Source organism: Tripterygium wilfordii, chromosome 4, assembly GCF_013401445.1.
Source record: "Tripterygium wilfordii isolate XIE 37 chromosome 4, ASM1340144v1, whole genome shotgun sequence".
Taxonomy (NCBI): Eukaryota; Viridiplantae; Streptophyta; class Magnoliopsida; order Celastrales; family Celastraceae; genus Tripterygium; species Tripterygium wilfordii.
This window is the reverse complement of record NC_052235.1, coordinates 541,017-1,550,950: the sequence shown is the minus strand read 5'-3', so window position 1 is coordinate 1,550,950 and position 1,009,934 is coordinate 541,017. Positions and strand designations below refer to the sequence as shown.

Below are 1,009,934 nucleotides of genomic sequence, written 5' to 3'. Positions count from 1 at the left end.
CACATGGGAGGTCTCACACTAATCCGACAACAGACATACACAGTATGTGTTAACCCGGAAATATTGCTGACATTATATCTATGAATTCTTTCAATGTCTTTTTCTTTTTTGGACATCCAAAGAAATTGGGCAAAATCATTGTTTTATGTCCGTCATATTTCTCGATTTTCTTGATTATGTCATTCAAGTTTAAAATTTGTTGATCATATCATTGATGTCATTAATTTTTACCAATTATGTCCCCATTTTGAATTTTTCAACTATGGATAGTCGGAGTTTGGACACTTGGCACCGGAGATACACAATGGAATTTACACGTAATTTAGATGTTAAATTTTAAAGTCACATCACCAAATACATATAACGCTTAAGATCCTAAAAAACCCAATATCTTTTTAGGGCAATGTTGTTACTCCTATTCCTCTACCGCGATCGACGATTGTCGGCGCCTTCTTCTTTGAATGGCATGGCATGGCACTCCACTGTGCTAACCAAGACCCATAGACAGGTTCGTTTATCAATATCATGTAAAACCCTATCCCAAGACGTTAAATCAAGTAGGTTGGAGTAGGGTATTTGACTCTCATATCTTCAAAATAGCTAGTGAAAATGGTGGATCCATGTGAAACAACGAGTGATCTTGTCTCTTTTCGTTCACAATTAGAGTTTCGATTTCGATGCACGGAGCACCTTGGTGATGGACCAAGAAAACCCATTTTTAGATTTAGATCTATAGCTTCGTAGTCACACAAGCGAAAGACAGGCGACCAATGCCGGTGGATGTCACGAAACTTGACTTGGATGTGTCTGCTGAGACGACTCATCAACTATACCCAGAGTGAAAAGGAACGAAACATGTAATATCGTCTTTGTCATAGACAAGTCATCCATTACAAGCTTGAAGGAAGAAGAACATGAGTTGACAATTTATTATTTTTTTTTTTTTTGTAAATTATGGCTATTTATGAATTGGATTTTTTAGATGATGTGGATTTTTTTCTTAACAAAATGATACGTGTATGCCACATCGTCATTCTAGTAGCTAGCTATGTAAATTCTGGCTATCAACCATCGGAAAGTGAGACTCAAGACATAATAGGATGACTTTTTTAAACATAAATGATATAATCAATAAATTTTAAACTTTAAGGATAGAAATGAGAAAACAATGTAACTTCAAAGACATAAACAATGATTTAGCCAAAGAAATTGACACATCAGGAGTCACTAATTACTAAACCTTTTTTTTCACTGAGAATAACGATAATATATAAAATTTTCTTTCGACATCCGATATGGACATAAATACAGATTGTTAGGTCCGTGTGCAACAAAACTTCATTGATAGAGTAATATGAGTCAAAATCCAACATGTGTCCACATAGATATTATTTGGTCCCGAAAGAATTCATCACTCCCACCTTATCTGAAATCAATATGGAAAAAAGGTCTCTACTGTAGTGCTATCTCCATTATTGATGTATAAGACGTTCACAAGTCAAAGACGTACGAACAACACAAAGTTATGGAAAATTTAGGGTTAGATAGGCACGTGCATATGTTTCTTGACAAATTAACGCTATACTCTCTGTCCCTTTCTCCGGCAAGGAGTGGAGTGTCCAACGCCGCAAACGAAAAATAGTGTACACGTACGGCATGCCATGCACACATGAAAGAAAGATAGCATCACATTTCGACAAAAAACGTACATGGAGACATAGACAAATAAATATATATATATATATATATATATAAGTTCTTGTTTGGCCTCAAAAGTTAATGAGCTGGATTTCTACTTTGAGAAAGTGAAAAATCCGGACTTGTTTGTTTGTTTTCTTTTGTAAGAGAAGTTGAAACTGAGCATGACGAGTACTGGACTTTTTGGATTCTGAAAACGAATAATCCTGCCAAGAAATATTAAAAGTTGTTGTCCCATATCTTCCTCCAACACATTATCAACAGAACGTGATATCAATTTTGAATGAGAGAAGTTGTGAGCCCATTTCCACCACAGAATAACTCATCAATAATTATTATTTTTTTAAAATTATATATTTTTAAATAATTAATATTTGGTGGAAAGATTATTAAGTTTAATGATTTAAGGCCCAGTGAAGTAGCGTGCTTGGAGTTCAAAGGCCTCACAAATTTACCTTAAAAGGGGCCTGAAAGCCCATGTTGTCGTTGCAAATAGATTTTTGAATTATAAACAAACATGAATATTGTTGTAATGAATTGAAGTCATGAAGAGGCGTCCTTCCAGAATATCTTGTGGATATTTTACATAAAATATTACTCCATTTTTATTATTATTATAATTCTTGTTAACAACTTTATTCCATTTTGATTCTTTACCAATAAAGAAAGTCCACAATACGTCCCTCAACAGAATCGTAAACCAATCTTGTCTCTTTAATTTGGTCAGTGCATGAATATTAATTATTACAAATTATGTCACTTTCTAAATATTTCAAAAAAAAATTTTAAAAAAAAGTTATTATCATTGATGATGTATTTTATATAGGGTTTGAGTTTCCATTATTAGTAGGTCGAGCTTTCGTCTCTTTGTATCTTTTGGGGTATTTCAATATGATGTCATTAGACAACGATTCTGTGTGAGTCATTGCCATTGCATTCTGACTTTGTTTGGAGTTGGACATAAAGCTAGCTAACATGCCCTCTTAATTTTAATTTAATTCTCTTTACTCAATAATTTCTCTTTTTTTTCTCCAATTCCCAAAAAAAAAAAAGGTTAGAAGCCATATATTTTTTTAAAAAAAAAAATAGAGAATGGCAAAGGGCGGATATACATACTTGTACATATTTATAATAATAAAAATAAAGAATATCCATGAGGTTAGAGCTAATTTAAGATACGTGGCTAACTAACAACCTCCAAAGAAACCCAAAATAAAATTATACAATGAATAAGTTAATTTTTCTCTCACGTAAACAATGTATCTAGCTATAATATTGTTTTTTTTTTTTAAAAAAAATGAGTACAAACTCCTACAATTCATTGCATGGAAAAAAAAATTACACCTAGTATCACGATAACAATCTAAGAAATTACAAATCGAAATCAAGAAAAATAGGCACAAAGACTAAGAACAACAAAAAATAAATAAACACCCAACAACATTAGTCGCCCATTATTTTCCATAAAAAAATAAGTAATAATATATCTATGGATAGAAATAATCTTCATTGACCAATATGGAGTAAGATGCTCGTTATAACAACTTGGATTAGATATTTTTCATGATTACAAGTCAAACTTATATTTAATCCTGTAGAAGCACGTAACAATTAAACCCATCAAACCCTAATTGATTATTGGAGGAGTATTTGAAAACGGTAACAATTAAGAATTAAAACTCAAGATGATTGCATCCATTGAATTCTAAAAGTGGTATATTTACGTACACAGATAGACTAGCTAGGTGCCCTTTCCACAGACAACGTTGGAATAATTCATTTCTTAATCAGGTTTTCTATCTCTTCTTCCTGATTTAGGACAGCCGCAATGTTTGAAAACATAACTGATACTGCCATAATTGCCAAGTTTTCAAAAAAACAAAACAAGAAATTGAATTACAATTATATGGCAGAGAGAGATTGGTCTTACCCAAGAAAATGTGAAATAAGGGTGACATGACTACAGCTTCTTGTAAGAAACCTTGAGAGAGAGAGAGAGAGATGTTAAGCTATATATATATTGCATAATAAGATCTTACGTGTATGATTAGAATTGAGAAACGTGTCAAACAATGGTGATGCCGACAGTCGCAATCACAACTCAAAAGTGAGGTCATTGTCACCTTCTTACAACCAAGAGGGCAATACAGACATGGATTGTGACAGCACCCCGGTTGTTTCGCTCCCCGTGGTACTTTCTTTATTATCACTGCCAAATGTCAAAAAGATAGAACGGCCAGTTGTTCAACTGATTCCAGAGTTTTGTGTTCGGACCTTTCAATTCATATGAACGTGGATATTTCCAAAATTCACTAAGAAAAAAAATAACTAATTTGGACAAACAAAAACGAGAGTGATTAAGACAAACAAAATTTTGTCGAACGAACATGCACCTCATATATACCAATCAATCGAATATTAATTATACTCTCAAATTTTATCAAACAGTAGATGATTACCAATATATTATATATCAACATCGATCTCAATAATTCCCGTGGAGCCATCATCAGAGATATTTGCATGTACTAGTACGACGGATGGGGAACATGAAAGCCATGCCAAAGAAAAAATTTTCTTCCTTGATTCTGCGGAGAAATTGGCTTTGAAAGGTTCCAATGTGAAAGTGAGTGATATATATGTATATAGCATATTAGCATTTGAAAACAATAATCGAAACCCGCTTCAAAAGTTTGATTAATTTATCATCCCTCAATAAGTCATGCGTTGAGGACGATAGGGACCATTTTGGACGGCTATGTAAAATTTGTCAATGTTTTTAGACTCGGAGTTGGTCCTATAAATATATACATATATGGACATTTGGATGATTGGATGATCGATATGGCTTTGTAATGCAGACAGATCAATAAATGAAAAGAAAAAACAAATCAAACCAACGTTCGATGCAAAATATATAGCATTGGAATCCATCAGGAACTTGTGAGGAAACTCTCTAGAGTTTTGATATATTTAATAGAATGTCAAAGATAATGACTCCTCTAGGGCTGGCTACAGCCCTAATATGATGAAAACACGAAACTGTAAAATTATAAAAATACCCCTAAAAACATAAAACAATCGATTTGATGCCCGAGACAATGGAATTTCACGAAATTGGGGTGGCGCCATGGACCAAGGTGTATGGTTCGGTTCAGAACGTCGTTTCGCTTCAGCCGGTCAAATTTAATAAAAAAGGGATAATGTTTGCAAAATTTTCAGTTGGGCGCGCAACTTCACACTCAAAAATGATTTCTATTAGTTGGTACAAATGGTAATTTTCAGCATCTTTCTGTTTCCATCAATTCAACTTCAAAACAACCCAAATTTGGCTCAAAGCAACTCAAAATCAGCTCTTATATCACTTTGTATTCTAACGACATAGTTGCTGGATATAAAAATTAAGTAGAATTCAACATTTATTCACTATCCATGTTACACGTATTTATTCACTAACAAGCTAGGCAGAATTAATTGTTCCTAATCCATTACTATTTGATATGCATTAACTCAATCAATGAAGCATTAGATGGTATGTGTTATGTGTATTAGTCTCTAATTAATGATTTGTAATTATTAGATAATTTGATCGACCTCATTCATATAGTTTAGTTTGAACTTTAAACTGAAGGGGGTATGATCTATCACCATCATCTGTGTTTGTCTTGTTCACGACAACTAATAATATACGGGTCCATATATATATATGTATTGCACAGCTATTCATAAATGACATATATATATATGCATTGAAAGACAAGTCACAAAGATTGTAAATAATGTCTCATGGATAATTAAGAGATATGTGTCCTCAAAAATATATGTGGTGCTCAATTGCTCATAACTCCTGTGTTGATCATGTACCATCAAATCATCCCAACCAACCTTCAATACTGATAAATCTATATATACACTAACATTATTGAACAAGAAACACAAAGTTTATCTTCTTTTTTTTTGATGAGCCATTGTTCACACACACACATATGTGATTGAGGTGCGAGAGATATTAATTGGATCCCTTTGTTGATACTTGTTCATTTAACTAAACCATGCAACTTGTCATGCATATATATTTGAAGATAAACCTTCTTATATATTGGAACCATATAACCAATAATCAGGAATGGCCCGATTTCTATTTCTTGCTTTTCATGTGATTAATATGCTAATTAATTTCGTACCAAATTCTAATGCAATTGATAATCCCAATTAAATTATTGTCGGAGAAGAATGATTATTAGTTGGGATTGATTTGACTCGTATTGAATTCTATGACAATTACAACTTTAAGTTTCTATACATGCATGACAATGAAGCAACGTAGCTAGCTAATACTAATAGTATTATAATATTCATCAAAAAAAAATATTAAACAACATAAACATGAGCTAGTGGGACAAAAAATAATTAAAGATATATAATAATTAATCAAACAAAAAACTTGACCCGTGTGATTATTACCCTTTAATAAAGTCACTAATAAAATTAAACGAAAAACAGTGAAAACTATTTACTTTTCACCATCTATAGGGACCCAATTACTATATACAGTGTCTAGGAAATAAAAATATCTACACGTGGTGTGAAAAACGCGTCTAATAAAGAGAAATAATGCAAAGTGGGTTTCAAGATTTGGGAGGCTATGATGGTATATATGTGGGTTGGTTGTGGGGCTAAAACATATATATATGGTGTCTGCAAAAGACGATTCGCAAGAAAGGGTTTTTTTTTTTTTTTGGGTTCTTATTTTAGTTTATTTCAAGAAAGCATTCGTTGTCAGTGACGAAATAAACAACAACTTTTAGGAAAAATATGCATTGCAGGCTTTTCAACTGTTGTAAACATAAGTCGTGGATTAATATCTATAGATACCAACAAAAATTATATATGTTTGCATAATTGAAATTCTACTTTAGAGATCGAGATTTTTTATGCTCCCTAGTCCCTATATGGGGCATTGTCATGATCAGTTATATATGTATATATAATTTATTTAACTATATAATTATTTGAGCAATTAATCTAAAAACTCTTTAATTATACGCACCTCATTCGAATTTATACAGACGATTAAATGAAAAATTAAAAGCCATCTCAATTACTAAAACTCGTTAAAAAATTCAATCCAAACACATAAAATTGATATTGTTCACTTTTAGCCACAGTTTCACATAAATTTGTTCTTCTAAACCGTTTTCAATGTATTTAAACCTAAAAAATGTGTCATTTGCATGAGATGAGCTGTGTTTTTATTTATATATCACTAAGTTAGGTTATGCCCATCCGATTTGCGACTACACACAACTAATAATTTGAACACCGTTAAGATGAGTATTTGATGATGAATTCGTTATTTTAGTCCTGCTTGTTAACTTACCTTTTTCTCTTTCAAATATGATATATAATTGAACGCCACCACCACCACCTTGTCAGTGGAACCCAGTAAGTTAACTACTGTTTATTTACCATATTTCGAGACAACCAGGCAATTTATATACTGGGAGTCATGACAATATCAATTAAATTAAGCCCTGATTAAAATAAGTTGTTTAATTATTAATATCATAAAAGAATAAAAACATGAGCAAGAACAGTTACCGTCTTGTCCTGTTTTCCTCCACGCATATTTGCATACGTGTGAAATAGATCATGTCTGACAAGGATGGCACCACAGTTTCCAATTAATTATTCAGAATAAACATATATATAACGAAGTGTGACTGTGAAGTGCGATTCTCCATGTTTAAACAAAATTTAAGAAAATAAAACAACAATTGAAAGTGAGTTGTTGGTGAACGACAATTACATTGCATGTAAAGGATCATCCATTCATTAGGTCGTGGGTTCGAATCCTACCCCCTCCCAAATCCTTGTTTCAAAAAAAAAGAAGAAATTAAAATAACAATGAATTATCGAGAAATATTAATTATTTTCAGTCAACCATATGGATGGAACCATAATATAAAATATTGGATGTAAGGGTGTGACACAATGGTTATATATCTACAGGTATAAGGCCGAGTTTAATGGTTTTGTAATAGTTTTCACTTTATTTCCAAAAATCGAAAGAAAAGGCCGCCACAACTTTACTTGAATGAGGACGTTAATTCACAAAGAAAAATTCCTGACACTGCTTGTATATATATATATATATACACGAATATACATTCACTCACTCTCTCTCTCTCTCTATATATATATATAGCAAACTAGGGGGGTTTAGGCCTTCAGGATGATAGGCTGATGGCCGCAGAGTTTTCAACAACGTAATAATATGATAGAGAGTAGCAGAGGACAAATATGCCAACTGGATTATTTTGTTGATTTTGGTTCCATAGGGTACTTTGCTACGTCTTTTTTAGGATGATAATATTTGAATGAGATGTTTCAGTGTGTACGGTTGGTCGAAAAAACAGAGAAACTTTTATGCAAAACTCAAAGAAAGCTCTTCACTAAGAAAGTCCAAAAACGCCAAATACACCACACAACTGATGGAACCCAACACATGTTTTCCTCTAAGATGCACATTCAAGTCCTTATCACAGTCCACCATGTGTTTGGCTGGCATACATGCTCACTCATTCTTCAGTCCACCATTTTAATTAATCAATTAATTACCAATACTTAAATCCTTTATTTCCTCTTTTAATTAATTAACCATTTTAGAATTCCACTTGTTGGGATTTGTTGTAACAAGGACGACTATATTCTTTATCCAGAAGATAACATATATAACTCCAACTCGACCTGCTGCTTTACCAGAATAATCATGTAAGGTTTTGTTTTTAAGCTGAAACAAGTTTCCATAGCCTGCCTTGACCAAACTTTTTCTTGCTCAAAGTGGGTGTGAGAGAGAAAGAGTCCTTGAATGAGTTATTCTCACTCACCCACCCAAAAATGAAGAGTTTATGACACTTTCAATGTACGTACACTGTAGAGAGTTAGATTCATACTTCATTCAAGACGTTACATGGTCACAATGTACAAACACAAACAGACACGTACAGAGATTGGAACAAAGACAACAAAAAAAAATGAAGAATTAGCCCTTAATTCACAACGTAAAGGCTAAAATCTTTCAAATACAACTTCCTTCATCCAAAGGAGGAGGAGGAGAAGAAGATTTTAAACACACGTTCGTTCACAAACCTCACGCACTAAAAATCCCACAACAAACCTTGGTCAAAGCTGTACTGTAAAAAACTCTCTGGCACTAGCGCTGACTGATCACAAACATGCTCACAATTCTCCACACTCTGCAACCACGGTGGAGAAGGATACCACCACCCCTCCACCGTATCCATATAGACCAAATCGCTCCTCAACTCGTCCGGGTCATCATAACTCGTCCCCAGCCGCGGCAATTTGACAATCTCGCTTAATTCATCTGACCCAGGTGACAAATCAAGTGCCGAAACCATTGACGACAGAGAAGATGAACGCGACGAGGAAGGCGAGGGAGATACCACGAATTCGTCCATTTGTGCCGCCTTTGAAGCCGCAGCCTGAATGTCCCTGGGAGCGAGTGAAGCCGGGCGAGGCAGCGAGTCAACAAGTTTAGGGAAATTAAGAATCGCTGAGTTACCCTTTATGCTTAAAGCGGCCACATCATGCGCTCTCGCGGCCATCTCTGGAGTAGGGAAGGTACCTAACCAAATGCGCGACTTCTTGCGTGGCTCCCGAATCTCGGAGACCCACTTTCCCCAATTTCTCATTCGGACCCCACGGTACACCGGGTGCTTGCTCGAGTCCCGGATTCTTTTGATCTTTTTCGGGTCCTCTACATGTTGGGTTTTTGATGATTGATTGGACCCGCCGGATGAGGGTGATGGTGGTGATGACGGGAATGAGTTGGCGCTACTTTCTGTCTCAGAATTTAGAGGTTCACTCATAGCTAGTTTATATTCTTAAAATACAGCGCGTGAGGGTTTTTTTTCTTCTCAGAGCACTTAACACAAATAGCTTGTCTGCACCAAATTGAGAAAGATGAAAAAGGTAAATGACAGAGGAATTGGTATAAAGGGAAAGGAGAGGAGGGAATTGCACAGTGAGGCTTTTTGTATGCTAACATTGCATAATGGTTTGCACAGACTTTGCACTTATAAGCGTTGAGAGAGACGGTGGACCCACAATAGAGATGGGGCACACTACCCCTTATAGCCTTATAGGAAGTCATGTTTGGACCCTTCTCTCTGCTGTACCCACGCCACGCAACCCCCGCCCCTCCCCCACCAACTGATTTTTTCTTTTCAACCCCAGTTTCACCTATCCAACACTGTTCATTTCTCCTCCTTATCTTGTTCTGGGTCTGACTCTGTTTACTATAGGACAAACCCACCAATACATTCACCATTTTTTTACCATACTACTCCCTCCCTCAGTGGTATGAGTTAGATTTTGTGTTGACGCATATATTAATAACATATTACCTTTGTGGCATTTAATCAAACACGTCTCGATCACACAGCTTTTTGTGGCACATTGATTGGTGTGGCTAGGCAGGGTAGTAATGCTACTAAGGTGGTGGATTTTTTTCCCTACTGTTAAAGCCTTGAAGGATATAATATTTGATATTTCACTTAAATTCCAAAAACCTGATTAGTTATGAACAGCAGAAGTAAACGACTCTAGGAGATCTTCTCGCAATAAGAGAACAAGTAGGACAACGTTAGTTCAAGTGATCACAAAGTTTTTGTTTGGTAATTGATTCAAACTTTGTATTATGGTGTCAAAGTGAGGACAAACTTGATTCAATGATAAGTTATTTTATTCCTCGATCCTTTCTTTTAGTAAATATCTTGAAAACAAAAAAATATCTTCAACATTATGTAAGAAGATTAGTTGTCAAGAAAAGACACATGAGAATCTACATTGATTTATATAATTAAAAAGAATGCATGGGCAATTTGGGCACAATAAGGGCAAATGCAATGGGAATGAATTTGTTGGGCCAACATTTTTGTTGGCCCGGTCCCACCTCTATTACACAAAAAGTCAAGTCAAACACGTATTCTAATATACTCACATCAGCAAAACACAAATTTCTATACACTTTTTCTTCCCACACACTTTCTCTTTCCACCCAACCCAACAACATTCCATTCCTTCATATTATCCACAACAAAACTACACTAAAACATCAAATATCAATACATCCACATCAGCAAAACACTTATCCCAATACAGCCACATAAGCAAAACACATTTTACAATACAGCCACATCAGCAAAAGACAACATCTTTGTTGGCCCAATACCACTTCACCATTGCATTTGCCCTAAAAGTAATTAAAAAAGCTAGGTTTCCAAAAGTGGGATTAAAAGGAAAATCAAATCATCAAGTAGCCAAATCATAAATGATTAAAATAATAAACTAATGTATGTTAGATTTACAGAATTGACAAGTTAAAGTCATTCATTAAATGTATGATTAATTTCTTGCTTAGTACGTAATTGTGCATCATGTATGAATAGTGGATAATAAGCATTGAATACCTCCATTTTCACACAATAATTAAAAAAACTTAACATTGAATATTGGGATAATTAATTAATCATCGTCAACAACACAACACACGTACTTTTCACAAGAAGCTAAAATCGTACCTTCAGACAGCTGAGTTGTTGTCCCATAATTGATTTGAAACTCAAAACTCACCACCACACATTCTGATCTGATTAAGGAACAGTGATATTCAATGACATCAAACCCTCGTTTGATCGCGATATCTACCAGAACCCAAACATAAAAACCCCCCACATTAATGTCCTCACCAAATTATACAGACGCTAATGGGTTACTGAGCACTTTTATCAAACACTTGGTGTGCTTATGTGAAAATGAATTACATTTTATACTGATATATAGTATTAATGATCGTTCAGCACAATCTGCAAAATCAATGATACGTATATTGAGAGCGCATTGATCTTTCGCTCACAAAATCCATAAACCGCATGTTTTGCAGTCAAAGAGCTGTCGCTTATTTGACATTTCAGGCCCGCTTGTTGTCAAGATGGTCACGTGTATTGCCCATACATGGGCGATAAATCTTTACTTCAACGCATTAATTTGATGAATGGTCTCCACACAGTGATGTATTGGTGTTCCAAGTTCCAACACGATCTATGTAAGCAAGCAACTGGTTTTTTTTTTTTCCATGTTTTATTCATGCGCTGATCATACTCTCTCTACACAGCAAAATCAGCCTAAAATGATGATCCTAATTAACCATGACTGACTACTATGTGGGTTGCTAGTTTTTTTTTTCCTTTAAGGTAACAGAGGAACCACTTGGCGCAACATGTCCCTCTAACAGCTGAGTGAAGATAAACCTTCGACCACTAGAACAACCATCAACACCCTGTACGATTGGACCAAAGTTCATGTGGGTGAAAATATGAGGCTCTTAACCTCTCCCCGGAAGTGGGCCTAAAGACCACAAGATCAGGAAAAGGAAGACCTCAAAGAGTACTCTTAGCTGCAATTGCTCCGTGGGTTTTGGGTTGCTAGTTGCTACCGCTGTAGAAACTCACATTGGTCTGCATGGGCTCCATATGACCGTCCAGATTGACCAGATGGTCCAGATCACCGACTTCCTCTTTTTTTTTTTTTTTTGAAGAAAAGGTTATAGACCTACTTGTATTAGAAGCACACCAATACGATACCACTTGCAGTGGTCACTTTCTCTACCCATTGGGTAGACGAAAACAAAGAGAGGAAAAAAGGCAAAAAGCCAAACAGCAAAGAGAAGCCAACTACATGGCTACACCAAAACAAAGGGAGCAAGCTTACAAAGATCAGCGACTTCTTTAAATGCGAAGTTACACTACATACATCCATATATGGCTGTTGAAAAGATAATGTCAGAAATGCATGCAACACAGCCCTATGTATATGGTCCTATCCTTGAGTCAAAAACTTGGTAATATAATTTTTCAGGATCACCTGCTATTTCAACTATTTAGCCTATCTGTAGATGGATAAACTTCATATATAGTCATGTTTGGTTTGCGGCGCTTGCCACTACTGCTATGCAATTCGGGATCTAATTACAAATAATACAATACCAATTTAGCATTACAATGAAAGACAGATTAATACTCTGTTTCTAACAGCTGAGAGGAAAGTAGCAAGCTATTAACACGACGGTTCTTTCTCAAAAGAACAAGATAACTTGATAACATGCCGAAAAAAAGTGAGCTGTAAGCACAAAAGTTCAATATAAGAAAACTATTCTGATCATGTTCATGTTGAAGAACATGAAACAAACAACATGGTCTCAGAAAGTTAGATGCTTATTGATTCTCTGAGTCACATAGTACAATGTCTATCCCCATTTATGGGTTGTTTTGGTGTATCACAACATTGCATTTTTCTTGTAATTGAATGTAAAGGAATAGAAATGAACTGATTTCTATAAGTACACAGGTATAAGAAACAAAGGGGACATTTTTTTTCTTACCCTTTCCTTCTCTTGGGACTTAAAATGAAGTCGTCGTCGTCACTCTCATTGATGATTCTCTTCTTTGCTTTTACATCACCATTCTTTGATGGCTGTGGCTTCATCACCGACTGGGATGGTGGGGGGGATTTGATAGGAGTTCCTGTTCGAAGATGCTTCTGCTTCCTCTGCTTCTTCTCGTGTGCCTTTTTGGCTCTTTCAGGGGACAACAATCCATGCTCCATCATCCTGAGCAAACAGAAGTACAACAATGATATTGTAACTAACCAGCTTTCAGTAATTTCACAGCCTGCCAAGGCCACAAAATGAGAAGTGCAGAGACCCGTTTCATATCTACAAAACAAAGTTTACTGCAGGTTTGGATGACTGTCTCGTGCAACTCATGGCATGCATAAAAACTTGATTAGTAAGCAACCCGGCATTGAAATGATGGTTTTCATGCATGCTTCATGCATGGTAGCTCATCCAAAAGCATTATCAATCAACATTCCTTTTGATCTTATTTCCCCCTCAAACAAACAAATGATCCAAGAAGAATTTGTATGTAGAAGGTAAGTTGTCTAATCTATATTAGCTCGTAGAAATTAAGAGTTTAAGACTTGGGATCAGGATTGTCCATAACAATGAGTTGGACATTTGATGCCATATTAAGAAGCTGAGATCGCAAACTCCTACATTGAATAAGATCGCTTGCTTCCATAGGTCTTACTACCACATATCTTTATGTTGAAAGAAAATCCATATATTGGTAAATATGATCTGTCTAGCTGAAACATATAGTTTGATCCTCATCATCCACCAAAGTCGATAGCATAAGTACATAAAACTCTAGGTTTATGACAGTTAAACCTCACCGCATAAAAAGCCAGACTCTTCGGAGACCAGACTTAAGACCATTTAGTACTCAGGAATATAACCCAAAAGATTCTAAAATCAGTCAGTCAATCAGTCACAATCTCACAAAGACCCAGCCTAGTTTCTGCATTAAATGTTTTCCTGTATCTCTTTATTAGTGATGGTGCAGTTTATCATTCTAATTAATATTCTTCGAAAGTTAAATAAAATGTATACTACTACCAAGAATTATGTCGTGATATCACGTTATGAGCAATGAATTTATGGCATACAAGGTAGAAGTGCTAGAGAGATAGAGGGGTGCAAAAAAGAGCCAATGAAATGGCCAAACAAACATAAAATAAACTAATCATTAAATTCGTGGGCAAAATGCATCTACATTTGAGAGCTATTTACAATAAATTCAAGAGTACTCATCCTACTCCAACATTTTTTAGCCACCAACACGGCAACACCAACTATAACTCACCTAGAAGGAAAACACTCGTAAAGGGGAGGACAGCGTCTGTCCCCATTCATTGGTTGTTTTCTTATAAAGGGGAGAGAGTCTCAATAAAGATGTATACAGAGGATCATCAACTACATAATGTTTAGTAATATCAATCCCCTAGCCTTCCAGTAACCAAGTAAAGCCAATGGTATTGGTAGGACATATTAGTGGTATTACAGGCATCAAACTCCCCAGAAGACTGTTTAAAACTTGTTCACGCATATAGTCAAACCCTGGAGTCTCATATTCTCAAAGGGGATTTGGGTGATAGTTCTCAATACAATACTATCACAGTTACTCTCTTCAATTTGTTCATTGTTTGAGATTTCTAATCATAGCACTCCATTCAAAAAGGGGCTGGTCTTTATTACAGTTATAATTTAAACTATGAAAAAACCTCTTTAGTTATTCCTCCTGAACCATGAATGCACTAATGAAGTCCATTTTTGATCATACGGTCACTTCTGAATCTAGACATGGCTATCAACAAGAAATGGAAAAAAAGAGCTGAAAATTCTATCAATATATTCACAATAGGATAATCTAGAGGCTTTTACTTTCTGCCTAGGAAGAGAAACCTCACTAGCATTCAAGTCAATTACTCAACCAAATGCCCCCAAACCTCAATGCCCTTCTCTCGATCCCTTTGCGTTATATATCCCTTTTGTATTATATCTCTTGATAGTCGCAACACCCTCAAATTCCTAAATGCAATGATGGCAAAAACTATTTCAACTCCTCCTTTAGAGCCTCATGACATTCTTTGTGACAAAAAAGAATCCAAATGAGAAAAAACACCTGACGATGAGGAATGGCAGAGAATTTACTAATTGTACAGTTCAAAGATTGATCAATGAAAACATCAGAGCAGTAACTTATCAATACTATAGAATAAAGAAAAAGGATAAAAACTGCCACACTACTATAAAAACTCACCAAAATTCGGCCATTTCACTAGTTGGTATCTGTTTCGACAATGACTCATAAAATATCCTTAGGGGTTCTCTCTGTCAATCAAAGAAACAACAAACACAAAAAATGAGTGTTACAATGCAAAGAAAGCAAAATCCAAACTTAAAAGCAGAACAGCAGTCTTGATTGCAGAACCTCTTCAGGGCGATCAAATTTTTGGCCCGGCAAACTGAAGACTTTCTTTTCCCTCACTTTTGTCGTTTTTGTTGTAGTTTTCGAGGAAGATGATGTAGCTTTTGATTTTATCTTCACATCCAAAGGAAAACATACAAAAACTCATCACACCCATTAAAATTGGACATAATTGGGAACAGTCAAAGAAGCAAGACCATCCAATTACACTAGAAAAACAAAAGGATTCACTCTAAGTCCAACAATCTATTTCAAACACCATAGATAATTCCTAATTCACTCAATTCAAAGTAGATTAGAGAATCCGATTCTTAAACTTCAGTAACGATGACTAAAAGAAAAATCACAAATCCACATAAGGAAATCGCCAATTGAGATACCAATCACAAACAGCACAACCTAATTGATGAAAGCAATAAACTTCATAAGTACCTCAGTTTTCGAGACAGTCGCAACAGATTTATTCTTACAACTAACAAGATACTGTTTATCAGAGCTTTCGATCTTCTTCTTGTTCACGGAAGCATCAACCTTTCCCTTTGAAGGACCATCTTGATTACTGGGCTTGACCTTCACAACACTCGCCATGTCTCTCCTTTTCTATCTATCTATCTATTTCATCAATCAATCAGTCGATCCCCATTTCAACAAATCCCCTTATATTTGTCTCCTGTAAAATTTTCCGAATTAAATTGCTAAAAAATAAAAGAAAAATTAGGCTGACATGGAAACATGTTACAAGTGTAAAACGCTATGGTTAATGCCGTTAAAAACTGCTTTGAAGGATCAAGGTAAGGGAAGCAGAGGAAAAGTATGGAATTACCCTTTCGATATTGGCTTCGTGTGGGCAGACAGAAGGATACAATGGTCATCTTGTTCGTTTCGTAGGGTTTTGAGAAAGATTAAGGTAGAGCATCCTCAGAGTAAAACGCAGCATTACAAGTCAGATTCAAGAAATACTAAATCCAACGGTTTAGGACTTAAGGCTCCATTTTTTAGAAAATTTCGTACGCCGGTATTTTAATATTTACACGAATTTAATATAACGGCGCGTACTTGCCCGCTGTAACGGTTGATTCCGTTACTCTTTTTTTTTTTTTTGCTTTGTTTATCCAGTAAAAGCTGTTAATTAGAAAAAGCACGTGAAAGGCTTTTGATTAATTAAGAAAATAAGATTTCACCCACTGACTAAATCATAACACATGCAAAAATGATATCACAACACATGCCAAAAGGCCCAAAAACGGGTTTCTCCAACCAGTAGTGATGCCCAACAGGCCTGGTTAATCCAGATGTGATCTTGCGAGCCCATAAGGCAACACAGAAGGCTCAAGGCCCACCACAGAAAACCTGACTTCCTGGGTCTGGACTCTTGATTGTCGTAGAAAAGAAGTTTTGTTGACTTGGTGAACTGAATCTTATTCGGAGGAGTTGTTTGACGTGGTGTTGTGTTGTATTGGTTAAATTCGTCTTGTTTATCATTGGCTTGCTTGGTTGTATATGGTGGTGTGAGAATTGGGGGCTGTTTTATGCTAATTAAGCTCCGATTATGTTGAGCGCTTGATGCGCACATCAAATGTTCGACGAAATGTCAAAACAGCCTGCATCATCCCCTGTCGTCATCAGAAGTTTAACTTATACTCTCACTTGAATGTGAATCTATAAGTTCAAATATAGACAAATCTGAAATGGCATCTTCCTGTGTTCTGAAAACCTTGAAATAGGATGCCCATCATGAGTCATGGCCTTGGCATATATATGTGGAGTAGACTTTTTTGCAAAACAAGAATATTCCATTACACAATACCACCCAGAACTTGTGAATTTGTGATGCAAGTGATGACATAGCCGTCTGTCTGTCTAGCTAGCACTTGAGTCAATAACGGCAAGCCTTATGTGTCGTATATAGTGCAAAAGGCAGAAGGCAAGGTAACTGGTTGAACAGGAGAAAGTAATGGCATCTTCCTCTGTTGTTCAGTTGATGATCAGTTGCTCTGCTAAGAAGCCTTCACTCTTCACCAACTTTGATCACTTCATTAAGAGTAGCATCCCCTCATCTACATCACTTGTAAGTTCCTTTGTTTATCCAAATTCAGCAAGAAAGAAAGTGCTATATATATGTGTATATGTATATGGACTAATTAAGTTCATTGTGTGCCTTTTGTGGCTTAAATGCTTAATTAGTCTACTTCTGCCCTGATATTTTGAAAACTGTGTTACTGAATATAATTGGCAGTCATTTGTGAGAGAACTGCAGAAAGTACTCCCATTGCAAGTAGAAGTTCCCAAAATCGTGAAATCAGCTTGTATAAAACTGGTGGACGCCTTTGTTGATTCAGTGTTTGAGTTTGTAGACCAGCCAGTCATCCCCTCTCAGGTATAAGCTGTTAAACCAGGTAACAAGAATGTGCATGCGACCTTTAACTCCGGCACCATGTTAAACTAAAAATTCAACCCAATAGGACCCTTAAGCAGACTCGAATACTGAATGATAGTGGTGATGGAAGAGTTTATTATTTATCCATTTGGTTGCAGAGTAACTTTGCACCACTTGATCATGATCTCAAAGAAGCTGTATTCATCACTGCTGTGAATATTGAAGGGAGGATTCCAGATGATTTCACGGCAGGCGTCTATGTCAGAAATGGTTTGATTATTTTTAATTTCCCTTTGTTTCACACTATGCAAACCTGATAGGAATATTGTCACCTGCTGATTAAATTAATGCAGCAGTACGCCATTGATGTGAATAAAGTTTGCATAAAGGACAGAAGCCAAACATTATTTTGTAATGTGAGGCATTTAGTTATTTGTCGCATATACATGTTCATCTACACACATAAATTAAGTTGAAAATATGGTCAGCAAGAAAATGCATCCACACATTGGGATTGAGTAGAGTTAAATTGCCGTGATTGATTCTAGAAATTTCACTTTTGAGATTGAGATTAAGGTTCTTATATTTACCTACTTATGGACTGTTTTTAGAAGGAGAAAAAAGAAAAACATTTTTTCATCAGTTTAATTGTTTGGAATATGTAAATCAGTCATGTTGTTCACTGAGACACGAAACTGTGACTGCAGGACCAAACCCTCTTTTTGGAGGGTTGAAATCAACAATTTCCAAGTTTGGAAGGTCTAGTCATACATGGATTGAGGGAGAAGGAATCCTGCATTCTTTGTACTTTAATAAACACAGCAGTGATGGGACCTGGACTATCCTCTATAATAACAGATACGTTGAAACTGAAACTTATAAGCAAGAGAAACAAAGAAACAAGCCATCTTTTCTTCCAGCCATAGAAGGCGATTCACCGGCTGTTGTGTCAGCGTACTTGCTTAATTTGGTACCCATACTAATCTTATTAATCTCTCCTCGAATTCAATCATCTTGATTTGCTCATAAATCTTGACTTTACTTGTTCTTTTGTAATTATCAGTTGAGATTTGGGAAAGTGAACAAAGACTTCAGCAACACCAATGTTTTTGAGCATGCAGGGAAGTTCTACTCAATTGCGGAAAACTATGTTCCTCAAATGATCGATATTTTTACACTAGAAACATTAGGGGATTGGAGCATAGATGGTTCTTGGAATCGGCCTTTTACCGGCCACCCCAAGGTTCATTTTTTTCATTAAATATTGTAGGATCAAGATTCCTTTACTATAATTATTCATGAAATTTGAAGGTGTTGGAATTTTTAGGAGATCTCAATAGATAATTAATTTTAACAATATCCCTAGTTCTTATGGTACAGAGAGCTCCGGGATCTGGGGAATTGGTTATAATGGGCGTTAACGCAACTAAGCCATTTCTTGAAGTCGGTGTGATTTCTGGTACTGTCAAACACATTCCAGAATCAAATTTTGAGTATATCTGTGCTTCCTAAGCAATGTTGGACTTCTAATTTCAATATTTTGTATCTTTTTTGATCAGCTGATGGGAATAGTTTAGTTCATAAAGCGGATATCAAACTTAATAGGTGTACCCTCTGCCATGATATAGGGGTTACAGAAAGGTGATATTTTAAGTATTTAACGGTTCAATTCCTTTCATACTCTAGAGGTCTCTTCCGCAATACCAAATCTCATGTAATTACTTACTAGAACTACTGATTTTCAGGTATAATGTGATCTTGGACTTCCCACTATCCTTGGACATAAACAGACTTATGTCAGGAGGCCCGTAAGTTCACGTCCTTTCGTACTCGAATTATAATACCAACGTAATGTAACAACACAGAACTTTGCAATTGAATTTTCTTGTCTAACCAGTGTTTATCAATTATACGTAGTTTAATAAAGTACAATAAGGAAGGATATGCAAGGATTGGGGTAATGCCTCGCTATGGTGATGCGGAATCAGTCAAGTGGTTTGATGTGGAACCAAATTGCACATTGCACGTTCTCAACTGTTTTGAGGATGATGCTGAGGTAATTAACTACACAAACTGTTGTCAATTCCTCTGTTGAATGCGACATTGAATAATTTTTCCATTGATGGATACAGGTTGTGGCGTGGGGATTCAGAGCTCATGAATCAATTATACCAGGACCTGACTTTGGTTTGAATAAGTTTGAATGGTTTTCGACAAGACTCAAGCCTATAGAATCTGATGGTGTAGAAGATGAATGTGTCTTTTCTCGTGCTTATGAATGGAGGTTGAACATGAAAACTGGAGAGGTCAAGGAGAGATATCTTACCGGTACTGAATTCGCCATGGAACTTTCAATGATCAATGGAGACTTCACTGGACTTAAAAATAGATATGGCTACACTCAAGTTGTTGATTCTATTGCCAGCTCTGCCTCAGGTTTTGCCCTTAAACTCGGAGTAGCTCAATATATTCTTAAGCAAAACTGTATCTCAATTTGGTTAATTCAGGATTGCCAAAATATGGAGGCCTAGCAAAGCTATACTTAGAAGAGCAGGACACTGAATCTGAAGGTCTCGTAAGGGTGGAGTATCACCATTTTGAAGAGAACATTTTTTGCTCTGGAGCTGCTTTTGTACCAAAAGAAGGAGGTACTGAAGAAGATGATGGTTGGATGATCACCTTTGTTCACAACGAAGACACTAACATATCTCAGGTAATTAAATCTAGATTTTATTGTATTGTTAGAGTTTACAGTCAGGAAGTTAACATAGCTTGGATATATATATATATATATATATGATACATATAAATAAAAGTTGCTCTCTTGCAGGCTTATATCATTGACACAAAGAAGTTCACATGCGAACCAGTTGCGAAGATTACACTGCCTTGCAGGGTACCTTATGGTTTTCATGGTGCATTCATGCCAATATCCGTGCAAATTAGCCCAAAGGTCTAGCATGTATATATCCCAACTTTAAATTTCTTTGTAAGATTAGTTGTTCGTATGTATTGATTTGGGATCTCAAGCAGAATTTGGTGGTTTTAAGAAAATATGAATAATAGAGTTGGGTAGCCAAGTGGGGGTTTATAATTGACTGATGGCCTGTAATTCTTGATAGCCATAATTCTGGCTGCCAAGTAGGGAAATGCGTGCAAGCTTTATACTTCATTGGAAAGATTTCTTCATGCTTTTGAGATTGTTGTAAAGAAAACAGAGAAAAAGAATTGTGTATGGTGTTGAGAAAATTGTATGTTCATTTACATCTATGTTAGTGATATATATAGGAGAAGAAAGCACTAAGTCAAGCCTAAACAATGGCAAACAACTAGAAACATTGCCTAATTTATGCATGCATTTAAGGTAATGGAATCAATAATATATTCTCCTTGATATCCTCCTTGATATCCTCCTTAACATGCTCCTTGATATCCTCCTTAATATCCTCCTTAACATCCTCCTTAATTTCCTCCTTAATACTCCCCCTCAAGTTGGAATAGATGTTGACTATGCCCAACTTGCTAAGTAAGATGGAAAATTGTGGGACACCTACAGCCTTCGTGAAAATGTCTGCCGGTTGCTTCGAGGTTGAGATGTGAAATGTCTTGAGTAAACCGGCCTGAATTTTTTCTCTTACAAGATGACAGTCAATCTCTATGTGTTTCGTTCGTTCGTGAAATACTGGATTTGACGCTATATGTAATGCTGCTTGATTATCACAATACAACCTAGCTGGTTGTGGATGCTTGATTCCAAGATCACATAGAATGTACTTTAACCAAGTTATTTCACAACATGCCGAAGCCATGGAACGATACTCTGCTTCCGCGCTTGAGCGGGACACTGTGTTTTGTTTCTTAGTTTTTCAAGAGATCAGTGATTGTCCGAGGAACATGCAATATCCTATGGTGGAACGACGTGTGTCTCGACATCTAGCCCAATCCGCATCGCAAAAAGCATTCAGCTGTATCAGACTAGTGGCAGAGAATAAAATACCTTGTCCGGGGGCTTGCTTGATGTACCGCAATACTCGGTAAGCTGCTTCCAGATGTGGAGTACGGGGCTTATCCATGTATTGGCTAAGAATATGGACAGCATACACTAAGTCTGGGCGAGTAAGTGTCAAGTATATCAACCTTCCAACAAGTCTTCGATAAGAAAAAGGATCACTGATGCACTCTCCATCAGTCTTGTTGAGGGATAAATTTTGTTCCATAGGAGTGTTGACTGACCTAGCAGCAAGGTAGCCTGCATCCTCCAGTATTTCAAGGGCATATTTACGTTGTGAAATAGCAATCCCCTTGCTAGAACGTGCAATCTCTATACCCAAGAAATATTTCAACTCACCGAGATCCTTCAACTTAAATTGTCTCATGAGACCATTTGTAACTTCCTCAATGTCTTGCAGACTATTCCCTGTGAGGATGACATCATCAACATAAACAAGAAGTGCAGTGAAGATGCTACCTCGGGTTCGGATGAAGAGTGAATAGTCCGACTTAGATTGATGAAAACCAGCAAGTTTGAGTGCTGTAGACAATTTTATGAACCATTGGCGAGAGGCTTGTTTGAGCCCGTACAGAGATTTGTGCAACTTGCATACACGAGTCTCCCCCTTTCGTCCGAAACCCTGAGGTAGGGACATATATACTTCTTCCTCAAGATCGCCATGGAGAAACGCGTTATTGACGTCAAGCTGACGAAGATGCCAATGTTGGGTGGCAGCCACGGCAAGAAGGAGACGGACGGTAACAAGCTTGGCAACTGGGGCAAAAGTCTCCCTGTAATCAAAACCTTCAATCTGACTGTAACCTTTGGCAACCAACCGTGCCTTGTAACGTTCAACCGTGCCATCAGGATTGAATTTGATTTTGTAAACCCATTTGCAGCCAACAGGTTTCTTGTGCGGTGGCAGTGGTTGGAGGGACCACGTACCATTTTCTTGGAGAGCCTGAAGCTCTTGGTCCATAGCATGGCGCCATTGGGGGTCCTTGACAGCTTGGGAAAAGGTGGTGGGTGTTTTGATGGCTGAGATGGATGTGGCAAAGGCCCTGTGGGAAGGAGACAAGTTATCATAGGATATAACATGAGATAAAGGGTGAGAAGTACCTGTATGTCCAGCCAATGATGGAGGCGATGACGGTGGATCCCGAGTGGGCAATGAAACCTCCACATGGTAGTGTTGAAGGTAACTGGGAGCATGGGTTGTGCGGCGTAGCCGAGGTGCGGGTGTGGAGGTGGGATTAGGGTGTGGCGGAGACATAATGGGGTCAAGTGTGGTAGTGGTGTCACTATGGAATGATGTGTTTGGTGGAATGTTAGGTGTGTCTGAAGGAATGGGCATGGCACTCGGTGCAGGTGTCGGTAATGGGTCAATAGAGACCATTGGAGTGGGAAACAACGTGGAATTGGGGGGAGGGGAAAGAGTGGCAGCGGAAGTAGTGTAGGGAAATAATTGTTCATGAAAAACAACGTCCCGAGAGATGAATATTTGACCAGTTTCGAGATTGTAAACGCGGTATCCCTTGGTACCATATGGGTATCCAAGGAATAGGCAACGGATAGAACGGGCATCAAATTTAGTAGGACGGGTATGGTGGGTGGAGGCAAAACACAAACAACCAAACACACGTAAATGTGTATAAGAAGGTGTTTTGTGAAAGAGAATTTCGTATGGAGTTTTACCTTTAAGAACAGGAGTGGGAGTACGATTGATGAGATAAGCAGCGGTAAGGATGGAATCTCCCCAAAAAAATTTAGGAAGGTTGGCTTGAAAAAGTAAGGAGCGGGCAACATTTAGAAGGTGACGGTGCTTGCGTTCGGCTACTCCATTCTGTTGTGGGGTGGAAACACAAGTGGTTTGATGCAAAATCCCTTTTTCTGAGTAGAAATTATGCATGGAGAATTCAGGGCCATTGTCACTCCTAATGACTTTGACGCGAGTAGAAAATTGTGTTTCAACATAGTTTATGAAGGAAAGAAGAGATCCACGTGCATCGGATTTGCTATGTAATAGATAAATCTAAGTACAACGAGAAAAATCATCAACAATTGTAAGAAAGTATTTTGCCCCATTGAGTGATTGGATATGGTATCCTCCCCAAATGTCAACATGAATTAATTCAAATGGAACTTTCGTAGTAATAAAACTCAATGGAAAAGAGTTACGAGTTTGTTTGGCAAGAGGACAAATGGCACAATCATCAACTGAACAAAAATGAATATTTTTGGTAGACAAAGATATGGCCCGTAGGCTTTTGTTAGATAAATGACCTAAACGTTGGTGCCATAAATGGGATGAGTTGGAAGGTGTAATTGTTGAGGCAGAATAACACCCAGATATCCTCGCAACGTCCAAGTAATAAAGCCCATTGCGCTCAGTTCCCATCCCAATCATCTCCCCCGATCGTTGGTCCTGAACAATGCAAGACACATCAGTAAAAATTGCAGAACATAGGGATGTTTTGGCTAATTTGGCTACTGAAATTAAGTTTAATCGGAATGATGGAACACATAAAACATTATAGAGCACAAGATTATCAGAAAACCGTATGGTGCCTATATGTGTTACGGGAGCAATGGCATGATTGGGCAGGTATACATGACGATTACGAATTGGTGTCTTGGTGGTCATAAGAGTGGATGAGCAGACCATGTGATCTGTAGCACCTGTATCAAAAATCCATTCCTTATGTGGAATAAGAGAGTTTGCACAAACTGTGTTACCTGAAACGTTGCTCATTGTAGTTGCCGCATTCACTTGACTAGCCATGTTTCCTACTTTGTTTTGATCAATAAGAGCAAGGAGATCATGATATTGATCTGCCGTGAGGTTGTAGGAAGGTGGTGTGCTGCCAGTATTGTCTGGTTGAAAACTTACATGATAAGCCTTTGAACGAGAATGAGAGTTTGTGTTCAAATGATTACTCTTATCACCGTGAGAGTTGGCCCTCTTAAGCTTGCGGCAAATGTCGATTGTGTGACCTTTGTGTCCGCAGTAGTCACATTTTAAGTGTGCCCGACAGTTTTCAGTGGAGTGACCAGTAAGGTGGCAACGGTGGCAACGGATAGTGGAGAGGTGGGACAAAGGAGCTTTCCCTGTATGATTGAACCTTTCTCTAGCGGTGAAAGCTGCTGCCTCTGGTGCTTTACCCAGACCTTGTGAGGAGATGACTCGTTGTTTTTCGTCTTGATTGACAAGAGAGAACACTTTGTTAGCAGGAGGTAGTGGATCCATGAGAAGAATTTGACCACGTGCTGCTGCATAAACCTCATTGAGTCCCATAAGGAACTTGATGGTACGTTGTGTCTGTTGGTATTGATGTAGAGTCTTGGCAATATCCCCACCACAAGGTGGTAGAGGACAAAGTGCATCTCGTTTGTCCCAGAGACTTTTGAGCTTGGTGTAGTATTCACCAATGGTCATGTTGCCTTGCAAGCAATCATGGATTTCCTGCTCAATGTGAAAAAGGTACACACTGTTGGTGGTAGAGAGTAGTTCCTTTAATTCATTCCAGACGGCAAGAGCACTATCATTGTACATGACGCTTTGTCCGATTGCAGGGGTTACTGTGTTGAGGATCCATCCTTTGACAAGAAGATCACAACGAGTCCGTTGCTTTACCTCTGCCGTGGATCCTGTGACAGGTTTAGTCACGGTTCCATCGATGAAACCTTCTTTGTTCTTGGCAGTAAGGGCCATGAGCATGGCATGACTCCAAAGAGGATAGTTCTCTTGATTCAGCGATTGGGTCACCAGGATAAGACCAGGTTGGTCCGAGTGGTGAAGATAGAGAGGATCACTTGGATCATCGTGCCTATGGTTTTGCATCTTGGTTATCTCAGATTTTTCTGGGTCATTGTTGTCGGTCTTTGCCATGAGTGTGGAGGCAAGGTGAAATAATGATTTGCAGTTGATGTTGTTTTACAGGAAGGGTGAAAGCCTAAGCTCCGATACCATGTAAAGAAAACAGAGAAAAAGAATTGTGTATGGTGTTGAGAAAATTGTATATTCATTTACATCTATGTTAGTGATATATATAGGAGAAGAAAGCACTAAGTCAAGCCTAAACGATGACAAACAACTAGAAACATTGCCTAATTTATGCATGCATTTAAGGTAATGGAATCAATAATATATCCTCCTTGATATCCTCCTTAACATGCTCTTTGATATCCTCCTTAATATCCTCCTTAACATCCTCCTTAATTTCCTCCTTAATAATTGTGGAGGTTCCTTCTTCAAATGGTTCAGTTCGACACATTCAGCATCAGCATATGTTCAATTTGGGGTGATCGTAATATGAATCAGTACTAAGTCTGGGCTCTAGTTGGACTTGTATAGGATTTGGCCCAAATGGAAATAGAAAGCCCAGATCGGCCTTCATTATTGGACTCATTCTCAATACATTCTTTCCTATTGTGTAGGTCAATTTCCAAGCCCACCAATGCCACCATAGTATTAGTATGGACTATGGACCTTCCTCAAAAAGCTAGAAGCCCTGACCTAGTTCAATAAAGCTCACTTAACATACTAATAGGCTTGTCAATAGAAATAAAATAGTGAATTCTCCAACGGTAGGCCTGGTTGGTATCTTCAGAGCCCATAAGGCAATACTGAAGGCCCAAGTCCCAACTACAAAAAACAAAGAGTCGTAGTTCTCTGAATTCCCGCCTCTGGAGAGGGGAGGGTCGTAGAACTAGAAAAGAAGTTTTGTTGACTTGGTCCACTGAATCTTATTCAGAGGAGTTCTTGACGTGGTGTTGTTTTGTATGTGTTAGCGTCTTATTTATCATGGCTTGCTTGGTTGTATATGGTGTTGTGAGAATTGGGGGGCTGTTTTATGCTAGTTAAGCTCCGATCATGTGGAGCGCTCGATGCGCACATCAAACGTTCGACGAAATGTCAGAACAGCCTGCATCATTCCCTGTCCAATCAAGTCACACAAGTTTCTGTCTCTCGGCTAAGTTATAGTCTCACTTGAATATGAATCTGTGAGTTCAAATAAAGACAAATCTGAAATGGCGCCATGCATGTACAAAAACTAGATATGGCTTCTTATCTTCCTCTGTAGTTGTGAAAACTTGAAATAGGGTGCCCATCGTGAGTCATGACCTTGACATATGTGGAATAAACATTTTTGGAAAACAAGAATATTTTTTAACATAATACGACCAAAAACTCGTGATGTTAGTGATGACATTGCTGTGGGTATACCTAGCACTTACAGTCAAGGACGGCACGCCGGATAAGTGTCGTATATAGTTGCAAAATCCAAAAGGCAGAAGACAAGGCAATTGGTTGACCAGGACTAGGACGAATTCATGGCATCTTCCTCTGTTGCTCAGTTGATGATCAGTTGCTCTGCTCAGAAGCCTTCACTCTCCACCAACTTTGATCATTTAATTAAGAGTAGCATTCCCTCCTCTACATCACTTGTAAGTTCCTTTATTTATCCAAATTCAGCAAGCAAGGAAGTGCTATATATATCTCTGTGTGCGTGTGTGTGTATGTGTATCAACTAATTAAGCTGATGGTCTTAGGACTTACATTGTGTGTTTTTTGTGGCTTAATTAGTCTACTTCTGCCCTGAAATTTTGAATACGGTGTTACTGGATATAATTGGCAGCTTTTTGTGAGAGAGTTGCAGAAAGTACTTCCATTGCAAGTCGAAGTTCCCAAAATCGTGAAAACAGCTTGTATAACACTGGTGGATGCCTTTGTTGATTCAGTGTTTGAGTTTGTAGACCAGCCACTCCTCCCCTCTCAGGTATAAGCTGTTAAACCAGTTAACAAGATCATGCATGCGACCTTTGACTCCGATACCATGTTAAATTAACAATTCAATACTGAATGATAGTGGTGATGGAAGAGTTTTTTTATTATATATCTATTTGGTTGCAGAGTAACTTTGCACCAGTTGATCATGAACTCAAAGAAGCAGTATTCATCACTGCTGGGAACATTGAAGGGAGGATTCCAGATGATTTCAGGGCGGGTGTCTACGTTAGAAATGGTTTGGTTATTTTTAATTTCCCTTTGTTTCACACTATGCAAACCTAATAGGAATATTGTCATCTGCTGATTAAATTAATGCAGCAGTACGCCATTGATGTGAACAAAATACACATAAAGGACAAAAGTCAAAAGTTAATTTGCAATGTGAGGCATTTAGATATTTGTCACATATGGATGGCAATAAAATGCATCCACACATTGGGATTGAGTAGAATTAAATCGCCGTGGTTGATTCTAGAAATTTGACTTTTGAGATTGAGTTTAAGGTTCTTATATTTACCTACTCATGTACTGTTTTTTAGAAGAATAAAAACACATTTTTTCATCAGTTTAACCGTTTGGAATATGTAAATCAGTATGGGTGTTTCACTGAGACATGAAACAGTGACTGCAGGACCAAACCCTCTTTTTGGAGGGTTGAAATCAACAATTTCCAAGTTTGGAAGGTCAAGTCATTCATGGATTGAGGGAGAAGGAATCCTGCATTCTTTGTACTTTAATAAACACAGCAGTGATGGGACCTGGACTATCCTCTATAATAACAGATACGTTGAAACTGAAACATGCAAGCAAGAGAAACAAAGAAACAAGCCATCTTTTCTTCCAGCCATAGAAGGTGATTCACCGGCTGTTGTGTCAGCGTACTTGCTTAATTTGGTGCGTATACTAATCTGATTAATCTCTCCTCCAGGTCAATCATCTTAATTAGCTCATAATCTTGACTTTGATTGATCTTTTGTAATTATCAGTTGAGATTTGGGAAAGTGAACAAAGACTTGAGCAACACCAATGTTTTTGAGCATGCAGGGAAGTTCTACTCAATTGCGGAAAATTATGTGCCTCAAATGATCGATATTTTTACACTAGAAACATTAGGGGATTGGACTATAAATGGTTCTTGGAATCGGCCTTTTACCAGCCACCCCAAGGTTCATTTTTTTCTCATTAGATATTGTAGGATCAAGATTCCATTACATTAATTATTCATGAAATTTGAAGGTGTTGGAATTTTCAGGAGATCTCAATCCATAATTGATTTTAAGATATTCATCTTTCTTGTGGTACAGAGAGCTCCGGTATCTGGGGAATTGGTTATAATGGGCGTTAACGCGACTAAGCCATTTCTTGAAGTCGGTGTGATTTCTAGTACTTTCAAACACATTCCAGGATCAAAATTTGAGTATATCTTGCTTCCTAAGCAATTTTGGACTTCTAAATTGAATAATTTGTATCCTTTTTTGATCAGCTGATGGGAATACTTTAGTCCATAAAGTGGATATCAAACTTAATAGGTGTACCCTTTGCCATGATATAGGGGTTACAGAAAGGTGATAATTAACAGTTTAATTCCTTTCACACTGAAGAGGTCTCTTCCTCAAGACCAAATCCCATATAATTACTTATTATGACTACTGGTTTTCAGGTATATTGTGATCTTGGACTTCCCACTATCCCTGGACATAAACAGACTTGTGTCAGGAGGCCCGTAAGTTCACATCCTTCGTACTCGAATTATAATACCAACAAAATGCAACTGCACAGAACTTTGTAATTGATTTTTCTTGCCCAACCAATGTTTATCAATTATATGTAGTTTAATAAAGTACAATAAGGAAGGATATGCAAGGATTGGGATAATGCCTCGCTATGGTCACGCGGAATCAGTCAAGTGGTTTGATGTGGAACCAAATTGCACATTTCACATTCTCAACTGTTTTGAGGACGATGCTGAGGTAACTTACTAGACAAACCGTTGTCAATTCCTCTGTTGAATGCGACATTGAATAATTTTCCGTCGATGGGTACAGGTAGTGGCGAGGGGATGCAGAGCTCATGGTTCACTTATACCAGGACCTGACTTCGGTTTGAATAAGTTAGAATGGTTCTCGACAAGACTTAAGCCTATAGAATCTGGTGGTGTAGAAGATGTATCTGTCTTTTTTCGTGCTTATGAATGGAGGTTGAACGTGAAAACTGGAGAGGTCAAGGAGAGATATCTTACCAGTACTGAATTCGCCATGGATTTTCCGATCATCAATGGAGACTTCACTGGACTTAAAAATAGATATGGCTACACTCAAGTTGTTGATTCCATTGGCAGCTGTGCGTCATGTTTTACCCTTAAACTCTGAGTAGCTCAATATATTCTTAAGCAAAATTGTATCTCAATTTTGGTTAATTCAGGATTGCCAAAATATGGAGGCCTAGCAAAGCTATACTTAGAAGAGCAGGAAACTGAATCTGAAGGTCTCATAAGGGTGGAGTATCACCATTTTGAAGAGCACACTTTTTGCTCTGGAGCTGCTTTTGTACCAAAAGAAGGAGGTACTGAAGAAGATGATGGTTGGATTATCACATTTGTTCACAATGTAGACACTAACATATCTCAGGTAATTAAATCTAGCTTTTATTGTATTGTTAGAGTTTACAGGAAGTTATATATATATATATATGATACATATAAATAAAAGTTTCTCTTGCAGGCTTATGTCATTGACACAAAGAAGTGTACATGTGAACCAGTTGCCAAGATTACACTGCCTTGCAGGGTACCTTATGGCTTTCACGGTGCTTTCATGCCAATACCTAAACAAATTTCACAAGAGACATCTTCATGAGTGCTGAGTTGGTAAACCAGCTTCACATCACTCCACGTCAACAATCTCAAGAAAACACAAAAATATGATAATCTAGTGGTCTTTAGAAAGTGTGATAGCTGAATGATGTAGTTGAGTGGAAGATACTTATTGATAGCCATTACTCTGGCTGCTAAGAAGGGTTATGTAATTTGTTTGTCTTGTCAATAATCAGATATCCATAGATTCCAACTGCTTCCAAAAAATTTGTAACTCCCTCCACAGGGTCGTTTATTTACACGAAATTTGTTGGAGGAAGTTGGTCTTGATGGAGTTGTGCTGGTCATGTGGTGGAGGTTTATGGGTTTAAATTGATGTGGGTGCCAGTTTAGAGGCAATAATTGCAGCATTATGGTGACGAGTCTTATGACATGGAGGATGAGAAATTCCATGCTCGTAATTGCTGGTCAGGAATTGCTGGTGTTGTTTTTAAGACCTGTATGAAGGGGAATTGTATCTAAATTATCCCTGTAGTTGGAATTATTCAATCAATTGGTTCCGAGGGGGATCTTGCCCTGGGGAAATACCGAAATTAGAAGTCCATAAGAAAAAATTGTATGGAATCATTCCGGTTATCCAAATAAAAATTTGAAGGAAATACCGAAATTAGAAGTCCATAAGAAGCACCATTGTATTAATGCAGATGACATCTGGAGAGCCCATATAGCAATACAGAGGGCCCAAGGCTCAAATACACAAGCAGAAGAAAAATAGAGTCGTATGTCTGAGAGTCGGGAGACAGTTTAGCCTTGTTGACTTGTGAACTGAATGTTATTCATGAGAGTTCTTGACTTGGTCTTGTGTTATATTGGTTGAATTAGTGTTGTTTATCATGGCTTGAGATATGGGGGCGGTTTTGTGCTGATTAAGGTCACATGTTTTGATGTTTATCATGGCTTTGTTGATTTTTTTTTTTTAAACAGAGATTTAGAGGAGGGGTAGAATTCGAACCCACGATTTAATGAGTGGATGATCCTTTATATGCAATGTGATTTTCGTTCTACGGCTCACTTACCGCCTTTGTTTTATCTTCTTAAATTTTGTTTAAACATGGAGAATCGCACTTCACAATCACACTTCGTTATCTATATGTTTATTCTGAATAATTAATTGGAATTAACTGTGGTGCCATCCTTGTCGGACATGAATATTTCACACGTATTCAAATATGCGTGGAGGAAAACAGGACAAGACGGTAACTGTTCTTGCTCATGTTTTTATTCTTTTATAATATTAATAATTAAACAACTCATTTTATATGTTGCTTTGTTGATTTTATATGTTGTGAGAACCGGGGGAGGTCTTATTGTGTCCAGCGGTTGTAACGCGCATCAAGTGCTCGACGAAATGTCTGAACAGCCAATCACGTAATCAAAAGTTGCTGTCAGTCAGAATAATTTATAGTCTCACCTGATCCGACACCATGATCATATCTACGAATTCAAACATAGACAAATGTGGCGCCATGCATGTACAAAAACTAGATATGGCATCTTCCTCTGTTCTTCTTCAGTTGAGATGCTCTGCTTCTCTGCACATGTGCCTCATTCGGTCTCCATCAACTTCACTGTCTAGGAAAAGGGCTTGCTGCGGGTGCGTCTGACCTTGTTTCCCTGGTTTAATTCTATCTACTTTTACTGCTTCATTTACATTCATATTTGTTTACTCCCTTAAAAGAGATCGTTACCTCTATAGGTCTTATTTACTAATGATTGTATACAATTACAAGGTGAAGATGTGACCTTTGTAGCTCAAAATCTAATGTGTACTGTATATGATTCTCTTTCCAACTATATGATAGCCAAACTGGCTTTTCTAACGAACTAGTCTTGGATTTTCTAGGACTGTTCCTTACAGATAATTGTGAAAACCTCCAATAGGATGGCCATCATAAGTCATACTACAACGTTAATAGTTTTTTACAACAAGATAAACCACTTGCAAAATTAGCATATTCCCTAAACAATAACCCTTAATACAACCAAAAACATATCTATTCCAACGCCAATCTTTGAAACTAATGATAGTGGTACTATATATATGTATTCATGCCATATATACTTGCACAAGGCAAGGCAACTGATTGAGAATATTCATGGCATCTTCTTCTGTTCTTCAGTTGATGATCACCTGCTCTGCTCAGAAGCCTTCATTCTCCAGCAAGTTTGATCACTTAGTTGAGAGTACCAGACTCTCCTCTGTATCCCATGTAAGTTCCTTTTATTTTTCCACTTAAGCGGCAAAGAAAGGGTTGTATATATATGCGGACTAAGTTCATGGTATTTGGACTTACAGCATGCTTTTTATGGCTTAATTAATCTAGTTCTGCCCTGATATTTTAAAAATGGTGTTACTGAATATCATTGACAGCCATTTATGAGAGAGTTGCAAAGGCTTCAGTTGCAAGTTGACATTCCCAAAATCATGAAAACAACTGGCATAAAACTAGTGGATGCCTTTGTTGATTCAGTGTTTGAGTTTGTAGACCAGACACTCCTCCCCTCTCAGGTAACCTGTTAAAATAACAAACTTGAAACTGAACATGCATGCATGCGACCTTTCACTCTGATACCATGTTGAATTAACAATTCAACTGAATAGCTTAAGCATACTCCAACATCCCATACAAGTAGTGATGAAATAGTTTGTTTATTACATGTTGATTTGGTTGCAGAGTAACTTTGCACCAGTTGATCAGGAACTCAAAGAAGCTGTTATCATCGCTGCCAGCAATATTGAAGGGAGGATTCCAGATAGTTTCTCGGAGGGTGTCTACATCAGAAATGGTTGGGTTATTTTTAATTACCCTTTAGTTTCACTCTATGAAAACTTAATGGAAACAATGGTATTTGAAAATTAAATTAATGCAGCAATGTTTCAGTCATGTGCACAAATTTTGTGTCGAACCAAAGTAGAAGACATGATTGAGTTAGTCTGTACTTGGACGGAATTTCATTATCAGCCACACACATAAAGTAACCAGTCCATAACTTTTCATAGTGATTTATTTTTATTTTATTTTTGTAAGTTAATTGGTATTTAGTTAAACTAGAATCTTCAACTCTATGAAGAAATAGTTACCACCTCTAATGTCACTTAGTCTTATATGTTGCTGTGACTGCAGGAGCAAACCCTCTTTTTGGAGGGTTAAAATCAACAAGTTCCATGTTTGGAAGGTCAAGTCATGTATGGGTTGAGGGGGAAGGAATGCTTCATGCTCTGTATTTTGATAAACGCAGTGATGGGACCTGGGCTATCCTCTATAACAACAGACATGTTGAAACTGAAACATACAGGCTAGAGAAACAAAGAAACAAACCATCTTTTATTCCAGCCACAGAAGGCGATTCACTGGCTGTTGTGTCAGCATACGTGCTTAATTTTGTACGCATACAGTTTAATCCGATGATATACTCCAACTCAATTATCTTAATTAGCTCATAAATCTTGAATTTACTAATTTATTTTGTCTTGTTGATTGTCAGTTGAGATTTGGGAAAGTGAACAAAGACTTGAGCAACACCAATGTTTTTGAGCATGCAGGGAACTTCTACTCAATTGCAGAAAATTATGTCCCTCAAATGATTGATATCTTTACGCTAGAATATTTAGGGGATTGGAATATCAATGGATCTTGGAATCGGCCTTTTACAAGCCACCCAAAGGCTAATTTTTCCTCTTAATATTGTTGGATCAAGATTCCACATTCTTTCAGTAGATCTCAGTTCACTAGTTGAGTTTAACGATATTTATCTTTCTTACGATGCAGAGAGCTCCTTGTTCTGGGGAGCTGGTTATAATTGGTATTGACGCAACTAAGCCATTTCTCGAAGTCGGTGTGATTTCTGGTATGGTTGTTTCATTCCAAGAGCAAAACGCAAGTGTTTTTTTGTGTCTATGAAGCAGTGTTTGTACGCTCGAGTTTGAATACTTGCCATCATTTTTTCGATCAGCTGATGGAAAGATGTTGGTCCATAAAGTGGATATCAAGGTTAATAGGGGTACCATTTGCCATGATATAGGGGTTACAGAGAGGTGATAATTAACATTCTATTCTCTTTCTCATTCTAGAGGTCTCTTCCACAAGATCAAAACTCATATATTTATTAATTAGGACTTCTGTTTTCAGGTATAATGTGATCTTAGACTTCCCACTATATCTGGACATAAACAGACTTATGAGGGGAGGCCCGTAAGTTGACATCCTTCATACTGTAAATTATATCACCTAAAAAAATGTAGCAACGGAGAAATTCCTATTTGATTTTCTTGCATAATCAATGTTTATCAACTGTATGTAGATTGATAAAGTACAATAAGGAAGGATATGCAAAGATTGGGGTAATGCCTCGCCATGGTGATGGGGGATCAGTCAAGTGGTTTGATGTGGAACCAAATTGCACATTTCACATTCTCAACTGTTTTGAGGATGATTCTGAGGTGATAAACTACAGAAACTGCTTTCGATGCCTCTGTTGAATGCGACATTGAATAATTTTTCCATCGATGTGTACAGGTTGTGGTGTGGGGATGCAGAGCTCATGAATCAATTATACCAGGACCTGACTTAGGTTTGAACAAGTTCGAATGGTTTTCGACAAGACTTAAGCCTATAGAATCTGGCGGTGTAGAAGATGAATCTCTCTTTTCTCGTGCTTATGAATGGAGGTTGAACATGAAAACTGGAGAGGTCAAGGAGAGATATCTTACCGGTATTGAATTCGCCATGGACTTTCCAATGATCAACGTAGACTTCACTGGACTTAAAAATAGATATGGTTACACTCAAGTTGTTGACTCCATTGCCAGCTCTGCATCAGGTTTTACCATTAAACTCTGAGTAGCTTAATATATTCTTGAGCAAAATTGTATCTCAATTTTGGTTGATTCAGGATTGCCAAAATATGGAGGCCTAGCAAAGCTATACTTAGAAGAGCAAGAAACTGAATCTGAAGGTCTCATAAGGGTGGAGTATCACCATTTAGAAGAGCACACTTTTTGCACTGGAGCTGCTTTTGTACCAAAAGAAGGAGGTACTGAAGAAGATGATGGTTGGATTATCACATTTGTTCACAATGAAGACACTAACATATCTCAGGTAATTAAATCTAGCTTTTATTGTATTGTTAGAGTTTACAGGAAGTTACATATATTGGATATATATATATAGTACATATGAATTACATATGAATAGAAGTTTTTCTCTTGCAGGCTTATATCATTGACACAAAGAAGTTTACATGTGAATCAGTTGCGAAGATTACACTGCCTTGCAGGGTACCTTATGGTTTTCACGGTGCTTTCATGCGACTACCTAAACAAATTTCACAAGAGTTATCTTCACGAGTACTGGGTTGATAAACCAGCTTCACATCACTCCATTGTAAACAATCTCAATTGTGTGATACGTGAATAATGTAGTTGAGTGGAAGTTACAAATGAGTAAGTGATCCTATAACTAGCCTGTACCCTGGCTGCTTAGAAGGGCTATCTACTCTCTTTCTTTCTTTCTTTTTTTGTCTTGTCAATAATCAGATATTGTTGGAACACCCACACCAAAATGTCCCACATGGAAAGATATGAACTGTGAAGATGTAAATGTGGTTTATAATACAAGTAATTGGGTCTTGACTCACGAGTTTAAGCTTTGGAGAGGTCCATATTTTCAACAGAAAATAATTCAAGCAATTTATGGAACATTTTCAAATTCATTTATAAAAAGCAAGATTCAAATTTTGAAACTGAGTTGGTGAATTAATGCTAATTAAACATTTGCATTAGTCAATTCAATGTAATGGTGTTTTTTAGTTGTTTCAATAGAGAGAAGAAACTAATTCAAAACACATGCCAAAACTGCCTTCTCCATCCAGTAATGATGCCCTTTGAGTCTATAAGAAGCACCAGGACTTGTTAATCCAGATGACATCTGGAGAACCCATATAGCAATACAGAGGGCACTAGGCCCAAATACACAAGCAGAAGCAAAATAGAGTCGTATGTCCGAGAGTCGTGGACAGTTTGGCATTGTTGACTTGTGAACTGGGTATTGTTCATAAGAGTTCTTGACTCGGTCTTGTTTAATATTTGTTTATTTCTATGTTGTTGTGAGAACTGGGGGCGGTTTTATGCTGGTTGAGGTCTTTGTCGTTTCCTGTGGTTGCTGCGCGCATCAAGTGCTCAACGAAATGTCTGAACAGCCACTCACGTAATCAAAAGTTGCTGTCAGTCCGAATAATTTATGGTCTCACCTGAAACGCCACCATAATTATATCTATGAATTCAAACAATGACAAATGTGGCGCCATGCATGTACAAAAACTAGATATGGCATCTTCCGCTGTTCTTTTTCAGTTGAGATGCTCTGCCTCTCTGCACACATGCCTAATTCGGTCTCCACCAACTTCAATGTCTAGGAAGAGGGCTGCCGCGGGTGCATCTGACCTTGTTTCCCTGGTTCAATTCTATCTATATTTACTGCTTCATTTACATTCATATTTGTTTAGACCCTTAAAAAAGATCCTTACTTGTAGCCTGTAGATCGTCTTTACTAATGATTGTATACAAGTTGTAGATTGTTTATCAAAAAAATTACGAGGTGAAGATGTGACCTTTATAGTTCGAAATCTAATTTGTATTTTGTACTGTATATGAATCTCTTTCCAACTATAAGATAGCCAAACCGGCTTTTCTGACGAACTAGTCATGGATTTTCTAGGACTGTTGCTCACAGATAATTGTGAAAACTCCAATAGGATGCCCATCATAAGTCATACTACTAACATTTTTTTACAACAAGATAAACCACTTACAAAATTAGCATATTCCCTAACCCATAACCCTTAATACAACCAAAAACTTGTCTACACCAATCCAATCCCAATCTTTGAAAGTGATCGTAGTACTATAAATATATATATATGTATACATGCCATATATACTTGCACAAGGCAAGGCAACTGGTTGAGATTTGAGAATATTAATGGCATCTTCCTCTGTTCTTCAGTTGATGATCAGTTGCTCTGCTCAGAAGCCTTCATTCTCCAGCAAGTTTGATCGCTTAATTAAGAGTACCATACTCTCCTCTGTATCACATGTAAGTTCCCTTTATTTTTCCAATTAAGCAGGAAAGAAAGGGCTATATATATGCAGACTAAATTAATGGTATTTGGACATACAACGTCCTTTTTGTGGCTTAATCCATCTAGTTCTGCCCTGATATTTTAAAAATGGTGTTATGGATATAATTGGCAGCCATTTATGAGAGAGTTGCAGAGGCTCCAGTTGCAAGTTGATGTTTCCAAAATCATGAAAACAACTTGCATAAAACTAGTGGATGCCTTTGTTGATTCAGTGTTTGAGTTTGTAGACCAGCCACTACTCCCCTCTCAGGTAACCTGTTAAACTAACAAAACTGAAACTGAACGTGCATGCAACCTTTCACTCCAATACTATGTGAATTAATAATTTAACTCAGTAGCATAAACATACTCCAACATCCGATACATGTAGTGATGGAATAGTTTGTTTATTACATATTGATTTGGTTGCAGAGTAACTTTGCACCAGTTGATCACGAACTCAAAGAAGCTGTTATCATCGCTGCCAGCAATGTTGTAGGGAAGATTCCAGATAGTTTCGTGGAGGGTGTCTACATCAGAAATGGTTGGATTATTTTTAATTACCCTTTAATTTTACTCTACAAAAAATTAATTGAAACAATGGTATGTGAAAATTAAATTAATGCAGCAACATTTCAGTCCTGTGCACAAATTTTGTGTCGAACCAAAGTAGAAGACATGATTTAGTTAGTCTTTACTTGGACGGAATTTCATTATCAGCCACACACATAAAGTAACCAGTCCATAACTTTTCATAGTGATTTATTTTTGTAAGTTAATTGGTATTTAGTTAAACTAGAATCTTCAACTCTATTAAGAAATAATTACCACCTCTAATGTCACTGAGTCTTATATGTTGCTGTGACTGCAGGAGCAAACCCTCTTTTTGGAGGGTTAAAATCAACAAGTTCCATGTTTGGAAGGTCAAGTCATGTATGGGTTGAGGGGGAAGGAATGCTTCATGCTTTGTATTTTGATAAATGCAGTGATGGGACCTGGACTATCCTCTATAACAACAGATATGTTGAAACTGAAACATACAGGCTAGAGAAACAAAGAAACAAACCATCTTTTCTTCCAGCCTTAGAAGGCGATTCACTGGCTGTTGTCTCAGCATACCTGCTTAATTTCGTGCGCATACTGTTTAATCCAATGATATACTCAAACTCAATTATCTTAATTACTCATAAATTTTGACTTGACTAATTTATTTTATCTGTGTGATTTTCAGTTGAGATTTGGGAAAGTGAACAAAGACATGAGCAACACCAATGTTTTTGAGCATGCAGGGAACTTCTACTCAATTGCAGAAAATTATGTGCCTCAAATGATTGATATCTTTACACTAGAATATTTAGGGGATTGGAATATCAATGGATCTTGGAATCGGCCTTTTGCAAGCCACCCCAAGGTTAATTTTTCCTCTTAATATTGTTGGATCAAGATTCTACTTTCTTTCAGGAGATCTCAATCCACTAGTTGATTTTAACAGTTATCTTTCGTTTGCTACAGAGAGCTCCGGGTTCTGGGGAGCTGGTTATAATGGGTGTTGACGTGACTAAGCCATTTCTCGAAGTTGGTGTGATTTCTGGTACGGTCATTTCATTCCAAGAGCAAAACGTGAGTGTTTGTTTTTTATGTCTATGAAGCAGTGTCTGCATTACTAATTTTTGCATAATTTCCATATTTTTGTGATCAGCTGATGGAAAGTTGTTGGTCCATAAAGTGGATATCGGAGTTAATAGGTGTATCCTTTGCCATGATATAGGGGTTACAGAGAGGTGATGATTAACATTCTATTCGCTTTTTTCATTCTAGAGGTCTCTTTCACAAAATCAAAGCTCATATACTTGTTAATTTGGACTTCTGTTTTCAGGTATAATGTGATCTTAGACTTCCCACTATCTCTGGACATAAACAGACTTATGAGGGGAGGCCCGTAAGTCCACATCCGTTATACTGTAAATTATAATACCTAAAAAAATGTAGCGACGGAGAACTTTGTAATTGATTTTCTTGCATAACCAATGTTTATCAACTGTATGTAGTTTAATGAAGTACATTAAGGAAGGATATGGAAGGATTGGGGTAATGCCTCGCCATGGTGATGGGGGATCGGTCAAGTGGTTTGACGTGGAGCCAAATTGCACATTTCACATTCTCAACTGCTTTGAGGATGACGCTGAGGTAATTAACTACACAAACTGTTGTCAATTCCTCTGTTGAACGCGACATTGAATAATTTTTCCATCGATGGGTACAGGTTGTGGTGTGGGGATGCAGAGCTCATGAATCAATTCTACCAGGACCTGACTTTGGTTTGAATAAGTTCGAATGGTTTGAGACAAGACTTATGCCTATAGAATCTGGTGGCGTTGAAGATGAATCTGTCTTTTCTCGTGCTTATGAATGGAAATTGAACATAAAAACTGGAGAGGTCAAGGAGAGATATCTTACTGGTACTGAATTTGCGGTGGACTTTCCGATGATCAATGGAGACTTCACTGGACTTAAGAATAGATATGGCTACAGTCAAGTTCTCGACTCCATTGCCAGCTCTGCCTCAGGTTTAGTAAATGAGGCAATTTGCCCTTAAACTCTGAGTAGCTTAATATATTCTTAAGCAAAATTGTATCTCAATTTGGTTAATTCAGGATTGCAAAAATATGGAGGCCTCGCAAAGCTATACTTAGAAGAGCAGGACACTCACTCTGAAGGTCTTATAAGGGTGGAGTATCACCATTTTGAAGAGCACACGTTTTGCTCTGGAGCTACTTTTGTACCAAAAGAAGGCGGTACTGAAGAAGATGATGGTTGGATTATCACATTTGTTCACAATGAAGACACTAACATCTCTCAGGTAATTAAATCTAGTTTTTATGGTATTGTTAGAGTTTACAGGAAGTTAGTGTATATCATTGACACAAAAGTTTCTTTGTACATATACATATAAACAAAAGTTTCTCTCTTGCAGGCCTATATCATTGACACAAAGAAGTTTACATGTGAACCAGTCGCCAAGATTACACTGCCTTGCAGGGTGCCTTATGGTTTTCATGGTGCTTTCATGCCAATATCCATACAAATTAGCCCAGAGAAGGTCTAACATGTATAAATACGACATTTGAATTTCTTTGTGAGGTTAGTTAGTACTTAGTCATATGTATTGATTGTGGATGGCAAGCAGAATGTGGTGGTTTTAAGAAAATATGAATAATAGAGCTGGGTGGCCAAGAGGGGGTTTATCGACTGAGAGCCTGTTTATTATTGATAGACATATCATGCATATAAATATAATCAAAGGCAAAAGGTACCAGCTTAGATTAGATAGGGTAACTTCCTCCGTTCTTCAATGGAGATGCTCTGCCTCAGCAAACAAGCCTTCACCCTCCACCAACTTTGATAACTTCAAAAACACTCTCCACCGCATCCCAGGTAAGTTTCTTTGTCTTGTTGAGCATGTAACAGGAATGAATCCCAGTTTAGAAAACAATAAAAAATAAAAATAAAACTATCGTGCACAAGGGTCCACAGCCAGAAAGCTTTTAGTAGTTTTCTTCAATCCAGTTAAGAGAAAACTTGATTAAAACTGATTGGGCAATGTGCCAAGATTTATACTTGATTGGAAAGATTTCTTCATGCTTTTGAGATTGTGGAGGCTTATCATATGGGTTCATAGAAGCCCTGGCTCAGTTCAATAAAGCCCACGACGCATACTAATAGCTTCAGCTTGAAGCCCAGTTCGTTCAATAAAGCCCGCCTTAGTATGGAGTATGGACCCTTCTTGTAATAGCTAAGTCCAAGAAAGCCCACAATTGCGGAATGATTTCAGTCGCGCGGTGTCACCGGATTATAATCCGGTGTCTTGGTGGTGTTGATTTACTTGTTGAGTTGTTGTGCAACTCCGACATTGTCAATAAGTTAAGGTTTTTTCGCTGCAATCTTCCTGTACGAGTGTTTCTGTATCAAAATCAGCTTCTGAGCGGCAAGTGAGTGTACTCTTTCTTCCTATTTTTAATGTCCTGTGGAGCTTATGACATTTGGGTTCAGTTTTAGTTGTGTTCGACTCCTAAAGTCTGGTGGAATTAGCAATTGGTAACAGGTGTTTGACGAAATGCCTCAACACCCTTCATCAGCTTTATAGTTAATTTGATCATTAGTTTCTTAAGCCGGCCAAAGATTTTCTAGCTGCAGGAATTTTCTAGTGGCCTTGGAAGTCCTTGATGCATAAAATACATTAAGGAAAAAAGAAAGCGGGTGCCTGTCTATGCAATGTTACAGCTGAATAATGCACAATAATGCATGACTATGGTCCAGGGGTTCTGATGATACAAATTTGGCTAAAACTACATTAATTTTACAAATAAAAATAAATAGACACATCTAGTACAAGTGGTAGCCTTGATCAGAGCTATCAACATCCGAATTACTACTATAATCATTGTTACCATTTTTCATCGTTCGCAACTCCTCTACGTGACTGATGCTACTATTGGGGCTTTCTCTCTTCTTTTCCTTGCTTCTCTTCCACTCCCACTTCCTAATCCAATGCTTAGCCAATAACATCCCTAGACCCACAAATATGGCCAATGTGCACCCTCCTCCTATACCCACCACTGCCACCAACACCCACACCATCCCAGGCCGCCCTCGCGGCAACACTGTCCATACCGCCGCAATATAGGCAGCAGCCATAAAGGACAACGCCACCCACATTGCTTTATGTGTCACCACCAGTAATTTCATCATGGACTTCCTCTTATAGGGTATAATACTAACCAAGAAAATCACAATCCCAAGTGATAGAAACAATGCCACAATGTTACATACAAAAAAGACCTTAAAAGAAGTTTGTTTACCCAATATAGTCTTCCCACTCTGCTGATTGAAGCCTCCTGGAGGGTTTATGCCAGCGGCAAATGTAACAGTGGCAATCAGAACTGCCACTACAGTTATTGTGTTCCGTGCATTGCGAAGTCCCTCCTTTTGGATCTCTAGTTGCTTTGCCCTTCGGCGACGGTGGTGGTGGTGGTGGCGATGACGAGAATCAGGCAGTTTTGGGGAGTAATGCTCAATGGTTGGGCTATTAATGTTCTCATATACTTGTTGAATCTCCCGTGAAAATGGCCCCAATTGGTCACATCTCTTAGCTCCAGCTTCTTGTAATGCAGGAATAATCAAAAGAGCACCAGAGTTGCTTGCATCCGACTCCACAACGTCCAGAGCCGTATAGCCCTTCCGGTTTATGGCATTTACATCGATCCCCATCTTGAGCAGGTATATGACCATCTGATAAGAAATAGAATTCTTTTAGTATTCTTAACCAATGTGGGACACCAATCATACGATAACCCGAGTTTAGATCCATATTAGATGTCCAGAAAAAAAAATTTATATGGTATCATTCTCAGTTAACAAAACAATTTGTATGCAAATCTTACGGTTGAAAGTTTTCCAGCTGTTGCCATGTGCAATAGTGTATTGCCATCATTGTCAGGCAAGTTAATGAGCTTGATGATGTTAAGCGTCTCGGTTAAGTACTTGACTGCATCGTATTGGTTGTTCTTGACAGCAAGGTGAAGGACTGTTTCTCCATGTTTGGTTATAATCTCAGTAGATTCAAGACTCACAGATAGTATCTCATCAATGATGGCTACCCGGCCTTTGATTGCAGCCCAATGGAGCGGTGTTCGACCTTCATTGTCTTGTAAGCAAGAGAGATTAGGGTCTAACCTTAGCAGCTCCCTTGTTATGTCCAGGTGACCCTTGCTGCAACACAAGTGTAAAGGTGTGCACCCATTTATGTCCTTTTTCCTTGCAAAGTCTGGGCGTGCTTGTAGTATTAACTTCATAATGTCTGTGACAAATATTAATGGGAGGATTTGTTAAATGTAAAAAAATCAATACTATGCTTGCAAAGATAGTTATAGACTTTTCTTTTTTTTGTGTATGGGAGATAGTTGGGTGTCGGGGCTCTGCTGTAAAAAAATTACAGCAGGCCCCACTGTAATAACAATTTGAGACGAAAATTTTTTTATTTTATTTTGAAAAAATTATAGATATGTAGTTTATGGTCTAACGAATCCAACGATATATTTTTTGTTTAAAACAAAAATTATATGCTATATGAAAAATGCTTAACAATTTTAGACCGTCGGATATAAACTCAAAATTTTCGGTGTCTGGATCACGATGAATTTAATTTTTGTTTCTAACAAAAAATATATTGTTAGATTCGTTAGATCATAAACTATACATTTATAATTTTTTCAAAATAAAATAAAAAAATTTTGGGATCTAAATTACCTATAGCGGGATCTGCTGTAATTTTTATTACAGCAAACCCCTGCCACCCGAGATAGTTATAGACTTATAGTAATACTATTATCACTGATGGAAGTCGACAGTCAACGCGAAAGGACCACTACATTCATTACGGATTTACTGGGATCGCGAATCCATGTCCTTTGTGGCTGCCCATTTAAATGCAATTATTCCCTCTTTTTGTTATATAAACTCCCTTTGATATTGACAAGTGACAAGACAATCCTCAATAAAAAGTGTGTAACACCATTTTTTATGGGAATTACTAAATAATCGTACGTTTTATTAAATACACACAATAAAATTGTGATGAGACAAGTAAAGTTATAATTGCACCGTTTTTTGTCAGAGAGACAGTAGACATACTAATGATAGCACCGTTTTTTACAAAGTCTTGCTATTTGCACCCCTAAACCAACAATCATTAGTATGCCTACTGATGCAATTACAACTTTACTTGTCTCATCACAACTTTATTGTGTGTATTTAGTAAAAGGTACGTGTATTTAGCAATTTCCATAAAAAATGGTGTTACACTTTTGATTGAGGGTTGTCTTGTCACTTGTCAATGTAAAAGGGGATTTATATAGCAAAAAGAGGGGTGTCAATAGAAGCGTCGATTATTATTTGGGATATTCATTTTTTTAAAGATAAAAATCATAATAGAATAGTAATTTAATTTTAGGATTTTTATTTAATATAACATCTACTGTCTTTTCTAACCCGGTATTACATCATTCATGACATGGCATGCATCAAAACCCAAACAAAGAACAATAGTAGACCATAGAATGATTAAATTGACACCTAATTTACTAAGAGCACACGCGTCAGAAACTATAAAGCATAAACAGATTCTGCACTTTAATTTTAGACTTCTAGGTTGAGTTTTGAGTAGAATATTGTTCACATCAGTAAATTTAAACCGCAAGAGAAATAGTATTTTCATCCCAAAATTAGTAATCTCACCCCTATTTTTTAAATTTTATTTTTTTAATATTAATTTACATATGATCTGACATTTGATTCTTTCAATTTACATGTGATTTGATATTTAATTCTCATTCTAAAAATTAGTTTTCTCACCCTTATCAATTAATTAAAGTAAACTTATTTCATCACATCAAAGCATATGAAAATTATGGATTTAGGGTTGTTGCTGGGTTATTAAGGTTCGATAATAATGCATTGGCAAATGTTCAACAAGATTTGATTGGTGAGCTGAGAACATTTTGAGGTGAGTAATATATTGACCTATTTGGTGGTTATGAGCGTGCACATCCACAACTCACTGACTCCGTATGGAGAACAACTTACATCATACATTAAATGTATCCGATAATTTACATTGATGTGATACAATAAGTTTATTTTAATTAATTGATAAAGGTGGAAAAACTAGTTTTTAGAATGAGAATCAAATGTCAAATCACACAAAAATTGAACAAATATCAAATTATATGTAAATTAATATTAAAAAATAAAATTAATTATTGGGGGTGGGATTACTAATTTAGGGGGTGGGAATACAATTTCTCAAATAATAAATCTCTCTAAAAGCCTATTCATAACTTTTTACACAATATTTAATGAAATATTATACTAGTTTTTATTTTTTTCTCTCTCTTCCTCTCATTTTCCCTCATTCTCAACAACCACATTATTAAACATTCAATATAAATATATAAATATTACATGACAAAATAATAAATAATAAATAATTGAATACTGAATAAAATAATTATTATAATTATTTATATGATATGTTTAGGTTTAAGAAAATATTAATGTCAAATTATTTATTTTTAAAAATATGGTAGGATTTTATGTTATAATAGTTGTAAAATAAATTGAGTTAAATCAATACGACTATAGAAATGAATGTTTAAATTATTCAAAGAATGATTTAGAATATCTGATGTCTTGAGGTACTGTTAGCCAAACAGTAAATTTGTAGAAAGTGAATTTTTATTTTTCAATAGCGTTACATATTCCTAACAAATTCAACCATAACATGTAATTAAACAGCATCTCAACATAATACTGTTATGACCGGTTATAGAATAAATTGTTAGGGATATATAGAGTTTTCGTTTATTTTTACCTGTATGCCCTCCAGAAGCAGCAACATGAAGCGAAGTAGTGAGTGCATCCACCTCCGACGTCAACAAAACCGGATAATTCAACAAATGCTTGACCACATCAAGTCTCCCTCTCTCACAAGCCACAAACAGCACGCTTTGGCCTCGTGTGTTGAATTTATACACAAGCCATGGGTCAGTCTCCACCAAAACCCTCATAATCTCTGACCTCCCTTCTCTACATGCCTCATGCAGTGGAGTCTCCATACTGTCGTTCTCTGCGGCCACCAGTTCTGGTCGAAGTTTCACAATCTCTGCTGCCAATTCCACATGCCCGTATCGAGCGATCAAATGGAGGATTGTGTTTGAAGATCCAGGAAGTGTTTGATTGATAATGTTTTCATCTTCTTGAATTAAAGTATGGAAGGCTTGTGTGTCGCCTCTCAGGATTGTTTCTTGCAGCCGTCGATCCATTTTTGAGGTTTGCTAATGCTAGCAATGAGGACTAATGAGGTGGGGAATTGAAGCAGTACGTAGATAATTAAATATGGGGCTTGGAGACTGGCGTTGTCTTTAATTTCTATGATTGAAGCTACCTTGAAATTTCTCCGTAAAGGTCACACACGAATTGAAGCATGTACTCTATTATTTTGTTTATACATAGTTTACAATATTGACCATTAAATCAGTGAAGCTGTTTTAGTCTTGCTAGGCATTGAATGTATTTCAAAAAACTTTGTGGTATGGCTTTTTGCACGTGGGTCACTGCGTTTGTACGGGGCCGACACATCCTCATGTTAATGGCTCACCTGTGTATATTCAATTATTAAGAGGAGTAAATCTTAATTAACTTATTTTTAGGCCAATTCATAACATGGTAGCATCTATCAAAACTATAATTCCACACGTCAGTTTAGCATAACTCATCTAATTGACTTATAAACAAAGTTCATTCCCTAAGTTCATTCCCTCTTACATTAATAATGTGTTTTCTTGGTTTAAGTACCATTGACGACCCTCTCTCGTCAACAAGGTATTTTCTTGAACTAAGTATCATTGAGTATACGGTCCATACAAATTAAAGTCTTGTGTGGTGTCAACTTTAACAAAATCCATATTTAGGGTAGAATTAATGCAGGTGTACGATAGCATCAATATTTATCAGCAATTTTTGAGCAATTAACAACAATTTGATTTGTCTAATTTCTTTTGTTTGAGAAACACACAAATCATGGGGAGAAAAATGAAGAATATATTGAACCCAATGGGGAAGAAACTCGGAAATTTCGAAGAAGTAATGGTGATTCAGTGATTCTAGTTGTAATTTAATATGGCATGACGACCCATCTGACGCCACCATGATTTGCAAACTGGCCCGATTGTTAATATGAAAAGGATGTGGGTCATGCCCACTATCCTTAGAGACCCAAGGCCCGAAGCAAGTCCATTAGCCTGAATGATCGGCCCAGGTAATTGTTTGGCAAGCCCATGGAGCAAGAGGACTCATAATTTAAAAAGACTCGATGTACAATATTTTTGTCATAGTTGCTAGATAATAAGGCAAATGCAGGTCGATTTGTTTTTACTGCATTGACAGTAACTAAATTTACACGGTTTGTTTCCCCTAATCCTAACAAGTGGGTTAAATCCAACTCATAAAGTTAGTAAAAAAACTTAATTGTTTGTTAGGAATGGGTTTTGTCTATATAAACCAATTATATCTGTTTTGGGATTTTGATTATTGTGAATACATCGGATTATACTCAGGAGTTTTTTTTCTCTGAAACCTAATAAATGGGCTGAGCTCAACTCACCAAGCTAGGAAAAAAGTCTAATTGTTTGTTAGGAGTGAGCTTTATCCATATAAAATCATTGGTAGACTTGTGTCTAATCAAATGGGACTTCTATGTTCTTAACATGTTACGGAAATCTTCAGCAAGTACATGTAATTTCATGCACAGGTTCAATAGGAATCCAACGCATAATTTTCAGAGAGAATGAAGGCTCCCTCTTAGGCTTTTTTTATTTATTTATTTATTTATAAGAGTTAATACATATATGTAGTGCATACAATCTATAACTAATATTCGATATGAAAATAGAAGGAAACTTCAAATTTTATTATTTTTTTAATATATGGAAAACACGAAGCTGCGAAAGTGAATTTTAGGGGGAGTGAACAAGTTAATAGATATCTTCACCGCCGATAGGAATATGAGATCTGACAATGAAGAAATTTTCATAGATGAACCCAGCAAGCCCACCACCAATGAGTGGTCCAACCCAATAGACCCAGTGGTCAGTCCAGTACCAGCTTACAAGAGCAGGCCCAAAAGATCTTGCTGGGTTCATCGAAGCACCTGAGAAAGCTCCACCTGCTAATATGTTGGCTCCAACAACAAATCCAGTCAAGGTTGGGCCCAGCCCATCAAGAGCCCCCTTCTTTGGATCCACCATTGTAGCATACACCGTGAACAGCAAAGAAAACGTCAGCACGATTTCCCACACCACTCCTTGAACTTGCCCGACCCCACTCGCCAGTGTATGTACCGGAGTACTCTGCAGCCATAACAAAATTAAATTAAATTAAATAATTATGAAAAAAATCGATCATTTATTTATTAGGTGACTGAGTAGTTACCAATCCACCAGTAAGATATTTGAGGAGAATACAAGCAGCTGAAGAGGCCAACAATTGGTCAATCCAGTAGAGAATGGATCGGATGACTGTGATGTGACCACCGGCTAGAAGGCCAAGCGTAACCGCTGGATTGAGATGGCCACCCGAAATGTGGCCAGCGGATATCATCACTGCCACAACAAGCGCATGTGCCACGGCTACGGCGAATAACCCCACAAGACTATCCCCTAGTAGCCTATCTGTGTGTGTATATATATCAGTAAATAATAAATAATAATAGTAATAATAGGGTGTTTGGTATTACGTACGTACCGGCGGTGATGGCGGATCCAACGCCGGCAAACACAAACAAAAAGGTCGTGATAAACTCGACAACGAGGGCTTTGATGCAGTCGGGCTGGATGGCCTCTTGGTGGGAACCTAAAGCAATTTTCGCCATATCTGCTCTGCAAGAAGAGGAAGAGGTTTAGAGACTTTACTAATATATGCAAATATTGTGCCAATGTCTATGATACACACTGTCTTTTAATCTTTATATAGAAACAGCTCACAAGTTGCACTTAATTTGTTTTGGATATTAAGTGGTGTGTTTTTAAATAACTATTTTAATACAATATAGATTGAAGGGACTTTTGAGGATTTATCCATTTGTTTTTGGTTTTATCGGGTGAAGTGACTGCACGTTGCCACGTTCTGGCGCAATTGTTTAGCCAAATTACATGGATGCCCCGCTGGCCATTGACCTGGAATTTTTATTATTTTTTTACATGTCATTAGATCCACTTGATCGCCATGACTACCTTCGCACTTGTTATTAAAAATATGGTGCATCCATGTATTATTATGTATAAATGAATCCACCAAGCATAAATCCTGCAGATCCCAACATATGTAAGAGAACGTCATTATGTGTAACACATAGAGAAAGTCATTGCTTGCATATTAATCTATAGACACACATATATTATATTTGGCTATTTGCATATATATGGGTTTTCTTATTTGTTTTTCAATATTAATAATATAAACGTTAATGTACCCACTAAGGCATATACAATTATACATGCACTGCTTTTCCAACTGTACATGTAGGGTGTAGATTTTTTTTTTATTTTATTTTTTCATATGAGGGCGTAGGGTATAGAGTTTGGTTGTCATATTGTTCATTCTTCTCAATTATTTCTTTACCGTGCATGGTTATGCATATAGAGACATTTTAAAAAGTTTGCCTTCACTATTTTAAGAAATATACAAAGTACGTAATTCTAACTCTTGAAATCACAATTTAATGGAAAGGCAATGCAAATCAATTTCATTGAAACCACGTAATAATTAATTTCTTTTCCGTTTTTTGCAAGCTCGTCTTCAAGAAGATCATATACGAAGTGGGTATCATCCTCCAGATCATTATCTTGATTTGAATCAGTGTGGTTTGTAATTTGTTTTTACTTGTGCCAGGGAAAAAAAAAAAAACCGAAGTGGGTATAACTCAGAAGAAACAAATTAATGTTGAGACAGAAAGAATCAATATGAATAATTTCTTGCCCTCTAGTTAGCTAGGCCATAAATTTTTTTTAACATTTCGATTTCGTTGACTTTGGCAATTAGTTTCCATTTTTATTCGGTTGCTCATCCGTAATAGATAATATTTGCATTTGGAATAATAGATGAGCATGCGAGGCCTGCCTTTGAATTATACGGTGCAGAATCGTCATGTCATGTCCCTACCATTGCAAAAAAGTGATTCCTCCCTCCTCTGTCATCTACTTCATCATGTCATGATTAAAATATAAGAAATATAGTGTTCGATGACTCAAAAGCAAGGTTGTCCAACTTGGATTCTTTATGGAAATGAATATTCAAAATCGTTTATAATATTAATTTGTATTTAAAATATATCATAGAGTAACATGGTCCATGTATGAAGCCCAGAATGGATTTGGATCCAAAAGAATAAATGGCCCCTTGGGTTACTCTTTCACAGGCCCATCAAGTGCTCAGTGGCCCACTCATATCATATCGGAATTCGGATATACAAAATGCACAAACCAACTGACAAAGCGGTAGAGAGAAGCAGAAAATGCTAACAACGCTACCAATTGCTCCATCTCCTGCTCCAATGAATCTCCCGCCACATGTCCATTCTCGTTCCTATAGACCTCCTACATCGTTTTGTCTTCGTAGTGAAAGCGGTACTCACAACGCCTCTTCAAACTCCAATGCTTCCCGCAGAATCGCTCTATTTCAACTCGGGGCTGGTAAGTATAAATCCATTGAAATAAAGTTTTTTTGCTTCTTTTTTCTTTGTCATCTGCGATGTACATTCCCCTGTTTGGTTGCCGATAAAAGTGAAAAAAATATGAGAGAAAGGAATTTGAAGTTTGAACTAGCCGCCTGGTTTGTTAGCCGGCTTTAAATTCTTATGTTTCAATCAAACAGCGTTGGTATTGGTTAGGTATTTAGTATTTACAACCCTAGTCACGAACATGTCTGCTTATGGTGTCCCCTTTCTTTTTTCACAAATGCTTGTGGTGGTTATTTCTTTGTTTGCAATGATTTCTCTTATCCTTTATTAGGGATTTCCATCTTTTATATTACGAATTAATCTGCAGGAATTATATATCTTGTTTTTATGGCATTGCCGCTGCATTTTGCATTTTCTTATTAAGGATTTGGGTTGGGCGATTGGAATTTTATTTCCCCCACCTCCTTTTCGGCCATTGACGAGACAAAGTGATTAGACATCGAATCTAGCTTGATCCACCTAGAAATATTTGCTCAGAGAGGGGGGTATGTATATTTTCTGTGCTAATACACTTTCGTTGTTTATCTAGCTATTCCTCAGTTGCAGCTGTTTGGTGTAGCACCTACTAAGTTACCCAGAGCTGAGGGAAACACCACGGAGGTTGGCATCTATGGAGATATGGCTTTTGCGAGTACTGCTGTAACAGAGCAAAATCTACTAGAGTGGGTGAAGAATGACAAGAGAAGAATGCTCCATGTTGTTTACCGTGTTGGAGATCTGGACAAGACGATTAAGTACGTCCTTTTACTGCTAAAATAATTTGTAGTTTATGCCTTTCTTATCAGTGATGCTCGGTTGACAAGAGGCTTATAATTAGCATGTGGTAATCACAGATTTTATACTGAATGTTTGGGGATGAAGCTGCTTAGAAAACGTGACGTACCCGAGGAAAAATATGCAAATGCTTTTCTTGGATATGGGCCTGAAGATTCCCATTTTGCTGTTGAGCTAACTTATAGTAAGTCCTCTTCCTATTCAATTTATCGCTGCGATATGCATCACCTTAGATGATGTTAACTATTTTTCGGCTATTAGATAGTTTTTAACATTTTGTCTTGCTGGCTTATAATTTGAGAAAACGGTGGCAGATTATGGAGTTGACAAGTATGACATTGGAACTGGATTTGGCCATTTTGGTGTTGCAGTAGAAGAGGTACGTTTGTACTCCGATCACTTACTTTTCAAGTAAAATAGCTGCCCCAACCATCCAGCTTTGCGTAAGTATGAATGTTCATTCATATGGAGAATGAGGAACATGTTGTGTCTCCAAAGATTCCATTTTGCATGACATTTATATAAAGGATACATAGGGACTAAAATATTTCAATTTGAATCCCGTAAGTTTACACGGATTCTACTTTGAATAAAGAAGACAAGAATAGATGAGGCAATTTGTTGAGTTTACTAGGCCTTCTTAACAGGCCATCAATTTAGACCTTCCCAGATACTCCATGATGCCATTTTCTTTCATGGAAATTTATCTCTTTGTATGAGATTAGTTTCCTGGGAACAGCTGCGCATCTTGAATGCTTTAGTTTTAAGTCCTTTTGGCTTGCCAAAACTCATTACTGATATTTCATATGTCTGATTAGTGATCGTTCTTCGTACTTATTTCCTATTCTGATATATTTGTATAGGTCTCCAAAACAGTAGATCTTGTGAAGGCAAAAGGTGGTAAAGTTACCCAAGAACCTGGTCCTGTCGAAGGTGGAAGTACCATTGTTGCCTTCATTGAGGATCCAGATGGTTATAAGTTCGAGCTTTCGGAGAGGGGGCCTACACCTGAGCCTCTTTGTCAAGTAATGCTTCGAGTTGGTGACCTTGATCGGTCGATAAATTTCTACAAGAAGGTAGCTTCCAAATTGTATTCTGTTCAACTCCTTAAGCAATAGTTTAAGTAGGTATGATTAATTCTTCAGCTGTCACTATCATAAACTGCTTGGGCTAATTTCGTTCTCCGTTCCTGATTTGGAAGGCTTTTGGAATGGATCTCCTTGGCAAAAGGGATAACCCCGAGTACAAGGTGATTTGCACTGTCTGTCAGCAATAATAAATTGGCTTTTCAAGGTCACTTTTCTTTGTTTATGCCTGTGGAATAAATGTGTCCATATTAGTCTAAATGTATCTGATGCTGTAAATGTATCCTTAATAAGTAATGACAAACAGACAAAGTATGCAACTGCCACGATTGTGGAGTTTCTAAATCTTAAGCTTTGCTCTCTTGCAGCAACCCAGTAATAGGTTTGGTGTAAGAAGATTTTAGCTTTAGGGAATTTTCTAAGTGGGAGTAAGGTTTGCGTACATCTTGCCAGTCTCCACCCACTACGGGACCTTGTGCACGGGTGTTGTTTACATATCAACTACCATTTGCGCAGTCCATATGTTCCCCGTGGCCCATACTTACACTCTTGGGCTCACTACTGTCAATGGAAGAAATTTTTCTATGTGAAAGCCTTTCTGTTTCTCACAATCTATTTTCATGGAATCATGGATTTCCTTCGGTATTACAACTTTGGTTAATTTTTAGTTGTTCTTCCTTTTAGTATACCGTAGCCATAATGGGCTATGGTCCTGAAGACAAAAATGCTGTGTTGGAGCTGACATATAACTATGAGGTCACTGAATACAGTAAAGGAAATGGCTATGCACAGGTGAATTATTTACCATTTCCTGCAATGTATTGCCAGTTATATGATTTTGAGCTTTTGTTTGACTTGTCGACTCAGATTATTGCTATGAGAGTCTTTTTTGTCCTCAGAAGGCCTTTTTTTTATGTAATTTTGTATGGGAATGCCAGATTGCAATTGGCACGGATGATGTTTATAAGTCTGCAGAAGCAATCAAGCGGTGTGGAGGAATAATTACTCTTGAACCTGGAGCCCTGCCAGTTATCAACACGAAAATCACTGCATGTTTGGACCCTGATGGTTGGAAATCAGTATGTTTTCTATCTCATTCATGTTAGGGAGATTGGGAACTACTGAACTAGATCAGTCTTGATTCTTTGCTAGCATAAAGTGCGTAGCACTGAATCCAAGGTGCTTCTGCAGGTTCTGACCAGTTTACCTTTCGCATATTATCAAACGTCACCACATCTGCCTACATACAATTTACAGAGGGACTGATGTATATCATGCTTAGACACGGGATTTGAATATCTGAACCAACCTCTAACTTGATTCTTTTGTGCAGTGCTCTAGTTACTCATATTCACCACTTCCTAGCTAGTGACACATTTTTTTTATTAAGTTGGGATCTAAATGAAAATAGTCCTGACTACATTTTTCTGCAACATATAAGTAACTAAACTAGTCAATTATTTAAAGAAACATGTAGAATTGTATAGAGTTCTATAGACTTCTTTTCTAGTTTTTGTAAGTGTGAAGTGTGGAAAACTGAGCCAGACAGAACTAATTCCTTAATGGCGCTACCGTTTGACTAGTCATGGTAGATTTCTCAACTGGCTCATGTCATTGTCAACCGATGGTTTTATACTACGTTATCAAGATACCATGTTAAAATGATGCATTCTAACAATCTCATTACCGACATATCTCGAGCAATAGTTGTTTCTTTGGATGATTTTTTTAAAGCTACATTGCCAATTTGCATGATCTGATTTTTCACTACCTTTGTATTTTCCTTTGGCAGGTCTTTGTTGACAATACTGATTTTCTCAAGGAATTAGAAAGTTAGAATGAGCAAACTATTACTGTAGATGCCGCACCTCACAGAATTCAATCAATTCACCAATAGATTCGTGACAAATTTATCCATTAAATTCATTCCTTCTGCTGAGCGTTTTATGTGTTTTCTATATAGAAATCTCATGCCAGAATTCTGCAATGCTCCTTTGTAAATCTTCTCCTATGTATAGTAATTAACATGATCCAACATGACCATTGTTCAGCGCTTGCTCACTTATTGTCTGCGAAGTTAGAGATACACATTATATCTTTTACCAATTTTTAAACATGAAATTCTGGTTTCCCCATGATCAAAATATGATCTGAAGTATGGTATGTTGGCACAATTCAACATACACTGGATTCCCTCAATCCACATATGCTTCTCACCTTTACTTTTGCACTCAAATTCTATTATTCTGTCAGCTGTTATTATCCCGAAGTAAGCTTTCTGTTCACTACCGTCATCAATTTCTCTTCTGGGCCATGCCGGGACATCACTTTGTACTCCTGAGATTGCATCTGCGATCACCACATGCTATGAATTAGTTGATGGGTCAACAAAAAAGGTGCGCAATGAGTATAAAAATTTGCTTACACTTCTTCTTTTTGGTGAATGCTACCGCCATATACTTACTTTTCATCTTAGCTACTACCTGTATGTTTCCAAGGAGTGAGAAGAATCAAATTACTAAAGATTTTTTTCCAATGACAGGAGTAAAAATGGGTAAAGATGAGAAACCAAAAAATGATAGGGATTTGCGATTTTGCTGCAAAAGCTTCCGAGTTATAATAAATAGCCACCTGCCATTTGGAATTGATGTTGAAGGAAACTTGCTTCCAGTGGAGAGCTCCTGCCATCAAATTTTTTGTAAGGGTGAGTGCCAATGAAAGCCCCGCAAAGGTTTGGTAATTGCAATTCAGTACTGAAGTTGTGTAGTAGACCTTTCCTTGTACGTTTGAGAAGTTCACCTCCGCTACAGGCGAAGTTCAATGCTGTTGAGATGTTTGATTCTCTGCATTCTTCAACCTTTTCCTCTGCCAGAACAAATGTTGTTGCTGGATGCCCCTTTTGAAGCCTTGCTCTTAAGGTGGCAGCTCCTCGTAATGCTGCATTAATGAATCTATGTTTATATTGAACCTTGCTCTGAATCAAATGACATCTCAAGGAAAGGTCCCTGGATTTGATGGCCTTAATGTTTTTCCCATCATTAATCCATATGCTTAGTTAAATTTCAGTGGTTTCCATATTAAGCTTGGCCATGTGGCAGGCGATTACACATTCTAGCTGATGTATTAATGGTCTTACTGAGATCCTGCTCTCGCTCCTCCATCTGCTTCTGTCTCTCTATTCTCTCTAATGTTTGATTGATTGAGATGCTCTCAAGTCTGATACAGCAAGCAGATTTATCAATCACTGAATCTCTCCATCCCTAGCGTCCAATCTCAATGGCAAAAGATGGAGCCACACGTGAGTATCAGAGATTTGTTCCACGATCCGCGTTGCGGTCTTTCCGATCGGGACTGTCTCACTGGCGATCTCGCGGTGGTACCACTCCATGTTCATGCGGCACCATACGATCCTACCGTCGGAGATCACCTCGTTCCTCAAACAGATCCTCGCTCTCGCTCCTCCATCTGCTTCTCTCTCTATTCTCTATTATCTATTCTGTTTGATTGTCTGATACAACAAGCAGATTTATAAATCCCTAAATCTCCCCATCACTAGCGTCCAATCTCAATTGCCAAAGATGGAGCCAGAGGTGAGTATCAAAGATTTGTTCCATTCGCGTTGCGGTCCTTCCGGTCTGGACTGTCTCACTGGAAATCTCGCGGTGTTACTACTCCATGTTCATCCGGCACCATACGATCCTACTGTCGGCGATCATCTCGTTCTTCACGGAGGACCAGGAGTCTCCATTCGCGAACTAGTCTGGGGCGGCAGGATCCACGGCTTCAACTTCTCGCTTTGCGGAGCTCCTCCCTGCCACTGCGAGGATTTTTCAGGTCAACAGCAAGATTTTCGCTGTTAAAAGGCGTGTATCACTGCCGTCGTCGCCTGATCTGGACTCGGTTATCGAGCAACTCAACTCTGCTTGTGAGGGCTACTCCTCCGCGCTTGTGAAGCGGTGCTTTGCTTTTTGTCCATGTGTCTCTCAGGTGAGCTACATAGTTATTGCGCACCTTCCTCTTTTCTGGTCTTTTTTTGTGGCTAATTTAACTGGTATCTCGTTTTCGAGGTGGAGAGGTTCACAATGACTTTTATTTAGGGTTCCATAGCAGAAGTTCTAGTGGTATATAGTTAACGTGGATCACATTACGCACATTGCGGTGTGCTCTGCTTCGTTTTGAGAAAACTTGATATTAATGTTATCTTGACCTGTGCTAGATTCCTTATCCTTTACTTGTTTAATTACCAACAAATACATATTTGATACATAATGCAGGTTCGTATTTGAACTTTACTTAAGATAATTGCTCAATTTCGCTATAGTAATTTCATAATCTCTCTGTGTTTCTCAATTTATTTTGCAATGTTCATTGAGTTGGATTTATTCTCCTGGAAGCGTAGGTAGCAGCATCACGATATTGATACATAATGCTGGTTTGTATTTCAACTTTTTATAAGATAATAATTGCTCAATTTCAACATAATAATTGCCTAATCTCGCTGTGTTTCTCAATTTATTTTGCAATGTTCATTACATAGGTTTTATTCTTATTTTATGGTCCTTAATTCCACAAGCAAGAAAAAAATGAAGCTCTAGTAACCTTCTCTTCCATATCATTTCATTAGTATGCTATGGACTGTATGTGCTAGTGTTAGTTCTTTGAATACAGTCCTTGGTCCACATAAAAGGTGATGATGATGCTGAGTGTTATTCAGAGTTACTCTTGTTTTTTCTCTCCATTGATGGGATTTAGAAACTGTTCTTGACTAGGCTTTTTTCTCATTTACTGAATGGTAGTTTTCTTGAGATGTTGAAGTATTATTTTAAATTTAAGTTGTTATCATATGTACTGAATGATTGCACTTCAACCATGTTTTAAGTTTAAATTTAAGTTGTTCTGCTGGAAAATCTATTGACATTGGGTTTAGGCTGGTTAAACTTAGACATGATCGTGAACATGCTTAAAAGAGCCCAGAATATGTATGATGGATAAAGGTTCCGAGCTAGCAGCCTGGCACATGACATGTCTCCTACAGGAGTTCTTGTTGAAAACAACACAAAGGAAATGATGCAGATGAGTTTTAGTATGACATGAAGAGATGTAGCAGAAAAGAATTGTTGGGAGTGCAAAGGCAACTATGCCATGGTCTGATAAGGATTTCTTATGATATCATGATTATCTAGTTACCAGTTGGACATTATTTTTGTTTAATTTGGTAATCTCACTTCTTCGGTTGTTTTGCCCATCATTATACTCTGGGGAGTCGGGACCATTGTTTTGAGTAGAACAAGTGATGACGTGATGTCGTTTTCGTCCATTTAGGTTCCATCAAGAAATTTCCTGCCTATATTACATTTGATCTTTATATAATACCTGATAAAACTACTAGTTGCAACTCTTATTCTAGATTTTGACATCTGGATCAAAACCTTTACTTCTCTTATATTACCTGCAGTATTTATCTTTAATAAAGCAATGATATAGCTAATTCATTCAGTATATATATAATCATTATCATCATCCAAACCTTGCGTCAAATTATTTGGATTCGACTACAGGACTCTATGGGAGACATTAGAGAATCCACTATCCACTGGTTTGGATAATTCCTTCAGTATATATTTATGGGTTCTCAAATTGTTGTGATCTTTATGGGTAGAATGACTGCTGAACAACTGTTACTCCATTTCGAGTTCTTATTTTACAATCCATCTGTGATTTTGTTTATTCTTTTTTTCATATTTGCTCTATAATTTTTTGCTTTTTAGATATATACTTTTAACATCTCGAGTTTAGGGTTTAGGTATATGGAACGATTTGCTTCGGGGTCTGCTGTGATGTATACTTTGCCATGGTATGAATATTCATTTCTGATTGCATTCTGTTTCCTCTCTTTTTTTGGGTATTATGGTTTTGTGGTTGGGGTGTGTTTGTTTGTTCTTGTTTTTTCGGGACTAATTGCGTTTGATAAAACTGTAATGGGTCTCTTTAAATTCCTCGAAATGCTATAATCTTATGGCCTTTAGGTAAGGGCACTTGTAATGGTAAAGTATTATTGGGTCAACAAAAATGTTGTCTGATGTGATTGTATTGTAAAACGTGTTTTGTTTATATGGTTGTATTGGGAGAAGTGTTTTGTTGATGTGAATATGTTGATATTTTGTGTTTTGGTGTAGTTTTGTTGTGGATAATATGGAGGAATGGAATGTTGTTGGCCTCCATATTGGGGGTGAGAAGAGAAAGTATATAGAAATTTGTGTTTTACTGATGTAGCTGTATTGGAAGATGTATTTTGCTGATGTGGCAGTATTAGAATACATGTTTGACTTACTTTTTGTGTAATAGAGGTGGGACTTAGGATTAATTTTGTTAAGGACATTAACACCCAATTATAGAACAATTTTAATGTGCCTAAGTTCTTTTTGGGCTTTTAGATCATCATAATGGGCCTCAACAACTATTAACGACAATGGGCCGAAAGCCCAATTGTAATGGGCCTAAGTTCCACGAAAGGCCATGTTGCATAGATAATTTTAACGACAATGGGCCCACTAGATTGGGCCGGGGCCAAAACTCAATGGGCCCAAGTTCTAGAAAGGCCCAAGTTAAACTGTCAATAGGCCCAAGCCCAATCGTAATGTACTTAGTAAACTTTATTACTTTAATCAACAATTGTTATTGACCATGGACAAAAGCCCAATTGTAATGGGCCTAAGTTCCATTAAAGGGCATGTTGACTAAGTAAGTTTAAAGACAATGGGCCCTCTCGATTGGGCCGAAGCCAAAGCTTAATGGGCCCAAGTTCTAGAAATAGTTATACGGTCAATGGGCCAGTTTTATGGGCCCTAGCCCAATTGTAATGTACTTATGGGCCTAAGTAAACTTTAATTACAATGGGCCTAAATAATTTGATATGTAACGGGCATGATATATTGGGCCAAAGCATAAGCTTAATGGGCCTAAGTTCTATAAAGGCCCACAGTTCTAATGACAATCAAGTGCCGAAAGCCCAATCTTAATGGACCTAAATAATTTAGTGCCAATGGCCCATTACAGAAAGCCCAATAAATTTTTGATGGGCCTAAGTTTTCAGGCCCATTTCGGAAAGTCCAATAGCTATTGGTTCATGGGCCAAAATAATTTTTGATGGGCCTAACTTCTATGAAGGCCCGTAATGGGCTATTAAATCCATTCCTGGCCCACACAATGTTTTAATGGGTATTAGGCCGAAAATCCCAACTTACAACATGACCAAAACCAGCGGAATCAATTTAATTTGGCCCATATAATTTTCGCAAAAATAGGCCGAAAGATGCATTAAATAGGCATTTCTGTATGACCACTTTAATAGACTGAAAGCACAACTTTAATGGGACTATCCCATAAAGGCCAACCATTATAGTCCTAACGTAATGGGTGAAGTTCTATATTAACGGGCAATTAACAGCAATCTAGTTGGGCCTTCTCTATGCAGCGTCTTAAATACGATATGACAAAACTCACACACAAAACCATGGAGTTAACGGGATACGGAACAACTCACCTACACCAAATCTTGGAGTTGACGAAATAGAGGATAAGCAAAACGTATGCAGTACAACAAGATAAACAACATCCATACACAACGGATGGGTAAGAGATATGTAAGATGTACGCAAACTTTACTCCAACATAAAGTTAGAGAAAAACAGAATATAATAAGTTTTTCAACAAATATAGACCACATAATAAAGAAAAGTGCAATAAAATTTCAATCCCTAACAAAGGGATTTCTCCTGCTGGACCTTCACCCAAATGAACCGGATGATGGTCTCTGATGGAAAGAAAATTGAATTTTTACTGGTATGGCACTTACCGTACCTAACTCATGCTATGATCTTTTGGTATGGCACTTACAGTACCCAACTCTTACCATAAAATGAGGTGGTATCGCTTCAGTAGCTGATCTCAAAGGAGTTTTCACCTGCATCCAAAAAAACCACCATAACATTGTTCCATAGACCCATAAACTCCACTCCTACCAAGTCCCTGACCCTGAAAAAATGATTTAGTATTAAATTAACAACCTCTTCGAAAAGGGATTCTCATTTATTTAGTCTTAAAACTGTTATGGTTTCAACAAACTTATTTCGGAACATGTTACAATTTGGTTTTCAGGTAAGGGTAAAGAATACAGGGAGTTATCTCAAAGTACAGGTTCAAAGCATTATGGAGAAAATTGATAGAGTAATAGGTTAGGCAAATGCAGCAAAAATTTGATCTAAATTTAGTCTGAGCATGACAGAATATGCATGAAGAATAATGCAAGTTTTTAGAGTCAAAGCAAGTGTTTATTGCATAGGTGAGACAATTAACTTTTAATGCATAGAAGAGGGAGCGAGATTATGTTAGGTAGGGTTAGAGAGTTTGGGTCAGCGATTCTCTGTTTTTTGAATGGAAAAAAGAATAATTTGAGCACCAAGGTGGTGTGTAAAAAGGAGAATGATTCTCAATGTTGGGAGATAAAGAAGTGCTCTGAATTTTAGTAAGAATTGAATAGGTTTGAACAACTGTCTGAACGAGCAGAGAATCTATTTGGTGCAATAGTCCAAACAGTTATCCTTATCTCCTTCTACATATTTATGTTACAAGTAAATGACTGTTACATTTGAAAATTGAGACTCTGAAGAAAATGATCAATATTATAAACAACATTCAAATCAGGAGGCTATTTTAAGGAAAGCTCCTACACAAAAACCATATAGATAAAAACAAGTTCCACAACTCTAAGCTATACTAATGCAAAGAATACTTGATACCCAGGAGAGCATAACTGTCATGCCTTACTGAGTTACTGATATTAAATTTGCCTTCCCCAAAATTTATTCCCTCAAATACTCTCTAAAACAATAATTGAAAGTCACCAAAGCTGAACCAAATAAAATCTCCACAGCAAGTTTAGTTAGTTTGGTGCTTTGGTGGTACAAAATAATTGAACCATTGCACAAATACCCAACTAATGCCTCATCAATTCGACTGGAAAAGTGTATCATACTTTTAAGTCTTTCAAATGTGGATATCTAGATATTCAACTGAACATATTCTAATTATTATTAGTTTAAAGTAAAAAACTCAAGAATCTAGACATTTTGAATGTAAATACAAGGTATTTTATTTGCCACCAGTTTCCTAATAATTTTGTTCTCTCATTCCCAACACAATAATAAGGATGCATTGTTGGCTACCAAAAAGTCTTTGTAAAAAGATATGAGAAATTTGTTAGCAGGATACAACTACAAGGTATTTGTGTAAAAGTCTTAACAAAAAATAGTAGTAACACAGAATGATTAACTATTGACAACTAAATACCCCATTTATCAATCTATATACATTATTCAAAGTACCAAGATTTTCTTCTCAAAAGACTTTGAAAGATCAAGGGTGCATGTTTTGCAGACTGAAAACAATTGAATGAACAATAATGTAACATGCAAAATGATTGATTCTAAATGTCAAAAATATCTGATATTTAACTATTCGAGGCAACAGTTTAAAAAATGTAAGGTCTCAATCTTTGCCATTAGAATATACCATAAAGGAACAGAAGAATGGGATAAATATGCAACGTTCTGTAAATATCAAGCTATGAACAATACAGATGTGCGCAAATTAAGAGATCATGCAAGATTGTAGACATTGCATCAATAACCAAACAACAGAAGATGCCACATTGCCACATTATATGCCATTACAAACCACTTAATGCCAGATCCATTTAAGTAACGAATCATTTTCTTTTAAGCAATAGTAACAGGAAAAGTTAGCTGACTCCAACTTATGTATTTTAGGCAGTATGCATACGAGGCATGACGCTCCATATAAATACTGTCAATACCTGTTAGTTCAATGTATGGTCATTATTATCATCAAACGATGCTTCCGTTTCCTACTAGTTGGATTGAATTCTAAACTGTGATTTACGATTACCAGATGCGTCTCATTCTCTGCAGCAATGTACCAGTAACCCCAGCCCCAGGGAGCAATGTCCCAACTTACAACACCATTCCACGAAACAAATTCGTAGAAAACTGTAAAAAACACTGCAAAGCTACACGACAAGGAGTAAGAGAGCACCAGTCACTAGTCATGTGGAGACGATCAAGAAACTTTAAAAAAACTGCAAAGCTACACGACATGGAGTAAGAAGGTACCAGTTATGAGGAGACAATCAACAAACCGAACGGCATGGTAAACCGTAAAAAAATCGCAAAGCTACACGACAAGGAGTAAGAGAGTACCAGACATGAGAAGGCCATCACGACACCGATTAGCGAGTGCATAGTATACCCTAACAACCGCAAACTACACAGCAAGGAGTAAGAGCGTACGAGTCATGCCTGTAAACCCTAAAGACAGAAACGAGGACTAAAATAGTAGCATACATGAGAATACGATCAAGAAACTAATTACCAACGGCATCGTAAACCCTAAAAACCACAACTACAAGAGGAGTAAGAGATTACCAGTCATGAGAAGGCGATCAAGCAACAGATTACGAACGTCGTCTTGAACCCTAACGACGACCGCAGACTATGCAACGATCAGTGAGAAAGTACGAGTTATCGTGAACTTAGGGAAAAGTGAGGCGAGATCTGCTCCTTCACAAATCTTCGCCACCAGTTTTGCGTTGCTTGTCTCTCTCCTTTCAACAGCTTCACAGCTTCAACCAATCTTCAGCGAGGGCTGCGAGCCTGCGACAATTCCTCCGGCGAGTCCGTTTCTGGAATTAGGATTTCCCTAAATTGTTTCCTGGGAAGGTCGGTTATATTAGTACAATGGTGAACAATCAAAGGCAAATAAGGAAATCCTGAATAGTTTCCTACAACGGGCGACCAACCAAGGGCAAATAAGGAAAAGTATAACTTCCTTTACTACAGAGGTCGGTTATATATTTCATAAATATTTTAAATGAATAATTTTTTACACAAGTCTTTTATGCCTTGGAACATACTTAAAAAATTAAGAAAAATGGAGAAAAAAAAACAATATTATTGCAAAATCGAAGTGAACCGTTGATTTTTTGTTTGGTTGTGATTAATATATGGTAAAAAAAACTCTTTCATGTCAACTGAAGAAATCAAATGTCAATTTAGTTAAAAGTTATAGGATGAATATATACAAACTAAACCGACCCTCAAATTATTATTTTTCCGATTAATAGATGATTAGAAGACAAAGGTTCATAGTTATGACTTGCGCCATACACAAACCAATAGGGAATAAAAACACAAAATATTGCTAACAATCACCTAATGGGCCGGACCAGAAAAATGGGGGCCCAAAGTAAAAGCTAACCAATAAATCTGGGAAAAGGCCCATAGAGAAGAGAGTGCCTCAATCCCTCTTATTGTAGGTAGCAGTTGTTTTATAGTCGCTAGGGACTATTCACTGTCAAACGGGGAGCTCACTAAATTTAGCATGTATGACGCTACGGTATATGGCAGCACTCGTTCCCCTCACCACTTTTGAGTATCTCTAACAAACATAAAAGGTTCGAGTATATATGTATGCACACACAAATACTTCCCCCATGGAGCTCTTAGCCATTAAATACATGTGCTCCCCATCATTTTGCCAAACCAAACTGTTATTTGCACTCCCTTGGATGCTACACTTTCTTTTTACTAATCTCAACGTTATGAAAAATGTAACAATAAACGCAAGTGGGTGACCAATTCATCATAAACCGGGCGGCTTCAACAATGGGACCAAACTGAAAATGCCATCCACATCAACAGGGACTTTAAGAGCACGGTTAATGAGTTCCGGAGTAGAAGTCTTGCCTTTCCAGGTGTTGAACCATGGTCCTCCACCAACTTCTACTGCTGCCATGTTACTTGTAACATCCAAAATTACCTGCACAAGGGGTTGAAGTCATGTCTTTCCAGGCGTCTATTTGATGAGCTCAAGTGCTCAAGTCCAAGGTTCATAAAAACACAGACAGCATATGAAGGTAACATTTAACATGATAATGCTTTAGCCTGGATTTGCTCAAGTACAAGAAAGTCATCACCAAACAAGCAACTTCAAAATCAAAACACGCAAATCTCAGTTAAATTGGGGAAACCCTGTTACACTTTTTTTTTTTTTTTTAAAAAGTTTAAAAATTGCCTTCAGCTTAAATAAAAGTGGGGCTACAACAGCCAAACGAATAGGCCTAATTCGTACTGGAGACCACTTTCAATGACCAAGAGAATTTCGGCAATTTGCAGTAGTCATCAAAAAATATTAAACTAATATGCAGCCAGCATTCATACCATAATGGTGAGTATTTTAAAATTTTGTGGTCGACTTTAAAGCCAGTACATCTGACACATTGTTTTATAATCAGAGGGTATAGTTCCGTAACAAGACTCAAAACAGTTCAATGCTACAAGTCCTTTTCAATGGATGATGTGACGAATGCGTTAATATGAGGAGTGGAACATACCTTCCCCTTCTGGCCATCATCTCTCTTTTCCCATATTTGCAACCTTAGATCACCCAAACAAGTATCTTTACAGGCTGGAGCAAGGCCAGCTTCTGTGGTTGGAGCACGCAGTGTTGTTCCCGGGTCCTTTGTTGTTGCCTGTAATTCAACCTGTCCAACAGCAAAGGTTCCACTTCTTACCGATATTCCCACTGACAGTAACTAAGACACCAAATATTCAAATCTTAAAGAATAGCAGATTTTGGCACTTCATTCACACAAAGCAAGTTTGATGCAGCAACAATCTCTGGACTAGCACAGAGGAGGGAGGAAAAACTTAGTGATTTACGATTACCAGATGTGTCTCATTCTCTGCAGCAATGTACCAGTGACCCCAGGGAGCAATGTCCCAACTTACAACACCATTCCATGGAACAAATTCATAGAAAACTCCCTGATAGTGCACTCCAATCTGCACAAGTGTATAGAGCATGATAGTAAATCACTGAATACCAAAAGATCTAGTAGTTCCAATCACTTTAGATTTTAGAAGAGTTGTGGAGAAAGAAATTAAGAAGTTCCTTCCTTAATAACTAAACAACTTCTAAGCACAAGACTCCCCGCAGTGGGGGGTCCTAGGGGACAGGGAGGATGTACGCATACTTTGCCTATTATGTGGAGAGGTTGTATCTAGAAATTAAATCTGTAACCTCAATTAAGAAGTTCTTTCCTTAATACAACAACTAATTGAAATCGAATTCAAGGGAAAGGAATGCAGCATTTATAGAGTTATTTCTGTAGAAGACTACCAAGGCAGCATTTTCATAGGTTTCAGAAATCCCAGGGAGTTGCCTCAAGCCACCACCTACAGTCAAAGCAATTTCTCCACTTCCACCTTCAAAGACATTACACTGAACCTATAATAGGGAAATCAATTGAAGATTCAGAGATAACACCACACTGATAGTTGACCAGTACAGCTATAAAAGAGAATAGAGCAACCAGATTATCAGTTCCCTTCCAAAAACATAAGGTAAATAGTAAAATTTTGACAAGTTCAACTTACTGCAGTGAGAATATGATGAAATTAAACATTTACCCAAAACCATTTTCTTGGAAAAGCTCCACCCCAGTTCTTCTCAGAATAGGAAGGAGCATCTTCAAACTCAAACCTTTCACCATCCCACTCTATCCAACCTGTGATAAAAAATCGAAAGAATTAATAAATGTTCACCAGAGTACAAGTACGGTTGTTGTTAAAGTAAGAGATATAAATATATAATTGTTACAGACAGAACCGTCTCCATGTTATCTACAGCATACTGAATGCCTGATGTTATGATCGTTAAAGTATCATCAGGAGAGTATGCCAAAATGAAGTAGCCACCAACCACAAAAGATAGAGGAATAGGGAAGGCCTATGGCAGAGACAATCACTACTAAACAGACAGACAGCAAAAAGCTCTATATACACTTGATTGTTTGTTGCCTATAAGCACTCTTCTCATAAATAAATGCCTTTCCTCTAAAAAAGACAGAAACAACACCTAGAATATGGTCATTACGTAAAGTTGACGAAAACTGTAGTAAGGTTGAATGTAACTAGGTTCAATCATATTATAGAAGTAAATTAAACTGATAATTTTAATATGAAAAGGCCTTTCTACCAGAACTACAAACACCTTTATAATGAATAACATAACTTAAACACAAATGTTGATCAACAAAGCAAGAAACTGCAGCAAACACTTGTTGCATTAGATTAATGAAAACCTGTTGAAAGTCCGCCTGCCATGCATATTTGCCAATGGGGTTCAAATACAGGAAAAGCTGCAAGCCAACCTGCTGTTGACTTCTGTTTAGATCCAACATTACCCCATCCATAAACAGGGCGCGTACTGTACTCCCAACGTGCAGTTTTTACGGTTTTCACATAATCTGATCTGCATCAGAAACTAAAAAATGTCATAATTGGTTAGATAGACAAATTTTGGATCATTTAATGGATGAGAAGGAAAAAAAAAATTCAAATGTGTTGTGCAACTTAGGCCAAGAAAAAAGAGTAAGCTTTGGAGGACAAAGAAGAAAAAAGGTCTTGACCTGTTGGACATCAAAGCATGAACTTCTGCTTTGAAACTGAATAGTTTATTAAAGAATATTTATTCAAATCTCAAACAGTTCTTTAGCAGTTTAAATATCATCACAATGAGAAGCTGCATTTTAATTTGTGCAGCATCTCCATAATGCAATCTGTCTTATTACAAAATGACCAAGTCATCACCATATATAACAATAGAGAACTCCTCGGAAAAACCATCATTACAATGATCACAATCATATATGAGTATAAGTTGGTAACTGTCGAACTCAAAATATATTCTTTCATTCCCCATGGAACTTTTGACATGAAGAATTGTAGAACATAATACTGCACCGACAATAATTAGTCATAGTTTACAATATGTATGGCAAACATAAAATGCATAATCTTAGTGCGCGTTTCAGAATTCAATACAAGATTTTGAAAATTATGGCTACATGTAGCAGGAGAGTTCAGTACCTGCCATCATCCCGAATAAAACCCTGATGCCAAAGAGGACTAACTTGAAAACCTTCCAGCACTCTTTTATTGAAGTCCTGACCAAATCAAGCATGTAAACACAGGGAAAATAAAACAAGAAAACAAAAAAGCCTAGCAACTTATACTTCAGAATTTCAGATAGTAGCCAGCAATAAGCACAAAAGTATAGCTTGGTCATTGCATAACTAGCAAATATTAATAAATTCTTACACAGAAAAAGAATGACTCAAAGAAAATAAATTATGCAGAGAAATTAAGAAGGTAAATACAAAGTTAAGTACCCACCACCACTTTTTACCCATGAGATAAGTTTAGACAATACAAAGAAGCGACCAGCAGGTTGATAAATGGCAATCTCTCTTGACAACATGTCATTTTGAAATTATAGCTCTCTGTATGATGTTATATTTTTTTTAGTTAAACAACTTCAGAATCAACTGACAACAAATGGCTCACTGTCAAGATGTGTTTCTGTTGTAAACTATGTGTGTTCGTAAATATTGCACATGCAACACAATTAACTCTCTCCCAAATTTAAGATAACTTCCCAATCGGCCACAAAATTTAAAACTGGTAAAAAAGGAAATTCTTACTATATGCAAACTGAGCAACAACATATCAATATAACAATTTAAACTACGGAAAAGTTACATTTTAACCTCATCTAAGCATGGCTAAATGTTCCTGTCAGAACATATTCTTCCTGGCCCTGTAAATAGATTGAAGTTTAAACTGAATTCACAGTGTTCTCCATATTCTAGAAAACAAATTATTGTGCTTATTTTTCATCTGATGAACAACTACGTATCACTCAAGTAACATTTTCAGTCAATTGTTGAAAATTTGTGAGGTTGAAAACACAAACTATCCACAATAACAGAAATTTCCCAAGCATACATACAAATTCAGGAGCCCTAAAGGCATATAATATTGCCACCAAATCCATTTAGTGACGACGATATGACATAGAACAGGGAAAAATTTTCCAAGTGATTCAGGAAAGCCAATCTAAAAAATAATCCAAGAAATGAAATGAATTTCTTTTTATTTTGGCGTTATTACTTTTAAGTTTTGACGATTGCGGAGAGGGGGGGTCTTGATGATCATAAAGAAGATGATAGAAGTCAAGTGATGAATTTACCTGAGGAAAAACCTCCTTCTTAGGAGGCTGAGAGTCTTTTTCAGCTATAAAAGTATTCCCCAAAGCTAGTTCATGCCTACCTATGAAATAACAGATTATCGATTAGGCATTGAAACCACAAGTTCTTTCTACATCTGAAGCTAAAAAGAAAAATGAAAAACAGGGCAGATAACGAGAAAAGAAAAACAAGAGGTGAAGCATAAAAGAAACACATTAACTAGGCTGACAGAATTGTGTTCATACATTCCCTTTTTCTTTTATATGTTTTGGTTGGAGCACTTATGCGGTTAAAATGTGATGTTGCATATATTTAATTTGTGTATACCGTCCCTCAAAAAATTAACAACAATCCCACGAGTTGCCAGACAAAAAGGTCAAGTTTGTGTCGTCAGTTCGTTAATTCCATAAAAATTAGAAAGTTATCACCATAAACTGATTTTGAAACTTGAACTGAATGCACTGGCAAACAGAATCCAAATGTTAGAATGCTGTTTCTCAAAGAAACCCAAGAATATTTGCATATTGGAAACTAACCTGCTAGTTGAATCATATTTTTGAAAAAAAATTTCAAAAAATGAAATTGGCTTGTAGGCAGAAACACATCATGAAAGCAGCAACCATATATGATAATCAATAAGCATCATAAATGAAATGCATGTGGGAACAACTGGCGATATCCTGGTTGGTGACCTCTCCGGACAGACTTAAGGATTAAAGGTGCCTGAGGTCGGGAGTTGGGATATTTCCCAGGGGTTCCCTAGTTCCGTGGGCCTTGCAGCCCAATTCTGGAGGGCTTCAGCCAACTTACCCGCACAGGCTTAGGCCCGGTCTAAAGCACCTATCATTGTGGTGCCGGATTGTGGCAGTCAGGCCAGGGTTTAAAACTGGCCAAGGGGTCAAAAATTGGCCGTTGGGCAGGGACCTTCCTGGTTACCCAAAAAAAATGCATGTGGGATTGTGAATATGATGAAGAAAAGATCAAAAACCACAATGCATGTTCCATTTTGAGAGCAAAGCGAAAAAGAGCTCAAGTATAAATACGAAAAACTTACTTCCCCAGAAATTTTGAGATTCTTCAGAATATTGGCATATATACTTGTCGTCGGCACCAAGAATTTGAGCTCCTACTCCAGTTGACCTAGGTCCATGCTGAGCGGCTTCAAATACTGTCAACTTTTTACGGAATGCGGGATTCTCAACAGAATACATAAAGCAGAAGCTCTGTCTTTGTTCTGGAATTGATACTTTGAAGTACCATCCCTCAAAGAATTTCCGAGTACTTCCATCAAAATGATACCTAATTCAAGTAATAGTTTCAATTATTAACCAGAGAGCGAAAACTTGATTACAGAGCTGAAGGCCTGGAGTTTGCTTCCCGAAGGTAGAACCAAAGGGGATCTTCTCCTAACCATCCCCATGATTACTTGTTGGCTGGTATGGTTGGAAAGAAACAACAGACTCTTCTCAGAGAAGAATCTGAGCTAGACAAATTCATGGATAACTGGTACTCTATGACCGAATTCTGGTTGTCAAGACGGAGCAGGAATCTATTTGATGTTCTTAGTCAATCTCGACGTAGCCTAATACGTCTTTTCATTTCTCAGCTGTTCTTTCTATATGCTCTTTTTCTTTGGGTCGCACTCTCTTGGTGCCCCTCAATAAAATTTATTTTGCATTAAAAAAGAAAACTGAAATAGAAACTTATGTCAATTCAAGTGGCTGCTTTCATAAAAGTTTCAAGGAAATAGTAAATTAAGCCCTGAACTAGTAAACTCCAACTATGCCTTATGGATCAGCACAAATTTGAAAAATGCAATCTATCGACATCATGAAACTACACAAATTCATTTCAAAATACCCGCTGTGAGGAGTTCGAAGCTCCCGACTAGAAGGCGTGGGTGTATAGACAGGATTTACAGAAGGCACCTTCTCCGTATCGCTTCTTTCAACAGTTGAAGTTCCGGAACCATTCACGGCATCGGAGGCTGAAACTCTTAAGCTTTTCCGTAGTCCAACATTCAGAGGAATCCGCTTGAAAGCTACCGAGAGTTTCGCAGAATTAGGGTTTACAGCTCCAAATCCAATGGCGGGAGAGAAATGTGGATGAAGCTCACCGCGTGAGTGCACGCTTGTCTCCATGATCAACGCGAGAGAAACGTGAAGTGAAGAATATATGAAAGATTATGCATAAACAAAGGCACGCGGAGAAGGGGAGAGGAAAATTAAGGATGTTGAAGCAACAGGTGGCTGAGAGGTAGCAAGGAACCAGAGGAAGAAGACAATTGCGTGCAAGTAATGCGGACTCGCCCACTCGGGATGTTTGGATATTGTAGACTGTAGTGGGCTTAGCTCAGTTTGAGAAATGGCTTGTGGAGAAGTCATACACTGTTGGGCTAATGACTAAGCCCATAAGGTCGGGCCCACGTTCACGAATTTTTAGAGACCATAGATGTTTCATGTTTGACTTGTTGAGTCAAGCCACATTGATTGTTCCTTGTTTGGAAAAATATCATATAAATCAACGAAAACAATGGAGAAGAGTGTGAGAGTGAATGCAAGTAACAGCCCAACAAGGAAGACAAGGATGAAGACTAAAAGAACACAAGCAATGAAGGAGGTGTGGACAAATGCAAGGAGTATTCGGTCCAGATTTGGCACCATATCTGGTGATCAATGGAATGAGAGGCACTGAGAGATTACCATATGCTAAAAGAGAGAGCAAAGTAAAATTTGAAGATTAATCAAGTGAAGTGCACTCATTCAATCGACAATAATTTTGTTACTAACTTATGGTATAGATTCCTTTCCTGATTCCCAGATTTTCAATATACTGAAGGGATCATATATCAAGCATAGATACCAGAAGAGACCTAGAATGAAGGCTAGCAATGCAAAGCTAAATTAGGTTTATCTTGAATGGAAATTCTTTCAGAGTGCACGAAGAAGAAGAGGTCAAGTTTTATATATATTCATTTCAGACTTTTCACTAGCCCACAAGCAGCAACAGAACATTCAAAACTGCTTTCTCTCCAGTCTCCTCCACAGAAAAATAGCAATATCATGGAACTGAACACAGACTAATAGGACAATGACACAATATCTGGCCTGAAACTTGGCTGACTGATGCCAAATCAACTAATTGCTTGAAATTTCACGACATCGAGAAGGGCAGCAGTGGATGAAGTAGAGAACCATAACTGTACAAAAACCAGGCTTACACCTTGTCCGCAATTTTCAATTCCTCGGCTGTCAGAAAAACGAGGCACGTATATCAACTGGCAACATGGATAGACATTCCATGATAACGGTATTGTGGACAAAGAGTTTGTCACCGCTAGCATAATGATATTTCATAATTCTTGACCAGAGGTTTCCTACAATGAAAGGTTTGAATTAAAACCCAGAGAAGAGAAGAAAGGCGTTTAGGAAAACTTCATTTCATCAAAATCAAACAGCATAGTCAATATGGTAAGAGGAGCTGGAATACATAATGAAACATAGATCATTTGTATCTGTTTTGCAGAGGATTGAAGATAAATGTACAGAGCACAGAAACAGGCTAATATTGGCAATAAGCATCCTTTTAATTCCAATAATGCAAAAATAAAAATCACTCAAGCTCATTCAGTAGTTGGGGTTGTACCCTCCAAACGGCTTTTGGAGTCAGCATACAGTTTCATTATTTAACAAGGTCGAGAGAAGAAACCTTAGCACTTAGGTGATTGGAACTAAGGTTGCTTGAAAAAATAAAAAATTTTGAAAAAAATTCACATCTATTCTAAACCCTAAAAATAACTAAGCTTACATCAAGGAATTATACATTAAAAATCACTCCAAAAATTTTGTGTCTACGAGGCATGAACATCTCAGGCATTTAGCAATTCAAACAAATAAAAATTTAACTAGCCTGGATTGGAACTTAAAATAAGATGCGCCTCAAATGCCTCACTCACCTCACCACTTTAGTCTTCTTGTTTCAAGAATTTAACATGAGTGGCACAATGGCATCTAGATTGTCCTTCATTAACCATTTGGGCGGATAGAAGAAATTAGATGTTTCAAGATGAAGTTGCCAAACCATGATTCTTGAGCAGCCTTCTGGTAAGCCTTCCATTTTGCTTTCATCCTCCACAAGTTGCTCAATAAATGTGCTTACCTGTAAATTGAAACAAATAAGGTTAAACCAAAGCCGACAGTGCTCAGCGGTAGGGGAATCAAGGGGTGTGCTTTAATAAGTCAAAAATGGATCTAGCTCAGGGTCAATTTTGGTGAGTGGTTACGGGACTCTCTGGCTTCATTGCATTAGAAACAACGGGATTGGCTGAATATGACATTATGAGATTTGCAAAGATTAAGGCGGAAAATATTTTTAATTTTAAATTGATTCATTTTTATTTTTCTTATTTTCTTAGCAAAGTGATGCCAACAGCCATCACTTTGCTTTTGATTTCACTATGTTGGATATGTACACATTAAGAACCAATTACCTGTAAGCCATTTCTTACTGTATCAAGCTGTCTAACAGGTTCAAGTGTGGGTCGGTGCCATCGCTTTTGATCCCAAAGTATGGTACTATTGAAAGCAAACCCCGTCATTTCAGTATGGAATCTCCGAAATCTTCTATTTGACTCATTTATGTGCCATCCAATTATTTGAGTTCCATTACAAATAGGTCCCCCTAAGAATGCTTTGTTCATGCTCCCAGATAGTTTGGCCACTGGCCAAGTCCCAAACTGCCTGCAAGTCAAAAACAAAAATGAGCATTGTTGAAGAAATATGCATAGGCAAAGTTCTACCACTGATAACCCCATATGTTTACAGTGGGAAAGGGATGGTCTTCTTCACAAGACACATGATATAAACAGATAATAGACCACAGGAAATTATGCAAAGAAGACAATTGCCATGGTGGAAGATATTATGTTTGTCATCATTCACAAAGTGATCTATGAGTGACTCAAAATAAAATTAATTTTTTCCTTGTATAGATCATGCCTGAATCGACCATTAGGGTAAAACTAAGTTTTCACAGTGAGTGGATCATACCTAGCATGCCTCAATCTATCATAATTGACAAAAAGCCATTCATTTTTGCACCATTAAAGGCAAAAAACAAAGTCATATATAGGGGATACAGAATTATAATTTGCAAGAAAGAATACCTGATTTGTCTCAATTGCTCAAAAAGATCAGCCAAGTAAATGTTAGTATCATCTGCAAAGTAAACAATTCCATCGAGATGGTGAGTTTCAATATGAGACAGCGCCTCGTTTCTCTGGTGAACACTTCTATCTCTAATATCGCTTAGATTTTTATTGCAAACAAGATGCCTATACATAACCCCAGTTCTCCTTAGGAGGTCAGCAGTTTCCATGGACTGAGAGGTCATTTCCACAACTATCCACAATAGTGGAGGTTGGACAAGTTTCAGAGTTTGAGCTAAACGGTTCAGATAATAGGCTTGAAATAGACGAGGATACGTAGGGGTCACAATTATCAAAAGCTTCTGAAGCGCCAAAGTTGAATCTTGAGGGAGTGATTGGTTAGAAATGGCATCATCTGAAATCCCTGCATTTTGTTCCTGTTCATTCACGCGAACCTGCAATGTGACATTATTCTCAACACCACCAGAAATTTCCACTTCTAACTCTTGTTCATTCACTAGAGGCCGCAATGTGACATTTTTCTCAACAGCTTGACTGCCCATCAGAGTAGTCCTGCTACTTATCGCACTATCATAATTTTGAAATTTTCCAACACCTGGTACCATGTCAAAGGAGAATGCTTGGCACTTGGACATATAATTCATGGATAACTTCATCAACGGTGTTAGTCCGATGAACGATCCAACCACAAAACATATGAAGAAATGTAAAAGGGACCTCCTCCAAACTTGCCCTTTCGATTTTGACCTCTCAAGGGGTTTAGAAGATCTCAGCGAGAAAACGCCAAGAACAAGAGCTTGGGAATCTGATAAGCCGAGAAGAGAACATAACAATCCACCAGATGGGGGATAGTTCTGACTACTAGATGATGACTTGGACAAGGAAGAAGGGACTTGACAAACTTCCCCATTCATTGAATTTCCAGCTCTAGGCACTGGAGACAAGGTCCTTCTAATAGATGCCATGGAAAAAAGTTTAACTCAATCCTGCCAAGTTGTTGACTCAACTCTCAACGAGTGTTGTATATTATCAGAATTACTGCAGATAAGCATTCTAGCAATCTTGTAAGAATTATCCTATCCAATCACCAACAACCCAGCAAATCAGCAAAATCAAAAACTACTTCAGTTTAATTATCGAAGCATCTTAAAGGGTTCAAAGAAACACAGCATTCCAATTTACTATGAGACCCCAGTTCAAATCACTTAATTCTCCCTCAATCCCGAGCAATGTGCTTTAATCTTTGTACTTACAGCTACCCTCCTGATCTAAAATGGACTTCTTAGACTAGCTTCCAATGAATAATCACAAAGCAGAATACCCAGCAAAGAAACTTCATAGCACATCAATACATACCGCGAAACACAAGAATCTACCACAAGATGCTAAAAATTTGCATTCAAACGAAATGGGTCGCCCAAATACCACTCAGAGACAGAGACAAATGGGCCTTGGATCTTTCTTCAGCATATGCCCCGGGGGAAAGAGGAGCAGAAGTATCTGTTCGCTCACAGTCCGCAAAAACGACGGCGACAAAACCGTGCGGACATCATGAAGTCGAATAAGAGATAACCAGAAATGAGAATTGATAACTAAAAAGTGTTGGAATCACTGTGACAATGAAAAGGAAAAATAAAAGAATGTGAAACTTGACAGCACAGTCTCTCCCAATAACATATATTCAGATTTCCGACATAGTAAAAAAAAATTTCCTTTTCTTTTCTTAATTTCCATGGAAGGAAGATATGATGATCATGATCAGTTGTGACAACCAGGACTCAGAGGACACGTGTAAATCATTGATGATCTCATACAATGCATCTCGGCCGTTGACTAGATTTTTCAACGTGCGTGAGAAGAAAGCCAATTATGGGGTCGTTGTTCATCTAGTATTCCCAAAACAAGTTCTTTGCTATTATTTAATATGACCTAATAGCTTTCTATAATTTCCCTCATCCTTACCGTAACCATGACCATAACTTTCTGTTCTTATTTGAACAACAGCAATTTTGGGTAGTACTTGGCCGTATCATCATATCATTTACACGATTCAACTTTCTTTCAAAAAACATTAACATTTGTTTGATATGAATTCTTTCCCTTTTTTTAAAAGAATTAATTATGTGAATTTGATTCTCTACTCTCTCTATGCATTTTTACAAATGCATAATTTATTTTTTAATTAATCAAGTTGACTGGGGTTAGATCCTTCAAGAATGAGTTTGGCGCGTATGTCATCAGTCATCACTATATGGTATATGAGTCTGTGTTCGGTCACAAGACAATTGGGCTTAAATTTGATTTGGGCTGTAAAACTAAGCCCATTATCTGGTGGCCAGAGCCTCGTCCATTTTTAGTTCCCTTTAATTTGCCGACAGAATTCACAGGAAAAATTGAATGCACGTCCTTCTGCTACTCCAATGGCGTCAATCCCTCCTCATATGCCAAAAAAATTTGGTAATTGTCGTGGGTAAACTTCTCTTCTTAATATTGTTACTAGAAAAAATCGTAATATGAAATATTAGCAATCTTGTTATGGTATGAACATGCCAACAAACACAGACAACAAATCTTGAGAATATCCCACAAAACGCGTACAATCCAAATCACAGCACCCCCACTCCCCCCACCCAAAATATACATATTTTTATCTTCTTCTTGTACACTACAAGTGATTCTCAAGTTTGTCTCTTCTTCCCTTCAAAGCATCAACTCCGTAGCCTTTCCACGCCAATTCAAGAACTTTCACCAGTTCACCATTCACAATAATTCTCCTGAACCTGAATTGGTCAAGCAATGCCCATCCACAACTTCTGGATCCTCCAGTCTGTTTTCTTCCTGCTCTATTGGGGCAGCCAAGCCATTCCACCGCGACCACCAATCCAATGTGACCAGAACAAGACTAACTGCACCCTCTTCAATTCCTACGGTGCCTGGAATGATCGGAAGCAATGTCATGTCCCCAACGTCGCATACCCAACTACAGAAGAAGAGCTACGCCAGGCGGTGGCCTATGCGAATCAAAACAGACTCAAAGTCAGAGTTGTGAGCAAATTCTCGCACACAATTCCAAAACTGGCTTGCCCATCAAACGGGAATTCGTTGTTGATTAGTACAAGTAATTATAGCTCCAACATTTTGGTTGATGAGGCCAACTTGGCTGTCACCGCTGATGCTGGAGTGGGGTTACGCGATCTGATCGATAAGGTTGAAGAGGCAGGGTTGAGCCTGGTGGCTGCGCCGTATTGGGAGGGTGTGAGTATTGGGGGATTAATTAGTACTGGTGCTCATGGTAGCTCATTGTGGGGCAGAGGAGGAGCAGTTCATGATCATGTTATTGGGATTAGCCTTGTTGTTCCTGCAAAGCAATCTGAAGGGTATGCAAAGACAATCAGAATTGGAGCTCAAGATCCACTCCTTAATGCAGCAAAAGTTTCTCTTGGAATGTTGGGTGTCATTTCTAAGGTCAGTCAATTAATTTTCATCTTTAGATCTGGGATTATTGAGACAAAATTTGAAACTTAATGTAGGTGACACTCACATTGGAGAAAGGATTCAAGAGAAGCATAACTTACAACTTCACAGATGATGCTCATATAGAGGACATGTTCATTGACCATGCAAAGAAGAATGAATTTGGGGATATTACATGGTACCCATCAAGGCATACTGCAGTGTACAGATATGATAATAGAGTCCCTTTAAGCACCCCTGGTGATGGAGTCTTTGATTTCCTTGGCTTTCAAGCAAATAACATTCTGGTCTCCAAATCAACTAGAGCAACAGGTACTCTCATGATTCCTAACATTACGTAAAGAATGTTTTCTTAAGTTTGAATTTGTTTTTTTTTTTTTTTTTTTGTTAGCAAAAAGTGAAGTCTTGAATGTCAAAATGCAGAGAAAGCAGCGGAAAACTCGCGAAATGTGAATGGAAAATGCACAATGGCAGCTACATTTTTGGGGTACAAGAAACTAATTGCAAATGGTTTAAAGAGAGATGGCCTAATCTTCACTGGCTATCCTGTAATAGGTAATCAAGGCAAAATGCAAACTTCAGGTTCATGTTTATATTCAGCAGCAATCAGAATTGATAGTTCCTGTGCTTGGGATCCAAGAATCAACGGCCTCTTCTTCTATGAATCAACGGCAATATTTCCTGCTACCAAATTTGGAGAGTTTATCCGAGATGTTCAAAGACTCCGCGACATTAAATCTGAAAACTTTTGTGGAGTTGATATCTATAACGGGTTCTTAATCCGATTCATCAAGGCTTCTCAAGCTTATTTAGGCCAATCTGAGGACTCGATAGTGGTCGATTTCAACTATTATCGCGCTGATGATCCTTTGACGCCTAGACTAAACCAAGATGTGTGGGAAGAAGTGGAACAAATGGCATTCTTCAAGTATGGAGCCAAGCCACATTGGGCTAAAAACAGGAACTCGGCATTCTTGAATGTGCAACAAAAGTATCATAATTTGAACAAGTTTTTGGCAGTGAAGAAGCAATTGGACCCTCAAAACATGTTCTCCAGTGAATGGTCTGATGAGATATTTTATGGTAAAGAAGCTGTGAAGAGTGATGGTTGTGCATTGGAGGGGCAGTGCATATGTTCGGATGACAGACATTGTAGTCCTCTAAAGGGTTATTTCTGCAGACAAGGACTTGTTTATACAGAAGCAAAGGTCTGCCGCTACTCATCAACCACCTCCATTGCTTGATATATATATATATATTAAGATTCAAAGTTCCGTTTTTTTTTTTTTGTATAATCAATTGGTTGCTCGAATAGTATTGTTGTGCGTATATAGCTTGAGATACTTTTCAAATATTTTGTTTTTGAGCCTCTCACGGAAACAGTAATATTAATATATATTTGAAGAGATATTAATCTTAAATTAAAGGAGAGACGTGTTCATTATTTTAAAATATTATTGGATAAGCACTTTGATTTGCTTACGCATATTTTTTTGTTAATACTTAATATTGTTATCCACCCACTCTCCACAGTTAAGTGCTGGATGCACCAGTACCACCGCCCATAATGATAATGATTTTATTGTGGAACCAAATTTATTCGTGTACTAAATCATTGAATATTGTCGTGGTAGGAAGTAAATGATAAGAGATCCAAAGTGGAACCAGCTTTTAAGCTTTTTCCGAAAGTAGAACTAGTTGTTTTCAGGTGAGCATATTGGCTTGGGTAAACCTAGTAGAAAGGGGCTAATTAATACTAGTGAATTTTTTAGTAATAGTAACTCTATCTATTGAAACCTCCTTAGGGTTAGAGTTCGAGAATATTCATGTCACCAATATATTGCTTTGAGTTAGAACATATTTTGTTCTATTTACCAATTTGCAACTATCATCAAAGACCAAACCAGTCCAAATCCTAGAAAAAACTTTGTCTCAAATCGTGTTCGATGAAACTTTTTTTTTAATAACTGAAAATGAAATTATGCAAACTTGCTCTTTGGACATCCAATGTGAACAACGTAATAGTAGTGCTCAAATTGCGCAACGACAACCAAACAATTGTCATTCGAAAAGTTTCTAATTAGTCATTTAATAGAATAAAACAACACGCTAAGATTAATATTTTACATATGTTTGTCCCAAAGTATTCTATTTTCAGCTAATACAAAACTGGGTAACAACACGTTTCTCTGCCCCGCCCTAAGGTATCCAGGAACAAGTTATTGGTCGTTGGAAAGTTCTCCAAATAAAAGAATTCAAGTATTATGCTGGCTGATACCCTGTTCTGTTCTGTATTTCCGGCCAATTCCCTGTCTAGGATGGCGCTCAGACAAATCATGGAAGTGACATTAGTCATTTCGACTAAGGCAGCAATATTGAGGCTACTCTTATGCATGGTATGACAACATTATTATACATATTTGATGGTACACACGAAAAAACTTACTAGTGACACATTGGCACTACATATACACTATAGGTATTTATGATCTCATCGTCTACCTTATTGTAATTAAAGCAGTTAATTAGTACTAATTTTATGATTTATACTCATGGTTTTACCTAATTTCGAGGTCCCTATGCCCTATTTGTTTTTTGGATTCTTGCAATTGTGTGACGTACATTCTCATCAGCTTCAATAATAATTTACAGTATGTTTGTTAGCAAATGGGTTATAATTAACTAATGTTGTTTAAATTTATATTTATATTTCTCCTTATATATTATTGCTGTATATATTTTTGTAAGAATACACGTGATGGATTTTCGATTATGTTCTCGTAAACTCATGTAACCAACCCTAAACTTCTAAGATAAATGCTCGAATGATAATGATGATGATATTTTATAACAATCAAGGAGTTTGTCGTAGTGTTTGGAGATCTTGGCTCGTATGAATAAAAATAAAGCTATTACTTATTCTAGATAAGTAAGTCATGGTGATATCATAATTTATTCTTCACAAATGCTTAATACACTCTTTAAAAAAACTAATACATTCTTAAAATAAATACTTAATACATTTAACTGCAATTTAACCCACAAAAGTTTAAGGTCACAGTAACATAAATAGATTGTAAAGGAATCATAAATATAACTTTAATAAACGTAGATCCAAAATTTTTTCTGTTTTTGTATAAAGTTTATAGTAAAACCATATCACGTTATTGGAATATAACTAGCTAATTTATCTTCTGCAGATTTTGGAATATTTTAATGACACCGCATTCAAATTCTATTAACTAATTTATACACATTAAAAAAAAAAAGATTCACAATTTAATGTCGAATTGTAAATAAATATCTTTAGTTTTATTTATAAACCCCTCTCGACTCTTGAGAGCTTTACTAGATTGAATGGATCCAGCATGTCCAGTGTAAAGTAATGAGAAATACTGCCAAAGTTGTCTGTTTCCTAATTTTGACCATCCGGGAACGACGGCGTTTCATCTTTGTGTTTCCTTAAAAACAAAACAAAGTCATTGTTAGATAATATCACAAAATTTTAAATTTCATCCGTTCGTTTCAAAACCCTAACTCCAAACCAAAATTCATCTAGGTCGTACACGTGTACATTCACCGCGACTTCCTTTTATTTCCGACTCCTATTAGCGCCAAATTCCACTCCTATCGCTTACCCTGGAAATTGGCCTAAACCCTTCGTCAATCCAACGGAAATTAATCAACATCTTGCCCTTCTATCGGATATCGGCCGTCTGAATTAGGTTTTAATTTCACCCGTCCGATCAATCCCATAATCATCCACCCGTCGGATTTTCATATAATTAAATTTGAAATAATCTCGGAGGGAGAGAAGTGAAGGAAAAAAGGGAAAAGATACTCAAAAGCGTCTCTCAAATCTCTCTGCGAGTCCGTACCAGTCGAATTCCTTCGATTCCGATCAGCTGCCGGAGTCAGATTGCAGTCACAAGGACACTGTATTGTTCATCATTCATTCTATCGCTCTACAAAAAGTTTTTTAGCTAAAATCTGAACCTGCTAGTCGCTATTCTTATCGTTGAGCCTTTCGTTGACGAGTCGAATTTTTGTAAAACTGGATAGGCGTTTTTCTGAAGGCCATCGTTTGTGCTTCATAGGATCAATGGAACAAGGCGAAACTATTTCCGATTTTACCCCAAAGAAATTGGCGAGGCAGTTAGATTTCACGGCAGCTTGCCGAGCGTCGGCGAATCCGATGCTGACGGAGAAATCGAAATTGCAATCGAAGATCTCAATTTTGGAGTCACCGCAGCTGCAGTTGAGTTTAGGCTTGCCCTTGGCAATGCAGCAGCCACAGTTCCCACAGGTGCAGCCGCTGCCACAAAGGCATTCTCCTTTGAAAATACAGTTACAGTCGCAGTCCCCGTTGCAGGTGCATTCTCCAATTCACTCAATGGCGAAGCTTCAAGTGCGGCCGCAGCAGTCACAGATTGCTCATCGCGTGCCTCACCCCGTGCATAAGCTCGTGCCGGCATTTCAGGCCGTGTAAGTTTGATACGAAATTATATGTTTTTCATTTAACTTGTATGGAGTGTCTTTTTCTTGATGGCTTTTTCGGCCAATTTGATAGGATCAGACAATTGGCGTGAGCATGAAAATTTTAAGAGCATTGAATTTTGTAGACAATGATGATGTCGGTGGCCTTCTTTAGATGTTTCTGGGGTAAGAGTATGCCAATATTTGTTGCAGGGTGTGACTTTCAAGAAATGGTTGGGCTTTTGTTAAAAGGATAGTATTAGCATTTGATTTCAGCAGCTTTTTGAAGAAAAATTGGATGAAACTGGTATAAGTTGATTGTTGGGAAGCATATTTATAAGTTGTCTCTGAATATCCAAATAAAGGATAATATTGAAAGAAAATTATTGCAATAATTATGGTTGTTTGACCAATATTTCAGTTGATTTTGGAATTTTGCGGGAAACACTTGTAAAATTATTTTGTGCCTTAAATAGCTAACTAGATCATTGAATCTTATTACTTTCCAAAAAGTGTAATGAGGGATTCACTTGACGACTGAGTACTTTAGTGCATTATAATTGATAATGATTTATATTCTGCAACAATATAAGTTCTTGAGGTTTCTAATTTTCATGCCTCAAGTTTCTCGGCTCTCTTAACCATTTTTTACAGAATGCTTTTGCTGATTGACTATATTATCCTAGCTAAATTTACTTATTGCTCTGGTTTGATGCTATCTTTGGTACTTAATAGTTTATTCTAAGTGGAAAAGATTTTCCAATTGCTCATTTCTTTTCATATCTATATCAATACAATATGCGATTATTGTTTGGACTAGTATTCTCTAAGCTATATGTTTCACTCAATGACCATTAACTTTTCCGTTAACCTATTTTTAGGATATGATGTGTATCTCAAATCAGAAGTTAAAACACTTTACTTACATGTATTTAATTGTTTGTGCCACGTCTCACCATATACTTTCATATGAGTACAAAATGCGTAATTATTTTGTCCATAACCCTGAAAGTTTGTGTTTTGCTTCAGGAAGCAAGAATCTCCTAGACAACCGCGTGGTAACATTGACGGAAAAGATGGTACGCCTAAGAAACCAAAGCAATGTAATTGTAAAAATTCACGGTGCTTGAAACTGTAAGTATATTGCCTCATTTGTCTTAATTTTGACCTAATAAAAGACTTGATTGGTGTTTTTGTTGTTAGCCTTTGGGAAGTTTAAGCAGGAGCACATTAGCCTTTTTATTTCATTTTGGGGAATTAATTTACACTCCATCTAGAGGTTTATGGTGATTGTTAACCATTGGCATATGTAGTCCTTGAGAAACTTGTCCCTTTACTGTTGAAAGTTTGCTTGTGTGAAGACTTTTTTCAAAAATTTTGATTGTGTGAAGTTTTTGCACAATAAGAAGAAATGTAATACATGTTCTCAGTGAGGGGCTGGGAACACCATACATCTCTTAGATCATGTTCTATTAGGATGTATTCTTTTTATATTCCATATTCTTTTTAAAATTTGTTTTCTTGAATAAAAAAAGAATTTTATTGAAACAGGTAACAAGATGGTGCAGTGAAAATTTCTAAGAGGTCAAAACTATGAAAGAGCTTGTTTTATGACATGTCATTGTAGTAATTCAGTTGTGTTTATATTCCACAATTGCATTTCTTTAAATGATGGCTCTATTAACCTTATTGAGTTTTTGACTCCATTTTGCTTTCTGTATGATATAACTGGAGCGCAAGTTTTCTTTTCTTTTTATTTTCACAACTTTGTATGTATCCCTATCAACCATAAAGTTTATGATTCAAACTCTAGGTACTGCGAGTGCTTTGCTACTGGAATTTATTGTGATAACTGCAATTGCATAAGCTGTCTAAATAATGTGGATAATGAGAGCGCAAGGCAAGAAGCTGTTGGAGCAGTCTTAGAGCGCAATCCAAATGCTTTCAGACCAAAAATTGCAAACAGTCCACATGGATCTCGAGATGCTAGGGTATGTAATCATCTTACAATTTCAATTTTGGAAGAAATTTTCTTTCTTTTGATGGTATACTTGGTTTGTCTTTAATCTAATGGGGAAGTAACATTGATCGAAGTGACTGAATTTTTGATATGAGTATGGTTTTCTTTCAGTTCTTTGTCCATGCTGGAATCAGTTACCTTGACGCTATTGTAAAGATTTATCGCCTTGTCGGCTTGTCCATATGCTTTTATTGTATGATGACATTTTACATCTATTATATGGAAGTATCTTAAGAACGTTTGAATTTAGTTAAGGGCATCTGCTTTGCGTTGGATGGTATTGAGTATTTCTATTTACTATAGTTATACACGATTTTTTGATGGGTAGCTTCTCTAATTTTGAATAAAAAAAGTTTTATGAATGTTATTGTTGCAACTCATGTCTTACTATTGCAACATCTCTAATTTTTTCTTGTTGTGATGGTTCTTTTTTATTTTCCTACCTTGTCTTACTGATCTTTCTTTCAACGCCTCTTGAATAAGTTGAGCAATCGGGAACAAGCTAAATTTGTTAGTGCGATATACCATGTCCATTTCCGGTCATTGGCTAGAAGTGTAATTAGTGCACGGTTTTTTTTTTTTGAATGCTAAGTCAAGTTGCATGCTTTCTTACTCCTTTAAATGGGATATGTAAGGATATAAACTATATCCGGAGCAATGTGGCCTAGATGTCATGTTGGATTCAAGCAATTTATAATCATGCTGTGATTGGTAATGCATTTATAATACGTGAAAGTAATTCCAGGAAGAAGCTGGGGAAGTTCAATTGGTGGGAAAGCACAATAAAGGATGTCACTGCAAGAAATCTGGTTGTCTCAAGAAGTATTGTGAGTGCTTCCAAGCTAATATTCTTTGCTCTGAAAATTGTAAATGCATGGATTGCAAGAACCTTGAAGGAAGTGAAGAAAGACAGTCTCTATTTTGTGGAGATCCCAATGCCATGACCAACATGCAACAGGCTGCCAATGCAGCTATCAGTGGGGCCATTGGGTCATCCGGCTATGGCAATTCTGTTGTATCCAAGAAAAGAAGAGGCGAGGAAATGTTAACCATGGCATCCAAAGATCTATTAAATCATACCACTCTACAATTTCAACAGGTGCTTCTTTGTCCTACTCGTTATGACGTCCTTGAAGTTATAGTATGTAATTAGGCTGATTTGAACCATTTTTTAGTATTTTGATTTAAGTTCATTCACTTTGTGGTGAAAATAATAAAATTCTATCCCTTATCGTGTCGTGTGCTGAACAGCTTAATTCCTGATTTTTCCTCCATTGTGACAAAAGTTCATTATTTTATTTTGCTCTATGTTACTTGGACGAACATAAGCTGTTTATATCTTATTATTTACCACATAGTGTTTTTTTGTCTCCTTTTGATTGCATTATCCACATGAAATCAACTCTGAATTTATTAGTATTTTCAGCATTTACGAAAATCTCATAATCTCTCTACTCCTTTAAATTTGGTATATTTCCATCTTGGCTTTCTGTTTCCTGTTCCTCTCAGTAGAATGAATCAAGAAATGTCCTCCATAATTTGAATTTCTTAATTGTCAGGAAACTTTTCAAAAAAGTCCCAAAGCCTCCTCTTCCATTATCTCTGCCCCTGTTTCTCAAAGGACTAATGCATCAGTTTCAAGATCCTCAAAGCCCACATACAGGTAAGTGTTTGTGCCAGTCTTCTACAAGTGCCTATTTGAAGCTTTTTCCTGCTTTCCCTTTTAAAGCTAATTTTCATAACTGCTCCTGGCTGAAGATCTCCACTGGCGGGCATCCTTCAACCTCAGGACATGAATGAGCTATGCTCAGTCTTGGTCATAGTTTCAGAAGAAGCTAGAAAGGCACTTTCAGGTATTCACTGAAAAACACAAATGACATTATCTTGTTTCTGAGCATTTCAATATAATTTCTAATATTGATCTAGTAAATAGTTATGAATTGATTATAACAACTTTTCGGATTTACTATGTCTAACTGACTTGGCGGTTGGCACCTGTAAGCCTATAAGATTTATGGTGAACTTGTTTGCTGGTAAAAGACTATTGTCAAACATCAGTCACACTTCAAAAATGAGTCCTGGTAGGAGGTTATCTTATCATATGGGGATATTTACTGCATTCATATGTATTAAGGTTGCGTAATTCGTATTTTTTGACAATACGAGTAAAGATGTAACTCTGCATGACAGAGAGGGTGAAAGGCTGTGGATTCTGGGACTACAAAATAAGACATAGCTGAATACAAAGTCCTCTTTAGACTTCGCCGCTTTATTCCAAGCAGTAGAAGCTTCTTAAGTTCTTATGAGACACAAACTTGTGCTGAGGCAAAGTTTCTGAATTGTGAACACATATATTAACTTCTGATTGAGTATTAGTTGACTTCTACTAGCTAGTTTGCCATTTGTAAAATTTATCCCTCTCTTGGTTGAACACATGGACATACATTCTTCTTCTAGAATGAGGGATTTCTTGTGATATTCTATGACTACGACCCTCCATTTAATGGATTCCAATTCCAACTATCTTCTTATATGTATTCATGTAGTCAACCCAAAATTGTTCTGAATCAGAGGGTTTGATGATTATAGTGAATTAGCGACGACGATGATGATAACTACGAAACAAAGTTCAAAATTTGTATCACTGTTTCTCGGTTTTATGTGCATGACATGTGACTAGTGTAAAGTAAGGTTTAATTTCATAAGCAACCTTTATGCCTACCTCCGTTGACACTGCTTTAATTATTATTATTTTTTTTTTGTGTATTTAAAAACTACACATCCTGGTTGATTCGCCATAATTTGTTAGTCTATGTTTCTATGAAGTTTAGTGAAGAAGAGATCAAATGTTCTTCTTTTTCTCTCTCTCTAATACTTTGGGTTAACCTTGCTAGAAAAAAGAGGAAAAATGGATGAGAAAACTGAGGGACAACAGAATACCCGTACCTTTTCTGCTTCCCCTATTCAAGAGAGTGAAGATGGTTTGGAAGGACATGGTGTTCACAAAACTTTGCCAGAGAACCGTTTGAGTGGGGACCAAGCAGCTAGAGATAAATGCAGCAATGGCGGTGCAGATGAAGGTGATTTGCAAAATAAAAGGCCAATGTCCCCTGGAACACTAGCACTTATGTGTGATGAACCTGATACAATCTTTACAAGAGCGGCGTCACCAACTACGGTAGCAGAACATTGTCAAAATAAGACTCAGAAGTTATATAATGGGCATGAGAGCTCGGAGGTCTACGTAGAGCAGGAAAGGCTCATCCTAACCAGGTTCCGGGATGTTCTCCATCGACTGATTACTTTTGGGAGCATAAAAGGTTAGTTTCTTTTGGGATCTTCTCAATCAGCTTATTACTTCTGTGCCAACCAAGCATTTTTCTATTGACGATTTCCAATTTCGGGTTTTCATTATCTGTCTTATACATGGAAGATTGGTCCTTATGCATTCATATGGCAGAAACGTGTTCTCCAGTCTCCCAAAAAGGATCGGGGAGCCAGCAAGAACCTATGGGGAGAAGCACTATAAAAGCCGAAACTGTAGCAGAAAATCACAAGGAGGCTTGCAGCTATGGCTTTGCAACATCCCCTTCTGTTGCGACTGCTGAAAATGTGTGAGACAGTCATTCTTATCACTTCCGCCTTTAATAATGATATTCCTACGGAAGTTCCAAAACCTGTTTGTTCCCACAGGGGAGATTAGAATTTAGAACCAATACGAAGAGTGGCAGTTGGGGCGAAAACTGATAGGGTGGTGTCGACATATATGTGGCTTGTGATTCATCCCCTCTTCTTGACGGGGCTTCGAGCTAGAGCCCTAAATACCGAGAAATTCAATGAAATAATACTAGCCTAAATCTCATGATACATATTTATAGAAGTGTTCTTTGGATTTCACGATGCTTTGCCGTTGTAGAGTTATGTCGTGTGTATGGCCTATATGTTTGGCGAGTTAAAACCAGTTACTCTAATTCAGCAGGATCTGCTCTTAAACATGTTTTTTTCCACACATGATCATGCTCCTTTTGAGAACATCAATGAAATGGAAAGAAATGTAAAAGCTTTGGAACCTTCCTGAATTGGTTTTTAGCACCAGATGTACTATCAGTGCATTGGTTTTTAGCTGTTGAAGGAACCTTCCTGTCTCAGGTAAATAAAGTCGCCTTCTGGGAAAAAATCTGGACTTGGAAGAAGCCAAGTTACATATATAGAACAGAAGATCTATGGTGCTCTGCTTCTTAATAGCTTGTCAATGCTGTCATTGATAATAGTATGACTTTCTTGCAAGATTTGTAGCAGTAGCAATGAGTGTAACATAAAGCCAGGCTGTTCAAGAAGAAAATGACCTTTGATAGGGGTGAACTTGGCAGCATAGCCATATTTAACATTTGATTGCACTGAATCAGAGGGGGGAAGCACGCAGTTTTGGAGGGATTATGCAGTTAAGTCTCCTTTTGAAAGCCTAAACAGGACTTACAAGAACCCAAATTAGAAATGTACGAAGCAAGAACGCAACACTGATGATGGTAACTTCGTTGCAACTTCCTATCCTTTTTTTTAAAAAAATTATTATCAATTGGAGGAGCTTCAGCTTCCTCCCACCTTCCCTTCTATCATTCTCAATTTTAAAACTATTTTTTCACTGTATGATTTCTTTGATAATATGTGATCACCTCTCCGCTGAACAATTGAAAAAAAGAAAAATAAACCAACTAAACTTAAATAATTCAATCCCCTAATTAAGATGATTAATTTTACAAGCAACCCAAATAGATTACAACTCTTTCCCATTTTATTTAAAAGCCTTTTGTCTGCCAACTAAATTGGAAAATCTTATCGTCAAAAAAATAATAATTCAAAGCAGATAAAAGAATTGCTTCACTCCTCCGTGTGTCACGTTGTCCAACATGATTACGCCTCATAAATAAATAGTTAAATATGAAAGAATAGTAAATCACTTTCTTTCTTTCTTTCACAGGGAAATTATGATGATGGTTGTTTCTGTAATCCCCCGCTGTAGTACTCTTCTTATATCTACGGTAGCAGTGATATCGCACGTCAACGGAATCCCCCACGTGCCACAGCAGGAACTTCACACGCGTGAGTACCCTCCAAAAACCATCGCCTATAAATACAGGACTCGAAGGATCGTCAACGTAATACGTGTTCCTGAATCTGCAGGGACCAAAATGCGGGGAGAATTAGCAGTTGTTCATGCCGAGACGGTTCGATCAGAGTTTCTCAATGTTCTCCGCAGCAGGCGATCTGCTGAAGGTTCGATATAGTTTTTTGTGGTCTGTTTGGTCGGCGGGAAAAAGAGAAAAAATTAAGGAAAATTGTGAGGATTATCAGGTTTCAAAAGTTTTTTAAGCCTCTGTCTTACACTGACTGGGAACAGCTACAAATAAGTAGCGTAGAAAAAAAGTAATAGTGAAAGAAAAACGAAGTAATATTCAATTGTCGCCTTGTTTGGTCGCTGAGAAAGTGTGAGAAAAGAAAATTGAGATGTAAAAGTACTCGATATTAAATAGTACTTGAACTTAAATTGGCGATTTAATTTTTACAAGCAATTAGAGACGTAGTTGCAAGTAAATGATCTATTTGCCTAATATTGCTATTTGTATTTTCGTCACTTCTGAATTCTGATCGAGTATGTCTGTTTTCTGTTTTGAAATTGTGGCGTTTCTCTCAGTCCCGCTATCTGTGGAACCTGCAAAACCCGTGGCGCACCCTCTGTACCAGGATGCAACCACGCCAAACAACATCAGCGAGGTTCAATATGCTATCCTTTATTACTTTCAAGATGATCTACTTTCTTCAATTCCATCACTGCCCTTATTGGTCAGTACTTGATGAATTGACGTACGATTTGATTGTTACAGGCAATGGAGTCTTGTCCGAGGGAGAAGATTGGAAATCTTAAGGATTTGCTTAAGGAGGAAAACCTTTACTTGATTACTGAGGTAATAAAGCTCTGCAGTCCTTGTGCATAATCTGTCCAACATAGGGAAATATAGCCTTTAGTGACCATTTCTACTTTCAACTGTTTTGGTGGTCATGCAGCCTCCATTTCTTTTTTCTTCATACCTTCACATGCAGGGATTTTGTGTGTATAATGCATTCATGTTATGTTGGCTATTGCTAGGCAGGAGAGCAAGGACGTCTGCCTGTATTGATTTTGAGCATGAAAGAGAGCAACCTTAGAAGGCCTGCTGTAGTTTTTCTGCACAGTACAAATAAGTGCAAAGAATGGCTGCGACCATTGCTTGAGGTAGCTTCTCTTGTGGATTTTCCCAACTATTAGCTTGGCTTTGAAAGAGACATTTTATATGTTTTCTTTTCCTTCTTTCAGGCATATGCTTCTCGGGGTTATGTAGCCATTGCTATTGATTCTCGCTACCATGGTGAACGCGCCAGTAGTAAAACCACCTATCGAGATGTGAGTATCATATGCTAAATCTAGTGTTGAACCGGATTAATTGTACTTTACTAAACTACCTAGGAAAAGGGTATAGATATTTATGATCTGTGTATAATTTGGTCTGACGAGTTTGAAGTCAATATCTCTCTGCTGTGGCATATGCACTGCTGCGGAATTTATATTAAATTAATCGTTTGTTTCAAGTAAAATAGAACTCTAGGAAAAGTCATAATTTTCTGGTGTTTGTTTGAAGGAGTTTCCCTTTACATATTTGCAGAAAACATATGATGAAAACCTAACAATTTTCCCTCAAGGAAAATATAGATTTTCCAAAAGCTTGATTTTCTGTGAAACAAATTACAGAGATTTCATGACTCTTAACGACTGTCATCTTCCACTGGATTGAGAGAGTATTCAAAGTTATGTGGTACATGGCTTCACTTGCTTTCCTATAATTTTTTGATTATAACCCAATGTAAGGTCGAGTATGGAATCCTAGTTCTTTTTCAATTATTAAATTTTCTCTCCTTTTAAATTTTATTAGTAACCTGGTGTGCTATTCACATGTAGGCTCTCATATCTTCATGGAAAAAGGGTGACACGATGCCATTCATATTTGATACAGTAAGTTCTTCGTATATCATTTTGCTCAATGCATATGGACGTAACTGAACTGTTAACCGCTGCTTGGGGAGTTGATAAACTGAATTGCTATCAATTGTATTTTGTAAACTTGTTCTCCTTTCTTAATTGTTTGAACTATATTACAAAAGAGTCATGGTTGATCGGTCAAAATGTTGTGATTTAGTTCCACTCTGTTGATGGAGAGAGCGCTGTACAATATTTTCATTTCTTCAAGTATAGTAGAGATTAGTCAAATCATTTTGAGTTAATTGTGAGAAATCTTTTATTGATGACAAGGTGCTTAAAACTACGATAACTGCAGGTGTGGGACTTAATAAAACTAGCAGATTATCTCACTGCAAGGAAGGACATAGACCCCACCCGAATAGGAATTACCGGAGAATCTCTTGGAGGTTTAACTATTGAAATCTAGAAAAATTATTGTGAATCTATCTTTAACATTTGTACCTTATGTACTTATATTCCGTCCAGGAATGCATGCATGGTTTGCTGCTGCTGGTGACACCCGCTATTCTGTGGTTGCCCCTATAATTGGTGTTCAAGTACGCTTGACTAAGTCACAACAGTTTTTGAAGTTTACGCAAATATATGTTCCATACATAACTGAATCTCCATGCAACATTATTTCAGGGGTTTCGTTGGGCAATAGATAATGATATGTGGCAAGGTCGAGTTGACAGCATAAAACCTGTATTTGAAGGTAACGCAGATAACAATTGTCGTTTTTCACAAGAAGCTGCTTTGAGTTTGCTTCGGCATAATCTCCTTACAGTTTGCTCTTGTAATGTTCAAGAAGTACTAGATATTAATCCTACTTTTTGATGTGTTTGGGCCACACCCGCCTTTGATATATTATTCTTTGCATCCAAAAAAAAATCTCTCTTTTTATCACTTAAACAGTTGCTCATTTTGCTCAGTTTACGCTGTTGGTAAGGTAGAATTAAAATTATATATTTTTTGAAGAGTTTCTTTTTAAATCAAAAAAATGAGTGATGGAAGTGAAATTTAATGAATCAAGATTGGCCAATTATAACATTGAGCGGATGCTACTTGCACTTAAAGTAGGTTGTAGTTTGGATAGTATGTTTCTAGTTATGACTGGTATGTCAGGCATGCCGCATGTGTGTGGTATTCAACTCTGACCTTGAACGCTCCTTGTGTTTCTGCAATATGATTGTAGCTGTTATAGTTTATGCTTGTCCAATTTGTGTAGCTTTTCTCCTTTCCTTTTCTTTTGGTATTGTTGTTGTTGTTTCTTTGCCCAGGCTTTTCTGTATTCCCTCCGATTAGCTGCTGTTGTTGTTGCAGAAGCACGGATTGACCTAGGAAAGAGTGTCATTGATGAAGAAGTTGTTAAGAAGGTCAGTTAAAATTTTGAAATGTTGCAATTGCTCGAAAAGTTTTGATTGCCAACAAGTCGATATAGGTTTTTGCAATTCCCTGATTTCATTTTCTTTCAAGTTGGCTATTTCCTGACATTATTAGTTAATTATTGTTAAACAGTTCCGGTTATGCTGTATTTTAGTAGCATTTCGTTGCAGTTTTTTTTTTGCCCCATTCGGTATTGCTGCTAAATCCACTGTCCTTTGATACCAAACTTCCTATTTGACTTTTCTATTTCAAAATGCATGTTAATGTTGAATTATTTCTGATGGTTTGACTAGGTTTGGGATAGGATTGCTCCTGGCTTGGCATCTCATTTTGATTCACCATACACAATTCCAGCAATAGCTCCCCGTCCTCTGCTGATTTTGAATGGTATTAACTATTTCTTTTATAGGAAGACCATGCATCAAATGGTCCTCTGGCAGTCTAGGTGTGAAGATTAGCGGATATTTGGGTTTGAGAATGAATCCAGATTTGTGATCAAACTTCTCTTTGAACTGGTTGAAATTTGATGCGAGAAGGGAATGAGTTGGAATGTGCTGTTTGCGAGAGAAGTAGGGTTTATAATGTTTGAGAGTGATTAATTGGCTAGGGAGGGCAATGTTAACGAAATTGCGGTTTGTAATTTAAAAAAAAAAGAAGAGAAGAGAATCAAGGGGTTTGTAATTGATATTAAAAAAAAAAAAGGGTTTGATAGAGTCATAACTGAAATAGGTAGATGATTTTATAACTTCGATTTAGCGTTTACTGTGGATTTGTCACAAAATTTCAAATTGAAATCTACAGGTGCGGACGATCCCCGTTGTCCACTCGCAGGTTTGGAGATACCAAAATGTAGAGCTTCCAATGCTTATAAAGAAGCGCATAGTTTGGATAAATTCGAGGTATGTGCTTATTGTGCCATGTAAAAGTATCATCAGAAGACACAACCAAATTTGCCTTGTTAAATTTTTGGTGTTAAATTAAAACTAATTAGCAAAGCCATCTCACCGTAGTCGAGGCATCTCTATATTCCGGCATCATCAATTCAAATGTAGGATTTTTCAGCTGTCATATATTTATTTTATTTTTTCCCACGACATTTTAATGTTCTCCATAAATATGCAGCTGATTGCAGAACCTGGAATTGGACATCAGATGACTTCATCCATGGTAATAAAAGCTAGTGATTGGTTTGACAAGTATCTGAAGCAGTAACATCCCCAAAAAATATGCATATCAGAACCGATATCTTCATGCTCAGAGTCATCCCTAAACCCTAAACTCGCACTGCATCTAGAAGACCAAATATCGACACATATTTGTTAAGCATCATTATCTGTGTAATATAATGGAAATAAAAAGTAACATTTGCATACTTTTTGATAATGTGGAACTGCGCACAATGCCTTCATGGGCCAATGCCTCCATGAGTTGTAAAATGGGCCGGCTCAGCTTGGCCCAATGCCTCCATGGGCCGGGCCGGGCCGGGCCAGTCCATCTCATAACAAATTGTGGGCCAGCCTTGCAAACCTCAAATCCTATGGTCCAAGAACCGGCCTAGCTGGCCCTTGGGTAAAATGGGCCGGCCCAGATGTGGCCCAAATCCTTCTTGAGCCGGGCCTGTCACAAACCCCAAATCAGCAAATCCTATGTTTAGGGCCTTTGGGAAAAATGGGCCGGCACAGCTAGGCCCAAAGGTGGCCCAAAGCCTTCATGGGACTGGCGTCAACGGCCAGCCCACAAAACCCAAAAGTCAAACCCTACGCTTAGAGCCCAAAGGCCCTGGGTAAAATGGGCAGGCCAAGCCAGGCTGGCTCAAAGCCTCCATGGGCCAGGCCAGCTTCAAACCCCAAATCCTATGTAGGGCCCACGGCCAGCATACTAGAATCTCTCTGGAATTTAGAGAAATAATTCATTCCACACAACCAACCAGAATTATTATTATTATTATTATCTTTTCATCTAGAGCATTAAAAATTCGGAACTCAAATTTACCCTCCCATTGGCATGGCAGCAAGTCTAGTGTGCATTCTTCCCATGGCCTGGATATCACCAGAGCGTTAAGAGATTCCCTGTAAACGGTATGGAAGAACCTATCAGGAAGAAAACATCATTGCGTGCAGGAAGAGCAATGTTGCAAAAGTAAATTCCCCATAAGAGCAAGAAACAGGAATTGACTTGTCAAAGCCTGAAAAAACACCTTTTAAGTCAACTATGGTTCCCCAAAAGTAAATTCCCCATAAGAGCAAGAAACAGGTATTGACTTGTGAAAGCCTGAGAAAACACCTTTTAAGCCAACTATGGTTCCCCATTCCATCGGTTATCCTTTCAAATTAACCTTTCAGAATTCAACTTGGAGGCTTCACATTTTTCTCCTATACTAGACCTCCAAGATACATCCATTTCAGTTCTTATAGGAAGCCACATAAACTCTTGTGTAAACAGAACATCAACAATGCTTCAGCTGCTTTAATCTATCTGCCTGTTTGGCAGGGCGGCTCCACAAGCGGAGCCGCCGACGGAGCCGCAAAGCGGCTCCGTCATGCCAAACAGGCGAAAAGCGCCAGCGGATGGCGTGGGTCCCACGCCAAAAAGCTGCAGCTTCTTTTTATAAAAATTTTTAATGTGTGGGTCCCACACTTTTTAGATAAAAGTATTATTATTTTATTAATGGGACCCACTTAATTGTGTTTAATGGTTTAAATAAAACTATTTTTTAATAAATTAATTATATTTATGCATTTATAACTATTATAACAGTAAATTTAATATTAAAATAAAATTAATTTAATTTAAAAAATACAAATAAAATATTTATATTTAAGACTTTTAATTTTATAGGTGTTTAATTTTAATACATAATGATAAATTAAAAAATACAATAAATATAAGAAAATTAATTGATTACTTAAATATAAAATAAAAAATACAATAAATGTAAGAAAATTAAGTTGATTAATTAAAAATTACTTCAAATTAATTTTAAATATAAATTATATTTGATTAATTAAATGAATACTTAAAATTAATTTTAATAAGAATTATATTTATTAGATTACTTTTAATATAAATATAAAAAATTAATATTATAATACTTTAATTCAACAGTTTTTCCGCTAGCGTCAGTTTTTATTTCACCAAACACCTCACAGCATATTTCACAGCTTTAAGCTCAGCATATTTTTCACAGCATTTCCGCTAGCATTGAAAATCAATTTTTCCGCTGTGCCAAACGGAGCCTATATCTCCACTTTTTTCACTCTATATGACCACCCTAAGATATAAAATACAGAATGACAAAGACTGACAACTGATAAGGGGGAAACATCAAGGGAAAGACGCAGAAATTGAAGAAGACCTCAATATTGTGGTCGCTGTCAAGTGTCAACAATTGGATCAGTATTTGACTCTTCATAATTGCCTCCAGTTGCTGTACTATTTGGTTGAAGAGAGAGAGTTCTGCCACTAATATTCACACCAAGGCTAATCAAGTTTCAGGAAAAAAGTACAAGTTCTGGAGACAACAAACTCTAAGCCAGCTCAATTCAATATTAATGAAACACACTCTACAACAAAAAAAATACAAGTGCTCAAGATACTTCTAATGAAGCACCAACATTAGACACTAACTTACCTGAATCACAATTTAGTGGGCTGTTGGCTTCTGGGTGGGCTATCAATGCAATTGTGGCTTTACAAACCAACTGACGAGTCCAAGCTGGGCTCCGTGCATTCTTCAAAATATCAAGGCAGATCTCTCCCGTCTGCAAGAGGCAGGACAGAAAAGGCAATACATAACACTCAAAGGACAGGTTTTAAACAATTTCACCAGAAAGGAAAATCAGTAAAATTAAAAATGCACATCATTTCCACCATTTTATGTCCAACAGATTCAAACATTCAAAAACTCTTAACATTTTAATATTACTTCAAAACTATGATTTCCAAAAGCTCTAGAATGAGCTCCTTTCCACTGGGAAAAACGAAACAGTCCGAAGAAGAGGAGGAAAATCAAGAGGATTTGTTGCCAAGAATCCAGAAATTATTCTAGAATCTGCCCTCACAACCATGAGTTCATAACAATTGGAAGCAATACTATAGGGCTCTCTTTAGTTTAGTTACAACAAAAGATGAAAACGTTGTACATGTTGAAACATCAAAGGCCACCCTCTACCATCTACAGTTGAATCATGTTTGCAATACTGTACAGCAATAGTAAGTGGAATAGCAAATGAATAACATTTCTCGATTTTGATTATGTTAAACTGCACATTCGAATGAAATATTTTGGTTAAGAACCGCACTTGGGGAGGTTGCAAAGGATATTGCTCAGGAACAGAAAAGGCAAGCTGAAAGATACCGCCTCATAAGGAGTCTCTGAAGGTCCCTGCATATATAAAAGTATAAAGATAAAGTAATCTCAGAAACAACACTCTAAACCACCAATCTCCAACAATATTTCAGCCTACCTTGATAAGAGCATTCCATTTAAATATGTTTAATTCATCACAAACTAATTGAATATCTGGATCAGCAGCTTTTTCTTTTTGCACCTTTTTGTATTCCTTAAATAACCTAGCCCTTGATGGCTTCAAAAGTTGCAAAAAAGACTGTAAGTATACTTCATAAGGGTTAGATTGAACTAGGCATTAACCAACAACTGAATCCATTTAAGACCAAAGCGGCCTAAAATACACGATATATCAGATCAGCTAAACCACAGACTCACCCCTCGTAAATGTTATGAACTTACTTTTTCTAATAATTCAACCAAATTAACATGGCTGTGCCTTGCATAAGCCCCATCTGGGCATTAACCAGACTATGGCCATATGCACACATATTAAGACATCTCAAATAAGTGGAAAAGAATAAAGAACCAACTAATAGTTGCTAATATGCTTTTTGAATGATGATTTGTGCCTCAATATGCTTCAAAGCGCATGCAAACGATGTTACCTGGTAGGTATCAGAAAACATTAGTCACCAATAACGCCGACCAAAAACAAAAGGTATAATTTCAATTTTAACTCAAATAGCATTTCTATCATACTCATAATCACATAGGATACAAAATAAGATCATACATGCTCAAAATAAAGGCATCAGTAATACACAAGAGGACATAATGCAACAAAATAGAATATCTTAGAGTTAGAACAGAAAGGATTGAGACAGTACACTGTACACAGTGAAATAAAGCAAGAAAAGCAAAGAAGAAGACAAAGAAGAATTATGCTTACTTATCCAAATTCAACGATGATGTTGTTGATAGGGATGAACAAAAGCTTCAGTGCTTCACTAAGAACTCGATGAATCCCATCACCACGATTCACGAATCCGTATGAAATGTCAGCTTCGCAAATTCTACACCATCGCCATACAGACACAGTGACAAACGCGTGATGCCGTGAACAATCAGTCCACCAATCTTCGATCAAAATAAAAAATATCTTTCCATACCTTTGCGATAGGGCTTGTGACACTTCGACGGAGAGGTATGGACTAGGGAGAGAGTTTCGCCACAGGTAGCTAGCCAGGTAGTAGTCGTAGGGTGAGAGACTCGAGACATCAGATCCAGAGAGTGAGAGTTTGACAGATACCAGACGGAGTTCGGTTTTTACCGCCTAGGACGATCGCCTAATGAAAGCCAAGATTGTAATTAAGCAGAGTAACTCGAACTAGAACAGCTAAAACAACCTCAGATACTGGAAGCTAGTCTAATTTTCTTTCCTTCACGGCTTCGCTTTGATAGCAAGAGTGATCAGTCAAGTGCAGCGTGATGATATACAAAAATCCTTCGAACTGAAATAATCTACTTATCGTTGATAAAATCTGAGAAAAAACCAAAAGAAAATGAGGAAATTCGAAACCCTAATCATCCTAGAATTCGAAATTCTATAGTGTTTTCCTTTTTTCGTTTTCTGTGTAGCCAAACAGCTAAAAAAAATGTGCTTAGGCGTAAATCGATGTACCAGAAATTGTCAATTCTTTGGTTTCGAGCTCGGAATCTCACCTGTTCAAGAAATCTGCAAAGCGAAGCGAGGGAGAGGAATGAAAAGGCGCGACCCGGAAGTTCTGATTCTTTGCGTTATGGAGGGTCTACGTTTTTATTGACATTTTGACTATTTAAAGGGTAAAATCGTCCACTTCCACCGGCAATAAAGCCAGGTAACCCACACGCTGTGATATGATTATACCATGTAGGGATGGTTTGAACCTAGAGCCAAACAGCTATAAAATAAAATAAGATTGGATTATTTGCACCTTTGAATTAACTAAATACACTTATACACCTCAAAAACTCCAAAAAAAAACCTCAATCTATTCCACACCCCTTTGACTCTACCATGCTACCCCCAATTCTTATTTCTTTCTTCTTCCTCTCTCAAACCCCAAAACCCAACCAAGAATTTGCCCCGTTATCTTGAACAGCAATGATATGCAATCATTTAAGTATAAGAAACACCCTAGAATGGAGCCATTCCCAGTGTGGTTTACACATGAACACATGTAATGTGGACTTTCAGTACCTAAAACAGAACCACGCGGATCAAATTCATCGAATGCCTCAACTTTCTGGATTTTAGGAGATTCAGAAGTCTCAACGCCAACATTTGCTTGGCTAAGATTATTTGTCGCTGGAGGAGAAGAAGCCCTAAGAACAGATGAACAGATTTTCGCCTCTGTATATGTGTCCCTGTGTGTGCGCATATGGTTGTTGAAGCTAGTTTGGTTAGCGCAGAAGATGGCGGGTCGGGGAGGAAGCTGTGGGTGGATGGGCATCAGCTTCGCATTTGACTTGGCTTAGTCTCTCGGCTGAACTAAGGCTGCAAGGTTAGTTGGTTAAGATCACAGATATGCAAGGTTCGGGTAGATGAAGAACAAGGAGGAGAGCAACATACGTCTAATTTTATTTTTTTATTTTTAAATTTTCTTTAATCTCAGTTTTTTGGTGAAATTGAACAATTGAAATTATGGGATATAGATTATAAAATTAAAAACAAAACTCCTAAAATTAGAGTATATTCATAAATATTATGTTTTTAATTGGGGTTTATTTAAATTGAGCTGAATTTAGTTACGTATGGATGTAAATAGTCTTAATCATAAAATAAACAGGAGTACCAGGCGCACTGCGCATCACGATCAAAATAATCTCAACGGTACAAAGCGAGTGAAATGAACCCTAGATACAGCTAAACCCCTCTACATCAGAGTGATCGGAATGGCGGGTTCAACGGTTGTTTCACGATTATCGAGTCGATTAGGATCTTTTTCGTTGAAGCTCAACAAATCATTCACCAAGTCAGTCTTACCCACCGTTTATCCATTGAAATCGAGTTCAGAGTCTCAAGTTTCCTCCTCATTGAAGTACCTTGCACGGGATTCAAGGTAAAGTCTTTGAAGGAAGTGAAATCGATTCATTTCAATTATCTACTGATATGTAATTCTATTTTTTGGGTAAAGATTACCCGTCCAGTTGAGCTGCTTAGTCTCAATGGTTCCATTACATGACGCAATTGCTTCTGCCCGCTTAACGTCAATGCTTTCGGCGGAATCGCAGAGCTGGGGCCTAACTCCACAAGGTGACTATCCTTTTCATTTATACATACCAAATGCAATAATTGTAACCAGTTGTTATCCGATGTAGTTACTCGTTCGAGATGTTGATTAATCAATGGAATCTGTACTTGCACTGCACTGCCTATAATGGGATTGTTTTATTTTTAAGAATGTGGAAGGAAAAAAATTTCTATTAGGCGGAGCAATTACTAGAAGAATGGGTGCCCCAAGAACGAGTGTTTGATTTATGATTGCCAGGTTCTTGTCAATCATAGATATTAGCTACCTACTTACTGGTTCGGTTGCATTGTGATATTAACAAGCAATTGGCTCAAAATTCAACTTCTTGTTTGGCCTCATTGAGAAGTCAAGAAACTGGTTGTGTGATCTAAGGCAACAAGAGTAACATAACCGGTCAAGTTTTAGCTGTTGCACCCTTCATACAGCCCCATGAGTAGAACTGAAATTCTGGTATTGGGGAACTGAAAGAGTGCAAATATTCTGTTGGTGGCAATGGCATAGAAGGTTTCTTTTGCAAAAGTTGACTGAAGAATATGGACATGATTCATTGATGGTTGTTATCTAATAATGCTAATTAGCAGAGTTTTCTTTTCAGTTTTCTTTTTTTTAAAAAAAAAACTAAATTGGTGATTTGGTTCTACTTCTCAACATTCTATGGGCAATTCAATCCTGACCCTTCAGAAATTGCTTATGTTGAGTGGTCACATTTTTTTATCTGGACATTAATATAATTTCGTCTTCAAGTGTGTTTCTTTCTGATTCATTTTATCATCTTGGCAGGTATTTCTATGCCTTTATGACAGCATCACTTTGGGATGGGAGTATCTCACTGGTTCAATAATTTTCTGCTGCTTTGGTATTTTTCTTTTATGATGAACCGTTTAGTTGTAGAGGCAGTTCATGAGGGTTGTTCTGGACTGGGTTTTATCTCTAGCTTGCAATTTCAAAGGTCCTAAATCATGGTTTTAGTGTTGCAAGTGAGCTGAATTGCACAATCGAAATGTGGGATGCTGAACAAGTCAGAATTTTATGTTTCATGTAATTTTTTGGGCTTTTATGAACATTTAGATTAGATAATATATGAGTGTCAATTCAAAAGACGAGCACAATCATTTGGATGAGATCCGATACTCACATCAAGCAGAACACATTTTCAATGAGCTTTTAGTTTTTCTTTGCTTTTTGGTTATGGCAATGAGCTTTTGGTTACGTGTTGGCAAAATTTCTCATGTGACTTAGTCTAGTATGAATTGCCGGTACTTCTGACAGGATGTGCATGTGTAGTCCCCACTCCCCAGTTCAATGCAAGTATGCAACCCTTAAAATGAGAACACTGTTGAGAAAAAAAAAAAAAAAGATTCTGATAAGGCAACTGATTAGAGGCCACCGAGCACATATACCATCCCAAACTCTTTCCATTGCCGAGGACTATATGTACGGTGGATTTGGCTGGGCCAATTAGCGAGCTGCTCTCCTTCCTTCAAACAATCGCAAAGCCAAGTCACCGGACAATCAAATAGCATCCATTGATTTCGACTCTGCTAAATAACCGATTGAATGAGGCAAAATGAAATAGAAGAAACAGAAAGGCCAAGTGAAGAAATCCTTGTCCCCTTACATTATTAAACAGAACAAAATTCCTCGATCCAACACACAAAGGCTCCCAGCAGAAATCCATGTCTTGGAACATCAACCCAATTGAGTGTCAACCCTTTCTCATTTCTTTTTTTTTCTTTTTTTTTTTTCTCTACAAGAAATGTACAGGATTTCAATGCCAAACATGAAACACAGATATAGGGCCAAACAGACCAGGAAATAAATATATATCAGAATAAAATCAGAAAGGGAAGAAAAATAAAGAAAATGAAGCAAGTTAGCCAAAAAAAATAATATATATAAGAAACGGAAAAGTAAAAATAAAAAATTGCAGGTACAGTCATGATGCGTGATGCGTCACATGCTACCAGCTCTTCCAGGAGTGGGCTTCGACTTGAATTTTGCTATGTCGACAAGGTCTCCAAATAACTTGTCCTCCGGCTTGGGAGTCTTCTTCATAGGTGGCAAATAAGAAGTGGAGACCTGATATGAAGAGTTCGTTATGCCATTATCATCTCTAACAGACAGCGAATGCATTTGCTGCTGGAGGTACTGAACGCCTTGTTGGTGACCATATCCATATCCTGGCATTTGGTTACCATACATTTGTTGCTGTGGATACATTGAAGCCATCTGCCCATATTGCATTGGCTGCGGGACCATACCCATATACTGTCCGCCCTGGACTTGTTGAGGATGGAAACCAACAAATTGATTGCTCTGTCCAGCATGATGATTGATCGATGACAATTGACCACCTGTAATAGGCTGAATATACATACCCACAACCTGTTCATTTCCCATTGACTGAGGTGACTGAGGATGCATACCATTTGGCACTGGTTGAGCATGTGTGACAAGCACCTGAGTAACTTGCAAAGGCTGAGGAACTTGAGAGCCAGCCACCAAATTACTGTCCAGCTGCACTTCCCACGGAGGCGGTGGTAGTGATCCACCACTTTGAACTCCTATTCAACATAACACGCAAGCTTAAAAAAATATAGAACACATAATGGCAAGAAAAGTATGCATGTAAGTCACTGTGAAAGTTTTTCATCATTAAAACCCAGAAGATCAGCACCTTTATTACATAACTTGTGGAGCACAATAAACTCTACAATGAAATAGGGATAAATGCAAAAAAATTTACTCGTCACTTTGAAAGTGTTTGATCATCCTAAACCAAGCATATACAGAAGGTTTGGAGGAAAAATGCAAGGGGCAATGCATGACCCATAAACCAGAAGTTAGTTTAATCAGGTTATGATGACCTACCAGCATTTGAAGTACTTAGCTCGCATCAGACGTTTGCTGCCAGCTGAACTTCTAAACACTAGATACACAACTAAATAGACTCTAATCCCAAACCAACACAGATCAAGCAAAAATATCCACTTCAACATATAAAAACAATTTATCGAAAGGGAAAAAGTATAAACATACCATAAGCTGGTGACACTGGGGAAACCGGCGAGGCTGGTTGTTGCTGTTGGACAAACTGGGCATTCCAGGAAGGACCAGTGCCCTGAGCATAAAATGACTGCCCATATTGTGGTGATCCCATATTGGGGCTGTTTCCATTTTGGTAAGATCCTGTTTCTAGGGATTGGAAATTCTGTTGCTGTTGGAATGGTGTGTTCATAGGATTGGTTTGTGTACCAAGATTAGTAGGTTGGATATTGACAGAATTAGGGGTATTGTTACCATCGGAAAACATATCAAATAGTACAAGGGCATGATGCTGAGATGCAGGTGCAGTTGGCTGCGGCTCTCCCAGGGGAACAAGAGCCAATGAATTTTCAACTTTTGGTGAGTCAAAGTCATCGCCGCTCAGCAGGTCAATTTTTGGATTTGCTGCTGCCGGAGGATTTGGACCAGTTGTACCAGGAGGTGCAGGAAGCAACAGCTGATTCAGTGGATTAGCCCCTGCACCAGAACTTGAGGTAGATCTGCAAAGAAACCTGAAACTTTTAGCTCAAAAGGCCAACTACATAAGTTTTGGATTCTGGAGAGAAAAATACTTTCTCTGCAATCATGAACTTCATATTTGAAATCTCCGTCACTTCATATACCAAATTCCACACAGCTACAAAGTTACGGACGCTCTCCTCGGACTCCTCCATCAAAATTTCAAAATCATTTCTTAATCCAAGCGGACCTCTGATTTAAAAAAAAATAAAAAAACTGAACACTTTTTCCAAATAGAAAAGAATCTCAAGATCTACCAGTGCTAAAATACATCATTTAAATGTTAACCGCTGTCTCTTCTGTTTATTTCTTCTTCTTTTTCTTATTTATTTATTTATTTTTGAAGAATCAAACCAGTATCATGTTCGGGGAAAAATCATAAATACCAAACACTACAAAACAGAGAAGAGTTTCCAGATATACTGCAGAAGGTAACAACTAATCAATTTAGATTCATAACCTGAAAACTCAGGCTCGCATATAACCGGGCAAAACAATAATTGTCTCGTTCAAAACTATATAGGTCACCTTGAGCAACATTATAGACCAACCTCATAAGTCCACACAAAATTTTAGGACCAACCACATCAAGAAAAGTCATATTTAGGCATGGGAATTTTTGAACGGATTGAGTCCCTTGTGCGAATGCAACACTAAATTTGAGTTCAAATTGACATCTAGAAAACCACACTTCAAAGGGAATTTCAAATCTGCGCATGCTCAAACCTCAATGGTGAACATGTATAAGTTAAAGGCCTACTTGGCCTAATCCAGTTAGATTTTTGACGAGACAACTACAGTATATTTTTTCCACCATAGGTTTGTTGGTGTATATGAATTAGTTAGTAACTACACTACTTACCCTCCATCAGGCTTTTTGCTGCCATGTCCAGTGTTGACTAATGGGGCATCAACATCTACTAGTGCTCCAGTAGGCTCAGGACTGGGTTTCTCTGTTTTAACTAGTGTCCCTGAAGCAATGGCTTCATGCTTGGCTAGTACACGTTGCAAGTCATCATTCAGTGCCAATCCTTGACATAGCAGTGATTCATCCCTGAAAATAAGATGAACGTGCCACAGTAATCACAGTGATAAAAGCAAAATAAAAAATAGTGGTTCTTAAAGTTACAGATATGCAGTATTGGTCCATTAATCACTGCTTTCTGGAAAAGAATTAAGCTATTCAGCAGACCAAGATCAGCCAGTTTTGAAAACACTAACGAGCAACACATGTCACAAAAAGAGACCTATATGTAAGCTCAGTACAGAGTTGATTAAAAAATAAAAGCTACAAATACCAGTTCATCAATAGGAACAAACCGAATGAACAATCACTATCATGTCATTGGTTTGAGGATAGAAGTAAATACTAAAATCAATCACCCCCCCCCCCCCCCAAAAAAAAAAAAAGGAAAAACACGTAGAAACTAGAAAGTCACCATGATAGCAAAGAAAATAACAGCAGAATAGTAAAGAGATGAAAAACCTTAAGTGCATCATACAAGAATTAAATGCGAGTCCTTACGTGGTGGAATTAACAAGGTGGACCACTCTTTGCTTGTATGTACGGCATTGTTCCACCAAGTCAACAATAACCTCCTGTCTCAGTCCCTGCAAATTGGAAGTAATCTTAATCAAATAAGCAAATACTTATTAACTCAAGAAATGTAACATTCCCCAGAATAAATAGGTTAAGAAATAATGCATCAGAAACTAATAAAAAGTTACACCTCTTTGTTCCCTGGATCCAATGCGCTTAGCATTTCTGCAAGGACGTCCATGATACCCCTAGCATTTTGAATCTCTGTCAAGCTAGCAAAAGAAAAATATCGAATAAGACAAGAGATACATAATCACCAATTATAACGCAAAATCAAGCAGTCAAGGTGTGCAAATGTAATGCCAATTGCAACCTTCTGCAGAATCTGCATCACAAGAGAATCGTACTATATATCCCTACTCTCAATGACTACCCCAGTGAAGGGAAGATACCACTGCTTTAATTGATCAGGAAAAGAATTACAACCATAAGTGCAACATCAACTGGAATACTGATATGTCAAAAACCTCGATCGATACAGAAAAAGGCAAGTTGATACATCCGAGCTTGGTGTAAGAAATTTACTATATTAAAAATGTAGGAAATAACAGATAATACAGCTGGTTTGGTCTTCACAAAAATAAGGAAAAGGGGAACACAAAATTGTGTCATCAATAACTCTTTTGATTCATTAAATTCACCACATCTGATGGACAAAAGATAAAAATATGCTACCTAAAATCAAAGAACAAACTATTTACACAGTAACAAGATAGATCATACATGTAAAGTCAATGTATTCATTCAAATGCCAACAAATATTCTACCATCAATCCACTTATTATTGATCCCCTAAGTTTTGGCATCAGCATGTGCAACTAAGCAGGTGGCACCAAGAAGACATAAGCGAGATTTAGCATTTAGCAAGGTCAAGTTTTAGTCAAAGAACAAGAGAAGTGACAAAATATACCTCAAGGTTGGAAACTCAGATTCTGTAGAAGACTCGGCTGCCTCTGGTCTAAAATCAGCATTACGCAGATTTTGTGGATAGGAAGAAAGAGGTTGTGTTTGTGGAGGTGTGAACACAGGTGCAGAGCTCTCAGATCTCTGAGGGAATACTGCTCCAGCACGCTATTTAAAATAGAGAGACAATCCATTCAGTTTGGAAGAAAATGGTCAGATTATTGCCATAAGGAATGCCAGAATACTCATATTACTTTCTCAACTATGATCTTTGTTAGTCTTAAAGGAAGAAAAAAAATGAACCTAAAGGAATTACCAACAACTCCTGGTATGCACCATAATATTGTTGATGTCTTGCCCTAGGTCCTCCAAAAGCTTCTTGCCAAGTATCTATAAGAATCAGTATCTTCTCTTTGACATGTAAGTCGGGCTACAATTAAAAATCAATAAATACTATTAACAAATTTAATCAAGAGAATGTAAATAATAAGAGGTACAACTACATAAGTCCAGAATTATTTTTTACCTTCCTCCTTATTATTTTCACCATCTCATGAAGAACACCCTTATCTGCTACATGCATGTGGACAATGTCCCCACAGTTCTTTACTATTGTCTCCAATAGCTAGTATCACACCAAATTTTAAACAAGTTTAGTTCTCTGGAGAATGTTAACTGAAAAGGAGTTGTGATAATTATATTTATTATAAATTTATGTGGCCTGGGTAACTGACCCAAAAAGTAGTAACACTAAAAGGGCCTCAAATAATCAAGTCTTGAAAAACCTACTGATAAGAATAAGACTGGATTTTTCAGCAAGTAAGGCCCATATACTATCAATTACAGATTTAAAGGACAAACCCAAGAGTAATGGAATAAAAGAAAGGATATTTATGTTATAAGTAATAATTTATTAAAGGAAGAAAATTTATAGACAGGAAGCATTTTTTAAAAAAATAACGAATCTCCATTAGAACAACAGTTTCCTCATGATGAATGTACAATGTCGTTGTCCGGTGAAGTCACAATAACGGCCATTATAATATTGCAAAACCCTAATTTAATTTAGGCTCTTGTAGACCATACATAACAAGTCCAGCCCATCAGAATATAACTGACTCAACGAACCACTTAACTAAAGCCCTTTACAAATCTCCAATGAGAAATAAACCCATAAAATAGAATAAAACTCAAACCTAATCAAACCCGCCTTAACAATTTCCCCCTTTTTTGGGCGGTTCACTTCCAGATTTTGTTCCTCCACCTTGCTTACATTTTCTTTCAAAATTTTGAATGCAAAATAAATTTTATTAAGGAGCACCGAGAGAGTGCGGCCCAAAGAAGGAGAGTACATAGAAAGAACAAATGATAAATGAAAAAACAGATTAGGACAAGGGCACTGCATTGTACATCAGACAAATTCCAAAAGTTCAAATCACCTAATTTATTTCTCTAAGGCACAATGCAACGAATAACACAACCTTTTTCCTTGGTTTCTAAATCAACATTATTCTGAGTCTCTGACTGCATTTAAGGAACAAAATCCTCACTAATGACAGGATACTGCAATATACTATTTTTTCCTCCATGTCTTGTATAACAGTCGGGACCTACCACATGAACTTATCGCACACAAGATGTCCTTAAATAGAACATCATATGTGATCCAAACAAACCTATTATGAAAGACTAGGAAGAATACATCAAGGTAATAAGAATAGCACTACAATGGATTACAAAATTAGAAAAAGTAAAGTCCGAAGCTTACAGTTAGGGCAAGAAGTTGAACTTTGGGATTCTTACTTCCAAGGCGTTTCTTGATTCCCTTGACAACATCCCTTGCTTGCCTAATAACATTATGCCAACACAATGTCGAAATTAGGGAACTCATCAAACAGATTTTTTTAATTGCGAAAACAATTTCGTTTTTTGACACCACATAAAAGAAAAGAAGGACTAGCTAAATCCACAGACAACATTATTTGTGCACACAAGAGGAAAAGTTGTAACTCAAAGCTTCTATAGTACCAAGAATTAATGTTGGGAGTGCCTTCAAAAAATTTTAGCCCCAAGTTTGATGGCAAGGTTAAAAACTCAATATGGTCCAAGCAATGCTACAGAAGTCAGAATCTACAGTCTCCCAAACTCAGCATTTTTTGTGTGGACTCATGAAGAACATACACCTTTAAAGATCTAAATACATATAAGAAGCAGCCAAATAGCTGCCGGATCATCTGCCTTCCATAAAAAATTAAAATAGTCTCATACCTGAAATTTGAAAATTACATGCTAACACACATACCAACCCCATACAGCACGAAAATAGGGTGGGTTTGATGTAAATAACCAGATATTTGACAAATGATAAAATCTTATCTCAAGTACAAATGTGACTATAATAGATTATCAAGTTCATATTAGAGGATTCAGAGAGTGCAAAGGGTCAGCAAGTATAGAGGATCAAAATCCACAAGTCATGTTAACTAAATGTCCATTAAGATTGATAGATTCATAGAAATACTCTTATATTCTATCATTCAAAGACTTATGTTAATGTTATGCTAAATTCCCACACCACATGATCAAACAAAGAAAACTAACTGAAGCAAAACAAAGGAACCACGTGTCATTAAACACAAGAATATTAGGACCCAAAAGGTAAACAACTCTCATGCACAACCATACCGCAGTGGGCGAGACCGGGACAGATAAGATGTACGCAGACCTTACCCCACATAATAAGTGGAGAGGTTGTTTCCCGTATTGAAACTGTGACTTCTAGGTTGCACCGCCACTTGGCCACATATTAGGACCCAAAAGTAGTTAAAAAATTCCAGCTTCTATTTCTTTATTTTTCATGAAATTTGCATTTGTCTTTCCATTGTTGCCGTGGGAGGAAAAAAAGAAAAATAAAATAAAATAAATACATTACCAAGAGCGAGCCTCTCAATTATTGAAAGGCAAAACTAAATTAAGCATCAATGTTAGTAAAAGCAACAAACTTAGAATTCAACATCAAACTTAATCTATTACATGTTTCCTGTATGTATTGTTCACGGGACAGAGAACAACTGTTTAATCAAATTCACGAAAAGCCATCGTTTGGAATCCATCATATATGAATCAAGACACTCAAGAACAATAACTACACAATCTCATTCCTAAAATAAATTCGAGAAAAACAGTTTTAAAACCAGAATCAGCAAACAAAGCGAGAAGGAAACATAATCCAGTAAGACTCGTACCCAGGGTCGTGGTTGAGGATGTCACAGATCTCAATATTCATGGCCCAATCAGGCCCGATCAGCATGTCGCTCGTGGCCCTCTCCACCATAGAATTCACCATCTTTACCAATAAATCCGATTCCGGCACTTGCTCCCAACTACCCGAAGAGATCGCTACGAATTCCAGCAATAAAACATAAATTTCCGGCGACCTCCTTATATTCTCCCTCCCTCTGTCAACAAATTAGGTTTCTATCTGAAGTAATTTCTCCTCTCTGGATCGGATAGCTTAAAAAGTACTTCGCCGATAGGTCTCTTCCTCTTTCTCTCTCAACAAATCTATTTTTGTGTGAGTGTGAGAGATCAAATCAAATACTTTCCTTTATTTTCTGTTTGATTGGAATTTTTCTGCGTTTTGATTCAATTTTCAGTTGAATTATTTGGTAATGGAATTGTTTTTTTCACAGAAAAGCCCGCCAATTAATGTTAGCCACGTGTTAGGTATTGCAGTTCACGCATGCCATAACGACGTGTACTTCACCTAATGGCTGATAGGCGGATACACCGTTGGCCTTGGCCGGCCACTTCCCAATCATACGATTTGTATGGCTTACGTGTGGTGTTATACGCAACAGCAAACGACGTCGTTCCCAAAAGACAAATTCAGAATTCCTTTTATTTCCTTGTTCAGAGGATAATCTCCAAAATAATATATGTATTTTATGAATCAATAAATAATTTATGATTTTAAACTGTGAGCTAAGAATATATGCGATTCTTTGTTACCTTCTAATTAGCAATCAAAAACCAAAGTAACATTTAATAAATAAAAGATGGTGTGGGATTAATACATACAACAATGCAAACCTAGGAGTACCAGAACTCTTGAATAATGAACATGGATGCTCTTGTTTTAGTGTAAAAAATTTGCAATATTTTATTCACGTAAGATACACAATAGGAAGAAAACAAATATACGTCACTTCTTGCAAGGCACTGACCTAGACATATTGTGTTTTATTTAGTAATTTATTAAGTCAGATGTGTTGGGCTGATATCACAAAGCATATACAATGAGTTCCAACAATTTAGATGATTAACTGGCAGCATTCGTTCTTCTGTTACTTTACTGCAGTAGTTATTTTTCTCCATGATTGATGATATTCCCAAAATACCCCCACTAATGGGAGAAGGCCACGTGGCAGAATAAGTTCCGGTGAGGACAATACGGGTGACGTACCGAAGGGTACACTTCGGTACTCGACCGAAGTGTATACTTCTGCACTATCAGACCGAAGACCACACTTCAATAACCGTACTACAGAAGCATGTATGCACGAAGTCCAACTGATAAAGAGTCCTCATAGGACGCCAATTCTAGACAGAGTCTTACTCCCCTTTGGAAAGGGATACGGATGGAATTTATCATCCGAGAAACCCTCTAGAAAACCAATGAGAGAGAGTCTGACTCCTACTACAACTCAAACACTTCAAACTCATATAAAAGGGGAACCTCTGCCCTCAGGTAAAAAATCTAACTCCTGCACTCTAAAATACTTACTGAGCAAGAGGCAACGCTCGAAGCAACGAGCCATCCTCCCAAGTTTAGTACTGTACTGACTTGAGCGTCGGAGAGGTCCCCCCGAGTACACCCTCGGGGCCCTACCGAAGCTTACGTTCGCTTCTTGTGCAGGAAGGAAGGAAGAGATCACGTACCAGCGAAGGAGAAATTAGTTATTCCAGCTCAGTCTGACTTGGCTGATTTGTCTGATAGGGCAGACCTGTTTTAGACATCATCAATTGACATAGCATGTATGTCAGTGAGTCAACATGAATATGGGATTGCATGGTGGATGAATAATCCATTTAAAGAATGAGATGTACATAACCCCTTTTACCTAATTATTTGAGTGATAGTCTAGTATTTATCCATCTGGATTGTAATCGTATGAACTCGGAGAGTCTTGAGTTCGGTTCTCAATTCTCACTAGAGCAATACCTTTCATGGTTAATTGTTGTGCTTTTATCTTAACTTACCATGTCTTTATATATTTGGATGAGATAGTTGTGTATATCGATTAAAAAAAACACCTTGTACTTATGTATTAGAATTTAGAGCACAATTTTTGAAAGTAGGTTAATTATCGTATAAAGTAAGAGTTAGTTGTTCCCTTTTAGCTTATCAGAAGGGGCCAAAATGCAGGCCAAGAGAGAATATTTCAATTCAAAATTGTATTATCGTCAAAAAAAAAAAGGAGGAAAAGAATTCTAAGCCAACATTTGTTCATAAAAATAAACGGATTTGGCAAGAAGGCTATTCAACAATCAACACTAGGATTTTATTATTAAAAGGCATTTGTTTGTGTCGAAAAAAACAAAGTAATGATGTGAACATTAATAATGGCATACAATTAGTGCCTATACAATAATAATAAAACTATAAAACCCTGCTAATGGGCTGGGCTGGGCTGATTGGCTCAAGCGTGGGCTATTTATAAGTGGGCCAATCATAGCTTAGGTCGGGCCCGTTTACATCCTTGATTTGGTAGCGCTGCAAGACCCTATTGGGCCTATACGGTTATATTATAACCCTTGATTTAGCGCAACAAGACCCTATTGGGCCTATACGGCTATATTATAATACAACCCGCTAAAACACCAAAAGCAGTTCAAGCCTTAAAGGCAACGAAGCGTCGGGCATCGTGCTGTGGGGGGGTCGGAGACGCGCAACCGCACGGAAAAACTCGCCAAATCGCAGCAGTGATAACGGAAGCGTAAAAAGCTCTGCCAAGGATGATGCAGCACAAAACCACAACGCACTTTCAAGAGTTCTCTCATATGGTCATCGTCCCCTCTAGCGGACGCGAAATCACTCACAATTAGGGTTTATCTTTTATCTTCTTTGTTCAGAAATCAGATCTTCTAATTTCCTGATTAGATTTTTCCTGAATATTGTCGTTTCGTGAAATATTTCAAGCGGAGGTTCCAGTAAAGCTGAAGTCAGGATTAGTGTAGAAACTCTGGATCACTGATACCTCTGGCGCATATGTTTCTTGAATCAGAGCTGAATTGGGGATTGTTTCACTTTCATTTGCAAAAATTGTTAACCCTTGACTTCACAATACTATAGTGTTTGTTGTCAGAGCCTGTGAACTTGACTCAATAATTAAAAATTGACCTCACTGACTAAAATTTACTACAATTTGCAAAGCCTTTGTTCTTGGATTTGATGGAGACCATCGGGGATGCGTTGCGGCAAGCGTTCATGCCCAAGCATGAGTACGGGAGTCTGCGAGAAGAAGATAGAGCATGGATAAAGCTACAGAGACCAGTTATTTTGGGTTTTGTTGCTGTCATTTGCCTTGTAATACTTGTAAGTACGTTTGTGAGCTTGAATATTGTTTTTCCTGGTGATAGTGGGAAGAGGCCGTTCTGTGGGGATTGGAGGTTGCAGCCTCTGCAGATAAACGTGAAAGGAGGCGATTCAGATATCTTCCCGGGAGCTTTTTATCTCACAGATCAGGAAACTGTGGATTATTACTGGATGGTATTGTTTATTCCTTACATGATCATTTTCATGGCATCGGCTGTGTACCTCATGGCTGGTAAGGAATTCTTTGCGTTTGCTTTAATTTTTTTGTTTGTAATTTTATAAACATAACATGGAATTTTGGCTACCGTGCCTTTTTATTTGCCCCGTCTGTCCATCATGGAAATTTTGACAATTTTTAGTTGTTTTATCAATATAGTTGGGTGGTGTAGGAGTGGTCTTTTTTTTTTTTCTTCCTCTTAACATGTTGAAGATACGAAAGAGATTTTATAAGGCAATACTCCTGCTGAATTCTTCTTGAGCTTCACAATGCCCAGGATATATTTCTACAAAACTGTTGGCGAACTCATTAATGTCTATAACTCTTGGTTGGCCTAGGTATAGGAAATGATTTAGCAATGTAGTCAACGAGAAACCTTGAAAATGGGGCTACTTGAGCATTTGGCCATCCAACTTTTGTAAGTTCATTTATTGCTGAAGAATATGTATTCACCATAGTGATGGATATATGATAGAATTGGTGGTATGCCATTCAAAAAAAAAAAAAAGAATTGCTATTAGGAAAGGAATTCATTATTCACGAAGGCTTGCAATTGAATCCTTAACAAAGAGGACCACAGGCATGCTGATCTCTGGTCCATGTCTCTGGACATTGATGGAAAACACTGGTTGGAATATCTTAGAAACATCCTTGCACAGAAGAACGCATATATAAAAGCTCAGTTATCTGCAGCATGCGAAGCTGAAGGTATTGGTTGCAATGACTTGGCCTAAAAAGTTCATTTTTTAGGTAGTTATGAGGTTGGTGGGTAGCTGATTTGGTTATTTCTTCTGTTCATCACCATCATGCATTGCCACATGGTGTTGAACTGCTGATAGCCTGATATGTTTGATAAGTAGGCTTGGAACTGACGGATTTATCATTCAACTTACTAACATATTTTTTAGCGATTCAGGCACATTTTGCTTTTTTATTCCACTCTATCCCAAATTCCCAATTATTTACTTGAGCGTTTGCTAAGTGTTTCTGGTGCCTTATATTTAATAATAGAATATGCTATTGGTTTTAACTTTTCTCAACTCTGCATGTGTGTGTGAGGGATGAATGTGCTCAGTCATGTTACTGTTACAGGGATTACCGTTGCTTATTATGCTCCAGCAAGGCATGGATGCTTGATGGTGGTTGAAAATAACTATTGTGCTTCAAAACGAGGTATGAACATCAGTTTCTTTTTGACTTGGTTTTAATACATCCCAAGGCATGAATTATAATGGTTATAGGCACTGCTTGACCATTTCTTCTCCCCTGCCCCGCCCTCACCCAAACCAACCTCAAATTCTGATACGAGATACTTGGGATTGACTCTGTCTTCTCATGAAGCATTCCCAAACAAGGAGTTTGGTTAAACGAAAATGATGTCACTGACCTTTTCTATTCAGAAATTATGATGAAGGACTGGCAAAGGCGGCTGTAAAATTGGTTGATAGATTGCTTTTGGAATTGATTAGCTTAATCAACCTTGTTTCCATAATTTTTTCAGCTTTTTTAACATTTTTGTTGAAATTGCGTGGCTTGATTTGACCTTGCGCATGGTGGATTATTTATTTTTGAGCTAGTCTTGATGGATTGATTCTTTCCCTTTGAATACAATCACATCTGTGCTCTCTTAAGAGATATTTGTCTGTTGGATTTGGCACTTGCATGGGTTGCATTTCTCTTGACTTGTACCAATCTACAGGTGGGGTTCGTTGTCTCTCTATTTTGAATGCTGTTTTTGCCATCATATTTGGTCTGCTAGCACTGTTTCTTGGTTCCAGCCTCCTTACCCAAGGGAGTAGCTGTTCCTTGCCCTTGTTTTGGTGTTACGAGATTGCATCGTGGGGATTAGTCGTTCTCTATGGAGGAACCGCTTTCTTTCTGAGAAGGAGAGCAGCTGCTATTCTTGACGAAGGCAATTTTAGTGGTCGAAACCTTGGTGTGGAAATGTTGGAAGCAAATCCCTTCGAGGTCACACCAGAGCTAGAGAGGCGTGTCAATGAAGGATTTAAGTCATGGATGGGGCCATCCCTTCTCTCCTCTGACGAAGAAGATAAGCCTGATAGCTACCAAGAAGTGCCGCCTCCATTATCTCCGTACCTTAAACCAGATATTCAGAAATGAACCAGCTTTTCGGCAAAGTCTCATATTGCACGTGAATTAGTGAGTGCTTGATTGTAATTGTGTAGTAAAAAACTTGAGGGTTAGAAGAGAATGTAGTTAATACTTTTTGGACAATGAGACCCTCAAAAGACTCTCATTTAATGTGAAGTGTTGGATGTGAAGTAGGCCTTACATATGTGTTTTTAATAATGAATATTTTAATATCATATAAATTTATGTCAAATTTTGGGGGTTGCTAGCGCAATGGTTATTTTAATGTCACATAGATTTGGAGAACTCTTGAGATCATATTTTAGGTCTCTAGCATTATCTTTTTTTAAAATGTTTTAGCAATCAGGCCAAATATTGCGTTGCCCGCAATGTTTTACAAACGGGCGAACTTGTTGGGTTTACGCCAATTTGAGCCCAATAGTTGTCTGTCCTAGCAATCCCACACTAAACCCTAATCGTATCTAAAATTCTCACCTTCCCCATCAAATCTTCACTGTGTCTAGGCTCCTCCATATCCGACTGCCAGAGCCCAGCGAAACCTGCAACCCCATATAATCAACCGTTTCGACCAACTACGACTACGATGGCGTAAAGGAGGATCAGCGGCAAGACCTATGTACTTAATGGTTTTTCTTGTTGGTTTTTGGAGTCAGACAAATTGACTTTGACCGGCGGTTGGCAAGTTTTATTATCATTTTTTTTTCTGGTTGGAATGGTAGAGTTGGTGATCTGGGAGAAGACGAGGCACTGTGGTCGGTTCCAATGGAAATATGGTTAATCTAATGCCTCACTCACCAAAGCCTGACCTTCCGAACCTCCATAAAAGAGAGAGACCTTTATATAGATAGCTTCTTAGTATATCAGTATATTTAGTAGTTCTTCTTCTCTGGAATGCACATTTTTTCTCACCTTTTGCCTGGGCAATTTATGAATGTTAGGTGTACTACATCTAACACATCAATTGACCGACCACCACGTCTCTCCCTCTCTCCCTCTCTCTCAGCCGCACAGACACATATTTAGTCACACAATCATTTGGAAAAATGCCCACGTGTGTTAATAGTATTTCTGATAGCTGCTCAAAAATCAAAATTAACCATCAATGACAAGATCGTTGCGATAGCTCAATTAAGCAGAATCAACCATCAATGACCAAGTGTTCAAGGTGTTGGCTGCATGACTCTATCAGAATAGTAAACCTCATCATAAACCTGCTTGGGGTTGCTATGATTATCTATTGTCTTTGGCTGCAAAAGAAGTGGATGGAAGGTGTTGCTGAGCTGCCTCAGAGTACATCTATTCCAAAGCTATGGTAATGTTCTTCTTTTGGAAAATTTTGTATGGTCAACTCTTCCATATTGCAATCCTTGATTGTTGTCCAGTGACTGCTAACATCACATTCTATAACAGGGTATTTGTCTGTTTTAGAAGGTTAATAAGTTGTTTGTTTAGAAAAAATGTCACCCTCTCTGCTTTTTACAAATCCATTTGCGGAGTTGTGGTTGTAATCTTCTTACATGCTTCTCTTTAATCTTAGAACTTATTTGGGTAGTGATGATTTTTGTTAAACTTAACTAGCTATATAGATACAATCTTCTTCCATATGTTAGTTTTTCATAATCTTTTGGTATCAGTGGCCTATTATAGCATTTCAAGGCTTGTTCTGGTTTCAACCTGGTTATAGAATCCATGACATGTCAATTTTGCTTGGACTCTTAATCACCTGGTTTCATTCGATCGAATCTGCACAAGTTACCATACTGAACTTGGTCTTTATTTGACATTGTTTGTTGTTGAATAGAGTCAAAGATTTACCCAAGATTTACTTTATTGATTGCAAAATTAAGTTGGTATCGGAGCAAGGTTCTCTTAACATACTACCTCTCCATCACCGTAGCTACTAGGGGCCGACTGCTCCAACCATCCGACAGAAGCCGATTGCTTCGTCCATAACAGGTGCCGATTGCACCATTGAACCAGAATCTCATCCAGAAATTACAAACAACTCATGGCTGAATCCGGTGCTCTTATAGTTCCACCTGTGGTGACGCCAACTCAAGAACCAACCTCTATTCCTTATGGGATCAAACTGAATGGCTCAAATTTCACTCTTTGGTCTCAGGTGGTTACTATGTTCGTTGCTGGACGAGGAAAGATGGAATATCTCAAAGGTACGACCTCGAAACCTACTGTTAGTGACTCTACATATAACAAGTGGATGATGGAGGATGCTACTGTAAAAGGCTGGCTTATTGGCTCTATGGAGGCCGATATAATGAATCTTTTTATTCGTTTACCCACTGCGAATGATGTTTGGGATGCTGTGTCTCAAACATATTTTGAGGGTGCTGATAAATCTATTTTGTATGATCTGTCTCGAAAGGCTATGACAACTAAGCAGGCAGGGCGACCTGTGGCTGCATACTATTCCGATCTTAAGGTTATTTGGCAGGAGCTTGATCATCGTCGTCCAATTACCTTTACTCAGCCAGATGTGATTAAGACTCGAATGGCTGAAATTGATGAAGATCGAGTCTATTCTTTTTTGGCTGGGCTTGATGATATATATGATTCTGTTCGGGGAGATATTCTTCGTACTAATCCTCTACCTGGACCTGATAATGCTTTCTCAACTGTGAGACGTGAAGAACTTCGCCGGAATACAATGATGTCTTCAGAAGTTCCTCAGATGGCTATGGCAGTTCGAAAATATGGAACTCCAACAAGTTCTTTGTCACTGTCAGTACCTACTGGTGGTAAATGTACTCATTGCGGCAGCACCAAACATATTGTAGATACTTGCTTCAAAAAGCATGGATATCCCGAGTGGTGGCAGGCTCACAAAGAGCGATTACAAGCTCGAAAAGGTGGTAAAGTTGCGCTATGCACCTCACCTACAGTCCCAATGGCACCGACTCCTTCTTCAATGGATACCATGGCTTCCACTACTCCAGTTGATATCACTCACTCTGTGGTAGATCCTACTCTTCTCCAACAGTCAGGTAGTGTTGGTCTAGCCCTTCTTGCAACAAATTCTGAAAAAGATCCCGGTTGGATTCTTGACTCTGGTGCGACTAATCATATGACCTTTGATGCGTCCTTATTACATGATGCTTGTTTACCAAATTGCTCTACTGTCACCAATGCCAATGGTGTTTCATATCCGGTTACGGGCGCTGGAAGGGTTAACTTAACTCCTTCATTATCCTTGGAGCACACTTTATTGATTCCTGCTCTTTCCAATAATCTTTTATCTGTGCCACAAGTTACTACACAACTAAATTGTTTAGTATTAATATATCCTACTTTTTGTTTCCTTCAGGATCTCTGCAGCGGGGAGATAATTGGGCGTGGTACTAAGAGAGAGGGATTATATTATGTGGAAGATGTTAGTATGGGACGATCTCTATCAGCAAAAGGGTCATCTAGGGCATCAGAAGATCAGATTCGGTTATGGCATCATCGTTTGGGTCATGTCTCCTTTGGTTACTTGAAATATTTATTTCCTACTTTATTTTCTACATGTGAACCTTCCAATTTTCAGTGTGATACATGTGTTTTGGCCAAGAGTCATCGTGCTACTTATTCTGATAGTTCTAATAAAAGAGTTGTGCCTTTTGCGTTGGTTCATTCGGATGTTTGGGGACCTGCCCCTGTTACTACTTCTACTGGCTTTAGATGGTTTGTATTATTTATTGATGATTGCACTCGTATGACTTGGCTTTACCTTATGCGTCATAAGAGTGATGTGGCTGCTTGCTTCCGCACGTTTCATACCATGATCAAAACACAATTCTCTGCTAATTTACAAGTTCTTCGATCTGATAATGGTGGTGAATTTGTAAATCAGGAGTTACAAGCTTATTTTCAGACTCATGGAATTTTGCATGAAACCACTTGTCCTTATACACCACAACAGAATGGTGTTGCTGAGCGCCGAAACAGACAAATTTTGGAGATTACACGTGCTGCCCTTATTGGAGCCCACATGGCACCACGTTTTTGGGAAGAAGCTGTTACCACAGCTGTATATCTTTTGAATAGGGTACCCACTCGTGTTCTACAATTTCAGACACCACTTGATAAATTGGCATCCTATGTAACACTGCCATCGCACCTCACACTTCCTCCCCGGGTGTTTGGTTGTGTTGTGTTTGTACATTTACAGAAACATCTCCGCACGAAACTTGATCCTTGTGCCCTCAAGTGTGTATTTGTCGGTTATCATCCTTCACAAAAGGGTTACCGTTGTTTTCATCCTCCTACAAGTAAGTTCTATGTTACTATGGATGTCACCTTTTCTGAACATGAAATGTTTTTTTCTTCACCCAATTCCACGCTTCCGGGCCCGAGTGGTGATACTGTTGTTGAAGCTCCAAATTGGATGGAGTTGTTTCCTGATCCACTGTGTGTTGCCGATACTGTTGCTGAAGCTCCCTCTCTCTCATCTTCGCTAGTACCCACTCCCGATACTCCTCGTACAGATCCTCCTGAGGTAAGCATTGAGTCTGATGTTAATACTAACAATATTTGTGATAATACTTGTGTCTCGATTGAAACTGACAGATACGTACTCCCACCAAGAAGTACTCGTGGTGTTCCACCAGATAGATTTTCACCAGAGGTTGTGCGAAAAGTGAAATATCCTATTGCTCAGTATGCATCCACTCACCGACTGTCAAAGGAATGCCGAAGCTTTGTCAGTAATATGACTGTCATAGATATTCCTACTAAAGTGCAAGAGGCGTTGTTGGATCCAAAATGGGCAACTGCAATGACTGAGGAGATGACAGCACTTGAGAAAAATCAAACTTGGGAATTGGTGGAGTTGCCGAAAGGAAAAAAAGCTGTTGGTTGTAGGTGGGTGTACACTGTCAAGTGCAAGCCTGATGGTTCGGTTGATAGGTATAAAGCTAGGCTTGTGGCTAAAGGATTCACCCAGACGTATGGGGTTGATTATCAGGAAACGTTTGCTCCTGTTGCAAAAATTAATACGGTTCGAGTCCTAATATCCCTAGCTGCAAATTTTGATTGGCCTCTACAACAATATGATGTAAAAAATGCTTTTTTACATGGTGAGCTACAAGAAGAAGTTTATATGTCTCTGCCCCCAGGATATGAAGCTCCAGGTGATCAAAGTGTCGTGTGTAAACTGAAGAAAGCCTTATACGGGTTGAAACAATCTCCTCGAGCTTGGTTTGGTCGATTCCGACTTGCTATGAGAAGATTCGGCTATAAGCAAAGTAATGCAGATCACACTTTATTTTTGAAAAGAGTTGGTGATAAATTAACGGCTCTCATTATTTATGTTGACGACATGGTAGTGACAGGCAACGATTCTGAAGAAATGCGTAAACTGAGAGACTATTTGTCAACTGAATTTGATATGAAGGATTTGGGAGGATTAAAATATTTTTTGGGCATTGAAGTTGTTCGTTCTGAGCAAGGCATATTTTTATCCCAACGAAAGTATGTGCTTGACTTATTAACAGAAACTGGTATGCTTGGATGTCAGCCAATTGGATCTCCTATGGAACAAAATCATGGATTGGAAGAGTTTTCGAATCAAACTTCAATAGACAAATTACGATATCAAAGGTTAGTTGGGCGTTTAATCTATTTGTCTCATACGAGGCCAGATATTGCATATGCGGTCAGTGTTGTGAGTAGATTTATGCACAATCCTGGTAAACAACATATGGATGCAGTTATTAGAATTATGAGATATTTAAAATCTGCACCGGGAAAAGGCTTACTTTTTTCTAAGAATGGGCATGCAGACGTATGGGGCTATACCGACTCAGATTGGGCAGGTAAAGGAGACCGAAGAAGATCAACCACTGGGTATTTAACTTTTGTTGGAGGAAATCTGGTTACTTGGAGAAGTAAAAAGCAAAAAGTTGTCTCATTGTCTAGTGCAGAAGCCGAATACAGAGCAATGGTGAAAGGTATTTGTGAGTTGTTATGGCTCAAACGGCTTATGGGGGAGCTGAGTTTGTCAATTAAAAGACCAATGAAATTGTATTGTGATAATCAGTCAGCAATTAAAATTGCTGAGAACCCAGTGCAACATGATCGGACTAAACATGTGGAAATTGATAGGAATTTCGTGTATGAAAAGCTAGAAGAAAAAATAATTGAAGTTCCGTATATGAAGACCGAAGATCAGTTGGCTGATGTGTTAACCAAGGGAGTGTCAAATTCAGTGTTTGCTGATTCACTTGTCAAGCTGGGCATATACGATGTCTATGCACCACCTTGAGGGGGAGTGTTGAATAGAGTCAAAGATTTACCCAAGATTTACTTTATTGATTGCAAAATTAAGTTTTGTAAGGTGGGATTTTGCTAGCAGAACTGGAACATGAACTATGGTTCCAGATTTTCACTATCAAATGTGTTTGATTCTGTCCAAATTCTAAGAATTTGTTTCTCCGATTGAACAGGTTTATAAACGCATCCTTAGGAGTGGGAATCACTGTCTGCTTGAGCGCCATCTGTGGTCATATGGTGGCCAATTGTATTAGCAATTACGCACTTTGTGCTGTATCCTTTCATGGAGCCTTCAATATCTTTTATTTCTTCTTCTTCTTCTTCTTTTTTACAATATATCTGTTCTTATATCCTTTCACAATCTGTGTATACATTTAATCTTTCGTCACTAGTTTTGACGTTCCTCAACCAAGTTGTCAGTACATTTTTGCAATCTGCTCCTCATTATTACTTGAAGTTGCTGTGATTGTCGCTATTTTCTTCAAGATAGACTGGAGAAAGGTAGGCATTCTCAATATTGTCACATGTAGAATTCTTCATGGAGTTTAACTGGGCAATAAAAATGTTAAGAGAACAAGCTAAAGATCTTTGTTTCTGATGCAGGAAATTCTGAAGTATATTGATGAACACCATAGCTAAACATCTTTGTTTCTGACGCAGGAAATTCCGAAGTATATTGATGAACACCATTACGAGTTCAGGAGCTTTGTGATATTTCATTTAGAGATGTGTCGCTTTACTGTAATATTTATGTTGCTGCCCCAGGTTAATGAATCCCCTTGTTGTTGTAATGTTGACACTAAGAGTCTAGTTTCTTGTTCTGTCTTTTTACCAAAATCTGATGCTGCTCACTGTTTATTTTGCAGATCTATGTTACTGTGCTTGCTAGCATCCTTTGTGCTATTGGCATTGAACCATTTGATCAGCACGTCGCGTCAGCCATACCCGATTTTACTCATTCATTTTTGGTGCCCAACTCAAGTGCACTTCATGTCTCAGCACAAACTTGTAGGGGATGTGAGATTTTACGCGGAAGGACTCATCGACGAAGGAGCTTTATATCTGTTGTAGAGAGTTGGCTTACAATGATACTGCAAAGGAGAAACACTGTTTGACAACTTGTTGCTGCAACTGTAACTGAAGAGTACTGCTTAGATTTACAACTGCCAAGTATAAAGGAAGAACCTCAAAAAAAGGTTCTTTAATTCACTGTCAATAAATTGGGTCGCAGCCCAGGCCCATACACTTCATTTTTAAGCCCGATTAGTACTGGGAATGCGTCAGCCCATTGAATCTCTGTGGCCCATTTTTGTTACTTATGATCCAGCCCATTAACTTATACGAAACGGGGACCCATTTGTGATTTGTCTTCGCAAGGAAACTCCATATCCACTGCCTGGGGACTGATGAAATTTTATCAATTCTAGACAGGACAGCTACGATCTCTTGACACGATGCCACGTGTCACAACTAGCCGTCATTGCCGTTGATCAAACCGTGCGGGATCAGCACAACTGAACCTTTATAGGCGTGCCACGCAAGCGAATTGAACACTCTTTTGGAACTTATCCAAATAAATCATATGCGGAATTTTTTTTTGGAATTATAATCCTCCTGATTGGTGAGGCGGAACCTTAAAAATTACTATAAACGGTGAGGACAACAAGGTAAAATAATACAAACTGGGGCCCGCGATGACCAACGAGGTTCCGTCTTCCACACTCGCCGCGTAAAACCTCATTACAACCGTCTTGAAGTTGTCGTTCTTCTTATAGAGGGAGCCAAATCCTGAAGGACTTGTAGCGATTTTTATATTCGAAGACGCTGAAAATGACTTCTTCCTCGGCGACTGATCGTAGAATAAGTGCTCTGGCCAGACACCTTTCCGGTGCTTCTTCGTCGCCGGCGATGGACATCTCTGCCTCTCCGACCTCGTCCTCTCGCGGCAACTCTGTTTTCAATCATCTTGTTCAAGCCCCCGAAGATCCAATCCTTGGAGTACTTTTCTCTCTTCCTCTCTGTCGCTCTCACTTTATGTATAATCGTTTTGAATTGACTTGAATATTATTTTGATTGTTTTTGTTGTGTTAAATTAGGTGACTGTTGCGTTTAACAAAGATCCAAGCCCTGTCAAGTTGAATTTGGGAGTCGGCGCTTATCGTACTGAGGTGAGTTTTTCTGGTGGTTAATTTCTTATGTGCACATCTTACACCATGGAACTTGAACGTGGTGATACCGTGCGTATCAGATACTGTTAGGATTTAAGATTTATTCATGATCGGATATGCGTTGTTTATAGGGAGGTGTTATTGGGTAGGCACGTTTGGCCTACTTATATGAATATGTCTTGTTTACTGCATAACAGGAAGGAAAACCTCTCGTTTTGAATGTAGTGAGAAGAGCCGAGCAGCTGCTTGTAAATGATAGGTGAACTAATTTGGTTGTTATTGTTTTCTGTTATTCCTTTATGTGCTAGAGGCATGCTTACGTTTTCAAAGATATTCAGGTCTCGATTCAAGGAATATCTTCCCATTGTTGGTTTGACAGAATTCAATAAATTGAGTGCCAAGCTCATTTTTGGTGCTGACAGGTACATAATCTCCATGTTTTTTGCAATAATTTGAGTTTCTATTCTATTTGCATTAATTTCTAGGATTTTGCGTATCTGAGTTGGTTTTTTCTTTTCTGCAAATAGCGCTGCTATTCAAGAGAACAGGGTTACTACTGTTCAGTGTTTGTCAGGTACTGGCTCCTTGAGAGTTGGAGCTGAGTTCTTGGCAAAACATTATCATCAAGTAAGTTCCCTATATATTCACTGCTTATAGTCATGTGGCCATATGGATTCATTTTTTCTCCATTCATCACATATACTGATATACCTGGATGTTTGCCTCTTGCAGCGCACAATATACATTCCATCGCCGACATGGGGAAACCACACAAAAGTTTTCTCCCTGGCCGGTTTATCTGTGAAGACATACCGCTACTATGATCCAGCGACACATGGGCTGAACTCCCAAGGTCTGAAACCATACTCTTTCTGGGCCAGTGTGTAATTTACTGCTTCATCTAACCTGAATTTAGTTTGTTCATTTCAAAACATGATATAATGTCATGTTCTAAACTCTGAAGGGTGAACTACTGTATCAAAGTCAGATCTAGTGTATTTAGTTAATCTTTTGATTTTCAGACAATTGAAACGTGAAGAATATTCCAATCCTCCCACCCAGAGCATGGCAGAGAGCTGGATACTTCTGTTTTAATTGTTTTGTGTCTCTCATTTTGATATTTCATCTCCCTTGACTATAGGCCTACTGGAAGACCTTGGTTCTGCTCCACCTGGAGCTATTGTGCTTCTTCATGCATGTGCTCATAACCCTACTGGTGTTGATCCGACTCTTCAGCAGTGGGAACAGATAAGGCAGTTGATGAGATCAAGAGATTTGTTACCTTTCTTTGACAGTGCTTATCAGGTAGGTCGTTGCAAAATATAAAAAATTAGATTACTTATACAGTTATACTGGAAAATGAAATAATAAGCAGTTGAGGAGAAAAGAAATGAAAACATTTAATTTTCTAGTACTCTTTAGGATTTGAATGGAACTTTCTGAACTAATCATTTTCTGTTCAACTGAACTGACGTGGGCTCAAATATGTTTGTATCATCCTAGGGATTTGCTAGTGGAAGCCTGGATGCAGATGCACAGTCTGTTCGTATGTTTGTTGCTGACGGTGGTGAATGCCTTGTAGCTCAAAGTTATGCAAAGAACATGGGCCTCTACGGGGAACGTGTTGGTGCCTTAAGCATTGTAAGTATCTGGAGAGAAGCTTCCTTACGTTCATTGTTAGTGCTTTATAGTTTTCCAGAAATACATACCCTTGATTCTGGGATTTCCATGGCATGAATAGGTCAGTACTCTTGCAGACCACTGTGGTGATCCCCATTTTAAGTGAACCTTTGATGTCCAAATGTGACATGAGCAGCACATGTTTTTTTGTTATTATGTTCCTTCAGTTTAAGACGGAATGATTACATAGTTCTCTACTGAGAGTCTGAGACTGACTTGGATGATTTTAATGAATATGAGGGCTAATTTTGTCAGCTTATTGTTACATGCTTGCGACATTGATTGAGTGACAGGCTTATCTAGGGAATTTGGATCCCTTTTGATGGAGGATTGCTTATGTTTTCCAATGACTGAAACAATAAGTGTTTAGTTGGTTAAGTTCGAGGATAACCATCCTCCAAAGAACAACATGAAATTGGCTTTTTTACTTGCTGCCTTCTTTATTTGAACCAACAAGCATATATGCATTTTACACGAGTAACTACTGCTCCCCACCTCCATACCAACTACCCACTACAACATAATATGATAACTACCCAGATAACTATAATAAAGATGACCAAAATATAACTTGACACTTTAACTAACATATAACTACTTGAAGGCATAGTAACATAAACTGCATGTTAAGCTGAGTTGGCATGAGTCCCACTTCCTTGGACTTGTAAATTGGCAGTACCATACCAACTTCACCCTATCATTCCGAATGTTCATTTTCTTCTTCTGCCATTTGATGACAGTGGAGCTGTCCTCTGGAAGTAAGTCCATGACATTTGTCATTTTCTAATAGGTCTGCAAGGCAGCTGATGTGGCAGGCAGGGTCGAGGGCCAACTGAAACTTGTAATCCGGCCCATGTATTCTAATCCACCAATTCATGGTGCTTCTATTGTGGCCACAATCCTCAAAGATAGGTATTAATTCATAACTTTTCGAATACCCAGCTTTTGCATGTTGGTGAGAAATTATGTTTACATCTGTTCGAATGGGAAATAAACGAACTTTGAATTGTCTTGTTCTTTGTCGATCTGACAAAAAATTAGGCTGGTTGTCAGCTCAATTTGTAGGTGCAGAATCAAAAGTCACCCTTTTTCTAACTCCATTTCATAATTGATGGTTCATTTTTCCTTAATTCAACTTTAGGGACATGTACAATGAATGGACTATTGAGTTGAAGGCAATGGCTGACCGTATTATCAGCATGCGCCAGCAACTTTTTGATGCCTTGCATGCTAGAGGTAAGCATTTCACTTGTGCTTTGTGATTGACTGCTCTGTTGTTCCTTCGCTAAACTTCACTCTTATTTATTTTCTAGGGTAAATTTTGTGTTTGTTGTTCACTGGACTGTCTCTAAACACATTAGATTCTTCTATTAAATGGCTTTTTCTCAATCTTTTGATGTGATTTCTAGAGCATTTCTGTTGTTTCTACATTTCCCAAGTGCTTTTTGTGTTTTGTGTGCGTTTCTTTTATCTTACTTTCTGAATTGGTAGAAGGTTCTTCTGAATCGGTAGGTGTGAAGCAGTATCCTGATCCTTCTGTCCTTAGTTGTTGATGTCTATATGTGCAGACGGACCCTATGCAAAGGATGGTTGTTTTCCTTTTGCTCAGAATGTATGAACCTTGGATTAGTTTTTTAACTTAACTGGGCATAAATCCATAAGGATACAATGGACGGGGGAAATTGCTCCTGTTTGTTTTAGTGGATGTGGGGCCCAACTGAATCCTAATTAGCTGGGTATTTGGCTGTGGTACAATGGGCATTAAGTAAATGACATGCACCAAGAAAACGTAGAACATGCGTTAGATAGATACCATTTGGGTGCAGACTTGAAACAAAAATGTTCACCTTTGGATGCTACGTGCTCAAAAATCTCTTTAGTCTGGAAATTTATTCTAATCTTGTATATGTCACCTCAACATCTGGCAGGTACACCTGGTGATTGGAGTCGCATAATCAAGCAAATTGGAATGTTTACTTTCACGGGACTGAATTCAAAGCAAGTCGCCTTCATGACTAAAGAATACCATGTCTACATGACATCTGATGGGTAAGAAACTTTTGTAAATTCACTACATGTTGATCATATACGGTTAGGTATTTTATGCCCTTTACCCTTGGGGTGAAGACAGCAGATAATTCGCATTGAGTTTTTCGGAAATCTTTAGCCTACATATAATCTTGTTACTGCATAATACTTATTTATATAGAGTTTTGAAAGACTTAAGGTCTCAATGGTGCTTTGTAAGTGACCTAAGTGATGTGTTCATAATGCAGGAGGATTAGCATGGCAGGTCTCAACTCTAAAAGAGTCCCGCATCTTGCAGATGCAATTCATGCTGCGGTTACCCGTGTTTCCTAGGTCTGGTGATTGCAATCTAACGAGCATCCCTCAGGCTTTGCATGCACTACTCTTTTTATCTCTGTTTCCGATGTAATAATTTTCACCTCAACAAATGGAAGAATGGAGTTATCTGGGTTTTTTGTATTGACGGGAACTGTAGGAGCTGCAGATTGCAGTGCTTAAAGTCCTCGAATTCATGTAGCTAATAATCTTGTTGGGGTTGAGGTTCTGAAAAAACTGTCCAGCATTTTAAAGCTTTTTTTGTTTCCAAAAACTGAAGAATGCTCTGTCAGTCAGTCAGACTGGTTACTCTGCGACTGCAAGTTGCCTAGCAAATTGTATGCTGATTAAATCAAAATAGCTTATTTGCTAAGATAGTGGAGAGGGGATCTGAGCCTTATGCCTTGGACTGACTTTTTGTCTATGCCCTGAGTGATATTAAGATCTGGCCACTCTCTTTGCCAGGCCCATATATAATTGGGCAAGCAAGACCAAGACCATGGGCAAGAATAATATCGGGCCGCTCCACGATTTAGTATAGCTGCCAAAGCCCGTAGTTTTGTCGGGCCTGTAGACACCGCTCCAAAACCAAGCTAAATTTTAATTGGGCCACTCTTTTTGCCTACGCTCACTCAATCCACGGATTTAGTATAACTGCAAAATTAAGACTAGGCCACTCTTTTTGTTGGGCCAGCCAGACTGCCGCCCAACCTGACCAAAAATTACCACTAGGCCACTCTTTTTGCCAGGGTCCAATACTCGCTGGCCCAATCCAACCTAAATTACGACTGGGCAGCTCTTTTTGGCCGGGCTCAATCCGCTGATTTAATAGAACTGCCATCTATTACTTCTCTTCTAAAGTTGGAAGGAACGGCGTCCTCTCCGCGCGAGCTCGTGGATTTCTACAGTCGCGCGTTTGTTTTTGACAGTTATGTAGCCACGCGTTTTTTTTTGCCAGCTATGTAAAGTTGGAAGGAACGGCGTCCTCTCCGCGCGAGTTCGTGGATTTCTACAATCGCGCGTTTGTTTTTGACAGTTATGTAGCCACGCGTTTTTTTTTGCCAGCTATGTAGGAAAAACGACGTCGTATTGTTGTGGGCTTCAAGCAGCGACGTCGTTCTTTGGCTCGATCTGGCTTTGTTATGTCAGTTCATGTATCTCTTCTCTGACAGAGCTTATCCATTAATGCATCAATTAATCGCTATGGTCTTCACCTGCGAGTCTTCTTGGAGATGGGTCATCATTGATGACACTGAATGAGCATGGGTAAGCTCCTTTGCTATGTGTTGTCTTTCTTTATTCGTTTTGGTCGGCTTGGATTCTGATCACTTCTGTCTTCTTCGATTATAGAGCATCACCTTTGTTCTCAGCTAAGGTTCGGCTCTTGATTTCGTTGCTGTTGTGCCGAGTGAAGCTGGACTCTTGAATTCGTTGCTGTTGTTTCGGTTTGGTTACTTATTTCGTTGACGCTGATGTCTTCGTTGCTTTGATTCATGCTCTCAGGTTCGTCTGCGCTTGCTCAGTTCCATGTTTTCGTTATTGTGCCCAGCTCAAAATTAAGTCCACTCTTACCTTGGTTCTCGGCTACAGTAAGTTATATGTTTCGTTGCTGTTGTTTCGGTGAAGCTCGACTCTTCACCTGCGAGTCTTCTTGGAGATGGGTCATCATTGATGACACTGAATGAGCATGGGTAAGCTCCTTTGCTATGTGTTGTCTTTCTTTATTCGTTTTAGTCGGCTTGGATTCTGATCACTTCTGTCTTCTTCGATTATAGAGCATCACCTTTGTTCTCAGCTAAGGTTCGGCTCTTGATTTCGTTGCTGTTGTGCCGAGTGAAGCTGGACTCTTGAATTCGTTGCTGTTGTTTCGGTTTGGTTACTTATTTCGTTGACGCTGATGTCTTCGTTGCTTTGATTCATGCTCTCAGGTTCGTCTGCGCTTGCTCAGTTCCATGTTTTCGTTATTGTGCCCAGCTCAAAATTAAGTCCACTCTTACCTTGGTTCTCGGCTACAGTAAGTTATATGTTTCGTTGCTGTTGTTTCGGTGAAGCTCGACTCTTCACCTGCGAGTCTTCTTGGAGATGGGTCATCATTGATGACACTGAATGAGCATGGGTAAGCTCCTTTGCTATGTGTTGTCTTTCTTTATTCGTTTTAGTCGGCTTGGATTCTGATCACTTCTGTCTTCTTCGATTATAGAGCATCACCTTTGTTCTCAGCTAAGGTTCGGCTCTTGATTTCGTTGCTGTTGTGCCGAGTGAAGCTGGACTCTTGAATTCGTTGCTGTTGTTTCGGTTTGGTTACTTATTTCGTTGACGCTGATGTCTTCGTTGCTTTGATTCATGCTCTCAGGTTCGTCTGCGCTTGCTCAGTTCCATGTTTTCGTTATTGTGCCCAGCTCAAAATTAAGTCCACTCTTACCTTGGTTCTCGGCTACAGTAAGTTATATGTTTCGTTGCTGTTGTTTCGGTGAAGCTCGACTCTTCACCTGCGAGTCTTCTTGGAGATGGGTCATCATTGATGACACTGAATGAGCATGGGTAAGCTCCTTTGCTATGTGTTGTCTTTCTTTATTCGTTTTAGTCGGCTTGGATTCTGATCACTTCTGTCTTCTTCGATTATAGAGCATCACCTTTGTTCTCAGCTAAGGTTCGGCTCTTGATTTCGTTGCTGTTGTGCCGAGTGAAGCTGGACTCTTGAATTCGTTGCTGTTGTTTCGGTTTGGTTACTTATTTCGTTGACGCTGATGTCTTCGTTGCTTTGATTCATGCTCTCAGGTTCGTCTGCGCTTGCTCAGTTCCATGTTTTCGTTATTGTGCCCAGCTCAAAATTAAGTCCACTCTTACCTTGGTTCTCGGCTACAGTAAGTTATATGTTTCGTTGCTGTTGTTTCGGTGAAGCTCGACTCTTCATCGCATCGCTGTTGTTTCGGTTCGGTTACTCATTTTGGAACTCCCGTTTTTTTGGTTTCTAATCTTCCACTATCGATTGTCTGGCCTTTGAACGTCCTCTTGGTTTGTGTTGATTTTTGGTTGTTGTTGATCTCTAATTTGCCTTTGTGATTTTTAATGTCGATGTTTTTTATTCCCGGATGTTTCACTGTTTGCTAATCTTCTCTTGGTATCTGTTGATTTTTTGGATTGTCATTGCTCTCTAATTTGCATTCCATTTCCTTTGTGAATTTTTATGTCCATCTATATTTTCAGATGTCCCACTTCTTTACTTTCACCTGTCTTTACTAATTGTTGTTTCTTCTATCCACTGCAGTTCTCGCATTTGGATTAGCTGTTGCAGTTTACTTGCTATATTGTTTTGTTTGTGTCTCTACTGATTCTGTTTACATATTTGAGACGACATGGTCGGACTAATTTATTTAGAGTCTTTCTTATTATTTGCAGTACCTGTTTTGAGTTCGGTTATGTAAATATGTTTCGCAGCTTCATTACACTTATTTGCTTCAATTTTCGTTTACATTTTTACGAATTTTGGGTGATAATTTCTATATTAAACGATTGTTAGTTCGTTGCCCATTCTGTGATGGTAAGTAAAAGTTGGTGTGTCCCTTTCCCAGCATTTTTGGGTGCCGCTGGCTGAGTCTCTGTCTCTCTTTCTTTCGCCGTTGGTTATCATCGTTCCTTTATTTGACTTTCTTGATTTTTTTGGCCTCATGATATGCCCTTTAAGAATTTTGTGCCATTTTAAGGCTGCTATCACAAGTGCTCATCTTTGTAATGGAATACTATGTATAAACTGTTGTTGTGCTTTTAATTGATAGTACAATTCTTCTCTCTGGTCAACTTCTTGTAGATCATAGCTTGCCCAAAGATTTTTTATCAGCAGTCACTCTTCAGTCTCCGTATTTTCAAGGTCAGTTGTTGTACATTAAATTCCATGCTTGGGTTTTTTTTGGGCCACTATTCTGTAAGTTTTGTCATGGTGAATGAAAATCACGCATTTAACTAAGACGAGGTTGTGGTGGTTAATTCCTTTACAGTGATTTTCCTAATCTCACATCTGCATTTGGTGCAAAAAAAAAAGAGTTGCTATCATGCTACTTTCGCAGTGCACTCTCACCTATCAAACTTTGATTTGTGTAGAATTTAAAATTTTCTTTTCCTCCTTTATCACATTTGTTAATATGCTCACTGGGATTGGTTATTCTCCTGGATAGGAGCTGCCGTGGGTGTTGGTTCTCATAGGTTCGTCGTTTACCTTTCCCTTTTGTTAACTGATGGTATGTCGTTTAAGAAGTTTGATGAATGCCAAGATACCAGTAGAATTTCTCACAGATTTATAAACGCTGTTCATATTCCACTGTTGGTTGTTATTTCTATTGTTAAATTTCTTTTTGCAACATTATTGGTAAGAAATGTGCATGTCTTGTGGAAAAAAGCAATTATGGTCATCAATTCCTATTGGTCTACTGAGATGACGTGCATTTAGCATTAAATGAGTTTGGGAAAAAATGGCATGCTTCTTCCTGTTTTTTGTAGGTAAACCTCTGTTTAAATTATTTTATGTTGTCAAGTTTTCATTTTAGTTCCAGTTTTCGCTCTGTTGAGAATATCTTTGAAGATTGCGGTGGCAGAGGAGCTGACGTTGTTCGTTCCTTATCTCAGGGTAACTCCCCTCTTTCGCCAACTCTGTGCTTCATTATGGTAACAAAATATTCACAAATTGTCAGACATCATGCTTTTTTGTGGCTCTTTGGTAGAGGAGTGGATTCTGGCTACTGGGTTTGTGCAAGTTTCAAAATTAAATACATTTGTTTCGACTTTGTTTACCCAGTATATTTCATAAGTTTTACTTTTTCTTTTGCCTGATGAGGATGGTCAAATATTTAGGTTGAATTTCTTATTGTTCTTTGTGTGGGTTGAATGAAATTTTTACACCTACTGCAGTTGTTGGTTTCCCACAAAGTGCTGGAAATTAGTCATATTCAGGATTTATTTCTCAATTTTTTCTATGTAAATGAACTTCAAGTGAGTTAAATGATTCGTCCTAAACTCTAAAGAACAAAACATGAGAATATGACTATTCAGCAATGAGGTTGGTGAATTTTTTTAGTCGAAGGAAGAATCCGAAAAAGTGGTAAGGAATTGGTGAAGGGTGTTATCAAATAATGAATCATTAAGAGTGTAATATATTTTTTTAAATTTCTATTCTTTAATTCTGTTTTTTTTCCATAATACAAGATACAATGAAGCTCGAGTTGCGACAGAAAAGATGCTTGAATCGCTCTCTAAAAAGCTTGAGAAAGTTAAGCAACATATATCAGCTGCTAACCAGAGGGTAAAGTTTAATTAGTAGTTTGAATTATCTCACTTCGGGCAACTCCCATTGTGTTTTCCTATTCACACAAAAGACAAAATTAAAGCAGACATAACCCTCAACTACTGTTTAATTTTCAACTAGGTTTACTTTCTATGTTTCTCGCAGGTCTCTCAGATGGCTCAGGAGTTGAAAGAAAATGAGAGTGACCAAACTGCTAGACTTGTGATACTCAAGGTAGAGAATCCACAAAAAAAGAGGCATAATTATATTTCATTGCTATATGATTGTATTTAGGACATGTTTTGCTGCTACCCAATGAAAAGCATTCTGTGCCGATGCGATGATATAAAGTCAGAGAAACAATCCCCGTAGGTAACTTGAATTATAAATTTCTAATTATGTTGATTTGTTCCTCTGTAGTTTTATCCGTATCTTTATTGTATCTTACTTATGGTGTGTTGCTTAAGGTTTCCTATTAAGGTTATGGGTTAATTATTCATACCAAGGGAATAATATTAGTAGTGTACTGCTCATCAGGAAATAGCTATGTTCTCAAAATTTTGGTCAATCCATTAGCAGGTAACATTATTAGTGCACGTTTCTTGTGGAAATCGGTACCTTCTGCCGTTAAAGATTAGGGACATAACAACCATAATTGCTGGTTATGTCATTTTATCACATGCAATCTGTGCCATATACGCCCCGTTACTTGTTGTTCGCCTTTACGAGCTCTCAAAAACTTTTCAGAAGATAGTACAGGTTACATGTTCTTTACGAGCTCGCAAAAACTTATGAGAAGATTACCATACAGGTTAGATACTCATATTCAAATTACAACAGAAGATGCCTCTGATCAAATGGATCAAATAAATGACTCTCATCAAGTGAATCAAACTCAAAATTATTGCAAAATTACTCTGTCATCGCGTTTTGATTGTGCCATTGTGGTGAGGGCTAAATCCATGCTTGTGGTAGTGATGAAAAGTTGTGTGAGTATCATTTTCTTAATGTTTTAAGGCTGTGTATCAAATAAGATGGTGTATCTCCATAGATTAATTGTTGCCAAAACAATTGTGCATTGACACAAGACGATTTGTCATTTTATTTATGCTCTTATTAATATATACATATGCACATCTTTGATAATGTAGTTATATTCATTCATGATTAAAGTATCTAATACATTGTATAGAAGTAAGATATATCTGAGCATCGCATTGGGAACTATGCGAACATCAAAATTCTGTGACCGCAAAGACACCTGAAACAAAGGAAAGTATAACACCCGTCGCAACGCGCGGGTATCGACCTAGTACTATATAATTCCGTAGAAATCATCCACGGAGCTGCAAATTCGGGCATGAGAACCAAAGAAAACACACACTGCTTCTCTGGACTGAAATGGTGGGATTGAACGGAGCAAAACACCAGTGATGAGTCTAATACTTGTGTGGAAGCTGCTTATTTGGGAATCGTTAACTCATATCAACATACAAAAAAGAATAGTCCTCTTTGATAGCATTAGTTTATAAGAGATGTCACAGTAACACTTTTTAGTCATAAAGTTAAGTAGCCCATGATCAAAAATTTAAAATATAAAGTTCACATAACATTAATAAGTTAATAACCCATCAGTGTCAAATCTCTAGTCGCTCTCATCTTTATTAAAGTTGGAATTTTTAGTGATAAATTCCACTAAGATGCAATTCTGTTAACATTTACTTATGAAAAACCGTGAAATCCCAATTTGAAAATTTGACAGCAACAAGCACAGACCCTTCCTTTCAATTGAATTAGAAGATTAGGTACTGGAGCTTTCAATGAGAGTATCGAGGGAAAATAGAAAACAACATGCTATGCATCATATTTGCAGAGGTTCTCAAATCCCATGTATTCCTGTCTCTCAATTTTCCAAATCATGTTTGATATGCCCACTCCCCCTGCCATAACAGAGACAACAGTCTTAGTATCAAGAATTCACTCAGTATTTATTTGAAATGTTATATGAAAACAGTGTGGTATATATATATATCAATGGACTCACCTAGTGAGATAGCACTAACAAATATTGTGAAGGCTAGAATGAATATGATAAGTGATGCTCTTCCAAGCATAATGATCATCCGTCTCACTATATGCTGCCCTACTAATGCAGCAAATGTGGCTACGGCCACAAAGTAGAGAGCTGCGATAACAAAATTGAAAGCACGTAAGTCTGTTGCCATGGAGATCATGTAAATGGTGTATGTGTTTGAGCAATCAGCCACTCACTCACCGTATGGAACCGGAAAACGTTTCAGAAGATAGTATTCTACCACAGACATGGATGAAGAGAATGTCATTGCAAATGTTGCTGTGGCACTTGAGACCTGCACAGTAGTTAAGTCACATTCACTTAATTATGTAAGATTATGTATGGAAAAACTGACTAAACCCGAATTACTGAACTCAACCGTATCAATTTGGTTCGTATTATATCATTTTTCCTTGACTGTGACAGAAAAAAGAAACAAACTCACCTGAGGAGGGACACCCAGTTCCAAAAACATCGGACCCATGATAAATCCACCACCTAGTCCAAGAAGTCCACCAACAATTCCAGCGAGTACACCAAATGCACAATAGGTCACAAGCTGGTGAACTTTCCAGTCTCTGCCTTGATCTCCTGTGGATGCAACCACTTTCTGTCCTCTGTATAGGCTTACTGCCTCATAAGTTGATACCCCTACAGAGATTGGAATCTAAAGAACACGTACATGGAACGTCAATACCGCCATATCAGACCAGATTTTGATTGTCTTAGTTTATAAGTTGCATCAGGTCATTGAGCAATTAGAACTGTTTGTGTCGAGAGAATGTACCTGCAGCAAGTTCAATATCCAATATGCTGTCGAACAAGTAGAAGTATAACTCTGTTTCCAAAAATTCATTGACGAGTTAGGTTTGATATGATATACGCAAGTAGAAACACAACAAGATAAACAATTTGAGCAGTAAAACAGCTGGAGAAACAAAACCTTAGCTATCTGAAGCGCAAGGAATGCGAGCCAAACGAAAACAAGCAGTCCAAGTTCCTTCCAATAAACATTTCTGATAATTGATACCTGCAATAATCACAATAAATTAGATTTAAATAAACAAACAAGTCTAGCTGCTTCAGAATACTGAACAACCTCTGGTTCTATGGTGTCCTTTTGAGGGCCACCGGGGAGGGGCTTGTATTCCACTTCCTGACCACCACCATCTGAAATATAATTGGAACAATTGATATGGTCATTTTAGAGAAAACAAGAAGGTGCCCACATTGATAAAAGTATAACTAAAACAAAACAAACTCACTATTAGCCTCCAAATGCCTAGCCGCCTCCTAATTATCATGCAAAACAAGTCAAATTGAAATGGTTCGATATCAGTATTGGTTTGTTAGGGTTGCATTAAAAAAAAAAATAAACACTAGTGTAACGTGGTAACAGATAATTACAAAATCTCAGTGGGTTGATGCATGAGATACCTTTTTCATTATGGTTTCCTTTTTCCATGTCTCAACACCCTTGAAGAACGCCCTCGTTGACGTGCCTGCAAACCATTCCAGTAAATGAAATAAATGGTAGAACACAATGATCTTGTAACGAAATCTGACAATCTGAATTGAGCATTACCTATAAAGAGAATGATAAGTAGAACTGTGACCATCCAGTCAGGGAATATCACATTGAAAATAACTCCTATGCTAATTCCCAGCATTAGCATTGGTTGGATTAGCAGAGCCAAATCATAGTCAATAATAGGCATATCAAGTGTAGGATGCCTTAGCTTAAGGTTATAGTATACAGTTGAAGCTGCTGCACCCATGATCATGCCTGGCATAAAACAAACAGAATATGTGACTTTCTGCATTAAACGCAGTTCATGATTTCTTGAGAGAGCTTGTCAATAAGTTTTGAGATAAGAAAAGAAGCATCAATTTCTGTTTATTAAACCATATTGTTATGGTAAATAGTGGCTTACTGCCATTTAACTTTTTTTGTAGGTTGTAAAGCAGTTTCAAAGAAAATTTTGCAAAACCAGGCAACCAGCTAATATAGAAAGAAACTAAAAACTAAAATGAAAAGATCAAAAGTGTACATGATTTCTGCACTGAAAAAGTTCATAAAAAGATTTAATAACTCGCCACACTTGAGCTAACCATAAAACAAGAAGAAACTTTTCGCAATAGGAATCAAGTGGGGACAGCCATCAGAATAAAGAAAGAATGCAAGTTGTATATATAGATATATTTTATGATAAGCAAGTTGCAAATTTTTTATTATGTGCTTTCTGTCAATTTTGAGTGTCTTTCAGAACAAAGATTCAAGATTATCTCTTACATTTTGAAATTGCAGTTGCTGATTTTGGATCAAACCCAATAATCAGGCTAAGCATCGGAACAAAAATGCCACCACCACCAACACCACCAACACTCCCGAATGCTGCTCCACAGAATCCAACAATGGTACCCACCACAATTTGCCAGTCAAATCTCATTTCCTGTAAATTTTACCACACAAATTTAACATATTTCAAAACCTCATTCAGTGACGAAGTAATGAGCCAAAGACAAGCTTAAATTAAATAATTATGTAAAAAAAGGTTGGATCACATGCTGATATCATCTCAACAATGACAAGTTTTGTTTTGATATACTCTACTTGACTAAGACAGTTTCTTCACTTGCAATTTGTCAAAAAGCAAAGAAGAGTCAAAGATACTAATTTAATAATTTAACGCATTAACATCTAAAAAAATCTAAATTCAACCAGAACCTGTCAGAGGATTGCTAATAATCTGTGTTAAAAATCTGTGTATTGATGGGAATTAATGAGGAGAATAAATGTTGGAATTACCGGCCAAACATGCTGATAACCTGTTCGATCAGATTTCCAAAAGAAATTTACTGCTTTGAGAAGGTAACTCGCTGCAGAATCCTCTGTTCCACTGAATCCCGTAACCTCTTCGCGAAGCTTCAAGCCTCTCTCGGCCTCTACGAACACCAAAGCTAAGCCAAAGTTGAAAAATACCATCAATACCGACCTCAAGACCTTCCATTTGGGTCCAAAATCCGCCATCAGATCGTCAAACCCAAACACTTTTTCTTTGTTTTCTCTGAAGAGAATACGTTGATTCAACACAAATTTGACCAGCAGAGTCGAAACTTGCCCCTCAAAATAGCTCACAAATCTTGAATTTCAAAAAAAAAGAGAGAGAAAAAGAACTACTTTGTTATGGTGTTTCTGTCGGCGTTTAGTTCCCGAGAATAATGGTTGTGTGGATATGATGGATTACGGGTCCCTAGTCCTACGAGATTGGCGAGACATTAGAGAAGTTGTGGTGCGGAGAAGAAATCATAAATGCTTTGATTGTTGAGTGTGAAATTCTGGTTCGCTGACAAAGAAGAGAAGGAAAGTTTGTGAGGACCAAGAGAAGGATTCGGGTTTGGTTTCGGACATGGACTTGGCGGAGCTTGTTTATGTATGAGTCACGTGACTTTCAAGAGATAATGCACACACGCATACCCACGTGGATGTTCTTATCTACGTGTACTCTTACAAAAAAGTGGATTCAATTCAACTATGAGATCCACGGTTCGTTTCCATGTGATTCTCGTTTTTTAGATGTTTATTTTAATCATAGAAATTTAACCAACTTTTTACCAAAATTATAATTGTAATTTTAGTATTTTATTAATTATTAATTACATACTATAATTGTCTCTCCGAAAATAAACGAAACGGACCCTAAAATTAAGATTTGTTTGGTATACTGATTTTGTATGCGTTTTCTCTTTTAATTTTCTGAAAGATATTAAATAATTTGAAAAAGACGTCTGGTTGTCACATTGGAAAACTCATAAACCGAAAATCACTTGAAAATAAACAAAATTAAAAACATAAACATAAAGGAAAAACAACTCAAATAAAATTTTTTTAATTTACTTGAGAATCCATTGAAAATCGAATCGAATATACCAATGAACACTCCTAGTTATTTCCAATCAATAAGTGTAATGAAAAGGTTTATTGTAGATGGTTTTAAGTAATCCCAAAAGCAGTAATTCAATTGCCAAGCCGAATCTAAGCTGGTAATCTATGATCATTTTTATGGTATCTAAGCTGTTTTGTAATTTTACACACTTGGAATGTTTAGGTGGGAGAAAGTGAGAATTTAAGCATTTTTCTAATATTATATTGAATTAATATCATATGGTATAATTAATACACCGGATTTTCATATAATTCGATAAGTCATGATTGTTGATCTACCATGATTATTGGCATATGCATATACTAATGGCATGATATTTTTTTTATTTTTGAGAACAACATTATTGTTAGCACCTAGTAATGTGTTAATATTGATCAAAAAGTTTGGCAAAGTAGAAAAGACGTGGGACCCACTAGAAGGAAATGAATGTCATGCATAGCATAATTATATATGTGTGTGTGTGTGTATGTTGAGAAATACAAATTGTATTTGGCTTGCATGGACGGTTTGGTGGAGCCAAATAAAGATAAGTGGGTGGTCTTGTTCAATGCTTGTATTAAATGCATGGCATGGGGTTAATACAACTTTTGATCACTAAAGGATTAAGTATTTTTCAATTTAATCACTCAAAGTTTAAATGTTTCAAAATAATCACCTAAAGATTTTATTTGTTTCACTATAGTAACTCGGTAAGAATTCTCACATTTCGGTCAATGCCATTACCCCCTTCTCCAATCTCTATAGCGCCATGTCTGATCTTGAAGCCAAACACCCACCGCTTCACCAAGGGCACGACACTCATTTTGCTTGACTACTATGACCCAACCAAGCTTCAGATCTCCAAGGACAAAATGTACCGAATCAGACACAAACCAGTGTTCGACCTTAAATTGTGTCTTGACGAAAAAATGGGTCTTAATCTAGGTTAGGTGTTAAGGTGTTCCGCACTGAAAGATTCTATCGTGCGCTGAGGACTTGTGGTGCATTAAGAGGCTCAGAGAGGGGACTATAGTGACGGGTCTTTCGGTAATGAACTCTATAAGTAGAGTTGAGGCAGCTTGGTTCAGGGTGTGGCACAAAGACACAGACACAACTTTCACATAAGAGAGTAAGTGGGAGCACCACGATGAAGAAGGTGGCAGTGGTGAAACTGTCACCAGATCTGGAGTGGCGAAGCTGTTGAGGGAGATGTTGTCCGGAGATGGTACAATCGTCACCGAGTAGGGTCCATGTGGTGGTGGTGGAGTTATCACCTGGAGGAGCGTTTGTGGTGGAACTGAAGTTGTCACTGGAATAGTGTGAGGTGTGAGACTGAGAGCAATTCCAAGTAGTAGAGGTATAGAGAGGATAAGCTGGTGAGAGATATACTTATGATAATCTCTTGGTTCTCTTGGGTATTCTTAGGTTTTTGGGTAAAGATGTCACTGAGAGTATGGTTGTACAAATTACCATATAGTGAATATTTCTCTGGTTGTCTCTGATGACACCCGTGGTTTTTCTCCGATTTTGGAGTTTCCACGTAAATGCTTGTGTTGTGATTATACCTTTATTCTCCATTTCAAATTCTTTGATTCATTGATATTGCTGCAAAGGAGGATCCTGGGGAATTTTCCCAACATAATAGACCATGGTTGTTGGCACACCACATGCATGAGCCATGCCATTCCATATTGCTTCTAATTCAATTAAACAAACATACCTTATAACAAAAGATAATATGAAAAGAAAACTAAACTATGATTTGTAATTCTCCATGCCATTCCTTGACAACATCAGCATGGAAGACCCAGTATTTCTTAAAATTTATAGTAACACCCTGGTTGTGGGCCGACGGGGTCCTCATCATCTCAGATATTATTGCAGGCCCAGCCCACCTCACCGAAATGCCGAACAAAGTCAAAGGTATAGTGCTAGAAATTCTAAGTTCTACACTTCTACCCTAGGAATGTCACGGCCCTAGACTAGCTTGCTCTTTTTAGGCTCGGGGCCCACAGTTCGTACCTTTATTGGGTGAGGTGGGTTGGGCCATAATATGTCGCAGCCCATGGAGCACTTCCCATATAAGGACGATCTTGCCCTCTATGGGAAACAAACCAACCCTGGTCTTGAATTTTTTTTATTTTTATTTTCTATATTTATTTTAGAGAAGAAAAGTAGTCGATGTAGATGGAGCTCAAATACTCCCGCAAAACAAGATTCTCCTTTGTTTTCATTACCCTCAAAACGAGTCTGTAAATCTGAATATTCAGACAAACACCAAAAGAACATGAGGCCCCGAATCCTCTAATTCCTTTCTCTCTGTGTAACGAGATCTCTTTATCTTCGTTTTTGTGTTTTGGTGGGGTAGAGAATGTTGAAGCTGTGGAGATGGTACCAGAACTGCTTGGCGGTGCATCCCGTTAAGACGCAGGTGATCAGCTCAGCCGTGATTTGGGGTTTCGGTGATGTTGCTGCCCAGACTATCACACACTCCACGGCCAAGAAGCACCGTCTGTTGAAGGTACAAATGCAATCATCAAGGATTACCCTATTTATTAATCTCTAGGATTTAATTGGGGAGATGTGTTTTTTCTTTTTCGTTTCCTGTTTGGGATAGCATTATTGTGTTTTTCTGTTTGGCCAGATGGGTATCTATGGTTGTCCTCTATTTCTTTTGCTCTCCGAGCGCATTTCATTGAGGGGTATCATGTATTTAAAAGGAATTCTTTGGTTTGCAGAGAATAACCTAAAACGTAATATATTAGCTTGTGGAGAGCTATGAATGGTGTGGAACATTTTCGTGTAGTTAAGATGCTGCCATCCATCGATCAGTAGTAGTATAAGCTGTGCGGAGCTGTTGCACTTTGTTGCTCTGGTCATTGAGTATGAACATTGCTGTTGTTCATCTATGGAATATTGATTAAAGGGCGGAACATAGGTGATTGTTGTTTATGTTGTGGCTTCTTTGAGAGGGATGCTTTTGCCGTGAAAGCCATACTCAATGCACAAGGCTCAATCAAACATATCCTAAAGTCTAGGGGGCATTTAGCCTCATAAATCGTGTAAGAATTAAACGATCGAATATTTTGGTAGTATATAATGGCCATGACTGATAATTTGACTCCATAGTAGTTTTTGGGAGTTGTATTCTATATTTGCTAATCTTCGAAATTATTGAACCCATCATAGATATGCACCCACCAATATAAATTTAATGGTGTTACTAGTTATGGCAGATGTATTGCTTATGGTTTCATTTAAAACCTCGCTTAAATTCTATCCACAAAGAATAGAAAGAAAGAGGCAAAGCAGGAAAAGAAGAAATGGAACGTCTTTTAGGCAAGCCTGTCCTATAATAACACAAACACTTGTTTGTAAATCCCCAAGTCTCTTGTCGGTCACCGCATGATGAAAAGTATTTGTTGTCAGTTTAATAGTTTCCGTTTTCCGATGATGTGGCAGTCAATTTAATGTTGCGAGAAGGTGATCATAGAAGTTGTTTTCCTGCCAGTTAAGCGTACTTGTACTTTGTTCCTATGAGTTTGTATATGGCATCCATCTGATTGTTCAACTTAAGTCGATCATTTGATACAGAGAAAAACTTTTGTGATTAGCACAATTTACTTTCATATGTCAAATGATGTGTCCCAACGTGGCAACATTATTAGATATAGAAGGCCTTTATGATGATGATGATGCCACGTTATGTGTCTTTTGCCAGTGCCCAGTAGTTCTGTCATCTACTTATTCATTTAATTTATTGCATCTATTGTAAACCACAGGAGGAGGAGAAAGAGCTAAAAATTAACTGGAAACGAGTTGCTACGACGAGCTTATTTGGGCTTGGATTTATTGGACCAGTCGGACACTTCTGGTAAGTTTTTCCTTCCATCCCGTGATTACTTGCTGGTTGGTATGGTTGGAAAGAGACAACAAACTCTTCTCTGAGAAAGAAGCCAAGATAGACAAGTTCATGGATAGCTGGGTACTACATGACCGGATTTTCATTGTCAAGACAGAGCAGCATCCTCTTTGATATTCTTATTCAGTCTTGTTGTAACCTAACAACATGTACTCTTCTTCTTTGGGTTGCACTCTCTTGGTGCCCCTTACTAAAATTACATTTGAATTAAAAAGAAACAGTAGAGGTGGCCTGTTGTTGAAGAATGGAATTAGTATACAAAGATTATTAATGTAAATATTATCTGGATGTGATTTGTCTTGATGTTGTTCCATTTGAACCAATGTAGGTATGAAGGACTAGATCGATATATGAAGACACGACTTCAATTGCAACCAAATTCCTTGCGGTTTGTTGCTTCTAAAGTAGCGATTGATGGGATTATCTTTGGACCGTTGGATCTTCTTGTTTTCTTCACTTATATGGGTTTTTCTGCTGGAAAGAGTGCTCCTCAGGTCAAGGAAGATGTGAAGAGGGATTTTCTCCCCGCTTTGATTCTTGAAGGGGGTATATGGCCAATCCTTCAAGTTGCAAATTTTCGTTTTGTGCCCGTGAGGTATCAACTCCTTTATGTCAACTTCTTCTGCTTGGTCGATAGCTGCTTTCTGTCATGGCTTGAGCAACAACAGGATGCTCCTTGGAAGCAATGGTTGACATCTTTTCTACAAATGAAGGAACAAAAAGGTCAAGGTGGATGATTTCTTCCCTTGTGTATTGCAGGTCTCCTGGCAATAGTTAGTTACAATACATGTCGAGGATTAAAGGAAAACAAAGTACTGTTAAAGTCATAAAATTTGCAGATAACCCTGGCTTGGATTTTTATGGTTGGGGTTCGGACAGTTGATAACTTTTCTTTAACATTGTTAAGATTCCTTTACTGGGATCCAATTTTTGATTCGAATAGGGAAAGAGTTTGGATGAAATGGTTTCTCATTACTCTTTCAATAATGATATTGTTTTGCTTTTGTTAGTGCTTCTCAGATTTAGCTGTTTGTGCTTTCTTGATAAGGAACACATTATTTTCTGCAGTTTTTTCGTGTCTTTTCTGCATTTTCCCCCCTTTTGTTGTAGCCTATGAAAGAACATGATCAACATGCAGTGACTGTTAAGCTGCATTTAGAGAAATAAATTCCTACTTCAATGGTAATTCTTTGTAGTTTCTAAAGAACAACTCGCATCACTTGTAGCAACTTCTTGGAGTATTACCATGGAGCAGTTACTGGGTTTTAGTTCTCTCCAGTCACTACTCTGAAAAATTCTGTACCAAAATAAAGAAACTTTACAAAAATCTACGATTTGGTTGTCAATGCTCCAACAACAGAATATAGGGTTTTGGATGCTTTAGGCCTGTTCAGCTGTTCTCACGTGGTGTTGCTGGGTATCGGTACTCGAGATAGATGGGTTTAGACCATATTCACTTGTGGTTCCGCTGTACATAGTGAATCCATGCTCCTGTCTTTCCAATTCCTTGTTGAGTTCTTTTATGTTCTTGTACTGTAGACCAGTATCACTACCCCAAGAAGTAAAAGATGTCTTCTGCATAAGCGTATTTGGTCCAGATAGATCATTCAGAGGGATTTCTCCTTCTAAGGTGCGGACTACCTGCTCAGAACAAGTTTCAAATTTTAAAGGACCCACTAGTACACCAATTGACCCTTGACTGAAAGATAGGAAGGAAAGCCTACACTTGCAGATACGGACAGAACAAACAGAAAAGATGCAAGTATGCAACAACTGTTACCTGGCTCATTTTCGGACGAAGCAGTGACGACTGTTGCACACAAGCAGCAGCACAAACAACCATGCTAGCAAGTTCATTGGTATTATAGTTATACCCTAGCCGTGGATCAACAAGTGCGTCGAAATTGCCATCTTCCAGGGCTTGGGCAAGTAATGGCCTGGCCTGCAACAAGGAAAAACACACTTAAACAATTCAGTAGGATTAACATGTTTCCCTGAATCACATGTATCAATGTATGTTTAGTGGCCAAGTTGAAACTTGAAATCGAGATTTGTAGTAGCAGATAAAATATGTAACTTACCCAGCTAACCAGTCCTTGGTTCATTTCGGATTCTGTAGCACTGATAGGTGGACGTCCAGTTATAAGCTCTATAAGCATGACCCCGAAGGAATATACATCAGACTTAACCGTTAAACGACCACTCAATGCATATTCTGGAGCCAAGTACCTTTCAGCAAGAGAGTGTTTGGTGAGGAAGAGAAGTATAAATATGTTGCCTACAGTGTTTTGGTAGGCACAGCAACATAAGAGCTGAGATTCTTGTAAATTCTAAGAATCAGAGAGATATAGGTAGTCAATGTAATCAGAAAATCAGCAGTGGTGCTGACGTTCAGAACTAAGAGTCTTAAAATAATAAAGGTTTAAAGTTTCAAGATTAGATCAAATCAGGTCTACGGAGTCCAAACGAATGATGAACAAAACAAAATTGGATATTCAAGCTTTAGTAAGCGGGAAACAGACCATCAGAATAATTCCAAAATATAAATAAAAAGGAGAAAAATACAGTACATATAAAATATCGCAAAACTGACCAATTATACCAAAAATGGAATATGCAGACATAATGCTAAACCAATGGTAGGACCTTACCCAAAAGTTCCCACCACTCGGGTAGAAATATGAGTAATGATGGTATTGGTAGTAGAGAAAGTTTTCGCCAGTCCAAAGTCCGAAACCTGAAAATAAAGTTCTTCAATCATTCATGAGTTATTGCAGTTATTGGCAACTAAATAGGCAACTACATGGAGTAATATAGATCTGCATAAGATTCTATCCAAGAATCAACATTTCCTGAAGCTACACCAAGTTACAACCTGGTCCTACCTTAGCTTCAAAATTATGATCTAGAAGAATATTAGCTGCCTTGACATCGCGATGAATGATTGTTGGGTTACCTGCGTGAAACAATTCTCCTGTTAACCCCCGACTTCAGTGATTACAAGCAGAGAGCTCTAGAATATGTGAATGTTTGTGAATTTCGAGAAGAGAAAAGAGAGCAGAGAATGCATTGAGAAAACTCACAATCCTCATGGAGGTATGCCAGTCCTTTTGCAGCCCCGATAACGATTTTCAGTCTGGTAGCCCATTCCATAACAGGACACATGTTTCCTACAATAAGTTTTCGAATTGATGGCTAATGGCAAAAAGTATGTATGTAAAAGCCGCACTTGGTAGAAGTTCTAGCTCAGCAGAGAGGATTTTCAATACAGCATTAAGTAAATGAATGTACGAGTTAAACAATAAACCATATTTTTCAATTTCCTAATCATTTTTGATAAAAAAAAATTCCCAATATGTGAAGCATATATTGTTGGCAAACTGTTTATTAGTGACAAAGGTTTCGAGATAATTTATAGATATCCATTTCGTCAGGCTTTCAAAATTACTTTAACCTAAGCAAGAAACTTACCATGCAAGTGAAACTCCAAGTTGTTGTTTGGAACAAACTCATAAACAAGCAATCTCTGGGGCCCAGCAATGCAGTAACCAACCAATGAAACAAGGTGTTTGTGATGCACCCGGCTGATGATCTCAACCTCTGCCCGGAATTCACGTTCTCCTTGATGGCTATCGTCCTTTAACTGCTTGATTGCGACAAATTTTCCGCTGGGAATGACTCCTCTGTGTACATATCCAAACCCCCCCTCTCCAAGAAGATTGGACTCTGAGAAGCCATTAGTAGCCACAACAAGTTCATCATAAGTGAAAGCAGCACATGATGATCCCAAGGTTGGATCACGTGCTTGATGTAGCAAACCGTTCTTATAAGTCACACAACCAGAGTTTTCAATATTGCTTGGGAGAGGTGGGGCAGAGGGCGTTGGTAGCACCGTGATAACATGCATCCCATTTGACAGGCCACCATAAGGCTTATCTGAAGCCGACAAATACCAGAATGAAAATCAGTCAATTATATTCAACAATTTTGACAAGCTCCTTAAAAGTAACTATATTCTCTCGAAACAAAACAATCCCTTTGAATTCAAGGCAATGTTCAGCACCATAATTCAATCAACTACATAGAAGGAATCCAATTACACAGTTGATAAGCAGCAACATAAGGGAGGAATTAAACGTCCAGTACCAACCAACATGGTAATCAAGGGCAGCTAATGGTACAAAACAAGAAGAGCACAGTGTTTCTTCTACTCCGCAGATTCCAGAACTAGTCAAAGCCAAAATTGGGTGTGAAGAAACTTTAAAAAATTAGAAATCAAAATTAAGTAACAGCAACATTATTAAAATAAAGAGCAAGAACTAGTGGCATGGATGCTCTTTTGAAAATATAGTAGAATTCATATGTGCACCAAGAACATCAGTTATGTGTTCTATTAGTAAAACAAATATTCCATCCTTAGTAGGAACTACACATAATACGCATCCAAAGAAAAACTAGCGATCAACTGATCATATATTGAAAAGTCAACCTATCTCACCTTTTGGTGCCAAGTCTGGAAATCTTCTCTCGTGTTTAGAAGAACCATGGTTTCTTCTTCTCTTTGATCTCCAACAAATGCATATTTTCCAACATAAGAGAAGCAGAACAACTGCAGCAAAAGCACATCCGATCACTAATGCTGTAGATATATGAGAGTGTCCTGACATAACATGAGGACTTCCATTCATAATTGGCCGCGAAGTGGGAGGCTTTGGTGTGGATGGCAATGTTTGTGGTGGCGGCGATACTAAAGGCGGGGGAGAAGTTGCTGGCGGTGGTGGAGATGTTAAATTAGGCGGAGAAGTTGTTGGGGGTTGTGGAGATAGCAGAGGCGGTGGAGGAGTTACTGCTGGAGGTGGAGAAGTTTCTGGTGGTGTTGGTAGAGGCTGAAGAGGGGATGGAGAGCTTACTGGAGGCGGAGGTGTGAGAATGGCTGGAGGTGGTGGAGCAGGCAATGACACAGGTTGTGGTGATAAAACTGGTGGTATTGGTGGAGGCTGAAGATGCGATGGAGGGCTTACTGGAGGCGGAGGTGTGAGAGTGGCTGGAGGTGGTGGAGCAGGCAATGACACAGGTGGTGGTGATAAAATTGGACTTCTTGTTGGGGGTGGTGAAAAAACTGGACTTGGTGGTGGCGGTGACGTTACTGGTGGTGGTGGTGATAAAACTGGATTTGGCGGCGCTGGTTGTGATGAGACAGGTGGAGGAGGTGTAACTGGAATTGGTGGTGGCGGTGATAAAACTGGATTTGGCGGCGCTGGGTGTGATGAGACAGGTGGAGGAGGTGTTACTGGAATTGGTGGTGGTGGGGAAGCTAAATTTGTAGGTGGGGGTGACAACACAACAGGAATTGGTGGAGACGCTGAAGGACCCAATGTGGATGGTGGTGGTGAAGGACTGGGGGCCTCTGCCTCCACTGAAAGTGGTGGTGGTGATGGTGTGGTTGCCGAAGAATCTTCCGGAGTGACAGGCATCGACATTGTTCAATCGTATCCTCCGATAATATGTATTATTTAAGGAATTTCTCAAAGTGGATCACATAATACAGACTCTGTCTCTGAATCTCGGTAGAATTCATAGCTGGAGCCTTTTTCTCCGTGGTGGGTTGTTTAATCATATGTAGAGTAGTATAATGTTTTACAGTTTTATTAGTATACTAACTGTTACTTTTGTTTGAATCCTGCTCGTGAACAACTTTTTAGCTCTAGTAAGTTTATCATCACTAGTTGAACAGAAGTTCGTTTTCCTTAGAAACTCCAAAAACTCACGGACGGGTATTCAGCGGGGCCCACTGGGTCCCACCTACAAAGAAAAGTCTAGTCGGATGGCCCAGACGATTAGATATCCAACGCGAGTTTTACTCGTACGTCGAAGCTATTTAAATTTGCGACAGAGTTGAGCTAAACCAGAGGGTGTGTTTGCAATAGGTAAACTTTAAGGGTCTTTTTCTGCCAAATTTGAAATTTGGGGAGTGTGTTTGCAATGAAGTCAAATGAGAAGGAACGTTTTAGCAAAAATTCCAAACCACATGGGTTCCTTTGCAATTGGATCAAACCGTAAGGGTACGTCGTGTTTTCTTTTTCCCCTGCATAAAGCACAGGCATAATAGATTTGAAGAGATCTCAAAGATGCAGACATTCCATGATTTGTATCTTTAGAGATTCAAAACAATAAGAGCAACTTCAGTAGTGTAAATTTGCTAGCCCAGCAAAAATTTATATTGGGTCCCACTTCTATTACATAAAAAGTCAAGGCAAACACGTCTCTCAATACAACCACACCAACAAAACACATCTCTCAATATAACCACACCTACAAAACACATATTCCTATACATTTTCCTTCCCACCCAACATGGTGGCCAACAAATTCCCATGCCCTTCATGTTGTCCCCAATAAACTACACCAAAACACAATCTTTCAATATAAAACACATCTCCCAATATAGCCACGTCAGCAAAACACAAAACTCAATACAGCCACATCAGCAAAACACAAAACCCCATACATATTTGTTGGTCCAGACAAAATAACACCATTGCAAGTGCTCTAACAAGCTATGATTAACAACACCCAACTAGTTTATTTGTACCTCTAAAGGATATTCCATAGCTTGCCGTTCTCATATGATCACAGAAGAGCTGGTTTTTTTCTTTAACATCGATACAAGCACACAATTTGGATATACAAATATGTCATTGCATTTAGCATATATGTTTCTAACAAAACAATTAAATATAATTACGACTGAACACATGATTTCATGGGAGAGTCGCTTTGCCTTCATTGCAATGTTGTGTAGTTTGGAACTCCAAAATCAGCTAAAGTTCTAGTGCTAAAAACTTCTGCAAAGAAAGGCCAAACACAGACATTGCAATGAAGCAAAGTGTTGAACAAAAAGCAGCTGTAGCTGCGGTATTATAACCACAACAATACCCAAGCCCAAGTTTCGTTGAGAAGTTTTTAGAGTTAGAATGAACTTACATAAAAGCATCAGTTGCTATCATTCTCTCCAATCTTCAATTAATGTAATTTTGACACCAAGGAATGTACCGCGGATGCAGCCTAGATAAGCTTTCAGAAGGAGCCCAATCTTTAGGAAAAAGGTTGGCCGTCCCTGCTTGATGTTCACATGTTTAGGGTATGAATGTACCGCATGATTAGCCACCAGTGCAACTCAATCCCAAACTTCAAGGCTTAGTAGAACCCAGGATTTCCCTCCAGCAAACATCAGCTTCTTAGGGAACAATCCTACAGGGGAGAACATAGTCAGGCTGCAGGCATCTCTACTCATTGTGCTACAGAAATCCAGCAAATTGCATATCCTTTATCACCAAATCCACCTTCTCCATTAACCCAACCCTACGATAACCAGCAACCAACAAATCATAAGTAGATCTCTCAAACATGTAAGAGCCCTTAATATGCTCCAAAAACAAGTCTAGCCTATCATAAGCTTCCTTCCTGAAGTATGAACAGATTATCTTCTCAACATCATCAGGGCACTTAAACGACATCCCTAGTGCCAACATCCTTCCAACAGCATATTCGACATCATCCAATCTATCCAACATGGCATACATTCTTATGATCCCAGTGTGCACCCTCAACAAACCTTCACCAACTTGATTGGACTCCTCCAACATCCCGAGTATTTCCTCCATTTCTTCTACTTTCCCAAGTTGAGAACACAACCCAACAAGGTTGTCAGCCATATTTCCAGTAATTTCCCATCCGTCATCTAACAAAATCCTCAAGAACTCCTTGACCCGGCTTAAACTTTTCCTCTTGCAAATTCCCTCTAACACTTTCTCCAGTAGAAGTATGTCAGGCATGATTCCCGATGATATCATTTCTTCATAATATCTATCTGCACTGTCAAAGTCTTTGGCTTTAACACAACCAGAGATGAGATATTCGTAGGTCCGAAGATTCTCAGAGAAGCCAGCAGCCTTTTTGGCCATGACCCATGCTTGCATTGCCTCGACATTCACCAAGTTCGATATGAAAGTATCGTATGTTTCAGAATCAGGTTTATAAATCTCTGAGTTCACCATAATCTCAAACAAGCTAAAGGCTGTGATCATATCACCTGAAGAAAAGCAAGCTTCTATGAGGGAATTGAAAACAGAAGAAGTAGGATTTATCCCATGAGCCTCCATGGAACTAAGCACATGCATTCCAAGCGAGGGCATTCGAATCTTTCCACAAAGAGAGATCAATTTGGAGTATTGATCATGATCCCTCTGATTCTCTCTCAGCATTCTATCTAATTTCCGCTCTAAAACCTGAACAATCAATCAATGTGACGCATATGAGCACAAGGTTTTCACTCGATTTTAGGGTCTCGTCTGCCAATTTTTCAATAATCATAAAATTATGTCTTAGAAAAGTAAGCAATCAGCATCATCACCATGGCCATTGATCACACAGCTAAAATAATCGTAATTCACACATACAGAGAACTGCAGAAGAAGGAGAAATTACCAGCTTGGCTTTGTTAGGAGACCAAGAGTGAAGTGAAGTTGCAATGTCATCCCAGAAAATCTCGGTACTCTGGAGCCTAGAGGTGTCAATTGAGTCAGTGGTGGAGTATGAGACTGACTCGTGAGCTCGGTGCGCCGATGAAAGGTAACGCTGTGGCAGTAACAGAGGCCTTGAAATCCTTTTCACCACAGAAAAAACCCTACAATCTATAACCATACTCTCTTCTTTCCTTACTTTCGTTGATTCCACTGCAGTCTGCAGATCGACCGAGTAGAACGACTCTAGAGTCTGGCCTCGCTCGCTCTCCGTTCTTGTGTTTTTCTTCGTATGTTCAAATTCTGCAATAACAAAAAAAAAATGTGGATATTCTATGTTCTTTCAGTTTAGTCCTTTTTCTTATGAATTTATTAAGAAGGTTTTGTTTTGTTTTGTTTTATCTTTCAGATCAGGTCCCACTGGAACAAACACCCGGACCCTACGCCCCTTCCCCCATACCCCTAGTCGGGCCTGCCCGGCCCATCCCGGAACGGCCTTGAGGTTGCCAGTGAGTATCTTGGGCTGGTCCGGCCCGCTTGTTTAGTTTCTGGGGCCGCCTAAGCTAACCTACCAAAGGGTCGAGCCTACTTCATTTAGTTTTAGTCTGATTTGTTATTGTCCAAAAATGGTGATTGTTTGCTCAACTCAACGAATTCGGCAAAAAAGATTTTTTAGATTTTAAATTACAATTTAATCCGAGATTTATGTTCTGTACTCGTTCATGTAGTTGCCATTAAATTCTGTCCTAAACTTCCATAGTTTTGAAACACAAGTACTCCATCCAACAAGCTTTAGTCGATATGGTTGAAAAGTTAATCCTTTTATCTTGGAGAATTCATAGTGTTTCGAAGCGATTTTGCGATTCAAAGATAAAAAAAGAGAGGATAATGTTAGAGATCCCAAAAAATCTTCAAATCTATGTGACATTAAAATAGCTATTAATTAAAAACAAACATATAAAACCCACTTTACCTCCAACACTCCACATTAAATTGTGATCACTTTTTGAGGATCTCAAACATTATTAAAAAAAAACATATTTCTTCCATTTCATAAATTGAGTCTGTTGTGAAACAACACACAACTGAGCCCTTCCCTGTGATGAAAACCTTGATCTTAACATAATTAAGAATAAGGTTAGGTTGAGTTGAGAAAAAACTATGGGTTTTAAAAACAATCGTCGTTTTTATTTAATTTTATTGATAATTAACTTACTAGCCACCACGACTTATATAGCCAACTACTATTACTTGTCCTACAAAAATAAGAACCAAACTAATTAACAAACTATTTTTAGAGTGTATTTAGATTAAGGGATTTGGGGGGGACAGGAAGAGAAGGGAGGGGAGGGGGAGAGAAGGGAAGGGAGGGAAAGGGGGATTATTTTTCCCTCTTTCATGTTTGGATAGATAAAAAAAAAAGGAAAGAAAATTTTTTAATTTACTAATTTATCCTTTTTTTTATGTTAAAATATTATTTACAAGGGTAAAATAGATATTTAACTTACAAATGACTTAATTAGCAATTCCTTCCTTCCCTCCAAATGACTCCATTTTAGAGAGAATTTTAACAAAAATTTAATGAAATCTTCCTCCCAAATCCCCTCAAATCCCTCCCTTTAATTTTTAATAAAATATTCAAACAAGGGAATTGGAAAGGAAACTCTATTTCCCTTCCGTTCTCTTCCCTCCAAATCCCTCAATGCAAACACACTCTTAAGGAAACCTATTATGACTGAAAATAAACGGTTCCACTAGTCATACTTACAAAAACATCCAGTCATTCCTTCCCACTAGATGGAAGTTTTCATCGGGTCGGGGGGTGGAGGGGAACGTAGAGAAACGAGGAATGCCTATTTCCTTGATGACCTGCTATGCGTACCCCAACTGGGCTGATTCTTACATACCAAATTTGGACAAGGCCGATTGGATCAAAGCTGAAAAGACCTGGGATGTACTTAGATCATCAGCTTTGATATTCATTTGAGCTTGGCCAGATGATGTGTTGATCTTGCACTCCACAAGAAAATTAGATGGTTCTTGAGCCTTCTGTGCAAAGAAAAAGAACTTAAAGTTAGGTGATTGACCGCCAGATGCAATGCAGTGGATGGAATTGCCTTGCATGTGTCGCAAGAGAACTTGAGGTGTCGTCAATTTGGCAGCTCCTTGGGGACTCAACGAACACTCCTGCAATCAACAGAATCCATAAGGAATCTGGGGATATATAAAGGCTGAGACGAATATTTCCATAAGCTATAGAAGGCTGAGCATGATCGTAAATGGGTTGCAGCAAAGCATACACTCATACAGATACAGCAGCCTGGTAGCATGATCATAAATAGGTTAACATAGTCATACAAATCAGGTTCACGGACTTATACCACTTCCCATTCGCAATTCATTGATACTAGGGTGATGGTATCATCAGCAAGCCTGGTAGAGTATGTCCTTATGTTAAAAGTATAGTTCTTAAATTCATTAGAGACGAGCATCGACTTCCAGAAGTGTTAAACAGCTAGGACCTGAGATGTGATGATTTCATCCTAAGCTTCATCAAATGAATTCTCTCAAAAAAAAAGAAGGGAAAGCACAATCAATAGAATAAAACCGATCTAACCAATTACAAGAATGCAAATGAACCTGAGATAAAGCGATCGGCATTTGGCGCCATTTTTGCTGAAAAGTGCCTGGATCCAAAGTGGCTTTTGGATTTAGCTTCAGAACGGGTGGTGAAGGAGCAGGTGCAGGTGCAGGTGTTTCCGGTACACCTAAACCTAGTAGATCGTCTATGGCCAAACTAGCCTGAGGTGTATGCCCTGGTACTGCAGGGTTTGATATTGCCAATGATTGCATTTGCAATGCAGCGGTAGCTGTGGATGACCCATCATATGAAGGAGCATTATAAGCAGAGTCATTGATGCTAACACCTCTATTTTCTTCCTTCTCTGCAGTACTGAGGAGAAGATCCTTGTCATTTGCTTCGACCCTTGGTACTGGAACAATGTTGTCGGCAGATTCAGCCCCAACAGACAAACTTCCAAGCTCATCAGAAAACTCAAATACACCCCGGTGTTCCTTATCAGTGAACATGTAAGATGGCTGAGAGAACAAATAAACACTAGTAAGTTTGAACCCTACCTCCAACTCTAAGCAAGTTCATCTATTGTAGACAAGCTAACAATGACCAGTGTCAATGTTGTATCCACCCAGTTTTTCACTCTTCTAACAACAAAGTAATAAGGATTACAGAATATTTAACCAGCTTAAAAGGACATATATAGAAAATGGAGGGAAGAATGGATAGATGAAGTTCATTAACCCCACAATGATCCACATAAGATAGGGATCCCTTCTAACTTCCTTCCCTCAAATCTCAAATTCTCAATAAGAGCACCATTTCCTCAATAATAAAGAATTCCCTAAGTGGTTTATTATATTCTGCTGTCCCACAGTTAGGTTATTTACCTTATGGTATACAACTGATAAACTGTTAAATTCATCAAATATGCGGTCTTTGATCTCGCTGCTCTGAGTATCAGCAAAGACAGAAACAGCCTGCTTTGGAGGGTTGACCACTCGTTCAGCAACAGAGACATCATATTGCAACACCCTGTAGTAGAATAAGCCTCTATCATGAACATCCTGCAGTCAACTAAATTCTTTAACATCTAGAAAAAAGTACAGTAGAGTTGGAAATAACCATTTATTTGAAGTTTGTCAGCTAATAAATATACAAGTGAATAGTAGTTTATCAATTCACACCTGGTGAAAATCAGCAAGACCAGCAGCTAATGCAGCTCCTAAGGCTTTCTGGGTCTCAGGTGGCCTCTTGAAAAAACACTTCATCACTGCTGTTAGAAGATGTAAGCGAACCTATGCAATAGAGTAAATGTATCACTTGGTAGCAAACCAAGTTATAGATGGACGAGTTTGAGAGACAATTTTTATCAAGCAAGAAAATCACATGATGCACACTCACACACACAGAATCTTGTATTCATAACTTCAACTAGGCCTTCAATATTTCACATACAGAGATTTTGAGTTCAACTCGGTGACGGCATTCATGAGAAAAGTAACAACATTTTAGTAGATATCCTTCTTTTACCCCATTTCAGTGGCAATGTAGGGGAGGGTGCAGGAGAGAAAAGGTGTTCATAAGTAATACAATGTCAGTGACCCATGAATTCAAGCCAACTCATAGCAACATTTTGGAGCTTGAAGAGATATCACTGATGTACATATATTTTACCACATTTTTGTGCTTAAGTGCATTATGTTCTCGGTAATTCTTTATGGAATTAGATTGATATTATTCATGTTCCTTGTATTTTTATGGTAGGAGGAGTTGGAGCAAAGATACGGATCAAAGAGAGGAGTAAATTGCAATTGGAATCATATATAGGACCACTGGAGCACTAATGGCCGCTCGAGCACAAATGACCGCTCAAGCGGCCTAGTATTCCGCTCAAGCGCCCCACAGAGATCGAGCGGAGCTGAAGGTAGCTGCTGCCACAGAAGCTACATCTTTGACCGCTCGAGCAGCCATCACCGCTCGAGCGGAGGTCGACGTAGCAGCTTTCCGAAATACACCAAAATTAGGTTTTTCTGGGACTTTTAAGGATATAAAAGAGGGCGGCCGAGTTGAGGAAACTCTCAACTCTTTTCCTGGGTTTTGAGGCTACAAAGCTCCTTCTCACCAAGCTTTCATAGGGATTCAAGGATCTGAAGGTTTCCTACCCAACAACAACTCCAACAAATCAAGGGGATTTTCTTCAACTCTTTTCCATGATTTCTCTTCTTAGATTTCTTTTTGATACTTTGAAGATGAGTTGTAACTAAACTTCTTTGCTAGGGCTTGATGTAGCCTAGTATGAATATTGCAAGTATTTCAATTTAATGGATGCATAATTTTGGTTCAAGGATTCATGTTTTTAATTACCATGCTTATAGTCTATTGTTTGTTTGATTGCTTGATCACCAATTGAATGCTCAACTAGATTCATCTAGCTAGGACTAAGGAACGAACCGAATTCACATGTCTTAGTGGAACTGAAATTAAGGAAATCAATTGTCGACTGCCATGAACAAGGTTTAGGGGATTGATTGGTTGTTATAGTTCTTTAGATCGTAATGAGTTGTTAATCTTGGGTTAAAAACTGCGAACCGAACAGGATTAATCCATTGTTAATAATATTTGTTGGCACCGCGAACGAACGAACCAACATATTTAAGAAAGAATCAACCCTTGAATCGGAACCATAATTGTGTGTTTGTTAGTTGAATGCTTGTGATAAGAGTACTAGGTGAAATCATTGCCCTAGTGTTCTTCTCATATTGATATCACAAAAATCTGAATTTTAACTCATTTGTTAGTTTAGTTTAATTACATTATACATATTCTCATTCATCACAATTTCTGAAGCATTCATCAAGTTAGGTACATTAATTAGATTAACTAGTCTCTGTGGGATCGACCTCGTACTTGCATACATTGTACTGTTCGTAGACTCTTGTGCACTTGCGAGAAATATAACATCAAGTTTTTACACTACTCACAAATGCAAGAGCAGCTGCATAAACAAAAGCAAATGAACCTACCTAAAAAAAAATTGTATGCGGTAACTTTTCAGGCAAGCTAGATTGCTACGTTGTTATCTTGTATAACCTCATTACAGAATCAATATTGTGGTCCCTAAGTGGAATCAGCCACTCAGGCGCAGATAAAAGGGTGCAAAAAAAAGAGAATTACCAACCCGGCAGGTAATAAAAAGATGAAGCTTGGTTACCTCAGCAGAATGCTCCTCATCCCAATTCTCAACTAAACTCTCTAAAATATAAGGAGCATCTTGCATGTCCTGAGAATATTCCCCCAACATCCAGATAAGAGCTGCTTTGGCCTTGGGTTCCTCTACATTCTTGCTGCTGATATTTCCAACAACTGCAATACAGTCATGACTCCATTGTGGATATTTCCTCAGCAGATCTTTTACAAGTACCTACACAGAAAAAGCCAACCATATTGATACAGCCATCCGTACTCTAATCTTTAATCATGTTCGCTTCTCTCATTAAATTTGTGTTTTGCAGAACCGATATCATCTTACCAAGTATGAACTGACATACACCAAATGTCAAGGTGGATAAGATATGAGTAAACGTAATTAATTACCAGAGCTTCAGCAGTCACATAGTCCTTTTCCATCTCTAGAAACTGAAGAAGCCTATCAACAATTGCATTCACATCATACTGCTGCAGTGCTATTTTTCCTACAGCCCGAATAGACTCTCTTGCAATGGGAATATCAACATTTGCAGCATATTCACATAATTCCGTCACTGGGATTGATTCCAAAATATCACAACTTATGCATGAATGGTAATAACTAGAAGTCACCAAAGAGAAAAAAGAAATTCAGATGGTAGTTGCTCACCAATTTCATAAGTGTTGTTCTCATTTGCCACTGCAGTAAGCATTTCAAGCTTTAACTTTTTAACATAAGATGGCTCATTATACTGACAATAGAAGTGTTTGTAGTCAGAAGAAAATATGTATGGTGCACGCATCACCAAGACGTGCAGATGACTTAAAACTGCATATGATTGCTCCGGACTTCCTGAACTCACTAAGGTTAGCAAAGGGGACTTAATGCGTTCATATACCTAGCCAAAAATAAATAAATTCATTAGTTCGAACCTTTTGTTTAAAAAAAATAGAGATGGATCTTAACCAATACAAGATGATACATCTAAAATGGAATACAACAAATTTCCAAAATTTCAATAACATATGAAAAGCAACGAATTCACCCTTCATATCAGGAAATAAAAAAAGGAAATACAAAATTTCTTAGCTAAAACAAAATCAGATAGAACCTGCTGATGAACATCAGTCATGGACAAGGTTAACTGCAGAAACAGTTTAATGGTGGCTAAGACCACAGCACCGTTTGCATGCTGTAGTCTATCTTCCAGGAGATTCATGATATCAAATATCTCATTGCCGTCTGAGAGTACATATTTACCAACCAATTCAAGCACAAGACATTGTCCCCATTCACTAAATCCCTTAATCCTGCATTTTATAAAAAGGACAAAGCTAAGAAAAGGGGTTGTTTTTTCAGAGAAGTACTTAATCAGTGAAAATTTAATACATTATTTTCATGCGCATAGCTGACGATCCAACACAGTAGCCCACAAGTTAGCACCATGACGGTAAAATTTCTGTCCACATTCTGGACAATGCACAATTTTCGACATAGTTAATTTACTGAAACATAACTAATCATTTCATACACAGTAGCTCGAGATGTAGCCCAGTGGTAGAGTTGCAAGGGCGCAACCCTGAGGCCACATGTTCAATTCTTGTAAACAACTTCTCCACATATTATGTGAGAGTAAGGTCTACGTACATCATGCTTGTCCTTGACCCCACCCACTACGGGAGCCTTGTGCACAAGAGTTTTTTTACAGTAGCTCCATATGTTAATGTCCTAGGAGGCTAGGAACTACAAAATCAGCTGAGGTCTTTCTGCTTGTTTTGTTAAATTCCAGGTCAATTTCTCCATTCACTGAAATCAAGGACAACATTCTATAAAATCTTTTGGGATCAAATCCTTTTCTTTTCTGCAATCCACGTCATTTTAGATCTCAAGTTATTCTTCTTTATTCCAGTCACATTAATCAAATTGCATTCTAATCAATGCATCTGTTGTCGACGCTCTACATTTTACAAACAGTTCTAGAGAAAGCAAACTTACCGATTCAAAAAGTAGTATATGACTGGCTTGCTAATCAGAGCTTCTCTCTCCCTGGATGCTTCCTCGGAGGTGCTTGCCTCAGCGCTCCAAATCTCTTGTAGTGCTGATAAACAGTTTGCAACTACCTGGTGAAAGTGTGAAACAATAAAACGGAGATCCATTAACTAATACAGGAAATACCATTCTACCAATAGAACTACAATAAATGTGAATTCACCACTGGTAAACTGTTAAACATAAAGAACTAAGTTTAAACTTGCACCAACACAACTTTACCAATGGCATGGATTTCTTTACAAGAAAATGAAAAATAAAAAAGACAAAAACAGAGCAACTAAATTGTTTTGATTCAGAATAACTAAAGTCGGAGAAGCGATGTTTGCCATAGATTATCGATTTCTTGTTGCTTGCTTAAACTAGATTATATAACTTGACAGGAAAAAGTGATCGCCAAGCTAAGTAAGAAGAAAAAGTAACCAACTCCCATGCACTAACCTAAGAAATAATAAATTGTATAAAAAAGATGGCCTCACCTGAGTATCTGAATCATTAAGCATCAAATGCTTCAGTGTAGCTAGAAAGTCTGCATCCACACACGTTGAAGATGATATATGATATAATTTTAGCACTCCGATGGTTGCCACTGTCCTCACATAACTGTTATTGTCCTTCAACCCTGATCCCAAAGGTCCCACCAAATACTCAACCAGATTTGGCACACGTAGTGAACACAAGCTCCTCAGGGCAAGCCCTCGGATCATTGGGTCCATATCCTTGCAATCTCTTTGGAGAAAGTTAATTGTTAAAAGAGCAAGATCAGGATTGACCTTTGCATAGTTACCAACATAGAGATAACACATCTTCTTCAAAACAATGTCTGATGTTGCTGAGCACATTACCATCTCACCAAAGAGAGACGAGACATCAATGCCGATCGTCATATAGGAGATAACCTTCTTGAAAAGCTCACGCTTTGAATCATCAACACCCGGTGCTCGGCTGCCAGCCAACTGCCGCAGCTGTGTTTTCAAATCTGAGACTTCGCTTTTGCTGGAAAAAAAAAAGAACCAAAAAGGTCATGTTTGCAATTTGCTTCAATACTTAACAAAGGGGATAAAATATGACTACAATATTAAGAATTGAACAAAATATGCTATATTTTACACAGTTATAGGTCTTCAGAAGGGGGGAATACAAACTCAGTGCATTAGCAGCATAGTCCAAGTTCAATCATTAATCCATCTTAAAAAAATGTTGTCATTAATGACTTTCAGACCACAGCGAATAATTCATTCTAATTCCAACATATAAATATAGTTTCCAACGTGAGAAACTATTTTGGAATGGCAATCATATTTTCGGATACTGCCATCGGTAACAATATAATCTGCTTGACGGACAAAATGTTAGTAGAAGGAATTCGGTTCAATTCACCCACGGAAACTACGGAAATTGAAATTCTGATCATCGATAACCTCCATGAGTTCTTCATATGTTTGAACAGAACCCAACATGTATTAAAGTTTTGAGCTTTTAACACAAACAATTTCCGAGCATAATTACTTCAAGTGATGAAATTGAAGAATTCGGGATTCACAATTCTCGTTTCTTTCATAGATATTTCTGATAGACCGAAGAGCGGGGCTCGGGGTTTCAAGGATGTTTAAATTTACCCGGACGGTTGAGATGCCGACTGATTTCGCTGAGACTGAACAGGAGGAGCCATGGCTGATTCGGGACCGAGAAGAACACTACGGCTCGGCCAGATAAGCGTATAGTGAGATCGATCAAAGCGAGTAGACTGTATAGATCCGCCGAGAAGAGACTATGACGACGAATCTTCGACGGGATGTAGAGAGGGTCGTTAAAATTACAGGTAGTGATGCTAAACCTTTGTTCTCACAATTAGATGGCTGGACCCAACTCGTGCATTCGATCTGGATTCTGGAAGAGGGTCCTAGAGGTGACACGGTGCGTTTTATCAATTTTCCGTACCAAACAGGAAGGCAATAGCCAATAAGGCATTAGCTTATCCTAATTCCTAAGGGATGGACTAATGTTTTTATAAAATTGTTAAGGATTCCAGTAGAAGAGATCACAGTCTTTCTAATAGTAAATCTTATCATGTGATTGATGTAAGTGTAGGGCTCACGAAATTTGATAATTAAGTGAGAGAATGTTACATCATTTATTGAGATCCTTTTTACTGGGATCCCTAATCCCTTGATTGATGCAAGTGTAGGGACCCATCAAACTTGATGATTAAATGCGAGAGTGACACATCCTTTATTGGGATAACTGGAATCTATTTTACTGGTATCCCTATCACTTCTGTGAGAATCACATCTCAAGTCCGTCAGGGATTGGATGTCAAGTAGACTGTAGACCGCACGTGTGCCCCAAAATCACAAAAAGTATACCTTCAAAGGCCCAACCTTGTTTAAAAGCCCATTTACAAAAAAGGTTGCGAGTCCGGCCTACCTGCAAAGCAACATCTTATGTCCATATTCCACATATTATATATTATTAAGATGTTTTAGATTATTAAAATAAAGTAATTTGGCTAGATTTCTCATTTCTCCTCCTTTTTTTCTCTTTTACAGTTTAATCAACCCTTTCTCAATTTCCTTACTAAAAAAAACAATATGGACATCCAAATGATTTGTGGGTTAAAAGGGGGCATCACTTGCATTAAGTGGTCCAAATGAAAGCATGAGTTTGAGGCCCAATGAAAGTCCATGATCAGGAGTACTTGCCCTTGGTACCTTAGCCGAAGTATAGAATAAGCTGATAATATCAGCTTTCTTGGTCCACTGGACTAGCCCAAAGTAAGCCCATAAACTGAGCTCAAGCCTCAAAGCCGGTCAATGATCAGGACTAATTTTGGGACAATTGGGCCCAAGAACATCATGTTCTTAGCCGGGCTGAACCTACTTGGTCTACTGGGCAAACCCAAGCAAGCAAGCCCGGGATTTTGGTTTTGGTAAATAACAAACCGGTGCGTTTCACTGTTTCAGTCTCCACCCTCCAATCTCATCTGCTATGTTCGTCGTGCACTATCAGAAGCAGCAGAGCTAGAACGATGGCTCTAAGTACCGTTTCGAGGCTCCATTTGTCAACTTTGACCCGCTCCCCTTCTCCTCTCTATTCCAACTACAATATCCTCCACAAGCTCAAATTGACAACCGGACCCTTACCCGCAATATTCTTCCGACCCAAATCCACCCTCTCGGCCGCAGAACCCATACCCGTCTCCGAAGCCCCGGAACCGGCGCCTCTCGAAATATCCCTCGAGAAGCTCTTTGTGCCGCCTGAGACCGATGTTTCGCTCGATGACCCCAATCTTAGGACCAGAATCTTGAAAGGTTCGAATATTGTGCTGAGCAAGTACGCGAGGGACGCGCACGTTGAGCAGGCTGAGTTCGTGAAGAGCAGTGTGAGGACTGAGGATTGCCCCTCTGATGGGTCGCCCGAGTTCGCGCTTGTGGGTCGGTCTAATGTAGGGAAATCATCGCTGCTTAATTCGCTTGTTCGACGGAAGAAGCTTGCGCTCACATCGAAGAAACCTGGTTGGGGAATTTTACTCTTGCATTCTTTTGTTCAATGGCATAATTTTAGGAATTACATTAACAGAGTAACATGTGTTGTTGTTAACGCTTTATTGCTGGAATGAACTTGGAATTTAATGGGATACTTATACTGCATCTTTGAAGAAGTTTTTAACAAGAAAAATCACTTTACATAAGGAAATCTTTTCGAACCGTGAACTTCTCACGAGATCGATAATATTAATGTAATTCAAAGCTGTATGTAGCAGTCTCATGATAACTATATAGGAGTTGGTAGTTTGTTCATTTATTTGAAATTCGATGCTGCTTTATAGTCTTTGATAAAACTTTCAGTTGATGTATATTTTTCCTTTTAAACCTCTTTCAGGTAAGACACAGTGCATTAACCATTTCCGAATCAATGATAATTGGTACTTGGTGGATTTGCCTGGTTATGGGTAGGTTTTTCTTTCTTTCTTTTTTCCTTTTTTTAGGAGAGTGCATTTGTTGTGGTCTGGTTGTTTTATACTTTTATTTTATTTGGAATGTGTGATGAAATTGTCTAAACATTGTCCAATACCTGAGTTAGATTGGAACTTTTCAGTCTATCATTTGCTTATGACAGAGGAAGGGATAGGGTTCAGTTATGCCAAATGGCAAGTTATAGTCTTGGAAACTGACACTTTTTGAATAACCGTATTGCTCCTAGACTGCGCTTAAGCCTGTCCCTCCCATCTGCTACTATTTCTGGACTTGGTTCACTTGTTAAGACAGACTCTTGATCCCATTTTCCAAAATGCTACCACTGATGTTAGAGCGAAAACGATATTTGGACATTAGTTTCTTCATAGAAGTAATCTTTATTGCTGCTTTATTCCATTAAGCATAATTTCCGTACTTTGAGCCATGACTATCTCTTCCATGTTTTTCTCTTGCTGGGAGCTCGCATTGTTTAGTTAGATGGAAAGAGAGTTTTTACCGTTTCTTCTCATAGAAAACAGTTCTTATGAAGCATTCTTTTGTTCTAGTTGCAATCTACAGTCCTATTGACTGCTTGCTACTTTAGGTTTGAATGTTTGATGACTCAACTTGTTATATAAAGCTTGGCCAAATCCAATTGACTTGAGGCATGTTCGAGATGTCTCAAACTTAAATGATATTTATCAGATCCATAGACAACTAACTTTATTGAAACTATGTATGGCCCAAGTCCCACCACAACCACCCAAGGGTGACCGAGTTGGCTTTGATGAATTCGTACTGTTGGGAGACTGAAGTTCGACTCTCCATATTAACTGTTTTACACGATGTGATTACAAAGGTATTTGAGAAGAGTGAAGTGATCTGAATACCCAAGGTTTATATGGGCCAAAAGCCCATGGTTCCTTGTCATTAAAAAGAAAAGAAAAGGAATCCCCTCCCACCCCAAACCATATCCTGTAAGTATTGAGGTTCTATCATTGGATCTTATGGTTTGTGTTATGTTAATTTAATTTCACAAATAATTTTAACTGGGAACTCACATGCATCAGTCATAGCAGAGGTGTTAGCTTTATATGACACTTGTTTCTATAATGAACAGGTTTGCAGCTGCACCACGAGAACTTCGGACAGATTGGAACCAGTTTACTAAAGACTATTTCCTGAACCGTTCAACATTGGTATCAGTGTTTCTTCTTGTAGATGCTAGCATTCCTGCTAAGCAAATTGATCTTGAATATGCTAGTTGGTTGGGTCAGAATCAGGTAAAACTTTTTTTTTACTCTTCATACATGGCAGTGAAAAGTGGAAAGAAATATGCCTTATTTTTTTTAAAAGTTTATTTCTGAGATATTGTGACAGCACATGCACACTCGAGGTTTACTTCTTGTTATCCTGCCCCAAAATTTCCGGGTGTTTTAGGTCTCATTCATGCTTTGGAGAAGTAATATGTAAATGTGCCTGGATTAAGGGGAAAGGTGTAATAATTGAATTTCTTTCCCAGATTCCTATGACTTTAATTTTCACCAAATGCGATAAGAGGAAGAAGAAAAAGAATGGAGGTAGAAGGCCTGAAGAAAATGTGAGTGACTTCCAGGAGTTAATACGTGGGTTCTTTCAGACAACTCCACCATATATTATGACCAGCAGCGTTACCCATCAAGGTCGTGACGAGATACTGCTGCACATTGCTCAACTCCGGAACTACTGGCTCAAACACTGAGGAAAGATTGCAATGCTAACTCTGCTGATGACCTGGTAGGTAACATTATTTTGAATCCTTTTGCCAGTGGTCATATTTCTAAATACCTTCAGTGGAGCAGCCGAGCAGTCAATATTGATTTTTGTTTTTTCTCCCATGTTATAACTCTTGAAAATGGGATGGCTACATATATTCCAATTTTTGTGCGTCTTTTTGGAATAGTGATCATTTATAGAATGAAATTTCACAAAACGGAGAATGGAATTGTTTTGAGTTGCTGTTGTTTTCTTCTCCTTTTTTCCCTTTTCTAATTGAGTTTACTTTGCTTTGACGCGTACTGAAGTTGGCATTCAACAAAGGAGTAAATGGAGAGAATGCATAATCTAGTTTTGAGATGGTTATTGTTAGAGAACAGATTCCTGTCATGGCTGAGGAGTACATATGTCCAACCGGTGCGGATGGAAAGAGTTGAGGCAGCTCATGTGTCCAAACTATTGCAGAGTTATGAAAAGCTGCATAACCCAACACTGATAAGGTAAAAAAAAGAGTGTTGAGAACAACAATACTGCAGTGGCTGTAGAACATTGATTGAAGTGTGAAGAACTAATTGTGGTTCTGCTGCTGTCTTAGCGTAACAAAACTCATTGTTAAATAAGCACTTATTTCTGGAACCCTCATTATATTTGGAACACGTTTAAGTGTTTAACTCTAAAATTGAGTTAATCTTCATTTCCCTTTGGGCTTCACGGTTCTGGGCCCCTGGCCCGTTCATGAGCTAATTGTTGGCAAATTATGGGCCCATTACTGGAGGACTCATGGACTACGGTCCTTTTACAACGGGACAGGTGGTCCAGTCAAACAGAGCCCAAATCATCGTCCTCATCATCTGTGGCTGTGGCACCCAATGATTCATGAATAATCAAACGGTGGAAATAAAGGAATTAGGATAATCAATTTCAATTTGGACCACTTAAAATTAATAATAATAATTGCAAGGCATCAAATTGAATGGATGGTCCTGATATGAAGTCCCAAGAAACGCCTATCTTACTCTTGCGATGGAAGAATGATGATGCACACCATCTAAATCATAAATTACCATTTAGGACCACTCTATGGTGGTTATGATATTACAAAGCCTAAAAACTTTAAAACAAAAGTTAAGATGCTTCTTTTAATTAATTGGGTTTGAATTGAATTTGCTTCCCACCAATTTACATTTACATGTCTTCTATATTCCTCCAATTTACTAAACCTAACACTAACAACCTCTTCTCAATCTCTCTCTATCCTTGTTCATTAAATTTCCCTTTGTTAAATATTTACTTAATTTTGTAGTTGATATGGGAACTAGCTGTCAATTTTGGCTACAAAATCAGGATCAATCATAAGTCCAAGTACACAGGTCCAGAATGTCATGAAAAGAAGTTGTTGATGTTTAACACACAACTTTCCATTGATTAAGGAGGGAATTAAGTCGGTTTTGGACTCTTTTGAAAAATTAATTTAAGAAGAAAGATGTTACAAAATCTTCATTAGATTTGAAGGGATGGTTCAGGGCTCACATTAGGTGGAAACACCCAAAGAGTTGCATTTGGCCAAAATTAGAAATTTCGTGTTCAACAACACATGCATTCCCAGTATATATATATTAGTTGTAGTTCACATTTATATATACACCAAAAATTGTGCTTTCAAAAAGCGTCAATATATATAAGTCACCTTTCAATATTCCACCAAATTTGTACTACAAAAAGTGTATCATTAACTCTTGAGTATCCAAACAGGCCTTGCCATCATAGACTCCAAGAATCTTCGTATATATTTGATGCACCCACCAAATATTTATAAATAAATAATGATGATGATCAATTTTGGAAATAAGAGTTGGTTGGGGATTTTGAATAAAAGAGAAGAAAAAAAAAGGGGAAGAGAAATGACAGTTGATGGCAATAAAAGCCCAATGGAGGGCCCAAAAAGGAGGGTCATTTCATTTTGGGGGGATTTGATGGGCCATACAAGGCAACCTATCTTGCTTGGCTTTTAATGGAAATTGCAGGAGAACAAGGCCCCATGATGTTGATCTCTCTCTCAGACTCTCGCGCGCGCGCACACACAGAATCACAGAGGCACCTAGCTAGCTAGCTAACTCACTCATCAAAGATTGGATTGAGTACTGAGTACATATCCTCGTCAATTCTACTGCGGTCGGAATAAACCCAGCCACCTAGCTAATCTTACTATCCCTCTCTCTCCTCCTGATTATATGTATTGTCATGTTCACTATATATGTATATATACATATCTGTGTCAAGCACATGCATGCAAATGAACGTTTTATAACACAAGGAGATTTTAAGTACGTATTTATTGGTGAATGATTTAGACCAATACACACAAACAATCCTGTTTAAAAAAAAATACGCACACCAAACACAGTTGGGTACGTGTGAAACATATTAAACGAGTGTCTTTTGGAGTCCATATATTTTTTTTAAATCAATCGCTAACGATATTTTTTTTTCCTCATAACATCGAGTGTTTTGGATTAATATCAGATAGTTTAAGATTGTTATGCCTTTTCAAGAAATAATTTTTGTTTCGAACAGATAAAAAATATATTCGTTGAATATCATACATTTTAAAAAATTAAAATTTGATTCTCATAGCCCCAAAATTCGCATCCTTAAATGGAGGCATCTCGTCAACTCATTTTGATGTCAGATTTAGTATTAATTCATTAAAGCAATCGATTAGATTTCTGCACACATATTTACCCTTCTGAATGAGAGAAAAAAGAGAAGAAAAAAAAAGTGGTGGTCCTTCTCAATGAAATCATTTTTGACAGTAAAGTTTGGTACAAAATAAACACACACAAGTTGGAATAATGAATAAATGCAACAAATTTCCATAAGGTAAGTCTGCAAGAATTTCATTGATTACAATTGAAAGTTTCAAACACACCCTCCAATTAAAAAAAAAAAAAAAAAAAACCTAAAACTGGATTTTAAACACCCTCATTCTCAATTTACAAATTCCAAACGCCAAACACTTCCTCTGCCAATCTTCCATCTCTCATGCACGGTGTGCTCCTAAATCTGTAGAAAGTCGTACCTAATTAGATTAACTGCCAAATTAAGCGCACAACTCATCGATTGCATGTCTTTGAAACAAATCTTTTTTTTAATCGATAACCGTACAAGTTTCTCTTTTATACATCCAATATCAAATTCAAGATCTTCGGATATCAAATTCAAGATCTTCGGAGTCTATAAAATTTAATCCCAAAGAACTTCACCACTAAACTATCAGCTAAGTGATTGGTTGAAACAAGTCACTGTAAAAAGAATTTTGCATTAAAAGCACTAGTATACAACATGTACAACAAATAGAATATTGAAACTAAAAACAATCATCACGAATATTGAAGTACGTAGCTAGTCACAGTGAAATTTGGAGCAACATAGGATGTGCTTTGCCTGAGATTGCCAACAACGTTGGACGTCTCGCGCTATTCGTTTGGCGTCCATTGATGCACCTAACAATCCACGCTTCGTGAACCCCACCGCGTACAGCCCATCCTCCCCTTTCCAACCATTCGGAAATGGTTTCCTTGGCAACCCATCTCGCTCTGAGAACATCTCTCTTTCCTGTTCATGCCCATAATGCAAAAGGAAAAAAATAATAATTTAGGATCCTTTTTGAAATCAAAGGAAACTATGTATCAAGAAAAACAAGAAGAAGAAGTAACCCACCTTTAACCAATAGGGTACATTGCTTTTGTAACCCGTTGCCAAGATAATAGCATCAAAGTTGTCTGTTCTTCCATCAACAAACTCCACGGCGTGATGCTTTAGTTGCTTAACCCCTGGACACACCTTGATCAAGAGTAACATCAAGATTAATGAGGACAGTTGAAAACTTAAACCCTAAATTTTAAAATATTCAGAACTTCAGATCCATGAGAAGCAAGTGAAAGAAAATAAAAAGTGTAATTTGATGAAGTTGTACCTTAATATCTCCAGTTTTGATCTTGGTAAGTGTACCAACATCTAAAACAGGGGTCTTACCAGACAAGTTTTTGAGTTGGAGGGGACCCAAGCGAGGTCGGACCAATCCAAAGCGAGCCGTGTCACCCAGCATGAGCCATGATACTACAAGCAGGAACCCATCGACAACTCTCATGGGCAGCCACTTTAGCAACCACATGGACAGCCCGAAAGTTGGTTTCCCTAGCATCTCTCGTGGTAGGACGTGCACCTTCATCCAAAAAAAAAAACACTCAAAAAGGTATAAAAAGAGCGACCCCGGTCCCTAAAGGAGGCTTATATATAAAACTATATATATTGCACAAATTAAGTAATGAACTTCAATTAATAGTGATTGTTTATCTATTAAAATATTTTTTGCTTTTATGTGTAAAAGTATAAAACGGGCCTTTTTTTTTTGACATAAGTCTCATCAACTAACAACTAACAAAGAGAACACACAAAGAAAAACCATATAAGAAAGATCCTTTCATTTTATGTAAAAGTTCAATTATGAGAAGAATGATGTTTGAGAGTCCAAAATGTGACCTCCATTTGACCCCGGAGTGTTGGATGTTAAGTAAAGCATGCATGTGTATTTTGTAATCAATTGCCATTTCAAATACCACATAGATTTGAGGGTAAAATTAAAGTCTTCTTATAATGAGAAAAGAAGAACAAAAGAAAGGAAACAAGTTCCAACATATCACTTTAAAATTTTCATTACTGGAAAATACCTGGAAAAACAAAATAAAAACCCTAAAAACAACACTGAATTTTGGAGGAAAACCATAAAACCTATGAACATGGAGTGCCATTTTTCAATCAAAACTACCAAAAAAATACTTCAATTTTCATGGTTTTTTTATCTGTATTATTCTGTGTGTACTAGTGAGAGAGGGATAGCTAGAGAGAGAAAAGAAGAGAGAGAAGTTCTTACTGTATCTCTAACCACAAGTGAAGGACTACCATTATGATTGCAAAGATCCAAGCAAACCTCCATTCCTGAATTCCCACAACCAACAACCAAAACCTTTTTCCCTCTATACTCTTCTCCACTCCTATATAAACTTGTGTGCCTTATATCCGCTCCAAACTCCTCCATTCCTTCAATCTCTGGCACCACCGCCTCCGCATTCTCCCCCGTCGCCACCACCAACCACCGGCACACGTACTCCGTCTCCTTCTTCCCTTTCAACCCCACACTCCTGACGCGCCAGAACCCGAGCGTCCTATCGAATGCCGCCCTCGACACAGTCTCATTGAACCGTGGCCTAATATCAAATTTTGTTGCATAAGCTTCTAAGTAATCAATAAATTGTTGCTTTGTAGGGTATGTTGGGAAATCACTAGGAAACCCCATGAGAGGAAGCTCACAAAATTGCTTAGGCAAGTGAAGGCGGAGTCGATCGTAGGTCTTGAGCTGCCATAAAGATGCTATGCAATTAGATCTCTCTAGTACTACACTTGGCACACCTTTTTCTTTCAAACAGGCCGCAACGGCCAGCCCTGACGGCCCCGCCCCCACGATCACCGGCCCCGGAACATATAAACAACGTGAAGAGGATTCGTTGTTCATTATTCTATGATTGAACATAGGATCATGAGCTTTCTTTCCTTCTATCTCTCTCAAATACTCCATAACACAGATCGACCAGTACTGTTTCTTTTTAAACGGGTCTTGTAGGATTATAAGAACTCAGACTACTATGACTGAAGAAGTGAAGATTATAAGAAAAACGTGAAGTGGGTGTGCTGGCATGTAGAGATCTTGTGAGAGATGTTCACTCTAGCTTATCCAAAAGAGAGAGAGATAGAGAGAGGATTTTGAATCCTGAAATGTTGGAGTGGATTAAGAAGTAAGAGAGGGTCTTATCCACATAGAGTAGAATGAGTTTCTCTTTGAATGATCTATGTGTGTTTGGTTTCAATGGAGGATAAAGCGGAGAGGATGAGCAAGAACTACGGGGCTACATCACCATCCAACAATTGATAGAGAGAGGGAGAGTATACACACACACACACACACACACACACACACACACACATATATATATATATATATATATATATATATGTAATTCCTTGTTCATGACAAAGAATTTATATGAATGGAACTAATTACAAGTGAAGAAGACTAGTAGGAGTGGGGACAACAGTAACACCACAATATCATGTATACATATATCACCTATGTGTATGTAGATATATATTCTTTAGTAAAAGAAGATCCTTTAAGGAATTCTCTTGTTAGAATTATCTAATAATCAGAATTATGATGAGAAGTGATGAATTATGTTATAGGATGTTCAATGGATAAAAAAGGCCATGGTTCCTATGGGCTTGGCTGGGCCGGACCAATTTGGGCCTGGTGTCCGATAGTAATTAATCATGTGAAAGTCGGTCACGAAAGTGACATTCTTTTAATGCACGTCCAATGTAGTCAAACCTTTTTCCAAAGCCCAAAGTTTGTTTTTGTCCTCGAGACTTCCAGTTGGATATAGTCGAATCATTTGAAATTTTACCACCTTTGAATTAGAGCCACTTGATTCAAATGACCCGGATAGATATAATTGAGTGATAAATAATGAAGTTTATATATCTATACAAACTCATATTTGAGCAATTTAGGATAAACAAATAGCTACATAGATAAGATCTAAATTTTAAATGGTTATCTTGTTAAATTCTCAACCACTATCTATCGTGTGTTCATATACTAAACATATCTTTAGGCTCCATATTAGACAAGATACTTTTTATTAATTAACAATGATATCATGCAAGTTTGTTTTTCGAACTTTCGATATAAGTTTATACTCAAGTCATCATGCTTGAGCGCACAAAAATTTTCCACTTGATGACATGAGAAATTGAGAAAAAGTAGCACTAATGGTCGTCCCCATCAATTAAGTAACAAAATAAAGTCTTGTCATTGCCATTCACTTTCAAATTCCAACCTGCTCCCCTAATTTGAACGAGACACAAGGGATCCATCCTTACAATGTCATTGCAAAAAGTGTACTTACATATCCATACAAACAGAGAGAGAGAGAGAGAGACGCGATGCGCGACGCGTTTGGTACTCGGTGTGGGGACGGCTTACCATGGACTAGTTTGGTTGCTTCGCGAATTAAGTCAATTATATTATAACTATGCCCTGATTTCAATTTCTGCGAATGTGTCGCATTGCTTGAATTAGACTACTTTATATGATGGACTTATTATTCTATTCTCATCACTTTGAAAATTTTCAAATAATAACAAAAGAAGTCATGGTACGTGTCTATCAAAAATTTAATCAACCACCCATCATTACTTAAGAACCAATAAGTCATATTTTACATAGAATTTCTGTATATGTGTGCGTGTGTGTTTGCATGTGCATGCGCTGCGTTCTAGTAATTGAAACATTTTGTGCGTTCATCAATCACTTCATTATCTAAGCCAGAAGAGAGTGTAGGAGTAATAATTAGGCCATGTTTTGGCAATGGAGTTTCGCGTGTACATGAATGCATGGCCAACACAACAGGCCAAGTACTCTATTGTAGTTGAAAGATGCTTCCAATATATTAGCTATGTGCCGAGGACCATCCATATATATGTTACCCACTAGCTTTTGTATTTTCATGCCAACATCGCATCAACATTGCCACCTCTACACGGTTTCTATTTCAAAATTTAGACAAACGGAAAAGATATATACAACTCATATAATCGAAAACGAGAAAAACAAAATTAATTATACTATATAATCATTAATAATTTGCTTAATTGGATGGGTTTTGGTCCTTTTGGACTATATAATTCTTAAATGATACATTTTTGACAATTTTATAAGGAAAAAAAAAACATTTCAAATCAAATTCAGAGGGTTTCATCAACGAATCCCAAGAAGGTTAACAAAAAATATCTATACAGAAAAGTAAGAATAACTAAAAATAAAAAGGAAAATAGCAGTCTAAACATAAAACTAAGAAAGAGCAATGAAGAAGTAGAAAGCTGGAATCTGAATAAAAAAGATTTAGGGTTGTTTGAAAGGCTATGAACTCCAATATAGAAGGCTGTATCCCCCAATGATGGTTTCAGATTTTAATGAAGGAACGGGTTTTGATCAAAACAAAAAATGACTCAAAAACAGTTTTTATAAGCTTTATTAGACAGTTGTGGGGTATTAACTTTCCATGATTAACAGTGCATTTGTCAATAACTCTGGTTGTGATTCTGCTGGCATTAACACCACTAAGATCAGAAGAATGCAAATGTAAATATATATTTTGCATGTAAGACATTTAAGGCATTTCTTCACTTTTGGAGGTACAATGTGACATTTCTTTAACAAAATCGTTTTTGAAGAATCACTTATGGGGTTGGAAAAGGTATATATACCTTGTAATATTTTCTGTGAAAATATGCGTTATGCATAAATTAAGTGTATATATATATATATATATATATATATATACCTTGTAATATTTTCTTCTACTGCATCCTACACAAACAACAAATGCTTACATTGTTCCTTTAGAGTGCGCTGATGGGACGAAAGCTAATGCAGTAGCAGTATGCCAGAAAGATACCTTGGCTTTTCAAGTGGTCAGAGTTATGAAAGGAACAGTTCCTATTTACCACTTCCTTTCTCAGGATCATATTTTCTGGGTTCCTATGTAGTCATCTGCAGCAGCTTCAAACCATGTTAGATCCATCTGCTCAATAATGTACCCAAAACCTCACAGAATTTGGTGCTATTATATTATTTATATATACATAAACATACTATGTTTCATGTCTGCTCTACTAGTGGTCGATGAGTCATATTGTTTAGTTACAGATATTATTTCCGTTCATATCAGTTATTTTTAATCTCAGTGGCCGTTGATTAATCAACTGCTTTTCTTTCCGCCAACCAAATGCTTTTAAAGAACATAACCCTAAAGAGGAGAGGGAAAAAAGGGTATAAACTAACAGGAAGGTCTATTCATCTCTAAAGTATATATCCTATCGTTTTTCAGTTAGCATTGCATTCTTCAACGGATAACAAACAAGTACCTCTGTAATTCCGAAGATGACAACCCGAGGTTTATAATAAGCAAGCCCTCATTGACAGAGCCTTATCCTTGATTCACCAGCACACGCATCTACATCTGTGAATAAAGATAGAGTTCACAAAGGATCGAAACATTATATAATAATAACTCAAGAAAAAAAAATGAATACGTAAATTGCAATGCAAGGTTTGACGAGTGAGTGCCACAAAAAAGGCCACTTGATGTATACATCACAAGTCCAAACGCTTCAGTGTTTGTTCCTCAAGATTATTCTGCGTACCGCAAAAAATGGGGCAAGCCACAAGCCAAGCATGAAAAGTGTTACCACTAGCTCATATCAGTTGTGGTTCACCAAGAATATACTGCACTGTTCTTAGATTACACTAGATTCTAACATAATCAAGTCTAGTAAATTAGTAATCAAGGTGATCTACATGTAACTGTAAATGGGAGATACGCTTGAAGTACAAAAGAAATATGCAGATCAAAAAAGAAAACAAGTGGTATTTCAGGCATGCTTAGAAACTTAGAAGACATTTTTAAATTTTCTTACTGAGGACACCAAATCATAAGAGTTATATCAAGTTCAGGTAAATATATGGAATGAGTAGAGTTTTCCATTAGATTAAATAAGACCACTAAACTTGTGAAAGATGTGCTGAGCTATTTTTCATAATCAATGTTGGTAAAGCCAAAGCCATGACACTGGCCATTAGGACACTTGCATCATATTCCATCGTATGGAACATATTTTCCAGCAAAGTCCTAAAATAAACATGAAATAATACAGTAGACTACATAAAATATGAATAGAAGTCGAAAAATAATCAAAGAAAAGAAAAAGTTAAAAATTAATATACTGGACCTATCTGAACTAAGTTGAAACAATCTTTACTTCCAAGCAAACAAAATTAGCGACACATACCTCCTAGTCTTATCAATCTCTCGGGACTTGGGAATGTCCCAGGATGTGCAATTGTCGAAGAGAAGAGCTATTGAAAACCCTAGTAGTTCCAGGATCACCAACAATACTGTGAAAACCAGCATATGCCATGCACGTCCACCTTGGATTAGCAGTTGTGTCACACCTTTATTTTCTTCATTCTTAAAATTCCTTCTAGATGGCAAGATGTTGAGAGAAGGATAATTAACACGAAACTGCATTTCAAAGGGTATTCTCAGGACTTACCCCATTTCCTGTACACCATTTGACCATAACAGATTACCCTGCATACGAAGTTTCCATCTTTAAAGTTTTATTAGCTAAAATGTGGTCCACTAAATAATTTAACCATAACTTACATTGGTCACATGCAGTGGTCCTAACTCGCATTAAGATTATCCCTCACTGCTTGCCAGCATTCCTCTCACTCAAGTACAATGCAGGTTTGTGATCTATGACTTGGGCACGGTGATATCACTCATACAATACTCAGCCTGGAAGGGCTCCAAAGAGCCCCATGTCCTTCCAATTTTGACTTTTACATGCAAAGGAACTGAAAGCCATGCATCAAATTAATACACTGGAGATTTACTTATTTAAGATATAGTAAGCATCAAAAATAATAATCATAGGTTCTTAAATTGAATACATACCCAGAAGCGAGGCAGCACTCTCCATGCACACTCTTAGCAACAATGCAGCTTCCTTGATCACACAAGGATCAGCTTCCAATACCAATTCATCATGCACCTGAAGAAATATAACCAATTGGCTTGATAAACTTAACCAACGGAATCTAATGAGCTAAGTTGGCTACTGACATAATGAGAGGATTCTTAGGTCTTATTCTTATATCTTCTCATACCCTACTGACATAATATTAGAGACAATTTCCTTGTTCTCTAATATATTTTATCATTCTCATTAAAACAATTATTAGTATATTTTTTTTATAATTCATGTATTTTACAAAAATCCTGGAAACAGCCTCTCCATGATGTGAGAGTAAAAATGCACACTTTACCCTCCCCTGATCCCAGATCAACTATGGGAGAAGGGAGTTTTGTGCAAAGAATTTCTTAACCCTTCATTGTTCTTTGAGTGGTCACTCGTTATTTTCTATAGCTTACTTGATTATATGTTTTAAATTTTTGTTGTGTATAATTAAACATCAATACTTGTTAATTTAAACATTTAAATTTATGCTATCTCATGTCAACTAATAATAAAATCAATATCACTCATCAAAAAAATGTGAACTTAACTATTCAAACCTCACTTGAAAACATATGGGCTTACAAAGAGAAGGTTTTAAGCAAAAACTTTGAAAGTTTAAAAAGTACTGCTGAATTTAAAAATTCAGGGTAAACAAAGCAGTTTTCATAAGTGACCTGCAAAAGGATTCGGCAACGGCCCTTGAGGATGCGGAATTTAGTGGCAAGAGAGGAACTAGATTCAGGCTGATCATTTTCTTCGGCAACCACATAGTAAATATTTATCATTGCAATCTTGATTATATCGGCAGCAGATCCCTACAAAAACCAGGTGTCAGAACAAAACTACTGTAGAGAGAAATGTTCCACATTGTCTACTTTGGGTGAATTATATATGCATATATGTGGTACCATCTCCTCTATCTAATAGGTCCTCTATCGAATAGGTCCTTTTAGGGAGAGTGTATGGGCCACTATAAGCCAAATTTAACAACTACCAATAATTCCAATAGCACCGAGCCACTCAAGAAAATTTTATACCTGACAGATAGAGTTCACAGCTTGTCTCTGAGCTCTTGATATTTCTTCACAGTTTCCACATTTTATTTTTGACAAGTAGCGCCTTCTTCCCTTGAGTGTCTCCACGTAACTGCATCACGAGTACACAGAGAAACTTATATACCTATAACACTGATGTATATCATTATCACCCAAAACTAATAAAATTTTGGGCTTCTTCTCATTGATATCTTTTTTCTGTACATAATTTACAGAACATCGAAAGGAATTCATTTTAAAATCAATGCAAATACACATGATGGTGTAGAAGCCCATGACCTCTCCGAGCTCTGCATTGATGAGGGGAAGCCTTATGCACATAAGTTGCTTTTCCTTCAGAGAGATGATTAGAAGAAGGTTGAGAGTTCTGAATAAAAACTACCTAAAATACCATTATGACTTCTTGGGATCAATTTTGAGGTTACTAACATCAACAATGTATAAGGGTTTAGTAAATTAAAACTTTAAAAACAACTCCCTTTCAAACAGGGTTTATAATTTTAAACACCTAACCCTCACTTAGCAAAAAACCAAACACCTGATTTAACAAAACCAGCCAACAGCCTACTTTAAAAAACCCCTCAACACCACCATCTAATAACACCCTCAGAGTAGAAGGTTATAAAATTATAAAATACCATCTTGAAACATAAAACAGATAATGGTATATGTTAGACCATAAAAATATCCCACATCAGTTTGGTGAGTACCAACCTTGTGGTTGTTTATAATAACATTGATCCCACCTTTAAACACTTGAGGCGTGCCTTTTAATAACGACAACGTCATGTGGGCCTTTAACCCAAGGCGGACAATACCTCAAGTCGGATTGATAGGGCCAAATTATAACATGGTATCAGACGAATTTCGATCCTCCACCCATTCGGGACAACTGTATGGCCTTTTGAAAGTCCTTATGGACGGACCACCCACAGGTAAGAGGTACCTCAATCCCGTATGGGACTTACGGATGTCTAATGGACGGACCGCCCACATGTGAGGACCCTAACCCATATACTCCACTTGTTGGGATTTGGATACTCCAATTGTAAGGGCAGCACTGCAAATTATTTTTCACAGTAGAAATACAGACATCGTCGCCTTCCTAGCAAAATGAAGATTCCAAATTGCGATAGCAAGAAACCAAAATGTTCTCACCCTTTTTCACGGCACGATGAGACGGCTTCATGAAGCCAAGAGGAAACACCAGGGAAAGAACTTTTAAAACTCTTAATTTTTTCTTTAGCTTCATCTGAACTGCAATTGAGTTGTTCTGCAAGAGTGTTGGCACCCATTCCGTAGAGAATTCCATAAACCAGCCTTTTGGTCTGATCTCGCTCACGTGAACCAACAGAATCTTCTGACTTCCCCGTCCATTTTGCTGCTATCATTGTAAAAACGTCTCCATGTGGCTTACTAAGGAGTTCAATTAATGCGGAGTCCTCAGAGAAGTGTGCCATCAGCCTCAATTCTATTTGAGAATAATCTGCTGCTAACAGCAACCAGTTATCCTGCAACAAGATTTAAGGAACCAGTAAAGTATAACATAAAACAAATTCTAATCCTTTGCAAATATGTGTGTGAGAGAGAGAGAGTGAGTGAGGGAGTCATGTTGGCATGTCACAGATTTCCATGCTTAAATTCTGCCACTGCGAGAACCCACAAATATCTCAACCCCTGTTCTACAAGTAGATCTCATGATGTTCCTTATTATTTCGGAGCTTTTCGATGCTTTGCAACATTATTCAATAGCTTTTTCAAGAAAACCATTGGATGTAAAAACAAAATGACCATTACCTGGGTTGGAACAAAGAAATCACGTGCATTAATTTTGTGATGTTCAGCATCACCACCATTCTTGTCCATAATCATTTCGAAATCAACCATATGCTCAACACACTGCACAACTCCAAAGAGGAGGGAGGAGGGTTTCTTCAAAAATAAACGAAAGAAAGATAAGAAACCACGAAAAATAAAGTATAAAAGAAACCAACTTGAAGATTAGGTTCCTCCATAGAAAGCCGTCCAGTAGCTGTTGATGTTTGGAGCCAACGGCCATGCAGCGTGTATTTCTGTGTCTTCATAGACAATCTTGACAGTGAACAAATTGAGCCCAAAGTACAGTTTGATAGCTTTGCCAAGCTTCGGTGCTCTCGAATGACTGGAATTATTGGATGCTCATGTCTGTAATGAAATCAAATTCACTTAGCTTGATGCTGGAAAATCTCCCACGTAATCAAAATACAATAAATATAAATGGTGCAATCCACTATGCATAAGGTGGCAAAAACATATAGATTACTAATCTACAATAGAATAAAAAAGCCCACATCTCGAAAAAAAAATGGATGGACCTAAATCTTGAAATATAAGAAACAAGAGGGGGAAAACCCCGCAAAAGACTAATCTCAGAAGTTCTCAATACATCAATCATTCAACCCTAGGTTATCACTTAAGCGGTTACTAGGAGGTGGGGTATTTGTATCACCCTTAATTTGACTCTAACTGAAGGATGCCAAATCTATAGAGAGAGATTCATCTGAGCCACGAAAAGAACTATTAAACAGAAACATAAGGTACAAAAAAAGCGCCATATAAGCAACTGAAAATTCAAAATAATAACAATCATTTGTTAAGTTCTCATTGGCATGCACAAAAACAACTATTGCAATAACTACAGATTATATCTGATTTATAACATCTTCAAACAAAGCAAGGAAGTTTTCCACTACCTCAAAATATCCAAACAATGCTTGTCTGTACTTGGATGCTGTTTCCCTTTATCATGTCCATCTGGTACAGGTAACTTCAAGTGTTCATAGAGCACATTTGCAATATCTGCAGAATTATATAATGAAAATCTCCTGCCAGAAAGCTTATAAGCCTCAGCCTCAAGACATGCAATCTTTTTCCTCAACAAGCTACGCGCTTGAAGGCATCCTTCCATGTCAACACCAATTCCCCATAGTTCCATATCCGCAAGTACATTCACCTAATGTTCGCGGCAAAGGCGTCAAAGCATTTCAAAAATCAAATGAGTAGAAACAGTACAGCTGCCAAGATTTGTGTTGTATAAATATAAGTGAAAAGAAACTTGGCATGAGAAGCCTAGACCTGAAAATAGAACGATATTCAAACCAACAAAAATATATTTTGCAAAGCGTATCCAAGACACACAAAAGGGGGGGCTCTCACAAGAGATCATCAAGGGCAAAAGTCAAAACATGTTCATAATGAGCGCTGGGCAAAACCAAAGCAAACCATATTACCAACGAAACTCAATCAATTCAGTTTATCATTTTGTTTTCAGTTTATCCAGTTCGGTTCAGAGCTTAGAAAACAAAACTGAAGTATCCACAATACATATGCAAGAACAATAATTTTCCTTAATTGGAACACTTCAACATCCAAAAAAATACATCTAGTTGAACCCTTTTTTCTTCCCTAAATAACTACTTGTCTTCCATTTTTCATTTACGAATTTAATAATATTTAACCTTCAAATAACATGTACACGAACTTGCATCAGCTTAAAAATACAAGAGAAGCAAAAAAAAAAAAAAAAAACAGAACCAGAAAACCTATCAACAGAACATAAGTTATTTTGAATTGGTTTTTAGTATTAAAAACTGCAAACAAATGCACAACCCTACCCGTAATTGCCAAATCTACTCTTCATCCGTAATTAGGAACACAGAAAGCCCTTATAAAAGAGAATATTATATTGAACAGTTAAGTATTTCCAAAATCTTCAATTTCTGTGAAGATAACAAAGATGAAACCCGTTATTTTATTTCCACTGCAATTTTACGAAGTCCTAAGTAAAAGGATGCCTACAGCAAAACCTTCCACCCAAACAAATCAACTGAAAGTATAAAAAGTGTACCAATAGGATTTCAGTGCTCATAAGTGCCTGGACAAGTTCCTCTGAAATAAGCAACTTCCAAAGAACAGAACACAAGGCTCGTGTTTGCGCAACGCGACGACAACAACCATCATGGGCAGCTCTTCGCGTTTGATTCTTCCACCTGCCACACCTATGAGCTGTAGCTGCAACCTCATTGGATAACCTTTTCTTAATTTCCTGCACAATGATTACATCAATTTTGTAACCCAGATTGAGTAGTAAGCGCTTATAGACATGCTTAGATAACGCTTGATTAAAAACTTCAACTGGGGAAGGGTCTTCAAGTTCTTCGATGGAACACAAAAAAATTTAATTGTGCATGAAAAATAATTCCATTTGAAAGAAAAGTAACACAAGGTAAAATCCTGAATCACATATTTGATTTTAGAAGTACCTTCTCTAAGTTAGGATTAGAGCTTCTCTCTTCATCAGGCGAAAGAATCCATGCAACAATGCAAATGTCAATCCCATTTCTAACACCAAATGGGGCCAACACAAGGTATAAGTTATCTATTAGTTCAAAATCCATACTTTTCCCTGTAAGATTTGGGAAACCAAATCTCTGAATGGAAACTGCAGCCCTTTTAAGCACCTGAATCTGCACTTTCAAGTTCCAAGTAAATTTTTTGACATCTATCTTCCCCATTATTGCTCCAATCCTGCTCCATCCCTGTTTAACTATCTCAAACCAATTTTCAGGAGGTTGACTATTTCGCTTTTCCTGTGATGCATTTGGATGCAAGAAATTACTTTTTGTACTACCAAAACACAGTAAATCCCTGGGAAGATTGACATAGTACACTGGAGAATTTTCCCAACATACGGCTATCCCGTGTATTTCAAACGGAGCAAGAGAGTTCACTTCTGATCGTTTTTCGTAATGAATATCAAAATAAAATTCCTGCAGAGTGTCCCAGAGATCCAAGAAAGAATCCAATCCACCAAACGCATTGATTGCAGTAATAGGTCCCTTCCCAATAGCATTGTCCTTACTCTCAAGTAGTGCATTTTGATTGAAATGCTGTTCCTGTACTTCATAAACATTCCCATTCCTGGTTCCATGAACATCTTTTCCTAACTGAATTGAAGGGGCCATATCTGGAACTTCTTTATGTTCAACAATGGCATCAAGCTTATCAGCAGCTATCCTACCCACTGGTACCAAGGAAGTTTGAGCACTAAAATCACACTGCAGAGAACCAGATGGGTTTACTTCTGCTTCAGTTACAAAGCCACCTTCTAAAGCTTTAGCTAACTTATCAACTTCACTCTCTGGAGCAACATTTTCAGAATTCTGACTCCCTTCTGAAGATGGCTTAGCTGAACCGTCTTGCTCTTCAGCACCAAGGAAGTCATAAGCAGGATTATCCCCAGATGATGTGCTGCCGGTACCTTGCCTCAATTGTCTGGTATTTGATAATAAAGGTACAGCAATTTGCGGGATATCAAACCCCAGTGATTTGAAAGCTGAAAAGGCAGCAATCCTTGCCTCTTCAGCTTTATCGAGAACAATTTTCCGAGCGCCATTTTTAATTTTTTTGGCTACTCCCAGTTGCATGTGCCTTTGAGCCAAACCTTCTACATCCATTCATCAAATTTGTCAGTATCGGAAAACCTTCTACAGCCATTCATCAAATTGTCAGTATCGGAATAAAATTTGCATATCGAAACCAAAGAAAGCAAAGGTGAAAGCAATAACAGCTGGAGAAAATGGGGGATATATTTTAATATGATGGTACAAACAAAAATACGTTCAGGAAATAGAAACTTTGCAAAGAGAGTAAATCCCGCAAGCAGTGTTTACAAATGCAATCGACAGGATTGTTATGTCATTATCTCTAATGAAACACAACATGTTCAGCCACATTAGACTCAACCCTGACAAGTAAACCCTAGATATTAGCAGTCACATGCAAGCACCTATCACTATATATCTATCCAAAATGCACCAGGCAAGATTTGAACCTAAGAGTTCTGAGTTTACACCAATATCTATATCTAATAATGTCATCAATTATTTGTTAAGCAACCATGAACCATCAGATCTTTTTCTGATTTAATCAATTCCTTACTTGTAAATCGTTAGTCAATTTCTCCTTGCTTAAATTCATTACTCAACTGCATAACCACTATGAAGTTTAAATTCTTGCCATACTAACCAGAAACTAATGATTGCAAACTCACTCTGTCACTATTGGAAATTTCCAGAGGCATTTTACAAAACAAAATAGCAGAGAGGGAGTTCAAAAGGAGCATAATGCTCTAAAGAAGGATTCACCAACCGATAACCACAAACTTCTTCGTAGCTTTATTCATAGCATAGTTTCATTACAAAATATCAACATCAAGACAATTTAATATAACTCATTCAAAAAGGAAAATATTCATCAATGGCCACCAGATGAGACAACAAAAAGATCAGGTCAAAAAATTATTAAATTTTGCAGAATGTGAACATATTACAAGCATTGGTTCCTGTACTTCCTCTACTTCTAAGTTTCCATTTAATCTTACTAATCCATTAGCTTATTTGTGAGACATGCTATCAATAAACATTGACCCTACTTCTGTAATCCAACCATCCAAGTATAAGATGCACCATCACCTTACTGCACCCAATCATCCCATGGTGCATGTGAGCAAAAATGAAATCCAAGACCACTCTTCCTCTAGCAACGTTCTCTTCCAGTAAATTCCCGAAAAAGCCTAAAGAATGCAGCAAGAATCGAACAATCCTCTTGAAGTCGCACAACATAATTGTAGTTCTCTCTTCATCTCACAGCAACTATAAATATCTGAGTGATAATTTTCTAGAAGAGTAGTTTTGATGACACCAAATAAACAAGAAACAAGACAAAACTAAAATTAGCTTTGTAGTTTTTTTTCCTTCCTTCTGATGTCCCAGCTATATATAATAAAATATGCATCACTCTACCAGAACAATTTATCAACAAAGTTATGCACAAAAAGTAAAAAAGTTCACCTTGTGCAGCCCACGATGAAGATTCAAAAAGAGCTTTTGCAATTTCCGGAACAGATGCTTCAGCAATGGCTAGAGGCGTGCGAAAGCCAGCTTTGTAGAGTGCTCTTGCTCGAGAACCCTGGAGATTTTGCGAAAATAATAGATTCAATTCCATTTAAAGAAAGGAAATAGTATTTTACTACAATTGAACATGTGACGACACCAGAAGATGTGCTAGAGAACTTCAGCGGGAAGCTAAAGTAATGAAACCACCTTAACGTATGGAATAGTAGTGAGCTCAGCAATCTCAGCCCTTACTCCAAATGAGACACGATTTTGAAACTTAGATACCAATATCTCAAGATCATGCCATCCAAGCCTTTCACAAAACAAGGAAACCATAGACGCAAACCTTCCAGCATTTTCTTGTAATGCCTGAACCATGCCTCTGGAAACCTTAAACGCTTCACAAACCTCAGCCACGGGTGATTCCTTTAAAACAGAAACTAACATGCATTAGGACTTAAATATTAGAACAGAAACAATTAGAATCATCCACAGTTAATGAAGGGGGAGTATAGGATAATTACTGAATTTGTAATTCAATTATCTTTGTGGGGAAAGAAATAAGCATGTCAAAACATATTAGTTACAATGCATCATGCTCAAAACGCCATTAGTCTACCACATGCCTACCCTTCTATTAGGACACTAAGCATACATAAACAGACATACGCTACAGTAGATAAAGTCAAGCATATGCAATGCACCACTATAAAACATTGAGGTTGCTGATTTCCGCATTGATAAGAGAGAAGTAGAGTGAAACCTGTACTAGTCTTGACAGGATAAGAGCAACATAGAAGCGTCTGCACACTCGAAGCATTTGCTCATCCGAAATCATACCCGTGTTTATAATCCCAGGTTTTACAAATTCTCTATGCAACCCTGTCATATTTTCTCTTGATCTATTTGAAATGCGCACTGGTGCACCATGTGCCATACGCATCAAAAATGGTTCTGTCACTCCAACTCGATTGCCAACTGACTAAAATTCATGAAAGTAAGATAGTAGGGTAAAATTGCAGAAATACTATCTGAAAAGGAAAAAAAAATAGAACTGACACATGCAAACAACACTCATTCAGCCGCCCAATTCAGATAATGTACGGATAAAAAAAATTTATTTAGATTTTAAGTAACAAAAAATTCAAATTGCTATTTATTACGCACAGAAATATCTGCTGGGATTATTGGTACGCGAAAGATTAATGATGAAAATCTCCTTCTTGTCCCACTTCTCTTTTTAGTCCAGTGGCCGACACTTGCAATACTCCACAAGTGTAGATAACCATCCCCCTTACCCCCACTCTTCCTAGCCTAGATGAACAGTAAAGCTATTCCATACACAAAATTTGTGGGATCCAGCTCAGAATTACAAAATTCAATCATACACATTTGTAGCTTCAACATGCACATTCGATACATAAAGTCAACTCATTCCTAGCTCTCAGAAAGAGAACTTGCAGAGGTGATGAGATGGTTGCCTCAGGATACAGAGCAGTCTGCAATGGGCTCAGGACTAATATCAAAGGAAAGATGTCCGTACTTCAATCTAAGAGGAACACATGGGGCTCAATACGAGTCTTTCTCCAAGTAAATAGTGGGGGACCACAGGTGTTGATAATTACAAAGCACCTCAAAGCAAGAGGCTAGGAGTTCCAATGGCCATCCAAAACTAGTCGTGAAATACTTTTTTCATCTCTAAAGCAGGAACCAGCAAGAATAAGTGAATAAGTATAATGGAGGCAAGGATCAACAAGGATTAAAACAATGAACAGCATGAGGAAGAAAGATATCAAGTAGTTTTTAAATGTTTATGATTATATCAAGGAGATTTACACACACCAAGATTTTGGTTAAAAGGTGATTGACTGGTTGGAGGAAGTAGAGGTGAGTGCAAGAAGGTAAATCACCAAAGGGAAGAAAGATGGCACAAGTGTTAACAACCAAATATGTTTCAGAAAATTACTACCAAAAAATTTATTCTACAATGTTTTCCAGTTTCAAGGCAGATAAACAAAATAGGCTGAGTTAGAGCGAAACAAAGCAGAAATATACTACAAACTCGTATGAGTGTCATGAGTATGGGTAATGACCAATATATTGGATAGGAAGCCGCATGATAGACACTTGTTTCTTTTATCGTGTCACCAAGGAGAGGAGAAAGTTGATAGCAATGATTTCCTAAGCTACTTGTTTGGAAATTTGAATGAAAAAGAATAAGAGAGCCTTCGAAGCTTCAGAATCTCCTTTGGGAAGGGTTCTCGAAGATTGGCTAACTAGTCCTAAAAGTAAGGCTTTCTAGAACTAATGGTCCCAGCTTATGGAATTTTCAAGAAACTTTAGGTTCACCATCAATCTTTGGATCTACATGCGCGGCTTTTGATCTAAGCATTCTGACTTCTGATCTACATGGATGGCCCCAGCTTACGCGATATTCTAGAAATTTTAAGTTCATCATAAGGTTTTGGGATCTGGATTGTGCCCTTCCAATCTATAAGTGTTCTTACCATTCAATGGAAAAATGGAGAAAAGTTCCATCCATAACTGATCAAACAAGCTCCAACACAGTAACTGCATCAAACTATGCAATGATGATAGAAAATGAAAATACGACTTGAAATCTAAGAAGATGTCATGTGACGCAATGTTACCTGGTCAAGAGCAGAAAGTTCCATGAACCGTTCGTAGTACAATTCCCAATCAGGCTCAACATCAACACTTATTGGTGTTACTAAGTAAACTAAATGCAAATCTGATGCAAGAACAAACCCCTCTCTCGCCCTTGAAAGATCATCTAGCACAATCTAGGAGACAAATCAGAAAGAGCAGAACAATGTAAGCACAGTTTCCAATACTATGTATCAGATGGAATAATGTTGAAATAAAAGCACGATTCAAAGGATAATAATAATAATACCGACTGAAAGAGTAGAAAGTGACCAAAACCTCAAGGCAACAGATGACTAGCTGCTAAACTAAAAAGAGTTGTGAATAAAAAGGAACAATTCATTACAAGTGATTCTTCTGGGCAGAGGGAACTGCCAAAAGCTGCACGACCAAGAGACGTTGTATTGTATAACTTAGTATCTTCATTCCATTCAAGAAATTTTCTGTGACACAAACACCGAAGAGAATCTTTTGCTGATTTCACAACATCTTCAAATGGTTTTGTAGAATTGAGAAGAGTGCATCTAACATATCGATGGATATCATGAGCAGTTTGAACGATCCCACCAGCCACAACTTCCAAAATTGCATGAGTCATTCCGTTCTTGTCTTCAGAAAGGCAAGAACTTAGTGGTGGACAGCTCTCATTAAGGAGTCCCATTATTCTTTTGATCTCCTCAGATTTGCATATCAGCACCTGATAGGACAACATATCCAAAAGAAAAATGAATGAGAAAAACATTCATTAATAGGTTTGAAAAAGCAAAATAAAAGAATAAAAACTTCAAAGAAAACTAAAAAGGTGATACTTAAGTCACTCTGATATTGAAAAGAAAACCTCCAAAATAGTCAATTATCATAAATCGAATGGGAGTTTATGAAAGCCTAAAATATCAAACATACACTTTCCCCTTTAGTATCTATTCCAGTCCGACCTGCCCGACCAGCCATTTGTCTGTACCTTGTCCCATCAATAAAATCCCGACCAATCCTAGGTTGCCGAAAAATGACCCTCCTTGCAGGGAGGTTAACACCAGCTGCTAAGGTAGATGTAGCAGTTAAAACACGTATAAGGCCTCTACGATAGCAGCTTTCCACAATTTCTCTTTCCTCAACCTGCACAAAATTTAAAATGCAGTCTCACTCATCATAACCCATAAGTGAGGGTCTGAAATTGCAGTACAAAATAACCAATGTTAACGTTATTTCCATGAGTCACAGTAACAAAAAACTAACAGGAAATATGCCATAAATTTACTGAAAAGGGCATAAGGCAAAGCAAAAAATATGCTGACATATGAACATACAGTGAGGCCAGCATGGTGATAGGCAACACCAGAAGGAAGAGTTTCTTCTAATATAGGATCCAATCCCACAGGACACCTTCGTAGTGCATCAATAGCTGAGGCAATATCTAGGAACTCACTATCACTCGGGATATTAAAAGAGAACTTCTTCAGGAACTTCGAAACATGCCTTGCAGTTGATTCACATCCTTTTCTACTTGAGCAAAAAATTAAGACGGAATGGCCCTCTTGGACAACCTGAAATGTTTTCTCCACTATCATGATATTTCAACATTCAAAAATTGATAAATAATACTACAACTCATGTATCATTTCAGTTCTCCACCTCATTGCACAGTTCCACTATATGATCTGGATCTTTACCCCCAAGGGCAGCTGCTTTAGGGATTGTTCGAATTATATCCATTTTCTTGTTATAAATTGTGTTGCCAACTTTTATACATTCCTCTAGTGGAACTGGTCGGAAATCAGTCTGGTACAATGCTGCCTGCATGGAAATTTGTTCAACTAACTAGCGAGATTGAAAAATATACAACTGGGAAAATAAAAAAAAAAATTATGGTTGAGGGGGTGAAATTATTTCTGCTCCTTGATGTAAGACACTAAATATAAAATCCCACAACCAATTGCATTATTTTAGAAATGAGAGCTTAGTAAAAAAATTATTTTTCTTGAAATTTAGCTTTGTCAAAACCAGAAGTTACATTGTCTAAATGCAAAAAACTATCCTTCAACTATAATTGAACACCCAAAGATTTCCCACTAAATCAAAAACAAACGCAAGAAAAAACCATAACAAAAAATGTCATTTGAATGGGGAATCGTTTAAACTAAGACACTTACTTGAAGCCAATCAGCCACTGCTCCCACATTTGGCATTGTCGCACTCATCCCAACTATTTGTAGACCATGAGCAGGGCCAGCTCTACTGCTGCTCGTACCTGAACTTTCTCCGCTACTTGATTCTGAATTGCCTTCACCACAAGCATAGCGCAGCTTTGTCAACATAAGTTCCAAAAGATAACCCCTGGTCTGGTCACCAACCTATCAATACTCAACAAGAGTGAAAATTGCTTACACAAGCCATTCAAATAATTGGGGCCAAAGTAATAACAGAAAAGGAAAAAAAAAAAAGTCAAAAGGCATTTAAAAAGAAAGAAAAGTGATTTATCAATTGTGTGTGTAACTTTTTACTAGCAGTGTCTTGACTAAATATACCATGTGCAGTTCATCTATCACAATGATTCCGATTTCTGACAGCCGACCCTCTTCCAGCAACCTGTTTATTAAAGCGTTTGCCTTTTCTATTGTGCATACAGCAATTGAGGTATCTTTATGAAGTGTTCCACCACCTTGACTTCCATAATAACTGCGAACTTGCTTACCAAGTGGTTCCAGGAGGTATTCCAGATGTTCTGCCTGAAGCAATTACGACAGAGAATTAAAGGAAACAAGAGCAGGTAAACGAAATACTCGTCTATATTCTTATGTCAGGGGTAGACATGACACACCTTTTCTGCACAAATTGACACATATGGAAGTACAAGTATCGCAATTTTTCCGGAGGACATGACCCGCCGCAACATCAGAATTTCAGCAACAAAACTTTTGCCAGCACTGTGGCACAGAAGCAAGTTAAGCAACATGTAAATGCCTTAAAGAGAATGATTGCCAAAAATCAGCAGACAGAATCTAACGTGTACAAAGATTGTGATAGAAGTCTAGTATATAACAATACAATTTCACTGAAAAGACAGAATGAATTCAAATCAAAAAATATATATAATATACCTTGTAGAAGCACAATATACAAGATTCCTTCTCTGCAAAACACCATCCACCTGGAGGCACGAAACCTAGGATATTGCAAACATTACATTAAAATATTCAAACACTATAATGCCAGAATATATGAATACTAATAAGGAGATCACAGTGGGAAACGGATAAACAAAGCCACCACCTGCAGCTGACCAACTGGAATAGAAAAACAAAGAATCATGTAAAGAAAAACCAACGCCAAAAGCCATATCTCAGCAAAAAAAATAACCACTATTGGGTCAAGTATGACGAACTGCAAGGCAAAAATTTGAGAAATGTGAAAAAAAAAGAGGGAGTCAGAAAAAAGGCATAATTCAACCCAAGAAAACTTTTTTTCCAACCAAAAAGCTGCCTGTCCATACATATATGCATTAATACATATTTATTCAGTACAAAAAGGAGAATGTGTGCAAGATAAATCTACCTCATATCCCATGTAGCTTCACATATTGAGAAAGTAAGCAACACAACAAAAAAATCATCAATAGGAAGATTACCTGCCAAGGATATAATTTTGAAATTCCTTTCTTTCTATATAAGCAGCATACTTCAGAAGGAAGCCAATGGCTGAGATCTAAGCTGTCCTTAAGTGTCACAGAACTTGAAGGAGTACCAGCTCCATCAACTTCATTTGCGGCAATTAAATTCTTAAAAGAAACCATCTTCTCTTCTTCATGCATTTCTGCGTTTGCTTGTTCATCACTATGTGTTGTGATGCTATCAGTACATGGTTTATAGAGTACTGAATGAGATTTAGGTTCTTCATCAGCTTCTTGCATTTCAATTTGTGAGTCATGTACAGATCTATCTGGTGCAATCTCCTTCAAATTTTGATCCTCCATGAAGTCAAAATGCTTTACAGGAAGCGGTGATGCTTCTTTAACCGAATCTTTCCTCATATTCCCCACTAAATCTGAAGAAGAACCGATCCCCATTGTCCTAGCTCTCTTCTCCCCTTCATCCAAACTTTCCTTCAAGGTGTCGTCACATCTTCTATGATTCAAATTGCATGACTTATTTACCTCGCTTTGTTTCCTCGCATCATAAGTTTCTTCAGCAGACTGAACCAAAAATTCATCAGTTTGAGGAAACAAACCATCAGCAACTTGGATTGCTTCATTCCAGAAAGCCTCTCCAGGTGAAAATAAAGAGCATCCACGCGTTGATCTAGGGGTTGAGCGACCACATGTCTTATTAATAGAACAGCTAGGCGTACCAAGCTCAGTTCTACTGGCAGTACATTTATGTATTGCATTGCATTTTCGCAGGCTTGCTTGAAATTCAGTCAAGTCACTGCAAGCAGCCACCTGCCAAAAAAGAAAACAGCTTGTGGAAATTAGCACACGCCAGAAAGTTCCAATTACAAGATCCACCACAAAGTGTAGTGCAAATCAGCTTTACCTCTTTAGAAGAGTCGATAACTAATGCTCTTGATTTATCAATAAAACCAGACTGCATGTCAACAGGACTCTTCTGACTAGAGCAAGAATATTCACTATCGAATTCTGACTGATTAGTTATGCGATGTCTCTTCTTGGATGATTTGTCCTCTCGACTTAACAAGGATGAGCTACCATGTCTCTTGCAGTCATTTTCTTTAGGCTCTGATGGCAAACTTACACTTGAATGGAGCTCACTGCACAATGTAGTTTGCAAATTGTGACAAAATGAAAAATTCAATGGAAGGAGAAGGAGTGAAGGACAACATGCTTATCTCATGTAAAATTGAAATACCTGTACCAGAGTTCAGGACTATTACCTACAATAAAGAGACAAAAAGTCAGTTGCAAACCGCTTAAGTTCTGAGTTTTCCGTGACATGCATGGTCTCTGAGAATCCCTTTGGAAGCACTCCTATCGCAACATCGGTCTTGGATGATATTTGAGCATGTGAAAGGGGCTGTTCGTTTCTATCTTCAAAACTTTTATTGATCCCAGATGCCAAATTTCTTTTAACTAGATGCTGCCCAGCTGACAAACCATAAGATGCATGTGAAGGCTTGGCTATATCTTCATCATTCTGTGATGCTACCAAGTAACTGTCCAAAGTGCCTTTGGCACTGGGAGACCCGTTTACGTTGGGTTTTGAGTCGTTCTCAATTCTCCCGCACTTCAAACTGGGTGATAGAGATTTCCTCTTTTTTGATGCAAAAAACTGTGTGCAGTAATCATATAGAAAATAAAGATGTTAAGTACTATGTTTAATAAAACAAAGGTACTAGATATTCAACTATAAAAAGTTCTTGTAGAACTATCATCTTAATCATGACGCAGTGATGGAATCAAAACTCTGCTCAAGTTTCATTCACGGGTGAGAAAAACCTGAACTCCTGGACAAGGAAAAGTAGTTATTTGTATGATTTTTGCAACTCACAAGCCGATGCAGTTATAGAACAAAACTGTCCAGTAGTGATCCCATGGAGGGGATTTAACAAGTACCATATGTAAAAAGCATTATGGAAAACGGGGAGAAATTATCCATCTAACAACGTAAATTGCACATGATGATAACGCCTAAAAGAAAACTATTGACGATACTAGTTCCAGTGATCGTGTAGACCAGAAAGAATTCAGTCATCGTCATGTTTGTTTAGTTCTGAAAGAACCCTAAAAACTCTCTCAGATGGGAAAATAATCAAAAAGCCAAAGCGGGGTAACTGATAAGAACATGAACGAATTCAATCAATTTACAGATCCATATCCACTGCAATAATCCCATTGGCCTCGCTTTATAAGCAGCGGCGTCCAGAAAGATAGAGGTAGGGTTTTGAAAAAATTTCGAACCGTTGTAAAAGGGTTAGGGTTTACGTGGGAAAAGGATCAGGGTCAAGAAAAAAGACCTGATCGATGCGCTTCCGAGGGGAATCAGACGCCATGATTGAAGACGGAGAGCTCCACGTTTCTTGCTCGCAGACAGCTCTCGCTCCGCCGGTACGCAATAAGACCTCTCCACGAGTCGGTTCGGTTTTTCACAGAAAAGTTTTTTGTGTACCAACTCCAGCTATCGTACAATTACTATAAAGGTATTCCATGTCCCTAACCCTCACGAAACGGGGGGGGGGGGGGGGAAGGCAAAAAACCAAAAAGAAAATTGTGGGCTGAGAACTGAGAAGAACAAGAGGGAGAGGCCAAGATTCACTCGATTCAAAGATCCATAGACTGACAGATTCAAAGATACATAGACGCTGTCAGTCAAACCGCAATAATCCCATATGCATGGCCTTCTGAGGAGCGGCGTAAAGAAAGGAAGAGAGTTAGGGTTTTGAAAAAAGAAGAAGTTGTGACTGGTTAGAGTTTCAACAGGGGGAAAAAAAAAGTCGAGGTCAAGAAGAGACCTGATCGATGCGCTTCCGCGGGGAATCGGACGCCATTAATGAATTCGAAGAGCTCCACGATTTTTCGTCGCAGAGAGCTCTTGCTCCGCCACTGCCCAACACGACCTCTCTGTGGCCAAGCCTTTCTAAATCCTTATAAAGAGCGCCAAGTTGAATCAGAATTCAGAACTGGGTAACGGTCTGAGCAGTGACCGCCGACCTTTTAAACGGCATTCTCAGAATCGTTTGAAATTTTGCAATTTGAAAAGTTTCCTTAAAACGACCGTCCTTCGTGGGGATGGCGCTGCTCTGAAAAGTTTCCTCAAAACGGATGGCGCTGAAAAGTTTCCTCAAAACGGCCGTCGCTCGTGGGGATGGCGCTGCAATTAAAATTTGATTGTAATTAACTGCAATTTCTTCTGATGTTAAATCTCTAAATCATCTACTTGTCTTGTTACAAGTAGCTGTTGTATAGGTTCTGTATAGTTGTTGTATAGGTTCTGTGTAATTGATGTTTAGGAGGAAAAGTCTTTGTATAGGCAGCGTATAGCTTGTCTTTTACTTTACGTGTATAGATTTCTTTTGTATTATTCTATTGGTTTGGATCTTTTCTTTCTAGGCATATAATGCTCTGTAAGAGTTCGTTTTTTGTTTAATGAGAATAGTGGAATTTATCAAGCTCTGTTCTCTCTTATCTCCTTGAGCTATCTCAAGCTTTTCATGGTATCGGAGCCAACAAGTTAATTTTTCTTTTACAAACTCAAACACCATCTTCTATACAAACACTATGACTACCAGTCCTGCTACTGGTTCCTCCATTGTTGGAGATCTTGCAGATACCAATATTGGTACTCCAAAATCAGAACTTTCTCCGGTCCTGTTTTCTACATCCTCCAACATTCATGATGATCCTTTGAATCTCACCAAAGCAGATTATGTTGTCCACAAGCTAATCTCTGGTGCCCTCACAGGCGAAGAGAACTACCGTGTTTGGAGCCGTACAATATTTACGGCTCTTGAGGCCCGCAACAAGCAGGGCTTGCTAGATGGTTCATACCCAGCAATGGAACCCACAAACTCACGTTATGGTGCTTGGAAAAGATGCAACAGCTTGCTGGTTACATGGATCTTGAACTGCATCTCACCAACTATTGCTGCTAGTTTGTCAAGTTCTATTAATGCTCGAGACTTACGGCTTGAGTTGAAGCTCAGGTATGCTTCATCTAATGATACTCGGGTGTATGAGCTTCGTCAATCCATGGGAAATACTCGACAGGGAACTATGAATGTGACTGAATATTACACCAAGCAAAAGGGATTTTGGAATGAACTTGTTTATTACAACGTTATTCCAGACTGTAGCTGTGGCACACAGGTTGCTCTTGAGCGATATCAACAAATGGAAGCGACTAGGCTGTTCCTAATGGGTTTAAATGACTGTTTTTCTACTGTTCGAAGCCAGATTTTATCCATGGATCCCTTGCCGATCTGGACTAAGGCTTTGGTCATTGTCTTACATGAAGAACGTCAACTCTCTTTGACACACCCAGCACAACCATTGATTGAACAAGCATCTGCTATGGCAGTCAAGACTGATACAGGAAAGATGGGCAGTCCTGGGTATCAAGGACGACGAGACAATCTTAATTGCAACTATTGTCATAAGCAGGGACACACCATAGACAAATGTTTCAAACTTCATGGGTATCCACCAGGACAACCCAAGCGGTCCTCAAGAAATGGCACAGGACCTCGTCATGACAAGGGACACTATGCAAATCACTCTGCTACTCTGGACTCGACGGACTCGTCATCCAGCACTTTACAAATGTCCCCTGACTTATGCAATCAGTTGATGCAATTCCTCAAATTAAACTCTGCCACGTCACAGAATGTTGGACAATCTCAGCAAAGTGGAAGTGTTTGTTCTTCTTCACCCAATCTCTCAGGTAGTAAGTTCACTAGTAATCTTATTGTGGCATGTGTTACCGTTGCCACAGGTAAAAATTTGTCTTCCACGTCTCTACTCTATCATTCTCCTACACTGGACACTTTTTCTTGGTTAGTAGATAGTGGTTCCAGTGACCACATTGTATGTTCAGTGAAACTCCTAACTGTGGCACAATCATTGCGTGATTGTTTTGTTACTCTCCCTAATGGAGAGCAACACATAGTTTCTCATATAGGTAAAGTATGCTTACCTGATGATGTTGTCTTGCATCAAGTATTGTGCGTGCCCACTTTTAAGCTAAATTTGATCTCAGTTAGTAAGCTCACTGCATCCCGAAATTGTTCCATCACTTTTAACTCTTCCTCTTGTGTGTTGCAGGACTCAGTCACCTCGAAGAGGATTGGAATGGGGAACATGCTTAAAGGATTGTATCCCTTGCGAACATCTTCAGTCTTGGTTAACTCTGTTTTGACTCCTTCCACTGTCTCTGAAAAATCTATGTTGTGGCACCATCGAATGGGACATCCTTCTCTATCAGCCAGCACCTTGTTGCCAAAACCCTTGTCTGAACCTTTTGGTTTTTGATCAATATGTCCTCTTGCCAAGATGAAGCGCCAACCTTTCAAGACTAGTGTTACTGAAACTTTTGTTCCTTTTGAATTAATTCATGTAGACATTTGGGGTCCACACTCTATACTTTCTGTTGATGGCTATAAATTTTTCCTTACCATTATTGATGATTTCAGTAGAACTACTTGGGTCTACTTGATGCATACTAAGTCCGAAGCTAGATCATACATTCAAAAATTCTGCCATTATGTTGCTACTCATTTTCACACCAAAATTAAAATCCTTCGCTCGGATAATGGTCTTGAATTTCAGATGCCAGAATTTTATTCTTCTCAGGGAATTGTTCATCAAAGGACATGTACCTACACACCCCAACAAAATGGGGTAGTTGAACGCAAACATCAACACCTTTTGAACACTGCTCGTGCCCTCAAATGCCATGCAAATCTTCCGGACAACTTCTGGACTTTTTGTATTCTCACCGCTGTGCATCTTATCAATCGTATGCTCTCTAGAAAATTGGACAAACATAGTCCTTTTCAAATCTTGTTCAAACGGCCTCCCAATTTTCATGCTCTCCGTGTTTTTGGTTGCCTCTGCTATGCAGCAGTCATACCACATACACGTTCCAAGTTTCATCCACGGGGCCGTGCGTGTGTCTTTTTAGGATACCCATTTGGGACTAAAGGATATAGATTGTTTGATATAGAAACCCATGATATTTTTGTCTCTCGTGACGTTGTGTTTCATGAAACCACCTTTCCCTTCCATCTTACCACTTCCTCAAATCATGTACCCTTAGAGTCCACCACACCTTACATACCTTCAGACCTGGACTCAACTTTTGTTTCCTTGTCACCTGAGTCATGTCAGCCATCGGTTGTTCCTTCCCTCGCATCTTCATCACCCAATATTCCTTCTGCTTCCATTATATCTCCACCTTCTACTCCAGCTTCATCCTCACCATTAGCTTCCTCATCTGATGTTTCATCACCACTCATTCGAAAATCTTCTCATGTCACTCAACCACCTGGGTACCTTAAAGACTATCACTGCAACAATATTTTATGCATGTCTCCTTCCAAGATTCCCACTGTGGCTGAGTTATCAACGTCTTTTCCCATAAGTAAGTATTTACATTACACAAATTTTTCATCTGCTCATACTTCTTTTCTGTGTTCCATTTCTGCCATTCGTGCACCCACTGATTTTGCTGAGGCAGTTCAACACTCCACTTGGCGTTCTGCCATGGATACTGAAATTCATGCTTTGGAAGCTAATGATACCTGGGAATTGACTCCACTACCTTCTGGTCGTCGTGCAATTGGATCCAAGTGGGTATATAAAATCAAACACAACCCGGATGGCTCCATTGAACGACACAAGGCACGTTTGGTAGCTCAAGGTTTTCGCCAGAAACCTGGTTTTGATTACACAGAAACATTCTCTCTAGTTGTCAAGATTGTCACTGTGAGAGTTTTTCTTGCCTTAGCTTCAATGAACAAGTGGTCCTTACATCAATTGGATGTGCACAACGCTTTTCTCAATGGTGACTTGAATGAAGAAGTCTATATGCAGCAGCCTCCTGGATATCGGACCCCAAATACCACACTTGTTTGTAGGTTAAAGAAATCTATCTATGGGCTCAAACAAGCATCATGCCAATGGAATGCAAAATTTTGTTCCGTTCTCATATCCTATGGCTTCCACCAATCTAAGAGTGATTACTCATTGTTCACGTTGAAGAAAGGAGCTGATTTTGTGGCTCTATTACTTTACGTTGATGATATGCTCATTGGTGGAACAAGTGAAGTTTTGATACAATCCATCAAGCAATATCTTCACTCCTGCTTCAAGCTCAAAGATTTGGGAACCCCCAAATATTTTTTAGGCCTGGAATTCAGTCGATCCAAAACAGGTTTGTCGATTACTCAACGAAAATATACGCTTGATTTACTACAAGATTCAAGTTTCATTGATGCCCGTCCTCTTGAATCCCCCACTGAGTTGAATGTACATCTTTCTGGAGATTCTGGAACCACACTTACTGATTCTTCTTTATATCGTCGTCTCATTGGTCGCCTCATGTATCTAACCTTGACACGTCCGGACATTAGTTACGCTGTGCAGACTCTCAGCCAATTCCTACAAACTCCCACGGATCAACATCTTCATGCAGTATTTCGTATTCTAAGATATTTGAAAGGTTCACCGGGTCAAGGTCTTTACTTTCCAACTGATCTCTCCACTCACCTTCGTGCCTATTGTGATTCAGATTGGACCACTACTGATCCTTCTACGCAGCTTCGAGCCTATTGCGACTCAGATTGGGCTTCTTGTCCTGATACGCGTCGGTCAGTCAGTGGATTCTGCATTATGCTTGGAGGTTGTCTTATTTCCTGGAAATCTAAGAAACAACCTACTATTTCTAGATCTTCCGCTAAGGCGGAATACCGTGCCATGGCCAACACATGTAGTGAATTAGTCTGGCTTTCTGCTCTTATGCGCGATTTGAATGTTCATCTTTCTCAGCCCATCTCTTTATATTGTGATAGTCAAACGGCCATTCATATTGCTACCAACCCGGTCTTCCACGAGCGCACCAAACACATCGAATTAGATTGTCATTTTGTGCGGGAGAAAGTTCAACAAGGCCTTGTGAAACTCTTCCACATTTCTTCTCCTGATTAACCAAGTGATTTTCTTACCAAACCAGTTACTGTCACCCATCTTCATCGACTCCTTCCCAAGCTGAATGTGTTCAATGCACACTGTTCACCTTGAGGGGGGTGTTACAAGTAGCTGTTGTATAGGTTCTGTATAGTTGTTGTATAGGTTCTGTGTAATTGATGTTTAGGAGGAAAAGTCTTTGTATAGGCAGCGTATAGCTTGTCTTTTACTTTACGTGTATAGATTTCTTTTGTATTATTCTATTGGCTTGGATCTTTTCTTTCTAGGCATATAATGCTCTGTAATAGTTCGTTTTTCGTTTAATGAGAATAGTGGAATTTATCAGGCTCTGTTCTCTCTTATCTCCTTGAGCTATCTCAAGCTTTTCATGTCTAAAGATGGTCATATATGTTGTGTTAATAATTATTACCGTTGTAAGTAAGTCATTAATTAAACGAAAATCACCTTATATAAGGGATCATCCACCTATTAGATTGTGATTTCGAATTGTATCCCTCTTAAACCCTTGTTTTAAAAAAATAATAATAATAATAATTATTATTATTGTTATTATTGCATGAAAAATGGAATACTCAATAAATAAACATTATTTGAAATTAGTATATCATTTTAAATTATATTTTACACGCAAGTGAAATACATCATTTGAGTTCATCTAATTAATTCATATTGTGAGTAAAATACACTATTTGAATTCATCTACTCAATTCATATTGTAACATTATTAGCATCCAAAATACTCAATAGCAGATTTTATACCTTGTTTTTATGTAATTTTAAGAAGAATTGCAGCAATTCAAGCCATTTTGAACTGCAGCCCTTATCATGCATTTCATTTTTTTTATATAGAGGAATTCTCACATAATAATCAATGTAAGTGGGTAAAATAATTGTCTTTATTTACATCGTTTATTTGAAACATGTGAGACCCAAAGCAATAGATCTAATTTGTTATCTCATTAATCCAAACAATTAAAAAACAACTCTTATTTTACACCCTTACATTATACCTTTATATGATAATTCTTATTTTCATATAATAATAAAATGATATATATTTTGCAAAAATCGGATTTAACTTTTTGTTCCTTTTTAAAAAAATACGTCTAAATTTTTTTAAAACCTTATTTCTTGTTTTCCATTGTTGGTATTTTTTTCCCTTGAAATTTATGGTGCCACGAAAATCTCTTGACCCAACGCACGGGTGCTTCTTTTTGATTCTATATCATCACAATCCAATCCTCATAATTAAATAAAAAAAAATTATCACAAAGGTTCAATCCTCACGATGAAATCAAATTAATTTTATAACAACAAAGGAGTGATTTCAATAGAACATTTTAAATAAGTTACCCATCAATTAAAATCCTCGCATGGAATTGAATAATAATGATTGAACGTAGTGATACAAAGAATATGAATAATTTCATTTAAAAAATATACTCTTTCTAGGTTATCCTTAAGAAACTCACATTCACATAGTAATAATTGTCGATAAAATAAAATAAAAAATAATATATATGAAAATTGGAATTTAAGATGTATTATAAACTAGTCGAGAATGTATTAGTTATACTGTTGTATTTATTTATATTATTATTCGTCATCAACATCATCAAAACCTTTATGGTCGACTACATTAATTTATTTGAACATCAATAGAAATCCACTATGTATATTCGCTCTCTCAATTCATTTTTTTTATCATGAATTATACATTCATCAACTCCAATTAACTTTATATCAATTTTTATTATTCAAAGCCATGCCTTAATTTTTAGGTATTTATTGTCGCCTTCTATCATCCCCACATAAATTTTATCATTCATCCTTACTGATTTGCGGCTATATTATATTACTATTACTATTAATCAACTATAATTTGATCAACCATTTTTTCTTGTTAAGGTGGCCAACTGATTCAAGAGTCCTCTTTCTTTATCATTAATCGAATCGTTATCCACGATCAAAGATCCCATTTTATTTTTATATTGGAAAACTCGAAAGAAATTACCGCAAGTACGAGCCATAACAGTTTAAGCCCAAAATACCAGGCCCACGAGAACAGGTCTACGACTACGAGACCAAGATTATCTCTGAGGCCCAAAACGAGCTAAGCAGGCCCATAATTGCAGAACTAGCCTGCTATGTTTTGTAAAACAGGAACATATAACAGCTTCTTCTCCGCAACAGAAACAGAAAGAATCCGAAAATTACGTGAACTTCTTTGTACAGCCCAGTATAAAATCGCGGCTTCGAAGTTCGAAAATTTTGTTAAGCCTAATCAAAAATCAAGTTCACTTTAAATTTTAGGCGAGAACAGGGATCTCTCGGGCAATTAAATTTTAGGGTTTTGGGAAGAAGACACTGCTCTCCTAGGCCTTATTATCTCTCTCCCAAATGCTGTAAGCTTTCCCGCCATGTCTCTTCCCTCTCCGACCATGAGTATGGTTGCTTTGTTTTTTTTTGTCTCTATTGCCTATTTCCTTGGGGTAGTGTGACGGAGGTAGGGTTTGTTAGGTTGTTCAAGGTTTAGAGATTACTTTAATCGTTATTTACGTGCCTAGTTTGTGGCCTGAATTCATCGTCGGTTTATTGATCGGTTTCACTAAAAATAGTTTTGAAACACGACTGTTGTCTCGGTGAAGTGAGATATTTTCTGATAGGTGACTCTGCTCTATTGTTTTTCTTTCTGTTTTCTAGCCTTTTGAATTTCTTTGGTTTGTAGGATGATCTGCGGGATCAATGTTGCGTTGGTTTGGCCTTAATCAAGGGCTTCCAGGAGTATTGTGTGCCAAATCGTGGCTTATTCTGTTGGTATAATCACTATTTCTTCTTTTAGTTTCTACCAAATCAATTTTTTGAGACCCATAAAGCAAACTGGTGTTGTGTATAAATCTCATATAATGTCAGTATTATGTTTCCATGTAATACTCACGTGGGTTGGTTTATAGTTCTGTTTCTTCGTCATCACATCTATTAATGTGGGCATACTCTATTTTAAGAAAAGGGTTGGCTCTTGTAGTCTCGTTGCTTGGAAAGGATTGTCATGATTCTCTCATGGTGTTGAATGTACTCTGTAAGTAGCCTTGTGTATGTGCGCGGAGTCTTGATAGGATATACGTCACTTGGCTGTTTTCTGAAATTGGTTGACATTCATAGACATGTGTACACCCAAAAGAATATTAGGTTTCCTTTACGTTGTTTATGCTAACTTGAAATAATTATGTGAATGGCGCACGTGCCGTTTAGAGAGTTTATAAAATTTACATGTGGATCAGTGCCTTAAAGATATTTTACTTTGTCTGGATGCAATACACTGTAGATTTTTTTTGGGCTAAAATTAATTTACTGCTGATCTGTTGCAGGTTTATATTCTCCAACGTGTGTCATTGCTTCTCTGTTACCGTGTGGTAGTCCAAATTAAAGAATGGGAGGAGTGGATGAAGGGGAAACTGTTGAATTCAGATGGGGTAAAAAAAGAGGATTTGGTGGAAAAAAGAAAGATGTAAGGTTTTATGAGTCATTTAATTATGATAATATCGAGTATACTCTCTATGACTGCGTTTATCTTTACAAAGAAGGTGAATCTGAGCCATTTATTGGTAAGCTTATAAAAATATGGGAGAATAGTGACAAGACAAGGAGGGTCAAGGTTCTTTGGTTTTTCCGTCCTTGTGAGATACTCAACTATCTTGGAGCTGAGGTACCGCTTGACAATGAACTCTTTTTGGCATCTGGTGAAGGCGTAGGCCTTGCAAATGTCAATCCTTTGGTAATTGAATTTTGATCTATATTCATTTATATTTATTTTGAAGTATACTAATGTTTATCATCCTTAGCAGCTACTTGTTGAATGGGTTGGTCTCATTATGGGATATTTGGGTTTATGATCCTTTTCTATTTTAATGAGACAAAAGCTTATGATCTATTAGTTATTTTTCTCTGAGAAACGAATTTATACGTTCATTACGTTTTTAAGTTTTTGGCTTATGCACCTCTGTATTTCGTAAATGCATCATCACATATAAGTTTGAATATATATTACAAATTTATGTTCTGTGCATCGTTTTGATTATGGTATGTTTCTATTTATGTAATCCACAACACAGAAAATATATTTTATTAATGAATTTATCTAAAACTCTTCAATCTATGAAACAATTGCTAATGAACTCTGAAATGCTTATTTTGAAGTCTTACATCTTCACAGATTTAAACAGCTCATGTATTTCTGTTTTGATAATGTAAACTAATGATAATGACGTTGAGAATTATGTTTAGTGGTATCTCATATTTGACGCAATGGTACAACCGCGTACAAGCCCTCTTATCAAGTTTTCTATTTTGTATCCTTCAATCAGGAAGCAATTGCTGGAAAGTGCAATGTTGTTTGCATTTCAAAGGATGAGCGAAATCCACCATCTTCAGATGAACAAGTTCAGTTGGCTGACTTTGTATTTTACCGTACCTTTGATGTTGGCCTCTGTGAAATTTCAGATAAGATAAAAGAAAACATAGCTGGGATTGAAGGTATGTTTTCTTTCCCCTGGGTTATTTTGCCTTATGGTCTTTAGTCTTTTGTTTGTTTCTGTTCAGTTATCTATTCCTTTGGTCAATGAATCCCTTATAAGCTTGCTGCGTCTTTAATCATTGCAGTTAGATTTATATTAAACAGACAGGATCTTCGGAAGTCTGATGGTGTTGCAATTGATTCAGACAAAAAAAAAGTTAGTGGGAATGCCACACCAAGGGCTGATGGTGTGGAAATTGATTCAGACAAAAATAAAGTTAGTGGGAATGCTGTACCAAGGACTGAAACAGCGATTTTATCCAAAGACGCATCTGAAGAACACAGAACTTTGAAGACACGGGATTCATCGACCAAGGACGCATCTGAAGAATGCAGACCTTTGGAGACGGAGGATTCCTTGACTAAAGAGAAGTCTACTCCTGGTGAAAAGCATGGTTCAAGTGTATGTGTGGAGTCTTCTCAAATTGATGAAACGAGAAATTTACGAACAAGAATCTCGAGTGAAAAGACTATTTTGAATTCTAAAGATAAAGAAAATGCAGATCTGGATTCATTGGCTCAAGAGAAGTCTACACTTCGAAAAAATTGTGGTTCTAGTGTGTACGTGGAGTCTTTTGTAATTGACAAAAGGAACTATTCACAGGCAAAAATCCCGAGTGAAAAGACCTCCTTGAAGTCTAAAACAAGAGAAAATGAAGATCTGAAGGTTTCATTGGATACACATAAATCATTCCTTAAAAAGGTTTCTAGTGTAGGTGCACATTCAGGAGATGTTATGAAGACTAACGATGGGCTGGGAAATACTTATGGTGAGAAAACAAATACAAGGTTGAATATTAATGAAAATGCTGAGCATAAAGCTTCATCAATTAAGCATTTATCTTCCGTTGGAGAAAAGCCTTCATCTAATGTGGGTGTGAAGGTAGCCGAGAAGGATTATGATATACGAGAAAACATAGATGATGAAGCCACATCATCCTTTCAAGTTGATTGCAACAGAAATCAGGGTAAAGTTTGTAAAGTAATTGTTAATGAGTTTGATAATGAAAACAAAGTAAAATCTACTACAAACTTAGATATATTGGAATATAGGCCATCTAAGAGACCAAAGCTTGACAATCCCATGAAAGTATTTGAGGAAAAGAATGAGAATCATGTAAAGAAGCTTGGTCATGGTCCCAATGCGAATGCCTCTACAAAAATTGCTTCTACTTTTGAAGAAAAATCTAAATCTAGACTTTCGAAAACCGAGAATCGTCTGTCCAATAAGCCAAAAGTCGAGGAGAAGCTTGTAGTGCAAAGTGATGGCAAGTTGCCTAAAGCAACATCTCCTAGACAACCTTTGGGGGAAGAAAATATGGCGGATCCTCAAAGGGTTGTAGTCTCCCAAAATACAAAGATCGAGAAGCCAAGACTCAATGAGATGCGTGATGGAAAGTTGCCTAAAGCATCTACTAAACAACTTTTGGATGAAGAAAATACAATTGATCGTCAAGTAGTCAAAGTCAATCAAAGACCAGATGCTGTGAGTTGTATATCAAGGATTTATATTATCTTTTGCAATTGATTGTTTCTTTCCCTTTATTTTATTGTGAATATTTTTTTTGTTGGATTTGGTAAGGATAAACTAGGGATGGAAATGGGCCGAGTTTCCCTGTAACCCCCTGTCGACCACGTCACTTGGGCCAGGGAAATGTTGTAATAACGGGTAAGTGGGCAGGGTTGGGTTGGGGATGATTTTTGGTCGCCCGGCCCCTCCCCATGATTGCCCTGCCCCGGTTAGATATTAATTATTAATATATATTTTGAGTATTCTACATATAATATGTAACATTGAAAACATGTAAATAGTCCGAAAACGTGTCTGCAACTACAAGACTATTATAAGTCAATAACAATTATTGTAATATCTAGTAATATCTATATTAAAAATAAAAAAAAGAGTAAAAAGATGAGTATTAAGATCATTGCAGTCGAGGCATGAACGAGATGGGAGACTTATAAATGGAGCGGGGATGGGTAAACTTCCTACCTTGTAATAGAGCTAGGGATAGGACAAACTTTGTGCCTTAATAAGCCTAGGGATGGGGCAAGATCAATTTTAATGGGTTGGGAAAGGCAAAACCCACCCCACCCCACCCCACCCCACCCCGCTTTATTGCCATTCCCAGGATAAATTTTGCACTCGGCTCGAGTGAACAAGCTACCGAGTAAAGGTGGGCAGTACTCTAAATCCCACATCGCCCAAGGGAGGATGGGAAGTACACTATAAAATAAGGTCAAATCTCCTAACCTGACGAACTTGTTTTCTGGGCTAAATGGTCTAGAATAACAAATTCGTGCAGGCTTAAAGCACTCAAGCGAATAATATTATATTCACTGGGCTCAAGGAGAGCAAAGTTGTTAAAGTTGGTATCAGAGTTGAGGCTCTGGGTTGGAGGTGTGGGCCTCAAAGGGGTGGGGGAGATTGTCGCACCCAGCTTGAGTGGCAAGCCAGAAGGTAAGGCAAAAGCCACGGAGTGGGCGAGCTACCGAGTAAAGGTGGGCAGTGCTCTGAATCCCATATCGCCTAGAGAGGATGTGAAGTTCAACATATAAGAAGGCCAAATCTCCTAACCTAGTGTATGCGTTTTTGGGGCCAAAGGGTCCAGAAGAACAAATCTGTGTGGCCTGAAGGACTTGGGTGAAAAGGCCACAACGGACTATTACTAGGCTCGGGGGGGTGAGTTAAGTAAATCTTCGCCATATGATGCATGTTTCATCCGGCTATTAAAATAATTTTCAAAGCAACTTGCTTCTTCTTTGAAGCCAATTGTTGCTTTAGCAATGCTCTTTTGATGTCTTTTTGATAACTTGGAAGGTTCTCCTCGTTCATGTCTCTAATGCCTATTCCTGTTCTTGATGTCAATTCAATATTCCAGTTAAGATGAGATTGATTTCTTACATTTTCTTTTCCTCTCTCTCATTTTATTAAAAAATACAGGATAGAAGAAAATGGTTCAAAGAACTTGTAAGTATTCATTTGTCACTTATATTATTCTTTTTATTTATTATATTTGCTCTGAATGAGCTTCATGTTTATGTTTTACATTTTGAGTGTCTACCTTTTAGTAAGAACTATAAATGACATTGATTTAGAAATCAAATAAGAATTTTTTGACTTACGTACCATTCTTTATATGTTATCAGCCCTGGGAGGAAAGAATGCAAGCTTCATATAAGCAAGGAACTCTTGTCCTGCTTGAAAATTTGGATCCAGCTTATACTTCAGTAGAGGTGGAGGTAATACTCACATCAAATTTTGTAGTTTCCTTATACGCTTAATTGCTTTATTAATTGACTGTGGTTTGTTGTGCATTATAATATAGATTAATACGAATTTTGACATAGTTTTATTTGAATGAACTGCGTTGTTGTCTAGCATCTTCACCTTTTCTCCCTCATTGATTATAATAATATTGTTAAAGTTGCAGTGAAATGCATTTCTCTTATATTTTTCATCTTAAGTTATCACTTCCCTTTGCGTTGTTTCTCTGGTGTTCTTTTTTCCTTTCATCATTATGATTTGGTGATAATTTTTCAGGATATAGTTTGGCATGGCTTCAAGACACGTTGCACAACTAAAATGGTTCAGCGGACTGCATATTCTAGTCCTCATTCTGGTATGATTTAGAGGGTGCATTTAGTAGTAAAGTACTCCTTTTCTTTTCTGAACAAGACAATAGGATGTGGTGATTATTTATCACAAAAGTTCGATATGTTTTGTGAGCACATGAAAAATATATACATGACATTCTCTCATTCTCTGCACTGCCGATAATGGTGTTTTCTGTTATGCACAGCTCAAGCTCTTGTTGTATTCAAAACAAACGAAGCAGCACAGACAGTTGTTACAAAATTAGATAAGGGTTGCTTTTTGCTATCTAATGAGAGGTACGTGTACAACATCAATCAGCTAGGGTCCTTAAAGGCCAATTGTAATGGTTCTTCCATGTTTGCTATTCTGTCATTTTACTTTCCTATAGACATTTGAGTCGAACTAAAGTGCTTTCCCATAGACGGCTCAATCCTTCAAATTCCAAATTTTGCAATAAAAAAAGGTCAGAATCCCTCTTTAACCATCACACTTAATAAGAACCTAGTAAGTAAATCAGAAGCCCGGTGCTATCTTTACATGCCTGTTTTTGCTCAATGTGATTCTGTTCATGACCAAAGTTCGACATGTCAGCTTTCTAGTGGCATTAATTGTGATGGTCACTCCATGTCCCCTCATTGTTGGATGGGCATTGCATGCATTGCCTTCTTGATAGTGCACAATGTTCTAAAAAGGAATAAAAAAGAGAAAACTATCTGTGTGATCATAACTCTTGTTGCTATGTTAAGCACCATACATTTTCCTAGTATCTGTATGAATCCAGTGCTCTGACATTCAGCTTCTAGAAGCTAGAGGTTAGGTCCTTCGGGACATATTCGTCTTGGATTCTTTTCCTCATACTGTCAGTTTGTTTTTGAATCACAACTTGCTTTTTGAATATTGGTTTCTTTTCTCATGTGAAACGCTGTCTTCATGACCACTTTTACTTTTCTTCTTAGATTTGTTGGCCGTTGATAGGATCCTTGGATTTTTTGTTAATGTGTGGAACATGTGTGTCTCCTGTATGGTTTGTCAATGGCTTTTCCTCACTTACTTTGCTTCTTTGCACAAAATGTACTGAAATAAGTCAATAATCGTTGGTTTGCTGTGCTGTACGGATATTCTCACATAGGTTCTCTGTTTTTCCCCCCTCCATTTAAATATGAAGAGCAATTTTATTTTGTGGAAGCATGAAATACATTGGTGTTTGATAGAATGGCCATTTTGCTGTCCCAGTGGCTCTCGATTCGGAAGTTTTATGGTGCTCACCCATTTGTATCTGATCCTTTTGAACTTTGAAGCTTAGATACTAGTGAATGATTTCACCTGTTACATAGCATTGTGGACTTGTTCTTTGTTTGATCAGTAGGAAGCAGCCTGCCTTCTTCTCTTGATGTATCAACTTTAAACCATTTCTGTCTTTGCTTTCTGAATTTCTTGCCGCATTGCTTCTTTTTTTTTGTTGGTAATGCCCAATAATAGGCGGCCCGGGGGGGGGGGGGCCCTTGAACTCTTGACCCTTAGGTTAACGTAGTGGGAATGTTGCAGCTGGACCAAGTGGCCATCACATGATTCTTTAATTATTACTATTATGTGTATTTTGCAGGCCTCTCATCGGCAGAATTGTGAATCATTCCTTACAAGGAAAGCAGTCGACCTTTTTTGGCCATCTTGTTATTGATAAACTTAGAGCCCAAATGCAACGAGAGATGGTGCAGTTTCTACTCCTTTCTCACTTACTTGCACAAACGCAGATGTATTGCATGCACATGGTCTCGCACATGCATCAGTTCACACACTGGCGAACTTACAAAAGTTAACCTTTTGTTTTTTGTTTTTTTTCCTTTTACCTTTTGTAAATGTGTTTTTTAAGCTAGTATATTCTTATTAATGTTATCTCCCGGCTGCATTTATTGCCAGAAAGAAGCTGTATCTACCTCACATTGTTCTCAGCCTAACACCCTTGAATATGATATGGCCATGGAATGGTGCTTACTACAGGAAAGATGGGACTGCTCTTGGAAGAAGTTGCGACAGGCATTGAACTGATTCCAACATTCTTCCGAGCTTAGTACTAATTGGAGCTTGTTATTTTTTACTTTTATTCCTTTCTTGTTTTTACAATGGGCCTTTTGAAATTTTTAGGGACAAGGAAAGGAGTTGGAAGAATTGAAGTCCAATCTCAAGCTAAGATTATGATCTTTGCAAGGTTCGTTTGCTGATACGGTCAGTATCCAACGCAACAAGATGTCTTTTACTCCTTTTGTTCGTTTTTTATTTTTAATTTTATTTAAAGGAAAAATAAAGAAAGAAAGAATTTATTTCTTATTTGCTGTTGGAGGGCTCCAATTACAAGTAACTTCTCTTTTGAGTTCATGTAGTCAACCCAAATTTATTTGGGACAGAAGATGGTGTTATTGATGTTATTCCAAGCAGTTTCTACTGTCATAGTGAATGAAAGAAAAGCTTAATCCTGAAACCTCCAAAAGTGGAACTAACATTTGTAAAAGTGTTTGGACCCAACTCACAAGCCATGGTTTTGTGAAAAAGAATGGGCAACCCTAACTTGCAGTGTAAGTTCAATTTTAGGCTAAAATTCATTTTTGTAACTACACTGTTTGGTTAATGAAATAGCTTAACTGGAGGATTTTAACTGTTTATCAAGTATGTGTCAGTCTAGATCTCTGTTGCAACTCCTCTTGAAAAGTTCCATTCTTTGTTTTTTTCTATTTTTTTTGCAAGGAAAAAGTTCCATTCTAGTTTAAGCTGTTTCCTTCTTTCTTTTTACTTCCTTGGAAAGATAAGGCAATGTGTTACTGATAGTGCATAATTGTTATCAAATACAGCCATACTTCTCAAAGTGAAACATTTTGAATCTGACAGTTTTTAGAAGAAGCTCATGTTATTGCGTATTCAGTCTATTGTAAATTGTTTGTCAACCTCTTTCAGAAATGGTTGATGGATTGACAAAAGTATGATATGTTTCTTTCTGTCCAGTGTGTGTACCTGTGCTTGGTGGAATTTTTGATCTGACAACCACAGTAATCTTAAATGCTCTACTGCTCTTTGACTGGATGATATTGTTGCTGAGACAAATGGACAGATGATTGTGGTGGATGCCTTGTCACATGGAATCATCAAATTTTGGCGAGTGCATGTATATATGTTTTGGAATCAGTTTTTAGGTTGTTACTCCCGAGATAGATGTCAAGTCTCTGGTCTGTCATCTCATGTGCGCCTTATGATTCACCTTTTGTTTTTGATACAGATGATATGTTAAACTGTGATTTAATATGTTAATTATATAAGTTGGACTTATGGTATCTGTTGGTCTTTTAACCATGCATATTCTCTACCCTATGGCTCCTACATCTCACCTGTCAACCCTTTTTAAGTTTGGGGAAGTCACTAAATTAATCTTTTTTTCCTTTTTTTTCCTGATTTTATTCAGTAGGAAGAGCTCCTGGTTGTTTGGAAACAAGGTTAATCCTTTTATGTCTTGATTCAAGTGTGTTACCTTTAGCAACATCTTTCCTACTACCACAGCTAGGCCATTGTTTATGACTCCAACTTCCTCCTACAATGCAAATATTTGCAGGGATGAATAAAACTTCAGTTGTGGTGGATTGATCTAGTATGATTTTAATCTGGTATAACTGGAACCTGCCAAATGAAGGGTTGGCTTGTATTTTTTTGCAAATTGGAAATTGCTCTAAGGGTCATTTAGCCCTTTGATGAGGTTATGTCTTAGTTTGATCAAGTTCTTTTGTTGACATGATTAAATGTGATGCTTAAGCATACTATATTGGCTTGGTGATTGATGTGGACTCACCCAGACCGAAGAATATGAGAAAATTTTCCAGTGGTGTCATATTTGTTGACCCATTTGAAGCTCACAGTTGATCTTTGTATCATTATCGTCTATTTGAAAGTCGATATTTTGTCATTGCGAACAGGCTTCTGTATTTGCATGCGATATTGGATTTTCACTCTGATACTGAATGTGTGACGCTTGAAGACGGCATGGCCATTTTCAGTACTTCTGTTGATCTGAAACAGCATCTGTTGCGTGCTTGCGTTGGCATTGGTGGTTGACAAAGTTGATGAAGCTGAGTTTTCACCCAACGAAAGAAGTGACTTGTTTAGTTCTGCTTTGAAAATTTGCACGGTTGGCATAACAAATAGAATTGTGTTGGTTCAAGTTACAATGAAGATGACTAGTTTGCAATCCTGCTGTACCATCAACTTATGATGTGGTGTGCCAAGACCACTAATAATTGCTCTTTTTAGTAGTGTGCTTACCATGTATAACTAGTTTGCAAGATAAATCTCCCGCGACAACTTATAGGGCCAGAAACAGAAAAGTTGATGGAACAAGAATAGGATTCTGCATCCTCAAAGTGTAAGAAATTTATTGATTATAAGTTAGCATCCTGCTAATGTGTTCATGAATTCCATACCTTGCAATCGCACAACATGGCATTGTACCCAATTCAGGATTACATAACAAGTACAGTTACATGCAAATATAAATACTGTAAGAGGTTGGATAACTGATGGTATCTCTGTGAAATGAATGAGTAAATCTAGTTTGTCAAGACTACACTGCAGTAGCTGGCTTACTGGCTCCATGTTTACACGAGACTGGCTGGTTTTGATTCTTCAGTTCATTCCCAGCCACAAGGAAAAATGCAGTGTGCCTGCATAACACAAGGACATGCATAGTTTGTCATGAATCTAGAGAAAATAACAACAAATTAATGAAATGAAGAAATTTGGTTAATTATGCACCTGAAAAAATTCATCATTTTGACTTTTGTGTCTGCATCAATGTCTGGAGTGGTGTCCAATGCTTGCTGCATGTGATGCAACCATCTCTCTGCAGCTTGATGAGTGACTGGGAATGGTTTATGACGCCCGATTAAGGCAGGATGGCCTACCGATAATCAAAATAAAAAAAAAAAAAAAAAAAAAACCATGTTAGAAATACCTTTTACCCTCTGCAACAAATACCTCAGTAGTAACACGATAATACAAAAGGGGTGGAAGAGAAGCAAAAAGATTAAAAAACTTTGCGATGCAAATAATGTCAGAGATTCTCTTCCTAAGGTTAAATAAATCAGAAGTAAGATCAGTAAGGATTTTGGCTTTCAAGGCCTCCTAGGAGCCGAAGTAAAGCACCCACCAAAATCGCAGAGAAATTCTGCTACTTGAAGTTAACTTCATGCAGTTTTAATTTCTATTCAACCAGAACTAAACCCTAGCTAAAACCAAGAGACTTTTCTTAAAAAGGCTACCATTTGCAACTTTTTGTGATGATCATAATTTCAGGTGGTTTCAAGATTAGTTTACGATTTGCAAACAACAAGATGGTCTACATACAATCAGATTTCTTGGAACTATAGTTGACGAAGTATTTTGTTTGTCCACGCACAGTCACACACTGGTTAGGACCAATAAGTTGGCTCTACGAGTATATTCACCTACCAAGTACATAACTTTTTGTTCCTTTTCTGGTTTCTCAACCAAACGAATTGCTTGCTTAGTATATATTTGCTACTATAGCATAGCATAACAGCCAAATGAGACTGATCATACAGACAACATTCCGCAGTTGGACACAAGTGCAATTGGAGCGGTGTAATTAATTGAAGAAAATCACTTATGCCAGTGGTTGATTAGGACAAATATGGAATAAAGATCAGAAACACATGTTTGGCTTCTCAATCTCACCCAATATTCATGTTGGCAAGAAGAAACATCAGTAGAACTATCTAAATTATTTCAATGGATGGGGGTAAAGGCCACAACCAAGTATGGATTTTAGCAGCAATAATTAAATAAAAACAGACGCTAAGGAATTGAAACAATTTGAAAATTGATTGCCAAACCTTTCCGCTGAGAATACAGAGGTGGTCCTCCCATCCTCTGAACGAAAAACTCGTATTGGTTCTGGATCGCTTCCTCTTTCTTCGAATTTGCAAAAATTGACCTAAACCACGCTTCTTCGTCATCAAAAACCCTAATTTCAAATAACAAGCAACACAAACCACCCATACCAAGACTAATCAGCAACTCACCAAATTCAACATCAAGTGATCGAAGTTATTAAACTGAAAAGATTTCATCAATCAATCTTCACTAACCAAATAACATACAGTACATTTTTCAACATTTGAGCTGAATTACAATGAATGAAACCACAAATCATACATACACATAACAATTCACGTACATATTTTACCTGGTGTAGAAATTGGTGGAGAGATTGATGAAGGTTTGGAGCCCGAGTTTCTCGAACAAGTTGGTGCTGTCAATGGCGAAGGCATCGGCCTGGTCAACTCCACTCCACTGTGAGGCCTTCTCTTGCAGTGACTGCATCTCTGCTATGCTGCTGACCAAAAGCGAATCTTGAGACAGATGCCTTACCACCTTCGCTCCCTCTTTAGTCTTTTACTCTTTTATATAAGGGCTGAAGGGCATCGTGCTTGTCGCGTGGCTTCAACGCCTACTAGGGCGGAAAAGAAGAAACCAATTGGACGGTTTCAATGAAACTATGGACTGCTTTTATTCTGTGATTAGAGTCGTGTGGAAAAAAGTGGAAACATAATAGTGAGGCAATGGTGTTGCTACTATGTAGTTACTACGGTATGGACCACAATGAGCTGGGCTAAAGTTTTCATGTGGTCGGGCCTCGGAATATTGAGCTTTAGAAAAGCCTCACATTGGGCTTTCAGAAAATGGCTTTACAAGCCCAATTCAATGGTAAATGCCTTTACTCTTCGGCCCATGGGTGATTTCACTCTCAAAATAGAAAATCCATATATCCGCGCAAGGAAGAACATCAAATGAAACCCTAATTTCTTCTGTCCGACAAGAATACATCCCAGCATCTCTTCCCTAATCTATTCTCCTCTCATCAGATTCGATTAAAGTTAATGAAGCCCTAACTTTCCTGGAAATTTTGTTAGAATTATTTGTTTGTTACAGATTTATATAGGTATACGGAATCGCATAGTTCTGGTGAAATTGAGAGGATGGAGAAGGAGCGAGTCAGGAAACGACCTCGGCTCGTGTGGGACGTGGCAGCAACAGAAACAGTACCAGAGGTTGGTTCGATTAGAGTTGGGGTTTTTTGAAAGCGAAGGGAATCGCAAGAGAGAAAGGGAGCAAGGGATCGATTTATGGGTATATGAAACTATGAATTGTGAAAGTACGGGTTTTGATAATCTGACCTGGATGGTCATGGTTTGTAGGCGCAACGGGCTCTGGTGCTTGGGAACGGCGTGGCATCGGCGAGGCATGTATCGCCGCCGAGAAGGGATGATGATCGCGATGGCCATTACGTCTTCGCGCTTGGAGAAAATCTCACGTCTAGATGTGAGTGCCTGCCCTTTCCTCCGTCTCTCTATCTTGTGGAGCTTGATTGTTGTCTTTTATATATATATAGATTATGTTCTGTATTGTTGATTCATAGGATCTTCGTGTTTCTCCCAATTAGATCCTTTGTGTAGAACATTGTATTGATGTAGGTTATTGTATTTTTGGTCCCATAAACTCCCGCTGTCTTAGAATGTTTTTCCTTCTTTTTTGCAGCAGTTAGTATTTCTTGCTTATGTCCACACTTTAATTGTCATATGAACATGATTCGAGTTTTTGTCGTATTGATAGCTTATTTTAATTATTTGACTTTTAGATTTTACGCATAGTTATACTTTTAAGAATATTTTATTTCAGTCTTTCTATATGCTCTTTGAAATCTGACAAGGGAAATTTTGTTTTCTTAACAGATAAAATACTCAGCAAGATGGGTGAAGGTTAGCCGCCGAGTACCTCGTTGTCTACAAGACTTGTACTTTTGTGATTCAGGTTGAGCCCTTAGCAAATTACTAGTGTTGTAGGCACCTTTGGCCGAGTTTTGGAATGTTGGGATCGTCAAACTCGTGAGCATGTGGCAATCAAAGTAGTGCGAAGTATACGCAAGTATCGCGAAGCAGCAATGACTGAAGTTGATATACTTCAACATCTTACCAAGAATGACAGTGGTGTCTCACGGTATCAATATCTGATTTGGATGGTGGAAGTTATACTGATTTTTGTCTCTTGGTTAGGTTCTCAGAGTCATCTTGATTCTTTGTGCAGCTGTGTGCAGATACGAAGCTGGTTTGATTACCGCAATCACATTTGCATTGTAAGCATTCTACTATTATTCCACCCAGTTTTCTTTTTATCATGCCTTTGCAGCCATTATTTCTGCATTGTAGGTTTTTATGGATTGAGAATTCAACTTTGCCTTTTGTAGTGCTATAGTTGCTGGCGGCTTGGTGACTTGCAGCTAACTTTCCCATTCTCTTTACTGTTAATGGATTGAGTTCTAATATCCAATTCTCTATTCCTATGTTGTAGTGCTTAATTTGTTGTTCATTTTACTTTTTCCTAGATATGCATGGCCTCATGCTTTTACTAAGTTGGATTTCCCTTCTATTGATTGTGCTGGTTGATTCCTGTATGGTAAATAGGGCTTGTCGTCTGTATTGTGATTATGATTTGTCCATGTAACATTGCTATAAAAGTGGGAACTAAACGGAAACATTCCTTCAATGCATTTTAATGGTGTTACCAGGTGTTTGAGAAGCTTGGACCAAGTTTATTTGATTTTCTAAAGAGAAATAAGTACTCACCTTTTCCTGTGGATCTTGTTCGGGAATTTGGACGTCAGCTTTTGGAATCTGTAGCATGTGTGTGGATTGCTCTTGGCTCCCGCTTTGTCACATTTTCTCCCTTGGCAATCATAACTTTTTTATATTAGCAGGATTTATTTGTCCAGTGATAGCATTAGGTTTCGTATTTACTTAAAATTTCTTGTTTAACTGTTTCTCTATGATGTATCATACTGGCAGATATGCATGATTTACACTTAATCCACACCGACCTGAAGCCAGAAAATATTTTGCTTGTGTCTTCTGAATACATAAAACTTCCTGGCTACAAGGTATTTTGTGCATTATAATTAAAAAAAGACCCTGTGTTAGTCTTGGTTATAGATATGTTTGAAATCCTGAAAAGAAATCCTTGGAATGATACAGAGAAGTTCTCCAAATGATGCGAATTTTCGGTGCTTGCCGAAGTCAAGTGCCATTAAGCTGATTGATTTTGGCAGTACTGCATTTGATAATCAGTGCCACAGCTCCATTGTCTCCACAAGACATTACAGAGCCCCTGAGATTATACTAGGTAATTAGTTACGGTGTTGGCAGATGTAATGATTTCTTTGTTAGTGGCTTAAACACATGTTATGTTGTAATTCTACACGATGCCCTGAGAGATGGTATTGAGTCCCTGCAATGATTTCTTAGACAAAATATGTATCTCAATAAATGGTTGATAAGCAATGAAAGCCAGATACTAGGTTCACTCCGAGATAGGTAATTTATTGGCCCCACACTTTGAGATACTCGGAAGCATTGCCTGTGGACTTTTATCGGGATAATCTGTTTGTAGCTGGGGAATGAATGATCTGAGATGGGATATGCATTCACAGTGTTGTATGTAATCAGTGATTACCATCAACTTTGGGTTTAGGAAGTGTTTAACTTTTGTTGAGTTCTAGGATGTCCCGTATATTATCCTCTTCGTATTGTTGTACACGTAGTTGTGCGAACTTGTTAAATATCGTGCTTTGTTTTGGTTTCCCTCTCTTTCGTACAATATGTCCATCAAAAGATTTTATCTGTATTTGTGTACTTTTATTTTGCATGGGAGCTTAATGGAATTTACTAAACAACCATCTTTTCATTGTCTAGCTTTGAAATAGTTTGATTTTGTTCTTGTAATGGTCGTATAGTGCAATTCGTTGGATGAGTGGAATCATGCCATACATGTTACCTTTACAAAACTGCTATCCATCAGTTTCATTTTTGTTTTTTTGAATAGAGTTCTATTAGTTTCTTCCTCAGAAAGATCACTATCAGTTCCAAACCTGCATAGGGAGTATTTTAACTTGGAACTGCTTATGTTTTGTTAGAGTTTGTTTGTGTTGTGCACGACATACTTGCATGTCACTCTACTACTTCATTCAACACCCTTTGGAAAGTTGAAGTGGGTTTCTCAATTTCCTGTGGGTGTTTAAGTGCCTACTGCGTAGCGTATAGGTATCTAATATCAAGTCATCCCATTCCGTATTTTGTCTAACATGCATCTTGTTGTTTATCATTGCAGGTCTAGGCTGGACATATCCTTGTGATCTTTGGAGTGTTGGTTGTATACTCGTTGAACTATTCTCGGTTAGTCCTGCATTGGGGATACTCTAGACCTGTTAGGGTTTTCAAAAATCTCATCTGAAAATCTTAAGCTGTGGGAAATTTGTGTCAGGGGGGAGCGTTATTTCAGACGCATGAAAACTTGGAACACTTGGCCATGATGGAGAGGGTATTGGGACCTCTGCCAGAGCACATGATACGCAGGGCCAAGTAAGTTCCATTCTGAATAATAATGCTTTTATTAAATTGCTTTCGCTGGTGGCTCAAGAAACAAATTTCTGATTCTATAAAATGTAAAAGAGTGTAATTCTAAGGCTTTTGGTTTATATTCAGCCAAGGTGCAGAAAAATACTTCAGGAGAGGCTCAAGATTGAATTGGCCTGAAGGAGCGGTTTCTAGGGAGAGTATTAGAGCTGTGAAGAAATTGGATCGTCTTAAGGTAAAGCATTTGATGGTTCTGGGTTTATTTTATCATGCCATTGTTCATGTTTTGGTTCTTTTCATTTAGATCTCTCTGTCACATGACGACCATAAATTCTTTCATGCAGGATATGTTGTTGCAACATGTAGGGAGCTCTAGATCGTCACTGATAGATTTGTTGTGTGGTTTGTTGCAATATGATCCTTCAGAACGGCTAACAGCTCGGCAAGCTCTTAATCACCCCTTTTTCAGGAATTTAACTTGAAAAGGAGGTACGAAGAAAGAACCTGTATATTTTATCAAACTGGTTATGCCTGGAAGACAAATAGCTGGCTGACACTTTAAAGTTTCGATCTTCACAGTTTTTGTCCAAGAGGTGTATCTCAGTATTTTAATTATGTGGCAATGCTTCGCAATCAGACAAATGGTAGCCTCTCGTTCGTATGGCGCAAATGTTCAACTTTACTGGATTATGTACAGTGATGGCAAAACAAGATTTCAATAAGATGCATAATATCATCTCTCTATTAAAAGCAGGGATTTGGCCTTTCAAATGAAGAGATTTAAAGAAAGAATGCAGTTTGGTGTAAATCCAATGATGACAACATATCACAAAGAGATGTACTTCTCTTTCTCTCGTTCCTCCGGAAGGCCTCTCTCTTCATGTTCTTGTGAAGATTGGAGACATGAGAAACTCAACTTCCCAGAATGGCTCATAGCAGGTCTTCAATGGAGAAGAAAATTTCAAAGAATGATATCAATTGCATCACCAATAATCTCCACAAGAACAGAGCCCATCTTCAAACCTGTGAAACCGATTGGCATCCCTCACCACAAACACCAACTTCAGAATCTCTGATAAACCCTTGATGAAATCATGACAATCACCACAAACTCTCAAGTTTTTGAAAATCCGTATCACCCCTCCCCTTCCGTCGAAGCCACCACAAACCAATGCCAGCCCTATTGCCAACTTCTCACTGTGAACTCTCAAGCTTTCTTCCTTTGATTCTTCTTCTACATCATGCAGCGCGTATTTCAATCTGCGAATATAACCTATTTCTTCTTTCATCCTCCTTTCCATTTCCTTTAAAACTTCATGAATCTTCACCGTGAGTGGGTGAGTATCATCTCCACCATAAAAGAAATGAACCTTCTTGTCAATCTCTACCCAACTGCGTCCCGCTTCTTTCTTCAATCCCTTTGTCTTCACTAATTCTCTTACTCTCTCACAGTCCTTCCAGTATCCAGCCTCAGCATACATATTCGACATCATTACATAATTGACTGGGTTACAACCATCTAATCTCAAAAGAATTTCACCCACTTCTCTTCCCATTTCCAGGTCTCCATGCAATCTACAAGCACTGAGCAATGTCTGCCATATCCCTATATTTGGCTTCAGAGGCATGCTATCAATAAGTTTCTTAGCTTCGTTTAACCGTCCGGCTCGGCCAAGCAGATCGACCATGCAAGCATAATGCTCCACTCGAGGCTTAATCTGCCGGTCGTGAATTAAGCTTAAGAAGTATTCTTGACTTTCATCAACAAGTCCAGAATGGCTACAGGCCGAAAGTATAGCCAGATAGGTCACATCATCAGGCTTGATATTATCTAATTGCATTTCTTTAAAGAGATTAACTGCTTCCTTGCCAAGTCCATGCTTTCCATAACCCGTAATCATAACAGTCCAAGAAACCACATTTCTAAATGGCATTTCACAGAAAAGTTTCTTGGCCTCATCTATCTCCCCACACTTGAGATACATATCCACAATCGAATTGGTTACTGATATATCTAACCCAGATGGGATTTTAATAGCATATGCGTGCATTTGCCTGCCTTGCACCACTAGAGCAAAATCAGCAAACACACCTGCCATGCTTGACAGGACAAACCCATCAATTTGAATACTGCTATCCCTAAGCTGCCTAAACAAGTTCATGGCCTCTCCCAGGTTTTCTTCCTGAGCATAACCTAGTATCAGGGAGCTCCAGGATATCACATTCTTTTGTTCAATCCGATCAAACAGCTTCCTAGCTTCAGTCAAGTTTCCACATTTCACAAGAACATCAATAAGAGCACCAGTAATAGTTGTCTTAACAGAACATGGAAATCCAGTAGTGATCAAGTGTGCATGAATTTGGTTTCCTTCCCGAATTGCTCCAAGACCACTGCAAGCCTTCAGTGTGCTTGTAAACGTGAACTCATCAGGCACCTCCCCATGTTCTTGCATTTCCCTAAACAACAGTATCGCTTTCTCTCCATACCCTGTTGCTGTATATCCTGCTATCATAGTATTCCAACATATAAGATTTCTAAGTGGTATAACATCAAACATTTGGACAGCTTCAGAAATTCTTCCACATTTTGAGTACATGTCCATGATAGCATTTCCTACCACAGGAGTCCTTTCAAATCCAGTTTTCACACAGATGCCATGAATCTGCATTCCAATGTCACCAAATCGCATTACCCCACAAGCTTTAAGGTTAGTAGATAGAGTGAAATCATTCGGTCTAATACCAGAAGAACCCATTTGACAGAAGAAATATAATGACACTTCAGGATTACCCTTCTGTAAAAACCCACACATAAGAGCTGTCCAAGAAACCACATTTCTGTCAGGCATTTTATCAAACACTGCACATGCCAGGTCCATCTTCCCACATTTTCCATACATATCGACAAGATCATTGCTTAGCATTAAATCACAACCAAATCCCATCCTCACTACGGCTCCATGGACTTGCACTCCCTGATCAATCAACATTTTCCGTGAACAGAACCGCAATAAGTTTGCATATCTCTGCCTTTCACTCAGCAATGAAAAAGACAACCTATTCATGGGTCATAAAAGATTAAAGAAGACCTCTTCCAAGCAATCATTCATTGTAGCAAGAATAAATATTAGCACCGACCTTACGAAACTGAATAAAAATCATTTTTCACATCATCAAAATACACGCCAACTCAAGTAGAACCATAATCACAACCGCAGATGAAATTGTAAAAATCTGGCAGATGGGTTCGACAAGTTCCTACTCAAGTTGTTGATTGGCCCAAACCAACGCAAATAAGAGTTCAGGTTCAGTCTCTGGAAGCGCAGCTTCTAACAATATCCTTGTGGTGTCAGGGAAGATCTTTTCACGGCATGGAATAGATTCACTTCTATCTGCATTTAGAAAATCAAAAGGGTTCACATTCCACAGAAATGAGAAGGGAGTCGTGCAAATACATTCGCAAACAAGATGAATATTATTTTTCTCAAAATCATTGAAATCTGAATCGTCTGCAATATTCCTAGCTGTGGAATTTCCAAATCTAGTGGTAATGGACTAAATTGATCTTATCTGGCCCATGTCTTTACTTGTCAAAGATATTGAAGAGGGATCTCACGGAAAAGAGAGTCAAAGGAAGAAAAGAAGGAATGTGATCCACGGGCGTAAGACGGTAATAGCATGAAACTATGAAAAAGGAAGAGGAAGAGGAAGACGACTCGGAATTAGCTTCCATCAGTTTGACCGGCCATTCAGTCCTCCACTCCTCCCTAGGGTGACCGTCTAGGTAGTTTCGGTGGACAACTGACAAATCCATAAAAATTAGGATAAGGGGGTCCAGCCCAGATAGTCATGAGAGAATTTCTGAACTCAATCTAGGCCCATTCATAAACTAGAAGGCCCATGTAGACCCTTACATGGAAAATGACATATTAATATCACTTTCAAAACTGTTGGACATTTAGGTCCATTTCAAAAAACTTTATCCCTCATAAGCTCATTTTTACTTTTTATAATATTTAAATCCTTTAAATTTTATATGATTCATTTTTTGTCCTTTTTTCAAAAATTATTAGATTTAAGGCTAGTTTGGTAGAGCATTTGTAAAGTAGCAGATATGTCAGCAGAAATGCTGGACAATTTTAGTAGCAGATATGCTGGTTGAATGCTGGGTAAGTGTTTGGTTGAACTTTTGCTGTTAACATTTGTGCTGTGTAGCATATTGTGATAAATTACGTGCAGGGGTACTATACATTTTAGTTGTACACACTATATCCAAACATACAAATAATTAAATAATGTAATTGATATTTAATTTAATTTATTTATTTATTAAATGAGAAGGACAAGCAAGATTGTAACTGTATCAATTTAATTTATTAATTTTATTCAGTACTGGCAATACGGTAACTGGAGGTGAGAGTCCAGTTCGTAACTTATGTCAAATAAGGGTATATTTGACATAAATTAAAGATACTAATAAATTATTAATTAATTAATTAATTAAATTTTTAATAACAATTCATTTATTAATTTATTAAATGAAAAATATTTTCATAAAACTATTCCTTAATATGAGGGGTAAAATCGGAATAACGGCCATTAATGAGGATAAAAAAGAGAATGAAAGTCAAATGCTACACAAATGCTTGTCAAGAGTAGCAATTGCAAAGTAGTATAAAATGTTTCAGAAAAAACTCTCAGAGTACGTGCCCACAAATTGCTGTTTGACAAACCACCAGCATTTATACTACAAAGTAGTATAAATGCTAGTTAAAATTGTTGCCCAAATGGGCCCTTAATATGGTTTCTCTCTTGTTACTTTCTTCATATATGCTATATCTATCTCTTATATCACTACATTTTCTCTCTCTACTGCATATCTTTCTTATCACAACAACTTTCTCTCTCCTACTACATCTCTCTCTCTTGACTACATATTTCTCTCTCTCATATCTTTTTATGGTTGTCGTTTTGGTCCAAATATGGCTATGGTTGTCGTTTTGGTCCAAATATGGCTGGGCATAATACGTCTCTATAAGGAGAGCCCAATGGTGATGGTGGTGTTGTGAATTGTCGTCGAAATCGATCGGATATGAAGTTTTTTTCAAATAGTAACATTGACCGACCAATGTTATTGTTTTAAAACAGCCATATCCGGTGGCCGTTTTGAGCCGTACTTGGCTAGTCATTGTGTGTTTCAATGAGGGGAGTCCAACTATGATGGTGGCATGGCGAATCACCACCGAAATCGACATGATCTAAAGTTTTTTCCAAATAATAACACTGACCAACCAATGTTACTGTTTTGAAATAATAACATTGACCGACCAATGCTACTATTTTAAAAAGGTCATATCCGATGGCCGTTTTGGGCTATACTTGGTTGGGCATTGTGTGATTCAATGAGGAGAGTCTAACTATGATGGTGGTATGATGAACTGCCGCCGAAATCGATCAAATTTGAAGTTTTGAGTAACATTTGTCTAAAATTAAATTAATAGTTAATAAGAAGAGTGAAATCTTTGCCAAACAATTTAGAAAACAATTGATGCAGTTTGATTCTTCGATTCGTAGTACCTCGACTCTAGAGTCCACTTCTTCCCCATACTACGAGTGAAAGGGAAAATGTAAAAACTACCATTAAAGCAACCCAAGCGAGACTTACTATATCCATGCGAATTCTATCCCATTTCTCTATGAATATGAATGAATTATTCCATTATTAATCACTAATAATAGTAGAATTATTGGCAGAGAGTCAAAAAAAGATTTTGCTCCATACCATTGATGAATTGATGGATAAGACAAGGATAAAAAAATAATTAGCATACTAGTGGTACCTTAGAGGGATAAAGTTTTTTGAACTGGACTTAAGTGTCTAAAAGTTTCACAAGTGATACCAGTATGGAATTTTCCTTTTAATTTATTATATTCTAACTAAATCGGACCCTTTTTGGGTTCTATTCCTATTGGACCTCGAAGTCCATATAGATGAAGCGGCTTATGGGCTATGCCGTAGCTTTTTTAGGAGCTCCCTTTTCGCTTGATTATTAAGTCCACATAGCCTATGGATATATGGCTGAGCTGTTCATTACCCCTCAATTGGGCCTTCAAGCCCATATTGAGTAGCTGCTGAGTTGTTACTTGGAGCTAAGCCCTTTCGTGAAGGCAGTAGTGTCAAACTATACCAAGACTGATTGATATTCTAGAAGACTGCACCACCACTTTACTGCATAAAAATTCTACAATACATCCTCCCATGAAGAAGCAGGTATTTACCAAAATATGCTGCAAGAAACAATTGACTAAAACTCATAAAAACTTTTAGTCCAAAAACACTTATATAAAAGGCAAATTCAAATCCATACAACCAATTCAAATCTACTGAAAGATGAGGTATAATATCTTCCAAGTATTGAAACTATCCATGTTTTAGATGAATCTGATTCGAAAAATCAGCCAAACAAAAACTATGTATAAGCCATCTTTCTCCCAAGAGTTTCAACAAACATGATCATCTGTTCCCGACTCCAAGAGACAACATGAAGGAGAACACCATTCCATATACATGCCCACTACTAGAAACATGAGCGACCAAAATCTTACGTTGTTACCAAAAAAAAAAACCTTGTTAAAAAGTAATTTTAGTTTATGCACTGACCTGCATCATATAATTTGGTTCCATACGAATAAGTTTGCTGCCAATCACCCATGGATCAGCAAAGGCTCATTCTGATGGGTTTTCGTCCTCCGAATCAAGCACAATAGGACCAACGGCTGAGTTACGGATGGGTCTTTGCCTCAAACGATTCTTTGCCCCCAAGTTTCTAGTTTCCACAGCGGGATTTTCCTTAACGCTAGCTATTCTCTGACTCCAGCGAGATCCCTTAGGCTTTGGAGCCAAAATTTTTGCATTCTTCCTGCTGCCAATATTTTCATTTTCCTGACCCAAACTGCCTGAATCACTACTACTGTAATCCTCGAGGTCACTGTAATCCTCGAGGTCATCCTGGTCATCATCATCAGTCCCAGCATATTGAGGACTGTCATTATCACCACCTGAGTCAGCTTTGTCGCTGCAGCTGTCTCTAGGGCCTGTTCCAGCATCTTGAGGACTATCACCATCCATAGAGTCAGCTTTGTCACTGGAGCTGTCTCTAGGGCCTGTGCCAGCATCATGAGGACTATCATTTTCACATTCACCCTCCATGGAGGCACCCTTTTCCCTGTCAATATGCCTTTTGTTTTGTCTTTGATCTTTAGCAGTTTGCCCCTTCCTGAATCAGAGTACTCATACAGACAAAATTAGCAGAATGATTGAATTCTAGTATAGTCAAAAGTAGCATAATAATAATAACAATAAAATGTATTCAAACACAGAAGCATATAAAAGGGACAAAATTGATCTCTTCCTGGCAGTACACCAATGGAATGTATTGCACTAATATCTCAAGTAGGTTTTGGCAACAGCTTAGAGTAAAAGCTCGGAGTGGGTTTAATAGTTCAGCTGAGACAGACTACTTTTGGATCCAATTTCAACAAAAGAAAGAGGCTTACATTTATTTTGCACAGATAGAGAGTGAACTGAACTTGTTTATTTTATATGGAAGGGACAGGGTAGAAAAGTGACCAAAATTTTATATGGAAGGGACGGGGTAGAAATGTGACTATATTTTTCACATAAGGACCCTTGGAGAAACCTAGCAGCATTTCATTCTTTTGAAACAAACTACATCTACTTCAAAATCTCATTACAATTATGTCACAGAAAGCATAGTATACAACAAAATACCAAGGGATGGTATAGTCAGATAATCTTACTCCGTTAGTCGTATAGCCTCATTCATAACGTTGTCATACTCGTCTGCAGAGTTATTAAGCAAATAAAAAGAAGATTAAACAATCCTCCAAAAAGTAAATTAAGGTGAAACATTAAGATATTGCACTATATATATATACCATGAAAACAAAACAAGGAGCACAAACAAAAGGAATACAATCTCAAACAAGTTTATGTACAGGCTTTAATCACCATAAATTGCATATCACATGGCTATTTGAAATGAGCTTCATTTATTAAATGCATTGGAAACTGATAAACAACATGAAACAATTTTCTTTTGGTTTTTGTTTCCATGAAACTAAATTTAATTAAGGCACCAAGAAGCAAACAGAACTACATGGAGGCTAAATTAATAATCTTTAAATTATACCGAATTAAATTCCCCCAGGAGATAAGAAGAAGAATAAAATGCTACATTAACTAACCATCTTTCATGCTGCAATTCACTAGTTCTTTCCTTCCTACCCCACACAGGCACACACAAGTAGGACGCAGTTTCCTTCTCCTTCCTGTTTTCTAACTTGGCCATCTCTTCAATTTTCCACCGTTCTATAAAACAATGAATAATGTATGTTTGGCTCAGAGAGCCTAGCAAACTTGAAGGAACTGAAGGTAAAGCAGACAAACCAAGATTAAACTTATTTCAATCAGTAAGAATACTCAAGATTGGAATCTGAACTTGAAGCACGCTAAAAAAAGTCAGTCTCACACTCTCACTCATAAGTGTATTGATCCTAAAATTCAGCTGAAACTAAATTGAAATCTTCATGCAAAATTCCGAAGGAAGTTGAATATGATCCTATCTTCTATCGTGCATACTAATGACCGATAAAACTAAATTTAAAAGAAAGGGGATTCACTCCAATATTTCAATTAGGAGAAGTTAAGATGCCCAATGAGTAAGTTATGAGAACAAAAGTTATGTCGTACGAAATGTGTAATTGATTGGTTTGTGGCTGCGGCTGGAACGAGTTACTCCAGCTCTACAGGAGTTCAAATAATCATTCTTTTGCAACTCTTGCCTCAGTTTCTTTTTGAGTTCCCTTTCCTTTTTCTGTCAAATACGGCAAGAGTGAATGTATTAGCTGTTAGAATAGGACATGAACTAAAAGTCAACAATGACACGGACCAAGAATATCAAAAAAGGGAAGGAAAAATAGAAGCCAAATTTACCTTCTCGAATTTCTCAATATTAGGAATAGCATCGGTTGCAATAATCTTGCCCACAGCAACTTTTGTGGCAACTCCACTAGAGGAGAGTTCAGCCTACCATCATTCACAAGAAAAAATGAGATTACAACTTCTAGACTCAAAATAGATAAGAGTTCTCATCTTACCGCAACATTCTGAAATTCATCAAGATCAGTTGCAAGTGTTTCCCAATGAAAACAGGTGCTTGGTAAAGAAAGAGATGCTTTACTTTTTGTTGTTCTCAACTTTAATGTGCATACTTCCTTGTATAATCGATGACCAATGACTGAGTCTTCATCATACCTATCACAAAAAACGCATATATCATCAAAAAAATCATGCAGGAAATTAAGACAATACATAATATTGTTGAGCTTTACCAGTATGAAGTTCCATTTTCATCTCCCCCAATTTTATTCTTACGAAAAGAAGAAATCTGAACTCCATCTTTCACAGCGTCATTAATAAAAGAGACTGCATCATGTTGCTGTAAGAGAATAGAAAGATAAAAGTGGGTTATATTATATTAGAAAATTTCCAGTCAATGTAGCATAAATTGAATACCCCCCCAACACACACAGAAAGTTCCATTTGAAAAAATTGGTTGTATGGAAACACCATTGCATTTGGATACATTAATAACATTGTCGGTAGGAGGATCACTAAACTATTGAAATAGAAATACACAAATAAAAGGTACAGAAAATATTACATCAGCCCGTATTTCACATAGTGCCTTTAAAATCAGTAAACGATCAACTGGATCAAGCCCTTTGTATCTGGACATCTCCTCTCTGCACGAGCAATGGCAGAAAAAAACAAGATACTTTTACATAAGACTTAAAGCGTTGCTCAATTTCAACTATAGAACATTTAAACATAAAACGATAATATGTCACTAATACCCTTTTGCAGCAGTAAGTGGATTCTCTCCTTCACCAACCTGTGATCATGAAGCAGATAAGTATGCAAATTTCAAAGTAATCCAGGACAAAAAGGAATTATGAGAAGCAAACAAGTTTCAGAATGCCTTACCCATCGCCACCACATAGCAAGTTTATTGCAAAGGGAAGTCACCCACACATCAGAAACATTTAATGTTTTGCTCACAGGTGGTATCCCCTGACAAGAAGTCAGTTCAAATGAATTTACGGAGCAAGTATCTGAAACTCATGGAAAACAATAAAAATGGCAACATTTTCAGTTATAAATGCTTGTCTAAAAATTAAGAACCATTTTACGGCATACCTGTCCTGTTTTGAATTCCATCATATTCAATGTGAGCATATAAAGGTTAGCAACTATTGTGTGTCATATTCAACAATAATATTCATATCAACACTTGAGAGGGATTAAAAGGAAAAGTTAATAAACTATGATTAACCAAATAGCATGCAGGCCATGTCACTACAGGCAGCAATGTCAAATGCTATATCAAGCTGGGCCTGGTGCATGAGAGACAAACCTGCAACTGTGGTGATAATGCCAATAATTACAATCAAACATATATGTTGATAAGCAATCAAAGAGATGCATTCGTATCTAGGATGAAATCCTAGGCCGAATCAGAATCCAATATTGTGCCATTTGAGTATGACCTTCATTAATGCCACATATTAGGAAACAAAATAAATGATACCCGTAAGAACTATAACAGTTGGAGGGAATATTAACATCTATTTGAATTGTTATTCTATTGAAAGAGTCGTGGATTATTAAAAAAACATAACTAAAAGCCAATCAGTACAATAGACAATTTTAATTAAGAACCTTCAAGAGCAATTTGTGGAGTTGAGCAATCGAGCTATCAGGCTTAATAAGACCTGCTTCAATCTCCTCAGCCCTTATCTTCAAATCATCACCGATCAATGGCCTAAAAACCTGGGAAGGAGTCAAAGGTCATAAAAATGAAACATTAAGAATATTGATCCATGATACCATCATTCATTACTTCTCCAATAGAAAACTACAAGCACTCAAGACTGGAAAACAACAAACCCTTGTTTTTTTTTTTTTTAGTTAAAAAAAACTCTGCAGTCCAGAACGAAAACATGTTTTAGGTTTTTTATATGACTGAAATCAAAAAACAACCCATATCAAATAATCTATAAACAAAACCAAACATCTCATCATCACAAGTATCAAGTTTTCAATTAAAACAACACATGTCTCCAAATACGTATTGCAACTCACTACGTCTAGTAATGGACAGACGGACAAAAAATTTAAAACATCTTTCGCTACGATTTAAGTCTCGTGAAGGAAAAACATACCTTCAAGAAGTTGAGAACGGAAGCCAATTCCCATCGTCCGCGTAGCTTTGCAATCTCCGATACGGAAAAGTCGTTTTCGTCATCTTCATCCAGCATAACAACCGGTTCACCAATTAACTCTTTCACCGACGCAGTTTCTTCTCCGTCCGTACTTCCCGCCATCCTCCGGTGACTGCTCAACCTATCTCGATTGAGTAATCACGGATAGAGAGAGAAACCGTACCAAGCAACGCACGCGTACAGCGTACTTTCGGAAAAATCGGAACTTGTTTGTGAGAGAGAAGCATATACATATAGTGAGAGAGGAGGGTAAAAATGAGAGGTTCCCGCCTAAACGGAATTTACCCCTTTTGATCCTTGTGGGGCGTTTTTACTAGGGTTAACTTTCAGGGACCGCCTCACCACTTGCTCACTTCCCCCTGCCCTGCAAAAACAGTTTATGTTTTCTTTAATTTTTTCACTGATTAAGAAGAGACGGACTAACCTATGAATGCATTTTATAGATTAATATGTTTGTAATTTGATAATATATATATATATATATATAATGCAAATTAAAAACATTTTGCTCAATAAAACAAATTTTGGGTTCTAAGAAAATATTTATAGCTTTTATCAGCACCCATTGTGTTATGATGAAATCAAAAATTCCTTGACTGTATACTAATATTGGAACGAGATAGTTCAAATTAATTTTGGTACGTATTATCGTTGATGATTTTTTAACAATCATCTTGATTTGAAAAACCATTATCAATTCTCATAACAATTATTTTTTCAACAGCCATCTTAATTTAAAAAATCGTTGTTGATTTTCATAACGGTTATTTTTTGAACGATCATCTTGATAAATCTTAATTTGGAAAATCATTTAATCTTCTTTAATCAACGGAATTGACGCCAATTTTTATAAACTTATTCATTATGCAACCCATTTTTGAAAACCTTCTATGTGTAATTTATCATTTCCTATCTTTTTGTCATCAACATGAGGAATACAAATACACATTCAAAAAATTCACTTTTTCCATCAAATCTTTTGATCTTTCACCTAATGTTACAAGCACGCAGTGAAAGACCAATGAACGGTAAATTTTTTTTACCACATTAATTTATAATCAATTTACCACAGAGGTGGGGAAAGCGAAAAAGATAAATTATTCTCTTTAATATCATGCCAAATATAAATTTAAAATTTTTTTATAATTCATTTATTATCTTACAAAGATAAATTTATTCACCTAAGAAGAGATAGTACTATGTCCCATTAATACCTTGCAAATGTTAAAATGGATATCTTTCCTTAAAAGAATAAATGATTTCCTTTATTATGAGGCAAATTATAAGTTGGATAATATATTTCCTTAAAAGGAGATTATTATAAAAAGGGCACGTACCCTCTAAATAATTTCCTTTATTATCATATAAATTCAAAATTGGATGGTCTTTCTCTCCCTTAAAAAAGAAAATATTAAATATGGAAAATGTCAACTCACCATTTAACCGACTGAAATTTGTCTGACTTTACTACACCGGTGGACGGATGTCGTGTCCTCTCTGCACCCGATCAATATATTGGCCCACCGTCTTTCAAAACGAAGCCCAATCCAATAATATACTGGGCCAGGCCAATCAGATATATCGAGCAGATGACTGGGCCAGGCTACATGGGCTTTGACCAATCTTGCTATCCAAGGCGCGAGCATTCAAACATTGGGGAGCTTTAGCAACACTCCGTTTTTACTAAATACACTCATTGTTAATAGTAACTCATGAAAACTCTAAACTTCTATAAAGACACTAAAACTACATAAATCTGATAAATTTTACAAACACACCCCGTAATCAGATATGTCATTACCCCCCATATTGTCATCTATTGGGGTAATTCTCGAGTTGAAGCTTGTCAGAAACGTAAAATTTCGGCTCGTAATTATCCTAGAGTCGGTATTTGAGATCAAAATCGTCCAAAAATGCCTTATTTGGGATCACACTTGGATCGTCAATTCTGACAGCATCTTGACACGAAAATGAGTGGAATGGAAGCGTCTTGCCGCGAAGAGTTCAAAGGTGGTGTCGGTTTCCTCCAATAGTGGCCAAATTATTCGGATCGCATGACTTTTCTCACGGTAGTCATAGACTTTCGAGCGTGATTTCGACGATTACGGTGTACGAAACTGATCATGGTTGATCAGGTTTAGTTCATCGTGACTTGGGTTTCAATTTGGTGGTAGTGATTATCGGATTGGTACTCGGATGACGACGACACCATGGTTGGCCATGGGTACTCGTGAGGAAGAAGAAATAGATGATGAGGGAGGTGGGGTATAAAGAACACAGGTCTCAAAAAAAAAGATCAAGTCAAAGCAAAGTCATTTTTGTAAAGACCTTTTTCTCTCTCTGTGTGTTTTTGGGGGAGAACTATATTAACTATTAAGTAGGCATTTCTCATAGGCATACGTACTGACCTACCTTTCCTCTATAGTTTCCGTTGTATTTGGTGCGGTGGAGCTGGAGGAAGTGATGTACTTGCTGCCGAGGAAGAGGCAGTATACGTTTGAATTTTGATTGACAAAGTTTAGAAGGTTGACTTTCATACCCGCATACGCATTCCATCGACTGCATTCCGTAGTCGCCCATAGACTGGTGGTTCCCTGTATTTAATCTATTTCAATTTTCTGCTCGCCCACTGGTCTATACTGATCAATTATTTGAACCCAATAGAGTGTAGACAAGACAAAAGTCCCTTGTTTTTCCTCCCTTGGGTTTTGACTTTGATTGAATTCCTCCTTCAGCTAGATGTCCCTTGGAGCAATTGACTTTCTTTTTTAATAATTAGTAGCATTATGAGGATACTGATGTTTGGATTGAGGGATTTGGAGAATGAAATCCTTTTAATTCCTTTATTTGAATAATTTTTTAAAAAATAAAGGCAGAGATTTGAGGAGAATGAGGAAGCTTTCCTCAAATTTTTGTCAAAATACTAGAGAGGGAGGATTAAGTTTTTTATAAGTGAAAAACATATTTTACCCTTATATGTAATAAACGGAAACTAAGTCAATAAGGAAACCCTTACTATATTACCAAAATCTAGAAATTAATTAATATAATAATTCAAATTAATCAAATTCAAATATGTAAAGATCCTGATAGCAGAGGTTTTATAAAATTAACGAAATCTCATCAGGCATGGCATCCACCGTCCACGTCTGCTTTGGTGTTGAAATAAACAATTCCAGAGAGCCTGGATCATGTCCCTACTAAAAAAAAGTCTGAATCATGAATTTTACAGCCTTTTTCTTTGTTAAGTCCGTCCAAATATTCAATCACCCTTCGTAATATATAATATATTTCCTAGACTTCTGACTTCGGGGTTAGAAGTAGTCAACCGAGATTATTATTATTATTTTTACCATTATTGTTGTCAACAAAAATTAAACTAAATTATCACTATTAAACTTTGCAATAAACAACACAATGTAGACCCAAAAAAGAAAAATATTATATGAAGCTGTGAAAGGTCACTGCCACCTTCCCTTTCCATATAATATCTAGTCTATCACGAACAAGCAAGAAGAAACACCCTCTCTCTCTCTCTCTCTCTCCCCCTCCCTCTCACAAGATGTCACTAGAGACAAGGTCTTCGCCTCTACCATTACTGTTCCGAAGACGTTCAAGTGGTGAAATCAAAAACTTAGCCACAGTTTCCAGTAGCCTCTTACCCGCTTTTGGTACAGTGATTGATGAAAGGTTGCATCTCAAGGAATATGTTATTGTTCCCTATGATCGTAGATACCGGTAAGTAATAGTAATCTCCTACACATTCTTTCTCAATATATAGTATATGTTCTTTTATTTATTTATTTTTTTTTCATTCCAACTTCTCATCGATCTCCGTCAGAAGACCCAATAAACTAATTATAAGGGTGAAAAAAGTAAAAGATTAATCTACTGTTGATTTTTCATGACCATTGAAGTAAATTTCTTTTTCTTTTTTTGAGATGTAGAACAATAACATGAATGACAACCCCAAGCCCAGAGGGGGGGAAAAATTTAAAGTGATTATATTATGATTAATTTGATGCAGTTTGTGGCAAGCGCTTCTGGTGGTGCTGGTTGTGTACTCTGCATGGGCATCTCCGTTCGAGCTAGCATTCAAAGCGGCAGCAGGGGGGGCGCTCATGTATGTTGATTTGGTGGTTGATGTCTTCTTCACCATTGACATCATATTAACTTTCTTTGTGGCTTACCTCGACACGTCTTCCTATCTCCTTGTCGATGATCACAAGAAGATCGCACTAAGGTATAATTATTAAAATCTCTGTGTCCGTCTTTTATTTTATCTCATCTCAATCTTTTGAATTCGGGCTTATAATCATAAATGTATACCTTCGCCCTCGACAAGAGGGTTGGATAGACAAATGACTTCATTTGGTAGAGTTTATAAATCGTGAAAAATAATTAACTTATATGTTAGGTGTTTAGTGAAATTTATCCTTAACACTAGCTTGTATGGGCCCTTCTCTACTAAAGACTCTATATCTCTTTCCTTTGCTTCTTAATATATTTGCTTGTTTATCAAAAAAAAGAGTCTATTACATTTAATTTTGAAAATAGAATAAAATTATAAAAAATATGAAAATTGCATTAATCATTATAGTTTGTTATTTTATGATTATTTTTTGGTAATTTTTTTTATTTTTATTATAAATATTGATTATTTAATTTAATTTAAGTTCAAACTTATAAAGTACAAGATATTATTTTATCAATAAAACTGAAATTAATATTTTAAAATGTTGTATATAATATTATCACAACAAAAGATACGAAAGAAAACAAAAACTATGAAGCTTATATACTAAATTATAAGCTAGCTTTCTGTATCAAACAGCCACGTTGTCACAGACGTTTTTTGGTTTGTAGGTATAGTTTTTGTAATACTTAGTTGAGTTTAGTTGCAGGCCTTAAAAGAAGAAAAATCACAAAAATGTTGTTACTACTATTGGCCTAGTTAAGGGTATCGTTCGACGTTGGTCACAAGGGTACGAAGGGCCCATGTCAATCAATGGCCGTCTAACCAATTAACAAACAATATAAGTTCATATATCGAATTAAAGCAGCACAATTAATCAATTAACAAACAATATAGATCATAAAATAGCATGATAGAATCTACTAACCATTTTTTTTTTTGTTTCCCTGAGATAGGTATATCACAAGCCTATGGTTCGTCATGGATGTAGCCTCAACTCTGCCATTTCAGTTCATATACAGAGTTTTCACCGGGGAAATGCAGAATGGTCAGGCCTTTGGTTTCCTTAACCTGCTTCGGCTCTGGCGACTTAGGCGTGTTAGTGAACTCTTCAAAAGGTAATTCCAATGAAATGTCTTCCTTTCATCGAGCATGATACAAACTTTTCTTAATCATGCCCCTCTGATCTTTCAAAGTCCCATACTTAACAGTTGTACGTATGTTTATGTTATGTTGCTTTGAGGCTCAGCCAATCCTAAAACTATGCTCCCATACAGCCATAACTGTACCCTTTCTTTTCGAAATAGACTGTGCAAGCAAACACGACTACTCAAATAAAGCTAGGGAGTTTCACTAATAAGAGCTTTCTTTTCTCAGGCTAGAGAAGGACACTATATTCAGCTACTTTTGGACAAGGCTCTCCAAACTAATCTGTGTAAGAACTAAGAACTAACACTTCCCATCGAAAGTGAATCAGTGGCAACTCAATTCCGTGAGGAAAAAAAATAAAAACTATAATTCAGTGAAGATTGATTAGAACATTTTCCTCAATGAGTTGCAGGTTATCCTATTTGTAGTGCACTCAGCAGGTTGCTTCTACTATTGGTTGGCTGCCCACCATAAAGTACCAGAAAACACATGGATTGGAGCTCAGGTCCACGATTTTAAACACAGAAGTGTCTGGCTGGGCTACACCTATTCGCTATACTGGTCAATTGTCACCCTAACTACAGTTGGCTATGGGGATTTGCATGCAGTAAATACAGGGGAGAAGACTTTTAATATGTTGTACATGTTATTCAACATCGGCCTCACTGCCTATGTAATTGGGAACATGACAAACCTTGTCGTTCACAGTGCTGTGCGAACTTTTGCCATGGTAATCTCTCATCTCCAAGTTTTACCATTATCTACCTAATAATAATTTCCCTCAGACAGAATACAACACGGTAAAACCAAAATTTCATAAACACAAAGTTGGAGATATACGCACAAGCAATATACACAACCAGGCAGTGCTAGTTGAAACATATAAAATCTTGAATAACTATTCCCTTCAATCAGGCCAGTACATAATGAAGGATTCAAAGTCTAAGCATGCAAAAAAAAAAACAAAAAAAAAACCTTAGCCCCGTCAAAACTTGAGACTGAAGTTCATCATTTGGTGGAATGTGTGTGACCATGGTCTTTCAGAGTGTCATCACTGCTTGGTTCTAGAACAAACCATTTGCATCAAAGAAATATGCATGTAGAGTGTAGCTATGTATGCACGCATGTTAGGCTGTGTATGCATATTAAATGACAGGCGCAATGGAAAAAGAAAGTAGGAATATGATGTTATGCAGCATCTTAAGAGTCTCACACTTCAGTATAAGGAAAGTAGCATGCATCTAGAAGATTGTTTTAATTGATTATATTATGGATTTTCAGAGGGATGCCATCAATGAGATGCTGCAGTATGTGAGCAAGAACAGACTCCCAGAAAGCCTGAGAGAGCAAATGTTGGCACACATGCAACTCAAATTTAAGACAGCTGAATTACAACAAGAAGAAGTCCTGATGGATCTACCCAAGGCAATAAGATCCAGCATTTCCCAGCATCTTTTCCGCAACACGGTTGGAAATGCCTACCTATTTAAAGGGGCTACTGAAGACCTTATTGGGCAGTTGGTATTGATTTTTGTTTCCCTTCCAATAAGTGTTTCTCAAGAAACCTCGCTCAAATATCACTTTTCAAAATAACGAAAACTTATATCTATATCACCTCTGGAATGGAAAATTATTCTCAGCATACTTTTGCAGGTGTCAGAGATGAAAGCAGAATATTTTCCACCTAAGGTTGAAATTATCCTAAAAAATGAGATACCAACAGATTTCTACATACTAGTATCTGGAGCAGTGGTATGGTGCCTTTTTTTCCTTCTCATTTTGATCCATTGAAATACTGCATAATCTAAGGCATGTCTGAACTGTATGTAAATAACAGGAGCTGCTGACATACAAGAACGGGATAGAGCAGGTAATTTCGCATTTTCCCTCAAAATGCATGTAGAATAGCGTGCTCTAGCTCTTTGTAGTGATTTGTTCTTTCCATTCAAGAGGTCAGTGACATCAAAGTGATAGTGGCGTTAAATGAATTATCTTAAAATGAACAGGAAATTGCCTGTTCTAGATTGTTAAACTAACACATCCTCTAGATACAGTAATTATCATATTTGGTTATTTGAAGTCTGTTTAAGGTGGAACACACCGGATCCAAAGAACGACCCATAATAAAAAAAGTTTCAGAAAAGAAAGTATCTCACCGAATGTCGACAATGTCGATGACACAGCAGCACAGGAACCTCCATGGAGTAGCCACACGCCCACACCTTCTACACAGTCAAGTGAACAAACATTTTTGTATCCTGTATAAACATCTTGGAAAAAACTTGTTAAAAGATCATCCTTATACCCAATTCAGGAGGAAAAAGTACCCGATGGAAGAAAGATAAACAACAAAACCCTCAATTTTGTCAAATTCTTTTTGTTGCAGAAGCAATACGCAGGTGTACTAAAAGACAGAATTAACCATAAAGATGAACTACAGAAAAGAATGATAACTTTAGCCCATTCAAAACTATACATGATTGACCATGTACCCGGCCTTATTTGGTCCTTTTGTGCAATACAAACTTTCTGGAAGTCATACGAATGCTTATGGGCAAGCTGAAGCACCAAATCAGCGACCATGCATGTAATACAGACCAGAGATGGCTAGTTGCATTAAATGCGTGTAATATAGAGGTAACCCAATCTTTCATGTCGTAAGAAACTAAATTTATGAATGCTTCAGTCTTTGTCAAAATTGGGACCTGGAGACCTGGCAGGAGAAATTGGGGTTCTTTTCAACATCCCACAACCTTTCACAGTAAGAACCAAGAGGCTTTCCCAGGTTATCCGGATCAGTCATCAGAACTTTAAGCAGATTGTCCAGCCATATAATGAAGATGGAAAGATAATTATCTCCAACTTCATTCAGGTCAGGATAAATTTCTCTCTTTATATCCCAAGCAATCAAGCTAAACAAAAAACGTTTGTGTTTCTCTCTTCCTCAGTACTTGAAGAACTTAAAAGAAGATGTACGTGAAGAAATACGCTTCCTAACAGATTATCTCAGTGATCTGACTATGGAGGTATAATTCTCTTTTTGTTAAAAATTGTAATGGCTTGTACTTACACATGACCGATTTCACTGATCAGTAGGTTATTTCTTGCAGCAAACAGTAGCATCAAATGAAGAACCACAAAATCGAGAATCATTAGATTCTCACGAAGATGGAAATGTTGAAGGTAAACATAACACCTACATATGAATTACCTTGTGGACAAAATATGTGGCCAAATGCATACCACTCCATCAGTCTGCTTGGCAGCAGATCAACGTGAAGGCCATGAGGTTTCTCAAATTCGAAGAAATATGAATTTGAGTTACATGAACGATGCACATAAAATAAATTTAGATGTACCCTTTTTTAAGTTTGTGTTATTGTTTTCCAGGAACACCAGAGAGACCTATCACAAAACCTATAAGGGTGATAATCCATGGGCAGCATCCAAAGGAAAACAACAACAGCTTGGGGATGCTCATCCAGTTGCCCAATTCAAAAGAAGCTCTATTCATATTAGCAGGTATGGAAAAATTAAAAAGCAGCACAACATCCAAAAGATTTTTACACACTGATAATTTCAAAGAAGGATTATTGACAGTGCCCCCTGGACACCGTAAGATGTCCTTTGCAGAAATAAGTGAATCTAAATCCCATCTGTAAATGTCCTTTTATATTGTAGAATAAGAGGGTTGACGCAATAATTACTAAGATCAAGGTTTTATTATTATTCCATATCTGGGAGATCTAGGCTTTCAGAATATAATGCAAAAAATATTACATATAAGTATTCTTGGGTAAAATGCTTCCATCATTGGTCCGAATCTTCGTAGGTCCGTTCCAGCTCTCACGACCTCTTTGCATGTAACATGTTGCATCATTTGTCAACTCAATTACGAAGGTGCCTATGTGACATATCAACTGGTGCCCAAAAATAAAGAAATAGATAATATACTATGCTGAACCTTGATTTGATTATTGCAGGAAAAAAACTTGGCAAACAAGGAAGCACAATTCTCATGGAGGATGGCTCGCAAGTGGAAGACTTGGATGCTTTAAGAGACAATGATCATCTGTTTATCTTTTAGAAAAGCACACCAAGCACTCCTACTAAATGTCAACCAGTGCAATCCTTTGCCAAAACTAAGTCATGATTTTGATCACATTGTAAAAATCTTCTTCTTTTTATGAATGAAGGAAATTTTGTACTGCTATGTCTATGTATATACATACATGTATTTATAGGCATGCCAAGAGACCTATGATTACATATCCGTGAGTTTTTATGAAATCAAATCATTATTATAATGTAATATTGTGCAAAAGCATGAGACCTCAAAAAGGAAAATGATAGAGCTCACAGTTTTTAGTCTCTGCGGCTAAGCATGTCTAGAACTGTGTAAGCAGCTTTCTGAAATCTTTCCTTCTTCTCCTCCAAGTCCTTCTTCCTTTCAAGAGCAGAGTCTTTGCACTTCCCTATCTCTTCCATTATTCCGGCTGAATTTTGCTCAGTTTCACTACATAGAGTTCATTGAGGGAAAAGACATGCAGATGAGAGACAAAAGCATTAGCCCAGGCTGTGGGGAAAAGGTAATGAGCCAAATAAAGTATAAACAGACGACTATATACTGAAGAAGAAGTTGAAGTTGGTTTCATTCATGCAAGGAAAACAATAATGACATAGAAACCGGGAAAAAAATGGTTGGCTTCTGTAATGCTAACATCAGAAAGTGATTAAAGGATGCAAAACTTCACCATGCCAGTAAATATTCTATGTCTGACACATTACAGAATTCAAGTAATCAGTCTACGATATCCTGCAGTTTTCCATCGCAGAGTTAAAATGATCACATGATAGAAACACAAATGACCTGTTATTTGCTGGTGGAAAAGTGTTCTCATTACATCTATTATTGGCCAAAAAAATATTTCTGAAGTAAGTATTTATTTTCAGCTCACTTTATCATCTTGCTCATGTTTGTCCACTGCAATCTGGATGTGTTGTGACATATCTGTAACCAGTAAAAGATAATATTAGGTTTAATCATGCAGGAGAAGAGGTAAAAGTGAAAACAAAAAACAAAACAAAGCAAAGCCAAATAAAAAGGGGTTTTTATCCATAAGGACAAAACTTAAAAGTTGTATTTCAACAAGGACAATCTAAAAAAACTTTTAGAAAAAAGGACAAAGCCTAACAACTTACCAAAATACCCTCCCTCTTTCTTCTTCCTTCTCCTTTCTTCTTATTCCTCTTTCTTTTTCCTTGCGCCACCATATCGGAAGTTGGTCGTCTGACCATTATTTTTGACGAACGAACTACGGAAATGAAGCTCTAGGTCAGCCCGATCAAAGCCCAGTCATCACCAACAGTAGAAAATTACTTGAGTCGCCGAAAAAGCTTCGTGAAATCACGGTCACCATTTGAAAAAGAGCTAGATCCGGCCAACGCCAGCGACCATCAACACCTCCAATCAACTCCACAGACCAAGGCGCATCACCTTTGAGGTTTTATTGCTTTTTCGAACTCTTTTTTTTTTATATGAAATCGGATCTAAATCTACAGATATTATATCTGTTTCGTATATGATATTATATATGTTTCGTATATGATATTATATCTATTTTGTGTCTGTTAATATTATATATGTTTTGTATCTGTCAATATTCTTCTGAAATCGAATATGAATATGCAGATATTATATCTGTTTTGGATCTGTTATGATATGTTATTGACTTTGGTCCTTTTAGAACTTCAAACAGATAGCATTTCATTAAGGACGGATAACATTCTAACAAAACAGATAACATTATGACAGATATCAAATTAATCGAAACAGATAACATATCACCTGCAGTCTGCAGATCTCACATCAGAACAAAAAAATCATGAAAATCACCACAGAAACTGTCGAAAATAATGATGTGATGACAGATCGAAGAAAAAAAACAAGATCTACAAGTCTCGTGGTGAGTATGAGTAGATCTAGTTCGAACACAACAAAAATCCGGTTGAAAAATTACTCAAAAATGTCATAGAACTCTCAAATAAGTCACGAGGGACAGAAACAAAGCTTCTGGTAGCGTAGACAAAGCTTCCGACGAAGATCCAAGATGAATCATGTGTAGGAGACATGTGTCATGTTTGAGGATAAAGATAAGGGTATTTTAGACAATAAAACCATATATTTTGACTTTTTGTCTTTCTTGGAATATTAGTTCAAACTATATGGACTTTATGGAATAAGACTTTTAAGAGTGTCTTTATTTGGAACAAAACTTTTCAATGAGGAACTTATCCTTAATTTTCCCAAAAAAGTATGGGAGATGTGAAGGACACATGGCGTTTCCACTACATAAGAAAAAACTTGAATTAGATCTTGGAAATGATCGACTCAAATACATGCTCTTTTTATACACAATTTTGTTATAAAGTAGAAGACAAAATCAACCTATGGATCATGGACATTGAAGATTGCAGAAACTACCCAAGGGAAATACGATAGTGTAATTGCACTAGGAATGCAAGTTAAGGAAGAGATTGGCAGTTCATCTATTCCGATACAGGAAATCGAATGAAAAATTTGGGATCATGCAAATGATTGGAGACATAAAAAGGAATAGATTGGCAGTTCATGCCTCTTAGTATGCAAGCATGAAATTCAGCTAACTAACAAAGATTGGAGACGAAGAAAAGAAAATCCAACAAATATACTGGCAGCATATGATGCGAGCATGATGAACATTCACAAATTTTGACGCGGTTCAGTAGCGGATGCGAAAATCACGAAAATCACAAACAATTACGGCTGACTCATCGAACACTGAGATTGTAAAATTAGAACAGGATCGCGCGAGTATAATGAATAATTGTAATATTTTCAACACTATTTGGTTAAGAGATGACAGGAAATTTAAGCTGATCGCGCTTCGTTCTCGTTTTTTTATGAGAAAATAAACAGGTTAATCGATAAACTTCGGAGAGAAAACGAACCATAAACGAGAGCGGAGAGCTTCGGTTCAGATTCTTCAGGACTCGGAACAGGTTGAGACGGTGTCGCAGCTGCTTTTCAAAATGTGAGAAGAATCTGAATTCTGAAAGTTTTGATGGCGCGCATTGTGTGCACTTGCGTGACGCGGTTTTACGCGCAACGAAATGGCATAAATAGCCTTCGATTTGGGGACTCGGTGGGCCGAATTGGTGTTTATGATTGGGCTTTAATGGGCCGACCCAACTCATAGCATCATGTGTCTCTATTGGCCCAGTATTATTAACGGCGTCGTTTCGCAAAGAACATTACACTTTACAATACACCTTTACTGGGCCATCATTCCAAGGTGTTGCGAGGCCCAAAACCCAGCCTAAAAATCTGCACTTTGTCACTTAAAACCCAGCCTAAAAATCAACTAACATCTTCCAAATAATAACTACTCAGACGCACTCTGTTAAATTAGTGCACATGATGATGTGGATTCGTGAATTCCACGTCTCATATGATACACCTAAAATCCTGCACTTACAATCTAACAGCCACAGTTGACAACCCTCATTTCTGTATCGAGTAACCACAATGCGACGCATCGTCAAGAGGAAATTTGACAATGCCATTTCCCTTCACCCACACCATGCTTGCCTACAAAAACACCCTTGCAATGTGGACCCAATAAATCAATGATTTGCATAAACAGTCATTAACAAGACATAAACAGAAATAGAGAAAATACAAGCTAAAACTGCAATGGCTGGACAAAAGGCAGCTTTCTACTTGATCACCCCTTACAACATGAAGCTCAACCACAATGCACTCCAAGAGGTGGCTCCATGGCTCCTGCGGTCATCTCCAAGCAATTGAATCCCCACTCATTGGTATAATGGGAAAGCAATCACCAATATAATCGCCAACTTCATCCGAAAGCCTCTGCCTCTGCTCACCCTCTAGTTTGGCGAGTATTGTATGATTTGCAATTCAAGCATTTTTGAGCAACCACATGGAACCGCACTTCTGAGGTCTTCCCACAGTCATTGCAAAGGATCCAAACCTATGAAAACAAGATTAGACTCAGTAACATGGAAATTATTGGATTGCATAAGGGTAAACCTGTGGGTAACTTCCACTACTTCGTGCATGGGCCCTTTTCTTCAAATGCTCGTGGCTTCACTATAATCCAGTTCCAAAGGCCAGCCGGGTTTTAAAAACACAACATATGCCTGCTATGACCTCCCAACTACTCATGTTCTTCCAATAGCATCCAATATGATGCTATTTTTATCGTAAATATGCTCTTCTATGTGTGCACGCATGCTTAACAGAAAAGTGAAGTTAATGAGAGGGAGGCACGAGAAACAAACCATTTTATTTAGATATTCTTCCGGCATTGGTGTAGCAGCGATTTCCGTGTCAAACTTCTCCCATACCTTGGACATATCACAAACAGACTTGGAGCAAAGAGGGCAGGCATATCTGTTGCAATAACCAGTAGAACAATCAGGGCCAAAACAAAAATTTTAAGCCAAAATACTGCCAAAGAGGTGAAAATAAGATTATGCAAATATAGAAAGGCTGCAAGGCACTCACTGATGATGCTCCCTCATCTCTTTCAAACAGTCAGAGTGAATGGTGTGTCCACAGGGCATAACAGTCACATCAAATCTTGACTCAAACAAAAACTGCAAAAGACAAATTCAATCATGAATATATTCATGCAGACAGTCATAAACAAATTAAGCTGATTCTTACATTACAGAGAAACGAACCAACAGGTTTTTTTTTTTTTTTTTTTAAAAATCCCGTGCACAATGGGTGGGGGTCGGGGACAAGCAAGATGTACGCAGACCTTACTCTCACATAATATGTGAAGAGACTTTCCAGGAATTGAACTTGTGACCTTCAGATTGCACCCCAACATTTCTACCACTCGCCCGTAGGAATGAACCAAAAAGGGAATCAAAACTTGTAATTTCTTACCTCAAAGCAGACAGGGCAATCATGATGCATCGCCCCTTCTACACAAGGGTGACTGTTCCTCAAAAGAATTGAGTAGCAACAGCCTACATCATAAACCAAAGCCAAGTAAATAGGAAGAAATAGTAAAAATGTTGATCTATTTTTTATCCACCCATACAAAATGATTAGTGTAAGCGTGGCTTACCACATTTATAGCAATGAAAGAAATTTTCACGCCCTCCAATTCTGTGGCAAAGCACATTACATAATTAGTCATGTATACATATTTACAACTCAATTATATCGAGGGAGAAAGAGATAAAGATCCCCATTCATCTCAACTATTGTTTGCTTTGCATGATAGTGGTTCTTTTATTACACTACATAGAATATATTAAGCTACAAAACAAATCATTGTACCTGCAAATCCCACAGCCAGAGCAATGATACTGTTCCTTAGATGTCTGCAAAATAGCAAGCACAAATTGCCAGAATTAGCATGTGCAACCCCACATAAATTACATAGAAGAGCATTAAAAGTTTAAGTACTAGCCTACATGGCAAAACATATAAAAAGACAATCCTATTGTCTATTATGGCATGTTCCCAAAGAAAAGATTAACATTGACACAGTAAATATTTATATGCAGTTTCATGTTATAAAATATAAATCAACACAATATAATGGCATATTTAAGTGATAGACCCACAGGAATAACCACTCACATCATCATCAAACAACTTGCATGTCTCACAGTAGTACTTCCCCATACACACACCACAGTTGATACAAACTTGTTGAACCTGGGATTAGTAACAGAAAATCAACGTCAGTTAAGGTATAAGAATAACTAATAAGAATGACATAAACAACATAAGAAAGGGCCAAACTTCTCCATCTATAGAGTCGGACAAATCTTCAGTTAAAATAATCATCAAGGGCACTTCAAGGATAACGTAACTGATTGTTCTGAATGTTATATCCCACGTAGTATTCAGTATTACAAAACTAATCCATGCACATTCACAGTTTTCAATACACAAATAAAGTACTTCATAGGGGACTTATATCACAAAAACTAAGCTCACCTCCTGTTCGGTGCCACAAAGTGAACATATCACCTGAAAAATTGAAAGAGAAACTCATAGATTAGCATTAGTTGCAAAAAAATTAACCAATTGACAATAGTGTGTAGAAAATCATTTTTGTGTTACCTGACTCACTTGACGGCGTGGCATCTCATGTCTAAGCTTCCAATCGACATTGATATTGTTCTGTCAGCCAACAGATAATTCAGAAATGTCAATATCTAGATTCTAGATAATAACCAAATAAAATGCTACATAAATTTTACGCCCAGGAACAAAAGAGGGATGGGAAATTTCTCTTTGGGATGGACTTTCTTTGTACCACTTAATAAAATTCTTTTAGATTTAGAAAAGACAAAAAGGGTTTAAAATTTGTCTTTCAAACTGCTTGTCTAAAGGTGCATATCGACACAAGCATAACTTTCATAAGGACATAAAAAAGCAGAAAAAAGTAACACTACTGCAAAGTGATCTAATGTAAAACCCAATGGCACACAAAACAATACACACAGAAGCATACTACCAAACATTGCTAACTCAATAAGACGACATATAGGGACTGAGACGCATACTACCAAATTTGCATACAGATAGACAAATAAGCGCACCTTCACCTCATTATGACAGTGCCGGCAATCAAAAATCTCATTGCAACAGGGTGCCCTGATACGGCACCTTCGCTGATAGTGTGAGCATCTGCATTTAGAAGATGATTTAATTTATAAGCAAAATTTGCAAAACAATGTACTAATGTTAGAACCATGAGACAAATGTGCTGAGCTTACCCATACTTCATAACTCCTTTATTGAGCAATTCAGTGGTTTTTATATGATCAGTTTCAGCAAGCATGCACTTGCCAGCTGACTGTAGAAAGCAAGAGTCCACTGCACATGTTTCATTCTCCTCAAAATGTAAATGTTGTAGGGTCTCCATTCCAGCTTGTTGAGACTCGGAAAACATAACTGCTACTTCCCCCATAAGTACCATATCAACTATTCAGAAGTTGATTACTAGCCTAGAGCACCTGCATATAGTAAGATAATAAGCAAAGGTCTCAAAACTTCAAAGGCATGTTTAGTCATCCGATCAAGCCACGCAAACATCCCACGAGACTGTTGCTCTCTTCAATACTGCGGCAGACCAATTGAAATCAGCAAAACACAATCCAAGTAACGCTGAACAGCTCCAATCAGCAATACTCCAAGAGAAGAATTCAAAACAAGTAGATCTACAAAAAAAACCCCATATAAAACTACAACGCAGCACTGAGGATCTCCAGAGCCTTCAGCTGTGAACATTAAGCTATAGCATGGCATGATCACTTGATTCCTTCAAGATGTCCCGGAACCAAAATCCAACTATACTTCATAACCTATGGTAAAGCAATAGTTCACACAATCAAATGCCTTCTAAAAAGATTTTTAAAAAAAGTAAATATTTGAAAGAGCGTGAGAGCAGATTGTCCATCAAGGACAAGCCTACCTCAGTTGCGACTCGGCACCAAGTCTCTGGAAAATTTGAACTAACCCAATACTTAAAAAAGTTCTACATCATCAGGACCAGCTCCACTTTGAAGAAATATAGCAACATTCGTTTCAGCCAATCCCCTGATAATCTAATTGGTGACAAGGTTGCATACTACTGGTAGAAAAAGTCAGTTTTCCACCCAATGAATAAAATTCTGACTCGAAACAGGAGTCCAAAAATTATCAAGTTCAAACTAGAGAAAGGCCTAGGAAACATTAGCTCAAAGTGGTGTAGAGGAAGACCAAGGATCAATAAACTTCTTGACACAGACAAAGTAGCCCAATGTATCATCTACAACAGTAAGAGTGTAAGTATCTGAACGGTCGATGGCTCAGATGGCATAATCCAACAATCAGAGGTTCTTTACCAAGGTCCAAGTTGAAGCTTAGGGGATAAAACTTATGTGAAATTCATGACCAGCAGTGACATATGAGGGAATAAAGACAAATGCGACCTAACTCAAACATATGCGGATGCCACATAACAAATGAAACTAGGAGACACTGCTCTATTTTTACAATGAGGAGCTGATACGAACCAGATAAACTGCTTCATCTATATTATACACAGCGTAACCTGGTTCCACTCTTCTAGATTGCTACAATAAGAGAAACTAGTATAATTACACACAGCGTAACCTGGTTTCACTCTTCTAGATTGCTACGATAAGAGAAACTAGTATAATTATACACAGCGTAACCTGGTTTCACTCTTCTATATTGCTACAATAAGAGACACTAGTATAAACCTAAAACTTCATAGCAAAAATATCAGGTCAAGGCAGTAAAGAACACTCCAACTTGCTGTTAGCTTGTTAGCTGATTAGTACCTCAAGATGGAGTCAATAATACCTAAAATTGGCAAGTATAGTATCACAAAGAAATCTTCATTAAGACAAGGCAAAACAAAAAACTACAGAATCAGAATATTTAACTTTTTTTCATTTCTGAGACTTCCCTCCTGAGTAACTCTAGATTTAGTTTCACCAGCACCAATGTTACAATTCAAGGTCGAGACAATAGAGCCACAGACTGACAGACACACAACGATCACAAACCATTTATTAGTCCAAATTACGGTGCAAACACACAGCTAATCCAATCACAACACCACCAAAAATCCCCACAACAATATGACTTAAATACTCCTGTGATCTACTACAATCACAACACGAGCAAAAGCCCTACCAGCATAACAAGACTAAAATACACATGTGATAATCATTCTCCTGCATAAATTTAACTTCATTTCAACAATCGCCAATCTCGTGCTTCAATAAGACTAACACAAGAACAAACACCATACCATAGCAGAATCACACAGCAAACAATCACAAGATAACCGAACAATGAATCACAAGGAGAAATAGTAAACAAATAACCAATTAGAAAAAGTTAAACAAATGGCATCACAATTACATGAAATCAAAAAAAAAAAGTGGAAAGGCAAATAAAAAAGATCAAAACTAACCACAACTCCATCCAGATCTCCTTCAACAAAAATAACTGCGACTTAAAATCCATCAACGTACTCTCCCTAAGACCTAAGGCTCTCTTTCAACCATGGGAAAACGTAGAGAAACAGAAAAAGGGAAAGAAGCTTGAAACCATTCAATTCCCCCGACGTTGTCACAAAGACCGAAATTTCAAAAATCTTTCAAAACACAAGGACACATATGATTTCACATCGTGTTCCACTCTCCCGTTATAGATTATCTCGCATAGCAAACAGAATCCCACCTATCTACAAGACCATCAACTTAACGCCGAAGAAAGCAACGAATAATCACCAATTCACACTAAAAGCATTTGTCAGACAAATTACCTACAGCAGAGTAGACAGTTAAAACAAATCACGCGATAAGTCAACAAAATTCAAAGATCCGAGAGTTCAGTTCTAAATTTTATCATCGAAAAACGAACTTTCGATCTGCAGATAAGATGAGCGACGATCCAAATTCTAAAGTTAACAGTGCGATCCAATTAGATTCCCCCGAACTTCGATCCGATTCCGTGAGCTCAGCGAGCAGAGTTTGCGTCTGTGCGAGAGATATACCGTGAATGTGAAGCGTGGTAAAAGATGTCGAAACGCGGGGTTTATATAGGTTGGATGGACTCGGTCACTTCCTTTCGAGAGACTTCCGAATCGAAATTGGAAACTGGCGTTTTGAACACGAAAGCGAAACCGAAAGCGAAAGAACCATCCGTTATGTTTCAATGCTGATGCATTGCCAGGTTGTTACCTTGAATATATCAGATTGCTCGATTTGAACGTGAACGGCTATAATGTTCCCCCAACCGCGTTATTTCTATGAACATTCAAAAGTGACCGTCAGATCCTTTGTGAATTGACCTGGTCCTGAGTAACTACAGAATATATTTAGTCCGATGAAAGCTTCAACGGTGAAGATTCGAGATAACGATAGACATCAGCATCGTAGATCGCAGCTGTATTAGATTAGATGGAAAAACAAGGGCAATTTGACTTGTGTTCCCAAATTTGGCTGAGACCGTGAGAAACTCACACGTGTTTGGTCGGCTGAACGGATACAAGTCACATCCGATCAAACAATATTTCTTTCTGGATTAATTAGCATAGATTAGGCGACTTGCAATGTTAAATTGTTGTTGGCCAACAAATATATTATCTTTTTATTGACGTGGTTATATTGAAAAATATGTTTTATTGATATGATTACATTGAGAGACGTGTTTTGTTGATGTAGCCGTATTGAGATGTGTGTGTTTTGATGTAATTTTGTTGGGGACAATGTTGTTGACCTCCATGTTGGATGAGAATCGATAATATATAAAAATTTATATTTTGCTGATATGAATATATTGAAATATGTGTTTTGTTGATATAGTTGTATTAGGAGACGTGATTGGCTTGACTTTTTATGTAATAGAGATGGGACCGGATCAACATTTTTATTGGCCGAGTAAATTGGGCACCGTTGCCCTTACATTGTTGATAATTATTGATAAGCAAAGTAATCATCAATGATTGTTACCTTGCCGGCCCTTCTAAATAAAAGGTTTAGTGGGCTAATCAAAATCTTAATTGGGATTTTTAAAACATTTTTATATGTAAAAGATTGCTAGGCGTCACATACTTGGCCATATAAGACACCTCAATCATTCATATACCTATACGTGACAACTAAGTTAAACTTGGAACAAACGGCCTAACATTTAACTTTATCGTGAAGAGTAAGAAAGTTTAGATGCATAATTAGGTCTTAATCATTCTTTGCTAGATGCAACGTTAGAAGCAAAACCATGGTCAAAAGCACATACCAAGTGTTGAAAAGACATGACGAATCTTTGAATGTGATCAAAGTGACAATAAAAATAGCACTCATTGGGCTCGCAGACCAGTATTCTGCTTAAGCCCAGTCAATAAAAATAGGCCTGAGCAAATTAGGCCGGCTCATATTGGATTCTTGATAGCTGGGTTTATAATAATGGATTAAGCCCAGTCAACACACAGGGAGGCCTGATTCAGATTCAGTACTCATTGGAATAAGCCCGTTCAATCCAAGGAGGCCCGCTTGACCCAGTAACATTGGCTCAGCTCTCAGGCTCACCCGCCAAGACAGACAGGTTGGGGCTTGAAACTTAAAAGAGTCGCAGAATTTAAATGTTCAACAGGTTAAATTGATTATTAATCAGAAGAAACAAAATCGGGGTAGATGAGGAGAGTTAGAAGTGGCAACTGTCTCCGAAAAGACCTTGTCCTTGATCATACTGACACTTCGGGCAAATACTGCACACCATCATTCACTCCCAGACCCCGAATTATGGGACGTTTATAGTTTGTCTGGTTTAGGACCCTTCTTTCTTGATCATACACAAGAACACGACTTTCGACTCTTTCCATGGCATGATATTCTGCTACCAAACCCCTATTTCTCTTGCCAACAAAACAAAACAGAACCCCTTTTTTCTAAAATCATTAAAAAAAAATACAATATTTAAAGAAAAATATTTACAAATGGTGGGATTTTGACTAAAAATGTATAATACAGAGTGTATAATACAATTCAATGATTTAATACGACTTTGGTGGCAGGCATTCCACGTGTGGCTAGAAAATATAGCCGCGTTATTGTGAATGGAAGACACACCACAAGGCTTCACCAGAAAAACCAGCAGAGACACACCATGACAGTTGCTTACTTGTGCATCTATAGATAGAAACCATCAAATTTAATCCCACTTTTTAAGCGCCAAAGCCTCTCCACCACCACTTCTCATCTTTTCCTCTTCCTCTCTTGATCTCACTAGCCATCTAAAGTAAACAGATCAAAGAACACAATAGAAAAGGGGAAAAAAAAAAACAATCGTAGTATACTAAAAAGGAAAACCATAGAGGTTCACTGGTGTGTGTGATGAAGACAAAGGTTCAGATTCCAGTATTTATCACTAGTACAGTACTCATTTTCCTCACCAGTGCTTCACGGGTCTCTTTCTACAGCAATGCAGGACTTTCAGACATACAAGCATCATACATCAAGCAAAGGCAGCTATTCTATTACAGAGATAAACATGGTTCTAGAGGTGAGTTTGTGAGCATACCTGCTTCTCTCACATTTGATAATCCAAGACTCAGAAGTGCATATATTGCCCTTCGAGCATGGAAACAAGCCATAATCTCTGATCCTCTGAACATTACCTCCAATTGGATTGGATCCAGGGTATGCAATTACACGGGTGTCTTTTGCGCCCCAGCTCCAGACAACAAATCAATCGAAACAGTAGCTAGCATTGATCTTAATCATGGTGACATTGCTGGGTACCTCCCAGAAGAGTTAGGCGGCCTTACAGATATTGCATTGTTTCACGTCAACTCAAATCGTTTCTGTGGCACCCTTCCCCAAAAATTTAAGTATCTAAAGCTTCTCTTCGAACTTGATCTGAGCAACAATAGATTTGCGAGCAAGTTTCCTTATGTTGTCCTTGGTCTGCCAAACCTCAAGTACCTTGATCTTCGGTTCAATGAGTTTGAAGGTAAAGTCCCCAGAGTTCTCTTTGATAAAGATCTCGATGCAATATTTATAAACCACAACAGATTTGCTTTCCAGTTACCTGATAATGTTGGAAACTCGCCAGTTTCTGTTATGGTTCTCGCGCACAACAGCTTTCATGGGTGTGTTCCAGCAAGTTTAGGAAATATGGCAAAAACTCTGAATGAATTGGTTCTCATCAACAGTGGTTTGAGCTCATGCTTACCAAAAGAGATTGGGTTGCTAAAGAATGTGACAGTATTTGACATCAGCTATAACAGGCTAGTGGGAGAGTTACCAGACACAATTGGACAAATGGTGAACTTGGAGCAGCTAAATGTGGCTCACAACATGCTAACGGGAACTATACCTGAGAGCATCTGTTCACTTCCAAATCTCAAGAACTTCAGCTTTGCTTACAATTTCTTCACTGGTGAGTCACCTACGTGTTTGGATTTGGATAATTTTGATGAAAGCAGGAACTGTTTGAGTGGAAGGCTGAAGCAGAGATCCACATTGCAGTGTAAAATGTTTCTTTCCTGCAAAATACAGTGTAGTGCAATCCAGTGCCATCACTCAGGCCGTCCCCTGCCTCCACCTCAACCCGTTTATCCACCACCCCAATCACCACCTTCACCACCTTCCCCTCCATCAGTATCACCACCGCCACCACCATCTCTGTCGCCACCACCGTCACCACCTCCTCCATTGTCACCATCACCACCACTGCCGCTACCACCATCACCTTCACCACCTCCTCCATCCCCGTCACCACCATCACCATCCCCTTCACCACCTCCTCCATCACCATCACCACCCCCTTCTCCATCACTGTCACCACCGCCACCTTCGCCACCACCTCCATCACCACCATTTCTGCCACCTTCACCGCCACCTCCATCATCACTGCCACCACCTTGCACACACTTACCACCACCACCCCCCTCACCAAATCCTTACTATAATTCACCACCACCTCCCCCTCCACCACCACCTGCTAATAACTATCAATCACCACCACCATCGATTTATGCCCCACCACCCCCACCTCCATGTACAGACCCTCCTCCACCTCCACCATGTGAGCAGCAATCACCACCCCCACCCCCACTTAATCAATACATGCCACCTGCTTCACCTTCACCTACAGTTCCACCAGCTCCATTCTACAATGGTCCATTGTCGCCAATTATAAGGGCACCATATCCTTCTCCACCGCCACCCCCACCACCATTTAATTGATGCACTTTGATCCTTCCCTACCAATAACCACATTAACATCAGAAGGCTCATACATTCTCACCATGTCCTCCAGAATCACCTATTTGCATATTTCATGACCGACACACATAAGAAACTAGAGTAAGAAGCAAGGATGTGATCAATAAATCACATAGGGATTGCATGAGTCAACTCAATTAGAGGAAAGGGGTGGGAGAGACAGATAGAGAAGTGAGGCAAGGGGCGGATGGGATAAGTTTTCAATAGTTGAATTCTCACGCATGCCTTTTTAGTCGCTAATAAGACCGAGGTAGTAATTAGAAGAGAGCAGGCTTTAGGGAATGTAATTAGAGAGATGAGTTTTGTATTAGTTATGATACTGCTGCTGTGATGAAGAGCAGAGCTAAAAGATGAGAACAGTTTCTGCTGCTCTGTTGTGCCTCAACTTCTAAACCCAACATTATATTTCCATATCAAAGCAGAACTTGTTTCTTCACTTATTACAATTTATAAGAACGTAATTTTCCAGATACGCTTCTTCATGCTACCAATCTCTTTGGTCCAAGTACGAATACCAGTTATATGACTTCTTCTTGATATCTGTTACAAGAAATTTCAGTTCTTTGAACTTTGTGAGGTTGGAACTCAAGTCTCCAAATCAATTTGACAGCAACATTTTTTATATTTCACAATGACCAATATCAGAGATAACTATTAGGACAGTAAGGTCTAGCCCGAGTAACAATGCATGCAATCATGTGCATCTATGAACGCGCATCAATAGCTCTATATTCATCATCATCCTCCGAGCCTTTATCCCAAAAATTTGGAGTCGGCTACAGGATTCTATGAGAAAGTAAAAGGAAAAAAAAAAGGAAAAAGAAAGATGAAAGACTACAGCACTAGAGAGGATTAATCAAGTGTTACCTTCGATTCATGGCCCTTCATTTTTCCTGCACTTTTACAATAGCGTAAATCCTCAATTATACATTATCCTGCTACAAATTCGTATGAAAAACGTCGAATTAATACCCGAAATAACAGAACTATAATCAGGAAAATATAAATTATAGAATACACAGGCCTTTTACCAAGAACCACATGAAATCACTTCAATTCTCCGCAAAACGTAGACTCTCTTCGGTGGAACGGAGATTCTATGAAGATACATAGCAGGATTAAAGCTCCAACAGCAAATAAGAGTGAAAAAAAGACACAGAATTAAAAGCGGGAGACAGTAAGGAAAGAGTTGCGAGAAACTAGAGATAATGAAACAAGCAAAGAAGCTTGAATTAGCTTACTGCTAAGTGCCTTGCAAGCGCTGATACTAGAGAACGACTGATTGGAGAAGTGGGGGTATCGCCGTCTCGGGGTTTCTTTGACTGCCAGTCTAAAATTACGACCGTACCACCAAACATTCGACCGTACAAAGCTAGGATTCGGCTGGACTTGGGAAACTTTGGTTGGGCTCGAATGCTCTTTCGAGTTTCGACTCAGGTAAAGCCAACCCAATCAATTATAACTAGCCCAAAACATGGGACCAGGCTGGGAAAGACCATTGGGTCGGGTTCCAACTTCCCACACTCTTTCGACTCGGCTCTACCAAGTAGCAAACATGAGATCGGGCTTGGTAAGTATTGGGCTGGACTTGTGAGTGATTGGGTTGGGTTCAAATACTCCTTCGACTAGAATTACTAAACCGGTAAGGTAAACCTAACCAATTGAACTAATTTGTTAACAAAATTCTCCTTTTATGATAAATCATATTTTTCTTAGTAAATCCTAATAATAATAAAGTTTCCTTATGCGTTGACTAGCATTGAAATTTTCATTTCTAATTATTCATCAAAATTATATTTTGCTTATTAAATCTTAATAGTAATGAAACTTCCTTATGCGTTGAAAACCATTTAAATTTAAATTTTCATTTCTAATTATTCATCAAAAGAAAATTTTCTTTTTCCTTTTAGCAAAAGAGAAATAATCAAGAAACATACAAAATAATTTAAAAAAAATACTAAGTTTGAGTTTTCAATATTTTTTTAAAAAAGTTGTGGAAAGATGCTTATCCCAAAAGTTTGTTTTTGGTTTGAACTCAAAAAGAGAGATAAGATGCCATTAGCCCGTTACATCATGCCACAACGAGCGGCATATATTTTTCATTCCATGATGGCCTCTTCTTATAATATTATAATAACCCAATGTAACAAGCCAATTTCTGTCACAGTACATATTCCAAGAGACAAGTCAACTCTCTGCCAAAATATAAACCCAATCAAACAAGCCACATTTATTTCACAGTCCATACTCAATACAACGATGGACGCTCAAATACACCTCCAAGACCCACACAGGGAAGCCATTGAAGGCTTTTCCGAGACCAACAATAACAAACCCATGTCCAGATTTCATTCAAACAACGTACTTCAAGGTTTGAAGAACAACTTGGCCTTCCGATCCAAATGGGGCGAATTGAATGGTGCGATGGGGGATTTGGGAACTTATATACCAATAGTGATTGCCCTAACACTAGTGGCAGACCTTAATCTAGGCACAACACTGATATTCACTGGTGTGTACAATTTTGTCACTGGTGTCATATACGGTGTTCCAATGCCAGTCCAACCAATGAAATCGATTGCTGCTGCGGCTATCTCAAGTGGGTCGGATTTCGGTGTCCCGGAAATAATGGCTGCCGGAGTTTTGACCGGAGGAATCTTGTTTGTTCTGGGTGTGACAGGGTTGATGCAATTCGTGTATAAGTTAATTCCTCTCTGTGTTGTTAGGGGGATTCAGCTCTCACAAGGCTTGTCATTTGCATTGACTGCTGTGAAATACATCAGAGATATTCAGGATTTCTCTAAAAAGTCAAAACCTAAAGGTGAAAGGCACTGGTTGGGATTGGATGGGTTGCTTCTGGCACTTGTGTGTGCTTGCTTTATTATAATCATCAATGGTGCAGGGGAGGACGGAAGTAATGGAAGAGAGACTGATAGGGAAATGGGTATTGAAGAAAGGCCAAGGAGTAAGGGTTCAAAATTGAGGGAGATTGTGTATTCACTTCCTTCTGCACTCATGGTGTTTCTGTTGGGTGTAGTGTTGGCTTTCATAAGAAAGCCTGATTTAGTGAAAGGCTTCAAGTTTGGTCCATCTCCTATAAAAATTGTGGAGATGACAAAACATTCATGGAAGAAAGGGTTTATTAAAGGGACAATTCCTCAACTTCCATTATCCATATTGAATTCAGTGATTGCGGTTTGTAAATTGTCATCAGATCTTTTTCCAGGCAAAGACTTCTCGGCCTCATCGGTGTCGGTTACCGTAGGCCTAATGAACTTGGTGGGATGTTGGTTTGGTGCCATGCCTTGTTGCCATGGTGCAGGTGGTCTTGCTGGGCAGTACAAGTTTGGAGGGAGAAGTGGTGGGTGTGTTGCCATTCTTGGTGTAGTGAAATTGGTCTTGGGTTTGGTTTTGGGGACTTCATTGGTGATGGTGCTGAACCAGTTTCCTGTTGGGGTGTTGGGGGTGCTACTATTATTTGCTGGGGTTGAGCTAGCCATGGCTGCAAGGGACATGAACACAAAGGAGGATGTCTTTGTGATGCTCCTATGCACTGCTGTTTCACTTGTGGGTTCAAGTGCAGCACTTGGGTTTCTGTGTGGAATTGTTGTGTATGTTGTGCTCAGGCTGAGAAACTTGGGCAAATCTACTATTTAGATTGGTTAAACTCTGTTTTTTGCTGTTAAGCCCCCAAACTAGATGAGGAGGGGAGACTCCAACCGCCCTTGGGCATTACTTGCATGCCGTTTGTTCCCATGCCGTTCATGTCCATGGAAATAAAATCATCAACAATCTTTAACTACATCACAAGCAGAAGCAGTCATGGTTTATTTTTTATTTTTTATGTCTGCATATAATAGAAACAAATACAATAATCCGGGTAGTAAGGAGTACAGAGAGGTTGTTTATGTACCTTGCACAGCCTTGCTCACTGAGGAACAAAGACAAGAAGCTGATATTCGTCTCGGAGAAATTCGAGGGTCGCCACTTGGTTAACAACAGTTAACAGGATTCAACATCCTTCGATAATCAAAAGCAGCAAGGAAACAAAACGATATAAGCAAAACAAAGCAAACCCTACAACTCATATCTCCACTGTTAGATCCCACTGCCGCCTCTCAACCAAAGATGAGGAGAACACGCACAAACAGAGACCATGACTTCCACTTCAGCTAAACGGCTAACAGCCTAACAAATTAGTCAAATTGACCGGGCTTTCGCAGACTGGCCTTGTCTGTTGTTTTTTTTAAAATTAATTGGCCCCAGTTTCCAGACGTTTCAACAAAACGATGCACTAAAATTTTACAGGCAATAATCAAGCATTCTTCGCACCACATATAAAAAAAGCTAGAAGAAAAATGGCTCAATGGTTTGAGAAGGAAATCTAAGCCTATGCGGGATCTCCATGAATATAAGATGATCACATACAGAATGTTTCCTTTCTAGAAATAAAGCACTCCGGCTGGTACATAACTACATTTCTAGAGGTGGTCTCAACAATGTCCACATATATTGAAATATCAATACTAACCCGTGTTGTATTATTTTAAGGGAAATTGAAGAGGGGAAAAAAAATCTGTACAAGGATTGGCAGCCTAAATTCCTATGCATTCCTGACCTGCAAGATCAGTACACCGAGTAAATCTACTACGAGGACCAAAATAACCAGTAAGTAGAGAGAACCCATGGAGCCACATGACAATGATAAATCGAGTGGCAGGGGCAAAAAGATTCTTCTCTTTTTCTGATGTGACACCATTCTGTTAAAAACCATCTGGAACAACATGGATTGGAACAAAAGGTGACCAATAACGACAAGAAACAACTTGCTCATTCCAGCCAAACACATGCCAATTCCGCCAGCAAATCCCTGGACTATAGAGAATGGCAAGCTGAAGGTGTTGACAACATTAGTTTTATTTTCGTCTCCCTTTTCACTTAGTCACTCCATCCATCGCCATTTAAGTTTTCAAAAGAAGCTTTGATTGCATCAGCGGTCATAAGAGCAACAACAGCCTTCTGAATTGCCATATCTGCTCCGTAATGCAATCTCTGAGCCTTTTCTCTCTTGAGTTTAGCCATATTACGCGCATGCTGCGCTGCACCAGATGCATCACGCAGCCTGAATTCATCAAGCTCAGAACCATCCAACTGTTCAAGTCCCTGCCTCAGAGGAAAGTCAGGGTGGTAATGTCGTTGTGTTGGCCAATGAGAGAACCCCAAATTCAAAGGACGAACTCCATTTCTCTTGCCCGTAACTCTCGGACTATATGAAGCCTCGATCTGCGAGTCCTTAGGAGACTCATACATTCTGAATTTCCTTGACTTACTCTTTTTAAGTTTTGGGTAGTGAAACTTATCAATCCCATCACTTCCCATTGAAAAGTATCCCATACTATTTGGATCCCCTGGTGAGAATACCCTTGGGGACGTCTGAGGCAAGGGAGAATCATCCAAAGATTCATAGTTGAGGCCGGCGTACAGAAATTTGTTGTCCCCAAGATAAAAACCATTTAATCTTCGTCCTAAGACCCAAAAAAAAAGAGATTGATATTAGAGAAAAGGTCCGCCAACACAATGAATCAAATAAAGTATGTTTCACATATTGGTGAGGACCTACCATAAGAATGCAAACCATCATGATCTACGATGGTATTACTTTGCGCAGCAAGAGAAATTTTCCTCTGTGTCCTTTGTTTTGAACCCTTATTTGGGACTTCCAAGCCCCGTGGTTTCAAGCAGAAAGCAAACATAGACGGCTTCTCAACAGCAATAACTTTGTCCATGCACCCATTTGCGAGTGTTGTATTGCCTTTGGATGTTGCTAGCTCCCACTCTCTCACTTGGTCTTGATATCTTTCCCATAGTGGCGACTGAACAAACTCAGCACAATTGAGCAATTGTATCAGGATTAACATGATATTTAAGACAAAAATGAACAACAAAAAAAAACCTGCAAAATTAACACTAAATATAAGTTCTATTTTCTAAACCAGCAAAAACAAATAAGACAGCTCTACAATCTATGGAACCATGAGATAAATTTTAGTTAACAACAGAGGTTGCATGAGATGGTACAAGCCGGAAAGGAAAGCCTCTACAGCCATGCACAGATCAGACAGAATGCAGAGTAGCAGACAACATTTCAGCAGAAAGAAAGACATTGTTTCTGAACATTCTGAATCCAAGCACCAGTAACCAATCTGAACTGGGAAGTACAATTTGCCAGTCCCATTTGCTGTGCAAACTTAAAAATGCCCGGATCTGTGTTTGATATGAAATAAAGTGAAGACCCAAGAAAAATCATCTCTACAAAGGAGTTCTTTTTTTTTTTGATAAGTACAAACAAGTTCTATAATACTGTTTCGAGATCCTAATCAAAGGTTCCACGGAAATCTCTACTGTTCCTCCCTCCAAAAAAAGATGCCTCAAACAAGGAAGCAAATTGATCAAATATGAACATTGTTGAAAAGATTACCACTCAGTAAAGAAAAGATTACCACTACGTTGAAATTCGACCTCCAAAGCAGATGCACCCCAAGCGACCAAAATAACTTTAAGAAATCTTATGAACACATTAATGAATATTGAAGACACTTTAGTGAACTAAACAATATCAAAATGCCAATCAATCCTAATTAATTCTTAGGCACCAAAGACGTGATTAGATACCTAAATGAAATTAAAATCATGAAAAGTTATTAAAGAAATTCAGGAGTTACCTGAAGATGGCGGATTAAAGGCATTCCTTTCCTCTGCCTCTTCTGCCGCCAATGCTCATGAATGCTTTTGATTGCTCCCATGGGCCCAACTCCAGCCATAAGACCTTCTACTTCATCGGATGAGAAGTGATCACACTGCTCCACATACGCAGCCTTCTCAAACATGTCCATTATCTTCTCAAACATTTCCTCAGAAATCTTCCACAAGCCACTGCTTTCAGTTACTGAAGAACTTCGATATTTAAATATCCACTGCTCATCATCACTATCCATGTCATATAAGACACGTGACCGATTCAAAGCCATCTCAATATCTGTTTCAACCTGCCGATAATACTTAGAACTTCGAAAAAAGGTGACTTCTGTTCCATTTTCGTCATGTTCTTCTATCAAGCGAACACCAGGTATAGGAATATTTTTTACTGAAGCAGCACGAATGTTCCTATTATAGCATTCTTCATGCATCTCTTTGAAACGACTCCATTGGCTCCTATCAGGGAACTCCAGAATCCAATCCTTTCCACCTTTCCACATCATAGCATGTGTGAATCGGTTTGTGGAACCAGGCTGCAGAAATTGATGTGCCTTGTATGAATACTTTGTAGCCCCTGAAACTTTTATTGCAAGCTTCCATTCACTACGATCGAAAAGCTCCAGTACCACCTGTGCCCCACATTCTCTGCACCCTCGATCTCCAAGGGTGATTAACACATTTGCTTCACAAGATAACTCCAAATTCCTTTGCAATACTCTAACACCATCTGATGACCTCTTTTCACTAGCCTTTCTAATTCGTTTGTGAGGAAGACCTTTCTGGGAAAGGCTTTTATCCTTTGATCCATATTCAAAACTTCCAAAAGGCAGTGTGTACGAAACCCGAGTTCGTGGCTTCTTCGGTCCATTCCCAAAATTACCATGGAAAAGATCAGCCTTTCCATCTGACTGTCCGTGTGCAAGGTACCCAAATGAAGAACTACTTTGGTGCCGATGCCAGTTACTTCTGGGAGCAGTCGGGTTTGGGCTGGAGATAACACTACCATTCATATGCCACGGTAAATCACTGGACTGTTGAGCACAACCGGTTTCCTGCTCAACATGCTTTTCAAACTGAGTACGTGAGGGAATTTCAACCGTGATATCCTTCAGAAGGGAATGAGATCCATTATCCAACTTATTTCTATCAACTAATGGACTTGATGACAAATCATAATGTTCCTTCACTGAGCTGTTGCTTTGATACTTCTCTAAATGGATAGAATCATAGCCAACTTTCTCAGGATTGTCGGAGCTCACAGAACCAGCAAAATTTGGACCATCATTCTGATTGTACTCTGAAGACAACTTTATTTGACTGGAAGCAGAGAGATCAGCAACATTCAAAACTGAATTTGTACCAGACAAGCATCCACTACAAACATGCTCAATTAATGGAGCCCTCAACATATATTCAAGAGGACTCTCTAAACATTTGTTGAAGCAGTCCTCCAAAGTAGAGCCATCATCTGAATCATGGTCCCGAAAGCTGATATGAGTCATGCTTTGTTCCATAATCAGCTTTAAATGCAAACTAAGAAAGAAAGTCGGTGCAGCAGTGAAACAAAGTGCAAATGCAGGAAAGAAACTATTCTTCTTGTCCAAATCAGAAAAGTGGCTGGCATCCCCAGAGGCGGATTCTCGAGAGATACCAATTAGTTTCATAGCAATCCTTGACCTCCTCCTCAATCCCTGGTCAATGACAAAGATACCAGTTATTAAGCATAATGAAGCAAAGCAAAAAACACACATTACATTACCAGAAGCACAAAACCCAACCATGAAGCATATCTACTAATCAAATTGGGTAATTATTAATACGCAAAATACGTAAAATAGAAAAAGGATAGTATAAAAAGTTGAAACCAAGATGATTGAAAATCTAACTCCATTTCAATCCTAGGAAAAACTATAAGCTACATGAAAACCACGCATCAAGTTCAAAAGGATCCATACATAAAGTCAATAGGTATACCTCAAATAATGCAGAATTCTTGCAAGTAGAACAACTGAGTAATTGATTTCCATCTTGTAGTGCCTTAATGTTATCATAAGTGCACTCTGACAAAGGAAGCTGCCTAGTGAGCAAGCAATGCCTTTTAAGCTCACGGTCAAGAAACGCCCACTTTGATTTCTTCACTTCAGAGAATTTGTAAAATGCAAATACAAGATGCTTTCTAAGGCGCTGAATGCAAGAAAATTTGAACCTGACAGAAGTTACAGGTAACTGCAGATAAGCATACTTTCCCGACTCATCAGGTTGATGAAACATAGTTAAGAGCTGGAAAACAAATGCAACAGCCTGCCCCAAACAACCTTCAAACAAGAGAAACCTCAACCCGACCACATTATCAACAACAACAATCTCCAAGTGAACCCTTGGCCATGTAGCCATTACTGTACCATACTGTAGCAGTAACATAGCACGAAACAACCAAGCATTCTCTGCCCCAAATGAGTGGTTCAGGACTGAAAGCACAGGGAAATCAAACTCAAACCTCAACTGTGCGGATTCTATCGATGGAATGGTTAACTTAAAAGATAATACATTCTCGATGGGTGACAAAGCATCATCAGGATCCAACCTTTGGATAGATATATCATTTTCAAAAGCCTTGAACTCATCAACAGTGGCAAGAGCAGAAACAGATTCAAATGCTCCAGAAACACTATTTGCTGAAGAAGCATGGCACGGCACATTGTTCGTTTTGCGAAACCGCCTTCTAAAGTAAACAATGGTAAATTTGTTGTCTCTGGAGAAACATGAGGTATCTGAGGTATTCCCTAACCTGTCTAGCAATGAAGATCCATTAGATAAACCAATTTTGTGCCCATTCAAGGTGCCTCCATCATCACATGTACCCACAGCTTCATCAGCCACAGATGTTGAAGATAGATCACCAGTTGTCTTCTGTTTCTTCAAGGCATAAAAAGGTGAAGATTTGACCCGACGAGAAGATCGAGCCAACCAGGAGATTATGGGCTCCGTATCCATACAGCCACCAATATAATCATCATCTTCAGCAGCCAAATCTTTCTTTTCTTTATCTTTGCTGGGCTTCAACCGTAACTTCCCATCATCAGGATGCTCACCTTCTAAAGCAGATCTTTTCCACTCCTCCATGGAAGGAACTTCACCGGGAAGCAACAAAAGTTTAAATCTCTCATTTTGAAGGCTAATCCACTCCTCGTCACGATCATCGTATTTAACATGATGAAGCTTTCTTTCTTCATCATAATCATTCACAAGACCATAATACCAACTCTGGTCCAGGGGCCAAAATACCTTGATTTTCCGTTTCAATACCCAATGTGCATCCATTTCCCGAGAGAAAATTTCATAATAATGGCGCCTCTTCCTTGAGTGACCATTCTCTTTTTCCTGCTTCCTCGGTCTCAACATCCTGCCAGTAGTATCAATAGATGCAGACTCAGAACCAGAAAAATACTTGGCTCCACGCGTAACAAAATCCTGACGAGAAGATAACAAAAATGATAATCCATTAGCTGGTGGAGAAACAGACACTCTGCTGTTAGAAGAAAACCCAGTACAACTTGGATCGAACCGCGACGAAAGCATCCTTGCTGCATTCTCTTCAAGGTTCTCCTCATCATCATCTTGCAACTCATTAGTACAAGTCCCAACAATAGGCTCAGCCTCCTTTGTGGCACTTTTAGTATGCAGGTCCAGAACCTCCCTTTTCCTACGGCTCTTCCTTGATTTCTTCAATGATAAATCACCATTGTTTATTAATGAATGATCCAGCCGTCCATGTTCCTTCTTCAAATGCTGAGCTGAACTTGATTCACTATTTCTATCTTCCTTAAAATCATCAAAATCCTCAATCTTATTAACCTTTGAGGATTCAACAGCATAGCCTAAATCATCACCATTAATCTTTTCTGCATGACTGGAGAAATCATCCTCACTAACCTTCTCTGTATGACCAACAAGGTCCAATTTATTACTGGACTGCCCAAATAGTTTCAATGGTTGACCACTGCTCTCAAATTTGCTTCGCCCCACAAAGTCGCGTTTACGCTTTGGGATTCTAGCAATCGTATCATCCAAACTAAATGGGATCCTGCTAATATCACTACCATTTTTTAGTTTCTTAGTTGACCCCAAGTTCGGGTTCTTGGACTCGCGTTGCCCCAAACTCACACTACCATTGTACACTTCATCCAAACTCTTGCTGCCATTACTCTTCTTCCTCTTGTTGCTCTTCCCGCCATCACTGCCATGATGTACAATGCCCTTTCGTTTGGCACTCTTGTTCTCAGCATCCTTTGTGTCCTTAGATTTGTACAGGCTCTTAAGATCCAATGATCTTGATTTCTTAGGAATTTCCGCACCATGAGAGCTTCCTATTATATTTTCCATTAACAACTAATCAATGTCTCAATCCAAGTATGAAAAAGTGAAAACCCCCAAATTTCACATTCCATTATACATTTCAGATCTGCAACAACAACACACCAAAAGTCACGAAAAATCCCTCAGAATATCAACACAAAATTCATAAACTCAACGATCAAGCCACATTCGTCTATGATGATAGAAATTAAACACGTTAATTGCACAAATCAGCACAAATTCGCAAAAAAACACATTTATACCTGGATCGACATTTCAATAAAAACCAATTACTTCAACAAAAACGTAGTGACGCGAACTTGAAACATCTGCAGGGACCTGCATCTGTATATTTTGAATCGAAGCCCTAATAGATTGATCAAATATTGCCACCAATTCTTTGAGAATTTTGGAATTTCAACTCAAACCGTGAGAGACGGGGGAGTGGAGCTGGGGTTCTTTTGGTTTTCATGAGCATAGGGTTTAGATCGGAAATAAGGAAAAAAATTAAGTCATTAAAATTTAAAAATCAAGCGAAAATTAGAGCTTCGTGGTGATTCTGCTACGTTGCACGACAACAATCGTTAGATTCCGAATTTGTCTTCTTCGGCTGTTCTGAGCCCTAGGATAAATAAATATGGATCAGTATTTTCGGTGTAGACGAATGAAAATAAACGGTCACCATTCCGTTAACCCACACGTGGAGGGCTGAGATGTCAATTGAATTACAGAGTTGCGTTGTAGTTCAAGAAATTCCATATCGCGAAAACGTTAAAAAAAAGTGCATAAAATGACTTTTCCAATTTTTCCAACGAACATTTGCCCCTGTAGAATTATAAAATATCTAAATTGCCATCACAGTATGACACTGCTGAGGTGCCAGATGTCGTTGAACAAGTTAAGTGACCACTCTCCAGAGTACGTATTACACAGAAACTCGCTTTTCGAGGACGCCGCATGGATTTGAAAGATCTGAATGCCACTTGGTAAGGTCCAAGTAGCGCGTGCACAATGAGTAGTACCTATGCCAGTGTAGGAGAGTCTAGCACGTAGAGAGTGACGTGGTTAATGAAAAGGCGATTAGACAAATGAAATTTCACATATTTAAGTTAAAACTCCTTCTCGTATAAATTTACTTTTTGAACATTTGATATTAGTTTAAGTTCGGATCGTCAAACTCAGGCGCATATAAATTTTTCACTTTACGAAGAGATGAGTTATGTCAAAACTCAAAATGTGATCACAAAAATATTATTTTTATTAGAAATTGAATACAGGACCGTACTAGTCCATATGATTGTCTTTGAAAAATTTATCATTAGAGTATCATACAAGTGATTTAAAGAGAGGATGACAATTAAAGTAACCAAATTTTACATATTTTAAAGGCTTATTATTTTTCATTATAAACATTTTTTTAATGATAATAAGACATTTCGTTACCTAAATAAAAAGTATAATAGTCATTTCAAATGCCAATTAGATTGATTCAATGTTTTAGAATACGGATCGATTGGTTAGATGATTCAATTGTTGTCTAGGTGCCTCATTAATTTGGATTAACCATGACAATCATCCATATGATTAATGAGTTTTGTTTATCCATTGGGTGAAAAAAATTATCGCATAATGTGGTGTTCTATATTGATATTTACTAATGTAATGCAATTACGCATTTTGACCTTAAAAAAATTTATCAATCTTATTGTCGTGATGAAATATAACAATAAAAAAATGTATAAGTACTCAAGGAAAAAAACCGATGGCTCTTATATATTATACATTGCGTCTTTTTTTATTTTTGTCTATTGCCAGTTTAATTTTATTTGATGAGATTAAAGTTCACATCATACTAATGTCGTTGTAATCAATTCTCAAATTTGACATACGATTTTTTTTAAGCAATTTCAATATCATGATTATGTTATTCACATATCATAATATAGTCGAGTTGGCTTATGAAAGAACATTTCGACAATAAATTTTGAAAATCGGAACGTTAGAAGGAAGCAAATAACCAAAAAAAGGTTCACGTTTTTACAAGATTGGGAATTCTGAAAATCCCAACGTTACAAATTACAAACAAAACAAATAATAAAAAGAAAAGGTTACTATCGCTTTAGGGCTCGGGACTCTGTGTCGGCCCGTTTATTTCGTTTCCCTTCCAAGTCCAATTAGGAAATCTTCGGCCACCACTCGTCTCAGGCCTTTTCCTTCCCAGTCCGATTAGGAAAAGTGGAAAACCAGACAAAAAATCAACTCAAGCAATCGCAAGAAACCCGAGCGCGAAAGCCACCCCCACCCCTCCTCTCTATACTCTGCAACAAGGGCGCGAATAAGAAGTTGTCGACGGAAGAAACGTATACAAACAATCTCTCAACAATCGCGAATTTCTCAATCCGGGTATCTTCAGGTTCTGTTGTTGCATATTTATCCTTATTTTTTTGTCCTCAATGTTGAGGCATGTGCCCACCAAGTGCGTAGGCGTACTGCTATGCTCTTCCTTCGATTGTTGGCTAGATGGCGTTTATTGGATACCTGGACGTTCAGTTTTGTAATCTTTTGCAAGAAATTGGTGGAAAAGGAAATAAAGAAAATCTAGTTTACTTTTTTGAATGTGCTGATATAGGATATCGCTCTTTGGAGTTTCTCTTTACAGGAAACTGAACTCATACTTGACTGTTTTTTTGGTAGTTTTCAGGATGGTACTAATTTGGTGAAATATTTTTTAATTTTGTGACTTCTAATAGGATCTGGATGCTGGGTGATTCTACTATGTTGTGACGTGATTAGGGGACTAAGAGCAGGTTCTTGGCCCCCAGCTGATGAGTTGCTATTTTTTGGAGGTTATTTTTTTTAGGCAACAAAATGAGCCTAACGCTCGATAGCCCATTTATTGGGACTCCACTTTATAGCTCTCTAAGTGGTAGGAATGAGAATTCTATATATTTCCCAAAAAGCCAGTTGGCGAGAGCCCCTTATCGCAAGCGAATATTTGCGAAGAAGCAGAATGATTGGATAGCTCAGGCAATCAAGTTTTCACATTTTTGTGGCAAAAATGTAGAGATATTGAGGAAGGCAATTGCATCGAGGAATGGGTCGGAGTTGAACTGTGTGAGAGAGCCTTTTATGAGGAGCAAGGCTCTTGCAATTTCTCTGGCCCCTTTGTGGAAAGAGGGGTTGCTGTTAGTAAGATGTTCTGTATTTGTGTCTGTAATATCTGGGGTGTGCTTATTGGTTTGGTACGGGCAGACAAAGGCCAAGGGTTTTGTAGAAGCCAAGCTTTTGCCTTCTGTTTGCTCCACGCTCACTGAATATATTCAGCGCGAGATTGATTTTGGCAAGGTTCGGAGGGTGTCGCCTTTGAGCATTACGTTGGATGCATGTTCACTTGGTCCTCATAACGAGGAGTTTTCTTGCAGTGAGGTCCCTACAATGAAGATTCGTGTTCTCCCTTTGGCCAGTTTGAGAAGGGGAAAGATTGTAGTTGATGCAGTTTTGTCTCATCCAACTCTTTTGGTTGCACAAAAGAAAGATTTTACATGGTTAGGATTACCCTCATCTGAAGGTGATGGCTTACAGAGACATTTTTCAACTGAAGAAGGAATTGACTATCGGACGAAAACACGAAGGATTGCTAGAGAGGAAGCAGCTGCTTGCTGGGCCAAACAAAGGGATGATGATGCTCAGGAAGCTGCAGAATTGGGTTATATTGTTACAGGAAAAGGTTCTGGTTATTCTGAAGATAATGTGTTGAATGAAAATTCAAGTCATTCAATTGATTTAACCAGGTCAAAGTCTTTTTTGTGCGTGGACGAGAAGATGCACTGGAGAGATCATCAGTGCATGGATACAGGTGTTGATTATGATATGAAGCATGCAGATCTAGAGAAATCATTTGGTGTAAAAATTCCAGGCGCAGGGCTAAAATTCTGGTCCGCAGTGATTAAAGGGCCTGGGAAGCACAAACTTAAGAGGAAGGCTAATGGAAGTGATTTCTCTGTCGCTGGTGTTACTGCCAAAAGGCGAATCCTCGAGCGTAGTGCATCAGCGGCTCTTTTCCATTTCCAGGGTCTATCTCATGGGAAGTTTGATTACCACTCTGTTTATTCCTCTGCAGCTTGTGAAGTTATAAGCCTTGACAACCTTTTATCAAAAACGGAAGATGATGCTAATGCAGACTCAAGTTGTGGCAGCAGACCTCTAGAAAATGATAACCAGGATGGAAAAGATGATAAAGATTCTGAAATTAAAATAAATGGTTGTATAAACCGTTTTGACTTTATCCGTGACCCATTTCTTATGACTGTAGATAGACTCAATAGAGTTGGACAATTCAGTGAGAATTTGCCGCGTAGTGGAAATATTTCAGGTGGTGAAGGTTCGCTACCCGGTGGTAATGTTGCAAGTAATTTTAATTCTGATTGTTGTTTTATAAACCGAGAGGATGCACTAGTTGTCAATGTATCTGATGGTCAAGGAGATCATACTTCTAAAAATTCAACTTTCATGCAGCTCAAGCCTAGGTCAATAAACCATTCACTTCCTGTTTGGCCCATGAGTTTGAAATCTGGCTTACCTTATTTTTTGAGAAATATCTGGGAGGTCTTATCATCTCGTCTTGTTGCTCCTTTACGAGAGCTGAATTCAGGCATGGGTCCAAAAGTGGAAGACATTGTTGAAGAACTTATTGATGGGGTAGATATAAAAGAGACTAAAAGCATTGAGAGGGCACTTCCAGTTACACTGGATTCTATTCATTTCAAGGGTGGAACTTTGATGCTACTTGCCTATGGTGACAGGGAGCCTAGGTGAGAACAATTTCTTAACATGCATCCATTGCTTTATTTTAAACAAGACATCAATTATATTTACACTCTTTAGCTATGTGTCCTGGTTTGGCTTTGTTAACTTTGTTTTTTTGTACTCTCATCATCCCATGGAGCTGGATTACCGAGTTAGTAATTGGCTGAACTGCTCAACCAGCATAACTAGTCGGACAGTCTAACTTCAAAAATATTAAGAAAGGGATACCTTTAAGCAACCTCACATACTTTTTATTCTCGATTCACTTATTATGATTAGCAGATTTAGAAAGAACTTGCTTCAAATTTCGGATATGATAGCATTGATTAGTCAAGTTGAGTTTCTGATTACAAAAAAGAAAAGAAAAGTTGAGTTACTGATTTTGTTATGATTTTTATCTTGTTTATTGCGATAGGAATTGACTGATAAGAGGTATCAAGGGGATGCACCAAAGTATAAAATAAATAACAGGCTGAGAATTTATTTGTTTAATACATAAATTTTTTTTCCTCATTTACGAATGCCTCCCATCATCTTCTCTCGAGAGTCAGTTTTGTACTATTTCCTAATACATATATAATTAAAGAGAGTCTACTTTTGATCAAGCAGTTTTTCTTTCCCTTGTCTGAGATTGTTGCTAAGTTGGGAAGGCATATATGTGCCAGATCAAACATTGGTCATGTCTATATCATCTTAGATTAGCTGCTGGTTTGTCTTCTATTATTTTGTAATCTGCTGTAATATACATTGGACATTTGACATTTTTCATTTGTCTTTATGTTACCTTTTTTTTGTCATCTACTCTCATACTTTCACAGGTTGTAATGCGGATTTTAGGCTTTTCTCTTGAAATTTTTCGAAAATGGCTCCTATGTGTCTTTGTGATGTGGTTGCTGGAACTGTGGGAATTGGATTGCCAATGAAATTGATTGTTCTTTGACCATAGTGGTCTACTAATGCAGCATTCTGATAATAGTTTGACTTATGACTGCTGGCCTGTCTTTTCCTGGAAATCGAGAACCAAATGGTTTTGTTTAATGATGTACTCTCTGTTGCAATTTTATTTGTTCCACTATGCTATGGGTTGATTCTTATCTGAGGTGTTTTAGAGAGATGGAGAATGTTAATGGACACGTGAAGTTCCAAAACCACTATGGCCGTGTGCATGTACAACTGAGTGGCAACTGTAAGATGTGGAGGTCAGATTGTTTATCTGAAGATGGTGGCTGGTTATCTGCAGATGTTTTTGTCGACAGTGTAGAACAGAATTGGCATGCGAATTTGAAAGTTGTTAACCTCTTTGTGCCGGTACTATTCACAGTATATGTAAATGTGACTAAGAAAATGTCTTGCTATCTACTGTATGCAACTTGAGTTTTATGAATCTTCATGTGCATTCTCTGCAGCTCTTTGAAAGGATTTTAGAAATTCCAATCACCTGGTCCAAAGGGAGAGCTACCGGTGAGGTGCTTTTCTAACTTTGATTTGATTTTCCCTTTATTTCTAAAAAATAATGCAAGAGTATATCTCAAATTTACCGTTGAAGGAGTTATTTATTGTTGCTTAGATTAGTAATTGATAGGATTGTCCCACATCGAAAGATGTGGGAGCTAAGGTGTTGTTTATAGGGGGAGGTATGGGCCTCCCTTAGTACCCAAGGTTTTCTAGTATGGGCTGGGAGGCCTTGGGTACAGCCGGCCCATATGGGTGGGTGTCGGTTGGGCCTTGGGTGCTAAGCGTGTATGGGCGCGACTCTATCAATGGTATCGAAGCATGATCCTGTTGTGCCTTCAACTTGGGGCCGCGCCTGTGGAGTGGCCGGCCATGGTGCTCGACCAACGGGGGTGCGCCTGCCGGAGTGGTCGACCATGGTGCACGACCAACGTGGGCGTTGGTCTTGAAGGGGAGGGTATTGATAGGATTGTCCCACATCGAAAGATGTGGGAGCTAAGGTGTTGTTTATAGGGGGAGGTATGGGCCTCCCTTAGTACCCAAAGTTTTCTAGTATGGGCTGGGAGGCCTTGGGTACAGCCGGCCCATATGGGTGGGTGTCGGTTGGGCCTTGGGTGCTAAGCGTGTATGGGCGCGACTCTATCAGTAATTTTGTCATTCAACCCAATAAGTTAACTTGTTGGGTTGGGGCATTTCACATAATTTTTACATATTACTAGTGTTACTGTACATATAGATTGCAGTTGGATGGTTGACATTCTGAAAAAGCTTCACAATTATCTGTCTTAACATGTAGTAAAATATTCAACTAGTCCTTCAGAATTCTCTCACATTGGAATAGGATCTGAAGTTTCCATGCAGGATATGTTCTTATTTTTCTTAGTATTTTTTTTTTCCTGATTCTTAATCTTCACGCTCCTCATGTTTATGAAAATGGGTAAATGACTATGCTACAATATGCTAGTCGACTTTTAGACTCTACTTCTTGAGTTGTATAACATCCTGTTTGCAGGTTCACATGTGCATGTCAAGGGAGGAAACTTTTCCTGATTTTCATGGACAGCTTGATGTGACAGGATTGGCATTTCAAACAATTGATGCTCCATCATGGTTTTCTGTATGTATTAGTTTCATCTGTTCTGAAATCCTTTCCTCCTTTTTTTTTATCTATTGAGAACTTCTGCTGTACACCACATGCATTGACAACTAGATAAATGTCATTTTGTTGGGTAGAATTTTTACGTGGTGCAATGTATTCTTTAATATGCTTGCTTCTTTCTGGCACCTTCATGGTGTTCCAATAAAATTATTTCTTTGGTTGCATATTATGATCCTTTTCGTTGTATGATGAAATGTATGTATACGTTAAAGGTTAATTAAACAACTCACATGTACAAGCCTCCCACAGTGGCTGGGGAGGGGACAAGCAATATGTACACAGCCTTACCGCCACATAATATATGGAGAGACTGTTTCTAGGAATTGTGAAATGTATGTCTCCACGAAATAATTAATATTTCTATGTTTCCCCCATCCTTCTGAAAGTAAAAATTCGATCAGCTGCATTATTCCTGGAGAACATGGCATATAAAATCCTGGGATGGGTCTTTGCATTATTAATGAAAATATAAAACCTAGGGTAGCTGGAGGTGTAGGCCGTAGGCGTCATGGGCTACAATAGGAATAACGGTGAGTAGATCTTGGTCAATACTGGTTGAGAAGAGAAGGAATGTACATTCTGGCATAGAGTCAACAAGTTGCAGCCCTACATGAAACCAACTGCTATTTCTTTACCTGACTGCAATTTGTTGGTCAATATCATGTTTACTCTAAGCTTCACCCTTGTGCCATCTGCAGCAAAGCAAAATATTCTAAGCATAATTGAGGAACTTTTCTGATAAGATTAATGCGTCCTAATGATCACAGTTGCTGTCCTTATGTTGTCAGAGGTCCAAAAGCTCATTCTTTTAAGTGGTTGGGAATTATAATGTTATGCTATGGTTCTTCTACAGGACATTTCGGCCAGTTTATGCTTTCGTGGACAACGAATATTTTTGCATAATTCAAGTGGCTGGTTCGGCAATGTTCCCTTAGAAGCTTCTGGAGATTTTGGTATTCATCCCGAGGAAGGGGAGTTTCATCTGATGTGTCAGGTATGTTATTAGATATGTAATTGCATCCAAAAAGGATTTTAAATATGTAATTTTCCCTGATAGTATTCTTAAATCCGGTTTATTAACCAATATAATCTTTTTCTTGATTAAGAGGTTGATAATTTGGATTTCTGGTTAAGTAACTTTGAGATTCATTGTTGTTTGGAGGGTTCCCTCCCCTTCACATATAGAGCTGCTTGAGTTAAGGCTTTGCTCATTTTTGTTGATTCCCTGGGCTTACTATTCTTCCCAAGAAGCCTCGTGAGCGAATAATTGCAACTTCCATCAGAATTTTTTTTCTTCCAAGTATTTTTCTTATGGAAAATCCACCCTTTCTCTTGTTTCCCTTGATAGAAGCAGATGATAAATTTTGACCATGAATCTCACCTTCTCCACTTCAAATCTATCTTTAACATTTGGGATTAGTTTGTCTCATAATTTTTTTTGAAAAAATTTGAAGAATGTCCTCAAGCCCCAATCGACTGCCTCTTTTATGCCAAGAACATTCCTGGAAGTCTCTCTATTTTGTGCTTGAAGATCGTTCTTCATCAAAGCTTCTTTGTTTAGAGCAAGAGCAAGAAGGGACGGAAATTGCACTTGAGAGGCTTCCTCCCAGATGATGCTTCTTCCCAAAACAAAACTCTTTTGTATATCCCATTATTTCCTCTTTCTTTTCTATATCCCAAGTCCCAACTCCATAAGGTCAGTGGGTCACTCTTGGATTATTCCATTCTAATAATTTTATCTGTTGTTCTCTTTCTTTCATTGAATACTATGTGTTGTTCCTATTTTGTACTGAACGACTAAGCAATTAATTGAAAAAAAGGATTTTCAAAGTTATATATTCAAGTGTCCTGAAAGACAATTTTCCGTGGCTTATTAAATTTACTTGTAGCATTGTTAATTTTTTATCTCATATGTTCTGTATTACTACTTAAATTCCAGGTTCCCTGTGTTGAAGTAAATGCCTTGATGAGAACTTTCAAGATGAAGCCTTTGGTGTTCCCAGTATGTTTATCTTGAGTTCGACATCATTCTCTTGATTATTCATGTATCCTCTTCTTCTGAAAGTTTTGTATACTATTTTATAACTTCGGCTAAGATCATTTTTAAATTTGATGTATTACAGTATTACTTGTTAATCAGGATAATACGTCTGTTATTCTATATTCCTCTTCACCCAATAAAGAAAAACAGAAAATAGAGGGGGAAAGAGGAGTAGGTTGATATAGCTCCATCTTTGTTGATTGCAGCTTGCTGGTTCCATAACGGCTGTATTTAATTGTCAAGGTCCACTTGATGCACCAATATTTGTGGGAAGTGGTATGGTTTCGAGGAAGATGACTCATTCAGGTTCAGATGTCCCTGCATCCTCTGCATCTGAAGCAATGTTTAAAAGTAAAGAGGCTGGTGCAGTTGCTGCATTTGACCGTGTTCCATTTTCGTATGTATCGGCTAATTTCACATATAACACTGACAATTGTGTAAGTTACCTGTGAGTGTTATTAACATGTCCAAATTGATCACTCTTCATTTGCTAGTGTACCATTTGAATGCATCTGCAAATGATAGGTTGCCGATTTGTATGGAATTAGAGCAAGCCTCGTGGATGGTGGTGAAATTCGAGGGGCAGGGAATGCATGGATCTGCCCAGAGGTATGTCATAACTTGTGGGTTGTCAATCTTGGCTTTTCCTTCTTTTTTCGTTCTCAATGAAACAGGGTTGATTATATAGATTTTTGTTTGTGTGTCTTTATGTTTCTTCATCCCAATATGTTTTTGTATATATCTTCTTTGATAACATGCGTGTTTAGTATTCTTTTTGGACTTTCTTTATTGCTAATCCTATCTAGTCTTTTAGTTCAATGATCTTTTCGTTATGATCAGCATTCTTTTGGTTTAATCAGCGTTCTTTTGGTTTGGTGATCTCTCTCTCTCTCTCACATTGGTTGACAGCAGTAGCATTTCAATAACATTTCAGTTTCTGATGAGTGATTAAAATGGAATTTGAATAATGAAAAGATTTTATTCTTTTGTGATCAGAAAGTGACTACTACATTTCTAATTATAATATACGTTTTTCACAGGGTGAAGTCGATGATGCAGCAGTAGATGTGAATTTCTCTGGCAGCTTGTCTTTTGATAACATTATGCATCGATATATACCAGGCTACCTTCATTTGATGCCATTCAAACTAGGGGACTTGAGCGGAGAAACAAAAGTTTCTGGATCTCTTTTGAAACCGTATGCTTTATAGGCCATCCTTCTAATTGTTGGTTGGAGTTTATTGATGTATTTTGTTTTGAATTTTATGATTATTTTGCTTGTGTCCGTTAAGTGATGCTCTTTATAGTTAGGGTAGGCTTATGTGTTGTTTTTCACATAGGAGGTTTGACATCAAGTGGATTGCTCCTAAAGCTGAAGGGTCATTTAGCGATGCGCGTGGAGATATTGTCATCTCACATGATTGTATTACCATTAATTCTTCATCCGTTGCCTTCGAATTGTACACTAAAATTCTATCGCATTTTCCTGATGAGTATTGGCTAAATCGACAAGATTTTGATGTTAAGAGTGCTGTACCATTTGTTCTTGATGGAGTTGAGCTGGATTTACGTATGCGTGGTTTTGAGGTTTTCAGTGTGGTTTCTTATCCTTATGATTCTCCGAGACCTGCACATCTAAAGGCAACCGGGAAAATCAAATTTCAGGGGAAGGTTCTCAGCCCTTGTAGTATTAAGAAAGAGCAAGATTTGGATCCTGAAAATAACATAGAACATGAACAAATCATAGAGCATGGAAACTCAAAAATTCTTGGCGGTGAAATCTCAGTGTCGGGTCTCCGACTGAATCAGTTGATGTTGGCACCCCAATTGATTGGACAGTTGAGCATTTCTCATGATCTTATCAAGGTAATTTCTTAGGAAGGTTCTTGCATGAAAAAATTAGTCCTTTTAATTCTGCTCTCTCCTCCACTTTTTGTGCGATACTATCATGTGAAAAAGTACTCTCCGTGCTTTTGTTTATGTTGCAGTATATTTTATCTGTTTGAATAATGGGTATGACTAAGATAAATATAAAGCGAGTCTTTACTCCAATTATATTCTGTTGTAGCTTCTTTATGTCACTTATTAATCTATTAAAATCTTACTTCTTTCCATAGTGCAGTTGGATGCCAAAGGCCGGCCTGATGAAAGTCTTGCAGTTGAGATTGTAGGGCCTTTACAGCCTAGTTGTGAAGATAACTCACAGAATAGAAAATCCTTTTCCTTTTCCCTTCAGAAAGGACAACTAAGAGCTAATGTTTGTTTTCAACCGTCACATTCTGCTACATTGGAGGTATTCCTAAATCTTGCTCTCAGAGAGAATAATGCTATTTTCTTTTTTAAGTCTTTTCTAATTTTTGAAATGTAGGTTAGTAACTTTCCTGCATTTTATGAGCTGGCTGTAGGTGCGCAATTTGCCGCTTGATGAATTGGAGCTGGCTTCACTTCGTGGAACAATACAAAGGGTGATCTATCATAGCCTTTTTATATTTGTTATATATTGCTCACTTTTCTTGATCCTCTCTTGTGCACACTTCATAAGGTGGACCTTGTCGTGTTCTAGCATTTATTTTACTTATCAAAAGTGTTAAGAGGTAAATGTCTCACATCGTCTAGTTTGGGTGAATTGTATATATGCATATATGTGGTACCCTCCACTCTCTCTAATATGTCCTTTTAGGGGGAGTGTATGAGCCACTATAAATCCAAATTTAACATGGTATCGGAGCGGGCCCCTATCAATGTGTTCTTCGATGGCTTTACCTCCACCCGCCATATTTAACAAAAATAAAAGGTGGACCTTGTCCTTAAGAGTATGAGATGCCTGCAAGAACAGTTGGTTCTTTTCATTGGGATTTTGTCTTTCCTCTCTTGTGGGGAATTTTTCCCAAGGGTGTGGATGTCTTCAAATCATTGCATCTATTCTGTTGCTTGTGAATCGCTTCTACTCATACTAATCCTATGCTAATTGTTGGACATATGATCTATTCAGAGTTTAACAACTTCACTTAGCGTCCAGTGAAATAAAATTTACAAGTCATTAGCTGCTTGCTTACTTTCAGGCAGAAATTCAGCTTAATCTTCAGAAGAGAAGGGGTCATGGTATTTTATCTGTACTCCGGCCAAAGTTCAGCGGTATTCTTGGTGAAGCCTTAGAGGTGGCTGCTAGATGGAGTGGAGATGTGGTGAGAGCCTAAACATTTGTTCATTCGATTTTTCTGCTATTTATTGTATTACTTTCGCTTAAATCATCTTCCTCAAAGTCCTATTACCAAGTGTTTGCATAGATCTATCTGTTTGTCCAGCTGCATGTTGTTCCATTAATGCCTCTTGTCAATGTAAATCTTTATTTTCTATTTATATTCTGATAGGGATTTTTTTTCCGGAATGTATCTTGAATTGGATGCAACAGCTAACCTCTTTTCTTATATTCATTGTTCTTTGGTTCTTGCCCTAAAATAATAGTTCATATTATTGATCCAGATCCAATTCATTTCTTAACTATTATCACTTCAAGTTATATCAATAAAAGAAAATGCTGAATGAGTTTAACTTCACCTGTCATTAACTTCTTGTAGCAATAACTTGTTTATATCAAATAACCACAATGACAACAGTTGTGACAAGAAAGAATGTATGAATAGAGAAAGGTAACACTAAAAGGAAAAGAATAACACTAAAAGGAAAAGAATTACTATAGTAACATCTCTAGCATCTTATGATTGTTCTTTTCTCCCTTTTCTCTGCTGAGGAAATCTTATTGGACTGTGCATACTTCTTAATCGATTTTTTTAGGGAACAAGGATATACTTGTATGCTGCAAGACGAGTAACAAAATTCTTTTCTATTGCTTGTTATGTGCATTAATGTCCGTATGTTCAATTTCTTTTAATGCAAAATGTGCCACTGGGAATGATGTTTCTGATGTTGTTCTGGGTGGTACTTTGTTTAGATCACTGTTGAAAAAACTGTTTTGGAACAAAGCAATAGTCGTTACGAGCTTCAAGGTGAATATGTTTTGCCCGGCTCCCGAGATCGGACTGCTGCTGAAAAGGAAAATGGTGGCTTGTTTAAAAGGGCAATGACTGGGAATTTAGGTAGTGTTATATCTTCCATGGGAAGGTGGAGAATAAGGCTTGTAGTTCCTCGAGCAGAGGTTGCTGAGATGCTGCCCCTTGCAAGACTTCTTTCTCGAAGCACAGATCCTGCTGTTCGTTCTAGATCAAAGGTTATAATTTGCTTAATCGCTGGTAGATATATGTTTTGATAAAAGTATGAAAGTAGCTTAGAAATACATGGTTGCTTACTTTTTGTCCACTCCTGAAATTTCTGAAGTAGAAACTTCTCAGTTACAATGTTCTCACAGTGCTTGTCTTCTCTGCAGGACCTTTTTATTCAAAGTTTACAGTCAGTGGGATTAGATACTAACAGTCTTCAAGACTTGCTTGAGGTAATACTTTGTTGGTGAATTGCAATGTCTTCATTTCTTTTAAAAGGCTGGACCCTTGGTGCATTTGACTTGATGCTCACATATGTAAAGTGAAATGTTTCTTCCGTACTTCCTTTCCAGTGGTGTTGTAATTTGGATTGTGGACTGCAGTGAAGGTAAATTATGGTCATGCTGCACTTTGTTTCTACAAATTTAAGGGCTCTATATTTTACAGGTAATACAGGGACATAATGCTCCGTCAAACGAAGTAATTCTTGAAGACTTGAGTCTTCCAGGCTTGGCTGAACTTAAAGGGCGCTGGCATGCCTCTCTTGATGCCAGTGGAGGTGGCAACGGCGACACCATGGTATTTGTTTTCAGTTGCGTAATGATGTGAAGTAGTTGAAATTCAAGATTTTCTGAATTTTGAAGATACAGATTGCCATCCTCAATGTTTGGGCTGTAGGAATGCATAGACTATTGTTTGTGGGGTAACAAGAACCTTTATGCACACTTGTTATTAGTTAATTTTTTGTCCTCTTGTAGTTTACTTGTGTTAGAACTTAGAAGGTGTTTGTCAAAGTAGTTATTGTTATCTATTTATTTTTCTCATATCAAGGAAAAGTTCTTTATCATCACTAGCATGCAGTGAAGTTTCTTTACATTAGCTACTTCACCATAGCCATTGTTTTGTTTGGACTTGGGCATATATAAAAGAGTTCCAATACATATGTACACGCATATCGGAAAACTGTATATGTTTTTTCATTAATTATTTAACTGTTCACTGTATCATGTGACCCTTTTGTGTTGTGAACTTCTATATTAAGATTTACTAAGTGCTTGAGTTATTGAGGAGCAGGGGGATACTAGTTTTTTCTGGAACAATATTTCGTAATGGAAAAGAACATCCTTGCTATTTGGCATATTTATCTTATTCTTGCTGTTCTTATTGTTTATATTTTTCAGGCGGAATTTGACTTCCATGGGGAGGACTGGGAATGGGGATCCTACAAAACTCAACGTGTTCTCGCTGTTGGGGCATATAGCAATGATGATGGCTTGCGCCTTGAGAGAATTTTAATTCAAAAGGATGATGCCACTATCCATGCCGATGGGACTTTATTAGGGCCAAAAACCAATCTTCATTTTGCTGTTCTAAATTTTCCTGTTAGCTTAGTGCCAACAATTGTTCAGGTTATTGAATCTTCAGCGACTAATGTAGTTCATTCTTTGCGACAACTGTTAGCCCCTATTCGGGGTATACTCTACATGGAAGGAGACTTAAGAGGAAGTCTAGCAAAACCAGAATGTGATGTCCAGGTAAGGCTCCTGGATGGTGCCATTGGAGGAATTGACCTCGGACGAGCTGAAGTTGTTTCTTCCCTCACCTCAACCAGTCGTTTTTTGTTCAATGCCAAATTTGAACCCATAATACAAAATGGCCATGTGCATATACAAGGAAGCATTCCTGTTATTTTTCTTCAAAATAACATGTTAGAGGAAGCAGATACTGAAACGGATAAAACCACAACTTGGGTCTCTGGCAGGATGAAGGAAAGGGTTGGAGTATCTGCTGATGAACCCAATGAAAGGAAAGTTTTCAGAGGGAGAAATGAAGAGGGTTGGAATACTCAATTAGCTGAAAGCCTTAAAGGTTTAAATTGGAGCTTCTTAGATGCGGGAGAAGTTAGGGTCGATGCTGATATCAAGGATGGAGGAATGTTGTTATTAACAGCTTTATCTCCTTATGTCAACTGGCTTCATGGCAATGCTGACATTATGCTTCAGGTGGGTTAGTTCAAGATAGTTTTTGATAGTCTTCACCTCGTCTGGCTATTTTTATAACACACTTGCAGTAAAAAAGTGTTATTTCAAATATGAAGATATTTTTTTGTATATCTGCTGATGAATTTTGAATAAATAGGTCAGAGGTACAGTAGAACAACCTGTTCTCGATGGATCTGCATCATTCCATAGGGCATCTATGTCTTCACCGGTGCTTCGGAAGCCGCTTACCAACTTTGGCGGCACGCTAAGCGTGAAATCAAATAGGTTATGCATCACTTCGATAGAGAGCAGGGTAAGCAGGAGGGGGAAGCTGTTCATCAAAGGTTGTCTGCCCCTTAGAACAAATGAAGCTTCTTTTGACGATAAAATTGACTTGAAATGTGAAGTTCTGGAAGTACGAGCAAAGAATATTCTAAGGTATGACATTAATTTCTGATATAAGGATCTTTAAGCAAAAATGCGTTGGTTGGCAGCATTAACCTCCATTTAAATTTGATAATTTTTTTCAGTGCACTTTAAATTTTAGAATTTGTAACTTCATGCAGGGTGCAACTGGATTCTTTGACATGTTATTCATTGAGAAGAATACATTAATTTCCTTGGCAATAGCAATCTTGTGTATTTTGTTGATGCTCATTATTGGGTTTACAATCCACATCTCATTAGTTGGCTGTTGTGATAGCTTTTACCCTCTCTCTTTGTTCTTTTTAAATTATCTAACTAATATTTTTTCAAAACTCAGTGGCCAGGTTGACAGTCAGCTTCAAATAACTGGTTCCATATTGCAACCAAATATTTCAGGAAATATGAAACTGAGCCACGGGGAAGCATATCTACCACACGATAAGGGTAGCGGAATTGCTCCTTTCAATAGAGTGGCGTCAAATCAGTCTGGGCTCCCAGGTGGCGGTGTCAATCGAGCAGTTGCTTCTCGATATGTCTCACAGTTTTTCAGTTTAGAACCAGCAGCTTCAAAGGCCAAATTTCCTCAAACCTCTGGTACATCTGATTTATTAGATACCCTAAAAATTCTCTTAGACGCCTGTATTACACCTGAATTTAAATTCATTCTCATGGAATGGGAGCTGGGTCAGGACTCAAAGATGATTTGAAATGCCCTTTTTTCCCCTCAAATCTTCACATTTATAAAATGAACAAGAAGGAAAACATTATGACAGTTAGGGGTTGAATTCCTTTCAAAAATTTTGATGTGAATTTTCCTGTTGAATATGCACAAGCAAATATGAGATTTGCATGGAGACAAAATAGTAATGTTCAAATGGTTTTAACATCACATTCATAAAGGATCTTGTGCTTTTTAGAAAATTTCCTTCTTGCCAATTATTGGTTTTATACTTTTATTATGCTCTGTATTTTGAAGGATGGTCAAATATGAGTTTCAGAATTCAAAAAAATATTGGAGAATTCAATTAATTGGTTCTTGAATTGAATGATGTTGGAAGATATATAGATGATGTTCAAATTGATTGAATTGTGGAAGCTTGTTCTAGATGTGTTGAAGGAGAGCTTGCAAATCTGATTCTGTGTTTCCAATTCAATTTTTTGGCATGACTAAAGCCGGGGATAGTCATAGTTCTGTTACGGAATATAGTTATTTATGGCATTACTGCATCTGAAAATAATTATCAGATGTTTTAAAAAAAATAGATTTGCCCTTTCTCGAGGATATAAAAAAGTTGAATTCATTGATTGCAGTTCCCAAGCAAACATGCTATATCGAGTGTGGTTGAATAGAATAAAGTCGCACATTATTTATTCTGCTTGTCATGTATATTTATACTGTAAACTAAAACGTTTTACATTGTGAATATGCAGTTAAATCGGCCGATGTGGAAAAGGAAATGGAGCACCTTAATATTAAGCCAAATGTCGATATCCGCCTTAGTGATTTGAAGCTTGTTTTAGGACCAGAGCTGAGAATAGTTTATCCTTTGATCCTTAATTTTGCTGTCAGTGGAGAGCTTGAACTAAATGGCAGTGCACATCCCAAATGGATAAAACCTAAAGGCATCCTTGCCTTTGAGAATGGTGATGTGAATCTCGTTGCAACTCAAGTGGGTATTCTATTATGATTTTCTTATGCTTATCATAACTTCTTGTGTTGTTTTTCCGTCTGCTGGTGTTGTGGTTTAGGTTGTATGTACTGACACAGACATTTCAAATTTCAGGTGAGGTTGAAGCGAGATCATTTGAATATAGCAAAATTGGAGCCTGAGCATGGTCTAGATCCTATGCTGGATTTAACTTTAGTTGGTTCAGAGTCACAATTTAGGATTCAAAGTCGAGCCAGCAGTTGGCAGGACAAACTGGTGGTGACCTCCACCCGTTCTGTTGAGCAGGATGTCCTCTCACCTACCGAGGTAGTATAACTTATACTGCATTCCGGTTTCAGCATCCACCTTCCTTAAATAATGGAATGATCTGTCAATCAACAATTGAAGCAACCAAATCCATTTTCAGTTATATTTTGCACTGTCTTGAGGCATAATCGGATGGTCCGAAGATGATTCTAATTTTACATGTCGTGGACAGAAAGATTTGAAAAAACATATCGTGTAAATTCTATTTACCTGGGTTGCATCCACTCTGATGCTTTCTCTATTGTATTGTTTGCTGCTGAAAATTTAAAAAATTATAATTCGTAGATGATCTAGATATTATTTTTCTGAACACTGATGTTTTTGTTGTAGGTGAAAGCTTATGCGATTTGTTGACCTTAAATTTGTTTGTGATTGTAATTTGTAAGATTTTTTTATTTTTTTTTTTCCATTTGTACAGGCTGCTAGAGTCTTCGAGAGCCAAATGGCAGAGTCCATATTGGAAGGGGATGGGCAGCTTGCTTTTAAGAAGCTTGCAACTGCAACGCTTGAAACCCTGATGCCCAGAATAGAAGGGAAGGGGGAGTTTGGCCAGGCTAGGTGGAGGTTGGTGCATGCCCCACAGATCCCTAGTTTGCTTTCTGGTGATCCCACCGTTGATCCTCTCAAGTCTCTGGCTAGTAATATTTCCTTTGGTACAGAAGTTGAAGTCCAGCTTGGCAAACGCATACAGGTTTTCTATTTCCTATTCCTTTCTTTCTATGGAATTTAATTTCTTGAAAGCGCTGTGGCTAAATTAATGAATTCTTTCCCGGGAAGTTAGTTAATTAAATTATATTAATAACGAGGGAAGAAAAATGCGACCAATATTGCTTGCTCTAGGGAAGCAAAAGAATAAGAGCCACCGCTTTCATCTGCGAATCAGTTTCTTCTGGAGCCTTGCTTTCCCATTGTAGAATTATCCAGCACTAAGATGTCACCTGATGGTACTCTTAGATGGTCTTTCACCAATACTCACATTTAAAGTCACGGCGGTTCTATGGATTTATTGTTATTTATAAACTTCTCAAGCTATTATCTTCTTCTTTTTTTGTTCAATTTAGGCATCAATCGTCAGGCAATTGAAAGATTCAGAGATGGCAATCCAGTGGACCTTGATATACCAACTTACAAGCCGCCTTCGAGTACTCCTGCAATCTACACCATCAAAACGCCTTATGTTTGAATATTCTGCTACATCGCAGGAGTAACTCGGCCGTCATGATAGGTGAACATTGTAGGAGATTACGTCCTTTCAATTTGTATTCATTAAATTGAATGTACTCAGAGAGAGTGGGGAGAGGGAGCAAGAGAGAGAATAGAATGTAAAGTTAAAAGTGTATATATGTACAATATATCAATTCTTTTGCTCAGGAGTGAGCTTGTACAGAGACAGAAAATTTAGCAGCAATGAATTTTTTTTGCTGCGAATATCAGCAATGAGGGATGCATTTGATTTCGCACATGAAAGGATTTAGTTGTATAACTATAAAAGCCTGGGAGATGGTTTCCTTTTCTAATTTTGGGGTCGGGTGTGGGCTTGGGCCGTGCATCACCCCCTATTTTTCCTTTGGGCGTGTATCTCACAACTGGGCCCTTTTTCAAGTGGACTCCGTCACTTAGCCCAGTCTTGATCCAGACTCTTGGGCTGTCTCTTTAGGCCTCTTATTTTGACCCAAGGTTGTGCTCTGCTCTGACTCTCACTCCATGAGCTGGCTTTCCCTCTCAAGGTTCTGTTTGGGCCTCTCCTTGGGGCAGGCTGGTTTACTGAGTTCCCTCTTTTGAGGCCTGCTCTGGATCTGGGCTGACTCAATCTTCTGGACTTCTCTATTAAGGCAGTGGGTTCGGGCCTCTAGCCCCAAGCCGCTCCCTCCCCTCGTTGCGGCTCAAGCTTCTGATCCGGCTGTTTTGACCCTCATGTGCCAGTGCCCCACCAATCACCATCTCTGACATTTGCTTCTTTGGGCCCCTTGGCTTTCCCAGGCTGTTGCAGTTTCGGGCCAATATTTGGGCCTTCCTTCACGGGCGGGCCTATGAAATGGGAGTCGTTCTTTCGATGAAAATTTCTTCCTCTACAGACTACAGCGATGCTGCGGCGTCGAGTACTCGAGAGTCGAGTCAGAGGAGGAGTTGGTACTTGGTATTTATTTATTTCTCACTTTTTTTTAGTAGTGGATTAGTCATTTTCGCAGCCAAACACAGCCTATTATTATGTCATCAGTTATACTGAGACCTCCATTTCCATTATAAAGCTTCCCGATACGCTTTTCTCTACCAATCGCTCTCTCAATCATTCGCTCCCGCTCTTCTGTGCGATTGGGAAGGAAAAAGAAAATTAGGGTTTCATATTTCTGACGCCCTTTTTTCCTCGAAGATCTATCGTTGCTGGTGAGCCTATCTCCATTTCTGCTTGTGATCCTCACGTCATACTGACAAATATGTGGTGGCTTGTTTGACGTTTTGTTTCGTTTTGGTAGATTGTTTGTTCTTGGTTTATATGCGTGTTGTGTTTGTTCTCGATTATTATTACCTTAACGAAGTTCGATCACTCTAGAGGGAAGGGTTTGTGGTTGGTTATGTTTCTTTTGAATCAATTTAATATGTTCTTTTAAGGTTTATGTTTTTTTTTCCCTTCTGTCGAAAGATTAATTCATGTTATTAGGATGATTAAATATGTTATATAGATGAACTATGATGTCCTGTGCATTCAATTGATCATTCTTTTTCCTTGGCAAGCTGAATTATGTTCAAAACCTCAAGTTCTCGGGAGAGAAATAAATAATGAATTGAAAAGGAGAAGAAGAGAGAAAAATTCAGTAATGAAGTGAAAAGGAGAAGAGAGAAAAATTCAGTAATATTTCAAGAATATTATAGGAAAGAATTAAAGCTGTTAGAGAAATATGAGAAAAAAATATAGCCCGATATCATTAAGTTTATAAGTTTTTTTGCCTACCAAATTGTCTTTTCATTTGTCTTTTTGGGGCTGTTTGCTTTTCTAAATACATCTGCCTAAGGCACAAGAAAAGAAGAAATGCCGATTTTCTTTTCTTTTGATTGGTTCCTGTTATCACTAGGGTGTCATACATACAATAATTTCTTTTTTTCCGCATTCAAAATAATTAACTATAGTGCATGTGATTATAAATGGTGGTAGATATGATAGCTTTTAGTCATTCATGGTATTGTTCAGTGCTTGTTCATTTTTCAGGAACTTAAAGACATTTTTAAGTAATTCGGCAGTAACGTAAAAATCACTAGAGCCGACGAATAATTGAGTACTCGCGCTAAACAAAAGGATTAGTTGTTTCTTATTTCCTTGAAATCGTCTCCTTTTCAGATTTCGAATAACTAATGTTTGAGCTATATGCAATCATGTAAAAGCAATAATATAATGGCTCCTTTCACATGAAGGAAAAATGTTGCAAGAAGAACAAGAAAAAATACTGACTGTAAATGGAAATCTTTGGGTTTAAAATGTTTCTTCAATTGCTTTTGTTAAGGCAACTTTGTAATGTGCTTATATTTGCTCATGGTAGTTTCTATCTCTTTATTTGATTTCAAAACAGTGATTTTCTTTCTAATTAGATAATGAAGCCAGGAGCGTCCACTTTGAATCCTTATGCAGCATCATATATACCACTCTCAAAAAGAAATGCAGGTGATAATACTGAAGTTCCTGGAGTGACCTTAAGGGGTGTTAAATTTGTTAATGCCCAGAACAGTTATCACGACAAAGCATCTCATCACTCTCATGTCCATGTCAATGAGAAGCTATCTTTGCCAGAAGTTTCTACACTGAAGGGCCACACTGCTCTATCATCACATATTCCAAATGAGATGAGAGATAAGCAGATGGTGGATATGGAATTTGACATGGACATGGAATATCTTCGAATGTTGTTTCCTGGTGTATCTGATCAGTCCCTCGCTGATGTGTATTTGCACAGTGGCGGTGACATGGATACCACTATGGACATGCTAAACCATCTTGAGGTAATTTTCTCGACTTCTTGGCCTGTCCATAAATTAATTTAACAGATTGCTTAAAATGGATTCAAAGCTCCTCTCTCTCTCTCTGGCAACTTAAATATGTGCGCATGTACGTGCTTGTTTGGACTTTTGTACGGTACCACATTACTGCATAACTTGCTTTGACGTGTGCGAGACAAAAGCATGGAGTTTAGTTAGTGGTAAGACCAAACTAGACAAAAGTTGGAGTCTTCAAGTTTTATGGGGTTTTAAATCCATTTCTGCGTTGCTTGAACTTCAACGGCAACCCTAACTATTACGTGTCCCCATGGGTTTGTCCTCCTATTCTTTTTTTTCCTCTGAGAGCTCACGGGATGTTATGAACTGCTTGATTGTATGTGTTTGTTTAACTAATCAGAGATTCCTTTGTTTTGGGCATGGTTGTGTAACTTGTGTTATTATTCATCATAATCATGTTTTGGATTAGATCTGTGCATGCATCCACACTAGTAATCCTGGTGCAGCTCATTGTTTGACTTGCTGCCAATGTGATTTATCTAGAAATTGCATTGTGATCTAACACTCTACTAAGTTTTATGAAGATACTTCAGAACCTGTTTCTTGGGCCACTTTTTTTTCAGTCATCTTAAGATACAGATTTTTTTTTCTTTTGTAGTGTTACTTTGTTGAGTCTTCTGACAATCTTCCAGACACTTTGGACATTGGCGATGTTGCGGTTTCTGGCTCTTCAGCAGAGTGTTCATCTTCAAAATTGAAGAATGCTGTGGATAAAGCCAGGCCATTGTAATTTGATAGACTTTTTAAGTCGTTCCTCCTTGAACATCGTGAATTTGACCGATGGGTTGTTGGTGTATAGTTCTTTAGGTTTTTTGGTCCAAATATTTTCACCTGTCATTGGATTTTTGTTTTTCTGTTTGATGGTTCAATACCCCTTGAGCAGTTATGTTACAGGTTTCAGGTTTATGAAATGGAACCAATCTTAGTTTGATAATTGAGAGCTCTGGTTTTTGTGTCTTGGAACTGATATCCGATGTAAGCAGCTTAGGTATCAAATGGAAAGCCTGGGTATTTGTAGTGAGACTAGTCATTGTTGCATATCTTTTCTTTCATTTTCAAAGCAAGATCATGAATCATGATCATCAATTGGCTGTATCACTTTTGAGTTTTGAAACTAAGAGTGTGTTTGCATTGAGGGATTTAGAGGAGAGGGAAGAGAAAGGAAATAGAGTTTCCTTCCAATTCCTTTGTTTGGATAATTTATAAAAAAATTGAGGGGAGGGATTTGAGGGGATTTGGGAGGAAGATTTTTTAAATTTTTTGTCAAAATTCTTTCTTCTCAAAATGGAGTCATTTGGAGGGAAGAGATTACTAATTAAGTTATTTGGACATAACACTTAAATATAAAAAATAATGATAAACTAGTAAATTAAACCACTTTTCTTTCCCTTTTTTTTTATCTATCCAAACATGAGAGAGGGAAATATATTTTCCCTTCCATTATCTTCTTTCCCTTTTCCTTTCCCTTTCCTTCCCTTCTCCCCAAATCCCTCAATCCAAACACACTCTAATTGTTCAACATGTTTCACTTTGGCTATTATATATATTCGTGCAGGTCGTAGGAATTCTTCGTCAATTAACGGTGGATTTTCATACTTAGAAGAACGATTTTTGACGTAGATGGGAATCACTTTGCAGGAGTCTTAACGGTGGATTTTGATAACATCCCCCTTTATTTTGTAATATCAATAAAAATGTTGTGAGTGAATTAATTATGTCGACCGTTGGATCAACATTAAATTCCAGTGCCTCCCTTAATTTTTAGAAAATTTCGCCCCCTACTCGGGGTTGTCAACACAAGATGCGTTTGATTTATTCCAATGGGCCTACTAAAAGGCCGAGAGGCTCGAAGCCCACAAGACAAACACGTACATACGCTTGCTTTCCCTTTATTATTATATCAAACAGATCCTGAGGTCTCACTCTCGCTCCTCAATCTGCTCCTCTCTCTATTTCTCTTCATGTTTGATTGGGAGCTCTCAAGTCTGATACAACAAGCAGATTTATCAATCCTGGAATCTCCCCATCCCTAGCGTCCAATCACAATTGCGAAAATAGAGCCGGACGTTAGTAGCAAAGATTTGTTCCATGATCCGCGTTGCGGTCTTTCCGATCGGGACTGTCTCTCTGGCGATCTCGCGGTGTTACTACTCCATGTTCATGCGGCACCATGCGATCCTAATGTCGACGATAATCTCTTTCTTCACGGAGCACCTGGACTCTCCATTCGTGAACTAGCCTTGGGCGGCAGGATGCTCAGCTTCAACTTTTCGCTATGCGGAGCTCCTCCCTACCCCTGCGAGGACTTTCAGTTCAATCGCAAGATTTTCGCCGTTATAGGCGTGTGTCACTGCCCGTCGTCGCCTGATCTGGACTCGGAGAAACTCAACTCTGCGAGTGAGGGCTACTCCTCCGCGGCAGTGAAACCACACTTCGTTTTTTGTCCGTGTCTCTCAGGTGAGCTACGTAGTTATTGCGCACCTTCGTCTTTTCTGGTCTTTATTTGTGGCTAATTTAACTGGTATGTCGTTAACGAGTTGGGGAGGTTCACGATGACTTTTATTTTGGGTTCCATAGCAGAAGTCAATTAAATTCGACTAGCCGTATATGGTTAATGGCCATGAAGCATTTTCTTTGTTTGGATTTCAGAATAGAGTGCATCAGTAATGTGGATCTATGCTGTGTTTTGAGAAAACTTGATATTAATGTTATCTTGACCTCTGCTCGATGCCTTGCCCTTTACTTTTATAGTTACCAATAAATACATATTCGATATGTAAATAAGTCATCATAAATGGGCGTCTAGCCCCTCTGTCATCTAGATGTAATTTGGTCATTTCTTATTAGTTGTTGCTTATTGGTTGAAGCTTCAGTTCGATATTAGATCCAGGGCATCGTCTCTCGTTCTGGTGCACAGAAGACAATATATATCATTGTCTATTGGTCGGATCACCTATTGATGCCAATAACCATTATTCCATTGCTCTAGAACTTGTGAGATTGCTTTTTGTGTGCTGGGGCATTGGAGGCTAGTTTTTGTCCCTTACTGGCCTGCCAAAGATTTTCTAACACAGATCATTTAAATTTTCTAATTTTCAATTTTTTGTTGTCGTCAGGACGAATGGATAAGTCTGTCTAATGCAGCCGCAGTTCCAGTTCAGCAGGTGCATATTCACACTAGCAGTACTCCTGGGGAAGCATGGGTAGACATTTGAAGGATGGTAGCAGGCCCATGATATTGATATTTCAACTTTTAAGTAAGATAATTGCTCAATTTTGCTATAGTAATTGCACGATCTCTTTGTTTCTCAATTTATTTTGTAATGTTCATTACGTAGGTTTATTCTCCTGGAAGCGTGGGTAGACATTCGAAGGATGGTAGCAGCTCCAGTCCATGATATTGATACATAATGCTGGTTAGTATTTCAACTTTATGTAAGATATTGCTCAATTTTGCTATAATAATTGCATAATCTCTCAGTGTTTCTCAATTTATTTTGCAATGTTCATTACATAGGTTTTATTCTTATTTTATGGTCCTTAATTCCACTATGCAGCCCTTCCATCCAATGTTCATTGTGTAGATGTTATTTTTGTAGCAAGAAATGAAGATCTAGTAGTAACATTCTCTTCCATCTCATTACATTATTATGCTATGGATCATATGCGCTAGTGTTAGTTCTTTGAATACTGTCCTTGGTCCACATAAAAGGTGATGGTAATGGTGATGCTGAGTGTTGTTCAGAGTTCCTCTGACTTTTTCTATCCATTGGTGGCATTTAGAAAACGTTCGACTAGGCTTTTTTTTCTTGTTTACTGAATGGTAGTTTTATGGAGATGTTGAAGCATTATTTTAAATTTAGGTTGTTCTTTTATGTACTGAATGATTGCACCTCAACCATGTTTAAGTTTGAATTTTAGGATTAATTTAGAGGTCACCTATGTAATACTATTTTAAGTATCTTTTGGTTCAACTACCAGAAGAAAATGTCCGAGTAACGATATTTCTTCCATCAAGAGATCCTGATTTGATTTGCAAAATTAAGGTCAGGTGGGATGTTGGAATCTGGGGCCAAATAGAACTGGAGAACTGAATAATTAGGGGGGAATTAAAATGCAGTACATGTGGCAGATATCAGTTGATGATGTGCTGCTTGCAAATCCATCGACATTGGGTTCAGCCTAGTTAGACTTAGACATGATAGTGAACATACTGAAACGAGTCCAGAATATGTATGATGGATAAAGGTTTTGAGCTGGCAGCCTGGCACATGATATGTCTCCTACGGGAGTTCTTGTTGAAAACAACACAAAGGAAATGATATAGATGAGTTTTAGTATAACATGCAGAGATGTAGCTGGAAAGAATTGTTGGGGGTGCAAAGACAACTATGCTGTAGTCTGGTAAGGTTTTCTCATGATATCATGATTATCTAGTTACCAGTTGGACATTATTCTTGTTTAATTTGGTAATCTCACTTCTTTGGTTGTTTTGCCCATCATCATACTGCAGGGACCATTGTTTTGAGTAAAATAAATGATGGTGTTTTTGTCCATTTAGGTTCCATCAAGAAATTTCCTGCATATAGATACTTTTGATCTTTATACAATACCTGATAAAACTACTAGTTGCAACTCTTATTCTGATTTAAAAATCTGAATCATAACCTTTACTTCTCTTATATTACCTACAGTTTTTATCTTTTTATAAAGTAATGACATGGCTAATTCATTCAGTATATATATGAAGTATTCATCATCCAAGCCTTGTTCCAAATTATTTGGATTCGACTACAGGACTATGGGAGACATCATAGAATCTGCTATCCACTGGTGTGGATAATTCATTCAGTATATAGTTATAGGTTCTCAAATTGTTGTGATCTTTATGGGTAAAATGACTGTTTAACTAGTGTTACTTCATTTCTTGTTCTTATTTGACAACCCATCCGTGATTTTGTTTATTCTTTATTTCGTATTTTGCTCTATGGTATTTTGCTTTTTAGATATGTACTTTTAACATCCCCAGTTTGTCGCTACCTCATTGAATTGTTTTGGTATACAGAACGGTTTGCTTCAGGGTATGCTGTGATGTATACCATGGCATGAATATTTTTTTCTTTTTTTTTGAAAGGCCTATAGGCCACACAAACGCTAAGTCATTTCTGATTGCATTCTTTTTCCTCTTTTTTGGTATTATGTTTTTGGTTGGGGGGTGTGGTTATTTCGGGAATAATTGCGTGTCATACATGATGTTGATTATTGAAATATTTGTAGACTGAATATATTAGTGGTTTGTGTCGCTGATTTTTGGGGACTGAATATATTAGCACTTCGGTTGGCGACGCTGATTTTTGGGGACGCATTTCTGGGTCCATATATTACCTTTTTTTTTTTTGTCAGGCACATACAGAACTAACCAAAAGAATAAAAGAGACCAAAACAGTGGTCAGGAGGGTCATGTTTGGTATCTAACCATAACTGCAATCTCGGGAGAAAATGACTGGGAATGTTGCCGGAGAGATTCCTAGTCGCAGCCCATTTGGCGAGACCATCCGGCGAGACCATCCGCCCAAGCGTTTTGACGCCTGCTAACCTTTGAGATACTCCAATGCGGAATCTCCTACAAACTACACCTGATATCATCAACTAAATTTTCAATCGCCCAATGCGAAACCAACGGAGGCTTCACTATCGCATTTATCATAATCAAAGCATCACCCTCAAAATGAACTCTCCCACCACAGGATCCACAAAGGGTCCATATATTACTTATTTGATTGAAACCATGTTTGATTGGACCATCTTTTTAGTGGACTTATGCCCTTGCCTGGAATGTGGACCCAAGTGTGTAAATGGAAAGGGCATAGGGAACGATTTTAATGGACCTTATGTTCAATGATACGGGCATAGTTTGTATTAACCATTTAAAAGGTTATATGAATTAACAGCCGCCTTTAATGGACCATCTTTTTAGTGGACTTCTGGCCTTGCCTGGAATGTGGACCCAAGTGTGTAAGTGGGGCAAGGGCATAGGGCACGATTTTAATGGACCTCATGTTCAATGAGAAAGGCCATAGTTTGTATAAACAATTTTAAAGGTTTTGTGAATTAACAGCCGCCTTTAATGGGCCTAAGTTCTTTAATTTCTATCACAATCAGCCTGAACAATTTTTAATGATAATGGGCCAAAAGCCAAAGCCTAAGGTTAATGGACATAAGCCCATTATAATTAAAATTACTTAGGCCCATTTAGTGATGCTTATTAGCGGGCCTTTATAGAACTGACCATTTAATAGGCTCTTCGTAAATTATTTAGGCTCATTACGATTGGGTAGTTGGGAACTGACCCATTATCAGTAAAAATTACTTTGGTCCACAAGCCCATTAAAGCGGGCCCAGTTATTACCACAATGGGCTCGTAAATCTAGGCCCATTAAAAAGTAAGCCCGTTTAGTTATGCTTCTTAGCTATTATGGGCTTTTAAGAACTTAGGCCCATTAAAAATTGTTTCGCCAATAGGCCTTTGTAAATTACTTAGGCCCATTACGATTGGACTGTTGGGAGCTGGCCCATTATGAGAAAATTTTACTTTGGACCAGGACCCATTATGGTTGGGCTTTCGACCCATTAAAGCGGGCCCAGTCATTACAACCATGGACAGTATACAATTTAGGGCCATTAAAAAAGTAGGCCCACTTAGTTATGCTTGTTGGCCATTATGGGCCTTTATATAACTTAGGCCCATTAAAATAGTAAGCCCTTTGTAAATTATTTAGGCCCATTATGATTGGCCCGTTGGGAACTGCCCCATTATCGGGCCCAAAGGATTTTAAATGGTAATTTTGGTCCCCTCAACTTTTAACGAACATTAGGCCCACACGACTCGAAAGCCTAACTAATATGTAACCAAAGTCAAGATTCATCTTAATTTGGCCCACATAATTTTCAAAGACAAATAGGTCCACAAGTATATTTAATGAACCTAGTTTAATGGGCTCAATATATCTAAACGCCCAACAAATTGGCTTTCAGCCCATTTTAATTGGGTAGTGGACCGTAGGATCGCTTAAATACAGGCTGAAAGCCCAATTTTATGGGTCTGTCCTCAAAAGGCCAACTGAAGAGAAGGTCAACCAAAGTAGTGGAATATATGCTTTCCTAGAAAGCATATATTCCACTACTTTGGTTGACCTTCTCTTCACATGCAACTGGTGTTTCACCAAGATAGCTGAATCAAGTACATCAGCTCACCCAAAAAACTCCTCAACATCAATATCAACAAAAAATAAAATTAAAAAATCAGATAATTCCGCAACATTCTAATTTAAAATTTGCATGGCATACTCTGCGACAATCATGTTTTCCAATAGGTGGTACAGACACAGTACATGTTAGGGGGAAAGAAGCATGAATAGTATGTTGAGAAATATATCCTAAACAGTATTATTCACCATAACCAGCTATCCACAAATATGTATTAAACATATTTACTGATAAGTGATAACAAGTAAAACTAATACCAACCACCACCTAATTCTTTGCTCGAACAAGGACATGCATGATGCATGTAAAGAAGATTTGCACATTGCATACCTCCCAATAACACGAGGGAAGATAATTTCCTTTCTCCTGTGCATGCTTCAGTAGAACCAAAGCTTCTATTAAAAAATAGATATAATACATATATTGGGAGAAAATATATATATTTAACAAAAGTTACATGGTAGCTACTCTAGAAATGGCGAATACTGTAACTTCATTCTCACTGATGTTTGATAATAACTTGATTATCCTCTCTACCAAAGAATAGGAAATAGCCATGGTTTAAGAAAATACTTTCAGTAGTTGATGAATTGTTTGAAAATTCAGGTTTCAAATAGGCCAGCAGCAACATAGCAACTTCAACTCTCAGAGACTCTAGAACATGTAAGATGTAACAGATAAATGGAATAAGAATATGACAACAAAATGCATTATGTGAACCAGCGATAAGAAATTTCGGGATAAAGCAACCATAATTATAACATCCACGATTTACCTCTCAGCAGGAATTGCACATCACCCCTCCCCAATAATAGGTGTTGTAGATTATCCCAAAATACGGGCATAAAGCTTTCAGCAGGTGTTGCACATTAAATGAAGACCAAAAAAGGAATATCATATTGAAAAAAATAAAAACCTGTTTTAGCATTTTCATCATTTAATTTGTATGTTTTTCCAAAGTCTTTAATAAGTTTCCGACATGTAGTTCAAGAAATAAAATCTGTTTACAAAATTGATATAAGATTGTCCATATTTATGTTTTCTCCCTCGATTCAATGCCACCAAGAAAAATTATATCGATATAAGGGACAGAAAAATGTGCCCAGCAAAACAAACTTTAATGAGCAGTACAAAAAATCTAAACAAAACCAGAAGACAGTGAACAGAAAAGAGGTTTAAGACTTTAAGTAGTGTTATGAGTTATGACCAAGTGTAGAAGCGAAAGCTAAGCAGAGTAATGCAGACACTACAGAAATTCCAAAATCATCTTAATGGTGCGTAATAGAACCAATTTTCCATTTGACAGATTTTTAACATAAACAAACAGAGGAAAACGGAAAAGAAAGCAAGAGACCTTACTTGAACAGCAGCAAAAAAGTGCTGCGGAGGTCAAACTATAATAGTTGTCCTGTACTTGAGGAACAGGTTTGGCTTGAGATAAATATTCAGCAAAACCATGAAAATTTTGTTACAGAATAATTATTTGAGATGGAGTAAGCCTTTGACTAAGCAGAATAACACCAGAAGCAGGTATAATGCAGTTATAAGGGCAGGAAGACAATAAGTAGCCAATTTCTTGTGTCAAGATAAGATCGATTTGTATGAAAAGAAATAATTGAGAAAGTTACATACAAGATCATGGAACTAAGTCTGTATAATACGACAATGTTTTGAGATATTTTGCTGAAATACATTGATGTCATTTAGTAGATTATACTGCACATAAATTCAAAGTTGAATGCCTAGAGTGCATCAATTTGAAAACTAATTGGAGTGTACCAGAAAGAGAAGCAATCTCAAAACTAATTACGAAGCGCATCGTAAACCCTAAAAACCACAACTACACGAAGAGGAGTAAGAGAGTACCAGACATGAGAAGGGGACCAAGAAAAACAATTATCGACACCATCGTAAACCCTACAAACAGCAAACTACAAGGAGTAAGAGAGTACCAGTCATCAAGAGAAGGCGATCAAGAAACAGATTACGAACGGCGTCGTGAACCCTAACAACGACCGGAAACTACGCGACGATCAGGAAGAAAGTACGAATTATGAGAAGGCGATCAACAAACCTGAGTACCAACCACAACGTAGACCTACCGAAAAAGTGAAGCGACTAGCGAGATCTGTTGCTTCACAAAACTTGGCCACCAGCTCTGCGTTGCTCGTCTCTCGCGCGAGTCAATTTCTAGAATTAGGATTCGCGCACTAGAGTTTAGTGAGGTTTCCTTTGTCTGCGAGCTTCCTTTAGTAGAGATTTCGCGACGGGTCTAAGTAGTCCAAATAGTTTTTTTTGAACAGCCAAGGGCAGGCAGGTAAGGAAAATTATTAACTTTTTCCTAAGTAGTTTCCTATGAAGTCCGTTATATTCGTCCCAATAATAAGTTTCCTTTATGTGAACAAGTGAACGGCCAATCGTTTGCCAATAGATTAACTCTTTAGGTCTTCACCGTTCAGGTTTCTGTTTTCGTTATGTTGGCCCATAGGCCTTGTTTCGCTCCTTAGGTAAATTCTGCTCTGTTGGCCCAATGGGCCTTTGATCTTTATTGGAATATCAAATAGGTGCCCTCGTATACAGACTACAGTTTTATTATCTCATGAATTTCTAACTTGGTGGAAAAAACTAATAAAAATAAAAGCATAAAATGTGGAGTTTTATTATCTCAAGTGTACCGTGGGCGTCGCTTAAAAACCCACTTAACTAACAAACGCGGTCTTAATGAATCAATTCATAATCTGTCAAACTTGGCAGTACATTAGTCTCTCCCCTTCAAATAGTTTTGAGATTCTCCAGACCAAAAACCTTTGAACAAGACAAACCTCATTAAGCAAATCCAAGAATTTCTCTCTCCAGAGAGGAATATTTTTAATTTGATTTTTGGTCTTGTTCATGTTATATGAAGCGGAGGGAATAATCTGTTGCTCTGATGTTTTTGGGTTCTGAACAAATGATTGAATTTGAATAGAGAGGTGAAGGGTGATCAAATGTGTAGATTTGGGGATCTGGGCGTCTCTGAAAAGGGCTTGAATTGAATGACATTATAGGATTTTGATCTGATAAGGAGAAAGGAAAATGGGGGTTGATTACTATAACATATTGAAGGTGAACAAAAATGCAACGGATGACGATCTCAAGAAGTCATACAGGAAACTGGCTATGAAATGGCACCCTGACAAGAACCCCAACAACAAGAAAGAAGCTGAAGCCAAATTTAAGCAGATCTCCGAGGCTTATGAGGCAAGTTTTCCTTCTATTTGTCTCAGATATATGTCAGTTTATATTAATATAGACTTCCGTTTACATGAATTCAATCTTTTTTTGTCCTGTTGTTTCTTTTTATAATCGGATTTTTCGGTCTATAGCATACCTTTTTTTATTATAAATAAAGAAAATTTCATTGTATTTGTACTGAATGAAAGATTGAGACTTTGAGATATGTTTGTGAATTCAGGTCTTAAGCGACCCTCAAAAGAGGGCACTTTATGATCAGTATGGTGAAGAAGGATTGAAAGACACGCCACCTCCTGGCAGTGGATCGCCATTTGGAAATGGTGGTGGTGGGTCGAATGGTTTCAATCCTAGGAATGCAGAGGATATCTTTGCAGAATTCTTTGGGAGTAGCCCTTTTGGATTTGGATCTTCAGGACCTGGACGTTCTATGAGATTCCAGTCAGATGGAGGAGGGAAGTTTGGGGGTTTTGGTGGGGCTGAAAATATGTTCCGGAGCTATAGCGAGGGGACAATGCCTAGGAAACCACCACCAGTTGAAAGCAAGTTACCTTGTAGCCTCGAGGAGCTTTACTCAGGATCAACAAGAAAAATGAAGATCTCTAGAACAGTAATTGATGCCAATGGGTATGCATATTTTTCTTATTTTTGTGTTTATTTCCTAAGCTTTCCATAATTTCCTACTGCTTGATTTGATCTTGAGACAGAAACCAAGGATTTTAGAATTCAGAACACGTCTACTCTTCATTCATTCTTTGACAGACTTAAAATGTCTTACAAGCTTTCCTAGAAGATCTCCACTTGGCCGTCGGCCTTGTCAGCCTTGCCAAATGCCTGATTTTGTGCTCTTTTGTTCATGTTTTACTCTGTAATTATCTCCATAGATCTTGGCATGGCATCTGTTGTCGTCTTTTTGCACAACCCCAGGTACCTTTTTTACTTAGCAGGTACATCTACGGCATTACTAAGATTGTTGATTTGATTGAATGTAATAGGTATCAATAGTGGACAGGATGTGCCTTGAAACAATAGACAAAAGGATATTTGTTTTTATAAGGGTGTAAACTGAAGTTTCAGGAATCGTTTTCTTTGTTGCTTCATTTAGAAATATTAATATGTTCAACGATATCATGGTCCCGGCTAATTACATCATACCATCTCTTGAATGCATGTTCATAGCTGAAATATAGCAATTGATAATAGATTACTCTTATTATGGTATTGTGGTTGGCTGCTGGCGTTTTTGACCTTTGCAATCGCGTGTAAGAGATGCTCCTTCAACTGATATTATTTGAAACATAAATTTATAGGAGGCAAGTCCCAGAAACGGAGATATTAACTATCGATGTGAAGCCTGGATGGAAGAAGGGAACAAAAATAACATTTCCAGATAAAGGAAATGAGCAGCCATATCAGCTTCCAGCAGACCTTGTTTTTGTTATTGATGAGAAGCCCCACGATGTTTACAAGAGAGATGGCAATGACCTCATTGTTAACCAATGGGTGTCACTAGCTGAGGCATTGGGGGGAACCACAGTGAACCTCACAACTCTTGATGGCCGTAATCTATCTATCCCGGTTACAGATATTATTAACCCTGGTTATGAGCTTGTCCTTGCCAAGGAGGGAATGCCTATAGTAAAAGATGCTGGTAATAGGGGTGATTTGAGGATCAAATTTGATGTCAAGTTCCCTACAAGATTGACCCCGGAGCAACGAACCGGACTCAAGCGTGCTTTGGGAGGTTGATTGTTGAATCTTATGTTCATTATGAGCTAATAGCTGGATTGGAGTTCAAAGTGGACAAAGCAGCCATTCTGCTTTTCTGATGAACTGGAACCTTCGCTCCGGTAGTGGTATAGGTCCTTGCCTACTAGAAAGAACAGGTAAATTTGCTCTCCTCCTCTTATTGTGCAGAAGTTCTAAGCATGATGGCAATCCGTGTGTTCACTGCAGTCCTTTGATATTTGATATTCTTGTCATTGTAATTTAAGTCTTTGTAGTTCATTATTTTTTCCTTTTATTGTTACTTTATATTTGCAGTCGTAGTAGTTTTCAAGGGATGACAAATCTCCCTGAACATTCTTTCATTATTGCATCTAGAGTTCTTGGAAGCTTGAATTAAAAAAAATAATAAAAATTTGTCTGATATATATGAATATATGATACGATGTTTGAGTACTTAAACCAGTGCAGATCTGACTATGATACTAGCTTCTAGCCTGATGTTTTGTTATGGTAACAAATAAGATATATTCTAGATAGATTAATTATCAACTACAAAGCTACATTCATCCCAAAAGGAAGGACGACAGAAGAAAGAACACTACAATCTACAGTACAAATAGTTCAGAAGCCCCAACTCATACTTGGGCTTCTTGTCGTCAGGCTGCTGTTCCTGGCTCCTTGCCAGGTATTCATGGCAGTGTTTTGTTGGCCCGGCATCATATTTACAGGAGAGCACGAGTTGTTGAAGTGGATAGTTCTGCACAGCATGTTGATGAGGTTTCTGGGGCTGTGAAGCTCGAGGTTGCCACTCTGGAATATCATCGTCTTCGTCTTCATCATTCCATGGCAGAACTGGTACACCAATTCCCCTTTTGTCCAGCCAGGTCCTGGGAGATTCAGTTGTTTTTGGTTGTCCATGTTTGTTTATAAGTTCCCTCATCTGGTCTACTGGAGCTTGAGAGTGCATAAGCAAGGTAGCTTCTCCCCGTCCCCGAGAGTAGTTTTGAGACGGCAACGAGACTGATTGGGTAGACCTACTAGAGAAGTTAAACTCAGGCAAATCATCCTCGTCCCGGGCAGTGCCAGGAAACTAGCAAAGCATAAAGGATAAGAAACTAGGAAAATGGAAATAGGAAAAAGGACCCATTTAAAACTAGATAATTCTTTCCCATTATACTCTGCATCCATTAAAAAAAAGAGGAGGTAATTGTACTAATCATTCCAATTGGCATCACCAACACGATCATTATTGCTTACTCAATTTGCATTGTCCTGTTCCTAAACCTCCACATGAACATATGATGCCGCCATTGAAAGACAATTCCTAGCTTATACAGAACTTGTAAAGGCAATTGCCGTGGTATCTACATAGCTACAGCTCACCCTGTGGAAAGAAAATGAACTGGAACAGTTGCAGGGATGAGCATTGTTCTGTCATATATTCATCCATCCCTGAGGATCATCAAAGTAGTAGCACTTCACACAAATATACTCGGATTCGCGCCTATAATAAAATCAAAACATAGTGCCGGCTAAGCCATTGCCCACTCTATTCTCAACACGTCTGTGGCTGGAGCTGGAGCTGGAGCCATGCGAGCCCAAAACGCTTTCTCCAACCTCATTCTTGCAGAGTGGGCACAAGGCATTGATCTTCAGCCACTTGTCCACGCATTCCTTGTGGAAAAAATGTGAACAAGGTAACTCCCTCAGCTGATCATTGTTAGCATATTTTGCCAAACAAATGCAACAAACCTGCACAGAAGTATAATCAGGAAACAGTATCAATAAAATCTCTCTCTTTTTTTAATAAGGAAAAAATCATTCTCCTGACATTCATTTCGAATAAACTACAAGTCTCCATTAAGGCATCAACAATGGCAAGGGAACGTTTTGGTTATAAAAGCAATCAAAATCTGCTAAATGTAAGTGGTAATAGTGTAATACTAGGTTCTAACTTATTGTTCTAACCTCACAACCACACCATAAACAATGTTATATTTCCTTAGAACAAACAGGAAAACTTGATGCAGTGCGGCCAATGCCACTGAAAACACTCTAGCAAAAATTACAACAGAGTTTTAAAACATTTGGTAACTACTTTAAAAATATTTGGTAACTACTTGCCACTTTCATTCTAGTACCCCCAGATCCATTGGCTTTCTATTTCATTTAGACACAAACAGGGATTCCATTCACCCCCCCCCCCCCCCCAAAAAAGCGGGAAAAAATCTAATGCTGGGTATATTAGAATGGTTAAAACTATCTGAAGCTGCAGAAGAGCCAATATGAACATACCGCATCTTCTCCAGATATTATGCGCTCTTTATCTGTTCCTGCCGCCACAACTCCACCATCACTGGCACTTGAACTACCACCTCTATCATCAGTATGTCTATTTTTCTTCACCTTAAACTTGTATGTTGGTAAAGCATCTATTGATTCTGGTGTGGCCCCTCTGGTCTGTCCCAGATCCTCTCTAAACCCAAGAACAGAAATTATACATGGCAAGCAGCAACAGATTGTGGCACACAAGATGAAAGGCATGGCATACCCGATGCAGCTAATAGTAAGAAACAATAGACATATCCTGCCAAAAAAAAAAAAAAGGTAAAACATAAGCAGAAATATGAAAGCAAACATACGATATACACAAATGAGTGGTACCTGTACAAGTTTGGAGCCTCAGAGGCAGATGAATGCCCTCCAAAAATCCAGACATTGCCAACTACAAACCAAACCGCAAAGAAGCAATCCAGAGCCATTTTAAAGTATTCCACCAGCACCTTGAGTCTGTAAGGGCACAAAAAGGCATATTCGTTTATATAGAATTTAAATGACCAACTACGCAATCCAAAGTACTTTTGATGATAAAGAAATCATACTATCCGCCGCTAAAAGAAGCCATGCATTTGATGGTAAAGAATTCAATTACAACAAAACAAACTTCTGAAGCAGCATTTGCCGCTCATTTCACAAAAAGTACTATCACAAAATAGAATTAAACCCAGCATGTTCAAGCTGATGAGCACGACAATTAAAAACTCATACCTTGCATTCAGTGCCCCATAATCATGATCACCTCTAGGGGGCACAACAGCACTCCGATGATCTTCCCCCTCTGAAGTCCTTGTCACTGAGAGGGAGAAGGGTCCCGCAGGAACGTTTATATGCGGGGAACTTTGACGAGGTTGTGCTGAGTCTTGCCCTGAAACCAGATTACGGTGACGATAACGCCAATAAAGGAGAGGGAGGGTCGCAACACATCCAGATGCATAACCAATAATCCATTCAAATAATGGCGCCCGTGGGTGCTCATGCCTTGACAAAGATAAAACAACAACAGCTGCAACAATCTGGCTCACTGTAAGAGCTAGTTCAACAGAAATCCATAACCCAGAATTCAACGGACTCATACGACGACGAGTTTCCCGTCTCCCGATGAATGAGGGGTTTCGTGAGTTTGAACTATTAGAAGAAGGTGTTAAAGGCTGATGAATGGGTGTTCTTGCACTACTTGAAGGTCTGTCTTCGTGCTGCGATGTATCCAAGACATTAGAAGTCCTATCCGGAGAAGTGGTCAACAATGAACTATCGGTAGTTCTTTGTATGTCAATAACAACATGTTCACTATTGTCAAGGTTCTCCGCCCGGTCCATTAATAATGGATAAGAATCTGTTTGACTTTCAGAATGTATTTCCAAGGAGGAAACATCCATCTAAGTCCACGAATGTCGCTGAAGCTGACGAAAGCATAGAATTACAGCACAAAATTATCACCTTCACACACTAAGATCACGTGTCAAAAGACTCAAAACCACTGTTTTTCGCTCCCTAAGGACTTGTCAAGTGATATTAATAACCTTAAATTACTCTGCATAACAAGAAGCGAATAAGCTAACGATCTCCACTTCTGCATGCACAAGTGAAATTCAAAATAATCAGAAATCAAATCCTATGTCTCTAAGAAAGGTAGACAATGCCAAAGATGCTCTACTTTCAATATCTGTAAATTATAAGGGACCTCCTAAAATTATTAACATCCAATGTAGCAGGTTAACAGAACTCCTTAGTTTACTTCAAGAAAATGTTCTTTTAGTGAAACATAAATTATCAATATTGAAAGATTATTTTCCGCATTTTGCTCTGCTTTTGCAGAAACTTCAAAATATTATTACAAGTAAAGCTTTAAAACTTATCAAAAATAGAAGGAATAAAAATAATCTTAAATCGATTAAAAAAATTGATTATTATCTTGAAGTGATTATCAATGAGACTGCTTCATATAAAGCTTAAATAAACAAGGAAAAACTAACACAAAATTAAAAGAACCAATTGCAATTGTATTATACAATAAAATCAACAGTATAAGAGCCACAGTTGAAGAAATTGATCAGTAGTGATACCAATATGACAACTCTGTTTGGTCACAGAGGAATGGTCAGAAATAGGAAAAAGAAATGACATATTAAAGTAATAAATTTTCACCATCTCAACAAAAGAAGTACATGTTTGAAGAAACAAATTATCAAATTATCTTTACCATGAACTCTTAAGTTGATTGGAAAGGATTTCACATACGTAAATAAACAGCATAAAATTCATAATTCCAATCCATCTTGAATTCTTTAATCCCACAATCACTCAAATTGGCCGAAATCTAATTACTATCAGCTGTAATAATTTTAATTCTCAACAAGGGGAAGCTCATGGTTTCTAATACGAATTGAACAACCAGATCGCGTCTAATAAGTTGTTTGAAAAGCAAAATACTAAAATCCCCAAAAATAAAAGACGTTGACTAACAATCAACGATAATCGCACTCTCAAGAACCCTAAAACACATCAATTGACTATAAAACCCAGGAAAAAGATCCACAATCAAACCCTCCTTGCCGCTACAAAGCAAGCTACTCTAACCAATACATACAAAGACAGAGAGAGACGGCGGAGAAGGGGTTCGTACCGAATAGCAAATTGGGAGCAAAAGAGAGCCGATAAGGGCTCAGAGCTGAGGAATGAAGGATCAACGCAGCCTAAAACGGTGTCGTGCGTCGTGGGAGTCGCTTTCGTTGTTTTCTTTAAAGGAAAGATAAGAGTCGGCTTTCGAGTTCCATTGCTTGCTTGGCTGCTTCGGCCTGAGAATATATATGGAAATGACACCTGGTCTCATATTTCGAATAAAATAAAAATTAAAAAGAAATATAAAATGTAATAATAGCTAGAGGCGAGCAAATATCGGATGCTGCCATCAAGGCATTACCCAACATGTGTTTTTGCAATAATAATATTCTTGTGAAAGCTGTTTGGCTTGTTATGATAATGGTATCACCTTGCCACGAACACAGGATACGTGTATTCCCACCGCGTTAAGAATAATTGAATGAATTAATACTGCATATAAATAAATAGCGATAATTATCACAGATTCCCTGAACTTATCAAAAAGAGTGAATTCAACCCTCGTGTTTTTTATATCAAATCAGCCCTTCGACTTCAAATAATAGGTCACATTAGCACTTCGCACTTAAAAAAGTCTGACGTGGACTCAATTTTCTGACATGTATTTGATTTTCTTAAAAATAAAAATTATGTGTATAATATGACATGGCATTTTTAGAAGGAAAAAAAAAACGTGACTATGAAAAACTAGGGTTTGTTTCAAATTGGAGTTCACAGGATCATGACTGCGTCGCCGATTCTTATATGAAAACAATCGTTGAGACCGGAATGTGCATTATGGAAACTACCCCCTAGGGATTCTGAAGCGATGGGACCTCCGCTAATGGAGAGGGAAAAAAAGTAAATGATGGTGCGATATACACTGATGCCAAGCAAATTTTCATCTAGGTCAGCCTAAAACTTGGAAGAAAGTGATGGGCTTTACAGTTTTGTGAAGTTGAAGACAAGGTGTATGCGTTTTGTCTTTAATGGCTGATGTTGTTGTACAAAATCATCCAGTTGAGCTTGCAGGAGGCGTATTGCCCATGGTGGATTGGCCGGTTCTTTTGTTTGAGTTAAATCTTCTTCAAAAATCCTAAATTCATCTTTAAAGAGGACATCTGTGATACTTATCCCAAATAAATATAATCAAAAGTATCAATAATTCCAACAAGGAAACTATAAACCTAGATTAAAACTACTATAAACCTAAGATAAGGGAAAACTAAGGCCTAATGAACTTCAAAAAAAAGTATTTATAGTTGAAGTACTCCATAAATTTTATTGAAAATTTTCCACAATGATCTCTCGTTAGACGGTATAAGTAGATGGATTAGTAAAGAAACCAAATATACTTTCCTTTGATGCATAAGATGTCATAGGAGTTTTTATATGGAGAAAGTACTATAATATGTTTTTTTATTTTTTTTAATTTTAATTTTTTATAGTTAGTATGTGATGACAAGTAGAATCGGATGACTGGTCGACAATCGGCTTCTCGGGTTTATGTGCGTCTCAGTTGATCAAACAAGGACTCTTTGATATTGTCTTTCACTGCACAAGTAACGAATGTGAAATACGGGGGTCCCCGAGATTTTCCTCAAGGGGACACTCCGCCGTTCAATTCAGTTCGATAATGTAGAAACGCTAAGGAGCGCGAGAGTTTTCTCTTTAGTTGATAGTAAAAGTGAAAAAGTGAGAGTGATTTATCTAAGTGGAAGTCTTTTTTTTGTATAACTGTTGTTATACAATTGTAACAGCTCTTTTGCGGTTGTAACTGATCCTTTATAATCATGGGAGTTAGAAATACACATCCCATTAATGATGGAATGATTTATTGACTTGACCATGTCGATATCCTTGATGACCGAGGTGACACGTGGTTAAGCCAAAGGTGATTCTCAATGTTGAGTATTTAGGTAATGACACATGTCAACGTCTTATTGAAAGGGTATTTTGGTATTATCGATATGATTATGGCTTGAATTGGAAAAAGAAAAAAAGAAAAAAAGGAAAAAGGGAGCAATTTTAGTAGTTATTTCAATTTAACATATCCATTACAAAATGATTGCTTAGTCATAGTGTGCTCTTTATATATTTGAATAAAGTGCAAAATTCGGTTTCTCTATTCCTTAAAAATTAAGATATTTACTCCATAAATTATATTTTAAAAATTGTGATAATATATTATTATTTTTACATACATAGATGTTTTTAAAATAAAGGATAAATATCACAAAGAAATTTTGAACTAAGGATCAATTCAACCCTCAAACTTTTTTTCGTCTTAAATAAGCCATTGATGCATCAATAATGGGCCAAACAAGCCACTCATTCCGTTAAAAAGGTGGCGCTGACATAGCCGTTAAATATATCTCATGTTTTTTTTTAATAATTATTGAGGTGGCATACATTTGGCATCGACCAATGAAACGACTATACATGTCATTTCAAATTTATGATTAAAAAATATTAATTAATAAATAAATAATCTGAAAAAGATGAGAATCATCTTCTCCAGTGAACACTCCATCTCCGGCGACAATACACCATCTCCGACGATAGTCATTAACCATCTCCCAAACTCTTTCACACAACAAAATTTGTTCTTATTCACGATCTCCCAAATCAATTGCCGAGGAATCATCGTCATTTCTTGTTGCACAACTATACCACCAAAATCGATGATTAGATCAAACCAGATTTGAGTGGGTGACTGCAGAAGAGGAAGAAGATGGCAGATTTGAGTGTGTGACTGCAGGACTAGTCGACGAGAATATGAGCATCAAGATTCATAATATATCCACTAAAATCAGTAATGAAATTAGTTAGGGCTTGAAATTTCAAGTCCATAAAATTGCAGAAGAGAGAGATTTGAAGAGATAGAGAGATCAACTTGCCGGACTCATATCTGGATACATACCGGAGCACTTCTTCAAACATCAAAGCTCTTTAACAATCAAAAAAATCAAAGCCCTAAAACCCAAATCCCGTCCAAATCGGATCCTGAGAGAAGCTCGGCACTTGGAGGAGGAGGAGGAGAGGGACGCCGTGGAGGAGAGCTAGATTTGGAGGTCGGAGAGGGAGGTAAGGGAGACAATGTCCAGATCTGGTTTTGCAAAGAGTGGTGGTGGTGATTTTTGGTTTTTGATTTTTGATTTTCTTTGTTGTTTTCCATCACTGCCAATGCCCAGAAAGTTTTGATTCTCTTTTAGGTTTTTTTCTAATATGTCATATTGACATGTCAATAATTACACATATTATTATTTTTTTAATAAATTAAAAGATACGTCAACAAATGGAGTCCACGTAAAGTGATTTTTAGCGAAAAGTCAAGTCAGACACTTATTCTAATACAGTCATATCAACAAAAACACAAATTTCTATACACTTTTCTCTTCTCACACACTTTCTCTTTCCACCCAACCCAACAACATTCCATTCCTCCATATTATCCACAACAAAACTACATCAAAACACCAAATATCATTACATCCACATCAACAAAACACTTCTCTCAATACAGCCACATAAGCAAAACAAGTTTTACAATACAGTCACATCAGCAAAAGACAACATCTTTGTTGGCTCAATAATTGTCTACCATTACAAGTGCCCTTAATGGATGAAAGGGCAAACGTGAATCATCTGTTGAAGTCGAATGACTCATTTGACATAAAAAATTTAAGGGCTGAATTGATAATTTTAATAAATTTAAAGACTTATGTAATACTTATCCCTTAAAGTAATTTGTCAAGTTGATATTATTATTGGACAGGGCACAGGTATCGTCGACAGGTGGTTGACTTAGTTGAAAATCGACGTGATTGATGCTTTGGTTTGTACCATGCTACTGTTCGATCATAAATTTTCCAACGGTAGATAATCCGTTCTCGCGACAAGACGCCAGGTTCTCAAACGGCCCGTGAAACCTAGGGTTGTCCACAACCGAGAAATCGATCCGTAATCGTGGTTATTCGATTTTCGGATATGATTTTTCAGATATGATTATGATTTTAGTAAATTTTGGATATTTTGCGGTTATGATTTTTTCGGTTACGGTTATGGTTATAACAAAAAAAATCGAATAATATTAATATATATTATATAAATATATATTAAATTAGAATATATTCAAAAGTTACATATTGGAATATGAGACTATGGGAGGCAAAGTAGTATTTGTAAAACTCTAATTGTATCTTCATAACAAATTATAAATTTAGATACCAATTAACATAATCATTACACAAATTATAAATTAAGATTGATTAGTTGAAACTCATGGTGGCTTTATCATTTTAAAATTCATATAAATTAAGAACGATTATTCTTAAAATGAAAGTGGGGAGACACCTTCATGTATGTTTTTTTTTTCTTTATCGTATTATTTCTCTCGGTATTGTAAATTTATTTTTTATTTAATTGTGATGAGATAATACATTTATTATCATTATTATGAATTTTGATTAAGCTTTGTTAAATGGAGTTGGAGTCGATCATGGACTATTTTCTCACTCTATTTGAGATTTATTCATATTTTTTCTATTTCTTCAAAAATCGAAAACCGATTAGATCCGCTCTGAAAAATACGGTTACTTTAGTTTGGTTATGGATTCTAAAATATCATAACCGAATCGATTAGAATATTTCGATTATGATTAAAAACCGAACAAAAAACGGAATGAACACCCCTAAACTGAAACCTATCATCGAAGTAGTTAAGTACTCTACTCTCAGAACTCAGAACGGGAAAGAAAATATTATTTATTTTTTACAATTATTTTTAAAATAGTAAAGTACCTTAATTTTCCGAGAAAATTACATAATTTTCTCATCGCCCGAGAAAAGGAAAACCAAGACATTGAAACAACATATTTGTCCCTTTTTCTTGTAATAATTTCAATAAATTTTCTTTCTTCTGTTCAATGGATGTCATATGCTGTGCATACTCTTACTCTTCATGTAAGGGAACATCAACATCGGATTCTTTCCCGCTTTCAGTTGAACATGTCTTCTCTTTCTCTCACTAGATCTTTCAGATGTGATTTCGCATTCAAAAGCCTGAAACCTTCCCATTCTATATATGCACACACGTACATATGTATATGTTGCTTCCCCTCTGTAAATTTCGAGCAGAGATTGTGATGATGAGAATCAGATTTAGCTTTGCAATCAGAATCTGATCATTAGGGTTTCATGCTTCCAATTTGTAGGCATCATCTATGGCTACATTTGGCAGAGATCTGTCGTTTCTCCAATATCGCTGCTCCTGAATCCCTTTGTATATGTATGCACGCCAGACTCTGAAATGGAGGCGTGTTCTCCCCCAAAATCTAGGGTTTCTGATTTAATCCTCTAGTTCTTGTCAAAATCCCTCCTCATGGTTTTCTTTTAACACTCCAAGACTCATTTTTTTTTTTCTATTTCAATTATAGTATTTGTTTGTTTTGTTCATAGTCTTATCAAATTTGACAATGATTAAGCAAATCTTGAGTAGACTTCCCCGGAAATCCTTGAAGAACGACTCTTCCGAGTCGGTCCGGCAAGACTCAGCGTCGCCAAACTCCGGCTCCCGATCCAGTGGTGCTCCTGGCCCAGTGACTTCGGGCTCCATATCCAATGGCCCTAAACGCACTTCCTCAGCCGTGTTCCCAGCGAGTGTAGTGGCGGGGATAGAGCCCCTTGTGCCCTTTAAGGACGTGCCCAGCGCTGAGAGAATGAACCTCTTTGTAAGTAAAGTGAGTCTATGTTGTGTAACATTCGATTTCACTGAACCAACCAAGAACTCTATTGAAAAAGACGTTAAAAAGCACACCTTGCTTGAACTTGTGGACTTTGTGTCTCCTGGGTCAATGAGGTTCAGTGAGCCTGCGATTTTGGCAATGTGTAGGATGTGTGCTGTTAATCTTTTTAGGGTTTTCCCACCAAATTGCCGGTCCCATACGGGTGGAAATGGCGGTGAAAATGATGATGAACTGCCAGTGTTTGATCCTGCTTGGCCACACTTACAAATTGTGTATGATTTACTGCTTAAATTTATCACTTCTTCATGTTTAGATGCAAAGGTGGCAAAAAAGTATATAGACCATTCATTTATATTGAGGTTGCTTGACTTGTTTGATTCAGAGGATCCTAGGGAGAGGGACTGTTTGAAGACTATTTTGCACAGGGCTTATGGAAAATTTATGGTGCATAGGCCATTTATTCGAAAATCTACGAGCAATGTATTTTATAGGTTTGCATTTGAGACGGAGAGACACAATGGAATTGCAGAGTTATTGGAGATCTATGGGAGTATAATAAGTGGGTTTGCTGTCCCTTTGAAGGAAGAGCATAAAATTTTCTTGTGGAGGGTTTTGATACCCCTGCACAAGCCAAAGTCACTGGGCGTTTATTTCCAACAGCTGTCCTATTGTGTTACACAGTTCATAGAAAAGGAGCCGAAGCTGGCGAGTACAGTGATAAAAGGATTGTTGAAATTCTGGCCAATAACGAATAGCCAGAAGGAGGTGATGTTTCTGGCTGAGATTGAAGAGATTTTGGAATCCATTAACATGGTTGAATTTCAAAAGATCATGGCCCCATTGTTTTGGCGGCTTGGGTGCTGCATTAATAGTTTTCATTTCCAGGTATTTCTGTTCTCCCTTTTACATGCCAAAGTTAATCTTCATTTGTTTGTGAACCCTCATTCTTTAACATTTAATATATTCCTTTTATGCGATGTGATGTTAAACCAAAGTGGTTTCTTTGGCATGATAAAACTGACTGGTGGATCGACCAATTTTACACTAAATATGGGACGGACATATCAATGCAATGCTTTATTTACATGCTGTAAGTAACTTACATTCAGGCTTGCTGAATTGGAAACCTAACAAGAAATTATGCACATCAACTTAGGGTTTTAGGATAAACACAGTTTCTCGGCATAACCTTTGCCCATATAGCTTACCACTTGTTCCTGACAGGACTGGTTGGTCTCGTTTCCGGCACCAAGACTCCTGCATGCAAGAGAAATATCTTTTGCCCTGCCTCATGTAAAGCCACCAGAATGAAGGTTTGCCACTTTGGTGAATAAAGCGTTGGAGTTTGGATGCCCATTCTACCTAAATCCTTGGAAAATCACTAACTCATATCCCCTTTCTACTGGGTCTAAAATCTTTTCCTTGGAGTATCATCTAATGCACTAATGGTTTTAGCAATTTCTATGTGCATGATGATGATGTTTGATGGGGGGAGCATCAATCCTAGAGAGTGCTGTCATATTTTCTCAAATTGATGGAATCAAAATATAGGGTATTTGGAGCTCCATCTGTCATCTCATATGATTAGCCAAAACTCTATCCCCCTTATTGTTTTATACTTTTATGTCCGGCTTCAAGCTTGCTTAATCTATATGATACCTTTGTTCACACTTTTTGGGTTATAGATCCGTAAATTTGTTTCTTTATGGTCTGGGTATTGGAGTCTCTAAATTTGGGTCTAGGTGTTATATTTATGTGCTTTTTTTTTTCTTTCTTTTTGCCTCCCACTCAACGCTGTTCCTGTGAGAATTGGTATTGATCTTCATTCATTTCCCATGGGAATCTTCCCCTGAGTTAGTTAGTATTGTATTATTTTGGTTTAAGTACTACGGTGTTGATATATCATCACTTGGATAGCAATTCATACCCTCCTTACTGTTTATTAGAAGAACCTTTGGCAAACAGTCAATACCTGTATTGAACTTGGGAATAACGCTCCGGTACCTGTTGGGAAAAGATTTGAGTAGTATTTTGACAAATTTTTTTGTTTCAGGTGGCAGAAAGGACCCTTTTCTTGTGGAACAACGATCAAATTGTGAACCTGATTGCGCATAACAGGCAGGTGATCTTGCCCATCATACTTCCAGCCTTAGAGAAGAATGCTCATGGCCATTGGAACCAAGCAGTGCTCAATTTAACTCACAATGTCAGAAAGATGTTTGTGGATATGGATGAGGTGTTGTTCATGTCCTGTCATACTCAATTCAAGGAGGAAGAAGCAAAGCAAAGCATGGTAGCTGAGAAGCGGAAGGAAGCGTGGTTGCTGCTTGAGAATGTAGCCAGTCTCCAGCCAGTGACAGGGAAAACTGCTGTCTTGGTAACTCCTTCAGCAACGACAATTGCTTGTTAATTGTAATTCCTGAACTGTTGTTATCCTGACCTTTCTATCTTTTGGGGGGGAGCCATAGAAGTTGATGCAAATGGTTTGGGATCATGGGATTTTTTGTGTGTGGATGGTCCTCAAAGAGCCAGTTGTTGTAACTTATGCTGTTATGATCTTTTAGGTTCGAGTACTACTGTATGGATTGTTCAGTGATTCCTGCATAATGTTGTTGGCAGGGCCATGCAGTGGAGTGTACAATTCTCTGTATTAGCTAATTGAAGCTTTGCCATTAATCGGTATCTACCAACAAATTAGGCAAATTGTACAAGGCGATTATCATATTTGTTCAAATTTCTTCATTCTTTAGATGTTTATTTTGTTACAAATTTCCCTTTTCGGGTTAATAGATGGACATGCATCCCAAGGCCGCAGACCTAATAAAGAAAATCTAACAAGACTAACCCAGTTCAAGGGGGGGCCAGACGGACCAACCACATAACGAGTCTCCATTTCAGGATTCAAACCCAAAGACGGAGATTATTCAATGATTAGACCTGCTTAGGTGAGTGATGAAAGATTTCCAACTCAAGAAGATCTGGATTCTGCTGGTATTCTAAAGAGCAAAAGAGAAGCAACCTCCTGCTCTTGTGCCATCATCAAACCCGCATGATAACTAATTGCTTCCAATAGACAATTAGTGAAGAATTTCGTAGTTCCTTTACATTTTCCCGCTTACTTGAATTACAAGTAAACGCTGTTGTCCACAGACAATGTACAAAAACACAGTAACATATTGCAATGACTAATATACATATTTGCAGCGTGGCAAATGATTCAGAAGCAGGTTACCATGAGTTCTTGAGGACCACACTTTTCATGATGCTTCCTTCAAAACAAGGTTTGGTGATGTTTAAAACGGAGACTTAGTAATCACTTTTTCCATTGGGGCAACCGCTGAACCACAACCTGAAATTAAACTCACAAGGGTAAAATGTCTTGAACAAATTTTTTTTTTTTTTTTGTTTGCATTCTACCATACATAATTATATGTTGTAAGACAACAAGACCAAAATGTGGCTTGAGTCTGTTTTTACGCTTCTTGCCAGTTTACTTGCCTTGTCCGGCATTGATGAGGTGAATGTAAACCGTCAGGGGTTAACTAACATGAAGAAGAAACGCCACACTAAATCTTGCGGTAATTCAAGGTAGTATTACCAATTTTCACTATTAATCAATGATCATACCTTCCCTGAGTTTTCTTTATTGCCCACGATAGTTTGACAAGCAAGTCTCCAGGATTCAGGTTTCTGCAGATTGCGGCCATGGTTAAAAGTCTCAAATAGCCATCCAAATTGTTCAATAATTGGAGTGCGTGTGTGCATGTGAGAGAGTGAGAGAGAGAACCTTCTTTATATACCGAAGTTCAGTATTTGTCCTCTCATTCAAAAGATCCTTTCCATCAAGAATCTGGACAGATCAAAATGACACAGGCAGCAATCAAAAAAAAAAATCTAACTCATATAGAAAAATTGTACGTGTGGCTTACGACTGAAGCTAAATTTGGAAAATATAGATTCATGTGGCATACAACAGTAGGAACATAGAATTGCCAAGTCATAAACAAGCAATAATACCCTTGCTTTGTTAACATAGAGCAATCAGCCAATTTACAGGCAACAAGCGCCTTTCTGCTTAAAGATCCTGCAGCCAGGCTAAAGCTAGATACTCTAGTAACTCGATCATTCCATTGCGTTCCATGAGCAATGAGATTTAGGAGCAAATCTATTAGCTTTAAATGAAATTATTTGTTTCTTCTGAAATGTAAAAACACTTCAAGGTTTCGTGGATATCATGACCTCATTTTGTTTCAAGTGGAACAAATTGTTGTATTGGAATATTACAAATCCATAGCAAGTAACAAATTCTTTGAGAGTTCGAAAACAGTAATAAATATAAGATCAACACTAGGTATATACCTCCACAATGCAAGTACCACAGCTTCCGCCACCTCCACAGTTCATTACTTTCCCCTATTGGAATACATATATATAAACTTTCTGAATTCAGAATGTAATTATTTACACACATAAATACATTAAGAAAAAAGTGAATGAAATTTATAACATAAATTTGAACTTTCCATGAACCAGGATAAAATACAAATTTATAATTTTAAAAATGAGATGCAGATTCAAATATTCAATGATTCATGGGAGCAAAAGGAAGCCAAAAATAACTAGTACAATTTGAACCAACACGGCGTCGTTCATTATGGAACACCATGGTGCGCAAAATAGACCTTTTGGCTGTGAACTAACTAAAATACGCGGGGAGGTTAACAACTCACATAGGCAGCGTAAAGCTCAATCTTGTTATCCAGCATAATGTTCCTCAATAGCTTCTCTCCACTCACCGCTTTTGCTCTCTCCACCGAATACTTGCCGTGGCTTTCCGGCTTTGGCTGCCATCGTGACCACCGGAAACGAATTAGCATCAAAATAAGGAAAAGTCACTGTAAATGCAATCGTTTCAACAAAACGAGAGAGTGCTTCGTGGTGTGATTGTCAACTGATTTCAGTTTCAGTTGGAATGCAAGTGTTACCCCAACAAACTCGAGCTCAATTTCGGGCTTCTCGGGATCTGTTGCAGAAGATTCCGGCGAACAGGACACGACGGACGCCGAGATCGATCTCTTCTTACGTAGAAACTTAATGCGGTTTCGGCGGGTTCCATCGGCAGAGAAGAAATTCGGTGGCTGGAGAGATATGCCGGCGAGATTAATGGCAGCCATTCTTGTGGCTCGCACGCAGTCGTTTTTTTTGTCTCCTTTTTATCTTCCGTTTCTTAGCAACCGCAATACCAATTTTGTAATTCGGGCAGGGTAATTTTGTAAATTCATTAGCAAAGTTTGGCTCTTTGTTCTTTAACATCACTCTGTGAGTTCGGCTTCTCGTAGTTTCCTTGCCCTGCAAATGAACGGCATCTGTTGTTTACATAAATGCTACTATCTTCGTTCTCTTACCGCCACCAAACTGGCCGCAACCTTTCCTTTTTCTTCTTTCACCGCCGCCGACGAATCATGGGTTTCAGTGTCTTGCAACCCAGTTATCAAGTGGCCCCAACCTTCGAACGGTCCTCCCTGGGCTCCACCGCCGCCACCACAACCACTTACGCCCCCTGAACAAAGCCTGTCGCCAAACCTTAGCCCTAGCTATCAACAGGATGACGTTACCACTCTCTACTCCCTACTAAGAGATCCGTCTCTCCGGGCCGGTCACACCTTGGAAGCCGCGTTGGACAACACTGGGATTGAACCGGTTTCGGCTCTCTTGCAAGCCGTGTTTGATCATTTCGATTCTTCTCCTAAGTTGCTGCACACTCTGTTTCATTGGGCGTTGAAGAAACCGGGGTTTCAATCCACTCCGGCACTGTTCAATTCGATGATCTATCTGCTTGGGAAAGTGAGGGAGTTCGATTCTGCGTGGTTCTTGATTCTTGACCTGATTGGTAAAAATGAGGGATTAGAGCTGATTTCGTGCGATACCTTTGCGATTATGATCAGAAGGTATTCCCGCGGAGGTATCCTTTCTTATCTCTGAAGTTTGTGTTTGCCTATTGTTAGAATGGTTTGGAATATGAAGTTACATTATATCCAAATTGATAATTTAAGATACTTTAGAGTTTAGAGTGCCCTTCAAGTTATAATTTGAGGTTTGAATGTGTATATGACTTGAATTCACTTCGTTGATTTTATTTTAGGGCTTGTTGTTCAAATGTGCTCAGAGTCTAGATTTTCACAGCTATTTGCTTCCCATGTAAAGAAAATTCTGCTACACTGGTTTTCAAAGACCTATTGCTGATTTTGCAGGCAGTTACTGGTTTTCTTCATGGCTGTTTGGCTTCTGATCATTTTGTGCTTATACAATTCTGCAGGAATGACACAACCTGCAATTCGAACATTTGAATATGCAAGCACTCTAGATTTGATCCGTAATTCTGATTCAGTGACAAATTTGTTAGAGATTTTGTTGGATTCTCTTTGTAAAGAAGGCCATGTTAGGGTGGCTTCTGAATACTTTGACAGGAAGAAGGAACTTGATCCAACTTGGGTTCCTACGGTTCGGGTATATAATATACTACTGAATGGGTGGTTGAGGTCAAGAAAACTCGAACATGCAGAGGGACTTTGGACCGATATGAGAAATGACAATGTGACCCCTAATGTTGTCACATATGGTACCACTGTGGAAGGTTACTGTAGGATGCGTCGTGTTGACAGGGCAATTTCATTAGTGCATGAAATGAGGAGGGAAGGAATTGAACCAAATGCTATAGTGTACAATCCAATTATTGATGCTTTAGGGGAAGCTGGTAGGTTCAAGGAGGTTTCTAGGATGATGGAACGTTTTTCATTGTGTGGATCTGGCCCAACTATTTCCACTTACAATTCTTTGGTGAAGGGCTATTGCAAGGCTGGAGATCTTGTCGGTGCTAGCAAGATCCTTAAGACCATGATTGGCAGGGGTTTCATCCCAATGCCTAAAACATATAACTACTTTTTCAGATACTTCTCTAAATTTGGTAAAATTGAGGAGGGGATGAACCTTTACACCAAGATGATCGAATCAGGGCACAATCCAGATCGGCTTACTTACCATCTTCTGGTGAAGATGTTATGTGAGGAACAGAGATTGGATTTGGCAGTTCAAGTTAGCATGGAAATGAGAGCTAGAGGATGTGACATGGACCTAGCCATTGGAACCATGCTGATTCATTTGCTTTGTAGAATGCATAAATTGAAGGAGGCTTTTGCAGAGTTTGGGGACATGTTACGGAGGGGTATAGTGCCTCAGTACCTTACTTTCCGGCTGTTGAGTACTGAACTAAAGCAACGAGGAATGGATGATATGGCACATAAACTCTATGGTTTGATGTCTTCTGTATCTCATCCAACAAACCTGCCCCCCGGGGATCCATCACGCGCAAGGAGAACATCTATAATGCGAAAAGCTGAAGCAATGTCTGATATATTAAAAACTTGTAAAGCTGCGAGAGAAGTTGTTAAGCATAGAAGATTCTCTGAGAATTTGGTTTCAAGTACCAATAGGTTGATAGAGAATATAAAGAAAAGAGTCATGGAGACATAAAGTTACAAACAATTAAACATTAGTGGCAGAAAATAATGTATAGATGGGCAGGGGGTGATAGGGCTGCAGTGGAATCTGTATTCAAACTGAGATTTTTATATTTGTCTGGAATAATTTTTCTAATCTGTTATTCTATTAAACGTGAAAGCTTGCTCTAACTGTGAAAGTTATGAAAACAAATCATGCAAGTGCAGACTGGCTTCTGGACGGTCCAGAACATATGAAGAATGTAACAGGAGCTGGACATTGCCATAGAAGATTTTGAATAGCATTGGGCTCGGAATCTTATGTGGATTTGAACAGACTTGATGCGTTTAGGTTCTTCTTCTTCTACCAATTAACATTTAACTCTTTGAAGCTAGATTTAGGGGCTTTGTTTCTATGAAGGCAATGGAAAGTTCATTGTTTCTGGTCCATGAAGGGAGCTGTGTAATGTGATCTAAGGTAAAACTTATTAAGTTTAACTGTTTTATCTAGTTAATCAGTTAAGGATGTTGTTTGTTGATTTTTTTTTGGCTCCTGCAAAGTGATGTCAATGCTGGATGGTTTCATTTTCTTTTAAGCTTGCTATAGGTTGTGAATGGTATTCTTAGATAGCATACGGTTGAAAAGAGCCCTTTCAATGGGTTGTAATTTCATAAAATCGAGGACAACATAAAATTTTGCTTGTGTCTGAGGTAAAGTATTTACTCTTGTTTAACTTGGGAAACTTGTACGTTTCTCTACTTGAATCATTTAGCAGCCACCCTGATCATCTTGTTTAACTCGGGAAAATGTTTGTTTTTTAATGTAAGAACATTTCTTTGTTAATGCAGCTGTCCGGACAACCATTTAGTTGATTACTTCTTAGTAAACAATTGTCTTTCTTATTGTCATGGTTCAGACTCTTGCATGTAGGTTATCTGAATGTGATAGTGATGTTACCTCTCATGTTATGTGGATTGGTTGTTATTGATATGATTATAATATCACAAAAATGTCATATTAAATAATGTTGATTAGATCATTGGGGATTTGTTCTTCTTCTTTTTTTTTTTTTTGACAAAATTGGCTTCCAAGGAGTGGTCTTTTGTGCTTGTTTATCAATGACTTCTTTCATGCTTGGCTTCTGGATTATCTTGGGTGGTATTTTGTTTGTTCTTTTATTAATCCTAATGTAGTCTAATGTCTCCCCTCCCCTGTTCTCTCTCAATTGTGATCAGGTCATGGTGTTGTCCACCAAAAGAAGCAGCTATAATGGCTTCAGAGGGGGGAATTTTTTGAAAAAGAAAGAAAAGCAACAAAGATTCAAAAGAGCTCCTAGAAAGCACAACAAAGGCAACAAGTGAAATCATTTTCCATACAGTTTTTTCTGGTACGAGTAATGTTCTTCCCAATAATACAGTAATTCATTATCTGATTGATACTGTGGACACCCACAACACAATGATAACTGTTGTCACTTGGGGAATTCATGAAGGGGGCAGTGCCATAGTTTAGATGGTTGTAGTTGGTGAGCCCTAAAAAGGAAGGGTAAGTATTATAAAAAATATGTTTCCTGAGTGCCAGAAATGGAAAGTGTGGTTGCAACCAAGGAGAAATTGGTAATTTTGTGTGGTGCCTTTACGGGAAGACCAATGAAAGAAAGGGACGGCAGCACGACAACGTGAGGACAGGACTTGGAACTAGAAGGAAATAAGTTGTCTTATATTCATCGGGATTTTGGGTATTGGCATTTCCGCCCTTGTTTTTGTCTACAAATTACCATTTACTAATAGTCTAATAGTTGAGAGGACATTTGCGATTGACCATATTATAAGGCATGTTAAGGTGTATATAAATGTACGTGTACAACTAATGATTTGTTCTTTTAGTGGTATCACAACAAAAATGTTTAACTTCTTTTTATTATAATGTTATTTTACTTATCATATCAAATTGTCAAGATTTGATTCCAGTCATGATTCCCAAACTTATATAAGAAATAAATTCCGATCCACTACAAGAGTTAATCTGCACGTAAATGATCCTAGTGTCTATCGTCATCATAACCCTCCTCTTTATCCCGACTAGGAAACAGACGCATGGAGCTCATGTGGAAGAACAAGGGTTATATTGTCCTACAAGAAATACATCTCTCTCTCTCTGTGTCTCCCGTTATATGCGAGGACTCGCAACTCAACACAACACGTTACGATCTCTCTCAAGTACAAACATTTGTGCTCGACAACAAAACCATTGAATACCCGGATACATAGACATTGAGCAGTACATCAACCTGATAGGGAGAGAAAAAACCGAAAGAAATAACCTTTTGCTTTTTAATGCTCTTTATCTCTCTGTGTCTGATTCTCCCCCTCTTTCCTAAAATCGTGCTCTCTTTTTCAGTCTCTAACGAAGTGAAGAGAGAGAGAACATAGAAAGTGACTCGACGGCGACAGAGCCGTAGCATGAAGTGGGTATGGCTATGGAGGTGAAATGGCGGGGCTGATAATGGCTCAAGAGAACAAAACCCACAATGCCATTGGTGTCCGTGATTTGATTAGTATGAGTGATACTGGCAATGACAACAAAACAAAAGGACAACAACTATAGCAGAAGAAGCAGGGAAAGTCTTATAAAGTTGGGTCCTTGACCCTCCTCCTAAAAGGCCTCGTGCTCTATTTTTCAATCTCTAACGAAGTGAAGAGAGAGAGAGCATAGAAAGTGACTCGACGGCGACATAGCCGTAGCATGAAGTGGGTATGGCTATGGAGGTGAAATGGCGGGCTGATAATGGCTCAAGAGAACCAAACCCACAATGCCATCGGTGTCCGTGATTTGATTAGTATGAGTGATACTGGCAATGACAACAAAACAAACGGACAACAACTACAGCAGAAGAAGCAGTGAAAGTCTAATAAAGTTGGGCCCTTGGCCCTCCTCCTAAAAGGCCTATTAAGGGGAGGAAGGCTTGCCCTTTATAAACTGAATATTGTTACTGTTTTTAACCAATATGAGACTTTGTGCAACACCCCTGGGAGGAAGGCTTGCCCATTATAAACTGAATATTGTTACTGTTTTTAATCGATATGAGACTTTGTCCAACACCCCCTTGCACTCGTGGAGGGGGTATCTCTGCCCAAGGGATATGAGACTTTGTGTAACACTCCGGGGGAGGAAGGCTTGCCCCTTATAAAGGGAATATTGTTACTGTTTTTAACCGATATGAGACTTTGTCCAACACCCCCTAGCACTCGTGGAGGGGGTATCTCTGCCCAAGGGATATGAGACTTTGTGCAACACTCCCGGGGAGGAAGGCTTGCCCCTTATAAAGGGAATATTGTTACTGTTTTTAACCGATATGAGACTTTGTCCAACACCCCCTTGCACTCGTGGAGGGGGTATCTCTGCCCAATGCCCGGGGAGGAAGGCTTGCCCCTTATAAAGGGAATATTGTTACTGTTTTTAACCGATATGAGACTTTGTCCAACACCCCCTTGCACTCGTGGAGGGGGTATCTCTGCCCGGGGAGGAAGGCTTGCCCCTTATAAAGGGAATATTGTTACTGTTTTTAACCGATATGAGACTTTGTCCAACATCCCCTTGCACTCGTGAAGTGCCTAACAAGTGGATTTCTTATCGAGGACGAGTGCACAACGGCCTACTCCGATACCATCTTATAAAGTTGGGCCCTTGACCCTCCCCTTAAAAGGCCTATTAAGGGGAGGAAGGCTTACCCCTTATAAACTGAATATTGTTGCTGTTTTTAACCGATACGGGACTTTGTCCAACAGAAAGCCAATGTTCCAAGATTTTTTGGGGATGAAAGTCGGTATTGATTCGTCTGTTGTATTGGCTCCAAAGACTGGTGAGGCAAGACTTGCAGAGGCGTCCCCATCGGCTTCTGCCTCTCTGGGGACGTCTTCCGGGGGCGCCCGTGGACCCATATCCACCACCTCTGATCTGGGTTCAGGTTAGTTTATCCAAAGATTTCTTTTTTTTTTTTGTTGCTTTCGTAATCTATGTACGTTCATGGATTATTTTGATTTTTCTCTTCGTTGATGTAGAGAAGCTTTTTTTAGGAGTGTATTTTGATGCTTACTTCGTTAAGGATTTGGTCCATACGATTTAATTTGTTGAGGTTTCTGCATCATCTAGTGGTATATAAAGTATTTTCGATGGTTTCATTGTCCATCTGGGAATATACATACTCTCTTTAATTCTTGCTGCTTTGTTGTATTTATTTTGTTCTTTATTTGGGGTTATAGTCTCTTTTAGTCTGTGAACTACATGGATGCTCTTGATTTTCACCCGCTGATGTAGAGAACTTTTTTCTGGGGTTGGGGCTGGGGTTGGTGTATGTGGTGTGGATTACTTTCAGTGAGGTCATTGATATGGTTGGTAGCTTTTGTAAGTTTCCTCTCCTCATTTATTGTTTTTTAGAGGGTAATTTCTGTATATGGATGTCTTTCATTGCAATGGTTTTCATTTATGAGGCCTTTTCTTAATTTCTATGATTAATGTGGCTCAGCTGATAGGTTTTTCAAATGTTTTTCGCGTGTTTCTTAATAATTTCACCAGTAAAAGTAGAATTTTTCTTATATCAAGTTAGTTTCTTTTTTTTTGGGGATATCAAGTTAGTTTCATTCTTATGCAAACTTCACTTTACAAATTGAAGAGTCTGATTTGGATCCTCAATCCTCATTATGTCACTTCTCCCAAATGCTATTGTTCATGATCATATGCTTGCTTAGGTCATTTTTATAGTTGTTCTTTCAACTTGAGTTTTATTTTCTATTGAATTCACCAGGAGGGTACTAGTCTTTTTTAAGCTTTCTTGTTCTAATTGTGTTATTGAAATGACAGCATCTTTTACTAATTGTATCTTCTGATTTGAGATCTAACCATCATAATTAAAGTTTGATTCATTTTCTCATCAATTTAGTAGAAAGACAGGTTGGAGATCATCTTGAGGGAGTTCCATTTTATGGTCCTAGGAGTGATGTTTCTGGACATGATATAAACAACAGATTAGCCGGTAATAAGCGAAGCAATTCGGATTCTATATTTATGGGATCATCCAGAGAGAGGATTCCTCAGATGGGTCATGACTCCCTTGAGAGCTTGCGCTTGATGAAGGTGTGTCCATCTTGTCATGTTTTTATTCCTACGATTATACAGGCCAAACAATGATTGAAACTGATATTACTTCCATATTCAATTCAGATGCTTCGGAATGGGTCTGGGGGAGAGCATCCTAGAAGGTTCAGCAACGATGAAGTGTTATATGGCATGCGGTCCCTGAGGCCAACTTCTGCTTCTCTCATACTGCAGCCTCCTTCTGGGAATAGATTTGATGCGAATACTTCCAAGTGGGAGCGATCCATTCCCATGGGTCCATTGGTGCGATATCCATCTCGCGGGGCCCAATTTGTGCCTTTTATGCAGCAAGTACCTTCAAATAGGTTCAAAGATGCCCACATTGGTTCTACAAATATATCTCAATCCGCTGCTGACGAAGGATCTAGAACTGGAATCAAGGGCCCTGGGATTTTCAGTTCCCTTAAGACCGGTGGTGGTGTCTCTGACAACAACTCAACTGGCACGCTGCTCAGTGGTAGCAGAGCAAAGTCTGGGATTCATGTTTCAGAACTGGAATCACATACGCTGAAGTGAGCTTTCATTAACACAGTTTATTCTCTAATCCGATTATTCCTTTCAGTTGCTATGTTTTTTTGGGAAGAAAGAATGATTGATGCTATTTATCGCCATCATGTGTTATGATGGAAGTCGACAGGGATTAAGGTCCGCCAGTCGGCAGATGACTATATTTTATGGTGGTCAAGCTCATGTTTTCGATGATGTTCATCCAAACAAGGTTTGTTCTCTAGTTAGTTCCCAATTCTCAAGGCTGCTTTGCTCTGTATTTTGTTGTTAAAGAAGCTTTTAATTTATTATGAAATTTCATCATTATGATCTAAGAACCATCCCAAGTCTTAGGCAGACAAAAACTTGTTCACTTTCCTTTATAAGTAAGTGTAGGGATGTAGGCATCAGTTTCCCTTTCCAACTAATAGTAGCTGTTATTTCACTGTGTTATACCCTGGAGATACATAAACACTCTAAATCGCTCATTTCCCTATATATATACTTACTGTAGACAACCTATTTGTAACTGAGAAATTAATTCAATCACTACATAGCAAAATCCCAGTAGAACTCTGCAACTAAAGTGGCACCACCGATGCTCAGCTTAACTGGAAGTTGCAGCTTGTCATTGATGGAGCTAGATTGATAGTCATGAAAGTGATTGACATCAAAATTTTCATGAAAACACGGTCATGCTACCCGTTATTAGTGTCCAAATCTCCTGCTTGCAACAATTGGAGTCGTGTGTCATTCTTATGTTTTATACATGTATAGAATTGCAACTACAGTCTGATGCAGGATTCACTGAGTGACATAGGTGTGCCTGCCTTTCTTGTTAATTGTTGTGAAAGAGGAATGAAGCCTTGTCATAAAATGTCGAAACAAAGTGGGGTTGCTGAAAAATCCTTGTTGATGGTACTTCCTTTAAAGAACTTGCATTATTATGTGTTCTCTCTTTATCCATTGATGCACTGTATAGGTACACTTAAGGTTATAGGCACTAAGAGCTGCCTTTTGTAATGTTCTTGTGGCAATTCTTAATGCACGAACTTTAATTCTCGGACGTGGCATGCCTTCACCACTATCTGCTGCTTCATCTTTTCAGGCAGATGTCATAATGGCTTTATCTGGATCAAATGGAGGATCATGGTCAACAACCTACTCTCCAAAATCCACTGCAAGGCCAGCAAGTGATGATGGCATGTCCCGTGGAGAGTATGAAACAGGCGTAGCAGATGATGCTGCATTCCCTCGTGGGAGGCGTAGCAGATGATGTCCTCGAGTGCAAAATCCATTGTTTTTGTAATTCCATTGTTTTAAAAAACAATAGAATTAAGAACGATCGGATAGAAACTATCATCGATGGTGGATCTTGTTGGAAAGAGTTTTATGCGTTGATTTTGAATATGTAATTTTTTTTTTTAAAAAAAAAATTTAACGTTGTATTATGTCAATTAAAATGTTTTGAAATTTCATATAAGAGAGGGAAAAGTTTTTTTTTTTAAAAAAAAACAATGATGTCAGCATGAGTTTTTAATGTTTAGTATCAAAGAAATAGAGGTATTTATTTTTTAAAAATTCATATTTCAAATTTTGCATTGTCACATTATGAGTCATTATGTCACATGGACTTGGGCTATCATAAATTGGGTCGAGTATCTAACGAGTAACATTATGTCACATGGACTTGGGTTATATTGGGCTACCATAATTTGGGTCTGAGTATCTAATGGGTGCATCTAAATACACACCGTTTTTACTATATACACACATGCATTGATTTCAAGACTTTAGATTAGACATTTGACTTACCTTTTCGCGTGATTTCCTAGCGAGTCCCGACGTGCATTTTCTACTCGCGTGGGTGGGCTTCTTTGGTTCACTACTGCTGATGCAAAACGACGCCGTTTTGTTGTCCACAACTTCTTCACGTGAAAACGACGACAAAAGCAGAAGTGGACAAGATGAAGGAGGCTTCGAGAGAAATCCATCTTTGTACAGTTAGGTTCATGTATCTGTCTCCCAGGTTTGTTCAACCTGTCTCCTTCCCTGTCTATCTCTCTTCTCTGGTCCTCTTTTCTAGACTGATTTTCGATCTGTAGGTGATGGTTTCAGATTCAGTACGGGTGTTAGGCTTGGTTCATAGGTTGAGTTCCATCGGTGTATGTGTGCCTCTTTTTTGTTGTTCCGATTGCATGATTTCGCTTTAGATTGTGTTTCTCCTTTGTTAATTGATTTTGTTTCTGTCTGTCTCTCTGGCCTTCGCCTCTCGACCGTCGACCGATCTTCTAACAAGAATGAAGAGACGTAATTCTGAGTTCGGCTTCATCTGATTCATACGAGGTAATTTTGTTTTCGGTTTTGTTTTTGTTCTTCTTGGGATAAATTTTCACATCGGCTTCAAATAGAATTGAACATGATCATGACTTACTTGGGTTGGGATTATTTCCTATTGTGGGTGGAAGACGGGTTTCACAAATTTGAGTTCGATCTGCCTAAGCTCGGTACGATCAGGTGTGATTTGTTAAATTCGGTAATTAAAGTTAGTTTGTTTTGTTGCCATTTCTTATTTGGGTCGATAATTTCGATTTTGGTGTTTGTTCTTTGTGTCCATGTGTTTGGCGGAAGGCTGGATTTTGCTTTCATTGCAGGGTTCGATCCACTGCGGGTGTTAGGCGGAGTTCATAGGTTGATTTAATCGGGGAATTGTAGGCATACCTATATCGAAGAAGAACCACGAGCAAGCTGAATTGTTAGGAAAATCCTTCTCTGAGTTCAGTTGTATCAAGTTGTTATGTTGAGGTTCATGCGTTCTTTTCCCTGCTTTTTGTCCCTAACTTCTTTGAATTTCTCCTTTTTTTATTTGTGACTTAACAAATTGCAGGTTCTACTTTACATGTGAGGTCAGGACATGGTTTGCTACTTCTGCTTATTGGAAGCATACAGTTTAATCCTGACACCGTAAAGTGTAAACTCATCAAATTGTTTGGTTCCTGCCATATCAATCCTGACAGTGTATGAATCCTTGATGCTTTCTGGGGAATCACCCTGTTTTATGTTCTCTTTCATACTTCTTTGGTTTTAAGTTACATCTTTTATTTTATTTAGTTTGTTTTACTGTTGCTTCTTTGATATTTTCTCATCGTTGCTTCTTTGCTTCAATCCAAGATGCTCAAATGATCTGCTTGGTCCTAAGAATGTGCATATGGGGAACAAAGTGATGGCAGGTGAGGACTTTGTATTCTATGAAGGTTATTTTTAAGTTTTTTGCTTCTGATGCATTAACATGTTCTTATTTTTCAAGTCGATAATTCCTATGTTGTTAAGTGGTTCCTCCTATTTCATATATATGCTTCCTTCTGGCTTCTATGGTTCCTATTATTGGTTTGCTGTTATTCATCATACTGGTCCTTCATTCAGTTACTAATTTTTTGCCCTCCCGTTTCTCAAATGTTTCGAAATTCAATTTTCAAAGGATCTTCAATTTTGCTCATTACCCATTCTCCCTACGAGTTTCGTGGTATTTTTGTCTATGGATTAGTTTTTCATAAATAACATGTAGTCATTAAACTATAAAGTTCCTTCTCATTTTCTTCTGACTCTTCTGAAAGCAGATCATGTGAAGGAGATGATCGAAAGGAAAACCACGCAAGCCGAAGGAGGTTACCCAGGCTTAGATGGGTGAAGCAACATCAAGCTATGACAATAACTTCATGGTACAATAACAAATTCTTGATATATAAAATGTATCGATATGTCCTATCGGTTTAGATTGTTCCTTCTATCTTCTCTGCCTTTAGTATTTTACTTTAGTTGTGTTCAGTAATTTAATTTCACCTTCTTCTTTCTGCATGTAAAAGCACCAGTTTAAAGAGATCTGCCCTTAATTGTGTTCTTCGTAGTTTGGGTACAAGTTATTGAGGTTTTTGATTTCTTCAATCATTTATTTAACTTATTAAACATATTGATTTCGATTGTTGTTTCTATCACCTCTGTTAGTACTTTACTAGCATCGTCTTCCATATTTTAATATCACCTTTGGTTACATAAACGAAATTCTGCACAGACAATGGAAAGCCTATTAAACTTATTTAATGGTGAAGTTTGTCGCCAGCTTGAACCGGGAGTCAATTGTCAATGTCGAAGGCATGGTCTCTGTCCCCAATGATTGAAGTATGAGTACAACACAGCAGCAGGTATAAACTATTTTCATTCCATGAATATATTTGCGTTTCATATCTTTTCACTTGGGTGAATCTGCATGACAGAATCCAATATAGCACTTGAAGACTGCAATGTATAGGTGGTTTTTGAAGATGGAATTGAAACATTGATTGTTGGATATCATTGATAAATAGGAATTGGAATAAGAATCATTTGTTTACCAATTAATATGTTTTCTTTTACTCAATTGTGGTAATGGTTATCTTCTTCTTCTTTTTTTAAATCTTTATCCAGGTTGGAACACAATGTTTCTCACATGGAATCTGAGTATCTGTCAACTCCAATGAATAAGAAAAAGATACGGTGATATGTTTTTAATGATCCTGTCCTCGCCCTCTTTGTTTTTCCCTCATTAATATGATTCTTTTTTATGCACAGCATGGAGAATGGTCAGGTGTATTTGCTCATGGCTATTCGAGATATAATGCTCTGTCCATTTCAGGGGACTCGGGACTGCTCATGCCTATTTGACATATGATGCTCTCCCCATGTGAGGGGACTACTGATAATGCAATGGATGGATCCTTTATATATTCAATGCTGATTATGAAGGGTTTGAAGCTTATGTAGTCAGTCAAAGGCATTGCTAATCAGATTATTGTCTGTAAAAGCATTGAAAAATGTCAGTTACTTGCACAATTGAATTTTATCTGTCGTTCATTTGAATGTTTAAACATATGAATCAGTCGAATACGAGTTTTACTTTAGTTGGCTTTTTCTCCATCGTTTGGATTACTTCTTGCGGCCTACATTTGAACATATCGTCTGCCTTGGACTATAGTGTGCTTTTCTTCTTTTCTTTTCTTTTCCCGCGGCAATGCGCGGGTTGCTCACTAGTATATATATATACACACACACAACTCTGTATAATATTTTGTCACTTTTACCCCTCGTCGGCTTCGTTACTATCTTTTTTCGTGGTTAACATTTTGACTATACCTTTTTTTTTCTCTTCTTTTTTGTTTTGTTTTGTATTCTTAAATTTTTTTCGATCAATCAAATATTATTAGGTGTTTATATATTTTTGGTACACTACTTCAAGCCATTTTTTCAAGCTAAAAAAATCTTTATTTTTAATGTATTAAAGCACTCACATCATAGTCTATTAATAAATACTCTATTTAAGCACAGTATCATTTGTTACATTACTAATCTTCTATCATAATGGTTTCAGGAGGAAATCTATAACGAATATGTTACATGTATGCATCAAGTTGCTCCATATACGGTAAAACACATGCAGCCGCGCACTCATACTTGAAGTAATTCCATTGAGGTATAATGATATGCATCGGGTAACCCCAGCTAAGGAAACATGGACGTAGTGATTATTATTAAGGTGTTCGCTAGCGATAACAACATGTTGATATTACGGTGGAGGAGTTGATCGCATTGATAAATATGTGAAGCTCTGTGCAGAACTAAGAACGTGTAGTATGACATTATACCTCGAAGCAAGCAAAAGACTCATGTTTGACATTGTCCACCAGTGCTGAATTGGTGCTACTCTATCTAATTCAAATAAGTTCAATGAGTTGTGAACACCCAATACATGCTCTTCACTACCAAACATTGCTAACATGTTTGTGTGTATTTAGCAATTACCTATCTGTATCATAGTTACAAAAATAAAATGCAGATAGAAAGCGCTACAATGACAAAATTACTCCTCAATTTGAGCTAATTATTAGTCATAGAACAACCAATATCACGTATGAAAATAATGTACACACTGGTCTCCTTGAAACAATTTGACCAATTTATTGATACATGACATAGGTTTGATTATGATGATTATTTTTTCGGTTAAAAAGCTTCTTTAAAAAAAAAATTCATAATTTGATAATGCTCAACATGACGAATCCAACGATATACAAAAATCAAATGCATCAAAAATAAATCATAATTCTAAAACACATTCTTGATTTTCATTTTAAGCAAAAAAAAAATTATTGGATTCATCCTATAAAGCATTATAAAATTATATTTTTTAATAATTTTAATTTTTTTGTGTGACCCATAATGGACCACATCTGTGTCTGCTAATCCAATGGTCAAACTTTTATCCAAAATGATATGTGTTCATAATCCAAGTGATATGAGGAGAAGTTTGGGGAATCATTTAATATATGGACGCCAAAATTATGGACATGTAGTGTTTCTGAAATTTTATATACTCACCATTTCCTATTTTTCACAAATTCTAAAAAATATTTTATAATAACCACAATTCCATCAATTATGTCACAAGACTCATTAAAAACAATAAACCCAAATAAAAATTTTGGGGGGTCATTTTATATTAAATGGTCCCCACACTTCTCATGCCACCTAGATTATGGACATCAAAATTATGAGTACATATCATTTTTACAAATAAAAAGAATTTGAAAAAAAAGAGTCTAAAATAAGACAAGGAAAAAAAACAACTATAACAACCATTCCAAAAATAAAGCCTTGACAATGCCTCTATAAATACCACTTGCCTATAAAGTTTTTATTTATTTTTCTTTTACATGTAATGATCTTACGAGTTGACACTGTTTTTGGATAACCCTAATATTAATAAAGTTTTAAAAATATTTTAATTGAAATTACATTATTACATAACTAAAAAACGAAACCCATAATTTAAATGAGTTAATTTTTTTTTGAAATATTATTTTATTAGTCATCAAATAAAGTATCACATATTAGAGTCCATTAAAATGTTTTTTTAAAAGAAAATTAAAATCTATTAAAAACTATTAGATATATCACTTACTTTTAAAAGAAGAAAAAACAAAAAATAAATTGATGCAGCTTTTGCTTTTCAGGTGTCAGTCTGTCGGATAGAAGTGGGCGGACAAACCAATTTCAGTTGTCAATTCACATCACACACACATATGTTTGTGTGTATTTAGTAAAAAAGCTTGTGTATTTAGCAATTGCCGTATCCAATGAGTGATGACACTTATATTGAAGATTCAACAAAGTACTGCGTGGCTGGTTTTGCTTTTTAGGCACTTGGGAAGCCGAGACAAGCCCGCCTCAATGAATTATGAATGCTTATAAAATATGTAACAAAGTATGGCGCGATCGTCTCTTTCAGGCATATCCATCCACAGATCCACTCACGGGTACATATATTACTCCACAGTCCAGTCCATATCATCCTGTCTCTCACTCCACAGTCCACACACGTATTGCATCACCATTTGGGGTAAATTATTTATTATTATTTTAATCAGAAAATGATAGGGTAATTCCGAATTTAGGTGTCGCTTTAGCATTTCAGTCTCATGTGTCCAACATAATGTATTGTGTATTTTATTTTAAAAAATAATCTCGCCTCTGCCATTTTAATATAAGATTTTCTGGAGGTGAGAAAATGAGGATAAAGTGATCAACTAGAATAAATACTATTTAGGTATTCAGTTTCTCACCTCGAAGAGTTCATTAATTCAAATACCCAAAAAAAAAATGCAATATGATTGCCATACATACATACGCCAACAATTCGTACCGCCAACCTCGTGCTTCGATTTTGGCGGTACTAATCACCCAAGTTTATTAAATATTTTGATTAAAAAAAATTGGGTGTCATTATGAAGAGTTTAATTCCAATTTCAGGTAAACACACAAACTACTGGGTAATAGAAGTTCCTTACCCACAAATTTTGTTATTTTTATATTCATTAGAAAAATCTACACCCATTACTTTCTTCTCTTTTTCTTTTAAATTTATTCTCCTTTCAAATTGTAACTATTAAGGAAGTGCAACATCATCGATTTTCATTTTGGATTATAGCTCAATGAACTAATGTTGGAACTAAATTGATACTAGTTATTTTGTATTATTTTAAGGTATTTGCAATATGTTTTGTAGGGCTTCTTGACTAAATAGGCGTGGCAAATATGAAATGTGTATATATATACATATATAAGGTTTTTTTTTTAAATTTGAAAAAAATATATTCATATATTTTGATCGATTTTATCAACTCATTGTTAGGGTTTAAATATGAAAGGCGTATATGTATATAAGTTTAAAATATTAAGTGGCTACGAGTAAACCTATAGTAAGTGGCTATGAGTAGAAGACATTAACCTATATAAAGTGGCTATAAGACATGAACCAGGCATTGCCCCGCATCTCGGTGGCCTATTATATTGTCGTTGGACCTGATCTTGAGCTCTCACCTCCTGATGAGGTATTGGAATATACTGGTGGGATAAAACGGTACCGTTCTATGTCTGCAGGAGAGTATATGGGGTTGAAGTTGAAGAATCTTGACCAGAACCCAGTTTCTTTGCTGGGAATTTGATTAGCAAGTATAATGAGTTATTCCCAATAATTAATTAGTTAGTGAAAGGTTTGTCTAAGTATGTTTGTGTGAAGTCGTTGTGTCAGTGTCTTTGTAGTGCCATATCCAATAATGTGGTTGTGGGGTCACATCTTACTGCAGCCAGCCAGCTTTATCTTCTCTGTCAATGTCAGTGTTGTAACTTGTTAAGGGCACCTGCAGTCGGAGCCAGGAGCTAGCAGTGAGGGTCGACCGGTGAGACACCAACGGCGGTCTTGGATCATATATGCAATAGGTGGTCGTTGCTGCACGAGAGAGATGTTCAGAGAATGAGAGAAATGGGCAAAAAAAAAAAACACAAACGAAATTATTATTTTGATTAAAATATTGAATCCAGTATCTATAGTGAAACTGAACTTCTATGGTTGCACTGTGCAAAATGCAGTTTTATAATAAAAAAGGACTTGCTTGTGCACAAAGTGCTTGTTTATTTTTCTCTTTTATCATCCGAGTGTTTTGTCTCTCAGTGTTTTGATATCAATCCTCCTGAAACTATTATGGTAGAAGATTAGTAATGTAACATGTGTTATGCTTTAATAAAAGTGAAGTCAATTTATTGAGAGATGTGTTGAAGCATATCCATTGTTTTTACTAAGTAATATTTTTATGAACTAGGCTTGTATATTTATAAAAAAATGTTAATTAGTAGTATTTTAGTTTATAACTTAAATAATTTTAATTAGGTGGTCCTAAGTTGAACAAATTATATAAACTCAAATAATAAATAAATAAATATTCTAAAAAACAATTAATATTGATATATGTTTGTGAACAAAAAAATTGGCTCTCTTTTAAAATGCTTATTAAATCAATAAATCAATGTGTATGTATTTAACAAAAAATATATAATCAAATTCATCGTGTTAAATATTAAACATTTATAATTTTTAAAATTTTGAAAATTTTTAAAAATTCTTTTTTGATGCACCAAAATGGTAAACTGATTCTATTCCCATGCCTCTCTCTCAATAAATTGACTTTTTTCGAGTCAATGCATTTTATTTGTTATTATAGTATTAATTCCGTATAGTTCATTAAGAAATTAAGCACGACAAATTGGAAAAAAAAATGGCTCAAGGAAAAACACAAAATGTGGAATATTTTGAAGTGGATTTAGTAAAAAAAATGATAATGCTAGAGACCCCCAAAATATCACTCTCAAAAGTCCCCCAAATCTATGTGACATTAAAATAACCATTTATTAAAAACACACATGTAGGACCCACTTCAGATCCAACACTTTACATTAAATGGGGGTCTCAAGCATTATTCTAAAAAAAAATGTCTCTTGCTCTTGTCATGTTGTGAAGTATCACTCCAAAATCATTCTCTCACTTCTTCTCTCTCCTATGTGACACAATTTAATTGAGTGAGTGGGTCCCATAATGAACACTATTCATCAACACTCCATACATTCCAATACTCTATACTCATTTTCTCTCTCTTTCTTTTCATCATCTCTCTCTTTCTTTCCATCTTCTTTTTCTTTCTTTCCATCACATCTCTTTTCCTTTTAATCTTCATTCTCTTTCTTTTCATCACATCTCTCTTCTTTTTCATCTCTCTCTTCATTATTCATCAACTATATATATACTCAAACTATCAAGTATCATTTTTCCACAATTAAATTTTCAAGTGTTATTTTTTACTAATTGTGTGCATGTAGCACTATACTTATCAAAAAAATAACATTTCAAGTATTTAAAATACACTCCATTATATCCATTGTGATGATATAACAATATACTTATTCAAAAAGTGTTGTTAACAATGTCAAATATATGTTCTAAGAACACCATGCGCGTGACATCAGCACCCCGAGAATCGATACAAGAAAAATTAAAAAAAAATAAAAAAAAAAGAATCAAATCAATGAATGGTGAAACAATGAGTACACATAGCATTTGTAAGTAATCAATACAATGAGTTCAAATCATTTATGGTGTCAAATCATGTGTATTTTAGTAAAAAGGTGTATTCATTTAAATGCATCCTAATTCAACAAAGTTCTGCGCGGGTGGTTTGGCTTTTATTTATTGCGGCCCCCCTCATATGTACTGCCAACCTCGTGCTTCGATTTTAGCGTTACTAATCAAATCACCTAAGTCTCTATTAAATATTTTGATTAAAAAAAAATGAGGTGTCATTATGAAGAGTTCATTTCCAATTTCAGGTAAAACACATACTACTGAGTAATAGAAGTTCCTTACCCACAAATTTTGTTATTTTTATATTCATTAGAAAAATCTACACCCATTACTTTCTTCTTCTTTTTTTTTTAATTTATTCTTCTTCAAATTGTAACTATTTAGGAAGTGCAACATCATCGATTTTCATTTTGGATTATAGCTCAATAATTCATTTTTAGGGTTGAAATATGAAAGGCGTGTATGTATAGAAGTCTAAAATATTAACCTATAAAAAGTGGCTATAAATACTCAAATCAAGTGACTCCTCAAGTAGCACTACTCAATTCTACTTCGCTTCCATTGATCTCTCTCTTTGAAACTTGGCATCATGAGCCCTACTCCTACTATTCCCTCCGAACCCATCCCATCAGAGCTCAACACATTCTCCTCCGTCCCTGAGTCTCATGTTTGGTCTAAAACCGAGGATTTCGCATCCAACGATCAAAAATCAATTCCCATTGTCGATCTCACAGACCCTAATGCTTCAGACATTCTAGGCCAGGCATGTGAGAGTTGGGGCATTTTCCAACTCACAGGCCATGGGATTCCTGAAGAACTAGTGGAGCAAGTTGTGTTCCAGGCACAACGATTTTTCGCTCTACCCACTGACCAGAAAATGAAAGCTGCAAGACTTCCTGGTGATATTGCTGGATATGGTGTTAGTCCCTTATCGAAATTCTATGATAAGGGCTTCTGGAATGAAGGAATTACCATGATGGGTTCACCTCTTGATCACGTTAAGAAAGTCTGGCCTGACGATTACCAGCAGTTCTGTGATGCTATGGAGGAGTATCGAGCCAAAATGACTGAGCTAGCAACCACCCTCGCCAATCTGGCTTTCAGTTCATTCAACGTAGCTGAAGAAAAGCTCCAGTGGCTGAACACGCCAGGCTATGCAGGTGTGCATCTGAACCATTACCCTCCTTGTCCCAACCCGGACCGAACCATAGGTCTGGCGGCTCACACCGACAACACACTCCTAACCATAGTGCATCAGAGCGGCGCAGATGGCCTCCAAGTTTTTGAAAAAAGCGTTGGTTGGGTGTTAGTGAAGCCTGTCAAAGGAGCATTCATAATCAATGTTGGTGATGTTCTGGAAGTCCTATCGAACGGACGGTACCCGAGTGCTCTTCATCGTGTGATGGTGAACCAGGCATTGCCCCGCATCTCGGTGGCCTATTATATTGGCGTTGGACCTGATCTTGAGCTCTCACCTCCTGATGAGGTATTGGAATATACTGGTGGGATAAAACGGTACCGTTCTATGCCTGCAGGAGAGTACATGGGATTGAAGTTGAAGAATCTTGACCAGAACCCAGTTTCTTTGCTGGGAATTTGATTAGCAAGTGTAATGAGTTATTCCCAATAATTAATTAGTTGGTGAAAGGTTTGTCTAAGTATGTTTGTGTGAAATCATTGTGTCAGTGTCTTTGTACTCCCAATAATGTGGTTATGGGGTCATATCTCACCGCAGCCAGCCAGCTTTATCTTCTCTGTCAGTGTCAGTGTTGTAACTTGTAAGGGCAACTCCAACAAAGGATGCATGCATGCGAGTATGTAAAATCCTAACCGCCAATATACATTTTCATTTTTTAGTTTTTATCATTTCAACAGTGTTCTCATCACAGTATGTAAATTTATATTTTTTCAAATAAGTTTTCAAATATACAAACCCAAAGAGGAGAGAGAGTGAGTATGCATATTTTTTTAAAGAGTAAAAGTGAGTTAATTAATTTATGAACCATTGTTGTATTGAAAAGTTTTTCAGAGTTTTTAAATGAGTATGTAAATTATTTTGAAGTATGCGCAGTACATATTTGAAAACTCATTTTACATATCATTGTTGGAGTAATTGCTAAATACACATAGTTATTAGACAACAACACATTATATATCTGTAGCATTGAAGATCAGTGACTAGACATAAGCATGCGCCTGCCATCCCCTCCCATCTCAGTCAAAGGAAATAAACTAACTAACAGGAGAATACAATTTAATTGGTTATTCCAAATCTTTCAATATTTATTAACAGTTGGTGACAATGCATGACGGGATATAGATAATTTGCAATTCAAATTTCAAAAAAGTACCAACCGCATCCCATTAACTTTGGTGTACCACATTAGCACATGACATAGTGTGCCAGGTTTAGAACCATATACCTATCTAAACCCAAAATCATAAGACATTAGGTTATGAATGCATAATTGCATGTATTGGTCAAGTAAACATGAAAAGAAAAAAAAGAGAGAGATTTTGTTTAGAATTGTGAGATTTGAAAATATCGATCCATTCATTCAAAACCTTGATGATATAGATTGACAATGATCGATGTTAATTTCAAGGATCTAGATAGTATATCGATTGGTCAAATATAGGTTGGAATTGAATTCACTAATTGATAATACCTAGCAAACCATATATGAATAACTTAACAAGCAGAAGTTGCAAAGAAATTGCATTGAAATACACTTATAAGGTCACTATCTACGAACTATGCTATATATGTATAGATGGATTACTTAGAATAATAGAAACTTCTTATTTATTTATTTTGGTCAAATTAAAGAAAATGAGAAAAAAAGAAATGATCGATACTTTTTATTGCAAGAAATACTTGCAACTCAATACCGACGGGTTTATCCCAATCGCAAGTGTACGTGCCAACTGACAGTATAATAGTGAATGGGGTCGAATCCACAAGGACTGTATTAATTACCAACTATAACTACTAACAATAGTGTAAATTAAATTCAGATGCTTCTAATATTAACTAGCAATAAAATTTAGATAAATATCAATGGATGAAAGACTAGCTTGGGTTTGGCTTGCCAACTACCTCTACCTATGCACACAGATTAATATGCAATCACACAATTTAAAAGTTTAACAATGTCAATTGAAAGGCCTTGGTCCAGCTGCAGTCAATTAGATTTCCCTAAACAACGATCCTGACTTTGGTCCAGTTGCAAGATCTTTTCTTATCAAAGGAGTCTTGGTTGGTCTATCCTAAGAGTTTCCTAAGACAAGCATAAGCACTAGGAAATCGACAGTTGCACAATCTAGGATAATGGTCTATTACCCAATCAATTATGTCCTATGTTCCCAAAACTTGGATCTTACGCAAGTTCTTGTTACTTCGTCAAACACCGGGTCATGGTCAGCCGAATATGTTTAACTAACAATTCCTCAAATTATGATGTTGATCAGGCATGCATAAAAATAGGAAATAAGCAATCAATCCAGAGAACAAAGAATTAAACTTAGTCTGATTGTCAATCAAATCTGTGCACAAGGTTTATGGTAGAAGAATCACCAAACCCTAGCTAGAAAAGAGTTTAGCTACACATGCTCATAATTAAAACAGTATAAATACTCATGGACAATGTTCAAATCAATGGAAGAGTAGAAATTTGCTGAAGAATTGATGTGCCCAGCTTTGATGTTGCTTCTCCTCCTTCCTGCCGACACCCACTTCTGCAATCTTTGGTCTTCGGCTGCGCAAAGTAAAGTCCCCCCTTTGTCTCAGCTTAACACTCTTTATATAGTCTTTAGCAAGCCCTAAACTGGCCCATCTATTCTTGCCACGTCAGCAACTCAATCACACAAGTCTGATTCCCGCGATCTGCGGCCGCACAGGTTGCGAACAGGTTACAAATTCTATCCAGTAATGAATTTATTCTCCAACAGTACCTGTTCATAAAAATACCAATATGGACAGTATTTTGCACTAATCAACATAGAAAAATAATACTTTTAAGCCCATAAAACTAGGTGTATTTTACACCTAACAAAATCCCCCAAACTTCAACCTTGCTTGTCCTCAAGCAAGCAATCAATCAAAAGAAAGTTTAAATCCTTTAAGCATCAGTTGAAAAACTTCAATCAAGAATTGGCACTACAAGTACTCTCTCATTATTGCAATGCAATATTGACATCTAGTAGAAAATTGCACAGCCCTAACTCTGCTCACAACCACTTTAGTTTACACAATTATTCTCACACACCCTCACCAAGGTACACACATAATATGTAGAAGAAAATTTTCACTCTAGTGTATAAGGGTGGTGTTTACTCTCTTATGAATTCATACCCTGCAGCCATATGCTTGCATGTCCACCAACCTTACTTCACACTAAAATTCTCATTCATTGAATCAGAAGGACTTTATTGGAAGCACGAAACTTGGCTAAGGAAGGCTCAAAAATGCACAAAATAAATATAAATTGGACTCAAACTAAAGTCATCATAATCCAATCACAATTAAGTTCAATGCACAAAGGATAAACTGCAGGGAATAGCATAAGATATATAAAGGTCTGGTTTAACAACAATATGTGATGATCATGCCATATATCACAGTCTCAAAAATAGGCATCCATCATAAAACTAATCCTAACTCCATCTAACCATCCCAACATAATATAGTACCAAAAGAAAACTCCCCTACTCCAAAATAACAAGTCAGATTTTCAGCAAACTAGCTAGAACATCAACATACAACCACATAACTTCAGGGTAGGCTTCCATCACGAATCAAGTCAACCATCTCCCTCTGTTGAGCCTCAAACCTCTGCATTGCCTCCTTCATCTCATGCATATGTGTTCCAATACTCATTTGAAGTGACTCAACTGTTGATTCAAGATGCTCCAACCGGGTTATAACCTGCCCCTGCAAACTCCCAACTTGCTCAACCTCGACACCCAAATCAGTCACTCTCTCCTCAACAGCTTCCAACCTTTAGTCCAAATTACCACAACCTGCACCAACAGTTCCTTCTTCAGTATTATGCACCCGAGACTCCTCAGCTGTCCCAGAAGGTTTCTGCTGCTGCCTAACAAGCTGCACTTCACTTCTATCAAACCAAAACCTGTTCAGAGGTGCTTTCCTTTTCTCCTGAACATCACCCAACTCCTTTTCCACACTTTCAGCAAGACACAAGGTAGTAATCAACACCCCAAATGGCAGCACTTGACCAGGTTTATTGTCCTCTTTCACTTTAACAATGTGATCATATATAGTACTTGCCATGCAAAAATCCAAATCACAAATAATGGCATACATCAAATAGCAAGACTTTGCATTGACAGTGGAGAGATGAGTCACAGGTATCACATTCCTGGTCACTATCTGAGCTAACAGTCTATAAGGCTGCATCAAATCTACATATAAAATCACATTTTTGTTCGGCTCATCACTACTATTCCCAGTCAGAGTTTCAACCACAATTCTCCAATCAGGCCACACAATATCAACATTCGAAATTCCAAAATCCCTAAATTTAAAGCTAGGTTTCTTCAATGGTTCGGGTAAGCTCAAAACAGATGAAACCCTTCTTGGGTTGAAAAAGAACTGCTTACCTCGAACATATGCCATACAGTGGTTATCATTAACTATCAAATTGGCATAAAACTCATAAACCAGTTGCCGAATAGCCACACCTGGAACACTGGTGATGCCGAGCCATCCCCTCTCTTTCAATTTGTAATACCAGTTAACCCGTTGGAAGTGCTCCACCACAACATGGCGTTCCACATGCAAAGCCCGCTTCGACCACACTTCCTCACACTCGATCTGCACTGCCGGGGATATGAATCGGTCAAAACCCTCTTCTTCCTCCACAGGGACATCCGCACTCTCAACCACCTTTCCCTTCTTCTTGCTTGCTAACTCCTTCTTCCTCTTTGCACTTCTTGTAGCCATTAATGAACTCGGTATTGTTGCCAAAGTTGAGAGAATTAACCCAAGTTTTTTTTTTTTTTTTTTAGAAAGGTAATCTCCCCTGTCTTTAGGTGCAAGAGGTAGAAGAGAAAATTAGGGGCTGCGGCGGCTGTAGGGCCTGGCACCAACCCTACTCCATATATATATTTATTTATTTTTTTTTTTTTGAACATGGGTCCCCGCTTAATTGTATACACTTCAGGCCACACTTAGGCTGCACAAAGGCCACAAAGTCCCCAGCACTCTACTTATCCACTTCTCTCCACTGTTCAGATTTCTCCATTCAACACCACACTTAAACTCCTCATAACCTTCCAAACACCTCGACCATAGCCTCATGATGGATACTATTTTATGACTTATGACACAGGCATAACACATCACATAGATGGGAAGGTTTATCGCAAGAGCAGAAAAATTCAATGAAAGGATTGGAAGCAACAGCCGGGTTCAAGGTAGGCCAAAAATTAACAAAGAATGCCTTCATCACTTTCAAAGAACAAAAACATAGTATTTACTTCAGATGGTCTAATGCAAGTTCTAGCTATACACAGTCATGAAATTCATAGCACACAAAATTTCTGCAGGCTCCTCACAAGCTAAGTGGTGTTGCAAATAATGTGTAAGCTAAGCAGACATTCATTACAAAAGGTTATGCAAATAATCACACCATCAGTCTCAAAAGCACTGCCTAACAATTAAGCACAAGTATGCCAATTCTCTTCTCAAAACACTTAAAAATTTTTTTTTTTTTTTTTTTAGAAATTTTCGGCAAAAGCAAATTCCCTCTCCCCCAAACTTGAAATTGACATTGTCCTCAATGTTTAATAAGAAAGAACAAAAGAAAATTTGCAAAGACGAAAACAAATAACAAAAATAATGGAAAGAAAAGAAGAGATACTTAGCTGATTGAAGTTGTGTACATTGTGCTCCTCTTCCACATGGGTTACCTCCCATGAAGTGCTAAATTTATTGTCTTCAGCCGGACATAACCTTATACTCGGTCAGAGATCAGTCGATTTGAGATATACCACTTCATCCACAGTAACTTGTACATTCTCCCAATAAGGCTTCACGCGATGGCCATTAACCTTAAATGTGTGATCAGAATCTTGATGTTTTAACTCTAATGCACCATGAGGGAACACAGCTTGTATCACATATGGCCCATGCCACTTTGATTTGAGTTTCCCCAGAAAAAGTTTCAAGCGAGAGTTATACACCAGCACCTTCTGTCCTACAGAAAAAGTCTTTCGTACAAGCTTCTTGTCATGGTACTGCTTGGCACGCTCCTTGTATAACTTAGCATTGTCATAAGCTTCATACCGTAATTCTTCAAGCTCGTTTAGTTGCAAGCGACGCCTATCTCCAGCTGCCTTCATGTCAAAATTTAGCTTTTTAATAGCCCAATAAGCTCGATGCTCTAATTCAACTGGCAAGTGACGCTCTTTCCCATAAACCAACCGGAATGGAGACATCCCAATGGGTGTTTTGTATGCAGTCCGATAGGCCCACAAAGCATCAGTCAAACGAAGAGACCAATCTTTTCTGTTTGGATTCACCGTCTTCTCAAGAATGGCCTTGATCTCTCTATTGCTTATCTCCACTTGCCCACTCGTCTGAGGATGATATGGGGTTCCCACACGGTGAGTGATCCCATATTTCTTCATTAAGGCCGAACATGCATAATTATTGAAGTGACTTCCACCATCACTAATGATAGCTCGTGGCATCCCAAAACGAGAGAAAATATTGTCCTGCAAAAACTTCACAACCACTCGATGATCATTAGTTCTTGAAGGGACTGCCTCGACCCATTTGGACACATAATCAACACCAACTAAAATATATTCAAAGCCAAAAGAGTTAGGAAAAGGACCCATGAAGTCAATTCCCCATACATCAAAAAGTTCAATGACTTGAATATTTGTTAAAGGCATTTGATCTCTGGCAGCTATGTTACCGATCCTTTGGCATCTGTCACAAGTCTTACAAAAAATCCAAACATCTTTAAAAATAGTAGGCCAATAAAAACCAGCTTGAAATACCTTAATTGCAGTCTTTTTAGGCCCAAAGTGGCCTCCACATGCATAAGCATGACAATGAGTCAAGATCTCTTGTTGTTCACATTGTGCTACACATCTACGAATAATTTGATCCGGGCATATCTTGAAAAGGTAAGGATCATCCCATATGTAATCTCTAGCCCGTGAAATTATCCGCTTCCTTTCCTGATAAGACAAATCAGTAGGAAAAGAATTAGTAACAAGATAATTCACAATGTCGGCATACCATGGCAGTGTGTTTATGGACAGGAGCTGTTCATCCGGGAAAGAGTCACCCAAAGGAAATTCTTCATGTTCATTGTCAGGTAGCAGCCGAGAAAGATGATCAGCCACTACATTTTCGCTTCCCTTTTTATCTTTAATCTCCAAGTCGAACTCCTGCAAAAGTAGAACCCAACGTATTAGCCTTGGCTTTGCATCTTTTTTTTTCATTAAATACCTCAATGCAGCATGGTCTGTATACACAATAACTCGCGAGCCAATGAGGTAAGATCTGAATTTTTCCAATGCAAAAATCACTGCCAATAATTCTTTTTCCGTTGTTGAATAATTCAGCTGAGCATCATTCATGGTGCGAGAGGCATAATAAATGGCATAGGGTGTCTTATTTTTCCGCTGCCCCAGAACAGCCCCCAAGGAGTAATCGCTTGCATCGCACATTAACTCAAATGGCAACTCCCAATCAGGTACTTGCATAATAGGAGCTGAGGTGAGTGCTTCCTTTAATTTGTCAAAAGTTGTTCTGCACTCATTTGTCCATACAAAATCAGCATCCTTTGTCAGCAATACACACAAAGGTTGGGAAATCTTGGAAAAGTCTTTAATAAATCTCTGGTAGAATCCCGCATGACCAAGAAAACTCCGCACACCTTTTACTGTTGTAGGATGGGGCAGCTTTGAAATGACTTCGATTTTCGCCTTGTCCACTTCAATGCCATGGCTGGAAATCAAATGACCCAACACAATTCCCTCTTGCACCATGAAGTGACATTTTTCCCAATTCAAAACGAGGTTGGTTTCTTCACACCTCTCTAAAACTAGCCTCAAATGCTCAAGACATTCATCAAAATCGGTTCCAAATACACTAAAATCATCCATGAAAACTTCAATAAACTTTTCTACCATGTCAGAGAAAATACTCATCATACATCTTTGGAATGTAGCTGGTGCGTTGCACAACCCAAACGGCATCCTTCGGTATGCAAAAGCGCCATATGGACATGTGAACGTAGTCTTCTCTTGGTCCTCAGGTGCTATGGCAATCTGATTGTATCCACTATAGCCGTCAAGAAAGCAATAATGACTATGCCCAGCTAGTCTCTCCAACATCTGATCAATGAATGGTAGCGGAAAGTGGTCTTTTCGAGTTTCATTGTTCAACTTCCTATAATCAATACACACTCTCCATCCCGTGGTCATTCGTGTAGGTATCAATTCATTATTTTCATTCTTCAATACAGTAATGCCACTTTTCTTCGGTACTACATGAATTGGACTGACCCACTTACTGTCTGAAATCGGATAAATTACCCCCACATCAAGTAGCTTTAGAACTTCAGCTTTGACAACCTCCTTCATATGTGGGTTCAACCTCCTTTGTGCCTCTCGGGTAGGCTTTGCATTATTTTCCAGAAAAATCTGATGCATACATCTTGACGGGCTGATCCCTTTTATGTCCGCAATGGTCCAACCAAGAGCTGTTTTGTGCTGTCTCAAAATTCGGATCAACTTTGCCTCCTCCCCCAAACTCAGATTTGCAGCCACTATCACGGGTAAAGTGTTATGTTCACCCAAGTAGATGTATTTCAAGTGACTTGGCAGCTGCTTCAGCTCCAACTTGGGTGCTTTAACTGTGGAAGGAACAAGAGATGCATTAGTAGGCGTCAGTTGCTCGAATGGAGGAGTATTCTTACCACCATAAGGCCGGTCCAACTGGAATGCTTGGATGACCTCCTCTATACGGTCATCCTCGAACTCTCCTTCCAAACTTGTCTTCTCGTTCAAACCATATGCCACCACTACTTCGATTGGATCCACTCTAGTAACCTGAAAAACCTCACTCACAAGATCATGTGTAGTGTCAACATTAAAACAATCACTATGATCATCATGAGATTTAAGAGCATCAAACACACGAAATTCCAATTCTTTGTCATTTACTTGCATAGTTACTGTCCCCTTTCTCACATTAATATTCATGTCAGCGGTAACCATAAAAGGTCGTCCAAGTATGATAGGCAAAGATGCTGATCTAGGACTATCCTCCATATCCAACACAACAAAATCAGCAGGCAAGATCAAGTCATTTACAGTCACCAGAACATCCTCTAAAATTCCCTTGGGTCTTTTGACACTACGGTCAGCTAATTGCAGTGTGATAGAAGTCTCTTGAAGCTCTCCTAACCTAAGTTTTTCATAGACAGAGTAAGGTAACAAATTAATGCTTGCTCCTAAGTCTAATAATGCCTTTTCAAAAAATTGATTTCCCACTTTACATGGTATGGTAAAATTACCAGGATCTTTAAGCTTTGGTGGGAGTTTATTTAACAGCATAGCACTAACTTCTTCTTTCAAAGCAATTTTTTCATGTGCAGCAAATTTTCTCTTTTGAGTACAACATTCTTTAAGAAATTTAGCATAAGATGGAATTTGTTTAATAGCATCAAGCAATGGAATATTAATTTCAACCTTACGCAAATTCTCAAAAATATCTATTGCCTTAGAATCAGTTTTCTTTTTGGCAAACCTTTGCGGGAAAGGTGGAGGATCTCTTTCCCATTCTTGTATCGCCACTGGTGCAGTTTTGCGGCCCGTTTGTACCCTGTCTGTAGCTTTACTGCAGTTTGTAGACTCTGTTTGCAGTTGCTCTGTCTTGTTGATTTGCTTGCCACTTCGGAGAGTTGTTACAGCTTTCAATTGCTCTGGTTGCCCAGCTGGGTTATTCAAGGGCTGTGAAGGTAATTCTCCCTTCTTCCTCTCACTCATCTCCTTAGCCATTTGTCCCACTTGAGTCTCCAATTTTTGGATGGCTTGAGTTGTTTGCTGCATGAATTGCATCATTGTGGTCTCCAAGTCACTCCTCTTTGCTGGTTGCTGTGCAGGAGCTGCTGTTTCAGCCACATTCTGTTCATTCCTCCATGAGAAATTTGGGTGATTACGCCATGGATAAGCTTGATTCCTCATGTTGAAATTTCCTTGCCCCAAGTAATTGGCTTGTTCTTGGTCCGTCATAGAAGTCAATGGACAGGCTTCAGTCACATGATCATGATTTGAACAAATAGCGCACACAGTAACTGGCTTTGTTGGCACCGAAGCTTTCACATTCATTCCCTTCATGGCTTCAACAATCATGTCAATTTTTCGATTGATATTTCCCATCTCAGCTCGTACCATAGTGTCGGTACTGACTTCGTACATGCCTTGCTTCCTTGTTGAGCTTCTACCTCGTGTAGAAAATTGTTGAGAGTATTCGCTCAATTCTTCGAATAGCTCCATCGCTTCCTCACTACTCTTCCTCGTTAACACTCCATTACAAGCTGAATCGACTTTCATCCTATTAATCTCATTCAACCCTTCATAGAAGTGCAGCACAACATCATCTTTATGCAGATTATGAGTTGGGCAACGAGTTAAGCGGCTCTTGAAATCTTTCCAAGCCTCATAGAATAAATCACCTTCTTTTTGCTGAAAATTCTAAATTTCTCGCACCAGCTGCTTAGTTCTATGGGCTGGGAAAAATTCCCTTAAAAACTTAGTTGCCATCTGCTCCCACGTGCCAATAGTACCTGCTTCAATAGAGTTGTACCACATCTTGGCTCCTCCTCTAAGAGTGAATGGAAAGAGTACCAATTTCAGATTATCAGTAGATATCCCTGTCATGTGTTGAGTACGACAAAGATCAGTAAAATCCTTCAGATGTTGGTGTGGATCTTCATCAAACCGCCCCTCATAATGTGGTACAGAGTTCAGCAATTGAGGTGACAGGCTGACATTAGCAGCTCCCGTAGGTTGATATGTAATACATGATGGCTGGGCAATGTTCTGCGGGATGTATCTGTTCATCATGGGTATCCTTGCATTACCCGCTGCATTCCCAGCACCACCAGCAATTTGAATCTCACGATTGTGTGGGTTTTCAGCCATGTTTCTTTGTCTCAAAGCTCTAGTTGTTCTCTCAATTTCTGGGTCAAATTCTTCTAATGGTTGATGTTGAGAACGAGTATTGACCATGCAATGTAAGCAACAATTCTGGACCTGCACAAGAAAATATTTATTATTATTATTATTATTATTATTATTATTTTTTTTTTTTTGAAAGTAAGTTTCAGTAGGATAAATCAACTAAATAAATAAATACACACTACTGCCGTAAAAAACGATCGATAATAAACTTAACAGTCCCCGGCAACGGCGCCAAAAACTTGATCGATACTTTTTATTGCAAGAAATACTTGCAACTCAATACCGACGGGTTTATCCCAATCGCAAGTGTACGTGCCAACTGACAGTATAATAGTGAATGGGGTCGAATCCACAAGGACTGTATTAATTACCAACTATAACTACTAACAATAGTGTAAATTAAATTCAGATGCTTCTAATATTAACTAGCAATAAAATTTAGATAAATATCAATGGATGAAAGACTAGCTTGGGTTTGGCTTGCCAACTACCTCTACCTATGCACACAGATTAATATGCAATCACACAATTTAAAAGTTTAACAATGTCAATTGAAAGGCCTTGGTCCAGCTGCAGTCAATTAGATTTCCCTAAACAACGATCCTGACTTTGGTCCAGTTGCAAGATCTTTTCTTATCAAAGGAGTCTTGGTTGGTCTATCCTAAGAGTTTCCTAAGACAAGCATAAGCACTAGGAAATCGACAGTTGCACAATCTAGGATAATGGTCTATTACCCAATCAATTATGTCCTATGTTCCCAAAACTTGGATCTTACGCAAGTTCTTGTTACTTCGTCAAACACCGGGTCATGGTCAGCCGAATATGTTTAACTAACAATTCCTCAAATTATGATGCTGATCAGGCATGCATAAAAATAGGAAATAAGCAATCAATCCAGAGAACAAAGAATTAAACTTAGTCTGATTGTCAATCAAATCTGTGCACAAGGTTTATGGTAGAAGAATCACCAAACCCTAGCTAGAAAAGAGTTTAGCTACACATGCTCATAATTAAAACAGTATAAATACTCATGGACAATGTTCAAATCAATGGAAGAGTAGAAATTTGCTGAAGAATTGATGTGCCCAGCTTTGATGTTGCTTCTCCTCCTTCCTGCCGACACCCACTTCTGCAATCTTTGGTCTTCGGCTGCGCAAAGTAAAGTCCCCCCTTTGTCTCAGCTTAACACTCTTTATATAGTCTTTAGCAAGCCCTAAACTGGCCCATCTATTCTTGCCACGTCAGCAACTCAATCACACAAGTCTGATTCCCGCGATCTGCGGCCGCACAGGTTGCGAACAGGTTACAAATTCTATCCAGTAATGAATTTATTCTCCAGCAGTACCTGTTCATAAAAATACCAATATGGGCAGTATTTTGCACTAATCAACATAGAAAAATAATACTTTTAAGCCCATAAAACTAGGTGTATTTTACACCTAACAAGAAACATAAAATTTATTTTGTTTGAAATACCAAAATATATTTATCATTGGAGTCGAATATTGGGCATACATATGCATAATTCAGTTGATTGTCAATTAAGACACCTCTCATTAATATAAACACAATATTTACGATACGAAATCATGGGTAGTTTTTTTTTGATGATTTTGTATCGAATTGTGCAATTATATAGATGCGTTTCTAGAAAAATGGAAACTTCTATCAATAGAAGATGATGTTCTTCTAAAACGAATATATGTTTAAATGTATAGATTGTCATACAATTTAGTACTTGGGATGAAAATATAATTTCGAAAGGTCAATTCATAATATTAATTTATCCTGAGGGGGGAAAATATAAAAAGACAGTTTTTATGTAACAGCCCATCCCTCAGGGACCTATGTTAAAGGGTGAGAGGTCGCGGGATCGACTCTCATCAACATCCTACCTTCCGCAGCCGTGGTTGGGAATGGTGAGGGGTTGGGGGTAGCGGTCCATGGGCTCGACTGGATCCGGCGGGATGGGCCGTTACATTCACTATCGATGTGGGACACTGCATCATTGCCCCCTCCCTCCTTGAAACTACACGTCTTCGTGCAACACCGCACCCAGCAGCCCAACCTGACTCTGATACCAACTAATGTAGCGAGACGCCTCCACAACCATATAGAGGGGCTAAGCACCCGACCCCAAGAATGATACAACCCACATACGACATGGGTCTGCCCAAGTGCTATAAGTTGGGCCTAACTAACCATTGAAAAACCGGCTTACCAATGTTAGGATTGTCCACACTTATAAACCACACTTGCAACCCATTCACTACCGATGTGGGACACTGCATCAGACGTGGTGGAGGAGAGCTAGATTTGGAGGTCGAAGAGGGAGGTAAGGGCGACAATGTCCAGATCACCGTCAATTCTCGAAGCTTTGCCCAGAAATTGTACGGACCAAGCTTTGCCCAAATCTAGTTTTCCATCACTGGCAAGCTTTGTCCAAAAAGAAACGAATCATAACAAAAACAATAGAAATCGAAAATTTGTAAGAGCTCAAGTGAAGGAGGCATAAACTTTTGGAATCAAAGAGAGAGAATTACTTGGTGAGGAGAAGAAGAGAGAACTGTGACTATTTACAGTGAGGGTTTTGATTTTTTACTTTATTTTTTTTATGAAATTCCATGTCAATAACTCCACAAATTAGTATTATTTAATAAATTTAGTGACACATCAGAAAATAATGTCAATGTCATCAATTTTTAACGGTTAATGGATAGAAGGACAAATGTGACCCATTTGTGAAAGTCGAGAGGCTCAATTGGCACGAAAAAAAACTTAAGAGCGGAATTGACCCTTTTTGATAAGTTTGAGGGCTTCTGTGATATTTATCACTAAGTCAAAATGTCACTCCTCAACTATTTCCATTTCTTTCTTTAATGGTGCGTTTGGTATGGGGGAAAGAATTTGAGGGTATAATTTGTTACCCATGTAAATGTTACAAGGGTAATAATAATTATGGAGAATAATTGTTACCATTGTTTGGTAAAGAAGGGTAAAATTTACCCAAACATTCATTATTCTTGTTTGTTACGGCTATACGTTACTAGTGTAATACCATTACCCTTGTTTGTTATTATTGTAATGAACCAAACTAGAAAAAAGTAAGATCATGTTTTTTTTTTTTATTGTTACGACCATCATGTATCAAAATTAAAAAAATATAGATACATATGCATATACACACACACACACACACATAGACAGACACATTATATATATATATATATATAAGTTTCTAGTGTGAAATTCTTCTCGTTGGAGCTTATTTTCAATTACCATGTGTGAGGAGTTTTTTGGAGATTTAATTAAGGGGGTAATAGGTTAGAGTAAAACTGCCTATTACTTTTTATTACCTAGGTCCCCCCACCAGTAAACTTTATGTATAAAAAATAAGCGAGTAAAAAGTATACTAACATAACAAACACAAGTAAACTTAAAATTTAATCACCCTTGTAACCATTACACCCCATTACCCCTCTACCAAACGCACTATAAATATTATAATTTAACTTAACAATTTTATGAGTAATTTTAAAAGACTAATATTTGTAACCATTTACTTACTCCTAAACTATTTTCATTTCTTTCTTTAAAGGTTATAATTTAATTTTATGTGTAATTTTCAAAGACTAATATTTGTAACTATTTACTTGATTTAACAAAACTTTTTTTTTCTTTATTCTCATCCTGTAACTTACTAACATTATGCAAATATCTTTTACTCAATTTTATTACTACTTCTGACTGCCATATATAGCAATTGTTAAGCAACTAACACATCATAAATTCATAATCAAATGTCATTAAAAATAAAAAAAAAAATGAGTTTTAACAAATACAGTATTAATTTTAAAAGACCAGAAAAGAAAAGGAAGGTGGTTCAAATACATGTAGATAGATCCAAATTCCAAACCCATAGCCCATAAGGTAATAATGATTTTTGGGCTAAGTGGGCCACTATCTCATGTATGCAAACCCAATGAGAAAATAGCCCATTAACGTGGGCTCCCCCAAGATCCTTTGTCATCCTCATCCTGGAGGAAAATGATGGAGTAAATGGTTTGCGGTAGTACCCCATGATTTTAAAGCGTAGCTTTTACAACTGAACTACAATCTAAGATTCTAAGGGCTTTATCCCTTCGCTTTTTTTTTTGTCCATTTTTACTACATATTTCTGAGCAAGCAGTAAAAGCATCTTATATATCTGTAGTGACCTTTACAAAATAAAACAAGATGCATGATAACAAGGGAAGACGAGAAATACCATCGCTGTTATTGTTGCGCCAAGAACACACCTCTTCCTAATTTTAGCAGTGTTATAAAGCACCTTGGCTCTGAAGTCCATCATTCTTCACAAATTCCTCCTGAAATCCATAGATTTAATCATGCATCTAAGAACATAAGCAAATTCCCCGAGAATACGGCATTTGCCAGATATTCAGCAGAAATTTCACACTGCTGAATGCCATACCGGTGGTTATAGAACTAACACATATCATAATCAACAAAGGCACCACATGATCAATATTTACAATTCTAGAATTATGAAAGTAGCACGCTCAACCATCAGTTGGTCAATTTGGCCTTTCACAAAAAAAAAAAACAAAAAAAAACCATCAGTTGGTCAAGGTATATCAGAAAACTGGTCATTAGTACATAATAAGTTAATACTACAGTTTACCTGAAAAGTTTTTAAAAGAGGAGAGCACTGTCTTTGCTCTGCAATTGCTGCAGAGTACCTCACTTTCAGAGCATCACAGACCACCTGTTCTTCTTGTAGCCTACGCTGCACCTTTTCCAGCTTCTGTAAGATGGATCCAGCTTAATTAGTCCCTTAAAAGCATGTCCATGCAGGGACATATGAATAGTAATTCAAGGGGAAGAGAACATATATAATTTTTATGTTCGGGGGTCAGCGAAAATTGCGATATCTTGCTCAAATGAAAATAACATCTGTACATGGCACCACTTCAGGATGCCATTGTAATAGGTAGAAATTTAAAAAAAAAAAAAACACACACACACACACACAGAGAATTAATCATCCATGATTCAACATCAACATAAACTGATTTCAATTTATGTCTTCCTCCCAAGTTCAGAGAAAAGAAAATGACAAAACTACCTGTTGGCTGCTTTTCGCAATTCCCTCCATGGAATCAATCAGTTTCAAACGACCAGCAGCGGTTGTAATTGCATCCCGAAACTGTTCAGATTGCATGCACTCTAAGTCAGCGTGAATGATGTAGTTGCCAACAAGACTATTGAGTCTATCATTCTCTTGAATCTAATCATTTTACAACTAATAGAAGGTTTTTTTAGAATCCAGTTTAGCTCACGAGGAAAGAAAAGAAATGTCGAAAAAAGGATTGCTCCAGTTTGATCCTTAAAATTCCAAAAAAAGATACACTTGCTGACAAACCAAGGCAAGTTGAGGTGGTGCCAAAGGTTGTAATTTTAAACTCCCCTTCTCCCCTGGTCCCAAAAAAAAAACCCACAAATACTCAATAATTTGACTTGTACCTGTGAACTGATTGAATTCAGTAAAGAGATTTCCTTGAGCATTAGTTCTTTAATCTCCAAAAGAGTATTATAAGTTGCATAGTACTTTTGGGTTTGTCGATGTTTATCCTGTGCATAAGCAAAAAGAGAATCCATAGCTTTGTTATTACTAGATCTCATGACAAAATCAGCACACATAGAAACAATATGTCCAGCAAAATTTTCAGCGAAAATGGGTCAAGAAACCACAAGTAATATTCCTACACCTGGATATGAACATACAGTTCTGCAAACCTATGTTCGTACCTGAAAAGAGACAATGAAATAAAATCCTAGAATTATTACATACTTGATAGCAAGTGGGAAAAAAAAACCATCTTAGTCATTTAACAATTCAAGAGAATCAAGCACAATAACACAATGTATAATGGCCAACATACAACAGGGTATTGCATATTGACTAATCTATAAAGCGTGTCTATCGTACATGAAACCGATAAGATAGATTAGTAGCAACAGAAGATACATGAGAGGTGATCTGGCATGAGAATAGGTGAAAAGGATGAGAATTTGACCAGAAGTAAAAAAAATAATAATAATTTGCCAGTGCAGTGAATAAACATATAAGAGAAGCAGAAATGGAATAACATACTGAATAAGTTCTGACTGGATTGGAACATCATCAAGTTGCCGCTTCAATGATAGAACAGCCTTTAATTCAGCAGCAAGTTCCTGAGAGAACAGGTTTACCATCCAATCAACCATGATCGATCAATGTAAAACGGCAAATCAACTCAAGGTTCTCATTAAAAAAATTGTTAATGACCAATTGATTGAACCTTAACTTTTGAGGAGAGCTTACAATACATTCATATACTAAGAGCAGTAGGTCTAGCCATAGAATTAAAAGACAATTTCCTCTCATGATAATCTGCATTGAGCCATTTCTTATTTTCGACAAAGAAATCACATAATACATCCCAAATATTTAGGATTAAATCTTATGGTTGACATTATTATTTATAGAGATATTAAAAAGTAAAACATTCAGAAAATGATCAATCTATGTTAGGTTTTGAAATTCAAACTATTCACGCATATCTATTAAGGGTATTTAGAGAAGATTATTCAATTTATTTTTTTACATCACATATGCGACTAATGTGGCCAAGTGGTAGAGTTGTAGTGGTGCAACCTAGAGGTCACAGGATCAATTCCTAGAAACAGCCTCCCTCCCTACAGGCTACATTTAACTGCATATAATCTAGGGGTAAGGTCTTCATACATCCAGACTATCTCCGATCCTGCCACTGTGGGAGCCTTGTGCACGGAAGTCGTTTACTTTTACATATGCGACTAACATTATGGAACATCCAAACAAGAAGAGAAAAAAGGCATTGTAAGTTGGCCATGTGCTTATGATCCTAGAAGTATGAAATTCATAATCTAAAACTTGAGCATTGCAGCATGACTCATCATCTCAAGGAAAAAGGAAATAGATATCATATAATAGCTTCATAAAGTAATTTCCTCTCAAAAAAGCTTCATAAAAACTTACCTTCTTTGCCAGACTCAGATTCCCAAAAGACTCTTGCAAAGAACGATTCAGAACATCCGAGAAACTCCCACGATCAGAGCCAGTTGCAACTAAGTCCTCCAATTCAATAACCTCAGCTTGCAATTTAGAGCATTCTGTATCAGAATTACAGTCCAATTCTAGCCTTTCCAATACCTGTAAACGAATTCGTCAACATAAATTCCAAAGAGATGGTATGGATCAAATAAGATACATATAAAACATCATGTTTAACTTAATGATATAATAATTTAAAGGAAATAATACCCATAAAAGGCTAAGGAATCATAAAAACATTGTTACTGCTATTGTGATGTAAAGCTACCATACTAAAGGCAAGATTATGCAAGAAATAAACACAGATTTCTATTATCACATACGCAAAGCATAACCAAAGCTCCAAAAGATAAAAAATGAACACATCATCATAAAAGTTCACCTGCAATGACCCCATTAGTGATATCAATTTTTCCACCATAGTACTGGCACCAGCATCATTGATCCTATCTCGCAATTTTTGCAGTTCGTTCCTAATCTTTCTTTCATTCTGAAGCACGCACAAGCAAACACCAGAGCATAGAGACAATGAACAAAATGAGTAACATCCACGGCAAAAAGGTTAAAAAAAGGTGAACTCCAGTGGCACACCGCAAACACAAAACTTAAATGGTTGTGGCGTAGGTAGGAACCCAAAAATGAAATAAAAAAAAAAATCAAATTGCAGCATCTTAATGACGTAGTGGAAGGTGTAAAGAATAAGAACAGACTATCATTAGGAATCCATCAGAAAACTGAAATACATTCAATGGCATCTAAGGCTCCAACCTTTTGTATAGAAACACAAACTAATGCTACTATAAGTGGGAAAAGCAATCTAATCCTACTGGAATTGGAAAAACAAGTAAAAAGAGTAAAGCAAGTGCACTAGAATTCATAGCAACACTAGAATTCCTAATAAATACATGAAGGGATAAACTAATTAAATCTTAACTCTCCTAATAACTAAATGAAATAATTAAAACCAAGCTCTCCTAATAAGTAAAGGGATCCTAACCAAACTTGTCCTGCATCACTTAGGGTTTGCAGATTTCACGGGAGAAATTTTGCACACAAGAGAATCGTCAATAACTGACCAATTACGAAATTCTTCAATGAAGCTGCGAGAAGCTAATACCAAAAAAATAAAAATAAAAATAAAAAAAGCAATGCAGTTCTCATCAGAATATCTTTCTCTGAAATCTGTTTAAAAGTAGCAAGTCTAGCGACACAGTACCTGAGTACAGTTACTTAGGAGCCATCGGAGCACAGGTAAAATAGCCTCGCAGTCGACGTTTTCAATTTGTGAAGCTCGAAGAGGGTGAGGGCATCTCAACGAACTTAGCGCTTCTTCAATACGCTCACTATTTTCTCTGCAACCGAAGAACCATCAACCAATAATCCAATCAACCAATTTATCTTATTCAAGACGAATTTCTAGTGATTACAAAGAAGAGTTACGTGCATTTTGTCGAGGTGAGCCGAGGTTTCAGTAGAAACGGCGTCTAAGGGAGAATTGGCGGCAACGCACCAAGAGAGACCTCTGGTGATCTTGTCGGAAACCGAAAAATCCGATCCCCCGACATCATCAAACCCTGCCGACTCAAGCAGGTGAAGAATCGTCTGTAGTTTACTAGTCGAATCGGACTCGGCCATGTCCCCGAGTCTGAGTCGGTCGTTTCAATCGGTGAGCTGCCGCAACTTTCTTTTGTATTTTTTGTACCGTCACTTCCTACCTTCCTAGTCCTACAAGGATTAGCTTTGACAAATGGGCCAGTAATGAATATTGTGTTTGCAGTTTCGTACCGTTAATTTTTAGTTTACAGGCCCACTTAATCATGGGCTAAGGTTGACGATCTGGCCCAAACATAGAGGGAATTTGGCCTCACTCAATGGACCTCAATCAGGCCCACGAGGGGTGCAAAACTTCAGCTGCATCAAGCTCTAGTACATCATCAATGCTAAGCTAAACCAGCGGAAACGAAAATGTTCCCTTGATTGTATTTTATCCGTAGGAGGAATTTCCAAATCTGACAAGAAAATACGGAACTAAACCAGCTTAAGCTAAGATCAACGGCTTTGGTGACATAATCAAGACATACTTAATTGACCCAAAACATAAATTGAATCATCCATAAGCCTACATCCATAAGAGAACAGGGAAAGCAAAGCTAGTACTTGGGTTAGACGGGCCTGAAATTGAGCCGAAAAGGGCAGGTTGTGCGACTGAAATGACGAAACGACAACGCATCGGATAAATACTAATAACAAACTAATCTTTTACGGTTTTTGGAGAAGGAAGCATATCACTTCCACAGTTTGACAAACTTGTCGTGGCTAGCCGAAGCAACCAAACCTGTCACGGTTGATACAGCAAGTGCGGCTATCAGTCCTTCATGGGCTGCCAGAGTCATGGTCTTGTTCTCTGTCATGTTCCATAGCTCCAACGACTGCATTCAATACCCAGTTCCATATCAGAAAACAAACTATTGCAGAGACAACCATTAAATCTCAGCAGTGAAATGTTGGTATACGAAATTCTAGAACCAGGCCACGGACATTTCCAGCCACCCTTGCCAGCCAACAAGTAATGACAGAAAGAAGGTAGGAAAGAAAGTTTGACTGACACTTGAATACCGGCTCAGAAAGAAGGGCAGAAAATCACAGGTTTAAGTCCATCTCAAAGAGATATGATGACAAAGGAAAAAAAAATGTAAAATAGAATAAAAAAGATAAACGAAGTGAAACAGCTTATACCTGGTAACATCCAATGACTAGCAGTGAAGGATAAGTATGATGGAACACACAAGAGTGGAATTTGTTGCCATTACAACTCAAGTCATGAACACATTCCCCTTCACTCCCTGATCCAAGTGTCCACACTCTGACCGAGTCCTCACTAACAGATGCCAGGAATTCACCAGACGGATCCCAGCACACTGAATGAATTGGCTTAGTATGCCCCTAAAATTAAAAATCCAAATTCAGAAAGGTCATTATGCCACAGAAGTTGGGGTAACACTTAAGAAAAGTGCAAAGCATTGAAAGAGGAGAAGAAATGATCTGCAAACCGTATAAGCAAGGAGCATCGGAACATAAAATCAGGATCAACTTTACCAATTAGACACTCATACTACCCTGAGTAATTGAAATTTACAGCCAAAGAACTGTCGTTCTTCAGGGAAACAAAGCTTTCATCATGTTGCCTCCATCTTATCAATGGTATGCAAGGTATTCCTACAATTTTCTCAGCCTCATGCAACATTTCTGTAGCGCTATTTCAAGGGCTTGAACATGTGGCCCTTCGGTTACATTGAAGCAACTTTGGGCCAAGCAGGATACAGAATCCAGATCCCTGGTGTCATTAAGAAGCAGATAAAGAGTATGAAAACAAACCTGCAACGAATACCGACAAGCTTGCGTCTCCACATCCAATATTGATACAACATTCTCTGCAGCTGCAGCAAGATATCTCCCAAGACGAGGTTGAAATCTCATATGGGCCGTACCACCCTAATTCATGCAAGAGAGGACATCATGTACCAAAATGGGACAATCTGAGAAATACAAAGACACCACTACCAAGCACCACTTTACTATGTTAATACTGGACAGTGCTCAAGATTCTACCTTGAATACTCTTGCACAACTACCGTTGGTAATACTCCAGTACCGAATTTCACCATCCCCGTCACACGAGCAGATAAGGTCATCCTTATTTGGGTGGAAATCTAGTGACATAACAGAAGCAGAATGCCCCGTGAATGTACGAAGCGAATAACCAGGCTGCATTTCAGTCACATGCCAAGTGATCAACATTTGGCAAGTATGGAATAGTCGGGAAGATACAAAAAAAAATGGCTTTCTACACTAAAGTTTTTATTTTACTTCTGTGATTTTAAAAACCATAATTTACAAGATACTCAAGTTTGAGTATATATTAAAGATGTCTAAACACCATTACTGAAAAGTTCAAGTCGCCAGATATCTCTATGCAAAGATGTAGGTAGGCTTTTCAAGTCAGCCCTATGAGCCTACAAGAACCCAAGTAACAAACTTGACTTAAATGCTAGATTAACAGGTTTTGTATAGTTTCTGAGAGCGGAAAACCAAATAAGGACTGAAGCAGCAGAAGACAAAATAAGGTAAGAAAAGGAGCCGGGAGCAAAATAAGTGAAAGTGTTGACTAACATTGTCAGCATCCCAAACCCTAACAGTTTTGTCAAATGAAGATGTTGCAAGTCGTGGCATGCTTGGACTGAAACGGACATCAGTAATTAGTGCCGAATGCTCTTCAAGAGTAGTTTTTGGCTTTGAAGAATCTGTGTACCACAATACCGCCTGCATTCACAAAACCATCAGGCATGCAAAATCATGCAAAATTTCAAGGCATTTTGAGAAGTACAAAATAACCCTCATTGAATTCTTCAGAGGGTGCATATTTTTGTTCCTGTATATTAAAAGTGGATTCATGCATTTACCTTTTTATCATGGCCACCACTAGCAAGCAATTTTCCATCAGATGAGAAATGGCAACAAATAACTTTGCTTGAGCTCGCTCGAAAAGAATTTACTTCCGTAAATGTAAACCCTGAAATAGGAAAAAAAAATTATGTGCCTAGAGTACAGCACAATAGATATACCAGAGTCATTTGCAGGTATATATTTCTATCTCAATCGTTGAAAATGGAGTCGTAATTTATGTTAATGTATATGAACAAAAATCAAAACTCCTAAATGGAAATTGAGAATCGTGTTAGTAAGCATAGATTTCATAAAATGATAACAAACTCGAAGGCAACACATGAAACTGAAGAGCTTTAGTAATTCTAGCTCTTAAATACAACAAACACTTGGCCATCCCAAAAAGAGTAACTGCAAAAGCAGATGCACTTCCAATGAGAAACATATGAACAAAATGCTGACAAGCATTCTCTGCAAATATACTCATGCAAATTATTTCTGAATGATGATGAACCCCAATTATTCTTTAGACCATAATAAGTACATTCAGCAGTTGCCCTGTCCAAGAGCTCCATGCAGCAAGAAGTGCCAGAAACGTCAGTACCACACTGGGAATACAAAGCTTCAGTTGATATCCCATCTCAGGAATCATTATCCATAGATATCATTACAATTACATACCTTTGCTCATATCCATACAGCGACCAATAGTATCTCTAGGATCTGTATCATCATGAGATAAAAAAGACTCAACATTATCTTCAAGAGATCCATCCTCAACAAACCGCTCCATATCAGCCTGCAATGCAAGATCTTTATCATCCCACTGCCAACATGGAATGCCAATGAGAATTTATACAAGGAATTTTAAATTCCTTTGACCAATACAATGGCATAAGTCACTCACCAACTGATTTGATGGTGATGTAAGAGTGCCAGGACCATCATTTCCAAACATCATCAGTGGCTTGGAAGAGCTGCCACTGTGCGGCAAAGCAGGGACTGAATGTACATCTCCAGGGGTATGGGTAGAAGGTGTTGATGGTGCAGAGCTAGGGGAAGGTCCCGCGGTGTTTGCAGTCCCTGTGCTATTGGCAGGGCCTGAAGATGACACTGGTTGTTTTCTCTTTCTCCCAGTCTGGTTTTTTGAAACCTTCAATTTAATTTGGAAAAAACAATGTCCTTTGTCCAGATTTAAAATAAACCACAAGTCTAGTTCAACAACCTTGTAACAATTGTATAACCAATTACCCTCGAGTTTTCGTATCACACGCAACCTCTTGTCTATGGAAGTAAAGCTAATACCCTTAACTAAAATGAAAATTTGTTACTTATGGATTTAAAAAAGTTCTTTGATATGCAGGTTTTGAAAAAGGAATTGAAGGATTTCTTTTTCCATGCCCATATAATAATGCATGAAAGATTGCTAAGAGATGCCACGGCTGGATAGAATAAATGTATTAAAGGAAACCAAAAAACACAGACCTGATCATTTCCTCGAAAGGAGTTTGACATGCTACCATCCATGTTGACACTTCCGGTGCCGCCCATCTTATCCTGCTGATGTAGGTTGTGGTTTGAACTTTGGGATTGCTGATTTGAAAGAGCATGCTGCTGAAGCTGCTGTTGTTGCTGAGGATTATTGTTCTGTTGTTGTTGCTGCTGCTGTTGATGTAAATGAGCCATTTTTAACTGCATGAGAAACAAAGCTTCAGAAGCATGAGAAACAAAGCTTCAGAAGCTTGAGACTTGCAAATTTCATCAGAACAATGTGATAACATGAGAGATTAAGGAAACAATTAATTGATATAAGTGCTGCTGTCAAGGCATGGACAGAAGAAGCAGCACCTTTATCAACATATCTGTATCTCCACGAGGCAAAAGAGGCCCACCAGCTTGTACGGGAGATCCAACATTAGGAACCACATCACCAACAGAATTGGAAAGGCCGTCCTTTCCAAGACCCATATTCCGATTATTTAAAAGCATTCTAAGTCTAGCGTTTTCATTGCTAGCAGATGGTGAAGTTAAATTTTGCTGAGCAAGCATAAGCTGTTGCTGGTGTTGTGGTGTCAACATCTGAAGCTGATGAAAGGGCTGAGGAGCCTGTATAAACGGTTTTTGCTGCTGAAGAAGCCCAGAGCGAAGCTGGTCCAGCCCCTAATTAAATGGTATGAAGATCAAACAGTTAACAATTATTCTCAGCGTACAAATTTTTTCTGTGGCGTGAAGGACAGGTAGAGACATCAATAATGAATTTTCAAAATGAAAGAGGCAAATAAAGAAGAATTGTTTGTCATCCGCAAAAAACTAGATATGCTCTCATGTTTTGACACCAAACAGTTACAGAAAGAAGGAAACACATATAACAAAGAGAACTTACGGTGAGTGGCCATCCCTTTAGTGTTAAATTGTTACCACCCTGATTTGATCCTGACATAAAAGATATTTTAGGTTAGCCATACAATTCATGAAATAGCCATCGAAAACTCTTAAAAACTCTCTTATAAATATAGTCCACCAATACAAAATATGGGGACAATCTTCCAAAGCGAAATGGTTTCATAATCTAGTAAATCATAGGTAAGCATATTCACATCTTGCTAAATCATTAAATACTACCAAATCATACCAGGGATTCCTATCAGCGATCCTTCTGGAACTGCGGCTCTGGGATTCAATACCGGATTAATCTCATTCTTTATGTCCTGGTTCAAGAAAAAGACTCGGATCAAACTTAAAAATATGAATGCAAAAGGTAATGAGATCAATGATGAGAACAATACAATACCGGAGCAGACCCTTGCAACTGTGGGTTCCGAGCTTGAACTTGAGGGGACATCCCACCAGCTGTACCATGCAACACTTGCCTGAAATAAAATTAAGAGTAAGAAGTTAAAATTAGATAAAAGGATAATGCATCAAGGGATACAGGCATACAGCTAAAGCCTTTTAAAAGGAGCATCACATGGAAATCACACATAAATTGATGTTAATATGTTATAGTATCTATGTCATTGACACCGTCAAATAACAGAAACTTGTATGATTTTCTATTTACTTTGATCATGAAAATCTGTGTCAACGCTTTTGGGGCAATACATTTTATTTAAGGTTGCCCACAAAGGCGCAAGAAATTATGATGAAACAATGAATTAAACAATTAAATATTAGAGAAGCACCCTGAAGGTTGGCCCGTTGTTGCCCCTGGCTTCAATATTGAGGCGTGGTTTGGATCCAAAAGTTGGCCGACATTCTCACCAAATCTTTGCTGTAAAAAAGTTATAAAGACAGTTATAAAAGTTAAAAGAGAAAATTATTGTAGCTTTCCCAAAATAATTCACCCACCTTCATTGCTGCATCATCCATTGAGTCCCTCTGCAGTGGATGTTTTAATCTCTCCTCGTACATCTTAGTAGCCAAGGCATTTGCAGTTCCAGAGTTCTGTCGCATGAGAGGCTCATTTCCCACAAGCCCATTTGAATTGCCGTTTAGAAGATGAGTCCCATCCCTTCGCTGCTGCTGTTGTGGCTGCTGTGTTTGCTGTTGTTGTTGCTGCTGCTGCTGCTGTTGTTGCTGAGCATGTCTCTGAAAGAGAAGCTGTTGCATCTGCATTTGCTGCTGCTGCTGCTGCTGCTGCTGCTGTTGGGGTTGCTGCTGCTGCTGTTGTTGCTGCTGTTCCCGCACTTTAATTAATTGTGTCTGAAAAAGAGCACGTCGTCAGCTCCTAACAGGAACAACATAACCATACAAATAAGAAACCTGACAAATGCTCTTAGTCCACCGGTAATGGAATAACTGAACACAGAATAACATGGCCTGTGTGTGTGTGTGTGTGTATGTAAGGCACGTCATCAAACAGCTATGTAACCGAATAATAATGCTTCAAATCATTGCTATCTTATTCAGACCAGCCTTCAAATATCCATTCAAAAAAGTTGTTTCCCTAAACAACAAAAATTTTCAATGTGCAACTGCTGGATCAAAGCATAAACCTAACAAGACGAACAGCAGCAACTCAGTCCAAACAACACATGAATAAAGGTAAAAGTACGAAACTTTATAACATATCCTTCTAAATCCATTATGGAAGTTGATATATCTTATTCAATGGAAAATTCATCTCAAAATTGCAAGAAGCTTCTTGAGCAAAAGGGTAAAATCCATCATTAGGGTTACCACAAAGCTTCATATTGCAAATTCGAGTGCATGAACCATAGAATCTTTCTTGTCAGCAAAGGAGTATGGGAAAAAATCTTAAACAAACCTCAATGTAGGATGCGGCAACCTCCGAATGCTTCTCATTAGTGCGGGCAATAAATATATCCCAGAAAACCGACCACCATTCGAAGAGAAAACCTCCAGGTGCATCAATAGCTGGAAACCCAGGTTCAAATATCAGAACAACTGAAATATTGTTTATACTGAATAGTGAATAAAGAAGAAAGGGAAAAATAATTTCAACCAAAAAGAGTCGATCTTTTTAAGACCATTAACAAAGAGTATACTCACCAACAGGATCAGAGGATACCTTTCCTTCAGCTTGAAAAGCCTGAGCAGAAGCCTTTAAGTCCCTCTTTACTAAATAATCGTGGATGTACACATCCAACCTGTTGTTTGTTTTAAGAGGATAAAAGCGCATATTTCTAAGTCACGCCGAAAGTAAAGAGAGTTCACAAGGAATCACATCTAAAACAGAGTACCAACAGTGCAAAAACAAACCCAAAATCCCAGAAACCCAATTGTTAACGTTGGAAACTTTGATAACCAGTAAACAAAACCCAGTAACTAAAAATAAAAGTAGTCGATGCAACAGTTCCTTCGTAAAAGAGAGAGCTTCACAGAAGGCCTCACGAAAAACATTGAATAATAGACACAAAATGCACCCATATATACCAGACACAGAGAACTAGAAACAATATTGAGCAACTCATCAAAAATACCTTTTTCACCGATTTAAACCAAAAAAACACAAGGTAAAAAAACAAACCCTAAGATTTAAGCAAGTGTGTTTACTAAACGGCTCAAAAGAATAAATCTTGAATCCTAAAAACAACAATAACAAGTAGTATTCGGGAATTCCACACACCCAGTAACCAAATCAAAACACACAACAGCCAAAACTAAAAGGTAATAAACTCAAATTAAAAAATGGAAACCCAGATAGGAAAACTTCAAGACGAAGAGTGTAACGAGAGAAGGCTTACATTTTATCGGCTTCCCAATTAGTTTGGGACATATTCTTGAATCCAAAGAGCACACAGAAGCACTTGAAAGTAATGACAGTTTAAGTTTTGGTTTCTGCAGTCTTTCCCTTCAACTCTAAAAATTGAAAGCCATAATTGGAAAAGTGAGAAACTTTTTAGAACCCAAAACCAGAGAGAAAGAGAGGAGAAGAAGAAGAATATGTGATGGAATAAAAGGAAAGAAAGCCTCAAATTTAGCAAACTGAAATCAAAATACAGGAAAAATCATCCATGAACTAATGAATAAAGAGAACTAAAAGAAGAGCGATACCCACAAACACTAAAAATATGTCTTTCTATTTTTTTTAATTTTTCGAGACTAGAATTATTTTTTGCTTAGCTTTGGTGGATTGAGTTCCTGCTGCAGCTATCTATCATAATGGCTTTCTCGGTGAAATTTACAATAAAACCCCTCAGATCTTGTCAAATTTTGAGACCAAGCCCCTGTGGTCTTGCAAGCTTTACGTTGAAATTACTAGAATAGCCTTTCATGTTCGTGTAACTACCCTTGAGTCCAGTTCAACAGTTGTGAATAGGTTCACTGGTTCACGTAGGAGAGGACTGATTTGGAAAATCAATTCTCATTATATGTCATTGCTTTTTTCATGTGGGTACTTATGTTTCTCTGTATTTCTTAGTAGGACCCTTAATTTTAATATTTCAAATTGTGCCTTTAAACTTTCTATAAATCACTTGTGGCCACATAATAATCAGGGTAATAATGATTTTTATGAGTAAAACGCCTATTAAGGTATTCAACCAATGCTTAATGTTAACGACCAAGGGTTTGTCGAGTTTGTTCCTAACATTCCATGTAAATTCATGGGTCATAAGTTTAAAATCTCTCGTCAACATTTTGGGGCCACAATCCCTAATAAAATGTCAACGAAGTGTTGTGATCCTGTGTGGAAAAACTTCCAAAGGTGTGGTACACAGGTCATAGATTTACTCCACTAGGATGGATTCGATGCTTAATGTTTAACTATAAATTGATATTGTCACTACTACGATTTAAATTACTAGTTTCGTTATAATATATAAAATAAAGGAAGTCTCAATGTATAGCAATCTCAATTTTCAACAACAATTTTAATGTAAGTCATTCTTTCATGTTTCACGATATAATTTATGATTTGCTTTTCCTCGTGATATTTTTTTTTTTATTTTGATTTCCATTTTGTTATAAGCATTAAAAGATGACGGTATATTCTATTGGTGGTCCAACAACGATGGTGGTCATGACACTCAAGTTTGGAATTAAGTTAGCACAAGATTTTGGATTCATAAACTTTATCTTAAAAGGAGATGCTGGTTTCATCCTCCATCTATTCTCTTTATTTGACCGAATGCACATTTTTAAGTCAATGAAGTTTTACGTGGAAAACAAAATAGACGGGTCAAGAAAAAAATAATAATTAATCCATGTTATTAGTGGTAACATTGTTATAGCAAATGAATGGAAATAAATCATCCTCACAATACATTTTTTATAAAACCGAAATATCAAATAGACAACGAAGATATTAACTAATAATAGGTTTGTCAATTCCGTCCAATCTGGATTTTCGGATTGGATAAATTAAATCCCAAAAAAATGCGATTAATTTCTATAGTCACTAAATCATACCATTTATGCAATAATAGCTACATTGATATATGAATGATTTACAATGTATTCAGGCTTCTTTTTTTTTTATCATATGTATTCAAGGTTAAGTTAGCATGAAATTACAAACAAAATAATGAGAGAACCATTAAATTAAACCCACCTTGAACCTAATTTTGTTTTCATTTGAGTGAGAGGACGATTGATTGCAAGGCCTCTTCGCAAAAGCCCAAGTCTCCTCGGCCCGTCCGTCTTAAAAATGTTACTCGGCCCAAGTTCTCCTATCGAATTTGAGTATGACCCACGTAATGGGCTTTGCTAAGCTAAGATGAGCCCAAATAGATGTGGATTTAACCTACTAGTTCGGCAGTAGGCCCAAAAAGGAAAATTAATCAAGAGGGTAACGTAAGCCAAAGCTAAGATACACATAGTAAACACACACACATATGGCATTTTTAAAAATAATAGATGTGAGATAACGACAATCTGCATAAGAGAAGAGAATGTTACGCTTGGAATACCTGTGAATATGATGTCTTAATTACGTAAAAAATAAAATAAAGAACAAACGTCGTCACTGTAAAGTCTCTCTCATGAGTCCTACCAATTAATTACTTGCTCTCTTACTTCATTCATGGTTAAATTAAGGATCATCAAGAACTTTGTCCATTTGTCCCTAAATTCGGACAGAGAAAGTTTGTCTTTCTCCATTACTGCAATATATATATATATATAAATTCTTATTGGCCCTGGCTACACAATGACACATCTGTAATATTCTAAGGTTTGAGATGAATATGAGAGATTAAATGAGGTGAAAACTTGTGTTATTGAAATAAAATAAGAGAGGCTATTTATATAGCCATACACCCATACACCTCCAGGTACATGAAAATGAACTAACACTCCTAATCAGACGGGATACACCCCAAAGACTCGTTCAAACCAACTACTAAGCAACTTCAAATCCCAACAAACTCCCTATACAACTAGGATTTATTTAATAATAATAAAAACATGACTTAACACCCTCCCCTAAACTGAACCAGATGAAGAGTTCAGTTTACAGACATCTTAGAGCACACACCAAGCAGGTCTCGCATCTTCACATAAGCATCCATCTTTAAAGGTTTGGTAAGTATATCTGCAACGGTATTGACTTCGACACTGCACCAGCTCAATCACACCGTCCTTTACTAAATCACGTAGGAAGTGAAACCGTATGTCAATATGCTATAAATCTGCTAACCAAGCTGACAGTAAACATGAGGTCTGGTCTGGTAGCAGTCAAGTACATAAGACTGCCAACTAGTTGTTTGTATCTCGTACAATCAACCTTCACCCCTTCTATATCCTTGGTAAGTTTAGTTCCTGGCACCATAGGATTTAATACTGGATTGCAGTTCCTCATCTGAAATCTTTCCAACACTTCTTGTGCGTACTTTTGCTGACCAATGAAAATTCCATTGAACTTTTGCTGCACTTCAAGCTCCAGAAAATAATGCATTCTTCCCAAATCGGTCATTTCAAATTCTCTCATCATAGAGGACTTAAAATCATCAAACATATCTCCTGCATTACCAGTATAGATCAGATCATCTACATAAAGGTAGACAATCAAAAATTTACCTTCTCTTTCATGCTTGATGAACAAAGTGTGTTCATATGGACACTTCACAAAGTCATTGTCTGCAAAATATGCCTCTATGCGGCTGTACCAAGCCCTTGGGGCTTGCTTTAACCCGTACAAAGCTTTCTTCAAACGATACACCTTATGCTCCTCTCCTTTAATGACATAACCAGGGGGTTTATCTACGAACACCTGCTCATTCAGCTCACCATTCAAGAAAGCCGACCTCACATCTAACTGATAAATGGTCCATCTGTTTTGAGCTGCCAGTGCAATAACCATCCGAATGGTATCATGTCTAGCCACCGGTGCAAAGACCTCAACATAATCTATACCATACTCTTGAGTGTAGCCCTTAGCAACAAGTCGAGCCTTGAATTTATCCACCTCCCCATTCTCCTTAAGTTTAGTTTTGTAAATCCATTTCACACCAATGGATTTTTCCCCAGCAAGCAACTCGGTTAATTCCCAAGTTTTATTTCTTTTAATGGCAGCAATCTCAGCATCCATGGCTTCCCTCCATCTAGCTTTTTGAAAGGCATCATGAAAAGTAACTGGATCTGCGTCAACATACAACACAAGGTGAGCATTATTTTCATCATATGTGAGTTCATTCCCACTCAAATAATCAGTCATCCAGCTAGGTGCTCTCCTTGCTCTAGGCTCTCTGGTTGGCTGCACTTCATCTCTAGAGGCTTCGTTCTCAGATGCACTTCCTTCTGACCTTCCAGAATTAGCACTTGTCCCTTCATTTGCAGCTTTAATATTCCTAGGCAGCCCCTTCTCTTCACTATCAGACCAGTCCCAACCCTTTTCTTCATCAAAGATCACATCACGGCTGATTATAATCCTTTTGGTTACTGGATTATACAACCTATAGGACTTTGACTCATCACTGATTCCAAGCATAATGCATGGCACACTCTTATCATCGAGCTTGCTTCTTAACTGATCATTAATGTGAGCATAAGCCAAACACCCAAACACTCTGAAAGGAGCTACACCAGGCTTCCTACCACACCATGCCTCCTCTGGAGTCATATCCTTTACAGCCAAGGTAGGACATCTGTTCAAGATGTGAACACTCCACTTTACAGCCTCTGGCCAGAGAGCCTTTGGCACCTTCATCTTTGACAGCATACATCGTACTATATTCATGATTGTACGGTTTTTCCTTTCAGAAATACCGTTTTGTTGAGGAGAATACGATGCTGTCAACTGCCTTCTAATGCCATTCTCCTCACAGAATTGAGAAAATGCATGTGAAGTGTATTCAACACCTCTGTCTGTACGTAACATCTGAATATATCTGCCACTCTCTCTTTCAACACGTATTTTGAAGATCTTAAACACAGCCAAAGCATTAGATTTTTCAAGCAGAAAATACACCCATGTTTTGCGACTATAATCATCAGTGAAAGAGATAAAATATCTTTTGCCACTATTTGAAACAGGTGTTATGGGACCACATATATCAGAGTGCAACAATTGCAAAACACAAGATGATTTCCAAATGCTCTTTTGAGGAAAAGAATCACGATGGTGCTTACCAACCAAGCAGTCTTGACAGATATCCGATGGAGTTTGCAGATTTGGCAGACCAGTAACCATCTGCTTCTGTTGAAGTGCTTTTAGTCCACCAAAATGCAAGTGCCCAAATCGAAAGTGCCATAACCAGCTAGCATCTGTGGTAGAGGAATGGAAACATTTTTGATCCTCATGTGTGGCCTTTGAGTGCAATGGAAATATGCGGTTTGGAGCCATCATAGTCTGGATGATCAATCCTTGCACTGGATGGTGAATTTGACATAAGTTCCTATGCAAGAGTACAGCAAATCCTCTTTCTTGTAGCTGACCAAGGCTGATTAGATTGCTGGATAGATCAAGCACAAAGAATACCTCCTGAATACGAAGCTCCCTGCCATTGACTTGAATTCTGATTTCTCCTTTCCCCATAACACAAAGGCTAGAATCATTTCCCAGCTTCACCCTTTCTCTGAAAGTCGATCTCATCCAAATGTAAAAAATAGCCTCGATCACCAGTCATATGATTACTACATCCGGAATCCAAGTACCATACTCTATTGGATTGATCTGCTTTGCCTTCCTTGTCATCCACGCAAACCTTGCTTTCTTTGTCTTCTATATATGCCATCAACAACATAGGAGCATCTTCTCCCTCTTTGAAGTTGGCTTTGTGATCTTTCTCCTTCTTAGGGCACTCATATGCAAAGTGTCCTAATTCATGACAATTAAAACACTCAATTGTGGATCTTAAATACTGACCTCTACCTCGTCCTCTGCCTCTGAAATTCCCTCGACCTCTTCCTCTTGCTGGTGGAGAAGAATCATGACTCACTTTCAGCGCCTGCTCTTCCACCACATGACCAAGGATCCTCTGCTCATGAACAAGTAAACTGCTTTGTAGCTCGTGTATTGAGCGATCATCAATTTCGTTTGATTCTTCAATAGAACAAACTACGTAATCGAACTTGGAAGTCATTGATCTGAGAATTTTCTCAACGACAACCACATCTCCCATCTTTTCCCCATGAATTTTCATTTTATTTGCAACAGCTAGGGTTCTACTGAAGTAATCACTTACAGATTCGCCAACTTTCATGTGCAACAGCTCAAACTCTTTATGAAGAGCTTGCAACTGAGCTCGTTTGACTCTTGCAGTCCCTTGGTACTTCTTCTTCATCGAGTCCCAGATATCTTTAGCTGTATCCTTCTCCAAAATCGTCTCCAAGATTGATCTGTCAATGGCTTGAAACAGATCATTCTTGGTTTTTAGATCCTTCAGTTTCTGATCTTCAATTGCTTTGGTCTGCGCCTCTGTTAGTGCAGTGCCTTCAGGAAATTGCGTAATCCCATTCTCTATCTGTCCCCAGTACTCTTTGGATCTCAAGAAGTTTTCCATCAACATACTCCAATGGTCGTAATGACCATCAAATCTGGGAATCGAAGGCTGCACAAAACTGCTTCCTTCAGCTGCCATTACTTACTTACTGCGGTAAGTAAAAGAAGGCTACGGCTTCGTCAATAATCAGGCCCCAATATGGAGCTCCGATACCAGATATTATATTCTAAGGTTTGAGATGAATATGAGAGATTAAATGAGGTGAAAACTTGTGTTATTGAAATAAAATAAGAGAGGCTATATATAGCCATACAGCCATACACCTCCAGGTACATGAAAATGAACTAACACTCCTAATCAAACGGGATACACCCCAAAGACTCGTTCAAACCAACTACTAAGCAACTTCAAATCCCGACAAACTCCCTAGACAACTAGGATTTATTTAATAATAATAAAAACATGACTTAACAACATCATGCATGCATGGCAAATAAACCTAAAACAATGCGTCAATCTCTATCTTATTTCATGCCCTAATTGAGATTTTAGCCCTACATATTTATACAAAATAATGTGAGGTCTCACTTTCATATAGTGTGCGTGTGTGTGTCAGCACAATTGAGACCAAAAAATCGTAATCTCAGGTATTCTTCTCCTGGGTCGACTTCGTTTTTCTTTACATTATATCGTCATCATCTAATCACCCATCTGTATCAAAGAAGAATTTGAAGGAAAGAACAAAAATCAGGAATTGAAAGAGGACAAATGGTATATATATTGGCAATGCATGCATGGCACAACTCTATAGTCTATACGATTTGGTCGTATCAGAATTCAGTCTATGATCTTTTCTCTACTGTACAGTTGCATGCCATGTCATGCCAACCTACACCTGCATAGATACGCTCTCGCATCGAAGCCTCTCTCAGTTACTCTCCAACCCCAATCCACATGCAGCGCGCCTAAACCAGGCGCCAAGGCGAAACCTGAAACGAAGTCAGTCTTATATGACAAAACGGCGTCGTCTGACTATTCCAACCTAACACGAGCCGAAAGAGCGTGAATGGAGAGGAGAATGATGACATCAGGTGTGAGGGCATAAAAAGGGTAAAATCGAGAGAGAGAGGGAGAGGGAGAGGGGGGGGGGAATGGGGGATTGTGTTAATATTCACATCAACAGAACGATCTGCCTCACTCATATACACAGTCTCGTTCGTTCGTTCGTTCCTGGAGTTTCTGCTGAAAAGGGAAGAGAAAAGTGTCAGTCAGAGTGTATGAGAGATAGAAAGAGGGGATGGGGCCAAAAACAGAGTGACGTAAAGGCGCATGCATGCTTGGAAGCGTGTGATGTGGGATTACGAATTCAATGCAAATTGCAAGCCCAAACTTGGACTTTTCCCTTCCCCTTTCTCATCTCTAATGCTGTCTTACTATATGGCGGCAGAGAGGGAGGAGGGTTTTTGGGGATGTTAAGAGGAAAAGAGCTGCCAATCCATCTCTGATCGATTCCCTTCCTACAAATCCTCTCAGAGCCCCATCATTGTCTCAATTATCACCCACACATACACATATACTAGTCTCTTCCACTATATATATATATATAATCAACAGTCACGTGATATTTACATAGGGAAACAATACATATATTAATACATGCCTAAATAGTCTTGACTACACAAGAAGGGTTTAGGGAGAGGGAGATGGGTTATGTAATGTCACTGTTTTGGAAATCCAATGACTCAAGGTCCCATCACAAGATACTCGACGTATCCAAGCTTGATCGATAGCCCAAGTTTATTAGATTATATTAATTACAATCCTCTATTTAGTCTTTACTGCTGATTATTTCACACAAAGCGCGTATACCAAGTCAACGTGACTTATGGTCCCGGCAAATCTAAATGTGCTAAACAATATCTATAGTGTTATGTAACCTATATAGTGGTAGTCCATGGGAGATCGAGTCTTCTAAATGAAATTTTAAAACGTTTTAACTCTCAAAATACATATTAGTTTTTAAAAAATTACATATTCATAATCAACGCATAAAGCTCTTTCTAACAATATCCATTGTCAATGAGTTTCATCAGACAAATCTTAATTCCATTATTTTTTTTCAATGGAATTTCTTAAAAAAAAAATTCTTAATTCCAAAATTTTTTTTTCTTAATTCCACTGTTATTTTCAATGGAATTTTAAAAAATAACGAATTCATAACTAAAACAATTAATTTTATATTATACTTTAAAAACAATAGAATATATATTAAAATAATAAATTTTAGACAATGAATTTGGGATAAAAGAGTATAAATCAAACTATTTCATTGATTAAATCAATTGAATAAACCTGTTGAATTTCCATAGACTAAATGTCATTTTCATTCTAATATTATGACATATACATCGTTTTGTTTTCTAATTATGATGCACGTGTGAAATAACGAAAATAGCCTGCTGGAAGCACAGTACGATGTTACTCAACAATGTCTATTTTTAGGCAAAGCGACAAAATAACTTACTAAAAGCTAAAAATGTTTTAACTTCCAAAGTACAAAATCATAGCAGCGGTACTTTAATCACCAGAATCAGATAATGTTCAACACACTGATGTCATGTTTGTTTTTAACAAAATTAATCTATTTCTTTTTTTTCTCCTCCTCCCTTAAATACATAAATCATACACTTGTCTCCACGAATTAATCATTGTTTCTACACTTATTATAAGGATCCCAACAATTGGTATCACAATTATTCAAACAACTGATGTAGGCACGAAAGTTCATGTGAAATATGTGGAGCTCATGAATTCTCTTTAATCTAGTTTGTGCGTCTAATTCACCAATTGAGATGACCGAGACACCAACACTTATAAGTTTTACTCCCTCCGTACCAATTTAATTGTCTCCTTCAATTTTACACACAGTTTAAGAAATTGTATTACTCCCCTTCAATTTGACATTTATACCCTCATTTATAGAGGACAATTAAGATGTCAATGACTCATTGGGAATTCACTCCATTAACTTTTCAATTTAAGGGTAAATAAGGGTAAGATGAGAAAAATGATAAAATTAGTTTTAATTAATTGAAATAGACATGAATTTTGGGACATCTCAAAAAAGAATAAAGAACAATTAAAATGGGACGGAGGGGGTATTATTTTAGTTGTTTCTAACACATATGGTCAAACTAAAAAAAGTTTTTGTCAAGATAACAAAAGATTTACTAATTAATGATGTATAGGTGGCTTGGCTACACCTATATATATGCAGTATGCTCTAGTTGGAAGCTTGCAATTAATGTATTGATATCTAGAACAAGAAAATTGCACTGCACTCCTTTTTACTTTGTTGCCAAATTATGAACCTTGAAGCCCAACATTGAGCCATGGAAACAAATCCTAGTGTGGATCTACTTACATTCATTAATTAGACAAATGCTGATTAAGCTATCGTGCCTATTTTTGGGCTTGGTCAAAATTAGGCCGGTTGGACAAAAAATGGTTTTTTTGACCAACTCATGTTGTAATTGATCGATTTTGTAGGAAGTCAAAGACACTCAATGTGGCTGCAGGTTCATGCACTTACTGACGAATCTATTAACTAACTAAGAAACAAAACAAAATCTATTAGATTCAAGGGCATTTAATAATATTTTTTTAAACCGATGATATGATACAAATTTACACTTTTCGATAGTCAATATGGACTTCAACTCATGTCGTTCAACCCTCACACACATAAGTTTTTCACATGACGACATGATAAATTGGTCAATATACTAACATAAATTTTCCACATGACGATATGATAAGTTGATAGAGCATAGTGCATGTATTGTAATTTGAAGTTCAATTTTAATTGAGAACATAATTTTCGAAATTGGAGACTTGGTATTTCAATGCAAAATGAAAATACATTCATTTTTTATGAATTTTTTCTTTTATACAAAGGCAGAGAAACATAAAGGTTAAAGTTGGAAATGTGCTACCCCTAACAAAATTGGCGCATTTACAAAGAACCATAAGAGGGGCAAAAAAGTAAAACAAAAAGGACAAACCAAACCCTCAAAGATTGACTAGACTAGTCTAAAATTATCCGAATTAATTTCTTCTAATCTTATTCATGTTTTCTGAGTAGGATAACATGGGAATTACAAGTGTTGTTGAAGTCCTGAATTGTCCTCTCCAACGATCTGCAATATCCTGACCAATTTTAACGGCGTCAGAGGTCGTTCCAAGAATTCCCCTTCTCGTAAATCCAACCGTGTACAGTCCGTTCTCTCCTTTCCAACCGTTAGGAAACGGCGTTCTAGGCATGCCGTCCTTAGTGAAAAAATCACAACCCTGTAAAATACAAAATCAGCCAAAAAACAAAGTAAGGGCCTGTTTCGCGATTTGGGTATTCCCAAAATACATTACATCATAGAATAAAATTTGACCGAACAAGCCACCGTAAAAAGAAAAACCCACACAAATATTTCATGTTATTAAGACATCAAAATAAAAACCAACCCATATAGAATTTTTTTTCTTAAATAGGTAAAAAGAAGATTAATAGAAACAAACAAATCCCAACTGATATTACTATACTTTTGCATGGAGAAAAGAGGAGATTTGTAGTGTTGTGCCCCTGTATATATGCATGTGTCCAGTTCAGTGTCCAAGACATGAAAATGATAGGTGATTCACAATAAGATAGAACAAAAAACTACAAGTAAGGCAAACAGGAAGTATGGCCTCTACCTTCAGCCAAGTAGGTACATTGCTTCTGTAACCAGTTGCCAAGATTATTGAATCAAATTCCTTCTCTTGTCCATCCATAAATTTTGCTCCATTTCTTGTTATCTCCTTCACACCTTCCACAACCTAAAACCCTAGCAATAATTAGCCAAAAACCCTCCACAAAAGAGTGCCAAAAATGGGATTCAATAAATGGGTTTCTTTTTCTGCGTTTACCTTAATTTTCCCGGATCTTATTTGTGAGAGTGCACCAACATCAAGCACCGGAGTCTTTCCGGTGACATTTTTTAGCTCAATCGGGCCGGTTTTCGGTCGCCGGATACCTAATTCGTCTGTGTTGCCCAATATGAAACTGGACAGCAAAAGAAGGACCTTGTCAACTAGTTTCAATGGTAGCCACTTCAAAAGAGCCATGGCTACCCCAAACGTTGAAACCCCAAACATCTCTCTTGGTAGAACATGGACCTGATATTCAGAATCAAAAAAATTAGAGACAGAATCAAACAAACCCAAATCATTAAAACCCCTAATCTGAAAACTAATTTTGGTTAATTTAAGTATACTTACTGTGTTTCGAACCACCATGTGTGGGATGGCATTGTATCTACAGAGGTCTAATCCAACTTCCATGCCAGAATTACCACACCCAATAACCAAAACCCTCTGGTTCTTGAACTCAAAACCAGACTTGTACGTACTTGTATGTACAACAGGGACTTTGAACTTGTCAATACCAGGAATTTCAGGAATCACAGGCTCTGCATTTTCTCCAGTAGCAACAATAAGCCACCTTGAAATGTACTCGCAATCTTGAGTCTGAACCCTCCAAAACCCGCAAGAATGATCAAACTCAGCCTTCTCAACAGATTGATTGAATATTGGTTTGATTAAGAAGTGCTGAGCATAGGATTCCATGTAAGAGATGAACTGGCGCTTTGTGGGGTACTTGGGGAAATTCTTAGGGAAACCCAGAAGTGGCAGTTCACAGAAGTGTTTGGGGAGGTGGAGTTTGAGGCGATCGTAGGTCCTGTTTTGCCATAGAGAGGCTATGCAATCACTCCTTTCAAGAATCAATGAAGGGACTCCATTTTCAGATAAGCAAGCAGAGGCAGCTAGACCAGATGGTCCAGCACCTACTATGATAGGCCCATGGACCGAAACACAATGCTTTTGTTGCAACAACTCGTGATGGTCTTCTCTACGAACACAAGAACAAGAACCCATCTTGAAAATCCCAATAAAAATCGAAAAAGAAAAACGAAGACCGACCGGATAGAGAAACCCTTTTGGTTCCTCTGTTCTTTGACTCTGTAAAAGCTCTGTTCGTTTACTGAGAAAATCTTCGGTGAGACTTTACAAAGAAAGAGAGGAAATAAAGGAAGGCAAAGAAAAAGAATCAATGAGTAGAGAGAATCAGTGGTTGTGGTGGTGGTGATTTGAGTGAGTAGTGTGCCTATTTTAAATGCATAGAAAGCAGAGAATGGAAAAGAAGAAGGAAAAAAAAAGGGAGAGAGACGGGGGTTTATGAGAAGTGAGAGTTGGAGAGAGAAAAGAAGGAAGTTAATGGAGGCGTGAATGTTAAGGAAAGGATTTGGTTCTTCTGTTTCTCAAGGTTGTTTTCTTCTCTGTGTGCAGAAGAGGGGGAAGTGTTTTTATGGGGTTGGGGAGTAGTAGTAATTGTTGTAGTTGTAGACAATGGGGGGCAAAATATGAGGTATAAATACATTTATGAGAAGGTTTTTAATCTTTCTTTATTTTTCTGAGGATTACAAGCCGCACTTACGCGCTTTCAAAGCCTTGAGAATAACATTTATTTTTAGGATATTTTATTTGCAGTTGGCAGTGGTTACACGCGCGTAAGAGAGGGTGGACAACAAAGTTAGTCGTCTGTGAAATGCAGGGAACAGAGGAGGTTAGCTACGTGGAATTATTGGACGCTGCCACGTCGGAGCCAAGTAAGCCTTTTATTAGTCGTCAAGTGGTGGGAAGCAAAGAAGCAACAGCCGTACTCCCGTTTGTCCAGGTCCAAAGCCGTCCGTTTGTGGGATCCTGCCACGTGGCAAACCCTGGCAACATTAGTGCTGGCCTACTCGATTTTCTACTTTCTTTAATTAATCAATCAATAAACTCCCAAATTAATCTATTAATTAATGTCTGTAGGCTAGCCTGAGCTTAACCCCCCGTAATGATATCGTTGACAAAAGGTAATTAAAATTAAGGTCTGTGACATATTAAAATCCACTTTTATATACACTGTAACTGTATATATGTATGTTACCCAATGGTTTTATGTATTAAAATAACTCAACAATCATGCCTTCTCTTGCCAGTTGCCGCTCTCTACTTTAAAACTTAGTACTAATTCCTATTGATTAGACGATCGCATGCGGCGAAACATGTTATGCAAATGATTAACGAGTCATTAGAATACATGTTACTAGAAAGCAAACACGTGCGGATGTAACTTGTAAGTTGTTCAACCAAATAAAATTTGTTCGAACTTACATGATAGCATGGGCGGATCTAGAAAATTGCCCCAGAGTTGGTTTTAGAAGGGGAAGGTTGATGGAGTTCGAGGCAGCTCCTAAAAAAAATATTTAAAATTTTTTATTGATATGTCAATAAAAAATAGTCAAAATATAATAAAATAGTAATATGAGTGTGAAATCTTAGAATATAATTTTCAATTCCAATAGACCATGCAACTCCTCCGCCTTTGAAGAAAATTAGATGAAAATGGGGCAAGTTCTCTTGATTTAAATATGTCTCGTATGAGGTTTAGGAGAAAGTGGATGTAATACATGTGAACTTGTAGAAAGTTGGGCTCATTAGGGCTTCATTTGCATTAACATATTTGAGATTTGAATACATTTAATGATTTTTTTTTCAATATTTGAGTACACTCACAACCTTCAAATACATTGAAATTTGATGTACGTACACTCACAACCTTCAAATAGAAAAAACGCTCATCTAACCGTTAGGTTAAAAATGGATTCTTATGCTTACACAACTTACATATGGGTTTTATCAATGATTTTCTTTTCTAAGGCTTTAATCTATGAAAATAATTACACAAAAGATGAATTCTATCGCTTAATTACCACTTTGCCATGGTAGTGCCTATTCTTGCTCGAATGGCTCCAGCCTCGATTAACCCAGAGTATTGCCCCGCGGATATAGAGAGGTGGAATACAGATGGGAGCAAGAAGATGTACGGACACATATTATCATAGGTCACAGTCATGTTACCTGAGTCATGATGTCACGTGACGTCGTGACCTAATCCCACCGTCACACTCTGCCACGGACTCAAATTCCTTTCGTCCGATAGAATCTTTAATAAAAAGTTAAAACCCACGTAGGCTACACTCAATGTGAAATGACCATAACAACCTGGACATACCGACGATGATGAGGTGGCCTCGATCATTTTGTATAAGGATTGGCGCATGCAGATATGACGCGCGGCGAGGGTGTTTTCGGCAACTGAGTTAATTGCCACGTGTCTGTTACCCTTTTGGCCTTGTTGTAGAAAGATTTGACCGAAGTTTTAAGCTTTGAATTTGGAAGTTTGCGTGAGATTGAATTTTAACCGTTGGCTCGAGGTGAGCATCACGCGGAGTCGAAGGTGAATCCAACGGATGGGGATGTGTTAGGAGGTAGTACAAAATTGACTGTTCATTGATGAATTGATTATGTGGTTGATTGGCATTGCTAATTGAATGCTGTACTGTAAACTTCTGTACATGGATATATAGGATCTTCATTACTGGCATGTGTGTGTATATATATATGTATGTATTGTGGTGTCCAAAGTTATGACATCACATAAATTGACATACATCGGGATAAAACTGAATGTCTTTTTTATATTAACATGGAGAAGTATAAAAAAAGAAAGGAGAGGGATGGGGTTTCTCTTGCCTTTGGCATTGTGAACTCTAACAGAAGGAAGGCCCGCATGACAAGCTATTAGTTCAATGGTAGAGTTCACCCCTTATAATTGTGTCATTGTATATGGGTTGTGAGGACTCTCGGTCACATGAGTTAGTCAATGTGATCATTAGCGCTTGATTATGAGATGTAGATCATCGAAGACATATTAGCATGGTGTACTTTTCATGTTCAAACCGGGGCTTGAAACAAAATTTATCCTCACGATAATTAGATTATCACAATAATTGATGTGATAAAATCAAATTTGTTTTATTTGCTTTTACCACAATATCTCTAACAATTATTTTAAACATGTATTTGGTTCCATGTTATTACCTTTAATGGATCAAACAAAGAAGATGATATAGAGAATAACATGTATAGAAATATAAACCAATCATCATAGTAGCTAGAACATTGAGGTCGGCCAAGAGACAAAAGTACAATACAAATTCTACGAAACCATCGACGATGATCGCGTGTGTTTATAACTACTAGTGATTCTCGATCCTCAAGGTCCCATGGAATACACATAATGAGAAATTGAGAATACATATATAGTATAGGTATATCATGAGTGACACGACCATTAATGAAGGTTGTAATAATTGGCATATATATGGTGGAATATAATCTTTAATGGAATAATATTGATCATTGAAATATATAGATATATAGGTATGTATCTGCAGATAGTGGCTGCAGAAATAGCATATGCATGCCTTTAAAGCTGGAGATACTCTTCTAGCTATACCAGTTACAGTTTGAAGTTCGAACATATATACACACGCGTATGTGTAACTGTTTGACATTGATTCTCCATTATTTGTGGAGCAGTGCAACTCACTTTCTATCAATGTTCAAATATGTGGAAATTAAAGTGCTCTGGGCAAATCATTTGTCCACGTCTTCTTGTCTCGGATTGTTCAAACATCAAGGGCTTCATTTGTGCACTAAGGTTGAATTGTAAGTTGTCGGGAAAAATTATTGTCAAATACAATAAACATTAGATTCAACTCTCACGTACAACAGCAACGTTCATAACATGTCTTTTTAGTAAGTCCTTTTCAGTTATAGTATAACGGACTGCAACGTTCGTAACGAGCCTCTAACTATCATTCATAATGGACCTTTTCATTAGATCATCTTCATTCATTCATTTTTATCAAAAAAAAAAAGAAAATAAAAGATTATGTTCATTCATACAAGATCATAACAATATGTAATATGTGTGTGTACATATATATAGGGATTCATACAAAATCATAACATATATAATAGAAAATCTTTAAGCACTGTGTTTCTTTTTGGATGCCAGGAAGCATTGTATATGCACTCTGTCTTGAATTAATGTGGGGTTGCAACGTAATGTCATACAGGTCATTATCCCAGACTCCCAGTGGTGGCCCATTCTACCGATAGATATCTATACCATATGTGTGTATATATATAGAGAGAGAGAAGACATCAAAGGAAACAAAAGTGAAAAGAAAACTTCGGTCATACTGCCATACAAAGTTGCATGCTATATTTAGGCGTAGAGCTCTCGTGCGTGCACTTTATCCAAAATTCAACCCCACTGTTGATGCGATGCTTGAATTCAGTGTGTGGTTGTTGTCTCCTCGTTCTACGACTACCAACTATTTGTTATATATGGACGATCATTTCCTCTCACCATATATCCTCTCACATTCCACTATATATGTACCGATAACTATCTCCCTCCACTTGCATGTAAACTGTTCTATGTAAAACAGAAACCTAACTTTGGATTTCGATTATAAATTTACTTGTGTGATGATGAGACAATCTTAATGGGATCATGGACTGTATCTATATATATATATATATATTAACTTATAAACCTTTGGATTGTGCTTTGCTTTGCGTTGTATGTGATGGCCTGATGGGGACGGGGGTATGGGCCCGGATTCTCTCTTCAACAGAGAGATCCACGTATTCAAAACAATTGGACTAACTTTTAAGCTGAAGCCCAGTTCTATACAATTATGGACTCTAAAGAAAGGCCCAACTGTTGCGAAAGTATCGTGCAATCCAATTTTACGCTTAAGTCCAACTACAGAAGTCTGAAACTGTTAGGCCCACTGAGTAAGTTCCACGACCACGAGATGCATTCGTTGTTAAGCCCAAGTCGGAAAGGTTGGGGCAGGCCCAGATAGTTGAGCTGCCGTGTAGAGATTTGTTTTTGACCGTTGATGACTTGTACTACATGTACTACTACGACGACTTGATCATGCAAGATAGTACTACAAAAGCTACATTACAAATTTCAAGCTCTAAAAATATCTTCTTCAAATTACTAATAATTAATTAAACGTTCTATACCCATTAATCACCTATACAGCATTTGTCTAAACCTGCCAATTATGACACGTAGTATATTACATTGAAAAACAGTTGGTGGTACGTTTAACTGTCACTACCACTTTAACCGCCGGAGCATTCTTGGTGAAACCAACAGCCTCCCATCTCCGATGTGCCGACGGCCTCGGCAGATTCTCAGGAACGATGGTCTCTAATGAATTGAGATGCCAAGGCGGGCACCTCCTTTTGTCACTCCATTTCGACACATTATTATTCACAATACTTGATTGTGAAATTACCCCCATTTCCTCGGCAGCGATCATGGCGTGGCCCTCACCGGCGGTGAACCAATTGCTGATTTCTAGTCCTATCATCACGCAAGCCATACCCTCTATGCATCCTCTTCTCCACCTCTCCTTACTTGGCCTACACAAGAAGTGTAACTTTGACCATGAATATAATTTTAATTACGCGATAGAATTAATAACATGATCAATTGATAAAACTTTGATTAAGCAAGAATTTCTCAAACCTTAAGACTTGGGTAGTCTTGGGAATCGAAGGAGGATTTGGAGAGGTTGTTGTTGGAGGAGAGAACTTGACGCAGCAAGTGCTTGTCAGGGGCATGTTTGATATTCCTCTCTCTCAATATTCTTTTATTTCACAAAGACACGGAGAGTCCATATATATATATATGTATATAGCTAGGGAGTAGGGAGAGAAAATACTCAAATAGGGAGTACAATGAATTATGAAGCCGTCGTATTACTGAGGTGGCGTAGAACGGTATATGTGGTTGTTCAGATCACGGTAGCTGACCTGACAAGGACTCGCATAGAGACTCGTTCGTGTTTACGTGGGTTGGACCTTCAATCAAGGCATTAGGAACCAAAAACACATGAGTAATTAGTAATTACTTGCCGTCTCACACCGCTTGAGACGCGTGTTGAAAGTGGCTTCCTTTTTTGGACATGTTAGACTCGGGTCACTGGAGTCGCAATCAGTTCATGCTTATAAGCAACTTCTTAATTTGTTCAAACCATTTATGTGATATTTCGTGAATATCTTTTGACCCAAACTGTATGAATTTATGATATCCTACATTCGATTGTGTTGGGAGTAATATCTTTTTTTTTTTTTTTATATATAGGCATGGGTTGGGCTTTGATCCAAAAAATTCTATACACGTCAACCTAATGACATCGACTTGATGACATGAGTTTAAGCCTGTGCGTATTGCTTACCACTTCACCTATTGTGCTATTGCAATTCAAGTAGCTAATAACAATGTGTTTGTCACAGAAAATATTAATTAACCCAATAATCGCATGTATCAGCGAGAATCCAAATAAGGAGCTCTTGGTTTCTTAGGAAAGTTGGAGAATCACAATTTGTGTGCCTTGTGTTTTCGTGCGTGTGTTCCTTAAAATCACTGCATAGATTTTTGTACACACCTTACAATTCCAAGCCTCTTTCTCATTTCAATTTTAATTTTAATTTTTTTTAATTACTACTGTAAGGCCCAAAAAGTCCATAAATAATACAAGTTTTATTATAAGTCAATTTGGTGCTACTTAGTAATAATCAACATGTTACATGTGTTTTCACATGCTCCAATCACATTTTTAAAAAGAGTGATTGTCGGTTCAATTAGTACACGCACCATCATTGATGAAATCTCTACAGTTTTAACTTTATTATACTGAAAATATATAGAAGTTAATATAATCCAACTAAACTATCTACTCCCTAAGCGAGAAAGGTACGGTGTCGTTTAACTCATACGGCGCCATGCCGATGCGTATGCTGCTTGTTAAATAAATAATAACCGACCAGTTAAAACCGCTCATTCATTGAAAAGCATCATCGTTGCGTGAATCGCCAAAAATCTCTCGCTCTATGTTCATTCAGATCAGAGACTCGCACTGTACTACGACGACGTCTCTCCTGGAACTCCGGAAACCCTCTTTTTCTCGCTATAAACCCCTCTTGTTTGCTACGCAAACCCTAAATCCCCAAATCACTATTTGGTTAGCTTTTCGAAACCCTTCACCGGCGATTTGCTTTTGCATTGTCAGTGTACTTCCTTAACTTCTCAGTTCGAATCAATTGAAGATTTCTGGTTCTGAAGCAAAAGAGGAGAGAAAAAGGTCGGAATTGTAGCAGAGACTTTTACGTTATCGTTAAGAGGAATCATAGTTTCGTTTCACACTGCTTTCGGTTTCTCTTTAAGTTGTTTGGTCGAAAGATCTTTTGGAATTCAGCTTTTTGGAGTAAGGAATGGTGGCTAAGAATGGAGGGAGGTAAAGGGTTAGGGAGTGCAGATAATGGGAGCTCGAGCGAGAGTGGTCGGCCGCCGAACCCTCTCGCCGATGCTTATAGAAGCTGTCTCAGTGCTGATCGATTGCCAATGCCATGTAAGAAGTCACTTGTTCGACTCCCTTCTCTGGTAAGTTCATATTTGCAACTTTTCAATACTGAATTAGATAGAAGTCTGATTTGTTTTGTTTGGACTGAAGAAGTATGCGTTTTTATTTCTTCTCGGAGAGATCTGTTTCTAATATATATCAGTGCAAATTAGTCTCGGATTTCTGGAGCTTCTTGTTTTAGTGGATGTGCCAGATAGTTGTCGGTTTGATTATTTGAGCTATGCATACAGCATATTATTCTCCCCTTTTCGGGTTGTGGTAGTTAAGTGTTTTATATCATTTTTTCAGCGTCCTCATTGTAATTTATAGGTGGATTGATGAATGGTTGGATTAGGGATTGTTATGTGCGGTTGCTAATATTATTTGGTAAATGCAACATTATTTTTGGTTTCTCGCATTCTCCCATTATAACAATTCCTTATCTCTGTATGGTCGTACATGCTATATCCGTATATGTTAGTTAAATTAGGTCTCTGAAAGTAGCATTCATCCATGTTACTTAGATGAACTGATGAGGTTGTTTGATGTTATCCATATTCTTGCTGTAGAGTTTATGGTTGCTTTGACAGAGATTCGCTGAATTATTAAATTTGTTTGTTTTAGCATAAACTTTGGTACGAGCATTTGACTAGAGCTTTAACAGGTGAAGACAAAGACGTCTGAGATTTCTGTTGATGCTGAACTTATAATACACGATGAAACTGATTTTGTTCCAATTGTCCGTTCTGGAGCATGTGCTGACATTGGGGTTCGTTCATACATGGAAGATGTGTATGTTTGTGTTGACAATTTTATGCACGATTATGGGAACAAGAGTATAATCGATGGGCCCAGTTCCTTCTACGGGGTATTTCTCTCATCTTTGTACTAGTTATGAACCTTAATAGCATTGACTATTATCTTCTCTAGAAGTATGAACACTTATACTTGGCCATTACAGAGTGTAGACTGAATATGTATTCAACCTGGATGTTATTTGTTATACAATCCATGCAGTCTTCTCTCTCTGTTTTTTGCTAGAAATAAAGTTTCTGATGTCAAAATTCTTTAAGAACTTGTATCTCCATGAGTTCTCATTACAGTTGGGTAAATCTTACTAGGGTGTGGGAGAATGCTCTGTAAAGCCCTATCTCAAGTCATGAACTCATGATGTGCTTGAGTCAGGAAATTGGTATCGGTTGGTAGCGAAAGTAATTGTTGGTTGTGGCAGTGATATGGAGCTGGTATTTTTGAAGAAATGAATGCTGTGGCATTTCTAGTGGTGGTGAAAGAGGTGGGTGTGCTATCTATATTTGTTATCGTTGTGGCAGAGGAGGTAAGGAGTGTTCTGTTGAAGCAGGTGGTATTTAGGATCTCTATGCTGGTGGTGGGTGCTGCTATGGATGTTGTTTTGAAGTCATAGATCATCTTCCGTAATAATTTTTACGTCTTGTGTTTATTAACTGACAATATTATTGGAAAATGACAAATTTATGTTGATTATCAGATATTTGATGGACATGGAGGAAAGCATGCTGCTGACTTTGCCTGCAATCATTTGCCAAGATTCATTGTGGAGGATGAAGAATTCCCTCAGCAGATTGAAAGGGTACTTGTTTCTGCGTTCTTACAAACTGATACTGCTTTTGCAGAGGCTTGCTCCTTGGATGCTGCTCTTGCCTCTGGTTCCACAGCATTAGTGGCTGTCGTTCTTGGGAGGTTAGCATTCTTCCAAAGTCAAGTGTACATTCGTTTGACGTCCAATTATGTTTTATGACTGGATAATCGGTCTTCTCTGTCTATTTAAAACATAGTGGCACTCCTCTGAATTTGCTGGCTGGCTTATTGAAACTCCCATTCCTGTTGTTTCCTACGTTCGAATCAGTATTTTGAATGATTCTCGTCTACAGCGTGGTGCATATCTAAGATAGTTTACTTCTCGTTTGCTCCTGTTTGAATATAACTATGAACAACTTTATCACCATTCAATACGACATATTCGAACAATTGAACTTTAAACTTGTGCCACTTTAAATTCGTTGTGCCTACTGCTGCTTAGCTTAATGAAAATAAGCCTGACTTGGGTACATGTGAAATACAATAAACTAAAGTGATGTGAAGCGTGGTTTGCTTATTTATACTTAATGCATGCATTTCATTAGTGTAATGAAGTTTCCAGTCCGGTATGATGGGTACATGTTAAATTTCTGTGATACAACCACCATACATCTAAATCTAATCATCTGCCTAAACCACGGGGTTCCGGAGCACTTCTTGCTGGAATGTTGATTGATGACTGAATGTAGTGTACAAGTTGTTTGATTACTTGTTTATTAATCAGTTTCCCATGGCAGGTTGTTGGTTGTGGCTAATGCTGGAGATTGTCGAGCAGTTTTGTGTCGTCGTGGGAAGGCTGTTGAAATGTCTAGGGATCATAAGCCAATTTGCAGCAAGGAAAGGATGCGCATTGAGGCTTCTGGGGGCTCTATCTGGGATGGCTACCTTAATGGACAACTCAACGTGACTCGTGCTTTGGGAGACTGGCACATGGAAGGCATGAAGGGTGCAGATGGTGGGCCACTGAGTGCAGAACCTGAAGTTATGACTAAAGAACTCACCGAGGAAGATGAATTCATGATCATAGGGTGTGATGGGATCTGGGATGTGTTCAGGAGCCAAAATGCTGTGGATTTTGCTCGTCGAAGGCTTCAGGAACATAATGACCCTGTCATGTGCAGCAAGGATCTTGTGGAGGAAGCTTTAAAGAGAAAAAGTTGGGATAACTTATCAGCTGTTGTGGTCTGCTTCCAATCCCGGTCTCCCCCTAACCTAGTTGCTCCTCGTTCTAGAGTGCAGAGGAGCTTTTCTGCTGAGGGTTTAAGGGAGTTGCAAAGCTTGTTGGATAGCTTGAAGATTTGAAATGGCGAGGAATGCTTTTCCTGCCTCCAGCCCATTGCGCCAACTCCCATCTTTTTCCCTGAAGGCCTCCATTTTGGCGGTGGACTATCTTTGCTGATATACAACTCTAATTGTAGTTCTAGTTGAGAGAATTTGAGTTCGGATTGTAACATATGCGGCGGCAAGTTGGTAACATAACATTTTCTCAAATTTTTTTGATCTATTTTGTTTTGGCCTCTGATTGGGCACTTGTTCTTGGGATGGATTCAATCATTCATGGGAGGTCTGTATTCCTTCTAATTGACTTGTGAGTCAATGTAGCAAATAATTCAGATCGTTCACTTTGTTTTCATTACTGGCTGTTGGAATATTGTTTATTTAGCCTTGCATGGTCCATTGCTTCTCTCTTTCTGGTACAAGCTCTTTTACATTCGGATTGGGGTAATGCCCCCTTTTTTTTCCCCCCCTTCAAAAGATTCACGCGTCATATGCGTTGATATGTTCATTTCAGTATGATTCACTTCGAATATGTTTTATTTGTTGAGCTTGGAAAGGTTAGTTTTAGGACCAAACACAGCATATGAAGAGAAAAGGGAGCAGAGGAGACGTAAAACTCTGTGTAGTAGAATACACAGATATTACTATATATTACAGCAAAATTGGGCATAATCTATGATACAAGGATTGGTTGCTTCTTAATTGTCTTGTATTTGCCTATATTATATTACACTTCTATCTTTTCTGGAAGTTGAATACTTTAATTGACAAGCCAAAGATGAAGCCAAAGAGTACTGCAGTCCCAAAGATTATGACTGCAACTCCTGGCAAGAAGTCATGATCAAACCCGAAGTAAGAGCTAACAAACTCACTAACTCTTTCTCCACTCTCTAAATCTTCTTCCATGTCTCCAAATTGTGAAACAACTAGTCCATACAATGTCCATGAAATAGGGGAGAGGTAGTAGTACCATCTCCACCACCCTGGCATTCTCTGTCACAACACAAGTATAAAACCATTAGTAGGTGTGAGGAAACATGAAACTGAGTACAAGAGGAGATATGAATGTGCTTACTGTTTTTGGAATGAGGAATCCAGAGAAAAGGTTCCATAATCCGTAAAAGGCGGCGGAGACAATGGCAGCAATGTTGTGGTTGGGAGTAACGGCCACCGTCATCATGCCATAGAAAGTGAAGTATAGGAAGGTGAAATACATGAAGAAGATATACCAGAAGAACTTGGCAACTGTCCAGTGAAACCCTATCATAGCGTATACAATGACCCCGTAGAAGATAGTCTGAACAAAAATGTATGGGATCTCAATCATGACCTGCATAACAAATTTTGAGGCAACCGATCATTTTGGCTGAAATTGTAAGTCTACCATGTCAAATTCTAGAAACTGCAGCTAGTTTTTTACTTGTCCAAAGGCATAAGGCAATGCTGAATACATTCCAGCAGCTCTTTCTCTATAAAAGACAGTTCTCTCAATAGCCACCACTGGCTGCACTGATGAAGCATTCTGTACTCCTATGAAGAGAACAGCAGCATACATAGAACCCAATGCATTGAGGATATCTTGTTGCCTTCTTCTGCAATTCACAAGAACTCACCTTAAATTGGAGAATTAGTATAAATCATGACACAATCATATAATATCTTGAGCTTATTTGTACTTTTTGGAGCCTAAATCCCAGAATATCGTCCCGAACAGTATAGCAATGAAAGTTGTGAATAGGAATCTGACAGCAGTGTATGATGGGTTTCGCCAATATGACCAATGCTGCTTCCATAGACAAGCCTTAGACTGTGTGAAGAATGATTGTGAGTATTGAGTTGGGAAGTATAGATCCCTGGAACCTGGTGCAGGGACACTTAATTCCTTCACCAAGGCTTTATTTCTCCTGAATATACAATAAAAAGTTCATTAAGATTCGGTAAGATCGTTGAAAATTCTCGTTCAAGTTTAGTCAATTTCAGTCATTTGTCATATTGACGAGTTAAAAAGTTGTCCGAAGATTGAAGAGAATGTTTAACTAAATCCATAACTGAATGTAGCCCTACCTATATAGCTCTGAGTTCTTGTATACTTCTGTGAAGTTGACTCCCAGAGCTGCTTCTTGTGCTGCTGAAGTAACCTCTAACATCCAAGTTGCAGGATTGTATCCGTCCTTAATCCTTGGAACTCCTTCAATTCCCTTTGATCAAAAACAGGGAAAAAATAAAAAATTTCAGCTTTTATCTGAATATACTGGAAGTTTCATACACCATACTTCTTTTCCTTACCTGAAAATACTCGATCAGGTGTGAAGAAAGGTGGCCTAATGGACCAACATATATTTCTTCACCTCCCCTTTTCAACAAAAATAGCTGCAACAAGATGTGGGTATTTTTAACTTTCATATAGTAGATGAAAATCAATGAAGATATAATTGGTTCCTCAGTTGAACATTTTATTATCTCACCTCATCAAAAGCATCAAATATATCTATACTTGGCTGGTGGATAGTGCAGACAACAGTTCGTCCAGTGTTCACCGTGTTCCTTACTGTCCTCATTACTATTGCTGCTGCCCTGGCATCAAGTCCTGAGGTCGGTTCATCCATGAAGATTATAGATGGGTTAGCGACGAGCTCAACTGCAATTGTCAGCCTCTTGCGCTGCTCGGTTGAAAGGCCATTAACTCCAGGCAATCCAACAAGTGCTTCCCTCAAAGGGGTCAGCTCAACAAGGTCCATGACTTCTTCAACAAACGTCTGCAGACCATCATTTCGGTTAGAAAGAACTAACTACAAGACATGGCTAAACAAGACACAGAAAGTATCGAATATCTTGAATGCTGTTCAAATTTTTATTTTTTTATTTTACCTTTCTGGTATCAGACTTGACATCAGGTGATAATCGAAGCCATGCAGAATAAATCAAAGATTCATAGACTGTGACATGAGGCGAATGGATATCAGTTTGCTCACAATAACCTGCAATGCGAGCAAACGTTTCTTGCTTCTTAGGATACCCAGAGATTTTGATGCTTCCCTCAATATAACCCCCAGTTTTCCTTCCAGCCAGGACATCCATCAAAGTGGTCTTGCCAGCACCACTAACACCCATTAGAGCTGTTAAAACACCGGGCCTAAAAGCACCATTCACTCCTTTCAAAAGTTCTAGACGCTCCTCGGTAACTCCATGAACTTTCATTTCCTGCAAACATGAAGCATACGTGCAAGCCCCGAAATTAGCAGAGGTGTCATACTTAGTAGATTTCATAACTTTATATGAAACACCTGCACCTGTCTAGTATAGCCTATTAGATAAGATCTTGGGGGATACCTTTGGCATGTCTACAGCATATTTGATCTCATCAAAAGTGATGGAAAGTGGTTCAAAAGGAAGAGCCATCCCACGTTTATGGTTACGTTCATCAAAACTGCCTGCCCTTGATGACAGAGTCCTAGATGAAACATTTCTTCTACTCTCACTCCCTCTTTCTGCATTGTTACGATGCAGTTTAAACTATCGCTCGAAGTTGAAATAAGAAAAGACCATTATCCACCCGAAAGGGACCTTACCCCTATTCGATAGCTCAACAGCCTCTCCTGCTTTGCTAGCAATCTTCTCAGCCAAGGCTTCTTTGGATAGTACTGCCTGAGTGCTCCCAAAGGCTGCAGTTCGTTTCTTCATTTCAGAACATCGGCATTTGGCAATAAAACTTGAAGAAATCTGAAAAAAGTAGGAAGACTGCAGTACTTACGATTCAAGTACTTTAGAGCAACAATGCAGAGGAGATTGAACAGAACACAATATCCTAATAAAGCTCCTACTCCAATCCAATACCAATATGCTCCCGTAGGAATTGCGCGAGACTTCAAGACTAAAACTCCTAAAGGTTCTGTTTCATTCGGAGGAACCTGAAACAAATGAAATCTTATCAGTTGATTGAATTTTGTAATCACCCTTCTATTTTATGTTTGTTTTCATCATTCAAAGTTCAGGAGAAAAATGCCTACATGACTCCAGCTATGCCCGAGATACTCATTTACTGCTATAGCATTCTGTGCGTACATCATTGGTGAGAACCAGTAACCCCAAATCCACCATGGCTTTATATCATCTGGTTCAGTTCAACAGGAGAAACAGTCTTCACTATCAAAACTTATAAGCATAAGACGATGAAAAGAAGTGATACTTGTATTCTTAATTCACCTTTTGATAAGATGAATCCACCCAGGACCATAATTGCAAGTAATGCAAATGATCCAAGGGTGTTGGCAATAATTATATTCCTTCCTAGAGCCCCCATGAATCGAAACAATCCGGATGCCATTTGATTGATGCATAGGAGTAGGAAGTATTGTCTGAAAAATCTGTATTTTCAAAAAAAAAAAAAAAAAGAAGCAGAAGAAGAAGAATAAGAAATCATCAAACGCTACAAGCCTACAACCCATCATCCAAAAATTTTGAATTAATTTGGTTTAAGACTTTATCACCTCTCAATATTTGGATCAAAGCCAATAACATAATAAACCAGGATCACCCAAATGGCTACTTCTGCAAACGTGATTGGAATCTTGAGAATCCATGTGGGCAGAGAATATGCCCATGAAGGAAAGAAGAGTAGGTCCCTTTGCTTGTAAAAGACAGGGAGTTTCATGATGGACATGGCAAGCTCTGCGTATCCATTAAACATGATAATCAAAACAGCAAAGAAGAGTGCACCCAGAAATATCCCTCCATCAGTTACTGTCTCCCGGTGCATCTCCGTTCGTAAAAATAGTGTCATTGATACGCTAGCCAGCATGATAAGCTGTCAATAATACAATGAGAAACGAATAGCCATAAATTATTAACTTCAAATGGTAACTTTCTGAATTGAAACCAAGTAATTTATCCATGATTATTATTACTACTCACTTGGGTCAATTTAAAAATGTAGAAGAATGAGTTTCTCTTCATAAGCAGAAATTCTCTTGACATGCAGATTTTCAACAATTCCTTCTTGCTGACACCATACTTGTTGGTTGTTAAAGCAGCAGGGTGCCCTTTGGACTTGTCAAATGGTACAGCAAGTTCATCACCTAGTCTTCGACCAACGTGAAATGACTGAAATGCTTCAGCAAATTCCTTTACCGTAACAAAGCTATAAGGCTCATCTCTACTTATCCAGTACTGCTCTTGATCTTTCTTCGATGTCACCTAAAATGCAAAACCACCATAAAAAATTCATAAATATACTCAATACATTCAGAAGATTGATAACATGAACTAGGCAGGACTTGTGTGATCAAAAGTATAATTAGTACTTCTTGTAAAAAGTCAGCAACTCCTTTTCTTTCTGGACATTTGAAGCCCATGTATTCAAAGAACTCGAGAACATTTTCACGTGGACCTTGATACACGATTTGGCCATCCGAGAGGAGAATTATATCATCAAAAAGGTCGTATGTCTCTGGTGCCGGCTGAAGGAGAGAGATAAGAGCAGTTCCATTGAGGATGTGGATAGATTGTCTCAGTGAATTCACTATCTGATACGTTGTTGAGCTGTCCAAACCAGTCGATATCTCATCCATGAAAAGTGCTCTAGCTGGTCCAACCAGCATCTCACCTATGTCACACGACAGAACATCAACTCAGACAAATTACCATAAATCTGGTGTTGAATGAGACTGTCCAAATGACAATATATATATATATAGTTATTTGTTATTATCTTGTACCTGTCGTGACTCGCTTTTTTTGTCCACCAGAGATGCCTCTTATCATTTCATCCCCCACCAAGGTATCTGCACATACTTCAAGTCCCAAAATCTGCAAAGGAAGTAAAAACAGACATGTAAAACAAATTTATGTTGTTTGATTGTCCATATTATCTTATCATGATAACTGATTAGCACAGGTCACTGAAATTCTAGTCAATACCTTCAAAAAATAATCTGTAACGACATTTGCCTCCGGCTGGTCGTTCAGTACTGCTGCCTGTAAAATGAGAAGCACCGAAGCATTTTTTTTCAATGAAACTAACACTTCTTGCAACTCTATTTCACTTTTCCTGTACTTTCCTCACCTTCATGTAGAGATCAAGATCAGGATCAGGCTTAATATTTCCGGCTTTCTCCCTCCTTGTTAGTTCTGTCAGCATATCTACATAATTTCCAAATCCGATAAGTTTTAGTCTGAGAGCAATTTTAGTTCTGAACTTATTAACGAACATGTCAAAGATTTTTTTTTTATCAGTACTGACCATAACGAGATCCAACCCCTTGACATTTTGCAGAGAAATTCAGTGTTTCTCTCACTGTCAGTTCTGGTATGTGAAGATCATACTGACTAATGTAAGCTGATGACCTCTGCGGTACAAAATCGTTCATTCCATGTCCGTTATATGTAACTCTCCCAGAAACCTGAAGTTCAGCAAGTAAATTAGATCATAACTTGGAAGATTATATTCGACTTTAAGCTACTGAAGGCTTACTTTTAAATCTTTAGCAAGTTTTCCAGCCAAAGCTAGTAGTAACGTGGTCTTCCCTGAACTTGGAGGGCCTAAGAGCAATGTCATTCTGCATAAACGAGATCAATACTGTGATATTGGATTTTGGTTTTGACATTGCAGAGTCTGACAGATATTCTAATTATTGTACCTTCGCGGTTTGATGATTCCACTGATATCGTTTAGAATTGGAAATGGTTTCTTTCGACTTGGAAAAATGGGAAGAAAGTTCAAGACTCCCTTTTGACAGAAGCAGTATTATAAGCTGAGTATCAATCAATAACTGAAAACATAAACAGAAGCAGCACAAATACTTACTTCTAACATATTAATAGAGAAGTTGAGAATGGTAGGCAATGCTCTTCCTCCCACATGAGCTTCTGCCTCCACATTTAAATGCTCAAACCGGACTTCAATCCTCGGCATATCAAGCCCAACTCTGTGATTCCCGTAGAAACAAAACAGAGCATTTCATCAAACAGTTGGAGAACACAAAATAGAAAGATAACCCAATTCCAGTCTTTGCACAAACTTAAAGGTTACCTATCAATGCGTTGCTTGAGCTTCAACAAGAATCGCTCATTATCTTCCTCTGCAGTCTTGACAAGCCTCTCCAAGAGGTTCTTTTTTTCAAGGAATCCAAGATCGTTAATGTCAATCTCTCTTGCTTGTCCCTCAGATTCAGCAAGTATGCCTCTCCTTACGCGCAAATATGTCGGAAGTCTCTCAATAGCAGCCCACTTGAGTGCTTCTTCGTCGTCTTCTTCTCGAGAAGACCTCGAGAAAGCTTCCATTGTTGCGTTCCTCCAGATGCTTGAACTCCCTAGACGTGCACTACCAAGTCTAAATGCATCAGCACCACCGCTACTCTCCATTTCTATACAACCAAACAAAAGTTACTAATTAAACTCTCTTTATATCACACGCTTCATTCAAGAAAGATTTAAAGCTCAAGCGGCAGCTAAGGATCCGGAAACATGTATTTCTCTCTGTTGGTTCTGCAGGGAGATTTGACAAGATTTCGATTCTGCTTCAATGCAGGATACCATGTGATGGGTAGTGGTACATATATATAATGCATCAATGATTTTTTTTTTTATGGCACGAATAATGCATAAATTACTTGATAATAGCTTCTAAGATCAAACTCCATTACATATTCTATGAGAGAGAGTGAGAGACCCAATAAAATTCAGGTCTTGCGACTCTTGTCAAATATATAGACTAAAATATTATATATATCCTTGGACTTTCATATTTTTCTCGATTATGTCCTTAAACTATTTTTTTTCTTTATTCTATCCTCAAACTATTGTTTTTCATATCGTTTATTAGGGCTGTGCATAATTCGGTTTTAACCGATTAACCGAACCGAACCGACCGACCGTTAACCGAATTTACCGGTTAATGTTAACCAATCGGACGGTTCGGTTAAAGGTTTATGAGTATTTCGATTTTCGGTTAATGGTTCGGTTAACATAAAAAATTAACCAAATTAACCGAACCAAACCGAAAATATAACATATTATATAAATATATAATATATATAATTATGTTATTAATTTTCCACATATTAATAATTTAACACTTATATTCTTCTAAAAAAATCTATTAATACTTATATAAAAAATTCAAAATAAATATAATATACATCAATTAATAAGTATTAATTCATGTTACCAAGTACCAACTTAGTAACTTACCATGTAATGTAACACCTTCAATATATTATATATTTATATTTATCAAGATTAAATATGATAATGAAATTAATAATATGACAAAACAAATACTATAAAAACCATTAAACCCTAAATTCTAAGGTTAAAGGTCCCAACAATATAAAACCTTAAACCTTTTTTTTTTGAATGGGAACCCTAAACCCTATAAAACCTTATGAATGTAAACCCTAAACCCTATTAACTATATAACTATAGTCATATTATAAACTTAAACCCTAACTAATAAAACACTAAACCTATAAAACTATACTCTAATAATATAAACCCCAAACTCTAACACTATAAAACATTAAACCGTTTATTTTTTTAAAATGGGAACCCTAAACCATATAAAACCTTGTGAATGTAAACCCTAAACCTTATTAACTATATAACTATAGTCATGTTATAACTTAAACCCTAACCGATAAAACACTAAACCTATAAAATTACACTCTAATAATATAAACCCTAAACTCTAACACTATAAAACCTTAAACCTTTGGTTTGTTTTTACATGGGAACCCTAAACCCTATAAAACCTTATGAATGTAAACCCTAAACCCTATTAACTATAATATAGTTATAAATTTAAACCCTAAAATTATAAATCCTAAACTCTAACATTATAAATCATATCATATGCTAAATTAGTAACATGACTTTGACCCAAAATATTTGGAATTAACCGAACCGACCAAAATCCAAACCGAAATTTTAGGTTAACCGAACCGATGGTTAACCCTCTAAAAAATATTGGTTCGGTTAAATGGATGAAATTAACCGAAAAAATTTGGTTAGGTTAAAAATATGTCAATAACCGAACCGACCGACCGATGCACACCCCTATCGTATATATCCTGAGTCAGCTCTCCGGGGTTGACTCTGGCGAAAATGCTGACGTGGCATCCACGTGTAGTTAAAAAAAATCAATTAACACGTGTATATGCAATTGCCCGCGAAAGTCTATTGCTTTTCCGCCCAATTTTTAGGGTTTTCTTTATATGACATCGTTTGCTCTTCGTAAGCAGGAAAGAGAAACGTTGTAGACGTCGACAATATTGAACGAAGAGTTGCTGGCACAGAGGCAAATCATTTGTTAGGGATTTCTATCACCCATTGCAAAGTTCGGTAAGTGGTGCGCAATTTTTTATTTGGTGGTTCTATAATATTGCTTTCCAACTGTGCAATTATATTGGGTTATGTTTTGTTGTCCTTTTCCCTAGCAGTTGCATCTGGCTAGGTTTTAATAATGGTAGATGTGGGGTCTGTGGGTGCACTTGCATTGGGCAATGAGAGTGACCATGAAGAGGGTGATGATCGTGATAGTATGTACGATAGTGAAGATGACTCATTTGCCACCACGAACCAAAAAAGTACTGGGCAGGCCTAAGAAAAGGACAAGATGAGACCAGATCAACAATGAAGAAAAGTAGAGTTGCCACACCAATGAGATGTCATAGAAGTGGAATCACAGGACATAATGTAAGGACTTGCAAGGCTGAAGTTACAGCTTCAAACCAAGTTGATGGTGGAATTGTGATTGGCAGAGGACAAAATAGAGGAAGAGGACATGCTAGAGGAAGAGGGAGAGAGGCAGGTGGAAGGAGGGATAGAGGACCTAGAACAAGAGGAGGACATACTAGAGGAAGAGGGCGAGGGTCAGGTGGAAGAAGTGGCAGAGGTCCAGATATAGTTTGTAATGCAGGACAAGCCAATAATCCTAGCAGATTTAGGGTATGCCAAAATACTATTACCTTATCTTAACTTTTTTAGTGTGTAATGGTGTATGACATTTTTTCCCCAAATTGCAGGAAGTAGCTGGGAGGATCCACCCACATATGGTTAACTACCTTAACGAGTGTAACCTCAATAAAACTGACATGAGAAGAGGCTCAGCAATGGAACAACAAACTTATGTTGGTTATCATGGGGAGAGCTCTTCAAGTGCGCAAACGAGGCTAGATGAAAATACCTATCTAAGTCAACAATCCACTATTGATATGTAATGTAAATAGTCATTGGTTGGACCATTTTTTGTTAAACTTTTGGTATCATTTATGGTGCGTTTGGTACAAGGGTAATGGGGTGTAATAGTTACAAGGGTAATTAAATTTTAAGTTTACTAATGTTTGTTATGTCAGTATAACTTTTACTCATGTAATAAATTTTAGTAATTGAGCTTATTTTTTACACATAAAGTTTACTAGTGGGGGGACCTGGGTAATAAAAAATAATGAGAAGTTTTACTCCAAACTATTACCCCTTTAAATAAAAAATTCTAAAAGCCCATAAATTATATATACATATATATATATATATACACATATACACAGAAACATATATACACACACATATACACACACACATGCACTTATATATATATATATATATATATATATATATATATATATATATATGTGTGTGTGTGTGTGTGTGTGTGTATGTATAGATGTGTGTGTGTATGTATAGATATATGTATATATACACATATATATATATACACATATATATATATACATACACACACATATACACATGTGTGTGTGTGTATGTATAGATGTGTGTGTGTATGTATAGATATATGTATATATACACATATATATATACACATATATATATATACACATATATATATATATACATACACACACATATACACACACACACATATATATATACATACACATATACATACACACACATATATAACATATATATGTATACATATATATATATATACATACATATACACAGACACATATATACACACACACATATATACACACACACATATGCACTTATATATATATATATGTATATATATACATATATATATATATACACATATACACACACACATATATATATACAAAAATTGTTAACAATTGTTGTTATATATATATATATATATATATATATATATATATATATATATATATATATGTCTGGCTGTGTGTATATATATGCATACGTATCTATATTTTTAAAATTTTGTTACATGATAGTCGTAACAATAAAAAACATAATCTCACTTTTTCTATTTTGGTTCATTACAATAATAACAAACAAGGGTAATTGTATTACACCAGTAATGTATAGTCGTAACAAACAAGAGTAATGAATACTTGGGTAAATTTTACCCTTCTTTACCAAACAAGGGTAACACTTATTCTCCATAATTGTTATTACCCTTGTAACATTTACATGGGTAACAAATTATACCTCTAAATTCTTACCCCCATACCAAACGCACCCTTATGATGAATATTGTAATGGCTTATGTCCAACTTTTGGATTTCTTGAAACTTCTTTGATTGATTTCGTCAAACTGATGATATCAATCTTGCAGTCAACCATTTTGGAATAGAAATCTTAGTAAATTTGGGTTTTATAAGATGTGTGCTTTACGATTTGAAGAGGCGAATTGGAGATTGAATTTTTTATAATTTTTTTGAGAATTTCCACCTCAATTATACACGTGTTAATTGAATTTCTTTATAAAAAAAAAAGTGGGTGCCACGTCAGCATTTTCGTCGGAGTCAACCCCGGAAAGCTGACTTGAGATATAAACGATATGAAAAACAATAGTTTGATGATAGAATCAAGAAAAAAAATAGTTTAAGGACATAATCGAGAAAAATGTGAAAGTCCAAGGGTATATATAATATTTTAGCCCAAATATATGTACATACATACATACATATATATAATAAAATGCAGGTCTTGTCAGATATATAGATGAGAAAAAGTATGGGAAAGAGTATTCTCACCCCAAATATTAATTTTCTCACCCCAATAATCCCCAATCATTGAATAATAATGTTATGGCGCGGCCAAGTATATAATTTGGTTGATTCAATTTTTTTAATTTAAATTTGCTTTTATCTTACGCATATAACATAAATCTTACCTACTAAAGTAAAATTTTTGTTTTTGTCATTGAAGGCTTGAGCAATTGCAATGGTGTTATTGTTATTGGACCATTAAAATTATGGGAAATTGTGTTTTAGTGACATGGCATGGGAAGGGATATGGTCTTCACACAATAGTGTAGTTTTGCTTGTTTAAATTGTCAATAGTTCCATTGTGGTTGCTTAGTATAAAACATTTAGGCTCCGTTTGGTACTCCGTATAGGATAGTATAATATTGCTATCCAATGTATAATTTAATCATCGTATAAGTTGATATATAATTTAATCCAATCCAGTGTTTGGAAAAAATCTAATATTAGGCTTGAATAGTATAAGATTTGTGGTAATATGTCTGGATTATCCCCAATTAAAGTGAGAGTGAGGGTTTTTTTGTCATTTGACATGTTATTTTTTATACTAAGTGTTCCGTATAAAATAAAAACGAGTTGGAGTTGTTTTAATATTATACTGTCGGCATCGTATAAGAATCACTTTTGTATAAAGTTATACTATCCGGAGTATTTTAAAAATCATCCAAACACCCGATAATTTCATTAAAGGATAATTTTATACCATACGGAGTTTTATCCTTCCATCCAAACGGAGAGGTCGGCCTGTAGTTAAAATTTAATCAAAGATTATCACACCTAAACTTTGGTTAATTTCTAAAGCACACTCATTCATGGTTTAACAATACTATTTTTGGTCCATATTTCAAATAAATTTTTTTTATTTTCTTCTAGAAACATTTCTATGCATAGACAATTACACATGTAATGTAATCTTCAATGCAATTCGTGGGATTAAAAAATTAGGCAATTATTTGACATAATTTTCCATTATCTCCTGAGGAAAATAGTATTCGCATGCATTTGACCGCAGATACCACACACCACCATGAAATTTCACATTTTGACATGTTCAAATGAACTGATTAATTTCCAAATGAAATGTACCGCTGGACACAAAATTAACTCTAATATTAAATAATTGGCATCAAATCCTTGAAAAAATCTTGCCCATGCGGTGCACTGCACATCTTCCACGTGGAGCGGACTATAATTTATTGCTTCCTTTTGAACCTTTTTTTTTTTTTTTTATAATTTCGACCAAAATATTTAATACTTATGTCAATTAAATGGACGTGTTTAATTTGTTGTGAAGAGTCTCATTATCACACCAATAACTCCGACACATTAATTGCTTGACAAGAAAGCAAATAATTTGAAAAATAAATAAAAGAAGGAGATAATAATTCATGGTCACGAGCGTATGTGCTTACTTAAGCCTCAGACCTCAGTCCATGAAGACTTTTGACTCTCTTTTTATTGGGACATATAGTCAGATATTCTTTTTTTAAAAAAATTTGAAAGTAACTTTAATTATGATTTGAAGTTAGACAAGACTTTCACATAAAATGTTGGAATTTTTGGTCTGAGAAAACATTGTAATCACTAGTCACATACTCAGATGCCATATTCGATAATAAAATATTTAAAAATAGATAAATTTGTATGATGTTATTCTCGATTATTAAAAAAATATGGGTATTGTACATATGAGAAACATGATATACCCCTTAAAATTTTCAGTGCCATACGTGCTGAATAATTTTTTAAAAATAAAAAACAGTACCATATAAGTTGGACCGTTAAATTCGTGTACATATAAATTTTTCACTTGACAACATAATAAATTATATCAAAACTAGTACATGATCATAATGATATTGTGAGATTTTAATAGTATTTTTAATATATATGTTATTTTTTAAAAGCTATTATTAAAGTCAAAGATGACATGAATCTGCCACCTTATCCTGATTTTGTCTTTGAAATTTGAAGGAGTATATATTACTTTAGACTACTATATATTACTAGGAAAGGTTCAACACTTTCTCGATCAAGAATGTGGATAATTTTATAATTTATGCATGTCGTCATTGTGTATGTGGAGCTTATGAATAATTTTCTTCCAATCTTATCGGATGTCCGTGAAGGGCGATTTAGGGTTTAAACATTTTACATTTACATAACATCAAGCACTCCTTCAAAGGTGGTGGTGAAAACATGTTTCAGGGGAGATTAATTCATGACACATTTACATATTAATGTACGTATGCTTACACCTATATATTATTAGTTACATATCTTATTTAATGTATACACAGAGTACATGCACCAAAGCCTTCAAATCCCAAATATAAAAATCAAAGTCGGTGATCGAAATTTATATGATCATCCTTTGAGGTACCTAAGTACGTACCCAACAATCTAATTAATTACCAACGAGAGGTGACTCGGTTAGTAATCGACTGGGTTAGGCATATATGTATTCAAAATTCAATTCCAATAAAAAACATATTTTTCATTGATATTTAAAGGAAAAAAAAATCTAATTAATTAATTAATCATAGTTCTTGTTGACTTAAACTACCCAAATTTGGTGTATACAAAACAATTTATTTTGGTAACCAATAACAAACATAATACCAATTTGTTTTTTGGACATAAACTCGGGTCGTCGGACACTCGCGTACAGAAGTTTTAATATGATGATATGGTAAATTAGACCAAAACCCAGTACATAATTGTATGAGTATTGTTTATAGTGAGAATCAAATTCAGAACCTCCCAAACTCATATTACGATTCGACTCCAAAGGGATAAACCAACACGCTATCACTCAATTGGTTAGAGTTTATAAGACACCTGGCATCAAACCATTTGAGTCTGACTACATTGGACTTGTATTTTGTATTTTATTAATATCAGAATAATTAAGCAACTGAAACGACACATGTTAGCTTATTATACGTTGTAGGGTACTTTTCAAAATAGCAAGTTGGTCGTTGTTTGAATTCCAAGACAAGTAATTCCTTATAATTTTCAATGCCTTTGGCGTTTTATACACGTTCCGGTTAATTCATTCAATTGTGTCCACGACACAGACTAGGAATCGCTCGAATGGAATCATTTCCAAACGCAAGTTCGGTCGCCTATTCTCTAGCTACTGACTGGCTTTTTGGACCAATGAGTTCTCAGTTGTCATAGATATTCAACTTTACAGTTAATCTACTCGAAAGAAAATAATATATAGACAGAAAATTTTCGGTAATAACGTACTTATTGAGATAAGTTATTTTACTCTTAAGCCTCTAGATATATATATATCTAACCAAATGATTGAGATTAAAATTTATTTAGGATTTATGGGTTAGATTTAGTATTTAGAGTTTAGGTTTTAATGTTTCGAGTTTAAAATTTGAGGTTTAGAGTTGGGATTCTTTAATCAACTTTAATCTCCAAATATTTTCAGAGTTAGGGGCTCAAAAGTAGAGGTGCATGTTTTTGTGCGTACGGCCTGACAATCCGAGTTTAAATATATATCGAATATCTAAAGAACAAACTTGTCTATTGTCGTTTTCGATTAACAAAATAAAAATATAGGTACTTATATATATATATGTATATATATATATCCTAATAAAGTCATCCTTACGGGACAATATACAACATTTTGAAGAAAAGTCATTTTGTCAAAATTCAACATCTTCGATTACGGTTTTTATCTTCCGTTGAATATACTGAACCATAATAGTTCTCAGTTTTCAAGACTTACAAATTCCACAAAAAAAGAAGAAAAGGAACAGGTAAAACCAAAAGAACTCATGACAGTTTTTTGATAAATTGGCTTTCATATATAAACCAATCAATGTTGACTTGACTCCATGCCCATCAGAATACTTGGAGAGAATTGTTGAATATCTTTATCTCCATACACCTTATTCAAATCATCTTCTAGAAGTGTGATCAACACAACCCTGCTCAGTGGACCCTCACCTGGTGCTGATGGGAGAATCAAGACTTGCCCTACTCCATAAACCGGTTCGATGTAATACGAAACACGAACCGGTTCAAACACTTGTTCGAAACAAGCCGAATATGGATCCAAACCTTCTAAGCTAACACAATTGAGATCACAGCCGTTCATGGGATATGATCGGTTGTTGTTGAGTTCTAGCCATTCGATCAAATCCATGATCCCTTCATTGTCCATCTTGGCCACCACTTCTCCGATGGCCTTTGCCGCACCTGATAATTTGTTATCTTTGAAAGGGACAGGATTTGCATGGACTTTGTTGTACACCATGCAATTACCAAAGAACCCTTTGTCCAGGCCCAGGACTTTTCTCATATCTAAGCCTATGGACATGTCTATAAGCCCATGTCCAGCCCGTTTTAGGTTGCTCAAGCTGACCCAAAAGAGCCCGGCTAAAGCCTCAAAAGGAGATGGGCTTGCACCTTGAGCTTGGGCCATATCGATGCAGGCCTGGACCATGGTGTCTGTGAATGATAGCGCTATGGTTGCGTACTTCTTGTCCGTGGCTGGATTTGATTGGTCGACACAGGATTTGTAGTGATTGATTAAGTCAGTGTAGGGCTTGTGGGCCGGGCTCATGTTTCCGGGCCTTCTGGGTGGCAATTCATGGAAGACAGGAGGAGTAAGCATGTCTCCGGTTAAGGTTGTGTCGGCCCAGGCCTTGATGAACATTGTGGCACAAGTTAGGTCAACTAGAAAGTGCGTGCAGCTCAAGCCAATTGCTAACCCACCTTGTTCAAATTCAGTCACCTGTATATGTAAGAATAACATTTGATATTTGATTAGTATGTTTGTATATATAGCATATAACCCTATAACTTATGAATAAAAATGCTAGCTCGATCATACCTGGACATAGAAAGGAGACCAAAAGTAAGGTTTGTGGTAATTAATATCCTCCCAATGAACGAGCTCAAGTTCCTTCTCTCCATCAACACTCCTTAACCATTCCTCTACACTCCCCTTCGCTCTTGCCTCTATCATTCTAACTCCTGCATCATTGCACTTAATCATCCAATCCCCCTTTACATTCCTCTGCAACCTCCCAGTCGCCATAGGAAACCATGTAAGCATTTCAGCCAGAGACTCTCTAAGCTTCTTAATAGTCTCTCCCGCTTCCATCGCAGCTCGATAGCCGTAATAGTACACAATCCTTATATGGTTTTGCTCCATTACTTGGTCCAGGACCGATAATTGGTAGTATTTTCCGGGTTGTACTGGTTTTGTGCTCACCACAGTTCGTTTGCAAATGTGTGTGACTAATTGTGACATTGTTAGGGTTGTTTGTGAGGTGGCTTTGGTTTGATTGTGCAAGGACTTTGTTTATATAGAGATAGAGATTAAGATGGTGGTTTGTATGTATTGAGAGTGTTTTAGGGTATCAGGAGAAACAAACCTTTGGGGGATTTAAGGGAACGAGATTTTCATGATCTGTTATTCAAACTAATAAAACTGATCATACAATAACTGATGGGGCACGGTTGTCTTTTCTTGGAAAATCAAGGATTTTCATGAAATTAGCTAACTTTTTGATGGGCCTAGCCCAGTGAACAGAGGTCCAATGTCTGGTGGGCTGTAGAAGATACGTCAATACGGGGCCTTAAAATTTGGCCTGTATTGAAATGAGAAGATTCCACGTGTCTGCTTCGTCACCTCTCATATCATATGTCAGACTGATCGGGAGTTCTTGAATCGTGAATCCAATTCAAGTCACAAGATCGGAACGAAAACTGAAAGCGAGAATGTCAGGATCTGCAGTGGTAGGAGACCCGAGCTCGTGGTCACACGCTCTGGTTAAGATATCTCCATACACTTTCGCCGCAGTCGGCATCGCCATCTCCATTGGCGTCTCTGTCCTTGGCGCTGCCTGGTACTCCTCAGTTACTGGACATACTCGATTACATATGTTTGTATTGAGACTTAACTTTTTGTAATTTGGTTTGGTGATCTTGGATTTTGCAGGGGAATTTACATCACCGGAAGTAGTTTGATCGGTGCTGCCATCAAGGCTCCTCGTATTACTTCCAAAAATCTCATCAGGTATTGAAATTTTACTAGTTGATTATCGTTAGGGTTTTAATTTTATTGATTTTTTTATTACAATTTAGTTGTGTTTTGAGTTTTTTGTGACCAAAAGGTAAAAGCTATATAGATGAGATATTAACCCTAAACTAGTTGTTCGTTAGGTTTTTCTGAATTTTTTAATCATGGTTATTCATTGATCTTAATGGTGCATTTGGTACAAGGGTAATGGGGTGTAATGGTTACAAGGGTAATTAAATTTTAAGTTTACTTGTGTTTGTTATGTCAGTATAACTTTTACTCCTGTAATAAATTTTAGTAATTGAGCTTATTTTTTACACGTAAAGTTTACTAGTGGGGGGACCTGGGTAATAAAAAGTAATGACAAGTTTTACTCCAACCTATTACCCCTTTAAATAAAAACTTCTAAAAGCCATAAGTTATATATACACATATATATCATATATTATATATATGTGTATATATATACATATACATATATATATGTATATACACACACACACACATATATATATACACACACACTCACATATGCACTGTCTGTGTGTATATACACATATACATACACACACACATATGCATTGTCTGTGTATATATATACATATATATATATATATATACACATATACATACACACATATACATACACACACACATATATATATACATATGCACTATCTGTGTATATATATACATATGCACTGTCTGTGTATGTGTGTGTATTATATATATACATACATATTTTATATAAATATAAATATAAATATAAATATATACATATTATATATATATATATATAAATAAATAATGTTGGGCTTGGGTCGGGCTCGGGCTGAGCCAAAATTGGCCTGAGGTGTCTGGCTTCTGGTTGGGCTGACCCAAAAAATGGAGCCCATGCCCGCCCAAGGGGTCGGGCAGGGCCGAGCTCGGACCTAGGCCCGCGGGCCAAATGATGACCCCTACTCTTGTGTTACGTCTTTGTCATGGATTTGAATGTTATCAGATTATTTTGTTGAAATTGTTAACAATTGTTATTATATATATATATATGTCTGGCTGTGTGTGTATATATATGCATACGTATCTATATTTTTAAAATTTTGGCACATGATAGTCGTAACAGTAAAAAACATAATCTCACTTTTTTCTAGTTTGGTTCATTACAATAATAACAAACAAGGGTAATGGTATTACATCAGTAATGTATAGTCGTAACAAACAAGAGTAATGAATACTTGGGTAAATTTTACCCTTCTTTACCAAACAAGGGTAACACTTATTCTCCATAATTATTATTACCCTTGTAACATTTACATGGGTAACAAATTATACCCCCAAATTCTTACCCTCATACCAAACGCACCCTAAAATGCTTTGGGGCTTTTTTTACAATGAATTACCCCCGCTGACTTTGATCGTCCTTTGTGGGACCGAAGCAAACTGTGTTTTTCAATCCTTATTTAGTTTCAATGACTTGGCAAACTTCTATTTTTCTTGTTAGGACTTAGGATTTGGCTGGGAAGGAGGAGTTGAGTTTTGTTTGCTTCGAGTAGGAACGGAAACAGAACTAATTTTGGATTCAAGGTGAAGAAATATTGACAGTGAATTGTGCTTTCTACTTCTATAGCTATTGCCACTCTAGTGCTTATTTGGTTGGTGGGAGAATGTGATAGCCGGAGGGAAATAAAATGTTACTTTTTGCCCGAGGTTCAACATGCATGAATTAAAATCAATTATTGTCCCTAAACTTCAGCTCCACTTCATCAGTAGAAAATGGCATGGTGAACGTGGCTAGTACTTCCGTTTTCAGACAGCCATTTAGAAAATGGCATGGTGAATGTGACTCGAACTAGGGTCTCCCAGTTGGAACTGTTTACATTTGGGCTCTGTCCAATCCATCCTCTCCCTTGTAGGTTATAGCAACTTAAAAATATTTGTTTTAGTGGAGTTTTAATGTTATATAACCGGTATTCAATGTTTGGGTTGTATATAATATGATTTAAGCTCAATAAATGTTAAATGTAAGGAAAGAAGCAGTCATTTAGTTTTGAAGTGTATTCATACAATCAGAAACATATACGATGATGTGAAGCTTTTGACTATTATGTTGGTCTGCAATATCATTGAATAAATTGATTCCAAACTTCATTGCTTATTGTGAGTTCTGGACTACCAGTAGTTGATTGGCTGAAATAGTGCTTTTGTTAACTTGTTCCTTGTCAGTGTGATCTTTTGTGAAGCTGTTGCTATCTATGGGGTTATCGTGGCAATTATTCTACAAACAAAACTAGAGAGTGTTCCAGCCTCGCAGATATATGCTCCAGAGTCTCTTAGGGCAGGATATGCTATTTTCGCATCTGGGATTATTGTGGGCTTTGCAAACCTTGTCTGCGGGTGCGTGTGATCAAATTTTCACCTCTGACAACTCTTTTGCTTTTTCTTTATGAAATGTGTGTTATAAGCGACTTTTATGTTTTGTTAACAGGTTGTGTGTAGGAATAATTGGAAGCAGTTGTGCATTGTCCGATGCCCAAAACTCCACGCTTTTTGTGAAGATTCTTGTGATCGAGATTTTTGGAAGTGCACTTGGGTTATTTGGGGTCATTGTGGGAATAATCATGTCAGCTCAAGCTACATGGCCTACAAACGTGTAATTTGTTTGTTCTTGAAGATCTTGCTTCAGTTGTGGAGTGCTGCATCTGTGTGCATTGTGCAGAATGATTTATGTATCACTAATTAATTGTGTATTCTATTCTTTTAGGTTGGCATGGAGAGATTATAATTTTGCTCCTTTTTGGTTTTAATTTACATTTGTCCAATAGAAATAAAGTTTTGGATGGCAGCTAATGGTAGAATGTCATCATTCTTTTCCATTATAAGGTTGGGAGTTGTGGAAAAAAAGAATCAGAATGCCTATGTATGGCGACTTTGTGGCTTCGGGTTTGGCTTCAACATCTTGAAGGGAACCGAACTCCAGGCCTGATTCAGCCTCTTTCGGCCTCTTGAGCAACGATGATGAAGGAAGGAAGTCCCTGATGCTCTATTGGCTATTGCAACCTCGAGAGATGATATTGTTTTGCCAAATACCAACATTGGGGATGGTTATGGCCCTGGCCCATGCACCATCTCCCTAGTTTTTCTTTCTTTGCAGGTACATCTTATCTGGGCTCCCTAGATACTTGGCCCCCTATTGGCCCACCTTTGATCCGCGCTCCAGATCCGCCTTCATAGTTCCTACTTCCTAGGACTTTTCTTGGGCCCAAGTCTTCTGGACTTCCTGGACCCTCCTTTGAAGTAGTATGGACTATGGAACTATGGATCCAGGCCCTCCTCTGTTTGGGCCAGGCCCTGTTTCTGGACATTATCTCCTCTTGGGCCTCGCTTTTTCAAGCTGTTTTTGTGTCTCAAGGTCTTGGCCTTTTCTAAGGCCTCAGATGTTGATCCGGAGATGGTTCCCCCCCTAGCTCGGTTGCTGCGGTGGAACATTCAACCCTCTTCGGTGATCCCATGTCGCTGAGTCAGAGGATGAGTCTTATTCTCCCTGGTTTGTATCCCTTTGGTCCGGATTGCGGCGTCTCCTCCCCATTTGGGCTGTTGGTGGTGCGGGGTTGGGCTCTCCCTCCTCTGCTAAGTTTTGCAGGATCAGAAGACGGGCCTGCCTCCAGCTGCTCTGGCTTGGTTAGGACTTAGGAGGTCCGGCTCCCCTAACCTTAGCAGAATCTCCCTGTATGCGTTCCGGCTCTTTGGGCATGGCTATGTCATTGCCCTCGTGCGGTCTCTACTCCATCTTTTAACCATCTTTCTATTCTCGTTTGGACTATTGCTTGTCCTTGTTTGAGCTTGATGCTCCCTATGGCTTTTGGGCCTTGTTCCCTTTTAGGACTGTGGCTCATTGTCTTGTTAGCCTAGCTCTGATTGGGCTTCCTGATATGTGGATCGGTGGATGTCAATTTGTTGGGAGTGCAATGTCCATTTGTGACGCCTCTTCTGGGCTTCATATAGGATTCAAGCCCAAATATTGGGCCCAATTTTTTGGATTCCCGGCCCAATCTGATTCGGTTTATTTCAGTCAAACAATAGACATTAGACAGAACCTAAGCACCCAAACTAGAAGAATCGCAAAACCCCAGTTCTCCGCCTAAGATACTTTTCTTCTTCGCCTTGCACATATAAATCTGCAGATACATTGACAGATAAAAGCTCTGCTCTGTGTTAGTCCATACAGCTCAGGAGAGAATCCAGAAGGAAATGGGGTTAGGGCGCGAAGTGGCGATATCGCTGGACGGAGTGAGGGATAAGAACGTGATGCAGCTCAAGAAGCTCAACACCGTTCTCTTCCCTATCCGATATAACGAAAAGTATTACGTTGATGCTCTTGCTTCTGGCGAATTCACCAAGCTGGGTATGGTTTCTTTTCGCTTCTTCTTACTCTTGCTTTTATTTTTATTTCATTTTGTTTGTTTTGAGTGTTTGCTTGTGCAAAGTAATCCGAATTATTTTCCGGGTCCTGATTAAGACGATATTATCTCAGATTGGTTTTATTCCTTTTGTTTTGGCAGTTTGGGTTGTGGTTGTGTTTCTTCTCTATTTATGAAGTGGGTTTTGCTTGTTTAGAACTTAAGATTATTTTCTCAGTTTTATTTGTGCATTCTGCTGTTTATATTTTGTTTTTGGCTATTTGCATTGGATAATTTTGGTTCAAGGGTGTGGCGTGATGGGTTCTTGCGATGATGATTACTTTTGTTCAAAATAAACCTTTTTGCCTTGGATTTGACATCATCACTTAATCTTTAATTTGCTTTATTCTTTGATTCCGTACAAGTATTTCGATTCTTCAATTTGTCTATTTAGCTGCCTGTATTTGTCTCTCCAACTCCATAAGGACACATGCATTCACTTTCTTTTTTATTAGTTGCTGAGGAATTGTGTATGATAGGATAACATTTTAAATACTTGACAAAAGGTATTGATAAGAATGGTTGGAATAATTTATTGTGGTGTTTTGTTCTTTGTTGTGCAGAACACATCATAGTGTCATCGTTGATTGTTGAATTGCCTCTCATCAATTACGACTGCTGTTTTTTTCCGCTTAGACACACAAAATTGGGACGACTGATATAGTTTTACTGTGTATATAAAGCTCATTTAAAAACAACAACAGCTGCACTTGGCTCCCGAATATCTCTTGGCAATGTCTGCATGATTCTTCTATGTTTATAGTCGTTGATCATCATTATTTTCAAAGTCGTAACCTTAGATATTGTGATTGGCTGCATGAATCTTTGATGAAAAACTACTAGTAGTCCATTATATAGATTCTGTTTCTCCACTCAATCCAAATCCTTTCTCATCTGCTCCATCCATAGTTTTCCATTTGCCTTCCTCTTTGCTTTTAAAAACTCAACTGTGAATTTTATTTAAAATTTCCCAATTGATTTTTTTTAAAAACTTTTCACACTGGGGGACTAACATCTCTACGTTGTAGGTACTCTTAACAATCTTAGATTACAGTCTTTCATCACATTTTCCTTTGGAGCTACCTCTAAGTTAAATATATATTCAATAATAGTGTCTATGCTCATTGATTATCAATTTATCAGTTGTCATTTAACTTTGTACTTAGCCACAAAAAGGAACCTGTAACAAAAGGTTTGTTGTTTTGCTTGCTAATGCAGCGTATTTTAGTGACATTTGTGTGGGTGCTATTGCATGCCGACTGGAGAAGACGGAAGGTGGGAGCGTCCGTGTTTACATCATGACATTGGGTGTTTTGGCACCATATCGCGGGCTTGGCATAGGTGAGTGAATTGCTTGGACTCCCTCTCACACGATTTTGTAGACAGATATAACCCTCAATTCATTCTTGTTGATTATGTTTTCACTCCAAAAATATAATAATTCTTCTCAAATGGGATGACACCTTTTGTTCATTAATATTTTCAAATGGTTACTGACTACACGGCCACATGTTGGAGCATTGTGTCATTGCCTGACAAACTTCATATATGTACTTTATCTGCACTTTGTATTCTGCATTTTTTTACAGCTTGTGAATTAGTCAGCCTGTATTTCAATAGTAACGAATTTTAGAAAGAAAAAAAATCATCAGCTGCTTAGATGGGGGAACAAAATATGAACAATTGCATATCTATATTTACGTCTTTCTTGTTGTTCATGTCATATGAATTAGTACATGCAAGGAGCTGATTAAAACTCTTGGGTTCATGCAGGTACAAGGCTGTTGAACCATGTTCTTGATCTATGCTCCAAACAGAACATTTCCGAGATTTACTTGCATGTGCAGACAAACAATGAAGATGCCATCAACTTTTACAAGAAATTTGGATTTGACATCACGGATACCATCCCGAACTATTACACGAATATTACCCCACCTGACTGCTATGTTCTTAGGAAGTTCATCTCGCAGTCTCAGGCAAAGAAATAACATTTTGAAGCCGGTGTTAGTTTGGGAGTCCTAAATTTTTTCTAGCATTAAATGATGTGGTGGTTCAATTACAACTGAGATCATTATGCTCTGATTATTGAAGTTTTAAGAACCGCAATATATGCTGTTGAGGAGAGTTATGTTTCTGCTACATGTTTGATGAACTGAATATTGGTTATGGATTATAAATTTGAATCCTATATTTCTGGTTTGTGACGGGGTTATCGAGTTCAGGAGAGGACCCCTGTTTTTTTCGACGAGTCCCTGACCAAATTTTGGATGGAAAATGTTGCATAATTTATCACCTTACAAGCTCAGCCCGTTAAGATTATGGATAATGCCAGCTGATGTTGCAAGTTTAGAACTGTAGTACAATACCTCAGGAACATCTGAAGAAAGAAACGAAAGTTGTGCAAAACTTGAGGCAAGAAGATCTAACCTTTACCATGATTTATAAATATATAAATATATATACAGGTTATATATACAAACCTATGCAGTAAGCCAGTAATATTTTCATAAACTTGACAACATTTCGATTACAGTACACTTGAGCAATTCTGAAGTCGCAAACCAGCACGTGACGTAATGCCTGGCAAAACACCATTTATTCATAGAGATCCGCCACATTGTCGCTATGCTCGTATTCAATATGCCAGGCCACCAGCAAAAGCGTCTCCATCATGAAGTAGACTTTCTGTAAGCCAATAACCATCCCACGAACCACCAACCCTCTACCAAAGGAAAAAAAGAAGAAGAAAGCAATGATTCATCTACATTACTTGGCAATTTGTTTTGACCATACCTTCAACAGAGATCCCCCAGAACAAACCAGTTAGATCCAGAAGTCTGAACTAGTTCTTGTGTCCTAATATGAGTTTTGCATTACATGCAACAGAAAATAAGTACTTGCATGGGTTTCCTAATGTTTTCAGATAATGCTACTTCATACCCATGAGTCCATGACTGGTAATTACAAATGGAGAATTTTAAAGGATCTTCTCAGTGTAGTATGTGGCGATATAAGTATACTGAATACAGAGACTACCAGTAAGAGTTCTAGATTCAGTCTTTTGTCCAATTCAGATGAAGATGCTTAAACAGATAATGCCAACACAATGTTATGCAGAGATCAGATGACTACAAAAAAGAAGGCAATTAACAAACCTGAACCATAGTAAATTCAAATATCTCTTCTTCCTCGGGGCGATTGCCTTGTATCCAAACCCGCTGCTTAAATCGGTTCTGCATTAAGATAAAGTACATAAGAGCCATTTAAAGCAAAATTTTCCAATGCTAGAGTTTGAATCAGGCAAAGTTTTTGTGATACATGTATGTCCACTGCTTGAATCAGTCTGTTGTACAGCAAAATAAATAAGAGCCACTTAGCTTGGAACAAAAAAAAAAACGTAATAGCTTAAACGTGTGATAAACTACTATTCCTGAAACCATGAAACGTACATATCTCAAAAATAATATTCACATTAAATAACAAGAATTCTGCACCTCCTTCGCAAACAAACTACTCAGAATTTTTCTCTCCCGGTGACTAAGCAGCACCCGGTAGGTTGAATGGTGAAAAATCCTCCTAAACCGCTCAAACTGCCCAAATAGTGAAAAAAACCAACTAAGAATATGTTTCACAATAACGTTAATAAAAATTCAAATGTTAATGAAGTTTCAACTCTCTAACCTGCCCTAAATCAAAGAAGGGTCCAAAATATGTGGATCTTTCAAAAGGATCAAATCCAGCAAACTGTAATTACAATACATCCCAGTATACAAGTCATGATATCTCCAACGCGATAAAGAAATACTGGGTTTTTTTTGGATAAGAAAGTACCCGGTACATGACCTCGATACCATAATCTTGACGGGGTTGATCGTTATACTTCAATGCATCGAGCTGGCACTGAATGGCTTCTTCTGCACTGAACTATACAAAGAGTTATAACATAGTTTGACATTCCAAACAAAAACAACAGCAAAGATTCATTCTGATAGTTACATTTAGTCTTGGGCCAAAAGGTCTCTTCTTGCGAGATTCAAGCCTGCAATGAAAAAGGTAATGTTGATTAGTGGAACAGGGAACAGGAACCCATTCAGTTTCACATGAATATCAAACGAAGCTTTTATCTAAACTGGATCCAACCAATGAACCTTTTACCTGGAACAAGTCTCCAATAAAAGTTAGTTTGGTTCAGGCTGAAATCAACATTGAAAACAAGGCAACTAGAACGATTTCCCAAGCTATTAGGATTTATTCAAGTTATGTAGTAACCTGTATTTTTTGAGTCACTTAGTACTTAGAAATTTACCTACGAGGACCACGTAATAGCAAATAATAGAAAGAACAACTAGCCCGTTTTGATTCAATTATCTTTGCGAGGGTTCTTTTCTTTTGGTGGTGAAATTCCATGGAATTTTCGTTAGAAGAGATTTCAAACCCTAAACCCAACACACCCAAAAAGCCCTAAAAATTATACCAATCGGCGGAGAGGAAATCGGGGACATCTGCGGAAGCCCTTATGCGAGAACTCAAGGAGACGGTGACGGGTTTGTGGTCGCCGTTGACAGTTTTGAATTTGGAGATAAGAGAGAGGGATTGTGGTGTCGATAGAAATGAGCAGAACGACATCTTCTTTAGAATCTTGCGTCTGCGTTCGAACCTTTGATTGAACGACTCTGCAAAGAATCGGGAAGAAACCTTCAAATGTTGCCGTTGTAGGATGAGGTCAATTCCGTTACGGGGCTTCTCTTGTTTGATCGATCTCGACCGTTGATCTTATTGTTAAGAATATCTGGCGCTAACAAAGTATTGTTGCCTATTTGCAGAATTAGAATTTCTGGGGTGTCCTCGGCTAGAATAGACGAATAGAACACGCGACTGCACACGCGCGTCTATCGTAGAGCGTACTCAACGCGCCCTCGCACTCGAAACACTCGTCACCCAATGAAGCACGCTTTTCCTCCCTTCCAATTCCTCGCCGCCGCAGCCACCGACTCCCCCAGGGTCACCGGTTACGTCTTCTCTGCGGCCACCATGTCTTCTCGCCGTGCGGTACTCTCTTCCTCGTATCGCTTTATATCTATTAAACAATAATGCGGTATTTGATCAAGCTTTAAGCGCTTATCTGCGGATAGATTGTGTTTTCAATAACGAAGTCTATTAGCTTTTGTTTATAGTACCGACTTGGTAGGAATCCATGGAAAAGAAACTTCTCGTAATATACCTAGAGCCTATTGGAGCGTTATTTATTGTTGATTGAGTTTTGGGTGATCAATTTTGTTGTTGGTTAAGTTTGTGGTGACTGGTGAGGTATAAACTATTTGGTGTAAAATTTTGTTGTTGAGCTGAAAAACACAGTTTTTGGTTAGCTAGTGAAACCGGTTGTGAAGACTTGCGCTTGACTAATTTAAACGAGCATAGTGAAGTGTTTGAAAATCCTAAATGTGACGGGTTAAGATAAACAAGTACAAATCTCTCGCCTCTATCTTACTTTCGAGTAATTTTAATTAGCATATCATTATTGCACTGCATACATTGAAATGGTTCATTTGGAGTGTTTGCATTAGTTTAAATATATCACTTTCAAATCTGGTTTTGAATGGTCATATATCATTTTGATGTCTTTTGAGATATTCTTGTTGATTATATTCCGCTATTGGTATTTTGATACTATACTTGATTATCATCTTTGATTCTTGATTCTAAGTTTCATTATCCATATCATTTCAAGTGTTGTTCATCTATTTGAGGTTATTTGTATATATATTGCTTTATTTGTGAAATTACTCATTTCGGCCATCATATAACACCCATAAGTGTTCACTGCCCAACCTAAAGCCCTAGTGTGATTATTTGTGAACTTGGTCATTTGCGTTTTTGTGAATCAAGTTGTTGTTATTCAAGTCCATATTTGCTAGTGTAACTCACGGCTTAGCTAGGGTTTGATATGCGGCCTTCATTGCACCCTTTTGTGCACTCGGCCAACTTAGGGTTTCTACATTTGATTGACTTATTTGATTGTTTGATCGATACATTAGTTTTATTTGTGATTAATTTGCTTCCACTTAGGCTGAAAAATTAAAGAGTCTAAAAGTGATCATTTAGGTTAATTTTTTGACAAGTGCGCAGTTTACCCCTGTCTTGTGTTGCCATTAGATCCTACATTCCTTGCAAATGCAAGTTATCTAGTCATCAGATGAGTACCCCAGTGTCTGATGAATCTTGCACCAGAATGCAATGTGGAAACTATGACAGTGCAACATCTACTGAAGTGACAAAGGAAAATCAAAATGTAATAGAACGCAGCGTTGGTGGTACTGGAAGTCTGGAACACATTCTGGCTGCAGTTGATGGCTCTGGGGAAAGTTCAATAGCTTTCCATCATAAAGATGGATTTCCTTTTGATTCAGTTAATGATGAGATTCATGAAGTAAGCACACCAGCAGCTTCAGGTTCGGAAGATGTCTCCTTCAATGCGACTGAGATGACATATATTGGAAAAGTCCATGCTAACTTTGTATCTAATGAAACATATGAGCTCTCTGGTTCAAACATTTGTATAGAGCTTGGAAGCACAAATGACAATCCTACAGTTTCCCTTGAAATTACTTGTCCGGATAGCGAAGGATGTTCACCATCCCTTTCATTTGTTGATGAGAAGGGTAGCTCTCCAGTCCCAGACGAAGTGAATGTCTCGAATGTATCTGCTAATTTTGACTCTGAAGTAGATGAGAAACTGGAGAATTTACCTCTTAATGAGTTAGACGAAGTCTAAGAAGAGGGCAAAGAAATCCCTGAGAACGATATGCACGTCTATCTGCACTACACAATACTGAAGATGCCTTTCCACCTGACTTGGGTCCCATCAAAGGATTATCTTTCAGTTCCAACAGCTCTCAGTTGCATGCACCTGGTGATGAAGTTCAGGATGGATATTCTCCTGGATTGGACTAAGAGATTGTTGATGCAGAGACATATAATTATGATAGCCCTCAGTTGCATGCACTTGGTGATGAAGTTCTGGATGGGTATTTGCCTGGGTCGGACTCAGAGATTGTTGATGTGGAGAAATATAATTATGACCCTTAATTATGGACTCCAATGGAAATAGCAACTGCTTCAGGCAATGCGGACTGCACTTTTCTGGAACATCATCTAAACCTTACAAGCACATATACAGAAGTCGAGGTAGGTTGTAAGGCCATTTACATTCTTTTCTATGCTTTTTTCTTTTCCAGTTTTTGGAAACTCGCCTACCTGAGATGTAAGAGAAACAATGCAAAACTGGCAGTTACATTACTACATCTTGGCAGGACTGTGCAGGGACGAGACCAAAATGGAGAGCCACTAGTGACCAGCTACAAATAGGCGTTTCTTTGGCACAATTGATTATATATGGTAAGAATTCTAACAAGGTCCAAACTATGCTTGCTTAAATATTGTTTCTATCATCTGATCCAGTGATGCTTTTGAAACTTGAGTTGATGCTCGTTTGTCTTCTCAATGTTTTAAAAAAGAGTGAATTACATCTCAGGGAAATAAGGGATGCAATGCAACCTGAAACAATCAATTTTAAGAGAATAGATCAATGACATCAAAGCATATATAGCAACATGGCAATTTTGAGCATACAATTTGCATATTCATTTAGACTTTAAAGATGAGCGAATTTAGAGATTCTTGTGAAGTGTTTTTGTGGACTGTGTCCTCCTTGTCCGTGTCTTGCATTCGCTTTTTTTTCTGGAGTTCTTTTTTCAAGAGCAATATTTAAAGACATGTTATAGCTGTGCGTGTGAATCATCATCAAGTGAGTAAAATTTTAAGCGAGTGACTTCTCTACACTGTGCTTTGTATTCATTTTAAGGTATAATTTAGTGGTTTGTTTTCAGAAACAGGCGGTGATCATGTTGTTTTGGCTTCTTAGTTGTCTTTTATGAAATACATGATGACTGATCAAAAGATGGAAGTCTGCTAGCAGCATATTTTTTTGACTTGTTTGCAGTCCTCACCATGCAAGTTATAGTTACGTAAATTTTTTTTCAAAAGAAGATTTCTTCTGCTTCCCTGTTGTGGTGGTCTTTATTGATTTAGATAGAGATGCAGGCCAACTATGACCAGCTCGCTTGGATGCTCTGATTGTGTTTACTTTACTCCACAAAATATTCTGTTTCTCCAAACAATTATTATGAATTTTCTCTTGAATGTATTCTTTATTATTCCTAATTATACACCTCACACAAAACTAATGCATGGAGAGGAAAGCAAAAACGATTGTGAAGACTACTCAAATGACTCAAAAGGCAGAGTGTTATCATCATTGTTCATAATTGAAGAAAGTTTTTAGGCTTGATTATGGATGATGATGGAGCATTACAGCTTTCGGCCTTTGATAATCTTTATCACTCATCACAATTGAAAAGACATTTGGAGGCCAATGTGGCATATATGATATTACAGGCAAGAAACACATTGCAGCCCGCAAAAGCCAGTGAGTCTCCAGATATGGCAAGCGTTCAACATGCAACTCTTATCTGGTGGTGGTAGGTTCTGCATGCGACTTTATTCACACATGCTGTTCATCATATTCACATTTCTTGTACAAAATATCCTGTCAAATATTGTGAAAACTGAGAAGGGCTGGACCTTCAGAGCCAGAGCCAGGGCCAAGGTACCCAACAATTATTACTGTTCATTGACTATGATTTATCAATAAAGTTAAAATTGGAAGGACCACTCACCACTCCTTTGATGTCCACAGTAGAGGAAGGGAAATGATGCTTCCTTAATATATTGTCACAAGGTTTAACACGTGTGTGTACGTTCTGTATTTCAGATCTAGTTCAACTATTTAAATTCGGCAAGTTTTTCCACTTTAGAAATTCAAATTTAAGATTAAATGATTAAAGTTATAACCAATTTTTTATAAATTGCATAAAAAATATTTTTTGTAACGAATGACTAATATATATATATATATTATTCTGTTGATCATGGTGATGTGGCAAAATGACAGAGAAGTCCCTGTTAAAAATAAAAACCCTTTTGAAAATTGGTAAATTTCTCCACCTTCGCTGTGTATATTTATATGTTTAGTGTTCGTGGTTTGTCAGGCGAAAACTGGGTAGTATCTGCTCTGATTCCTCATTCAAGGTTGGTTTTCTCTTCTGGGTTCTTCGAATCTACATTTGTCTGCTGGGTCTCGTAAATTTCCTTTTTTTTTTCTTATTCAATTGAAATTATTGAGCTTTTTAAAAGAAACTCCAGTGGGTGGGTTTTTCTCTATTGCTTCTTTTGTGCGAATATACGCAAAATGGACGTTTCTGTGACTTTGTGACTCTACTCATAAACAGATGTTTGTTCTGCATTTACTTCTGCAGGATTTTGAGTTCTTTGAAGCTGCATTTGCTTGATTGATTCTCTGTTGGGAGACAAACTCTGTGATCCCTTTTTGTCTGAGATTCCCGTTCTAGATTTGGTTTGTCAAAAAGATTTGCCTCCTTTGATGTCAAAACCTAGAATTTTAGCTTCGGTTCTACTGCTTTTATCATAGATTGTGGTCGACTGACTCTCTTAGAATTGTCATTTGGATCTGCTTCTCTGAATTGTGACCAAAATGTCTGAATCAAGACCAAAAACCCCCTTCATCTCTGCAGCATCATCACAGAAACTACCCGATTTTAAGCAGTCTGTGAAACTGAAATATGTGAAACTGGGCTACCATTACCTAATTACCCATGGAATGTACCTACTCTTATCCCCCATTATGGTGGTTATGGCTGCTCAACTCTCCACATTCTCAATCAATGACCTCCATGACCTTTGGGACCATCTTAGGTATAATCTCATATCAGTGATTTTGTGCTCTACCCTCCTTGTGTTTCTATCAACCTTTTATTTCCTCACCTGTCCTCGCCCTGTGTACCTTGTGGACTTTTCATGTTACAAACCAGAAGATGCTAGGATATGCACTAGGCAAACTTTTTTGGAGAGGACTCGATGTATAGGTACTTTCACTGAGGAAAACCTTGAGTTCCAGAGGAAAATTATTGAGAGGTCTGGTCTTGGGGAGTCAACTTATCTCCCAGAAGCTGTTATAAGGACTCCTCCAAATCCTTGCATGGCTGAGGCAAGGAAGGAGGCTGAAATGGTGATGTTTGGTGCTCTTGATGAGCTCTTTGAGAAGACGGGTTTGAAACCGAAAGATATTGGGATTTTGATTGTGAATTGTAGCTTGTTCAACCCAACACCATCACTGTCTGCTATGGTTATTAACCACTACAAGCTTAGAGGGAATATTATCAGTTTTAATCTTGGTGGGATGGGATGTAGTGCTGGTTTGATATCGGTTGATCTTGCTAAGGATCTTCTTCAGGTCCATCCGAATTCCTATGCTTTGGTCATTAGCATGGAAAACATTACCTTGAATTGGTACTTTGGGAATGATAGGTCAATGCTTGTTTCAAATTGCTTGTTTAGAATGGGAGGGGCTGCAATTTTGCTTTCAAATAAGAGGACTGACCAGTGGCGATCCAAGTACAGATTGGTACACACGGTTCGAACCCACAAAGGTGCTGATGATAAGTGCTTCTCTTGTGTTACTCAACAAGAGGATTCTACTGGGAGAATTGGAGTTTCTTTGTCAAAGGATCTGATGGGAGTTGCTGGGGATGCCTTGAAGACAAACATCACAACCTTGGGTCCTCTAGTATTGCCAATGTCAGAACAGTTACTCTTCTTTGGCACATTGGTTGCCAAGAAACTTTTCAAGAGGAAAGTGAAACCTTACATTCCAGATTTCAAATTGGCTTTTGAGCATTTTTGTATTCATGCCGGAGGAAGGGCAGTGCTGGATGAATTGGAGAAAAACTTGCAGCTTTCAGATTGGCATATGGAGCCTTCCAGGATGACACTTAATCGATTTGGTAATACTTCAAGCAGCTCCCTTTGGTATGAATTGGCTTATACAGAAGCCAAGGGTAGGATGAAGAAAGGGGACAGAACTTGGCAGATAGCATTTGGGTCTGGATTCAAGTGTAACAGTGCAGTTTGGAAGGCTCTACGAACGATCAACCCGGCCAAGCAGAAGAACCCATGGATGGATGAGATCCATCTCTTCCCAGTGGATGTTCCAAAGGTTTCTTCCATTTGAAGTTATAGCATTTCCTTGCATCGCAGCGGCTCACTGTTTATGGAAGCATCACCCTCTTCACAGGGTGATCAAGCATTCTAGTCTCTGCTTTTGTGGTGATGTAATAATGAAAAATTCATGGTGTTTCTCTCTTGATTTTATCATCTCAACTCCTCTCTTCAGCATAGGTAGCTGTCAAGGAGTGTGTAATAGCAGTTGGAAACTTGAAGATGCCAGTTTGTTTTATTTAGTGTGTATTTATTAAGTTTATTATTAACAAGGCCCTTGGATCTTTTCATCCTTGTTTAGACTACAATGAGCTGCTAAAAATACATGTGGAAAATAGGATATGAAATGGATGGATTTGGGATTCTATAATTTCTCGATAATTCTGAAATTTTAGATTCAACAGTCGAACTAAATGTGACATCACCTATTCTATTATCCAAGCAATGTCTCTCATCATCTCTTGGTTTTTTTGACTATATTATCATTGCCTGCTACTCCTTGGATGACTTGTAGATGAGAGACTCATCACTTATAGATTCCTAACCCTACTGGTTTAGGTTTGGGTTTCTTTAATGACTTCAATCCATGATACTCTGGACCGCAACCCACTTGACCCATGAAACAAGTAGTTGGGCTGGGCCTCCATTTTCATTATATTACACATTAATAATTAGACACTAATTATGATAATGCCTCTTATAGACAGTAAGGATTTAGGAATTAGTGTATTGCTTGATGTTTTTCTTCAAATTTAGTAATCGAAAAATAGTAAACAGCAGTTTTAGCTACTTTAATCTGGGGTACATTCTCAGAAATGGGCCCCTTTGATACACTTAGTTTGGTTTGTCTTAATGTGACAAATTATATAATTATAATATCACCAGCCTTTAAATGAAATTAAATGAATTGAAACAAAAATCATTTTAATACCGATTTAGAGTTGATTTTGAGAATGAATTGTAAGTTTACTAGTATTTTTTTTGTCCGACAAAGATATCCAAAATTTCGGTAGTAGTCAAGTTCTTTGGACAAGTGCAAACATTACATTAAATTACACAAATATTACAGTAAAAAAATATTAATTAAATCAACGACTACTAGTTTACTCCCTCCGCTCTTATCCCAAATCCTTATATAAATTTTCATTTTAATCAAAACTTATGATAAATTTTCAACTTCAGCTCCACGCAACTCTCGCCCTTATCGACAACAGCGTCTCCACGAGATCCTTCACCGGCATGTTGTTCGGTATCATCGGTATTTCGACAAGAAATTTGTCAAAGGCAGTTCGTCGACGCGGCTCTCGTCCTCGAAGTTGAGAGCGTAACTCGTCGGATCGTAGCGGAAATCTGAGGAGTTGAACCGCCTCCTGTTCTTTCCGCTCCGTCCAATCAGTCCTCGAAACCTATCTCTCATATCGAATTCTGGATCTCCAGACTGCAGAGACTTCTCCGGCGTCCGTTGCCTGTCCCCATCGTTATCAAGAAGCTCGTGTGGATCCCCTCGGAAACAACAAATAGACAACTTCAGCTTGTCTTTCAGAGATGACGGTGAGTGACATTCGCTAACCATTGCCATTCTTTTCGCTTTTGTGATTGAAAAATCAACGATGAGATCGGTGTTGTAAGTGTTGTGCATTCAATAGAGTGTGCGTCTTTAAATAAGTTTAGGGAGCGAGTGACATAAAAAGGGATAAGGACGCGGTTCTACGAGGTCCCATGGCGATAGCGTGAGATGGTGGTGGTTTGGTGTTAAAACCGCGTGTGATCTTTTGAGGTTGTTTGGTAAATTCGAGTGAGTGAGGTGTGACGAGCTTTGAAAGAAAACAGTAGTGAACCTCCTCCCTGGAAGGGCAGCGACAGTAGTTTCTAACTTCATACTGTTGGACAAGTTGTTGAATGAGGAGGCATAGAATTTCCTTTTCTTTATGTGGTGGTTTGAGTTAAGTTTGATGGAATGTTAATTGGTTTGACCACTATTTAGTTGCTGAGAAATTGTGTGAATGTATTATAGGAGATAAGTCTCCAGGATATTTAATTTTTTTCATGCTCTTTTGGCGAATTGGGGAATTTCAGCTAAATTAGTTCACTGTACTTGGTTGATTTCTTCATTGTGGAGACTAAATAAGTAAATATTTCATTCGCATTGCCTCTGAGCGTTCAATATCTTGTTAGATTCCTTGTTTACCAACAATTTGTTGGAGGGCTGAAGGAAGGCCTGCCTTGTTTTGTTCTCCTGGGAAATGAAAGATTGTTTCCCGTTAATGGCAATTTATTGAGTAATTATAATGCTTAAATGGCATTTGTTGAGCTTCGTTTGCTAGTGAATTATGAAGACCTCAAATTCGAGCTTTGATTGAATAATATGTTTTTCATTGTTTTATATTTGTCAAGCATGAGAATCTCATCTAATAGGAATGGCTGTTCGGGGTTGCTGGTTTGCCATATCCATCTTCTTCACATGCATATTCTTGTTCCAGCAAAGGATTAGAGGGCGGTGGTTGTTATAAGTATCGTTTGTTGATCAGTCATACATATTTTTGGATAGTCGGTTAAGTTGAATAATATTGTTTAATAGGATATATATATATGTCTCCATATAATATTCCATCGTTCTTTTCCCTGAATATTTTCTTTTGGACTATTACGATTACCAGCAATCCACTTATTTCAAGAAGAAAAACAAGGCATGGTTCAAGTTTAACATATATGAACAATGAGATCTTTATGGTCTTTACATTGTCTTTGTGTTTCAAGTCATGAATATCCCATCCCAACTCAAAACAACTTCAGTTTTAAGTGTACTACAATTAAGCTTCCTGGGACCTGAATAAGGTCACAATCAAGTCACTTATATTGAACGTACGCCATTTTATTGAATATTTGAATTCCCTCCCATTCGCGAATAAATTACAACTAAGGAATCACAACGTCAAAGTTTCCATTAACAGAACCCAATCAACAATCACACGCACATAATACACCTAAACACTCAAATAACAAACCAACCCAGGCCACTAAAAATAAGCCATGGATCACGGAATTGAAATCCCAAAATCTTCAATTAGAGAAACAAATCCCAAAAAAAAAACCAAGACAAGAAGATACAGAAATCACCATATACACGCAACATAAGCGTCTGTAACTAAAGAGAGGGAGTGAAAAGGAGTACCTGAACACCAGTCCGAAAGGATCTCAAGACGGATTTCTTCTTATCTTGTTCTTTGGCATGATTTTTCCCCATCATCAATTCTTTCGCTCCTTTCCCCGACATCTTCATTTCTTCCTCCTCTTCCTATCAATTCGATTCGAACAGGAGTGAAGATCTTCTGAGCTTTTTCTCTGAACATATAAACAGAGAGGGAGGAGAGAGTCGTGAAAATAACCCGATTTAATCCTTTAATAACGAAAATACCATGAATGATACTGTGTGGTTTCGTGTACTTACTATGGGTAGAAAAGGGTTCGTGTGTTTGCCTTATCCGGTTCTTGAATAACAATGACATACATGACATCGTGAAGCGGACATTTATTTTGGGCCAAAACTAATATTTTGGGCTAGCCCAGTTCATAATATTGGGCCGAGACTATATACAGAAGGGAAATTTTATCTATACACCACAAAAACACTATTCTTACATCATTTTTTGAATATGTTAAGTTTACATCAAAAAATTATGAGTCTACACACAAAATTGTAGTGAAAAGATCAATTTATCCTTGATGTGTAAAATATTAGAAATTATATTGTTAATAATATATGACATGGATTTTATTTGGAAAAAGTAAAAATAATGTGTAAAATGTGTCATGTTCCCAATCAAAAATCAAACAAACCCTCTAAAAATTAAAAACTTATTTTAATTTAAAACCCTAAATCAAGTGGAGCAGAGGAGTCGAGGAGATGATGAAGAACGATGTTGGCAACGCCGGTCACGTGGAGCAGGAGCCAGTAGGAGGAAGAGGAAGAGTGTGAGGAATTGGGTTAGATTTTGAGATGTTCTTGTGAAACGATAAAGGAGATGAACTGGGTATGAGGTTGAACATGAGTTTGATATATTGGTTTTGGCTTCTCCTCCTCCCCCATTTATACAGACAAAAAATGAACCAACCTTGTATTTATGAGCCTTGAACTTGCAATCAGTGAATATCCCCCTGTATTGATTCAAATTCCAAGGAAAACAAAGAATTGATTGGGAGAAGGAATTAGGGTTTAGAAGCTGAAGCATGTGATGGAAAACAAAGAATTGCTTGCACATGCCCTCATCGTCATCAACGATCTCTGGACAATCAGATTTGATGTTGATTTAGGAAATCCTAGGCCTACCTTTAACAAAAGAGAATTTGGATTCCATGACTTGATTTGTCCATTTGTACCATCTTGAATATGGTGATACCCCCGATTGAACCAACCTACATATGTATCTCCTTCATCAATCAGACAGATGGAAGAAGATAAATCGGGAAAGAGCATTTTCTCAAATGCAATAGCATGTCGGATTCAATACAGTCGCCGGATATGGAACTTTGTTGTCGCCGGAGAAGATGGTTTCTTATTTTCAGATTTTGTTTAGTTATTATTTTTTTATTTTATGTAAATTTAGTAATCTTTAATTAAATATGTAAAAATGACTTATTTTAAATTTTTAGTTTAAGGGTTAATATGTCATTGTATACAAGGATATTTATGTAAACTAAAAAAAATCAAAAAATGATGTAAAGATAGTATTTTTGTGGTGTGTAGATAAAATTTCCCTATACACAAACACTAGAAGGTCAACTTTACACGAATCCTGTCCCAATATAAACGTTAGGTTTTGGAAAATGCATTATTTGGATTGGAACTGGTGGGTGCTTATTGGTTTGGAAAATTAAGGTTGAACTCTGAAGTCATAACTAATTTAATGAGACTGATTGGTTACTACTTGGGTATTGGTAGCTAGCTTAATTGGTGAATTTCTCTATAATTAAATTATATGGACTCAGGAGATTCTGAGTTCGATTTCTTATCGTTAGGTGAGAAATTTCTATGCTTGTGAACATGATTATTCGAGTTTAGGCTCATATTATATGTTCATATAAAAGCAACCACAATGATAGTTTTTTGTTGGGGACAACAAAATGTATTGGGAAAAGTGTTTTACTGATGTGGCTAAGCCAACAAAATATATTGGTACAATGGTGTAAATTTATTAGCTTTACTTTTTATGTAATAAAGATGAGACCCAATATTAATTTTAGTATAAATATAAATGTGTTTTGTTATGGGACCCACTTGAACAGACAACATGGAGGCATGGGTTTTGCCATTCCCCCATGCTAGGCCCATCAAAATGGAGCCAATAAATTGACTCCATTGAAATCATTTTTTATCCATGGCTCAACAAATGAGATAATAAATTGGATCCATGCCCCCTTAAAATTCATCCATTGCAAGTGCTTCTTAATTGCAATGGTGCTATTTTTGTTGGGTCAATAAAAATGTATGAGATTTTGTATTTTATTGATGTGGCTATATTGGAAGACGTGTTTTGTTTATGTGACTGTATTGAGAGACGTGTTTTGTTTATGTGGTTGTATTGAGATTTTGTGTTTTTGTGTAGTTTTATTGTGTATAACATGGAGGCATGTGATTTTATTGGCCTCCATATTAGGTGAGAATGAATAATGTATAGGAATTTGTGTTTTGCTTATGTGGTTATATTGAGAGACATGTGTTGCCGATTTAATTGTATTGAGAGACGTGTTTGGCTTGATTTTTTTGCATAATAGAAGTAGAATCCAATAATGATTTTTGTTGATGACACCATTTGTGGCTTCAATCAAGCCTTGTTTGGATTTGTTGACCAATCCTTTTGTCCCCAACTATGATTGCCATTCAAAAAGAAGAAATTGATCAATTGATGCCAGTGAAACATTAACCTTAACTTCCTCGAAAAACTCAAAAACTTCTTGCACTAGAAGAAGTCCAATCCCAAAAGAACTAGAAGGATATGAGAATTGAAAAACAATCAAAAGCTTGATATAAATAAATATCCTCCGATCACGAACAATTAATTAGCTACCCAACTGAACCATCGACGTTCTTCGCCCTCCCAATAAATTCCAATTCCAGAGACGATGTCAACTTCATTAAACCCTGCACACAAGACCAACTTTAACTCAGTTTTGCAGAAGAATCATAGATGTTTTTCATTGAACTTTCACACAAGCAAAGAATACCCAAAAAAAATTCAATTCCAAAAAGGACTTACTGTTGAAATTCAATGTTAATTGTATCCGCAGAAGGATCAGCAATTGCACTATAAGCAGCATCGGACAGGACGATTGTGGGGTCGGGCCCCGACGACACATTTTGTGCCCGATCGACAATCCGGATTTGAATAGTCTGTTCTGGAAAACAAGTTGTGGGATTTGATGCACTGATGCACCTCACCAAATATTGCCGCCCACAGGACGCACCATTGTCCCATATCCCCTCCCCGGCCGCCGCGAATAAATCATTCGTCGGAAACTGCGATTCTTCGCTTCCAAAACAAGCTGTTGCTGCATAATATATACATATGTGCATAACCCAATCAAGCAATCTTGTAATTGAATCAAAAAAGTGTACGTTTTTGCAGCAATAGTGGTGCTTACGTAAATATGGAGGGTTGTACTGGGCGGCGATTCCCACATCGGCTTGTGAGAAAGGGAAGGTCAATGTTACTAATAATAATAGGAGGTGAAGGAATAAGCTTTGTAAGTTTCGCCGATGATTGGCCATTGACGCAATGACGCCTGCACCGGAGATGGGTTTACCCTATATTTATATCATATATATACACACAAATTTCAAAAATGTGTACAAACTTTGTGGACACAAAAATTCCAAACGCGTTCCCCTTGGATCCCCGCACTAAGTTTCGCCCCCCTAATATTCAATATTGGTTCCTCCCCTGTATAGTCCATGGGAATTCATCATATTTATTCCTTTGATTTAATTAATTGAATAATTTTATTTTCACTATTTTATACCATAATTAATTGTTTTAGTTCTAAATTCATTATTTTTGAAAATTCAATTGAAAAAAACAATGGAATTAAGATTTATCTGATAAAACTCATCGATAATGGATCTTTTTAAAATCAGTTTTATGCCCTGATTTTGAATATGTAATTTTTTTAAAAATCTAACATACATTTTGAGAGCTAAAATGTTTTAAAATTTCATTTAAAATACTTGAGCTTCCACGGACTATCTAACACTATTGTCACATGAATGATACTAGATGAATCCCGCACCTGAGAATTTTCATATATATATCATTATATCGACTAAACACGTTGAAAAGTCACACCCACATGACAACTTCTATAACTGGAGAGTTCGCCGGAGGGGGTCAGAACAATTGTAAATTAGTGAGTTGACTGGATTGTGTATTTATCTTGGCGTGTCAAGCGGGTTACCAAACCCGCATCAACCAGGGACTCATCGAACAAGCCCGAAACCTTTTATCAGTCCGGGGCAGATGCGACCCGATAACTCATATAGGGCCGGGTCCTAGATATTTGTTTTCGGGTAGAAAAGAGAATCTAGGTTCTTACATAAGATAAGGCAAGCGACAATGACAATGGGAATATGAGATGATGTTCACACAATCGCATGTGGTGAACCCCACCACCCACGGGCTACGGCTGTCTGCCTGTCTCTATCCACTCATCACCCTAAATCTACAGATGTATGTATGTATATATATGCACAATGCATCATGAAATGATGAGATGTATGTGAATCAATCATCATGACTACTTATCAAAAAAAAAAAAATCATCATGCCTAACACATCAAATATGTATATATATTATGTAGAGTATATATATATATATTTTATTTTATTTTTACTATTACATGCATAAAAGATGGAAGATTTAGACTCGATACATCTATGAGATACTACGCAGGATCATATCTAATTCTCGAAAAGGAATAAATAATGAGACTCTTCAACAGCTTTAAACGGACAGACGAGAAGAAAATGGAGGAGAAGACGAAGAATAAGAAGAAGAAGAACCAGGTGTTGGTGGAGGGTACGTGCAGATGCCAAGCGAGGATGATTTGAAGAGGACCAAGAGCTTGACTGACGAGGACCTTGAGGAGCTGAAGGGTGCTTGGATCTCGGGTTGGGCTTCAGCCAGCTACGATGAGATAACTTAGCTCTGCGGCCTTCACATGACAACGTTTGAGATACAAAAAACAGTTAATTTGTTTAGAATTTCTAATATTGCAATCCACATAGTTGAGAATGACATTCTGGACTTATGCTTCTCAAGTCCTAGGCCTTTTTTTGGCTGTACTGATACGAAATTTCCAACCAACGGAACAAGCTTAACGGTGAATCTTGGCCGTCTATTGCCAGCACATTGGAGTCTTTTGGATTTTGGTGGCTTGAACTGCCCGTGTACGTCGATCTCATGGAGTACCCACTAAAAACAAAAAGAAAGATAAGCCTGAGCCCACGAAACTTACAGCACAACGAGGCCAAGCCCAAAATCATTAGGGAGTGGATCGCGTCTCTACTGATTTGTATGCCAACATCGGCCCAATTAATAAATTTCTGGGCCAAGATGCTATGCTTGCTATCTATCAATCTAATATATGGGCTGACCCACTAACATGTCCAAGGAACTACTTGACATGGCAACCAATATTTACGACTTACGAGATCCTGGATACTATCAAAAAATCATCCGAAAAAGTTCATACTACCATAACCCAAATTAATGAAACCTTATAATAATTTAAGGAAAAAAGTGAATGTACCTGGAGTACTGTTTTGATGGGAGGGATGTGTGTGCGTCTACTATATATATATATATATATATAGAGTGTGTGTGTGCGCGCGCGCGCGAATTAAAGGTGGTAAAATAATAAAATGAAGGCAAAGAAGTTATGGGGTTATTGTATATGGAGGTTCTCGTTGGGGGTTATATATATGTAACCTGAGAAATCTCCTGTCTATATGTATGTATGTATGTATAGAAGGGGAAGTGTATTGCTCTCATTGGCTAGAGCTGCCTTTGAAGGAATAAATTGCAAAACTTCTGTGATTGTTGATTTTTCAAGCATTTTTTAGTTTATCCGCACACACAAAAATAAGAAGAAAAACAATTCAATTCAGAAACATGTTTGATTGTCATTTTAGAAAATAGGAAAAACGATAAATCACTTGAAAACAGAAAAAGAAAAAAAAATCTGAAAATTAAATGCAGAAAATAAAAATAAAAAATAGAAAACAAACGAAATCGATAAAAGTTGCCGAAATCATTCATATTATATATATGTATGTATAGTCACGGAATGTTTGGCTAGTACAAAAGCGATCTCTCTTCTATATAATCAGCATAAGTACGATAAAAATCCCCCTTTGATCACTTTGCTTGCCTTGACAAGTTGTAGATCAAATTCTTCAAACCCTGAAATACCAAACACCATATCATTCGTTATCTATATTAAATTAATTAATATATATATAACAAGACGAAGAAGAAATTGAGCACTACTTACTGTTGAAATTCAATGTTGACTGATCGTGCAGAAAGATCAGCAATAGTTCCATAAGCAGTAGTCGATAGAACAAATGTCGAACCAGGTCTGGATGGTTTGGACACAGATGTCTGTGCGCGATCGACAATCTGAACTCGAATCGTCTCCTCTGGTTTACAGTTTTTATGAATTGATGCGCTTATGCATCGCACAAAATATTGCCTCCCACAAGATGCGCCATTGTCCCATATCCCCTCCCCAGCTGCCGCGAACATGTCGTCCGTCGGAAATTTCGATGGATCGTCTCCGTAGCAGGCAGTAGCTATAATTCCAAACCAAAAATCATAGCAAATGATCCATGTAATACCCATCATCTCTGCTGTACTATATATAACAAAATAATTACTTACGTAAATATGGAGCTTTGTAGAAGCCAGCAATGCCAACATCACCAAGTGAACAAATAGGAAAGGTTAATGCTAATAGGAGGAGTAACATTGGCTGAGGCTTAACCATTGATCCCTGCAATTATATATATATATATATATATATTCAATTGAATATACATTAGCATTGCTAGTCGACATTGAAACCAAAACTCCTTTTAAAATATAATCTAAGACACAGAAAAGGCCAAAAAAGAGGAAATCAAAGGATTCCAATAAAAATACAAAGAATTGTACCGTACCTGACAAGAGAAAGGCCTAATCAGACAGAAAATTGCGATAGAATGAAGGATTAGACGCAGAGAAACTTATATATATATATATACAAGCAATATTGACCCTAAATTTGGGAAGTTATTGGATAGGTTTGTTGATGCTAATCCATTACAAATACCTATTTAAGGGCATTCAATTGCCACAGATTTCGCTCTTTATATAGAAATTTGAAACTTTATTATTGGTTTCTCTCAACGCATACCTTTCAAGGAGGAGAAACGTTTTTTCAAAGATTACTTCAAAAACATTAATGTTTTTTTTTTTTTTATAAATTTTTTTATTGTTAAATTTATTACTAATTATTTTATGCATTTCTTTAGTCGAATATGGCATACATATAGTTAAAAATATTATTATTAAGCTTATTTATAAAAAACCCCCCAAATATACATTGGAAGAATGCATCATACGTGCAAGATGTTGTCACACAAGAGGTTCCTTATAAGCAATATCTAGCTTAATTGCATAACTCCTTGTTGAGGGTCACTTTGCAAGTTATCAAGCAATGTTGTGGCTTTGTACTTACGTGCACTATATTTTATAAGCAAATTTTCAACATTTGAGTCTTTATTAACTAAAGTTAGCCGTCATCGGATGAGATCTTTCTATGTGAGAGAGCCTAACGATCCGAGCTTAGGTATATATTGAATATCTAAAAGATACGTTTGTATGATGTTGTTCTCGATAAAATAAAAATCATTGATAAAATGTAAGGGGATATCAATAAATACTGAATTATGGAAATAAAAGTAAAATAAGAAATAGTAGATAGTAGAATATTTGTTTAAATGGAGAAGTAGTAAATGAGAATGATGCATATTAGAATACTTCCAATTCAATAAAATTTCTTATATGTATTATCCTTTGTTGTTCAGTTTGAGCTTTGAATTTTATGGGCCTGTATACCTGTAACTAAAATTAAGGCCTGGGCCCAGCCCAACACTGACTCTTCTGCGTCTGCCACTCTGATACTGAATAATTTTTATTAAAACAAATGAGTGATACCAAATCACCTATTGACGTTGATGATCTCTTAAAAGACTCGAATTATGCTCCGTTTGTCATATACTCTTCCGGAACCTTCTTCTGCCATTTTTGTCTCCGTTCTCTCCGACTTTACTAGCCCCTCTTCTACCGGGATCGGACATATTAGGAGCTGTAAAATTTTTGATTGGGAGGTTGAAAGAGTTTCTGAGTTGTTAGCTTCTCTTGATGGGTACTGTTGGTATTCAGTGCTCCCATGGAATCACGTCTCGATTCCATGGAAATTTTGGTCAGGAGATACAGTTTTCGTGCCGAAATTTCCCTTCTAAGGTTGAACTATCTCGAATAGAGTTGTACCCACATGGGCCTTCCGCCACTGCTTTCAAGGTACACCGCAAATTTGTCATTTGATTTTCATTCCCTGTTTGGAACGATAATTTTTGTTATTTTATATGATTTGTGGATGTTTAAAGATTAAAAGGATGAGGTGAGATGCATCTCTGGATTTTTTTGCTTTGGGATGAATGGCTGATGTGTGTGTGTGGAATTATAAAATTAAAATTAAGGTGCCATTGTGTTAGCATGTTATATGGCTGGGAAAAAATGGGGAAAGTATGGTAGGATTTGGCAAAAATTGGGAATGGAAGTTGTAGATTTGACTATACAAAGAAGATGAGCGACTTTTGAGTTGTTTCCTTGCTCCTCATTATGGTGGTTTTAGAATCAATGGAGGAACATAGACAGCTAGTTAATTTTTTTATATGATTTTTAAATGTATAAATCCCCAGAAGATTATCAATGGATGTGTTCTATATCTTGACAAGATGTTTTTCTGACGGTTGCCTTCAAGCTACTAAAGGTTGTCTGTGGCTTCCCTCAGCACTCCTATTATCATACCCTTTTCTGTTTTTTTCGGAGCAAGACCAAGACATGTGCAGTTCTCCGCAGCATCTTTTTAAGATTAATAATTGAGCATGGTTTAGTAAGAGCTTTTTGGCTTAAAATATCATATCAATTATCAAGCAAGCAAGGCTCTCGCAATGGTGGCAAGGCCTGGAAACTCTGACACTCTAGTTTGGCTCAAGCAACTTCCGACACGATTTTTTTTTCCTTCCAATCTCCCTTCTCAATTCAAGCACAATATGCATTTGACCAATTTGTGCTAGTTTGGACTACGTATTGGAAAGTATTTAGATATTACGGTATTGTATTTAATGCAGGGATTTTTTGGTCGAATATGCTCGGTACCTGATAATGATGATCAATTTTCTTGGAAAGATCCAACACCAATGCTTGATATGGTTGAAAACCCTGTCCACCTGAAGAATTTAACAGTTAAGGTAGCATGAAAGCTTCTTCACACTTTGATTAACCCGTTCTTAGTTTTAAGCTCATTGATTCTGTAGCTACTAAATATTGGCCTTTGTAGGAACTTAAACAATTAGCCGATGAAGTCCGCCTAGAGTTGTCTTCTCTTATGTCACAAACACAAAAATCCTCCAAGTCCAGTTTGGCAGTTGTGGAACTGACAGTTGCATTGCACCACGTTTTTCATGCTCCAGTGGATAAGATACTGTGGGATGTTGGAGAACAAGTGAGATAATTATCTGTGCTTCTCTATAACAGAGTTCTTTGTCATTGTCTGGGAGGGGGATGATAAAATGAACATTTTGTTAATGAAAAATCATCATCTGTTAATACATGGTTCTTTCTTGTGTTAGCAGACATATGCACACAAAATTCTCACAGGGAGGAGATCCCTTATGCATACGCTGAGACAAAAGAACGGACTTTCTGGATTTACATCTCGATCTGAGAGTGAATATGATCCATTTGGTGCAGGGCATGGATGCAACAGTATCTCTGCTGGACTTGGTACTATTTTTATCCCATCTCCTTCTTATGCCTTGTTTGTTTATCATGGTTTCCTTAACATTCCACATGAAACTTCGTATGTGTGGCTATATTATTATTTTTTTACATCTTTTTGAAAGTGATTGCTATTTTAACCTGTTGATCTAATTATGAATCATTTGCCTTTAGCGTATCAAACAGCTGATAAAATGTTGTAATTTAACTTTGCTAAGTTTTCTTGTCAATTGGCCAATCCTGTTTACATAGTTTTCTCTGAACGAAACGAAAATCCTTGGGAATTTAGGAATCAAATCTAATTCAGATGAGATCCTTTTATCAGGCATGGCTATTGCGCGAGATATTAAAGGGAAGCGGGACCATATTGTTACAGTCATTAGCAATGGGACCACTATGGCTGGACAGGTCTATGAGGCAATGAGCAATGCTGGTTATTTGGATTCAAATATGGTCGTCATTTTAAATGACAGCCGCCACTCTTTACTTCCAAAGATCGAAGAGGGTCCTAAGACATCCATCAATGTTTTATCTAGTATTTTAAGCAAACTCCAGTCAAATAAATCATTTCGAAGGTTGAGGGAAGTGGCCAAGGTATGCTTTACCAACCTGAGTAGATTTTCCCCCTGAAAGCACTCTTTACTCCAACAGTTTGGTGCTTTCTTTTTCCATGGTTGTATACTGGACCAAGGGTATAAGTTCCTGCTGATTAGTAACTACTAGAAATTCTTTGATCCCTTTTCTTTTAGGGTGTTACTAAAAGAATTGGTTGGAGTATGCATGAATTGGCTGCAAAAGTTGATGAGTATACTCGCGGTATGATAGGCCCACTGGGATCAACTCTCTTTGAGGAGCTTGGGCTGTATTACATTGGACCTGTTGATGGACACAACATTGAAGACTTAATCTGTGTTCTACAACAAGTGAAATCCCTAGACTCATTGGGTCCTGTGTTGGTTCATGTTATAACTGAGGAAAATCAGGGAGCAGGAGATAACCCAAAGATTGAGCCAGTGGAGAAGGAGCAGAAAAGTACGTATACTTCTCTCGCTTCCATCAGTTCTTTTGTAAGACTTTAGTGTAACAGTTAAATGGAACAGAAAGGCAATGCACTTAATATTTGGAAATATTTATATCCAGTTAAGTCGTCTAGGAATTACAAATTTTCCACCACTTGGCTCTAGCTTGCAGTCTGCCAGTTTTGTATCATGACTTGACTGAATGAGTTTAGGCTACTGCGCTAGTAAGGTTTATTATTCAATGAACATCTGGCATGGAGTATAACTTGCTACGACCATTCAAGCTCCTGAAGCTCTTTCCTTAAGATTATTAGCTTTCAGTAACATAGTTAGCTTGCGTTTGCTTTCTGCTTGCATGAGAGGACTGACATGCAGTAATTTTTCTCTTTTAGAAATCAGACATGCATGCCTAAACACAAATAAATTGACATTGACATGTGTGCACTTCAAGTAAGCAAATACACAGACACATGCGTGCACATTATCATAATCATAACTTTCTTTGGCATCTTCCGTTACCACTGACCACCAAGGCATATCCAACGGTAACCATATACGCCAATGCTGCTCCAGCTCATGGTTTCTTGACATTTTAAACTTTGAATAGCTTTCTTTCTTTGCACTCGCAGGTTCAACTGATCCTTTTCATTTACTGGATAACATTCCCTCCCGAACATATAGTGACTTTTTTGTGGAGGCCTTAGTAGCGGAGGCAGAGAAGGACAAAGATATTATTATGGTGCATGCAGGAATGGAAATGGAGCCATCATTTCAACTATTTCAAGAAAAATTTCCAGACAAGTTTTTTGATGTTGGAATGGCTGAGCAACATGCGGTTACATTTTCTGCTGGTTTATCATGTGGGGGATTGAAGCCATTTTGCGTAATTTCTTCTGCTTTTCTACAGAGAGCTTTTGATCAGGTACTTTCTTACCTTTTTTCATTTTAATTTCTAGCGTTTCGACTTGATCCTAGAATTCCATATTTGAAATGCTTCTTGTCATGTTTGGTTTTTTTTTACTAAATCATCTTGGGGCAAGTGAGATGTTTTCTCTCATCACAGTCTAATGGAGTGTTCAGTCATACTTGCCTGCATAATTGTAACACTACTAGTGGAAGTGGCATTGATCTTCAGAATATAAGTATATTGAATGAAAAAAGTTTCCAAAAAGTACACCAGAAAATGGGTGAAGGAAACTTAGCTTGCATATTTCACCACCTTATTTGGCTGACCAAAATTAGCCTTAGAAGTTAGGAGCAGTAATCGTTTCAGATTCAGAGTTTGTATGGGGTGGGTGGTGTTGTAAATTTATTTGTGTCCTTGCTACAATTAATTGCCATTAGCCAATTTCACAGACAATTGTGAGCTACTATGATTCACACGTCATTTCACATATTTTTAGGAAATGACACATCCGCACATCATATGAATTTGAGCTTCAGCATATAGCTGCTTAAGGAAGCATGTGTGGGTGTGTGCATTCATCATCTGTTATGAGTGCAAAAGTCGTCATTTTTCTGTGCTCTTCCCTCGTGGCTTCCTTAGGTGGTTCACGATGTCGATAGGCAGAGGATCCCAGTTCGTTTTGTCATTACAAGTGCAGGTGTGGTAGGGTCTGATGGTCCAACGCAGTGTGGGGCCTTTGATGTTACTTTTATGTCATGCTTGCCGAACATGATTGTCATGGCACCGTCTGATGAGGATGAGCTTGTGCGCATGGTTGCTACGGCAGCTCAGATTGATGATCAGCCAGTTTGCTTTCGGTATCCCAGGGGTGCTATTGTAAGAGCAGACCACTATGTATATGGTGGGGCTCCGATTGAGGTAATATTTTTCAAACTTATTCGGAGATCTGTTTGCTGGTTTGCTTAACATTTGCCGCATCGCAAATGGATACTGGACGTTGCCAATGGCAACTTTTAGGATGTAAATAAAAATTACTTTATCTTACAAAAAGCTATGACATTTCATACTCCTCGCAAGCACCAAAATGTCTCTTATCTCCTTGCAAATCTTGCATTGGGAAGGATTTAGCCTAGAATTGTCTACTACTGGAGACGTTCCCAAACATTTTTTACGTCGAGAATTGCAACAATTCAAAATCGGACAAATAATTCAGCATGCCTATATTTTTCATAATCACTTGTGACAGTCAGATCATCCCTGACTGAGTATGACATGAATTACAAATTTATCCTTCTATGTATAATCTTTGATACTTAGTTGGTATCTGTAACTTTGGTTATTCTCGACTGGCTGTTTATGGCAGATTGGAAAAGGAAGAGTTCTTGTTGAGGGTAAAGGTGTTGCTTTGCTCGGCTATGGGGCAATGGTTCAACACTGTCTCAAAGCTTATGCCCTTCTGTCAAATCTTGGCATTGAGGTAACTGTTGCCGACGCACGGTTCTGCAAGCCCCTTGACGTAAAGCTCCTTAGGCTGCTATGTGAAAATCATAGCTTTCTGATAACAGTAGAGGAAGGCTCCATTGGAGGATTTGGATCCCATGTCGCACAATACATTGCACTTGATGGACAGCTTGATGGAAAGATCAAGGTAATATTTGTTTTACAATATATTGCCAATGAATGACCACCTCTACACAGATCGTACCAAAAGCTATGCTATGAACTGATTTTTGGTTGTATTTTGCGATCCTGATTGTAACCATTTTACTGAATGAATCTCTGTAGTGGCGACCTATCGTCTTACCAGACTACTATATCGAGCACGCATCACCCAAGGAACAGCTAGCCGTTGCTGGGTTGACTGGACAGCACATTGCTGCAACAGCGCTAAGTCTTCTGGGACGCACCCGCGACGCTCTCATGATGATGTGCTAGAAATTTGTGTACATTAGTTATCAATGTTTCTATGCTAATTATATTACCCGTAGAAAAATGTATAATGCTGCAAATATTACCGAGCAATTACAGTTATGTATTTAGGATTGGATTCTTTTAGAAGTTGGTCTTTTTGATATAAAAGTGAAATATATAGATGTAATGCGAAGGACAATACATACATGGGTCTGAATTAATGTTATCAATAACTGCCTACCCTTGCTTTTCATTTTTTGATATGGTGCGAACCTCTCTAAGATAAGATAGGGTCATTCGGACTTACCTTTGCATTACACAGTAACTCCCTACACCCGGATCAAAGTAACCATAGGAAGAGATTGTTCTTTTGAATTATTTATTGTTCTTGAGCGCAAAATAGGTCAAGAGCTCAACTTGCTAGTGGACGTCCCCTTTATAGTTGTGGAATCAGTTAGGAAATTCCTTGATTGCAGGCGAAATTGTAGGAAGTGGATCGTACCCTGATCTGTTTCCTTTCATGGAGACGTGCCCTGTTTGGACATGGGTCTGCTCGGTGCTGACCCTATTCGGGTACCGCGCAGACCAGCCGTGGTTTCTCTTCGGTTTAAGCTCTTAGGGTGAGTTACCGAACAGCTGCCCCTAGGGTTAGCCTTGGCTTCCCTACGAGTTCCTGGCTGGCTTGTCTTGTTGGTCTCATGGAAATTCTCTTTAGTAGTTGACACTTCTCATATTGGTGGGTAACATTTGTTTTATCACATGTATATTAAGAACCAATTAAATGTCTTATAAAAAAATAAAAAAGAAAAAGAACCAATTAAATGTTAAGACATTATAAGGAAATGTGTAATTTTGGTTATTGAATGTTGAATTCTCTATTGTATGGTAAGAGTATCAATTGAATCAATTAATTGTCATACAAATAATTTATTAAAAATATTTTAATTAAATAAAAAATTATTAATTGGACGGTTCAACCCCGGGTTTGGGCAGCTCAATTGCAAGTATTGGCGGACTGACAGCAAATCAGCCCGACTTCATAAAGAAAAGTCCGTTCGGGAAACTGGACCAATTCTAATATATATATATATATATAGCACTTACTCTGAAGTTCAATCTCTTCAAAAGAAGCAGATTCTCCTTGGAGGAAAAAAAAAAAGAAAAGCAGTTTACAAATTTGAATCCTCCTATGTTTTAGTTACTTGAAATGGTTTGCAATAACTCTCATTGCTGCTCATTGCAAAAGACAATGACAAAAACATGAATCCTCCTATGCGGGCCGGACATACATTGGGTCAATTGCCCACCATCAAAAAATTTGTAGACTAAAGATAAAAAATTTGGGCCTTTAGTCTACTTTTGCCCAACCCAACCTTTAGCCCACTTTCTATCATTGCTTTTGAATTCTTTAATAATTTTGTGTTAATCTCACTCATATAAGTGATATGTTATTACATTTGAAATCCATAGATAATTTTGTGTTAATCCCATAAATGTAGGTGACATGCCATTAAATTTGAAATCCATATATAATTTAGTGTTAATCCCTTGCATATGGATGACATGTCATATAATTTTTTGTTAATCTTACACATGTGGGTAACATGTCATATAATTTTGTGTTAATCCCACGCATGTGGGTGACATGCCATTGCATTTGAAATCCATATATAATTTTGTACTAATCCCCAGCATATGGGTGATATCCATATAATTTTGTGTTAATCTCGGGCATGTGAATGATACGACATTGCATTTGAAATCCATAAATAATTTTGTGTTAATCACAGGTATGTAAGTGTCTTGGGTTTGTGAGTAGTGGGCGCAAGTACATACAAATTTGTGTTTATTTTATCGTGATCATGAAACAAGTAAATATATTTTTCTGTAGCTGAAGAATTATAGGAGTTAAAGCAGGCTGTAATGACAACATGTAACGATGAAGGGAGTGGGAATGACAAATTCGATCCTGAAAATCACGTCGATGCATGCTTGCCTATTAGGGTTAATGAGCAAAGAGTGAGCAACCTGTTGCAATCACTTTTTGTGGGTTTATCAACGTGTCATGCCCCTGCTCAAAATGATTTCTACTTCGATTCTTAGGGGTTACTTTGCCTACATAACAAATGATAGTCTCCCAGGGAATCAATTTTGGGATAGGATGCTATTGCTCTTCATCACGCCAGACCGATGTTACAAGTAAGTCCTTTACCTTAATGAAGCATAAATTTCATGATCACTTGTAGGAAATGATGGAACTTATTAAATGAAGGTTCATATCGGTTCAATCAATTATCTTGTTTTCAAAGAGGACTTTTGATTATATGTCTGTTTTGGGGTGACTTGGATACCAGTTGCCGGAATATTGTTTCCTCTGCCATTGTTCCTGCTCATCACCATAAGGCAACACATCCTCCCAGAATTTTTCCATGCTGACCACCTTTGGGAACTGGATGCGGTTGAGTATGAAGAAATTGCCAGTGCTCCAAAAATTGAGAAGAGACCAACCCATAGCCTCATGGGTCCTCTGAGCATTTTATTCAATGATTGACCCTTAATATTTTTTTTTTAAAAAGGTTATAAATGTGATTGTATTAAATTATCCAGTAAATTAGGTAACACAAAAACAAAGATTGTCATTGTCGGCCAGAACAACACCATATTACACCGGACATTACTGAGTAATTTTGTACTCCATCGATCTATGCCTGATAACAAAAACTGAAAAAAAAAACTAACACACAAATTACAACTTGGATATACAACAATGATATTGGCTTTTTCTTTAACAAGAGATGACAATCTCCCTCAAATTTGGAAATTTCATTACTAAAAAATTAAATATATATCGCTAGAACTCACCAAAAATGTCAATGGTCGAAGATTAGCGACGGATGGAGGGGATTTATAATCAAAGAAGAAAAACTCTGCAAAATTCTCATTCAACACAAAAACATAAAAAATAAATAAATTGAGAAGGGTATATCAAACCCATGAGAAGAAGAGGAAAAGGTGGGGAGGAGGAGGAGGAGGAGGAGGAGAGTCAGAACCCAATAGGATTTTGAAAATAAGATGAGAGTAGAAAAGTTCTTGTTTTTTAGAGAGAGGGAGAGGCGGTCAATGGTAAAACTCAAGCCCATTGGCCCGCTATAATTGAGAAGAGTTGCATCTTAATTTATAAATACAAGAAAGCACTTAAAATGTGTAGCCCATATATATTATCATTATCATTTGTCAACATGTCTCTTCTTGTGGTCCCCAATTGTAAGAAATTAGATTGGTTGGGCTAGAATTGTTGGGCTATCAAAACTACCACCAGAGTTCCAGACTTAAGGCCCAGTAGTGGGTTTGCCTCTGAATTCGTCGTTCACACCAACCCAAAAATCTCGCATAGATTAGATAAAATAGCAGCAACAAATAATCGGAATTAATAATATAGACAACGCGCACCCACACACACATGCCGAGTATTCAGAAAACCGGCGGAGAGTCTTGAGGCAAGACTACCGCAGATGGTTGTAGAGGGAGAGTACAGAAGGATCGACGAAAATGTTGTCGTATCTGCAGATAATCGTAGATCCGAAGAACCCTCTGGCAAAATTGCACATGAGGGCCGTCTCCACGCGTCTCAGCCGCTACGGTTAGCTGTTCGAACCTTAAATTTTTTTGCTTTCTTGTTCCAATGCACTACAGGCATATATATACGCATATGTATTGATTTGTTCTATTTATTGAATCGGCGAGTAGGTCTTCGAAGCGACGTAGACATTGTTGTCTTGTTGGTTTTTTATGATGCCTAATAAATTTTTACATACTAAATCAATCATCTTGGGCCAAGTGAGATGTTTTCTTTTATCAGAGTCTAATGGGGTGTTCAGTCATGCTTGCCTGCATAATTGTAATACTCCAGAATATATCATTTTGCACTTCCTCATGAATTGTAGTTTGAACGAGAAAGAGTTTCCAAAAGTGCACCAGAAGAAGGCCGACGGAAACTTAGCTTGTATTTTGACCACCTGATTTAGCTTAATTACCAAAATTTGCCTTACAAGTTAGAAGCACCTGATTTATCTTACAAAAGGCTTTTACATTTCACACTTCTCGCAAGCACCAAATTGTCTCTTATCTCCTTGCAAGTCTTGTATTGGGAAGGATTTAGCCTACAACTGTCTACTATTGGAATTTTTAATATGCAGAATTGCAACAATTCAAAAATCAGTCAAATAATTCAGCATGCCTGATATTTTTCATAACTTTCACTTCTTTCAAGAGATATTATTCTAAATTGTTTTAGGATCATCCCTGAGTATGACATGAATTATAAATTGACCCTCCGATTTATAATCCTTGATACTTAATTGGTATCGGTAACTTTGCTTATTCTTTGACTACCTGCTTATGGCAGATTGGAAAGGGGAGAGTTCTTGTTGAGTGTAAAGGCGTTGCTTTGCTGGGTTATGGGGCAATGGTTAACACAGCCTCAAAGCTTATGCCCTTCGGTCAAATCTTGGCATTGAGGTAATTGTTGCCCCTTGACGTAAAGCTCCTTAGGCAGCTATGTGAAAATCATAGCTTTCTGATAACAGTAGAGGAAGGCTCCATTGGAGGATTTGGATCCCATGTCGCACAATACATTGCACTTGATGGACGGCTTGATGAGAAGAACTTGTTTTACAACATATTGCCCATGGCCCCCTGAATGAGCACCTCTACACGGATCGTACCGAAACCTATGCTATCAACTGATTTTCGGTTGTACATTGTGATTCTAATTGTAACCATTTTATCGAGCACGCATCACCCAAGGAACAGCTAGCCGTTGCTGGGTTGACTGGACATCACATTGCTGCAACAGCCCTAAGTCTTCTGGGATGCACCCGCGACGCTCTCATGTTGATGTGCTAGAAATCTGTGTATATTAGTCATCTTTATATGCTAATTATGGCTATATATCCCATACAAAAATGTATAATGCCGCAAATGTTACCAAGCAATTGCAGTCGTTACTTATTTTAGGTTTGCATTCTTTAAAGGAGCTCTTGTGGTATCGTGATGCCAAAACATATCTACAGATGAAGGTAGTTAAAGCAGAGGGTAAGCTGTGCTGTCTATCAAAATCCAAAATTCCAAACATGATATGACCCAATTCATTGACTTCAGTCTCTTCAGAAGCGTACTCGCCTTGGAACTTAAAGGAAAATGGGCAATGTAGGTTAGGAATCCGAATCCTCCTATGTGTTTAGTTTCTTGGACTGGTTTGCAATAATTCTTCTCTCGAGTCACGTAGTTTGGCCCATATGTGAAGCTGTAAAGGTTTTATCTACCAAGTTGAATATCTATGCATTGTTTCAATCAGTCTTCATCTTCTAGCATATCAAACAACAAAAGTGTCTTGTTTGTTTGTATATGTAAAAAATCAATACAGCATAGCAAACAACGCATGCAGATGCGATGGACGAGAGAGAGAGAGAAGGCGGTGGTTAAAAACGCGGAGAAATCATGCGTATCGATGGTATGAATCCAGAAACATTTTTGTCAGTTATCTATAATCCATGCAGAAACAGAAATTAAAGTAAGGCTTTGTTTGTGTGTGCCACTGACTTTCCTCGCGACATTCTATTAATTAACAATTAGGTCACAAGTTTACGTTAAGCGGGTCCTGCCTTCTCTTTCCCATGTGATCTGTTGTACTAAGTACCAACTCTAGTCTATATATATATTTCATATGACACATTACATTATATATATATATATATATATATTATTATTTTTTTATTTTTTTTTCATACTAAAATAAATATAAAAGAAGTTCCTATGTGTATTTACTTCTATGCCCAACCTCATATGATGCTCTGTCTCTAGTGTCTCTATATATAGTCCAGCACGCACCCATAATTTCACAACTCACAAAACAACGATCACACAATTCACAATTCACAATTCACAATCCACAGTCCAGATAAGTCTCAAAAATTGGTTTTAGCCCCAACAAACGACGCGTAAAGACACAAAGGACAAAAAACGAAAATCGCGGGGAGCAAGATCCAGCCAATCAAAATCATCCACATGGTCAGTCCTCCTCCGATTTTGTAGCGGGCCCACAAATAGTCAAGGAGGTCCAACGTGGCATAACCCCGAGAATCCAGTCGGTTTTGAACAGAGTCAACAAAACTTTTCGGTTTGTCTCTCTTGGCTCAAGCTTTTTGGGCAGACCCCCTCTCCGCACCTCTCTCTTCTTCTCGCGATACCAGGAGAGAGTCTTAGAGAGAGGGAAAAAAAAAAGCAATAGTTCTTGCCAACCTGAATCTGGAATCTCCGGTGACCTCTCCACCCGGCTCCGGCGCCGGGAGTTTCATACATTCTCTTCGTCTTTTATTGCAGCTTTATTGCGCCAGGTCCGTTGGCATGCATTTATTAGCTTTGTTGTTTTTGTGTTGTTCCGTGTCTGTGAACACAAGCGCGTATAAGTGAGAATGTCTTTGGTTTCTGTTTCAACCGGAGTTTATCGATACGTTTGTTTTAGCGTCTTCGATTCAGTTTTGATTTTTCACTTGCATGCAGGTTTGAGACCGCCGGTTCAGTTTGGTTGCCGAAAAAATTAACAAAAAATTTAAATTTGTCTGATCGAAAGAGATGCATGCAACGATGATGATTTCGGTTCTTGAATGAGATTTTTCAACAATGTGATTTTCGATGATATAGGATTATAGATTTGTGTTCTCGACTGTTCTTTCATTTTTCTGTTAGAGAAAACGAGTTTGCGTTTGAGTTTTTTGATCTTTTATATTTATTTTTTTTAAAAAAACTTATGTTATTTTAAATCCCGGCCTTTACAATTTTTCTTAGCAATGGAGAGTCTCAGAACGCCCTTCAAGGGAATTATTGGGGATATCAAGGGAAGAGGTGCTTGCTATAAGGAAGATTGGGCAAGTGCACTCTTTTCAGGCATTCGGTATGTTTTATTTCATGCTGCAAAGAAGCTCCATGCAGGAACTAATGTTTCTTTTTTGTACTGCTATGGCAATGCCACTTTAGTTTATTTACAGCCCCTATAATCTTTATCAGGTTGTTGGCCCCAACTGCCTATATCTTCTTTGCTTCTGCTCTTCCTGTTATTGCTTTCGGAGAGCAGCTGTACAGGAATACAGGTACTTTCAGTTTGTTACCTCAATATTTTAAAGATCCAGCGTACTGAAGAGAATGGAAACAGCTTTAATTCAAGTCTCTTATGTGACAGAAGAGCTAATGCTAGAAAGACTTTTTACTTCTTTTCTTTTGTCTTTGTAATTTAGTATCTGTGGGCATGATATGATATTAATTATTCTATTCACTTTTCTTTAGAGGTTATGATGCTTCATGAGTTTAAAGACGTGTTTAATGTCAGATGGAAGTCTAAGCACGGTGGAAACCTTGGCTTCTACTGCAATTTGTGGAATAATCCACTCAATCTTTGGAGGGCAGCCATTATTGATATTAGGAGTTGCAGAACCGACAGTCATCATGTACACTTACTTGTATAGTTTCAGCAAAGGAAGACCAGAGTTGGGACAGCAGCTTTACTTAGCCTGGACTGGGTGGTAGGCTAATTTATATCACGCCCCAACAAAAATGTAGTTTAACTTTTTTAGGTTCTTGAATTGACAGATATTGATACTTTACCCATCTCTTTACCTTTTACAGGGTTTGTGTCTGGACGGCTATCCTTCTAATGTTTCTTGCAATATTTAACACGTGCACAATCATCACTCGGTTTACCAGAATAGCAGGGGAACTGTTTGGCATGTTGATAGCTGTTCTCTTTATGCAAGAGGCTCTTAAGGTACATGTAAATCTTGGGTAATACGAAGATTGATGAAACAGAAACAGATAAGACACTGCGCTAAACATTTTAACTATTTCAACTGCAGGGACTGATAAGTGAATTCAGTATTCCAACAGCCGAAGATCCAAAACAAGAAAAGTATCAGTTCCAGTGGCTATATACAAATGGGCTGCTTGCCACTATTTTCTCATTTGGTCTACTCTTCACTGCCATTAAAAGTAGAAAGGCAAGATCATGGCGATATGGCACAGGTACTTGAATAATATTCATGACCATACCAATGCAAATTTGTTCTGTGGGAGTCAGTTCAGCTTTTTCATTTTTCTTTTCTTTATTGCATTATGTTCAGGATTCCTCCGAAGCTTCATAGCAGATTATGGGATTCCCCTCCTGGTTGTGGTGTGGACAGCATTATCTTACAGTGTACCCAACAAAGTTCCTTCCGGGGTTCCCAGGAGGTTGTTTTGTCCACTTCCTTGGGAATCCGAGTCATTGTACCATTGGACAGTAGTCAAGGCAAGAAACTCGGATGACTTTTGATAATGATGGTCATTATGTGCTAATCATGTATTGATATTCTTCAATTGCAGGACATGGGCAAGGTCCCAGTTCCATATATTTTTGCTGCCTTTATACCAGCCATCATGATAGCCGGTCTATACTTTTTCGACCATAGTGTAGCTTCGCAGATGGCACAACAGAAGGAATTCAATCTGAAAAATCCATCTGCTTACCACTATGATATGTTTTTACTTGGACTAATGGTACATAGCTGAAAATTTGGGAGCTGTTCACCACCCCCCCCCCCCCCCCCCCATTTCTATTGTGTATATTGACACTTCACGCGCATTCTTGGTTTTAGACACTGATCTGTGGCTTGCTTGGGCTGCCCCCTTCAAATGGGGTCCTCCCGCAGTCCCCTATGCACACAAAGAGTCTGGCAGTTCTCAAGAGGCGGGTGTGTTATGATACGAGAATAAAGAACTCCATTTTTTCATTAATATAGACTTCACTTCTTCAGATTCTTATACAGTGTGTATTTTGCAGTTAATCCGAAAGAAGATGGTGCAGAGTGCCAAGGAATGCATCAAACAACACAGAAGCAACTCAGAAATCTATGGACGAATGCAGGCTGTTTTTGTAGAAATGGACATATCTCCAAGTGTAAGTGCTCTAGGCTTGTGAGTAGTGTGTGCAAGTACATACCAGTGTGTGTGCATTTTAGGGTGAACATGAAACAGTCAAAGAGATTTTGCTGCAGACTACTGCTGTAGCTGAAGAATTACAGGAGTTAAAGCAGGCTGTAATGAAAAGTAATGATGAAGGGAATGCGAAGGGCAAATTCGATCCTGAAAAACACATCGACGCATACTTGCCTGTCAGGGTTAATGAACAAAGAATGAGCAATCTCTTGCAGTCACTTTTTGTGGGCTTATCAACATGTGCCATGCCCATACTCAAAATGATTCCTACCTCGGTTCTTTGGGGTTACTTTGCCTACATGGCAATTGATAGTCTTCCGGGGAATCAGTTTTGGGATAGGATGTTGTTCCTCTTCATCACGCCAGGACGACGTTACAAGTAAGCCCTTCGCTTAATGAAGCATAAATTTCATGATAACTTGTAGGAAATGATTCAACTTATTAAATTAAACGTACAAGACACATACTAGCTCCTTCATATTGGCTGAACCAACTATCTTGCTTCCAAAGAGGACTTTTCAGGTTTCACTATAGCCTGGTAAATCATATTTGCTCTGCTAGCTCTTACCTAACAGTGAGAGAAACATTTAGCTTTGAAAATTTGATCATCAATGACGGTTAAAACACAAAACATACTTGCATGCAAAGAGGATTTTGTTTTCCCCCGTTGTATTGATGAAGTAGAAACATGGGAAGTCAGTTAACCTGATGTTACAGTAAAATAGTTCCTGAAGAGCAAATAAACGGGGGGGCTAATTTTCACTTGACAATTAAACACTGTTAATATGTGATAAAACTAGTTGATTATGCAACATATAAGTTTAAATTTCATTAGCTTAATTTGATCTCTTTTTTATGGTATTGTGTTGGGCAGAGTCCTCGAAGGTGATCATGCTTCATTTGTGGAGTCAGTGCCATTCAAGGCCACGGCTGTGTTCACACTCTTACAATTTGTATATTTTCTGGTTTGTTTTGGGGTGACTTGGATACCAGTTGCCGGAATATTGTTTCCTCTGCCATTTTTCCTGCTCATCACCATAAGGCAACACATCCTCCCAAAGTTTTTCCATGCCGACCACCTTCGGGAACTGGATGCTGCTGAGTATGAAGAAATTGCCGGTGCTCCAAAAAGAAACCGAAGTCTCTCTACAAAGGTAAAAAATTTCTATTTTTGTCACATTCATGGGTCAATACACGCTTCTAAGAAGGTTGTGCTCTAGTATAAATAAAAAGGAATCAAACTGATATCATCTCGACAGAGTTCATCAGGTTGAATTTATACTTGTTTGGTTGCCCGCCGAGGAGTCTTGGGAGATGATTTTCTTCTGAGAATTGAGTTTACATTTGAATTTTGATGTTGTCTTGGTTATTTAGATCGGCAAGTGTTATCATCTATGGTGTGTGCTACCTTGTGAACAGGAGAAAGAGCCATCAGCTGCGCTGATCGAGGCAAGTGAAGATGAATTCTACAATGCTGAGATACTGGACGAGATGACAACCAACAGAGGAGAGCTGAAACATAGAACTCTAAGCATCAATGAAGATAGTATGTATCAGGTAGGGCTTAGTATCTCTTGAAAATGGTGCTGCACCAATACGGTAATTATTATTACCATGTACCCCGCTATGATTATCATGATCTCTATAATTTTGGTTAGGGAGCCGATGCACGCTTATACTAGAATGAGGAATCATTTGCAGGTTCATCCACAAGACGAGGTCCGAGCATCAGGAGGGCCATGATGACAAGCATTAGGATTTAGTTAGTGCTCCTTATATATTGAGGAAAAGTTATTGTAGTCCTCTCCCTGATCTGATCAAAAGACCAAAGAAAATATGATATTCTGGGTAGGAGTCTTGAAGAATAAATGTTGGCTATTGTGAAGATTACCTTTACGAATATATCTGAGAGCCAAAGAAACATGTGTTCCTAAAGGGCAACAAATAGGAGCATAAGGAAGCTGCTGCTGCTCGTGTTTTTCTTTTCCCTGTACATTAGGTAAAAAAAATCAATTAGATTAACAGCTATTTCTAGTAGCCCTTCATCATCTGTTTGAGTGTTGTGCTTCCAAAATAAGAGAGGAGTGAGGTGGTGGAAAGAGAGAGTTGAAAAACAGGGGATGTGAGTTTGACCAAGGTTGTAGTGTATTTATCGGTCAAAGCAAACATTACGACCCTCTTTGTCTAAAGTAGCTAAATACAGTATCACATATAATAATACGTGTGATAAGCAACTGTAGGCTGTACCTAACATCTATTTAATTTTGATAATAATCATTCTACTGTCAGACCTATTGCAATCCTCCCCACTTATGCAGCTATTATTGTGCTAATTGTTGATACCCATTTGAATTACTGGTGGCTGTAGTTAAAGTTCTGATCTTCGCAGGTCTTGTTACTACTCTTGTAAAGGTGAGATCTTGAGGAAGAAGAGCGGGGTGGTGAAATTCAAATAAATGTTAGGGATTTGGTTTTGAAGTCGAAGGATTTGAATTGGGCCTAGCTGCATCACGGTATGCTGTTAAAGGGGCTTGTTCCTGACTGATATCATGCACTGGGCCGTTCAAAATTATTTAGAGGTTTAGAGGCCTCTAAACAGGAGCGTTAAAATATTAATATACATGATCATGAATGTGACAAAATTTAGAGACTAAAACTTTTAATTGTGAATGGGTGCCAAATATGTAGCGAATTCCAAATGAGGGTGCATGGACTTGTGGCACTCAGTATACCAAAATCATGGCCACAATCTGGGATACCTCTTAAAAGTTGAAACTCTTCTCATGGGCCAGAATTATATTTGGTATGGGCTATAATTTCTGGGCCCATCAAATCTACCACCAGAGTACCAGGCCTAAGGTCCAGTAGTAGGTTTGCCTCTGAATTCGTTCTTCGCCAACCGAAAAACGACGGAGAGAGTAAGGCAATACTACCGCATGTTCACAGCTAGAAGTAGATAGTTGTAGAGGGAGAGGCAAACAAGGATCGACGAAAATGTCGTCGTTTCTGCAGAAAATCGTAGATCCGAAGAAGAATCCTTTGGCAAAAATGCACATGAAGGCCGTCTCCACGCGTCTCCGCCGCTACGGTTAGCTGTTCGAAACCTAATTTTTTTACTTTCTTGTTCCAATGTGCCACAGGCACATATACGCATATGCATTGATTTGTTCTATTTCTCGAATCGGCGATTAGGGCTTCGATATGACGATCTGTACGATCCGTACTACGATCTGGACATTAAGGAGGCGCTGAATCGGCTGCCCAGAGAGATCGTGGATGCCCGTCACCAGCGCCTCAAGCGCGCCATAGACCTATCCATGAAGCACCAGTATCTCGCGGAGGACCTTCAGGTTCATTTCTCCTCTGGTCTCTCGTTGATTCGTTCGTTGATATTCCGTGTTTGGTTATCAAGAAGGGATCAGATATGGAAATGATTTGTGTTGCTTTTACCATGATTGTATAGGTGCCATTTTGTTGGCGTTTATAGCAAAAAAATTTCTTAGCAAATGATTATCATGATCGTACCCACTTTCAAATAGGATTTCTATATGTTGTGCGGCTTGTTTCTGTGTGTATGGATCTCTGTCAGGATGAAAAACTCATTTTCCTGTTTTTTTTCTTCAGTACATTCTACCGTGCTGGGAGAATGTGATTGTTGCTTAGCTGATGTTTTTGGATACAGTACATTTTTATTCCTTGGGTATGATTGAGAAGCTTATTTATTTTGATTGCGCTTTTTCCAGGCGAAACAAACACCTTTTAGGAGCTACCTTCAGGATATGTTGGCTCTTGTAAGTTCTTAATCAAAGGGAAAAGTTCTCTTTTAGCTTATTGTCTTTGATCTATAACTCTATATTCATCTATCCCCCGGGGAACTTCCAGTAACACCTCTATTATGTTGTACTTGCTAAACCATTATAATGTTGTGTCTCTTGTGGTGGGCCTCGGGTTCAGTGGGGGGATCCTCACTACCTGCTTAAGGGCAGGGGGGGGGTACACCAATCCAGAACAATGAAAAATTGCTATGTTTATTCCATGCTGTATGACTGTTGAATTCCTGTAATTATATACGTAGGATGCAAAAATCTTGCATTTCTGTTGAGCTGCTGTGAAGTAGTATTTTATTTTTTCACATACATGGGACATTGATTCTCATCAATATATTCAAATATGTCCTCATCTAGGGGAAGTCTTTCCTCTGTCAATTTATATTCATTAACTGCTTTTGGAGACTTCTTTATGTTGTGACATCGTGGTTGTTCATTCACTTTGATGTTTTGTTTATTTGCTGGCATGGACCATTTGAGCAATCTAGGCTATTTGGTATATGACGACGGATGTTGATTCAGAGGATGGTTTACACCTTTACATTTCAGTTGCATCCTAAATCCTAATATGTTTGTATGCCCAAAGTGATCCAGGGCTGTTAAAACTAGAGGCGTTAATTCACCCATTGGTTGAGTTATAAATAAATTCATGGACAAGAACTGTGAACTGTATAGCCAAAATACTCTAGCCAAATCTTCGAATGTATTGAGGACGTGCTCTTCCCAAGTTTTGTGAATATCCATGAACAACTAGGACTTTAGGAGTCTCACCAGAAGAAGCTTGGCTATGCATGCATTATGTGGGGTTTGTTGGCTGCTTCTTTTTCAATGTTATGTATGAAGGACAACTGTAATTAAAAATAAACGACTGAGTAATATTGAGATGAGTGAGTTTTATTTAGGATAACTGAATTTTGATTAATTTTTTCGTTTTTGAAAAGAAAAATGAAAGTGGATGCTCATGGTCTGAAATCTTGTACAATGTTACTTCTGCAGGTGAAAAGTGAAAGAGCAGAACGTGAGGCTTTGGGTGCATTGCCTCTCTATCAGCGCACCCTTCCCTGAGTATTTATGCCTCTTCTAAGTCCTAATACTGATTGGTGGGAGTGAATTGTAAATTGAATTTTATTTTTGTGTGTTTGTTACAGAATATTTTGTTACTGATGGAAGATGGGTTATGCCTTTGATGACACTTGTCTAACAAATATGCAACAGTATGTTGGGTATTTGCGTCCACATACTTGTTAATCCTTCATGGTATGTATTGCATTAATGGTGCGGTTTGACAGTGTGTTCGCACTGCGTTTGGGTGCACCTCACCTCACAGCACCATAGTTTTTCATGACACTCCAAATGCTTTTTGTCAGCAGAGCTCACCTCACAACACTCCCAAACAGACACAATTTATGTTCTGCTCACAACACTCCCAAACAGACACAATTTATGTTGAATTGTCCCATCTAATCAAATTAGATCAATTATTTTATTTTAGATTAATGTACAATGTAATCGTTACGTGATTTTATATTAATATTATTAGTCATCTAATATAACCGTAATTTAAATACACCAAACACACCTCACAGCATCGCATCACAGTTTTAAGAGTGATGCGTCAAATAGCTTCACGTTTGAACTAACCTCATAGCACCACACTTTTAGACCTCACGGCATTACAGTTTTAGAATTCACAACATCGCACAGCAGCTCACAACACGCTCAAACGGACAAAATGTATCCATGTGCGGCTGTCTTCCATGTTTTATGTTTATTTTGTTTCATGTACCTAACCTCTAACTGACTGTTTACTTCTACGGATCAAAACATCCTAACTAATAATGCAACAACTTGACGCGAACCCTGGATTAGGACAAGCTGTATATCTCATTTTGAATGAACACCACCACCACCACATGAACACTTTCTTCAGTAAAAATAATGGAAGAAAAATGAGCCACAAGTGTGATATTCAACGTCTACATCTCATGTCTTCATACGTTTGTACATTTTCATAAACTGGCCATGTGAGAAACTCCCCGGCAGCTTTAATGGGTTTAGTTGATGCAATAAACCACGTATCCAACTCAACTCCTCGTCTCTTTGTACGTAAATTCTTGTGTGTTGACAAGGATTTTCTGTGCTCCATGCATTTTAATGTCTTTTTGAGTCTTGAAAAGCTTTTAGGTCCTTGGTTATTGCATACTATCATGTGTTGTTGAATTTCTAGTTTGGCTTTCGCTTTTTACTATTTTCAGGGACAACTCACAATCTTATCTGGGACAAGAGGACAACCAAACCTTTTGGGGCATCCCCTTAAAATCTTATCTGGGACAACCTGTAATGAATGCTAGCCACGTGGACAGTCACATTACCGTCCGATCTGCCCCAAGATGGGTGTTCGTTGGGGTTTCTCTATCAAAAATAGTAAAATGGTGGTCGACATATGTTTCCACTAGTATGTAAAGATTTGTGTACAAAACAAGTCTGAACACAAGTAAAGAAGCATGATCTCTCTCGTATAGTCTACTACTATTCACAGTAACCATCCAGTTACAAGAACGGAATATTCGTTCTACAATTTGATTCTTCGTAAGATCAACACGCATAGACTGAGACTGAGTGAGATTGAGAGAATCTTCTTTTCTTTTTTCTTTTTTCTTTTTCCTGTTTCGCTCGCTCGACGTCTGGAGGGAGAGTGCATGGTTCTTAAAGTTTTCTTTTTTACACCCAAGAGAGATGCAATTGTCTCTCACTTGACAAACTGCTTTCCTCACGTGGGCCGGGCCAAGTCAAGTCCACCAACTAACTAGATTTAGCTTTTGACCAGAACAGCTTGTCATATTCATCATTGAAAAAGAAGCACAATTTAAGGTATAAACAATCTCATCAAATGTCATTATACATAAATTAATTACCTAAATTTGAATCCCAAAAACACCATTGCTTGTGAAATGTTCAATTAATTATAGTGTTTTTTGTAATACCCATCTCGAAATTGCTTTCATTTTTAATCCAAAGGTAAAGACACTTTATTCATAAATCAGTCTAGGGTAAGAAACCCCTACATAATCAGCCCTGATGAAAGAGATACACGAGACAGGAGGAATAATATAATAATGGATACCCCGAGACAAACTGAAAGCAAGAGAAGCTATGTTATCAGCACATTGATTCGCCTCGCGATAGATATGTCGGACAACAATATGCCAATCATACTTGTGAAGAAGATCCCGGATGTATCCCACTAAATGAAACAAAGCATTTACAGAAAATAAAAACAAAATAGTGAGAGACAATAAATATGCTTTATTTGGTATTTCGACATCATCACGAATAATAAAGTATTCAAATCACCATTATGCACCTCTTACTTACTTGCTTGCCTAAAGGTCACAAAATCTACAAATGAGTCGTTGGTTGAACGACAATTACATTGCATGTAAGGGATCATCCACCTATTAAATCGTGGGTTCGTATCCTACCCTTCGCCAAATATCTGTTAAAAAAAAAAAATTCACAAAATCTTGTAAACACTCACATGCGAATCGTTCTATTCCAACGACAATAAAATAAATTGTTGTTTGTTTTCTTGTTAAAAAGCTGATCGAATGAATCATGCGATGAGATTCACATGGTCCCATGATCTCATATGCAAAAACAAACAAACATTGCATTATATTCCACAAAATGCTTCAAATTTACACTTTTCTGCTTAGTCTTGTGTGAATTATAAGAACCATATATAGAATTTAAAAAAGGTCAAAACAAAAATCAAAGGAATAGATATATAGGAGGAGAGTGGGGCGTGATAGTAAATTGGGGATAAAGATTTGTGAATATTGGGCCAGACAAAAAACTTGAAAGATCCAAAACGGATCATGACGTCCCCTGGAAACCCGGCCTGAGCTCGGCCGTCCACATGCGGATGCAGGCAGATCCAGCCGATGAGCCGGATGAGGTTGATATCAAAGTCGGCCCACTTTCATGGCTGTAGGCCCATGTGTCTTGTTCTTCATTGGAAGCCCAGAAACAGGCCACGATTTAACAATAACAGAACACTAGAACAGTACATTTGGATTATTGGATTAGGTCAGCTCAGACTTTCACTTTGTGGGTCCCTTTTTATGTCCAGCCAGGCCCAGGTCCCCCTCGTGATATGTTCCCGACATCAAGATTTCTTCTTCCCTGCTACATTATAACTTGATGATTACAGAATTATTGTTTGGCTAATCATTGAGGATTATGTAGTAATATAACAACCACATATCTTAAACACCACAGATTTCCAACATATAATAGTTTTCTTTTTCCTTACACGGGTCGGACGTTATCAAATAATTATAGTATCATTACGTAGTTTATTTTGTTTCCCACAAAATCGAATTATATATATCTCAAACTAATTTGTTTTTGTAACTACTCACTAGTTGACTCCGATCAAACCTTATATTCAAAATGACTACTTTCAATTGGATTATACATGATAAGGCATTGATTACTAGGATAATAACCTAAGTTGGTGAATCGGTGATTCCAAACCGTATGTAATCGGGAGGTTCTCAGTTTGATTTTCACTATGAGAAATATTCTTATGACCATACCATGTGATTTTGCCTAATTTATCATGCTATCAACTGATAAATTTTTATATGCATAGACCTGCCAACCCGACTTTATGGTCGTATAGAATGTTGCAAACTTGTAGGTGTTAGTTTGAATTAAAAAGAAAAGAAAAGATAAGCATAACCATTGAAAAAACCAAAAAAATAAAAATAAAAAGAGACTCCCACAAAATGACGAAAATGCCTTCGTAACGACATTAAACGGGAATTACTGAATTAGCTTTGGATTGTGTGGCGGACGCGTGATCTGCAACAGCTCAAGGTAGTGAAAGCCATGTGAATTTAAATAGCTTATGTCGTCATCCTCGGCCACAGACCCCCCCAAAAGTTTGCTCTCATTATTAAACACAAAGGGTCAAATTCGTCAATTAACCCCAACGTGAAGACACAAATGGCATATTTGTTATTCTGTCGAAATCCAAGGTCCCTCTCCCATACCATCAATGATATATACCTCGTTCTCCTCTCTATTCCAAGCATCCATCCTACACTCCAGTACCGCACTCTGCACCACCTAGGTTTCTCTCTCTAGCCCCCCCCTCTCTGTAGAGCACCCGCACAGAGAGCTTCACAAATGCGAGGAACCATATTGCTGTGTTTGCTCCTGTTCACTACCTTCCACATCGCCTTCTCTAGAAGAGATGGTAAGGCTTTTGCATATTTACAAATTTTGTATATAGGTAGTTTTTTTTATTTTTCCTTTTCTCGAATAATTTTGAATTTCAAAAAATGACCGTTGTATATGAAGTTGTCCATCTTCCTAGTCTATTTCTGACAACTATGCTGCTTGAGTAGTCATTTTCAAAGTGTTAAAGATAATTCAATGTCATCAGAGGGTAGATACCGATCATTTTGGTACGATTGTGAAGAGAAAGTAACATGGTCTGCCATGGGCCTTGAACTATATATATGTGTGGTTGTGAGTTTGCTATTGGTCCTTTAATTAATGGGCCCTAGACCAAACCTGCAGATAAACATAACATGCTCGCATCAATAAATAAATCTCAATACAATCCTTACTATATATATATAGTAGCCACTAGCCAGCCGACTTTGTCTAACATTACTTTACCATTTATTGTCTTGTTAGGCAAGAAGATATATTTGAATTCCTGAACTAATATTGTATTAGTAATATTAGATTGAAGTAAATGAGATTTTCATAATTTCTTTTGTCATTTTGTCTGTATTATTAACAATCCAGGGTTGCTGCCAAATGGGAACTTTGAGTTGGGTCCAAATCCGTCGGATATGAATGGCACGGTGGTGATCGGAAGAAACGCAATCCCAGAATGGGAGATATCAGGGTTTGTGGAGTACATAAAGTCAGGGCAAAAACAAGGTGACATGTTACTGGTAGTGCCAGAGGGAGCCTTTGCAATCAGGCTTGGCAATGAAGCTTCAATTAAGCAGAGAATGAAAGTATTCAAAGGAATGTACTATTCCATCACATTTTGTGCCGCCAGAACTTGTGCACAAGAGGAGAAATTGAATGTCTCAGTCTCTCCTGACTGGGGCGTCCTTCCCATGCAAACTTTGTATAGCAGTAGTGGCTGGGACTGTTATGCCTGGGCCTTCCAAGCTGAATTAGATGAAGTTGAACTTGTCATACACAATCCTGGTGTAGAAGAGGATCCTGCTTGTGGACCACTAATTGACTCTGTTGCATCCAGAGCTCTATTCCCTCCTAGATCCACAAACAGTAAGTACTAGAAAACCCAATTCAATTCTTAGTTAAATTTTGCGTTTTGAACAGAAATTGATTGTTGGGTATGTGAGATTGTGCAGAGAACATATTGAAAAACGGTGGATTTGAAGAAGGACCCTATGTGCTACCCAACACCACATGGGGTATACTAATTCCTCCAAACATTGAAGATGATCACTCTCCGCTCCCGGGTTGGATGGTCGAATCACTCAAGGCAGTGAAATACATTGATTCCGAACACTTCAATGTTCCACAAGGACGACGAGCAGTGGAGCTTGTGGCAGGAAAAGAGAGTGCAATTGCACAAATTGCTCGAACCGTCGTCGGCCGGACTTATATTCTGTCATTTACAGTTGGTGATGCCAATAATGCTTGTGCAGGGTCCTTGATGGTTGAGGCATTTGCAGGGAAAGACACAATTAAGGTCCCTTATGAGTCCAAAGGCAAAGGTGGTTACAAGCGTGCTGCGCTTCGATTTGTTGCGGTTTCTGTAAGAACAAGAATTATTTTCTACAGCAGGTTTTACACTATGAGGAGTGATGACTTCTCTTCCCTCTGTGGTCCTGTTATTGATGATGTGAAGCTCTTGAGTGTTCGTAAACCATGACTCCCTCATGTCTTGTGAGGCTGGTCAACACTGATGCATACCAATACTTATACCAAGAGATTCAAACTTTTAAGTCGGTGTCGGGTTCTTTTTATGGTGATTTTGAAAACAAAAAAAAAAAACTATTTATATTATAGTTAGTATACTAATATTTTGTTAATGCGGTAGTAGAGTGATTTGATGAAGCGACCATGTTGTGTATTTTGGGCTTTTAGCTAAATAAAATGATGAGAAAAGAAAGTTATTCTATTTATGAAATTTAAGTTTTATCAAGTTTACCAAATCCATGCTTCAAGCGAGCGTGTCTCAGTGCACATTTCGTGGACACAAACTTTGAATTTTGAGTCTAATACATCCTTGAGTGTTCAGTAGTTCTGATACAATCTGACAATGATGAAGACAATTTATTTACAGGGGAAATGGTCAGGCAACTTGGGTTGTACACCGACCAAGATAACCAATCCAAATGGGACTGATGTTTGTACAAATATTTCTTTAATTATGTATATTTTTACTTAGTGAAAATTATTTGGGGCACAATTACTGATATATAGCCATGTGATATATCATAGTTTCAAGTGTTTTTATTGGTTGCCATGTCATATACATACATACATACATATATATATATATATATATATATATATTACTTACTGCAAATTTGTAAGTCAGATTCTGTGGTCGTAGATACACTAGACTTGAGCTTCCTTGTTTTAATCAAAACCTTTGCACTTTGGCTTTTGCAATTGCACCACCAACGTCGTAGAATGTAGATTTTGCTGAAAGTCTGAGTTGGGCCGGGCTTGGGCCCGAAGACCTAAAAGGCCGCCAGCTCATTTTTCAACTCTCAAAGCAAGTCTTTGATCAATCTGTAACACTCCTATTGTTGGGTCAAGCCCACTAAACCTATATTGGAAAAAACCCACAACACCAACCGTGTGTGCGCAACTGATGACAACTGCACCCAAAAGTGTGATATTGTGATTTAGGGTTAGTCCTTTAGGTCTGAAGGTTTGTAATGCACCTGAGAGTTTTACGAACTGAAATATTTTTTATCATTGATTTTAAAACTTGGGATGTAGGATCTGTTTCAATGAGTGTTGGCATTGATTTTTCCCTGCTGTTTTTATGTCCTTAAGTTGTCTTCTGGTAGTCTGGTATATAGTTTTTAACACTTTGTGGTGTTTGGTTAACTATTGAAGGCATGAAGCTGAGCTGCTTGCTGCTGCTAGCCAACCCCCTTCCAGATGAAGACGACGACTTTGTTTGGTTGGGTTTGGATCTCATTGTAGATGGCTTCCGTGATGTTGAATCGAGAATTTTTTTTGTATTGGCCTTGTATGAGAGCATAGACTGATTCTAATGGCTGGCTTTGGTCTACCTTGGTTTGCTGTTGTCTACTTTTGTCAGTCCCTTACCGTCTTTTTTTTCAAAGCTACAGGCACCATGTCATATTCCTTGTCAAGCTATTTAAATTTTTTCGTGATCTATTTAGGGCATTGTGTTCTTAGAAGACCCATTTGTCGTCCTGTGAGACAAAATAGGGAAAGTTCATGGGAATATATGGTCGGAGATCTAAGCTAGCCAGCCAGGTGTCTATTTCCTCACTCCAAACTTTTCTGGCCGAGTGTTTGATGGACTATAAAAACTTCTCATTTACTAGGGACGCAAAGTACATGGGCCTAAGGTCCTACGGTGTGTCGGGTATATGTCGTGGACTCTCATGGGTCTGGTGTGGAAATGATCATGGGCCGAGTGGCACGTGGACTGGGCTTTGGTTGAAATACAAGTCGTAAAAATTTCTTGGCCCATAATTGACCTTAGTGGGGCCTGCTGTAGCCCAATTTCGTAATAACGATATTGCAATTCAGACAAACGTCAAACAGGGGTAACTTGGTCACTTCACGCGCTAGTTGAAGGAGCTCAGATACTCTATAACCTTAGCGTATTCTTCTCTCTCATCTCTCAACCTTATTTTCCGTGGCTCTGCGTCTCTCATCTCAGGTGAACCCTAGGGTTTCTTGGCTGCACACATAATTAGACTCTTTTTTATTTTTTCCTTGTTTACGCTCCTGATCCGAAACATGTAGCATCGTATTTATTGTTTGTTATTTCTGTTAAATTTTGCAATATGCGCTTTCAGTTCACATGTAGCTAGTGTTAGATTTGATTTTCCAAATTGTAGCTCGTTACGATTATTTGATGATGAAGGGCATGTTCTTGTGAGTCGGTGCAGGCTTCAAGTATGGTCTAGGGTTTTAAATTCGTTGTGAGATGTTTATTATATTCTTGGTACTTTGTTATCAACAATCGGTTTACAACTTCCATTCCTCTTGCAAGTTCCCTTCATAGCATTGTTGTGATTATAGAAATTATACACAGAAGAACTGTGACTCGTGGTCTTGATTTGATCAGATAGAAGCTATTACTGTTTTTGTGCATTTGTTTCTCCACATAATTATTCAGAGAAGGTTTTAGATCTGTTTTAGGTTTAAATGCTTTTCCAAGTGCTTTAGAGGAGCTGGATGTATTGATCCTCATTAGCTATTGAAATCTTACTGGGTTGTTGAGTTAGGTTTACGATAGAGCTAAGTTTATATCTGTTCTTGTTTGTCTTGATGATACTGCATTGAGCTCTGATTGTTAGGTTTATTATTTAGGTTAGAATGATGTGGAGTTTGTATATCAGCTCTATGAGGCATATATTTCTTTTGTGTTTTAGCTTGAGCTCTAATAGTGAGACTGGAAAACACAGAGGATGGCGAAGAAGAAGAACACACTGGTTTTTATGGATGTTTCTATCGATGGTGATCCTATTGAAAGAATGGTTTTTGAGGTATATCTAGTGGAGATTTGCAACGCTCTAGTCCTGTATTCTTTTTTATTAACTAATGCTGTCAATGTCCGATTTTTCTTATCTTTGAATAAAGAGAAATATTTAGTTAATTTATAAGTGATTTTTGATTCTGCAGCTGTTCTATGATGTTGCACCAAAGACTGCAGAAAATTTCCGTTCCCTCTGTACAGGTGATGCATGATTGCATAATTAATCTTCTGGATTTGTTGTTTTGCCTTTGAATAAGTACCTTCTGTGTGCCGTATATTTGATATCAGATATTGGCTAATTGAAACCTTCAACTATTTTTTGATTTATTGTTTGAATTTCAATCTCAGGTGAAAAGGGAATTGGTCCTAAAACAGGGCGACCATTGCATTTCAAAGGGACCTTCTTTCACCGCATCATTAGGTGTTCCATGGCAGAGGTTTGTTATTTAGTCTTGCATGCATGTAGATGTTTTTCTCTTTAGGTTGGGTTCTTTTTGGCTTCTGTTCCTAGAATTTTTGTTAGCATGGCTTAGAAGTGGTCTCTCTTTTAGTCAGTTACCCTTGTTTGGTGTAGGATACAGGGATGACGGTCACGACTGCTTTTCTTGTGATGTAGTTTTAAGGTTGTACTTACTAAGTTGTCCAATCAGTTTAAAATTTGCCAATCTTTGTCGTGTGTAACGGTCTTTTAAATGACGTGTTTCTTGGTATTTGTGTATTTACAGCTTATGCTTTATCTTGCAGGGTGGCGATTTATTGAGACAAGATGGTATGTATAATTTTTACGTTTTTTCATTTCATAAGTCCACCCTTACTTTTGAAGACACTAGTTGTGGAAAGATCCAAATTATGACTGAAATTTATGGTGGGAAATGCCTGAATATATTTTTATACGTCTTGTCCTAATGCATTTTATTAGCACTCTAAACAATGTAATCCTACATACTTGAAGGATAATTTATATAGGTTATCTATATCTATTTAATTAGAGTTTTCATCTTTAATCAATGCTAGGAGACTTTGAAATATGTTTATCGACATATGGCTTGGGAAACTTCATTTTTGGATCCTGATGGCTTGTGAATCTTCATTTTTTGAACTTCTGGCAGTTTTATTTCTGATATTTGCTCTATTATATCCTTTCAATGTAAAGTGGAGGTTGTAATTCTTTTGATTGGGCCCTTTTGGACTCTTTCAATAAATTTAAGTGAAAACATAATCAAATTATGTGCAGGGTTGGGGAACGAGTATAGTTTAGAATTACCTTCTGTCCTTCACTTAAGATGCTGTAAAAATATTGTGTCTCTTGATACCCGTTGAATATGAGCTTCGGTGTTTGTTATTGTGTTTTTGCAGTTGTTGTCATCAAAGTTTTAACCCTAATATTTTGGGGTCTACATGTATTTTATCATGAAAATAATTTGGTTTGCTCATCTTGATTCTCTCACCATTCAATTTGATATAATTTATCCTCTCAGCTTATCTTACAGCATCATACATTGTTACTGCAAATTTTCCCTAGCCTTCTTTTTTTCTTTTTAGCACCTTTTACTTCAGAGTTTTCAATTTTTGAATTGGAGCTCTCACATTTTATGTTGTACATGCCTAAAGCCATCTAGAATGGACCTCCCATCTTATGTCTGAGCAGAGGTTTTTTTTTTTTTTTTAATTTTTGTTTAATGAGCAAGCATTTTTAGAGAAAATTTAACCCTGCACCTAACTCAAACTATGAGGAGTAGGCCACCATCAGTGCGACAAGGGCTCATCATCTCTTAGCGGAGCTACATCTACCTTAGATTGAGTTTTTTTTTGTTTATTATCCAATCATAGGATTGCTAAATATAATGATTATGCTATGTGCCATCAATGCTCTATTAATTCTTTGAAATCATTTTAAATTGAGAAATTGAATTTCATTGTAAATTATATTAGATTGATTTTGTTTTCTTTGATATTTCAGCAACCTGAGAGTTGCATTGCTTTAATTATTGTTTATAGAACTACCATGAGTAAGTTTGATTGCTGGTTCTTTATGATCAATTAGATTTTAAATTTCCTTTTGTAGGTGCTGGTGGAGAAAGCATATATGGGGGGAAGTTTCCAGGTGAGGATATTTGTTTCTGTTCTGTATGAACTGGCAATAGTGTTTGTTTTGTTAATGTTTCCTTGGATTTTTTTTCATGTATATCTTAGTAAAGACCATCGGATTTTTTCAATTTGCAGTTTGCTTAATGCGCAATATTGTTATTCTATTTCATTATTCTCATTTAGATGTGTGTCCTTATGGTTACTCATCTGAAGATGATGAATGAAAATTTGAGAAAATGTATGGCAGGGTGTTCTTACTTGCGCTTCATTTTAGGATAATGGTGGAACAAATTTTCTTTGATCCCCCTCCCCCTCCATTTCTTGGATTACCGGACCTAGAGAAGGCATTTAAACTACATCTTCTATGTTTTTGCGTGGCACAATATTTTTTTCGTGAATGTAATTGGTTCTCAATTCTTATCATAGTTCACCTGTTGTTTTTAACTATGTATAAATATGGTAATGGTGATGTTTCAGACGAGTCACCCCAGCTAAAGCATGATGGACCTGGTCTACTTTCCATGTCAATTTCTGATCGTGATATTTCTGGTTCCATTTTCATCATTACTTTTAAGGCCAGCCATCATCTTGACAGGTTCGTTTAGTTACTCTTCTGTTATTGTTTTTGTTGAAAACAACACTCATTTCATATACCGGCCTGTATTCATTTTGATTGTTTTGTCCTAAAAATATTCTATATGGCGGGGCCTTTTGATAGGAAGTATGTAGTTTTTGGTAAGCTTGTGAAAGGAGATGAAGTACTACAAAAAATTGAACATGTTGGTGACGAAGAAGGAAGACCAGCTGTAACAGTGAAAGTGATAAAGTGTGGTGAATTCAATGAGGGTAAGGATTCTCAATTATGAGATTGCGGTACTTACTTTTCTTAGACTTCATGTGTGTATATTGATTTAAATGCTTTTGAGCATTTATTTTGATACCCTTGCCCATGTTAAATTTAGGCTTGAGTTTGAGGAGTTACATTCGCCTTTACCTTTTTATAACGAGTAACGATCTGTTTCTTTTTATATTTTATGTTTGTATCATTGTATCCCATTGGTTTAATAAATTATGCGCAGACTTGAAAAAGGAAAGTAAACTGAAGGTGGGAAAGGATGCTTCCCCTGATGCCAATAGTCATGAATTACGGAAGAGGGGAAAACACAAGAAATCTTCAAGAAACAGAAGGAAGAAGAGGAGAAGATACTATTCATCTGATACAGAGAGTTCCTCCTCTTCTGAGATAGAGTCATCTGAATCTGATAGTGATTCCGATTCATCTTTATTGTCATCAACTGACGACACATCTTCAAGTGATGACAGGCGCAAAAAGAGGAAGAGGTCTTCTAAAAGTGACAAATATAGGCGTCTGAAAAGGAGAGATAGGAAGCGTGATAAGAAGCGAAAGCGGCGTGATAAGAGGTCTAGGCACCGATTGAGAAGGTTGGTTTGATACAATTAGTGGTCCTTTTGGCTCCTGCGAGATTTAAAATAAACATGCTTTGTCCTTTTCTGTTGGGGTGAGTTTTTTTTTTTTTGGTTGGAGAAAGTTTTTTTTGTGCTTGTAACATGATAAATGGGTTATTTATGTCATTTTGCAACTGTATCTCAATATGTGCTTGGTCAATGATTTTAAAAAACATTATGTTAGTCTGATTGGTTCCCTAGATTAAAAAAAATAAAAATAATCTGGATTGGTGGAGTGTTTCGTGTAGTAGACGACATTGTGCATATTATTTTCGACGCCATTTCAATTCAGTGTTTTTTTTTTATCTCTGTTGTGGTGTGCTGCCCCTTTTGATGTTATATCTTTTCAATACACTAAAACCAGTGTAATTCTGTTAGGGCCTCCGATGGTCTTTCCAATTCTGAGAGAGAGAGCAAAAGTGGAAGTAGCTCTCGTGATGGCCTTGATGCTCAAGAGGAGGGTAAAAAATGTAAAGATCTTTCACAGAAAACTGGTATTTTTATTTTTGGCATTTCTTAGCATATTCCTATTGTTCCTTGTAACTTGGGTCCTAGAAGCTTGTTTATGTTGCTGTTGATTTGTTTGATTTTGCACAGTTGATTATTATCAACTGCTTGTGCTTTATATAATTTCTTTTTAGTAGTGATACTATGTAGAGGCTCACTCCCTGTGTTCTGACATTAACATTAGGTATTGGCTCAATATCACTCTTAATTCTGTTGATGCAGGACAGTGTTGGGTCCCAAATGTATGGCTTTATTGCCATGGTATTAAATTTGTTTTAACTTTTTTCGATGCATTGTGTCTGACATGTACATGAAAGATTCAGCCTTGTACTTCAGGTAGTTGCGTCTGCTTTATTTTTTTTTTGTGTGACTTTTTTTTTTTTTCACTTTTGTGTTTGTATACTGTTTTGCAGCTGCCATTCCATCTCTTGTGACAGGAGATGAAGCAATTTCCGTACGACGTAAATGGAGAGAAGAGGCAGGTATTATTGAAAAGGAAAGCAGTAGGTTCCCCAAAGAAAATGGTGAACGACATAGCAATGGCATTGAAGCAGATGCTCAGTCTAATGGGAGCGCTGATAGAGAGCCTGATGTGGTCGATGATCACCCAGGCAAATCTAGGTCTACTCTTCATTCTTATCACTCAGTTGTTCTTTATGCTTACCGATTCTTCCAGATCTGGTATTTTATTAAAAGTTGATGAGCAGGAGCCGAAGCATGAGTCCAAGGAGGACCATGAGTAAGAGTATGAGTATTAGTCCCAGGAAGAGCAGGAGTAGGAGCCCAAGTGATAGTCCTAAGAGGAGCAGGAGCCCAAGTGTCGGTAGAAGCCCTCCTGTCATACGGAGGAGTATAAGCAGAAGTCCTGCCAGAAGTGTTAGCAGTCGGAGCCCATCTGTTATCAGAAGCCCAGTGGGGGGCAGAAAGGCTCGTAGCATCAGCAGGAGCCCAGTGAGGGTCCAGTCTCGAAGAAGCATTAGCAGGAGCCCCGAGAAATCCTTGTCTCGGAGAGGCCTTACTAGAAGTCCAGCCAGAACATCTTCTCGGAGGTCATTTAGCAGAAGCCCGGTGAGATCCTCTCGAAGAAGCATAAGCAGGAGTTCAGGTCGGGCTCCTTCTAGGAGAAGTATTAGCAGAAGTCCGATTAAGCCCCCAAGCAGGAATACTCATCGCAAATATTCACGGAGCCCTTCCCCTGTACGTAGGGCCAGGTCACGTCCCGCTCGAGGAAGAAGTTTGTCTAGAAGTGGTTCTCCAGATGAGTCCTCCAAGCGAATTAGAAGGGGGCGAGGTTTTAGTCAGCGTTACTCTTTTGCTCGGCAATACCGAACCCCCTCTCCAGATCGTTCTCCTGTTAGATATAATCGTTATGGTGGCAGAGTTGACCGTGACAGGTAGGAAACCATTTGTGGAATTAATTAGAACTTTGATTTCTTACGGAACTAAATTGAGAGTTCATCTTCGTGTTTCCAGATATTCGAGTTACAGAAGGTATTCTCCTAGGCGTTATAGAAGTCCACTAAGAGGAAGGACTCCTCCAAGGTCTGTCCTTCCTCTCAATTTTCTTAGTGTTTTTTTTTTTGGTTTTGTGAAAGTTTGATGTTGAGTATTCATGTGTAGCGTACCGAACTGGTAAAGTAAGGCCATGTTCTTGCAAAATTTTCGTTTCTTCTTTCCCCTTGGTCTTCCATTTTTTGTCCCAAATTGTTTTGTTTGTTTGGGTATCTTGGGGAACCCTGGCATCAGAATGCATACTCTCTTTTTGTGGAAAGTTATTCCCATGGGACATGTCTACAGGTACAAGAGCAGGAGGAGCAGGACAAGGAGCCCCTCCGTATCACGTAGGAGAAGCAGGACTAGGAGCCCCTCTGTATCACGCAGTCCTGTCTATCGCAGCCGTCGTTTTAGTCATAGTCGTAGTCCCATTCGGAGCCGATCCCCAGTTGAAGTATCCGTGAGGCGGAGGTCACCTTTGAGGAGCAGGAGCCCCTCAAAATCTCACTCGTCATTGGAGCCCCATTCTCCAAGGCAACCAAGCAAAGATAGGTCAAGGTCATCTTCTGGAAGCCCTGGAAATAAGAAGGGCCTGGTATCATATGATGATGGTTCTCCTGACTCGGGTCAAAGGTAAAAATGAGTGAAAATTGGAGCAGCGATTGTGCTTTTGGTTTGGATGGGCTCTAGTTTCTCTTCATGCTATCCCCATCTGGACTTGCATTATGTCCTTACTTATCATCAGAGGCTGTGATCAGTTGTTAAATGTCTATTTTTTTGTAGTTTGTTTTAATTTATTCGTGGTGTGCTTTTTTAAGGCTTTATTCCAATGATGTATTTAAACAATTGAGGTTAGTTTAGCTTTGCTTTGCCGAGTTTTAATTCGACACTTTCTTGAAATAATCTTGCGATTTTTCAACGTCCTCCGCTGCTCTCCATCTTCTGGATGGCTTAATAAGTTCACGAACTACTCTGATGGATTTTAAAATTTTAACCGCTAGAGAAATTTGAGCCTTTGTTAAGCCCGTTGGCCTCTTCAGTCTTTTTGCTTATGGCTCTTTTATCTTTCTGGTTCTTTTGCATAAAGTAGTGATTTTCATTTTTTTTTATATTTTTTCTGAACATGGTACGTGACTGAAGTGTGCGACTTTCTCCATATCGGTTTTGATTGCATAAACTGTGAATCAAAACGAATAAAGCACATGCCCTTTTCATTGTGATCTTATGCCATGTAATGTTTCATGAGTTACGAGTCTTTATTATATTTTATCTCAACTTAGAATGAAATTGAACATGAAAAAAAAATTGACATTTTATGACTTTGATGTATGTAAAGTTGAGATATTTGGGTTTTTTTTTTCAATTATTTTATTTAGATAGTTTATAAAAAATTAGGGGATGAATTTGATAGGAATTGGAAAGAAGATTTTATTAAATTGTTGTTAAAATTCTGTTTTTTGAAAAATAGAGTCATTTGGAGGAGAGAGTAATTAATTAAGTTATTTATAAGTCAAAAACTTATTTTTATCCTTTTTCGTAAGACTTTAACATAAAAAATAATGATAAATTAGTAAATTAAATTAATTTTCTGTCACTTTTTTTTTTTATCTTTCATTCTATCTACACATGGAAAAGTGTTATTTATTCTCTTATCTTCCCTTCTTCCTCTTCCATTTCCTTCAAATCTCTCAATCCAAACACTTTTAATGAAATTAATGTAATGATGAAGGATTGGGGGTGTGTCTAGTGTTTAGAAACACTTGACACGACTAGTTTTAGATACATGGTCATCAGATTAATCTCATGGCTAGGTATCTAAATATCCTTTCTTTTTAAAAAAAAAATTAAAACCATGCTGATTGTTTTTGATGATTGATGAAAATATAACTCGCAAAATCAAAATAAATTAACCCGGACGGCAGAAAACTATGAACATTGATTACACTTGTTTCCCATTATAAATTCGTTTTCCACCATGATATGATGGGCCAAAATGCTTCTAATGTTTAAGAAATATTTAAACAACTTAAGAAGTACATGGAAAGACTAGTAGAGTTCCTCCATTTTCCATCTTCAATCTAAATTGCAAGGAAAATTTCTAATTGGTTCAATTTTGATATTTAGACAAAATAATTAACCGTATTAATTTTTAGCAAAATTGAATAAAGGGGAACCATTATAGATATTATTTTCTTCTCTCGCGAAGAGCAAAAGAAATAAAGATAAACATTATTTACATTCTAATAAAGATAAACATTATTTATTAAATATACCCCATTTTAATATATTTTAATAAAAATGGGATACAAGTTCTATCTCAAACAAAATGTGGAGAAAGAGTGGTGGAGTCATCTGCATGGCGGCGACAATCAACATCGACGGCATGTACTCTTACCCGGAGATTTCTTTCCTCCACGACGGCCCCGTCGCAGTCAGCATTGACGCCGCCGTTTCTCACTAGCTACTCCCACTTTTCTCCCGGTGCCGCCTCCGCCTCAGGTAGCTTATTTTTGTTCTTCCGTGAATTCCTCGTTCTAATCTCTATTTGATTCCCGAGAAAAAGGAGTAGAATAGATAATTGATTGCTTGGCTGACATTATCTACTTGCAACTTAAATAGATCACGGATCCTTGCCAGATTAAGATTTTAGGCCTTTCATGTTTTGCCTTAGTTTCTTTCTCCTTTGGTGTGGGAGATGTGATTAGGTATGGAATCGAGCAAGAAGTTAGAAGAGATGATGCCCATTGCTACTGGGCATGTGCATGAAGAACTTGAATCTGAGCTTGAGGTAACTTATGCATCTTTTATTAATTTTCAACTGTAAATTTTTTGGATGTGATAATTTTCATGTTTCATTTGATGTAAATGTAGGGGAAGAACATTTTGGAAATCAATCATCCGGTTGGTCCTTTTGGTACCAAGGTCGGTATCTATTGGAACTCTTACTTTATTGTCCATTTTCTTCTACTTAACTTGCCATGAGGGATTCTCCAGGAATTGCAAGAAATTCTTGCTCATGATGTTCATATCTCCCATGTTCATCCTGGTAACTCAAATTAACTGTATGTCATTAGAATTTTAGACACTATAGGAATGGTGAATTCCAGGCATCTGCAGTCACACTAACGCATTATCTTCGTCTGGAGAACATAGGAAGGTCCCTTTACAAGTATATCAACAGCTTTGATGATCGTCAAGATACAAGGAACATCAATACTGAGATTCATGACCCTTTTATGAATGAAGTGAGTGTCCTCAATATGCCTTGTAGGTGTGTTTGAAACAACATATTTGATGCTAAGGCCAAGACATCACTACTATCACTTCATAAGACTGGTGGAGAAGGCAATGGGACTTGTAAATCGCCGAAAATCATGCTTTATAATATGATCTTGCTATTGTTATTGTCATGGTGCAATCTTCTGCTTTGGTGCTATATCTTGCCATATTTTGAGTTTTTCTTCTCCCTTTAGAAAACATAACGAGGCCTTAGAAAAATTTTAAAGCTCTTGGTCATTGTCCATATAACTGAAGGCACTTGGAAAAGCATGTTTCAAAAGCCTAAAGATTCTTGTGCGGTCATAATGGATTTTGTATTTGCAAAGCTTGTTTCCAGCATGTTTCAAAAGCCTAAAGAATGAGTTGTATTTTACAAACTTTTAGGGTGCTGAAAGAGAATCAGATGACTAAGAACTTTTTTCACGTGAAGAAAAACACGAAGAAAAATCTGTGTATTTCACTACTTTATGTGTGGAACATAACATTTTCTGTGACCTGGTTTCTTGGAGGGTATGCTGATTTCTTAATTTCTTCTCTGTTACTTTCTCATCCAATTTCCTTCTTCAATTTTGTTCTTCATACTTTATTCAATGCACTACAACTGATGTTGATACTTTCACTATTGGTATTCTACAGAACATCTTTTTAAAAAAACTTAGTCTTAATGGTAAATCCGACCACTTTGAATGTCACCACAGTGACTAGAATTCAAAATTGAATGAGGGAATGAGCAAACCTCTTTTATCACGCCCTTTTAGTATATAAAAAAAGCTGCTATGAAGAAACAAGAATGATAACTTTGAATTCCCAACTTTGCGATTCCACCAAATAATGGTGTTCTCTGCAGCAGTTCTTTTTCGTGATCCCTGCACTTCTATTATACTAGTTTGAGTTTTAGAGGTGATTGATGAGTGGGGATGATAACTTAGTTGAAGGACTATGGCTTCTTGAAGACTAAAGTAATGCCAGTTCATTGACTACATCTCTCTGTTATGGCTTTTTTCGTTGCAGGAAGCCGCTTCTATAGTTAAGTCTTTCTATGACGTTGGATGTCCTCGTGGTGAGGGAGGTAATCCCCCATTCCCCTGTTATCAATTTGGAATTTGTGTTTCTTCAATTTCGATGATGTTAGATGTTTTGCCTGTTTCCATCCACGACTTTGACCTGATTTACAAGTTTTGGTGATCTTTCATGTTTCTGAATTTACTATATTTGCAGAAGATGAGCATGATGTTGTATGGTTTTGGCTAGAGAAAGTCAAGCCTCATGAATGCTCCATCTGTTCCCAGTATTTCAAGGTAAACCATGACAGGTGTTTTCCGCAATGACTTAGTAATTATTTTTGGGGTAAATTCTATTTAATGAGAATTCTTTATTGAATACTTGTTCTACAGCTGGAAGTGGTTGATCCTGGAGGTACCCAGATGGCCATGTAGATGGTCATCACCACTGCGATGTTATTGCCGGAATAAATTTTGATTACGGACGAGGAGAAAATTGTCAAAATTTTGTAGCCACAGTGATCTCTGTCCTTAAATGCTTTGGCTTCTTCAAATTTTCATGTTCAGTAGCTTTTTTGTCATTGATATACGTGTTCTATTTTTCTTGGTTTCCTTGGGCCTGGTTGGCCATTGGGTTACTGGAAATTTCTCGGTTTACACACGCTGTTAAATAATTGATTGATGACTGCATTGGTTGGTTGTCGAATTTTTTTTACTGTCAACACCCTTTCCTATCTGTTCTTCCTGTAATGCATTACCCTTTTCATAGGATAGGGTAAGTTAGGAGCCCTTCCATATTTTATCTTTTGGCCATAGTATTCTACTCCCGATGGTCAGATGCTTGCGAGATAACCCTGCCAGTTAATGACAGAGAACTTCTTTGTTTTGTTTTATTATATTATATTATTATACTCTTATGAAATCATCGAAACATTCTCTAAAGCTCCCAAATTAAGGGAGACTGGACCACTGCTGATAGATTTTCCCAATGTTGGTTATCCTAGCTCATACTCTTTGATCTATGGCACGATTAATGCTATGAAGTATTTTCTGTGTCTGTTTTTTTCTATTTCTGCGTATATGCTGCTCTGTTTTGTAGGACTATGGCCAACTCTCAAATGATCGTGTCTTCATCCATCCTTCCTGAAACAATCAGTGTGTATCTTTCCGAAGCTCAATCAGACTCTCCTGAACAGCAACAGAAAGCTCTGCAAACACTGGCTACGATCACCAAGGTCAGTCCCCAAAACAGAAACCTACTAGCGAAAACAAATGGAGCAGTGGCTACCCTTCTTGCCCTCTCCAAAACATCATCCTCCACCATCCAGTCTCTCTCGTTGTCCATCCTCTTCAACCTCTCCCTCAACCCTGACCTGAAGAAGTCTCTTGCGGAGATGGAAACCATCTATGTCCTGAACTCTATAATTCTCACTCCAATATCCCCAGAGTCCAGCAGATTAGCTGCCTCTCTGGTATGCAGCTTGGCAATGCTTGACAAGAACAAGACTAAGTTTGGTGTAGCAGGCACCGTCGAGGTTTTGGTCAATATGATCGCCAGACCCCGAGGTCCTGCTGCTCATCACCTCCTTAGTTCCTTGGCAGAGCTAGTGCAGTTTCATGGAAATTGCACCTTGGCTGTCCGTTCAGGCGCTGTCCAGGTGCTGATTCAATTGGTGGAGAGCACAGATGGGGAGGATCTGGCTGGAACTTCACTTGCTGTTCTGGGTCTTCTTGCAAGGTTTGTGGAAGGGTTGAATGCTCTTATAAAAACTGAACACATTGTGAATACTATGCTGAATGTGCTAAAAGGAAGGTGCACGTTCAGCAAGGAAGGTGCAGCTGAAATTCTCCTTCACCTGTTCGATGAAAGTGAGGGTTGCCTGAGAGAAGCTCTGAGTCTGCCAGAGTTCGTCAGTGCCCTGACTGATCTTTCAGTTAGAGGTTCAGCAAGAGCTCGAGAGAAAACTTCTTATCTGATGAAGAAGATGACGGACGCAGATTTTTCAGCACTGACACTATAATAATTAATTTATTTTGGAATAACCGCTTTCTCATGATTCTTTTCTAGACGTGTGGGGCGGGGCATGGTAAGGGTTGACGCCCTAAAAGGTTAATTTATGAATTAAATTCTCGTAATATATTTTCCGACTTTTTTGGCTTTGAAGGGTATAGTATACCCAATTACCTAAATAAAAATTAATTAAAAAAATATGATATACATCTAATTTAACACAATGTGACTACGAATTTTGCTAATATGTGCTCAAGCTAACCAATCATACAAGAAGACAAATTCCACCAAGACCTACGCTAAAAGCAGTAAAGCACAAGATGTTTGCTTAGAGCATCCACACAGTGATGTTTGTAATATCAAGCACTCCAGAACCATTCTCTCTCTTCTCCTTTATCCTGTGTGACACAATTTAATTGAATAAGTGAATCCCACAATATACATTATTCATCAACACTTCATACATTCCAACACTCTATACTCATTTTCTCTATTCTCTCTCTTCCGTTTTATCATCTCTCTTCCTTTTCATATCTCTCTCTTCCTTTTCCTCTTCTCTTTCTTCCTTTTTATTATCTCTCTTCCTTTTCATCACATCTCTCTTCCTTTTTATCATCTCTCTTCACTAGTCGTTAATTATGTACATACTCCAACTCTCAAGTATCATTTTTCCACAACTAAATTTTCAAGTGTCATTTTTCACCCATTGTGTGCATATAGCACTATACTTAACATTTCAAGTACTTGAAATACACTCCATTATACACATTATAAACATCTAACACTTAACTTATCAAGAAATTATCAAGTACTTCAAAATCATCCAATTGTGGATGCTCTTAGGTATGTTATTATTCCCGAATCCCGAAGGGCCTCCTACTAAGGCCGAAAGGTTCGAAACCCACAAGACAAACGCGTACGTAGTACGTACTCTTGCTTTCCCTCTACTCAGATCCTGAGGTCTCTCGCTCTCGCTCTCGCTCCTGCTCCTCCATCTATGCTTCTCTCTTCTCTTTGACTGAGTTGGTCTCAAATCTGATGCAACAAGCAGATTTATCAATCCCTGATACTCCCCATCCCTAGCGTCCAATCTCGATTGTGAAAGATGGAGCCAGAGTGAGTATCAAAGATTTGTTCCATGATCCGCGTTGCGGTCCTTCCGATCGGGACTGTCTCATTGGCGATCTCGCGGTGTCACTACTCCATGTTCATGCGGTTGTCGGCGATCGATCATCTCGTTGGGCTGAAGGATCGCCCCGCCCCTGCGACTCTGCGAGGAATTTCAGTTCAACCGTAAGATTTTCGCCTTCATAGGCGTGTGTAACTGCCCGTTGTTGCCTGATCTGGACTCGGTTATCGAGCAACTCAACTCCGCATGCGAGGGCTACTCATCCGCGCTTGTGGAGCGGTGCTTCGTTTTTTGTCCGTGTCTCCCCGGTGAGCTACATAGTCATTGCGCACCTTCGTCTTTTCTGGCCTTTATTTTTGGCTAATTTAACATGTCGTTTACGAGTTAGAGAGGTTCACAATGACTTTTATTTTGGGTTCCATAGCAGAAGTCAACTAAATTTGACTAGCGGTATATAGTTAACAGCCATGAAGCATTTTCTTTGTTTGGACTCCAGTAACGGGATCACATTGCGGTGTGCTCTGTTGTGTTTTGAGAAAACTGATATTAATGTTATCTTGACCTCTGCTCGATGCCTTGCCCTTTACTTTTATAGTTACCAACAAATACATGTTTTATATGTGAATAAGTCGTCATCAATTTGGGTCTAGCACTCTCTCAGCGAGATTTATGTTTAGTTGTACTGAGGATTTGAATCTGTCCTTTTATTGATCGAAGCTAGATCCTACGCATTGTCACTCGTTCTGGTGCACATAATACACTATATATTATTGTCTATTTGCCAGATCACCTGTTGATGCAAATGGCCATTATTCCATTGCTTTAGAACTTGTGAGATTGCTTTGTGCTGGGGCATTGGAGGGTAGTGTTTGTGCCTTACTGGCCTGCCAAAATTTTTCAAACTCAGATCATTCAAATTTTCTAATTTATATGTATAGTGGATGTGTTGTCATCAGGAAGCTTTGGGATTCTGAGAAATTTTTCTTTCTGATAAGTTTTGACATTTAGGAATTATGTTGTTCTTTTATTTGTTTAACAGTGATGGGGATTTGAATCCTGCCTTGTGACAGGGTTTGAACACGTGATACTTCTCTGGCATTTGGGAGATAATGTTTGACAGGTTTGATCAGTAATAAGTGTCAGATTTATGGATGGTTTCGTAGTTTTTTTTTCAACATTTTAGAACAATCAGCTTTAATGAGACAAATTAGTTAAGAAGTTTGAGATTCTAGGATGTCGGAAAACTCTTGAAGTTAGTTCTGCAACTAATAATTGTGGGCCTTGTGGCTAATTTAGGGCTTTGGTGGATAAAAAATACGAACTTATGTTGTTCTAGTGACGGTGAACATGACGTGAGTGGTAACTTGGCAAGGTTTTTTGTGTCTTGATTGGGGATTGAATCGCACAAAGAAGAATAACTTCAAGTCTTCAACTATTACTCAGGCCCCCTAAAAGGAAATTTGGCTGGGGTCTTACCACCAACTAGTTGAGTGCTTTTGTTCTATTTTGCGTGAGCATTTATTACCCACTGATTTAATCTCGTCAGAGATTGGTAAAATGATTCAGTTATTGAAGAAGTCATCAGATACTGTTACAACAGTTTGCTCCTGCATGACAGAGAGCTTGTTTATGCATACACAGTTATTAAGCATGTGAAATAGTGGATTAATAGTTATCGGTATAAGGACAATAACAGTTATGTTCATATTATCTTCAAAGCACATCCTTGAAGATCATCTTCCTTGCTTTGTGAACAAAACCAAGGAACTGGTGTTCAATGCAGGAGGGTCAGAACATGCAGGTTATTAGTAGGGGTTAAATCAGTCTTTGATTTATTATGATTTAAGGAGAAGTGGTTGGAATACTAATTCAGGCTTACCTTTCATAACGTATCTATTGGTTTTCATAATGAAAAATAGAAATTGATTATTGCAGTTGCTGTTGAATGATCTATTACAACTTTTAGGGTGCCAAATTCCTTCTAGCATTTCTTTTTTAAAGCTGAGGCTACTGTTACTCAATCCATTGTAACAGCAGTTTTAGAGTTGTATTAATCAAATAGTTAACCAACTGATTTTTAGATTTTGTCCTTATTTCCAGATTATGATGTTGTGAAATGCTATCCCGCTGGATCCACTCCCTTAGGGCCTTTTATTTATGTGTCATTCTACAAGAGAGACACAGATAATTGCAGTTCCTGCTCACATAATGCAGGTTCGTATTTCAACTTTATGTAAGATAATTACTCAACTTCACTATAAAAATTGGATAATCTCTCTTTGTGTTTCTCAATTTATTTTGCAATGTTCATTACATAGGTTTTATTCTTATTTTATAGTCCTTAATTCTACTATGAAGCCCTTCCATTTAGAAACTGTTATTGACTAAGCTTTTTTCTTATTTACTGAATGGTAGTTTTCTGGAGATGTTGAAGTATTATTTTAAAATTTTAAGTTGTTCTCGTATTTACTGAATAATTGCACTTCAGCAGTGTTTTAAGGATTAATTAGATGTCACCTATGTAATACTCTTTTAAGTATTTACTGGTTCAACTACCAGAACAAAATGTCCGAGCAACATTCTCATGTTCGTTCGTTTTATTTGTTGAATTCTTTCATCAAGATCCTCATTTGCAAAATTAAGGCCAGGTGGGAATCTGGGGCCAAAACAGAACTGGAGAACTGAATACTTATTAAACTGCATTACGAGTGGCAGATATCAGTTGTTGATGTGCTGCTGGCAGATCTACATGGGTTCAGCCCGGCATATCACATACGACTTGTCTCCTACAGAGTTTTATGTTGAAAACAACACAAAGGTTAGTATAACATGCAGAGATGTAGCTGGAAAGAATTGTCGGGAGTGCCAAGGCGACTGTGCTGTAGTCTGGCAAGGGTTTCTTATGATTTAGTTAGCAGTTGTTTTGGCCCTCATAGTACTGTGGGGACCATTGTTTTGAGTAAAATAAGAGATGTCGTTTAGGTGAATAAATGAACCAAAATGATGTCGTTAAAAACATGTTTCAAACTCTTTTTTCGGAAAAAATATCGTATGGGAAGTGATGTCACTAAAACATGTTTAAAACTGTGTTTCGTGGAACCGTTGAAACTGTTATGTCGTCTTCTGTGTTGCTCTCTCTCTTTCCAATTCTTCTTCGACGCTAGTGTAGCACAAAATCTTAACACTGGTCAATTTTTCTGATTGTATTTTCTTGCCACTGCTGATGGTGCCTGTTTTTCGGTGCCATTTATTTCTGTCAATTGGCTCTTGGGACAGCAGAAATGCCAAGCTCTAAAAAGTGGTATCACCTCGTCTTCACCTCAGTTCGTGATCGCCAATTATTTTATTACGCATTATTTGTTTAATGGAAATATAATGAACCAGTTTTATTTTACTATAAATATTTACTTTTAATTCCTTCAAAATATGCCCAATTCTTTAAAGCCCAAATTAGATATCCATGCACTTAAATATTAGATTATTAGTGGCTACGTTAAGTACATTTGGATGTTAGTATAGTGTGCGATACAAGTTAAATGGGCGGGAAAAATTGTCTTCTGGCCCGAGTTATACAAGCCTAGATGGGCTCTTACATGATGGACTAAGCTATGTTGACAAAATGTTTAATGATGGACTCCCACAGTTTCGTGTGTCGTCAGGCACAGAAAGCAGAAATATATTCCGACCACTCGATTGACTATAGAGGCCCAACTAAAATATGCCTGAAAAAAAGTGCGACCTTCTATCTAGGAATGCTTACTTAATCATAATGGGCTGGTACCCACCTAAAAGGGGAGCCCAAGAGGTTTGGGCTCACTCATGGGCCTAATAAATTGAACGACCAGACTCCACCGGGCTTAATGTGGCCACTGAAAAGCCAGATCGGGCCCAAGTTAGATGGGCTCATGCTTGGGCCAATAACTTGAATCCCCGGGCCTGATAGATGCTTATTTAATCCTAACGGGCACCTAAAATGGGCCGCTAGTGGGGGTGATAAATTGAACATTTAAGACCCGTCTACAATTGGCTCAATCCTGGCCACAGAAGCCAGATAGGGCCCAATTTAGATGGGCTCAGACTTATTCCCTTGAAACGCTGGGCCTCAAAGACGAGTTAATCGTGCCATAATCAGCCTATCAAACTTGGGCCAAACAATTGAAGCCCTGGGCCTTAAAGATGCTTGCTTAATCCTAATGGGCTTTACCCACCTAAAATGGGGCGCTAGTGCGAGTAATAATTTGAACGTTTGAGACCCGTCTCTAATGGGCTCAATCCTGACCACAGAAGCCAGATCGGGCAAAATTTAGATGGGCTCAGGCTTATACCCGTGAAGCCCCGGGCCTGAAAGATGAGTTAAGCGGGCCTTAACATTAACAAACCTCGACAACTATGGAAAGCCCGGTAAATCCAACATCGATGTCCAATCCGAAACCCTACTTACGGGAGCCTCATAAGCAAGTGGCTGGCCAGAAGTTCAAATGATTGGCACTTTCATACATGATCCATTTGCTAATATCATTTCATCCAACTCTCGACTGCCTCCCTCGTAGCCAGGGAATGTCCTGAACCAATATCAGAATATACATTACATAAATCGATTCCAAGAAGTTTCAATATTAATGACAAACAAATCAGCATGTGTTAACTTAAAGTTCATACCATACAAAACAATCTCAAAAGTTCCAATTATGCTTCAGCATCCTCATTCATCTGACATCCTGCAAAGAGAGAGGGGGAAAAAAACAAGGTACACAAATAAAACGAGTTTTTGTTGAGATAACATGATTTTTTTAAAAAGTACGGTCAGGTCCATAAACAAAGAACAAAAATGGCCCTTCAAAATAATTTTTTTCAAGTAGAGGTCAGGTCCATAGACAATGCCCAAAAAACTCTCAACATCAATATCAACAAAATTAAAAATATCATATAATTCAGCACCAATTTAATTTCAAATTTGCCTCACATAATTTGCAACGATCAGGTCTTCCAATTAAGGAAAAGCTTATATTCCACTATAATGGTGACCTCCTTTCACATGCAACGTGTGTTTCTACAAGATAGCACATACACTTCAATGATCAGGTTTTCACTACAAAAAAGGTCGTGCGGACACGGTACATGAATATTATGTTCAAACATATATCCTAAACCATATTATTCAACGTAAGTACCTTTGGGAGAAAGGTTGCGTTGTTGATGAAGATGATGAGAATTATTAACGTAACTGGCTATCCACATATATGTATAACTGATAAGTGATAACAAGTAAAACTAATACCACCCACCACCACCTAATTCTTTGCCCAAACAAGGACATGCATGTGAACAAGATCTGCATATTGCATACCTCCTAATAACACCACCAGGCAAGATCATTTCCTTTCTTCTGTCCATGCTCCAGTAGAATCAAAGCTTCCACTAAAAAATACACATAATACATCAGTTATTAGTTTTACTTGTTATCACTTATCAGTTATACATATATATGTATAACAGAAAGGTCGCCCAACCTAAAAACAAGAGTAAAACATGCATATTCTTCTGTCAAAGACTCACCGAGTGCTCTCATCATAAAGGTTTCCAATACATGATTTACCAAAAGGGAAATTCGTGAGTAGGAAGTACCACAGCTTTAGAAGAAAACTTTCAAGACTATTTAGAGTTTGAGACTAAGCGCATGCCTGATATTCAACCAGCTCCAAACTTCAAAATAATAATAAAAAAAGCCACGCACACAAGAGACCCATGACACATTGACAGTGAAGTGTGAAGTTCAAAAAAAAAAGTCACACTGCAAAAATATGTGTTGATATAATGAAATTAATTTTTAGTCAATTCGCTTCCACAAAGAAGAAATAGGTGTGGTATGGTATATATAGTTTAGCTAGCTTCCCATGAACGTATATAAAAGCACCATAAATACAACAACGCCACTTCAGGTTCCCAAAAAGAAGTACATGAACATATGAGGATTGGGTGGGGAAAAGAAGTACTTGAACATATGAGGATTGGGTGGGGAAAAGAAGCACTTGCACATATGAGAATTGGGGTGGGGAAGTTTTCTAGTTCTTTGTAACTTAGTTCTTACAGTATAAAAAAACAACTAAAAAGTTTTAAAATATGACTATGGGCTTGACCACAGCCATAAATCCATTGACCTTCTTGGGCCCTTATTGTTACAAGTCAATAATTGAGCCCGCCTAGGTAATTAAAGAATTACGGTGACTTTTTATCAATTTTTAACTTCTTTCTCAATTACATGTTGTGTTCTTTAACGATGTGGGATTTTGAAAGTAAGTCACTGTTCGCATCCCCTCCCAGTTGAAGTTTTGTATTTGAAAATGTGTTATTAATTTATTACTAGTTTGTTATAATTTATATTACATTATTAAACATATATCAAATTTCCCACTATAACATACTACGTTTTTTTTATTATTTATATAAAATTAATTATTTAAAAAATAAGCGGTTCAACCTTTGACCCTTTGGGCTAACCGGTTGAACCTTTGAAACTTATCTCCGCGGGTCGATGCACGGGTCGAGTCTGATAACACTGATCAGTATAAAAAAATATCAACTAACTATAAAATTTCAGACAAAAAAGAAACTATAAAATTTCAAATTTAAATTCTTAGAAATGATAAGCACTCTACAATCAGAAACAGTAAATGACATGGCTAAAGCATAAGAAAAATTCCAATGTACGGGAAATTAGTAACACAGTACAAAGGGAAGCCAGAAAACGACATCTACAGACCACAAAATCCACAAGGAGTAAGAGAGTACCAATCATGTGGAGGCGATCGAGAAACCAAACGGCATGGTAAACGGTAAAAAACCGCAAGCTACACGAGAAGAGTAAGAGAGTACCAGTAATGAGATAAAGAAACCGAACGGCATGGTAAATCGTAAAAAAACCGCAAAGCTACACGACAAGGAGTAAGAGAGTATCAGACATGAGAAGACCATCACGAAACCGGTTACCGAGTGCATAGTAAACCCTAGCAACCGCAAACTAAACAACAAGTAGTGAGCGCGTACAAGTCATCCCTGTAAACCTTAAAGACATAAACGAGGACTAAGACAGTAGTAGACATGAGAATGCAATCAATAAACTAATTACCAGTCGTGAGAAAGCGATCAAGAAACAGATTACGAACGGCGTCGTGAACCCTAACGACGACCGCAAACTACACGAGGATAAGTGAGAAAGTACATGGCGATCAAGAAACCGACTACCAACAACATCGCAAACCTAGCGAAAAGTGAAGCGAGATTTGCTCTTCACAAAACTTGGTTACCAGCTTTGCATTGCTCGTCTCTCCCCTTTCAACAGCTTCAACAGGACTGAGACGATTACTGCTGCGAGTCCAATTTTTGAATTAGGATTTCGTGCGCAGGGATTTCGTGAGGTTTCCTTTGTCAGAGAGCTGTTCTTTTATAGAGACTTCGGGACGGGTCTAAAATAGTCCAATAGTTTCCTTTAACTGAACAATGAAGGGTAAAAAAGGAAAAGTATTAACTTTTTCTTAAATAGTTTCTTATAAAGGTCGGTTATATTAGTCCAATTCCAATAGTTTCCTTTATGTGAACAACCAAGGCCAAATAAGGGAAAGTATTCTTTTTCCTGGAGGAGTTTCCTTCCGCAATTGCAAAGGTCGGTAATATTTTCAGAAGTGCTATGGATCCCAGCAATTGGGATTCCAGTTATCCTAATTACTGAGGTGTACGCATAGAATTTAATATACATGTGGAACCCATCATAAACACATTAAATCTTGTGTATACACCTCAGCAACTGAGCCCAGTTGCTGGGATCTTTATCTTTTTCGTTATATTTTACGTAAATATCATATAACAATCTAAGCACTCTGGCCCCAGTTATATAGGCCTATAATTGGATTTTACATGACGAATCCTTTAGGCCAATAACAATAAGAAGGTTTGTTACTTTGTTAGACAATGTTTAATGGACTCGCACACTTCTCGCGCGTCCTTGTGCTCTGTTGGTCTCTCCCTTGGGCCTCTTCCTTCCTTTGGTGGGCCGTATCCTCTGGGCTTGCTTCGGATATGATATGATCTGGTCGTCCTGGCTCCCTTTGCCCTACAGGTCTCCCCGTATTTGTCTTTTAGTGTTTTCCGGCTGGTTGGGCCCGACTGCGGCAATGCCCCAATGCGGTTTTCCAGCCCTCATTCGTCCGGCTCTTTCCCCTCTGTAGTATGTCGGACTCCGGCTTGTCCTTGTCTGAATTCCTTTCATCAATTGTCAATTTTCATAAGATTCTTTCATCAATTGTCATCATAATATGATGGGATTGGTTCTAGCCTAGACAAGTGGCATAAGATTCTTTCATCAATTGTCAATTTTCATACCAACCTGATGACAAATTAAAAGGTTGTATTCGAATATATTGAGGTGTGAATATGTAGGATTGAAATGTGAGTTCATATGATTGAAGTCGCAATCTTAATCCTTGACCGTCAGAATGTTATTGATCTCTCCTTGCAACTTTCAATGTACATTGGAAAGTTATGTGGGTGCAGATTTGATTGTAAAAATATAGGTTCATATAGGATGTTTAAGTTTGAAGGGTTAAAATCACTTGTATTTTACATCTACTCTTCAAAAAATGTGCCCTGTTCATTAGGCGAACCAAAAAGTTTTGTAATGGTGTCTTCACTGTTAGTTTTTTTATATATAATAATGCATGTGTCATGTCACATTGTCACACGTTCGAGATGATGTCCAAAATGGCTATTTTTCATAAAATTAGGCAATATTAATGACCAAATTATATGGTTTCCTAATTAGTTTATCGTCGTCGAATTATCATTTCTATCAATAAACAGTACAAAGTAGGTTTTTATTTGGTAATTATACACACCTCCACGGAAGAAGATGGAAATGTCGAAATGTTTGAAGGGCACTTGCGTCACAGAAAAAGTTAAAAGACAATGGCGGTGTTTCTAGTTTATACAGTGCTTGGGGTTTCTCTGTTTGAAAGTATGAAGAAACAAAACCAAAGCGAGGAGGAAGAGGAGAGAGAAAGTTGTGGGAAATCAAAGAACGGCTATCTAGAGAGGAAAAAGAAAAAGCCCTTATGCTTTTGGGTCTTATTCCACAATCCATATCAGGTTTGGTGGCTTAAACGCCATCTCTCTTTCTCACCATATATTCAATGTCATTTACATTTCATTGCATCTTTTTTGCGCCTGTAAAGTTCAATACCTCATTAAGCCAGTGCTTGGCATTTTCAACTTCCAGTTTTGTAGTCAGTGCTTAGTGGGTGCCTTATGCCTTTATCATTAATTATCAATCATTAAAAAATTACACATGGAATATGGGTTTTCATATTTGGGAAATTTTGGGATCAAAATGTGGTTTTTTTATATGTGACACTATTCTTCAGGTTGCCATAGTTGAAGTGCTTTACTTTTGCCCCACCGTCCCAAGCATAGATTCTCTCTGTGTGTGCATTGCAACCTAAAGGGTCTGGTGAGCTTATTTTTCTAAATATAGGTGCTATGGTCTGTTTTGAGATGCCAGAGATGCTGGAAAGTTTGGTGAATGTTCTTGTAACAAGGGCTAAATGCTTTTCAAGACCCTTTCTCAATCTCTCGCTTTCTCCTTTTTTGATGCCTTATTCTTTCTTATTGTCTTTTACTATTTAGAAGGTTTTAGGTAGTGTTTAACTGGTGTAAGCAATAGTATATGATGTTGATTGATGGGGTTATATTCCCTTTCACCTTCCTAAATGGGTATAAATAGGGAGAGTCGCCTCTGATTTTCATCATTGCAGGAACTCATATTCCTAACACTTGCAACAAGTGTTCTGCACTGTGTGGCTATTTGGGCAAATATAATGAGCCATAGCAGATCCAGTACAGGTTCTGGTCTGTCTTTTTCTTATCCCTCTGTAATGACTGTCTTCCTTAGCTTGCTGTATCTATATAGACAGTTCGGAATATATAAACTTGTTTGTATCCTGAAATGGTTTATTGAAATATTTCAGGAAGTAGAACTGCTAGAAGCACATTTGAGTTTGGAAGTGGAAGTACACATGTCGTCAGACCCAAAGGAAAGCACCAAGCCACTATAGTTTGGCTACATGGCTTGGGAGATAAGGGTTCAAGGTAAGCTAGCTATCGATTATCAATTATTCCTTTTTAAACTGCATTAGCATTTACTATGGGTTTTAGATGATTACTTCAGTTGTTATTCTGTTTCGGCATTCTTTTTTTGTAAAATTATTGACTTTCATAAGTCGGTTAATAGGAACTGTGCATCACAGTTTCTTTGCATGTGCATGAATTCAAGGTATGCAAATTTAAGAATTCGAGTTGCAGTTAATTATCATCGTCGATGTAGTTCCTCCAGTTTTTCAAGACATATTTGATGAAATCTGATTCCTTTCTTTTTATATCGGGAATATGCTCACAATCAAAAGGTCAACTTGCTTTGCTCAGAAAGAAACAAAATGGAGGACTTACAGAATGTCAATCTACTGTCCTCTTTTGGTGGAAAAGTTTGGAGATTGATTTGTGAACTCCATGCCTCTTTGTGGAATATTCTTGTTATCGTTGATTTGATTGGGCAAAGAAAAATGTATAAAACATGATTAGTTTTCGTTTCATCCCTCCTTTAGTGATCAAAGCTACACTGAGACGGTGTCAAACTCAAAGTCTCTGTATGCCTAAAGATAGAATGAGGGACCACTTTTCACTAGCTTAATCTTCCTTCATTTTGGCAAAAAAAGAAAAATGAAATACTTATGTTGTTACTAATGTATTCGGTGTATGATTCCGAAGCTGAGATCTCGTGACATCACAATTGTTATATCGGATGATTTACAAAATATTGCCAAGGGCTTTGCTAACATGGAATGTGGTCCTAAACTTAGAAGGTTCAAGTAGGTGTTTAAAACCAATATTGTAAGACCTTCAAGCTGCCTAAAGTTTTTCAGCAACCCTCTAAGGATTGTTTTTTTTTTTTTAATGTGTCTTGTCATCACCTTCAAGGATGCCCTACAGTGAATAAGACGGACTCAATTTTCTTTTTGCAGCTGTTCTCAGCTTTTGGAGACCCTTCCTCTTCCAAATGTGAGTATTAAGTGGTTTGTACACTGTAGTTTCTATATGTGCACATTCAATATGTCATTGGTTTCCCTGATTCTCAATTGTTGAAGAACATATTGCCACTTTCATTAACTTTATTCGGGTAGTTTGCCGACTATTGATTTTGCAGATTAAGTGGATTTGCCCAACTGCGCCTACTAGACCAGTAGCATTATTTGGTGGTTTTCCCTGCACTGCTTGTAAGATGTTATCACTTTGAAGTTTGAACAACTGCTTAAGTGACTTCTGGCTCAAAAATAAAAATTATAATCGAACATAAAGCTTTCTTCAATTCTCGAGCCACACATCCTGCCAATGAGAATTGATGTGGTTATTAATATTTCTTCTGTTGACACTAAAGAATTACGTAATTTAATTTCAGGGTTTGATGTGGGAGATATTTCAGAAGATGCTCCTGATGATACAGAGGGTTTGGATGCTACGGCTGCACATGTTGCAAATCTCTTGTCAACAGAGCCTGCTGACAGTAAGTTTGTATCTTGATAGCATGCAGAGCTTCGGAGCCTCTTCTATAGAACCTTTTAGAACCATGCTACAAACTTATCCATTTTGCCTACTTCGTTGTATAATGGAGTAAATCATGCTTGTGCAGTCAAACTGGGTGTTGGCGGCTTTAGTATGGGAGCTGCAACTGCCCTCTACTCTGCCACTTGCCGCGTTTTAGGAAAATATGGTAATGGGAACCTGTATCCAGTTAACCTAAGTGCAATTGTTGGTTTAAGCGGATGGCTACCATGTTCAAGGTTTGGCTTCTGATTTACACACAGCCAATCACAGATATGCTTTTCAGTTGATCAATTCGTTCATCTAAGAAACTGTTGTTTTGCAGGACCTTGAGGATCAGGATGGAAGGGTCACACGAGGCTGCAAGGAGAGCAGCTTCCTTGTCAATTTTGGTTTTCCATGGCTTAGGTATTCATCCTCTTAGATCATTATATAGCGCTTATGTTGCTTCTTAACAGTAGCGTTTAGGACAATATGGTAATGTTAAGCTCAGGCATATGTTAATTTTCCTTCTCCGTTCTTTCCTCGCAAAAGCTACACTCTCACCTAATCTTTTGGAGTCTACGTCATTTCTTATCACTCCCGTCCTTGTCTTTTTTGGTCTCCCCCTTTGTTTGTAGCGTCTCCTATTACTTCCTAGTTCCCATTCTACGCACTACTGATTAGTGGTGAATAGTAACAGAAAATTTCTCTACTCTGCATGGTAAAGAAATTACTTAGCGGTGAACAGTAACAGATTCTGTATTTCCTGCTGCAGCCGATGATGTGATTGCATATAAACACGGACAGAAATCAGCAGAGGCCTTAACTTCAGCTGGATTTCGGAATCTTACATTTAGAACCTACAATGGGTATATATTCTTGATTGCTTCTTTCATGAAAGAGTATCGTCTTTCTGGTTCTTCCATGTGTAATCTCAAAGTGTTTCTTTGTATTCACAATGCAGGCTGGGTCACTACACAGTCCCTGAAGAGATGGCTGAAGTTAGTAATTGGCTAACTGCATGGTTAGGGCTTGAAGGGTCTCGATCACGCTAGTGAAATAAGTGAAGAAACATCGGCTACTATTTATTTGGTTTCTGGATTTGTTATTAGTTTTAATAATTTTTGCCTTTGTGGTTGATGTGAAGCTGGATAGAAAATTTTGTTTGCTTATAATTAACTGTTGCCAGTGATATTGAGAGCTGGAAATGGATGGGTTCATTTCTCATCACCTTCCCCCTGGTGTCATTTGAACAAACATACCAATCGCAAAATCCATAAAATTGATCTCTACAACCCTATATTGACTGGGCTCGCGTCCTTCAATTCTTCACAGTAACATAATTTGAATGGTATTGCCAAGTAATTTATTGGAAGTTAATTGACGAGAAACCATGGGCTTCCATCCCCAGTTGCCTCATGTACTTGGATCATCAAACTCTCTACTTGATCATCCACAATTTCCCAAGGTAAAATGCTCAATGCAGATATACCATTGGGATTCTCTTTTTGTTTTCCATGGGCAAGTTGGGATTGGGGGAATTGAACTCATATAATCCCTATATTCGACTGGTATTCCAAAAGCTCTTTCACAACAACAAGAGAGGCAGATGATGAGAAGAAATCCATCCGAACAAGTTGGGCTTATGGGCCTCAAAATTACAAGATTGGCCCTCCCAGGGAGACAAACTTAGCTTTGCACGACCAGGTAACAATACCCAAACGAGGCAGTAATAATTAAGCAGCCCAAATCAATTGGGCTTATAAATTACCCACGTTGAAACTCAATTTTAAAATGAAATTAAAATTTTATTTTTGCCCTTTTAAACGGCTAAACCTTGCACTAGTTCTTCCCTCTAACCATGAGGAATAATTACAAAAAAAAAAAATCCAGTTCAGAAAGGAAGCAATAATAACATAAGATAATAAAATAAAATAAAATAACTAGAAGAGAAAATTGACGATTCCGTAGCAATATCTCCCCTACAAAGTTATAGAGCAGTTTTTATGTGGCAACTTGGAACCTATTTTTACCTCAGTAAGTCATGATGGCAATCCTGCAAACGACGGCATAGAGGATTGTCAGTCATATCGAGCAAAGGTACTGCACCAACCAAATGCAGCAGTCTGCTACTGTAAGTTCTGAAGAACTGAAGGCAGAAACCAAAACCTGTAGATCAACCATTAAGATTAAGAAACAAAATCTGAGGATATCAAGTATAAACATAACCTGATAACCATTGTTTACCACAAACTGCAGTTAACTTGAATATCTGTTGTCACATTTGCTCAAACATCACTTTCTTTCTGATTAGCGCCGCCCTTTGAATCAATGCAAGGGGTAAGAGATGGAAAAGAAGGCACAGCCTGCAATATGAACTTGCGTCCACTTTTTAAGCCTCCTCCTGATGAGCTTGATCCAAGTGCTTGCATACGAGTGTGAGGAGGAGAAACTCGCTTCTGGTTGGGGGACCTTACTTTCACAGATTTATTCGGGGTAGAAGCATCCTTCAATATCTCAGGTGTGTCATCGTCAAAAATGTCATAGTACCTGTTATCAGTGTCAACCCTCTCATGGTCTTTGGTCTCACATAACTGTGTCATAGATGAAATTGGTGAACAACGCCAGCGAAGGGAACCACCAGAGGGATAGCGACTACTTCCAGTGCAAGGTTGAAGTCTTGAAACATTTGTCCAACCCATTGTTTTAGATGAAGCAGAAGACATGACCATTGAGGGATTTGGCAGCGGTGAGAGGTTTGACATATCTACCAGTGAATCACATCTGGGTGAGAACTGGTCCACCATTTCTGAATTATGGTAATCTGTTTCTTGACCATAAGAGTTTTCATCAAGAATCCCTTTACTTCTATCGAGAAATACGTCATGGCTATCTGTATTTCCCAGAGACCTCATGGGTTTTGCATAAGATGATAAGATCGTAAGTTCAGACTCAGGAGATGGAAGGTATCTGCTAGAAGTAAGCCGCAATTTTGGTGCATCCTTTCCGTGGCTAGATATGGCAATAAGCAAACATGAAAGTTAATAGTAAACATCTGATCCCTTTTAAAATAAACGGAGATGTCAAACTATAAGAAAGCTTACTCGGAGCCCCGGAACAATGGTGTAAGAGGCGTGTGGTGGTGTGAATCATACAACTCAGCAAGTAAGAAATCTTGCTCGGTCGCCACCATTTCCAGTCTGTCATCAAATGTATCAGCCAATCTTTCCTCAGTGCCACTATTGCTTATCATTTCTTCAGATAGGCCATATTCTGATAGACAATGACACTCTTAAAATCACTATTTTACTAGCATTAGACTCTCCGTAATTTAGTTTGGATGAAGCTTGAATTAAACTATTTTGTAACATTACTAGGTTAATTTCGCCAAATATGCCAAAAAATGCCAGAATCTTTCCAATTTACCTACTTAATATCATCTATCAAAAACATGCCCATGCCTTAAGAGAATTTGTGCAATCTCTCACCTTCTTTCCTGCCGTAGACATTTTTGCAACCCTCACATCGACATCCACTTGAGCATCCAACATTGGCCTTTTAGAACATTAAGAATATAATTAGTACAGATAGATAACAAGAAATATTGTGACGGTAAAGGAAAAATCATTCAGGATACAGGGTGGCATCATTCATGTAGTATCATTACCTGATAGCATTCACAATATTTTTTCTGACACATTGATTTTTTGCAGTTGCATCCTTTTTTGTGCCTGGCTGAAGATGGTGTTGACCCATTTCCCTCTTCCTATGAATGTTTAAAATGATTACAGAACATATACCTTTGCACACACAAAGATTTGACTGAGAAGTTCATTGAGATGGTTATATACCGCATTGTTGGATGGAAATTCAGTGACACGCTTCACAATCTTGGGGGCAAAAGCAAGTGGATTGCGGGATTGAATTTGTTGCCTTGTTTCAAGGACTGTTTCTTCATATTCGGGCCTGTTAAAGCAGCCTTGGCAAGAACAAGGCTCAGCACAATAGATTCCAGCAGCAAAACAGTCACAATAACTGCCAATTTTTTTCCCATTAAAAAACCAAATGAGAAAATAAGTCATTATACAACAACATTACAGACCTGTAAGTTGTATCCAATAATAGAATTCCATACACTTACAGCTTCAAGCATTTGGTTTTCTTACAATTGCAACGTTTGCAACCGTCACCATCAAGAGTGCTCGAAGATTTCTTCCTGAAACATCATGCACAATTTCATGGATAAGATAAGTAAAGACAAAAAAAATAAAGGTATCTGAGTAAGCACATTTGCCTTTTCTTTCTGGGGCTAGGTTGTTTGATTTCCTCAAAATTGTGAACGTGCTCTACATTAACCTTCATTTTACTGAGTGGAGTTGCATAATACTCAACCAGAGGCTTCAAGGATTCCATGGGGTGGAGAGTTTCAGAAGGGGTAGAACCTGCAGCTATTGAAGCATCACTTCGAAACATCATGTCTTCATTGATGTCTGAAACCTTCTCGACTAAACTTGATGATCCCGAGGAACTCTTGACGTTCTGCGGCAAAAAACAGGAAGTACCAGATGCTGACCTCATTCCAAGTCCACTCATGTTGTTATCTGCTAACTTCATTCTGACAGTTGCACTGCAACCAACTGGCACATTGTTCACAATGCTGTTTAGGTGCAAGCCAATACCTGATGGCTTGGAAATAGTGAAGGGAAAATTTCCACGATGGCGAGGAGGAACCATGGTTGACATGGGCTGGGACAAGCTAACCAGGAGCCTCTTGCTAGAAGTTGTATTTGAATTAACATGAGATGCCTCTGAACTCTCCAATTCCATAGCGGAAAGAGGTTGTCTTGTACTGGTTATATTATTCTGTGGATCGGAAGAACTGGTGCTGCTCAAAGTACTTTTTGGTCGAGCTTCTCCAAATTGAAGGCAGCGCCTGCTTATGCTATGCTGGTTTTGACTAGCCTACATTGACTGTTATAGTTATTCTAGTGCCAAAGAAAAACAATACTACTCGAAGGATTAAATAACAAAATGAATTTACAGAAAAAGTCACTACGGGTAAACAAACCTGGTAATTTAGAATTAAGACAATAACATATATATCAGCTTTCTATGAAACCAACAAGCAGATTGGCTGACTCCTACCTCATAATCATGCTGCATTGCATTCTCAACTGGTCCACCTGTGCTTGCCCTTGCATTGCCACCATAGTCTTCAATTGTTGGAACAATCTGCTTTTGTTCAGGCAGCAACTGAGGAGAGCAATCACATTTATCTTGATTGCTGCCTCCTACATTCTGCAACTTACAAACCAGATGTTGTATGATAGTATGATTTTGTTCTCATAAAAATTTCACGACACTGCTAAATTAATGAAATATAACTAGGAGCTTTTGGTTACCTGCACTCCTGAAATTTCAATTTGTTGTTTCTTGGAGACATTAGCCATAGATAGGCCAGACTCATTACCATCTGATATCAAGTTATTCTTCAATTCATTTGAAGCAAGCAAACCATCAGATTGTTCCAATTTTGAACTGTCTGAATATGAAGAATTTGCATGGTCCACCTCGACGGGATCAACCAAGTACTCATCAACACCCCCAGAGGAACTACCCGAGTGGTCTGGGAGTGTTTTGGTATCCATGTCCTTCTGAATGATCAACCCACTAGACAAAAGCTAGTAGTTTTGGTGAAATCAGCTACACCGTCGTCAGATTTCTTGCTAACATAGTCGTACTGAGTTGTGTCTACACACAATAATGAGGGGCACTGGGGCCTAAGAAGGATTGCAAATTATATTCAATAAATGGCAGCCCATGATTCATGTATGTCAAATTGAAAATAATGTACCTAAAGGATCCCAGACCTTTGCGGAAAACTTGCTTCAAGGTGTGAAGTTGTACGTGGTAATGTGAATACCAGAGGGGAGTTTAGACTGAGATACACTTGTGCAACATGTACAGGCCTGATATTCTTTATTGGAGAGAGATTGTTTATGAAGTTACTGACAGGAGATTCCTGAAATCAAATAAACAAAGAACAAACAGGATATCTGCGTTGGCATTTCATCTTGATGGGAATGAAATTCACTTCCAATGGATTTACAAGTTGTTTTTTACTAGAACAGCCCTCCAATTTCCAGTTAGAAACCAAAGGGAGGGGCATAAAGCAATCATAAACAATTTTTGTAAGAATGTAAAATATGTAACTTGGATCACTAAGTTTATGCAGATTGATGTCTTGTGTCACATACTTCATCCAGCACATTAAATCCCAACTGAATTACATAATCACGAATCAAAGCAGAATACAGAAATGTAAACCTCCTATCAGAATTTTTATGCATCAGAAAAACATGACTGCAACAAAACAAAAAAAAATCCTCCGAGAGCCCACATCCACAAAATTGCAGACAAATCCAGAATTCCGCAAGGAAACCGACAAAATAAATTAGGGCAAAAACCAATTACATGACAATAATATGAAACAAAACACACCAAATTCAACAGTTGCATATAAAGTCAAACTAATCAAAGGAAATGGAATAAGTGATTGCGAAACTGAAACAGATGTAGTTACCGAACAAACTGGTGATGAGGTTTTGAAGGCAGTAGCGGTGGCGGCAGTGGTTAGTGACCTCCAAAGGAGAATTCATGGAGTGAAACCCTAACCCTAGATGTCACTACTCTGCATCTTTGCATTTTTCTTCTTCTAGTGTTTCATGAATGAGAAATTGAGAATAAGAATTTTTCTTTTTCTTTTCGTTTTTCCCATTTTTTAAGAGAGGGAAATTAAGATAAGAAAAGAGACGTAGGCTAATAGGCGGGATTTTAAAAACCGAGCGGGAACATAAAAATCACCAGCCTTTTTCGAATTTGGGCCAACCCGTAAAAATCGCAAAAGCTAATCGTTTCAGTAACTGGGCCAATGATGGGCCTAATTCCTTGGGCATTATAGTTGGACGCCCAAGCCTCTCGGCCGTAAGCTGCTTCACATGGGCTTGACGATAGGGACCTGGAATATTTGAAAATAACTGGGCCGGAGCTAAGAGACAATGAGAACTGAGAAGTAAATCCTGGGCCTTCTTTCAGGATAAATTCCCTTTGGACCGACGCTAAGGTACGAAGGCAAAAGTTCTTCATATGGGCTTAAAGAAAGGGACCTGAAAAGCTCGGCCCAAAAGTTTAACTGGACTAGGATGACTCTCATATTTTCTCGGCCCGTGTGGCCCGAGTTATAAGTTAACATGCAATTAGACAAATAATTAGTAGATTAATAACCTTATAGCGTGTGAATGCTGAAGCTCGGTCCGTTGGAGCTTGTTGCAGTTATCGGTTCCGAGGGACTGAGGGTTGAAGTTGTGGTTGAACGATTGGTGTCGCTAGGGTTTTTGGGTTGGCTAAAAATCCGAGAATTCGACATATATACGTGGGAACTACCGATCATCGAGCACAGTATAAATTAAAAGACGTTGGAGTACGAAAAAGGTCAAAGAAAACTTTTATCAGTAATATTTGACGTCATAATACACCACCTCACGTGCATGCAACATAATTAATATGGGCATGCATGCATGTACATTTTGTGACGTGAGCAATAATGAGTACGTAGATACAGATATATGTGAATAATATTTTAAGATTAAGAATGTTTTGGTATGTACGTAGAGGATTAAGGAATCCTTGTAATTGGGGAGATTGTAAAGGAAAAGTAGAAAGAAATAATGTATACGTTAGAGAGAGAATCGAATCCAATTTCAGTATTACACTTTCTTTTGTGCTTTTTCACAGTTTCGCTCTACAGCCTTCTCTTTACCACACCCCGATAAAAAATTAATCCATTCACAGAGGTATATGTTCAAATTTTGATTATATATATATATATATTTCCATTTTTTGTTGAGTGTGAGCCCCCAAGAAGGAAAAGAAGGGAGGCAAATTATATTGACTCGGAATATCATGAGTTTGATTCTCAATATGAACAATATTTTTGTGGTCACGTGTTGGAATATGTCCCATTTCCTACATCATCAGGCCTAATGGGTTGAGTTTATATATATATATCGAATGTATAAATGATAATTTTGTATAGTGTTATTCTCGGTTTAAAAAACAAACAGTAAAAAAAGAAAAGATGGTCAAAATTTTGAAACCTCGAGAACTTGTCTCCGGCATCAACTTCGAGTCTTCGACCATCTATCTTTATTGAAACTCTCTATCTCATATTCCCTCTACTTTGATTTTTGAAAACTTATTCCCATAATTACCTCCTACGTACAAAAGTTGTCCTAAAAGAAACAACTACTCTCTCGTCTCAAACAAGATGAGCAAAAATTAATGGTTAAATATTCTCCACGTTCCTTGAACTCATAGACATGCGTGCATGCATGTATCTTAATTTGTTACTTTATCTTCGGCTATATATGCTTCTGCCAAACTAGATTTCTACATTTCTCTCTACGCTAATTAAATTTGTCGTTTTCCTAGTTCAAAATTGTGTGTATCTGAGATCATTTGAACAACAAGAGAAGCAAAGCGGCAAAGCAAAGAGAAAAAGAAAACCTGGCTTGTCTTTGAACCCTTTTGACTTACATTCTAATTCTATAATAAGTTCCGAGTACGAATTACCATTAATATAGAATATTCAAAAAAAAATGAAAAGCAGCCACAATTTTTTCACATACAGTGAGCACTGTTTTTGTGGGTACCCAATGTGTGCGTATATATATATATATACACACACAGACATTATATTGAAAAGGAGGCTTGACCCCCCATTGTTCGTTATTGATGATATGAGTAAGTGGGGGATGGGGTCCATGGGGACGAACTAGATATTCTGTCTAAGCTAAGGTTTGCAAATAGTTGGAATATTCATTTTGTCTGGCAAGATATAGTGAATTATGTTCCTTCTTATCCAGTACCCTTACTTCTCAAGAAACCACTTTAATTGGACAAATATATATACATGTGGGCTATGTCGTGCTTACTGTTTACGTGAATTGTAAGTTAAATGCATGCTTTATGTAGGGACACTCGAGTAGCAAGCTACCTTTGACTCGATTTATCAAAGTTGAACACAAATATATAATTAATAAATAAGTAAGCTTACTTAATTGTTGGCTAATGCAATTCCTTGCCATGTATTAATGTGTGCATAAATTATACACTACTTAGAAAGCTCGTGAAAGGAAGAAGAGGACTAGTTTTACAAAATTTGATTAATTCTTCATTCTTTATTTTTTACTTACTTTAATTTGGAATCTCATTTTAGATTTTCTAGCTTGACCACCTTTTTTTATTTATTTTTTATAATTATAGTATTTTGTGATTCCATTCAAAGAGCTAGAACCAAAGTGAAAGAATATGGAAAAGAAAACCCAGCTATAGCAAAGAAGCCGTATCTCAAATCTTCCCGATTGTCGAGGTCCATGCAACTATATAAACCCCGGCCTATCACCAAATCCAAAATCACTAGCATTCCTCAACCCAATCTGTTGCTCTCTCTCTTCAATCATCATTAATTTAAACCTGCAGCTTCGCTACAAAACCGACGTACGTCCAATTACTCTTCTCTCTCCCAAACTCTGTGTTTTATATTATATTATATTATATATACTTACAGTGAAATACATTTAATCTTGGTACTGCAGAGAGGGAATTAACTGTACGTTTATTAAGATCATGAGCTCTAGGCCAGGAGATTGGAACTGTAGGTCGTGCCAACACCTCAACTTCCAGAGAAGGGAGTCGTGCCAACGCTGTGGAGAGCCAAGGCCTTCTTCTGCAGGCGGCGGGGACCACTTTGGTGGAAGAGGCATGATGAGCTCATCGTCTAATTTTGGGTTCAACACAGGCCCTGATGTGAGGCCCGGTGACTGGTACTGCACTGTAGCCAAATGCGGCACACACAACTTTGCCAGCCGTTCTAGCTGCTTCAAGTGTGGCGCTTCCAAGGAAGATTCATCCTCCGACAGTGGCGGTTATGAAAGCGAATTAACTTCCCGCATGAGGGGGTTTGGGTTCGGTGGTGGTGGCAGCAGCAGCAGCTCCAGTCGCTCTGGATGGAAATCCGGAGACTGGATTTGCACCAGGTTATCATTATCATCACCTTAAATCTATTAATTTTACTAAATACATACGAACTAATCATAACGTAAGCATTTGAAATAATGATGTAGGTCTGGTTGCAATGAACACAATTTTGCTAGCAGGATGGAGTGTTTCAGGTGCAATGCTCCCAGAGACTCTGGTAGCAAATATTCATATTAATTAATTAATATCATATTCTCCAGTTGGGGGGTAAGTTTTTGATTAATAGACACATTCACGCATGTGTATATACTTTTTATTAATTATGCTACATGTATTCCTCATATGTATCAATTAAGAATTTAATTAGGTATATGTACGTATATTCTAGGTACTGCATGGCGCATGATTCAATGATCAATCGAAGAGAGTGGAGAAGGATAAGATTTCACCATCCAGAGATTGCTGATCTGTTTGTTCCTATGTAGCTCGATCTACATCTTTATTTATTCTCTCCTATTTTTGAAGAATTTGTTTGAGGATTTGAATTAGGCACCATTTAGCATTTTGTGAGCTTATAAATTTAGTTATGTGGCATCATTGATGTATTACTAGCAAGTTTTAATTAATTATATATATGTATTGTGTTTTTTGCAACCACTTCTAGCTTTTAATGCTATATATATGTGTATGTATATGTATGTATATTTACATAATATAGCCTTAAATGTGTGAGATTTCTCCTTATTAATTTAAACAGATATCGTTATATATGCTCTACTAGGGTTTCTTTTTTCTGAGAGAATGGTCCAAGCCTATAAGGAATATATTTGACTTTGTATACTATATGGAATACTGTAGCCCACAAAGTGCCCATCTCTGCAAAGCAAAAATAAAAGGGTTCTTTATGGACCACAATGTGGGATCGATCTTTTGATTGAACCAATGCAACATATTTACGTAATCAGTAAATTGTTTCAAAGAACATGCCTTCTAGAACTTAATTAACATGTAAATAAAGAGGGAACAAATTAAGAGAATTGCACCATCTCCAAAGATATAAATGTCCTTGTAATTAAGATTCCGAAATCGAATGCCCAAGAATTTTCCCATGGGGACTTAGAGAGTTAGAGTACGAACTTAAAATGCGAACCATTTTTTGAGTGTGTGAATGAGTTAAATAACAAATGGGGTACATTGCTTTGGATCCACATGTTACAAATGAATTGTGAGATTGAGGTGCGTACGTTAATATAATTTACGGGTGTTTATATAAGAGAATTCCTAATCGGATACTTATATATAATGATTCATCAGACTCAGCTCGCACTTATAAATTCCATGTTTGATGCAACATTATCCAATCTTCTATAATTTATGATCACATCATCCAATCAACGAGTTGATCAAGCCAAGACAATATGATATACATATATACTTTGATCGTCTCCACATGTATGCCACCCGAGTATTATCCACTAGTGTTTGCTTTTGTTTTGCAAAGTATAATTAAACCACTAATTTAGGTTAAACAATTCCGATGCAAATGTTCGGCTAGTGAATATATAAGAGATCAAAGATTGAAATGGTTATTAGGTTTGCATGAAATACAATTGCATGATCATTGTTACTGTTTAACTATTCAGATTAATAGTCATTCTGAAATGGTATATAATTATACTTGAAGTAGATCCAACTTGAACAAGAAATTAAGAAAATTAATTGTTTAATTTGATGTCTTGTTTGTTGTTTATATACGTCATGATTTGATTAACGGATGGGGTTAACTATGACTAATCTTATATATATATACCTTCGTATTAACTATTAACCATAAAGTATATAGTTGATATATAGTTCACATAGGATTCCCAAGCCTTTTAAGCTAATACCTCTAATGGGTATGGGTTCCCTCGTTGGGTACATATATACAAAATTATATAATTGGTCAAAAAGTAAACTACACATTTATTAGTGTCTGCTGCACTACACTCCATCATAGAGCTTTTAGCGAGATTCTTTGTTTCACTTTTGCTTCTTAAGCTTTATGTTACTTCATCCATATGCTTGCCTTTGCTTTAATTATTTTGGTGTTAGTGCATGAAGTGAAGCCAAGTACATGATCATCGATTTCCTTCAATCATCAAAGCCCCTATACATCTCCAAGTGGCTGCATGCAGCACTACATCACTTGTTTATGGAGGTTTTCCAGCCATTTTGCCATAATTTTTTCATGCCTTTTCTTATCACATGCAAACACGACGAGCAATCCAAAGTCTTTCTTTCCATTCACGAATCCTTTAATGCTTAATTTGTTTGCCATAATATATAGATGATCGAGTATTAGACAATATATATTGGGAATGAAGGAAAGTGACTATACATAAACAAAATTATTAATGATTCAACTATAAATAAATGGTTTTATGTTATCAATCCAATATATAGGTGAGTAGTAGATGATATAAATTTGAGTCAAATCACATCGCTAAATTGCATGAAGTATTTTTTAAAGAACTTTTGCATGTTTTGACTATTAAAGGCTGAAAGCCAAAACTAGCATATTCTATAAAACCTAGTGTGTATATATGTAATTCTTACTACAAGACAAGACACTAGATGGAATATCTTGTTCATAAAAGAACGACATATGAATGTCTTTAATCATGACATTGAATGTCATATTGGGTCCCAAATTTCATCAAACTACACAATTCAGGATTAAGTTTGTGCAAAGAGTTGAATTTTTAAAGTAACACTGTGATAGTCAAGATGGTGGCAAAAACCAAGATAGCTTTTGATTAAACCCAAAAAATCACTTAGGCTTTTTAAAGTTTCTTCCTTTTTGGTTTATCTTTGTGTACCAAGCATGCTCTAACTTGTCAAAGCTATCCCTTTTTCTCCTCTTTATGGGCCACAAATTAAAGTGTTTTAGTCTTTTGCAAGTTCACATGTGAAAAATATAAATTCAGAAATTTACATGGGTGGGTTTACAAATTATTTGTTTCTGGGCCATGTTTCAAGGAGGCCCAATATCTTTTATAAGCCCATAGACTTGTTGAAGAGATCAATCCAGTCCAAATGGAGCTTCAGCAGCCTCAGTCAAAGTTCAGCCCATATAAAACAACTCTTTGTAATTTATTGGTAAGCCACGTGATGGTAGAACGATTGATACCAAGTAAAGTATAGAACAAATATGTTCTATACTTCAAGTGTACAATAGTTACTAGTTTGGTGATTTTTTTTGTTCCATGTTAATGTCTCATTTTGATGGTGGTTGTGCTTATGTACTTGGTTGACAACTATATCTCGACTGGTAAATGATTTGTGTATAAAAGTGTGCTCCAATTTGGCTTCTTTGTATGTTTGAACATGCAATCTTTGCAAAGAAATAAAAACCAACACCATATCAAAATAGCATTATTCTCTTTGCAATAAATTTTCCCAAGATTTAGTAATTAGGGATAAAAAAAATAGGAATATTTGATGTGAACCGTTGGATTTACTTTTTAAAATTCCACGGTTCATATGCTGCATAAGACTATTAACCAGTACCTCTGATGTATGGGTTCCCCCAGTCCATTTTGGACTGGTTGTGTATTCGGAGCATTAAACTTTGTCTGGGCCAGTTATTTTTCAAACCTACTTATTTATAAGTGGGCCGAACTTGGTCGAAGAGGCAGGCTAGACAGATGGCCAATCAATTACATCCAAACAAAAAAAAAAAAACACCCCCTTAACAGATGGTTCTAAACCAAAATGGGCTCATTTTTAGGAGTTTTTTTTTCCCAATATAACACTCTCTCTTATAATATTTCCCAATATAACATCCGAATGAAATTATTTTTCAAAATAGTACTACACACCACTGACAATGACGTGTTCTTTGCAATTTCAATTTGATCACGCCATCTAGTCACTCCATTCGCAATGGAGTGACTAATGCATATTTTGATTCACGCCAACGTTGTTGATGTGAATAATATTTTCATGCTAATCACGCCGACATTGGTGGCATGAATCAACATACACAAAAGAAAAAAAAGAAAAAAATCACTTTATCTTTTGGCATGCTTTCCTTAGAAATAAAGTACCCAGAGAACAGAAAGAAGCCACCGAGAAGCAGAGTCACGATAGAAGTCCCAGTAACAAATGAGTTGGCCCAATTAAAGTTAGCCCACCTTATGTTGGAATTATTCCAACAGTCTCAACTAAGTTAGCATAAATTCCACATGAGTCGGTCTTTTCTTCACTTCTGTTGCACACTTGTTTCTCTCACCTTCGACATTAATTAAAAAGATGGCCAATTATCCTTTGCCTTCCTGTTAAGGAAGGGCTTGACTTGTAAAAAAAGCCAAAATAAATAAATATCCATTCCTTGCAACTACTAAAGATAGGATATATACACCACGTAAAATAGGTACTTGTTTGGGATAAATAAAAACTTTAACAGCTAACTAGAGTGATTCTCAATCAACACAAACATTATATATAGAGAGCAATAAAATATAGGTTTAGGCACAAAAGACAAAACGATCCCATCATTTTTTGTCTTCATCTGACAAGTATGGCGCCAGAACCACAAGCTGCCTCCTCCTCAAGCCACCCAAATGACAGGTTTCAATCATGTGTTTTTCTTGTTCTCTCTTTCTTACTGTTTATTATTATTATTTTTTAATTTCTTATTGCAGTTGCAGTCGCCAACTGTAGGATGGTAATTAATTAGGAAAATGTGCAACCAAACACCCTCTAAAGTTTGGTCTTGTTGTATTGTGCATGAGGTCAACAAAGAAACTTCAAGGGGTTTGATTGCATATTGCCTGGTAGTTTTAAATGTAAATTATTAACTATGATTAAGTAATAAGCTGAAGACCTTTTCAGTTTGATTCTTATTCATCTTATATTTAATTATTTTGTGTGATGAGTATTGGATTTATGGCTCTTTTCAGTTTGATTCTAATTAGTCATCTCATATTTAATTATTTTATGTGATGAGTATTGGATTAATAATGGCTCTTTCCAGTCTTCACGATGTGGAAAATCCGCCCACTCCAGCTGTCGTGGCCGTGGCATCAACAATAAGACAGAAGTTGGGACAGTTATCTCACTTGTCCTTGTCCAATAACTGTAGTATATAGAGTTCCCAGGGAGATGCATGAAATAAATAAAAGTGCCTACACACCTCAAATAGTTAGTCTCTATTGGTCCGCTTCACCGGGGCGAAGAAGAGCTACAACCCACGGAGGAACATAAGCAGAGGTACCTAATGGACTTCCTTAAGCGAATTGAGGCAGGGATGGAAGATTATATCACAATTGTAAAGGTAAACGAGGTGAAATTGCGAGATTGCTATGCAGATACCATTGAACTCGGTAGCAATGAATTTGTGGAAATGATCCTGGTCGATGCCATCTTCATCATTGAAGTATTATTGAAGTTTCATGAGGAAAAGTCTTATGGGAGGCAATACCTACGTGACCGAATATTCAATAGACCTCTGATGTTTGTGGATATTCGCCCTGACATGTTGAAGCTTGAAAATCAGATCCCATTTTTCATTCTTGAGGAAATCATCAGTGCTGCAGCCCCAATATTAATGTTGAAATCACTGCCTAATTTAATCCCCACGGTGTAGGAGCCGATTTCTACAATAGTTGAAAGGTCAATCTTTCTTCCTGTGGGGTCCGTTTGCAGCCTTGGATCCTGCAAGTTTCACAACAAGGCAAACCGTGAAAGCTCCTTAACCGGCTCGGGGGGTGCCGGTCGTGGAGGCTCCGACGATCAAGTTAGTACTTGTCGGAGATGGAAGACCAGCTATAGTCTTAGGTGTTTTGTCTGAGTAGGTCTTTTCTGGAATTGGTAGAAAGTGTTTTTTTGTTCTGTTTTTTCTCGGGTCCTCCTGAAGAACGCTCTCCCCCCTTTTATATATGAAAAGAGGGGGGTCTTAATAGAGAACGAGGATCGACCCCGGAAATTGTGTATCCATTCCAGTTATATCATTGGACCAAATTGTATGAAGGAAGTGTATAAAAAGTCTACTATCCCGATTGTGTCAGGGTAAGCGGTAAAGTAACAATATGTCATAGTTAAGACAGGTGTCGATGATAGTATGGAAGTTTTGTAGGCGATATTTAATGAATAGATACGTATATGAAAGAAAGCCATACCTAAGGATGTGAGCCAGTCACACCTGTAAATATCGGCGGTAGATTAGACTGACAAGAACTGCTTTATGAGTGATGTAGTCCGAGTAATGACGCTTATAGGTGGTGTCGCCATTACTATGCTCTGGCGACTGTACTGGGTCGCCAACACCTGCGGATGCTTTGACACCTAGTTCCATCATGCTAAGGAAGGATCATAATAAAGTGACTAGTCTTATAAAGCTATAAAGATCCTGTAGATAAGTGTCAGAGAATATGACAGTTTTGGTGTCAGAATACTGTTTATATTACGTAGCAAGTAATGTAAAGATTGTATATGGACCCAAAGATTGGCTTTTTAGTCTCGGGCCTAACTGTAATAGTTAACCTGGGGGCCTAGACAATCCAACTCATCTTGTCGATGTGGGACCAGGCGGGGCCATACCATTTTTGGCACCTACACACGGGTGAGAAGCTGTGCCTTGCAATTCTGGAAGAATTACTTCAGACATTCTTTAATTTGGTCAATCCCCCATCTTATTCTCTGTGTGAGTGTAAGCATTTGCTCGACTACCTAAGAATCTCTTTTCTACCGAATAAAAAACATAGTAAGGAGGAGAAGGAATATTCACTGAAACTATATGGTGAGGAGGCGATGGAATATTCACTGAAAATACAGAATTTGAAGAAGCTAAAACAAGCTGGAGTGAGGATTAAAGTTTCACAGCAGCATCAACACATATTTGACATAAAATTCGAGAATGGAACTCTGCGAATTCCAACTATTATAATGAACGTCACAACAGAAGTCGTTGCACGAAATCTCATTGCGTTTGAGCGGTGTCATGGTACTAATAACTATATAACTGACTATTTTATAGTTATGAATCGCCTTGTGGACACAGAGGAGGATGTTGAGTTACTTATTCGGTATGGAATCCTGGATACTTGGCTGAGTGACACCAAGGAGATAGCACGCGCTTTCAACAGCACTGTACAAGGCTGTAACTTTAACCCTCGAAAATTCTACTACAAAAAGCTTAGTAAAGACCTTGACCATTTCTGCAAGACTCCTTGCAACAAGTGGAAGGCAATCTTGAAACGAGATTACTTCAACACACCCTGGGCTGTCATTTCTTTCTTTGCAGCCATTCTTCTTCTCATGCTTACTATTGCACAAACTGTGGGTACCTTTGTCAAATAACGTATAGGATCTACAACTGCAACTAGCTTTGATTACCATTCTGTTTACGAGTGTTTATTATATATGAGTGTTCCATACAAAAAAAGAAAAAGAAAAAAGAAGAGATTATTAACTGTTTAATATAGTTTGTTTAATGGAAGGAGCTTTTTATCGAACACTTGGTGTGCTTATATTTCTTCCACCAAGGTTGATTATTGTTCAATGTTCCTGATTTGAGCTTCTTATTCCACTCATTCGATACTGCCTACTGGAAGTTGCAATAGTAAAGGCACTCTAATCAACAACAAGAAAGAGAATCGATGCCATCTTTCTACAGTTCTACCCCTTTTTTCTTTAAATTCTGTTTGTTTAATATGTTCGGAGCCGATCATGGCCCCGGTGGCGTGCCGGCCAGAGAAAAGTACGGGCTTGGATAATTAAATTTGGCCCGTGGTCCAGGCCTTAGACTACAAAGTGGGTTGATATGATATGAGTTTGGGAATGGGCGTGTATTTTGGGCATTAAACTTTAATGTGGTCAGTTATTTTTCAAACCTATTTTAAAGGAGAGATTAGTCACACTCGATTTTTTACTAATGTCACCCCGGTTTAATAGCAAATCAAATTTTTTTAAAATTTTCTTAATAGTACCCAAAGTACAGAAAATATTAGATAATTTAGAAACACACCCCATGCCCAAAACAGGGGAATTAGTTGCCTTCTACTGCAAAATCCTTTGGACTTCCCAGTTATCTTATCGATGTTGGGGAACGGTATCAACACACAGAGAGTAAGTGAAAATAGAAATCGAAAGAACACGACACCAAGATTTACAAGGTTCAGCCAATTATGCCTACCTCCTTGGAATTACAGAGAGTATCACTATTTCAGAGAAAAAAATACAAGCTTCGCGACTGTGAGGTTACAATCATAATTATATACCCTAACCGTACTTAATCAACTGGGCTGAAAATTACAATAAAGGCCCAAAAATTTATGCTCAACAGTTGCTCTACCCCAACTGCCCAACAACCGTTCAATAGACGCTCAAACATAGACAGTTCTAGAATGGGCAACAGCTAACGCTCGACAAATGCTCAATAGGCGTTCAACAGATGCTCGACAGGATTCACAACAATCTTTGTCGAGTCATCAAGCCGGGTTCAATCACAACAACCTCCCACTTGGAGTCTGTTCAATCACAAGTACCGAAGCCAACTGACTCCAAACAGCAAACCTCCATCTCTGCAACTCAAGTCGTTTGTCTTCAAGATAGAAGATCAACCGAAACTGCACACAGCCTCAGTTTAGCAAGTGTGACAACTTTTGTAAACATGTCTGTAGAAAAAATAGAAGCAATTGTAGAGAATAGAGGCAATATTTGGTGTGTATATCTATTGATATTTTACATTACAATTACAACCTCATATATATAGGGATCAAACATTACACCCTAAGACAAATGTTCCATAATTTGAGGAGCAAATTATGCCATAATTTGAGGAACAAATTATGCCATAATTTGAGGAGCAAAGTTGGCCATAATGTGAGGATTTAATGTCAATACTCCCCCTCAAGCTGGATCAAGAGGATTGATTGAGCCAAGCTTGGACAATAATCGGTGAAAATGACCAGAAGACAGAACCTTTGTAAAAACATCAGCAAGCTGATCATGGCTTCGAGTGTAAACTGTTTGAATAACTTGATTCTGAACTTGATGACGAATAAAATGACAATCAACTTCAATATGTTTTGTGCGTTCATGAAACACGGGATTAGCAGCAATATGCATAGCAGCCTGATTATCACAAAAAAGAGTCATAGGAAGACTACTTGGAAAACCCAAATCTGCGAGCAAACTCTTAAGCCATATTAGTTCACATGCACTGGATGCCATTGCACGATATTCAGCTTCAGCACTAGAACGAGCAACCACATGTTGTTTTTTGCTACGCCAAGAAACAAGATTTCCACCAACAAACATACAATAGCCGGAAGTGGACTTTCGATCAAGGGCATTTCCAGCCCAATCAGAATCACTATATCCTGTAATCCGTAAGTGACCGTGCTTAGCTAGAACTATGCCACGACCAATAGAACCCTTGAGATAACGTAAGATTCGTTTGACAATGCCCAAATGGAAAAGAGTAGGAGCGTGCATGAACTGGCTAACAAGACTTACACCATAAGCAATGTCAGGTCGAGTAATAGTGAGATAAATGAGCTTACCAACCAACCGTTGGTAATCACTAACTCCTTGTAAAGGTTCACTGGCTGTATCAAGATTTAATTTGCTATCCAGTGGAGTGGATGCTGGTTTTGAATTCATCATTTCGGTTTCCTCTAGCAAATCAAGAATATACTTCCTTTGATTTAGAAATAAACCTTTGCTGGAAACTGTCATTTCAATGCCAAGAAAGTAATTTAAGGAACCAAGATCCTTAATAGGAAATCGAGATTGAAGAGTGGTTTTGAGTTGAGAAATAGCATCAATACTATTCCCAGCAATAATAAGATCATCAACATAAATTAGGACCACCACTATAGTATTGGAAGAATGACGAATGAACAAGGAAGAATCAGCTGTACTGCGAGAGAAACCAACCTCTTGAAGAACGGTACTTAACTTGGCGTGCCAAGCACGCGGAGATTGTTTCAACCCATAGATTGATTTGTGTAGGTGACAAACCAAAGAAGAATCCGAACTCTGTGGATGTCCGGGAGGTAGTTTCATATAGACTTCTTCTTCAAGATCCCCATGAAGGAAAGCATTTTTGACGTCCATTTGACTCATAGACCATCCACAATTTACGGCAACTGAGAGGAGAGTACGCACTGTATTCATCTTAGCAACAGGAGCAAACGTCTCTTTGTAATCCACACCAAAGGTTTGAGTAAATCCCTGGGCCACAAGGCGAGCTTTATGCCTGTCAATGGTACCATCCGAGTGAAATTTAGTTTTATATACCCAGCGGCTCCCCACTGGTTGTTTTCCAGGAGGAAGTTTAACAACACTCCAAGTCTGATTTTCAGCAAGAGCTTGAAGCTCTTCATCCATAGCTTGTCGTCATATTTCCTGAGAATTTGCTTCCTTGAAATTCTTAGGTTCATGAACAGTAGAAATAGCGGTGAGAAATGCCACATGAGCTGAGGAAAGACGATGATAAGTGACATACTTGGAAAGAGGATGACAAGCAGAAAAAGTTACGTAATCTTGAAGTTTTGTTGGAGGAACGCGGTTTCGAGTAGGATTCCGTCGAACCAATGACGGTGAAACCTCAGGATTATTAGTGGAAGCAAGCACATGCACATCTTGGAGACTCTAGGGTTGTTCGGCTGGAGGATTCTCAACTAGATTTTCAGCTAGCACATTTGGAAGGAGTTCAGCCTGTCCAGTTGGAGGATTTTCAGTCTGCATATCTGGAGGATACTCGGCCTGGTGTGGAACAAACTCAGCAATATTAGGCTTGTGAGGAACCCCTTCAGAAATAATCTCGGATATAGGCAAGGGAAACACGTCCTCTAAATCATCTTGAGAATTTGTATAATAAGGTGTTGCTTCTTCAAACACAACATCTCTGGAGACAAATAATCTTCGTGAATCAGGATGATAACATTTATACCCCTTTTGGGTCGAAGAATACCCCAAAAAAATACACTTAGCAGCTCGGGCATCAAGCTTATCACGATGAGCTGCTTGTATATGCACAAAGCAAGTGCAACCAAATACTCTCAAGTGTGAGACACATCAATAGTTTTCTCCTGCAAAACTTCAAGGGGAGATTTAAAAGACAACACTCGGCTCGGAAGCCGATTGATGATATAAACTGCTGCTAATACTCCATAAGACCAAAAAACTTTTGGAACATGCATGTGAAGCATCAAAGCACGAGTTTTTTCCAACAAGTTTCTATTTTTACGTTCGGCTACTCCGTTTTGTTGAGGAGTACCAACACAACTAGTCTGATGCACAATGCCATGAGAATATAAGTACTGTGTCATATTTTTAGACATGAATTCTGTGCCATTATCAGAACGAAGTGTTTGAATTTTAGAGGAAAATTGAGTTTGAACAAGCATATGAAAATCTTTGAAGATATTCATAACTTCACTTTTTGATCTCAACAAGTACACCCAAGTAACACGTGAGAAATCATCAATAAATGTAACAAAATATTTAAAACCATCAATTGATTCAAGAGTAGGTCCCCAAACATCGGAGTGAACAAGTTCAAACATTCTAGTAGTTCTAGAAGAAGAAGACACAAAAGGTAATCTAGTGGATTTTGACAAATGGCAAATATCACAAGAAAAATAATTGGTATCAACATTTGGCAACAATTTAGTGAGAATATTATCTGAAGGATGTGCTAAACGTTGATGCCAGAGAACATGATCTGCCGAGGAAGAAGGAAAAAACGAGACTTGAGTACTTTTGCTAGGTTGAAAATTTCCGGAGATGTAGTAGAGGCCTTTCAGAAAAAAACCTCTACCAATGATCTTCTTGGTGACAATGTCCTGAAAAAGTACCGAATGAGGAAGAAATATTGCACAACAATTTAAATCCAAAGTGAGTTTGCTAACCGAAAGTAACTTGACTGGAAAGGATGGAACATATAAAGCTATTGAAGTCACATCTTTAGATAACAATTTAAGTTTACCTTCACCAAGAACATGAACACCTTTTCCATTGGCAATTGACACATGAGGTGGAGTAGAAAATTTTTTGAAGTCAGACAAATTTGTTAATTTATTTGTCATATGATGGGTGGCACCAGAATCAACAATCCAAAAATCATGCACAGTATTAAATTCTATAGCAGTAGAGAGTGCACTGAAAATACCTTCAAAGTTGTCATTGAATTGATGTCCCGAGTCTGCTAAGAACCCAGCAAACTTACCAAGAAGGGCTGTGAAATTCGAGTGTTCTGTACCAGAAACTCCATGTCTTCCCTTCTCCTGAAGATAGGTTGCAAACTCATTTATAAGAGAAATTGGATTTGAGATGTAATTTACCATATCTCCATGTAATGTTTTTGCAACATGGACTCTTGGTTTAGAAAGTCCCTTATCCTTAGCAAACTTTGGTTTCAATTCTGGATGGAGAACCCAACACCTTTCAACTAGATGTCCCAGATGATGACAATGTTGGCATTTTAAATCCGGTCGCTTGCCTTTGTATGATGCATAAGCACGAGACTCAGAGAGGTTAGGCCTAGCTTCCACATTCATGACTTTCCTTCTTAATTCTTCTCTCTGAATCATGGAGATGACAGAAGCAAGCGATGGAAGTTCTGGAGACATGAGAACTCGGCTGTGGAGATCTTCATATTCAGGTCTAAGATTTGCTAACAACTGAAATATTTTGTCCTCCATTACACGATTGCGAAGAATCGTGGTATCAACTGTGTGAGGACGATACAACTCAAGTTCGTTCCACATCTTTTTAAGACAGCTAAGCAATTGAACAAAAGGTTTTCTGGCTTGTTGAAGATTCACAATATCTCGCTGAAGTTCAAAAATTCTGGCAGAATTTTTTTGTTGGCCATACATATCACGAATTGCCGACCACAAGATAGAAGCAGACTCCGAGTAACTAAAGATCTCTGCAAGAGAAGAATCCATGGAATTAAGAATCCATGACCGCACCAATTGGTCTTTTGATAACCATGCTCCATAATCTGGAGACTTTTCATCAGGAGAAGGAATCTTTTCATCAATAAAATCGAGTTTAGATCTTCCACCAAGAGCCAGTGTAATAGATCTGGACCATGGAAGATAATTAAACTCATTAAGAAGGACAGAGCACAACCGTTGATTTGGATTGGACTCTAACTCAGGAGCACTTGGAGCACCTGTAGAAGACGACTTTGCGCCAGAGAAGATAGAATCGTCGTTTGCCATAATTGTTGAGCAAACAAGAACTTAAACAGGACAAAAAACCTGCTTCGATACCATGTAGAAAAAATAGAAGCAATTGTAGAGAATAGAGGCAATATTTGGTGTGTATATCTATTGATATTTTACATTACAATTACAACCTCATATATATAGGGATCAAACATTACACCCTAAGACAAATGTTCCATAATTTGAGGAGCAAATTATGGGACAAAGGTTCCATAATTTGATCCATAATTTGAGGAGCAAATTATGCCATAATTTGAGGAACAAATGATGCCATAATTTGAGGAGCAAAGTTGGCCATAATGTGAGGATTTAATGTCAATAATGTTTGTTGGATTCTTACTTCCACAAATCTTCTCAAGCTTCAACTCTTCTTCACTCACATGATGTCGAATGAAGTGATACTTCAGCTGAATATGTTTGGTTCTGAAGTGAAAGGTTGGATTCTTCGCAAGAAAGATTCCACTCTGACTGTCACTGTAGAGAATAGTAGAAATAATACCCATATCACGGTTGCAAGGAACCACAGAATCTGTTAATGTGAAGCTTTTTCTCTCTTTATAGTAGCACAGATGTCTCGCAGTACCCCGTAGACCTTAAACTTAAGTTTACAATAAGACAGAGCATCTGTTACTTGGAAAAGTATGGTCTCAGTATCACAAGCTTGCTGCTCCAGCAACCAAAATGACAGGTTTTATGTCTCTTTCTTCCCGTTCTCTAGCTCTTTGTTTATCTCCTACTTACTTATAGACTCCCGAGTTGCACTAATTGTTTTTTCCTTTTGTGATCAATTGAAAGCAATGTTTCTGCTACGCATGATGAAGAAAATCCATGTATTCCCGAGGGCAGTGATTTCGTTGTATCGTCTTTGAGAAACAAGTTGGCGAAGTTATCATCGTTGTCTGGTGAGCGTTGTATATACAGAGTTCCCAGGGGCATCTTTGAGAAAAGTGCAAAATCCTACACACCTCAACTACTCTCAATCGGTCCGCTTTACCATGGAAAACCAGAGTTGCAACCAATGGAGGGGCAGAAGCAAATGTACCTGAACGACTTCCTTGACTGAACCAAGGTGCGCTTGGAAAACTTGGTTGGAATTGTAAAGAAAAAGGAGGCAGCATTGCGGAATTGTTATGCAGAAACTATCGGATTCAACAGCAATGAATTTGTTGAAATGATTGTTGTTGATGCAGTCTTCATCATTGAACTCCTTTTAAAGATGGGTGTCAATCACTACGAGACACACATAAAAGACCCTATAATTCATAAACCCAAGATGCTATTGTACATTGAGCATGATCTTCTGATGCTTGAAAACCAGATTCCATTTTTCATTCTTGAAGAGATTTACTCTATTGATGCTGCTGCTGTGAAAGTAAAAGCCGAGTCCTCTGGCGAAGAAATTTCCTTGGCTGCACTTTTTTATTTTCACTTTAGGTTTTTCATGTGCAAAGAAGAGAACATGAACATTTGTTGGACTTGGTTCTTATTACTTATCTGCCATCAAACTATCCACCGAGGAAGAGATTGCAGCGATTGGGAATAGGGAATTTGAAGACTCTGGAACAAGCCGGAGTGAGGTTTCAACCGGCTGAGTCCAAGAATATGTCAGACATCAAATTCGAGGATGGAATTCTGAAAATTCCCAAGTTAGTTTGATATAGATGGCAAAACAGAAATCCTTCTTCGGAACCTCGCCACCTTTGAGCTGTGTCACTATTGTGAGGAAACTTACTTAAATCATTATTTTGCCACCATTGATTGCCTCATCGATACTGACAAGGATGTAGAAATACTTGTTCAGAACGGAATCCTGGAACATTGGCTAGGTGATGATAAGGAAGCAGCAGACCTTTTTAACAACATTGAATGTAAGATTGATCATATGAATAACTTCTACTATGTAAATCTTTTTGAAGAACTTGACAATTTCTGCAAGATCCCTTGGCACGAGTGGGAGGCTACTCTGAGAAGTAAGTACTTCAACACACCATGGAGCATCATCTCTGTCATTGCGGCCGGTCTTCTTCTCATACTCACTGTCATACAAGCGGTGTGCTCCATCATTTCTCTGTAGGTTAAGCTTCCGTATGTCCACATACTTATTGTCCTACAAACTGTGTAGTGTGTAGGCTTCTTTCTTTTGCTTGTTTTGAGACATTTAATTGTAACTGTTGAATAATCACTGTTCCATGAATTCAAGATATGCTCTCCAATAAGATGAATAAAATTGTTTACATATCAACATTTGTTGACAAACTGGTGGGCTATAGTAAATAACAAAAGATTCATTACTAAGAGAAAGCAAAGCATGTTCAAAAAAGAAATACACAAAGCAAATATGAAAAGACAGTGAGAAAGCAATGCTAAAACTTCTGTTGCTGGTCATCCATCTCCATCTCATAAGCATTGACATTGCAGAAGTCTGAGAACTGAGAGGGTTGGAATTGGGAAGAACCACTATTCATGGTCAAATGCTGGTGGTAAGGTAGCATATGCTGATTAGCTTCTGGATCATAATAGCCCGTTGAGAGAGGCATCGGAGTGTTGAACATCACATTATTGATCTCTGTTGCTGAATTATGATCATAATAAGCAGAACTGGTATTAGATGGTGCATATGGGATGTAGCCACCGGAAGTGCTGCAGCCACCAAATTCGTCCAACTCTTCGCCTTCCATAAGCAGCATCATCATGGAACAGTTGTCGTTGGAATCGCTGAAACGGGGAGCCTGATAATCAGATTGGTAGTACGAGGGAAGTTGCAGGTCAAGTGGCTTCACATAAGGTACAATACTCTGCTGCTGAGGAGGCCTTATGAGGCTCAATTGAAGATTATTTGAACCACCCAATAAGGTTCTTGGCCTGTTATAATCTTCAATAAAGAGATTCTCGCTCTTTAACATCAAAAGCCTGCTATTTGCAGCTTCAAGCTTAGCTTCAAAAACAGCTTCAAGAACTCTAAGATGGTCAAGTGAATAACGATCAAGGCGATCATCCCACTTTGGAAACTTTGATTCCATGTTAGCCAACTGAAGCTTGGCAATCTCATCCTCTACTTTCTTTCTACGAATGTCGAAAAAATCAGATAAGTCTTGGGTTTTCTTCCCCCGCAAGTCTTCATCTTCTACCGACCTGTACTTGTCGATGATGCCTTTAACTTCATTAGGATTCTTAGGCCATGTCTCCACCTCTGCATGATGGTCTTCAAGCATAGGCCCGTGGATGATCACGCAGACATCGACACCACACAATGTGCCAAATTCATAAGCCTTCTTCATTAAGCCTTTCTTGCGCTTTTGATAGGTTAGCATTCGACTCTTGTCATTGCTTATCCGTTCCATACATAGCTTTCCGCGACCCATCTTGAATTTGTACTGGGAAAGATCGCAGAACAAACAGTATATATTTAATTTCTTCAAGTTGTTGAAGAACGCCAAATCGATTCTTCCAATTAAAACAAGCGGATTATGCACATACATACAAACTTCTTATTAGTCTACTCAGAGAAGTTATCGTCATTGTTTTAGTTCTTGCAAGATCCAATTCCAAACTTAATGAAGAACAGAAGTAAAACTATGATTCCCCATCAATTTTTCCCTCTGTTTCCACAGCTATATATGCCATACAGACATATATATACAAGATGAACTAAAGGTAAGCATAAATCAAAAACCAAATATAAGTCACAGAATTGAAGAACAATAAAGGCAAAAGCAGTGAGCAAACAAAGATGTTACTATAAAAGAGAAGGAGAATCCAAAAATAGGGAGAGAGTACCTTAAAAAGAGATTAATGGCAGCTCTTGAAATCAAGTTTTCTTCACCTTTATATAAGTTCCTTATTTTCATTCTCCCAATCCTTATTAATGCCGATTGATTAGGTTTCGAAAAATCAGGAATTGTAAAAACTTCCTTTAACGAGCATCTGTGTCTGCGATACTACAAATCCTTCTAACCGAAAAAAGGGGCTGTAGTTTACCGTTTTACCCTCCTTTTCAGTTGAATAGTTGGCTTCTTGGGAATATGCTTACTCTCTCTCTCTTTTTTTCTTTTTTTTTTTAATTTATAATTGTCACTTCTGGGTTAACAGTTGTATTGTGGGGAGAAGAAAAATTACACACGCTCAATCCTAATAGGATTGAGTTTAAATTCTGCTACTCAACATACATTGTCCCCTAATTTGTGGGTAAAATGGTTCATCAACTCATTAATGACCAGTAGCAAATTTGAATGAAACATGTATATTCATTGATTTAGGCTTCATAAGTGGAAAAAAATAAAAAAAAGATTTGTCAAACAAATTCAATAGAAATTAAGCCAAAAAAAAAGTAAGAAATAATTGAAATTGTTCATACACTAATTAATGCCCAGCAGCAAATTTGAATGAAACTAGCCTCTTCAATCTTTAGGCTTCGAATGTGGAAAAAAGAAAAAAGAATTGCCAATCGAGATTGATGGAAATCAAATTTGAACTCCTTCTTTCAAATAACATTGATTCATCACAGAAAATTTTTAAAAAACACACTTAAAAATAAAACCAAATCATCTATTTTTCCCATTGACAGCCATTACATTACAACTCAAAGCACACAAAAAAAGAACCAAATCTAGGTTTGGTTTTCAAGTGATTCTAACTCATCTCAACTTAGATTTTGATGATCTCTGCAGAGGCTTTGCAGCGGGTTGAGGAGTGGGCTTTTTCGTAACCTTCTTCAAATCATACTTGACAGATGACAAGGCACAGATCAAGGCAATCAACATTGTTGGGTAGACGTACACAGCTCTTGCAGGATCTGTATTCACTGGCTTTCCCAGGATTCCTTCCTTGACAAGACCCCAAACTATTAGTAGTGTCCCAAACATGCTCATTCTACCAGGTTTTAGGACTCCGAGGAGGCCTCCTGCCACAGAGAAGTAGCTTCCTGTAAGAACCTGGTACATAAGACGATGAATATGAGATGAGATCCTGACTGATGAAATGTAATCACAGTCCCAGCTGACGCGATATCAGTAAACTCAAGCAAAGCTAAAGATGAATCTGTTCATGGAATTAATGGAACCTTACTAGTTCGTTCCCACTCCAAGTATTGGGTACCAGTGATTTTGCATGAATGTCAATTTAGGGTCCATCCATCCAAGTTTTCAAATGGTTCTTCAGATCAGTAAGTATGGAAAAAGTCAAAAACTCATTTTTCTAGTTTTCCTAAAGCCATACCAGCTCTGTATTATCTCATGCTAATCGTAATGGTGAAATGCAGACGATTAACATGCACTGGCAATGACGGTAGTGGCTAAATCTTACAAATAACAAGATCACATGGAGTAATTGTAATCACTTGATCAGACTAGAGGTTTTCATAAGAATAAACATAGACACTTGCTAGTGAAGCCATGCCCTGCACTGAAAAGGACATGTGCATCTGTCCTCAAAACTGAATTTTGGAATTTGGTACCACAGTATGTGTGATATGCAATAGACTTCATTGAATATAATATATATCAATTGAAACATGATTACAAGCATCACGAAAATGAGAAGTTCAAAAGCCGAACCTCCAAGCGTTGGAGATCAGTTACAACAGGGGCTTCCTTTATAGTAGTGATATGCACAGTATGTGTGATATGGAATAGACTTCATTGAATACTATATATATCAATTGAAACATGATTACAAGAATCACGAAAATGAGAAGTTCAAAAGCCGAACCTTCAAGCATTGGAGATCAGTTACAACAGGGGCCTCCTTTATAGTAATTATATGCACAGTATGTGTGATATGCAATAGATTTCACTGAATGCTATATATATCAATTGAAAGTTGAAACATGATTACAAGAATCACGAAAATGAGAAGTTCAAAAGCCGGATCCTCCAAGCGTTGGAGATCAGTTACAACAGGGGCTTCCTTTATAGTAGTGATATGCACAGTATGTGTGATATGCAATAGACTTCATTGAATGCTATATATATCAATTGAAACATGATTACAATTTACAAGAATCATGAAAATGAGAAGTTCAAAAGCCGAACCTCCAAGCGTTGGAGATCAGTTACAACAGGGGCTTCCTTTATAGTAGTCAAGTTATAGATGTTTAACAAATCTTCCCATCTTGGAATAGTAATGTTTGTGACAATGCCATTTGCAATGGCTCCTGGGTAGAGGAGTGCCTTCACTACTGGAACAGGGAAGATCTCACTTGCAATCAATTGCGAAGATGTAACATGGATTGGAGTTGAACACATACCAGCTCTACATGGAATCCTGTAAAAGAAAAGGCCAAATTAAAACCAAAGCCAGAATGTAGTATGAATTCTACATATTTTCCACTTGGCCCAACAGCCAGCCATTGTGTTTTTTTTTTTTTGAAAGGTCAGAGACCGCAAATATATTCATGTACTCACCAACTAAGTAAACGAAATGGAGGCCATTATAGGCACTCGGGCCACCATATAGGTGGGATACAACCAGCAAAAAACAACTGGGTTAAATACAAAACATTCAGCACATATCAAATGAGCAACATATAAAGCAAAACTTCACAATCAGATCTCCTCCCTTAATTCTTGGTTGCAAGAAATTTTGTCCATCTGAACAACATTCTGTATCGAAAGAGGTGTGTCTTCAATCCAAACCTTCAAACCTTGTGTATGAACTGAGTAGCAAGCCATCTCATGGGCAGCCATGTTGGCTGACCTTCTTGCAAAGATAAATTTCCAGCTCGTGAAATATTGAACTAACCGTTTAATCTTCATCACCACCGGACTCCATATATCTAAATTCAACTTCCCATCATTAATGGCTAACACTATAGTTGCAACATCTCCTTCAAAAACTACATTCGTAAAGCCCAAATCCAAAGCTAAGTTAACTGAATGTTTCTCTATTTTTTCTTGATCGCCACTGAGAAATGCTGACAAAATTAATAAACAACTCAAACAAGAAATCCTCTCCAAAAACAAACGCATGAATGAGAAAGGCTACAAAATCCTATCCATTTTGGGAAATGCTTGCATCAATAAAAGTTGCAAAGTATGGACATCACCACGAGGAGAATGCAGAGCATGAGATTTTTCACAGACATTATTAGGCAGTCAACTGTCTAAATGACGAAAAAAAAAACAAAAACTTTTGTAGTATGCTGACTGGTTTAGTAAATTTCTCATGCCAATGTGTTATTTGCCCCACCAGATAACTCAATTCCATTACTCCATGGGGTCAAGGGAAGGGATTCAACTTGTCACACTAACTTTTGGATTTGGGGAAGATTGAATAGTCTGAATTGACACAACATAATTACTTCACAGCCCATAGGAACAACATAAAATGTAATTACAAGATCATTTAAGCAATAGCATAATAAGAGATCCAATCTGAACACTTCATTTAAGCAGAAGTGAGAATTAACAATCACACAGATACAGGAATGACAAATTAGATAAAAAAATCCAAAAAATCGTTATTATTAGGGATAATTAAAGGAACACCATATGTGAGTGTCAATCATCCTTAGATAATTCAATACTTTGATTCAAAAGTTTACTTAACTTCTTCAAAAAGAGTGGAGTAATTAATTCGATGAACCAATGGAACAGAGCATCGACACCAGCAAAGAACCATATGCTAAAAAGTAAAAACACCAAGATAAACAATTCCAATGAACACCCAGATTAGAAAACCAACTGGGTAATCCAAAGATTCGAAGTAAGACATTCGCAGATCTTCAAACAATTTCTGGAAAAGACAAATGAAAGAGGTGAGTTTCGAAGGAGCACAGTGTGTAGTCGTAATTACCTGAAAAGAGGGATTTGAAGAACGATGAGTATAAAATATACGCGAGATGCTATTGATGAGAGCTTGCTTATCCATCCCTTCGACTTCGTTGATGGCGATGGTGATGGTGACGATGTAGTTGCCATATAGGATCGGAGTATTAAGCGAGAAAGGAGATAGAGAGTTAAACGACCACTGATAAAACTGTTGATTGTGGTGAACTGGTGATTATTGAGCAGACAAGTTACGAGAGAGACGATCCAGTGCTTGATGATCAGCAAAGATGCGGGTTCAGTAGGTTCGGGTCGCCCCGGATAATATAATCCTTAAAAATTAAAAATAACTTGCTGCGTAAAACGGTGCGTTTGTTGATTTTTCTTTCGATCTTTAATCCTGAAGCAGCGAATTTGGGGTTTTACATCTTCGTAGAAGGATAGAAACACTTCTAAAGAGGAAACAGAGGAGCAATGGCTTTAGCTTCATCATTAATAAAGACTTCCATGGCACTTCAGTGCCTACCAGCTTCTCACAGTGAACGCCTCTTCGTGAACCGCCATAGACCTGCGACCAATTTGGTTCTGCCGCCTCACCTTCCTCCACGCCATGTACTCGCCTTCTCTCGCCGTCGAACCAACAATTCCGCAGTCACGTCTTCCTCTTCTTCTCCAAAGAAAAAGAAGGTAATACCCAAATTTGGACTATTGATTCGAATTTCTTGACTTTTTTGTTTTCTGTAATTCTTATAGTACTTATTTAGTGTGGGTTTCAATGTCGGCAGCAAAGTTCGCCGGCTAATGAGAGAGAGGAGGACGTGGATGAGGATGCTTTCGAGGCGCTCTTTGACATTCTGGAAGAAGACCTTAAAAACGACGGCGCATCGGTGGATGACGATGAGGATATTAGTGAAGAGGACCTCGAAAAACTGCAACGCGAATTAGAGGAGGCATTTGGTGATATTGACGATGAGGGGAGACTCAATTCTGCTTCTGGTGATATGGGACGAGAAGATAATGCCGAAGAAGATTCTGAAAAGCATGAAGAGGAAGAGGAACCCTTGAAGCTTAAGAATTGGCAGCTTCGTAGACTGGCTCGAGCTTTAAGGACAGGCCGCCGCAAAACCAGTGTAAGTCTGTTCTTAATCTCTCTGAACTGTCATTCAGAAACTACGAATTGAAGTATTGATATTTGAATTGGTTCTCTTTGTTGTTGTGTACGTGTGAAATTCAAGAGGGAATTTATCCTGAAATTATGCTGCTTTGATTAGTTTCCTCAATGCACAAGAAAGGGTGGCCCAAATCGTTTTCTTAGACATCTCTGAGTTACTTCTTTGGTCAAGATTTGAAAGTCGTATTATTTGCTCTAAGCATTTATTTACATATTTGATCTCTACCAGAATCTTAAAATTGTAACATAAATAGTTCCAGAACTTGGGATCTTGATATGCATCTTGTACGATGTAGGTGTATTATATAAGCCAATGTTACTGCTAAGTGAACTGTGACAGAGGTTATTACTAAACCTTGACTGGGTTTTAAGAACAAATCTCCCTTGTTTTGTAGATCAAAAGTCTTGCTGCGGAACTTTGTCTAGATAGAGCTGTTGTACTTGAATTGCTTAGAGACCCCCCTCCAAATCTTGTTATGATGAGCGCTGCTTTACCAGATCATGAATCTGCACCAACAATATTAGAGCCTGAAACCAAACCAGTTTTAACTGTTCCTGAGGAGGGGGCCATGGATACTGTCAAATCTGAAACAGAGGAAAAATTGCCGGTTCATGTTAGGCAACAAAGATGGTTTGCTCAAAAAAGACTGAAGAAAGTACAAGTTGAAACCCTTGAAAGGGTTTATAGAAGAACAAAGCGACCCACTGTAAGTGAAGTTTCTTTGTTTTATATATTGCAATTTTCATTATTTTGATAATCAAAAGATAGTGAACGTCTCTGTCAGGTGATACTTTGTTGAAATATAATTTTTTGATTATCAGAGACATTACATTCTAATCTTATGTATACTCTGTCTTTGCAATTAATGCAGAATGCGATAATTAATAGCATTGTGCAAGTGGTGAATCTACCCCGCAAAAAAGTTGTGAAATGGTTTGAAGATAAGCGCACAGATGAAGGGGTTCCCGACCGTCGTCTTCCCTATCAACGGTCTGTTTCAGAATCTGTGTTTTCGCATTGAAGCAATCTGTATGTTTTTACTATTTGTAATATTGGCGTACGAAAGTTATACATTTAATGGTTCATGCTTTTTCATCATTTGGTTCTTTTAGTGTAAGAGTTTCTTGGTCTTGTGGAGAACGACAGGTTGAAAAATATCAATTGGCAATACTAAAGATTCCAAAATGATTTTTCAATTGACACCTTTCTCTGATGTGTTTGGATAGCGAATCTTCTGTTTAGTTTCATCTGGTTGGTGCCTTCCTTACTGCTGCAGTCGGTATGATATTTATCAGAGTATGCCTACAAAATCTAAATAAAGATTGGGATAAAACATCTGGTCTAAATGTATCAGACTTCTTGTCTTCAGAGGAAATTTACTTTGCTTTGCATTAGTAATATACAGGTAATTTTATCTGCAATAGTACATTTGGAGCTTAGAAAATTGCTTTGATAGTTTGAATTTTGTGAACTTTCTCTTTGACCTAGACTTCAAAATCCAATGTTGACTTTTATCTATTGTTCCACATATGAGTCGTGACAAATTCCAGAATCTGTCTATACTATTTTGATTTATAACATCTAATTTGTTGACTTATACATGAAAACTCATGGAGGATGCCATCTCCTGGCCCAGTTCTATGGTTCTTCTCTTTGTTCTCTGTTGGTCTTGTTATATATGCCTGAACTGCAGACACTTTCAACTCAGAATAGCAACAAGTATCAGATGATAGCAGAAGAAATACGGAGTATTTAAGGAGCTAGCTATCAAGAGCACACATGGAAACTCTACAAAGATCTGCATTTTCCTTCAGAAGGCAAGGTTCATCTGGAGTAGTTTGGGATGATAAGTACGCTTTAGGAGAAAATAATCAGATACTTCAGAAAGATCAGCTGAGGCATTGTCAAAGTGCCAGAGATATTGGGACGATGGACCAGAGCGACTCAGCCCCCACAATGATCCCCCGGAGTTTTTCAACGCCGGGAAAGGCTTTTAGGCTACCTCCAGCTATCTCTAAATCCGGATCCTGAAAAGGAAAATGAAGGTCTTATTCGTTCTTTCCAGCCGTTACTGGGATTTTGAGATGATCAACTTCTGACATGTTGCTTGTGGTTTTTGGTTTATTTACTAAAATCTTGATAACTAATTTGCTGAATTTGAACTCGAAATTACTTTTCACGTAATGCAAGTTTTGTGCCGTTATTTGCCATTGTGGGACACTGGCTTCTTGTAACTCGTGGAGTTTTTATTCTGCTGACTGAACAAGTAATACCTATAAAGCTATATTACATGAAGTTGCTGCTTCTCAAGGAATGGTAAATGTGTATGTGTAGGTATATATATATGGGATTGAATTGTAAGAAAGCAAAGACCATGGGCTTTACTTAACAAGGAAACGAAGGCAACGGAGAGTCTCATTTGTCAACTTGTGTGGGTTAGCTATTCCTATTTCCAGGTACATGCGTAGAAGAACTAGAAACATAATAATGAATTGAGTTTGGTCAACTACTTCCTTTGCCATTGACTGCCATATCCAGACCAGACATGGGAGCTCCGTCCAGCCCACAACAGCTGGTCCAACTGAGCCCATTCAGTGTTTTGTAATGTTAGCTCCATTTATTTTAGGTAAACCAAACATTGGATTAGAAGAAAAAAATTTGCTGAACAAAATGGGATACAGCGCGCACCCCACAAAACATGGTCCCAATTCATTGCACATTTGACACTTGTCCGTAGTCCCATATAATCCGTTCGATCAATTTCCCATCCTACGGTCATTGTTCTTCCACGATCCATTTCCTTGAACCTTTGATTCATTCAACTTCTCATGGCTCATCTAACTCCACGATCACAGTCCTTCAACCATCCGATCTTTGGATGATCCAACGGCTGAGGTATCTTCAGATAGAGTTTCTGCAATGTACTCTACTGTGAGTCTCTTGACATTAATATCGCGCTCTTTTTCTGAGTCCTAAAAACCAGAGATTGATTTTCGTTCCATTTCTTCTTATCTGCATTGGATTAAGAAATGCAAGATCAAGCGACGAGTTCAATTGCGGCCCATTCTCTGCCCTCGAGCAGTGAAAGGTCTTCAAGCTCTGCTCTTCAAATTGAAGTCAAAGAAGGTATAATTTCCGCTCACCAATTTTTCCCCAGTAAAAGCAGTCGAATTTCCTGTCATATGACCATAATTTCTGATTTTTTGGGAGAGAAATTGTGTGCTTTTTTGTTTCTTCTAGATATATTCGTCATGATCGCAGAAAAGTAGGTCGAAAATTCCGCGTGTTCATACTGGATTTGGGATTTTTCTCACTGGGTTTTGTGATAAGCTTTCTTCTCATTTTGTTTGATCTCTGCATTTTTTGACTTTTATCTCCAGATCTCCCATCTGGGTGGTTATGTAATTATGTAGGTATTGTCATGTGGATTACCTCGAGAATCGCTTTTCCGAGAAAGTTCTCCGCGATTCACAGGGTTTCCTCTCTTCAAATTTGTGTTTTTCTTTAAATGTTTCTGAGCTCTTTTTTTGCTGAATCGTGATACCAGGTTTAGAGAGTGACGAGGAGATCAGGAGGGTGCCGGAGATCGGAGGAGAAGCCGCCGGTACTTCTGCCTCCGGTAGGAACAGCGGAGCAACGGGTTCTCTGGACCGCGCTAAGGCCTCCGGCGAAGGTGGCCAAAGAAAGAGAGGAAGAAGCCCAGCAGATAAAGAAAACAAGCGACTTAAAAGGTAAAAATGAATTGTGTGATTAGTTTTCCTTCCGTAGCTGAAGGCAGTGGCAATTTAGTGATATGGTGTGTTATGGTATTTGGGTAAATATGTGGAAAAGGTTGTTGAGGAACAGAGTGTCAGCACAACAAGCAAGGGAGAGGAAGAAGGCATACTTGAGTGAGTTGGAAACAAGAGTCAAAGACTTGGAGACGAAGAACTCGGAGCTTGAAGAGAGAGTGTCCACCTTACAGAATGAGAATCAGATGCTTAGACATGTATGTCTCATCACCATCACCACCATTAAATCATGTCTTCATCGTTGCTTTCTGAACTCTAGTGGTTTTATTAAAAAAAAAAAACGAGTGGTTCAGTTTGATCTGATAAAACCCATTAATAATATTGATATTTTTTTAAAATTTGTTTTATGATGATGAAAAATATTAATTTATAAAGGGCCATATCATGGACTTAGACATGTCACATGAACTGATCATTTGATGGGGTATAATAGTAGAGTTAAGTTGAGCCCACATTGACATGGTTGTCATATGATATTTTTGATTGATAATTGTTTTGGCACCTTTTGAGTAGTGTGGGGTTGCCACGTCGTGCATAAATAGAAATATTGTAATTTGTTAATCCACTAACCACTATTGGTATTTGGTATAGGCTAATTAGGCTTAGGTAATCGTAGGGGCCTAGACAGCTAAGTGGAAGCCATTAGCCAACCACACTGTGTGGGCCCAATGAAAAATGTAAATGTAGTTTAGGCCCTTTAGGGTGAATAAACGGCCCTGGCCCAAGAAGTTTTGGGCCTTGGATCGTACTTGAAGCCATTTGGTGATGATTGGGTTCTTCTTTTTTGAGAACTTTGCCTGTGCCATTCTTGGACAGGTGATTATAAGTCGGTTGGGTCTTAATTTTGGGCCTAAATTATGTCCTAGTTTGTGCTTAGACCTTGAAAATTTGAGATACTTCTTCGTTGACAAATGTAATGAAAATCAGTTTTGTATTCATATGTGGTTGCAGATACTGAAGAACACCACTGCGAGCAGGAGAGGAGGAACTAGTGGTTCCAATGCTGAAGAAGGATCTTTATGAGTAAAGAAAGAACTGACTAGGGACTAGAGTTTGTAAAAATTAAGGAGAATTGTATGTGGTTCTAATTGTTATCCTCTTCCTATGATTCATTATTATGTCTTTAATGGCGGGACTGTAATTTACTACTAGTTTGAAGAAAAATCATACCATGCATTTACAAAGTCAACTTCCAAAGTAAAGTTGAGTCCACCGACAGCCAATCTAGTGAAGCTGCCGACAATAGCCGGTAATTCCAAGAACGCTGTGAACAGCTAAGACAAAGTTTGGTATTCTGCAATAAAAATTTGACTATTCTCACTTGCCCTCGATGGATGCCTTTCAAGTTTCAACGGTGCAATCTGATACGTGTCAAGATTTCATTGATTGATTGATTGACAGTCTAAACAAGAACATGCTCGTCTTCAACCAATCATTTTATTACAGGTCATCATCTGCGAAGTGGTAGTACGTAGTATATCATCGCTGCAAATTCGGGAACAGCCAGAAATTAGTTTCTTTTTTATAAAACAAAAATCTATATAAATCTAACCACGCAATCAGTGCAGGCGGACATAAAAGAAAAAAGTTGGCGAACAATTATTGAGATATTAATTAAAGGGATTTGGTAGTTGAAGTGTTATTTCAATTTTTTTTCCACCTAAAATTTTCACATATTAAAATAAATCAATCAAATTCTCTATTCAACAATATCAATTAATCTTAAATTTTTGTTGATAAAATATGAAAAATTAGGAAAAAAATTTAAAACTAAGAAAAAATGAAAAATAGAAGCTAAGCTGGACTCCTAGATCAAGCCGAGCTGGGTTTAGTTGTGTACTACCGGCCCAGCCGGTAAGAAACATTACCATATTACATCATGAGAATACCAGTAGACAATATAAAATAACACTAAAAAAACGATAAAAGACAAGTCATCAATGGAATATAGCTTGATAGATTGGTAATAGCTGGAAGAAGAAACATACACTCCGAGAGAGACTGTGAGAGATGGCGTATTGAATGGGCGAAGATTTCACAGTCTGCATTGTTCATCTCCTCTTCTCTCAAGGCAGATCTGCTCTCTCTAATTCATAGTCTTGTGAAAGCAGTGAATTCAGCAACACCATGCAGGCAAATGCGGGTATGGTGGCCGGGTCGCACCGGAGGAACGAGCTTGTCCGGATTCGTCACGATTCCGATAGTGGGGTTCGTTTATCCTTTCTAGAACTACCCATTTTGATCTTGATCTCAAGCTTGATGCTTTCTTTTTATATGTTCACATTGTTTTCTCTGTCTTTTGATTTGTGCGGTTTTGCTACGTAGATCTGAGTGTAAATTGAGTGAGCCCAAAATTTTATCCTTTTGTTTTGATTTGGGAATTGATTGTCGGTGTTAGTTGATCCTGGCTCGTTTAGTTTCTATATTAGTGATAATGGTGATATCAATAGCTTGCCTTATCTGTTTTAGTTGTGTCAAAGTGAGTACTCAAAAGTTTGATCCTTTTAGTGGAAGCTATCGACTGTTATTTTTCATGCTTCGATCGTGAATCCTGTTCTAGGCTTGTGTTTGAAAGCATTTATTAGGGAACTTCTATTTTTCTTCCTCTGTATGGATAGCTGGTATTTCTAATTGAGCGGCAGTGAGCTGGGAGCCTGTGACTTAAAAATGTGTACTTTTTTTTTTCTCCCTGTGAATGATTTATGCAAGTTTTAAGGTATTTATTGGTGGCTCTAGGTTTCAAGCTCTTTCGATCTCTGATCTTGTTTTTTCTCATTGTTGTTAACTTTCTTGTGTGAATGTGCTTGGATTTTTCTTTATTGTTCTGAGTGTCAGCATAATTACAGGGTTTGATGCTGAACTCGTTAAAGTGAAATACCTCGCCTTTTTGGTGAGATGGTTTGTAATTAGCTAGTTGTTGCTTTCAATTGAGTTTATTGTAATGGATATCACGGTAGTCATTGTGATTCAACATTTTGGTCCATTGGGGATGAGATCCTCTGCATTTAGAAGTACATATTTATCCTAGTTCATCAAATTAGCACTACATTTGTTAGTATATCTCACTGATTTAGGTTTTTGTTGAAAAATACTGTTGCAAATGAGTTTCACTTGAGCTGTGGGTTGAGAATTGAGATCGCCTAAGATTGATCCTTTTTTTGGATTAAATGTAAACAGTATATTTTTAACCTGTTTCTTTTTTCGTCCAGATTAGTTTTAGTTATTGCCGTAATTTAGTTTCGATGCCAAACCTTATGGAAAATATTACATTACATAGATCTATTTGTTTGATCATCATTGACAGGTCTAGTTGAATAGAGAGTTTGCAGGTTGAGAACGATAGATTAGACTAACATTTTTTGTACATAGGAAGAATTTTGTCATTTGAGTCCCTAGACTTTTGACAATACATCTATTTATCGTTGGAGTTCAGAGCTTGTTGTTTATAACCATTCGGATTGCACTAACGAGCCCTAAAAGATGCTCTATTCTTTGTTGTTCAGTACTGATTCTTTCGTGGTCTGTGGTAAATGCAGCCCAAACCTTTCAAGAATTTGAATGGTCAGATTTGCCAGATCTGTGGTGATAATGTTGGAGTTACAGTGGCCAGTGACGTCTTTGTTGCTTGCAATGAGTGTGCCTTCCCAGTTTGCCGGCCTTGTTACGAGTATGAGAGGAAAGATGGAACACAGTGTTGTCCTCAATGCAAGACCAGATATAAACGACAAAAAGGTTAGATTTACTGGTTTTGCTTATTGAATACCTTGCCCATTTGCATATCCAGAAAATGAAGTTTAAAGGTCTGTTATTTCAGGGAGTCCTCGTGTGGAGGGGGATGATGAAGAGGATGACATTGATGACCTAGAGAATGAGTTCAATTATACCCACGATAATAGCAAGGCTAGACGTCACTGGCAGGGTGAAGAAGATCTTTCTTCTTCCCCTAGACATGAATCTCGGCAGCCAATTCCTCTTCTTACCAATGGGCAGGCGGTAGGGAAAGTATAGTGGTTCCTGTACATATTAATGTCTATCACTCTATATGCTGGTTATAGCTTAAATGATGTTGCATTCCCCTTTCAACACTTTGCGCGTTCATTTATGCAATTTGTAGTGTTTGTTTTAGTTACTCTCTACTCAATATTATTCCATTGTTGTAGATTTCTGGAGAAATTCCTACCCCTGATAACCAGTCTGTGCGAACTACATCGGGTCCTTTGGGTCCTGTTGAGAGGAATGGGCAATCGTCTCCTTATACTGATCCAAGGCAGCCAGGTAGTACAGTAATTCTTTTTCATTTTTGGTTGACTTAGAAGTTCTCAAGCAAGCTTCTGTATTATCAGGATCTCTCATTGGAATTACCATTTAATTGTCCCATTTATCACTACAGTACCTGTGCGAATTGTGGACCCATCGAAGGACTTAAATTCTTATGGCCTTGGTAATGTTGATTGGAAAGAAAGGGTAGAAGGTTGGAAACTCAAACAGGAGAAGAATATGTTGCAGATGACCAATAAGTATTCTGAAGGGAAGGGTGATATAGAAGGCACTGGTTCAAATGGAGAAGAACTCCAAATGTGAGATTTTTTATATGAAAGTTTTGATTTTTTTGGTTGTTTCAAAGCTAGACTGTTAGATGTTATATAGGCATAAATTTATGTCAGTTTGTTTGTGAGCCAGTCCTGGGATTCTTCGGTCCTTGCCTCCTTGGCCCCAAATTTTGTTTTGCACTTCTTAAGATCTACTTGTGTACAGGGACCTAATTTTGATTCACTGAATAATGGGTTCTGTGTGTAATGATTTCTTTCCTGTATTGTAGCCAACTAAGCACTTCTGACATACTTTGCTCTGGCTTGTATGTTTCAGGGCTGATGATGCTCGGCAACCCCTGAGCCGTGTGGTGCCTATTCCTTCATCTCACTTGACCCCATATCGTGTTGTCATCATTCTCCGGCTTATCATTTTGTGTTTCTTCATGCAATATCGTGTGACTCACCCCGTGGATAATGCATATCCTTTGTGGCTTATCTCTGTTATCTGTGAGATTTGGTTTGCCATATCCTGGCTTCTGGATCAGTTTCCGAAATGGTCTCCTATTAACCGTGAGACCTACCTCGACAGACTTGCATTAAGGTTAGTTTGATTTTTGTTTTTTTATGGCTGGTCGTGTAATGCATCTATTAGGGGTTTGAGCATGAGCTGGACAGAGGCTACTGTTACAGATTTAACCATAGTTCTTATTTAACAGGTATGATCGAGAAGGGGAGCCGTCACAGTTAGCCCCTGTGGATATCTTTGTTAGTACCGTGGATCCCCTCAAGGAGCCTCCTCTTGTGACAGCCAATACTGTTTTATCTATACTTGCTGTGGATTATCCTGTGGACAAAGTTTCGTGCTATGTTTCTGATGATGGGTCAGCTATGCTAACGTTTGAAGCCCTTTCTGAGACTGCAGAATTTGCAAGAAAATGGGTCCCTTTTTGCAAGAAACATAACATTGAGCCTAGAGCCCCTGAATTTTATTTTGCCCAAAAGATTGATTACTTAAAGGACAAGATACAACCGTCTTTTGTTAAAGAGCGCCGAGCAATGAAGGTGACATGTTATACTTGATACCGACCTTACTCCTCTAATAGCTCAAGTAGGTATCAACTATGTTCACTATCTTCCTTACTTTTCTTTTTTTTTTTGTCTCAAAGAGAGAGTATGAAGAATTTAAGGTGCGGATCAATGCCCTTGTCGCCAAGGCACAGAAGATGCCTGAGGAAGGCTGGACAATGCAGGATGGCACTCCTTGGCCTGGAAATAATCCAAGGGATCATCCAGGAATGATACAGGTAAATTATCATTCGTCAATGCTGTTTGGATTTTCCGTGTGTTTTGATAGAAGTTTAATAACTCTTTGTTTTATGACTTGGTCTAAATAGGTGTTCTTAGGTCACAGTGGGGGACTTGACACTGATGGGAATGAGCTACCTCGACTTGTATATGTTTCTCGTGAAAAGAGACCTGGTTTCCAACATCACAAGAAAGCCGGAGCAATGAATGCATTGGTTTGTCATCCTTAGAACTTTTAGCTTTTTAAGTTCTTCTTCTTGACATGCTTGACAATGTTAGTGGCATCAACCATTGTTAGTGGTGTAGTCGGTGCTTTGCTTCTTGTTCTCTTGTAAAAATTTTGGTTTGACAGGTTGATCACCATTTAGAGTGCATGCATGCATGCATGAAATCTCATATATTGCTGATTCGGTGAATTATTCTCTAACTAAGGTTTATTGTGTGATACAGATTCGAGTTTCAGCTGTCTTGACAAATGGTGCTTATCTTTTGAATGTCGATTGTGATCATTACTTCAATAACAGTAAAGCTCTTAAAGAAGCTATGTGTTTTATGATGGATCCTGCACTTGGAAAGAAGACCTGCTATGTACAGTTCCCTCAGCGTTTTGATGGCATTGACTTGCATGATCGATATGCTAATCGCAATATAGTTTTCTTTGATGTAAGTCTCAGTTTATTTATCATTAAATCATAACTCTGGAAATAATTCCATTATCCATTTGATAGATTAGAAACCTTTTTTTTTTTTTGCAGATCAACTTGAAGGGGCTGGATGGCATACAAGGTCCAGTCTATGTGGGAACTGGTTGCTGTTTCAACAGGCAAGCTCTTTATGGGTACGATCCAGTCTTAACAGAGGAGGATTTGGAACCAAACATTGTAGTCAAGAGTTGCTGTGGTTCAAGAAAGAAGGGAAGGAATGGCAATAAGAAGTACATTGACAAGAAGAGGGCACTGAAAAGAACTGAATCTACTGTTCCCATATTCAATATGGAAGATGTTGAGGAAGGCGTTGAAGGTTTGTGTGAATAATAAGTTGTTCTTCCTTGTCTCTCTTTCCAGTTTACAGGACTCGTTACTGTAAAATTTGGAGTAGGACTTTAATAGTGGGTTAGATTTTACTTATTTGTCAATTAACAACTGTCCAATATCTGCCATTCATGATTTTCACATTTAAATGTTGATGGAAAAGTTTTAATTTTTTGGTTAGTAAACGCATTCCTTATGCTATGCAGGATACGACGATGAAAGGTCACTTCTTATGTCCCAAAAAAGCCTAGAGAAGCGTTTTGGTCAGTCTCCAGTTTTCATTGCGGCGACCTTCATGGAACAGGGAGGCATTCCACCTACAACCAATTCTGCAACCCTTTTAAAAGAAGCTATCCATGTTATTAGCTGTGGTTATGAAGATAAGACTGAATGGGGAAAAGAGGTGAGTTAACTGCTTTGCGGCATCAACTGTTTAGCAGTACATGCTTAGTCTGATTGTATATGTTAAAAATTAACTTTTCTTCTACCAACAGATTGGATGGATTTATGGCTCTGTGACTGAAGATATTTTAACTGGGTTTAAAATGCATGCTCGTGGTTGGATCTCAATCTATTGCATGCCTCCACGCCCTGCATTCAAGGGATCTGCTCCTATCAATCTTTCTGATCGGTTGAACCAGGTGCTCCGATGGGCCTTGGGATCGATTGAGATTTTTCTAAGCAGGCATTGTCCTCTATGGTACGGCTATAATGGGAGATTGAAGCCCTTGGAAAGGCTAGCCTACATCAATACCATTGTCTATCCCCTAACCTCTATGCCATTGCTTGCTTACTGTATGCTTCCTGCTTTCTGCCTTCTCACTGGAAAGTTTATTATTCCTGAGGTATGTGAATATTTCTTTCCTTTTACTTTAAGTTGTTGAGCATATTTGCATCTGACCCTTGCCCAAAGGTTTTTGGCTATCACAGATAAAAGACTTTTTTTGCTATTAATTTTGCAGATAAGCAACTATGCCAGCATGTGGTTCATTCTTCTCTTCATGTCCATTTTTGCTACCAGTATTCTTGAGCTCAGGTGGAGTGGCGTCAGTATTGATGACTGGTGGAGGAATGAACAATTTTGGGTCATTGGTGGTACATCTGCTCATCTCTTTGCCGTATTCCAAGGGCTGCTGAAAGTGCTTGCCGGCATTGACACCAACTTCACTGTGACCTCTAAGGCATCAGATGAGGATGGGGATTTCGCAGAGCTTTATGTGTTCAAATGGACATCTCTTCTTATCCCTCCTACCACAGTTCTCATTGTGAACCTGGTGGGTATTGTGGCTGGTATTTCATATGCAGTCAACAGTGGATACCAGTCATGGGGCCCTCTATTTGGCAGGCTATTCTTTGCTTTGTGGGTCGTTGTCCATCTCTATCCCTTCCTGAAAGGTTTATTGGGTCGTCAAAATCGTACTCCTACAATTGTCATTGTGTGGTCTATTCTCCTTGCTTCGATTTTCTCCTTGCTTTGGGTTCGAATCGATCCTTTTACTTCTGATGCCACGAAAAGCGCAGCAAACGGTCAATGCGGAATAAATTGCTAGGATCGCTCTACTTTTTGGGTTTGTTTTAGTACGTACGTCAATGTCATTTATATCTTCTTCAATGTGGCAGGTTGTGTATACAGGAAGAATATTTATATGCTCAAGAGTCGAGTCACATTTATGCAAAGGAAGAATATTTGTGATTTCTGTTTATTCATCCAGTTATTTGAAAGAGGGAGAAAGAGAGTTGAAGTTAGTTTATTCTTCTGAGGATTTTCATTTGGATTATTCGGACTTTCTGAACTGAAATTGCATGCTTTGTCTGAAATGGCGAAATTGCATTGTGTTCCATTATTTATTGTGACTGGAACTTTGGTATATGCACAACAAAGACACCTGCCATGAGGAGTAATACTCTTACCAGTTGCTTCTCTGTAAATTTCCTCATGCGTTTTACTTAATTCTGAAATGAAAATGGTACATGTTGCTAAAATTCAGTATAAAGAGATGCTGCTGATCTTGTTGTCTTGTGGAGTATGTATGTGGTAATATGCTATCTTTTACCTATCCAGGGTTTGATGGTCTTAGAAGAGGATTACATTTCCTCCTCAACTCAGATTCAGAACATACAGAACTCATGAACGTGTCTTCAGCTCTGTTTTTTTGTTCTTCCTTGGATAATAAAATGACTCTTCAGAACTTTTGCATAAATTCTCGACTACTTGGACTGTTCTATTTTTCCTCAGGCATCTTGTTCTCTTTATTGTGCCTGGATGCCATAGGCACCAAAGAGAGTTGTCTGAGTGTGAAGGCTTGGCTTACACAGAGAAGCCACATTAGTTGAGAAGTAAAATTGTCCGAAAATCAGAGTCTCCTAACTGGCCAACTCAAGCCAACCGATGGGAAGGGTGTTTTGCTTTCAATTCCTAGATCTTCTGAATCCAACAAAGCCACCAAGCCCGATCTAATAGGTCCAGGCTACATTAGCCGGACCCGAGTCTGTCTAGGTATCATAGCATGCAACTACATATTCATTAGGTATATCCCAAATCCATAAAATACAATATAATTCAACCATTACAAAATGTAAAATAAACTCACAGCATAGCATATGAAGAAATAAGTATTCTTTAAAACTTCAATAGATGATAGATGTATAGATGACAGATGTTCCTACACATGAAGCAAAAACCAAAGATAAATTGGCACAATGAGCAATCTCCCCTCAAATCCCTAAACCACAACTACTAAGCATGAGAAACTTATATCTAAAACAAGATATAATGACAATGACTTCAAAACCAGCCCAATGAGGAAACTACTCCATCGAGACTATCAATTTCCCCTTCCTCCTCACTCGTGCCCTTATTGCTCCCCTCCTTTTTCAAGTTCAAGTCCATTGTAACTAAAACCAATTCTAAAAAAATTATTGCCAAAAAAAAATATTACTTCACGGATTCGCTTTTCTTGGCATCTCCATCCTCTAAAAGCCTCCCTGCTTCCTCCTCGGCCTGTGCTGCCTTCTTCTGCGCTTCCTTGGCCTTTAAGGCCTGCAATTTGGAGTGATTGTAGTATCCAACCCCCAAGAAGGCCAGTCCATACCCAATCAAATTTATGGGAGTCACAGTGTCCTTAATCACTGACCATGAGAAAGCAATCAAAAGCCAATCCTTCACCACGCCGGCCACATTCATGGTCAACGCAGAGGTCTTGCCCACAAGCAAGAACACAGCGAGATTCAAGCCAAAAGCACACAATGAATTGGTACCAAAGATCACAAAATCGAAATGGAAACTCGATGTCTCCCTCAAAATTGGGTACTCAACAAAGATCCAGGGCAGGAACAAGAAGACTAAGCAACAAGGAGCAACGTAATACAAAGATGTGATCGGATTCAAGGTGATCCCTTTAGATGTAAGCAAGATTTGGATCATAACCAACCTTGTGGCCTCGAAGGCGACCGCACCCAGTTGCAGGATCACACCCCAAGTATCAAATCTGGCCTCACCATAAGCAGCAATGCCGACTCCGAGCGAGATTGAGACCATGTTCATCATGGTGTCACTCTTGAAATTCTCTTTCTTGAATAGCACTCCGATTGAGTACACAGCGACCGGCATCAAGGCCTTCAACATCTGAATGAATGACACAGACAGATATATGTAAGCCGAATTAGAGAGCCAGAGAGAAAGAGAATACAGAGCTCCTATGGGGACGACGGAGGAGAAGTAGAGATCCCAAGACATCGTGACCGGCTCCACCAATTTGAAGACCTTGATTACAAGAACAGCCAGGGTTGCACAGAATGACATGTGGATCATGGTCAGTGAGATCGGGAAAGGCCAGTTGTACATCTTCTTGTCCAAGATGTACTTGTTGTAGACGATGACAGTGAAGGAGAGGAAGATCCAGATCGCCACATAAGTGTAGGATAGCAAGATCTTCTTCAATACGCCGTCGCTTAATGAACCACCCTTTCCCATTGTTGCTGCGGCGGAAGACGAGGAACTCTGATGCGGGGCAGAGACGAAAAAGTATAAACTTTCTGAGTCACAGGGAGAGATCACAGAGTGCTTCGGTTTTGTTTGGTAGCTTTTTTCGTACGCGGCGTGGTTAAATTGAAGGACGAATTGGGCCTTAAATGGGCTCTTGCTTTTATTGAACGGGATTTTTTTAATTTATTTCATAATTTATGAGTTTTCCAATAATGGAGTCGATTATTATAGTAAACCAACGGATAGGTCAAATTGGCAATTTGAGATTTGGATGATAACTTAACTAATACTCCTGTGAATGATGAAAGCCTTAATTACTTTCTTTGTATTGATTAAAATGAATATCCAATTACACTTTACTAATCTTAGTGTTGATTATTATGGTAAACTGAAATACTTTTTGCTCCAGATACTAGGTTTGACTAAAACACTTCACTCTTGTAGATGGGCTCGTTCAAAGGCCCATGTTACATGAGAGAGAAATTTCAGTTATTTTCATCGTTTATAAGACAAAAATTAAATATGAGTTAATAAGATTATCAATTGTGTCGGAACATAAATCTCGGAAAATAAGAAGACTACTTCACAAGAACATACCCCTTTGTGTACTTTTGTTTAACGTGATCAGATCACCAGAACACCCCACTAATAAATCACAACTTCGTTCATGAGTCCTCTTCTTTATAGCGATAAACGCCAATTACAAAAAGTTCACTCAAAACATTATAGATTAATGGGCCCGTTTGGTTTTTTTTTTTTTTAAACGGAAAACAAATATTGTTTATGTTTCAAGTGATTTTAGCTTCTGTTTTTTTGCTTCCCATGATTTTTAGAATGGTAAACTAAACGTGTTTATAGAGTTACTTTATATTTTTCAGAAAATGAAAAAATAAAATACATAGAAACAAACATACCAAATAGACCCATATTTTCAACAAAAAAAAAATACTCTTGTTATTATTTTTCAAGCATTTTATGGTTATTTTTTCTTTTTGTACAAAAGTTTTTAAATTTTAACATAACTACACAGCTATCACTTAGTGAATGCTTTTTGTCTTTGTTAATCTCTTCGAAATGATTTGGTTTGATTGGGACTCTACTTAGGGGTTGATTTTAGTTCAACTAGACATTATCTATTGGAAACCATTGAAACTTCCGAATTGTGAAGAACCTCAATTCTATTATTTTTTACATCATGTGGTGGATATCAAATTGGTTAGGGTTTATTAAAGTGAAAATAATTAGTTAGCTCATTTTTAGTTTCTACTACGAAATACATAATTGCAGTGTGGCCCACCTAAATTAGGCTCCTATACTATTTTTTTTGATCTATAGTCCATACACAAAAAAAAAAAAAAAAACCCCTAAATTAGGAATGCCTATCAAAAAAAATGTATAGGAAATTAAATTGATGGGTTGTGCCTTGTTAGCTAGTGAGGCCGCGTTGAAAGTCAAGAAAATGAAAATGAAAATGAAAGAAAATAACAAAAGGTCTGGTATCTAAGGTAGGTGGAGTTAATACCTAACCAAGTGGAAACTCATTGATAGATAGAGCCTCCACACCTTTTATTGCATAAAATAATGTGGTCAATGTGTAGAATAGAATAGTATACATTTGTGTGCTCCACAATATCACATTTACTATTCTATTCACGTACAAAGATGGAGACTTCATGGTTTGCACATAATGTAGTCATTTGGGAGTGTCGTAAACCGTTGCATTGTGTTGTGAGGTATAAAACTGTGGTACTGTGAGGTGAGTTCAAAAGCAAAAATTGTTGTGGTGAGGTGCGTTTGACATATCTAAATTACGGTTATATTAAATGACTAATAATATTAATATAAAATCACTTAATGTTTGCATTGTATATTAATCTAAAATAAAGTACTTGACCTAAACTATTTTACGTTACGGTTATATTTTGGTGTTATGAGGTAAGGTGCTACGAGGTAAAAAACTGTGGTGCTGTGAGGTGAGTTTTGCTAACAAAATGCGTTTGGCGTGTCACAAAAAAAACCATGGTGTACCTCACCACAACCAAAAAAAACAGTACAAACACACTATCATATAGGCACAATATTTGGACTATTTTATGGTTTATGGACTAATTCCACTTGCTCCCAAGTCTCAATTCCCCAATTTCCTTATTAAGGGTTGAAAAAACTTGATATGTAATTGACATCAAAACCAACCCTTTTCTATTGGTGTAAGCTATTTTTTGCACTATATTCATTTGTTTTATGTTCAATTTAAATATTGTTTGGGATAAAAAAAAAATCGTTTGACTCGTCAATCCATTATTTTAAAATGATAAAATTATCGAGTCGTAAATGTGACGACAGCGGAATCTGCGATATTTACCTAGGTACACACCCTAATTAAGCAATCAATATACAAAATCATATCCTCCAAGTGCTAAAGAAGTGGTATGGAAAAAAAATTAAAATAAATGCACAGCTGGATTAATGCTCAAATTTTTTTAAAATTATCTTATTAAAATATACGTATTTCAAATTTTGAATAGGTAAATTAAGCATTAGTGCTCAACTTGTGGAAGCGAAGGTTGCTTGCTTGAGAGTGCAAGGCATAGAAATGTGTGAACTTGCTAATTGTTGATGACTTTGAGAATACTCAGCTTCCATTTATTCCATTCACTGTTGACTTGGTATTAATGACCTCTTTGATTTGGTCCAAATTAAATCACCATTCGCGTCCATTAATTGATGTCCAAGTCTAACTTTCACCAATTGCGATTGGTAGTTGGAGTTTGGCATAAAAATAAATAAATAAAGAAAATGATTCTATTTAATATTTAATAATCTTAGCTAGATCACTGGTTCAAAGAAACTAACATTATCTTTGCTTAAATATAATGGCCCAATGTTAAGTACAAAGGCCCAACCGGAAGATGTGGACACATGCTCGGTAACATCAAGTCCAAGACATCTAACCCAGCTCATTCTGAGGCCCACTAGCCCAATACAGGCCCAAAACATTTCAGCAGCTCAGTCCAGCAGAAAAGACTTGGAGCAATTTGAGTGTTCGGTTTCTGTCAAAATCCATAAACTCCCTCCTTTGGAGTTTGGATCCTCTCTTTCCAGCAAAATCGAACCTTTAGCCACTGTTCTCGTGGACGCGGATTGGTATCGCTCCATAACTACAGATGTACGTCTTGTCCTGAGAATTCAGGATATACGCCTTATATATATCATGCAGAAGGTATTTAATCTTTATATCATTGAAGAAATCCACCATGATTTTTGTCAAAACAGAATGGACAAAAGATCTTGTGTTATTTTGAATTGTGAAATTGATTCTCTCTCTTTTTATGCGTATATGTTTATTTATTTTTTTGAGAACTCCTGCATAAGTGTTTTATAAGCATTTCCAGATCAGTAAGATAAATGAGGTGCAACGTCCCTCAATTAGTTGAGATGGGTAAATTTTGGCTCAATAAGACAATTACATGCATGTGAAAATGGAATTCATATTCATGCCAAGAAGTTGACAACTTTTGAGACTTCTTATTAACCTTTGCACAAAGCACAAGTTAGCAAATCCCTTTATTTTTGCTCCTTACATAAGCTGGAAATTCGATCAGTTGCTCACTAGTTTGATAGTGTTTCCTACTTATGATGCATAAGATAGTTTTAGGTTGTCAGGTAGTTCCGATCGGGCGGTCAACTTTTCGTCTGATCCTGATTTGATAGATGTAAATGACCAGTCAATGATCTTATGGCTTTCTGAACAACCTCCGGTGGCAGCCGTGAAACCCACGTAAACTGACTGTGGAACGATACTTGATAACACAATAGGTTGATTGAGAATATTCACCAGTGGATCAGATGAGTATGCCATAGATACTTGAAGCATATTTGTCCAGGCATTGTAGTCAATTTGGACTTTGATATCTTTTCCACTTTGGAGGTCAATGCCAGTGCCAGCTAGACTCTTAGCAGCGAGTGGGTTGGTTATACTTGTTGTGTCAATACCAATATGGTTGTTGTCTATATCAAAATCGTTCTTGTAGGTGTCTAGCTCCACAGCTAATTGACCAACGACAGTGCCACCTATAATCGGGAGAAAAAAAAATGTCAGTAATTAGTTAATAGATAATTAGATTGGTAGATGAATGAAATGATCAATGTTTACCATCTTTGAAGATTCCTAGATATCCACCTGCGCTCCCCGGTGGTGCCGGACTATTGTCCGGTGCCATAACAAAGGTCATTCCATCTGCAACCCCACAAGCAGAATTGGGATAGGGGGAAATCCTAAAAGTAAACTTTGTGGAGATAATTGCCGGCCACGCAAACACAGGATTTCTATAAAGAACTCTGCCCATTTGAGACAGTGTTGGTTCTAAATTTCCGTTCTGTGGCTCTGTCGTAAGGCTTAAGTATCCATCGTTACTTGTAGCTGTTCCCAAGCAGATTAGAGTGCCATCACTGCAACTTTTCGAGCTGAACTTGGGGAAATCAAAGGTGACAACATGGGAGTTGCTTGAAGATGCATGGCTTATAAAAACTTGGTTGAAAGTAGTGAAGAGGAATAGAAGTAGGATTGTCATGGTTGTAGGATATGACAGTCGCATGAGGCAATAGGTTGGAAATCATACTTTTTGGCATGCATATATATAGAGGATTGAGTTTATCCACTTAAAAATTTTCTTACATTAAGGACCTAAACCAATGGCTTACAAATGGGTGTTTTTTTTTTTAAAATATAAAATACCACTAGATCATCAAATGGTGAACCCCAATTTAATGAGATAATTGACTTTCAAATGACAGAAGTGTAGTGGGAATTTATTTTGAGATACATGTTAAAAAAACAGATATTGTGTCAATTCAAAAGCAATATCTAGTTACTCTGCCCCTGTTGCTGAATAGATGGCTTAATGAGGGTGCTCAGTTATTTTCACGGGAAGCCGGGGTCTGCTGTAAAGTTTTTACAGCGGACCCCGCTGTAAATGTATTTTCATGGCTTAATAATTTTTTATAAATTTAAAAAAAATCATAATTGTATTTTGATAGGGATTACGAGTTTAACGGTATTTTTTTTTTCAAACAAAAATCAAATTCATGTCAAAATAGATATTGAATGTTTCGTGTTTATGTTCAACGGTCCAAAATTTTCATTTCCTTTTGATGTTCAATTTGATTTTTGTTTGAAACAAAAAATATATCATTAGATAACCCCTAATTAATATTTAGATAATCCTAATTAATACTGTGATAATAAAGCACATTAAATAAGGGTATTTTAGGAAACTAATGAACTAATTACATTCTAAAAAATGAAACAAGACTATAATTTGGGATAGACAAATAAAGAAAGTAGAACTATCATTACGGGAAGGATGGAGTATGTACCATTTTCTTTCTACTATGTTTTGTGTACGGATTTAGGGGCTCCACAATTCCCTAGAGTTTACAATTCATATCTAATGGTGAAGAAAAAGTCATACAAATTTTAAAAATGAAAAAACAAAAATGTTGTGTGATGTGACACATGTCTCAAGTCATTGGATTTCAATTGTAGATTCTACAATTTGAAACTAATTGCGAAGCCCCTAATCCTCTGTGTACTATTTTGAGTAACGCATGGGTCTTCCCCTGGTTAGGACAAATCTTATTTAGCCAATGATAATGTTAAATAATGCATGGTTGACAATCTTCTTTTGTCTATGCAACTGTGTATGTGAATATGCACATGTCTGATATCTCGATTGCTACGCTACGCCCACTAGGTTGCATTTCTTTGATTTAATAAATTCAAGTTTCGTGTATCTTGGCCAAGACTCAACCTTAACAAATTATGGTTGACCTTTCTAATTGCAGAAGTTTTCTCGAAGAGTTTTCATTGCAATTGGCTGCTTAGGATCATAAGAATGTTGAAGTTAAACTGATCCTGAAAAGAAGAACAGAACTGGTATGTAAAGTAAGAACACATGACACAATATGTTACTATATATTTTGTACTTCACCAAGCATATGATTCAGATCAAACAGTCTAATTTCAGTCCCGATTTGATCGACATGCCAAAACGGGCATGAAGACCAAGCCACGATGCTCATTTCATTAGTTCCTTGGTGCAAACTAGTAGTCAGAAAGAATTGGTCAAAATTCCTTGGTTGAGATCAGATCAGGCTACCGACTGTATATGTTAATATAGATATACATATACCTTGATTTGTGATGTTATTTATGAATTTTTTATTTGATCAGAAAGTATATGTTAACTGCATGTACAGTAAATTAAAAAAAGAAGAAGAAGAAGATGAGCAAAGTTTCATTTGAGAGACCCAACCACGAGATATTTATTACTTATCCAAAAACATAGAAATCCTTGATACATTAGAAAGCATAGCCAGCTTCCTTTTCTCTTTCTCTTGCTTGGATGCCTTTCTTTATAAATTTTGGTTCGTGGAACTAAATTCTCAGCTGAGAAGTTTGATAGATGTAAATGATCTGTTCTTCCTCTGTGCACACTGTGTTTAGCATATATGTTTGGGTATATGGATCCCTCGTCAAGTATTGTAATACCACGAAGAAAAGAAACTTAATAACAACAGAGTTTCAAAGCTTTAGTGTTTTTTTTTCATCTTTAGTGTTTTTGTGAGTTTTTCAATTAGAGTTTTATACTATAACGCTATTCAACATTGTCATCATGATCATCAAATAAAAATAAAGGGTAAGTAAGGTTCAAAATGGGTTGAAATGGTAAAGCAACTAATCTTAACATGCGTGCAATTTAAACCACTAAATCACATTCACATCACTGTATTTCAGCAAAGGATGTCAACAAATGGTAGTATTATACGGACTTGGGTTCCATAATCTTGTATTGTACTTTCTCAATTATTTCTTTTCATACAAATCGATCTTATCTTGACACAAGAAATTGGCTACTTATTGTCTTCCTGCCAACTATTATAGTTGACCTCCGCAGCACTTTTTCGTCGCTGTTCAAGTAAGGTCTGCTGCTTTCTTTTCTGTTTTCCTGTGTTTGTTTATGTTAGAAATCCGTACGTCAAATGGATATTTGGTTCTAATACTCACCACACTATGGGCCATTAGGATGATTTTGGAATCTCTGCATTACTCTCCTTAGCTTTCGCTTCTACACTTGCTCATAACACTAACTACTTAAAACATCTGTTCTGTTCATTGTCTGTTAATTTTGTTTAGATGTTATGTACTGCTCATTGTAGTTTGTTTTTCTGGGTACATTTTTTTCTGTCACCTGTGTCGATATAGTTTTTCCTGGTGGTGTTGAATAGAGGGAGGAAAAGTAAATGTACACAATCTTACATCAATAATTGTAAACAGGTTTTATTTCTTGAACTATCATGTCAGAAACTTATTAAAGACTTTGGAAAAGCATACATATGAAATGATGAAAATGCGAAAACAAGTCGACAGCATGACATCTTGGTCTTCTCAACTCAAAAAAGAAAAAGAAAAGGCAAACATAAACACAAGGAAAATTGAAATGGAATTCCTTGTAATGATTGGATAGGTTGGTTGCTGATCATTCTTAATTAATTTTGTTGGTGTCACTTTGTTGTAGATTTAAACTCCCAGCTGAGAAGTTGATGGCTTTCTGTGAAATACCCAGTTGAAGCTGTGAAGCCTACATACATGGAGTTTTTAACCGTAGCTGCGATGTCTATTTGTAGGGATAAAATCTTCACAAGTGGGTCTGATTCATATGCTGCATATACTTCAAACCATTTTGTCCAGCTATTATAATCTATTTGAATCTTGATATCTTTGCCACTTTTAAGGTCAATTCCACTGTCATTGAGACTCTTGGCGATAAGTGGTTTTTCTACACTTGTTGTTTCAACAGCAATGTGATTCCCATCAATGTCAAAATCGTTCTTGTAAGTATCCAGCTCCACTGCTAATTGGCGAATATCATCACTAGCTACATCTGCATGTCGTCATCAGATTTCTCATGTAATTGTTCAGTTTATTACTAGGGGGAAAAAATCAACAAAAACTTTGGGCTAAATAAAATCCTGGATTTGCAGAGGACAGATGCACGCAGTCTTACTCTTATCCCAATATGGAGAGAGCTTAATTTCGTGAATTTGTGTGTGTATATATGTATGTATATATTACCTGTACTTGCTTGTCCCACGATTCCAAGATTGAAGCCATTGCTGTCCTCTAGTGAAGGACTATTATCTGGAGCCATAATAAATGTCATTCCATCTCCGGAAGGTGAATTGGAGGCTCCCACAATTCTGAATGTGAAGGCAGTAGAGACAAATGCCGGCCAAGCAACCACCGGTAGACGGTATAGAAGCCTTCCAACCTTGTTTCTATTTGAATCTTGAGAAGCAAAGAATGGTGAAGGATCTGGCGTAAGGCTTAAGAATTCATCACCTGCTGTAACAGCGCCGCTGCAGAGAAGGTTGCTGGAGGAGCTGCAACTTTGACGGTTGAAAGCACCGAACTTAAAGTTAGTAGCGGAGAGTTGTGGTGCAGACTCTGGAGCAAGCCTTGCTGCATAAGCTTGGTTGAGAAAGGCAGCTGCAAGAAGCAGAACAAGATACATATTGTTGTTGTATTTGTTTTGTTTGATTGTCCCACAACTTTCATTACCAGCTTGGCATTCTTATATAGTGTGGCCACAATGTTTAATTAACTCTGTTTTGTTAAAAACAATAAGAGACAAGTCACACAATTAAATCATTGTTCAAATGTCTGTGGAAGAATGACATCTGTATCCAGTTATTAACCATGAGAAATATCAAACTTCTTGTCCTCTTCTAAATAGAACCATTCCAGGACGAAAATTTCAAAAAAAAGGTTGTGCATAGGACAATTCTTCATGGACAAGGAATTACCGGAATCCTCGTCAGCTATGCATACACTGCTGCTATTGTCTGTCATTAACACAAATTCTTCCGCATTACTGTCTAATAAAAACAGCAAAAGAACATGGCCATAATAACCTCGTGTTATTTTCTCGTAAAACTCTTGATGAATTCACCGGGAGAGGAATATTCGGGGGCAGCTGCAAGCCCAAAGACCAGAACGGAACGATAGAAAGAAGGATCTCTTCTCTATGGGCCTTTTCCCTGATTTATGGGCTCGCTATTACTTTGGGCCACTTTTCTAGTCGGGTTAAATTTCGTCTTACAAAACAATCATAAATCACACGAGTTAGCTTTCACCAAGCGAGCCCATTATCTTCTTGTCGCGATTGTGTTGTTTGTGCCCTGTAGGTGTTGGTTTGTGTATGACGCAAATCAGAACTTTGAAGAACCTTCGACTTCTAATCAGATATCTATTAATCAAAAAATTAATAATTTAAGGTTAGGTTTTGTTTGTATAATTTCATTTCATCCTCTCACTTTTTAATTAGGTTGATATTTGATTTGTTCAGTTGACATACAACAAGAGTGTTTTTCAGTGTGTGAACCTCCTGTTACCATCTATTAATTACAACTAAAAAAATCAAAGGTTCCCTTCGATGTTGCAAACCCTATTTTTTTGTACAGAGTTTTTTTTTTCTTCATTTTAAAAATACCTTTGAAGGCATAAAAGAGTCATGTGAAAAATTTTATTTAAAATTTTTATGTAAAATAAACGAACTTTGTAGGAAACTATTTAGGAAATAGATTTCCTAATCTGCCCTTTCGTTGTTCACATAAAGGAAACTATTGGGACTAATATAACCGACCTAGTAGGACACTTATTTAAGAAAGAGTTTGACTTTTCCTTATCTGCCCATGGTTTTCCACGGAGAGGAAACTATTGGACTATTTAGACCCGTCGCGAAGTTTCTACAAAAGGCAGCTCTCAGACATTAGAAGACTTCACTAAACTCAGGCGCACGAATTCTGATTCCAGAAATTGACTCGCAGCAGCCCTCGCTTGAAGCTTGGTCGAAGCTGTTGAATGGGGAGAGACGAGCAACGCAAAGCTGGTGGCCACGTTTTGTGAAGGAGCAGATCTCGCTTCACTTTTCGCTAGGTTTACGTTGTCGTTGGTACTCAGGTTTGTTGATCGCCTTCTCATAATTCGTACTTTCTTCCTGATCGTCACGTAGTTTCCTGTCGTTGTTAGGGTTCTCGACGCCGTTCGTAATCTGTTTCTTGATCGCCTTCTCATGACTGGTTACTGGTACTCTCTCACTCGTTGTAGTTTGCAGTTTGTGGGGTTTACGATGGTGTCGGTAATTGGTTTTCTTGATCCCGTTCTCATGTCTGGTACTCTCTTAGTATTCCTCATTATTTCTGGTACTTTCTTACCCCATTTCGTGTAGTTGTGGTTTTTAGGGTTTACGATGCCCTTGGTAATTAGTTTTGATATTGCTTCTCTTTCTGGTGCTCTCCAATTTCTTGTGTTCTAGGCTTAAACGTAGGTTTAGCCTCAGTCTTGTGTTTTTTACTTCGTCACACCGTTACAGTTCAGAAAAGTATCCTGTTACAATTAACTGTCGATCCTCGAAAATTTTCCCGTATTTAATGTCTTAAAAACTTCAAACCGATGCATTCACAAACTTCAAATTGATGCACTCTAGGCATTCAACTTTGAATTTATGTGCAATCTAATTCACTAAATGACATCAATGTATTTAAGCAAAATATGTCAAGAAGTGGTCGTATTATCCAGACTTAGTTCCATAATCTTGTATGTACTTTCTCAATTATTTATTTTCATACAAATGGATCTTATCTTGATACAAAAAAATTGGCTACTTATTGTCTTCCTGCCCATATAGCGGCATTATACCTTCTTCTGGTGTTCTTCTGCAGTTCTGCTTAGTCAACGGCTTACTCCATCTCGAGTAATTATTCTGTAACAAAATTTCCATGGTTCTGCTGAATATTCATCTCAAGCTCACTCAAGCCATACCTGTTCCTCAAGTACCGGAGAACTATTATAGTTGACCTCAGCAGCACTTTTTCCCTACTGTTCAAGTGAGGTCTCCTGCTTTCTTTTCTGTTTTCATCTGTTGGTTTATGTTAGAAATCCTTAAAATGGAAAATTAGTTCTAATACTCACCACACTATGCACCATTAGGATGATTTTGGAATTTCTGAAGTGTCTGCATTACTCTGCTTAGCTTTCGCTTCTACACCTGGTTGGAACTCTACTTAAACCTCTGTTCTGTTCATTGTCTTTTGATTTTGTTTAGATGTTTTGTACTGCTCATTAAAGTTTGTTTTGCTGGGCACATTTTTCTGTCCTTTACATTGATTAATCGATATAGTTTTTCTTGGAGGCATTGAATCGAGGGAGGAAACATAAATATAGACAATCTTATCTTCACAAGTGGTCTGATTCATATGCTGCATATGCTTCAAGCAGCTATTATAATCTATTTGAATCTTGATTTCTTTGCCACTTTTAAGGTCAGTTCCACTGTCATTGAGACTCTTGGCGATAAGTGGTTCTTCTACACTAGTCGTGTCAACAACAATGTGATTCCCATCAATGTCAAAATCATTCTTGTAAGTATCCGCCTCCACTGCTAATTGACGAATATCATCACTAGCTTCACCTGTTGTAATCAAATTTCTCATCAGGTTCATCCCCCTTTCCCTATCTCGCGATTGGTTCCCATTGACGATTAGGTTCATCCCCTTTTTCCTATCTCGCCATTGTTTTTGGCTTCACGGGTGGGACAAAATGGTGCGGCTTTGTTTTTACGATTGGATTCATAAATCTGTCTGCGATTCCTTTACAGGTTAAAGACGTTAGAATAATCGATCACCGATACATGTCTCTTCTTCCCACTTCTCGGTTGGTTCATGTTTGACTTTTTACCCTCCTTCTGCACACCCCTTTTCCATGCCGATTAGGGTTCATCCCCTTTGTTCATGGTAGTTTTGACGTTTGTGGAGAACAGGCACTCGATAAGGCCATATGACATATGCTTATGAGAACTTGCATTAACATGAAATCACTGATTGCGTCTATGTTACATTTTTGGCAAAGTATCACCATTTGCATCAACAGGTGATCCGGCCAATAGACAATAATACATATTGTCTTCTGTGAACCAGAACGAGAGACAGATGCGTATGATCTAATAATGAACTGAAGCTTCAATCAATAAAGGGACAGATTCGAATCATTAGTACACTCAAGACATAAATCTCGATGAGAGAGGACTAGACCTCCATTCGTGATGACTTATTCACATATGAAATATGTATTTGTTGGTAACTATAAAAGTAAAGGGCAAGGCATGGAGCAGGGGTCAAGATGACATTAATATCAAGTTCTCCCAAAACACATCATAGCACACCGCAATGTGATCCATATTACTGATGCACTCTATTCTGCAATCCAAACAAAGAAAATGCTTCATGGCCGTTAACTATATACCGCTAGTAGAATTCAATTGACTTCTGCTATGGAACCCTAAATAAAAGTCATTGTGAACCTCTCCAACTCGTAAACGACATACCAGTTAAATTAGCCAAAAATAAAGATCAGAAAAGATGAAGGTGCGCACTAACTATGTAGCTCAACGGAGAGACAAGCCCGGAGTAGTAGCCCTCACACGCAGAGTTGAGTTGCTCGATACCGAGTCCAGATCAGACGCAGGGGCAGGGAGGATCTCCGCCAACTGTCGCCAAAGGCTAGTTAGCGAATGGAGACTTCTGGTGCTCCGTGAAGAACGAGATGATCGCCGACAGTAGGATCGTATGGTTCCCCATGAACATGGAGCAGTAACACCGCGAAATCGCCAGTGAAACAGTTCCGATCGGAAGGACCGCAACGCGGATCATGGTACAGGTCTTTGATACTCACATCTTGCGCAATTGAGATTGGACGCTAGGGATGGGGGAGATTCAGGGATTGAAAAATCTGCTTGTTGTATCCGACTTGAGACCATCTAAATCAAACAGAAGAGATAATAGAGAGAAGCTTATGGAGCAGCGAGAGCGATTATCTGTTTGAAGAACGAGATGATCTCTGACAGTAGGATTGTATGGTGCCGCATGAACATGGAGTAGTAACACCTCGAGATCGCCAGTGAGAAAGTCCCGATCGGAAGAACCGCAACGCAGATCATGGACGAGGTCTTTGATACTCAAGTTGATAAGAACCTCTTTCAAACCTTAACCAAATGCAAAGAGAAATGGAAGAAGAAGAAGATGAATTACAGAGAGAAACAAGAACACACGTGAAGAGTACTCTTCATTTCATATCAATCATAAACTAACAACACTTCTCATATAGCTAGAGTTACACGTTACACATGTGACAACTTGTCATGTCAGCATTTAGTTAACACTAAAACAGAATATTAACAACAATTAATCAACTGACATGTAAAATGACTAATCTATCCTTAAGAACCTATCACAAGTCTGGCTCCATCTTTCGCAATCGATATTGGACGCTAGGGATGCGGAGATTCAGGGATTGATAAATCTGCTTGTTGTGTCAGACTTCAGAGCATGCATCTCAATCAGACAGAAGAGAGAATAGAGATAGAAGCAGATGGAGGAGCCAGAATGAGATCTCAGTATCTGTTTGATATAGCGCAAGCAGAGAGTAGAGGGAAAGCAAGAGACGAGTACGTACGTATTTGTCTTGTGGGTTTTGAGCCTTTCGGCCCATCGGAATAACATCATATCTTGTGCTTTTTAGCGTAAGTTTGAGGCCCAATTATAGGTCTTAGAGGCCCAATTGTAGGCCTCACACACACCGAGTCACCGACATACTACACCGAGTTGGCGACTAAAAGTCTAAAAATTCTAAAAATTAACGGAGGGAGGCACCAGAAATTCATTCTGATCCAACGGTCGACATAATTAATTCACTCAACATGTATCTTGAAATTACAAAATAAAAGGGAGATGTTATCAGCTAAAGCTAGCCGACAACATTCACTCATTCATTAATTTGCAATTGAAAACATAAAACACAAAGAAATTAAAATTGACATGTAATTTGATCAATTGGTCATTCTTCACTGACTTGCATGCCTAGTTAAGAACTCCCAACTGAGAAGCTTATGACTCTCGGTGAAAGCCCCCGTGGAGGCTGTGAAGCCCACATAAACCGACTTTGGAACCACATATGAGATGTCCATAAGAAATGTAGAAAACTTCACCAGTGAGTCTGATCCATACCCAACGGAAATTTCAAACTCTTTTGTCCAACCATTATAATCAATTCGAACCTTGATGTCTCTTCCACTCTTGAGATTAATACCAGTGTCGTTAAGACTCCTGGATATAATGGATTGTTCAACACTTATTGTGTCAATAGCAAAGTGATTCCCATCGATGTCAAAATCGTTCTTGTAAGTATCAAACTCCACCGCTAATTGACGAAGATTCCTACGACCTGCATGAATATATATATATGCAAGGAATCATTAAATTAATTAAGCTTAATTATCTATATACCCTAAATCAACTGTATATACATACATATATATTATACCTATAGTTGATCGATTCATGAGTCCAAGAAAGGAGCCATAGCTATAAGGTGGCGAGGGACCGCCATCTGGAGCCATGACAAATGTTATTCCATCTCCATAACCTGGTGAACTGGGGGAGACAGTGATTCTAAATGTGAAGGTGGTAGAGATAATTGCCGGCCATGCAACCAAAGGGTACTTGTATAGAACCCTCCCAACCTGGTTGTGGTTGAGCAGTGAGTTTGGTTGTGGCTCCGGGGTAAGACTTAAGTAGCCATGATCGCTAGCGGTGACTGCGCCTGTGCACGTCAATGGGCTGCTGGCACTGCAAGCATCACTGTCGAACTTGGGGAAAATTAACTCAGATGAGAAGGGTAGTGGAGGTATGGCAGGAGTAGGGGCAGGGCTTGGACCATAATTAGTACTATAAGCTTGGTTGAGAAAATTAGCAATTAGGAGTAGAAGCAGAAACATTCTTGTATAGATAATATGTATGATCAAGAAATTTTCTTACAACTTGTGATGGATGATAAACCAATACCTTAACGTTCGTATATATAGTGAATAGCATCATCGTTCTCTACTCCATGTTCGTTAATGTTTAGGTTTAATTCTTCAAACTAATTTTGGAATAAGAGGTTTCGGCTGTGTTTAATTAATTATTTTGAAATGATCCAGGCATTTGTACATATCTGGGAATTAATATATTCAACGTAATTCTTGTACTTTTCGTAGATATGTACAAAATGCGGCATCAACTAAGGTAAAGCCAAATATCTATCTTTGTAATTACAACCACTGCGAATCATATAAGCCAGCTAGTACTTATGTTCTTCCGCTGTGTATATTCTTTAGTATTTTTCAATTGCATAGGGGATACTAGCTAATTCTCTAAAGTTGACAACTATATATGTGTAAAAATACGGACGGCAACAACAAAGGAGTTAACTTCTCATCGAGCATTTGTGAGAAAAAATCTATGTTTTTTGCTTTGCTGTTTTTAGCTTAAAAGAATTCAAATGAATTGTTGGGTTATAGGCTATAACTTAATAAAATTCTCTATGTAGTGTCTCGTGGAACAAAAAAAAATAATATGTATGCTCATTGAAGTAATTACCTGAATATCAAACTTCTAAGAGTTTATAATTTACATATTTATATTTTTCTAATGATAGAGAAAAATGGAAAAACAAAAGTGCGATGTGATGGGACAGATCTTTCAAATCTTTTTTTTCTTTTTGATAAATTTGAGTTTTATTCAAGTTAATTGAACAAGTAAAACCGCAAGGCATACAACATCTCACTATGAGAACCAAAACCAGACAAAAAACCAAACCTGGCATTGCAAAAACGCTAAACAAGAAAAACTCATGATTGTGAATGAACATATATGATTATCCTTAACACCTTTCCAACAATTGGATTAAAATTGTTCGATGGATCAGTATTGGCAATCTCAAAACCAAAGCAGCAAGCTCAATTGTGTCCAACCCGACTCGCACAGAGGTTCCCTCTGCAGTCCTTTTTAAACGCATAATGTCTACATCGGAGGTAAAATCAGGAACCCAGAAATCAGCTCTTCGTGACAAATGCAGTGAATTCCCTACAAAAGTTTCTAGGAATTGTGGGACAGCTCTTCCGTCTGAAATTCACTGTATTTGTCACGTAAGCTGATTTTTGGGTACCTGATTTTACCTTCAATGAAGATATTATTCGTTTAAAAAGGAATGCAGAGGCAACCTAGCTCTATGCGAGTCGGGTTGGGCACAATTTAGCTTGCTGCTTCGGCTTTGTCTGATCCATCAACCACACCATGCTACCACAAGAAAACATATATAATTTCTTGAATCATCAAACACATGAGATCCGGGTGTTATTTCTCCGGAAATGATCTCGTCTGGCAAAAATTTGGAGAATGCTGAGGTTGTGGGGTTTTCGAGATAGTCACATAAATTGCAATCAATGGAAAGATTGTCCTTCGTGTTTCGGGCGAGAGGGTAGTAATTAAGAGTTGGTATCTGTGAGAGAGATTGTTTCAACACTATGTTTGAGAGATGGAGGCTTGGTTTGGTGGATAAAAGAGAATTATGTGAAAGTATGCGGAGACTGGAGGGGAAGAGTTGATCAAGGAGAGAGATTTTGTGGGTTTTGAGATGATGAGTTGTTGGAGAAGGTTTGATGCAGTCTCTGGATACTATCTCAACCTCCATTGTCGAAATTATTTTCCAACTGTAGAGCTGCATGATTCATCTGAACCAAATTCGGTATATATACACATGTTGCCATGTAATAGGAAGAAAAAACGATATAACAAAAAAAAAAAAAAGAAGAAGAAGCAGCTAACAATAGATTGGCGCACGCAAAAACAAGCTACTTACGTTTGAGCCCAAACATTTTGACTCGGTGATTTTGCTTGGACTAGGTTTTGTTAAAAAATTTGTTTGTCATTTTGTGACCTTTTCGAAGTTATTTTCTTCTTTCGTGTTGTTTTTTAATCAAAAATATATATATAATTTTTCTAAACATTATGGTGTCCCTTGTGCCAGTCTAGCTTATGTCTAAAGCCCTAACTTTGGCTGCTTAGGGCTAGGGCCAGCCCCGCTAACTGATTATTAAGGCGTTTTATTTGACATGCATGAAGGATTACGATTTCCACAACAGAACAAAAGTTCGACGGAGATATCTCTAGCTTCATGGTACTGTGTTCACATGGTGTGGTGTGTAAAAATGCAAGTGCGGCAGTGACATGTCACTTTTTAGCAACAAACAACATTCAATGCAAACAAATGAAGTACAATAATGCAAAAAACAAGTAAGTTGTTTATTTTATTGCGTGAAAAATGTGGGTGTTCTGGGTTTAGGAAGTACTATCAAGCAATTCCAGTACTCTACTGCTAGCCGGCTACCTGTAACCACGAATTTATTGTAAGATGATGGTTTGGTGAAATGATTTTCATGGTCGAGGCTATATCAAAAACCAATTCACTTCCCTTGGATGGTTCTTGTAGTTGCCAAAAATGATGTGATCCCACCAAGTCATGTAAACGACAAATCTAATTGGACTATTTGAGTCCACAGGCCTAACCACTACAGTTAGGCCCAGCATAAGGCCCAATCTAAGGCCCACATATAACCTTTGCATCATAGCTAAGTAATGTTATAGTCATGCCAACTTTATCTGACACTATATTTGACACTTGCAGCTAATGTCTTTTGGGTCACTTGCTTTATTATGTTCACAGTAACCATTTCCTAAGACAGGAACTAGGTCCCAAGGTATCTCTACTGTATTGGCGACTGTGTAGAGGCACCAACATAACGAGGGCGCTGGTACGTCTGAGCGCCACTTTATGGATTATTTCCTTTGTAAAGGAGTTTCAACCAATTCAGGTTACAACCGATATTAGTGGATGTGACAGCTTCATATCCCTAGGTATGACATTCTTTCATGTAAATATCTATTCATTAATTACTGCCTACTATTCTACCCATGCCCCTATCGACACCTGTCATAATCATTTCATATTGTAGTCTTATCTCATCATTTACCTATCAACCCTGACACAACCGAGATAATGGACTTTCGTACATCTATTCTATACAATTTGGTCCAATGGGACAAGTGGAAGTAACACACAATTCCCGAGGTCGATCCCCATTTTTTTTATAAATACCCCTTTCAACTATATGCGTGGGAATCGAGCATTTTTCCAACCCAAAGAACAAAAAGAACTATATTTTCCCAAAACTTCACTAAATACACTCAGACAAAACACTAAAACCATAGTCGGTCTTCCATCTCCAATAAATACTAATTTGATCGTCGGAGCCTCCACGACCGGGCACCGGCACCACCCAAACCGGTTAAGGAGCTTTTACAGTTGTTCTTGTTGTGACATTTGCAGGATTTAAAGTTGCAGACGGACTCCACGAAGATAAAAATTGACCTTTCAATGATTGTGGCAATTTACCCCTACAGTTTTGGGTTTGGCTCTCCTGTTCTAACAGGGTCATGAGTGTTCATCCAATCCCTTCGTACGTAACCATGCTTCTATTCCATTACCATGTCTTACATTCAAGAAGTGGATTGAGAAAAAAGGACCCAGCCCAAATAAAAGAATTCGCATCTACAACCTTAAGTAAAGGTTAGCTTTAGTCACACCCTGGTTTTTTTTAAAGACACCCCGTCAACTGATTTTTACAAGGGATAGTCAACTTAGATTGGATGTCTTTAGAAAAAATCAGGGTGTGACTAAAGCTATCATTACGTAAATTGTGCTCAGGCCCATTAGGATACTCTAAAATGCAGCGATTATTTCCTAAGCCACACTGTCAAGTGTCAATGGATAGTAGAGTAACTAGAGTTTACTAAGCCCATAAGGTATCACTAGTCCATTCGATATACGATGTCATTGGGCTAAGCCCATTAACTGATCCAATGATCTTCTTAACGATGTATTACTAGTTTAACGGTCCAATAGTAGTTTACTAAGGCCCACTCGGCCACTCGGATGATAAATTAAAGCCTACGTGATTCAAAACAACACACGAATAGGGTCGTTTACCGCAGCGTCATTGTCACTGGCTTATTGAACAGCCAGTCTGGCGGCCGTGGCTCACCAACGAGAAGATCAGCGATGTTGGCCGAGGCAGAGAGGATGTTTCCCCAACTTTCTCGCCCACTGCTGAGAGATAACTGTGATGCAAATGCAGAGAGAATAACCAAACAGATCTGGAATAATGGTAAAGGTGGGACTGGTAGATATATATATATATATCTAGATCAACGATCAGTAGCTGTTACAAACAGAGGAAAACACTACAAGAGACTGAGAATCACTCCCGGATAATGAGATTCACTCTCTTACAGACAGTTGAGATTCACTCCCAAGCTAGGACAAGACAATAAAGACAAATAAAATCTTCAACAACCAGAACTGCCTCCTTCCTAAGCCAACCATGACTTAAAAGGCACCCGACAGGACTGAAAGATGGGCCACACGTTAAGGCCCATTGGGCTGGACGGTTGTATTGCTAAGGTTTGCGCCAATTCCCTCCTCCCCTGGAGAATTCAGCTCCGATGAAGAACGAGCCACATATTGCTCTAAAAGGCCAGGACAAACAGAGTGTAACTGTGTACTAGTCATCCACGCTGCTTCAGAGAGGGGTTTGTCACTCCACGACACGAGGAACTTGTCATAACCACCACGTCGAGTAGTCACGAACTGGTGATCTAAGATAGTTGCTGGGACCTCTTCAGTTTGTGGGGTGGCGGACAGGTAAGGTGAAGGAGTATCAGGATCAGTTGGTGACACAGAGAGAGTGAGATCCTCCACATTAAAGATGGGACTAATCTTTAGGTTACCAGGTAAATCTACCAGGTAAGCATTGGAACCCAGGCGTTGTTTAATCGGGTAGGGACCAGCCTTGCGAGCATGTAGTTTATGATAAGTTCCAGGAGCGAAACGCTCCGCTCGGAGCCGAATAAGGACCCAATCACCCACCTGGAATTCTGCATATCGACGATGGTGATCGGCTTGTTGCTTGTACTTATCGTTGCTCAAGATAATGCGCCGTTTGATATCTGCATGGACCGACCTGATGTGATCCGCCAACTCCAAAGCTAACTCACTAGGCCGCAGTTTACTGGGTAAGGTATGCAGATCAATGGGGGCTCTTGGTTGGATCCCATAAGCAGCCTCAAACGGAGAACATCCAATGGTCCGATTGCGAGAGCTGTTGAAGGCAAACTCTGCTATGGGAAAAACCGTATCCCAAGTACTTCCATGGTCACTGACGAGACAACGTAGAAGATTTCCAAGACTGCGATTAACCACTTCAGTTTGTCCGTCGGATTGGGGATGAAACGCACTCGAAAATTTTAATTTGGTACCTAGTTTAATCCATAGTGTCTTCCAAAAATAACTCACGAATTTACTGTCCCTGTCAGAAACCAAACTCAATGGTAAGCCATGTAAACGGACGATGTTTTGGAGGAAGAGAGAGGCGATGCGGGAGGCATCATGAGTCCGATTGCATGCGACAAAGTGAGCCATTTTGGAAAACCGGTCAACCACAACCATAATAGAGTCGTAACCAGCAGTTGTCCTAGGTAGGCCCAACACAAAGTCGAGGCTTAGGTGCTCCCACGGGTGATCAGGGACTTGCAAAGGTGTGTAAAGTCCTGCATTGCCCTTGGCACCCTTGTTGATCTGACATACACGACACTGTTTCACCACCTTAGTCACGTCTCGCCTTAAGTGAGGCCAATAAAACCTATCCTCCACCAAAGAGAGAGTTTTATCAATACCAAAATGGCCAGCTAATCCCCCTTCATGCAACTCTAGGACCAAAAATTCTCTTATAGAACCGGATGGTATGCACAGCCTCAAATCACGAAATAGGAACCCGTCATGTAGAAGATAACTGCTGTTTGCTGGAAGACTACCATCCCGGAGAGCAGACCATGCTTCAGAAAAATCAGAATCCCCAGCATACTGTTGGGGGAATTGGTCGAACCCTGTGACAGTGGCCTTGAAGGCTACCAGGACATGTAATCGTCGACTTAGCGCATCAGCTACTCGATTATCCTTGCCAGCCTTGTGTTTGATCACAAAGTTGAATTGCTGTAAGAAATCAAACCACCTAGCGTGGCGGGCATTCAACTTCTGCTGGGACTGTAGGTGCCGCAATGAATCATGGTCCGTGAATAAGACAAACTCACGATACACCAAATAATGCTTCCAATGCTTTATCGTCTGAACCAAAGCATAAAGCTCAATATCATAAGCTGAATAGCGCGTGCGGCAGACATTTAGTTTTTCACTAAAAATGGCAATCGGATGTCCTCCCTGACTTAGGACACCACCGATTCCCACATGGGATGCATCACAAGCCGCTTCAAATACTTGTTCAAAATTAGGCAGCCTTAAAACCGGGGCTTGTGTCATGCGAGCTTTGATGTCCACAAAGGCGGCTTCGGTAGCAACAGTCCAGTGGAAGGTAGGGGACTTAAGACACTCAGTCAATGGTGCTACCACGGTACTAAATCCACGAATGAACCTCCGATAAAAAGTGGCCAGACCATGAAAACTACGAATATCATGCACACTCGTCGGTGTTGGCCATTCTAGAATAGCACGAATTTTCGCAGAATCAGCCTCGAGTCCCTGGTCGGAGATAACAAAGCCCAAAAAGGTGACGCGCCTTTGTAAGAATAAGCACTTTTGGCGGTTCACAAAGAGTTGTTCAACCTGCAAAATCTGAAAAACCACTCTCAGATGTTCAATGTGATCATTGGTATTGTTGCTAAACACAAGGATGTCATCAAAGTAAATAACAATAAACTTCCCAATGTATGGCCTGAATGTTTGTGTCATCAATCGTATAAAGGTACTCGGGGCATTGGAGAGCCCGAAGGGCATGACAAGCCACTCATAGAGACCATCTCGAGTTTTAAATGTCGTTTTCCATTCATCACCGGGCCGAATTCTGACTTGATGGTAGCCACTTTTGAGGTCTATTTTAGAGAACACACTAGCGCCGCAAAGCTGGTCCGTAAGGTCATCAAGCCGAGGAATGGGAAACGATACTTGATGGTGAGCTTATTAATAGCTCGACTATCCACGCACATACGCCACGTCCCATCTTTTTTTGGTGTTAATAGCGCGGGCACAACACACGGACTAGTACTCTCCCGAATGAAACCCTTGTCCAAAAGCCCTTCTACTTGTCGCCGTAATTCATCGTGCTCTTTAGGATTCATCCTATAGGCTGGCAGATTTGGTAGACTGGACCCGGGGATAAGATCAATGGCATGTTGAATAGAGCGCATGGGTGGTAATGTGTTTGGTAGGTCCTCAGGCATTATTGAAGTATACTCTGCCAAGAGCTTAACGAGCTCGGGGTTCCTGTCTATGTCTGTATTCGGTGCTGTCTTGGTAGGTTGACCCATCACAATAAGACATAATTGCGATTCCTTACAAGCTTGCTCAAACTGACTCATAGTGAGGACCTGTGATTCTGATGACAGAACCCCTTGGTGAGATTTTCGTGGAGGTATAGGCAGGACTGCACTGTTGCCGGGCCGCATGGGCTTAAGTATAACCCTCCTTCCCTTGTCCAGAAAGGAATAGGTGTTAGCTCGTCCTTGGTACACAACATCATTGTCATATAACCAGGGCCGCCCAAGGAGGAGTTGGCACGCTGTCATCGGGAGAACATCACAACAAACTGAGTCGTGATACTTGCCAAGAGAAAAAGCAATTAGACATTGTGATGTCACCGGAATCGACGTGTCATTCACCCAACTAACACGGTAAGGTGTGGGGTGGTCATTAATCTTCAACCCCATCCGCTTCACAAGGTCTTCCGCAACCACATTCATTCCACTACCACTGTCGATGATGACATCTAATGCTCCTTTCCCAAATTCCACTCGGGTATGGAAGATACTAGTCCGAAGCCAACTATCATCACTTTCAGCCACTTGTCCCTGCCCTGTGAGGATTCGTCGAATGACACAACTGGGTAATGTAGACGCTTCTAACTCTTCTTCTTCGCAGTCAATGGTTTGGGATTCAGACGGTTCAGCATCATCCTGGGCCAACTGCACCAACTCACTCTCACATACAAGAGCAACTTTCTGCTGGGGAGATTGGGGCGGATAGGAACAGAGTTGGAATGATCGGATCGGCCGCGCAAACCCTTCAAATCAGTGGCCTTGCCATCAAAAGGCAAAATCTTGGGACGGGGATAAGCTGACTTGAGTTGGGTCTCAATCTCCTTTGCAATCTGATGGGCTTCCTCTAAAGTGTTTAAAGACAACTGCATAGACAACATGTGCCGTTTGATTTCATCGTTAAGGCCATTGATAAAACGAGTCAAAGTTTGTTCTTCATCTTCAGTAACGCCACTACGGACGCTGAGGTCGTGGAATTGATGGGCATACTCGTCCACTGAGAGACGGTCTTGGCGTAAATTCAAAAGTGCTCGAAATTTTAAGGCACGATAATTCTTGGGAAGATACTTTTTGTTCAATCGTGCTTTCATCTCCTCCCAATCAACAATGGCAGGTTGCTGGAGCCGGTATTGTTGTGCTTCAACATTGAGCCACCACACTTTGGCTGCCCCTTTTAACTTGGCCTTAACCAACTGAACCGTGGCCCCAGCAGGCACATTGTACCACTGAAGATACTCTTCTAAGGCAGTCAACCAGTCCTTGAACTCATTGGGCTCCATATTGCCCGAGAAATCTGAAATTTCGAGCTTAACACGTCGGGATACGTCAGAGTACTGGTCATAGTGTCTAGGAAAACCAGGTTGGCCAATGGTTTCGCGGGAGTGATACCCGGCATACCCAAGCTCGTCGTAGGGATTTGGAGGTGGATATGGTGGGCGTGGCCCCTGCGCATATTGTGGGTAAGATGGATTTGGTGGTGGGTAAGGCTGGTGATTAGGAGGGTACCGGTGGGGTGAGGGTGAGGGTGAGGGTGAGGGTGAGGGTGAGGGTGAGGGTGAGGGGGGGGGGCGTACTAGGGGAACTCCTGGATTTCGGTAGTGGTGGGTGGTGGGTGGTAGCTGTGGCCGGGGTCGGGAGATATTGAGGTGGAGTTGGTTTGGTGGTGGTGGGTGTGGTGGAGTAGCAACAGGTAGATCGACCGCAGGAGGCGGATCTGCAAGTTCATTCAAACTATCAGGACTAGATGCGCGACTAACACGATCTGGAGCATCAACATTCCCAATGAGGGGGTCCTGATTAACAGGATGATCTGCATCAGTGGCAACTGTAGGAAAGAGGTGTTCCCACATGGTGTCGACCTTATCCACCACGAGATCCATTCGGCGAGACATGTCTTCCACGAGATCCATCCTACGAGACATGTCCTCCAACAACTGTTCCACCCGGGATTCGGGGGCACCATAGTTCCGACCGCTGCGTGTGGTACTCATGAAGGCACACGCAAACCTCTGATACCAAAATTGATGCAAACGCAGAGAGAATAACCAAACAGATCTGGAATAATGGTAAAGGTGGGACTGGTAGATATATATATATATATATCTAGATCAACGATCAGTAGCTGTTACAAACAGAGGAGAACACTACAAGAGACTGAGAATCACTCCCAGATAATGAGATTCACTCTCTTACAGACAGTTGAGATTCACTCCCAAGCTAGGACAAGACAATAAAGACAAATAAAATCTTCAACAACCAGAACTGCCTCCTTCCTAACCCAACCATGACTTAAAAGGCACCCGACAGGACTGAAAGATGGGCCACACGTTAAGGCCCATTGGGCTGGGCGGTTGTATTGCTAAGGTTTGCGCCAAACTGAGAAGAAGCAGATGCTGGAATTCTTTCTCGCCGGAGAAGCAAAGCATGAAGTCAAAACTGATTTTGATGGAAGGGTTTCAGTAATTATTTTCCATAATAATAATTGTTGATATAATGTGCTATTCTGAATCGTTATTTGATGCTGGGAAATCCACTTTTGTTTGATTGAGACCAAACTCTTGTGTCATATTAACTTGCTGATGGTTCTCAATTTACCATCATACTCGATAATAATTTTCTTGATAATTTCATATTCAATTATCTGTTAGAATATGATAAAAATGATATAAAATGCAATTGACATTTTTTTATAATATACCAATATACCATGCCAAGGAATTAATATACTAGCCGATAACATTCACTTATTTATTAATTTGCGATCTGATCGAACAAACAACATAAAACATAGAAATTAAAATTGACATTTAAGAAATGTAAGCTTATCCATATCCCTAAATCAATTGGGACTGGGAGATACGCCAAATGTTATAGATGTGACAATGTAATGTATCATGAAAACAGTTTATAGAGGACTCGGATTAACCAAGGCTAAAGAAAGTAGTTCCTCGTCATGTTCTAACAGAGGCATCACTTGTTCATCCAGTGTGACCCATGCTTCCACTCCTTTGTTATCTCTTGCGTCCATAAAATGGATCATATTCCCATGATTATGCCCAGCCACCAGTTGGGCCGCACCCGCATACGGAATCCATGAAGGTTTTCCCCACCCATAATCGACTTCATAAAGCCCAAGGTTGCACCAGCTATTCATCGAAAGTTGTTCCATTTCCTCGGATATAGACGTCAAAACTAATTCACGAATCTCTTTCATGGCCCTGCAAAGATTCCCCGATCCTTCATCACCTTCAAAGCTCTTCACAAGGTCATCGTTGATTGCCAAAACAGCTTCCCTCATCTGACGGACGAAATCGCACAACTCTATTTCCTCACCATCTGTTTTTGATATCATGGCCACCGCTAAAATCACAAAATTTCCCACCGAAGTTTCTGAGAATTGCGGGACAGCCCTTCGTCGGAAATTCACTGTATTTGTCAGGAAAATTGATTTTTGGGTACCTGATTTTACCTTCAATGCAGACATTATGCGTTTAAGAAGGAATGCAGAGGCAACCTCTGTGCGAGAAGGGTCTGGCACAATTGAGCTTGCTGCTTTGGCTTTGAGATTGCTCAAGACTGATCCATCAAACACAAACCTCTTTGTAACAGACATGCCATTTGTAATCAAGAGACTTGACAAACCTACAGTGGTTAGATGTTGTGGGAATAGATGGTCTTGGGGGAAAATTGATGAGGCACTGAAATCAGGAGTCGGAGCTCCTTCAATTGAATCTCGAGCAATAGTTGCCCAAGTTCTCATGAATGTACACAGAGCAGTTGCATCAAAAATCTTGTGTGAAGCAACCACACCAATGGCAATGCCACCACAAGAAAACAGAGTTTCTTGAATCATCAAAAGATGAGCTCCAGGAGTTATTTCTCCGTAAATGATCTGGTCTGGCAATATTTTGGGGAATGCTGAGATAGTGGGGTGTTTGAGGAAGTCACATAAATTGCAATTGATTCTGGCATTTATATAACAAGCGCCTTCATCATTGCAATCAACGGAAAGATCGTCGACCTTGGCTTTTCCGGCGAGAGGGTAGTAAAGACTTAGTATCTGCGAGAGAGACTGTTTCAGCACTTGTGATGTTTGAGAGATGGAGGCTTGGTTTGGTGGATAAAAGAGAATTATGGGAAAGTATGCGGAGGGGACGAGTTGATCAAGGAGAGAGATTTTGTGGGTTTTGAGGTGATGATTTGCTGGAGAAGGTTTGATGCACTCTCTGGATATTATCTCAAACTCCATTGTCATTATTTTCAGTTGTAGAGCTATGAGACGCATCATTCATCTGAACCAAATTCAGTATATATCTATATACAAATGTTGTCATGTAATGGGAAGATAAAAACGTTATAAAAACAAAGCTAACATAGATTGGCTGGCAAAACACATTATTAGAAACATGATACTTACGATTAAGCCCAAACATTTTGACCGAGTGATTGTGCTTTAATTTGTCTTTCGTTTTCGTTGTAGTTTGTACTAGTTGCTAATCAAATTGCGTCTATTTGAGTTTTCGACGGTTCTATTGGTTTGGGATCAAATGTGCAAAACACACACACACATACGGACACGTAATATGTTTTCTTCTGCATCTTTTGCCAAATCGATAAATCAGGACCTAGACCGATAACATCTCTAAGCTAGTGGAGTGGGTTTTGTTAAAAATTTCCGGGTAACATATATAGATTGGATTGCAAAACACGTTAGATTTATGGTACCTACGATTGTGCCCAAACAGTTTGACTGAGTGAGCATTCCCTAATTGTGCATTGTCTTTCGTTTCGTCAATTATTGGGTAACCGGCCTGGCCAGACCCAGCTCGATGTACACCTTTACTCAACCTAACTGATTAGTAAGGAGTTCCATACTTTTGAGGTCGTCATATGATTCGATTCTCAACAAACCTGAACAAAAGTATGACGGAAGACAAGGAGATATATCTAGTAGCTTCAAATGGTGTGGTGTGTAAAGATGCAAGTGTGCAAGATACGTGTCAAGTTTTAGCATTTGGTTGAATACAAGTGTACATGCACAAACAGTAAGTTGTTTAGACTTCAGTGCGTGAAAAATATGGGTGTTCTGGGTTTAGCCGTTTAGCTATCAAACAACCAACAATTCTTTGTATGAATACCAAGATGAATATGATGGTTTGGTGTTACGATTTTCATGGTGGAGGCTTGTTTGTGAATTGTATTACAAGCGCATAAATAGTAGAAGTAATAAAGTGATGAAATAAAATATCATTTTTACGATGATATTTTGACAAGCAATTGAGTACCGATTATAATTAAGTTGTACACTATTTGAAGAATTGCGTTTGTAGTTTTATTAATTAACAACTAACATAAACAAGTAATTAAAGCAATATAATTAGATTCAAACAAAAGTATCTAAATCAAGTATTAAAAATACTTGGTACTTAATTTCACCATACCGTAAATGGATAGTCATAGTAGAGTTCACTAAGCCCACGAGGTATCTTACAAGTCTAGGGCTAAGCCCATTAACCAATCCAATGATCTTCTTAACGGTAAGACCCACTCGGATGCTCTAAGCCTGCATGAGGTATATCTTACAAGGCCATTTCCGATTGGGCTAATGACAATACATAACTTTTTTTTGTAAACTTTCTCTACAATATTTCAAACAAATAGCTTGGTGATTGAAAAAAATGGGTTGGTGTAAAATCATAGCTAATTAGCTATGAACTAAAAGCAACAAAAATAATGAGTTTTGTGGTTTGCCTTCAGAAGGATGCTCAAATCCAGAATCCACAATAGCTCGGAGAAGCTCTGGCTTCAGGAGGAAGTCTCTGAATTCTGAACTGTGCATTCCAACATAGCCCCTACAAAAAAAAAGAAAGAAGAGTAGTAGTAATTCATGAATGGAAAAAATCAAGACAGGTACAAGCAAAAGCAGGATAATATAGCATATAGTCTAATTGAATCCTACATCACAACTTAAATCCAACAACGCAACCAACATGATATAGCAGAATGAACCATTGAACCATAATAATATAGCCAGTAATGGCAAAGCAAACCGAGATCACTCTAAGGTTAAACTCAGTATTCCCCATATTTTTTGAGTTACACAATCATAACAATGGGATGCCACTTTTCTTCCAGCACATTCAAAGCAAGAACACAGAATCAGCCATAAATTAGTTATTTACTTTTTGGCAGCTTCGCCATTAACTTTGGCACCGACTGAATCCGGGGCTTTCTCTTCGTCTTCTTCATAGTCGAGAAGCTCCTCCTCGTATGCTTCGTTCTCCCTTGATTCTCTACAAAACGAAGATTCACAATAACAAAAATCCACATTAAAGCACAAAAATCTAAAGTTAGGGCTGACAATAACGAATCGGTAAGCGTGTATAGATTAGGGTTTCGAGCGAAATAATACCTGTTAGGCTGCTGTGAGTAGAGGATTTGGGGGTTTATTTTTTTAAGAAGATTAGTTTGATTTATTTATTTTTATTTTAGTACAATAAATCTCAGGAAAAAAAATAATTTAAAAACTAAACTGAATATCGAATACTGAATCAAAACAATTTTTTGAAATTGTTAATGAAATTACGGAAACATTACTATATATCCATAATTTTGATGTACAAAATGATTCCCATACTTTTTCTCATACCACATAGATTATGGACACCAAAATTGTGGACACATATCATTTTGGATGAAGTTATGTAATATAGCTTGTCATAAAAAGGAAAGTGTCTTTATGTAATGAAATGCAAGAAGAGAATTGGCAAATGGTCTCGTAAGGTTTTATTTAGGTAGGCTTAAGGTCAAACACATGACCCTATTCAATTCATAGTTTTTCATTCAATAATATAATAATAGATGGATGATTTTGAATCCAATAATATAATTCACTGTGTTCATATTGTAGAAGCATTATTATTAATTGTTGACAGGCACTTGAAATTGTTAATAGCTTTTCATGAATGAAGTCATTTGTTGTTGCAGCAAGCGAGTTGCATCAGATTGGGGATGGAAAACATGAAACACATGCGACTCTCCCTCTGCTTCCACGAGCTTCACATCTTTTACTCCTCTGTTCCTCATAAACTCATAATACATGACCCCTCTTTCTTTCAAGAAATCCAAGCCAGCAACATAAACCACAACACCAGGAAACTCTCCCCATTCAACTGCAGACAACTCTTGCATTTCAAAATTGCACCCAAAGTAGTCGCGATTCGATCCTTCTGGAATGCTCAATCGCCAAAACATATCGTTCATCTTTACATCTCCTTCTGCATCATCAGCCATCTCGTTCTTAGTCCTGTTTTCGCTCCCAAAATAAGGGTGTATCAATAACAACCCTTTGATTTTAATGTCACAGAATTTGTTATTTCTCATTGCTTTTACGGCGACATGGTGTGCAATGTTTCCTCCAGCGCTGTCACCGGAGAGGAAGACCCGTGAAAGATCAGCTTGCTTGAGCCAGGGTTCGGACCCAGCTTGATGATTCAGCCATTCAAGTGAGCTGTAACAGTCTTCATAAGCTATGGGGAGGCGATTCTCGGGTGCTAAACGGTAGTCGATAGAGAGAATGATAGATTGTGAGGCAACAGAGAAATCTCCGAGGAAATAATGATATCCAACCCATGTAGTGGATCCAATACAAAAACCACCACCATGAAAATAAACCATAACAGGAAGATAATGTGTGATGGATTCCTGAGCAGTATCAGGAAGGAACAACCTTGCTGTTATTGGCTTTGATGGGTCAACGACAATATCCTTGAACTTGTACCCAATGGGTGAGCTTTCTGATTCTACAGAGACTATTCCAGGTGTAAAGCGTTCCACAGATCCATCGGCAAAGATTTGCAAGTAACCTGGTGCTTCTGCAACTATTGACATTCTTTATTTGAAGAAATGAAGAGGGAGTTGGTTCGGGCCTTCAAAGTTCAGCAAACACCACACATATACTTGTTGATGGTGCAAGCCAAGGAGAGCTGGGTGATGCTTGGTTGCCCATGCAAAATGCATGGAGTCGGATTTAGGTTCATTGTTCGATAAGAGTTTGGAGGGACTCCGTTGTTGCTTCATGCTTGGATTGACGGGCAGATAATTGGGGGGAAAAAAAAGAGGAGAATGTTAACTTCCCGCGTCAGGTAGGGGTCGAACTCTGCTTAGGAAACAGATGCTCTATCCACTGAGCTACAGGCGCTGAAAATTGCAAGTTCCCCACTTCTGCAAATCTAAATGATAGTACTCTTGATAATATGCTGACAACCAACTACAGTTCAGACTATAATAATGACAAGCTAAATGCACTTATTTTACAAAAATCAATACCCATATCTGTGGGAATAATATAAATATTCTAGGAGAAAAACATGTCTAAGTTCGAAATGACATGGTTTATGAACAAACTATAGGGTTAGCATTCTGGTGTGTACAGAATCGAGGGGATGCAGAAGATAAACTATCGGGGAAATAAGTCAGAGATGCCAAAAATCTTCCAAGAATTATTTCACGACTTGCTCTAACACAGGAATCTTTGCGCAGTCCTCCAAAGTACTGCTTTGCAAAGGGGGCAATGAAAACACATCCACAGTTGAGCTGCCACTCCGAATCTCTTTCAAGACACGCAACGCAGATTGGGTTAGCTTTACATACATATTCTCCATGTGCTCTATCTCTGCAAGTTCTTTGGGACCTTTCAGCAACTTCTCTTTATTTTCAGTGCAAGTTTCGGAGTCACGGCCTTCTTCCACCTCAGTTGCATCAGGTGAGACTGACGATTTACTCGCAGAAAAAAGCTGATCAAGCATTGTCTCACACTCCTTCACAAGCTTGTTAAGCACATCAGTCGTGAAGAATGGCTGCAGCAGAACGTTCTGGATGAAGGGGACACGAATAAGAGCCCCGGTCCTCTTATCATATTTCTTTAATATCTTCACCAGTCCTACACATAGTATATCAGTGTCAAGAAAAGGAATAGAGCCTTCAAGCTTTAAAACACATCGGTTAGCAAGCAGAACACTCAGTACCTAGGTTGAGTGAAAAACATCCATTCGATGACACATCTTTCATTTCTTACTTTTATTTCAGTCATGCATTACACACATCTTGTTCAAGTGAGATATTATTAGAAATCTTAACCTGAATATCTTATTAATCCAACCATTCCTATGATTCAAGAAATTACTAATAGATAACACAGCAACTCATAAGAAGCTTAGAAATACAATATCAACAGTTCCATCAAAGCAGGACAAAAACCTCATACTCAAAGAAAAGTTGTATTTTCATGTTGTTCACACAAACTACTAGTCTACTAGCATGAAAAGTATAGAGACTCCATTATCGTAGAGTTGAGCAATTGACAGTGTGTCAATATTTCCTCAATTTAGTGCAAGTCTAAAGTCTTGGTTGCCATGTGATGTAAAGATTCAACGTACCATCTTTGTACGGCTGCACTTCGTAGATTCAGTTATCAATAGATAACATAACTTTTATTTGCGTTGAGACAGATCAAGGAAAATTTTACCTTCACGATTTGTTCTGTACACAACAGGAGTCTTTTCATTTTTCAATTTGCAACGTCAACAAATCTCAATATAGTGACTGTGCAACTAATCTAGTACTACATCACCAGCACCCTGTACTTCTACAGATGAGTATAACAACATCACTTGAGGCGCATCCTCAAAATGAGGCCACAACCAGCCTCATATTGTATCCAAACCACGCACTCCTTCAGCCAGAGATTTGTTTCTCCATTCATAATATAGGCTGACAAGGAATAACAAGAAGAAGACAAATACCTGTGTAGTTAAGGGCACTGTAGTTTTCTAATAAAACCATCTCCCCGTGAAAATCCACTATCTCCGTCCCAACTTTCATCAGTTCTTCGTTTGAATCCTCTGCCTTCACTAACCTATCTTGCAGCTCCTGCATTCACAACAAGAAATAAAACATTTTAAGTCCCAAACTTGGGCTCATTCACCCACTCTTCCTAGTTAAAGGTTACCGAGCAGCAATAGACACAGCACAAAAGTAACTAAGAAGAGAAATAGGAACTAACCAAAGTAATATTGATATTACTCATACGTTCAGGGAAAAAAAAATTTAACCAGCATAAGTCAATTGACAACGAGGAATGCATTACTATTGACAAAAGAGTGAACATGATGGAACATGAAACAACAAAGCTAATGATATATAGCCCTCGAAAAATCACTCTCCACGACCAACATACAAAGTTACATCAATCCAGATGTAGAAATTAATCCCAAATAATTTGTGTTTTTCACATTTTTATCTTCAGAACAGGCAATTTTCATAATTTCATATATCCTAATCTCCTCCAATCAATATACACACAAAGTCCCTCTCTTTCTGCAGCACATAATACAGTACAAGGTCAGATAAGAAACATTGCGAGTAGAACTGCTAGAAACATTATTAGGCTTCCCACCAATGCTTTCTTCTTTATGTGAAAATACCATTCACCAGGATACTCATCACCCAAAACCATAAGCTGATACCCATTCAACATGGGATCCGTCATCCGTGATACCCAATTGATCAATCAACCCAAATTGTTGAACGAATTTTCATTCTTTTGTATTCTTCAGTAGAGGGGAAAAGAAGCCATAAAAAAAAAAGGACTTCTGGCCTCGAAAACCCATAAAAGTATTCAGTAAATGAAAGGGAACAGAAATCCCACAACAACAGAAAACAAGCAAACTCATATATCTCACGTTCCAAAATAAAATCGCATCCAACCATTCTTGATAAAAGACAAATCAACCCCAAAGAACATAAAGATCACATGCACCAATCAAAGGTCACAACGGGAAAAAATCACAGAAATTAAAAAGCAGTTACCTTTAATTTGATGACGTAATCCTCTTCTTTCTCGACAAAGAAAGCGTTAAACTTCTTGATCTCATCCTCCAACACCTTAACGAAATCATTCACCTCCTGGGTCACCAACTCACCGTTGTCTCCGGCCGTGGAAGCCCAATCTCCGCCGTCCGTGGGATCCAATCTGGGCCGTTTATTAGGATTGTTCTTCTCGCCATCCTTGTTTAGATGTATCAGCTTCAACTGCTTCTTCAAATCTTTGTACGACAAGAACTTATCTCGCCAATCCGGCAGCGTATCCTCGATTAACAAGCTCAAGCTCTTCCAGAACTTCATGGTGGCACTTTCGCCGCACCTGATCACAGCCTCCTCTTCCTCGGTCTCCTGCTATAAAGAAATCTTCTCCACCAATGCGTATATGGGATAACTCATAACTGTTTGTTTGGAGAATATTCGTTTTGGGAATATACTTTTCAGATATCGTTAGATTTTTATCTTCGTTGATGTTACCGCATTTCGCTAATGCGTTGTCGTTTTACTAAAAAATATTTATGGTTTTCTTTTCTTTTTTTATCAGAATATTTATGGTTTTTTAAGTCGATGAAATCTAATTATCTAAAATTTTCTCGATAATGACTGCCATGTCAGAAGAAAAATGGATATGATAAAGTTATAAAAAATCTTAAATCCGCATATGTGAATGATAAATTTTTGTAAGGAAAATTTTATCTACACACCATAATAACACTATCTTTACATCACTTTTTGAATATGAAAAATTTATAAAAAAAAATTATAAGTCTATACATAAAATTGTATTGAAAATACCAAATTATCATTATTTTATACAATATTAGAAATATTAGTGTTAAATTTAGACACATTTAATCTACAATTCAATCTCTCTCAAATCTCAATGGGCTTATGTGATAGTCGAAGAAGAGAGGATCAAACTAATTTTCAGTAAAATTTTACTCAAGGAGATGTTTGCTTGGATAAAATTTCCTTCCAATAGCATGTGTCCATATCTCAACTTTCACATTGTTCCATCCAACAAGCTCCGATGAGGATTTTAGTTTCAATATCAAGGTCAAACAGTTGGAGATTGAGTAGAAGAAAGACTCTTGATTTGTAAATCTCTCTAATATGTAGATTACTTCTGAAAATTTCTAAAAAAAAACATCAAACACAATCGGTAAAGTAATTGTTACATAGCATTAGTGGGTGTGTATAAGTTGTATTTCATGTGCTGACTTTGTGTTAAAAACTGTTGAAATGAAAATCAGCAAACCATGTCCGATTTTCTCTCCATAAATTAGTAGGGTCGTGTTGTTTTTTTTCTAAAAAAATGACAGGACTGTGTTGTTTTTTGCAATAAAAACAACAGCATGTGTTTTTTTTTCTTTGAAAACTTATGGTATAAACTTAATAGTTTCTAATTAAATATGTAAAAATTATTTATTTTATATTTTTAATTTAAGGGTTAATATGTCATTATATAAAAAGATATTTATGTAAACTATAAAAAATTAAAAAGTGATGTAAACATAGTATTTTTGTGATATGTAGATAAAATTTCTTTTTTCGCAAGTATATAAAGCTTAAAGCCCAACCAAATTATTCAATCAGGCCAGCCCAACCCAAACGAGATTACTCAACCCAACGTCGAAAGACGAGGGAAAAAAACATAGGGTGTAATCGTAGAGGAGGCTACCGTGGTCTGCCTACTCTCACAACACCCAATCACAGCCGTCTCATAATTTTCCCCCACTGGAACGGCTGACGGGGTAAAGCGGGAAAAGAAAAGCGAATATACACGCATATGTGTATATACGTACGTTTACGACCACTCTACGGAAGCTGCCTAGTGAAGAAGGTAGTGAACAACTTGTTTTGGAAGGTGACAGAAATCACATGCATATATAACTCATGCTTTCTGGTCTCTCTTTCACGAACGACTAATCCTGCTTGATATTCCAACACATTTCCCTCTCGCTACGTCTCAGTCAGAAAATCAGTTTCTGAAGGTACTTTCGGTTTTGGCTGGAAATTGCCTCTCAAGGTTAGTAAGGATTTTCGATTCCTTTAATTTTGTGATCTTTAATGTTTGAATTGTTTGAGATTATTTCTGCTTTGGTTGTATTCTTGTTTGCTGCGGGGAAAAAAAATAGGGTTGACGATTTTGATTGGTCGTCGAGAGAATGCAGGAACTAAAACAAATAAGAATCAAATTTATATATTGTATTTGTGTCAATAAGCTTGGATTTTGTTCTTCTTGATTGATTTGCGTGTTGTAAAATTCACTTAAATATAAGTAATTTATGCCCATTTAGGTGGTGTTTTTCTTATCCATTCTTTTGATCGTTGAAAGATTTTATGGAATTACAGTTCGATGATGATCTTATGTGATGTTATTTAGTCTTCACTTTTCTTTTAGCTCACTTCCCCCACAGCTGATAAAAAAATGTTTCAGTAGGGTTTATTTGTCTGCATAATATATCTTCTCCCTGTCTCCTGGGGGATTGGGTGATGCAGCGTGGTTTCGCCATCCCAACTAAAAGCTATAGCTGATCGTTGGAGCTAGCCACCACTACGTAGCTAACACCGGATCGTGTCCACGTGTCGAGCGAATGGACAGGCCTAAGGCCTAAGCCCACCCACGCCGTTTACTACCCACTTCATGGGCTTTATCTCAACCCGGTGTTAGCTATGTAGTGGTGGCTAGCTCCAATGATCAGCTATAGCTTTTAGTTGGGATGGCGAAACCACGCTGCATCAGTTAGTTGGTATCGGAGCTGGAGGTCGCGTGTTTGAGTCCGCGAGGACGCGGATTTTCTTTGGAGGAGAGAATGATGGCGGGCTCGGACTCGGCCCAGGGCCGAGATAAAGCCCATGAAGTGGGTAGTAAATTGCGTGGGTGGGCTTAGGCCTGTCCATTCGCTCGACACGTGGACACGATCCGGTGTTAGCTACGTAGTGGTGGCTAGCTCCAACGATCAGCTATAGCTTTTAGTTGGGATGGCGAAACCACACTGCATCATTGGGTTAGTGATTTTGATGTTTGTTCTCTGCTGTCAGATATAGCGAGTCATTGGACTAGAATGGGCGAAGAAGGAACAGCAAAGGATACGGTGGTAACTCAAATTAGCATTGGTGGATTCGGCAATGATGTAACAGCTAAAGATCTTATGGAGTACTTGGAAGGTGCCATTGGAGGTGTTTGGCGTTGTAGATTGAAGACCTCTTCGACTCCTGCCGAGTCCTATCCAAATTTTGATGTCATTGACGATGAAGACATCCAAAGGACAAAGGAGTACAAGAAGGTGGAGCCGCATGCCTTTGTGCATTTTGCGACTCCTGGATGTGTGACTGAGGCTGTGGATGCTGCAGGGAGTTGTAAGCTTTTCTGGAAGGGCAAGCCACTGAAGGTTAGTCTGGGTCCTGAAAGCCCTTTCCGGCTGAATCAGCGAAGGAAGAATATAATTCCTTTTAAGTTATCGAATGTAATTGTGGAAATCGGGACTCTTGTCAGCCGCGACGTGTTCTATGTTGGATGGAGAGGACCATCTTCTGGAGTTGATTTTGTGGTGGATCCATTTGATGGGATATGCAAATTTTGTTTCACAAGGGATACTGCTTTCTCTTTCAAGAGTTCTTCCGCGATTGCAGTGATGAAATGTGATTTTAAGGTGGAGTTCTTGGTAAGGAATATCAATGTGGCTAAACAATATTCAGACATGTCGCATCTAGTTGTTCTGTTGCAGCTGGCGTCTTCTCCTCATATTTGGTATAGAACTGCCGATGATGATATTGAAGTATCTGTTCCATTTGATATGTTAGATGATGATGATCCTTGGATCCGAACCACAGATTTGACATCTAGTGGGGCCATTGGTAGATGTAATTGTTACAGAGTTTCAATCCCACCACGCCATGGTGCAAAGTTGAAGAGGGCCATGGATTATCTCAGGCAGCGAAGGGTGCAGGAGGAATCCCTTAGACGACCGTTGAAGATCCTGAATGAACCTGATTTTGGGCTATCCATGTCAGATCATTTCTTTTGTCTTCATTACAAGGAAGGGATATCCTTTGAGATAATGTTCATGGTGAATGCTGTCATGCACAAAGGCATCTTCAACCAATACCAGTTATCAGATGATTTTTTTGATTTAATAAGAAATCAGTCTGGGGAGGTTAATGTGGCCGCTCTGAAGCATGTATACAATTACAGACACCCAGTAATTGATGCATGCAAGAGGTTGAAGAGCGTTCAAGAATCTTTGCTGAAAAATCCCAAGCTTTTAAGGTCCCGTCAGCAGTTGGAAGAGCAAGCTGAAATCAGGAGATTGGTTATAACTCCGACTAAGGCTTATTGCCTCCCGCCAGAAGTTGAAGTCTCCAACAGGGTTTTGAGAAAATATAAACATGTTTCTGATCGGTTTCTGAGGGTTACCTTCACAGATGAAGGCATGCAGACACTTAATGCAAATGTTATGACATATTACGTGGCTTCTATTGTAAGCGACATCACATCCAATTCTTTTCCTCAGAAAACGAGAGTCTTTAAAAGGGTGAGGAGTATTCTGACTGATGGATTTCACTTATGTGGTCGAAAATACTCTTTTTTAGCATTCTCATCCAATCAATTAAGGGATCGTTCTGCTTGGTTTTTTGCTGAAGAAAAGAAGTTGAGCGTGGCGGACATAAAAAATTGGATGGGGCGTTTCACTAACAGGAATATTGCAAAATGTGCTGCCAGGATGGGTCAATGCTTTTCCTCTACTTATGCAACAGTAGAAGTCCCATTAACTGAGGTCACAGAGCTACCAGATATTGAGAGGAATGACTATGTTTTCTCTGATGGCATTGGTAGGATCACTCCAGATCTAGCGAAGGAAGTTGCAGACAAACTGAAATTGGGCACGGATCCACCCAGTGCTTATCAGATTCGATATGCTGGTTGCAAAGGGGTTGTGGCATGTTGGCCAGCACAAGATGTTGGAATACGATTGTCTTTAAGGCCTAGTATGAACAAATTCCACTCAAAACATACCATACTGGAAATCTGTTCATGGACTAAGTTTCGGCCTGGTTTCTTAAACAGGCAGATAGTGACCTTGCTTTCAACCTTAGATGTTCCGGATGAAATATTTTGGAACATGCAGGACCAAATGATTTCTAAACTAAACAGAATACTTGATGACACTGATGTGGCATTTGATGTTCTCACTGCTTCCTGCGCTGAGCAAGGGAATACTGCTGCATTAATGTTGAGTGCAGGGTTTAAGCCTCGTACAGAACCACATTTACAGAAAATGTTAATTTCAATAAGAGCTGCGCAGCTTTGGCAACTTAGGGAAAAGGCTCGGATCTTTGTGCCCCATGGGAGGTGGTTGATGGGTTGCCTGGATGAACTGGGAGTGCTTGAACAGGGCCAGTGCTTCATCCAAGTCTCCACCCCATCACTTGAGAACTGTTTCTTGAAGCATGGTTCGAAGTTTAGTGAAACCAAGACAAATCTGCAAGTGGTTGAAGGTTTTGTGGTGATAGCTAAGAATCCTTGTCTGCACCCTGGAGATATAAGGATTTTGCAAGCTGTTGATGCCCCCAGACTACACCATTTACATGATTGTCTTATTTTTCCGCAGAAAGGCGAAAGACCTCACACAAATGAGGCTTCTGGAAGTGACCTTGATGGGGATCTCTATTTTGTCACATGGGACGAAAAGCTTGTTCCTCCCAGTAAGAGGAGCTGGACGCCAATGCAATATGATTCAGCAGAGGCTAATCTTCTGGGACGCCCAGTCCGTCAGCAGGTATTTATCTAGCTTGTGATTGTTAATTCTGAAGTCATTGTATGTTTTACTCTTTAAAAATATGATGCATTCGAATTTTCAGATGCTCGGTGTTTTCTTTAGTATTATGCCATATCTTCTCGGAATGCTAACAAAAGAATGCTGTATGTTCATTGGACTATGAATAAGCTGATGCCGCCGTTTCAAATTTCAATAGTTGGTGCAATTTTTTTTGTTGAGGATGAAAGTTCTTTTGTATGTTTCTGAAAATACATTATATTGAATATTACAATACCCTATGTTTGTTACCTGATCTTGTTCTATACAACTTTCCTGCTGGTCATCTTCCCTACTGCATGTTGGATGGAACTGTAATGATACCTGATGACATTTCTCTGTAAAATTGGGATCTTGGAGCTCCCATTATGGTTAATTGCTTTCAAGGATTCATATTTTGTTATAACTTATGATTAATCTTTCTAATGAACTCACAATATATTCCGATATTCAGTGGAGAAATCTATGACTACAATTTGCGGTTTGTTCTTCTTCTTGTTTTCTTTTGGAAAGAATAACATTTACTGCTTGTTCTGCAGGACATAATAGAATTTTTTTCAAGAAATATGATGGATGAGAATCTGGGGACTATTTGCAATGCGCATGTGGTTCATGCTGACCTCAGTGAGAATGGCGCTTTAGATGAAAAGTGCATAAAACTGGCGGAGTTGGCAGCCATAGCTGTCGATTTTCCTAAGACTGGAAAGATTGTTAAATTGCCTTCCCATCTGAAACCAAAACTGTATCCTGATTTTATGGGAAAGGAGGAATTTCAATCATACAAGTCGACCAAAATTTTGGGAAGACTCTATCGCAATATCATAGATGCTTATGATGAAGATGCAACATCCTCAAAGCTTAATTCTATTGCTGGAGATATCCCTTATGATTCAGATCTGGAAGTTTCAGAAGCTGCTGATTTCATTTCTGATGCATGGGAGAAGAAGTGTTCTTATGATGTTCAGCTCAATGGTCTCCTGGGACAGTACAAGGTGAAGAGTGAAGAAGAGGTCGTGACTGGATTCATTTGGTCCATGCCAAATTATAACAGCAGGAAGCGAGGGGATATTACAGAGAAGCTCAAACATTCTTACAATGCCCTGAAGAAGGAATTTAGGCAAGAATTTGAGAAAATGAACTTGGGTTTTGAGCTACTCAGTGATGAAGAAAAGAACACACTATACGAACAAAAGGCATCAGCATGGTACCAGGTGACTTACCACCCTGAATGGGTGAAGAAGTCAATGGAGATGCATGACCCAGATGATGGTGAGACTGCACCGATGTTAAGCTTTGCCTGGATAGCAGCAGACTACCTTGCTCGCCTCAAGATAAAGCGTAGAGACATGGTAAGTGTTGACACGACCAAGCCAATTAACTCCCTTGTAAAGTATCTCGCTGATAAAATATGATCAGAATTTGAAGCTGCTAAAGTGCAGCTTTTGTGCTTCTGCTGCTGCAAACTTTGGTTGCGAGGCCACTCTGCCATCTTGAGTAATAAAAGTGTCAAGTATTTTGGTATTGCTTCTGCGGATTTTGAACTTCTGGTTTTTTTTCCAATAAGATATTTCAAGCTATGTTTGTGTATTGTATTCTTCTTCAAGCCCTGTGTTTATTAAGTTCTTGAACCCCCAACATTCTACTTCATATAATGGATTGTGTTGACCTCAAAATTTCCCAGATTGATCTCAACATTTTTTTCGTGGTTTATACACAAATCCTAAACAATGTAACTATCTATTCTCCCTGCTGTAAGTGGGAAGCAGAGAATGGAGCCTGTAGTAAAATTGCTGCAGTGTATGGAAATTAAATCACAATAGCATTGAAACTTTTATTGCTTACTTTCCAATGAAGATTATTTCGACTTGAAAGACAATACGATAATCTGTGTTACTGCTAACAAAATTAATTACAAGACAACAGTTGAAAGCGTAAGCATGAAAGTGGTACACTAATCAGCTTTCATCTTGTAAAGGGCGCGGATATCAAACTATCTGCAGCAGGTTTATTAGTCAGATCGATGCATACAAGCGACGCCATTTGTTGTTCAAAACTCAGTTGGAGGCTTCAACCTTGTCAACCTCTTGATCCTATCTTTCTCTGTATTCTCCAAGATTCCCTAGGGCAGCATAGAGAACAACATGCTCAGGCGTTGAGAGAATTCAAACTACACAACAAAATATTTGAATGGGTAGCTAATTGAATCATCAGTTTGCAAATTATTAATTCTGACTGCAGAATCCAATGGCTACATAAAAAAGTATTCACTGGATGTTCCAAAGGGCCCTCCAAACAGAGTAAGTAAATTTTAATCAGTGGAAAGAAGTGACTGATAGATATTGGAAAGTTAAAAGGTACAGGAGATGATGGAAACAAATAACAGCCATACCTTCCAAATAATTTCATCAAGACACAGACAAATCCTTCCATACTTGTCAAGAAATGAGCGCTCACTTGGAGTCTTTCGGCATATATCCTTGATTGATGCGGTTATAACGAAGATCACCTCTACCACTTGAGAAAACCACGACCAATGTGAGCAAGGATATTGAATTGAGAGGACCTAAAGCTTTAATGGATAAATATCTACCAAGGGAATTTCAACATTCTGTTTAATACATATACGCAAGCACGAGATTTAAAATACCACAACATCAATCTGTTCAATACTAGTAAGAAAGATCTTTTACTGTTGGTACTAACAAAGACATCTAAATCACTCTCTTTAATGGCTTCTAGCCCCTCCAACACTAGACTGCATATGAGACAATCAGACATATATATGCAGCACCTCAACAACAACCTTATGTTGATTAGCAAATGCTGAAACTTAGTAGAAAGATTGATAAGCTTACAAGCAAGTTCATCATATTGATCCTTGCCAATGACGTAAAGGCAGACGTCTCCAAACAAGGTGTAAACAACATAAACCGACCTGATAAAAGTAATCAATCAGTAGTCTAGTCTAAAAAACCACACTAGTTTACACCAAGTGCAGTAACTGATTATCATCATGTGATCTCAATTTCTCACAAAAATGCGGTCAGAAAGCAAAAGAGATGCAATACTAGACATGCCAATCAATAATAGTGAATTTACATACTAGATTTAAAAGGGTCCTACCCGATAATAGGAAGATAACATCTGAACCATTTTCATTATTCATAACACATTAGAAAGAAACTAAGGAACTCTCATTGCTTCAATCAGTAGCTGCTTCAACCACCAAAAGTTGAAAACAAAATAGCATGAAATCAAATTCTCTTACAACAAGAAGGAATAATAAATATGTATCTTCGAGACAGATAATTAGTATTTGATTAAGATAGACACCCTCTCCAGGAGTTCTCATGCTTGAGCGAGATTTGTCACACAAAAGATATCTTTCTTCAAAAATTCTATTATTACTTGATATGTATTTGCCACATCTAAGAGCATAAATAATCACAAGGGGAGGGGTAAGGCTTTCTATACTTGTGTGAAGCGACAAAAAGCTGTTCATTTTTTGCTCCTTTTAGATTATCTGCTCCCAGTTTCACCAAAAAAGACCGCCAATGCAGCCGCTCCTCCATAGGAACGCCATTGAATCTACGGCATCAGTTTTGGTTGGATTACATAAACATGCAAATCAACAACAGTTTGAGATTAGGAGAGCAATAAAAGACATACAAGGATCTTCTTCCTAGTTGAACTTGCATCAATTGATTAAATTCTAATGAAGGACCGTTCCATTGAACACCCAATTTATTGTATTTCATTTTTTGTCCCTAACAATTGACATTGACTTGTAACTATGAAAGCAAGAATAGTTGAAAACAAAAAGAAGCAATTAAAAATAAACTAAATGCCAAAACTCAGTCTTACATGACTTACGCATCAAGGAATAAGGAACCCAAAACTTGAAAGACGAGCATAATCTACATGGCATCTCTTCTTTACAATACATGCAATGTGAAAAGGGTTGATTCATAAAAACCTTCCAATTTCAAAGATTCTAAATTCCCCACAATTGGAAAATTTTCCCAAATTGTAAGGCACAACTACCATACGTTCACATGAATCAAATGATCCGACCCATTCGATATTAAAAAAAAAAAATCTTTGCGAAGATTCGGATTCATGGACTAAACGTCAATTTCGATCAATCAATGCCTGAAAGGTCAAGCGGACAATCACATAAAGCCAAAAGCGGTACCGTTCGACGAGAATGTTACCGACAGAGTTGGAAATGAGAACGGCCATCAACATCTTTGATTTTTGTTTTGTTTGTGTGGTCAATTTCTCCAGTTCTCCTCTCTGTTCATGTGAATACTGTTTCAAGATTCGCCAGAGATTGTTTTTAGGAGTCTGTTTGGCTGCACACTAAATCCTATTCTACTGGTGGAATAGAAATTATTATTATTTTTTTTTTGAAAAATAGCGTTTTTCCTTAAAGAAAATGGTTAATTTTCAACATATATTTATGAAAATATGTAAAAGAAAACTCTTCGAAACAAATACCAGAAATAATTTATTTTCAACCAATTCGTCCCAGAAAATATCATTTAAGGGGGTCCCATGAAAAAGGTGATGGGAGAGGAATTGATGGAGCACAAATGACTGGGCTACAACAAATCAACAATAACACTCAGGTAAACATCACATTGACATTAAAAAAAAAATCAGGTCTTTTTCTTTTTTGTTTGTTTTGTATGGATACAGAGATTTTTTTTTCTTTTTTGAGAAGGGATACAGAGAAAATTAACATAAGTGAGAAAGGTCAATTGGTAGCTAGCGTTGCATTTATGATTAAACCAACTTATTGGAGAGGTTGCCAGTACTTCTTATTGTCAAATTTCATCTTTATGTGAATATTATCATCCTTGTACCTTGTTTTCATCACATATACTTAATTAGTTTGGGCCCCATAAAATGAAGAATTAGCAGATTATGATTAAATAAACAGTGTGTATAATTATGTACGTAACCTTGCAGCTGCACATATATTTGTATATATATATGCGTCCTTCACCATATTCCCTTTCATCCCCTTTTAGTTTTAGATATATCTACATGCATATACCATTGATTAATACGCATTCGATTTCATTTATTGTTTCATAAATATGCTTGAAGAAGATATAATTAAGATGGAGAAATATCGCCTTTCATTAATCATTACATCATTTGAAACTTCATTTACAAACATTTTGAGATCGACTACATGAATTCTTTTCGAATTTGTTGAGAAGTAAACTACGATCGTACCAATTAACTACTGATTTCTCCTAAATGAAATAATCAAACTAATTTGGTCCCCTCATATGAAAGGAACCCTTTTGTGTACTATAAATTGAATGTGTTTGCTGATGCATGTAAGGTTCCATAGAGTTAGAGAATTGTTATAATTTATGTTTACAAAGACAAGTCACCAACAACTAGTGTTGTAAAAATAACTATTGATTGGGCAAAACTAGGGTAGATATATATATATATCCATTAATTTTTGCTTTATGAGTAAACCCCACTCGGACACTTGTTGGTAATTAAGCTATAAATATCTTACTAGCTTGGATAAAATTGTGACTTAATTACATGATTAATTAATTCCAATTAAGTAGCTCTTCTATCATTTGCAATGCAATTCTATTCTCTTCAAGATCATCATCCACGCCAATGTTACCTGCAGCCTTTTCTTGAGTACTCTCAATTGATGATGATGATGTTGATATTGCTCCTTCCTCCACTAATTGTGTCTTCTTCCCAAGCTCAACTCTCATCACCCAATTACTCGAACCGGGTCGAGACGAACCGGCTCTCTTTTGCCAAACACCGATGTGGGAATTGTCAGTGTCAAGTTTGAGGCAAGTGAGTGAAGGAGAAATGTTTTTGCAACACCTCCTAAGCTTAGCATTTACAAGGTCAGAAAGTGCCTTCGGACACAATTCAGACTCATCACCACTATTACTATTACTACGAGGCTTCGCTGTTGGAAAGTTGGTCTTGGCGTTTTGTCCATTCATCAGTATTGCTGCCTGGTCATATGCCTTTGCTGCTGCCTCTGCTGTCTCAAATGTCCCCAACCACACCCTCCTCTTCCTATATATCAAACACAATTATTTCATAAGTCCAAGTTAGGTTTATTTAAATCACAAAATTAACATCAACCTGTAATGCTGCCATGCTAGGATAAGACTGCGTACATCTGTTATATTTTTCAACACAATTTTCAAGAGTACGACAATGCATTATAGTATTATACATATAATGTGTTAGTAATCAATTAATCTTCAAAGTATATACACACAAAGTGAGAAGAGTGTATGGAAAACTCTTACAGTAAAGGGTGGCGAATTTCGGAAACCCAGGAGCCCCATTGGCGCTGCCTGACGCCTCGGAATTTCTTGGACCGTACCATATATATATATGTATGTATATGTTTTGTGTGTGTGTTTATTGATGAAGAGAGAGTTTGCAGAGAGAATTGCAGAGATTGAACTACTGAACACAAAAGTATACATTAATATGTAGCAGCTAGAGGTGGGATTTATAATTTATTAGGAGGGGGAATAATGACAAAAAGTCGACAGTCATTTATGCATGAAAGGAAAGTCCATCACCCAAGATGTTTAAGGTTTCTACCTAAAACATCAATGAGAACAGCCTTACCCTCATAGCAGCTGGAAATATAAATGAGAATCACCATCTTCTACAACAAACTAATTAAGTCACACCAAATGATATCAACTACGAGACTTGAAATTTCAACTTTTTTACATTAAAAACTAAGCAAAAAGTAATGTAAAAATTGTCGAGTTGGTTCTCATGGGATAAATCTGGTGTATTAGTGATGGTATGATAATATTCAAATTGTCATATTGGTTAATTAAGAAAGAATTCGACATTTTATTACCATCGCATGTTTAGCTCAATATTTTGCAATTAAGGAGAGAAAAAAGAAGACATGATTACTTGTGATGGAGGTTGAATGAGGATTCGAGGTTGTAAGATGATCTTGTCATTCATTCATAAACCTATATATCTGTACATATCATATGTAGGTCCGACAAATTTAGGTGGTTGTTTTTTACGACTTAGAATTTGGAATTTGCGTGGAAAAGTCAACCCTTTTTTAAGGGGACGGATCACGTGGACGGTGGTTGATTAATTGGCCAGCCATCACGTGATCTATGCCCAAAAAGTCACACTACCTTTCTTGAGGACAGAACAGAGTCCTACTAAAGAGGGCTTTATACAATGGGCCTCAAAACAAAGCCCTAAAGAGTATGTTTCTATTGGGCTACTCGAGCCCAAGTTCTATAATTTGGGCTAAATTTCACGTGGACTTCGTGGGCCTTCCTACAAACAGGTTTGTAGTAGGTTGCTGAGGTGCAGATACATTGCCTTCCAAGTGTTAGATGAATTGCTTGCTTACCGAAGAATAATCAGCATGGACACAAAGCGTGATACCTGCGTTAAAATTCCAAGTGCGAAAACCTTGTTTCAGTTATCATCAAAGGTGATCTACACTTAGTCTTTAAAACTTCTGCACCGTATCAACTCATGTTTCTTGAGAAAAGCTTTCGTAAATGTTGGTTTGGTATATCTTTGTTTGGAAGCCAAAGGCGAGAATTGATTCTAACTTGAATTCTCTGTAGATATATCTCTTACTTTCTCTATAGAATTAGTGCATATCCTTCTCTTCCTCTGCATATATAGTTTCATATCATCTAAAACTAAAAGTTGCTCCATTGAAGGCTGTTAATAGTTCCTACACATCATCTAGCAGTAAATTTTCTCCTCTCTCCCTTATTTTTAATGAGTTATTATATGGATGTGTGTGTCTTTTTGAAGAGATTGATATGTGCGTGTGTGTAAGCTAATGGGTTTTGTTTCTTTGTCTTTTGGGTTCTTTTTAGATTTATATATATTGTCATTGCTTTTTCTTTGAGTAAGGAACAATGGTGCAACGTTTGCTCCACGGGACTCTCCATGCCACCATATATGAGGTTGATAAGCTACACAATGGATGCATGAATTTGTTTAGAAACGTGAGTTTAAGAATTCTTTCAAGCATGTGTTAGCAAATTAATGGATTTGGCTTTCAATATACTGACATGCTTCAATTTTTGAATTGCAGGATCTATCGGTAAGTGTTTCTATTCTTAAGTCCAAAATGCAAGGTGATTGTTGCAACATTGTTCTTATTGAGCAGCCATATAAGATGACCTGATGAACTTCACGTTCTGCTGATTATAGCTTAGGAAAATCAAACTCATGAAGTAATACGTTCGATGAATTTCTTATCCGATTTATGTGTGTTAATGTCCTACACCAGAGCACAATTCTAATTCCAATCGCTAATTCCTTTGTTTTCTTTCTTAATTCTTGGAGACCGGAAGAAAAAATTGTGGGAAAAGATTTTTAAGCCAAGTCAAGAGACTGGTGTTGTGCCGGACTGAGGTATTCATTTCTTCTTCTGCTGCATTGCAGTTGTGATTTTTATTGCATTAATGGTTTTATGACCTTGTTCTGTCAATGTAATTATGCAGGTGATAATGTATGCAACAGTTGATCTAGACAAGGCAAGGGTAGGCCGAACCAGAATGGTAAAAAATGGACCCTCAAACCCGCAATGGTACGAGTCCTTCCACATATACTGTGCTCATTATATCTCAAATGTGATATTCACTGTCAAAAATGATGATCCCATTGGAGCAACTCTGATTGGAAGAGCTTATGTACCTGTCGAGGAGATCATGAATGGATATATAGTGGACAAATGGGTTGACATATTAGATGTAGACCACAAACCCGTGCCTGGAGGTTCAAGAATCCATGTGAGGCTACAGTTTTTCAGTGTAACCCAAGACAGTAATTGGTCTCAGGGAATCCAGAATCCGATATTTGAGGGAGTGCCTTATGTATTCTGGAACCAAAGACAAGGGTGCAAAGTCACTCTTTATCAAGATGCACATTTTGATGAAAGCTTGCCTATTATGATCATAGAAGGCAAACCTTACGAGCCTCACAGATGTTGGGAGGACATTTTTGATGCCATTACAAACGCCGAACATTTTATATACATCACTGGATGGTCTGTTTACACAAACATAACATTGGTAAGAGACCCAAATAGACCAAAACCGGGAGGCGATGTCACGCTTGGGGAGCTGCTGAAGATCAAGGCCGAAAAAGGTGTCACTGTTCTCATGCTTGTTTGGGATGATAGGACTTCATTAGAGGAATTCAAGAAAGATGGTTTGATGGCAACACACGACCAAGATACTGCAGACTATTTTCGGAACACAAATGTGCGCTGTGTTCTTTGTCCTCGAAATCCTGACGATGGAAGAAGCATAATTCAAGGGTTTGAGATTTCAACCATGTTCACTCACCATCAAAAAACAATTGTTGTGGACAGTGGAATCCCTGCTGAAGCATCACATAAGAGGAGGATTGTGAGCTTCATTGGGGGCATTGATCTTTGTGATGGGAGGTATGATGCACAATCGCACCCTCTTTTTAGGACTTTGGACACAGTCCATCATGAGGATTTCCATCAGCCAAACTTTCCAGGCTCATCAATCCGGAAAGGTGGTCCAAGGGAGCCCTGGCATGATATTCACTGCAAAATAGAAGGTCCTGCTGCTTGGGATGTCCTGTACAATTTTGAGCAGAGATGGAGAAGGCAAGTTGGGAATGAATGGCTAATTCCAATGTCCAAGCTTGAAGAAATAATAATCCAGCCACAGCCAGTTACTCATTCAGATGACACAGAGACGTGGAATGTCCAATTATTTCGTTCCATTGATGGTGGTGCTGCTTCCGGCTTTCCTGAACATCCTAGTGATGCTGCTGCAGTGGGTCTTGTTAGTGGGAAAGACAACATCATTGATCGAAGCATTCAAGACGCTTACATCAACGCCATTCGCAGAGCCAAGAATTTCATCTACGTTGAAAATCAATACTTTGTTGGAAGCTCATTTGGTTGGAGATCAAGGGATATCAAAGATGAAGACATTGGTGCTTTGCATCTAATACCCAAGGAGATCTCATTGAAGATTGTTAGTAAGATTGAAGCAGGGGAGAGATTCACTGCTTACATTGTTATCCCAATGTGGCCTGAAGGTATTCCTGAGAGTGGTTCTGTTCAAGCAATATTGGATTGGCAAAGAAGGACAATGGAGATGATGTATACTGATATTGTTCAAGCCCTTCAAAAGAAAGGACTCGACACAGATCCTAAAGAGTACCTAACATTTCTCTGTCTTGGCAATAGAGAAACAAAGAAATATGGAGAATATGCACCTCCAGAGACTCCAGAGCCTAATACTGACTACAGTAGAGCTCAACAATCTCGGCGGTTCATGATCTATGTACACTCAAAGATGATGATCGGTAATGCCAAACTTTTACCAATCAAATTCTATATGTTTATGGTTTCAGCTGCTCCAATGTGCACTAATTGAATTCTTGTTCAATCCAGTTGACGATGAATACATAATCGTTGGTTCAGCCAATATCAACCAAAGATCAATGGATGGTGCAAGGGACTCAGAGATTGCAATGGGAGCATTTCAGCCACATCATTTGGCAACTACTAGGGAGCCGAAGAGGAGCGAAATATTCAGATTCCGAATGGCATTGTGGTATGAACATCTTGGACGGCTTGAAGTTTCTTTCGGGGAACCAGAAAGTGTCGCATGTGTGCGGTTAGTAAATGCAGAGGCTGATAAACTCTGGAATCTATATTCGAGCCAGACACTTGATCATGACCTCCCTGGACACTTGCTTCGCTACCCAATAGAAGTCACTAACAGTGGACAAGTTACAACTCTTCCAGGGTTTGAGTGCTTTCCGGACACCGAGGCTCGTGTTCTTGGAGCCAAATCTGACTACCTTCCCCCAATCCTCACTACATAGATTATTGTTGTATATATACAAATATATAATGCATTATGTTGGGAATTAAACACCCCCCCCCCCCCCCCCCCCCCCGCGTTATTATCATTGTAATCAGCAGCTTTGCCACCACCATTGTAGTTTTTAGCGATACCAGCCATATTATTCTTCTTATTGGAATTGTGGGTCTGACTTCAATTGAGAGATTTGGGCCTTTGAAATGGTGCAGTCTCGCGATATCGGATTGCACAACACTTACAGTGACTCAGTGTATTATCCATATTGGCCCATCAAGGCATATATGGAGAAGGGCACTTATAATGATAAAGTATTTGATTTGATTTTCCTCCTTCTTTCTCCTTCCTCCCTCTTTTGTTCAGAGCAATCAGAGATTGAAAGGTTGATAGAGACAGAGGAGGGGAGAGAGAAAGGAAGAAAAAGCCCTTTGGTTTGAATTAGTGACCAGAGGTCTAACTGTTGCAGGAAGGATAGGATAAAACAATTCATCAATATTCAAACGATGCCAATTTTGAGGTCTCCCCACTTCCTTGGATCTTTTTTCTTTTTTCTTTTTTCTTTCGTGGGGACTGGGAACCAAACAGATTCTGAATGTTAATTTATTCATTTGTAGATTTTCATCAAAATTAGGCTTTTTAAATCCCTTTTGATATTTGATAGAAGCTGTGAGGGTTTACCGTTCTTTTCGCTTTTCGTTTCCATGGGAATAGAAAGAGGCATGATTTTCTATGTGTTTTTAAATGTAACTGATGTGCAGGATTGATCGCACTCTCCTTCCTGGACATAGGGTTTCGCAGCTTTCGCGTGGGAGATCTCTGTTGCGGCGCTTGTAAATGCATACTTGTAGATTTGTTCCGTCTTGGATCTGCCATCTTTTTGCCTGCATGGGGTCAGTTGGACGATTTCTTGCTCTCCATTGATTTTGTACGTGTGTTTATATGTGTACACTTCATTGCCGATTCTCACAAGAAAAAATTAATAGCTGAATTAATGGATCTTATATGTTGCTTATGCTCTCCCTTGTTGCCAGGGAAGGCAGATAAATGAAAGGAAATTGAAGTATGATGATAACTTTTTTGTTCAATTCAAAAACAAAACACTTGATTGTTGAAAATAGAATGTTGTGTTGAGGTTAGAGTGGCTAAATTGTTCAGAGTTATAGAACGGCTCATTTAAATCTAATGGGATTTTGTGGATTACTTGAGCTGGGCGTTATGTTTTCCTAAACACTGAAAGGGGGGAGAAAAAGTCTCGAGTCATAAGAAGCAGAATTGAAGTCTGATACATCTGCCAGGCATGCACTTCTATATTTTGTGTTGTATGGGACCAAACTAAATGGATTAGCTAGATGCTATTATATCTTCCTTATCTTTCTTCTGGTGTTGAAGCTTCTTTAGAAATGTTAGGACACAATTTTCATTTTTATTAATTTTTGTTTTCATTCTTCTTCTTTTTTTCCTTCTCACATAGCTTTGCGTGTCTGTGAAACCTATTTGTGTGATTGCAACTCCCTCTTACTTGGTTTGGAATCTTATGTTGTTGGTATTTGCTTATTCTGTAAGGGAGCTTAAGTGGAGTGAATGAGAACATGTCTTGAAGCTTTTGAATTTTGTCATTCTTTCCTTGTAGCTTTGGGCGATTAGTTATGCCCTTCATAGGGTTATCTTTTACATTATTTCCCATTTAATTCAAAACATAACCACTATCTATGGGATGAAAAGTTTCCATTCTCTTTTGGTGGTTACTGGTGGTTGTTGTAGCATTCTGATGTTGGCATTGATGGAATTGTTAAAGGAAAAATGCAAGGGTTTTTGCAGGGTGAGGAAAATAACATTTTGCTCTCCTGACTGCGTGGATGTCTGAAACAGTGGCATGCTTCTGAGGTTTTCTTATGTGGTGATTATGATTGTCGGCCGTGTCTGTTTTGGATAACCTGTATAATATCTGTTATCATTTTCTTCTTTTTCTTTTTTTTTCTTTTTTTTCATTTTTTCATACGATTGTAATTGATTCTAGTTATGAATTTGCATCCTATTATTTAACTATACATCCTTTTCTAAATGCTTTCATAATTTTATTCTTACCAATTCAAGTTGCTAAGAGCTTTGGCTTCTAATGGTACCCATAACACTACGTCTGAGAGGATTGAGACCTTGGATGTTGGTGCTAATCATGACCCTTTTTGTAACAGAGCAGAGGTTGTTTTGGATGCTGTACTAAACCCCCGCTGATTATTGCGGTGGATGGACCATCAAAAGGACTGCAAATTCAAGGCCGAAAGGTTAAAAAATCCAGCGTATCAGAGGATTTCTGGAGCACTAGTGCAGGTGACATGGACAATAGTGCAGTACAGCCCCAGCAAAGTATCTCACCAATAAGCACATCAAACCAGCCCCATGATGCTGCTGGCAGCTCAAGCAATCCTTCTGAATTTGTAAATCACGGTAAGCTTGAATGTCATTAATACCCTTCACTGCCTTCTATGTTCTACTTTTCTGACTGACTCTTGAATGTTCTTACCACGTTCTTGATTATAAATGCCATCGTAGCTCGTCCTTATATGATATTGTGTACTCCTGTTGTTGTCAAAAAGTAAATTCAGCATGACAATTATGCTTAAATTAATGATTCTTGTCTCGGATTAGGGTTGACTCTCTGGTCTTAGAATGTTTCCACATTGGAATCATTGTCTCCCTCTGGCTTATTATCCTACCTTTTTGTTTTTATTTTTATATCTATCAAATCAAAAGTAAAAACTCTTTGTTTGATTCAGGTCTTCTTCTCTGGAACCAAACAAGGCAGCAATGGCTTGGAAACAAAAAAGCTAAGGAGTGGTCACAAGTTCGAGAGCCCACGATAAGGTGATTGTTTCCTTTGGTTTTTGGTATCGAGGTAGATGGTGAGAGCAACATGCCGTATAAGCAATGGCTCATCCTTAAGCCATTGTTCCTTGTTTCTCTCCTACGACACCCACTAGGAGTGATTGTATACTCCTTTACTTCTGTCGGATCATAATCTGGAGAGTGTGCATGGAGTTTAAAGACTTGAGGATGATTGAACTATTCATTTGAATCACTCCATGCAAATGTTGTTACCTTTTGAAACTCTTGTTGCAACCTTATTTTATTGTCTCGTCGTTATGTTGTCTGCTGACATTTTTTGTTGGTGTACTGTATTTTGCTGCAGTTGGAATGCGACTTATGAGAGTTTACTTGGGACTAGCAAGCCTTTCCCTCACCCTGCCCCTCTTCCTGTAAGTTTGCTGTGCGATCAGTCAATGTCATATTTCTATCATTGTTGTGCTCTATATGTGGGTTCCTGACAGCATATGAAACTCCAATTGACAGGAAATGGTGGATTTTCTAGTCGACGTTTGGGAGCAAGGTGGCTTGTATGACTGAACAAAGTGAATCCTGGAAAGCTCTTTAGAACTCTTTTTCTTCGTTCTGTTTGACCTCAGACGAGGCTTTGTTTCTGCATAGGATTGCAATTGTTTATATCACAAGTTATATTATACCCAGGAGACATGCATTATTGTGGAATCCTTGGTTTGAACTTTGATGGTCATCTTTCATCCAAGAACCGTACCAGGCCCGAGAAGTGTTGAAGAATGTGAAAACCAACAGCTTAAACCAAATGGGCCAGAGAAGTGGATATGGATGTTCTATCTAAAGCTGGCCCATGAACTGATGGACAAAGGGGCATATTTTCCACACAACACGAAGTCACAAATGCGTGTGAATTATGTGGTAGTAATTTTTAGGCAGAGTCTTCCAAACAGTAATCCTCAGATCAAAATCTAACTTGTATTGAATTTTTGACACGTTTGTCTCTTAAAAGTTAAAACCTCAAACACAGAAGGTGAATGAACGTGGGCCCAGATTCTCGACACTTTCCTTGATGGAACTTGTCAAGTTTAACTTTAAAAAAAGAAAGGAGCTTTGACTAATTCTTAATCAAAATAATCGGAGGGTGCATAATCGAAGTAGTTAATGAACTTAATAAGATGAATATATAGATCAAATAAACCAATTTGCACAAAGTGTGTGAATCATGCATTTCTAAATTCCAGCAGTTTGGAGATGGGTGGTTTCCGAATGAATTATTGCGCAGGTTTTACTCACTATGCATAATCCAAAAGTATTTTTAGATTAGTCAAACATATAAAGTTAGATGTTCCCATCCAAATTATATGAGTTGGCCGGCAGAGTTGCACACGATCAATATCCATGATATTAAATCTTTATATCATATATTTTAGTGCCTATGTGAGAGAGAGAATCCAGGAAATTCATTAAGGAACCTTGGAATAGAGAGTATATCGAATTATTATTTTTATTTATTTATTTACATAGAATGCGTTTATATAGTGGATGCTTTGCAGAAAATTAATAACAGATGGATATATAAAAACAATTTGTATCCAATTCCAGGTGTGTTTGGTTCTCGGGAAAATAAAAACAATGTTTATGTTGGTAGAAGAGTAGATTTGGTCAGTAGAGGAGTATTGTATGAATTAAGACTGGCAATGTACCTGAGAAAATATATGTAATAAACCCTTAATTAAGCTAACTTACTCTAAATAGTAACTAAATTAATTGGTTAATTATGAATTAAGATTAATTAGCTAGTGCAACTGGTCCACTTGCTTGCCCTACCTAGCTGTATCCAAATGTAGTTGTCATTGCTTTGTCATGATACGTAGCCTAAAACCGTATACATGCATGAACATAGATTGGATCTCGAGATCCTAAATTCCTAATTAAAATATTGTGCAAGTGGAGCTAACTCTTAATTAAATTAAATTAATTAGCTTAATCTACCATATAAAAGGTTCATTCACTTAATTTCGTTCTTAATATTATGATTTATCTAATACAATATTTGGAAGCCCATAAAGTTGATAACAAAAATAGCAAACAATATGAGGAGATGGATATCTTTAACTACCAAAAGATGCCATTCTGAAAGAAATAAAAATTACCACCAAATTGATTCATGCAGAAAGAAGGTATAGTATGCCAATATTTAACTTATACACGAACATTATTATTCAATTTCTGCTATTATTGAATATATTTAATATTTAACATTTCACCCTAATGTGAGTTTTGTTATTTTTTTTATATTCACATATGTTCCATATACTCAATTTAAAATAAATATGCAAGTTCGAGTAGAGAACCATACTAACTGTGAGTCTGACGACCTGAGTTTATACTCATATAAGATGTTTAAAAAGTAAACACGCATGACAATATGACATTGTTATTGGTAATGAAAAATTTCCTAACAAAATTTTGAAGTCCAAAATCCAAAATTATTATACAATGGGACAAACAATAAAAACAATTATTTTAATTAAAAACCACATTTTTGTACATAATGTCTTGTCATTGTTTTGTTCTCCTAATTTAGAAAAGAACACGCAATTCACATAACCAAACAAGCCCAAACTTAACATATTAATCCAAACAAGCTCCTCTCGAAGGAGAAAAAAAAAGAATAAAAAAGGAAAGAAACCGCTACCCGGTATATGGTTTCTGGTATTTACTTTTGGTGAGGTGGGAGAATATTACAAAGAACCTCCACTTCTAATGTGCAAATACATTGCATTTGGGCTTTCCTTGTGTGTATCTTCATGTACCGAAACAACACACTATGCGCAATAAAAGGCTCTCAACAGCCTCACCCCCACCATTCATTCGTTACCTCTCCCTCTCCGTCTCACGACTTCTCTCCTTCTTTCTCTTTTTTTTTGCCCTATCTGATAGGGTTTCCATGTCCTTGGAGCTTTACCGTTTTTCATGCGTCGGTGTTTTCAAGTCTTATACAGTATCATAGCAGTCTTTGCGTTCATTGGGTCTCTCTTTTTTGCACTCTTTGGAGGGTTTTTTGGTGGCAAACGTGCGAATTTCAACTCCCGCGGGTTTTTTGAGCTGTACCCATGTCTAAGCTCTTTGGATTCAGTGGTAAGATCCTCTGATTTCTATTTTGTATCTGATTTTTTTTTTCGGTGATTATGTGTTTGAGTTCTTTTGATTCTGCTGTTTTGATGGGATTTGGTTAATCGTAATTGTAGATGTTATTGGATTGATTGAGATTTGAGATCATCTGGGCTATTTAACATACGGGCTTGTTGTCTGGGAACTGACTGATGGATCATTTCTTGGTGTCTTGGCTTATTTGTTGGATTAATTATATTTGTGTTATTTACAAGTTTTGAAATTTTCGTAGTTTTGTAGACCTTATACAGGAGAGTCGTATATTTCATACATGCCAAAGTTATTATGGATTGTTATGTTTTACGGTGAAGGTCGGTTAATAAACTTTTTTTGTTTGTTTGTTGTGGATCGGACATGCATGGGAGTTTAGATGTGTACTATGTTTGTTCAAGGGTTATTGTTTGTGGATCGGGGTTTATTTGGGTTTTGGATGAATATTTTATTACTTGAAGATGGATTATGGTTATGGTCACCCATGTATGTCATGAGTTGCTTTTCGTAGATATGTTGGGGGAGATCCAAGATGATTTGAATTTTTTCTCCGTCGATGATGAATCAATACTGGAAAGAGGTGAAATTGTTGACAATTTTCCTAGATAACCAGGTGGTTGTTGATAATTGCTGCCTGTAATTTGCTTGATGAAAATTTGTTAATATGAATTCTCTTGTATTATTAAGTTCTGAATGATGTAGGATCTAGATGTTAGGGTTTCACTGCATATTCTAAGTTGTTATGTTTCAGCTAGTTGTGTTTATGATGATCTTGATCTTTACCAGCTTGAAATTGTTATTTTTATCGAACTTTGGCCATAACTGTTAATTATATGTTGATTGTTCAAATGTATTGGCCAATTTTATCAAATTTATTGAAGAGATTGGGTTTGTTTCTCAGGAGATACTGATTTTTGCCCCGGGGGCCCTATATACACCAACCACAAGGAGTCTAGCCTCCTTTTGTCACTTGGTAGTCATGTGGATGTGTATTTTCCTCCTCGCAAGAGGTCCCGCATCAGTGCTCCATATGTTCTCTGTGGAGAGAGGTTTGAGCAAAAGAAGCAGCCTTCTATCGAAGTTCTACCAGACGAATGTCTTTTTGAAATCTTCCGACGTTTGCCTGGAGGCCAGGAAAGGTGTACCAGTGCCTGTGTTTCTAAGCGCTGGCTTTCACTTGTAAGCAACATCCGCCGGGATGAAATTTGCAGCAACAAAGAAACCCAGTCTTCAAAGGGTGAAGATATTGTCAGTGGCAATGAAGTAAAGTATGAGGTTGAAGATCGGGAAGTTGAGGGTGATGGATACCTCACCAGAATCCTAGAAGGAAAGAAGGCCACAGATGTTAGACTTGCTGCCATTGCTGTTGGAACTGATAGTCGTGGAGGATTGGGTAAGCTTATAATTAGGGGAAGCAATTCTGTTTGCAAGGTGACGGATGTGGGCCTCACGGCAATTTCTCGTGGTTGCCCTTCTCTCAGGGTTCTTTCCTTGTGGAATTTATCTTCTGTAGGGGATGAAGGTCTGTTTGAGATCGCTAACGGTTGTCAAATGCTGGAGAAGCTTGACCTTTGCCATTGTCCTGCCATCACCGACAAGGCCTTGCTTGCGATTGCAAAGAGCTGCCCTAATCTTACAGATTTGACAATTGAATCTTGCCCAAACATCGGTAATGAAGGTTTGCAAGCTGTTGGCAAAGGTTGTTCCAATCTCAAATCCATTTCTATCAGAGATTGCCTCCTTGTCGGGGATCAAGGAATTGCTGGTCTGTTATCGTCTGCCACTTTTTTCCTGACAAAGGTGAAGCTTCAGGGGTTGAGCATTTCTGATGTGTCTCTTGCCGTTATTAGTCACTACGGCAAGGCTGTAACCGATCTTATCCTAACTGGCCTGCCAAATGTGACAGAGAGGGGATTCTGGGTCTTGGGTAATGGTCAAGGGTTGCAGAAGTTGAAGTCCTTCACTGTTACATCCTGCCAAGGAGTGACAGATATAGGACTCAAAGCCATTGGGAAAGGTTGCCCAAATATGAAACATTTTTCCCTTTGTAAATGTGCATTCTTATCCGACAATGGACTGGTCTCATTTGCCAAAGCTGTCATGTCACTTGAAAGCCTTCAATTGGAAGAATGCCATAGGATCACCCAAATTGGGTTTTTTGGTACACTTTTGACCTGTGGTTCCAAATTGAAGGCTTTTTCTTTGGCGAACTGTTTTGGTATTAAGGATCAAAGTCTAGGAGTGCCTAAACTGTCCTGCAAATCTCTGCAATCGTTAGCCATCAGGAACTGCCCTGGTTTTGGTGATGCCAGCCTGAATTTTTTGAGCAAGATCTGCCCTCAACTGCAGCATGTTGAATTGAGTGGGCTCCAGGGAATAACAGATGCTGGGCTGCTCCCTCTTATTGAGAACTCCGATGCTGGTCTAGTGGAAGTTAATGTCAGTGGATGCCTGAATTTGACTGACAAAGTGGTTTCATCTATGACAGAACTTCATGGTTGGACTCTTGAAGTGCTAAATCTAGATGGATGTAGGAAGATCAGTGATGCAAGCTTGGTGGCAATTGCAGAGAACTGTGGATTGCTTAATGATCTTGATTTCTCCAAGTGTGCAATTACTGATTTTGGGATTTCGGCCTTGGCTGGTTCGAACCAGCTCAATCTTCAGTTCCTTTCCGTTTCTGGTTGTGCATATGTATCAGACAAGAGCTTGCCTGCCTTCGGTAAAATGGGTCAGACACTTTTGGGGTTGAATCTCCAGCACTGCAAGGCAATCAGCAGCCGCACAATTGACTTCCTTGTGGAGCAGTTGTGGAGGTGTGATATCCTTTCTTAAGCTTGAAAAGGATTCATTTACCCCGGGTATGAAATGGGGTTCCGCTATTTAGAAAGGATCAGAATTCTAGTCAGCTTATGTGGTTAGCAGCAGTATTTGCAGTTTTTGGGTCCATCAGCTGTGGGTCTCGTCTCCAATGCTCGGTTCCCTTTTCCAGGAAATATGGCCATTCACATTCATTTTTTTGCAGGTTCCTACCTGTTCCAAGTCTTTTGTCTCCCGTCGAGGGAGTTCCATTTTCTTGGCCATATACACCTGAGAATACAGTTACCGTGTTCTGGCTCTAGGTCTTTCTACAATTTGATTGTCACTGTTCTTACACGACGTTGGGTGTTGGCACTTTTGTGTTTTAGCTATGCCATGGGCTTAAGCTTTTGTTTCGAGTCTGTCTGTTGTTTACCACGTCCGCGACGTGCTGGTTGGATCTCTAATTTCTAGAAAGGGTGGGGGGTGGTCGTTGTGGTTTTATAGGTTGCTTTTTGGCAGTGCCTTGTATTCCTGGGGCTTTGGTCTTGGCAGCAGATTATGCAGTCTGCCTTGACAACTCGTGAGTTGTTTTTTTCTTACCAAGCCCTAGTTTTGCAGACCTCACTGGTTCATGAACTGTGTATTTTGCAGCCTACTTATCACCATGTAATGAAGTGGATGGTCTACCCTTTGTGATGTATGGATTTCCTCTTTATGCAATGATTATGCTAAATAAGCTCACATCCCTTTGTACTGCATGGTGCCTTCCTCATCTTCTTCTTCTTATGTGATTATTATATTTAGGATGTATTCCTTGTATCGAAGTCGAGACCATATAAATCTGTGGTGCTTTAGAGGAGAATCCTATAAAGTGGAATCACGTCTTTTGGTCAAAATCACCTTTTACCAACTCACCCCATTGTTATTTTTTTACTCAATATTCTTATTATTAAGTCCTTGCCTAATTATTGGTGTACCCAACCAAAGCAATCAAAAGAAATCCATTAGAAAAATAAATCTCCAGAAGATTTTTGGTCTTCTATCCTATGCCCCCATGTCCATGTGCCTTGTACATTTACGATCCACTGTTTAGTTGGCATTTAATTAATACCATTGATTTCCAAATCTAAGCACATGCTGATGGGCCTCGAAATAGGAATAGGGCTCGGTTAACACTTCAGTTCAAAGCATGAGGACACGTGTGGTCTCCAGGGCCCGCACAACTTTTTTTCGAAAATTTTCATATTCATCTTTGTCATCAAGGTTGTCATTTTCTCTCTCAGGCTCAGTTGTAGCCAAAAGGAAAAACAATGATTTGACACAAGAAAAAATATTACGGATTGGAGCCATTTTTCCTTGCAATCTTGTGCTTGTCCCATCCAACTTTCGTAAGGATAGTCCATAAATAAGTGGGTTGGGTTGGGTTAGTTTGATTTTGATGTGTTGGATGTTCAGAAGTTGCGCCCAGGTTTCACACACCCAAGACGGCCATTGCATTCCATTACTATAATATCATTTTTGTTATTTATACCCTATTATTTTTCAATTATACTCTAATTTTGGTCAAACTAGCATTGATCTTCTGTTTTTTTTTAGGTAGATACCCCATTGGTTTTTTTGTTTGCCATGTTGTAGTAGACATTTAGGTTTGGGTTTCTTTAATGATTTCAATCCATGATTTCTCACACACTTTAGTTTTTTTTAATTACCTTACACCCTTAGTTTAGTTTGTCTTAATGTGACAAATTACATAATTATAATATCACCAGCCTTTAGATGAAATTAAATGAATTAATACAGAAATAATTTTAATACCAATTTAGAGTTGATTTTGAGATTCATATAAATATTTTTGAACTATAATTGTTACTAGTAGTATTATTTTATCCGAAAAAGATATCCAAAATTTCGGTAGCAGTCTAGTTCTTTCATTTGGACAAGTGCAAATATTAGATTAAATTAGACCAAGTATTAAAGTAAAAAATATAACAAAACCAATGCTTTGCAATTTTCATGCACATATCCCAACTCTTAATTTTTACCAAAACGTGGTATAATTTTTCAACTTCAGCTCCCGGCAACTATCTACCTTCTCGACGGCGGCGTCTGCATTAGATCCTTCACCGGGACGTTGTCCGGTGTCATCGTTATCTCGACGAGAAATTTGCCTAAGGCAGTTCGTCGACGCAGCTTCGTCCTCGAACTCGAAGTTGAGCGCGTAACTCGTCGGATCGTAGCGGAAATCAGAGTAGTTGAACCGCCTCCTGTTCTTGCCGCTCCGTCCATTAATCAGTCGTCGCAGCCGATCTCCAATTCTTGATCTCGAGACTCTAGAGTCCTCCCCGGCGTCTGTTGCCTGTCCTCATCGTTCTCAAGAAGCTCGGTGTGGATTCCCCCAGAAACAACAAATCGATGACTTCAGCTTGTCTTTCAGGGACGACGGTGAGTGACATTCGCTAATCATTTCCATTCTTTTCGTTTTTGTTTCTCTGTGATCGATAAATCAAAGATGAGATCGGTGTTTTAAGTGTTGTGCGTTCAATAGACGAGTTTCTATAAAACCGTGTGTCCCATAGCGATAGCTTGAGTTGCTGATGGTTTGGTGTTAAAACCGTGTGTGATCTTTTGAGGTGGTTTGATAAATTCGAGTGAGGTGTGGTGAGCTTTGAGAGAAAACAACTAAATCGACAAATAGTACTAAAATTGCCATGTTTTAGTTGATGATCTGAAACTAATTTCCTTTTCAATAGCCGTCAGATTGGGTTTATCACCGCTCTTGACTTGGTTTTACAGGAAACCAGGGGAGCTTACTAGTTTAGTTAGTTGAAATTATTCATTTTGTTGGACAAATTGTTGAATGAGGAGGCATGGAGTTTCATTTTCTTTCTGTGGTGGTATCTAATGTGGTTTAACTTAAGTTTGATGGAATCTTAATTGGTTTGACCACTATTAGCGGCTGAGAAATTGGGAGAATGGGTCATAGGAGACTTAAATCCTGGATATTTGTTTTTTTGATGCTCTTTGGACGAATTGGGGAATTTCAGCTAAATTAATTCACTATACTTGGTTGCTTTCGTTAATTGTGGAGCCGTAATATTTCATATTCCCTCTGAGCCTCATAGGATTCAATAACCTCGTTAGATTTCTTGTTTCCAACAATTTGTTGGAGGGCTGAAGGAAGGCCTTGTTTTGTTCTCCTGAGAGATCAAAGGTTGTTTCTCGTTAATGTAAATTTTTTGAGCATTATAATGCTTAAATGACATTTGTTGAGCTTTGTTTGCTAGTGAATAATGAACTTCAAATTCGTGTTTGATTTTCAAAATCAAAGGCTTCGAATAATATGTTTTTCATTGTTTTATATTTGTGAATTATGAAAATCTCATCTAATGGGAATGGCTGTTCAGGGTTGCTGGTTGGAGTCATTTTGTTTCCAATATGGTGGACCCATGTATTTGCTTAAATTTCAGAAACTAGTGTTCCCTTTCAAATTATGGTTCTAAGTTGGTACTTAAACTTCGACACTTTATGTGTACCACATTTATTTGTCTTGCTAGTGATGGGAGAACTTTTTCAGTGGTAATCAAGGTTGAAGTTTTGATTCTACAGGAGTATGGACAGGCGAAAGGAAATGGTATTCTCGCCTCAATGCGAGTTATTGGGAGGTATGCCATATCCATCTTCTTCACATGCTTATTCTTGTTCCAGCAAAGAATTAGAGGGTGGTTGTTATGTTTGTTGATTAGTCGTACATATTTTTGGATTGTCGGTTAAGTTGAATAATACTGTTTAGGATATATATGTCTCCATATACTATTCCATTGTTCTTTTCCCTGTTGCTTTTGGAAAACCTGTTTGTTGCGGAGAATGTGAGGCAAATCTTATTGCTTAATATTCTCTGAACTTTTCTTTCTTTCCTTTTGGTTTATACTGTCAGAGTTTCTTTTGTTTTAGCTATCTCGCAGAAGCACCAATTGCTTCCAAAGAGAAGGTCACAGAACTAGTAACTACTGGTATATATACTTTCCATTGAAGGTGAAGATGAAAACTGTTTGTTAATTCTGACTACTTGGATTATTGTACTTAGTACTTAGTACTTACTGAGTGATTATATCAAACAGTCCTTTTTACTCAGTCTGCTTTCTGCTTCCAATACTTTGTCAAATCACGATGGAAATTGAAGGATATAAAGGTCTGGCTTCTTTGGGAGGTCATGAAGCTGTATGTTGTTTTATTTTATTTGATGTATGATGTATCTCATTGACCTTTGATACCAAATTCATTCTTACCATCTTGATGCATGTTGCTGTTCTTTGCACTGGAGACTTTTGCTGTCCTTATAAAATGATATAAAATGGCCATTGTAACCTTGTAGGTTCATGGAAGTGACAAAATAACGTCTAACTCAATCAAAACTCAAAACTCTCTGAATTTGTCAATGCACTTTCAGAAATTATTGATGTACTCTTCTCAATCAAATTCTTTTGCATTAAGAGAAGAAATTATTGCAGTATGTTTTCGTCTATCAAGCCATTATATTAATATGTAGGTTCCTTGCTCTCTTCAGGTTGTGGAATGCCTTATAAGATTGATTGGGCCACCACGTCATGTGGTTGCGGACAATAGCTGCATTTTTATGGCATGTGAGTATGTGACACAATGATAAGCCTTTCTGTTGAAGGTAAGTATTTTCACTTAGCGTAATAGCATCCCAAAATACAGGCTTAGGTTAGGTTATGCAATACGTTGACAACCGTTTCCTGACCTTTTTCCCTTTTAGGAAGAACAGGTGCAACTTTCAATGGATGAATCAACTTCAGCTGATCTTTTGAAAGCTTTGGGCTATTGGGCAGGTATTATGCAATGTTGTCTTTGACATGTTTTTTTTTTAATAAGCATGTTGTCTTTGGCATGTTTCTTATGACCTGTATTATATTTGAACTTTGAAGATAAGTGATAGAGGTGGTCATGGCCATGTGAGGCCTAGGTTAGGTGCCTGGCTATTAGGTTCCAACCCAAAACTTGGGCCTGTCTAGCCATGCCCTAAAGAGATTAAAAGGTTTGGGTCTACCCACTGGGCTTTGGCTAGTTGACTTGTCACATAGTGCAAAAATGATTCTCTTCCATCCCTACCTCCCCCACAATGTGTGGATGTGTGAGTACTTTTTTTTCCCGTCTTCTCAACTTTCATACTCAACAAGTAGTGTAAACTGTTCAGTTGCCATCTGCAAGGTTGCATAATTTCATATATATCCATTATCCTTGGATGTTAGTTCTTCATTCTTCTTCGACGAACTAATGCTTTTTATCATCTAAAATGCATTTTTTGTGTGGGGTTGTAAGATAGGATGGCAGAGTCTCTATCTGGAAACAATATTCATGTTCCCTTCTCATCACTATTTTGAATAAGTAATTTTTATTGCAGGAACTGAGTGTGGCAAAAACTAATTGTTGTGTGTGAGAGGAATAAAAATCTTGCTGTCTAGGCTCAATCACACATATTTTTGCATAATTACTTGAGAAAGATGAAAAAAAATGAGGAGATTTAGTATACGCAAGTTGATAGGGTACTGTGTCCTTGGATTACATAATCATGATAACCTTTCTGTGGCGTGAGCACTGTTTTTGTGTCTTCTATTCTATGCCATTAAAAAAAAACAGTTATTAGTTCACTGCGAATGGTCAAAGCTTTTCCTGTGTTAGAAATCAGTTGACTGCTAGGCTAGTAACACTTTCCGTGGCGAGAGCATCTGTTTTTTGGGTGGGTTTGTAAAGTAATCACACTTGGTAAATGGTAACAATGTCAAATTAGCTTTTAATTGAAAATTGTAGTCTGTTTTATGGGCGATGCTAAGACCCTAAATCCTGTAGGGGCTCTGTGCCCTTGAGAATTGACTTAAGTGGCTTATATTGCGCTCAGGCCCAAAATGAGGTGGGTCTGGCTTTCGTTGAATTGGGCTCGTATTGGCATTGGGCATGGCAACGTAAAGGGACAACCAAATTGGGCCATGGCCCATTATAGTTCGACATCCAAAAAGGGCTGTATCAGCAAGCCCATCCAGCTTGTGTTCTGAACAGAAAATGGGCCAAGGCCGGGCCTAAATAGCAATAAATTTGGCTGGAAGTAATCATTCTTTGCCCAGGGCGTCCAAATAAGTGCCTTACAGCAAGCACATCTAATTTAGAGGCCAAAAAATTAGGCCCAGGCCCATACTTTCTGGGCCAAGATAAATGAATGTGGCCAAGGCACATCGTAGTTGAGCCCATCATACATAGGCCCAGGCCCATGTGATTTTGGGCCTGATATAAATGAATGTGGATGTGGCCTAGGCCCATTATAGTTGGGCCCATACCTTTAGATTGGGTCGAAGTCCATTATATTTGGGCCCATCCATGTGGCCAGGTCATCATAGGCACAGACCATTTTGGGCCTGAGATAAATTAATATGGCCCAAGCCCATTATATTGGGCCTATATACCATTATATTTGGGCCGGGCCCATCACACCTCCCACTCTCCCAGGACAATACGATTTTGGGCCTGAGATAAATGAATGTGGCCCAGCCCCAGGCCCATTATAGTTGGGCCTATATACCAGTAAATTGTGCCCACACTGCCACACCCATTATATATGGGCCCTGGCCCATCATACTTACAAGGCCCATTCATTTTGGGCCTGAGATAAATAAATGTGCCCAGGCCCGGGCCCATTATAGTTGGGCCTATATACCATCAAATTGGTCCCATTATATTTGGGTCTGAATAACATTATAAAGAGGGGTCAAAGGAAGGATGAGGAATCCGAGCAAAGAGAAGCTTATCTAGAAAACGACATCTGGTAGATAAGAGTGATTCTGAATTCATGGTTTTTGGACTGAAAATGGCAAATGCCATAATTCTTAAGTCAGTGAATCAGTTTAGGGTTTGGGGTGTCTTCCAGAATTATTTGTGATTTTGGTTACTTTAGGTGTCATTAGAAAAATTGATAATTTTTAAGGGGTGATTAACAATGGGTGTAGTTTGAAAAGATGGAGATGCGACTAAAGCTTTCCCTCACCTTTGTCAGTATGCCTTCCACCATATGGCCCATTAATATCTGGGCCAACCCCATTTAACACGTTAATGTCGGTGAGTGGTGACAAACCAATCTAGTTTGGGCTTTAACCGGCCCATCATGAGTCTGCTGAACAATCTACTAACGAACCTCGACGACGGAATAGACCTAAACAAACCCCCCTTGCAAAATCTCAGAAAATAACATAATCCGTGACGGATTTACAAACGCATGAAGATGATTATAGTAAACGATCAAAATTGCCAATATACGAATAATGAGAAAGAATAAAATGACGAATTGATGGCAAGGAACAGATGAGGATGAGGCACCGTTTTTGGGTTTGAGCATTTCGAAGTCTAATATGAAGTAAAGCTAATCTCAGTGGGTATAGATTGCAAGAAAACTTACAGTCCCATTAACACGGACATGGAATGGATATCCCTGACAAAAGATTGGTTCATCAGGGGAATCAGTTCTTGCACGAGCTCTGAGGATGTCATTTGCATCATCAATCACTGCGGCAGCTACGATTATTGGAGAGCGTAACTTAGGATCAAAATGAGTGAATGGTGAATCAGAATTCATGCAATGTATTCCATCTAATTTCTTTACGGATTCAGAAGCTGAAGCCAGATCGTGTTAGATCAAAGCTTTGATGAGCATGTTGGTGATGGCCAAAACAACGAAATGTATGATTAAGGCAATGCACAAAACTAAATGGTAACTAGAGAATCGTGTCTTAAGAAATCCTTACCAGACCATAGTACAGTGGTCTTCACACTTTTGGCACAATTCTCTCCAGCTACATCCCTGCATGTTATACTAAGACTCTTTATCATTTCCTTGGTGTTGTTTCGAACAAGAACTTCCATAGGAGTCATGTCATGTGCCAGCACAGAACCTTTATCAATGCATATACTGGACTCTATTGGAACATCAAGCTTTTCAGCATGTTCACGATCATGTCTAACCAGTTTGAAGCCAAATGTCAATGGATCTGGCAGAAGAACATCCATTACTGACGTCTGAAGAGCTGCCTGCACTGCATCAATATTTAATTCTCCAGCGCTATTTCGCCCAGATTCTCACCTGAAGGGAAACGTGCATTGTGCAAAACTAACTATCAATTCAATAACTGCTAACTAACAGTTACATAACTGATTGGAGATGTGTGCATAACTGAAAGAAAATGCATAACTAGAAGGTAACTAATGGACATGTGAAGCAACTTCCATGTGCACGTATCAAATTCCCCACCGCCAAACTTCTCACAATGCAAGCAATACCACTTTTGTCCATATATTCATAGAATAGGTTACTTTATTTTTTGGTATATAAAAGAATGTTTATTCATGGCCACCAAGGAAGTAAAACCCACAGAAGAAAGATCAATAAGAATAGTTACAAAGCCAAGGAAAAGATAATACGGTAAAAACCCACCAGCCATTTGTGTCTAGAAAGTTGTTACAAATTTTCAAAAGCCAAAAGTTGCAAATAAATAGGCAATTATCTATAAAAAAAGGTCTCAGCCCTAAGGTACTCAAATTAAAGTCACAAATCTTCTCAAGCACATCAGAAGCCATAAATAGAATTTTGAAAACTTAAATGACCCGAGTTAAAAAAAAATTGCCTTACCAGTAAGCAGAAACACTACCCTCCAATGCCCCAGCATACCATAAGTAATCTCCCACCAATCTTGCAAGTTCTAAAGCAGTAGAATAATGGGCATTCGCATCAACGGGCGATCCAGCCAATAAACAATAATCTCCTATTCTCTTCTGTGCACAAGCGAGCCTATGTTTTTTTGGATTTAATCACCTGCATTTTAAATGATAAAGCTGAAGTGCTCAATGCATAGGATCTAATAAAGAACTGAAGCATCAATCTAAAGAATGACAGATTCAAATCCTTAGGACACCTAGACATAAACCTCTGTTGAGCTGAGACTGGGTTGAGAATCCAAAGGCATCATGATAATGGTTCCAGCAGATTCTGGCTTAAGAACCCACTTTTCGAAGTCCATCAGCAATGAGGCAGCAATGTCTTGCATCATGGTTTGCCAGTGAAACTCCTGTGTCTGACAATCAGCAGGAGGGAACAATATCAGGTTGCCCCTCTTTTTACCCCCATCCTCTAGCTGTACAGGAAAAAAACAACTCTTACCTTGGACGATGCCACGGTAAGAGTCTATTTTGAAGTTGCAAAGGATATGCCAGACGGAAAACTAATTCCAAAGCTATACAACATGCTAATTAGGGAGTTTTTTTTAAAAAAAAATTTCAGAGCTCATACTTGTCAATGTGATCTACTGCACGGTACAAAACACTGAAAAAGAACAGCTAGACCCCATCAATGATGAAGTATTCACTATTCACACATCAAATACTTAATTTTTTTGGTAACCATAGAAGTAACCGGAGAGGATCAGGCAGCAGTCTAAACCGGTACAAACTTTAGAACCAAATCCAATAAATTCAAAAGCCAACACAAGCACGAGGAGTAGTCACATTTACATAATTATCACTAAGTTCAACTAATGTTAGTGCCAATGCTTCGTGGCCATTAACTATACCATTCTAGAATTGTAATTAATTTGACTTCGGTTGTGAAACCCTGAAAAAAGGTCATTGTGAACCTGCCCTAGTCCTGAACGATATGCCAGTTAAATTAGCCAAAAGTAGAGACAAAAACTAAAAGAAGGAACGTAAATACTAACCTGAGTCACCAGGACAAAAAGCGTAGCAGCGCTCCACCAGCGAGAAGGAGTATCCCTTACACGAGAGTTGAATTGCTCGACAACCGAGTCCAGATCAGGCGAAGACGGACAATGACACACGCCAATAACTGCAAGGATCTTGCGATCCTGTCTCCCACAGCTGGTTCGCAAAGGGAGACTTCTGGTGCTATGTATAAAACGAACTGATCGCGGAGAGTGGGATCGTGTAGTGCCGCATCAACATCGAATGGTGGTCCCGCAAGATCGCCGGTGAAACTGTCCCGATCTGAAGAACAGCAACGCGGATCATGGAGGAGGTCTCGATACTCACATCTGGCTCCATCTTCTGTAATTGAGATCGGACGCTTGGGATGGGGAGATTCACGGATTAATCTGCCTATCGCATCGTATTGGGACCATTTCAATCAAACGAAAGCGATAATAGCGATGCAAACAAACACACGGAGAAGCGAGAGGGAGATCACAGGATCTGTTTGATCTAGGGTACGCCAGAGTGGAAGCGAGTGTGTGTTCGTGTGTTTGACCGAAGGCATGAGACCATTTCAATCAGACGAAAGAGATTAACTATGCAAACAAACATTCGGAGAAGCGAGAGGGGGATCACAGAGAGATCTGTTTGATCTGGGTCCGCCAGAGTATAAGAGAGTGTTGTGTTTGAATCCAAGACAGGTAGAGGGAAAACAAGGGAGCGTCTTTGCTTTGGCGGTAGGTTTCGATCTTCTGAGTTCTGTATAAAAAGGAGTGTCGGTTTATGCTGGGCCTTAAGCGTCTTAGCTGACACCGACTTTTAATTTACTAATTTAAAAATTTTACTTTAATTTATTAATTTATCTTTATTTTTATATTAAAATTTAACATTTCCATCCCTTTACATGCGCATCTGGCCCACTCCATGTAGAAAACGCGGGTTAGTATAATACGTGATGGATGTCGAGTGTGAAGGCCCGTGACAACAATCAAACCAACCTCATCAGACGCCTCTTCGTTTCTCTCCTTGCAGATTTGATCACAAGACAAGATGACATAATTCCTTGATTATATATTTATCTCTGCCTCTGCAGAACGATCTTCGGATCTTCTCCGTCACGGCTTCACTTTCCCTCTCTCATCTTGGAGGCCCATTCGAGGGGCTTTCAAGAGCGCAAGACGCAATGCTTCTAAGAAGCGCCTCCACACCCATCTTCAGGTCATTCACGGAACCCGATCTCGGTCTCCGGATCAAGCCAATCCGACCCATTTCCATGTCTCTGTCCTCAATTAAGAAAATCTCATCAGAGAGCGACCTCCGGCACAATTCTTTTTCAAAGAAGAAGGTTCTTTCCACAACCCCATCAATTCGACCTGTCCTGGTCGAAGAAGAAGTAGAGGATGAAATAGATTCGTGTTTCGGAACAATTGCTTTGTTCTATGAGGAACGCGACGCAATTGGGGTAGAGGAAAAGGCAATTCCGGGTGTTTCCGATGGAATTGGGGGCTGCGATGGTGGAGGCGGCGGTTTATCCGGCGGAAGCGGAGGTGGTAGTGGTGAATCGGGAATGCAGAGTGAGAGCATGGATTCGTATTACCAGAGAATGATCAACGAATATCCTGGAGACGCTCTTTTGCTTGGAAACTACGCGAGGTTCTTGAAAGAGGTGAAGAAAAGAATCAGTTTTTTTTTTTCCCGTTGGGTCTTTTTAAAAAATTAAAATAAAAATAAAAATTGGAGGCTAATTCGGATTGGGTTTTCCTAGGTAAAAGGAGATACGGTGAAAGCAGAGGAGTATTGTGAGAGAGCAATATTGGGCAAGGCAAGTGATGGGAAAGTATTGTCGATGTATGGGGAACTAATATGGAGTAATCATAAAGATGGATCTCGCGCTCAATATTACTTTGATCAAGCCGTTAAGTCTGCACCTGATGACAGGTAAGTGGAAATATTTAATGCTTGTGTTTTGTTAATGTGATTTCCTTTTTAAACAAGAGGTTTGAATTCCATGCAGTTATGTACTTGCTTCCTATGCTCGATTCCTGTGGGATGCTGGAGAGGATGAGGATGAGGATGAAGATGAAGATAGGCTTTATGTCAACAGCATAAAACCATTCACAACCCCACCCAACCATTGGCCTCCATTGGCTGCTGCTTCATGAACACAACACTTTACTTTGACCTACTTTTGTATACATGTCAAGAATAAAAACAGAAAGAAAAAGAGAGAGACTTTTGTTAGCTTTGTTTTGTCTCTTTCTTCTACCATGAGATTTCTCTTGCCCCCTATTCGACTCTATTGGTGAAATGTCACCAATTAGGAAATAAAGTGCAAATGAAGAAAGGAGGAATATCAATATCGTTATGTTCACTAGTGGTTTAGGTTACTCACTTTATGCTATTCTTCGTCTTGTTTCAATTGTATCTTCTCTCTTTTGTGCTTGATTACTATGTCAATAACTTTATTGTCGCTGTTTGATTGATGATGCTTTGGTTATCACTGCCAGTAGTTACCTCTTTGGCATGTGCTTCACTTACTGTGCCTTTGTGAGATTCAGCTGTACTTTCACCTGCAAACTTACTAGGTTATTCTTGAGAGCTGGCAATATTTGGGGAAAAAGTGAAGAAGATTAGAATATGAATAACAAAAGCTGGTGGATTGAGACCAGAATGCAACCCAATATTGGAACAACAAATAGTGAAATAGGTGGTGGATTCAAAGACAACTATTCAACAAATACTGGAATAAACAATACTTTTTGATCAAGAATTACCTAACAGAAGCCCAAAATTTTCCAAAACGACTCCAATAAGCAGCAGCAGCCAACAGGAGGTGCTTAAACAACATAAATTAACTTGACAAATGATAACATACATTAATGCAACTACGATGCAGAGTCCTAACGACAAGACCAGCAACTTTGAAAGCAAGCACACAAAACCAATGCTGCTGACTATAGACAAGGCTACTCACTACCCATAATCCAAAATCCTTTGTGCCTCCATTGTTGAATGATTTGAACCTTGCAGCTCTTATTCACACAATCTAATTATGGGGATCATTTATGAATATCCTTTCGATTACTGATCCACTTAATGCTCCAATACAGTGGCTCCTTCTACCAGAATGGGTTGAGTATGCTCTGTAATTGTATTTCCTTCATCTGTTTTAGGATGAGTTTCACTTGCTTCAGCTCTCTGGTTTACCTCCTGCTCTTGCGTGGCAGACGTAGTTTCACTTGTCGCATTGGAAAAAAAGGTATTTTCTTGCTTTGAAGCTTCAGATAATGTGGCTTTTTCATTATTTGTTGAACTTGAAGAAGCAGTCTTCTCAGAAGGAAGTTTAGGGAGAGACTTTCGCTGTTGCTTCCTCACAATTACAGGGGACGCTTTGCTTGTATTGCTCTGAGACAATTTCTCATCCAAGCTTAGACGACCTGGTCGGGAGCCGTGGCTTCCATTTTCTTCAGAATCAAGCATTGAGCTCTTCTTTCGACCAAACTTGGGAGATCTAGCTCTTGTTGGTGGTATCTGCACCAGTGTGGTAGAAACATTCAAGAAAAGACCACTGAAAAGACTATTAGCACAAGAGAATAATAATCCAGTGCTTGATTCAGCAACCATTCAACTTTCTAATGTCATCCCAAATGATATCACATGGCAAATATGAATCCCTTGGAGTTAGCCAATTACGTAAAAGATCCCTATGACAATGAGAATCTATTTACTAATAATCCTTCCCAAGGACGGGAACAGAGCCAACCTTTTATGTCGTATTGTCAGTTACTAATTTGAACAGCAAATACAAGGTAAACTCACATCATCAACCAACCATCAGTTCATAAAAATGGAAAAGGAACAAGCCAATCAAACAACAGAACGAACCCATGACACTGCTTATAAACCATAATAAGCCTGCAATCAAAGACTTCGTTTTATAAGTCTCCCACGTGACTGCCATGTTTCATGTTAGGTACAGATTGAAAGATGTTTATCTATCAATAAGAAAGACAGAGACGTGCCTTCTTAAGCTCCACCTTAGGTGGTGGAGGTTCTTGATAAAAGTTGGGCATGGGAGTTGCTTTGAAGGTCAGACTCTTTCGGAGCTGCTTAATCTCAGCTTCCTGAGACTCCTGCAATAGAATATATAGATTTGTCAAGACAAGAACAAATTAAAAATTTCATCTATATACTACAAATTGAAGGTGAATACCTACAAAAAAATCCTACCTTAGACTTCACTTGCAAAGTAGTCTTCTCTATCTCCTTTGCATGAATCTTTTCCTCAAGTTTAGAGTAGAACTGCCCACACAAACAGAAGAAGATAATATGTTGATGACTCGATGGAGTATTTAAAGAACCAAGAATTTATAGGTACATAACCAACCTCTTTCCTCTTCTCAGCTCGCTCACCACACTTAAAGCTGAACCCATAATTTGGAAGGGCACTGGCCCTGTGTTGTTTGGCCTGTTCTGTCTTTGGACTTCTGCATAATATTTAAGTGGTATGTCAACTAGAAAGGTATCCATAAAACATAAAACAAGGGTCCCCAACTCAAATAAGAACAGGTAATATCAATTATCATCTCAAAAAATCAGAACATGTATTATCGATTTATCACCTCAAGAAATAAAGATTCCAAAATTGACAAGGACAGTGATGAATAAAGGCAAAGAAACTAACAGCCTGTGGGACTTACATTTGGCCATCAGATGACACAGCATCAGACTTTCCAGATTGCTGCTCCAGGAAACAAGAAAAAGGAAAAGGGTAAAATATACTCACAAATTAAGGGACACTAAGCAAAACCCATACAAACTAGAACACTGAACCTGATATATGCCCATCCTACCCATGTAAAAACTACAGGTTGCACCATTTTTTACCTTGGGCGAATGAATCTGCCTGTCAAAAGAGGAGTTAATTTTAACAGGCTGTTTAGCACATGGATTTGAACCCACTGAACCATTTGAAAAGGTAGATGTTGTTCCCACATCTTTTTCATCTTTGCTTTTCTTCACCCAAGTTGCTGAGATGTTTCTGGGGCTTGATGGCTTCTCAATCTTGCTTTTCCCTTGAAACTTCACTGACTTGGCTTGCTTTGTATGGTCTGCATCTTTCACTTTCCCCTCCTATAGAACAGCATAAACAAGGTATCAAAAATCAGCAGGTGAATATCTATAATGCAATTGAATTTGGTTAGATCACCAACTACCTTAGAAACAGTCAACTTCTTGTTATTCACACGGGCATTTGATTCCTCCCTTGGCTCTGCAGGAGGTGAGTTATTGGTACCACTATCATCCAACATTTCTGCAGTTCCAAGATTTCCATTTCCCCCTGTGGTCTCTGAAGTGCCCTCAGAAATTCCATTCACGTTATTAGCAACAACGTCATCCTCTCCAGAGCCAGGAAGTTGCTCATGAACACCATTTAGATGGACTACCTCAAGCCCATCGGCAGGCTTCAGATTATCAGAGTCCATGACACACTGCCAGAAATAAATATTTAAATGCACATAGTTTTAAGTAACATACATCATACAAGAATCGAAAACAACTAGCATAATGAACTTTACAGGACTTCCTGCCGTCTAAATATTACATTACAGATATCAACCACGATACAAATAAAGAATTGGCCAAATATAAACTGTCAGCAGAAACATGAATTCTAAAATCAGTAAAATATGCTCAAGCACAATTAACCAATGCATTTTGTCCTTCTAAACAAAAAGCGACCATAAGTAAATTGTCTCAATCACCCAAAAAAATTCCTCAATAAATGTAAGGAACAACAAACAGAACCTAATAATCTCTCACAAACAACTGAGATCACGAAGAAATAACATTCACCCAAGAGTCACAAAGGTACGAGTCCTTGGCAGGTAGCAGAGAAACTCAAAGAAGCAAACCAACCATTTTAATAAATCTCACATTTCAAATAGATGAGCTCAAATCGTGAAATGACCAAATAAAGCTAATACAGCTACCAGTGGGAGCATATTTACCCAAACAAGGCTAAGCTCCTATGTCAATCAATGATTCACATGAAAAGGAAATGCAAGCATTATCGAGTAGGAGGAAAAAAGGAGAGGGAGGGTGAGCATCGAAACAGTGATAAAGCGAGCAACACGGAAGCAAAACGAATAAACTCAACTAGGCTATATACAGTAAGATTCCACCAAAAACTAGGATCTCCGCGAAAACTGCAAAACGCGCAAATATTTACAAACCTAAACATATGTCGTACTCCATTGATCTACTGATACCAAAAACATGCAACGAAAATAAAACAAAACAGTCGCACCGTGCTTTGCCACACAATGTCCACTTCGAATCTCAGTCGGCATAGGGCTTTCACTCCCATAAAGCCCCAAACAGCCACAAAATGCTATTAACATTCAAATCTCTATCCATTTCCACAATACTCTCAGCTACCAAACAGAAATCGAAGAAGAAAAGAAAGCTAAAACGAGTTTTCTCTTCTTACCTCGGGAAGCGCGCGAGAACTACAGCTCCATTAAGACGAAGATTAGATTCGACGAACACAACAGAGATTTGCGGAGAACTTTCAAGGATCTGCGATGTAGTGAGCCAAAGAGAAACGAAACAAGGCTTGACAAATCAGTAAATCCAAACACTATACAATACACCAGCAAGATCTCTCGGATTCAAAATTGAAATTCAAATATATTTTTCTTTTCTTTTTTGGCCTTTTTTAAAATTGAAATTCAAATACAATCTCTCTCTGTCTCTCTCAGCTGTGTTTGTGTAAATCTAAATCCATGTCATTAGTGAGGGAAGAGCGAAGCATATACGGTTATACGGTTTCAAGGCAGTTCAGGACGGTTAAATAAAGTAACTGAGTGACTAAATAAAATAAAACATGTCAACAAAAATTAATTTCTTTCTTTTTTTATTAATTGGGTGGAGCCTCTGTAAATGTAATATTATTTTTAATTTGTTTAAATCAGAATCCCAATTTAGGTGGCCAGTTGCACTTTATTGATATAACTAAAACCTCCTGGCATATGTGGGACCGGACCGAAATCGATAACCGAATCGGTCGATCTGGTCTGGATCGATTGATCATTTTTGGTCAAACGGTTTTATTAACCGCAACAAACCGATCCATGACAGTCCGGTCAATGGTTTTGTATTTTCATAATCGTTAACCAGACTGGATTGATATATTTAGTATATATATATATAATGTTTTAATACCTTCTAATATATGCCATTGATATTGTCTAATGATCTCTCATCTCTACCGCTGATATTATATTATTATTATTATTATTACATAATAGTAATACATATCTAATTTCTCATATTATTATTACGATTACAAATTTACATTATTACTTTCGTAGTCTTCACTCAACCCTAACCTTCGTCAGCTCGTCTATTCATCATCACAAATCACGATCCCGATTATTTCCACAACCCTCTTGGTCCTTGGAATTTGGATATTGCATTACTGTGTAGTGTGTACATATTGGCTGCACTTTGAAGTTCGAATAATATTGTGTATATATTACATTTGCATCATATTACAAGGTTTGAACTTTGAAGATACGTAACATGAAATTTTGGTTTGCTCATTGCTGAAGCCTGAATGCAGTAATGCACTATGCAGAATTGGAAACCATATTCGGACCTAAACCGAACCATTTATTCGGTTAACCGATTATACCGGATTTGATGGTTTTGGATTGGTGTTGGTTTTGAAAAATACAAATCCGTGATTTCCGGATTGGTCATGGTTTGGTCTTCAAAATCCTATTAACCAAACCATGTACAGTCCTAGCTGTGGGTTCCTTGCCAATTAAACATCAAACGGACAATTATTGATGATTTGAACATACGACCCTAAACCAATTCTTATTAGGCCAACTGAATTATGTTCGGAAGCTCTATGTGCCATTTATGTGTGAGGAACAAAAAGCCAAATGGAGCCATGACAAGAACCAAACAGGCAATATTGTCGGGTGTGGCATGACGGTCCAACCGACACCATATTTCTCGGACCACCACCCGGAGCCTTCTCTACCCGTTACAACCCCCTACGTGCACTTACAATTCAGTTTTGGATTCAAGTTGAAGTGGTAAAAGACGTGCATTAATAGTGTATTACGTGAAGCCATAATTTCACCTTCTTTTTTATTAATTAGAGTGGTGATAGACTGATGGTATCTTTCACTTTCGGGGCTTCGTATGTATTTCGTCATGGTTTCATCTAATTTAGGTTTTAGTCAAATATAAACAAAATGCTTTGCTTAACGAAGATGGCAAAGGCACAAATACTTTCTAAGTCAAAGTTGGCAAAGACAAGATGAGGTCACTGCTAATTCGGGTTTTTTTCAACCCGGGACAAGATAAGGTCGCTTACACTCACGGTGAGTCATCTCAACAAAAACAAACCTATTAAACATGTAACGACTAACACATAGTACATAATGATCATAGCCCATTACACGCACTAATTCGATCAAGACTTTTGTCTCTCACCATTCATTAATAGAGTATTCAATAAAGAGGTTGTAGAACCAATAAAAGTCATTTGGTTGATAATTAATTGAATTAGACATATATGTGTCAAAGATTCAATTCTAACTACAAACGTAATTATCTTTGCATTTAAAAAAAAAAAAAAAAAGTTGTAGAGCACGTGATAGTTGGGTCGTCAAGTTAGGTGCAAACAAGACGTGGGCCTAGATGTCAAGACTCAAAAGCCAACCATCCCTGTAGTCAAACCCACGGCCCATTTCTGACTCATAGTACATAATGATCATAGACCATTACACGCACTAATTCGATCAAGACTTCTGTCTCTCACCATTCATTAATAGAGTATTCAATAAAGAGGTTGTACAACCAATAAAAGTTGATTTGGTTGAGAATCAATTGGATTAAGCATATATGTGTCCAAGGTTCAATTCTAATCACAAATGTATTCTCTTGAGTATTTAAAAAAAAAAAAAAAAAATTGTAGAGCACGTGATAGTTGGGTTGTCAAGTTAGGTGCAAACACGACGTGGGTCTAGATGTCAACACTCAAAAGCCAACCATCCCTGTAGAAACCCACGGCCCATTTCTGACCCAAATTGAGTGGGCCCGTGAAAGATACAAGCAAGTTCGTCATAACTCATAACATCATTTAAATCGCATTCGTTATTTTCCGCATATTGTTATAATAATTATCGGAAAGTTGAAAATCGAAATATAAAGTTGAGCGTTATTGAAAAACACAGATTTAGTGGAAATATTTTCCCTAGAAAACTCCCTCATTGAAAGAAAATCAATTTCTTTCCCAACAATAGAAGCAACAGTGTGGCCCAACAGTCTCTTATATAGATTGTCAATAATCTACTCCATCTTTTAAATTATTAAAATAATAATTTGTATGGAGCATTATAACCGCAAATTGGACCCATATGACTGACTATATGAGAACTCAAAATAAATTTGGGAAGTGGTCAAGTGGTTGTCCGAGAATTCACTTGGTTACCACCTAGAGAAGTAACAACTAGAGTTGGAAGTCAAAAGGTCCAAATATGTCTGTCTCCCTCATACAGACACAAACATTCCATATTAAATTACTTAATTCTCCATTGGTTCATTTTAACACTATACTCAAACAGTACAATTTTTCTTGAATATGATATGATACCCACGACCAAAATCTTACGTCGGTGTTGATTCAAAACCCAGAGGATGTGGATGGTGAAGAAGCCTAATTTCCAGGTCTTTTGGACGTGTGTGCTGGGATAAGTTCTACGCTAAGATAAAAGACGTAAAGTTAGTATTAGGCTTGCCGCACAAGCCTATAGACATTTGGAGGTACGGAGTTGCTTATTAAGCTTCAATGGAATTTTGTGCCGGATCTTGAGTCAAGGTTGTTTTTTTTTGGTATTTCCCTACGTTTTTATTTTCAAGTTTTAGGATAACTATTAAAACAGCAGTTGTTTTCAGTAATAAATAAATTGACAACAACAAAATGCATGATGATGTCATTGACTTGACTTAATTACCAAGTCAGTCATTATGGAGGGATCACAGAATTTAAAATAACTAGGAAAATACCTTTCGTGGTTGGAACTTGAAAGTTGGTTTGGTGGTAGTAGATTTCGATCCGGTCTTTCCCTGCAACAGATAGCAGCAATTAAACATAAGTAGTCACCAAATACCACCATCCCATTATAAGGAAATGAATGAACCAAAAAAAAAAAAAAAAAGATATCTACTGTTTGTTGAAATAAAGAAGGAGCTTTTGCATCTTACAATTCCTCATTTTTTTGAGGAAACTTGTTCAAAAAGAATATGCTTTTCCATGCGTTGAATAAAATGCATCAGAACTCAATAAAATTGACATCACAACCATATCTACCCCATCTGCTCATTTCGTCTCGTAAATTAATGGAAATAGTGGAACCTAACCGAAAGAAAGTGAAGGGATACCATTCTCAAAAGGCATCATAAGCTTTTCCATCTTGCACCAGAATTCACTAGCTTGCTATATGAATTCTTAAAATCCTCAAAGAACAAATCCTCATTATCAGCATACTTTTTGATCCATCTGAACAAAAAAGCAACCTGAATATCATTGTTCATATGACATAATAAGATCAGTGTGCATTATATGGCATCCATTCGAGCGACGTGACCAGCTGAAATTCACATAGGACATTGAAATGTACACATCCATTCTAAATTGAAATGTATTCAATGTGGACAATTGGATAAGTCTTGAGTTAATCCCTAACTATCAGTCGTACTCTGTGAACTAAAAATTATAATTAATTAGAACTACTTCCGACCACTGCTTGTATCTGGAATGATTTTGCATGATGCTAGCTAAAAGACGTGCATCTTAATCTTTCATTGCTTACTGATCCAATCAAATTCATTCATGAAAAATTTCCCATCCATAAAAGTTATAACTGCCAATGAGTAGCAAATTATTAAACAGCATTTGCAAAAAATAGGAAAGCATAAAAGATTTTGCAATGATACAGAACCTCAAACAATCTTCATCCTCAACAAGTGCACGATCTGAAGGAAGCCCAATCATACTTGACATAGCAGTAGCTGCAAGTCAAAATAGTTCTACAAATCAAATCACCAAGGGCGAAATTTTTTCAAACAGGCAAGATAACCACATGAACAAGCATGCAAACTAGAAAATGTGAAATCCTTCTAGGAAATGAACAAGGAACCAAATAGAAGCATATCTGAAACAACTAATATTTGCTCCTGTCTTGTTTACTCAATGTACATTTCCATATCACTGCAAGGTAGTCCGAAACATGTAGAGTAAGAACAGTTCTGCCTTCATACACTACTATATCAAGAAATTTTCATATCCAATACAAAATATCCCAAGAAACTAGAGTTGCACATGGTAACTTGGTGCTTCACTAACTAGAGCATTGGGGATGGTGGCATCAATTCATCAAGTCTCTATATAAGAAACTGCTCGCCTTTGAGTGCAGTGGCTAAGAATTCAGTTATGACTACTTCAATTTGTCAAACACAGGCTCACAAAACAATTCATGTCATGTTATTTACCAGAAGTAATCCATGGCTTCTCCAGGAGAATTTTATAGTAAGAATTGTCAAAAACAGTTGGATTTCCAAACCCTTTACTCCCAAGGGTATGAGCCCCAGATAGAGCCACAAGTTCTTGTGTTCTGCAAGGGGAAAATAACAGTTAGGTTATTCTTCAATGAAGATAAAAACAAAACTTAATAGAGGTCAACTATCAAGATTTTTGCTTAAAACAATCAATCAAAAATTTAAAACTAGCAGCTGAGTAAGTAATCATAACTATATTGTGGTCTCAAAATTGGATGGGTTAAAAACACATCTAGGATCATGTAAAATTGTTAAAATATCACGTATAGAGCAGTTTTGGAGCTGGCACATTGACAAAGGCCAAGGACTACTGGATAACTATGAATTGCATTCTGGTACTAACTGTACCATTAAAGATCGAAAAAAGGAAAAATTTTTGATATATAAGTTGATATGTAATTTCATGTCCTACCTTCTTATGACAACCAAACCAAGCATAACATAAACTAGAAAACCTACAAAATGGCTAAAATTTATAAACTCAATCATCTTAAGCAGAAGGAAATATGGAAATTAGCATAGGAGTTAAGAATAATAAGAAGAGAGGAAAAGACAGCCATTAATTGCCGTTGAGTGATGTTAATTATGCTCAAGACTATGACAAAAGTGGGGATTGAAGATAGGATAACAGCTATACACAGTAAAAATGTGACAGAAGATTGATTTTAAAGCATATACTCACGAGAAGCCTTTTCTTTGAAAACATTGCTTCAAACCAGAAGCATCCAAAGATTCTTGAGGAAGTTTGCCTTCTGCATCAGGCTCCCTATACAGAAATAACTGACCAAAATTAACATGAAATCCAAAGATACTACCCAAACACGCCACGCTTTACAACTCTGGATCAGAGCCACATGGAACATTGATGTGCAGTTTTTCAGTTTAAATAAAATAATACAGAAGTACAGAAGTACTGAGTACTGACCATTAACTAACCTAAAAAAGCAAGCTTGAAATTATTTCCACGAATGCTCTTCAGACACTCAGTTCATTTAACAATATGTTTTGTGCCATGTCAAATTGCAAGGATAAAAGCTAACCTCTTACATTGAATCTAGTCTGCCCAACTGAACTGGTATTGGTGGACCGCCACAAAATGAAACTGCCTCTGCTCCAGCCACAGCAATCATGTCTGCCCAGGATACTAATAGAGGCAAATTTCTTACACGTCAGCATGGCGCCATTCTATCCATGAATAAGAACATTTTTATAGAGACTTATCTGGTTACTAACCTGACAGTACTGAATCCATCTCGCTCCTTGCTTTCTCTAGAATCTAAGAAAAATACAACTACTGAGGAGTTAGCTTCTTGCAATTTGACTAGTTTGAATTGATCCATATAAATTTGAATTCCAATGGAAGGACCAGAAGTGCTTTGTGTTTGTGTGTGGACAAAGATATGATTTTAAAATGTAACATAATAAGAAATGCACAAGAGGAAGATGGGGGCATGGTTGTCAAAATCCCGATTTTGATCTTAAAATCGTACGATCTTAGGTAACCAAAACGATTCGAATAGATGTAAAATCTCAAAATTGATAAAATCCATCGATCTTACCTTACGATTTTACCCGATCTTACCGATTTTAACCTTAATAGACATATGGAGTCATGGGTTTATGGGTTGTGGTCTACTAATCATATGCTTATGTTTCTAATCCTAGTTTTTGTTGAAAAATTGGTTATAATTTATTAACATGATATAATTGTGCACAATTATTGTGTTTGTTTTTCATAGTTCACTGGAGGTCTTAAAAAATTACAATTTTATGAAATATTAACATGTATATAAATAAATAATAATCACATTTTTGAATTTTTTATTACCTATAAACTATAGTATATTATATCATGTTAATTATTTATATAGAAATAAATAATTATATTATTTTACATTTATTTTTTAAATTTTATAAAATCTTACGATTTTACGATTCGATTTTGCATGCCTTCCACCTATCTTACATAAGATCCCGATTTTGACAACCTTGGACGGGGGTGCACGTGCCAGCACACACACATGCACACAGAGAATGGGAGGGGGTCATGCCTTCAGAGGTTTCCTTAAACCAGCATTTTCAGGTCTATCAAGTTCGTAAATTATAGAGCCATTCATACCCCCTGCAGTGTTGATAACAGTGAATAGTTAAGTTTAGAACGGTAAGAAAAGATCAATTGTAACCAGGTAAGAGCATGGGATCAAAAGAATTAAAGTTGAAAATGGACAATGTAAATTTGCTATTGCTTTTGATATAACAAAACAAAAACATCACACAACTAAGCGAATTTTCTTAGCCCAGTTATCCTAAGGAATATCATCTGGGAAGATGAACAATAATGGATAAACGGTTAACTGGATATGACAAAACTCGAAGCAAGATATAGGATGTTTCGTATAACAAAAGCATAACATTATCTGAAGTGATTATGCAATGTCTTGATGCTCAGTTGCTACCTCAGTACCACACAATTCGGCTCATACTGAAGAATTTGTATTGACAGCACTGGTTAGAAACTTAGAATTACATTACATAGCCAGTGCCACAAAGGATATACAGAAAAAGTAAAAGTACACTAGAAAAGAACTCGAGAATTCATTAAAGAAGTTAGTGCCATCACACGATCTCCTGAAGGTTAGATTACAGCACATTGGTCTCAATGTATTTCATGCGAAGAAGAAGGTCTAATCTAGCCTGATGTAGAAGAAAAAAAAATGATTCTTGGTGCATCAGCCAATTATGAAAAATTGCAACAACAAAGTTGTCACTAAATTTATCCACAAGAGTAACTACTTTGAACTGGTTGATTGCTGAATGCTGATACAGAATTTCAAGTTTGGAAGAGGAAGATCAAAACAAAAAAATGTTTATAGTGGCTAACAAAGCAACTTTAGCAAGGAAAATGTTTCCTTAAGATCTTCTCAGACTAGACAAACTTGCATGATATGATGAATTTCAGATCATACTATTGGTTCCAGCAGAACAGATGACAAACCGGAGGATTTACCATCCTGACTACATATGACTAGCATCATGAACATTATATTCTATTCACCTCAAAATTTATATGCAGTATCTTACAAAATATATACCTGACTTCCCATCCATTTCAAAGGTTCCAGCATCATGAAATACAAGACGGAGAAGACTAGCAGCCTTGCCTTTCGAGAGTATCTTCTTTATTTCTTTCTTCACAAGCAAAAGGTTACTTGAATCTGACCTTTAGCACATAAAAAAAGAGAATAAAATTATACAGCAATATTCCTCAATTAAATTCAAAAGTGAAACTAATTCCCAACCATACAGTTAAATTTTTTAAAACATCTTATGTTGAGGAATATATTGACTCCACTTCATCAGTTCATCGTTGGATCCTCATTCCAACTACAAAACTAGTAATATTGATGTTTATTTACACACAAGATTAATAATAATCCAACAGAACAAACAGAAATCAATGTTCAGTCCACGAAAGCAACAGTGAGGCATCAACTAGAGTCTAGACCTAAGGAGGCAATAGAAAAGGAAGTTGTAAACTCACTCGGTGGCCTCAACGCCAATGGCCTCCATAGATACATGAAAGTGAGAAAGAAATGGAAGTGTAGATGTAAAGAGAAGCATCCTCCTTCGGTTCGAACGACTTTGGCCTAAGAATTCAAAAAAGCGTCACATACATGAACCCTAAGAAAAATCTGAACTCAGTTTTTGAATGAAATAAACGTCCATAGAAATCATGCTGCATTCAAGAATCGATGGAAGCAGGAGCGGAAGGCTTTAATTATAAAAACGCACAAATTATATTTTCCTACTCCCTTTTATTTTCCTCCGTTTTCTTACCAACCAAACATAGTTAGACAGAAACTACATTAAATAAGTTTAAAGATCCAGCGATTACCTGATTCATCATTGATGAAGTGGTGAGAACAATCACGTAAAGGCGCGGCGCGAATCCTGACTGGAGAGAGAGACGACCATCGAGAGAGAGCGGGAAATTTGAAAGAAATTTTCGAGTCGAGAGAGCAAAAGAGGGGCGCGAAGGAGCCTAAAAGAGCGGGATTAGGAGAAGTAGATGAGGAGCTCATCATCTCTAACGGACGGTTGACACAGGAGAGTTCATGCGCCATTTTCGGAGATATTTATATGCTTTTTGGCCTCTCGGAGTGATAAGCTGCAATTGAGTCTGCAGTGAAAGTGAAGACTCGTTTTTGATTGGTTCCCACCGTGAGAGGTCAAAGACATGGCTTTGACTCCTATACTGCCGCTAATTGAATTTGATGAATTTTTTTTTCAGATGTCATTTAATTTTGTCTTACAATTGCTCTACTGTACTAAGTTCAAGTTAATATTAGTACAACAGATTTGGATGCTAGGATTGCAAGGCTTAATGGTAAGTTAAATTTCTTGAATTTTGATACTATTGTTACACCTTCAATTTACAGAACACTCTCACATATAAGTTATCAAGCTCTAGTAATGGCTAATAGCGGAGAGGAGAGGACATTGGTGGAAGATTAACTGGAGACGGACCTTCAAGCATTTAAACAACTTTGGTCATCCATGGCCTCAAATGCATGTCTTCCTCATCGTCTGCACCTCCCTTATCTTCAGTTTTATGCTAACGATATCCCTCAGTTTCCCTTCTTCCATCATCTTGAAGGCGTAGGATCAAAGTTTTTCCTTCCATCAATGATCTCTATCAACACAATTCCACAGCTATACATACACGTCACTCTCTTCAGATATGGCGTAGTTGGTATCCACTCTGGAGCAAGGTATCCTCCTCTAGTGCCTCTCAGGGTTGTGAAAACATGGCTTTGTTCTCGAGTCATTGCCAGAGTCTCAGGAAACGGTCGTCAAGCAGCACATTTTCAGATATTGATGCTTACTATGTTATTGACTTGTTAGGTGAGAGGCTCTAGGAGCGATGCAACCAGGCATACATACATATTGAAGTTCGATGACTCGAGCTTGTTGTGTGGGAAGGTGAAAAAACCCAGTACTAAATCTGAAGCAGAGGCAACAGAGAAGACTGAAGATGAGGAAGAAAGTGAAGATATCATCTGCAGAGGTAAAGAATGTTGCAGAAATTTCGTTAAGCAATTTCCCATCACGGGGAACTAGAGAAAGAAGAGAAAGGAACGGTCTCTACTTTCTCGCACAGAGACTGCAGGTGGATTTTCATTATTGCACTTCACTTGCTTCTTCTTCCTCCTCTTCCGCACATCAGGCTATACACATCAACTGACCGATATAAGAGATTTAACAGTGTTCTCTCGCTTTTGATTCCTACAGAAATGTCTCCATGGGGGTTCTACTACCAGTACAACCAAAGCTAATACCAAGAAAAGCTACGATATGACCCCACAAATCAGCCAACCATAAACAATGATCTTCAGCTCATATAAATAAAAAAAGTCATATCTTCTTAATAATAGCAAACCAAAAGAAGGCTCCTCTTACACTAACAAAAGCCCTTATCCAGTAATCATTGATCATGTATTCCTCAGTTGCTAATCAGACCAATAAGCAATGGACCACTGACCCAGGTTAATGTCTCAAGATTACATCTAACCGCGAAAGGTTGGTTGAAAAGACACATCTTTGCCTATTCTTTCCACATAAACACTGCACTTTAGACTTTAGAGGCCAAGCAAGCTTTTGGTACTCTTTCGAGCCTCGGAGGTTAAGTTTAACAGCAAAATAAGGCACGTCAATAGTACCATTCAAACCAGCTACTACTACAAAGGGTACCCATATAAACTAAGCATGAAAAGACTAGTTTATCATCAAGCAACGATTAGTTGCTTTAACTGGAACTTAAGGATAGTATGGAAAGCATAGTTTATCATTGAAAAGCCAATATAAACTGACTGAAAAGACTACGTTTATCATCTATATCCAAGCAACCTTACTAGTTTTCCTTCTCTCCATTCCCATTGTTCTTTACCATACCATGAAGTAGATAAAACAATGAACACACACGAGTAAATGTCACAGCAATCAGTACATTTTCATGGCATATCATGTTATTTACGCAATATTCCTTTGTACAATCCACATCAGAAAGCCCTCTGTTAGTTTGCTAGTTATCAGCTCGTCATTTAAAAGTCGTCAATATTTACATATAACAAAAAAAGCAGGTCAATACTACAAAAAGGGACTCGGTTATAAGCCCATTAAGCACAGCTAGACTGCAAAAGAACTTCAGCGAAAAATCCTCAGAAGGTCATGTTGACAACTTGATGCAACATTTTGATTCAAAAAGCAATCTACGAACCTGATTTCACTTTCTTTTTTTTTTTTATAACTTTAACGCGGAAAAGGATGCCTTGGTTGCCAACAAAATTGCTGATCCTCCTCGGGTTGAAGGAAAACCGCCTTCCCCTTTCTTATTGCCGCCTCTTGATCTACAAATTCACCCTCAAAACTCCAATTAGCAGAAAATAGGTCTTTTGGAACATCCAAATTGCCTTTTGTGTAGAAAGGCAACTCCTTACGCATTTGAGGAGTCAGATCATTGTAATTAACCCTCTCTTGAGAATAACCATGACCAACATACGCGACCTCAGGCGACTGCTTGCTCGCAGCACCAGAGGGAGTAAAGAAGGGGCCCAACCTCAATGACAAATCACATCCGACCTCACGAGGTTTTGCAGGAATACACCTAATGTCTGTTCGACTGATGTTGATCGAATCATCCATATTGCAGGAGAATTGGTTTTTGGTTGCATCCATCTTGGCAGGCTCCATAGAACTAGAAATCAGTTTAGCAAGAATTTCAGAGCCAGGCTGGCTTTCTTCCAACTGGAAGTGATTTCCATAGTACAAGGGGTAAACTGAATACAAGTTGGAGCGAGGATAAGTTTCCATTGGTAGGCATTGATTATTCCCCACCGGAGAAACAAGATTGTGTACGAATGGAATTTTGTTAACAGTGCAAGTATTTCTCTGCGCAACAAGATTATGTGAATTAGAGCTGGGATTAACTGAATTAAATACCATCTGTTTTGGGAAATGTGTAGAGCTAGGCATGCACTGTGAATTGGCTGCATGATTTCCTTGGGTGGACTTCACTAGCATAGTGGGAGAAAAACAGGGTGGCTCTTGAGTGTTGACACCAAGGTAACACCTCAAATTGTTATTTCGCTGGCTCCTTGAAGTTCTTCTCGCTACACAGCCCAAACTTAGAGCAGCTGAATTGAGAAAATTGTGATCGCAATTCAGAGCAACAATCTTTGTTAAGTAAAACAAACAAGAGAACAAGAAGCAAAAGAAGATCTCCACTGCAAGCTGCACTCTTTAAAATTCCTATCAAGACATCAAATTTCAGGTAAGACTATCCCAAAGTAAGAAAATCCCAGATGTTGGTATGCTTTATTGGCTCCAAAGGGAACAATTCAAAACAAAAACTAGTGAAAGTGGATTGATAGTTGAATACCTTCAATGCAAGGTTGAAGAAATTGTCCAGTTTCAGTGCTCTCATCTAGCCGAATTATTGTATTAATGGCATCATTTGCTCGGTCCCACAGTGTCTTAAAGTCCATGTACTCAGTCTGCGCATATATCAAAATGCAAAATATGATCTTGCCAGAACAAAGAATCAAACCTGTCAATCAACTAAAACTCAGGTCCTCTTGCTGGGAATTGTTTAAAAAGGTAAAATTTTCATCATTAGTTTAACATCTCCCAAATATCACATTCCTTTCCGAACTTAGCTTCAGGAGAATAAGCTAAGCAATAGTTCAGAAATGCACAATTTTGTTTTAGCTTTTATACTTATCAAACAAAAAAAATATCAAATATCAGGCGCAGATCGAGGGTTTACACACCATTGTTCCACAATTGCGCAACAGTACGGGAGACTGAGCTATTAAAAACACACCAGCAAAAAGAGAGTAAATTTGTACCTCAGAATTGGCTTTTGAGTACATAATTTCTTCAACTTTCAACACAACGATTGGAAGCTTCTCTTGCCATTCCTTGTTCTTCTTGGTTGCAGCGCTATGAATCTCATCTACCACTCTAATCAAAGAGAAAGCAAAATAAAAAAATTTCAAAAAACCCATTTAACAAACACCTGCCAAACCACACAACCAAACGGAGAAAGGGAAGTGGGTGCACCTGAAAATTTCTTGAATGAGAGAACCTCTGATGGTTTTGTGCCTATCACTGTGCCAAGCTCTTCTAACACATTCGTAGGGTCTTGGGCCTGGTCTAGGCATCTTCACTATAAACCCCTTTGAAAGAAAAAGAGAGAACTAATTTGCTCCAGGACTTGTATTCTTCGCTATTGCTCGTGAGTCGTGCCCCTCTTAATCTTAAGAGGTCAAGGCGATGGTGGAAGAGAGAGCAACCCCTCTTTACCCTTGGTTCTTTTTCTTCTCCTTTAGTTTCTGCACAAACTCCAAAAAAAGGAAAAAAGTTACTGTCACAAACTCAATTATTTCAAAAGGAGTCTTCATTTCATAGATGAGTTTTGGTGTGTCCCCCGCTCATCCACATGCCTGCTTCCCGTAGCCCCAAGAGTCTCTGTCCTCCCTTTCTCTCTTTTCAACACTCTTTCTCTGTATAAATATCCAATTAATCCTGACCGTTCAATGAATGTTGATGATGAAAAGGCGGGGAGCAGATAGCGGAAAAACATTTATTAATGTCACTTTCACTAGTGTCCAAGCAAACCCCAACCTCCACTAACTTCTGTATGAATGAAGGAAACTGTGAACATGGTGGCCCACCTACATCGCTCCTGAAAGCCTCTTATTGTCTGCCCTTTTGTCAATCTTCCCTACATATTATATCAAAGATGACGTAGTTAATCAGAGGATTTTCGATTGAAAAAAAAAAACATGAAGATACTTTTAGGTGCTTATTTTGCAATAGTGAAATTGCAAAAACAGCCTCCAATAATAGCAAAATTAGAATCAAAGGGTGCTAAAAGTAATTAGACATGCTCTCAGCCTCTCACCCAGCAACTGCTGTTCATCAACCAATGAAAACATTGATCACTACGTTTGTGTCCAAAAAGGGTTTCTAATGATCCTCGTGTTTTGGTCTTTTTTGTACAACGAAATAAATGCCATTTATTTTGGTGACAGGACTAAAAAACAAAGCCATAAGTCCATAACAAGTCTTAAAGACACAGCCCATCATGTCCAATAGAGATGGGCCTCACGTATCATAATGTCTCAATTAAACCAACTAAACCCAATAAGAAGTTTTCTTGCAATGGGAATCTGCTTCTTTTTAACAAGGAAAGGAAAATACTTTCTCCCCAATTTCTTATCCCCATTTTAAATCTCATTTGGCTGACCCGTTGACTGTTTCAGTAATCTTACATCTGTGTTTATTATGATCTCTCACGTATCACTTGCTTACCATCAAATCTCTAACTAAGCCCATCGAAAACGGCGCTTCACTCAAGGCAAGGGATGGATTGGAGATTTGGAGGCAGGAGCGTATCCAGTATGACCTAAATGGGCCTAAAGAACGCTTGAGCTTGAAGGATACTCATGGACTTGTAAAGCCCAATTGTGAAATCGTATTGGCCTTGACAAATGACAACCCAGCCCATAAGCCCACTGCTTTTGTTCTTACTTCTTGAAGAAGTCACAGATTTATTATTTTTTTCTTCACGGAAACAATGCCTTTTTAACAGGCAGAGCCGCAGAGGCACAGGCACAATTTTCACTCTTGAGAGGAGACTGCACATGATACAAGTATTGGTCAACCAGTCTTCCTTTAAGATCACATCAGAACCAAAATCGTGTTGGCCTTTGATAAGACGACCAAGCCCATAGGAGTACACTCTTTAGGTTCTTACACAAGTCACTAATTTTTTTAAAAAAAATCCCGAAAACAAATGCTTTTTAACAGGCAGAGCCGGAGGCACGGGTACAGGTTTCATTTTTCAATCTTGAGAAGCCAGCCACTCTTCCTTTAAGCCTTAAAGATCACATTGGGCCCCAAAATCCTGTTGGCGTAGACAATTTGACAACCCAGCCCATAAGCCCACTCTTTTGGTTCTTATAGAAATCTCGAATTAAAATTTGTTTTTAATAAAGAACAACAACATATAAACTTATCTTTTCAATATTCGATATGGATCTAAATTCAACCCATCAAGCCTCGCACTAAATCGTGTTCACGAAAACAATCCTTTTTAACAGGCACAAGCACAGAGACTCATGCAGAAGCACAGGCACAATTTTCACTCTTTGGAAGAGGCGCACATGATACAGACAATACTACAAACCCCAGTAAAGACACTCTTACGTTACCCTAACACCAATCACAAAATGTGGCACATACAACCTTGAGCGTACACGACACACAACTTCTGCCATGCCACATCAAAAATGTGGGTCCCATTACCTTGCTTGCCTGTCACGTGTACTTTTGATCGTTTGATAAACAATCAATCTTCTTCTTCTACGGAATTAGAGAAAAAGGGCAACGTTGCTGTAATAACACTGCCCTTCAAACCTAAACAATCAATTAATAATCCTCCGCAGTCCGCACTCAAAAAGTCAAACGCTGAGAGTCCAAAATAACTGATCACATGATTTGATCTACGGCTGTGATGAGCTGTGCATTTATATAAATAGTGATTAGCGCATTTAATCACAATCAAATCAATTTTTAGTGGCCAATCTCCGCCGTTAATCTACTACAGTGTAGAAATAGAAACACCATACCCAGCAATGCTGTCCCCTACTCCACTCTCTCTTTTTTGTGCTTTGCTCCTCTGTTTGCCTTTAGCCATTGTCTTCACCGTCACCACCCCCACCTCCACCACTACTTCTACCACCGGCGGCGTCACAGTCACGAACTCCACTTACAGAGACACCCATGCAATTCAAGAACCCAAACCTCAAACGAATCTCAATAATCAAAAAATTATAGCCAAAATTAAAATTAAACCTCTGGGTTCTCCACCGCCACCACTAAAAGAAGACGATGAGCAAATCCTCCAACTTGCATCCCGGGTTGACCCGAATCTGAGACTACCTGGAAAGTTAGCATATTTGTTCTTAACCACCACTCCTCTCCCTTTTGCGCCACTTTGGGATCTCTACTTCAACCAAACCCCCAAAACCCTCTTCAACATCTATGTCCACGAATACCCAAAAACCACCAACACCCCTCCGTTCACCGGCGTGTTCGCTGACCGAGCCATTCCTTCGAAGCCCTCTAAACGCAACACTCCCACGCTTTCCTCCGCGGCGCGTCGATTACTAGCGCACGCGCTTCTCGATGACCCCTCGAATGCAATGTTTGCTTTACTTTCCCCGTCGTGCATTCCGATCCATTCCTTTAACTTCACTTACAGAACGTTAATGAACTCCACGAAGAGCTTTATCGAGATTCTGAAGAACGAGAAAAACGCGCACGGTAGATGGGCGGCGCGCGGAGAGGAAGCGATGCTCCCGGAAGTGACGTTGGAGGAATTTCGAATCGGGTCCCAGTTCTGGGTCCTGACACGTAAACACGCGAGGATTGTCGTTGGTGATAAGAGGCTTTGGCCCAAATTTAATCAACCGTGTTTGGATATACGCAATTGTTATCCGGAAGAGAATTACTTTCCGACGCTTATTCGCATGGTGGATCCACAGGGGAGCGTGCCGGCTACTCTGACGAACGTGGACTGGAGAGGGAGACGAGATGGGCACCCTCGGGTGTACAACGCGTCAGAGGTTGAGCCTGGTTTGATCATGTCGCTCAGGAAGGGGAGGCCGAGGTATGGTGATGATGGAACTAACGGCTCTGATTCGTCCGTCACGCGACGGAGCCATCCGTTCCTGTTTGCGAGAAAGTTCTCCCCCGACTCCGTTGTTCCTTTGTTGAGTATAACAAACGTCATATTTAAGGATTAGTTTTTCGAAAATGTTAAATGCCCAACTGTTTTTTGAAAATCAAATTCCCCCTTCTTTCTCCATTCTCTTTTATTTAATATTTAAAATTTAAAAATCAAACATTCACTCTTTTATTTTCCACTTTCATTTTCTCTCACACTTCCATTATTTCATCACATCTCATTTAACCACAAATATACAAATAAATCATACATATTCACGAATTACATTGAAAAGAATGGTATTACATTATTTTTTTTACTGTTAAAAAATGCAATTACATTGTTTATTTGTATATAGACATACAATTACATTTTTTTTCACACAGACTTGCGATTACATTGTTTTCAAAACAAGATAATTTCCACAATAGACAAATATAAGCTCCAGAAAAAAAAATAGTCCACAAACCAAACAAGAATAACAAAGTAAATACATTGTTTAAAAACATAATCATTCAAATGATTGTAAATACATCGTTACATTGTTTTCAAAACAATGTAACTTCCAAATATGCAAAAAAAGGAGAACAAAATTACATTGTTGTTGGTGGTGGCTGGGAATTTTGTTGGAGGTGGCCAGAGATGTTGTTGGAGGTGACTGAATGCTTGGATCGATAAATTACATTGTTTTTGAAACAATGCTATTTGCTCGGGTCGTCGGAATCAGGAAGCTATTTGGCCGGATAATGGATGGGTAAGGTGTGTATCGACGCCTGGAGTCCAAATATGAGGTCGGTTGTCGAAGACGTCGCAAGAGGTGGCCGGATTGACACGATTTGTGCTATGGTAATCTCGTCCTCTTGGAGTTTTTTTTCGACGATACAGGCGACGGTGGGTGGCATGTTGTGTCGAAAAATGATGGTGATGGTTGGGCGCTTCCGTTCGGTGGGTCAACGACTCCAATCGGTGGCTGGATAGAAGAGCTATAGTGGTGGTGGTGGTGGTGTTTCGTGAGAGTGGGAGGGAGAGAAAATTTATTGTCGAAAATGTTAAATACCCAACTTTTTTTAACCCAAATTGTCTCAGTTTAAGCGGTAGTGTCACATAATCATGTCGACGTGGAATATTTGTTGACATGGTCAATTTTTTTTGAAAATCAAATTTCCCCCTTCTTTCTCCATTCTCTTTTATTTAAAATTTGAAAATCAAACATTCCCTCTTTTATTTTCCACTTTCATTTTCTCCCACACTTCCATTATTTCATCACATCTCATTTAACCACAAATATACAAATAAATCATTCATATTCACGAATTACATTGAAAAGAATGATATTACATTGTTTTTTTTGCTGTTAAAAAATGCAATTACATTGTTTATTTGTATACAGACATGCAATTACATTTTTTTTCACACAGACCTGCAATTACATTGTTTTCAAAACAAGGTAATTTCCACAATAGACAAATATAAGCTGCAGAAAAAAAAAATAGTCCACAAACCAGACAAGAATAACAAGGTAAATACATTGTTTTAAAAACATAATCATTCAAATGGTTGTAAACACATTGTTACATTGTTTTCAAAACAGTGTAACTTCTAAATATGCAAAAAAATGAGAACAAAATTACATTGTTGTTGGTGGTGGCTGGGAATTTTGTTGGAGGTGGCCAGAGATGTTGTTGGAGGTGGCTGAATGCTCGGATCGACAAATTACATTGTTTTTGAAAAAATGCAATTTGCTCGGGTCGTCGGAATTAGGAAACTATTTGGCCGAAAAATGGATGGGTAAGGTGTGTATCGACGCCTGGAGTCCAAATATGAGGTCGGTTGTCGGAGAAATCGCAAGAGGTGGCCGGATTGACGCGATTTGTGCTATGGTGATCTCGTCCTTTTGGAGTTTTTTTTCGACGATACAGGCGACGGTGGGTGGCACGGAGTGTCGAAAAATGATGGTGGTGGTCGGGCGCTTCCGTTTGGTGGGTCGACTACTCCAATCGGTGGCTGGACGGAAGAGCTACAGTGGTGGTGGTGGTGGTGGTGTTTCGTGAGAGTGGGAGGGAGAGAAAGGAGAGAGAAAGAGAGGAAAGAGAGAAGAAAGAGAGAGAATGTGAGTGATTATATAGAGACAAAAGAGTGATCTGGCTGCTGATGTGAAATGCCATGTAGGATTGGGAGAATTTGGGATAAATTTTGTTGGGTCATTTAGCACTACCGTTAGTTTCTTAGCGTGGCAATATTGTAAATCCAGTTTTTCTTAACGTATAGATTTGTAACAAGTTAAAAACAACCAAAGTAGGGAAAGAAAAGCTGAAAATAACACGTTCTTTGCCTTGCGGCTCTTACCTGCCAAAGATTCACCAAATGGGCCTGTTGTTCTGTACTTGTAGAGGGTAAACTTTAATCGCACCCATAAGTTTACTAAAGACACCCTGACTGAGGTTGATTTCGCGTTGATCATATGTTTTTTTATGAACCAGCTCATAACACCCCATACCCTAAAGCTTTGGTTTGTCGATCTATGTCTGGACCACCAAGAAGTACCGCAAGGCCTTCGATTGCTACTCATCCATCTTTCACGATATGATCTCTTAGTTATGTCATCCTCCCACTCCTCACTAGTCTAATCATCAGAATCTTCTACCAGTAGATGGAGGCTAGCCGTATGTGAGTCAAACTTCTTGCGGTTGCCGTCAAGAAGTTCTCACAAATCGAAGTTCCATTGCTTAGATCCAGACGGATGCATTGCAGCCTTGCATATCAAAGTTCTGTTGCTTGTGCTTGTGATTAGAAAGTATTTATTAGGCTTAATTATATTTGTTTGGAGTGTTTGGTTTTGTCGTTGTTCTTGTTGTAGAATTCACAAATGTTGTTGCTCATTCTTGTTGTAGAATTCACAGGTGATGTTGCTCAGTAAGGTGTCAAATATTGATAACATGTTGAATACTTGTATATTCACTTATTGTTGGATGATTTTGATGTATAGGGTTGTTAATTGTAAATTTCTTACTTGTTTTGACAAGTTCAATATGAATTGAGAGATTTGATTTCCACTTTACTTGTTTTTTCTCTAGGGTGTATTTTGAAAATGTTCCAGATTTGCTGTATTTTCGGTGTGTTTATAAAAACTTAAGAATTTTGAGAGTTCGTTTAACAATGGGTCTCTTTAATAAATTTAGGAGTGTGACTCAAGTTTACCCTTGTAGAGTCATAGAGTGGGGGATACGTTGGGCCCCTATGGGCTTTTGTAGGTTCCATAGGAGTGGGCCTATATGACCCAAATGAGCGCCTAAAACTAAAAATCGAGTTTTAGCGTCATAGGTGGTCTGAAATCTGAATCGCTAGCCGTCCCCACCTGTTCTAGTACTCTAGTAGGATACTAACTGATTTTCTGCTTAAAAGACTATGTAAGCCCATTGGATTTGTACCATGTAGTTAGATCTATCAAAATGATAGTTTTAGTCACACCCGATTTTTTCGACAGATACCCCAATCTAAGTTGACAATCCCTTGTAAAAAGATACCCCAATCTAAGTTGACAATTATTAGATGATATGGTATTAGTCAACACAGCATGATATGGTATTAGTCAACATTCAACACGGCATGATATGATATTAGTCAACATTCCATAATTACATCCCTATAATTATGGGATTGACAGTAGAATTAGGGAGAAAGAGGTGTGATTCTGTAACTATATATGTTAGACTTTGTAACATAAAGTTATTATGAAAGAAAAACGACACTTGCAATCATTCTCTTCTTCCTTTTTTTTCTTCATGGTATCAGAGGAGGGCCGTTCATAATCATCTGCTCCATCCTTGTTTTGCCTAAAAATGGCAGATATTATCTCGTCCAGTTCAAAGGCAGAAAGTTCTTCTGTCTCTGCATCATCAAATTTTTTTGAAGTTAATCCCAATCAGCGTTTGACTTCAGCCCTCTTGAATGAATTCAACTACCTTCCTTGGTCAAGGGCTATTTTATTGGCTCTTGGTGGAAGATCAAAGCTTGAATTTATCGATGAGAATAGCGTTGCTCCTGATGCCAATTCACGAGAATATAAAGCTTGGATCGCAAATGACAAATTGGTCATGACTTGGCTGCTTAACTCTATGGAACTCCATCTTGCTGAGATTTTCAGTTTTTCAGAGTCTTCTGCAGATCTATGGAAAGCCGTTAAAGAGATGTACGGGAACCAGAATAATGCTGCGCGCGTGTTTCAACTCCAGAAAGATATTGCAAGTCTTCAGCAAGAAGGTAAACCTTTTGTGCAATTTCTTGGTAGTTTGAAAAGTATGTGGAATGAATTATCCATTTATCGTCCACATACAACTGATTCCGCCGTTCTGTTAAAACGGGCTGAAGAAGATAAAATTTTTCAACTTTTGGCTAGTCTTTCTCTTGACTATGAAGATCTACGTAGTCGCATACTCATGAATTCAGAACTACCCTCCCTTGCAAATGTATGTTCAACTATTTCTAGAGAAGAAGTTCGTAGAAAAGTTATGAACGTAAATGTTAAATCTGATTTTTCTGAGGCCCGGGCCTATGTATCCAACCATAGACGATCTGAAGAAAAAGGAAATAAGGGTAGGAGACCCGAATTGAAGTGCACTCACTGTAACAATATCGGTCATACCATGGATCGATGTTGGATTCTTCATCCTGAATTAAAGCCAAAATTTGCAAGAGACAACAAGAGTGCACAGAAACGTTTCCAATCATCAGGCTACAAGGCCAATCATGTGACAGCTTCATCCACGGATGAGCTCTCAAAGTTTACTTCTAGCCCGATCACGCTCATCAATGAATTCGCCTCTTATCTTCGAGCAAAACAAGGTGAGATTGATAAGAATGAGAATGAAAGTTCATCAGCCATGCTTAGCCAATTTGCGGGTTTTCTTGCTGAAAATAAGAATGTCTCAAATGAAGACAAACCAGGTATTTTGAATGCTTTCTCAACTGCTCTTAATGTAAGTAATGTGCATGATTTTTGGGTCATAGATTCAGGTGCCACTGATCACATAACTAATAATCGTAGCATCTTACTTGATTTTGAGACATTGTCTCCAGCATCTCAAATATCAGTTGCTAATGGCAAAAGTGCATCAATTAATGGGCAAGGACAATTAAAACTACTCTCTGACCAAATTGCATCATCTGTTCTATATGTTCCTTCCTTCCCTTTTCAACTACTCTCTGTTGGAAAGATTATTGCTTCACTAAATTGCCATGTTATTTTTTATTCTCACAATGTTGTATTTCAGGATATAGTCACCAAGAGGACGATTGGTGAGGGCTTTTTCTTTCAAGGTCTTTATTATCTTCTCAAAGATTGTCGCGTTCCTAAGGGATTTCACGTGAATGCCTTTCTAGCTCCAGAGCAACAATTGTGGCATCAACGTCTAGCACATCCCTCAGAGTTAATTTTAGCAAAGTTTTTTCCTAGTTTCAATAAAAATTCCATCAATTGTGATGTTTGTCACTTCTCCAAATCTACTCGGTTACCATTTTCTTCCTCTACATCTCGTTCAAATAAAATTTTTGATTTGGTGCATTCTGATGTTTGGGGCCCGGTTCTCGAGTCATTTGATGGTTATAAATATTTTGTCACATTTGTTGACGATTTCTCTCGGTTTACTTGGCTATATCTTTTAAAATCAAAAAGTGAAGTTGTTCATGTGTTTCAAGATTTTCATAAACTGATAATGACTCAATTCTCATCTTCAATTAAGATTCTACGATTAGATAATGGCACAGAATATATGTCTCATATCATGACACAATACTTGAGCATGCATGGCATCATTCATCAAACTAGTTGTGTTGGTACTCCACAACAAAATGGCATAGCGGAGAGAAAGAATCGAGACCTACTTGAGAAAACAAGATCACTAATGTTTCAAATGAATATTCCCAAGAAATTTTGGTCTCAAGGGGTGCTCACAGCCACCTATCTTATTAATCGGCTGCCTAGTAGAATTTTAAATTTCATCTCTCCATTTGAGTTGTTGACAGGAAAGAAGCCGAGCTTGTCACACCTTAAGGTTTTCGGTTGTTGTTGCTTTGTGCACATTCAATCCTCTCAACGTGACAAGCTGGATCCCAGGGCAGCCAAATGTGTTTTCTTGGGTTACTCTCCTACACAAAAGGGGTATAAGTGCTATCACTCTATCTCTAACAAAGTATTTGTCACCAGAGACGTTCGATTTGATGAAGGCACTCCCTATTATATTCGCTCTGGTGATATTTCGAGTCAGGGGGAAGAGTCCTTTTGTGACTTATTTCCATTGCCAACCTCAACAGATAACAATTATGCTTTTGATCATACTAAAGAGGTGGAATCTCCTGCTACTGTTACCGACAATAATATGCCATCACATGAAGAATCTCACACATCAACTCCCAATATTGATCCAACACTTGAAGCAGCTACAGGTACTAATTTACAAATTGAAGCACTTAATCCTACTGGTTTATCTCCTCGACGCAATCCTCTCCGTGAACGTCGACCACCATCAAAGCTGCAAGATTATGTCACATATACGGTAAGATATCCAATCAATAATGCTATTGGATATCATCGATTATCCTCATCTTATGTAGCTTATCTCAGTACCATTACCAAAGAAGCTGAACCTCGAAACTTTCAAGAAGCCAACGATCAAGAAGTCTGGCGACGTGCTATGCAAGAAGAACTTCAAGCTCTAAATGACAATAAAACTTGGAGTGTTGTTCAACTACCGAATGATAAGAAGGCAGTTGGTAGTCGATGGGTATACAAGACAAAATTCAAGTCAGATGGCTCCATTGAAAGACATAAAGCACGATTGGTAGCACAAGGTTTCACTCAAACGTTTGGAGTAGACTACAAGGAGACATTTGCACCTGTGGCAAAAATGATAACCGTTAGAGCGTTATTGTCCGTGGCTGTAAATCATGGATGGTCTCTATCTCAGATGGACGTTAAAAATGCCTTCTTGCATGGAGATCTCCAGGAAGAAGTATATATGAAACTCCCACCAGGCCATCCTCAAAGCAGCGACCCAAAATTGGTGTGTAAATTGCATAAATCCATTTATGGATTAAAACAATCTCCCCGGGCTTGGTACGCCAAGTTGAGTGCTGTGCTTGAAGAGATTGGGTTCATAAGAAGCCATGCTGATCATTCTCTCTTTGTTCGAACTAAATCTGGTAAGAGATTGGTTGTGTTAATTTACATTGATGACCTTATTTTTACTCGTAACCATGATGCAGCTATTGCTGACCTGAAAAGTGTTCTTCACCAGAAATTTGCTATTAAGGATCTCGGAATTCTTAAGTATTTTCTGGGAATCGAAATGGCCACTTCTCATAAAGGGCTTTTTCTCAATCAACGCAAATATGTGCTTGACTTATTGCGTGAAGTTGATATGCTTGACTGCAAACCTGCTAGAACTCCTCTGGATAGCAAACTTCAGTTGACTATTACTGGTGAATCTCTGGAATCCCCTAACCTTTATCAACGGTTGGTTGGAAAGCTTATTTATCTTACCATTACGCGACCTGATATTAGTCATGCAGTTAGTATTGTGAGTCAATTTATGCACTCACCCACCACCGCACATATGGTTGTTGTTAAACGTATTCTTCGCTATCTAAAAGGGTCGATTGGGCGTGGTATACTCATGAAGAATAATGGAGACACACAGATAATTGGTTATACTGATGCGGATTGGGCAGGTAATACTCTTGATCGAAAATCGACTACTGGATACTGCATATTTATTGGTGGAAATTTAGTTTCCTGGAAGAGTAAAAAACAACTAGTTGTTGCTAGATCAAGTGCCGAAGCAGAGTATCGTGCAATGGCTTCTACCGCTTCTGAGATTATATGGCTAAAAATGTTGCTTGCTGACTTGGGTTTTCTTCATTCTCAACCTATGTTTCTCTATTGTGATAATCAAGCTGCTATGCATATTGCTTCTAATCCAGTATTCCATGAAAGAACCAAGCATATTGAAGTTGACTGTCATTATGTTCGAGAAAAGGTTCAGTCCGAATTGATTGCCACCAAATATACTCGTAGTCATGATCAACTCGCGGACATATTCACCAAAGCGCTATCTTCTACTCAGTTTCACCGATTACTTTCCAAGCTTGGCTCAATCAATCCTCTTGATCCAGCTTGAGGGGGAATATTAGATGATATGGTATTAGTCAACACAGCATGATATGGTATTAGTCAACATTCAACACGGCATGATATGATATTAGTCAACATTCCATAATTACATCCCTATAATTATGGGATTGACAGTAGAATTAGGGAGAAAGACGTGTGATTCTGTAACTATATATGTTAGACTTTGTAACATAAAGTTATTATGAAAGAAAAACGACACTTGCAATCATTCTCTTCTTCCTTTTTTTCTTCAACAATCCCTTGTAAAAATCAATTGACAGGGTGTCTTTAGAAAAAATCAGGATGTGACAGAAGAAGCTACCCCATCAAAAACTAACGGTGAACATAAGGCCCGGCCCACAAAAGTCTCACAACTGGGCTTTTCTTTGTTAGAATCTATTGTCAAAGAAATAATCCTGCTTTGCAAAAGTACTTCACCATTGCTTTACCAGTAAGCATTTGAGCCGATTTATTTGGCTGTTTTGAGCAAAGAAAACAACTAGTTTATTCTAAGCAGTAAGTAGTAAGCAGTAAGAATCTGCATACACCAAAATAAAATCATCACTGCCCTTCTTTTACACTAAGCAGCATCTGCATACAGCAAAACTACAAGACACTAAAAAACAATGGAAACACAAGGGGCCACCCAAGCACAACCCTGAAGTGAAATCAAAGCCATAGAAGGCCATGCAGGCCATATACTATTTTACAGTTCCCTATGGAGTTTTATTTTTCTGGTTTGATCATCACTTGGGCGAGTCAGTATGAACCCGCATGTGTTTAGGTGCTGCTTCCTTTGTCCACCATAGATACACCAAGGAGGAAATAACAACAGCCCCAGCAACACATCCTGCAGTGATTCCAACGATTCTTCCTATACGCTTCTTGTTTCTCTTGGAAGCGCCGGTGCTATCAGAAACTGCAGCAATGTTGTAACATAGCAAGTCAGGAATAAGAAACAGCTAACTAACAACTGAAAGATAAAAATTGCAAAATGGGGCTGAAATAGAAGAAATGAACTTAAGCAAACCTTGAGAAACATGGATTGCTGATACTAAGGGTCCGTATGTGCTTTGAAATGGAATGCAGCAAGTGCCCTTCCCAGCCCAGAAGAAGTGTATATCCATTGCTGAGTTTGTCACATTTGCTTCAAATCTTTTTATCAAGGCTCTTTTGGATCCACCAGCTTCTTTTCTGATGTTCAAGTCTTGGAGAACTCTCTCACCCTTAAGCCAATTCACAATTTAAGATAATATGATAAGAAACTGGCCAATGGCAGTTTCTGGATAAATTAAATGGCCAGTCCTTGAATTCCTAATAATGTTTCCCCTTACCTGGATGTAAATGTCAAACAAGCGCCTCCCAAGACCTCTCCAACTGTAAGAGTCATCCATAGCTATCTCGGCAAAGTGAAGTTCAACATTGTACCTCCCATTCTTTAACCCAAGGCCATAATATCTCAGCGAGCTTGCTGAAATCCTTGCTGTCTTATACAGCTCAGAATTCAAAGTTCCAGTGATTTGAGAATCAGTTTTTGCTATATACTGAGGTCCATTTGGGTTCGAGATGAAATTTCCAGTGTTGCTGACTGCCCATTGGTCATCAGGGCTTGTGTAAAATGACGCGGCTCCCACATCTTCAGAGTCACCATCAAACTCAATGCCAGATGCAGACTTTTGGGCTGAGCCTCCACACTTGATAGAAAAAGAAGCTGCAACAAACATAAGCAAAATTTTATCTTCTAGGTTCATGTCTTGATCACAGACATAGCACAATTTTAAATATTCCAAGTATGTTTAGACAGAGCTGCACTCACACTGCAGAATGATGTCGGTGCATTTGGTATTGCCTTGGAGGCACTTTAACACTCCAGAAGCCTTGCTGTATCCATCATTACCATCTCGGTTAGAAAAAATCAATTTCAAATGAGATGCGACCAACAGGAGTTATGACATTACAGGTTGGGCTATGTCCAGGTATCAAGAAATTTGACCGCGCTAAGCAGGAAAAATTCCACAAAACAATTAAAGTTCTAAAAGTTAGTAGACTTGGGATTATACTGACATTACCATTTACCAAGATTGTGATTTGTCACTTGCAAGGTTGAATTATAACTTTCATCTTAAATTATTTGAAGAAAAACATTGCTGTATTAACGTATAAATGGGTAAAATGAAGATAATACATTTACCTCAACTTCAAAAATATTCCACCTGTTGAAGACACACATTTGTAACTTCACATAAACCAAAAAAAAAGGGTTCATAACAAATTAGTTCCACTGGATTTTCTGCAACCTCAGTGAGATACACTGATCAAAGAAGTACGATAATTAGTTGGGCACCAGGTCATCTCCATTAGAAGACAATTATGCCAATGTTAGTACTAACTTTCTAATTAATGAAAAGCGAACAATATCTGGAGAGGATAGAAGAAAAGCGATTATTTGGTTAACAATTGTTTCCCATCTCATCCACCATCATCCTAAGATCCCCTACAAACAATCAGTTGACCATGTAACCATATCAGCAGAATTCCTATCTAATTATTTGGCCTGCTTACTTCATTTGAGTTACAAAAGGAAAATTTTCGCGAAGGTTTAGGAGGACCACTACGAATTTGGAAAGTAAGCACACCTGTCTTGTAGACTCTCTGTATTGATGGAAGTCTCAAGAACATTCCTGAACAATAAATGGAAGTCATTTATACCTAGTAAGGGCAGAAGAGAAACTAAGAAAAAAAATTCAGGGGTGCATCATAGTTGAACAATACTACTTCTGTGGGTACTTAGCTTTGAAGAAGGACAAAGCAAAGCCTAACTTACACTGACAATCCTGCTTTGGCAAAACTTTGTGGTAAATTTCCTGATATTGGATTGAAGGAGACATCCCTGCAATGAAGTAATCAATAACTTAGCCAGTAACCCTAAATCCTAATCGTGCGTTTGGTCACAATTATTTCGTTTTTGAGTGCTTCGTCATGAATGAAAAAATAGTTAGCGTACAGGTTGTCTTATGAGGAGCACCACTAGTTGAAGTGGTCAAGCTCCTCACTATGCTGCTTAAGGGTCCCCATTGAACAATCAAGGGTCCCCGTTGAACAATCAGGACAGTCATCTTATCTTTCTCAAAGCTGGGATATTCCTTGGAGTTGCTTGTGATATCATTTTCTTATGCTCAAACTAATGTATGAGATTTGTGTTTGTAATTTTTTGTCTACCTAAATTGAAAAGACCAGGATGCAGAAAGAATTTAAACTGCAACATCATAGGATTATCTTTAAGATGTCACATATTACTGAAAGAAAATTAGAACTCACAATACAATGAGCTTTGGACCTATGAGATCAGCAGGTAGATCCCCACTCAAGTTGTTGTTGCCAAGGTACCTGAGATAGAGTATCAGCATCTTGAAAGCCAAATGGACTAACAGAACCAAATCCTTCAGCAAAATGTCAGAAGAGAGAAATTCTTTCTAGTTTGTATCACATACAAAAATTGTAACGAAGCCAGATTCTGAAATGAGGTTGGTATACGACCGGTCAACTTGTTGAAGCTCAAGTCCCTGTCATTGTGATTTCATCCCGTTATCAAAGTGAAACTAGAACATGGATTTAAATAAAGTCGAGAAATACAGCTAATGGGTAAAAGAATTGGGAAGAGCAAGGCAAACATATAATACATGTGAAAAAGATTGAACATATATCAATATCCACATATTGCAAGTTTATATTGGCATCAATGACTCACAAATGCTCCAACAGAGTAAATGTCCTAAGTTGCTCTGGAATTTGTCCAGCCACGCCACAATTTCTCAATATTCTGCATACAAATTGAGAAATTGTAAATAGGATTTACACCACAAACAAAAAAATGATAGACACACAAAATCTTACAGTATCGACAATCTTGTTTGGACTTCCAAGAAATCAAGAGAAGAATCTTCCCCATTGAGATCACCAATTCTCCTATGAAGACCATAATCACATCAAATACTATGATCAATATACAATAATTCACAATCAATGTTACAAAAAAATTCATAAAACTATAAAGGAGAAAAGGAAAAAAGGAAAAAAAGAAAAAAAGAAAGAAGAAGAAGATACAAGTGTGTGCTTAGAAATATGTATCATGTCCTAACAACAGCCTGTCTTTAGAACCAAAAAGTGAGGGACAACCAACTCTAGTCAAAGCATCAAAAAATAGTGTCCAGAGAGAGAAAATCATGCTTAGTTTCTTTGTCATTTTAGTTCTGGTGAGAATATACCAGTTATATAGAGACTAGGTGCACAGAAATTCTAATGCAAGAATTTTTCGAGCTCCATCCTTATCACTTCGTTATGGGGTTCTGAAGTTTTTGTTAACTTCAGGACCCTAAATTTATAAGCTTACAGAAAAATATTTCAAAGGTTTCAAAAAAGCATAATTTAAATCCTTACTTCACAACTTCAGGGGCTTGAGGTTAATAACAATTTCAGGCGCTCCTCATTCAAAAATAGCAACGGTGCAAAACGATAATGCCAAATATATTAATTAAGGGGCTTAATTCCATAACAGGATAAATAACATAGTTATAAGAACATAATAAGATTCAAAAGATACTATTTCCCAACTGAAAAGCCATACAAATCCTCCAGTTTGTTTAAAGCAGCGAAACTGCTTGGGATTGGACCTTCAAGTGAAGTCCCTTGAAGCCTCCTGTGAAGGACAAAGCACAACTAGTCAACATCAATAGATGAATTACCATTACCTTATAGCCCCTCAATTATCTAAAGATAGAATTAGAGATCAATGAAAAATCGTGCATACAGGTCCTTCAGTTCTGTTAGAGTACCAAAGAATTCTGGAAGCTTCCCAGATAACATATTATCAGATGCCCAGCTGCAATGAGAAAACAATTTTCAAAAGCTTATCTTATACATCTTCAGAAGAGATCTGATTCTAAATTCACTGCTTGACAATCAAAGTTTAGAGTACAGAATCTGTAGGGACTTCAATTTTGCAAATTCTTGTGGGATGGGCCCACTCACTCCGCTGCTATCGATGTATCTGCAAGGAAAGCCAAACCACTAATCAGATTGCATGCTAAGGAAGGAGAACAATGCTTAGTGGGGTGGATGGCCGGATGCCTAGTTATTCGTATGTTGTTCTGATAAGCAAAGTGAAAACCACCTGCAATTCAGTGGTTCTCACCTGCAAGTCTCCTAAATGACCCCATCATAGACCAAACGAAGTTCTGGTCATGCACTAATAAACTGATGACCTTTTCTGGTCTATTAAAGAGACCTACTCAACTATAAAAACTCAGATATGTGCAATGATGTCGCTTCTTTTTCTCATAAAAAAATGGCTCATAATTTCAATTTCAAGTGATTATGGCTTACAGCTGCTGTAAAGAGGTCAAGTTCCCAAGCTCCTTGGGCAATTGTCCAAAGAAATTATTCGAGCTAAAACTTCTGCAACACAGAAGATACACCAGGAAATTAGTAATTTGCCACCAAATGCATTAAAACATGACTAACAGATACCAGAATTTCAGATAGTACTTAACAGGGAAATCAACTTGGATAGATTGCCCAACTCTGGAGGAACTGGACCCGTGAGATTGTTTATACCAAGGCTACTGTTGAATCATTCAGACGGACAAAACTGTTACGAATTCCTTATGAACTTTGGATATGCACTAGTTCTACAAATATAATAATTCTGAAATTATAAGATCGTAGAAAGTTTATTGGAAAACTACAGGTATTGCATGTTGGTTAGTTGTCCAACATCAGGTGGAATGGACCCATTCAACACATTTTGTCCTAGATTCCTGCATCGAAATCCAAGATCATCAAATCAATAACAGGATCACAAACAACCAAGATTTTGAAAGTTTTGATATCTTACAAATCCATTAGCTGCTTTAATACAAACAGTTCACCGGGTATTTCACCAGAAATATCCAGAGCATATATTTTCCTGCAACAAGTGTAAAAAGGGAACAAAAGAAGAAAGAAAAAGTTCAGAGCAAAAATAACCATTATATCAAAAACGCTTAAGAAGAAGACAACCAATCAACTAACAAGTGAGTAATGTGGCAGCTATTCCCATTGCAGTCACAAGCAACACGAGGGTTTGCATTTTCTGGGGCCCATGATGCATTTGGAGCACAAGGATCAGTGATCATATTCAATTTGTCTCTTAAATTCCAGTGATCTATGACCTTGTTAAGAGCAGCCACTGGTCAGAGAAATCATGTTAGAAACATAGGCAGCATGAACTGGTTTAGGCTTTTCATCAAACACATAACAGCAGCAAAGATGTGATACCTTCTTCAGGTGCGGTGGCTGGTTGTGCATAAGCAACTTGAAGCACACAAACAAAGAGCAAAGTAAAGCCCAAGAACCCCATCACTGAGAAACAGCAAAACACACATACTCAAACCCGGACACAGAGTGATAATTAAAGACAACGGCAGCGGCCGGCCGTTGAGAAAGGACAAAAATACCCAGAAAGAGATTAACATCAATATTATTAATTGAAGATTCGTATCTCACATAAGAACAAGAACAAAACAAACCCAAGATAAGGAAAATTATATTGATCTTTCTTTGACTCCGAGAAAGATCAATAGAATATAGTTTTAGCCTTCTAGGTGTAAAAGTTATGACCAAGCGGAGGCACCAAATCGCATGGAGAACTTTGTCAAGTTTTTGACGGTTTCAATCCGCACAAAAAGTGAATGATTGTATTATACTTGTTTTAATAACCTTCTTGACGTTGAACAAAATAACCACCCTCTTGTCCTCCCTTTCTGTCTTCTTCTTCCCCTTCTTCTGCTCTCGTGCATCGAATGCATATGAATACTGACTGAAAATGATACGGCACCAGACACGACGAGCAATTCAAGTAGATTAGATTAATTAAACAACTTGAGTATTAACAAAGATTCACACCGTACACCGATATGATTTTCCTTCGTGGTTTTGAACCAATTGCAATTTGAAGCCAGCTTTACATTGACCGTCCATCAAAAGAAAGGAAGGTTTCCTGAGGATGAAAAAAAGAAAGAAAAAAGAAACGTTGCGGAGTTGCGGGATATAGGGGGACCCACTGTGTTGCAAGCCCATCTCATTTGTTGCACATGCACTGCACGAGATGATTTTAGTATTGGTGCCTTTTGCGAATAATATACTATTGGCGCCTTGGTTTTCTTTACATTTTAGTATTGGCGCTTAATGTTTGTTTGCCCAACCGTCTTTCCTGAATTTATGAAATTTTATTATTGTGTTTAAATTTTTGTGACTAAAATTCTCATGTCACCAAAAAAATTTGATTCAAATGTGGGTTTGTTAGAATCAGTGTGTTAAAATACGGGTTCAACCGACCGGTTTTCGATATAAATATCGATTGTTCGGTTTGAAAAAATTCAAAATTGATAACTTTTGATAAAAAATTAAAAAATATGAAAATAAATAAGTAAACAAAAATTAAAAGAGCAAAAGTTGAACCTAATTGAGATTTAAATAGTTATGTTGGACTTTGATTTTTATAATTTATATAGTCATGTTATCATTTCTTATAAGAATGTTTGTTAATTGAAAATTAAATTTGGTAATATTATGTTTAATTTGATATTGAGAGTGTTATTAATGTGGTTATTACTTTATTTGGATAGATTTTAATTTATAGTATTTTCCTAATTTTTCTAAAAATTTACAGGTTTTTTATAATTTATTATTAATTATCAAAAATTTTAATTTATCAAATCAAACCAGTCAGTCGGTTAAACCGATTATCAATGGCCTACCGGCACGATTCTTAATCCGATTTTTAAAACATTTATTAGAATACAGAGTCCAAACTCCAAACACATCCGAATGATTTTGGGCTGTAAATCCTCACAAATTTGTTTTATCCTCCGAAATATTTAGATCTAAAAAACACATCACTTAAAATTGAAGGGACATAACAGCTACACTAGAATCACGCAAATGATATTGTCCTCTTTGGTCACTTGTCTACTTTTGGCTCTTGAACCTCAAGGCTTTATTTATATGCCTCACTTGTGTGAAAAGAGTTTGACTCTTTACTTATATACCACTCAGTTAAGTTATAATCCGATGTAAGACTACAATTCTTGATAGTGTTCAGACATTCACTAATAATTTAAGTCTCTATTTTAAGTGCACATAATGACATAACTAGTAAATATTTTGAGTTACAGATATTTGATTCATAAGCTGTTAAATTCAAATACAGGGAAGGCGAAAACTTGTACTAATTAAACAAAATACTTTGACGGGAAACTAATTAATTGAACAAGCCGATCAACTAAGTTTGCTCCTTATTTAGTCCGACCATGACTCTGCTGCTTTCACTTGGTCCATGCAACCAAATCAACCCATGTCAGCCTCCATGGTTCTACTCCTTATTATCTGTAAACGACGCACTGACTTGATGAAACTCCTGCATTTAATTATTAATCAAGCTATAACAAAATCGAGAGTAGGATTTTTTTAATTTATTTTAAAAAACAATTTAAATGGGTGGTGAAAATAATTCAAAATCATTTTTTTTTCTTGATTTAATTTTTGGGTATTTAAAGAAATCGGACGATAGGATTAGTGAAAATATATGTACATACTGCCATGGAACATCTCCTGCAAGAAGCCAATCTCCTTGTTTGTCTTGGTAGGTCAGTGTATAACGGACATGATCATCTTCATCTTTCTCATGTTTATAGCCTGAAAACAAAGATATTAAAATCAAAAACCTGATATATACATATATATATATATATATATATAATTTTAAAAAATCAGAATATTACATTTAGAAAACATGTTGATCAAGGAATTTGTGAGTGTCTGATAAGAGTTGTACAACATCAAATCAATTTTCCTCACAATTGCCACCCCTTCCATCTTCACCTTCACATACATGGAGATGGAGTTACTAGAATCACCAATATAATTTTCTTCAACAAAGTAGTTCTGGTTCCACTGATGCTGGTGATGATGATCAATTAGCGACTCATTCTTCCTCCTTGTCTTAACATTTATCTCTTCATCATCCCTATTATATATAATCATTTAGATCAACGCGCGCGCACACACACACACACACACATATATATATATACACACACATATAATTAAGGAAATAAGTAAAGACCAAAATTGAACAAATTAATTACTTGGCGATGGGAGAGTAGGCTCTCCTCTTCTGTCCTCCCTTATGATCATCATTGCCACTACTCCATAGCTGTAAATGTAGCATTTGCGTTTCATCTTCTGTCTTCTCAGGAATATCAATAGCCTCTTCGAAGCAGCGTTTCTCGTTGTTATTTAGATCCAAACCCTTCATGGGATAGCGGATTGGTAGGCCTAAGCCAAGTTCAAGCTCCATTTCATACAAGCAACATACCACAGTCGTTCTTGCATGCTTGGATTGCTATATAAGTCCATATATACACACACATGTAGATGGTGAGAGAAGAAAAGGGCAGTAGTAATATTAGTGTATAGTGGAAGAGAGGAAGTAAGGGACAACATGGAAAAGTTTAGGTCGGGAAAAAGCCCAACATTGATATGGACAGGTAAAGATCAAATTGCACCAACTTTCCAGTACCTAGTACAATATGTACAGTTGATTATTCTTTACACACTATACTTACACATGACTTTTCATGAAAATTGAAGAATATGTTGGATTTGCGTATGCTAATGTCCTACTCCATGGTCAATGAATCACTCATTAACCTAAGAGAGATTTGATGTACTCGTGGATTTTAGTTTCCACTGTCCAATATGGCGGCATTGGTCGTTCAAACCCCATTGATGACGCACGAACTTTCTATGATTCGAAGACTACATGATTCAATATATATATATTAATGCAGGCAGATCAACGAAGGAAAATAAAATCGTAATTCAAACCAACATTTGAGTAAAGAACACACTAGAATCCATTAGAAATTGAGAAAAATTCTCTAGGGTTTTCATATATTTGTTAAAATAAGAGATAATGACCTTTAGGCCGACTACATCCCTAATATGACGTAAAACACCAAAATATAAAAGTTACAAAAACACCCCTGAAACATAAAATAATCGATTTGAGACCCTAAACGATGAAATTTTGTAAAACTATGATAGGGCCAACGGCCCTAGTTCTGTTCAAAATGCCGTTTTGCTTCAGCCGATCAAATTTCATCGAAAATGGACAACATAAATTTTCCAGTGTTGCAGCCACATCCTTAAAAATGATTTCTACTAGCCAGATTAACCCAAATCAGCTCAAAATCAGCTCCTATATCATATATATATATAAACCAAAAAACTTTAAGCATACTGCAATTTTTCCAATAAACGGCTAGCTTAATTAATGAAAATTCCCTCTATAGATTTTCTTCAGTTAAAAAAAAAACTCTGCAGGCATGCCTTTTTTTAGACAGTATACTAAATACAAATACGGCCTGGAATAGACATACGTAAATCCGTCAAATAAGTTAATTGGCCCGAGACTCAATGCAAACCAACCCAATTGAAAATAAATGTGTTAGCATAAAATTGAATTCCCGATCTCGAACGAGATTCTTTATATTTTAAATTCGGATAGATAACCAATTAGACTATCACAGAGTGATTCGTCTGGAGATTCATTTGCTATAATACATCACTGGTAACTACTTGCCTAATGGTGTCATGGTTTATGCATACAAAAGCATGTTTCCGGTCAATCATAGTGGGAGACAAGTAGTATTATATTGAAGGGGGAACCAACCACGCATGTATTGCTACGAGAGTACGAGAATGGCTGGTAGGATTTAATGGTGTGTGGGGTCGAAACATTTTCTTGCTACATGAAACTCTCATGTCATGTGATGGAAACCAGACGGGCCCAAGCGTACAGGACACGTGACACAAGCAAACAGAACAGGCTTAGTTGGTCCACAGTCTGTCCAATCAAATTAACAGAGGCCCGATTCACTCTTGTGCGGTGGAACCAGACGGGCCCATTTTGTATCTTGCACCGTTTTACTGGGCCTTATCATAATTGCGAAGGATCATATTGTAATTTATGGGCCTGACGACTCCTGTACAGAGGGTCCCAAATTATTAGCTTTCCCTGCTTGTGTTTAATAAACAAGAGGAACCCCTAACCGTGCAAAGCGAAGTAGTTTCACGTCAAATATGATGACGCACTCACTCTAATGCAACCAACTGCAGCAGCATGTTTGGCACATTTGATTGAAACTGTTCCCAGATCTCCTTACAGAGTGAATATTAGACGTCAGAAGAGGACGACACATATTTCGGATCCACTCGTGGGGATTGAAGATTGTGGGTTCCCCCATGAATAAATGACATTTTGAGTAGTTAGTGTTAACATATATAGATTATTTCTCTTCTTAACTATCAACAATGCATTCCATAGTTAAACGAGTTTCTGCGAGCTATTGGGGTGGATGACATTCTGGAAAAATTATGTCACGCGAGCCCAATGTATTCATAGGAATCAAACAATCCAAAGCGAATTTTTTTTTGGAGAAAAACATCTCGCAGTAACTCCACAGTTAAAAGTATTTATGTGAGAGTATTATTGGGATGAGTGACCTTATGTGAGAAGATAAAACCGTGCATGTTTGATGTATTCACGGGAACCGAACAACTCAAAGCGGATAAGATTGTTGATGTGTATATGGGTTGGAGTTATAATATTTGGGGTTTCATGACAATAATTCATGTGTAGGTTTAAGTTATAGTGTGTATGTTGAGAAAGACTATTGTATCCTATAAAGGGCGAGTCAAGAGAATCCTATTGCATTGGGTATAAGGATAATGATGAATTATAGAGGACTGAAATTTTATTGAATAAAACGAGATACATGTGTCACAATCCAACTAGGATCATCATTTCACTATAATAACTTCCAGTTGTAAATTTTTTATTTTGTACTCTTTGCACTAACACAAAATCACGTGTATGTTTTTAATTACTTAACCTAACAAGAAAAATATTCGTTAGTTTCCATACTAGCTAACTCGATCATCCCTAGAAGGTAAATTATACCGTAGGACTCGTATTTGCTAATGCAGATTATAACTACTATTAGACGTATCTCAAATATTTGAACCACTCAAATGCTTGGAATTTTATCACTAGATCCAATGTCGACCTCATGAAGACTTTTATGATGGGGTAGGCACAACGACACCGTTTAAGGAAAAGTTGACTTGACTAAAAGTAAGTCGCAACACATTCATTTGTTGATGGGTGACAGCCAATGCAGGAGCATGTGGTACTTTCCGTAAGCGCTTGTGCAGTTCGCACAGGCCCATTTTCATAATGGGCCGATAGGCCCAATATTGTCCCGTTGACGGGCATTGTATCGTCCTGAGTTCAGGACTCCCATGGCACGCGGTTCGTGACAAAATCAACATTTACAATTTGGCGACGGAGTAGCTAAAGCTCCAAGCAGCAAAGGTAGTTGAAGAGTTCCGCAGCGTGAGCGATTTCTCTCATGGCTTCTAATTCTTCAAAACATCCGATGCTCCCAATATCTACTGCTCCGATGGAGGAGAAAGAGAAACTCATTAAAGCCGATGAGAAACTATTCAAAGGATCCGCCATGACCAAAAGAGGAGCGTACGCTGCCATCTCCTATATGTCATGTGCAGGTACTTTCCGCTTCATGACAATTTAGCGTTCTATATCAACAATTTTCTTATACTGCGTAGATTGGTTGCTTTTATAATCGATGTGTTACATGTTTGTTGTCGTCGTTATAAGTATCTGTTGACGGATTTGTTACTTTTAATTCTTGATTCGGCTCTGAATAATGCATTTATTTTTTTGATGTTTGTGAAATACAATATAGAAATTGAGCCGTTAGACATGTGAATTAAATTCATAATTGCTTCAGCACGCGTGAATTGTGAAAGAAACTGTGTTCTAAAGTGCATTTGTGTGACTATACAGAATTCTCGCGTGAGAGTTTGGGTTCTGTAAAAATGCTCAATACAGCGACCACTTGTTATGACCTGTTAATTCTCATTTGGTTTCAAGTACCTCAGAGCTGGATTTCAGCTAAATTATGTCCTTAGGTTGATTCCAAGAGATAACCTGTCTCATTAAATAGCATATGTTTCAATTTTTAGAGGATTGAGTTCTATAACATAATACGAGATGCTTCAATTTCCTGGCTCGTGTTATCTAAAAGAGGAAAATAATGGAGAATAATGTCATGTTATCATATCTCAAAAGATTAGGGGGCAATCAAAAATGAGCTTGCATTTTCCGTTTTACCTCTGTTATTGCCTGCTATTCTGAAAGAATGCTCGTGAGTTGTGCCTGATGCCTAAACTTGCCAGATTGCAATGCAACAACTATTTTTAAGTCCTTTCATCAAGTAAACATGCTTAGTTGTTAAGCCACGAGGATGGTTTTCCTATACATGGTTTTATTTGAATTGACTTCAGGAATATGGCATAGAATTTCTCCAATGTTCCCAAAAGGTTCTTTGGTTTATGTTATGATACTTTCAGGGTTTTTTCATTTTGTTGTTGTTTAGCTATTTGCCCGATTTTGCAGTGCTTTTGGTTATGTTCAACAAGGCGGCTCTTACTTCTTATAACTTCCCCTCCGCAAATGTTATAACACTCTTTCAGGTAGGTTTCTACCAAGAAAACGCAATGCAGTGAGTGTCTTTCATTATTTGAGGATTATATTGTTTCTGATTGCTACTTCATTTCCTCATTCTCTTATTGGCATGATTTAATGGCTGGAACATTACTTGTTTTCGTAACTTTCTGGGTCATATATATCCAATTATGACATGGATGAACTGTAGAAAATATCCCATTACCCTCCCACATCATGTGGAAATTTTTTAACCGTAGTTGCACTTACTCTCATCTGATTTTGTTGTAGATGATATGCTCATGTGCTTTCCTTTATACACTGAGACGCTGGAAGCTTATTACCTTCACGGCGGGTGAATCTTTGGTTGGGTCTGATGGTACTTTTGTGCCATTGAAGACATTGATGCACACTCTTCCCCTATCAGCAGCCTATTTGCTTTACATGGTACATATTAAGCTACATCATGCAAACAATCTCTATATGGATAATTTTCAAGTATTGTTTCTTGGTTTTAACTAATGCATATGTTCTATTTCTCATTGAAAGCTAGCCACCATGGAGTCTGTTCGTGGAGTTAATGTTCCCATGTACACCACTCTTAGGCGGACGACCGTGGTGTTTACGATGATTATGGAGTACTTTCTTACTGGGCAGAAGTATACACCACCTGTCATTGGGAGGTAAAAGTGCCTTTTTTAATGCTATACTATTTTCGTAGTGTTTACATGTCTAATTTGATTAATAAGAGACAGTGATGAGTTGATGAAAAAAATTGTGTTGATATCTCAATTTCAACTGAAGTTAGAAAATCAAACATGCATTAAATTATATTAGGTTTCTTGGGAGCATTTATCTTGCTGTCAATTAAGGTTTTATATCTGAAAATGATCATGGATTGTCTTACTTGAGTTGCCATGTTGCTGATTGCTAACTGAGAAAATTTAAGGGCAATGCCAGTGTTGGATTGATTGTCGTTGGTGCATTTATTGCGGGAGCTCGAGATCTGTCATTCGACTTCTATGGGTATGCTGTTGTTCTCATAGCCAACCTCACCACAGCGGTATATCTTGCAACCATAGCCCGTATTGGTAGTGCTCACTTTTTTTCATGTCCCTGGAATTCTTTGGTTGAATTTCATCTTCACTATCTTAATATCATTTTCAAGTAGATACTGATGTTTTTTACCCTCAGGAAAATCCAGTGGTCTTAATAGCTTTGGCCTTATGTGGTGCAACGGTAAGCTAATTGAACTATGGCCTCTGAACTTGCAATCATATGTCCACGTCTTTTCGTAGATTCCATTTCGGATTCAGATGTTATATTGCTTTTTCCATAATAGGAGTTTTATGCGGACCGGTTTTGCTAATTTGGATATTTATTCGCGGTGACGTGGAGATGGCTATAAATTTCCCTCATCTGTTTTCACCCGGTTTCTTGGTACTTCCTGCTCACAAATAAAGTTTTCCATATCAATTTTGTTACATTTTATTAGCCAAACCAAAAGGCAAGTTGCACTCGGATGACCTTTTACTGTTAGTGTTCTTGGATAACGTATAGAAAGAGTCTTCAATTTATTTCACAATTAAGTTTGGAATTAAATGTAGTTTTTCGTCCTTCTAGTGTGCCAGCTAGATAACTTTGTTACAATAGATTAAACCCCCCCCCTCCAATCCTCCCTCTCTCTTTTCTCCTCCATGAAGAAAAAGGCACACCTTGATTGTTTTTCTGAATGATTAATTGGAGTGAGGAGTGGGGTGCATTTGGTTCCACGTCTCTTTAAAATTTTTCCTTTTTTTTTGGGAATCTCAAAATATTAATCTAGCATGAGAACCTCCATTCACAGTTTTGCAAATTTTTTGTGGATTATTGGCAGATATGGTTTCTAACCCAAAGTTGGTTTCTCATATCTTTAAGAATCTGCGGTCACATTTTTGCAAAATTTTTTGTGGATTATTGACAGCTATCGTTTCTAAGCGAAAGTTGGTTTCTCATATCTTTGAGAATCTCCGGTCACAGTTTTGCAATTTTTTGTGGATTATTGACAGCTATGGTTTCTAACCCAAACTTGGTTTCTCATATCTTTATCTGGTCTTCTACATATTTTTTCTCTGCAATTAGATGCCAGATTGCGGGTATTTTAGACAATTGGATTTTGATTTCCCCCCAATTTTGGCAGGTTGTGATGCTTCTTTCTTGTATACTGGCCTTTTTCCTGAATTATAGTATATTCCTCAACACAACTCTCAATTCAGCACTCACGCAGACCATTTGTGGCAACCTGAAGGTTTGTTTGGCTGCTACTTTTTATTACCTTGCATGCCATGCTCATATTTTGCTTCCTCGGCTATGATGAGTGTCTGTGTTATCAAGGATATCTGGCTTCTCTCCTCATCTCATTAGTAGGTTTTTTCTATGTGAGCCATCTCATATTCTCATTAGGTTAGTTAGTTGAATTTCTGTTGTGTAAGGAGGTTAGACATACAACTTTATGTGATGTAATGGGTTACTATATCTCAAGCCAGTTCTATCCGCGTGCTCACTGGTTCCATTTTGTGTCATGATATTTTAAACTTGTGTATTGTAGGATCTTTTTACCATTGGACTTGGTTGGATGCTTTTCGGGGGGCTTCCATTTGATAGTGTAAGTGTACACTCTTCACCTATATCTACTTTGTTCAGGCACATCTCCTTTTATAGATTATTGGTCTCAACGTCTCTTTTCATGCTTGTGAATTGTGATGCATTGGCTCCTTGCAGTTGAATGTTGCTGGACAGTTTCTTGGTTTTCTTGGCTCTGGTTTATACGCCTACTATAAGGTCATGGGGAAGTAAATGTCAAAGCTATACATTAGTGGGGAAGTTAACTATATAATATTGACTGTTGGAAGATGAGCGTGGACATCAAGGACAAGTTTCTTTTGTCCATGAGAAGAGGTTTTTGACATAGATGGGAAAATCAGGGCTTGCTTCTCCCACTCACCCAAAAGTTCTCTCTAGAGTCCAGTCGCTGCCATTTTAACTGACAATGTCCTCTTTTTTTTTCTCTCTTCAGCTGCCTCTGTATTCATTCTTAATGACATATACAACTATAGTGAAATTTTTACAGTGGTGATAATTGGCGTACTGATATTGTATAATTATTCCCCAACTAGCTCAAAAATTTTAGGCAGGCTGTTGTAAAATTTGCTGTATATCCCACATCCTACTTGTCGATATATGGTTCTATGCAGGGCATTGAACCTTCAGGCTTCAACCACTACCGCCTTGGATCATGATGAAATTGTCATTTTCTCACCTTAGCAATGCTTTTCTTACTCTTTTTAAAATTTCCATAAGCAGATAACACTATTCTGCGAGTCTGCATTTGATAAATTCTTGGAAACTTTTTTGTTTCTTCTGTTTTTTAAGAATTTTGAAAATCTGTAGGCTTTCATAAAAAACAAAACAAAAAATAAAAATAAAAAGAATATTTTTTATTTTTCACTTTCTATTTTTTATTTTTTGAAACTCAAAAATAAAAAACTAAAAACAACGTTGATATCAAATCAAAGAGGACCTTAAGAGTGTGTTTGGATTGAGGGATTTGGGGGGAAGGGAAAGGGAAGGAAGAGAAAGGAAGAGAATGGAAGGGAAAATACATTTCCCTCTCTCATGTTTGGATAGATAAAAAAAAGAAAGGAAAGAAAAGTAGTTTAATTTATTAGTTTATCATTATTTTTTATGTTTACGTGTTATATCCAAGGGTAAAATAGGTTTTAAATTTATAAGTAACTTAATTAGTAATCTCTTCCCTCAAAATGACTCCATTTTGGGAGGAAAAAATTTTGACAAAAATTTAAAGAAATCTTCCTCCCAAATCACCTCAAATCCCTCCCCTCAATTTTTTATAAACTATCTAAACAAGTGAATTGGAAGGAAACTCCATTTTCCTTCTCTTCCCTCCCCTTCAAATTCCTCAATCCAAACAGACTCTAAATCCCGTTTCTTGGTTATGGCGTGGACCATAAAGCTTCAGCTGGTAAATTTAGGGTTTATTTAGCCTTAAAGTTAAGGGGGTATTTAGTAGTTGGCAATTTATGAAGTAAGTAATCTGATGTTAATTAACATTTTCTATATTTTAACGCCGTTCATAGAAAGGCGCGTGTAGCCGTTACCTTCCAAAACTGTCATCCCCTCCAGAACCATTCGGAGACAGAACGAGAGAGATTCCCATCTTTCTCTCTCTCCCCCCTCGCGCATAGAATCTCCACCGACACAAGCTCCTAAACAGCTCTCCAAATTCCAAAAGAAGGCCCAAAAGCTTAAATCGATACGATGCTTGTCGCTCTCTCCTAGGAATATCTTCCTCCTTTTGAACGTTTTAAACAGAGAGGCGGCTTCTGCTTCTCCTTGTCCATGAATGGATTGCATGTGGCGGCCGTGATATTATGTTGAAAATCCAGGTGGACGATTTTAGCCCTAGGTTTTCGGTGGACAGCCGCAGAAACTCCGTCTCATTGCCGTTCTCTCCGTTGTTGCTCGTCAATGGCCGTTCGAGGAAGAGTTTATCCTATTCTAAGCTCCCCGAGGAGCCCATTAAGCTCTCCGTTCTCAAATTAGACGGCTCCAGTTTTGGTAAGGCTTTCCTCTCTGTCTCTCTCTCTCTCTCGCTCTGTTTCTTTTTGTCTTTTGTATGGTATGAGGAGAAAATGGGGGGAAATAAGGGAAACTGAAGTTTGTTGATGGATATGTTTGTTAATCGAGGTTTCCATGGTGAATTGGGATTAATTGAGGGTTTGAATTTCACAGATGTTGAAGTTATGAAGACGGCTACCGTCGCCGAACTGAGAGAGGCGGTGGAGGCTGTCTTCAGTCACATGCCAAAAAAGGGAGTGGGGAAGATTTCATGGTATGGCGTTCTTGTTGGTTCTTTATTTGTCTTATGATGTACATATCTATCAAAAAGCTAACTACTCGATACATTGTAGTTTCCCTAGCCTAGAATCTTCAGTGCCATTTTGCATGTCTAGATTTATTGTTGAGGTGGGAGGTTTCTATCTCTGTTGTTTGTCTAACAATCGGTTACTTCCTTAATGTGATTGGGTTCATGGAGGTCACATGTGTGGGGACATTTCTGCTTGTGTTTCGATGGTCAAAAGCTACTTACAGAAACCGACTATATCTGTAACTATTGCATCAAGGATGGTGATCAGGTTTGAGTTTGACTCTTTTTGGAGGATATTCGTCCCAGATTTTTCATTCTTGTGCTAGTAAAGCATTGAACAGTTTTGTTCCTAAAACAATTTGTTGAACCGATAAATCAAAATGTATGCAACCCAAATGTATATTTCTATAAATTCATGAGTTTATCTTTCTAGTGCTATTTTAATCTTTAGTTCCATTGTCTGAAAATTGGTAGCAATTCAATCTTGTTATGGATTATTCCAAGCAAAAGGAGAAAATAAATTGTCAGGAGGATTTTTACTCCAATGAGACCGAGTGAACCAGTGATTGTTCCTTTTTCTTCTCTAGAAAAGTAGTCTTTTTACTCTGTTCATAATCATTGGTTCACTTGGTTTCATAGAGTGATGATTTTCCTAGTTTTTCAATATTTTGGATTTTTTTCTTTGCTCTTTTTTTTTTATTCTGAGAAAGAAGTGAATCATATTTGTATTTTTGTGGTTCTTCATGCTCTGACTTTAGACTTTGAAATTCTATGGTCATCCATAGCTTCTCCAGAGGTTTGCTGCTTCAAATTAATTCTTGTTGTCTCAATATGCAGCTTTATTTTATTCGACATCACTCACCCTGTTACAGCCTGGTAAAGAAGAGATCCAAGAAAACAGCTGTTGACCGGAAACAAAGAAATATGTAAGACAATTCAAATTTCTACGATTCTTTTGTGGATTTTTGTTATAGCATTATCAGGTGTTAATGTGTTATCATGTCAATAAAGAGGCATGCAAATTTGCTATAACTTTCTTCATAGACATGGCTTTATCGTTAGCCAGAAAAGCTGTGGTAATATGGCTGTTATTGCTAGCATTCTGAAATAGGGGTTTTTTGTTGCAACTAGAAACTCTTATAATTTAGGGAGCAGACACTGCAGCATAGTTAACATCATGGTTGAATAAAATTTATCAAGTATTTTTCATCAGAGAGGTTTTTTTGAATACCTGACATATGTGCAATAGAACTGAAGACTTGAGGAGCCCATATTGCTTCTGTATATGAAGTTATGTGCATCCTGATACTCAATGAAGAAAGTTGATGGTGCTTTGCATAGGTGGTGAGATGGTGCCGCACCCTTGCGCTTTAACAATTCACAGCCAGTAAGCCCCTATATTTGGTTAAGATCACAAAATTCATTTATCTAATTTCCTTTTTGGGTGGTAGATGATGGACATGTGTGCCATGGCTACACTATAAACCACCCTGTTTCTGGTCATCTTACATTTTAGTCATGTTAGACGGGAGAGACATTTTGCACTGCTATGCAGGAAAGTGAACTAGTAAATATGTTATTATTTTCAGAACATAGCTGAGTGCTCCACTACTAGAATAAGTTCTTAAAAATGTGTCCATGTTTTTTCAGTGATGGCTGCTGAAATTTTCTTACTGCCCTTGCATTAGTTGCATAATTTATGGGTTTATGTGCTCAGTGATAGAGATTATGACATGGAATAAAAATGGAAAAAGGAAATAAAGGGAAGGTCCCACCCTGCTGGGACAGATATGATTGCATTTGCCATCTTCAAGACCGTTAAAAATATAATCAAGAGGATGTAAGACAGAAATAGAAGAGTAGATGGAAATAATTTTTATCTTGTTTGGATACGTTCTCAATGTTCATTAACTTGATGATAACACAATAATTGGAGATGTTTTCTAAAGGAAACCATCATGTTCTCCAGACGCAGCCTTATTTATTTTTGAAATTTTATTTTCACCTTGCAAATTCTGTGGGTTAAAATTTTCTGTCGTTTATCTTTCACCTTGCAATTTTTTTGTGCATGGCAGGTCGTGGTTGTTACAAAATAACCTTGAGATTGAAGAACAGAATGATCAGAAAGATAGATTTGAGGAGCAAAAGCACAATGACATGGAAGATGATGACTCCGATGATATTGAGAGTGGACACTCTCAGGATAATTATGACAAGGATGAAGATTTTGTTGGAAGCCGTGAACTCAGATTAACCCACTTTTTTAGAGGGTGGTTTTCATATTCTCGTTTGCCTACTGTGAAAAGATCAAGACCAGGTAAGATTTCTCCCTCGAGATCTGCCTGTGATTTCTTAAGTAGTTTCAGGAAGATCGTAAACATATGTGGTACTAGAGGCTACTCTAGAAGGGATACATGGAGAGAGGACTAGTGCGTCGGCGGAGCTGCATCAACCGGAGTGCTTGATTTGGTTAGTGAAGTGCTCTCTACATGCAAGGGCCATGTTAGCTTTAACGCTCATGGTCTCTCATACTCAAAACATTCTGTTGAAGCCATGTCCTTGTAATTTTTTTTTAAAAGACCAAATTTAGTGAAAATCAAGGATTTAGGTTGGATTCATGGGCAGTGATTGTTCATACTCATCCAAGACCAGGAATGATGATTCCTTTCCATCCCTTTATACAGAGGTCTAAACTGCCACAAGATCATAGTTGTCCTTGTATATCCTCCTCTGCCCTTATACAACGATTGAATTTTAAGCTCCGTATACATTTATTTTTCACACTGGGCGGTTCTGTAGGTTTGTGCAGCCGGTTCTCAAAACTTAATGCCTGACATGACATCTTTTGTATGCCTGGTCGTGGACAAATTCAGGAGAGGATACTAAGTCTGAAATTCTAATCTATGACCAAGAATCCCCCTCTAATTTTTCCTATAATCCTTTGTGGACAAAGGCAAGTCTGGGTCAGGTGGCTCCAAAATAGGTTAAATGGGCTGGGTCAGGATTTAATCCAATAGAGCCCAGTTTCATGGCCTCATCGATTTATGGGTGATTGGGTGGCCCCGTTACATTTTTCTCTAGTAGTAGATGAGATACTTGCTACTTATTTCAGACGTGTGAAAAAGCTTTTAAGATCGGTAGAAGGATAGAGTCGCCATTTCAATAGCGAGAAAGCATAGGTGTCTAAATCTAACTGGTTTATCTTTTTTACCCCGCATTAGTTAAAAGTCCTTGTCTTTCAATCACAAAAGAATAATGTTTCAAACTCCCAAAAAGTGACCCCAAAAGAACCCCCATTTAATGTGAAGTGTTGGATGTAAAGTGGATCTTACATATATGTTTTTAATGAATGATTATTTTTATAACACATAGATTTGAGAGACTTTTGAGATGATATTTTGATTCTCTAACATTGTCCATTACAAAATTACACCGAGTCCAACATTTATAACGCTTAAATTATGTCAATAATTGTGACTCTAGAACATTCATGACTTATATCCCATCAAGAAGGCATCCAAGATTCATTCAACCAGCAAGGGAAGCAAAGCCACAGTGACAAATTAAGCACCATCAATGGCATCATCGGAGTCGAGCAGTACTCACTTAGTAGGAGATAATGTGTTCGATCTGTCGCTAGATATGGAGATTAGTGCGGGGGAGACCTCGCATGGTGTTGAGTATTTTCCGTGGGAAGACGGAGACCTCGAGGAATCCATTTCTGTCACTGCACAGAAACCAGAAGCTTACACTCCTCAATCTTACTCTATCAATGGAGCGAAACCAGAAGCTCAGACTCCTCAGTTGCCGGGGCAATCGAATCCTTATCATGTGAAGGTGTCAAATATGCAGAATGGAAAGGCTGAGAGTGACTCTATGGCGGATACCCAGAAGAAATCGTCGGCTTCGAGCAGCACCCACGTTGAGATTGATCATGTTGTGGTGCGTATGCGAGAAATTGTGGAGCAAGAGCTCAATAGTCAAATGGATCATATTCCAGCAACGATATTCCAGGTGCCCAATTCAGTCACTGCAGTGAAGCCAGAATCATACGCTCCTCAAATGATAGGCTTGGGTCCTCTCCATCATTTCCGTCCTGAGGTCTCATATATGCTCAAGGGAAAAGTTGCTGCCGTCAAGAGGTTTCTTTGCCGACACCCCAACTTCAATATTGACGATGTGGGCAAGGAAGACGAGCCACGTATCCGTGCTTGTTACGACAAATTGTTAGATTTCAAAGGAGATTCCTTGGTATGGATGACTGTAATTGATGCTTTGTTCCTGTCTGAATTGCTTTCGACCCATTTCAAAATCAATCAAGAACAAGAAAGAGGATATGAATATTCAGTTGCAGGGAAGGAATTGGTTCAGAATGCCATACTCAGAGATGTCATGATGCTTGAGAATCAGATTCCTCTGTTTCTATTACAACAGATAGCGTTGAAGGTGGGTACTTCGTCTTCCCTTCCTCAGATATTGTTAGCTTTCTGCAAGGCAATGTCTCCATTCAACAACGTGAAGGAGGAGGAGAAATATGTTGAATTAGTACAGGAGACTTGTCCTCATTTGTTGTGTCTTCTATACATTCTAGTTGTCCCCATTGAGACACCACCCAAGATGGAATTGAGGATCTTCGTAGACAAGACTGAAGAGGCGTATAGTGGTGTTGTTCAAATTTTAGAGACGGCAGCAAATGTAAACGCACCCTTTTTCGATAGCATAAAGAAACCAACTACAGTGCTTCTGGGTTTGCTTAAACTTCCATTTTCCAAGCTTAAAACGCCATTTGCATCAAGAGATATTTCAGGAGGAAAAAACCCCCTGCTTGTCAAGGACGCAGTGATTCCTCCGGCCTCCAGCCTTACCAAAGCTGGTGTGATATTCAAGCCCAACACTAAAGACATCCGAGACTTCGATTTCATGGAGGAGGAAGCAGTGCTGTACCTACCCGTCATCAAATTGGGCGTGAACTCGGAAGTTATTTTGAGAAACTTGGTAGCTTTTGAAGCACTTTTGGGGTCAAGCTCAAGATCCCAACCAGAGCTGAACCCTTTTTTAAATCACTCAGCATGTAAAGCAATGGAGGCCGCAACAACACATGTACTTGCCCGGTACACAAAGTTAATGGATGGTATTCTTGAAAATGCTAATGATGTCAAGATTCTGAGAGATGCAGGTATCATCAAGGGACACTTGGAAAGCGACGAAGATGTTGCCAAACTATTCAGCGGGATGAGCGTATCGAGTGGATTAGCAGCTGAAGATGAAACCATTAAAAAGCTCAACAACTTCTATAACAATTCACAGAGAATCAAAATGCACAAGTTCATGAGAAAGTGCGGGTCCATTCTCTACGGTAGTCTCCAGTTTATTGTGGTTGTGTTGCTCCTGGCGCTGATGGCTGTGCAGACATTTTGCTCCGTCTACAGCTGTTCCCACGTATTCAAGTATGCTCTCTGAGGAATTTCGTCGAACAGGGGGGCATGCACGAATAGCGGAAGAATGTTATCTCAATGGGTGGTTCAGACTCTACGCGTGGTTTCCGGGTCTCTGGTCGACTTTCGACTCTACGGGCTCTATGAAAAGCCCACATATTGAGTGGGCTGTAAAACTCAATCATTGACCAAATATTGGGTTTCTAATTAGAAACAGACCAGAATTGGGCTGGATCGGTTATTGGGCTTTGCTTTAATCCTTGTGCTTGGAATTCTCCTTTGTAAATCTTCGTAGTCCATTAAAGTTGGCATAATAGACTTTTATTTTTATGTTTTATAAACCTTTTTTAACTGGCTGTAGAAATTTTTTTTTTACATTTTATCAATTCTGATTTTATATGATCTCTGGGGGACGAAATAAATATACGTTGCAGGCCGAAATTAATAATATAAAGGAAATATAATTTTCATTGTTTATACGTGACTTAGTAATCACAAGGAAAACTCGACCAGAAAGTAGAGGTGTAATACGGGCTCCGGGCCTGGCCCCGGCCCAATGGTTTCTAACGGGCTGGGCCGGAGTTTCCTGCCCGGCCCTGTAGAGGGGCCCGCCGATTTTAAAAAATGAAATTAATTAGCAAAGGGAATAGTTGTCACATAGAAAGTGACGTTTTGGTGGTAAGTGACGAAGTTCTTTGGTTCAAGACCTGTCTTTTAAACAAGAAAAATCATTTTTGATTAAGAAAGGGTGGGCCCGGCCCCTTGGGTCAAAGCTACTAAGCGTGCCGGGTGTGGTATTTGTGATTCACGGGTCGGCCCTGAAATCTTAACGAACGGGCCTTTATTTGGGCTGCGTGAAGGCGGGCCGGGCCACATTACTTCTATACCAGCAGAAAGTAGTTTACGCCTACGAAATTGGCGGTGGTACCGTGTTTCTCTCACTTCCGCAGTAATACGGTGTCGTATAAATGCCCTAAATGATTGGATCGAACGTACCAAAAAGGCCACACCTTTACACTCTCTTCGTAGATTCCATCTTCGCTAGTTAATATGGTAGTTTCTTCTGCAACTCCCTTAAGAGGTACGTTCTCTAGTTAATTTGTTTTGTTTAAGCTTCTGTGATCAGTTTTTTGGATTCTGAACTTCCATTGACAGGGCCAGATGAGTTCTGGGAATCACAGCATCACCGCTTCTTAACTTCCTTGTTTTCATTTTTCAATTCGTCGAAATCCCTATAACATTTTCCTTATATTTTCTTCAATTCGATTCGAAAGTTGTTGCCGTTTGTGCTGTCAGTATCGATTCTCAGTCTCAGTTACGGTAAGTATTTCTGTTCATTTTCTGGTTTCTTTCATAATTGTTACTAAAATTGTATACATGGCTCTGATGGATCTTAAAAAATTGGCTTTGGAGGAATCTCCACAGTTGAGGGGAATATATTAAAATTAAATTAATTAAGGTGAAAATTGAATATCCAAGCTTATGCCTTTGTCTGTTTGTTTAGATTCCAGAGAATAAAATGAATAGCTGGCCCCACATTACCCTTTTGTTTATTGATTAAGAGAAGAGAATAGGAAAAGGAAGGAACATGATATGTAGATTTTTGAAACCTTTTCTTTCATCTTTTCAGCGGCCATTCCAAGCGGTTCTTCCGGAAATGGTTTTTCCAATTGGTTGTGTTTGCGGATAATTTAATCTGTAACTACAAGGTTTTGTTTTTAGATGGAGCTACATACTGGATTTCCTGGTTCTGTAACTTCTGTACAAATTTTGTATAGTTGCTTTGTCCCAAATGTTTACTAGATAACTTATTGTTGAGTCGCAAAAAGGAATGGCTGGTAAAGTTATCTCTGCTCAACCCATTGCTGCTTTTGAGTATGATCTTTTTGATGGTGACCCTGATCACCTTAGAACTGTGGTTGCGACATCAAACCAGATGACTTCATGGATTGACCCTGCAAAATTGAAATTAATACAGAATCGGGAGGGGCCCTTTTGGTGATCTTTGGTTAACTACTCATCATCAGTCAACTGAAGATTATGACGAGTTCCATGAAGTGGCTGTCAAGATGTTTTGCCATATTAAAGAGGATCACATGAGAACTGTGGTGGACAAGTTTGATGATACATTTTTCTAGTGTCAATATGTAGAAGATGTTTGTTTGCTGCATGGAATCTCAATTATAAATGGAAAGGTGAGCATCGCCTTCATTCATCTTGGTTCCTTTTCAAGTGAATTAGCAAATTGGGAAATTATACCTGTATGTACTTCCAGATATGCATGGTAATGAAGCTCTATGAAGGCTCCATAGGTGACAAAATTGCTTGCCGCAGAGAGGGAAATCTGTCATTGCCTGATGTTTTGAGGTGATGCATATTGTATTCCTTTCTTCTTATTGTTTTAATGGGGAACATCACTTAATTATCAGCATCTGCTGACATTGTAGGTATGGAGCTGAGTTAGCATGGGGAATTTTGGAGCTGCACTCCAAGGAGATCCTAGTACTTAACCTCAAACCTTCAAAATTTCTCATCACTGAACATGATCAAGCAATTCTTGGAGACATTGGAATACCTTATGTGCTGCTTAGAATTCCATTAGCTAGCTCAGATATGTCCTGCTGGCTTGGAACTCCAAACTACATGGCACCAGAACAATTTCAGCCAGAAGTAAGAGGTCCAATATCCTTCCAGACTGACTCATGGGGATTTGGTTGCAGTATTCTGGAATGTTGACTGGAAGTCAACCTTGGCGTGGTAGGTTGCTTGATGAGATTTATGAATTGGTTGTCCGAAAGCAAGAAAAACCCAGTATTCCAAGTGGTCTTCCTCCTATTCTTGAAAATATTCTTTTCGGTTGCTTTGAGTATGACTTCAGGAGTCGCCCTTTGATGAGAGACGTATTACATGTCTTTACAAGGTAGGTTTCTTACCGACTTAGTTGTAGTTGTCCTATTGAATAGAATATACCTATTGGCTCCAACTTTTCTTGTTGTGAATTATGCTGTTGTTATGCTGTGACGTTAGCCGTATTTGTAAAAGCTTTCTCGGCAATCAGCTTGTGAAATGAAATGATGCAATGGTGAATTCGTCTCTCATACATATTTGACAATTTTTGTATCTTTGTCTGCATGTATGTGACGGCATGGCACATTTCAACACACAAGAAGGCGTGTCTCTCACATGTCTTGCTGTTCCTGCATTCCTACATTCCTTTATTTGAATTCTCAATATCTGATCCTCGATCTTGTAAATGAAAAAGATTAGGTTAGCAGATCGATTAGACATTTGATTAGACACAAGTGGTAGTTTGTGGAAAGATGACTATAATAAATTTCACGGAAGTACAGCAGGAAAGAAATAGCAGTTTCCTTTAGCTATGCTAATTATGAAAAAAAATAAATTATGCTTGCTAATTATTAAACAACAAAATAAAAGTTTTTTCATTCATTGCTTACAGCCTGCAGAATGCAGTTCGCACTGAAGGAGACTGGACAAATCTTGGGAGGAGAGGAGTCCCAAAGAATGTCAGTAGCGTTGGTTATACAGAGTGGTTTCTTTCAATGGATAGTCTGCAAGTGGGTGATGTGATGCGTTCCCGAAAGCCCCCTAACTCAAGCAAACCTGAAAACATGGATGTCCCAGAGGATACTGTAGTTGGTTTAAAATGCGATGCTGATCGAGATAATTATGTTTTGGTGAGGGTCCACGGCATCCATGATCCGCTAAGAGTTCATGTCTCGACACTGGAGAGGGTCACTTTTGGCTTGGCAGCTGGGGACTGGGTATTCTCAAAGGAGGAAGTCAAAAGGCATTCTCCACTCCATCCATCGCGATGGGAGTGTAGCTGTTGGTTGGATTCATAGGGTTTTAAACTCTCTAGAAGGGAAATTCTTCCAAGCTTCAGATGGCAGAATCTTATTGTGTGGGTCAATTTGCGAGGCTGAAAGATAATGCTCTTGGCCCTCGATTTGACTGCCCTCGTAAAAGGGTGGGGCTTGGGCTATAGGGAGGATAGGTTTGATCTTACCAAATGGATGCCTTGTTGTCAGGTTTCCGGGGAGGTTGACTTTTACAGATGAAAGCAGCGACTTCTTGGCTGATCCGGCTGCAGTGGAATTGGTTAGTTTCTGCTCTTGCCCTGGGATGGTGAAGAAGTATCAACATCTTGAGGATTTCCACTGGGCTGTGAGACTAATTCTGATTGCATTGTGTCTGTTTACTACTATGAAACTTGGTATTTTTGTCGGACACAAAATAGGTAGGTCAAAGGTAAAGAAACAGCATGCTAATGCCATTCACGTTGATGACCAAAATGCGGAGGGCCAGATTGCTGGTAACCCTGCATGGCTTCCTTCACCTGTCGTGAATGTGCTTTTCGGAGAAGGTGTTGCTGCTGCTACGGCTCGGTAGTTTTCATGCATGCGCTTGTTTATCTGCCTAGAGCTTGCTAAGTTTGCTTAAATTTGCTGGCTAGTTGGGGGGATTTTACTAATTCTTTCTACTTCGGCTACACATAATGGCACTGTAAATGCCAATCCACTTTACTGCACAAAACAGATCGGTGGGTGGTTATAAATAAGTGTACGGGGATAAAGGTGTATGTATTAAAATGTATTCTCTGATTCAATTGCTAATATTATATGTGTACTCAAGAACAACATGCTCTCTTTCACTCATAGTACAGAGGTGCTAAAGATACTAAAATGATATATGTTCATAATTTTCTCATTTATATAGGTATGTCACATAGATTAAAAAAATAAACAAATTTTATTAAAGAAGTCATATAGACATGTCACATGTTTATGTAAGTTTATGGATGTTTATTTTATGGATGTGTAGTGTTTTCGTTAAAGATATTAGAGCATTCACAACAATGCATTTTTGTTATCTTTGTTTTTGTTATCCCAAGGAGGCAATTTATTGTGTAAAATAATGGCTCATGAAAAAAAAAAGATGTGCAATGGAACCATTTTGTTGAATGCATTTTGCTTGGACAACCATGTAGCCATGGAAGTTGGTTGGCCTTGCAAATGACTTATTTGGTGGGTCTTATATGATACACACAAATATTTCACACATTTTTCTTGGTGAGTCTCATTTTTATTACACAAAAATCAAACTAGCAAATTTATACCATTCTACCCATCTTATTTCCACTCCCAACAACATCAACAAAACACCCAATATAATCACATCAACAAAACACAAATCCCTATACATTACCCGTGCCCAACAACAAATCACCATTGTGATTGCTCTAAGTGGACTATCGATGCTAACAGAGTTGGTACTGCAAGAAGTGGTGGAATACCCAAGAAACGTTCTGCTGGTATAGTAAAACAGATTATAGCAGATGTTTATACTTTATATACAGGAATTGGCCAGAAATACGTTCATTCATGAGTTGTCTCCAAGTGCAATACCAGCATGTCTCACAAGCTCCTGCGTCAACTGTGAAAGTCTGGCAATTTCTGTTTTAACTTCAGTAAAACATTCATTATTATCAGCCAAGCTCGTACTAGGATCACAACCATTTTCTGGGAAGCTATGAACATCAAAATCAGCTTCGATGCTCCGGCTAGTTTTAATTAGAAGTTCTCGGCTCATTTCTGCAAGTTTATGGAGGGCACTAGTTGCAGCTTCAACTTCTAGCTGAGTTGTCTCCAGCTGAAGCTTCTCAGTAACCAGGTCTCCAACACTTCTCTCACCGATCCTTTCTTGCGCCAATGCATACAGCTTTTTCAGATCATTGGCATCATTAATAATCTCTTCCTTTAACCTTTTTACTTCCTTCTCCCTTGCGTCTAATCTCTCCAGAACAGTTTTCAGCTCCTCGTCTTTGATTGTGAGATCCCTCTGTGCAGCAAGAACTTCCATTTCTTTCATTCTTAAGCCCTCCCTGGTGAACTTGAGTTCACTCTCTAGCTGCTTAGTCTGTAACCTAAAATTATCAGTTGGTTTAAGATCCAATAGCTCCATTGAGTCAAGGATCATGTTAGATTGTTCCAGTGAATTATCACTCTGATCCTTAGTTGAAAGAACCAATTCATTTGTAAGCACCGCGATCCTTTCTACTGCACTTTCAGCTTCAGAGATTCTTAGTTTTGTATCATTCAACTCAGTTTGCATTGTTTGAACATGCTCATCTTTCTCCTTTAGCATTGTGGTGGCCTGAATAAGCTGCTCTTCTTTACTAAGCATTAACATCTTAAGCTCCCCAACCTCCTGGTGTAGATCCTCCAACTTATTCCTTGCATTGACTAGCTCCAAATCTTTCTCCTCCAAAATAAGCTGCAGGGAAGCATGCTCAAATTTCAAATGCTGGATCTCTAGCTTTGCCTCTACCAATTCGGACTCTTTAGAATGAAGAAGACTCCGTGTTTCTCCAAATTCATTATTCCTCTTCTCTAGTTCCTCCTGTAGACAAGACGTCTCTTGTATTGCCAGCTGCAAAGAAGATTTCTCTTTCTTCAACTCCTCCAGTAAATCTTCTATTACCCCCTTTTCCATGGACAAATCTCTTTCAAGCTCCTTATTACGAGCCTCCACAACTCTAAGCTTGACTCTCTCACTCTCAACTTCTATATGGGCATCTTTCAAACTTGTCATGTAAGCCGAAACACTTTTCTTTTGTTCTTCAAGTTCCTCAAGCTGCTTCTGTAAAAGCAGATCTTGCTCTTCGATCTGTATTCTAGATAACTCAAGTGATTGCTGAGAAGAAATGAGCTCAGACCGAACATCAGCAAGAAGCGTTTTCACTCTTCTGAAATCCTCCAGAGTTCCATTAGTTTCTTCCACGTTCTTAGATGCTTTCCCTGCCAGCTTCTTCAGTTCTTCCTGTGCTAATAACCACTCTGTTGCTTGCTTCTCTAAATTGAGCTCTGTAGCCTTGAGCTTCTCCTCTTTAAGCTTCCTGACAGTCACAGAAACTTCAAGTTCTTCTTCTTTTTCCCGGATAGCTTTTTGAAGCCCTTGAATCTCAAATTCTTGTTTTTTCACGACCTCATTCGCTTCAGTCAGGAGCTGAGCCTTGTATTTAAGTTCAGAATTGGTCTTGGCAGCTTCCTCATCCCTCGTTACCAGTTCGTTTTTCATTTTATCCATTTCTTCTTTTTTAAATGATAGAGCAGATTTTGCAGCAGCAATCTCCTTGTCTCTCTCCTTCAACTGAAGCCTTAGATCTTCTATCTGCCTTGCTTGAGAAGCTAAGCTAAGATTTGCCTGCTTCAGTTGCTCTTCAAGTTTTTCATACTTCGAACAAGCAGCAGCAATATCTTTTTCTCTTTGCTCCAACTCCTCCTTTGCACGGTCTAGTTCACTATGCTCCGATAGGACCATTCTTTCAGCATCTTGCAGAGCTTCTTCCTTTTTCTTTAAAGAAATCAATGCAGCCTGAAGATCAGACTCCAGGTTTTCAAGATTAAGCCCCAGCAGGACATCCTCAGAAAGATGAGAATCTCCATTTATCCTCTCTTCTAGCTTTTGAGTCTGTGTAAACAATCGCTCAAGAAGAACTCTGGTAGGTTCAGTTGCCCCATTGTCATTAAACTTATCTTTTATGTCATTTCGGACCGACCTAACAATCTTCAGAGTTGAAACTTTTCTTTTAACAACTACAACAAATCCATATCTCTTCTGATTCCCGTTAAAACTCAGAGAACATAACTGCATAAAACATTGCATAAGAATGAACATTCATTTCAACACAAACCAATCAACTGAGGGTACAAGCGATCTTTCTGTCATTTCCAGTCCTTCCTTATATGGCTAGACACCCAAATAAAAATGCTTGAATAAACAAGGTTATGGCCTACAAGTACAAAACAAACTGCAAAATCATGTTCTTTGAATCTGTTTCGTGTAGTGCAGCAGATTACTACAAGTTCTAGCAATCCATAATGAGCTCCAATACAAATCTTGTCCTCTTACATTATCTTTTATAGAAACCACCGTTAGTGGCACATAAAAACAAACAAATAACCTACTTAAGATCTATATAAAAAATAACCCATTTTAGGACCCGAACTCATTGACGTTTTGCAAGTAGTTCTAAACTGAGGACAGTTTCCAGAGGATGACAATATCTCTGTGCAAAACAAAACATGTCATGAAGGGAAAACCATCAAAGAATTCACAAACCAATAAAGCATCAATTCTGATATCCCATTTTAGGCAAGTCGATCATAATCCTTTAAATTTCGATGGAGCAAATGAACTAAAGAATTTCTCAATCCCCAATCTAAATCGTAGCTCCTTTAACAGCAAATTCAAATGCACAAAATCCAAGAGCAGATTCTTTGCAAAGTTATCCACAAATTCCTTCAACGTATGCGCCTTCAAAGTAGCAAAACAGGCAAGAAAGAAACAAAAACCCTAGATTTGCACTCGCGTGCGTGCGTACGCATACCGTGTAGTTTTGTGTGTACAGAGGAGTACCTGGGAGCAATGGTGGGAGGAAATGATAGGAATGGTGGCGCGGAGAGTTGACGAGAACCCCATGACCCAAAGCTTGCCCACATCCGTGCCCAAATAAACGAAATATCAAGCTCTCTCCTGGATGGCTATTCCATGAACACTGATTCGAGTCAACGATCGATCTCCTTTAACAAGAAAGAGACCAAGTCGAAGAACACAATATTACAGAACGAGTGAGAGAAGATAACCTAAGCAACTTTCGCACACAAATGGTAGAGCGAGAAAGAGAGATAGATAGAAAGGAAGGTTGGAAATGAAGCAAGGCACGGGAGGGAAGGATAGATGCTCACGTTAGCAGACACTATGTTGCGCCGGTTCTTGAGGCGTTGGGTTTTCGGGTAGTACGGATTCGGATAAAGGAGAAGCAACGTGTACCCCCTATACAAGGATATGCTACAGTACACTCGTTACCACAAATGTACCTTCCTTTTAGCCAATAGGTGCTTCGAGAGGGCAATTGTCGCTTCACGAGTTAACAAGAAAGTCATAAATGTAGAGTGGTGGATGCTTCCTAACCAGACAAGTGTCAAATCCACGACCACGGAGAATGCCTGGAATACAAGCCAGTCAGAACAGAACTCAGGAGTAGGAGTGTAGGACCCCTCGAGTATGTAGAGTACAAACGTTGTTCACATTTCCATGGACCGGGCCCAGACCAAGGCCTCATGGTAATTCCCAGGCCACCACTTACTCCAACTTTATTTAGGATTAACTTCTTGGGCCAGGCCCGATAACTTGCTCAAGCAGATCCAACTAAATAATAAATATTCCCACTTGAGCGGGCCGAGGCGGAATTGAATCCTCACTTTAAAGTTTAAACTTTAGGAAAACTTTAGTCACACCCCACATTTTACTAAATACACCCCGTCAACTCAGTTTTTCAAGGGATGATCAACTCAAATTGGGGTGTCTTTAGTAAAAGGTGGGGTGTGACTAAAGTTTTCCTAAACTTTATTTATGCTTAATTCTTGGGTGACAAGAGATGTAAAAAAAAAATAAAAATGAAAATCAATATAATATACATTTTTATTTTTATTTTTATTTTTTAAATATGAAGATAATCTCGTTGACAAGATTTCTTATCAAGAAACTGCTAGAAATAGAATTGATAGGGCATATTTGACAGGTAATCCACATTTTTGACTATAGACGTTTCCATCAAATACATGTAACATCAATAATCTACCATTGGATGTGGTCATCAAAGTCAATAGTAAGTAGATCAAAACCCTATAAAAAGGGCGGATCACTTTTCAGTTATTAATGATTAAAAACCGATTATGACAAGGAGTGGTCGAGTCGATATTCTATAAAAAAAAATTAAAAAAAGAAGAAGATTTGATTGGCAATAACAACCCAATAGATAAGTCTGATGGGGCTCTAGTTTTCTATAAAGCTGTAAAGTAAATATATTTAAATATACTAATATTTAGTTAATGAAGTTGGTCGGAGTGTTGACTCACCCTTTTCGTATAAAGATAAAGCCTCATTATCAACTTCTTCAAAGTAGGAGGTCCATGTCAATATATTAAACAAAAGCAGCTCCCAAGAATTACCAAGATATTAATTATTTAGTCTCAAAAGGTCAATTAAAGGTGCGTTTATATGATACGGTTTCCTTCTCGAGATAATGTCATGGTACAGAATCTGGGTCTTTCTGTTTCGGAATAGAATACGGTCTTTGAAAGAAGGAGCTCTTCGCACTTTGGCCCTAGGATGTGCTCTTTGCCTTTGGCTTGGCACATAATTAATACATCTATTTCACCATCGATCGCCCCTCTTTCAAAAATTTATTGAGATCCCCTTTAAGTTTAAGCTCGAATGGCGCTGAACTCTATTCTCGTCGGTCCTATCACCCCATAGCAACGATAGTTTTTACTATGTTAAGTTTGTTAAAAGCCATTCAAATAAACTGATGACATCATTAAAACATAATTTTATAATGTAGGGAGCTTTAACCTCTCCCACCAATGGACACTAACGCTTTGATAAATAGTTTGTTTGTAGAGCTAGATTGCACACGATTGCGCGCTACTGTAACACGAGCATTTGGCTTGGCGTGTAATGTGCATGCCAAAGAAGAAGCCAGAGGAAGATCTAGCATGATCTCTTCGGGGCATCAAATTTAGACGGTCCTGATTTATCGAACTAGTGTGGGGGGTACTGATACAGTCATCTAGACCGTTGAATGACACTGTGCAAAGTGATATATTATGTGATGATCTTGGTAGATGTGATAGGTGGTCTGTACGGGTCTTCATGATAACGTCATTATGTTTCATAGTACCTTCTCTCGCATGCGTATGAACAATGTTCTGTACGCCGGGGTCGGGGATTAATATGTCTGCGGGTTCTTCATGATAACGTCATTATGTTTGACGAGACACAAAAAATATATGGTTGTATCAAAACATATTCATAAATTTTTTAAAAATTATTTTAGCCCTTAAACTTAAACCACTACAACCAGATTTTAGAGCAACTCCAATGAGCATATTTTCAACACTTGAAAATGAATTTTATGGAAAATTTAGAGTGTTGGAGTTCTACAGTTGATGAAAATGAACACTTGAAGACACATGAGATAATACTTTATTGATAATGACACTTGTTTTATAGGTTGTTGTAGAAAATGACACTTGAAAAATAGAGTATGTATATAGTTGATGAATAGTGAAGAGAGAAATGATGAAAATGAAAAGAAAGATGATGAAAATGAAGAGATAAGATTAAAAGGAAGAGAAATGTAATGAAAAGTAAGAGAGAGATAATGGAAAGGAAGAGAGAGCAAATAGAGAAAATGAGTAACAAATATTGAAAAGTATGAAGTGTTGATGAATAGTGTATATTGTGGGACCCATACACCCAATTAAATTATGCCACCCAACAGAGGAAAAGATAGAGAATGGTTTTAGAGTGCTTGATTTTTCTTATGCCATTGGAATTGCTCAACTGACCTCGAACACCAGAACATAGGGCTGTTCAATCGAGATGTTTTTAATTTTTATTGCCAAGAGGCTTGATCCACAAAACAGAAGCAATCAATTGGTTTCTCTCTAAATGAAAAATTAAAATTAGAGCATATTCAATTAATTTAGATAATTAAGTGGAGTAAATGATCCGCAGCGTGGAATGCAAGTGCGATCCGAGCGCGTGATCGTTTGGAGTTGGCTAACATAATTACATAAATAGACAAAAAAAAATAATAGTATTTAATGCCCCAACGAACCTTTTTCCATTGCCCACACAAGGCATGGAGTATCTCGAGAGGATTTGATATGATGTAGTATCTTATTAAGCTAGAAGGGAGTTAATACTATTCTACAAAATCCAAATCCGCCGCTGAGAATTCCGAGGAAGCGTTTGTTATCTCGAGAGGATTTAGATTTCTTCTACATGCGCATTTCACACACACAGAATTTAACGAAAGGGAGAGAAGAGTGGTGTGTGTACGTACAGGTTCTACAGAAAACAAAATGTATGCAGCAGAGAACGGGCTCAAAGGAGACCCAAGGCTAGAGGCCATTCATCAAGCCATTCGGGTCGTTCCAGACTTTCCCAAACCAGGTTTTTCTTGCTTCTTTCAGTTTTTTGGTCTTTAAATTATTCTTGCTTTGCTTTTTCTGGTTAGAACTTAATGTTTCGTTTCTGTGGGGAAATTCGTCGAACACTTTGTTTGTTTTCTTGGTAGGGATAATGTTTCAAGATATAACGACATTGTTGCTGGATCATAAAGTGTTCAAGGCAACGGTGGACATCTTTGTCTATCGATACAGAGACATGGGCATTTCTGTTGTTGCTGGTACGATTTCGTGCCTCTGTTTTTCGTACTTTTTCATCAAAAAGAAATTTCCTGGACCATCTGTTTGACAATGTGCGATTCTTGCATGGAAGAAACGATCAAAAGAAAAAGAATGGGAGAGAAGGGTTCGGACCATTATTATTACTTAATTCATGTGAATTACATTGGGAAAAATGGAGGTGATTTATAATTCGCAGGCTCCGTTATTCCAGTGATTTTCTATTTTTCTTTAATCATTGCTTATGTTAGCAATATTATCTGCAGGGATCGAAGCCAGAGGATTCATGTTTGGTCCTTCAATTGCATTAGCAATCGGTGCAAAGTTTGTTCCTTTGAGAAAACCTAGAAAGCTACCAGGTATGCATGCCGAAAATATTAATTTTGTTTGTTTTCTAATATAAAGTTGAGAGGTCGTACTTTTGCATATGTTCTTACATGCCATTTCAAAAGTCAAGAGAGAAAATCTATTAAAGTAGAAAGTTGATCAATGAAGCATGGACAGTAGAGAGGGGGTTGTGCGGAAAAGTATTTGTGTTCGACTCCGTCGATGTGTCACGTCTCTTTGTTTAGTATTCTGATAGTTCACGATTGTCTTTGATTCTCTCCTATAATGGCACTTCTTTGATGCATGGGTTGTTCGGAGGCACCCAGTTTTCTAAATGTTGTAATTTGTAAGGCTATCTTTATTTGATGCAAATTAAATTAATGCACTCAAGTGCTGATAAGCACCTATTCGGTAGTCAGGTTGGAAGTTGAGAAGTTACTTTGTTGATCAATGATGTTTAATATGTCATCACAAGTTCGTAAGAACAAATTCCGAAGTTCTATTATGTATTTAAATCTTAAATTAATTGATTCTCTTTAGCTCTCTCACTCGCAAATCCAGTTGCGGTAACTATAGGATCTTCTGAAACTTTCTAGTTCTTTCTTCTTGGTGTTTTCAGTTTGTATATTAGTTTATTTTATTCGTTTTAGTTTCACTCTCCATAGTTTAGGTTTCACAATTGCCACTAATCCAATTGAGGCTTGGAAATGCAAATGTATAGGTAAGGTAATTTCTGAAGCATATGAGCTGGAATATGGAACTGATTGTCTTGAGATGCACATTGATGCTGTCCAACCCGGGGAACGTGCATTGGTAATTGATGATTTGGTGGCTACCGGTGGTACCCTCTCTGCTGCGATAAGACTTTTAGGTAAGGTCGTTTTAGTGCTTTGTTTGGGTAATCCTGTAGTTCTTATATAATCCGAGTTTCTCATCACAAACTGAGTTAACCGTGGGCATTATGTTTTCTTAGAACGTGTGGGTGCTGAAGTGGTTGAATGTGCTTGTGTGATTGGGTTGCCTGAGGTCAAGGTAATGAATTATCTATGTTAATTATTTCCCCAAGTATTATAATCTTCTTGTCATGTGCCTTGTGGTGATACTTCATACTTGGTAATTTGTACATGGTTTATGTCGCGAAGTTGATTTGCCTCTTGATGATTGGACATCTTGCAGGGGCACTGCAGGCTCAATGGAAAGCCGGTTTATATTCTCGTGGAGCCACGCCTAGTAGATAATTGTTGCAGAGGTATTAGACAGTTCTCAAAAATTGTAGTTAAAAATACCTTTAAGAGTGGTACTGTGACATCGGTAAGTTAATGGAGGATGTTCTTTTTTATTCATAAAAAGGTTATTGTTACCCTTCTACTTTCATCGAACCCAACACCTTCAGGCTTTCATGTTTTATAATGTAGATAGCAACGAATGTCTAGCTTTGGATTGTGTTTCGATATATTGTCTCAACTGTTAGTATTATTTATTGCAGATCTATGTGAACTCAATGAGCTTAGGCGGAGATGCCAACACAAATGATGCTTAAGCAAATGTTCATGGTAGATTTCTCCACCAAAGTTGGGTGTTATGATGTGATATATGCTTCTCTGATCACTCTGTACAATGTTTATTCTTTACGTAGGCTGTTTTTTAATGCCTTTTGAGTTTGAACAAAAACAGGAATGAAGGCGGCCTCTTTTTGTGTACATATATACACTGCATAATAGCATGATTTGGCAGTTCTCCGGCAAAGTAGTAGTGTCCTGTCTGATTATCCATGGGCAAGCAATTCTGCAATCTAACCACTGACTAGCCCTCAATGTTAAAATTGGCTATCTCTCACATTAGGGTTTGGTACAGAAGTGTTCGGAGAAGGAATGTTTAATGCACTGCTGATGTTTATAATGTGCTCTCTTGGCATCTACTCATCAATGGTGTCTTTAAATCGCTCGTCTTACTTAGAACTGAAAAAAGGATGATAATAATAATCAAGAATTATCTTAACATAAGTGGCAAGATATACATATCCGCACTGCTATCACAAAGCAGTGAGATCAACCTGTTGACAAGTGAGACTGAATCAATGTGTCAATTTAATTTGACTGCTTATCTATGATATTCCCACTCCTCTTTAGATTACAAAGGATATAGAGAACAAACATTCCTGATTCGCCTATACAGGTGGGTACAAAAGTAGGCGATAACTGCTGGTTTAGTGTAAACATTACCAGTTGAAATGCCAGCTGATTCAGAACCGCAGTAATTGACTCGCCGATGCTATGTTTCCACAGGCTCGCTTGGTATGCTTATCCTTGGAGCTTCTATATTACTATTACAAACTTTATCCATTTTGAGGACACGGCGTAGAGCAGCGTTTACCTGTTTTCTCAATCTCGCATTATCGGTGAAGATTTCTGCTAGCATCTTCCTCAACTCAACATCTATTGTTCTCGAATCATCATCATCAATGCCAAAATGTACATTGGCTCTAGTAGTGGTTCCATCTTCCACAGATAATTGTTGTGCCTGATCAAAGTTTTTTCAGCAGAAAGAGGGCTATAAGTAGCATTCAAATGACATGAATCTGGCAGGAAGAACAAAACATCTAATCATTTTGATAGTACTGCGAGTTCAATGCCATAGGTGGGGACTAAGAGAATCTACAATATGTCTCACTCTCGCACTCAAGAGAGAGAACTTCACAATATCCAAAGAAAAAAGGCCCAACCAAGACATCAAGACAGTAGCTTAAGCAGTCGAGCACTAGATTGGGCACTGTAAGCAGTGATATTTTCTTTTCAATTTTTTTTAAATGATGGGAAAAAACTCTACCTTTAGCAATTCTTTCCCATCTATATCAGTTATACAAACTGCAGTGATGTTTTCTTCCCTCTAAACACACAATGATGCATGTACATAGTGCTGCACCATTAAGAGATAATATGCCCAAAACTGAGTATAACAGAAACAAAATTTTGCTTTGAATGTGTGGCAACCTAAGGTAAGATGGGAGATAAGACCATTCAAATGGGTTGAACAGTGCAAGATAGATGAGAGAACATTGTTTAAGATGGTTTAGCTGTTTAGGTATGTAAAATGTAGAGATATTGGTATGGTGGCGTGTAAAGAATCTAAAGATTAAAAAATTCAAGCTAAAGGAAGTTCAAGGTCGTCAGTACCAAGACAATAAAGTGAGTTGAAAAATACCTCTGCAAGTAGCAGGGCAAGCTGGTCATCAGATTTAGTCAACAAGTTCAAAGCATCTGTCAAAGAGGCTGATTCTGTGATCGGATTATCTTCATCTTCAATGGACAGTTTAGCACTGCATTCCTGAAGCTGGTTGCAAAGAATCCTGCATTCATTCAGCAGCTTCCTCCGACCAATTTTTCCATGCTCACCAATTTGTCTTTCCAGTTCAAGAAGTTTCTAAAGAAAATATAACTCCTCGTCATTTTTTAATAATTTTGGCTTGAAAGCAAAATATCAAACTCATTGCAAGTTCAGTATTAATAGGAAATAAACTAGAAAAAAAAATTTCAAACAAAAAACCATGGACAATAGAAGTGGCCCATCAACCCAATATCAGTAAAAAAAATTGGGTCTTGGAGACGAGAAACCTGGCTACCCTGCTAACTCATGCGCACCCTGGGAGCATATACTAGACAGACAATAGTTCCAGAACAATAGCCAGAGACAAGATAGAACTCAATTGCCTGTGTTCTTGGCTTTGACTTCCCAACAATGCTAGCAAAGCTCAAAGATTACTGCCACATATTTAGATAACTCACACCCAAAAACAAAATTTTATATAGAAATTAAGCACTTTAGCAAAGTAACAGATCACCTCAACTTCAGATTTTTCCTTCAGTGACTGACTAAGCTCCTGCTTTAGTTCTGTCTGGGAGCGTCTGAGTGATTTAACCTCTTTAACAAGAACTTTAATATCTGCTTTTGATTTTGCTTCTAGCTCTTCATATTGCTTTGACAATTTCTCAAGCTGCTCTTTGGTAGCATTCAAATCATCCAGCAATTCGAAGTTTTCATCAATGGTAGATTCTTTTATCAAAACAGTAGATGACTTTTCATCCTGTAAACGTTTCATCTATTATTATTGAATAAGATATTTTGTTCTATCAGAAAAATCAATATCTTTTATTCTTTGGTTTTCCAAATTTCTTGCAACCACAGGAACGATGCACATGCATATTTTTATTTTACACACAACTTACATGTATTTAGTTAGATGAAACTTGAAATGTCGTGAAGTATGTCATATTTGTTAATTTCTTCTCTCAGCATATCTAATGTGATTCATCAGTGTAATGAAAATATGCACTGCTCCAACCTATTAACACAATACAAGGATGCACAAAAAGCTTTGTCGTTCATCTAAAAGACCATATATACCAACTTATGTTCCCTGAGGCAGTTTCAAGGGCCCAACAAAAAATTACACAGATTAGAATAATCCTGCTGCATGTGAATTTTAGAACCAAAAAAGGAAGCAAGAAGAAAAAAGGACAAGGCATGACCTCTTCGGATTTCAATTTCAACTTCATTTCCAAAGATTTTTGCCTTAGTTCCTCCATATCCCACTGCATTTGGGTAAATCTGTCCCTCTCTATCATAACGGCTTGCTGCAGGTTTTCTTTACTTCTCTGTTTAGTAGCTTCAAGTTGCACCTCCAAATCCCTGACCTGAATAAATGAAATCAGTTATACCCACATTATCATACGAGTAAAAAAAGTTGTAATATTGAAACTATGGCCCCATCACCATTCAACAGTTGCGAGATTTGTTAGGATCAGGACTGAACAAGTGAAAGAAGTTATTGCTTTCAAGTAAAACCCATTAAAACTACAATGCAATAGAACATAAAGAAGTAATATAAGAAAAAATTTGAAGTGTTACGAGATGATAAACTCAAAGATATTTCAGGAACGTGAGATAAATCTTTACAGTACACTTCTCTCAAAGGGTGGCTATATAGAGAAGCAGTCAAGTTATTTGAGGCCCTACAAGAGAAAAGATTGACCAGAATGCTATTGCTGACCACATCCTTAATAAAGCATGTTGGACTAAATTCCCTTGTACAAGAAATTATAAAGGCATTTCCTGGGGCTTGTGAGACAGCTCAACCCTTAAGTAACCAATTAGTTGATATGCCCCTGCCAAGTACAATAATCAAAGTTTTCATTCTTTCGACATCTTTTCAAGATTCTCCATGGAGGTAGCTCAAAGTCGGAGAATATGTTTCTTACAGAAAGTACCAGACATTTACGCTTAATATTTTCCCTGATAATTTGCCAGAAAAGGAATGATTATCACAAAAAATCCTGAAATTCAATAAGCACAAAAATGGGAAAAATCTAAAGATCACACAAAAAAAATTTGAGACTAGGAAAACAATATACCTTTGTGTCAAGATAATCTTTAACTGCTATTTCTTGATTTAATCTTGATATAAGATCCTCCATGTCTGTTTTTGCAGTGACCAGTCTGCGCTGCATGGTCAACAGGACCCTGTTCATCTTAAGGCGTTGATCCACTGGAATGACAAGTTGTGAGTTAGAAGCAAACTGCAACTCTGTACCGCTATGAATCTCTGTACTAATTGATACCTCAGCACCTCCAGAAAGATCCAAAGACCCATCAGCAGATACATTTGGAATGCCAGAGAGTGAAAAATCACTGTTTCTCAAAGAACTTATGTCACTTCCAGCACTTTCCGTCGACAGCTTTCGAGCATGACCTATAGTTTTGCCACGCTCAGGCTCGGAGAAAAGTTCCAGTCCATTGGTTGAAAGAAATGAAGCTTTGGAACCATTCCCATTGTAATTATCCATATTTACAACATTATTAACAAGATTGGCATGTGGTTTATGCCTTGGAAAACCTTCAAGCTGCTCTAGAATAGTTTGTCCCATAAAGAGTCCTTCATCAATGTTGGAGATGCCATAATTTACAAGCTTTTCTATAGGGTTAGTCAAATCTTCACCCAATGTTATATCCCCCACACCAGTTTCAAAATTTTCATCCTTTCCTAGTCTTGGAGTGCCAAGATCGGATGTATCGTAAGCCGTATCACTGCCATAATCAGACGTGATTGAAGAACTAGCACCAACAAGTGACAAGCTTGAGAGGGGAGGAACGTGAGGTGAAGATGTTGTGCTATTGCTGGTATTATTTGCTTCAGAAGCTTGCTGATCCACATCTTGAAATGCTGAAAATAGCACGAGCCTTTAACTAAAGAGAAAAGCAAACTTTACTGTATTATTAAAATTAGATATATTTAACAAGTTATCCATTTTCACTTTAAGAAGACATGTAGAGTCTAGATATTTTCTAAATACAATTGAATGACACATACAAGACCTAGCAGCAGCTTCTAATTCGAGAAAGGATGCGACTGCTACAGTTCTTGATATATCAATGTCAGATAGTAGCTTTGTCATCCATTCCTCCAATGAGCACCTTCTCTGCAACCACACTAAGTCTTGTTAATAATATTAGTCACGGCATACATATTTTCTCTTTTCTCTACGACCTACAAGCAGCTTTCAGTTCTACTTGTGGACAAACTTGCCAATAACCCATAACATCTTCATGCATAAGAAAAAATTGGTTTTTGTAGGATAGCTACCATATTTGAAGAGATCACAAAAAAAAAAAGAAAGCACCTCAACATTTACTCCCTAGAATGCATCAACTAGCTTAGTTGGATGAGGTAAGCACACAACCACATAAGACGGTAAAATATCAGAGCTTGGAAACAAAAACATGTTAAGCATTGCCTGGAGTACAAAAAATTTAAAAAAAGTAACCAAATGTCTAGTAGATTGAGTATATCTAACTCATAAAGCTGGGCAGACCCATTAGAAGAGGACCAAGTTAGCACGTCACTCCTCAACTTGTGTTGCGAATTTGTGATAGATAATTTGGGCCTTTATCTTGATAACTGACTAACCTACTACAGTCTTGGAAGTTGAGGGGCTAAAATGATCTTAAATGAAATTCAGGGGCCATTTCAAAACTTCTCCCTAAAAAAGATTACTGTGAACATCGAATCTAAAATTAGAACCACATTCAGAAAATATTTCCTTTGCTATTTAATATTTCCATCACATTTAAAACAACGAAGTACCGCTGACAATGACCACATACTATTGAAAGTAAAACCGATAGCAACATGTTTTGAGAATCGAAGTGACGCATTCATGCATCTGATAACGACCACTGCAAACCGAACGATGCAGAATACACATTGCCTACCTCTTCCAACAGTTCCCTACTTTTCATACGCAAAAGTCCCTTGGGAGGAGCCGGCGGAAGACTTTTCTTGGGAAAGGCCTTTTTAAGCTGAAAAAGGATTGAAACAATATATAGCCAAACTTAGAGAATATAACACTAATTACCTTAGTCACAAAGGCTGATTATGGTTCTGTAAATACTTTCAACATTCTAGGCCGCCAAAATTTCCCCATGTATGACAAAGACAATACTCTTTGATGCACTCAAATGCAAAGAAAACCCTAGACTTACATCACTAAATAACTTCAAGAAATCATTAAATCTTCTCAGTACACCACGTGTAATTGAAATCTCACCGGGTGATTGCACACCAACCTGAACCCTGTAAAACTGCCCTTTGAGAATGTTAGCAAAAAAGCACAAAAAGCATGTGAAGGTTATCAAAATATAGATGACTGTCGACATTATCAATATTAATGTGTCTATCACTTCCCTCTTTTTTCCAAGTTTATAACATATGCAAACCATGCAGATAAAAAAAAGATCAAATAAGTTAACATGGAGAACAAAACAATTCAAAATGCTTCAAAAGAGTGAACAACAAATTTAAAAGTTTTTTATCCAAGATAACAATTATCACCACATGTGTAAATCTGATAAAGCCTGTAACATATTTTCAAAATCCACAGCAAACTAAGTTTCACAAGCCGGAAATATGATGCAGCTATTCAAGGATGACCAGCAATTTTCACATGAATGAAACTAGAACTGATCTTTAGAAACAAATGCAACTTGTTTGCAAATTTCTCATTACGAAATAAAAAGATATAATGAAGCATCAAAGTTAGAAATTTTGACCATGCCACCATGGATACGGAATGAAAATCTATTCCAATTTTCAGCAATCTAGTAAGATGACTCATTCTGCAACCTAAAACAATGCACTATTTTCATCATTCTGTCTCCCAAGTGGATTAAATACTGTCAAATCCATTCCCAGAAACTAATATATAAATAACCATCTAACCCTTGGTATAGAATAACATTGGAGAGTCGTTCAATTTGAATACCACTACAGGATCTGAATCTCTTGATTTTGGAAGAACCACCCATGAGGGTATTGTGACACAATAACTCCATCCTGTACGAGGATCGTGAGGCCAAACCGTGTCCTGTCCGTTCTGCATGAAGCACATGACTTCTGACATAAGAACCAAAGCCAAAACTCACAAAAATATTTTCAGGGAGCAGGTTTGAAATTTGAATATGAAAAGAAAAGTTGAAAAGCTTGTAGTCATAGACGGACAAGTTTCTCAATTACTGACGATGTGCCCCTACACGAGTATATAGAATGTAAATTAAAACAGTGCCATTTTTAATGAATGAAACCAGGAGCTGCCTCAATAGGACTATAGAAGAGCTTTGAGGCTCCTAAAATCTTAAATTGGAAGTACAGCTAAATGTTACAATGCACTTTCAGCTACCAAAAAGCAACCTATACATCAGTATGGGGATTGATATCCATGAACTAACATACCCATAACCACTGAATGTTTGATATGGTATGAAAATAGCCACCTAAACGTAATCACACATACCACAGTTTTAATCAACTTCAGTCAAGAGAATGAGTGTCTAACAATTAAAACTGATTTATAAGTCAAGAATTGACCAACAGTTAAGTAACCAAACTGCCGCCTAATACCAACAGCTGGATGACTGAACCAATTATAGTAATTCCACTAGCCGTTGATTCCTAAAAGAGCCTATCGTAGTCACATAACTCTCTGCTTAATTAGAATGAATGATTGACGAATTTAATATACGTTGAAGTACGGAAAAATTTCGAAAATTACGTCGATTGCCAGAACAACTAACCCATTTTCGAGGGGGCGGGCTCCAGTCCATCCCCAACGGCAGCGGCGAAGTCCCATCGTGCCTGTGATTCGGTGGACTGAGCCTCGGCATCATCTTAGCGCGCACACTCTCTCTTTCTCCCTAGAAATTGACAATTATACTTGATTTAACCAAATTGCCCATCTGATACTCTCTATCGAATTGAAGAGCTAGGGTTTTGCCTTTTGGTTATAGGATTGGTAGAAGTGGCCCAATCGGAACCGAACAAAAACGGTGGCGATCGTAAACTTTCACATCCACAGTCGTCACTTCCGTTCAGTGCCAAACCAAAGGGCACGTTAACAGAGGATAAAGAAACGTCGCGAGACGAAGCCGCGATGTGTAGTGTATCACCTGCTTCAATTCTAATTCCGTCTCTTCTTCTTCGGTTTCTCCGACTCTTCCCGTGTCTTCGCAGAGAGAGAGAGTCTCTCGAGAGTCATCAAACAAGGAAACTTTCGATCGAGTGAAAGCCCAATATTATTTTTGTCCGTAGCAACTATATTGAACTTCACGGGACCGACAATGTGGGTCACTAATCCGGCCCTTTCGGTTTCGCTTATTGGGCTTTGGGCTCTAGTTTTAATCTAAAGCCCTTAAATGGGCCCTTGGGCCGCGTCTCTATTTTAGTATTTCACTGGGCTTAATCGGAATATAAGAGACCCAATTGGCAATATTTACTTCGGTACCAGTGAAAAGGCATGAATGGGAAGACAAGAGAGCATCGATCCAGTCTTAACAATACAAGACCATATGTCTCCCAAAATTGAGCCAAAAAGGACATTTACAATTAAGCTTGTCCTGGTCAGTGCATTTATTTACTTGTTGGTCTTGGAATTCCTTCATTTGAGTACATCAGATAGATTCCTTGTCGGGGAGGACTTGTGCATTATGATTTATGCATCATTTCGATTTCCTGTATTAGGTGTTAAGATGATTTGTTAAAGATATAACTGCTCCTTGAATCATGATGTGAGATTCTTGAAATATGTCGGATATCCTAGTTATTTAGTAGCTCCATAATTATGGTTTTTGTTATATGTATTATGTTGTTAGTTGTTTGGTACCATATGCTCACTGTATAATTGACTGTTAAACTTCGGGCCACATGAAAAATCCCACAACCCTTATGGACCAATTGAGACGTGGACTAAGACCTAGTGTGGGAAGATAACGCAAAGTGATATTTGCACTCGTTGGACTGAGCAAGGGCCCGTAACTCACGACCTCCCACTTACGTTAAGAGTTACCACAATCAAGTTCACCATTTTAGTCAACGACTTCTTGTTTGTTATTTTCATGTTCATCCATGGAAGCTATATATATCTAGATTTTGAATGCTAGATATATACTTGTTACGGGGCATTTCAAATTCAATAAAAAAAATCGTTACAACAATATGTAGTACATTAAGGGTTCTTTTGGTATAGGGCACATGCTATAAGATACGTTGTTTAGGTGTTTAGTGAAACTGAATATAGACATAAAGTAAGTATATGCTATCAATTTACTAATAGAACATTAAGTATTAACAATCTGTCATATTTAAGGAAGTATATAGACATAAAGATGCGACATAAGGCAACCCCAAGTTGCCTAATTATTTGAACGTGCACATCGATCACACGTGAAAATAAACCAATTGAAACAAAAAGAAGTCCATACAAACATGAAACAACAACAAATGATACATAATTAAAGAGATGCAAATTGAACATTAATTGTCAACATAGAACAACCAACATATAGAGATGTAGCTTCTTATGTGCATTGGAAGCCTGGAGGAACAGATTTTCCACAACCACTGACAATTGCACTAAGAGAAATCGGCACGTTCAAGTTAATCCCGAGCACATTCGCCTTAATTGCAGTGCAAAGACACAAAGCAGCTTCCAAGTCAGCCAACCCTTGAATCAAAGCACAACACTGGCTACTAGGTGGTGTTCCAACAATAACATTAACAACACCAAGTAGCTCCACACACGCTCCGAGTTTCAATGTGTCCTTAGGACAAGAAGCCGCCGGTGGAGCCGGAGGTGGCTTCGGCTTGTGCTTGCACGGATCACAAGCGGCGGAGAATGTGAAGAAGAAGAAGAAGAATAAATTGACGGCTAAAATTGCTGCAAAGAGCTTGTTGAAAGCCATATTGCTAGGTAATACTGAAGGATTAGGGACTCTAGAGAGTGTCTTTTATAAAAGAAATTTGTGAGATATGTGTGGTGAGAGTACTTTGATTGAGTGGAAGAGAGTGAAAATATAGTGATAATGTGACCCTTTTTGTAATCTTTTGATCCATATATATGGTATACAAGCATTGTACAGATTTGCTGTTTGGTTGGATAGTTTTTTACAGATACAAACATAGCCAGCCTGTGCTTAATCCAAAAGCATTAAAAACCAGTAGTGGCCTTAGAGGGGTCTATAGATGAAAGAGTGCAAGCAAGCTATACACCTTCTTAGCTTAAATAAGTTGAACAATGTAATGCCATTAGATAGGTTAGAGATTGTGAGAGTGTTTGATAATGAAACAGATTTGTCTGCTGGTTGTCCTGGATCGATGTTTTGTCCAGTATTGGGTCATTTTGTGACTGATTGAAAGCCAAGCAATTATTTGAGGCCCAGGATGTGAGTAGGATCACATGCTGATTGAAATGCATGGTCTGTGTCTTAGAAGGTGACTGAACGTCTTTTTTCTAGCTGTTTCAGATTGCAATCACTGGGAATCACCAATTCTGATTGAAATGCTAGATAGCACTTCAAACAAAGCATTGCTAGCAAAGATAAGGCTTTGACATCTAGTTCAAGAATTGACAGGGTATTAATTAATGTCTCAGATTTGGTAATGCTGATTTTGATTATGTACAATTCCACTATAACTGCTTAAAAACCAAATATTACACTTACACAACAGGACCTTCCGGATTGAGACTTCGGTAGATGTTTTTATACACCCTAATTAGGAGGGCCTCTGCTTTTTGCTTATTAAGGTTTGGTACATTGTCACTCTTACAAAATCCTTGCAAATCCTTGTAAGAGAGCTTACACAGGCTACCTCTCACAGAATAGGTAAAGTCAGTTTACGAATCCATCAGAATCAGACTCTGGAATAACTGGTTTAGTGGTTTATAGTAACAAAGCTTACACTTATCAAATATTCCCAGTGGAGCGCCATTGGTCCATTTGCTAGAGTTCGTAACAAGCATATCTTCCACTGTGTCAAATCCTTTAACAACGATGGAGATTCTAGAGTAAACAGCACCGGAAATGGTTTCGATATTGGTGTCATGAATTTGGTCACGTCGCCGTTGATGCACCATGCAGGCGGTGGCGGTGAAGCAGTTGGATTGGGAAGCAAAATCTGCTAGTCTTCCTGGAACTCATCGTGTCCAGCCATGGATTGGTAAGCGGCGACGGTAATACAGTGAACTGAGTTTGAGAGCGACGCGCCGACGACAAGGGTTTGCAAAGGATGAGGGTTGATTACATTAATGGGCTGGGAGTCGGGAGGGTTTGTGGGCTCAGTAATAACTTTTTATAGATTGGGCCTTGATATAGACTTGGGAAGGTTTTGGGGCCTAGTAATAACTTTTTTGAAGAGTAAGCCTTGACAAATATGTAAATTTGGAAAAAGAACAATTATCGGCCATTACTTATGGGTCGGCCTTGACATTTACGCGCTGGCGCTTTATAGCAAATTTCACTTTAATACAGATGCTTGATCGAAGATTTTGGAAGAGTAGTCATTGATCCGGCTACTGATAGAAGCTTCTCTCAACGATTGATCAGCGGAAATGACGATACTGTTCGCGCTGGTGGCTCGGGGATCGGTGGTGCTGGCGGAGTTCAGCGCGACGTCGACGAACGCCGGGACGATTTCTCGACAGATACTGGAGAAGATACCGGGGAACAACGACACACACGTCTCTTACTCTCAAGATCGGTACATCTTCCATGTCAAGCGTACCGATGGCCTCACCGTTCTCTGTATGGCCGACGATACAGCAGGAAGTATGATCTCTCTTCTCTATTTATTCGTTTCGTTCATTTGATTCGTGGTATTTTCTATTTAGATCGTAAGATTTGAAATTGCACGTGTAAGAGACAGAGAAGACGATGTTATGCTGTTTCGTTGAAAGTTAGGACATTGACTCGTGAGCTGTTAATTTCAGTCTATTTAGAATCGCAGGACTTTGAATATTGATAAATTTTGGGGTCGGCTACATGAATGAGTAAATCAACAAGAAGTGTAATTGTTTTCACAATTCAATCATATTTTCATAATTCCTATTGAATTTATATTTGTTTCACTACTTCAAAACATGTCTTTTTAGTTTTCCTCTTTGCTTTCTACTCTTTCCTATACAAATTCTCTTTATTCTCCTCACTTCAGAACCACTACCAACTTATGTTTCCCTTATTATATGTTTCTAGACTGTAAACTATAAATTTAAGTCTTAAGAATAGCTGCTTGAGTGATTATATTAGAGAACCGATTGTATGGGAAATACTTCTGGAAGTTATGCAGGGGCATCCTTTATTGCTGAATAGACGCCTTAGCTTTACATCCGTCCCAACTCCCAAGGTATTATTTGTAGCACATTCGTGGGGCAGGCTTGGATGCATAATGTGAATTATTACCGGTCAATTGAAACTTTACATTTTGTGTCACGAGACTTCAGATTCTGGGTGATTAAGAGATTCATTAAAATTATGTGCTTAACTTGTATCTGAAATAACTGTTGACTGTATCCTGGTGATTGGCATAATATACAGTACTTACAATGTTTTCTGCAGGGAGAATTCCTTTTGCATTGCTTGAAGATATTCATCAGAGATTTGTGAGGACTTATGGCCGTGCAGTCCATACAGCCCAAGCTTATGGAATGAATGATGAATTTTCAAGGGTGTTGAGCCAGCAAATGGAATACTACTCAAGTGATCCGAATGCAGATAGGATGAACAGACTAAAAGGTGAAATGAGTCAGGTGGGAAATTGTTTAAATTTGTACACAGCAATGCAATGTTCGGTGCTACAATGACTTTCTGAAAAAAATTCATTTTGTTTTCAATCCTGATTAGTCCAAACTTTTATCATCCAGTTGCGGAAGTTCTTAGCCCATTTTTCTATCCTCATGTTGATTTTATCACTCACCTCACCTACCACAATTGGATAAGTTTGTGCTATCAATCTCCCCTTCCTACTCTATTCCATCTCACCTCCTATAGGGACTCGCTAAAAGAGATCGACAGTTTAAGTTGGACCTTGTTTGTGTTTCTGCTTAAAACTTCTGATTTTTTTCATTAGGTTCGAAACGTCATGATAGAGAATATCGACAAAGTTTTAGAGAGGGGTGATCGCTTGGAGTTGTTGGTTGATAAGACTGCTAATATGCAAGGAAACACTCTCCGCTTCAGAAAGCAAGCTCGCCGTTTCAGAAGCACTGTATGGTGGAGAAATGTCAAGCTGACGTATGTTCTCTGGACTGAGGCTTAATTAATTATATTTGATTCATTGCAATAATGTTTTTTTTTTTTTGAAATCTTGTAGGAAAATTTATCCATCAAATTTTAAATTTTGCACTTTTTTGTAAAACAGTTGTCTTCCATGTAAATAGTATGGCTTTGTTCAATGTAAAGATCTTTTACTCTGCTTCACGTTGACAAAATGTCTCTCATCTTGCAGGATTGCACTGATTATCCTCCTCCTAGTGGTTGTTTATGTTGTACTAGCCTTTGTATGCCATGGAGTGACATTACCTACCTGTCTGAAATGAGGGTGAGTCATTGAATGTCTTGTGATTCTGATTCATTGTTTTCTTTTCTTTTGGGTGGATGAGATGTTCTGGTTTTGCTGATTCAAATTCCTTATTTCTATGCTTGTCCAATGTAAACTCTTAATTTTATGTATTTGTGGACTTGGCATGAGTGTGTCTCTTGGAGACGAAGTAACAAATGCTTTGGGTTGTTTGTCTCTTGGAGCTCTATTTTTCAATGGGTTAATATTGATGGAGGACTGCAATTTTGGGGGGTTTAAACTGTAAATTTTGGATCATTTCTGCTCCATTATTGATATGGATCATCAGGATTTTCTGTCTTAAAAGCGATGCAGAAATATTTGTGCTTTTACCACTGCTCCAACTTGCATGGGAGACAATTTGCGCACAGATTTTCTGTGTTGCTTGTGCAACCAAGAATACCTTGGTGAAGCTAAAAGAAACAGAAAGAACAATTATGTACTCTAAAGACTGGTTCTGATAACCAGCAATTTTTCACTTCATGTTTTTGCTTTTCAGATATAAAAGAGGGCTCAAGGAAAAGAGATTTATGCACACTTTAGTAAAAGTAGACTTTACTGTCTTAGGATTCGATTCTCATTTTTAAAGAGTCAAAAGATAATTGAGAATTTGGATGGATTGACAATGAACTTGGTTCTCTTGTTTCGTCTGTCATTTTCGTCCTTTGGGCTATGGATGAAAAGTACTCCCACGAAGTTTCCAGGAATAAAAGTGGATGGTCCTTCCAGGTAACCAGTAGCAATAGAAAGTAGTTGGCCATAAGTAAACAATGGACTGTATAATTTGCCTAATAATATCTGACTCTCTCTTAAAAACAGAAGCTGAGCTCTCAAAGCAGAGTACCAGAAGCAAATGGATCAATAATTAAGGACTCTTGATCAAATTGAGATAACCACAATGTAAGTGCTTGCACAATCATAACGGAAGGACAGACGCCCCAACTAACGAATGAAAATGAAAGAAGATATAGGGCAATTAGTGTAGTAAAATTTCAGACCCTTAGCATTTCCTGCTTATAGCTTACACTGGATTCATAATTTACAACGAGTTGTCCTCTGCAAGATTGAATTTGCTCAACAACTCCTCCAACTCTTGCAGCGCAATCCTATAATGTTCTTCAGTTTGTGCTCCCTTTTCCACAACAGAAATGGCACGTTTATACAAACGATTAATCCAATAAACTGGGTTATTCACATCAATATTGCCAAAACCATTATCCTGCGGGGACCTGCACTTAAAATCCTTGCTCCACCTGTGCAGAATGTAGCGAGAAGGAATTTCATCCACCCCATTATAATTAAGAACATTTAGCGCATGCCGGCAAAGATAACCTCTGTAGTTGAACAAACTGCAAATGCATCTGATATCAACTTGATTTGTCTCATAGAGAACTTCATATTGCCTAACCTTCTTCTCGCTTCCCTCAACTTCAACACGTTCCTTCACTATGTAAGTTACAATTGGGCCATTAACACTCACCTGCCTCGTGTTGAAGCAAGAATACATCCCCTCAACCTCAGACTGAAACCTCCTAAAAATTTCTTTTGTATAAACCTTAGAGAGCTGCACCTCAAAATTACATCTCGTTTTCAATTCAAACCTTGAGGTTCTTGACTCCAGATCTGCCATGGCTTCTTTATGGTGCCTTCTTTGCAGGGCCAGATCATACTTATCAACAAATTCTTTAAAGGATGTGTGTTTATGTACATAACCATCAAAAAATGCATTTAAGCCCTCACTTTCTTGGATAGGGATCATCCCAGCAAAAAATATATCCTTTAAATAAACAGGAACCCACCGTTGCCGTTCTTCATACAAAGCTTGGAGCCATGTATTATTACCAAGTCCATGTTGCTTTATCATATCAGCCCAAGAAGTTTCAAACTCAGATATCTTCAAGGAATTATAGACAGCTTCGTTTAATTGTTGTTTGATTGCTTCATATCCTTTCAGTCCTCCTAACCTCTCTGGAACTCTCTGCATGATATACCATGCACAATAACAATGCCGGGCTTTGGGGAAAACCTCAGAAACTGCATTTTGCAAGGGGTATGACTGGTCAGTAACTATAACTTGAGGAGGGGGACCAATCATGCAACTAAGCCATGCCCTGAAAACCCAAATAAAGTAGTCAACTGACTCATGTCCAACAAAAGCACAACCCAGCAACACTGGCTGTCTATGATGGTTCACACCAACAAAGGAAATCAGCGGGATTTCATATTTGTTTGCCAAGCATGTTGTTTCAATTGCAACTGTGTCACAAAAATATGCATAAGAAGCCCTAGACCTAGCATCAGCCCAGAATATATTCCTCAGATGCCCATCATCATCAAGATCCATTAAGTAGAAGAAAGTTGGATTTATCAACTTCATGCGGCAACAATAGTTATAAATTGCATATACATCTCCTTCTTTGAGTTCCAAATGCCTGGACCGATCAACATGATTCGCACCAACTACTTGCTCAGCATTGCAGTATTCATTACATCCACTACCCACAATAGCTGTCCGGTACAGCTTAATGGTATGTACTTCTTTAACAGGCTCTAGTGGTGGTTGTGCTTTTCTGGCAGCAAGAATCATCTTTTTATGTGATTTGTAAAACCGTTTGATTTGGGGACTCACGGGATGGTTATGCTGAAGCTCAACTTCAACAATTCTCCACCTTTTAGAGTCTATAAGCTTGATGACTATCATTGCAGGACAACCAGTTCTCGTTTCTGGTTTTGGTCTATTTGCTTCACTCTTTTTCTTGAAACCTGCACTACTGCAGCTAAGCTTTGCTCTATACCGCTCCTTCCTCTTTGATCTAAACCAAGAGTTGCTTACTCTGATGCCAAACCCCTGTTCCTTGGCATACATATTGTAAGAATCATAAGCTTCATCGAAAGAATCAAACTCCAAACCCACAGTAGGTGGCAGGGATTCCTTCCGCAAATGTGATTCCCCAGTTTCATCATACTGCTCCACTGTGATACTGTCACCCTCAAAATCAAATTCATCATCTTCTCCGAACACTGGCTCCCTATTGACACAAACTTCTTCCATCTGGAGCAATGAAAAAGGAAAATGTCACCATAAATTTCAATGATAAACACGATATAATCAAGGTAAAACAAAACCAAGATTACTCATATATCAAGTTCCATAGAAAATAAAGACCATTGAAGTCTACCGGAACAGGAGTTTCCATTCAATACAGGGATAATCCAATCCCGCACTGAATATGAAATGAATAGTTTCTATACTAAAGATGACCGACTTTACTTGTAGCATTGTTAAGCCCCTGACTGAAGTTTTAATTACATTATATCCAGCAATAAAGCTTCACAAATATGAAAATCACGTCCAAAGTTTCCCTCTATAGGGTACTTATCTGGTCAAGTAAACTAAAATATCAATATTCTCCGCTAGATATTTGAAATTTTGGGGCATTTTCTTCCAATTTTGCTTAGCATTCGCCACTAGTACTCAGCCATAAAGGATATCAGTATATCATACATAAGGCTACGTTCTCACTGTCTTGAATGCATAATTGAGTAACTAAATTTGTCAAAATCACCAAATTTGAGCTTCAGTTCCTTACATACACAAGTGGTAAGCAGATCACAAACCTAACCAGAAGAATCTCGTACCATCAACGGGCGTCGGGAATTTGGCAGTCGAGCAAGCTATGGAGTGAGAAAACGATAAATCAGAGTCTGGTAGCGTATGACCTCGGATTCTCCTTCTTCTACTTCGATGAACCATTTTTGACATTGTGTACGATATTCATGATGCTTAGAGTGCGATTCTGCACTATATGGTGGCGATTCTGCTATCGGAACTCGGCGAGGAGGGAAACGGCGGTTAGATTTAGGGCTGAGTCAGGACCCCGAGTTGGCGCCGAAGGGAAAGTGCGAGTCACGCCGGGGCTTACAGAGGTTTCATGGATCTATCTAATGGAGAGACTGACACGTGGGGTTCATGGTGTTTTACCGGGAAACTATTCTTTTCCACCATATATAATAGTATTTTTCTTCCTTTTTTTTTGGCTTTTAGTTTTTGAATTCTAAATTTTTTGGTTTGACTATTATTATTGATCCTATAGCACTACATTAACATTTTCTCTCCATAAAAATATCTCAAAATGAATAATTATTTTTCAAGGTCAGATATAATGTAAACGTTTGGGAGTGTTGTGAGATGAGATGAGACGAGGTGTTGCGAGATAAAAAATTGTGGTGGTGTGAGGTGAGTTGTGTTGATAAAAAACATTTGACGTGTCACAAAAAACTATGGTGTTGTGAGGTGAGATGCACATAAACACAATGTAAACACACTGTCAAACCTCCACATTCATTACTATCAAACAAAGTACAAGACATAAAAAAAAAAAAAATGTACAATAGATCCCACTTATATAAGTGTCTCAGCCATCTCAATGGTTGTGACATGCTAACTCTCATCTCTCTCAACCATGGTTCCTTGCCTGCGTACAATCCCCGCCACAACCTAGCGAACCAATCCTCTCCCATACGCCACAGTCTCCTCATCTCTCTCTACTCAAACGAACTCATCCATCTCAACCCAGGGTGTGCGACGACTCCAACTCCTCCTCTCTCAACTCGGATGGCTTATCGAAAAGTTTGGTCGAAGTACCGACTTTCGGCCCAACGTATCAAAAGGTTTGGTCGAAACCCACATGGAATCGCATCATCCTGCCTTGTTATCGACCTTTGATGGAAGATCAGAAGGTTTGATAGATTCTGTGCTAATGGAATCTCAACAGGATCGTTTTTCCGCATCTCATCTCATTGAACCAAGGACTCGGCCATAGTGTTGTTGAAGATAAAGGACAAGTTTGTGATTTCTTTATGTATTTTGGCAAAAAATCTTTGTACAGGAGAAAGTTCTGTGATTTCTTTATTTATTTTTCCTGATTTTTACTAAATTATGGAAAGTAAATATGCATGAGATTGTTGGAAGATGTTTTTTATAGACTGCAATTGCAGGAAAAACTTATGATATGAAGTGAGATTTTAATGGATTTTTTGTTGGGGAATTCTGATATGCAATATAGTGGTAGTTTATGGGAGTCAAAGTCTGTTAAACAAAATTTTAAAACGTTTTAACTTTTAAAATACAAATACATGTTAGATTTTTAAAAAAATTACATATTTAGAATCATAGCATAAAACTCTTTATAACAATATCCATTGTTGATGAGTTTTATCCAATAAATCTTAGTTGAATTGTTTTTTTCAATGGAATATCGGGTAAATCTTAATTCTATTGTTTTTTCAATGAAATTTCAAAACACAATGGATTCAGAATTAAAACAATGAATTTTATAATGTACTTTAAAAAATAATGAAATTTATATTAAAACAATGAACTTGAACAATGAATTTTGGGATAAAAGAGTTAAATAAAGTTATTTCATTTATTAAATCAATTGAATAAATCTATTGGGTTTTCATAGACTATCAAACTAATGAGTTACACGTCATTTTCATTATAAAAAAACTTACGATATGAAGTAAGATTGCAGGAAAGAGAGAATGAGAAATAGTCTGGTTGGTTAGATTGTCTGCCTAGTACTTTGAGGTCTAGGGTTCTATTCTCACCAGAGAGTTTGAGATTTAGATAGTTTTTCATTCGTTGTGATGACCTTCATGCCTATCAGGTATGGTTTAACGTGGAAAGATAAATTTTTTGGTGAAGTATACAAGGAACTATGTTGCGGACTGTGCGCAAGAAAGGAACAAAGGCAGAGAGATGATAGTTGAAATGGATTAAGTGGGACCTATTTCGTATTACATGTCAGCGTGTCACATAAAACACTGGGATGACTTGGGACACTTATAATTGGGATGTCTAGCATTATTGAAAAATGTAACCCCAAAAAAGAAATTCCACTCCCAATCTATGAATTAAGTACAATCCAAGCCAAAAACCCATAACAGTGTTTGAAAACATAACTACCGCTTTTGCAAAACTAACCAGAATACTAGACGAACAACATGAAAGAAAAGACATAAAATTGGAGTTCGAATCGAAAGCACCGATTGGTAGAAGAGTCATACATTGAAACCTGTGGTTGTCTCTATGCAACGAAGGAAATGAGAGAAGTTCATTATCAACCTTTGTCGAATTTGCTTATGGTTCTAGTTAGATCGAGATTAACGATTATTTGCCAAATGATTCTTAATAATATGCAATTCTTTTTCTTTTTTAAAAATCACAGTACTTTACTATAAAAGGGCTACACTTATTTATTTATTTATTGTGTTCTTGAGGGCCCCAAGGTGAATATCAAACCTAAAATTGAGTGTGTTTAAAAAATATTCAATTGACGTAGTCACTACATCAAGACTCCACACTCATCTATCTCATCAAATGTTGGACACAAGAAATCCTCTTCCCCTTATTTTTCTCCTTTCCCAAATTAGGCACCATAGAGATCAAATCACCTACTCTATTGTCCATACCCAAAAATTTTAAAAAAAATTAAAATCACTTGTCCATATTTGATAGAAAGTTAATTAGCTACACCCTGCCTATCGTAAGTCCCCATATAGCCACCATACATCATATGACATCTGGATCTTTCCAAATAATCTAAACCATAGACCACACGACCTGGAACTCGAATTATAATCAGACGGTCAGGATATTCCAATCGAACAATTATTTTTTCCATGCTGACGTGGTTCTATTGATTCATAGGTCCCCAACCCGCACGTGGACTCGCTTGATCATTACTTTATCGTAGAGTCCGCCAATCTTACAACTCTACTCCTGTCTGCACTCGACCGCCACCCCAAGAAACCCTTGAAGGAAAAAAAAAAAAAAAAAGAAAGGAAAGAGGCGCAATTTAACTATCGTGCGCCGCTGTGTCCAAAAGCCTCCTCCTCCTCGTACATTATCACCCACACGGCACCCTATTCTCTTTCTCTCTCCGGAATTATAAAGATTTTGATCGAAGGAAACTATATATACAATAACTAGCAAGAAGAACTGAAGGACATATAGGTGGGAGAGAGACTGAAAACGAGAACCAAACACCACTTCCTATCAACGCAATGAAGTATACTTTATCTGAGGCAGTCTCATCCTCGTCGTCTTCTGCACCCGTTTTATCCAACCAATCCCCTCCAGCCACATCGTCATCGTCGACAGTCTCCGTTGATGACCTGGCAACTTCCGTTGGGTCCAGGGACGGGAGTGGTGGCGCGGCAGAAACCGTGACTATCGATCGGCGCGGCGAGTTCTCCGCCGTGTGTCGATGGACGGTTCACAATTTTCCAAGAATCAAAGCTAGGGCACTGTGGAGTAAGTACTTCGAGGTTGGCGGCTATGATTGCCGGCTCCTTGTTTACCCTAAAGGAGACTTGCAGGCACTGCCGGGCTACATATCTATCTATCTCCAAATCATGGACCCTCGCGGCACCTCCTCCTCTAAATGGGACTGCTTCGCCAGCTACCGTTTGGCAATCGTGAACCTAAACAACGATTCCAAGTCCATTCATCGAGATTCGTGGCACCGATTTTCAAGCAAGAAGAAATCTCACGGTTGGTGCGATTTCACACCTTCCTCTACTGTGTTCGATTCCAAATTAGGTTATTTATTTAATAACGATTCTGTTCTAATAACCGCCGATATTTTAATCCTAAACGAATCCGTGAATTTCACTCGAGATAATAATGACGTACAATCTGCTTCCTCATCGATGATTTCCTCGTCCGTGGTGACCGGTCCTGTGTCTGATGTTTCGAGTGGCAAGTTCACTTGGAAGGTACATAATTTTAGCTTGTTTAAAGAGATGATAAAAACACAAAAGATAATGAGCCCAGTGTTCCCTGCTGGCGAGTGTAATTTGAGGATAAGTGTGTACCAGAGTTCAGTGAATGGGCAAGAGCATTTGTCAATGTGTTTGGAGAGTAAAGACACTGAGAAAAATATTGTGTCAGATAGGAGTTGTTGGTGTTTGTTTAGAATGTCGGTCTTGAATCAGAAGCTTGGGTCCAACCACATGCACAGGGACTCCTATGGAAGGTTTGCCGCTGATAATAAGAGTGGGGACAACACTAGTTTGGGTTGGAATGATTATATGAAGATGACGGATTTTGTAGGGCCAGATTCAGGGTTTTTGGTGGATGACACTGCTGTGTTTAGCAGTTCTTTTCATGTGCTCAAGGAGTTCAGTAGCTTTTCGAAGAATGGAGGGTTGATTGGTGGGAGGAGTGGGAGTGGGGCAAGGAAGTCTGACGTGCACATGGGGAAGTTTACATGGAGGATTGAGTATTTCACTAGGTTGAAGGATCTTCTGAAGAAGAGGAAGATTACCGGCCTCTGCATCAAGAGCAGGAGGTTCCAAATTGGAAACCGAGATTGTCGTCTCATTGTTTATCCCCGAGGTATGCAAAAGAGCAGTTTCCTTTATTTGACATATATTGTCCATTTTGGCTAGTTATTACTTATTACCCATATTCTGTTGATTTTAATGGTTAACTTTCATGGTAAATATCACAGAATGCGGCAGCATCTTTGAATAAACAAGCACTGCTTTTACATTGTCTTGATCGATGGATTTTATCTTGGAAGGTTTCACAATGATTTTTCCTCTCGAATATATTTAAGCCAGATTATTGGTTATTTATGGTAGTGACACCATGAAAACTTTCCCCTCATACATGGTATGAAACTTGTTACTAAGCAATATGTTATTGTTGACACTTCAATCCTTGTGGTTAAAGTAGACCCTGAATGTAACTTGATTAGGTTGTGCTTAGGATAGTTTAACTGATAACAAATCTATATATGCATATGCTCAATGAACCTTCGTGACATCATGGCTTGTTATTGTACTCGATTCCCGGTCTTCAAAATATTTCAGCTTGCTGTTTATTTGTCTTTCTCCCCTACATATGGCTTCTAATTAGTACTGTGTTTCTGCTTGAGATCTCTTGAGCTGGATTGGGTGTTGATTATGTTGGCATACAGAGTTAACTGATGATTCACATATGGTTGATGGTACCAGGACAGTCTCAGCCTCCGTGCCATCTTTCTGTGTTCCTCGAAGTTACAGATTCGCGTAATAATTCCAGTGATTGGAGCTGTTTTGTGAGTCATCGATTGTCAGTTGTAAACCAAAGGATGGAGGAGAAGTCTGTCACAAAGGAATCTCAGAATCGCTACTCTAAAGCTGCAAAGGATTGGGGATGGCGTGAATTTGTGACGCTTACCAGTCTGTTCAATCAAGATTCCGGGTTTCTAGTTCAAGACACTGTTGTATTTTCTGCAGAGGTTCTTATTTTAAAAGAAACTTCCATAATGGAGGACTTTACCGATCAAGTTGCCGAGTCTAACCCTCTTGGTTCCCACACTGATACGGTTGGCAAACGAAGCTCATTTACGTGGAAGGTGGAGAACTTCTTGTCCTTCAAGGAAATAATGGAAACCCGGAAAATTTTTAGTAGGTTTTTTCAGGCAGGTGGATGCGAGCTTCGGATTGGTGGGTGGTTTCTTTTTCCTGACTCTACAAGCTGAAAATGTTGCTCTAATCGTCTGCCTTTCTTTATTCAACTGAAAGATTACTTTCTTAATGTCTCAGGTGTTTATGAGTCCTTCGACACCATTTGTATTTACCTGGAGAGTGATCAGTCGGTTGGAAGTGATCCAGATAAAAACTTCTGGGTTAGATACAGGATGGCTGTGATGAACCAAAAAGACCAAGCCAAGACTGCTTGGAAGGAATCTTCAATATGTACAAAGACATGGAATAATTCTGTTTTGCAATTTATGAAGGTCTCAGATATGTTGGAAGCAGATGCAGGGTTCGTTGTTCGTGACACTGTTGTTTTTGTTTGTGAAATATTGGATTGCTGCCCTTGGTTTGAGTTTTCTGATTTAGAGGTGAGTACTTTTGTATCTTCTTACAGTTATAGGTAGTTCCTTGCCAATCAAATATATTGGGAACATTTTTACGAGTTTTGGAATTGTCTATGCCATCTCATATTACTTTTTCTTTTCTTTTTTATTTTCTATCCGGATTGTAAGTTTTTTGTTATTTACTACACCAATATCAATATTCTTGTGGTAGAATGAAAATCTTAAATTCTGCTAGTCCTTAACACTGTCGCTGTTGTTCCACATACATTGTGTTCTGGTGTTATGTAAGTTGCTTAATTCATCTTCATGTTTGTTTATGTTCAGGCGTTCCTTGAACTCTTCGGATATCCCACATTATTAATTATACAATTCAACTTTTAAATTTAGCAAATACATTTGAATTTCCTTGCTTGCTTATCTGTGTTCTTTTGCTTTGCTAATTAGAAGTAGAATCTTGGTTTTGTTTCTCCTTCCTTTATTATGAGGTTAGCGTATGTCCCTATTCATGTGTTTCTCCCCTTTGTTAGGTTTTGGCATCTGAGGATGATCAAGATGCTTTAACAACTGATCCAGATGAACTCATAGATTCTGAAGACAGTGAGGGAATAAGTGGTGATGAGGAAGATATCTTTGGAAACCTTCTTTCTAGGGCTGGTTTTCACCTCACATATGGAGAGAATCCTTCACAGCCTCTGGTCACTTTAAGAGAAAAGCTCTTAATGGACGCTGGGGCCATTGCTGGTTTTTTGACTGGATTACGTGTTTACCTAGATGACCCTGCCAAAGTAAAGCGCTTGCTTCTTCCAACCAAGCTATCTAGTAATAACGATGGAAAGAAGGTGACGAAGCTCAATGAATCTTCCCCCAGCTTGATGAATTTGCTGATGGGAGTTAAAGTGTTGCAGCAGGCAATTATTGATCTGCTTTTGGATATAATGGTTGAATGCTGCCAACCTTCAGAAGGAACTTCAAATGATGAGTCTTGTGATGCAAACTCAAAAACGTCCTTTCATGGCAATGGTGCTGCCAGTCAGCCAGAATCTAATAGGGAAAATGGAACAGCAGAGTCTGCAGAGTTTCCTGTATTTGAAAGATTGGATTCTAGCATAGTTGACGCTAGCAATACATCTGCCGTACAAAGCTCTGATGTGGACGGAGTTGATGGGCCTCAAAAAGCTGTTTCTGGACAGCCAATTTGTCCACCAGTGCCATCTGCTTCTGGTTCTTCAGAAACTTCTTCCCTTCGCTCCAAGGTATGATCTCTTATTGTCTTATTGCACACATGGTGAAGTTTCTCACTTGTTCTTTCATTTCAACTATGCGAACTAATTGATTTTTCCAGACCAAGTGGCCAGAGCAATCTGAGGAGCTCTTGGGGTTAATTGTAAACTCGCTGAGGGTACTTGATGGAGCAGTTCCACAAGGGTGTCCTGGGCCAAGACGCCGGCCCCAGTCTGCCCAGAAGATTGCTCTGGTACTGGACAAAGCTCCTAAGAATCTGCAGCTAGACCTGGTTGCTTTGGTTCCAAAATTGGTTGAGCATTCTGAACATCCATTGGCTGCATATGCGCTTCTAGAACGACTTCAGCATCTGGATGCGGAGCCATCACTGCGGCTACCTGTAAGTTAGTCCCCTTGTAATCTTTAATTTCTATAAAAGGTTATTGAGTTATTGGTCTTTTTACTGTGTGCTTCTAGACTACTCTCCAGAATAGTAGGAAAGTTTTTAGTACTTGTATTTTCATGAGTTAATCTTGTTTGCATGTAATATTCTCTCAACGTAATTTACTGCTTCATTCTTTTTGTAATTTTGATTTTCTGTTTTTCAGGTTTTTGGTGCTCTCACTCAGCTTGAATGCGGCAGTGATGTTTGGGAACGAGTGTTATTTCAATCTTTTGAGCTTTTGGCCGATGCAAACGATGAACCTCTTGCAGCGACCATAGACTTCATATTCAAAGCTGGATCCCAGTGTCAACATCTCCCTGAAGCAGTATGCCTCTCCCATTCTTTATACTCTACTTACATGACCTAATTTATGGTATACAATTGTTATCTTTGTTCTCTGTTGTAGGTTAGGTCTGTCCGTGTTAGGCTGAAAAGTCTGGGTCCTGAGGTGTCGCCTTGTGTCCTTGATGTTATGAGCAAAATTGTAAATAGCTGGGGAGATGTTGCTGAAATGATACTCAGTGATATTGATTCTGATGTTGATAATTGCTCAACCTCACCTTGTGGCCTCTTTTTATTTGGTGAAAATGGACATACTACTGAAAGGTTGCATGTGGTGGATGAGCAGGCTATGTGTGTGAGTCAGCATTTTTCTGATACCTACATCCTTATTGAGATGTTATCTATACCTTGTCTTGCTGTCGAAGCTTCTGAAACGTTTGAGAGAGCCATAGCTCATGGTGCCATTGTGCCTCAATCTGTAGCAATGGTCTTGGAGAGGCGCCTTGCTCAAAAAATGAATTTTAATTCGAGGTTTGTTGCGGAAAATTTCCAGGACCCAGATGCGGTGGGAGAGGGAGAAGTCAGTGAAAAGTTGAGAGTCCAACCAGATGATTTTACGTCTGTTCTTGGTCTTGCTGAGACATTGGCCTACTCTGGAGACCTTAATGTTAAGGGTTTCGCAAAGACACTTTACACGTTGCTGTTTAAATGGCATGCTGATGAATCTTATAGAGGGAAAATGCTGAAGAGGCTTGTTGATCGTGCTACCAGTAATACCGATACAAGTCGTGATGGAGATGTGGATTTGGATATATTGTCTCTTTTAATGTACGAGGACCAGGAGATTGTGAAACCTGTTCTTAGTATGATGAGGGAAGTAGCTGAGCTTGCAAATGTTGATCGGGCAGCTCTTTGGCACCAGTTATGCGCGAGTGAAGATGAAATCATTCGAATGCGTGAAGAGAGGAAGTCAGAAGTTTCCAATATGGTTAGAGAAAAAAAGTTGTTATCCCAAAAGTTAAGCGAATCAGAGGCCGCTAACAGTCGCCTCAAGGTATTTGGGAAGAGATTAATGACTAATATAATGTATTAACTTCTTCACATTTGCTATTTTCTTGGGTCATTTTATTAGTACTAAATATATAAAATGGCAGGCAGAAATGAAAGCCGAGATGGACCGCTTCGCTCGAGAGAAGAAGGATCTTTCTGAGCAAATTCTAGAAGTTGAGAGTCAACTTGAGTGGCTCCGGTCCGAGCGAGATGATGAGATTGCAAAGCTTACTGCAGAGAAGAAAGCACTTCAGGATCGTCTTCACGATGCTGAAACACAGCTTTCTCAACTAAAGTCCCGTAAACGGGATGAACTTAAGGTAGAGAACTGCTATATTCACCTTGATCCTTTTGCGTTGTTATGCTAGGGTAAAATGATTATTAAAAAGTAAATTCTAGGAGAAATTATATATTGCAAAGGATTCAGGTAGTATGCTGTCTGGAATGCATTGCCATTCACGATTTTGCCTTTGAGTTGGGTGGTGGAGGTGTTTATTATATGTGGAATATTGTTGCATCTGTTCTATCTTTGGAAAATACTACTAAACTGATTCATGTTCTGATGACAATATATGAATGTGACAGAAAGTATTGAAGGAGAAAAATGCTCTAGCCGAAAGGTTAAAGGGTGCTGAAGCTGCTCGGAAAAGATTTGATGAAGAATTGAAACGATATGCCACAGAGAATGTCACTCGGGAGGAAATCCGTCAGTCCCTGGAAGATGAAGTTCAACGATTGACACAGACAGTTGGTCAAACTGAAGGAGAAAAGAGGGAGAAAGAAGAGCAGGTTGCTCAGTGTGAGGCATATATTGATGGGATGGAATCACAATTACAGGCCTGCCAGGTTTCTACTCTGAACATGGTTTATGTATTTTTCCATTTTCTTTCATCATTTTCGGTGCCACTGTCCCCCGTCTTCTGCTTGGTGCATTTTTGTTTTGGATTCCATTTATAAAGATGCTTTCAATGAACAGTTGTGTAGTTTTCTTCTAGAATGGAATCCATTAGAGACAACCTTCAATTTGCTAGTCTGAGCTGTCTGATATGCTGGTCGTGTTCTGTCAGTTGATGTGAACCCTTTTTCAAACCTTAATTGCCTCATAAATCTCATTTGGTAGATAGTTTTAGCGGTATTTAGTGAATCTATGGAGGTGCACCTGAACCTCACAAAGTGACATATTTTAATCCGTCAACTTTCTCTGGCTTTCTCTCTTCAACTTTTGGTTCTCCCATTCTTGTAACAGTATCCTTGAGGTCATTTGTTTGACCTCTTTGTAATTTTCAAAGCACCTTCTTGGTGCCTGTTCAATAAAATTCTTTTCCATTAAAAAAAAACTTGAGCATGATTATAGACTCAGCTCATTAGTAATGTTACCCTTAAGACCCACCCTGTTCTGTGGGGTTTTTTTTTTTTTTCCCTCCCTCTCGTGTTTGCATATATTTGTAATGTCCTGTTATTGATTTTAAGTGGCACTTGGATTTATGTCCCCTGTTTTTCCTTTGCAGCAATATATTCACACCCTTGAAGCTTCACTGGAAGAAGAGATGTCACGGCATGCCCCTCTTTACGGTGCTGGTTTGGAAGCCCTGTCAATGAAAGAACTGGAGACACTTTCTCGTATACATGAGGAAGGCCTTAGGCAGATTCATGCCCTTCAACAGCACAGGGGGAGTTCCGCTGCTAGTACTCTTGTAAGTCCCCACGCACATCCACACAATCATGGGTTATATGCTACTGCACCGCCTCCAATGGCTGTTGGATTGCCTCCTCCACTCATCCCCAATGGTGTTGGGATCCACAGCAATGGACATGTGAATGGTGCAGTTGGACCCTGGTTCAACCACACTTGAATTCTGCAGTAGTTTAGTTTTTTCATATGCTATTGCTGGCGTTTGTTTACGTTAAGTGCTGTATAGCATCTCAATATTAAGAGATGTTGTTGAGGTATCTTTTGGCATTTGGACTGATAGGACTGTTGGAACACTTCGTGGGGAGTGAAGTTGGAATAGATGGTGCCCCGTTTTAGGTAATTGACTGTGAGGGAGTGAATCCGATAGACAACTAACAGGTGTAAGTGCCATACATACCTGCTTCTTCATAAGTTTAATATAAGACTATATAGACCTACTGAAAGTTTTGTGAAACAGTCTGCCTCCTTTCTCATAACCTTTAATCGGTTATTTTCTCAAAGCCAGTCTATGGTCCGAGGAAGTGCCATATTAAGCTTCCTGTTGCTTTACCATGAATGCTGAAATTAGTTATTGTTCGTTGGGAAATCCTGATTTTTAATGGGTGTTTACGTATTTGCTCATGTTGTTACTTGCACGATTTAGGAGGTTAGACTTTGAATGGAGCTGGAATTACCTTGAAATGGATGTAAAGGGGCTATGAATGATGGTGTAGTTATTGACGATTCTCGACCAAACTCTCTCTCAAGTTACATGAATTTCTCTCTCTAGCCTTTTTAAGTCCTCTCTTGATTTTCGTACCATTTCGGTCAAATCCTGTGTAAATATATATCCATATCATTGACGTCTTAGATTAATTCTCCTGAGCCACACAGAGTGTAATATCATATGAAACACGTCGAATGGTTTGCTTGGTTGGTTAAGCACAAAATGCTTCCTAACAGCTCTTAGTCCCTCCTTAAGCCTCCTGTACTTCTCTTCGGAAACTGCAGTCAACACCTCCTTCAATCTCGGAATCTCAGATACATCCACTCTTATTGAGAAGGCCTCCCATCTCAACACATCACTAAATGGCAGCACATAGTTCTGTGACAAAATCACAGGCACACATTCAGCATAAATGGCCTCAACAATTCTAGGGCTAGCCACTTCGTGCCCACTTGGGCACAAGCAGAACTTGGATTGAAGCATAAGAGAGTAGTAGTCAAGGTCCTTGGGTAGGTACTCGTGGACAAGTAGTTCAGGATCGCTATCTTTCCAGTGTTGGAGGAGGAGGGGACGGATGGGGCCATGGATACCTCCTGCAAAGAATGCGAGATGAAGGCGAGGGCTGTCGGCTGCAGCTGGCGGTGGAGATAGAAGTTTGGGGGATACTTCTCCACCGTAGAGGTGGATTTCAGGGAGGCTTACATCCTTTTGAGGGTTGAAGCCTTCTGAAGTGTTGGCATTGCATAGTACTCGGATGGATTTGCTATAGAGGTCAGGGTTTCCCTGAGATGCATGAGGACCCTGCAATGTAATAAGAGAACGACCAGTCAGCTGGCAATCCTGAATAGTTTCCTCGAATATATGTTCCACATGTTCCAATATGCTGACTGAATTTGCTTCACAATGTTATGACAGGCCTCATGGGAATGAGAACAACAATACGATTTGATCTTAAATGTATGCCTAGATAAAATATGTAACGAAGCATCGTAAAAACAAACTTAACCTTAGTATTTGACACTAAAAAATGTACGAAAATCAGCCCATTGGATTTTAACGGGAAAAAAAAAACATAAAAAGTCTGTTGGATTTTAGCAAAAAATATTATCCTAGTAACTGTTCGGTACTTCCTCAATATGATCCCGTACATTTACAACGTAAATTTCAAAAAAGGTCCAATTACTTTTGAGTAGTTTTACTTTCATCGTGATTGATTTGGGTGGTTTTCCTTACCTTGAATATGATAATTAAATGTTCGACAAATTGAAGAATTTCACTCATATTTATGGACCCCTAGAGAAATGTTCAAAGCAAGCTATCAACTCCATGATTCAAATCTCTCTATTATGGCATGGGGATGATGAAAACCTAACTAAACCCACAAGCAACACTATGTACACTCTTCGCAGAAAGTAAAAGAAAGAGAACTCACCCAATCATGACAAGCAAGCATGAAGTGGTCAGCTCCTTGAGTTCTATTCCAGAAGGGGTACTTGCTAGACACCACTCTGACATAATCAGACACAAACTGCCTCAGTGGGGTGAGGTTGTAAGTTAGAGGCTTGTAGAGATACTTGACCATCCAGGTCACGCTGAAGGGCATGAAGTAAACGTGAGCATTATGAGGACTGTTTGTCTTAAACCTTCTGGCTCCGTGTTCTATTTCGTGTATGAACCTCCCTTCTATGGTGTAGATGTCCTTGCACGGTCCATCATGAACTATTGGTAACTCCCCTTCTGAGTAAACGTAGACCTTGAATCTTTTCTCCATCTCCAGATAACTCCTGTTGTTTTTCAGAGAAAAAAAAGGTATGCATGCATGACATAATCAATACTATTAGACATAATCAAAATTTCTGTAATAACATGACAAGTTTATATGTGGCATTTGCTATTTCAAATGATCAAATTGCTGTAGATTCCCTCAAGTTGTACAAAGTATCCTAACAGAGGGAAAATTTCGTCAATATCACCATACAAATACAATTTGAACCAAACATGACATTAGTTAAATTATAAACTTCTACATATGATGGGGATCCACGTTGCATTGGCAAATGATTTTTTTTTTTTTTTGAGTTGGCAAATGATTCCTGCCCGCACATGATCAGTAACCCTCTTTCAGTGCATTAAACGCATAGGAAATGATCAAAGAGTCTGGAAGAGGCATAGGAAATGATCAAAGAGCCTGGAAGTCCTAAATACGTATGTCATAGTCATGCTTATAAAAAAAAAGGTTTTTAGTAATGATCCAGTACTTAAATTGCTAATTTGAGACTTCAAGCGTTTCGTTTCCTAGTATACACGGAGTATAATGTGGGACCACCTCGATTTGTAAATTACCGAATATGTCTGGCTCTGACAACGAAGAACCACTTAAAGGCCCCACAAGAAGAATTTCAGTTTCACTTTGACAGCAACCAATTGCACATTATGACCTTCCACTGTTTACCCAACTTTGTCTTTTCAAATAAAAAGTGCTCTATTGACAAAAATCGACTTGTGGCACAATAAGGCCGACTGACCATAAATGGAGAGTCCGCTTTTTAACAGTCTATGCTGGTCCACCTAGGACTAGGGTTGTGAACTGTGAAAGAGATTTAAGAGAATGAGTGAGTGCGCACTCAGCATCAGCATGCCATGCGTCCGTTACAAGTTTTCTCTTCCAATATTGCCCACAATCAAACAGCACACAAAACAGGTGTCATATTAAAGGAGCTATGCTGCTACCTTTGTGTTACCTTGGAAGCAAAGCAGTTCAAAAGCTCTCTAAATCTCTAATTCCATATTACTCAACTAATAACCTTCGATTAGCTATGAACCAAAAAATAAAAGAACCTTCAATTAGTTTTTCAATTTTTTTGCGGACTTGATTAATTTTCGTATGTGCTTACCGATAGAATGCGCGGGCGTTATGATAAATGGCGGTGCTGTCGATGTCACTTTTGTGGTGGCTGTCGGCGATTGAGGAGAGATTTAGACCCGACGCAGCCCTGCGAATCGAAGCTCGCGCTCGAGCGAGTCCTTGTTCGTGCTCGTCTTCTCTGCGAATTACTTTTGCGAATTTTCTCTGCAATGTGTGTATCATAAATCAAGTAAATGTCGATCCACATAAAATTAACTAAAACAATACGCGAGAATGAGATGGAACATTTTATGCAGAAAAAATTGAACGTGTTTGATCGATCATAGGCTCATAACAGAAATTGATCAAAACTTATTTCCGTGGTCAATTTGTAATCACGTCATGCGTATGATCAAAAATCAACCGCGCTCACTGAGCGAGACTGATCATAAGATCGCCGATCATGCTCTGTTTATTGCATTAGACTTATCACTCAGACACAGAGAGATGACGTTTAAATCACAAATTAATTTGAAAATTTTCAATTTCTCTTCCGGCTAAATAAATGAATGTAAAAAAATTAAAGTATATCAATACGTAAATAAATGCGTGTATATATATAAACTTAGTGTGAGAGAGTTACAGTGACGGTTCTGTTCAATTGAAAACTGAGGCTAGATCTAACAGAGTGGATAGTTTGGACTCGATCGGAGATCGTAATGTTTCTATTCAGCTGAATCACTTCTATTGAGCCAGAGTATTGAAGCGTAGAACCGGAGAAGCTCGTGAACGATCGAAAACAACCAGAGATCATCAGCATCACAATGATCGACGCCACAAACAGTGTAGAAATCGCAGAGAACAAATTTCCATAGCAGGTTTTCATCTCTTTCTGTATTTATATATGTAGAATTTGTGCTGCTTGTTTCGCGAGACTTCGTTTTCCTGAGAAAAAAGACTCGGAAAGCCTGAGAGAGAGAGGGAAGGATGTGTTTTGTGATTGGAGAGCAAATTTGAATGGCGGGACCTCTCTCACATATTTAAGGCGGCGAAAAAGCGTCAATGCGCGTATAATTACAGTTTTAGCCCTAAACTCGATGCCCGAGTGACAGCGACCTAAGGAGTTGGGCTTGGGAATTTGGGCTCGTAAGACGAGTAAGGCCTTGTAATACCGTATGTTGAATTGCAAAACATATATATATTTTTTAACCGGAAATGATATTATACGCCTGTTAGACATACATTGATATATCTCCAAACTCGAGATGTCAAGCGCTCTTTAGGCATCGATATCGGGCTGTCTAGCACTTTACAAATCAGATTATTCATTGACTTGCAACATATTTTCGATGATAAATAGCATAAATTTTACACGTATATTACAATCCTATTAAAAAAAGGTCATTTCAAGGTTATAAGAACATCAAGAAACTAATTAATTAATCATAGTGACAACCTTAGATTAAGCCTCCTAAGCCACACAGAATGCATCACCATATGCATTACATCAAAGGGTCTCGCTGGCCTATTGAGCACAAAATGTCTTTGCACTTGAATAACCTTGTTTTGCTTTTCCAAATACTCCTCCATGGAAATCCCTTTCAAGATCATCTTGAGTTCTGGGATTTTCGCGATCGGAACATGTACCGAAAACTGACTCCAGTCAAGAACATCACTGAATGGAAGCACATACGAATCCGAAATTATGACTGGCACACAACCTTCATATATAGCCTCTACAACTCTAGGGCTTGCAACTTCATACCCACCTGGACACAAGCAAAACTTGGCTTGTGTCATTAATTCAGTATAGTTTAGGCCTTTAGGGAGGTATCCATATACTTGAATTTCATTGTCTTTGTCCTTCCAATGTTGAAAGAGTATTTTTCTTACACCCCCATGATCACCACCGGCGAAGAAGGCGAGGATCGACCGGTTGCTAGGTGGCTGGCCGAGGCGTGGTGCACTTAGTCTACCGAATGGGAGGTATATTTCCGGAAGGGAGACATCTCTTGTTGGTTGGAAATCTATGGCAGTGTCAGCATTACAAAGAACTCTCATGAAGTGCTTGTAAAGATTAGGATGGGCGGCTGAAACATCTGGCGCCTGTAGCAGAAATGAGAATGTTAAATCAATCGATAACCTAAAATCGAGAAAAAAATGAGAAACGAAAGGTGAATAATGATGATCTTAAAATATTACCCAATCGTGACAAGCAATCAAGAAATGATCAGCACCACCAGTTCTGTTCCAGTAAAGGTATCTACTTGCTAATAAGTCAATGTAGTCCTTGACAATGTTTTGGAGGCGAACGCGAGAGTAAGTGGTGTAAGGTCTGTAAACAAATCTGACAATGTTGACGATGCTAATGGGGAGAAAGAATGCTAGGGCTTCATCAGGATGAGTTGCTAAAAATGGGCTTTTCCCACTATCAAATTCATCAATGAATTGACCCTCAATGGAGTAAATATTATTCAATGGTCCATTGTGAAACAGTGGTGGCTCTCCTTCCTTGTATGGCCACACCTTGAATCTCTTCTCCATCTCAATGTGGCTCCTGCATGTCCACATCATCGATCATCATCAAATGTCCTATATTGATCAGTTCCTTTTAAAGCAACAGCATTCATTTACACAAAACAATTAATTTGCAACTTCAGAAAGGATCGAGATGCAATTATGGGTTCATATCACTCTCATTGCCAAATTGGGCACCATCTCTCAATTCATATGTGTGGTTAAGGGTATGAAAGTAAAGTACATAAAGATGCTTGTTTCAGACTTTAGGGATCAAAGAACGTACAATTATAATGCAAAAAAAAAAAAAATACATATTGCAGGTCTATAACAATCAGAGCTGCCTAAAGATGATTTCAGCACAAAAAGGGCAAATTTAGGGTTATGATGACCCATTCCATTGTCACCACATCACTAGGGTTCTTCTGCTACATCACATGTGCTAGGGGACTCCATCACTAGTAAAAGTAGTCCACTTTCAACCTCCTAGCAACTAATATCAGTCTCCAATGTTCAATAATGGAGTAATGCAACTTTTCAATATCACTAAAAGAGTTTACTAGTTCGAATTCGGTCATCAAATTTCACATCATGGATTTGATAGTTTGAAACGTTGAAATTCTATATGTGTGTGCATATTGGAACAATTTTAGTTAATGGGTTCCTAAGTTAGAATATTTGGAAATTCAGTGACCGATCGACTTTCAATGACAAAAAAATGTTGCATCACCCCTTAGGATTAAGCTAATCAAAGCATTTTCTACATCACAATATTATCTTCCAATTCCACATAACCCATAATCCAGTCTATTCATTTTTTATGATGAAATTAATGTAATCATTATGTGGCGTAAGTAAAACTAAATAATTAGTATTAATTACATGCAATGAGTGGTAATTAATTGTTTGATTCGAAAACTGGGGGTTGTTGTAGTGAATGGAGTCAAAAGAAAGAGAGAGTCAGCAGTGCAAGAGAGAGGTGAATAATAAGATGAGAAGAAGGTGGAGAGAAATCTTAACTGATGAAAAGCAAAAGGGTTTATGTAGACAGATCCTCTTGGAACAAAACTCTCTTCCTTATACGACTTGTAACTCTGCGTTTCAGTCGCCTCTCTTATTGCTGCTCGAGCCCGAGCCAACCCTTGTTCCATTCTCTCAAACCTGATCTTTTCTTCTTCTTGTATCTTCTGTGTATAAACATTAATATTCAACATAATTATATATATATATAAGCATTAATCAAAATAAAAAACTTACACTGCTTCCGTTGAAGGAATCTGGGGACGAGACGTTTGTGTGATTTGAGGTGGAGATTATAGAGAAGGAAGGGAAGGTGATATAGACGTACTGATAGTGATGATTGATTGAAGAGAAAAAGAGGATGAGAAAGATTGGAGGGTATAGTAGAAATGGTGTAGTGCAACTCAAACCAGCCATGAATGAAAACTGGGAGTTTTTCTTTTAAAATCATATCATTTTTTGGTATTCTTCTTCATTGTGCTGTGCACTTTTGGATCATGTGATCTAGGGTTTTAGAAGGAAGAGAGAGAGAGAGAGAGAGAGAGAATGGTGGTGATCGATTGGTTTTTTGTTTGTTTGAAGAAGCAGAAGTTTGAGTGTGAGTGTATCACTCAAGTAAGAAGAACAAACGCCAAATATTTGGGGTGTGAGTTGGAAAAAAAATATATAGATTTTTGCTTATTCTAAAATTCAGTTGAAACATTTCGATCGTATAAGAGAAGTACCATGCATTGCATTATGCGCCCCCATCCATTAATGGGCTTTTTTTTAAAAAAAAAATACTAATCAGCAATTTTTGTGCTGTTCTAATTAAGGATATTATAATATAATTTAATTCAGCTAATTAATCAACACATTGATCTTAATCAGATATGAAAATGATTGCTTTATATTTATATAATGTATGGGCCAAGAGAACCACCAGTTGCCTTGGCCCAAGAGGCCGCTTATCCTCGTCTGGACCAATTTAAAAGTTTAAGGAAGGGTTAATTTGTTTGTTTTTTGTTTTCTCTATTTCCTTTTCTTTTTCCAAAAAAAAAAAAAAAATTTCTGTTTTTTTGTTTCAAATGATTCCTTCTCTCTCTTTTTTTTTGTGTTTTTTAAAATGCACAACTAAAATTTTTTGGGGAATGACTTTCTGTTTTCCAAAAAATAAAAAACAAAAAATGTATGAAAAACAAACAACTAAATAAACACCAAGGGTTCTGAGAACATCCCAGGGTATAGAGCTTCTAAGAATTTTTTTATTTTTTTTTTTTTTAGTGAGGCAGAGGAATGGAGATTAAGGCGGTATTTTAAAATTTTGGACTGCGGGATCCCTCTAGAAATATATCATATATGCATATCGAGGTTTTAGCGTAAGTTAGCCGGAAACCGTTGGTTCTCTCGTAGATGGGCTTTCATATTGGAAACTTGGGCTCCAATTATTGGTCCATATTTGTGTCAGGAGCCCGTCAAACTAACATAGCCTAGTTGGTAATTCTTGCTCCTGTCCAGCCCATGAATCAGAAAGTGAAAAGGCTTGTTGATTTTTGGCCTGTAGTGCTTAGTTTGGATTTTGGAACAACAGAGAAGCATCATAGGACTCCCTTCTCGAAGAATTTGGACTTAAATTCTCGGTTAAGGAACCCAACTGTGGGTTCGTCTCTGGCTTGTTCAATTCAGACTAATTGGTTGGAACTTAGGTACCCTGTCAGGCTGTAATATCAGTAAAGCTTGGAACTGCCAGTTCTTTGCTGGCCTTTTATTGCTCTCCTCCATAATCACATGATTGAAGCTTCAACACAAGCAGTGCACCCAGGCCATGGACCAAGCACACAAACAAGACAAAGAAGATCTACGAACACTTCTAGAAGCTCTCCTCGTAGCCTCCAAAGATCTCCAACAAAGCCCCATTTTTTCAGCAAAGGATCCTAAACCGACAATCAGAGCTCTGTTAGCCACTGCAGCTGATGCGGACCCAATTATGTTCGATGACTCAAGTTTCTTCAAGCTCGGACAACTGATACGCACCCTCAAAACCCATCTCAAAGAGCTCGAAAAATCTCAAGATCGTAGCTTTCGAACCCTGCTCCGCCGCCAAATCACATATTACAAGGTGTCTAAATTGGGTTATGTAATCGAAGCTGAAATTCAAGCGTATTTTGATCAAGAGAGTGTTCGTAATCTCGTAACGACCCTTCAAGAATCGGAAGACGAGGACCAGAAAGTGGAGGTATTGGATGAATTTGAAGAGCGATTGTCACGAGGTTTTGATAGGGAATTTCAGGAATTAGTGTTGAAGGCTAAGGTTTTCACTGTTCTTGAGTCGTTACTCTGCGACTCAACTTGTTCAAAGAGAGTTCGAGAGCGAGCAGCACTAGCTGTAGTTGCTTTGGTTAGGTTCAATAAAAACGTGTTTGTTGGGTTGGTCCTAATGGGTCCGATTATTGAAGCCTTGGTATCGATGTCCACATGTTGTTCGATACAAGTCCTGACCTCACTAATCAAGCTGGTCAGAATTCCTTTGATTGACGAGATTGAATTGGAAGGTGAGATCCCAGGAATCATCAACCTCTTGAGCTCAGAAGACTTGGGAATTGGAGTTGCAGCACTGGATTGTGTTTGTGAAATCGCGTATTGTGGGAGAGCAGAAGTGATTGAAGTAATGCTCAACGAAGGGTTGATAGAGAAGCTCATGGAGTTGCAGAGATCAAAACATGGAGACAACTTGACTGAAACACAGAAACACAGAGGCAATGGCAGTGGAGTAAGTAGTTTGGACATGGAAGGAGAGAACGGTCCATTTTCTGGATGTGTTGCAAGATTTGCGGTGCAAGTAGAAGTGGGAGAAGGATTGACCACACAAGAGAGGAAGGAATTTAAAAAGGTAGTTTTGAGAAAGGTTACAGAGGCCTCTGTGTCTGAAGCAGAGGGTGCCACCATTTTTGCAGAGGTATTGTGGGGGGGTTCTTGGCCCTAGAAATTAATTAATACGTAATTTAATGAAATTAATTATTGAATCTGTATGATCTGTAAGCTTGTTAACCCAATTTTTTTGGATGGGTATCTGTCAAATTAGCATTTTTAAACTTGCTTTGAATTTGTGAAATAGTATTTTATTTGTTTCATGTGTTGGCAACTTGTGTCTGCATATTATTTACATGTTTTTTTTAATCCGATAATGATATCCTATAAATTTAGGGTTTAAATTCGGGTGGTGTGTTGGTGTATATAAAATGTATTTTGATTTTGTTTTACAAATTGTGTATTAATCAATAGAAAGTAGATTAATGAATATGCGAGTATATGAAAATTGCTTGGAACCACTTACCACATTATGCTAATATATGCGAATTGTGGCAAATGAATATTCCACTTTCATAGTTTCTTCAGTCTCCATGTGACTTTATGTTGAATATGGACAAAATTAAAGTTAATTAAAAGAGAAATGGATAACGTAAAAGAAAAAATTGGCAAATTTGGTAAAAAATGGAGTAATAGTTAAGAGCCTAAGACGGAGAGTTTTTGTGTCCTAAGTGTTTGTCAGCTCTTTATATCTGCCTACAAAATTAGATTAACAGCCCTCCCAAAAAATTAAGATGTATAATTCTATTGCTTATTGAAAACAATTATGCAAATTAAGCAGATCTAGAAAACAGAGAGGTCAGAAAAAAAAAATATATATATATATATATAACAATTTCATTCATTTTTGTAACATTGATGATATTTTTTAGCAAATGCATTAACATGAGAAATATCCCATCAAATTTGCCTTATTGATTAACATTCCATTCCAAAGAATCATACGGATTTTTTCTTCCGGGATATCTCCTAAACTTAATTGAACGCTATCAAATTAATTGTAACACTAAATTTAGTAAATTGTATTCATCATTTTTATATCTGTTTATTTAATTTGTCCGAGAGAAAAAATGCTTTACCAATGTAATAACTAATAAGATGTTAGAGAGAGAAACACGTAAGGGTAGGGCCGTAGGGGGAGAGAACGGTTGAAAGAATTAATAATGAGCTAACAAAACGTAGGTTTTGTGGTTAATGAATCCAGTCATCCCTCTCGCTCAATTTCTTTATTACAGCATTTCTTGGCTTTTCTTCTTCTTTCGTCAATAATCTCACCATAACCGACACCTTCCTTTGCTTTTGATACTCGCCAGCCGCCCCGAAAGTAATTTCTTTCTGCTTGAATTTTGCCGCACAAGCCAACCGAGATCTTGCATATCGAGGAAAGGTTGAAAGATCTGAGAGAACCTACAGATCTTTGCAATTCTGGTGATTTCTCCTTCTAGGTTTTGGCTTAATCCGTTATGGGTTGGAGATATAAGGTTGGCTTGCTCTTGATAGGTGCTGTTGTTATTATATGGGTATCCTCTGCAGAAGTTACCCAGGTCTGTTTTTCTTCTTCTTTGCCTTTTTCTTTTTCAAATGCTCCTTTTCCTCCTTTTGATTAGACAATTTATAGGGATGTGAATTCTACATGTGGGTTAATTTATACCATAATTGATTTTGTCTGCTTATTTTGCAATTGAATTGGTATGTATTTGATTAAGTTGACATATCCATTGCCCGTGGTTTGAAACAATGTTGTAGTAAGTAAATATGAGGTTGTTGAAGGAACTGAAGTGCTTCTTGTTATGTCATGCCAATTTCTAGCATTTTCTAGTTGACGTTTGTAGGTTTGGCGAGGAAAATGTAGTGAACAAGGGGCTAGGTGCTGAAAGTATTGCATATTTTGCGCAATTTCAACTTGAATTGGAATAAAATTATGCATTGACTCGTGAAAATGGATAGTATTTGTGTATAGGAAATTGAAATTGAGAGAAGTTCTGGGATGTATTCTCTTTTTCTTTTGTTCCTCTGAGGCTTTATCTGGTTACTTAGGATCCTAGCTGTAAAGGATTGTGTAACTGCATGAAAGATGTTGCCAAAGGAGAGAATCTTATAAAGTTGGGCCCTTGGCCCTCCCCCTAAAAGGCCTATTAAGGGGAGGAAGGCTTGCCCCTTATAAACTGAATATTGTTGCTGTTTTTAACCGATGTGGGACTTTGTCCAACACCCCCTCGCACTCGTGGACTGGGTATCTCTGCCCAAGGCCCAACGAGTGGACTTCTTATCGAGGACGAGTGCACAATGGCCTGCTCCGATACCATCTTATCGGAGTTGGGCACTTGGCCCTCCCCCTAAAAGGCCTATTAAGGGGAGGAAGGCTTGCCCCTTATAAACTGAATATTGTTGCTGTTTTTAACCGATGTGGGACTTTGTCCAACAGAGAATGATGATCTATGTCAGAGAGACATATGTGCATGTAATACATGCAGGAATGCATACATCTCATTACTTGAGTTCTTAATTGATAGCAGTGATCATTTATAGGGTACATGTGCCTTGGTCCAAACATCACAGAGGGGGACTGACTGCTTGTCATCCAAATTTCTATGTGGTTATCGAAGTTTGTCCCATTGCTTATCGCTTTAGCAGATGGTTGAAGTCATCCATTGAGTACAGGATTTCCTGGTCTTTATTCAGTATGATTGAATGCCTCCTGATTTTAGAGACCTCTGGGACTAGAGATTTTTGCCTATTAAGAGAGTGATCATTGAGATTATTTTATTGCAATTTTTTACCAGTTAGATGAATGATATTACTTTTGCCATGAATTCTATAGTATGGAGAATTTGCAGAATCCCACTGTGGTAATATAAAAGATTTCCACCTTCTTGTTACTTATGCTATTCTCTTGCATCAGACCAAATGATAAACTCCTCCCCTGATAATATAATAAAGCACTGCAAACTTAAGCTGGGTCAGGAAAACACCACATGGTTGAGTGGTAGTTTCCTACCCAATGACCCTTGAGGTCATATGTTCAAGTCCCCATCCTATTTACCCATAAATTGGGAAATAAAAATCCGTTAAGCTGGTTTGAAACTGACTGAGTTTGTTTAACAGGACATCTATACAGACTATAAGCAGCCTTTTGCAGTGACATATCTTGGAGCTTCTCTCATGGTAGTTTACCTCCCAATAGCTTTCCTTAAAGATTGGCTTTGTAATCTACTAAAATCTCGATCTTCTAAAGGAGGTAAAGTTGTACAAAGCATGACTGAATCTTCATCTGAACATAACTCTCCTTTAAAGCAGAGAGTCATTGAAATGGAAGTTCAGGGAACTTTGACCAAAAAAGACAGTGAGCTGGACCTCTCACCTCTTGCAGAGGGAATGCCATTGGTTCCCAAACACAGAGATGATTCTCATTCATTGAAACATGACAAAGAGCTTACAACCAGACAAATCGCCACTTATGGATTTTATATTGCGCCCATCTGGTTTGCAAATGAGGTAAGGTCCTTGTTGGTTCTTATTCAGGTTGCCTTCCAATTGTATTGTGAATATTGCGATAATCAAATCACATCATTGATCTGTATTATTTATAAGAAAATCAGCCCATGTATTTATGCTAAACTATCATAACCAAATTGCCCTTTCACAACAACCAGTTAATACTGGCATGACACTTCAGTTTTCTTTACCCATGACTATAATTTGGCACGATCCTGTGAATCTGATGTGGTCCAGTTAAACACAAAGCTCATGATCATTACAGAGGGACTCATGAGGTAATGTCCTTCTGTTTTCTTTTGCAGTATCTATCAAATGCTGCACTCGCACGTACAAGTGTTGCAAGTACAACGGTATTGTCATCTACTTCTGGACTTTTTACTCTATTCATTGGTGCAATTCTTGGTCAAGATTCTCTAAGTGTAGCAAAAGTAGTTGCTGTCTTTGTTAGCATGGCTGGTGTTGCCATGACTACTCTTGGAAAAACTTGGGCTGCTGATGAGTCCCAATTAGGTGCTTCTGCGTAAGTTGTTTATATCTTATTATTTCCTTGATACTTAAGTTTGACTGACAGTTTAAATTAGCACTCAGTTGTTATGATATGAATTGAAATATTGAATAATATGCATATATTTAATGTGTTTGCATGGGAAACCTTGTGCTTATCTAATATCATGTGCAAAACTTATTCTTCTTGCTGCCAAAAGTCAAGATCCATTTTTACTAGTAATTTAAAAGTGATGCTTGTGGCCTTCCAGTGGTAATTGTGTCCTTTCTTGCTTTATTAAAGCCTTACCACTGTGGCCAGAAGTTGCAATTGCAATATTGCATATAATTGAAAGTCAAAATTACAAGCTGTTCTTTATATTATTGGAGCTTATGCAGAATACCTTTTTCATGCTGGGTTATTGACATTGCTCAACAGTTATTATTTAATCAGATTGCTTTTTGTTATGCACATATTGACAATAATTTTTGTTTGGCAGGGGGAAACACTCTCTCGTCGGAGATCTTTTTGGCCTTCTATCAGCCACGTCATATGGGCTATTTACAGGTTGGGCGTTGACTCTTTTTCTTTCGCCTTTTTTTTTTTGGCATTATTTGACAAGATATACTATGTTTCTTTTAAAATTAATTGTGCAGTGCTGCTTAAAAAATTCTGCGGTGAAGATGGAGAAAGGATTGATGTACAAAAATTGTTTGGATATATTGGATTGTTTACACTTGTAGCGCTATGGTGGCTAGGTAAGAGTAATTTCCTATCGTTTGTTGACTATCGAATTGATATGAAGAGTTTATCAAGCTTTTATTAGTTTCACAATTTCTCATATGGATTCGTATAACTGATCCCAAAATTGTTTGGAATAAAGGTTTTGGTAATGATAATTGGAAATGGCATGAACACTAATTATAGACTTCTACTTGCAAACTGTTAGTTTTCTTTTGGGCTTATAAATGACATGGTACTTTATGCTGTTATATTAGTCATGTACAAATAACCAAATTCAAACGAGAATCGATTTCGTTCATGTTGGTTCTAAAATGTGCATTCTGATATGACAAGGCCAATCATTCTTTTGGTTTTAATAGTGCTTGCTTCTCTTTCAGTTTGGCCGTTGATGGCTTTAGGAATTGAACCCAAGTTCACAATTCCGCACTCGGTTAAGATGGATGAAGTTGTTCTCGCTAATGGTTTTATTGGTAGTGTACTTTCGGACTACTTTTGGTATGTGAAAGAGAATCTGTTTTATCACTGTGCTTCCTGCACGTCAATATTTTCCTAATTGTTCAAATTTTCTTAAGGGCATTGTGTGTGGTGTGGACAACTCCGCTGGTGGCCACTCTGGGCATGTCACTAACAATCCCTCTTGCTATGGTGGCTGACATGGTCATTCACGGACGCCATTATTCGGCAATTTACATCCTTGGCTCTGCTCAGGTAATTTCATTGCTATGCTTCTGATACCGAGCATATTCTTTGACAATCACGTGTAATATGTGGTAAAAGCTAAAATCCATCTAAAAGGCAGTTAGTGTCATTCAAAAACATTTTATAGCAGCTGATATATGTGGCTCATTGGCTCTGTTTAATCCCTTTTGATGGTGCTTTGCAGGTATTTGCAGGTTTTGTTATAGCCAATGTATCGGATAAGATCTCAAAGAAGTTGGGATTATAGCATATCGCGGAAATCTTGTTTCTTCAACAATCTTTATTTGTTCTCAGGCACCGTTCCATCCCTGTCAATGCTATTGGATGCCGGAGTTAAAGAGAATTCCGCAGGTTTTCTGGCATCTGCTGAGGGATAAAGGATGAATGTAATGTTGTTGTGCTGTTATTGATTCTGCAAATGAAATACACACTTTGACATTTGTCTTCTCTCCATTGTGTGGTTTGAGATCGAGCCCTAAGTGTAATAAATCATAGTTGGCCAATGAAAAATTAAAGTTTTTTTTTTTGTTGTCTATTGATTGTGTAGGATTCAAATTTACTGTTATGTCTCCTCCATTTAATTTACTTGCAATTCCTTCTGAATTTATATATTGTAACTGAATAACGATTTTAATCCGGGAAAATTGTTGTCATGCATTTCTTATTTAACCGGAAAAGAGTTTTCAAAGCCAATGTGGGACCATTCGAATTTCGGTGGGACCCAGTCGAGCACTAAACCCTAAGATCGCTTCGCGGGAGCTAACTATTCGTCAGTCACTTGCGCTCCTGATTTCGTGATCATGATGACAAGCTTTTTTTTTTTTTTTTGGCACTCTTGTAATAATTTATTAGACATATAATACCCAGTTGTAATTATCTAGTGATATAATACCATATCATTGTTGCAAACAGCGGCATTTACTTGTCTCTTTCAATGCCGTTGTTATGAGAAGCGGCATTAACAAAAATGTCAATGCCGATACTTGTAGTAGCGGCATTGCATTAGTGATGATGGTTGATTGCCTGGAGTGATTAATAGGGTACTTTATATAAGAATTCTGTATACCAATTGGCATCAAAGAACCCTCCTAGTCCCAGGCTTAACCTTGAAATCCTTGTAGATAACTTGGACTAAGTTTTGTAGTTGACTTATATCAAATGCATAGAATTAAAGAAAAAGTGTATAACTCATTCTTTGTTCTTGAAGCATTTTCACCTCTGAATATCAGATTGGGTGGAACCTTACAAGACAAGGTGACATACTAGAGTTATGGTAGTCAACAACCTTGTACTCCATTTGTTAAAAAAAGTTCAGAGATGTTTGGGTTTTCACAAGGTTGCCAACCTCTGGCTCAATAGGACCAACTGAATGATTTTTTTAAACGAGCTGGTGATCATTGAATCTGTTTCTGGTGGTTTTAAACTCTTCGTTTGTGAGATTCACGAACTAATTGATTCTGAGCTTGTAAGGCTTGTTCCCAGCTTTGTTAAAATATTCAATGAGTGCTAGATTTTCCTTGAAAATATTGAAACGCGTCTCCTTCTCGTTATCATCCTTATACACTCGCCCATATTGAGCCATCCATTGTTCACGCCTGTCATACATTAATGCATCCAGGAGAGTTCTAGATATAGCTTGAGAAATGAAAACTCCGAGAACAAAAATCAAAGCCAATAACATATATGAACTGCTGCATTATCATTGTTCTACTTAGAATCCACTTGGCAATTTGGCTTTAACCACTTGGCTTGAACACTTGACAATTGGCAACACCATTTTACAATTTTATCATCAATCCAACGTGAATGATACACCAACGAGAAAAGAGCCACCATTATGAATGCAATGCAGCTACTACAAGTATCGGCGTTGACATTTTTGTTAATGTCGCTGTACATAACAGCGGCATTGAAAAAGACCAGATGGTGTCGCTGTTTGCAATAGCAGACTAAATATTTAAAATTGGATGTTATATGCCCAATAAATTGTTACAAGAGTGTCAAAACTAAAAAGCTCCATGATGACAAACTAAAGCCGGAAGCACCAAATCACGCAAGTCTCTTGGGGACTACAGTGTTCCGCGAGACTGAGAATTCATCACTGTTCCTCCTAGTTCCCATCATCAGTTGTTTAACCTGTCTGTCTCTCAAATCTCGTCTCCAGTTATGGCTTCCATCATCATATCCAAATCGGTTGTCGTGGTACTTCTACTACAATTTTGCTTTTCTCTTCTCTTCTCTCCACGGCCGTCGCAATCGCTCTAGGGTACGGCTTTCGCAGCTCATCCTCTCGAAAGCCTTGTTTACTTCTTGATTGCCGAGAAACGATTAAAAAAATTCGAAAGATTTTTCTATTGCAATTTAGGTTTTTCCGTGAGAAAGTATGAAGACGTTCAAAAAACCGTCTGCCAACACATCGTAAACCTAGAGAAGAGTGAAGCGAGCTCTGCTCCTTCACAAAACTTGGTGACCAGCTTTGCGTTGCTCGTCTCTCTCCTTTCAACAGCTTCAAGTCTTCATCCAATATTCGAGCGGTTTCTGCTGCGAACCATTCCAGGAATTAGGATTTCGTGCGCAAGTGTTTATTGAGACTTCGCGACGGGTTTAAAATATTCCAATAGTTTCCTTTATCTGAACATCCAAGGGCAAACAAGGAAATGTCTAACTTTTTTTCCTAAATAGTTTCCTACATTCCTACAAGGTTAGTCCAATAGTTTCCTTTGAAAGAAAGGTCTAACTTTTTTCCTAAATAATTTCCCACAAAGGTCGGTTATATTAGTCTCAAAGTTTCCTTGATGTGAACTACCAAGGGCAAACAAGGAATGGTCGAACTTTTTTCCTAGATATAATTGTACGTTCGCAAAACCTATGGGCTATGGGCTTCGTTTTCGCGACCCAGCAGATTATAGCCCAGAACTAGAAGAGAAGTAAAACTGATCTCCTGAGTCCGAGTTCCGCTTCTTCCCTCGGCTTTTGCTGAAATTTCAAAGCTTGCTTCGTTTGTTACTGATTGTCCTCTTTCACTTCTTTAGTAATCCGTCACCAACTAGATACAGACATCAATTCTCCTTCCATTTCGATCGAGATGGAGGGCTTACCAACGACTATGAAATCTGAGAGACGATGGAGATCGAAGCCTACACACACATCCAAACCTTCACTGCTGATGGCTTTTTTCTCTTGCCTCGCTTGGCTTTACGTTGCTGGCCGGTTCGTTCCTTCTCTGTTCTTTTGATCATTTCGATATTTTTTCCTTTTCAGCTTTCTGCTTGTTTCATGCTGAAATGCGGACAAATTTTTGTCCGCTTTTGTTATTTTTCTGTTAATTTTAAAGAATCAAACAGTCTATGTTAGAATTTAGTTTTAGGTGTATGAGTTTTGTTAAGTATTTCAGGCTGAGCTTGTCTCTGATAATTGAACGTCATTCTTGGTTTCTTGTCCAGATTCGTTGTTGTTGCTTTGTTTTTGAATTCTAATTAATGTGCATATAATGACCAAATTGTGTATTTGGGCTTAGATCGCCTGATTTCTGTAGCTCGGTTCCAATTCTATGCCTCCAAAATGTCTTGAATTTCAGCATAGGTGCTAGATTGTTTTGCTAAGAAATGAATTTTCCCTTTTGTGCTGGCTGATAACAATTTGAGAAGATAATACTTTTTAATTCGTTTAAACAATCAGGCTGTGGCAAGATGCAGAGAACAGAACATTACTTGCTAGTCTTTTGCTGAAGAACTCAGCTCAGGTTTGTCCCTTTTCAAAAAAATTTTGACCTTTTTTCTTCCTTGTTTCTTTTTGGTTCACCGCAATTGAATTCATTAGCCCAGAAACCAATCCTGAGTATGGTGTCAGGAATAGATGCTTTTGATATGTAATTCAATAAATTTTGTAATCTTTGACCTTTTAATGTAGAGGCCAAAGGCACTCACAGTTGAAGATAGGCTACAAAACCTTGGATGCAAGTATGCTTCATATTCTTATAGTGCTTCCTTTCTAACCAGTTTAGTGGCTTTGAGATGATTTTAATTTTTTTTTTATGATTATAACGCTATGGATTCTCAGAGATCTTGAGAGGAGAATTGTGGAAGCTGAGATGGACTTGACGCTGGCAAAGAGTCAAGGTTATCTAAAGAACCAGTTGCTTCAAAGTGGGTCTTCTTCGGGCCAAAAGCTTCTTGCTGTTATTGGCGTCTATACTGGATTTGGAAGTCGCTTGAAACGCAATGTGTTTAGAGCGTCTTGGATGCCTAGAGGTTTTGGATTTAATTTTACATACCTATACTCTAAGTTTAGTTTTTTATACTCATGGTGTAATGTATGATGCCTTGGTTTCTTGTTATCAATTGTAGTTACATTATCATTTGGCTGTGTATTGGATCATGAACACAATAATATTTCAGTGTCCTTGTTGCTATTGCAGGTGATGCTTTAAAGAAACTCGAGGAAAGAGGAGTGATCATACGCTTTGTGATTGGTCGAAGGTTTTCCCATGAACTTTAATCCTTATAAATCATATATGCGTTCAAGTTTTCATTTATGAATTTACTTCGTGTCATTGCTTTACTGATGATCACTTTACTTGTGTGCTAGCTACTAACAGCCCAATGTACATCTTTATCATTTTAAACCTTGCAGTCCAAATCGAGGTGATAGTTTAGATCGCAATATTAATGAGGAAAATCACTTCACAAAGGACTTCTTGATTATGGTAACCAGTTGAATTTGAGTAACTTCGCAGTTTTAATGTTTCAATATATGATCTTGTCCATTTCTTATTGTTAACGAATTAGGAAGGCCATGAGGAGGCTCAAGAGGAATTTCCAAAGAAAGCAAAGTTCTTCTTCAGCACTGCAGTGCAAATTTGGGATGCAGAATTTTATGTAAAAGTTGATGATAATATTGATCTTGATCTAGGTGGGGCTTCAACAATTTGTTTTTCTGAATGTCGCATGTGCTGAATCTTTTTACATATCAATATTGGTTTCTGGTTTAACAGAGGGATTGATTGAACTTCTTGATCGTCGCCGTGGCCAAGATGGCTCTTATATTGGATGCATGAAGTCAGGGGTAGTAGTAAGTGAAGAGTATGTTCATTCCCACAACTCAGCTTAGACTACTTCTGATTACTTATCCTTTCTCATCTATGATAGATCTTGCTACGAAAGAAATCATGGCAATTGGCAATAATGATTCCTCTCTTATGTGTTATATTTACTCTCTTTATCATTTTTGCTGCAATATTAGTGGAATCATTTGCTAATATTTGATACCACCTGAAAGATTGTTACTTGAATCCTTCTTTTTTGTGTATATGCCATTAATAGGACATAAACTGTTGGTATTTGATCAAAAATTGATGAAGTTTGCCAGGGAGCTAGCAAGTTGAGCTAGAATTGCCACTGACTCTCCATTAATAAAGAAAATGACACCAACAATTTGGGTCTTGTATATGTGAAAGAAAAGTCAAAAAAATACCAAGGTTGTGCCTTGTGTACATCAGTTGCTTCAATTTTGTTACTTAGCTGTGATTACATGCGGGTTCTATGATACTATCTACTCATGAGATCCCAAATGGCGTTATCATTTCCTATAACATCTGTGATACTATCTTCTTGTTTGATACCCTCTGGTTGTTATTTTTTCATCAATGATATTTTATATATATATATATGCAAGACACCTCTCAAGAAGATGCGTTTTTATTGTGTCAATCATCTATTCGCTTGAAGGTGTATTCTCTGCTTTTCCTTGAAGTTTTTGTAGCATTTGTTTCTTAGTAGCTAATTTCAGTTGATTTACAGGGGAAGGTCATGGTATGAGCCTGAATGGTGGAAATTTGGGGATGATAAATCGTAAGTGATCCAACTTGTGGATGGCAATGATGGAAATTTGGTCATGGTATTTGCTTTTACTGCTTCAGTTTCCAGTACTTCAAAAGCTGACTGTTTTTAGGTTTGTTTTTTAGGTACTTCCGACATGCAGCTGGTCCACTTTTTATACTCTCCAAAAATTTGGCTCAGTATATCTATGTAAACAGGTTAGTTGCTCTACTTTGGAAGCCTATGCTGCTTGTGTGGTTGGATGAAACTTGAAAGTTGATGGAGGTCAGTATGATTCAATTTAACGAACTTGCTAACATGTGAATATTGCCTAATGTATGTAGTGCATTCTTGAAGACTTATGCTCATGATGATATATCAGTGGGATCATGGATGATGGGCCTGCAAGCAAATTATACAGATGATAATCGTCTTTGCTGCAGTAGCATTAGACAAGGTGATTTTTTTTTCCTTGGTGGATATTTTGCTTTACATTAGCTGCATTAAGTTTAGTCTCCATTATCAAAGATAAAAATTGACTACTCATAAAGCTCAACTAGTTTGAAAAAAATAAAATCCACTACTCAACAATTCCATTAATCCCTCTTTGGCTATACCTGAGAGAATCCTTTGAAGTTTTTACATTCTTGGTTGGCACATTAATATTTATTTAAATCAAATAGCGCGCCTAGATGTCTGGTCGTTTGAAATAAACATTTGTTAAACAACACCTTTGGACTGTGGTTGGCTACCCCTGCCGCCCCTCCTTGCCACAGCAGGCTGCCTGAAGGACAAAAGATAAGAAGAATTTAAGCTAGTTGAAGATACACAATGCTACTTGCGCTAATATCTTTTGTTTGATGCTTTGTTTCCAGACAAGTTGTGTTCCCTTGCTTGATCAGAAAACACAAATTTATAGGCATGGAGTCATGGAGTCCTCTGTGGATGCCGTTCTGGATGGTGGCCAAACATGTACAAAATTCAATATTGCTTTTACAGCATATTGTGCAGCTCGTTATGATGAGTTGTGCTGCAAACATTTGAGAAGCGGAAGCTAGATTATTCTTCTACATGCAGATGATTCCGTCATTCTTTCTGACATTTTAAACTATGGAGTATGTTAAACAGAGTTGTAAACTATTTAAGATATTTTATTTTTTTTTGATAAATAGCAAAAAAAAAAACAACTATTTAAGATCGGAAGCACTACACATCCATAAAATAAACATCCATAAACTTATATAAACATGTGGCATGCCTATGTGGCTTATTTAATAAAGTTTTTTTTTTTTTTAATCTATGTGGCATGTTTTTTTTGCTTGTCACATAGATTATGTAAGTTTATGGATGAAAAAATTATGGATATATATCATTTTGGATTTAAGATATGTAGTTATCGAATTTAACTTTTTAAGGTTTTCAGAGTTGGATTACATCATAATAAAATATCCAATCCAATAATGTCGGAGATGTATAATTGCCAATCACAAATTATATTATTAAGGTTGGCTTTCATGAATCATGACCAGAGCATCTATTGGCTTTTCACTTTTGTTCTGTATTGCAGGGCTATCTCAACCCATCGAATCTTTCGGGCCCATGAGCCTTCGCAAAATTGGGACCTTATGACCCATGAACTCTTTCAAGCCCATGGGCCTTACCCATCTCAATTTGCCAAATGCTCGTTGTTTCTTTTCGTATCAATAATCAATCGATCTTTCCCTCTCAATAGTCAATAGTCAATAGTGCAATAACTTCTGGTAGACATTCCGTCGAACGAATTATGGCCGCGAAGGAACGAGCCTAGATGTTTCACTCTGTGGCGGGAGACGGAAGAGTACATGTAGAAAAGCATCACAGCGGGTCAGACCAGATGAGATTTCTCCTCAAGCGTTATCATTCGTTGTTTCAAGCTCTCTAACCCATCTTCTCTGTCGTGAATCAAATGTAAGTAAGAGTCTGAGCAATACCAAAGGCGATGATGGTTCATCTAGTCCGTTATCAGAGCCGCTCACTGAGTTGATGGAGATGCGTAACTCTCAATAGACAAACTTCCAGAATGTGGACGGTTGTCTTCGCAAGGATTGGAGGATAATAGAGCTGGTGAATTATTCTGATTTGGCTCTATGTAAGGTAAGGGGCTGTCGCCATTTCAGTACTAAATTATGTGCATGATTTCAAATCACTACCTCCAGCAAGCTTTGCCATTGAAATATCATCTATTAATATGCTAAATGCAAATTTGAAATTATAGATGTTGAACTAAATATTTCAAAGTTTTGGTCGTTTTATGTATATTTACTTCGCGGACATGTTGTGTCAACTTCTGCACTCCCACATATTATGTAGATGAAGGTAGGAGCAAAGAAAAGGAAATGTAAAGGAAGTTTGAGACTAAAATCTGGAGTTTTTATTTGTTAAAACAATAAATCAATTTTTTGTCTTTATGCAACTACTTGCATGCTGGAACAGTAACATTAGGCATGTGAGCAAATACAATCGAGTATGGACCAACATCTATTGGGTTTGACTGGTAATTATATTCTGGTTCCAAATCAGGAATAGCCGCTGTTGAACCCACAGAAAGTGGTACCCCATTTAGAAGCATGGTTTGGCTGTGCAAATCCCCATCTTTTGCAGTTAGATGATATTCTTGTCTGAAAATTCCAAGGAGTTCATTGTTGCTAGCCATCCTGGAAATTTTTTTTCTTTGTGTTTGATTTTGTTCTTGCATACTCAATGATCCATTGCTGCCAGCGTTTCCAGTTGAAACCTGGATATGAACTGTAGTGTTACCATCTAGGTTGATCAAGAGCAGTGTGATCCCTTGCTGCAATGTTCAACACAATAGGTCAGCCAACTAGATATGGGTGAGCAAATAATTTGCAGCTCTAGTGTTCAAGGACGTTCATACCGATGCTTTAGAGCAGTGAGCGTAAGCACGTATTTTGTTTGTTCCGGAGAAACTTGTTGACAGGACCTTGGCTCCCATCAAACGGTGCCATAGAAGAGCACTATAGTAGTCAGGATTTGGAAGGAAGGTGTTAGTGTTGAGTAGACCATAATTTCCACCAATTAATGACTGCCTACAATATGTTTTGGTATCATATTTTGATGCCATTCCAAGCTGGTCCAAGTACCTGTTTGGATAGGATGAAACAGATCAATTTCCTTATAAGGTAATCATTGCTGACCGGTTTCCCCCTCTTAGGAATAAGTTTACAATACAATGAATTGTCAAAACTCAAAAGCAAGGTCAAGCTTACCAGAAACTGAACACAAATGCATTTGTGATATGATTATGGCCACTGTTCCAAGCACCCCCTGCTTCACTAACCCAAGAAACTGCCGAAGTCTCTGAGCTCTTCAAAATGTTTTGAAGGCTGCTAAACATTTGCAACCCACCATCAAGATATGATGGATTCAAGATTTTCTCTACAAGATCAGTAGCAACCCCTGAAACACACCAGAGGGTGTTTAGAAATATTGCTAGGAATTATGTTTTCCTATGGTGAAAACTGTAATCATAAAATGGATTATTTGTAAATGAAGAAAGAATACCCGGTCCTAGGTTATAAATGTGTTGGCTGACTGCCTGGAGTGATGAATAGGGTGCTTTATGTAAGAATTCTGTATACCAATTGACATCCAAGAACCCTCCTGGTGCCATGACTATAGGCTTAACCTTGAAATCCTTGTAGATAACTTGGACTAAGTTTTGCAATTGACTTATATCATATGCATATTGATCTGCAGAAATTCTTGCACCGACCCCATTCCCACTGAGTTCATTTCCTGACAAGCACCCGAGTTTTAGTATTGATTACCAACTATAAAGGCAGAGTTGCAAAATGTCTTTCAACATTTCTTACCTAGTTCCCAGCCATATATAGGATAGCCCTTATTGACTGTGTACCTCAATAAAGATTCAGCGTTACTAGAATTCCATGCTTCTATTACAGAACCATCAGAACCTATTTTCCTTCCACTTAGTGCATTTAATCCAAAAATCACTGCTGCCCTATAACCATTTAGTATTAATATTAGGATGTAAGTATTTGAATCGAAACAAAAAAAAAAAAAAGTATAAGTTGCTGCATTGTAGGCTCAATATATATAATTACCCAGCTTGTTTAAAAAAATCATTCAGTTGGTCCCATCGAGCTAGAGGTAGGCAACCTTGTGAAAACCCAAACACCTCTGAACTTTTTTGAACAAATGGAGCACAAGGTTGTAGACTACCATAACTCTGGTATGTCACCTTGTCTTGTAAGGTTCCACCCAATCTGATCTTTAGAGGTGAAAATGCTGCAAGAACAAAGAATGAGTTATACATTTTTTCTTTAATTCTATGTAATTATTTTGAATTGGGTTTCATGAGCATTACATAATACATACCCTTAATCGCATTTAACAATATTGGTTTGTTGAGATCCTTCCAACAGAGAAAAAATAGTGCAAATTAGAACAAGTTTTGAACAGAGGAAGTGTAGTTGAAAAATAGTGTTTTAAGAGTGAATGTTTAGCTTTACCAGATTTAGAAGAGAAGCTCTGCCCCAGCTACAAGTTCCATAGTCACATTTTTCAGGAGGCCACCAATCTATGGTGGCACAAACAAAGTCATTGTCTGTTTCTGCAATTGGAGCTGTTCCATTAATTGACACCAATCCCTGCAGAGCAACAGAGATTGAGCTATGACCCACAAAGTAGAGCCAAAATATCAAATGCAAGAGGTTAGACAAAGAAGCCATGTCTTTTAACAATTTTCTCTGCCTTGACTTTTGCCTGTGTATGAGTTGTTGCAGGTGTAGAAGTGGTATTAATATATATAGACTCTCTCTTTTTTTTGGGATAAACTCTAGACTGCTTAGCCTTAGTTGATTGGAGTTGCCAATTCAACTGTTATTTTAGCAGATGGTTCCAACCAGAAATGACAAAGAAATGAAGCTGGTGACAGAAGAAACGTAAGTCGCGATTTGCCATATTAACTTCATTTACAAAATTAGATAAATTTCATAAATATCTAGATACTACAAATTAGAAAATTTTCCATTTATTTTTGCATGTTAATTTCCTTATAGAGTTATCCAAGGTAGGCAGGCTTGTTATTACAAATTAAAAAATTTCCCTTTTCATCGTGTATGGCTGCATGCTATTATGCTAATTTCCTTTTTATTATTATTATAAAAAGTCACCTTTTTTTGTACTATTTCAGGCGCAACTAAGGTCAGCTTGACAGATCATGCTTGTTGAAGGTCAAATGTTAGCTCTCAGCAATTGTGTTATATAAAAGCATTTTAAAAAGTCTTAATTTAGAAAAAAAATTAGAGGATTAATCATTCAATATAAACTAAAGAACATATGTATTTATATCAAAAGTCAAATATATGACCAGATGAAATATTTAGTTTTTCAATTAAGGTGTGGTTTGGTTCACAGAATTCGGCTTTTCAATAATAAGAATTCTCGTTTTGTCAATGATTCTTCTGTTTGGTTGGTGGAATTTTTGAAATGTAGAATTCGAAAGAAAGTCGGATTCCTCCTTTGGGAAGAACTCTCATCTCCTCCCAAAAAAAGATGAATTTTTGGAATCCTCACTTATTTTTAGTAAATATATCAACAATATCTCACAATTATGTATTTTAAATACGTCATTTTTATATTATCTCATTTATCATTGATTAAATATGATCAAATAAAAATCAGCGAACCAAGCGAGACCTATGATATGTCAGATTAGGAGTTAAAACAACTATTTTCCCCACCAACTTCTTCAATATTCATGTATGAATCAAGCCCTAAAAAACTATTTGAATCAGTTTTCTAAACCATATAGGTTGAGAACCATGAATGACATACTTGTCAAAGAGCAAGCCATTTTTAATTATCTAGTTCCAATTTGTTTGAAAATCTATGATCATTAAAATGCTTATCCAGTATTGCCAATATTGAATTGACTAATTCATTCTGTGAACAAGGATACTAGATTAGAGTTAGGTAGTATTAATTCGTAAGTCAAAATGGCTAAGAACATTAGTATTATTTAAGTCAGGTAGCACATTACAGTGTTTTTGTGGAAGTGGTGAAGGTTTTTGTTGAAGATGCGTACAAGTAACAAGAGGAAGCAATGGTGAAGGTTGGGTCTGAGGGAGCCGTTCAGTCTACCAGAAGCAAAATTGTCTTCTTTTTATTGTGAACACGATTGGTGATGCTGGTGTAGAATACATTTGATTTATGGTTCGTGACTGGAATATGATATGTTTCCTCGACAGTTCTTATTCAAGTGGCATTTGCTGGCATGGATAATATATATATATATATATATAGAGAGAGAGAGAGAGAGAGAGAGAGAGTAATCATTGTGCTACTTCGACGATAAATTGTTTGGGCCTGGGTTTATCTCCAGTAAAACCCAATGGGTTCGTAGGTAGGCAATAATGGGCTATTGCCTTGAGTCTTGGGACTAGTCCATATGTTGATGGGCTTCTATGAGTCTTGGGGTTGGGATAGCCCATATGTCAATGGGCTTGTATTATGGACCAAATCACATTCGATAAAGGATAAAAGCTCATTTCTCAAAATAAAGTAGGCCCGTCCAACTTATAATAACGCTCACATTTCTTCCATCTTTTCCATGTGGGATTTTGTGTTGTGGTTGGAATTTATAATGAATGCATGTTGGGCAATATAAGCAGAAACTGTATCTTATTAATTGATTAAATGTATTACCGTAATTGGTGAAAAAAAATTATAATTACTATATATAAAAAAGGAAATTAATCTATAATTATTTAATTTCCTACCATAATTATTTATGATTTCCTATAATAATTGTGTAGATTCGTAGATAATCCCTATTATAAATTAAAGAAAGAATGCCCACTTCCAAGAGAGCTTTAATTTCTTACAATGGCAAAGCTGGTTAAGTGTTTTATGACTCTTCTAATTCTGAATCTTGCCACCAAAGGTAAGAAACCATGCATTTGTCATCGCTTATTCTCCTTGTTTTAACTCTTGTTTTTGCACTCTTTAACACTCACACACACACACACCGACAACAACAAAAAGTGCAGGTTTTTGTGCTTGCTCTCTGGGTGACCTTATTATAGGCACTGTCCGAAGTGGGAAAGAGATACAAGGCAAGACTGAATGGAGTGTGACAGTCACCAACACCTGCGTTTGCGCCCAAAGCCGCATAATTCTACGTTGCCCAGGATTTCAGTCTGTTGAACACATCAATCCAGATATTCTATACAAGCAAGGGGATGACTGTGTCCTCGTCCGTGGCTCTTCCCTGCCAGCATCTGCTTCAGTCACCTTCTCCTATGCTTGGGACCCTCCCTTTATTATGTTTCCCAAGTCATCTATTATTGCTGGTTGTTAGAGATTCCGTTGATGCAAAAATAATGAACAAAAATGCAGTCGAGCATCTGCGTTTTGGCACATAAGGCTCTGAGCCAGATCTGTGATTGTTTATGAGTAATATTATTTAAGGCTAGTAAGCCTATGTATGCTACATGGGCAAAAATCATTATATCAGACATTTGAATTCCCCCAGCTATACTTGAGCATAAAATCTTTCCTCCAAAAATAAGTGAAGATGAAGAAAAGCATGATGGCTAAAAAAACAAAGCAATCAATATTATATATAAAAACAAAGCAATCAATATTATTATTACCAGGTCTCCCTACTCGGCCATCTCTATCACGTAATATTTGCGACAACACAAAGAAGACCCTGATTGAAAATTGAATAATCTATTGTAATTAATTCCTTTTTGTATTTGTCTTATTTTCTTGTATGACTAGAAACTAGACACGTCACTTTAGTTTAGTAAGATAGGTGTATATATGTTGTCTTTATTTTCTCCTTCTTGGTAACTTTTGATATACAGTACTGTAAAAGTTCTTTCTTCAATGAAATGCAGATTCTGCACTTGTCTTTCTTTTCCTCACTCATAATTGTCATCAGTCATTCTAAGTTTTACAATTATATCCTTTACAATCTAAAAACAGTACAATTGAGGTCACTAGATCTCTGAAAATAAATTTCAAGAATTGAAAGGAAATATAAGTAAGATACTACCACAAAAGCGAATTACCAAAGCACACGGAACAACAAACAAAAAGTAATCGGAAAGTGGTACTTGCAGATAGTTAAACCCTACCTTTCAATGCAAAATATTATACAAATCATCATGGTCCATATGATCCCCAGGGCACCATAAAAAAAAGTTAAACACTACAGACACTCTGATTTCAAAAACATTCTCAAAATACAATAAGCAACTTTAAACTAAAATTAGCAAACCCCTTTGCGGAAATTAGGGAAAGTATAATCAAGAGAGAACAAACAAGGGACTTTGCGGTGAGAATAGCAGTCTCAACCACCACAACTTCCACGAAGGAGCAAACAAATCTCTCCGAAACGACAACATTGGGGCAGAGGTTTTCCATATCCACACACCCTACAGAATCTAGAGGAAAAAAAAGAGAGAGAGAGAGATAAGAGCAACCTAGGGAGTGAAAAACCCTAAGGGCCTAAACTACAAAAACGAATTCACAAGACCGGATTCTTCACCTCCAAATTGAGAGAATTAGAGTTTAAGATTGAGGGTTTATGCTAGGGTTTTAAAGATACTGTGGAGAACAGAGATGCTTTGGAATCTAACAGAATCTATTTCTAGAAATTATGATGTAACGATACCTCGTTTTTACTAAATACACCTCTTGTTAATAGTAATCCATGAAAACTCTAAATTTTTATAAATGTACCCAAACTACGTAAATCTTAGACATTTTACGAATACACCCCGTCATCAGATCTTGCATTGTCGATCATATTGTCATCTATTGGGGTCATTCTCGAGTTGAAACTTATCGGAAATGTGAAATTCCGACTCATAGTTATCTTAGAATCGGTATTTGAGACCAAAATCGTTCAAAAAAAAATGCCTTGTTTGGGATCAAACTCGGACCGCCAATTTCCGACAGCGTCTTGACAGGAAAATGGGTAGAATGGAAGCGTCTTGCCACAAGGAGTCCAAAAGTGGTGTTGGTTTCCTCCAATAGTAGCCAAATTGTCCGGATCGGGCGACTTTTCTCGCGGTGCCTATAGACTTTTGAATGTGATTTCGACTACCATAGTCATCGGGTTTAGTTCGTGATGGTTTGTGCTTCAATTCACATTTGGGCTGAATCTAAGGCCTTCTTTAAAATGGGCTTTACAAGAAGATTATCGACCCATCTTATCTGGGCTGAAGCTGAAAGGTGCGTCTTAACTGGGCTAAAATTGAAAGGAGTTTAGGATCTAGGCCAAGGGGGTGTATTGACCAGAGTCTGAGCCCAGTTAATAAGTAACTCATAATTGATCGTTGCCACTGATCACATGGCCGCATGGGGTTTGATCCTATGTTTGCAGAGTGCTTGGCTGCCAGGGAAGCAATGGCTGCCAGGGAAGCAACCTTGTTTGCAAAGGATCTTCGGTTTGATTCCATCATTCTAGAGGGAGACGCGTTACTAGTCATTGAAGGGCTGAATAATGATGATAATATTTTTTCTGAGACAGGTTTATGTATTGAAAGTATTAAGGCGTTGTTTTCCCTTTTCTCTTATGTAGGCTGTTGTCATGTTAAGCGTGGAGCAAACAAAGTAGCTGATGTGTTGGCTCATAAGGCTTTGTTGTGCTTAGAGAGTAGGCAATGGGTTGATGTAAATCCAAGGTTTCTGGACGATGTAATTGCTGCGGATCGCAATTCCATTTCTTCTTAATGAAGCAGTATTTTCTTCTCAAAAAAAAAAAAAAAAAAAAAATTATGCCTCCACCAACCAGTAGCAACATTTGTCGCTTTCTATCCACAAGATAACAATGTAGTTGTTATTGGTGCGGATGACTGCAACATGTGTCGTTTTCAAATCCAAGAATCGGCCCATGGAGCTCAATCCAGAGTCGGCCCATAAATGTGAGTGAAGACTGGGATCTCTTTGGGCCTTCGACCGAGAGGGACTGTGTTAGGTGGGCTTAACATTCAGCTTGTTGCCTACTCCAATCCAAGAGTCGGGCCATAGGGCTCGAGGGAAGACTCGGGTCTCTTGGGCCTTAAAGGCTGCTTTTGGCTGGCTTAACACTCAAGTGTCTAGAGTGTCTATGGACCTCAGGTCGTCTAAATTAGCCCTTCCCTCTAACTTCGAATCGACTGTCTCAAGTTCAAAGTAAGCAGTCTCCTCCCCCTGCCATTGCAATTCAAACTGAAAAAATGTTTTTTTTTTTATAAGTCAAGCTAAGACCTTCCGAGTTTCATAAGCAAAGGATCAATGTACAAAAGACGGATGTTCTGACCTATCCCTTGACATGGAACTACGGAATATCAGGTTCTTTGGCAAGGTTTGCTCACATAGGGATTCTTCATAAGGCGTGGTAAAATAGCTCACGGGAGCATAGTGCCTAGCAGGGGCCGCTGTCTGTCAAAAACAATTCAGAGAACTGCCATTCCAAAATAACCCATAATCTTAATATATAAATTCAGTAACCATGTCATAATTCTTCGCATGGCACCAAGAATTCACACAACACCACAGATCAATCAGGTAGCATGAGATTAGTTTTAGAAGGAAATCTACTCGACAATTTATAAGTTTTAGCTTGTTAACATTTCCACACAAGTCAATTTGGGCCTCTGATCAATACAGCCTCAAGACTCCACCTTTGCTGCTGCAGATGCGTAACTTACACTGCTGTCCCTTGTAGTTTTGCATTGGCTTGATTGCTCATATCGAAGGAATCTAACCTTTATCTTTGTCGAGCAATTTCTCAGCATCTGAAAGAAATAAAGAAAGCAACTAAATCAAAACAAAATCCATTTTCAATCGCTCATATATGAGTCATAAGTACGCAATTATCATAGAACCATATAGACATTAACAGAACAAAGAAGCAGGTGAAAATGCAAGTTCCGTTGAACAATACTTTGATCGCAAGGCCAAAAGACAGTTTTTGAGCTTTGAGAGGGCTTACAGCAATTTTGAGTCACTTACATGGAGAAAAACACTGATTGGATGACGTCCACAAATCGTGTTCTCGTACTCCGATAAATACTGTTTAAATGCATCAGGATCTCCTGTTTCTATAATGTCCATACCCATCTTGTCCAAGGCCTCAATGGATTTGTGTATGGCTCCGTGTTTCTTATCATAATGCATGTAATTGAACCTGATGAAAAGAGAACTCCAGTCAATGTGAATGCAGTCTTAGCATACAATTAGCTAACTGGGAATCAAATGCCTCCACCCCCCACTTCAGACATGAAATATGCAGCTTCAAGCTACAAATGGGTAAATCATGTCCCAAAACTATGGATTAAGTAGTTGTTGTCAACGAAAACATTGACATAACAAAGTTCATATCGATGATAATATAATACAATCTACAAGTACCATCCAACCATCATAATTTTCCCCATCTCACTCTCAATTTAAACAATTATCAATGTACGGTGATATTGGTGGTGTTTGCTCCCAAGCAAAGGGAGAGGTTAGATAACATGTATAGAACAGGATGTCAGGAGCAATAAACCTCATGAGAGGAATGAGCCAAAGCACTGACATCAATGAACCTCAAGAAAGAACCACCATGGATATCAAGAAACTAAACGAATATTATGGTGTCAGGTGGGCTAAGTGATAGTCACGTGCTGTCCCAATCCAAAATATGAAGCAGAAAACATAAAAGGCTTCTAGTAAAGGAATAAAATAGTCGAGCAGAGTTGCAGACTATCAAAGACTTGATCTATAAATTTGCCAGCGAGAGAAACTCAGAAACATACCGGGAACCCCAGTGGCAAAAATCCGAGGACACGGAAAAAAAGATAGTTGGATCATCCACATATTTTGCCAACAACTTCCCATACATAGCTTCATTATTGGCATTAAGAGCACCAACCAAAATGGGCACAACTTTTACCGAATGTCTGCATATAATAATTCCTAGAGTCAGCCCCAACACAGTAGCAAAATAGCAGCACAGAATTATACATATCAAAGAAGCAGTTACCCCTCAAATACTTTAGCAAGATATGGCAAGTGCATTTCCATGCTATGTTCAGCCTCATCCACGCGAATATCCATTAATTCAAATTTCGCTGTGGCTTTTAGCTCCTCAATGACTGAAAGATAGATACAAGCATGCAGATGAAGTGACGAAGTCAAGAATTTTGGTGAGAGGACATTTTGACCAAATGTCAAATGTAAGCTAAAAGATAAACATAATGATTATATACTAGATAGTATAGTTGGTAATAATTCATATATTATAATAATGCTTCCATTTATGTCAATCTTTAGAGGTGGGAAAATTCTAATAGAATTTTCAGCTAACATGGCATCATTTCGTCCAAAAAATGAGGAATTGCAGCTGAAGTGCATGCATAGTTGTGAATTATTTTACATTGAAGTTACATTTAAACAACAGAACATAGGATAAAGCTTGTTAATAACAATATACAATGATGCACAAACAAACATAACCACTTCTCTTTCATTTCACATGTCATACATTTACGAAGGAACTCAATGAAAAAATAAGGTGGTAGAACAGACAGTGAAGGGACCATAATTATAAGAATACCAAAATAAGAAACAAAAACCTTATTTGCATTCGTTTCAAAGCACATTGTTACATGAAAAATTCATAAAATTACCAAATATGAGTGACTTATTGGTCAGAAAAAATATAATGGGCAATACCTTCCAAATCTATCGGTAAGTCCCCAATGGGAGTCTTATAAACTGTTGCTGTTGAAAGAGCACATTTTGGAGTGTAATAATGATGAGATGGGCCAAGAAGAAACACCCGTGAACTGCAGCAAGAACTTTCTCACATATTAGACACATCTTAACTAATCAATCCTTTTAAATTTTAACAGCCAGCCAGAACTTAGAAGAAGAAGGAACACACATGTTTGTTGGGTCTATGTTTCCAAATGCATAAGCAGCGGCACGACCTGAATATGAATAACCTGCATGTCTGAAGTTCCAGTGCCGCCGACAAAGTAAGTAATGCGCTATAAAGTCATTACCAATACTTGAAGATAAATAGAAAGAGATGTTCAAAATAACTCACGGAGCTATCACGCCTCGTACATCAGGAGATTTATCCAGGCCAGCTGCCTTTAGCCATCCCTCAAGCTCTTCCTCCAACTCTTTAGCTGAGAAAGGTCAGCCAGCGGGATAATAATATCATAACTATTTTGCAATAGCTTTATAACAGTTCACTTATAACGAGCTTAAGATATCATAATGTAAGACCATCCAATCCATATATGCTAAGAAAACGGGGAAAAATCATCCAAAAAACAAAACAAAACCAAAGACATGTTGAGAAGCATATAGAATTCCTGGGTAAGTCATCCGAAAGTAAGATCACCGGAAAATGGGCAAAAAACATGAATCCCTTAATTCAATCAATCAAACAATTGCAGCTCAGTGCCTAGCTTAAAAGCAGGATTATATGGATTCCACTTTACACCTCACCTAAACTTCTTGAATGGAGCAGCGGTCTGCAGTTAGCTATAAGAGAACAGGATCTGCAGATTACAGGCCCAAGTATTGTACTATAGACTTATAGAGTTAGAATTACTCTGTCTATAAAATAGAAAGATAAAAAAAAGAAGAAAACACGGAAGGAGAACTTCGGTAACGCTGTCAAAACATTCCCTTGAGAGTTAAGACCCAAGGAGAGGTTGAATTTTCCATTGAATAGATAAGACAATGCAGTGTAACACATTGAAATATCTTAACGAAGCTTTATCAGCAATCCTATCAATTCAAATTAAACGAATTGACTTCACTGCTCCACAAATCATAAAACTCCGTAGAAAAAATGCCTCGCATATTTTCTATTCAATTTGTAACACCCAATTCATGTAACTTTCCGAGCAACTAAACAGAAACAAAAATAACGAGAGAGTTTTCTCAAAAAAAATTGATCAAGTTTAACAAAAGATTGAAGTTTTGAGTGGAGGAGACATACGATTGTCGGTATACCATGATCCAGCATGCGATGCCTTTCTCACCTTCTCCATTTTGAAACAAATCGATCTGACAAAGGCCCTAATTTTGTGATGAAAAGAGTTTTTTCTTGATCGAGAGATGCCCTTCCGTCAAGTAATAATGACGACTGAAGCAGCAATCTAACACGCCTCCCATAGTTTACTATCTATACTCTATAGAGTCTAGTTTGTGGGTTCGGGATAAGATATGTTGTGCTTAACGTACATTGCGGTTCATGTACACGGTCCCCCAAAGATGCCCACCTTGACTGGTTACGTTACGCTACGTTACTTTTATTTTTTTAATAAATTTAATTTTTGTAATGGAAATGGTTGATATGTTCCAACTCGGTCACTTGTTTAAAAGATACAATTTTTGTTTAAATCTCTCTATCAAGTGATATCGGAGTCGATGTTAACGGATACTCCCTGTTTAAAAGCTACCATTTTTGTTTAAATTTCTTTAATAAGTGGTATCGGAATCGATGTTAACGGATACTCCCTGGTCCAATTGTTTTGCTCATCAATAATGCAAGTGTGCAAAATAGCATTTTAATAAGAACACCAGTTGAATTTTAATTTCATTTGCCAAAAGTGCTATTGTAAAGGCGTGAGTTTGAAATCCTAAGAAAGATGAGAGAGCAAACAATCAATTATCTTGGGTTGCACAGATGCCCAACCCAAAAAGAAAGTGAAATACACTAATAGACACCAGTTTATGGCATACAAAACCAAGAAACTTGCATAATTGAGAATGCTGACAATCTACAACAAATAATGCCCTTCTATTTATGAAAAAACAGGATGATAATTAATAATTCAAATGAAATCATATACCCATCACCCAAACTACATACAACTTCAATCACTCTATAAAAGAATACCCCCAACCCCTAAATGGGGGAAGGTTTTGCTATAACTATACCGACTTTACGTCAAAATTTGCAAGCTTTTTCAGATACACACTTGTACACCCTTTGTTCTTCGCTCCCAAAGCAAAAAACAAGTCCAACATGGACAAAAAAAAGAGAACTGCAATCAGAGAGAAAAACAAAATGTCTTAGTACGATATGTCTGTCAAAATCTCAGCTCTATTAGAACGACTAAAAACAGTTTGAAAGGGAACACTTCTGCTTCTACGATTCTAACGACCTCTTGAATATGAGCAACCCTAAACATGGATCCCTTTAGAATTGTAAAACCAACATGCTGAATTAGCTATTAACATCAACAGTTCATGTTTTTGAGGTTATAAATAAATTGTGCCACTTCACTAACAAGTCAAAACACATATAAAAGAATAACAAATTTTTACCTATCTTAATTGAAGACCACGCAGTTGAAGTAACAATGGTTGAAGGATTTCTTCAGCCCCTGAAGAACTCCCCACCAGCAAAAAAAAAACTCAAACATGCTCCAAAATGTGATGAATTTTTGGAACCTGCCGACGGAGCAATGGCTCTAGCCGGAAAGATGGGACACCAATCTGCCATCTCTTAGCATCATACATTTCATTCCAAGCCTGTATTATTTCATCGATTCTAAACCCCAAACCTGCAAATATGACGAGAGTGATCAAATGTTTGATATAAATTTTGCAGCATATGAAAAGAAATATAACCCGACCCCAACGAACAAATTTTGTAGTTTACCTTTCAGTGCTGTTGAATTGGAACAATGGTTCTTTATCATAACAGCTACATCTGTTGGAGAAGCACCAGCGAGTTCAAACTTTTCAACTGCTACCTCTAAACATTCTTCCCAAGTCGGCAGCTCTAGCTTGTATTCCACAACAGAACGTTCATACAGCAAGGTACCCCACAGGAGATATACTTGTGAACTCACGTTTGCAGCACAATCTGCAGCTTCGTCTGGAGATATGTCTTCAAACAGTCCATCCAATCCCATCTTCTGTAACCAAGCTTTATATTTACCAAACTTGGATAGCCCATTTAGTCGCCGCTCCTCCATCTCCTCCCACATCTGCATACCCTTATCCATGCAGTCCTCTGCCTTATTATAAAGCTCAAGGACCTCCTGAGAAGCCGCACTCTCTAAATCAATATTGGTTCCAGTTGCATGGTACCAAACAAGTTTTGCTTGCTCAAACTGCTGCTGCCCAAGTGCAAGATAAGCTTCATAGAAGTCAGGTTTGATTCTCAGTGCTTCTTCATATCTTACTCTTGCCTTCACATACTCCTTATGCGTCCACCCATATGCAGTCTTAATCTGCTCAAGCACCACTTCTCTAGATCCATCCTCTGGTAAGAACACCTGCTTTCGGGCCTGGGACAAGTGAACATTTCCCCAATTGAACAATGCCAAAGCCACCATCTCTTGAAATTTATCTGCAGCAATATCAAAAAGTTCCTGGGCATCTTCAGTAATAACAGTATCCTCCATAGCCTCTGAGTACAACTTCATGCCAAGCTCATGAAGGTCTAAATATGAGTCAGAATCAAACCCAACATGGTTCTTGAACAACCGTGCAAACTGGACAATCCAGTCTTCAATGCAAGTTGACCCTTTTCCTTCTTCTACACCATTCTGCATATTCCCATTCTCGACGACATCACTTGGTTTTGGTTTCTCGTCTAGTGTGTGCACTTTCTCCTCCTTCTCAAGGCCTGCTCCCTCATAAGATGGTTCTTGATCTGGATTAACTTCAGTAACATACAACCTAAGTGAACCCCGAGAATCACCCAAAAACTCAGCCAATCTCAGCTCCTCCGTGGTAGTAATTGTCACCAAATCACCTTCTTGATCCCTATACTTAACAAGAACACCCTTCAAACCCGGATACCTATCTCTCACTATATCCCTCACCAACCTAATACTGCAATTCAACGGCAATTGTGCCCACCTTATATCCTCACAAAGCACCAATTTCACTGTCCTGGTAATCACTTTCTCTTCCTTAACATCCTTAGCCGCCTCCTTATCTTCTTCAACGTCCTTCGTAACCGCCTTCTCTTCCTCAACATCCTTAATCACCTCCTTCTCTTCTTCAACATTCTTTGTCACCTCCTTCTCTTCCAGAACAATATCCTTAACAACAGCAACCTTCTTCTCTTCCACAACTGCCTTATCTTCCTGTTCCTCTTTCTTCCCCTCCAATTTACCACTACTCTTCTTCTTTTTCCTCAATTTCTCCTTCACCACCTGACGCAATTGCGTAGCACCAGCTATCTCAACTTTATAGTCCTCAGCATTGATACCCTTTTCGCTCATGGCCTTCTTAACACTCTCTAGGACCTCCAACGCAGATAGATTATTGGGTTCCATAACCAAAACATTACTAACATCCCTGTATGCCAAATCCAATCTATTCAAAGCCTCATAACACATAGCTCTCTTCAACAACGCTTTGGAATATCTGGGCGACACTTCTAGGGCTAAATTGCATTCGTTAATGGCTCGAGGGTACTCACCGAGGCCAAGCTGCATGTAACAAGCGGCCATGTTGGAGCGTAGATAGGCGGCATCGATGTGGTTCCGAGGAAGAAGCTTGACGGCCTTTTCCTACTTTAACATGGCACCTTCATGGTCCCTTCTTTGAAATAGTCTGTTACCTTCTTCTTTGAGCTCCTGAGACATAGCCATGAAGATCGCCGTATCTTCATCGAACGCTTTCGAGGTTCGATCGGCCGAAGGTTTAGTTGACTTGCTGTTGATATTACCGGTTTTTGGTGATGCCGGGCTTTTTTGAGTCTTCTTCTTGCCGATGGGCTTTCCCATGGAAGCTGACGGTTCAAGTTTTGTGAGAAACCAGAGAAAGCCCCCTACAAGAAGACAGAAATTTTGAATTTTAAAACTCCGATTTCCAATATAGATCAAGAAAATATTGAGCTTTAATTGGATGTTCTGTTCGTTAATGGCGGAATCGGTGAGTAGAGAGACATTTCTGCGATTTTCTCTCTCCTAGGTTTCATCCTGCCAAAACAGAATGTCAACGTTGTCAGCGGAAATGCTAGGCCCCATTGTCCCATTAAAGCGCGTTGCTTCACTTTCCTGATTACTAATTAGCTTATTAGACTATCAGTTACTGCATTACACAATGAATAATACATGTTTGCCCATGAACATGATTTTATTGCAATCTGAAAGAAAATCAAAAGTAGCCTAGGGGTCCGGCCAGAAGGGCAAGCATCCAATTACCGACTTGTATTTTGATTAATATAAGACATGTAGACTAATTATAGTGCAATTAAAAATTCTAATAAAATCTGGATGGGAATCATGGATCCAAGAAGAACCGTATGGCTTGGTTGATAGCTTGCACCCCGTAATCTACCAAGCATAGGTGCAACAACCGTATGTTTCCTTAATCTATTAAGGTAACTTAACCTAAAACAACTCACCAAGTAATGGCCGACAGATGAACATGACACATTATGGGCAACAAATCTACAAGACGACTAGTCCATCCACAGTCAACCTATACAACTTTCAGAACAATAACGGAAGACATCCTCTAATGAATACAGGAGAAGGGTATGAAAGAGAACAAAAATCTAACAGACTGATGCCCACAAGAGGCATATATCGACCACAAGCTGCATAACAACCGCAATTCGGATGATCCTCCTGTTAGTGCCTTAACTTGTGCAATATCAGCCACCGCACCCTCCCCTGCAATTCACTTTGATAAAGTAGTGTGTTGTTAGACTCTGCCACAGATTCGGATTCTCCTGAAGTAGATAGTGTAAATCTCAAGACTGAACTCAACTGAAAAGAGCTATTAACATGCTACGGACAAGACACTTGTTCTGGTTCAGCCAAAAGCTGCGGAGTCCAAACCTTCCGTCTCTTCCAAATTGCAAGGCAACTCAACTGCTGAATTTGACTAGTTGGAGTACCCAGAGATGGAAGAAGCATTCTTTCAGGGTAGCATCACAATGTGGATTACAAAAGCAACTTTATGATGGAGCAGTCACGTGCATAACTCTAGCGGAAGGATAGATGTCCCATGACTCCCGAGTCTACAGTCCGAGTAATATCCCTTTCACGTTTGTGTAGAACTCTTACAAACTCCTTTAAGCTTATATTTCCATCGCAATTTGAGTCGAAGACGTGGAAAATAATATCAACCACATTGTCAGTAAGTGATATGCCGCACACCTGATATTTGCAGAGATCTTAATAAACAAATCCAAAAGCCTCAAATGATGGAATAGGCAGTTTGAATCGATTGAATAAAATACATCCAAAGCCAAACGATGATGAATAACAACATGCATGGAATACTACCAACACGTTCAAACTAGAAAGAGAACACAAATAATTCAGTAAAAAATTATAGATATCCAGAAAAGAGGAAATGTAATCAAACCATGAAACAAAGCCAAGTCTTACGTGGGATGCAGCTCGCTGAAAGTCCATCCTAGTTAGCAGGCCATTGACTTTCCCATAACTGAAAAGAGCCAAGGATAATGGTTGCAACGTTTTACGTAGCTCCGCAAAACTCCTGAATTCATCTAGTGTAATGCGTATATCCCTAAGACGAGGCTTATTATTCAACTCATCAACTCGGTTAAGCAAACGGTCTAAGTGGCTCATATCAGCAGAGGTTACCATGGATAATGCAAAATCTTTAGCTGATATGGTCCCTTGTCGCTTGTAGTCATAGTGTGAGAATTCCAATATCATAATCTAACAAAAAGAATCGTTTGAGATTGAAGTTAGCCCAAAGATCTGAGCAAGGAGAGATAAATAGGCAAAGTAGAGCAGTAAAAACGCATGGATAACAAATCCAAAAACGACCATGACGACCATGAATGAGATAAATACGAAGTCAAGGGATTTATGTGGTGGTGACGATGGTGATGGTTGGGGCGTCGAGGGTATCAGATACCCCACCTAGCATGACCTTATGCAAACAAGAATGACATGAACACAACAAAACAACTAACTTCACCTTCAAATTACATACCATGATTGTTTAGAGCGCAGGAAAAGAAAACAACTAATTCCATGAAATATTGTATACTACTAAAATCTACTTGAAGTCACAATCTAAGACCTATTTTGACCAACCTCATTCCGCGGCAATCAGATAATTATCATGGAGATGGAGCTGCAGTGCTGATATTACAACAAGACATAGACTGGCTGTAGACATATCTGTTCACAGCCAAACACAAAAAATGGTCTTCATATAGTTTAGAGGAATAAAAAGGGGTCTAAGGCATTCACTGGAAATTCACAAAAGATCATGCACATGTTTATTATTTTAACATTGACTTCCTACTTCCTAGGGACTAACAGCATATCACATTTGCTGGTGATTTTTACTCACTGACGAACACCTCTTTTTTCAATATAAAAAGGGTGACCGATTCTAGATTGTATACTGCTGCTGCATACTTTGATGAACACTATTTGTTTATCAACTCATGGAAGATAGAAGTTTAAATTCTAATCACTACTGTTTGGTCAACAACAATCGAACCAGTACTGTAGGGTCATATGTCACCATGGCAACCCTCTTACCAAAGAGATGTCCGCTCTTACTCACGTCATTCTCAGTCCTCAAATGAAACTCAACTTTAGAGCTGGCAACTTTGGCACACTGACTTCAGACTAAACACGTGTGATGGTAAAACATCATCATTAACATTATGAAAAAAATATCGCCGCAATAAAATCAGTGCAACAACATCAAAAACACCAAATAAATCTTAAGATATTCGAGCAGGCAAAATACATCTCAATGTGGAAAAGAAAAAGAGAGCGAAGGCTTACTTCATCTTGCAACTTCCTCAGAAACTGAACAAAATTATCATGCTTAAGGCAAGACTTTCCATCCTTGCCAAAGAAGTACTCCATCAAACCCCCATTCTCCACAGAACCTTCAAACTTTAACCTAGTTCTAGGACCATCCCTGTAAAAAGCCCCTTGTCTGTTATGAGATCGCATCAAAGCCATCACTTTCTTGAATTCTTCCTTGCTTATTTCCCTGTACATCGAGATAAAAGGTCACTTACCAGCATCTTAGTCAAGTAATTGTACAAAAATATGATAGAGCACTTATCGGTTATACCACTCAGTTAAATCGGAACTATCTAGTGGTTCCTAAACTTCAAGCAAAGCAATGTGTTTCACATATTTAGTTCCTTGACTAGACCTAGTTCAAAACTTCGGTCAGTGTAATCAAGTGATGTCAGTAACTAATGCAATCGGTAGGAAAGAAAATTGACAGAGGAAACATGGGAAAGAGATTGGAAAACAAGAGGCTGAATTGATGGCTGTATTACAACGCACTTCTAATCCAACAGATGTTCCCATATACTCGTTCCTCATGGTAAAAGTTTCAAGATTATTCTTTTTTAAATTTCACAAGACAACAATATAGACAAACTATCATATGTGTACTAGGCGTGCATGGGAATGAACTATCAGACACAATAGAATAGTCTTCAGTGGCAATATGTGAGAGAGCTCCCCAGATCCTTCAGGAGAAAGCCATTTAAGGAGAGATGGAAAAAAAATATGTGCACTTGCCGAGGGCAATAATTGAAGACAAGAGGTTACTCCTCCTGCACAAATATCTACCATGTGCAAGGAAAATTTTCAAAATTTCAGATTCTTTTGTTTTCTTAAATAAGATGTGAAAGCATGTGACATTACAGCCCAGGACATATATAATGCAGGTGTGCATGAAGATTCCTGCTCAGACAAATCTCTGGTAAAGCGATCTTCCCTCTATAGTTTAATTCTCAGCATTCCATGAAATCAGCAATGCAAAGTTTCAAAACATTGAAGCCTAATTGCTAAAACTGACCTCATAAAATCGAATCAAACAGATAAAGGTGTTCCTTTTAATAATTCACTCTTGACCCAGGAAAAATGGTAGGAAAGAAAAAGCCTAGAAACCTAGATTGTGCAAAGTTGTGATACGGACCCATTATTGTTGATGTCGAACATTTTGAAAGCCACGGAAAAACTTGACTCTGGGATGCTGAGTATAGTCACGAAGAAGATATACCTGTGACAAAAAAAAAATATTAAAGCTTTATCCTCCATAACTTGAAAAGATGCAAATTGAATATTTAACTAAAAAGTACAAAGTAAACAGAAACAAGGGTGATTTTGAGCCAAAAACAAATACAAGAAGTGCATAAGGAACGTAGAATTTGATTTCATAGAATAAACTCATATTGGCAACTCACTCTTGGAAAGATATAAGTCCATCACAGTTGACGTCAAATAGCATAAAAAATTCTGAAGGTGGACATCTTAACTCGCCAGGCCTCCTTTCGCCACTTAAATATCCATCCCTAACAAGGTGTGATTCAGATGGTGGAAAAACAGGAACAACAGCTCGCATCAAATCTGCTGGTTTCATAAGTAGTTTTCCTTCTGATGTTTGAAAAGATGCAAAGTATTCAAAAACCTTCAGTGTAAAGGAGGAACAAATTGTCAAAGAAATATTTAATGTGGATAAAATTTAATCTAATATACTAAGCAATGCGCCCTACACATCGGTACTAAACTCCATTTTCCCAATTAACACGATAAGTTACAGAGCAAAGCATAAACCTTAAAGATACTGTATTTTGGTGGTCACTCTTAGCTACTATACTATACAGTTTTTTACCCATCAATACACATTCCTTCCTCCATGCTTGGTATCTACAAGATGTTTAAAGTCCCCTTATCACTCTCCATCAAATGATTATTAACTCTTCCCTAAATGAGATTCTAAAAAATATTCGATATCACCTCTTTTTCGTTTTTAGTTTCTTCAGCGACCAAAGTAGGGTCTTATAAGGAGCATTCTATAAAAGAATTGAAACTGATTTTGTAACTAAACAGTCCCTAAATCACATCGCCATAAGACAAAACTGCTTGGAACATCAATGATAACAAAAGGTCAATATTGCAAATTTAAAAAAATCTTAGATGATCATTCATCATTGTCATAATGCACACAATTAGTTTGTAACTACCTTCTCAGGCGGGCTCCGCAACCTTATACGCTTCTCATATTTAAAGAAAATATTTCTCCTATAATCATCTGCAATCAAAGAAAAAAAAAATTAACATTGCAAGGCCAATGTTCTCTCATTCATTAAATAAGGACGATAATGACAAGAAGAGACTAATAACCTCCGAAGAGAAAGCTTGAGCTACTTTCAGGAAGCGAAAGTTTCCGAGTATTGATTATCACCGAATTCTTAACATATCCAAATCCAAAATCGGAAGGAGAGTCAGTATTTGACCAATATAGCAATCCAAGACCAGATATGACTCCGATCCCCGAAAACCATCTCGTGAAAGTACCAAAACCGGTGTTCTGTTGCTTATCGGCGTCATTGATTGAAGTCAACGACGAAGATGGAAGCGACGGGGAGTTGGAGACTTGGCGGGACTGAAACCGTTGTATTGAGGAGAGTCGGAAGATTGACGGTGCAGATCTTTCGAGGGACGTTAGAGCCTGCATAGTGAGCTCAACTTGCGATGCGACGCCTCGACGGTGCAGTTACAGATTTGGAAACTGAAAGCGGATGACGAGTTAGATATTTTGGAATTTGTTTGATTTGTATATAAACGGAGACGGAGGAGGAGAAAAGAAAAACGGTACCGTTTAGAAGACTTTGGGCGCCCATAGTTTATGGGACGCGATGGGTTAATACAAGGGACGCCTAGGCCCTAGACCCACGTTTGGTGAAGTGAACCGTGAATATTTAGGGACCTAGTCACACGAAGGTCCCTCTTGGGCCTTAATTTTGACTGATAGAACCAGCCGAGTACCCTGCCGACATGGTTGGGCCTGATAAAAGGCTACTTGGACCACTTGGTTCATTCACGTCTCTAGCACTCTCTGACAAAAGGGCCATCCCAACCGACTTCCTTTTTGGCGTCTTGCAGTGTAAACCATATCAACTTCTTAAATCTTATCCATGTATCTTATCCAGTTCCAATGAAAGTTGACAGGTGTTGAAAGACCGAAACCTCTATCTTATCTCGTCACGTGGAATGGGGAACCATGTTTCGGTCCCGTCTTGTGGCAGCACAGAGGAATGGTCAGGTCCCGTGCATACTCTTCATAAGACCATCCATCACATGCGTCCCCAACTGCCGCTATAAAACTGGTTTTTTGTTTTCCGGTTATTCAAGTATTTTTTTGTTGGTTATTCAAGTATTAAATATGAACGTTCCCGTAACTTTTATATAACTAAAACCGAATAAACCTCATTAGCCTTTTCTCTTTCAGGCATAGGGTTGTTGGGCTGTTGTGAAGTGGTCCTACTGCACTATCTCTGTACACATACAGCTGTCACTGGGTCAGCGGCATTGATTCCGCAAATTAAAAGAAAACTCTGGGTGGTGGCGGATAGGTGATTCATGATTGGAATAAAAACCCTTTTTTTTCTCAAGGTTTGTGTATAACCCAAGATGATTGCACTAAACTTGAGTCAGATCCGATTTCCGTATAGTTCAAAGTTTCGAAATTCCCTCCATTAATGACGTCTTACTTTGCCAGTTTACCTCTGGCATGTTCATTTTGTGTGATATGCCTGCAAGGCTGCTCTACTAAATTCATCATCCCACACACACACTCTTTCTTTTTTTATACCAATCTTTCGAAAGGGGTCCTCGAATATTTCACATTGTGGCTGATTTTGATAAGCCCAGCTGTCCCGTGATCTACCCCAACTTCCATAATTTCATTCCACTGTGGTTCATATTCTTTACTTACAAGGTTCCTTCTTGGGTTCTTCCCCCCACAAATCAAAGGGACAATACTTGCAGATCTATTTTAGGAACCTTTTTATTTCAAAATAATTTAGAATATATTATTTATTCAATATTAATATGTAATTATTCCAATTCCAAATATTATTAACTCGCGCGAGGATCCACAAGCAAAGGGAATCTGTCTCTAGAGGACTCATATAGTTCTATTTGTCAAAATTTCAAATTTCCAGTTGTCCATTCTGCCAAAAGTAATTGTTCCGGATCAGTGCAAATAACAGGAGCCTGCAGAAAAATATAGAAGATCATAACCGAAACAAAACAAAAAAATGTAAATAAAATAAACTTAAAAAATAAAGAAAATATAACAAAAATAAGAAAAGAACGTACCTCGCAACAGAGAACGAAATCGGAAAACGATAACGACGAACGTAACAGACGGAGGCAACGGTACAGTGAAAGTGAACGAAACTTTCAAGGACGATGGAAGTTCATATGACGGCACGCATAACGGATAACCCAACGCTGCAGACTGCAGAGTACACGGATGGATTGAACCTCACAAATCATCCAGCGATGGCCATACCAAACAAACGACGCTTTACTAATTAATTACTTAAAATAAAGGCAGAATTAATCGGAGTTCATATTTTCAATGATGATATTGATTAATTCTTTATACTAATTTGGTTCTTGCATTAGTCAATATCCGAAATCTCCTTGCATAGTAATTGCTATGTACAAACAGGGTTTTCTCTTCGAACTTGTCCCACAAAATAAGCTAGGAGAGACCCAAAAAACTAGCCGTATTCAAGGCAGAACTCATCCGCAACTTAACTGCCGCCGCACATCTGTAAAACTCGTCCTCGTTGGACTCGGTCCAAATCCAAATCCAAATCCAGATCCAGATCCAGATCCTCCGAGTCGAATCGGTCCAAGATCCGAGTTATGCCTATGTTGGCCACGAACCATTCAAAATCGTCACCGGTGAAGGCGTCTGAGAGGATAAAAGGAAAAACGAACCAACCTGAATTAAAGATCCTCGGCTTTGGACATCACTGAAAGCCGACTCTGCCGAGGCTGGAACGCTGCTCTTCTTCTCTGTTGGTGTGAAGAAGGGCGAATCAGAGCCGTCAACGCTCTTCTCACCCACTCTCCTTCAACTCCGCCGATCCTCACTAGCGAATTCGTCATCGCCGATCTCCGCATATTCAACCGATTTGACGGATAAGAAGAAGAATTATTGTTACCGTTATTACTACTAATATTCTTATGCAGACTGCAACGAAACGACCCCCGATGCGTCGTTGGAGAGCACATACATGTTTTCTTAGGGAGTGAAATCGGATTGTTCTGTTTGGACAAGGCAATTGAACGACCAGGCGATGTAGATCTATCAATTGAGAATCGAAAAGAGGTGGATCGCGGAGCTGAATAAAGATTGACACGAGTAGGAGACGCAGATCTGTGATGGCTATGGTTAAAGAAAGTAGAAGATGGAGAAGAGAAGCTGGAGCCTGTCGACGAAGCGAAGGCTGAAGATGAGGATGATATGGAGTAACTAGTATTTGATGTGTGGAATCTACCAGACGGTGATACAGAACGCAAGACTGGTCCGCTCGATCTTCTAGAAGATGAAACAGCCATTTTGAATTCTAAAATAAGTGGTAGAAATTGAAAATTGAAAGGAATGAGATGGGCTTTTTGGGAATTTTCTCTCCTATAAGGCCCCGTTCGCTGCCTAGTTCGGCAAACCTAGCGAGTCTCCGAGGCTGGATTTATAGGTAAGAGAGAAGAGGGTAGGGTTGTAATTAATGGTTGATACCGTTGGGTTTTCTGTATTTTGGTTCCTCTGGTTATGTTAACTATGATTAAGTAAGTGCCGGTCTTAACTAGGGGCGGGTTAGGCAGTTTGGATTCTAATCCAACGGCTGGTTATGATGTGACTCCACAAAACTACAAAGGGGTAAGCGGTTTGTCTGACAGCTTTTCTAGAACCTGGCGATACTGCCGCGTGTCAGCTTGTGTGATCCTAGAGAAACTGTGGCAAGCAAAAGTACGATATTGTGGCTGTTCTTTGTTGGTAATTACGGCGTGCCATTGCACGAACATTTTGTGTGTCCTAACAAGTAGGTCCTACTTTTCTAGGAGCATTTTAGGGGACGGCAATCACAAATTTTTATGTCACTAAATAATTTTAGTTAGAAAAATTAATGCTCAACATTTTACATATTTTGAGTGTTATTCAATCTAATGTGGTTGGTATTAGGTCTTAATTAAGCGACTGCTTGAGTGGACTTCAACATTTTAGGCTTCATTGTTAGAATGGTATTGGGTCAATTAGTACTACCTCACTCTAATTGCACTTGCCAAGAAATTTCAAATATCCTTATTAAATGTTCATTAGTATAATGGAATTACTAGTTCCTAAAATTACGTAAATGAGCAAATACATGAATTGTGGGGAGCTTTTGTATGAATCAAAACTAAAAATGTCACTTGAAGACTATTTTTTTAAACCAATAACAACATTATACAAACTTGTCAATTGAACATTTGATATAAACTTAAAGTCAAACCATCAAGGCCTGCACGCACATAAATTTCTTACCCAACGATATGATAAATTGAGTCAAATCCTAACGTGCTACCACAAAAATATTGTTTCCAGTAATAATCGAACTCATGACATTCATAATTCATACAATTGAACTCCACAGAGATTCACGTTTAGACTATCATTTAAACGAAGACATACGGAAAAAGACAGCTAAGGTGAATGTACTATATTTATTTTTTAAGGTGATCAACTTTGTATTGCATTATAGTTTTCTACGTATTATTAGATGGGGTTTTTTTTTTTTTTTTTTTGGTAAGGAATACCTGCCACCTCTTGGGAAGATTAGATTAATCAACAACTTGGAATAATTCATTATATAAATAGGCGTGGTTAGATATCATTGGAGAGAAGGTTATATATGTAAATATATTCATATATTTTAGCCAATGAAATCCTTGCACGTCCTCACCTAGATGTCATGGAGCCCTGGACTTAGTACACGTAATATATTTTTTTTTAAAGATCCGGACCTGTTGATTGTATTTATCATCCAAAATGTAAGATAATTTAAAACTCTGAAGACACTAGAACCATTATATATGACATTTTTAACTTCTCACAATTGCAATTAACAATTAATAATTAAGAAAACAATGTCGAAGGCCTCATCTATAAGTTGTAAAACCCAATGAAAATAATAATATTATTGCTTATTAATTAATATATGACAGCTGTGGTAATGATTTTGACTTATAAAGTAACGTGATTTTATAAATTGATACATATATAGTAATAATGGATATTGTTTTTGGGTTAATATAACGCAAATATTTGATGAGAAAAGCTGGTTGATGCTTTGAATTTTTGGTATGGTCAAGTTGTCATTGAGTATGACTTAATTTGTTCTAATTTGATGAGTTATGGATAAGAACTTGGACAAAAAACAAACATACACTTGATCACAAAAAGCATTGAACTTAAGGAAGAAGAAACAAAATGAGAGTCTTGAGTTAGATTCTCAATACGAGTAACATCTTTGTGATCATGCGTTTAGTCTAATTTATCTCGTCGTCGGGGTGAAAATTTAAATACTCACGGATTAATCAGTCAAAATTTAGGCTCATATTTAAACATCGTAAGTAAGATGTCGTTCACAGTTAGCAATAACAAAACAAAATAACATTCTGAAAAGAGTAACTAAAATTGGGTGGCAGTTGAGAAGGTTACAAGTGGTTGGTTTGAGACAATAACATGAAGGGAGATGGTTGGAAAGAATGGCGGACACTAACTTACAACCACCTTGGAGGTAAAGTGGAATGTGAGCAACCCTCTCATGTTAGCTTTTGCGTTAGTTTTTTTTTTTTTTCAAAGCGCAAAAAAATGTCCTATATAATTATATGTCTATCAACTAAAGTTGCAAACGGGTCTAGGGTTAATATCACTTTTGATCATCGAAAGATTCGTGAAATTCCAATTTAATCATTGAATGTTCAAACGTTTCAATTAGGTAACATAAAGTTTGAATTCGTTCCAAACTACACACTCGGGCAGATTTTGAGAATTTCGGTCAACTTATTTGCTTACATGGAATATAAAACCAGATCTGCAACAACCACACTTTTTTGTTCTTCCCCAACTCTCTCTCTTCCTTGTTCTAATCGGGGTAACTAGTGATGTAGGTACCGAAGATCTGATTCCCTTTCGGTGAAATTGGGGTTCCCGGAATCATAGTGACAGGGGGATATCTTGTGAAGTAATGGTTGGGTTCCATAGAAGACCTGATTCCCTCTGTATCTGAAAGGACTAAAGCTCTTGAGGCCGAAGTAGTAAAAGAAGACTCTTGTGGTGGTGGTGGAGGGTTTTCAGTATATGGGTTTAGAAGGATATGAATAGATATGCAGGTTTGAAAGGATAATCCATAATCTATTTTCGTTGGTAATTTTTTATTTAAATCTTTATTTTAGTTTTGATTTTTGCATTTGTGATTTTTTTGAATACTTATTTTCCATTTGACAAGTATCACGCCACACAAGCAAAGCAGTTAACGGTCAACACGCCATATAAACACTTTGATTGATCGAAATGTGATAATTCTGATCGAGTGATTATATTGAAACAAATAAAAACTTCTAGTGACCATATTGAATATTTGAACTTTGAGTGATCAAATTATAAAATGTTCAATCTTTCAGTGATCAAAAGTGATATTAACCCGATCAATAGAAGAGGATATCAAAACTGACATTTAAAGATTTTTTAAAGGCTAAATAAGGGTAGGTTCGAAAATTGATATTTATGGGCCCAGAGTTCAGTAAGTGGGCCACTAAACCACCTATAAGGGGCCCGCATCGAATACTAGTGGCGACGGTCAATTTAGGCCACCAAGCCTTCAAAGGGGCCCAAAGATAAGGCCAATAAAAAGAATTTGATAAACATTTTTCAATCTCGTAACACAACATTGTTAGTAGCAATTTAGGTTATTCTACATTGAATTTAAATGACCTAATCAAATGTCGATAAACTGCTTTCAATAATCAATCTTATGAATATTATTTTTTTTCTTTGATATGATAAATTCAGACCCCATTCTTAAAAATGAAATTATAAAATTCAGGTATGAACTCGTCAAATTACTCTGCCGAAAAATTTATTAAAAAAAAAAAAAACATGCCGTTTCATTCACCTAAAGGTCGCGTCAATGAGTCATGTTCTGAAATAATTTTAGCACCACTACAGGCAAATCAAGCATTAAAAATAGAAAAGAATACAAATTCGGATAATCATAATCTTAATAATAAATTAAGGGTACTGTTCAGGTTAAGCGTTGGGAACTCCACTTGTGTGAAAGATGGAATTATTCTAAGATTATAGAAAGCGTGTGTGGTTAATTTCTTTTGTTTTCTTTTTTTTTTTTTAATGTTTTCTATTTCTAGAAAACATCTTCTTCTTTCTTGTTTTTTCATGTAATTTTCTGTTTTTTTCTTTCTTTCTTTGTTTTTTTTTGCGTTTTTTAAAATTGCATCCATGTTTTTCGAAAAATGAAAAAAAAAAAATGAAAACAGAAAATTCATGTAAAACAATCACATCGAACAGACCCACCGATTATTGATACGGGTGAGACAAAAAGATTGCAGTAACAACATAGTTTTGTACATCTTTTCAAACATTTTTGGGTTGTAAGAATTAGTTGGAAAATGGATATAGGGACCCATACACTCACATTAACCACTAACTTTGGAGGATCTTTCAAAGTGCGCAGCCAGGTTGGAAGTTGCTAGTGAAACTCAAAAAAACGCGGTTATGAACTCGTTTTTGGCTCCCGTGACCTGTCCTCTCCAAGACGTTTATGAATAATGTCTCCTTTCAACTGACGACAACATCCACTATAATGTCCCTATTACTTGAACAACAAATGGAAAGATTTGTACAAAGTGACTAGGTTTAGCCACAATTATAGAAACGCTGAACCACAACACTTCTCTTCAAGTTATTACACATTGTCCTGGTTGTAAGAAGGAAATGAATCCAAATATGAAAGGATAGATAAATGCGGCAAGTCAAGTTGCATGAATACATACAAAACCCAAAAACCAACCCCAACAAATGCCACCATATGAAGTAATCTGGAGTTGTTTCTGCTAACGATCCTTGTTCCTTTCCGAACCTCGAATATAATTAGCTACAAGCTCGTCTTTATGGATGCGGTGACGCCTCTCCCTACCATAAATAACCCAGAAGATTATAGAGAGCATAACTGCTGTAGAAACCATTACAAGACCAATGTAGATCCATCTACTATACTGCTGAAGCCCCGGACAGTGATCTTTGTATATGCCAATGAAAGTTTCCCTCACATATGTACAGTCTTGTAGCTCTACCAGGAAAGGAGCATAGTTATATAGTCCATTTATGACATCTACCACTGCTGTTATTTGGTCGAAGAAAGCCGGAGTAATGCGTCCTGTTGTTGTGCAGATCCCATTTGGAGAAACCTGACACACATAGCTTCTCCAAACCTACAACAATAACAGGAGAAAACCACCATGTTTTTCTTCACAAAACTGCTCATCCAAAAGGTATTTAAACAAAAAAAATTACAATAATGTATGTGCAACAACAGTGTCCAATCCTTACTATTGATGAGTTTATTTACCTGAGTTGCGTTATTGAAGTCGATTTCACCAGGAGAGCAAGGTCTATCTGTCAAATCAGAGTAGAATGGATTGCAAAGGATTGGTACCAATGGACCAGACTGATTGAAGTACATTGTTGGAAAATTAGGGGAGAAGTTAATGTTAGAGACATTGGTGATGACTTGGTTAATCACTTCAACAAGTTGAGAGGTGACTTCCTTGCTCTTTGTCAAGGTGTCTTGGGCAGTTGCAGAGTCGGCACATGGCAGTATATCATCCAATGCAGTATGAGCTGTTGGGTTATGGATCCAGTGATCCATTGCAACACATGTATCTCCAGCAACACTACAATGTTCAAAGAAGAACAATTACACACGTTAATCAGTCAACAACGATTATCATTCACCATTCCATTAATAATACACTAACACACAACTTACTTATGAAGAAGAAGGAATATGCCAGCCAAAATGAAGGTGCCAGCAACAAGGAGCCACCCTAAGACAACCAGGCTGCAACAAATTTACAAGAGAATATCACTAGAGAAAGGTGACATTCAATGCACATGACTTGCAAAAGGTACGAAGCAACGTAAAAGTCATATAGCGTATCATTGTCTTACATGTACACCAGAAGTTGCATGCCAAAAACTGAAAACACTGGGGCAGAAAATCACATAACTTCAATCAATGAACATGCCATGGCATAACTTTAGAAACTTATAAGAGTATTGAAGAATTCTATATCCAATGGAAAATACAGGGGCTTACAGAATCCAAGAAACGTCAGTACAAGCATAATGGCAGCAATTGTGATTAAAGCCAACCTCCTGCAAGAACGTTACCACATTCATTGTCGGATGCCAGTAACTCTAAAAATCAATGAAACAGATAAATGAAGTCTTGGAATCCTTTTGTTTACACTGAATCCAAGAGATCTTTAATGTCATCTGAGTTCTCCTTTGTCCGAACAGTAAGAGAGCTAGCAGAAGAATCAATTCTTGTTTCAATCAGATCAATATCAGTTTGGACATTTGAAGGTAAAAATACTTTATCAACTCCAATCTGCTTGGCTGAAGCAAGATGATCTGAGACATCTTTCAGTTTCTCCACGGTGGTATCTGCTTGATTTACGACATACTCCAATGCTTTCTTCGTGCTCCTATGAAACTTCCCCTGTCCAGCATATAGAACAGCACAGCCAAGGCTGCAATCACAAAGTAAAACCCTTCATTATCAAGAACAATAATACAAAACAAATCCGTCATACGACCAAGTGAGAGAGAGGTACATTGCAGCAATGGTGAAGATTATGAGGAAAATGAGAGAGAGAGTATAAGCTGTTTTAGAATAGCCAGAAGGTCGCCTTTGACAGCAAAAGTGACAGATACAAACGAGCAGTACACACAACCCAAAGCCAAGGAACCAGAGTGCTGCAATGAAGAATAAGGGAGCTGCAGTAAAGCCCACAGACTGCATTCAAGCAAACAAAAAGCTGAGGTGAAAATTTACGAAGAAAATCAATATTAAAGTCTCTTAAGCTTATTACACATTAAATCAAACACACTAGAAATGCTAATAACTCAATATAAGTAGCATGTGAGATATTCAAGGCGTGAATTCTTCATACAGTAACTGTAAAATCAGATAATGAACAGGGATTCAGTAAGTACATGATTTTCTATTGAAGGAGATACAACATCTTACCATCTAAATACTATCTTTTGCATGTTGCACATAGAAATCGGAAACCCATAAGTAACATGGAGATTTGCTAGAGATGTAAGTACATTCCTGTTTGGATGACCTATCACTAAACAACAAATTGCGTATCCTACTAGCCCATAATTATACTGCTATTTCTTTACAATTTTGAGAAGAATTTTAGCTTTACATGATTTCAAAACAAAAATAACCTCCATTGCCAAGTTTCCTAAGCACCATAACTAGTTACAATTGTGATCAACAACAGTACAACAAAGATATACAGCAATGCGAAACAAAATTATGGCTTAAATAACTAACAAGGGTTAGAACAAACTTACAGCCCAGTAGTGGTGGTTGCTGATATTCCATCCTTGAGTGTATCTTTTGAACCCATCAAGAGGGTCTTTTCTGTAAGTTCTCTTTGGAGCTAAAACAAGTGTTGAGCCTTCAACAGGCTCACCAATTGGTCCTTCCACAACAGACCTTCTTGCCTCCCAAGGAAAATCCACCACAAACTTAACCCCATTTTCACTTCCTGAAAATAGAACACAATATTAAATGCCAGTCATCATTTCTTTCTTTTTAGAAGGATACTAACAATGTAGCGAACAAGACAAAAAGTAATTGAGACTCTGTTTGTTAAGTGAAGGATTAAAGACCATAAAGTTGTGAAACAACATTACGGTTATGTTTAGGTCTCAAAAAGGAGAAAAAAAAATCAAGCTAAGCAGAGTGAAGGAAATGAGGGTCTCTATAATGCAACATCATTTCTTTTTGCTTTTTACTACATTTTCTTTGAAACCAAACTAGGCACTAGAAAAACCCAAATGTGAAAAACGGCATGAAAGATTAGTTCAAATACCTGAACCTGAACTGGGTAGTGGTGAGAGGGGGTGAAAGTGAAGAGCTCCATGTGTGGAGGGAAAGTAACTTGAAGATGAGAAGAAGAGGAAGGTGAACACAAGTGAAAATGACAGTGATCTGTAACATAACATCGCACCGAAAAAAAAAAGAGTCTGCTTCTTCACTGTGGGTTTGCTTTGTTGTGCGAATTCTTTGTGAGAAAGAGTGACGAAGTATGAGAGAGAGACGTTGGAAGAGGAGAAAGTTAGAAGTGGGTGTTGTGGTAATTGCACAGACCCACTTAATTTTATTTGTCTGGTGTTGAAAATTGAAATGATGGGCAAATTCTACAATTTTGTGGTTTCCACTTTCCACTTATCTATTAATGAAAATAATTATTGTTAAAATATTTTTCTTAAAACTATTGTCCGAAAAATAGGAAAATAATTACGTGGGTCCCTATCGTGGTCTCTTTTATCAAGAAATTTACCTTTTTGAAATTTGATGGTGTTTTCTTTTGACTTTAGGGGAAGGGGATTGATGACCAAAATTCCCGGCTTTTTGGTTGGGCTTTCCGATCCAAATTCCAAGCTAACCCGGCTTCCCATGTCATTTTTCTTGCATCTTTCGAAATTGAAAGTTCCAATCTGGGCCTCCGGACCTCATCTGCTCCACTGTCTCTCTGATGATATTTACAGGGGTCAAATTCAACCCCAACCCCGATCAATTATATGAGTCATGTTCAATTCAATCTATATATAAATCGATCAAACCAAACATAAAAGCTCACAGAGCCTAGGTCTACAAAGCCCAACAAAACCGATATAATGCAATACAAAACCGATATAATGCAAGCAGTCGATACAAGAAGGCCGAACCAATAACCAAGGGACGAAGCCGAAGATAAGGGAGTTCCTCGTTAAATGGTAACAGCTGAAACTGCTACAAACTGCTATGAACTACTTCAATTGTCACAACCGTTGACAACTGCTCAAGAAAAGTATAAAAGGAGTTCATTATGACGAGAAGGTGAGGACTTTTTGGGATTTGACTCACTCTGTAATCTCAAGTGATAATAAAAATATCATATCATTCTGCACCGTGGATCTAGATTCAATGCCGAACCATGTAAAATCCCTCTATCTTATCTTATATTTACCCAATCATCCTCAAACAATTCAAGATTGTCGATAATTTACATCAATAATATCCTTATTAAAATATTCACATAGTTAAAGCTCTGCGTAAGACCGAGGCCACTGGACATTGTCCATAGACTTGTGTGTTCGTCTCAAAATTTGAAGATCAAGGTCTTGTAAGCTCACACTGTCAGGCCATGGGCCAACCCTCCAGCTCTGATTCTTGGGACATTTTACGAATCCTACAGACAAAATTGAAGTCCCGAAAGTGACCCCAAACGTCAAGATCTAATCTGGAAGGGAAAATGAAAAGGCACAGGCTCATCTGGCAAACACAATATGCCAATAATGCACTATCAATTCATTAATAAACCTTGCAAATGAAACAAAACATGGTTTCAGAGAACACAATACAGACGACTCTACTTTAATCTATACATATACAGCAAAACCAACTCTAAATTCAATAGAAAGCCTTACGCAAATAAACTAGGAAGTTCCAATGTTAAGCCTATCTTGCCAATGTCATTCATCTCCGAGAAAGTCAAATGAAATCAAAACTGGTTTATTAATTATATATTTTTTGTCACTGTTATAGCTCAAGAACAAAAATCACTCTACTTCTTTAGTCAAATTCAATGGCATTGGAATTTTCAGAAGTTCATGTTTTTTTCTCAATGCTATGGACACCACTCTTTGGAAGCTTGTATAATCTGGCAATTAGATTTTAGGGAACGCAATCCTTTATAATCGGGAACAAACATGTAAACTGTTTACTACAAGAGCTTTTGTTCTATTATTTCTAGTTTTCGATAGGAAAGCCAAAGAGTAGCCCATAAAATAGAGTTCCAATAAAGTTCAGGCCCAAATGAGCAGTCGGGTGCACGCTAGGTGTTTGATGATTTGCTTGTGACAATTTACTGATTCTCTCTTGATTTCCAGGCGCATTACTCGTGAGTTATTAGGTGGTCCACTGACTCCATGTGGATGTGGGGTTTAGCAGCGGCATCTCCCAAATATGGAACAAGTTCTTAATAAGCTCCTGATGAGCACCAAACGAGTGTAATGAAGGAAAGAGAATAAAATGTAGTCATATAAGGAAAGTGTTATGCGCTGTACACCATTTGTGGCATAGCTATCTTGATGTTGATGAGGTTGACATTTAATTCTTTGTATATATAAATAATGCAACGTAATAACATTTGTACCAGAGTTGAATTGACAATGAAATATAGGATTATTTAGTAAACATTTCCAGTTTCACGTAACAGAGACTTTGCATGTCAAATTAAAAAGCACACAGAAAAAATCAAAAACTAAACCAAAAACAAACGAAAAGTGACAAGGAACGTAGCCCTAATCCTTCCAAACGGATGTCGTAGGGGGCTTGACATTAGGGTCAGTCAAAGTCCCCATCCACGCCGGTGGCAGCATCCCAGTTTGCTCATGAACAGTCTTAAACAACGGGGGCAACATCTTGTAAACACCAGCAACCTCCTTCATGGCGGCACCACCGTCATCGCCACCACCATTGGTCCACACACTAATCTTGGGCTGCAAACCACGCACAGCCTCAGCATTAATTTTAGCAATATCTTGAAACATTCCACCACTTATCATCAGGTAGTCCCTTAAAGCACCATAGTCACCACCAAGTGAGCCGAGGGGGGTGCCAAGGTATGTTCCTTGGGCTTTGGCCATGGCAACGAGTCCTTCCGCCTCCTTTTGCTTCGCGTAGAGTTCACCATCCGCGACTTGTTGACGAGCAAAGAATGTTGCCTCTGCACTTGCCTTTTGTGCCTCTGCCTCCTTTTCTTTCTGGTATAGAATTGCCTCCGCTGCCTTTTGTTTCTTATAAAGTTCCCAATTTGCCTCCTGAACCTTGGTTTCATACTCAACGCTGGCTTTAGTAAGAAACTCTGCCTTGAGTTTTTCAGTCATAGTCAAGGCATTCATCATCTCAACCTCCCTCTGCAGCTCTGCCTCTCTGATCGCCACCGCCTTCTCCGACTCCACTTTCGCCACGTGTGCCTCCCTGCCCCACCCAGCCTTCTTCTTTGCCAACTCAGCATCAGCCTCCGCCGCCTCCGCCTCTCTCTGGTTCTCAAAGACCTTAACTTCAGTCCTCACTTTAATCTCCTCCTTCTTCCCCTCTCCAAGCCTCTGCGTCGAAATTATCTTCGTCTCCGCATCAATCGTCGCCGCATTTTGCGTGGTCTGTCCCTCCCGGAGCTTTGCACCAACCTCTCCCTTCATCCGCGCCTCCGCCACATCAACTTTGGCCTGATTGGCCGCCTCCATCTGAGTCTTCTGTCCTAGGTAAGAAAAGTACTCAAAACCAGGCACATCCACAAGCTGTTTGACATTGGCGTTGTAGATTATTAGACCAAATTGATTGAGTTCAAGCTGCACTTTCCCGAATACTTCATGTTTAAACTCTTTAGTGCCTCTGAAGATCTCCTCCATGGTCATTGAAGCAGCGAGGACTCTCGTTTCTCCTTCAATTACTCCCTGAACAAGTTCAATGACGTGATGAGAATGCTTGTCGTGTGGAGCGATAAGTTGAGCGTACTTGAGGAGGCTCTCCTTGTCGTCGACGCGAGGACCGATTGTGAACACGGCAGGTAGGACAAAGGGGAGCTTCTCGGCACTCATGGCTTGAACTTCGAAGGTGTAATTCACCGGCGAAACATCGAAGACCGTGCATGATTGGCCTGGGAGTACCCATCCCTTCTTCGCAAGCTTGATGTTTTTGATACCGACGCCGGTTATGGCCAGGTACTCCGATGGACTCGCAACTCTATACATGATTCAGAGTTTCAAAAGACTCGAAAAAACAAAGAAGAAGCAGAGGAGAGAATATGTTCGTGTGTTGAAGCTTACAAAGGAATAACCTTTTATAGCACAACAGTACTTCGACTCCTAATAAACAATAATCAACTCGTAATACATATCCGAATAATAGGATTGTTTGTAGTTCAAGTGTTTTTTTTTTTTAAAGTTGGAATATTATGGACTTTAAAACAAATAATTAGCGTAGACTTTACAAATTGTCAAACTTCCTGAGTTGACCATTAGAAGTTGCAAGGAAATTGGTTGCAATTAGTCGAAAATCGCTTCCTCTTGTATGTTATTGCACCGAAGCTTCCGTACCCTGTGTACTTTTTTCCCTTTTTTTTCCCCAATCGAGAAAGATAGCATATAAGTTTACTCTTTTAGACATTCTATATTCTATATGTGCTTAAACTCGAGTCATCAAGCTTAGATGTCAAAGCCCAGCACACGATCACAAAGGCATTGATCCCAATGATAATCGAACTCATAATTTTCCGAGTCTATACGATTTGACCACAGAGAGATTCACCAACTAGAGATAACCTAAGTTGTTGAAAGTTAAAACTACTTTATACATATGCATGGTTCGAAGAATTGTCTGTTGTCACAATTTTTCTTTATTTAGTGCAAAAAAAGGAAGGCATTTCTACAAATAAACACAAAAGATGCGACTTTTTTTTTTTGTTTTGCCCTTTCAAAATGATGCTTATTTTTTCGATCTATCTTCAGTTCAAGCAAACCTCGTTTAAGCATTGCTATCAAGTGAATACAATCAACCAAGGGCGGAACCAGGAATTTATGTTAGGGGGGACTGTTAAAAGTTGACGGGGGTCCGGGGGCAGCGTCCACGGAAATTTTTTTTAGGCTATTTACATGATACCTATTTAAATGGCAGTACAAGTTACTGAAATTAGTTGATTAGGCATTTAGGCTTACTGTTAGTTGAGATTCTTAAGACGAACTTATGAAGAAACACGGTTACACACTTGCACCAATGAAAGAGAGTAGGTACAAAGTGTGTTTTTATTTAGGTGGCTTAGTGTATATTTAGGTATGAACATGTATATAATTATATTTTTATTTATTTATGTATAATTATATAAGTATGTATGTATTTGTATATGTATGTATGCATGTATCCATATATATATATGTTTGTGTATATATGTGTAAGTGTATATATATATAATTACCAAACATTTGGGGGGACTACAGCCTAGTGTAGTCCCCCCCTAAATCCGCCCTTGCAATCAACACAACAATTTTTAGATTAATTGTGGTCCTTCACACAAGAGACAAAATTAAATACTATGACAAAATAGATGTACAATAGAGAGAGAAATTTGCGCAAGATTAAGTTTGAGAGGAAAGTTCATGGTACATGGAAGGGGAAGAATTTTAATACAAAAAGATTTAAATTTTGATTGAAAATTTTGGCAGTAGCTGATTAGTTTATTTATTTGTTCAAAATCAATGGAATGATAGCTCCATTGAGCTTGAAGTTTGATTCAAACTAATGTTGATTTGATTTTGCGGAAATTGATTAAACCAAATAGACATTACCATGGAAAAATATAGACATTCTTGTATTATTATGATGCAATATTAAGTATATATATTAATATTACTTTGACATAGCTAGTAAGGACAATATAAAAAAAATACGTACTTGTACATATACTCACTACATTGACAAGTAAATGGCAAGAGGCAGAATATTAGACAATACGCGTTAAGTTAGTCTAATCTCTTCTCCCAGAGGACCCAGACAATGTATTCAATACAACGAAAATAAATGTGATAATTTTCAAGGCAAACCGGTTTTTAGGAAAATTAATAGAAGTTTCTTTTCCCGAATATAGAATTTTTTAGGACCAAAATTGTCACAACTGTTCTAAGGCGACACATTGTGAGAAGCAAACACCATCATCAAATTTATTTTTTTTGATAACTGAAAAAAAACTCGATAGATGTGCAGTTTGGACAACCCATGAACAGGATTCCTTACGCCCTAAATCCGAGAGATATAGTTCGTTGACGTTAAATTATCACCAAGTGATTGTATTGACTTCCCTCTCAAGTCTTAACACTTCCGTGGACAGCAGCTGCCCCCACACACCTTACTGTTTTGATTAAACTTTATCATACTAATCACTTGGGAGGGCATATTTCAATTTATTTTCCCTGCTTTGTTCGTTTGCCTTCGTACCTCGACTATCGTTGCAAGTTGTAACTTATTATCGCTTATATAAAGGTTATTCATCCGAGCAAGAAAACAAACTAGTTCCGTGTGGGCTTACCAAGCAAAACATGATACATTCGTTAGAGGAATTCAAAATAATTTAACAGTAACACACGGATTCAGCAAATGTATATCACATGGTGATGGCGTCCCAGTCCTACACTCATCAGCAACTGCCAACAAGCCCATGTAGAGCAGCTTTCACTTACGACCCCCAGTTCGGAATATTTGCAGTGGCTTCATTCACCATTTTGACTAGGGTCACCTGCAAATTACATTCGCAAACAAAACAAAGCTCTCAGTTAGCCAAAGAGATGGAGCTCATATAAGCACAACACACTTTTGGTTTTACAGGCACAAACCAAAACGTGCGAGGACAAAGTGCCAAGCCTCGTAAACTCAACTGATAGATCTTGTATTATCAAATTTCTCTCAACTCAAACAACCATCTTGCAGTATTTATTGATGTTTTTTTCCAGTAATGTTTCTCTATGAGGATGAGATTAGGTAGATTGACAACATGGTAGAATAGGGTCTCACCCTCAAAAGTTGGGCAGGAGAGGAAAGGTAGCTTTGCCTTACCAAAGCTGCCCCCACCTCCTCCCCAAAACTATAAAGTTTTAGAAAAAAAAAGTAGTAACTATACACTTCTAAATCATTTAAGTTGCATTTTAAGCATGAATTATGTAGCAATCAGCTAGATTCCAATTGTGAAAGAAAACATACCACACTCTCAGGAACACCCTGTGGTGGCAGGGTAAGGTTTTTTGGGGGTGCAACAGTATCATAAGATCTTTTGTCAAACCTCCATTCCCCGATTTTTCCATAGGTTAATTGACCCTGAAAATAAGAGCAAGTCAATACCATAAAATAAAGAACACCATAAGACAACCAGAAGTAAGTGACCAAATAATACCTTCATATCATAGTCACATCCGTATGTATAATGAATTATGAACTTGCCACCAATTTCTGTATCCCAAGGAGGCTGAAAAGAGTCACAAAGCAGGTAATCGATGAGGCATGTGTTGGCAACAATCATCTCCTTCAATAATATAGAACTGTATTCTCCTTCAAACCAAGGACGCTTAAGAGACATAAGAAAAGGACCACATATCGCCATTTATGGATTCTCAGTGAAGCTAGTGAAACTTCTTGAAAAATCTGAAGTAATGTAATGTGCATAATGTTTAAATTTATTACTGGATTAGCTATATCTGCTTCTAAAAAACTGTCATGTGCCTTCAACTAATTCAGATTTCATTGAATTCAGTCTGTTAGATATCTGCGATGCTTTTCCTGACAACACAAATCTACATAGCTTTTGTCCTTGACATTCTAAAGGTCTCTACTCAAGACTCCAATGCCTATCTCTAGAGATTGGACAAGTGCTATCACAACCAGTCGGAGATGATGGACTCGGTCATCATCATTTTTGCATAGAAATAAATGATATTAGTGTGGTGATCATAATATTAGAACCAAAATAATGGAAGGCCTGAAGAAGAAATGTCGATGTCATCAAACCTGAAGCATGAAGTCCTTGTGCAATATGTTTCCAACACCATGCAGAGCAGATGCAACAGCATAGGCATACCTGTATTTGCAAAGGAATATCAAGGAAATGAATAAAGAATGGGAAGGCCACATACTTCGCACTCAATGAAAAGCTCACATTTCAAGAACCCAGCCAAAGGCTTTATCAGTTTCGGGATCTTTCTTCATAGCCAAGGAAACATTCATCCATGTAGGAGCAATCTTCTTAAGGGATTCCTACAAATATTTAATACACAATCAAGATGTGGGCAAAAGCCAAAACCAAAAATGACATTGGTTGGATTTACCAAAAACATGACCAAAAAAAAAAACCTTTGGTAGAATGACAGGCGAATTTCCTATTGGGTCAATGTTTGTTACTGGTCCCTTGTCCTCAGGAAAATACTTCCTAAGAGTTGTCTCATACTTTTTTGGCTCAATGTAAAAGAAAGGAAAGGCAGCTCCAAGTCCATCTTTAGATAAGTTTGGTATGGGATTGACAATGATATGATCTGGTTCTGCCATCAGTATGTAGCTGGATAAATGGTAAGAATGATCAGGTAAATGTGGGACAACCTGGATAAATATGATCAACTCATTGCTAGAAGTAGGGAGTTAAATTTCTCATACTCTTCCTGGATCTTTGCTTGTTGAAGCCATTGTACAAAAGCCCAAGGCCTGTTGAGGACTATATAGCCCTGTATTTTATGAGATTTCAAGTTAAGCAATGTATAAAAGGCAATGTCTAGTTATAAACAAGTACACATGACATTTTGTGAAAATGATGATATCTGACTTCTAAAGCATTATCAGTTCCTGATTAAAGAATGAAGAACGCACCTCACATTGATATGGCTATTAATAACAGAAAGGAGTGCACGTAAGTATACAATGCTGGGTATTAACAGAGTTCTGAATCCAGCAAAAAACATGAACTTGCTTTATAAGTGCGCCATAAATGTTAATGCACTATTTTCAACAGTCCACGATTCAAATTAAATTGAGTTATGATCTCTCATAAAGTAACAAACAAATTTGAAAGTATTCCCAAACATGTGAAAATCCTTCCCAATATCATCATAGGAGCAATTAGAAAACTCATGCAGTCAAACTAATATTCACAAGTCAATGGCTAAGATATAAGAAAATAACTGGAAATCAAGAGAAACATAGGAGTTCCATAAGTACACACCATAAATACATACATGATCCATAAATCTAACGAACAATAGTTTTCAGCAGTCCATCATACAAATCAAATTGGGTATGATCTCTCATAAAGCAATAGACAAATTTGAAAGTACTCCAAAACCCACAACTATCCTCCCAAGATCATCATAGAAACCCTAATTACCTCTCAATTAGAAACCCCAATGCAATCAAACTAATCTTCAAAGTCAAAGACAAAGACGTAAATAACCGAAAAACAAGAGAAACAGAGCAGTAATCACACAAATACACACCAGACATACATACCTGATCCATTCCAGATGGTAAAGGCTGGGCGACAAAGGTCGGGATCTCCTCCATGAACTTGTCAGGCTTGCCGGAGTGCAGAATCCTGGTAAATCCACCCATCTCAGAACCTGGAGCATCCTTGAACTTCTTGAACCAATAGTACATGATCCTACACTGCCAAGTGTTGTACACTGAGTCTGAGGCCGTGACTGCTGTATGAAACAGCCTCTTCTTATCAGACCCAAATCTTCTCGATCTCTCCAGAGGCATCTTGATGATCGGGTCCACAGATAACAGTGATGATCTCGATGGACCTGGTAATTCTTGCTTGAGAGGAGCATTTGCTGAGATGATTATGTTGTAGGTAATTAGAGCCACCGAGCATGCTATCAGTACACTGTAGAACAAATTCCCACAACCCATCCTGTATCTCTTCTATCAAATTCTTTTCTCTGTCTAATCTACACAAGCATTTCTTTTTCTCTCTGCAATTTTGTAGAAAGCGAAGAACAATGTGAAAAGATAGTTGTGCTAGAAAGTCGTCGTCTCCATCCCAGATTGTTGATGAAGAAGCTGGCGGCCCAAGCCGAACGCACAATTTCAACGATATTTTTTTATCAATTAAAAATAGTTTTCCATTACTTATATTTTTTCGGACTGGGTTGCTCGCTTGATCTATTCGTCGATTCGATATTGAAAGCGGAAAGGTTGAAAGGAGTAATGGGCCTAGTAGGCTACTGGAGACTTGTGGGCTTTATTTATGAACAGCCCAGTGACCTAACTCTATAATATTGGGCCAAAAATATATTAATGGGCCGCCGTTGATTCGTTTCACCGAAGGCATATTCATCACTTACATGCGCCGCCGCCGCTATCCAACGGGCTTTTATTTAGGCTAAGGTAAGTAGTTGGGCCCTTCATGGGCTTTCAAAGAAGATTAGAAACAAATAGGTGGATTTCTATCCTTTTTTTTTTTTTTTTTCCATTCTTTCCATAGAATAAGGATTTGTTCATAAATGGCCAAGATAATGTGTAATGTTAAAAACATGAGAATTGGATATCAATTCTAAGGGTATGGCCGGCAAATCACCTGTAATGTGGTAATTTCCCACGAAAAAAGTGGATAAAAACGGGACACAATAATGTGGAAATCATGTCTGAATAGGAGAAGTAGTTTTCAGAACATTTAATTTTCTTTATAATAACCGACATTGAAACAAGGGCAACTATGCCGAGATCGAGAGAACCTATACAAACTCTTATTTAGTTGTATATAAACATGCGGGTTGGGACATGCAGTTTATAATTCAATTTGATCCAATTTTGTGTTGACTTGTTGATATATTTTCTTCAATAAGCAACATTGTGGCCTGCCCTACCATGTGTACACCAATTTGTCCAGTAGATCCTCAAGAATCATGAGTTATTGTTGCATAATTTGATGCTACAATGTTACATATCCGCTCAACAATCACATTTTCCTGTCAATTTTCGAATGCCAGTGATCACAATCACCATATATATATATATATATATATATATATATATATATTCCTTCCTATCTCTCACAATCCTTCCAGGCCAAGTCCGTCAATATATTCTCTCTCTCTCATTATCCTCACCGACTTGTCCAAACAAAAAAAAATAATTTTAAAAAAGTTTTTTATTGAAAGAAAAACACTCGCTTTTCCTCATGCTTGTAAAATCAACGTCAAGCAACAGCGTGTGTTCTCTGTTCCAGTTTCTTTAAGTAAGCAAAAAATGGTGTGATATCACAATGGAAGAAAATACAACATCATCCCTTCAACATCGCGCGCGCACGCGCGTATATACCTTTTTTTGTCCTTTGCACGACCTTTTTTACTCATCTTTCCTGTCACATTACGTTACAGTAGCTGGTTTTGGGGGCATGTTGATTGTATAAGAAATACATATCCTCATACACATCAATTATATTGTCCGCTTTGTAGTTTGGGTTTCCATGAATAATGGAATTACCTTCACGGGTTTGTTCCTCATGGGCCAACAAATGGACTAAGTCCAACTCACTAAGCCCACGAAAAGATCTATTTGAGTGTAAAGGAAGAGTTTTACCAATATATACCACATCAGTTGGGTGATGTGGTATATTTTGGTCTTAACATGTTGACATGCCCTTTGCCTCTTCTGATGGTTTTTATTACTATTGACCTTATTGATATCCTCAAATTATGGAACCTTTGTCCCATAAATTGCTCCTCAAATTATGGAACATTTGTCTTAGGGTGTAATGTTTGATCCCTATATATATGAGGTTGTAATTTACCGTATCTCCATGTAATGTTTTTGCAACATGGACTCTTGGTTTAGAAAGTCTCTTATCCTTAGCAAACTTTGGTTTCAATTCTGGATGGAGAACCCAACACCGTTCAACTAGATGTCCCAGATGATGACAATGTTGGCATTTTAAATCCGGTCGCTTGCCTTTGTATGATGCATAAACACGAGACTCAGAGAGGTTAGGCCTAGCTTCCACATTCATGACTTTCCTTCTTAATTCTTCTCTCTGAATCATGGAGATGACAGAAGCAAGCGATGGAAGTTCTGGAGACATGAGAACTCGGCTGCGGAGATCTTCATATTCAGGTCCAAGACTTGCTAACAACTGAAATATTTTGTCCTCCATTACACGATTGCGAAGAATCGTGGCATCAACTGTGTGAGGACGATACAACTCAAGTTCGTTCCACATCTTTTTAAGACAGCTAAGCAGTTGAACAAAAGGTTTTCCTGCTTGTTGAAGATTCACAATATCTCGCTGAAGTTCAAAAATTCTGGCAGAATTATTTTGTTGGCCATACATATCACGAATTGCCGACCACAAGATAGAAGCAGACTCTGAGTAACTAAAGATCTCTGCAAGAGAAGAATCCATGGAATTAAGAATCCATGACCGCACCAATTGGTCTTTTGATAACCATGCTCCATAATCTGGAGACTTTTCATCAGGAGAAGGAATCTTTTCATCAATAAAATCGAGTTTAGATCTTCCACCAAGAGCCAGTGTAATAGATCTGGACCATAGAAGATAATTAAACTCATTAAGAAGCACAGAGCACAACCGTTGATTTGGATTGGACTCTAACTCAGGAGCACTTGGAGCACCTGTAGAAGACGACTTTGCGCCAGAGAAGATAGAATCGTCGTTTGCCATAATTGTTGAGCAAACAAGAACTTAAACAGGACAAAAAACCTCCTCTTATACCATGTAGAAAAAATAGAAGCAATTGTAGAGAATAGAGGCAATATTTGGTGTGTATGTATATTGATCAAACGTTACAATTACAACCTCATATATATAGGGATCAAACATTACACCCTAATACAAATGTTCCATAATTTGAGGAGCAATTTATGGGACAAAGGTTCCATAATTTGAGGATATCAATAAGGTCAATAATTACAGTTTTTTTAAGTTAGACATTGCAACTCTGATAGTCTTATGAAAATGACTTAAAAGCTAATAACAGCTATAGCTTTGTAACTTCCTTCACATATACTTACTAACTGTCAATTTGTTTGTCCCTAAATGTGTTGAGAATTGGTCATGTTTGGACATTCATTTCAAGCTAATGAACTTTTTTAGGTTTGGAATTTGGACACACCCACAAACTTCAAAGAACATGTACCAGTACTACAGATGGAGAAAAGTCATTGAATTAATGGAAACCTAATTTCATAATTTGGTTTTGGTTAATTAGGGTGTGACTAGTGGGAAGTGGCTAGCTGGTGTGTGGTCCATGAAAATTAAAGCATTGGCTTTCAAGTTTGAAGTGCTTTTGTGGTCCATGCATGAATTAAGAAAGCCTAATCCAAAGGAACATATGATCAGGATGTCCACTCTCCCAAACCCACCACCCCCATTGACACTACTACGAACTCATCCCCTATTTTAAGAAAAAACCAAATCATCAAATCATGCATGCTTAATTATGCTCTTACACGTAATTAACAAAAATACAATCAAAATCTTGTCATTGATCAAATCAAACCTCTGAAACTTCAGTGCATCTAGCTAGTCCTACCAAAGATTCCAAACTCAAGCGAATCATTTATGGTTTAGGATTTATGATTTAGAAGAGTTAACGTGACACATTGGTGGACGGTCCGGGTTTAAGATTTATGATTTAGAAGGGTTAATGTGACACATTGATGGACGGTCCACCTTTCATGAAATTATAAAGATAATGAACCTCGTCATAAATCAAATCAATCTTCACACTTTTATAAGAGCATCTACGGAAATGTACTTCCATTAGTAAGTATGCAATGCATTCTACATATATACAATCAAAGCACAATCATGCATGTCTCTCTCTCTCTCTCTCTCTCTCTCTATGATTCTCTTTCGAGCATTTCTGGGTGCTACTTTTCCTTGTTCCAAATCCAAACCATACAACTTTTTCTCCTTTTATCTTGCACAATCATGTTACAACAAGTGCGAATACATACATGGGACTCAGTACAAAAGAACATACCCACAAGTCTTCAACACGAAAAGAATCACACTTCAAAGTCTATATTTCATTGTTTTGGATAAGGTATATCACATCAATGTGGGTCATCATTAGCACCATTTTCACGCCTAACAAAACTAGACACTTGAAAGATGAATTTTTAGGTTTTAAATAGTGGGGCTACTGTTTGTCTGTTTTTAAAGCCAAGTTTCTTGGTTGAGTTTAATGGGGGCATGGCCCCCCCACAGGGAAGGCAATGAAGTGAGGTTTTTAAAGTTTTTGGTCTTGTTTGGCAGTTTGAGGTAACCCACTAATTTCAAAGTTCAAGAGTTCACACTCATGACTCAACTTCTCAAATCCTTATTCTCTTTGGCCTCAATATTATTGGTCGAGATGTTAATCTCAGTGAGTGAGAACTCATATGATACATAGCCATATAGGCAAGTAGTTTTGACCACTAAAATTGTTTGTTGAAAATCTGAACCCAAACACATTGAATGTATATTGTTCGCTCTGAACCATAGGCTTATACGAATTTGTTCTTATGGGTTGTCGTCATTGGTTCTTAAACCCATGAAAACGGATATTCAATGTGAGAGGAGATGTGTTTTGCTTAAACTATTCAATTGGGTTATGCAATACCGATGTGGGATTTTATTCTTAACATTGTTAGCCCTAGTTATCCATGTTCAATATTTTGATGATCACTAGTACTAGCTTGTTGCCACTTCGATTAGTCTTTAGTAAAGTTTTTTCACTTGAAGCTTTCAAAGAGTTGGTTTAGACATATGGGTGGACATAGATAGATAGGGAACCGCAATCATCTACTTCGATTTTCCCACAAATGTCAAATAATACACCAATGCCCTATAAGATATCAAATTGGAATGAAGACGTATGTTTCTCTATCATAAATGGGATCGTCCTTTTTTCTTACTTGAGACTTTAAAGTTTAAACCTTTTGGCAACACTTCGAAACAGATTCCTACCCCACACCCATTAATCATTATCAACTTATATATATATATATATATATATATATATATTCTATTTACGTATTTATTTTATGCATCTTTTTATTTATACAAATATTATTAACAATATGTTTCTTCGACATGTTTTATGCAAAGTAATAGAAAATTGAGCAAACGAAATAAGTCTAATTAACACATTTTTTTCTTCCTTATTTTTATCTTTCCGTTTGAATTTAAGGGAATCCAAGAAGTATTTCAAGCGTAATATATATATATATATATATATATATATATTCCAATTTAAGAGAATTAAAGCGTAGTGGATATATATGCTATCACTATCTATAAATGCCAAATTATATTGATGTCATTCGCATTTGTAATAGTCATGGTTTGCAAGTAGTTATGGTTTAATTGCACTCTTGTCATTATAAGTTAAGAAGGTCATGAATATGAAGATGACGTTAAATAATGAATAGGGAGAAACAATGATGGGCTAACTAATAGAATAGGAAAAAATGCCTCCATTAAAAGCATTGTTTGAATTGGTAAAACATTTAAATCTGTTGAGGAGCTAGATCAAATTATGCGAAATGTGATCTTAATTAATTATATGGAATTGCAACTTGGAGCACAAGTTTTCTATCCATAATTATTTTCAAATTTTTTTTTGGAAAGTATAATTATTTTCAACTGCTATTAAGTTATGTATATTTTCTTGTTAACAAATTCAATTGCAAATGACATTTGGCATTTTTAGAAATTGTGAAAAATATACAAGTTTGTCAAATCACGTGCCATCTCCAAATCTCCACCAAGGTTGATATCATTATAGAATTCCACCAAATAAAAGACAAAGACAAAGACAAGCCTCTCACGTACGACTTTTCCCCCTACCTTAATATTTTTAAACTATTGTTTCCTTTAAAAAATTACGGGCCCCATCCAATTAAAATAAAATTTGGGCACACCTGCCAAGCCACAAAATTAATTAGTGTTGAATACAATTTTTTTTAAAATCAAATTGGGACACCGTGTGGATACAGTTGTGGGTTTGCTAGTATAAAACGCGTGGGCCCATCAGGATCGTCCAAGATGAAGAACAATTGGATGGGTTTTGATTGGCTGACTGTGACTGCCCCTCGTAATGGGCAAGTTTGGTGTCTGTTTGGCAGAGGTTGCGTGGATTTTCAACGTTAACAGTTGATCTCTGAAAAAAATCTGAGCTTAAAACTTTGAAATAAGTTGTGAGGTGTTTGGTAGAGCTGTTAATTGTGTTAAACAGTTAAGTTATGTAAAATATATTTTGTTTGTATTTTTAAAATTTTAAAAATTAAATTTTAATTATTAAAAATTACAAACAAACAATTTATAATTTGATAAATTAAAATAATTAAGCTTAAGCATAATTTTTATTTAAAAAATTGGTAATATTTATATATAAAAAATATGCATAATATTAATATATAAAATAATTAAGGTATAAAATTTTATATTAAAAAATATACATTAAAGGTGAAAGGCAATGGGATCCACCTTAAAATAGATGTTATTTATTGTATTAAATGGTCAAAGTCGTGGGTCCCATGAAAAAATAAATTAAAAAAAAAAGAGTTGCAGCTTCTTGGCGTTAGGGCCACGCCAAAAAACTACGAACCGCTTACACGCTCTCACAATAAGCTCCAAAATGGAGTTTGTTCTTTTGGGGCGTTACCGCTCCATTTTATGGACAGTAACGCCCCACTTTTTCAGGTGTTTGGTGGGGTGGTCTGGGAAAGCGGGCCCACCCCAGATAACGTCCCACCAAACACACCATTGGTTTACAAAAGATAGTGACTATTTTACGAGACCTGAACCGTGTCTCACTGGATTTCAAGCCAAATTAGGTTCCTGTTTAGAGTCTTTAAGATAAGTATTGGTCACTTGACGCTCGCCTATTGTTCGGATATTTTGAGGAAGACAAGAGTTTTCAAGGCGCAATCAACCAGTCATGGCATGTAGATAACACAAAGCACTGAAGACCACATATTGGGTACTCATAGAGAAGTCGACTATATGTTGGATCAAAAAGGTTAATACTAGTTGTGTGGGCTTAGTAGTGTTGCTTTTGTGCACTCCGGTCTCGAACCAACACATTTATGAATTTAAAAACCAAAGGTGATGACCCAAAAAGAACAAAACTGTGCAGGTATTTGGTTTAAAGCGGACAATATTTTTTTAAGATTACAATATCAAAGATAAGACTCGGTCCGTTCAGATATTACTTCTATATGTTTATTTGTTGGGTCTGACATGATTATCCCACAAATACACGTTGGATTGACATAACCCAATCAAGTAGCATATAAATAAATGTCTAGTCTGAATCATATAATTAACGTATTCTATGGGTTTAATAACTAACGACGATAGCGCAAGAATAAGAAAGTAGTGTATGTCTTCGATGTAAAGTGGACAATAATAATTTGTAGTGTTTAGAATAGTATTTTCTAACAATCCCTATTAAACAGCCTAGTTTTCTCGTTGAACAACAAAGAAAATGATATAAACTAAAACCTAACACTAACACTAACACTATATCGTCAATTTGATAAATAGCTCATATAAAAAACGGATTAGTGTTACAAATAGACTATATAAAGTAAATGGATAAAAGAAAATCAGACATATTTATTGTGAAATTACGTATGTGCCATCTCCTTCGCACTTATGTTATGTACCTCTGCCGTTGGCCTCACGGCACGTCCTTTACTACATCCAAAAACAGTAAATATAAAAAGAAATACACAAAAACTCAATAAGAGAGAAACAGAGCAAGCGAGTAGGTAGGGGACCATACTATTTGAAGGTGGACAGTTCGCCATAAACACCAAACAGTGCCCAACCGGAAGCGGCCCCCAAGCCCAATTTTCTATTCTTTAAACACGAGAGGGGGCCCACCATCCATCGGGACCACATACAGTTCCCGTTGATTAGCCGGCGGCTGTCAGACAGTCAAAATTCTTGGTGGTCCCTGCCTCTTTTTTATTCCACGTGGACGGCTACGATAAGGTATACTATGGCGCATGCTTGAAGATGGGGACCACAGATGATCCAATTGCTCATGTAATGACTCGTGTCGATGTGTCCCGCGAGTGACGGAGAGAGGAGCGACGTATGTCATGGTCCCCCTCTACTTGTTTTTTTTCTTCCTTCTTATCTTAACCAGTCTGCAACCGTTCGTCGCCGGTCACGGCTGAAGAACCGGGATTGTCTTTGTGATTTGATCACTCAATTTAACTGATGTACGCTCCAAGCTTTTAAGGATGGTCATTCTAGTTTCTAGATGTGTAATCGCGGACCTTTTTGTAATTAGCGTAATTGCAGAATATATATATGAGTAATAAGTTGATTTAAAAGATTTATTTTAAATAATGAAAGGGATTACAAATCGCCACTGCGTCCGTTACTTATATATAATCCATACAAGTTAACCCCCTTTGTTTTGCATTTAATAGTTTTTTAGACCAATTTTCTCTCAATCCAAACGTTGTTGGAGAAACATAAAATGTGTGTTTGACAGAGCAGTTGTGTTGATTTTCAACGCTAGCTGTTAAGTTGTGAAAAAAAACTGAGCTTAAAACTTTGAAATAAACTGTGAAGCGTTTGATAGAACTATTAATTGTTGTTAGTGGTTAAGTTTGTGTAAAATACAAGTTATTTGTATTTTTTAATTTTATTTATTTCATTTCAATATAAATATTAATTATTATATTTATTTCATTTTATTAAATTAATATATTTAATATAATATAAATATATTTAATATTAATAATATAAATATATAAATATACTTAACAAAAAATCCTAAACCCACAACAAAAAATATATCTATCATGTTTTGACTGGACCCCATGCAAAAAGGCATGGGATCCACAGGAGAAATTTTCAAAAAAATAAAAACAGTACCTTTTGACGTAAAACTCATGTAAAAAAGGCATAAAACCCACGTCAAAAAGGATGCCACTCTGTTTTGCGGACGATGCCGTCCAGCGATAGCCCGCTTCATCAAACAGGACCAAATACATGTAAGAGGACTCGCATTGCTGCTGCTTAAATCGTACGGCAACCTGGACCATGTCACTCACCTACTTATGTCTAATAAAAAATGAAAAAAAACCCCCCTTCCACACTCTCTCATCCCGCAGTCCTCATCCCAAGCTTCCACAAGTGTTCACCACGCGCTCCACTTCCCAACTGAAAACTATTAGGGCAACTGTAATGATAAATTATTCTTGAGTCAACAAAAATATTATTTTTTATTAATGTGGTTGTATTGAAAAATATGTTTTATTGATATAGTTGTATTGAAAGACGTGTTTTATTGATGTGGTTGTATTGAGATTATGTGTTTTGGTATAGCTTTGTTGAGGACAACATGAAGGCATGAAATGTTGTTGATCTCCATGTTTGGTGGAAAGGGATAATGTATAGAAATTTGTGTTTTATTGATATAGCTGTATTGAGAGATGTATTTTACTGATGTGACTGTATTGAGATACGTTATTAGTTTTATTTTTTGTGTAATAGAGATGAGACCGGACCAATATTTTTATTGGTCCAACAAATAAGGTACCATTGTAGTTGTCTTTATCAACCGCGACACAGTCATGATTACTACCGTCGGATGTCCACCCAATCAACCAACGACTCGCGAAGGTGCACCCACGTAAACAAACTCGTTTCAAGACCATCACCACTTTTTCCTTGGTTTTATAGGAAACCAATATCATTAGTAATTTAGTATTGTTTATTTATAAATTTATATATAATGATTAGCATCCCCTATTTGGGCATTGCCCGATTTAGGTACGACTAACCACATTTTGTTATCGCTATTATTATAATGGTGGTTCTGCCATAATTAATCCAACTTAGGTTAAGAAAGTAGGCATAAAATGTAGTAGCATAATGACTATTTTTTTTGGTTCAGGCTCTGCTTGATGAATTCTTCTAGGTCAAACCGTATGAATTTGGGGAAATTATGAATTTGATTCCTACAATCAGCAATACTCTCGTGATCGATTACTGAATTTTGACCAAATTTACTCTGTTGTTAGGTAAGAAATTTATGTGTACACGAATATGATGACTCGAGTTTAGGCATATATCGAATGTCCAAAGGATAAAATTGTAAAGTAACATTGTCAGTTACTAAAAAAAACATATAGAGTCTAATTGATACAATTTCTAAAGATATATACGTTTTTAGGTATTTCGTATGTCATCTAAATAATTTTTACCAAGCAATGTTAGCACATAAAGGCCTTTTTAACTGACTTGTATTAAGCAATCTCATTTAACATGGCCTTTGCTTTGTTGTCTGATTAGCTTAATCTCCCTCCTGCTCCAGGGACCGGTTCATATAAAATGGAAAACCCACCATTTGACGATGAGCAGTTTTTCTCTCACCCGAAACAACTCTCCCAAAACAACTCTTATCTTCTCTCTTTCGCTTCCTAACCTCCCTCTCTCCTCCTCCTCTGTACGCCTACAGTGAACCCTATCGTCTCTCTCTAAGCTCCATCACTGTTGTGCTATCTCTCCCTTGCACAAGGTACCTGGAAACGAAGTCGTTTTATCGTTCTCTCGTCTCGACTCGAGCATGGAGTTGTAGTCTTTATCAGTAAAGTCTCTCTTACTTTATCTGCTTTGTGAAGGACAAACATGGACTTTCACCACAACCACCTCTCAAAAGACCTTCCTCTCCATCACTTTTCACTACAACAACAGTTACCGGAAACTTCCAGCACTGCGCCACCACCGAATTGGCTCAACACCGCTCTCCTGCGCAACCAACCGCAGCAACCACCATCATCGCAACAACCTCCGAACTTCTCGGACACTAACAACTTCCTCAACCTCCACACCACACCTAATTCCGACTCTACGCCCTCTCAGTCCTCCAACCAATGGCTCTCCCGCTCCGCCTCGTCACTCCTTCATCGCAACCACAGTGACGTCATCGACGACGTGGCTGTAGCCGCAGCGACAGCCGGTGACTCCATAATCGCCAACGCTATCTCGCACGACTCTGCAGATTTGAAGAATAACAGCAACGCCGAAACCATGAACCACAAGAGTGACTGCGCGATGGTGAAGAGTGGCGCCGGTGGAGTTGCTGAGCGAGTGGTAAACTGGCAGAATGCAAGGTATAAGACGGAAATACTGTCGCATCAGCTGTACGAGCAGCTCCTGTCGGCGCACGTAGCATGCCTGCGTATCGCGACGCCTGTGGATCAGCTGCCGAGGATCGACGCACAATTGGCTCAGTCGCAGAATGTGGTGGCGAAGTACTCAGCCTTGGGTGGCGGGGGCCAAGGCATGGTTGGTGATGATAAGGAGCTTGATCAGTTCATGGTAACACCAGAGTGCTTTCTACTTAGTTGTCTCTTTTTTTTGTTGGTCGTCTTTATCAACAATTATCTGAATTCTATGATTTGCTGCTAGGCTTATCATTGTGCCATTAAAATTGTTCAAATTCTAATACTTTTTGGGTAGATTTTAGTTGAAGGTGATCAAATTGAGATTGGGTTGGAGTTGTGTGGATTATCCAATCCGGGTTCATATTAATTTTCCACTGAGATTTTTACTTCAGAGAGCATTTTCTATGAGGATATTGAATAGTCTTCCGGCGGTTGAGTGGACCATGATGCACCGACAAACAATTTTTGTGTAGAGGAAAGTTTGATTGAGGCTTTTTTTTGGGATATAATTAGGCGATGGTTGATCCTGATATTTTTGGGTATAGATGATAGAGGATACAAACTGGTTTATTCTACAAGAACCAGAATTAGTATATGGGTTTTATGGCTTTATTGATTGGCGTGAGCTTGTGTTAACAGATGAGACGACAATTTTGTTGGAGATTACCTTTTGGTGGATGGAAAAATCTCTTGTTGAGACTGGTTGGCTCTGTGAAGGCTGCCTAAAGCTGGTCTTGATTTGGAAAATTCTGGACACATACCTTTGTATTAGCTGGATTTGTGATGATTACCAATGAAGGATTAATGATACCGAGTATGAAGCATTTGGTTTCAAGATTTTTGGCAGGGGAAATTTGGAGGAGTTAACATTAAAAACAAAGAAGTTAAAATAGTTCAAGAAGATCGGTTTTGTACCAAAGAGTCTGGTTTCTAAATTTCTTTGATCCCCTAATAGTAATAATGACTTAATGAGTTTCACTAGCTAATCGATAATGATTGAGTTGAACTTGCTTGTTTTGGTTGTCGCCTGGTTAGGGTGTTAAAGCATGGGAACATAACACATTGAACTGTAAAATTGAATCAGAAAATCTTTTGGAAGGAAGAAAGTTGAAACTTGGGTAAATGGGCGGATGAAATTGCCTCCACTGCATTAATGCTTCCTCCAGAATGTCAGGATATCGTGTAACTTTTGGTTAGTGCTCTGCCTTCGGCTTCTATCTGACACTAGAACATGAAAGTTTGTAAGGTGTAGACTTAATTTTGCATGATTAGTTCAAAGGTATCCTCATAATCGCGTTTACGTTGATAGATGGACAGTTGACTGTTCTACAACATCATTTTTTTGGTCAGTATATATGCCAAGAATCCTTAGAAGGGTATTTTAGTGTCTAGTGGAAGAATCTATAATGTCCTATTTGTATTGTGCAAGGCAGGTTTCTCATGTGTGCATTGAGATGAGTCCTCTGGGGAATTAAAATCAACCTTCTACTTGGGAGTAAATTGAGCTTCTATGTTTTGTTAGCATGTAATGGCACTTGGTCTACAATAAGTTGGTTCGCCACAGGCATGTTCCGAGTTTAGTGGCATAAATTGTCCCATTTGCATGCTCTGATAGGATTACCCTTATAAGCTCGAAGCTGGACAACCCTGGACTGAATTTTCTATGTCCCCAAAATGTATATCCTTTAGGCATTGGGCATGACAGTCAGTGTTGACTCCCTGAAGGAAATGGTCATAACTTCTTCCAGTCATGCTTGAAGATTGAAATCAAACTCTAGTTAATATGCTCATGCTTGAAGATTGAATGTGCCCCCCTCCTCTATCCATGCTTGTAGACAGTTGATTGTATTATGTGATACTTTGCTCTTACAAGAATGGGAGAGAATTTAGTTTTACTTGTGGGACATCATTGTTGACATGTATTTTACATCCACCTATTTATTTCTCTCTTTCCCCCCATTTTCCATTGTCATTGATTGGTGTTGTGTGATCATATTGTGTGAGTTTTTCCTAGTTTTGATTAATGTTTTTTTGAAGAAAGTTGGAGCTCAAAGTATAATCAAAAGTCTTGATTCCTCCTTTCTTGTTTTTTCAGACACATTATGTTCTCTTGCTTTGTTCCTTTAAAGAGCAACTGCAACAACATGTCAGAGTGCATGCAATGGAAGCAGTAATGGCTTGCTGGGAGATAGAACAGTCACTACAGAGCTTAGCAGGTGATGTTTTGTTATATTACTGAATTATTATTTGTATATTTCACCAATATTGCATATAAACTTTCATTAATTATTATTTGTATATTTTGCTAAAATGTACAAACTTTCATTAATTATTTCAAAAACTAGCCTCTTGTCAGTCATAACTGGTTGGTTTAGGAAAGTTGCCCCCTACTTCATAGTCATTTTGATTTGGAATCTGAAGCAAAAAGTTAATTTAACTAAAACTCGATCAGCATATATTAGAAATGATATGCGGCATTATTAACCAAGAAGGGAATGTAGATGGGGAGGAAGATGCTGCACTATGTAGCAGTGTAGCCTGATGCATAGTGTACCACTGATTATTCTTGATTAGTCTGCTGCTTATCTGAATTGAATTATCTTTTACATGAAATAAATGCAAAATCAGTATTGAAGTTCATATCCATTGCCATCTATGTTCTTTGTATTAGTAATGAATGGAATCTCTTCCAGACTTCCAGTGGTTATATCTGTTCCTGGTTTCTGTTAATGAGACTTGATTTTTCTCTGACTGCTTTTATTTCTTCCTTTCGGTTGTACCAAGTTGTTCTGACAGCTACTTGCTTTGAATATTTGAGACATGGTTTCTTTTTGTATTTATTTGAAACAATTAGCAATGGATTCATGATACATGAAGCTGTCTTCTTACAAGAATGTTCAGTTCCTGATAAAATAATGTTTGCACCATACTGCACGGCTGCGCGCTTTTCATACTTTAGAGTTAAGACATGGTAACTGGTACAGTAAACTGAGGCTAAAGTTGCTCCTACTCATGTACAGGGGTTTCTCCTGGTGAAGGAACGGGGGCAACAATGTCGGATGATGACGATGACCAAGTGGATAGTGATACTAACTTGTTTGATGGAAGTTTGGATGGTCCCGATAGTATGGGATTTGGTCCCCTAATTCCAACAGAGAGTGAGAGGTCCCTGATGGAGCGTGTGAGGCAAGAGCTGAAGCATGAACTAAAACAGGTGACTGCTTATAGACTTATTGATGCCTAAGTTTTGCATATATGTTCCTTATCAATAGTTCTGATGGTTTATCTTCCTGAAAGGGTTACAAGGAGAAAATTGTAGACATCAGGGAGGAAATTTTGCGCAAGAGAAGAGCAGGGAAACTTCCTGGCGACACAACATCTGTTCTAAAAGCTTGGTGGCAGTCACATTCCAAATGGCCATATCCTACGGTAAGTGTTGCATTGTCAGTCCCGCAGATTTCATTTGAAACTGATTTAAATATACTTCATTAGTATTAGCCTGGAATGTGTTATTTTGGAGCTACTAAAGTTTTATCAACCTTGAATCATTGGACATCCCATTGAATTTTGTTCGGTTCATAATAATGGACAAGCCAGAATACCTCAATGATACACTATTGCAATTTCCCAAGTGTCCAGCAAGGAAATTTCCTTGTTTAAAACAAGTTAGTGTTTAAACATATGCCAACTTTAAACTAGAATGCAAACGGCCAAATCAGAATACTTGGGCTACAAGCCGAAACTGCAATGGCTACTAAGTAACACGTTTAATTATAGTTTAGCAGAGTGCCATTCTTGCTTTCTCCCTTATCAGTTCCCTTAGTAATTTGTCTTCTACTCTTTCACTGTTTAGGAAGAGGACAAGGCAAGGCTGGTGCAGGAAACGGGTTTGCAGCTTAAGCAAATAAACAATTGGTTCATCAATCAGAGAAAGAGAAACTGGCACAGTAATCCCTCGACTTCAACCGTCCTGAAGAGCAAGCGCAAAAGGTATCGCTCGTTATAAAGCACACATTCTTATGCTTCTTTGTATTGGTTTATGAGCTTTACACAAACCTTGATGGCTTGATTGTAAAAGAAGTAATGCAGGTGAAAATAGTGGCAGCGACCGTTTCGTGTAACTGGACGAATGAATCAACAAGTGATCTCCGATCAAGGCTTCCAATCAAATAATGAAACCAACAAACATTCATGGAACTTCCATGGAATTGGAATGAATTGCTTCTGTAAAAGAAAGACTCAACGTGGAGGATGAGAAGGATGTGATGATGAACCTAGTTTGTGCCATTTAGAGGTATGCTATAATGCTAAGCTCAGAAGACGCACTAGTATGTAATTTTATTAGGGAGTTTCAGAATTTCAAGTACTATACTAGTTATACTGGATCCGGTAGGGTGAGATCCGATTGGCAAAAGTTTTTTTTGCTTACCACTCATATATCTGTGTAAATGACTACGGGGTTGTTGGTGTAGGGTGCAATAATTTTTGTATTGTTTCTTGGAGTCATACACTAGTGGTTATAGCTGCTTCTTTTCTTCTTCTCTCTCTTTGCATTGTAATGGAGCAATACATAATTAGTAGCATATATGGTATAAAGTGGTGTATAATCATTTATTGGCGTTCTTCCAAGCAATTCAAAGCCCTACTAAGCAGGGAAGCCAATATTGATGCCTTCATGAGTTAAGATCTTAAACAGATCAGTGTGGTGGCTTTCACAGATTATACAGATCATGCATATGAATTAGGAATTTGTTTAGAGGATATAAATATTGCAGTGCAGCAGAATGAGAGCAGCCCAGAAAAGTCTGATTTTGTGGTTGCAGCCCATGGTCATGATCTATATTAGATTGTACACACTTCTCATTAAGGAAATTTGTCAATGAATCACAAAAGAATATTCATGATACAAAATCAAACAAATCCATATACAATTAAAAAGAATGATGGAGAAGCAATCAAAAGAATTCAAACTCAGTTAAAGATCAATCAAATCACGTTCCAACTTAACTACTCTGTTGCTTCCAACAGAACCTGCAAATCTTGCCATGAACTCTACTTCTCTTTCAATCCCATCGTCGAAATTCAGAGCGTGACTCTTAGGATCATACTGGAACTGCATCCTTCTCTTCTTGCTAACTCCATTGCTGCTAAAACTTCTTATAAAGTTCTTCCATCTCGGCCCTGCAAGAACCTCCGAAATCTCTCTCATCTTCTTTGTTTTCGTCACCAACCAACTTTCTTGCCTTGTCTCCTCTTGTTGATGCAGTAAATAAGCCTTTCTGTACTTGTGACCGAAGTATAGTCCTTTGAAACAACCACAGCAAAAGGAGGGGGAGGGGGTCTCTTCGTAGTCTTCCTCGTATTCAGAGTCTGTCAATGCTGATGTTTCGCTGATGGATTCGATTGTTTCTTCTGGAGCGGCCATGGCAGAGAAAAAACAGAGCTGCAAAAGAGTGATTCAATATGGAATAAGTTGTTGACAGAAGCATATTTCCTCTTCCTCTATATATACAGGCTACGAGACTCCGTCTACTAATCCTGTTAACACTACGAGAGTTTAGATGGCAGGTGTGTGACATATGGTGACTCAACGTTCAATAATGATAAAATGCCACCTGTTATTCAATAGAACATTGGATTCGACTGTTATGTTGAGAGTGCTGTGAGTTGATCACTATGCTTTGCAGGCCAATTGGGTGCAGCCGTAGCTTATGTGGCTTTTGTTTAGTGGGTATACGTTAGGCGTACACAGATTATCATTGTCGTTTATTAGATGAAGTGTCATCTAATTGTGTGTCTAGGAACAACCCTTTAGAATATAATTGAAAGTTGTGGCCTGAGCTGGCCAAGAATAAGTTGGCAAAAGCAAGACTGATTCTGGTGTTAGTTTATTAAAATACAAAACTTTAGTGATCTCCTAGCTACCATTGCCAGCTTGAAATCTTTGTCGTGGGTGCAACTAGAACAATTATAAGCACAATGCTTTATCTACCAAAATACCTAGGAAAATCCAAATATATGTTGTATTAGACATTTAGACCTTCGTATGGATACATATTCTTAATCCATGATACTTTGGGCCGCAACCCACTCGATCCATGAAACATGTAGTTGGGCTGGGCCTCAGTTTTTATTATATTACACATTATTATACTAATAGACACTAATTATGATATGCCTTTTTATAGACAATTAGGATCATGGGGGCTGTGTGTTTGTCAAAAAAATATAATAAAACCAATGCTTTGCAATTTTCATATATTAATTAAATGAACGATTACAGAGCACAGACTACTAATTTGTTCCCTCCGCTCGTATCCCAAATCCTGATATATACCGCGCCGAGCCTCGGTGAGTACTAAAACCAAGCCCTAATTTTTCATTTTAACCAAAACCTATTATAATTTTTCAAGTTCAGCTCCACGGAACTCCCCCCTTCTCGACAGCAGCGTTCTCTACACGATCCTTCACGGGCACGCTGTCCGGTGTCATCGGTATCTCGACGAGAAATTTGCCGAAGGCAGTTCGTCGACGCGGCTCTCGTCCTCGAAGTTGAGCGCGTAACTCGTCGGATCGTAGCGGAAATCGGAGGAGTTGAACCGCCTCTTGTTCTTCCATCCATTAATCAGTCCTCGCAACCTATCTCTGATATCCAATTCTTGATCTCCAGACTGTAGAGTTCTCCCCGTCGTCTGTTGCCTGTCTTCATCGTTCTCAAGAAGCTCGTGTGGATTCACTCGGAAACAATAAATCGATGACTTCAGCTTGTCTTTTAGGGATGACGGTGAGTGACATTCGCTAATCATTGCCATTATTTACGCTTTTTTTTTCTCTGTGATCGAAAAATCAACGATGAGATCGGTGTTTTAAGTGTTGTGCGTTCAATAGAGATCATTAGATTGAGTGTCTATAAATAAGTTTGGGGAGCGAGTGACATAAAAAGGGATAAGGACGTGGTTCTGCGGGGTCCCATAGCGTTAGCTTGAGTTGCTGGTGGTTTGGTGTTAAAACCGTGTGCAATCTTTTGAGGTGGTTTGTGTAAATTCGAGTAAGGTGTGGTGAGCTTTTGAGAGAAAACAACTGAATCGACAAATAATACTAAAACTGCCAAGTTTTAGTTGATGATATGAAACTAATTTCCTTTTCAATAGCAGTCAGATTAGGTTTATTGTAGCTCTTCACTTGGTTTTACAGGAAACCATGGGGGCTTGGTCTATTAGCTTCTTCTAATCTCAAACCCTAAAATATGAACCTGTGTGTTGTGGACTTTAGACTTTCCTTTATCTGCCTTTTTTGGATCCAAAGAACTTTGCAGGCGTAAGTTACAGCTGAGCCTGGTACAGTAGGTCCATATTAGTTGCCGAAGCATGACTATTTTATATGTTCTTATTGGGCCGGCCGAGTGTTACGTATTTTTTTGTGAGATGGGACCAGCTATATATAGATGCATGATAGTTATTATTAATCTCGTTAGATTTCTTGTTTACAACAATTTGTTGGAGGGCTGAAGGAAGGCCTTTTTTTGTTCTCCTGAGAAATGAAAGATTGTTTCTCGTTAATAGCAATTTATTTAGCAATTATAATGCTTAAATGGCATTTGTTGAGCTTTGTTTCCTAGTGAATAATGAAGACTTCAAATTCGTGTTTTATTTTCAAAATCAAAAGCTTTGAAAATGTTGTTTTTCATTGTTTTATATTTGTGAAGTATGAAAATCTCATCTAATAGGAATGGCTGTTCGGGGTTGCTGGTTGGAGTCATTTTCTTTCCAATATGGTGGGCCCATGTATTTGCTTAAATTTGAGAAAGCACTGAATGAGACTGTTGATGTTGTTCTCGACCATCAACAAGATGCAAAGGTAATTTAACTAGTAGTGTTAAAAACTTAAAGTTGGGTAACCTTTTTGTTATCTCTTTATTTTTTATGACATATTGTACTCATTTTTAATCGAAATTTTGATTCTACAGAAGCATGGGCAGGCGAAAGGAAATGATATTCTCGCCTCGGTGAGAGTTATTGGGAGGTATGCCATATCCATCTTCTTCACTTACATATTCTTGTTCCAGCAAAAAATTAGAGGGTGGTGGTTGTTATAAGTATCGTTTGTTGATCAGTCGTACATATTTTTGGATAGTCGGTTAAGTTGAATAATACTGTTTAGGATATATATGTCTCCATATACTATTCCATCGTTCTTTTCCCTGTTGCTTTTGGAAAACCTGTTTGTCGCGGAGAATGTGAGGGAAATCTTATTGCTTAATTTCTCTGAACTTTTCTTTCTTTCTTTTTGGTTTATACTGTCAGAGTTTCTTTTGTTTTAGCTATCTTGCAGAAGCACCAATTGCTTGCAAAGAGAAGGTCACAGAACTAGTAACTACTGGTATATATACTTTCCATTGAAGGTGAAGATGAAAACTGTTAGTTAATTCTGACTACTTGGATTATTGTACTGAGTACTTACTGAGTGATTATATGATTTATATCAAACAGTCCTTTTTACTCAGTCTGCTTTCTGCTTCCAACGCTTTGTCAAATCACAATGGAAATTGAAGGATGTAAAGGTCTGGCTTCTTTGGGAGGTTATAAAGCTGTAAGTTGTTTTTTTTTAATTTGATGCATCTCATTGACCTTTGATACCAAATTCATTCTTACCATCTTGATGCATGTTGCTGCTCTTTGCACTGGAAACTTTTGCTGTCTTTAAAATGATATAAAATGGCCATTGTAGCCTTGTAGGTTCATGGAAGTGACAAAATAACGTCTTAACTCGATCAAAACTCTCTGAATGTGTCAATGCACTTTCAGAAATTATTGATGTACTCTTCTCAATCAATTTCTTTTGCATTAAAAGAAGAAATTATTGCAGTATGTTTTCATCTATTATGCCATTATATTATTATGTGGGTTCCTTGCTCTCTTCAGGTTGTGGAATGCCTTATAAGATTGATTTGGCCACCACATCATGTGGTTGCGGACTATAGCTGCATTTTTATGGCATGTGAGTCTGTGACACAATGATGAACCTTCTGTTGAAGGTAAGTGTTTTCACTTAGCGTAATAGCATACTAAAATACAGGCTTATGCAATACGTTGACAACTGTTTCCTGACCTTTTTTCCTTTTAGAAAATAGAACAGGTGCAACTTTTAATGGATGAATCAACTTCATCTTTTGAAAGCTTTGGGCTATTGGGCAGGTATCATGCAATGTTGTCTTTGACATGTTTTTTTAAATAAGCATGTTGTCTTTGGCATGTTCCTTATGACCTGTATTATGTTTGAACTTTGAAGATAAGTGATAGAGGTGGTCATGGCCATGTGAGGCTTAGGTTAGGTGCCTAGCTATTAGGTTCCAACCCAAAACTTGGGCCTGTATAGCCAAGCCCTAAAGAGATTAAAAGGTTAGAGTCCACCCACTGGGTTTTGGCTAGTTGACTCGTCACATAGTGCAAAAATGATTCTCTTCCATCCCTCCCTCCCCCACAATGTGTGGATGTGTGTGTGAGTACTCTTTTTTCCCCCCCATCTTTTCAGCTTTCATACTCAACAAGTATTGTAATCTGTTCAGTTGCCATCTGCACTGCAAGGTTGCATAATTTCATATGTATCCATTATCCTTGGAAGCGAGTTCTTCATTCTTCGATGAACTAATGCTTTTTATCATCTAAAATGCATTTTTTTTGTGGGGGGTTGTAAAGATAGTATGGCAAAGTCTCTATCTGGAAACCACATTCATGTTCCCATGTCTTCACTATTTTGAATAAGTAATTTTAATCAAAGGAACTGTGTGGCAGTAATTTTTATTGCATGATTACTTGAGAAAGATTAAAAAAAAAATGAGGAGATTTAGTATACATATGCAAGTTGATAGGGTACTGTGTACGTGGATTACATAATCATAATAACCTTTCTGTGGCGTCAGCACTGTTTTTGTGTCTTCTATGCCATAAAAAAAACAGTTATTAGTTGACTGCAAATGGTCAAAACTTTTCCTGTGTTAGGTGTTAGAAATCAGCTGGCTGTTAGGCTAGTAACACTTTCTGTGGCGAGAGCATCTGTTTTTTGGGTGGGTTTGTAAAGTAAGCAATCTCACTTGGTCAATGGCAACAATGTCAAATTAGCTTTAAATTGAAAAATGTACTCTTTCATGGGCGATGCTAAGACCCTAAATACTGTTGGAGCTCTGTGCCCTTGAGAATTGACTTATGGCTTATGTGCGCTCAGGCCGAAAATGAGTTGGGCCTAGGATACGTTGAATTGGGCTCTCATTGGCATTGGGCTGGGCAACATAGATGGCCTAGGCCCATCCAACTCAAAACCTTAACTGCAAAGCGAATCCAAATCAAGGCCAGGCCTAGACACCATTAAATTAGGCTGAGGGCCATCGTACTTAGCCCAGGGCATCCAAATAAGTGCCTTAGCATCAAGCCCATCTAATTTAGAACCCAAGCAAAAATTAGGCCTAAGCACTACAATTTCGACCCCCAGGCCCATTATAGTGGGCCTATTTGCCGTTAAATTGGGCTCAGTCCCACCATAATTGGGCCTAGTCACATACAATTTTGGGCCTGAGATAAATGTATGTGGCCTAGGCCCATTATAGTTGCGCCTATACCCATTGAATTTGGATACAGGCCCAACATATTTGAGACGTGGCCCATACGATTTTGGGCCTGTGATAAATTAATGATTCCAAGGCCCATTATAGTTGGGCCTATATACCATTAAATTGGGCCAAGGCCCATACAATTTTGGGCCTGAGATTAATGAATGCGGCCCAGGCCCATTATAGTTGGGCCTATACGCCACTAAATTGGGCCCATGCCCATTATATTTTGGACGAGGCCCATCATATTTGTGCCTGAATAACATTATACTTTACACATGGGCAACCAAATCAGGTAATAGCAAGCCCACACAATTCTGGGCCTCCCCTGACTCGAGTCTGGTTAAATTGGGCTCAGGCAATTGAAATCAAGGCTAACTGAACCTTGTCGGCAAAAGCTCATTATGCGAAAATATTGGGCCTTAGACAATCTTCAGTATGCCTTCCATCATGTGGGCCGTTAATATCCGGGCCAACTATGTCGGTGACAAACCAATCTAGTTTGGGCTTAACTGGCCCATCATGAGTATGCTGAACAATCTACTAACGAACTTCGACGGAATACACCTAAACAAACCCCCCGTGCAAAATCTCCGAATAACATAACCCGTGATGGATTAAACAAAAAACAGTTGTCTCACAACAGTATAACACGGTTTTACAAACGCATGAAAATGATTATGGTAAACGATCAAAATTGCCAATATAAGAATAATGAGAAAATAAAATGACGAATTGATGGCAAGGAACAGATGAGGATGAGGTACCATTTTTCGATTTGAGCATTTCCAAGTCTAATATGAGCAAGTAAAGCTAATCTCAGCTGGTATAGATTGCAAGAAAACTTACAGTCCCATTAACACGGACATGGAATGGATATCCCCAACAAAAGATTGGCTCATCAGGGGAATCAGTTCTTGCACGAGGTCTGAGGATGTCATTTGCATCATCAATTACTGCAGCAGCTATACTATGGTGTACTCACCAGGGACAGGAAAATACAAGAAGAAAGAATGCCTAGATTCCTGGAGTGCAGGAACCTCCATAGTAATCCCATTCAATACATCTACCAGAATCACACAAAAAAAATGAATATAAACCCATGACTTGAAGCAATCGAAGCATGCAGCATTTTCTTTTCTCCCAATGTTTACATTCCCATCAACTTCAAGTGCCAGGTTAGCTGAAACTCTGTTAGAGTAGCCAAGATCCAAATTTCAATAATTCTACAAAATAAGTGAAGCAGTGGAGCACTTTGCAAACTGGTTCATATAAAATGAGATATTTTAACGGTTAATAAAATAATAGGACATATATAGTCTATGCGATTATTGGAGAGCATAACTTTGGATCAAAATAAGTGAATGGTGAATCAGAATTCATGTAATGTATTCCATCTAATTTCTTTATTTTATGGATTCAGAAGCTGAAGCCAGATTGTGTGAGATCAAAGCTTTGATGAGCATGTTGGTGATGGCCAAAACAATACGAAATGTATGATTAAGGAAATGCACAAAAATATATGGTAACTAGTGAATCATGTCTTGAGAAATCCTTACCGGACCATAGGACGGTTGCCTTCACACCCTTGGCACAATTCTCTCCAGCTACATCCCTGCATCTTATACTAAGACTCTTTATCATTTCTGTGGTGTTGTTTCGAACAAGAACTTCCATAGGAGTCATGTCATGTGCCAGCACAGAACCTTTATCAATGCATATACTGGACTCTATTGGAACATCAAGCTTTTCAGCATGTTCACGATCATGTCTAACCAGCCTGAAGCCAAATGTCAATGGATCTGGCAGAAGAACATCCATTACCGACGTCTGAAGAGCTGTCTGCACTGCATCAATATTTAATTCTCCAGCGCTATTTCGCCCAGATTCCCACCTGACATTTCTATCAACAAATACATATATAGTTGGCTCAAGTTCATATGTTCAAGCAAAAGCACACATCAGCAACATTTATTCAAATTACCTGATAAGTCATTGGAAGAGTGGAAAGAAAAAACCAAAAAAGGGATAGGTAAAGAAGTTAAGTGCATGCTATATACACTCTAATTGTTTATCCAGCTTTCATATGAGAATATAATTATTAGTCTAAGAATAACAATGTTGATGTCATTCATATTTTTTAAAGACTCATACTGAGTAAAACCTAAAACTTCCAACAGAGCACATAATCTAGAAGGTTGGTCACCTCATACTGAGTAAAACCTAAAACTTCCAACAGAGCACATAATCTAGAAGGTTGGTCACCTCAGATACATTAACTCTCATTTCATATAGGGACAAGTACAACGACGCACCGTAATGGCACATATTGTCATACACTGCCTCTTTCTTTGCCTTAGTCTCCAACTATGAGCTAGCCCAATGGCATTATGGGTTTAGGGAAACATTTGGTGTTAAATTGTTGATATTGTTCATAAATGATTAAGAAATTAACAATTTCTACATAAGGAAATGTATAATAATCAGAAGAATGATATAAGAAGCCAACAGATAATAGACTCACGGTAGAACCAACCTCTGCCATAAGGCAGAGGTCAGATCCCCTTCAAGGTTCAACAATTAGGGAAAAAAATTTCTGTTATGTTCAACTTAGCAAACTTGAAAATGGGAAAGGAATTAGAAGGAAATTAGTAGAGGAAGTAGTTGGATAACACCACGTCCATTTCATTCAACAGGTGGCATATATAAGCCATAGCAACTGAAGGGAAACGGGCATTGTGCAAAACTAATTATCACTTCAATAACTGCTAACTAACAATTACATAACCGTTTGGAAATGGTGCATAACTGAAAGAAAATGCATAACTAGAAGGTAACTAGTGGACATGTGAGGCAACTTCCACATGCACGTGTCGAATTCCCAAATGCCAAACTTCTCACAATATAAAGCAATACCACTTTTGTCCATATATTCCTAGAATAGGTTACTTTATTTTTTGGTATACAAAATAATGTTTATTCGTGGCCACCAACGAAGTCAAACCCAAAGAAGAAAGATCAATAAGAATAGTCATAAAACCACCAGCCATTTGTGTCTAGAAAGTTGTTACAATTTTCAAAAGCCAAAACTTGCAAATAAAGAGCCAATTATCAATAAAAAAGGTATAAGCCCTAAGGTACTCAAATTAAAGTCACAAATCTTCTCAAGCACAACAGAAGCCATAAATAGAATTTTGAAAACTTAAATGATCCGAGTTAAAAAAAAAATTGCCTTGCCAGTAAGGCAGAAACACTACCCTCCAATGCCCCAGCATACCAGAAGTAATCTCCCGTCAATCTTGCAAGTTCTAAAGCAGTAGAATAATGGGCATTCGCATCAACAGGCGATCCTGCCAATAAACAATAATCTCCTATAAAGTCTTCTGTGCATGAGCAAGTCTATGTTTTTTTGGCTTTAATCACCTGCATTTTAAAATGATTTAAGTTGCAGTGCTCAATGCATAGGATCTAATAAAGAACCGAAGCATCAATCTAAAGAATGACAGACACAAATCCTTAGGACAACTAGACGTAAACCTCGGCTAAGCTGAGACTGGCTTGAGAATCCAAAGGCATCTTGAGAATGGTTCCAGCAGATTCTGCCTTAAGAAACCACTTTTCGAATTCAATCAGCAATGAGGCAGCAATGTCTTGCATCATGGTTTCAAAGTGAAACTCATGTGTCTGACGATCAGGAGGAGGGAACAATATCAGGTTGCCCCTCATTTTACCCCCATCCTCTAGCTGTACATGAAAAAAAAAAAACCAAAGCATTTGGACGATGCCAAGGTAAGAGTCTATTTTGAAGTTGCAAAGGATATGCCAGACGGAAAACTAATTCCAAAATCCAAAGCTATACAACATGCTAATTAATGAAAAAAAATTTAGAGTTCATACTTGTCAATGTGATCTACTCCACAGTACAAAACACTCAAAATGAACAGCTAGACCCCATGAATGATGAAGTATTCACACATCAAATACTTAATATTTTTGGTAACCATAGAAGTAACTGGAGAGGATCAGGCAGAAGTCTAAACCAGTACAAACTTTAGAACCAAATCCAATAAATTCAAAAGCCAATACAAGCACGAGGAGAAGTCACATTTACATAATTATCACTAAGTTCAACTAATGTTAGTGCCAATGCCTCATGGCCATTAACTATACCATTCTACAATTGTAATTTAATTTGACTTCGGTTGTGAAACCCTAAAAAGAGGTCATTGTGAACCTGCCCTAGTCCTGAACGATATGCCAGTTAAATTAGCCAAAAGTGGAGACAAAAACTAAAAGAAGGAACGCAAATCCGAATCTGAGTCACCAGGACAAAAAGCGAAGCACCGCTCCACCAGCGAGGAGGAGTATCCCTAACACGCAGAGTTGAATTGCTCGACAACCGAGTCCAGATCAAGCGAAGACCGACAATGAAACACGCCAATAACAGCAAGGATCTTGCGGTTGGAGTGAAAGTCCTCCCAGGGACTAGGAGGAGCTCCGCCAAGCACGAACTTGAACCGGAGCGATCCGGTCTCCCACGGCTGGTTCGCAAAAGGAGACTTCTGGTGCTCTGTATAAAACGAACTGATCGCGGAGAGTGGGATCGTGTGGTGCCACATCAACATCGAGTAGTAGTCCCGCAAGATCGCCGGTGAAACTGTCCCGATCTGAGGAACAGCAACGCGGATCATGGAGGAGGCCTCGACACTCACATCTGCCTATCGCATAAGATTGAGACCATTTCAAACAAACGAAAGAGATAGTAGCGATGCAAACAAACACACTGAGAAGCAGAAGGAGATCACAGGATCTGTTTGATCTAGGGTCCGCCAGAGTGGAAGCGAGTGTGTGTTCGTGAGTTAGATCCAAGGCATGAGACCATTTCAATCAGACGAAAGAGATAGCAACGATGCAAACAAACATGCGGAGAAGCAAGAGGGAGATCACAGATCTGTTTGATCTAGGGCCCGCAGAGTAGCAAGCGAATGTGTGTGTTTGATAGAGGAAAAACGAGGGAGCGTGTTTGCTTTGGCGGTGGGTTTCGGTCTTTTAAAAAAGTGTCGGTCTTCTGGTTCTGGAGAAGAAGTCGGCCCGAAGCGTCTTATTAGAGCCCAAGCTTTAGGCCCAGGTCTAGATCTGACACGGACTTGAATTTCTTCTAGGCATTACCGTAATATTACATGCTTAAATCTGCAAGGAGGCGTCAAAAAGTTGAGGGTAATTATAATACTAGCTTACCAAAAAAATAAAAGAATTATTTTGTGTTTAAAAAAACAGATATAAACCAATGTATGTAAGTTAATTCATGCTTAAAAAATCAATATGTTAATTTAGAGTATCCCGATTATATCTGGGAGGGTGAAACCTGCTACTCGGATCAGTTGCAGCGACGCCATGCTAACAGAGAGCGCGGACCTTCGGGAATCGTCTTCTGCTCAGTCTCTGAAGATTCGTCTTCAAGAAACCCTAACCTTATGCTCCAAAGTAGGTCCTTGTTTCTTCTTGTAAGATTCCTCTATGTCCTGTTTGTATGATAAGAAAATGTAAGAAGGCCCAAAATAATCACTTAAACTCTTCTACAATTTAATTGCTTATGTGAGCTCGACCATACAGAACAACTGAGATCCTTTCAGCAAAGTTTAATATATATGTGAAATTGCGTTAATCCTCAAGCTTGGTACTTGAGAAAAATAGCGCGCTCTGACGGACAGAGAAGAGAACTTCAAAGCTTTCTATTTGTATTTTTTCTTTACTTTCAATATGTATTGTGAGTTCAAGCTAGGTACTTTGATCTATAATCCTGAAGAATTTGAAATCTTCGCTTTCCTTTTATTGCACCATTTATTCCTGAAACACGAAGCACTGTCGCTTAGTAGATATTGAATCAGCCAACTGAGAAATAAATCCGCGAATTGTCTCATCTCACTCTAGTCTTCTGGAATAATAGCGGATACGTCGTATTTTTGTCTCTTCAAATACGCATGAGAGCTTGTGCAATCAATCAAATTATGTTCTTGAAATTGTTCATTCACTTTAATTTCAACAGTCTAATCTTTGTATTTTGTAGTCGACCCAAGGTGATGATTCTGGTCAAACGGACAACGTAGTTTCAGAGCTGGTCTACTTCCTTGATTCAGTATCAGATGCTGCTTTGTCAGATCCAGAAAATGATGATGCAAAGAAAAATGCATATGAAGTTCTCCGGGAGATTTATAAATATTTGTCTTCTGCTTCATTAGACCAGGTATTCAGTATTCTTTTATTTCCTTATCTAGTGATTAATGGTTTGATTTCTTTCTGAGCTTGGGCAATGCTTGGTATTGCTGTAGGAGGTCATTGATGTGCTTTCTTTTAAGTTGCCAAAAGCGGTTTCAATGTTTGCTGGTGTGTCGGACAGCTGTTTGGTGACCTCTGAAAGTATTATTGATTGGTTCATAGAGATGTGCAATCCTAGGGACATGCTGCCAGTTCTTTGCGAGGTCAGTTTAATCTCTGCCCTTGTTTGATTCAAAAGATACCCCAATTTTAGTGTTAATGGTGTCCTGTCTATACTTCAATTGCTTCTCGTTATATGAGTTTGTGTGCGTCGCTTCTTAATATTAATTACTTCTTGTCAATCTTCTAGGTATTTTGCTAACTGGTAATTCTTATTGCTTCAGGCTCTGAGCACCTCAAGTGGGACTGATACTGCTTCTCATCACATCGCTCCTCTTCTAAGTGGGCTCTCAAAAGGTTATAGTCTTAATTTTTTTTTTCTGTGGTCAGGTTTCATGAGCTAGGTAAAATGTGAGAAGTGGATATTTCTGCCCGAATAAGGCTGAGAAAGTTTTTGTATTTTTCTTTTGGGTTTTCAGTTTTCCTTTCCATTAAGCGGTGTCACTTCGAGCAAGTGAAAGAAGCAGTTCCTGTTATCCTAGATGTTTTAAAGGCTGTATGTTCTGAGTCAGATGATGGGCCAACACAATTCATGGATCTTTTTGACCGTACAATTAAGATTGCTGGTTCTATACATGCGGTTTGTGTGAAGCTGGTGTGTGCAGTTTGATGAACATATATCTTCCGCTTTATTAGCTACATTTTGGACTTGATACATATTTGTCCTTTTCTAAATTCTAGCATGTTTTGATTTGACAGGAGTGCAATGTTAATGGAAAGCTCCGTGCACTACTGGGCTTATATGTTTTGTATATCATGGTTGACACTCTTCTATTCAATTTCGGTCCCAGTTAGATTTTTTTCTGTCTTTTCTTTTCCTCCCATCTATACTCTTGAGTTTCCGTGTTGATTGGACTTAATTACTTAATTTTTCAAGCGCTGACTCTTTATTTTGCACCATTGTTTTTTTTTCCCGTTCTTCATGACTATTTTTCATGTTATCACGTAACTGGAATGTCTGTGTTTACTTTAGTTGTAATATAGTCTCTTTGTTTACAGGCAATTGTTTCAGTCAGCTGGACAGACAAAGTTTCAAGCTGTCTTCCTCTGGTGTCACAATTATCACACTTTCTCCCGTACTGTAGTTTGTCATATCTTGGTTTAATTACTGGGTCTGATGTCGACCAAATAACTAGCATTATTGTAGGAGGTAAATTTGAATACAATAACAACGCTTCAAAATATGTCATAGCTCTTCTTCTTCTTTTTTTCGCTTTTCTATCAATCTTTTCCAACTTGTATATATATTTTTTTTCCTTATGAGATGCACAGATGATGATGATGATGTTTACTTGAATTTTTTATCCTACGTCAAACTTGGCTCATGCGTTTCAGGTCAGCATTTGCAAATACGGATTTCTGTTCTTCTGTGTTAGAGTATTTTCCTTTGCCATCGTGGTCGATTTCCTTGATTGATGTTCACTTCTCTAAATGCATTACTTGTTCTGTTGCTTTATTGATGCAGTGATTTGGGGCTTTAATGCGGATGAAGTTGCTTGGGCTGCTAATGAGAACTTGTCTGCTGTCAAGGACGAACTCCGGAGCAACCGGATTAATAGATGGCAAGCAGTAGGCATGTTGAAGCACATATTTTCCTCCATCAATCTGCCTTGGGATTTGAAGAAACATACATTTGATTTCTTGCTTTGCATTATGGATGGAAATACCTCCCACAAATGTTCTGGCGAACATCAAGACAACTCTATATATATGCCTACCCTCTTTGCTGCTCTGCAGGTAGTCTCTTGATGTCTTTGAGCTTTACATTACTATCTGTTTGGTTGCTTCTCTCATGGCTGCAAGAATCTATGTAGGCTATCACATTGGCCATCATTTATACTCCAGAGACGGTGCTAAGGAAGAACGCTTATGAAGCATTTAAAAAGGTGATGACTTTGAAATCTTTACATCTTAAAAGCTGCCAAACTCACCTAGTGGTTTTTTACACTTGAAGAATTAATCTCAAATTGGTTATGTACTGCTACCCCTTGACCTTCTTTTTTTTCTATAGAATTTTGAATTACAATGTTTTCTAGTACGTTCTCTCACCTTCTGCTACCTTCTCTCCCAAATTATTTATAGTTTCCACTGTTCTTCCAACACCTGAAGTGATTAGCCATACAAAAGCAGGTACTTGCTGATATTCCAACTACTATGAGGTTTGACATTCTACAAGCTCTGATAACAAATTGTGACTCTTCCTCTATGGTAAGTGCCTTCAAGCTGACCATGTGATTCACTAGTTTTGATATCTTTTGAAATTATGTTTTCATAGTTTTATCATCCGAAGCATTTGTTACAACTTTCTATAGATTGCAGTTCTCATAGATCTTGTGAGAGATGAAATGTGCTTAGAAAGTTTACAACGAAAATCCGTAGGACAATCTGAAGACCTTCACCCTGAAGATCAAGCAAGGGAAAATACAGTGTTTTGGACTGCTAGCGTCCTTGAACTGGTGGAGTTAATTTTGAAGCCACCAAAAGGAGCGCCTCCATCGCTTCCAGAGTTTGGTGATGCGGTATTATTTAACTAGTTGAATCTTCTTTTTTCTTGTGCTTTATGTCTTCCAAGCATTGAACTTCTCAAAAGAATAAGGAGGAGGAGGGAAACAAAAAAGTTTTGGTCATGACTGTCTGATCATTCTTTCCTTATGTTCATAGAGTTCTTATTTTAAGTTTTAAGTTATATTGGTATGACTTCTACTTTCTTGTATACTACCCGGACTAAGAAACATGCTCTCTCTTTTTTTATATATTTTTAACCTTCCGTTCATTTTGAGAAACCTTTTTTTTCCAAGTTTAAACCTCAGAAGACGCAATAGTGTTTGGACATACATAATTTTCTTCAAACTTCTTGGCAGCTTAAATTACTTGCTGGTAATGTGTGCCAAGTTCATCAATTAATAGTTTGTGTTCATGTGTTTTGTGGGTGGTGACCTTCAACCTCATAAATAGGGGAAATATTTGCGTTGTTTATTGGGTAACATTTATACGTACGTTATGAAAGACTTTTCGATGTTTTCATGGATCAAATTCTTCCCATTATGTAACTCTTTTTTGGTATTATGTTCGTCAGGTACTATCTGCCCTCAACCTGTACAGATTCACTTTGCTAGCAGAAGCTTCAGGTAAATGCATCTCAGTCATTTAGGGTAGTCAAGAAAGAAAGGGGTTTACGAGTAGTATTTTTCATATCTGTTTCTCGTTGCAATGTATATGGGTGTCTGTCTTTGTGGGTGTTATTTCTTTCTTGCTAATCAGAATTGTTCTCTGCTCTACACAAATGAGTCTGGTTAAACCGCTGGACTGGCTGACACCACTGACTCTAATATAACTTTTTCATGGTTCAGAACACTGTTTTACTGTTATGTCTGACTACAATCATCCAAGGACCTTATACAGAACAAACTTTGGCAGTTTATAGCCCCCAGATATTGTGTCATTTTAGCCTGTCCTGTGAATTATAAGTAAACAACATCACTAGACATCTGAATCTTCCATGATATGTCCTTTCTTTTTGTAATCTATGTGCAAATTACCATGACTGTATAAAGATTTGAAGTAGTTTTTACTTGGATGCCACCTTTATTTCCTTTGTATGGTCATCATGGAACAGATAAAACCAACTACACTGGAGTAATGTCCAAAAATAGTTTGCAGAAGGCGTACAATGAGTGGCTGCTTCCTCTTCGAACACTTGTGATCGGTGTCATGGCAGAGAACAATAATGACTATGGTCAGTTTGCAACTGACATAGTATGCGCTCTAAATCCAGTTGAGTTAGTATTGTATCGTTGTATTGAGCTTGTTGAGGAAAAGCTGAGACATCCAACATAGATTGTCAACTAGATGTTCAACGATAGCTTCGCAACTTCCTAATTGGTAAACCTCATATTACTTGATGCGCGAGAGAGTGCAAGAGGGGTATATGTGTACTAGTCAGGATGTAGGTTCATCCTTCTAAACTCAAAATTTTGTATATTGTTCAATTTCGGTCCTGATAAGGGGAAGACAGTTTGGGCATTTCAGATGTTTGTTTTGATTTGATGTGGATTGACATACTACAAACCTTGGGTTCATTGTTTTACCCTGCAAGGTATTCAAGACAACTTGCAGCTCTTCGTCAGCTGGTTCAAAGCGTTAAATCTGCCAATGAAAGCTTGAAACGATCCTCGGAGAGCTTGTACTTGATTATAAAAAAATAATACGCTGCAAGCATTGTTAGACCCACAAGTCTGTCAGCTCCAAGTTGCATATTTTTTCCATGTTTTCTGGTACCCAGCTTTAAAGAGCATCCACAGTTTAAAATACAGACTCACAGGTGACCAATTAACTATGACGCATCAGACAGAGTCCATTAAATGGTCACAAATGAAACATCCACAAGCTTCTTTCTGCACAAATTCCAGACTCTTTGAGAGCTAGCATTGCAACTCTAAGCATGTTAGAATTTGGTTTTTCTGCATAGACAGACCAATTTATGAAATACTGGTTAATTCACAAATTCATGCGGCATTCAAAATGCTGTTTTCCTTTTAAACATGAGAAATCACATATGTTTCAGTAAAATAAAAAAGTTTAGTCTAAATTTATTCCATCTAACATAAGAAAAGTCAATAATTGCAATGGACAACACAGTCAATTAGTTGGAATAAGTTTTCAGGACCGCTTTTAAGCTACAAAGAATGACAGAACAACTTCTGAAAAGTTCTCAACTACAAAGTAATGGAGTTTTACCCCAAATGAATTCCAGAGGAATGCAAAATCCAACAACATGAGAAAATTTTCTACAATCTAATAACTAGGATCTCTACACTACCCTTTTAAAACTTTTTCCTAAAGACTAGTCAACTTCCTTTGCCTTCCAAGAACTGGCAATGGATTTAGTCATATTAGTGTTTTTATATCAGTAACTGCACTAATGGTTGAACATAATCGACTCGAACAGCTCCTTAGACATGTGAGTTTATGAGCCATATCGTCTGTGATCTCATTGTAATGACTTCAAATGGTGAATTGAACTAACTTATTTTCATCATCTCATTCCAGGCAATCTCAGAGGTGGAGTCTTCCTCCAGTGGCATCATATTTAGATCGGGGAGTAAGAAAGATTGATCCTGGATAGAGACAGCCTTGTGTGCTTCACTAGAATATGACAGTGACTGATTCTCTCCAGAGGTATGTCTTGGCTTGGGAGGGGCTTCACTGTTTTCCTTTTGACAGCAATTTCTTTTCTCTTGTTCATTGAAAATTGAATACGAGTTATTTGCAGGCTGAGAACCTAAATCAAGCTGTGAAACAGAAGTTTTAAACCTAAATCAAGCTGTGAAACAAAAGTTTTAAACAATAAGAGCCATGGATACTCCCTAAGAGCAAAAGACTAGATATAGGAGACACAAGAGCCTACATAGAATAACACAGCACCAATTCGTGATCTGACTTTCAAACAAAGTTATGCATTGAAGTACCTTTATTCTCTTCAAATTCTCATTTGTGGCTCTTTGTTTCTTAAAAGTTGCTCGTGATATTGCCAACTCCTGTCAAGTAAACACCGAATTAGTATAAAACTAGAAATCTAAGGGACTAACACAATTAGAAAACAGAATTTTCCAAAGAAATATCACACACCTTTTTCAGATGTATCCTTTCCTTCAACAGCAAATTCTCCTCCTCTTTGAGCTCAGAAAATGTCTGGAAAAGGACAAAAGGCTTTCCATTTCAATAACAGATAAAATTCATGTAAATTTGAAAGAAAAAAAATCATACTAAGCCAATAACCAAAAAAATCTTATGTTTAGCATACAATTTTAAGAAACAAATAAAAGGAAGAATATGATTAATCCTGATCACTAATCGTTTAAAGATCATCAACACATGATTGCTTTTTCTACACATGGATTCAAAAGGTCAAATGATGATTTGAAATCAGATAAAGTTACCTTCTTTTTCCTTGACCTCTTGAGTGAGACGCTAGTGGCTTCAGATGTGCTAGTAATCTGCAACGCATCAATCACCCCACACATCATCAGATGCAACAGTCATAAGCTACATAAACAATAAACCATAATTCAAATCAACAAATCAAAGCTTAAAACAGATATAGTAAAAGGTTATGACAAGTAATGGAGAATAACCCAGAAAATAATCTAAATGCTATACCTCAGGATCTAACCTAAATGTCAACACAAGCTGAATCCAACTCATTTCCAGTTTGGGGTCCCCAAAACACAAGAGACAAAACAAATAGATTTTTAGTAAATTCTATATTTTCAACACTACAGACAAAAAACGCCACCCCACCCGCCAAAATAAAATGGAGGATATGCGTCTCTAATTAAATAAACAACAGAACAATTTCTATTAATCCAACTTTCGACCCTTGATTATTTAGAACTCCAGTCCAAATTAGTACATGGCATGCAGACCCTAAGATAAGTAAATAAAATTTGCCACGACGTTACTGATGAACCAACAGATGCATGCCACGTCATCATGCAGCGTGAAATCACAATTCATAAGATCCGTCTTTCAATAAAAGCTCACGTGACTGTCTCGCATGAGACACCTTCAGATATGGCCGGCAACTGTTGGATCACACTGGTCGTAGCCTTTTGCGAAGCTTCCCATGCCGTACAATATCTCACACCAAATATCCAACCACACAAGCCTCCCCAAACGATCAAGATCGAACGGCCAAAGGTCGCCCGGGATGGAGTACTGGCTGTGAGTCACGGAGGTCCCGAAAGGATTTGATTTGTGCATTGCACTAACCCTACGAACAGCCGCAGGGAATATTAACCGATCTCGATGAAAAGGTAACGCCCATTAAATTAAAGACAAGACAAAACACAAGAATGGACAGATAAGAAAAAAAGAGGAAAAACTGATAAGCGCAGAAGTAAAACATTCAGTACACCGGCGATGCAGACAACAATTTCTAACACTGGGCCCTCGCCATACGTTCTAGACGGAAATGCCCTCCGGTGCTGGAAAGGATACAGTTTAGCTTTGACTCTGGATAATTGTCTTATCGTCACAAAGAGATCAAAAGGACGGATCGTCTACGGGAAGCTTCCTTGATCTAGGCTAAGCTGAGGTAGGGGGAAGTAGCGAATGAGAAGGTTACACATCTGAACAAACTGTCCTCCCTCGGAAGGTACAGTCAGAGAGTTTCTACGTGCGATTTGATCAATCTACAGTGCGAACAAGAATGACAGGTCGCCGGAAAAGAGGCAAGCAGGAAACGCGAGAAGTTTGAATGCAAAAGGTGCGATTTGGTCGATCTGCTGACCTCAAGTGAACGCAAAAGCCCAACGCACAAGGGCATTTTAGTCAAAGGAGTTTGAAAATACATTGTATATGACACGCCGGAAACAACCACAATTAAGCACAGCCAAAACCGGAAAAGACCCGGAAAACTAACAGATTTGCCGTCCGAGCCTCTTCGTAATCGGGAGACGGTAACATCTTGACACGCCACGAAGTCACGAAGACATCCATAAATGAGGTAAAATGGTTAGAAGACGAAGCAAGAGACTCTAGAAGACAAAAATCTCTCATCGACGAAGGCACGAACGAAATCCACTCCAGAGCCTCTACTACAAGGGTCTCCACCAACGTAATGAGATGCACATTCGAGGGGCAAACAAGTCAGACCACGCGAAACATAACACAACGGAGATCAGGTCACCTGGAATCTAACAAAGAACAAGAAGAAGAGAGAAACCGAGAAAGTGACAAGAGAAAGAGATAGAAACCTTGGATCTGGAGCCGGGGGGAGAACGGCTATTGTGGCGGCTCGTCTCTTCGAAACCGTCAGCAGTTCCTGAGGGAGAGGCTTCTCCGCCTCCGCCGCTCCAGGAAAGCGGCGTGGTAGGGCTACATCTGATCGAAGAATCGTCTTCTTTCCTCCGCTCAACGCCACCGCATCTCATCGCGAGCCTCGTCCGCGGCTGCCGCATCCCCCACTTGAGAAGGAACACCGCCGTGTACTTCGCCGGTGAAGCTGCCTGCGCCTGTTTCAGCCTCAATAGCAGCTCCACCACCATCATGTCATCCGTCATCGCCGCCCTCACCCACTCATCGTTAGCCATGAGGATAATATAGAATCCAGCAACAAAGATGGAGCTATAGAAGCTGTACAGAGACAGTGATAAGTATGAAAATAAGGAGATAGAAGAGGAGATGGCTATGAAAGAAATGAGAGAAAAGGTCACAGAGAAAAAGAGAGAGAAAGAGAGGGTGAGCAGGGTTTGAGTGTGTGCTTATATACGCGGGGGTTAAAGTGCGTGTGGTGAAGGTGGGTGGCGGAGGAGTGGATTCCAGTTATTCGGTTCATTGAGATGGGGCCCATGATGTGGGTCCTTCGTTGTGGCCCTTATGGGTTCTTGACCTTTTTATTTTTTTATTCTATTTTTTCAAAAAATATAATTTGAATTCTTGTTTAGTTGGGGCCATTATGACATGTGGCGCTGACAAATTTCATTTTTGGGTTTCTTTATTTAGCAAGTTTGATTTAATTTATGGAAGGAAAATTTTATCTACACACCATTAATCTACTATATCTACATCATTTTTAAAATTTTTGTAGTTTCCATAAATATTCTTATATACAATGACATATTAACCCTTAACCTAAAAATTTAAAATAAATAATTTTTATATATTTTATTAGTGATTACTAAATTTACACCTATATCCCAAAAAAAGAAGAAGCTAGTTTTCACGCCAAGAAACGTTGCAGAGCATATCGAGTTCATTGATAAATAGTATAAGATGGAATATGACGAGTTACATAAATATTATACGAATACAAATCAGCTACAACATCTCAAGAACAACATTGTCGACAATGAGAATAATAATCATGGTGAAGACGTAAGTATTTTAGGGTTTGTTATTGCTTTTTGTATGATCCACAATGTCGTGCCGTTTTTTGCCTTATAGACTACATAACCTACCGTTTTATTGCTAAATCAACGACAGGAGGTGCCGTTTTCATTTGCAAACGATAAATGAAAACATGAAGATGCATCGATATTCACAATTGAATCCTTTGGCTTATTGGTGAGTCCACAAGCAAGCAGCCTGGGGATACACAACACAAGTTTAATGATAAAACAAGAGACCAAAGCAAAATAAATAATTAATACTAAAAGTTATCAAGTAAAACCTTGCTTCTAGCACTGAGGATTGAAGTGAAGGGCTTCCTGATTTTCTTTGTTGAGTTTCTAGCTGCTAATATTCTTCTGCTAAAAGGTTTAGTTTTATCTATTTCATCATAGTTTATCACAATCACACTTTCAAGTTTGGACTTCTCGGGCATTTTCCTTCTACATGCTGCTGCCCCTTTCACGACAGCAGCACCTTTTCCTGCTACAACCCCATTAACAGCTATGGCAACATCTACAACTTCTGAGATTGTCGACACATTGTGCCATTTCTTACAAACAAAAACGACACTATGTGTCGATATCTAGGTAGATAAACGTCATGATCTTACCTTTTTTTCATCACAAAAACAGACCTGGTGTTCCATTTTCTCCTACACAGATTCTAACCAAAAAGTCTCACCATTCACAATCACTCAACCCCACTCATGGTATGTAACAATTAACAGCCCCATATTGTTCGAATTTGATAGATTTCAGAAGTCATTTTAAGACAAAAACGAATCAAGTGCGTAACTCCTTATATCTCATGGTTTCACCTCACGTTTGGCTTCTTCTACGTCAAAAATTAACGTGACTCTATAATGGATAAACAATTTGATGAATCGTCTGGATAGGTGTGGATCGATAAGAGATTGTGGATTTGAAATTGGGGTTTAGATAGACAATATTGGTGTGTAAACTTAACAACGAAAATTCTAAAAATTTTAAAATTAAGGGTATATTCATCTTTTCACAAGCATTTTATGTGTAGACTTATCATTTTATGGTGTAGATTTATCATATTGAAAAAGTAGTGTAAAGATAATATATTAGTAGTATGTATATAAAATGGATAATGCTCGAGAGCTCCAAAATTTGACTCTCAAAAGTCCTCAAAATCTATGGGTCATTAAAATAATCATTGATTAAAAACACACATATAGGACCCACTTCACATTCAACATTTCACATTAAATGGGGATCTTTTAGGGATTACTTTTTTAGGGTCTCAAGCATTATCCATATAAAATTTCCCTTTTATGAAATTTGATTCTAGGCCAGGGCTTCGCATTCCCGATTACTAAACCCAACACCGATCCACTGCTTCAGTGCCTTTACTTGTAAGGGCGAAGCTCGTGACGGAATGAGTCATGGTCGTAGCTTTCATGAAAAAGGATTTGTTGGAATTATTTCAACAATTCCACCTCATCTCCACCATTGAATGCATTAAGTGTAGTGTTGTCAAATCAATGTATTGTTACATTGGATGGTGGAGATGGGGTAAAATTGCTGGAATAATTCCAATCCCTTATCCCAGCTTTCATACGGTCCTCTAATCTAGAAAATATATATCGTCAAACAAAAAAAAGTTAAATGGAGTCGTATTTAGAATTTACGGGATGACGATTCAGGCATACACAACATTCGTATAATAAGACGCAATGTATACTTGAGATCTCGCACGTGTTAAGTATGTCTTGTAGTTCCACACGCGCGAAAATCACGTAGGCATAATGATTATAGAAGTTAGCGTGCTTGATAAGACTTCTTTCGGCAGTGCTCGTAAGCTTAAACCAAAAAAAAAAAAAAAAAAAAAAAAAAAAAATGCTCTTCCACCATTTTATATTTTCCTTAAGAAAACTTTAGTCACACACCACTTTTTACTAAATACACCCCGTCAACTGAGTTTTACAAGGGATGGTCAACTCAAATTGGCACCCCACTTTTTACTAAAGACACCCCGTCAACTGAGTTTTACAAGGGATGGTCAACTTAGGAAAACTTTAGTCACACCCCACTTTTTACTAAATACACCCCGTCAACTGAGTTTTACAAGGGATGGTCAACTCAAATCGGGGTGTCTTTACTCTTTAGTAAAAGGTGGGGTGTGACTAAAGTTTTCATTTTCCTTAACCGCACGGTCCGTTAGTCAAGCCCATCCAGCCCAACAAACCACCAGTTTGGCCCACTAAAGATACCGACCACATCTCGTCCACAAAAAGCTGAATCTCTCAAAAATAAATAAGTTGCTGATTAGAATTGGGAACTGGATTCTAGGATACAATCTCCTACGAGTAATTGGAAATCTAATTATTTTAGAAATTTATATAGGCACGCTGACTGCCATAATTGTCCATCCAAATTCCAATTTCAACCACCCCTGTTGTTTTCTTTGTAGGTGAATCAATCCATAAAAATGGACAACTTTTTGGTTGGCATATTTCGTACGAGAGACTTTTTGGTACTTGCTATGGCGATTCATTTTGGAACGAACCCAAATGGTTTACGGTTTACTTTCCACCCATTTCCAGCAGGCCTCAAATTAACCTCTTTATTACACTAGACTCTTTGTCAAAGTAGCAGTATTTGTTTAAACTGTAATGTTCCGTTTGAATAGGATGATAAAATTCTGTATAGTATAAAATTATTCTTCAATAAAGTTATCGGGTGTTTAGACGATTTTTAAAAGACTCGAAATAATATAACCTTATACAAAAGTTGTTCTTATACAATGTCAACCGTATAATATTAAAACATCTTCAACTAATTTTTATTTTATACGGAGCGTTTACTATAATAAATAACATGTCAAATTACAAAAAAATGCTCTCACTCTCACTTTAATTACGAATAATCCAGACATATTATCACAAATTATATACTATACAAGCCTAATATCAAATTCTTTAAAAACACTCCATATGATTAAATTATACATCAACTTATACAATGATTAAATTATACATTGGATAGCAACATTATACTATCACATATGAAGTCCCAGCCTAAATTAAAGTACTGAATGAATGCGTAATCTTAAACTAATCACTAATCAGTTTATTAAAATAGAGGCAGTGTGTCTTGACTATGGAGCATGGCCTATGGATAATAAAAATTTGGGTATTCATAATTCAATGACGACAATCAAATGCCCATAACTAATTATTGTGAAACGCGCAAAATAGCAAAGCGGGAAATAAAAAAGGAAGGGCAAAGCCCATTAGATGAAAATGAGGCCCAAATCTGTGCCACTTCATGATTCAATCGTTGGGCTTAATTGGAAACTTCGGAGGCCTATTAAGATTTGGGCTCAATCCAACTTACAGCATTAACTTCTGCCTTCTGGTCAATTAACGCCGGCCCGATTACTTATGAAACTTATAAGCACAATTAAAACAAAAACAGTCTTGTATGATATTTTGATATTGAAGAGTTAGATCAAGTAAAATCTAATCCAAGGTTCAACATAGCCAAATCAAAATTAATTAAAGTAGGTCCATGTAATTTTAGGTCGATAATCCTATTTGATCTTAATACGCATTGTTGAACTTAGCATCCCTATCTAGTCATGAATTAATATCGATTGCAAAACACAATAATACTATGTATTAATTAATTGGTTTGGGGTCAAATTGATTAATTTATTGATGTACAAGTTATTCAGTAAGATGATAGGCATTAGACAATGGCTTCAATTCGTACGTAATAACTAGTAACATCACATAAACAAATACCAAACGTGTTTGCATGCATTTACGTACCCCCTTTGTTTGCATGCAAATTTTCTAAAGAGAAAGTTGGTGGACCATGCACAATCACCTAACACATTCTCACTGATGAGCAGAGACAAAAAAAATAAAATCAGGGGCTTTAGTTAAACTGAACACTCAATTATGATACCAATGTCATTCTTTAGCCAATTACTTGAAAGGGGTACGTTGATTACTATTTTTATTCTTCTTTTTTCTTTTGGGAGTGCTAAAATAATCTATTAGTGTGTGTGTATATATATACATACAATTTTGCCTAAGTTCAACCAATCAATAATAATAATAATAATAATAATAATGTTGTAGTTGTGTTGGTTGGCCAAACTCTTTTTTTTTTATTTGTAGTTCTTTAATTTTTTACAATAAGCAATGTTTAAAAATTAGATAACCGTGAAAAGCATGCAATTAGGCTTAATTGTTTATAATGTATACTTTTGTGGTCACGCGTTGAGTTTTTATTATTCATGTATAATGTTATTATCGATTAAAAAAATGTACAAGACATACAAAAACCAATTTATAATATTAAAATGCATCGTTGTCAATAATATTATATGTATAAAAAAAGATAGCATCAATAAAGTTATTTTTTTTGTAATCCAAGCATCATTAAAGTTAGTGAATAATATGTTTTACATCTATAAAACTAATAACGGCTATATATAAAGTTAAGACATTGATGTAATCGCTTTTAACTATAAAGAATCATAAAAAGTAATTAAGGTAATAATTAAAAAGAATCATAAAAAGTTGAATGACCCAAGTCCTTCAAAATTTAAAGCATGTTGGCTTTTAGTACCTTTTTTGTTTTTAAACATGGTAGGGTCCAAACTTTTGTGAAATCCCACGAATGGTTTTTTTCTTTCTTTTTATTTTTTTTAAAGGAAGGCACTTTTATTTATTGAAACAAATAAGAAAGACATGTCATGCATAAGAAGACGTATATCCTCCACAAGCCTAGAATATTCACGGAATGTGACGAGTCCATTGGACTTTCACGGACCATGGGCCAGGTTCACGAACGAGCCCATTAGCTGTTCGATGAACCTTGACGGCTGATCAGCCTTGAAAGGATCATGAATTTATGTATGGCTTTTGGCTCTGAAACTGAAACTAATAAATGGCTTTTGGTTTTTTCACTTATTCTCTTTAAATTAATTAAATACCTGCCCCACATGATTGTTGTGCACTTGTCCCCACTCCAGCCTTCATCTGTCTCTCTCTACTGTGACCTTTTTTCTTTGCTTTTGCAGACCGAGGGAGACAGTTAAAAAGAATACAAATAACGAAAGAGAGAGAGAAGAGCCGGCCCAGAACGTACAAAGCAAGGATTCTCTGTCACACACACTCTTGTATTGATTGAATTGAATTCAAGCTGAACACACACAAGCAAGCAGGGGCAGGGGGACAATTTCTCTCATATCTCAATCTTCATGTGTTCTTCAACAATCAACATTATAGGAATAATACATACAAAGAAAGTATGAGGCCACTGTTGCTGGTGATTCTTCTTGTCCATGTTTTATTCATTTGGAATTTTCAGTCATTCACAGTATATGTCACACCAGACCCACTTGTCCTCTCACCGGCTGCCTCTCCCATTATTACTCCATTAATGATAACTTCCATGGCTGCACTCTCTCCAGGTATTGCTTCTACTTATTCCCATCTTTTTATATACAAATCAAATGGGTTTATGGTTAATCTTCTCGGGTTTATTTCATTACATCGTTTTTTTTCCCCGTTTTAAATCTATTTCGAAATTCAAATTTTGAATTTCAGCTTTTGAAGCGCTAAAATGGGGCACCAAATCTGGCGAATTAAATGGTGCAAGTATAGCAGAATTGGTTAATTTAAAATAATAGCGTTCATTCTATACGAAATTGATTCTCGATCAACAATGTCACTGACCTTGTTCTCTTTCTGCCCGAATTTCGAATGGTCGTGTTGCCTTCTTCTCTATGAGATTTCTGGCAACGAAATCTATAGTTTTAATTCTTGAGATTCTTTTCATTTTGATAAAGCTTAAACCAGATACACTCTATTTTCGTCATTCTATCAGGGCCACTAACAGGAAGCGAAGAAGGGCACAACATGGATTCTCACCAAAAGCTTCTCCTAGCTCTAATTGCTGCCAGTACTGCACTTGGTGCAATAATCATTTTGACCATATTATGTTGTCGGATTTATTCCAGGAAGTACCACAAAAATAGTCCCCAGTGCACAGGTTCATTTTCTACTGGTTTTTTGTTGTTGCTTATTCTGATGTTATTATGGGACATGCCTTATTTCGGTTGGTTTTTAGATGCAGAGAGAGGTGTGGCCTTAACACCATTTCTGGATAAATTTAGCTCACTAAAGATGGTTTGCCAGAAAGAATCACTTGCTTCATTTATGGATTACAAGATATTAGAAAAAGCTACCAGCAATTTTAGAGAGAGTAATGTACTGGGTGAGGGTGGATTTGGACGAGTTTACAAGGCCAAATTGGAGAGTAATACACCTGCTGCAGTCAAGAAACTAAACTGTGCAGGTCAAGATGCAGAGAGAGAGTTTGAGGTACAATTTTTTTTAAAACTTTTTCTGTGTGTTATTCATTGTTTACGAAGGATTCTACAGTGGTTGATTATTTGTATTGGTTTACAAAGTTTCAATTTGGATTTGCAGAATGAGGTGGAATTGCTGAGTAAAATTCAGCATTCTAATATCATTTCTATTCTGGGTTATAGTGTCGAGGGAGAGATGGGGTTCATTGTTTACGAACTGATGGAAAATGGATGTCTTGAGACTCAATTACATGGTAAAGAACTCATAACTTAGTTCTCCTTTATTTGATGGAAACTAGCCAAATGCTTATTTTTGCTATGGACTTTGACATCCTAGGACCTTCTCGTGGATCTGCATTAACTTGGTTTATAAGAATGAAAATTGCTCTTGATATAGCAAGGTGAGCTTGTTTGTCATGATGAGTATTTTTCTAGTGGCTACTTGACTGAGAGAAACTAATTCTCTTATGCACCTGTTAACCAGAGGATTAGAATATTTGCATGAACACTGCAAACCACAAGTAATCCATAGAGATCTGAAATCATCTAATATACTATTAGATACCAACTTCAATGCAAAGGTGAAAACATCTATAATTTTGGTTTAGTAAACAATATCTACTTGCATTTTCATAATTTCCTGTAAATCTGACTTAACCTCTCCCTCTTGCTTGTTGGGTTTCAGATTTCAGATTTCGGCCTTGCCATAGCTGATGGGACCCAAAGCAAGAATAATATGAAGCCTTCCGGCACCTTGGGCTATGTTGCTCCAGAATATATTTTAGATGGTATAACAGCTAAACTTGCTATTATTGCACAGCATATAATTAATACTTATTGGTGGCTGTGTCTATTAAAAAATGAACAGCTTCTGTTTATAATAGTTTTCTTCTAGACACTTAATTGCTTTAACTATGTTGTGGTGCCTTTCGATAATGAATAGGATCGGTCAGCTGCACATGTACTGCCACCAGGTGGCATGTGGGACATTGGTTTTTTTCCAACTAGACACCTCTGATGCCTTTGCTTAATCTGAAACTTAAAAAGGTCTTCTTTTTTTTTTTCCCATTTCTGATGGTGGTAGAATTCCAACTGTATAAGTTTACATATAATACTTTGTTTCATCATCATTGAAGGTGTTGTTTGCCCTGTACATTGAGTTTGCTTTGGCTTAAGGGAGGGTAAGTGGTGACTTAATTAGTTCTTGGAGTTGGTGAGGACAAGCTTAAGGCAAGGGTCAAACCATATAAGTTGTCTATCTTAAATGATTGAAAATGTACATTTTGATACATCAAGATTATCTTGAGTAAATTATAATGCTGAATCTTGTGAAAAGAAGTCAAATTAAGAGATTAGTGTAGATTATAGAGTCTGAATGTGCTTGCTATTATATTTTGTTCATGGATTTGAGTTGGATGAGTATAATTAATCAAAGATAGAATTTATATTGCTTTGTTACCTTGATTGATATTCTGGTTAGGAAACTTAATTTGCCCTTCAATCTCATTATTTTGCAATTGAATTTTTTTTTTTTGGTGAGATTGGTATTACAGTTGAATCTCTTGTTTTAATATTCTAGGTAAATTGACGGATAAGAGCGATGTATATGCTTTTGGGGTGGTGCTACTGGAGCTTCTACTGGGAAGAAAGGCTGTAGAGAAACTGGCACCAGCTCAGTGTCGAAGTATTGTCACATGGGTAGGACACTGAGATCTCCTTGTCTGGAATTCTTTAAAGTATTTTTGATTATGATATTTAATGGTACATAGCTTAATTAATGCAGGCCATGCCTCAGCTCATTGACAGATCTAAACTTCCAAACATCCTAGATCCTGTGATAAAAGATACTATGGATCTGAAGCAATTATACCAGGTTTGTGATCCTCACAAGTCATAGCCCTTCACTTGTGAATTTGAACTTCTGGGATGACCTTGATTTGATGCTCATTGACTTACCCAACTCAACAAAGTAAACTGAGTGTAGCTTAGGTAAAGTCAAGATTAATTCCTAAACACCATGTTATATTTGTTAAAGTTTCTCTCGTAAACTATGGAGTCTATAGTATGGAATATAGATTTTTGGGTACCTTTGAGGTTCATTATTGCTAAATGGGGTGCTATATGTGCAGGTAGCTGCAATAGCTGTGTTGTGTGTGCAACCAGAGCCAAGCTATCGCCCCCTTATAACCGATGTTTTGCACTCTCTCATCCCGCTTGTTCCAGTTGAGCTCGGAGGAATGCTAAAAGTTACAGCTAATGTGCCTCCTAAAGATCAAATAAAGGACTAGTGTTGCTGGAGAAATGCCAAAAGTCACAGACGGTGCGGGTTCTAAAGATCAAATAGACAGCTACTGCTGCTGCTTCGTCTATCAAGCCCAGATGAGCGTCAAGTTCATGTTGGGTTCCCACTGCTTGCATATAGATGCACGTAATTTGATGCGTCAAGTTGACGGGTTTTTTGAAACTTAGTGTGGATATTAGTTACATTGTTTGGACTTTGGACTAAAACTGTAAACACTTTCTTTTCCATTGGATTTTCAAAATCCCCAGCCACGGTAAATTGCCAACCCATCCATCATTGTCACATGTATATAGTTTTCCACCGCATGTTTTATCATTATGCGATCGGAATTAAAAGAATGAAAGACAATTTACACATAATTTATGCAGTAAAATTAAATCCAACAGCATCTTTTATAGGGAACGTCACACGAATAAAAGTAAAAACATTGCCTACTAGACAAAAGGTAATTAAAAAAAAAAGCCAAAAAAAGATTCGAGTCCCTCAATATGGGCTCTATAGCCGAGAGCAGACCAATGGAGTCAAGAATATGGGCTTTATAGCCCAGTCTAGGTGTACAGTACAATCCAAGCCAAGACAGAAGTCAGGGCGTGTACAATTTCCACGCAACAAAATACTATGAAAGACAAAACTAAAAAGCGTGGCCGCATTTATTCAAGAAAGAAAACTTCGTCTATGAAGTTGCCTCAAATCAATCAAAACTCTCCACTACAGGCAGGGATTATTGTCAGTCAGAAGACGTACATAATCACAAGTTTTGCTAAAATTATATTCAGCAGCCGTCAACAGAACTTCCTCTTAACAATTTTTTCATAAACAACTCACCTGACAACCCGAAACATTCAACTAACGTTGTGATATGAATCAATGATGGCATCTGCAAGGTATTCACACTTGGCCAAAGACAATCCAGCCAATGAAATCCTTCCATCCTTGGTCATGTAGACATGCCACTTGTTTGTCATGTTATCGCTCTGACCAACCAAAATTTAACATTTTTAAGAAAAAAAACAACAAACGCATTAGAAGCTATAGATTAGTAGTTTGTATGAAAATGGCTGTACTATATGAGAGGAATTGCAAAAGAGAAGCAGACGACAGATAATGATATCTTTGAAAACCTATAATCAAGACAAAGAAAGCAATTTGTGACAACATAAATTCCATAAGACCAAAAACTGTCAAGTCATTTAGAGATAATGCGGCACAACAGCAACGAGAACATTGTAGGAACGAAAGACTAGGAACACATAATTGCCCATTTCTATCAATGATTGACAAACAAATTTGACAGGGGAACTACCTGAGATTTGCTCAACCCTGTAAATGAGAACATGCCAATCTGCTCAAGTATAAAAGACCAATCCTTTCCACTATTATCCTTTGCAGTGAGGCTATCATATAGCTTCTGTCTCACGTTCTTTATCCTTCCAGCCATCATTTCCATCTCCGCCTTCCATTCATTGAAGAGAGTAGGATCTCCGACAACATTGGCAACAATTCTGGCCCCATGGATAGGAGGATTTGAGTACATTGGACGAGCAAGCCTTTTCAGTTGGCTTTTAACCCTGAAAACAATAAAAATTACAAACTTGAGCATGCTCTTGACGAGGAAATAAGACCTAAAATTTCCTGCAAGAACTTCCTCAAAGCCATTGATGATGCCATATATTATGGCAGGAGCTGGACAACATAGGACTGCCAATGTAAATTTAACTGCTTTGAAACTCGAAAGAGCCCTAGATTGCAAAGATATTACCCTATCAAGGACTGATATTAAGCCCTAGAATATGCAGACAACTATGACAACAGACATCTGATTCCATTGCATGGTAACATTACTTTCTAACTTGCTCAATCAAACATGAGAATACAGTGCAGAAATAAGATAAGAAAGCATCGCAAATTAGTTAACTGCACCTGGCCGCAGTATCTGCTGAAGAGCATACAACATTGATTGCTCCAATTCTTTCAGCATAAAGGCCCAGATTTTTGCTGTATGACTGAGCAACCAGAAGCTCCATACCACGTTCAGCAAATAACCTCACAGATGCTGCATCGGCATCAAGGCTTCCACTAGCAAATCCCTAGAGTACAATCAAGATTTAAGATAAAAGCCTTACCTCAGCTAAAGTCCTATATCTTTTGTAACACTTCTAAACAATGTTACAATGTATAAGACTTCCATCAACATAGGACATTAACCAATGCCGAAAGGTACCTGGTATGCAACATCAAAAAATGGAATATGATTCTTCTCTTGAATGACATCGGCAATTTTTTCCCAGTGTTCAGGTGTTGGATCAATTCCGGTAGGGTTATGGGCACAGCCATGAAGTAGGATAAAAGATCCTTCAGGTGCTGCCTGCAATTATTACAACTTTGGAAGAACGAATAACAAAAAAAAAAACGAAAAGATCTACAACTGTGTTCTTATAGCATAGAAACTCTGATATTTAACACCATAAGTAATGACCTTTATGTCTGCAATCATTCCTTCAAAATCCAAACCAACTGTTTTTGGATCATAATATCGGTATTCAGACCATGGAACTCTAGCATCATTAAAGATATTCTTATGGTTACCTGCAACATAATTTTGTCAGCCATGAAAAGCGATATGCCTGAAAAAATTATTGCTTGCAAAAATTAAGGGAGTGATACTACTTACCCCATGATGGAGATGATATTAGAACTTTTGCTCCAGGAAAATACCGCTCAATAAGAGCTGCAGCCAGCCGAAGGGAACCAGTTCCTGAAAGACCCTGAACTGTTGCAACCTAGAAAAAGGTTAAAAATACTCAGGACAATAGAATTTTTCCTTGCAGACGGAACTTTCATGACAAACAATTCCTTCAACAGATGCAAATAAATATACTAATACATACTTTTTGTTGCTTAATCACAGGGCCGTCAGCTCCAAATAATAATTCTGCTGTAACCTTATTAAATGCTGCTAGACCTTCAATTGGGAGATACTACGCAACAAGTTTAATTCAAGTAAGCGACCTCCAGTTAGAAATATGAATTAATCAGATGAAATTTGAGTAATAGAGATACCTCTTTGTTCTCTCCCTTCTCCAGCATAAGCTTCTCAGCCTAAACAGCATAACATATTTGATATAATTACATTTAATAACACAACCATGTGACCCAAATTCAAAAGCAACAGGAAATTTTTAAGAATCAAGGCTAGACTGTCATCTATGAAACAGCCAGCAGTAAAATAAGACAAGAAAACTAACCTTCTTCACAACATTGAGCACATATGGCTGAAGTTCTTCAGTCCGGTAGGCCCCAACTCCAAGGTTGAGCTTTGTTTCATCATTGTCTGCCTTAAAAGCTTCCGAAACTCCAAGAATTGGATCAGGAGGAGCCATTGTAATGCCCTCAAAACGAGAAACATTGACTGCAACGGTCATAGATATCCGTCCAAAAGACTGCAAAAACATGAATAATTTTAAATCTAAGCAGAAAAATTACATCAAATTTGACTCCTGACTGATAGTAGCCCATCTGAATCCATTGGAGAAGTAACCTCATATAACATTTTAGCCATGATTGAAAAGTTGGTTGAGTTTATCCCCAGTATCAAGTGCAAATAAAGCAATAAATGAACATCATTATTCGACAATAACCTTAAAAATTAAAACATTAACACAGACAAGACGTTCGACTACTCTATCATGGTTTACGCAGAATTGATTAGCCACAACTAAGAGCCTAACCTTATAAAATAATCCAAATGAAACCTTAGCGCCATAATGGGTAATACAAAAAAAAACACTAAGACCAGAGTCAGAGATAAGATAAGTGTCAACAAATGGTGACAACAAATTTAAAACACACCTTCGTGTTGGGAAAGCAGGAGTTCAGACTGCCAATTCCAAGCTTCACCTTCGCCTGCTCAAGGTGCAACAGCGTGTTACGAACTATATAACGACTTGTTTGGTAGCGGCAAACAGAAAAAAGAAACGTCCTAACCTTAACAGTAACTTCCATTCATAATTACAAGCAGAATCAGTTAATTAACATCAGAAGAATGAAACACCTAATTCAGAGCCTCTTATTTGTTTTATTTCAGCTAAATTTCTCAGCAATCAAACAGAAAATGCTGAGCAAACGAGTTCAATATTGAACAAAGCAAGCTTATAGCTAGATTGTGGTACCTTGAGAGCGTTATTCATAGATATGGAAGCAGAGGGAGCAGCAGAAGCAGTAGAAAGCATTGCTGAAGCCATCTGGATCAGAATTTAAACCGAATTTAAGATTAGATGTACATCAATACTTACATGATATACTGAAATCTAATCAAACATCGGAGCTAGAATTCGAACCTCCGAATCAATCAAATCGATTTGTCAACGAAATTGGAAGTCGAGAGCTCGTTGAACTTTCCGAAAACTATTGGATCAATAGCTCGCCTGTGGAGAAATAGAGAAAGAAGTGGCAAGTGGCGATGGACACGAAAAGTGGGAGATCGTGCTGGTCCCTCGTGGATTTCAGCCGAGGCGGAGCTTCTTTCTTTCTGTGTGTTCTATGTGTAATATTGTTGCACGTACAAGGTCACATTCGCCATTGCAGACCCGTAAAAACTAAAAAGGAATGGTTGGCTGTGCAGATTCACGCTGGAATGACACTTGTCAGCATATGACAAGCCCATCGGTAAGAAACATGGGCTTTAATTTAGGCCTGCTGACAGTGACAGTAAATTTGGGCCACTAAGGTTTGCTTGATCCGTAGTCTTATATAAAGCCCAAACACTGAACATCGGCTTTATTAGGACTTATTTTAGCATTTCATTTTTTTGATTGAAGTGTAACCAAAATCAGAAACATAGCAAAAGATTTAAAACCAAAAGTAAAGTGTCCCAAAAGGAAATATGAAAAGAAATAAATCCTACTGATACACAAGCAAGTTCATAGTGGAGAGAACAATCTGCTTGTAGCCTTGTACTAAAGCATTGAAAAGAACTATCAATAAATTATTCTCACGATAGAGGCATGAGCTCAACTTAAACAGACTACATTAAAAGGCAAAAATATTTCTCTAATCTCTCTCCAGAAAAACTAACCAGTGCCCAATGGGTAGCTAAAGGAAATGGACTTGGGCAACTCCATAGACAATTTTATTAGAAATTTACAGCTTATTTGTGTCAGTATATTGCAAGTCTGCAGCAGTACATTGAGATCTTTCTGTTCTTTGTTTACCGCTACTCACAAATAGTTGAGTGATAAATACAAAAGCAATTTGTAACAAATAAAAAAATATAAGCTCCTAATTGATAACCGTCTCCAGAAGGACTAATATCAATCAGATCGCTGAAACAAAATGAAAAGACAAGAGAAACAACTAAATAAAGTGTAACAATGATCCAACGAAAACAAGTACCACCCCAAAAAATTCAACAGAAAAGAATCAAGAATCGTCAAACAGCATTAGAGCAACATCACACAAGAAACTGCAAATAAAAGTAGTTCATCAAACTAGTGCTTCAGCAATAAATTCCATGTCAATGGCTATCACAATGATACAAAGTTCCTGGAGTCATCACACAACGCCCCAAATAAAGGAGGAGCCAGCAAAACAAATACACGAAATACTACCAAATAAAAATGCATAAATTGATACATAATTGAAATTACTCGTAACATCAAAGATCTCAAAACAGTATTCTTATGAGCTTCATAGAATATGGTTTCTCGAATTCAACCAAATTCAAAACATCATTCATATGATTGTCTTTCCAACAACTAAAACCTCTAACTAAAGCACCTCAAAATCCGAGTTTAGTACGACGCCAGTGCCTGCGCTTCGCATTGTACCTGACAACAAAATCGAAAACATTAAGCAATTACTGTATGCGTCGCTGAAAGAAAATTAATCAAACGATAAGAAGGAGATCTTACCTGATTGTATTGTCGGTTCTCATGCGGATCCAGTGGGGGATAGGCCTGTTCTGCCTCATCTTCTTCGCGAGCTTCTTCTTGATCCTGAAGGTCTTGTGAGACGGCTGTAATTACAAACGCATAAAAGTTGAAACAAATTTTCCAAACCACAGTTAGATTCAAAACATTAGAGCAAGAGAGTCACCATTTTCGCTTCTCTAGATCTGCTGCGTCAATCTGGAGCGAAAACCCTAATCGGAGAAAACGGTAAAACAGAGGAATAAGGAATTTATCAGGTAGGGTTTCCGAGGGGAGCAGTAACATGACACTTGTCACTGTTTCATACGATGGAGCAAAAATTTTGGGCCCAGCCGTCAAATAAGTCGGTTCCAATTGCGAGATTAAGAACGTGGCCCGCCCAATACCATATGAAGTTGGACCTCTCTTCCATACGGGCTCATCAGGGCCGGCAACGATGGGTTAGGAAGGCAAAAATTATAGTTTTTGAAGGCCCAACGTGAAACATAACGTAACGTAAATGAATGTACCGTAAATTGTTGCCCCAATGTGGAAGCGCGTTTAGCGTCAGAGCCTCAGAGGAGGAATTAAGAGTTGTAGTAAAGCCCAACAAAGAGAAATTAACAGATGAAAGGCCCATCCAGGAACCATGGGCCTGCTTATATGGCATGCAGGAGTAGTTGAAGATCCTCTAAATTGAGTTTTGACCTTTCTATTAAAGATTTAGATCTTCTTCTAATCAGATTATCAGGAACATGCAAATCTATCATTTTCAAAATAATCCAATCTCCAAGATACACTCGCATTTGAAAATCAAAGCCATCGATTGACCTTAATATATAATTCACAATTTACAGAGTTACATTGTATGACCAACAAAAATACTGATTAGAATTAAGTCCAAGTCTTAGCAAGTTAATTAATGACAAAGCTATTGACTTTGAACCAACGGTTACCTCGATTAATTATTTTCTAGTTCGTTCTCCTTCAATAACTCCAGACTGCTGCATAGTTAAGTGGATTGCTCCATGTGATTGGGCTTGAGCGTGACATAAATCATGGAATTTATTGTGATTTAACAAATTCAAACAAATCTGATTTGATGTTCTTGGCTTGGAATTTCCGTGATTCATGCATGGATTTCCCAACTGAGACATGCTAATGACCGCAGGCTACACAAGTCCCTTGCTCTGCGGCATTTCAGTCACTGTCTGTATATGATCTCATTCTCGCCTTGATTTCTTGCCTTGTTAACCGACCCGCGTTAAAGTTGTTCGTTCCTTAATTATCTGCAACTACCATTTGAAAGTCTGGTTGCAATCAAAATCTGGCGGTTGATTTTGGTATAAATTTGTGTTCAAAGAACTGTGTACATACTACATACATGCATGAGAACTTTTGTTAAAAAATACTAGTTTTTCTTTTTTTTTATACATAAGGCCATCATCAGTCATCACCCATGTTAATATCATAATATGTTTTTTTTTTAAAAGGCTCATAGGCTAGGGGCATCCCAATCCCCTAATGAGAATAAAACTCTGGACCTCAAGGTTCTGAACAAACAACCTGACCAATCAGACTGCCTCCCATTCTCAAATATCATAATATGTTATTATATATATATATATTATTGATATATTATGTAGGTCCCACCTCACGCGGCAAAAATATGAAATATTTGTGGGACCTGCATCTTCTTCTTCTAAGTTCATATGAATTATGAAGCATTAGCTGTAAACCAAGATCCAGACAAAAATTAATATTGGGTTAAATAAATCTTCCAATCTAATCTCGTGGACTCTCTCTTAATTGGATGTGCTGTTTCTTTGTCTTCTAGCTCTAACTCTCCTAATTTTTCTCCCTATTGGACATATCCGCCATGAATTAATAACAACGTAACTGAGGTGCTACTGCCTATTGGCATGTGGGTTTACAGTGAAATTGCATGGTCATCATCCAAAGTGTTGGGCATATGCGAACGTTTCCAATTTTAGCAGCCATGGCTTGTGTTGTGTAACATTAACACAAAATCTATTCGCAAATAAGAGTAAACATGGAAAGATTTGGTATCTATTTGGGGGGTGGGGGGCACAAGGTTTTGATCAGATTAATGATTTGGATTGGTCTAGGGTAATTATTATTGTCTAAGAATCTTTTAATACATGTGTCATTGACTCAATCATTTTCTGTACCAAATTCTCGGCATTCACTTTTCCTGTGCGTCCATTTTTAAATACTGTGCTTTTTATCTTTTTCTTTCTTTTTTTTTTATCACCACCAGTTGACAAAAAAAGTGGTAGATATATAAATTAAATTCTTATGGATTTGATATAAGGGATCGGAGATGATATGTTCACAGATTGTAAACACAGATTGTAAACAATTCAGATTGAACTTCTAGGAAATTTATATTCTCTCTCACTTTTTTATGCATAAACTATTACTAAACATGAAGAATACTCTGGTAAGACTATTCCCATGGTAGTATAGTCTATAGATATTCCAAGAACATTAAATAAAGGGTACCAAACAAAGCTAACAGTTGAAACAAAAGTTATTATCATGGTCATGTGAATTGAATTTGGTGGTCAGTTTGAAATTTCGCTTCACAAATTAATTCAATAATCATCAGTTGAAAGTGCAGCCAACTGGTGTTTAACAGACAGAAAATGAGAGGCATGACTAAGATCCCTCATGTGGGACCCCAAACAGGCTCAAATTGGGTTCCACAGAAGAGAAGGGAAGGCCCAGAAAAACAAAACATTAAAAAACAGAGAGCCTTTCGACTACAAAAACCCATCTCTCCCCCACCATTTATAGCGCATCAGACTCTCTTTACCTTTCATACCCTCTTTCACGCATTTCGTCGAACACTTCCTAAAAAAAAATATTTCGCTTTCCCTAACATGGCCAGACCACAACAACGATATCGAGGGGTCCGACAAAGGCACTGGGGCTCTTGGGTCTCTGAGATACGCCACCCATTGTTGTAAGTTGACCAACGAAATCAACAAAATCACCGTCTCTTTGACGTTCTCTGTTTTAGTACCAATCGAATGGTTTCGTTTTTGTGCAGGAAGACTAGGATTTGGCTTGGCACGTTTGAAACTGCCGACGATGCTGCGCGAGCCTACGATGAAGCAGCAAGGCTAATGAGTGGACCAAGAGCAAGAACCAACTTCCCTTACAACCCTAATGCATCGCAATCGTCGTCGTCAAAGCTACTCTCTGCGACATTGACGGCAAAACTGCATAAATGCTATATGGCTTCACTTCAAATGACCAAACAATCTGTTTACGAGCAGCCAAAAAAGGCAGCATCTTCACACGCTATCACCAGCAATGTCATTGATGTGAAGGGTAGTGAAATGGGTGTACTGCCATTGCCAGATATGAGAGCAATGCCAGTTCAAGTGGAGAGTACTCAACAATTCAAGCCACTTGAAGAGTATCACATTGAACAAATGATTGAAGAACTTCTTGATTACGGTTCAATTGAATTATGCGCTGCTGTCCCACCACAGGTTCTGTGATGTCTCTGTTAATGCAGACAATTATTTGCTAATTTGACTCATTTTTATTCAGCATTCAAGAGTACTATTAGAAGTTTAGAACCCAATTTAGGTCCTGAAACTATGTTTTAAGTGACCATATTTGATGTACAGTAGATCATGTTATATATTATAATATTATGTGCTTCTCTGTTTCAATCTTGGGTTACCTTTTCAGTGGACAAATATGCAGTTTTTCTTTCTCACTTTTGCATTCAGATTTGATGGTACATTGATAAAGAAACTCACTCCTTTTCAGGTCAAACTAGAATGTTTATTAATACTGTACCACTGTTCTTCAAAGGAGTGTCGTGCATCATGTATGTCCTTTGATTCCAATCAATAAGAACTTAAGCAACTTTTGAAGATCTTCTGTTGGGAAAAGGCTCTATTTTTTGGAGAAGAAACTGAGTTTTTTTTTAAGACCTCACAAAAACCAAGATCATAGGGCAACAGGTTTTCAATTTCCATGGCATGTGGAAGCAGGAATTATTTCTCTAACTAACAGAAAAGTTGTAAGCATATTTCAAAGATGTTTGACAAAAACAACCTCCTCTTTGAATTGTTGGGTTTGAAAGAGTTTATGGTTTTGCTTTCAGCAGAGAACACAACCCTTTTTGGTTGGATTACGGCTGTTAAAGAAAATGCAATGGAGTGTTTTTTTTTAAGGATCTTTAAGGCCCATCTCTTTTTTACTTTCTTTCTATCTCTCTCAATGCATTCTCATTTGATAGTTTGTGAAAGGAAACCAGGGTAGGGTAAATCTCACTGTGATCAATGTCATTAAAATGAACCACAAAAAGTGAAAAATTGTTGGATACCTTACAAATCGGTCTCAATAATCAGTAGTTGATCAAAGGCAAATAATTCCCCCTCCTTTTTATGATGAAACAACTATATGTAACAATTCGAGATTGCTGTGAAGTCTACTAATCTTTGCCATTTTTATCTCCCCAGTGATGCAAAAGTCACAATAGATTCATTACATAATCAACTCAAATGACTGGTTTGGCTCAGTAAGTGCAAAAAGTACGTTACATATACAACTAAACTATTTACTCTCTGTAGAAGGTTTAACTGTTTTGGAATTTGGTGTCTAGTCTTTGTCAATGAAACTTGATGATGTTTGGAAATTGATTTTGTTCCCCACAACCATGAAAAAATTTAAAGTAGTTTTAGACTCATTATGGAGTATTTTTGTTTTTATACTTTCGATTGAGCAAAGTTGATTAAAATCATGGCATGTTAGTGAGTTTTCCATCATCTATCGTTTGACCTCTGTGTGTGTCCCTGAAAATATTCACAAGACCAACCAACCACTACTACTAGTTCTCTTATATCAAGAAACAGAGAGGGATTGCAATTTTCACCAACATTACATGAAGAGAGTTAATTACTTTTTTTTGTAAAAAACAACATGCTTTATAGAATATTCTTGTGTTTCGGCAGACCAAGCTTGCCTTTTAGTTTTACCGGTGAGTGAAAATATGATATCGATAAAATTAATGAATTGACACAATTTGTCTCCTTGATTTATCATGTAAAGAAGACAATTCCTTGAATTGAATGAATGCTTGAGTGAGGAAAAAAAAAAATATTACATGGGAGTCAAAGGTGATATCTTCCTCAGAAGAAAAGGTAGTCAAGACTAATCATGGTGTATCCAATCATGGTGGGTGTATAGAGAATCTCATATGGAAATGTTGGGTAAGAAACAATCATGCATATTTAATTATTTATATATGCTTCTTGATTTTCTTTTTTCTTTTTTGATAAATTAAAATCCAAAAAAAGAAGAAAAAAAGAAAGAACATGAGTTGCATTTGCTATTATAACGGGAGTTCATGATATTTTTGTGTTAGATACTTGGACGCCTTCGATCTAGTGATTCATGCAAAAATCCAAAAGGAGAAAGACTTTGTTTGAAAGCAGAGAAGTTTGGTGGCCTACTTCCAACCCCTTTTCTCAATAAGCTTATGCTTATGGGGAGGGAAGGGATATTTTTATTTGCATGGTCTTGTAAATATAATATACATGACGCACACATTGCTTGGTCTAAGGGGTGCATAGCATGTCACATTACTTGCATAAGTATTCTTCATCTTAATTGGTTCTTATTCCCATGACTTCACATGGATAACCATGTGCATACGAACATCCATCCACATGGCCCTAACAACTCTTTTCCTTAACTATGCTGTGAAGACAAACATGGAGTGGGACTGGGACCAATCTCTCTGGTCATAACGCCATACTACCACACAACCAATAAATCCCATGTTATATATGTATGGGCCAAAAATCGTTGGCCCGAAATATTCCGACACGAGTAAAAGTCCAGCGTAAACTTCAATTACAGATCAGCCCAGATGTGCATTCCTGGGCCTGTCTGATCTGCAAATCCTAGCAACACTCAAAGCCCATATTTGGATGGGGTATAAAAGCACCTCAGTGCCATGGGGTCCAGTAATTATCAGATGGGATCAAAAGCCCAATAACAGCCCATCAAAGGAGCTAATCCGTACTGTTTAGCATGTGCTGAACACGTGATTGAGCACACTATAAATAGAGGAGGGGTCCTCCTCATTACGGTCTCTGAACCACCAAGTATCTATCTCTTTCTCTCTCTAAAAAGCCCTTCACTTCCCTCACTAAAAATATTTCCAACAGTTAACTGACTTGACCGTCGGAGCTTGTTCGGTCGACACCACACCGGTGTTCAAGTTTCACGGTCAACCTTTTCTGATCTTGCAGGGTTGTCATAGGCCTCAATCGACAACAAATTGATTGTAGATTTTAGTGTATACAATTTGGCGCCCACCGTGGGGCCTTGACAATCATTCGGCTAGATCAGTCATTTCCGGACGACTCTCCATCATGTCTTCGGACGATTCAAATGATTTTGCTACTCAACTGGCAGCGTTGAAGGCTCAAATGGCGGAGGACAAGGCTGCAGCAAAGGGCGAAAGTGCCTCCGTCCGGGCAGAAAACATTGCCTTGAGGGGCAAAGTAGAGCAGTTGTTGGCTCAGCTTTCCACACCGCCCCCGACCTCACAGGTCCGTCTCAATATCGGCTCGATGCAGTCACTGGACTCTCCTAATCCAGCTGAAACTTCTTGTCAGCCGCGATCTCAGTCATTCAATGTCCCACACCTACCTTTATCGGTCGGCGAGCAATCTAATGCCTATCATAGGGATCTTCCGCCCCCACCAACTCGTTCGGCCATGACAACCAATGCCGGGCTGTCCTATGACAAGGGTTTAACCGACGCGCAGAGACTAACCGAAGTCGAAACATTCCTCAGACGACTTCCCGGAGTACCGGTGCCAATCCGGAAAAGCCTACCCGACAGTTATTCTGACTCTCCGTTCTCCGATCGCATCGTTTCGGTGGAAATGCCGAAGAAATTCCATCTTCCCAACATGCGCTCCTTCGATGGCACCAGCGACCCGGACGACCATATGGCCCAGTATAGACAAAGAATGCTCACCCTCACCGTGTCAAGGGAATCTCGTGAAGCATGCATGTGCAAAGCGTTCGGATGTTGCCTCACCGGTCCAGCATTACAATGGTTCATTAACCTCCCCAATGCCTCGATCAGTTCGTTCGCCCAACTGACAGATCTTTTCATAGAGCAGTTTGCTAGCAGCAGGAGGTTACCCAAAGCTTCGGACGATCTCTACAAAATCAGACGCGGGTCGGAGGAATCTCTTCGCTCTTATATTGGTCGCTTCCTGGCGGAGAAGGTGCTGATCCCTAGCTGTAACGTGGAGACAACTGTCACAGCTTTCAGAAAGGGTCTGTCACCCTCCGACGAACTCTATAAAGAGTTGACGAAGTTTCCGTGTACCAACATGGAAGACGCGCTGGCGCGCGCGTGGGCCCAGGTTAAATGGGACGAGGATGAAAGCAATCAACAGCAACCCCCGGCCGGGAGGAGCGTCGGACACACTGGGGTCGGCAAGGATCAATGCCAAGATCATCGACCTCGAGGGTCGGATCGATCACGCCATGATAGACGACAATACGATCGATCTAGATCTGCATCGTCCAGTTTTCGAAAGCCGGAATACGCATTTAACATTGAACCGACCGAGATGATCTCCACTCTTAAGAGCTTGGGGAACAAGGTGCAGTGGCCTAGCAAAATGAGGTCCCCAGCTGACCGTCGGGACTCATCGAAGTGGTGCGATTTCCACCAAGACCATGGCCACACCACTCGGGATTGTCGAGGTTTACACGATGAAGTTATCGAGTTGTTGAACCGTGGGCACCTCAAAGACATGTTGACCGCAAAGGGCAAAGAAACCATGGCCAGAAGGATTGATCGAGAGCTGACACCACCGACTCACCCGAAGCCAAAAGGGTCAGTCGGAGTCATTATCGGTGGTTCTGAGATCAGCGGCATATCGCATTCAGCTGCAAAGAGAAATGCTCGGAAGGCTGTGAATCCAATCCTACGATCCACCGAACTTGTCGTACCACCGTCCGGACAAATGATAAGTTTTATTGATGATGAAGCCACGCAATTACTCAATCCACATCACGACGCTTTGGTAATATCTATTCTTGTTGCTAATTACACTATTAAACGTGTCTTGGTTGACAATGGCAGCTCGACGAATGTCCTATTCCTAGGCTGTCTTAAGGCAATGGAAATCGATGAATCCCATATCATTGGCCGGTCAACAATACTCCTTGGGTTCAGCGGGGAGCAGGTATACAGTCTGGGGGAGATCGCCCTGCCGGTTTATACCGAAGGAATAAATCTCAACACTAACTTCGTAGTGTTAAAAGGCTCTTCGCCGTATAACATCATACTTGGTCGACCATGGATCCACGAGATGAAAGCAATCCCTTCGACGTACCATCAACTGATACGTTTCCCTACGAAATGGGGAGTCAAAGAGATTAGGGGAGAACAACTTGCTTCACGGAACTGTTACACCAGTGCCTTGAAGGGGAAAACAAATGACTTATAGCAATTACAGCAACTAACAGCCCCGGCAGACAAGACTGCTATAGTCGACCAAGGTTCGCCAGATATGGAAGAATTAGATGACATTCAGATTCATCCGGACTATCCCGATCGTAAAGTACAGATTGGTACACGTCTCGAATATGATGTTCGAACAAAGCTCATCGAATTTCTTACAGAAAATCAGGATTGCTTCGCATGGTCACATGCCGATATGGTGGGGATAGATCCAGAAGTTGTTGTCCATCGGCTCCAGGTCGATCCGAACCACGAGCCCGTCAGACAGAAAAGAAGGAAGTTTGCGGCCGAACGCAATCGTATTATAAACGATGAAGTTCAAAAGCTTATCGATGTAGGTTCTGTTCGTGAGGTTCAATATCCGGATTGGTTGGCAAATGTGGTGGTTGTTAAAAAGAAAAACGGAAAATGGAGAGTTTGTATCGACTTCACTGATCTGAACAAAGCATGCCCAAAGGATCCTTTCCCTCTCCCACGCATCGATATGCTAGTTGATTCGACTGCCGGGCATGAACTCCTCAGCTTCATGGATGCCTTCTCAGGCTACAATCAAATTCTCATGCATCCAGATGATCAGGAGAAGACATCATTCATAACTGAAAGAGGTATTTTTTGTTATAAAGTTATGCCGTTCGGTTTAAAAAATGCAGGATCAACATACCAAAGGTTGGTCAACAAAATGTTTGCCGCAATGCTGGGCAAAACTATGGAAGTCTACATTGATGATATGCTGGTAAAATCTCTGAAAGCTGAATCCCATCTGGGGCACCTGCGAGAGGCATTCGAGGTGCTTCGAAAATACAATATGAAACTTAACCCAACAAAAATGTTCTTTTGGCGTGTCGGCCGGAAAGTTCCTCGGTTTCATGGTGACTCAAAGGGGAATTGAAGCAAATCCGGAGCAAATTCGGTCGGTCCTCCATATCCCATCGCCAAGATGCAGGAAGGACGTGCAAAAGCTGACCGGAAGAATAGCGGCGCTAAGCAGATTCATCTCTCGGTCATCCGATCGATGCCACAGCTTTTTCGACATTCTACGCAAAAGCAAGGACTTTGAATGGTCAGTCGAGTCGGAAGAAGCCTTACAACAATTGAAGCACTATTTGGTATCAGCACCGCTACTTTCCAAGCCAAAACAGGGTGAGTCACTTCTGTTATACCTTGCAGTTTCAGAAACAGCAGTTAGCGCTGTTTTAGTCAGAGAGGAAAATGGTCGACAGTTGCCTGTCTACTATATCAGCAAAAGCCTGCTTGATGCAGAAACGAGGTACTCCCAACTTGAAAAGTTAGCCTTGGCTCTTATGGTAGCCGCCCGGAAATTACGTCCATATTTTCAATGCCACCCGATCGTGGTTGTCACAACCTTCCCTTTGCGTAACATACTCCACAAACCCGAGTTGTCGGGCCGATTAACAAAATGGGCCGTGGAACTCAGTGAACATGACATTATATTCCAACCCCGGACGGCGATGAAGTCTCAGGTGTTGGCCGACTTCGTAGCTGACTTTACTCAACCAATAGAGGCCCAAGCGAAGCACGAGTTGTTGTATATAGCGAAGCATCCGGAAGGGACGTGGTCTCTCTCGGTTGATGGTTCCAGCAACGTGAACGGAAGCGGGCTCGGGATCGTTCTCATTTCACCCTCTGGGGAAATATTGCAGCAATCCATCCATTGTGGGTTCCGAGCTACCAACAATGAAGCCGAATACGAAGCTCTTATGTCTGGATTGGAGCTCGCAAAAAAACTCAAGGTAAGAAAGATCTCTGTTCGATCGGATTCACAATTGGTAGTCAACCAACTGCTCGGATCTTATCAGGCTCGCGGAGCGAACATGATTATTTATTTGGAGTTGGCAAAAAGACTTCGAGACTCGTTCGAGGAATTCGTTATAGCTCAAGTACCACGTCTTGAAAACTCACATGCGGATGCACTGGCCAATCTGGGATCTGCCCTACAGACAAACGAGCCACAAATGATACCGGTTGTACACCTTGAGGCCCCGGCAACCAAAGACGTTAATGAAGTCCTAACAATTTCTGCCGAAGATAGCTGGATGACCCCCTTGATCAAATACATTGACAAAGGAGAATTGCCGCTTGACAAGAATGCTGCCCGAAGACTCAGGGCTGGAGCGGTTCGGTTCACCACTTATGAAAGTCAGCTTTACAGGAAATCGTATTCGGGTCCGCTGCTCCGCTGCGTAACTACTAGGCAAGGTGGAGACATTCTTTCAGAATTACACGAGGGAGAGTGTGGAAACCATTCGGGCGGAAGAAGTCTGGCCAATCGAACACTAACGAGCGGATACTTTTGGCCTACGATGCGTGCAGACGCTGCGAACTTCGTCCGATTATGCGATAAGTGTCAACGATTCGCCCAAGTTTCTCATCTTCATCCTGAGAAGCTTCATCCCACGCTAGCACCATGGCCTTTCATGCACTGGGGAATGGATATCGTTGGTAAATTGCCGGTCGCCTCCGGACAAAGGGTATACGTCCTCGTCCTAACGGATTACTTCACAAAATGGGTCGAGGCAGAAGCTTTTAAGCAAATTCGTGACCATGAGGTGAAGACGTTTATATGGAAAAACATTATCTGTAGGTTCGGCATTCCAAAAAAGATAACGACCGACAATGGCTCCCAATTCTTGAGCCATCAATTTCAAGTTTTTTGCAACAAATATGGAATCGAGCTGCACTACTCCACTCCGCGCAATCCCCAGTCGAACGGACAGGCTGAGTCCTCCAACAAAACTATCATGAACACTTTGAAGAAAAGGCTTGAGGACGCCAAAGGAAAATGGGCGGAGGAACTACCTGGAGTACTGTGGTCCTATTGAACGACGGCAAAAACTCCAACAGGGGAAACTCCTTTTTCGCTCGTATATGGGTCGGAAGCGGTCATTCCCGTCGAGATCGTCTCCCCTCAGCCAGATGTCAGTGGATTAGCCAGAGCACGAATGACGAATTACTAGAAAAGAATTTAGACACGATTGACGAACTCAGAGAAGAGGCAAGGATTCGGACGGCAATCTATCAGCAAAAAGTGGCGCGTCACTACAACAAAAATGTTAGAACCCGAATATTTCGAGTCGGAGACTTCGTACTTAGAAAGGTCTTTCAGAACACCAAAGAGCATGGGGCAGGAAAACTCGGACAAACTTGGGAAGGACCGTACCAGATTAGGGAAGTTGTCGGACGAGGAGCATGCAAACTGACAGCCAAAGACGAGCGGGAATTGAACAACAGTTGGAACGCTATCCATCTCAAATTGTATCATTTTTAACTGAATAAAGTCCCTGCTTTTGTTAAAATCTCGTTCAAACTATTAAAATAAACGTACAACCGCTATTATCAATACGGTCGAAACTAATATTAACAAAATGAACCGACGTCCAAAGTTTCATCACCAAAAACTACATTACCACTTAATTGGCCAAAAATTATATTTCCAAAAGCCGGACGACAGCAAGGTGTGACATGAAGGCCATGTAACGTTCAGGCCGAAGGGGGAGCATCGCAATTCCCATCATTCACATCATCAATCTCATCACCATCAGCTTCTTCTTCGTCTTCAGTAAACATTTTGAGGTACTCCTCGTGGTTGCGGATATGTAGGTCAACATCCCACTCGGAGGACTTCCCCTCCTTGAATTCCCTCATTAGATTCCCAGTCGTACAAATAACGGCGTCGTCAACAGCGGACTCCAGTTGCTTCTTCAAATCCGCAATTTCATCCTCTGAAGACTTGTGACTAACGTTCAAGGACTGAACCTGGGCTTTAAGATCCTCAATTTCCTTCTCGAACGACGCAATCTTCTCTTCCAAAGCCTTGGCATTGGCTACCGCGAGGGACTCTCTCTTCTTTCTTAATGAAATTTCGGCCGAGAGTTCCCGCTGTTTGAGCGAAGCACTAACATATTTTTGCTTCATCACGCCGTACTGCTCACGCATATAGAGACAACCCTCGAAAACCTGCAACAGAAATATTGTTAAATCTTCGTGTATATAAAACATGGAAAACCTACGTATAGAGGTTTGAAAATGCTCAAAGTCTCGACCGATAGAGACATACCTGAAAGGCACGGGTGGCACTAAAGTCCGCGATGCTCTCAGTAGTAAAATCTGTAAACTCTTCAACGTCAGCCGGGAATACGAGACCGCTCGTAGCACTCATAAATGCGGCCGGGTCGCCAAAAGCAGACGTCCCCTCGGGAAAGGTAAAGACGACTGCACCCGACGGATCCTCCAAATCTTTTCCTTTCCTTTTTGGTCTAGCCTCTCTGGGAGAAGGAGGAAGCTCGACTTCTGCGACGCCACCATCGGTCGGTTCCACAGTGTCTTTCGTTTTATCTGTTGCTTTCTTTCCAGACTTTCCTCTGGACGACTTCTTTTTGGCTTCCTGAGCAGCTTTCTTCCTTCGCTCAAAGGCTTCACCAGCACTTTTAACATCAACCGGGCCAGCCATTGTATCGTCCGATAACCCTCTTTCTTCTAAATTCAAATTTCGCATAAAAGAAAATTGGTATCCTAATAGTTCGAACGACCTTGTAGCGCACAAAACAGTACTTAAATCTCTAAGTTTAGGTACGGGAGTACCTTCTTGCAAGTCTTGTACGTGCGACCACAAAGAGCTCCTACGGAGGTTTGCTTCTTTCAAAATGTCCTTCCAATCTCTCTCCTTGGCAGTAAGGTCCCCAACGAAATTGTTAAAAGCTCACTCGTAGTTATCACAAGCAGGCTTCGTGCTCAAATTTCCTGCAAAAAGGAAAATATAAGTCTGGGTCAGTCAATCGCGAACGGAATGAACAATATACTATACATACTAGCTTTCTTCCAAGAAAGAGGAACTCCGTCCGATCCGCCGGACCGAATACCATCTCCCCTCGAACCCAGAAGAAATAGGGTTTCCACCCTCGGTCAGCTGTTGTCAAGTTTAATACCGGATGGCCCTGTTTCTTTCTAAACAAATTGAAAGTATATCGGCCAGGGTCTCGTGGATGTTCCTTCAAATAATAGCAGTTTAACAGCTCCCGATACCCGAACGGACGTCCCAGCCTCTCACTCAAACATTCAACTGCTAAGAGAAGCCTCCAACCGTTCGGCATGAGCTGCGTTGGGGCAATGCGGAAGTAACGCAAAACGTCCCGTACTAACGTAGGCATCGGAAAACGTAGACCCAGTTTGAACGGAGCTTCATACATTGCCACCCATCCCGGAACATCCCAATCAACTCTCTGATAAAAAGTCGCAGCTTTCACTTCCACTCCGGACGGAAATTTATAACAATACTTCAACCTCAGAAGTTCATTCCCTTTCAGAGCCGAAGCATCCGTCTTCGTCAGAAAGTTCAAGGGCCGGCCGTCCGCTTCGATCGTTTCAATACCGATGGGTGGAAGAGATTGATGATCACTTGTACCAGCCTCCTCGACAGGCTCCGCAAAACGCACCCCTGACTCGTGATAAGTCCTCCTCGGAAGACGAACCACTTTCAAAGGAGCGGGCCGACCTGAAGCACTTCGCTCATCAATTTCCCCGGTCGCGGTAACGCACTTATTAACCAACAGATGTTGTCCGGACTCTTCTTCCCTTTCATCACCAAACCGCGCGCCACTTACTTCGTCTAAATCAGATTCCCTAAGATTGGCGATTTCTTCCAAATGGGAAGCAGAAGCCATAGGAAACCTTTACCGGAGAGCCCCACCGGGGACCAAAGGCGCGGCGGAGACAAAGACCAGGAAACCGCCGGAAAAACAAAAACCGGCCAAATGATGGGCAAAAATCAAAGAAAGCAACCAGAGAGAACGCAAGCAAGAAAGAAACTAGAAACAGAAAGAAAAGTCGAAGAGAGACTTTAGGAGTCACCTGAACTTGGAGAAGAAAGAACCTGCAAGCAAGAAAAGAGGAGAAGGAGATCTCTGATGGGGGACGTTGGTGAAGATAACGAAAAATTGTTGTATATGTAGAAGATAAACACGAAAACCAAGGGACATCATTACACGGCATTAATGACTGACGAAAGAACCGTCAGCCGTCATAGAAAGACTGAGAACCCAAGAAACGTGCGAAGGGGGAATACATTTAATGCCCCGAAACCCTAAAAGGCGTACCTTCGGTAGACCAAAAGTCAGACAGTTGGCAGCTACAATCAATGCAAGAGATCCTATCAGATACGTCGGACACGTGCCAAGGAACTTTCGTCCGAACGAACAACTAGACCCGTGAGAGTCTAACGTTCAGCCCCAAGCGGTTAAGGACTTTCGTCCGAACGAACAACTGGACCCGTGAGAGTCTAACGTTCAGGCCCAAGAGGTTAAGGACTTTCGTCCGAACGAACAACTAGACCCGTGAGAGTCTAACGTTCAGGCCCAAGCGGTTAAGGACTTTCGTCCGAACGAACAACTAGACCCGTGAGAGTCTAACGTTCAGGCCCAAGAGGTTAAGGACTTTCGTCCGAACGAACAACTAGACCCGTGAGAGTCTAACGTTCAGGCCCAAGCGGTTAAGGACTTTCGTCCGAACGAACAACTAGACCCGTGAGAGTCTAACGTTCAGGCCCAAGAGGTTAAGGACTTTGGTCCGAACGAACAACTAGACCCGTGAGAGTCTAACGTTCAGGCCCAAGAGGTTAAGGACTTTCGTCCGAACGAACAACTAGACCCGTGAGAATTTAACGTTCAGCCCCAAGCGGTTAAGGACTTTCGTCCGAACGAACAACTAGACCCGTGAGAGTCTAACGTTCAGCCCCAAGAGGTTAAGGACTTTCGTCCGAACGAGTAAGCCTAAGAGGCAGAAAATCTGGTAAGAACGAACCAGACCATGATAGTTTAACATGCGATCCGTGAACGACGACCTGACTACTCTCAGAGTCAAGAAACTTGACTCCGAGAGTGGGGGACAAACTGTATGGGCCAAAAATCGTTGGCCCGAAATATTCCGACACGAGTAAAAGCCCAGCGTAAACTTCAATTACAGATCAGCCCAGATGTGCATTCCTGGGCCTGTCTGATCTGCAAATCCTAGCAACACGCAAAGCCCATATTTGGATGGGGTATAAAAGCACCTCAGTGCCATGGGGTCCAGTAATTATCAGATGGGATCAAAAGCCCAATAACAGCCCATCAAAGGAGCTAATCCGTACTGTTTAGCATGTGCTGAACACGTGATTGAGCACACTATAAATAGAGGAGGGGTCCTCCTCATTACGGTCTCTGAACCACCAGGTATCTATCTCTTTCTCTCTCTAAAAAGCCCTTCACTTCCCTCACTAAAATTATTTCCAACAGTTAACTGACTTGACCGTCGGAGCTTGTTCGGTCGACACCACACCGGTGTTCAAGTTTCACGGTCAACCTTTTCTGATCTTGCAGGGTTGTCATAGGCCTCAATCGACAACAAATTGATTGTAGATTTTAGTGTCTACAATATATATATAATTGCATTGACATTATTTGTATCTTTAATTTGTCTAAAGCTTGACCACAAAATGGATGGTTTTTTGGGAGATAAGTCCTGTGTTTACACTTTACATTGATAATACTTTGTATTACTGGGCTTGGGCGGAGTGAGTTCAAGGTATGAATATGATACTGGACAATTGTGATAAGGTTGGACGGGAAAGGCCTTACTGGGCTTAAGTTAACATGGTAGGCCCAATTATTGTAAAGAACTTGAGCCCGGTACAGATATGGACTTGTAGAAGAAGGGTAGTAGTGCTGTAGTGCACCCCTGATACGCGGCTTTTGTAACATGCTTTAGGCCCAAACTACACACTTACTAATTTCTATATATATGATCAGTCGTAGTCGTAGCCTCGTAGGTTCATTGTAGGGCCCGGAATCAAGTCACGACTCAGAGCATTCACACTGGATACTATATTAGACATTATTATCAACACTTTTTGAATAAGTATAATGCTACACCATCACAATGGGTATAATGAAGTATATTACAAGTACTTGAAATATTATTTTTTTGATAAGTTAAGCGCTACATGCACACAATGAGTGAAAAATGACACTTGAAAACTTAACAAAATTTGTCCATGCTACATCTTTGGAGTGTATATAAATTGATGAATAGTGAATAGAGAGATGATGAAAAGGAAGAGAGATGATAAAAAGAAATAGAGATGTGATAAAAATGAAGAGAGAGGAAATGAGTATAGAGTGTTAGAATGTATGGAGTGTTGATGAATAATGTATATTGTGGGACTCACTCATCCAATTAAATTGTGTCACCCATAAAAGAGAAGAACAGAGAGAATGATTTTGAAGTTATGGATATTACCAATACCACTGCAGATGCTCTCACGAGTATCAACTACGACTTGGCACTCGTGGTAGACCCTCAAAATTCATTGGCCATTTAGCCAAATCAGCAATTGCTTTGACTTGTTGACTTTTGTAGGACTTTTCATCAAAGGTGGGAAATAAATAAGTAAAAAATAAATAAAAGTACGAAATTATGTTTGAAAAACATTAAGGAGAAGAATGATCAAATATTAATGAAGCTGATAAAATGGAAAGACAAATTGCTCAACAGACAATAATTAATGTGACATGATCATCATATACAAACCAGACAAAACGGGCCCAATATTTGCTTTGCATATATAACTGCTTTCCATTCTGGATTGATGAAGATGATGATTTTGTGCACAAACCGATGCATTATATTTATATTATAATATAGTGTGTGTGTTTGTGTTCTGTACTCCATAGGAAATAGCTGGCAAAATTAAAGCAAAACCGACAAATATAGCAAAGGAGACACAAATGTTGAGCATCATAATGGAAATGAAAAAGGCTTGGCTGGAGCTGCATGTGATGTTTTATTATTTCCTTACATATATGTTTCAACTTAACAAAGTAGCTACATTTATACATAGAAACCTACTCAACGTTTCTGCTTACACCCTTTTTTTCACACGAATAGGAATAGGAATAGCCACCACTAGAGATGTCATTTCTGGGGTTTAGAATGAGAATTGATGAATACATATGGTCCAAAAGAGATTTGAGTTATAGCTGTACTTAATGTGAATGACCCTTCCTATCCATGCATGACAGATAAGGAGCAATAGACCAGCATGTGGGACTACACAACAAGAACAACACATGTTTGTCACTTAAGACTGTCCTAATAAAAGTATATCTACCCAATTAAGAGTACAAATACTCACGTCATAATTGGTGTTTAAGAACCTCTTGGTACTTATAGTAGCGCCTTGTTGCCCCACTAGACCAATTACCATATTAGACAATTCCAATCAGACACTTATAGGGCCACTTTGGTATTAATTTATCATGATTTTTGCCGCAAAAGAAAATGGTATAATTAATAAAAGAGTCAACTAGTATGCAATTCTCATGATGTACAATTCTCATTCAATTATCATCTAATAACCTAAAGAAGTGCATCACATATTCACACCACACTATATTTCTATATTTTATCCCCCAAAGTTTCCTCATCTTATATAATCCCCCATTCTCGATCACATTTAATTAGAGCGTGTGGGATAATCCAATCAAATCCGATTCAATCAATGTAAACAAGATATGAATTTGACGATTTGACCAAAATAAGAAAGTGAATATCAATAATTAATGCACAATTTAAAATTGGATACCATTTAGATTATACTTTGCCTTAGTTGCCCTCAAATATCTCTCAAAAACCAGAATAAAAAGTCCAAGTCTTCCTTCTGTTTTAAATTTGCGCGTTCAACTCTGATTTTTTTTTTCAGGTACATTGGTCTCTCTCTGTTTCTCTGACTCTCTCCCTCTCTAAAAGCACATCCTCACTTGTCTATAAAGCCTTGAAACGAAAACCTCACAGAAGCAGTGCCTTCTTTTGTTTTTTTTTTTTGGTAAAGTAGTTTACCACCCAAATGTCCCACCACTCCGCTCCTTTCCCTTCCTGCTTCCGCCCCTCCTCCACCGCCGGGGACCACATTAACCGCTTTCCTCCGACCCATCCACCGTCGTCATCCGCCTCGGGAAACCCCACCGTCAACACCTGCCTCTACCAGACCGATCTTGGGATCTTTTCCGTTACTTGGTCCCGCACAATACTTGGCCACTCACTCCACCTCTACCTCCACCCCATTGACTCCGCCAGAAACGGCGGTTCCTCTCCCATGTATCTCTCCGACCCACTTTCTCTCTCTACCCTGTATTTTCATCTCCACATCAAGCCCTTCTGTTTCTGGAAAAAACATGGATCCAAGAAACTCAATTTTATCAACCAAGAAAATAGGAAGACTAGAAGACCAACAGTTCAAATATTTTGGGATCTTAGTAAGGCGAAGTTCGGATCCGGAGCCAGCCCAGAACCACAATATGGATTCTATATAGCCGTGGTTGTTGACGGCGAAATGACGCTCCTCGTCGGCGATTTGACCAAGGAAGCTTATTCGAAGGCCAAAGCGAAAAAGCCGGAGAGAAATCAAGGTCTCGTTCTACGAAGAGAGCATTTGTTCGGAAACAGAGTTTACACTACAAAAGCGAGATTTGGGGGCAAGAACAGAGCAATTTCGATCGATTGCAGTGTCGAGGGTGACACTAGATTGTGTTTCAGTGTTGATAACAGAAGGGTTTTGTTAATTAAGCCTTTGAAGTGGAAATTTAGAGGGAATGAAACGATCGAAGTCGATGGTGTGCCTGTACAGGTCTCTTGGGATGTGTACAATTGGTTCTTCGACGAATTCAAAAATGGTCATGCTGTGTTCATGTTCAGGTTTGAAGAAGAAGAAGAAGAAGAAGAAGAAGATAGTGAGAAAAAAATAGAAGCTTGTAGGGTTGAAGGGAATGAGAAGAACGGCGTCATTTCTTGGCAGCAAAATTTGGAGTGGAGGAAAATGAGGAAGAGCTGGTTGAGGACTGCGAGGAGCTCGTCTTCGTCGTCGATGTCTATTTCTTCAGCGTCGAACTCCTCCTGTAGCTCGTCCGTGATGGAGTGGGTGGACGCGGATGATGCTGAGTCAATTAGGCCCAACAACGGCTTCTCTTTACTGGTTTATGCATGGAGGAAATGACGACATTAATGAATTCTTCTATACCCATTAAACGATGTGGTTTCCGAATGTGCTCTCAAACCCATTTGTTTTTCTATTGACATATTATATTCTGAGCGAAAAATTAGAATATAGATTAGAAATCAAGGATTCTTCTTCATTGTAATTATGATTATCTAGCCATTGATGAATCAAAAAGTAGCAGGAATTTTTCTGAGTTCGTTGAGAAATTGTTGACAAAACGTGAAGGATTCTCTATTAATTCCACCAGTTGAGAGGAAATTTCAAAGATTTCCCAAGGCATGACAATATATATTTCTTTTGGAAGGTGATATTCTATCGATAATTAGGCAGGTATAAGATTCATCCGAAATTCCAAAGGAAAATACAATCCATACAATCCAGATAAGAGATGAAAATACAAAACCAAACCTGTTCATGCACCAAGAGAGTGCGATCGAACGCCGGATGAGTAAACCAGTGAAAATATAAAACAACACTGGGTCGAATTTAAATCTGAGAAGACAGACTCGGAAAATGGAATGAAAACGGATATAGTCCAAGGCAGAACTATTATATGTCAAGGTGTGTCTCTCTTCTTTTGCTTTGCCCATTTTTTTTTCCTTTCTAATTCTTGATAACTAGGAGATTGGTTCGCATTGATTCTGGTTGGATCACTCAAGAGGTGGTAGCTCCCATGGACGGAGGCGATTTTAGTTGACTTGTTTGCTTTAGATGAGCATACAACAGTAGGCAGTGTAGCTGACAAAGAAGAGAAGGACGCCGTATGAAGAAGGAGCTAGAATTTGTTGACCGTAACTTTGACCAGATGTATCAGAAAGCTGAATGCTATTCTGGTTTTGTCCGTGGAGGACCTGTCAGTTTCGCCAGACTCGTGATACGAAGAAATCATATTCACATGTTATCGTGGGGGATGGGTCATGATAATGTTCAGACAGAATATAAGAGAATCAAAAACACTCGGCATGCATATATTCTTCTTGGATTTCGCTTCACAGATTTTAAATAAAAAATCATTATTAATTATCTCATACTCGAATAAAACGTACCCTACAGTGTCTGTTTCTTAGTATTTCTTATGGTGGAAAAAGTAAAAACGGGTTGGAGGTCTATAGTATAGGTAACTTTTGCTCCGTTTGTTTCAAGGAAATTCAACCTCTTATGAAAAAGGAAAAATTTATCACGAAAAAATAATTAATTATCAATGTTTGAACAAAAACATTGTTAATATTTTTCGGTGTTTGTTTGATGAAAAACATCAATTTAAAATAAACAAACAAACCGCTACAGTATCATGGATACAAAGTTTACAAACCCTAAAGGTATGTATTAGAACTCCAAAATTTGATCAATAAGCAAAAAATATTATATCCAACATATTAATTAATAAGCACATAAGGCTACAATCATGGTGAAAAACGACATACCCTCTTTCAAATAGGATGTTGTTTTCCTTAGGTTAGAGTAAATTCTTCATGACGATTTTTAGTTGTTTTTCCTTTATTTTATCAATTTTCATCAAACAAACATTGAAAAACATAAGAATCATTTTCAAAGATTTTATTTTCAGTGGAACAAACGGAGCATTAACTACAAAAGTAAATGATGATGATGTTCTATATTAGGTCTCTGAATATTCTATGAAATTGAAAACTATTGGAAAATTTTATTTGAGTCAGTCAAGTATTCAAGGTTATTTTTATAACTGTTTGTAATGTGGGATGCGATTCCAGATTTCAAAAGGACTTTGTAGCTTTTTACATATACCGACATGAACAACAAAATGCAGGATTTGGCTATCAAGTCAACCAATACAGTATAATGCTCTCACTTGTTTTTTGATGGGCTTCGAAGTCCAAAAAAAGCACAGTTTGGTTATGGGCTCAGTTCTCAAAATGGGCTTTGTACTTTTGTGTTTTGATGTAGCATGGCTACTGGCTGGGCTTTGTCCTTCTCCTTGCCCTCTTACCAGTATTAATGTATGATCATCATGTAAATGCAGGAAACTGAAACATATTGACACTGACCAAAGTACTTGGATCAGGGATTGGGATAAGTACATGTCTATTCTTTGGTCAAAATATTATCCAAATAACCTCGTCAATCTAGTTCAGATTTTAAGAAACTGGATTTTGCTCAGTTTACTATTTTAAAAAGACATTCGTGATTTTCCTTAATTGTTGCAAAACTCATTTGACATAATATGTCCTGCTAGAAGCAACATTGGACAGAAGCAAATCATTCAAAAATACCAAATCAAAACACCTCCCTCACTCAAGATTAGCCAAGAGAAAGCTTTCATAGAATAATTGCGTGTACAAGCAAGAGACAAAGAACTCTACTATAACACTTTGATCTTATGAACCATAAACAGGAGCATGTTACGTAAAACACGATTTCCAAAGCAGCTATTTTGACAACAAACGAAATTGAGAGAGCAGAACCAAATAACCAGACGGGGTACACAAGAAATTTGCACACTTACCCCTCGGCATATTGCTGATTGGTACTGTAGAACCCTAAAGTTTCAAAATCCAAAGAACTAAAAATCTAAAGCTTTAAGCTTAAGGTGGTTGTGGAATTACTGTGGATCGAAGACAGAGGAGTGGGAAGGCAACGTTTTTGTCTGCTGTGTCTTATTGCAGAACTTGTAGGACAGGATAATGCAGAAGGAGGAGGCACAGGGTTAGAAGAGGATGTGAATTTACTTGAATTGCTTCTCAGTTTCTTCTTTTCCTCATTGACACCGACTTCTGACTTAACATGTTGAATCTTTGTCTCGTTCAATCCCACTGGAAGAACACAGTTGCAGAAAAGGCCTGTAAATACATCAAATGAAACATAGAATGACATTAGCTTCACCCCTCCAACTGGCGGCATAGGGAGAAAAGAGATTGCATAACCGTGTCCACACGAAGTATTTGCCCAATAAATATAAATGTGAGAAAGGCGTCGATTGACACCAAAGCCATGTCAATGCAAATAGTTAATTAAAGTTTACGCTTCCAAAAACCCTTGCTAATTCGTTGCAAATTTACAGCAAAACTGTTTAAAAGGTAGGAATTAAAAGGATTTGAACACCAAAAAAGTTGGGACTAATGGAACTATTTGATACTTGGAACGGAAGAAAAATCTGAAATCTGAACTCTAGTATATTGAGCAAATTGATATGGCTGATAGCCATATCAATTTCTAAACACAGGTTTCCTAACAATAAGTAAAATAGCTTTGGAGAAGATATGTCCAACACTGTGTGGTTAAAAATGAAGAAACCCATTCCACAGCGTAAGGAAAAGTTACAATGCATGAAAATACAAATATCCTTCAATTTATGCAAAAGTTGGCCATGGTTATAAAGGGTAAGTTGACAATAATTCTCAAAATGGCGAATGGCTCAGCTTTGATAGTAAATGTGAAAAAAGTTTCAAAAGCCTCGACGCAATGACAGAGTAGACCACTAGAGAAGGAGGCTGTGGTTGATAAGTTGGTTTCGTGGAATCTTCTATATTTACAGGAGCACATTTTTCAAGCTAAATCAAAGATTGCTTCTTTGAAGTAAAGCTTTGTTAACATTTTCTAAGTCTTCATTTCCTAATTTCATTTTGTAAGAGACACTCATCCTTGGCAACTATTATATCACCCACCTTTTGTCCAGAAAATTAGAATCAAAGAAATATGACCATGCTTTACATGCTTTAAAAAGTAAACATGAAATATAAAGTTGATTGCACTAAATTCCTAACTTTAGCGACAACCAAGTGAATGATCATCTTAAAGTGGGGAAAGCAACTAAATAATGTCTTAACTTGATTAATTTTCTTACCTAAACGAGCTAGCCGATTCACCCATCGAGGAATAGGCTTCCCTGTCAATTTGATACACACATCATTACAAAAGTGGTTGCAGTTCTTTGTGATGAGATGATAAGTGTTCCCAGAGTACTCTTCAGCTAATTTCTCCATAAATGCTCGAACTTCTTTAGGACCCAGATCAGTTCTTCCAATCAAAACTGATTTCCTAAATGTAAAACCAGGGCACTGCTTTGGTTCCACTTCGAAAATCCCAGTCGTTGAATGGTCGTGTGCTCCAAAACCATACTCCACACCATGAACTGCAGCAGAAAAAAAAATCAGATTGATGTCATAATGCAAACGTGTTTGGTTACTGGAAAAAAAAAATCCTCGTTCTTCGTAACCCAATTTCTGTTCTTCTCAGAGGAAAATAAAATATTGAATAATATTGCTTTAATATAACAATCTGAGTGGATATGTTTCAGGGAAATAACTAAGGACAACCTTGTGAATTCCATTTCGCTGGTATGAAAATTCTAATAGACAAGCCCGCAGAATATGAACGAAAACATATTTTCGCACCAACCAAAAGAAAATCCAAATTAGACAAGAAAGAAAAATAATCCCATTTCCGTTTCATTTCTCAATAACCATACAGAAAATTCAAATCTACAAGTTTCACAAAAACAACGCAAATCATTTTTCAGAAACATAGAAAAGGCATCAAACCTTGCACTCCAGAATGGTAGATCCCGAGGCCAAACCAGTAAGCATAGCCATTCATGGGTGTGAGATCGTAGACATTCAGGTAAACCGGAACCGACCCGGCCTTCTTCTTACGGGGCTCCAACGACATTCTACACAACATCTTTGGAACAGCCTTCAGGCTTCAGCTTTCCAAATCTATCCGCGGAAAAAAAAGTGAGATCCTCACATGAAAAAGTTAAGTTCCCTCACTGGAAAAGCGAAAATTGAGTGGCCCAAGGAAATTCCGAGGAGTTTTGCATGTGTAGTTTGGTGATATATAATTTACAGGGCCCTCTTTGTGTGAAATTACTTCGGTTCTTCCGGCGGCCGAATACGTCCGCCGTGCTCTCTGTGTTTGATCTCCAGCTTTCGCTTTTTAATTTTTAATGGTTTGGAGATGCTCTACCTGGATCGGACCTAATTATTTGGGTATGTGATCCCATAAAATTACGGAAATTACCATAATGCAATCCCAAAAAAAAAGGGAAAATTCTCTTTATAAAAAAAAGAAAAATAAAAATACCTTTAAAGGTTGAATAAATGGGCTAGTGCTACACTGCTACTCTCTTTTTGCTGTTGTTCAAATGAATCACTTTTCTTTCTTTTTCTTTTTTCCTTTTTTTTTTTTGTGTAAATGAGCCTTTTAAAAGTAACACACACACAAAGGTCGAATTATGAAGAAAAACATAATTGGAAAATAGAGAGGTTTTTTAGACTTAGTTATTCCAAATACAAAATAATGCATTGTTAACAAATCATTAATTCATATCAAATAACCGATCAACCGTTTGTAAGTTGTTTCACTATTATTTCGTTGAAAAGCCAATTACTAATCATTCACTTAGGAAAAATATACCCATTTATAAATAAATGGTGGAATATTTAAAATAAAACTCTTGCTTTAAGTTTAGCATTAATTTCTGGAGTCGGGTTGGGGGACAACATTGGGAATCGATATTTTCTAAATTCTATTGGGAAACTTTAATTAATAATTTATTGAATTAACGAATTTCTAGTGTTCAGCTTTTAGCATCCACAACCGGCAGTCAAACACGCCGCACCGTCAGCATTTCGACGATTCATTTTTAATTATATTATTTAAATGGCTGTCAGTTTATTGTCCCACCGCCTCACTTATATATTATCTACAAAAACAGGTTTGTGATAATTGCCTTTCGTGGACGATTGCAATGTGAATCCACCTTATGGTGTGGGGTAAAGTGATATATGGAAAACTCTGGATAAGTCAAAATAATAGAACACTCATCTTTAGCTTTAGCTAGGTTTACTATGTAGATGTTTTCAACATTCATCCACTCTATATATAACAAAACATTATCTTATGTCGATTCTATAAAAATTGGTTGCCGAAGATGGATGTGACAAGAGAAATCAATATCTGTATTTTTCTCTCTCAGGTACAATGAATATCTTGGCCAATAAGGGCTTTCAAGTTTCAACTTGTGACACTACTCTCATGCATGAATCATGAAGGCCTGGTTTTTGTTTTTTTGTTTAAGGTAACTAAATAAATATAACATACTGAAATCGACTGAACATCGAAGTCGTTGTAGTATAGTGGTGAGTATTCCCGCCTGTCACGCGGGTGACCCGGGTTCGATCCCCGGCAACGGCGTAAATTTTTTTTTTCTTTCACTTTTGTGGGCCGTGGTTCGCCAACCATGGAATTGATTTTTCTGTGGGCTGGGCTTTATAAGCTTGGTAATTTAATCTCTTATAATGGGCTTTTAAGTTTTCCCTTTAGTCTCACGTATTACGGCCTTCTAAACCCTACCTTAAACCCCCACCACGACGGATCCAGGATAGGCTGCAGCGGTAGTACGGTACCTGCCATGGCTCGTTTGATTCGAAATGCCCAAAGAACTCTGTTTTCTTCTTGTTCTTCTTCTACAACCCTGATTCATGGACTGCGACGCCATGAATACTGCAATTGGATTTCTCACTCAAGCCTTCCATTGCAAATTAGACTTTATGCAGCGAACAAAATCACCAAATCGCCCTTCAAGGAGAACATACTTAGAATCCTCCGAAACGAGATCAGCTACCAGACCGAGTATGCCCCTCCACATGAGGTTCGTTCCCGTACCTTCAATTTTGATGTTGAATTTTATTTCTCTTTGTTTCCAGCAAAATTATGGAAAATTAAATGTTGAAGGGAACATTGATAATTTATGGATTAGAGTGCTGTGTTGGTCTCACTTGTTGGCATTTATTTGATGAAGAATTTAGGTTCTGTTACCTTTGCTGAGAAATTGAATGATTTGCCTGAGGGTTTGCTCTGTTTAGTTAAGTCGACTAAAGAGCGAAGGAGACAAAGGGGAGGAGAGGTAAAGTGGACCTTTGGGCTCTGCTTGTGAGCTTATTTTGTGTCGTGGTTGAGTTTCCATTAAAGTTCCTTTTTTTTTTGGTCTTTTGTAAAGGAAAAAATATGTCATGAGCTTGTATTGGATGATGGGGAAAAAATAATCTCAAAAAAGTTGCCCTTGACTCACTCAATTGAACTGCTTATTATTTGTTTTTTTTCCTTTTTTATGATGGCTTTGTTAAAATGTCCATTACTTGTTTAATTGCTTCTGACTAGTTGAGATACCCATTCAATATTTCTAATCAAGCTCCTGCACCAATAATGAATGATTTGGTTCATGTTGAAGTTTGGTAATTTTTCATAATTTCTACACCCTCTCTCAGTCTCTCCCTCTCTCTTAAGTATGTTTCTTTTTGGCATTACCTAGCCTGCAACCAGATTCAACTCGTTCATTGTGGAAGATAGACCAGGAGAGCAGTGGATCACCATGAGAGGAAGACATAATGACATTGAAGACATCAAAATTGAAGTAACCATGTTTGATGGATTCAAACTTATTCCAAAACCTGGAGAGGATGCCTCTGGGGAAGATGTGGCTCTTCATATAAGCTTGCTTGTTGATATCACTAGGGAGAATGATGGCCATAAATTGGAGTTTGCTTGCTCGGCGTGGACTGATTGCTTGGAGATTCAGAAAGTATACATCTTTAGTCATGACACGATGCTGTCAAGGCCGTACATGGGACCTGATTTCAGGTATAGTATATTCTCTTTTTCCTTGTTTGCAAGAAATTGTACTGTGTTTGTTGGAAATGCATGAGTTGGTTTAGTTTTGCAATAGGTGTATTTGGTGGCTTAGTTTGCCGTTTGTGTCTTTCATTTCCAGGAAGCTCAATGGCAATCTTCAGAAGGAACTTCATGGATTTTTAGAAGCGAGGGGGGTTAACAATGAACTATCTACTTTCTTGCATGAACATATTATGAACAAGGATAGAATTGAGCTCATCAAGTGGTTGGAAAAGTTGAAGTCTTTCATGGAGAAATAGGGGTATGGTTACCGTGTCCTTAAATATTGTTGTTATTACAGCTCTAAAATTTGTGGAGAAATAGGTGCATCATCATCATCAACCCCTTTATGACAAACAGTGTCATGTTCGGCAACATAACTAGCATCTCTCAGATTCGTTATGGATGTTTTATGTAACTTACCCATTTTATTTCTTCTCGAATGTCTAGTTTTAGACAAAAAAAATAGGATTAAGCCTGAGATGTAGATTAAAACTATTGAATCTTCTTTTGTCCATTTTCATGACCCTTCTTTTGGGATTCCTTTGCAAGAAAAATTAAACATGTCAGTCCAAAACATACGCCAATGCAATAGCCCACACTAAGCTTTCGATGTTTTCATTGTCTATGCATTTGCATATTTATGTATATATGTAAACTTCTCTCTTTATATTCTGATTTGTCCTGGTTCTTAAACCCAATTATGGCTAGGCTAATCAATGTTCTCCTCTTCTACATGTTGCTTGTAATTTTTTCAACTGCCAAGGGTGAATCAATCATTTCAGGTACACCTCCAAGTTCTGCTGCCCCGGCTCCCTCTTTTTATCCGGGTTTCCCCATACCCGCCACACCTCCCAATTCTCAGGCTGCTCGAGCTCATCGAGGAGTTAGAGCGGCTTATTGGGCTTCATTTACTGGTTTTCCAGCTTCATCAATTGAGACCTCCTACTTCACCCACATTTACTACGCCTCCTATTACCCGACCCTGTTACTTACAAGCTCAATGTAACAGGATTCGATCAACAAAAGATACCCGAGTTCATGAATGCCCTTCGGAACCGAAGTCCACCCGTTAAATTGATGTTGTCCATAGGAGGTGCCGGCAATGACCCTAACGTGTTCGCTAAAATGTCTAGCTCAAACACCACGCGTGCAATCTTCATCGATTCAACAATTGAAGTGGCTAGAAATTATGGCTTCGATGGTGTCGATCTGGACTGGGAGTTTCCTGGGAATGATCTGGATATGTTGAATCTTGGTTGGTTATATCGGCAGTGGCGGAAAGCTTTAGTTCACGAAGCCAGAATCGCTGGAAAACCCCGTCTCTTGTTGACGTCCGCTGTTTATTATGCTTTCACAGTCCAGTTAGATGGGCCGGTACGATCATACCCTAGTGAGGCTATAAGGAGATATTTGGACTGGATCAGCCCAATGTGCTTTGATTATCATGGGCCATGGCAGAATTTCACAGGGCCCAATTCAGCGTTATTTGATCCAACGAGTAATTTTAGTACTAGTTATGGAATTGGGTCATGGATCCAAAGTGGAGTACCTGCAAGGAAGGTGATCATGGGACTACCACTATACGGGCATACATGGACACTGAAGGATCCGGATTCGAATGGTATTGGGGCGCCTGCGATAGGCAAGGGTCCAGGGGATGGTACCCTAACTTATGATCAGATTCTTGATTTTAATTCTAACAATTCGAATCATGCTTATGTTAATTTTGATAATCCAACCATGACCTATTATTCCTATGCCGGGACCTCCTGGGTCGGATATGAAGATGTCGGGTCCATAAAATTGAAGATCCAGTTCGCACTGTCACAGGGCTTGGGCGGATATTTCTTTTGGGCTCTTGGCCAAGACAGGTCGTGGACTATCTCAGCCCAAGGTAGAGAATTGATAATTAATCATAGATGATTTATGCATATTTTGATTGACATGGTTTTTGTTCAATTTTTGCAGCTACGAAGGCATGGGAAGAGTAAAGTAAACTGAATAACTGATGGCTTCCAGGAGATTATTGAAGCCAATTTTATATTGTTATAATTATACTGTTTGATAAAATTCATGTAAGGTATCATTGTGGTTTGTTCATGTTTAGCCTTTAACAATCTCTATAACAACTCTTTACTCCTAATTTTATGGGCCGACGGCCCAATTTCTGGTGTTGGACTTGCAGCCCATCCATTTTCATATCGCCGAGCCCATTTGACTTCTTGATAGTGTGGGCCAAGAGGCCATAAGTATCAGTTTCATGAACACAAAAGGCTGATATCTCTTAGAAAGCTTAATCTTGCTTAACAAGTAAAGTAAAGCAGGAAATGGTCTGTGGGTACAATGGATGTGAACAGATTATATCATGTGCACATGAAGGCGTGACAGCTCTTAATTTCTGTAGTGGATTTCTTTTTCTCTCTACTCTCAGACACAGACAATATGCAATGAACCAAAAGGCAGCCATGTCTCGGTTGACGTCGCGTTGGAATATGAAACTGAAATCTTGTAAGAAGCCACCGAACAATATATACATAATATATTTATATATATTATTATATCTTCCTCATAGGAGACAACATTAGCAAAGCTTCAGCCTGTTCCTTGCCCTCTATTCATTGCTTCTTTAAATTAAGAGAATTCATGTGACTTCAAAAGGCCAAAGGAATCTCAAGATAACTTTGGTTTTATAAAAATATGATGCGTGGAGTGGAGAGGAGAGGAGAGGGTTCTGTCATAACATACATTATTAATTAAGCAAAACAGTTTAATTATTGGGTAGTCAAATGATAGTGAGCTGGATCATCAAAAAATAATTACTTAACGTGTTCATTGGGATCTTGTGCATGTGTATGTACATTAATTACAAATCACTTGAGTGATAGTTTATTCACAAATCTATCTTGGGTCAAATCGTATGGACTCAAATTTATGCTCAACTCACCATGTCATCGGGTGAGTCATTTTTGCGTATGTGGACATAATAACCTATGTTTAGACTCACATCGGATGTGTAAAATGTATACTTATATGACATCATTATCGGTTAAAAAATGATATATATATTTCCAGGTGTATGTAATATATATTCCTCCATATATGATGTAACACGGAGTAATTAAACATTTTTAACCAAGATTAATTCTGGATAATTGGGATTTATGGGGCAAATTAATGCATGTGAATTGGGAGGATCCGACACCGATGACAAGACATACACAGACGCAAAATCTACAGTGATTGTTAACTTGTGCTTTATATATTAGCCACCGAACATGTCATTATCTCAAGTAAATGATTGTGACTAAAGTAAGTGATGATCATCAAAATAATTGAAGATTGATTAAACTAATAATTAACAAGTGATTGCTTTAGTTAAGCATTGAATTTAATCATACGTCAATCAAACTTGATCTAATAATATCTTATAATAATTCATAATCATATGGAAATGAAATCCTCCCTCCACGTTAAAGGTTGTCCTTTTGTTTCTCCACTAAAACTTGATGCACAAAATATAGTGGCCATGCATTCAAGTGCAATGTCATTTGCCAACTTTCTTTTTCTTTTTCTTTTTTTTTGCCTCGAATTTTGTTGTGATGGGTTTGTAATAATTCAAAGAATTGGTAGAGAAGAATGATTGACCCAACAAACACTCGAGGTATTGTTTCATATTGAGTCAAATGTCAATGTGAGATTCGTCCCTAAAAGTGCCCTAAAGTGTTACGAGGTTGGACACCTCTTATTAAGTGAATGGAACTTTCACATCTAACTGATGTGAGATTCATAATATTCTCCCGCATTTGAGCGCTCATAAGAGACACAATAAGTGGAATAGACGGATTATGGTTCATCATGTGGTACCCCTCACCTTGTGAGTGGTCCATATCTGAAAATTCTATAGGTGACTGAAACACCATCTCGTGGAAGTCCTTGAGGATCAAGTAGATGCTCTAATACCATGTAATAATATTTTTAATGATAATCAAGGTTGAGAGTAAGAATTCACTGGTGTTTCCTAACATTTTTCTCATAATTATTGTGATCTTAGTAGTCCACCTTATAACATTATAACTTTCTCCACTGATACAATTTAAAAAGAAAAAAAGAAAAAAAGTAGCAGGCTTTTGCAATTGCTCCCACCACTTTTGGGTTTGTGATTTTTGTGTTCGTGTGATGTGTAAGTATTGGGGCAGCTCCAAATTTGGTTTTTGGTTGATTCTGTCTTGCAAGTTGCAATCGTGTCAACAATAATGTGTTAAACTGTTCATGGTTAGACAGGTTAGTTGTGTCTCCTAGATTTGACGATGTCAGGCCATAAAAAATGCTTTGCCTGTGTAAAAGCCTTTTCTACGGGTGCCCGGGACCTATTGTAATAAAATTACAGTAAATCCCGTTGTAATGTATTTTATGGGTAGTAAAAAATTTTATTTTTATTTTTAAAAATCATAAATATATAGTATTTTCATAACGAATACAACGGTATATTTTTTTGTTTGAAACAAAAATCAAATTCATTGTGATCAAAACATTAAATATTTTGAGTTTATATCCAATGGTCTAGAATTGTCTTGTCTTTTTCATGTTGAATTTGATTTTTATTTCCAACAAAAAATATATCGTTGTGTTCGTTGCGATGAACACTACATTTTTATGATTTTTAAAAATAAAAATAAAAATTTTTAATATCAAAAAAAGATATTACAGTGGGGCCTGCTGTAATGTATCGGGCTCCTCTATCTACAGGCCTAAAAATGGCCCCTAAAAAGAAAAGGACGAACCAAGTACGCTCATTCACTCGTGTCCTTTTCTCACTTGCTGTGCCATCTGACCCGCATAGACTTCCTGTGGCTCCTGCCACACTCAATAAATGCTATTTTAAAATTTTATATATATATTATATGGTGCCCAAATTTTATACTTTTCCCTTTAATTCACACACAAATTATATTCTTTTTTTTTTCCTTTAATTGTATTACCGACATAAAGTGATAAAAAGTCGAATCATAATAATTTAAATTGTGAGACTATTTGACACCATCACATAAAATCACTATTTAAAGTATGAGACTTGTCCACACAAGAAATTCACACTTGATAAACAGTTAAAACTCATGATATGACCGCAAGATTTAACAATGAATCCAATTAGACCTAAAACAAAATAAAATAAAATAACAAATAAGTTCAAAATTCTTGTAAAATTTGTGTTAGTTCAAAGTTGAAGCCCATATTTGACTAATCGGGACCGAAAATGGCAAGTGTAATGAGAAAATAATTACATTTTTAGATTTTTGCAATTGAACGAAAAAAAAAAAAGGATCATGGACATAGTCAAAGGATCAAAAGAGGTAAGATTTTCATATCAAACAATCAAATCAAAGAGAAGATACCCTCCATTTTTAGGAGAGCTTGATGAGATTTTTATTTTAACAAAACAAAGAACCAAGAAAAATAATTTAATTACTTACCTTTATTATTAATTAGTTTCTTTAGCTTTTGAATCACTTTGTTTTATTCAATTTTAATATACCATATGTCCATGATTCTTTGCACAAGTTATTTTATTTTGTCTAAGTAGAACCTAATTCCATGGATACATTGGATTAAGTTAAGAAAAAAATAGTATGTATATAAACATAATTATGAATTATTTACTTCATAAAAAATACTAGCAACAAATCAAAGACAACAATTTTTTGTTCAATTATAATGATGGGCCCTTTGTTTTTTTGGGCTTTGATAATTTATTTTTTTTAAAAGGAAAAGATAAACGCGCTACCATGATTGGTAAAACAAAAAATCAACAGTGAAATCTCGAGTGTTACTCAATGTCGAGCTTTCACCGTCCATGTATGGCTTTAGATTCCACATCCTCTCTCTTCTCAGTCAATTGTAAGATAACGACACATTCCTTAATAGATTATCTTCTCTTAATCACAATTTACTCCTTCAATTAAGACTAATCACTCCTTGCGAACAATAATCTTTCTCTGTCTGTCTCCGTCTCTGGCATTTGGGCTTCTCATATTCAGTCTCTCTCTTCTGGGTTTTTCAGAGGCCAGAGCAGTCTTCAGAGGCTACAATCCGCACAAGGGAGGGACTTGTAAGTGGTTTGCCTTGCGTTTTTTGTGTCAAAATGACTGTAGAGCAAGTAGTTGGTGACGGCAGAGATCAATTTCCGATTGGTATGAGAGTTTTGGCCGTTGACGATGACCCAACTTGTCTATTGTTGCTGGACACTTTGCTTCGTCGCTGCCAGTACCACGGTTTGCTTCTATTTTGTGTTTGTACCCACTTGTGTTGACTCTTTTCTGAGTCATTTAACGTTGTTTTTTTTTTGGGATTTTGTTCTATGTTGTTTAGATTTTGGTTTTTATTTGGTATATAATCAAGATTTTTGCTCCTCCAATCCTCTTTCATTCATGTTGTGTTGATGTTTTAGTTTGATATTGCAAATCTATTTGCTTTGTTGCATTATGATCTTTTGCAAATATTATGTCTGCTGCTTTAGATATCCTTTCACTACACAATTGTCTTTATGTTGTTCATTGTATTTGTTTGGTCTCTGACTCGGAAATGGGTCCCTAGATATGTATACTTCGTATAGGATTTCACTGTTCTAACATGATTTTCATATAGAATTCACTCATTTTATTCCCAACTTGGTCTTTGCTCTTCCTAGATTTCCATGTTTTTGGTTAAAGCTATTCAATAAGTAATGGTATCTATTAAATTTAGTGAAATGATTGCATAGAGCTCTTGATTACTTTGTGTGTCTTGATCCAAATTGAATGAGTTCTTGGGCATTGACTTTATTTTGGATCTTTCAATGTAATACTATATCTATTTTGGATTTCCCATATGGTTTGATACATCCACCTTGGTTGTATTTGTCGACCGTAAGTCTCTGCAAAGTGGGTTTTCTCATTGTGTTTTTGTTTCTGCAGTTACCACGACAAACCAGGCAATCACTGCACTGGAGCTGCTGAGAGAAAACAAGAATACATTTGACTTGGTTATTAGTGATGTCCATATGCCAGACATGGATGGTTTTAAGCTGCTTGAGCTCGTTGGGCTTGAGATGGACCTTCCTGTTATAAGTAAGCCACAAACTCTTTCCATAGTTTTTCACTTCATCTTTCGTGTGGTCATCCTTCTATAGGTAATCGGTAGTAAAAAATATATGTTTGAATATTCTCTTCAGAGTTTGCAACTTTCTAATAATTTATTAAACGCCTTTATTCTTGTGCCTTCTCCTATCGAGTTTTATATATATGGGAAGCCCAGAACCTTGGCACCCTCCATGCTAACAAGTTTTATGCCAACATGACAACTGTATGATTCTGCTGAATTATTCTGATTTCATAGTTTTTGACTCAATTATCCTATTTCATGACAACACGTGGAATGCTTGGAGGGAAGAACCCTCCCGATATGTGTTCTGAAGGGCTTAAGTAAGGAAATGTCAAACAAGGAATGGCAGTTCTCAACCCTTGGAACATCCTCTCTTTCTAATCCTAAGCCATTCCTATCTAGTGACCATGAGCGCTCTTGGAAAACTCATGTAGTTCCTAGAATGGAAATAAAAAATACTTGGACATCCAGCATTTTTTTGAATTTGATATGCACTTATTTTCCACACATTTTGATGAACATCTTCTAAGCTTGTCTTTATCTAACGGTGTATTAGTTTTATTTACAAAATGTTTTAAATGTCTCCAGTGTTGTCAGCAAATGGTGATACCAAGCTTGTAATGAAGGGGATAACTCATGGAGCTTGTGATTATTTACTCAAACCTATACGGATTGAGGAGCTGAGGAACATATGGCAGCATGTGATAAGGAGAAAGAAAGTTGATAACAAGGTCAGGAATATTTCTGACAATCAAGAGAAGCCTCATCAAGGAAGCGATGAAACCACAGGATTAGGAAATTCGGAGCAGAAGCTTAACAAAAAGCGAAAGGACCAAAATGAGGAGGACGATGAAGACCATGATGAGAATGATCATGATATTGATGATTCTTCAGCTCAGAAGAAGCCTCGCGTTGTCTGGTCGGTAGAGCTACATCGCAAGTTTGTTGCAGCTGTTAATCAGCTTGGAATTGACAGTAAGCTTTTAATAAATCATCGTAGTGATCAATGTTTTTTATGTTGGTAGCTGTAATTGGCATCTCATCAGGGACATTTTTCACTATGTAATTCAATTTTGATTTGGTATGATGGTATCCATTGGATCTTTAATTCCTCATTATGGTTATTCTGCCTTCCTACCTGATGCAGAGGCTGTGCCTAAAAAGATTCAAGAGTTAATGAATGTGGAAAAGCTTACAAGAGAAAATGTGGCAAGCCATCTCCAGGCACGCATTCTTACCTGCCCTGGACCACTTTGAATCAAAATGAACATATGCTCCTTGAAGTTAATTTTGTTACTCTATGCTTGCAGAAATATAGGCTCTACCTTAAGAGGATCAGCTGTGTGGCAAACCAGCAAGCCAATATGGTGGCAGCCTTGGGTAGTACCGATTCTTCATGTTTACAATTGGGTTCTGTGAATGGATATGGATTCCATGCTTTGTCTGGAGCAGGCCAGTTTCATAATCCGGCTCTCAGAACTCTCCAACCTAGTGGGATGCTTGGTAGATTGAATACTCCTACTGGTCTGGGTCTGCATGGTCTTCAGACTCCTGGAATGATGCAATTGAATCAAGTGCAAAACTCAGGCAACTTGGCCAATGATCAAGCTCAGTTCCAGCCACTCATGCTTCCTGGAAACCATAATGGGAACATACTTCAAGGGATGCCCATGTCTTTAGATTTTGAACAGCTACAGTCAAACAAGAGTATTACGTGCATTGGAGAGATTCCCGATGTCATTGATGATACAACTGCTTTCCCTGTTTCTAGTGGCTTCCCAGATGCAAAAATAGAGAGTTCAAACCATCTCCTTGGTGTCACAAACAAACCATTGATGTTAGAAGGACTCCTTCAAGAAAGCCAAGGTGGCCAAAAATTCGGAAAACAATCTCCTATATCGGTTGCCTCTTTAAATTCAGGATTTTCGTCCCATGTTCTGGACCATGCTAGATGTAGTGACAGCTGGTCAAGTGCTGATCAATCAACCAGTTCCCAATCCAATTCTTTTCAGTTAAGTGAGCGTTTTAAACGGGCTAGTCAACGTGCTAGTAATGTGAGAGAAAGCATGTCTATGTTGGCTTTCCAAATGGGAAATAATTCCTGTGATGTTTCTTCTATGTCTTCACTACCCCCACAGTTTCAGGAGGCAAAAGCTGATTTACAAAGCCAACCAGATTTAGATAACGGTTGTGCTGGCCAAATAATTAACAATGCCCTGCAAGGTTGGGATGACCGTAGACACGACACATCCTACGTTTCAAGAGCTGCGGTAAACTCAGCTATTCCTATTAATGTTCCTGGACGTCCACTGGGCCAGAACATGGATCCTTATAATCTAGTTCTCCAGAGAACCACAGATTTCAGTTTGACAAGACAATCAAGTTTTGTTGATTCATTACCCTTACCCATGAAGAATAATGAGACAGAGAATTCGGCTTTAGAGACACTGCTGAAGTCAAAGGACAGCCATATCATGGGCCCACAAAAGATGCAGGGCAGTTACATTACCAACAATTTTGGATACTTAGAAGACATAGCAATTGCAATGGTGAAACAGGTAAATTAATTTTGCTTTTCTTTAGTGCATTCTATTGAAATGTCGGCAGTTTCCTTTTCTTTTTGGTGTCTTTCTATAACTGAGTGTTTAATAATTGCTATTATTTTTCTGAGGTTTAAAGACCAGCTGAAATTATTTTTTCTCTAATATCATTTTATAACCGCTAGAACGTTGAATCACAAATTCACAGTAAAGAGATGATAAGAAGGCATGAATATGCATGCTCTGCATATGAAAGTCACGGTGTTACAAGTTTATCTACTTGCTTTTCTGATTTATTAGCTCAAGGTCTCACACAGACTTTACGCATAGATTCTTGTTTTCATCATCCGATTGGCAGGAGCATCGATCTTTTTTTCATGAATATGTATGTGTGGAGGCAATCTTACAAATGCTTATGCAGAAATTGATATCTGTTTTGTTGCCTACCTGACTATATTAAGACTAAAGAATGACGATAGGCTACATTATGGAGAGATTGCTATCTTTCATTTTTTCTGGTTGAGAAGGATTACTATCTTAGTCTCACAAGCCTAGATTGGGATTTAGGCATATACGTGAATGTAGATTGTGCACATAATATGCATCTAGTGCAGGTTTTGTGGTAAGATCTGTGAATTTCAACATTCCATGTTACCCAGTTGTCATCTAACCTTGGACATTGAGCTGATGTTAAGATTCCGAAAAAAAGGTTTAAACTGGTGGGCGACATCCTCGAATCAGTTGCTACTCATAAGTCATAAGTCATAACCATGTATGTGCACATTCACCTGGCTCACAATCAAATACTCCTTGGGTAGTTAGAGGTCCCATCTCAGATGTGGTTTGCCTTGATGAGGGGCATTACTGAAAGTGGTTTGCCAATAGTGGTTTGCCAAATTAATCATAACGTATTGCAAAACTGTTGTTTTCTTACTTTGTTATTTTCCCTACCATTTGCGCTTAGCTATTAAAAATGCTTTTAACACAGTTTTGCAATACCTTCCAAGAAACTTTTGGTGGAAGCTGCATATGCAGAGTAGATAGTGTATCTTGTAATGGAGCTTCCTCTTGTGCTCTGATGGGAGTGAATGGATATGGTTATCCACTTGTTAGAGATATGTTACAATGGAAGAAGCTTATTCAATCTAGGATTGCAAGTCACTTCAAGTAGAGTCTGCTTGCTTATCTGGATATAGCTGTTAATATGATGAATGTGATAAATTATTCTCTAGTTTGTCAGAGTATATTTTCTAGTGTACTTTTTCTTTGATGAATGATTATGATAATACGTTATGATTAATTTGGTGATGCAGGAACCGGACAAGGGGAATTCAATTCAAGGAGACTTTGGATCTGATGCTTATTCGTTCAGGAGATGCATGTAAAAGTAGTATTTACCCACTGAGTCTCGTAGAAAGAAGGGTATGCTATAAAAGTCTAGGCCTTCTCCATGAATTTTGCCGTCGTAATGTTGTTAGTGTCCTTGTTTATGCATTCCTCTGCAACATTGTCCTAAGGCTCCTAGACATGTTAACTTTTATGTTGCAATTTATTTTGCTGTTGTGGTCATAATCTTCAGACATTGTTTCAACCGACCAAACTTGCTGGTTCTATATGCAGAAAATAATTACTGGGTCTTCTTTTCTTTCTTTTTTTTTTTTTTCTTTTTTTTGCCTTGGATGTTTGTTTAGTTGCAGTGCAAAGAAAGATTATGCGAGGGAAGTCACAGGATTGCAATATTTGTGAGTGGAGTGTGTGTGTGTAGATATGTGGTTGAAGTGCCTCTGTTTACCTCTGCGTACTCCCACATCGGTTAGGATTGTCCCTCTGAAGTAGTATATAAGTTTCACCTACAACACACTTTTTTTGCCTGGATGTAATACTCTGGGTAGTGTGTTGTAGCGGTTATTGGATATCTACTTTAGTTGTAACTCAAAAAAAACTTGTGTAGCTCACGTGTGTGAGTGGAGTGTGTGTGTAGATATGTGGTTGAAGTGCCTCTGTTTACCTCTGCGTACTCCCACATCGGTTAGGATTGTCCCTCTGAAGTAGTATATAAGTTTCACCTACAACACACTTTTTTTGCCTGGATGTAATACTCTGGGTAGTGTGTTGTAGCGGTTATTGGATATCTACTTTAGTTGTAACTCAAAAAAAAAAAAAAAAGAAGAGTCTCTTATGGAACGACAGATCCATACATTTTGAAGTTTGAAATTTGAATTTTTTTTTTTGTGAAATCTAAATCATTTGGGTCTGACTGGTCCACTCAAGTTGACCTCATTGGCCCATTCAAGTAGGACATAGGTCCATCTAGATTGGGCCTGACAGGAAAAATGTATTAACTATTGAGCTTCGCTGCTTTCATCCGCATTAGCCCCTACTACTAGGTCTAGGCATGAATGGCAGTCTGACACAGCTAAATCGGGCCTAACCGCCCATTCATTGGGAGTGAGGCCCAACAAAAATTGGGCCTGACCTGTGTCAAAAATATCCCACATTCCCACTCCTACCATTCATGTTAGGCCCTAAACCCTAGCTCTTCTACATTGAAACTAAAAAGTAAAAAGAGGCTTCAAAACCATCTGAATTTCATGCACTCAAGAGAATGCAAGGCACGGGGCATAAAAAGTGAAGAAACGTTGCACGATTGGTTTGTTTTGGTGAAAAGGGATAAATCAATCAATGGAAATACTGACCCACAGCAGTTTGATCCTTCAATAAGGGCATTACTGCAGAATTATGGATCCAAAATGAAGTAACCACCAAACGTCCAAGCAAATCCAGAGACTATTATTGAAGCACTAACTGCAACTACTTTACAGGAAGCTCAAACTACAAAACCAGTCAAGGTTGAATTTACAATTCATGTGCACAGAGGTCATGGCTAATACAACAGTCACTTTTGCCAAAGTATACAAAGGGAACTGAAAGTTTCACACTGAAGTAGTCTCTACATATATTAATCAAACTTCTTTCTTGTGCAGTTATTTCCTTTCAATTATTACTCTTTTCATTGTCAACACCAAGACCATACAAAACACCAGCATACTTCTCCGTCGAGCCATTGAAGAAATTATCTCTCAGCTTCCTAAATGTGCAGGCCGTTAGCAAACTATCGGAACCTGCCTGATGACATACACCAACCCTTTCCACCTCCAACAACTCCGCGAGCTTGCTCAACCCCCCATGAAGACTGTTGCAGAACTTCATCATATGCTTGATGTCATAAATCATTGGGAAATAAATGTTGATCAAATCAAAGAATCCTGCCTGTGAGTCCGGCAAACTCTGGCAGGTCAACAGCTTAAGCAAGTACCCGAAATCATAACCACTGTGAAATGTAACCCAGTGAACATTATCATTCAACACAACCCCTGAAGACATCAAGAGCTCGCCAAACCGTTTCACATCAATCCCCTTCTCACTATTTTTCTTAAAATCAATCCCACATTGGCGTAACAATTCAATTGAATCACTAGCAAATATATCTTCACTCAAATCAAATTCGCGAAAATTGAATTGCCAAACGCAATACTTATCAGTTCCACAAGTGGGTAGATTCCCATTCCCATCCGAAAATGTGAGGCCCAACTGGATCAACTTCAACATATCCACGTTGTCTTTCAAAGTCTGGTAGTTGTGGTCATTGATGTTCTTGAAAGACCCCACCGGCCGTAGAACCACCCCAGGAAACTCAGTGTCCATAGCCACGTAGTTAAAGCTATCAACGATTTCTCGAAGCAAAGAAAACTCCTCCTCGAGATTATCGTCCCAGACTTCTCGAATATGGACAGGAAGGTCGCCCTTGGACAAAATCGACATTACTCCCACACCAATCCGGAACAAACAATACCCAAGTCACTAACGCAAAACCCAGATCTGCAAACAGAACATTTAACAACTTCGAAAACCAAAATCCCACAAAACCTGAACTGATTTATTCTTCTTCGACGCAGTCGTTTGTGCTCCTTCAACAGATCTAACACAACCCAGTAGGAAAAAAAAAAGGGTAAAGAAAGAACCCTTGAAGTCGGAATCCTTCAAAAAATATAAAATAAAAGGAGTGCGAAGTCTGTTGAATACAAGAGATCTAACCTTGGATTCTGAGAAATCAGGGCTTGGGAAAAGCAGATCCTGAACTTAGTGGTTTCTGGTGTCTCGAAGAGAGAAGTTAAGGTCAACGGACCGGGAGATACGAGAGCGACAGAGATAGAAGAGAGCAGGGGTCTGAGATTTGAGGCCCTCCTATCCGAGTCGAGGGCCTTGGCTTCCTAATAAGTAAAGAGCGATGCAGTGATTATTATATTAAAAATGGAACCATTGGAACCGGTCAAAAACGGGGGCGTTTAAAATATACACGCAACGCAACCACACGAAAACGACACAGTTTGATACAATCAACTATTTCAATTTATCGATATCATTTTGTATTCATGTCATATACTCGTATCTATTTTAGGTGACAATGGAGCCGGGACTGTAGCCCCTACATATCCCCTCCTCCTAAGTCCTAACCACAACACATACTTCTACATTGGCTAAAATATTATATATGTGCTTAGACTATAGCAGTTTTCTCGATTATGTCCTTAAATTATTTTTTTTCTTCATTCTATCCTCAAACTATTGTTTTCCACATGGTTTCTATCCTGAGTCAGTATTCCGGTGTTGACTACGGCGAAAATGCTGACGTGGCATCCATGTGATTATAAAATTAAAAAAAAAACTCGTTGGAGTTCAGATGACACGTCAGCATTTTCATCGGAGTCAACACCGGAAAGTTGACTGAGGAGAGAAACCATGTGGAAAATAATAGTTTAATGATAGAATGAAGAAAAAAAATAGTTTAAGGACATAATAGAGAAAAATGTGATAGTCTAAGGACATATTTAATATTTTAGCCCTTCTACATTCAACGAGTACTTCTCTTTTCTCTCTCAAATACTCTCACCACACATACTCCACTCCAGGTAGAAATAGTTGGTGTCTTTGTGGGACTTCGGATTCACCTTACGATCTCGTACTCTCTGCACTAACAATTAATATCATATTTATGAGATGTATATATGATTACATAAATGACACTATTATTGTCTTGACAATTACTTTAAATTTTTTTTTTTCGTTTATTCATTTATTAGAAGCTTATAGGATGATTTTTGAATGAACGATCATTCATGCGACATCTATTTAATTGATGAATATCAAAAGAGAGGTTTCAAAGTCCATTTTAACTATATATAATCAATCGTTTATTTCAATTTTATTGTTATTACTTGACATTATTTCGTATAATCATCATATAAAGAAAGCCATGCTCGGCAAAAGGTGTAAACATGATACACCTATATATATGCACACATGTTTTTATATATTATAATAGTGAGTTTGGATATTGTTGATTCTCAATCATGTGCACAATAACAATAAATAATGGAAAAGGAGAAGTAAATTAAGATTCTTGATCACATTGAACGTTATTATTTATATAATCAATCACACTGTCGTGCTTCCCATTAACTCGACTGTTCCTCTTCATTGTTTTTTTCTTTCTCATATTCAAATTGTCTGTGTCTCATCAATAATTGTTTGTTAGCCAAGAGAACCCATGGTGGATATATTGTATGATGGGAGGAGCCTATATCGACCATTTGGTGCCCACCCATATCATTACACAAGGATATACGAAGGCCTCGAGCATAAAATCTTTGAATACATGATTTATTAAAGCAAGACGCCTTTTTTATTTTATTTTATCTTTTTAGCGTGACATTTAAGTAAAATTTACTGATTTTTTAAAAAAAAAACAAAACTAATAATGGGTTGGTAAGTTGGTATTCCCTTCATACAAAAAAAAAATGTTTATTAGTTTTTGCAGGCTAACTGGGCCTAATTGCTGGCCCAACTCGATCCTTGAGGCTTTGCTTGTTCTGATGGACAAGTGGGAAGCGGAAAAACCAGCCCATTAACAGCCCAACACATGACACGGGAAAATGGGATATGAACAGTTCTTGGAATACATTCTCTGCTGATATGGATATATGTGATGCTGACAGGTAGAGGAGTAAAATGGGCCAGACCAGCCCACAGTTAGGCCCGAAAGTTTCGTATGCATGCAAGGCCCGCGAATCTCAAATCCCATGCCCGGTACGCTTAGGGCCCAAGAGAGTGAGGTTCGGAGTCGTCTCCCTATCAATCCCGTTGGGTGCACTCCCAAGCAACCATTATTCATGAACTGGTCTTATGCATTTATTAGGTTGGTTTGGTTTCTGTCAATCTTATTTTATTTTTCAATGGCATTTTCATGTGTTTTTTATAGTGAGGTTTAATTAAGGTAGGACCAAGAACTAGAAGCATGGTACAAAAATTATCTTGTCCGCCATGATAAATAAATGACATGGATGCATGTATGGTTATTGAGACAAGCAAAAATGGTCTTGCGTCCACGACATTTATACGTAGGTTAAATAAGCTGTACCTCATGTAAGGGTGAAGAAAATGCTTTTGAGCATTTTTGTTTAGCTTATATTATTATTATTATTATTTATCAAAGGAATAGTGATTGGTCACTCTAGTTTAATTCATTCATGACCAACTTAAAGAGTCTCTAACTATGTACGACAAGTCTATAGGTCCACTAATGACGTTGCTCATGAAATGATAAAAAGGGCCGTAGGAGTCTAATGGGCCGGATATGCAAATTATGTGGCCATTGTGGGCTTTGTACAAAGTTCTAGAGTAGTTTGGTAAGCAATAGTCAAGCCATTGTTTCTCGTGCGTTCATCCACTTCTCGTTGAAGTCAAATGAGCTGAAGCCAGTGCACGCTTCAGAGCAACTCCAATGGGACTTCATCTTCAAGTGCTCCATTTTTCATTGATAGTGGTGCATCATCAAAATATCAAGAAGTCTTCTACAATGGTAAACAATACAAGCACTTGAATTAATTTACCATTTATCTCTCTTTTGCAAATTTAAAAAGTGAAGTGGAGTGGAGAGAGAAAAAAATAAGAAAAAGTTTGTAATGTGTCAAACAATGATTGGTTGTGTGGATCCAATTTATCCTCTTAAGAGACTCTTGAGATGTCAAGTATTCACTAAGAGCAACTCCAATGAGACTTCATTTTCAAGTGCTCCATTTTTCGTTGATGGTTGTGCATCATCAAAATATCAAGAGGTCTTCTACAATGGTAAACAATACAAGCACTTTAATTAATTTACCATTTCCCTCTCTTTTGCAAATTTAAAAAGTGAATTGGAGTGGAGAGAGAAAAAAATAAGAGAAAGTTTGCAATGTGTCAGACAATGATTGGTTGTGTGGGTCCAATTTATCCTCTTAAGAGGCTATTGAGATGTCAAGTATTCACTAATATTAAGAGTTGCTTCAAGTGTTGGTTTTGATCAATTGTAGACACCAAGTGCTTGAAATTAGTGTTTCAAGTGTTTAAGAACTCTAATATCAATTATCCATTGTGGATGTTCTAATTATATTAAAAGTTGTTTCAAGGGTTGGTTTTGATCCATTGTATGCACCAAGTGCTTGAAACTAGTGTTTTAAATGTTTAAAAACTCTAATATCAAGCATTCATTGTGGATGCTCGGACACTCACACACCGAGTCTTCTACATCGTACTCTCTTGTCTACCGTACTATGATACGCCCGTTAATCAACATCATCCATAGGTAGTGCTTGGCCCACGCGAAGCTTCTTTGATTGTCACAGGATTAGCTATATGGCATAGATGAAGGGACGATTGTGAGGTGTCTGTGTACTCGCATGCACACACAGCCATGCCAAAGAAGAAAAGCAACAAAAGAAGAAGGGCCATGGCTTTCTCGACAAGCCTTAACTGAGCATTTGGTTGTTAATCCAATGAGTGTGAGGCGAGTGTAAGATGAATATTATCATGTTTGGTATGAAATGAAGAGTGAGCATTAGTATCATAATTTTAATTGTATAATTTTCATACTACCCAATTTTGTGTACATAAAAATAAGAATAGATTAATTTAAGGGAAAATTAAATATAAGTCCTTAATGGGATAGCTTTGTTCCAATAGGGAAATTCTTAAAAGTTTTATTCCATAAAGTTCATGTACTTTAAACTAATATTTCAAAAATGACAAATTCTTATCATAATTTTTAAAAATGACTAAAATAACCTCAGTTTAATTATTTAAATTTTAAAAATTAATTATAAAATTTACGGAAATTCATGTCTCACTTACGAAAGCTCATCTTTCACGACTATAGCTGTAGGGAATATTTTTCTTTGGAATTTTCTTCGTGAAATTGATTTTCTAATATGAATCTTGCATCAATTTTGAATTTCTATAATAATTCGCATTGCGATCCTGTTGATTTTGGATATTCTCGGTGTTTGAATTTCTAGATCTGATTATACCCATCACGGGACTTGTAGTTTTCCTTCAATCTGTCATCAATCATTATTTTCGAAAGTTTTTGTGGTGATTTTTCGTATTTTTTTTGTTTTGATTCATGTTGCAAATTGCAGGTGATATGTTATATGTTTCAATTAATTTGATATTTATCATAACGTTATCTGTCTTATTGAAATGTTATATGTATTTAATGAAATGTTATTTGTCTTTAAAGAAATGTTATATGTCTGAAATTTTAAAACAAATAACATATAAGAACAGAAGATCTGAAACAAATATATTATTTGCAGATTCATATCCAATTTCAAAAGAAATTTTTTTTTTGAAAAAACAATAAAACCTCAAAGGTTATCGCCTTGGTCCATGGAGTTGATGGTCATCGGAGTTGGCCGTATTGGTCGGATCTAGCTGTTTTTCAAATGGTGACCATGATTTCAATAAGCTTTTTTGGCGAATTAAGTGATAATCGATAGCCAGTGATGATTAGCCTTTGATCGAGCTGATCTAGAGCTTTATTTTGGTAGTTTGTTCAGCAAAAACGATGATCGGACGGTCAATTTTCAGTGGTCGACATGAAGGAAGAAGAAGGGAGAAGAAGAGAGAGAGGAAAAAAAATGAGGAAGAAGAATGACATCACGAGTGTGACTCTAGATAGATTTTAGAGATATCTTTAGGGGTATTTTTGTCAACACAATACAAATGTACTTTTTTCTAATGTTTTTTTTCTTTTCATTTTATCATTTCTTGAATATATAACTACCATATTGTCCTTTCCCCTAATTTCCCCTTAATTTAATTATTGTGATTAGTTCTTAATAAAGAGTATAATAGTCTTTTGAGTATCAAATTCATTATCCCTTGCAGAGATTAGCCAATCTCACCATTTTAATGAGCTTGGCTAATCTCTATAAAGAGGGAATGAGGGTGAGATGAGTTTGTGATTCCATCCTCCCAAACTCAACCAAATGAGAGAATGAGTGATTCTTACCCTCAGCTAGCCTCATAAAGGCCAACCAAATGCCTCGTAAAGGCTTAAACCCTTGGTAATTGTTGAAGGTTGTGTTTGGTAAACCAAATGAAACATTTGGATGTCAATTCATTACTAAGATTGTTTATTGATATATTTATATGGGATTTTATAAAATAAACTTTTGAATAAGTTTTTCTGAACGAAAAATTATCCAATGCTAAGCTTAAAAATACTCGAATAGAAACTTTTTTTCTCTGCTCCCAAACATACCCTTGACGTCACTGTCTTTTCACTCCTCTAGTCTTCTTCGCCTCTCTCTCAGATCACACAAGGCGTTTATAAATTAAACGGTGCACTCAGAATTGGAATCCTAGCAGTCTCTTCATCTAGCCCACTCACCCAGAATCTCTCTCTCTCTCTCAAGACACTGTCTCTGCTTAGGTTGCTTTCTATCTCGAACTTCGCGACCGTTAGGCTGTTAGCTTCGTCTGCAATGTAGTTCGCTGGAGGATCTGATAAAAGCTACAATGGCGAAGTGTCACCGGAACGTTGTCGGATCCCTGGTTCTAGACCACCGAGCTGCCACTTCATCTGCTGGAAGCGGTCATTTCCGGATATGGACTGCTTTCTCTGGTTCTGCATTCCGCCGCAAAATCTTCGACGCTCTCAGTTGCGGCGGCTCCTCCCGTTTTCGCCACCACATGGAAGAAGAGAGTGAGACGGTTTCTACATCCACGGCCACTACAACCGCCATTACTACCATTGCTGATGTTTGCAATGGTAGCGATGAGAGAAAGTCAGGGAAGAAAGGTGAAGTGGCGCCGGTTCATACGAAGTCGAAGGTGAAATCGGAGAAGTTGTCGGATCTGCTGAGCTTGGCTGAGGCGGAGAATGAGATGGAGACGAGGAGGAAAGAAGAGGCGTTAGAGGAGTTGAAGCGAGTGGTGAGGGAATTGCAGTGTGAAGAAGAGGCGAAGAGGAGAAGAGCTGCTGCCGATGTGAGGCTGCTCGCCAAGGACGATTCGGAGGCAAGAGTGACGTTGGCGATGCTCGGTGCGATCCCTCCTTTAGTTGAATTGCTCGATTTGGAAGACCTCGATACACAGATCGCTTCACTCTATGCTCTGCTCAATCTCTGTATTGGCAATGATGCGTGAGTTTCCTTGTTTTTACTTTCGTATGTTAGTTTTTCCCCTTAATTTTTGGCTTTCCCATCAAATCTACTTTGTACTCAGTGTGTAAAATGTCTCTGATTTTTCGGGGATTTTGTTTTTTGTGTGATAATGCTAGTTAGGTCTAGTCATTGTCTGGAGCTTGTATGTGTAAATATGTTACTTTGAGAATAACTTTGAACACATGTTCTCCCTTTGCTTCACATGTTTGATAGTTTACATCTGTTGATATGTGGTCGTTTTTTTTGTAGTCTGATCCCTCTTTTACTGTTTTTTGTCCAATTGTCCTTTTTAATATGACATCTGTATTCAACTATGTTCTCTGTTCTATGGAAACTATGATTCTGAACTCCAAATACTTCTTATCCCAACTGGATTTGTTAGATTGCAGTTTTACTTAACTGCAACCGATTTTTCTCTTTTGGTATTTTCACTTTTAATACTCCTTTTGGACGTACTTCGCCATAATTTTCTTTCCTGAAAGTAGAACGGTTACCTGGAATCGAAACTGAATGTATTCTCTTTTACTCCCTTTTGCAGGAACAAAGCGGCCATTGTCCAAGCTGGGGCTGTTTACAAGATTCTAAAGATAATTGAATCTCCAAATGCTCCAAATCCAGCACTATCAGAAGCAATAGTGGCTAATTTTCTAGGCTTGAGTGCATTGGACTCAAATAAACCAGTCATTGGTTCTTCAGGTGCAATTCCTTTCTTGGTAAAAACTCTCAATAATTTAGACAGCCATAGTAGCCCACAAGCAAAACAAGATGCTCTCCGGGCTCTATATAACCTTTCAATATCCTCATCAAACATCTCCCTCATTATAGAGACCGATCTTATAGCCTTTCTCATTAATACATTGGGGGATATGGAAGTGAGTGAAAGAATGCTTTCAATTTTGGGCAATGTTGTATCAGCCCGGGAAGGTCGAAAAGCAATTAGCAGTGCGCCAGATGCATTCCCTATTTTGGTTGATGTCTTGAACTGGACTGACTCGCCAGGATGCCAGGAGAAGGCATCATACATTTTGATGGTGATGGCACACAAAACCTATGGAGATAGGCATGCCATGATTGAGGCTGGAATTGTGTCATCATTGCTCGAATTAACTCTTTTGGGTAGTACATTGGCACAGAATAGGGCATCAAGGATCCTGGAACGCTTGAGAGTGGATAAGGGAAAGCAAGTTTCGGAGAATTATGGTGGTAATGTGGGTGCGGTTGTATCTGCCCCTATTTGTGGCTCTTCATCATTTTCTCTGAATCCAAATGGAGGTTCAAAGGAATGTTTGGAAGAGGATGAAGGTATGAGTGAAGAGAAGAAGGCAGTTAAGCATTTAGTCCAACAGAGCTTGCAGAACAATATGAGGAGAATTGTAAAGAGGGCCAATTTGCCACAAGATTTTGTTCCATCTGAACATTTTAAGTCCCTTACAGCGATTTCTACATCAAAAAGCTTACCATTTTAACAAGATTGGACTATTTGGTGTTTGCATGGACTTTGAAGAGTCAGAATGTGAAGTTAGTCTCCCTTTAATTAAGCTACTGCACTTTGGTATTTTTTGTAGCATTTCTGATGTATGAATTAGATATCCTGTCAAAGTTTATATAACTGTTATATAAAGCCCTTGTAGTTCGATTTTTGTTTGAGCAGTTCTTCTGTCTGGTTAGCTTTTCTTAGACGTCTCGATTGCATCTCTTTAGATCATTGTTGAATCTGAATGCTCCACCGCCACACACAAAAAAGCTTATCTTTCACTTGACATTAGGCAACAGTACAAACAACCAGTGAAATGGTGCTTTATATTTTTAGTGAAATGGTGCTTTATATTTTTGTCTTGAATTCTTCCCGTAGGTGGTATGCCGTGTAATTTGTGAATATCTGAGTGTTATAATTTTGTTATGGGTTGTCCCTGTACATACAGTGGAGGTTCGCGTTCAACGCTTAGATAGTACAATTTTGTCTGCCTCTCTTGGTCCTACTCTTTATTATTCTGTTCTTAACCAAACGCGTTTGTTGGAATGGGTGTCACTTGTCATGTTTTTTTTTTTTTCAGCATAGGAATAATGACTGTTTACTGTTAGTAATTTTTCAATCTGGGAATCTTTCCTTTTCTTACTATTTTAATTAGAGTCTGAGAATTTCATGGGGAATCTTTTGATCTACAGACTTGGAATTGAATTTATTATCGCTTTGCATTAGAACAAGAACTATGAATGTCCTCCAGCAGTTCACCTTGGCAATTTGTATTAATTACCCATTGATAAATGCATTGACTTTATTTACCTTATTATAACTGTTTACAGATCTGTAGAGATGGAAGTAGAATCTGAGCTGTTCCAGCTAAATTGGAGCTTGTGCGCACTTCTTCCCATGACCAGTGACCATGAGGTATGTATATATATTCCATGGTGCTTTATTGTGGGGTTATTCTGTAATCGTTTGGACATTTTGATATTCCTCAGCATCCCTTGTTCTGTGAGGTCTATTTGTTAAAATTGCTGTAAATATCATTTTGTACTATGAGTGTGTTGTCCTTATTAAATTAGTTTTGTCCATTTCACTTATGCCATAGCCTGTAGCTTGATCGTCTTTAATTTCTTTTGCTGAAAACATCTAGTGGCCTGTATCATATGTACCATAAGCTCTATCAAATTAAAATTTTCAGAAGTTCTGTTGGGGATTTAATATCTGAGTTGCATGATTTCATTTTGGGTCATAATGTTTAGGGTTAGGTCATCAAGTTTGGGGTGTCATCTGCGTTTAGATCTCATGGAAAGGTGGTTTGGTTTGTTCATGCTCGGGCAGTCTGATGGAGTTGGTATGTTAGATGAGATACAAATTTTAGTTTTTATTTTTTTTTACATCAACTTCAGCTTTCTTAAGTGATAGATTGCAAGCAAACTTGTGATTATCTGTTTACTCATGTCTTTGTGGGCTAGAAGTAAGAGTCTGAAGGGGGGGGGGGGGTGGTTACACATCTTTGGTCGCTTATGCTTTGTGGCTGGAGATGAGAGCCAGAGGAGCAGTCACTTGGATGGGGACATCATTCCTTTATAACACTAATTCATGACCTAATATATTAAATGCTGCAGATGTGGGTCAATATATATAATACTAGCTTCCCCATTTCCATATGTTTCCAGTAGTTATTTTCTTTTTTAAGTTAGTAAGTTGGACTGTTTTATCTATCAATAAGGCTGCCATGCCGGGGGGTGGGGTTGGGGATACAAACTTTAAGGGTTTATGAAGTTAATTCAATGGACAACTATATAAGATCCCTGCATTTTTAGGGTTTAGGAAGTTTGAGGTATAGGTGAAGATTGCAAGGAAAATGTTTTGGTAGCTAAATGCATTAGTCAACATTAATGCAAATTCTAATTCCCTTTGGCAGTTGCACCTAAATACATTGTTGTCGAAATCAATGCAAATTCTGTCTTCGTCATTGCAGTAACCCATTATCGTTTGAAGCAGCCTCTACATGTTAGGATCAATACCTTTCAGTTCTATAACCCCCAGAAAAAAGAGTAACAATAATTGATGTCCTGGAGGAGTAAAGGGTGGGGCAAGTAAGCTTACTGGAATTACATAACCAATAACTTACTCTTAGAATAGGACAATCATATCTCAAGACCCTAGGGCTTAACTTCCACCGACGCCATTGAAAAGTTTTTGCCTTACTTGGATAGATGGAAATTGTCCTCTTCACACATTAGGTCAGCTATTGGTTTTGCACATGGGCAAACCTTTGCAACTTTCATACTAGTCTCCTTCTCTCCTTTCAAAAGACAGTAGGCAGGCTTGGCCTTTTCCTACATACATGTAATAATAATGTTCTATACGAGAAAAAGGCGACATATATATAAGGACACTCAATGAATCATAGAATACTTGACCCTACGCCTACTCGATAAATCAATGTTGTATCCCCTGATTTTTGAGGAATTACTAGCTTTGCATGGAATCTAGCACGTTGTGGAGAATGAGGTGTAGGCGAACCATTGGGGCCACTGGCACTGGTTTAACAAGCATCTGGAAATGTATGGTACGTCCCTGTAATAAGGGCATATCTTCATAGTTTAAGGCCCTATAATTTTGGCCAAAAGGATCCAAATTAAGCCCGCTTGAGAAATCATCAATCATCATCAGCATTTCATTCACCAGTTTCCATTTATTAATTATTATGAATACAATATCATGATCGAGGGAATTACAAATTTATATCACTTTCAACCTCACGAACTTGCCAAGGAAATTCTTAAATTCTAGTCATCCAAATCATGTGTTCCACAGTAAAACCGAGCAAGCTGGTCAATTAAGTTGCTGGATTAATATTATTAAATATTTCAAAATCTATCTACCATTGGCAATAGAGCAAGAGAGAGCAATTATTTTATCACCAAATGTAAAAAAATGCACTCTTGACACAAGATCCGTCCAACTAATAAAGATTAAAACCGCACACCCAGAGCAGAGGCAGTGTGGGAGCACAACGGCGCCTGCAGCCTTATCTCCAAATGACCTCTAGCTTGTTAATTAAACCCAAAGGCCAAGAGTTCACCCTTACAAAAGTAACAAAGCAAATGGAAGCCATAAAACCATAACATGCGAGAAAAGGATGTGGGTAATGATTGTAACAAAGACAAAAGATAAATGCAAGCCTAAACACATAATAACTTGCATCACTCATAAATACTTATGTTAACATAGAATTGACAGCTGCATTTTTCCCGGCTATAAGGGCATACATTGCATAAGATAAACATCAACACCAAATAAGAACATGTATGATGTATTTTCCTTCATCAAGGAGGACATCTACAGCTATTATAGAAGCAGGCACAAGCCCCCAAAAATTCAAAACCCAAGTACCTGTTTTTTCTTTTTTTTAAAGTTAATGATTCTCGAATAAACTAATATCTACTTGCTTTCATTAACAGGGAGGTAGACACCTTCAGTTGCCAACCAAATATTATCAGCACGCTTTTCTCGGAGACCACAAACCTACACAAGCGCATAGATTGATCAATAATGGATGACTGACATACTGAGTAAGCATAGTTCTGGATTTCCTAGAAACAAAATAACAAAAGCTGTTTAAAGTTTTTATCCTTAGACTCAAGGCCAGAGATCAAGTAGGTTGGGAGCAATTAGCTCTCAAGATTTATGTCACCCAAGAAATAAAAGGTTATGTTCTCATTGTATAATATGCCATAGACAGTGCATAATCAACACTTTTTAAACGATTTGCAATGGATGTTAAAAGAATTATCACATAAAACAACTTATTTTCACTTCTCAACAATTTGCTGTCAGACCTCATGTTTAAATTTCTAATTTTAACTTCAGTGACGTATATCGTAGGACTACTAGAGGCTTCTACATTGCAAGAAACAATAATATAGCAAAACCAGGAACAACTACTAATGGCCGTAACAGAATAATTAAAAACTGCCCGAACATCTGGCAAGAGTTTACAACACCATTCCTGTCTAAATTTTAATGGAAGGTATCATAACTCTGTAACTTACCTCTTGCTGTCCCCCAGCAATTCGAGCGTATTTCTTGTCATGACTATGAAGGTAGCCACTAGTGTCAACATGTTGAAGCCGAATTCTTTGATCTTGCTTCCAAGTCTTCCCACTCCCTTCAATAACAAGCCTGAAAGAAGTAAAACCCAGTGTGAAGTAACACTTCAGCAGAGAAGGATGCCATAACCCTAATAGAACTTATTTGATATCTTACCTCCAGTAATCCCCAGTATCGGAATCATTCTCACCTCCAAAGCAGCTAACCTATACCAGGAAAGTGAGGCTTGCATGATTATGCGTATGTGGTAAATCTATTTATTTCCCAATTCTAACAGGTTCACCGTTCACGAACAATAATAGGATGTTCATGCCAGAAGAACACCTATCCACTGCTACAAACAAATTGGTAGCATATCCATACCTCTAAGTTGCCTGATATTGGAGATGCATGCAAATGACTATGCAGCCATTTTCTAGTCCTCATGTGTTGCAATCGGATAATGGTCCCGCTATTGATGGGGTCACCTTGCTTGGCTGATGTTTCTGGTTCAGGCCTCACAATCTGAGAAGGAAAACCCAACTTAAATTCAAACTAAAGCAGATAAAAAAATCAACTAAGCTTGAGTAGAGTAACTACGAGCAGAGGTAAGTATAAAGGCAAATTGTTAAAATGTCAATACTAACTATAGATCAACTTCCTTACAGCCATATCAATTATCAAACATCTCCCAGAGCATGCAAAGAAAACTTCAGGACTCAAGAGAAATAGAAGTTTAAAGAGATAGTCTGCCACGCATAGAATGAATATAAACTAGCTGGACAAACAAAGGAAACTGATTGTTCTAAAAGAAGCATTCCCTGGATAAAACAAAACTAAAGGCTTTCTAAGCATGCTACACACACACACACACACACTTTAACACAAACTATATTCCAATGAATGCAACAATCAGGGCTAAGCCTTTGGATTCTGAAATACAATCGCAATTAAATTTCCATAGTCCCACCATAAATTTAATGTCCCCAGTAACATTCATTTAGATCAAATGAAATAATCAAAACCTTTCCTACAACAACCAGAAATTCATGATCGATAAAGGAGAGAGAGGGGAGTACCCAGTAACTATTAGAATCATCAACATTGGGAAAGCCCGTAACAGATTGCTGCCCACTGCCAGACCCATACGGTACTTCGTGAGAATGCAGTCTAAACTTGGTCCTCTCGTGCATCAGCTTAAGCACCGTCCCGTAGGTAATCTAAACCACAAAAAAGTAAATATAACAAAAAATTCGAAAAAAATAACAAACCTCACACACACAATGGTTGATACGCAAATCGAACCTCGACACCTTCGGTGGAGGAAGCTGCGGATGCGGAGGAGAAGGAGCCGTTATCGACATCGAGGTTGAGGAAGAGAAAGATAGCGAGGGCGAAGAAGCCGAGAGCCATTACAAAGAGTAATCCGATAAACCAGTTCTGCTGCCAGAAAGGGAAATCTCTTGACTCCCTGTACACGATCCTAGTCGGAGCAGAAGATGAAGCCGGAGAGGAGGAAGGTTTCGATTTTCTCCGATGGAGCGAATCCGACCCTGAAGAAGCCACGATTAGAAGCTCTCAAGTCTCAACATCCACACACGCAGAGAGAGCGAGATGAACTACCGATTATTCTCTCTTTTCGTTCGAGAGGTTGCGATGGATCTGTAAATCTGTTTTCGGGTTGAGAGAGAGGGAGAGGGAATGGGAATGGGAAACGAAATTTGGAACCTCCGAGGACACGCCGATGACATATCAAGAGCCAATAGTAGCGTTACACGTGAAAGAATAGTTGAAGTGGGAAGATTTTATTGGAGAAAAGTTATGGTCCCAAGACTGACCTCCTTAACGTATAGGAAGTGCTGGACTGGATTAATAAACTGTGAATAACGCAATCGGGTAGGCCACAGCTCGGCCCATATCAAATTTGGGCCTGCAAATATGGATTGGCCTTTTCTACAATTGGTGGCTCAAAAAGCAATTTCTAACAATAGGTGATCTAACGGTTGTGATTGTACCCTAGAGTGGGAGCCACCATTTTGGCACACATGGCACTTCCTCAGCCCCCAAAACAAGACAGAACTGTTGTGTTGCATGTATTCCCCTTCCTCGGGCCCTACATAAAAGTCCCACCAAAACGATTACGTGGCTGTTTCTCTTTGCACCTCTCCAAAGTAAAGCTTAAGCAACCCCAAGCAGAGTCAAAGACCAAAAGAGCGAGCGTTGAAGAAAAATTCAGGAAGGATGGCATCAACTGGAGTGTTTGCAGACATCATAGACGAAGAAGATAGGGTTTTCAAGTACTACTCTGATGGTGAGTGGAAGAAATCATCGTCGAGAAAATCAGTCAGCATCATCAATCCCACAACCAGAAGTGTACAATTCCGAGTTCAAGGTACCAACTTTTCTCATACCCATTTGAGTTTAATTCAGTTTTTTTACAACTTATTATATGGGTATGTTCCATTTTTAATGAAGCTTGTACTCAAGAGGAGGTTAACAAGACCATAGAGATAGCAAAAGTGGCTCAGAAATCATGGGCAAAGACTCCACTGTGGAAAAGAGCGGAGTTGCTTCACAAGGCAGCTGCTATTTTGAAAGAGCACAAAAACCCTATTGCAGAGTGCCTTGTCAAGGAGATTGCTAAACCTGCGAAAGATGCAGTCACAGAGGTAGGTAATAATTTTAGAGATGGGAACTCGCTCTTTCTTCATAATATGTTGTAATGATTAGCCACAAATATGCATGTTAGTCTTAATATGATGGGTGATCAGTTTTTTTTATTCCTTTTTTGTTATTATTTTTGCAATCTGGGTTTGCTTGCCTGTGATGCAGGTTGTTAGGTCTGGGGATTTAGTGTCATACTGTGCTGAAGAAGGAGTTAGAATTCTAGGGGAAGGGAAGTTTCTGGTTTCTGATAGTTTCCCTGGTAATGAAAGAACCAAATACTGTCTTACTTCAAAGGTTATCTCAATTTGCCTTCTTTTTTCCTTTCTAGAGTTGTGGTTGTTACATATATGGTACTCTCTTATCTTTAATTGATGGTATGGGTTTGTGGCCATATTTATTTTTATTCCATATTTTACTGACTTTAAAATATACTTTGTCATGTGGCTTTGCTTTTGGGTTGGCTGATAGAGGCATTTCATTGAATTGTTTTTGTCTATAAATTAAACTATTAAAGTCAACATTGTTTGGGACAAAGGCCATGATGATGATGCTAGTACATGATTTTTGTGGCTTTTTAAGGAGCTATTTGAACTTGCTTCTACTTGCAGATTCCACTTGGTGTTGTATTAGCAATTCCACCTTTCAATTATCCTGTCAATCTTGCTGTTTCTAAAATTGCTCCAGCAATTATTGCTGGAAATTCCCTGGTGCTAAAGCCCCCGACTCAGGTATGCTTTCGCGCCTTGATTATCTTGACCACTTTCGTTGCTTAGAAAGGTTGCATCTATGGAAAACAGGCGGTAAAGTTGCTTTATTGCACTCATGGGTTGAAACCAGGGAATTAGTATCTTTGCAGTGCAGAGTTAAGATTGTGCTTTCTAGAGGTCAAGTTGTATTTGTATCCATAAACACATGTTTCTATTATGTTTAGGGTGCTGTAGCTGCACTTCACATGGTTCATTGCTTCCACTTGGCTGGTTTTCCCAAGGGCCTTATCAGCTGTGTTACGGGAAAGGGTTCAGAAATTGGTGACTTCCTTACGATGCATCCTGGCGTCAACTGTATAAGGTAATTTTTCAATTGTAACTGTATAAGGTAATATCTCAGTTGATTCAAACTGAGACATTTTTGTGTTTTGTACACTTTGTTCTTGTTTTACTGTACAGTTCGTTGAAACGTACATTTGTGACCTAGTGCATCACATCACTAATTGGCCAATGAATGGCATTTCCAAATTTGACATCGACTGATGTCCAAACATGAACACTCCAGACCCTGAAACCACTGCAAATATGTATGGCACAGTGTTTTCCAGGGCAGTTGGCAATTTCTCGCACCTGACTAGTATTCTTCTTCAGCTTCACAGGTGGAGACACTGGAATAGCCATCTCTAAGAAGGCAGGAATGATCCCTCTTCAGATGGAATTGGGAGGCAAAGATGCCTGCATTGTTCTAGAAGATGCTGATCTGGATTTGGCCGCAGCTAATATTGTTAAAGGAGGTTTCTCCTACAGGTAAAGGCTACAACACAAGTAATGGACTGTCTTCAAAATATGTGTTCTTTGCCCTGACTGCATTGCTTATCGATCATTGATGCTTCTGTTTTGCACGTCATTCATTGTGTGCTATATAAGTATGTATTCGACAATGTTGACAGTTAATGTAGTAACTCAAGGCAAACAATGGAAATTGCCTTTTCGGTATGTTATTTTGGCTCTCTTAGCTGTTTTTCTAATCAGATTGGTAAAATAAAACCAAAAAGAGTGGTTTACGTAGTATAACTGTGCTCTCTTACCCCAGCAACAAATATGAAATATGCATGCAAAAACTTTCTTTCTTGCTACCTTTATTTTTATTTTCCTACTTATTCATGCATTTTGAGACCACTTTATGCGTGCATGGGTTTGTAAGTGACAAGATCATAATCTAAATACTGGTAATTTTTGTATGTATTGTATTTGTCAGTGGCCAAAGATGCACAGCTGTGAAGGTCGTCCTAGTCATGGAATTCGTTGCAGATACTCTTGTTCAGAAAGTTAATGCTGAAGTGGCAAAACTGACCGTTGGGCCACCCGAGGATGATTGTGATATCACTCCAGTTGTTACCGAATCTTCTGCTAACTTCATCGAGGGGCTAGTAATGGATGCCAAGCAAAAAGGAGCAACATTTTACCAGGAGTACAAGAGAGATGGCAACCTCATATGGCCACTGTTGTTAGATAATGTTCGACCTGATATGAGGATAGCATGGGAGGAGCCATTTGGTCCGGTTTTACCTGTCATCCGAATAAGCTCTGTTGAAGAGGGAATCAACCATTGCAATGCTAGCAATTTTGGTCTCCAGGTATGGCTCTACGAAATAGACTCAAATTTTAGTAATTGTTTCAGTGATCGGGCCAACTGATAAAAAAAATCTTTATCTGATACACAATACATTCGTTATATAGTTTGACCAGGCCTCAACTTTTAAAGTATTGGTGTGATTACAGGGATGCGTCTTTACAAGAGACATAAACAAGGCAATCTTAATCAGTGATGCAATGGAGACCGGAACAGTCCAGATAAATTCAGCTCCAGCTCGCGGCCCAGATCACTTTCCTTTCCAGGTGATTGCCTTTCCTGGTCCTCTATTCCAATTCCTATTAGTGTTCTCTAAATAAACTTATTGTTATCAAAACGATTGACCGACGTTTTTGCAGGGTCTGAAGGACAGTGGAGTCGGTTCTCAAGGCATTACCAATAGTATTAATATGATGACGAAGGTTAAAAGCGTAGTAATCAACTTACCTACTCCTTCATACACAATGGGTTAAGATTATCTTTATGTAGCTTATAAAATAAAATAAAATAAATCTTTACGTAATTAAGTTGCATGTATTTTAATTTATGCTAAATATGGAACTTAATGTATTGTTGGCAAAGTCGAGTTTTTGTGCTTGGTTTAGTTGTTTTTTAGTAAAAGCACGGGTGTAATAATTTCAGTAATCATCGTTAGGCCATTAAATTTTAAGGGGCATTTAGTTAACAATTGAATGTGCACGTGAGATGAGTATGAGCATGTGAAAATGAGTAAGAGGTAAACATCATCATATTTGGGAGGAAAAAGAGAGTAAGTCCGAAAATTTAAATTAGTCATAAAGTATAATAGTATGTTGTGTGTATTAAAACTCATTATCCACCTTGTAGAAGGTAGAAGAGATGGCGAATAGATTGTGGAACGAGTTTTTTATTGCATATTCTCAAACTCCAACAAAACAAGAGTGATTTTCACCTTTATTTTTAGTGTCCCGTTAATTTAGATTTATGAATTTCTAAGATCTGTTTTTGTGGAGAGGAAGTTTTCCTAATTTAGAGACTTGGGGCAAGCCTGTCCCACTATTGTATCATTGTATGTATGTCGTGGTTTGCAATAACAATAAAGAAAATAGGAGAGTGATGTTGCTTCTACTCACCAGTTTTAAGGAATGAAAAAGTTGGTTTTATTGCTAAAAGAAAGAAAATTACTTACTTTTTCATGTCAGTTGACTTAGATCCGGTGCTGACAAGTGCTCACCAATGAAGGTCACAATGGGTGCTTTTTGACCTAACTTTTTTTTTATTATTAATTTTATAATCGGCAAACTACCCTCTTCATTTTTTTTATTTTTTTTTTCTCTAAATTGCATTGGCACTTCATATTTTTGGCAAAATATGTTTTTCTTTCGTAATTTATCCAAATTTTCATTTTTTAAATTCTGAATCAAGTTAATTCAAACCTTGTCTTATCAAATCAAGCAAATCGATCATAGCGTAAATTTCACATTAACATCTTCAAATCAACTTGAGGTTAATAACTGACATTTTAATATTATTTTGTGTTTATAAATGAGTAGAGTTTAGTCAGAATCAGATGTCAATATTATAATTAACAACTGACCACCTATATTGGATATTATTCTTTCTCAAGAAATCCAAACTAATTTGCTAACAAAAAAGAGGTTAAATTTGTTTATTTTTTGATGTTATTGACAAAATATTCAAAGATAAAAAGAGAAAAAAAAAAAAAGAAAGAAAAGAAAGATAGAGAATTCAGTATCGCAAATCGAGCGGTCAGAGGAACCTCCACGCGGTCCCCACGCCAACCCCCAACCGGATTTGAAACATAAAAATTAACTCAAATTCATGAACCATACAGGTACATGTCTGTGTCTTCGCTGGATTCTCCCTCAAAAGGACACACGAAAATAACTTTACAAATTTTGATTCTTCTCATATATTCTTATTTCAAAAAATTAAAATCACTCCCTTTCTTTCTATAACGGAGAGAAAAAGAAGAAAAAAAACCCTTAACCCGTGCCCTCTCTCTGTAAAATCTGCTTTAAATCTGGTTCTATCGTCCTAGATTCACCGTTTTCGAGCGCGATTTGTGTTTTCAATGGTGCGAAACCGAACATAGCCTCTGAGATTTCGAAGGATCTACAGATAGACTGAAACACAGGCACACAGAGAGAGGAACTGAGAGAAACGATGGCTACTTCTGCGGACAAGGAGCTAGAGCAGAAGCTATTGGAAGCTGGCAATCGATTGGCTGATCCTCCTTCTTCGGTTGATGAACTCCTTGCCCTACTCGATGTGAGCCCTAATTCTTTAAACTCCAATTCTGTGTTTTTTTTTTTGGTTATTTATATTGGATGCACGATGAAGGGTTGACACTTTTGTTAGATATGACTGATTTCTGATTTATTTTTATTTTATACAGGCGATGTTTATATGATCTGTGTTATGGAATTATTGGGGTCCTTGTTTGTCTCAGTTCATGGAAAGTTGGTGATAATGTTTATGGTACTCCATTTTGTGTATATACGTCTTTTGTACTGTGCATGTGTGCTTATGCTTTATTAAATGGTTGGAGGCTGGTCGGAGCTTGTATATGTGTTTATATTCTCCGACTTGTTCTGCCCTTCTATTCAATTTATATCTACTTTTTTGCTTACTTTGTATCCAAAGTAGTGATAGTTCAAAGAAGTTCACACAGACTTATGGTTTTTTCTTACCTAATTTGGCGGCTTTCGTGTGCAAATTTGTAATATGCATGCCTGCGGTTTTATTCTTACTTATTCGGCAGTAATTTGGAGATAAAAAAGGTAAATAACTCACATACACGAGCCTCCCGCAGTTGGCGGGGTAGGGAATAGTGAATAGGCAGGATGTACGCAAATTTTACCGTTACATAATATGCGGAGAGGCTATTTCTAGACTTCTAGGTTGCACCCTTGTAACTCCGTCATTGGGCCACATGTTTGCTTGTATTACCTGTAGATTTTATAATTGAGATTATCCAGTATATTCATGTACTCAATAAGACCTACATGATATTTGGTGTCAATTTCTAATGGACAAGACATTTTCTTAATAGGCAACACAACTATTGCGCCGGTTGATATTATTTTGTTGCAGCGTTTGAATATTTAAAATTTTAAAGCTGGATATATATAGACCATCAACATATAATTCTCGATTTGATTGGGTTGGGTAGATATTTTGGGGTCTGAATTAATTGGAGGAAAGAAAAACTTCCGTTTTTTGAAAAATAAACCTGACTTATTTGGTTAGATTTCTTAATGAGCATTGCAGTTAGATTTCTTAATGTTTTCTTGGTACGGACCCCTTTTAACCTTTCGCCTTTTTGGATGTTATTATTTTTCCCATACTTGCTTAGTTCCTATTTCTTAGCTGGAAAGTAAAATGTCTTAGTGTTGGTCAGTTAGCTTTTATTTTTGGGGGCCATATCAGTACTTGGGAGGTTAGTTTGGCCCTTCTCCCAAATTAATCCGCCGACCTCAATGGCTCAACCGGATTTGAACCTCAAAGCTAGATTTTATTTGTTCGATTTCAAATCTCCTTTGGGACATTTTGATCATTGACCTAGGTTTATGTTCTACTTGTGTAAACTGGTTCAAATTCATCGGGTGTTTTAGTATGCGAAAGAACTTAGGTCATTTTGGTTGTCCCTAGTGTCGAACAGTTAAAGAATCAATGATTTGGAACCACAACCTAAACTCATTAAAATAATCCTCCACCTGCCAGTGGTCTTTCCGTCTCAACCTCTTTTGTAGAATTAGACTAGTATGACTCAGGAATTGCATTAATGTTTAATTGTTATTTGATATTGGCATTGTGGCCAGTTTGTAGAAAAGATGAGCCCGTGTGTGCAATTGAAAGTAAGGAACCATTACCGGCAAGAACGCAATCAGAACAAAAGCAAGGCGAAGATAATGTGAGTTTACCTTCGTCAGTGCCGAACACGTCTCATATGCCAGAATTGTGTGTTAGAAACAGAAAGAAACGGAAAGATAAATATGTATTCTTGTCTACTTTGATGGAAACTGAGGCTGAAATTGGAAGTTGTTCTAGCTGATTCAGAACCATATGAACAGCCTTGTTTACAAATCTGATGGGAAGATGATTCTCTTGTTGAAAGGTCTTATAACCAAATCGTGTTACAGAATAACATTTTTCTTATAGAATAGTTATAGGACTTGTTAATCAAGATAGATTAGTTGTCCACATAAGATATCACATCCGATCATAGAAGTTTCCCTTTGATGCATTGAAGGTGTAGTTATTTGCTAGCTGGAAATTTTACTTTAAAATTCACATCAAGAATCCAGTTATGCCCTGGTATCTATTTTTGAAATTGAGATTGTTTACATGTGCTTCTCATTTTATTTTTTTGGCAAGTTTTATATGTATCTATAATGTTATCAATTGAATGATAAGACTCGCATACATCTGGTGAGCAGTGAGAACCTCGATTAATTGTATTTGATGTTGTACCATTTTTTATTTTGCTGGTTGAGAATGCTAAATTGTAACATTAAGGTTGTTTTGGCCGTTATCATTGTTTAATTCAGTTTTTTCCTTACCTGGATGTAGCAAGTTGAGAAATGCCTAGCAAAGGTTGAGCAGTCCCCAGGGGAATCAATGCAGAATGCACTTGCACCGTCGTTGACAGCATTGGTTGCTGATAAGCTATTTCAGCATCCAGATGTTGATGTCAAAGTCTCTGTCGCATCTTGCATTAGTGAGATAACTCGAATAACGGCTCCTGAAGCCCCGTATGATGATGAACAGATGAAGGTAATAGCCACCTAATGCTGATTACGATTCTAACCCTTCTCTGTATTGGATATTAAGTTTTCTCAATCTTCCCTTTTTATATTTGTGCAGGAGGTGTTTCAGCTTATCGTGTCTTCATTCGAAAACCTGTCTGACAAATCTAGTCGATCATATGACAAGAGGACCTCAATTCTTGAAACTGTGGCGAAGGTGAGGTCATGTGTCTTAATGCTTGATCTCGAATGTGATGAGCTGATTGTTGAGATGTTCCAGTATTTCCTAAAATCAATCAGGTATGGCCTAATGTCTACATAGAATTTAATCCTCTTATTGATAGCTTAACGATTATGTGTTGGATTGATTTTTTCCTTTGCGCACCTTTTTCCTTTGCAACTAAGACTTTGCTTTGTTGTGAGATGTTTTCATGGCATTAGTCATTGTGTAGTTGTTGATTGCTTATTACAGGTGAACATGTGGCCTAGTGGGTGAACATGTGGCCTAGAGCTCATAGGTTCAATTTCTAGGAACAGTCTCTCCACATATTGTGTAGTTGTGGAGAGGCTGTTTCTAAGAATTGGTTGCACCACCTCCAACTCTACCACTAAGCCACATACTTGTCTTGCAGAATAAGATTTGTGTGGGTAAATAATTTGCTTTCTGAAAGTTGAGGCACTAATTTGTTTGTTCATTTTCTAGGGATCACCATCCTGAAAATGTATTCTCGTCGATGGAGATCATTATGAGTCTTGTTCTAGAGGAAAGTGAAGAAATCACTATGGATCTAATATCTCCAATATTGTCTAGCGTGAGGAAAAATGAGGTAAGTTGTCATATTATTTATGTTTGTCTCACTAAATCAAATCTTTGATGATTTTCTTTGTTTTCCAGGAGGTTCTGCCTATTTCTTGGAAGCTTGGAGAGAAGGTGCTCGAAAGCTCTTCTAGTAAGCTTAAACCTTATCTGATACAAGCAGTGAAAACCTTGGGCATTTCTTTCGGTGATTATAGTAAAGTGGTCGCTTCTATATGTGGAGAGATATCTGGAGATGACCGGAAGGATGCCCATGATGCTGATGAACATACGGTGAGCTTATATTATCTAGTTTATGTTCTTTATCACCTAAAGATGCTAACCATTTAACTTCCTCTTCCCCATTTCATTGTTAGTGGCAATAAGTTAATTACTCTTTGCCTATTCTTCCTTTTTTGCGTTGAGTGGAAACCAACTGATTTATTTTAAATCTCTGCTTGAACTTTTGTATATGATGTTTGAAGTTGTGTATTATTACTAAACAATCTATTTTAGGGCATCATTGTAGAGGTTTTAGGCTGTGTTTTTATTGTGAGGCAATTGAGCTGTTGCTTGCAATATAGCATATCATTACCTATGCTAAATTGGTGTTGCCTAGGAGTATAAAGCTTCCAATTGTTTTGTCATTTTGGTCTGTTAATATCTTTCCTTTTGTGGCCCATAGTGTTGAGGACTCAGTTAACTTTTGCATTGGTGGTGACACTTTTCCGATGTTGATAGTGGTTGTTCTCTGATCTTTTGTTTGTTATCAAGCTCATATAAATTTAAGAATTAGTTTTCATACATTTGGTTGTGTGACTTAATACAGGCTGGTGAGAGCAAGATGTTGGAGGCTCCATTGGATGAAACAAAGCAGGCGTGTCTTACTGTTTTTTTTTTTTTTTATATTTGTTTTGGTTTCAAGATTGAACCACAAGAACTAACTGATATTGCAATCTTTTCATCAGGCTAACAAAGGAACAGAAACAGTACCACCATCTGTTGAGCAAAGTGGTCCTACAAATGACACAGCTTCCAAGCCTGTTGAGGAAAATGGTATTCCACAAAAAGGCGATGACAAGTCCTTGGTTGATCCTGATTCCTCAGAGAAGCTGGAAGTTGCCCAGCAAATAGAACAGCCAAAAGATATTGATGGGTCGACCAATGATGGGCCTTTGAGCTTGGATGTAGAGAAGGTAGTCAGCCTGGGACATAATCAAGAGCAAGCTAGCAAGAGAAAAGGAAGGAAGCCTAACTCTTCATTTAAATTGGCAGAATCTTCTGAGATTTCTCAAGCTACTGGTGAGAAGGAAGCTGAGGATTTTGCAGACCATAAAAGTCAGAACCTGGATATATCCTGTGAATCTAGCAAGGATCCATCTGTTGAACCAGTTTTGCCTTTAGTAAATGAAAAAGAACCTGATGATCTACCGTCCTCGCCAAAGGTTGTAGAGGGTGAAACCATGAATTCCTCTTCTTCTTCACCTGGTGGTAGCATCGCTGATGAAAGTCATTCTAAAAAGACTGGGGGATCCAAGAAGAATGAAGGATCTGTGCCCGCTGAGGATTTGCCTAAAAAAGCATCTGAAGGAGATAGTGACGCAGAGAATACACCGCACAGGCGTTCTGGGAAGAAGTTGCGTACTGGATCCTCCAAAGAGGCTGAATCACCACTCATGGGAGATGCACCTAAGAAGGGAAGTGGCACAACAAATGAGTCTGAGGCTGAACCACTTAAACATCCAGCTAAGAAGATAGATGCTCTAGGTAAAATTAGGGAAGAGTTGACTCCCATTCAGTCGGGAAATAAGAAGAGGCGGACCAAAGCAATTCTGGAAAAGGGTTCAACAAAAGATGATGAAGTATGCACTCATTGGCTTTATATATTAAATGATTCTTGATCTTATTATTGCTATAACTTTTCTTGCAAATTCCAATAACTGGCAGGCCCTCTGTTGTTGATTTTTTTTATTCAGGTTTCTTCTCTGAAGTCAACTGAGCATCCCCTTAAGGAGAGTCCAAAAACAAATTCCAAAAGGAAGCAGACCGCAGGGAAAGAAAAGGTTTGTAATCTTGTTGATGGCAGAGTGTTTTTTTATTTTCTATAGTCATACATCATGTGAGTTTACCAGAATTATGACATTTTGGTTCTTTATGAATACTGTACTTCAAGATCATAGAATTCCTGTGCTAATCATACTGTTTCCTTTTATGTGGAGTTGGGGGTGTGTTCCTGGTTCCTTTTGTTTGTTTCCCTGTGTTATCCAATATAGATTATAGAATTCCATTGCTTCGAAAATAGTTCCAAACTAGTGGCATCTATAGCAATCCTTTTTGGAGAGTAGTTTTATTACTATCTCAGTAATCTGTGGTTTAAGTTTTAGTCACTGCTGTGGTGGTAGATTTGGCTGGTCATCCAATGAGCTTGGTCAATTAAACTTTGCTAAGCTGTCCTGAAATTCTTCAAAATTTGGCACAAATCAAGATACCATGTCCAATATGCTACAATTTGTTTGGTTTGTGTACTTTCGAACAAATTTTTTATTAAATATGTGCTGTGTCAGGAACTTGGTGACGTGGATTCTGGTGAGGAGTTGATTGGTAAGAAGGTCCAGGTCTGGTGGCCTTTGGACAAGAAGTAAGTACTAACCTTATAGTTTCTGCTTCCTATGTTCTATGTTAAGCAATGGTTGATGTTATTTCCCATTACACATAAGGGGACATGCTATCACGGACAATTCCCTGGTGTAGCAATAGAATTTGTGTGAATGTGCAAATTCGAGGTGCAACTCAATTTACTTGCTTCAATCACTTTTTGGTGATATATTTATGTGTATTTTTTCCCTGTTACTGGTAGAATTATATTCTCCGGCTCCATCTCGTTGTGGTTTTCTTCTCATTGTTTCCTCATCCTTATCTTCTATGTGTTAGAATTCTCACTGGAAGTTCTTGATGTGTATCAGAATGAAGTATGCCATGTAATTTTCTGTACTACTTATACTTGGTTATTGTTACTCATGCCATCATGTTCTTTATCAGTTATGATTTTTTTTTTTTGCAATAACCATTCCTTCACTTTGTTGTTGAACTGTTGATATTGGGACAATCGAATTTCCATAACCCTAAAGGATGTCAATTTTCTATTTTAACAGTCATGTGCCTTGAAAGTTTTGACTCGTCATGGATTCCTATCTTGACATAAAATCAAAATGTTCATTGCATATTGATCCACGTTACCTGTTTAATCTTGCAGGTACTATGTAGGAGTCATTGATTCTTTTGATTCAGTGAAGAAAAGGCATAAGGTGAGACATTGGTCATGGGCGTGGATTCCTCTCTCCCCCTTTCTTTTTCTCTACGAAGCAGAAATTATTTAGGCCCATACTTGCTGTTGGAGTTTCATGAATTTCTGTGTACATATAAATTTACTTCCAGCTAAAGTCTGTGTTGATAACCTTCTCCCTTAGGTTGTCTACGCTGATGGTGACATAGAAGAACTGTATCTGAAAAAAGAGAAATGGGAGATAATTTCAGATTTACCTGGATCTGATGGGGTTAGCGGCCGCCTTGTCTTGCTTATTGCTGCTGTTACTTTGTTCTGTATTTTAGATCTTATCGTGATAAATTTCCGAGTGCTGATACGTTGTGTTGACAGGAAGGGAAAGCTGATCATCCAACCACTGAGGCTTCATCTGAAATGTAGGTGCTATCACTGAAAATTCATTCTTTTTTTTTAAAAATTATTATTTCCCTTTTTCTTTTTCTTTTTTTATATAATAGCTTTCCTGGGCCAGGGTGTGCCTAAGAATTTGTTGCACTGGAAAAGGAGGTCATAGTTTGGGATAGAACGTCTTTCATTCATAAAAAAACTGAATTTGTTTCTCTTTTGGCTCTTAGTAGGCTTGTTAGATTGTTCAGATTTCGTGCAATTAAAGACAAAGGGAGACAAGTTGTGGATACTGTGAATTGTCCCTCATTGGACATGACTTTCTCTGTTTTCTTTGATTGCTTAATCTTGCCTTGAACTCGTTAGTTGAAATTGTTTTCTTATGGCTGATTTATGGATCTTTATTCTTAAATGCTCGTTTTAACTTGTTGCAAGTGGCATTTGGAAGCACTTGATTTTTATGTTGCTGACTGTTGAACAGGGGTGGTCATCTCTTTGTGTGCATGTCAGCGAAGGATTTCTGGTGTTGATATCTGGTTAACATTCCCTGAAATGTCATCATTCTGTGTTGTTTGGTTAGACTATTATGATGGTGATAAATAACCTCGTTGGGATTGTGGCTTTCTGTTAATTCTGTATTTTATTTCCTTAGGTTTTGTTCTTGTTGGTGTCTTTTTGGGCATGCTGATTATTTTTTGTTTGGTCTCATTAACATCCTTGGATTTTTTACCAGCCCCCTCAAGAAGAAACTGAAAGGTAATTTTGATCGGTCGGCTAAGCATGGCAAATTGGATGCTTCACATAAAAGGTGATTATACTTTCCCGGCATCAAGGGTCGACTTTTTATTTGATTGGTTTCAGAATGTTGAAAATATCTGACTGGTAGGGTTGGAAGTGCTTCCTCCAGCAAATCCAAAGTGGCCGGAACAAGATCTGATCAAAAGTCCAAGGATGCTAGTAAACCTGATGGGAAATCCAAGAAAGATTCTAAACAGTCTGATGATGAAGATGGTGTTGGAAAATTTAAGGATGTTACCCCAAGAAGTTCGAGCAGATCGAAGAAGGATGACAGGGCCACACCCAAGACTAACAAATTGGAGGAGCAGAGCTCTCTCTCATTGAAAACCTCGAAGTCCAAATATGACTCCACGAAGAGTAATAAGTCGAGGCGAGAGAACCTAAAGGGAAGCTTCAGTGGCAAGGGTAAAACACCAAAAAGTGGTGAGAAGTCTAATGCTAATGGTGGTGGCAAGTTGAAATCTGCTACATCAAAGGTGAAAGGAGGCGAGGAAGTGAAGGACATCTCCACTGATACTCCAAAGGTCGTTGAAAGTTCCAAAGGAAAGTCAACAAGCTCATCAAAGGTGTCGGGAAAGCGACGAAGGGGAGCCTAGATTTAATGTCATGGTCTTTACGACTTTTCTTTGCTCTAAATCGTTTAGGTACCAGCTCCCTTTATTACTGCAGCTTCATTCTTGCGCAAGTGCTGCAATACGCAGTAAGCCGCGAGTTTGTTAATTAGCATTAGCGTCGTTATGTCCAAAGCGTTTAGTCTAGTTTATTAGAATGGTTGTAGGTTAGTTTTTTGGCCCTCGATTGTTGTGCCTAGCTAGTATTTATTTTATTTGGGGGCATGTTAGAATTAGGTAAGAGGAAACCTGTTTTCATATATAATACTAACAAATTTTACCTGATGGGCCATTGCTATTATGCGGATTTTCATGGGCTTAGAACTAGCTTGATATTTATTCTGGTTCGAAAACCCAAAAGGCCCAATTTGAGCATTTGGATTTTGGAACTTCATTATGCATTAGATCGATCATCGATGTTGATGTGATTTTTTTAGTTTTCTTCGTCAGTCTGGTATGAAAAAGTATCAAGTATCTTCTGAAGTTTAGTTTTCTACAACAATATAATAGTCTCCTTGGCGCATTTCAATATAGTCTGATATATGTAGTGATCATTTGTTGTTTTGGAGATATGGTTTGATCTTTAACGAGTGCCTCTTGGGAGTACCGTAATTCAGAGCAGGCAATAAGATCCGTGTCCATAAACAGAGGCATTCATAATGCATTATCTAAGTCGAGACTTGCGCAGTCTGGCACAGACAGGCCCTCTTGTATGTGTCCCCCTCCATTTTCTATCATCAGATTTGACTTTTCTACCCACACCGTATCTCCAACTGAACATCCATGTCCTGTAGTCAAACCAATGGCTCTTTTATTATTATTAACCAGTGGCTTTTCTCTTAATCTGTAGTCTCTTTGATACCATATATTCATATATTTTTGGTCGAATGTTGCTGCGGGATTTAAATTTCATGAAGATGATGGATGGGGAATGCACCTTATTTTTTTTGTCTTTTGGCTAAAGCCTCATAAGCTGATGTCGTTCTCTACTCTCTTTTCTTCCTTTTTTTTTTCCTTTGTTTCTTTGTGAGAACCCTAGTCATTGGTCACTTGTATGCAGATATGTATTGGTAAATTCATCGAACTTGGACGATAGTTTATAAATCATATTCTTTTAAACAAATCCATGAAAAATTCATGAATAGCTAGTCCGTGAGGATAATCGAATTTTTATGGGGAGAGAACATGTCAACACTACGAGTGTGTTTGGATTGAGGGATTTGGAGGGAAGGGAAAGGAAGGGAAATAGAGTTTCCTTTCAATTCCCTTGTTTGGATAGTTTATTAAAAATTAAGGGGAGGGATTTGAGGGGATTTGAGAAGAAGATTTCATTAATTTTTTGTTAAAATTCTTTCTCTCCAAAATGGAGTCATTTGGAGGGAATGGATTACTAATTAAGTCATTTGTAAGTTAAATATCTATTTTACCCTTGTACATAATATTTTAACATAAAAATAAGGATAAATTAGTAAATTAGACAAATTTTCCTTCCTTCTTTTTTTTTATCTATCCAAACATGGAAGAGGGAAAAATAGTCCCCCTTCCCCTCCCTTCCCTTCTCTCCCCCTCCCCTCCCTTCTCTTCCCTTCCCCCCAAATCCCTCAATCCAAACACACTCTACATGTCCATAACCATCATGCCGGTTCTACAGACATTGTTTATAACTTTATAACTAGTATTTTTATGATATATGTTAAATGAATTATATAATTTATAGACTTTTTTTTTGGGTATTTATATAGATGTGTTTTAGTGCTAATCAGTAATCTCTGTAGTGCATGCATACAAGGTCAAAAACTGTACTTTTAATGCAATAAATATTTATAAAATGATTTAAATTAAAAAAAAAAGTGTAAATGCTCCCCCAATCCCCTTTATAGTTAATGACTTTGATAGTTTTGGGATGAGGGTAAGGTGGCTGCACTGAAAAGACAATCACAAGATTCATGGACCTCGATTTACAAATTTCAAGGTGAACAATATATTAATCTTGTCCCAATAATTAATAGTACCTAGCTAGATAAAAAAAAAAAAAAGTAGTATCATTTTAATGCACTAAATAATCAAATAAATAATGCTTGAGACATTAAAAAAGACCCCCCAAAGACTCCTATTTAATGTAGAGTGTTGAATGTGAAGTGGGCTCTATATTTGTGTTTTTAATCAATGATTATTTTAATGTCACATAGATTTAGGCGACTTTTAGAGGTGATATTTTAGAGTTCTATGACATTAATCAAATAGAAAATTTGTATGTCTCCGAAAGAGATGCAGTTCCATCTTGGAGTCGATTCCCAAGACTGAGTGGAGGTGACCCCACCCATGATTATGTATGGATGGTTGAGGATCGCAAGGCAGGGAAAGCACAGGTCATATCAACTGCTGTAAATAAAGCACACTTACTGCCAAACAATCTCACCCAACCAACCGAGCTAATAGCACATTTGACTACTGAAAGATGACCCATGTTCCAACTCAGTTCCCTAATTTCAGAATATTTCAACTTTGTCACTGGAAGTTTCAAATTATTTCAAATCCATCACCCCGAATAGATTTAACCAAATTTGAGCAGTCAAACATCCTACATGACATTTTGACCATTAAGTATCAGTTAAATGTTACAACGTGGCATATCGATTTTGCTTACCAAGCTAACGATGACACCATGGCACAAAATCACTTATACGAGGGAAACCCCATTCGCGAAAGACAAAAGACGTAAACCTAATTTCTTCAAAATTCTCTCAAATTGCTCCCACACCTTGAGCGTAGATCGAGTATCAGAAGCTTGCTTCACAGATCACGCACGAGCTTGCGCGACAACCTCTGATAAGAGTCAATTTATCTATTTTCTTCCATGATTGTGCAGATTCAACACATATATGCCATGTAGGATGTTTGACTGCTCAGATTTGGTTAAATCTGCCCCGATGATGGATTTACAACAATCTGAAACTTCCAGTGACTTAGTTGAAATATTTTGAAATTGGGGGACTGAGTTGGAATATGAGTCATCTTTGAGTGACCGAAAATGCTATTAACTCCCAACCAACCAGTTATTTCACTCCCTGTTCGTTCGTTTATGCCTTTATCGGTTACTCGAACTAGTTGTTTAATTCAATTATTTTTTACTTTCCCAAGACGAAACACGACACGCACAAGGCACGCCCCCATGGCAGTCATGTTAACAAGCAAAAGCAAATCATTTTAGGCACAAAAAAGACGTGCTTCTCCGTTGCTTTTGCTTTTATTTGTTTCCATGTAATCGTTTTATGTTAATTCATGGCCGATCGAAACGTTACTCTGTTTGATTTGTTAGGCGAGAAAGGAAGGGATTGATTCGTCGCGTTGCGTGACAGAGAGAGGACGAGAGTGTTGAATGAATGGATTTTTTTTTCTTTTTCTGATTTTCTCCGTCGTTACTGATCAAATCATCAAACCCTAATTTGTTGATTTTTGGTAAACTTTCTTTATCTGGTACCGTTTGGTTTACCAGATCTGAGCGACTTATGCCTGGAAAAACTTTTGTAGGTTTCTCGATCTCTCCCTTTCTTTTTCTCACGAAAATGCTTTTCGTTTTCCTTTTGCACGACTGCACGTACGAAGACCATCGTTCTCTCGCTTTCTTCTCTCGTTTGATTTGTCGTAGCTTTCAATCTCTTAAATGTGCGTCTCCGTTGCTTTTATTGTTTCGATGTAATCGTTTCATGTTCATGGCCGAAACTTTACTGTTCGATTTGTTTGGCGAGAGAGAGCAGAGAGGACACTTGTAAACGTCGCACCGACACCTGTGCGCATTGCATGAGAGAGAGAGAACGAGAGAGTGTCAAATGAATGGAAGGGATTGATTCGGCGTTTTCAAGTTTTTCTTTTTTCTGTGGTTACTAATCCAACCCTAATTTGTTGATTTTTGGTAACTTTCCTTATTTGGCATCGTTTAGCTTTTCCAGATCTGACCGACTTATGCCTGCAATTTTTATTTTTTATTTTTATGTTTCTCGATCTCTCCCCTTTTTTCTTACGAAAATGCTTTTGGTTTTCCTTTCCATTTATGGATCGCCTTTAAATAAATCTTCTGCAGATATGTTTGTTCGTTATTCTTCTCCGTTGTTGTGTTGTTCCGGGACATAGAAATTGACAGAAGAGAAGAGAGTGAGCACACACAAGGTATTTGTATAAATGCATATATTTGCTTTTGCGTGCTTACTCTCTTTCTGTCAGCTTCCGGTTCCTGAATTCGAATCTATTGTTGTTTGTTCTTCCAGGAATCTAGGTTTTCTATTCTCTATCAAATCATCTCTCTGGTTTTGCTGAAAATAGTGCATAAAATGATGGCTCTTCTGCCGCTGTAGTAAAGAATTTTCACTTTCTTTACTCGTTTTGAATGGCTCTATGTGCAGCATGGGACCATTCACATGTCTATTATGGTCCTCACAAAACCGTCTCCGTTTCTAGTTTCGTCTTTCTTTTCTTTATTCTTGCGCATGCGATTGTTAAATTTTTGAGAGTTTATTCTTACTGGAGCTTGTTATAACCTGAGATCTCTTGCAGGAATCTTCGTACCATATGCTCTTAGTACAAAATTCTAAATTCAGAACTACATAATAAAGATTGCAAGGCCTCTTGCTGATTTACTAATATACTATCGTTTTAGATACTAATATGCTATAGTTTATTAGATCTTCCTTTTTTGTAACTTGTGATTTGAAGTGAACGATTTGCTCAGTGAATAAGATAAAAGAATAAAATTGGGATTAAGGTTTGATAAAGATGATTTCTCAAATATAGCATGGCTTTGCTTTTCTTTTCCCTTTTTTTTTTGTTTTGAAATTTTGCAGATGTTGATGCTTTCTTTTGATCCGGACTGCTATGAAGACTTTGTCAAACAGGTGTCACACCTGAGGTGTGCAATTATTTTCAGAATGTGGATTAATATATAGCAGTCACATATGTCAGATTGTCTTGTTTGTTTTTGGGTACATTAGTTTAGACGTTTTCTCTGACATTTGCTCTTTGGCGCTATTAAACCGAAGTTATGGAAAATGTTCTTTAGTCAAAATAAATCTTGAGGAAAACAAACAAATTGAACTTGTGCTTAGCTTCAAATTATATTTACAATGTGACAAGGGGACTCTGCATTGTCGATGATGAATGTTTGTATTTATGAACCCTCAATCATGAAGACAATTTTCCCAACTTTCAAAAAAAATAGTTGATTGATAACTGATGATTAATTGTTTTACCTCTTGTTTATGTTAGTAACGATTATTTTTTTTATCACTAGTCAAAGGAGTTCAAAAAAATAATGTTCGACATTCACATGACATAATTAATAAAGTTGAGGTACAACTTGCTTAGGGTGAAAGTAGTAAATATTAAGATTGTTCCAATGCTGATTTAGCAAGGTCCATCAATCCTTAGTTCGAACATGTTCGGTTGGAAGGTCTATAGTGACATTTATTGCAAATAACATCGATCACAAAAGAAACATAAATTGTTTTATCTTGGAAATCTTATTCTCTGCTCAGTTTAGCCTGCTTAAAATGTAATAAACGCAAGTGTTCTTCATAGTCATTGGTTAAATATCTCTCAATGCCCATAACTATGACTTTAGTACTGGAAATTGATAGAGATTTTCTGACAATTTTTTCTTATTTTTTTTTGCTTAAGATATTATATAGAAATGCATCATTAATTCATTTAAATTGAGTATTTCGATTTGTGTGGCTGGTTTATTATAGCTTCGCATACCAAAACCTTTAATGGCAATAAGGACAAAGCCATCACACTCTTTCATTATGGAAGCATTTGCTACATCAATTTTCTAATAGGAAGTTATTTTTTTCAATTTTTCAATTTTGAGAAAGGGGATGCAACAAGTAAAGTTTAAAGGATAGCAATTTCTCCCTACCCTTTCATGGTGTAGCAAAATTTTATATACATCACTTTCACACTGCATGCAATGCTTTTTGTCTTATTTTGTAGGTGCAACAATTCTTACATGGAAGATCAATGGAGCACTGAGGAATTGTAAATGAATTGAGAAATACTTGCTGTTTATTACATCCAAGTTAGTTTAAGGTTAGTCTTATTAGCGACCTTCTTGTGCAAAATCTCAAAATTGCTAGAATTAATGGAATAATCAAAATATTCAAACAAAACAACTTCAGTAATTTTGGACCTTTTTATTTGTAGATTGTTTTATTGGGTCGTATTTGAGTGGAACCTACGATAGTTGACCCAAAAATAGGGGCTGTAGATTGTTCTCAAACAACTCTTTTTATTTTTGAAAATAAAGCAAAAAATCCAATCAGAAATTTTTTATGAACCTTATGCTGAATGTACTATTGTTACATGGCATCCCTAAGTACAAGCTTTGGCCTTTTTAGCAACTGTTTTAACCCCTTTTTAACTTTTAGAAGGAGCAGGTGCAACTTTCAATGGATGAAATCACTTCAGCTGATATTTTGAAAGCATTGCCCTGTTGGGCAGGTATTATGCAATGATGGCTTAATATGACATGTATCCGTTGACATATCATTGAGCTTGGCTAGTTATCACATGATTTAACACATAAATGATTCTCTTTTCTATGTCCTCCATTCTTCTCTCACAATTTGTGGGGTTGCACAGTGTGTATCTATTATTCGATGTTTTGTGCTTCCATTGTCAACAAGTAGTGTTATTCATGTTGCGTATTATCTGACGTATTCTCTCTTTTCCCTACAATGAGAACTGTCATTCTTCAACTCATGAAAGCCTTTTATCTTCTATATTGACTTTTTAGAGAGAAAAAATGATTGCTAGACCTCTCCACAAAAGAAGTTAATATCGTTGGAAAATAGAGCCAGAGGTTGCCGTAAAATAGGTACCAGAGTCTCTGTGTGGGGATCACATTCAGGCAGGCATCTGGTCCAAGCTTGAGTTTTTTAAGCAAAAGTCATTTTTGAATGAAATAGTTGCCACATTTATGCATATATACCTGGTTTTTTCTGTAGCAGGATTCCGAGTAGCAGCAAGTGGTCTGCAAGAAGAATCCAACGGATGGTCTCTTGGATTAAAACATGCTAAAGCATCAGTGGACCACATTTTGAGTTTTTGCCTCAGGGATGAATTTATAAAACATGCTTGAGGATCATTCAACTTGAGCAAAGTTGTTGAGAGAGTACATAGGCTATTCATCTTACTATTTTTCTTGTAATTCTTATGCTGTAGAAAGATATTGCAAGAAAAGAGTACATAGACTAGCGAACTCTCAAGAACTTGCTCAAGCTGTGCTCCAGTTCCCATCGGATTCATGATTTTGGTGCAGGATCCCCAACTATAATGGAGTCAGGTAAGTGGAGTTGGATGGTTGGATAAAGTGGTCCTTACATATCTTACTCACCCTGATGTGTTTTTTCTAGAGTAAGTATTCGTTTTGTTGATTTATAAACAGTTCTTAGGACCAAGTTGAGCAATTAAATTGGAATATGAAATCTGAAATGCCGAAGATTCGGCGTTTACGGGCCTAAAGCCTGTGAATCAAACGCAGACTCATGAGTCACTCATGTAAATGTGCCTGGTGAAAATTTATTCTTCGGCCGAAGTTGTTTTAATGGACTTAGCCGGTATATCGATCGATATTTGGCCGGATGCTTGTATTTTGGTCAGCCTGTAATCTTCAGCCCATTATGTTTAATGGGCCTGCTCTTTAGGATATTATTCCCGAGCCTGGTAAGCCTGTAATGTTCTGCCCCAGACAGTTCATTAGGCCTTCCCTTCAGGATATATGGGTTAGAAGCCTATTTCTGTATATCGGCTCTGTTTAGGCTTGTTCCTTTTTCTATTGTTTGTGATCCATTTAATGGGCGCGCATTTATTCATTTAAACTGAGACCATGCTGGTAGCATGATTGCTTCGTCCCAATTTTAGTGGTTCTTAATTAAAAATTATTTTATAACATAACAGCCCAAGCATGCAAAGTTTATGTTGAGGCCATATATTGCAAAAAAGCCCAGCACACAATTCATCAAGCCCATCTTATTTGGGCCGAGAATTTCTTCAAGCCCATCTTATATAGGCCACACCGCCACAATATCTAAAACCAATCCTAAATTGGCCAGGAATCCTCAAGCCCATCCTAAAAGGGCCTCGTAATTTCCCATCCTCAAGCCCATCATAAATGGGCCCAAAATCTTCAAACCCATCATAAAATGGGCCGAGAAATCTTCAAGCCCATCCTAAATGGACCCAGAATTTCTAAGGCCGTCAAAGTATGTCAATAGTAATGTGCCGGGAATTTCTAAAGCCCATCCTAATGGGCCCCGATTAATCGAGCCCATCATAATGGGCCGGGAATTTCTCAAGCCCATCCTAAATGGGTAGAGAACTTCTGAAGCCCATCTTTAATGTAAATGGGCCAAGAATTTCAAAAAGCCCACTTTAAATGGGCAGAGAATTTCTAAAGTCCATCCTTTATGGGCCCAGAATATCTGAAGCCCATCTTTTATGTATTGTCCAAGAATTTCTAAAGCCCAACAAAAATGGACCCAGATTTCAAAAGCTTATAATTTCTAAAGCCCATTCTATATGGGCCAAGAATTTCTTAGCCCATCTTTTTTGCGTATGGACCGAAAATTTCTGAAGCCCAACATAAGTGGGCCCCGAATTTCAAAAGCCTATTTTAAATGGGCCGACGCCCATCAGAATAGGCCGAGAATTCTAAAGCTCATGTTATATGGACCGAGAATTTCTAAGGCCATCAAAGTAAGCCACTTCAGAAATTTTCTCCTGCTGAAGAAAAATTATTTATCGGCCGAATCTCTTCAACTATGCCGGTCTGGTGTAAAATTACTGGGGCGAAGAAGCCTTTATTTATTGCGGATATTCGGCCTTTCATCGTTCACCCCAAAACAATCTTACCTTACCCCGAACTGTTGGGCAACTCATCTAAACTGCACATAATTGTCGGCACGTAGCCACGTACAAAGAACAAGATCCAACAGAACAGCTCTTTTTTGTGGTAGGACAATAAGCCCATTCATAGTTGGCCTCAATTGACCTCTTGTAATCCAAGTCTGAAGCCTACGAGGCGTTATTAAGCCTTCCCAGAGTCAAATCGACAAATAGATCAAACCCATCACCGAAAGTAAAAAATACACAACCTGGCTTCGTAGATGACATCTTAGATGCCTAGCAATATCAGGAGATAAATAAGGCCATTCCATGCCTTAATGTGCAGACACTTTACATGCTTTTCGTAAAAGCCCCAGCAGCGAATAGAAGAATCCTTCAAGAAAACTTCTCCCAGGAACAAAAATCATGCATTAGATTATAGTACAAGACCAGCTTTTGAAAGAATTCAAGATAGTTATTTAAGCACTAGAGCACAATACCCGGGAGACTGGAGAAGACTTGACCAGAGTTTTTAAAGATTTAAGTCTGTTTGAGTTTCCACTTTTACTGAGTAACAACAATATTGAGATTAAATTACTCCACATTATTATGGAAAAAAAAAACACAGAGATCTACACAATTAATTGATTTGACAGGAATAAACTTACTTTCTTCAGTTCTCCGCATCTTTAGATTGGTGGTCACGTCCCACGATGCGAGGAGTAAACCTTCATCACTGGTATCTCCAACAAAAGTTAGTGTTTAATATATGCTCTCCAAGAATAAAAGAAGCTTTAATACTGAAAATACAGGGCTCACTTGCAAGCAATGATTTTCACCTATAAGCAAGTGACCAAACACACAAATTGTGACCCATCAAAGGTGAAACACGTCAGAAGCAGATCCTCTTTACAAGTTTTATTTTGTTACCATAGCCTTCCATACGCACAGTTGCATAGAGATTACCTTGACTTTTAACATAATTTAAAAATAAGCACCTACTAGCAATCAATCAGCCAAATTAAGATTTGGACCTGCTTGCATAGAGATTTCCTCGAATTTTAACATAATTTAGATATAAGCACCTACTAGCAATCTATCCGCCAAATTAAGATTTTAAGCTTAGGCTGTCACTACAAAATTTTAAGCTTCAATGCCATCCCTGTAACCAACTCTTACTTTCTTGGATGAATCAGAAGAATGATTCTGATACATTTCAAAAGTTGATCAGATCTATACTGCAATGTGGCGGCATGGATACAAGCTGAATCAATAACAAAACCACCCTCAATATTTGGGAAATAATTTAAGACAGGCTAAATCAATCAACAACAAACCAACTAACAACTTTTTATGTTTTAACAATGTTTCTTAATGGAACTAATCGATACAATAAATAATGTCTTAGTTATATAGGGGAAAATAAGTAAATTATCCTCGCAAGGGACACGGGCATTAACTTTTTGATGCAAGAAAGAGCATCTAAGGTGTATCACTAGAGGGGAAAATAAAGATAGAAAAGCGTCTAAAGTGCTAACTTAATAAATATATCTATGAAACTCTGACGGGAAGAAATAATAGTTAAAGGAATTCAAAGCTCAATCGAACATTTAAAGTTAAAGATAGGACTTCATAGCATCATATACCCACCCCCCCACCCCCAAAATGTATTTCTTTCTTATTTATCTGATTAGCTACATCCTGGCTGCTTCCAATAAGTGTAACTGCCTCAGTATCATTAGATATGAAGCAGGGCTGACCAGGAGAAACTGACAAGAAATTGAAGACAATGATAAGCACATCAGAGCATCAAAGAAAGCTACAATCCATTACAAAATGTACGCCAGGCAAACATTAATGGAGGCAAGCAGTTGTACCTTGGAAATTAATATGCTCATTATTGATAATCCCAAGTATTGTGGTTTCTGACGTGCAGATATTGGAGCATAAGCTCATAAGATTACTGGACAGGTAATCAGCAGTCAGTTTTCAACCATTAACACAAAATGATAAACCTAAAGTATAAATAATAAACAAATGTCAAAAAAAATTAAAAAATCAACACATAAGCGAGTTTACCCCTGATTCATCTAAATTCAAAACAGCAACCAGCACACAAGAAAGACCTTCAATCTGAGCCAAGCATTAAGTAAATCCATTTTCTTTTTAAACATTGAAGAAAAATCCAATTTCAATTAAAAAAAAGAAGGTGAAATTAAGCATGATGATGGGCAAGTATATAACATAGAACATCGGATTTAAACAAAGTAAGATGATGGGGGGAATGTACCGTCAAGCTAACATGAAAACTACATGTTTTTGTAAGCACAGTATGTTAAACTACTAATAACCTTTTGAAGACATCTACAATCTATAATATCCCTATAAGAGTTCAGCACATATAGAGAAGTTGTAGCAAAGCAAATTACAGAAGAATTTATAAACGATGTTATACATAAATTTGCAAGCATAACTGCCCACGCTCATGGAATAGCAAATGCATATGCACACAAATACATAAATACCAGATTCTCCAGTATATACAAAAGAGCTCTTTCCTGGCACCTCCTAGGTGCTGCTCATTAGTAATATTGCATTTTCCAAACTAAAAATACCAATCGACCACCTATAAATGAAATAACCGCAAGTGCAACTGGTTCTCCCTTTGATTACGTTTTGAATGCCACCTCTTTACAAAACATTACAAGCTTTCCATGCAACAGCATGTTAGATATCATATTAAATGAACTGCAAACCATGGCATAGGGTGATATAGGCAGCAATAACCATGCAGCTAGTCAAAAACATTTTAGAAAACAAGAAATCAAACCGCGTGCAACATATAATTTAAGATAACAATCTAACTGAGAAAACCATGGAATTACCTGACACATCTTTATGTTGACTTTGCTTTGCCTAAGCGTATGAGCAAACTCCATCTCCTGATTAAGAGCTTGACCATAAGATATCTTAAGAGAGTCCCACATCTAATGAATAGGAATATTATTTCAATGCTCGGGACGGGAATGTATAACCTTGAGATGGGAGGGTGAAAGAATTCCTCCCAACTTCTGAAGATCTCATAAGTGCATGACTTCATGGTCTCCACGAAACCTATTGAAGAAGCTTCTACCTGAGGATATCAATCATGTTACCTTGATCAAGTAAGATATTATTCCACTAGTGGAAGACTTTAGAAACTGTTGCAATCTATGATGAAGAAAATGAACAACGTAGAGACATTCAAACTATACCCTCTTGGATGTGTCGTTTTGCTGCCAGATCCATAAAACAATGGATAAATACCGGACAAAGCGCACATAGTAACTCAGGCTAAATAATTCAAGGATCATCAGTGTCGCCAAGCTGGAAAACTACATATCAAATATTACAAATAAAACACTCAAGAAGAAATGGCTAGACCAGTTGGTTCACCAAACCCCAACCCAGTATCACACATTCTCCTGGTTGCGATCCAGTGTCACTTAAGAACTGACTACCTTGTATAAGTCTAATGTCTCATATCCATCATAGTACTGTGTTGGACTACTCTCTGATCTGGAAAACAATAATTTCCATTTCAATAGACACCAAAAATAAGAATGTAGGGATGAGTCGTACAAAATTAAACATATGAAGAGAAAGTCCTCTCCCCTCCCAGCATCTCCCACTCTTGTTCATATCCATCGCATTCACACCTACATGCCGTGTGGTTTTTTATTTCTTTCAGGTTATTTAGCCCTCATTCATACAATTTAGGAGTATATATAGGAAATAAGTAGTATATTAGAGCAACTAATGGGTGAAGGGAGTGCCATCCTAAGAACTGAATCTTCGATTCTTAGCCCTTAGGACGACGCTCCCTTCACTTTTGTTCATAACTTCACTTGTAATTTAACAAAATATATCAGCATTCATAATCTACAAACGCTGGTATTATTGAGAATCAAATCTAGTAGAGATATCCGGGGGGATTATAGAGAAGCAATTATCGTGAAACTTGTATTGGAAAATTTTGAATAGAACGCCATAAATCCTAACCAGATCATTGTTTCAAAAATTAGGAATCACTTTTTAAGAGAAAGAAAGAAAACGACCGTAGATAAATCAAATTGTTTGAATTGTTGATGAGGAATTCAATCTCACGTTTTGTCGTTCCTAAGTTTTCTAAACCCTAGCAAGAACATGGCATCCAAAATTCAAGAGAATATCACAGCACCGTATCCTCCAAGAGATTATTAGCTTCACAGATAATAATGAAAGAGAAAAGAGTACCGTGAAAATAAGAGGATAAGCTTCGAGAATTCGGAGTCCGAGTGGAGATCGCCATAGTTGTTGTAGGTATTGGCGGTGCTGCTGTTGCTTTTATGAACCTCTTCTTGGAAAGCGATCTCCGCTTGCTTGAAGCCCTTCTTCTTCAGGTAAATCTCTACGAACTTCACGATATGATCTTCGTCCATGTTGTCTTCCTCCTCCTCTGCTTCGCCGTTCCTCCACATAGGGCAAACAAATGTTTCCTTTAATGCTTTCTTTCTACTCTTTTTTGCTGTATATAATAAGTATTTATAACGCTAAGTCGGTGCCAGACTGTCGGGCTCATGCTCAATATCGTTGGGCCGAAAAAGTAAATGAGGACTGGATTGGCCCATTTCATGGGCCCACTATTACAGCGGGATTATTGGATCGTTTCGGGCTCATAGGATTCTTCACGTATGAATGAGAGGCCTTTCTTGTTGGGCTCTCAATTAACATATCCAGAGCCAATACAAAGCCCATAGTTCATTCCACGATTTTAGTCAAAGTTAAATCACATCAATTCTTCAATGTTGATAACTTATTATATGTTGCTAATTAATTAGGTCTCGTTTGGTGAACTTGGCATCATATTGAAGGACAGATTTCACATTCTGAAATAACCTCGATCTAGTGACATTGAAGAACATAATGATATTTCATACGGGTGCACTACATATCCCAGTAAAATATATCCCAAATGTATCACAGTTTATGTGACATTGACACATCACTATATGACATGGAAAGTGATGTTTTATCATTTTTTGAGACAAAAATACCCTTATTTTTTGATTTAATTTCTTTTCCTACAAATCTGACATCATGATGATGTCACTGATTTTTACTTAACGAAAATTTAAAACTATTTATCGATTAAAATACATGTTGGATATCAAAAAAAATTATATATTCAGAATCAGCATGTAATCCTCTTTAAAACAATATCCATTGTCGATATGTTTTATCGACTAGTTCTTAATTACATTGTTTTTAAAACTAATGTAATAACTACTTAAAACACTGAAAAACAATGTAATAAAAATCTGGAAACCTAAAAACATTGTAATAAAAACATGGATATGAAAAAAAATTGAATTACAATGTTTTTTCAAAAAATAATAGAATTACATTGTTTTTGTATAGTATGCGAAATCTCATTTGTTATTTTAAATGCATAGAAATTTGATAGTTTAACATGTACATTGCTAACAACTAGAATTTACCAATTGAATTATATAATCTGTTTTTTTGTAGTTACATTGTTTTTAGAAATAATGTAATAACAAATCTGAAACACTAAAAGAAAATGGAACAACGATTTAAAATTTTAAAAACAACGTTATAATAATCTGAGATTCTAAAAAAAAAAAACCAGAATTTCTAGTCCATTTACAATTTCTATCCTCCATTTACACCAAACAAATCAACAAAAAAAATGAATTAAAAAGAGAATGACAGTCCAAGGACAGACCAAGATAGACTTCCTAGGACAATGAAGGAGCTATACTCCAAGAATGAACAAAAACCTAGATCCTCAATAGACAAGCTTAACCCAGAAAATGGACCCAACTATGCTAAAAATCATCTGCAGACAAGGAGAGAAAAGATACCACCTCCTCACGAGCATCCTCAAATACTTTAGAGCCAAGACCCGTCAGCTAAAACTAGATTGCCCCTAGCAACTAATTGAAAACAAATAGAACCTCCCCAAAATTTCAATCCAATACATCGACTCCACCGAATGCCTTCAAATCAATCAAATTTCATTTACGAGATTAGTTGGGTTCAATCAAATGAAAAGTGAAATCAACAGTAAACAATATACCTATCAACATGCGAGGACCTGATCGAATCGACACTTCTTCTCGGACGAGCTGATCTTGGAGGTGTTCACGCACCTGGATTCGAAGCCCAACATGGACTCCTGTTCTCTGTTGTGTAAGCGGTGGCTGGTGTCGATGGTGACTGGGCCGTTGTGCGGAAAGGAATCTTCGGGTAGTAAGAGTACTTACCATCGATGTCGCTGTCAGAAGACGAAGAGATAGATAAAGAGAGAAGGGTCGTAGAGAGAGGGAAGTCTCAGAGAGAATGAAATATATAATTTTAAAAAAATTCCAGCTCAGCCATCCCAGTCAGCTTGTCACTTAGACTGGGACATTGTTGGGATATAAAGTTGCTGGGATATTTAGACTTTTCGTATTTCATATTCCTCTGCGTATTTTTATTTTTAGCTGCACGTAAATTGATCATATTGGTGATTTCAACAAATTTTACATTATTTAATTTTATTATCCATTTTGATTCAACCTTCAAACGACTTATGAGCTAGATTATTCGACTTTTTGTTAAATGAGTAAAGAATAATAGATTATGGGAGCTATGCCAAACAAATCATTGTGCACTTTTCGATAATGTCCAAGTATAGTTAATCAATTAATGATGAATCTCTTTCCGTCTAAATTGTATGAACTTGAAACGTCTTTAGTTAAATTCTTGTTAGGAGAAATAGTTTTGTGATCATGCGCTGCACTTGGGCTAACTTGCCTTATCATCAATTTATGTGTGTATAGATTTATATTGAATGTTTAAATGACAAATTTATATAATGTCGTTATTAATTATTTTTTAAAAAAGAAAGAGAAAGTGGAGCGTGGTCCCGAGGGGGCACTTTCAAGTTCGATGGATTTGGGCCGACTGACAAAGCCCTCAATGGATTGGGTGTTGATTATTGGAGATCATTTTGGGACACTTGGGCCAATTAAGGTTGATGCATGCCCACGTGAGGACCATCCATATTGTCCACCCACCCCTCCCCCTATTTTCAGTACTTCTTTTTCTTTATTATCTTAAATTATTTTTAATTAATTTCTCTAATAATTATGAGAATGCCCAAGGTGAACAACTGCAAAAGCCTTAGAATGACCACTTTTCAACAAGAAAAAGACTAAGGCTCTGTTTGGCAGAGCGGAAATCTTGATTTTCAATGCTAGCGGAAATGCTGTGAAAAATATGTTGAGCTTAAAGCTATGAAATATGCTGTGAGGTGTTTGGTGAACTAAAAACTGATGCTAGCGGAAAAATTGTTGAATTAAAGTATTATAATATTAGATTTTACAAATTTTATATTAAAACTTGTCATTAAATTTAATATTAGACGAACATAATAAATATAATTTTATTAAAATTAATTTTAAGCATATTTAATTTTATTAATAAAATAATTAATTTTATTAAATATTATATTTTATGTTTTTATAATAAATTTGTTATTTATTTAATCTTAGATTTAATTTAATTAATTACTAAATTTAATTTTAAGTATAAATTATAAATATTGTGTTAAAGTTACAAAATATTAAGTCAAAACGTGAAAAAGGAATTCTGTTAAAATTAATTAAAAAATGTTTAAAGCTGTAAACTGAATAATTTTAAATAAAATTAATTTAAAAAATGTTAATTGAGAAAATTGTTGCAACGTGGGTCCCATCTTCTTTCAAACAAAAACTTTAAGTCAAAGTGGGACCCACGTCATTTAAATTTAAAAAAAAAATAAAAGCATTTCCGCTTTTGAGAAGCTCCGATCTGGAGCTTCTCAAAAGTCAACGGATCCGCTGTCAATTGGCAGCGGATCCGTTGACGTTTTTCTTGTGTTTGGTGTGACATTAACCAACAACGGAACCGTTAACGGTTACGTTGTGACTAACGCCTCACCAAATAGGCACTAACAGTTGAAGTCGTTAGGATTGTGAAAGGTGGGCTCCACTAGATCAGACAAGTGGACAACTGAGGTAGCATTGGGCGGTTACATGTGTGTGGCCTGATTTCGATTTCGATTTCGAAGTACATTCTCGATGAGGAGTCGTGGCACCTGGGGGAGGTGGCTACTCATCAATGGCTTTGGTTTGCCGGGTGAGCCGCAGAACAAATGGTATATAATCCTCCACTCATATGTTGCCAAATTATCATCATCACTGTTTTTTTTTTTTTTTTTAAAAAGTTCAATAATTTGGAAAGCAATTTTTTTGAACAAGATATTATTGAAAAAATTTGAAGGAAGTAGGAAGTGCGATGCATGCACCAATAAGTCATAATATTCAAAATTGGTGGCATTTGAATATTTAAACATAAAAATGTTACGATTATTATATTATGGTATCGTACAATACAACACTTAAAACTTCTTTTTTTTATATATGATCGAGCTTAATTAATTAATTAGAATTACTTTTCTATAATTCAAATGATGATGGCCTCCGTTAGTTTTTCGATTAGTTTAACGTAAGCATTATTAATGAAACAATATTATTTATGGATCTTACACCGTAGATACCTAGATTGAGTATTAAATTTGGTGGACGTTTCTTAATGCCACTTAATTTATGGGAAAATCTCAGACCGGTACCAGTTGTGAAACTTTTAGACACTTAAATCCACTATAAAAAACTTTATCACTCTAAAGTATGACTAATATACTAATTATTATTTTACCCTTGTCTTATCCACCAATTCACCATCTCCTAGCTGCTGCGCCCGCCCCCTTCTTAGTCAATGGGGCAGCAAGTTCGGCATTTGGCCGCCATGGCCCAAATGAAAGTCAAGAGACCTCTAACTCATAGTTCAATTGGACATGTAGATTATATTCGTACTGGTTTCTCATGTGGAACTATAGAAGGAATTCAATCACAACTAATAGGTCTCTTTATTTATGCATTAATGACGATAGCTGCATTCGCCATAGTATAAGGCGTAGGCCTATAAAGACAGAAAGGGAATGCGCAGACAATCAGCACTTTCTTCGGGTGACGAGGACACTACCTCAACGAAGACAGCCGGGTCGGGAGGAATGGGAAGACAAAAGGACAAAAAAGAAGTCTCTCACCATAAGACAAAAGTCTTAGATCCGGTCGATTTTGGCGATGATTCGCTGCACCGTCACTACCGTTGGACTCCCCTCATTGAGGCGCACAATGCCCAGTCAAGTACGGTCTAAAACGACCACCGGATGTGGCCGTTTTAAAAAAGTAACATTGATCGGTCAATGTTACTATTTCAAAACAGTAACATTGGTCGCCCAGTGTTACTATTTGAAAAAAACTTCAGATCCGGTCGATTCCGACGCCGGTTCACCATACCACTATCACAGTTGGACTACCCTCATTGGAGCACACAATGTCCAGCCAAGTACGACCCAAAACAGCCACTGGATATGGTAGTTTAAAACAACAACATTGGTCGGTTAATGTTACTATTTCAAAACAGTAACATTGGTCGATCAGTGTTACTTTTTGGAAAAAACTTCAGATTCGGTAGATTTCGACGGCTGTTCACCATACCACCATCACAGTTGGACTTCCCTCATTGGAGCACACAATGTCCAGTCAAGTACGGGCCAAAACGGCCACTGGATATGGTCATTTTAAAACAATAACATTGGTCAGTCAATGTTACTATTTTAAAACAGTAACATTGGTCGGCCAGTGTTACTATTTGGAAAAAACTTCAAATTTGATCGATTTCAACGACAATTCGCAACACCACCATCACCATTGAACTCCCCTCATAGAGACGCATAATGCCCAGTCATATTTGGACCAAAATGACAGCCATAAAAAGAGATGAGAGAGAGAGAGAGATGTAGTAAAGAGAGAGAGATGCAGTAGGAGAGAGAAAGTTGTTGTGATGAGAGTGAGATGCAGTAGGAGAGATAAAGTTGTTGTGATCAGAGAGAGATGCAGTAGAGAAAAAAGATGCAGTGAGATAAAAGAGATGTAGCATGTAAAGAAAGTAACAAGAAAGAAACCATATTATATCTATTCCTCTTTGAAAAAAGGGCAAAAAAGGAATCATATAAAATTTAAATGATTTAAATATCAAAAAAAATAAAAATAGACTTATGATAGATAAAATTTTTTGGAGTGGAACAAGATGTCTAACAATTTTAAAAGTGATATTAATATGTTATTTTCTATTAATTTATTTGTTTGATTGATTAGTCATTGGTCAAGTGGCCAATGACGCAAACAAAGTAATAGTAATCGTAGTTGACCACTTTAACTTGTAACTAACTACAAATAATATGAAAATTAATAACCAATGTACAGTATTTGGGTTCTCATTAATTATTGTAGATGTATTAGTATCTGTCAGTTTGATAGCCAATATTTGAGGGCAATATATTGCCCAAGTACAATTTTGCAACAATATATGTTATTTGGTTAACAAACAGTCATTTTGTGGTGCAGATTCCCATGCAATTTTTAGACAATTTATTGCCAAAACGAAATTGTCCCAAGTTGAATAATTTTGAAACAATATTGGGTCAGTTTGGTAAAGCATTTACAAAGTAGTAGATATAACAGCAGAAATACTGGTAGCAGAAATGCTGGACAATTTTAATAGTAGATATGCTGTCTAAATGTTAGGTAGGTGTTTGGTTGAACTTTTACTGTTAATATTTGTGTTGTGTAACATATTACGATAAATTACGTGTAGGGATATTACATATATTAGTTGTATAGCTGTATCTAAACATTCAAACGGACCCTATATATGTTTACGTGAATGGAACTGTTGCTTGCATATATGTCCTACAATCCACCGCTTTTTGTCCCACTTATCCAATTACTTGCCATGTAAATGGCATTGTCGTGGCTCTCTCATAAACACCTCCCTCCTTTCAACCATCAACTCAACCACAGAACTTATATCCAAGCACACCCTTTCATGGCCTCCTTCAAATACATCAGTATATCCTCTCCTGGATTCCCCCAAAACAGAGCATCAGTTCATGGCAGAGTACTGATCAAACGCAGTAATTTTACTAGTCCTATTTGAGCTCAAAAGTTAAATCATGGAGGAGCGACACGTTTTGTTTGGGAAATACGAGATGGGTCGGTTCTTGGGTAAGGGAACATTTGCAAAAGTGTACTACGGGAAACACATAGTGACAGGGGAGAGCGTGGCAATCAAGGTAATTGGCAAGGATATGGTGAAGAAAGAAGGAATGATGGAGCAGATCAAGCGAGAAATTTCAGTGATGCGACTCGTTCGACACCCGAACGTGGTGGAGCTCAAAGAAGTCATGGCGACAAAGACTAAAATCTTCTTCGTTATGGAGTACGTCAAAGGCGGTGAAATCTTCGCGAAGGTCGCAAAGGGAAAGTTGAAGGAGGACCAAGCGAGGAAGTACTTTCAACAGTTAATCAGCGCCGTTGATTTCTGTCACAGCAGAGGAGTCTCACACCGGGACTTGAAACCAGAAAATCTGTTGTTAGACGATAACGAAGATCTCAAAATCTCCGATTTCGGCTTATCGGCCCTGCCGGAGCAGCTCCGGAACGACGGGCTTTTACACACCCAGTGCGGTACACCAGCGTATGTTGCGCCGGAGGTTCTGAGGAAGAAAGGCTACGACGGATCTAAGGCCGACATCTGGTCCTGCGGTGTAATCTTATACGTGCTCCTCGCCGGGTTCTTGCCATTTCAGGACGAGAACGTCGTGAACATGTACAGGAAGGTTTTCAAGGCGGATTACGAATTCCCGCCGTGGTTTTCGACGGATTCACGGAGATTAATTTCAAAAATCCTCGTCTCCGATCAGGAGAGGAGAATCACGATCCCAGCGATCATGAGAGTCCCGTGGTTCCGAAAAGGTTTCGCAGGGCCCATCGCGTTATCGATCCAAGAGCCTGGATCCGAAAAAACCGAAGATCATACCGAACCAGCTGAGAAGACGAAAATGCCCTCGTCGCCGAAATTCTTGAATGCGTTCGAATTCATCTCCTCCATGTCGTCGGGGTTCCATTTGTCCAGTCTGTTCGAGAATAAGAGGAGGGTGGGGACCATCTTCACATCGAAGTGTTCAGCGTCGGCGATTGTGGGGAAGCTTGAAGGGGTTGCGAGGGCAATGAATTTTAAGGTAGCAAAAGTGAAGGATTTCAAAGTGAGGCTTCAGGGTCCGTCGGAGGGGAGGAAGGGCAAGTTGGAGGTGACGGCGGAGGTTTTCGAGGTTGCGCCGGAGGTAGCGGTCGTGGAGTTCTCAAAGTCGGCCGGTGACACTTTGGAGTACGCGAAATTTTGCGAGGATGATGTACGGCCGGCATTGAAAGACATTGTTTGGATATGGCAAGGTGACAACGTTTGTAACGCAGAAGATTGTGAAAATCAAAAATCATAGCAACCCAAATCCTAACCGGAATTAGTTTTAGTTTTTTTTTTTTTTTTTAATGTTTTCACTCGCTGTTAGTAATTTTTAATTTTGCTTGGGGAGAGATTGTAATATGATATTGTATATAAACTGAGTATTGCAAATTAATGTTTTGAATTGAATGTGACAAATCCTTTCAAAAAACGAATTGAATGTGACAAATAGCATATTACGAAATTTGGTTCTTACAGAAGTTGTGAGAATCATTCCCAGTAAATGACTCAAATTGGATCATTACTTCAAACATTTTGTAATCTCAGTAATAATTATTCCAACAGTGTCTAATATGCATTTATCGATAAGGAGTCCATTGAAAATTACATCTAATAAATGCATGTCACACAATGTTGAGATATTTCTAAGAGTGTTATCACTGGAATCTTTATCATTTTTGTTTTGTAAATTGTCTAGGAGCTTGAAGAGAGTGAGGCCCAGAACAGTAAAAAATTCATGCGGAGCCAAAACCACATTTGAATCGGAGCAGTCTTTTGTGCGGCTAAGAAAGAATGCCCGAGCAGCTTTAAGTAGCTGTCATTTCACTTTCATATATCTAGCCATCGACACGTACGTACCCAACAAAGCGAAATGGGCAGAAAATTACATGAAGTTTTTGTAGCTAGCTAAACTGAAAAATGAATTGACAGCAGAACAAAATATAAATATAAATATTACTGCCCCTAGTGACTAATATCCTTGATGGGTGTGGACAATTCAAATATGCATAATGAGAGTAGACAATGGCATCTTACCAGAAATATATAACTTCCCCTTAAAATGTAGGGTAAGTTGTCATATAATATTGGGTAACACAGATTGAGACGCTCTTTCTTAACCAAACAGCCCATCTCAGTCTCAAATGAAGAATACGGAGTTGCCAAACTATATATTATAGCACTAATCCATCGAGCTTACGCAGTCTGGCTACCTAATTAAGAAAGTTCTTTTTATAAGTAGCTAACTAAACAGGTTGTGCTATCAAAGTCTTACTGCTATTGCATAACTAACACCAAATTCTACCTAAACATAATCAATTACATATAAAAAAAAACACACATACAGAGTTTGGTATTTACAGTTTTTAGCAAATACTATCCTTTTTTTTAACGAAACAATGTTCATATTACAGTCCACTAGTATGCCTTACGCATCTTGTCATTTCCCTATCGTCAACATATATAGATTGTTCCAGCACAATTCATTGTTTGTTATAAAAGATCCAATTGATAAGTGTTGACTCATGTGATGGGCTCTAGTGGTAGACACGCAAAAAATATAGCCTGCTTTAGTATGGGCTTAGGCCTACCAGCAGAATTGACCAAACATTAGTGTTCTATAGCCATAGGTCTACTTTCTTCAAGCTCTATTTTTTATTCATAACACTATAAATGATACAAAAAATAACACCAACTTGGTAAATTTGTAATAGTCTAAAGTCTAAACTTATTATCAGAACCGACCCGTGTATAAACGCGTGGTAATAAATTTTGAAGATTCAATCGGTTGGTCATAATGGTCAAATGTTAAACCTCACATTTTAAAAATAATTTAATATTTATAATGAATAAATTATTTTTTTAAATAGATTCAAGTAAATTTTTAATTAATAAATTACCTTTTTTTTAATAAATTGAAGTAATCTTTTTAATGAATAAATTACCTTAATTTCATTACCTTAAAAATAATAAATTACATTCCTTGTATTTGTAGATTTAAATCGGATTTATAAAATCCATTGTTATTCATTGCACCTTTTTTTTTTTTTTTTTTTTTTGTGTGTATTGGAACCAATAGTCGAATTCCCACTATAAATATAACAAGTTTGACATCATTAAAAAAAAAAGAGTAAAAAAAAAACTCAGTAGAGATTGATAGAGAAAATTACTGCTCTCAAATGGCTTCAACCCTCAAATTGGTCTGTGCACTATTCCTCCTCTGCCTTATTGAGAAAGGTAAAAAAATCAACTTCGAAATTGCATGTGTGTAAATTAGTGTTCATTTTCTTTTGGTTCTAAAGGAAGTTTGAAATTGCAGGATACTGTCATTGCGAGTCAGGAGAATTTACAATAGCGCAAGCCAAGACAGGAGCCGTTGTGTCAAGCAGACCAGAGTTCAGAGTGACAATAAGCAACAAATGTTCATGCACACAACTGCACGTGACGTTGTCCTGCGATGGATTCCAGAGTGTAAAACCCGTTGGAGGATTGACCAAAACTGGGTCTTCGTGTCTTGTTAACAATGGCCAACCTATATATGCACAAAATACATTCACTTTCACATACGCTTGGGATGCTGCTTTCCCATTTAAGCCCCTCTCCTCATCCGTTGCTTGTTCTTAAGACGAGGGTATTCTTGTAATAATCTATTTGGCTGAAATTTTGTGCTAAATAAAAGAGTATTCTTTTTTCGATGCTCTATATATTTAGTCATCATTCGGTTGGATGGGCCATGGGCTATGGCCCACAAATTTGGCCCATACAGTTTTGTGCACCATATTTTTAAAAAATTAGTAAATATAAAATATAAGTAAATAAATTGTTAGATTTTAAATCTATCTTGAAAATTGCAAAAAAAATAAAAATTATTTAAATTTCATCTGCAGATTCATATTTATTACTAATTATTTTTGATGAATTTAATTATTTTTCAAGAAAAAAAAAAATTGATTTCACGGCAGCACGGGTTGGTTGTTGCTTGCACCCACCCACTTCACCCTTGTTAGCTTGTGTATCTAGTTGGGAAAAAAATAAATACGAAAACCACATGTAAACGCCAAAAGCGTGTCGATTGGTTTTTGGAGTGATGCTTGAAAGTCTTGGCACATTTCTTCCATGAAATTAAAGTTGACAATATATTAATGGTGGGACATGTATTGAATATTATTAATTGATGACACAAACATGGGTTCGTCATCCATGCGCACGTCATGTGGTGATTTCACGCCTACTCAGCTGCCAACCATCTAGACATTTGACATACGATATTATTATAACAAATAATTTAATTTTTAATCGGAAGGAATATCAAGTACCACAAGACAATAATACCAAATAATTTGATTTTAAATTTATATTGCTCTTTAAAAGTGGAAACCTAAGTGCTCTTGAGACCCCAAATGCAATCAATCATGAATAAAGACGACCTTTTCTGCGTCGACATTCAAGATATATATGACCTCTAATTTAGATTCAATTATTTATTTCCAGTTTTTACAATTGCAATCATAGCTAGACACGTTTTATTGCATCGTCATCGTGGTTCGAACACATTTATACGTACCAATCATCTCTTTCTAGCCATCCAATTTGCAAACCATTCACATCCATTTTATGAAAACTCCACCAAATTGCAAACCAGTTCGCATGCATTTATGATTTGAGTTTTTTTTAATTTTTTTTGGTAACCCGCAATGACATCATATAAGTTTGTCATTTGAACATAACATATGAACTTAAATTTGAATCGTTAGGCTCATTCGCATTGAAGTTTTTCATATGACGATAGTATTGTAAATTGAGACAAAAACCCAAAATATGATCACAAATATATTATTTCAAGTGAGAATCAAATTCAAGTTTTTCTAAATTTTTATGTTTTAATCCCAAATAAATTTATCCATGGGTTATCAACCAAATAATTGATTGAGTTTTTAAGTCAATTGTGGAGTTGGGACGGCCCATATTTTCCCCTTCAACGATTTAATCATATGATTATTAAATGACACGTATGACACGTAAAGTTGCCGACCTCTCTCATGTATCTTGTCCAAATAAATATTCCCACAATACGCTAGCTACTTCTTTATGGGTTTTGATCATTCTATGAACAAGAAAAGGGTTTGTGATAATTTCCGTGTAATTTCCTGTATGTGTTGCCAAATGGATTAATGGACAATAACGTTACGCGTAGAAAACTCCTATTGATTTGATCTTCTTAAATTTCCAATATATGGTCAATGGGTCAAGGTCCTGTTGGGCAATGTCATGGGGACTAATCAATAGATCTTAATTATGAGATATTTCCAAATTATGACGTCGGCATCATCACGGCATCAACATGGTACATGATGTTGTGTTAAAAACACCCACGCTCACAAATAATAGCATTAAATTGATTGATTAAATCAATAATTCAACATAAATTAAACAAAGAATCAATCAATCAATAATATCCAAACAAATCAAAATGATAAAGAGACAATGCATAACGATATACAATAGTTCGACAAACAAAAGCCTACATCTACGGGTAATAGATAATCAATTTCATTATATGGAAAAGTTTACAGATCGAGATATTGTCCAATATATGCAGAACAAGTCTACTATAAATGTTATCTTATTTCTACAAGCTCTCTCTATATGAAAACCAATGGAGAGGACAATAAATACAAAAAACTCACCTATCTGCAATCGAAAGCCCAAGACAAGACATGGTTTATTAAATTCAGAAATTGTGGAATTTCGATCCACTTAATAGTTTAAATAATGAATTAGGCTTCAATTTTACACTTTCGTGGACCCCATGAACCTTCCCGTAATGTCATTACTTAGTCATAAAAAATAAAATAAAGTAGGAACACACCAGCAATTCGTTAGATGTGAATTCCAAATCAATAAATAATATAATACATATTTAGTGTAGTTAGAAAGTCACAATCGATATCGTGGCTTGTAAAGCCGAAATAGAAGACAATTTGCAAAGCTTGTGATGGACGTCATAGTTCAGTTGAACAGTTAGGATCGTAGACGTTTCAAATCCGTGTCTGCATTTCTCAACCTGACCGATGACTATAGAAACTTATGTTGCACTCTCTCAGACCAGAAAATTTTTTAACTTCTTGGGGTTGGGAACAGACATCCTAGTGAATATCTTTCTAGATGCTGCATGTACTCGGTTCGAGTGCGTTCTCTATGACCGATTTTTTTAAAAAATTAAATTTGAATATACGATAACGCGTGTGTATGTACTTATTGTCATGAGAAAATGCAAAAGAAAAAGAAAAAGAAAAAGAAAAGAGAGAGAATTAAAGGCTGGGAGTGGGACACAAAAATCCACGAGAAAGTAAACGAATTTGAGGTCAGCGTGAAGCTTTTTTGTGGGAGCCAGTAAAACAAAACAACCCAAGATTCCATGTTCCTTCCACTTTTAAATTATTATTTCCGTGGGCTATCTCGGCCGCTTGACCTTGACAGTTGACACGTCTGTCTTGGAATTCAATATTCAAGGAAGTGTAAAGTAACTTACATCCATGACTTTCTCATGCTCAATCTTATATAAACAAAATTAACTTAAAATTTTATATAAATAATTAATTAATGCATATATTTAAGTAAATTAAAAATAATCTAAGGGCACAGTACGACATATTAAGTAAATTAAAAAATATAATAAATATAATGATAAGGTTGAGAGTGACGATAAGTAGATGATGTGTGAAATGGAATACGCTACCTTCCACTCACTTTCCTTGGCAAAACCTGCAGAGACTGGACCACTTATCTGTCTCTTGCCTTACATCTCTATTTTTATAAATCTATATATACATTCTTCCATTGAACAACTTGAGAGACCTCACTGGACATATACATATCTCCTGCGCGCAGTTTCTGAGTCCTTTTAATTTCTTGGATTGATTAATGATGGAGTACTCAACATGGGTTAATACTTCTCTTGACCTCAACTTGGACCCTTCTCCACAAATCATTGAAGCTCCGGTGAGTACGACTTATACTGAGATGCCATGATACCCAGCTTCAATTTTGTTTTTTCCGACCAAATATGTATTGATTTTCTGTAAACGATGAATCAGAAAAGCGAGAAGACAAGAGACTTTGAGGGATTGGAGGTGATCAAAGGAACCACTGTAAAAGAAGAGGTACGTAGACCTTGGAGATTTTTAAGTCAATATGCGCGGTCGGTCTATCTTGTTAATTTAATTTAATAATTTATTGATTGATCGAACCAATCTTGTTTGGTTGCAGACGATGGAGCTGGCATTAGTTGAAGAGTTGAATCGGATGCGCGTGGAGAACAAGAGACTGACCGACATGCTGGCAGTTTTGTGTGAAAAATACAATGCTTTGTTCCATCATTTTGGCGATTTGAAGTGTAAGGAATCCATCTCGAACTCATCGAAGAAGAGGAGGATCGACAGTGAGGATTACAGCATTAATAGAATCAGTCCTAGTAATTATATGAACGGAGAGAGCAGCTCAAGTGATGAAGAATCTTCTAGAAGGCCTATGAATCATCATGGGAACATCAACACTAAAGTTTCGAACTTTCGTGTTCGGACAGACCCTTCGGACACTAGCCTGGTAAGTTCCTTAAAATATGAAAAACATAATTTAAATATAATTTACATATGGTCTAATTAACTATTTTATGTTTTAGGTTGTAAAGGATGGATATCAATGGAGAAAGTATGGACAAAAGGTGACCAGAGATAACCCTTCTCCTAGAGCATACTTCAAGTGCTCCTATGCACCATCATGCCCAGTCAAGAAGAAGGTAAATTAATTACTAGCTAACCAAATCAACCCTTAATGTCCACTTAATAAAGTATTAATTAGTGATTATAATTCTTTATATATATATATATATATATAGGTGCAAAGGAGTGTTGAAGACCCTTCAATCTTGGTAGCAACTTATGAGGGAAACCACAATCACATCCAACCTGCGGCTTCATCTGCAACCGTGAGACCTTCCACGTCGAGCGTTGCAACTCTTGATTTGGTTCAATCATCTGGAATCAAAGGCAATGATCATGCCAATGACAAGTCTCCAGCAGTACTGGAAGGAATTGACCATATTTTGGTCCAGAAAATGGCTTCTTCTTTGACAAGAGATCCCAATTTCACAACAGCACTTGCAGTTGCCATTCAAGGAAGGTTCTTGAACCAAGCTCGGATGCCCATCAATGAATAATGATCGGTCCATCATTCATGAATTTGTAATGAAAAATATTAAGGACATGTAAATGGAGTTTATCATGAACAATCGAATTATAGTGTGAATGAATAGATTGTTCGAGTCAATGCATTTTATTAATTGTCACAGTATTAAAGAAATTAAGCACAAAAAATTGACAAAAAAAAATGGCTCAAGGAAAAATACAAAATGTGGAATATTTTGAAGTGGATTTAGTTAGTTGATTGATGAGATGGTGACAAACGCGTACGGCCGTAAAATTTGACTATACAAGACAAGACAAGACACACTTCATTGGATTTGTTGCTTTTTCTTTGTGACAGGAAGTCGTGGTGGACCATCCCTTGTAAAACTGAGTTGACGGGGTGTCTTTAGTAAAAAGTGGGGTGTGACTAAAGTTTTCCCTATTGAAATTACTAAATGGGCCGCGCAGGTCTATCGGAGAGGCCCGTTCCTAGACATATTCTACAATCACGACTCTTCTCAACTTTCATGGGTAGTAAACCTCCTTGAGGCCTTATAGGCCTGTGTTCTTCTTTTCTTTTCTTGCCATAAAAAAAGGCCCAAATCATTCTTCTTATCGATTATAAAGACAACTACATAATACTCACAAATAATACCATATTTTGCAATAAGAATTAGTGACTTAAAAGGATAATTTCTTTTCTACCCATGTGGAAATCGTTGAAACGATATAATCATTTGTGTGATGATCTAATGATGAATCTCTCTAAAATCAAATTGTATGTCCTTGAAAAATCATGAATTTGATTTCTAGTAAGAGTAATATTCTCATGGCCCATATCACTGTGTGAAAAGTTTTTGTGTTTGTAGGCCCATTTAAATTTTCAATAATAAATTTATATACTGTCATTCTTGTAAAAAATAATAAAAAAAAAAAACTTAAATCGAGTACTATTTACTTTTCGTCCCAATTGTTTATTTTTCCTTCAATATTTTAATAATTCATTTCGCTTTTGATTACGATTAACTAAGAAGTAAAATCCGAGCTAGGTTAAGTTAATTTCTCAGCTAGGTCAGGTGTGGAGTGCACGTACGCAATTTGAGATGACTTGGACTTTATTGGTCCAAGATAAAGAATTTCAGTCGTCAAGTGGCCTTAAATGCCTAGAGCCGTCTAGGAAGAATATTCTTTGATTGAATTTCCATGCCTTGTTAGTCATGCATGTCATCAACATCGTAACCCCACGTGTTTAGACTTTATTTGAAAACTCTTCCCTCGGATCAACAAGAATTTACAAAGGAATATCACCGTTCACAAACTTTATTACAAAGAAATTTGTGAATCTGAATCCGATTCACAAATTTCCTGCCTAGATTAATTGTTCTGACCCATTCTTCGCACCCAAATTCTAGATACATCATATCTATCTAGGGCCCGTTTAATAGAGCAATACGTCTAACATCTCATCTCACTCTATGCCAAATGAGTCGGTTAAACAAGCGATAACACTGTCAAACTGTTACTTAAATCATTTCAAAAAAATATTTTCGTCGTGAAACTTATTCTCATTGGGTTTGGTTTTGTGTGTTTTTTCGTTGCGAAACTTATTCTCGCACCTAACTATTTATTTCATAACTTATTTTGAAAGCTTATAAACCCTATCAAATGGAGCATAAGAGTAAAATCTTACAATGAGCAATGTTACGTTTCGTGTACGTGGAAAACCATAATTATTATTTTTTTCCCCAATTATGTTGTTGATAAACTCAATAATTTGATATATTGAGTGTGCATCGTATAAACTCAAAGACTGAAGAAACGAAAAATACAGTAAGTATGCTAAATGGTCATGTGTTAAAGTTGTGATGACTAGGGTAAGTCGCCTTGTTAGAAGAATTAATTGCACTAGTATTATTGTCGGTCATCTACAATAACAAAGCTTTAAACCTTTAGGATAAGCTTTATTTTATAAGTATAATTGTCCTGTTAGGAGAAGCTTTAGGCGACAAGTTCACAGACTTGGAACCCACTAAGGGTTAATTATATTTTTAATCACCAAAAAATAAACGTCATTCACTTGTCATATTGAAAGATTTTTTGTTATAAACTGTTACAAAATAAAATATTTAAGAGATTTGATTAGAATTTGTACAATAACGGACACGATACTGATGTGGCATTAAAGTCCACAAATTTTAGTGAAGAAGTGCTTATATGGCAACAAAAAATAAATTATATATTGCCAAATAAGTCTCCAAAATCCCCAACATACCCCTTCTCTTTGGCATGAAATCCCCTTCTCCTGCGATGACGATTTCCGATGGTTGCTAACAATTCCACAGCACAATTCATGCCATAAACAATTATAAACCCATTCAACGAAATAAAACCCCTTACTCAAATCCCTCCGACCGTATCAATCAACCTTTATTCCAGTTAAGATCCTTCTCTTATGGAAGAAACCCATGACAACTGATATTTATCTTCCATCTGAAGATACGGTTCCCCACGAATCAAAGTTTTTTTTAACTGTACAGATCTTTGAGGGATTGCAACCCACGAATCAGAGTTGGGTTCCCTACGAATCAAAATTAGGATTCAAACAGATTTGCATCCCACGAATCACAGGTAATAGCTATAAGAAAAAAAATCTCTTACAAGTAATTTGGGGGTTTTTTTCAGTAGAGGAGAGACAGAGTTGCAGAGGAGAGAATGTGAGTGGTTGGGAAGGTCAGACTTTTTTGCCAAGTCAAACTAATTGACCAATAATTGACAAGTCAGATTTTTTAAATTCTTATGCCACATAAACATTTATTGACCAATAATAATTGATTATATGCCATATCAGCATGATCCTGACCGAAAATATTTGAAATTTGCCCGAGTTCACCAATAATCTCATTTTGAAACAATGGATGATGACATTATAACAAAATATCTTTTGGTGCTAAAAGTGAATAACCTCTATTTTTCGATGATGAAAAGTATAATTAACCCAACGCACTAATGATAGTTATTAGACCTAATGATCCACTGCTGAGGTCAAGAAGTCTATCAGGATAATTACAGGAAAATGATAAAAAAAAGATTATAGCAATATACATCCAAGAGTATTATTAAGAGAAGTGAGATCCTTACCCATTTTTTAGTAATCTTACCCCTCAATAATTGATTTCTATTTATTTTTATTATTTTATTTTTGATTTAATATTTAATTATTTTGATTTTCTTGTGATTTGACATTAGATTCGTATTCTCATAATTGGTTTTCCCACTCCCAACAATTAAATAAAATAACTTATTCTATCACATCAAAGTAGATTGACGGATACATTTAATGTATGCTACAAGTTGTTCATTGTACGAAGTAACCCATTCGTTTGCTGGGTTATTAGGGTACGACAATAATGTATGAGTCAACGTTCGACAATACTTGATTGGTGAGTTGAGAATATTTTGGGGTGAGTATGTTAACCTATTTGATGGTTACGAGTGTGCATTTTCTATCCATAACTCACTGACATTTTTTGAAACAGATAGACTATCATCGCTTGAGAATTGGATGTCAATGCCATATATGAGTCACCAAATGTAAAATAACATAAAAAAATAAAAATCAATTATTGGGATTGAAATTACTAAAAAGGGTGGGTGAGGATAACACTTCTCTATTATTAGACTTGATAGTTTAGCTCCTAGTTTTTTTCCATATGCGTGTCAGCCTGCTTGTGTGTCACATTGTGATAGGTCACGTCCCCACAAGAGCCAATAGGCAAATACCAGGACCCCACACCTAGATAAGAATAGTACTAACACCTGAGACTCTGGGAGGGCTACCCCTGATTCTCGAAAAAGAGGGAAGACTTAAAAAAAGTCTGTGTGATTTGTCCGTATCTGCCAACATGTAGCACATCTATAGAGACGAACACAAACTTTCTTTTTCTTTTTCTTTTTTGAAAAGAAAACGAACACAAACTTGGAAAGAGAGAAAAATAGAAAAGGAGCTTAGGACTGACTTACTTATCGTCACATGATGTCATGCACGCTTAAATGTTCTTTAATACGTAATTCAACTTTTCAAAAGGTTCTTTAAAACCCCATGAATCTGTTTGTTTCTCATGCACTCTATTTCAACTACTTCTCTGGCAAAATCATAACCAAGTCCAAGTTCAATCCCTCTATTTTTTTTTATTCTACCTACTACTTCTGCAGACTCAGAATTCTTCACATATAAACAATTGTTTCTGGTTATCAACTTATCCATATTGAAGCTACTTCAATGGCTGCTTCAACCTCTCACAAAGGGAAGGTAAGAAACTAGTCTTACTTCAAAGTCCATAACACACACAAAAAACATATATTTATGCATGCGTGATTGTATGGTAACATATCTTCTTAATTTGTATGCAATAATATGGTAAGTAACAGATAAAGGAAGTGGAAGAACTCAAACAAGAGTTGGAGCGTTGTCGGAAAGAGAACGAAGCTCTTCAATTAATGGTTGAAGTTATGACCAGTAGATACAACAATCTTCAAACCTATATTCAAGAAAGAGAGCAGAGGACACAAGTTACAGTAGCCAATAAGGCATCACAAGTGTTTGTCAAAGCCGATGCTAAGGACAAGAGCCTAGTAAGTTTCCTACGAATCTGTTTTAACATCTACAATCACTAAAGGTATGTTACAACTCTTTTGTTTTCATTGCAGGTTGTTAAAGATGGATATCAATGGAGGAAATATGGACAGAAGGTTACCAAGGATAATCCATCTCCTCGAGCTTATTACAGATGTTCCATGGCCCCCGAATGCCCTGTCAAAAAGAAAGTACGTACTTTCTTAACGTAAACTATATGTAACGAAACTGCACACAAGGACTACTTGGTACATGAGAATGATTTTATCTTACATATGTCATGAATGGAGTTTTGATGTCATTTCATTTGACTGCCTAGTAAGATTTGTTCTAATGTTGTCTGGGTTTCTTTAGGTTCAGAGATGCATGAAGGAAAAGTCTTTTGTTGTTGCAACTTATGAAGGAATACACAGCCATCCCCCCAATGGTTCACCAAGACAACCTTCGTCCTCACCAAATCGATTGGCGACGGGTTTCATGCCTGATGTCCCCAGTCAAGACAAGGATAAAACACCTTTCAGCCTAGAACTTAATCTTTCTGGTTCTAATCAAGAGACCAGAAGACCCCCTCCTCAACATGTCCCAGAAAACTATGACAGCATAGAACATAGAAGTATTGAAGAATATGTTGCATCATTAGCTAAAGATCCTAACTTTACAGTAGCACTAGCTGCAGCAATAGCAGGCTCCATCACTGACCTCGCCAAGTCAACAAGGCAGTGAGTCTTACTATCATTTCTGAAACTCCGGTACAAGTGCAAAGAGAGGGAGGGAAAAAGAAAACCCTAGAATCTACTTCCTTTCTTCCACTCTCTTTTTTTTTTCTCCAAGGAATTGCATGGAAATGAATGGCTGTTTGAATGATTAGATTTATCCCAATCCATAGAAGAATGTGTCTAAAGAAGCAAGTGCTGCAGACAAACTAGTCAATTCTTATTCAAAGTAATGAAAAACATTCACATTCCTAGTAACTGAAAAAAAATAAAAAAATGTAAAGAACAAACGTATCGAAACAAAAAATGAAGCTCATATTTAGCATGAAGAAACAAATAGAGCAAAAATTACACCACAAAATTCAAGAGATACCTCGCGTGCACAGGGCTTTTAACGCCACCATTTCTCCAATTAGATCGGACAATACGGCAAACAACATCTGATATTAATATTTATCGCAGATACACCAGCTATATATATTTCCTTAAGAGCTTCCTTTTCCTGTCAAAATGCTCTTTCATTCATCAAATTTGCAGATCTTGTCATGTTTTCATGTTACTATGCCCTCGGTCCTCTTAAAAAAGCTCTCATCCATGGTGTAAAATGGAATTTTATCCAAATGAAAACAGCTGATACCAAGCGAAAGGGTCAGTAACACTTGATTATTTGATGGGAGTGTGTACCAAGCGTTCAGATTCCTTTCTGGGAGAACTCATCTTCAACTTTTCATTTTGGGCATCCTTCTGTGCCTTTTTCTTTTCTAGCTCAAACTGCTTAAGGTTTTCATCATGTGCTTTAATAAACATCCGCACAAAATTAAGCAAAGTAGACACAACTGCAAGAAGAATTCGAAAATAAAACATGAAACGAGATGCTTAGAAGAAACAAGGACACTAACGCAGAATATATAAATGTGATTTTCATGCTTGGAACATTAGTTTTCTGAGATGATGAATCTCCAAGTCCAACTATCATTGACAATGAAAGTGAGTGATCAAAATTGTTAATAGTGAAGGTCACCTTGCTCAAAAGTACAGCGTGCCGGATCTTCCCCAAAGTAAAAAGCCAATGCATCTGCATTTCTACCCTACAAAGGACAAAAGTCATAAGTGTATTAAAACATGCATTTCACAGGGGCCAGGGCGCACACATAATAATGCTTAGAAGCGGCTCTCTACGATAATGCATACTTACAACAGTGGAGTAAAGTGAAGCCAAAGACCTTACTTCAATTTCAGCAAAACTGAGGAAATCCTTCAGAGACTGAGCACCTCCAAGGAGAACAAAATTTGGCATCAGTCATTTCAAAATATAAAATCAAACTGTTTACTTGAATATAGGCTGTGAACATCTATGCACATGTTTGATGGCCTTCTCAGCAATGTTATACACTTATACTAATAGAATGTCATAAATGATTATCAATCCACCATGCATAGATTTACATCTTTGAATCCACGAGGTGGTTGCTACTAAGATTATGGGCTCCAAAATGTATCCCTATTCAGGGGCTTTCTGAAGAGAAAAAATGTCTCGGTACAAGTGAAGAAATGCGATGTTAGCATGTGGTTGACGGTATGGAAGCCACAGATATAAGAAAATGCTCAGAATTTGGGGTTCAAAATACTTTTAATACAGCATGGCAAATGACCCTAGGTTGTCAAACTTTACATGGTTCCGGTTTCGTAATGATCCCAGGACTAATTTTGGTTGGACTTCAACTTAAAATTAAATTTAATCTCCATTAACTAAAGGAGTCTAATGCCACAGGATGTTTATGTAAATTTACCAATCAACTTGGCATCAGCAGCCACCAAGTTGGGCCAGCTAGTTGAATTCTTCTATCGCTGATCCAACTACCATTATAGAAGCTCAAGCGTCTAAAATTTTGAACACCAACGTAGACCAGCCAACATGAAATTGTGTAAGATCAATGTAGTCCTACTTAACTATTTAATGGTACAAGTGATGCAACAAACATTGTACTTCCTACTGGAGTATGGACCTTGTTGTTTACATTGAAAGGTTGTTTAGCAATCCAGCAGAAATACTTGACGTTTTAAAAAAATAAAATAAACCCCTCGAAACTTTAAATTAATGCATCGCAAAATCAGATGGAATTTCATGCAGCATGATATGGAGAAGCCTCATCCAAGAACATGAAGATTCAATAGCTGTTTTAGAGTAATTACCTGGCGAAAGTTCTCTGAAACTGGACCATCATTTTCTGAGGCAGTTAATTCCCACACAACTTTCTCCAGCCCTTTACTAATTGCTTGCATTTCCTCTGCCAAATATTTCAATTGTATCTGCATTGAAATTAATTATCTTCTAAGCATATGTCAAGTGTAACAGAATCGAAATATTGCAAAAATGAAGCAGAAAAAAAGATAGGCGAGAGAGTACTTTAGTTGAAGCCTCCAAACTCACAAGGTCTTTTGGGAAATCCAAAAGTTCAGGCAGTTTTTCAGCAAGTACCTACAGCATGAAAAGTAAAATGCATCACCAAAGAGTCCATAGATTGTTGTAAGACGAAAGTCTGAAAGGCTTAGATTTCCATAGTTAACAGAAACAGGGAATAGGCTAACAACTTGATGCAAACAAAATTTTCATACTAAGTTTACGAGGAAAAACAACTCGGCAGGAAGGAATTAGCTGAGGTAAAAAGCAGAAAGCTTTATTACCTTACAAAGATAATGCATGAGTGTCGTTTTGTTGTCCCGAGCTCGTGTATCAGTGAGTTTGAGGAGACTATCTAATCGAAATCCAATTGCAGAACCTAGAGAAATGAAATAAAAAGGATACTGATACATAATTCAAGAATGTAAGATATATGCACTCAAAAAATATACAGTATAGATAAGATATTTGTCAATTTAAGTATCAAACGGTTCATTCAATAAATATATGGTTCCTGATTTTAATTTCTTAGCCAAGGGCATAGCGGTATCCTTGCAGATAGCATGCTTTCTAAGCATACATGAGGTATCAGTCATTCAATCTGCAGATATGAATGTTGAAAAACCAAAAAATTGATTGGTAATTTTAGCCTGGCTTTGAACTTGGTTAATCTATGTCACTATAAAAACAGCGTATCAAGGTGCACATTCTAAGCTGATTATTGTTCCATTTACCTTAAAAGGAGAAAAATCTACTTTATTCAATCGCATACCCCACTATATGAACCCAAACATGACCACATATGTACGTGCATGTGGCTAAAAAAAAAAAAAAAAGTCTCATGTATGTATGTACGTGCAATACAATAGAGATAAGTTACGTATATTTAAGCCTCAAGTTTATATTCAGCTAATCATCAAATCTGAAGAACAATCTTAGATCAGCACAAGAGTACAATTTCTGTAAACATTCTATATCAGAAATATCAACTTGTTGTAAGCATTGGAAAGACTTTACGCAGTAAAACTTTAATACAATCAGGAAGCTCACTTAATTTACCTAATCCATGTTATAAGTCTGTCCTTCGACTACAACTAAAGCCTGTGCTAAAATTGCCCCTCCTAGGAGTTTTCTTGCGATAGATGTGTGCTATAAGCAGGGTTTAAAAGACTCATGCTGATGTGCATATTCATCAGAGATTATTCAGGTAAACATCATTGGAAGGGGAAACAGCGCATGCTGATTCCATTTAGCTTCATATTCACATTTCAGAGTTCTCATGGATGTAGTTTTTATTGTTCAGTTGTGATGTTAACATATTCGCTATATTCCATTCTCTATAGCATTTTCTTCACCAGTCACAGCTAATATACTAGATCAATAATCCATGTCAAAACTTTTTTTTTTTCCCTTAGTTCATTAAATAGCATATGCTGTGTACACCATGCGCGTCCAATTTCATATGTTTCTATGGTTCATAAGAAAGAAAAATCGTATTTGAAAAAATTTCCAACTCACCTCTTGCAGTTCCATGGTTCAAAGCATTGCCCAGGGAAAGAATATTTTGCATGATCCTTTTCAACTTGACTGAATTCCTGATCTGATGATGGCAACACAAGAAATGTGGCATGGTAATTTAATATGACAAAGAAAGACTCTTATCATTGATCAAACGAAAAAATGAGTAAAAAAAAGCGCTTACCTCTTCAGACGCAGAATTTACAATATTCAAATGACGTCTAAGGTCAGAAACCTGATGGAAGTGAGAGCCAATGTTCAACTTGGAAACAAAAACAACAGAGAGCATCTGGAAAACAATAGAACCAGAAAGTTCTCTTCTAACCTGGGAGTGAAATTGCATCTTGAATGAAAACACTCTTAGCTTTGACTCTACACGCGGAACTTTCATCAATTCTAAGAAGAACTGCGACGAAGACACACGAGCCAATCAACACTCTGCATTCATAATTGTCTGAATGTTTGACCAGATGATATAAATATCAAGGGGAACTTCCCAGGCTATGCATGGCCGTTCAATTCGTTACTGGAATAAGGCTACAATTCCAATAATAGGCCAAAGAATATGCAATCAACAGCACATATTTCTTCATGGTTGTTTGACTGATTTAATAGAAAGGATAACTAAAGGAGAAGTCGGCAAAAAAGATAACTTTACTATTCATAATAGGAATAAGTAGACAGCATAACTCATGCAACTCGGATCGTAACTTGATGCAGAAAGGAGAAGTCGGCAATAAAGATAACTTGAATATTCATAATACGAATCAGTAGACAGCATAACTCATGCAACTCGGGTCGTAACTTAATGCAGAAAGTTGTGGATGATTACTAGTATCCAAGGTTTACTCTAAGAGGGACAGAGGGTAGGGTATATATATGGCCTAGCTCGGTGTGGTTACACGTCATCCTAAAGAACTGGCATATAAAAAGAGAGTTTCTAAGAAAAGCATCTATTATTGTCTTACCTGTTCACATTTTCCCAAATTTTCTTTATCTCCATTATAACCCTGAAATTGAAAATGCTAATGCTAATCAAAAAAGATGGAAGATCATATGTGGAGATATTGAAGCGGAGGACATAAGAAAGATCAGAAGTATACATCTTTCATACCTTAAGCAGTTCCATCTCTTCTTTTGTTGGACAAAACTTAATCAGGTTATCAACCTGATCAACATCTAGTGCTGAATCGTCCAAGGCAAGAACCGAACTCTATAAGACATTGGCATAGTTACAATGGTCATCACGAAATCACATACAAAGCAAGATTGTATAATTTATTGTATTTGCATGCAGGAAGTGAAACTAAGACACAAATGCATTTGCAAACAACTTCTAGGAATAGTGAAGTGACTGATTAAACAGGTTGTAGTAGGTAGCAGCAAAGAAGAGGAGCAATGCTAGTTGCCACAACAGTGAAGTGTTAAAGTGAAGGTGAGACAGGCGTGGCATCCTGATGATGACCCTAGTAGGTTGTATTGTAAACAGAAGCTGTAGCAACGCAGAGGAGTAGCGAAATTCTGAGCGATTATTGACAACATGCCAGTTTTATGATATAGATTAACAAAAAGACAAATACCAAAAATATTTTAAGAAAAAGGTTTACAGATCAAAATGCGAGTAAAACATCTATTAAATAACAATAGATAGTCGGAGTTACAGTGTGGCATTTGCGATGGGACAGAAGATGCTTATTCATTCATGTAGCCAACCCCCAAAATGTTTATGGATGAAGGCTTTGATGGTCATGATAATGATGATGATTTTGTGCAGGGCAACCTCAGGCAATCTCCAACAATTAAAAGGCATTAACTGCCAAACAAGTAACATAAGGTCAGCTTACCACCAAACTAGATAAGGGAACTTTGACTTTTGAAAGCATGATTTCACAGTTATAAGCCCGCCTTAGCTCAATCTGCAACAACAGAAACTACATCATGACATAGCAATTAGAGACATATTGCAAATAGATCACTAAATCATGTCAATGTACGTGAAAACACACAATAAATCCATGGATTTAAAGAAAAATTAAGCTCTAACAAATTTATGTCCCAACATTGACAAACATGAGCCCATAAAATATACATTAATCATAACAGGCTCAATCATGTCAAAAATTACACTTTACCAGCTGGACTTTGTCAATCTTAGGTCCTGAGGAACGGCGATTTGATTTTCCTCCTTTGGCTCCATTATCTGAATTTGGAGCGGCTGCTGAGAAGAGATTCTCAAGTTCTGACATGTCAAATTCTGGAGCCCTAGCAAGGCAAATACAAAGCATAACCTTTATCCTGCTTGCATTACAATCTGAACTAAAATGGACAATAAAGAGGACAAATGCCGTTAATGATGCCTACTTGGAAGCTTCATCAGGCTTTTGTGACTCGGCCCATAAGCTTCCTTGCATGGCCCTTGTTAACTTTAGCCAATGATAGGGCTTCAGGTTCGCCTTTCTAGGTTGAACCTGATTTTTGGGGTTTGTGCGTGATATTCCCCGTCCTTTTGCACCAAAAGAGCCCATAGAAGGTGGCCCAGGAACTAGAGGCACGTTTCCATTACTAAATCCTGAGTGAGACTGTGAAGATGCACCACCTGTTTTTGATAATCCTTTGGCAAACGGAGCAGGAGGGGGTGGCACTAGAGGAGAATTATTAGAAGACAAATCCTTTCGAGCAGAAATAGGGGGAGGGGGTGGTGGAGGTGCAGAACTTAAACTATTGGAACCTAAAATAGGACCAGAACAAAGGGGAGGAGGAGGGGTAGGAGGTCCAGGCAAAACAGCCGAGCTCTTAATGGATACTGAAGCAACAATTGATGAAGCAACAGCAGGGGGTGGTGGAGGAGAAGGGGGAGTCGAAATTGACCTCCTAACAGCAGAAGGTGGAGATGAGCCTGGAAAAGAAGGAGGTGGAGGCGGGGGAGGAGGAGTTGAGAAAGAGTTCTTGAATAAACATGGGTGGAATTCCTCTGAAAATAAAGGTGGGGGAGGAGGGGGCGGAGGAGTTGAATATGGGCTCTTGACTGCTGGAGAAGGAAATGAACCAGAATGAGAAGGAAATGCAGGTAGGGAAGGGCGCGCCATTGACAACCGATCTCCAGCTAGAGATCCAGTTTCAGGATGTTGTACAGATGAAGAATCTGTTGTATTTGAAGCTGTTTTAGGAGAGAGAGAGGGAGAGGGAAGAATTATGGAAGTTTTTATAATGCTTGTAGCAGCAACAATAGAAGATTGCAAAACAGGAGGAGATGGTGGCTCCGAAGTGGACACATGACCAACCTGCATAGGTTTATGTATACTTGCGGCAGAAGGCAATGAACTAACCGAAGTTAGGGATGATGTCACAGGATGCATTTGTTCTCTACTGGATGTTTTATGATCATGCAAGAGAGCTGTAATGCCGAGGGCTGAGGGTGCACTATGATATCTTGATATATGCACAGGTGACCCTTGCAGGGAATTACCATATGAAACTGGAGAGGACACTGAAGTATGAGGTGCTCGCTGGGATATGATTTTAGATTGGGCTGGTTGCTGGAGAGCGGTAACTTGGGGTTCAACCTTCTTTTGAATTGAATTTGCATCAGACACCGAAGTATGAGCTGGTCGCTGGGATATGATTTTAGATTGAGCTGGTCGCTGGAGAGCAATATGCAATTCCTGGGGTTCAACCTTCTTTTGAATTGAATTTGCATCAGAAGATGGCTTAGAAGAGGATATAACATCTCTCTCCTCGGCCATGCTTATCAAAAGTTTGTTGTTCTCCGATGCTTTTAATTCGCCTTTCTCTTCAAAATTTTCAAGACCCGATTCAAGTTGAATATTGGCTGTTTTTGTCATGCTGGGAAAACTACTCTCCAAATTTTCTAGGAGGATATTTGATGCTTTTATCTGCTGGAGCACATTTGCTGCTACGTCTGGCTTTGGATCTATCTCTAGCCAATCCGCATTACTGAAGATCTCTTGAACTTTAGCAAATGCTTCCATAGGAAGTCCATCCTTCTCCTCTATACCCGGAAAATCAATTGAAGTAAAAGAAGAGGAAGAATCCATCTCTGAAAAAAGAATCTTCAACCACGCACAAAGAATTAATTGCCTCTGAGTAGAACTAATTAGATCTAGCATTATAATGATAAGAGTTAAGGAAGGAGATACCTCTGTTCTGAAGTCCTTTGGAAATTGATCCTTAGCATTCCATAAAATGTCAATTTCATCACGGTTAAGCATCAAAATATTTGATCTTATGAAGGCTGTATTGAACATGACCCGAAACACCATCTCCTCTCGTTCTTGATCGGCATCCAAATTGATACATTCCAGCACAACATCACCTTGTATGTGGGAATTGATATCAATTTTAACTAATTCACAATCTGCCTGCAACAATACATGCATCAATTATATTTTTGACTTAGAAAATGAACATGTATGTACTTTCAGGTTACCGAATGAGAAGGAGAACGGTAATCCACTAGTAGACATTTAACAAGTAAATAAATACAGATGATAGGCAACATGCATACATAGTAAAGTAAGACATCTGATAGACATTTACTGAAATTTCACTTTTTTTTCCTACTTACACCTGGGGACAGAACATGTTGTTGCTTTGCCAATATTCTTTGTGACCCAGTCAAATCAAAGCCTCACTGTGGAATTTCATGTTTCACATATTTGCAACTGAAGAAGTAGAAACCAACCCTCGACACTCCTATGGCAATAATGACATATAATCTTACATGACATTTCTCATGATAGTTAGCCATGATACCTATATTAGTAAAGTATGAATCAAAAGTCCATTCGTTAGATGAATACTCCTCTATCTTAGAGACAGACAGCTAGAATTATCTATACACAGTGTCCTGTTAGACACAGCTCTGAAACCTGTTCGTATGTTTGTCTATAGAACAATGATATGGTTACAGTTTCTTTGTAGACCTTTCCAGACCACCCAAAAAAAAGATAAGGCAAAGGCAAACCTCTTGCCAGGACACAATGAGCATGGATGACATATTTGACGGCATAAGTATCCATCTCCATAAAGGATGTATCATATCATTTTGATAAAACCATGAAAGGTAAGATTCAGAGAAGGACAACAGTCGCTTTGACAAAATGCTGTGATCACATTGAGATTTAAGTTTTCAGAGCATGCATTGATGCATTCCTAAGAAACATCACAACCATGGTTTGGGAAATTTTGTGAATTAAAAACACATGAAAAATGTATTCCCAACTCTGTATAAGGATTAGAGACATTATCACTGCTTCTGAGGGTGACCAGTGTAAGTAAAGGGAGAAAGGAAACAAAGATATCCATTGTTTCATTGCAAAACAATACAATCTCACCTGCTTGAAACGACGAACAAGTTTGCTCCTTTTTGGTGTTGAGAACAGAACTTTGGGAGTCCGATCAGCAGCCATAAAAGGATTTTGTCCGTATATCCTAAAAATTGGACGGCAACCCCCGTCCTCATCCATGCTGGGAATGAATCTAAGTATAATACAGTCCAACGTAAGTGCTCTATCTAGTGGAGGCCATTCAGAGCCTACATTCCTTCTTGAGACATACTGTAGGTATCTCAGTTGAGAAGGCAGTGGATTCAGGGGTGAAATCAGTTGCAAAAGCTCTCGAGGGGCTTGCTTGTAGATAATGTCCAAAGTTTTTTGCTCTCCCGTGAATTGCTTTCTATATATCAAAAGCGCAGCAAGCATAAAGGCCAAAACTGGCCACCCACCTCGCTCGCAATGCATCAAGATCAAATTTTGTTGCCCAAGTGAAAGCCAGCTTTCACTTGATCTCAAAAAGTGATGTATCATCTCTAATGTCAATAAAGGGCAACCTTCATATTGACGAGGATAATCCATAACAGTCATATCATAATCTGATAATACATGGGCAATTTGGCTTTGGTTTTCCCCTTCACGGAAATTAAACACCATGAATGAAGCATCAGGGAAATGATTCTGGAGTTGACCGACAATGCCTCCCAGATAGGCTTTGTATTCATCATCTTCCAAGACATCCGTGGTAAAACAGCAATCAAAAACTGCAGATGTACATGACGTAGCATTATTACCGCAAAAATGGCATAAATTATCAATGCCTTCTACGGTATAAGAGCAAGTAAAACAAAGTAGCAACAATTCAGAGAAATGTAAAGCTACACATTCACTATCAGTAATAGCACAACAACTAACATATGATAAACCCCTAATGCAATGGCCACCGTGTCTCCCAGTTAAGTACCAAAGTTTACTACTCCCAAAGTTTACTACTGCCAAGGGTTTTGAACTTTATTTTTTATCAATAAACTAAACATTCGCCATCCAAAAACTTCCACGTACGTAAAACTGTTGAAAACTCCGTTGTTTGGCACCAATCCCGCATAAAATGCAACATGAAAAAAGAAAAATAAACACAATCCACTTATCTTGAACCCTAAATAATCGAAACGCACAATGATTCAACCAGTCAAGAGCTTACCATAAACCCTCTCAGATATCTCCAGGAGTCCATCAGGCGGTTTTCTATAGAAAAATTTCCTAAACAGCGCCATATCCTTCAAGATCCGCTTAACTCACCGGCAATAGAACACCCACAAAAGGTCCAACAGAACACACATTTGCACCCAACAAACAGAGACCCGTATCAGCTCATATACATACAGATCGCACAAACATTCCCAATGATGGCAGTGCAGAGAGTGTAAAATGGGGAACCAGAGGCATGTATTTTACTGGGTTCCTAAGGAAACACCTTGTGGACATTGTAATTTTCTTGACATTGACGTTTTCGAAAGAGAATAAGAGGCTTGGCTTTCAATCAATCACAGGGACCGGAGGATGAGAAGAGGTAAGACTATTCAACGTTGTTGGAGGGGGGTGTGGCAATGGCGGTAGTTAAGGGAATATGGGGATCCAAGGATCTGAAGTTTGTCTCTGTGTCTTTTGTGTGAAATCTCTGGCTCTATAATCTTTTTGTTTGAGAATGATGTGTCCCTGAAAAGTGAAAGCGTTCTTCATTTGTCTCTATATCTCTCTCTCCGCACTTTCGCCATTAAAACGGCATTTAACCTATTCAAAGAGGGTCGTATTTTCCGCTAAAATTCGCGTTGCTTTACTACTTTTTTGAGTTTTTTCGAGAAATATAATAAACTAGTATAGTCCCATAAATTCCATTTTACTACAAAAAAAAATTATTGGATTAAGATGTAAAATGATGGATAAATAATTAAAGATCATAATCATTCGTTACCCATTTTACCCTTATTGGTTGCTTGGCACGTTACATGGCGAGATATGTGTGGGGGAGCAAAGGCCCGAAGCCCAGTTTAGTTAGGCCTGCTGGGCCCACACTATCTTATTTGTGTATGTGTGTCAAGTTAGAAGTTGATTGGACAGACAGTAAATCCCTCACATTGCCTGTTCGTAGTCACTTCGGAGATAGAAAGGTACTTTGTCGTAATCTCATTAGTTGTTCCCTAATCTCTTTGCTGTGTAGACAAAGACAAAGACAAAGACAAAGACAAAGACAAAGACAAAGACAAAGACAAAGGTCTTACTTTTACAAATGTAACTTCACATCTCTCTTGAAGTTACATTTATCATTGGAGTTCATCATATCTAGGTTGAACCTAAACCTCTGCTTTGTGGGATGGTGGAGGATACCTTTCATACGTTGATGAGTATATAAGGGAAATTAAGAAGAGAGGAACTCTTATGATGTCTAAAGACCTGACGTTGATGAATACAACTTCCATCTATACTGTGGTTTTCTTTGGTGGAGTTTATATTTTGGAAAAAATAATAAATTAAACATATAATTTGTAAAAATAAAAATAAATAAACTAGTTCATAAATTATATATAAAAAAAAAAGGTCAGGTGTTTGATAATATTTTTAAAGTTGACAAAGATTTATATTTAAAAATAAAATAAAATAGGATGAGATTCAAGAGAAAGCTTGTGTGCTTGTGTAATTGTAAAAATAAGCTTCCTTTAAGAAATTTTAGGTGAGCGTAATCACTAGCATGTCTAGATTGTTTTTTCTGGAATTTATGGGTTAGTCTAATCGCTAGAGATTACGGCAATGCAATCGCTATACCAAATGAAGCTTGTATCTTATTATAAACCTATTGCAGATTTTCATGAAAGAGAAATCTGGATTAAAATTCCAGTTAGAGCATGAAATGCAACATCTTAATGTGCATCAAATGATCCTACGAAGACAGAGTCACTCAAGCTTATTAAGTATAAACCAGTTTGCATGCTCATTCTTAATATCTCTAATTAAATTTGAGTAAAACCAGACTTGTTAGTGTTTGGATGTTTAGTTGGAACATTGTATAATTCAGGCAACTAAACTCAGTAATATTTTATCTTGGAAATTCACCAATCAGTTATTTTTGGAAGTTCGAGATTAACATTTTAAACATTTTTAGTGAACATTTTTTTTGTGTCCAATTTGCACACTGTTAAACGCTAATTGATATCTGTTCCAGACGATTTTCTACTATTCATAATAAAACTAATTAATAATTAATTTAAACACTAATTTATCGTAATTTCTTAGAAAAATCATTTAATTACGAATTGAAAAAACAAAGAAAACATGTATTACTATAAAATAGATTTAGCGGTCCAATCTTTTAAAAGGCCGGGAAAATAAAATGACCGTTGCCGTACAAGGTAACGGTTAGGGCACACTTCGTCAAGTCAACGAACCTCAGAAGCAAGTTGGTGCGCACTACGCATACCCACCACTTTGTTCCTCTTTTCTTCGACGTTGCGAGTACCGATTCTGTTTCTGTTTCTGTTTGGTTACCGAGAAAACGAGAAGGAAAGCAACTCTTGTTTCAGGTAATTAATTAACATCTCAACCTTGTTATTCCGGCACTCCTCTAATAATCGATAAGAATCCCCATGAATGCGTACATCTCAAAAGTTGGTTCAATCAGATCCCAGTTTCTCTGTTTCCCCTTTTGTTGTTCACGTTTTCTAGTACCAAAATCAATTATTGCAATGTTGAACCCTCTTTGCTTCCAAGTTTTCCCCATTTTTTTTGGGTAAATTTGTGCAAGCTGTTTATACTGATTATGTTTGTTCTAATTTGTCGAAATATTCTCGAGGCAGGGTTCGATTGTTCAATGGATGATTCGGGAGCCAGTAGTTTGAAACTAGAATCGATAAGAGAATCCCTGATCAGGCAAGAAGACACCATCATCTTCAGTTTGATAGAGCGATCCAAGTTTCCTATCAATTCTCGAGGCTACGATGAGTCCTTGGGCTTGGTCCAGGGTTTCTCTGGCTCATTGGCGCGTTTCATCATTGAAGAAACTGAGGCTCTCCAGGCCAAGGTCACCGTCAGTCAGACTGAATTTTATTATCTATTATGATTTTGTGTAACCGAACTCGCTGATTTGGTTTTCACTTATAATTACTATGCTTGAATTTCATAAAACCACAGCAATGATTTGATACCTTAACAGGCTGGGAGATTTCAAAATCCAGAAGAACATCAATTCTTCCCAGAAAATCTTCCACCATCCTTGGTGCCTCCTCACGACTATCCGAAGGTAATCTATTCTCCAATGCTCTCCGGTTATGATTAACATGATTCCTCAAAAGTTACGAAGATGTTCTGTTAATTTGTAGCTCATTCCAAATATAGGTTTTGTATCCTGCAGCTGCCTCCATCAATATAAACAAGCGCATATGGGACTTGTACTTCAATGAACTGCTTCCACTATTCACTGTTGTTGGTGATGACGGCAACTATGCCTCAGCTGTTGCAAGCGATCTAAGTTGTTTGCAGGTGATGTTTCCCTTGATGTTTAACACTATAATCATAGCAGTTCTATCATCGATAATCTATCTGCTGCTAATGGGATATCCTTACTTGTCCAAAACCTGTATTGGTCATTTTGAACTTCGTGTTTAATTGGTGTCTTTAAGGCTTTTGAATAAAGAATTTTTATCTCGTCAGTGGGTATCATTTCTGGAGGACTGAACATGGAGCTGGTACCGAATATAAAAGCTGTTGTAACACCCTTGCAGGCCCTATCTAGAAGAATCCATTATGGTAAATTTGTGGCAGAGGTTAAGTTCAGGGATGCTCAACAAGACTATGAGCCTGCTATTCGCACCAAGGTATTCCAGCTTCGACCTAAGGAACTATAATAGTTGTGTTTAATTACTGATGGATTTATTCTTTTTGGTCATGGACAACGATTGTTGTGCACAAGGCTCCCACAGTAGGTGGGATCAGGGACATGCAAGATGTATGCATACCTTAACCCCACATGTCTGTTTGCAGGAATTGAACATGTGACCTCTAGGTTGCATCCTACAACTCTTTTTGGTCATCAACATACTACGGAATCTGCTGATGCTTAAGAACTTCTATACAGATGCAACTATTTGTTGTTAGTTATTAGTTACTGTTTGCCATTTTTTTTCAAAGGGTGACAGACAAGGTTTTACTGTGATTATGAATATGGTATTTGGAAAAGCCTGAAGATTTACTTTGATTTACATGTGTTTGGTTATAATGATTTTTCAACCATATCTTTTATGCAATTCATCCCAACATTGCGCTGCATGCTACTTATTGGAATAGAATGGATGCCTTGATAGCGATTCTGCTTACAACTTTATTCCTAATATGCAACATCAAGCTCTCTAATCTCCGGATGAGTTATATGCAACCTTTATTTTTGAATTTTTTTTCCCTGAAACTTTCACCCAAGTCCATATGATTTTCACAAGTAAATGATATATTTGTATTAATAGTCTAAAAGGCTGTCTCATGGTTGTTTTAGGACAGGGATGCGTTGATGAAGTTGTTGACATTTGAGAATGTAGAAGAGATGGTGAAGAAAAGAGTTCAGAAGAAGGCATTGGCTTTTGGACAAGAGGTCAGCCTTAACCACAATGACAAGAAAGTGAAGTGCAAGGTTGATCCATATGTAGTTTCTCGCCTCTATGAAGAATGGATAATGCCTCTTACAAAGCTCGTTCAAGTTGAGTACCTTCTCCATCGCTTGGATTGAAACGTTTTTAGGACTTTGTCAAATAGTCATTCATAAAAGAATAATAAGGAAATGCCGCTACGAGCTCATTCAAGTTTAGAACGTACCCCTATTATCTTGATAAAATCATTTAGGATGTCGTCCCCTTCTCATTGTTACAGTGTTGTGGTTGTACACTAAGTTATAAAGATGATATTTCATGTCATTCTTGCTAGCCCTGAATATGTTCACAGCAAATATATAGAGAGTATTTTGGATTTCTTTGCAGATTTCATAGTAATCCAAAAGGTTTGAAGCATTGACCATACTGGTTAATAACATTCACTTCTCACCAAATACGTTCAAATGGAGCATTGACCTTACAACAACTATTGCAAGGAATTATTTCTGGCAGAGCTCATAGTGGCTTCACTTCAAGTAACTACAAAAATCAGTTTCTGTGTTTTGCCTTCTCGCAATGCCATAGGGAGCAACAAGTTCAGGCTCAAGATCACCAAGTGGGGTGGATACCCATGTCTTTAGTTACTTCTTCTAAAGTTGGAGGGTCGCACTACTTAATTTTAGATCACCAGGGGGATTTACCCATGCTGCCTTCGCCTTCGCCTTCGCCTTGCTTGGCACTCTCGCTCAAGGAACGGCTGAAGTCCCCCGAGCGGAAAGCTGTGCCGCGTGTATTGTTTGCCGCATGGGCTGAGTTTCCAGGAACAGGCTTTAGGCCCATTTGAAAGAGAGATTGAGCCTAATTGAAGCCCGTTGAAGTTGCAATTGGGCCTTCATGAAGACATAAAAGGCCTGAACTGGTCAAAGCCTTGGTACATTAATCTGGTCATAAATGAATGAGAAACGAAATGGTACATTAATTTAAGCCCATAAAAGGCCCATCAGGACAATGTTGGGTTCTTTAGTGACAAACTTATTCACTTGATCAAGCAAACGTGGTCTGGTCAATAAATATGTGCATATGCTTTCTTGAGAGATTCTATTCTATCAGCTTGAATAAGCATGACCACTAAACTCTTCAACTGGAACAGCATATGGTGAATTCCAGTCAGCATCGAAAATTGCTTGGAGTTGTGAGACAATGGCAGGATTGTATGTTCCAAAGCTAACACCAGCAGTTGTATAGAAGTAATCCCATATCAGATTGCTGGTTCCAATGTGTGCTCGAACATCGCTAACTGCATATTTTCCGTGGTTGACTCTGGTATAGCCTGGATAAATATTTCCAGTGCTGGTTCCATTCCGAATGGCAGGACCGGTCAGGTTATAGCCTGGAACTATATAATACTTGATCTCAACTTTACCAGCACACTTGTTGTAGGTTGATGAGTTGCAGAGTACGTTGGAGTACAAAAGAGACCTCAGATACTGATCTGTGCTGTTGATAAAGTGTGCCCAATATGCCACAAGTACCTTGACTGTTGCATGCTTGGAGAAGACAACCTACAAATTCATCAAAACAGCGGAAGTTAATAATCGAAAGAGTGTGGTTGGGATGTCAAAGAAGAGCTGCTGTGGAAATCATGGGGGAGGTAACATTGGCCTCCAGTAGTAACGAGAGCATAAAGGGAATATTGAACATTGGTCGGCTTGAAAGCCTTTTGTCTTTGAACCGCTGATTCTCAACATTCAAGGATATTTAAAGTCAAAAGATAAAAGTTCACCTCAGAAATAGCAGAGGAAAGGGAAGCCCAATATACAGTCTGCTTTGTAAACTGGGATTGACCAAGCCAGTCCATAGTATTAATCCTTACAGTTGCTCCACTTCCTACAGATTTTATTGTATCCACCCAAGCCTGTTCATCTGCCAGGAACCTGGCAAATAAGAGCTGCCAACCATGTATGGTATCAGGATGTGTGAGACAAAAAGCATAATACGCACAATTTTGAGACCTATAATAATTTGAACATAGATACAAAAGCAATGGCGACTTGATAACTCTATAGGAATGCTTCAGATACGATAAACAGAATCTGCGCTAAATAACCACAAACAAGGAATAACATGCAAAAAAAGTGAGCATTCAGTTTCCCCAAAAAAAAAACACACTTTTAATTCTAGCAAAACACCAGAACCAAAAAATAATAATGATCAACTATGTTTGAAGCACTGGTTACCTCAGGAGGAGCAAAAGAGAGGTAGCTTAAATGAGGCTGGAAAGTCGAGCAATTGTTTCCCGGAGTCTCTATAGCCAAATTAAACATATGTGGGTCTAATAGTGCAGGATAGCCTGTTACATGCGGAATCTCCAAATATCGAGGCAGAGGAGATCTGTCATGAAAGAAACAAGAGGGATCAATGGAACTTAAATAGACTACTACAATCTCTGACGTTCTAGATAAACTTGAATTTACCACACGAAAGTTAAAACAATCCTGCATATCTCCAAACAACCTTGTCACTATGTTTTTTCTTTTTAGACTGTGCATTCCAAAACTACACAAATTCGAATTTTGATTATAAATGCTTTCAGGCAATGAGGACTATTTAGAGCAAAAAATTCCAAAACATCACACAAGCCCTAAAATTTGCAAGAAATAGAACGCAAAATTCTAATACCACAAAACACAGCAGAGTAGGATTGTACAATAAAGAATCCGGACACTTGGCTAAAGAAACTGAATTCAAAATCTTGCATCAAAAGTACCTGCATCTTGATTTACTGTCAATGAAATGTGACCAGCAAGGAACCGTCCTATTGATCTGCCATTGATGATCAGACACTGTTGCTGTGTTCTCGCTTGAGTTAAGTGATGAAAGTTTCCAAAGATTGTCAAAGTAAGTCTCCACACTTTTTGCTACTTTTGAACAATTAACTAGATAAACTCCAACTTCCTTCACCTATAAATATTTGGCAATAACAATATTCAACTAAGGCCTACATGCTGATATCAACAAATAAAATGGAGAATTTCGATAGTACCAAAAGAACAACACTAAATAAAATAATCAACCGCATATGAAAGTTGGAAAGGATGTAAATATCAAAAATAGAATTATAAAGGGTCCTCAATAAACTTTCAAGATAAGAATTTTTTTTTCCTTCTATCTCTGCATTCGGGATGCTCTGCCCGATTTAATTTGAACTCTTAAACCTAACAATCTCGGTAAACTTAATGCTCTATCCTAGTACGATTAGATAACAGAGAAAATACTGACAGCTAGAAACTCTAATGTGTGGTCTGAGTACCTGTGTGAGAGATTTCCAGTCATTGTTTGCAGATCCTATATACACATCTTGACGATCTGATATCCAAACTTTTGTGTGGACTATGCCAGAACCCCACCAATTTTCAAGAAGTAGAGTCACATTTTTCACATTTGGCCTCCCAGAAGCAAGGCTAGAAGGTTCTGCTGTATAATCTGGATACACTCCGTTGTGAGACAGCAGCCTAAACAATATTGAGATCACAAAGAAAAGAGAATTTTACTCTTCAACGTATTGTTATATAAGGTCTTATAAGACGATAATACATTTAAGGATAAATGACTCAAAACTAGCTAACCTATTCTTTTGAAGTTACAGATAACTGTATTTGTCCCAAGATACTTTCCGATGCTCATTCTTAATATCTCTGATTAAATTTAGGTCATTGAATCCAAAATACATGATACTAACATTGCGATTGGCAGCGTTATTGAGGGCCTCATAGACCTTGACACCTTCATCAGCCCCTAATTTATGCATGTCGGCTCCGGAGTATCCATAGTCCCCCGAACGAGGATCTTCGGGACTGGCTACAAGCTGCCAGTACTGCGCCATTACATCCAACTTCGTGGTAGAGTTCTGGGCCAGCCAACGTAACACATCCCCTGAAAACACAAACAAAAGCACACCCATTTTGTGACAGGAAACGCAGAAAACTGGATCAATAATAGAATTCAACCTTAAGTATGGTTGTTGCAAATTTTACCGGTGGAGAGAACGCCTGGGATGCGAGGGAGTTCTGGCATGTCGGTGGGAATTGACTGGACAAGCCATGCTTTACAATTCTCCGGTGAAGATTCAGATACGCTTGGAGAAACGAGATCGGTGCAGAGGAGTACGAGAGTGCAAATGGTGATTTGGTATCGGGGTTTCATATTCTTCTGTTCACGTTGTGCTGCTTGTGTTCGCGTATGAAACAATGAACTGAAGAGTCCAAGACTAACTATCCTCTTTAAATTGGCGGTCATAAGTTGACTATATCGTTTGAACGTATCGAAATGGCATATTACCATAATGCTCTCCGCCATATCTGGTTTTTTAGTCATTGGAAAATTAACAATATAGATACAATCCTACGTCCACTACACATAAAGCAAACTATAGACCTCACCATGATTCAATTATACGGTCCATTCCCCGATACCCAACTTCAACTTCATCTTTATTTTTATTGTTTTTTGTTATAACCTAGAGCTCCCCTCCACAACAGGGTAGAACTTGACCTTCCGTTTATTACTCAAATCTCATTTTCGTATGCCTGACACTAAATCAAGGCAAGTCATGTTGACAAATCAAAAACTACTTTCAGAGGAACTAGTGATCTTCATACGCGAATAACGGATTTTACAATTGGAACTAATGAACGTTAAAGACAATGCATTTGAAAGTGACTGATTTTACATTTAATGGCAGGATAAAAAAGCAACCTAAACAAACCCATCATCAACAATATCAAAATCCTACCACCACCTTTTAGGCTTTTGCACCTTCAACAGTGGGAAATCTTCTTCATTCACGAGATGGAATGCCTCCTATGTCTTGAAGACGAACCAGAAGACATGGTGTCCCCAGGAGCCACAGAAGTTGGGCTGTGAGAACTTCCTGACGTTTCAGAACTCCTACTCTCTCCATGCCCTTTACCCACAACCCACAACTTATCAAATATTCTTCTTGATCGTGACGGCAGTAATTTAATGCCACTTTTGCTGTTCTTGCTGTTCTTTTTTGTTAGCTTTTCGTTTTTACGGACATTCTCATCTTTAATTTTCAGTTGACTCATCTGCTTATTCAAGGATTTGCAATCATCTGCTACCTTCTTGTCGTATTCCTCCTCTGTGTTAGTTGTCGAATGTGAAGCATCTCCAGGGTTGGTTGTAAGGGATTGAACCCCAGCAACTGTTCTAACCTGCTCAAAAAACAGAACCTGGACCACGACACGGAGAGGAAGTCGCTCATTCTGTGCAGCATGCATAGATGCATCCATCGTCAATCTTTTGACATCCATCAAACTACATATCTTCTTCCTTTCAGTTTTTGTTAGGCGAGGATGCTCCTGAATACATAATAGCCCCATCAGCATAGTTTGGTTTTACTCTAGAAATAAGAAAAGAATAGGGACTACCGCACCATGTAGAGAGTGTTTCTCAGTTTCAACAAGTGCACCATACAAGTAAATCACAAAGTTAACCAGCTCACAACATTCCCCAACCCCATAAAAAATCCTACTCAACACGATCCAAGGGCATGATGAAATCCAGAAAAGAAGTTGAAATTGGACAAAAGCAATAAAAAAAATATATTAAAAAACTGTGATTGATCAGTTTTAGTGACTTGCTGCTGCTGCTCTTCCCCAAGTAATGCCATTGAGAATAATATCACGCTGAAAAAAAGTGTCTAAACAAGTCGAATTGTTGGATCATTTTTAAGAATTTATCTGAGATAGTTGAGACGAAAAGTAATTAAAAACATACCTTCAAATAGGTGTCGATTGCCACATAAAGTCCATCATGAGTTGGTCTTGCAGAATCGGGAATTGAATGTGACAAGTCAATGAAACTGGCAAGAGTAAGATTTGGGTCGCTTGCAATTTCTGCAAGATATCCATCAATTAGTCTACCAATATTCAACAATGATCTGTGTCCCAAAGCAAAACTATCAGTCTCCTTCTCATTCTTCTCATCAACTTTAAAATCCTGGCCGTACTTCTCATGCATCACAAAACGATTCACTATGCACTGCACTAATTCAACATCATATAAAGTGGATTGGGGTGACTGAGCTGGAATTAATAAATCTTTGACAGAAGCCTCATACAACTTCAAACTGATCCTCCTCACCAAATCTTCTCGGGGTGAATCACTTGCTCCAACCAAAACAGCAGCTTTCAACAGTTTCAGTAAGAAACTGCACGAACAAGCCACACCCATATCTGAAGGCAATAAACAAACAATTGTTTCTATAAAATACCTATTCCTCCAGCAATGATTATCAGATACCAAAGCATCAACAGAATCTGGCAACCATCGAACGGCATAAGTTTTTAATGCCTCCCCAATCACAGTACCATCCATTCTTCCCTTTAATTTCACAGCAACAATGACTCGCTTGTACAAATCAATCTCCAGTTCACATATATCTTCAACCCACCAATCTTTTGGAACAGACTCAATTTTCTCTGGAAACTTCATCTCCTCAACAATTCTATCAGAAACTGACAGTTTGCGATTATATGTATAGGACCATGTTATGTTTGCAGGGTCCACCGAGGTTTTGGAGGCAATGGAATCTATGCATCTCCCAACAATCTTTAGATCTTCAGACCATGGCAAAAGAGATCTGGTGGTCTGGAGGACAATAATGGAATCCTTCCAGCTACGAAAGATGCCAGAGTTCAGAAAAACCTCAATTTTAAAAATAAGATTTCCTCGATCTACATCCTCGGTCATCTTTAGATACTCAGCAGCACAGCGAGCAGCCACAACATTGTAAGCATTGAGGGTAACAGTCATTCCATAGCAGAATTTAGCACAAATTTCAAATGCCTTAGGCCCACCAGGAAAATCAACCAAGTTAATTTCATCAAGATTTTCCTCACTCAATTTGGGCCCTGATTTTTGCAGGTGTTGACTCTTGGACAATAGAGGAAACTGTAAAGAAAAAAAAATTATGAAAATAAGCAAATGTGCTACATATGTCAATACTTACTGATTAACCATAAATCTTGGAGTGACACTGATAGAAACTCCCACATTGGAAAGATGGAGGAGTTAAGTACTGTTTGTAAGGAGGGCAAAATCACTCCTTAACATAGGTATTGTGGAGGCCTGTTGGATGTGCGGCCAGTGATGCGGACTGGGCCTATTGGACTGTTAGGGTGGGGTTTGGGCCTAGACTCTCAAAAGCCCATGAAACACTGGTATGGAAGGGTCCTTATCAATGGTATCAGAGTTGTTCGGTCCTCCGTGTATGGTTGGGTTATCGCCCTTTGTCCAAATGATCTTGGACTGGGTCCTGCATGCCACGGGAGGGCTACCTGTGGATCCAGGCAGGGTAGGGAGAGCCTATAAAACCCATGAAGGCCTAGTCCCACAGAGTGTGCCAACGTGGGCATTGGCTCAGTAAAGCAGGGGGAATTGATAGAAACTCCCACATTGAAAAGATGAAGGAGTTAAGTGTTGTTTATAAGGAAGGCAAAGAGCACTCCTTAACTTGTCCAATAGATTTTCACAAGAGCCCATGAAACATTGGTATTGTGGAGGCCCGTTGGACTACAATCGATCCATGGGCACGTGTGCTCAAGGATGTGGGCTGGGCCTATTGGACTTTTATGGTGGGATTTGGCTCTAGACTCTCCAGAGCCCATGAAACACTGGTATGGAGGGGTCCTTATCAGACACGACTTCTAATGGATGCATGATGTAGTGAGTACCAAAATGCTAAGAGCGAAAATGACAAAATGTCACAAACATATGGATGCATCCAAGTTTCTGCTAATGAACACCCAAAACTTGAATGTTCACATATTGTTTAACAATTATTCAATATTCAACTATTAACCCAATATCATGGAGTGACATAATAGGTCATCTCTAGCAAACATCACATTGAGTAAAAAGAAAAACAATTTTACAAGGACACAAAACACAAAACACAAATAGATACATAATAGGACACCAAGAAGATGCTCAGTAGAACTGTGCTATATTGTATGCTTACATTTTACTGACTCCAGCAATAAAAATACTTATGACTGCATTTTTTTGTATCTCAACCACCGCTGTAAAAATAGTACAAGGAAATATACTGAGAACCAAAGAGGGACATGGACAGGCAGGAGGATAATGAGAGAAGCAGAAACAAGAGGAAGAAATGTCACATGCTAGGAAAAAAAAAACGGTGTTCTAATCAGAGGCCTGCAGATATGTCCTAATTATTCAGGCATTCAATGACGTAATTACGTAGACTTGCTAACAAAGATACTGCCACAAGTTACCAAGCTTGACGCACTAGAGAAAAGGGATACCATAAAATTATACCTTGTGAAGGTAGAATCTTACTTCACCAACAATGATTGTGGTGTCTGTTGCCAGCTCAGATGACACATACCTGCACAAAAAGATATATCAGAAGCTCAAAGATAGAAGACTACTTGAACACATAAATGGAGCAGCAAATATCGGGAACATTAGAGCCGACAATATTCAGACACTTGAACAGCTTAAATTCACCAAAGAAAGAAAGGAAAGACACAAAAGGAACAAGTGCCTTCACATAGTAACAAATAGACTATATTCAATGCTTACTAAATTACATTGTGTGACACACACCTCAAATTAAAATGACCAACTAAATGTCACGAAACCTTTGAATACAGGTCTTGTGTTTGTGTTTTAATTTCAGAATAGGAATGTTCTGCTTGTTTCCGTATCACATAGCACACCAAAAGAGCTCAATCATTACATTAACCCACTTGAAAACCACCACCTAGCAGAATGTCAATATTATTGTTCATTAGAAGCATTCATGTAAAAATCATCACAAACCAACACTAACACATTTTGATACTCACATAACTGTTATTGTACAACTGAATGAACTATTATAGAAAAGGAAATAATTCATGTTGGAAATCAAATTGGCCCTTTACAGAGTAATATACTGACCATCTCAAGACCCAACTGGATAACATACAAAGTAATGCCACAACACTATACAGGGCCCACCAAATAATAGGTTGAAGCAACCCATATTTGTACACAACATTCCACATTCTTCTTTAACCTTTTTTGGAATCAGCAAGCCAAAACCGGCTCTACATAAGTTGTAACTTTAGCCCCATCGATGACAAGAAAGATCCCAAAGATGGTAGGCATGTAGGCTAAACATGTCATCTTTCACAGATAAACTTGGAAATTTTTCAAATAAAGCCACAAACATCATGGCCAATCAGGGTGTTTAAAACATCTTATGGACATTGAGTGACCTTCAAGAAGCTTCACACACCAACATTAATGCTGATATTCGGACAGACAGAGACCTACAAAGTTCTAAAACTTACATCCCCAAAATCTAAAAAAAAAAAAAATCAGCTTAATGCCAATGAAAACAAAAGAATAGGTCTGACTGCGCAGATCCAGTAAATCAGGATTTTCAATACATCACCATATTCCGTCAAGATTTGGTTGCACTAGCAAATTTCAATCATCCACAGGAAAAAGTTTTAAGGCAGATAAACCAATGAAGGTCATATAAACAAAAAGGGCTAGCCGTGACATGCATGTAAATCATCATACCAGTTGCTAAATTTGTCAACCAATGAGAGGCTCTATGTCCAATGGTGACAGGCAATGAAATAGTCAACCAGAGATTTTCAGAACTAAACAAGTCAAGCTAGTGAGTTCCATTTCAGTATGTAAGCAAAAGTTAAGCCAATTATCAGAATGCTAATTGATATAGTTCACACCACCATCCAGAATGGCTACCACTGTCTCCAGGAAATAGCTTGTGGCAACGGATTCAAAATTGACTTAAGAGATTTTCAAATAGCCATCCGAATGATCTTGTGCAGGCTCTTTATACTGTGGCCATTTGCACACACAATGAAATTGATCCTTAGCGTAATCCAATAAGCATTTGTGAGAATAACAGAGAAGAATGATCACCAAAAAACACCAATCCTAATATGAAATTAGGTTCCCCCTTGGCCCATGCAAAGACTCAAACTCTTGATTACACAAATGAAATAAATATGAGATCACATGCGCGGTTTCTTGTGGAAACAAACAAACGTAACAGGTAGTTAGCTCAAACCTCATTGTTTACAAGAACAGGATGCTTCCTATGATGATTATTCATTAAAGTATTCGCATACAAGAATTTACTGCGGTATGGAGTTTAGACCATCAACTTGTTAAAGAAGAAGACAGTTCATTAGCAGGACCATCCTTCAAATGTCCTTTTCCTTTCCGGAATTGCCTTAAGAGAACAACGTATCCATGTACTAAATTAAATTGTTTCCTAGTGTTTACCCTTTTTCTCAAAGGAAGTTGTTCATCTCTCATTCTTGACCATTTCTGAGAAAATATACTTATCCTTCACTCGAAGAACAAGTTCATACATTTGATACTTCCGCCATTTCCCAAGGAAATAAACCATTTGCACATAATAGAAGCAGAACGCAGATAGAAGCAGGCACAGAGTGAAATTTCACGACTTTGTGAAAGAAAAACACCAGGAAAAAGAAAGGGCAGTTGTAGATTAATTTTGAGGAGTGAAAAGCAGAATAAACAATACAACCAAAAAAATTAGGTTTGCATGGAAATTGAGTCACTAATTCTAACCTGATTGATTTGCCATCAGATTGAAATGCATCAGGTTTGGACCCTAGCTTCATAAACTTCATTATTAAATCCCAAAATGCCGCTAACGAAATACCAACTACCAAGAAACCACTATAAAAAAACCTTCACAGAAGCACACCGACACCAACACCAGCTCTGTTTCTTCTGCAGCGGCCCATCCTCTCTGTCTCTCTCACTCTCCGAAATCTGATATTCGATATTTTCACTCACTGTTAATCAGACAGAGAGACGACGTCAGCAGAAGAAACCCAAAATCCCGAACAAAAATGGCTGTTTCGCAGAGGGAGTCCCTTTTTCTGAAACACGCTACCAAAACCACCACCGGACCCGAAGTAAAAACCGGACAGGAACAATCTCTGCACTTTGTATTACTGCTCCCACCTCGAGTTTACCGCTGTTCCCATCGATTTCGCGCGCTCTTTATATCGACATTGATGACGCTCACACGCTAAGAAGCCCAAAATGGACTCAGAAAGTATAATAAACTAATTTCGCGGGAGGGTATCAACACACGAATTGCAGAAACAATGCGGAGAACAATACAGAAAGAGAGATAGAGAAGAAGAAGAAGAAGAAATAAATGGAGTCCCCAGAGAGAAGATTGAAGATTGGCGCAGAGGAAAATCAGAAAATAATATAATTATCTTCTTAGCGTGGATTGTGGAAGCTAGAGAGAGAGAGAGAGAGAGAGAGAGAGAGAGAGAGAGAGAGAGAGAGAGGCAGAAGAGAGTGAGTGCGTATGTGTAGTGTGTATGTCTATATCATAAATTCTCGCCGCCTTTGCTTTAAATCAGTCTGTTCCGCTCGAGATCTTCCTCTCTCTCTTTCCGCGCAAATCTCAATGAATCAGCACGTGATACTGAATGGTTCGATCGGCTTCTGCCTCTGACGAGGCTGTCCCTGAATTTTCTTGGAAAATATTCAAGAGTGAAAGAAAGAGAGAGAAAATTTAGAGAGAGTGTGTGCAGAGGGAGCAGAGGGTACTGTGTTTACAGGGTGGCTCAGAGGGAGGATAGCATTTATGTCGTTAAAGCACGCCACTCCTTTACTTTCCAATATTACCCTCTTTGTTCCCGTTAATTTCACGGTTCTGCCACTTCGTTCGTTGTCCTAACTCCTACGCGCCTTTCTTATGGTTCTCTGCGTTTTGACGTGTTGCTTCGTTTTCTCGTTTGTGACTTTACACGAATGAAGGTCTGTGTAGTAATGAACTCGAGCTTCTACGTTACAACGTTTTTCTCGCCACGTCACGCTTACGTGGATTTTATACAATCCACGTATTTTTATATTTGCTAAAGTAAATAATATTTTTTAATGAATTGATTAAGAAAAATAAAAGTAAATCCAAACTTACTAATTAAATCACCTCCTAAACCCTAAACTATGTATGATGATAGGGTCCATGCAGTCCCTACAATCTCTAGAAGACTAGGACCATCGACCCTCTCATGGCCTAAAAGCTCTTAATGGTCCACATCCAAATAATTGTAAACCAGTTTCATTTTTTCACAATTAATTGAGAAAAAGACAGACATAAGAAGGAAAAAAAAAAATCATTGATCGTATCGAAATTTAGTTAGAATATTTTTCTAACTCGCGGAAATTTAATGTTGTTTTCAAATGGTGGTCCTAAAATTGTGAAATGCTTATTTATAGGATTTTTATTAACGGAAGCACTACATATACATAAAATAAATATCCATAAATTTACATAAACATGGGACTTGTCTATGTGACTTCTTTAATTAAGTTTGTTTGTTTTTTTTAATCTACGTGGCATGCCTATCTGGTTTGCTACCTAAATTATGTGAGTTTATGTGGCTTCTTTAATAAAGTTTGTTTGTTTTTTTTAATCTATGTGGCATGCCTATCTGATTTGCTACCTAAATTATGTGAGTTTATGAATGAGAAAATTATGGACATATATCATTTTGGTTTTATTAATACTAAAGTTAATGATTTATCCACACACACCATGCCTAATTAACGAATTTTTGGAGCTCTTAAGATTAGGTTGAAAATTGTTTGTTTTTGATAATTTGAAGGAACAAATCACAATAGAACAAGTAAATGTGAAACCTCTGCAAATACTTTGGAGCCACGCCCTTTATATAATCTGTGTGGATAATTTTTTGAGCGCATGATGTATGGATCCAAAGCTTTTACAAGGTGGGTCCAAAATGTATGTTTTAAAGAGATTTTCACGATATTAAAAAAATTAATGTGAAAGCAATTAAAATTAAATTGTTGGACCAATGACAGTTTCAGATTCTTATCCTTTACAGCTGCCTCATAATTGTTCCAGTTCAACAATTGATGCACCCGAACTAGAAAAGAAAAAAAGAAAGAGCCATGTAACGTGGAAAATTTAACATATAAAAAAACACAAAAAAGTTTTGTACCAAAATCATTATATTACTCCCACAAAACCAAGTTTAATTCTACACTAAATTATAAAATCACTAACAAATACTAATATAATATAACTAATAAAATAAAAAATCACTGTCTTTTTCATTTATTTTTTCCTGATTCGTTATTATCACATGCTTTACGTAATCGATCGGATCATATAGGTATCCCTTCAATGTGATATAAGTTATCGGAAGGATATAGGAGATCCAATAAAGCGCCAAAATCATAATATTTTAGAAAATGAATTCGTATTCAAGGAGTGTACAATCGCATAGATAAGCTCATGCCAACTCATCAATTTGGAATCCAATTTGGGATGTATCAAAAAAGAATTGGAAATTAAAGTAATAATTAATCACCAATTACAAATTGACTTATTTACTGATTTTGCTTTTGAACCTTAAAAAATGCAAAGCCTTTTGAAAAACATGGGCAGCATGATTTAATTATAATTAAATGACTCACACGTGTCAAACTAAAGATTGAAAAAAGCATGGTTGGGAAAATTGAAATTAGGCCACCCCACATACACAAAATCATGGTGTGAATGATGTGTGGGCCCAATGCCAATAATGGTCAAGGTGTGGGATGGGCTTTTTCTTGGCAAAAAGGCCTTTGTGGGGGACCATGTATCCCGCTTTATGCCCAACATTCTTTATGGGTCTTTCGTTTTTTTCTCCCTATAGTTTTATTATTAATTCATTTCCAATGTTTTTGAGTTTTTAGGTTCCAACTTTGAGTTCCTCTCCAGGTTTTATGCTCCTAAAGCTCAACATGATTTGTACCAAATACTTATCCCCTACTGCCATTTGCTCCCCAATAACTCTATCCCCCATAGCGCTCTCTCTCTCTAGATCTCTATAGGAAACATTGTTAAGACTAATATCTCATATTGGTGACATAATCAACCGAATGGTATATAAATAAAAACATTACACCCCTCACACGAGAACGCGAATTTTGAGTCTAAAAATCATTGACGACGATCCACAAATAACAAATTTGTGCGGGTCCTATCCCCGAATAGACAATATTCTCAATATGTTTGGGCTTAATTTTCCAACAAACATTGAACCAGTTTTGCTAATACAAGTAGAGCCAATTGAATTTGAATTTTAAACATGAAATTCTTGAAATTTTCTACCATGCATGAAATTGACACTCCCATTATCCTCCATATGTACTTTGTAGAGCCCATCAAGAAAACAATTGAGCGTTAGAGTTGATCCTACCATAGTGAATTAACAAAGTTAGACTCCAAATTGGACGTAACTTCATCTCTCAAAAAGCAAAGCCATGAGAGAAAAAAACAAATTTGACTGGCCTTACTATTACACCACTACGAAATGTCTGTTTGATTCCAACTATAATATTCCAGGCTAGATTATTGTGAAATTGCGACAAGACTGATTTGGGGGGGAATGTTTGTTTACCATTTTTCGTGTGACTGTGTTTGTTTGGAATGTCGGATTGTGTTTTTCTCTGTCTGTAATCCTATAAATTAGGATAAAGTTGGAAACTTTGATTAAACAAGAATAATAACTAACTTCAATTATACAATTAACACAATTCATAGATTGCTTCTTACGATTTGTTTTTCCACTTCGCTTGGTTAAGACAGGTGATGAGGGTTTATAAAAAATAGTCCACCCCTTCTAATATGTAAGAGAGATATTTGTTTGAGCTCAAATACCATAAAGTAAGATAGCTCAATAATAACAAAGACGTGCAGATGTGACAATATATTTGATGTGATGATGTTGTGGTAGTGTTTGACCATGTATTTGGTTCCACTTTAGCCTTTTAGACAACAATCAAACGTGTAACTTCGTTAGAACACATGTTTGGAGTTTAAGTTTAGAAATACATTAAACTAGTCGGGATCCCGCGCAATGCGCGGGCATGATTTTTTTAATTTTATTCGTTAGATTTCACAATTATATTGCATGAAAAAAAAATCCATACCATAATAATTTGGCAAATATAATCCAATTAATCCTTGTGTTTTCTTGGAGGATGTCCACATCCTTCTCCTTTTTCAATCCTTCCTGTCAATGAAATTTCTCCTCGATTTAAAAATGACACCAATGAAGGAAAACTTTTGATTAGACAGTCAAGCTACATATAACAAAAAGAAGAAAAATCAGTATCCCTCACAACCTTCACTACCATGAGAGTTTAACAAATTAGCTTTTTATACATACTACAGACCAATTCAAAAGTACATTGGAACCTCTTTCGGTGCTTTGGTACCTCATCATATGTCTCCATCCTACTATCAACGCACCACGAATATCATCCCCAACAATATTCTCGAGATCAACCTCATTTTCCTCTCATCCAAACATGATCTCTAAAGAGGTTCGCCAAAGCAAATAAATATGAAAATTCACTGAGTAAGAAAAAAACACCCCACAATTAAAATCTAATACCAAAATAGAAAATTACAATCATTCGAAGAGAGTGACAAATAATGGATCCAGTAATGAAGGACCACTTAGTACCAAGAGAAAAGGATGCCATCTCCTTGCATAAAAGAAAATCAATAATAATTCTTTACCTGCATTAGTTAATAGTAGTATTTGCCCTTTCCCTCGATCAATAAAACTATGTACAAAGAGGAGTTTATTGATACAAAACAACCAGATGAGTAAACATCCACTTATACATGTGATCAAATATAAATGATCGAGGGAAAAAATCATTGAGGGATACAAACGTGAATAAAAAACAACATTGTTGATAAAGTCATTCAGGTCTTGGCGTTGTGAAGCAACTGATAACCCAGGACAAAGAGTGCATTGATAATTGAACCTCACTCGGATGGAGTTTTGGTCTTGGACCTGTAAAGGAGCTTCTTCTACTTGGAGATCTGGTTATCTATGGTGATCACAACCTTTCTAGGCTCACCAGTTTCGAAGCCGTCAGAGATGACTGGTTCATCAGTAAGGGTGACCTTCCTAGTATTTGATACAATCATTGTGTAACCATCATCTGCACTCGGCACAAATTCAACTTCGTAGCCACATAGTCACATCCCAACCAACCATCCGGAGTTCCCAAGCAAGATGGTTTTCCTAAAAATTCAATGATCATACATATAAGCACATTTAATCAAACCAATACTGCAATATACAGTATTAAGTATTGAAGAAGAGTTCACCCACTTCCTTAAATGTGAATTTGACAGTATGTTTGGATGTTGGGAATTCCAGCTCACCTTTCCTGTTAAGTCCAACATATTGAACTGAAGTCCACCATATTGAACTGGTACTTGTTCAGAAGCTACGTCCCTGAACATTAATTGTAAACACATGAGAGAGAGATACACAGATAAAAAAACATGTCTACAGACATATTAATGGAATTGCATTAAGTTGAAAAGGGTTTTAGCATATTTAGATGGTCCTGCGAAAACAAACTTGCTCTTGATCCAAAAAACAAACCTTGAATTTGACAGAGTTGAGTTAGCAAGAACTGCAAGTAGTCGAAGGGCTAAAGTTTCCATCCATGACACAACATGCACCATCCCATACTCTCTCTCCTCATTCTTGATGAATCTGGAAGTTAACTATCACCACCAAACACCAAAATTAATCTCTTACATATGTTGACACAAAGACAAACATTAAAAGTTCGCATTTTTTTTCATGTTATGATTCTAGAAAAGGTATAAGGTGGATTTACAGGGAAGGAGGCCGATAAATTTTGATAATTATCTGCACAGAGATTAAAATAATCCCATCACAGATCCAACTATATGGATTATGGATTATCACTTTCCTTTAAGCAACCAACAAATATACTCAACCAAGGACCGGCATGTAATGTGGTTGAAATGCTGGATATTCTAAGACCGGTAAGAACAAACTGGGAGTTATACCATCGGCTCTAGCATGCTTGGCTACTGGCGAATTTTTGTTATCCACCTAAACAACCAAAAAACATAAATCAATTGGAAGCTAGAAATCACCAAAATCACTATGCATAAGTGAGTTTATTCTTCTTAGCGTCTTGGGCATAATATTGTAAAACGTATTATGAAACTCACCAGATTTTGCCTGAAGTTCACAGAGAATGGTGTAGAATTCAAATAAAATACATAAGATTCAATCAACACAGAAACAAAACTTAAGTCCCTAACCTAAGATAAACATTTCTTATATAGGTACCCTCTAAAAATATCTCATAAATAAAGATAAGCAATGTACCAGTGAAATATCTCAACTAAGAGAAGCAGGGAAGCCTACCTGAAAGGAAAAACCATGTACCAGTGAGATACTCAAATACGAACTCAAACACGAAGCTCTTCAAAATCAAACTAATTTTCTCGATCAATGCCAATTCTTCCTGACAATTGCAGCAACAAATTTTCAAGCACCTATCTATCAATCCTAAGCTAACATATTGGATGAAAGGTGAGTTTATAAGCAAGCCTTTAAGCATAATAGTCATACCAGAGAGCCACCATGTAGAGCAATTGAAGCAGATGTAAAACATGTAATAGATAAAACATGACCAAGAAGCAACATCCTATCACGCTAGTACAAAATCCCAAGCATATATAATAGACATTCATTTAATTTGTTGTGACAAGCATCATAAGCCAAGCCGGTAACTTCCGATCTTTGCTGTGGCTAGTTCCAGGCCCCACATAAAACATGAAAATTTTAAATAAACTTGCATGACATGAAATGTATTGAAGCTCTGCTGGTAACACATCCTGAAATCCAGTTACACAGAATTTACTTGAAAATGCATGCCCAGAAATAATGAATTTTCTAAATTCCAGATGCCAAGGAAATTTCTTTTTACTGAGAAGTATTGCCGAAGAATCCACTACCACAATTTGAGACCATAGACATATAAATAGAGTACCTATTTTGATCACATAGCCCGTGCTCCGCAACTGTACCAAATCAGAAGGCAGTGAGAGTCCACACATGGAATGGACCAGTAATTTCTCCTTCGGATCTGCCGAACACCGGTAAGAAAACAAAAGGAGAGTACAATTAGAGAAGAATTACGCTTCATATCTATATGCAGGTGTCAGTCGGGAAAACCTGATTGGGTATGAAAAATACCTCACGATCACGGGCAGAGCAAAACAGTGGGAGAAAAAAATGCAAAATCAAACAATTTTCTAAAATATATACTGATTTCTGGATCCCGAGTCCAACTAGTTTTCTCTGCCTGAAGCCTTAACCTCCTCCTTTGAAGCGGAACCTAGGGCACAATCGAGACCCACAAAAGACCAAATCTGAAAAAGAAACCAATTAACCTCGCTTTTGTGGCTTGAAGATCAGAGTCTCATATATATAAAAGAAAATATCAACAATCACGTCATGACGATTAACAATCAAAGAAAGCAAAAAAAAATCTTTCTATACCTCTTGCTTGTTGTGGAATAACCGGTATCGAATCGATAGAATAAAATCTCTACAAACGGATATCGAAAAAGGAATCAATCTCTCTCTGTCTTTATGAAGCTGAGGAGCCGACGATTAACTTGCAACCTTTTACTTTTTTCTTGCTGCTTGCTTTTGCGTTTTTTTTAATCGACTCTGGTTTCTTTTCTTTTTTTGAGAATTCGTGAGTGGAGATAAATAAATATAAGAAAGAATAGGGTGTCCACGTAGGCACAAATTGAGAGTTTTAGGAGGTTAGGTGTCGAAAAAATAGGAGCAGTTGTTAGAGCCTCTGCTTTATATATAAGCTAGTCAGGATCCCGCGCGATGCGCGGGTATGATCTTTTATTTTTTTCTAATTTTATTTGTTACATTTTTAGGTGTTATATTTTGTATTTAACTTTTTAAAATTTTTTCTTAAGTTTTACACGTTGTAACATGAAAAAAGTAATAATTGTGATTGTCGATTTAATTTTTAATAATTATTTATGAAAAATGGTATCATACTAATTCAAATAATTCATGGAAAAAATATGTTTTTTTTATATGCATAAGACCCACCTTCCCCCTCCCCAATTTTCCAAAGTATGAGATTAACTTAGACATGATTAAGTACAAATAAAAGGGTTGAGAGTTAGCGCAAGTCAACAACTGCACTCTTAATGATTCCTGAGCAACACGCATATTTCACATTCCTGCATGATTATACATATTCATAAGCAACTATCATTAAATTTTCTTTTCAAACATATAAGTATTCATTGCCCATGGCAACACCAGATTGGCCTTTTCCATGTCCAACGGCACAAATTTACATTATCACATAATTCATCATACAACATTATTTGGCCAAAGATAGCTTTGCCATTATTTTTTCTAGCTAGCTAAAACAAATAGTCATGACCTAAGCCTTAGAAATGATGGCAGGGTAATACTTGCAGAGGCAAGACAATTTGAACCATTACGCCAACAACAATTCTTGAGATCCAAATGGTGGTGTGGACGCAGGCATTTTGTCTAGACTTAACAATACCTTTGTAGACAGACAGACAATCTACGCCTATTTTCGGGAACTTCCTGTGAGTCAACCAAACAAACCAATCTCAAGAGGATTTCCTTTAATAGGTATATTTAATAAAGAGAGTAAAGTAATTACCAATTTAATCTCCACAATATCCCCAGTCCTGACATTAGAAACATGCCATTCCTTTTCCATAGCCTAACTGCTCTTTTGTTCAATATCTACTCAAAGAACAACAAATACATCACAAAAGTAGAATGAATTTCAAGAATAAACATAATATTTTCAAAGTACACTTTATAAGATCAAATAGTACACTTTATAAGATCAAATGTTCAGCTTGAAAAGAAATTGAAACACCAACTCGTTTTGTTATGAGCTTCTTATAAATTGAAATTTGAAATTTGACTTAATTTGTTGAAAACAAAAATCAGTGAATCCAAGAAAAACAAAAATTAAATATAGAATTACCTCAAAGGGAAGAATGGACGGAGAGATCAACATGTTTAGCTGATGAACCATTCAATTAATAGGTAAAAAACAACTACTTTGTTATTGTGACATAAATAGAGTGCAGCCATGAGGATGCAATAATTAACAAAATCACATGTCCAAATATAAGCTTTGGCATGATAAAGAAAGGTAACCTGGTAGAAATCTGGTGGATAATGGTGGAACTCTAAAGACTTTAAACTACTACTTTTTTTAGTTAGTTTAGTACTTATCACCTGCACAATATTCATATATTGGACCACAACAAACATACACGGCACAGAGACTTTGAGAAACAATTGTAAATTAATACAAATATGCAACAAACATTGATCTTTTACATTCCATTGCATTATCAATATCAAGGATTTGCATATACAAATTGAACATATCAATTCCTTATAATATGACATAAACAATCAGTACAAATGAATATATACTCGCAAAAAAAATAAATCATGGATTTTTTACATCCCTTGCATTAAAACGTATAATACTTATTTGAAAAATATAGATAAAACCACAATATTCATAGGTGTGTGCTCAATGTTCAGTGGGAACATATGAAACACCACAATAAGGCCATTAGTCATAACAGGTGATATCCAAACTTATAAAGACATCATAGTTTACAGAGCCATTAGCTTAATAGCTAGCCCCTGAGCTATAGGCGGACTAAACTATCAAATCCGTGTCAAAAATTAAGTATAATGCGACCCAAGAAATACTCAAGCTTTAATTTGCAAAACCAGATGTGCCCATTAGTCAAGAAGATCAAAAAAGAGAAGGGAAAAAAAAGGAAGAAAGCACATTAGAGTTAATCAGGAGTATTTCATGGGTAGTGAATGGACCTAGCAAAATTGTTTTTTATATTTTCAAACTCAGAGAAACATAGTCTTCCATAAACTAACCCATGAAAACAATAACAAAAAAAAAAGTATTACCTCTCAACATTCTCCACATTGAAAAGCTCATCCTAAACCTAGTAAGCCACTTTCAATTTTAGGCTTTAAAGTTCCCATGAAAATCAACCCAATAGCCTTTTTCCCTCTCTTTCACTGCAATGGCTCTACAATATAAATAAACATAAAGATTATATTAGTGTGCTGCAGTCATTAGCAATTAAAGAAACGACATTAGTATGGGCTGAAAAAGAAGAGCCAAGTCATAGTTTAAGATGGGCACATCCTTTTGTGGATGGGGTGATCTCAGGAGTCAGATAACATCAATTTGATGATGCCAGAGAATTTGGATATCGACTTTGTGAAACAGACTTCATTGGGAGAACAAAGAAATGAGTAATTAAAAAATTCTTTAAAGAGAAAGTTAATCAAAGAAGTCTTTAAAGAGAAAGTTAATCAAAGGGTAAAACAATTTTCATCGAAATTTAAATGAACCACCTTTTATGTTAAGCTCATATTCGCCACTAATTTAAGATCACCATCTACTTTTCAAGACACAACATCCACATGCTGTTGACATTTTAATTAAATCAGTTCCAATGAAAAGTAAGGAAGGCAACAATAAGCGTAATGACAATGAAATGAACACAACAATGACTCAGAAATCATAACATACAGGAAAATCCAAGACCTGGAGCTCCGCAATCAACTCTTGTACCCATATCATCATATAACCATGCCTTTATGACTACTACTTTTTTCTAGGATAATTCCACCTGAGATTCCAACACACTTGTGACAATCAGCCTGATAATAGTTATAAAAGAGAAGGCACAAATACATAAATTCAATCGCACCTAAATCAGGAAATTGAAATAAGATTCATGAATTCAATCATCGACATGACTTCATTTCCCCGTACGACCGAAAACACGGAAGAAAATATTACAAAGAGATGCTAATCAGTAATCGCTAAAATCCATAAAACCTTACCTTGTTACGACATGTCGCGAATTGTCAAAAGTTTCAGAAGTAAACGAAATTACAGAGTTCCTCTTTTGAGCTCATTCAAAACCAGGGTATCGGAAGCCCCAAAAAATTCAATTAACAGGGATCAACTCAGATCCTCTACCGACTGATAACAATTTAGATAGTTCAGCCTAATCAATAGGATCTGGATTGGATCGAAAAAATTAGAGATTCTAAAAAAAGAACCTGAGCTTTCCAATTGGCCTCGACATCCTTCTTTTGCCGACTTTGCGTGGAATCATCTTACAACAAACCAACGGAAGAATCACTCAAAAAAATTGACAATCGGAAATTACAAGGAAAACTTAAAATTATATGCAAAAGTTTGTAAGAGAGACAGATGAACCTGATCTTGAGAGGCGCGAGAGAAATTGGGAGGATTAGGGATGTCATGGGAGGAAGCAACAATTGAAACATCACTGAAATCGACAGGCCATCGTCGCCCTGAACCCCATCACCACAAAGCAAACGGATAGCATTCTTTATTGCCGCCGGGCATGGTTAATTGGGAGATGGAAATAGAGAAGGGAAGCAGCAAACGTAGATAGAAACGGCTTTGAGATCGTCCGTTTTTTTCGCTTCTTTTATTGCCGCAGAACACGTTCTATTGGAGAGAAGTGTATTGGAGAAATAGGGAGAGAGCGGAGAGCGTTTGAAAAACAAATAAACGAATTGTAGAGGGTCCACGTAAGAAGAAACAGAGAGTTTTAGCAGACCAGATGTCACAAAAGTATGAGCAGTTGTTAGAACCTCTGCTTTATATATAGGTATAGATTTGAATCCCAATATGTTTTAAGGAAATCACAGAAAAAACAGATTACAGAGAAGGGACCAAAATTATGGGGCGGTGGATCATGCCCACTATCTACCGAACATTGAATTTTCAGACAAGACCATTTAATTTAGACTCTGGTTCAAGTCTTGAATTGTTATATCATTAATGGCCCAATCCTGTGTAAGGTGTGGGTGTAAAAGACCATTAATGAGAATGACAGAATCTCCTTCACCTTCAACGATCAATCTCCCCATAAGAATCGCGACCATTAATAGTTGTCATTCCTGTTTTGTTTCCATGCCCAGGCTTTGATGTTAGAAACCACATAGCCCAAGTAGATGTAGTAGGCCCGACACTTAAATAAGCCCATTTTTAAGCTACGAAATTAAGCTCCCACGTAAACAAAAAGGATTGGGCCCAGCCCAAGTCCTCGCGTATTCCCTTAAGCCCACAGTCTCCACTCAATCAATTCAATGGTAAAGGGTGGAAAAAACCAATCTTCCACGCTTCACTTAAATTTATGCATTTTAACGTGGCAAGATCAAAATGGGAGATCACCATCACCGCACGAAACGCAACTGTAGAGCACGTAGTTCCGGATCTAAGCCTTTAGCTCTCTTTGATTGTCTTTCCCGTTCCTCTCTCTCTGTAAATCTTCAACGCAACTAGATTGACCGGAAAGCCATCACTTCCAGATCTGAAGCCTCTTTTCGTTCTCTGCTGAAACGATGACGTTTCAGATCAGATCTCTCTCGCTCTACACATTGACCGTCGCCGCCGTGCTTCTCGCTTTGATCCATGGCGGTCACTCCTTCTATCTTCCCGGTGTTGCTCCCCAGGACTTCGAAAAGGTCAGCTATCAATTACATACACGTACTTGTGTAGATATATATGACACACATGTCCTCACATCTATGCTATTGTTTGTATATTTTCGATCTGATCTTCTTGTGTGCATTGGATCGGCGTTTGATTTGGTATCTTGATTTTAGATTTTGTTGGTTTTATTTGACCGATGTTTGGTTTTCGTTAAAATGTTCGAGAGAGAGGAAAGTGGATATTCAAACGTAGCGCTGCATACTAGTTTACTCGGGTGGACAAGAGCTATGCGATCGTGGGAATGGTTCAATTAGGATCTATATGTTGCTTTTACACATCTAGTGTGGAATTGCTGATATCTATTAATCCACTGAAAATTTCGCAGGAACCAAATGTTGCAGTGCATATAATGCTTGATCAAGGACTGTAATGAATGTGAATTTTATTGAATTGTAATAATCAGGATCATGGAATTAGTTAGCTAAGAGGATTGTTTTTTCTCTAGTGTTTTCCAAGTTGCAGGAGGACTAGTTATGATCAAGTGATTTGAGGATTATTTCCAGATTCTCATGTAATATGTTATTATCGTGATTAGCAGTTTAGCACCCATATAGAACAATGATATAGCAAAGAGAATTAAGGTTGAATCATGCATAACATAGCTGCCGTGGTAGGTTTTCACCAAAAGTAAATTTTCCAGTCAATGTATAATTAGAGCTTTAAACCTTGGTAGATATGTTGATATGCAATAAAACTACAAGGATCAATTTGCAAGTATTACATGTAGTATGATCACAGTACTACCAAATTTCCTGCATTTTACTTTTTGTGGATGAGGATAGTGCGTTTGTTTTGGTTTGGTATTTGCCCTCAGAGATATGTTTAAATACATGGTTGAAATAGAAAAGTAGTCCTTGTAATATTTTGGTTAACATTATACTGAAAAGAATTTAGGTCTATGTACATTCTACTAAATCAATTGGCTTCTGATTGTTTGCCTACTCTTTTTAGACAGTGACCATTTGATTGCACACAAAAGTGATCTGTGATTTTGGTTATTTACTTATATTTCTCATTGGATGCAGGGAGATAAGTTGTTGGTGAAAGTGAACAAACTGACTTCGACAAAGACGCAGCTTCCGTACTCATATTATTCTCTTCCATATTGTCGCCCAAAAAAGATAATCGATAGTGCAGAGAATCTTGGGGAAGTCCTTCGCGGAGACCGGATTGAGAACTCCCCCTATGTGGTGAGTTTCAGTATTCTTGCTGGTTTAAACCAGCCACCTTATTAATTGACTTCATTTCTTTTCAATGATTTGAAATTGTTGCAGTTTAAAATGCGGGAACCACAAATGTGTAAAATTGTCTGTCGCATCGCACTTGATGCCAAAACTACGAAGGAGTTTAAGGAGAAGATTGACGATGAGTATCGGGTCAACATGTATGAAATTCTGTTGGATGCGTGTAGTCAACAATCTTATTCTCCCTCAACTAATAATTTTTATCTTGTGCCTTATTTGTCATCCATGTGACAGGATCCTTGATAACCTTCCGCTGGTTGTACCCATAAAAAGATCAGATCAAGAATCTCCTGGTTATCAACTTGGCTATTATCTTGGGCTCAAAGGCCAATATAGCGGGGTATGCACATAACATGTGACCACTGAATTGCTATTTCTTTGTGGATGCATGCATACTTTTGTTTTGCTTACATTTTCTAATCATATGCAGTCTAAAGTAGATAGATACTTCATCAACAACCATCTGGCATTCACTGTTAAGTATCACAAAGATCTGCAAAGTGACCCTGCCAGGATTGTGGGTTTTGAAGTCAAATCATTTAGGTATGTCAAATCATTTAGGATTGTGGGTTTTGGATAATATCTATCTATTGGTGTTCTACTTATTATTATTTTTTGTTATTGTGTTTACAGTGTCAAGCATGAATACGAAGGAAACTGGAATGATGACAAGACTCGTTTAATTACTTGTGACCCCCATGCAAAACACATGGTTGTCAATTCAAACTCTCCTCAAGAAGTTGAAGAGAAGAAGGAAATCATATTTACATATGATGTTGAGTTTGTGGTGAGTTCCTTTATGTAAGCTGTAACTTTGGATGAACTCTTGTTTCTTTTTTTTAATATTTTTTTTGGGTTCTGAATTTCGCGTTGCAATCAACTCTGATCATAACTTGTTAACTTTACTGGCCTTGAACAGAGAACAAACTTGTGAATTTTTTGTAGTTTAACTTACTTGTGAAATTTGTGTATTTTTTTTTATCTTACCATTTTCTCACCCCCAATGGTCTATATTGCAGCCAAGTGATGTGAAATGGGCATCTAGATGGGATGCGTACCTTCTAATGAGTGATGATCAAATACACTGGTTCTCTATTGTTAATTCTTTGATGATTGTTCTCTTCCTCTCGGGCATGTTGGCAATGATAATGCTTCGAACTCTGTACCGTGACATATCAAAGTACAATGAACTTGAGACTCAGGAGGAGGCCCAAGAAGAGACAGGATGGAAACTTGTCCACGGGGATGTTTTCAGGCCACCAACCAATTCAGACTTACTCTGTGTTTATGTTGGAACTGGTGTTCAATTCTTTGGGATGTTACTTGTTACTATGATTTTTGCTCTCCTTGGATTCCTATCCCCTTCAAACCGAGGAGGTCTTATGACAGCTATGCTCTTACTCTTTGTCTTCATGGGCATCTTTGCTGGCTATGCCTCTACACGGTTGTACAAAATGTTCAAAGGAACGGAATGGAAGAAAATTGCTCTCAGGACTGCAATCATGTTCCCTGGAATTGTTTCAGCCATTTTCTTTGTATTGAATGCTCTTATATGGGGTGAAAAATCATCTGGGGCTGTGCCATTTGGCACTATGTTTGCTCTGGTGTTCTTATGGTTTGGCATTTCAGTTCCACTGGTGTTTGTGGGTAGCTATGTTGGGTTCAGGAAACCAGCAATTGAGGATCCTGTGAAGACAAATAAGATTCCAAGGCAGATTCCTGCGCAGGCTTGGTACATGAACCCCGCATTCTCAATTCTAATAGGAGGAATACTCCCATTTGGAGCTGTTTTCATTGAACTCTTTTTCATCCTCACCTCTATATGGCTAAATCAGTTCTACTACATCTTTGGGTTCCTGTTCTTGGTCTTCATAATCCTCCTGGTCACTTGTGCTGAGATAACAATTGTGCTTTGCTATTTCCAGTTGTGCAGTGAGGACTACCTTTGGTGGTGGAGATCTTACCTTACATCTGGCTCATCTGCAGTATATCTCTTCCTATATGCCACTTTCTATTTCTTCACGAAGCTGGAAATCACGAAGTTTGTTTCTGGAGTCTTATACTTTGGCTACATGCTGATTGCTTCCTATGCATTTTTTGTGCTAACTGGCACCATCGGGTTCTATGCGTGCTTTTGGTTTACAAGGCTGATCTACTCATCAGTGAAAATCGATTGAGCTATGTGAAGTCGTGCTGGATGATATTTTCTCTTAGAGTGGATCAAGTAAGATTCGAACTTCATAGTTATATGATCATGCCCCCCATATGTATACTTCTTTTGATCATTTTTGAACGTAGACTGAGGTCAAGTTTCTATTGTCGTAGCGTTTTCTTTTTGGTTCAATTTGCTATTTGTATTGGGAACACACATCATCTAATTTAGGCCATCAAGAAGATTTGTGATGCTTATGTTTTTTTTCCCCTCATGTCGAGACATTGGCATTCATTCGGTGAAAATTGTGGAATATGGTAGCCAGCATGTTCCATTACTTCTCTTGAGACCGCACATAATTTGTCTTCAAATGGGGGGTTGAAATAGGGACGGCATTGAATAGTCGGAGTTGATTCCGGTAAGCCTTTTACTGGCACTTAGCATTGCGTATGGTTCGTGGTCGTGGCTGCAGCCGAGCCAATTAATCACAGTATTTTGATGATGGTTTGTGCCAGATAAGTCAGTGGAGTTCGTTTTTGATATTTTTATTGCAATGATAAATTGATAATGACTAATTAGTTTCAGCTGCGTTTTTATAAACTTAATGTAGTCGGGTGTCCATTTGGGATTAATTGTTGTTTCTACGATACATATTACCATTGTTTCTTGCGTTCATACTTCATAGGCTGTGCATTTAAGTGACTTAGTTTTTAGTTGCCGAACATGGAATTGCATAATTGACACATACATGGTCATGTGGCTCTCACGGCAGGGAGTCTTTGCCAAATTGATAAATATTTTGTGTTAAGCTACCACGATAGAACAATTCTGTTTGATTGATTGCGTTGATACAATTTCTGTTCAATGAATTTCCAAGTGTCCGAAACACAATTTGCTTACGCATTCGAGTGTTTTGGGAGAGAGTGACGGAAAACACATTTACTAGTAGAATTCATGCTTAAACTTACTATCCCTTTATTATCCGCAGCCAACCTAGTAAAAACACAAAACTAACAACAAGAACTACTCAGGAAAACACAAAAGATTCAAATCTTCATTTCCGGGGGTGGGTATCCTTGGGATCTGCAGTATTGGTGGCCACCTTAGCGACGTCCCTGGCACTGGCTTCGGGCTTTTTCTTGCTGTACAAGACCATGTAACCGATGGCTGCTGTGATGAGGAACCCGCCGATGGCCATGGTGGTTCTACTAAAGGGAAGGTTGCGCCGCTGGTGGAGAACCCCACCAGGGTTGTTTCCTGGAGGCCTCTTGGATCCCTCTACACCTGCTGCTTTCACGTCCTCTGGACTCATTTTGTGTGTGTCCGCGTTTTTCCTCCAATCTTCATTCCCTGTCATGATCGCGCTTTTATTTTCACTCTTCAAATTGGCTCAGTTGGTTTTTCTATCTGGTTTTGAAGAGGCAGAGGTGCATTGTTGCCACGTTTGTGTAGAGTGTGATTTGAAGGTTTGGTTCTTCACCACGTAGCAGTTGCACGTCGACATAAGCAGGACATGTGTTTGAAGTTGTTAAGTCAACCGGGATGCTTCTTTCTGGGCTTTGCAGATTGGCTACAGCCCTTAAGACACTTTGTTCAAACTTCAAACTAACATCGGTTTAGTATAAGCCCAGCCCAAGTTAAATGATTTAGAGATATGAAGTCATACCATAAATAATTTACGGAATTTTTCATCGAAGGGAATTCCACTTTTTACCATTCGTTTTTTGCCGGTTGAGAAAAAGCAAAATTCTTTGTTTCCATTCCTTTCTAATAGGACCGTTGATAACTTTTACCCCTTTTTTCAAGTTTCTAAACCGTTCATATAAAGTAACGGACAGAGCTCGGATACCCAGGTGGCCCACATTAACATCTTCTCCAACGGATAGTTTCTCTTTCCCCGTTCTCCTCTATAAATACAACTAAAGCCCTCAGTGTCGGTCATCACTTCACCCCAAATTTCACCTACATCACTCTTTCCAATTTTCTCCCTCTCTCTTGCCTCTCCAAACTCTCAGTGGTAGCATCCATGGCTGGTACTGCAGGAACTTTTCAATATTCTCTGTTGCTAATGTTTTTACTCTTCAGCTTCTCTCAAGCCAAAGAGATATTGGTTGGTGGCAACAAAGATGCTTGGAAGGTTCCATCATCTCAATCAGACTCTCTCAATGAATGGGCTGAAAAATCCAGATTTCGCATGGGCGATTCTCTTGGTTAGCTCTTGCACCCTTTTTAATTTTCTGGTCTTGGGTTTCAATCAATTCTATTATTCTCCATTTCTCTAACACCACTCGTTTCATGGTTGCGTCTCAATTCTCAGTTTGGAAGTACGAGAGTGGTAAGGACTCAGTTCTACAAGTGACCAGGGAAGCTTACCTTAGCTGCAATACCTCAAGTCCAATTGACGAGTACAAGGATGGGAACACCAAGGTGACACTTGATCGATCTGGGCCATTCTACTTCATCAGCGGAACCAATGGCCACTGTGAGAAGGGCCAGAAGATGATTGTGGTGGTTCTGTCTCCAAGACACAGGTACACCGGTATCTCTCCTGCACCTTCTCCAGCAGAGTTTGAGGGTCCAGCCGTGGCTCCAACAAGCAGTGCAACAAGCTTGAAGAGTTGCTTCATAGTGGTGCTGGGAATTCTGCTCTTGGCGTTGTTTTGAGGAGATATAACTGATTTATTCGGGGTCTTTTGTGTGTGTTGGGGGGGGGGGGGGGGGGGGTATTATTTCATTCTTTTTATGTGTTTCAGATTATCATAACAAAATAATCCATTGGTTTATTCATTAGTGTGTGCAATTCCCTTCGTTAGTTTATCATTTTAAACCTCAGAATATAAAAGCAATAGTCCAACAAAAATAATACTAATAATAAAAGTGGAAAAGGAAAAGGAAAAAGACAAGTGGAATTCGGAATAGAAATAAATACGTTTTTCGAGAAAGCTGATCGCTCATTTGAATCCATCGTTAAGGCCTTGTGGCATTCCTAAACTCTGAGCAAGGTCGCCCATTCTTTCCTTCATGGCCTGTAAGAAATTCATTACATCCGTGGTAAATCCAGACTCCAGAGTGTGGCCTAAGCAAGAATATGGTGGTGGCTTACCTGGACACTCTTTTGGTGTGCATCTTTGTAGGCCTCAGTGACCAGAAGTGAAAGTTTCTGCAAGATATGGAAACATTTATAAGACTGAAATTCTCACACGTTAGATAAATATGCAATGAAGGAAAAGTTGCTCACTTCAGGTCCTAGTTCCACTGCAGCCTCAGTGATCTCAATGCGCACAGGTTGCTGGTTACCAGAAAGTGTTGCCTAAGAAAGAAATGCTAATAATTATCACAAAGACAGAGAAAGAGAATGTATACACATTTCTCATGGTTCAAAAACTCAGCTTGGTTTGTTATTTCTCTCTAAAACAAGGTAACAAATTAATACCTTAATTAGTTCACCTTCACAGTAGCCATCAAATTCTGCCCTGAAAATTAAAAAGGATGTCAATGTATTAACTTCATCTGAATGGGGAATAATATACATATTGACAAGCTGGAAGAGATTTTCGAAAAACATACGCAGCAAGTTCTTTCTGCACACGAACTGCCTCCACTTGCACTACCATTTGTGCTTTCTTAACAGTTTCATACAAGTTCTGCATATTACCCAGAATTCCTGCCTAAATCAAAGTAACATTAGGTGACAGCAAAGACAAAAGAAATGAGGATGAATTTTGGATAGAGAATGACAGATCAACTCCTTTTTGAGTATAAGAATTAAAGATGCTTAAATTGATAATAGAAGGTAAACAATTTCACATCACAAACTAAGGGTAACAGAGGCTCCATACCCCTGTGCAAAGCATGCATAAACTATCTCAAACACCGTTGGCGACATGCAAACCAGATTCCTTATTCCAAATACACAGGTGGAAGCTAACCACTTGATGGATTTCATGGAAAGAGAATATAAATGAACTTGACAATAATTTGCAGAATATTTATGCTTAGTGAAAGCTTTAACTGCAGTAACATAACATTTGCAAAACACATCTTCACAAAATTCTGTAACGCATTGTAATTAGCTCTTATAGGTTAACATGTTGCCAAGAGATAGAGTTGCACTGGTGCAATCTAGAGGTCACAGGTTCAATTCCTGAAAAATAACCTCACCACATATTATGTGGAGGTAAGATCTGCGTACATCCTGCTTGTTTCCAACCCCGCCCACTGCGGATGCCTTATGCATGGGAGTTGTTTCCTTTTTTTAACCATTGTAACTAGGTTTTTCTTTATTTTACAACATTTAAATTCCTTTTTTGACAGAAAATATTGTCGGATGTTGATAACAAAAAGCTCTGTAATTTATCCACACTCAAAAGATGCAAGAACTAAAAAAATCTTAAGAAAGAGCAACAGGAACGTGAAAGTAATTCACTTTATTCATATAGCATTCTTTTAGGATATAAAATCCATACTAAAAAAGTATACATTTCTTTCTTTGAACCATAAAGCTGGTTACTCCAACATGATATTTAGCCAATAAAAAAAACAGAAGGGTATAAGATTAACTGAACCTTCTCATCACCCTTATCATTGTTATCCTTCTTTCCTCCAAATAATGCATATAAATGGAAACCTCTTGGGTTCTTCCCATTCTTACTACCAGCCCATGGCGACATTGGGGAGGAACCTGGATTTGCATACAAGTTTAATTTACCTGAATGCAGCACAAGAAACGTTAATGTTATTTGTCAAGGAAAACCATGAAACTATGAAGATACCTCAAATAAAAATTCATCACATAAGAGCAATTAATAAACAAGTAAATCACAAACCTATGACTGAAAGTGTAAAGCACAAGCCACAGATACATTGATACTAGAAATATGTCCATAAATTTACAAGACGAAATAAGTAAGTGGCATTGGAAGTTCCTTTCTCATATTGACTGTAGCCTAAAGGTACACAAAATTTAGTTTCATGACATTACCAACTTTTCTTTTCCAGATAGATTTAAATAGAGGACATGACAACATTCTCCAGTTATTGCAAAACTTACAAGCATAATTAATGGTGTTATGTCTCTAGCAAATTTAAAATGTCACTTAGCGAACTTAAAACTAGCGAAGCTTTCATCATATTACATTCGACTGTTGTTAACAAAAATTTGAAAAACAAATCAAAATAAGGGACGAGACACATTTTTAAGGTGAATGACGGGATAAAACCATGCATCATGGCCAAAAACGAAATCAGCTACATCTACAAATATCAGAAACTCCGTACGAAAGACGAATACTCGTGAATTCAAATTTGGACATAGACTACAACTTCAAAAGAATCCAGACCACATACACATCATTCTCCCCAACACAATTCACCTCGTTATAGCAAAAACGAAATCAGCTACATCTACAAGCATCAGAAACTCTGTACGAAGACGACTACTCGTGAATTCAAATTTGGACATAGACTACAACTTCAAAAGAATCCAGACCACATACACATTATTCTCCCCAACACAATTCACCTCGTTATAGCAAAAGCGAAATCAGCTACACCTACAAGCATCAGAAACTTCGTACGAAAGACGACTACTCGTGAATTCAAATTTGGAAATACTGAAATAGACTACAACTTCAAAAGAATCCAGACCACAAACTCATTATTCACCTCGTTATAGCAAAAAACGAAATCAGTTACATCTACAGGTATCAGAAACTCCGTACGAAAGACGACTACTCGTGAATTCAAATTTGGCAATAGACTACAATTTCAAAAGAAACCAGACAAACCAGACCACATAAACATTAATTTATGAGATCTCTTTTTTCAAAGAAAAAAAAAACTCTCATGGTTCACAATCAAAAGCAAGGTGCGTAGCGCGAGAGAGAGTTATACAGGCTTACAGAAGGAGAGAGACGAAGAGCTAGGGCTTCCGTGGTTCATGTGCGAGAGATATGGAGTCAGAGCACCACCGCCGGTAGTAGAGGCCATTTCCAAGGATTCGAGCCCGCCGATACCGAGACAGGAAGAAATAGGATAAAGATAAACTAACACACATCCGAAAAAAGAACATCTGTAGTTATCCCTCGCTCGCTCGATCTTTGCAAATGGCAATTGCAGATTCAGATTCACTTCTACTCCGGTCGGACCGCTCACGGTTCTTCGGTTTTTCCTTTTTATTTATTTCGTTCTTTAGAAAAACATGAACTCAAGTATAAGTAGTATATAAGTTCTCTCTACCACACACTTTTTTTGCCTGGGATGAAATACTCCTGGGTAGTGTGTTGTAGTCTAATTTATATCTATTTGTGTTGTAAATCAAAAAAATGATTGGCCCACATTGGGCTTTGTATGTGTGGTGTGTGTGTGATGCTGGTTGAAGTAACCGTGTTACCACGGAAATACTCCCACATCGGTTGTGTGAGTCCCTCATAAGTAGTATATAAGTTTTCTCTACCACACACTTTTTTGTCTGGGATGAAATACTCCTGGGTAGTGTGTTGTAGTCTAACTTATATCTATTTGTGTTGTAAATCAAAAAAATGATTGGCCCACATTGGGCTTTGTATGTGTGGTGTGTGTGTTGTATGTGTGGTGTGTGTGTGTGATGCTGGTTGAAGTAACCGTGTTACCACGAAAATACTCCCACATCGGTTGTGTGAGTCCCTCATAAGTAGTATATAAGTTCTCTCTACCACACACTTTTTTTGCCTGTGATGAAATACTCCTGGGTAGTGTGTTGTAGTCTAACTTATATCTATTTGTGTTGTAAATCAAAAAAAAAAGTATAACTTTCCAATTTTCACTGCAACTTTTCTTTGTATAAGTGAATTAACACATATGTGCGTATGTATATACATAGCATAGCATAAAACTAAAAGTATCCCAGAGATCCAAAAACCACTTTACTTTCTAAAGAAATCTTCTAAAAAATCTAAAAAGTAAACATTTTTTCTTTCCATTTTTTTTTTATATGTTACCGGACTGTTGGTTTACAAGCAAGAAATGAACTAAGCCTTGCAGCAATACAGAATTCTCCACCAAAATTCAACGCTTCACACACACAATCCTTCAAGTTAAATGTCGTCTCAGCGTCATTTGTCCATAAGTTCTAATCTAAAGACATGGTTATAGCATGAACATTCCACCACATCAGCAAACAATACATAAGTGGTAATTCCTTCGCAAAATCTCTATATGGAAGCTATGTTGTCCCTTCGATGCAATATTTTTGTCGCTGATTGACGTAATGGTGAAATCACCTACTCGCTAAAAGCTGATTAACAACTTAGGGCCTTTGGCACACCTGGAGTGGGGGAACCTGCAATGACAGGACAAAAGTGTCGTGAAGGAGGAAAAAAAAGGCACTGGAACTTTGATTAAAATGCTAATGCAGGAGTAAAAAAAGTGAAATTATTCTTTCAGGATATAAACAACTACAACTACGAGAAAGTAATAGTACATTTCTACACAATCTCGCATCTTGTCATCACAAGAACTGAGGAACAAGAAAGCACGTGAATCATATCGCAATCATATGATAAAAAAAAAAGGATCAGTTTTTGAATCTTGTTTCTATTCCATGACGGATTGGAAAGGAGCCTGCATGGTGGATTTTTTAATTTTTCATAATTGACTCAGTCTCTCTAACTATATTTGACAGATTCATAAACTCGGGTCAGAACTCATAATCTTCAAGCTGAACTTCTATTTCCTAATATAGTCTTCGGTCATAACATTCCACCAACAACCATTCCCCTAAGCAGACAATCTCAAGAAATTGCAAATATGATTTAAGAGTCTTAAACAAAAAAGTACATGAAGTGCCCTTTCTTCATCCAATGACAAGGCTCTCAGATAATTGTACAGCTGCACAACAAGGAAACTGCTCGACATTGATGTAATGACTACGCGTAGTGTTCCTAATGGAAATATATGATCTATGTATAATTTTCCACTACGACAAGCCTTGCCAACCGTACTCTCCATAAGAATGATTTCTCTTAGAACTACAATTAGAGCATGAATACCTTATATGATATAGGAAGATCACATCATTATACCCAGTCAAGATACTCCACCATGAATGTAAATTGTTCTTGAAATGTTTGGCACATTACAGTACTAATAAATTCAGAAAATGGAAAGCAAGGTCGCCTTAAAACATATGTGAGGAAGAATTTACAGCTACCTGGACAAATCATGGTATTATCATGCAGGCTGGTAAATCTGAACATGAAGCATCAACCTGTAGGGGCCCCTTAAAACTACCCTGACTATCACCCAAAAGTTCACGGGAAGCTTTGTCAAGGAATTCCTTTGCAGCAGTTTGAACAGATTGTTTCTCAGATGATCGATGTTTCCTCTTGTTTTGGACAGTCTTCTCTAAATACTTGATCCTTGTCCCCTCTTTCTTACTGATATCTTTCATGCTTTGCCTCTGCCCTGCGGAATATGAATAGCAAGTTGATGAAAAATGAGATCATAATGAGAAAGGATGTGTGTGCCGGTAATGAGAAATTAATTGACTACAAACCAGGGGTTAGATCTGGCAAAGAATGCTCAATAAAACGGGTTGCCGCCTGATAATTTAAGCTAATAGAAGGTCGCAATGGAGCTTCAAGAACAAATTGAAACCCATGTTAGTAGACCGTTTTAAATGAGAAATAACAAATTCAAACTCATGCCATCCATAATGAGAATACAAAGTAACACCAGCTTATCCAAAAAAAAAGAATAAAAGAAACACCAATCAAATGCACGGTCAAAAAACATGCTAACCATGAGTGAAAATATTACAAAAATTTGACAATATATAAAAGTCAATGCAAACTATCTCTCCTTCGTATTATAGTAAAAGTTTAACTGTCTTCATCAAGTCATTAAATACGACAACTGACAATTAAATGTACTTCATATAGAATCAAATCTCCTAAAATGAGAAGATGTACCTTTACCCAAATCTATGAACCGCTCCATCTTGTCTTGGTACAAGCTTAACCTTTTCTACAAGCATGCGTAAGTTGCAGAAATGCATGAGTCAGAATATAACATAAATACCCAAATCATGGACCACAACTATCAAACCAATCTAGTCCACTGTTAAGTAACCTTTTGCCAGTTAAATATCCAAAGTATTTAGGTCCCAGAAGAATGCTTAAATTGCCAACACCTACTTATCATATACTTCATTAAAGGAACCACGTACTATCAAATTCAAGAATATAAGACTAACATCCGCTAACCCTAAACCAAAGCCTTGAATTAAAGCAACTCGCATAAGATTTACAGTATTCAATTGATCTAAACAAGCATAGATTTCAAGTGTATTCAAAGGGGAGAAAAATAATTACGACAAACGAAAGATGAAAAGAAAACAAAAAACAACAAATCTGAATGCATACAAGTTCTGTTTTGACGGGATGACCATCCGGGTGAACTCCACTACCCCTCAATCTCACTGCAATGCAAAATCAAGACGACAATGAAATGTTAAAACCAACGTATTGATAATTTTTATCGCAGTATATTCAAAATATGAGAAAGCAAGAAAGAAAAGAGGGAACATATGTACAAGTGAAGAGCGCGGTGGTGGCCTTGGCAAGCAAGAGAAGAGACTGAGCCCGTTCGAGAGGTGGAAGTTCTGCGAGGACTTGTGGGTCCAAGAGCGACAAGAACTCGGGCAGGTGGGCTTTAACTTGTTCTACGTTCGCTAAGGTTCTCGTCGCTGAGTCCATAATCGATTCAGGCACCACCGTGCTCTCCGTCATGGCTGAATGTCAAATCCGAATTCAAGAAAGAGAAGCAAAAGGTATACGTCGAATTTGGGTTAAAAAGCGTGGTAGGGTTTTTGGGGGAGCGGAGAGTGGTTGGAAATTTTGTTAACGCGGCAGTCAGATTCAAAAGGTTAATTTCGTAGTTTTCAATATTTTTAATTATCGCCGTTATTTTCTTATCTCCCGTGCTCGTCTTTTTATGAATTTATTGGCAAAATAGTACTTTTCATTCCTCAATTATTGATCGAGTTTTATTTTCATCCCTTAGTTCTTTTTTTCCCTTTTCATCCCTCAATTATGGAAAAGTATCATGTTTATCCTTCGAATAAATCCGGTCATTGAAAAATCATACGTAACATCATATTATTTGTCAGATTAGGTTTTTCTCAACCTCAATCTCACTTGAAATGACGAAAATGTTACTTTTCAATAGTTGAGGGATGCAAATGAGAGAAAAAAAAACTTAGGGACAAAAATGAAACTCACCATATAATTGAGGGACGAAAAGTATCTTTTTACCTGAATTTATTATTCTAATTCATTCAAGCAATTAAAACAAAAGGTATAATATATTTATATTTATGCTTCTTTAACAAGGGTAGGGAGGCTGGGCGAACCACGAGTTCTTCATCCCCTACTCTTGTATTAAAAAAATAAAAAAAAGAAGTCGAGAGGCCCGGAGAGCAGGTACTTCCTCTTAACCAGTTAGGCTACGAGTTGATTCACTATCACTATTGTAATCGGTATAATATAGCATGTTGGCGTTTGATAGAACCTTAAGGTAACAGAGATGCAATATACGATACAGACAGCTCCTTTGTATATATAGATGCTCAAGCAACGATATGGCAAAAAAATAAATCTGTAATTAAATGTGCATTCCATTCTGGTTTTGATATTTTCTATAGATTCATATCAGATTTGGGAAGAAAAAATTCTTACATAAGAGATACAGTGCATATATATGATACATCATCTGCATATGGAAAGACTTGCACTTTCACCTTTCAAGCTTTTTCTTCCCACACAAATCTGAGGCATGCCCCAAATCACATATATAGTTGTCCAGGTTTTAACAAAATATAGTTTCTATACCCTTCCCAGTCGGACCGATATCATCAGAAGCCCATAACAAGCAAAGATGGGATCAAAGAGTAGCCCAAGGAAGTTGGCGGTCCTGGGTTCAAAATCCCAACGGAGGTGGGGGTTATGGTATCCACAAGTGTACAAGCATTTTGTTTCCAAATGTGAAATGTCCCATACCAACGACGAGGCTTGCTGTGGTTGGGTGATATCCAAACAAGCATACTGTACATGTTTTCTTTTATACTAACTTGGTCATCAAACCTAAAACATGCAGTGCAATACGAAAAAGGAGTTCTCTCAAGTGTTCTAACTGTGTTTTCTTTCGTGTCAAACCATCTACAGATGTGTGTGTGAACCTGGATTATCAAGGCAAGGCAGGACTAACTCCTTCGTGATTTTTGTTATCAGGATATTCAATTGTGTGTAGAAGCTACTGATTCACTTCCTTCAGGAGCGTCAGCGGACTTAGATTCTGACAATTGATCATCTGCAGATGCATTAGAGCCCAAGGGTTTCTTAAACTGCACCAAGATCATGGTCATGTTGTCACACCCTTCCCCACCGGCAGTTGATGGCGCCAAACACCTGTCGAGTACTCTCTCACATACAGCAGAGAGCTTACTTTCCTGCATTTTTCAAGGAATAATACCGGCCCAAACTACACATGAATGGACGGCTATCAAGTTTATGATAAGAGAAATGCATACTACACACATACCGTCTTTAGCTGTTCATGAATAAAATCCACTAGTTGTTGGCTTGACATGCAATCCCTGAAACAATGAACAGGTAGAACCATCCACTTAATAATAGTTAAAACTTGAGCGAATGGTGTGTAAGAAGGATCACCAACACGAAATCCACAAAAAAGGACGTGCAGAGAAAATTGAAAGTACAGCAATGGATAATGTTCTTGTGTTTATCTAGTTTGATGGAGTAAAAGTATCACCTACTATATCAAGACATTTGGGGTTCAAGGTGTTACCTAATGACTAGTCCATTTACCCAGAGAATTAAATGGATATGCATGTATAAAAGAAAATTTTACCAATGAGAAAATTGCAAAATAACGCTATGTCAATAGATGCAAGATGATCTCTCAAATTGAATAATGAGGTATGTACAACAATGGAGCATTTAGTTAAAACAACAAAACAATATTAAAAAACTCAAAATAATACATCCCTAAGTTGATTTCAATGAAAATAACTGATGAACTCATTTCTCTCTAGTTATTGTAGTCTTATGGACAAGAGAGAACTATGAATTTCATTTTTTTCAGCATAAGTCCACTGATGATGCACTAATTATTTGCACCCAACTAAAAACATTTTTGAGAGTGATTGTCATGGTCAAATAACAGAGAATCATTTATACTATCCCAAAAATGAAAAGCATAAAATGCGTACCAGATTCCATCACATGCTAGCACAATAAAATTGTCATCACCACAAAGATCAACCTAACAAGAAACGAGTTCCCAAAAGATGAGGAAAAAATAGACTGATGTTAAATATATAGAGTCAAAAGTTGAGATGACACTGAAGCTATGCATAGCCCCAAAACATCACAAATTGGATAAAGTATAACGGCAATGTGTGTAACCATGAAAAATATATTGCTGAAGGTATGGACTAAGTACATACAGTGTTTACATCAGGATTTGCAGTTACAATTTGCTTTTCAACAGGCAAAAATTTATTCTGCTTGAACTCCATGTCACCTGCAGCAGAAAAAATCATAGTTGAAACATGAAACCATAAAGCATCTCATACTTTTGCAACCACTCGGCGAGCACACTCCGATATGTATCTGGAACGCACTATGGAAATTGGTTTTACAGTTGGAAAGTACTAACAGTGGCTTTCCACTCAGTGTTATCATCTACTGCCTTTCTCTCCAGGATACTAATGTGAAGTCCAGCTGGCGAGATTCAAGTAGTAAGAGCCAGCCTTTAAGCTACTAACCTGGAATAGATAGCCTAACGAGAGAGCTAAAACATGAAACTCAGATGGATTGGTTATCTACAAGGAAGCAGGTAAAGTACCTATTGCTCTTGTGAGATTTAAACTTCCATTTATTCGTGCCGCATGTATAAAGCCACCAGCTTTTAAAATTCTTTCCTTCTCAGCCACAAGATCAGGTTTATGATCCCTAGACAGATTGTATGCCTGCACTAAGAGGTCACCTTAAATACCAGAAACAATTTACCTACTAATAAAATAAAGATCATGGGGATTTCTTTCTCACAATAACATAAATCCAACTTTCAGGGATTGCAGACCACGATATACCTAACACGTTAAGTAAAAATTACCTGACCCTTTCGAGATATCACACAACGAGAATCACCAGCATTTGCAACAACAAGTTGGTTATTTCTAATAATTGCGACACAAGCTGTGCTCCCAGAGGTTGGTCCAGAAAAATCGGAGTGAGGACCCTGATTAAAATATTCAAATTGAATGAGTTTTTAACGACGGAGAGCTACTACAAGATTGCAGACAAAAATAACTTGAACCTAACAGTATGACCTACACAACTTATCACAAGTAAAATATAGCATTTAAAATAGCATGCAATGAATTTTAGTTTATCAACTGATTCCCAACTCATAAGAGGAGGCATAGGATCACCAGAACCCATGTTTCAATAAGGCCATATATTTCCCAAAAGCATAGAAAAAATATAAGTATTCTAAAGAAATATACTGAAAATCTGACGAGACAACCCGAGCACATACTAGTTACATACACTTTGCATCGAATATATACATATAGACATGAGATAGTGGCAACAACATACAGATGAACACATAAAATCTCTATCAACAAAACATCTGATAAGTTCAAAAGGTAAATGTGTCATATCTCAAGAATAATATGAATGTAAAGTATGATATATTAAATGAAAGAAAAAGAAAAAGTCTTAGCATTTTTTATGTGTGTGCACTCCAATGGAGTTCTGTCAAAAATAATCAAGTGTGGGATTTATGACAACTTTGGCAGACATCAAAATGAAAAGGAAAAACACACACAAACACAAAAGTTCAGGTTTAGCCAAAAAAGAGAGAGGCGGAAAGCAGTTGAAACCAGTAGCATACCATTGGGGATAACGCCAGCATTTGCTAGAGAGATATTTCAATTTTCAATAAATCATTGATGAATTTCTGCTTAAAGTGATATCTTAAAATTCCAATAAGTAATCAAAACCCACTCGAACCTCTTAAAGCAACCAAGGGATTAATCTAGACCATGTCTGATAATTATTTTTTACCTCCTTGATTGCAAAATGCCAAGTAATCAAGAACCCTTCTAGTTAACATACAACTAATGTATTAATGAAAAGTAATAAGCAGGTAAAGTCGAGCATACTAATATTCCAAAACTCCACTGGTTCTATAAAATACCTCTTCAAAACCCCAGTCATCATGTTGGTCATTTCCATCAGCACTCCTGGGAGACCATATTAGCCCTTCTATCATGCCAGTAAACTTGTTAATTTTATCGCCCAAAACAGCCAATTCCCTCCATCCTCTTTGGCCATGCATCATCTCATCCATTCTGCAAAACCAAACTGATACTTTTATAGCATCTTTGAAATAATAGAAGACACTGACTGAGTACCCAGTGTAAAGGATACGGACAAAACGAACCAATTAGACAAGTTAAATATTTAACATAATTTTTTTACATCCCGAGCTCCATAATGCATTCTGATCCTATTGTATCAGTTCCACAACAAGAAGCCCATAATTATTATGGCTATAAATCACCAAAACAGTCAAAACCACTTTAATTGGCTGAATTACTAGTCTACTTTGACATCAGCTAATCCATCAACCACATGAAACATTAGACCATGGCATGGAAAGTATAAAGTGAAAACTATGAGTCAATTGATCAGATGAACTGACCTGAAAAATGATTTCTGAACAGATGTCTCTATATCTCCAGCTGCATATGCTTCATTCTTGAGAACCTGCTGATGAAGATACTTGGCACAGAATTTTGCTACTACCTTTCCTGCGAGTTAGTTTATTGAAGTGAGAGACAGAACCTAAATTCAAGTCATAATTGAAATGATATAAACATTTATAGGTCCCCTTATAAAAGGAAAGAGTTCGGACAGGTACTAAATCCATTTCACACCAATGCAAGAACACATAAATGGTCATAAGAAAGCAAGAGCAAGAAGCCTTTCACAAAATATAAAAGCCAAAATTACTTTGTTAGCAATCTGAACTTGAAAACCTAACCCCTGAACTTTTTACAGTTATCAAACACCCCAATATGACTTCGATCTATTGTAAAGTTCCAAATTTAAGCAGGAGAAAGCTTAACTAAAAAGTTAAAAATAGAGCGTAAAACCAAATGGTGAAGAAAGACAAGCCCTGTAAGTAAGCAAAATAACAACATATCATTAAATGTATCTGGACATTCAAATTCTTACCTCCATGGCCATCATACACACCAAAGAATGAAGTGGAACCATCCAGATCAGGTAGTGCAGCATGCTACAAAAACAAATAAAAATAGTAACTAACAGCACTTCTGTTTTCTACTAAGAAATTCAAACTGTGTCCTTTTGAAACTAATAAAACTGTTCAAAAATTGCTATTGACAGCTTCTATGACAAATATTCTCAGAATAAACAGATGAGAGTGCCGAAGAAAATCATGTAGAAGAGCTTCAGAAAACCTTTGTCATGTCCTTGAAAGATCCGTTGTTTGCACAAGAGCCCACTTTTAGCAAAAAGCAGTCCGTGGAAAATAAGCTAAACTGCTACAACTAACAATTGAAATTTATGCTGACCTTCAATTGGTGTTTAATGTATTTGGATTTCAATTTATGAAGTAGCTAACAAATATAGGATGGTCCAGTTCCTGCACCTGCAGAACCTATCACTAAATAGTCATAGGGAGGGAACAAAAAGGGTTTTCCATGAGGTGGAAAATAAAAACTATTAGCACCACAAGGGATTTGCAAATAAGTGACCATCTGATAAAAAGAGCCAGGATTAGCCACCTTTCTGCAAAAACACTAAACAGGATGCACTGAATCTTCATTTGATACTTTTTATGTCTACAAAGTATCTTAAGTAAATTACTGCCGGTTGTTCACTCATTTTAAGCAGTCATTCCTTGACAAACCATCACTATAAGTCAAACTCAATATAAGAGTTTATAACTAAGTAGAGGCATTATGAATACAATCTTTTGAGAGATCTCATCTGAATTAACTTTTTTCCAAATTACGAGATAATGTAAAAACCATAAGAAAAAAATGGGAAAACATCACTCGTGGTATTTACAATGGGTACGAATGATCAACAGGCTACTTACAGCATCTTCCATGGTTGCCCGCCATCCTTGCATGGATGATAAACCAAATCTTAGCTTTTCATTCTCACCATCTTCTGAGAATTTCTCAGTTTTGGGGGAGCTCAGATATATGCCCATCTCTATCCAAAGTTTAAAAAAAAAACAAGTTAAAAGAACAAGAATAAGGAAGGGAACTAACAATTTCAGTACCACAGAAAGACCAACATTAAGTCAATATATATCTACTTCTCTGGCAATACCAACTGCATTAAGTATGTTATTCTAAACCTAATGCTGCCCTGTTTGACTTTAAGTACATTTAATATACGAATTCAAGTTTGTTTACGATTGTATTTGTACCCAAAGCAACGTGAGAAATGTCTCGACATTCAGATTTTCACATAATAGTATCTTCTCATCTAAAAATTGGAAGCGAAGACAATCAAGGATACTTCAAGAATCAAGTGAAATACCCAGATGCTCACTTGAAAAGAAATAATCAAATACTTCAATATCTAAAGAAATCAAGATTTGGATACGAAACACCAACAATCATATGTTCTTGATAACGTTAAAAGTTAGAGATCCAGATGCTGACTAAAAAACTGGAAATAAAACAAAAGAAAGAAATAATATCTGAAATGGCAATATTCACTAAACGAACACAGATATATTTCACTAACCAAGGCTGTCTTGAGTCGAGTCACAAAACCGGAGATACCCAGATGCCCAATTTGAAATACACTCGCAAAACAAGACTCTCACAATAAAAGTAGGAATCAAAAGTCAGCGACACATAGAACGATAGAAGCGTCGGATATGGGTCTCCGTAGATATTTCAAAGATCAAATGGTCAAGACCTAGGGAAATATCAAAAACATGACAAGAATAATTTTCAAGGAATCTTAAAAGGGCTGACTTCAACGAAAGAATCAAGAGAGCGACAGGAATTTATAGAAAAGAAAGTGATAAGATTATGAGAAAGAGAGGGCCAGATATAGAAAATGGAAGAAATATACGACTTTTGGAAGACAAGAAGAAATATACGACTTTTACCTTCCTTCCTATCTCTATCTAAGATTAACATTATATATGCACCCCAAATTTTACTAATCACACCCTAATCTTAATAAACCTCAATAAAAAATACAACATTATTATTAAGTACAATCCATTTTGCCTTAAAACTCAATCACACCCTAATCTTAATAAACCCCAATAAAAAATATAACATTATTATTAAGTACAATCCATTTTCCCTTAAAACTCAATCACACCCCAATCTCAAAACCCTAAATCTGTAGCATCATCCTCCTCTTCTTCACTTCTTCATCCACGCATCCATCTCCAATTGATCTCCATCTCTCTATCCTCAACCAAATTCACAAAAGCCCTATGAGAAAAATCCCAAATCCGTCGTTGTCCCGTTGCTTGGAGGTGGCGATGCAGGGTTGGAGAAGATTTTGGTTGGTCATCCTTGCATGGGGAACTCATCTTTATGTGACTTTTGCTGTACCGGACACATGGCTAATGAAGCGAAATGATTGATTGTTTGTAGTTCTTGCAATGTTGCTGTTCATCGCAAGTGTTATGCGGTAGAAAAGGTTGTTAATGAATCTTGGCTATGTTTTTGGTGAAAGTGTAAGGGTGGAATTCGCACACTTGTTTTGTTATCTCTGGGTTACTCCTCACCGCCGTCGTCATCCCGTGCAATCGTGAATCTCCGACAAATCAGCTTCGATAGATGAAGATGAACTAAGCATGAACGATGAATGAGGTGTTTTAAGATCATGTATTTTGACAAGAAATTGAGATACGCTTAGTAACTCGTGAGGGGCAAATAGTCCTACTCCTATCTAGATATGCAGTAAACAACCAAGCTTTGATTTTCTTTACGCTGTGTTACAGCATTTAGACTTAGTTCATCTAATCCAATAATTTAAATCTTAATTATCATTAAAAGTGTATCAAATTGAGGGAGATAGGCCTTGGCCCATCTCTATCCTTCTCCAACGGCCCAGCCCAATATTCTAAAATGGGCTAATCTTTTTGTCCATTTATTTATTTTAGTCTCTGTAATCAGAAAATAAAAAAGAACACGTGTAGCATTACCCGCCACTACCACATCCGGCGCAATCGCAAGGAACGACAGTATCAGTTTACAGAGCAATTTCCATTAATCGTTGGAGATTGAGATTCCATCCAACACCAGAAGTTCGTCAGTGTCAAAGTTGGAAACCATGGCTTCCATGTCTTTTTCTGCCAATTTCACTTCACCTCTGCACACTAAAAACTCTTCTTCTTCCTCTTGGCCTCCTATGTCCTCCTCGTTCCCGTTCATCAAATCCCCTCTTGGGGCATCTAAATCGGCTTTTATGCAACATGGTTTCTCTTTTCAGACCCCGAAACTATCCGGTTTTCTCTCCAAATCTCGTGCTTCGGGTGTTTGTGCGAGAGCCGCGACTGAGAAGACTATACACGATTTCACTGTAAAGGTTGGACTTTTTTTGCCTTACCTCTTTCAGTATGGATAAAAACTGAGAAGTTTATTTGCTGTGCAACATATGTTTGTTGTATGTTACTGGCTTCACTGGTTGCTAAGAAGTCATAGATCGCAATTGGGCCGGAAATATGTGATTTTTAGAGGTTTATTGACATCTTTTTGGTCTTGACTCTTGTTTAATGTAGTTGTGAACTTGAGATTGGTTTCACTGTCAATGGATTTTATTTTCAATTTACTGGGAAGATCATGATTGATAATTATCATGCTGCTTATAGGGATTGTCAAATAACTTGAGTTTTGGCATTTGATTTGCTTATATGTTAGGTTTGGCTTCATTTTGCTAACGAATGAAATGTCCTGGTTCAGGATATTGATGCGAAAGATGTCCCTCTTAGCAAATATAAGGGAAAGGTTCTCTTGATTGTCAATGTTGCATCAAAATGGTATTTTTCTCAAGTAAAGTTATTTTTTTCCCCTATCATGATTGATGTGTGTATGACTGGTTTTGATTGAATCTACAGTGGTTTGACAACAACAAATTACTCAGAACTCTCCCACATTTACGAGAAGTACAAGACTCAAGGTTAGCAAACTTTCAGAGTATGGATTTGCATTCTTTGTTGTTTATATTGATTAGTGTCTACGGTGCCTCGAATGCTATTTTGGTGTAGAGTATTTAGCTTGTCTCCAAATCTTTCGGGCCTTGTGGATAGTTAAGTGCTTAGTATTTTTGGAACCCGTTTGAAATCTTTGTATACTGGAAAAAATGTTCTCTGAGAATATAGTTAATGGTGCTAATGATACTTCTAATGCAGGATTTGAAATTCTAGCGTTTCCTTGCAATCAATTTGGAGGACAAGAGCCTGGGTCAAATCCAGAGATTAAACAATTTGCTTGTACCAGGTTCAAGGCTGAATTCCCCATTTTTGATAAGGTACATGTTTTGGCACCGTTCTCTACCTTTCCTACACATTTATGATAGATGATAAGTTGAATATTATGGCTTTTGTCCCATAGGTTGATGTGAATGGACCTACTACAGCTCCAATATACCAATTTCTGAAGTCAAATGCTGGAGGATTTTTGGGTGATTTGATCAAGTGGAATTTTGAAAAATTCTTAGTGGACAAAAATGGTAAAGTTATCGAGCGATATCCACCAACAACGTCACCTTTCCAAATCGAGGTATGTTTGTTCATCTGTTTGGGTGATGTTGACTGTTCCCAAGTCCTTACCGATTCCTTAAGATTATACTCTTTGTGATTAGTGCAAGTGGCTTGAAGTGGTTTTTCAGCAAGTGTACGTGTCTTCATGGCTTTTTTATACTTGCTTCCGGTGTAAGTGTAAGTGTAGGATGAGATAAAAAAAAATTGGCAGTAAAAGTAGTTTGGATGTCAATAAGGTGGGCTTGTTAGTTGTCACTGCACATTGATACCTTAGAAACAGAGGTATATGCTTCCTGCAATGACGACTGCATAGTGAAGTCTGAAACTTCTGAGTATATTGTGCCATCTCTGAGCTCATATGTAAAGAAGCTGTCGTTAGACTTCATCATCACTTGCACTAAACCAGAGAAAGCTGGCCAGGGATGATGCTAGCCGTTGACTAATGCTATGTAACTTTGATTACACGTGTGCTTATTATAGCATGCTGTAGTCTATGTGATACACGAGCCATTCTTCTGCAGTCCAAACTTAAACAACTCTTCTAACAGAGACAATTGATTTGTTTATGTGATTCTTCTCTTTATTTGTTACAGAAGGACGTTCAGAAGCTCCTTGCAGCGTGAACATTGAGATGCGCAACCCTGCAACGACAATGTTAATGCAAGAAAAATAGATCGATATGTCAATAGGTGCATCAGCCTTAACAAATATTACACTCTCTCTTTAGTTTTCTGTTTGTGAAAGCGGTCCTTTCTGGGCCAAATGTGTGATCTTAAGATACAATTTCATCTTCTTCTTTTCTTTTACTTTTCCTGTACCTGTACCTCACATTTGCATAGCAAGTCTCATTGTTGAAGGAATGTTATGATTGTGGAGTCGTGAGAGCAAATGAGATTTTCCCGAATCATGGGATGGTCCTTGGGGTTAAATCAAAGTCAAAGCTCTGACCTTCATGGTTAAAGTAACTTTTTCTGAAGTATTTTAGTATTTAAAAGAATAAAAGGATTGACTGATTCATAGAAATGAAGGATTATGCCAGAGAAACTGATTACTGATATATGTCACAAGAGATAGAATATAATATAGTATTCATTTTACTATTGAAATAAAGACGGCCAGGGTCAATTAAATATACTTTGTTTTTCATTTTTGGGACCCAGATCCTTGGAGTCGACGCTGACCTTACCCTTCCTTCACCATCTTCAGATCCATGAAAGTCTAGTTTTCACTATAGCATTCATTCATGGATCCTCTTGAAGACAAAGAACTCATCTCAAAACCAACGAACCCTGCCAAACACAACCATCCATGTCAATCTCCTACAAAAAACAATATCAATCCTTTCTCATTGCTTCTCCAACCATTTCAATGGCTTCATATGCTCTCAACTCATCTTACCCCAAGCTTCGTTATTGGAGTTGCCCTCGTTTATGGCCTTGGTCAGGGCTTCTCTGGGTCACTCTTCAAGGTAGTGACTGACTACTACTGGAAAGATGTCCAGAAAGTCCAACCCTCTGCAGTGCAACTCTACATGGGCCTATATTACATTCCTTGGGTCATGAAACCAATATGGGGTCTCTTGACTGATGTTTTTCCGGTGAGAGGGTACCGAAGGAAGCCTTACTTTGTTGTGGCGGGTGTTCTTGGAGGTGTTTCTGCATTGATGGTTGCTCTTCTTGGGAATTTGCCAGTTGTGGTGGCTTTGATTTGCTTGATTGTGTTGACTGCTGGGATGGCGATCGCAGATGTCACGATTGATGCTTGTATTGCTACAAATAGTATCGAATGCAGAGAGTTGGCTCCGGATATGCAGAGTCTTTGTTGGTTTTGCTCTTCTGCTGGAGCTTTGGTTGGGTACTCCACTAGTGGTGTCTTAGTTCATCACCTTGGAGCTCAGGTATGGCAACAACGACTGCATACTTGATTGGTCTTTGTTCTAATTTAAGTTCGATCTTGTCATATTTGAATATGAATTTGAGAAGTAGTGCTTTGTAGAAAATCATTTTAGTCTCTTAATTACATTTCATGTTATGACATGTGTTTTTGTTCTGTTTGTAGGCAGCATTCAGTATCTTGGCAGTCCCACCAGCATTGTTCATAGTTCTGGGCTTTGTGATTCATGAATCTAAAGCTATGACTACTCTTCATCCTCAGAAGAAAGAGAAAACGGAGGTTAGTAATTCATTTCCCCTCCACTACTTCTTGCTATTGTGCATTGTCAGTTGTATTAACATCTGCAAGAGACTTTGTGATGCAAAACTGTCCATGTGTGCTCTGATTACTTTAGTTTTCGACAAAAGATATGGTGGTTGAACAAATCATATCGAGGAGGCCATTAATTTCCAAACTAAGATGCAAATTTACATTTTTTATTTAGTAGTTTTTTAGTAGTGCAACAGTTGGAAAAAAATTAGTCTTTTTTGACATTCTGGTCTACTGAGGACAGTACCCAAGAACTAGTCCAATAGTCTGATCTTTCAACATAGCTTCGTTTGACTCATTATAAAATAATGTGAGATGGTACTGCCCCAGGTAGTTTCTGAACCAGTAAATCCTAATACAGCTGTAGAGATGAATGATACTGTCTTTTAAGTATTTGAATAATAGTTTTCTTTAGGCAGATAGAAAATGACTTGAGGTTTAATACTGTCTTTTCATGTGGATAATAATTTTTATTTTTTAATTTGCATATGCAGGCATTGGAGAGCTTAGGAGTGGCAGTGACAGGCATGTATGAATCAATCAAGTGCCCTCAAGTGTGGAAACCTTCACTCTACATGTTCCTTTCTTTGGCTCTCAGTATAAGCACTCATGAAGCGCAGTTTTATTGGTACACAGACCCTAAAGATGGCCCAGCTTTCTCACAGGTCCTCTATTTGCCCAATAAATCTCTCCCCAAAAATAGAACCTTTGACATATATTGATATGTTTTACTTGATCGTTCTTAAAACTTTGTTCGAATGGCAGGAATTTGTTGGGGTCATTTATGCCATTGGTGCAGCGGCTTCAATGGCAGGACTTTTGATTTATCACAAGACCTTGAAAGACTATCCATTCAGGCACATACTGTTCTTTGTGCAACTCCTGTTTGCCGCATGCGGAATGCTTGATCTCATCTTCGTCCTCCGGTGGAACTTAGCGCTCGGAATTCCCGACTACTTCTTCATTGTTGCAGAAGAATGTGTAGTAAGAATCATAACCAGAATCAGGTGGATGCCGATGATGGTTCTGAGCAGTCGGCTTTGCCCTTTAGGCATCGAAGGCACATTTTACGCGCTTTTGACTGGCATAGATAGCCTTGGTTCTTTGTCGTCGAAATGGGGTGGAGGGTTTGTTATGCATTTGTTGAATGTCACTAGGACTGATTTTAGAAATCTATGGTTGATCATTTTGATTCGCAACATTTTGAGGTTTAGCACATTGTGTTTCATCTTTCTTATCCCCAATGCTGATCATTCAGAGGATTTGATCCCCTTGGATATTTTGAAGAAGAATTCAGCAGCAAATGTAGATGATGATGATGATGATGAACAAGAGGGAATGCTGCAACTTGTTATTAAGAAAGAGAAACTTCAAGTCTAGTTTCATATTATATTCATGTATCAATAAAATTCGGTCTTAGCATATAACGAGTAAAAATCCATATTTAAATATGTACATATTTTATTGTAGGTTGTAGGGGATGGGGATGTTGATGGTGATGGTGATGGTGATGGCGATGACGTAGGAATCATACTGTTTACTTATTTCTCAAAATTATACCCTCACCCGAACGGTACCCTCAAACCCTACTCGTAATTTTGGGAGTAGGATAAGAGTAAACAAATGAAGGGTTTATCTATAATTTCATGATATATTTAGCGTATATGAGAGAGATGACTATCGAAAGAGGGTAAATTGGGGGTGAGAGTATAACCAATATCTCGAGTATGAGATCAAGGTAGAATGTTTTAATATCCGTGTAAACGGATTTGTGCACAACAACAATTAGCAAGGTTGTTTGATATGTTTGTTTTCATTTTTTAGGAAATGAAAAACACGTTTGGTTGTGATTTTAGAAAACACTGAACATTAAAAATTACTTGAAAATAGAAAACGAAAAAAGAACATTTTCTAGAAATAGAGGGAAAAAAAAAAAAGAAGGTTAAAAAACAAAGCAAAGATATTACGGTCAAAGGTCAAAAAATGTCGAAGCCAACGTGGTAACATGTCAGCGGTCTGAATCAAGGGGTCCACTTTCATTTCGTTTATGACGTGGAAAATATTTTTGTATTTTGTCTTCTAGGAGTAATTTCGCACGCGATTCTCTTTTCGCTCCTTCACTCCGCTCTTCCTCTTCCCTTCCCTGCAAACTTCCACTACTCGCTTTTCGCGGCTAGGGAAGGTCATTACTGTATCGCATCGCATGGTAATCAATCTCATCCCTTTAGTTGTATTCCTTATCTACAGTATCTGTAGAGAATCTAGGTTTCTTTGGCTCATGTTTCATTTTATCCATTTTTGAGGTGAGAAATTTAGGTTAGGGTTTTCAGGCCCCTTTCTGCTATAGGTTTTGAATTTTATTGCAACATGTTTTCTGTGTTAGATTTTTGTGTTTTTTGAAACTGGTCCCATATTGTATAAGTTAATACATTGATATTCAAGTTTGTGACTAATTTTGATTGTTTGTCTCTTTTTAGTTCTCGTATGAATGATAACGATTTTGAACTTCAACCCAGTTTGAATCGTATTTGGTCGTCAATTTAAAGGTGCAGTCAGGAAGATAATTTTGTACTTTCTTGCTAGATGTTTGGCTGGAATAATTGTTTTGCAGTGCTTTTATAATAAGGTAGTTTGGGATTAAATGTCTAGTGATGGAGGGCATTGGTTGTGAGTGAACCAAAAATAGTGAGGAGATAGATCGATTCTGCCTTATGTGGAAGGTTTATTGGCATTCACAGGTCACCTTCTTAGGCTTAATGAATTGGGGATACTTTTGTCTATGTCTTACTATAAACTTCTGAAAAGTTAGACTTCTGTCATTTCTAAGTATGTTTTGCTGTGTAATTTTGGTTTAAGCATTTCAATCGTTCTGCCATTAATTAGCAAGATCAAGCTCTTTATAGACCACAAGTTTCTGTGGGAAGATTCATTGCAAGATTACTGATAGAGAGCACTAATTCATTTGTTTTGTGTTTTGTTGTCGTGTGTCTAGACATGTCTAGTGCTTTCTGTTATGATGTGGCAATCTCTAAAATGTATTCTCTGTATTTATTGTGGTTCTCAAATTGTTTTATTGTTAATGCGCATATTCAGTTGTTGTTGTTTTTTTTTCTTCCGTCTCAATTAAAAGTTTGTTAATTTGAATGAATAGATGAATACGTCCTTTTAGCTGCTGACTGGGTGTGGTTTATTTTCATCTCTAGGCGAATAGGCATACCATTATCCTGATGCAAACCTCTCCGAATCGAGCAAGTAGAACATTTATGGATTATGGGTCAATAACCCAAGCGATGGATGGTACGTTGCTCATGGTGTAGATGCTATCATTCGTCACTGATTTCTGCTGCTTGGGTCGAAAGTTCTTCTTCTATTAAAGAGGGAAATTGCAGCCAACTTCACAAACATATTATTAGTAAAGTTGAATTCAGTGTAATCTGTCACAGCTGATTTTTTTTTATCTTTTGCGGGGCTCTCTCACTGGGTGATTAATTTTTGAATTATTTAACTCTTTGTTTTTTTTTTTTTTTTGCACTGGCTGTTTGATTTTTTCCCCTCCTCCTTTTTTCATCTGTCTAACAATTTGAAATTAATGGGTTCATGCATCCTCTAATTACTAGCACTTATTGCATTATTTATTCAGTTCCTCTCCGACACAAAGCGTCAAAAAGAAATTGGGTATGTATTACTTTTAAGTTGTCCCCAGCAAAGATTATAAGAGTGAACAATCCTATAAAAATGTAAACTATCAAGCACCTTAAAATTTTATGTCCTGCCCAGTTAAAATGGAAAACGAGAGTTCCCCTGGTCCTTTTAGTTAATCCAATGTAAGCTATTCTATGTTCAATGAATTGTTTTGATAATCTATTTCAATGTTTGCATCTGTTTTAATTGAGTTCGTAATGTTTCTGTTTGCATTTTTTAGATATCTTTTGGACATCTATGGTCTGCAGGTATATGTGGACTATACGAGAGGAAGCTCAAGGACTTGAATCCGGCCATCAGAAACATCACTTACGACATTGGAGATCTGTACAATTTCATTGATGGTCTTGCAGACATGAGCGCATTGGTGTATGTCCTCTCTCTCTCTCTCTCTCTCTCTCTCTCTCTCTCTCTATCTCTATCTCTCTCCCCCCTCCCTCCCTCCCTCTCCCTAGAGGCACTCGAGAGCTCTTCAGAGCCAGAAACTGAACAACCTTTAAGATTCTATCTTACTGTGAGATGGTGGTCGTTCATTTTAGCACCACTGGTCTGTGGTCATCCTGATATTTTGAGTCCTCTTAACACAAGTTACAGGATTATGTATAATTGTGAACAAGGTAGTCTAAGGCATAGAAAACAACAAGATATTTGTTTCCTATCTGAAGGATAGTTTCGTTAGCCTTTTAAGTTGTGTCACTGCTGCTTGCTTGCTTCATGATGTAAATGTGCTGAGACTAATTATACTGTTTGTTTCTTGTAGTTATGATCAGTCTATTCTGGCTTATTTGCCACACACGGATACGATACTAAATGTGCCTTTTTGTTTATTGCAGTTATGATCACTCAATTCAGGCTTACTTGCCGTATGACAGACAGTGGATCAAACAGAAGACATTTCAGCACCTCAAGAAATTAGCAAATTGAATGAAGCGTACGCTGCAGCTCAAATAGAGTGATTGCTACTAATAATGAGAAGCTGAAATACAGGGAATAGTGTGTGAAGTGCAGAACTGGAATCTTGTTTGGGCTTTCTGTTACCCCACAATGTTGTTAAGCGTACTCCCCCACCACCCTTTATGTCGTAGTGTACCTCGTGCAAAAATATGTTAAACAATCTCAGCTTTCTCGGATTACCGATGGAAGTTACCTATGTAGTGTAAAATTTTCAATATGAACCGAGTAATTGTATGTAGACATGATTGGATTGGTGTCATATGGTTGGAGTGAGCTAAACCAACTCATACAGCTGACTACAGGATCGCTCATTTCACGAAGTATTCGTGGTTTCATTGACCCAACTTGGCATGTGCTTTTGGAGCATAAATACTTTGGCCTGCTAATCAAGCTTATGAAGGGATATAATAGAATCAAATTTCAATATTTGAAGTTAGTTTAGCTTAATCGAAATAGAAGGCGAGGAAATCAATCTAAACTAATTTACATTCAAACTGCATCAAATTGAAAATCACAGATCCTTTGGACGTAGCTTTCTCAGTAACCACTTCTTTCGTAGTGTTATATCCAGAGCCAAAAATGTTTTTGCCTTTCTCTCATCTTCTAAAAGATCACAACCATCCAACAAAAGCTCTTCCTCAATATCTGGTACAGCTTGAAGTGCGTTGATAGCATTCTCTATTGCTTTATGATCCTTGCGTTCTCTGTTATCCACCAACATTTTGACCACACCTGCAATCTCAAGAACTCTTTGCATGTCCTTGCTGGTTCTCTGCACTTTGCCACGTCTGCGGTCTGATAGTATCACACTTGGCCGCTTCCTTTGCTCCGCAGATGCTACATTTTCTGTGTGTGTTTGTAGATCTCCGAGCACTCCATCCATCTCCAATCCCAGAGAGTTATGGTAAGTTCCCAATTTTATAGCCTGACCACTGAGTCTTTCATCTGATCCTTTTTCCCCAAAAATTTTGCATAAATCCCTATAATCGCCTAAGTTTCTCTCTCTGTATGCTATAGCCTCTGGGTTGTCCTGCAAATTCATCATAATTGTTTCATTTCAGAAAAAAAATAGAGTAACTTTCTCACATATAGAAGTAACAAACAAAAAGATACATACGCATACACACATGTATAGATATACTAGGGCAGTGGGTTCAGAGGGTTAGTGTCATATTTTTGTATCCAACTCTAAGCAATACAATCTGGTGGAAGAGATGAACAAAACAATATTCTCTACCAATAATAGTATAGAGGGATGCACCTTTATGTAAGCTTCCCAGATATTATTATCAGCAATGATCAATTGCTGTGCTTCATCCCAGGAAAACCCACTGTTACTGAGGATATTACTGATGTCATCGTGCTTTTGAAATAGGTCGGTATAGCGAGCTTCCAAAATATATTTGTTATATTGAACTCCAAACTTTGAGTTGAATGAATCAACCATGTGAGCCCATGCTTGCTCATTGAATGTTTGATCAATCTTATTTCCCCCAGTCACTTGCTTTAGCAATAGGTCAATGAAACAACAGTCCATCGGCTCTGTCCAATCAACTGTGAAAGGAAGAATACTGGTGGGGAAGTATTCGCTATTATCCTCACCTAAAAATTAGAAAAATTAACTTGTATAAGATCGAAGCATGTATGTGCTGGAAGAGAAACGAAACAATCAAGCATGCTATCAAATTTTATGAAATTTTATGCTATCAAAACTAATGGGACTTATGTCCTCCCGACTAGCATGCTATCATCTATATATCTGTTGGACAATGCTAGAGACCCCCAAAATATCACTCCCAAAAGTCTCCCAAATCTATGTGACATTAAAATAGTCATTGATTAAAAACACACATGTAGGACCCACTTCACATCCAACACTCCACATTAAATGGGGGTTTTTTGGAGGTCTCAAGTGTTATCCATATCTGTTCTTTTCCCGTAGAAGAAAATTTTATGAAATTTATTTTCACTCTTTTGATGTTGACCGACTTTTCCCGAAAATCTGACCCAATCAAAGAGAGACATCAGAATTATGTATAACAAACTAAATTTATTCATCACATGTACTGAAGTGCAAGGAGACATTACCATTCATCAAAACAGGAATTCCATGCCAAGAATCTACATTTTCAGCCAAACGGTTGTATCCTCCATCGCAACTTTCTTCTCCAAATATAATACATAATTTATCATAGCTTGGAACGGTTTTCACTCTATATGATCTAGAATCAGGATGTTCCTGCATTTACTGTATCTGTAAGATGCAGAATAAATCGTCTGTTACACTCAATAAGAAGGGATCCGACTAACCTTGACATAAGCATCCCAAATATAATCATCAGCCACAACCATTTCTCGGGATCCATCCCACAAAAACCCACTATTCTCGAGAAGATTTTTAATGTCATTATACTGCCTCCTCAAATGTTTGTATCGATTCTTCAGAACATCCTTGTCATGGTGAGATTGAAATTTCTCATTAAATGATAAAACTATGTCAGTCCAAGCCTGGGCTAGGAATGTTTGTCCAATTCTATTTCCTTTATACACCTGCTCTAGCAATAAGTCAATGAAAAAACGATCCATTGGAGGTGTCCAAAATGTTCTTGTACGATCACCACCAGAATGAGTTCGACTTCCCTGTCCTTCGCCTGAAAACACAGAGTAAATATTAATCTTAGTCTTGGGCTTAGTACATGGAACCATATGGTATCTTTTGAGAGCTGAAATAGAACCCTATAGTATCAATTATATCAAGATCTCACTTGCATGCATAATGGTATTTAGTTTCATCACTAAAGTTCACAATCATAACTGACTCAATTTCTGACCCCCTTTCATCACCCACAAAGTACCTTTCATGTGACTATCCACAAAATAAACCATGAAGCAAGTGCACATCTTATTGAAAGTGAAACATTATGCAGGTTCTAGGGAAACACAAATATCATATATTTGGTGACAGAAAGTTATAGCTCACCGCCTTTTGTTGCTGGTACACCAACTTCAAGGTCTTTGTCTGGATGCAAACTTAGATTTCCATTGTCAGTTGCATTCCCATAAACAAGGATCAAATCATTGTAATTTGGCAACGCTTTCATTTTATATGCCCTTGCATATGGGTGCCCCTGCAATTAGATTATTATACATCAAAATTATCGCAAACACAAACACGCACACAAAGTCAGAGAGACAGGGAGAAGAAACTTTTATTTCCATATACCTTGATGTAAGCATCCCAAGCATCATCATCAGCTATAATCATGTGTTGAGTCTCATCCCACGAGAAGCCATTTTGGTTCAAAATTTTCGTCATATCTAAATAGTACTTCCACAATTTCTTGTACCGATGTCTTAAAACCCTTTTGCCATGTTGAGGACCAAATTTTGCATTAAATAAAGCAAGCATATCGGTCCATGCTTGTTTGTTGAAAGCACTATCAGTCTTATTTCCTCTCCCTACTTGGTCCAGCATAAGTTCAATGAAATACTGGTCCATATCCGCAGTCCAATCAGTCCTTGGACGCTCACTACTTGAAGCGGCAAGGCTGACCATTCCATCACCTACGTATTACGGACATTGATCAAATGCATTTAGTTAGTATTACAGGTTGTGACCAAGTCTCTCCATCAGCAAAATTATTGTCATGGAATGATAAGAAAAATTAAACAAGGCTTCTCATGAAATCCACCTAATGACTTCAAATTGACTTCCCCTATGGAGTCAAGTAGCTGACCCAGTTTGGGTTAAAGGTGTTGATGATGATAATACTTATATGAAAACTAGGTCATATATTCAAAACACATTAAGCTACACTTATTCTGAGTGTTTTCGTTAAATTAGGACAAAGCCTGCTTTCTGCATTTGCCATCAAATTCATGTTTCTTTAAGTTTTTGTTTCTTCAATTAACCTGTATAAGAAATAAGGCATAAGCTCAAAAACAAAAACTAACCCACTGAAATGAATATCACTAAAATGCTTATACCCCGTTGTCCAGATAAACAGACCCAGCTTATGTCAGGTCCTAAATGGAAGAAAGATACTCACCCATATTAACTCCTAAAACTTCATCGTCAATGTCGACATCATGACTTGATCTGCTGTATCTTCCATCTGCAGTCGTGTACTCGTATATCACACGCAAATCATTGAAATTCAACACTGGTTTAGTCCTGTAAGATCGTGCATCAGGGTGAGCCTGCACATTTTTAAAAACAAATTAGCAAATATGGCATAGGCATGTTTACGATATAAAAGTGATGGTTGAACCAGCAATGTACCTGAATGTAAGCATTCCAGACACTGTCGTCAGCTACAACCATTTCTCTAGTTTCATCCCATGAAAATCCATCTTGACTTAGAAGATTCTTTACATCATTGAATTGCTTCCACAAATTTGTATATCTGCCCTTTAAAACATCTTTGTCATACTGGGTTCCAAATTGTGCATTGAATGTGGTGAGCATCTCAGTCCATGCATGCTTGTTGAAGCTATGCCCGCTTCTGTTTCCTCTATGCATGTGCTCTAACATAAGATCAATGAAATATCGCTCCATTGATGGAATCCAATATGTCCTCGAACGATCATTGCTTGTAGTGATTTGGCTATTCATTCTTTCAGCCACAAATAGTAACTATCAACGATTCTTGGAGAAGCGGACCTACAATAGTTATGCATGCATTAAGCATTTCCTTGATTTATCTAACAGACCTCTATACATTGACAACGCCAAAATCCTAACAAATCTTCGACAAATTTCTAATGCTACATGTTTTTGAAGATGACGTGACAATCAGCTTTTTCAGTAGGGTGATGCACTATTGCTCGAGATCATTCCACAATTATTAATCACGAATGCAGAAAAATCATTATCACCGAACAACTTGTTCAGCAAGCATTGTAACAGATAGTCAAATTAACCACAACCATTCGTTTTCAGATTTCGTCCAATTAACTGATTCTGAAGATTTGAGCAGCTGTCTCATATGTTAAACAAAAACTAGACAGGTTTCAGTAACTGGGTTTTGATCCTCCAAAGAATTTAAACTAATTTCACCAACTATCAGAATAATCCAGTGTGAACTGTGAAGGGAAGCAACACAAACTGATTAAAGAACACAGTGACCAACCATTTATGCCTCCATCATTAAAAATAAATAAACAAATAAAAATTGTGATGAATTCAACCATGATTCGAGTATCAATGAATTCAACCAGCTCCGCTAATGTATCATACGCAACCATGATTCACTCGTAAACCAATAAATTCTGAAAATTCTGATTTTACTCTCTTAATCACATCACTATCGATCGTTTCTTTTATCTGAATGATAAAAGTATTCATCAGTCCCAGTTATACTCTCAATAATATCTTTGTGAGCTCATAATCCATCTAAAAATCAAGACTTTCAGAGGTTGCCGTAAAGCAAATCAATACAGGGAGTTTAGGCTTCAGAGAACGAAAGTAGAAAATTTTCACATAAGAACAAGCTTTTACCTGTTTTGATGTAGACGGGAAAAACAGAGGCCGATTTGTAGAGCTTTTGGCGCCTGATCTGCGATGGAGAAGACTTAACCCTAATCCGGAATAAGGGCTCAATTGCCCTTCCTGTTTGGTTACGGACGCAATACTTTTTGTATATTCTATAGACCTGTAGTCTAGAAAGACAGACTCGTAGCCCTAGCCCCTAGGGCTCCGTTTGAATCGCGTTGGGCTTAATTGGATGGCCCTTTGAAGCCCCAACTTCAAAGCTGAAGACTGAAGTGGGCCAAGTTTAAAATTTAATGGGAAAATTCCAGGCCGGTACCACTTGTGAAACTTTTGGACACTTAGGTCTAGTCCAAAAAACTTTATCCGTCTAAGGTACCACTAATATGCTAATTACTTTTTTATCCTTATCTTCCTCCCACAACTACACTTCTCTTCTCTTATCACAATAACTTTCTCTCTCCTATTGCATCTCTCTCATCACAACTTTGAAATTCTACGCTGGCCCCCATTACCACCACTACTACCGCCAACATCCATTCGACCTCCAAATTCAAGCTGCCAACACACCAAACAAAACAAAATTCAAACCACATAAACCTCAAAAACGTGGTAACTTCGTAGATCTGAATGCAAAAATTCACAGACAGAACCAGACATTCTAGGGTTTTCGATTTCCGAACAAAATAAGTGAGAATTAGCTAGAAAAACAACATTATCCTTCCAAGAAAGTAAAAAAAAACAAGAAGATAAAAACACATAAAGAAATAAAGGATAAACAAGAGAGCATCTCGAGAGCCGAGATGGGATTTGCTTTATTGCTACGATTTGGAAATCGGGGAAGACATCTTCTGGTAATCAAATCCATCTCGGCCAATGTTACTGTTTCAAAACAGTAACATTGGTCGTCCAATGTTATTATTTGGAAAAAAAACTTCAGATCCGATCGATTTCAGTGGCGGTTCTCCATACCACCATCACAGTTGGACTCCCCTCATTGAAGCACACAATGCCCAGTCAGGTACGGCCCAAAACGGCCATCGGATTTGGCCATTTTAAAACAGTAACATTGGTCAATGTTACTGTTTCAAAACTAAAACATTGGTTGATAAGTGTTACCAATGTTACTATTTCAAAACAGTAACATTGGTCGGCCAGTGTTACTATTTTGAAAAAACTTCAGATCCGGTCGATTTTAGCGACGGTTCGCCATACCACCACTACCATTAGAATCCCCTCACTGAGACGCACAATACCCAGTCATGTATGGGCCAAAACGATCATCGGATATGGCCGTTTTAAAATAGTAACATTGTTCGGTCAATGTTACTATTTCAAATAGTAACATTGATCGCCTAGTGTTACCAATGTTACTGTTTCGGCCAGCGTTATAATTTGGATAAAAACTTCAGATCCGATCGATTTCGACAATAATTTGCAATACCACCATCACCATTAGACTCCCCTCATAGAGACGCATAATGCCCAGTCATATTTGGACCAAAACGATAGACATAAAAAGAGATGAGAGAGAGAGAAAGACGTAGTAAAGAGAGAGATTCAATAGGAGACAAAAAGTTGTTGTGATGAGATAGAGACGCAGTAGGAGAGAGAAAGTTATTGTGATAAGAGATAGATGTAGTAGAGAGAGAAGATGTAGTGAGATAAGAGAGATGTAGCATATAACAAGAGAGAAAACTATATTAGATCTAATCCTCTTTAAAAAGGGTAAAAAAGGAATAAGATAAAATTTAAATGATTTAAATATTATAAAAAATAAAAATGGACTTATGAGGGATAAAGTTTTTTGAAGTGGATCTAGATGTCCAACAGTTTTAAAAGTGGTATTAATATGTCATTTTCCAAAATTTAATTCCTGTTGGGCTTCGGAGTGGCCCACTGAAGCCCAACTTTAACGTGTGAGTTGTTCTAGGCCCGTTGAAAGCCCAACGGAGCGCATGAAAAGGTTTATTAGTTTTCTTTAAAGTAAGAATTAAACATAAACCTATTTTCACCTTCGAAAATACTGCTAAAATTAACCCAAATAATGTCAACTAAGCTGCTAAACGCACATCATCGAGGCAACATCTTTGCAATATTTTTAGCCTAATGAAAGAAAAGGGAAGGAAAAAACAACAACATACAAATTTACCATTTGAACATCCAATATGAGATAAATTTGAACCGTAACAATCATAACGTTGAACACTATAACAAAACCTGTCCGTCCCTCAGTGACTGAAATTATATTCAACATACAACCAAAAGTGTTCCTAAAACTCTAGTGAAGAATCAATAAATTTCCATAATCCAATGATCTCGCTATCGATTTTTCGAAGTTACATGGAGAAGATAGAACCTACAATAGCACACATGATCATGCATTTTCATATTCACCATTTGGGAAATTTACCTGTAAATGCATATCTTGGATGACGTCAATGCTATCTACCAGCATCCATGTTATTCACAAGAGAGACCATTTCAATATTATCACTTTCTGAAGCTTCATCAACCTCTTTTACACCTAACATTTCAGCTGGAAGAATGGAAGAGATAGGATCACTTCTCGGAACCAAAAACAGGAGACATAGAGGAGTTACTCTCAATATGTTTCGGATCAAAATGGCCAGCCATAGATTATCAAACCGTGTTCGAGTAACATCCAACAGATGAAGCAGAAACCCACCTCCCCAAGATGATGAAAAAACTCCAACATTCTCGATTGACATGAGAAGAGCGAAAAAGGTGCCTTCAATGCCAGATGGGCAAAGCTTGGAACTGAGTACAAGAAGAGGCATCCATTTCAGTCTTCCGATCATATGAGACACACTTTCGTCAATCACAATGAAAAAATAATCCGGTACTCCGAGTTTGAGGTTTAGTCGCAGTACTAACATCAAATCTAGCATTCCTGACAAGCCAAATAGCAACTGAGTCCAGAAAAGCAAGTCGCGGAAAGGGTGTTCCTTTAGAACATTTTGGTATAGTATTGCCCCCAATAGCGAGCCAACTGAACCAATAGAAAATATGAAGCCGACAGTCTCCTGCACAAGACATGAAAATAAAAAATAAAAAACGATGAATATTACAGGCAACATAACTAATTTTGTCATGATTCCAGTAATGCTGAAATAATTTGGCATTTGTCTTCAAAATCGGAGAAAATACCAAGTGCAGAATAATATACCTGAGAGAAAGATGGACCGCTCTTTGAGTCCGTGTACCAATAGAACAGTCCTTCGTGAATATTCAAGCTTACTGCAAGGGATAAATACATATACAAACATGGCCTCCAAACATCAGGCAATTTCAATGTTGTCCACATAGTCTTGCCAGCGTCAAGAAACTTCTGTTTTACCTAAATGAGGAAGAAAATATTGTAATATAAGTGTAAAATAGTGAATATAGCAAAGAAAGACGCGATAGATGAAGAATACCTGCCCATAATCAAAATTGGGTGTGCAAGGCTCTTTAAGCAGGATTCCAACTGATAATAGAAGTCCAGCCGGGACTGTCTGCAAGCCAAACACCCTCTACCAGGGAAGCAAGGAAAACAGATATATCATTAAGAAAATAATAAAATTGAAGAAATCAAACTACAGAATCAAAAAGAGTCAAAGCTAAGTAAACCTTAGGGCCGATGAGGTGAATAAAAATCCCACTAATAGAGAATCCGAATAGTGCTCCAATCGAGGAACTCAAGGCACATAAGCTTTGCATGTCAGGAGCAAGGGAAGGATGACTAATACTGTTCTGTGCAACACATGCATCCACAGTTACATCCGCTATTGCTGACCCGGCACTTAAGGCAGTGAGTGACAAGAGGGCAAGTGCAAGGTGCAGCTTTTTATGCAATGATAAAAATAGCATGGAGATCAGACCGAGAATTCCTGAATTCAGAAAATTGAAATCTGATAAAGTGGTTCGAGTCAATAGTATAATTGTTTTTTGTATTACTCCTTTGTTGCTTCAAACATTTCTTCCAGATGTAAAATTTGTAGTCCAACACTCAAAGCAAAGGACCGTTTTACATGTCACAGGCATGATGGGAAGCCCTGATAGTTAAGTTGAAGGACCAATAAAAAATTTTTAAAAAAAAGAGGATATTAAATCCAAGGAAATGACACTGTTCAGGAACACAAAACACTACCCTCCCAGGTTTATAATAAAAATAGACAATAATAATTGATGTTATTCCATCCATCCATCCTCTGTACGTCGCTTTCTTTCAATGTTAAATGCTTACAGAAAGAGGACAATGTTGAATGCTTAAGCTAGAAATTGGTGCATGCACACAGTAGTGTGATATTGATTTCTCCAAAACAAACACCACGTTATATGAGATTTCTGATCGTAACGGAAGTCTCTTCTTCCAGCATTCACAGGAAAACCCCAATCCCTTATGTAGTGTTTATATGGTGTATGCCATATTATTATACAGGCCTCTTTTATTCTCCATAAAGAAAAAGATCAATTATCTGAACTTCTACATGATGTGAAATCTGTCAACTATAATGGTCCGATCCCATATTTTATCAAATACCCGCTTACAGTTTGGATTAGCTTATCATCTTAGTAATGTTTCCACTCATAATAAAAGATTCCTACAAATATTTACTCTTGTTAACTCCAGCAGCCTAACCACTGTTGATAGCAAAATAAATGAAGTTTGCAAATCTCACTCATGATTTTGACAGAACAGACAGTAAATTAGAACAAATGAGGTAAAAACAAAACCTTCCCCCAAATGCAAGTGAAGGGCAACAGTTCAACAAAATAAACAACCAACTCTATCTATATCAAAAGACTGAATAATTAATCCCAATACATGCTAATAATTATCAGCACCACAACCAGAGACGCACAATCTGTTTCATGGGTAAAATTCAATATGCATATAGGTAAAAAAAGAAACATATATTTGCAAGAAAAATATAACTGTAAAGAAATAAGAAGCAAGAATGAGTCTTTACCTGCTAAAACAAAGTAAGGCCGCCTACGATATCCCAAAATTGGAAGAACATCAGTAAGTAGCCCCCAGAGAGGTTTGACCAACCAAGGTATTGAAGTAATTCCTGCATAAATCTGAGCCTCAGAAGGCTGCACTTTCTGGACATCCTTCATGTAGTACTCTGTGCCTACACGGGCAAGAGATCCACCCAAACCTTGGCTTATTCCATAGACAACCACCACTCCAAACACAAAACTCCAATGCATTTCATCGGCAAGCATTTTGAGCCAATACATTGGAGCCCAAAAACAATCACAGAATCCTCCTTTTGACTCATCTTCCTCCACAGCCTCAATTGGGAATTCGAGACTCCCTTCCTCCACCTCCACCATCAATCAATCAACACAGAGAAATAGCGCCAACCCAACTTACAATGTCCCCTTTACCCTGTGCAATCTGAAAGCAACAACAAAAGATACAACCTCTATGATCTGGGTTTCTATTAACTTTGTATTTGACTGGATCTTCTCCAAGAAAAATCAAAATATCTGAACGGGTACTGTCAAAAACAATGACCCAATCGATAAAACGGTACTCTCTGATCTGGGTTTTCTTAAACTAATACTACGTTACAAGCTAAGATACCCATACACTGAATTAAACCATAAATAAAGAACATAAATTTAAGTCGAATGCCACTCAAGTGCTCTCACTTCTCGCATGAAAATGACATGAACAGATGCCAGAAGAAGAGGGTTCCAAGGTAGGAGAAGAATCTCTTGGAGTTTTTCTCAAATTTGACCAACTAGACAGACACTGTATACCGAACCTCGTCTAAATCTGAAGAAGATCCTTATTGGTTCTTAACAGTTGTCTAGTTTAGAAATTCTAATAAAATATGTAGGAAACTGGTTAGGCTCTTCTACGGTGAGACTGAGCCCCATCATGTAATTCCGAATTGACCATTTAAAAACTGCAGAGTTAGTTTAGTTAGAAGTCACGAGAACCAACTCTGAAAATGAGAGGATTTAATTTTTGTCAAAATTCATTGTTTCTGGATCGATATCCGAAAACACCAAGGGCCACGCTAAAGTCACGCGCATTTGTGAAGAAACCATGATAAATAATTTCAATCTGAGAAAGACAAGTGGAAGTTTAATGCTTAGCAAGTTGAGCTCATGGAATCTTGGAAGTACAAGAACGTTTTAGATGGATGATAGAAAATTGTTTGGATCAGGAATCATAGAAATTACTAAGTTCAACCCTCACGAAAATAGTGGATCATTTGTCTCTTTTAAATAAATCTATGAAAGTCATCATAGTCTTTTCATAAGCGAACATCTAAAGTGTATATTTTAGATCCGACGGTATTTAATGGAGTGGATAGAAGAGTGGAGCTAAACGAGGGTAGACCTAAGAAAGTCCCAGGAATCACTTGAGTCAAATTTTATATGATTGCTTGGTTCCACCTACGAGATGAGAGGTTAGTTGCATCTGCGACAGACAATGGATCTTGCTTGCAACTCTCCCAAACTTCAATCCTTTGGTTCCGCCATAAACACACTTCATCCGACCTCAATAGACCAAACATTGATATTGATATTAACCATGTCTAAATGAGTGAGTAACTTCAATTGCGGGAGGAAATCCATCCGTGGAAGATTCTACATTTTTGTTTATTGAAAACCAATTCCAAATAAAATGGCGAAAAAACAGAGGATAATGTTTGGTAGACAAAATGGGCCGAAGGTGGCCTCTTTTTGTGGCCCACAAAGACTCCTTCCCTCGATCCCTTCCCTGTCCAGAAAGACTCAACGGATTGAATAAGAGTATCTACAGTTGGTTTCTTGAAGGGTAACTTCAGTAGATAGTAAATAATACTACGAGTACGAAGGAGTTGGTGCCACACTGAGCTTTGTGATACCATCAAAAAGCTTCCGGAAGAGCTTTTAGAGGAGGAAAAGAAAGAGACTGTATTTGACCTTCCATCAACATTTGAGATGTAAGGGATTCTAGGCATGACAAAGAGACCATACAAATACAGTCCATGAATTAGCAGCTGCAAAAGATTACAAGATATTATTCTTGAGAGGAGAATAAAGGAACAATGTTTCAAAAACAAGTTCCGTGGACGAATATTCAAACAGATTTACTAATATACCGTTGCTGATTCTAAGATGCACGTACTTAATCTTACGAATTCAACACTTCAATTTTCCAAAAGAAAATCCAGAAATAATAGTCAATCATCAACAGATTTCGACAAAAAATCTCATCCAGTTTGAGATGAAACTAGGATTAGTAACTCCAGAAGCCCACAATGCTAGATAAGCAATATTGACACAGAAGTAACATTTAGAAACATAGACACAGAAGGAACATTTAGAGATATGACCAGTAGAAATCACGACATATACAGGATAAGTCTTCATGATACAAGGAGGAAACAACTCACTCTATATCGCATAATGTTCACAAACAAAGACATCAATCTAATACAAAAAGGTAAGCACAATCGTTATAGAGTCCTATAATCACAATTTATTCTGGCTTTAATGCTTTCGCATTCCCTCTGGAAGAACCAACCAGAATATGACAGTCCAGACACACAAGTAACATCACCAAAAAATCTTTTCGCATGCCAAACCTAATGACAGAAAGATATGCCTTCTTCCAACTGATACTCTTGTATTGACTCTTATAGAGACATGTTTCTCCGTCACTAACTCCTAGAGAATGGTGCAAGTGCTAATCTCCCCAACAAAATTAATCTTGGGTCCTATCTCTATTACACAAAAAGTCAAGTCAAACACGTATTCTAATACAACCACATCAGCAAAACACGAATTTCTATACACTTTCCCTTCCCACCCAACAGAGGCCAACAACATTTCATTCCTCCATATTATCCACAACAAAACTACACTAAAACACAAAATACCAATACATCCACATCAGCAAAACACTTCTCCCAATACAGTCACATAAGCAAAACACGTTTCACAATACAGCCACATCAACAACAGACAACATATTTGTTGGCCCAATAACACTTTACCATTGCAAGTGTAACTCCTAAAGATTGGGCCTTCCACCTTATCTCCATCTATGCCAACTACTTAACTTTCAGAAAAATTCTCGGAGGCCTTAGAAGTAAATATACTTTCATATTGAACAAATGATCACAAAAAGTTATTGGTATTTTGTATACTATGCAAGAGAGGACACTTTTGAATCATATCCAATTTGCAAATGGCATGAGCCAGTTCAAATCTTTGCCTATAGATTCAACATCACCAAGGATCCCATCAATACACCAATTGAGATTCAGCACACAAGCAATCATCAATGATATCTATACATAAAAAATTTCAAAAGTGGGCACATTACTTAAAGGGAAGACAATAAACCCTGTTTGATTCAAAGAAATAGAAGACAAGTAAAAGGCCCAACAGAGTCCATATACACCAAAACCAAGTTGTTAGTTTAAGCCATTCTATCCCTAAACCACAGAAGCTAACAACAGAAATCCTATAAACAAGCAGACCCCCGGAAAATCATTATCAAATCACCAGCAAGAATGAAATTTCAAATGAAAACACATGCACACGTATGAGTTCATCCACAAATTCAACTTCAAGTCTAACACGCACCCACAAAAAGAGTTAAAAGTGTCAACAGAAACTATAGCCAAAAGAACAACAAAAGCCCACCAAGTTAAACCACATCAGATCAAATCACCAGCAATAATGAAACTTCAAGTAAAAACACATGCATTATACCACTACTGAGAAACTCGAAAGGGGCATGGGAAATCCAAGCACACGTCACTTACACGTATGAGTTCATCCATAAATTCAACTTCAAGTGTAGTTAACAGTTAAGACACACACAGTTTAAGTGCTAACAAAAATTTATAGCCAAAAGAACAACAAAAGCCCACCAAGTTACACCATATCAGAACAGATAAATAACCAAATCCTCGCAGAAAGATTCACATGAACAATAATAGCCCATAAAATTAAAAACAAGCATAAGAATTAAGAAATCTAAGATAACACAACCCACATTTATTTATCCAGCAATTTGATCAAGTCAAACATTCCCAAAATTCAGAGTCGAATTGCCATTTCACCCAATAAGGCAGGCTTATTGGGTGGACCGTGGAGGCGAGTTTAATCATTTAAACACAGACCAACACAAACCACAACATTTTCAAAATGTAGATCAAAGTCACGACATTTCAGCACATTTACAAATACCCAGAAGCTAGAGAACATTAAAACACCATTATTAACAGACGATAATACTTTAAGTTGCGTAAAAAGTACTTCAAAGAGCGGTACGGCCAACAACAGGATACTTGGCTTCGAACTTCTTCTCCCAGTCGTTAAGGACACCGATCTCCTTCTCCGTAAGCCCATCGAGAGATGGAGAGACATCCTCCTCGTTCTTGCTCATTTTGGCGAGTGCTCTGCTCGCGTCCTTGCCAGCGAACATTGCGTAGGGCCCGCCTGGACCATAGAAGGACTTGCCTGTAGTGACATCGAAAACACGGCCCTTGACCGCGACATAGAGGGGCTTCGATGGATCTGTACCGTTGTATTGGCTCAGTTGCTCGGTCGTGAACTCCATTGGTTCTCTGCTGGTGGTAGGTGAAGCGGCAAGAGAGATGAAAGTGTGGAGATGGAGAGTTGGATCGCTAGAGCCAAAATATCTTAGATCAATAACAAATCGCCACGTGTCACGTGTTTGTTTATCTACAAATTGAATCATCGTCATGTATAAGGCTTGAGCTGATTATTTTCGTTAACGCGGCCCGTTAAGCTGCGGCCCATAAGATTGGATTGGGCATGCAGCCCTCCCATTGCAAGGCCGCAGCCCATTGAGCCACGACGAGGGCAAGCCCAATTGCTGCTAGATGGATAGTTTGAGTTGTACAATGCTCACTTCATTGCTTAATTTAACTCCTTTGAACAAAAGCTTCCAATGGATCCAATTGTTAACTTGGAATACAGTTCCAACAGCTGCTTCAGGTGAAGATTAATAGTCACAACCATTCTGAAAGAAGTATATCAAGTTTTGAAATACTACAACCCCAAATCTCTTGATCAAGTCAAAACGCTTGTTAATTCAAAAGACAGACTTCACATTTTCCGTAATTGCTCCATCAGTCGAATGCATTAATGCAGGGGTTATGCTTCAGGGAACTAATCCAGATCATCTGTTTCTGAACATCAATGGTTCTTCCATATGAAACTAGTGAATTAACGCAACTGAATCCCACTGCCAGAATACTCAACCTCCTGATAACGAAATGAGAAAATGGAAAATGTCAGGGAAGACCCTTGAAGTGCAAATGGTATGCATGATCTAAGAACACTAAGGATATGTTTGAACGCAATAGTCATGGAACCTTTTGTGCTTTACGAGTTCATAAGCACAAAAGCCATAAATAGTTTCTCATGTGAACGAATAATGCCACCAACATCAGCCACTTTTGCTCCTTATGCAACTTTATTCAGGTAATGATTCCAGGACAAATAGAACAATAGTCGAACCTGAGCAGGGGGTAAGGATGAAACCCAATCTGATACATGTGTTGGAAGAAGCCCCAACGTGTTAAGCTGCCAAAATCAAAGAAATTGAATAAGAAAATACAAGAAACAGAAAAAATGTATAGGCGGTACAGGCTTTGGTTATTTACCCTTTTTTCTATAAAGGGTGTAATACCTCAAAGGATGAAAGGAAAATGTATCGTACCTTCCAAACACCCAGTGCTAAACCTCCCAAATTAAGGGCAATGAAGAGCAACTTAGGGCCAAGAAGATCAACTTTACCGTCTTTGTAAGGCTCAAAAACTGCAAAATCAAAGCCCACTAAGAATTTTGTACAAATTTATTCTAACTTTCTAAGACTTTCTATAAGAGCTCAAACTACAAGAGGAAAACAGATGTATGTGCCGAATATAATATGAATTATTAAATTTTGGAATGGGGCAGCTAGTTCAAAACTTCAAATGAATATATGCCAAAATCAATAGGTGTGGATAAATCGACAATTCATGGACTACGCCTTAAGGTCTTGAAATCCCGATATTTGCACAAACCCTGCTATATTCATAGTATCAATTCCATTGATATGAGAGCAAATTATGCATAGCAAGCTCTAAGAGTGAAAGGGGAAAATCATGCAGTAAAGAATAGCAAGTCATATTGTCGTACGATTTCTCAGTTGATGCTAAGCACTTCATATTCAAGTAAAAAAAGATATTCAACAATTAATAATTAATCCCATCCTCTCCTTCTTTTTCTTGAGAAGAAGTTATCACATCTACGAATGGCAATACCTACAAGAAAGCATGTGATCCAGTGGTAGAGTTGCAGGAGTGCAACCTAGAAGTCACAGGCTCAATTCCTAGAAACAGCCACTCCACATATTATGTGACGGAGGATAAGGTTTGCATACATCTAGCACGTCCCCGACCCTGTCCCGCCAACTGTAGAAGCCTTGTGCATGGGTGTAGTTTACGTTTTTATTTTTACAAATGGGAATACGGAATACCTCTACTAGGAAGCTAAAGCAAACGATTGCAATGGCTAACATATATTATGAACTCTTTAAAAAAGAAGCTGGTTAGTGGTTATTCACTTAAGGAATATAAGCCCTGAAAATCTATAAATCCGTAAAAGGACCCTGACCCAACATTAGAACTTCTGACCAGTATCAATGAGCCACCAATGAACTGATTGTGTCACATGAAAGCAATAACACACGTCCCACAACAGGATTAGCAGACAACTTACCCTTCCCAACCCCTTGAAGAGCACTTATTGGCTGCCAAAGAGCTGAAAATGTGATACCAATGCTAAAAAGATGCACCGTATTTCCAGCCATCCACATCATGAAGCCCATCATCATCAAATTCTTAAAAGGGGCTTGTGCTACTTCCCAAGCTTTCTGTAAAGACATAACAAAAGTATGGCATTACCAAAAAGAAGCTTTCAACAGATACATTTAAGATTTGTTATCAAACTCTTTGACAAAGAATTATTATGGAAACTGGAAAAGTATAGAACATGATTGGTACTTGACGGATCTATACAATTTAAAGAAGTTGAAAAGATTCAAACCTCTATAATCAATTAAACTTAGACATACTATGCCATAGCATAATTAAACCACTAGAGACCTCGGTTGGAGATCCACCCAACCCCAGCCATACTATACTAACAGCCCAAGTTGACACAGTATGGAGGCGAATTCAGAAAATTTTGCCATGTTATCAACACCCCCATGAAATGGACAGCTAACAAGACTAAATTCAACAAAACCCTACTCTAGTCTTAGTGAGTTTCTCTGAACGAGTCTGAATTCAGAGCATAGTATCACAAACATATACCATAACCTTCCTTTCCCAGAGTACAAAAGCCAAGAAACTGAAGAAACAGAAACAAAATTCATCCCCGTTTGGGTACTCCAAAAATTATCACCAAACAAAAATCGTATTACAACTACCTTAGATCTATAGCATTTGAATATTTATTCTAAACCCTACCAAGCATAGAAAAAAAGGAATACCTGAGCTTTCCAATTGGCCTCGGCATCCTTCTTTTGCCTGCTCAGCGTAGAATCATCCTACAACAAACCCACAAAAGAAGAATTAGAATAAAATTAAGAATAAAAATAGGTCGCTTGAGAGACAGACGAACCTGATCTTGAGAGGCGCGAGAGAAACCGGGAGGATCAAGGATGTCGCAGGAGGAAGGAGCGGTTGAAACATCACTGAAATCGATGGCCCATCGTCGCCCTGAACCCATCACTGCCTTACCCTTCTCCATCGTATCTTCTTCCTCTATTTCGATTGAATAAAGTTGGAACCACCACGCATCACACACTGAGTCGACGAGTCAGACTCATTCCTGGAGTGGCGCAGGCACGGAACGTCCGCTCTAGTTATGTATGGGTCCCAATTCGGGTGCGCCGGAGGGGAGATTGGACTACTGATTTGAGGGCGATAGATGGGCCTGGAAAAGAGGCCGAAGTGGACTGAAGAATTTTGGGCCTTTCCGTCTAGCCCAGTAAGAACACTGCGCTGGTGGACTATTGTGATTGAATTTCCAACCCAATGACAGAATCGAAACAAATTCGGTGAGCTTTAATTGCATCACAATTTTTTTAAAAACACCCTATTTTACATTGACTTAGGTTTGACTCTTTGTTTTTTTAATTATTGGATCTTCACACCCCACCCCACCCCTTTCAACGAGAGACAATGATGAGTTTTGTCACAAGTTGTTTGTGTACTTTCCTTCAAAACTTCAGCTCTGGCACTTCTACTGAACCTTCCGGCTTGAGTCTCGCGGAGGACAAACTTATACACAAGCTTCGACTTTTTAACGCGCACGTAAACCAATCTATCTCACTGTTCCACCCTGCGCCTAGCTCTACATACCAAACAAGCCTATGCCACCCTCTTCCATGGATGCATCCAACAAGGCCTTTTATTGCACTAATACATGCTTGCCCATGAACCAGTCAATGCAGCGGACCTTTTCGTCGCAAACCATATCAATGATATCCATCAACATGTATGCAAATGTGGCTTTTTGGACCATGCCCATAAAGTCTTCGATGAAATGCCTCGCAAAAAAATGTTATTTTTTGGATTTGGATTGCTCTCATTTCTGGATACGCCCAACATGGATATGAAAATGATTGTTTTCGTGTTTTTCCTGATATATTGGTTCATTTTAAACCGAATGAATTTGCGTTTTTTACCATTCCTAGCTCCTGCCCCTACGAGCAGGGTTGGCAGGTTCATGCGCTTGCCTTGAAAATTTGTGTTTGATTAGCTTGATTATTGCGAGTAGCCACTTTCTGTGAACTATCCTTTATATGGATTCCCACTAATTTTCCAATGGTGATATTTATCTGCCAAATATCTTCCAATGGGTATTTATACTTCATTGTGCCTAGATTTTCCTAACCTGGATGTTGTGAGTGGATTGAAACCTCCAGATGGGCTATTTGCCACTTTGAACAAGGGCCACCTCCTCTCCTTCCTTCACCATCCCCTGTTTCTATACATGAAAACAAAGAATATGCATCATGTATTCTAAAAGCTACAAGACTTTGATGACTTCATTAAGGCATTTATTTTGTTGCTTTAACATTCAGAAACAAATGTGTGAATAACTTTATGATTTTTTTAATGCATATTGGTGCTAATATTATTCTGTATCCGAGTGAAATTCAGACTCTATCTAGCATCACTTATTGTTCCGTGTGAAATAAGTTCTGAATACAATGTCTTCTTCTTTGTTGTGTTGTTCCTTGTCTAAGTTTAAAAGACCTTCTGTCTTTCTTTCCTTGGGTGTGTGTGTTTTTTCTACTTCTTTTCTCCCCCTCTCATTTGTTTCAGTGTGAGTGCTGTTTTTTGAGGTGCAGTGGTGATCGTTGGTTGGTTTCAAAGACTTATTTGGTTTTTTGTGTGGATTTGGGACTAGATAGTTTTTATTAGTGTTTGGTGGGTGGGGGTTCTTACTGTATATGGTGATGGACTAATTTTGTTACATGAATTAAATAGGGAGGGTGTTTTTTGCTTTATCAAAGTTCAGGACAATTTACCCTCATGTCTACTTGGGATTTACTGTTTTGGTTTGCGCACACACTACAATGTGAGAGGAAGGTTTATTCCATGACTTTGGCATCTCCTCCACCTAGAATTCTATCCTTGGCCTTACCTCCTTCAATCGGAATGTGAAGATATATGTATTCAGATATATGTATTCAGTGGAAGCATTTGAAAAACATTTACTAGAATAATTAAAAGAGTACACATTACAGGAGGAATAGCTCTTAAACTTCACCTTTACCCCATTGTCGAATCTAATGGATAACCTATGTTTTTGTTGTTTTTTTTTTCCTAATTTTATCATCCTTGCAGTAGAATGATGTTACAGAATAGACAAATTATTTTATCATTTGATATGTTTTTTATATTCCCTATTGCCTCTGTTAGCTTGAGTGTATGGCTTGTGTTAGCTTGATATGTATCTCTTTTAATTGTTCTGTTATGTTCTTAAAGATTATATTTAGGAACCTTTGTGTGTCAATATAATTAGTGTTTTTATAGTTCGATTATTATACATTTGTGTGCCTTAGCTTATAAATTTCTATCTAAGTTTAAAAATGGGTCTTGTCACATAGTATGAGTCATACCACACCTCCTGCACCATCAACCCCTGTACCAGACAAGGCCAATTGGGACTCTGCCCAAACCAAAGTGTTTGTTGATCTTTGTGTCGAACAAGTAAATGAAGGACGTAGACCTGGTTCACACTTCACCAAAGAAGGTTGGCAGAAGATAGCTGCTGGATTTTTTGAGAAAACAGGGAAGCGATATGATCAGCCACAATTCAAGAACAAATGGGACAATCTGAAGAAGGATTACAAATTGTGGAAGAAATTGCGCCTTCATGACACTGGGACTGGATGGGACAATGTCCGTAACACCATTCTTGCTGACAATGACTGGTGGGAGAGAAGAATTAAGGTAAATCTATCAATTTTGTCAATTTCTTGCTATATGTTAATTTTATTGCCACTATCCCAAAAATAGGTCAATTATCTCAAAGTTTTATCATTGTTTAGGACGCTTTGAATGTATATAGGTTGCTGTGTGAAGTTGTAGTCAATGTATACAATCTGTTAAGCATGTGAAAGGTACACTGTTTGATGTTTATGTATCCAGACTATACCTTATGTTCTTATAATCAAACTGATATGCATTAACTGGACCTTTTAGTAGGACACTTTATGACTTTTATTTCAATGTTTCTGCCTATGCATACACATATGTATATCAATACTTGATTCAACACCTGCACTTTAATAAGCATTATAATAAATAATATCATTCTAATACATTTCAGGAAGACAAGAAGGTTGCAAAGTTTCGAATCCAGGGACCAGAAAACCTTGAGCAATTGGAGGCACTATTTGACGGTCAATTTGCCACTGGTGAATTTGCAATGTTTGCAGGTGCATCACACCAAAATCCAGTCCAAACTAATGAAGAATTGCTAAGGACCAGCACTGGTGACAATGTGCATTCTATCCATCTCGGCTCTGATTCTTCCAGTGATCAAGAGTTTGACGTAAACATTGAGCAGAGTAATGAAGTGACTAGCTCCCCCACACTGACACCTCGTCAAGTTAAGAGGAGGTCAAGCAAATTAGGGACACGTGGGAAGAAGAAGTGTAGGGCATCCGCGTCTGATTATCGCGAAGACATTAGCAAGTCCTTAGGCAATCTTGTGTCAGCAGTGAGCAGCCGGACAAATGCAATTGCCAGTCCCCCTATTTCATCTACAAAAGCTGAAATAGTATGAGAATTTTGGAGGAAATTCCAGAGACTGCCGAGATGGGAGATTTGCTATTGTTTGCTCTCAAGTTGTTTCAGAACAAAGATCATCGTGAGTACTTCACTGCAATGTTACGCAGGGACTGGCAGCTTGCGTGGTTGAAGATGATGTACGCGGACGCAACGGGGGTGGGGCAGGAGGCAGCACCTGAAGAATTTTAAATTTTTTTTATCATTTTCACTTAGTATATGTTTAGACTGTTATATGATTTAAATTCGGGACATTATTGATAACAGGGATGATTTTAATTGTAGTTGTTATGTTTATTTGTGATTGTACTTAAGTTTTTAAAGGTTTGGCCTTACCTATAATGGTTTGGGCAAGCTTCTGCTATAATATCTATATTGTCAATATATTATGAGTAGTTTTTAACAACAGTTTAATTTAATTTGTTTTAACAGGATATGGATATCTATGTCGATGAAAATGATGAGTTTATTATGGAAGAACTAGCGGCTATTACGGGGGTGGCAATTGTTGCGGCTGGTGAGGCAATGTTGCATATTTCACGTACACCTTGTTGGACATCATGTTACACAGGCCATATGTACATGACGGACTTGTTACGTGGTAATAGAAAAAAATGTTTGTCTGTTTTGAGGATGGATAGAAGGGTGTTCAGGGAATTGTGCAGTGAATTGAGCACGAGGTATGGCCTCGAACCATCTCGTCAACTAAGTGTAAAAGAGATAGTCGGGATGTTTGTTTACACTGTAGGAAATGGTGTCGGCAATCGGAATGTGCAGGATAGATTCCAACATTCTGGGGAAACAGTTCATCGCCAGTTTCATAATGTATTAAGCAGTTTGATTCGGATGTCAGACGATATTATTAGACCAAGGGATCCAACATATTCGACAGTCCCGAAGTACATAGAAGAAAACGACAGATATTTTCCCTACTTTAGGGATTGCATCGGGGCAATTGATGGTACGCATATTCATGCCTCAGTCCCGAATGATGATCGAACAAGATTCATTGGGCGAAAAGGTGTGACCACGCAGAATGTGATGGCGGCATGTGACTTCGATATGATATTCACATATGTATGTGCGGGTTGGGAGGGATCGGCGCATGATTCGAGAATTTTTAATACGGTTCTCTCTAATGGAAACTCAAAGTTTCCCCACCCTCCACTAGGTAACGCATATGAAAATATTTATCATAAACTACTTTGTTAATTCAAATTTCGTTAGTAAGTAACATTAATTGTCTCAATATTTTATAGGAAAATATTACTTGGTTGATTCAGGATATCCGAATCAAAGTGGATATCTAGCACCGTATAGGGGACAGAGATATCATCTAGAGGTATTCCGAAATGGTCCAGATGTATCGACGCCACGGGAAGCCTTCAATCATGCTCACTCATCTCTCCGCTCGATTATTGAGCGCACATTTGGTGTGCTAAAAAATAAGTGGCACATTCTATCAACAATGCCTCCTTACTCATTTCGCACTCAAGTGAAGATCGTGGTTGCCTGCGCAGTTTTACATAATTTCATACGATTGCGGGTATTGGATGACCCGGACTTCAATGCATATAGTGAGGATGACGACCTTGTTCATGTCTCAGGCATGGAAGCCAGTACCAGCGGAGTTGGAGCGAGTACTTCGGAGTACCAACCATTTATCAGTGAGGACATACAGATGTCAGCTATCCGCGATATGATTGCGGCTGAAGTTTTTGCATCGTATTAGATTACATTTTTTCCTTAATTGTCCAACGTCATCAAATTATGTAATGTACTTTGTGTTAAACTACTATGCAATGTAAATATTTGTTAATTTATATCAGTATTATTAATTATCTAGTGAAACATTTATATTAATATTATTAATACTATTAATTATCTACTGAAACATTTAAATTAATATTATTAATTTATAATAATATTAATATTATTAATTTATAATAATATTAATATTATTAATTATCTAATAATATTAATTTATATTAATATTATTAATGAATTATGTACACAAAACGCGAAACTGCGGTTGACAACACCTCACCACAGTTTTGAAAGTGATGCGTCAAACAGCTTTTACGTTTCAACTCACCACACAGCACCACAATTTTATAACTCACAGCACCGCACCGCACCACACAGCACCTCACAGCACTCCCAAACAGCACCATTGGTTCATTTTAAACCGAATGAATTTGCGTTTTTTACCATTCCTAGCTCCTGCCCCTACGAGCAGGGTTGGCAGGTTCATGCGCTTGCCTTGAAAATTTGTGTTTATGTGGAGATTGCACTTATAATAATGTATTGAAAATGACGTCTTCGAGGAAGAAATGTGATTGTTTTTTCTCTATTTTTGTTTTGGGGTGTATTTCATAAATGTTTGAGTTTTTGACCACTTGTGATGTTGTTAGAAATATTTAAATTTTTTGGGGTTGTGGATATACGGGGGTATAATTCATAAAATCCAATGTGTGAATAAAGCTCACCACAAAATTATTAGTCAACAAGACAGCATCACAGCAACGTCCAAAACCAAAACTCATCGATCAACTTTCTCGGTCTAAAGTCTAAACAATAAGTTCGCCCAACGAAATCGTCTTGAGCCGTTCAAAGTTATATTTCTCTGTCCCAACTCCCAAGTCCAAGCAAAGTGATCCAACCCAAAACGGCCCATGGTTAACACTAAAAGTGATCAAACCGCAAAACGGCCATAGACTTGGGTTGGGGGTTTAGCCTTTTTTTCTTCTTCTTTTTGGGATCACCAATACCTTTCCTTTTTCTTTTTTGTTTTTTGTAGTTCAGGCTCCGCTGGGGCAACCTCAGGGCTCAGACCTACACACCGTCACCCCAAACCCCTCGACCCACGAAGTTGCGAGATCCCACGTTTGGATCAGGTAAAACAATGGTCTAAAAACTTAGATAAACCAAGGTATCTGCGCTTGAATTTTGTAGATAAAATGGAACAGATTTAAAAAATTCTAAGAATTTCCGCTTAACTTAAATTCCAGCCCCCCAACCCCAATTATTTAGTACTAATCTCTCAATTACCAACATTATCAAAGAAGCAAGCACGCAATCCATGCAGGGAAAAAGTGATGATTTAATGCAAAACAAATACTAATTGCAACCCTAATGTAAGAAAAAGGGTAAAATTAGGTAAGAAAAAGGGTGTAGTCATTAATGATGAAGAACATTTGTCTTAATGCAATAGGTTTGGCTTTTCAAATCTCCTGTTTTACCTACTGTTAAATAATAAATATAAAGTCTCTCGATTAGACACATTATCAAAGACGCAAGAATTTGAACAATTTTGTTTGCATGTGTATATCATGACTTAATTCATTATTATATATATACCAATCAAAAATAGCAATTTTGTTGTGATAGAACCTGAGTAAGCAGTGATGACATCTTCTTCAGACTTTAACCATGTTGAGAGTGAACATCTGATGAGGGATTATGTTGTGCATATCAAGGAAATAGTGATCAAAGAGCTTGAGAGTAAACTGGATGTTCCGGCCACTATCTTTCAACTACACAACTCTGTAAAACAAGTGAAACCAGAAGTCTACACTCCTCAACTCATAGGCTTGGGTCCTTTCCACCATTTTCGTGCTGAGCTTTCACACATGCAGAAGGACAAGGTTGGTGCTGTCAAGAAGTTAATTTCTCTGGCGATACCCCAATTTCCAACTCGATCAGTTCATCAATACTGTGAAGACTAAAGAAGAGAAGCTAAGTATCAGTGGTGGTTACAATAAGTTGTTTAATCTTGACCCAGATGATTTAGTATGGATGACAGTCATCGATGCTTTGTTATTGCTGGAGTTGCTCTCGGAAAAGTTCAAAAGCAGCGATGAACACCAAGGGGAAGGCTATGAATACCCTGTTGCAGGGAAGGAGTTGGTGCAGAACGCCATTCTAAGAGATGTCATGATGCTGGAGAATCAAATTCCTCTGATTTTGTTGCACGACATCGCAAAGAAGGTGAAGTCCTTATCCTTTTTCCCTTCCAAGTTGTTAGCTTTCTTTAAAGAATTTTCTCCACTTAAGTGAAAGAGAAGATGGATTACATCGAAACCGGATCTTGGAGTAGTCCTCATTTGTTGTGTCTTCTATACAATTTAATTGTCCCCATCGAGATGCCGGAGAGTCTTGTTAGAATGCAGCCACATAGTCACAAGAAGACGCAGGTGATAAATGAAGTAGCTGTGCCTGCATTAAAGACAATATTGAATACAAACGCTTCATGCTTCAAGGGGATACAAGGTCCCATTGATCTGTCCCTGCGTTTGTACAACCTTCCATGGTATAAACTCTCAAGTCTTGTGTTCGCCGAGGATGCATCAGCGCTACTGGTAGAGGACAAGATGATTCCTACAGCCTCTAGCCTTACCTATGCTGGCCTGAAATTCAAGCCGAACCCTGAAAACACTGAAGGCTTAAGCTTTAAGTTCGATGAGAAAGAAGGCGTGTTTGTACCTTCCCTTCATCAAAATAGATGTCAATTCAGAAGTCATATTGAGAAACCTGGTTGCATTTGAAGCACAGATGGGTTCAAGTTCAAGAGCCATACCTCAACGTAGTCGGGCCAACCACGTGTCATGTAAAACATTAATGGAGGTGGCAAGAACCCATGTCTTAGCTCGATACGTAAAGTTGATGGATGGGATCCTGGATTCTGCTGCTGATGTGAAGATTCTCAAACAAGAAAATATCATTAAAAGCACTCTGGAAAGCGATGAGGATGTTGCCAAGCTCTTTGGTGGAATGAGCATCTCTATCGGATTAGCAGCCGATGACGAAATCATACAACAAGTCAAAAAGTTCTATGATGGTTCACGGAGAATCCAAAGGCTTAAGTTGATGAACAGGTGCTGCTCCGTCTTCTACAGTTGTCTCAAGTTTATTGTGGTCATTTTACTCTTAGCGCTGATGGCTCTGCAGTCATACTGCTCTGTATACAGCTGTGCCCGCATAATGAATTAGACAACTACTGGATGTCATGTGCTATGTTTTAGTGTTTTCAAGTCTACGGTTTGTAATAAAAATAAACCACAGTTCAATGTTGGTAGATGGAGAAGGACTCTCAGAGGAGTTTTGTCGAACGTAGGATCAATATCGCCAGGTCCTATTGCTGGATGGTTTAGAGCCAATGAGTACTTTATTAGTGCTACTGAGTTTGTTTTCTGTTGTGTTTCTCTAATTGCCGATGTCCTTTTGCCCCGCCACAGCTGTGTCCACAATCCACATAATCAATCAAATAGACAATCGTTGCAGCGTATAATCAGACCTTAAAAATGTATTGAAGACCTGAGACGCACTCTTACGGCACAAAACATGATTCACGAATCACAGGCCCAAAACTTTTGCACCCTTACAGCACAATTGGTTGCTCAGAAATAGAGGAAGCCAAAGCAATTGAAAATTCAAACCTTTGAACCTCATCTTGTTCTAAGCAGATCCTCAGGCTTAACGAAACACCATTCATTTCATCTGTCAGCCCAATCCCACCACTTGAATCTATCCCAACAGAAGGAAACCCAATTGCGATTTTTTGCAATGATATAGTGATCTATATTGAAATTTCTACACTCAAACACTCAACGGAGCGGCCACTTCGCGACTCTTCAAACCAATATAGTGATGGAAGTACAAGTAATTTAACTTGAATGACGAACACCCATCAGAATTCACAGTGTTCGATGTCTTGTTGAGGGAAAAGACCCATTTGAGAGACGTAGTATGAGACACAACCAGAATTTAGGTTATGGTTGGAGGCTCATTATTTATCATGGTGATGCTGCTTCCGGAGGTTTTAATACATTGATGAACAAGATAACTGACAGAAGCTCACTTTCCAAAGAGGACGCAAGAATGGGCTCATGTTGGGTACCGTCCCGAGCTTCGTGGTTGAGGCTTGTGGATCTCCAATCACAAATCAACGGTAAATATCATCCCAGCCCAGTTGAGTCCAGCCCAATAAGAGCCTAGCGACAATGCGACGTCCGAACTCATATTTGAACTTTCTCGGTCCAAACAAGAAGTAGGCCCAGCTAAAGATGACTGGACTTTGATATTTCTTGGTCCAAGGTCCAAACAAGAACTAGGCCCAACTCAAAGCCTTCCACGGCTACAGCCTACAAGTGGGGTTTTTTTTTGGGACAACGTCCATGGCTACGAGCTTACCTCTTTGCTGGACAACGATAGAATTTCCTAAACGCACCGTCTCTCCAGTCTCTCTCTGAAATGGCGAATTGCATAAGTTGCAATAAGCCTGCGATGTCGGCAAAATCGATGGACGATGTGGGCTTCATGTCCATTGATGAGGATTCGAGGAGTTGTAACTTGTAAGTCATGGTACAACATGTACATATACGAGTCCCATGAGCCGGAGAAGCTCCCGGGTCTTTGGTGTGAGAGCTTCGATGGTGGATTCGTTCGAGAGCTCGTCTAATTTCGTTAAGCGCATGGAACAGGCATGGGAAATGTATAAATACTCAAGTGTACTCATGCGTTTGGATTTGGTTCTCTTAGTTTGTATCGCAGGGACTCATGATTTCTAGGATTGTTCCTGAGAGAGATGATTTTTGGTTATTTATTAGGATTTTTTTTGTTTTACTGGAAATGGAATCAGGTTGTTAACAACAAACGTCTGCGTGAGTTTGGGCTTGTGTTAGTTTTTGTTTGATTAAGGGAGTAAAGAAAATATGAATTCTTGGAGTTTTTCTGATTGCACGCAAAAAAAAATTGGATTAAACTTTAGGAATACTGTTGCATTTGGCTGCTTAGAAATGGAATTAGGTCCTCCCCTAGATCTATATGCAATAGAATTCGAACAAATTGTTGTTGCGGGTGATGATGGTGGTTCAATTCAATTGAATTGATAAACCAAGTGGATGTTTCTTCTGTTACGGGTTTCTTACAACTTCCCATATTGTTATATAGACAATGTTAGAGACCTCCAAAAATCCGTTAAATCTATGTGACATTAAAATAACCGTTGATTAAAAACACATTTATAATGTCCACTTCACATGCAACACTTTACATTAAATGAGGATCTCTTGGAGGTTACTTTTTGGGATCTAAAACATTATCCTTGTTATAGTTACAACTTATTCATGAAAATATCAGTTGAGTCTAGAAAACAGCAAAAGTTGTATCACGGTAATTGATTTTTATTATTTAGAACTTTCAATTCAATTTTATTTATTGATGTTTTCGATTTTTATGGTTTATTTTTTTATTTGATTTAAGAAATTAAAAATTGAATGCATATATTTATGCAACATATTTGATTTAACATCTTTTTTTTTAAAGTGAAATAATAAAGATATTTCATTTATTT

General features: G+C 37.9%; 166 protein-coding genes, 10 long non-coding RNA genes, 2 other non-coding genes and 5 pseudogenes across 348 annotated transcripts; 93 read left to right on the top strand and 90 right to left on the bottom strand.

The window, feature by feature from the left end:
• Positions 1-8,624: 8,624 nt before the first annotated feature.
• LOC119996565 (dehydration-responsive element-binding protein 3-like) lies at positions 8,625-9,789 on the bottom strand. The gene has a single exon (XM_038843245.1). The coding sequence runs from the start codon at positions 9,591-9,593 to the stop codon at positions 8,859-8,861; it is 735 nt and encodes a 244-aa protein (XP_038699173.1). The 5' UTR covers positions 9,594-9,789; the 3' UTR covers positions 8,625-8,858.
• A 3,188-nt stretch (positions 9,790-12,977) lies between these two features.
• On the bottom strand, positions 12,978-16,350 carry LOC119996566. The gene is made up of 4 exons (XM_038843246.1): positions 16,047-16,350; positions 15,618-15,728; positions 15,447-15,517; positions 12,978-13,393 (listed from the first exon to the last, which is right to left on the bottom strand). The coding sequence occupies exons 1-4, from the start codon at positions 16,200-16,202 to the stop codon at positions 13,162-13,164; spliced, it is 570 nt and encodes a 189-aa protein (XP_038699174.1). The 5' UTR covers positions 16,203-16,350; the 3' UTR covers positions 12,978-13,161.
• A 490-nt stretch (positions 16,351-16,840) lies between these two features.
• LOC119996562 (carotenoid 9,10(9',10')-cleavage dioxygenase-like) lies at positions 16,841-21,071 on the top strand. 2 transcript variants are annotated; one of them, XM_038843238.1, is made up of 12 exons: positions 16,841-17,682; positions 17,872-17,991; positions 18,150-18,261; positions 18,699-18,961; positions 19,055-19,234; positions 19,372-19,450; positions 19,551-19,632; positions 19,737-19,799; positions 19,909-20,047; positions 20,124-20,427; positions 20,499-20,704; positions 20,822-21,071. In XM_038843238.1, exons 1-12 carry the CDS (start codon positions 17,569-17,571, stop codon positions 20,948-20,950), a joined length of 1,791 nt encoding a protein of 596 aa, XP_038699166.1. In that variant the 5' UTR covers positions 16,841-17,568; the 3' UTR covers positions 20,951-21,071. The 2 variants fall into 2 exon arrangements, with proteins under 2 accessions (XP_038699166.1, XP_038699165.1); XM_038843237.1 differs by having other exon boundaries at positions 16,845-17,682; positions 17,851-17,991.
• Positions 21,072-24,945: 3,874 nt separating this feature from the next.
• Positions 24,946-25,871, bottom strand: LOC119996234. The gene is made up of 2 exons (XM_038842795.1): positions 25,105-25,871; positions 24,946-24,976 (listed from the first exon to the last, which is right to left on the bottom strand). Exons 1-2 carry the CDS (start codon positions 25,869-25,871, stop codon positions 24,946-24,948), a joined length of 798 nt encoding a protein of 265 aa, XP_038698723.1.
• Positions 25,872-26,656: 785 nt separating this feature from the next.
• LOC119996564 (carotenoid 9,10(9',10')-cleavage dioxygenase-like) lies at positions 26,657-31,252 on the top strand. 3 transcript variants are annotated; one of them, XM_038843243.1, is made up of 12 exons: positions 26,657-27,430; positions 27,622-27,762; positions 27,897-28,008; positions 28,396-28,667; positions 28,760-28,939; positions 29,078-29,144; positions 29,257-29,338; positions 29,434-29,496; positions 29,605-29,743; positions 29,819-30,122; positions 30,195-30,400; positions 30,494-31,252. In XM_038843243.1, coding segments are annotated over exons 1-11 (1,476 nt in total). In that variant the 5' UTR covers positions 26,657-27,316; the 3' UTR covers positions 30,197-30,400; positions 30,494-31,252. The 3 variants fall into 3 exon arrangements, with proteins under 3 accessions (XP_038699171.1, XP_038699170.1, XP_038699172.1); XM_038843242.1 differs by having other exon boundaries at positions 29,078-29,156; XM_038843244.1 differs by lacking the exon at positions 29,257-29,338 and having other exon boundaries at positions 29,078-29,190.
• A 136-nt stretch (positions 31,253-31,388) lies between these two features.
• Positions 31,389-36,205, top strand: LOC119996563 (carotenoid 9,10(9',10')-cleavage dioxygenase 1-like). 2 transcript variants are annotated; one of them, XM_038843240.1, is made up of 13 exons: positions 31,389-32,239; positions 32,766-32,855; positions 33,017-33,154; positions 33,321-33,432; positions 33,771-34,030; positions 34,132-34,311; positions 34,416-34,494; positions 34,600-34,681; positions 34,776-34,838; positions 34,948-35,086; positions 35,163-35,466; positions 35,539-35,744; positions 35,858-36,205. In XM_038843240.1, exons 2-13 carry the CDS (start codon positions 32,769-32,771, stop codon positions 36,002-36,004), a joined length of 1,797 nt encoding a protein of 598 aa, XP_038699168.1. In that variant the 5' UTR covers positions 31,389-32,239; positions 32,766-32,768; the 3' UTR covers positions 36,005-36,205. The 2 variants fall into 2 exon arrangements, with proteins under 2 accessions (XP_038699168.1, XP_038699169.1); XM_038843241.1 differs by having other exon boundaries at positions 31,389-32,262.
• A 591-nt stretch (positions 36,206-36,796) lies between these two features.
• LOC119997767 (carotenoid 9,10(9',10')-cleavage dioxygenase 1-like) lies at positions 36,797-41,014 on the top strand. The gene is made up of 13 exons (XM_038844956.1): positions 36,797-37,099; positions 37,650-37,739; positions 37,898-38,035; positions 38,197-38,308; positions 38,636-38,895; positions 38,996-39,175; positions 39,277-39,355; positions 39,464-39,545; positions 39,641-39,703; positions 39,813-39,951; positions 40,028-40,331; positions 40,419-40,624; positions 40,739-41,014. Exons 1-13 carry the CDS (start codon positions 36,920-36,922, stop codon positions 40,868-40,870), a joined length of 1,965 nt encoding a protein of 654 aa, XP_038700884.1. The 5' UTR covers positions 36,797-36,919; the 3' UTR covers positions 40,871-41,014.
• Positions 41,015-42,045: 1,031 nt separating this feature from the next.
• On the bottom strand, positions 42,046-46,867 carry LOC119996528 (ankyrin repeat-containing protein ITN1-like). Its single transcript, XM_038843199.1, has 3 exons — positions 46,193-46,867; positions 43,206-43,621; positions 42,046-43,053 (listed from the first exon to the last, which is right to left on the bottom strand). The coding sequence occupies exons 1-3, from the start codon at positions 46,641-46,643 to the stop codon at positions 42,148-42,150; spliced, it is 1,773 nt and encodes a 590-aa protein (XP_038699127.1). The 5' UTR covers positions 46,644-46,867; the 3' UTR covers positions 42,046-42,147.
• Positions 46,868-48,268: 1,401 nt separating this feature from the next.
• On the bottom strand, positions 48,269-49,324 carry LOC119997364 (aquaporin TIP4-1). Its single transcript, XM_038844313.1, has 3 exons — positions 49,123-49,324; positions 48,811-49,049; positions 48,269-48,728 (listed from the first exon to the last, which is right to left on the bottom strand). The coding sequence occupies exons 1-3, from the start codon at positions 49,247-49,249 to the stop codon at positions 48,354-48,356; spliced, it is 741 nt and encodes a 246-aa protein (XP_038700241.1). The 5' UTR covers positions 49,250-49,324; the 3' UTR covers positions 48,269-48,353.
• A 1,536-nt stretch (positions 49,325-50,860) lies between these two features.
• Positions 50,861-55,024, top strand: LOC119997294 (probable lactoylglutathione lyase, chloroplastic). 3 transcript variants are annotated; one of them, XM_038844204.1, is made up of 9 exons: positions 50,861-51,068; positions 51,645-51,849; positions 51,949-52,073; positions 52,204-52,268; positions 52,753-52,965; positions 53,091-53,138; positions 53,659-53,766; positions 53,913-54,053; positions 54,767-55,024. In XM_038844204.1, exons 1-9 carry the CDS (start codon positions 50,891-50,893, stop codon positions 54,809-54,811), a joined length of 1,128 nt encoding a protein of 375 aa, XP_038700132.1. In that variant the 5' UTR covers positions 50,861-50,890; the 3' UTR covers positions 54,812-55,024. The 3 variants fall into 3 exon arrangements, with proteins under 3 accessions (XP_038700132.1, XP_038700131.1, XP_038700133.1); XM_038844203.1 differs by lacking the exon at positions 54,767-55,024 and adding an exon at positions 54,166-54,760; XM_038844205.1 differs by lacking the exon at positions 54,767-55,024 and adding an exon at positions 54,166-54,760 and having other exon boundaries at positions 50,866-51,068; positions 51,656-51,849.
• On the bottom strand, positions 55,018-56,362 carry LOC119996228 (VAN3-binding protein-like). Its single transcript, XM_038842790.1, has 5 exons — positions 56,220-56,362; positions 55,747-56,024; positions 55,606-55,655; positions 55,400-55,457; positions 55,018-55,323 (listed from the first exon to the last, which is right to left on the bottom strand). The coding sequence occupies exons 1-5, from the start codon at positions 56,360-56,362 to the stop codon at positions 55,052-55,054; spliced, it is 801 nt and encodes a 266-aa protein (XP_038698718.1). The 3' UTR covers positions 55,018-55,051.
• A 4,654-nt stretch (positions 56,363-61,016) lies between these two features.
• On the bottom strand, positions 61,017-63,818 carry LOC119996065. Of its 2 annotated transcripts, none has more exons than XR_005467785.1 (4): positions 63,477-63,816; positions 63,252-63,378; positions 63,088-63,138; positions 61,017-62,410 (listed from the first exon to the last, which is right to left on the bottom strand). It is a non-coding gene; the product is annotated as an uncharacterized LOC119996065 (long non-coding RNA). The 2 variants fall into 2 exon arrangements; XR_005467786.1 differs by lacking the exon at positions 61,017-62,410 and adding an exon at positions 62,423-62,848 and having other exon boundaries at positions 63,477-63,818.
• Positions 63,819-64,143: 325 nt separating this feature from the next.
• On the bottom strand, positions 64,144-71,456 carry LOC119997389 (tocopherol cyclase, chloroplastic). 2 transcript variants are annotated; one of them, XM_038844363.1, is made up of 10 exons: positions 71,003-71,456; positions 70,197-70,441; positions 69,145-69,224; positions 67,983-68,059; positions 67,196-67,365; positions 66,522-66,619; positions 66,232-66,339; positions 65,778-65,894; positions 65,444-65,593; positions 64,144-64,869 (listed from the first exon to the last, which is right to left on the bottom strand). In XM_038844363.1, exons 1-10 carry the CDS (start codon positions 71,281-71,283, stop codon positions 64,693-64,695), a joined length of 1,503 nt encoding a protein of 500 aa, XP_038700291.1. In that variant the 5' UTR covers positions 71,284-71,456; the 3' UTR covers positions 64,144-64,692. The 2 variants fall into 2 exon arrangements, with proteins under 2 accessions (XP_038700291.1, XP_038700292.1); XM_038844364.1 differs by having other exon boundaries at positions 71,071-71,262.
• Positions 71,457-72,070: 614 nt separating this feature from the next.
• Positions 72,071-76,065, bottom strand: LOC119997566 (probable beta-1,4-xylosyltransferase IRX9H). The gene is made up of 4 exons (XM_038844681.1): positions 74,307-76,065; positions 73,632-73,881; positions 73,098-73,300; positions 72,071-72,518 (listed from the first exon to the last, which is right to left on the bottom strand). The coding sequence occupies exons 1-3, from the start codon at positions 75,272-75,274 to the stop codon at positions 73,121-73,123; spliced, it is 1,398 nt and encodes a 465-aa protein (XP_038700609.1). The 5' UTR covers positions 75,275-76,065; the 3' UTR covers positions 72,071-72,518; positions 73,098-73,120.
• Positions 76,066-76,931: 866 nt separating this feature from the next.
• On the top strand, positions 76,932-79,209 carry LOC119996183 (L-gulonolactone oxidase 3). Its single transcript, XM_038842728.1, has 3 exons — positions 76,932-77,774; positions 77,840-78,095; positions 78,207-79,209. Exons 1-3 carry the CDS (start codon positions 77,106-77,108, stop codon positions 79,025-79,027), a joined length of 1,746 nt encoding a protein of 581 aa, XP_038698656.1. The 5' UTR covers positions 76,932-77,105; the 3' UTR covers positions 79,028-79,209.
• A 2,220-nt stretch (positions 79,210-81,429) lies between these two features.
• Positions 81,430-88,842, top strand: LOC119997817 (protein tesmin/TSO1-like CXC 5). 2 transcript variants are annotated; one of them, XM_038845017.1, is made up of 8 exons: positions 81,430-82,268; positions 83,289-83,393; positions 84,073-84,250; positions 85,025-85,378; positions 85,839-85,942; positions 86,038-86,132; positions 87,174-87,599; positions 87,713-88,842. In XM_038845017.1, exons 1-8 carry the CDS (start codon positions 81,886-81,888, stop codon positions 87,895-87,897), a joined length of 1,830 nt encoding a protein of 609 aa, XP_038700945.1. In that variant the 5' UTR covers positions 81,430-81,885; the 3' UTR covers positions 87,898-88,842. The 2 variants fall into 2 exon arrangements, with proteins under 2 accessions (XP_038700945.1, XP_038700946.1); XM_038845018.1 differs by having other exon boundaries at positions 87,740-88,839.
• Positions 88,843-89,255: 413 nt separating this feature from the next.
• Positions 89,256-94,099, top strand: LOC119997818 (putative esterase YitV). Its single transcript, XM_038845019.1, has 13 exons — positions 89,256-89,553; positions 89,972-90,051; positions 90,162-90,242; positions 90,425-90,550; positions 90,632-90,718; positions 91,271-91,324; positions 91,647-91,737; positions 91,817-91,887; positions 91,976-92,045; positions 92,654-92,706; positions 93,010-93,103; positions 93,518-93,615; positions 93,839-94,099. The coding sequence occupies exons 1-13, from the start codon at positions 89,265-89,267 to the stop codon at positions 93,926-93,928; spliced, it is 1,284 nt and encodes a 427-aa protein (XP_038700947.1). The 5' UTR covers positions 89,256-89,264; the 3' UTR covers positions 93,929-94,099.
• A 2,621-nt stretch (positions 94,100-96,720) lies between these two features.
• On the bottom strand, positions 96,721-97,770 carry LOC119996220 (annotated as a pseudogene).
• A 2,139-nt stretch (positions 97,771-99,909) lies between these two features.
• LOC119996408 lies at positions 99,910-101,400 on the top strand. The gene is made up of 3 exons (XM_038843027.1): positions 99,910-100,108; positions 100,184-100,302; positions 101,081-101,400. The coding sequence occupies exons 1-3, from the start codon at positions 99,942-99,944 to the stop codon at positions 101,098-101,100; spliced, it is 306 nt and encodes a 101-aa protein (XP_038698955.1). The 5' UTR covers positions 99,910-99,941; the 3' UTR covers positions 101,101-101,400.
• Positions 101,401-101,895: 495 nt separating this feature from the next.
• On the bottom strand, positions 101,896-109,995 carry LOC119997384 (TOM1-like protein 9). The gene is made up of 10 exons (XM_038844354.1): positions 109,613-109,995; positions 108,136-108,214; positions 106,894-106,992; positions 106,684-106,797; positions 106,375-106,535; positions 105,595-105,676; positions 105,390-105,475; positions 104,727-104,918; positions 103,340-103,845; positions 101,896-102,864 (listed from the first exon to the last, which is right to left on the bottom strand). The coding sequence occupies exons 1-10, from the start codon at positions 109,711-109,713 to the stop codon at positions 102,254-102,256; spliced, it is 2,031 nt and encodes a 676-aa protein (XP_038700282.1). The 5' UTR covers positions 109,714-109,995; the 3' UTR covers positions 101,896-102,253.
• Positions 109,996-112,258: 2,263 nt separating this feature from the next.
• LOC119996232 lies at positions 112,259-115,537 on the top strand. The gene is made up of 3 exons (XM_038842794.1): positions 112,259-113,197; positions 114,275-114,355; positions 114,882-115,537. The coding sequence occupies exons 1-3, from the start codon at positions 112,822-112,824 to the stop codon at positions 115,301-115,303; spliced, it is 879 nt and encodes a 292-aa protein (XP_038698722.1). The 5' UTR covers positions 112,259-112,821; the 3' UTR covers positions 115,304-115,537.
• Positions 115,538-115,713: 176 nt separating this feature from the next.
• Positions 115,714-122,927, top strand: LOC119996231 (tetraspanin-19-like). Its single transcript, XM_038842793.1, has 5 exons — positions 115,714-116,606; positions 121,738-121,837; positions 121,985-122,065; positions 122,225-122,329; positions 122,431-122,927. Exons 1-5 carry the CDS (start codon positions 116,443-116,445, stop codon positions 122,677-122,679), a joined length of 699 nt encoding a protein of 232 aa, XP_038698721.1. The 5' UTR covers positions 115,714-116,442; the 3' UTR covers positions 122,680-122,927.
• Positions 122,928-123,283: 356 nt separating this feature from the next.
• LOC119996230 (aspartate aminotransferase, cytoplasmic-like) lies at positions 123,284-128,125 on the top strand. The gene is made up of 12 exons (XM_038842792.1): positions 123,284-123,562; positions 123,661-123,732; positions 123,930-123,991; positions 124,071-124,154; positions 124,260-124,359; positions 124,465-124,585; positions 124,874-125,037; positions 125,236-125,373; positions 126,203-126,324; positions 126,554-126,648; positions 127,341-127,461; positions 127,689-128,125. The coding sequence occupies exons 1-12, from the start codon at positions 123,395-123,397 to the stop codon at positions 127,771-127,773; spliced, it is 1,332 nt and encodes a 443-aa protein (XP_038698720.1). The 5' UTR covers positions 123,284-123,394; the 3' UTR covers positions 127,774-128,125.
• A 737-nt stretch (positions 128,126-128,862) lies between these two features.
• LOC119996704 lies at positions 128,863-133,571 on the top strand. 21 transcript variants are annotated; one of them, XM_038843440.1, is made up of 14 exons: positions 128,878-129,021; positions 129,106-129,130; positions 129,259-129,446; positions 129,531-129,555; positions 129,684-129,871; positions 129,956-129,980; positions 130,109-130,296; positions 130,381-130,405; positions 130,534-130,619; positions 131,564-131,623; positions 131,928-131,955; positions 132,303-132,376; positions 132,952-133,048; positions 133,196-133,571. In XM_038843440.1, the coding sequence occupies exons 7-14, from the start codon at positions 130,287-130,289 to the stop codon at positions 133,218-133,220; spliced, it is 405 nt and encodes a 134-aa protein (XP_038699368.1). In that variant the 5' UTR covers positions 128,878-129,021; positions 129,106-129,130; positions 129,259-129,446; positions 129,531-129,555; positions 129,684-129,871; positions 129,956-129,980; positions 130,109-130,286; the 3' UTR covers positions 133,221-133,571. The 21 variants fall into 21 exon arrangements, 3 of the variants coding, with proteins under 3 accessions (XP_038699368.1, XP_038699366.1, XP_038699365.1); XM_038843438.1 differs by having other exon boundaries at positions 132,297-132,376; XM_038843437.1 differs by having other exon boundaries at positions 132,285-132,376.
• A 1,090-nt stretch (positions 133,572-134,661) lies between these two features.
• LOC119996703 (sulfite exporter TauE/SafE family protein 3) lies at positions 134,662-138,530 on the bottom strand. Its single transcript, XM_038843436.1, has 12 exons — positions 137,914-138,530; positions 137,398-137,557; positions 136,690-136,890; positions 136,542-136,606; positions 136,370-136,397; positions 136,204-136,274; positions 136,048-136,134; positions 135,892-135,942; positions 135,550-135,771; positions 135,306-135,399; positions 135,075-135,215; positions 134,662-134,970 (listed from the first exon to the last, which is right to left on the bottom strand). The coding sequence occupies exons 1-12, from the start codon at positions 138,133-138,135 to the stop codon at positions 134,885-134,887; spliced, it is 1,428 nt and encodes a 475-aa protein (XP_038699364.1). The 5' UTR covers positions 138,136-138,530; the 3' UTR covers positions 134,662-134,884.
• A 2,625-nt stretch (positions 138,531-141,155) lies between these two features.
• LOC119997178 (protein Mpv17-like) lies at positions 141,156-143,971 on the top strand. The gene is made up of 3 exons (XM_038844027.1): positions 141,156-141,551; positions 142,813-142,904; positions 143,281-143,971. Exons 1-3 carry the CDS (start codon positions 141,402-141,404, stop codon positions 143,687-143,689), a joined length of 651 nt encoding a protein of 216 aa, XP_038699955.1. The 5' UTR covers positions 141,156-141,401; the 3' UTR covers positions 143,690-143,971.
• Positions 143,972-144,096: 125 nt separating this feature from the next.
• On the bottom strand, positions 144,097-148,859 carry LOC119997176 (proline-rich receptor-like protein kinase PERK1). Its single transcript, XM_038844024.1, has 8 exons — positions 147,451-148,859; positions 146,424-146,888; positions 146,036-146,122; positions 145,838-145,908; positions 145,604-145,689; positions 145,034-145,181; positions 144,733-144,894; positions 144,097-144,593 (listed from the first exon to the last, which is right to left on the bottom strand). The coding sequence occupies exons 1-8, from the start codon at positions 148,430-148,432 to the stop codon at positions 144,333-144,335; spliced, it is 2,262 nt and encodes a 753-aa protein (XP_038699952.1). The 5' UTR covers positions 148,433-148,859; the 3' UTR covers positions 144,097-144,332.
• Positions 148,860-149,859: 1,000 nt separating this feature from the next.
• On the bottom strand, positions 149,860-151,810 carry LOC119997177 (pentatricopeptide repeat-containing protein At3g22470, mitochondrial-like). Its single transcript, XM_038844026.1, has 2 exons — positions 151,440-151,810; positions 149,860-151,240 (listed from the first exon to the last, which is right to left on the bottom strand). Exons 1-2 carry the CDS (start codon positions 151,653-151,655, stop codon positions 150,251-150,253), a joined length of 1,206 nt encoding a protein of 401 aa, XP_038699954.1. The 5' UTR covers positions 151,656-151,810; the 3' UTR covers positions 149,860-150,250.
• Positions 151,811-153,074: 1,264 nt separating this feature from the next.
• On the bottom strand, positions 153,075-170,677 carry LOC119996485 (beta-adaptin-like protein A). Of its 3 annotated transcripts, XM_038843139.1 has the most exons (13): positions 169,933-170,677; positions 168,976-169,224; positions 168,716-168,842; positions 159,768-159,862; positions 159,235-159,359; positions 158,351-158,549; positions 157,909-158,137; positions 157,647-157,813; positions 157,264-157,473; positions 155,237-155,347; positions 154,940-155,116; positions 154,115-154,573; positions 153,075-153,661 (listed from the first exon to the last, which is right to left on the bottom strand). In XM_038843139.1, the coding sequence occupies exons 1-13, from the start codon at positions 170,632-170,634 to the stop codon at positions 153,374-153,376; spliced, it is 3,138 nt and encodes a 1,045-aa protein (XP_038699067.1). In that variant the 5' UTR covers positions 170,635-170,677; the 3' UTR covers positions 153,075-153,373. The 3 variants fall into 3 exon arrangements, with proteins under 3 accessions (XP_038699067.1, XP_038699068.1, XP_038699069.1); XM_038843140.1 differs by lacking the exons at positions 168,716-168,842; positions 168,976-169,224; positions 169,933-170,677 and adding an exon at positions 160,908-161,220 and having other exon boundaries at positions 159,768-160,284; XM_038843141.1 differs by lacking the exons at positions 153,075-153,661; positions 154,115-154,573; positions 154,940-155,116; ... (5 more) ...; positions 159,235-159,359; positions 159,768-159,862 and adding exons at positions 165,420-165,585; positions 168,439-168,614 and having other exon boundaries at positions 168,720-168,842; positions 169,933-170,656.
• LOC119996486 (GTP-binding protein At2g22870) lies at positions 162,251-165,653 on the top strand. Of its 2 annotated transcripts, XM_038843142.1 has the most exons (5): positions 162,252-162,803; positions 163,171-163,240; positions 164,365-164,527; positions 164,767-165,020; positions 165,308-165,653. In XM_038843142.1, exons 1-4 carry the CDS (start codon positions 162,317-162,319, stop codon positions 164,983-164,985), a joined length of 939 nt encoding a protein of 312 aa, XP_038699070.1. In that variant the 5' UTR covers positions 162,252-162,316; the 3' UTR covers positions 164,986-165,020; positions 165,308-165,653. The 2 variants fall into 2 exon arrangements, with proteins under 2 accessions (XP_038699071.1, XP_038699070.1); XM_038843143.1 differs by lacking the exon at positions 165,308-165,653 and having other exon boundaries at positions 162,251-162,803; positions 164,767-165,216.
• Positions 170,678-173,871: 3,194 nt separating the features above from the next.
• Positions 173,872-193,117, bottom strand: LOC119996483 (helicase and polymerase-containing protein TEBICHI). 7 transcript variants are annotated; one of them, XM_038843134.1, is made up of 28 exons: positions 192,325-193,116; positions 191,245-191,639; positions 190,887-191,121; positions 189,983-190,792; positions 189,456-189,520; positions 189,176-189,281; positions 188,883-189,083; positions 188,508-188,708; positions 187,990-188,151; positions 187,665-187,901; positions 187,261-187,473; positions 186,704-187,054; positions 186,342-186,494; positions 184,454-184,672; positions 183,898-184,116; positions 183,646-183,763; positions 181,057-182,240; positions 180,642-180,839; positions 179,488-179,747; positions 178,750-178,939; positions 178,553-178,654; positions 177,914-178,266; positions 176,738-176,846; positions 176,375-176,515; positions 175,637-175,733; positions 175,343-175,536; positions 174,966-175,267; positions 173,872-174,136 (listed from the first exon to the last, which is right to left on the bottom strand). In XM_038843134.1, exons 1-26 carry the CDS (start codon positions 192,358-192,360, stop codon positions 175,436-175,438), a joined length of 6,456 nt encoding a protein of 2,151 aa, XP_038699062.1. In that variant the 5' UTR covers positions 192,361-193,116; the 3' UTR covers positions 173,872-174,136; positions 174,966-175,267; positions 175,343-175,435. The 7 variants fall into 7 exon arrangements, with proteins under 7 accessions (XP_038699062.1, XP_038699058.1, XP_038699061.1 ...); XM_038843130.1 differs by lacking the exon at positions 173,872-174,136 and having other exon boundaries at positions 174,975-175,267; positions 192,325-192,708; positions 192,820-193,116; XM_038843133.1 differs by lacking the exon at positions 173,872-174,136 and having other exon boundaries at positions 174,975-175,286.
• A 7,083-nt stretch (positions 193,118-200,200) lies between these two features.
• On the top strand, positions 200,201-210,881 carry LOC119997156 (protein ANTI-SILENCING 1-like). 4 transcript variants are annotated; one of them, XM_038843992.1, is made up of 13 exons: positions 200,201-200,415; positions 200,739-200,827; positions 201,379-201,785; positions 202,375-202,543; positions 202,670-204,069; positions 205,528-205,554; positions 205,734-205,826; positions 206,128-206,206; positions 206,387-206,477; positions 207,785-207,890; positions 208,099-208,215; positions 208,324-208,404; positions 210,135-210,881. In XM_038843992.1, the coding sequence occupies exons 3-12, from the start codon at positions 201,441-201,443 to the stop codon at positions 208,375-208,377; spliced, it is 2,481 nt and encodes an 826-aa protein (XP_038699920.1). In that variant the 5' UTR covers positions 200,201-200,415; positions 200,739-200,827; positions 201,379-201,440; the 3' UTR covers positions 208,378-208,404; positions 210,135-210,881. The 4 variants fall into 4 exon arrangements, with proteins under 4 accessions (XP_038699920.1, XP_038699918.1, XP_038699917.1 ...); XM_038843990.1 differs by lacking the exon at positions 210,135-210,881 and adding an exon at positions 209,176-209,511 and having other exon boundaries at positions 208,324-208,387; XM_038843989.1 differs by lacking the exon at positions 210,135-210,881 and adding an exon at positions 209,176-209,511.
• Positions 210,567-212,714, bottom strand: LOC119997160 (two-on-two hemoglobin-3). The gene is made up of 4 exons (XM_038843998.1): positions 212,423-212,714; positions 212,070-212,200; positions 210,970-211,114; positions 210,567-210,878 (listed from the first exon to the last, which is right to left on the bottom strand). Exons 1-4 carry the CDS (start codon positions 212,557-212,559, stop codon positions 210,779-210,781), a joined length of 513 nt encoding a protein of 170 aa, XP_038699926.1. The 5' UTR covers positions 212,560-212,714; the 3' UTR covers positions 210,567-210,778.
• A 169-nt stretch (positions 212,715-212,883) lies between these two features.
• Positions 212,884-217,394, top strand: LOC119997158 (serine/threonine-protein kinase AFC3). Of its 3 annotated transcripts, XM_038843996.1 has the most exons (13): positions 212,884-213,287; positions 213,435-213,558; positions 213,969-213,995; positions 214,080-214,233; positions 214,321-214,369; positions 214,802-214,916; positions 215,079-215,170; positions 215,265-215,412; positions 216,397-216,461; positions 216,550-216,647; positions 216,771-216,876; positions 216,986-217,130; positions 217,221-217,394. In XM_038843996.1, exons 1-12 carry the CDS (start codon positions 213,216-213,218, stop codon positions 217,121-217,123), a joined length of 1,188 nt encoding a protein of 395 aa, XP_038699924.1. In that variant the 5' UTR covers positions 212,884-213,215; the 3' UTR covers positions 217,124-217,130; positions 217,221-217,394. The 3 variants fall into 3 exon arrangements, with proteins under 3 accessions (XP_038699924.1, XP_038699923.1, XP_038699925.1); XM_038843995.1 differs by having other exon boundaries at positions 216,986-217,229; XM_038843997.1 differs by lacking the exon at positions 214,802-214,916 and having other exon boundaries at positions 212,884-213,558; positions 213,969-214,233; positions 216,986-217,229.
• On the bottom strand, positions 217,355-220,422 carry LOC119997157 (putative pentatricopeptide repeat-containing protein At3g15130). 2 transcript variants are annotated; one of them, XM_038843994.1, is made up of 2 exons: positions 219,780-220,422; positions 217,355-219,698 (listed from the first exon to the last, which is right to left on the bottom strand). In XM_038843994.1, the coding sequence occupies exon 2, from the start codon at positions 219,629-219,631 to the stop codon at positions 217,625-217,627; it is 2,007 nt and encodes a 668-aa protein (XP_038699922.1). In that variant the 5' UTR covers positions 219,632-219,698; positions 219,780-220,422; the 3' UTR covers positions 217,355-217,624. The 2 variants fall into 2 exon arrangements, with proteins under 2 accessions (XP_038699922.1, XP_038699921.1); XM_038843993.1 differs by having other exon boundaries at positions 217,355-220,033; positions 220,229-220,422.
• Positions 220,423-222,958: 2,536 nt separating this feature from the next.
• On the bottom strand, positions 222,959-228,343 carry LOC119996489 (DDT domain-containing protein DDR4). Of its 3 annotated transcripts, none has more exons than XR_005467874.1 (12): positions 227,949-228,343; positions 227,446-227,556; positions 226,711-226,797; positions 226,581-226,618; positions 226,388-226,469; positions 226,056-226,162; positions 225,822-225,978; positions 225,658-225,750; positions 225,415-225,538; positions 224,463-224,505; positions 223,303-223,918; positions 222,959-223,219 (listed from the first exon to the last, which is right to left on the bottom strand). XR_005467874.1 is itself a non-coding variant. In XM_038843146.1 (11 exons), exons 1-11 carry the CDS (start codon positions 228,108-228,110, stop codon positions 223,369-223,371), a joined length of 1,554 nt encoding a protein of 517 aa, XP_038699074.1. In that variant the 5' UTR covers positions 228,111-228,343; the 3' UTR covers positions 222,959-223,368. The 3 variants fall into 3 exon arrangements, 1 of the variants encoding a protein (XP_038699074.1); XR_005467875.1 differs by having other exon boundaries at positions 222,959-223,216; XM_038843146.1 differs by having other exon boundaries at positions 222,959-223,918.
• A 3,123-nt stretch (positions 228,344-231,466) lies between these two features.
• LOC119997130 (potassium channel KAT3) lies at positions 231,467-237,659 on the top strand. Of its 2 annotated transcripts, XM_038843949.1 has the most exons (13): positions 231,475-231,746; positions 232,036-232,251; positions 233,160-233,321; positions 233,581-233,638; positions 233,765-234,082; positions 234,634-234,873; positions 235,006-235,104; positions 235,190-235,222; positions 236,039-236,224; positions 236,301-236,378; positions 236,463-236,535; positions 236,743-236,874; positions 237,336-237,659. In XM_038843949.1, exons 1-13 carry the CDS (start codon positions 231,571-231,573, stop codon positions 237,437-237,439), a joined length of 1,875 nt encoding a protein of 624 aa, XP_038699877.1. In that variant the 5' UTR covers positions 231,475-231,570; the 3' UTR covers positions 237,440-237,659. The 2 variants fall into 2 exon arrangements, with proteins under 2 accessions (XP_038699876.1, XP_038699877.1); XM_038843948.1 differs by lacking the exon at positions 237,336-237,659 and having other exon boundaries at positions 231,467-231,746; positions 236,743-237,038.
• Positions 235,327-240,782, bottom strand: LOC119997132. Of its 5 annotated transcripts, none has more exons than XM_038843954.1 (4): positions 240,343-240,782; positions 238,311-238,363; positions 237,713-237,868; positions 235,327-235,610 (listed from the first exon to the last, which is right to left on the bottom strand). In XM_038843954.1, the coding sequence occupies exons 1-3, from the start codon at positions 240,586-240,588 to the stop codon at positions 237,718-237,720; spliced, it is 450 nt and encodes a 149-aa protein (XP_038699882.1). In that variant the 5' UTR covers positions 240,589-240,782; the 3' UTR covers positions 235,327-235,610; positions 237,713-237,717. The 5 variants fall into 5 exon arrangements, with proteins under 5 accessions (XP_038699882.1, XP_038699881.1, XP_038699884.1 ...); XM_038843953.1 differs by lacking the exon at positions 235,327-235,610 and adding an exon at positions 237,138-237,272; XM_038843956.1 differs by lacking the exon at positions 235,327-235,610 and adding an exon at positions 238,555-238,667 and having other exon boundaries at positions 237,506-237,868; positions 240,343-240,465.
• A 222-nt stretch (positions 240,783-241,004) lies between these two features.
• Positions 241,005-247,109, bottom strand: LOC119997131 (probable E3 ubiquitin-protein ligase RZFP34). Of its 2 annotated transcripts, none has more exons than XM_038843951.1 (12): positions 244,866-247,109; positions 244,168-244,755; positions 243,997-244,078; positions 243,509-243,568; positions 243,383-243,415; positions 243,020-243,097; positions 242,714-242,757; positions 242,499-242,539; positions 242,315-242,397; positions 241,925-242,016; positions 241,699-241,810; positions 241,005-241,388 (listed from the first exon to the last, which is right to left on the bottom strand). In XM_038843951.1, the coding sequence occupies exons 2-12, from the start codon at positions 244,368-244,370 to the stop codon at positions 241,278-241,280; spliced, it is 939 nt and encodes a 312-aa protein (XP_038699879.1). In that variant the 5' UTR covers positions 244,371-244,755; positions 244,866-247,109; the 3' UTR covers positions 241,005-241,277. The 2 variants fall into 2 exon arrangements, with proteins under 2 accessions (XP_038699879.1, XP_038699878.1); XM_038843950.1 differs by having other exon boundaries at positions 243,991-244,078; positions 244,866-247,105.
• A 1,584-nt stretch (positions 247,110-248,693) lies between these two features.
• Positions 248,694-252,133, top strand: LOC119997878 (leucine-rich repeat extensin-like protein 3). The gene has a single exon (XM_038845107.1). It carries the CDS (start codon positions 249,304-249,306, stop codon positions 251,158-251,160), a length of 1,857 nt encoding a protein of 618 aa, XP_038701035.1. The 5' UTR covers positions 248,694-249,303; the 3' UTR covers positions 251,161-252,133.
• Positions 252,134-253,409: 1,276 nt separating this feature from the next.
• LOC119996024 (molybdate transporter 1) lies at positions 253,410-255,009 on the top strand. The gene has a single exon (XM_038842521.1). The coding sequence runs from the start codon at positions 253,459-253,461 to the stop codon at positions 254,854-254,856; it is 1,398 nt and encodes a 465-aa protein (XP_038698449.1). The 5' UTR covers positions 253,410-253,458; the 3' UTR covers positions 254,857-255,009.
• Positions 255,010-255,569: 560 nt separating this feature from the next.
• LOC119996023 lies at positions 255,570-262,795 on the bottom strand. Its single transcript, XM_038842520.1, has 5 exons — positions 262,575-262,795; positions 259,930-262,417; positions 257,922-259,646; positions 256,820-257,072; positions 255,570-256,724 (listed from the first exon to the last, which is right to left on the bottom strand). Exons 2-5 carry the CDS (start codon positions 262,336-262,338, stop codon positions 256,138-256,140), a joined length of 4,974 nt encoding a protein of 1,657 aa, XP_038698448.1. The 5' UTR covers positions 262,339-262,417; positions 262,575-262,795; the 3' UTR covers positions 255,570-256,137.
• Positions 262,796-264,539: 1,744 nt separating this feature from the next.
• Positions 264,540-281,830, top strand: LOC119996209 (protein TIC236, chloroplastic). Of its 2 annotated transcripts, none has more exons than XM_038842761.1 (24): positions 264,540-264,724; positions 265,062-267,122; positions 268,227-268,425; positions 268,524-268,583; positions 269,582-269,686; positions 270,582-270,722; positions 271,668-271,730; positions 271,976-272,206; positions 272,295-272,378; positions 272,810-272,967; positions 273,110-273,635; positions 273,892-274,062; positions 274,175-274,234; positions 274,832-274,954; positions 275,722-275,997; positions 276,154-276,219; positions 276,434-276,565; positions 277,168-277,989; positions 278,126-278,406; positions 278,732-278,988; positions 279,826-280,064; positions 280,179-280,370; positions 280,789-281,061; positions 281,432-281,830. In XM_038842761.1, the coding sequence occupies exons 2-24, from the start codon at positions 265,180-265,182 to the stop codon at positions 281,576-281,578; spliced, it is 6,549 nt and encodes a 2,182-aa protein (XP_038698689.1). In that variant the 5' UTR covers positions 264,540-264,724; positions 265,062-265,179; the 3' UTR covers positions 281,579-281,830. The 2 variants fall into 2 exon arrangements, with proteins under 2 accessions (XP_038698689.1, XP_038698688.1); XM_038842760.1 differs by having other exon boundaries at positions 264,541-264,714.
• A 669-nt stretch (positions 281,831-282,499) lies between these two features.
• On the top strand, positions 282,500-285,509 carry LOC119996143 (polyadenylate-binding protein-interacting protein 5-like). 2 transcript variants are annotated; one of them, XM_038842677.1, is made up of 3 exons: positions 282,500-282,755; positions 283,934-284,360; positions 285,013-285,509. In XM_038842677.1, the coding sequence occupies exons 2-3, from the start codon at positions 283,956-283,958 to the stop codon at positions 285,142-285,144; spliced, it is 537 nt and encodes a 178-aa protein (XP_038698605.1). In that variant the 5' UTR covers positions 282,500-282,755; positions 283,934-283,955; the 3' UTR covers positions 285,145-285,509. The 2 variants fall into 2 exon arrangements, with proteins under 2 accessions (XP_038698605.1, XP_038698604.1); XM_038842676.1 differs by having other exon boundaries at positions 282,508-282,755; positions 283,953-284,360.
• Positions 285,510-286,296: 787 nt separating this feature from the next.
• Positions 286,297-289,510, top strand: LOC119997848. Its single transcript, XR_005468080.1, has 3 exons — positions 286,297-286,871; positions 287,531-287,671; positions 287,753-289,510. It is a non-coding gene; the product is annotated as an uncharacterized LOC119997848 (long non-coding RNA).
• A 2,200-nt stretch (positions 289,511-291,710) lies between these two features.
• On the bottom strand, positions 291,711-294,023 carry LOC119996016. Its single transcript, XR_005467780.1, has 2 exons — positions 293,547-294,023; positions 291,711-292,055 (listed from the first exon to the last, which is right to left on the bottom strand). It is a non-coding gene; the product is annotated as an uncharacterized LOC119996016 (long non-coding RNA).
• Positions 294,024-294,444: 421 nt separating this feature from the next.
• LOC119996734 (dnaJ homolog subfamily B member 4-like) lies at positions 294,445-296,995 on the top strand. Its single transcript, XM_038843477.1, has 3 exons — positions 294,445-294,920; positions 295,135-295,538; positions 296,222-296,995. The coding sequence occupies exons 1-3, from the start codon at positions 294,756-294,758 to the stop codon at positions 296,658-296,660; spliced, it is 1,008 nt and encodes a 335-aa protein (XP_038699405.1). The 5' UTR covers positions 294,445-294,755; the 3' UTR covers positions 296,661-296,995.
• Positions 296,996-297,829: 834 nt separating this feature from the next.
• On the bottom strand, positions 297,830-301,759 carry LOC119996732 (E3 ubiquitin-protein ligase At1g63170). Of its 4 annotated transcripts, XM_038843476.1 has the most exons (6): positions 301,603-301,759; positions 299,688-300,549; positions 299,304-299,429; positions 299,191-299,226; positions 298,935-299,115; positions 297,830-298,391 (listed from the first exon to the last, which is right to left on the bottom strand). In XM_038843476.1, exons 2-6 carry the CDS (start codon positions 300,353-300,355, stop codon positions 298,155-298,157), a joined length of 1,248 nt encoding a protein of 415 aa, XP_038699404.1. In that variant the 5' UTR covers positions 300,356-300,549; positions 301,603-301,759; the 3' UTR covers positions 297,830-298,154. The 4 variants fall into 4 exon arrangements, with proteins under 4 accessions (XP_038699404.1, XP_038699401.1, XP_038699403.1 ...); XM_038843473.1 differs by having other exon boundaries at positions 298,935-299,226; XM_038843475.1 differs by having other exon boundaries at positions 298,935-299,226; positions 299,688-300,379; positions 301,603-301,752.
• A 4,646-nt stretch (positions 301,760-306,405) lies between these two features.
• On the top strand, positions 306,406-310,058 carry LOC119996610 (serine/threonine protein phosphatase 2A 57 kDa regulatory subunit B' kappa isoform). Of its 2 annotated transcripts, none has more exons than XM_038843300.1 (2): positions 306,406-308,209; positions 308,549-309,358. In XM_038843300.1, the coding sequence occupies exons 1-2, from the start codon at positions 307,055-307,057 to the stop codon at positions 308,633-308,635; spliced, it is 1,242 nt and encodes a 413-aa protein (XP_038699228.1). In that variant the 5' UTR covers positions 306,406-307,054; the 3' UTR covers positions 308,636-309,358. The 2 variants fall into 2 exon arrangements, with proteins under 2 accessions (XP_038699228.1, XP_038699227.1); XM_038843299.1 differs by lacking the exon at positions 308,549-309,358 and adding an exon at positions 309,378-310,058 and having other exon boundaries at positions 306,410-308,209.
• Positions 310,059-310,363: 305 nt separating this feature from the next.
• On the bottom strand, positions 310,364-312,535 carry LOC119996611 (photosynthetic NDH subunit of subcomplex B 3, chloroplastic). 2 transcript variants are annotated; one of them, XM_038843301.1, is made up of 6 exons: positions 312,310-312,535; positions 312,055-312,168; positions 311,684-311,737; positions 311,112-311,174; positions 310,952-311,014; positions 310,364-310,673 (listed from the first exon to the last, which is right to left on the bottom strand). In XM_038843301.1, the coding sequence occupies exons 1-6, from the start codon at positions 312,496-312,498 to the stop codon at positions 310,638-310,640; spliced, it is 519 nt and encodes a 172-aa protein (XP_038699229.1). In that variant the 5' UTR covers positions 312,499-312,535; the 3' UTR covers positions 310,364-310,637. The 2 variants fall into 2 exon arrangements, with proteins under 2 accessions (XP_038699229.1, XP_038699230.1); XM_038843302.1 differs by lacking the exon at positions 311,684-311,737.
• On the top strand, positions 312,527-316,748 carry LOC119996609 (pentatricopeptide repeat-containing protein At5g11310, mitochondrial-like). Its single transcript, XM_038843298.1, has 3 exons — positions 312,527-313,286; positions 313,641-315,298; positions 316,057-316,748. Exons 1-2 carry the CDS (start codon positions 312,680-312,682, stop codon positions 314,852-314,854), a joined length of 1,821 nt encoding a protein of 606 aa, XP_038699226.1. The 5' UTR covers positions 312,527-312,679; the 3' UTR covers positions 314,855-315,298; positions 316,057-316,748.
• A 1,847-nt stretch (positions 316,749-318,595) lies between these two features.
• LOC119996250 (protein TIFY 8) lies at positions 318,596-321,883 on the top strand. 2 transcript variants are annotated; one of them, XM_038842814.1, is made up of 5 exons: positions 318,596-318,788; positions 319,764-319,954; positions 320,042-320,487; positions 320,606-320,693; positions 321,570-321,883. In XM_038842814.1, exons 1-5 carry the CDS (start codon positions 318,617-318,619, stop codon positions 321,735-321,737), a joined length of 1,065 nt encoding a protein of 354 aa, XP_038698742.1. In that variant the 5' UTR covers positions 318,596-318,616; the 3' UTR covers positions 321,738-321,883. The 2 variants fall into 2 exon arrangements, with proteins under 2 accessions (XP_038698742.1, XP_038698741.1); XM_038842813.1 differs by having other exon boundaries at positions 319,761-319,954.
• Positions 321,884-322,283: 400 nt separating this feature from the next.
• Positions 322,284-323,324, top strand: LOC119997097. Its single transcript, XR_005467961.1, has 3 exons — positions 322,284-322,807; positions 322,930-322,978; positions 323,093-323,324. It is a non-coding gene; the product is annotated as an uncharacterized LOC119997097 (long non-coding RNA).
• A 301-nt stretch (positions 323,325-323,625) lies between these two features.
• Positions 323,626-325,411, top strand: LOC119997098. 4 transcript variants are annotated; one of them, XR_005467963.1, is made up of 4 exons: positions 323,626-323,691; positions 324,079-324,180; positions 324,531-324,660; positions 324,923-325,411. It is a non-coding gene; the product is annotated as an uncharacterized LOC119997098 (long non-coding RNA). The 4 variants fall into 4 exon arrangements; XR_005467965.1 differs by lacking the exons at positions 323,626-323,691; positions 324,079-324,180 and adding an exon at positions 324,318-324,371; XR_005467964.1 differs by lacking the exons at positions 323,626-323,691; positions 324,079-324,180 and adding an exon at positions 324,322-324,386.
• Positions 325,412-331,476: 6,065 nt separating this feature from the next.
• LOC119996295 (gibberellin 3-beta-dioxygenase 1-like) lies at positions 331,477-332,696 on the top strand. Its single transcript, XM_038842879.1, has one exon. The coding sequence runs from the start codon at positions 331,552-331,554 to the stop codon at positions 332,560-332,562; it is 1,011 nt and encodes a 336-aa protein (XP_038698807.1). The 5' UTR covers positions 331,477-331,551; the 3' UTR covers positions 332,563-332,696.
• Positions 332,697-344,935: 12,239 nt separating this feature from the next.
• Positions 344,936-352,061, bottom strand: LOC119996627 (coiled-coil domain-containing protein 93). 4 transcript variants are annotated; one of them, XR_005467892.1, is made up of 11 exons: positions 351,776-352,059; positions 351,548-351,683; positions 350,714-350,821; positions 350,257-350,430; positions 349,351-349,430; positions 348,965-349,004; positions 348,720-348,827; positions 348,322-348,402; positions 347,878-348,000; positions 347,461-347,560; positions 344,936-345,629 (listed from the first exon to the last, which is right to left on the bottom strand). XR_005467892.1 is itself a non-coding variant. In XM_038843326.1 (10 exons), the coding sequence occupies exons 1-10, from the start codon at positions 351,964-351,966 to the stop codon at positions 347,513-347,515; spliced, it is 1,089 nt and encodes a 362-aa protein (XP_038699254.1). In that variant the 5' UTR covers positions 351,967-352,059; the 3' UTR covers positions 347,245-347,512. The 4 variants fall into 4 exon arrangements, 2 of the variants coding, with proteins under 2 accessions (XP_038699254.1, XP_038699255.1); XR_005467891.1 differs by lacking the exon at positions 344,936-345,629 and adding an exon at positions 346,979-347,230; XM_038843326.1 differs by lacking the exon at positions 344,936-345,629 and having other exon boundaries at positions 347,245-347,560.
• A 226-nt stretch (positions 352,062-352,287) lies between these two features.
• Positions 352,288-360,408, bottom strand: LOC119996625 (transcriptional corepressor LEUNIG). Of its 5 annotated transcripts, XM_038843323.1 has the most exons (19): positions 360,292-360,408; positions 359,982-360,096; positions 359,287-359,384; positions 359,042-359,151; positions 358,123-358,476; positions 357,957-358,045; positions 357,566-357,644; positions 357,407-357,482; positions 357,158-357,207; positions 356,623-356,934; positions 356,260-356,466; positions 355,682-355,927; positions 355,456-355,600; positions 354,792-354,901; positions 354,502-354,651; positions 353,941-354,096; positions 353,707-353,823; positions 353,068-353,274; positions 352,288-352,760 (listed from the first exon to the last, which is right to left on the bottom strand). In XM_038843323.1, the coding sequence occupies exons 2-19, from the start codon at positions 360,011-360,013 to the stop codon at positions 352,617-352,619; spliced, it is 2,682 nt and encodes an 893-aa protein (XP_038699251.1). In that variant the 5' UTR covers positions 360,014-360,096; positions 360,292-360,408; the 3' UTR covers positions 352,288-352,616. The 5 variants fall into 5 exon arrangements, 4 of the variants coding, with proteins under 4 accessions (XP_038699251.1, XP_038699250.1, XP_038699253.1 ...); XM_038843322.1 differs by having other exon boundaries at positions 359,982-360,358; XM_038843325.1 differs by having other exon boundaries at positions 355,456-355,573; positions 359,982-360,358.
• A 9,699-nt stretch (positions 360,409-370,107) lies between these two features.
• On the bottom strand, positions 370,108-372,174 carry LOC119997822 (probable indole-3-pyruvate monooxygenase YUCCA4). Its single transcript, XM_038845026.1, is given in 5 exon segments — positions 370,108-370,308; positions 370,311-370,469; positions 370,869-370,991; positions 371,082-371,330; positions 371,433-372,174. Coding segments are annotated over 5 exon segments (1,254 nt in total). The 5' UTR covers positions 372,090-372,174; the 3' UTR covers positions 370,108-370,242.
• A 4,866-nt stretch (positions 372,175-377,040) lies between these two features.
• LOC119997586 lies at positions 377,041-377,822 on the bottom strand. Its single transcript, XM_038844710.1, has 2 exons — positions 377,662-377,822; positions 377,041-377,555 (listed from the first exon to the last, which is right to left on the bottom strand). The coding sequence occupies exons 1-2, from the start codon at positions 377,754-377,756 to the stop codon at positions 377,207-377,209; spliced, it is 444 nt and encodes a 147-aa protein (XP_038700638.1). The 5' UTR covers positions 377,757-377,822; the 3' UTR covers positions 377,041-377,206.
• Positions 377,823-378,930: 1,108 nt separating this feature from the next.
• Positions 378,931-382,843, top strand: LOC119998007 (probable protein phosphatase 2C 22). Of its 2 annotated transcripts, XM_038845274.1 has the most exons (5): positions 378,935-379,279; positions 379,363-379,578; positions 380,202-380,405; positions 381,045-381,256; positions 381,892-382,843. In XM_038845274.1, the coding sequence occupies exons 2-5, from the start codon at positions 379,423-379,425 to the stop codon at positions 382,454-382,456; spliced, it is 1,137 nt and encodes a 378-aa protein (XP_038701202.1). In that variant the 5' UTR covers positions 378,935-379,279; positions 379,363-379,422; the 3' UTR covers positions 382,457-382,843. The 2 variants fall into 2 exon arrangements, with proteins under 2 accessions (XP_038701203.1, XP_038701202.1); XM_038845275.1 differs by having other exon boundaries at positions 378,931-379,578; positions 380,208-380,405.
• A 324-nt stretch (positions 382,844-383,167) lies between these two features.
• LOC119997459 (pleiotropic drug resistance protein 1-like) lies at positions 383,168-389,791 on the bottom strand. Its single transcript, XM_038844504.1, has 24 exons — positions 389,460-389,791; positions 389,235-389,355; positions 389,068-389,156; positions 388,902-388,986; positions 388,671-388,830; positions 388,494-388,570; positions 388,349-388,405; positions 388,147-388,237; positions 387,733-388,034; positions 387,344-387,625; positions 386,920-387,236; positions 386,636-386,796; positions 386,440-386,543; positions 386,184-386,340; positions 386,002-386,094; positions 385,763-385,920; positions 385,301-385,633; positions 384,898-385,188; positions 384,719-384,802; positions 384,497-384,630; positions 384,109-384,336; positions 383,853-384,024; positions 383,508-383,762; positions 383,168-383,425 (listed from the first exon to the last, which is right to left on the bottom strand). The coding sequence occupies exons 1-24, from the start codon at positions 389,789-389,791 to the stop codon at positions 383,168-383,170; spliced, it is 4,341 nt and encodes a 1,446-aa protein (XP_038700432.1).
• Positions 389,792-398,263: 8,472 nt separating this feature from the next.
• On the bottom strand, positions 398,264-399,706 carry LOC119996189 (protein ECERIFERUM 26). The gene is made up of 2 exons (XM_038842732.1): positions 399,284-399,706; positions 398,264-399,184 (listed from the first exon to the last, which is right to left on the bottom strand). Exons 1-2 carry the CDS (start codon positions 399,704-399,706, stop codon positions 398,264-398,266), a joined length of 1,344 nt encoding a protein of 447 aa, XP_038698660.1.
• Positions 399,707-400,096: 390 nt separating this feature from the next.
• Positions 400,097-403,281, top strand: LOC119996373 (V-type proton ATPase subunit c''1-like). Its single transcript, XM_038842969.1, has 4 exons — positions 400,097-400,304; positions 400,397-400,474; positions 402,701-402,871; positions 402,963-403,281. The coding sequence occupies exons 1-4, from the start codon at positions 400,177-400,179 to the stop codon at positions 403,129-403,131; spliced, it is 546 nt and encodes a 181-aa protein (XP_038698897.1). The 5' UTR covers positions 400,097-400,176; the 3' UTR covers positions 403,132-403,281.
• Positions 403,282-404,575: 1,294 nt separating this feature from the next.
• Positions 404,576-407,136, top strand: LOC119996581 (N-alpha-acetyltransferase 50-like). Its single transcript, XM_038843270.1, has 3 exons — positions 404,576-404,879; positions 406,153-406,275; positions 406,708-407,136. The coding sequence occupies exons 1-3, from the start codon at positions 404,726-404,728 to the stop codon at positions 406,923-406,925; spliced, it is 495 nt and encodes a 164-aa protein (XP_038699198.1). The 5' UTR covers positions 404,576-404,725; the 3' UTR covers positions 406,926-407,136.
• Positions 407,137-407,343: 207 nt separating this feature from the next.
• On the bottom strand, positions 407,344-409,589 carry LOC119996580. The gene is made up of 7 exons (XM_038843269.1): positions 409,412-409,589; positions 408,934-408,976; positions 408,769-408,861; positions 408,619-408,681; positions 408,432-408,527; positions 408,093-408,170; positions 407,344-407,659 (listed from the first exon to the last, which is right to left on the bottom strand). Exons 1-7 carry the CDS (start codon positions 409,561-409,563, stop codon positions 407,573-407,575), a joined length of 612 nt encoding a protein of 203 aa, XP_038699197.1. The 5' UTR covers positions 409,564-409,589; the 3' UTR covers positions 407,344-407,572.
• A 3,977-nt stretch (positions 409,590-413,566) lies between these two features.
• Positions 413,567-416,368, top strand: LOC119996579 (3-ketoacyl-CoA synthase 11-like). The gene is made up of 3 exons (XM_038843268.1): positions 413,567-413,602; positions 414,045-414,084; positions 414,312-416,368. Exon 3 carries the CDS (start codon positions 414,548-414,550, stop codon positions 416,081-416,083), a length of 1,536 nt encoding a protein of 511 aa, XP_038699196.1. The 5' UTR covers positions 413,567-413,602; positions 414,045-414,084; positions 414,312-414,547; the 3' UTR covers positions 416,084-416,368.
• Positions 416,369-416,977: 609 nt separating this feature from the next.
• Positions 416,978-418,405, bottom strand: LOC119997700. Its single transcript, XM_038844873.1, has one exon. The coding sequence runs from the start codon at positions 417,707-417,709 to the stop codon at positions 417,323-417,325; it is 387 nt and encodes a 128-aa protein (XP_038700801.1). The 5' UTR covers positions 417,710-418,405; the 3' UTR covers positions 416,978-417,322.
• A 3,546-nt stretch (positions 418,406-421,951) lies between these two features.
• LOC119996370 (EG45-like domain containing protein) lies at positions 421,952-424,431 on the bottom strand. Of its 3 annotated transcripts, none has more exons than XM_038842966.1 (4): positions 424,125-424,418; positions 422,710-422,850; positions 422,325-422,610; positions 421,952-422,209 (listed from the first exon to the last, which is right to left on the bottom strand). In XM_038842966.1, the coding sequence occupies exons 2-4, from the start codon at positions 422,834-422,836 to the stop codon at positions 422,203-422,205; spliced, it is 420 nt and encodes a 139-aa protein (XP_038698894.1). In that variant the 5' UTR covers positions 422,837-422,850; positions 424,125-424,418; the 3' UTR covers positions 421,952-422,202. The 3 variants fall into 3 exon arrangements, with proteins under 3 accessions (XP_038698894.1, XP_038698893.1, XP_038698892.1); XM_038842965.1 differs by having other exon boundaries at positions 422,325-422,616; positions 424,125-424,390; XM_038842964.1 differs by having other exon boundaries at positions 422,325-422,850; positions 424,125-424,431.
• A 924-nt stretch (positions 424,432-425,355) lies between these two features.
• LOC119996371 (EG45-like domain containing protein) lies at positions 425,356-426,442 on the bottom strand. Its single transcript, XM_038842967.1, has 4 exons — positions 426,285-426,442; positions 426,007-426,118; positions 425,618-425,918; positions 425,356-425,526 (listed from the first exon to the last, which is right to left on the bottom strand). The coding sequence occupies exons 2-4, from the start codon at positions 426,110-426,112 to the stop codon at positions 425,520-425,522; spliced, it is 414 nt and encodes a 137-aa protein (XP_038698895.1). The 5' UTR covers positions 426,113-426,118; positions 426,285-426,442; the 3' UTR covers positions 425,356-425,519.
• An 892-nt stretch (positions 426,443-427,334) lies between these two features.
• LOC119997119 (probable 1-deoxy-D-xylulose-5-phosphate synthase, chloroplastic) lies at positions 427,335-433,248 on the top strand. Of its 3 annotated transcripts, none has more exons than XM_038843932.1 (10): positions 427,335-427,689; positions 428,523-428,642; positions 428,732-428,896; positions 429,024-429,177; positions 429,497-429,765; positions 429,921-430,203; positions 430,820-431,112; positions 431,737-432,015; positions 432,461-432,745; positions 432,883-433,248. In XM_038843932.1, exons 1-10 carry the CDS (start codon positions 427,531-427,533, stop codon positions 433,030-433,032), a joined length of 2,157 nt encoding a protein of 718 aa, XP_038699860.1. In that variant the 5' UTR covers positions 427,335-427,530; the 3' UTR covers positions 433,033-433,248. The 3 variants fall into 3 exon arrangements, with proteins under 3 accessions (XP_038699860.1, XP_038699861.1, XP_038699862.1); XM_038843933.1 differs by having other exon boundaries at positions 427,336-427,689; positions 429,027-429,177; XM_038843934.1 differs by lacking the exons at positions 428,523-428,642; positions 428,732-428,896 and having other exon boundaries at positions 427,336-427,689; positions 429,027-429,177.
• A 6,608-nt stretch (positions 433,249-439,856) lies between these two features.
• Positions 439,857-443,995, top strand: LOC119997120 (boron transporter 4-like). Of its 2 annotated transcripts, none has more exons than XM_038843935.1 (13): positions 439,857-439,960; positions 440,074-440,156; positions 440,393-440,585; positions 440,689-440,827; positions 440,916-441,081; positions 441,180-441,346; positions 441,421-441,594; positions 441,693-441,788; positions 441,878-441,992; positions 442,072-442,411; positions 442,907-443,186; positions 443,452-443,589; positions 443,734-443,995. In XM_038843935.1, exons 1-13 carry the CDS (start codon positions 439,857-439,859, stop codon positions 443,773-443,775), a joined length of 2,037 nt encoding a protein of 678 aa, XP_038699863.1. In that variant the 3' UTR covers positions 443,776-443,995. The 2 variants fall into 2 exon arrangements, with proteins under 2 accessions (XP_038699863.1, XP_038699864.1); XM_038843936.1 differs by having other exon boundaries at positions 441,878-441,998; positions 442,105-442,411.
• Positions 443,996-444,913: 918 nt separating this feature from the next.
• On the top strand, positions 444,914-447,114 carry LOC119996287 (cytochrome b-c1 complex subunit 7-2, mitochondrial-like). 2 transcript variants are annotated; one of them, XM_038842868.1, is made up of 4 exons: positions 444,918-445,120; positions 445,225-445,382; positions 445,776-445,823; positions 446,856-447,114. In XM_038842868.1, exons 1-4 carry the CDS (start codon positions 445,027-445,029, stop codon positions 446,922-446,924), a joined length of 369 nt encoding a protein of 122 aa, XP_038698796.1. In that variant the 5' UTR covers positions 444,918-445,026; the 3' UTR covers positions 446,925-447,114. The 2 variants fall into 2 exon arrangements, with proteins under 2 accessions (XP_038698797.1, XP_038698796.1); XM_038842869.1 differs by lacking the exon at positions 445,776-445,823 and having other exon boundaries at positions 444,914-445,120.
• A 3,852-nt stretch (positions 447,115-450,966) lies between these two features.
• On the top strand, positions 450,967-453,054 carry LOC119996338. Its single transcript, XM_038842926.1, has 3 exons — positions 450,967-451,125; positions 451,686-452,183; positions 452,270-453,054. Exons 1-3 carry the CDS (start codon positions 451,056-451,058, stop codon positions 452,794-452,796), a joined length of 1,095 nt encoding a protein of 364 aa, XP_038698854.1. The 5' UTR covers positions 450,967-451,055; the 3' UTR covers positions 452,797-453,054.
• Positions 453,055-454,725: 1,671 nt separating this feature from the next.
• On the top strand, positions 454,726-462,200 carry LOC119996773 (peptidyl-prolyl cis-trans isomerase CYP95-like). 6 transcript variants are annotated; one of them, XM_038843547.1, is made up of 14 exons: positions 454,726-454,800; positions 455,552-455,632; positions 455,769-455,823; positions 455,971-456,059; positions 456,367-456,391; positions 457,688-457,726; positions 458,188-458,305; positions 458,429-458,556; positions 458,790-459,153; positions 459,556-459,671; positions 460,098-460,305; positions 460,392-461,078; positions 461,158-461,226; positions 461,482-462,200. In XM_038843547.1, exons 2-14 carry the CDS (start codon positions 455,555-455,557, stop codon positions 461,813-461,815), a joined length of 2,310 nt encoding a protein of 769 aa, XP_038699475.1. In that variant the 5' UTR covers positions 454,726-454,800; positions 455,552-455,554; the 3' UTR covers positions 461,816-462,200. The 6 variants fall into 6 exon arrangements, with proteins under 6 accessions (XP_038699475.1, XP_038699474.1, XP_038699477.1 ...); XM_038843546.1 differs by having other exon boundaries at positions 454,769-454,800; positions 455,519-455,632; XM_038843549.1 differs by lacking the exon at positions 454,726-454,800 and having other exon boundaries at positions 454,820-455,632; positions 459,556-459,638.
• Positions 462,201-463,482: 1,282 nt separating this feature from the next.
• LOC119997557 (cytochrome c oxidase subunit 5b-1, mitochondrial-like) lies at positions 463,483-466,029 on the top strand. Its single transcript, XM_038844666.1, has 8 exons — positions 463,483-463,677; positions 463,884-463,966; positions 464,050-464,100; positions 464,173-464,224; positions 464,332-464,423; positions 465,469-465,526; positions 465,676-465,755; positions 465,852-466,029. Exons 2-8 carry the CDS (start codon positions 463,886-463,888, stop codon positions 465,891-465,893), a joined length of 456 nt encoding a protein of 151 aa, XP_038700594.1. The 5' UTR covers positions 463,483-463,677; positions 463,884-463,885; the 3' UTR covers positions 465,894-466,029.
• A 110-nt stretch (positions 466,030-466,139) lies between these two features.
• LOC119997556 (U-box domain-containing protein 8-like) lies at positions 466,140-467,523 on the top strand. The gene has a single exon (XM_038844665.1). The coding sequence runs from the start codon at positions 466,562-466,564 to the stop codon at positions 467,477-467,479; it is 918 nt and encodes a 305-aa protein (XP_038700593.1). The 5' UTR covers positions 466,140-466,561; the 3' UTR covers positions 467,480-467,523.
• An 854-nt stretch (positions 467,524-468,377) lies between these two features.
• LOC119997871 lies at positions 468,378-471,183 on the top strand. The gene is made up of 2 exons (XR_005468085.1): positions 468,378-468,906; positions 470,699-471,183. It is a non-coding gene; the product is annotated as an uncharacterized LOC119997871 (long non-coding RNA).
• A 1,562-nt stretch (positions 471,184-472,745) lies between these two features.
• Positions 472,746-474,689, bottom strand: LOC119997899. Its single transcript, XR_005468089.1, has 3 exons — positions 473,946-474,689; positions 473,258-473,316; positions 472,746-473,160 (listed from the first exon to the last, which is right to left on the bottom strand). It is a non-coding gene; the product is annotated as an uncharacterized LOC119997899 (long non-coding RNA).
• Positions 474,690-478,521: 3,832 nt separating this feature from the next.
• Positions 478,522-481,417, top strand: LOC119996182 (acyl-protein thioesterase 2-like). The gene is made up of 9 exons (XM_038842726.1): positions 478,522-478,537; positions 478,615-478,735; positions 479,665-479,701; positions 479,847-479,916; positions 480,099-480,203; positions 480,330-480,480; positions 480,567-480,649; positions 480,999-481,092; positions 481,188-481,417. The coding sequence occupies exons 1-9, from the start codon at positions 478,522-478,524 to the stop codon at positions 481,276-481,278; spliced, it is 768 nt and encodes a 255-aa protein (XP_038698654.1). The 3' UTR covers positions 481,279-481,417.
• Positions 481,418-482,135: 718 nt separating this feature from the next.
• LOC119996088 (CRC domain-containing protein TSO1-like) lies at positions 482,136-487,017 on the bottom strand. 5 transcript variants are annotated; one of them, XM_038842601.1, is made up of 12 exons: positions 486,807-487,017; positions 486,078-486,245; positions 485,626-486,003; positions 485,369-485,527; positions 484,512-485,185; positions 484,365-484,439; positions 484,075-484,258; positions 483,891-483,989; positions 483,712-483,778; positions 483,328-483,496; positions 482,471-483,235; positions 482,136-482,392 (listed from the first exon to the last, which is right to left on the bottom strand). In XM_038842601.1, exons 3-11 carry the CDS (start codon positions 485,869-485,871, stop codon positions 482,512-482,514), a joined length of 2,397 nt encoding a protein of 798 aa, XP_038698529.1. In that variant the 5' UTR covers positions 485,872-486,003; positions 486,078-486,245; positions 486,807-487,017; the 3' UTR covers positions 482,136-482,392; positions 482,471-482,511. The 5 variants fall into 5 exon arrangements, with proteins under 5 accessions (XP_038698529.1, XP_038698530.1, XP_038698528.1 ...); XM_038842602.1 differs by having other exon boundaries at positions 485,626-485,974; XM_038842600.1 differs by having other exon boundaries at positions 486,094-486,245.
• Positions 487,018-489,628: 2,611 nt separating this feature from the next.
• LOC119997849 (transcription initiation factor TFIID subunit 15-like) lies at positions 489,629-490,911 on the top strand. Its single transcript, XM_038845050.1, has 4 exons — positions 489,629-489,781; positions 489,880-490,320; positions 490,408-490,528; positions 490,650-490,911. Exons 2-3 carry the CDS (start codon positions 489,911-489,913, stop codon positions 490,496-490,498), a joined length of 501 nt encoding a protein of 166 aa, XP_038700978.1. The 5' UTR covers positions 489,629-489,781; positions 489,880-489,910; the 3' UTR covers positions 490,499-490,528; positions 490,650-490,911.
• A 4,429-nt stretch (positions 490,912-495,340) lies between these two features.
• LOC119996173 lies at positions 495,341-497,637 on the top strand (annotated as a pseudogene).
• Positions 497,638-503,876: 6,239 nt separating this feature from the next.
• On the top strand, positions 503,877-505,633 carry LOC119996169 (UPF0481 protein At3g47200-like). Its single transcript, XM_038842711.1, has 6 exons — positions 503,877-504,024; positions 504,145-504,181; positions 504,289-504,531; positions 504,649-504,865; positions 504,928-505,065; positions 505,145-505,633. The coding sequence occupies exons 1-6, from the start codon at positions 503,877-503,879 to the stop codon at positions 505,565-505,567; spliced, it is 1,206 nt and encodes a 401-aa protein (XP_038698639.1). The 3' UTR covers positions 505,568-505,633.
• A 96-nt stretch (positions 505,634-505,729) lies between these two features.
• LOC119997481 (floral homeotic protein AGAMOUS-like) lies at positions 505,730-507,388 on the bottom strand. The gene is made up of 2 exons (XM_038844540.1): positions 507,271-507,388; positions 505,730-506,867 (listed from the first exon to the last, which is right to left on the bottom strand). Exon 2 carries the CDS (start codon positions 506,853-506,855, stop codon positions 505,857-505,859), a length of 999 nt encoding a protein of 332 aa, XP_038700468.1. The 5' UTR covers positions 506,856-506,867; positions 507,271-507,388; the 3' UTR covers positions 505,730-505,856.
• A 583-nt stretch (positions 507,389-507,971) lies between these two features.
• Positions 507,972-511,506, bottom strand: LOC119997482. The gene is made up of 3 exons (XM_038844542.1): positions 511,285-511,506; positions 509,523-509,754; positions 507,972-508,424 (listed from the first exon to the last, which is right to left on the bottom strand). Exons 1-3 carry the CDS (start codon positions 511,407-511,409, stop codon positions 508,128-508,130), a joined length of 654 nt encoding a protein of 217 aa, XP_038700470.1. The 5' UTR covers positions 511,410-511,506; the 3' UTR covers positions 507,972-508,127.
• Positions 511,507-511,583: 77 nt separating this feature from the next.
• Positions 511,584-513,624, top strand: LOC119997480 (protein OVEREXPRESSOR OF CATIONIC PEROXIDASE 3-like). 2 transcript variants are annotated; one of them, XM_038844539.1, is made up of 4 exons: positions 511,584-511,943; positions 512,042-512,386; positions 512,823-513,134; positions 513,300-513,624. In XM_038844539.1, exons 1-4 carry the CDS (start codon positions 511,731-511,733, stop codon positions 513,447-513,449), a joined length of 1,020 nt encoding a protein of 339 aa, XP_038700467.1. In that variant the 5' UTR covers positions 511,584-511,730; the 3' UTR covers positions 513,450-513,624. The 2 variants fall into 2 exon arrangements, with proteins under 2 accessions (XP_038700467.1, XP_038700466.1); XM_038844538.1 differs by having other exon boundaries at positions 512,021-512,386.
• Positions 513,625-515,373: 1,749 nt separating this feature from the next.
• Positions 515,374-517,526, top strand: LOC119996367 (transcription factor HY5-like). Its single transcript, XM_038842962.1, has 4 exons — positions 515,374-515,554; positions 515,976-516,159; positions 516,260-516,416; positions 517,171-517,526. Exons 1-4 carry the CDS (start codon positions 515,458-515,460, stop codon positions 517,240-517,242), a joined length of 510 nt encoding a protein of 169 aa, XP_038698890.1. The 5' UTR covers positions 515,374-515,457; the 3' UTR covers positions 517,243-517,526.
• A 617-nt stretch (positions 517,527-518,143) lies between these two features.
• Positions 518,144-524,637, top strand: LOC119997682 (cellulose synthase A catalytic subunit 1 [UDP-forming]). Its single transcript, XM_038844848.1, has 14 exons — positions 518,144-518,427; positions 519,756-519,951; positions 520,034-520,212; positions 520,380-520,494; positions 520,610-520,796; positions 521,086-521,352; positions 521,468-521,813; positions 521,918-522,055; positions 522,146-522,271; positions 522,507-522,719; positions 522,812-523,076; positions 523,294-523,490; positions 523,582-523,932; positions 524,050-524,637. Exons 1-14 carry the CDS (start codon positions 518,347-518,349, stop codon positions 524,635-524,637), a joined length of 3,249 nt encoding a protein of 1,082 aa, XP_038700776.1. The 5' UTR covers positions 518,144-518,346.
• Positions 524,638-525,682: 1,045 nt separating this feature from the next.
• Positions 525,683-527,196, bottom strand: LOC119997683 (probable sugar phosphate/phosphate translocator At5g25400). Its single transcript, XM_038844849.1, has one exon. The coding sequence runs from the start codon at positions 527,058-527,060 to the stop codon at positions 526,023-526,025; it is 1,038 nt and encodes a 345-aa protein (XP_038700777.1). The 5' UTR covers positions 527,061-527,196; the 3' UTR covers positions 525,683-526,022.
• Positions 527,197-530,499: 3,303 nt separating this feature from the next.
• Positions 530,500-531,655, bottom strand: LOC119997925 (leucoagglutinating phytohemagglutinin-like). The gene is made up of 2 exons (XM_038845158.1): positions 531,226-531,655; positions 530,500-531,143 (listed from the first exon to the last, which is right to left on the bottom strand). The coding sequence occupies exons 1-2, from the start codon at positions 531,641-531,643 to the stop codon at positions 530,704-530,706; spliced, it is 858 nt and encodes a 285-aa protein (XP_038701086.1). The 5' UTR covers positions 531,644-531,655; the 3' UTR covers positions 530,500-530,703.
• Positions 531,656-534,635: 2,980 nt separating this feature from the next.
• On the bottom strand, positions 534,636-536,528 carry LOC119996167 (lectin-like). Its single transcript, XM_038842704.1, has 4 exons — positions 536,489-536,528; positions 535,938-536,009; positions 535,207-535,704; positions 534,636-535,015 (listed from the first exon to the last, which is right to left on the bottom strand). The coding sequence occupies exons 1-4, from the start codon at positions 536,526-536,528 to the stop codon at positions 534,636-534,638; spliced, it is 990 nt and encodes a 329-aa protein (XP_038698632.1).
• Positions 536,529-536,830: 302 nt separating this feature from the next.
• LOC119997990 lies at positions 536,831-538,323 on the top strand. 4 transcript variants are annotated; one of them, XR_005468142.1, is made up of 3 exons: positions 536,831-537,219; positions 537,679-537,729; positions 537,855-538,323. It is a non-coding gene; the product is annotated as an uncharacterized LOC119997990 (long non-coding RNA). The 4 variants fall into 4 exon arrangements; XR_005468140.1 differs by having other exon boundaries at positions 536,833-537,219; positions 537,679-538,323; XR_005468141.1 differs by lacking the exon at positions 537,679-537,729 and having other exon boundaries at positions 536,834-537,219.
• Positions 538,324-539,836: 1,513 nt separating this feature from the next.
• On the bottom strand, positions 539,837-541,963 carry LOC119996162 (lectin 6-like). Its single transcript, XM_038842700.1, has 4 exons — positions 541,510-541,963; positions 541,039-541,410; positions 540,033-540,172; positions 539,837-539,947 (listed from the first exon to the last, which is right to left on the bottom strand). Exons 1-4 carry the CDS (start codon positions 541,961-541,963, stop codon positions 539,837-539,839), a joined length of 1,077 nt encoding a protein of 358 aa, XP_038698628.1.
• A 12,969-nt stretch (positions 541,964-554,932) lies between these two features.
• On the bottom strand, positions 554,933-556,103 carry LOC119996155 (DEAD-box ATP-dependent RNA helicase 15-like). Its single transcript, XM_038842689.1, has 3 exons — positions 556,036-556,103; positions 555,632-555,793; positions 554,933-555,301 (listed from the first exon to the last, which is right to left on the bottom strand). The coding sequence occupies exons 1-3, from the start codon at positions 556,101-556,103 to the stop codon at positions 555,154-555,156; spliced, it is 378 nt and encodes a 125-aa protein (XP_038698617.1). The 3' UTR covers positions 554,933-555,153.
• A 208-nt stretch (positions 556,104-556,311) lies between these two features.
• Positions 556,312-557,672, bottom strand: LOC119995888 (probable carboxylesterase 17). The gene has a single exon (XM_038842355.1). It carries the CDS (start codon positions 557,337-557,339, stop codon positions 556,398-556,400), a length of 942 nt encoding a protein of 313 aa, XP_038698283.1. The 5' UTR covers positions 557,340-557,672; the 3' UTR covers positions 556,312-556,397.
• Positions 557,673-557,784: 112 nt separating this feature from the next.
• Positions 557,785-560,700, bottom strand: LOC119995889 (SPX domain-containing protein 2-like). The gene is made up of 3 exons (XM_038842356.1): positions 560,319-560,700; positions 559,253-559,379; positions 557,785-558,390 (listed from the first exon to the last, which is right to left on the bottom strand). The coding sequence occupies exons 1-3, from the start codon at positions 560,631-560,633 to the stop codon at positions 557,951-557,953; spliced, it is 882 nt and encodes a 293-aa protein (XP_038698284.1). The 5' UTR covers positions 560,634-560,700; the 3' UTR covers positions 557,785-557,950.
• A 1,337-nt stretch (positions 560,701-562,037) lies between these two features.
• Positions 562,038-567,822, top strand: LOC119997213 (RNA-dependent RNA polymerase 6-like). Its single transcript, XM_038844083.1, has 3 exons — positions 562,038-562,359; positions 563,376-566,113; positions 566,689-567,822. Exons 2-3 carry the CDS (start codon positions 563,399-563,401, stop codon positions 567,559-567,561), a joined length of 3,588 nt encoding a protein of 1,195 aa, XP_038700011.1. The 5' UTR covers positions 562,038-562,359; positions 563,376-563,398; the 3' UTR covers positions 567,562-567,822.
• Positions 567,823-567,958: 136 nt separating this feature from the next.
• On the bottom strand, positions 567,959-570,427 carry LOC119997215 (TSET complex member tstD-like). Its single transcript, XM_038844085.1, has 5 exons — positions 570,345-570,427; positions 569,624-569,737; positions 569,005-569,084; positions 568,539-568,663; positions 567,959-568,268 (listed from the first exon to the last, which is right to left on the bottom strand). The coding sequence occupies exons 1-5, from the start codon at positions 570,395-570,397 to the stop codon at positions 568,197-568,199; spliced, it is 444 nt and encodes a 147-aa protein (XP_038700013.1). The 5' UTR covers positions 570,398-570,427; the 3' UTR covers positions 567,959-568,196.
• Positions 570,428-571,602: 1,175 nt separating this feature from the next.
• On the bottom strand, positions 571,603-572,596 carry LOC119997214 (ethylene-responsive transcription factor SHINE 2-like). Its single transcript, XM_038844084.1, has 2 exons — positions 572,467-572,596; positions 571,603-572,227 (listed from the first exon to the last, which is right to left on the bottom strand). The coding sequence occupies exons 1-2, from the start codon at positions 572,544-572,546 to the stop codon at positions 571,732-571,734; spliced, it is 576 nt and encodes a 191-aa protein (XP_038700012.1). The 5' UTR covers positions 572,547-572,596; the 3' UTR covers positions 571,603-571,731.
• Positions 572,597-573,477: 881 nt separating this feature from the next.
• LOC119996426 (phospholipase D alpha 1-like) lies at positions 573,478-577,111 on the top strand. Its single transcript, XM_038843053.1, has 6 exons — positions 573,478-573,647; positions 574,048-574,179; positions 574,269-574,277; positions 574,523-574,591; positions 574,681-576,529; positions 576,618-577,111. Exons 2-6 carry the CDS (start codon positions 574,090-574,092, stop codon positions 577,052-577,054), a joined length of 2,454 nt encoding a protein of 817 aa, XP_038698981.1. The 5' UTR covers positions 573,478-573,647; positions 574,048-574,089; the 3' UTR covers positions 577,055-577,111.
• A 273-nt stretch (positions 577,112-577,384) lies between these two features.
• LOC119996348 lies at positions 577,385-580,874 on the top strand. Of its 4 annotated transcripts, XM_038842936.1 has the most exons (7): positions 577,385-577,567; positions 577,809-577,940; positions 579,248-579,495; positions 579,825-579,912; positions 580,238-580,304; positions 580,399-580,466; positions 580,573-580,874. In XM_038842936.1, exons 2-6 carry the CDS (start codon positions 577,885-577,887, stop codon positions 580,450-580,452), a joined length of 513 nt encoding a protein of 170 aa, XP_038698864.1. In that variant the 5' UTR covers positions 577,385-577,567; positions 577,809-577,884; the 3' UTR covers positions 580,453-580,466; positions 580,573-580,874. The 4 variants fall into 4 exon arrangements, with proteins under 4 accessions (XP_038698864.1, XP_038698863.1, XP_038698865.1 ...); XM_038842935.1 differs by having other exon boundaries at positions 580,399-580,874; XM_038842937.1 differs by lacking the exon at positions 577,385-577,567 and having other exon boundaries at positions 577,803-577,940; positions 579,243-579,495; positions 580,399-580,874.
• A 1,803-nt stretch (positions 580,875-582,677) lies between these two features.
• Positions 582,678-586,604, top strand: LOC119996628 (EIN3-binding F-box protein 1-like). Its single transcript, XM_038843328.1, has 2 exons — positions 582,678-583,023; positions 583,949-586,604. Exons 1-2 carry the CDS (start codon positions 582,999-583,001, stop codon positions 585,880-585,882), a joined length of 1,959 nt encoding a protein of 652 aa, XP_038699256.1. The 5' UTR covers positions 582,678-582,998; the 3' UTR covers positions 585,883-586,604.
• Positions 586,605-587,718: 1,114 nt separating this feature from the next.
• LOC119996187 lies at positions 587,719-591,235 on the top strand. 2 transcript variants are annotated; one of them, XR_005467807.1, is made up of 4 exons: positions 587,719-588,291; positions 589,404-589,511; positions 590,414-590,527; positions 590,627-591,235. It is a non-coding gene; the product is annotated as an uncharacterized LOC119996187 (long non-coding RNA). The 2 variants fall into 2 exon arrangements; XR_005467806.1 differs by having other exon boundaries at positions 587,727-588,291; positions 589,456-589,511.
• Positions 591,236-592,914: 1,679 nt separating this feature from the next.
• LOC119996397 (trafficking protein particle complex II-specific subunit 120 homolog) lies at positions 592,915-596,373 on the bottom strand. Of its 11 annotated transcripts, none has more exons than XM_038843015.1 (5): positions 594,822-596,373; positions 594,539-594,721; positions 593,658-593,992; positions 593,312-593,427; positions 592,915-593,068 (listed from the first exon to the last, which is right to left on the bottom strand). In XM_038843015.1, the coding sequence occupies exons 3-5, from the start codon at positions 593,917-593,919 to the stop codon at positions 593,042-593,044; spliced, it is 405 nt and encodes a 134-aa protein (XP_038698943.1). In that variant the 5' UTR covers positions 593,920-593,992; positions 594,539-594,721; positions 594,822-596,373; the 3' UTR covers positions 592,915-593,041. The 11 variants fall into 11 exon arrangements, 10 of the variants coding, with proteins under 10 accessions (XP_038698943.1, XP_038698935.1, XP_038698936.1 ...); XM_038843007.1 differs by lacking the exon at positions 592,915-593,068 and having other exon boundaries at positions 593,119-593,427; positions 594,822-595,090; positions 595,620-596,372; XM_038843008.1 differs by lacking the exon at positions 592,915-593,068 and having other exon boundaries at positions 593,119-593,427; positions 594,822-595,066; positions 595,620-596,372.
• Positions 596,374-596,563: 190 nt separating this feature from the next.
• LOC119996396 lies at positions 596,564-598,091 on the top strand. Its single transcript, XM_038843005.1, has 3 exons — positions 596,564-597,274; positions 597,374-597,546; positions 597,623-598,091. The coding sequence occupies exons 1-3, from the start codon at positions 596,792-596,794 to the stop codon at positions 597,768-597,770; spliced, it is 804 nt and encodes a 267-aa protein (XP_038698933.1). The 5' UTR covers positions 596,564-596,791; the 3' UTR covers positions 597,771-598,091.
• Positions 598,092-598,304: 213 nt separating this feature from the next.
• Positions 598,305-602,401, bottom strand: LOC119996395 (protein WVD2-like 6). The gene is made up of 8 exons (XM_038843003.1): positions 602,102-602,401; positions 600,825-601,100; positions 600,496-600,741; positions 600,309-600,349; positions 599,996-600,095; positions 599,839-599,910; positions 599,631-599,741; positions 598,305-599,139 (listed from the first exon to the last, which is right to left on the bottom strand). Exons 2-8 carry the CDS (start codon positions 601,092-601,094, stop codon positions 598,702-598,704), a joined length of 1,278 nt encoding a protein of 425 aa, XP_038698931.1. The 5' UTR covers positions 601,095-601,100; positions 602,102-602,401; the 3' UTR covers positions 598,305-598,701.
• A 3,178-nt stretch (positions 602,402-605,579) lies between these two features.
• LOC119996455 (putative L-ascorbate peroxidase 6) lies at positions 605,580-611,443 on the bottom strand. The gene is made up of 11 exons (XM_038843097.1): positions 611,144-611,443; positions 610,790-610,895; positions 610,341-610,468; positions 609,300-609,370; positions 608,482-608,524; positions 608,296-608,392; positions 607,931-608,014; positions 607,183-607,304; positions 606,633-606,702; positions 606,073-606,190; positions 605,580-605,757 (listed from the first exon to the last, which is right to left on the bottom strand). The coding sequence occupies exons 1-10, from the start codon at positions 611,370-611,372 to the stop codon at positions 606,088-606,090; spliced, it is 1,053 nt and encodes a 350-aa protein (XP_038699025.1). The 5' UTR covers positions 611,373-611,443; the 3' UTR covers positions 605,580-605,757; positions 606,073-606,087.
• Positions 611,444-613,237: 1,794 nt separating this feature from the next.
• LOC119996083 lies at positions 613,238-615,782 on the bottom strand. Its single transcript, XM_038842594.1, has 4 exons — positions 615,370-615,782; positions 615,156-615,270; positions 614,687-614,801; positions 613,238-614,441 (listed from the first exon to the last, which is right to left on the bottom strand). Exons 1-4 carry the CDS (start codon positions 615,468-615,470, stop codon positions 613,558-613,560), a joined length of 1,215 nt encoding a protein of 404 aa, XP_038698522.1. The 5' UTR covers positions 615,471-615,782; the 3' UTR covers positions 613,238-613,557.
• A 975-nt stretch (positions 615,783-616,757) lies between these two features.
• On the top strand, positions 616,758-619,121 carry LOC119996150 (glycosyltransferase BC10-like). Its single transcript, XM_038842683.1, has 4 exons — positions 616,758-616,765; positions 616,904-616,964; positions 617,122-617,267; positions 617,891-619,121. The coding sequence occupies exons 1-4, from the start codon at positions 616,758-616,760 to the stop codon at positions 619,119-619,121; spliced, it is 1,446 nt and encodes a 481-aa protein (XP_038698611.1).
• Positions 619,122-627,752: 8,631 nt separating this feature from the next.
• Positions 627,753-634,329, bottom strand: LOC119997398 (probable LRR receptor-like serine/threonine-protein kinase At1g56140). 8 transcript variants are annotated; one of them, XM_038844376.1, is made up of 21 exons: positions 634,152-634,329; positions 633,966-634,065; positions 633,525-633,608; positions 633,279-633,435; positions 633,103-633,174; positions 632,954-633,025; positions 632,759-632,830; positions 632,592-632,663; positions 632,185-632,256; positions 632,017-632,088; positions 631,834-631,905; positions 631,104-631,175; positions 630,958-631,029; positions 630,701-630,772; positions 630,528-630,596; positions 630,034-630,099; positions 629,846-629,890; positions 629,026-629,090; positions 628,544-628,920; positions 628,240-628,435; positions 627,753-628,128 (listed from the first exon to the last, which is right to left on the bottom strand). In XM_038844376.1, the coding sequence occupies exons 1-21, from the start codon at positions 634,323-634,325 to the stop codon at positions 627,956-627,958; spliced, it is 2,226 nt and encodes a 741-aa protein (XP_038700304.1). In that variant the 5' UTR covers positions 634,326-634,329; the 3' UTR covers positions 627,753-627,955. The 8 variants fall into 8 exon arrangements, with proteins under 8 accessions (XP_038700304.1, XP_038700307.1, XP_038700311.1 ...); XM_038844379.1 differs by having other exon boundaries at positions 633,953-634,065; positions 634,157-634,266; XM_038844383.1 differs by having other exon boundaries at positions 634,157-634,266.
• Positions 634,330-635,396: 1,067 nt separating this feature from the next.
• On the bottom strand, positions 635,397-636,606 carry LOC119996140 (auxin-responsive protein IAA29). Its single transcript, XM_038842673.1, has 4 exons — positions 636,395-636,606; positions 636,029-636,273; positions 635,843-635,942; positions 635,397-635,664 (listed from the first exon to the last, which is right to left on the bottom strand). Exons 1-4 carry the CDS (start codon positions 636,604-636,606, stop codon positions 635,595-635,597), a joined length of 627 nt encoding a protein of 208 aa, XP_038698601.1. The 3' UTR covers positions 635,397-635,594.
• Positions 636,607-639,606: 3,000 nt separating this feature from the next.
• On the top strand, positions 639,607-644,056 carry LOC119996009 (UDP-N-acetylglucosamine transporter UGNT1-like). Its single transcript, XM_038842506.1, has 10 exons — positions 639,607-639,881; positions 640,795-640,871; positions 641,134-641,289; positions 641,392-641,525; positions 641,803-641,933; positions 642,037-642,081; positions 642,185-642,282; positions 643,022-643,129; positions 643,430-643,486; positions 643,603-644,056. Exons 1-10 carry the CDS (start codon positions 639,725-639,727, stop codon positions 643,675-643,677), a joined length of 1,038 nt encoding a protein of 345 aa, XP_038698434.1. The 5' UTR covers positions 639,607-639,724; the 3' UTR covers positions 643,678-644,056.
• Positions 644,057-644,992: 936 nt separating this feature from the next.
• Positions 644,993-648,543, top strand: LOC119996214. The gene is made up of 5 exons (XM_038842769.1): positions 644,993-645,459; positions 645,634-645,733; positions 645,938-646,037; positions 646,607-646,695; positions 647,845-648,543. Exons 1-5 carry the CDS (start codon positions 645,273-645,275, stop codon positions 648,197-648,199), a joined length of 831 nt encoding a protein of 276 aa, XP_038698697.1. The 5' UTR covers positions 644,993-645,272; the 3' UTR covers positions 648,200-648,543.
• Positions 648,544-649,203: 660 nt separating this feature from the next.
• LOC119996229 (putative UPF0481 protein At3g02645) lies at positions 649,204-651,560 on the top strand. Its single transcript, XM_038842791.1, has one exon. The coding sequence runs from the start codon at positions 649,346-649,348 to the stop codon at positions 651,227-651,229; it is 1,884 nt and encodes a 627-aa protein (XP_038698719.1). The 5' UTR covers positions 649,204-649,345; the 3' UTR covers positions 651,230-651,560.
• A 619-nt stretch (positions 651,561-652,179) lies between these two features.
• On the top strand, positions 652,180-655,885 carry LOC119997777 (annotated as a pseudogene).
• Positions 655,886-656,241: 356 nt separating this feature from the next.
• LOC119997652 (coiled-coil domain-containing protein 18) lies at positions 656,242-660,001 on the bottom strand. Its single transcript, XM_038844796.1, has 2 exons — positions 659,647-660,001; positions 656,242-658,875 (listed from the first exon to the last, which is right to left on the bottom strand). The coding sequence occupies exons 1-2, from the start codon at positions 659,707-659,709 to the stop codon at positions 656,608-656,610; spliced, it is 2,331 nt and encodes a 776-aa protein (XP_038700724.1). The 5' UTR covers positions 659,710-660,001; the 3' UTR covers positions 656,242-656,607.
• A 2,930-nt stretch (positions 660,002-662,931) lies between these two features.
• LOC119997655 (adenine phosphoribosyltransferase 5-like) lies at positions 662,932-665,558 on the top strand. Of its 3 annotated transcripts, none has more exons than XM_038844807.1 (8): positions 662,932-663,252; positions 663,377-663,487; positions 663,580-663,666; positions 663,752-663,844; positions 664,534-664,683; positions 664,786-664,844; positions 664,989-665,061; positions 665,299-665,558. In XM_038844807.1, exons 1-8 carry the CDS (start codon positions 663,162-663,164, stop codon positions 665,343-665,345), a joined length of 711 nt encoding a protein of 236 aa, XP_038700735.1. In that variant the 5' UTR covers positions 662,932-663,161; the 3' UTR covers positions 665,346-665,558. The 3 variants fall into 3 exon arrangements, with proteins under 3 accessions (XP_038700735.1, XP_038700734.1, XP_038700736.1); XM_038844806.1 differs by having other exon boundaries at positions 664,989-665,123; XM_038844808.1 differs by lacking the exon at positions 663,580-663,666 and having other exon boundaries at positions 664,989-665,123.
• Positions 665,559-665,764: 206 nt separating this feature from the next.
• On the bottom strand, positions 665,765-673,423 carry LOC119997653 (PX domain-containing protein EREL1). 8 transcript variants are annotated; one of them, XM_038844798.1, is made up of 11 exons: positions 673,136-673,423; positions 672,936-673,055; positions 672,085-672,258; positions 671,349-671,439; positions 671,079-671,165; positions 670,177-670,285; positions 669,221-670,029; positions 668,339-668,503; positions 667,651-667,893; positions 667,014-667,232; positions 665,765-666,332 (listed from the first exon to the last, which is right to left on the bottom strand). In XM_038844798.1, the coding sequence occupies exons 2-11, from the start codon at positions 672,989-672,991 to the stop codon at positions 666,084-666,086; spliced, it is 2,202 nt and encodes a 733-aa protein (XP_038700726.1). In that variant the 5' UTR covers positions 672,992-673,055; positions 673,136-673,423; the 3' UTR covers positions 665,765-666,083. The 8 variants fall into 8 exon arrangements, with proteins under 8 accessions (XP_038700726.1, XP_038700728.1, XP_038700725.1 ...); XM_038844800.1 differs by having other exon boundaries at positions 671,349-671,447; positions 672,128-672,238; XM_038844797.1 differs by having other exon boundaries at positions 672,936-673,423.
• Positions 673,424-674,481: 1,058 nt separating this feature from the next.
• On the bottom strand, positions 674,482-675,176 carry LOC119997851 (14 kDa proline-rich protein DC2.15-like). Its single transcript, XM_038845053.1, has one exon. It carries the CDS (start codon positions 675,096-675,098, stop codon positions 674,715-674,717), a length of 384 nt encoding a protein of 127 aa, XP_038700981.1. The 5' UTR covers positions 675,099-675,176; the 3' UTR covers positions 674,482-674,714.
• Positions 675,177-676,594: 1,418 nt separating this feature from the next.
• LOC119997163 (vesicle-associated membrane protein 711-like) lies at positions 676,595-678,995 on the top strand. The gene is made up of 4 exons (XM_038844004.1): positions 676,595-676,961; positions 677,748-677,938; positions 678,259-678,422; positions 678,637-678,995. Exons 1-4 carry the CDS (start codon positions 676,745-676,747, stop codon positions 678,725-678,727), a joined length of 663 nt encoding a protein of 220 aa, XP_038699932.1. The 5' UTR covers positions 676,595-676,744; the 3' UTR covers positions 678,728-678,995.
• A 606-nt stretch (positions 678,996-679,601) lies between these two features.
• LOC119997162 (protein FAR1-RELATED SEQUENCE 6-like) lies at positions 679,602-682,715 on the bottom strand. 3 transcript variants are annotated; one of them, XM_038844003.1, is made up of 2 exons: positions 682,338-682,715; positions 679,602-681,799 (listed from the first exon to the last, which is right to left on the bottom strand). In XM_038844003.1, exon 2 carries the CDS (start codon positions 681,797-681,799, stop codon positions 679,787-679,789), a length of 2,013 nt encoding a protein of 670 aa, XP_038699931.1. In that variant the 5' UTR covers positions 682,338-682,715; the 3' UTR covers positions 679,602-679,786. The 3 variants fall into 3 exon arrangements, with proteins under 3 accessions (XP_038699931.1, XP_038699930.1, XP_038699929.1); XM_038844002.1 differs by having other exon boundaries at positions 682,366-682,715; XM_038844001.1 differs by having other exon boundaries at positions 682,387-682,715.
• Positions 682,716-685,818: 3,103 nt separating this feature from the next.
• On the top strand, positions 685,819-693,773 carry LOC119996638. The gene is made up of 10 exons (XM_038843338.1): positions 685,819-687,154; positions 687,778-688,251; positions 688,351-688,652; positions 689,156-689,881; positions 689,971-690,249; positions 690,458-690,619; positions 690,701-691,630; positions 691,731-691,946; positions 692,212-692,472; positions 693,135-693,773. Exons 1-10 carry the CDS (start codon positions 685,819-685,821, stop codon positions 693,477-693,479), a joined length of 5,031 nt encoding a protein of 1,676 aa, XP_038699266.1. The 3' UTR covers positions 693,480-693,773.
• A 152-nt stretch (positions 693,774-693,925) lies between these two features.
• Positions 693,926-697,756, bottom strand: LOC119996136 (probable glycosyltransferase At5g25310). The gene is made up of 4 exons (XM_038842668.1): positions 697,514-697,756; positions 696,920-697,095; positions 695,458-695,809; positions 693,926-694,826 (listed from the first exon to the last, which is right to left on the bottom strand). Exons 1-4 carry the CDS (start codon positions 697,754-697,756, stop codon positions 694,155-694,157), a joined length of 1,443 nt encoding a protein of 480 aa, XP_038698596.1. The 3' UTR covers positions 693,926-694,154.
• A 557-nt stretch (positions 697,757-698,313) lies between these two features.
• On the bottom strand, positions 698,314-700,824 carry LOC119996134 (probable glycosyltransferase At5g11130). The gene is made up of 4 exons (XM_038842666.1): positions 700,641-700,824; positions 700,408-700,561; positions 699,073-699,427; positions 698,314-698,976 (listed from the first exon to the last, which is right to left on the bottom strand). Exons 1-4 carry the CDS (start codon positions 700,822-700,824, stop codon positions 698,314-698,316), a joined length of 1,356 nt encoding a protein of 451 aa, XP_038698594.1.
• A 3,555-nt stretch (positions 700,825-704,379) lies between these two features.
• On the top strand, positions 704,380-709,216 carry LOC119997681 (uncharacterized vacuolar membrane protein YML018C). Of its 3 annotated transcripts, XM_038844847.1 has the most exons (9): positions 704,380-704,798; positions 706,360-706,419; positions 706,552-706,749; positions 707,055-707,272; positions 707,736-707,803; positions 707,893-707,994; positions 708,358-708,475; positions 708,553-708,688; positions 708,974-709,216. In XM_038844847.1, exons 1-9 carry the CDS (start codon positions 704,718-704,720, stop codon positions 709,061-709,063), a joined length of 1,071 nt encoding a protein of 356 aa, XP_038700775.1. In that variant the 5' UTR covers positions 704,380-704,717; the 3' UTR covers positions 709,064-709,216. The 3 variants fall into 3 exon arrangements, with proteins under 3 accessions (XP_038700775.1, XP_038700772.1, XP_038700773.1); XM_038844844.1 differs by having other exon boundaries at positions 704,381-704,798; positions 706,360-706,749; XM_038844845.1 differs by having other exon boundaries at positions 704,383-704,798; positions 706,360-706,749; positions 708,864-709,216.
• Positions 709,217-711,592: 2,376 nt separating this feature from the next.
• On the top strand, positions 711,593-715,692 carry LOC119996215 (hydroxyproline O-galactosyltransferase HPGT3-like). Of its 2 annotated transcripts, XM_038842770.1 has the most exons (12): positions 711,596-711,889; positions 712,358-712,421; positions 712,589-712,638; positions 712,739-712,929; positions 713,097-713,157; positions 713,312-713,384; positions 713,467-713,590; positions 713,673-713,760; positions 714,478-714,528; positions 714,642-714,713; positions 714,840-714,952; positions 715,371-715,692. In XM_038842770.1, exons 1-12 carry the CDS (start codon positions 711,765-711,767, stop codon positions 715,391-715,393), a joined length of 1,035 nt encoding a protein of 344 aa, XP_038698698.1. In that variant the 5' UTR covers positions 711,596-711,764; the 3' UTR covers positions 715,394-715,692. The 2 variants fall into 2 exon arrangements, with proteins under 2 accessions (XP_038698699.1, XP_038698698.1); XM_038842771.1 differs by lacking the exons at positions 712,358-712,421; positions 712,589-712,638 and having other exon boundaries at positions 711,593-711,889.
• A 1,194-nt stretch (positions 715,693-716,886) lies between these two features.
• On the bottom strand, positions 716,887-719,682 carry LOC119997687 (heparanase-like protein 3). Its single transcript, XM_038844852.1, has 8 exons — positions 719,028-719,682; positions 718,894-718,930; positions 718,620-718,803; positions 718,368-718,516; positions 718,057-718,290; positions 717,762-717,951; positions 717,410-717,635; positions 716,887-717,325 (listed from the first exon to the last, which is right to left on the bottom strand). Exons 1-8 carry the CDS (start codon positions 719,244-719,246, stop codon positions 716,948-716,950), a joined length of 1,617 nt encoding a protein of 538 aa, XP_038700780.1. The 5' UTR covers positions 719,247-719,682; the 3' UTR covers positions 716,887-716,947.
• A 1,722-nt stretch (positions 719,683-721,404) lies between these two features.
• On the top strand, positions 721,405-721,879 carry LOC119996132. The gene is made up of 2 exons (XM_038842664.1): positions 721,405-721,462; positions 721,605-721,879. The coding sequence occupies exons 1-2, from the start codon at positions 721,405-721,407 to the stop codon at positions 721,877-721,879; spliced, it is 333 nt and encodes a 110-aa protein (XP_038698592.1).
• A 3,078-nt stretch (positions 721,880-724,957) lies between these two features.
• LOC119996017 (protein MEMO1) lies at positions 724,958-728,698 on the bottom strand. The gene is made up of 8 exons (XM_038842514.1): positions 728,522-728,698; positions 727,613-727,697; positions 727,448-727,516; positions 727,237-727,349; positions 726,545-726,656; positions 726,318-726,461; positions 725,530-725,704; positions 724,958-725,312 (listed from the first exon to the last, which is right to left on the bottom strand). Exons 1-8 carry the CDS (start codon positions 728,571-728,573, stop codon positions 725,187-725,189), a joined length of 876 nt encoding a protein of 291 aa, XP_038698442.1. The 5' UTR covers positions 728,574-728,698; the 3' UTR covers positions 724,958-725,186.
• A 480-nt stretch (positions 728,699-729,178) lies between these two features.
• Positions 729,179-732,532, bottom strand: LOC119996761 (protein PHOX1-like). The gene is made up of 3 exons (XM_038843524.1): positions 730,193-732,532; positions 729,982-730,094; positions 729,179-729,572 (listed from the first exon to the last, which is right to left on the bottom strand). Exons 1-3 carry the CDS (start codon positions 732,000-732,002, stop codon positions 729,495-729,497), a joined length of 2,001 nt encoding a protein of 666 aa, XP_038699452.1. The 5' UTR covers positions 732,003-732,532; the 3' UTR covers positions 729,179-729,494.
• A 248-nt stretch (positions 732,533-732,780) lies between these two features.
• LOC119996762 (calcium uptake protein, mitochondrial-like) lies at positions 732,781-738,094 on the bottom strand. Of its 2 annotated transcripts, none has more exons than XM_038843525.1 (7): positions 737,652-738,077; positions 737,492-737,559; positions 736,712-736,935; positions 736,444-736,527; positions 735,285-735,498; positions 733,896-734,192; positions 732,781-733,661 (listed from the first exon to the last, which is right to left on the bottom strand). In XM_038843525.1, the coding sequence occupies exons 1-7, from the start codon at positions 737,983-737,985 to the stop codon at positions 733,488-733,490; spliced, it is 1,395 nt and encodes a 464-aa protein (XP_038699453.1). In that variant the 5' UTR covers positions 737,986-738,077; the 3' UTR covers positions 732,781-733,487. The 2 variants fall into 2 exon arrangements, with proteins under 2 accessions (XP_038699453.1, XP_038699454.1); XM_038843526.1 differs by lacking the exon at positions 732,781-733,661 and adding an exon at positions 733,668-733,803 and having other exon boundaries at positions 737,652-738,094.
• A 1,759-nt stretch (positions 738,095-739,853) lies between these two features.
• Positions 739,854-741,004, bottom strand: LOC119996763. The gene has a single exon (XM_038843527.1). It carries the CDS (start codon positions 740,886-740,888, stop codon positions 740,274-740,276), a length of 615 nt encoding a protein of 204 aa, XP_038699455.1. The 5' UTR covers positions 740,889-741,004; the 3' UTR covers positions 739,854-740,273.
• Positions 741,005-745,182: 4,178 nt separating this feature from the next.
• On the bottom strand, positions 745,183-748,759 carry LOC119995912. The gene is made up of 9 exons (XM_038842386.1): positions 748,503-748,759; positions 747,979-748,175; positions 747,225-747,406; positions 746,856-747,140; positions 746,705-746,763; positions 746,557-746,593; positions 746,375-746,446; positions 745,955-746,279; positions 745,183-745,817 (listed from the first exon to the last, which is right to left on the bottom strand). The coding sequence occupies exons 1-9, from the start codon at positions 748,633-748,635 to the stop codon at positions 745,440-745,442; spliced, it is 1,668 nt and encodes a 555-aa protein (XP_038698314.1). The 5' UTR covers positions 748,636-748,759; the 3' UTR covers positions 745,183-745,439.
• A 2,073-nt stretch (positions 748,760-750,832) lies between these two features.
• Positions 750,833-752,545, bottom strand: LOC119995937 (flotillin-like protein 4). Its single transcript, XM_038842418.1, has one exon. The coding sequence runs from the start codon at positions 752,428-752,430 to the stop codon at positions 750,979-750,981; it is 1,452 nt and encodes a 483-aa protein (XP_038698346.1). The 5' UTR covers positions 752,431-752,545; the 3' UTR covers positions 750,833-750,978.
• Positions 752,546-754,674: 2,129 nt separating this feature from the next.
• LOC119997850 (hydroxyproline O-arabinosyltransferase 1-like) lies at positions 754,675-758,293 on the bottom strand. Its single transcript, XM_038845051.1, has 8 exons — positions 757,712-758,293; positions 756,866-756,933; positions 756,569-756,770; positions 756,375-756,472; positions 756,227-756,296; positions 755,616-755,687; positions 755,426-755,539; positions 754,675-754,964 (listed from the first exon to the last, which is right to left on the bottom strand). The coding sequence occupies exons 1-8, from the start codon at positions 758,114-758,116 to the stop codon at positions 754,905-754,907; spliced, it is 1,089 nt and encodes a 362-aa protein (XP_038700979.1). The 5' UTR covers positions 758,117-758,293; the 3' UTR covers positions 754,675-754,904.
• Positions 758,294-767,047: 8,754 nt separating this feature from the next.
• LOC119998020 lies at positions 767,048-767,110 on the bottom strand. Its single transcript, XR_005468152.1, has one exon. It is a non-coding gene; the product is annotated as a U7 small nuclear RNA (small nuclear RNA).
• A 1,458-nt stretch (positions 767,111-768,568) lies between these two features.
• LOC119997284 (homeobox protein knotted-1-like 3) lies at positions 768,569-773,949 on the top strand. 3 transcript variants are annotated; one of them, XM_038844189.1, is made up of 6 exons: positions 768,569-769,562; positions 771,504-771,624; positions 772,429-772,622; positions 772,706-772,837; positions 773,262-773,398; positions 773,487-773,949. In XM_038844189.1, the coding sequence occupies exons 1-6, from the start codon at positions 768,870-768,872 to the stop codon at positions 773,527-773,529; spliced, it is 1,320 nt and encodes a 439-aa protein (XP_038700117.1). In that variant the 5' UTR covers positions 768,569-768,869; the 3' UTR covers positions 773,530-773,949. The 3 variants fall into 3 exon arrangements, with proteins under 3 accessions (XP_038700117.1, XP_038700119.1, XP_038700118.1); XM_038844191.1 differs by having other exon boundaries at positions 768,870-769,562; positions 773,498-773,949; XM_038844190.1 differs by having other exon boundaries at positions 768,870-769,562; positions 773,490-773,949.
• A 1,691-nt stretch (positions 773,950-775,640) lies between these two features.
• LOC119997979 lies at positions 775,641-777,063 on the bottom strand. Its single transcript, XM_038845230.1, has one exon. The coding sequence runs from the start codon at positions 776,218-776,220 to the stop codon at positions 775,897-775,899; it is 324 nt and encodes a 107-aa protein (XP_038701158.1). The 5' UTR covers positions 776,221-777,063; the 3' UTR covers positions 775,641-775,896.
• On the top strand, positions 776,054-778,441 carry LOC119997978. Of its 6 annotated transcripts, none has more exons than XM_038845224.1 (6): positions 776,054-776,192; positions 777,114-777,265; positions 777,375-777,430; positions 777,740-777,787; positions 777,898-777,997; positions 778,330-778,441. In XM_038845224.1, the coding sequence occupies exons 2-6, from the start codon at positions 777,137-777,139 to the stop codon at positions 778,423-778,425; spliced, it is 429 nt and encodes a 142-aa protein (XP_038701152.1). In that variant the 5' UTR covers positions 776,054-776,192; positions 777,114-777,136; the 3' UTR covers positions 778,426-778,441. The 6 variants fall into 6 exon arrangements, with proteins under 6 accessions (XP_038701152.1, XP_038701157.1, XP_038701155.1 ...); XM_038845229.1 differs by having other exon boundaries at positions 777,740-777,809; positions 777,912-777,997; XM_038845227.1 differs by having other exon boundaries at positions 777,740-777,824; positions 777,912-777,997.
• A 2,311-nt stretch (positions 778,442-780,752) lies between these two features.
• Positions 780,753-785,055, bottom strand: LOC119997730 (annotated as a pseudogene).
• Positions 785,056-785,306: 251 nt separating this feature from the next.
• Positions 785,307-790,533, top strand: LOC119997729 (aberrant root formation protein 4). The gene is made up of 14 exons (XM_038844910.1): positions 785,307-785,495; positions 786,079-786,255; positions 786,341-786,490; positions 786,671-786,743; positions 786,866-787,041; positions 787,146-787,205; positions 787,446-787,596; positions 787,719-787,781; positions 787,912-788,183; positions 788,261-788,332; positions 788,577-788,654; positions 788,759-788,965; positions 789,523-789,574; positions 790,063-790,533. The coding sequence occupies exons 1-14, from the start codon at positions 785,406-785,408 to the stop codon at positions 790,281-790,283; spliced, it is 1,842 nt and encodes a 613-aa protein (XP_038700838.1). The 5' UTR covers positions 785,307-785,405; the 3' UTR covers positions 790,284-790,533.
• Positions 790,534-791,050: 517 nt separating this feature from the next.
• Positions 791,051-794,697, bottom strand: LOC119997731. The gene is made up of 5 exons (XM_038844911.1): positions 794,204-794,697; positions 792,386-792,442; positions 792,075-792,137; positions 791,915-791,983; positions 791,051-791,737 (listed from the first exon to the last, which is right to left on the bottom strand). Exons 1-5 carry the CDS (start codon positions 794,537-794,539, stop codon positions 791,468-791,470), a joined length of 795 nt encoding a protein of 264 aa, XP_038700839.1. The 5' UTR covers positions 794,540-794,697; the 3' UTR covers positions 791,051-791,467.
• Positions 794,698-800,307: 5,610 nt separating this feature from the next.
• On the top strand, positions 800,308-804,284 carry LOC119997716 (probable receptor-like protein kinase At1g80640). Its single transcript, XM_038844892.1, has 10 exons — positions 800,308-800,795; positions 801,212-801,376; positions 801,455-801,708; positions 801,817-801,949; positions 802,033-802,096; positions 802,180-802,276; positions 802,381-802,483; positions 803,275-803,393; positions 803,479-803,568; positions 803,825-804,284. The coding sequence occupies exons 1-10, from the start codon at positions 800,633-800,635 to the stop codon at positions 803,981-803,983; spliced, it is 1,347 nt and encodes a 448-aa protein (XP_038700820.1). The 5' UTR covers positions 800,308-800,632; the 3' UTR covers positions 803,984-804,284.
• A 192-nt stretch (positions 804,285-804,476) lies between these two features.
• Positions 804,477-808,590, bottom strand: LOC119997355 (aspartate aminotransferase, chloroplastic-like). Its single transcript, XM_038844301.1, has 12 exons — positions 808,335-808,590; positions 808,167-808,238; positions 807,847-807,900; positions 807,243-807,437; positions 807,058-807,096; positions 806,886-806,975; positions 806,669-806,777; positions 806,474-806,583; positions 806,219-806,362; positions 805,918-806,084; positions 805,301-805,565; positions 804,477-804,971 (listed from the first exon to the last, which is right to left on the bottom strand). Exons 2-12 carry the CDS (start codon positions 808,236-808,238, stop codon positions 804,840-804,842), a joined length of 1,377 nt encoding a protein of 458 aa, XP_038700229.1. The 5' UTR covers positions 808,335-808,590; the 3' UTR covers positions 804,477-804,839.
• An 881-nt stretch (positions 808,591-809,471) lies between these two features.
• On the bottom strand, positions 809,472-810,242 carry LOC119997357 (60S ribosomal protein L39). The gene is made up of 3 exons (XM_038844304.1): positions 810,091-810,242; positions 809,907-810,010; positions 809,472-809,822 (listed from the first exon to the last, which is right to left on the bottom strand). The coding sequence occupies exons 1-3, from the start codon at positions 810,091-810,093 to the stop codon at positions 809,774-809,776; spliced, it is 156 nt and encodes a 51-aa protein (XP_038700232.1). The 5' UTR covers positions 810,094-810,242; the 3' UTR covers positions 809,472-809,773.
• A 2,439-nt stretch (positions 810,243-812,681) lies between these two features.
• Positions 812,682-813,613, top strand: LOC119997356 (ethylene-responsive transcription factor ERF003-like). Its single transcript, XM_038844303.1, has 2 exons — positions 812,682-812,892; positions 812,980-813,613. Exons 1-2 carry the CDS (start codon positions 812,810-812,812, stop codon positions 813,434-813,436), a joined length of 540 nt encoding a protein of 179 aa, XP_038700231.1. The 5' UTR covers positions 812,682-812,809; the 3' UTR covers positions 813,437-813,613.
• A 2,718-nt stretch (positions 813,614-816,331) lies between these two features.
• LOC119996119 lies at positions 816,332-818,437 on the top strand. The gene has a single exon (XM_038842643.1). It carries the CDS (start codon positions 816,332-816,334, stop codon positions 818,435-818,437), a length of 2,106 nt encoding a protein of 701 aa, XP_038698571.1.
• Positions 818,438-828,210: 9,773 nt separating this feature from the next.
• Positions 828,211-829,701, top strand: LOC119997115. Its single transcript, XM_038843927.1, has one exon. It carries the CDS (start codon positions 828,347-828,349, stop codon positions 829,490-829,492), a length of 1,146 nt encoding a protein of 381 aa, XP_038699855.1. The 5' UTR covers positions 828,211-828,346; the 3' UTR covers positions 829,493-829,701.
• A 2,040-nt stretch (positions 829,702-831,741) lies between these two features.
• On the bottom strand, positions 831,742-834,421 carry LOC119997118 (deSI-like protein At4g17486). The gene is made up of 3 exons (XM_038843931.1): positions 834,013-834,421; positions 833,316-833,603; positions 831,742-832,311 (listed from the first exon to the last, which is right to left on the bottom strand). Exons 1-3 carry the CDS (start codon positions 834,149-834,151, stop codon positions 832,043-832,045), a joined length of 696 nt encoding a protein of 231 aa, XP_038699859.1. The 5' UTR covers positions 834,152-834,421; the 3' UTR covers positions 831,742-832,042.
• Positions 834,422-835,594: 1,173 nt separating this feature from the next.
• TRNAD-GUC lies at positions 835,595-835,666 on the top strand. The gene has a single exon. It is a non-coding gene; the product is annotated as a tRNA-Asp (tRNA).
• Positions 835,667-835,823: 157 nt separating this feature from the next.
• On the top strand, positions 835,824-837,659 carry LOC119997117 (uncharacterized protein At2g39795, mitochondrial-like). Its single transcript, XM_038843930.1, has 3 exons — positions 835,824-836,123; positions 836,784-837,112; positions 837,243-837,659. Exons 1-3 carry the CDS (start codon positions 835,884-835,886, stop codon positions 837,400-837,402), a joined length of 729 nt encoding a protein of 242 aa, XP_038699858.1. The 5' UTR covers positions 835,824-835,883; the 3' UTR covers positions 837,403-837,659.
• A 90-nt stretch (positions 837,660-837,749) lies between these two features.
• Positions 837,750-839,308, top strand: LOC119997114 (annotated as a pseudogene).
• Positions 839,309-843,035: 3,727 nt separating this feature from the next.
• On the top strand, positions 843,036-848,471 carry LOC119997113 (two-component response regulator ARR12-like). Its single transcript, XM_038843926.1, has 6 exons — positions 843,036-843,414; positions 844,096-844,248; positions 844,871-845,257; positions 845,430-845,506; positions 845,593-846,840; positions 848,136-848,471. The coding sequence occupies exons 1-6, from the start codon at positions 843,285-843,287 to the stop codon at positions 848,205-848,207; spliced, it is 2,067 nt and encodes a 688-aa protein (XP_038699854.1). The 5' UTR covers positions 843,036-843,284; the 3' UTR covers positions 848,208-848,471.
• A 1,120-nt stretch (positions 848,472-849,591) lies between these two features.
• Positions 849,592-851,104, bottom strand: LOC119997116 (probable CCR4-associated factor 1 homolog 6). Its single transcript, XM_038843929.1, has 2 exons — positions 850,918-851,104; positions 849,592-850,801 (listed from the first exon to the last, which is right to left on the bottom strand). The coding sequence occupies exon 2, from the start codon at positions 850,642-850,644 to the stop codon at positions 849,817-849,819; it is 828 nt and encodes a 275-aa protein (XP_038699857.1). The 5' UTR covers positions 850,645-850,801; positions 850,918-851,104; the 3' UTR covers positions 849,592-849,816.
• A 5,376-nt stretch (positions 851,105-856,480) lies between these two features.
• On the top strand, positions 856,481-860,034 carry LOC119996046 (U-box domain-containing protein 13-like). Of its 2 annotated transcripts, XR_005467783.1 has the most exons (3): positions 856,481-857,345; positions 857,905-858,884; positions 859,671-860,034. XR_005467783.1 is itself a non-coding variant. In XM_038842547.1 (2 exons), exons 1-2 carry the CDS (start codon positions 856,720-856,722, stop codon positions 858,830-858,832), a joined length of 1,554 nt encoding a protein of 517 aa, XP_038698475.1. In that variant the 5' UTR covers positions 856,481-856,719; the 3' UTR covers positions 858,833-859,193. The 2 variants fall into 2 exon arrangements, 1 of the variants encoding a protein (XP_038698475.1); XM_038842547.1 differs by lacking the exon at positions 859,671-860,034 and having other exon boundaries at positions 857,905-859,193.
• A 1,984-nt stretch (positions 860,035-862,018) lies between these two features.
• LOC119996025 (stromal cell-derived factor 2-like protein) lies at positions 862,019-864,624 on the bottom strand. The gene is made up of 6 exons (XM_038842522.1): positions 864,238-864,624; positions 864,012-864,152; positions 863,317-863,457; positions 863,110-863,159; positions 862,896-863,025; positions 862,019-862,368 (listed from the first exon to the last, which is right to left on the bottom strand). The coding sequence occupies exons 1-6, from the start codon at positions 864,343-864,345 to the stop codon at positions 862,285-862,287; spliced, it is 654 nt and encodes a 217-aa protein (XP_038698450.1). The 5' UTR covers positions 864,346-864,624; the 3' UTR covers positions 862,019-862,284.
• A 472-nt stretch (positions 864,625-865,096) lies between these two features.
• LOC119996130 (NADP-dependent glyceraldehyde-3-phosphate dehydrogenase-like) lies at positions 865,097-868,534 on the top strand. The gene is made up of 9 exons (XM_038842662.1): positions 865,097-865,324; positions 865,408-865,601; positions 865,765-865,893; positions 866,208-866,327; positions 866,531-866,667; positions 866,958-867,113; positions 867,565-867,943; positions 868,089-868,205; positions 868,299-868,534. The coding sequence occupies exons 1-9, from the start codon at positions 865,174-865,176 to the stop codon at positions 868,410-868,412; spliced, it is 1,497 nt and encodes a 498-aa protein (XP_038698590.1). The 5' UTR covers positions 865,097-865,173; the 3' UTR covers positions 868,413-868,534.
• Positions 868,535-869,803: 1,269 nt separating this feature from the next.
• Positions 869,804-879,061, top strand: LOC119996772 (neurofilament heavy polypeptide-like). 4 transcript variants are annotated; one of them, XM_038843545.1, is made up of 15 exons: positions 869,804-870,210; positions 870,338-870,420; positions 872,515-872,718; positions 872,809-872,990; positions 873,394-873,517; positions 873,586-873,780; positions 874,316-874,363; positions 874,455-875,348; positions 875,463-875,549; positions 876,051-876,124; positions 876,740-876,791; positions 876,954-877,040; positions 877,142-877,185; positions 877,887-877,961; positions 878,040-879,061. In XM_038843545.1, the coding sequence occupies exons 2-15, from the start codon at positions 870,349-870,351 to the stop codon at positions 878,545-878,547; spliced, it is 2,646 nt and encodes an 881-aa protein (XP_038699473.1). In that variant the 5' UTR covers positions 869,804-870,210; positions 870,338-870,348; the 3' UTR covers positions 878,548-879,061. The 4 variants fall into 4 exon arrangements, with proteins under 4 accessions (XP_038699473.1, XP_038699471.1, XP_038699472.1 ...); XM_038843543.1 differs by lacking the exon at positions 870,338-870,420 and having other exon boundaries at positions 878,049-879,061; XM_038843544.1 differs by lacking the exon at positions 870,338-870,420 and having other exon boundaries at positions 869,805-870,210; positions 878,061-879,061.
• Positions 879,062-881,783: 2,722 nt separating this feature from the next.
• LOC119997881 lies at positions 881,784-885,466 on the top strand. The gene is made up of 3 exons (XR_005468086.1): positions 881,784-882,729; positions 884,548-884,643; positions 885,350-885,466. It is a non-coding gene; the product is annotated as an uncharacterized LOC119997881 (long non-coding RNA).
• Positions 885,467-887,384: 1,918 nt separating this feature from the next.
• Positions 887,385-891,964, bottom strand: LOC119997532. Of its 21 annotated transcripts, XR_005468019.1 has the most exons (6): positions 891,715-891,964; positions 890,694-890,772; positions 890,475-890,572; positions 890,325-890,381; positions 889,317-889,402; positions 889,084-889,208 (listed from the first exon to the last, which is right to left on the bottom strand). XR_005468019.1 is itself a non-coding variant. In XM_038844627.1 (5 exons), exons 1-4 carry the CDS (start codon positions 891,936-891,938, stop codon positions 890,336-890,338), a joined length of 447 nt encoding a protein of 148 aa, XP_038700555.1. In that variant the 5' UTR covers positions 891,939-891,964; the 3' UTR covers positions 889,321-890,187; positions 890,325-890,335. The 21 variants fall into 21 exon arrangements, 5 of the variants coding, with proteins under 5 accessions (XP_038700556.1, XP_038700553.1, XP_038700555.1 ...); XR_005468022.1 differs by lacking the exon at positions 889,084-889,208 and adding exons at positions 887,385-887,844; positions 887,940-888,006; positions 888,108-888,278 and having other exon boundaries at positions 890,325-891,964; XR_005468024.1 differs by lacking the exon at positions 889,084-889,208 and adding exons at positions 887,385-887,844; positions 887,940-888,006; positions 888,108-888,175 and having other exon boundaries at positions 890,325-891,964.
• Positions 891,965-898,320: 6,356 nt separating this feature from the next.
• LOC119997443 (CBL-interacting serine/threonine-protein kinase 5-like) lies at positions 898,321-900,101 on the top strand. The gene has a single exon (XM_038844468.1). The coding sequence runs from the start codon at positions 898,586-898,588 to the stop codon at positions 899,909-899,911; it is 1,326 nt and encodes a 441-aa protein (XP_038700396.1). The 5' UTR covers positions 898,321-898,585; the 3' UTR covers positions 899,912-900,101.
• Positions 900,102-901,832: 1,731 nt separating this feature from the next.
• On the top strand, positions 901,833-902,277 carry LOC119996109 (uncharacterized protein At1g05835-like). Its single transcript, XM_038842632.1, has 2 exons — positions 901,833-901,890; positions 901,973-902,277. The coding sequence occupies exons 1-2, from the start codon at positions 901,833-901,835 to the stop codon at positions 902,275-902,277; spliced, it is 363 nt and encodes a 120-aa protein (XP_038698560.1).
• Positions 902,278-905,407: 3,130 nt separating this feature from the next.
• Positions 905,408-906,981, top strand: LOC119997444 (WRKY transcription factor 18-like). The gene is made up of 5 exons (XM_038844469.1): positions 905,408-905,655; positions 905,751-905,816; positions 905,923-906,258; positions 906,335-906,451; positions 906,551-906,981. Exons 1-5 carry the CDS (start codon positions 905,578-905,580, stop codon positions 906,869-906,871), a joined length of 918 nt encoding a protein of 305 aa, XP_038700397.1. The 5' UTR covers positions 905,408-905,577; the 3' UTR covers positions 906,872-906,981.
• Positions 906,982-910,975: 3,994 nt separating this feature from the next.
• On the top strand, positions 910,976-912,339 carry LOC119997462 (probable WRKY transcription factor 40). Its single transcript, XM_038844508.1, has 4 exons — positions 910,976-911,148; positions 911,268-911,471; positions 911,547-911,663; positions 911,827-912,339. The coding sequence occupies exons 1-4, from the start codon at positions 911,119-911,121 to the stop codon at positions 912,193-912,195; spliced, it is 720 nt and encodes a 239-aa protein (XP_038700436.1). The 5' UTR covers positions 910,976-911,118; the 3' UTR covers positions 912,196-912,339.
• Positions 911,513-923,161, bottom strand: LOC119997460 (formin-like protein 18). 5 transcript variants are annotated; one of them, XR_005468001.1, is made up of 18 exons: positions 922,597-923,158; positions 921,459-922,159; positions 920,262-920,483; positions 918,466-920,174; positions 918,237-918,366; positions 917,949-918,020; positions 917,219-917,317; positions 917,073-917,114; positions 916,430-916,510; positions 916,289-916,339; positions 916,105-916,186; positions 914,871-914,965; positions 914,593-914,664; positions 914,379-914,495; positions 913,381-913,449; positions 913,207-913,273; positions 912,559-913,021; positions 911,513-911,649 (listed from the first exon to the last, which is right to left on the bottom strand). XR_005468001.1 is itself a non-coding variant. In XM_038844505.1 (17 exons), the coding sequence occupies exons 1-17, from the start codon at positions 922,667-922,669 to the stop codon at positions 912,849-912,851; spliced, it is 3,855 nt and encodes a 1,284-aa protein (XP_038700433.1). In that variant the 5' UTR covers positions 922,670-923,158; the 3' UTR covers positions 912,483-912,848. The 5 variants fall into 5 exon arrangements, 3 of the variants coding, with proteins under 3 accessions (XP_038700433.1, XP_038700434.1, XP_038700435.1); XM_038844505.1 differs by lacking the exon at positions 911,513-911,649 and having other exon boundaries at positions 912,483-913,021; XM_038844506.1 differs by lacking the exon at positions 911,513-911,649 and having other exon boundaries at positions 912,483-913,021; positions 917,949-918,014.
• Positions 923,162-924,798: 1,637 nt separating this feature from the next.
• On the top strand, positions 924,799-927,355 carry LOC119997936 (chorismate mutase 2). The gene is made up of 6 exons (XM_038845169.1): positions 924,799-924,970; positions 925,244-925,467; positions 925,600-925,686; positions 925,782-925,925; positions 926,168-926,260; positions 926,932-927,355. Exons 2-6 carry the CDS (start codon positions 925,258-925,260, stop codon positions 927,160-927,162), a joined length of 765 nt encoding a protein of 254 aa, XP_038701097.1. The 5' UTR covers positions 924,799-924,970; positions 925,244-925,257; the 3' UTR covers positions 927,163-927,355.
• Positions 927,356-927,974: 619 nt separating this feature from the next.
• LOC119997935 (phospholipase D Y-like) lies at positions 927,975-931,414 on the bottom strand. The gene is made up of 7 exons (XM_038845168.1): positions 931,057-931,414; positions 930,751-930,955; positions 930,333-930,534; positions 929,790-929,983; positions 929,260-929,413; positions 928,806-928,970; positions 927,975-928,584 (listed from the first exon to the last, which is right to left on the bottom strand). The coding sequence occupies exons 1-7, from the start codon at positions 931,394-931,396 to the stop codon at positions 928,129-928,131; spliced, it is 1,716 nt and encodes a 571-aa protein (XP_038701096.1). The 5' UTR covers positions 931,397-931,414; the 3' UTR covers positions 927,975-928,128.
• A 239-nt stretch (positions 931,415-931,653) lies between these two features.
• On the bottom strand, positions 931,654-938,715 carry LOC119997428 (BTB/POZ domain-containing protein NPY1-like). Its single transcript, XM_038844447.1, has 4 exons — positions 937,691-938,715; positions 935,387-935,456; positions 932,822-933,997; positions 931,654-932,403 (listed from the first exon to the last, which is right to left on the bottom strand). Exons 1-4 carry the CDS (start codon positions 937,750-937,752, stop codon positions 931,864-931,866), a joined length of 1,848 nt encoding a protein of 615 aa, XP_038700375.1. The 5' UTR covers positions 937,753-938,715; the 3' UTR covers positions 931,654-931,863.
• Positions 938,716-942,627: 3,912 nt separating this feature from the next.
• LOC119996386 lies at positions 942,628-945,695 on the bottom strand. Of its 10 annotated transcripts, XM_038842989.1 has the most exons (8): positions 945,517-945,695; positions 945,211-945,386; positions 945,005-945,100; positions 944,338-944,476; positions 944,010-944,055; positions 943,573-943,697; positions 943,294-943,419; positions 942,628-943,203 (listed from the first exon to the last, which is right to left on the bottom strand). In XM_038842989.1, exons 5-8 carry the CDS (start codon positions 944,022-944,024, stop codon positions 943,158-943,160), a joined length of 312 nt encoding a protein of 103 aa, XP_038698917.1. In that variant the 5' UTR covers positions 944,025-944,055; positions 944,338-944,476; positions 945,005-945,100; positions 945,211-945,386; positions 945,517-945,695; the 3' UTR covers positions 942,628-943,157. The 10 variants fall into 10 exon arrangements, 9 of the variants coding, with proteins under 9 accessions (XP_038698917.1, XP_038698916.1, XP_038698920.1 ...); XM_038842988.1 differs by having other exon boundaries at positions 944,010-944,476; XM_038842992.1 differs by lacking the exons at positions 945,211-945,386; positions 945,517-945,695 and having other exon boundaries at positions 944,377-944,476; positions 945,005-945,019.
• A 4,584-nt stretch (positions 945,696-950,279) lies between these two features.
• On the top strand, positions 950,280-954,285 carry LOC119996534 (transmembrane 9 superfamily member 8-like). Its single transcript, XM_038843204.1, has 7 exons — positions 950,280-950,604; positions 951,658-951,822; positions 951,907-952,016; positions 952,111-952,216; positions 952,307-952,419; positions 952,510-952,663; positions 952,896-954,285. Exons 1-7 carry the CDS (start codon positions 950,482-950,484, stop codon positions 954,051-954,053), a joined length of 1,929 nt encoding a protein of 642 aa, XP_038699132.1. The 5' UTR covers positions 950,280-950,481; the 3' UTR covers positions 954,054-954,285.
• LOC119996536 lies at positions 954,126-955,822 on the bottom strand. Its single transcript, XM_038843207.1, has one exon. The coding sequence runs from the start codon at positions 955,383-955,385 to the stop codon at positions 955,083-955,085; it is 303 nt and encodes a 100-aa protein (XP_038699135.1). The 5' UTR covers positions 955,386-955,822; the 3' UTR covers positions 954,126-955,082.
• A 139-nt stretch (positions 955,823-955,961) lies between these two features.
• Positions 955,962-956,736, top strand: LOC119996535 (early nodulin-like protein 1). Its single transcript, XM_038843206.1, has 2 exons — positions 955,962-956,238; positions 956,346-956,736. The coding sequence occupies exons 1-2, from the start codon at positions 956,055-956,057 to the stop codon at positions 956,690-956,692; spliced, it is 531 nt and encodes a 176-aa protein (XP_038699134.1). The 5' UTR covers positions 955,962-956,054; the 3' UTR covers positions 956,693-956,736.
• An 85-nt stretch (positions 956,737-956,821) lies between these two features.
• On the bottom strand, positions 956,822-961,921 carry LOC119996104. The gene is made up of 10 exons (XM_038842621.1): positions 961,844-961,921; positions 961,332-961,412; positions 961,006-961,136; positions 959,929-960,197; positions 958,594-958,736; positions 957,596-957,696; positions 957,462-957,501; positions 957,267-957,338; positions 957,132-957,188; positions 956,822-957,054 (listed from the first exon to the last, which is right to left on the bottom strand). The coding sequence occupies exons 1-10, from the start codon at positions 961,919-961,921 to the stop codon at positions 956,980-956,982; spliced, it is 1,047 nt and encodes a 348-aa protein (XP_038698549.1). The 3' UTR covers positions 956,822-956,979.
• Positions 960,918-963,914, bottom strand: LOC119996135 (nuclear nucleic acid-binding protein C1D-like). Its single transcript, XM_038842667.1, has 6 exons — positions 963,600-963,914; positions 963,430-963,485; positions 962,977-963,031; positions 962,562-962,642; positions 962,217-962,470; positions 960,918-961,346 (listed from the first exon to the last, which is right to left on the bottom strand). The coding sequence occupies exons 1-5, from the start codon at positions 963,793-963,795 to the stop codon at positions 962,226-962,228; spliced, it is 633 nt and encodes a 210-aa protein (XP_038698595.1). The 5' UTR covers positions 963,796-963,914; the 3' UTR covers positions 960,918-961,346; positions 962,217-962,225.
• A 755-nt stretch (positions 963,915-964,669) lies between these two features.
• LOC119997231 (probable protein phosphatase 2C 60) lies at positions 964,670-971,226 on the bottom strand. Its single transcript, XM_038844111.1, has 11 exons — positions 970,894-971,226; positions 970,232-970,350; positions 969,340-969,403; positions 968,804-968,912; positions 968,297-968,450; positions 967,205-967,330; positions 966,935-967,058; positions 966,534-966,610; positions 966,297-966,349; positions 965,606-965,660; positions 964,670-965,513 (listed from the first exon to the last, which is right to left on the bottom strand). Exons 2-11 carry the CDS (start codon positions 970,346-970,348, stop codon positions 965,301-965,303), a joined length of 1,092 nt encoding a protein of 363 aa, XP_038700039.1. The 5' UTR covers positions 970,349-970,350; positions 970,894-971,226; the 3' UTR covers positions 964,670-965,300.
• A 1,096-nt stretch (positions 971,227-972,322) lies between these two features.
• Positions 972,323-974,743, top strand: LOC119997232 (phospholipid hydroperoxide glutathione peroxidase 1, chloroplastic-like). Its single transcript, XM_038844112.1, has 6 exons — positions 972,323-972,705; positions 973,080-973,156; positions 973,235-973,296; positions 973,529-973,647; positions 973,731-973,898; positions 974,473-974,743. Exons 1-6 carry the CDS (start codon positions 972,451-972,453, stop codon positions 974,500-974,502), a joined length of 711 nt encoding a protein of 236 aa, XP_038700040.1. The 5' UTR covers positions 972,323-972,450; the 3' UTR covers positions 974,503-974,743.
• A 178-nt stretch (positions 974,744-974,921) lies between these two features.
• On the top strand, positions 974,922-977,502 carry LOC119997230 (probable folate-biopterin transporter 6). The gene is made up of 4 exons (XM_038844110.1): positions 974,922-975,776; positions 975,938-976,051; positions 976,576-976,746; positions 976,847-977,502. Exons 1-4 carry the CDS (start codon positions 975,123-975,125, stop codon positions 977,459-977,461), a joined length of 1,554 nt encoding a protein of 517 aa, XP_038700038.1. The 5' UTR covers positions 974,922-975,122; the 3' UTR covers positions 977,462-977,502.
• A 639-nt stretch (positions 977,503-978,141) lies between these two features.
• LOC119997544 (enhancer of rudimentary homolog) lies at positions 978,142-980,979 on the top strand. The gene is made up of 4 exons (XM_038844643.1): positions 978,142-978,287; positions 979,285-979,378; positions 980,032-980,152; positions 980,617-980,979. Exons 1-4 carry the CDS (start codon positions 978,285-978,287, stop codon positions 980,705-980,707), a joined length of 309 nt encoding a protein of 102 aa, XP_038700571.1. The 5' UTR covers positions 978,142-978,284; the 3' UTR covers positions 980,708-980,979.
• Positions 980,980-981,132: 153 nt separating this feature from the next.
• LOC119997543 (L10-interacting MYB domain-containing protein) lies at positions 981,133-986,376 on the bottom strand. The gene is made up of 9 exons (XM_038844642.1): positions 986,238-986,376; positions 985,020-985,400; positions 984,787-984,937; positions 983,961-984,301; positions 983,718-983,865; positions 983,048-983,388; positions 982,826-982,976; positions 981,999-982,339; positions 981,133-981,767 (listed from the first exon to the last, which is right to left on the bottom strand). The coding sequence occupies exons 2-9, from the start codon at positions 985,350-985,352 to the stop codon at positions 981,249-981,251; spliced, it is 2,325 nt and encodes a 774-aa protein (XP_038700570.1). The 5' UTR covers positions 985,353-985,400; positions 986,238-986,376; the 3' UTR covers positions 981,133-981,248.
• Positions 986,377-988,369: 1,993 nt separating this feature from the next.
• LOC119997832 (probable folate-biopterin transporter 2) lies at positions 988,370-992,152 on the bottom strand. Its single transcript, XM_038845034.1, has 5 exons — positions 991,205-992,152; positions 989,862-990,121; positions 989,669-989,764; positions 989,419-989,589; positions 988,370-989,275 (listed from the first exon to the last, which is right to left on the bottom strand). The coding sequence occupies exons 1-5, from the start codon at positions 991,572-991,574 to the stop codon at positions 988,673-988,675; spliced, it is 1,500 nt and encodes a 499-aa protein (XP_038700962.1). The 5' UTR covers positions 991,575-992,152; the 3' UTR covers positions 988,370-988,672.
• A 3,078-nt stretch (positions 992,153-995,230) lies between these two features.
• LOC119997518 (probable steroid-binding protein 3) lies at positions 995,231-995,900 on the bottom strand. Its single transcript, XM_038844605.1, has one exon. It carries the CDS (start codon positions 995,815-995,817, stop codon positions 995,515-995,517), a length of 303 nt encoding a protein of 100 aa, XP_038700533.1. The 5' UTR covers positions 995,818-995,900; the 3' UTR covers positions 995,231-995,514.
• A 236-nt stretch (positions 995,901-996,136) lies between these two features.
• Positions 996,137-999,161, bottom strand: LOC119997517 (ER membrane protein complex subunit 4-like). The gene is made up of 6 exons (XM_038844603.1): positions 998,895-999,161; positions 998,764-998,820; positions 997,989-998,142; positions 996,946-997,043; positions 996,744-996,809; positions 996,137-996,488 (listed from the first exon to the last, which is right to left on the bottom strand). The coding sequence occupies exons 1-6, from the start codon at positions 999,021-999,023 to the stop codon at positions 996,450-996,452; spliced, it is 543 nt and encodes a 180-aa protein (XP_038700531.1). The 5' UTR covers positions 999,024-999,161; the 3' UTR covers positions 996,137-996,449.
• A 972-nt stretch (positions 999,162-1,000,133) lies between these two features.
• Positions 1,000,134-1,002,578, top strand: LOC119996090. The gene is made up of 5 exons (XM_038842606.1): positions 1,000,134-1,000,295; positions 1,000,607-1,000,666; positions 1,000,772-1,000,944; positions 1,001,395-1,001,740; positions 1,002,120-1,002,578. The coding sequence occupies exons 1-5, from the start codon at positions 1,000,134-1,000,136 to the stop codon at positions 1,002,576-1,002,578; spliced, it is 1,200 nt and encodes a 399-aa protein (XP_038698534.1).
• The last annotated feature ends 7,356 nt before the right edge of the window (positions 1,002,579-1,009,934 follow it).

Coding starts and splice junctions, on each gene's coding strand:
- LOC119997557 (XM_038844666.1), top strand. CDS start 463,886: ATGGAATCGAGCAAGAAGTTAGAAGAGATGATGCCCATTGCTACTGGG. Junction 464,101..464,172: donor TTGGTCCTTTTGGTACCAAG/GTCGGTATCTAT, acceptor GGGATTCTCCAG/GAATTGCAAGAAATTCTTGC. Junction 464,225..464,331: donor TATCTCCCATGTTCATCCTG/GTAACTCAAATT, acceptor TGGAGAACATAG/GAAGGTCCCTTTACAAGTAT.
- LOC119996143 (XM_038842677.1), top strand. CDS start 283,956: ATGAAGCCAGGAGCGTCCACTTTGAATCCTTATGCAGCATCATATATA. Junction 284,361..285,012: donor ACATGCTAAACCATCTTGAG/GTAATTTTCTCG, acceptor TTTCTTTTGTAG/TGTTACTTTGTTGAGTCTTC.
- LOC119997979 (XM_038845230.1), bottom strand. CDS start 776,220: ATGGCAATGATTAGCGAATGTCACTCACCGTCATCCCTAAAAGACAAG.
- LOC119997482 (XM_038844542.1), bottom strand. CDS start 511,409: ATGGCAACTACATCGTCACCATCACCATCGCCATCAACGAAGTCGAAG. Junction 509,755..511,284: donor CTTCAAATCCCTCTTTTCAG/GTAATTACGACT, acceptor TTTCTTTTACAG/GATTCCATGTAGAGCTGGTA. Junction 508,425..509,522: donor CTGATCTCCAACGCTTGGAG/GTTCGGCTTTTG, acceptor CTTATGTACCAG/GTTCTTACAGGAAGCTACTT.
- LOC119997177 (XM_038844026.1), bottom strand. CDS start 151,655: ATGGTTATAGATTGTAGGGTTTTTTCTGTGGTGAAAAGGATTTCAAGG. Junction 151,241..151,439: donor CTCCTAACAAAGCCAAGCTG/GTAATTTCTCCT, acceptor TTGATTGTTCAG/GTTTTAGAGCGGAAATTAGA.
- LOC119996566 (XM_038843246.1), bottom strand. CDS start 16,202: ATGGCGAGTGTTGTGAAGGTCAAGCCCAGTAATCAAGATGGTCCTTCA. Junction 15,729..16,046: donor CGACTGTCTCGAAAACTGAG/GTACTTATGAAG, acceptor TTGGATGTGAAG/ATAAAATCAAAAGCTACATC. Junction 15,518..15,617: donor AATTTGATCGCCCTGAAGAG/GTTCTGCAATCA, acceptor TTTGATTGACAG/AGAGAACCCCTAAGGATATT.
- LOC119997214 (XM_038844084.1), bottom strand. CDS start 572,546: ATGGTACGGTCCAAGAAATTCCGAGGCGTCAGGCAGCGCCAATGGGGC. Junction 572,228..572,466: donor GAAATTCGCCACCCTTTACT/GTAAGAGTTTTC, acceptor TTTGATATATAG/GAAGAGGAGGGTGTGGTTGG.
- LOC119996627 (XM_038843326.1), bottom strand. CDS start 351,966: ATGGCCGAGTCCGATTCGACTAGTAAACTACAGACGATTCTTCACCTG. Junction 349,431..350,256: donor ATCTGAGTCTGGCAAAGAAG/GTAAGTTTTTAT, acceptor CTGTTCTCTCAG/GAACTTGCTGCTGAATTAAA. Junction 348,828..348,964: donor AACTGTATGTTCATATCCAG/GTGTAGGAATAT, acceptor GCTTATGCACAG/GATAAACATCGACAAACCCA.
- LOC119996625 (XM_038843323.1), bottom strand. CDS start 360,013: ATGTCCCAAACTAATTGGGAAGCCGATAAAAT. Junction 356,935..357,157: donor TAAAGGGATGGCCACTCACC/GTAAGTTCTCTT, acceptor CCATTTAATTAG/GGGCTGGACCAGCTTCGCTC. Junction 356,467..356,622: donor ATACAGATATGTTGATAAAG/GTGCTGCTTCTT, acceptor TTTCTCATGCAG/TTAAAAATGGCTCATTTACA.
- LOC119996763 (XM_038843527.1), bottom strand. CDS start 740,888: ATGGCTGTTTCATCTTCTAGAAGATCGAGCGGACCAGTCTTGCGTTCT.
- LOC119996169 (XM_038842711.1), top strand. CDS start 503,877: ATGTCGAATGAAGTGATACTTCAGCTGAATATGTTTGGTTCTGAAGTG. Junction 504,025..504,144: donor TGCAAGGAACCACAGAATCT/GTTAATGTGAAG, acceptor GTATGGTCTCAG/TATCACAAGCTTGCTGCTCC. Junction 505,066..505,144: donor AGACTCTGGAACAAGCCGGA/GTGAGGTTTCAA, acceptor TTCCCAAGTTAG/TTTGATATAGATGGCAAAAC.
- LOC119996214 (XM_038842769.1), top strand. CDS start 645,273: ATGTTGAAAATCCAGGTGGACGATTTTAGCCCTAGGTTTTCGGTGGAC. Junction 645,460..645,633: donor ATTAGACGGCTCCAGTTTTG/GTAAGGCTTTCC, acceptor TGAATTTCACAG/ATGTTGAAGTTATGAAGACG. Junction 646,696..647,844: donor GACCGGAAACAAAGAAATAT/GTAAGACAATTC, acceptor TGTGCATGGCAG/GTCGTGGTTGTTACAAAATA.
- LOC119997356 (XM_038844303.1), top strand. CDS start 812,810: ATGGCCAGACCACAACAACGATATCGAGGGGTCCGACAAAGGCACTGG. Junction 812,893..812,979: donor GAGATACGCCACCCATTGTT/GTAAGTTGACCA, acceptor GTTTTTGTGCAG/GAAGACTAGGATTTGGCTTG.
- LOC119997462 (XM_038844508.1), top strand. CDS start 911,119: ATGGCTGCTTCAACCTCTCACAAAGGGAAG. Junction 911,149..911,267: donor CAACCTCTCACAAAGGGAAG/GTAAGAAACTAG, acceptor GGTAAGTAACAG/ATAAAGGAAGTGGAAGAACT. Junction 911,472..911,546: donor ATGCTAAGGACAAGAGCCTA/GTAAGTTTCCTA, acceptor TTTTCATTGCAG/GTTGTTAAAGATGGATATCA.
- LOC119997556 (XM_038844665.1), top strand. CDS start 466,562: ATGGCCAACTCTCAAATGATCGTGTCTTCATCCATCCTTCCTGAAACA.
- LOC119996024 (XM_038842521.1), top strand. CDS start 253,459: ATGGACGCTCAAATACACCTCCAAGACCCACACAGGGAAGCCATTGAA.
- LOC119996017 (XM_038842514.1), bottom strand. CDS start 728,573: ATGGAGAAGGTGAGAAAGGCATCGCATGCTGGATCATGGTATACCGAC. Junction 727,698..728,521: donor ATCATGGTATACCGACAATC/GTATGTCTCCTC, acceptor GACCTTTCTCAG/CTAAAGAGTTGGAGGAAGAG. Junction 727,517..727,612: donor GTACGAGGCGTGATAGCTCC/GTGAGTTATTTT, acceptor CTGGAACTTCAG/ACATGCAGGTTATTCATATT.
- LOC119996536 (XM_038843207.1), bottom strand. CDS start 955,385: ATGACAGGGAATGAAGATTGGAGGAAAAACGCGGACACACACAAAATG.
- LOC119996703 (XM_038843436.1), bottom strand. CDS start 138,135: ATGGCGGATTTTGGACCCAAATGGAAGGTCTTGAGGTCGGTATTGATG. Junction 135,772..135,891: donor GGATATTGAACTTGCTGCAG/GTACATTCTCTC, acceptor CGTGTTCTTTAG/ATTCCAATCTCTGTAGGGGT. Junction 135,400..135,549: donor AACTGGGTGTCCCTCCTCAG/GTGAGTTTGTTT, acceptor ACTACTGTGCAG/GTCTCAAGTGCCACAGCAAC.
- LOC119997176 (XM_038844024.1), bottom strand. CDS start 148,432: ATGTCGATGCCTGTCACTCCGGAAGATTCTTCGGCAACCACACCATCA. Junction 146,889..147,450: donor TCCAGACTTGGCACCAAAAG/GTGAGATAGGTT, acceptor TGTCGGCTTCAG/ATAAGCCTTATGGTGGCCTG. Junction 145,909..146,035: donor GGCATACCTCCATGAGGATT/GTGAGTTTTCTC, acceptor TGTTTCACGCAG/GTAACCCAACAATCATTCAT.
- LOC119996761 (XM_038843524.1), bottom strand. CDS start 732,002: ATGGCCGCTTGTTACATGCAGCTTGGCCTCGGTGAGTACCCTCGAGCC. Junction 730,095..730,192: donor CAATTCAACAGCACTGAAAG/GTAAACTACAAA, acceptor TCATATTTGCAG/GTTTGGGGTTTAGAATCGAT. Junction 729,573..729,981: donor AGCCATTGCTCCGTCGGCAG/GTTCCAAAAATT, acceptor CTCTGATTGCAG/TTCTCTTTTTTTTGTCCATG.
- LOC119997460 (XM_038844505.1), bottom strand. CDS start 922,669: ATGGCGCTGTTTAGGAAATTTTTCTATAGAAAACCGCCTGATGGACTC. Junction 920,175..920,261: donor CAAAGGACTTCAGAACAGAG/GTATCTCCTTCC, acceptor GCGTGGTTGAAG/ATTCTTTTTTCAGAGATGGA. Junction 914,665..914,870: donor TCATGCATTATCTTTGTAAG/GTAATAAAGCTT, acceptor TTCATGCTGTAG/GTACTTGCTGAAAAACTGCC.
- LOC119996009 (XM_038842506.1), top strand. CDS start 639,725: ATGGCTTCTAATTCTTCAAAACATCCGATGCTCCCAATATCTACTGCT. Junction 640,872..641,133: donor ATGTTATAACACTCTTTCAG/GTAGGTTTCTAC, acceptor ATTTTGTTGTAG/ATGATATGCTCATGTGCTTT. Junction 642,082..642,184: donor TGGCCTTATGTGGTGCAACG/GTAAGCTAATTG, acceptor TTTCCATAATAG/GAGTTTTATGCGGACCGGTT.
- LOC119997544 (XM_038844643.1), top strand. Junction 979,379..980,031: donor AATAACCCAAGCGATGGATG/GTACGTTGCTCA, acceptor TATGGTCTGCAG/GTATATGTGGACTATACGAG. Junction 980,153..980,616: donor GCAGACATGAGCGCATTGGT/GTATGTCCTCTC, acceptor TGTTTATTGCAG/TTATGATCACTCAATTCAGG.
- LOC119996772 (XM_038843542.1), top strand. CDS start 870,106: ATGGCTACTTCTGCGGACAAGGAGCTAGAGCAGAAGCTATTGGAAGCT. Junction 872,719..872,808: donor ATGATGATGAACAGATGAAG/GTAATAGCCACC, acceptor ATATTTGTGCAG/GAGGTGTTTCAGCTTATCGT. Junction 874,364..874,454: donor CATTGGATGAAACAAAGCAG/GCGTGTCTTACT, acceptor TCTTTTCATCAG/GCTAACAAAGGAACAGAAAC.
- LOC119997294 (XM_038844203.1), top strand. CDS start 50,891: ATGCTAACAACGCTACCAATTGCTCCATCTCCTGCTCCAATGAATCTC. Junction 52,074..52,203: donor TGCTGTTGAGCTAACTTATA/GTAAGTCCTCTT, acceptor AAACGGTGGCAG/ATTATGGAGTTGACAAGTAT. Junction 53,139..53,658: donor GGGATAACCCCGAGTACAAG/GTGATTTGCACT, acceptor TCTTCCTTTTAG/TATACCGTAGCCATAATGGG.
- LOC119996183 (XM_038842728.1), top strand. CDS start 77,106: ATGCCCATCCACAACTTCTGGATCCTCCAGTCTGTTTTCTTCCTGCTC. Junction 77,775..77,839: donor TGTTGGGTGTCATTTCTAAG/GTCAGTCAATTA, acceptor AACTTAATGTAG/GTGACACTCACATTGGAGAA. Junction 78,096..78,206: donor CAAATCAACTAGAGCAACAG/GTACTCTCATGA, acceptor GTCAAAATGCAG/AGAAAGCAGCGGAAAACTCG.
- LOC119996734 (XM_038843477.1), top strand. CDS start 294,756: ATGGGGGTTGATTACTATAACATATTGAAGGTGAACAAAAATGCAACG. Junction 294,921..295,134: donor AGATCTCCGAGGCTTATGAG/GCAAGTTTTCCT, acceptor TTGTGAATTCAG/GTCTTAAGCGACCCTCAAAA. Junction 295,539..296,221: donor ACAGTAATTGATGCCAATGG/GTATGCATATTT, acceptor ATAAATTTATAG/GAGGCAAGTCCCAGAAACGG.
- LOC119996250 (XM_038842813.1), top strand. CDS start 318,617: ATGTTCCAAGATTTTTTGGGGATGAAAGTCGGTATTGATTCGTCTGTT. Junction 319,955..320,041: donor AGAGCTTGCGCTTGATGAAG/GTGTGTCCATCT, acceptor TATTCAATTCAG/ATGCTTCGGAATGGGTCTGG. Junction 320,694..321,569: donor ATGATGTTCATCCAAACAAG/GTTTGTTCTCTA, acceptor TCATCTTTTCAG/GCAGATGTCATAATGGCTTT.
- LOC119997355 (XM_038844301.1), bottom strand. CDS start 808,238: ATGGCTTCAGCAATGCTTTCTACTGCTTCTGCTGCTCCCTCTGCTTCC. Junction 807,097..807,242: donor TGCTCAATGTTGTGAAGAAG/GTTAGTTTTCTT, acceptor TATGCTGTTTAG/GCTGAGAAGCTTATGCTGGA. Junction 806,085..806,218: donor TTTTTGATGTTGCATACCAG/GTACCTTTCGGC, acceptor ATTGTACTCTAG/GGATTTGCTAGTGGAAGCCT.
- LOC119996215 (XM_038842770.1), top strand. CDS start 711,765: ATGGAGGGCTTACCAACGACTATGAAATCTGAGAGACGATGGAGATCG. Junction 713,158..713,311: donor CGCTTTGTGATTGGTCGAAG/GTTTTCCCATGA, acceptor TAAACCTTGCAG/TCCAAATCGAGGTGATAGTT. Junction 714,714..714,839: donor CAGTATATCTATGTAAACAG/GTTAGTTGCTCT, acceptor TAATGTATGTAG/TGCATTCTTGAAGACTTATG.
- LOC119997683 (XM_038844849.1), bottom strand. CDS start 527,060: ATGGGAAAGGGTGGTTCATTAAGCGACGGCGTATTGAAGAAGATCTTG.
- LOC119997729 (XM_038844910.1), top strand. CDS start 785,406: ATGCTAACAGAGAGCGCGGACCTTCGGGAATCGTCTTCTGCTCAGTCT. Junction 786,491..786,670: donor TGCTGCCAGTTCTTTGCGAG/GTCAGTTTAATC, acceptor TTATTGCTTCAG/GCTCTGAGCACCTCAAGTGG. Junction 788,655..788,758: donor ATTGTGACTCTTCCTCTATG/GTAAGTGCCTTC, acceptor AACTTTCTATAG/ATTGCAGTTCTCATAGATCT.
- LOC119997163 (XM_038844004.1), top strand. CDS start 676,745: ATGACGATACTGTTCGCGCTGGTGGCTCGGGGATCGGTGGTGCTGGCG. Junction 677,939..678,258: donor TAAAAGGTGAAATGAGTCAG/GTGGGAAATTGT, acceptor TTTTTTCATTAG/GTTCGAAACGTCATGATAGA. Junction 678,423..678,636: donor TGGAGAAATGTCAAGCTGAC/GTATGTTCTCTG, acceptor CTCATCTTGCAG/GATTGCACTGATTATCCTCC.
- LOC119996579 (XM_038843268.1), top strand. CDS start 414,548: ATGTCTGAATCAAGACCAAAAACCCCCTTCATCTCTGCAGCATCATCA.
- LOC119997364 (XM_038844313.1), bottom strand. CDS start 49,249: ATGGCGAAAATTGCTTTAGGTTCCCACCAAGAGGCCATCCAGCCCGAC. Junction 49,050..49,122: donor TGGATCCGCCATCACCGCCG/GTACGTACGTAA, acceptor ATACACACACAG/ATAGGCTACTAGGGGATAGT. Junction 48,729..48,810: donor AATATCTTACTGGTGGATTG/GTAACTACTCAG, acceptor TTATGGCTGCAG/AGTACTCCGGTACATACACT.
- LOC119996455 (XM_038843097.1), bottom strand. CDS start 611,372: ATGGCGCATGAACTCTCCTGTGTCAACCGTCCGTTAGAGATGATGAGC. Junction 608,393..608,481: donor GATGGATTCAGTACTGTCAG/GTTAGTAACCAG, acceptor TGCCTCTATTAG/TATCCTGGGCAGACATGATT. Junction 606,191..606,632: donor GAGGATGAAGATTGTTTGAG/GTTCTGTATCAT, acceptor TTTTTTGTTCAG/ATGGATCAAAAAGTATGCTG.
- LOC119996534 (XM_038843204.1), top strand. CDS start 950,482: ATGACGTTTCAGATCAGATCTCTCTCGCTCTACACATTGACCGTCGCC. Junction 951,823..951,906: donor TTGAGAACTCCCCCTATGTG/GTGAGTTTCAGT, acceptor AAATTGTTGCAG/TTTAAAATGCGGGAACCACA. Junction 952,664..952,895: donor CATATGATGTTGAGTTTGTG/GTGAGTTCCTTT, acceptor TCTATATTGCAG/CCAAGTGATGTGAAATGGGC.
- LOC119996231 (XM_038842793.1), top strand. CDS start 116,443: ATGACCAAGTGTTCAAGGTGTTGGCTGCATGACTCTATCAGAATAGTA. Junction 116,607..121,737: donor ACATCTATTCCAAAGCTATG/GTAATGTTCTTC, acceptor CCGATTGAACAG/GTTTATAAACGCATCCTTAG. Junction 122,330..122,430: donor TATTTATGTTGCTGCCCCAG/GTTAATGAATCC, acceptor TTTATTTTGCAG/ATCTATGTTACTGTGCTTGC.
- LOC119997818 (XM_038845019.1), top strand. CDS start 89,265: ATGATGATGGTTGTTTCTGTAATCCCCCGCTGTAGTACTCTTCTTATA. Junction 89,554..89,971: donor CAGCAGGCGATCTGCTGAAG/GTTCGATATAGT, acceptor CGTTTCTCTCAG/TCCCGCTATCTGTGGAACCT. Junction 90,052..90,161: donor CGCCAAACAACATCAGCGAG/GTTCAATATGCT, acceptor TGATTGTTACAG/GCAATGGAGTCTTGTCCGAG.
- LOC119996732 (XM_038843473.1), bottom strand. CDS start 300,355: ATGGATGTTTCCTCCTTGGAAATACATTCTGAAAGTCAAACAGATTCT. Junction 299,430..299,687: donor TATGGGGCACTGAATGCAAG/GTATGAGTTTTT, acceptor GTGCCCTTACAG/ACTCAAGGTGCTGGTGGAAT. Junction 298,392..298,934: donor TAATATCTGGAGAAGATGCG/GTATGTTCATAT, acceptor ACTTCTGTGCAG/GTTTGTTGCATTTGTTTGGC.
- LOC119997566 (XM_038844681.1), bottom strand. CDS start 75,274: ATGGCATCTATTAGAAGGACCTTGTCTCCAGTGCCTAGAGCTGGAAAT. Junction 73,882..74,306: donor GAGCAATTGAGACAAATCAG/GTATTCTTTCTT, acceptor TTTGACTTGCAG/GCAGTTTGGGACTTGGCCAG. Junction 73,301..73,631: donor CAGTAAGAAATGGCTTACAG/GTAATTGGTTCT, acceptor TTCAATTTACAG/GTAAGCACATTTATTGAGCA.
- LOC119995888 (XM_038842355.1), bottom strand. CDS start 557,339: ATGTCAATAGTTGCAGAAGCACCAGGTTACTTGCAAATCTTTGCCGAT.
- LOC119996386 (XM_038842987.1), bottom strand. Junction 943,698..943,813: donor ATTTATCGGCCTCCTTCCCT/GTAAATCCACCT, acceptor TGGTGGTGATAG/TTAACTTCCAGATTCATCAA. Junction 943,204..943,293: donor TCAAATTCACATTTAAGGAA/GTGGGTGAACTC, acceptor TTGAATTTTTAG/GAAAACCATCTTGCTTGGGA.
- LOC119997118 (XM_038843931.1), bottom strand. CDS start 834,151: ATGTTGTGTAGAATGTCGTTGGAGCCCCGTAAGAAGAAGGCCGGGTCG. Junction 833,604..834,012: donor CTACCATTCTGGAGTGCAAG/GTTTGATGCCTT, acceptor TTTCTGCTGCAG/TTCATGGTGTGGAGTATGGT. Junction 832,312..833,315: donor GAATCGGCTAGCTCGTTTAG/GTAAGAAAATTA, acceptor ATGTATTTACAG/GCCTTTTCTGCAACTGTGTT.
- LOC119996228 (XM_038842790.1), bottom strand. CDS start 56,362: ATGGAGTGGTACCACCGCGAGATCGCCAGTGAGACAGTCCCGATCGGA. Junction 55,458..55,605: donor ACATCAATTCCAAATGGCAG/GTGGCTATTTAT, acceptor GGAAACATACAG/GTAGTAGCTAAGATGAAAAG. Junction 55,324..55,399: donor ATTCACCAAAAAGAAGAAGT/GTAAGCAAATTT, acceptor TGGTGATCGCAG/ATGCAATCTCAGGAGTACAA.
- LOC119996155 (XM_038842689.1), bottom strand. CDS start 556,103: ATGTGGTATGAGAAAAAGTATGGGAATCATTTTGTACATCAAAATTAT. Junction 555,794..556,035: donor GGATATATAGTAATGTTTCC/GTAATTTCATTA, acceptor CCCTAACTTTAG/ATTTTTGTGCTTTAATGTGG. Junction 555,302..555,631: donor AATGGCGAAGCTGCCAAAAA/GTAAATAACTAA, acceptor TTTTTTTTGTAG/GGGCTATGTTGGAATGCACA.
- LOC119997130 (XM_038843948.1), top strand. CDS start 231,571: ATGTCACTAGAGACAAGGTCTTCGCCTCTACCATTACTGTTCCGAAGA. Junction 232,252..233,159: donor CACAAGAAGATCGCACTAAG/GTATAATTATTA, acceptor TCCCTGAGATAG/GTATATCACAAGCCTATGGT. Junction 235,105..235,189: donor TACTAGTATCTGGAGCAGTG/GTATGGTGCCTT, acceptor TGTAAATAACAG/GAGCTGCTGACATACAAGAA.
- LOC119996611 (XM_038843301.1), bottom strand. CDS start 312,498: ATGGCTGCCATTAATCTCGCCGGCATATCTCTCCAGCCACCGAATTTC. Junction 311,738..312,054: donor TTGAGCTTTACGCTGCCTAT/GTGAGTTGTTAA, acceptor GTATTCCAATAG/GGGAAAGTAATGAACTGTGG. Junction 311,015..311,111: donor AACTTCGGTATATAAAGAAG/GTTCTCTCTCTC, acceptor CGCAATCTGCAG/AAACCTGAATCCTGGAGACT.
- LOC119997682 (XM_038844848.1), top strand. CDS start 518,347: ATGCAGGCAAATGCGGGTATGGTGGCCGGGTCGCACCGGAGGAACGAG. Junction 521,353..521,467: donor CTCGACAGACTTGCATTAAG/GTTAGTTTGATT, acceptor CTTATTTAACAG/GTATGATCGAGAAGGGGAGC. Junction 523,077..523,293: donor TGTTGAGGAAGGCGTTGAAG/GTTTGTGTGAAT, acceptor TATGCTATGCAG/GATACGACGATGAAAGGTCA.
- LOC119996762 (XM_038843525.1), bottom strand. CDS start 737,985: ATGCAGGCTCTAACGTCCCTCGAAAGATCTGCACCGTCAATCTTCCGA. Junction 737,560..737,651: donor CTCAAGCTTTCTCTTCGGAG/GTTATTAGTCTC, acceptor CTTTGATTGCAG/ATGATTATAGGAGAAATATT. Junction 733,662..733,895: donor TTCAGCGAGCTGCATCCCAC/GTAAGACTTGGC, acceptor TGCAAATATCAG/GTGTGCGGCATATCACTTAC.
- LOC119996209 (XM_038842761.1), top strand. CDS start 265,180: ATGAGCCTAACGCTCGATAGCCCATTTATTGGGACTCCACTTTATAGC. Junction 277,990..278,125: donor ATGCTGACATTATGCTTCAG/GTGGGTTAGTTC, acceptor TTGAATAAATAG/GTCAGAGGTACAGTAGAACA. Junction 280,065..280,178: donor TGAATCTCGTTGCAACTCAA/GTGGGTATTCTA, acceptor TTCAAATTTCAG/GTGAGGTTGAAGCGAGATCA.
- LOC119996562 (XM_038843237.1), top strand. CDS start 17,569: ATGGCATCTTCCTCTGTTGTTCAGTTGATGATCAGTTGCTCTGCTAAG. Junction 18,962..19,054: donor CAGCGTACTTGCTTAATTTG/GTACCCATACTA, acceptor TGTAATTATCAG/TTGAGATTTGGGAAAGTGAA. Junction 19,633..19,736: donor GATATAGGGGTTACAGAAAG/GTGATATTTTAA, acceptor ACTGATTTTCAG/GTATAATGTGATCTTGGACT.
- LOC119996234 (XM_038842795.1), bottom strand. CDS start 25,871: ATGGCAAAGACCGACAACAATGACCCAGAAAAATCTGAGATAACCAAG. Junction 24,977..25,104: donor GCTTTCACCGCTAGAGAAAG/GTTCAATCATAC, acceptor GCGGACACAAAG/GTCACACAATCGACATTTGC.
- LOC119996135 (XM_038842667.1), bottom strand. CDS start 963,795: ATGACGGAGAGCACGGTGGTGCCTGAATCGATTATGGACTCAGCGACG. Junction 963,486..963,599: donor CACCACCGCGCTCTTCACTT/GTACATATGTTC, acceptor TTTGCATTGCAG/TGAGATTGAGGGGTAGTGGA. Junction 963,032..963,429: donor ATCCCGTCAAAACAGAACTT/GTATGCATTCAG, acceptor GCATGCTTGTAG/AAAAGGTTAAGCTTGTACCA.
- LOC119996109 (XM_038842632.1), top strand. CDS start 901,833: ATGGCTTCAACCCTCAAATTGGTCTGTGCACTATTCCTCCTCTGCCTT. Junction 901,891..901,972: donor CCTCTGCCTTATTGAGAAAG/GTAAAAAAATCA, acceptor TTGAAATTGCAG/GATACTGTCATTGCGAGTCA.
- LOC119996150 (XM_038842683.1), top strand. Junction 616,965..617,121: donor GGAGACTGCACATGATACAA/GTATTGGTCAAC, acceptor GCTTTTTAACAG/GCAGAGCCGGAGGCACGGGT. Junction 617,268..617,890: donor CCCATAAGCCCACTCTTTTG/GTTCTTATAGAA, acceptor ATCAATTTTTAG/TGGCCAATCTCCGCCGTTAA.
- LOC119996189 (XM_038842732.1), bottom strand. CDS start 399,706: ATGTCACAATTAGTCACACACATTTGCAAACGAACTGTGGTGAGCACA. Junction 399,185..399,283: donor GGTCTCCTTTCTATGTCCAG/GTATGATCGAGC, acceptor TTACATATACAG/GTGACTGAATTTGAACAAGG.
- LOC119996628 (XM_038843328.1), top strand. CDS start 582,999: ATGTCTAAGCTCTTTGGATTCAGTG. Junction 583,024..583,948: donor TAAGCTCTTTGGATTCAGTG/GTAAGATCCTCT, acceptor TTTGTTTCTCAG/GAGATACTGATTTTTGCCCC.
- LOC119997444 (XM_038844469.1), top strand. CDS start 905,578: ATGATGGAGTACTCAACATGGGTTAATACTTCTCTTGACCTCAACTTG. Junction 905,817..905,922: donor GAACCACTGTAAAAGAAGAG/GTACGTAGACCT, acceptor GTTTGGTTGCAG/ACGATGGAGCTGGCATTAGT. Junction 906,452..906,550: donor CATGCCCAGTCAAGAAGAAG/GTAAATTAATTA, acceptor ATATATATATAG/GTGCAAAGGAGTGTTGAAGA.
- LOC119996287 (XM_038842868.1), top strand. CDS start 445,027: ATGTCGTCGTTTCTGCAGAAAATCGTAGATCCGAAGAAGAATCCTTTG. Junction 445,383..445,775: donor ATCTCGCGGAGGACCTTCAG/GTTCATTTCTCC, acceptor CGCTTTTTCCAG/GCGAAACAAACACCTTTTAG. Junction 445,824..446,855: donor TTCAGGATATGTTGGCTCTT/GTAAGTTCTTAA, acceptor TTACTTCTGCAG/GTGAAAAGTGAAAGAGCAGA.
- LOC119997132 (XM_038843954.1), bottom strand. CDS start 240,588: ATGAGTTGGGTCGGCCCATTAAAGCCCAATCATAAACACCAATTCGGC. Junction 238,364..240,342: donor GCTCTCCGCTCTCGTTTATG/GTTCGTTTTCTC, acceptor TACTGGTTACAG/ATATGTCACAACACATCCAG. Junction 237,869..238,310: donor AACATGAGCAAGATGATAAA/GTGAGCTGAAAA, acceptor AACTCTATGTAG/TGAAACTGAGCAAAATTCAG.
- LOC119996295 (XM_038842879.1), top strand. CDS start 331,552: ATGAGCCCTACTCCTACTATTCCCTCCGAACCCATCCCATCAGAGCTC.
- LOC119997158 (XM_038843996.1), top strand. CDS start 213,216: ATGGAGAAGGAGCGAGTCAGGAAACGACCTCGGCTCGTGTGGGACGTG. Junction 213,288..213,434: donor CAACAGAAACAGTACCAGAG/GTTGGTTCGATT, acceptor CATGGTTTGTAG/GCGCAACGGGCTCTGGTGCT. Junction 214,234..214,320: donor AATGACAGTGGTGTCTCACG/GTATCAATATCT, acceptor TTCTTTGTGCAG/CTGTGTGCAGATACGAAGCT.
- LOC119997459 (XM_038844504.1), bottom strand. CDS start 389,791: ATGGAGAGTAGCGGTGGTGCTGATGCATTTAGACTTGGTAGTGCACGT. Junction 388,831..388,901: donor AACTTGCTAAAGATTTAAAA/GTAAGCCTTCAG, acceptor GCTGAACTTCAG/GTTTCTGGGAGAGTTACATA. Junction 385,921..386,001: donor TGTTGAGCTATCGAATAGGG/GTAAGGTCCCTT, acceptor GTAACAATGCAG/AAAGAGGGAGTGAGAGTAGA.
- LOC119995889 (XM_038842356.1), bottom strand. CDS start 560,633: ATGAAGTTCTGGAAGAGCTTGAGCTTGTTAATCGAGGATACGCTGCCG. Junction 559,380..560,318: donor ATTACGTCATCAAATTAAAG/GTAACTGCTTTT, acceptor TTGTGAATGCAG/GAGCTGCAAGATAGGTTAGT. Junction 558,391..559,252: donor CAGTGCCCTTAACTACACAG/GTATTTGTCTTC, acceptor TACTATGTGTAG/GACTGGTGAAGATATTAAAG.
- LOC119997115 (XM_038843927.1), top strand. CDS start 828,347: ATGTCCCACCACTCCGCTCCTTTCCCTTCCTGCTTCCGCCCCTCCTCC.
- LOC119996581 (XM_038843270.1), top strand. CDS start 404,726: ATGGGGTTAGGGCGCGAAGTGGCGATATCGCTGGACGGAGTGAGGGAT. Junction 404,880..406,152: donor TGGCGAATTCACCAAGCTGG/GTATGGTTTCTT, acceptor TTGCTAATGCAG/CGTATTTTAGTGACATTTGT. Junction 406,276..406,707: donor ATATCGCGGGCTTGGCATAG/GTGAGTGAATTG, acceptor GGGTTCATGCAG/GTACAAGGCTGTTGAACCAT.
- LOC119997687 (XM_038844852.1), bottom strand. CDS start 719,246: ATGGCTTCTTTGTCTAACCTCTTGCATTTGATATTTTGGCTCTACTTT. Junction 718,931..719,027: donor GAGCTTCTCTTCTAAATCTG/GTAAAGCTAAAC, acceptor CTCTGTTGGAAG/GATCTCAACAAACCAATATT. Junction 717,326..717,409: donor CTCACTGCTCTAAAGCATCG/GTATGAACGTCC, acceptor TGAACATTGCAG/CAAGGGATCACACTGCTCTT.
- LOC119996408 (XM_038843027.1), top strand. CDS start 99,942: ATGGCGGGTTCAACGGTTGTTTCACGATTATCGAGTCGATTAGGATCT. Junction 100,109..100,183: donor TACCTTGCACGGGATTCAAG/GTAAAGTCTTTG, acceptor TTTTGGGTAAAG/ATTACCCGTCCAGTTGAGCT. Junction 100,303..101,080: donor CTGGGGCCTAACTCCACAAG/GTGACTATCCTT, acceptor TCATCTTGGCAG/GTATTTCTATGCCTTTATGA.
- LOC119997232 (XM_038844112.1), top strand. CDS start 972,451: ATGGCTTCCATGTCTTTTTCTGCCAATTTCACTTCACCTCTGCACACT. Junction 972,706..973,079: donor TACACGATTTCACTGTAAAG/GTTGGACTTTTT, acceptor GTCCTGGTTCAG/GATATTGATGCGAAAGATGT. Junction 973,899..974,472: donor CGTCACCTTTCCAAATCGAG/GTATGTTTGTTC, acceptor TATTTGTTACAG/AAGGACGTTCAGAAGCTCCT.
- LOC119997157 (XM_038843993.1), bottom strand. CDS start 219,706: ATGAATAGGTTGTCTTTTTCATTGCTGAGTGAAAGGCAGAGATATGCA.
- LOC119996232 (XM_038842794.1), top strand. CDS start 112,822: ATGGAGACCATCGGGGATGCGTTGCGGCAAGCGTTCATGCCCAAGCAT. Junction 113,198..114,274: donor GGCTGTGTACCTCATGGCTG/GTAAGGAATTCT, acceptor TTACTGTTACAG/GGATTACCGTTGCTTATTAT. Junction 114,356..114,881: donor CTATTGTGCTTCAAAACGAG/GTATGAACATCA, acceptor ACCAATCTACAG/GTGGGGTTCGTTGTCTCTCT.
- LOC119996136 (XM_038842668.1), bottom strand. CDS start 697,756: ATGAAAACCTGCTATGGAAATTTGTTCTCTGCGATTTCTACACTGTTT. Junction 697,096..697,513: donor AATTGAACAGAACCGTCACT/GTAACTCTCTCA, acceptor CACACATTGCAG/AGAAAATTCGCAAAAGTAAT. Junction 695,810..696,919: donor AACGCCCGCGCATTCTATCG/GTAAGCACATAC, acceptor GAAAAACAACAG/GAGTTATCTGGAGATGGAGA.
- LOC119997480 (XM_038844538.1), top strand. CDS start 511,731: ATGGCTTTAGCTTCATCATTAATAAAGACTTCCATGGCACTTCAGTGC. Junction 511,944..512,020: donor CTTCTCCAAAGAAAAAGAAG/GTAATACCCAAA, acceptor GTACTTATTTAG/TGTGGGTTTCAATGTCGGCA. Junction 512,387..512,822: donor CAGGCCGCCGCAAAACCAGT/GTAAGTCTGTTC, acceptor CTTGTTTTGTAG/ATCAAAAGTCTTGCTGCGGA.
- LOC119996134 (XM_038842666.1), bottom strand. CDS start 700,824: ATGGCTGGTTTGAGTTGCACTACACCATTTCTACTATACCCTCCAATC. Junction 700,562..700,640: donor CTTCAACGGAAGCAGTGTAA/GTTTTTTATTTT, acceptor AGATACAAGAAG/AAGAAAAGATCAGGTTTGAG. Junction 699,428..700,407: donor AACCCTTTTGCTTTTCATCA/GTTAAGATTTCT, acceptor GTGGACATGCAG/GAGCCACATTGAGATGGAGA.
- LOC119997517 (XM_038844603.1), bottom strand. CDS start 999,023: ATGGAGAAGGGTAAGGCAGTGATGGGTTCAGGGCGACGATGGGCCATC. Junction 997,044..997,988: donor TCTTCAAGGGGTTGGGAAGG/GTAAGTTGTCTG, acceptor TTGATTTTGCAG/TTTTTGAGCCTTACAAAGAC. Junction 996,810..996,945: donor TAGCACTGGGTGTTTGGAAG/GTACGATACATT, acceptor TGATTTTGGCAG/CTTAACACGTTGGGGCTTCT.
- LOC119996167 (XM_038842704.1), bottom strand. CDS start 536,528: ATGGTAACAGGAGGTTCACACACTGAAAAACACTCTTGTT. Junction 535,705..535,937: donor CATAGCTGACGAGGATTCCG/GTAATTCCTTGT, acceptor ACACTATATAAG/AATGCCAAGCTGGTAATGAA. Junction 535,016..535,206: donor CGTGGGACAAGCAAGTACAG/GTAATATATACA, acceptor GACGACATGCAG/ATGTAGCTAGTGATGATATT.
- LOC119997113 (XM_038843926.1), top strand. CDS start 843,285: ATGACTGTAGAGCAAGTAGTTGGTGACGGCAGAGATCAATTTCCGATT. Junction 844,249..844,870: donor GATGGACCTTCCTGTTATAA/GTAAGCCACAAA, acceptor AAATGTCTCCAG/TGTTGTCAGCAAATGGTGAT. Junction 846,841..848,135: donor CAATTGCAATGGTGAAACAG/GTAAATTAATTT, acceptor TTGGTGATGCAG/GAACCGGACAAGGGGAATTC.
- LOC119996162 (XM_038842700.1), bottom strand. CDS start 541,963: ATGTTTCTGCTTCTACTCCTAATTGCTAATTTTCTCAACCAAGCTTAT. Junction 541,411..541,509: donor CATGAATCGATCAACTATAG/GTATAATATATA, acceptor ATATTCATGCAG/GTCGTAGGAATCTTCGTCAA. Junction 539,948..540,032: donor CGGCACCATACAATCCTACT/GTCAGAGATCAT, acceptor TGTTTGATTTAG/ATGGTCTCAAGTCGGATACA.
- LOC119996370 (XM_038842964.1), bottom strand. CDS start 422,836: ATGGCCAATCATCGGCGAAACTTACAAAGCTTATTCCTTCACCTCCTA.
- LOC119996023 (XM_038842520.1), bottom strand. CDS start 262,338: ATGGAAAATATAATAGGAAGCTCTCATGGTGCGGAAATTCCTAAGAAA. Junction 259,647..259,929: donor AGAATTCTGCATTATTTGAG/GTATACCTATTG, acceptor GTCATTGACCAG/GGATTGAGGAGGAGGTCAAG. Junction 256,725..256,819: donor TGATGGTTTGCATTCTTATG/GTAGGTCCTCAC, acceptor TTTGGGTCTTAG/GACGAAGATTAAATGGTTTT.
- LOC119996348 (XM_038842936.1), top strand. CDS start 577,885: ATGCATACTTGTAGATTTGTTCCGTCTTGGATCTGCCATCTTTTTGCC. Junction 579,496..579,824: donor TTCTGAATTTGTAAATCACG/GTAAGCTTGAAT, acceptor TGTTTGATTCAG/GTCTTCTTCTCTGGAACCAA. Junction 580,305..580,398: donor CTCACCCTGCCCCTCTTCCT/GTAAGTTTGCTG, acceptor TCCAATTGACAG/GAAATGGTGGATTTTCTAGT.
- LOC119996132 (XM_038842664.1), top strand. CDS start 721,405: ATGGCAAAGCTGGTTAAGTGTTTTATGACTCTTCTAATTCTGAATCTT. Junction 721,463..721,604: donor TCTGAATCTTGCCACCAAAG/GTAAGAAACCAT, acceptor ACCTTATTATAG/GCACTGTCCGAAGTGGGAAA.
- LOC119996088 (XM_038842601.1), bottom strand. CDS start 485,871: ATGGATACCAAAACACTCCCAGACCACTCGGGTAGTTCCTCTGGGGGT. Junction 484,440..484,511: donor CCCAGAAAGAAAAGGCAAAT/GTGCTTACTCAG, acceptor ATGATGTTTCAG/GAAGAAATCTTCGAGCACTC. Junction 483,236..483,327: donor CCATTGTTCCGGGGCTCCGA/GTAAGCTTTCTT, acceptor TGCCATATCTAG/CCACGGAAAGGATGCACCAA.
- LOC119996563 (XM_038843240.1), top strand. CDS start 32,769: ATGATCACCTGCTCTGCTCAGAAGCCTTCATTCTCCAGCAAGTTTGAT. Junction 34,031..34,131: donor CAGCATACGTGCTTAATTTT/GTACGCATACAG, acceptor GTTGATTGTCAG/TTGAGATTTGGGAAAGTGAA. Junction 34,495..34,599: donor CGAAGTCGGTGTGATTTCTG/GTATGGTTGTTT, acceptor TTTTTCGATCAG/CTGATGGAAAGATGTTGGTC.
- LOC119996083 (XM_038842594.1), bottom strand. CDS start 615,470: ATGCCTAGACCAGGCCCAAGACCCTACGAATGTGTTAGAAGAGCTTGG. Junction 615,271..615,369: donor CTCATTCAAGAAATTTTCAG/GTGCACCCACTT, acceptor CTCTTTGATTAG/AGTGGTAGATGAGATTCATA. Junction 614,802..615,155: donor ACTCAAAAGCCAATTCTGAG/GTACAAATTTAC, acceptor ATATATGCGCAG/ACTGAGTACATGGACTTTAA.
- LOC119997215 (XM_038844085.1), bottom strand. CDS start 570,397: ATGTTGATGGCCGTTCTCATTTCCAACTCTGTCGGTAACATTCTCGTC. Junction 569,738..570,344: donor GGTAACATTCTCGTCGAACG/GTACCGCTTTTG, acceptor CTGATGCCGTAG/ATTCAATGGCGTTCCTATGG. Junction 569,085..569,623: donor CTTTTTGTCGCTTCACACAA/GTATAGAAAGCC, acceptor TACTTTTATCAG/GTCGGTTTATGTTGTTTACA.
- LOC119997131 (XM_038843950.1), bottom strand. CDS start 244,370: ATGGTACTTATGGGGGAAGTAGCAGTTATGTTTTCCGAGTCTCAACAA. Junction 244,079..244,167: donor AAAGGAGTTATGAAGTATGG/GTAAGCTCAGCA, acceptor TTCTAAATGCAG/ATGCTCACACTATCAGCGAA. Junction 243,569..243,990: donor ACTGTCATAATGAGGTGAAG/GTGCGCTTATTT, acceptor GTTGGCTGACAG/AACAATATCAATGTCGATTG.
- LOC119997850 (XM_038845051.1), bottom strand. CDS start 758,116: ATGGGTTGTGGGAATTTGTTCTACAGTGTACTGATAGCATGCTCGGTG. Junction 756,934..757,711: donor TACCATCTGGAATGGATCAG/GTATGTATGTCT, acceptor CATAAAATACAG/GGCTATATAGTCCTCAACAG. Junction 754,965..755,425: donor AGGGTGTTCCTGAGAGTGTG/GTATGTTTTCTT, acceptor TGTAATTTGCAG/GTGACCCTAGTCAAAATGGT.
- LOC119996046 (XM_038842547.1), top strand. CDS start 856,720: ATGGCGAAGTGTCACCGGAACGTTGTCGGATCCCTGGTTCTAGACCAC. Junction 857,346..857,904: donor CTCTGTATTGGCAATGATGC/GTGAGTTTCCTT, acceptor TCCCTTTTGCAG/GAACAAAGCGGCCATTGTCC.
- LOC119997543 (XM_038844642.1), bottom strand. CDS start 985,352: ATGAATAGCCAAATCACTACAAGCAATGATCGTTCGAGGACATATTGG. Junction 984,302..984,786: donor AGTTTTAGGAGTTAATATGG/GTGAGTATCTTT, acceptor CGTAATACGTAG/GTGATGGAATGGTCAGCCTT. Junction 981,768..981,998: donor TCTGGGAAGCTTACATAAAG/GTGCATCCCTCT, acceptor ATGAATTTGCAG/GACAACCCAGAGGCTATAGC.
- LOC119997428 (XM_038844447.1), bottom strand. CDS start 937,752: ATGAAGTTTATGAAGCTAGGGTCCAAACCTGATGCATTTCAATCTGAT. Junction 933,998..935,386: donor TAAGATTCTACCTTCACAAG/GTATAATTTTAT, acceptor TTTTCTTTACAG/TTTCCTCTATTGTCCAAGAG. Junction 932,404..932,821: donor CAATCGACACCTATTTGAAG/GTATGTTTTTAA, acceptor TTATGTATTCAG/GAGCATCCTCGCCTAACAAA.
- LOC119997652 (XM_038844796.1), bottom strand. CDS start 659,709: ATGGGGTTCTCGTCAACTCTCCGCGCCACCATTCCTATCATTTCCTCC. Junction 658,876..659,646: donor CCTCCCACCATTGCTCCCAG/GTACTCCTCTGT, acceptor TGTTTTATGCAG/TTATGTTCTCTGAGTTTTAA.
- LOC119996773 (XM_038843547.1), top strand. CDS start 455,555: ATGGCGAAGAAGAAGAACACACTGGTTTTTATGGATGTTTCTATCGAT. Junction 458,557..458,789: donor GTGTGGTGAATTCAATGAGG/GTAAGGATTCTC, acceptor AATTATGCGCAG/ACTTGAAAAAGGAAAGTAAA. Junction 460,306..460,391: donor GATCACCCAGGCAAATCTAG/GTCTACTCTTCA, acceptor GTTGATGAGCAG/GAGCCGAAGCATGAGTCCAA.
- LOC119997832 (XM_038845034.1), bottom strand. CDS start 991,574: ATGGTGGAGGTGGAGGAAGGGAGTCTCGAATTCCCAATTGAGGCTGTG. Junction 990,122..991,204: donor GCCTTACTTTGTTTTAGCAG/GTAAAGACTCAT, acceptor TTCTGAATTCAG/GAATTCTCGGTCTGATCTCC. Junction 989,590..989,668: donor CCAATTTTGATTATGGGCAG/GTATTCTTCATC, acceptor TTCCTCATTTAG/GTAAAACAGAAGTTTCTTGA.
- LOC119997817 (XM_038845017.1), top strand. CDS start 81,886: ATGGAACAAGGCGAAACTATTTCCGATTTTACCCCAAAGAAATTGGCG. Junction 83,394..84,072: donor AATTCACGGTGCTTGAAACT/GTAAGTATATTG, acceptor TTCAAACTCTAG/GTACTGCGAGTGCTTTGCTA. Junction 85,943..86,037: donor TCCTCAAAGCCCACATACAG/GTAAGTGTTTGT, acceptor TCCTGGCTGAAG/ATCTCCACTGGCGGGCATCC.
- LOC119996638 (XM_038843338.1), top strand. CDS start 685,819: ATGAAGTATACTTTATCTGAGGCAGTCTCATCCTCGTCGTCTTCTGCA. Junction 688,653..689,155: donor TTGAGTTTTCTGATTTAGAG/GTGAGTACTTTT, acceptor CCCCTTTGTTAG/GTTTTGGCATCTGAGGATGA. Junction 689,882..689,970: donor CTTCTTCCCTTCGCTCCAAG/GTATGATCTCTT, acceptor TGATTTTTCCAG/ACCAAGTGGCCAGAGCAATC.
- LOC119998007 (XM_038845274.1), top strand. CDS start 379,423: ATGGAGGGAGGTAAAGGGTTAGGGAGTGCAGATAATGGGAGCTCGAGC. Junction 379,579..380,201: donor TTGTTCGACTCCCTTCTCTG/GTAAGTTCATAT, acceptor GAGCTTTAACAG/GTGAAGACAAAGACGTCTGA. Junction 381,257..381,891: donor GTGGCTGTCGTTCTTGGGAG/GTTAGCATTCTT, acceptor TTCCCATGGCAG/GTTGTTGGTTGTGGCTAATG.
- LOC119997518 (XM_038844605.1), bottom strand. CDS start 995,817: ATGGAGTTCACGACCGAGCAACTGAGCCAATACAACGGTACAGATCCA.
- LOC119997935 (XM_038845168.1), bottom strand. CDS start 931,396: ATGACTAAAAAACCAGATATGGCGGAGAGCATTATGGTAATATGCCAT. Junction 930,956..931,056: donor CCCAGGCGTTCTCTCCACCG/GTAAAATTTGCA, acceptor TTGTGTTTTCAG/GGGATGTGTTACGTTGGCTG. Junction 929,414..929,789: donor GACAGTAAATCAAGATGCAG/GTACTTTTGATG, acceptor CTTTCATGACAG/ATCTCCTCTGCCTCGATATT.
- LOC119996396 (XM_038843005.1), top strand. CDS start 596,792: ATGCTTCTAAGAAGCGCCTCCACACCCATCTTCAGGTCATTCACGGAA. Junction 597,275..597,373: donor ACGCGAGGTTCTTGAAAGAG/GTGAAGAAAAGA, acceptor GGGTTTTCCTAG/GTAAAAGGAGATACGGTGAA. Junction 597,547..597,622: donor AAGTCTGCACCTGATGACAG/GTAAGTGGAAAT, acceptor AATTCCATGCAG/TTATGTACTTGCTTCCTATG.
- LOC119996483 (XM_038843134.1), bottom strand. CDS start 192,360: ATGGCGTCTGATTCCCCTCGGAAGCGCATCGATCAG. Junction 188,709..188,882: donor TGATAGATGAACTGCACATG/GTATATTTAGTC, acceptor GAGTATTGATAG/GTTGGTGACCAGACCAGGGG. Junction 178,655..178,749: donor TGGAGGAACCTAATCTTCAA/GTTGGTTTCTTT, acceptor GGAGTTGTGCAG/TGTGTTGAGCATATGGTTGA.
- LOC119996395 (XM_038843003.1), bottom strand. CDS start 601,094: ATGGACTCTGATAATCTGAAGCCTGCCGATGGGCTTGAGGTAGTCCAT. Junction 600,742..600,824: donor AGAAGTTGACTGTTTCTAAG/GTAGTTGGTGAT, acceptor GCTGTTCTATAG/GAGGGGAAAGTGAAAGATGC. Junction 599,742..599,838: donor CTTTGCAAGTGAAGTCTAAG/GTAGGATTTTTT, acceptor ATTCTATTGCAG/GAGTCTCAGGAAGCTGAGAT.
- LOC119997357 (XM_038844304.1), bottom strand. Junction 809,823..809,906: donor AGAACCGACAATACAATCAG/GTAAGATCTCCT, acceptor TTTTGTTGTCAG/GTACAATGCGAAGCGCAGGC.
- LOC119996489 (XM_038843146.1), bottom strand. CDS start 228,110: ATGGCGGGAAGTACGGACGGAGAAGAAACTGCGTCGGTGAAAGAGTTA. Junction 226,798..227,445: donor TCCACAAATTGCTCTTGAAG/GTTCTTAATTAA, acceptor ACTTCTTGTCAG/GGGATACCACCTGTGAGCAA. Junction 226,470..226,580: donor CCACTTACTGCTGCAAAAGG/GTATTAGTGACA, acceptor TTGCTCGTGCAG/AGAGGAGATGTCCAGATACA.
- LOC119997925 (XM_038845158.1), bottom strand. CDS start 531,643: ATGACAATCCTACTTCTATTCCTCTTCACTACTTTCAACCAAGTTTTT. Junction 531,144..531,225: donor TCTAGGAATCTTCAAAGATG/GTAAACATTGAT, acceptor TCCCGATTATAG/GTGGCACTGTCGTTGGTCAA.
- LOC119996610 (XM_038843299.1), top strand. CDS start 307,055: ATGATTAAGCAAATCTTGAGTAGACTTCCCCGGAAATCCTTGAAGAAC. Junction 308,210..309,377: donor TTAATAGTTTTCATTTCCAG/GTATTTCTGTTC, acceptor TTTTTGTTTCAG/GTGGCAGAAAGGACCCTTTT.
- LOC119997716 (XM_038844892.1), top strand. CDS start 800,633: ATGAGGCCACTGTTGCTGGTGATTCTTCTTGTCCATGTTTTATTCATT. Junction 802,097..802,179: donor ATTGCTCTTGATATAGCAAG/GTGAGCTTGTTT, acceptor CCTGTTAACCAG/AGGATTAGAATATTTGCATG. Junction 803,394..803,478: donor GTCGAAGTATTGTCACATGG/GTAGGACACTGA, acceptor TAATTAATGCAG/GCCATGCCTCAGCTCATTGA.
- LOC119997443 (XM_038844468.1), top strand. CDS start 898,586: ATGGAGGAGCGACACGTTTTGTTTGGGAAATACGAGATGGGTCGGTTC.
- LOC119997230 (XM_038844110.1), top strand. CDS start 975,123: ATGGATCCTCTTGAAGACAAAGAACTCATCTCAAAACCAACGAACCCT. Junction 975,777..975,937: donor TTCATCACCTTGGAGCTCAG/GTATGGCAACAA, acceptor TTCTGTTTGTAG/GCAGCATTCAGTATCTTGGC. Junction 976,052..976,575: donor AGAAGAAAGAGAAAACGGAG/GTTAGTAATTCA, acceptor TTGCATATGCAG/GCATTGGAGAGCTTAGGAGT.
- LOC119996338 (XM_038842926.1), top strand. CDS start 451,056: ATGCGAGGAACCATATTGCTGTGTTTGCTCCTGTTCACTACCTTCCAC. Junction 451,126..451,685: donor CGCCTTCTCTAGAAGAGATG/GTAAGGCTTTTG, acceptor TTAACAATCCAG/GGTTGCTGCCAAATGGGAAC. Junction 452,184..452,269: donor CCCTCCTAGATCCACAAACA/GTAAGTACTAGA, acceptor GAGATTGTGCAG/AGAACATATTGAAAAACGGT.
- LOC119997586 (XM_038844710.1), bottom strand. CDS start 377,756: ATGCCCCTGACAAGCACTTGCTGCGTCAAGTTCTCTCCTCCAACAACA. Junction 377,556..377,661: donor AAGACTACCCAAGTCTTAAG/GTTTGAGAAATT, acceptor CTTCTTGTGTAG/GCCAAGTAAGGAGAGGTGGA.
- LOC119997700 (XM_038844873.1), bottom strand. CDS start 417,709: ATGCACAACACTTACAACACCGATCTCATCGTTGATTTTTCAATCACA.
- LOC119997731 (XM_038844911.1), bottom strand. CDS start 794,539: ATGGCTAACGATGAGTGGGTGAGGGCGGCGATGACGGATGACATGATG. Junction 792,443..794,203: donor CCCCCGGCTCCAGATCCAAG/GTTTCTATCTCT, acceptor GATGCGTTGCAG/ATTACTAGCACATCTGAAGC. Junction 791,738..791,914: donor AGAATTTGAAGAGAATAAAG/GTACTTCAATGC, acceptor TCTGTTTCACAG/CTTGATTTAGGTTCTCAGCC.
- LOC119996486 (XM_038843142.1), top strand. CDS start 162,317: ATGGCTCTAAGTACCGTTTCGAGGCTCCATTTGTCAACTTTGACCCGC. Junction 162,804..163,170: donor GCTCACATCGAAGAAACCTG/GTTGGGGAATTT, acceptor AACCTCTTTCAG/GTAAGACACAGTGCATTAAC. Junction 164,528..164,766: donor GTTGGTTGGGTCAGAATCAG/GTAAAACTTTTT, acceptor TTTCTTTCCCAG/ATTCCTATGACTTTAATTTT.
- LOC119997878 (XM_038845107.1), top strand. CDS start 249,304: ATGAAGACAAAGGTTCAGATTCCAGTATTTATCACTAGTACAGTACTC.
- LOC119996565 (XM_038843245.1), bottom strand. CDS start 9,593: ATGAGTGAACCTCTAAATTCTGAGACAGAAAGTAGCGCCAACTCATTC.
- LOC119996485 (XM_038843139.1), bottom strand. CDS start 170,634: ATGGAGTATTTGAGAGAGATAGAAGGAAAGAAAGCTCATGATCCTATG. Junction 157,814..157,908: donor GAACAACACTTATGAAATTG/GTGAGCAACTAC, acceptor AATCAATCCCAG/TGACGGAATTATGTGAATAT. Junction 155,348..157,263: donor ATGAGGAGCATTCTGCTGAG/GTAACCAAGCTT, acceptor TCTATTGCATAG/GTTCGCTTACATCTTCTAAC.
- LOC119997767 (XM_038844956.1), top strand. CDS start 36,920: ATGAATTCAAACAATGACAAATGTGGCGCCATGCATGTACAAAAACTA. Junction 38,896..38,995: donor CAGCATACCTGCTTAATTTC/GTGCGCATACTG, acceptor TGTGATTTTCAG/TTGAGATTTGGGAAAGTGAA. Junction 40,625..40,738: donor AAGACACTAACATCTCTCAG/GTAATTAAATCT, acceptor TCTCTCTTGCAG/GCCTATATCATTGACACAAA.
- LOC119996580 (XM_038843269.1), bottom strand. CDS start 409,563: ATGTCGTTCTGCTCATTTCTATCGACACCACAATCCCTCTCTCTTATC. Junction 408,862..408,933: donor CTTTTGGCCCAAGACTAAAT/GTAACTATCAGA, acceptor CTCTTTGTATAG/TTCAGTGCAGAAGAAGCCAT. Junction 408,528..408,618: donor CCTTCTTTGATTTAGGGCAG/GTTAGAGAGTTG, acceptor CTATTTGGGCAG/TTTGAGCGGTTTAGGAGGAT.
- LOC119997936 (XM_038845169.1), top strand. CDS start 925,258: ATGGATGATTCGGGAGCCAGTAGTTTGAAACTAGAATCGATAAGAGAA. Junction 925,687..925,781: donor CTCCTCACGACTATCCGAAG/GTAATCTATTCT, acceptor TTCCAAATATAG/GTTTTGTATCCTGCAGCTGC. Junction 926,261..926,931: donor AGCCTGCTATTCGCACCAAG/GTATTCCAGCTT, acceptor TGGTTGTTTTAG/GACAGGGATGCGTTGATGAA.
- LOC119996104 (XM_038842621.1), bottom strand. CDS start 961,921: ATGTCGAGCAGTTTCCTTGTTGTGCAGCTGTACAATTATCTGAGAGCC. Junction 961,413..961,843: donor ATGAAGAAAGGGCACTTCAT/GTACTTTTTTGT, acceptor CTCCTGCATTAG/CATTTTAATCAAAGTTCCAG. Junction 961,137..961,331: donor TGCAGGTTCCCCCACTCCAG/GTGTGCCAAAGG, acceptor TCTTTAGATTAG/AACTTATGGACAAATGACGC.
- LOC119997398 (XM_038844376.1), bottom strand. CDS start 634,325: ATGGGCTTGCAACACAGTGGGTCCCCCTATATCCCGCAACTCCGCAAC. Junction 633,609..633,965: donor TTTTGTTCAACGTCAAGAAG/GTTATTAAAACA, acceptor GCTGTTTCTCAG/TGATGGGGTTCTTGGGCTTT. Junction 632,089..632,184: donor TTGAAGTCCCTACAGATTCT/GTACTCTAAACT, acceptor TTCTCATTGCAG/CTGGGCATCTGATAATATGT.
- LOC119996140 (XM_038842673.1), bottom strand. CDS start 636,606: ATGGAGCTTGAACTTGGCTTAGGCCTACCAATCCGCTATCCCATGAAG. Junction 636,274..636,394: donor GCCTACTCTCCCATCGCCAA/GTAATTAATTTG, acceptor TATATATAATAG/GGATGATGAAGAGATAAATG. Junction 635,665..635,842: donor GCAGGAGATGTTCCATGGCA/GTATGTACATAT, acceptor AATTAAATGCAG/GAGTTTCATCAAGTCAGTGC.
- LOC119996229 (XM_038842791.1), top strand. CDS start 649,346: ATGGCATCATCGGAGTCGAGCAGTACTCACTTAGTAGGAGATAATGTG.
- LOC119997119 (XM_038843932.1), top strand. CDS start 427,531: ATGGGTACTGTTGGTATTCAGTGCTCCCATGGAATCACGTCTCGATTC. Junction 428,643..428,731: donor TGAAGAATTTAACAGTTAAG/GTAGCATGAAAG, acceptor TGGCCTTTGTAG/GAACTTAAACAATTAGCCGA. Junction 430,204..430,819: donor AGTGGAGAAGGAGCAGAAAA/GTACGTATACTT, acceptor TTGCACTCGCAG/GTTCAACTGATCCTTTTCAT.
- LOC119996564 (XM_038843242.1), top strand. CDS start 27,317: ATGGCATCTTCCTCTGTTGCTCAGTTGATGATCAGTTGCTCTGCTCAG. Junction 29,157..29,256: donor TGAAGTCGGTGTGATTTCTA/GTACTTTCAAAC, acceptor TTTTTTGATCAG/CTGATGGGAATACTTTAGTC. Junction 29,744..29,818: donor GTTTTGAGGACGATGCTGAG/GTAACTTACTAG, acceptor CGATGGGTACAG/GTAGTGGCGAGGGGATGCAG.
- LOC119997655 (XM_038844806.1), top strand. CDS start 663,162: ATGTATGCAGCAGAGAACGGGCTCAAAGGAGACCCAAGGCTAGAGGCC. Junction 663,845..664,533: donor AAAACCTAGAAAGCTACCAG/GTATGCATGCCG, acceptor GCAAATGTATAG/GTAAGGTAATTTCTGAAGCA. Junction 664,684..664,785: donor TGCTGCGATAAGACTTTTAG/GTAAGGTCGTTT, acceptor ATGTTTTCTTAG/AACGTGTGGGTGCTGAAGTG.
- LOC119997160 (XM_038843998.1), bottom strand. CDS start 212,559: ATGCAGTCACTGCAAGAGAAGGCCTCACAGTGGAGTGGAGTTGACCAG. Junction 212,201..212,422: donor TCCACCAATTTCTACACCAG/GTAAAATATGTA, acceptor ATTTGAAATTAG/GGTTTTTGATGACGAAGAAG. Junction 211,115..212,069: donor TCTGTATTCTCAGCGGAAAG/GTTTGGCAATCA, acceptor GATTATCGGTAG/GCCATCCTGCCTTAATCGGG.
- LOC119997213 (XM_038844083.1), top strand. CDS start 563,399: ATGGGCGAAGAAGGAACAGCAAAGGATACGGTGGTAACTCAAATTAGC. Junction 566,114..566,688: donor GACGCCCAGTCCGTCAGCAG/GTATTTATCTAG, acceptor CTTGTTCTGCAG/GACATAATAGAATTTTTTTC.
- LOC119996426 (XM_038843053.1), top strand. CDS start 574,090: ATGGTGCAACGTTTGCTCCACGGGACTCTCCATGCCACCATATATGAG. Junction 574,592..574,680: donor TGGTGTTGTGCCGGACTGAG/GTATTCATTTCT, acceptor GTAATTATGCAG/GTGATAATGTATGCAACAGT. Junction 576,530..576,617: donor ACACTCAAAGATGATGATCG/GTAATGCCAAAC, acceptor TGTTCAATCCAG/TTGACGATGAATACATAATC.
- LOC119997851 (XM_038845053.1), bottom strand. CDS start 675,098: ATGGCTTTCAACAAGCTCTTTGCAGCAATTTTAGCCGTCAATTTATTC.
- LOC119996230 (XM_038842792.1), top strand. CDS start 123,395: ATGACTTCTTCCTCGGCGACTGATCGTAGAATAAGTGCTCTGGCCAGA. Junction 123,992..124,070: donor CAGCTGCTTGTAAATGATAG/GTGAACTAATTT, acceptor AAAGATATTCAG/GTCTCGATTCAAGGAATATC. Junction 126,649..127,340: donor TGATGCCTTGCATGCTAGAG/GTAAGCATTTCA, acceptor AACATCTGGCAG/GTACACCTGGTGATTGGAGT.
- LOC119997384 (XM_038844354.1), bottom strand. CDS start 109,713: ATGGTGAATTCTATGGTGGAGAGGGCCACGAGCGACATGCTGATCGGG. Junction 106,993..108,135: donor TTCAACTTCTTGCCCTAACT/GTAAGCTTCGGA, acceptor GTGTGATACTAG/CTATTGGAGACAATAGTAAA. Junction 106,798..106,893: donor TGAAAATAATAAGGAGGAAG/GTAAAAAATAAT, acceptor TTTTAATTGTAG/CCCGACTTACATGTCAAAGA.
- LOC119996609 (XM_038843298.1), top strand. CDS start 312,680: ATGAACGGCATCTGTTGTTTACATAAATGCTACTATCTTCGTTCTCTT. Junction 313,287..313,640: donor CAGAAGGTATTCCCGCGGAG/GTATCCTTTCTT, acceptor ACAATTCTGCAG/GAATGACACAACCTGCAATT.
- LOC119997117 (XM_038843930.1), top strand. CDS start 835,884: ATGGCTCGTTTGATTCGAAATGCCCAAAGAACTCTGTTTTCTTCTTGT. Junction 836,124..836,783: donor AGTATGCCCCTCCACATGAG/GTTCGTTCCCGT, acceptor GGCATTACCTAG/CCTGCAACCAGATTCAACTC. Junction 837,113..837,242: donor TACATGGGACCTGATTTCAG/GTATAGTATATT, acceptor TTTCATTTCCAG/GAAGCTCAATGGCAATCTTC.
- LOC119997116 (XM_038843929.1), bottom strand. CDS start 850,644: ATGTCGATTTTGTCCAAGGGCGACCTTCCTGTCCATATTCGAGAAGTC.
- LOC119996182 (XM_038842726.1), top strand. Junction 480,481..480,566: donor GGATGGCTACCATGTTCAAG/GTTTGGCTTCTG, acceptor GTTGTTTTGCAG/GACCTTGAGGATCAGGATGG. Junction 480,650..480,998: donor TTTGGTTTTCCATGGCTTAG/GTATTCATCCTC, acceptor TTCCTGCTGCAG/CCGATGATGTGATTGCATAT.
- LOC119997681 (XM_038844844.1), top strand. CDS start 704,718: ATGGGTTGGAGATATAAGGTTGGCTTGCTCTTGATAGGTGCTGTTGTT. Junction 704,799..706,359: donor CCTCTGCAGAAGTTACCCAG/GTCTGTTTTTCT, acceptor TTTGTTTAACAG/GACATCTATACAGACTATAA. Junction 708,476..708,552: donor GTACTTTCGGACTACTTTTG/GTATGTGAAAGA, acceptor AATTTTCTTAAG/GGCATTGTGTGTGGTGTGGA.
- LOC119997532 (XM_038844625.1), bottom strand. CDS start 891,938: ATGTGGAGGAACGGCGAAGCAGAGGAGGAGGAAGACAACATGGACGAA. Junction 890,773..891,714: donor CTTATCCTCTTATTTTCACG/GTACTCTTTTCT, acceptor TGAATTATTTAG/CCTGAGTTACTATGTGCGCT. Junction 890,573..890,693: donor AAAACGACACATCCAAGAGG/GTATAGTTTGAA, acceptor TGATATCCTCAG/GTAGAAGCTTCTTCAATAGG.
- LOC119996528 (XM_038843199.1), bottom strand. CDS start 46,643: ATGGATCGACGGCTGCAAGAAACAATCCTGAGAGGCGACACACAAGCC. Junction 43,622..46,192: donor TGCTTCTGGAGGGCATACAG/GTAAAAATAAAC, acceptor TATTTGTCACAG/ACATTATGAAGTTAATACTA. Junction 43,054..43,205: donor CAGCTGGAAAACTTTCAACC/GTAAGATTTGCA, acceptor ATTTCTTATCAG/ATGGTCATATACCTGCTCAA.
- LOC119997481 (XM_038844540.1), bottom strand. CDS start 506,855: ATGGGTCGCGGAAAGCTATGTATGGAACGGATAAGCAATGACAAGAGT.
- LOC119996025 (XM_038842522.1), bottom strand. CDS start 864,345: ATGGCTCTCGGCTTCTTCGCCCTCGCTATCTTTCTCTTCCTCAACCTC. Junction 863,160..863,316: donor CAATATCAGGCAACTTAGAG/GTATGGATATGC, acceptor TTCCTGGTATAG/GTTAGCTGCTTTGGAGGTGA. Junction 863,026..863,109: donor GATACTGGGGATTACTGGAG/GTAAGATATCAA, acceptor TACTTCTTTCAG/GCTTGTTATTGAAGGGAGTG.
- LOC119997231 (XM_038844111.1), bottom strand. CDS start 970,348: ATGGGCATATATCTGAGCTCCCCCAAAACTGAGAAATTCTCAGAAGAT. Junction 969,404..970,231: donor GGGCAACCATGGAAGATGCT/GTAAGTAGCCTG, acceptor TTGTTTTTGTAG/CATGCTGCACTACCTGATCT. Junction 966,350..966,533: donor CAAATCCTGATGTAAACACT/GTATGTACTTAG, acceptor GTTTCTTGTTAG/GTTGATCTTTGTGGTGATGA.
- LOC119997178 (XM_038844027.1), top strand. CDS start 141,402: ATGTTGAAGCTGTGGAGATGGTACCAGAACTGCTTGGCGGTGCATCCC. Junction 141,552..142,812: donor AGAAGCACCGTCTGTTGAAG/GTACAAATGCAA, acceptor TGTAAACCACAG/GAGGAGGAGAAAGAGCTAAA. Junction 142,905..143,280: donor GGACCAGTCGGACACTTCTG/GTAAGTTTTTCC, acceptor GAACCAATGTAG/GTATGAAGGACTAGATCGAT.
- LOC119997389 (XM_038844363.1), bottom strand. CDS start 71,283: ATGGAGACAAGCGTGCACTCACGCGGTGAGCTTCATCCACATTTCTCT. Junction 67,366..67,982: donor TTTATTCGGGATGATGGCAG/GTACTGAACTCT, acceptor TTTCTGATGCAG/ATCAGATTATGTGAAAACCG. Junction 65,895..66,231: donor CCTATGAAAATGCTGCCTTG/GTAGTCTTCTAC, acceptor ACACTTGTGCAG/ATTGGAGTGCACTATCAGGG.
- LOC119997156 (XM_038843992.1), top strand. CDS start 201,441: ATGGGAGGAGTGGATGAAGGGGAAACTGTTGAATTCAGATGGGGTAAA. Junction 205,555..205,733: donor GAAAATGGTTCAAAGAACTT/GTAAGTATTCAT, acceptor ATATGTTATCAG/CCCTGGGAGGAAAGAATGCA. Junction 206,478..207,784: donor TTTTTGCTATCTAATGAGAG/GTACGTGTACAA, acceptor TGTATTTTGCAG/GCCTCTCATCGGCAGAATTG.
- LOC119996367 (XM_038842962.1), top strand. CDS start 515,458: ATGCAAGATCAAGCGACGAGTTCAATTGCGGCCCATTCTCTGCCCTCG. Junction 516,160..516,259: donor GAAAACAAGCGACTTAAAAG/GTAAAAATGAAT, acceptor TATGTGGAAAAG/GTTGTTGAGGAACAGAGTGT. Junction 516,417..517,170: donor AGAATCAGATGCTTAGACAT/GTATGTCTCATC, acceptor ATGTGGTTGCAG/ATACTGAAGAACACCACTGC.
- LOC119996397 (XM_038843006.1), bottom strand. CDS start 593,919: ATGGATGTTCTTCTGCCAGATCCATTGACATTTGGCTTCAAACTGGTT. Junction 593,428..593,657: donor GACCACTGTACTATGGTCTG/GTAAGGATTTCT, acceptor CAATAATCGTAG/CTGCCGCAGTGATTGATGAT.
- LOC119997284 (XM_038844189.1), top strand. CDS start 768,870: ATGGACTTTCACCACAACCACCTCTCAAAAGACCTTCCTCTCCATCAC. Junction 769,563..771,503: donor AGGAGCTTGATCAGTTCATG/GTAACACCAGAG, acceptor TTGTTTTTTCAG/ACACATTATGTTCTCTTGCT. Junction 771,625..772,428: donor GTCACTACAGAGCTTAGCAG/GTGATGTTTTGT, acceptor ACTCATGTACAG/GGGTTTCTCCTGGTGAAGGA.
- LOC119995912 (XM_038842386.1), bottom strand. CDS start 748,635: ATGTTATGTTACAGATCACTGTCATTTTCACTTGTGTTCACCTTCCTC. Junction 747,407..747,978: donor GCAACCACCACTACTGGGCT/GTAAGTTTGTTC, acceptor GCTTGAATGCAG/TCTGTGGGCTTTACTGCAGC. Junction 746,764..746,855: donor AAAGATCTCTTGGATTCAGT/GTAAACAAAAGG, acceptor ACGTTCTTGCAG/GAGGTTGGCTTTAATCACAA.
- LOC119996119 (XM_038842643.1), top strand. CDS start 816,332: ATGTCTTCGGACGATTCAAATGATTTTGCTACTCAACTGGCAGCGTTG.
- LOC119996535 (XM_038843206.1), top strand. CDS start 956,055: ATGGCTGGTACTGCAGGAACTTTTCAATATTCTCTGTTGCTAATGTTT. Junction 956,239..956,345: donor TCGCATGGGCGATTCTCTTG/GTTAGCTCTTGC, acceptor CTCAATTCTCAG/TTTGGAAGTACGAGAGTGGT.
- LOC119996373 (XM_038842969.1), top strand. CDS start 400,177: ATGTCAGGATCTGCAGTGGTAGGAGACCCGAGCTCGTGGTCACACGCT. Junction 400,475..402,700: donor ACTTCCAAAAATCTCATCAG/GTATTGAAATTT, acceptor GTTCCTTGTCAG/TGTGATCTTTTGTGAAGCTG. Junction 402,872..402,962: donor TTTGCAAACCTTGTCTGCGG/GTGCGTGTGATC, acceptor TTTTGTTAACAG/GTTGTGTGTAGGAATAATTG.
- LOC119996130 (XM_038842662.1), top strand. CDS start 865,174: ATGGCATCAACTGGAGTGTTTGCAGACATCATAGACGAAGAAGATAGG. Junction 867,114..867,564: donor AAAGGAGGTTTCTCCTACAG/GTAAAGGCTACA, acceptor TGTATTTGTCAG/TGGCCAAAGATGCACAGCTG. Junction 868,206..868,298: donor CAGATCACTTTCCTTTCCAG/GTGATTGCCTTT, acceptor ACGTTTTTGCAG/GGTCTGAAGGACAGTGGAGT.
- LOC119995937 (XM_038842418.1), bottom strand. CDS start 752,430: ATGTATAGAGTTGCGAGTCCATCGGAGTACCTGGCCATAACCGGCGTC.
- LOC119996704 (XM_038843437.1), top strand. Junction 130,620..131,563: donor TACCTTGGTTCTCGGCTACA/GTAAGTTATATG, acceptor AACTTCTTGTAG/ATCATAGCTTGCCCAAAGAT. Junction 131,956..132,284: donor GTGGGTGTTGGTTCTCATAG/GTTCGTCGTTTA, acceptor TATGTTGTCAAG/TTTTCATTTTAGTTCCAGTT.
- LOC119997849 (XM_038845050.1), top strand. CDS start 489,911: ATGAGCTCTAGGCCAGGAGATTGGAACTGTAGGTCGTGCCAACACCTC. Junction 490,321..490,407: donor GGAGACTGGATTTGCACCAG/GTTATCATTATC, acceptor ATAATGATGTAG/GTCTGGTTGCAATGAACACA.
- LOC119997653 (XM_038844797.1), bottom strand. CDS start 672,991: ATGGGACTTCGCCGCTGCCGTTGGGGATGGACTGGAGCCCGCCCCCTC. Junction 672,259..672,935: donor GCCCGCCCCCTCGAAAATGG/GTTAGTTGTTCT, acceptor TTCTTATGTCAG/AAGTCATGTGCTTCATGCAG. Junction 667,894..668,338: donor TGAAATTGAAATCCGAAGAG/GTCATGCCTTGT, acceptor AAACGTTTACAG/GATGAAAAGTCATCTACTGT.
- LOC119997978 (XM_038845224.1), top strand. CDS start 777,137: ATGGCTGTTCGGGGTTGCTGGTTGGAGTCATTTTCTTTCCAATATGGT. Junction 777,788..777,897: donor CACAGAACTAGTAACTACTG/GTATATATACTT, acceptor TATATCAAACAG/TCCTTTTTACTCAGTCTGCT. Junction 777,998..778,329: donor CTTTGGGAGGTTATAAAGCT/GTAAGTTGTTTT, acceptor TGCTCTCTTCAG/GTTGTGGAATGCCTTATAAG.
- LOC119997120 (XM_038843935.1), top strand. CDS start 439,857: ATGGAGAGTCTCAGAACGCCCTTCAAGGGAATTATTGGGGATATCAAG. Junction 440,586..440,688: donor TACTTAGCCTGGACTGGGTG/GTAGGCTAATTT, acceptor TACCTTTTACAG/GGTTTGTGTCTGGACGGCTA. Junction 441,347..441,420: donor ACCATTGGACAGTAGTCAAG/GCAAGAAACTCG, acceptor CTTCAATTGCAG/GACATGGGCAAGGTCCCAGT.
- LOC119996371 (XM_038842967.1), bottom strand. CDS start 426,112: ATGGTTAAGCCTCAGCCAATGTTACTCCTCCTATTAGCATTAACCTTT. Junction 425,919..426,006: donor CTACAAAGCTCCATATTTAC/GTAAGTAATTAT, acceptor TTGGAATTATAG/CTACTGCCTGCTACGGAGAC.
- LOC119996090 (XM_038842606.1), top strand. CDS start 1,000,134: ATGGGTATTTATACTTCATTGTGCCTAGATTTTCCTAACCTGGATGTT. Junction 1,000,667..1,000,771: donor TGGTTTCAAAGACTTATTTG/GTTTTTTGTGTG, acceptor TGAATTAAATAG/GGAGGGTGTTTTTTGCTTTA. Junction 1,000,945..1,001,394: donor TTACCTCCTTCAATCGGAAT/GTGAAGATATAT, acceptor CTTGTCACATAG/TATGAGTCATACCACACCTC.